The sequence below is a fragment of the Petromyzon marinus genome, unplaced genomic scaffold (genome assembly GCF_048934315.1).
Source record: "Petromyzon marinus isolate PM22_M1 ecotype Great Lakes invasive population unplaced genomic scaffold, UKy_Petmar_22M1.pri1.0 PM_G_Scaffold_2, whole genome shotgun sequence".
Classification (NCBI taxonomy): domain Eukaryota; kingdom Metazoa; phylum Chordata; class Hyperoartia; order Petromyzontiformes; family Petromyzontidae; genus Petromyzon; species Petromyzon marinus.
Window position 1 is genome coordinate 11,137,026 of NW_027422761.1, and position 1,153,433 is coordinate 12,290,458.

A 1,153,433-nucleotide genomic window follows, 5' to 3' on the forward strand; every position below is an offset into this window, starting at 1 on the left:
GGCTTATTTCAGCAACTTAGGCTTATTAAATAGGCTTATTTCAGCAACTTAGACTTATTAAATAGCGTTATTTCAGCAACTTACGCTTATTAAATAGACTTATTTCAGCAACTTAGGCTTATTAAATAGCCTTATTAAATAGGCTTATTTCAGCAACTTGGGCTTATTAAATAGGCTTATTTCAGAAACTTAGACTTATTAAGTAGCCTTATTTCAGCAACTTAGACTTGTTAAATAGGCTTATTTCAGCAACTTATGCTTATTAAATATACTTATTTCAGCAACTTAGGCTTATTAAATAGGCTTATTTCAGCAACTTAGACTTATTAAATAGCCTTATTTCAGCAACTTAGGCTTATTAAATAGGCTTATTTCAGAAACTTAGGCTTATTAAATAGCCTTATTTCAGCAACTTAGACTTATTAAATAGGCTTATTTCAGCAACTTAGGCTTATTAAATAGGCTTATTCAGCAACTTAGGCTTATTAAATAGGCTTATTTCAGCAACTCAGGCTTATTAAATAGGCTTATTCTGCAACTTAGGCTTATTAAATAGGCTTATTAAATAGGCATATTAAATAGGCTTATAAAATAGACTCATTAAATAGGCTTTTTAAATAGGATAATTAAATAGGCTCAATAAATTGGCTTATTAAATAGGCTCAATAAATTGGCTTATTAAATAGGCTCATTAAATACTTATTAAATAGGCTTATTAAATAGACTTATTAAATAGACTTATTAAATAGGCTCATTAAATAGGCTTATTAAATAGGCTTATTAAATAGGTTCATTAAATAGACTTATTAAATAGCCTCATTAAATAGGCTTATTTTAGCAACTTAGACTTATTGAATAGCTTTATTTCAGCAACTTAGGCTTATTAAATAGGCTCATTTCAGCAACTTAGGCTTATTAAATAGCCTTATTTCAGCAACTTAGAATTATTAAATTGGTTTATTCAGCAACTTAGGCTTATTAAATAGGCTTATTTCAGCAACTTAGACTTATTAAATAGGGCTATTAAATAGGCTTATTAAATAGACTTATTAAATAGGCTTATTAAAAAGGCTTATTAAATAGACTTAATAAATAGGCTCATTAAATACTTATTAAATAGGTTTATTAAATAGGCGTATTAAATAGGCTTATTAAATAGGCGTATTAAATAGGCTTATTAAATAGGCTTATTAAATGGACTCATTAAATAGCCTCATTAAATAGGCTTATTTTAGCAACTTAGGCTTATTAAATAGGTTTATTTCAGCAACTTAGGCACATTAAATAGCCTCATTAAATAGGCTTATTTCAGCAACTTAGGCTTATTAAATAGCCTTATTAAATAGGCTTATTTTAGCAACTTTGACTTATTAAATCGACTTATTAAATAGACATTTCAGCAACTTAGGCTCATTAAATAGGCTTATGAAATATGCTTATTTCTGCAACTTAGACTTATTAGATAGGCCTATTAAATAGGCTTATTTCAGCAACTTAGGCTTATTAAATAGGCTTATTTCAGCAACTTAGGCTTATTAAATAGGCTTATTTCAGCAACTTAGACTTATTAAATAGCCTTATTAAATAGGCTTATTTCAGCAACTTAGGCTTATTAAATAGGCTTATTTCAGCAATTTATGCTTATTAAATAGTCTTATTAAATATGCTTATTTTAGCAACTTAGACTTATTAAATCGACTTATTAAATAGACATTTCAGCAACTTAGGCTCATTAAATAGGCTTATGAAATTTGCTTTTTTCTGCAACTTAGACTTATTAGATAGGCCTATTAAATAGGCTTATTTCAGCAACTTAAGCTTATTAAATAGGCTTATTTCAGCAACTTAGGCTTATTAAATAGGCTTATTTCAGCAACTTAAACTTATTAAATAGCGTTATTTCAGCAACTTACGCTTATTGAATAGGCTTATTTCAGCAACTTACGCTGATTAAATAGGCTTATTTCAGCAACTTAGACTTATTAAGTAGCCTTATTTCAGCAACTTAGACTTGTTAAATAGGCTTATTTCAGCAACTTATGCTTATTAAATATACTTATTTCAGCAACTTAGGCTTATTAAATAGGCTTATTTCAGCAACTTAATCTTATTAAATAGCCTTATTTCAGCAACTTAGGCTTATTAAATAGGCTTATTTCAGAAACTTAGGCTTATTAAATAGCCTTATTTCAGCAACTTAGACTTATTAAATAGGCTTATTTCAGCAACTTAGGCTTATTAAATAGGCTTATTCAGCAACTTAGGCTTATTAAATAGGCTTATTTCAGCAACTCAGGCTTATTAAATAGGCTTATTCTGCAACTTAGGCTTATTAAATAGGCTTATTTAATAGGCATATTAAATAGGCTTATAAAATAGACTCATTAAATAGGCTTATTAAATAGGATAATTAAATAGGCTCAATAAATTGGCTTATTAAATAGGCTCAATAAATTGGCTTATTAAATAGGCTCATTAAATACTTATTAAATAGGCTTATTAAATAGACTTATTAAATAGACTTATTAAATAGGCTTATTAAATAGGCTTATTAAATAGGCTTATTAAATAGGTTTATTAAATAGACGTATTAAATAGCCTCATTAAATAGGCTTATTTTAGCAACTTAGACTTATTGAATAGCTTTATTTCAGCAACTTAGGCTTATTAAATAGGCTTATTTCAGCAACTTAGACTTATTAAATAGGGCTATTAAATAGGCTTATTAAATAGACTTATTAAATAGGCTTATTAAAAAGGCTTATTAAATAGACTTAATAAATAGGCTCATTAAATACTTATTAAATATGTTTATTAAATAGGCGTATTAAATAGGCTTATTAAATAGGCGTATTAAATAGGCTTATTAAATAGGCTTATTAAATGGACTTATTAAATAGCCTCATTAAATAGGCTTATTTTAGCAACTTAGGCTTATTAAATAGGTTTATTTCAGCAACTTAGACTTATTAAATAGCCTTATTAAATAGGCTTATTTCAGCAACTTAGGCTTATTAAATAGGCTTATTTCAGCAACTTACGCTTATTAAATAGCCTTAGTAATCAGGTTTATTTCAGCAACTTGGGCGTATTAAATAGCATTTTTAAATAGGTTTATTTCAGCAACTTAGACTTATTAAATAGACCTTTTTAAATAGGCTTAGTTCAGAAACTTAGGCTTATTAAATCGGCTTATTTCAGCAACTTAGGCTCATTAAATAGCCTCATTAAATAGGCTTATTTCAGCAACTTAGGCTTATTAAATAGCCTTATTAAATAGGCTTATTTTAGCAACTTTGACTTATTAAATCGACTTATTAAATAGACATTTCAGCAACTTAGGCTCATTAAATAGGCTTATGAAATATGCTTTTTTCTGCAACTTAGACTTATTAGATAGGCCTATTAAATAGGCTTATTTCAGCAACTTAGGCTTATTAAATAGGCTTATTTCAGCAACTTAGGCTTATTAAATAGGCTTATTTCAGCAACTTACACTTGTTAAATAGCCTTATTTCAGCAACTTACGCTTATTAAATAGGCTTCTTTCAGCAACTTAGGCTTATTAAATAGCCTTATTAAATAGGCTTATTTCAGCAACTTGGGCTTATTAAATAGGCTTATTTTAGCAACTTTGACTTATTAAATCGACTTATTAAATAGACATTTCAGCAACTTAGGCTCATTAAATAGGCTTATGAAATATGCTTATTTCTGCAACTTAGACTTATTAGATAGGCCTATTAAATAGGCTTATTTCAGCAACTTAGGCTTATTAAATAGGCTTATTTCAACAACTTAGGCTTATTAAATAGGCCTATTTCAGCAACTTAGACTTATTAAATAGCCTTATTTCAGCAACTTACGCTTATTAAATAGGCTTCTTTCAGCAACTTAGGCTTATTAAATAGCCTCATTAAATAGGCTTATTTCAGCAACTTGGGCTTATTAAATAGGCTTATTTTAGCAACTTACGCTGATTAAATAGGCTTATTTCAGCAACTTAGACTTATTAAATAGCCTTATTTCAGCAACTTAGACTTATTAAATAGGCTTATTTCAGCAACTTAGACTTATTAAATAGGCTTATTTCAGCAACTTAGACTTATTAAATAGCCTTATTTCAGCAACATAGGCTTATTAAATAGGCTTATTTCAGCAACTTAGGCTTATTAAATAGCCTTATTTCAGCAACTTAGACTTATTAAATAGGCTTATTTCAGCAACTTAGGCTTATTAAATAGGCTTATTCAGCAACTTAGTCTTATTAAATAGGCTTATTTTAGCAACTTAGGCTTTTTAAATAGGTTTATTTCAGCAACTTACGCTTATTAAATAGGCTTATTTCAGCAATTTATGCTTATTAAATAGCCTTATTAAACAGGTTTATTTCAGCAACTTAGGCTTATTAAATAGCATTTTTAAATAGGTTTATTTCAGCAACTTAGACTTATTAAATATACCTTTTTAAATAGGCTTAGTTCAGAAACTTCGGCTTATTAAATAGGCTTATTTCAGCAACTTAGGCTTATTAAATAGCCTTATTAAATAGGCTTATTTTAGCAACTTAGACTTATTAAATCGACTTATTAAATAGACATTTCAGCAACTTAGGCTCATTAAATAGGCTTATGAAATATGCTTATTTCTGCAACTTAGACTTATTAGATAGGCCTATTAAATAGGCTTATTTCAGCAACTTAGGCTTATTAAATAGGCTTATTTCAGCAACTTGGGCTTATTAAATAGGCTTATTTTAGCAACTTACGCTGATTAAATAGGCTTATTTCAGCAACTTAGACTTATTAAATAGCCTTATTTCAGCAACTTAGACTTATTAAATAGGCTTATTTCAGCAACTTAGACTTATTAAATAGGCTTATTTCAGCAACTTAGACTTATTAAATAGCCTTATTTCAGCAACATAGGCTTATTAAATAGGCTTATTTCAGCAACTTAGGCTTATTAAATAGCCTTATTTCAGCAACTTAGACTTATTAAATAGGCTTATTTCAGCAACTTAGGCTTATTAAATAGGCTTATTCAGCAACTTAGGCGTATTAAATAGGCTTATTAAATAGGCTTATTTTAGCAACTTAGACTTATTAAATAGCCTTATTTCAGCAACATAGGCTTATTAAATAGGCTTATTTCAGCAACTTAGGCTTATTAAATAGCCTTATTTCAGCAACTTAGACTTATTAAATATGCTTATTCAGCAACTTAGGCTTATTAAATAGGCTTTTTAAATAGGTTTATTTCAGCAACTTAGGCTTATTAAATAGGCTTATTTCAGCAATTTATGCTTATTAAATAGCCTTATTAAACAGGTTTATTTCAGCAACTTAGGCTTATTAAATAGCATTTTTAAATAGGTTTATTTCAGCAACTTAGACTTATTAAATATACCTTTTTAAATAGGCTTAGTTCAGAAACTTCGGCTTATTAAATAGGCTTATTTCAGCAACTTAGGCTTATTAAATAGCCTTATTAAATAGGCTTATTTTAGCAACTTAGACTTATTAAATCGACTTATTAAATAGACATTTCAGCAACTTAGGCTCATTAAATAGGCTTATGAAATTTGCTTATTTCTGCAACTTAGACTTATTAGATAGGCCTATTAAATAGGCTTATTTCAGCAACTTAGGCTTATTAAATAGGCTTATTTCAGCAACTTAGGCTTATTAAATAGGCTTATTTCAGCAACTTAGACTTATTAAATAGCCTTATTTCAGCAACTTACGCTTATTAAATAGGCTTATTTCAGCAACTTAGGCTTATTAAATAGCCTTATTAAATAGGCTTATTTCAGCAACTTAGGCTTATTAAATAGCCTTATTTCAGCAACTTAGACTTATTAAATAGGCTTATTTCAGCAACTTAGGCTTATTAAATAGGCTTATTCAGCAACTTAGGCGTATTAAATAGGCTTATTAAATAGGCTTATTTTAGCAACTTAGACTTATTAAATAGCCTTATTTCAGCAACATAGGCTTATTAAATAGGCTTATTTCAGCAACTTAGGCTTATTAAATAGCCTTATTTCAGCAACTTAGACTTATTAAATAGGCTTATTCAGCAACTTAGGCTTATTAAATAGGCTTTTTAAATAGGTTTATTTCAGCAACTTAGGCTTATTAAATAGGCTTATTTCAGCAATTTATGCTTATTAAATAGCCTTATTAAACAGGTTTATTTCAGCAACTTAGGCTTATTAAATAGCATTTTTAAATAGGTTTATTTCAGCAACTTAGACTTATTAAATATACCTTTTTAAATAGGCTTAGTTCAGAAACTTCGGCTTATTAAATAGGCTTATTTCAGCAACTTAGGCTTATTAAATAGCCTTATTAAATAGGCTTATTTTAGCAACTTAGACTTATTAAATCGACTTATTAAATAGACATTTCAGCAACTTAGGCTCATTAAATAGGCTTATGAAATTTGCTTATTTCTGCAACTTAGACTTATTAGATAGGCCTATTAAATAGGCTTATTTCAGCAACTTAGGCTTATTAAATAGGCTTATTTCAGCAACTTAGGCTTATTAAATAGGCTTATTTCAGCAACTTAGACTTATTAAATAGCCTTATTTCAGCAACTTACGCTTATTAAATAGGCTTATTTCAGCAACTTAGGCTTATTAAATAGCCTTATTAAATAGGCTTATTTCAGCAACTTGGGCTTATTAAATAGGCTTATTTCAGCAACTTACGCTGATTAAATAGGCTTATTTCAGCAACTTAGACTTATTAAATAGCCTTATTTCAGCAACTTAGACTTATTAAATAGGCTTATTTCAGCAACTTAGGCTTATTAAATAGGCTTATTCAGCAACTTAGGCGTATTAAATAGGCTTATTAAATAGGCTTATTTTAGCAACTTAGACTTATTAAATAGCCTTATTTCAGCAACATAGGCTTATTAAATAGGCTTATTTCAGCAACTTAGGCTTATTAAATAGCCTTATTTCAGCAACTTAGACTTATTAAATAGGCTTATTCAGCAACTTAGGCTTATTAAATAGGCTTTTTAAATAGGTTTATTTCAGCAACTTAGGCTTATTAAATAGGCTTATTTCAGCAATTTATGCTTATTAAATAGCCTTATTAAACAGGTTTATTTCAGCAACTTAGGCTTATTAAATAGCATTTTAAATAGGTTTATTTCAGCAACTTAGACTTATTAAATAGGCTTATTTCAGAAACTTAGGCTTATTAAATAGCCTTATTTCAGCAACTTAGACTTATTAAATAGGCTTATTTCAGCAACTTAGGCTTATTAAATAGGCTTATTCAGCAACTTAGGCTTATTAAATAGGCTTATTTCAGCAACTCAGGCTTATTAAATAGGCTTATTCTGCAACTTAGGCTTATTAAATAGGCTTATTTAATAGGCATATTAAATAGGCTTATAAAATAGACTCATTAAATAGGCTGATTAAATAGGATAATTAAATAGGCTCAATAAATTGGCTTATTAAATAGGCTCAATAAATTGGCTTATTAAATAGGCTCATTAAATACTTATTAAATAGGCTTATTAAATAGACTTATTAAATAGACTTATTAAATAGGCTTATTAAATAGGCTTATTAAATAGGCTTATTAAATAGGTTTATTAAATAGACGTATTAAATAGCCTCATTAAATAGGCTTATTTTAGCAACTTAGACTTATTGAATAGCTTTATTTCAGCAACTTAGGCTTATTAAATAGGCTTATTTCAGCAACTTAGACTTATTAAATAGGGCTATTAAATAGGCTTATTAAATAGACTTATTAAATAGGCTTATTAAAAAGGCTTATTAAATAGACTTAATAAATAGGCTCATTAAATACTTATTAAATAGGTTTATTAAATAGGCGTATTAAATAGGCTTATTAAATAGGTGTATTAAATAGGCTTATTAAATAGGCTTATTAAATGGACTTATTAAATAGCCTCATTAAATAGGCTTATTTTAGCAACTTAGGCTTATTAAATAGGTTTATTTCAGCAACTTAGACTTATTAAATAGCCTTAATAAATAGGCTTATTTCAGCAACTTAGGCTTATTAAATAGGCTTATTTCAGCAACTTACGCTTATTAAATAGCCTTAGTAATCAGGTTTATTTCAGCAACTTGGGCGTATTAAATAGCATTTTTAAATAGGTTTATTTCAGCAACTTAGACTTATTAAATAGACCTTTTTAAATAGGCTTAGTTCAGAAACTTAGGCTTATTAAATCGGCTTATTTCAGCAACTTAGGCTCATTAAATAGCCTCATTAAATAGGCTTATTTCAGCAACTTAGGCTTATTAAATAGCCTTATTAAATAGGCTTATTTTAGCAACTTTGACTTATTAAATCGACTTATTAAATAGACATTTCAGCAACTTAGGCTCATTAAATAGGCTTATGAAATATGCTTTTTTCTGCAACTTAGACTTATTAGATAGGCCTATTAAATAGGCTTATTTCAGCAACTTAGGCTTATTAAATAGGCTTATTTCAGCAACTTAGGCTTATTAAATAGGCTTATTTCAGCAACTTACACTTGTTAAATAGCCTTATTTCAGCAACTTACGCTTATTAAATAGGCTTCTTTCAGCAACTTAGGCTTATTAAATAGCCTTATTAAATAGGCTTATTTCAGCAACTTGGGCTTATTAAATAGGCTTATTTTAGCAACTTTGACTTATTAAATCGACTTATTAAATAGACATTTCAGCAACTTAGGCTCATTAAATAGGCTTATGAAATATGCTTATTTCTGCAACTTAGACTTATTAGATAGGCCTATTAAATAGGCTTATTTCAGCAACTTAGGCTTATTAAATAGGCTTATTTCAACAACTTAGGCTTATTAAATAGGCCTATTTCAGCAACTTAGACTTATTAAATAGCCTTATTTCAGCAACTTACGCTTATTAAATAGGCTTCTTTCAGCAACTTAGGCTTATTAAATAGCCTCATTAAATAGGCTTATTTCAGCAACTTGGGCTTATTAAATAGGCTTATTTTAGCAACTTACGCTGATTAAATAGGCTTATTTCAGCAACTTAGACTTATTAAATAGCCTTATTTCAGCAACTTAGACTTATTAAATAGGCTTATTTCAGCAACTTAGACTTATTAAATAGGCTTATTTCAGCAACTTAGACTTATTAAATAGCCTTATTTCAGCAACATAGGCTTATTAAATAGGCTTATTTCAGCAACTTAGGCTTATTAAATAGCCTTATTTCAGCAACTTAGACTTATTAAATAGGCTTATTTCAGCAACTTAGGCTTATTAAATAGGCTTATTCAGCAACTTAGTCTTATTAAATAGGCTTATTTTAGCAACTTAGGCTTTTTAAATAGGTTTATTTCAGCAACTTACGCTTATTAAATAGGCTTATTTCAGCAATTTATGCTTATTAAATAGCCTTATTAAACAGGTTTATTTCAGCAACTTAGGCTTATTAAATAGCATTTTTAAATAGGTTTATTTCAGCAACTTAGACTTATTAAATATACCTTTTTAAATAGGCTTAGTTCAGAAACTTCGGCTTATTAAATAGGCTTATTTCAGCAACTTAGGCTTATTAAATAGCCTTATTAAATAGGCTTATTTTAGCAACTTAGACTTATTAAATCGACTTATTAAATAGACATTTCAGCAACTTAGGCTCATTAAATAGGCTTATGAAATATGCTTATTTCTGCAACTTAGACTTATTAGATAGGCCTATTAAATAGGCTTATTTCAGCAACTTAGGCTTATTAAATAGGCTTATTTCAGCAACTTGGGCTTATTAAATAGGCTTATTTTAGCAACTTACGCTGATTAAATAGGCTTATTTCAGCAACTTAGACTTATTAAATAGCCTTATTTCAGCAACTTAGACTTATTAAATAGGCTTATTTCAGCAACTTAGACTTATTAAATAGGCTTATTTCAGCAACTTAGACTTATTAAATAGCCTTATTTCAGCAACATAGGCTTATTAAATAGGCTTATTTCAGCAACTTAGGCTTATTAAATAGCCTTATTTCAGCAACTTAGACTTATTAAATAGGCTTATTTCAGCAACTTAGGCTTATTAAATAGGCTTATTCAGCGACTTAGGCGTATTAAATAGGCTTATTAAATAGGCTTATTTTAGCAACTTAGACTTATTAAATAGCCTTATTTCAGCAACATAGGCTTATTAAATAGGCTTATTTCAGCAACTTAGGCTTATTAAATAGCCTTATTTCAGCAACTTAGACTTATTAAATAGGCTTATTCAGCAACTTAGGCTTATTAAATAGGCTTTTTAAATAGGTTTATTTCAGCAACTTAGGCTTATTAAATAGGCTTATTTCAGCAATTTATGCTTATTAAATAGCCTTATTAAACAGGTTTATTTCAGCAACTTAGGCTTATTAAATAGCATTTTAAATAGGTTTATTTCAGCAACTTAGACTTATTAAATATACCTTTTTAAATAGGCTTAGTTCAGAAACTTCGGCTTATTAAATAGGCTTATTTCAGCAACTTAGGCTTATTAAATAGCCTTATTAAATAGGCTTATTTTAGCAACTTAGACTTATTAAATCGACTTATTAAATAGACATTTCAGCAACTTAGGCTCATTAAATAGGCTTATGAAATTTGCTTATTTCTGCAACTTAGACTTATTAGATAGGCCTATTAAATAGGCTTATTTCAGCAACTTAGGCTTATTAAATAGGCTTATTTCAGCAACTTAGGCTTATTAAATAGGCTCATTTCAGCAACTTAGACTTATTAAATAGCCTTATTTCAGCAACTTACGCTTATTAAATAGGCTTATTTCAGCAACTTAGGCTTATTAAATAGCCTTATTAAATAGGCTTATTTCAGCAACTTGGGCTTATTAAATAGGCTTATTTCAGCAACTTACGCTGATTAAATAGGCTTATTTCAGCAACTTAGACTTATTAAATAGCCTTATTTCAGCAACTTAGACTTGGTAAATAGGCTTATTTCAGCAACGTATGCTTATTAAATATACTTATTTCAGCAACTTAGGCTTATTAAATAGGCTTATTTCAGCAACTTAGACTTATTAAATAGCCTTATTTCAGCAACTTAGACTTGTTAAATAGGCTTATTTCAGCAACGTATGCTTATTAAATATACTTATTTCAGCAACTTAGGCTTATTAAATAGGCTTATTTCAGGAACTTAGACTTATTAAATAGCCTTATTTCAGCAACTTAGGCTTATTAAATAGGCTTATTTCAGAAACTTAGGCTTATTAAATAGCCTTATTTCAGCAACTTAGACTTATTAAATAGGCTTATTTTAGCATCTTAGGCTTATTAAAAAGGCTTATTCAGCAACTTAGGCTTATTAAATAGGCTTATTTCAGCAACTCAGGCTTATTAAATAGGCTTATTCTGCAACTTAGGCTTATTAAATAGGCTTATTAAATAGGCGTATTAAATAGGCTTATAAAATAGACACATTAAATAGGCTTATTAAATAGGATAATTAAATAGGCTCAATAAATTGGCTTATTAAATAGGCTCAATAAATTGGCTTATTAAATAGGCTCATTAAATACTTATTAAATAGGCTTATTAAATAGACTTATTAAATATACTTATTAAATAGGCTTATTAAATAGGCTTATTAAATAGGCTTATTAAATAGGTTTATTAAATAGACTTATTAAATAGCCTCATTAAATAGGCTTATTTTAGCAACTTAGATTTATTAAATAGGCTTATTTCAGCAACTTAGACTTATTGAATAGCCTTATTTCAGCAACTTAGGCTTATTAAATAGGCTCATTTCAGCAACTTAGGCTTATTAAATAGCCTTATTTCAGCAACTTAGACTTATTAAATTGGTTTATTCAGCAACTTAGGCTTATTAAATATGCTTATTTCAGCAACTTAGACTTATTAAATAGGCCTATTAAATAGGCTTATTAAATAGACTTATTAAATAGGCTTATTAAAAAGGCTTATTAAATAGACTTAATAAATAGGCTCATTAAATACTTATTAAATAGGTTTATTAAATAGGCATATTAAATAGGCTTATTAAATAGGCGTATTAAATAGGCTTATTAAATAGGCTTATTAAATGGACTTATTAAATAGCCTCATTAAATAGGCTAATTTTAGCAACTTAGGCTTATTAAATAGGTTTATTTCAGCAACTTAGACTTATTAAATAGCCTTATTAAATAGGCTTATTTCAGCAACTTAGGCTTATTAAATAGGCTTATTTCAGCAACTTACGCTTATTAAATAGCCTTATTAATCAGGTTTATTTCAGCAACTTGGGCGTATTAAATACCATTTTTAAATAGGTTTATTTCAGCAACTTAGACTTATTAAATAGACCTTTTTAAATAGGCTTAGTTCAGAAACTTAGGCTTATTAAATCGGCTTATTTCAGCAACTTAGGCTCATTAAATAGCCTCATTAAATAGGCTTATTTCAGCAACTTAGGCTTATTAAATAGCCTTATTAAATAGGCTTATTTTAGCAACTTTGACTTGTTAAATCGACTTATTAAATAGACATTTCAGCAACTTAGGCTCATTAAATAGGCTTATGAAATATGCTTATTTCTGCAACTTAGACTTATTAGATAGGCCTATTAAATAGGCTTATTTCAGCAACTTAGGCTTATTAAATAGGCTTATTTCAGCAACTTAAGCTTATTAAATAGGCTTTTTTCAGCAACTTAGACTTATTAAATAACCTTATTTCAGCAACTTAGACTTATTAAATAGGCTTATTTCAGCAACTTAGGCCTATGAAATAGGCTTTTCAGCAACTTAGGCTTATTAAATAGGCTTATTTCAGCAACTTAGACTTATTAAATAGGCCTATTAAATAGGCTTATTAAATAGACTGATTAAATAGGCTCATTAAATACTTATTAAATAGGCTTATTAAATAGGCTTACTAAATAGACTTATTAAATAGGCTCAATAAATAGGCTTATTAAATAGGCTCAATAAATAGGCTTAATTAAATAGGCTTATTAAATAGACTTATTAAATAGGCGTATTAAATAGGCTTAATAAATAGGCTTATTAAATAGACTCAATAAATAGGCTTAATAAATAGGCTTATTAAATAGGCTCAATAAATAGGCTTAATAAATAGTCTCATTGAATACTCTTTAAATAGGCTTATTAAATAGACTTATTAAATAGACTTGTTAAATAGGCTTATTAAATAGGCTTATTAAATAGGCTTATTAAATAGGCTTATTAAATAGACTTATTAAATAGCCTCATTAAATAGGCTTATTTTAGCAACTTAGGCTTATTAAATAGGCTTATTTCAGCAACTTAGACTTATTGAAGAGCCTTATTTCAGCAACTTAGGCTTATTAAATAGGCTCATTTCAGCAACTTAAGCTTATTAAATAGCCTTATTTCAGCAACTTAGACTTATTAAATTGGTTTATTCAGCAACTTAGGCATATTATATAGGCTTATTTCAGCAACTTAGGCTTATTAAATAGGCCTATTAAATAGGCTTATTAAATAGACTTATTAAATAGGCTTATTAAAAAGGCTTATTAAATAGACTTAATAAATAGGCTCATTAAATACCTATTAAATAGGTTTATTAAATAGGCGTATTAAATAGGCTTATTAAATAGGCGTATTAAATAGGCTTATTAAATAGGCTTATTAAATGGACTTATTAAATAGCCTCATTAAATAGGCTAATTTTAGCAACTTAGGCTTATTAAATAGGTTTATTTCAGCAACTTAGACTTATTAAATAGCCTTATTAAATAGGCTTATTTCAGCAACTTAGGCTTATTAAATAGGCTTATTTCAGCAACTTACGCTTATTAAATAGCCTTATTAATCAGGTTTATTTCAGCAACTTGGGCGTATTAAATACCATTTTTAAATAGGTTTATTTCAGCAACTTAGACTTATTAAATAGACCTTTTTAAATAGGCTCAGTTCAGAAACTTAGGTTTATTAAATCAGCTTATTTCAGCAACTTAGGCTCATTAAATAGCCTCATTAAATAGGCTTATTTCAGCAACTTAGGCTTATTAAATAGCCTTATTAAATAGGCTTATTTTAGCAACTTTGACTTGTTAAATCGACTTATTAAATAGACATTTCAGCAACTTAGGCTCATTAAATAGGCTTATGAAATATGCTTATTTCTGCAACTTAGACTTATTAGATAGGCCTATTAAATAGGCTTATTTCAGCAACTTAGGCTTATTAAATAGGCTTATTTCAGCAACTTAAGCTTATTAAATAGGCTTTTTTCAGCAACTTAGACTTATTAAATAGGCTTATTTCAGCAACTTAGGCTTATTAAATAGGCTTATTCAGCAACTTAGGCTTATTAAATAGGCTTATTAAATAGGCTTATTTCAGCAACTTAGGCTTATTAAATAGGCTTATTCAGCAACTTAGGCTTATTAAATAGGCTCATTAAATACTTATTAAATAGGCTTATTAAATAGGCGTATTAAATAGGCTTATAAAATAGACTCTTTAAATAGGCTTATTAAATAGGATAATGAAATAGGCTCAATAAATTGGCTTATTAAATAGGCTCAATAAATTGGCTTATTAAATAGGCTCATTAAATACTTATTAAATATGCTTATTAAATAGACTTATTAAACAGACTTATTAAATAGGCTTATTAAATAGGCATATTAAATAGGCTTATTAAATAGGTTTATTAAATATACTTATTAAATAGCCTCATTAAATAGGCTTATTTTAGCAACTTAGGTTTATTAAATAGGCTTATTTCAGCAACTTAGACTTATTGAATAGCCTTATTTCAGCAACTTAGGCTCATTAAATAGGCTCATTTCAGCAACTTAGGCCTATTAAATAGCCTTATTTCAGCAACTTAGACTTATTAAATTGGTTTATTCAGCAACTTAGGCTTATTAAATAGGCTTATTTAAGCAACTTAGACTTATTAAATAGGCCTATTAAATAGGCTTATTAAATAGACTTATTAAATAGGCTTATTAAAAAGGCTTATTAAATAGACTTAATAAATATGCTCATTAAATATTTATTAAATAGGTTTATTAAATAGGCGTATTAAATAGGCTTATTAAATAGGCGTATTAAATAGGCTTATTAAATAGGCTTATTAAATGGACTTATTAAATAGCCTCATTAAATAGGCTTATTTTAGCAACTTAGGCTTATTAAATAGGTTTATTTCAGCAACTTAGACTTATTAAATAGCCTTATTAAATAGGCTTATTTCAGCAACTTAGGCTTATTAAATAGGCTTATTTCAGCAACTTACGCTTATTAAATAGCCTTATTAATCAGGTTTATTTCAGCAACTTGGGCGTATTAAATACCATTTTTAAATAGGTTTATTTCAGCAACTTAGACTTATTAAATAGACCTTTTTAAATAGGCTTAGTTCAGAAACTTAGGTTTATTAAATCAGCTTATTTCAGCAACTTAGGCTCATTAAATAGCCTCATTAAATAGGCTTATTTCAGCAACTTAGGCTTATTAAATAGCCTTATTAAATAGGCTTATTTTAGCAACTTTGACTTGTTAAATCGACTTATTAAATAGACATTTCAGCAACTTAGGCTCATTAAATAGGCTTATGAAATATGCTTATTTCTGCAACTTAGACTTATTAGATAGGCCTATTAAATAGGCTTATTTCAGCAACTTAGGCTTATTAAATAGGCTTATTTCAGCAACTTAAGCTTATTAAATAGGCTTTTTTCAGCAACTTAGACTTATTAAATAACCTTATTTCAGCAACTTAGACTTATTAAATAGGCTTATTTCAGCAACTTAGACTTATTAAATAGGCTTATTTCAGCAACTTAGACTTATTAAATAGCCTTATTTCAGCAACTTAGGCTTATTAAATAGGCTTATTTCAGCAACTTAGGCTTATTAAATAGCCTTATTTCAGCAACTTAGACTTATTAAATAGGCTTATTTCAGCAACTTATGCTTATTAAATAGGCTTATTCAGCAACTTAGGCTTATTAAATAGGCTTATTAAATAGGCTTATTTCAGCAACTTAGGCTTATTAAATAGGCTTATTCAGCAACTTAGGCTTATTAAATAGGCTCATTAAATACTTATTAAATAGGCTTATTAAATAGGCGTATTAAATAGGCTTATAAAATAGACTCTTTAAATAGGCTTATTAAATAGGATAATGAAATAGGCTCAATAAATTGGCTTATTAAATAGGCTCAATAAATTGGCTTATTAAATAGGCTCATTAAATACTTATTAAATATGCTTATTAAATAGACTTATTAAACAGACTTATTAAATAGGCTTATTAAATAGGCATATTAAATAGGCTTATTAAATAGGTTTATTAAATATACTTATTAAATAGCCTCATTAAATAGGCTTATTTTAGCAACTTAGGTTTATTAAATAGGCTTATTTCAGCAACTTAGACTTATTGAATAGCCTTATTTCAGCAACTTAGGCTCATTAAATAGGCTCATTTCAGCAACTTAGGCCTATTAAATAGCCTTATTTCAGCAACTTAGACTTATTAAATTGGTTTATTCAGCAACTTAGGCTTATTAAATAGGCTTATTTAAGCAACTTAGACTTATTAAATAGGCCTATTAAATAGGCTTATTAAATAGACTTATTAAATAGGCTTATTAAAAAGGCTTATTAAATAGACTTAATAAATATGCTCATTAAATATTTATTAAATAGGTTTATTAAATAGGCGATTTAAATAGGCTTATTAAATAGGCGTATTAAATAGGCTTATTAAATAGGCTTATTAAATGGACTTATTAAATAGCCTCATTAAATAGGCTTATTTTAGCAACTTAGGCTTATTAAATAGGTTTATTTCAGCAACTTAGACTTATTAAATAGCCTTAATAAATAGGCTTATTTCAGCAACTTAGGCTTATTAAATAGGCTTATTTCAGCAACTTACGCTTATTAAATAGCCTTAGTAATCAGGTTTATTTCAGCAACTTGGGCGTATTAAATAGCATTTTTAAATAGGTTTATTTCAGCAACTTAGACTTATTAAATAGACCTTTTTAAATAGGCTTAGTTCAGAAACTTAGGCTTATTAAATCGGCTTATTTCAGCAACTTAGGCTCATTAAATAGCCTCATTAAATAGGCTTATTTCAGCAACTTAGGCTTATTAAATAGCCTTATTAAATAGGCTTATTTTAGCAACTTTGACTTATTAAATCGACTTATTAAATAGACATTTCAGCAACTTAGGCTCATTAAATAGGCTTATGAAATATGCTTTTTTCTGCAACTTAGACTTATTAGATAGGCCTATTAAATAGGCTTATTTCAGCAACTTAGGCTTATTAAATAGGCTTATTTCAGCAACTTAGGCTTATTAAATAGGCTTATTTCAGCAACTTACACTTGTTAAATAGCCTTATTTCAGCAACTTACGCTTATTAAATAGGCTTCTTTCAGCAACTTAGGCTTATTAAATAGCCTTATTAAATAGGCTTATTTCAGCAACTTGGGCTTATTAAATAGGCTTATTTTAGCAACTTTGACTTATTAAATCGACTTATTAAATAGACATTTCAGCAACTTAGGCTCATTAAATAGGCTTATGAAATATGCTTATTTCTGCAACTTAGACTTATTAGATAGGCCTATTAAATAGGCTTATTTCAGCAACTTAGGCTTATTAAATAGGCTTATTTCAACAACTTAGGCTTATTAAATAGGCCTATTTCAGCAACTTAGACTTATTAAATAGCCTTATTTCAGCAACTTACGCTTATTAAATAGGCTTCTTTCAGCAACTTAGGCTTATTAAATAGCCTCATTAAATAGGCTTATTTCAGCAACTTGGGCTTATTAAATAGGCTTATTTTAGCAACTTACGCTGATTAAATAGGCTTATTTCAGCAACTTAGACTTATTAAATAGCCTTATTTCAGCAACTTAGACTTATTAAATAGGCTTATTTCAGCAACTTAGACTTATTAAATAGGCTTATTTCAGCAACTTAGACTTATTAAATAGCCTTATTTCAGCAACATAGGCTTATTAAATAGGCTTATTTCAGCAACTTAGGCTTATTAAATAGCCTTATTTCAGCAACTTAGACTTATTAAATAGGCTTATTTCAGCAACTTAGGCTTATTAAATAGGCTTATTCAGCAACTTAGTCTTATTAAATAGGCTTATTTTAGCAACTTAGGCTTTTTAAATAGGTTTATTTCAGCAACTTACGCTTATTAAATAGGCTTATTTCAGCAATTTATGCTTATTAAATAGCCTTATTAAACAGGTTTATTTCAGCAACTTAGGCTTATTAAATAGCATTTTTAAATAGGTTTATTTCAGCAACTTAGACTTATTAAATATACCTTTTTAAATAGGCTTAGTTCAGAAACTTCGGCTTATTAAATAGGCTTATTTCAGCAACTTAGGCTTATTAAATAGCCTTATTAAATAGGCTTATTTTAGCAACTTAGACTTATTAAATCGACTTATTAAATAGACATTTCAGCAACTTAGGCTCATTAAATAGGCTTATGAAATATGCTTATTTCTGCAACTTAGACTTATTAGATAGGCCTATTAAATAGGCTTATTTCAGCAACTTAGGCTTATTAAATAGGCTTATTTCAGCAACTTGGGCTTATTAAATAGGCTTATTTTAGCAACTTACGCTGATTAAATAGGCTTATTTCAGCAACTTAGACTTATTAAATAGCCTTATTTCAGCAACTTAGACTTATTAAATAGGCTTATTTCAGCAACTTAGACTTATTAAATAGGCTTATTTCAGCAACTTAGACTTATTAAATAGCCTTATTTCAGCAACATAGGCTTATTAAATAGGCTTATTTCAGCAACTTAGGCTTATTAAATAGCCTTATTTCAGCAACTTAGACTTATTAAATAGGCTTATTTCAGCAACTTAGGCTTATTAAATAGGCTTATTCAGCAACTTAGGCGTATTAAATAGGCTTATTAAATAGGCTTATTTTAGCAACTTAGACTTATTAAATAGCCTTATTTCAGCAACATAGGCTTATTAAATAGGCTTATTTCAGCAACTTAGGCTTATTAAATAGCCTTATTTCAGCAACTTAGACTTATTAAATATGCTTATTCAGCAACTTAGGCTTATTAAATAGGCTTTTTAAATAGGTTTATTTCAGCAACTTAGGCTTATTAAATAGGCTTATTTCAGCAATTTATGCTTATTAAATAGCCTTATTAAACAGGTTTATTTCAGCAACTTAGGCTTATTAAATAGCATTTTTAAATAGGTTTATTTCAGCAACTTAGACTTATTAAATATACCTTTTTAAATAGGCTTAGTTCAGAAACTTCGGCTTATTAAATAGGCTTATTTCAGCAACTTAGGCTTATTAAATAGCCTTATTAAATAGGCTTATTTTAGCAACTTAGACTTATTAAATCGACTTATTAAATAGACATTTCAGCAACTTAGGCTCATTAAATAGGCTTATGAAATTTGCTTATTTCTGCAACTTAGACTTATTAGATAGGCCTATTAAATAGGCTTATTTCAGCAACTTAGGCTTATTAAATAGGCTTATTTCAGCAACTTAGGCTTATTAAATAGGCTTATTTCAGCAACTTAGACTTATTAAATAGCCTTATTTCAGCAACTTACGCTTATTAAATAGGCTTATTTCAGCAACTTAGGCTTATTAAATAGCCTTATTAAATAGGCTTATTTCAGCAACTTAGGCTTATTAAATAGCCTTATTTCAGCAACTTAGACTTATTAAATAGGCTTATTTCAGCAACTTAGGCTTATTAAATAGGCTTATTCAGCAACTTAGGCGTATTAAATAGGCTTATTAAATAGGCTTATTTTAGCAACTTAGACTTATTAAATAGCCTTATTTCAGCAACATAGGCTTATTAAATAGGCTTATTTCAGCAACTTAGGCTTATTAAATAGCCTTATTTCAGCAACTTAGACTTATTAAATAGGCTTATTCAGCAACTTAGGCTTATTAAATAGGCTTTTTAAATAGGTTTATTTCAGCAACTTAGGCTTATTAAATAGGCTTATTTCAGCAATTTATGCTTATTAAATAGCCTTATTAAACAGGTTTATTTCAGCAACTTAGGCTTATTAAATAGCATTTTTAAATAGGTTTATTTCAGCAACTTAGACTTATTAAATATACCTTTTTAAATAGGCTTAGTTCAGAAACTTCGGCTTATTAAATAGGCTTATTTCAGCAACTTAGGCTTATTAAATAGCCTTATTAAATAGGCTTATTTTAGCAACTTAGACTTATTAAATCGACTTATTAAATAGACATTTCAGCAACTTAGGCTCATTAAATAGGCTTATGAAATTTGCTTATTTCTGCAACTTAGACTTATTAGATAGGCCTATTAAATAGGCTTATTTCAGCAACTTAGGCTTATTAAATAGGCTTATTTCAGCAACTTAGGCTTATTAAATAGGCTTATTTCAGCAACTTAGACTTATTAAATAGCCTTATTTCAGCAACTTACGCTTATTAAATAGGCTTATTTCAGCAACTTAGGCTTATTAAATAGCCTTATTAAATAGGCTTATTTCAGCAACTTGGGCTTATTAAATAGGCTTATTTCAGCAACTTACGCTGATTAAATAGGCTTATTTCAGCAACTTAGACTTATTAAATAGCCTTATTTCAGCAACTTAGACTTATTAAATAGGCTTATTTCAGCAACTTAGGCTTATTAAATAGGCTTATTCAGCAACTTAGGCGTATTAAATAGGCTTATTAAATAGGCTTATTTTAGCAACTTAGACTTATTAAATAGCCTTATTTCAGCAACATAGGCTTATTAAATAGGCTTATTTCAGCAACTTAGGCTTATTAAATAGCCTTATTTCAGCAACTTAGACTTATTAAATAGGCTTATTCAGCAACTTAGGCTTATTAAATAGGCTTTTTAAATAGGTTTATTTCAGCAACTTAGGCTTATTAAATAGGCTTATTTCAGCAATTTATGCTTATTAAATAGCCTTATTAAACAGGTTTATTTCAGCAACTTAGGCTTATTAAATAGCATTTTAAATAGGTTTATTTCAGCAACTTAGACTTATTAAATAGGCTTATTTCAGAAACTTAGGCTTATTAAATAGCCTTATTTCAGCAACTTAGACTTATTAAATAGGCTTATTTCAGCAACTTAGGCTTATTAAATAGGCTTATTCAGCAACTTAGGCTTATTAAATAGGCTTATTTCAGCAACTCAGGCTTATTAAATAGGCTTATTCTGCAACTTAGGCTTATTAAATAGGCTTATTTAATAGGCATATTAAATAGGCTTATAAAATAGACTCATTAAATAGGCTGATTAAATAGGATAATTAAATAGGCTCAATAAATTGGCTTATTTAAATAGGCTCAATAAATTGGCTTATTAAATAGGCTCATTAAATACTTATTAAATAGGCTTATTAAATAGACTTATTAAATAGACTTATTAAATAGGCTTATTAAATAGGCTTATTAAATAGGCTTATTAAATAGGTTTATTAAATAGACGTATTAAATAGCCTCATTAAATAGGCTTATTTTAGCAACTTAGACTTATTGAATAGCTTTATTTCAGCAACTTAGGCTTATTAAATAGGCTTATTTCAGCAACTTAGACTTATTAAATAGGGCTATTAAATAGGCTTATTAAATAGACTTTATTAAATAGGCTTATTAAAAAGGCTTATTAAATAGACTTAATAAATAGGCTCATTAAATACTTATTAAATAGGTTTATTAAATAGGCGTATTAAATAGGCTTATTAAATAGGTGTATTAAATAGGCTTATTAAATAGGCTTATTAAATGGACTTATTAAATAGCCTCATTAAATAGGCTTATTTTAGCAACTTAGGCTTATTAAATAGGTTTATTTCAGCAACTTAGACTTATTAAATAGCCTTAATAAATAGGCTTATTTCAGCAACTTAGGCTTATTAAATAGGCTTATTTCAGCAACTTACGCTTATTAAATAGCCTTAGTAATCAGGTTTATTTCAGCAACTTGGGCGTATTAAATAGCATTTTTAAATAGGTTTATTTCAGCAACTTAGACTTATTAAATAGACCTTTTTAAATAGGCTTAGTTCAGAAACTTAGGCTTATTAAATCGGCTATTTCAGCAACTTAGGCTCATTAAATAGCCTCATTAAATAGGCTTATTTCAGCAACTTAGGCTTATTAAATAGCCTTATTAAATAGGCTTATTTTAGCAACTTTGACTTATTAAATCGACTTATTAAATAGACATTTCAGCAACTTAGGCTCATTAAATAGGCTTATGAAATATGCTTTTTTCTGCAACTTAGACTTATTAGATAGGCCTATTAAATAGGCTTATTTCAGCAACTTAGGCTTATTAAATAGGCTTATTTCAGCAACTTAGGCTTATTAAATAGGCTTATTTCAGCAACTTACACTTGTTAAATAGCCTTATTTCAGCAACTTACGCTTATTAAATAGGCTTCTTTCAGCAACTTAGGCTTATTAAATAGCCTTATTAAATAGGCTTATTTCAGCAACTTGGGCTTATTAAATAGGCTTATTTTAGCAACTTTGACTTATTAAATCGACTTATTAAATAGACATTTCAGCAACTTAGGCTCATTAAATAGGCTTATGAAATATGCTTATTTCTGCAACTTAGACTTATTAGATAGGCCTATTAAATAGGCTTATTTCAGCAACTTAGGCTTATTAAATAGGCTTATTTCAACAACTTAGGCTTATTAAATAGGCCTATTTCAGCAACTTAGACTTATTAAATAGCCTTATTTCAGCAACTTACGCTTATTAAATAGGCTTCTTTCAGCAACTTAGGCTTATTAAATAGCCTCATTAAATAGGCTTATTTCAGCAACTTGGGCTTATTAAATAGGCTTATTTTAGCAACTTACGCTGATTAAATAGGCTTATTTCAGCAACTTAGACTTATTAAATAGCCTTATTTTCAGCAACTTAGACTTATTAAATAGGCTTATTTCAGCAACTTAGACTTATTAAATAGGCTTATTTCAGCAACTTAGACTTATTAAATAGCCTTATTTCAGCAACATAGGCTTATTAAATAGGCTTATTTCAGCAACTTAGGCTTATTAAATAGCCTTATTTCAGCAACTTAGACTTATTAAATAGGCTTATTTCAGCAACTTAGGCTTATTAAATAGGCTTATTCAGCAACTTAGTCTTATTAAATAGGCTTATTTTAGCAACTTAGGCTTTTTAAATAGGTTTATTTCAGCAACTTACGCTTATTAAATAGGCTTATTTCAGCAATTTATGCTTATTAAATAGCCTTATTAAACAGGTTTATTTCAGCAACTTAGGCTTATTAAATAGCATTTTTAAATAGGTTTATTTCAGCAACTTAGACTTATTAAATATACCTTTTTAAATAGGCTTAGTTCAGAAACTTCGGCTTATTAAATAGGCTTATTTCAGCAACTTAGGCTTATTAAATAGCCTTATTAAATAGGCTTATTTTAGCAACTTAGACTTATTAAATCGACTTATTAAATAGACATTTCAGCAACTTAGGCTCATAAATAGGCTTATGAAATATGCTTATTTCTGCAACTTAGACTTATTAGATAGGCCTATTAAATAGGCTTATTTCAGCAACTTAGGCTTATTAAAATAGGCTTATTTCAGCAACTTGGGCTTATTAAATAGGCTTATTTTAGCAACTTACGCTGATTAAATAGGCTTATTTCAGCAACTTAGACTTATTAAATAGCCTTATTTCAGCAACTTAGACTTATTAAATAGGCTTATTTCAGCAACTTAGACTTATTAAATAGGCTTATTTCAGCAACTTAGACTTATTAAATAGCCTTATTTCAGCAACATAGGCTTATTAAATAGGCTTATTTCAGCAACTTAGGCTTATTAAATAGCCTTATTTCAGCAACTTAGACTTATTAAATAGGCTTATTTCAGCAACTTAGGCTTATTAAATAGGCTTATTCAGCGACTTAGGCGTATTAAATAGGCTTATTAAATAGCTTATTTTAGCAACTTAGACTTATTAAATAGCCTTATTTCAGCAACATAGGCTTATTAAATAGGCTTATTTCAGCAACTTAGGCTTATTAAATAGCCTTATTTCAGCAACTTAGACTTATTAAATAGGCTTATTCAGCAACTTAGGCTTATTAAATAGGCTTTTTAAATAGGTTTATTTCAGCAACTTAGGCTTATTAAATAGGCTTATTTCAGCAATTTATGCTTATTAAATAGCCTTATTAAACAGGTTTATTTCAGCAACTTAGGCTTATTAAATAGCATTTTAAATAGGTTTATTTCAGCAACTTAGACTTATTAAATATACCTTTTTAAAATAGGCTTAGTTCAGAAACTTCGGCTTATTAAATAGGCTTATTTCAGCAACTTAGGCTTATTAAATAGCCTTATTAAATAGGCTTATTTTAGCAACTTAGACTTATTAAATCGACTTATTAAATAGACATTTCAGCAACTTAGGCTCATTAAATAGGCTTATGAAATTTGCTTATTTCTGCAACTTAGACTTATTAGATAGGCCTATTAAATAGGCTTATTTCAGCAACTTAGGCTTATTAAATAGGCTTATTTCAGCAACTTAGGCTTATTAAATAGGCTCATTTCAGCAACTTAGACTTATTAAATAGCCTTATTTCAGCAACTTACGCTTATTAAATAGGCTTATTTCAGCAACTTAGGCTTATTAAATAGCCTTATTAAATAGGCTTATTTCAGCAACTTGGGCTTATTAAATAGGCTTATTTCAGCAACTTACGCTGATTAAATAGGCTTATTTCAGCAACTTAGACTTATTAAATAGCCTTATTTCAGCAACTTAGACTTGGTAAATAGGCTTATTTCAGCAACGTATGCTTATTAAATATACTTATTTCAGCAACTTAGGCTTATTAAATAGGCTTATTTCAGCAACTTAGACTTATTAAAATAGCCTTATTTCAGCAACCTTAGACTTGTTAAATAGGCTTATTTTCAGCAACGTATGCTTATTAAATATACTTATTTCAGCAACTTAGGCTTATTAAATAGGCTTATTTCAGGAACTTAGACTTATTAAATAGCCTTATTTCAGCAACTTAGGCTTATTAAATAGGCTTATTTCAGAAACTTAGGCTTATTAAAATAGCCTTATTTCAGCAACTTAGACTTATTAAATAGGCTTATTTTAGCATCTTAGGCTTATTAAAAAGGCTTATTCAGCAACTTAGGCTTATTAAATAGGCTTATTTCAGCAACTCAGGCTTATTAAATAGGCTTATTCTGCAACTTAGGCTTATTAAATAGGCTTATTAAATAGGCGTATTAAATAGGCTTATAAAATAGACACATTAAATAGGCTTATTAAATAGGATAATTAAATAGGCTCAATAAATTGGCTTATTAAATAGGCTCAATAAATTGGCTTATTAAATAGGCTCATTAAATACTTATTAAATAGGCTTATTAAATAGACTTATTAAATATACTTATTAAATAGGCTTATTAAATAGGCTTATTAAATAGGCTTATTAAATAGGTTTATTAAATAGACTTATTAAATAGCCTCATTAAATAGGCTTATTTTAGCAACTTAGATTTATTAAATAGGCTTATTTCAGCAACTTAGACTTATTGAATAGCCTTATTTCAGCAACTTAGGCTTATTAAATAGGCTCATTTCAGCAACTTAGGCTTATTAAATAGCCTTATTTCAGCAACTTAGACTTATTAAATTGGTTTATTCAGCAACTTAGGCTTATTAAATATGCTTATTTCAGCAACTTAGACTTATTAAATAGGCCTATTAAATAGGCTTATTAAATAGACTTATTAAATAGGCTTATTAAAAAGGCTTATTAAATAGACTTAATAAATAGGCTCATTAAATACTTATTAAATAGGTTTATTAAATAGGCATATTAAATAGGCTTATTAAATAGGCGTATTAAATAGGCTTATTAAATAGGCTTATTAAATGGACTTATTAAATAGCCTCATTAAATAGGCTAATTTTAGCAACTTAGGCTTATTAAATAGGTTTATTTCAGCAACTTAGACTTATTAAATAGCCTTATTAAATAGGCTTATTTCAGCAACTTAGGCTTATTAAATAGGCTTATTTCAGCAACTTACGCTTATTAAATAGCCTTATTAATCAGGTTTATTTCAGCAACTTGGGCGTATTAAATACCATTTTTAAATAGGTTTATTTCAGCAACTTAGACTTATTAAATAGACCTTTTTAAATAGGCTTAGTTCAGAAACTTAGGCTTATTAAATCGGCTTATTTCAGCAACTTAGGCTCATTAAATAGCCTCATTAAATAGGCTTATTTCAGCAACTTAGGCTTATTAAATAGCCTTATTAAATAGGCTTATTTTAGCAACTTTGACTTGTTAAATCGACTTATTAAATAGACATTTCAGCAACTTAGGCTCATTAAATAGGCTTATGAAATATGCTTATTTCTGCAACTTAGACTTATTAGATAGGCCTATTAAATAGGCTTATTTCAGCAACTTAGGCTTATTAAATAGGCTTATTTCAGCAACTTAAGCTTATTAAATAGGCTTTTTTCAGCAACTTAGACTTATTAAATAACCTTATTTCAGCAACTTAGACTTATTAAATAGGCTTATTTCAGCAACTTAGGCCTATGAAATAGGCTTTTCAGCAACTTAGGCTTATTAAATAGGCTTATTTCAGCAACTTAGACTTATTAAATAGGCCTATTAAATAGGCTTATTAAATAGACTGATTAAATAGGCTCATTAAATACTTATTAAATAGGCTTATTAAATAGGCTTACTAAATAGACTTATTAAATAGGCTCAATAAATAGGCTTATTAAATAGGCTCAATAAATAGGCTTAATTAAATAGGCTTATTAAATAGACTTATTAAATAGGCGTATTAAATAGGCTTAATAAATAGGCTTATTAAATAGACTCAATAAATAGGCTTAATAAATAGGCTTATTAAATAGGCTCAATAAATAGGCTTAATAAATAGTCTCATTGAATACTCTTTAAATAGGCTTATTAAATAGACTTATTAAATAGACTTGTTAAATAGGCTTATTAAATAGGCTTATTAAATAGGCTTATTAAATAGGCTTATTAAATAGACTTATTAAATAGCCTCATTAAATAGGCTTATTTTAGCAACTTAGGCTTATTAAATAGGCTTATTTCAGCAACTTAGACTTATTGAAGAGCCTTATTTCAGCAACTTAGGCTTATTAAATAGGCTCATTTCAGCAACTTAAGCTTATTAAATAGCCTTATTTCAGCAACTTAGACTTATTAAATTGGTTTATTCAGCAACTTAGGCATATTATATAGGCTTATTTCAGCAACTTAGGCTTATTAAATAGGCCTATTAAATAGGCTTATTAAATAGACTTATTAAATAGGCTTATTAAAAAGGCTTATTAAATAGACTTAATAAATAGGCTCATTAAATACCTATTAAATAGGTTTATTAAATAGGCGTATTAAATAGGCTTATTAAATAGGCGTATTAAATAGGCTTATTAAATAGGCTTATTAAATGGACTTATTAAATAGCCTCATTAAATAGGCTAATTTTAGCAACTTAGGCTTATTAAATAGGTTTATTTCAGCAACTTAGACTTATTAAATAGCCTTATTAAATAGGCTTATTTCAGCAACTTAGGCTTATTAAATAGGCTTATTTCAGCAACTTACGCTTATTAAATAGCCTTATTAATCAGGTTTATTTCAGCAACTTGGGCGTATTAAATACCATTTTTAAATAGGTTTATTTCAGCAACTTAGACTTATTAAATAGACCTTTTTAAATAGGCTCAGTTCAGAAACTTAGGTTTATTAAATCAGCTTATTTCAGCAACTTAGGCTCATTAAATAGCCTCATTAAATAGGCTTATTTCAGCAACTTAGGCTTATTAAATAGCCTTATTAAATAGGCTTATTTTAGCAACTTTGACTTGTTAAATCGACTTATTAAATAGACATTTCAGCAACTTAGGCTCATTAAATAGGCTTATGAAATATGCTTATTTCTGCAACTTAGACTTATTAGATAGGCCTATTAAATAGGCTTATTTCAGCAACTTAGGCTTATTAAATAGGCTTATTTCAGCAACTTAAGCTTATTAAATAGGCTTTTTTCAGCAACTTAGACTTATTAAATAGGCTTATTTCAGCAACTTAGGCTTATTAAATAGGCTTATTCAGCAACTTAGGCTTATTAAATAGGCTTATTAAATAGGCTTATTTCAGCAACTTAGGCTTATTAAATAGGCTTATTCAGCAACTTAGGCTTATTAAATAGGCTCATTAAATACTTATTAAATAGGCTTATTAAATAGGCGTATTAAATAGGCTTATAAAATAGACTCTTTAAATAGGCTTATTAAATAGGATAATGAAATAGGCTCAATAAATTGGCTTATTAAATAGGCTCAATAAATTGGCTTATTAAATAGGCTCATTAAATACTTATTAAATATGCTTATTAAATAGACTTATTAAACAGACTTATTAAATAGGCTTATTAAATAGGCATATTAAATAGGCTTATTAAATAGGTTTATTAAATATACTTATTAAATAGCCTCATTAAATAGGCTTATTTTAGCAACTTAGGTTTATTAAATAGGCTTATTTCAGCAACTTAGACTTATTGAATAGCCTTATTTCAGCAACTTAGGCTCATTAAATAGGCTCATTTCAGCAACTTAGGCCTATTAAATAGCCTTATTTCAGCAACTTAGACTTATTAAATTGGTTTATTCAGCAACTTAGGCTTATTAAATAGGCTTATTTAAGCAACTTAGACTTATTAAATAGGCCTATTAAATAGGCTTATTAAATAGACTTATTAAATAGGCTTATTAAAAAGGCTTATTAAATAGACTTAATAAATATGCTCATTAAATATTTATTAAATAGGTTTATTAAATAGGCGTATTAAATAGGCTTATTAAATAGGCGTATTAAATAGGCTTATTAAATAGGCTTATTAAATGGACTTATTAAATAGCCTCATTAAATAGGCTTATTTTAGCAACTTAGGCTTATTAAATAGGTTTATTTCAGCAACTTAGACTTATTAAATAGCCTTATTAAATAGGCTTATTTCAGCAACTTAGGCTTATTAAATAGGCTTATTTCAGCAACTTACGCTTATTAAATAGCCTTATTAATCAGGTTTATTTCAGCAACTTGGGCGTATTAAATACCATTTTTAAATAGGTTTATTTCAGCAACTTAGACTTATTAAATAGACCTTTTTAAATAGGCTTAGTTCAGAAACTTAGGTTTATTAAATCAGCTTATTTCAGCAACTTAGGCTCATTAAATAGCCTCATTAAATAGGCTTATTTCAGCAACTTAGGCTTATTAAATAGCCTTATTAAATAGGCTTATTTTAGCAACTTTGACTTGTTAAATCGACTTATTAAATAGACATTTCAGCAACTTAGGCTCATTAAATAGGCTTATGAAATATGCTTATTTCTGCAACTTAGACTTATTAGATAGGCCTATTAAATAGGCTTATTTCAGCAACTTAGGCTTATTAAATAGGCTTATTTCAGCAACTTAAGCTTATTAAATAGGCTTTTTTCAGCAACTTAGACTTATTAAATAACCTTATTTCAGCAACTTAGACTTATTAAATAGGCTTATTTCAGCAACTTAGACTTATTAAATAGGCTTATTTCAGCAACTTAGACTTATTAAATAGCCTTATTTCAGCAACTTAGGCTTATTAAATAGGCTTATTTCAGCAACTTAGGCTTATTAAATAGCCTTATTTCAGCAACTTAGACTTATTAAATAGGCTTATTTCAGCAACTTATGCTTATTAAATAGGCTTATTCAGCAACTTAGGCTTATTAAATAGGCTTATTAAATAGGCTTATTTCAGCAACTTAGGCTTATTAAATAGGCTTATTCAGCAACTTAGGCTTATTAAATAGGCTCATTAAATACTTATTAAATAGGCTTATTAAATAGGCGTATTAAATAGGCTTATAAAATAGACTCTTTAAATAGGCTTATTAAATAGGATAATGAAATAGGCTCAATAAATTGGCTTATTAAATAGGCTCAATAAATTGGCTTATTAAATAGGCTCATTAAATACTTATTAAATATGCTTATTAAATAGACTTATTAAACAGACTTATTAAATAGGCTTATTAAATAGGCATATTAAATAGGCTTATTAAATAGGTTTATTAAATATACTTATTAAATAGCCTCATTAAATAGGCTTATTTTAGCAACTTAGGTTTATTAAATAGGCTTATTTCAGCAACTTAGACTTATTGAATAGCCTTATTTCAGCAACTTAGGCTCATTAAATAGGCTCATTTCAGCAACTTAGGCCTATTAAATAGCCTTATTTCAGCAACTTAGACTTATTAAATTGGTTTATTCAGCAACTTAGGCTTATTAAATACGCTTATTTAAGCAACTTAGACTTATTAAATAGGCCTATTAAATAGGCTTATTAAATAGACTTATTAAATAGGCTTATTAAAAAGGCTTATTAAATAGACTTAATAAATATGCTCATTAAATATTTATTAAATAGGTTTATTAAATAGGCGATTTAAATAGGCTTATTAAATAGGCGTATTAAATAGGCTTATTAAATAGGCTTATTAAATGGACTTATTAAATAGCCTCATTAAATAGGCTTATTTTAGCAACTTAGGCTTATTAAATAGGTTTATTTCAGCAACTTAGACTTATTAAATAGCCTTAATAAATAGGCTTATTTCAGCAACTTAGGCTTATTAAATAGGCTTATTTCAGCAACTTACGCTTATTAAATAGCCTTAGTAATCAGGTTTATTTCAGCAACTTGGGCGTATTAAATAGCATTTTTAAATAGGTTTATTTCAGCAACTTAGACTTATTAAATAGACCTTTTTAAATAGGCTTAGTTCAGAAACTTAGGCTTATTAAATCGGCTTATTTCAGCAACTTAGGCTCATTAAATAGCCTCATTAAATAGGCTTATTTCAGCAACTTAGGCTTATTAAATAGCCTTATTAAATAGGCTTATTTTAGCAACTTTGACTTATTAAATCGACTTATTAAATAGACATTTCAGCAACTTAGGCTCATTAAATAGGCTTATGAAATATGCTTTTTTCTGCAACTTAGACTTATTAGATAGGCCTATTAAATAGGCTTATTTCAGCAACTTAGGCTTATTAAATAGGCTTATTTCAGCAACTTAGGCTTATTAAATAGGCTTATTTCAGCAACTTACACTTGTTAAATAGCCTTATTTCAGCAACTTACGCTTATTAAATAGGCTTCTTTCAGCAACTTAGGCTTATTAAATAGCCTTATTAAATAGGCTTATTTCAGCAACTTGGGCTTATTAAATAGGCTTATTTTAGCAACTTTGACTTATTAAATCGACTTATTAAATAGACATTTCAGCAACTTAGGCTCATTAAATAGGCTTATGAAATATGCTTATTTCTGCAACTTAGACTTATTAGATAGGCCTATTAAATAGGCTTATTTCAGCAACTTAGGCTTATTAAATAGGCTTATTTCAACAACTTAGGCTTATTAAATAGGCCTATTTCAGCAACTTAGACTTATTAAATAGCCTTATTTCAGCAACTTACGCTTATTAAATAGGCTTCTTTCAGCAACTTAGGCTTATTAAATAGCCTCATTAAATAGGCTTATTTCAGCAACTTGGGCTTATTAAATAGGCTTATTTTAGCAACTTACGCTGATTAAATAGGCTTATTTCAGCAACTTAGACTTATTAAATAGCCTTATTTCAGCAACTTAGACTTATTAAATAGGCTTATTTCAGCAACTTAGACTTATTAAATAGGCTTATTTCAGCAACTTAGACTTATTAAATAGCCTTATTTCAGCAACATAGGCTTATTAAATAGGCTTATTTCAGCAACTTAGGCTTATTAAATAGCCTTATTTCAGCAACTTAGACTTATTAAATAGGCTTATTTCAGCAACTTAGGCTTATTAAATAGGCTTATTCAGCAACTTAGTCTTATTAAATAGGCTTATTTTAGCAACTTAGGCTTTTTAAATAGGTTTATTTCAGCAACTTACGCTTATTAAATAGGCTTATTTCAGCAATTTATGCTTATTAAATAGCCTTATTAAACAGGTTTATTTCAGCAACTTAGGCTTATTAAATAGCATTTTTAAATAGGTTTATTTCAGCAACTTAGACTTATTAAATATACCTTTTTAAATAGGCTTAGTTCAGAAACTTCGGCTTATTAAATAGGCTTATTTCAGCAACTTAGGCTTATTAAATAGCCTTATTAAATAGGCTTATTTTAGCAACTTAGACTTATTAAATCGACTTATTAAATAGACATTTCAGCAACTTAGGCTCATTAAATAGGCTTATGAAATATGCTTATTTCTGCAACTTAGACTTATTAGATAGGCCTATTAAATAGGCTTATTTCAGCAACTTAGGCTTATTAAATAGGCTTATTTCAGCAACTTGGGCTTATTAAATAGGCTTATTTTAGCAACTTACGCTGATTAAATAGGCTTATTTCAGCAACTTAGACTTATTAAATAGCCTTATTTCAGCAACTTAGACTTATTAAATAGGCTTATTTCAGCAACTTAGACTTATTAAATAGGCTTATTTCAGCAACTTAGACTTATTAAATAGCCTTATTTCAGCAACATAGGCTTATTAAATAGGCTTATTTCAGCAACTTAGGCTTATTAAATAGCCTTATTTCAGCAACTTAGACTTATTAAATAGGCTTATTTCAGCAACTTAGGCTTATTAAATAGGCTTATTCAGCGACTTAGGCGTATTAAATAGGCTTATTAAATAGGCTTATTTTAGCAACTTAGACTTATTAAATAGCCTTATTTCAGCAACATAGGCTTATTAAATAGGCTTATTTCAGCAACTTAGGCTTATTAAATAGCCTTATTTCAGCAACTTAGACTTATTAAATAGGCTTATTCAGCAACTTAGGCTTATTAAATAGGCTTTTTAAATAGGTTTATTTCAGCAACTTAGGCTTATTAAATAGGCTTATTTCAGCAATTTATGCTTATTAAATAGCCTTATTAAACAGGTTTATTTCAGCAACTTAGGCTTATTAAATAGCATTTTAAATAGGTTTATTTCAGCAACTTAGACTTATTAAATATACCTTTTTAAATAGGCTTAGTTCAGAAACTTCGGCTTATTAAATAGGCTTATTTCAGCAACTTAGGCTTATTAAATAGCCTTATTAAATAGGCTTATTTTAGCAACTTAGACTTATTAAATCGACTTATTAAATAGACATTTCAGCAACTTAGGCTCATTAAATAGGCTTATGAAATTTGCTTATTTCTGCAACTTAGACTTATTAGATAGGCCTATTAAATAGGCTTATTTCAGCAACTTAGGCTTATTAAATAGGCTTATTTCAGCAACTTAGGCTTATTAAATAGGCTCATTTCAGCAACTTAGACTTATTAAATAGCCTTATTTCAGCAACTTACGCTTATTAAATAGGCTTATTTCAGCAACTTAGGCTTATTAAATAGCCTTATTAAATAGGCTTATTTCAGCAACTTGGGCTTATTAAATAGGCTTATTTCAGCAACTTACGCTGATTAAATAGGCTTATTTCAGCAACTTAGACTTATTAAATAGCCTTATTTCAGCAACTTAGACTTGGTAAATAGGCTTATTTCAGCAACGTATGCTTATTAAATATACTTATTTCAGCAACTTAGGCTTATTAAATAGGCTTATTTCAGCAACTTAGACTTATTAAATAGCCTTATTTCAGCAACTTAGACTTGTTAAATAGGCTTATTTCAGCAACGTATGCTTATTAAATATACTTATTTCAGCAACTTAGGCTTATTAAATAGGCTTATTTCAGGAACTTAGACTTATTAAATAGCCTTATTTCAGCAACTTAGGCTTATTAAATAGGCTTATTTCAGAAACTTAGGCTTATTAAATAGCCTTATTTCAGCAACTTAGACTTATTAAATAGGCTTATTTTAGCATCTTAGGCTTATTAAAAAGGCTTATTCAGCAACTTAGGCTTATTAAATAGGCTTATTTCAGCAACTCAGGCTTATTAAATAGGCTTATTCTGCAACTTAGGCTTATTAAATAGGCTTATTAAATAGGCGTATTAAATAGGCTTATAAAATAGACACATTAAATAGGCTTATTAAATAGGATAATTAAATAGGCTCAATAAATTGGCTTATTAAATAGGCTCAATAAATTGGCTTATTAAATAGGCTCATTAAATACTTATTAAATAGGCTTATTAAATAGACTTATTAAATATACTTATTAAATAGGCTTATTAAATAGGCTTATTAAATAGGCTTATTAAATAGGTTTATTAAATAGACTTATTAAATAGCCTCATTAAATAGGCTTATTTTAGCAACTTAGATTTATTAAATAGGCTTATTTCAGCAACTTAGACTTATTGAATAGCCTTATTTCAGCAACTTAGGCTTATTAAATAGGCTCATTTCAGCAACTTAGGCTTATTAAATAGCCTTATTTCAGCAACTTAGACTTATTAAATTGGTTTATTCAGCAACTTAGGCTTATTAAATATGCTTATTTCAGCAACTTAGACTTATTAAATAGGCCTATTAAATAGGCTTATTAAATAGACTTATTAAATAGGCTTATTAAAAAGGCTTATTAAATAGACTTAATAAATAGGCTCATTAAATACTTATTAAATAGGTTTATTAAATAGGCATATTAAATAGGCTTATTAAATAGGCGTATTAAATAGGCTTATTAAATAGGCTTATTAAATGGACTTATTAAATAGCCTCATTAAATAGGCTAATTTTAGCAACTTAGGCTTATTAAATAGGTTTATTTCAGCAACTTAGACTTATTAAATAGCCTTATTAAATAGGCTTATTTCAGCAACTTAGGCTTATTAAATAGGCTTATTTCAGCAACTTACGCTTATTAAATAGCCTTATTAATCAGGTTTATTTCAGCAACTTGGGCGTATTAAATACCATTTTTAAATAGGTTTATTTCAGCAACTTAGACTTATTAAATAGACCTTTTTAAATAGGCTTAGTTCAGAAACTTAGGCTTATTAAATCGGCTTATTTCAGCAACTTAGGCTCATTAAATAGCCTCATTAAATAGGCTTATTTCAGCAACTTAGGCTTATTAAATAGCCTTATTAAATAGGCTTATTTTAGCAACTTTGACTTGTTAAATCGACTTATTAAATAGACATTTCAGCAACTTAGGCTCATTAAATAGGCTTATGAAATATGCTTATTTCTGCAACTTAGACTTATTAGATAGGCCTATTAAATAGGCTTATTTCAGCAACTTAGGCTTATTAAATAGGCTTATTTCAGCAACTTAAGCTTATTAAATAGGCTTTTTTCAGCAACTTAGACTTATTAAATAACCTTATTTCAGCAACTTAGACTTATTAAATAGGCTTATTTCAGCAACTTAGGCCTATGAAATAGGCTTTTCAGCAACTTAGGCTTATTAAATAGGCTTATTTCAGCAACTTAGACTTATTAAATAGGCCTATTAAATAGGCTTATTAAATAGACTGATTAAATAGGCTCATTAAATACTTATTAAATAGGCTTATTAAATAGGCTTACTAAATAGACTTATTAAATAGGCTCAATAAATAGGCTTATTAAATAGGCTCAATAAATAGGCTTAATTAAATAGGCTTATTAAATAGACTTATTAAATAGGCGTATTAAATAGGCTTAATAAATAGGCTTATTAAATAGACTCAATAAATAGGCTTAATAAATAGGCTTATTAAATAGGCTCAATAAATAGGCTTAATAAATAGTCTCATTGAATACTCTTTAAATAGGCTTATTAAATAGACTTATTAAATAGACTTGTTAAATAGGCTTATTAAATAGGCTTATTAAATAGGCTTATTAAATAGGCTTATTAAATAGACTTATTAAATAGCCTCATTAAATAGGCTTATTTTAGCAACTTAGGCTTATTAAATAGGCTTATTTCAGCAACTTAGACTTATTGAAGAGCCTTATTTCAGCAACTTAGGCTTATTAAATAGGCTCATTTCAGCAACTTAAGCTTATTAAATAGCCTTATTTCAGCAACTTAGACTTATTAAATTGGTTTATTCAGCAACTTAGGCATATTATATAGGCTTATTTCAGCAACTTAGGCTTATTAAATAGGCCTATTAAATAGGCTTATTAAATAGACTTATTAAATAGGCTTATTAAAAAGGCTTATTAAATAGACTTAATAAATAGGCTCATTAAATACCTATTAAATAGGTTTATTAAATAGGCGTATTAAATAGGCTTATTAAATAGGCGTATTAAATAGGCTTATTAAATAGGCTTATTAAATGGACTTATTAAATAGCCTCATTAAATAGGCTAATTTTAGCAACTTAGGCTTATTAAATAGGTTTATTTCAGCAACTTAGACTTATTAAATAGCCTTATTAAATAGGCTTATTTCAGCAACTTAGGCTTATTAAATAGGCTTATTTCAGCAACTTACGCTTATTAAATAGCCTTATTAATCAGGTTTATTTCAGCAACTTGGGCGTATTAAATACCATTTTTAAATAGGTTTATTTCAGCAACTTAGACTTATTAAATAGACCTTTTTAAATAGGCTCAGTTCAGAAACTTAGGTTTATTAAATCAGCTTATTTCAGCAACTTAGGCTCATTAAATAGCCTCATTAAATAGGCTTATTTCAGCAACTTAGGCTTATTAAATAGCCTTATTAAATAGGCTTATTTTAGCAACTTTGACTTGTTAAATCGACTTATTAAATAGACATTTCAGCAACTTAGGCTCATTAAATAGGCTTATGAAATATGCTTATTTCTGCAACTTAGACTTATTAGATAGGCCTATTAAATAGGCTTATTTCAGCAACTTAGGCTTATTAAATAGGCTTATTTCAGCAACTTAAGCTTATTAAATAGGCTTTTTTCAGCAACTTAGACTTATTAAATAGGCTTATTTCAGCAACTTAGGCTTATTAAATAGGCTTATTCAGCAACTTAGGCTTATTAAATAGGCTTATTAAATAGGCTTATTTCAGCAACTTAGGCTTATTAAATAGGCTTATTCAGCAACTTAGGCTTATTAAATAGGCTCATTAAATACTTATTAAATAGGCTTATTAAATAGGCGTATTAAATAGGCTTATAAAATAGACTCTTTAAATAGGCTTATTAAATAGGATAATGAAATAGGCTCAATAAATTGGCTTATTAAATAGGCTCAATAAATTGGCTTATTAAATAGGCTCATTAAATACTTATTAAATATGCTTATTAAATAGACTTATTAAACAGACTTATTAAATAGGCTTATTAAATAGGCATATTAAATAGGCTTATTAAATAGGTTTATTAAATATACTTATTAAATAGCCTCATTAAATAGGCTTATTTTAGCAACTTAGGTTTATTAAATAGGCTTATTTCAGCAACTTAGACTTATTGAATAGCCTTATTTCAGCAACTTAGGCTCATTAAATAGGCTCATTTCAGCAACTTAGGCCTATTAAATAGCCTTATTTCAGCAACTTAGACTTATTAAATTGGTTTATTCAGCAACTTAGGCTTATTAAATAGGCTTATTTAAGCAACTTAGACTTATTAAATAGGCCTATTAAATAGGCTTATTAAATAGACTTATTAAATAGGCTTATTAAAAAGGCTTATTAAATAGACTTAATAAATATGCTCATTAAATATTTATTAAATAGGTTTATTAAATAGGCGTATTAAATAGGCTTATTAAATAGGCGTATTAAATAGGCTTATTAAATAGGCTTATTAAATGGACTTATTAAATAGCCTCATTAAATAGGCTTATTTTAGCAACTTAGGCTTATTAAATAGGTTTATTTCAGCAACTTAGACTTATTAAATAGCCTTATTAAATAGGCTTATTTCAGCAACTTAGGCTTATTAAATAGGCTTATTTCAGCAACTTACGCTTATTAAATAGCCTTATTAATCAGGTTTATTTCAGCAACTTGGGCGTATTAAATACCATTTTTAAATAGGTTTATTTCAGCAACTTAGACTTATTAAATAGACCTTTTTAAATAGGCTTAGTTCAGAAACTTAGGTTTATTAAATCAGCTTATTTCAGCAACTTAGGCTCATTAAATAGCCTCATTAAATAGGCTTATTTCAGCAACTTAGGCTTATTAAATAGCCTTATTAAATAGGCTTATTTTAGCAACTTTGACTTGTTAAATCGACTTATTAAATAGACATTTCAGCAACTTAGGCTCATTAAATAGGCTTATGAAATATGCTTATTTCTGCAACTTAGACTTATTAGATAGGCCTATTAAATAGGCTTATTTCAGCAACTTAGGCTTATTAAATAGGCTTATTTCAGCAACTTAAGCTTATTAAATAGGCTTTTTTCAGCAACTTAGACTTATTAAATAACCTTATTTCAGCAACTTAGACTTATTAAATAGGCTTATTTCAGCAACTTAGACTTATTAAATAGGCTTATTTCAGCAACTTAGACTTATTAAATAGCCTTATTTCAGCAACTTAGGCTTATTAAATAGGCTTATTTCAGCAACTTAGGCTTATTAAATAGCCTTATTTCAGCAACTTAGACTTATTAAATAGGCTTATTTCAGCAACTTATGCTTATTAAATAGGCTTATTCAGCAACTTAGGCTTATTAAATAGGCTTATTAAATAGGCTTATTTCAGCAACTTAGGCTTATTAAATAGGCTTATTCAGCAACTTAGGCTTATTAAATAGGCTCATTAAATACTTATTAAATAGGCTTATTAAATAGGCGTATTAAATAGGCTTATAAAATAGACTCTTTAAATAGGCTTATTAAATAGGATAATGAAATAGGCTCAATAAATTGGCTTATTAAATAGGCTCAATAAATTGGCTTATTAAATAGGCTCATTAAATACTTATTAAATATGCTTATTAAATAGACTTATTAAACAGACTTATTAAATAGGCTTATTAAATAGGCATATTAAATAGGCTTATTAAATAGGTTTATTAAATATACTTATTAAATAGCCTCATTAAATAGGCTTATTTTAGCAACTTAGGTTTATTAAATAGGCTTATTTCAGCAACTTAGACTTATTGAATAGCCTTATTTCAGCAACTTAGGCTCATTAAATAGGCTCATTTCAGCAACTTAGGCCTATTAAATAGCCTTATTTCAGCAACTTAGACTTATTAAATTGGTTTATTCAGCAACTTAGGCTTATTAAATAGGCTTATTTAAGCAACTTAGACTTATTAAATAGGCCTATTAAATAGGCTTATTAAATAGACTTATTAAATAGGCTTATTAAAAAGGCTTATTAAATAGACTTAATAAATATGCTCATTAAATATTTATTAAATAGGTTTATTAAATAGGCGATTTAAATAGGCTTATTAAATAGGCGTATTAAATAGGCTTATTAAATAGGCTTATTAAATGGACTTATTAAATAGCCTCATTAAATAGGCTTATTTTAGCAACTTAGGCTTATTAAATAGGTTTATTTTAGCAACTTAGACTTATTAAATAGCCTTATTAAATAGGCTTATTTCAGCAACTTAGGCTTATTAAATAGGCTTATTTCAGCAACTTACGCTTATTAAATAGCCTTATTAATCAGGTTTATTTCAGCAACTTGGGCGTATTAAATCGGCTTATTTCAGCAACTTAGACTTATTAAATAGACCTTTTTAAATAGGCTTAGTTCAGAAACTTAGGCTTATTAAATCGGCTTATTTCAGCAACTTGGGCTCATTAAATTGGCTTATGAAATATGCTTATTTCTGCAACTTAGACATATTAGATAGGCCTATTAAATAGGCTTATTTCAGCAACTTAGGCTTATTAAATAGGCATATTTCAGCAACTTAGGCTTATTAAATAGGCTTATTTCAGCAACTTAGACTTATTATAATAGCCTTATTTTAGCAACTTACGCTTATTAAATAGGCTTCTTTCAGCAACTTAGGCTTATTAAATAGCCTTATTAAATAGGCTCATTTCAGCAAATTGGGCTTATTAAATAGGCTTATTTCAGCAACTTACGCTGATTAAATAGGCTTATTTCAGCAACTTAGATTTATTAAATAGGCTTATTTCAGCAACTTAGACTTATTAAATAGGCTTATTTCAACAACTTAGACTTATTCAATAGCCTTATTTCAGCAACTTAGGCTTATTAAATAGGCTTATTTCAGCAACTTAGGCTTATTAAATAGCCTTATTTCAGCAACTTAGACTTATTAAATAGGCTTATTTCAGCAACTTAGGCTTATTAAATAGGCTTATTCAGCAACTTAGGCTTATTAAATATGCTTATTAAATAGGCTTATTTCAGCAACTTATGCTTATTAAATAGGCTTATTCAGCAACTTGGGCTTATTAAATAGGCTCATTAAATACTTATTAAATAGGCTTATTAAACAGGCTTATTAAATAGACTTATTAAATAGGTTCAATAAATAGGCTTATTAAATAGGCTCATTAAATAGGCTTAATTAATAGGCTTATTAAATAGGCTTATTAAATAGGCTTATTAAATAGGCTTATTTAATTGGCTTAATAAATAGGCTTATTAAATAGGCACAATAAATAGGCTTATTAAATAGGCTCGTTAAATACTTATTAAATAGGCGTATTAAATAGACGTATTAAATAGACTTATTAAATAGGCTTTTTAAATAGGCTCATTAAATATGCTTATTAAATAGGCTTATTAAATAGACTTATTAAACAGCCTCATTAAATAGGCTTATTTTAGCAACTTAGGCTTATTAAATAGGCTTATTTCAGCAACTTAGACTTATTAAAAAGGCTTATTTCAGCAACTTAGGCCTATGAAATAGGCTTTTCAGCAACTTAGGCTTATTAAATAGGCTTATTTCAGCAACTTAGACTTATTAAATAGGCCTATTAAATAGGCTTATTAAATAGACTGATTAAATAGGCTCATTAAATACTTATTAAATAGGCTTATTAAATAGGCTTATTAAATAGACTTATTAAATAGGCTCAATAAATAGGCTTATTAAATAGGCTCAATAAATAGGCTTAATTAAATAGGCTTATTAAATAGACTTATTAAATAGGCGTATTAAATAGGCTTAATAAATAGGCTTATTAAATAGACTCAATAAATAGGCTTAATAAATAGGCTTATTAAATAGGCTCAATAAATAGGCTTAATAAATAGTCTCATTGAATACTCTTTAAATAGGCTTATTAAATAGGCTTATTAAATAGGCTTATTAAATAGGCTTATTAAATAGAATTATTAAATAGCCTCATTAAATAGGCTTATTTTAGCAACTTAGGCTTATTAAATAGGCTTATTTCAGCAACTTAGACTTATTGAAGAGCCTTATTTCAGCAACTTAGGCTTATTAAATAGGCTCATTTCAGCAACTTAAGCTTATTAAATAGCCTTATTTCAGCAACTTAGGCTTATTAAATAGGCCTATTAAATAGGCTTATTAAATAGACTTATTAAATAGGCTTATTAAAAAGGCTTATTAAATAGACTTAATAAATAGGCTCATTAAATACCTATTAAATAGGTTTATTAAATAGGCGTATTAAATAGGCTTATTAAATAGGCGTATTAAATAGGCTTATTAAATAGACTTATTAAATGGACTTATTAAATAGCCTCATAAAATAGGCTAATTTTAGCAACTTAGGCTTATTAAATAGGTTTATTTCAGCAACTTAGACTTATTAAATAGCCTTATTAAATAGGCTTATTTCAGCAACTTAGGCTTATTAAATAGGCTTATTTCAGCAACTTAGGCTTATTAAATAGGCCTATTAAATAGGCTTATTAAATAGACTTATTAAATAGGCTTATTAAAAAGGCTTATTAAATAGACTTAATAAATAGGCTCATTAAATACCTATTAAATAGGTTTATTAAATAGGCGTATTAAATAGGCTTATTAAATAGGCGTATTAAATAGGCTTATTAAATAGGCTTATTAAATGGACTTATTAAATAGCCTCATAAAATAGGCTAATTTTAGCAACTTAGGCTTATTAAATAGGTTTATTTCAGCAACTTAGACTTATTAAATAGCCTTATTAAATAGGCTTATTTCAGCAACTTAGGCTTATTAAATAGGCTTATTTCAGCAACTTACGCTTATTAAATAGCCTTATTAATCAGGTTTATTTCAGCAACTTGGGCGTATTAAATACCATTTTTAAATAGGTTTATTTCAGCAACTTAGACTTATTAAATAGACCTTTTTAAATAGGCTTAGTTCAGAAACTTAGGTTTATTAAATCAGCTTATTTCAGCAACTTAGGCTCATTAAATAGCCTCATTAAATAGGCTTATTTCAGCAACTTAGGCTTATTAAATAGCCTTATTAAATAGGCTTCTTTCAGCAACTTAGGCTTATTCAATAGCCTTATTAAATAGGCTTATTTCAGCAACTTGGGCTTATTAAATAGGCTTATTTCAGCAACTTACGCCGATTAAATAGGCTTATTTCAGCAACTTAGATTTATTAAATAGCCTTATTTCAGCAACTTAGACTTATTAAATAGGTTTATTTCAGCAACTTAGACTTATAAAATAGGCTTATTTCAGCAACTTAGACTTATTAAATAGCCTTATTTCAGCAACTTAGGCTTAATAAATAGGCTTATTTCAGCAACTTAGGCTTATTAAATAGGCTTATTTCAGCAACTTAGACTTATTAAAAAGGCTTATTTCCGCAACTTAGGCCTATGAAATAGGCTTTTCAGCAACTTAGGCTTATTAAATAGGCTTATTTCAGCAACTTAGACTTATTAAATAGGCCTATTAAATAGGCTTATTAAATAGACTGATTAAATAGGCTCATTAAATACTTATTAAATAGGCTTATTAAATAGGCTTATTAAATAGACTTATTAAATAGGCTCAATAAATAGGCTTAATTAAATAGGCTTATTAAATAGACTTATTAAATAGGCGTATTAAATAGGCTTAATAAATAGGCTTATTAAATAGACTCAATAAATAGGCTTAATAAATAGGCTTATTAAATAGGCTCAATAAATAGGCTTAATAAATAGTCTCATTGAATACTCTTTAAATAGGCTTATTAAATAGACTTATTAAATAGACTTGTTAAATAGGCTTATTAAATAGGCTTATTAAATAGGCTTATTAAATAGGCTTATTAAATAGACTTATTAAATAGCCTCATTAAATAGGCTTATTTTAGCAACTTAGGCTTATTAAATAGGCTTATTTCAGCAAGTTAGACTTATTGAATAGCCTTATTTCAGCAACTTAGGCTTATTAAATAGGCTCATTTCAGCAACTTAAGCTTATTAAATAGCCTTATTTCAGCAACTTAGACTTATTAAATTGGTTTATTCAGCAACTTAGGCTTATTAAATAGGCTTATTTCAGCAACTTAGGCTTATTAAATAGGCCTATTAAATAGGCTTATTAAATAGACTTATTAAATAGGCTTATTAAAAAGGCTTATTAAATAGACTTAATAAATAGGCTCATTAAATACTTATTAAATAGGTTTATTAAATAGGCGTATTAAATAGGCTTATTAAATAGGCATATTAAATAGGCTTATTAAATAGGCTTATTAAATGGACTTATTAAATAGCCTCATTAAATAGGCTAATTTTAGCAACTTAGGCTTATTAAATAGGTTTATTTCAGCAACTTAGACTTATTAAATAGCCTTATTAAATAGGCTTATTTCAGCAACTTAGGCTTATTAAATAGGCTTATTTCAGCAACTTACGCTTATTAAATAGCCTTATTAATCAGGTTTATTTCAGCAACTTGGGCGTATTAAATACCATTTTTAAATAGGTTTATTTCAGCAACTTAGACTTATTAAATAGACCTTTTTAAATAGGCTTAGTTCAGAAACTTAGGCTTATTAAATCGGCTTATTTCAGCAACTTAGGCTCATTAAATAGCCTCATTAAATAGGCTTATTTCAGCAACTTAGGCTTATTAAATAGGCTTATTTCAGCAACTTAGACTTATTGAATAGCCTTATTTCAGCAACTTAGGCTTATTAAATAGGCTCATTTCAGCAACTTAGGCTTATTAAATAGCCTTATTTCAGCCACTTAGACTTATTAAATTGGTTTATTCAGCAACTTAGGCTTATTAAATAGGCTTATTTCAGCAACTTAGACTTAGTAAATAGGCCTATTAAATAGGCTTATTAAATAGACTTATTAAATAGGCTTATTAAAAAGGCTTATTAAATAGAGTTAATAAATAGGCTCATTAAATACTTATTAAATAGGTTTATTAAATAGGCGTATTAAATAGGCTTATTAAATAGGTGTATTAAATAGGCTTATTAAATAGGCTTATTAAATGGACTTATTAAATAGCCTCATTAAATAGGCTTATTTTAGCAACTTAGGCTTATTCAATAGGTTTATTTCAGTAACTTAGACTTATTAAATAGCCTTATTAAATAGGCTTATTTCAGCAAGTTAGGCTTATTAAATAGGCTTATTTCAGCAACTTACGCTTATTAAATAGCCTTATTAATCAGGTTTATTTCAGCAACTTGGGCGTATTAAATACCATTTTTAAATAGGTTTATTTCAGCAACTTAGACTTATTAAATATACCTTTTTAAATAGGCTTAGTTCAGAAACTTAGGCTTATTAAATCGGCTTATTTCAGCAACTTAGGCTCATTAAATAGCCTCATTAAATAGGCTTATTTCAGCAACTTAGGCTTATTAAATAGCCTTATTAAATAGGCTTATTTTAGCAACTTTGACTTATTAAATCGCTTATGAAATATGCTTATTTATGCAACTTAGACTTATTAGATAGGCCTATTAAATAGGCTTATTTCAGCAACTTAGGCTTATTAAATAGGCTTATTTCAGCAACTTAGGCTTATTAAATAGGCCTATTTCAGCAACTTAGACTTATTAAATTGCCTTATTTCAGCAACTTACGCTTATTAAATAGGCTTCTTTCAGCAACTTAGGCTTATTAAATAGCCTTATTAAATAGGCTTATTTCAGCAACTTGGGCTTATTAAATAGGCTTATTTTAGCAACTTACGCTGATTAAATAGGCTTATTTCAGCAACTTAGACTTATTAAATTGCCTTATTTCAGCAACTTACGCTTATTAAATAGGCTTCTTTCAGCAACTTAGTCTTATTCAATAGCCTTATTAAATAGGCTTATTTCAGCAACTTGGGCTTATTAAATAGGCTTATTTTAGCAACTTACGCTGATTAAATAGGCTTATTTCAGCAACTTAGACGTATTAAATAGCCTAATTTCAGCAACTTAGACTTATTAAATAGGCTTATTTCAGCAACTTAGACTTATTAAATAGGCTTATTTCAGCAACTTAGACTTATTAAATAGCCTTATTTCAGCAACTTAGGCTTATTAAATAGGCTTATTTCAGCAACTTAGGCTTATTAAATAGGCTTATTTTAGCAACTTACGCTGATTAAATAGGCTTATTTCAGCAACTTAGACTTATTAAATTGCCTTATTTCAGCAACTTACGCTTATTAAATAGGCTTCTTTCAGCAACTTAGGCTTATTAAATAGCCTTATTAAATAGGCTTATTTCAGCAACTTGGGCTTATTAAATAGGCTTATTTTAGCAACTTACGCTGATTAAATAGGCTTATTTCAGCAACTTAGACTTATTAAATAGCCTAATTTCAGCAAATTAGACTTATTAAATAGGCTTATTTCAGCAACTTAGACTTATTAAATAGGCTTATTTCAGCAACTTAGACTTATTAAATAGCCTTATTTCAGCAACTTAGGCTTATTAAATAGGCTTATTTCAGCAACTTAGGCTTATTAAATAGGCTTATTTCAGCAACTTACGCTTATTAAATAGCCTTATTAATCAGGTTTATTTCAGCAACTTGGGCGTATTAAATAGCATTTTTAAATAGGTTTATTTCAGCAACTTAGACTTATTAAATAGACCTTTTTAAATAGGCTTAGTTCAGAAACTTAGGCTTATTAAATCGGCTTATTTCAGCAACTTAGGCTCATTAAATAGCCTCATTAAATAGGCTTATTTCAGCAACTTAGGCTTATTAAATAGCCTTATTAAATAGGCTTATTTTAGCAACTTTGACTTATTAAATCGACTTATTAAATAGACATTTCAGCAACTTAGGCTCATTAAATAGGCTTATGAAATATGCTTATTTCTGCAACTTAGACTTATTAGATAGGACTATTAAATAGGCTTATTTCAGCAACTTAGGCTTATTAAATAGGCTTATTTCAGCAACTTAGGATTATTAAATAGGCTTATTTCAGCAACTTAGACTTATTAAATAGCCTTATTTCAGCAACTTACGCTTATTAAATAGGCTTCTTTCAGCAACTTAGGCTTATTAAATAGCCTTATTAAATAGGCTTATTTCAGCAACTTGGGCTTATTAAATAGGCTTATTTCAGCAACTTACGCTGATTAAATAGGCTTATTTCCTCAACTTAGACTTATTAAATAGCCTTATTTCAGCAACTTAGACTTATTAAATAGGCTTATTTCAGCAACTTAGACTTATTAAATAGCCTTATTTCAGCAACTTAGGCTTATTAAATAGGCTTATTTCAGCAACTTAGGCTTATTAAATAGCCTTATTTCAGCAACTTAGACTTATTAAATAGGCTTATTTCAGCAACTTAGGCTTATTAAATAGGCTTATTCAGCAACTAAGGCTTATTAAATAGGCTTATTAAATAGGCTTATTTCAGCAACTTAGGCTTATTAAATAGGCTTATTCAGCAACTTAGGCTTATTAAATAGGCTCATTAAATACTTATTAAATAGACTCATTAAATAGGCTTTTTAAATAGGATAATTAAATAGGCTCAATAAATTGGCTTATTAAATAGGCTCAATAAATTGGCTTATTAAATAGGCTCATTAAATACTTATTAAATAGGCTTATTAAATAGACTTATTAAATAGCCTCATTAAATAGGCTTATTTTAGCAACTTAGGTTTATTAAATAGGCTTATTTCAGCAACTTAGACTTATTGAATAGCCTTATTTCAGCAACTTAGGCTTATTAAATAGGCTCATTTCAGCAACTTAGGCCTATTAAATAGCCTTATTTCAGCAACTTAGACTTATTAAATTGGTTTATTCAGCAACTTAGGCTTATTAAATAGGCTTATTTAAGCAACTTAGACTTATTAAATAGGCCTATTAAACAGGCTTATTAAATAGACTTATTAAATAGGCTTATTAAAAAGGCTTATTAAATAGACTTAATAAATAGGCTCATTAAATACTTATTAAATAGGTTTATTAAATAGGTGTATTAAATAGGCTTATTAAATAGGCGTATTAAATAGGCTTATTAAATAGCCTCATTAAATGGACTTATTAAATAGCCTCATTAAATAGGCTTATTTTAGCAACTTAGGCTTATTAAATAGGTTTATTTCAGCAACGTAGATTTATTAAATAGCCTTATTAAATAGGCTTATTTTAGCAACTTTGACTTATTAAATCGACTTATTAAATAGACATTTCAGCAACTTAGGCTCATTAAATAGGCTTATGAAATATGCTTATTTCTGCAACTTAGACTTATTAGATAGGCCTATTAAATAGGCTTATTTCAGCAACTTAGGCTTATTAAATAGCCTTATTTCAGCAACTTAGACTTATTAAATTGGTTTATTCAGCAACTTAGGCTTATTAAATAGGCTTATTTCAGCAACTTAGGCTTATTAAATAGGCCTATTAAATAGGCTTATTAAATAGACTTATTAAATAGGCTTTTTAAAAAGGCTTATTAAATAGACTTAATAAATAGGCTCATTAAATACTTATTAAATAGGTTTATTAAATAGGCGTATTAAATAGGCTTATTAAATAGGCGTATTAAATAGGCTTATTAAATAGGCTTATTAAATGGACTTATTAAATAGCCTCATTAAATAGGCTAATTTTAGCAACTTAGGCTTATTAAATAGGTTTATTTCAGCAACTTAGACTTATTAAATAGCCTAATTAAATAGGCTTATTTCAGCAACTTAGGCTTATTAAATAGGCTTATTTCAGCAACTTACGCTTATTAAATAGCCTTATTAATCAGGTTTATTTCAGCAACTTGGGCGTATTAAATAGCATTTTTAAATAGGTTTATTTCAGCAACTTAGACTTATTAAATAGACCTTTTTAAATAGGCTTAGTTCAGAAACTTAGGCTTATTAAATCGGCTTATTTCAGCAACTTAGGCTCATTAAATAGCCTCATTAAATAGGCTTATTTCAGCAACTTAGGCTTATTAAATAGCCTTATTAAATAGGCTTATTTTAGCAACTTTGACTTATTAAATCGACTTATTAAATAGACATTTCAGCAACTTAGGCTCAATAAATAGGCTTATGAAATATGCTTATTTCTGCAACTTAGACTTATTAGATAGGACTATTAAATAGGCTTATTTCAGCAACTTAGGCTTATTAAATAGGCTTATTTCAGCAACTTAGGATTATTAAATAGGCTTATTTCAGCAACTTAGACTTATTAAATAGCCTTATTTCAGCAACTTACGCTTATTAAATAGGCTTCTTTCAGCAACTTAGGCTTATTAAATAGCCTTATTAAATAGGCTTATTTCAGTAACTTGGGCTTATTAAATAGGCTTATTTCAGCAACTTACGCTGATTAAATAGGCTTATTTCCTCAACTTAGACTTATTAAATAGCCTTATTTCAGCAACTTAGACTTATTAAATAGGCTTATTTCAGCAACTTAGACTTATTAAATAGCCTTATTTCAGCAACTTAGGCTTATTAAATAGGCTTATTTCAGCAACTTAGGCTTATTAAATAGCCTTATTTCAGCAACTTAGACTTATTAAATAGGCTTATTTCAGCAACTTAGGCTTATTAAATAGGCTTATTCAGCAACTAAGGCTTATTAAATAGGCTTATTAAATAGGCTTATTTCAGCAACTTAGGCTTATTAAATAGGCTTATTCAGCAACTTAGGCTTATTAAATAGGCTCATTAAATACTTATTAAATAGGCTTATTAAATAGGCATATTAAATAGGCTTATAAAATAGACTCATTAAATAGGCTTTTTAAATAGGATAATTAAATAGGCTCAATAAATTGGCTTATTAAATAGGCTCAATAAATAGGCATATTAAATAGACTTATTAAATAGACTTATTAAATAGGCTTATTAAATAGGCTTATTAAATAGGCTTATTAAATAGGTTTATTAAATAGACTTATTAAATAGCCTCATTAAATAGGCTTATTTTAGCAACTTAGGTTTATTAAATAGGCTTATTTCAGCAACTTAGACTTATTGAATAGCCTTATTTCAGCAACTTAGGCTTATTAAATAGGCTCATTTCAGCAACTTAGGCCTATTAAATAGCCTTATTTCAGCAACTTAGACTTATTAAATTGGTTTATTCAGCAACTTAGGCTTATTAAATAGGCTTATTTAAGCAACTTAGACTTATTAAATAGGCCTATTAAATAGGCTTATTAAATAGACTTATTAAATAGGCTTATTAAAAAGGCTTATTAAATAGACTTAATAAATAGGCTCATTAAATACTTATTAAATAGGTTTATTAAATAGGTGTATTAAATAGGCTTATTAAATAGGCGTATTAAATAGGCTTATTAAATAGCCTCATTAAATGGACTTATTAAATAGCCTCATTAAATAGGCTTATTTTAGCAACTTAGGCTTATTAAATAGGTTTATTTCAGCAACGTAGACTTATTAAATAGCCTTATTAAATAGGCTTATTTTAGCAACTTTGACTTATTAAATCGACTTATTAAATAGACATTTCAGCAACTTAGGCTCATTAAATAGGCTTATGAAATATGCTTATTTCTGCAACTTAGACTTATTAGATAGGCCTATTAAATAGGCTTATTTCAGCAACTTAGGCTTATTAAATAGCCTTATTTCAGCAACTTAGACTTATTAAATTGGTTTATTCAGCAACTTAGGCTTATTAAATAGGCTTATTTCAGCAACTTAGGCTTATTAAATAGGCCTATTAAATAGGCTTATTAAATAGACTTATTAAATAGGCTTTTTAAAAAGGCTTATTAAATAGACTTAATAAATAGGCTCATTAAATACTTATTAAATAGGTTTATTAAATAGGCGTATTAAATAGGCTTATTAAATAGGCGTATTAAATAGGCTTATTAAATAGGCTTATTAAATGGACTTATTAAATAGCCTCATTAAATAGGCTTATTTTAGCAACTTAGGCTTATTAAATAGGTTTATTTCAGCAACTTAGACTTATTAAATAGCCTAATTAAATAGGCTTATTTCAGCAACTTAGGCTTATTAAATAGGCTTATTTCAGCAACTTACGCTTATTAAATAGCCTTATTAATCAGGTTTATTTCAGCAACTTGGGCGTATTAAATACCATTTTTAAATAGGTTTATTTCAGCAACTTAGACTTATTAAATAGACCTTTTTAAATAGGCTTAGTTCAGAAACTTAGGCTTATTAAATCGGCTTATTTCAGCAACTTAGGCTCATTAAATAGCCTCATTAAATAGGCTTATTTCAGCAACTTAGGCTTATTAAATAGGCTTATTTCAGCAACTTAGACTTATTGAATAGCCTTATTTCAGCAACTTAGGCTTATTAAATAGGCTCATTTCAGCAACTTAGGCTTATTAAATAGCCTTATTTCAGCCACTTAGACTTATTAAATTGGTTTATTCAGCAACTTAGGCTTATTAAATAGGCTTATTTCAGCAACTTAGACTTAGTAAATAGGCCTATTAAATAGGCTTATTAAATAGACTTATTAAATAGGCTTATTAAAAAGGCTTATTAAATAGACTTAATAAATAGGCTCATTAAATACTTATTAAATAGGTTTATTAAATAGGCGTATTAAATAGGCTTATTAAATAGGTGTATTAAATAGGCTTATTAAATAGGCTTATTAAATGGACTTATTAAATAGCCTCATTAAATAGGCTTATTTTAGCAACTTAGGCTTATTCAATAGGTTTATTTCAGCAACTTAGACTTATTAAATAGCCTTATTAAATAGGCTTATTTCAGCAAGTTAGGCTTATTAAATAGGCTTATTTCAGCAACTTACGCTTATTAAATAGGCTTATTTCAGCAACTTACGCTTATTAAATAGCCTTATTAATCAGGTTTATTTCAGCAACTTGGGCGTATTAAATACCATTTTTAAATAGGTTTATTTCAGCAACTTAGACTTATTAAATAGACCTTTTTAAATAGGCTTAGTTCAGAAACTTAGGCTTATTAAATCGGCTTATTTCAGCAACTTAGGCTCATTAAATAGCCTCATTAAATAGGCTTATTTCAGCAACTTAGGCTTATTAAATAGCCTTATTAAATAGGCTTATTTTAGCAACTTTGACTAATTAAATCGACTTATTAAATAGACATTTCAGCAACTTAGGCTCATTAAATAGGCTTATGAAATATGCTTATTTCTGCAACTTAGACTTATTAGATAGGCCTATTAAATAGGCTTATTTCAGCAACTTAGGCTTATTAAATAGGCTTATTTCAGCAACTTAGGCTTATTAAATAGGCCTATTTCAGCAACTTAGACTTATTAAATTGCCTTATTTCAGCAACTTACGCTTATTAAATAGGCTTCTTTCAGCAACTTAGGCATATTAAATAGCCTTATTAAATAGGCTTATTTCAGCAACTTGGGCTTATTAAATAGGCTTATTTTAGCAACTTACGCTGATTAAATAGGCTTATTTCAGCAACTTAGACTTATTAAATTGCCTTATTTCAGCAACTTACGCTTATTAAATAGGCTTCTTTCAGCAACTTAGGCTTATTAAATAGCCTTATTAAATAGGCTTATTTCAGCAACTTGGGCTTATTAAATAGGCTTATTTTAGCAACTTACGCTGATTAAATAGGCTTATTTCAGCAACTTAGACTTATTAAATAGCCTAATTTCAGCAACTTAGACTTATTAAATAGGCTTATTTCAGCAACTTAGACTTATTAAATAGGCTTATTTCAGCAACTTAGACTTATTAAATAGCCTTATTTCAGCAACTTAGGCTTATTAAATAGGCTTATTTCAGCAACTTAGGCTTATTAAATAGGCTTATTTTAGCAACTTACGCTGATTAAATAGGCTTATTTCAGCAACTTAGACTTATTAAATTGCCTTATTTCAGCAACTTACGCTTATTAAATAGGGTTCTTTCAGCAACTTAGGCTTATTAAATAGCCTTATTAAATAGGCTTATTTCAGCAACTTGGGCTTATTAAATAGGCTTATTTTAGCAACTTACGCTGATTAAATAGGCTTATTTCAGCAACTTAGACTTATTAAATAGCCTAATTTCAGCAACTTAGACTTATTAAATAGGGTTATTTCAGCAACTTAGACTTATTAAATAGGCTTATTTCAGCAACTTAGACTTATTAAATAGCCTTATTTCAGCAACTTAGGCTTATTAAATAGGCTTATTTCAGCAACTTAGGCTTATTAAATAGGCTTATTTCAGGAACTTACGCTTATTAAATAGCCTTATTAATCAGGTTTATTTCAGCAACTTGGGCGTATTAAATAGCATTTTTAAATATGTTTATTTCAGCAACTTAGACTTATTAAATAGACCTTTTTAAATAGGCTTAGTTCAGAAACTTAGGCTTATTAAATCGGCTTATTTCAGCAACTTAGGCTCATTAAATAGCCTCATTAAATAGGCTTATTTCAGCAACTTAGGCTTATTAAATAGCCTTATTAAATAGGCTTATTTTAGCAACTTTGACTTATTAAATCGACTTATTAAATAGACATTTCAGCAACTTAGGCTCATTAAATAGGCTTATGAAATATGCTTATTTCTGCAACTTAGACTTATTAGATAGGACTATTAAATAGGCTTATTTCAGCAACTTAGGCTTATTAAATAGGCTTATTTCAGCAACTTAGGATTATTAAATAGGCTTATTTCAGCAACTTAGACTTATTAAATAGCCTTATTTCAGCAACTTACGCTTATTAAATAGGCTTCTTTCAGCAACTTAGGCTTATTAAATAGCCTTATTAAATAGGCTTATTTCAGCAACTTGGGCTTATTAAATAGGCTTATTTCAGCAACTTACGCTGATTAAATAGGCTTATTTCCTCAACTTAGACTTATTAAATAGCCTTATTTCAGCAACTTAGACTTATTAAATAGGCTTATTTCAGCAACTTAGACTTATTAAATAGCCTTATTTCAGCAACTTAGGCTTATTAAATAGGCGTATTTCAGCAACTTAGGCTTATTAAATAGCCTTATTTCAGCAACTTAGACTTATTAAATAGGCTTATTTCAGCAACTTAGGCTTATTAAATAGGCTTATTCAGCAACTTAGGCTTATTAAATAGGCTTATTAAATAGGCTTATTTCAGCAACTTAGGCTTATTAAATAGGCTTATTCAGCAACTTAGGCTTATTAAATAGGCTCATTAAATACTTATTAAATAGGCTTATTAAATAGGCATATTAAATAGGCTTATAAAATAGACTCATTAAATAGGCTTTTTAAATAGGATAATTAAATAGGCTCAATAAATTGGCTTATTAAATAGGCTCAATAAATTGGCTTATTAAATAGGCTCATTAAATACTTATTAAATAGGCTTATTAAATAGACTTATTAAATAGACTTATTAAATAGGCTTATTAAATAGGCTTATTAAATAGGCTTATTAAATAGGTTTATTAAATAGACTTATTAAATAGCCTCATTAAATAGGCTTATTTTAGCAACTTAGGTTTATTAAATAGGCTTATTTCAGCAACTTAGACTTATTGAATAGCCTTATTTCAGCAACTTAGGCTTATTAAATATGCTCATTTCAGCAACTTAGGCCTATTAAATAGCCTTATTTCAGCAACTTAGACTTATTAAATTGGTTTATTCAGCAACTTAGGCTTATTAAATAGGCTTATTTAAGCAACTTAGACTTATTAAATAGGCCTATTAAATAGGCTTATTAAATAGACTTATTAAATAGGCTTATTAAAAAGGCTTATTAAATAGACTTAATAAATAGGCTCATTAAATACTTATTAAATAGGTTTATTAAATAGGTGTATTAAATAGGCTTATTAAATAGGCGTATTAAATAGGCTTATTAAATAGCCTCATTAAATGGACTTATTAAATAGCCTCATTAAATAGGCTTATTTTAGCAACTTAGGCTTATTAAATAGGTTGATTTCAGCAACGTAGACTTATTAAATAGCCTTATTAAATAGGCTTATTTTAGCAACTTTGACTTATTAAATCGACTTATTAAATAGACATTTCAGCAAGTTAGGCTTATTAAATAGGCTTATTTCAGCAACTTACGCTTATTAAATAGCCTTATTAATCAGGTTTATTTCAGCAACTTGGGCGTATTAAATACCATTTTTAAATAGGTTTATTTCAGCAACTTAGACGTATTAAATAGACCTTTTTAAATAGGCTTAGTTCAGAAACTTAGGCTTATTAAATCGGCTTATTTCAGCAACTTAGGCTCATTAAATAGCCTCATTAAATAGGCTTATTTCAGCAACTTAGGCTTATTAAATAGCCTTATTAAATAGGCTTATTTTAGCAACTTTGACTAATTAAATCGACTTATTAAATAGACATTTCAGCAACTTAGGCTCATTAAATAGGCTTATGAAATATGCTTATTTCTGCAACTTAGACTTATTAGATAGGCCTATTAAATAGGCTTATTTCAGCAACTTAGGCTTATTAAATAGGCTTATTTCAGCAACTTAGACTTATTAAATTGGTTTATTCAGCAACTTAGACTTATTAAATTGCCTTATTTCAGCAACTTACGCTTATTAAATAGGCTTCTTTCAGCAACTTAGGCTTATTAAATAGCCTTATTAAATAGGCTTATTTCAGCAACTTGGGCTTATTAAATAGGCTTATTTTAGCAACTTACGCTGATTAAATAGGCTTATTTCAGCAACTTAGACTTATTAAATTGCCTTATTTCAGCAACTTACGCTTATTAAATAGGCTTCTTTCAGCAACTTAGTCTTATTAAATAGCCTTATTAAATAGGCTTATTTCAGCAACTTGGGCTTATTAAATAGGCTTATTTTAGCAACTTACGCTGATTAAATAGGCTTATTTCAGCAACTTAGACTTATTAAATAACCTAATTTCAGCAACTTAGACTGATTAAATAGGCTTATTTCAGCAACTTAGACTTATTAAATAGGCTTATTTCAGCAACTTAGACTTATTAAATTGCCTTATTTCAGCAACTTAGGCTTATTAAATAGGCTTATTTCAGCAACTTAGGCTTATTAAATAGGCTTATTTTAGCAACTTACGCTGATTAAATAGGCTTATTTCAGCAACTTAGACTTATTAAATTGCCTTATTTCAGCAACTTACGCTTATTAAATAGGCTTCTTTCAGCAACTTAGGCTTATTAAATAGCCTTATTAAATAGGCTTATTTCAGCAACTTGGGCTTATTAAATAGGCTTATTTTAGCAACTTACGCTGATTAAATAGGCTTATTTCAGCAACTTAGACTTATTAAATAGCCTAATTTCAGCAACTTAGACTTATTAAATAGGCTTATTTCAGCAACTTAGACTTATTAAATAGGCTTATTTCAGCAACTTAGACTTATTAAATAGCCTTATTTCAGCAACTTAGGCTTATTAAATAGGCTTATTTCAGCAACTTAGGCTTATTAAATAGGCTTATTTCAGCAACTTACGCTTATTAAATAGCCTTATTAATCAGGTTTATTTCAGCAACTTGGGCGTATTAAATAGCATTTTTAAATAGGTTTATTTCAGCAACTTAGACTTATTAAATAGACCTTTTTAAATAGGCTTAGTTCAGAAACTTAGGCTTATTAAATCGGCTTATTTCAGCAACTTAGGCTCATTAAATAGCCTCATTAAATAGGCTTATTTCAGCAACGTAGGCTTATTAAATAGCCTTATTAAATAGGCTTATTTTAGCAACTTTGACTTATTAAATCGACTTATTAAATAGACATTTCAGCAACTTAGGCTCATTAAATAGGCTTATGAAATATGCTTATTTCTGCAACTTAGACTTATTAGATAGGACTATTAAATAGGCTTATTTCAGCAACTTAGGCTTATTAAATAGGCTTATTTAAGCAACTTAGGATTATTAAATAGGCTTATTTCAGCAACTTAGACTTATTAAATAGCCTTATTTCAGCAACTTACGCTTATTAAATAGGCTTCTTTCAGCAACTTAGGCTTATTAAATAGCCTTATTAAATAGGCTTATTTCAGCAACTTGGGCTTATTAAATAGGCTTATTTCAGCAACTTACGCTGATTAAATAGGCTTATTTCCTCAACTTAGACTTATTAAATAGCCTTATTTCAGCAACTTAGACTTATTAAATAGGCTTATTTCAGCAACTTAGACTTATTAAATAGCCTTATTTCAGCAACTTAGGCTTATTAAATAGGCTTATTTCAGCAACTTAGGCTTATTAAATAGCCTTATTTCAGCAACTTAGACTTATTAAATAGGCTTATTTCAGCAACTTAGGCTTATTAAATAGGCTTATTCAGCAACTTAGGCTTATTAAATAGGCTTATTAAATAGGCTTATTTCAGCAACTTAGGCTTATTAAATAGGCTTATTCAGCAACTTAGGCTTATTAAATAGGCTCATTAAATACTTATTAAATAGGCTTATTAAATAGGCATATTAAATAGGCTTATAAAATAGACTCATTAAATAGGCTTTTTAAATAGGATAATTAAATAGGCTCAATAAATTGGCTTATTAAATAGGCTCAATAAATTGGCTTATTAAATAGGCTCATTAAATACTTATTAAATAGGCTTATTAAATAGACTTATTAAATAGACTTATTAAATAGGCTTATTAAATAGGCTTATTAAATAGGCTTATTAAATAGGTTTATTAAATAGACTTATTAAATAGCCTCATTAAATAGGCTTATTTTAGCAACTTAGGTTTATTAAATAGGCTTATTTCAGCAACTTAGACTTATTGAATAGCCTTATTTCAGCAACTTAGGCTTATTAAATAGGCTCATTTCAGCAACTTAGGCCTATTAAATAGCCTTATTTCAGCAACTTAGACTTATTAAATTGGTTTATTCAGCAACTTAGGCTTATTAAATAGGCTTATTTAAGCAACTTAGACTTATTAAATAGGCCTATTAAATAGGCTTATTAAATAGACTTATTAAATAGACTTAATAAATAGGCTCATTAAATACTTATTAAATAGGTTTATTAAATAGGTGTATTAAATAGGCTTATTAAATAGGCGTATTAAATAGGCTTATTAAATAGCCTCATTAAATGGACTTATTAAATAGCCTCATTAAATAGGCTTATTTTAGCAACTTAGGCTTATTAAATAGGCTTATTTCAGCAACTTACGCTTATTAAATAGCCTTATTAATCAGGATTATTTCAGCAACTTGGGCGTATTAAATCGGCTTATTTCAGCAACTTAGACTTATTAAATAGACCTTTTTAAATAGGCTAAGTTCAGAAACTTAGGCTTATTAAATCGGCTTATTTCAGCAACTTAGGCTCATTAAATAGCCTCATTAAATAGGCTTATTTCAGCAACTTAGGCTTATTAAATAGCCTTATTAAATAGGCTTATTTTAGCAACTTTGACTTATTAAATCGACTTATTAAATAGACATTTCAGCAACTTAGGCTCATTAAATAGGCTTATGAAATATGCTTATTTCTGCAACTTAGACTTATTAGATAGGCCTATTAAATAGGCTTATTTCAGCAACTTAGGCTTATTAAATAGGCTTATTCAGCAACTTAGGCTTATTAAATAGGCTTATTTCAGCAACTTAGACTTATTAAATAGCCTTATTTTAGCAACTTACGCTTATTAAATACGCTTCTTTCAGCAACTTAGGCTTATTAAATAGCCTTATTAAATAGGCTTATTTCAGCAACTTGGGCTTATTAAATAGGCTTATTTCAGAAACTTACGCTGATTAAATAGGCTTAATTCAGCAACTTAGATTTATTAAATAGCCTTATTTCAGCAACTTAGACTTATTAAATAGGCTTATTTCAGCAACTTAGACTTATTAAATAGGCTTATTTCAACAACTTAGACTTATTAAATAGCCTTATTTCAGCAACTTAGGCTTATTAAATAGGCTTATTTCATCAACTTAGGCTTATTAAATAGCCTTATTTCAGCAACTTAGACTTATTAAATAGGCTTATTTCAGCAACTTAGGCTTATTAAATAGGCTTATTCAGCAACTTAGGCTTATTAAATAGGCTTATTAAATAGGCTTATTTCAGCAACTTAGGCTTATTAAATAGGCTTATTCAGCAACTTGGGCTTATTAAATAGGCTCATTAAATACTTATTAAATAGGCTTATTAAACAGGCTTATTAAATAGACTTATTAAATAGGTTCAATAATTAGGCTTATTAAATAGGCTCATTAAATAGGCTTAATTAATAGGCTTATTAAATAGGCTTATTAAATAGGCTTATTAAATAGGCTTATTTAATTGGCTTAATAAATAGGCTTATTAAATAGGCTCAATAAATAGGCTTATTAAATAGGCTCGTTAAATAGGCTTATTAAATAGGCTTATTAAATAGACTTATTAAACAGCCTCATTAAATAGGCTTATTTTAGCAACTTAGGCTTATTAAATAGGCTTATTTCAGCAACTTAGGCCTATGAAATAGGCTTTTCAGCAACTTAGGCTTATTAAATAGGCTTATTTCAGCAACTTAGACTTATTAAATAGGCCTATTAAATAGGCTTATTAAATAGACTGATTAAATAGGCTCATTAAATACTTATTAAATAGGCTTATTAAATAGGCTTATTAAATAGACTTATTAAATAGGCTCAATAAATAGGCTTATTAAATAGGCTTATTAAATAGGCTTATTAAATAGGCTTATTAAATAGACTTATTAAATAGGCGTATTAAATAGGCTTATTAAATAGGCTTATTAAATAGGCTTATTAAATAGACTTATTAAATAGCCTCATTAAATAGGCTTATTTTAGCAACTTAGGCTTATTAAATAGGCTTATTTCAGCAACTTAGGCTCATTAAATAGCCTCATTAAATAGGCTTATTTCAGCAACGTAGGCTTATTAAATAGCCTTATTAAATAGGCTTATTTTAGCAACTTTGACTTATTAAATCGACTTATTAAATAGACATTTCAGCAACTTAGGCTCATTAAATAGGCTTATGAAATATGCTTATTTCTGCAACTTAGACTTATTAGATAGGACTATTAAATAGGCTTATTTCAGCAACTTAGGCTTATTAAATAGGCTTATTTCAGCAACTTAGGATTATTAAATAGGCTTATTTCAGCAACTTAGACTTATTAAATAGCCTTATTTCAGCAACTTGGGCTTATTAAATAGGCTTATTTTAGCAACTTACGCTGATTAAATAGGCTTATTTCAGCAACTTAGACTTATTAAATTGCCTTATTTCAGCAACTTACGCTTATTAAATAGGCTTCTTTCAGCAACTTAGGCTTATTAAATAGCCTTATTAAATAGGCTTATTTCAGCAACTTGGGCTTATTAAATAGGCTTATTTTAGCAACTTACGCTGATTAAATAGGCTTATTTCAGCAACTTAGACTTATTAAATAGCCTAATTTCAGCAACTTAGACTTATTAAATAGGCTTATTTCAGCAACTTAGACTTATTAAATAGGCTTATTTCAGCAACTTAGACTTATTAAATAGCCTTATTTCAGCAACTTAGGCTTATTAAATAGGCTTATTTCAGCAACTTAGGCTTATTAAATAGGCTTATTTTAGCAACTTACGCTGATTAAATAGGCTTATTTCAGCAACTTAGACTTATTAAATTGCCTTATTTCAGCAACTTACGCTTATTAAATAGGGTTCTTTCAGCAACTTAGGCTTATTAAATAGCCTTATTAAATAGGCTTATTTCAGCAACTTGGGCTTATTAAATAGGCTTATTTTAGCAACTTACGCTGATTAAATAGGCTTATTTCAGCAACTTAGACTTATTAAATAGCCTAATTTCAGCAACTTAGACTTATTAAATAGGGTTATTTCAGCAACTTAGACTTATTAAATAGGCTTATTTCAGCAACTTAGACTTATTAAATAGCCTTATTTCAGCAACTTAGGCTTATTAAATAGGCTTATTTCAGCAACTTAGGCTTATTAAATAGGCTTATTTCAGGAACTTACGCTTATTAAATAGCCTTATTAATCAGGTTTATTTCAGCAACTTGGGCGTATTAAATAGCATTTTTAAATATGTTTATTTCAGCAACTTAGACTTATTAAATAGACCTTTTTAAATAGGCTTAGTTCAGAAACTTAGGCTTATTAAATCGGCTTATTTCAGCAACTTAGGCTCATTAAATAGCCTCATTAAATAGGCTTATTTCAGCAACTTAGGCTTATTAAATAGCCTTATTAAATAGGCTTATTTTAGCAACTTTGACTTATTAAATCGACTTATTAAATAGACATTTCAGCAACTTAGGCTCATTAAATAGGCTTATGAAATATGCTTATTTCTGCAACTTAGACTTATTAGATAGGACTATTAAATAGGCTTATTTCAGCAACTTAGGCTTATTAAATAGGCTTATTTCAGCAACTTAGGATTATTAAATAGGCTTATTTCAGCAACTTAGACTTATTAAATAGCCTTATTTCAGCAACTTACGCTTATTAAATAGGCTTCTTTCAGCAACTTAGGCTTATTAAATAGCCTTATTAAATAGGCTTATTTCAGCAACTTGGGCTTATTAAATAGGCTTATTTCAGCAACTTACGCTGATTAAATAGGCTTATTTCCTCAACTTAGACTTATTAAATAGCCTTATTTCAGCAACTTAGACTTATTAAATAGGCTTATTTCAGCAACTTAGACTTATTAAATAGCCTTATTTCAGCAACTTAGGCTTATTAAATAGGCGTATTTCAGCAACTTAGGCTTATTAAATAGCCTTATTTCAGCAACTTAGACTTATTAAATAGGCTTATTTCAGCAACTTAGGCTTATTAAATAGGCTTATTCAGCAACTTAGGCTTATTAAATAGGCTTATTAAATAGGCTTATTTCAGCAACTTAGGCTTATTAAATAGGCTTATTCAGCAACTTAGGCTTATTAAATAGGCTCATTAAATACTTATTAAATAGGCTTATTAAATAGGCATATTAAATAGGCTTATAAAATAGACTCATTAAATAGGCTTTTTAAATAGGATTATTAAATAGGCTCAATAAATTGGCTTATTAAATAGGCTCAATAAATTGGCTTATTAAATAGGCTCATTAAATACTTATTAAATAGGCTTATTAAATAGACTTATTAAATAGACTTATTAAATAGGCTTATTAAATAGGCTTATTAAATAGGCTTATTAAATAGGTTTATTAAATAGACTTATTAAATAGCCTCATTAAATAGGCTTATTTTAGCAACTTAGGTTTATTAAATAGGCTTATTTCAGCAACTTAGACTTATTGAATAGCCTTATTTCAGCAACTTAGGCTTATTAAATATGCTCATTTCAGCAACTTAGGCCTATTAAATAGCCTTATTTCAGCAACTTAGACTTATTAAATTGGTTTATTCAGCAACTTAGGCTTATTAAATAGGCTTATTTAAGCAACTTAGACTTATTAAATAGGCCTATTAAATAGGCTTATTAAATAGACTTATTAAATAGGCTTATTAAAAAGGCTTATTAAATAGACTTAATAAATAGGCTCATTAAATACTTATTAAATAGGTTTATTAAATAGGTGTATTAAATAGGCTTATTAAATAGGCGTATTAAATAGGCTTATTAAATAGCCTCATTAAATGGACTTATTAAATAGCCTCATTAAATAGGCTTATTTTAGCAACTTAGGCTTATTAAATAGGTTGATTTCAGCAACGTAGACTTATTAAATAGCCTTATTAAATAGGCTTATTTTAGCAACTTTGACTTATTAAATCGACTTATTAAATAGACATTTCAGCAAGTTAGGCTTATTAAATAGGCTTATTTCAGCAACTTACGCTTATTAAATAGCCTTATTAATCAGGTTTATTTCAGCAACTTGGGCGTATTAAATACCATTTTTAAATAGGTTTATTTCAGCAACTTAGACGTATTAAATAGACCTTTTTAAATAGGCTTAGTTCAGAAACTTAGGCTTATTAAATCGGCTTATTTCAGCAACTTAGGCTCATTAAATAGCCTCATTAAATAGGCTTATTTCAGCAACTTAGGCTTATTAAATAGCCTTATTAAATAGGCTTATTTTAGCAACTTTGACTAATTAAATCGACTTATTAAATAGACATTTCAGCAACTTAGGCTCATTAAATAGGCTTATGAAATATGCTTATTTCTGCAACTTAGACTTATTAGATAGGCCTATTAAATAGGCTTATTTCAGCAACTTAGGCTTATTAAATAGGCTTATTTTAGCAACTTACGCTGATTAAATAGGCTTATTTCAGCAACTTAGACTTATTAAATTGCCTTATTTCAGCAACTTACGCTTATTAAATAGGCTTCTTTCAGCAACTTAGTCTTATTAAATAGCCTTATTAAATAGGCTTATTTCAGCAACTTGGGCTTATTAAATAGGCTTATTTTAGCAACTTACGCTGATTAAATAGGCTTATTTCAGCAACTTAGACTTATTAAATAGCCTAATTTCAGCAACTTAGACTTATTAAATAGGCTTATTTCAGCAACTTAGACTTATTAAATAGGCTTATTTCAGTAACTTAGACTTATTAAATAGCCTTATTTCAGCAACTTAGGCTTATTAAATAGGCTTATTTCAGCAACTTAGGCTTATTAAATAGGCTTATTTTAGCAACTTACGCTGATTAAATAGGCTTATTTCAGCAACTTAGACTTATTAAATTGCCTTATTTCAGCAACTTACGCTTATTAAATAGGCTTCTTTCAGCAACTTAGGCTTATTAAATAGCCTTATTAAATAGGCTTATTTCAGCAACTTGGGCTTATTAAATAGGCTTATTTTAGCAACTTATGCTGATTAAATAGGCTTATTTCAGCAACTTAGACTTATTAAATAGCCTAATTTCAGCAACTTAGACTTATTAAATAGGCTTATTTCAGCAACTTAGACTTATTAAATAGGCTTATTTCAGCAACTTAGACTTATTAAATAGCCTTATTTCAGCAACTTCGGCTTATTAAATAGGCTTATTTCAGCAACTTAGGCTTATTAAATAGGCTTATTTCAGCAACTTACGCTTATTAAATAGCCTTATTAATCAGGTTTATTTCAGCAACTTGGGCGTATTAAATAGCATTTTTAAATAGGTTTATTTCAGCAACTTAGACTTATTAAATAGACCTTTTTAAATAGGCTTAGTTCAGAAACTTAGGCTTATTAAATCGGCTTATTTCAGCAACTTAGGCTCATTAAATAGCCTCATTAAATAGGCTTATTTCAGCAACGTAGGCTTATTAAATAGCCTTATTAAATAGGCTTATTTTAGCAACTTTGACTTATTAAATCGACTTATTAAATAGACATTTCAGCAACTTAGGCTCATTAAATAGGCTTATGAAATATGCTTATTTCTGCAACTTAGACTTATTAGATAGGACTATTAAATAGGCTTATTTCAGCAACTTAGGCTTATTAAATAGGCTTATTTCAGCAACTTAGGATTATTAAATAGGCTTATTTCAGCAACTTAGACTTATTAAATAGCCTTATTTCAGCAACTTACGCTTATTAAATAGGCTTCTTTCAGCAACTTAGGCTTATTAAATAGCCTTATTAAATAGGCTTATTTCAGCAACTTGGGCTTATTAAATAGGCTTATTTCAGCAACTTACGCTGATTAAATAGGCTTATTTCCTCAACTTAGACTTATTAAATAGCCTTATTTCAGCAACTTAGACTTATTAAATAGGCTTATTTCAGCAACTTAGACTTATTAAATAGCCTTATTTCAGCAACATAGGCTTATTAAATAGGCTTATTTCAGCAACTTAGGCTTATTAAATAGCCTTATTTCAGCAAATTAGACTTATTAAATAGGCTTATTTCAGCAACTTAGGCTTATTAAATACAACTTAGGCTTATTAAATAGGCTTATTAAATAGGCTTATTTCAGCAACTTAGGCTTATTAAATAGGCTTATTCAGCAACTTAGGCTTATTAAATAGGCTCATTAAATACTTATTAAATAGGCTTATTAAATAGGCATATTAAATAGGCTTATAAAATAGACTCATTAAATAGGCTTTTTAAATAGGATAATTAAATAGGCTCAATAAATTGGCTTATTAAATAGGCTCAATAAATTGGCTTATTAAATAGGCTCATTAAATACTTATTAAATAGGCTTATTAAATAGACTTATTAAATAGACTTATTAAATAGGCTTATTAAATAGGCTTATTAAATAGGCTTATTAAATAGGTTTATTAAATAGACTTATTAAATAGCCTCATTAAATAGGCTTATTTTAGCAACTTAGGTTTATTAAATAGGCTTATTTCAGCAACTTAGACTTATTGAATAGCCTTATTTCAGCAACTTAGGCTTATTAAATAGGCTCATTTCAGCAACTTAGGCCTATTAAATAGCCTTATTTCAGCAACTTAGACTTATTAAATTGGTTTATTCAGCAACTTAGGCTTATTAAATAGGCTTATTTAAGCAACTTAGACTTATTAAATAGGCCTATTAAATAGGCTTATTAAATAGACTTATTAAATAGACTTAATAAATAGGCTCATTAAATACTTATTAAATAGGTTTATTAAATAGGTGTATTAAATAGGCTTATTAAATAGGCGTATTAAATAGGCTTATTAAATAGCCTCATTAAATGGACTTATTAAATAGCCTCATTAAATAGGCTTATTTTAGCAACTTAGGCTTATTAAATAGGCTTATTTCAGCAACTTACGCTTATTAAATAGCCTTATTAATCAGGATTATTTCAGCAACTTGGGCGTATTAAATCGGCTTATTTCAGCAACTTAGACTTATTAAATAGACCTTTTTAAATAGGCTAAGTTCAGAAACTTAGGCTTATTAAATCGGCTTATTTCAGCAACTTAGGCTCATTAAATAGCCTCATTAAATAGGCTTATTTCAGCAACTTAGGCTTATTAAATAGCCTTATTAAATAGGCTTATTTTAGCAACTTTGACTTATTAAATCGACTTATTAAATAGACATTTCAGCAACTTAGGCTCATTAAATAGGCTTATGAAATATGCTTATTTCTGCAACTTAGACTTATTAGATAGGCCTATTAAATAGGCTTATTTCAGCAACTTAGGCTTATTAAATAGGCTTATTCAGCAACTTAGGCTTATTAAATAGGCTTATTTCAGCAACTTAGACTTATTAAATAGCCTTATTTTAGCAACTTACGCTTATTAAATAGGCTTCTTTCAGCAACTTAGGCTTATTAAATAGCCTTATTAAATAGGCTTATTTCAGCAACTTGGGCTTATTAAATAGGCTTATTTCAGCAACTTACGCTGATTAAATAGGCTTAATTCAGCAACTTAGATTTATTAAATAGCCTTATTTCAGCAACTTAGACTTATTAAATAGGCTTATTTCAGCAACTTAGACTTATTAAATAGGCTTATTTCAACAACTTAGACTTATTAAATAGCCTTATTTCAGCAACTTAGGCTTATTAAATAGGCTTATTTCATCAACTTAGGCTTATTAAATAGCCTTATTTCAGCAACTTAGACTTATTAAATAGGCTTATTTCAGCAACTTAGGCTTATTAAATAGGCTTATTCAGCAACTTAGGCTTATTAAATAGGCTTATTAAATAGGCTTATTTCAGCAACTTAGGCTTATTAAATAGGCTTATTCAGCAATTTGGGCTTATTAAATAGGCTCATTAAATACTTATTAAATAGGCTTATTAAACAGGCTTATTAAATAGACTTATTAAATAGGTTCAATAATTAGGCTTATTAAATAGGCTCATTAAATAGGCTTAATTAATAGGCTTATTAAATAGGCTTATTAAATAGGCTTATTAAATAGGCTTATTTAATTGGCTTAATAAATAGGCTTATTAAATAGGCTCAATAAATAGGCTTATTAAATAGGCTCGTTAAATAGGCTTATTAAATAGGCTTATTAAATAGACTTATTAAACAGCCTCATTAAATAGGCTTATTTTAGCAACTTAGGCTTATTAAATAGGCTTATTTCAGCAACTTAGGCCTATGAAATAGGCTTTTCAGCAACTTAGGCTTATTAAATAGGCTTATTTCAGCAACTTAGACTTATTAAATAGGCCTATTAAATAGGCTTATTAAATAGACTGATTAAATAGGCTCATTAAATACTTATTAAATAGGCTTATTAAATAGGCTTATTAAATAGACTTATTAAATAGGCTCAATAAATAGGCTTATTAAATAGGCTTATTAAATAGGCTTATTAAATAGACTTATTAAATAGGCGTATTAAATAGGCTTATTAAATAGGCTTATTAAATAGGCTTATTAAATAGACTTATTAAATAGCCTCATTAAATAGGCTTATTTTAGCAACTTAGGCTTATTAAATAGGCTTATTTCAGCAACTTAGGCTCATTAAATAGCCTCATTAAATAGGCTTATTTCAGCAACGTAGGCTTATTAAATAGCCTTATTAAATAGGCTTATTTTAGCAACTTTGACTTATTAAATCGACTTATTAAATAGACATTTCAGCAACTTAGGCTCATTAAATAGGCTTATGAAATATGCTTATTTCTGCAACTTAGACTTATTAGATAGGACTATTAAATAGGCTTATTTCAGCAACTTAGGCTTATTAAATAGGCTTATTTCAGCAACTTAGGATTATTAAATAGGCTTATTTCAGCAACTTAGACTTATTAAATAGCCTTATTTCAGCAACTTACGCTTATTAAATAGGCTTCTTTCAGCAACTTAGGCTTATTAAATAGCCTTATTAAATAGGCTTATTTCAGCAACTTGGGCTTATTAAATAGGCTTATTTCAGCAACTTACGCTGATTAAATAGGCTTATTTCCTCAACTTAGACTTATTAAATAGCCTTATTTCAGCAACTTAGACTTATTAAATAGGCTTATTTCAGCAACTTAGACTTATTAAATAGCCTTATTTCAGCAACTTAGGCTTATTAAATAGGCTTATTTCAGCAACTTAGGCTTATTAAATAGCCTTATTTCAGCAACTTAGACTTATTAAATAGGCTTATTTCAGCAACTTAGGCTTATTAAATAGGCTTATTCAGCAACTTAGGCTTATTAAATAGGCTTATTAAATAGGCTTATTTCAGCAACTTAGGCTTATTAAATAGGCTTATTCAGCAACTTAGGCTTATTAAATAGGCTCATTAAATACTTATTAAATAGGCTTATTAAATAGGCATATTAAATAGGCTTATAAAATAGACTCATTAAATAGGCTTTTTAAATAGGATAATTAAATAGGCTCAATAAATTGGCTTATTAAATAGGCTCAATAAATTGGCTTATTAAATAGGCTCATTAAATACTTATTAAATAGGCTTATTAAATAGACTTATTAAATAGACTTATTAAATAGGCTTATTAAATAGGCTTATTAAATAGGCTTATTAAATAGGTTTATTAAATAGACTTATTAAATAGCCTCATTAAATAGGCTTATTTTAGCAACTTAGGTTTATTAAATAGGCTTATTTCAGCAACTTAGACTTATTGAATAGCCTTATTTCAGCAACTTAGGCTTATTAAATAGGCTCATTTCAGCAACTTAGGCCTATTAAATAGCCTTATTTCAGCAACTTAGACTTATTAAATTGGTTTATTCAGCAACTTAGGCTTATTAAATAGGCTTATTTAAGCAACTTAGACTTATTAAATAGGCCTATTAAATAGGCTTATTAAATAGACTTATTAAATAGACTTAATAAATAGGCTCATTAAATACTTATTAAATAGGTTTATTAAATAGGTGTATTAAATAGGCTTATTAAATAGGCGTATTAAATAGGCTTATTAAATAGCCTCATTAAATGGACTTATTAAATAGCCTCATTAAATAGGCTTATTTTAGCAACTTAGGCTTATTAAATAGGTTTATTTCAGCAACGTAGACTTATTAAATAGCCTTATTAAATAGGCTTATTTCAGCAACTTAGGCTTATTAAATAGGCTTATTTCAGCAACTTACGCTTATTAAATAGCCTTATTAATCAGGATTATTTCAGCAACTTGGGCGTATTAAATCGGCTTATTTCAGCAACTTAGACTTATTAAATAGACCTTTTTAAATAGGCTAAGTTCAGAAACTTAGGCTTATTAAATCGGCTTATTTCAGCAACTTAGGCTCATTAAATAGCCTCATTAAATAGGCTTATTTCAGCAACTTAGGCTTATTAAATAGCCTTATTAAATAGGCTTATTTTAGCAACTTTGACTTATTAAATCGACTTATTAAATAGACATTTCAGCAACTTAGGCTCATTAAATAGGCTTATGAAATATGCTTATTTCTGCAACTTAGACTTATTAGATAGGCCTATTAAATAGGCTTATTTCAGCAACTTAGGCTTATTAAATAGGCTTATTCAGCAACTTAGGCTTATTAAATAGGCTTATTTCAGCAACTTAGACTTATTAAATAGCCTTATTTTAGCAACTTACGCTTATTAAATAGGCTTCTTTCAGCAACTTAGGCTTATTAAATAGCCTTATTAAATAGGCTTATTTCAGCAACTTACGCTGATTAAATAGGCTTAATTCAGCAACTTAGATTTATTAAATAGCCTTATTTCAGCAACTTAGACTTATTAAATAGGCTTATTTCAGCAACTTAGACTTATTAAATAGGCTTATTTCAACAACTTAGACTTATTAAATAGCCTTATTTCAGCAACTTAGGCTTATTAAATAGGCTTATTTCATCAACTTAGGCTTATTAAATAGCCTTATTTCAGCAACTTAGACTTATTAAATAGGCTTATTTCAGCAACTTAGGCTTATTAAATAGGCTTATTCAGCAACTTAGGCTTATTAAATAGGCTTATTAAATAGGCTTATTTCAGAAACTTAGGCTTATTAAATAGGCTTATTCAGCAACTTGGGCTTATTAAATAGGCTCATTAAATACTTATTAAATAGGCTTATTAAACAGGCTTATTAAATAGACTTATTAAATAGGTTCAATAATTAGGCTTATTAAATAGGCTCATTAAATAGGCTTAATTAATAGGCTTATTAAATAGGCTTATTAAATAGGCTTATTAAATAGGCTTATTTAATTGGCTTAATAAATAGGCTTATTTAATAGGCTCAATAAATAGGCTTATTAAATAGGCTCGTTAAATAGGCTTATTAAATAGGCTTATTAAATAGACTTATTAAACAGCCTCATTAAATAGGCTTATTTTAGCAACTTAGGCTTATTAAATAGGCTTATTTCAGCAACTTAGGCCTATGAAATAGGCTTTTCAGCAACTTAGGCTTATTAAATAGGCTTATTTCAGCAACTTAGACTTATTAAATAGGCCTATTAAATAGGCTTATTAAATAGACTGATTAAATAGGCTCATTAAATACTTATTAAATAGGCTTATTAAATAGGCTTATTAAATAGACTTATTAAATAGGCTCAATAAATAGGCTTATTAAATAGGCTTATTAAATAGGCTTATTAAATAGGCTTATTAAATAGACTTATTAAATAGGCGTATTAAATAGGCTTATTAAATAGGCTTATTAAATAGGCTTATTAAATAGACTTATTAAATAGCCTCATTAAATAGGCTTATTTTAGCAACTTAGGCTTATTAAATAGGCTTATTTCAGCAACTTAGACTTATTGAATAGCCTTATTTCAGCAACTTGGGCTTATTAAATAGGCTCATTTCAGCAACTTAGGCTTATTAAATAGCCTTATTTCAGCAACTTAGACTTATTAAATTGGTTTATTCAGCAACTTAGGCTTATTAAATAGGCTTATTTCAGCAACTTAGACTTATTAAATAGGCCTATTAAATAGGCTTATTTCAGCAACTTAGGCTTATTAAATAGGCTTATTTCAGCAACTTACGCTTATTAAATAGCCTTATTAATCAGGTTTATTTCAGCAACTTGGGCGTATTAAATACCATTTTTAAATAGGTTTATTTCAGCAACTTAGACTTATTAAATAGACCTTTTTAAATAGGCTTAGTTCAGAAACTTAGGCTTATTAAATCGGCTTATTTCAGCAACTTAGGCGCAATAAATAGCCTCATTAAATAGGCTTATTTCAGCAACTTAGGCTTATTAAATAGCCTTATTAAATAGGCTTATTTTAGCAACTTTGATTTATTAAATCGACTTATTAAATAGACATTTCAGCAACTTAGGCTCATTAAATAGGCTTATGAAATATGCTTATTTCTGCAACTTAGACTTATTAGATAGGCCTATTAAATAGGCTTATTTCAGCAACTTAGGCTTATTAAATAGCCTTATTTCAGCAACTTAGACTTATTAAATTGGTTTATTCAGCAACTTAGGCTTATTAAATAGGCTTATTTCAGCAACTTAGGCTTATTAAATAGGCCTATTAAATAGGCTTATTAAATAGACTTATTAAATAGGCTTTTTAAAAAGGCTTATTAAATAGACTTAATAAATAGGCTCATTAAATACTTATTAAATAGGTTTATTAAATAAGCGTATTAAATAGGCTTATTAAATAGGTGTATTAAATAGGCTTATTAAATAGGCTTATTAAATGGGCTTATTAAATAGCCTCATTAAATAGGCTTATTTTAGCAACTTAGGCTTATTAAATAGGTTTATTTCAGCAACTTAGACTTATTAAATAGCCTTATTAAATAGGCTTATTTCAGCAACTTAGGCTTATTAAATAGGCTTATTTCAGCAACTTACGCTTATTAAATAGCCTTATTAATCAGGTTTATTTCAGCAACTTGGGCGTATTAAATACCATTTTTAAATAGGTTTATTTCAGCAACTTAGACTTATTAAATAGACCTTTTTAATTAGGCTTAGTTCAGAAACTTAGGCTTATTAAATCGGCTTATTTCAGCAACTTAGGCTCAATAAATAGCCTCATTAAATAGGCTTATTTCAGCAACTTAGGCTTATTAAATAGCCTTATTAAATAGGCTTATTTTAGCAACTTTGATTTATTAAATCGACTTATTAAATAGACATTTCAGCAACTTAGGCTCATTAAATAGGCTTATGAAATATGCTTATTTCTGCAACTTAGACTTATTAGATAGGCCTATTAAATAGGCTTATTTCAGCAACTTAGGCTTATTAAATAGCCTTATTTCAGCAACTTAGACTTATTAAATTGGTTTATTCAGCAACTTAGGCTTATTAAATAGGCTTATTTCAGCAACTTAGGCTTATTAAATAGGCCTATTAAATAGGCTTATTAAATAGACTTATTAAATAGGCTTTTTAAAAAGGCTTATTAAATAGACTTAATAAATAGGCTCATTAAATACTTATTAAATAGGTTTATTAAATAGGCGAATTAAATAGGCTTATTAAATAGGCGTATTAAATAGGCTTATTAAATAGGCTTATTAAATGGACTTATTAAATAGCCTCATTAAATAGGCTAATTTTAGCAACTTAGGCTTATTAAATAGGTTTATTTCAGCAACTTAGACTTATTAAATAGCCTTATTAAATAGGCTTATTTCAGGAACTTAGGCTTATTAAATAGGCTTATTTCAGCAACTTACGCTTATTAAATAGCCTTATTAATCAGGTTTATTTCAGCAACTTGGGCATATTAAATACCATTTTTAAATAGGTTTATTTCAGCAACTTAGACTTATTAAATAGACCTTTTTAAATAGGCTTAGTTCAGAAACTTAGGCTTATTAAATCGGCTTATTTCAGCAACTTAGGCTCATTAAATAGCCTCATTAAATAGGCTCATTTCAGCAACTTAGGCTTATTAAATAGGCTTATTTCAGCAACTTAGACTTATTGAATAGCCTTATTTCAGCAACTTAGGCTTATTAAATAGGCTCATTTCAGCAACTTAGGCTTATTAAATAGCCTTATTTCAGCAACTTAGACTTATTAAATTGGTTTATTCAGCAACTTAGGCTTATTAAATAGGCTTATTTCAGCAACTTAGACTTATTAAATAGGCCTATTAAATAGGCTTATTAAATAGACTTATTAAATAGGCTTATTAAAAAGGCTTATTAAATAGACTTAATAAATAGGCTCATTAAATACTTATTAAATAGGTTTATTAAATAGGCGTATTAAATAGGCTTATTAAATAGGCGTATTAAATAGGCTTATTAAATAGTCTTATTAAATGGACTTATTAAATAGCCTCATTAAATAGGCTTATTTTAGCAACTTAGGCTTATTAAATAGGTTTATTTCAGCAACTTAGACTTATTAAATAGCCTTATTAAATAGGCTTATTTCAGCAACTTAGGCTTATTAAATAGGCTTATTTCAGCAACTTACGCTTATTAAATAGCCTTATTAATCAGGTTTATTTCAGCAACTTGGGCGTATTAAATACCATTTTTAAATAGGTTTATTTCAGCAACTTAGACTTATTAAATATACCTTTTTAAATAGGCTTAGTTCAGAAACTTAGGCTTATTAAATCGGCTTATTTCAGCAACTTAGGCTCATTAAATAGCCTCATTAAATAGGCTTATTTCAGCAACTTAGGCTTATTAAATAGCCTTATTAAATAGGCTTATTTTAGCAACTTTGATTTATTAAATCGACTTATTAAATAGACATTTCAGCAACTTAGGCTCATTAAATAGGCTTATGAAATATGCTTATTTCTGCAACTTAGACTTATTAGATAGGCCTATTAAATAGGCTTATTTCAGCAACTTAGGCTTATTAAATAGCCTTATTTCAGCAACTTAGACTTATTAAATTGGTTTATTCAGCAACTTAGGCTTATTAAATAGGCTTATTTCAGCAACTTAGGCTTATTAAATAGGCCTATTAAATAGGCTTATTAAATAGACTTATTAAATAGGCTTATTAAAAAGGCTTATTAAATAGACTTAATAAATAGGCTCATTAAATACTTATTAAATAGGTTTATTAAATAGGCGTATTAAATAGGCTTATTAAATAGGCGTATTAAATAGGCTTATTAAATAGGCTTATTAAATGGACTTATTAAATAGCCTCATTAAATAGGCTAATTTTAGCAACTTAGGCTTATTAAATAGGTTTATTTCAGCAACTTAGACTTATTAAATAGCCTTATTAATCAGGTTTATTTCAGCAACTTGGGCGTATTAAATACCATTTTTAAATAGGTTTATTTCAGCAACTTAGACTTATTAAATAGACCTTTTTAAATAGGCTTAGTTCAGAAACTTAGGCTTATTAAATCGGCTTATTTCAGCAACTTAGGCTCATTAATAGCCTCATTAAATAGGCTTATTTCAGCAACTTAGGCTTATTAAATAGGCTTATTTCAGCAACTTAGACTTATTGAATAGCCTTATTTCAGCAACTTAGGCTTATTAAATAGGCTCATTTCAGCAACTTAGGCTTATTAAATAGCCTTATTTCAGCAACTTAGACTTATTAAATTGGTTTATTCAGCAACTTAGGCTTATTTAATAGGCTTATTTCAGCAACTTAGACTTAGTAAATAGGCCTATTAAATAGGCTTATTAAATAGACTTATTAATTAGGCTTATTAAAAAGGCTTATTAAATAGACTTAATAAATAGGCTCATTAAATACTTATTAAATAGGTTTATTAAATAGGCGTATTAAATAGGCTTATTAAATAGGCGTATTAAATAGGCGTATTAAATAGGCTTATTAAATAGGCGTATTAAATAGGCTTATTAAATAGGCTTATTAAATGGACTTATTAAATAGCCTCATTAAATAGGCTTATTTTAGCAACTTAGGCTTATTAAATAGGTTTATTTCAGCAACTTAGACTTATTAAATAGCCTTATTAAATAGGCTTATTTCAGCAACTTAGGCTTATTAAATAGGCTTATTTCAGCAACTTACGCTTATTAAATAGCCTTATTAATCAGGTTTATTTCAGCAACTTGGGCGTATTAAATACCATTTTTAAATAGGTTTATTTCAGCAACTTAGACTTATTAAATAGACCTTTTTAAATAGGCTTAGTTCAGAAACTTAGGCTTATTAAATCGGCTTATTTCAGCAACTTAGGCTCATTAAATAGCCTCATTAAATAGGCTTATTTCAGCAACTTAGGCTTATTAAATAGGCTTATTTCAGCAACTTAGACTTATTGAATAGCCTTATTTCAGCAACTTAGGCTTATTAAATAGGCTCATTTCAGCAACTTAGGCTTATTAAATAGCCTTATTTCAGCAACTTAGACTTATTAAATTGGTTTATTCAGCAACTTAGGCTTATTTAATAGGCTTATTTCAGCAACTTAGACTTAGTAAATAGGCCTATTAAATAGGCTTATTAAATAGACTTATTAATTAGGCTTATTAAAAAGGCTTATTAAATAGACTTAATAAATAGGCTCATTAAATACTTATTAAATAGGTTTATTAAATAGGCGTATTAAATAGGCTTATTAAATAGGCGTATTAAATAGGCGTATTAAATAGGCTTATTAAATAGGCGTATTAAATAGGCTTATTAAATAGGCTTATTAAATGGACTTATTAAATAGCCTCATTAAATAGGCTTATTTTAGCAACTTAGGCTTATTAAATAGGTTTATTTCAGCAACTTAGACTTATTAAATAGCCTTATTAAATAGGCTTATTTCAGCAACTTAGGCTTATTAAATAGGCTTATTTCAGCAACTTACGCTTATTAAATAGCCTTATTAATCAGGTTTATTTCAGCAACTTGGGCGTATTAAATACCATTTTTAAATAGGTTTATTTCAGCAACTTAGACTTATTAAATAGACCTTTTTAAATAGGCTTAGTTCAGAAACTTAGGCTTATTAAATCGGCTTATTTCAGCAACTTAGGCTCATTAAATAGCCTCATTAAATAGGCTTATTTCAGCAACTTAGGCTTATTAAATAGCCTTATTAAATAGGCTTATTTTAGCAACTTTGATTTATTAAATCGACTTATTAAATAGACATTTCAGCAACTTAGGCTCATTAAATAGGCTTATGAAATATGCTTATTTCTGCAACTTAGACTTATTAGATAGGCCTATTAAATAGGCTTATTTCAGCAACTTAGGCTTATTAAATAGCCTTATTTCAGCAACTTAGACTTATTAAATTGGTTTATTCAGCAACTTAGGCTTATTAAATAGGCTTATTTCAGCAACTTAGGCTTATTAAATAGGCCTATTAAATAGGCTTATTAAATAGACTTATTAAATAGGCTTATTAAAAAGGCTTATTAAATAGACTTAATAAATAGGCTCATTAAATACTTATTAAATAGGTTTATTAAATAGGCGTATTAAATAGGCTTATTAAATAGGCGTATTAAATAGGCTTATTAAATAGGCTTATTAAATGGACTTATTAAATAGCCTCATTAAATAGGCTAATTTTAGCAACTTAGGCTTATTAAATAGGTTTATTTCAGCAACTTAGACTTATTAAATAGCCTTATTAAATAGGCTTATTTCAGCAACTTAGGCTTATTAAATAGGCTTATTTCAGCAACTTACGCTTATTAAATAGCCTTATTAATCAGGTTTATTTCAGCAACTTGGGCGTATTAAATACCATTTTTAAATAGGTTTATTTCAGCAACTTAGACTTATTAAATAGACCTTTTTAAATAGGCTTAGTTCAGAAACTTAGGCTTATTAAATCGGCTTATTTCAGCAACTTAGGCTCATTAAATAGCCTCATTAAATAGGCTTATTTCAGCAACTTAGGCTTATTAAATAGCCTTATTAAATAGGCTTATTTTAGCAACTTTGACTTATTAAATCGACTTATTAAATAGACATTTCAGCAACTTAGGCTCATTAAATAGGCTTATGAAATATGCTTATTTCTGCAACTTAGACTTATTAGATAGGCCTATTAAATAGGCTTATTTCAGCAACTTAGGCTTATTAAATAGGCTTATTTCAGCAACTTAGGCTTATTAAATAGGCCTATTTCAGCAACTTAGACTTATTAAATTGCCTTATTTCAGCAACTTACGCTTATTAAATAGGCTTCTTTCAGCAACTTAGGCTTATTAAATAGCCTTATTAAATAGGCTTATTTCAGCAACTTGGGCTTATTAAATAGGCTTATTTTAGCAACTTACGCTGATTAAATAGGCTTATTTCAGCAACTTAGACTTATTAAATTGCCTTATTTCAGCAACTTACGCTTATTAAATAGGCTTCTTTCAGCAACTTAGGCTTATTAAATAGCCTTATTAAATAGGCTTATTTCAGCAACTTAGGCTTATTAAATAGGCTTATTTTAGCAACTTACGCTGATTAAATAGGCTTATTTCAGCAACTTAGACTTATTAAATAGCCTAATTTCAGCAACTTAGACTTATTAAATAGGCTTATTTCAGCAACTTAGACTTATTAAATAGGCTTATTTCAGCAACTTAGACTTATTAAATAGCCTTATTTCAGCAACTTAGGCTTATTAAATAGGCTTATTTCAGCAACTTAGGCTTATTAAATAGGCTTATTTCAGCAACTTACGCTTATTAAATAGCCTTATTAATCAGGTTTATTTCAGCAACTTGGGCGTATTAAATAGCATTTTTAAATAGGTTTATTTCAGCAACTTAGACTTATTAAATAGACCTTTTTAAATAGGCTTAGTTCAGAAACTTAGGCTTATTAAATCGGCTTATTTCAGCAACTTAGGCTCATTAAATAGCCTCATTAAATAGGCTTATTTCAGCAACTTAGGCTTATTAAATAGCCTTATTAAATAGGCTTATTTTAGCAACTTTGACTTATTAAATCGACTTATTAAATAGACATTTCAGCAACTTAGGCTCATTAAATAGGCTTATGAAATATGCTTATTTCTGCAACTTAGACTTATTAGATAGGCCTATTAAATAGGCTTATTTCAGAAACTTAGGCTTATTAAATAGGCTTATTTCAGCAACTTAGGCTTATTAAATAGGCTTATTTCGGCAACTTAGACTTATTAAATAGCCTTATTTCAGCAACTTACGCTTATTAAATAGGCTTCTTTCAGCAACTTAGGCTTATTAAATAGCCTTATTAAATAGGCTTATTTCAGCAACTTGGGCTTATTAAAAAGGCTTATTTCAGCAACTTACGCTGATTAAATAGGCTTATTTCCTCAACTTAGACTTATTAAATAGCCTTATTTCAGCAACTTAGACTTATTAAATAGGCTTATTTCAGCAACTTAGACTTATTAAATAGCCTTATTTCAGCAACTTAGGCTTATTAAATAGGCTTATTTCAGCAACTTAGGCTTATTAAATAGCCTTATTTCAGCAACTTAGACTTATTAAATAGGCTTATTTCAGCAACTTAGGCTTATTAAATAGGCTTATTCAGCAACTTAGGCTTATTAAATAGGCTCATTAAATATTTATTAAATAGGCTTATTAAATAGGCGTATTAAATAGGCTTATAAAATAGACTCATTAAATAGGCTTTTTAAATAGGATAATTAAATAGGCTCAATAAATTGGCTTATTAAATAGGCTCAATAAATTGGCTTATTAAATAGGCTCATTAAATACTTATTAAATAGGCTTATTAAATAGGCTTAATTAATAGGCTTATTAAATAGGCTTATTAAATAGGCTTATTAAATAGGCTTATTTAATTGGCTTAATAAATAGGCTTATTAAATAGGCTCAATAAATAGGCTTATTAAATATGCTCGTTAAATAGGCTTATTAAATAGGCTTATTAAATAGACTTATTAAACAGCCTCATTAAATAGGCTTATTTTAGCAACTTAGGCTTATTAAATAGGCTTATTTCAGCAACTTAGACTTATTAAAAAGGCTTATTTCAGCAACTTAGGCCTATGAAATAGGCTTTTCAGCAACTTAGGCTTATTAAATAGGCTTATTTCAGCAACTTAGACTTATTAAATAGGCCTATTAAATAGGCTTATTAAATAGACTGATTAAATAGGCTCATTAAATACTTATTAAATAGGCTTATTAAATAGGTTTATTAAATAGACTTATTAAATAGGCTCAATAAATAGGCTTATTAAATAGGCTTATTAAATAGGCTTATTAAATAGGCTTATTAAATAGACTTATTAAATAGGCGTATTAAATAGGTTTAATAAATAGGCTTATTAAATAGGCTCAATAAATAGGCTTAATAAATAGGCTTAATAAATAGGCTTATTAAATAGGCTCAATAAATAGGCTTAATAAATAGGCTCATTGAATACTCTTTAAATAGGCTTATTAAATAGACTTATTAAATAGACTTGTTAAATAGGCTTATTAAATAGGCTTATTAAATAGGCTTATTAAATAGGCTTATTAAATAGAGTTATTAAATAGCCTCATTAAATAGGCTTATTTTAGCAACTTAGGCTTATTAAATAGGCTTATTTCAGCAACTTAGACTTATTGAATAGACTTATTTCAGCATCTTAGGCGTATTAAATAGGCTCATTTCAGCAACTTAGGCTTATTAAATAGCCTTATTTCAGCAACTTAGACTTATTAAATTGGTTTATTCAGCAACTTAGGCTTATTAAATAGGCTTATTTCAGCAACTTAGACTTATGAAATAGGCCTATTAAATAGGCTTATTAAATAGACTTATTAAATAGGCTTATTAAAAAGGCTTATTAAATAGACTTAATAAATAGGCTCATTAAATACTTATTAAATAGGTTTATTAAATAGGCGTATTAAATAGGCTTATTAAATAGGCGTATTAAATAGGCTTATTAAATAGGCTTATTAAATGGACTTATTAAATAGCCTCATTAAATAGGCTTATTTTAGCAACTTAGGCTTATTAAATAGGTTTATTTCAGCAACTTAGACTTATTTAATAGCCTTATTAAATAGGCTTATTTCAGCAACTTAGGCTTATTAAATAGGCTTATTTCAGCAACTTACGCTTATTAAATAGCCTTATTAATCAGGTTTATTTCAGCAACTTGGGCGTATTAAATACCATTTTTAAATAGGTTTATTTCAGCAACTTAGACTTATTAAATATATCTTTTTAAATAGGCTTAGTTCAGAAACTTAGGCTTATTAAATCGGCTTATTTCAGCAACTTAGGCTCATTAAATAGCCTCATTAAATAGGCTTATTTCAGCAACTTAGGCTTATTAAATAGCCTTATTAAATAGGCTTATTTTAGCAACTTTGACTTATTAAATCGACTTATTAAATAGACATTTCAGCAACTTAGGCTCATTAAATAGGCTTATGAAATATGCTTATTTCTGCAACTTAGACTTATTAGATAGGCCTATTAAATAGGCTTATTTCAGCAACTTAGGCTTATTAAATTGGCTTATTTCAGCAACTTAGGCTTATTAAATAGGCCTATTTCAGCAACTTAGACTTATTAAATTGCCTTATTAATCAGGTTTATTTCAGCAACTTGGGCGTATTAAATAACATTTTTAAATAGGTTTATTTCAGCAACTTAGACTTAGTAAATAGACCTTTTTAAATAGGCTTAGTTCAGAAACTTAGGCTTATTAAATCGGCTTATTTCAGCAACTTAGGCTCATTAAATAGCCTCATTAAATAGGCTTATGTCAGCAACTTAGGCTTATTAAATAGCCTTATTAAATAGGCTTATTTTAGCAACTTTGACTTATTAAATCGACTTATTAAATAGACATTTCAGCAACTTAGGCTCATTAAATAGGCTTATGAAATATGCTTATTTCTGCAACTTAGACTTATTAGATAGGCCTATTAAATAGGCTTATTTCAGCAACTTAGGCTTATTAAATAGGCCTATTTCAGCAACTTAGACTTATTAAATTGCCTTATTTCAGCAACTTACGCTTATTAAATAGGCTTCTTTCAGCAACTAAGGCGTATTAAATAGCCTTATTAAATAAGCTTATTTCAGCAACTTGGGCTTATTAAATAGGCTTATTTTAGCAACTTACGCTGATTAAATAGGCTTGTTTCAGCAACTTAGACTTATGAAATAGGCCTATTAAATAGGCTTATTAAATAGACTTATTAAATAGGCTTATTAAAAAGGCTTATTAAATAGACTTAATAAATAGGCTCATTAAATACTTATTAAATAGGTTTATTAAATAGGCGTATTAAATAGGCTTATTAAATAGGCGTATTAAATAGGCTTATTAAATAGGCTTATTAAATGGACTTATTAAATAGCCTCATTAAATAGGCTTATTTTAGCAACTTAGGCTTATTAAATAGATTTATTTCAGCAACTTAGACTTATTTAATAGCCTTATTAAATAGGCTTATTTCAGCAACTTAGGCTTATTAAATAGGCTTATTTCAGCAACTTACGCTTATTAAATAGCCTTATTAATCAGGTTTATTTCAGCAACTTGGGCGTATTAAATACCATTTTTAAATAGGTTTATTTCAGCAACTTAGACTTATTAAATATATCTTTTTAAATAGGCTTAGTTCAGAAACTTAGGCTTATTAAATCGGCTTATTTCAGCAACTTAGGCTCATTAAATAGCCTCATTAAATAGGCTTATTTCAGCAACTTAGGCTTATTAAATAGCCTTATTAAATAGGCTTATTTTAGCAACTTTGACTTATTAAATCGACTTATTAAATAGACATTTCAGCAACTTAGGCTCATTAAATAGGCTTATGAAATATGCTTATTTCTGCAACTTAGACTTATTAGATAGGCCTATTAAATAGGCTTATTTCAGCAACTTAGGCTTATTAAATTGGCTTATTTCAGCAACTTAGGCTTATTAAATAGGCCTATTTCAGCAACTTAGACTTATTAAATTGCCTTATTAATCAGGTTTATTTCAGCAACTTGGGCGTATTAAATAACATTTTTAAATAGGTTTATTTCAGCAACTTAGACTTAGTAAATAGACCTTTTTAAATAGGCTTAGTTCAGAAACTTAGGCTTATTAAATCGGCTTATTTCAGCAACTTAGGCTCATTAAATATCCTCATTAAATAGGCTTATGTCAGCAACTTAGGCTTATTAAATAGCCTTATTAAATAGGCTTATTTTAGCAACTTTGACTTATTAAATCGACTTATTAAATAGACATTTCAGCAACTTAGGCTCATTAAATAGGCTTATGAAATATGCTTATTTCTGCAACTTAGACTTATTAGATAGGCCTATTAAATAGGCTTATTTCAGCAACTTAGGCTTATTAAATAGGCCTATTTCAGCAACTTAGACTTATTAAATTGCCTTATTTCAGCAACTTACGCTTATTAAATAGGCTTCTTTCAGCAACTAAGGCGTATTAAATAGCCTTATTAAATAAGCTTATTTCAGCAACTTGGGCTTATTAAATAGGCTTATTTTAGCAACTTACGCTGATTAAATAGGCTTGTTTCAGCAACTTAGACTTATTAAATAGCCTAATTTCAGCAACTTAGACTTATTAAATAGGCTTATTTCAGCAACTTAGACTTATTAAATAGGCTTATTTCAGCAACTTAGACTTATTAAATAGGCTTATTTCAGCAACTTAGACTTATTAAATAGCCTTATTTCAGCAACTTAGGCTTATTAAATAGGCTTATTTCAGCAACTTAGGCTTATTAAATAGGCTTATTTCATCAACTTGGGCTTATTAAATAGGCTTATTTCAGCAACTTACGCTGATTAAATAGGCTTATTTCAGCAACTTAGACTTATTAAATAGCCTTATTTCAGCAACTTAGACTTATTAAATAGGCTTATTTCAGCAACTTAGACTTATTAAATAGGCTTATTTCAGTAACTTAGACTTATTAAATAGCCTTATTTCAGCAACTTAGGCTTATTAAATAGGCTTATTTCACCAACTTAGGCTTATTAAATAGCCTTATTTCAGCAACTTAGACTTATTAAATAGGCTTATTTCAGCAACTTAGGCTTATTAAATAGGCTTATTCAGCAACTTAGGCTTATTAAATAGGCTTATTAAATAGGCTTATTTCAGCAACTTAGGCTTATTAAATAGGCTTATTCAGCAACTTAGGCTTATTAAATAGGTTCATTAAATACTTATTAAATAGGCTTATTAAATAGGCGTATTAAATAGGCTTATAAAATAGACTCATTAAATAGGCTTATTAAATAGGATAATTAAATAGGCTCAATAAATTGGCTTATTAAATAGGCTCAATAAATTGGCTTATTAAATAGGCTCATTAAATACTTATTAAATAGGCTTATTAAATAGACTTATTAAATAGACTTATTAAATAGGCTTATTAAATAGGCTTATTAAATAGGCTTATTAAATAGGTTTATTAAATAGACTTATTAAATAGCCTCATTAAATAGGCTTATTTTAGCAACTTAGGTTTATTAAATAGGCTTATTTCAGCAACTTAGACTTATTGAATAGCCTTATTTCAGCAACTTAGGCTTATTAAATAGGCTCATTTCAGCAACTTAGGCCTATTAAATAGCCTTATTTCAGCAACTTAGACTTATTAAATTGGTTTATTCAGCAACTTAGGCTTATTAAATAGGCTTATTTAAGCAACTTAGACTTATTCTTAGTTTTTTCGGTAAAGTCACGTTGAAGAGAAACAACAAAATAACAAAATATATTTTTTTTTATTGTTTTATATATATTTTGTTATTTTGTTGTTTCTCTTCAACGTGACTTTACCGAAAAAACTAAGAATATGAATTACTGCAGTCACGAAAGCTTTAAATTAAAATTCAACTTAGACTTATTAAATAGGCCTATTAAATAGGCTTATTAAATAGACTTATTAAATAGGCTTATTAAAAGGCTTATTAAATAGACTTAATAAATAGGCTCATTAAATATTTATTAAATAGGTTTATTAAATAGGCGTATTAAATAGGCTTGTTAAATAGGCGTATTAAATAGGCTTATTAAATAGGCTTATTAAATGGACTTATTAAATAGCCTCATTAAATAGGCTTATTTTAGCAACTTAGGCTTATTAAATAGGTTTATTTCAGCAACTTAGACTTATTAAATAGCCTTATTAAATAGGCTTATTTCAGCAACTTAGGCTTATTAAATAGGCTTATTTCAGCAACTTACGCTTATTAAATAGCCTTATTAATCAGGTTTATTTCAGCAACTTGGGCGTATTAAATCGGCTTATTTCAGCAACTTAGACTTATTAAATAGACCTTTTTAAATAGGCTTAGTTCAGAAACTTAGGCTTATTAAATCGGCTTATTTCAGCAACTTAGGCTCATTAAATAGCCTCATTAAATAGGCTTATTTCAGCAACTTAGGCTTATTAAATAGCCTTATTAAATAGGCTTATTTTTAGCAACTTTGACTTATTAAATCGACTTATTAAATAGACATTTCAGCAACTTAGGCTCATTAAATAGGCTTATGAAATATGCTTATTTCTGCAACTTAGACCTATTAGATAGGCCTATTAAATAGGCTTATTTCAGCAAATTAGGCTTATTAAATAGGCTTCTTTCAGCAACTTAGGCTTATTAAATAGCCTTATTAAATAGGCTTATTTCAGCAACTTGTGCTTATTAAATAGGCTTATTTTAGCAACTTACGCTGATTAAATAGGCTTATTTCAGCAACTTAGGCTTATTAAATAGGTTCATTAAATACTTATTAAATAGGCTTATTAAATAGGCGTATTAAATAGGCTAATAAAATAGACTCATTAAATAGGCTTATTAAATAGGATAATTAAATAGGCTCAATAAATTGGCTTATTAAATAGGCTCAATAAATTGGCTTATTAAATAGGCTCATTAAATACTTATTAAATAGGCTTATTAAATAGACTTATTAAATAGATTTATTAAATAGGCTTATTAAATAGGCTTATTAAATAGGCTTATTAAATAGGTTTATTAAATAGACTTATTAAATAGCCTCATTAAATAGGCTTATTTTAGCAACTTAGGTTTATTAAATAGGCTTATTTCAGCAACTTAGACTTATTGAATAGCCTTATTTCAGCAACTTAGGCTTATTAAATAGGCTCATTTCAGCAACTTAGGCCTATTAAATAGCCTTATTTCAGCATCTTAGGCTTATTAAATAGGCTCATTTCAGCAACTTAGGCTTATTAAATAGCCTTATTTCAGCAACTTAGACTTATTAAATTGGTTTATTCAGCAACTTAGGCTTATTAAATAGGCTTATTTCAGCAACTTAGACTTATGAAATAGGCCTATTAAATAGGCTTATTAAATAGACTTATTAAATAGGCTTATTAAAAAGGCTTATTAAATAGACTTAATAAATAGGCTCATTAAATACTTATTAAATAGGTTTATTAAATAGGCGTATTAAATAGGCTTATTAAATAGGCGTATTAAATAGGCTTATTAAATAGGCTTATTAAATGGACTTATTAAATAGCCTCATTAAATAGGCTTATTTTAGCAACTTAGGCTTATTAAATAGGTTTATTTCAGCAACTTAGACTTATTTAATAGCCTTATTAAATAGGCTTATTTCAGCAACTTAGGCTTATTAAATAGGCTTATTTCAGCAACTTACGCTTATTAAATAGCCTTATTAATCAGGTTTATTTCAGCAACTTGGGCGTATTAAATACCATTTTTAAATAGGTTTATTTCAGCAACTTAGACTTATTAAATATATCTTTTTAAATAGGCTTAGTTCAGAAACTTAGGCTTATTAAATCGGCTTATTTCAGCAACTTAGGCTCATTAAATAGCCTCATTAAATAGGCTTATTTCAGCAACTTAGGCTTATTAAATAGCCTTATTAAATAGGCTTATTTTAGCAACTTTGACTTATTAAATCGACTTATTAAATAGACATTTCAGCAACTTAGGCTCATTAAATAGGCTTATGAAATATGCTTATTTCTGCAACTTAGACTTATTAGATAGGCCTATTAAATAGGCTTATTTCAGCAACTTAGGCTTATTAAATTGGCTTATTTCAGCAACTTAGGCTTATTAAATAGGCCTATTTCAGCAACTTAGACTTATTAAATTGCCTTATTAATCAGGTTTATTTCAGCAACTTGGGCGTATTAAATAACATTTTTAAATAGGTTTATTTCAGCAACTTAGACTTAGTAAATAGACCTTTTTAAATAGGCTTAGTTCAGAAACTTAGGCTTATTAAATCGGCTTATTTCAGCAACTTAGGCTCATTAAATAGCCTCATTAAATAGGCTTATGTCAGCAACTTAGGCTTATTAAATAGCCTTATTAAATAGGCTTATTTTAGCAACTTTGACTTATTAAATCGACTTATTAAATAGACATTTCAGCAACTTAGGCTCATTAAATAGGCTTATGAAATATGCTTATTTCTGCAACTTAGACTTATTAGATAGGCCTATTAAATAGGCTTATTTCAGCAACTTAGGCTTATTAAATAGGCCTATTTCAGCAACTTAGACTTATTAAATTGCCTTATTTCAGCAACTTACGCTTATTAAATAGGCTTCTTTCAGCAACTAAGGCGTATTAAATAGCCTTATTAAATAAGCTTATTTCAGCAACTTGGGCTTATTAAATAGGCTTATTTTAGCAACTTACGCTGATTAAATAGGCTTGTTTCAGCAACTTAGACTTATTAAATAGCCTAATTTCAGCAACTTAGACTTATTAAATAGGCTTATTTCAGCAACTTAGACTTATTAAATAGGCTTATTTCAGCAACTTAGACTTATTAAATAGGCTTATTTCAGCAACTTAGACTTATTAAATAGCCTTATTTCAGCAACTTAGGCTTATTAAATAGGCTTATTTCAGCAACTTAGGCTTATTAAATAGGCTTATTTCATCAACTTGGGCTTATTAAATAGGCTTATTTCAGCAACTTACGCTGATTAAATAGGCTTATTTCAGCAACTTAGACTTATTAAATAGCCTTATTTCAGCAACTTAGACTTATTAAATAGGCTTATTTCAGCAACTTAGACTTATTAAATAGGCTTATTTCAGTAACTTAGACTTATTAAATAGCCTTATTTCACCAACTTAGGCTTATTAAATAGCCTTATTTCAGCAACTTAGACTTATTAAATAGGCTTATTTCAGCAACTTAGGCTTATTAAATAGGCTTATTCAGCAACTTAGGCTTATTAAATAGGCTTATTAAATAGGCTTATTTCAGCAACTTAGGCTTATTAAATAGGCTTATTCAGCAACTTAGGCTTATTAAATAGGTTCATTAAATACTTATTAAATAGGCTTATTAAATAGGCGTATTAAATAGGCTTATAAAATAGACTCATTAAATAGGCTTATTAAATAGGATAATTAAATAGGCTCAATAAATTGGCTTATTAAATAGGCTCAATAAATTGGCTTATTAAATAGGCTCATTAAATACTTATTAAATAGGCTTATTAAATAGACTTATTAAATAGACTTATTAAATAGGCTTATTAAATAGGCTTATTAAATAGGCTTATTAAATAGGTTTATTAAATAGACTTATTTAAATAGCCTCATTAAATAGGCTTATTTTAGCAACTTAGGTTTATTAAATAGGCTTATTTCAGCAACTTAGACTTATTGAATAGCCTTATTTCAGCAACTTAGGCTTATTAAATAGGCTCATTTCAGCAACTTAGGCCTATTAAATAGCCTTATTTCAGCAACTTAGACTTATTAAATTGGTTTATTCAGCAACTTAGGCTTATTAAATAGGCTTATTTAAGCAACTTAGACTTATTCTTAGTTTTTTCGGTAAAGTCACGTTGAAGAGAAACAACAAAATAACAAAATATATATTTTTTTATTGTTTTATATATATTTTGTTATTTTGTTGTTTCTCTTCAACGTGACTTTACCGAAAAAACTAAGAATATGAATTACTGCAGTCACGAAAGCTTTAAATCAAAATTCAACTTAGACTTATTAAATAGGCCTATTAAATAGGCTTATTAAATAGACTTATTAAATAGGCTTATTAAAAGGCTTATTAAATAGACTTAATAAATAGGCTCATTAAATATTTATTAAATAGGTTTATTAAATAGGCGTATTAAATAGGCTTGTTAAATAGGCGTATTAAATAGGCTTATTAAATAGGCTTATTAAATGGACTTATTAAATAGCCTCATTAAATAGGCTTATTTTAGCAACTTAGGCTTATTAAATAGGTTTATTTCAGCAACTTAGACTTATTAAATAGCCTTATTAAATAGGCTTATTTCAGCAACTTAGGCTTATTAAATAGGCTTATTTCAGCAACTTACGCTTATTAAATAGCCTTATTAATCAGGTTTATTTCAGCAACTTGGGCGTATTAAATCGGCTTATTTCAGCAACTTAGACTTATTAAATAGACCTTTTTAAATAGGCTTAGTTCAGAAACTTAGGCTTATTAAATCGGCTTATTTCAGCAACTTAGGCTCAGTAAATAGCCTCATTAAATAGGCTTATTTCAGCAACTTAGGCTTATTAAATAGCCTTATTAAATAGGCTTATTTTTAGCAACTTTGACTTATTAAATCGACTTATTAAATAGACATTTCAGCAACTTAGGCTCATTAAATAGGCTTATGAAATATGCTTATTTCTGCAACTTAGACCTATTAGATAGGCCTATTAAATAGGCTTATTTCAGCAAATTAGGCTTATTAAATATGCTTCTTTCAGCAACTTAGGCTTATTAAATAGCCTTATTAAATAGGCTTATTTCAGCAACTTGTGCTTATTAAATAGGCTTATTTTAGCAACTTACGCTGATTAAATAGGCTTATTTCAGCAACTTAGGCTTATTAAATAGCTTCATTAAATACTTATTAAATAGGCTTATTAAATAGGCGTATTAAATAGGCTAATAAAATAGACTCATTAAATAGGCTTATTAAATAGGATAATTAAATAGGCTCAATAAATTGGCTTATTAAATAGGCTCAATAAATTGGCTTATTAAATAGGCTCATTAAATACTTATTAAATAGGCTTATTAAATAGACTTATTAAATAGACTTATTAAATAGGCTTATTAAATAGGCTTATTAAATAGGCTTATTAAATAGGTTTATTAAATAGACTTATTAAATAGCCTCATTAAATAGGCTTATTTTAGCAACTTAGGTTTATTAAATAGGCTTATTTCAGCAACTTAGACTTATTGAATAGCCTTATTTCAGCAACTTAGGCTTATTAAATAGGCTCATTTCAGCAACTTAGGCCTATTAAATAGCCTTATTTCAGCATCTTAGGCTTATTAAATAGGCTCATTTCAGCAACTTAGGCTTATTAAATAGCCTTATTTCAGCAACTTAGACTTATTAAATTGGTTTATTCAGCAACTTAGGCTTATTAAATAGGCTTATTTCAGCAACTTAGACTTATTCTTAGTTTTTTCGGTAAAGTCACGTTGAAGAGAAACAACAAAATAACAAAATATATATTTTTTTATTGTTTTATATATATTTTGTTATTTTGTTGTTTCTCTTCAACGTGACTTTACCGAAAAAACTAAGAATATGAATTACTGCAGTCACGAAAGCTTTAAATCAAAATTCAACTTAGACTTATTAAATAGGCCTATTAAATAGGCTTATTAAATAGACTTATTAAATAGGCTTATTAAAAGGCTTATTAAATAGACTTAATAAATAGGCTCATTAAATATTTATTAAATAGGTTTATTAAATAGGCGTATTAAATAGGCTTGTTAAATAGGCGTATTAAATAGGCTTATTAAATAGGCTTATTAAATGGACTTATTAAATAGCCTCATTAAATAGGCTTATTTTAGCAACTTAGGCTTATTAAATAGGTTTATTTCAGCAACTTAGACTTATTAAATAGCCTTATTAAATAGGCTTATTTCAGCAACTTAGGCTTATTAAATAGGCTTATTTCAGCAACTTACGCTTATTAAATAGCCTTATTAATCAGGTTTATTTCAGCAACTTGGGCGTATTAAATCGGCTTATTTCAGCAACTTAGACTTATTAAATAGACCTTTTTAAATAGGCTTAGTTCAGAAACTTAGGCTTATTAAATCGGCTTATTTCAGCAACTTAGGCTCATTAAATAGCCTCATTAAATAGGCTTATTTCAGCAACTTAGGCTTATTAAATAGCCTTATTAAATAGGCTTATTTTTAGCAACTTTGACTTATTAAATCGACTTATTAAATAGACATTTCAGCAACTTAGGCTCATTAAATAGGCTTATGAAATATGCTTATTTCTGCAACTTAGACCTATTAGATAGGCCTATTAAATAGGCTTATTTCAGCAAATTAGGCTTATTAAATATGCTTCTTTCAGCAACTTAGGCTTATTAAATAGCCTTATTAAATAGGCTTATTTCAGCAACTTGTGCTTATTAAATAGGCTTATTTTAGCAACTTACGCTGATTAAATAGGCTTATTTCAGCAACTTAGGCTTATTAAATAGGTTCATTAAATACTTATTAAATAGGCTTATTAAATAGGCGTATTAAATAGGCTAATAAAATAGACTCATTAAATAGGCTTATTAAATAGGATAATTAAATAGGCTCAATAAATTGGCTTATTAAATAGGCTCAATAAATTGGCTTATTAAATAGGCTCATTAAATACTTATTAAATAGGCTTATTAAATAGACTTATTAAATAGACTTATTAAATAGGCTTATTAAATAGGCTTATTAAATAGGCTTATTAAATAGGTTTATTAAATAGACTTATTAAATAGCCTCATTAAATAGGCTTATTTTAGCAACTTAGGTTTATTAAATAGGCTTATTTCAGCAACTTAGACTTATTGAATAGCCTTATTTCAGCAACTTAGGCTTATTAAATAGGCTCATTTCAGCAACTTAGGCCTATTAAATAGCCTTATTTCAGCAACTTACGCTTATTAAATAGCCTTATTAATCAGGTATATTTCAGCAACTTGGGCGTATTAAATCGGCTTATTTCAGCAACTTAGACTTATTAAATAGACCTTTTTAAATAGGCTTAGTTCAGAAACTTAGGCTTATTAAATCGGCTTATTTCAGCAACTTAGGCTCATTAAATAGCCTCATTAAATAGGCTTATTTCAGCAACTTAGGCTTATTAAATAGCCTTATTAAATAGGCTTATTTTAGCAACTTTGACTTATTAAATCGACTTATTAAATAGACATTTCAGCAACTTAGGCTCATTAAATAGGCTTATGAAATATGCTTATTTCTGCAACTTAGACTTATTAGATAGGCCTATTAAATAGGCTTATTTCAGCAAATTAGGCTTATTAAATAGGCTTATTTCAGCAACTTAGGCTTATTAAATAGGCCTATTTCAGCAACTTAGACTTATTAAATTGCCTTATTTCAGCAACTTACGCTTATTAAATAGGCTTCTTTCAGCAACTTAGGCTTATTAAATAGCCTTATTAAATAGGCTTATTTCAGCAACTTGGGCTTATTAAATAGGCTTATTTTAGCAACTTACGCTGATTAAATAGGCTTATTTCAGCAACTTAGACTTATTAAATAGCCTTATTTCAGCAACTTAGACTTATTAAATAGGCTTATTTCAGCAACTTAGACTTATTAAATAGGCTTATTTCAGTAACTTAGACTTATTAAATAGCGTTATTTCAGCAACTTAGGCTTATTAAATAGGCTTATTTCACCAACTTAGGCTTATTAAATAGCCTTATTTCAGCAACTTAGACTTATTAAATAGGCTTATTTCAGCAACTTAGGCTTATTAAATAGGCTTATTCAGCAACTTAGGCTTATTAAATAGGCTTATTAAATAGGCTTATTTCAGCAACTTAGGCTTATTAAATAGGCTTATTCAGCAACTTAGGCTTATTAAATAGGTTCATTAAATACTTATTAAATAGGCTTATTAAATAGGCGTATTAAATAGGCTTATAAAATAGACTCATTAAATAGGCTTATTAAATAGGATAATTAAATAGGCTCAATAAATTGGCTTATTAAATAGGCTCAATAAATTGGCTTATTAAATAGGCTCATTAAATACTTATTAAATAGGCTTATTAAATAGACTTATTAAATAGACTTATTAAATAGGCTTATTAAATAGGCTTATTAAATAGGCTTATTAAATAGGTTTATTAAATAGACTTATTAAATAGCCTCATTAAATAGGCTTATTTTAGCAACTTAGGTTTATTAAATAGGCTTATTTCAGCAACTTAGACTTATTGAATAGCCTTATTTCAGCAACTTAGGCTTATTAAATAGGCTCATTTCAGCAACTTAGGCCTATTAAATAGCCTTATTTCAGCAACTTAGACTTATTAAATTGGTTTATTCAGCAACTTAGGCTTATTAAATAGGCTTATTTAAGCAACTTAGACTTATTAAATAGGCCTATTAAATAGGCTTATTAAATAGACTTATTAAATAGGCTTATTAAAAAGGCTTATTAAATAGACTTAATAAATAGGCTCTTTAAATATTTATTAAATAGGTTTATTAAATAGGCTTATTAAATAGGCTTGTTAAATAGGCGTATTAAATAGGCTTATTAAATAGGCTTATTAAATGGACTTATTAAATAGCCTCATTAAATAGGCTTATTTTAGCAACTTAGGCTTATTAAATAGGCTTATTTCAGCAACTTAGGCTTATTAAATAGGCTTATTTCAGCAACTTACGCTTATTAAATAGCCTTATTAATCAGGTTTATTTCAGCAACTTGGGCGTATTAAATCGGCTTATTTCAGCAACTTAGACTTATTAAATAGACCTTTTAAATAGGCTTAGTTCAGAAACTTAGGCTTATTAAATCGGCTTATTTCAGCAACTTAGGCTCATTAAATAGCCTCATTAAATAGGCTTATTTCAGCAACTTAGGCTTATTAAATAGCCTTATTAAATAGGCTTATTTTAGCAACTTTGACTTATTAAATCGACTTATTAAATAGACATTTCAGCAACTTAGGCTCATTAAATAGGCTTATGAAATATGCTTATTTCTGCAACTTAGACTTATTAGATAGGCCTATTAAATAGGCTTATTTCAGCAAATTAGGCTTATTAAATAGGCTTATTTCAGCAACTTAGGCTTATTAAATAGGCCTATTTCAGCAACTTAGACTTATTAAATAGGCTTATTTCAGCAACTTGGGCTTATTAAATAGGCTTATTTTAGCAACTTACGCTGATTAAATAGGCTTATTTCAGCAACTTAGACTTATTAAATAGCCTTATTTCAGCAACTTAGACTTATTAAATAGGCTTATTTCAGCAACTTAGACTTATTAAATAGGCTTATTTCAGCAACTTAGACTTATTAAATAGCCTTATTTCAGCAACTTAGGCTTATTAAATAGGCTTATTTCAGCAACTTAGGCTTATTAAATAGCCTTATTTCAGCAACTTAGACTTATTAAATAGGCTTATTTCAGCAACTTAGGCTTATTAAATAGGCTTATTCAGCAACTTAGGCTTATTAAATAGGCTTATTAAATAGGCTTATTTCAGCAACTTAGGCTTATTAAATAGGCTTATTCAGCAACTTGGGCTTATTAAATAGGCTCATTAAATACTTATTAAATAGGCTTATTAAACAGGCTTATTAAATAGACTTATTAAATAGGTTTATTAAATAGACTTATTAAATAGCCTCATTAAATAGGCTTATTTTAGCAACTTAGGTTTATTAAATAGGCTTATTTCAGCAACTTAGACTTATTGAATAGCCTTATTTCAGCAACTTAGGCTTATTAAATAGGCTCATTTCAGCAACTTAGGCCTATTAAATAGCCTTATTTCAGCAACTTACGCTTATTAAATAGCCTTATTAATCAGGTATATTTCAGCAACTTGGGCGTATTAAATCGGCTTATTTCAGCAACTTAGACTTATTAAATAGACCTTTTTAAATAGGCTTAGTTCAGAAACTTAGGCTTATTAAATCGGCTTATTTCAGCAACTTAGGCTCATTAAATAGCCTCATTAAATAGGCTTATTTCAGCAACTTAGGCTTATTAAATAGCCTTATTAAATAGGCTTATTTTAGCAACTTTGACTTATTAAATCGACTTATTAAATAGACATTTCAGCAACTTAGGCTCATTAAATAGGCTTATGAAATATGCTTATTTCTGCAACTTAGACTTATTAGATAGGCCTATTAAATAGGCTTATTTCAGCAAATTTGGCTTATTAAATAGGCTTATTTCAGCAACTTAGGCTTATTAAATAGGCCTATTTCAGCAACTTAGACTTATTAAATTGCCTTATTTCAGCAACTTACGCTTATTAAATAGGCTTCTTTCAGCAACTTAGGCTTATTAAATAGCCTTATTAAATAGGCTTATTTCAGCAACTTGGGCTTATTAAATAGGCTTATTTTAGCAACTTACGCTGATTAAATAGGCTTATTTCAGCAACTTAGACTTATTAAATAGCCTTATTTCAGCAACTTAGACTTATTAAATAGGCTTATTTCAGCAACTTGGACTTATTAAATAGGCTTATTTCAGCAACTTAGACTTATTAAATAGCCTTATTTCAGCAACTTAGGCTTATTAAAAAGGCTTATTTCAGCAACTTAGGCTTATTAAATAGCCTTATTTCAGCAACTTAGACTTATTAAATAGGCTTATTTCAGCAACTTAGGCTTATTAAATAGGCTTATTCAGCAACTTAGGCGTATTAAATAGGCTTATTAAATAGGCTTATTTCAGCAACTTAGGCTTATTAAATAGGCTTATTTTAGCAACTTTGACTTATTAAATCGACTTATTAAATAGACATTTCAGCAACTTAGGCTCATTAAATAGGCTTATGAAATATGCTTATTTCTGCAACTTAGACTTATTAGATAGGCCTATTAAATAGGCTTATTTCAGCAACTTAGGCTTATTAAATAGGCCTATTTCAGCAACTTAGACTTATTAAATTGCCTTATTTCAGCAACTTACGCTTATTAAATAGGCTTCTTTCAGCAACTAAGGCGTATTAAATAGCCTTATTAAATAAGCTTATTTCAGCAACTTGGGCTTATTAAATAGGCTTATTTTAGCAACTTACGCTGATTAAATAGGCTTGTTTCAGCAACTTAGACTTATTAAATAGCCTAATTTCAGCAACTTAGACTTATTAAATAGGCTTATTTCAGCAACTTAGACTTATTAAATAGGCTTATTTCAGCAACTTAGACTTATTAAATAGGCTTATTTCAGCAACTTAGACTTATTAAATAGCCTTATTTCAGCAACTTAGGCTTATTAAATAGGCTTATTTCAGCAACTTAGGCTTATTAAATAGGCTTATTTCATCAACTTGGGCTTATTAAATAGGCTTATTTCAGCAACTTACGCTGATTAAATAGGCTTATTTCAGCAACTTAGACTTATTAAATAGCCTTATTTCAGCAACTTAGACTTATTAAATAGGCTTATTCAGCAACTTAGACTTATTAAATAGGCTTATTTCAGTAACTTAGACTTATTAAATAGCCTTATTTCAGCAACTTAGGCTTATTAAATAGGCTTATTTCACCAACTTAGGCTTATTAAATAGCCTTATTTCAGCAACTTAGACTTATTAAATAGGCTTATTTCAGCAACTTAGGCTTATTAAATAGGCTTATTCAGCAACTTAGGCTTATTAAATAGGCTTATTAAATAGGCTTATTTCAGCAACTTAGGCTTATTAAATAGGCTTATTCAGCAACTTAGGCTTATTAAATAGGTTCATTAAATACTTATTAAATAGGCTTATTAAATAGGCGTATTAAATAGGCTTATAAAATAGACTCATTAAATAGGCTTATTAAATAGGATAATTAAATAGGCTCAATAAATTGGCTTATTAAATAGGCTCAATAAATTGGCTTATTAAATAGGCTCATTAAATACTTATTAAATAGGCTTATTAAATAGACTTATTAAATAGACTTATTAAATAGGCTTATTAAATAGGCTTATTAAATAGGCTTATTAAATAGGTTTATTAAATAGACTTATTAAATAGCCTCATTAAATAGGCTTATTTTAGCAACTTAGGTTTATTAAATAGGCTTATTTCAGCAACTTAGACTTATTGAATAGCCTTATTTCAGCAACTTAGGCTTATTAAATAGGCTCATTTCAGCAACTTAGGCCTATTAAATAGCCTTATTTCAGCAACTTAGACTTATTAAATTGGTTTATTCAGCAACTTAGGCTTATTAAATAGGCTTATTTAAGCAACTTAGACTTATTAAATAGGCCTATTAAATAGGCTTATTAAATAGACTTATTAAATAGGCTTATTAAAAAGGCTTATTAAATAGACTTAATAAATAGGCTCTTTAAATATTTATTAAATAGGTTTATTAAATAGGCTTATTAAATAGGCTTGTTAAATAGGCGTATTAAATAGGCTTATTAAATAGGCTTATTAAATGGACTTATTAAATAGCCTCATTAAATAGGCTTATTTTAGCAACTTAGGCTTATTAAATAGGCTTATTTCAGCAACTTAGGCTTATTAAATAGGCTTATTTCAGCAACTTACGCTTATTAAATAGCCTTATTAATCAGGTTTATTTCAGCAACTTGGGCGTATTAAATCGGCTTATTTCAGCAACTTAGACTTATTAAATAGACCTTTTTAAATAGGCTTAGTTCAGAAACTTAGGCTTATTAAATCGGCTTATTTCAGCAACTTAGGCTCATTAAATAGCCTCATTAAATAGGCTTATTTCAGCAACTTAGGCTTATTAAATAGCCTTATTAAATAGGCTTATTTTAGCAACTTTGACTTATTAAATCGACTTATTAAATAGACATTTCAGCAACTTAGGCTCATTAAATAGGCTTATGAAATATGCTTATTTCTGCAACTTAGACTTATTAGATAGGCCTATTAAATAGGCTTATTTCAGCAAATTTGGCTTATTAAATAGGCTTATTTCAGCAACTTAGGCTTATTAAATAGGCCTATTTCAGCAACTTAGACTTATTAAATTGCCTTATTTCAGCAACTTACGCTTATTAAATAGGCTTCTTTCAGCAACTTAGGCTTATTAAATAGCCTTATTAAATAGGCTTATTTCAGCAACTTGGGCTTATTAAATAGGCTTATTTTAGCAACTTACGCTGATTAAATAGGCTTATTTCAGCAACTTAGACTTATTAAATAGCCTTATTTCAGCAACTTAGACTTATTAAATAGGCTTATTTCAGCAACTTAGACTCATTAAATAGGCTTATTTCAGCAACTTAGACTTATTAAATAGCCTTATTTCAGCAACTTAGGCTTATTAAATAGGCTTATTTCAGCAACTTAGGCTTATTAAATAGCCTTATTTCAGCAACTTAGACTTATTAAATAGGCTTATTTCAGCAACTTAGGCTTATTAAATAGGCTTATTCAGCAACTTAGGCTTATTAAATAGGCTTATTAAATAGGCTTATTTCAGCAACTTAGGCTTATTAAATAGGCTTATTCAGCAACTTGGGCTTATTAAATAGGCTCATTAAATACTTATTAAATAGGCTTATTAAACAGGCTTATTAAATAGACTTATTAAATAGGTTCAATAAATAGGCTTATTAAATAGGCTCATTAAATAGGCTTAATTAATAGGCGTATTAAATAGGCTTATTAAATAGGCTTATTAAATAGGCTTATTTAATTGGCTTAATAAATAGGCTCATTAAATAGGCTCGTTAAATACTTATTAAATAGGCGTATTAAATAGACTTATTAAATAGGCTTTTTAAATAGGCTCATTAAATAGGCTTATTAAATAGGCTTATTAAATAGACTTATTAAACAGCCTCATTAAATAGGCTTATTTTAGCAACATAGGTTTATTAAATAGGCTTATTTCAGCAACTTAGACTTATTAAAAAGGCTTATTTCAGCAACTTAGGCCTATAAAATAGGCTTTTCAGCAACTTAGGCTTATTAAATAGGCTTATTTCAGCAACTTAGACTTATTAAATAGGCCTATTAAATAGGCTTATTAAATAGACTGATTAAATAGGCTCATTAAATACTTATTAAATAGGCTTATTAAATAGGCTTATTAAATAGACTTATTAAATAGGCTCAATAAATAGGCTTATTAAATAGGCTTATTAAATAGGCTTATTAAATAGGCTTATTAAATAGACTTATTAAATAGGCGTATTAAATAGGCTTAATAAATAGGCTTAATAAATAGGCTCAATAAATAGGCTTAATAAATAGGCTTAATAAATAGGCTTATTAAATAGGCTCAATAAATAGGCTTAATAAATAGGCTCATTGAATACTCTTTAAATAGGCTTATTAAATAGACTTATTAAATAGACTTGTTAAATAGGCTTATTAAATAGGCTTATTAAATAGGCTTATTAAATAGACTTATTAAATAGCCTCATTAAATAGGCTTATTTTAGCAACTTAGGCTTATTAAATAGGCTTATTTCAGCAACTTAGACTTATTGAATAGCCTTATTTCAGCAACGTAGGCTTATTAAATAGGCTCATTTCAGCAACTTAGGCTTATTAAATAGCCTTATTTCAGCAACTTAGACTTATTAAATTGGTTTATTCAGCAACGTATGCTTATTAAATAGGCTTATTTCAGCAACTTAGACTTATTAAATAGGCCTATTAAATAGGCTCATTAAATACTTATTAAATAGGTTTATTAAATAGGCGTATTAAATAGGCTTATTAAATAGCCTCATTAAATAGGCTTATTTTAGCAACTTAGGCTTATTAAATAGGTTTATTTCATCAACTTAGACTTATTAAATAGCCTTATTAAATAGGCTTATTTCAGCAACTTAGGCTTATTAAATAGGCTTATTTCAGCAACTTACGCTTATTAAATAGCCTTATTAATCAGGTTTATTTCAGCAACTTGGGCGTATTAAATACCATTTTTAAATAGGTTTATTTCAGCAACTTAGACTTATTAAATTGACCGTTTTAAATAGGCTTAGTTCAGAAACTTAGGCTTATTAAATCGGCTTATTTCAGCAACTTAGGGCCATTCAATAGCCTCATTAAATAGGCTTATTTCAGCAACTTAGGCTTATTAAATAGCCTTATTAAATAGGCTTCTTTCAGCAACTTAGGCTTATTAAATAGCCTTATTAAATAGGCTTATTTCAGCAACTTGGGCTTATTAAATAGGCTTATTTCAGCAACTTAAGCTGATTAAATAGGCTTATTTCTGCAACTTAGATTTATTAAATAGCCTTATTTCAGCAACTTAGACTTATTAAATAGGCTTATTTCAGCAACTTAGACTTATTAAATAGGCTTATTTCAGCAACTTAGACTTATTAAATAGCCTTATTTCAGCAACTTAGGCTTATTAAATAGGCTTATTTCAGCAACTTAGGCTTATTAAATAGCCTTATTTCAGCAACTTAGACTTATTAAATAGGCTTATTTCAGCAACTTAGGCTTATTAAATAGGCTTATTCAGCAACTTAGGCTTATTAAATAGGCTTATTAAATAGGCTTATTTCAGCAACTTAGGCTTATTAAATAGGCTTATTCAGCAACTTGGGCTTATTAAATAGGCTCATTAAATACGTATTAAATAGGCTTATTAAACAGGCTTATTAAATAGACTTATTAAATAGGTTCAATAAATAGGCTTATTAAATAGGCTCATTAAATAGGCTTAATTAATAGGCTTATTAAATAGGCTTATTAAATAGGCTTATTTAATTGGCTTAATAAATAGGCTTATTAAATAGGCTCAATAAATATGCTTATTAAATAGGCTCGTTAAATACTTATTAAATAGGCGTATTAAATAGACTTATTAAATAGACTTATTAAATAGGCTTTTTAAATAGGCTCATTAAATAGGCTTATTAAATAGGCTTATTAAATAGACTTATTAAACAGCCTCATTAAATAGGCTTATTTTAGCAACTTAGGCTTATTAAATAGGCTTATTTCAGCAACTTAGACTTATTAAAAAGGCTTATTTCAGCAACTTAGGCCTATGAAATAGGCTTTTCAGCAACTTAGGCTTATTAAATAGGCTTATTTCAGCAACTTAGACTTATTAAATAGGCCTATTAAATAGGCTTATTAAATAGACTGATTAAATAGGCTCATTAAATACTTATTAAATAGGCTTATTAAATAGGCTTATTAAATAGACTTATTAAATAGGCTCAATAAATAGGCATATTAAATAGGCTTATTAAATAGGCTTATTAAATAGGCTTATTAAATAGGCTCAATAAATAGGCTTAATAAATAGGCTTAATAAATAGGCTTATTAAATAGGCTCAATAAATAGGCTTAATAAATAGGCTCATTGAATACTCTTTAAATAGGCTTATTAAATAGACTTATTAAATAGACTTGTTAAATAGGCTTATTAAATAGGCTTATTAAATAGGCTTATTAAATAGGCTTATTAAATAGGCTTATTAAATAGGCTTATTAAATAGGCTTATTAAATAGACTTATTAAATAGCCTCATTAAATAGGCTTATTTTAGCAACTTAGGCTTATTAAATAGGCTTATTTCAGCAACTTAGACTTATTGAATAGCCTTATTTCAGCAACTTAGGCTTATTAAATAGGCTCATTTCAGCAACTTAGGCTTATTAAATAGCCTTATTTCAGCAACTTAGACTTATTAAATTGGTTTATTCAGCAACGTATGCTTATTAAATAGGCTTATTTCAGCAACTTAGACTTATTAAATAGACCTATTAAATAGGCTTATTAAATAGACTTATTAAATAGGCTTATTAAAACGGCTTATTAAATAGACTTAATAAATAGGCTCATTAAATACTTATTAAATAGGTTTATTAAATAGGCGTATTAAATAGGCTTATTAAATAGGCGTATTAAATAGGCTTATTAAATAGGCTTATTAAATGGACTTATTAAATAGCCTCATTAAATAGGCTTATTTTAGCAACTTAGGCTTATTAAATAGGTTTATTTCAGCAACTTAGACTTATTAAATAGCCTTATTAAATAGGCTTATTTCAGCAACTTAGGCTTATTAAATAGGCTTATTTCAGCAACTTACGCTCATTAAATAGCCTTATTAATCAGGTTTATTTCAGCAACTTGGGCGTATTAAATACCATTTTTAAATAGGTTTATTTCAGCAACTTAGACTTATTAAATTGACCGTTTTAAATAGGCTTAGTTCAGAAACTTAGGCTTATTAAATCGGCTTATTTCAGCAACTTAGGGCCATTAAATAGCCTCATTAAATAGGCTTATTTCAGCAACTTAGGCTTATTAAATAGCCTTATTAAATAGGCTTCTTTCAGCAACTTAGGCTTATTAAATAGCCTTATTAAATAGGCTTATTTCAGCAACTTGGGCTTATTAAATAGGCTTATTTCAGCAACTTACGCTGATTAAATAGGCTTATTTCTGCAACTTAGATTTATTAAATAGCCTTATTTCAGCAACTTAGACTTATTAAATAGGCTTATTTCAGCAACTTAGACTTATTAAATAGGCTTATTTCAGCAACTTAGACTTATTAAATAGCCTTATTTCAGCAACTTAGGCTTATTAAATAGGCTTATTTCAGCAACTTAGGCTTATTAAATAGGCTTATTCAGCAACTTAGGCTTATTAAATAGGCTTATTAAATAGGCTTATTTCAGCAACTTAGGCTTATTAAATAGGCTTATTCACCAACTTGGGCTTATTAAATAGGCTCATTAAATACGTATTAAATAGGCTTATTAAACAGGCTTATTAAATAGACTTATTAAATAGGTTCAATAAATAGGCTTATTAAATAGGCTCATTAAATAGGCTTAATTAATAGGCTTATTAAATAGGCTTATTAAATAGGCTTATTTCAGCAACTTAGGCTTATTAAATAGGCTTATTCAGCAACTTGGGCTTATTAAATAGGCTAATTAAATACGTATTAAATAGGCTTATTAAACAGGCTTATTAAATAGACTTATTAAATAGGTTCAATAAATAGGCTTATTAAATAGGCTCATTAAATAGGCTTAATTAATAGGCTTATTAAATAGGCTTATTAAATAGGCTTATTAAATAGGCTTATTTAATTGGCTTAATAAATAGGCTTATTAAATAGGCTCAATAAATATGCTTATTAAATAGGCTCGTTAAATACTTATTAAATAGGCGTATTAAATAGACTTATTAAATAGACTTATTAAATAGGATTTTTAAATAGGCTCATTAAATAGGCTTATTAAATAGGCTTATTAAATAGACTTATTAAACAGCCTCATTAAATAGGCTTATTTTAGCAACTTAGGCTTATTAAATAGGCTTATTTCAGCAACTTAGACTTATTAAAAAGGCTTATTTCAGCAACTTAGGCCTATGAAATAGGCTTTTCAGCAACTTAGGCTTATTAAATAGGCTTATTTCAGCAACTTAGACTTATTAAATAGGCCTATTAAATAGGCTTATTAAATAGACTGATTAAATAGGCTCATTAAATACTTATTAAATAGGCTTATTAAATAGGCTTATTAAATAGACTTATTAAATAGGCTCAATAAATAGGCATATTAAATAGGCTTATTAAATAGGCTTATTAAATAGGCTTATTAAATAGGCTCAATAAATAGGCTTAATAAATAGGCTTATTAAATAGGCTCAATAAATAGGCTTAATAAATAGGCTCATTGAATACTCTTTAAATAGGCTTATTAAATAGACTTATTAAATAGACTTGTTAAATAGGCTTATTAAATAGGCTTATTAAATAGGCTTATTAAATAGGCTTATTTAATAGGCTTATTAAATAGGCTTATTATATAGGCTTATTAAATAGACTTATTAAATAGCCTCATTAAATAGGCTTATTTTAGCAACTTAGGCTTATTAAATAGGCTTATTTCAGCAACTTAGACTTATTGAATAGCCTTATTTCAGCAACTTAGGTTTATTAAATAGGCTCATTTCAGCAACTTAGGCTTATTAAATAGCCTTATTTCAGCAACTTAGACTTATTAAATTGGTTTATTCAGCAACTTATGCTTATTAAATAGGCTTATTTCAGCAACTTAGACTTATTAAATAGGCCTATTAAATAGGCTTATTAAATAGACTTATTAAATAGGCTTATTAAAACGGCTTATTAAATAGACTTAATAAATAGGCTCATTAAATACTTATTAAATAGGTTTATTAAATAGGCGTATTAAATAGGCTTATTAAATAGGCGTATTAAATAGGCTTATTAAATAGGCTTATTAAATGGACTTATTAAATAGCCTCATTAAATAGGCTTATTTTAGCAACTTAGGCTTATTAAATAGGTTTATTTCAGCAACTTAGACTTATTAAATAGCCTTATTAAATAGGCTTATTTCAGCAACTTAGGCTTATTAAATAGGCTTATTTCAGCAACTTACGCTTATTAAATAGCCTTATTAATCAGGTTTATTTCAGCAACTTGGGCGTATTAAATACCATTTTAAATAGGTTTATTTCAGCAACTTAGACTTATTAAATTGACCGTTTTAAATAGGCTTAGTTCAGAAACTTAGGCTTATTAAATCGGCTTATTTCAGCAACTTAGGGCCATTAAATAGCCTCATTAAATAGGCTTATTTCAGCAACTTAGGCTTATTAAATAGCCTTATTAAATAGGCTTCTTTCAGCAACTTAGGCTTATTAAATAGCCTTATTAAATAGGCTTATTTCAGCAACTTGGGCTTATTAAATAGGCTTATTTCAGCAACTTACGCTGATTAAATAGGCTTATTTCTGCAACTTAGATTTATTAAATAGCCTTATTTCAGCAACTTAGACTTATTAAATAGGCTTATTTCAGCAACTTAGACTTATTAAATAGGCTTATTTCAGCAACTTAGACTTATTAAATAGCCTTATTTCAGCAACTTAGGCTTATTAAATAGGCTTATTTCAGCAACTTAGGCTTATTAAATAGCCTTATTTCAGCAACTTAGACTTATTAAATAGGCTTATTTCAGCAACTTAGGCTTATTAAATAGGCTTATTCAGCAACTTAGGCTTATTAAATAGGCTTATTAAATAGGCTTATTTCAGCAACTTAGGCTTATTAAATAGGCTTATTCACCAACTTGGGCTTATTAAATAGGCTCATTAAATACGTATTAAATAGGCTTATTAAACAGGCTTATTAAATAGACTTATTAAATAGGTTCAATAAATAGGCTTATTAAATAGGCTCATTAAATAGGCTTAATTAATAGGCTTATTAAATAGGCTTATTAAATAGGCTTATTTCAGCAACTTAGGCTTATTAAATAGGCTTATTCATCAACTTGGGCTTATTAAATAGGCTAATTAAATACGTATTAAATAGGCTTATTAAACAGGCTTATTAAATAGACTTATTAAATAGGTTCAATAAATAGGCTTATTAAATAGGCTAATTAAATAGGCTTAATTAATAGGCTTATTAAATAGGCTTATTAAATAGGCTTATTAAATAGGCTTATTTAATTGGCTTAATAAATAGGCTTATTAAATAGGCGCAATAAATATGCTTATTAAATAGGCTCGTTAAATACTTATTAAATAGGCGTATTAAATAGACTTATTAAATAGACTTATTAAATAGGATTTTTAAATAGGCTCATTAAATAGGCTTATTATATAGGCTTATTAAATAGACTTATTAAACAGCCTCATTAAATAGGCTTATTTTAGCAACTTAGGCTTATTAAATAGGCTTATTTCAGCAACTTAGATTTATTAAAAAGGCTTATTTCAGCAACTTAGGCCTATGAAATAGGCTTTTCAGCAACTTAGGCTTATTAAATAGGCTTATTTCAGCAACTTAGACTTATTAAATAGGCCTATTATATAGGCTTATTAAATAGACTGATTAAATAGGCTCATTAAATACTTATTAAATAGGCTTATTAAATAGGCTTATTAAATAGACTTATTAAATAGGCTCAATAAATAGGCATATTAAATAGGCTTATTAAATAGGCTTATTAAATAGGCTTATTAAATAGGCTCAATAAATAGGCTTAATAAATAGGCTTATTAAATAGGCTCAATAAATAGGCTTAATAAATAGGCTCATTGAATACTCTTTAAATAGGCTTATTAAATAGACTTATTAAATAGACTTGTTAAATAGGCTTATTAAATAGGATATTAAATAGGCTTATTAAATAGGCTTATTTAATAGGCTTATTAAATAGGCTTATTATATAGGCTTATTAAATAGACTTATTAAATAGCCTCATTAAATAGGCTTATTTTAGCAACTTAGGCTTATTAAATAGGCTTATTTCAGCAACTTAGACTTATTGAATAGCCTTATTTCAGCAACTTAGGCTTATTAAATAGGCTCATTTCAGCAACTTAGGCTTATTAAATAGCCTTATTTCAGCAACTTAGACTTATTAAATTGGTTTATTCAGCAACTTATGCTTATTAAATAGGCTTATTTCAGCAACTTAGACTTATTAAATAGGCCTATTAAATAGGCTTATTAAATAGACTTATTAAATAGGCTTATTAAAACGGCTTATTAAATAGACTTAATAAATAGGCTCATTAAATACTTATTAAATAGGTTTATTAAATAGGCGTATTAAATAGGCTTATTAAATAGGCGTATTAAATAGGCTTATTAAATAGGCTTATTAAATGGACTTATTAAATAGCCTCATTAAATAGGCTTATTTTAGCAACTTAGGCTTATTAAATAGGTTTATTTCAGCAACTTAGACTTATTAAATAGCCTTATTAAATAGGCTTATTTCAGCAACTTAGGCTTATTAAATAGGCTTATTTCAGCAACTTACGCTTATTAAATAGCCTTATTAATCAGGTTTATTTCAGCAACTTGGGCGTATTAAATACCATTTTTAAATAGGTTTATTTCAGCAACTTAGACTTATTAAATTGACCGTTTTAAATAGGCTTAGTTCAGAAACTTAGGCTTATTTAATCGGCTTATTTCAGCAACTTAGGGCCATTAAATAGCCTCATTAAATAGGCTTATTTCAGCAACTTAGGCTTATTAAATAGCCTTATTAAATAGGCTTCTTTCAGCAACTTAGGCTTATTAAATAGCCTTATTAAATAGGCTTATTTCAGCAACTTGGGCTTATTAAATAGGCTTATTTCAGCAACTTACGCTGATTAAATAGGCTTATTTCTGCAACTTAGATTTATTAAATAGCCTTATTTCAGCAACTTAGACTTATTAAATAGGCTTATTTCAGCAACTTAGACTTATTAAATAAGCTTATTTCAGCAACTTAGACTTATTAAATAGCCTTATTTCAGCAACTTAGGCTTATTAAATAGGCTTATTTCAGCAACTTAGGCTTATTAAATAGCCTTATTTCAGCAACTTAGACTTATTAAATAGGCTTATTTCAGCAACTTAGGCTTATTAAATAGGCTTATTCAGCAACTTAGGCTTATTAAATAGGCTTATTAAATAGGCTTATTTCAGCAACTTAGGCTTATTAAATAGGCTTATTCAGCAACTTGGGCTTATTAAATAGGCTCATTAAATACGTATTAAATAGGCTTATTAAACAGGCTTATTAAATAGACTTATTAAATAGGTTCAATAAATAGGCTTATTAAATAGGCTCATTAAATAGGCTTAATTAATAGGCTTATTAAATAGGCTTATTAAATAGGCTTATTAAATAGGCTTATTTAATTGGCTTAATAAATAGGCTTATTAAATAGGCTCAATAAATATGCTTATTAAATAGGCTCGTTAAATACTTATTAAATAGGCGTATTAAATAGACTTATTAAATAGACTTATTAAATAGGCTTTTTAAATAGGCTCATTAAATAGGCTTATTAAATAGGCTTATTAAATAGACTTATTAAACAGCCTCATTAAATAGGCTTATTTTAGCAACTTAGGCTTATTAAATAGGCTTATTTCAGCAACTTAGACTTATTAAAAAGGCTTATTTCAGCAACTTAGGCCTATGAAATAAGCTTTTCAGCAACTTAGGCTTATTAAATAGGCTTATTTCAGCAACTTAGACTTATTAAATAGGCCTATTAAATAGGCTTATTAAATAGACTGATTAAATAGGCTCATTAAATACTTATTAAATAGGCTTATTAAATAGGCTTATTAAATAGACTTATTAAATAGGCTCAATAAATAGGCATATTAAATAGGCTTATTAAATAGGCTTATTAAATAGGCTTATTAAATAGGCTCAATAAATAGGCTTAATAAATAGGCTTAATAAATAGGCTTATTAAATAGGCTCAATAAATAGGCTTAATAAATAGGCTCATTGAATACTCTTTAAATAGGCTTATTAAATAGACTTATTAAATAGACTTGTTAAATAGGCTTATTAAATAGGCTTATTAAATAGGCTTATTAAATAGGCTTATTAAATAGGCTTATTAAATAGGCTTATTAAATAGGCTTATTAAATAGACTTATTAAATAGCCTCATTAAATAGGCTTATTTTAGCAACTTAGGCTTATTAAATAGGCTTATTTCAGCAACTTAGACTTATTGAATAGCCTTATTTCAGCAACTTAGGCTTATTAAATAGGCTCATTTCAGCAACTTAGGCTTATTAAATAGCCTTATTTCAGCAACTTAGACTTATTAAATTGGTTTATTCAGCAACTTATGCTTATTAAATAGGCTTATTTCAGCAACTTAGACTTATTAAATAGGCCTATTAAATAGGCTTATTAAATAGACTTATTAAATAGGCTTATTAAAACGGCTTATTAAATAGACTTAATAAATAGGCTCATTAAATACTTATTAAATAGGTTTATTAAATAGGCGTATTAAATAGGCTTATTAAATAGGCGTATTAAATAGGCTTATTAAATAGGCTTATTAAATGGACTTATTAAATAGCCTCATTAAATAGGCTTATTTTAGCAACTTAGGCTTATTAAATAGGTTTATTTCAGCAACTTAGACTTATTAAATAGCCTTATTAAATAGGCTTATTTCAGCAACTTAGGCTTATTAAATAGGCTTATTTCAGCAACTTACGCTTATTAAATAGCCTTATTAATCAGGTTTATTTCAGCAACTTGGGCGTATTAAATACCATTTTTAAATAGGTTTATTTCAGCAACTTAGACTTATTAAATTGACCGTTTTAAATAGGCTTAGTTCAGAAACTTAGGCTTATTAAATCGGCTTATTTCAGCAACTTAGGGCCATTAAATAGCCTCATTAAATAGGCTTATTTCAGCAACTTAGGCTTATTAAATAGCCTTATTAAATAGGCTTCTTTCAGCAACTTAGGCTTATTAAATAGCCTTATTAAATAGGCTTATTTCAGCAACTTGGGCTTATTAAATAGGCTTATTTCAGCAACTTACGCTGATTAAATAGGCTTATTTCTGCAACTTAGATTTATTAAATAGCCTTATTTCAGCAACTTAGACTTATTAAATAGGCTTATTTCAGCAACTTAGACTTATTAAATAAGCTTATTTCAGCAACTTAGACTTATTAAATAGCCTTATTTCAGCAACTTAGGCTTATTAAATAGGCTTATTTCAGCAACTTAGGCTTATTAAATAGCCTTATTTCAGCAACTTAGACTTATTAAATAGGCTTATTTCAGCAACTTAGGCTTATTAAATAGGCTTATTCAGCAACTTAGGCTTATTAAATAGGCTTATTAAATAGGCTTATTTCAGCAACTTAGGCTTATTAAATAGGCTTATTCAGCAACTTGGGCTTATTAAATAGGCTCATTAAATACGTATTAAATAGGCTTATTAAACAGGCTTATTAAATAGACTTATTAAATAGGTTCAATAAATAGGTTTATTAAATAGGCTCATTAAATAGGCTTAATTAATAGGCTTATTAAATAGGCTTATTAAATAGGCTTATTAAATAGGCTTATTTAATTGGCTTAATAAATAGGCTTATTAAATAGGCTCAATAAATATGCTTATTAAATAGGCTCGTTAAATACTTATTAAATAGGCGTATTAAATAGACTTATTAAATAGACTTATTAAATAGGCTTTTTAAATAGGCTCATTAAATAGGCTTATTAAATAGGCTTTTTAAATAGACTTATTAAACAGCCTCATTAAATAGGCTTATTTTAGCAACTTAGGCTTATTAAATAGGCTTATTTCAGCAACTTAGACTTATTAAAAAGGCTTATTTCAGCAACTTAGGCCTATGAAATAGGCTTTTCAGCAACTTAGGCTTATTAAATAGGCTTATTTCAGCAACTTAGACTTATTAAATAGGCCTATTAAATAGGCTTATTAAATAGACTGATTAAATAGGCTCATTAAATACTTATTAAATAGGCTTATTAAATAGGCTTATTAAATAGACTTATTAAATAGGCTCAATAAATAGGCATATTAAATAGGCTTATTAAATAGGCTTATTAAATAGGCTTATTAAATAGGCTCAATAAATAGGCTTAATAAATAGGCTTAATAAATAGGCTTATTAAATAGGCTCAATAAATAGGCTTAATAAATAGGCTCATTGAATACTCTTTAAATAGGCTTATTAAATAGACTTATTAAATAGACTTGTTAAATAGGCTTATTAAATAGGCTTATTAAATAGGCTTATTAAATAGGCTTATTAAATAGGCTTATTAAATAGGCTTATTAAATAGGCTTATTAAATAGACTTATTAAATAGCCTCATTAAATAGGCTTATTTTAGCAACTTAGGCTTATTAAATAGGCTTATTTCAGCAACTTAGACTTATTGAATAGCCTTATTTCAGCAACTTAGGCTTATTAAATAGGCTCATTTCAGCAACTTAGGCTTATTAAATAGCCTTATTTCAGCAACTTAGACTTATTAAATTGGTTTATTCAGCAACTTATGCTTATTAAATAGGCTTATTTCAGCAACTTAGACTTATTAAATAGGCCTATTAAATAGGCTTATTAAATAGACTTATTAAATAGGCTTATTAAAACGGCTTATTAAATAGACTTAATAAATAGGCTCATTAAATACTTATTAAATAGGTTTATTAAATAGGCGTATTAAATAGGCTTATTAAATAGGCGTATTAAATAGGCTTATTAAATAGGCTTATTAAATGGACTTATTAAATAGCCTCATTAAATAGGCTTATTTTAGCAACTTAGGCTTATTAAATAGGTTTATTTCAGCAACTTAGACTTATTAAATAGCCTTATTAAATAGGCTTATTTCAGCAACTTAGGCTTATTAAATAGGCTTATTTCAGCAACTTACGCTTATTAAATAGCCTTATTAATCAGGTTTATTTCAGCAACTTGGGCGTATTAAATACCATTTTTAAATAGGTTTATTTCAGCAACTTAGACTTATTAAATTGACCGTTTTAAATAGGCTTAGTTCAGAAACTTAGGCTTATTAAATCGGCTTATTTCAGCAACTTAGGGCCATTAAATAGCCTCATTAAATAGGCTTATTTCAGCAACTTAGGCTTATTAAATAGCCTTATTAAATAGGCTTCTTTCAGCAACTTAGGCTTATTAAATAGCCTTATTAAATAGGCTTATTTCAGCAACTTGGGCTTATTAAATAGGCTTATTTCAGCAACTTACGCTGATTAAATAGGCTTATTTCTGCAACTTAGATTTATTAAATAGCCTTATTTCAGCAACTTAGACTTATTAAATAGGCTTATTTCAGCAACTTAGACTTATTAAATAGGCTTATTTCAGCAACTTAGACTTATTAAATAGCCTTATTTCAGCAACTTAGGCTTATTAAATAGGCTTATTTCAGCAACTTAGGCTTATTAAATAGCCTTATTTCAGCAACTTAGACTTATTAAATAGGCTTATTTCAGCAACTTAGGCTTATTAAATAGGCTTATTCAGCAACTTAGGCTTATTAAATAGGCTTATTAAATAGGCTTATTTCAGCAACTTAGGCTTATTAAATAGGCTTATTCAGCAACTTGGGCTTATTAAATAGGCTCATTAAATACGTATTAAATAGGCTTATTAAACAGGCTTATTAAATAGACTTATTAAATAGGTTCAATAAATAGGCTTATTAAATAGGCTCATTAAATAGGCTTAATTAATAGGCTTATTAAATAGGCTTATTAAATAGGCTTATTTCAGCAACTTAGGCTTATTAAATAGGCTTATTCAGCAACTTGGGCTTATTAAATAGGCTCATTAAATACGTATTAAATAGGCTTATTAAACAGGCTTATTAAATAGACTTATTAAATAGGTTCAATAAATAGGCTTATTAAATAGGCTCATTAAATAGGCTTAATTAATAGGTTTATTAAATAGGCTTATTAAATAGGCTTATTAAATAGGCTTATTTAATTGGCTTAATAAATAGGCTTATTAAATAGGCTCAATAAATATGCTTATTAAATAGGCTCGTTAAATACTTATTAAATAGGCGTATTAAATAGACTTATTAAATAGACTTATTAAATAGGCTTTTTAAATAGGCTCATTAAATAGGCTTATTAAATAGGCTTATTAAATAGACTTATTAAACAGCCTCATTAAATAGGCTTATTTTAGCAACTTAGGCTTATTAAATAGGCTTATTTCAGCAACTTAGACTTATTAAAAAGGCTTATTTCAGCAACTTAGGCCTATGAAATAGGCTTTTCAGCAACTTAGGCTTATTAAATAGGCTTATTTCAGCAACTTAGACTTATTAAATAGGCCTATTAAATAGGCTTATTAAATAGACTGATTAAATAGGCTCATTAAATACTTATTAAATAGGCTTATTAAATAGGCTTATTAAATAGACTTATTAAATAGGCTCAATAAATAGGCATATTAAATAGGCTTATTAAATAGGCTTATTAAATAGGCTTATTAAATAGGCTCAATAAATAGGCTTAATAAATAGGCTTAATAAATAGGCTTATTAAATAGGCTCAATAAATAGGCTTAATAAATAGGCTCATTGAATACTCTTTAAATAGGCTTATTAAATAGACTTATTAAATAGACTTGTTAAATAGGCTTATTAAATAGGCTTATTAAATAGGCTTATTAAATAGGCTTATTAAATAGGCTTATTAAATAGGCTTATTAAATAGGCTTATTAAATAGACTTATTAAATAGCCTCATTAAATAGGCTTATTTTAGCAACTTAGGCTTATTAAATAGGCTTATTTCAGCAACTTAGACTTATTGAATAGCCTTATTTCAGCAACTTAGGCTTATTAAATAGGCTCATTTCAGCAACTTAGGCTTATTAAATAGCCTTATTTTAGCAACTTAGACTTATTAAATTGGTTTATTCAGCAACTTATGCTTATTAAATAGGCTTATTTCAGCAACTTAGACTTATTAAATAGGCCTATTAAATAGGCTTATTAAATAGACTTATTAAATAGGCTTATTAAAACGGCTTATTAAATAGACTTAATAAATAGGCTCATTAAATACTTATTAAATAGGTTTATTAAATAGGCGTATTAAATAGGCTTATTAAATAGGCGTATTAAATAGGCTTATTAAATAGGCTTATTAAATGGACTTATTAAATAGCCTCATTAAATAGGCTTATTTTAGCAACTTAGGCTTATTAAATAGGTTTATTTCAGCAACTTAGACTTATTAAATAGCCTTATTAAATAGGCTTATTTCAGCAACTTAGGCTTATTAAATAGGCTTATTTCAGCAACTTACGCTTATTAAATAGCCTTATTAATCAGGTTTATTTCAGCAACTTGGGCGTATTAAATACCATTTTTAAATAGGTTTATTTCAGCAACTTAGACTTATTAAATTGACCGTTTTAAATAGGCTTAGTTCAGAAACTTAGGCTTATTAAATCGGCTTATTTCAGCAACTTAGGGCCATTAAATAGCCTCATTAAATAGGCTTATTTCAGCAACTTAGGCTTATTAAATAGCCTTATTAAATAGGCTTCTTTCAGCAACTTAGGCTTATTAAATAGCCTTATTAAATAGGCTTATTTCAGCAACTTGGGCTTATTAAATAGGCTTATTTCAGCAACTTACGCTGATTAAATAGGCTTATTTCTGCAACTTAGATTTATTAAATAGCCTTATTTCAGCAACTTAGACTTATTAAATAGGCTTATTTCAGCAACTTAGACTTATTAAATAGGCTTATTTCAGCAACTTAGACTTATTAAATAGCCTTATTTCAGCAACTTAGGCTTATTAAATAGGCTTATTTCAGCAACTTAGGCTTATGAAATAGCCTTATTTCAGCAACTTAGACTTATTAAATAGGCTTATTTCAGCAACTTAGGCTTATTAAATAGGCTTATTCAGCAACTTAGGCTTATTAAATAGGCTTATTAAATAGGCTTATTTCAGCAACTTAGGCTTATTAAATAGGCTTATTCAGCAACTTGGGCTTATTAAATAGGCTCATTAAATACGTATTAAATAGGCTTATTAAACAGGCTTATTAAATAGACTTATTAAATAGGTTCAATAAATAGGCTTATTAAATAGGCTCATTAAATAGGCTTAATTAATAGGCTTATTAAATAGGCTTATTAAATAGGCTTATTAAATAGGCTTATTTAATTGGCTTAATAAATAGGCATATTAAATAGGCTCAATAAATATGCTTATTAAATAGGCTCGTTAAATACTTATTAAATAGGCGTATTAAATAGACTTATTAAATAGACTTATTAAATAGGCTTTTTAAATAGGCTCATTAAATAGGCTTATTAAATAGGCTTATTAAATAGACTTATTAAACAGCCTCATTAAATAGGCTTATTTTAGCAACTTAGGCTTATTAAATAGGCTTATTTCAGCAACTTAGACTTATTAAAAAGGCTTATTTCAGCAACTTAGGCCTATGAAATAGGCTTTTCAGCAACTTAGGCTTATTAAATAGGCTTATTTCAGCAACTTAGACTTATTAAATAGGCCTATTAAATAGGCTTATTAAATAGACTGATTAAATAGGCTCATTAAATACTTATTAAATAGGCTTATTAAATAGGCTTATTAAATAGACTTATTAAATAGGCTCAATAAATAGGCATATTAAATAGGCTTATTAAATAGGCTTATTAAATAGGCTTATTAAATAGGCTCAATAAATAGGCTTAATAAATAGGCTTAATAAATAGGCTTATTAAATAGGCTCAATAAATAGGCTTAATAAATAGGCTCATTGAATACTCTTTAAATAGGCTTATTAAATAGACTTATTAAATAGACTTGTTAAATAGGCTTATTAAATAGGCTTATTAAATAGGCTTATTAAATAGGCTTATTAAATAGGCTTATTAAATAGGCTTATTAAATAGACTTATTAAATAGCCTCATTAAATAGGCTTATTTTAGCAACTTAGGCTTATTAAATAGGCTTATTTCAGCAACTTAGACTTATTGAATAGCCTTATTTCAGCAACTTAGGCTTATTAAATAGGCTTATTTCAGCAACTTAGGCTTATGAAATAGCCTTATTTCAGCAACTTAGACTTATTAAATAGGCTTATTTCAGCAACTTAGGCTTATTAAATAGGCTTATTCAGCAACTTAGGCTTATTAAATAGGCTTATTAAATAGGCTTATTTCAGCAACTTAGGCTTATTAAATAGGCTTATTCAGCAACTTGGGCTTATTAAATAGGCTCATTAAATACGTATTAAATAGGCTTATTAAACAGGCTTATTAAATAGACTTATTAAATAGGTTCAATAAATAGGCTTATTAAATAGGCTCATTAAATAGGCTTAATTAATAGGCTTATTAAATAGGCTTATTAAATAGGCCTATTTAATTGGCTTAATAAATAGGCATATTAAATAGGCTCAATAAATATGCTTATTAAATAGGCTCGTTAAATACTTATTAAATAGGCATATTAAATAGACTTATTAAATAGACTTATTAAATAGGCTTTTTAAATAGGCTCATTAAATAGGCTTATTAAATAGGCTTATTAAATAGACTTATTAAACAGCCTCATTAAATAGGCTTATTTTAGCAACTTAGGCTTATTAAATAGGCTTATTTCAGCAACTTAGACTTATTAAAAAGGCTTATTTCAGCAACTTAGGCCTATGAAATAGGCTTTTCAGCAACTTAGGCTTATTAAATAGGCTTATTTCAGCAACTTAGACTTATTAAATAGGCCTATTAAATAGGCTTATTAAATAGACTGATTAAATAGGCTCATTAAATACTTATTAAATAGGCTTATTAAATAGGCTTATTAAATAGACTTATTAAATAGGCTCAATAAATAGGCATATTAAATAGGCTTATTAAATAGGCTTATTAAATAGGCTTATTAAATAGGCTCAATAAATAGGCTTAATAAATAGGCTTAATAAATAGGCTTATTAAATAGGCTCAATAAATAGGCTTAATAAATAGGCTCATTGAATACTCTTTAAATAGGCTTATTAAATAGACTTATTAAATAGACTTGTTAAATAGGCTTATTAAATAGGCTTATTAAATAGGCTTATTAAATAGGCTTATTAAATAGGCTTATTAAATAGGCTTATTAAATAGGCTTATTAAATAGACTTATTAAATAGCCTCATTAAATAGGCTTATTTTAGCAACTTAGGCTTATTAAATAGGCTTATTTCAGCAACTTAGACTTATTGAATAGCCTTATTTCAGCAACTTAGGCTTATTAAATAGGCTCATTTCAGCAACTTAGGCTTATTAAATAGCCTTATTTCAGCAACTTAGACTTATTAAATTGGTTTATTCAGCAACTTATGCTTATTAAATAGGCTTATTTCAGCAACTTAGACTTATTAAATAGGCCTATTAAATAGGCTTATTAAATAGACTTATTAAATAGGCTTATTAAAACGGCTTATTAAATAGACTTAATAAATAGGCTCATTAAATACTTATTAAATAGGTTTATTAAATAGGCGTATTAAATAGGCTTATTAAATAGGCGTATTAAATAGGCTTATTAAATAGGCTTATTAAATGGACTTATTAAATAGCCTCATTAAATAGGCTTATTTTAGCAACTTAGGCTTATTAAATAGGTTTATTTCAGCAACTTAGACTTATTAAATAGCCTTATTAAATAGGCTTATTTCAGCAACTTAGGCTTATTAAATAGGCTTATTTCAGCAACTTACGCTTATTAAATAGCCTTATTAATCAGGTTTATTTCAGCAACTTGGGCGTATTAAATACCATTTTTAAATAGGTTTATTTCAGCAACTTAGACTTATTAAATTGACCGTTTTAAATAGGCTTAGTTCAGAAACTTAGGCTTATTAAATCGGCTTATTTCAGCAACTTAGGGCCATTAAATAGCCTCGTTAAATAGGCTTATTTCAGCAACTTAGGCTTATTAAATAGCCTTATTAAATAGGCTTCTTTCAGCAACTTAGGCTTATTAAATAGCCTTATTAAATAGGCTTATTTCAGCAACTTGGGCTTATTAAATAGGCTTATTTCAGCAACTTACGCTGATTAAATAGGCTTATTTCTGCAACTTAGATTTATTAAATAGCCTTATTTCAGCAACTTAGACTTATTAAATAGGCTTATTTCAGCAACTTAGACTTATTAAATAGGCTTATTTCAGCAACTTAGACTTATTAAATAGCCTTATTTCAGCAACTTAGGCTTATTAAATAGGCTTATTTCAGCAACTTAGGCTTATTAAATAGCCTTATTTCAGCAACTTAGACTTATTAAATAGGCTTATTTCAGCAACTTAGGCTTATTAAATAGGCTTATTCAGCAACTTAGGCTTATTAAATAGGCTTATTAAATAGGCTTATTTCAGCAACTTAGGCTTATTAAATAGGCTTATTCAGCAACTTGGGCTTATTAAATAGGCTCATTAAATACGTATTAAATAGGCTTATTAAACAGGCTTATTAAATAGACTTATTAAATAGGTTCAATAAATAGGCTTATTAAATAGGCTCATTAAATAGGCTTAATTAATAGGCTTATTAAATAGGCTTATTAAATAGGCTTATTTCAGCAACTTAGGCTTATTAAATAGGCTTATTCAGCAACTTGGGCTTTTTAAATAGGCTCATTAAATACGTATTAAATAGGCTTATTAAACAGGCTTATTAAATAGACTTATTAAATAGGTTCAATAAATAGGCTTATTAAATAGGCTCATTAAATAGGCTTAATTAATAGGCTTATTAAATAGGCTTATTAAATAGGCTTATTAAATAGGCTTATTTAATTGGCTTAATAAATAGGCTTATTAAATAGGCTCAATAAATATGCTTATTAAATAGGCTCGTTAAATACTTATTAAATAGGCGTATTAAATAGACTTATTAAATAGACTTATTAAATAGGCTTTTTAAATAGGCTCATTAAATAGGCTTATTAAATAGGCTTATTAAATAGACTTATTAAACAGCCTCATTAAATAGGCTTATTTTAGCAACTTAGGCTTATTAAATAGGCTTATTTCAGCAACTTAGACTTATTAAAAAGGCTTATTTCAGCAACTTAGGCCTATGAAATAGGCTTTTCAGCAACTTAGGCTTATTAAATAGGCTTATTTCAGCAACTTAGACTTATTAAATAGGCCTATTAAATAGGCTTATTAAATAGACTGATTAAATAGGCTCATTAAATACTTATTAAATAGGCTTATTAAATAGGCTTATTAAATAGACTTATTAAATAGGCTCAATAAATAGGCATATTAAATAGGCTTATTAAATAGGCTTATTAAATAGGCTTATTAAATAGGCTCAATAAATAGGCTTAATAAATAGGCTTAATAAATAGGCTTATTAAATAGGCTCAATAAATAGGCTTAATAAATAGGCTCATTGAATACTCTTTAAATAGGCTTATTAAATAGACTTATTAAATAGACTTGTTAAATAGGCTTATTAAATAGGCTTATTAAATAGGCTTATTAAATAGGCTTATTAAATAGGCTTATTAAATAGGCTTATTAAATAGGCTTATTAAATAGACGTATTAAATAGCCTCATTAAATAGGCTTATTTTAGCAACTTAGGCTTATTAAATAGGCTTATTTCAGCAACTTAGACTTATTGAATAGCCTTATTTCAGCAACTTAGGCTTATTAAATAGGCTCATTTCAGCAACTTAGGCTTATTAAATAGCCTTATTTCAGCAACTTAGACTTATTAAATTGGTTTATTCAGCAACTTATGCTTATTAAATAGGCTTATTTCAGCAACTTAGACTTATTAAATAGGCCTATTAAATAGGCTTATTAAATAGACTTATTAAATAGGCTTATTAAAACGGCTTATTAAATAGACTTAATAAATAGGCTCATTAAATACTTATTAAATAGGTTTATTAAATAGGCGTATTAAATAGGCTTATTAAATAGGCGTATTAAATAGGCTTATTAAATAGGCTTATTAAATGCACTTATTAAATAGCCTCATTAAATAGGTTTATTTTAGCAACTTAGGCTTATTAAATAGGTTTATTTCAGCAACTTAGACTTATTAAATAGCCTTATTAAATAGGCTTATTTCAGCAACTTAGGCTTATTAAATAGGCTTATTTCAGCAACTTACGCTTATTAAATAGCCTTATTAATCAGGTTTATTTCAGCAACTTGGGCGTATTAAATACCATTTTTAAATATGTTTATTTCAGCAACTTAGACTTATTAAATTGACCGTTTTAAATAGGCTTAGTTCAGAAACTTAGGCTTATTAAATCGGCTTATTTCAGCAACTTAGGGCCATTAAATAGCCTCATTAAATAGGATTATTTCAGCAACTTAGGCTTATTAAATAGCCTTATTAAATAGGCTTCTTTCAGCAACTTAGGCTTATTAAATAGCCTTATTAAATAGGCTTATTTCAGCAACTTGGGCTTATTAAATAGGCTTATTTCAGCAACTTACGCTGATTAAATAGGCTTATTTCTGCAACTTAGATTTATTAAATAGCCTTATTTCAGCAACTTAGACTTATTAAATAGGCTTATTTCAGCAACTTAGACTTATTAAATAAGCTTATTTCAGCAACTTAGACTTATTAAATAGCCTTATTTCAGCAACTTAGGCTTATTAAATAGGCTTATTTCAGCAACTTAGGCTTATTAAATAGCCTTATTTCAGCAACTTAGACTTATTAAATAGGCTTATTTCAGCAACTTAGGCTTATTAAATAGGCTTATTCAGCAACTTAGGCTTATTAAATAGGCTTATTAAATAGGCTTATTTCAGCAACTTAGGCTTATTAAATAGGCTTATTCAGCAACTTGGGCTTATTAAATAGGCTCATTAAATACGTATTAAATAGGCTTATTAAACAGGCTTATTAAATAGACTTATTAAATAGGTTCAATAAATAGGCTTATTAAATAGGCTCATTAAATAGGCTTAATTAATAGGCTTATTAAATAGGCTTATTAAATAGGCTTATTAAATAGGCTTATTTAATTGGCTTAATAAATAGGCATATTAAATAGGCTCAATAAATATGCTTATTAAATAGGCTCGTTAAATACTTATTAAATAGGCGTATTAAATAGACTTATTAAATAGACTTATTAAATAGGCTTTTTAAATAGGCTCATTAAATAGGCTTATTAAATAGGCTTATTAAATAGACTTATTAAACAGCCTCATTAAATAGGCTTATTTTAGCAACTTAGGCTTATTAAATAGGCTTATTTCAGCAACTTAGACTTATTAAAAAGGCTTATTTCAGCAACTTAGGCCTATGAAATAGGCTTTTCAGCAACTTAGGCTTATTAAATAGGCTTATTTCAGCAACTTAGACTTATTAAATAGGCCTATTAAATAGGCTTATTAAATAGACTGATTAAATAGGCTCATTAAATACTTATTAAATAGGCTTATTAAATAGGCTTATTAAATAGACTTATTAAATAGGCTCAATAAATAGGCATATTAAATAGGCTTATTAAATAGGCTTATTAAATAGGCTTATTAAATAGGCTCAATAAATAGGCTTAATAAATAGGCTTAATAAATAGGCTTATTAAATAGGCTCAATAAATAGGCTTAATAAATAGGCTCATTGAATACTCTTTAAATAGGCTTATTAAATAGACTTATTAAATAGACTTGTTAAATAGGCTTATTAAATAGACTTATTAAATAGCCTCATTAAATAGGCTTATTTTAGCAACTTAGGCTTATTAAATAGGCTTATTTCAGCAACTTAGACTTATTGAATAGCCTTATTTCAGCAACTTAGGCTTATTAAATAGGCTCATTTCAGCAACTTAGGCTTATTAAATAGCCTTATTTCGCAACTTAGACTTATTAAATTGGTTTATTCAGCAACTTATGCTTATTAAATAGGCTTATTTCAGCAACTTAGACTTATTAAATAGGCCTATTAAATAGGCTTATTAAATAGACTTATTAAATAGGCTTATTAAATAGGCTCAATAAATAGGCTTAATAAATAGGCTTAATAAATAGGCTTATTAAATAGGCTCATTAAATACTTATTAAATAGGCTTATTAAATAGGCTTATTAAATAGACTTATTAAATAGGCTCAATAAATAGGCATATTAAATAGGCTTATTAAATAGGCTTATTAAATAGGCTTATTAAATAGGCTCAATAAATAGGCTTGATAAATAGGCTTAATAAATAGGCTTATTAAATAGGCTCAATAAATAGGCTTAATAAATAGGCTCATTGAATACTCTTTAAATAGGCTTATTAAATAGACTTATTAAATAGACTTGTTAAATAGGCTTATTAAATAGGCTTATTAAATAGGCTTATTAAATAGGCTTATTAAATAGGCTTATTAAATAGGCTTATTAAATAGGCTTATTAAATAGACTTATTAAATAGCCTCATTAAATAGGCTTATTTTAGCAACTTAGGCTTATTAAATAGGCTTATTTCAGCAACTTAGACTTATTGAATAGCCTTATTTCAGCAACTTAGGCTTATTAAATAGGCTCATTTCAGCAACTTAGGCTTATTAAATAGCCTTATTTCAGCAACTTAGACTTATTAAATTGGTTTATTCAGCAACTTATGCTTATTAAATAGGCTTATTTCAGCAACTTAGACTTATTAAATAGGCCTATTAAATAGGCTTATTAAATAGACTTATTAAATAGGCTTATTAAATAGGCTCAATAAATAGGCTTAATAAATAGGCTTAATAAATAGGCTTATTAAATAGGCTCAATAAATAGGCTTAATAAATAGGCTCATTGAATACTCTTTAAATAGGCTTATTAAATAGACTTATTAAATAGACTTGTTAAATAGGCTTATTAAATAGGCTTATTAAATAGCCTCATTAAATAGGCTTATTTTAGCAACTTAGGCTTATTAAATAGGCTTATTTCAGCAACTTAGACTTATTGAATAGCCTTATTTCAGCAACTTAGGCTTATTAAATAGGCTCATTTTAGCAACTTAGGCTTATTAAATAGCCTTATTTCAGCAACTTAGACTTATTAAATTGGTTTATTCAGCAACTTATGCTTATTAAATAGGCTTATTTCAGCAACTTAGACTTATTAAATAGGCCTATTAAATAGGCTTATTAAATAGACTTATTAAATAGGCTTATTAAAACGGCTTATTAAATAGACTTAATAAATAGGCTCATTAAATACTTATTAAATAGGTTTATTAAATAGGCGTATTAAATAGGCTTATTAAATAGGCGTATTAAATAGGCTTATTAAATAGGCTTATTAAATGGACTTATTAAATAGCCTCATTAAATAGGCTTATTTTAGCAACTTAGGCTTATTAAATAGGTTTATTTCAGCAACTTAGACTTATTAAATAGCCTTATTAAATAGGCTTATTTCAGCAACTTAGGCTTATTAAATAGGCTTATTTCAGCAACTTACGCTTATTAAATAGCCTTATTAATCAGGTTTATTTCAGCAACTTGGGCGTATTAAATACCATTTTTAAATAGGTTTATTTCAGCAACTTAGACTTATTAAATTGACCGTTTTAAATAGGCTTAGTTCAGAAACTTAGGCTTATTAAATCGGCTTATTTCAGCAACTTAGGGCCATTAAATAGCCTCATTAAATAGGCTTATTTCAGCAACTTAGGCTTATTAAATAGCCTTATTAAATAGGCTTCTTTCAGCAACTTAGGCTTATTAAATAGCCTTATTAAATAGGCTTATTTCAGCAACTTGGGCTTATTAAATAGGCTTATTTCAGCAACTTACGCTGATTAAATAGGCTTATTTCTGCAACTTAGATTTATTAAATAGCCTTATTTCAGCAACTTAGACTTATTAAATAGGCTTATTTCAGCAACTTAGACTTATTAAATAGGCTTATTTCAGCAACTTAGACTTATTAAATAGCCTTATTTCAGCAACTTAGGCTTATTAAATAGGCTTATTTCAGCAACTTAGGCTTATTAAATAGCCTTATTTCAGCAACTTAGACTTATTAAATAGGCTTATTTCAGCAACTTAGGCTTATTAAATAGGCTTATTCAGCAACTTAGGCTTATTAAATAGGCTTATTAAATAGGCTTATTTCAGCAACTTAGGCTTATTAAATAGGCTTATTCAGCAACTTGGGCTTATTAAATAGGCTCATTAAATACGTATTAAATAGGCTTATTAAACAGGCTTATTAAATAGACTTATTAAATAGGTTCAATAAATAGGCTTATTAAATAGGCTCATTAAATAGGCTTAATTAATAGGCTTATTAAATAGGCTTATTAAATAGGCTTATTTCAGCAACTTAGGCTTATTAAATAGGCTTATTCAGCAACTTGGGCTTATTAAATAGGCTCATTAAATACGTATTAAATAGGCTTATTAAACAGGCTTATTAAATAGACTTATTAAATAGGTTCAATAAATAGGCTTATTAAATAGGCTCATTAAATAGGCTTAATTAATAGGCTTATTAAATAGGCTTATTAAATAGGCTTATTAAATAGGCTTATTTAATTGGCTTAATAAATAGGCTTATTAAATAGGCTCAATAAATATGCTTATTAAATAGGCTCGTTAAATACTTATTAAATAGGCGTATTAAATAGACTTATTAAATAGACTTATTAAATAGGCTTTTTAAATAGGCTCATTAAATAGGCTTATTAAATAGGCTTATTAAATAGACTTATTAAACAGCCTCATTAAATAGGCTTATTTTAGCAACTTAGGCTTATTAAATAGGCTTATTTCAGCAACTTAGACTTATTAAAAAGGCTTATTTCAGCAACTTAGGCTTATTAAATAGGCTTATTCAGCAACTTAGGCTTATTAAATAGGCTTATTAAATAGGCTTATTTCAGCAACTTAGGCTTATTAAATAGGCTTATTCAGCAACTTGGGCTTATTAAATAGGCTCATTAAATACGTATTAAATAGGCTTATTAAACAGGCTTATTAAATAGACTTATTAAATAGGTTCAATAAATAGGCTTATTAAATAGGCTCATTAAATAGGCTTAATTAATAGGCTTATTAAATAGGCTTATTAAATAGGCTTATTAAATAGGCTTATTTAATTGGCTTAATAAATAGGCATATTAAATAGGCTCAATAAATATGCTTATTAAATAGGCTTGTTAAATACTTATTAAATAGGTGTATTAAATAGACTTATTAAATAGACTTATTAAATAGGCTTTTTAAATAGGCTCATTAAATAGGCTTATTAAATAGGCTTATTAAATAGACTTATTAAACAGCCTCATTAAATAGGCTTATTTTAGCAACTTAGGCTTATTAAATAGGCTTATTTCAGCAACTTAGACTTATTAAAAAGGCTTATTTCAGCAACTTAGGCCTATGAAATAGGCTTTTCAGCAACTTAGGCTTATTAAATAGGCTTATTTCAGCAACTTAGACTTATTAAATAGGCCTATTAAATAGGCTTATTAAATAGACTGATTAAATAGGCTCATTAAATACTTATTAAATAGGCTTATTAAATAGGCTTATTAAATAGACGTATTAAATAGGCTCAATAAATAGGCATATTAAATAGGCTTATTAAATAGGCTTATTAAATAGGCTTATTAAATAGGCTCAATAAATAGGCTTAATAAATAGGCTTAATAAATAGGCTTATTAAATAGGCTCAATAAATAGGCTTAATAAATAGGCTCATTGAATACTCTTTAAATAGGCTTATTAAATAGACTTATTAAATAGACTTGTTAAATAGGCTTATTAAATAGGCTTATTAAATAGGCTTATTAAATAGGCTTATTAAATAGGCTTATTAAATAGGCTTATTAAATAGGCTTATTAAATAGACTTATTAAATAGCCTCATTGAATAGGCTTATTTTAGCAACTTAGGCTTATTAAATAGGCTTATTTCAGCAACTTAGACTTATTGAATAGCCTTATTTCAGCAACTTAGGCTTATTAAATAGGCTCATTTCAGCAACTTAGGCTTATTAAATAGCCTTATTTCAGCAACTTAGACTTATTAAATTGGTTTATTCAGCAACTTATGCTTATTAAATAGGCTTATTTCAGCAACTTAGACTTATTAAATAGGCCTATTAAATAGGCTTATTAAATAGACTTATTAAATAGGCTTATTAAAACGGCTTATTAAATAGACTTAATAAATAGGCTCATTAAATACTTATTAAATAGGTTTATTAAATAGGCGTATTAAATAGGCTTATTAAATAGGCGTATTAAATAGGCTTATTAAATAGGCTTATTAAATTGACTTATTAAATAGCCTCATTAAATAGGCTTATTTTAGCAACTTAGGCTTATTAAATAGGTTTATTTCAGCAACTTAGACTTATTAAATAGCCTTATTAAATAGGCTTATTTCAGCAACTTACGCTTATTAAATAGGCTTATTTCAGCAACTTACGCTTATTAAATAGCCTTATTAATCAGGTTTATTTCAGCAACTTGGGCGTATTAAATACCATTTTTAAATAGGTTTATTTCAGCAACTTAGACTTATTAAATTGACCGTTTTAAATAGGCTTAGTTCAGAAACTTAGGCTTATTAAATCGGCTTATTTCAGCAACTTAGGGCCATTAAATAGCCTCATTAAATAGGCTTATTTCAGCAACTTAGGCTTATTAAATAGCCTTATTAAATAGGCTTCTTTCAGCAACTTAGGCTTATTAAATAGCCTTATTAAATAGGCTTATTTCAGCAACTTGGGCTTATTAAATAGGCTTATTTCAGCAACTTACGCTGATTAAATAGGCTTATTTCTGCAACTTAGATTTATTAAATAGCCTTATTTCAGCAACTTAGACTTATTAAATAGGCTTATTTCAGCAACTTAGACTTATTAAATAGGCTTATTTCAGCAACTTAGACTTATTAAATAGCCTTATTTCAGCAACTTAGGCTTATTAAATAGGCTTATTTCAGCAACTTAGGCTTATTAAATAGCCTTATTTCAGCAACTTAGACTTATTAAATAGGCTTATTTCAGCAACTTAGGCTTATTAAATAGGCTTATTCAGCAACTTAGGCTTATTAAATAGGCTTATTAAATAGGCTTATTTCAGCAACTTAGGCTTATTAAATAGGCTTATTCAGCAACTTGGGCTTATTAAATAGGCTCATTAAATACGTATTAAATAGGCTTATTAAACAGGCTTATTAAATAGACTTATTAAATAGGTTCAATAAATAGGCTTATTAAATAGGCTCATTAAATAGGCTTAATTAATAGGCTTATTAAATAGGCTTATTAAATAGGCTTATTAAATAGGCTTATTTAATTGGCTTAATAAATAGGCTTATTAAATAGGCTCAATAAATATGCTTATTAAATAGGCTCGTTAAATACTTATTAAATAGGCGTATTAAATAGACTTATTAAATAGACTTATTAAATAGGCTTTTTAAATAGGCTCATTAAATAGGCTTATTAAATAGGCTTATTAAATAGACTTATTAAACAGCCTCATTAAATAGGCTTATTTTAGCAACTTAGGCTTATTAAATAGGCTTATTTCAGCAACTTAGACTTATTAAAAAGGCTTATTTCAGCAACTTAGGCCTATGAAATAGGCTTTTCAGCAACTTAGGCTTATTAAATAGGCTTATTTCAGCAACTTAGACTTATTAAATAGGCCTATTAAATAGGCTTATTAAATAGACTGATTAAATAGGCTCATTAAATACTTATTAAATAGGCTTATTAAATAGGCTTATTAAATAGACTTATTAAATAGGCTCAATAAATAGGCATATTAAATAGGCTTATTAAATAGGCTTATTAAATAGGCTTATTAAATAGGCTCAATAAATAGGCTTAATAAATAGGCTTAATAAATAGGCTTATTAAATAGGCTCAATAAATAGGCTTAATAAATAGGCTCATTGAATACTCTTTAAATAGGCTTATTAAATAGACTTATTAAATAGACTTGTTAAATAGGCTTATTAAATAGGCTTATTAAATAGGCTTATTAAATAGGCTTATTAAATAGGCTTATTAAATAGGCTTATTAAATAGGCTTATTAAATAGACTTATTAAATAGCCTCATTAAATAGGCTTATTTTAGCAACTTAGGCTTATTAAATAGGCTTATTTCAGCAACTTAGACTTATTGAATAGCCTTATTTCAGCAACTTAGGCTTATTAAATAGGCTCATTTCAGCAACTTAGGCTTATTAAATAGCCTTATTTCAGCAACTTAGACTTATTAAATTGGTTTATTCAGCAACTTATGCTTATTAAATAGGCTTATTTCAGCAACTTAGACTTATTAAATAGGCCTATTAAATAGGCTTATTAAATAGACTTATTAAATAGGCTTATTAAAACGGCTTATTAAATAGACTTAATAAATAGGCTCATTAAATACTTATTAAATAGGTTTATTAAATAGGCGTATTAAATAGGCTTATTAAATAGGCGTATTAAATAGGCTTATTAAATAGGCTTATTAAATGGACTTATTAAATAGCCTCATTAAATAGGCTTATTTTAGCAACTTAGGCTTATTAAATAGGTTTATTTCAGCAACTTAGACTTATTAAATAGCCTTATTAAATAGGCTTATTTCAGCAACTTAGGCTTATTAAATAGGCTTATTTCAGCAACTTACGCTTATTAAATAGCCTTATTAATCAGGTTTATTTCAGCAACTTGGGCGTATTAAATACCATTTTTAAATAGGTTTATTTCAGTAACTTAGACTTATTAAATTGACCGTTTTAAATAGGCTTAGTTCAGAAACTTAGGCTTATTAAATCGGCTTATTTCAGCAACTTAGGGCCATTAAATAGCCTCATTAAATAGGCTTATTTCAGCAACTTAGGCTTATTAAATAGCCTTATTAAATAGGCTTCTTTCAGCAACTTAGGCTTATTAAATAGCCTTATTAAATAGGCTTATTTCAGCAACTTACGCTGATTAAATAGGCTTATTTCTGCAACTTAGATTTATTAAATAGCCTTATTTCAGCAACTTAGACTTATTAAATAGGCTTATTTCAGCAACTTAGACTTATTAAATAGGCTTATTTCAGCAACTTAGACTTATTAAATAGCCTTATTTCAGCAACTTAGGCTTATTAAATAGGCTTATTTCAGCAACTTAGGCTTATTAAATAGCCTTATTTCAGCAACTTAGACTTATTAAATAGGCTTATTTCAGCAACTTAGGCTTATTAAATAGGCTTATTCAGCAACTTAGGCTTATTAAATAGGCTTATTAAATAGGCTTATTTCAGCAACTTAGGCTTATTAAATAGGCTTATTCAGCAACTTGGGCTTATTAAATAGGCTCATTAAATTCGTATTAAATAGGCTTATTAAACAGGCTTATTAAATAGACTTATTAAATAGGTTCAATAAATAGGCTTATTAAATAGGCTCATTAAATAGGCTTAATTAATAGGCTTATTAAATAGGCTTATTAAATAGGCTTATTAAATAGGCTTATTTAATTGGCTTAATAAATAGGCTTATTAAATAGGCTCAATAAATATGCTTATTAAATAGGCTCGTTAAATACTTATTAAATAGGCGTATTAAATAGACTTATTAAATAGACTTATTAAATAGGCTTTTTAAATAGGCTCATTAAATAGGCTTATTAAATAGGCTTATTAAATAGACTTATTAAACAGCCTCATTAAATAGGCTTATTTTAGCAACTTAGGCTTATTAAATAGGCTTATTTCAGCAACTTAGACTTATTAAAAAGGCTTATTTAAGCAACTTAGGCTTATTAAATAGGCTTATTTCAGCAACTTAGGCTTATTAAATAGCCTTATTTCAGCAACTTAGACTTATTAAATAGGCCTATTAAATAGGCTTATTAAATAGACTGATTAAATAGGCTCATTAAATACTTATTAAATAGGCTTATTAAATAGGCTTATTAAATAGACTTATTAAATAGGCTCAATAAATAGGCATATTAAATAGGCTTATTAAATAGGCTTATTAAATAGGCTTATTATATAGGCTCAATAAATAGGCTTAATAAATAGGCTTAATAAATAGGCTTATTAAATAGGCTCAATAAATAGGCTTAATAAATAGGCTCATTGAATACTCTTTAAATAGGCTTATTAAATAGACTTATTAAATAGACTTGTTAAATAGGCTTATTAAATAGGCTTATTAAATAGGCTTATTAAATAGGCTTATTAAATAGGCTTATTAAATAGGCTTATTAAATAGGCTTATTAAATAGACTTATTAAATAGCCTCATTAAATAGGCTTATTTTAGCAACTTAGGCTTATTAAATAGGCTTATTTCAGCAACTTAGACTTATTGAATAGCCTTATTTCAGCAACTTAGGCTTATTAAATAGGCTCATTTCAGCAACTTAGGCTTATTAAATAGCCTTATTTCAGCAACTTAGACTTATTAAATTGGTTTATTCAGCAACTTATGCTTATTAAATAGGCTTATTTCAGCAACTTAGACTTATTAAATAGGCCTATTAAATAGGCTTATTAAATAGACTTATTAAATAGGCTTATTAAAACGGCTTATTAAATAGACTTAATAAATAGGCTCATTAAATACTTATTAAATAGGTTTATTAAATAGGCGTATTAAATAGGCTTATTAAATAGGCGTATTAAATAGGCTTATTAAATAGGCTTATTAAATTGACTTATTAAATAGCCTCATTAAATAGGCTTATTTTAGCAACTTAGGCTTATTAAATAGGTTTATTTCAGCAACTTAGACTTATTAAATAGCCTTATTAAATAGGCTTATTTCAGCAACTTAGGCTTATTAAATAGGCTTATTTCAGCAACTTACGCTTATTAAATAGCCTTATTAATCAGGTTTATTTCAGCAACTTGGGCGTATTAAATACCATTTTTAAATAGGTTTATTTCAGCAACTTAGACTTATTAAATTGACCGTTTTAAATAGGCTTAGTTCAGAAACTTAGGCTTATTAAATCGGCTTATTTCAGCAACTTAGGGCCATTAAATAGCCTCATTAAATAGGCTTATTTCAGCAACTTAGGCTTATTAAATAGCCTTATTAAATAGGCTTCTTTCAGCAACTTAGGCTTATTAAATAGCCTTATTAAATAGGCTTATTTCAGCAACTTAGGCTTATTAAATAGGCTTATTCAGCAACTTAGGCTTATTAAATAGGCTTATTAAATAGGCTTATTTCAGCAACTTAGGCTTATTAAATAGGCTTATTCAGCAACTTGGGCTTATTAAATAGGCTCATTAAATACGTATTAAATAGGCTTATTAAACAGGCTTATTAAATAGACTTATTAAATAGGTTCAATAAATAGGCTTATTAAATAGGCTCATTAAATAGGCTTAATTAATAGGCTTATTAAATAGGCTTATTAAATAGGCTTATTAAATAGGCTTATTTAATTGGCTTAATAAATAGGCTTATTAAATAGGCTCAATAAATATGCTTATTAAATAGGCTCGTTAAATACTTATTAAATAGGTGTATTAAATAGACTTATTAAATAGACTTATTAAATAGGCTTTTTAAATAGGCTCATTAAATAGGCTTATTAAATAGGCTTATTAAATAGACTTATTAAACAGCCTCATTAAATAGGCTTATTTTAGCAACTTAGGCTTATTAAATAGGCTTATTTCAGCAACTTAGACTTATTAAAAAGGCTTATTTCAGCAACTTAGGCCTATAAAATAGGCTTTTCAGCAACTTAGGCTTATTAAATAGGCTTATTTCAGCAACTTAGACTTATTAAATAGGCCTATTAAATAGGCTTATTAAATAGACTGATTAAATAGGCTCATTAAATACTTATTAAATAGGCTTATTAAATAGGCTTATTAAATAGACTTATTAAATAGGCTCAATAAATAGGCATATTAAATAGGCTTATTAAATAGGCTTATTAAATAGGCTTATTAAATAGGCTCAATAAATAGGCTTAATAAATAGGCTTAATAAATAGGCTTATTAAATAGGCTCAATAAATAGGCTTAATAAATAGGCTCATTGAATACTCTTTAAATAGGCTTATTAAATAGACTTATTAAATAGACTTGTTAAATAGGCTTATTAAATAGGCTTATTAAATAGGCTTATTAAATAGGCTTATTAAATAGGCTTATTAAATAGGCTTATTAAATAGGCTTATTAAATAGACTTATTAAATAGCCTCATTAAATAGGCTTATTTTAGCAACTTAGGCTTATTAAATAGGCTTATTTCAGCAACTTAGACTTATTGAATAGCCTTATTTCAGCAACTTAGGCTTATTAAATAGGCTCATTTCAGCAACTTAGGCTTATTAAATAGCCGTATTTCAGCAACTTAGACTTATTAAATTGGTTTATTCAGCAACTTATGCTTATTAAATAGGCTTATTTCAGCAACTTAGACTTATTAAATAGGCCTATTAAATAGGCTTATTAAATAGACTTATTAAATAGGCTTATTAAAAAGGCTTATTAAATAGACTTAATAAATAGGCTCATTAAATAGGCTCAATAAATAGGCTTAATAAATAGGCGTATTAAATAGGCTTATTAAATAGGCGTATTAAATAGGCTTATTAAATAGGCTTATTAAATGGAATTATTAAATAGCCTCATTAAATAGGCTTATTTTAGCAACTTAGGCTTATTAAATAGGTTTATTTCAGCAACTTAGACTTATTAAATAGCCTTATTAAATAGGCTTATTTCAGCAACTTAGGCTTATTAAATAGGCTTATTTCAGCAACTTACACTTATTAAATAGCCTTATTAATCAGGTTTATTTCAGCAACTTGGGCGTATTAAAAACCATTTTTAAATAGGTTTATTTCAGCAACTTAGACTTATTAAATTGACCGTTTTAAATAGGCTTAGTTCAGAAACTTAGGCTTATTAAATCGGCTTATTTCAGCAACTTAGGCCCATTAAATAGCCTCATTAAATAGGCTTATTTCAGCAACTTAGGCTTATTAAATAGCCTTATTAAATAGGCTTCTTTCAGCAACTTAGGCTTATTAAATAGCCTTATTAAATAGGCTTATTTCAGCAACTTGGGCTTATTAAATAGGCTTATTTCAGTAACTTACGCTGATTAAATAGGCTTTTTTCTGCAACGTAGATTTATTAAATAGCCTTATTTCAGCAACTTAGACTTATTAAATAGGCTTATTTCAGCAACTTAGACTTATTAAATAGGCTTATTTCAGCAACTTAGACTTATTAAATAGCCTTATTTCAGCAACTTAGGCTTATTAAATAGGCTTATTTCAGCAACTTAGGCTTATTAAATAGCCTTATTTCAGCAACTTAGACTTATTAAATAGGCTTATTTCAGCAACTTAGGCTTATTAAATAGGCTTATTCAGCAACTTAGGCTTATTAAATAGGCTTATTAAATAGGCTTACTTCAGCAACTTAGGCTTATTAAATAGGCTTATTCAGCAACTTGGGCTCATTAAATAGGCTCATTAAATACGTATTAAATAGGCTTATTAAACAGGCTTATTAAATAGACTTATTAAATAGGTTCAATAAATAGGCTTATTAAATAGGCTCATTAAATAGGCTTAATTAATAGGCTAATTAAATAGGCTTATTAAATAGGCTTATTAAATAGGCTTATTTAATTGGCTTAATAAATAGGCTTATTAAATAGGCTCAATAAATAGGCTTATTAAATAGGCTCGTTAAATACTTATTAAATAGGCGTATTAAATAGACTTATTAAATAGACTTATTAAATAGGCTTTTTAAATAGGCTCATTAAATAGGCTTATTAAATAGGCTTATTAAATAGACTTATTAAACAGCCTCATTAAATAGGCTTATTTTAGCAACTTAGGCTTATTAAAAAGGCTTATTTCAGCAACTTAGGCCTATGAAATAGGCTTTTCACCAACTTAGGCTTATTAAATAGGCATATTTCAGCAACTTAGACTTATTAAATAGGCCTATTAAATAGGCGTATTAAATAGACTGATTAAATAGGCTCATTAAATACTTATTAAATAGGCTTATTAAATAGGCTTATTAAATAGACTTATTAAATAGGCTCAATAAATAGGCTTATTAAATAGGCTTATTAAATAGGCTTATTTCAGCAACTTAGGCTTATTAAATAGGCCTATTTCAGCAACTTAGACTTATTAAATTGCCTTATTTCAGCAACTTATGCTTATTAAACAGGCATCTTTCAGCAACTTAGGCTTATTAAATAGCCTTATTAAATAGGCTTATTTCAGCAACTTGGGCTTATTAAATAGGCTTATTTTAGCAACTTACGCTGATTAAATAGGCTTATTTCAGCCACTTAGACTTATTAAATAGCCTTATTTCAGCAACTTAGACTTATTAAATAGGCTTATTTCAGCAACTTAGGCTTATTAAATAGGCTTATTTCAGCAACTTAGACTTATTAAATAGCCTTATTTCAGCAACTTAGGCTTATTAAATAGGCTTATTTCAGCAACTTAGGCTTATTAAATAGCCTTATTTCAGCAACTTAGACTTATTAAATAGGCTTATTTCAGCAACTTAGGCTTATTAAATAGGCTTATTCAGCAACTTAGGCTTATTAAATAGGCTTATTAAATAGGCTTATTTCAGCAACTTAGGCTTATTAAATAGGCTTATTCAGCAACTTGGGCTTATTAAATAGGCTCATTAAATACTTATTAAATAGGCTTATTAAACAGGCTTATTAAATAGACTTATTAAATAGGTTCAATAATTAGGCTTATTAAATAGGCTCATTAAATAGGCTTAATTAATAGGCTTATTAAATAGGCTTATTAAACAGGCTTATTAAATAGGCTTATTTAATTGGCTTAATAAATAGGCTTATTAAATAGGCTCAATAAATAGGCTTATTAAATAGGCTCGTTAAATAGGCTTATTAAATAGGCTTATTGAATAGACTTATTAAACAGCCTCATTAAAAAGGCTTATTTCAGCAACTTAGGCCTATGAAATAGGCTTTTCAGCAACTTAGGCTTATTAAATAGGCTTATTTCAGCAACTTAGACTTATTAAATAGGCCTATTAAATAGGCTTATTAAATAGACTGATTAAATAGGCTCATTAAATACTTATTAAATAGGCTTATTAAATAGGCTTATTAAATAGACTTACTAAATAGGCTCAATAAATAGGCTTATTAAATAGGCTTATTAAATAGGCTTATTAAATAGGCTTATTTCAGCAACTTAGACTTATTAAAAAGGCTTATTTCAGCAACTTAGGCCTATGAAATAGGCTTTTCAGCAACTTAGGCTTATTAAATAGGCTTATTTCAGCAACTTAGACTTATTAAATAGGCCTATTAAATAGGCTTATTAAATAGACTGATTAAATAGGCTCATTAAATACTTATTAAATAGGCTTATTAAATAGGCTTATTAAATAGACTTACTAAATAGGCTCAATAAATAGGCTTATTAAATAGGCTTATTAAATAGGCTTATTAAATAGGCTTATTAAATAGACTTATTAAATAGGCGTATTAAATAGGTTTAATAAATAGGCTTATTAAATAGGCTCAATAAATAGGCTTAATAAATAGGCTTAATAAATAGGCTTATTAAATAGGCTCAATAAATAGGCTTAATAAATAGGCTCATTGAATACTCTTTAAATAGGCTTATTAAATAGACTTATTAAATAGACTTGTTAAATAGGCTTATTAAATAGGCTTATTAAATAGGCTTATTAAATAGGCTTATTAAATAGACTTATTAAATAGCCTCATTAAATAGGCTTATTTTAGCAACTTAGGCTTATTAAATAGGCTTATTTCAGCAACTTAGACTTATTGAATAGACTTATTTCAGCATCTTAGGCTTATTAAATAGGCTCATTTCAGCAACTTAGGCTTATTAAATAGCCTTATTTCAGCAAGTTAGACTTATTAAATTGGTTTATTCAGCAACTTAGGCTTATTAAATAGGCTTATTTCAGCAACTTAGACTTATTAAATAGGCCTATTAAATAGGCTTATTAAATAGACTTATTAAATAGGCTTATTAAAAAGGCTTATTAAATAGACTTAATAAATAGGCTCATTAAATACTTATTAAATAGGTTTATTAAATAGGCGTATTAAATAGGCTTATTAAATATGCGTATTAAATAGGCTTATTAAATAGGCTTATTAAATGGACTTATTAAATAGCCTCATTAAATAGGCTCATTTTAGCAACTTAGGCTTATTAAATAGGTTTATTTCAGCAACTTAGACTTATTTAATAGCATTATTAAATAGGCTTATTTCAGCAACTTAGGCTTATTAAATAGGCTTATTTCAGCAACTTACGCTTATTAAATAGCCTTATTAATCAGGTTTATTTCAGCAACTTGGGCGTATTAAATACCATTTTTAAATAGGTTTATTTCAGCAACTTAGACTTATTAAATAGACCTTTTTAAATAGGCTTAGTTCAGAAACTTAGGCTTGTTAAATCGGCTTATTTCAGCAACTTAGGCTTATTAAATAGGCTTATTTCAGCAACTTACGCTTATTAAATAGCCTTATTAATCAGGTTTATTTCAGCAACTTGGGCGTATTAAATACTATTTTTAAATAGGTTTATTTCAGCAACTTAGACCTATTATATATATATTTTTAAATAGGCTTAGTTCAGAAACTTAGGCTTTTTAAATCGGCTTATTTCAACAACTTAGGCTCATTAAATAGCCTCATTAAATAGGCTTATTTCAGCAACTTAGGCTTATTAAATAGCCTTATTAAATAGGCTTATTTTAGCAACTTTGATTTATTAAATCGACTTATTAAATAGACATTTCAGCAACTTAGGCTCATTAAATAGGCTTATGAAATATGCTTATTTCTGCAACTTAGACTTATTAGATAGGCCTATTAAATAGGCTTATTTCAGCAACTTAGGCTTATTAAATAGGCTTATTTCAGCAACTTAGGCTTATTAAATAGGCCTATTTCAGCAACTTAGACTTATTAAATTGCCTTATTAATCAGGTTTATTTCAGCAACTTGGGCGTATTAAATACCATTTTTAAATAGGTTTATTTCAGCAACTTAGACTTATTAAATAGACCTTTTTAAATAGGCTTAGTTCAGAAACTTAGGCTTATTAAATCGGCTTATTTCAGCAACTTAGGCTCATTAAATAGCCTCATTAAATAGGCTTATGTCAGCAACTTAGGCTTATTAAATAGCCTTATTAAATAGGCTTATTTTAGCAACTTTGACTTATTAAATCGACTTATTAAATAGACATTTCAGCAACTTAGGCTCATTAAATAGGCTTATGAAATATGCTTATTTCTGCAACTTAGACTTATTAGATAGGCCTATTAAATAGGCTTATTTCAGCAACTTAGGCTTATTAAATAGGCCTATTTCAGCAACTTAGACTTATTAAATTGCCTTATTTCAGCAACTTACGCTTATTAAATAGGCTTCTTTCAGCAACTAAGGCGTATTAAATAGCCTTATTAAATAGGCTTATTTCAGCAACTTGGGCTTATTAAATAGGCTTATTTTAGCAACTTACGCTGATTAAATAGGCTTGTTTCAGCAACTTAGACTTATTAAATAGCCTAATTTCAGCAACTTAGACTTATTAAATAGGCTTATTTCAGCAACTTAGACTTATTAAATAGGCTTATTTCAGCAACTTAGACTTATTAAATAGGCTTATTTCAGCAACTTAGACTTATTAAATAGCCTTATTTCAGCAACTTAGGCTTATTAAATAGGCTTATTTCAGCAACTTAGGCTTATTAAATAGGCTTATTTCATCAACTTGGGCTTATTAAATAGGCTTATTTCAGCAACTTACGCTGATTAAATAGGCTTATTTCAGCAACTTAGACTTATTAAATAGCCTTATTTCAGCAACTTAGACTTATTAAATAGGCTTATTTCAGCAACTTAGACTTATTAAATAGGCTTATTTCAGTAACTTAGACTTATTAAATAGCCTTATTTCAGCAACTTAGGCTTATTAAATAGGCTTATTTCACCAACTTAGGCTTATTAAATAGCCTTATTTCAGCAACTTAGACTTATTAAATAGGCTTATTTCAGCAACTTATGCTTATTAAATAGGCTTATTCAGCAACTTAGGCTTATTAAATAGGCTTATTAAATAGGCTTATTTCAGCAACGTAGGCTTATTAAATAGGCTTATTCAGCAACTTAGGCTTATTAAATAGGTTCATTAAATACTTATTAAATAGGCTTATTAAATAGGCGTATTAAATAGGCTTATAAAATAGACTCATTAAATAGGCTTATTAAATAGGATAATTAAATAGGCTCAATAAATTGGCTTATTAAATAGGCTCAATAAATTGGCTTATTAAATAGGCTCATTAAATACTTATTAAATAGGCTTATTAAATAGACTTATTAAATAGACTTATTAAATAGGCTTATTAAATAGGCTTATTAAATAGGCTTATTAAATAGGTTTATTAAATAGACTTATTAAATAGCCTCATTAAATAGGCTTATTTTAGCAACTTAGGTTTATTAAATAGGCTTATTTCAGCAACTTAGACTTATTGAATAGCCTTATTTCAGCAACTTAGGCTTATTAAATAGGCTCATTTCAGCAACTTAGGCCTATTAAATAGCCTTATTTCAGCAACTTAGACTTATTAAATTGGTTTATTCAGCAACTTAGGCTTATTAAATAGGCTTATTTAAGCAACTTAGACTTATTAAATATGCCTATTAAATAGGCTTATTAAATAGACTTATTAAATAGGCTTATTAAAAAGGCTTATTAAATAGACTTAATAAATAGGCTCATTAAATATTTATTAAATAGGTTTATTAAATAGGCGTATTAAATAGGCTTGTTAAATAGGCGTATTAAATAGGCTTATTAAATAGGCTTATTAAATGGACTTATTAAATAGCCTCATTAAATAGGCTTATTTTAGCAACTTAGGCTTATTAAATAGGTTTATTTCAGCAACTTAGACTTATTAAATAGCCTTATTAAATAGGCTTATTTCAGCAACTTAGGCTTATTAAATAGGCTTATTTCAGCAACTTACGCTTATTAAATAGCCTTATTAATCAGGTTTATTTCAGCAACTTGGGCGTATTAAATCGGCTTATTTCAGCAACTTAGACTTATTAAATAGACCTTTTTAAATAGGCTTAGTTCAGAAACTTAGGCTTATTAAATCGGCTTATTTCAGCAACTTAGGCTCATTAAATAGCCTCATTAAATAGGCTTATTTCAGCAACTTAGGCTTATTAAATAGCCTTATTAAATAGGCTTATTTTAGCAACTTTGACTTATTAAATCGACTTATTAAATAGACATTTCAGCAACTTAGGCTCATTAAATAGGCTTATGAAATATGCTTATTTCTGCAACTTAGACTTATTAGATAGGCCTATTAAATAGGCTTATTTCAGCAAATTAGGCTTATTAAATAGGCCTATTTCAGCAACTTAGACTTATTAAATTGCCTTATTTCAGCAACTTACGCTTATTAAATAGGCTTCTTTCAGCAACTTAGGCTTATTAAATAGCCTTATTAAATAGGCTTATTTCAGCAACTTGGGCTTATTAAATAGGCTTATTTTAGCAACTTACGCTGATTAAATAGGCTTATTTCAGCAACTTAGACTTATTAAATAGCCTTATTTCAGCAACTTAGACTTATTAAATAGGCTTATTTCAGCAACTTAGACTTATTAAATAGGCTTATTTCAGTAACTTAGACTTATTAAATAGCCTTATTTCAGCAACTTAGGCTTATTAAATAGGCTTATTTCACCAACTTAGGCTTATTAAATAGCCTTATTTCAGCAACTTAGACTTATTAAATAGGCTTATTTCAGCAACTTAGGCTTATTAAATAGGCTTATTCAGCAACTTAGGCTTATTAAATAGGCTTATTAAATAGGCTTATTTCAGCAACTTAGGCTTATTAAATAGGCTTATTCAGCAACTTAGGCTTATTAAATAGGTTCATTAAATACTTATTAAATAGGCTTATTAAATAGGTGTATTAAATAGGCTTATAAAATAGACTCATTAAATAGGCTTATTAAATAGGATAATTAAATAGGCTCAATAAATTGGCTTATTAAATAGGCTCAATAAATTGGCTTATTAAATAGGCTCATTAAATACTTATTAAATAGGCTTATTAAATAGACTTATTAAATAGACTTATTAAATAGGCTTATTAAATAGGCTTATTAAATAGGCTTATTAAATAGGTTTATTAAATAGACTTATTAAATAGCCTCATTAAATAGGCTTATTTTAGCAACTTAGGTTTATTAAATAGGCTTATTTCAGCAACTTAGACTTATTGAATAGCCTTATTTCAGCAACTTAGGCTTATTAAATAGGCTCATTTCAGCAACTTAGGCCTATTAAATAGCCTTATTTCAGCAACTTACGCTTATTAAATAGCCTTATTAATCAGGTTTATTTCAGCAACTTGGGCGTATTAAATCGGCTTATTTCAGCAACTTAGACTTATTAAATAGACCTTTTTAAATAGGGTTAGTTCAGAAACTTAGGCTTATTAAATCGGCTTATTTCAGCAACTTAGGCTCATTAAATAGCCTCATTAAATAGGCTTATTTCAGCAACTTAGGCTTATTAAATAGCCTTATTAAATAGGCTTATTTTAGCAACTTTGACTTATTAAATCGACTTATTAAATAGACATTTCAGCAACTTAGGCTCATTAAATAGGCTTATGAAATATGCTTATTTCTGCAACTTAGACTTATTAGATAGGCCTATTAAATAGGCTTATTTCAGCAAATTAGGCTTATTAAATAGGCTTATTTCAGCAACTTAGGCTTATTAAATAGGCCTATTTCAGCAACTTAGACTTATTAAATTGCCTTATTTCAGCAACTTACGCTTATTAAATAGGCTTCTTTCAGCAACTTAGGCTTATTAAATAGCCTTATTAAATAGGCTTATTTCAGCAACTTGGGCTTATTAAATAGGCTTATTTTAGCAACTTACGCTGATTAAATAGGCTTATTTCAGCAACTTAGACTTATTAAATAGCCTTATTTCAGCAACTTAGACTTATTAAATAGGCTTATTTCAGCAACTTAGACTTATTAAATAGGCTTATTTCAGTAACTTAGACTTATTAAATAGCCTTATTTCAGCAACTTAGGCTTATTAAATAGGCTTATTTCACCAACTTAGGCTTATTAAATAGCCTTATTTCAGCAACTTAGACTTATTAAATAGGCTTATTTCAGCAACTTAGGCTTATTAAATAGGCTTATTCAGCAACTTAGGCTTATTAAATAGGCTTATTAAATAGGCTTATTTCAGCAACTTAGGCTTATTAAATAGGCTTATTCAGCAACTTAGGCTTATTAAATAGGTTCATTAAATACTTATTAAATAGGCTTATTAAATAGGCGTATTAAATAGGCTTATAAAATAGACTCATTAAATAGGCTTATTAAATAGGATAATTAAATAGGCTCAATAAATTGGCTTATTAAATAGGCTCAATAAATTGGCTTATTAAATAGGCTCATTAAATACTTATTAAATAGGCTTATTAAATAGACTTATTAAATAGACTTATTAAATAGGCTTATTAAATAGGCTTATTAAATAGGCTTATTAAATAGGTTTATTAAATAGACTTATTAAATAGCCTCATTAAATAGGCTTATTTTAGCAACTTAGGTTTATTAAATAGGCTTATTTCAGCAACTTAGACTTATTGAATAGCCTTATTTCAGCAACTTAGGCTTATTAAATAGGCTCATTTCAGCAACTTAGGCCTATTAAATAGCCTTATTTCAGCAACTTAGACTTATTAAATTGGTTTATTCAGCAACTTAGGCTTATTAAATAGGCTTATTTAAGCAACTTAGACTTATTAAATATGCCTATTAAATAGGCTTATTAAATAGACTTATTAAATAGGCTTATTAAAAAGGCTTATTAAATAGACTTAATAAATAGGCTCATTAAATATTTATTAAATAGGTTTATTAAATAGGCGTATTAAATAGGCTTGTTAAATAGGCGTATTAAATAGGCTTATTAAATAGGCTTATTAAATGGACTTATTAAATAGCCTCATTAAATAGGCTTATTTTAGCAACTTAGGCTTATTAAATAGGTTTATTTCAGCAACTTAGACTTATTAAATAGCCTTATTAAATAGGCTTATTTCAGCAACTTAGGCTTATTAAATAGGCTTATTTCAGCAACTTACGCTTATTAAATAGCCTTATTAATCAGGTTTATTTCAGCAACTTGGGCGTATTAAATCGGCTTATTTCAGCAACTTAGACTTATTAAATAGACCTTTTTAAATAGGCTTAGTTCAGAAACTTAGGCTTATTAAATCGGCTTATTTCAGCAACTTAGGCTCATTAAATAGCCTCATTAAATAGGCTTATTTCAGCAACTTAGGCTTATTAAATAGCCTTATTAAATAGGCTTATTTTAGCAACTTTGACTTATTAAATCGACTTATTAAATAGACATTTCAGCAACTTAGGCTCATTAAATAGGCTTATGAAATATGCTTATTTCTGCAACTTAGACTTATTAGATAGGCCTATTAAATAGGCTTATTTCAGCAAATTAGGCTTATTAAATAGGCCTATTTCAGCAACTTAGACTTATTAAATTGCCTTATTTCAGCAACTTACGCTTATTAAATAGGCTTCTTTCAGCAACTTAGGCTTATTAAATAGCCTTATTAAATAGGCTTATTTCAGCAACTTGGGCTTATTAAATAGGCTTATTTTAGCAACTTACGCTGATTAAATAGGCTTATTTCAGCAACTTAGACTTATTAAATAGCCTTATTTCAGCAACTTAGACTTATTAAATAGGCTTATTTCAGCAACTTAGACTTATTAAATAGGCTTATTTCAGTAACTTAGACTTATTAAATAGCCTTATTTCAGCAACTTAGGCTTATTAAATAGGCTTATTTCACCAACTTAGGCTTATTAAATAGCCTTATTTCAGCAACTTAGACTTATTAAATAGGCTTATTTCAGCAACTTAGGCTTATTAAATAGGCTTATTCAGCAACTTAGGCTTATTAAATAGGCTTATTAAATAGGCTTATTTCAGCAACTTAGGCTTATTAAATAGGCTTATTCAGCAACTTAGGCTTATTAAATAGGTTCATTAAATACTTATTAAATAGGCTTATTAAATAGGTGTATTAAATAGGCTTATAAAATAGACTCATTAAATAGGCTTATTAAATAGGATAATTAAATAGGCTCAATAAATTGGCTTATTAAATAGGCTCAATAAATTGGCTTATTAAATAGGCTCATTAAATACTTATTAAATAGGCTTATTAAATAGACTTATTAAATAGACTTATTAAATAGGCTTATTAAATAGGCTTATTAAATAGGCTTATTAAATAGGTTTATTAAATAGACTTATTAAATAGCCTCATTAAATAGGCTTATTTTAGCAACTTAGGTTTATTAAATAGGCTTATTTCAGCAACTTAGACTTATTGAATAGCCTTATTTCAGCAACTTAGGCTTATTAAATAGGCTCATTTCAGCAACTTAGGCCTATTAAATAGCCTTATTTCAGCAACTTACGCTTATTAAATAGCCTTATTAATCAGGTTTATTTCAGCAACTTGGGCGTATTAAATCGGCTTATTTCAGCAACTTAGACTTATTAAATAGACCTTTTTAAATAGGGTTAGTTCAGAAACTTAGGCTTATTAAATCGGCTTATTTCAGCAACTTAGGCTCATTAAATAGCCTCATTAAATAGGCTTATTTCAGCAACTTAGGCTTATTAAATAGCCTTATTAAATAGGCTTATTTTAGCAACTTTGACTTATTAAATCGACTTATTAAATAGACATTTCAGCAACTTAGGCTCATTAAATAGGCTTATGAAATATGCTTATTTCTGCAACTTAGACTTATTAGATAGGCCTATTAAATAGGCTTATTTCAGCAAATTAGGCTTATTAAATAGGCTTATTTCAGCAACTTAGGCTTATTAAATAGGCCTATTTCAGCAACTTAGACTTATTAAATTGCCTTATTTCAGCAACTTACGCTTATTAAATAGGCTTCTTTCAGCAACTTAGGCTTATTAAATAGCCTTATTAAATAGGCTTATTTCAGCAACTTGGGCTTATTAAATAGGCTTATTTTAGCAACTTACGCTGATTAAATAGGCTTATTTCAGCAACTTAGACTTATTAAATAGCCTTATTTCAGCAACTTAGACTTATTAAATAGGCTTATTTCAGCAACTTAGACTTATTAAATAGGCTTATTTCAGTAACTTAGACTTATTAAATAGCCTTATTTCAGCAACTTAGGCTTATTAAATAGGCTTATTTCACCAACTTAGGCTTATTAAATAGCCTTATTTCACCAACTTAGACTTATTAAATAGGCTTATTTCAGCAACTTAGGCATATTAAATAGGCTTATTCAGCAACTTAGGCTTATTAAATAGGCTTATTAAATAGGCTTATTTCAGCAACTTAGGCTTATTAAATAGGCTTATTCAGCAACTTAGGCTTATTAAATAGGTTCATTAAATACTTATTAAATAGGCTTATTAAATAGGCGTATTAAATAGGCTTATAAAATAGACTCATTAAATAGGCTTATTAAATAGGATAATTAAATAGGCTCAATAAATTGGCTTATTAAATAGGCTCAATAAATTGGCTTATTAAATAGGCTCATTAAATACTTATTAAATAGGCTTATTAAATAGACTTATTAAATAGACTTATTAAATAGGCTTATTAAATAGGCTTATTAAATAGGCTTATTAAATAGGTTTATTAAATAGACTTATTAAATAGCCTCATTAAATAGGCTTATTTTAGCAACTTAGGTTTATTAAATAGGCTTATTTCAGCAACTTAGACTTATTGAATAGCCTTATTTCAGCAACTTAGGCTTATTAAATAGGCTCATTTCAGCAACTTAGGCCTATTAAATAGCCTTATTTCAGCAACTTAGACTTATTAAATTGGTTTATTCAGCAACTTAGGCTTATTAATTAGGCGTATTTAAGCAACTTAGACTTATTAAATAGGCCTATTAAATAGGCTTATTAAATAGACTTATTAAATAGGCTTATTAAAAAGGCTTATTAAATAGGCTTAATAAATAGGCTCATTAAATATTTATTAAATAGGTTTATTAAATAGGCGTATTAAATAGGCTTGTTAAATAGGCGTATTAAATAGGCTTATTAAATAGGCTTATTAAATGGACTTATTAAATAGCCTCATTAAATAGGCTTATTTTAGCAACTTAGGCTTATTAAATAGGTTTATTTCAGCAACTTAGACTTATTAAATAGCCTTATTAAATAGGCTTATTTCAGCAACTTAGGCTTATTAAATAGGCTTATTTCAGCAACTTACGCTTATTAAATAGCCTTATTAATCAGGTTTATTTCAGCAACTTGGGCGTATTAAATCGGCTTATTTCAGCAACTTAGACTTATTAAATATACCTTTTTAAATAGGCTTAGTTCAGAAACTTAGGCTTATTAAATCGGCTTATTTCAGCAACTTAGGCTCATTAAATAGCCTCATTAAATAGGCTTATTTCAGCAACTTAGGCTTATTAAATAGCCTTATTAAATAGGCTTATTTTAGCAACTTTGACTTATTAAATCGACTTATTAAATAGACATTTCAGCAACTTAGGCTCATTAAATAGGCTTATGAAATATGCTTATTTCTGCAACTTAGACTTATTAGATAGGCCTATTAAATAGGCTTATTTCAGCAAATTAGGCTTATTAAATAGGCTTGTTTCAGCAACTTAGGCTTATTAAATAGGCCTATTTCAGCAACTTAGACTTATTAAATTGCCTTATTTCAGCAACTTACGCTTATTAAATAGGCTTCTTTCAGCAACTTAGGCTTATTAAATAGCCTTATTAAATAGGCTTATTTCAGCAACTTGGGCTTATTAAATAGGCTTATTTTAGCAACTTACGCTGATTAAATAGGCTTATTTCAGCAACTTAGACTTATTAAATAGCCTTATTTCAGCAACTTAGACTTATTAAATAGGCTTATTTCAGCAACTTAGACTTATTAAATAGGCTTATTTCAGTAACTTAGACTTATTAAATAGCCTTATTTCAGCAACTTAGGCTTATTAAATAGGCTTATTTCACCAACTTAGGCTTATTAAATAGCCTTATTTCAGCAACTTAGACTTATTAAATAGGCTTATTTCAGCAACTTAGGCATATTAAATAGGCTTATTCAGCAACTTAGGCTTATTAAATAGGCTTATTAAATAGGCTTATTTCAGCAACTTAGGCTTATTAAATAGGCTTATTCAGCAACTTAGGCTTATTAAATAGGTTCATTAAATACTTATTAAATAGGCTTATTAAATAGGCGTATTAAATAGGCTTATAAAATAGACTCATTAAATAGGCTTATTAAATAGGATAATTAAATAGGCTCAATAAATTGGCTTATTAAATAGGCTCAATAAATTGGCTTATTAAATAGGCTCATTAAATACTTATTAAATAGGCTTATTAAATAGACTTATTAAATAGACTTATTAAATAGGCTTATTAAATAGGCTTATTAAATAGGCTTATTAAATAGGTTTATTAAATAGACTTATTAAATAGCCTCATTAAATAGGCTTATTTTAGCAACTTAGGTTTATTAAATAGGCTTATTTCAGCAACTTAGACTTATTGAATAGCCTTATTTCAGCAACTTAGGCTTATTAAATAGGCTCATTTCAGCAACTTAGGCCTATTAAATAGCCTTATTTCAGCAACTTAGACTTATTAAATTGGTTTATTCAGCAACTTAGGCTTATTAAATAGGCTTATTTAAGCAACTTAGACTTATTAAATAGGCCTATTAAATAGGCTTATTAAATAGACTTAATAAATAGGCTCATTAAATATTTATTAAATAGGTTTATTAAATAGGCGTATTAAATAGGCTTGTTAAATAGGCGTATTAAATAGGCTTATTAAATAGGCTTATTAAATGGACTTATTAAATAGCCTCATTAAATAGGCTTATTTTAGCAACTTAGGCTTATTAAATAGGTTTATTTCAGCAACTTAGACTTATTAAATAGCCTTATTAAATAGGCTTATTTCAGCAACTTAGGCTTATTAAATAGGCTTATTTCAGCAACTTACGCTTATTAAATAGCCTTATTAATCAGGTTTATTTCAGCAACTTGGGCGTATTAAATACCATTTTTAAATAGGTTTATTTCAGCAACTTAGACTTATTAAATTGACCGTTTTAAATAGGCTTAGTTCAGAAACTTAGGCTTATTAAATCGGCTTATTTCAGCAACTTAGGGCCATTAAATAGCCTCATTAAATAGGCTTATTTCAGCAACTTAGGCTTATTAAATAGCCTTATTAAATAGGCTTCTTTCAGCAACTTAGGCTTATTAAATAGCCTTATTAAATAGGCTTATTTCAGCAACTTACGCTGATTAAATAGGCTTATTTCTGCAACTTAGATTTATTAAATAGCCTTATTTCAGCAACTTAGACTTATTAAATAGGCTTATTTCAGCAACTTAGACTTATTAAATAGGCTTATTTCAGCAACTTAGACTTATTAAATAGCCTTATTTCAGCAACTTAGGCTTATTAAATAGGCTTATTTCAGCAACTTAGGCTTATTAAATAGCCTTATTTCAGCAACTTAGACTTATTAAATAGGCTTATTTCAGCAACTTAGGCTTATTAAATAGGCTTATTCAGCAACTTAGGCTTATTAAATAGGCTTATTAAATAGGCTTATTTCAGCAACTTAGGCTTATTAAATAGGCTTATTCAGCAACTTGGGCTTATTAAATAGGCTCATTAAATTCGTATTAAATAGGCTTATTAAACAGGCTTATTAAATAGACTTATTAAATAGGTTCAATAAATAGGCTTATTAAATAGGCTCATTAAATAGGCTTAATTAATAGGCTTATTAAATAGGCTTATTAAATAGGCTTATTTCAGCAACTTAGGCTTATTAAATAGGCTTATTCAGCAACTTGGGCTTATTAAATAGGCTCATTAAATACGTATTAAATAGGCTTATTAAACAGGCTTATTAAATAGACTTATTAAATAGGTTCAATAAATAGGCTTATTAAATAGGCTCATTAAATAGGCTTAATTAATAGGCTTATTAAATAGGCTTATTAAATAGGCTTATTTAATTGGCTTAATAAATAGGCTTATTAAATAGGCTCAATAAATATGCTTATTAAATAGGCTCGTTAAATACTTATTAAATAGGCGTATTAAATAGACTTATTAAATAGACTTATTAAATAGGCTTTTTAAATAGGCTCATTAAATAGGCTTATTAAATAGGCTTATTAAATAGACTTATTAAACAGCCTCATTAAATAGGCTTATTTTAGCAACTTAGGCTTATTAAATAGGCTTATTTCAGCAACTTAGACTTATTAAAAAGGCTTATTTCAGCAACTTAGGCTTATTAAATAGGCTTATTTCAGCAACTTAGGCTTATTAAATAGCCTTATTTCAGCAACTTAGACTTATTAAATAGGCCTATTAAATAGGCTTATTAAATAGACTGATTAAATAGGCTCATTAAATACTTATTAAATAGGCTTATTAAATAGGCTTATTAAATAGACTTATTAAATAGGCTCAATAAATAGGCATATTAAATAGGCTTATTAAATAGGCTTATTAAATAGGCTTATTATATAGGCTCAATAAATAGGCTTAATAAATAGGCTTAATAAATAGGCTTATTAAATAGGCTCAATAAATAGGCTTAATAAATAGGCTCATTGAATACTCTTTAAATAGGCTTATTAAATAGACTTATTAAATAGACTTGTTAAATAGGCTTATTAAATAGGCTTATTAAATAGGCTTATTAAATAGGCTTATTAAATAGGCTTATTAAATAGGCTTATTAAATAGGCTTATTAAATAGACTTATTAAATAGCCTCATTAAATAGGCTTATTTTAGCAACTTAGGCTTATTAAATAGGTTTATTTCAGCAACTTAGACTTATTAAATAGCCTTATTAAATAGGCTTATTTCAGCAACTTAGGCTTATTAAATAGGCTTATTTCAGCAACTTAGGCTTATTAAATAGGCTTATTTCAGCAACTTAGACTTATTAAATAGCCTTATTAAATAGGCTTATTTCAGCAACTTAGGCTTATTAAATCGGCTTATTTCAGCAACTTAGGCTCATTAAATAGCCTCATTAAATAGGCTTATTTCAGCAACTTAGGCTTATTAAATAGCCTTATTAAATAGGCTTATTTTAGCAACTTTGACTTATTAAATCGACTTATTAAATAGACATTTCAGCAACTTAGGCTCATTAAATAGGCTTATGAAATATGCTTATTTCTGCAACTTAGACTTATTAGATAGGCCTATTAAATAGGCTTATTTCAGCAAATTAGGCTTATTAAATAGGCTTATTTCAGCAACTTAGGCTTATTAAATAGGCCTATTTCAGCAACTTAGACTTATTAAATTGCCTTATTTCAGCAACTTACGCTTATTAAATAGGCTTCTTTCAGCAACTTAGGCTTATTAAATAGCCTTATTAAATAGGCTTATTTCAGCAACTTGGGCTTATTAAATAGGCTTATTTTAGCAACTTACGCTGATTAAATAGGCTTATTTCAGCAACTTAGACTTATTAAATAGCCTTATTTCAGCAACTTAGACTTATTAAATAGGCTTATTTCAGCAACTTAGACTTATTAAATAGGCTTATTTCAGTAACTTAGACTTATTAAATAGCCTTATTTCAGCAACTTAGGCTTATTAAATAGGCTTATTTCACCAACTTAGGCTTATTAAATAGCCTTATTTCAGCAACTTAGACTTATTAAATAGGCTTATTTCAGCAACTTAGGCTTATTAAATAGGCTTATTCAGCAACTTAGGCTTATTAAATAGGCTTATTAAATAGGCTTATTTCAGCAACTTAGGCTTATTAAATAGGCTTATTCAGCAACTTAGGCTTATTAAATAGGTTCATTAAATACTTATTAAATAGGCTTATTAAATAGGCGTATTAAATAGGCTTATAAAATAGACTCATTAAATAGGCTTATTAAATAGGATAATTAAATAGGCTCAATAAATTGGCTTATTAAATAGGCTCAATAAATTGGCTTATTAAATAGGCTCATTAAATACTTATTAAATAGGCTTATTAAATAGACTTATTAAATAGACTTATTAAATAGGCTTATTAAATAGGCTTATTAAATAGGCTTATTAAATAGGTTTATTAAATAGACTTATTAAATAGCCTCATTAAATAGGCTTATTTCAGCAACTTAGACTTATTGAATAGCCTTATTTCAGCAACTTAGGCTTATTAAATAGGCTCATTTCAGCAACTTAGGCCTATTAAATAGCCTTATTTCAGCAACTTAGACTTATTAAATTGGTTTATTCAGCAACTTAGGCTTATTAAATAGGCGTATTTAAGCAACTTAGACTTATTAAATAGGCCTATTAAATAGGCTTATTAAATAGACTTATTAAATAGGCTTATTAAAAAGGCTTATTAAATAGGCTTAATAAATAGGCTCATTAAATATTTATTAAATAGGTTTATTAAATAGGCGTATTAAATAGGCTTGTTAAATAGGCGTATTAAATAGGCTTATTAAATAGGCTTATTAAATGGACTTATTAAATAGCCTCATTAAATAGGCTTATTTTAGCAACTTAGGCTTATTAAATAGGTTTATTTCAGCAACTTAGACTTATTAAATAGCCTTATTAAATAGGCTTATTTCAGCAACTTAGGCTTATTAAATAGGCTTATTTCAGCAACTTACGCTTATTAAATAGCCTTATTAATCAGGTTTATTTCAGCAACTTGGGCGTATTAAATCGGCTTATTTCAGCAACTTAGACTTATTAAATATACCTTTTTAAATAGGCTTAGTTCAGAAACTTAGGCTTATTAAATCGGCTTATTTCAGCAACTTAGGCTCATTAAATAGCCTCATTAAATAGGCTTATTTCAGCAACTTAGGCTTATTAAATAGCCTTATTAAATAGGCTTATTTTAGCAACTTTGACTTATTAAATCGACTTATTAAATAGACATTTCAGCAACTTAGGCTCATTAAATAGGCTTATGAAATATGCTTATTTCTGCAACTTAGACTTATTAGATAGGCCTATTAAATAGGCTTATTTCAGCAAATTAGGCTTATTAAATAGGCTTGTTTCAGCAACTTAGGCTTATTAAATAGGCCTATTTCAGCAACTTAGACTTATTAAATTGCCTTATTTCAGCAACTTACGCTTATTAAATAGGCTTCTTTCAGCAACTTAGGCTTATTAAATAGCCTTATTAAATAGGCTTATTTCAGCAACTTGGGCTTATTAAATAGGCTTATTTTAGCAACTTACGCTGATTAAATAGGCTTATTTCAGCAACTTAGACTTATTAAATAGCCTTATTTCAGCAACTTAGACTTATTAAATAGGCTTATTTCAGCAACTTAGACTTATTAAATAGGCTTATTTCAGTAACTTAGACTTATTAAATAGCCTTATTTCAGCAACTTAGGCTTATTAAATAGGCTTATTTCACCAACTTAGGCTTATTAAATAGCCTTATTTCAGCAACTTAGACTTATTAAATAGGCTTATTTCAGCAACTTAGGCATATTAAATAGGCTTATTCAGCAACTTAGGCTTATTAAATAGGCTTATTAAATAGGCTTATTTCAGCAACTTAGGCTTATTAAATAGGCTTATTCAGCAACTTAGGCTTATTAAATAGGTTCATTAAATACTTATTAAATAGGCTTATTAAATAGGCGTATTAAATAGGCTTATAAAATAGACTCATTAAATAGGCTTATTAAATAGGATAATTAAATAGGCTCAATAAATTGGCTTATTAAATAGGCTCAATAAATTGGCTTATTAAATAGGCTCATTAAATACTTATTAAATAGGCTTATTAAATAGACTTATTAAATAGACTTATTAAATAGGCTTATTAAATAGGCTTATTAAATAGGCTTATTAAATAGGTTTATTAAATAGACTTATTAAATAGCCTCATTAAATAGGCTTATTTTAGCAACTTAGGTTTATTAAATAGGCTTATTTCAGCAACTTAGACTTATTGAATAGCCTTATTTCAGCAACTTAGGCTTATTAAATAGGCTCATTTCAGCAACTTAGGCCTATTAAATAGCCTTATTTCAGCAACTTAGACTTATTAAATTGGTTTATTCAGCAACTTAGGCTTATTAAATAGGCTTATTTAAGCAACTTAGACTTATTAAATAGGCCTATTAAATAGGCTTATTAAATAGACTTAATAAATAGGCTCATTAAATATTTATTAAATAGGTTTATTAAATAGGCGTATTAAATAGGCTTGTTAAATAGGCGTATTAAATAGGCTTATTAAATAGGCTTATTAAATGGACTTATTAAATAGCCTCATTAAATAGGCTTATTTTAGCAACTTAGGCTTATTAAATAGGTTTATTTCAGCAACTTAGACTTATTAAATAGCCTTATTAAATAGGCTTATTTCAGCAACTTAGGCTTATTAAATAGGCTTATTTCAGCAACTTACGCTTATTAAATAGCCTTATTAATCAGGTTTATTTCAGCAACTTGGGCGTATTAAATACCATTTTTAAATAGGTTTATTTCAGCAACTTAGACTTATTAAATTGACCGTTTTAAATAGGCTTAGTTCAGAAACTTAGGCTTATTAAATCGGCTTATTTCAGCAACTTAGGGCCATTAAATAGCCTCATTAAATAGGCTTATTTCAGCAACTTAGGCTTATTAAATAGCCTTATTAAATAGGCTTCTTTCAGCAACTTAGGCTTATTAAATAGCCTTATTAAATAGGCTTATTTCAGCAACTTACGCTGATTAAATAGGCTTATTTCTGCAACTTAGATTTATTAAATAGCCTTATTTCAGCAACTTAGACTTATTAAATAGGCTTATTTCAGCAACTTAGACTTATTAAATAGGCTTATTTCAGCAACTTAGACTTATTAAATAGCCTTATTTCAGCAACTTAGGCTTATTAAATAGGCTTATTTCAGCAACTTAGGCTTATTAAATAGCCTTATTTCAGCAACTTAGACTTATTAAATAGGCTTATTTCAGCAACTTAGGCTTATTAAATAGGCTTATTCAGCAACTTAGGCTTATTAAATAGGCTTATTAAATAGGCTTATTTCAGCAACTTAGGCTTATTAAATAGGCTTATTCAGCAACTTGGGCTTATTAAATAGGCTCATTAAATTCGTATTAAATAGGCTTATTAAACAGGCTTATTAAATAGACTTATTAAATAGGTTCAATAAATAGGCTTATTAAATAGGCTCATTAAATAGGCTTAATTAATAGGCTTATTAAATAGGCTTATTAAATAGGCTTATTTCAGCAACTTAGGCTTATTAAATAGGCTTATTCAGCAACTTGGGCTTATTAAATAGGCTCATTAAATACGTATTAAATAGGCTTATTAAACAGGCTTATTAAATAGACTTATTAAATAGGTTCAATAAATAGGCTTATTAAATAGGCTCATTAAATAGGCTTAATTAATAGGCTTATTAAATAGGCTTATTAAATAGGCTTATTTAATTGGCTTAATAAATAGGCTTATTAAATAGGCTCAATAAATATGCTTATTAAATAGGCTCGTTAAATACTTATTAAATAGGCGTATTAAATAGACTTATTAAATAGACTTATTAAATAGGCTTTTTAAATAGGCTCATTAAATAGGCTTATTAAATAGGCTTATTAAATAGACTTATTAAACAGCCTCATTAAATAGGCTTATTTTAGCAACTTAGGCTTATTAAATAGGCTTATTTCAGCAACTTAGACTTATTAAAAAGGCTTATTTCAGCAACTTAGGCTTATTAAATAGGCTTATTTCAGCAACTTAGGCTTATTAAATAGCCTTATTTCAGCAACTTAGACTTATTAAATAGGCCTATTAAATAGGCTTATTAAATAGACTGATTAAATAGGCTCATTAAATACTTATTAAATAGGCTTATTAAATAGGCTTATTAAATAGACTTATTAAATAGGCTCAATAAATAGGCATATTAAATAGGCTTATTAAATAGGCTTATTAAATAGGCTTATTATATAGGCTCAATAAATAGGCTTAATAAATAGGCTTAATAAATAGGCTTATTAAATAGGCTCAATAAATAGGCTTAATAAATAGGCTCATTGAATACTCTTTAAATAGGTTTATTAAATAGACTTATTAAATAGACTTGTTAAATAGGCTTATTAAATAGGCTTATTAAATAGGCTTATTAAATAGGCTTATTAAATAGGCTTATTAAATAGGCTTATTAAATAGGCTTATTAAATAGACTTATTAAATAGCCTCATTAAATAGGCTTATTTTAGCAACTTAGGCTTATTAAATAGGTTTATTTCAGCAACTTAGACTTATTAAATAGCCTTATTAAATAGGCTTATTTCAGCAACTTAGGCTTATTAAATAGGCTTATTTCAGCAACTTAGGCTTATTAAATAGGCTTATTTCAGCAACTTAGACTTATTAAATAGCCTTATTAAATAGGCTTATTTCAGCAACTTAGGCTTATTAAATCGGCTTATTTCAGCAACTTAGGCTCATTAAATAGCCTCATTAAATAGGCTTATTTCAGCAACTTAGGCTTATTAAATAGCCTTATTAAATAGGCTTATTTTAGCAACTTTGACTTATTAAATCGACTTATTAAATAGACATTTCAGCAACTTAGGCTCATTAAATAGGCTTATGAAATATGCTTATTTCTGCAACTTAGACTTATTAGATAGGCCTATTAAATAGGCTTATTTCAGCAAATTAGGCTTATTAAATAGGCTTATTTCAGCAACTTAGGCTTATTAAATAGGCCTATTTCAGCAACTTAGACTTATTAAATTGCCTTATTTCAGCAACTTACGCTTATTAAATAGGCTTCTTTCAGCAACTTAGGCTTATTAAATAGCCTTATTAAATAGGCTTATTTCAGCAACTTGGGCTTATTAAATAGGCTTATTTTAGCAACTTACGCTGATTAAATAGGCTTATTTCAGCAACTTAGACTTATTAAATAGCCTTATTTCAGCAACTTAGACTTATTAAATAGGCTTATTTCAGCAACTTAGACTTATTAAATAGGCTTATTTCAGTAACTTAGACTTATTAAATAGCCTTATTTCAGCAACTTAGGCTTATTAAATAGGCTTATTTCACCAACTTAGGCTTATTAAATAGCCTTATTTCAGCAACTTAGACTTATTAAATAGGCTTATTTCAGCAACTTAGGCTTATTAAATAGGCTTATTCAGCAACTTAGGCTTATTAAATAGGCTTATTAAATAGGCTTATTTCAGCAACTTAGGCTTATTAAATAGGCTTATTCAGCAACTTAGGCTTATTAAATAGGTTCATTAAATACTTATTAAATAGGCTTATTAAATAGGCGTATTAAATAGGCTTATAAAATAGACTCATTAAATAGGCTTATTAAATAGGATAATTAAATAGGCTCAATAAATTGGCTTATTAAATAGGCTCAATAAATTGGCTTATTAAATAGGCTCATTAAATACTTATTAAATAGGCTTATTAAATAGACTTATTAAATAGACTTATTAAATAGGCTTATTAAATAGGCTTATTAAATAGGCTTATTAAATAGGTTTATTAAATAGACTTATTAAATAGCCTCATTAAATAGGCTTATTTTAGCAACTTAGGTTTATTAAATAGGCTTATTTCAGCAACTTAGACTTATTGAATAGCCTTATTTCAGCAACTTAGGCTTATTAAATAGGCTCATTTCAGCAACTTAGGCCTATTAAATAGCCTTATTTCAGCAACTTAGACTTATTAAATTGGTTTATTCAGCAACTTAGGCTTATTAAATAGGCGTATTTAAGCAACTTAGACTTATTAAATAGGCCTATTAAATAGGCTTATTAAATAGACTTATTAAATAGGCTTATTAAAAAGGCTTATTAAATAGGCTTAATAAATAGGCTCATTAAATATTTATTAAATAGGTTTATTAAATAGGCGTATTAAATAGGCTTGTTAAATAGGCGTATTAAATAGGCTTATTAAATAGGCTTATTAAATGGACTTATTAAATAGCCTCATTAAATAGGCTTATTTTAGCAACTTAGGCTTATTAAATAGGTTTATTTCAGCAACTTAGACTTATTAAATAGCCTTATTAAATAGGCTTATTTCAGCAACTTAGGCTTATTAAATAGGCTTATTTCAGCAACTTACGCTTATTAAATAGCCTTATTAATCAGGTTTATTTCAGCAACTTGGGCGTATTAAATCGGCTTATTTCAGCAACTTAGACTTATTAAATATACCTTTTTAAATAGGCTTAGTTCAGAAACTTAGGCTTATTAAATCGGCTTATTTCAGCAACTTAGGCTCATTAAATAGCCTCATTAAATAGGCTTATTTCAGCAACTTAGGCTTATTAAATAGCCTTATTAAATAGGCTTATTTTAGCAACTTTGACTTATTAAATCGACTTATTAAATAGACATTTCAGCAACTTAGGCTCATTAAATAGGCTTATGAAATATGCTTATTTCTGCAACTTAGACTTATTAGATAGGCCTATTAAATAGGCTTATTTCAGCAAATTAGGCTTATTAAATAGGCTTGTTTCAGCAACTTAGGCTTATTAAATAGGCCTATTTCAGCAACTTAGACTTATTAAATTGCCTTATTTCAGCAACTTACGCTTATTAAATAGGCTTCTTTCAGCAACTTAGGCTTATTAAATAGCCTTATTAAATAGGCTTATTTCAGCAACTTGGGCTTATTAAATAGGCTTATTTTAGCAACTTACGCTGATTAAATAGGCTTATTTCAGCAACTTAGACTTATTAAATAGCCTTATTTCAGCAACTTAGACTTATTAAATAGGCTTATTTCAGCAACTTAGACTTATTAAATAGGCTTATTTCAGTAACTTAGACTTATTAAATAGCCTTATTTCAGCAACTTAGGCTTATTAAATAGGCTTATTTCACCAACTTAGGCTTATTAAATAGCCTTATTTCAGCAACTTAGACTTATTAAATAGGCTTATTTCAGCAACTTAGGCATATTAAATAGGCTTATTCAGCAACTTAGGCTTATTAAATAGGCTTATTAAATAGGCTTATTTCAGCAACTTAGGCTTATTAAATAGGCTTATTCAGCAACTTAGGCTTATTAAATAGGTTCATTAAATACTTATTAAATAGGCTTATTAAATAGGCGTATTAAATAGGCTTATAAAATAGACTCATTAAATAGGCTTATTAAATAGGATAATTAAATAGGCTCAATAAATTGGCTTATTAAATAGGCTCAATAAATTGGCTTATTAAATAGGCTCATTAAATACTTATTAAATAGGCTTATTAAATAGACTTATTAAATAGACTTATTAAATAGGCTTATTAAATAGGCTTATTAAATAGGCTTATTAAATAGGTTTATTAAATAGACTTATTAAATAGCCTCATTAAATAGGCTTATTTTAGCAACTTAGGTTTATTAAATAGGCTTATTTCAGCAACTTAGACTTATTGAATAGCCTTATTTCAGCAACTTAGGCTTATTAAATAGGCTCATTTCAGCAACTTAGGCCTATTAAATAGCCTTATTTCAGCAACTTAGACTTATTAAATTGGTTTATTCAGCAACTTAGGCTTATTAAATAGGCTTATTTAAGCAACTTAGACTTATTAAATAGGCCTATTAAATAGGCTTATTAAATAGACTTAATAAATAGGCTCATTAAATATTTATTAAATAGGTTTATTAAATAGGCGTATTAAATAGGCTTGTTAAATAGGCGTATTAAATAGGCTTATTAAATAGGCTTATTAAATGGACTTATTAAATAGCCTCATTAAATAGGCTTATTTTAGCAACTTAGGCTTATTAAATAGGTTTATTTCAGCAACTTAGACTTATTAAATAGCCTTATTAAATAGGCTTATTTCAGCAACTTAGGCTTATTAAATAGGCTTATTTCAGCAACTTACGCTTATTAAATAGCCTTATTAATCAGGTTTATTTCAGCAACTTGGGCGTATTAAATACCATTTTTAAATAGGTTTATTTCAGCAACTTAGACTTATTAAATTGACCGTTTTAAATAGGCTTAGTTCAGAAACTTAGGCTTATTAAATCGGCTTATTTCAGCAACTTAGGGCCATTAAATAGCCTCATTAAATAGGCTTATTTCAGCAACTTAGGCTTATTAAATAGCCTTATTAAATAGGCTTCTTTCAGCAACTTAGGCTTATTAAATAGCCTTATTAAATAGGCTTATTTCAGCAACTTACGCTGATTAAATAGGCTTATTTCTGCAACTTAGATTTATTAAATAGCCTTATTTCAGCAACTTAGACTTATTAAATAGGCTTATTTCAGCAACTTAGACTTATTAAATAGGCTTATTTCAGCAACTTAGACTTATTAAATAGCCTTATTTCAGCAACTTAGGCTTATTAAATAGGCTTATTTCAGCAACTTAGGCTTATTAAATAGCCTTATTTCAGCAACTTAGACTTATTAAATAGGCTTATTTCAGCAACTTAGGCTTATTAAATAGGCTTATTCAGCAACTTAGGCTTATTAAATAGGCTTATTAAATAGGCTTATTTCAGCAACTTAGGCTTATTAAATAGGCTTATTCAGCAACTTGGGCTTATTAAATAGGCTCATTAAATTCGTATTAAATAGGCTTATTAAACAGGCTTATTAAATAGACTTATTAAATAGGTTCAATAAATAGGCTTATTAAATAGGCTCATTAAATAGGCTTAATTAATAGGCTTATTAAATAGGCTTATTAAATAGGCTTATTTCAGCAACTTAGGCTTATTAAATAGGCTTATTCAGCAACTTGGGCTTATTAAATAGGCTCATTAAATACGTATTAAATAGGCTTATTAAACAGGCTTATTAAATAGACTTATTAAATAGGTTCAATAAATAGGCTTATTAAATAGGCTCATTAAATAGGCTTAATTAATAGGCTTATTAAATAGGCTTATTAAATAGGCTTATTTAATTGGCTTAATAAATAGGCTTATTAAATAGGCTCAATAAATATGCTTATTAAATAGGCTCGTTAAATACTTATTAAATAGGCGTATTAAATAGACTTATTAAATAGACTTATTAAATAGGCTTTTTAAATAGGCTCATTAAATAGGCTTATTAAATAGGCTTATTAAATAGACTTATTAAACAGCGTCATTAAATAGGCTTATTTTAGCAACTTAGGCTTATTAAATAGGCTTATTTCAGCAACTTAGACTTATTAAAAAGGCTTATTTCAGCAACTTAGGCTTATTAAATAGGCTTATTTCAGCAACTTAGGCTTATTAAATAGCCTTATTTCAGCAACTTAGACTTATTAAATAGGCCTATTAAATAGGCTTATTAAATAGACTGATTAAATAGGCTCATTAAATACTTATTAAATAGGCTTATTAAATAGGCTTATTAAATAGACTTATTAAATAGGCTCAATAAATAGGCATATTAAATAGGCTTATTAAATAGGCTTATTAAATAGGCTTATTATATAGGCTCAATAAATAGGCTTAATAAATAGGCTTAATAAATAGGCTTATTAAATAGGCTCAATAAATAGGCTTAATAAATAGGCTCATTGAATACTCTTTAAATAGGCTTATTAAATAGACTTATTAAATAGACTTGTTAAATAGGCTTATTAAATAGGCTTATTAAATAGGCTTATTAAATAGGCTTATTAAATAGGCTTATTAAATAGGCTTATTAAATAGGCTTATTAAATAGACTTATTAAATAGCCTCATTAAATAGGCTTATTTTAGCAACTTAGGCTTATTAAATAGGTTTATTTCAGCAACTTAGACTTATTAAATAGCCTTATTAAATAGGCTTATTTCAGCAACTTAGGCTTATTAAATAGGCTTATTTCAGCAACTTAGGCTTATTAAATAGGCTTATTTCAGCAACTTAGACTTATTAAATAGCCTTATTAAATAGGCTTATTTCAGCAACTTAGGCTTATTAAATAGGCTTATTTCAGCAACTTACGCTTATTAAATAGCCTTATTAATCAGGTTTATTTCAGCAACTTGGGCGTATTAAATACCATTTTTAAATAGGTTTATTTCAGCAACTTAGACTTATTAAATTGACCGTTTTAAATAGGCTTAGTTCAGAAACTTAGGCTTATTAAATCGGCTTATTTCAGCAACTTAGGGCCATTAAATAGCCTCATTAAATAGGCTTATTTCAGCAACTTAGGCTTATTAAATAGCCTTATTAAATAGGCTTCTTTCAGCAACTTAGGCTTATTAAATAGCCTTATTAAATAGGCTTATTTCAGCAACTTGGGCTTATTAAATAGGCTTATTTCAGCAACTTACGCTGATTAAATAGGCTTATTTCTGCAACTTAGATTTATTAAATAGACTTATTTCAGCAACTTAGACTTATTAAATAGGCTTATTTCAGCAACTTAGACTTATTAAATAGGCTTATTTCAGCAACTTAGACTTATTAAATAGCCTTATTTCAGCAACTTAGGCTTATTAAATAGGCTTATTTCAGCAACTTAGGCTTATTAAATAGCCTTATTTCAGCAACTTAGACTTATTAAATAGGCTTATTTCAGCAACTTAGGCTTATTAAATAGGCTTATTCAGCAACTTAGGCTTATTAAATAGCCTTATTAAATAGGCTTATTTTAGCAACTTTGACTTATTAAATCGACTTATTAAATAGACATTTCAGCAACTTAGGCTCATTAAATAGGCTTATGAAATATGCTTATTTCTGCAACTTAGACTTATTAGATAGGCCTATTAAATAGGCTTATTTCAGCAAATTAGGCTTATTAAATAGGCTTGTTTCAGCAACTTAGGCTTATTAAATAGGCCTATTTCAGCAACTTAGACTTATTAAATTGCCTTATTTCAGCAACTTACGCTTATTAAATAGGCTTCTTTCAGCAACTTAGGCTTATTAAATAGCCTTATTAAATAGGCTTATTTCAGCAACTTGGGCTTATTAAATAGGCTTATTTTAGCAACTTACGCTGATTAAATAGGCTTATTTCAGCAACTTAGACTTATTAAATAGCCTTATTTCAGCAACTTAGACTTATTAAATAGGCTTATTTCAGCAACTTAGACTTATTAAATAGGCTTATTTCAGTAACTTAGACTTATTAAATAGCCTTATTTCAGCAACTTAGGCTTATTAAATAGGCTTATTTCACCAACTTAGGCTTATTAAATAGCCTTATTTCAGCAACTTAGACTTATTAAATAGGCTTATTTCAGCAACTTAGGCATATTAAATAGGCTTATTCAGCAACTTAGGCTTATTAAATAGGCTTATTAAATAGGCTTATTTCAGCAACTTAGGCTTATTAAATAGGCTTATTCAGCAACTTAGGCTTATTAAATAGGTTCATTAAATACTTATTAAATAGGCTTATTAAATAGGCGTATTAAATAGGCTTATAAAATAGACTCATTAAATAGGCTTATTAAATAGGATAATTAAATAGGCTCAATAAATTGGCTTATTAAATAGGCTCAATAAATTGGCTTATTAAATAGGCTCATTAAATACTTATTAAATAGGCTTATTAAATAGACTTATTAAATAGACTTATTAAATAGGCTTATTAAATAGGCTTATTAAATAGGCTTATTAAATAGGTTTATTAAATAGACTTATTAAATAGCCTCATTAAATAGGCTTATTTTAGCAACTTAGGTTTATTAAATAGGCTTATTTCAGCAACTTAGACTTATTGAATAGCCTTATTTCAGCAACTTAGGCTTATTAAATAGGCTCATTTCAGCAACTTAGGCCTATTAAATAGCCTTATTTCAGCAACTTAGACTTATTAAATTGGTTTATTCAGCAACTTAGGCTTATTAAATAGGCTTATTTAAGCAACTTAGACTTATTAAATAGGCCTATTAAATAGGCTTATTAAATAGACTTAATAAATAGGCTCATTAAATATTTATTAAATAGGTTTATTAAATAGGCGTATTAAATAGGCTTGTTAAATAGGCGTATTAAATAGGCTTATTAAATAGGCTTATTAAATGGACTTATTAAATAGCCTCATTAAATAGGCTTATTTTAGCAACTTAGGCTTATTAAATAGGTTTATTTCAGCAACTTAGACTTATTAAATAGCCTTATTAAATAGGCTTATTTCAGCAACTTAGGCTTATTAAATAGGCTTATTTCAGCAACTTACGCTTATTAAATAGCCTTATTAATCAGGTTTATTTCAGCAACTTGGGCGTATTAAATACCATTTTTAAATAGGTTTATTTCAGCAACTTAGACTTATTAAATTGACCGTTTTAAATAGGCTTAGTTCAGAAACTTAGGCTTATTAAATCGGCTTATTTCAGCAACTTAGGGCCATTAAATAGCCTCATTAAATAGGCTTATTTCAGCAACTTAGGCTTATTAAATAGCCTTATTAAATAGGCTTCTTTCAGCAACTTAGGCTTATTAAATAGCCTTATTAAATAGGCTTATTTCAGCAACTTACGCTGATTAAATAGGCTTATTTCTGCAACTTAGATTTATTAAATAGCCTTATTTCAGCAACTTAGACTTATTAAATAGGCTTATTTCAGCAACTTAGACTTATTAAATAGGCTTATTTCAGCAACTTAGACTTATTAAATAGCCTTATTTCAGCAACTTAGGCTTATTAAATAGGCTTATTTCAGCAACTTAGGCTTATTAAATAGCCTTATTTCAGCAACTTAGACTTATTAAATAGGCTTATTTCAGCAACTTAGGCTTATTAAATAGGCTTATTCAGCAACTTAGGCTTATTAAATAGGCTTATTAAATAGGCTTATTTCAGCAACTTAGGCTTATTAAATAGGCTTATTCAGCAACTTGGGCTTATTAAATAGGCTCATTAAATTCGTATTAAATAGGCTTATTAAACAGGCTTATTAAATAGACTTATTAAATAGGTTCAATAAATAGGCTTATTAAATAGGCTCATTAAATAGGCTTAATTAATAGGCTTATTAAATAGGCTTATTAAATAGGCTTATTTCAGCAACTTAGGCTTATTAAATAGGCTTATTCAGCAACTTGGGCTTATTAAATAGGCTCATTAAATACGTATTAAATAGGCTTATTAAACAGGCTTATTAAATAGACTTATTAAATAGGTTCAATAAATAGGCTTATTAAATAGGCTCATTAAATAGGCTTAATTAATAGGCTTATTAAATAGGCTTATTAAATAGGCTTATTTAATTGGCTTAATAAATAGGCTTATTAAATAGGCTCAATAAATATGCTTATTAAATAGGCTCGTTAAATACTTATTAAATAGGCGTATTAAATAGACTTATTAAATAGACTTATTAAATAGGCTTTTTAAATAGGCTCATTAAATAGGCTTATTAAATAGGCTTATTAAATAGACTTATTAAACAGCCTCATTAAATAGGCTTATTTTAGCAACTTAGGCTTATTAAATAGGCTTATTTCAGCAACTTAGACTTATTAAAAAGGCTTATTTCAGCAACTTAGGCTTATTAAATAGGCTTATTTCAGCAACTTAGGCTTATTAAATAGCCTTATTTCAGCAACTTAGACTTATTAAATAGGCCTATTAAATAGGCTTATTAAATAGACTGATTAAATAGGCTCATTAAATACTTATTAAATAGGCTTATTAAATAGGCTTATTAAATAGACTTATTAAATAGGCTCAATAAATAGGCATATTAAATAGGCTTATTAAATAGGCTTATTAAATAGGCTTATTATATAGGCTCAATAAATAGGCTTAATAAATAGGCTTAATAAATAGGCTTATTAAATAGGCTCAATAAATAGGCTTAATAAATAGGCTCATTGAATACTCTTTAAATAGGCTTATTAAATAGACTTATTAAATAGACTTGTTAAATAGGCTTATTAAATAGGCTTATTAAATAGGCTTATTAAATAGGCTTATTAAATAGGCTTATTAAATAGGCTTATTAAATAGGCTTATTAAATAGACTTATTAAATAGCCTCATTAAATAGGCTTATTTTAGCAACTTAGGCTTATTAAATAGGTTTATTTCAGCAACTTAGACTTATTAAATAGCCTTATTAAATAGGCTTATTTCAGCAACTTAGGCTTATTAAATAGGCTTATTTCAGCAACTTAGGCTTATTAAATAGGCTTATTTCAGCAACTTAGACTTATTAAATAGCCTTATTAAATAGGCTTATTTCAGCAACTTAGGCTTATTAAATAGGCTTATTTCAGCAACTTACGCTTATTAAATAGCCTTATTAATCAGGTTTATTTCAGCAACTTGGGCGTATTAAATACAATTTTTAAATAGGTTTATTTCAGCAACTTAGACTTATTAAATTGACCGTTTTAAATAGGCTTAGTTCAGAAACTTAGGCTTATTAAATCGGCTTATTTCAGCAACTTAGGGCCATTAAATAGCCTCATTAAATAGGCTTATTTCAGCAACTTAGGCTTATTAAATAGCCTTATTAAATAGGCTTCTTTCAGCAACTTACGCTGATTAAATAGGCTTATTTCTGCAACTTAGATTTATTAAATAGACTTATTTCAGCAACTTAGACTTATTAAATAGGCTTATTTCAGCAACTTAGACTTATTAAATAGGCTTATTTCAGCAACTTAGACTTATTAAATAGCCTTATTTCAGCAACTTAGGCTTATTAAATAGGCTTATTTCAGCAACTTAGGCTTATTAAATAGCCTTATTTCAGCAACTTAGACTTATTAAATAGGCTTATTTCAGCAACTTAGGCTTATTAAATAGGCTTATTCAGCAACTTGGGCTTATTAAATAGGCTCATTAAATACGTATTAAATAGGCTTATTAAACAGGCTTATTAAATAGACTTATTAAATAGGTTCAATAAATAGGCTTATTAAATAGGCTCATTAAATAGGCTTAATTAATAGGCTTATTAAATAGGCTTATTAAATAGGCTTATTTCAGCAACTTAGGCTTATTAAATAGGCTTATTCAGCAACTTGGGCTTATTAAATAGGCTCATTAAATACGTATTAAATAGGCTTATTAAACAGGCTTATTAAATAGACTTATTAAATAGGTTCAATAAATAGGCTTATTAAATAGGCTCATTAAATAGGCTTAATTAATAGGCTTATTAAATAGGCTTATTAAATAGGCTTATTAAATAGGCTTATTTAATTGGCTTAATAAATAGGCTTATTAAATAGGCTCAATAAATATGCTTATTAAATAGGCTCGTTAAATACTTATTAAATAGGTGTATTAAATAGACTTATTAAATAGACTTTTTAAATAGGCTTTTTAAATAGGCTCATTAAATAGGCTTATTAAATAGGCTTATTAAATAGACTTATTAAACAGCCTCATTAAATAGGCTTATTTTAGCAACTTAGGCTTATTAAATAGGCTTATTTCAGCAACTTAGACTTATTAAAAAGGCTTATTTCAGCAACTTAGGCCTATGAAATAGGCTTTTCAGCAACTTAGGCTTATTAAATAGGCTTATTTCAGCAACTTAGACTTATTAAATAGGCCTATTAAATAGGCTTATTAAATAGACTGATTAAATAGGCTCATTAAATACTTATTAAATAGGCTTATTAAATAGGCTTATTAAATAGACTTATTAAATAGGCTCAATAAATAGGCATATTAAATAGGCTTATTAAATAGGCTTATTAAATAGGCTTATTAAATAGGCTCAATAAATAGGCTTAATAAATAGGCTTAATAAATAGGCTTATTAAATAGGCTCAATAAATAGGCTTAATAAATAGGCTCATTGAATACTCTTTAAATAGGCTTATTAAATAGACTTATTAAATAGACTTGTTAAATAGGCTTATTAAATAGGCTTATTAAATAGGCTTATTAAATAGGCTTATTAAATAGGCTTATTAAATAGGCTTATTAAATAGGCTTCTTAAATAGACTTATTAAATAGCCTCATTAAATAGGCTTATTTTAGCAACTTAGGCTTATTAAATAGGCTTATTTCAGCAACTTAAACTTATTGAATAGCCTTATTTCAGCAACTTAGGCTTATTAAATAGGCTCATTTCAGCAACTTAGGCTTATTAAATAGCCTTATTTCAGCAACTTATACTTATTAAATTTATTTATTCAGCAACTTATGCTTATTAAATAGGCTTATTTCAGCAACTTAGACTTATTAAATAGGCCTATTAAATAGGCTTATTAAATAGACTTATTAAATAGGCTTATTAAAACGGCTTATTAAATAGACTTAATAAATAGGCTCATTAAATACTTATTAAATAGGTTTATTAAATAGGCGTATTAAATAGGCTTATTAAATAGGCGTATTAAATAGGCTTATTAAATAGGCTTATTAAATGGACTTATTAAATAGCCTCATTAAATAGGCTTATTTTAGCAACTTAGGCTTATTAAATAGGTTTATTTCAGCAACTTAGACTTATTAAATAGCCTTATTAAATAGGCTTATTTCAGCAACTTAGGCTTATTAAATAGGCTTATTTCAGCAACTTACGCTTATTAAATAGCCTTATTAATCAGGTTTATTTCAGCAACTTGGGCGTATTAAATACCATTTTTAAATAGGTTTATTTCAGCAACTTAGACTTATTAAATTGACCGTTTTAAATAGGCTTAGTTCAGAAACTTAGGCTTATTAAATCGGCTTATTTCAGCAACTTAGGGCCATTAAATAGCCTCATTAAATAGGCTTATTTCAGCAACTTAGGCTTATTAAATAGCCTTATTAAATAGGCTTCTTTCAGCAACTTAGGCTTATTAAATAGCCTTATTAAATAGGCTTATTTCAGCAACTTGGGCTTATTAAATAGGCTTATTTCAGCAACTTACGCTGATTAAATAGGCTTATTTCTGCAACTTAGATTTATTAAATAGCCTTATTTCAGCAACTTAGACTTATTAAATAGGCTTATTTCAGCAACTTAGACTTATTAAATAGGCTTATTTCAGCAACTTAGACTTATTAAATAGCCTTATTTCAGCAACTTAGGCTTATTAAATAGGCTTATTTCAGCAACTTAGGCTTATTAAATAGCCTTATTTCAGCAACTTAGACTTATTAAATAGGCTTATTTCAGCAACTTAGGCTTATTAAATAGGCTTATTCAGCAACTTAGGCTTATTAAATAGGCTTATTAAATAGGCTTATTTCAGCAACTTAGGCTTATTAAATAGGCTTATTCAGCAACTTGGGCTTATTAAATAGGCTCATTAAATACGTATTAAATAGGCTTATTAAACAGGCTTATTAAATAGACTTATTAAATAGGTTCAATAAATAGGCTTATTAAATAGGCTCATTAAATAGGCTTAATTAATAGGCTTATTAAATAGGCTTATTAAATAGGCTTATTAAATAGGCTTATTTAATTGGCTTAATAAATAGGCTTATTAAATAGGCTCAATAAATATGCTTATTAAATAGGCTCGTTAAATACTTATTAAATAGGTGTATTAAATAGACTTATTAAATAGACTTATTAAATAGGCTTTTTAAATAGGCTCATTAAATAGGCTTATTAAATAGGCTTATTAAATAGACTTATTAAACAGCCTCATTAAATAGGCTTATTTTAGCAACTTAGGCTTATTAAATAGGCTTATTTCAGCAACTTAGACTTATTAAAAAGGCTTATTTCAGCAACTTAGGCCTATAAAATAGGCTTTTCAGCAACTTAGGCTTATTAAATAGGCTTATTTCAGCAACTTAGACTTATTAAATAGGCCTATTAAATAGGCTTATTAAATAGACTGATTAAATAGGCTCATTAAATACTTATTAAATAGGCTTATTAAATAGGCTTATTAAATAGACTTATTAAATAGGCTCAATAAATAGGCATATTAAATAGGCTTATTAAATAGGCTTATTAAATAGGCTTATTAAATAGGCTCAATAAATAGGCTTAATAAATAGGCTTAATAAATAGGCTTATTAAATAGGCTCAATAAATAGGCTTAATAAATAGGCTCATTGAATACTCTTTAAATAGGCTTATTAAATAGACTTATTAAATAGACTTGTTAAATAGGCTTATTAAATAGGCTTATTAAATAGGCTTATTAAATAGGCTTATTAAATAGGCTTATTAAATAGGCTTATTAAATAGGCTTATTAAATAGACTTATTAAATAGCCTCATTAAATAGGCTTATTTTAGCAACTTAGGCTTATTAAATAGGCTTATTTCAGCAACTTAGACTAATTGAATAGCCTTATTTCAGCAACTTAGGCTTATTAAATAGGCTCATTTCAGCAACTTAGGCTTATTAAATAGCCGTATTTCAGCAACTTAGACTTATTAAATTGGTTTATTCAGCAACTTATGCTTATTAAATAGGCTTATTTCAGCAACTTAGACTTATTAAATAGGCCTATTAAATAGGCTTATTAAATAGACTTATTAAATAGGCTTATTAAAAAGGCTTATTAAATAGACTTAATAAATAGGCTCATTAAATACTTATTAAATAGGTTTATTAAATAGGCGTATTAAATAGGCTTATTAAATAGGCGTATTAAATAGGCTTATTAAATAGGCTTATTAAATGGAATTATTAAATAGCCTCATTAAATAGGCTTATTTTAGCAACTTAGGCTTATTAAATAGGTTTATTTCAGCAACTTAGACTTATTAAATAGCCTTATTAAATAGGCTTATTTCAGCAACTTAGGCTTATTAAATAGGCTTATTTCAGCAACTTACACTTATTAAATAGCCTTATTAATCAGGTTTATTTCAGCAACTTGGGCGTATTAAAAACCATTTTTAAATAGGTTTATTTCAGCAACTTAGACTTATTAAATTGACCGTTTTAAATAGGCTTAGTTCAGAAACTTAGGCTTATTAAATCGGCTTATTTCAGCAACTTAGGCCCATTAAATAGCCTCATTAAATAGGCTTATTTCAGCAACTTAGGCTTATTAAATAGCCTTATTAAATAGGCTTCTTTCAGCAACTTAGGCTTATTAAATAGCCTTATTAAATAGGCTTATTTCAGCAACTTGAGCTTATTAAATAGGCTTATTTCAGCAACTTACGCTGATTAAATAGGCTTTTTTATGCAACGTAGATTTATTAAATAGCCTTATTTCAGCAACTTAGACTTATTAAATAGGCTTATTTCAGCAACTTAGACTTATTAAATAGGCTTATTTCAGCAACTTAGACTTATTAAATAGCCTTATTTCAGCAACTTAGGCTTATTAAATAGGCTTATTTCAGCAACTTAGGCTTATTAAATAGCCTTATTTCAGCAACTTAGACTTATTAAATAGGCTTATTTCAGCAACTTAGGCTTATTAAATAGGCTTATTCAGCAACTTAGGCTTATTAAATAGGCTTATTAAATAGGCTTATTTCAGCAACTTAGGCTTATTAAATAGGCTTATTCAGCAACTTGGGCTCATTAAATAGGCTCATTAAATACGTATTAAATAGGCTTATTAAACAGGCTTATTAAATAGACTTATTAAATAGGTTCAATAAATAGGCTTATTAAATAGGCTCATTAAATAGGCTTAATTAATAGGCTAATTAAATAGGCTTATTAAATAGGCTTATTAAATAGGCTTATTTAATTGGCTTAATAAATAGGCTTATTAAATAGGCTCAATAAATAGGCTTATTAAATAGGCTCGTTAAATACTTATTAAATAGGCGTATTAAATAGACTTATTAAATAGACTTATTAAATAGGCTTTTTAAATAGGCTCATTAAATAGGCTTATTAAATAGGCTTATTAAATAGACCTATTAAACAGCCTCATTAAATAGGCTTATTTTAGCAACTTAGGCTTATTAAATAGGCTTATTTCAGCAACTTAGGCCTATGAAATAGGCTTTTCAGCAACTTAGGCTTATTAAATAGGCTTATTTCAGCAACTTAGACTTATTAAATAGGCCTATTAAATAGGCTTATTAAATAGACTGATTAAATAGGCTCATTAAATACTTATTAAATAGGCTTATTAAATAGGCTTATTAAATAGACTTATTAAATAGGCTCAATAAATAGGCTTATTAAATAGGCTTATTAAATAGGCTTATTAAATAGGCTTATTAAATAGACTTATTAAATAGGCGTATTAAATAGGTTTAATAAATAGGCTTATTAAATAGGCTCAATAAATAGGCTTAATAAATAGGCTTAATAAATAGGCTTATTAAATAGGCTCAATAAATAGGCTTAATAAATAGGCTCATTGAATACTCTTTAAATAGGCTTATTAAATAGACTTATTAAATAGACTTGTTAAATAGGCTTATTAAATAGGCTTATTAAATAGGCTTATTAAATAGAGTTATTAAATAGCCTCATTAAATAGGCTTATTTTAGCAACTTACGCTGATTAAATAGGCTTATTTCAGCAACTTAGACTTATTAAATAGCCTTATTTCAGCAACTTAGACTTATTAAATAGGCTTATTTCAGCAACTTAGACTTATTAAATAGGCTTATTTCAGTAACTTAGACTTATTAAATAGCCTTATTTCAGCAACTTAGGCTTATTAAATAGGCTTATTTCACCAACTTAGGCTTATTAAATAGCCTTATTTCAGCAACTTAGACTTATTAAATAGGCTTATTTCAGCAACTTAGGCATATTAAATAGGCTTATTCAGCAACTTAGGCTTATTAAATAGGCTTATTAAATAGGCTTATTTCAGCAACTTAGGCTTATTAAATAGGCTTATTCAGCAACTTAGGCTTATTAAATAGGTTCATTAAATACTTATTAAATAGGCTTATTAAATAGGCGTATTAAATAGGCTTATAAAATAGACTCATTAAATAGGCTTATTAAATAGGATAATTAAATAGGCTCAATAAATTGGCTTATTAAATAGGCTCAATAAATTGGCTTATTAAATAGGCTCATTAAATACTTATTAAATAGGCTTATTAAATAGACTTATTAAATAGACTTATTAAATAGGCTTATTAAATAGGCTTATTAAATAGGCTTATTAAATAGGTTTATTAAATAGACTTATTAAATAGCCTCATTAAATAGGCTTATTTTAGCAACTTAGGTTTATTAAATAGGCTTATTTCAGCAACTTAGACTTATTGAATAGCCTTATTTCAGCAACTTAGGCTTATTAAATAGGCTCATTTCAGCAACTTAGGCCTATTAAATAGCCTTATTTCAGCAACTTAGACTTATTAAATTGGTTTATTCAGCAACTTAGGCTTATTAAATAGGCTTATTTAAGCAACTTAGACTTATTAAATAGGCCTATTAAATAGGCTTATTAAATAGACTTAATAAATAGGCTCATTAAATATTTATTAAATAGGTTTATTAAATAGGCGTATTAAATAGGCTTGTTAAATAGGCGTATTAAATAGGCTTATTAAATAGGCTTATTAAATGGACTTATTAAATAGCCTCATTAAATAGGCTTATTTTAGCAACTTAGGCTTATTAAATAGGTTTATTTCAGCAACTTAGACTTATTAAATAGCCTTATTAAATAGGCTTATTTCAGCAACTTAGGCTTATTAAATAGGCTTATTTCAGCAACTTACGCTTATTAAATAGCCTTATTAATCAGGTTTATTTCAGCAACTTGGGCGTATTAAATACCATTTTTAAATAGGTTTATTTCAGCAACTTAGACTTATTAAATTGACCGTTTTAAATAGGCTTAGTTCAGAAACTTAGGCTTATTAAATCGGCTTATTTCAGCAACTTAGGGCCATTAAATAGCCTCATTAAATAGGCTTATTTCAGCAACTTAGGCTTATTAAATAGCCTTATTAAATAGGCTTCTTTCAGCAACTTAGGCTTATTAAATAGCCTTATTAAATAGGCTTATTTCAGCAACTTACGCTGATTAAATAGGCTTATTTCTGCAACTTAGATTTATTAAATAGCCTTATTTCAGCAACTTAGACTTATTAAATAGGCTTATTTCAGCAACTTAGACTTATTAAATAGGCTTATTTCAGCAACTTAGACTTATTAAATAGCCTTATTTCAGCAACTTAGGCTTATTAAATAGGCTTATTTCAGCAACTTAGGCTTATTAAATAGCCTTATTTCAGCAACTTAGACTTATTAAATAGGCTTATTTCAGCAACTTAGGCTTATTAAATAGGCTTATTCAGCAACTTAGGCTTATTAAATAGGCTTATTAAATAGGCTTATTTCAGCAACTTAGGCTTATTAAATAGGCTTATTCAGCAACTTGGGCTTATTAAATAGGCTCATTAAATTCGTATTAAATAGGCTTATTAAACAGGCTTATTAAATAGACTTATTAAATAGGTTCAATAAATAGGCTTATTAAATAGGCTCATTAAATAGGCTTAATTAATAGGCTTATTAAATAGGCTTATTAAATAGGCTTATTTCAGCAACTTAGGCTTATTAAATAGGCTTATTCAGCAACTTGGGCTTATTAAATAGGCTCATTAAATACGTATTAAATAGGCTTATTAAACAGGCTTATTAAATAGACTTATTAAATAGGTTCAATAAATAGGCTTATTAAATAGGCTCATTAAATAGGCTTAATTAATAGGCTTATTAAATAGGCTTATTAAATAGGCTTATTTAATTGGCTTAATAAATAGGCTTATTAAATAGGCTCAATAAATATGCTTATTAAATAGGCTCGTTAAATACTTATTAAATAGGCGTATTAAATAGACTTATTAAATAGACTTATTAAATAGGCTTTTTAAATAGGCTCATTAAATAGGCTTATTAAATAGGCTTATTAAATAGACTTATTAAACAGCCTCATTAAATAGGCTTATTTTAGCAACTTAGGCTTATTAAATAGGCTTATTTCAGCAACTTAGACTTATTAAAAAGGCTTATTTCAGCAACTTAGGCTTATTAAATAGGCTTATTTCAGCAACTTAGGCTTATTAAATAGCCTTATTTCAGCAACTTAGACTTATTAAATAGGCCTATTAAATAGGCTTATTAAATAGACTGATTAAATAGGCTCATTAAATACTTATTAAATAGGCTTATTAAATAGGCTTATTAAATAGACTTATTAAATAGGCTCAATAAATAGGCATATTAAATAGGCTTATTAAATAGGCTTATTAAATAGGCTTATTATATAGGCTCAATAAATAGGCTTAATAAATAGGCTTAATAAATAGGCTTATTAAATAGGCTCAATAAATAGGCTTAATAAATAGGCTCATTGAATACTCTTTAAATAGGCTTATTAAATAGACTTATTAAATAGACTTGTTAAATAGGCTTATTAAATAGGCTTATTAAATAGGCTTATTAAATAGGCTTATTAAATAGGCTTATTAAATAGGCTTATTAAATAGGCTTATTAAATAGACTTATTAAATAGCCTCATTAAATAGGCTTATTTTAGCAACTTAGGCTTATTAAATAGGTTTATTTCAGCAACTTAGACTTATTAAATAGCCTTATTAAATAGGCTTATTTCAGCAACTTAGGCTTATTAAATAGGCTTATTTCAGCAACTTAGGCTTATTAAATAGGCTTATTTCAGCAACTTAGACTTATTAAATAGCCTTATTAAATAGGCTTATTTCAGCAACTTAGGCTTATTAAATAGGCTTATTTCAGCAACTTACGCTTATTAAATAGCCTTATTAATCAGGTTTATTTCAGCAACTTGGGCGTATTAAATACAATTTTTAAATAGGTTTATTTCAGCAACTTAGACTTATTAAATTGACCGTTTTAAATAGGCTTAGTTCAGAAACTTAGGCTTATTAAATCGGCTTATTTCAGCAACTTAGGGCCATTAAATAGCCTCATTAAATAGGCTTATTTCAGCAACTTAGGCTTATTAAATAGCCTTATTAAATAGGCTTCTTTCAGCAACTTACGCTGATTAAATAGGCTTATTTCTGCAACTTAGATTTATTAAATAGACTTATTTCAGCAACTTAGACTTATTAAATAGGCTTATTTCAGCAACTTAGACTTATTAAATAGGCTTATTTCAGCAACTTAGACTTATTAAATAGCCTTATTTCAGCAACTTAGGCTTATTAAATAGGCTTATTTCAGCAACTTAGGCTTATTAAATAGCCTTATTTCAGCAACTTAGACTTATTAAATAGGCTTATTTCAGCAACTTAGGCTTATTAAATAGGCTTATTCAGCAACTTGGGCTTATTAAATAGGCTCATTAAATACGTATTAAATAGGCTTATTAAACAGGCTTATTAAATAGACTTATTAAATAGGTTCAATAAATAGGCTTATTAAATAGGCTCATTAAATAGGCTTAATTAATAGGCTTATTAAATAGGCTTATTAAATAGGCTTATTTCAGCAACTTAGGCTTATTAAATAGGCTTATTCAGCAACTTGGGCTTATTAAATAGGCTCATTAAATACGTATTAAATAGGCTTATTAAACAGGCTTATTAAATAGACTTATTAAATAGGTTCAATAAATAGGCTTATTAAATAGGCTCATTAAATAGGCTTAATTAATAGGCTTATTAAATAGGCTTATTAAATAGGCTTATTAAATAGGCTTATTTAATTGGCTTAATAAATAGGCTTATTAAATAGGCTCAATAAATATGCTTATTAAATAGGCTCGTTAAATACTTATTAAATAGGTGTATTAAATAGACTTATTAAATAGACTTTTTAAATAGGCTTTTTAAATAGGCTCATTAAATAGGCTTATTAAATAGGCTTATTAAATAGACTTATTAAACAGCCTCATTAAATAGGCTTATTTTAGCAACTTAGGCTTATTAAATAGGCTTATTTCAGCAACTTAGACTTATTAAAAAGGCTTATTTCAGCAACTTAGGCCTATGAAATAGGCTTTTCAGCAACTTAGGCTTATTAAATAGGCTTATTTCAGCAACTTAGACTTATTAAATAGGCCTATTAAATAGGCTTATTAAATAGACTGATTAAATAGGCTCATTAAATACTTATTAAATAGGCTTATTAAATAGGCTTATTAAATAGACTTATTAAATAGGCTCAATAAATAGGCATATTAAATAGGCTTATTAAATAGGCTTATTAAATAGGCTTATTAAATAGGCTCAATAAATAGGCTTAATAAATAGGCTTAATAAATAGGCTTATTAAATAGGCTCAATAAATAGGCTTAATAAATAGGCTCATTGAATACTCTTTAAATAGGCTTATTAAATAGACTTATTAAATAGACTTGTTAAATAGGCTTATTAAATAGGCTTATTAAATAGGCTTATTAAATAGGCTTATTAAATAGGCTTATTAAATAGGCTTATTAAATAGGCTTCTTAAATAGACTTATTAAATAGCCTCATTAAATAGGCTTATTTTAGCAACTTAGGCTTATTAAATAGGCTTATTTCAGCAACTTAAACTTATTGAATAGCCTTATTTCAGCAACTTAGGCTTATTAAATAGGCTCATTTCAGCAACTTAGGCTTATTAAATAGCCTTATTTCAGCAACTTATACTTATTAAATTTATTTATTCAGCAACTTATGCTTATTAAATAGGCTTATTTCAGCAACTTAGACTTATTAAATAGGCCTATTAAATAGGCTTATTAAATAGACTTATTAAATAGGCTTATTAAAACGGCTTATTAAATAGACTTAATAAATAGGCTCATTAAATACTTATTAAATAGGTTTATTAAATAGGCGTATTAAATAGGCTTATTAAATAGGCGTATTAAATAGGCTTATTAAATAGGCTTATTAAATGGACTTATTAAATAGCCTCATTAAATAGGCTTATTTTAGCAACTTAGGCTTATTAAATAGGTTTATTTCAGCAACTTAGACTTATTAAATAGCCTTATTAAATAGGCTTATTTCAGCAACTTAGGCTTATTAAATAGGCTTATTTCAGCAACTTACGCTTATTAAATAGCCTTATTAATCAGGTTTATTTCAGCAACTTGGGCGTATTAAATACCATTTTTAAATAGGTTTATTTCAGCAACTTAGACTTATTAAATTGACCGTTTTAAATAGGCTTAGTTCAGAAACTTAGGCTTATTAAATCGGCTTATTTCAGCAACTTAGGGCCATTAAATAGCCTCATTAAATAGGCTTATTTCAGCAACTTAGGCTTATTAAATAGCCTTATTAAATAGGCTTCTTTCAGCAACTTAGGCTTATTAAATAGCCTTATTAAATAGGCTTATTTCAGCAACTTGGGCTTATTAAATAGGCTTATTTCAGCAACTTACGCTGATTAAATAGGCTTATTTCTGCAACTTAGATTTATTAAATAGCCTTATTTCAGCAACTTAGACTTATTAAATAGGCTTATTTCAGCAACTTAGACTTATTAAATAGGCTTATTTCAGCAACTTAGACTTATTAAATAGCCTTATTTCAGCAACTTAGGCTTATTAAATAGGCTTATTTCAGCAACTTAGGCTTATTAAATAGCCTTATTTCAGCAACTTAGACTTATTAAATAGGCTTATTTCAGCAACTTAGGCTTATTAAATAGGCTTATTCAGCAACTTAGGCTTATTAAATAGGCTTATTAAATAGGCTTATTTCAGCAACTTAGGCTTATTAAATAGGCTTATTCAGCAACTTGGGCTTATTAAATAGGCTCATTAAATACGTATTAAATAGGCTTATTAAACAGGCTTATTAAATAGACTTATTAAATAGGTTCAATAAATAGGCTTATTAAATAGGCTCATTAAATAGGCTTAATTAATAGGCTTATTAAATAGGCTTATTAAATAGGCTTATTAAATAGGCTTATTTAATTGGCTTAATAAATAGGCTTATTAAATAGGCTCAATAAATATGCTTATTAAATAGGCTCGTTAAATACTTATTAAATAGGTGTATTAAATAGACTTATTAAATAGACTTATTAAATAGGCTTTTTAAATAGGCTCATTAAATAGGCTTATTAAATAGGCTTATTAAATAGACTTATTAAACAGCCTCATTAAATAGGCTTATTTTAGCAACTTAGGCTTATTAAATAGGCTTATTTCAGCAACTTAGACTTATTAAAAAGGCTTATTTCAGCAACTTAGGCCTATAAAATAGGCTTTTCAGCAACTTAGGCTTATTAAATAGGCTTATTTCAGCAACTTAGACTTATTAAATAGGCCTATTAAATAGGCTTATTAAATAGACTGATTAAATAGGCTCATTAAATACTTATTAAATAGGCTTATTAAATAGGCTTATTAAATAGACTTATTAAATAGGCTCAATAAATAGGCATATTAAATAGGCTTATTAAATAGGCTTATTAAATAGGCTTATTAAATAGGCTCAATAAATAGGCTTAATAAATAGGCTTAATAAATAGGCTTATTAAATAGGCTCAATAAATAGGCTTAATAAATAGGCTCATTGAATACTCTTTAAATAGGCTTATTAAATAGACTTATTAAATAGACTTGTTAAATAGGCTTATTAAATAGGCTTATTAAATAGGCTTATTAAATAGGCTTATTAAATAGGCTTATTAAATAGGCTTATTAAATAGGCTTATTAAATAGACTTATTAAATAGCCTCATTAAATAGGCTTATTTTAGCAACTTAGGCTTATTAAATAGGCTTATTTCAGCAACTTAGACTAATTGAATAGCCTTATTTCAGCAACTTAGGCTTATTAAATAGGCTCATTTCAGCAACTTAGGCTTATTAAATAGCCGTATTTCAGCAACTTAGACTTATTAAATTGGTTTATTCAGCAACTTATGCTTATTAAATAGGCTTATTTCAGCAACTTAGACTTATTAAATAGGCCTATTAAATAGGCTTATTAAATAGACTTATTAAATAGGCTTATTAAAAAGGCTTATTAAATAGACTTAATAAATAGGCTCATTAAATACTTATTAAATAGGTTTATTAAATAGGCGTATTAAATAGGCTTATTAAATAGGCGTATTAAATAGGCTTATTAAATAGGCTTATTAAATGGAATTATTAAATAGCCTCATTAAATAGGCTTATTTTAGCAACTTAGGCTTATTAAATAGGTTTATTTCAGCAACTTAGACTTATTAAATAGCCTTATTAAATAGGCTTATTTCAGCAACTTAGGCTTATTAAATAGGCTTATTTCAGCAACTTACACTTATTAAATAGCCTTATTAATCAGGTTTATTTCAGCAACTTGGGCGTATTAAAAACCATTTTTAAATAGGTTTATTTCAGCAACTTAGACTTATTAAATTGACCGTTTTAAATAGGCTTAGTTCAGAAACTTAGGCTTATTAAATCGGCTTATTTCAGCAACTTAGGCCCATTAAATAGCCTCATTAAATAGGCTTATTTCAGCAACTTAGGCTTATTAAATAGCCTTATTAAATAGGCTTCTTTCAGCAACTTAGGCTTATTAAATAGCCTTATTAAATAGGCTTATTTCAGCAACTTGAGCTTATTAAATAGGCTTATTTCAGCAACTTACGCTGATTAAATAGGCTTTTTTATGCAACGTAGATTTATTAAATAGCCTTATTTCAGCAACTTAGACTTATTAAATAGGCTTATTTCAGCAACTTAGACTTATTAAATAGGCTTATTTCAGCAACTTAGACTTATTAAATAGCCTTATTTCAGCAACTTAGGCTTATTAAATAGGCTTATTTCAGCAACTTAGGCTTATTAAATAGCCTTATTTCAGCAACTTAGACTTATTAAATAGGCTTATTTCAGCAACTTAGGCTTATTAAATAGGCTTATTCAGCAACTTAGGCTTATTAAATAGGCTTATTAAATAGGCTTATTTCAGCAACTTAGGCTTATTAAATAGGCTTATTCAGCAACTTGGGCTCATTAAATAGGCTCATTAAATACGTATTAAATAGGCTTATTAAACAGGCTTATTAAATAGACTTATTAAATAGGTTCAATAAATAGGCTTATTAAATAGGCTCATTAAATAGGCTTAATTAATAGGCTAATTAAATAGGCTTATTAAATAGGCTTATTAAATAGGCTTATTTAATTGGCTTAATAAATAGGCTTATTAAATAGGCTCAATAAATAGGCTTATTAAATAGGCTCGTTAAATACTTATTAAATAGGCGTATTAAATAGACTTATTAAATAGACTTATTAAATAGGCTTTTTAAATAGGCTCATTAAATAGGCTTATTAAATAGGCTTATTAAATAGACCTATTAAACAGCCTCATTAAATAGGCTTATTTTAGCAACTTAGGCTTATTAAATAGGCTTATTTCAGCAACTTAGGCCTATGAAATAGGCTTTTCAGCAACTTAGGCTTATTAAATAGGCTTATTTCAGCAACTTAGACTTATTAAATAGGCCTATTAAATAGGCTTATTAAATAGACTGATTAAATAGGCTCATTAAATACTTATTAAATAGGCTTATTAAATAGGCTTATTAAATAGACTTATTAAATAGGCTCAATAAATAGGCTTATTAAATAGGCTTATTAAATAGGCTTATTAAATAGGCTTATTAAATAGACTTATTAAATAGGCGTATTAAATAGGTTTAATAAATAGGCTTATTAAATAGGCTCAATAAATAGGCTTAATAAATAGGCTTAATAAATAGGCTTATTAAATAGGCTCAATAAATAGGCTTAATAAATAGGCTCATTGAATACTCTTTAAATAGGCTTATTAAATAGACTTATTAAATAGACTTGTTAAATAGGCTTATTAAATAGGCTTATTAAATAGGCTTATTAAATAGAGTTATTAAATAGCCTCATTAAATAGGCTTATTTTAGCAACTTAGGCTTATTAAATAGGCTTATTTCAGCAACTTAGACTTATTGAATAGACTTATTTCAGCATCTTAGGCTTATTAAATAGGCTCATTTCAGCAACTTAGGCTTATTAAATAGCCTTAATTCAGCAACTTAGACTTATTAAATTGGTTTATTCAGCAACTTAGGCTTATTAAATAGGCTTATTTCAGCAACTTAGACTTATTAAATAGGCCTATTAAATAGGCTTATTAAATAGACTTATTAAATAGGCTTATTAAAAAGGCTTATTAAATAGACTTAATAAATAGGCTCATTAAATACTTATTAAATAGGTTTATTAAATAGGCGTATTAAATAGGCTTATTAAATAGGCGTATTAAATAGGCTTATTAAATAGGCTTATTAAATGGACTTATTAAATAGCCTCATTAAATAGGCTTATTTTAGCAACTTAGGCTTATTAAATAGGTTTATTTCAGCAACTTAGACTTATTTAATAGCATTATTAAATAGGCTTATTTCAGCAACTTAGGCTTATTAAATAGGCTTATTTCAGCAACTTACGCTTATTAAATAGCCTTATTAATCAGGTTTATTTCAGCAACTTGGGCGTATTAAATACCATTTTTAAATAGGTTTATTTCAGCAACTTAGACTTATTAAATAGACCTTTTTAAATAGGCTTAGTTCAGAAACTTAGGCTTGTTAAATCGGCTTATTTCAGCAACTTAGGCTTATTAAATAGGCTTATTTCAGCAACTTACGCTTATTAAATAGCCTTATTAATCAGGTTTATTTCAGCAACTTGGGCGTATTAAATACCATTTTTAAATAGGTTTATTTCAGCAACTTAGACTTATTAAATATATCTTTTTAAATAGGCTTAGTTCAGAAACTTAGGCTTATTAAATCGGCTTATTTCAGCAACTTAGGCTCATTAAATAGCCTCATTAAATAGGCTTATTTCAGCAACTTAGGCTTATTAAATAGCCTTATTAAATAGGCTTATTTTAGCAACTTTGATTTATTAAATCGACTTATTAAATAGACATTTCAGCAACTTAGGCTCATTAAATAGGCTTATGAAATATGCTTATTTCTGCAACTTAGACTTATTAGATAGGCCTATTAAATAGGCTTATTTCAGCAACTTAGGCTTATTAAATAGGCTTATTTCAGCAACTTAGGCTTATTAAATAGGCCTATTTCAGCAACTTAGACTTATTAAATTGCCTTATTAATCAGGTTTATTTCAGCAACTTGGGCGTATTAAATACCATTTTTAAATAGGTTTATTTCAGCAACTTAGACTTATTAAATAGACCTTTTTAAATAGGCTTAGTTCAGAAACTTAGGCTTATTAAATCGGCTTATTTCAGCAACTTAGGCTCATTAAATAGCCTCATTAAATAGGCTTATGTCAGCAACTTAGGCTTATTAAATAGCCTTATTAAATAGGCTTATTTTAGCAACTTTGACTTATTAAATCGACTTATTAAATAGACATTTCAGCAACTTAGGCTCATTAAATAGGCTTATGAAATATGCTTATTTCTGCAACTTAGACTTATTAGATAGGCCTATTAAATAGGCTTATTTCAGCAACTTAGACTTATTAAATTGCCTTATTTCAGCAACTTACGCTTATTAAATAGGCTTCTTTCAGGCCTATTTCAGCAACTTAGACTTATTAAATTGCCTTATTTCAGCAACTTACGCTTATTAAATAGGCTTCTTTCAGCAACTAAGGCGTATTAAATAGCCTTATTAAATAGGCTTATTTCAGCAACTTGGGCTTATTAAATAGGCTTATTTTAGCAACTTACGCTGATTAAATAGGCTTGTTTCAGCAACTTAGACTTATTAAATAGCCTAATTTCAGCAACTTAGACTTATTAAATAGGCTTATTTCAGCAACTTAGACTTATTAAATAGGCTTATTTCAGCAACTTAGACTTATTAAATAGGCTTATTTCAGCAACTTAGACTTATTAAATAGCCTTATTTCAGCAACTTAGGCTTATTAAATAGGCTTATTTCAGCAACTTAGGCTTATTAAATAGGCTTATTTCATCAACTTGGGCTTATTAAATAGGCTTATTTCAGCAACTTACGCTGATTAAATAGGCTTATTTCAGCAACTTAGACTTATTAAATAGCCTTATTTCAGCAACTTAGACTTATTAAATAGGCTTATTTCAGCAACTTAGACTTATTAAATAGGCTTATTTCAGTAACTTAGACTTATTAAATAGCCTTATTTCAGCAACTTAGGCTTATTAAATAGGCTTATTTCACCAACTTAGGCTTATTAAATAGCCTTATTTCAGCAACTTAGACTTATTAAATAGGCTTATTTCAGCAACTTAGGCTTATTAAATAGGCTTATTCAGCAACTTAGGCTTATTAAATAGGCTTATTAAATAGGCTTATTTCAGCAACTTAGGCTTATTAAATAGGCTTATTCAGCAACTTAGGCTTATTAAATAGGTTCATTAAATACTTATTAAATAGGCTTATTAAATAGGCATATTAAATAGGCTTATAAAATAGACTCATTAAATAGGCTTATTAAATAGGATAATTAAATAGGCTCAATAAATTGGCTTATTAAATAGGCTCAATAAATTGGCTTATTAAATAGGCTCATTAAATACTTATTAAATAGGCTTATTAAATAGACTTATTAAATAGACTTATTAAATAGGCTTATTAAATAGGCTTATTAAATAGGCTTATTAAATAGGTTTATTAAATAGACTTATTAAATAGCCTCATTAAATAGGCTTATTTTAGCAACTTAGGTTTATTAAATAGGCTTATTTCAGCAACTTAGACTTATTGAATAGCCTTATTTCAGCAACTTAGGCTTATTAAATAGGCTCATTTCAGCAACTTAGGCCTATTAAATAGCCTTATTTCAGCAACTTAGACTTATTAAATTGGTTTATTCAGCAACTTAGGCTTATTAAATAGGCTTATTTAAGCAACTTAGACTTATTAAATAGGCCTATTAAATAGGCTTATTAAATAGACTTATTAAATAGGCTTATTAAAAAGGCGTATTAAATAGACTTAATAAATAGGCTCATTAAATATTTATTAAATAGGTTTATTAAATAGGCGTATTAAATAGGCTTGTTAAATAGGCGTATTAAATAGGCTTATTAAATAGGCTTATTAAATGGACTTATTAAATAGCCTCATTAAATAGGCTTATTTTAGCAACTTAGGCTTATTAAATAGGTTTATTTCAGCAACTTAGACTTATTAAATAGCCTTATTAAATAGGCTTATTTCAGCAACTTAGGCTTATTAAATAGGCTTATTTCAGCAACTTACGCTTATTAAATAGCCTTATTAATCAGGTTTATTTCAGCAACTTGGGCGTATTAAATCGGCTTATTTCAGCAACTTAGACTTATTAAATAGACCTTTTTAAATAGGCTTAGTTCAGAAACTTAGGCTTATTAAATCGGCTTATTTCAGCAACTTAGGCTCATTAAATAGCCTCATTAAATAGGCTTATTTCAGCAACTTAGGCTTATTAAATAGCCTTATTAAATAGGCTTATTTTAGCAACTTTGACTTATTAAATCGACTTATTAAATAGACATTTCAGCAACTTAGGCTCATTAAATAGGCTTATGAAATATGCTTATTTCTGCAACTTAGACTTATTAGATAGGCCTATTAAATAGGCTTATTTCAGCAAATTAGGCTTATTAAATAGGCTTGTTTCAGCAACTTAGGCTTATTAAATAGGCCTATTTCAGCAACTTAGACTTATTAAATTGCCTTATTTCAGCAACTTACGCTTATTAAATAGGCTTCTTTCAGCAACTTAGGCTTATTAAATAGCCTTATTAAATAGGCTTATTTCAGCAACTTGGGCTTATTAAATAGGCTTATTTTAGCAACTTACGCTGATTAAATAGGCTTATTTCAGCAACTTAGACTTATTAAATAGCCTTATTTCAGCAACTTAGACTTATTAAATAGGCTTATTTCAGCAACTTAGACTTATTAAATAGGCTTATTTCAGTAACTTAGATATATTAAATAGCCTTATTTCAGCAACTTAGGCTTATTAAATAGGCATATTTCACCAACTTAGGCTTATTAAATAGCCTTATTTCAGCAACTTAGACTTATTAAATAGGCTTATTTCAGCAACTTAGGCTTATTAAATAGGCTTATTCAGCAACTTAGGCTTATTAAATAGGCTTATTAAATAGGCTTATTTCAGCAACTTAGGCTTATTAAATAGGCTTATTCAGCAACTTAGGCTTATTAAATAGGTTCATTAAATACTTATTAAATAGGCTTATTAAATAGGTGTATTAAATAGGCGTATAAAATAGACTCATTAAATAGGCATATTAAATAGGATAATTAAATAGGCTCAATAAATTGGCTTATTAAATAGGCTCAATAAATTGGCTTATTAAATAGGCTCATTAAATACTTATTAAATAGGCTTATTAAATAGACTTATTAAATAGACTTATTAAATAGGCTTATTAAATAGGCTTATTAAATAGGCTTATTAAATAGGTTAATTAAATAGACTTATTAAATAGCCTCATTAAATAGGCTTATTTTAGCAACTTAGGTTTATTAAATAGGCTTATTTCAGCAACTTAGACTTATTGAATAGCCTTATTTCAGCAACTTAGGCTTATTAAATAGGCTCATTTCAGCAACTTAGGCCTATTAAATAGCCTTATTTCAGCAACTTACGCTTATTAAATAGCCTTATTAATCAGGTTTATTTCAGCAACTTGGGCGTATTAAATCGGCTTATTTCAGCAACTTAGACTTATTAAATAGACCTTTTTAAATAGGGTTAGTTCAGAAACTTAGGCTTATTAAATCGGCTTATTTCAGCAACTTAGGCTCATTAAATAGCCTCATTAAATAGGCTTATTTCAGCAACTTAGGCTTATTAAATAGCCTTATTAAATAGGCTTATTTTAGCAACTTTGACTTATTAAATCGACTTATTAAATAGACATTTCAGCAACTTAGGCTCATTAAATAGGCTTATGAAATTTGCTTATTTCTGCAACTTAGACTTATTAGATAGGCCTATTAAATAGGCTTATTTCAGCAAATTAGGCTTATTAAATAGGCTTATTTCAGCAACTTAGGCTTATTAAATAGGCCTATTTCAGCAACTTAGACTTATTAAATTGCCTTATTTCAGCAACTTACGCTTATTAAATAGGCTTCTTTCAGCAACTTAGGCTTATTAAATAGCCTTATTAAATAGGCTTATTTCAGCAACTTGGGCTTATTAAATAGGCTTATTTTAGCAACTTACGCTGATTAAATAGGCTTATTTCAGCAACTTAGGCTTATTAAATAGGCTTATTCAGCAACTTAGGCTTATTAAATAGGCTTATTAAATAGGCTTATTTCAGCAACTTAGGCTTATTAAATAGGCTTATTCAGCAACTTAGGCTTATTAAATAGGTTCATTAAATACTTATTAAATAGGCTTATTAAATAGGTGTATTAAATAGGCTTATAAAATAGACTCATTAAATAGGCTTATTAAATAGGATAATTAAATAGGCTCAATAAATTGGCTTATTAAATAGGCTCAATAAATTGGCTTATTAAATAGGCTCATTAAATACTTATTAAATAGGCTTATTAAATAGACTTATTAAATAGACTTATTAAATAGGCTTATTAAATAGGCTTATTAAATAGGCTTATTAAATAGGTTAATTAAATAGACTTATTAAATAGCCTCATTAAATAGGCTTATTTTAGCAACTTAGGTTTATTAAATAGGCTTATTTCAGCAACTTAGACTTATTGAATAGCCTTATTTCAGCAACTTAGGCTTATTAAATAGGCTCATTTCAGCAACTTAGGCCTATTAAATAGCCTTATTTCAGCAACTTACGCTTATTAAATAGCCTTATTAATCAGGTTTATTTCAGCAACTTGGGCGTATTAAATCGGCTTATTTCAGCAACTTAGACTTATTAAATAGACCTTTTTAAATAGGGTTAGTTCAGAAACTTAGGCTTATTAAATCGGCTTATTTCAGCAACTTAGGCTCATTAAATAGCCTCATTAAATAGGCTTATTTCAGCAACTTAGGCTTATTAAATAGCCTTATTAAATAGGCTTATTTTAGCAACTTTGACTTATTAAATCGACTTATTAAATAGACATTTCAGCAACTTAGGCTCATTAAATAGGCTTATGAAATATGCTTATTTCTGCAACTTAGACTTATTAGATAGGCCTATTAAATAGGCTTATTTCAGCAAATTAGGCTTATTAAATAGGCTTATTTCAGCAACTTAGGCTTATTAAATAGGCCTATTTCAGCAACTTAGACTTATTAAATTGCCTTATTTCAGCAACTTACGCTTATTAAATAGGCTTCTTTCAGCAACTTAGGCTTATTAAATAGCCTTATTAAATAGGCTTATTTCAGCAACTTGGGCTTATTAAATAGGCTTATTTTAGCAACTTATGCTGATTAAATAGGCTTATTTCAGCAACTTAGGCTTATTAAATAGGCTTATTCAGCAACTTAGGCTTATTAAATAGGCTTATTAAATAGGCTTATTTCAGCAACTTAGGCTTATTAAATAGGCTTATTCAGCAACTTAGGCTTATTAAATAGGTTCATTAAATACTTATTAAATAGGCTTATTAAATAGGTGTATTAAATAGGCTTATAAAATAGACTCATTAAATAGGCTTATTAAATAGGATAATTAAATAGGCTCAATAAATTGGCTTATTAAATAGGCTCAATAAATTGGCTTATTAAATAGGCTCATTAAATACTTATTAAATAGGCTTATTAAATAGACTTATTAAATAGACTTATTAAATAGGCTTATTAAATAGGCTTATTAAATAGGCTTATTAAATAGGTTAATTAAATAGACTTATTAAATAGCCTCATTAAATAGGCTTATTTTAGCAACTTAGGTTTATTAAATAGGCTTATTTCAGCAACTTAGACTTATTGAATAGCCTTATTTCAGCAACTTAGGCTTATTAAATAGGCTCATTTCAGCAACTTAGGCCTATTAAATAGCCTTATTTCAGCAACTTACGCTTATTAAATAGCCTTATTAATCAGGTTTATTTCAGCAACTTGGGCGTATTAAATCGGCTTATTTCAGCAACTTAGACTTATTAAATAGACCTTTTTAAATAGGGTTAGTTCAGAAACTTAGGCTTATTAAATCGGCTTATTTCAGCAACTTAGGCTCATTAAATAGCCTCATTAAATAGGCTTATTTCAGCAACTTAGGCTTATTAAATAGCCTTATTAAATAGGCTTATTTTAGCAACTTTGACTTATTAAATCGACTTATTAAATAGACATTTCAGCAACTTAGGCTCATTAAATAGGCTTATGAAATATGCTTATTTCTGCAACTTAGACTTATTAGATAGGCCTATTAAATAGGCTTATTTCAGCAAATTAGGCTTATTAAATAGGCTTATTTCAGCAACTTAGGCTTATTAAATAGGCCTATTTCAGCAACTTAGACTTATTAAATTGCCTTATTTCAGCAACTTACGCTTATTAAATAGGCTTCTTTCAGCAACTTAGGCTTATTAAATAGCCTTATTAAATAGGCTTATTTCAGCAACTTGGGCTTATTAAATAGGCTTATTTTAGCAACTTACGCTGATTAAATAGGCTTATTTCAGCAACTTAGGCTTATTAAATAGGCTTATTCAGCAACTTAGGCTTATTAAATAGGCTTATTAAATAGGCTTATTTCAGCAACTTAGGCTTATTAAATAGGCTTATTCAGCAACTTAGGCTTATTAAATAGGTTCATTAAATACTTATTAAATAGGCTTATTAAATAGGTGTATTAAATAGGCTTATAAAATAGACTCATTAAATAGGCTTATTAAATAGGATAATTAAATAGGCTCAATAAATTGGCTTATTAAATAGGCTCAATAAATTGGCTTATTAAATAGGCTCATTAAATACTTATTAAATAGGCTTATTAAATAGACTTATTAAATAGACTTATTAAATAGGCTTATTAAATAGGCTTATTAAATAGGCTTATTAAATAGGTTAATTAAATAGACTTATTAAATAGCCTCATTAAATAGGCTTATTTTAGCAACTTAGGTTTATTAAATAGGCTTATTTCAGCAACTTAGACTTATTGAATAGCCTTATTTCAGCAACTTAGGCTTATTAAATAGGCTCATTTCAGCAACTTAGGCCTATTAAATAGCCTTATTTCAGCAACTTACGCTTATTAAATAGCCTTATTAATCAGGTTTATTTCAGCAACTTGGGCGTATTAAATCGGCTTATTTCAGCAACTTAGACTTATTAAATAGACCTTTTTAAATAGGGTTAGTTCAGAAACTTAGGCTTATTAAATCGGCTTATTTCAGCAACTTAGGCTCATTAAATAGCCTCATTAAATAGGCTTATTTCAGCAACTTAGGCTTATTAAATAGCCTTATTAAATAGGCTTATTTTAGCAACTTTGACTTATTAAATCGACTTATTAAATAGACATTTCAGCAACTTAGGCTCATTAAATAGGCTTATGAAATATGCTTATTTCTGCAACTTAGACTTATTAGATAGGCCTATTAAATAGGCTTATTTCAGCAAATTAGGCTTATTAAATAGGCTTATTTCAGCAACTTAGGCTTATTAAATAGGCCTATTTCAGCAACTTAGACTTATTAAATTGCCTTATTTCAGCAACTTACGCTTATTAAATAGGCTTCTTTCAGCAACTTAGGCTTATTAAATAGCCTTATTAAATAGGCTTATTTCAGCAACTTGGGCTTATTAAATAGGCTTATTTTAGCAACTTACGCTGATTAAATAGGCTTATTTCAGCAACTTAGGCTTATTAAATAGGCTTATTCAGCAACTTAGGCTTATTAAATAGGCTTATTAAATAGGCTTATTTCAGCAACTTAGGCTTATTAAGTAGGCTTATTCAGCAACTTAGGCTTATTAAATAGGTTCATTAAATACTTATTAAATAGGCTTATTAAATAGGTGTATTAAATAGGCTTATAAAATAGACTCATTAAATAGGCTTATTAAATAGGATAATTAAATAGGCTCAATAAATTGGCTTATTAAATAGGCTCAATAAATTGGCTTATTAAATAGGCTCATTAAATACTTATTAAATAGGCTTATTAAATAGACTTATTAAATAGACTTATTAAATAGGCTTATTAAATAGGCTTATTAAATAGGCTTATTAAATAGGTTAATTAAATAGACTTATTAAATAGCCTCATTAAATAGGCTTATTTTAGCAACTTAGGTTTATTAAATAGGCTTATTTCAGCAACTTAGACTTATTGAATAGCCTTATTTCAGCAACTTAGGCTTATTAAATAGGCTCATTTCAGCAACTTAGGCCTATTAAATAGCCTTATTTCAGCAACTTACGCTTATTAAATAGCCTTATTAATCAGGTTTATTTCAGCAACTTGGGCGTATTAAATCGGCTTATTTCAGCAACTTAGACTTATTAAATAGACCTTTTTAAATAGGGTTAGTTCAGAAACTTAGGCTTATTAAATCGGCTTATTTCAGCAACTTAGGCTCATTAAATAGCCTCATTAAATAGGCTTATTTCAGCAACTTAGGCTTATTAAATAGCCTTATTAAATAGGCTTATTTTAGCAACTTTGACTTATTAAATCGACTTATTAAATAGACATTTCAGCAACTTAGGCTCATTAAATAGGCTTATGAAATATGCTTATTTCTGCAACTTAGACTTATTAGATAGGCCTATTAAATAGGCTTATTTCAGCAAATTAGGCTTATTAAATAGGCTTATTTCAGCAACTTAGGCTTATTAAATAGGCCTATTTCAGCAACTTAGACTTATTAAATTGCCTTATTTCAGCAACTTACGCTTATTAAATAGGCTTCTTTCAGCAACTTAGGCTTATTAAATAGCCTTATTAAATAGGCTTATTTCAGCAACTTGGGCTTATTAAATAGGCTTATTTTAGCAACTTACGCTGATTAAATAGGCTTATTTCAGCAACTTAGACTTATTAAATAGCCTTATTTCAGCAACTTAGACTTATTAAATAGGCTTATTTCAGCAACTTAGACTTATTAAATAGGCTTATTTCAGTAACTTAGACTTATTAAATAGCCTTATTTCAGCAACTTAGGCTTATTAAATAGGCTTATTTCACCAACTTAGGCTTATTAAATAGCCTTATTTCAGCAACTTAGACTTATTAAATAGGCTTATTTCAGCAACTTAGGCTTATTAAATAGGCTTATTCAGCAACTTAGGCTTATTAAATAGGCTTATTAAATAGGCTTATTTCAGAAACTTAGGCTTATTAAATAGGCTTATTCAGCAACTTAGGCTTATTAAATAGGTTCATTAAATACTTATTAAATAGGCTTATTAAATAGGCGTATTAAATAGGCTTATAAAATAGACTCATTAAATAGGCTTATTAAATAGGATAATTAAATAGGCTCAATAAATTGGCTTATTAAATAGGCTCAATAAATTGGCTTATTAAATAGGCTCATTAAATACTTATTAAATAGGCTTATTAAATAGACTTATTAAATAGACTTATTAAATAGGCTTATTAAATAGGCTTATTAAATAGGCTTATTAAATAGGTTTATTAAATAGACTTATTAAATAGCCTCATTAAATAGGCTTATTTTAGCAACTTAGGTTTATTAAATAGGCTTATTTCAGCAACTTAGACTTATTGAATAGCCTTATTTCAGCAACTTAGGCTTATTAAATAGGCTCATTTCAGCAACTTAGGCCTATTAAATAGCCTTATTTCAGCAACTTAGACTTATTAAATTGGTTTATTCAGCAACTTAGGCTTATTAAATAGGCTTATTTAAGCAACTTAGAGTTATTAAATAGGCCTATTAAATAGGCTTATTAAATAGACTTATTAAATAGGCTTATTAAAAAGGCTTATTAAATAGACTTAATAAATAGGCTCATTAAATATTTATTAAATAGGTTTATTAAATAGGCGTATTAAATAGGCTTGTTAAATAGGCGTATTAAATAGGCTTATTAAATAGGCTTATTAAATGGACTTATTAAATAGCCTCATTAAATAGGCTTATTTTAGCAACTTAGGCTTATTAAATAGGTTTATTTCAGCAACTTAGACTTATTAAATAGCCTTATTAAATAGGCTTATTTCAGCAACTTAGGCTTATTAAATAGGCTTATTTCAGCAACTTACGCTTATTAAATAGCCTTATTAATCAGGTTTATTTCAGCAACTTGGGCGTATTAAATCGGCTTATTTCAGCAACTTAGACTTATTAAATAGTCCTTTTTAAATAGGCTTAGTTCAGAAACTTAGGCTTATTAAATCGGCTTATTTCAGCAACTTAGGCTCATTAAATAGCCTCATTAAATAGGATTATTTCAGCAACTTAGGCTTATTAAATAGCCTTATTAAATAGGCTTATTTTAGCAACTTTGACTTATTAAATCGACTTATTAAATAGACATTTCAGCAACTTAGGCTCATTAAATAGGCTTATGAAATATGCTTATTTCTGCAACTTAGACTTATTAGATAGGCCTATTAAATAGGCTTATTTCAGCAAATTAGGCTTATTAAATAGGCTTATTTCAGCAACTTAGGCTTATTAAATAGGCCTATTTCAGCAACTTAGACTTATTAAATTGCCTTATTTCAGCAACTTACGCTTATTAAATAGGCTTCTTTCAGCAACTTAGGCTTATTAAATAGCCGTATTAAATAGGCTTATTTCAGCAACTTGGGCTTATTAAATAGGCTTATTTTAGCAACTTACGCTGATTAAATAGGCTTATTTCAGCAACTTAGACTTATTAAATAGCCTTATTTCAGCAACTTAGACTTATTAAATAGGCTTATTTCAGCAACTTAGACTTATTAAATAGGCTTATTTCAGCAACTTAGACTTATTAAATAGCCTTATTTCAGCAACTTAGGCTTATTAAATAGGCTTATTTCAGCAACTTAGGCTTATTAAATAGCCTTATTTCAGCAACTTAGACTTATTAAATAGGCTTATTTCAGCAACTTAGGCTTATTAAATAGGCTTATTCAGCAACTTAGGCTTATTAAATAGGCTTATTAAATAGGCTTATTTCAGCAACTTAGGCTTATTAAATAGGCTTATTCAGCAACTTGGGCTTATTAAATAGGCTCATTAAATACTTATTAAATAGGCTTATTAAACAGGCTTATTAAATAGACTTATTAAATAGGTTCAATAAATAGGCTTATTAAATAGGCTCATTAAATAGGCTTAATTAATAGGCTTATTAAATAGGCTTATTAAATAGGCTTATTAAATAGGCTTATTAAATAGGCTTATTTAATTGGCTTAATAAATAGGCTCATTAAATAGGCTCGTTAAATACTTATTAAATAGGCGTATTAAATAGACTTATTAAATAGACTTATTAAATAGGCTTTTTAAATAGGCTCATTAAATAGGCTTATTAAATAGGCTTATTAAATAGACTTATTAAACAGCCTCATTAAATAGGCTTATTTTAGCAACATAGGCTTATTAAATAGGCTTATTTCAGCAACTTAGACTTATTAAAAAGGCTTATTTCAGCAACTTAGGCCTATCAAATAGGCTTTTCAGCAACTTAGGCTTATTAAATAGGCTTATTTCAGCAACTTAGACTTATTAAATAGGCCTATTAAATAGGCTTATTAAATAGACTGATTAAATAGGCTCATTAAATACTTATTAAATAGGCTTATTAAATAGGCTTATTAAATAGACTTATTAAATAGGCTCAATAAATAGGCTTATTAAATAGGCTTATTAAATAGGCTTATTTCAGCAACTTAGGCTTATTAAATAGGCCTATTTCAGCAACTTATACTTATTAAATTGCCTTATTTCAGCAACTTATGCTTATTAAATAGGCTTCTTTCAGCAACTTAGGCTTATTAAATAGCCTTATTAAATAGGCTTATTTCAGCAACTTGGGCTTATTAAATAGGCTTATTTTAGCAACTTACGCTGATTAAATAGGCTTATTTCAGCAACTTAGACTTATTAAATAGCCTTATTTCAGCAACTTAGACTTATTAAATAGGCTTATTTCAGCAACTTAGACTTATTAAATAGGCTTATTTTAGCAACTTACGCTGATTAAATAGCCTTATTTCAGCAACTTAGGCTTATTAAATAGGCTTATTTCAGCAACTTAGGCTTATTAAATAGCCTTATTTCAGCAACTTAGACTTATTAAATAGGCTTATTTCAGCAACTTAGGCTTATTAAATAGGCTTATTCAGCAACTTAGGCTTATTAAATAGGCTTATTAAATAGGCTTATTTCAGCAACTTAGGCTTATTAAATAGGCTTATTCAGCAACTTGGGCTTATTAAATAGGCTCATTAAATACTTATTAAATAGGCTTATTAAACAGGCTTATTAAATAGACTTATTAAATAGGTTCAATAAATAGGCTTCTTAAATAGGCTCATTAAATAGGCTTAATTAATAGGCTTATTAAATAGGCTTATTAAATAGGCTTATTTAATTGCCTTAATAAATAGGCTCATTAAATAGGCTCGTTAAATACTTATTAAATAGGTGTATTAAATAGACTTATTAAATAGACTTATTAAATAGGCTTTTTAAATAGGCTCATTAAATAGGCTTATTAAATAGGCTTATTAAATAGACTTATTAAACAGCCTCATTAAATAGGCTTATTTTAGCAACATAGGCTTATTAAATAGGCTTATTTCAGCAACTTAGACTTATTAAAAAGGCTTATTTCAGCAACTTAGGCCTATGAAATAGGCTTTTCAGCAACTTAGGCTTATTAAATAGGCTTATTTCAGCAACTTAGACTTATTAAATAGGCCTATTAAATAGGCTTATTAAATAGACTGATTAAACAGCCTCATTAAATAGGCTTATTTTAGCAACATACGCTTATTAAATAGGCTTATTTCAGCAACTTAGACTTATTAAAAAGGCTTATTTCAGCAACTTAGGCCTATGAAATAGACTTTTCAGCAACTTAGGCTTATTAAATAGGATTCTTTCAGCAACTTAGGCTTATTAAATAGCCTTATTAAATAGGCTTATTTCAGCAACTTGGGCTTATTAAATAGGCTTATTTTAGCAACTTACGCTGATTAAATAGGCTTATTTCAGCAACTTAGACTTATTAAATAGCCTTATTTCAGCAACTTAGACTTATTAAATAGGCTTATTTCAGCAACTTAGACTTATTAAATAGGCTTATTTCAGCAACTTAGACTTATTAAATAGCCTTATTTCAGCAACTTAGGCTTATTAAATAGGCTTATTTTAGCAACTTAGGCTTATTAAATAGCCTTATTTCAGCAACTTAGACTTATTAAATAGGCTTATTTCAGCAACTTAGGCTTATTAAATAGGCTTATTCAGCAACTTAGGCTTATTAAATAGGCTTATTAAATAGGCTTATTTCAGCAACTTAGGCTTATTAAATAGGCTTATTCAGCAACTTGGGCTTATTAAATAGGCTCATTAAATACTTATTAAATAGGCTTATTAAACAGGCTTATTAAATAGACTTATTAAATAGGTTCAATAAATAGGCTTATTAAATAGGCTTATTTAATTGCCTTAATAAATAGGCTCATTAAATAGGCTCGTTAAATACTTATTAAATAGGCGTATTAAATAGACTTATTAAATAGACTTATTAAATAGGCTTTTTAAATAGGCTCATTAAATAGGCTTATTAAATAGGCTTATTAAATAGACTTATTAAACAGCCTCATTAAATAGGCTTATTTTAGCAACATAGGCTTATTAAATAGGCTTATTTCAGCAACTTAGACTTATTAAATAGGCTTATTTCAGCAACTTAGGCCTATGAAATAGGCTTTTCAGCAACTTAGGCTTATTAAATAGGCTTATTTCAGCAACTTAGATTTATTAAATAGGCCTATTAAATAGGCTTATTAAATAGACTGATTAAATAGGCTCATTAAATAGGCTTATTTTAGCAACTTAGGCTTATTAAATAGGTTTATTAAATAGACTTATTAAATAGCCTCATTAAATAGGCTTATTTTAGCAACTTAGGTTTATTAAATAGGCTTATTTCAGCAACTTAGACTTATTGAATAGCCTTATTTCAGCAACTTAGGCTTATTAAATAGGCTCATTTCAGCAACTTAGGCCTATTAAATAGCCTTATTTCAGCAACTTAGACTTATTAAATTGGTTTATTCAGCAACTTAGGCTTATTAAATAGGCTTATTTAAGCAACTTAGAGTTATTAAATAGGCCTATTAAATAGGCTTATTAAATAGACTTATTAAATAGGCTTATTAAAAAGGCTTATTAAATAGACTTAATAAATAGGCTCATTAAATATTTATTAAATAGGTTTATTAAATAGGCGTATTAAATAGGCTTGTTAAATAGGCGTATTAAATAGGCTTATTAAATAGGCTTATTAAATGGACTTATTAAATAGCCTCATTAAATAGGCTTATTTTAGCAACTTAGGCTTATTAAATAGGTTTATTTCAGCAACTTAGACTTATTAAATAGCCTTATTAAATAGGCTTATTTCAGCAACTTAGGCTTATTAAATAGGCTTATTTCAGCAACTTACGCTTATTAAATAGCCTTATTAATCAGGTTTATTTCAGCAACTTGGGCGTATTAAATCGGCTTATTTCAGCAACTTAGACTTATTAAATAGTCCTTTTTAAATAGGCTTAGTTCAGAAACTTAGGCTTATTAAATCGGCTTATTTCAGCAACTTAGGCTCATTAAATAGCCTCATTAAATAGGATTATTTCAGCAACTTAGGCTTATTAAATAGCCTTATTAAATATGCTTATTTTAGCAACTTTGACTTATTAAATCGACTTATTAAATAGACATTTCAGCAACTTAGGCTCATTAAATAGGCTTATGAAATATGCTTATTTCTGCAACTTAGACTTATTAGATAGGCCTATTAAATAGGCTTATTTCAGCAAATTAGGCTTATTAAATAGGCTTATTTCAGCAACTTAGGCTTATTAAATAGGCCTATTTCAGCAACTTAGACTTATTAAATTGCCTTATTTCAGCAACTTACGCTTATTAAATAGGCTTCTTTCAGCAACTTAGGCTTATTAAATAGCCGTATTAAATAGGCTTATTTCAGCAACTTGGGCTTATTAAATAGGCTTATTTTAGCAACTTACGCTGATTAAATAGGCTTATTTCAGCAACTTAGACTTATTAAATAGCCTTATTTCAGCAACTTAGACTTATTAAATAGGCTTATTTCAGCAACTTAGACTTATTAAATAGGCTTATTTCAGCAACTTAGACTTATTAAATAGCCTTATTTCAGCAACTTAGGCTTATTAAATAGGCTTATTTCAGCAACTTAGGCTTATTAAATAGCCTTATTTCAGCAACTTAGACTTATTAAATAGGCTTATTTCAGCAACTTAGGCTTATTAAATAGGCTTATTCAGCAACTTAGGCTTATTAAATAGGCCTATTAAATAGGCTTATTAAATAGACTGATTAAATAGGCTCATTAAATACTTATTAAATAGGCTTATTAAATAGGCTTATTAAATAGACTTATTAAATAGGCTCAATAAATAGGCTTATTAAATAGGCTTATTAAATAGGCTTATTTCAGCAACTTAGGCTTATTAAATAGGCCTATTTCAGCAACTTATACTTATTAAATTGCCTTATTTCAGCAACTTATGCTTATTAAATAGGCTTCTTTCAGCAACTTAGGCTTATTAAATAGCCTTATTAAATAGGCTTATTTCAGCAACTTGGGCTTATTAAATAGGCTTATTTTAGCAACTTACGCTGATTAAATAGGCTTATTTCAGCAACTTAGACTTATTAAATAGCCTTATTTCAGCAACTTAGACTTATTAAATAGGCTTATTTCAGCAACTTAGACTTATTAAATAGGCTTATTTTAGCAACTTACGCTGATTAAATAGCCTTATTTCAGCAACTTAGGCTTATTAAATAGGCTTATTTCAGCAACTTAGGCTTATTAAATAGCCTTATTTCAGCAACTTAGACTTATTAAATAGGCTTATTTCAGCAACTTAGGCTTATTAAATAGGCTTATTCAGCAACTTAGGCTTATTAAATAGGCTTATTAAATAGGCTTATTTCAGCAACTTAGGCTTATTAAATAGGCTTATTCAGCAACTTGGGCTTATTAAATAGGCTCATTAAATACTTATTAAATAGGCTTATTAAACAGGCTTATTAAATAGACTTATTAAATAGGTTCAATAAATAGGCTTCTTAAATAGGCTCATTAAATAGGCTTAATTAATAGGCTTATTAAATAGGCTTATTAAATAGGCTTATTTAATTGCCTTAATAAATAGGCTCATTAAATAGGCTCGTTAAATACTTATTAAATAGGTGTATTAAATAGACTTATTAAATAGACTTATTAAATAGGCTTTTTAAATAGGCTCATTAAATAGGCTTATTAAATAGGCTTATTAAATAGACTTATTAAACAGCCTCATTAAATAGGCTTATTTTAGCAACATAGGCTTATTAAATAGGCTTATTTCAGCAACTTAGACTTATTAAAAAGGCTTATTTCAGCAACTTAGGCCTATGAAATAGGCTTTTCAGCAACTTAGGCTTATTAAATAGGCTTATTTCAGCAACTTAGACTTATTAAATAGGCCTATTAAATAGGCTTATTAAATAGACTGATTAAACAGCCTCATTAAATAGGCTTATTTTAGCAACATAGGCTTATTAAATAGGCTTATTTCAGCAACTTAGACTTATTAAAAAGGCTTATTTCAGCAACTTAGGCCTATGAAATAGACTTTTCAGCAACTTAGGCTTATTAAATAGGATTCTTTCAGCAACTTAGGCTTATTAAATAGCCTTATTAAATAGGCTTATTTCAGCAACTTGGGCTTATTAAATAGGCTTATTTTAGCAACTTACGCTGATTAAATAGGCTTATTTCAGCAACTTAGACTTATTAAATAGCCTTATTTCAGCAACTTAGACTTATTAAATAGGCTTATTTCAGCAACTTAGACTTATTAAATAGGCTTATTTCAGCAACTTAGACTTATTAAATAGCCTTATTTCAGCAACTTAGGCTTATTAAATAGGCTTATTTTAGCAACTTAGGCTTATTAAATAGCCTTATTTCAGCAACTTAGACTTATTAAATAGGCTTATTTCAGCAACTTAGGCTTATTAAATAGGCTTATTCAGCAACTTAGGCTTATTAAATAGGCTTATTAAATAGGCTTATTTCAGCAACTTAGGCTTATTAAATAGGCTTATTCAGCAACTTGGGCTTATTAAATAGGCTCATTAAATACTTATTAAATAGGCTTATTAAACAGGCTTATTAAATAGACTTATTAAATAGGTTCAATAAATAGGCTTATTAAATAGGCTTATTTAATTGCCTTAATAAATAGGCTCATTAAATAGGCTCGTTAAATACTTATTAAATAGGCGTATTAAATAGACTTATTAAATAGACTTATTAAATAGGCTTTTTAAATAGGCTCATTAAATAGGCTTATTAAATAGGCTTATTAAATAGACTTATTAAACAGCCTCATTAAATAGGCTTATTTTAGCAACATAGGCTTATTAAATAGGCTTATTTCAGCAACTTAGACTTATTAAATAGGCTTATTTCAGCAACTTAGGCCTATGAAATAGGCTTTTCAGCAACTTAGGCTTATTAAATAGGCTTATTTCAGCAACTTAGATTTATTAAATAGGCCTATTAAATAGGCTTATTAAATAGACTGATTAAATAGGCTCATTAAATAGGCTTATTTTAGCAACTTAGGCTTATTAAATAGGTTTATTAAATAGACTTATTAAATAGCCTCATTAAATAGGCTTATTTTAGCAACTTAGGTTTATTAAATAGGCTTATTTCAGCAACTTAGACTTATTGAATAGCCTTATTTCAGCAACTTAGGCTTATTAAATAGGCTCATTTCAGCAACTTAGGCCTATTAAATAGCCTTATTTCAGCAACTTAGACTTATTAAATTGGTTTATTCAGCAACTTAGGCTTATTAAATAGGCTTATTTAAGCAACTTAGAGTTATTAAATAGGCCTATTAAATAGGCTTATTAAATAGACTTATTAAATAGGCTTATTAAAAAGGCTTATTAAATAGACTTAATAAATAGGCTCATTAAATATTTATTAAATAGGTTTATTAAATAGGCGTATTAAATAGGCTTGTTAAATAGGCGTATTAAATAGGCTTATTAAATAGGCTTATTAAATGGACTTATTAAATAGCCTCATTAAATAGGCTTATTTTAGCAACTTAGGCTTATTAAATAGGTTTATTTCAGCAACTTAGACTTATTAAATAGCCTTATTAAATAGGCTTATTTCAGCAACTTAGGCTTATTAAATAGGCTTATTTCAGCAACTTACGCTTATTAAATAGCCTTATTAATCAGGTTTATTTCAGCAACTTGGGCGTATTAAATCGGCTTATTTCAGCAACTTAGACTTATTAAATAGTCCTTTTTAAATAGGCTTAGTTCAGAAACTTAGGCTTATTAAATCGGCTTATTTCAGCAACTTAGGCTCATTAAATAGCCTCATTAAATAGGATTATTTCAGCAACTTAGGCTTATTAAATAGCCTTATTAAATAGGCTTATTTTAGCAACTTTGACTTATTAAATCGACTTATTAAATAGACATTTCAGCAACTTAGGCTCATTAAATAGGCTTATGAAATATGCTTATTTCTGCAACTTAGACTTATTAGATAGGCCTATTAAATAGGCTTATTTCAGCAAATTAGGCTTATTAAATAGGCTTATTTCAGCAACTTAGGCTTATTAAATAGGCCTATTTCAGCAACTTAGACTTATTAAATTGCCTTATTTCAGCAACTTACGCTTATTAAATAGGCTTCTTTCAGCAACTTAGGCTTATTAAATAGCCGTATTAAATAGGCTTATTTCAGCAACTTGGGCTTATTAAATAGGCTTATTTTAGCAACTTACGCTGATTAAATAGGCTTATTTCAGCAACTTAGACTTATTAAATAGCCTTATTTCAGCAACTTAGACTTATTAAATAGGCTTATTTCAGCAACTTAGACTTATTAAATAGGCTTATTTCAGCAACTTAGACTTATTAAATAGCCTTATTTCAGCAACTTAGGCTTATTAAATAGGCTTATTTCAGCAACTTAGGCTTATTAAATAGCCTTATTTCAGCAACTTAGACTTATTAAATAGGCTTATTTCAGCAACTTAGGCTTATTAAATAGGCTTATTCAGCAACTTAGGCTTATTAAATAGGCTTATTAAATAGGCTTATTTCAGCAACTTAGGCTTATTAAATAGGCTTATTCAGCAACTTGGGCTTATTAAATAGGCTCATTAAATACTTATTAAATAGGCTTATTAAACAGGCTTATTAAATAGACTTATTAAATAGGTTCAATAAATAGGCTTATTAAATAGGCTCATTAAATAGGCTTAATTAATAGGCTTATTAAATAGGCTTATTAAATAGGCTTATTAAATAGGCTTATTAAATAGGCTTATTTAATTGGCTTAATAAATAGGCTCATTAAATAGGCTCGTTAAATACTTATTAAATAGGCGTATTAAATAGACTTATTAAATAGACTTATTAAATAGGCTTTTTAAATAGGCTCATTAAATAGGCTTATTAAATAGGCTTATTAAATAGACTTATTAAACAGCCTCATTAAATAGGCTTATTTTAGCAACATAGGCTTATTAAATAGGCTTATTTCAGCAACTTAGACTTATTAAAAAGGCTTATTTCAGCAACTTAGGCCTATCAAATAGGCTTTTCAGCAACTTAGGCTTATTAAATAGGCTTATTTCAGCAACTTAGACTTATTAAATAGGCCTATTAAATAGGCTTATTAAATAGACTGATTAAATAGGCTCATTAAATACTTATTAAATAGGCTTATTAAATAGGCTTATTAAATAGACTTATTAAATAGGCTCAATAAATAGGCTTATTAAATAGGCTTATTAAATAGGCTTATTTCAGCAACTTAGGCTTATTAAATAGGCCTATTTCAGCAACTTATACTTATTAAATTGCCTTATTTCAGCAACTTATGCTTATTAAATAGGCTTCTTTCAGCAACTTAGGCTTATTAAATAGCCTTATTAAATAGGCTTATTTCAGCAACTTGGGCTTATTAAATAGGCTTATTTTAGCAACTTACGCTGATTAAATAGGCTTATTTCAGCAACTTAGACTTATTAAATAGCCTTATTTCAGCAACTTAGACTTATTAAATAGGCTTATTTCAGCAACTTAGACTTATTAAATAGGCTTATTTTAGCAACTTACGCTGATTAAATAGCCTTATTTCAGCAACTTAGGCTTATTAAATAGGCTTATTTCAGCAACTTAGGCTTATTAAATAGCCTTATTTCAGCAACTTAGACTTATTAAATAGGCTTATTTCAGCAACTTAGGCTTATTAAATAGGCTTATTCAGCAACTTAGGCTTATTAAATAGGCTTATTAAATAGGCTTATTTCAGCAACTTAGGCTTATTAAATAGGCTTATTCAGCAACTTGGGCTTATTAAATAGGCTCATTAAATACTTATTAAATAGGCTTATTAAACAGGCTTATTAAATAGACTTATTAAATAGGTTCAATAAATAGGCTTCTTAAATAGGCTCATTAAATAGGCTTAATTAATAGGCTTATTAAATAGGCTTATTAAATAGGCTTATTTAATTGCCTTAATAAATAGGCTCATTAAATAGGCTCGTTAAATACTTATTAAATAGGTGTATTAAATAGACTTATTAAATAGACTTATTAAATAGGCTTTTTAAATAGGCTCATTAAATAGGCTTATTAAATAGGCTTATTAAATAGACTTATTAAACAGCCTCATTAAATAGGCTTATTTTAGCAACATAGGCTTATTAAATAGGCTTATTTCAGCAACTTAGACTTATTAAAAAGGCTTATTTCAGCAACTTAGGCCTATGAAATAGGCTTTTCAGCAACTTAGGCTTATTAAATAGGCTTATTTCAGCAACTTAGACTTATTAAATAGGCCTATTAAATAGGCTTATTAAATAGACTGATTAAACAGCCTCATTAAATAGGCTTATTTTAGCAACATAGGCTTATTAAATAGGCTTATTTCAGCAACTTAGACTTATTAAAAAGGCTTATTTCAGCAACTTAGGCCTATGAAATAGACTTTTCAGCAACTTAGGCTTATTAAATAGGATTCTTTCAGCAACTTAGGCTTATTAAATAGCCTTATTAAATAGGCTTATTTCAGCAACTTGGGCTTATTAAATAGGCTTATTTTAGCAACTTACGCTGATTAAATAGGCTTATTTCAGCAACTTAGACTTATTAAATAGCCTTATTTCAGCAACTTAGACTTATTAAATAGGCTTATTTCAGCAACTTAGACTTATTAAATAGGCTTATTTCAGCAACTTAGACTTATTAAATAGCCTTATTTCAGCAACTTAGGCTTATTAAATAGGCTTATTTTAGCAACTTAGGCTTATTAAATAGCCTTATTTCAGCAACTTAGACTTATTAAATAGGCTTATTTCAGCAACTTAGGCTTATTAAATAGGCTTATTCAGCAACTTAGGCTTATTAAATAGGCTTATTAAATAGGCTTATTTCAGCAACTTAGGCTTATTAAATAGGCTTATTCAGCAACTTGGGCTTATTAAATAGGCTCATTAAATACTTATTAAATAGGCTTATTAAACAGGCTTATTAAATAGACTTATTAAATAGGTTCAATAAATAGGCTTATTAAATAGGCTTATTTAATTGCCTTAATAAATAGGCTCATTAAATAGGCTCGTTAAATACTTATTAAATAGGCGTATTAAATAGACTTATTAAATAGACTTATTAAATAGGCTTTTTAAATAGGCTCATTAAATAGGCTTATTAAATAGGCTTATTAAATAGACTTATTAAACAGCCTCATTAAATAGGCTTATTTTAGCAACATAGGCTTATTAAATAGGCTTATTTCAGCAACTTAGACTTATTAAATAGGCTTATTTCAGCAACTTAGGCCTATGAAATAGGCTTTTCAGCAACTTAGGCTTATTAAATAGGCTTATTTCAGCAACTTAGATTTATTAAATAGGCCTATTAAATAGGCTTATTAAATAGACTGATTAAATAGGCTCATTAAATACTTATTAAATAGGCTTATTAAATAGGCTTATTAAATAGACTTATTAAATAGGCTCAATAAATAGGCTTATTAAATAGGCTTATTAAATAGGCTTATTAAATAGGCTTATTAAATAGACTTATTAAATAGGCGTATTAAATAGGCTTAATAAATAGGCTTATTAAATAGGCTCAATAAATAGGCTTAATAAATAGGCTTAATAAATAGGCTTATTAAATAGGCTCAATAAATAGGCTTAATAAATAGGCTCATTGAATACTCTTTAAATAGGCTTATTAAATAGACTTATTAAATAGACTTGTTAAATAGGCTTATTAAATAGGCTTATTAAATAGGCTTATTAAATAGACTTATTAAATAGCCTCATTAAATAGGCTTATTTTAGCAACTTAGGCTTATTAAATAGGCTTATTTCAGCAACTTAGACTTATTGAATAGCCTTATTTCAGCAACTTAGGCTTATTAAATAGGCTCATTTCAGCAACTTAGGCTTATTAAATAGCCTTATTTCAGCAACTTAGACTTATTAAATTGGTTTATTCCGCAACTTATGCTTATTAAATAGGCTTATTTCAGCAACTTAGACTTATTAAATAGGCCTATTAAATAGGCTTATTAAATAGACTTATTAAATAGGCTTATTAAAACGGCTTATTAAATAGACTTAATAAATAGGCTCATTAAATACTTATTAAATAGGTTTATTAAATAGGCGTATTAAATAGGCTTATTAAATAGGCGTATTAAATAGGCTTATTAAATAGGCTTATTAAATGGAATTATTAAATAGCATCATTAAATAGGCTTATTTTAGCAACTTAGGCTTATTAAATAGGTTTATTTCAGCAACTTAGACTTAATAAATAGCCTTATTAAATAGGCTTATTTCAGCAACTTAGGCTTATTAAATACGCTTAATTCAGCAACTTACACTTATTAAATAGCCTTATTAATCAGGTTTATTTCAGCAACTTGGGCGTATTAAATACCATTTTTAAATAGGTTTATTTCAGCAACTTAGACTTATTAAATTGACCGTTTTAAATAGGCTTAGTTCAGAAACTTAGGCTTATTAAATCGGCTTATTTCAGCAACTTAGGCCCATTAAATAGCCTCATTAAATAGGCTTATTTCAGCAACTTAGGCTTATTAAATAGCCTTATTAAATAGGCTTCTTTCAGCAACTTAGGCTTATTAAATAGCCTTATTAAATAGGCTTATTTCAGCAACTTGGGCTTATTAAATAGGCTTATTTCAGCAACTTACGCTGATTAAATAGGCTTTTTTCTGCAACGTAGATTTATTAAATAGCTTTATTTCAGCAACTTAGACTTATTAAATAGGCTTATTTCAGCAACTTAGACTTATTAAATAGGCTTATTTCAGCAACTTAGACTTATTAAATAGCCTTATTTCAGCAACTTAGGCTTATTAAATAGGCTTATTTCAGCAACTTAGGCTTATTAAATAGCCTTATTTCAGCAACTTAGACTTATTAAATAGGCTTATTTCAGCAACTTAGGCTTATTAAATAGGCTTATTCAGCAACTTAGGCTTATTAAATAGGCTTATTAAATAGGCTTATTTCAGCAACTTAGGCTTATTAAATAGGCTTATTCAGCAACTTGGGCTCATTAAATAGGCTCATTAAATACGTATTAAATAGGCTTATTAAACAGGCTTATTAAATAGATTTATTAAATAGGTTCAATAAATAGGCTTATTAAATAGGCTCATTAAATAGGCTTAATTAATAGGCTAATTAAATAGGCTTATTAAATAGGCTTATTAAATAGGCTTATTAAATAGGCTCAATAAATAGGCTTATTAAATAGGCTCGTTAAATACTTATTAAATAGGCGTATTAAATAGACTTATTAAATAGACTTATTAAATAGGCTTTTTAAATAGGCTCATTAAATAGGCTTATTAAATAGGCTTATTAAATAGACTTATTAAATAGCCTCATTAAATAGGCTTATTTTAGCAACTTAGGCTTATTAAATAGGCTTATTTCAGCAACTTAGACTTATTAAAAAGGCTTACTTCAGCAACTTAGGCCTATGAAATAGGCTTTTCACCAACTTAGGCTTATTAAATAGGCTTATTTCAGCAACTTAGACTTATTAAATAGGCCTATTAAATAGGCTTATTAAATAGACTGATTAAATAGGCTCATTAAATACTTATTAAATAGGCTTATTAAATAGGCTTATTAAATAGACTTATTAAATAGGCTCAATAAATAGGCTTATTAAATAGGCTTATTAAATAGGCTTTTTTCAGCAACTTAGGCTTATTAAATAGGCCTATTTCAGCAACTTAGACTTATTAAATTGCCTTATTTCAGCAACTTATGCTTATTAAACAGGCTTCTTTCAGCAACTTAGGCTTATTAAATAGCCTTATTAAATAGGCTTATTTCAGCAACTTGGGCTTATTAAATAGGCTTATTTTAGCAACTTACGTTGATTAAATAGGCTTATTTCAGCAACTTAGACTTATTAAATAGCCTTATTTCAGCAACTTAGACTTATTAAATAGGCTTATTTCAGCAACTTAGACTTATTAAATAGGCTTATTTCAGCAACTTAGACTTATTAAATAGCCTTATTTCAGCAACTTAGGCTTATTAAATAGGCTTATTCAGCAACTTAGGCTTATTAAATAGGCTTATTAAATAGGCTTATTTCAGCAACTTAGACTTATTAAATAGGCCTATTAAATAGGCTTATTAAATAGACTTATTAAATAGGCTTATTAAAACGGCTTATTAAATAGACTTAATAAATAGGCTCATTAAATACTTATTAAATAGGTTTATTAAATAGGCATATTAAATAGGCTTATTAAATAGGCGTATTAAATAGGCTTATTAAATAGGCTTATTAAATGGAATTATTAAATAGCATCATTAAATAGGCTTATTTTAGCAACTTAGGCTTATTAAATAGGTTTATTTCAGCAACTTAGACTTAATAAATAGCCTTATTAAATAGGCTTATTTCAGCAACTTAGGCTTATTAAATACGCTTAATTCAGCAACTTACACTTATTAAATAGCCTTATTAATCAGGTTTATTTCAGCAACTTGGGCGTATTAAATACCATTTTTAAATAGGTTTATTTCAGCAACTTAGACTTATTAAATTGACCGTTTTAAATAGGCTTAGTTCAGAAACTTAGGCTTATTAAATCGGCTTATTTCAGCAACTTAGGCCCATTAAATAGCCTCATTAAATAGGCTTATTTCAGCAACTTAGGCTTATTAAATAGCCTTATTAAATAGGCTTCTTTCAGCAACTTAGGCTTATTAAATAGCCTTATTAAATAGGCTTATTTCAGCAACTTGGGCTTATTAAATAGGCTTATTTCAGCAACTTACGCTGATTAAATAGGCTTTTTTCTGCAACGTAGATTTATTAAATAGCTTTATTTCAGCAACTTAGACTTATTAAATAGGCTTATTTCAGCAACTTAGACTTATTAAATAGGCTTATTTCAGCAACTTAGACTTATTAAATAGCCTTATTTCAGCAACTTAGGCTTATTAAATAGGCTTATTTCAGCAACTTAGGCTTATTAAATAGCCTTATTTCAGCAACTTAGACTTATTAAATAGGCTTATTTCAGCAACTTAGGCTTATTAAATAGGCTTATTCAGCAACTTAGGCTTATTAAATAGGCTTATTAAATAGGCTTATTTCAGCAACTTAGGCTTATTAAATAGGCTTATTCAGCAACTTGGGCTCATTAAATAGGCTCATTAAATACGTATTAAATAGGCTTATTAAACAGGCTTATTAAATAGATTTATTAAATAGGTTCAATAAATAGGCTTATTAAATAGGCTCATTAAATAGGCTTAATTAATAGGCTAATTAAATAGGCTTATTAAATAGGCTTATTAAATAGGCTTATTTAATTGGCTTAATAAATAGGCTTATTAAATAGGCTCAATAAATAGGCTTATTAAATAGGCTCGTTAAATACTTATTAAATAGGCGTATTAAATAGACTTATTAAATAGACTTATTAAATAGGCTTTTTAAATAGGCTCATTAAATAGGCTTATTAAATAGGCTTATTAAATAGACTTATTAAATAGCCTCATTAAATAGGCTTATTTTAGCAACTTAGGCTTATTAAATAGGCTTATTTCAGCAACTTAGACTTATTAAAAAGGCTTATTTCAGCAACTTAGGCCTATGAAATAGGCTTTTCACCAACTTAGGCTTATTAAATAGGCTTATTTCAGCAACTTAGACTTATTAAATAGGCCTATTAAATAGGCTTATTAAATAGACTGATTAAATAGGCTCATTAAATACTTATTAAATAGGCTTATTAAATAGGCTTATTAAATAGACTTATTAAATAGGATCAATAAATAGGCTTATTAAATAGGCTTATTAAATAGGCTTTTTTCAGCAACTTAGGCTTATTAAATAGGCCTATTTCAGCAACTTAGACTTATTAAATTGCCTTATTTCAGCAACTTATGCTTATTAAACAGGCTTCTTTCAGCAACTTAGGCTTATTAAATAGCCTTATTAAATAGGCTTATTTCAGCAACTTGGGTTTATTAAATAGGCTTATTTTAGCAACTTACGTTGATTAAATAGGCTTATTTCAGCAACTTAGACTTATTAAATAGCCTTATTTCAGCAACTTAGACTTATTAAATAGGCTTATTTCAGCAACTTAGACTTATTAAATAGGCTTATTTCAGCAACTTAGACTTATTAAATAGCCTTATTTCAGCAACTTAGGCTTATTAAATAGGCTTATTCAGCAACTTAGGCTTATTAAATAGGCTTATTAAATAGGCTTATTTCAGCAACTTAGGCTTATTAAATAGGCTTATTCAGCAACTTGGGCTTATTAAATAGGCTTATTTCAGCAACTTAGACTTATTAAATAGGCCTATTAAATAGGCTTATTAAATAGACTTATTAAATAGGCTTATTAAAAAGGCTTATTAAATAGACTTAATAAATAGGCTCATTAATACTTATTAAATAGGTTTATTAAATAGGCGTATTAAATAGGCTCATTAAATAGGCGTATTAAATAGGCTTATTAAATAGGCTTATTAAATTGACTTATTAAATAGCCTCATTAAATAGGCTTATTTTAGCAACTTAGGCTTATTAAATAGGTTTATGTCAGCAACTTAGACTTATTAAATAGGCTTATTCAGCAACTTAGGCTTATTAAATAGGCTTATTAAATAGGCTTTTTTCAGCAACTTAGGCTTATTAAATAGGCTTATTCAGCAACTTGGGCTTATTAAATAGGCTCATTAAAAACGTATTAAATAGGCTTATTAAACAGGCTTATTAAATAGACTTATTAAATAGGTTCAATAAATAGGATTATTAAATAGGCTTATTAAATAGGCTCATTTCAGCAACTTAGGCTTATTAAATAGACTTATTTCAGCAACTTAGACTTATTAAATTGGTTTATTCAGCAACTTATGCTTATTAAATAGGCTTATTTCAGCAACTTAGACTTATTAAATAGGCCTATTAAATAGGCTTATTAAATCGACTTATTAAATAGGCTTATTAAAAAGGCTTATTAAATAGACTTAATAAATAGGCTCATTAAATACTTATTAAATAGGTTTATTAAATAGGCGTATTAAATAGGCTTATTAAATAGGCGTATTATATATTCTTATTAAATAGGCTTATTAAATGGACTTATTAAATAGCCTCATTAAATAGGCTTATTTTAGCAACTTAGGCTTATTAAATAGGTTTATTTCAGCAACTTAGACTTATTAAATAGCCTTATTAAATAGGCTTATTTCAGCAACTTAGGCTTATTAAATAGGCTTATTTCAGCAACTTACACTTATTAAATAGCCTTATTAATCAGGTTTATTTCAGCAACTTGGGCGTATTAAATACCATTTTTAAATAGGTTTATTTCAGCAACTTAGACTTATTAAATTGACCGTTTTAAATAGGCTTAGTTCAGAAACTTAGGCTTATTAAATCGGCTTATTTCAGCAACTTAGGCCCATTAAATAGCCTCATTAAATAGGCTTATTTCAGCAACTTAGGCTTATTAAATAGCCTTATTAAATAGGCTTCTTTCAGCAACTTAGGCTTATTAAATAGCCTTATTAAATAGGCTTATTTCAGCAACTTGGGCTTATTTAATAGGCTTATTTCAGCAACTTACGCTGATTAAATAGGCTTATTTCAGCAACTTAGACTTATTAAATAGGCTTATTTCAGCAACTTAGACTTATTAAATAGCCTTATTTCAGCAACTTAGGCTTATTAAATAGGCTTATTTCAGCAACTTAGGCTTATTAAATAGCCTTATTTCAGCAACTTAGACTTATTAAATAGGCTTATTTCAGCAACTTAGGATTATTAAATAGGCTTATTCAGCAACTTAGGCTTATTAAATAGGCTTATTAAATAGGCTCATTTCAGCAACTTAGGCTTATTAAATAGGCTTATTCAGCAACTTGGGCTCATTAAATAGGCTCATTAAATACGTATTAAATAGGCTTATTAAACAGGCTTATTAAATAGACTTATTAAATAGGTTCAATAAATAGGCTTATTAAATAGGCTCATTAAATAGGCTTAATTAATAGGCTTATTAAATAGGCTTATTAAATAGGCTTATTAAATAGGCTTATTTAATTGGCTTAATAAATAGTCTTATTAAATAGGCTCAATAAATAGGCTTATTAAATAGGCTCGTTAAATACTTATTAAATAGGCGTATTAAATAGACTTATTAAATAGACGTATTAAATAGGCTTTTTAAATAGGCTCATTAAATAGGCTTATTAAATAGGCTTATTTTAGCAACTTAGCCTTATTAAATAGGCTTATTAAATAGGCTTATTTCAGCAACTTAGGCTTATTAAATAGGCCTATTTCAGCAACTTAGACGTATTAAATTGCCTTATTTCAGCAACTTATGCTTATTAAACAGGCTTCTTTCAGCAACTTAGGCTTATTAAATAGCCTTATTAAATAGGCTTATTTCAGCAACTTGGGCTTATTAAATAGGCTTATTTTAGCAACTTACGCTGATTAAATAGGCTTATTTCAGCAACTTAGACTTATTAAATAGCCTTATTTCAGCAACTTAGACTTATTAAATAGCCTTATTTCAGCAACTTAGGCTTATTAAATAGGCTTATTCAGCAACTTAGGCTTATTAAATAGGCTTATTAAATAGGCTTATTTCAGCAACTTAGGCTTATTAAATTGGTTTATTCAGCAACTTAGGCTTATTAAATAGGCTTATTTCAGCAACTTAGACTTATCAAATAGGCCTATTAAATAGGCTTATTAAATAGACTTATTAAATAGGCTTATTAAAAAGGCTTATTAAATAGACTTAATAAATAGGCTCATTAATACTTATTAAATAGGTTTATTAAATAGGCGTATTAAATAGGCTCATTAAATAGGCGTATTGAATAGGCTTATTAAATAGGCTTATTAAATTGACTTATTAAATAGCCTCATTAAATAGGCTTATTTTAGCAACTTAGGCTTATTAAATAGGTTTATGTCAGCAACTTAGACTTATTAAATAGGCTTATTCAGCAACTTAGGCTTATTAAATAGGCTTATTAAATAGGCTTTTTTCAGCAACTTAGGCTTATTAAATAGGCTTATTCAGCAACTTGGGCTTATTAAATAGGCTCATTAAATACGTATTAAATAGGCTTATTAAACAGGCTTATTAAATAGACTAATTAAATAGGTTCAATAAATAGGATTATTTAATAGGCTTATTAAATAGGCTCATTTCAGCAACTTAGGCTTATTAAATAGCCTTATTTCAGCAACTTAGACTTATTAAATTGGTTTATTCAGCAACTTATGCTTATTAAATAGGCTTATTTCAGCAACTTAGACTTATTAAATAGGCCTATTAAATAGGCTTATTAAATAGACTTATTAAATAGGCTTATTAAAAAGGCTTATTAAATAGACTTAATAAATAGGCTCATTAAATACTTATTAAATAGGTTTATTAAATAGGCGTATTAAATAGGCTTATTAAATAGGCGTATTAAATAGGCTTATTAAATAGGCTTATTAAATGGACTTATTAAATAGCCTCATTAAATAGGCTTATTTTAGCAACTTAGGCTTATTAAATAGGTTTATTTCAGCAACTTAGACTTATTAAATAGCCTTATTAAATAGGCTTATTTCAGCAACTTAGGCTTATTAAATAGGCTTAATTCAGCAACTTACACTTATTAAATAGCCTTATTAATCAGGTTTATTTCAGCAACTTGGGCGTATTAAATACCATTTTTAAATAGGTTTATTTCAGCAACTTAGACTTATTAAATTGACCGTTTTAAATAGGCTTAGTTCAGAAACTTAGGCTTATTAAATCGGCTTATTTCAGCAACTTAGGCCCATTAAATAGCCTCATTAAATAGGCTTATTTCAGCAACTTAGGCTTATTAAATAGCCTTATTAAATAGGCTTCTTTCAGCAACTTAGGCTTATTAAATAGCCTTATTAAATAGGCTTATTTCAGCAACTTGGGCTTATTAAATAGGCTTATTTCAGCAACTTACGCTGATTAAATAGGCTTTTTTCTGCAACGTAGATTTATTAAATAGCTTTATTTCAGCAACTTAGACTTATTAAATAGGCTTATTTCAGCAACTTAGACTTATTAAATAGGCTTATTTCAGCAACTTAGACTTATTAAATAGCCTTATTTCAGCAACTTAGGCTTATTAAATAGGCTTATTTCAGCAACTTAGGCTTATTAAATAGCCTTATTTCAGCAACTTAGACTTATTAAATAGGCTTATTTCAGCAACTTAGGCTTATTAAATAGGCTTATTCAGCAACTTAGGCTTATTAAATAGGCTTATTAAATAGGCTTATTTCAGCAACTTAGGCTTATTAAATAGGCTTATTCAGCAACTTGGGCTCATTAAATAGGCTCATTAAATACGTATTAAATAGGCTTATTAAACAGGCTTATTAAATAGATTTATTAAATAGGTTCAATAAATAGGCTTATTAAATAGGCTCATTAAATAGGCTTAATTAATAGGCTAATTAAATAGGCTTATTAAATAGGCTTATTAAATAGGCTTATTTAATTGGCTTAATAAATAGGCTTATTAAATAGGCTCAATAAATAGGCTTATTAAATAGGCTCGTTAAATACTTATTAAATAGGCGTATTAAATAGACTTATTAAATAGACTTATTAAATAGGCTTTTTAAATAGGATCATTAAATAGGCTTATTAAATAGGCTTATTAAATAGACTTATTAAATAGCCTCATTAAATAGGCTTATTTTAGCAACTTAGGCTTATTAAATAGGCTTATTTCAGCAACTTAGACTTATTAAAAAGGCTTATTTCAGCAACTTAGGCCTATGAAATAGGCTTTTCACCAACTTAGGCTTATTAAATAGGCTTATTTCAGCAACTTAGACTTATTAAATAGGCCTATTAAATAGGCTTATTAAATAGACTGATTAAATAGGCTCATTAAATACTTATTAAATAGGCTTATTAAATAGGCTTATTAAATAGACTTATTAAATAGGCTCAATAAATAGGCTTATTAAATAGGCTTATTAAATAGGCTTTTTTCAGCAACTTAGGTTTATTAAATAGGCCTATTTCAGCAACTTAGACTTATTAAATTGCCTTATTTCAGCAACTTATGCTTATTAAACAGGCTTCTTTCAGCAACTTAGGCTTATTAAATAGCCTTATTAAATAGGCTTATTTCAGCAACTTGGGCTTATTAAATAGGCTTATTTTAGCAACTTACGTTGATTAAATAGGCTTATTTCAGCAACTTAGACTTATTAAATAGCCTTATTTCAGCAACTTAGACTTATTAAATAGGCTTATTTCAGCAACTTAGACTTATTAAATAGGCTTATTTCAGCAACTTAGACTTATTAAATAGCCTTATTTCAGCAACTTAGGCTTATAAAATAGGCTTATTCAGCAACTTAGGCTTATTAAATAGGCTTATTAAATAGGCTTATTTCAGCAACTTAGGCTTATTAAATAGGCTTATTCAGCAACTTGGGCTTATTAAATAGGCTTATTTCAGCAACTTAGACTTATTAAATAGGCCTATTAAATAGGCTTATTAAATAGACTTATTAAATAGGCTTATTAAAAAGGCTTATTATATAGACTTAATAAATAGGCTCATTAATACTTATTAAATAGGTTTATTAAATAGGCGTATTAAATAGGCTCATTAAATAGGCGTATTAAATAGGCTTATTAAATAGGCTTATTAAATTGACTTATTAAATAGCCTCATTAAATAGGCTTATTTTAGCAACTTAGGCTTATTAAATAGGTTTATGTCAGCAACTTAGACTTATTAAATAGGCTTATTCAGCAACTTAGGCTTATTAAATAGGCTTATTCAGCAACTTGGGCTTATTAAATAGGCTCATTAAAAACGTATTAAATAGGCTTATTAAACAGGCTTATTAAATAGACTTATTAAATAGGTTCAATAAATAGGATTATTAAATAGGCTTATTAAATAGGCTCATTTCAGCAACTTAGGCTTATTAAATAGCCTTATTTCAGCAACTTAGACTTATTAAATTGGTTTATTCAGCAACTTATGCTTATTAAATAGGCTTATTTCAGCAACTTAGACTTATTAAATAGGCCTATTAAATAGGCTTATTAAATCGACTTATTAAATAGGCTTATTAAAAAGGCTTATTAAATAGACTTAATAAATAGGCTCATTAAATACTTATTAAATAGGTTTATTAAATAGGCGTATTAAATAGGCTTATTAAATAGGCGTATTATATATTCTTATTAAATAGGCTTATTAAATGGACTTATTAAATAGCCTCATTAAATAGGCTTATTTTAGCAACTTAGGCTTATTAAATAGGTTTATTTCAGCAACTTAGACTTATTAAATAGCCTTATTAAATAGGCTTATTTCAGCAACTTAGGCTTATTAAATAGGCTTATTTCAGCAACTTGGGCTTATTAAATAGGCTTATTTTAGCAACTTACGTTGATTAAATAGGCTTATTTCAGCAACTTAGACTTATTAAATAGCCTTATTTCAGCAACTTAGACTTATTAAATAGGCTTATTTCAGCAACTTAGACTTATTAAATAGGCTTATTTCAGCAACTTAGACTTATTAAATAGCCTTATTTCAGCAACTTAGGCTTATTAAATAGGCTTATTCAGCAACTTAGGCTTATTAAATAGGCTTATTAAATAGGCTTATTTCAGCAACTTAGGCTTATTAAATAGGCTTATTCAGCAACTTGGGCTTATTAAATAGGCTTATTTCAGCAACTTAGACTTATTAAATAGGCCTATTAAATAGGCTTATTAAATAGACTTATTAAATAGGCTTATTAAAAAGGCTTATTATATAGACTTAATAAATAGGCTCATTAATACTTATTAAATAGGTTTATTAAATAGGCGTATTAAATAGGCTCATTAAATAGGCGTATTAAATAGGCTTATTAAATAGGCTTATTAAATTGACTTATTAAATAGCCTCATTAAATAGGCTTATTTTAGCAACTTAGGCTTATTAAATAGGTTTATGTCAGCAACTTAGACTTATTAAATAGGCTTATTCAGCAACTTAGGCTTATTAAATAGGCTTATTAAATAGGCTTTTTTCAGCAACTTAGGCTTATTAAATAGTCTTATTCAGCAACTTGGGCTTATTAAATAGGCTCATTAAAAACGTATTAAATAGGCTTATTAAACAGGCTTATTAAATAGACTTATTAAATAGGTTCAATAAATAGGATTATTAAATAGGCTTATTAAATAGGCTCATTTCAGCAACTTAGGCTTATTAAATAGCCTTATTTCAGCAACTTAGACTTATTAAATTGGTTTATTCAGCAACTTATGCTTATTAAATAGGCTTATTTCAGCAACTTAGACTTATTAAATAGGCCTATTAAATAGGCTTATTAAATCGACTTATTAAATAGGCTTATTAAAAAGGCTTATTAAATAGACTTAATAAATAGGCTCATTAAATACTTATTAAATAGGTTTATTAAATAGGCGTATTAAATAGGCTTATTAAATAGGCGTATTATATATTCTTATTAAATAGGCTTATTAAATGGACTTATTAAATAGCCTCATTAAATAGGCTTATTTTAGCAACTTAGGCTTATTAAATAGGTTTATTTCAGCAACTTAGACTTATTAAATAGCCTTATTAAATAGGCTTATTTCAGCAACTTAGGCTTATTAAATAGGCTTATTTCAGCAACTTACACTTATTAAATAGCCTTATTAATCAGGTTTATTTCAGCAACTTGGGCGTATTAAATACCATTTTTAAATAGGTTTATTTCAGCAACTTAGACTTATTAAATTGACCGTTTTAAATAGGCTTAGTTCAGAAACTTAGGCTTATTAAATCGGCTTATTTCAGCAACTTAGGCCCATTAAATAGCCTCATTAAATAGGCTTATTTCAGCAACTTAGGCTTATTAAATAGCCTTATTAAATATGCTTCTTTCAGCAACTTAGGCTTATTAAATAGCCTTATTAAATAGGCTTATTTCAGCAACTTGGGCTTATTTAATAGGCTTATTTCAGCAACTTACGCTGATTAAATAGGCTTATTTCAGCAACTTAGACTTATTAAATAGGCTTATTTCAGCAACTTAGACTTATTAAATAGCCTTATTTCAGCAACTTAGGCTTATTAAATAGGCTTATTTCAGCAACTTAGGCTTATTAAATAGCCTTATTTCAGCAACTTAGACTTATTAAATAGGCTTATTTCAGCAACTTAGGCTTATTAAATAGGCTTATTCAGCAACTTAGGCTTATTAAATAGGCTTATTAAATAGGCTCATTTCAGCAACTTAGGCTTATTAAATAGGCTTATTCAGCAACTTGGGCTCATTAAATAGGCTCATTAAATACGTATTAAATAGGCTTATTAAACAGGCTTATTAAATAGACTTATTAAATAGGTTCAATAAATAGGCTTATTAAATAGGCTCATTAAATAGGCTTAATTAATAGGCTTATTAAATAGGCTTATTAAATAGGCTTATTAAATAGGCTTATTTAATTGGCTTAATAAATAGTCTTATTAAATAGGCTCAATAAATAGGCTTATTAAATAGGCTCGTTAAATACTTATTAAATAGGCGTATTAAATAGACTTATTAAATAGACTTATTAAATAGGCTTTTTAAATAGGCTCATTAAATAGGCTTATTAAATAGGCTTATTTTAGCAACTTAGGCTTATTAAATAGGCTTATTAAATAGGCTTATTTCAGCAACTTAGGCTTATTAAATAGGCCTATTTCAGCAACTTAGACGTATTAAATTGCCTTATTTCAGCAACTTATGCTTATTAAACAGGCTTCTTTCAGCAACTTAGGCTTATTAAATAGCCTTATTAAATAGGCTTATTTCAGCAACTTGGGCTTATTAAATAGGCTTATTTTAGCAACTTACGCTGATTAAATAGGCTTATTTCAGCAACTTAGACTTATTAAATAGGCTTATTTCAGCAACTTAGACTTATTAAATAGCCTTATTTCAGCAACTTAGGCTTATTAAATAGGCTTATTCAGCAACTTAGGCTTATTAAATAGGCTTATTAAATAGGCTTATTTCAGCAACTTAGGCTTATTAAATTGGTTTATTGAGCAACTTAGGCTTATTAAATAGGCTTATTTCAGCAACTTAGACTTATTAAATAGGCCTATTAAATAGGCTTATTAAATAGACTTATTAAATAGGCTTATTAAAAAGGCTTATTAAATAGACTTAATAAATAGGCTCATTAATACTTATTAAATAGGTTTATTAAATAGGCGTATTAAATAGGCTCATTAAATAGGCGTATTGAATAGGCTTATTAAATAGGCTTATTAAATTGACTTATTAAATAGCCTCATTAAATAGGCTTATTTTAGCAACTTAGGCTTATTAAATAGGTTTATGTCAGCAACTTAGACTTATTAAATAGGCTTATTCAGCAACTTAGGCTTATTAAATAGGCTTATTAAATAGGCTTTTTTCAGCAACTTAGGCTTATTAAATAGGCTTATTCAGCAACTTGGGCTTATTAAATAGGCTCATTAAATACGTATTAAATAGGCTTATTAAACAGGCTTATTAAATAGACTAATTAAATAGGTTCAATAAATAGGATTATTAAATAGGCTTATTAAATAGGCTCATTTCAGCAACTTAGGCTTATTAAATAGCCTTATTTCAGCAACTTAGACTTATTAAATTGGTTTATTCAGCAACTTATGCTTATTAAATAGGCTTATTTCAGCAACTTAGACTTATTAAATAGGCCTATTAAATAGGCTTATTAAATAGACTTATTAAATAGGCTTATTAAAAAGGCTTATTAAATAGACTTAATAAATAGGCTCATTAAATACTTATTAAATAGGTTTATTAAATAGGTGTATTAAATAGGCTTATTAAATAGGCGTATTAAATAGGCTTATTAAATAGGCTTATTAAATGGACTTATTAAATAGCCTCATTAAATAGGCTTATTTTAGCAACTTAGGCTTATTAAATAGGTTTATTTCAGCAACTTAGACTTATTAAATAGCCTTATTAAATAGGCTTATTTCAGCAACTTAGGCTTATTAAATAGGCTTATTTCAGCAACTTACACTTATTAAATAGCCTTATTAATCAGGTTTATTTCAGCAACTTGGGCGTATTAAATACCATTTTTAAATAGGTTTATTTCAGCAACTTAGACTTATTAAATTGACCGTTTTAAATAGGCTTAGTTCAGAAACTTAGGCTTATTAAATCGGCTTATTTCAGCAACTTAGGCCCATTAAATAGCCTCATTAAATTGGCTTATTTCAGCAACTTAGGCTTATTAAATAGCCTTATTAAATAGGCTTCTTTCAGCAACTTAGGCTTATTAAATAGCCTTATTAAATAGGCTTATTTCAGCAACTTGGGCATATTAAATGGGCTTATTTCAGCTACTTACGCTGATTAAATAGGCTTATTTCTGCAACTTAGATTTATTAAATAGCCTTATTTCAGCAACTTAGACTTATTAAATAGGCTTATTCAGCAACTTAGGCTTATTAAATAGGCTTATTAAATAGGCTTTTTTCAGCAACTTAGGCTTATTAAATAGGCTTATTCAGCAACTTGGGCTTATTAAATAGGCTCATTAAATACGTATTAAATAGGCTTATTAAACAGGCTTATTAAATAGACTAATTAAATAGGTTCAATAAATAGGATTATTAAATAGGCTTATTAAATAGGCTCATTTCAGCAACTTAGGCTTATTAAATAGCCTTATTTCAGCAACTTAGACTTATTAAATTGGTTTATTCAGCAACTTATGCTTATTAAATAGGCTTATTTCAGCAACTTAGACTTATTAAATAGGCCTATTAAATAGGCTTATTAAATAGACTTATTAAATAGGCTTATTAAAAAGGCTTATTAAATAGACTTAATAAATAGGCTCATTAAATACTTATTAAATAGGTTTATTAAATAGGCGTATTAAATAGGCTTATTAAATAGGCGTATTAAATAGGCTTATTAAATAGGCTTATTAAATGGACTTATTAAATAGCCTCATTAAATAGGCTTATTTTAGCAACTTAGGCTTATTAAATAGGTTTATTTCAGCAACTTAGACTTATTAAATAGCCTTATTAAATAGGCTTATTTCAGCAACTTAGGCTTATTAAATAGGCTTATTTCAGCAACTTACACTTATTAAATAGCCTTATTAATCAGGTTTATTTCAGCAACTTGGGCGTATTAAATACCATTTTTAAATAGGTTTATTTCAGCAACTTAGACTTATTAAATTGACCGTTTTAAATAGGCTTAGTTCAGAAACTTAGGCTTATTAAATCGGCTTATTTCAGCAACTTAGGCCCATTAAATAGCCTCATTAAATAGGCTTATTTCAGCAACTTAGGCTTATTAAATAGCCTTATTAAATATGCTTCTTTCAGCAACTTAGGCTTATTAAATAGCCTTATTAAATAGGCTTATTTCAGCAACTTGGGCATATTAAATGGGCTTATTTCAGCTACTTACGCTGATTAAATAGGCTTATTTCTGCAACTTAGATTTATTAAATAGCCTTATTTCAGCAACTTAGACTTATTAAATAGGCTTATTTCAGCAACTTAGACTTATTAAATAGGCTTATTTCAGCAACTTAGACTTATTAAATAGCCTTATTTCAGCAACTTAGGCTTATTAAATAGGCTTATTTCAGCAACTTAGGCTTATTAAATAGCCTTATTTCAGCAACTTAGACTTATTAAATAGGCTTATTTCAGTAACTTAGGCTTATTAAATAGGCTTATTCAGCAACTTAGGCTTATTAAATAGGCTTATTAAATAGGCTTATTTCAGCAACTTAGGCTTATTAAATAGGCTTATTCAGCAACTTGGGCTCATTAAATAGGCTCATTAAATACGTATTAAATAGGCTTATTAAACAGGCTTATTAAATAGACTCATTAAATAGGTTCAATAAATAGGCTTATTAAATAGGCTCATTAAATAGGCTTAATTAATAGGCTAATTAAATAGGCTCATTAAATAGGCTTATTAAATAGGCTTATTTAATTGGCTTAATAAATAGGCTTATTAAATAGGCTCAATAATTAGGCTTATTAAATAGGCTCGTTAAATACTTATTAAATAGGCGTATTAAATAGACTTATTAAATAGACTTATTAAATAGGCTTTTTAAATAGGCTCATTAAATAGGCTTATTAAATAGGCTTATTAAATAGACTTATTAAACAGCCTCATTAAATAGGCTTATTTTAGCAACTTAGGCTTATTAAATAGGCTTATTTCAGCAACTTAGACTTATTAAAAAGGCTTATTTCAGCAACTTAGGCCTATGAAATAGGCTTTTCACCAACTTAGGCTTATTATATAGGCTTATTTCAGCAACTTAGACTTATTAAATAGGCCTATTAAATAGGCTTATTAAATAGACTGATTAAATAGGCTCATTAAATACTTATTAAATAGGATTATTAAATAGGCTTATTAAATAGACTTATTAAATAGGCTCAATAAATAGGCTTATTAAATAGGCTTATTAAATAGGCTTATTTCAGCAACTTAGGCTTATTAAATAGGCCTATTTCAGCAACTTAGACTTATTAAATTGCCTTATTTCAGCAACTTATGCTTATTAAATAGGCTTCTTTCAGCAACTTAGGCTTATTAAATAGCCTTATTAAATAGGCTTATTTCAGCAACTTGGGCTTATTAAATAGGCTTATTTTAGCAACTTACGCTGATTAAATAGGCTTATTTCAGCAACTTAGACTTATTAAATAGCCTTATTTCAGCAACTTAGACTTATTAAATAGGCTTATTTCAGCAACTTAGACTTATTAAATAGGCTTATTTCAGCAACTTAGACTTATTAAATAGCCTTATTTCAGCAACTTAGGCTTATTAAATAGGCTTATTCAGCAACTTAGGCTTATTAAATAGGCTTATTAAATAGGCTTATTTCAGCAACTTAGGCTTATTAAATAGGCTTATTCAGCAACTTGGGCTTATTAAATAGGCTCATTAAATACTTATTAAATAGGCTTATTAAACAGGCTTATTAAATAGATTTATTAAATAGGTTCAATAAATAGGCTTATTAAATAGGCTCATTAAATATGCTTAATTAATAGGCTTATTAAATAGGCTTATTAAATAGGCTTATTAAATAGGCTTATTTAATTGCCTTAATAAATAGGCTCATTAAATAGGCTCGTTAAATACTTATTAAATAGGCGTATTAAGTAGACTTGTTAAATAGACTTATTAAATAGGCTTTTTAAATAGGCTCATTAAATAGGCTTATTAAATAGGCTTATTAAATAGACTTATTAAACAGCCTCATTAAATAGGCTTATTTTAGCAACATAGGCTTATTAAATAGGCTTATTTCAGCAACTTAAACTTATTAAAAAGGCTTATTTCAGCAACTTAGGCCTATGAAATAGGCTTTTCAGCAACTTAGGCTTATTAAATAGGCTTATTTCAGCAACTTAGACTTATTAAATAGGCCTATTAAATAGGCTTATTAAATAGACTGATTAAATAGGCTCATTAAATACTTATTAAATAGGCTTATTAAATAGGCTTATTAAATAGACTTATTAAATAGGCTCAATAAATAGGCTTGTTAAATAGGCTTATTAAATAGGCTTATTAAATAGGCTTATTAAATAGACTTATTAAATAGGCGTATTAAATAGGCTTAATAAATAGGCTTAATAAATAGGCTTAATAAATAGGCTTATTAAATAGGCTCAATAAATAGGCTTAATAAATAGGCTCATTGAATACTCTTTAAATAGGCTTATTTAATAGACTTATTAAACAGACTTGTTAAATAGGCTTATTAAATAGGCTTATTAAATAGGCTTATTAAATAGGCTTATTAAATAGACTTATTAAATAGCCTCATTAAATAGGCTTATTTTAGCAACTTAGGCTTATTAAATAGGCTTATTTCAGCAACTTAGGCTTATTAAATTGGTTTATTGAGCAACTTAGGCTTATTAAATAGGCTTATTTCAGCAACTTAGACTTATTAAATAGGCCTATTAAATAGGCTTATTAAATAGACTTATTAAATAGGCTTATTAAAAAGGCTTATTAAATAGACTTAATAAATAGGCTCATTAATACTTATTAAATAGGTTTATTAAATAGGCGTATTAAATAGGCTCATTAAATAGGCGTATTGAATAGGCTTATTAAATAGGCTTATTAAATTGACTTATTAAATAGCCTCATTAAATAGGCTTATTTTAGCAACTTAGGCTTATTAAATAGGTTTATGTCAGCAACTTAGACTTATTAAATAGGCTTATTCAGCAACTTAGGCTTATTAAATAGGCTTATTAAATAGGCTTTTTTCAGCAACTTAGGCTTATTAAATAGGCTTATTCAGCAACTTGGGCTTATTAAATAGGCTCATTAAATACGTATTAAATAGGCTTATTAAACAGGCTTATTAAATAGACTAATTAAATAGGTTCAATAAATAGGATTATTAAATAGGCTTATTAAATAGGCTCATTTCAGCAACTTAGGCTTATTAAATAGCCTTATTTCAGCAACTTAGACTTATTAAATTGGTTTATTCAGCAACTTATGCTTATTAAATAGGCTTATTTCAGCAACTTAGACTTATTAAATAGGCCTATTAAATAGGCTTATTAAATAGACTTATTAAATAGGCTTATTAAAAAGGCTTATTAAATAGACTTAATAAATAGGCTCATTAAATACTTATTAAATAGGTTTATTAAATAGGTGTATTAAATAGGCTTATTAAATAGGCGTATTAAATAGGCTTATTAAATAGGCTTATTAAATGGACTTATTAAATAGCCTCATTAAATAGGCTTATTTTAGCAACTTAGGCTTATTAAATAGGTTTATTTCAGCAACTTAGACTTATTAAATAGCCTTATTAAATAGGCTTATTTCAGCAACTTAGGCTTATTAAATAGGCTTATTTCAGCAACTTACACTTATTAAATAGCCTTATTAATCAGGTTTATTTCAGCAACTTGGGCGTATTAAATACCATTTTTAAATAGGTTTATTTCAGCAACTTAGACTTATTAAATTGACCGTTTTAAATAGGCTTAGTTCAGAAACTTAGGCTTATTAAATCGGCTTATTTCAGCAACTTAGGCCCATTAAATAGCCTCATTAAATTGGCTTATTTCAGCAACTTAGGCTTATTAAATAGCCTTATTAAATAGGCTTCTTTCAGCAACTTAGGCTTATTAAATAGCCTTATTAAATAGGCTTATTTCAGCAACTTGGGCATATTAAATGGGCTTATTTCAGCTACTTACGCTGATTAAATAGGCTTATTTCTGCAACTTAGATTTATTAAATAGCCTTATTTCAGCAACTTAGACTTATTAAATTGGTTTATTCAGCAACTTATGCTTATTAAATAGGCTTATTTCAGCAACTTAGACTTATTAAATAGGCCTATTAAATAGGCTTATTAAATAGACTTATTAAATAGGCTTATTAAAAAGGCTTATTAAATAGACTTAATAAATAGGCTCATTAAATACTTATTAAATAGGTTTATTAAATAGGTGTATTAAATAGGCTTATTAAATAGGCGTATTAAATAGGCTTATTAAATAGGCTTATTAAATGGACTTATTAAATAGCCTCATTAAATAGGCTTATTTTAGCAACTTAGGCTTATTAAATAGGTTTATTTCAGCAACTTAGACTTATTAAATAGCCTTATTAAATAGGCTTATTTCAGCAACTTAGGCTTATTAAATAGGCTTATTTCAGCAACTTACACTTATTAAATAGCCTTATTAATCAGGTTTATTTCAGCAACTTGGGCGTATTAAATACCATTTTTAAATAGGTTTATTTCAGCAACTTAGACTTATTAAATTGACCGTTTTAAATAGGCTTAGTTCAGAAACTTAGGCTTATTAAATCGGCTTATTTCAGCAACTTAGGCCCATTAAATAGCCTCATTAAATTGGCTTATTTCAGCAACTTAGGCTTATTAAATAGCCTTATTAAATAGGCTTCTTTCAGCAACTTAGGCTTATTAAATAGCCTTATTAAATAGGCTTATTTCAGCAACTTGGGCATATTAAATGGGCTTATTTCAGCTACTTACGCTGATTAAATAGGCTTATTTCTGCAACTTAGATTTATTAAATAGCCTTATTTCAGCAACTTAGACTTATTAAATAGGCTTATTCAGCAACTTAGGCTTATTAAATAGGCTTATTAAATAGGCTTTTTTCAGCAACTTAGGCTTATTAAATAGGCTTATTCAGCAACTTGGGCTTATTAAATAGGCTCATTAAATACGTATTAAATAGGCTTATTAAACAGGCTTATTAAATAGACTAATTAAATAGGTTCAATAAATAGGATTATTAAATAGGCTTATTAAATAGGCTCATTTCAGCAACTTAGGCTTATTAAATAGCCTTATTTCAGCAACTTAGACTTATTAAATTGGTTTATTCAGCAACTTATGCTTATTAAATAGGCTTATTTCAGCAACTTAGACTTATTAAATAGGCCTATTAAATAGGCTTATTAAATAGACTTATTAAATAGGCTTATTAAAAAGGCTTATTAAATAGACTTAATAAATAGGCTCATTAAATACTTATTAAATAGGTTTATTAAATAGGCGTATTAAATAGGCTTATTAAATAGGCGTATTAAGTAGGCTTATTAAATAGGCTTATTAAATGGACTTATTAAATAGCCTCATTAAATAGGCTTATTTTAGCAACTTAGGCTTATTAAATAGGTTTATTTCAGCAACTTAGACTTATTAAATAGCCTTATTAAATAGGCTTATTTCAGCAACTTAGGCTTATTAAATAGGCTTATTTCAGCAACTTACACTTATTAAATAGCCTTATTAATCAGGTTTATTTCAGCAACTTGGGCGTATTAAATACCATTTTTAAATAGGTTTATTTCAGCAACTTAGACTTATTAAATTGACCGTTTTAAATAGGCTTAGTTCAGAAACTTAGGCTTATTAAATCGGCTTATTTCAGCAACTTAGGCCCATTAAATAGCCTCATTAAATTGGCTTATTTCAGCAACTTAGGCTTATTAAATAGCCTTATTAAATAGGCTTCTTTCAGCAACTTAGGCTTATTAAATAGCCTTATTAAATAGGCTTATTTCAGCAACTTGGGCATATTAAATGGGCTTATTTCAGCTACTTACGCTGATTAAATAGGCTTATTTTTGCAACTTAGATTTATTAAATAGCCTTATTTCAGCAACTTAGACTTATTAAATAGGCTTATTTCAGCAACTTAGACTTATTAAATAGGCTTATTTCAGCAACTTAGACTTATTAAATAGCCTTATTTCAGCAACTTAGGCTTATTAAATAGGCTTATTTCAGCAACTTAGGCTTATTAAATAGCCTTATTTCAGCAACTTAGACTTATTAAATAGGCTTATTTCAGTAACTTAGGCTTATTAAATAGGCTTATTCAGCAACTTAGGCTTATTAAATAGGCTTATTAAATAGGCTTATTTCAGCAACTTAGGCTTATTAAATAGGCTTATTCAGCAACTTGGGCTCATTAAATAGGCTCATTAAATACGTATTAAATAGGCTTATTAAACAGGCTTATTAAATAGACTCATTAAATAGGTTCAATAAATAGGCTTATTAAATAGGCTCATTAAATAGGCTTAATTAATAGGCTAATTAAATAGGCTCATTAAATAGGCTTATTAAATAGGCTTATTTAATTGGCAAAATAAATAGGCTTATTAAATAGGCTCAATAAATAGGCTTATTAAATAGGCTCGTTAAATACTTATTAAATAGGCGTATTAAATAGACTTATTAAATAGACTTATTAAATAGGCTTTTTAAATAGGCTCATTAAATAGGCTTATTAAATAGGCTTATTAAATAGACTTATTAAACAGCCTCATTAAATAGGCTTATTTTAGCAACTTAGGCTTATTAAATAGGCTTATTTCAGCAACTTAGACTTATTAAAAAGGCTTATTTCAGCAACTTAGGCCTATGAAATAGGCTTTTCACCAACTTAGGCTTATTATATAGGCTTATTTCAGCAACTTAGACTTATTAAATAGGCCTATTAAATAGGCTTATTAAATAGACTGATTAAATAGGCTCATTAAATACTTATTAAATAGGATTATTAAATAGGCTTATTAAATAGACTTATTAAATAGGCTCAATAAATAGGCTTATTAAATAGGCTTATTAAATAGGCTTATTTCAGCAACTTAGGCTTATTAAATAGGCCTATTTCAGCAACTTAGACTTATTAAATTGCCTTATTTCAGCAACTTATGCTTATTAAATAGGCTTCTTTCAGCAACTTAGGCTTATTAAATAGCCTTATTAAATAGGCTTATTTCAGCAACTTGGGCTTATTAAATAGGCTTATTTTAGCAACTTACGCTGATTAAATAGGCTTATTTCAGCAACTTAGACTTATTAAATAGCCTTATTTCAGCAACTTAGACTTATTAAATAGGCTTATTTCAGCAACTTAGACTTATTAAATAGGCTTATTTCAGCAACTTAGACTTATTAAATAGCCTTATTTCAGCAACTTAGGCTTATTAAATAGGCTTATTCAGCAACTTAGGCTTATTAAATAGGCTTATTAAATAGGCTTATTTCAGCAACTTAGGCTTATTAAATAGGCTTATTCAGCAACTTGGGCTTATTAAATAGGCTCATTAAATACTTATTAAATAGGCTTATTAAACAGGCTTATTAAATAGATTTATTAAATAGGTTCAATAAATAGGCTTATTAAATAGGCTCATTAAATATGCTTAATTAATAGGCTTATTAAATAGGCTTATTAAATAGGCTTATTAAATAGGCTTATTTAATTGCCTTAATAAATAGGCTCATTAAATAGGCTCGTTAAATACTTATTAAATAGGCGTATTAAGTAGACTTATTAAATAGACTTATTAAATAGGCTTTTTAAATAGGCTCATTAAATAGGCTTATTAAATAGGCTTATTAAATAGACTTATTAAACAGCCTCATTAAATAGGCTTATTTTAGCAACATAGGCTTATTAAATAGGCTTATTTCAGCAACTTAAACTTATTAAAAAGGCTTATTTCAGCAACTTAGGCCTATGAAATAGGCTTTTCAGCAACTTAGGCTTATTAAATAGGCTTATTTCAGCAACTTAGACTTATTAAATAGGCCTATTAAATAGGCTTATTAAATAGACTGATTAAATAGGCTCATTAAATACTTATTAAATAGGCTTATTAAATAGGCTTATTAAATAGACTTATTAAATAGGCTCAATAAATAGGCTTGTTAAATAGGCTTATTAAATAGGCTTATTAAATAGGCTTATTAAATAGACTTATTAAATAGGCGTATTAAATAGGCTTAATAAATAGGCTTAATAAATAGGCTTAATAAATAGGCTTATTAAATAGGCTCAATAAATAGGCTTAATAAATAGGCTCTTTGAATACTCTTTAAATAGGCTTATTTAATAGACTTATTAAACAGACTTGTTAAATAGGCTTATTAAATAGGCTTATTAAATAGGCTTATTAAATAGGCTTATTAAATAGACTTATTAAATAGCCTCATTAAATAGGCTTATTTTAGCAACTTAGGCTTATTAAATAGGCTTATTTCAGCAACTTAGACTTATTGAATAGCCTTATTTCAGCAACTTAGGCTTATTAAATAGGCTCATTTCAGCAACTTAGGCTTATTAAATAGCCTTATTTCAGCAACTTAGACTTATTAAATTGGTTTATTCAGCAACTTATGCTTATTAAATAGGCTTATTTCAGCAACTTAGACTTATTAAATAGGCCTATTAAATAGGCTTATTAAATAGACTTATTAAATAGGCTTATTAAAAAGGCTTATTAAATAGACTTAATAAATAGGCTCATTAAATACTTATTAAATAGGTTTATTAAATAGGCGTATTAAATAGGCTTATTAAATAGGCGTATTAAATAGGCTTATTAAATAGGCTTATTAAATGGACTTATTAAATAGCCTCATTAAATAGGCTTATTTTAGCAACTTAGGCTTATTAAATAGGTTTATTTCAGCAACTTAGACTTATTAAATAGCCTTATTAAATAGGCTTATTTCAGCAACTTAGGCTTATTAAATAGGCTTATTTTAGCAACTTACACTTATTAAATAGCCTTATTAATCAGGTTTATTTCAGCAACTTGGGCGTATTAAATACCATTTTTAAATAGGTTTATTTCAGCAACTTAGACTTATTAAATTGACCGTTTTAAATAGGCTTAGTTCAGAAACTTAGGCTTATAAAATCGGCTTATTTCAGCAACTTAGGCCCATTAAATAGCCTCATTAAATAGGCTTATTTCAGCAACTTAGGCTTATTAAATAGCCTTATTAAATAGGCTTCTTTCAGCAACTTAGGCTTATTAAATAGCCTTATTAAATAGGCTTATTTCAGCAACTTAGACTTATTAAATAGGCTTATTTCAGCAACTTAGACTTATTAAATAGCCTTATTTCAGCAACTTATGCTTATTAAATAGCCTTATTTCAGCAACTTAGACTTATTAAATAGGCTTATTTCAGCAACTTAGGCTTATTAAATAGGCTTATTCAGCAACTTAGGCTTATTAAATAGGCTTATTAAATAGGCTTATTCAGCAACTTGGGCTCATTAAATAGGCTCATTAAATACGTATTAAATAGGCTTATTAAACAGGCTTATTAAATAGACTTAGTAAATAGGTTCAATAAATAGGCTTATTAAATAGGCTCATTAAATAGGCTTAATTAATAGGCTTATTAAAGAGGCTTATTAAATAGGCTTATTAAATAGGCTTATTTAATTGGCTTAATAAATAGGCTTATTAAATAGGCTCAATAAATAGGCTTATTAAATAGGCTCGTTAAATACTTATTAAATAGGCGTATTAAATAGACTTATTAAATAGACTTATTAAATAGGCTTTTTAAATAGGCTCATTAAATAGGCTTATTAAATAGGCTTATTAAATAGACTTATTAAACAGCCTCATTAAATAGGCTTATTTTAGCAACTTAGGCTTATTAAATAGGCTTATTTCAGCAACTTAGACTTATTAAAAAGGCTTATTTCAGCAACTTAGGCCTATGAAATAGGCTTTTCACCAACTTAGGCTTATTAAATAGGCTTATTTCAGCAACTTAGACTTATTAAATAGGCCTATTAAATAGGCTTATTAAAAAGACTGATTAAATAGGCTCATTAAATACTTATTAAATAGGCTTATTAAATAGGCTTATTAAATAGACTTATTAAATAGGCTCAATAAATAGGCTTAATAAATAGGCTTAATAAATAGGCTTATTAAATAGGCTCAATAAATAGGCTTAATAAATAGGCTCATTGAATACTCTTTAAATAGGCTTATTAAATAGACTTATTAAATAGACTTGTTAAATAGGCGTATTAAATAGGCTTATTAAATAGGCTTATTAAATAGGCTTATTAAATAGGCTTATTAAATAGACTTATTAAATAGCCTCATTAAATAGGCTTATTTTAGCAACTTAGGCTTATTAAATAGTCTTATTTCAGCAACTTAGACTTATTGAATAGCCTTATTTCAGCAACTTAGGCTTATTAAATAGGCTCATTTCAGCAACTTAGGCTTATTAAATAGCCTTATTTCAGCAACTTAGACTTATTAAATTGGTTTATTCAGCAACTTAGGCTTATTAAATAGGCTTATTTCAGCAACTTAGACTTATTAAATAGGCCTATTAAATAGGCTTATTAAATAGACTTATTAAATATGCTTATTAAAAAGGCTTATTAAATAGACTTAATAAATAGGCTCATTAATATTTATTAAATAGGTTTATTAAATAGGCGTATTAAATAGGCTTATTAAATAGGCATATTAAATAGGCTTATTAAATAGGCTTATTAAATTGACTTATTAAATAGCCTCATTAAATAGGCTTATTTTAGCAACTTAGGCTTATTAAATAGGTTTATGTCAGCAACTTAGACTTATTAAATACCCTTATTAAATAGGCTTATTTCAGCAACTTAGGCTTATTAAATAGGCTTATTTCAGCAACTTAGACTTATTGAATAGCCTTATTTCAGCAACTTAGGCTTATTAAATAGGCTCATTTCAGCAACTTAGGCTTATTAAATAGCCTTATTTCAGCAACTTAGACTTATTAAATTGGTTTATTCAGCAACTTATGCTTATTAAATAGGCTTATTTCAGCAACTTAGACTTATTAAATAGGCCTATTAAATAGGCTTATTAAATAGACTTATTAAATAGGCTTATTAAAAAGGCTTATTAAATAGACTTAATAAATAGGCTCATTAAATACTTATTAAATAGGTTTATTAAATAGGCGTATTAAATAGGCTTATTAAATAGGCGTATTAAATAGGCTTATTAAATAGGCTTATTAAATGGACTTATTAAATAGCCTCATTAAATAGGCTTATTTTAGCAACTTAGGCTTATTAAATAGGTTTATTTCAGCAACTTAGACTTATTAAATAGCCTTATTAAATAGGCTTATTTCAGCAACTTAGGCTTATTAAATAGGCTTATTTTAGCAACTTACACTTATTAAATAGCCTTATTAATCAGGTTTATTTCAGCAACTTGGGCGTATTAAATACCATTTTTAAATAGGTTTATTTCAGCAACTTAGACTTATTAAATTGACCGTTTTAAATAGGCTTAGTTCAGAAACTTAGGCTTATAAAATCGGCTTATTTCAGCAACTTAGGCCCATTAAATAGCCTCATTAAATAGGCTTATTTCAGCAACTTAGGCTTATTAAATAGCCTTATTAAATAGGCTTCTTTCAGCAACTTAGGCTTATTAAATAGCCTTATTAAATAGGCTTATTTCAGCAACTTGGGCTTATTTAATAGGCTTATTTCAGCAACTTACGCTGATTAAATAGGCTTATTTCTGCAACTTAGATTTATTAAATAGCCTTATTTCATCAACTTAGACTTATTAAATAGGCTTATTTCAGCAACTTAGACTTATTAAATAGGCTTATTTCAGCAACTTAGACTTATTAAATAGCCTTATTTCAGCAACTTATGCTTATTAAATAGCCTTATTTCAGCAACTTAGACTTATTAAATAGGCTTATTTCAGCAACTTAGGCTTATTAAATAGGCTTATTCAGCAACTTAGGCTTATTAAATAGGCTTATTAAATAGGCTTATTCAGCAACTTGGGCTCATTAAATAGGCTCATTAAATACGTATTAAATAGGCTTATTAAACAGGCTTATTAAATAGACTTAGTAAATAGGTTCAATAAATAGGCTTATTAAATAGGCTCATTAAATAGGCTTAATTAATAGGCTTATTAAAGAGGCTTATTAAATAGGCTTATTAAATAGGCTTATTTAATTGGCTTAATAAATAGGCTTATTAAATAGGCTCAATAAATAGGCTTATTAAATAGGCTCGTTAAATACTTATTAAATAGGCGTATTAAATAGACTTATTAAATAGACTTATTAAATAGGCTTTTTAAATAGGCTCATTAAATAGGCTTATTAAATAGGCTTATTAAATAGACTTATTAAACAGCCTCATTAAATAGGCTTATTTTAGCAACTTAGGCTTATTAAATAGGCTTATTTCAGCAACTTAGACTTATTAAAAAGGCTTATTTCAGCAACTTAGGCCTATGAAATAGGCTTTTCACCAACTTAGGCTTATTAAATAGGCTTATTTCAGCAACTTAGACTTATTAAATAGGCCTATTAAATAGGCTTATTAAAAAGACTGATTAAATAGGCTCATTAAATACTTATTAAATAGGCTTATTAAATAGGCTTATTAAATAGACTTATTAAATAGGCTCAATAAATAGGCTTAATAAATAGGCTTAATAAATAGGCTTATTAAATAGGCTCAATAAATAGGCTTAATAAATAGGCTCATTGAATACTCTTTAAATAGGCTTATTAAATAGACTTATTAAATAGACTTGTTAAATAGGCGTATTAAATAGGCTTATTAAATAGGCTTATTAAATAGGCTTATTAAATAGGCTTATTAAATAGACTTATTAAATAGCCTCATTAAATAGGCTTATTTTAGCAACTTAGGCTTATTAAATAGTCTTATTTCAGCAACTTAGACTTATTGAATAGCCTTATTTCAGCAACTTAGGCTTATTAAATAGGCTCATTTCAGCAACTTAGGCTTATTAAATAGCCTTATTTCAGCAACTTAGACTTATTAAATTGGTTTATTCAGCAACTTAGGCTTATTAAATAGGCTTATTTCAGCAACTTAGACTTATTAAATAGGCCTATTAAATAGGCTTATTAAATAGACTTATTAAATATGCTTATTAAAAAGGCTTATTAAATAGACTTAATAAATAGGCTCATTAATACTTATTAAATAGGTTTATTAAATAGGCGTATTAAATAGGCTTATTAAATAGGCATATTAAATAGGCTTATTAAATAGGCTTATTAAATTGACTTATTAAATAGCCTCATTAAATAGGCTTATTTTAGCAACTTAGGCTTATTAAATAGGTTTATGTCAGCAACTTAGACTTATTAAATACCCTTATTAAATAGGCTTATTTCAGCAACTTAGGCTTAATAAATAGCCTTATTAATCAGGTTTATTTCAGCAACTTGGGCGTATTAAATACCATTTTTAAATAGGTTTATTTCAGCAAATTAGACTTATTAAATAGACCTTTTTAAATAGGCTTAGTTCAGAAACTTAGGCTTATTAAATCGGCTTATTTCAGCAACTTAGACTTATTAAATAGGCCTATTAAATAGGCTTATTAAATAGACTTATTAAATAGGCTTATTAAAAAGCCTTATTAAATAGACTTAATAAATAGGCTCATTAAATACTTATTAAATAGGTTTATTAAATAGGCCTATTAAATAGGCTTATTAAATAGGCGTATTAAATAGGCTTATTAAATAGGCTTATTAAATGGATTTATTAAATAGCCTCATTAAATAGGCTTATTTTAGCAACTTAGGCTTATTAAATAGGTTTATTTCAGCAACTTAGACTTATTAAATAGCCTTATTAAATAGGCTTATTTCAGCAACTTAGTCTTATTAAATAGGCTTATTTCAGCAACTTACGCTTATTAAATAGCCTTATTAATCAGGTTTATTTCAGCAACTTGGGCGTATTAAATACCATTTTTAAATAGGTTTATTTCAGCAACTTAGACTTATTAAGTAGACCTTTTTAAATAGGCTTAGTTCAGAAACTTAAGCTTATTAAATCGGCTTATTTCAGCAACTTAGGCTCATTAAATAGCCTCATTAAATAGGCTTATTTCAGCAACTTAGGCTTATTAAATAGCCTTATTAAATAGGCTTATTTGAGCAACTTTGACTTATTAAATCGACTTATTAAATAGACATTTCAGCAACTTAGGCTCATTAAATAGGCTTATGAAATATGCTTATTTCTGCAACTTCGATTATTAGATAGGCCTATTAAATAGGCTTAGTTCAGCAACTTAGGCTTATTAAATAGGCTTATTTCAGCAACTTAGGCTTATTAAATAAGCCTATTTCAGCAACTTAGACTTATTAAATAGCCTTTTTTCAGCAACTTACGCTTATTAAATAGGCTTCTTTCAGCCACTTAGGCTTATTAAATAGCCTTATTAAATAGGCTTATTTCAGCAACTTGGGCTTATTAAATAGTCTTATTTTAGCAACTAACGCTGTTTAAATAGGCTTATTTCAGCAACTTAGACTTATTAAATAGCCTTATTTCAGCAACTTAGACTTATTAAATAGGCTTATTTAAGCAACTTAGACTTATTAAATAGGCTTATTTCAGCAACTTAGACTTATTAAATAGCCTTATTTCAGCAACTTAGGCTTATTAAATAGGCTTATTTCAGCAACTTAGGCTTATTAAATAGCCTTATTTCAGCAACTTAGACTTATTAAATAGGCTTATTTCAGCAACTTAGGCTTATTAAATAGGCTTATTCAGCAACTTAGGCTTATTAAAAAGGCTTATTAAATAGGCTTATCTTAGCAACTTAGGCTTTTTAAATAGGTTTATTTCAGCAACTTAGACTTATTAAATAGCCTTATTAAATAGGATTATTTCAGCAACTTAGGCTTATTAAATAGGCTTATTTCAGCAATTTATGCTTATTAAATAGCCTTATTAAACAGGTTTATTTCAGCAACTTAGGCTTATTAAATAGCATTTTAAATAGGTTTATTTCAGCAACTTAGACTTATTAAATATACCTTTTTAAATAGGCTTAGTTCAGAAACTTCGGCTTATTAAACAGGCTTATTTTAGCAACTTAGGCGCATTAAATAGCCTTATTTCAGCAACTTAGGCGTATTAAATAGCCTTATTAAATAGGCTTATTTCAGCAACTTAGGCTTATTAAATAGCCTTATTTCAGCAACTTAGACTTATTCAATAGGCTTTTTTCAGCAACTTAGGCTTATTAAATAGGCTTATTCAGCAACTTAGGCTTATTAAATAGGCTTATTTCAGCAACTTAGGTTTATTAAATAGCCTTATTTCAGCAACTTAGACTTATTAAATAGGCTTATTTCAGCAACTTAGGCGTATTAAATAGGCTTATTAAATAGGCGTATTAAATAGGCTTATTAAAAATTCTTATTAAATGGACTTATTAAATAGCCTCATTAAATAGGCTTATTTTAGCAACTTAGGCTTATTAAATAGGTTTATGTCAGCAACTTAGACTTATTAAATAGCCTTATTAAATAGGCTTATTTCAGCAACTTAGGCTTATTAAATAGGCTTATTGCAGCAACTTACGCTTATTAAATAGCCTTATTAATCAGGTTTATTTCAGCAACTTGGGCGTATTAAATACCATTTTTAAATAGTTTTATTTCAGCAACTTAGACTTATTAAATAGACCTTTTTAAATAGGCTTAGTTTAGAAACTTAGGCTTATTAAATCGGCTTATTTCAGCAACTTAGGCTCATTAAATAGCCTCATTAAATAGGCTTATTTCAGCAACTTAGGCTTATTAAATAGCCTTATTAAATAGGCTTATTTTAGAAACTTTGACTTATTAAATCGACTTATTAAATAGACATTTCAGCAACTTAGGCTCATTAAATAGGCTTATGAAATATGCTTATTTCAGCAACTTAGGCTTATTAAATAGCCTTATTAAATAGGCTTCTTTCAGCAACTTAGGCTTATTAAATAGCCTTATTAAATAGGCTTATTTCAGCAACTTGGGCTTATTTAATACGCTTATTTCAGCAACTTACGCTGATTAAATAGGCTTATTTCTGCAACTTAGATTTATTAAATAGCCTTATTTCAGCAACTTAGACTTATTAAATAGGCTTATTTCAGCAACTTAGACTTATTAAATAGGCTTATTTCAGCAACTTAGACTTATTAAATAGCCTTATTTCAGCAACTTAGGCTTATTAAATAGGCTTATTTCAGCAACTTAGGCTTATTAAATAGCCTTATTTCAGCAACTTAGACTTATTAAATAGGCTTATTTCAGCAACTTAGGCTTATTAAATAGGCTTATTCAGCAACTTAGGCTTATTAAATAGGCTTATTAAATAGGCTTATTTCAGCAACTTAGGCTTATTAAATAGGCTTATTCAGCAACTTGGGCTCATTAAATAGGCTCATTAAATACGTATTAAATAGGCTTATTAAACAGGCTTATTAAATAGACTTATTAAATAGGTTCAATAAATAGGCTTATTAAATAGGCTCATTAAATAGGCTTAATTAATAGGCTTATTAAATAGGCTTATTAAATAGGCTTCTTAAATAGGCTTATTTAATTGGCTTAATAAATAGGCGTATTAAATAGGCTCAATAAATAGGCTTATTAAATAGGCTCGTTAAATACTTATTAAATAGGCGTATTAAATAGACTTATTAAATAGACTTATTAAATAGGCTTTTTAAATAGGCTCATTAAATAGGCTTATTAAATAGGCTTATTAAATAGACTTATTAAACAGCCTCATTAAATAGGCTTATTTTAGCAACTTAGGCTTATTAAATAGGCTTATTTCAGCAACTTAGACTTATTAAAAAGGCTTATTTCAGCAACTTAGGCCTATGAAATAGGCTTTTCACCAACTTAGGCTTATTAAATAGGCTTATTTCAGCAACTTAGACTTATTAAATAGGCCTATTAAATAGGCTTATTAAATAGACTGATTAAATAGGCTCATTAAATACTTATTAAATAGGCTTATTAAATAGGTTTATTAAATAGACTTATTAAATAGCCTCATTAAATAGGCTTATTTTAGCAACTTAGGTTTATTAAATAGGCTTATTTCAGCAACTTAGACTTATTAAATAGGCTTATTTCAGCAACTTAGACTTATTAAATAGGCTTATTTCAGCAACTTAGACTTATTAAATAGCCTTATTTCAGCAACTTAGGCTTATTAAATAGGCTTATTTCAGCAACTTAGGCTTATTAAATAGCCTTATTTCAGCAACTTAGACTTATTAAATAGGCTTATTTCAGCAACTTAGGCTTATTAAATAGGCTTATTCAGCAACTTAGGCTTATTAAATAGGCTTATTAAATAGGACTCTTTCAGCAACTTAGGCTTATTAAATAGGCTTATTCAGCAACTTGGGCTCATTAAATAGGCTCATTAAATACGTATTAAATAGGCATATTAAACAGGCTTATTAAATAGACTTATTAAATAGGTTCAATAAATAGGCTTATTAAATAGCCTCATTAAATAGGCTTAATTAATAGGCTTATTAAATAGGCTTATTAAATAGGCTTATTAAATAGGCTTATTTAATTGGCTTAATAAATAGGCGTATTAAATAGGCTCAATAAATAGGCTTATTAAATAGGCTCGTTAAATACTTATTAAATAGGCGTATTAAATAGACTTATTAAATAGACTTATTAAATAGGCTTTTTAAATAGGCTCATTAAATAGGCTTATTAAATAGGCTTATTAAATAGACTTATTAAACAGCCTCATTAAATAGGCTTATTTTAGCAACTTAGGCTTATTAAATAGGCTTATTTCAGCAACTTAGGCCTATGAAATAGGCTTTTCACCAACTTAGGCTTATTAAATAGGCTTATTTCAGCAACTTAGACTTATTAAATAGGCCTATTAAATAGGCTTATTAAATAGACTGATTAAATAGGCTCATTAAATACTTATTAAATAGGCTTATTAAATAGGCTTATTAAATAGACTTATTAAATAGGCTCAATAAATAGGCTTAATAAATAGGCTTAATAAATAGGCTTATTAAATAGGCTCAATAAATAGGCTTAATAAATAGGCTCATTGAATACTCTTTAAATAGGCTTATTAAATAGACTTATTAAATAGACTTGTTAAATAGGCTTATTAAATAGGCTTATTAAATAGGCTTATTAAATAGGCTTATTAAATAGACTTATTAAATAGCCTCATTAAATAGGCTTATTTTAGCAACTTAGGCTTATTAAATAGTCTTATTTCAGCAACTTAGACTTATTGAATAGCCTTATTTCAGCAACTTAGGCTTATTAAATAGGCTCATTTCAGCAACTTAGGCTTATTAAATAGCCTTATTTCAGCAACTTAGACTTATTAAATTGGTTTATTCAGCAACTTAGGCTTATTAAATAGGCTTATTTCAGCAACTTAGACTTATTAAATAGGCCTATTAAATAGGCTTATTAAATAGACTTATTAAATAGGCTTATTAAAAAGGCTTATTAAATAGACTTAATAAATAGGCTCATTAATACTTATTAAATAGGTTTATTAAATAGGCGTATTAAATAGGCTTATTAAATAGGCATATTAAATAGGCTTATTAAATAGGCTTATTAAATTGACTTATTAAATAGCCTCATTAAATAGGCTTATTTTAGCAACTTAGGCTTATTAAATAGGTTTATGTCAGCAACTTAGACTTATTAAATAGCCTTATTAAATAGCCTTATTTCAGCAACTTAGACTTATTCAATAGGCTTATTTCAGCAACTTAGGCTTATTAAATAGGCTTATTCAGCAACTTAGGCTTATTAAATAGGCTTATTTCAGCAACTTAGGTTTATTAAATAGCCTTATTTCAGCAACTTAGACTTATTAAATAGGCTTATTGCAGCAACTTAGGCGTATTAAATAGGCTTATTAAATAGGCGTATTAAATAGGCTTATTAAAAATTCTTATTAAATGGACTTATTAAATAGCCTCATTAAATAGGCTTATTTTAGCAACTTAGGCTTATTAAATAGGTTTATGTCAGCAACTTAGACTTATTAAATAGCCTTATTAAATAGGCTTATTTCAGCAACTTAGGCTTATTAAATAGGCTTATTTCAGCAACTTACGCTTATTAAATAGCCTTATTAATCAGGTTTATTTCAGCAACTTGGGCGTATTAAATACCATTTTTAAATAGTTTTATTTCAGCAACTTAGACTTATTAAATAGACCTTTTTAAATAGGCTTAGTTCAGAAACTTAGGCTTATTAAATCGGCTTATTTCAGCAACTTAGGCTCATTAAATAGCCTCATTAAATAGGCTTATTTCAGCAACTTAGGCTTATTAAATAGCCTTATTAAATAGGCTTATTTTAGAAACTTTGACTTATTAAATCGACTTATTAAATAGACATTTCAGCAACTTAGGCTCATTAAATAGGCTTATGAAATATGCTTATTTCAGCAACTTAGGCTTATTAAATAGCCTTATTAAATAGGCTTCTTTCAGCAACTTAGGCTTATTAAATAGCTTTATTAAATAGGCTTATTTCAGCAACTTGGGCTTATTTAATACGCTTATTTCAGCAACTTACGCTGATTAAATAGGCTTATTTCTGCAACTTAGATTTATTAAATAGCCTTATTTCAGCAACTTAGCCTTATTAAATAGGCTTATTTCAGCAACTTAGACTTATTAAATAGGCTTATTTCAGCAACTTAGACTTATTAAATAGCCTTATTTCAGCAACTTAGGCTTATTAAATAGGCTTATTTCAGCAACTTAGGCTTATTAAATAGCCTTATTTCAGCAACTTAGACTTATTAAATAGGCTTATTTCAGCAACTTAGGCTTATTAAATAGGCTTATTCAGCAACTTAGGCTTATTAAATAGGCTTATTAAATAGGCTTATTTCAGCAACTTAGGCTTATTAAATAGGCTTATTCAGCAACTTGTGCTCATTAAATAGGCTCATTAAATACGTATTAAATAGGCTTATTAAACAAGCTTATTAAATAGACTTATTAAATAGGTTCAATAAATAGGCTTATTAAATAGGCTCATTAAATAGGCTTAATTAATAGGCTTATTAAATAGGCTTATTAAATAGGCTTATTAAATAGGCTTATTTAATTGGCTTAATAAATAGGCGTATTAAATAGGCTCAATAAATAGGCTTATTAAATAGGCTCGTTAAATACTTATTAAATAGGCGTATTAAATAGACTTATTAAATAGACTTATTAAATAGGCTTTTTAAATAGGCTCATTAAATAGGCTTATTAAATAGGCTTATTAAATAGACTTATTAAACAGCCTCATTAAATAGGCTTATTTTAGCAACTTAGGCTTATTAAATAGGCTTATTTCAGCAACTTAGACTTATTAAAAAGGCTTATTTCAGCAACTTAGGCATATGAAATAGGCTTTTCACCAACTTAGGCTTATTAAATAGGCTTATTTCAGCAACTTAGACTTATTAAATAGGCCTATTAAATAGGCTTATTAAATAGACTGATTAAATAGGCTCATTAAATACTTATTAAATAGGCTTATTAAATAGGCTTATTAAATAGACTTATTAAATAGGCTCAATAAATAGGCTTAATAAATAGGCTTAATAAATAGGCTTATTAAATAGGCTCAATAAATAGGCTTAATAAATAGGCTCATTGAATACTCTTTAAATAGGTTTATTAAATAGACTTATTAAATAGACTTGTTAAATAGGCTTATTAAATAGGCTTATTAAATAGGCTTATTAAATAGGCTTATTAAATAGACTTATTAAATAGCCTCATTAAATAGCCTCATTAAATAGGCTTATTTTAGCAACTTAGCCTTATTAAATAGTCTTATTTCAGCAACTTAGGCTTATTAAATAGGCTTATTCAACAACTTAGGCTTATTAAATAGGCTTATTCAGCAACTTGGGCTCATTAAATAGGCTCATTAAATACGTATTAAATAGGCTTATTAAACAAGCTTATTAAATAGACTTATTAAATAGGTTCAATAAATAGGCTTATTAAATAGGCTCATTAAATAGGCTTAATTAATAGGCTTATTAAATAGGCTTATTAAATAGGCTTATTAAATAGGCTTATTTAATTGGCTTAATAAATAGGCGTATTAAATAGGCTCAATAAATAGGCTTATTAAATAGGCTCGTTAAATACTTATTAAATAGGCGTATTAAATAGACTTATTAAATAGACTTATTAAATAGGCTTTTTAAATAGGCTCATTAAATAGGCTTATTAAATAGGCTTATTAAATAGACTTATTAAACAGCCTCATTAAATAGCTTATTTTAGCAACTTAGGCTTATTAAATAGGCTTATTTCAGCAACTTAGACTTATTAAAAAGGCTTATTTCAGCAACTTAGGCCTATGAAATAGGCTTTTCACCAACTTAGGCTTATTAAATAGGCTTATTTCAGCAACTTAGACTTATTAAATAGGCCTATTAAATAGGCTTATTAAATAGACTGATTAAATAGGCTCATTAAATACTTATTAAATAGGCTTATTAAATAGGCTTATTAAATAGACTTATTAAATAGGCTCAATAAATAGGCTTAATAAATAGGCTTAATAAATAGGCTTATTAAATAGGCTCAATAAATAGGCTTAATAAATAGGCTCATTGAATACTCTTTAAATAGGTTTATTAAATAGACTTATTAAATAGACTTGTTAAATAGGCTTATTAAATAGGCTTATTAAATAGGCTTATTAAATAGGCTTATTAAATAGGCTTATTAAATAGACTTATTAAATAGCCTCATTAAATAGGCTTATTTTAGCAACTTAGGCTTATTAAATAGTCTTATTTCAGCAACTTAGACTTATTGAATAGCCTTATTTCAGCAACTTAGGCTTATTAAATAGGCTCATTTCAGCAACTTAAGCTTATTAAATAGCCTTATTTCAGCAACTTAGACTTATTAAATTGGTTTATTCAGCAACTTAGGCTTATTAAATAGGCTTATTTCAGCAACTTAGACTTATTAAATAGGCCTATTAAATAGGCTTATTAAATAGACTTATTAAATAGGCTTATTAAAAAGGCTTATTAAATAGACTTAATAAATAGGCTCATTAATACTTATCAAATAGGTTTATTAAATAGGCGTATTAAATAGGCTTATTAAAGAGGCGTATTAAATAGGCTTATTAAATAGGCTTATTAAATGGACTTATTAAATAGCCTCATTAAATAGGCTTATTTTAGCAACTTAGGCTTATTAAATAGGTTTATGTCAGCAACTTAGACTTATTAAATAGCCTTATTAAATAGGCTTATTTCAGCAACTTAGGCTTATTAAATAGGCTTATTTCAGCAACTTACGCTTATTAAATAGCCTTATTAATCAGGTTTATTTCAGCAACTTGGGCATATTAAATAACATTTTTAAATAGTTTTATTTCAGCAACTTAGACTTATTAAATAGACCTTTTTAAATAGGCTTAGTTCAGAAACTTAGGCTTATTAAATCGGCTTATTTCAGCAACTTAGGCTCATTAAATAGCCTCATTAATTAGGCTTATTTCAGCAACTTAGGCTTATTAAATAGCCTTATTAAATAGGCTTATTTTAGAAACTTTGACTTATTAAATCGACTTATTAAATAGACATTTCAGCAACTTAGGCTCATTAAATAGGCTTATGAAATATGCTTATTTCAGCAACTTAGGCTTATTAAATAGCCTTATTAAATAGGCTTCTTTCAGCAACTTAGGCTTATTAAATAGCTTTATTAAATAGGCTTATTTCAGCAACTTGGGCTTATTTAATACGCTTATTTCAGCAACTTACGCTGATTAAATAGGCTTATTTCTGCAACTTAGATTTATTAAATAGCCTTATTTCAGCAACTTAGACTTATTAAATAGGCTTATTTCAGCAACTTAGACTTATTAAATAGGCTTATTTCAGCAACTTAGACTTATTAAATAGCCTTATTTCAGCAACTTAGGCTTATTAAATAGGCTTATTTCAGCAACTTAGGCTTATTAAATAGCCTTATTTCAGCAACTTAGACTTATTAAATAGGCTTATTTCAGCAACTTAGGCTTATTAAATAGGCTTATTCAGCAACTTAGGCTCATTAAATAGGCTTATTAAATAGGCTTATTTCAGCAACTTAGGCTTATTAAATAGGCTTATTCAGCAACTTGGGCTCATTAAATAGGCTCATTAAATACGTATTAAATAGGCTTATTAAACAGGCTTATTAAATAGACTTATTAAATAGGTTCAATAAATAGGCTTATTAAATAGCCTCATTAAATAGGCTTATTTTAGCAACTTAGGCTTATTAAATAGTCTTATTTCAGCAACTTAGACTTATTGAATAGCCTTATTTCAGCAACTTAGGCTTATTAAATAGGCTCATTTCAGCAACTTAAGCTTATTAAATAGCCTTATTTCAGCAACTTAGACTTATTAAATTGGTTTATTCAGCAACTTAGGCCTATTAAATAGGCTTATTAAATAGACTTATTAAATAGGCTTATTAAAAAGGCTTATTAAATAGACTTAATAAATAGGCTCATTAATACTTATCAAATAGGTTTATTAAATAGGCGTATTAAATAGGCTTATTAAAGAGGCGTATTAAATAGGCTTATTAAATAGGCTTATTAAATGGACTTATTAAATAGCCTCATTAAATAGGCTTATTTTAGCAACTTAGGCTTATTAAATAGGTTTATGTCAGCAACTTAGACTTATTAAATAGCCTTGTTAAATAGGCTTATTTCAGCAACTTAGGCTTATTAAATAGGCTTATTTCAGCAACTTACGCTTATTAAATAGCCTTATTAATCAGGTTTATTTCAGCAACTTGGGCATATTAAATAACATTTTTAAATAGTTTTATTTCAGCAACTTAGACTTATTAAATAGACCTTTTTAAATAGGCTTAGTTCAGAAACTTAGGCTTATTAAATCGGCTTATTTCAGCAACTTAGGCTCATTAAATAGCCTCATTAATTAGGCTTATTTCAGCAACTTAGGCTTATTAAATAGCCTTATTAAATAGGCTTATTTTAGAAACTTTGACTTATTAAATCGACTTATTAAATAGACATTTCAGCAACTTAGGCTCATTAAATAGGCTTATGAAATATGCTTATTTCAGCAACTTAGGCTTATTAAATAGCCTTATTAAATAGGCTTCTTTCAGCAACTTAGGCTTATTAAATAGCTTTATTAAATAGGCTTATTTCAGCAACTTGGGCTTATTTAATACGCTTATTTCAGCAACTTACGCTGATTAAATAGGCTTATTTCTGCAACTTAGATTTATTAAATAGCCTTATTTCAGCAACTTAGACTTATTAAATAGGCTTATTTCAGCAACTTAGACTTATTAAATAGGCTTATTTCAGCAACTTAGACTTATTAAATAGCCTTATTTCAGCAACTTAGGCTTATTAAATAGGCTTATTTCAGCAACTTAGGCTTATTAAATAGCCTTATTTCAGCAACTTAGACTTATTAAATAGGCTTATTTCAGCAACTTAGGCTTATTAAATAGGCTTATTCAGCAACTTAGGCTCATTAAATAGGCTTATTAAATAGGCTTATTTCAGCAACTTAGGCTTATTAAATAGGCTTATTCAGCAACTTGGGCTCATTAAATAGGCTCATTAAATACGTATTAAATAGGCTTATTAAACAGGCTTATTAAATAGACTTATTAAATAGGTTCAATAAATAGGCTTATTAAATAGGCTCATTAAATAGGCTTAATTAATAGGCTTATTAAATAGGCTTATTAAATAGGCTTATTAAATAGGCTTATTTAATTGGCTTAATGAATAGGCGTATTAAATAGGCTCAATAAATAGGCTTATTAAATAGGCTCGTTAAATACTTATTAAATAGGCGTATTAAATAGACTTATTAAATAGACTTATTAAATAGGCTTTTTAAAGAGGCTCATTAAATAGGCTTATTAAATAGGCTTATTAAATAGACTTATTAAACAGCCTCATTAAATAGGCTTATTTTAGCAACTTAGGCTTATTAAATAGGCTTATTTCAGCAACTTAGACTTATTAAAAAGGCTTATTTCAGCAACTTAGGCCTATGAAATAGGCTTTTCACCAACTTAGGCTTATTAAATAGGCTTATTTCAGCAACTTAGACTTATTAAATAGGCCTATTAAATAGGCTTATTAAATAGACTGATTAAATAGGCTCATTAAATACTTATTAAATAGGCTTATTAAATAGGCTTATTAAATAGACTTATTAAATAGGCTCAATAAATAGGCTTAATAAATAGGCTTAATAAATAGGCTTATTAAATAGGCTCAATAAATAGGCTTAATAAATAGGCTCATTGAATACTCTTTAAATAGGTTTATTAAATAGACTTATTAAATAGACTTGTTAAATAGGCTTATTAAATAGGCTTATTAAATAGGCTTATTAAATAGGCTTATTAAATAGGCATATTAAATAGACTTATTAAATAGCCTCATTAAATAGGCTTATTTTAGCAACTTAGGCTTATTAAATAGTCTTATTTCAGCAACTTAGACTTATTGAATAGCCTTATTTCAGCAACTTAGGCTTATTAAATAGGCTCATTTCAGCAACTTAGGCTTATTAAATAGCCTTATTTCAGCAACTTAGACTTATTAAATTGGTTTATTCAGCAACTTAGGCTTATTAAATAGGCTTATTTCAGCAACTTAGACTTATTAAATAGGCCTATTAAATAGGCTTATTAAATAGACTTATTAAATAGGCTTATTAAAAAGGCTTATTAAATAGAATTAATAAATAGGCTCATTAATACTTATTAAATAGGTTTATTAAATAGGCGTATTAAATAGGCTTATTAAAGAGGCGTATTAAATAGGCTTATTAAATAGGCTTATTAAATTGACTTATTAAATAGCCTCATTAAATAGGCTTATTTTAGCAACTTAGGCTTATTAAATAGGTTTATGTCAGCAACTTAGACTTATTAAATAGCCTTATTAAATAGGCTTATTTCAGCAACTTAGGCTTATTAAATAGGCTTATTTCAGCAACTTACGCTTATTAAATAGCCTTATTAATCAGGTTTATTTCAGCAACTTGGGCGTATTAAATACCATTTTTAAATAGGTTTATTTCAGCAACTTAGACTTATTAAATAGACCTTTTTAAATAGGCTTAGTTCAGAAACTTAGGCTTATTAAATCGGCTTATTTCAGCAACTTAAGCTTATTAAATAGCCTTATTTCAGCAACTTAGACTTATTAAATTGGTTTATTCAGCAACTTAGGCTTATTAAATAGGCTTATTTCAGCAACTTAGACTTATTAAATAGGCCTATTAAATAGGCTTATTAAAGAGACTTATTAAATAGGCTTATTAAAAAGGCTTATTAAATAGACTTAATAAATAGGCTCATTAATACTTATCAAATAGGTTTATTAAATAGGCGTATTAAATAGGCTTATTAAAGAGGCGTATTAAATAGGCTTATTAAATAGGCTTATTAAATGGACTTATTAAATAGCCTCATTAAATAGGCTTATTTTAGCAACTTAGGCTTATTAAATAGGTTTATGTCAGCAACTTAGACTTATTAAATAGCCTTATTAAATAGGCTTATTTCAGCAACTTAGGCTTATTAAATAGGCTTATTTCAGCAACTTACGCTTATTAAATAGCCTTATTAATCAGGTTTATTTCAGCAACTTGGGCATATTAAATAACATTTTTAAATAGTTTTATTTCAGCAACTTAGACTTATTAAATAGACCTTTTTAAATAGGCTTAGTTCAGAAACTTAGGCTTATTAAATCGGCTTATTTCAGCAACTTAGGCTCATTAAATAGCCTCATTAATTAGGCTTATTTCAGCAACTTAGGCTTATTAAATAGCCTTATTAAATAGGCTTATTTTAGAAACTTTGACTTATTAAATCGACTTATTAAATAGACATTTCAGCAACTTAGGCTCATTAAATAGGCTTATGAAATATGCTTATTTCAGCAACTTAGGCTTATTAAATAGCCTTATTAAATAGGCTTCTTTCAGCAACTTAGGCTTATTAAATAGCTTTATTAAATAGGCTTATTTCAGCAACTTGGGCTTATTTAATACGCTTATTTCAGCAACTTACGCTGATTAAATAGGCTTATTTCTGCAACTTAGATTTATTAAATAGCCTTATTTCAGCAACTTAGACTTATTAAATAGGCTTATTTCAGCAACTTAGACTTATTAAATAGGCTTATTTCAGCAACTTAGACTTATTAAATAGCCTTATTTCAGCAACTTAGGCTTATTAAATAGGCTTATTTCAGCAACTTAGGCTTATTAAATAGCCTTATTTCAGCAACTTAGACTTATTAAATAGGCTTATTTCAGCAACTTAGGCTTATTAAATAGGCTTATTCAGCAACTTAGGCTCATTAAATAGGCTTATTAAATAGGCTTATTTCAGCAACTTAGGCTTATTAAATAGGCTTATTCAGCAACTTGGGCTCATTAAATAGGCTCATTAAATACGTATTAAATAGGCTTATTAAACAGGCTTATTAAATAGACTTATTAAATAGGTTCAATAAATAGGCTTATTAAATAGGCTCATTAAATAGGCTTAATTAATAGGCTTATTAAATAGGCTTATTAAATAGGCTTATTAAATAGGCTTATTTAATTGGCTTAATGAATAGGCGTATTAAATAGGCTCAATAAATAGGCTTATTAAATAGGCTCGTTAAATACTTATTAAATAGGCGTATTAAATAGACTTATTAAATAGACTTATTAAATAGGCTTTTTAAAGAGGCTCATTAAATAGGCTTATTAAATAGGCTTATTAAATAGACTTATTAAACAGCCTCATTAAATAGGCTTATTTTAGCAACTTAGGCTTATTAAATAGGCTTATTTCAGCAACTTAGACTTATTAAAAAGGCTTATTTCAGCAACTTAGGCCTATGAAATAGGCTTTTCACCAACTTAGGCTTATTAAATAGGCTTATTTCAGCAACTTAGACTTATTAAATAGGCCTATTAAATAGGCTTATTAAATAGACTGATTAAATAGGCTCATTAAATACTTATTAAATAGGCTTATTAAATAGGCTTATTAAATAGACTTATTAAATAGGCTCAATAAATAGGCTTAATAAATAGGCTTAATAAATAGGCTTATTAAATAGGCTCAATAAATAGGCTTAATAAATAGGCTCATTGAATACTCTTTAAATAGGTTTATTAAATAGACTTATTAAATAGACTTGTTAAATAGGCTTATTAAATAGGCTTATTAAATAGGCTTATTAAATAGGCTTATTAAATAGGCATATTAAATAGACTTATTAAATAGCCTCATTAAATAGGCTTATTTTAGCAACTTAGGCTTATTAAATAGTCTTATTTCAGCAACTTAGACTTATTGAATAGCCTTATTTCAGCAACTTAGGCTTATTAAATAGGCTCATTTCAGCAACTTAGGCTTATTAAATAGCCTTATTTCAGCAACTTAGACTTATTAAATTGGTTTATTCAGCAACTTAGGCTTATTAAATAGGCTTATTTCAGCAACTTAGACTTATTAAATAGGCCTATTAAATAGGCTTATTAAATAGACTTATTAAATAGGCTTATTAAAAAGGCTTATTAAATAGAATTAATAAATAGGCTCATTAATACTTATTAAATAGGTTTATTAAATAGGCGTATTAAATAGGCTTATTAAAGAGGCGTATTAAATAGGCTTATTAAATAGGCTTATTAAATTGACTTATTAAATAGCCTCATTAAATAGGCTTATTTTAGCAACTTAGGCTTATTAAATAGGTTTATGTCAGCAACTTAGACTTATTAAATAGCCTCATTAAATAGGCTTATTTCAGCAACTTAGGCTTATTAAATAGGCTTATTTCAGCAACTTACGCTTATTAAATAGCCTTATTAATCAGGTTTATTTCAGCAACTTGGGCGTATTAAATACCATTTTTAAATAGGTTTATTTCAGCAACTTAGACTTATTAAATAGACCTTTTTAAATAGGCTTAGTTCAGAAACTTAGGCTTATTAAATCGGCTTATTTCAGCAACTTAGGCTCATTAAATAGCCTCATTAAATAGGCTTATTTCAGCAACTTAGGCTTATTAAATAGCCTTATTAAATAGGCTTATTTTAGCAACTTTGACTTATTAAATCGACTTATTAAATAGACATTTCAGCAACTTAGGGTCATTAAATAGGCTTATGAAATATGCTTATTTCTGCAACTTAGACTTATTAGATAGGCCTATTAAATAGGCTTATTTCAGCAACTTAGGCTTATTAAATAGGCTTATTTCAGCAACTTAGGCTTATTAAATAGGCCTATTTCAGCAACTTAGACTTATTAAATTGCCTTATTTCAGCAACTTACGCTTATTAAATAGGCTTCTTTCAGCAACTTAGGCTTATTAAATAGCCTTATTAAATAGGCTTATTTCAGCAACTTGGGCTTATTAAATAGGCTTATTTTAGCAACTTAGGCTTATTAAATAGGCTTATTTCAGCAACTTAGGCTTATTAAATAGCCTTATTTCAGCAACTTAGACTTATTAAATAGGCTTATTTCAGCAACTTAGGCTTATTAAATAGGCTTATTCAGCAACTTAGGCTTATTAAATAGGCTTATTAAATAGGCTTATTTCAGCAACTTAGGCTTATTAAATAGGCTTATTCAGCAACTTGGGCTTAATAAATAGGCTCATTAAATACGTATTAAATAGGCTTATTAAACAGGCTTATTAAATAGACTTATTAAATAGGTTCAATAAATAGGCTTATTAAATAGGCTTATTAAATAGGCTCATTTCAGCAACTTAGGCTTATTAAATAGCCTTATTTCAGCAACTTAGACTTATTAAATTGGTTTATTCAGCAACTTATGCTTATTAAATAGGCTTATTTCAGCAACTTAGACTTATTAAATAGGCCTATTAAATAGGCTTATTAAATAGACTTATTAAATAGGCTTATTAAAAAGGCTTATTAAATAGACTTAATAAATAGGCTCATTAAATACTTATTAAATAGGTTTATTAAATAGGCGTATTAAATAGGCTTATTAAATAGGCGTATTAAATAGGCTTATTAAATAGGCTTATTAAATGGACTTATTAAATAGCCTCATTAAGTAGGCTTATTTTAGCAACTTAGGCTTATTAAATAGGTTTATTTCAGCAACTTAGACTTATTAAATAGCCTTATTAAATAGGCTTATTTCAGCAACTTAGGCTTATTAAATAGGCTTATTTCAGCAACTTACACTTATTAAATAGCCTTATTAATCAGGTTTATTTCAGCAACTTGGGCGTATTAAATACCATTTTAAATAGGTTTATTTCAGCAACTTAGACTTATTAAATTGACCGTTTTAAATAGGCTTAGTTCAGAAACTTAGGCTTATTAAATCGGCTTATTTCAGCAACTTAGGCCCATTAAATAGCCTCATTAAATAGGCTTATTTCAGCAACTTAGGCTTATTAAATAGCCTTATTAAATAGGCTTCTTTCAGCAACTTAGGCTTATTAAATAGCCTTATTAAATAGGCTTATTTCAGCAACTTGGGCTTATTAAATAGGCTTATTTCAGCAACTTACGCTGATTAAATAGGCTTATTTCTGCAACTTAGATTTATTAAATAGCCTTATTTCAGCAACTTAGACTTATTAAATAGGCTTTTTTCAGCAACTTAGACATATTAAATAGGCTTATTTCAGCAACTTAGACTTATTAAATAGCCTTATTTCAGCAACTTAGGCTTATTAAATAGGCTTATTTCAGCAACTTAGGCTTATTAAATAGCCTTATTTCAGCAACTTAGACTTATTAAATAGCCTTATTAAATAGGCTTATTTCAGCAACTTAGGCTTATTAAATAGGCTTATTTCAGCAACTTACGCTTATTAAATAGCCTTATTAATCAGGTTTATTTCAGCAACTTGGGCATATTAAATAACATTTTTAAATAGTTTTATTTCAGCAACTTAGACTTATTAAATAGACCTTTTTAAATAGGCTTAGTTCAGAAACTTAGGCTTATTAAATCGGCTTATTTCAGCAACTTAGGCTCATTAAATAGCCTCATTAATTAGGCTTATTTCAGCAACTTAGGCTTATTAAATAGCCTTATTAAATAGGCTTATTTTAGAAACTTTGACTTATTAAATCGACTTATTAAATAGACATTTCAGCAACTTAGGCTCATTAAATAGGCTTATGAAATATGCTTATTCAGCAACTTAGGCTTATTAAATAGGCTTATTAAATAGGCTTCTTTCAGCAACTTAGGCTTATTAAATAGGCTTATTCAGCAACTTGGGCTCATTAAATAGGCTCATTAAATACGTATTAAATAGGCTTATTAAACAGGCTTATTAAATAGACTTATTAAATAGGTTCAATAAATAGGCTTATTAAATAGGCTCATTAAATAGGCTTAATTAATAGGCTAATTAAATAGGCTTATTAAATAGGCTTATTAAATAGGCTTATTTAATTGGCTTAATAAATAGGCTTATTAAATAGGCTCAATAAATAGGCTTATTAAATAGGCTCGTTAAATACTTATTAAATAGGCGTATTAAATAGACTTATTAAATAGACTTATTAAATAGGCTTATTAAATAGACTTTATTAAATAGGCTCATTAAATAGGCTTATTAAATAGGCTTATTAAATAGACTTATTAAACAGCCTCATTAAATAGGCTTATTTTAGCAACTTAGGCTTATTAAATAGGCTTATTTCAGCAACTTAGACTTATTAAAAAGGCTTATTTCAGCAACTTAGGCCTATGAAATAGGCTTTTCACCAACTTAGGCTTATTAAATAGGCTTATTTCAGCAACTTAGACTTATTAAATAGGCCTATTAAATAGGCTTATTAAATAGACTGATTAAATAGGCTCATTAAATACTTATTAAATAGGCTTATTAAATAGGCTTATTAAATAGACTTATTAAATAGGCTCAATAAATAGGCTTATTAAATAGGCTTATTAAATAGGCTTATTTCAGCAACTTAGGCTTATTAAATAGGCTTATTTCAGCAACTTACACTTATTAAATAGCCTTATTAATCAGGTTTATTTCAGCAACTTGGGCGTATTAAATACCATTTTAAATAGGTTTATTTCAGCAACTTAGACTTATTAAATTGACCGTTTTAAATAGGCTTAGTTCAGAAACTTAGGCTTATTAAATCGGCTTATTTCAGCAACTTAGGCCCATTAAATAGCCTCATTAAATAGGCTTATTTCAGCAACTTAGGCTTATTAAATAGCCTTATTAAATAGGCTTCTTTCAGCAACTTGGGCGTATTAAATAGGCTTATTTTAGCAACTAACACTGTTTAAATAGGCTTATTTCAGCAACTTAGGCTTATTAAATAGGCTTATTCAGCAACTTAGGCTTATTAAATAGGCTTATTAAATAGGCTTATTTCAGCAACTTAGGCTTATTAAATAGGCTTATTCAGCAACTTGGGCTCATTAAATAGGCTCATTAAATACGTATTAAATAGGCTTATTAAACAGGCTTATTAAATAGACTTATTAAATAGGTTCAATAAATAGGCTTATTAAATAGGCTCATTAAATAGGCTTAATTAATAGGCTAATTAAATAGGCTTATTAAATAGGCTTATTAAATAGGCTTATTTAATTGGCTTAATAAATAGGCTTATTAAATAGGCTCAATAAATAGGCTTATTAAATAGGCTCGTTAAATACTTATTAAATAGGCGTATTAAATAGACTTATTAAATAGACTTATTAAATAGGCTTATTAAATAGACTTTATTAAATAGGCTCATTAAATAGGCTTATTAAATAGGCTTATTAAATAGACTTATTAAACAGCCTCATTAAATAGGCTTATTTTAGCAACTTAGGCTTATTAAATAGGCTTATTTCAGCAACTTAGACTTATTAAAAAGGCTTATTTCAGCAACTTAGGCCTATGAAATAGGCTTTTCACCAACTTAGGCTTATTAAATAGGCTTATTTCAGCAACTTAGACTTATTAAATAGGCCTATTAAATAGGCTTATTAAATAGACTGATTAAATAGGCTCATTAAATACTTATTAAATAGGCTTATTAAATAGGCTTATTAAATAGACTTATTAAATAGGCTCAATAAATAGGCTTATTAAATAGGCTTATTAAATAGGCTTATTTCAGCAACTTAGGCTTATTAAATAGGCTTATTTCAGCAACTTACACTTATTAAATAGCCTTATTAATCAGGTTTATTTCAGCAACTTGGGCGTATTAAATACCATTTTAAATAGGTTTATTTCAGCAACTTAGACTTATTAAATTGACCGTTTTAAATAGGCTTAGTTCAGAAACTTAGGCTTATTAAATCGGCTTATTTCAGCAACTTAGGCCCATTAAATAGCATCATTAAATAGGCTTATTTCAGCAACTTAGGCTTATTAAATAGCCTTATTAAATAGGCTTCTTTCAGCAACTTAGGCTTATTAAATAGCCTTATTAAATAGGCTTATTTCAGCAACTTGGGCTTATTAAATAGGCTTATTTCAGCAACTTACGCTGATTAAATAGGCTTATTTCTGCAACTTAGATTTATTAAATAGCCTTATTTCAGCAACTTAGACTTATTAAATAGGCTTTTTTCAGCAACTTAGACTTATTAAATAGGCTTATTTCAGCAACTTAGACTTATTAAATAGCCTTATTTCAGCAACTTAGGCTTATTAAATAGGCTTATTTCAGCAACTTAGGCTTATTAAATAGCCTTATTTCAGCAACTTAGACTTATTAAATAGGCTTATTTCAGCAACTTAGGCTTATTAAATAGGCTTATTCAGCAACTTAGGCTTATTAAATAGGCTTATTAAATAGGCTTATTTCAGCAACTTAGGCTTATTAAATAGGCTTATTCAGCAACTTGGGCTCATTAAATAGGCTCATTAAATACGTATTAAATAGGCTTATTAAACAGGCTTATTAAATAGACTTATTAAATAGGTTCAATAAATAGGCTTATTAAATAGGCTCATTAAATAGGCTTAATTAATAGGCTAATTAAATAGGCTTATTAAATAGGCTTATTAAATAGGCTTATTTAATTGGCTTAATAAATAGGCTTATTAAATAGGCTCAATAAATAGGCTTATTAAATAGGCTCGTTAAATACTTATTAAATAGGCGTATTAAATAGACTTATTAAATAGACTTATTAAATAGGCTTATTAAATAGACTTTATTAAATAGGCTCATTAAATAGGCTTATTAAATAGGCTTATTAAATAGACTTATTAAACAGCCTCATTAAATAGGCTTATTTTAGCAACTTAGGCTTATTAAATAGGCTTATTTCAGCAACTTAGACTTATTAAAAAGGCTTATTTCAGCAACTTAGGCCTATGAAATAGGCTTTTCACCAACTTAGGCTTATTAAATAGGCTTATTTCAGCAACTTAGACTTATTAAATAGGCCTATTAAATAGGCTTATTAAATAGACTGATTAAATAGGCTCATTAAATACTTATTAAATAGGCTTATTAAATAGGCTTATTAAATAGACTTATTAAATAGGCTCAATAAATAGGCTTATTAAATAGGCTTATTAAATAGGCTTATTTCAGCAACTTAGGCTTATTAAATAGGCCTATTTCAGCAACTTAGACTTATTAAATTGCCTTATTTCAGCAACTTATGCTTATTAAATAGGCTTCTTTCAGCAACTTAGGCTTATTAAATAGCCTTATTAAATAGGCTTATTTCAGCAACTTGGGCTTATTAAATAGGCTTATTTTAGCAACTTACGCTGATTAAATAGGCTTATTTCAGCAACTTAGACTTATTAAATAGCCTTATTTCAGCAACTTAGACTTATTAAATAGGCTTATTTCAGCAACTTAGACTTATTAAATAGGCTTATTTCAGCAACTTAGACTTATTAAATAGCCTTATTTCAGCAACTTAGGCTTATTAAATAGGCTTAGTCAGCAACTTAGGCTTATTAAATAGGCTTATTAAATAGGCTTATTTCAGCAACTTAGGCTTATTAAATAGGCTTATTCAGCAACTTGGGCTTATTAAATAGGCTCATTAAATACTTATTAAATAGGCTTATTAAACAGGCTTATTAAATAGACTTATTAAATAGGTTCAATAAATAGGCTTATTAAATAGGCTCATTAAATAGGCTTAATTAATAGGCTTATTAAATAGGCTTATTAAATAGGCTTATTAAATAGGCTTATTTAATTGCCTTAATAAATAGGCTCATTAAATAGGCTCGTTAAATACTTATTAAATAGGCGTATTAAATAGACTTATTAAATAGACTTATTAAATAGGCTTTTTAAATAGGCTCATTAAATAGGCGTATTAAATAGGCTTATTAAATAGACTTATTAAAAACAGCCTCATTAAATAGGCTTATTTTAGCAACATAGGCTTATTAAATAGGCTTATTTCAGCAACTTAAACTTATTAAAAAGGCTTATTTCAGCAACTTAGGCCTATGAAATAGGCTTTTCAGCAACTTAGGCTTATTAAATAGGCTTATTTCAGCAACTTAGACTTATTAAATAGGCCTATTAAATAGGCTTATTAAATAGACTGATTAAATAGGCTCATTAAATACTTATTAAATAGGCTTATTAAATAGGCTTATTAAATAGACTTATTAAATAGGCTCAATAAATAGGCTTGTTAAATAGGCTTATTAAATAGGCTTATTAAATAGGCTTATTAAATAGACTTATTAAATAGGCGTATTAAATAGGCTTAATAAATAGGCTTATTAAATAGGCTCAATAAATAGGCTTAATAAATAGGCTTAATAAATAGGCTTATTTAATAGGCTCAATAAATAGGCTTAATAAATAGGCTCATTGAATACTCTTTAAATAGGCTTATTTAATAGACTTATTAAACAGACTTGTTAAATAGGCTTATTAAATAGGCTTATTAAATAGGCTTATTAAATAGGCTTATTAAATAGACTTATTAAATAGCCTCATTAAATAGGCTTATTTTAGCAACTTAGGCTTATTAAATAGGCTTATTTCAGCAACTTAGACTTATTGAATAGCCTTATTTCAGCAACTTAGGCTTGTTAAATAGGCTCATTTCAGCAACTTAGGCTTATTAAATAGCCTTATTTCAGCAACTTAGAATTATTAAATTGGTTTATTCAGCAACTTATGCTTATTAAATAGGCTTATTTCAGCAACTTAGACTTATTAAATAGGCCTATTAAATAGGCTTATTAAATAGACTTATTAAATAGGCTTATTAAAAAGGCTTATTAAATAGACTTAATAAATAGGCTCATTAAATACTTATTAAATAGGTTTATTAAATAGGCGTATTAAATAGGCTTATTAAATAGGCGTATTAAATAGGCTTATTAAATAGGCTTATAAAATGGACTTATTAAATAGCCTCATTAAATAGGCTTATTTTAGCAACTTAGGCTTATTAAATAGGTTTATTTCAGCAACTTAGACTTATTAAATAGCCTTATTAAATAGGCTTATTTCAGCAACTTAGGCTTATTAAATAGGTTTATTTTAGCAACTTACACTTATTAAATAGCCTTATTAATCAGGTTTATTTCAGCAACTTGGGCGTATTAAATACCATTTTTAAATAGGTTTATCTCAGCAACTTAGACTTATTAAATTGACCGTTTTAAATAGGCTTAGTTCAGAAACCTAGGCTTATTAAATCGGCTTATTTCAGCAACTTAGGCCCATTAAATAGCCTCATTAAATAGGCTTATTTCAGCAACTTAGGCTTATTAAATAGCCTTATTAAATAGGCTTATTTGAGCAACTTTGACTTATTAAATCGACTTATTAAATAGACATTTCAGCAACTTAGGCTCATTAAATAAGCTTATGAAATATGCTTATTTCTGCAACTTAGATTATTAGATAGGCCTATTAAATAGGCTTATTTCAGCAACTTAGGCTTATTTAATAGGCTTATTTCAGCAACTTAGGCTTATTAAATAGGCCTATTTCAGCAACTTAGACTTATTAAATAGCCTTATTTCAGCAATTTACGCTTATTAAATAGGCTTCTTTCAGCAACTTAGGCTTATTAAATAGACTTATTAAATAGGCTTATTTCAGCAACTTGGGCTTATTAAATAGGCTTATTTTAGCAACTAACACTGTTTAAATAGGCTTATTTCAGCAACTTAGACTTATTAAATAGCCTTATTTCAGCAACTTAGACTTATTAAATAGGCTTATTTCAGCAACTTAGACTTATTAAATAGGCTTATTTCAGCAACTTAGACTTATTAAATAGCCTTATTTCAGCAACTTAGGCTTATTAAATAGGCTTATTTCAGCAACTTAGGCTTATTAAATAGCCTTATTTCAGCAACTTAGACTTATTAAATAGGCTTATTTCAGCAACTTAGGCTTATTAAATAGGCTTATTCAGCAACTTAGGCTTATTAAAAAGGCTTATTAAATAGGCTTATTTTAGCAACTTAGGCTTTTTAAATAGGTTTATTTCAGCAACTTAGACTTATTAAATAGCCTTATTAAATAGGATTATTTCAGCAACTTAGGCTTATTAAATAGGCTTATTTCAGCAATTTATGCTTATTAAATAGCCTTATTAAACAGGTTTATTTCAGCAACTTAGGCTTATTAAATAGCATTTTAAATAGGTTTATTTCAGCAACTTAGACTTATTAAATATACCTTTTTAAATAGGCTTAGTTCAGAAACTTCGGCTTATTAAATAGGCTTATTTTAGCAACTTAGGCGCATTAAATAGCCTTATTTCAGCAACTTAGGCGTATTAAATAGCCTTATTAAATAGGCTTATTTCAGCAACTTAGGCTTATTAAATAGCCTTATTTCAGCAACTTAGACTTATTCAATAGGCTTATTTCAGCAACTTATTCTTATTAAATAGGCTTATTCAGCAACTTAGGCTTATTAAATAGGCTTATTTCAGCAACTTAGGTTTATTAAATAGCCTTAATTCAGCAACTTAGACTTATTAAATAGGCTTTTTTCAGCAACTTAGGCTTATTAAATAGGCTTATTCAGCAACTTAGGCTTATTAAATAGCCTTATTAAATAGGCTTATTTCAGCAACTTGGGCTTATTAAATAGGCTTATTTTAGCAACTAACACTGTTTAAATAGGCTTATTTCAGCAACTTAGACTTATTAAATAGCCTTATTTCAGCAACTTAGACTTATTAAATAGGCTTATTTCAGCAACTTAGACTTATTAAATAGGCTTATTTCAGCAACTTAGACTTATTAAATAGCCTTATTTCAGCAACTTAGGCTTATTAAATAGGCTTATTTCAGCAACTTAGGCTTATTAAATAGCCTTATTTCAGCAACTTAGACTTATTAAATAGGCTTATTTCAGCAACTTAGGCTTATTAAATAGGCTTATTCAGCAACTTAGGCTTATTAAAAAGGCTTATTAAATAGGCTTATTTTAGCAACTTAGGCTTTTTAAATAGGTTTATTTCAGCAACTTAGACTTATTAAATAGCCTTATTAAATAGGATTATTTCAGCAACTTAGGCTTATTAAATAGGCTTATTTCAGCAATTTATGCTTATTAAATAGCCTTATTAAACAGGTTTATTTCAGCAACTTAGGCTTATTAAATAGCATTTTAAATAGGTTTATTTCAGCAACTTAGACTTATTAAATATACCTTTTTAAATAGGCTTAGTTCAGAAACTTCGGCTTATTAAATAGGCTTATTTTAGCAACTTAGGCGCATTAAATAGCCTTATTTCAGCAACTTAGGCGTATTAAATAGCCTTATTAAATAGGCTTATTTCAGCAACTTAGGCTTATTAAATAGCCTTATTTCAGCAACTTAGACTTATTCAATAGGCTTATTTCAGCAACTTAGGCTTATTAAATAGGCTTATTCAGCAACTTAGGCTTATTTAATAGGCTTATTTCAGCAACTTAGGCTTATTTAATAGGCTTATTTCAGCAACTTAGGCTTATTAAATAGGCCTATTTCAGCAACTTAGACTTATTAAATAGCCTTATTTCAGCAATTTACGCTTATTAAATAGGCTTCTTTCAGCAACTTAGGCTTATTAAATAGCCTTATTAAATAGGCTTATTTCAGCAACTTGGGCTTATTAAATAGGCTTATTTTAGCAACTAACACTGTTTAAATAGGCTTATTTCAGCAACTTAGACTTATTAAATAGCCTTATTTCAGCAACTTAGACTTATTAAATAGGCTTATTTCAGCAACTTAGACTTATTAAATAGGCTTATTTCAGCAACTTAGACTTATTAAATAGCCTTATTTCAGCAACTTAGGCTTATTAAATAGGCTTATTTCAGCAACTTAGGCTTATTAAATAGCCTTATTTCAGCAACTTAGACTTATTAAATAGGCTTATTTCAGCAACTTAGGCTTATTAAATAGGCTTATTCAGCAACTTAGGCTTATTAAAAAGGCTTATTAAATAGGCTTATTTTAGCAACTTAGGCTTTTTAAATAGGTTTATTTCAGCAACTTAGACTTATTAAATAGCCTTATTAAATAGGATTATTTCAGCAACTTAGGCTTATTAAATAGGCTTATTTCAGCAATTTATGCTTATTAAATAGCCTTATTAAACAGGTTTATTTCAGCAACTTAGGCTTATTAAATAGCATTTTAAATAGGTTTATTTCAGCAACTTAGACTTATTAAATATACCTTTTTAAATAGGCTTAGTTCAGAAACTTCGGCTTATTAAATAGGCTTATTTTAGCAACTTAGGCGCATTAAATAGCCTTATTTCAGCAACTTAGGCGTATTAAATAGCCTTATTAAATAGGCTTATTTCAGCAACTTAGGCTTATTAAATAGCCTTATTTCAGCAACTTAGACTTATTCAATAGGCTTATTTCAGCAACTTAGGCTTATTAAATAGGCTTATTCAGCAACTTAGGCTTATTAAATAGGCTTATTTCAGCAACTTAGGTTTATTAAATAGCCTTATTTCAGCAACTTAGACTTATTAAATAGGCTTTTTTCAGCAACTTAGGCTTATTAAATAGGCTTATTCAGCAACTTAGGCTTATTAAATAGCCTTATTAAATAGGCTTATTTCAGCAACTTGGGCTTATTAAATAGGCTTATTTTAGCAACTAACACTGTTTAAATAGGCTTATTTCAGCAACTTAGACTTATTAAATAGCCTTATTTCAGCAACTTAGACTTATTAAATAGGCTTATTTCAGCAACTTAGACTTATTAAATAGGCTTATTTCAGCAACTTAGACTTATTAAATAGCCTTATTTCAGCAACTTAGGCTTATTAAATAGGCTTATTTCAGCAACTTAGGCTTATTAAATAGCCTTATTTCAGCAACTTAGACTTATTAAATAGGCTTATTTCAGCAACTTAGGCTTATTAAATAGGCTTATTCAGCAACTTAGGCTTATTAAAAAGGCTTATTAAATAGGCTTATTTTAGCAACTTAGGCTTTTTAAATAGGTTTATTTCAGCAACTTAGACTTATTAAATAGCCTTATTAAATAGGATTATTTCAGCAACTTAGGCTTATTAAATAGGCTTATTTCAGCAATTTATGCTTATTAAATAGCCTTATTAAACAGGTTTATTTCAGCAACTTAGGCTTATTAAATAGCATTTTAAATAGGTTTATTTCAGCAACTTAGACTTATTAAATATACCTTTTTAAATAGGCTTAGTTCAGAAACTTCGGCTTATTAAATAGGCTTATTTTAGCAACTTAGGCGCATTAAATAGCCTTATTTCAGCAACTTAGGCGTATTAAATAGCCTTATTAAATAGGCTTATTTCAGCAACTTAGGCTTATTAAATAGCCTTATTTCAGCAACTTAGACTTATTCAATAGGCTTATTTCAGCAACTTAGGCTTATTAAATAGGCTTATTCAGCAACTTAGGCTTATTAAATAGGCTTATTTCAGCAACTTAGGTTTATTAAATAGCCTTATTTCAGCAACTTAGACTTATTAAATAGGCTTTTTTCAGCAACTTAGGCTTATTAAATAGGTTTATGTCAGCAACTTAGACTTATTAAATAGCCTTATTAAATAGGCTTATTTCAGCAACTTAGGCTTATTAAATAGGCTTATTTCAGCAACTTACGCTTATTAAATAGCCTTATTAATCAGGTTTATTTCAGCAACTTGGGCGTATTAAATACCATTTTTAAATAGGTTTATTTCAGCAACTTAGACTTATTAAATAGACCTTTTTAAATAGGCTTAGTTCAGAAACTTAGGCTTATTAAATCGGCTTATTTCAGCAACTTAGGCTCATTAAATAGCCTCATTAAATAGGCTTATTTCAGCAACTTAGGCTTATTAAATAGCCTTATTAAATAGGCTTATTTTAGAAACTTTGACTTATTAAATCGACTTATTAAATAGACATTTCAGCAACTTAGGCTCATTAAATAGGCTTATGAAATATGCTTATTTCTGCAACTTAGACTTATTAGATAGGCCTATTAAATAGGCTTATTTCAGCAACGTAGGCTTATTAAATAGGCTTATTTCAGCAACTTAGGCTTATTAAATTGCCTTATTTCAGCAACTTAGACTTATTAAATTGGTTTATTCAGCAACTTAGGCTTATTAAATAGGCTTATTTCAGCAACTTAGACTTATTAAATAGGCCTATTAAATAGGCTTATTAAATAGACTTATTAAATATGCTTATTAAAAAGGCTTATTAAATAGACTTAATAAATAGGCTCATTAATACTTATTAAATAGGTTTATTAAATAGGCGTATTAAATAGGCTTATTAAATAGGCGTATTAAATAGGCTTATTAAATAGGCTTATTAAATTGACTTATTAAATAGCCTCATTAAATAGGCTTATTTTAGCAATTTAGGCTTATTAAATAGGTTTATGTCAGCAACTTAGACTTATTAAATAGCCTTATTAAATAGGCTTATTTCAGCAACTTAGGCTTATTAAATAGCCTTATTAATCAGGTTTATTTCAGCAACTTGGGCGTATTAAATACCATTTTTAAATAGGTTTATTTCAGCAAATTAGACTTATTAAATAGACCTCTTTAAATAGGCTTAGTTCAGAAACTTAGGCTTATTAAATCGGCTTATTTCAGCAACTTAGACTTATTAAATAGGCCTATTAAATAGGCTTATTAAATAGACTTATTAAATAGGCTTATTAAAAAGGCTTATTAAATAGACTTAATAAATAGGCTCATTAAATACTTATTAAATAGGTTTATTAAATAGGCCTATTAAATAGGCTTATTAAATAGGCATATTAAATAGGCTTATTAAATAGGCTTATTAAATGGACTTATTAAATAGCCTCATTAAATAGGCTTATTTTAGCAACTTAGGCTTATTAAATAGGTTTATTTCAGCAACTTAGACTTATTAAATAGCCTTATTAAATAGGCTTATTTCAGCAACTTAGGCTTATTAAATAGGCTTATTTCAGCAACTTACGCTTATTAAATAGCCTTATTAATCAGGTTTATTTCAGCAACTTGGGCGTATTAAATACCATTTTTAAATAGGTTTATTTCAGCAACTTAGACTTATTAAGTAGACCTTTTTAAATAGGCTTAGTTCAGAAACTTAGGCTTATTAAATCGGCTTATTTCAGCAACTTAGGCTCATTAAATAGCCTCATTAAATAGGCTTATTTCAGCAACTTAGGCTTATTAAATAGCCTTATTAAATAGGCTTATTTGAGCAACTTTGACTTATTAAATCGACTTATTAAATAGACATTTCAGCAACTTAGGCTCATTAAATAGGCTTATGAAATATGCTTATTTCTGCAACTTAGATTATTAGATAGGCCTATTAAATAGGCTTATTTCAGCAACTTAGGCTTATTAAATAGGCTTATTTCAGCAACTTAGGCTTATTAAATAGGCCTATTTCAGCAACTTAGACTTATTAAATAGCCTTATTTCAGCAACTTACGCTTATTAAATAGGCTTCTTTCAGCAACTTAGGCTTATTAAATAGCCTTATTAAATAGGCTTATTTCAGCAACTTGGGCTTATTAAATAGGCTTATTTTAGCAACTAACGCTGTTTAAATAGGTTTATTTCAGCAACTTAGACTTATTAAATAGCCTTATTTCAGCAACTTAGACTTATTAAATAGGCTCATTTCAGCAACTTGGACTTATTAAATAGCCTTATTTCAGCAACTTAGGCTTATTAAATAGGCTTATTTCAGCAACTTAGGCTTATTAAATAGCCTTATTTCAGCAACTTAGACTTATTAAATAGGCTTATTTCAGCAACTTAGGCTTATTAAATAGGCTTATTCAGCAACTTAGGCTTATTAAAAAGGCTTATTAAATAGGCTTATTTTAGCAACTTAGGCTTTTTAAATAGGTTTATTTCAGCAACTTAGACTTATTAAATAGCCTTATTAAATAGGATTATTTCAGCAACTTAGGCTTATTAAATAGGCTTATTTCAGCAATTTATGCTTATTAAATAGCCTTATTAAACAGGTTTATTTCAGCAACTTAGGCTTATTAAATAGCATTTTAAATAGGTTTATGTCAGCAACTTAGACTTATTAAATATACCTTTTTAAATAGGCTTAGTTCAGAAACTTCGGCTTATTAAATAGGCTTATTTTAGCAACTTAGGCGCATTAAATAGCCTTATTTCAGCAACTTAGGCGTATTAAATAGCCTTATTAAATAGGCTTATTTCAGCAACTTAGGCTTATTAAATAGCCTTATTTCAGCAACTTAGACTTATTCAATAGGCTTATTTCAGCAACTTAGGCTTATTAAATAGGCTTATTCAGCAACTTAGGCTTATTAAATAGGCTTATTTCAGCAACTTAGGTTTATTAAATAGCCTTATTTCAGCAACTTAGACTTATTAAATAGGCTTTTTTCAGCAACTTAGGCGTATTAAATAGGCTTATTAAATAGGCGTATTAAATAGGCTTATTAAAAATTCTTATTAAATTGACTTATTAAATAGCCTCATTAAATAGGCTTATTTTAGCAACTTAGGCTTATTAAATAGGTTTATGTCAGCAACTTAGACTTATTAAATAGCCTTATTAAATAGGCTTATTTCAGCAACTTAGGCTTATTAAATAGGCTTATTTCAGCAACTTACGCTTATTAAATAGCCTTATTAATCAGGTTTATTTCAGCAACTTGGGCGTATTAAATACCATTTTTAAATAGGTTTATTTCAGCAACTTAGACTTATTAAATAGACCTTTTTAAATAGGCTTAGTTCAGAAACTTAGGCTTATTAAATCGGCTTATTTCAGCAACTTAGGCTCATTAAATAGCCTCATTAAATAGGCTTATTTCAGCAACTTAGGCTTATTAAATCGCCTTATTAAATAGGCTTATTTTAGAAACTTTGACTTATTAAATCGACTTATTAAATAGACATTTCAGCAACTTAGGCTCATTAAATAGGCTTATGAAATATGCTTATTTCTGCAACTTAGACTTATTAGATAGGCCTATTAAATAGGCTTATTTCTGCAACGTAGGCTTATTAAATAGGCTTATTTCAGCAACTTAGGCTTATTAAATAGGCCTATTTCAGCAACTTAGACTTATTAAATTGCCTTATTTCAGCAACTTACGCTTATTAAATAGGCTTCTTTCAGCAACTTAGGCTTATTAAATAGCCTTATTAAATAGGCTTATTTCAGCAACTTGTGCTTATTAAATAGGCTTATTTTAGCAACTTACGCTGATTAAATAGGCTTATTTCAGTAACTTAGACTTATTAAATAGCCTTATTTCAGCAACTTAAACTTATTAAATAGGTTTATTTCAGCAACTTAGACTTATTAAATAGGCTTATTTCAGCAACTTAGACTTATTAAATAGCCTTATTTCAGCAACTTAGGCTTATTAAATAGGCTTATTTAAGCAACTTAGGCTTATTAAATAGCCTTATTTCAGCAACTTAGACTTATTAAATAGGCTTATTTCAGCAACTTAGGCTTATTAAATAGGCTTATTAAATAGGCTTATTAAATAGACTTATTAAATAGGCTTATTAAATAGGCTTATTTAATTGGCTTAATAAATAGGCTTATTAAATAGGCTCAATAAATAGGCTTATTAAATAGGCTCGTTAAATACGTATTAAATAGGTGTATTAAATAGACGTATTAAATAGACTTATTAAATAGGCTTTTTAAATAGGCTCATTAAATAGGCTTATTAAATAGGCTTATTAAATAGACTTATTAAACAGCCTCATTAAATAGGCTTATTAAATAGGCTTATTAAATAGGCTTAATAAATAGGCTTATTAAATAGACTTATTAAATAGGCGTATTAAATAGGCTTAATAAATAGGCTTATTAAATAGGCTCAATAAATAAGCTTAATAAATAGGCTTAATAAATAGACTTATTAAATAGGCTCAATAAATAGGCTTAATAATAGGCTTATTAAATAGACTTATTAAATTGACTTGTTAAATAGGCTTATTAAATAGGCTTATTAAATAGGCTTATTAAATAGGCTTATTAAATAGACTTATTAAATAGCCTCATTAAATAGGCTTATTTTAGCAACTTAGGCTTATTAAATAGGCTTATTTCAGCAACTTACGCTTATTAAATAGCCTTATTAATCAGGTTTATTTCAGCAACTTGGGCGTATTAAATACCATTTTTAAATAGGTTTATTTCAGCAACTTAGACTTATTAAATAGACCTTTTTAAATAGGCTTAGTTCAGAAACTTAGGCTTGTTAAATCGGCTTATTTCAGCAACTTAGGCTTATTAAATAGGCTTATTTCAGCAACTTAGACTTATTAAATTGGTTTATTCAGCAACTTAGGCTTATTAAATAGGCTTATTTCAGCAACTTATGCTTATTAAATAGGCTCATTTTAGCAACTTAGGCTTATTAAATAGCCTTATTTCAGCAACTTAGACTTATTAAATTGGTTTATTCAGCAACTTAGGCTTATTAAATAGGCTTATTTCAGCAACTTAGACTTATTAAATAGCCTTATTTCAGCAACTTAGGCTTATTAAATAGGCTTATTCAGCAACTTAGGCTTATTAAATAGGCTTATTAAATAGGCTTATTTCAGCAACTTAGGCTTATTAAATAGGCTTATTCAGCAACTTGGGCTTATTAAATAGGCTTATTTCAGCAACTTAGACTTATTAAATAGGCCTATTAAATAGACTTATTAAATAGGCCTATTTAATAGGCTCATTAAATAGGCGTATTAAATAGGCTTATTAAATAGGCTTATTAAATTGACTTATTAAATAGCCTCATTAAATAGGCTTATTTTAGCAACTTAGGCTTATTAAATAGGTTTATGTCAGCAACTTAGACTTATTAAATAGGCTTATTCAGCAACTTAGGCTTATTAAATAGGCTTATTAAATAGGCTTTTTTCAGCAACTTAGGCTTATTAAATAGGCTTATTCAGCAACTTGGGCTCATTAAATAGGCACATTAAATACGTATTAAATAGGCTTATTAAACAGGCTTATTAAATAGACTTATTAAATAGGTTCAATAAATAGGCTTATTAAATAGGCTCATTAAATAGGCTTAATTAATAGGCTAATTAAATAGGCTTATTAAATAGGCTTATTAAATAGGCTTATTTAATTGGCTTAATAAATAGGCTTATTAAATAGGCTCAATAAATAGGCTTATTAAATAGGCTCGTTAAATACTTATTAAATAGGCGTATTAAATAGACTTATTAAATAGACTTATTAAATAGGCTTTTTAAATAGGCTCATTAAATAGGCTTATTAAATAGGCTTATTAAATAGACTTATTAAATAGCCTCATTAAATAGGCTTATTTCAGCAACTTAGGCTTATTAAATAGGCTTATTCAGCAACTTGGGCTTATTAAATAGGCTTATTTCAGCAACTTAGACTTATTAAATAGGCCTATTAAATAGGCTTATTAAATAGACTTATTAAATAGGCTTATTAAAAAGGCTTATTAAATAGACTTATTAAATAGGCTTTTTAAATAGGCTCATTTAATAGGCTTATTAAATAGGCTTATTAAATAGACTTATTAAACAGCCTCATTAAATAGGCTTATTTTAGCAACTTAGGCTTATTTCAGCAACTTAGACTTATTAAAAAGGCTTATTTCAGCAACTTAGGCCTATGAAATAGGCTTTTCAGCAACTTAGGCTTATTAAATAGGCTTATTTCAGCAACTTAGACTTATTAAATAGGCCTATTAAATAGGCTTATTAAATAGACTGATTAAATAGGCTCATTAAATACTTATTAAATAGGCTTATTAAATTGGCTTATTAAATAGACTTATTAAATAGGCTCAATAAATAGGCATATTAAATAGGCTTATTAAATAGGCTTATTAAATAGGCTTATTAAATAGACTTATTAAATAGGCGTATTAAAAAGGCTTATTAAATAGACTTATTAAATAGGCTTTTTAAATAGGCTCATTAAATAGGCTTATTAAATAGGCTTATTAAATAGACTTATTAAACAGCCTCATTAAATAGGCTTATTTTAGCAACTTAGGCTTATTAAATAGGCTTATTTCAGCAACTTAGACTTATTAAAAAGGCTTATTTCAGCAACTTAGGCCTATGAAATAGGCTTTTCAGCAACTTAGGCTTATTAAATAGGCTTATTTCAGCAACTTAGACTTATTAAATAGGCCTATTAAATAGGCTTATTAAATAGACTGATTAAATAGGCTCATTAAATACTTATTAAATAGGCTTATTAAATAGGCTTATTAAATAGACTTATTAAATAGGCTCAATAAATAGGCATATTAAATAGGCTTATTAAATAGGCTTATTAAATAGGCTTATTAAATAGGCTCAATAAATAGGCTTAATAAATAGGTTTAATAAATAGGCTTATTAAATAGGCTCAATAAATAGGCTTAATAAATAGGCTCATTGAATACTCTTTAAATAGGCTTATTAAATAGACTTATTAAATAGGCTTATTAAATAGGCTTATTAAATAGGCTTATTAAATAGGCTTATTAAATAGGCTTATTAAATAGGCTTATTAAATAGGCTTATTAAATAGACTTATTAAATAGCCTCATTAAATAGGCTTATTTTAGCAACTTAGGCTTATTAAATAGGCTTATTTAAGCAACTTAGACTTATTTAATAGCCTTATTTCAGCAACTTAGGCTTATTAAATAGGCTCATTTCAGCAACTTAGGCTTATTAAATAGCCTTATTTCAGCAACTTAGACTTATTAAATTAGTTTATTCAGCAACTTATGCTTATTAAATAGGCTTATTTCAGCAACTTAGACTTATTAAATAGGCCTATTAAATAGGCTTATTAAATAGACTTATTAAATAGGCTTATTAAAAAGGCTTATTAAATAGACTTAATAAATAGGCTCATTAAATACTTATTAAATAGGTTTATTAAATAGGCGTATTAAATAGGCTTATTAAATAGGCGTATTAAATAGGCTTATTAAATAGGCTTATTAAATGGAATTATTAAATAGCCTCATTAAATAGGCTTATTTTAGCAACTTAGGCTTATTAAATAGGTTTAGTTCAGCAACTTAGACTTATTAAATAGCCTTATTAAATAGGCTTATTTCTGCAACGTAGGCTTATTAAATAGGCTTATTTCAGCAACTTAGGCTTATTAAATAGGCTTATTTCAGCAACTTACGCTTATTAAATAGCCTTATTAATCAGGTTTATTTCAGCAACTTGGGCGTATTAAATACCATTTTTAAATAGGTTTATTTCAGCAACTTAGACTTATTAAGTAGACCTTTTTAAATAGGCTTAGTTCAGAAACTTAGGCTTATTAAATCGGCTTATTTCAGCAACTTAGGCTCATTAAATAGCCTCATTAAATAGGCTTATTTCAGCAACTTAGGCTTATTAAATAGCCTTATTAAATAGGCTTATTTGAGCAACTTTGACTTATTAAATCGACTTATTAAATAGACATTTCAGCAACTTAGGCTCATTAAATAGGCTTATGAAATATGCTTATTTCTGCAACTTAGATTATTAGATAGGCCTATTAAATAGGCTTATTTCAGCAACTTAGGCTTATTAAATAGGCTTATTTCAGCAACTTAGGCTTATTAAATAGGCCTATTTCAGCAACTTAGACTTATTAAATAGCCTTATTTCAGCAACTTACGCTTATTAAATAGGCTTCTTTCAGCAACTTAGGCTTATTAAATAGCCTTATTAAATAGGCTTATTTCAGCAACTTGGGCTTATTAAATAGGCTTATTTTAGCAACTAACGCTGTTTAAATAGGTTTATTTCAGCAACTTAGACTTATTAAATAGCCTTATTTCAGCAACTTAGACTTATTAAATAGGCTCATTTCAGCAACTTGGACTTATTAAATAGCCTTATTTCAGCAACTTAGGCTTATTAAATAGGCTTATTTCAGCAACTTAGGCTTATTAAATAGCCTTATTTCAGCAACTTAGACTTATTAAATAGGCTTATTTCAGCAACTTAGGCTTATTAAATAGGCTTATTCAGCAACTTAGGCTTATTAAAAAGGCTTATTAAATAGGCTTATTTTAGCAACTTAGGCTTTTTAAATAGGTTTATTTCAGCAACTTAGACTTATTAAATAGCCTTATTAAATAGGATTATTTCAGCAACTTAGGCTTATTAAATAGGCTTATTTCAGCAATTTATGCTTATTAAATAGCCTTATTAAACAGGTTTATTTCAGCAACTTAGGCTTATTAAATAGCATTTTAAATAGGTTTATGTCAGCAACTTAGACTTATTAAATATACCTTTTTAAATAGGCTTAGTTCAGAAACTTCGGCTTATTAAATAGGCTTATTTTAGCAACTTAGGCGCATTAAATAGCCTTATTTCAGCAACTTAGGCGTATTAAATAGCCTTATTAAATAGGCTTATTTCAGCAACTTAGGCTTATTAAATAGCCTTATTTCAGCAACTTAGACTTATTCAATAGGCTTATTTCAGCAACTTAGGCTTATTAAATAGGCTTATTCAGCAACTTAGGCTTATTAAATAGGCTTATTTCAGCAACTTAGGTTTATTAAATAGCCTTATTTCAGCAACTTAGACTTATTAAATAGGCTTTTTTCAGCAACTTAGGCGTATTAAATAGGCTTATTAAATAGGCGTATTAAATAGGCTTATTAAAAATTCTTATTAAATTGACTTATTAAATAGCCTCATTAAATAGGCTTATTTTAGCAACTTAGGCTTATTAAATAGGTTTATGTCAGCAACTTAGACTTATTAAATAGCCTTATTAAATAGGCTTATTTCAGCAACTTAGGCTTATTAAATAGGCTTATTTCAGCAACTTACGCTTATTAAATAGCCTTATTAATCAGGTTTATTTCAGCAACTTGGGCGTATTAAATACCATTTTTAAATAGGTTTATTTCAGCAACTTAGACTTATTAAATAGACCTTTTTAAATAGGCTTAGTTCAGAAACTTAGGCTTATTAAATCGGCTTATTTCAGCAACTTAGGCTCATTAAATAGCCTCATTAAATAGGCTTATTTCAGCAACTTAGGCTTATTAAATCGCCTTATTAAATAGGCTTATTTTAGAAACTTTGACTTATTAAATCGACTTATTAAATAGACATTTCAGCAACTTAGGCTCATTAAATAGGCTTATGAAATATGCTTATTTCTGCAACTTAGACTTATTAGATAGGCCTATTAAATAGGCTTATTTCTGCAACGTAGGCTTATTAAATAGGCTTATTTCAGCAACTTAGGCTTATTAAATAGGCCTATTTCAGCAACTTAGACTTATTAAATTGCCTTATTTCAGCAACTTACGCTTATTAAATAGGCTTCTTTCAGCAACTTAGGCTTATTAAATAGCCTTATTAAATAGGCTTATTTCAGCAACTTGTGCTTATTAAATAGGCTTATTTTAGCAACTTACGCTGATTAAATAGGCTTATTTCAGTAACTTAGACTTATTAAATAGCCTTATTTCAGCAACTTAAACTTATTAAATAGGTTTATTTCAGCAACTTAGACTTATTAAATAGGCTTATTTCAGCAACTTAGACTTATTAAATAGCCTTATTTCAGCAACTTAGGCTTATTAAATAGGCTTATTTAAGCAACTTAGGCTTATTAAATAGCCTTATTTCAGCAACTTAGACTTATTAAATAGGCTTATTTCAGCAACTTAGGCTTATTAAATAGGCTTATTAAATAGGCTTATTAAATAGACTTATTAAATAGGCTTATTAAATAGGCTTATTTAATTGGCTTAATAAATAGGCTTATTAAATAGGCTCAATAAATAGGCTTATTAAATAGGCTCGTTAAATACGTATTAAATAGGTGTATTAAATAGACGTATTAAATAGACTTATTAAATAGGCTTTTTAAATAGGCTCATTAAATAGGCTTATTAAATAGGCTTATTAAATAGACTTATTAAACAGCCTCATTAAATAGGCTTATTAAATAGGCTTATTAAATAGGCTTAATAAATAGGCTTATTAAATAGACTTATTAAATAGGCGTATTAAATAGGCTTAATAAATAGGCTTATTAAATAGGCTCAATAAATAAGCTTAATAAATAGGCTTAATAAATAGACTTATTAAATAGGCTCAATAAATAGGCTTAATAATAGGCTTATTAAATAGACTTATTAAATTGACTTGTTAAATAGGCTTATTAAATAGGCTTATTAAATAGGCTTATTAAATAGGCTTATTAAATAGACTTATTAAATAGCCTCATTAAATAGGCTTATTTTAGCAACTTAGGCTTATTAAATAGGCTTATTTCAGCAACTTACGCTTATTAAATAGCCTTATTAATCAGGTTTATTTCAGCAACTTGGGCGTATTAAATACCATTTTTAAATAGGTTTATTTCAGCAACTTAGACTTATTAAATAGACCTTTTTAAATAGGCTTAGTTCAGAAACTTAGGCTTGTTAAATCGGCTTATTTCAGCAACTTAGGCTTATTAAATAGGCTTATTTCAGCAACTTAGACTTATTAAATTGGTTTATTCAGCAACTTAGGCTTATTAAATAGGCTTATTTCAGCAACTTATGCTTATTAAATAGGCTCATTTTAGCAACTTAGGCTTATTAAATAGCCTTATTTCAGCAACTTAGACTTATTAAATTGGTTTATTCAGCAACTTACGCTTATTAAATAGGCTTATTTCAGCAACTTAGACTTATTAAATAGCCTTATTTCAGCAACTTAGGCTTATTAAATAGGCTTATTCAGCAACTTAGGCTTATTAAATAGGCTTATTAAATAGGCTTATTTCAGCAACTTAGGCTTATTAAATAGGCTTATTCAGCAACTTGGGCTTATTAAATAGGCTTATTTCAGCAACTTAGACTTATTAAATAGGCCTATTAAATAGACTTATTAAATAGGCCTATTTAATAGGCTCATTAAATAGGCGTATTAAATAGGCTTATTAAATAGGCTTATTAAATTGACTTATTAAATAGCCTCATTAAATAGGCTTATTTTAGCAACTTAGGCTTATTAAATAGGTTTATGTCAGCAACTTAGACTTATTAAATAGGCTTATTCAGCAACTTAGGCTTATTAAATAGGCTTATTAAATAGGCTTTTTTCAGCAACTTAGGCTTATTAAATAGGCTTATTCAGCAACTTGGGCTCATTAAATAGGCACATTAAATACGTATTAAATAGGCTTATTAAACAGGCTTATTAAATAGACTTATTAAATAGGTTCAATAAATAGGCTTATTAAATAGGCTCATTAAATAGGCTTAATTAATAGGCTAATTAAATAGGCTTATTAAATAGGCTTATTAAATAGGCTTATTTAATTGGCTTAATAAATAGGCTTATTAAATAGGCTCAATAAATAGGCTTATTAAATAGGCTCGTTAAATACTTATTAAATAGGCGTATTAAATAGACTTATTAAATAGACTTATTAAATAGGCTTTTTAAATAGGCTCATTAAATAGGCTTATTAAATAGGCTTATTAAATAGACTTATTAAATAGCCTCATTAAATAGGCTTATTTCAGCAACTTAGGCTTATTAAATAGGCTTATTCAGCAACTTGGGCTTATTAAATAGGCTTATTTCAGCAACTTAGACTTATTAAATAGGCCTATTAAATAGGCTTATTAAATAGACTTATTAAATAGGCTTATTAAAAAGGCTTATTAAATAGACTTATTAAATAGGCTTTTTAAATAGGCTCATTTAATAGGCTTATTAAATAGGCTTATTAAATAGACTTATTAATCAGCCTCATTAAATAGGCTTATTTTAGCAACTTAGGCTTATTTCAGCAACTTAGACTTATTAAAAAGGCTTATTTCAGCAACTTAGGCCTATGAAATAGGCTTTTCAGCAACTTAGGCTTATTAAATAGGCTTATTTCAGCAACTTAGACTTATTAAATAGGCCTATTAAATAGGCTTATTAAATAGACTGATTAAATAGGCTCATTAAATACTTATTAAATAGGCTTATTAAATTGGCTTATTAAATAGACTTATTAAATAGGCTCAATAAATAGGCATATTAAATAGGCTTATTAAATAGGCTTATTAAATAGGCTTATTAAATAGACTTATTAAATAGGCGTATTAAAAAGGCTTATTAAATAGACTTATTAAATAGGCTTTTTAAATAGGCTCATTAAATAGGCTTATTAAATAGGCTTATTAAATAGACTTATTAAACAGCCTCATTAAATAGGCTTATTTTAGCAACTTAGGCTTATTAAATAGGCTTATTTCAGCAACTTAGACTTATTAAAAAGGCTTATTTCAGCAACTTAGGCCTATGAAATAGGCTTTTCAGCAACTTAGGCTTATTAAATAGGCTTATTTCAGCAACTTAGACTTATTAAATAGGCCTATTAAATAGGCTTATTAAATAGACTGATTAAATAGGCTCATTAAATACTTATTAAATAGGCTTATTAAATAGGCTTATTAAATAGACTTATTAAATAGGCTCAATAAATAGGCATATTAAATAGGCTTATTAAATAGGCTTATTAAATAGGCTTATTAAATAGGCTCAATAAATAGGCTTAATAAATAGGTTTAATAAATAGGCTTATTAAATAGGCTCAATAAATAGGCTTAATAAATAGGCTCATTGAATACTCTTTAAATAGGCTTATTAAATAGACTTATTAAATAGGCTTATTAAATAGGCTTATTAAATAGGCTTATTAAATAGGCTTATTAAATAGGCTTATTAAATAGGCTTATTAAATAGGCTTATTAAATAGACTTATTAAATAGCCTCATTAAATAGGCTTATTTTAGCAACTTAGGCTTATTAAATAGGCTTATTTAAGCAACTTAGACTTATTGAATAGCCTTATTTCAGCAACTTAGGCTTATTAAATAGGCTCATTTCAGCAACTTAGGCTTATTAAATAGCCTTATTTCAGCAACTTAGACTTATTAAATTAGTTTATTCAGCAACTTATGCTTATTAAATAGGCTTATTTCAGCAACTTAGACTTATTAAATAGGCCTATTAAATAGGCTTATTAAATAGACTTATTAAATAGGCTTATTAAAAAGGCTTATTAAATAGACTTAATAAATAGGCTCATTAAATACTTATTAAATAGGTTTATTAAATAGGCGTATTAAATAGGCTTATTAAATAGGCGTATTAAATAGGCTTATTAAATAGGCTTATTAAATGGAATTATTAAATAGCCTCATTAAATAGGCTTATTTTAGCAACTTAGGCTTATTAAATAGGTTTAGTTCAGCAACTTAGACTTATTAAATAGCCTTATTAAATAGGCTTATTTCAGCAACTTAGGCTTATTAAATAGGCTTAATTCAGCAACTTACACTTATTAAATAGCCTTATTAATCAGGTTTATTTCAGCAACTTGGGCGTATTAAATACCATTTTTAAATAGGTTTATTTCAGCAACTTAGACTTATTAAATTGACCGTTTTAAATAGGCTTAGTTCAGAAACTTAGGCTTATTAAATCGGCTTATTTCAGCAACTTAGGCCCATTAAATAGCCTCATTAAATAGGCTTATTTCAGCAACTTAGGCTTATTAAATAGCCTTATTAAATAGGCTTCTTTCAGCAACTTAGGCTTATTAAATAGCCTTATTAAATAGGCTTATTTCAGCAACTTGGGCTTATTAAATAGGCTTATTTCAGCAACTTACGCTGATTAAATAGGCTTTTTTCTGCAACGTAGATTTATTAAATAGCCTTATTTCAGCAACTTAGACTTATTAAATAGCTTATTTCAGCAACTTAGACTTATTAAATAGGCTTATTTCAGCAACTTAGACTTATTAAATAGCCTTATTTCAGCAACTTAGGCTTATTAAATAGGCTTATTTCAGCAACTTAGGCTTATTAAATAGCCTTATTTCAGCAACTTAGACTTATTAAATAGGCTTATTTCAGCAACTTAGGCTTATTAAATAGGCTTATTCAGCAACTTAGGCTTATTAAATAGGCTTATTAAATAGGCTTATTTCAGCAACTTAGGCTTATTAAATAGGCTTATTCAGCAACTTGGGCTCATTAAATAGGCTCATTAAATACGTATTAAATAGGCTTATTAAACAGGCTTATTAAATAGACTTATTAAATAGGTTCAATAAATAGGCTTATTAAATAGGCTCATTAAATAGGCTTAATTAATAGGCTAATTAAATAGGCTTATTAAATAGGCTTATTTAATTGGCTTAATAAATAGGCTTATTAAATAGGCTCAATAAATAGGCTTATTAAATAGGCTCGTTAAATACTTATTAAATAGGCGTATTAAATAGACTTATTAAATAGACTTATTAAATAGGCTTTTTAAATAGGCTCATTAAATAGGCTTATTAAATAGGCTTATTAAATAGACTTATTAAACAGCCTCATTAAATAGGCTTATTTTAGCAACTTAGGCTTATTAAATAGGTTTATTTCAGCAACTTAGACTTATTAAATTGACCGTTTTAAATAGGCTTAGTTCAGAAACTTAGGCTTATTAAATCGGCTTATTTCAGCAACTTAGGCCCATTAAAAAGCCTCATTAAATAGGCTTATTTCAGCAACTTAGGCTTATTAAATAGCCTTATTAAATAGGCTTCTTTCAGCAACTTAGGCTTATTAAATAGCCTTATTAAATAGGCTTATTTCAGCAACTTGGGCTTATTAAATGGGCTTATTTCAGCTACTTACGCTGATTAAATAGGCTTATTTCTGCAACTTAGATTTATTAAATAGCCTTATTTCAGCAACTTAGACTTATTAAATAGGCTTATTTCAGCAACTTAGACTTATTAAATAGGCTTATTTCAGCAACTTAGACTTATTAAATAGCCTTATTTCAGCAACTTAGGCTTATTAAATAGGCTTATTTCAGCAACTTAGGCTTATTAAATAGCCTTATTTCAGCAACTTAGACTTATTAAATAGGCTTATTTCAGCAACTTAGGCTTATTAAATAGGCTTATTCAGCAACTTAGGCTTATTAAATAGGCTTATTAAATAGGCTTATTTCAGCAACTTAGGCTTATTAAATAGGCTTATTCAGCAACTTGGGCTCATTAAATAGGCTCATTAAATACGTATTAAATAGGCTTATTAAACAGGCTTATTAAATAGACTTATTAAATAGGTTCAATAAATAGGCTTATTAAATAGGCTCATTAAATAGGCTTAATTAATAGGCTAATTAAATAGGCTTATTAAATAGGCTTATTAAATAGGTTTATTTAATTGGCTTAATAAATAGGCTTATTAAATAGGCTCAATAAATAGGCTTATTAAATAGGCTCGTTAAATACTTATTAAATAGGCGTATTAAATAGACTTATTAAATAGACTTATTAAATAGGCTTTTTAAATAGGCTCATTAAATAGGCTTATTAAATAGGCTTATTAAATAGACTTATTAAACAGCCTCATTAAATAGGCTTATTTTAGCAACTTAGGCTTATTAAATAGGCTTATTTCAGCAACTTAGACTTATTAAAAAGGCTTATTTCAGCAACTTAGGCCTATGAAATAGGCTTTTCACCAACTTAGGCTTATTATATAGGCTTATTTCAGCAACTTAGACTTATTAAATAGGCCTATTAAATAGGCTTATTAAATAGACTGATTAAATAGGCTCATTAAATACTTATTAAATAGGATTATTAAATAGGCTTATTAAATAGACTTATTAAATAGGCTCAATAAATAGGCTTATTAAATAGGCTTATTAAATAGGCTTATTTCAGCAACTTAGGCTTATTAAATAGGCCTATTTCAGCAACTTAGGCTTATTAAATAGGCCTATTTCAGCAACTTAGACTTATTAAATTGCCTTATTTCAGCAACTTATGCTTATTAAATAGGCTTCTTTCAGCAACTTAGGCTTATTAAATAGCCTTATTAAATAGGCTTATTTCAGCAACTTGGGCTTATTAAATAGGCTTATTTTAGCAACTTACGCTGATTAAATAGGCTTATTTCAGCAACTTAGACTTATTAAATAGCCTTATTTCAGCAACTTAGACTTATTAAATAGGCTTATTTCAGCAACTTAGACTTATTAAATAGGCTTATTTCAGCAACTTAGACTTATTAAATAGCCTTATTTCAGCAACTTAGGCTTATTAAATAGGCTTATTCAGCAACTTAGGCTTATTAAATAGGCTTATTAAATAGGCTTATTTCAGCAACTTAGGCTTATTAAATAGGCTTATTCAGCAACTTGGGCTTATTAAATAGGCTCATTAAATACTTATTAAATAGGCTTATTAAACAGGCTTATTAAATAGACTTATTAAATAGGTTCAATAAATAGGCTTATTAAATAGGCTCATTAAATAGGCTAAATTAATAGGCTTATTAAATAGGCTTATTAAATAGGCTTCTTTCAGCAACTTAGGCTTATTAAATAGCCTTATTAAATAGGCTTATTTCAGCAACTTGGGCTTATTAAATGGGCTTATTTCAGCTACTTACGCTGATTAAATAGGCTTATTTCTGCAACTTAGATTTATTAAATAGCCTTATTTCAGCAACTTAGACTTATTAAATAGGCTTATTTCAGCAACTTAGACTTATTAAATAGGCTTATTTCAGCAACTTAGACTTATTAAATAGCCTTATTTCAGCAACTTAGGCTTATTAAATAGGCTTATTTCAGCAACTTAGGCTTATTAAATAGCCTTATTTCAGCAACTTAGACTTATTAAATAGGCTTATTTCAGCAACTTAGGCTTATTAAATAGGCTTATTCAGAAACTTAGGCTTATTAAATAGGCTTATTAAATAGGCTTATTTCAGCAACTTAGGCTTATTAAATAGGCTTATTCAGCAACTTGGGCTCATTAAATAGGCTCATTAAATACGTATTAAATAGGCTTATTAAACAGGCTTATTAAATAGACTTATTAAATAGGTTCAATAAATAGGCTTATTAAATAGGCTCATTAAATAGGCTTAATTAATAGGCTAATTAAATAGGCTTATTAAATAGGCTTATTAAATAGGCTTATTTAATTGGCTTAATAAATAGGCTTATTAAATAGGCTCAATAAATAGGCTTATTAAATAGGCTCGTTAAATACTTATTAAATAGGCGTATTAAATAGACTTATTAAATAGACTTATTAAATAGGCTTTTTAAATAGGCTCATTAAATAGGCTTATTAAATAGGCTTATTAAATAGACTTATTAAACAGCCTCATTAAATAGGCTTATTTGAGCAACTTAGGCTTATTAAATAGGCTTATTTCAGCAACTTAGACTTATTAAAAAGGCTTATTTCAGCAACTTAGGCCTATGAAATAGGCTTTTCACCAACTTAGGCTTATTATATAGGCTTATTTCAGCAACTTAGACTTATTAAATAGGCCTATTAAATAGGCTTATTAAATAGACTGATTAAATAGGCTCATTAAATACTTATTAAATAGGATTATTAAATAGGCTTATTAAATAGACTTATTAAATAGGCTCAATAAATAGGCTTATTAAATAGGCTTATTAAATAGGCTTATTTCAGCAACTTAGGCTTATTAAATAGGCCTATTTCAGCAACTTAGACTTATTAAATTGCCTTATTTCAGCAACTTATGCTTATTAAATAGGCTTCTTTCAGCAACTTAGGCTTATTAAATAGCCTTATTAAATAGGCTTATTTCAGCAACTTGGGCTTATTAAATAGGCTTATTTTAGCAACTTATGCTGATTAAATAGGCTTATTTCAGCAACTTAGACTTATTAAATAGCCTTATTTCAGCAACTTAGACTTATTAAATAGGCTTATTTCAGCAACTTAGACTTATTAAATAGGCTTATTTCAGCAACTTAGACTTATTAAATAGCCTTATTTCAGCAACTTAGGCTTATTAAATAGGCTTATTCAGCAACTTAGGCTTATTAAATAGGCTTATTAAATAGGCTTATTCAGCAACTTGGGCTTATTAAATAGGCTCATTAAATACTTATTAAATAGGGTTATTAAACAGGCTTATTAAATAGACTTATTAAATAGGTTCAATAAATAGGCTTATTAAATAGGCTCATTAAATAGGCTTAATTAATAGGCTTATTAAATAGGCTTATTAAATAGGCTTATTAAATAGGCTTATTTAATTGCCTTAATAAATAGGCTCATTAAATAGGCTCGTTAAATACTTATTAAATAGGCGTATTAAGTAGACTTATTAAATAGACTTATTAAATAGGCTTTTTAAATAGGCTCATTAAATAGGCTTATTAAATAGGCTTATTAAATAGACTTATTAAACAGCCTCATTAAATAGGCTTATTTTAGCAACATAGGCTTATTAAATAGGCTTATTTCAGCAACTTAAACTTATTAAAAAGGCTTATTTCAGCAACTTAGGCCTATGAAATAGGCTTTTCAGCAACTTAGGCTTATTAAATAGGCTTATTTCAGCAACTTAGACTTACTAAATAGGCCTATTAAATAGGCTTATTAAATAGACTGATTAAATAGGCTCATTAAATACTTATTAAATAGGCTTATTAAATAGGCTTATTAAATAGACTTATTAAATAGGCTCAATAAATAGGCTTGTTAAATAGGCTTATTAAATAGGCTTATTAAATAGGCTTATTAAATAGACTTATTAAATAGGCGTATTAAATAGGCTTAATAAATAGGCTTAATAAATAGGCTTAATAAATAGGCTTATTAAATAGGCTCAATAAATAGGCTTAATAAATAGGCTCATTGAATACTCTTTAAATAGGCTTATTTAATAGACTTATTAAACAGACTTGTTAAATAGGCTTATTAAATAGGCTTATTAAATAGGCTTATTAAATAGGCTTATTAAATAGACTTATTAAATAGCCTCATTAAATAGGCTTATTTTAGCAACTTAGGCTTATTAAATAGGCTTATTTCAGCAACTTAGACTTATTGAATAGCCTTATTTCAGCAACTTAGGCTTATTAAATAGGCTCATTTCAGCAACTTAGGCTTATTAAATAGCCTTATTTCAGCAACTTAGACTTATTAAATTGGTTTATTCAGCAACTTATGCTTATTAAATAGGCTTATTTAAGCAACTTAGACTTATTAAATAGGCCTATTAAATAGGCTTATTAAATAGACTTATTAAATAGGCTTATTAAAAAGGCTTATTAAATAGACTTAATAAATAGGCTCATTAAATACTTATTAAATAGGTTTATTAAATAGGCGTATTAAATAGGCTTATTAAATAGGCGTATTAAATAGGCTTATTAAATAGGCTTATTAAATGGACTTATTAAATAGCCTCATTAAATAGGCTTATTTTAGCAACTTAGGCTTATTAAATAGGTTTATTTCAGCAACTTAGACTTATTAAATAGCCTTATTAAATAGGCTTATTTCAGCAACTTAGGCTTATTAAATAGGCTTATTTTAGCAACTTACACTTATTAAATAGCCTTATTAATCAGGTTTATTTCAGCAACTTGGGCGTATTAAATACCATTTATAAATATGTTTATTTCAGCAACTTAGACTTATTAAGTAGACCTTTTTAAATAGGCTTAGTTCAGACACTTAGGCTTATTAAATCGGCTTATTTCAGCAACTTAGGCTCATTAAATAGCCTCATTAAATAGGCTTATTTCAGCAACTTAGGCTTATTAAATAGCCTTATTAAATAGGCTTGTTTGAGCAACTTTGACTTATTAAATCGACTTATTAAATAGACATTTCAGCAACTTAGGCTCATTAAATAGGCTTATGAAATATGCTTATTTCTGCAACTTAGATTATTAGATAGGCCTATTAAATAGGCTTATTTCAGCAACTTAGGCTTATTAAATAGGCTTATTTCAGCAACTTAGGCTTATTAAATAGGCCTATTTCAGCAACTTAGACTTATTAAATAGCCTTATTTCAGCAACTTACGCTTATTAAATAGGCTTCTTTCAGCAACTTAGGCTTATTAAATAGCCTTATTAAATAGGCATATTTCAGCAACTTGGGCTTATTAAATAGGCTTATTTTAGCAACTAACGCTGTTTAAATAGGCTTATTTCAGCAACTTAGACTTATTAAATAGCCTTATTTCAGCAACTTAGACTTATTAAATAGGCTTATTTCAGCAACTTAGACTTATTAAATAGCCTTATTTCAGCAACTTAGACTTATTAAATAGCCTTATTTCAGCAACTTAGGCTTATTAAATAGGCTTATTTCAGCAACTTAGGCTTATTAAATAGCCTTATTTCAGCAACTTAGACTTATTAAATAGGCTTATTTCAGCAACTTAGGCTTATTAAATAGGCTTATTCAGCAACTTAGGCTTTTTAAAAAGGCTTATTAAATAGGCTTATTTGAGCAACTTAGGCTTTTTAAATAGGTTTATTTCAGCAACTTAGACATATTAAATAGCCTTATTAAATAGGATTATTTCAGCAACTTAGGCTTATTAAATAGGCTTATTTCAGCAATTTATGCTTATTAAATAGCCTTATTAAACAGGTTTATTTCAGCAACTTAGGCTTATTAAATAGCATTTTAAATAGGTTTATTTCAGCAACTTAGACTTATTAAATATACCTTTTTAAATAGGCTTAGTTCAGAAACTTCGGCTTATTAAATAGGCTTATTTTAGCAACTTAGGCGCATTAAATAGCCTTATTAAATAGGCTTATTTCAGCAACTTAGGAGTATTAAATAGCCTTATTAAATAGGCTTATTTCAGCAACTTAGGCTTATTAAATAGCCTTATTTCAGCAACTTAGACTTATTCAATAGGCTTATTTCAGCAACTTAGGCTTATTAAATAGGCTTATTCAGCAACTTAGGCTTATTAAATAGGCTTATTTCAGCAACTTAGGTTTATTAAATAGCGTTATTTCAGCAACTTAGACTTATTAAATAGGCTTATTTCAGCAACTTAGGCTTATTAAATAGCCTTATTAATCAGGTTTATTTCAGCAACTTGGGCGTATTAAATACCATTTTTAAATAGGTTTATTTCAGCAAATTAGACTTATTAAATAGACCTTTTTAAATAGGCTTAGTTCAGAAACTTAGGCTTATTAAATCGGCTTATTTCAGCAACTTAGACTTATTAAATAGGCCTATTAAATAGGCTTATTAAATAGACTTATTAAATAGGCTTATTAAAAAGCCTTATTAAATAGACTTAATAAATAGGCTCATTAAATACTTATTAAATAGGTTTATTAAATAGGCCTATTAAATAGGCTTATTAAATAGGCGTATTAAATAGGCTTATTAAATAGGCTTATTAAATGGATTTATTAAATAGCCTCATTAAATAGGCTTATTTTAGCAACTTAGGCTTATTAAATAGGTTTATTTCAGCAACTTAGACTTATTAAATAGCCTTATTAAATAGGCTTATTTCAGCAACTTAGGCTTATTAAATAGGCTTATTTCAGCAACTTACGCTTATTAAATAGCCTTATTAATCAGGTTTATTTCAGCAACTTGGGCGTATTAAATACCATTTTTAAATAGGTTTATTTCAGCAACTTAGACTTATTAAGTAGACCTTTTTAAATAGGCTTAGTTCAGAAACTTAGGCTTATTAAATCGGCTTATTTCAGCAACTTAGGCTCATTAAATAGCCTCATTAAATAGGCTTATTTCAGCAACTTAGGCTTATTAAATAGCCTTATTAAATAGGCTTATTTGAGCAACTTTGACTTATTAAATCGACTTATTAAATAGACATTTCAGCAACTTAGGCTCATTAAATAGGCTTATGAAATATGCTTATTTCTGCAACTTAGATTATTAGATAGGCCTATTAAATAGGCTTAGTTCAGCAACTTAGGCTTATTAAATAGGCTTATTTCAGCAACTTAGGCTTATTAAATAGGCCTATTTCAGCAACTTAGACTTATTAAATACCCTTATTTCAGCAACTTACGCTTATTAAATAGGCTTCTTTCAGCAACTTAGGCTTATTAAATAGCCTTATTAAATAGGCTTATTTCAGCAACTTGGGCTTATTAAATAGGCTTATTTTAGCAACTAACGCTGTTTAAATAGGCTTATTTCAGCAACTTAGACTTATTAAATAGCCTTATTTCAGCAACTTAGACTTATTAAATAGGCTTATTTAAGCAACTTAGACTTATTAAATAGGCTTATTTCAGCAACTTAGACTTATTAAATAGCCTTATTTCAGCAACTTAGGCTTATTAAATAGGCTTATTTCAGCAACTTAGGCTTATTAAATAGCCTTATTTCAGCAACTTAGACTTATTAAATAGGCTTATTTCAGCAACTTAGGCTTATTAAATAGGCTTATTCAGCAACTTAGGCTTATTAAAAAGGCTTATTAAATAGGCTTATCTTAGCAACTTAGGCTTTTTAAATAGGTTTATTTCAGCAACTTAGACTTATTAAATAGCCTTATTAAATAGGATTATTTCAGCAACTTAGGCTTATTAAATAGGCTTATTTCAGCAATTTATGCTTATTAAATAGCCTTATTAAACAGGTTTATTTCAGCAACTTAGGCTTATTAAATAGCATTTTAAATAGGTTTATTTCAGCAACTTAGACTTATTAAATATACCTTTTTAAATAGGCTTAGTTCAGAAACTTCGGCTTATTAAACAGGCTTATTTTAGCAACTTAGGCGCATTAAATAGCCTTATTTCAGCAACTTAGGCGTATTAAATAGCCTTATTAAATAGGCTTATTTCAGCAACTTAGGCTTATTAAATAGCCTTATTTCAGCAACTTAGACTTATTCAATAGGCTTATTTCAGCAACTTAGGCTTATTAAATAGGCTTATTCAGCAACTTAGGCTTATTAAATAGGCTTATTTCAGCAACTTAGGTTTATTAAATAGCCTTATTTCAGCAACTTAGACTTATTAAATAGGCTTATTTCAGCAACTTAGGCGTATTAAATAGGCTTATTAAATAGGCGTATTAAATAGGCTTATTAAAAATTCTTATTAAATGGACTTATTAAATAGCCTCATTAAATAGGCTTATTTTAGCAACTTAGGCTTATTAAATAGGTTTATGTCAGCAACTTAGACTTATTAAATAGCCTTATTAAATAGGCTTATTTCAGCAACTTAGGCTTATTAAATAGGCTTATTGCAGCAACTTACGCTTATTAAATAGCCTTATTAATCAGGTTTATTTCAGCAACTTGGGCGTATTAAATACCATTTTTAAATAGTTTTATTTCAGCAACTTAGACTTATTAAATAGACCTTTTTAAATAGGCTTAGTTTAGAAACTTAGGCTTATTAAATCGGCTTATTTCAGCAACTTAGGCTCATTAAATAGCCTCATTAAATAGGCTTATTTCAGCAACTTAGGCTTATTAAATAGCCTTATTAAATAGGCTTATTTTAGAAACTTTGACTTATTAAATCGACTTATTAAATAGACATTTCAGCAACTTAGGCTCATTAAATAGGCTTATGAAATATGCTTATTTCAGCAACTTAGGCTTATTAAATAGCCTTATTAAATAGGCTTCTTTCAGCAACTTAGGCTTATTAAATAGCCTTATTAAATAGGCTTATTTCAGCAACTTGGGCTTATTTAATACGCTTATTTCAGCAACTTACGCTGAATAAATAGGCTTATTTCTGCAACTTAGATTTATTAAATAGCCTTATTTCAGCAACTTAGACTTATTAAATAGGCTTATTTCAGCAACTTAGACTTATTAAATAGGCTTATTTCAGCAACTTAGACTTATTAAATAGCCTTATTTCAGCAACTTAGGCTTATTAAATAGGCTTATTTCAGCAACTTAGGCTTATTAAATAGCCTTATCTCAGCAACTTAGACTTATTAAATAGGCTTATTTCAGCAACTTAGGCTTATTAAATAGGCTTATTCAGCAACTTAGGCTTATTAAATAGGCTTATTAAATAGGCTTATTTCAGCAACTTAGGCTTATTAAATAGGCTTATTCAGCAACTTGGGCTCATTAAATAGGCTCATTAAATACGTATTAAATAGGCTTATTAAACAGGCTTATTAAATAGACTTATTAAATAGGTTCAATAAATAGGCTTATTAAATAGGCTCATTAAATAGGCTTAATTAATAGGCTTATTAAATAGGCTTATTAAATAGGCTTATTTAATTGGCTTAATAAATAGGCGTATTAAATAGGCTCAATAAATAGGCTTATTAAATAGGTTCGTTAAATACTTATTAAATAGGCGTATTAAATAGACTTATTAAATAGACTTATTAAATAGGCTTTTTAAATAGGCTCATTAAATAGGCTTATTAAATAGGCTTATTAAATAGACTTATTAAACAGCCTCATTAAATAGGCTTATTTTAGCAACTTAGGCTTATTAAATAGGCTTATTTCAGCAACTTAGACTTATTAAAAAGGCTTATTTCAGCAACTTAGGCCTATGAAATAGGCTTTTCACCAACTTAGGCTTATTAAATAGGCTTATTTCAGCAACTTAGACTTATTAAATAGGCCTATTAAATAGGCTTATTAAATAGACTGATTAAATAGGCTCATTAAATACTTATTAAATAGGCTTATTAAATAGGCTTATTAAATAGGCTTATTAAAAAGGCTTATTAAATAGACTTAATAAATAGGCTCATTAAATACTTATTAAATAGGTTTATTAAATAGGCGTATTAAATAGGCTTATTAAATAGGCGTATTAAATAGGCTTATTAAATAGGCTTATTAAATGGACTTATTAAATAGGCTCATTAAATAGGCTTATTTTAGCAACTTAGGCTTATTAAATAGGTTTATTTCAGCAACTTAGACTTATTAAATAGCCTTATTAAATAGGCTTATTTCAGCAACTTAGGCTTATTAAATAGGCTTATTTTAGCAACTTACACTTATTAAATAGCCTTATTAATCAGGTTTATTTCAGCAACTTGGGCGTATTAAATACCATTTTTAAATAGGTTTATTTCAGCAACTTAGACTTATTAAATTGACCGTTTTAAATAGGCTTAGTTCAGAAACTTAGGCTTATAAAATCGGCTTATTTCAGCAACTTAGGCCCATTAAATAGCCTCATTAAATAGGCTTATTTCAGCAACTTAGGCTTATTAAATAGCCTTATTAAATAGGCTTCTTTCAGCAACTTAGGCTTATTAAATAGCCTTATTAAATAGGCTTATTTCAGCAACTTGGGCTTATTTAATAGGCTTATTTCAGCAACTTACGCTGATTAAATAGGCTTATTTCTGCAACTTAGATTTATTAAATAGCCTTATTTCAGCAACTTAGACTTATTAAATAGGCTTATTTCAGCAACTTAGACTTATTAAATAGCCTTATTTCAGCAACTTATGCTTATTAAATAGCCTTATTTCAGCAACTTAGACTTATTAAATAGGCTTATTTCAGCAACTTAGGCTTATTAAATAGGCTTATTCAGCAACTTAGGCTTATTAAATAGGCTTATTAAATAGGCTTATTCAGCAACTTGGGCTCATTAAATAGGCTCATTAAATACGTATTAAATAGGCATATTAAACAGGCTTATTAAATAGACTTATTAAATAGGTTCAATAAATAGGCTTATTAAATAGGCTCATTAAATAGGCTTAATTAATAGGCTTATTAAAGAGGCTTATTAAATAGGCTTATTAAATAGGCTTATTTAATTGGCTTAATAAATAGGCTTATTAAATAGGCTCAATAAATAGGCTTATTAAATAAGCTCGTTAAATACTTATTAAATAGGCGTATTAAATAGACTTATTAAATAGACTTATTAAATAGGCTTTTTAAATAGGCTCATTAAATAGGCTTATTAAATAGGCTTATTAAATAGACTTATTAAACAGCCTCATTAAATAGGCTTATTTTAGCAACTTAGGCTTATTAAATAGGCTTATTTCAGCAACTTAGACTTATTAAAAAGGCTTATTTCAGCAACTTAGGCCTATGAAATAGGCTTTTCACCAACTTAGGCTTATTAAATAGGCTTATTTCAGCAACTTAGACTTATTAAATAGGCCTATTAAATAGGCTTATTAAATAGACTGATTAAATAGGCTCATTAAATACTTATTAAATAGGCTTATTAAATAGGCTTATTAAATAGGCTTATTAAAAAGGCTTATTAAATAGACTTAATAAATAGGCTCATTAAATACTTATTAAATAGGTTTATTAAATAGGCGTATTAAATAGGCTTATTAAATAGGCGTATTAAATAGGCTTATTAAATAGGCTTATTAAATGGACTTATTAAATAGGCTCATTAAATAGGCTTATTTTAGCAACTTAGGCTTATTAAATAGGTTTATTTCAGCAACTTAGACTTATTAAATAGGCTTATTTCAGCAACTTAGGCTTATTAAATAGGCTTATTTTAGCAACTTACACTTATTAAATAGCCTTATTAATCAGGTTTATTTCAGCAACTTGGGCGTATTAAATACCATTTTTAAATAGGTTTATTTCAGCAACTTAGACTTATTAAATTGACCGTTTTAAATAGGCTTAGTTCAGAAACTTAGGCTTATAAAATCGGCTTATTTCAGCAACTTAGGCCCATTAAATAGCCTCATTAAATAGGCTTATTTCAGCAACTTAGGCTTATTAAATAGCCTTATTAAATAGGCTTCTTTCAGCAACTTAGGCTTATTAAATAGCCTTATTAAATAGGCTTATTTCAGCAACTTGGGCTTATTTAATAGGCTTATTTCAGCAACTTACGCTGATTAAATAGGCTTATTTCTGCAACTTAGATTTATTAAATAGCCTTATTTCAGCAACTTAGACTTATTAAATAGGCTTATTTCAGCAACTTAGACTTATTAAATAGCCTTATTTCAGCAACTTATGCTTATTAAATAGCCTTATTTCAGCAACTTAGACTTATTAAATAGGCTTATTTCAGCAACTTAGGCTTATTAAATAGGCTTATTCAGCAACTTAGGCTTATTAAATAGGCTTATTAAATAGGCTTATTCAGCAACTTGGGCTCATTAAATAGGCTCATTAAATACGTATTAAATAGGCATATTAAACAGGCTTATTAAATAGACTTATTAAATAGGTTCAATAAATAGGCTTATTAAATAGGCTCATTAAATAGGCTTAATTAATAGGCTTATTAAAGAGGCTTATTAAATAGGCTTATTAAATAGGCTTATTTAATTGGCTTAATAAATAGGCTTATTAAATAGGCTCAATAAATAGGCTTATTAAATAAGCTCGTTAAATACTTATTAAATAGGCGTATTAAATAGACTTATTAAATAGACTTATTAAATAGGCTTTTTAAATAGGCTCATTAAATAGGCTTATTAAATAGGCTTATTAAATAGACTTATTAAACAGCCTCATTAAATAGGCTTATTTTAGCAACTTAGGCTTATTAAATAGGCTTATTTCAGCAACTTAGACTTATTAAAAAGGCTTATTTCAGCAACTTAGGCCTATGAAATAGGCTTTTCACCAACTTAGGCTTATTAAATAGGCTTATTTCAGCAACTTAGACTTATTAAATAGGCCTATTAAATAGGCTTATTAAATAGACTGATTAAATAGGCTCATTAAATACTTATTAAATAGGCTTATTAAATAGGCTTATTAAATAGACTTATTAAATAGGCTCAATAAATAGGCTTAATAAATAGGCTTAATAAATAGGCTTATTAAATAGGCTCAATAAATAGCCTTAATAAATAGGCTCATTGAATACTCTTTAAATAGGCTTATTAAATAGACTTATTAAATAGACTTGTTAAATAGGCTTATTAAATAGGCTTATTAAATAGGCTTATTAAATAGGCTTATTAAATAGGCTTATTAAATAGACTTATTAAATAGCCTCATTAAATAGGCTTATTTTAGCAACTTAGGCTTATTAAATAGTCTTATTTCAGCAACTTAGACTTATTGAATAGCCTTATTTCAGCAACTTAGGCTTATTAAATAGGCTAATTTCAGCAACTTAGGCTTATTAAATAGCCTTATTTCAGCAACTTAGACTTATTAAATTGGTTTATTCAGCAACTTAGGCTTATTAAATAGGCTTATTTCAGCAACTTAGACTTATTAAATAGGCCTATTAAATAGGCTTATTAAATAGACTTATTAAATATGCTTATTAAAAAGGCTTATTAAATAGACTTAATAAATAGGCTCATTAATACTTATTAAATAGGTTTATTAAATAGGCATATTAAATAGGCTTATTAAATAGGCTTATTAAATTGACTTATTAAATAGCCTCATTAAATAGGCTTATTTTAGCAACTTAGGCTTATTAAATAGGTTTATGTCAGCAACTTAGACTTATTAAATAGCCTTATTAAATAGGCTTATTTCAGCAACTTAGGCTTATTAAATAGCCTTATTAATCAGGTTTATTTCAGCAACTTGGGCGTATTAAATACCATTTTTAAATAGGTTTATTTCAGCAAATTAGACTTATTAAATAGACCTTTTTAAATAGGCTTAGTTCAGAAACTTAGGCTTATTAAATCGGCTTATTTCAGCAACTTAGACTTATTAAATAGGCCTATTAAATAGGCTTATTAAATAGACTTATTAAATAGGCTTATTAAAAAGCCTTATTAAATAGACTTAATAAATAGGCTCATTAAATACTTATTAAATAGGTTTATTAAATAGGCCTATTAAATAGGCTTATTAAATAGGCGTATTAAATAGGCTTATTAAATAGGCTTATTAAATGGATTTATTAAATAGCCTCATTAAATAGGCTTATTTTAGCAACTTAGGCTTATTAAATAGGTTTATTTCAGCAACTTAGACTTATTAAATAGCCTTATTAAATAGGCTTATTTCAGCAACTTAGGCTTATTAAATAGGCTTATTTCAGCAACTTACGCTTATTAAATAGCCTTATTAATCAGGTTTATTTCAGCAACTTGGGCGTATTAAATACCATTTTTAAATAGGTTTATTTCAGCAACTTAGACTTATTAAGTAGACCTTTTTAAATAGGCTTAGTTCAGAAACTTAGGCTTATTAAATCGGCTTATTTCAGCAACTTAGGCTCATTAAATAGCCTCATTAAATAGGCTTATTTCAGCAACTTAGGCTTATTAAATAGCCTTATTAAATAGGCTTATTTGAGCAACTTTGACTTATTAAATCGACTTATTAAATAGACATTTCAGCAACTTAGGCTCATTAAATAGGCTTATGAAATATGCTTATTTCTGCAACTTAGATTATTAGATAGGCCTATTAAATAGGCTTAGTTCAGCAACTTAGGCTTATTAAATAGGCTTATTTCAGCAACTTAGGCTTATTAAATAGGCCTATTTCAGCAACTTAGACTTATTAAATAGCCTTATTTCAGCAACTTACGCTTATTAAATAGGCTTCTTTCAGCAACTTAGGCTTATTAAATAGCCTTATTAAATAGGCTTATTTCAGCAACTTGGGCTTATTAAATAGGCTTATTTTAGCAACTAACGCTGTTTAAATAGGCTTATTTCAGCAACTTAGACTTATTAAATAGCTTTATTTCAGCAACTTAGACTTATTAAATAGGCTTATTTAAGCAACTTAGACTTATTAAATAGGCTTATTTCAGCAACTTAGACTTATTAAATAGCCTTATTTCAGCAACTTAGGCTTATTAAATAGGCTTATTTCAGCAACTTAGGCTTATTAAATCGCCTTATTTCAGCAACTTAGACTTATTAAATAGGCTTATTTCAGCAACTTAGGCTTATTAAATAGGCTTATTCAGCAACTTAGGCTTATTAAAAAGGCTTATTAAATAGGCTTATCTTAGCAACTTAGGCTTTTTAAATAGGTTTATTTCAGCAACTTAGACTTATTAAATAGCCTTATTAAATAGGATTATTTCAGCAACTTAGGCTTATTAAATAGGCTTATTTCAGCAATTTATGCTTATTAAATAGCCTTATAAAACAGGTTTATTTCAGCAACTTAGGCTTATTAAATAGCATTTTAAATAGGTTTATTTCAGCAACTTAGACTTATTAAATATACCTTTTTAAATAGGCTTAGTTCAGAAACTTCGGCTTATTAAACAGGCTTATTTTAGCAACTTAGGCGCATTAAATAGCCTTATTTCAGCAACTTAGGCGTATTAAATAGCCTTATTAAATAGGCTTATTTCAGCAACTTAGGCTTATTAAATAGCCTTATTTCAGCAACTTAGACTTATTCAATAGGCTTATTTCAGCAACTTAGGCTTATTAAATAGGCTTATTCAGCAACTTAGGCTTATTAAATAGGCTTATTTCAGCAACTTAGGTTTATTAAATAGCCTTATTTCAGCAACTTAGACTTATTAAATAGGCTTATTTCAGCAACTTAGGCGTATTAAATAGGCTTATTAAATAGGCGTATTAAATAGGCTTATTAAAAATTCTTATTAAATGGACTTATTAAATAGCCTCATTAAGTAGGCTTATTTTAGCAACTTAGGCTTATTAAATAGGTTTATGTCAGCAACTTAGACTTATTAAATAGCCTTATTAAATAGGCTTATATCAGCAACTTAGGCTTATTAAATAGGCTTATTGCAGCAACTTACGCTTATTAAATAGCCTTATTAATCAGGTTTATTTCAGCAACTTGGGCGTATTAAATACCATTTTTAAATAGGTTTATTTCAGCAAATTAGACTTATTAAATAGACCTTTTTAAATAGGCTTAGTTCAGAAACTTAGGCTTATTAAATCGGCTTATTTCAGCAACTTAGACTTATTAAATAGGCCTATTAAATAGGCTTATTAAATAGACTTATTAAATAGGCTTATTAAAAAGCCTTATTAAATAGACTTAATAAATAGGCTCATTAAATACTTATTAAATAGGTTTATTAAATAGGCCTATTAAATAGGCTTATTAAATAGGCGTATTAAATAGGCTTATTAAATAGGCTTATTTTAGCAACTTAGGCTTATTAAATAGGTTTATTTCAGCAACTTAGACTTATTAAATAGCCTTATTAAATAGGCTTATTTCAGCAACTTAGGCTTATTAAATAGGCTTATTTCAGCAACTTACGCTTATTAAATAGCCTTATTAATCAGGTTTATTTCAGCAACTTGGGCGTATTAAATACCATTTTTAAATAGGTTTATTTCAGCAACTTAGACTTATTAAGTAGACCTTTTTAAATAGGCTTAGTTCAGAAACTTAGGCTTATTAAATCGGCTTATTTCAGCAACTTAGGCTCATTAAATAGCCTCATTAAATAGGCTTATTTCAGCAACTTAGGCTTATTAAATAGCCTTATTAAATAGGCTTATTTGAGCAACTTTGACTTATTAAATCGACTTATTAAATAGACATTTCAGCAACTTAGGCTCATTAAATAGGCTTATGAAATATGCTTATTTCTGCAACTTAGATTATTAGATAGGCCTATTAAATAGGCTTAGTTCAGCAACTTAGGCTTATTAAATAGGCTTATTTCAGCAACTTAGGCTTATTAAATAGGCCTATTTCAGCAACTTAGACTTATTAAATAGCCTTATTTCAGCAACTTACGCTTATTAAATAGGCTTCTTTCAGCAACTTAGGCTTATTAAATAGCCTTATTAAATAGGCTTATTTCAGCAACTTGGGCTTATTAAATAGGCTTATTTTAGCAACTAACGCTGTTTAAATAGGCTTATTTCAGCAACTTAGACTTATTAAATAGCCTTATTTCAGCAACTTAGACTTATTAAATAGGCTTATTTAAGCAACTTAGACTTATTAAATAGGCTTATTTCAGCAACTTAGACTTATTAAATAGCCTTATTTCAGCAACTTAGGCTTATTAAATAGGCTTATTTCAGCAACTTAGGCTTATTAAATCGCCTTATTTCAGCAACTTAGACTTATTAAATAGGCTTATTTCAGCAACTTAGGCTTATTAAATAGGCTTATTCAGCAACTTAGGCTTATTAAAAAGGCTTATTAAATAGGCTTATCTTAGCAACTTAGGCTTTTTAAATAGGTTTATTTCAGCAACTTAGACTTATTAAATAGCCTTATTAAATAGGATTATTTCAGCAACTTAGGCTTATTAAATAGGCTTATTTCAGCAATTTATGCTTATTAAATAGCCTTATAAAACAGGTTTATTTCAGCAACTTAGGCTTATTAAATAGCATTTTAAATAGGTTTATTTCAGCAACTTAGACTTATTAAATATACCTTTTTAAATAGGCTTAGTTCAGAAACTTCGGCTTATTAAACAGGCTTATTTTAGCAACTTAGGCGCATTAAATAGCCTTATTTCAGCAACTTAGGCGTATTAAATAGCCTTATTAAATAGGCTTATTTCAGCAACTTAGGCTTATTAAATAGCCTTATTTCAGCAACTTAGACTTATTCAATAGGCTTATTTCAGCAACTTAGGCTTATTAAATAGGCTTATTCAGCAACTTAGGCTTATTAAATAGGCTTATTTCAGCAACTTAGGTTTATTAAATAGCCTTATTTCAGCAACTTAGACTTATTAAATAGGCTTATTTCAGCAACTTAGGCGTATTAAATAGGCTTATTAAATAGGCGTATTAAATAGGCTTATTAAAAATTCTTATTAAATGGACTTATTAAATAGCCTCATTAAGTAGGCTTATTTTAGCAACTTAGGCTTATTAAATAGGTTTATGTCAGCAACTTAGACTTAATAAATAGCCTTATTAAATAGGCTTATATCAGCAACTTAGGCTTATTAAATAGGCTTATTGCAGCAACTTACGCTTATTAAATAGCCTTATTAATCAGGTTTATTTCAGCAACTTGGGCGTATTAAATACCATTTTTAAATAGGTTTATTTCAGCAAATTAGACTTATTAAATAGACCTTTTTAAATAGGCTTAGTTCAGAAACTTAGGCTTATTAAATCGGCTTATTTCAGCAACTTAGACTTATTAAATAGGCCTATTAAATAGGCTTATTAAATAGACTTATTAAATAGGCTTATTAAAAAGCCTTATTAAATAGACTTAATAAATAGGCTCATTAAATACTTATTAAATAGGTTTATTAAATAGGCCTATTAAATAGGCTTATTAAATAGGCGTATTAAATAGGCTTATTAAATAGGCTTATTTTAGCAACTTAGGCTTATTAAATAGGTTTATTTCAGCAACTTAGACTTATTAAATAGCCTTATTAAATAGGCTTATTTTAGCAACTTAGGCTTATTAAATAGGCTTATTTCAGCAACTTACGCTTATTAAATAGCCTTATTAATCAGGTTTATTTCAGCAACTTGGGCGTATTAAATACCATTTTTAAATAGGTTTATTTCAGCAACTTAGACTTATTAAGTAGACCTTTTTAAATAGGCTTAGTTCAGAAACTTAGGCTTATTAAATCGGCTTATTTCAGCAACTTAGGCTCATTAAATAGCCTCATTAAATAGGCTTATTTCAGCAACTTAGGCTTATTAAATAGCCTTATTAAATAGGCTTATTTGAGCAACTTTGACTTATTAAATCGACTTATTAAATAGACATTTCAGCAACTTAGGCTCATTAAATAGGCTTATGAAATATGCTTATTTCTGCAACTTAGATTATTAGATAGGCCTATTAAATAGGCTTAGTTCAGCAACTTAGGCTTATTAAATAGGCTTATTTCAGCAACTTAGGCTTATTAAATAGGCCTATTTCAGCAACTTAGACTTATTAAATAGCCTTATTTCAGCAACTTACGCTTATTAAATAGGCTTCTTTCAGCAACTTAGGCTTATTAAATAGCCTTATTAAATAGGCTTATTTCAGCAACTTGGGCTTATTAAATAGGCTTATTTTAGCAACTAACGCTGTTTAAATAGGCTTATTTCAGCAACTTAGACTTATTAAATAGCCTTATTTCAGCAACTTAGACTTATTAAATAGGCTTATTTAAGCAACTTAGACTTATTAAATAGGCTTATTTCAGCAACTTAGACTTATTAAATAGCCTTATTTCAGCAACTTAGGCTTATTAAATAGGCTTATTTCAGCAACTTAGGCTTATTAAATAGCCTTATTTCAGCAACTTAGACTTATTAAATAGGCTTATTTCAGCAACTTAGGCTTATTAAATAGGCTTATTCAGCAACTTAGGCTTATTAAAAAGGCTTATTAAATAGGCTTATCTTAGCAACTTAGGCTTTTTAAATAGGTTTATTTCAGCAACTTAGACTTATTAAATAGCCTTATTAAATAGGATTATTTCAGCAACTTAGGCTTATTAAATAGGCTTATTTAAGCAATTTATGCTTATTAAATAGCCTTATTAAACAGGTTTATTTCAGCAACTTAGGCTTATTAAATAGCATTTTAAATAGGTTTATTTCAGCAACTTAGACTTATTAAATATACCTTTTTAAATAGGCTTAGTTCAGAAACTTCGGCTTATTAAACAGGCTTATTTTAGCAACTTAGGCGCATTAAATAGCCTTATTTCAGCAACTTAGGCGTATTAAATAGCCTTATTAAATAGGCTTATTTCAGCAACTTAGGCTTATTAAATAGCCTTATTTCAGCAACTTAGACTTATTCAATAGGCTTATTTCAGCAACTTAGGCTTATTAAATAGGCTTATTCAGCAACTTAGGCTTATTAAATAGGCTTATTTCAGCAACTTAGGTTTATTAAATAGCCTTATTTCAGCAACTTAGACTTATTAAATAGGCTTATTTCAGCAACTTAGGCGTATTAAATAGGCTTATTAAATAGGCGTATTAAATAGGCTTATTAAAAATTCTTATTAAATGGACTTATTAAATAGCCTCATTAAATAGGCTTATTTTAGCAACTTAGGCTTATTAAATAGGTTTATGTCAGCAACTTAGACTTATTAAATAGCCTTATTAAATAGGCTTATTTCAGCAACTTAGGCTTATTAAATAGGCTTATTGCAGCAACTTACGCTTATTAAATAGCCTTATTAATCAGGTTTATTTCAGCAACTTGGGCGTATTAAATACATTTTTAAATAGTTTTATTTCAGCAACTTAGACTTATTAAATAGACCTTTTTAAATAGGCTTAGTTTAGAAACTTAGGCTTATTAAATCGGCTTATTTCAGCAACTTAGGCTCATTAAATAGCCTCATTAAATAGGCTTATTTCAGCAACTTAGGCTTATTAAATAGCCTTATTAAATAGGCTTATTTTAGAAACTTTGACTTATTAAATCGACTTATTAAATAGACATTTCAGCAACTTAGGCTCATTAAATAGGCTTATGAAATATGCTTATTTCAGCAACTTAGGCTTATTAAATAGCCTTATTAAATAGGCTTCTTTCAGCAACTTAGGCTTATTAAATAGCCTTATTAAATAGGCTTATTTCAGCAACTTGGGCTTATTTAATACGCTTATTTCAGCAACTTACGCTGAATAAATAGGCTTATTTCTGCAACTTAGATTTATTAAATAGCCTTATTTCAGCAACTTAGACTTATTAAATAGGCTTATTTCAGCAACTTAGACTTATTAAATAGGCTTATTTCAGCAACTTAGACTTATTAAATAGCCTTATTTCAGCAACTTAGACTTATTAAATAGGCTTATTTCAGCAACTTAGGCTTATTAAATAGCCTTATTTCAGCAACTTAGACTTATTAAATAGGCTTATTTCAGCAACTTAGGCTTATTAAATAGGCTTATTCAGCAACTTAGGCTTATTAAATAGGCTTATTAAATAGGCTTATTTCAGCAACTTAGGCTTATTAAATAGGCTTATTCAGCAACTTGGGCTCATTAAATAGGCTCATTAAATACGTATTAAATAGGCTTATTAAACAGGCTTATTAAATAGACTTATTAAATAGGTTCAATAAATAGGCTTATTAAATAGGCTCATTAAATAGGCTTAATTAATAGGCTTATTAAATAGGCTTATTAAATAGGCTTATTAAATAGGCTTATTTAATTGGCTTAATAAATAGGCGTATTAAATAGGCTCAATAAATAGGCTTATTAAATAGGCTCGTTAAATACTTATTAAATAGGCGTATTAAATAGACTTATTAAATAGACTTATTAAATAGGCTTTTTAAATAGGCTCATTAAATAGGCTTATTAAATAGGCTTATTAAATAGACTTATTAAACAGCCTCATTAAATAGGCTTATTTTAGCAACTTAGGCTTATTAAATAGGCTTATTTCAGCAACTTAGACTTATTAAAAAGGCTTATTTCAGCAACTTAGGCCTATGAAATAGGCTTTTCACCAACTTAGGCTTATTAAATAGGCTTATTTCAGCAACTTAGACTTATTAAATAGGCCTATTAAATAGGCTTATTAAATAGACTTATTAAATAGGCTCAATAAATAGGCTTAATAAATAGGCTTAATAAATAGGCTTATTAAATAGGCTCAATAAATAGGCTTAATAAATAGGCTCATTGAATACTCTTTAAATAGGTTTATTAAATAGACTTATTAAATAGACTTGTTAAATAGGCTTATTAAATAGGCTTATTAAATAGGCTTATTAAATAGGCTTATTAAATAGGCTTATTAAATAGACTTATTAAATAGCCTCATTAAATAGGCTTATTTTAGCAACTTAGGCTTATTAAATAGTCTTATTTCAGCAACTTAGACTTATTGAATAGCCTTATTTCAGCAACTTAGGCTTATTAAATAGGCTCATTTCAGCAACTTAGGCTTATTAAATAGCCTTATTTCAGCAACTTAGACTTATTAAATTGGTTTATTCAGCAACTTAGGCTTATTAAATAGGCTTATTTCAGCAACTTAGACTTATTAAATAGGCCTATTAAATAGGCTTATTAAATAGACTTATTAAATAGGCTTAGTAAAAAGGCTTATTAAATAGACTTAATAAATAGGCTCATTAATACTTATTAAATAGGTTTATTAAATAGGCGTATTAAATAGGCTTATTAAAGAGGCGTATTAAATAGGCTTATTAAATAGGCATATTAAATGGACTTATTAAATAGCCTCATTAAATAGGCTTATTTTAGCAACTTAGGCTTATTAAATAGGTTTATGTCAGCAACTTAGACTTATTAAATAGCCTTATTAAATAGGCTTATTTCAGCAACTTAGACTTATTAAATAGGCTTATTTCAGCAACTTAGACTTATTAAATAGGTTTATTTCAGCAACGTAGACTTATTAAATAGCCTTATTTCAGCAACTTAGGCTTATTAAATAGGCTTATTTCAGCAACTTAGGCTTATTAAATAGCCTTATTTCAGCAATTTAGACTTATTAAATAGGCATATTTCAGCAACTTAGGCTTATTAAATAGGCTTATTCAGCAACTTAGGCTCATTAAATAGGCTTATTAAATAGGCTTATTTCAGCAACTTAGGCTTATTAAATAGGCTTATTCAGCAACTTGGGCTCATTAAATAGGCTCATTAAATACGTATTAAATAGGCTTATTAAACAAGCTTATTAAATAGACTTATTAAATAGGTTCAATAAATAGGCTTATTAAATAGGCTCATTAAATAGGCTTAATTAATAGGCTTATTAAATAGGCTTATTAAATAGGCTTATTAAATAGGCTTATTTAATTGGCTTAATAAATAGGCGTATTAAATAGGCTCAATAAATAGGCTTATTAAATAGGCTCGTTAAATACTTATTAAATAGGCGTATTAAATAGACTTATTAAATAGACTTATTAAATAGGCTTTTTAAATAGGCTCATTAAATAGGCTTATTAAATAGGCTTATTAAATAGACTTATTAAACAGCCTCATTAAATAGGCTTATTTTAGCAACTTAGGCTTATTAAATAGGCTTATTTCAGCAACTTAGACTTATTAAAAAGGCTTATTTCAGCAACTTAGGCCTATGAAATAGGCTTTTCACCAACTTAGGCTTATTAAATAGGCTTATTTCAGCAACTTAGACTTATTAAATAGGCCTATTAAATAGGCTTATTAAATAGACTGATTAAATAGGCTCATTAAATACTTATTAAATAGGCTTATTAAATAGGCTTATTAAATATACTTATTAAATAGGCTCAATAAATAGGCTTAATAAATAGGCTTAATAAATAGGCTTATTAAATAGGCTCAATAAATAGGCTTAATAAATAGGCTCATTGAATACTCTTTAAATAGGTTTATTAAATAGACTTATTAAATAGACTTGTTAAATAGGCTTATTAAATAGGCTTATTAAATAGGCTTATTAAATAGGCTTATTAAATAGGCTTATTAAATAGACTTATTAAATAGCCTCATTAAATAGGCTTATTTTAGCAACTTAGGCTTATTAAATAGTCTTATTTCAGCAACTTAGACTTATTGAATAGCCTTATTTCAGCAACTTAGGCTTATTAAATAGGCTCATTTCAGCAACTTAGGCTTATTAAAAAGCCTTATTTCAGCAACTTAGACTTATTAAATTGGTTTATTCAGCAACTTAGGCTTATTAAATAGGCTTATTTCAGCAACTTAGACTTATTAAATAGGCCTATTAAATAGGCTTATTAAATAGACTTATTAAATAGGCGTATTAAATAGGCTTATTAAATAGGCTTATTAAATGGACTTATTAAATAGCCTCATTAAATAGGCTTATTTTAGCAACTTAGGCTTATTAAATAGGTTTATTTTAGCAACTTAGACTTATTAAATAGCCTTATTAAATAGGCTTATTTCAGCAACTTAGGCTTATTAAATAGGCTTATTTCAGCAACTTACGCTTATTAAATAGCCTTATTAATCAGGTTTATTTCAGCAACTTGGGCGTATTAAATACCATTTTTAAATAGTTTTATTTCAGCAACTTAGACTTATTAAATAGACCTTTTTAAATAGGCTTAGTTCAGAAACTTAGGCTTATTAAATCGGCTTATTTCAGCAACTTAGGCTCATTAAATAGCCTCATTAAATAGGCTTATTTCAGCAACTTAGGCTTATTAAATAGCCTTATTAAATAGGCTTATTTTAGAAACTTTGACTTATTAAATCGACTTATTAAATAGACATTTCAGCAACTTAGGCTCATTAAATAGGCTTATGAAATATGCTTATTTCAGCAACTTATGCTTATTAAATAGCCTTATTAAATAGGCTTCTTTCAGCAACTTAGGCTTATTAAATAGCCTTATTAAATAGGCTTATTTCAGCAACTTGGGCTTATTTAATACGCTTATTTCAGCAACTTACGCTGATTAAATAGGCTTATTTCTGCAACTTAGATTTATTAAATAGCCTTATTTCAGCAACTTAGACTTATTAAATAGGCTTATTTCAGCAACTTAGACTTATTAAATAGGTTTATTTCAGCAACTTAGACTTATTAAATAGCCTTATTTCAGCAACTTAGGCTTATTAAATAGGCTTATTTCAGCAACTTAGGCTTATTAAATAGCCTTATTTCAGCAATTTAGACTTATTAAATAGGCTTATTTCAGCAACTTAGGCTTATTAAATAGGCTTATTCAGCAACTTAGGCTCATTAAATAGGCTTATTAAATAGGCTTATTTCAGCAACTTAGGCTTATTAAATAGGCTTATTCAGCAACTTGGGCTCATTAAATAGGCTCATTAAATACGTATTAAATAGGCTTATTAAACAGGCTTATTAAATAGACTTATTAAATAGGTTCAATAAATAGGCTTATTAAATAGGCTCATTAAATAGGCTTAATTAATAGGCTTATTAAATAGGCTTATTAAATAGGCTTATTAAATAGGCTTATTTAATTGGCTTAATAAATAGGCGTATTGAATAGGCTCAATAAATAGGCTTATTAAATAGGCTCGTTAAATACTTATTAAATAGGCGTATTAAATAGACTTATTAAATAGACTTATTAAATAGGCTTTTTAAATAGGCTCATTAAATAGGCTTATTAAATAGGCTTATTAAATAGACTTATTAAACAACCTCATTAAATAGGCTTATTTTAGCAACTTAGGCTTATTAAATAGGCTTATTTCAGCAACTTAGACTTATTAAAAAGGCTTATTTCAGCAACTTAGGCCTATGAAATAGGCTTTTCACCAACTTAGGCTTATTAAATAGGCTTATTTCAGCAACTTAGACTTATTAAATAGGCCTATTAAATAGGCTTATTAAATAGACTGATTAAATAGGCTCATTAAATACTTATTAAATAGGCTTATTAAATAGGCTTATTAAAAAGACTTATTAAATAGGCTCAATAAATAGGCTTAATAAATAGGCTTAATAAATAGGCTTATTAAATAGGCTCAATAAATAGGCTTAATAAATAGGCTCATTGAATACTCTTTAAATAGGCTTATTAAATAGACTTATTAAATAGACTTGTTAAATAGGCTTATTAAATAGGCTTATTAAATAGGCTTATTAAATAGGCTTATTAAATAGGCTTATTAAATAGACTTATTAAATAGCCTCATTAAATAGGCTTATTCTAGCAACTTAGGCTTATTAAATAGTCTTATTTCAGCAACTTAGACTTATTGAATAGCCTTATTTCAGCAACTTAGGCTTATTAAATAGGCTCATTTCAGCAACTTAGGCCTATTAAATAGCCTTATTTCAGCAACTTAGACTTATTAAATTGGTTTATTCAGCAACTTAGGCTTATTAAATAGGCTTATTTCAGCAACTTAGACTTATTAAATAGGCCTATTAAATAGGCTCATTAAATAGACTTATTAAATAGGCTTATTAAAAAGGCTTATTAAATAGAATTAATAAATAGGCTCATTAATACTTATTAAATAGGTTTATTAAATAGGCGTATTAAATAGGCTTATTAAAGAGGCGTATTAAATAGGCTTATTAAATAGGCTTATTAAATTGACTTATTAAATAGCCTCATTAAATAGGCTTATTTTAGCAACTTAGGCTTATTAAATAGGTTTATGTCAGCAACTTAGACTTATTAAATAGACCTTTTTAAATAGGCTTAGTTCAGAAACTTAGGCTTATTAAATCGGCTTATTTCAGCAACTTAGGCTCATTAAATAGCCTCATTAAATAGGCTTATTTCAGCAACTTAGGCTTATTAAATAGCCTTATTAAATAGGCTTATTTTAGCAACTTTGACTTATTAAATCGACTTATTAAATAGACATTTCAGCAACTTAGGGTCATTAAATAGGCTTATGAAATATGCTTATTTCTGCAACTTAGACTTATTAGATAGGCCTATTAAATAGGCTTATTTCAGCAACTTAGGCTTATTAAATAGGCTTATTTCAGCAACTTAGGCTTATTAAATAGGCCTATTTCAGCAACTTAGACTTATTAAATTGCCTTATTTCAGCAACTTACGCTTATTAAATAGGCTTCTTTCAGCAACTTAGGCTTATTAAATAGCCTTATTAAATAGGCTTATTTCAGCAACTTGGGCTTATTAAATAGGCTTATTTTAGCAACTTAGGCTTATTAAATAGGCTTATTTCAGCAACTTAGGCTTATTAAATAGCCTTATTTCAGCAACTTAGACTTATTAAATAGGCTTATTTCAGCAACTTAGGCTTATTAAATAGGCTTATTAAATAGGCTTATTTCAGCAACTTAGGCTTATTAAATAGGCTTATTCAGCAACTTGGGCTTATTAAATAGGCTCATTAAATACGTATTAAATAGGCTTATTAAACAGGCTTATTAAATAGACTTATTAAATAGGTTCAATAAATAGGCTTATTAAATAGGCTTATTAAATAGGCTCATTTCAGCAACTTAGGCTTATTAAATAGCCTTATTTCAGCAACTTAGACTTATTAAATTGGTTTATTCAGCAACTTAGGCTTATTAAATAGGCTTATTTCAGCAACTTAGACTTATTAAATAGGCCTATTAAATAGGCTTATTAAATAGACTTATTAAATAGGCTTATTAAAAAGGCTTATTAAATAGACTTAATAAATAGGCTCATTAATACTTATCAAATAGGTTTATTAAATAGGCGTATTAAATAGGCTTATTAAAGAGGCGTATTAAATAGGCTTATTAAATAGGCTTATTAAATGGACTTATTAAATAGCCTCATTAAATAGGCTTATTTTAGCAACTTAGGCTTATTAAATAGGTTTATTTTAGCAACTTAGACTTATTAAATAGCCTTATTAAATAGGCTTATTTCAGCAACTTAGGCTTATTAAATAGGCTTATTTCAGCAACTTACGCTTATTAAATAGCCTTATTAATCAGGTTTATTTCAGCAACTTGGGCGTATTAAATACCATTTTTAAATAGTTTTATTTCAGCAACTTAGACTTATTAAATAGACCTTTTTAAATAGGCTTAGTTCAGAAACTTAGGCTTATTATATCGGCTTATTTCAGCAACTTAGGCTCATTAAATAGCCTCATTAAATAGGCTTATTTCAGCAACTTAGGCTTATTAAATAGCCTTATTAAATAGGCTTATTTTAGAAACTTTGACTTATTAAATCGACTTATTAAATAGACATTTCAGCAACTTAGGCTCATTAAATAGGCTTATGAAATATGCTTATTTCAGCAACTTAGGCATATTAAATAGCCTTATTAAATAGGCTTCTTTCAGCAACTTAGGCTTATTAAATAGCCTTATTAAATAGGCTTATTTCAGCAACTTGGGCTTATTTAATACGCTTATTTCAGCAACTTACGCTGATTAAATAGGCTTATTTCTGCAACTTAGATTTATTAAATAGCCTTATTTCAGCAACTTAGCTTATTAAATAGGCTTATTTCAGCAACTTAGACTTATTAAATAGGTTTATTTCAGCAACTTAGACTTATTAAATAGCCTTATTTCAGCAACTTAGGCTTATTAAATAGGCTTATTTCAGCAACTTAGGCTTATTAAATAGCCTTATTTCAGCAATTTAGACTTATTAAATAGGCTTATTTCAGCAACTTAGGCTTATTAAATAGGCTTATTCAGCAACTTAGGCTCATTAAATAGGCTTATTAAATAGGCTTATTTCAGCAACTTAGGCTTATTAAATAGGCTTATTCAGCAACTTGGGCTCATTAAATAGGCTCATTAAATACGTATTAAATAGGCTTATTAAACAGGCTTATTAAATAAACTTATTAAATAGGTTCAATAAATAGGCTTATTAAATAGGCTCATTAAATAGGCTTAATTAATAGGCTTATTAAATAGGCTTATTAAATAGGCTTATTAAATAGGCTTATTTAATTGGCTTAATAAATAGGCGTATTAAATAGGCTCAATAAATAGGCTTATTAAATAGGCTCGTTAAATACTTATTAAATAGGCGTATTAAATAGACTTATTAAATAGACTTATTAAATAGGCTTTTTAAATAGGCTCATTAAATAGGCTTATTAAATAGGCTTATTAAATAGACTTATTAAACAACCTCATTAAATAGGCTTATTTTAGCAACTTAGGCTTATTAAATAGGCTTATTTCAGCAACTTAGACTTATTAAAAAGGCTTATTTCAGCAACTTAGGCCTATGAAATAGGCTTTTCACCAACTTAGGCTTATTAAATAGGCTTATTTCAGCAACTTAGACTTATTAAATAGGCCTATTAAATAGGCTTATTAAATAGACTGATTAAATAGGCTCATTAAATACTTATTAAATAGGCTTATTAAATAGGCTTATTAAAAAGACTTATTAAATAGGCTCAATAAATAGGCTTAATAAATAGGCTTAATAAATAGGCTTATTAAATAGGCTCAATAAATAGGCTTAATAAATAGGCTCATTGAATACTCTTTAAATAGGTTTATTAAATAGACTTATTAAATAGACTTGTTAAATAGGCTTATTAAATAGGCTTATTAAATAGGCTTATTAAATAGGCTTATTAAATAGGCTTATTAAATAGACTTATTAAATAGCCTCATTAAATAGGCTTATTTTAGCAACTTAGGCTTATTAAATAGTCTTATTTCAGCAACTTAGACTTATTGAATAGCCTTATTTCAGCAACTTAGGCTTATTAAATAGGCTCATTTCAGCAACTTAGGCTTATTAAATAGCCTTATTTCAGCAACTTAGACTTATTAAATTGGTTTATTCAGCAACTTAGGCTTATTAAATAGGCTTATTTCAGCAACTTAGACTTATTAAATAGGCCTATTAAATAGGCTCATTAAATAGACTTATTAAATAGGCTTATTAAAAAGGCTTATTAAATAGAATTAATAAATAGGCTCATTAATACTTATTAAATAGGTTTATTAAATAGGCGTATTAAATAGGCTTATTAAAGAGGCGTATTAAATAGGCTTATTAAATAGGCTTATTAAATTGACTTATTAAATAGCCTCATTAAATAGGCTTATTTTAGCAACTTAGGCTTATTAAATAGGTTTATGTCAGCAACTTAGACTTATTAAATAGACCTTTTTAAATAGGCTTAGTTCAGAAACTTAGGCTTATTAAATCGGCTTATTTCAGCAACTTAGGCTCATTAAATAGCCTCATTAAATAGGCTTATTTCAGCAACTTAGGCTTATTAAATAGCCTTATTAAATAGGCTTATTTTAGCAACTTTGACTTATTAAATCGACTTATTAAATAGACATTTCAGCAACTTAGGGTCATTAAATAGGCTTATGAAATATGCTTATTTCTGCAACTTAGACTTATTAGATAGGCCTATTAAATAGGCTTATTTCAGCAACTTAGGCTTATTAAATAGGCTTATTTCAGCAACTTAGGCTTATTAAATAGGCCTATTTCAGCAACTTAGACTTATTAAATTGCCTTATTTCAGCAACTTACGCTTATTAAATAGGCTTCTTTCAGCAACTTAGGCTTATTAAATAGCCTTATTAAATAGGCTTATTTCAGCAACTTGGGCTTATTAAATAGGCTTATTTTAGCAACTTAGGCTTATTAAATAGGCTTATTTCAGCAACTTAGGCTTATTAAATAGCCTTATTTCAGCAACTTAGACTTATTAAATAGGCTTATTTCAGCAACTTAGGCTTATTAAATAGGCTTGTTAAATAGGCTTATTTCAGCAACTTAGGCTTATTAAATAGGCTTATTCAGCAACTTGGGCTTATTAAATAGGCTCATTAAATACGTATTAAATAGGCTTATTAAACAGGCTTATTAAATAGACTTATTAAATAGGTTCAATAAATAGGCTTATTAAATAGGCTTATTAAATAGGCTCATTTCAGCAACTTAGGCTTATTAAATAGCCTTATTTCAGCAACTTAGACTTATTAAATTGGTTTATTCAGCAACTTATGCTTATTAAATAGGCTTATTTCAGCAACTTAGACTTATTAAATAGGCCTATTAAATAGGCTTATTAAATAGACTTATTAAATAGGCTTATTAAAAAGGCTTATTAAATAGACTTAATAAATAGGCTCATTAAATACTTATTAAATAGGTTTATTAAATAGGCGTATTAAATAGGCTTATTAAATAGGCGTATTAAATAGGCTTATTAAATAGGCTTATTAAATGGACTTATTAAATAGCCTCATTAAATAGGCTTATTTTAGCAACTTAGGCTTATTAAATAGGTTTATTTCAGCAACTTAGACTTATTAAATAGCCTTATTAAATAGGCTTATTTCAGCAACTTAGGCTTATTAAATAGGCTTATTTCAGCAACTTACACTTATTAAATAGCCTTATTAATCAGGTTTATTTCAGCAACTTGGGCGTATTAAATACCATTTTTAAATAGGTTTATTTCAGCAACTTAGACTTATTAATTGACCGTTTTAAATAGGCTTAGTTCAGAAACTTAGGCTTATTAAATCGGCTTATTTCAGCAACTTAGGCCCATTAAATAGCCTCATTAAATAGGCTTATTTCAGCAACTTAGGCTTATTAAATAGCCTTATTAAATAGGCTTCTTTCAGCAACTTAGGCTTATTAAATAGCCTTATTAAATAGGCTTATTTCAGCAACTTGGGCTTATTAAATAGGCTTATTTCAGCAACTTACGCTGATTAAATAGGCTTATTTCTGCAACTTAAATTTATTAAATAGCATTATTTCAGCAACTTAGACTTATTAAATAGGCTTATTTCAGCAACTTAGACTTATTAAATAGGCTTATTTCAGCAACTTAGACTTATTAAATAGCCTTATTTCAGCAACTTAGGCTTATTAAATAGCCTTATTTCAGCAACTTAGACTTATTAAATTGGTTTATTCAGCAACTTAGGCTTATTAAATAGGCTTATTTCAGCAACTTAGACTTATTAAATAGGCCTATTAAATAGGCTTATTAAATAGACTTATTAAATAGGCTTATTAAAAAGGCTTATTAAATAGACTTAATAAATAGGCTCATTAATACTTATCAAATAGGTTTATTAAATAGGCGTATTAAATAGGCTTATTAAAGAGGCGTATTAAATAGGCTTATTAAATTGGCTTATTAAATGGACTTATTAAATAGCCTCATTAAATAGGCTTATTTTAGCAACTTAGGCTTATTAAATAGGTTTATTTTAGCAACTTAGACTTATTAAATAGCCTTATTAAATAGGCTTATTTCAGCAACTTAGGCTTATTAAATAGGCTTATTTCAGCAACTTACGCTTATTAAATAGCCTTATTAATCAGGTTTATTTCAGCAACTTGGGCGTATTAAATACCATTTTTAAATAGTTTTATTTCAGCAACTTAGACTTATTAAATAGACCTTTTTAAATAGGCTTAGTTCAGAAACTTAGGCTTATTAAATCGGCTTATTTCAGCAACTTAGGCTCATTAAATAGCCTCATTAAATAGGCTTATTTCAGCAACTTAGGCTTATTAAATAGCCTTATTAAATAGGCTTATTTTAGAAACTTTGACTTATTAAATCGACTTATTAAATAGACATTTCAGCAACTTAGGCTCATTAAATAGGCTTATGAAATATGCTTATTTCAGCAACTTAGGCTTATTAAATAGCCTTATTAAATAGGCTTCTTTCAGCAACTTAGGCTTATTAAATAGCCTTATTAAATAGGCTTATTTCAGCAACTTGGGCTTATTTAATACGCTTATTTCAGCAACTTACGCTGATTAAATAGGCTTATTTCTGCAACTTAGATTTATTAAATAGCCTTATTTCAGCAACTTAGACTTATTAAATAGGCTTATTTCAGCAACTTAGACTTATTAAATAGGCTTATTTCAGCAACTTAGACTTATTAAATAGCCTTATTTCAGCAACTTAGGCTTATTAAATAGGCTTATTTCAGCAACTTAGGCTTATTAAATAGCCTTATTTCAGCAATTTAGACTTATTAAATAGGCTTATTTCAGCAACTTAGGCTTATTAAATAGGCTTATTCAGCAACTTAGGCTCATTAAATAGGCTTATTAAATAGGCTTATTTCAGCAACTTAGGCTTATTAAATAGGCTTATTCAGCAACTTGGGCTCATTAAATAGGCTCATTAAATACGTATTAAATAGGCTTATTAAACAGGCTTATTAAATAGACTTATTAAATAGGTTCAATAAATAGGCTTATTAAATAGGCTCATTAAATAGGCTTAATTAATAGGCTTATTAAATAGGCTTATTAAATAGGCTTATTAAATAGGCTTATTTAATTGGCTTAATAAATAGGCGTATTAAATAGGCTCAATAAATAGGCTTATTAAATAGGCTCGTTAAATAGGCTTAATTAATAGGCTTATTAAATAGGCTTATTAAATAGGCTTATTAAATAGGCTTATTTAATTGGCTTAATAAATAGGCTTATTAAATAGGCTCATTAAATAGGCTTAATTAATAGGCTTATTAAATAGGCTTATTAAATAGGCTTATTAAATAGGCTTATTTAATTGGCTTAATAAATAGGCGTATTAAATAGACTTATTAAATAGACTTATTAAATAGGCTTTTTAAATAGGCTCATTAAATAGGCTTATTAAATAGGCTTATTAAATAGACTTATTAAACAACCTCATTAAATAGGCTTATTTTAGCAACTTAGGCTTATTAAATAGGCTTATTTCAGCAACTTAGACTTATTAAAAAGGCTTATTTCAGCAACTTAGGCCTATGAAATAGGCTTTTCACCAACTTAGGCTTATTAAATAGGCTTATTTCAGCAACTTAGACTTATTAAATAGGCCTATTAAATAGGCTTATTAAATAGACTGATTAAATAGGCTCATTAAATACTTATTAAATAGGCTTATTAAATAGGCTTATTAAAAAGACTTATTAAATAGGCTCAATAAATAGGCTTAATAAATAGGCTTAATAAATAGGCTTATTAAATAGGCTCAATAAATAGGCTTAATAAATAGGCTCATTGAATACTCTTTAAATAGGTTTATTAAATAGACTTATTAAATAGACTTGTTAAATAGGCTTATTAAATAGGCTTATTAAATAGGCTTATTAAATAGGCTTATTAAATAGGCTTATTAAATAGACTTATTAAATAGCCTCATTAAATAGGCTTATTTTAGCAACTTAGGCTTATTAAATAGTCTTATTTCAGCAACTTAGACTTATTGAATAGCCTTATTTCAGCAACTTAGGCTTATTAAATAGGCTCATTTCAGCAACTTAGGCTTATTAAATAGCCTTATTTCAGCAACTTAGACTTATTAAATTGGTTTATTCAGCAACTTAGGCTTATTAAATAGGCTTATTTCAGCAACTTAGACTTATTAAATAGGCCTATTAAATAGGCTCATTAAATAGACTTATTAAATAGGCTTATTAAAAAGGCTTATTAAATAGAATTAATAAATAGGCTCATTAATACTTATTAAATAGGTTTATTAAATAGGCGTATTAAATAGGCTTATTAAAGAGGCGTATTAAATAGGCTTATTAAATAGGCTTATTAAATTGACTTATTAAATAGCCTCATTAAATAGGCTTATTTTAGCAACTTAGGCTTATTAAATAGGTTTATGTCAGCAACTTAGACTTATTAAATAGCCTTATTAAATAGGCTTATTTCAGCAACTTAGGCTTATTAAATAGGCTTATTTCAGCAACTTACGCTTATTAAATAGCCTTATTAATCAGGTTTATTTCAGCAACTTGGGCGTATTAAATACCATTTTTAAATAGGTTTATTTCAGCAACTTAGACTTATTAAATAGACCTTTTTAAATAGGCTTAGTTCAGAAACTTAGGCTTATTAAATCGGCTTATTTCAGCAACTTAGGCTCATTAAATAGCCTCATTAAATAGGCTTATTTCAGCAACTTAGGCTTATTAAATAGCCTTATTAAATAGGCTTATTTTAGCAACTTTGACTTATTAAATCGACTTATTAAATAGACATTTCAGCAACTTAGGGTCATTAAATAGGCTTATGAAATATGCTTATTTCTGCAACTTAGACTTATTAGATAGGCCTATTAAATAGGCTTATTTCAGCAACTTAGGCTTATTAAATAGGCTTATTTCAGCAACTTAGGCTTATTAAATAGGCCTATTTCAGCAACTTAGACTTATTAAATTGCCTTATTTCAGCAACTTACGCTTATTAAATAGGCTTCTTTCAGCAACTTAGGCTTATTAAATAGCCTTATTAAATAGGCTTATTTCAGCAACTTGGGCTTATTAAATAGGCTTATTTTAGCAACTTAGGCTTATTAAATAGGCTTATTTCAGCAACTTAGGCTTATTAAATAGCCTTATTTCAGCAACTTAGACTTATTAAATAGGCTTATTTCAGCAACTTAGGCTTATTAAATAGGCTTATTCAGCAACTTAGGCTTATTAAATAGGCTTATTAAATAGGCTTATTTCAGCAACTTAGGCTTATTAAATAGGCTTATTCAGCAACTTGGGCTTATTAAATAGGCTCATTAAATACGTATTAAATAGGCTTATTAAACAGGCTTATTAAATAGACTTATTAAATAGGTTCAATAAATAGGCTTATTAAATAGGCTTATTAAATAGGCTCATTTCAGCAACTTAGGCTTATTAAATAGCCTTATTTCAGCAACTTAGACTTATTAAACTGGTTTATTCAGCAACTTATGCTTATTAAATAGGCTTATTTCAGCAACTTAGACTTATTAAATAGGCCTATTAAATAGGCTTATTAAATAGACTTATTAAATAGGCTTATTAAAAAGGCTTATTAAATAGACTTAATAAATAGGCTCATTAAATACTTATTAAATAGGTTTATTAAATAGGCGTATTAAATAGGCTTATTAAATAGGCGTATTAAATAGGCTTATTAAATAGGCTTATTAAATGGACTTATTAAATAGCCTCATTAAATAGGCTTATTTTAGCAACTTAGGCTTATTAAATAGGTTTATTTCAGCAACTTAGACTTATTAAATAGCCTTATTAAATAGGCTTATTTCAGCAACTTAGGCTTATTAAATAGGCTTATTTCAGCAACTTACACTTATTAAATAGCCTTATTAATCAGGTTTATTTCAGCAACTTGGGCGTATTAAATACCATTTTTAAATAGGTTTATTTCAGCAACTTAGACTTATTAATTGACCGTTTTAAATAGGCTTAGTTCAGAAACTTAGGCTTATTAAATCGGCTTATTTCAGCAACTTAGGCCCATTAAATAGCCTCATTAAATAGGCTTATTTCAGCAACTTAGGCTTATTAAATAGCCTTATTAAATAGGCTTCTTTCAGCAACTTAGGCTTATTAAATAGCCTTATTAAATAGGCTTATTTCAGCAACTTGGGCTTATTAAATAGGCTTATTTCAGCAACTTACGCTGATTAAATAGGCTTATTTCTGCAACTTAGATTTATTAAATAGCCTTATTTCAGCAACTTAGACTTATTAAATAGGCTTATTTCAGCAACTTAGGCTTATTAAATAGGCTTATTCAGCAACTTAGGCTTATTAAATAGGCTTATTAAATAGGCTTATTTCAGCAACTTAGGCTTATTAAATAGGCTTATTCAGCAACTTGGGCTTATTAAATAGGCTCATTAAATACGTATTAAATAGGCTTATTAAACAGGCTTATTAAATAGACTTATTAAATAGGTTCAATAAATAGGCTTATTAAATAGGCTTATTAAATAGGCTCATTTCAGCAACTTAGGCTTATTAAATAGCCTTATTTCAGCAACTTAGACTTATTAAACTGGTTTATTCAGCAACTTATGCTTATTAAATAGGCTTATTTCAGCAACTTAGACTTATTAAATAGGCCTATTAAATAGGCTTATTAAATAGACTTATTAAATAGGCTTATTAAAAAGGCTTATTAAATAGACTTAATAAATAGGCTCATTAAATACTTATTAAATAGGTTTATTAAATAGGCGTATTAAATAGGCTTATTAAATAGGCGTATTAAATAGGCTTATTAAATAGGCTTATTAAATGGACTTATTAAATAGCCTCATTAAATAGGCTTATTTTAGCAACTTAGGCTTATTAAATAGGTTTATTTCAGCAACTTAGACTTATTAAATAGCCTTATTAAATAGGCTTATTTCAGCAACTTAGGCTTATTAAATAGGCTTCTTTCAGCAACTTAGGCTTATTAAATAGCCTTATTAAATAGGCTTATTTCAGCAACTTGGGCTTATTAAATAGGCTTATTTCAGCAACTTACGCTGATTAAATAGGCTTATTTCTGCAACTTAGATTTATTAAATAGCCTTATTTCAGCAACTTAGACTTATTAAATAGGCTTATTTCAGCAACTTAGACTTATTAAATAGGCTTATTTCAGCAACTTAGACTTATTAAATAGCCTTATTTCAGCAACTTAGGCTTATTAAATAGGCTTATTTCAGCAACTTAGGCTTATTAAATAGCCTTATTTCAGCAACTTAGACTTATTAAATAGGCTTATTTCAGCAACTTAGGCTTATTAAATAGGCTTATTCAGCAACTTAGGCTTATTAAATAGGCTTATTAAATAGGCTTATTTCAGCAACTTAGGCTTATTAAATAGGCTTATTCAGCAACTTGGGCTCATTAAATAGGCTCATTAAATACGTAATAAATAGGCTTATTAAACAGGCTTATTAAATAGACTTATTAAATAGGTTCAATAAATAGGCTTATTAAATAGGCTCATTAAATAGGCTTAATTAATAGGCTAATTAAATAGGCTTATTAAATAGGCTTATTAAATAGGCTTATTTAATTGGCTTAATAAATAGGCTTATTAAATAGGCTCAATAAATAGGCTTATTAAATAGGCTCGTTAAATACTTATTAAATAGGCGTATTAAATAGACTTATTAAATAGACTTATTAAACAGCCTCATTAAATAGGCTTATTTTAGCAACTTAGGCTTATTAAATAGGCTTATTTCAGCAACTTAGACTTATTAAAAAGGCTTATTTCAGCAACTTAGGCCTATGAAATAGGCTTTTCACCAACTTAGGCTTATTAAATAGGCTTATTTCAGCAACTTAGACTTATTAAATAGGCCTATTAAATAGGCTTATTAAATAGACTGATTAAATAGGCTCATTAAATACTTATTAAATAGGCTTATTAAATAGGCTTATTAAATAGACTTATTAAATAGGCTCAATAAATAGGCTTATTAAATAGGCTTATTAAATAGGCTTATTTCAGCAACTTAGGCTTATTAAATAGGCCTATTTCAGCAACTTAGACTTATTAAATTGCCTTATTTCAGCAACTTATGCTTATTAAATAGGCTTCTTTCAGCAACTTAGGCTTATTAAATAGCCTTATTAAATAGGCTTATTTCAGCAACTTGGGCTTATTAAATAGGCTTATTTCAGCAACTTACGCTGATTAAATAGGCTTATTTCTGCAACTTAGATTTATTAAATAGCCTTATTTCAGCAACTTAGACTTATTAAATAGGCTTATTTCAGCAACTTAGGCTTATTAAATAGGCTTATTCAGCAACTTAGGCTTATTAAATAGGCTTATTAAATAGGCTTATTTCAGCAACTTAGGCTTATTAAATAGGCTTATTCAGCAACTTGGGCTTATTAAATAGGCTCATTAAATACGTATTAAATAGGCTTATTAAACAGGCTTATTAAATAGACTTATTAAATAGGTTCAATAAATAGGCTTATTAAATAGGCTTATTAAATAGGCTCATTTCAGCAACTTAGGCTTATTAAATAGCCTTATTTCAGCAACTTAGACTTATTAAACTGGTTTATTCAGCAACTTATGCTTATTAAATAGGCTTATTTCAGCAACTTAGACTTATTAAATAGGCCTATTAAATAGGCTTATTAAATAGACTTATTAAATAGGCTTATTAAAAAGGCTTATTAAATAGACTTAATAAATAGGCTCATTAAATACTTATTAAATAGGTTTATTAAATAGGCGTATTAAATAGGCTTATTAAATAGGCGTATTAAATAGGCTTATTAAATAGGCTTATTAAATGGACTTATTAAATAGCCTCATTAAATAGGCTTATTTTAGCAACTTAGGCTTATTAAATAGGTTTATTTCAGCAACTTAGACTTATTAAATAGCCTTATTAAATAGGCTTATTTCAGCAACTTAGGCTTATTAAATAGGCTTATTTCAGCAACTTACACTTATTAAATAGCCTTATTAATCAGGTTTATTTCAGCAACTTGGGCGTATTAAATACCATTTTTAAATAGGTTTATTTCAGCAACTTAGACTTATTAATTGACCGTTTTAAACAGGCTTAGTTCAGAAACTTAGGCTTATTAAATCGGCTTATTTCAGCAACTTAGGCCCATTAAATAGCCTCATTAAATAGGCTTATTTCAGCAACTTAGGCTTATTAAATAGCCTTATTAAATAGGCTTCTTTCAGCAACTTAGGCTTATTAAATAGCCTTATTAAATAGGCTTATTTCAGCAACTTGGGCTTATTAAATAGGCTTATTTCAGCAACTTACGCTGATTAAATAGGCTTATTTCTGCAACTTAGATTTATTAAATAGCCTTATTTCAGCAACTTAGACTTATTAAATAGGCTTATTTCAGCAACTTAGACTTATTAAATAGGCTTATTTCAGCAACTTAGACTTATTAAATAGCCTTATTTCAGCAACTTAGGCTTATTAAATAGGCTTATTTCAGCAACTTAGGCTTATTAAATAGCCTTATTTCAGCAACTTAGACTTATTAAATAGGCTTATTTCAGCAACTTAGGCTTATTAAATAGGCTTATTCAGCAACTTAGGCTTATTAAATAGGCTTATTAAATAGGCTTATTTCAGCAACTTAGGCTTATTAAATAGGCTTATTCAGCAACTTGGGCTCATTAAATAGGCTCATTAAATACGTATTAAATAGGCTTATTAAACAGGCTTATTAAATAGACTTATTAAATAGGTTCAATAAATAGGCTTATTAAATAGGCTCATTAAATAGGCTTAATTAATAGGCTAATTAAATAGGCTTATTAAATAGGCTTATTAAATAGGCTTATTTAATTGGCTTAATAAATAGGCTTATTAAATAGGCTCAATAAATAGGCTTATTAAATAGGCTCGTTAAATACTTATTAAATAGGCGTATTAAATAGACTTATTAAACAGCCTCATTAAATAGGCTTATTTTAGCAACTTAGGCTTATTAAATAGGCTTATTTCAGCAACTTAGACTTATTAAAAAGGCTTATTTCAGCAACTTAGGCCTATGAAATAGGCTTTTCACCAACTTAGGCTTATTAAATAGGCTTATTTCAGCAACTTAGACTTATTAAATAGGCCTATTAAATAGGCTTATTAAATAGACTGATTAAATAGGCTCATTAAATACTTATTAAATAGGCTTATTAAATAGGCTTATTAAATAGACTTATTAAATAGGCTCAATAAATAGGCTTATTAAATAGGCTTATTAAATAGGCTTATTTCAGCAACTTAGGCTTATTAAATAGGCCTATTTCAGCAACTTAGACTTATTAAATTGCCTTATTTCAGCAACTTATGCTTATTAAATAGGCTTCTTTCAGCAACTTAGGCTTATTAAATAGCCTTATTAAATAGGCTTATTTCAGCAACTTGGGCTTATTAAATAGGCTTATTTTAGCAACTTACGCTGATTAAATAGGCTTATTTCAGCAACTTAGACTTAATAAATAGCCTTATTTCAGCAACTTAGACTTATTAAATAGGCTTATTTCAGCAACTTAGACTTATTAAATAGGCTTATTTCAGCAACTTAGACTTATTAAATAGCCTTATTTCAGCAACTTAGGCTTATTAAATAGGCTTATTCAGCAACTTAGGCTTATTAAATAGGCTTATTTCAGCAACTTAGGCTTATTAAATAGGCTTATTCAGCAACTTGGGCTTATTAAATAGGCTCATTAAATACTTATTAAATAGGCTTATTAAACAGGCTTATTAAATAGACTTATTAAATAGGTTCAATAAATAGGCTTATTAAATAGGCTCATTAAATAGGCTTAATTAATAGGCTTATTAAATAGGCTTATTAAATAGGCTTATTAAATAGGCTTATTTAATTGCCTTAATAAATAGGCTCATTAAATAGGCTCGTTAAATACTTATTAAATAGGCGTATTAAATAGACTTATTAAATAGACTTATTAAATAGGCTTTTTAAATAGGCTCATTAAATAGGCGTATTAAATAGGCTTATTAAATAGACTTATTAAACAGCCTCATTAAATAGGCTTATTTTAGCAACATAGGCTTATTAAATAGGCTTATTTCAGCAACTTAAACTTATTAAAAAGGCTTATTTCAGCAACTTAGGCCTATGAAATAGGCTTTTCAGCAACTTAGGCTTATTAAATAGGCTTATTTCAGCAACTTAGACTTATTAAATAGGCCTATTAAATAGGCTTATTAAATAGACTGATTAAATAGGCTCATTAAATACTTATTAAATAGGCTTATTAAATAGGCTTATTAAATAGACTTATTAAATAGGCTCAATAAATAGGCTTGTTAAATAGGCTTATTAAATAGGCTTATTAAATAGGCTTATTAAATAGACTTATTAAATAGGCGTATTAAATAGGCTTAATAAATAGGCTTATTAAATAGGCTCAATAAATAGGCTTAATAAATAGGCTTAATAAATAGGCTTATTTAATAGGCTCAATAAATAGGCTTAATAAATAGGCTCATTGAATACTCTTTAAATAGGCTTATTTAATAGACTTATTAAACAGACTTGTTAAATAGGCTTATTAAATAGGCTTATTAAATAGGCTTATTAAATAGGCTTATTAAATAGACTTATTAAATAGCCTCATTAAATAGGCTTATTTTAGCAACTTAGGCTTATTAAATAGGCTTATTTCAGCAACTTAGACTTATTGAATAGCCTTATTTCAGCAACTTAGGCTTGTTAAATAGGCTCATTTCAGCAACTTAGGCTTATTAAATAGCCTTATTTCAGCAACTTAGACTTATTAAATTGGTTTATTCAGCAACTTATGCTTATTAAATAGGCTTATTTCAGCAACTTAGACTTATTAAATAGGCCTATTAAATAGGCTTATTAAATAGACTTATTAAATAGGCTTATTAAAAAGGCTTATTAAATAGACTTAATAAATAGGCTCATTAAATACTTATTAAATAGGTTTATTAAATAGGCGTATTAAATAGGCTTATTAAATAGGCGTATTAAATAGGCTTATTAAATAGGCTTATTAAATGGACTTATTAAATAGCCTCATTAAATAGGCTTATTTTAGCAACTTAGGCTTATTAAATAGGTTTATTTCAGCAACTTAGACTTATTAAATAGCCTTATTAAATAGGCTTATTTCAGCAACTTAGGCTTATTAAATAGGCTTATTTCAGCAACTTACACTTATTAAATAGCCTTATTAATCAGGTTTATTTCAGCAACTTGGGCGTATTAAATACCATTTTTAAATAGGTTTATTTCAGCAACTTAGACTTATTAATTGACCGTTTTAAACAGGCTTAGTTCAGAAACTTAGGCTTATTAAATCGGCTTATTTCAGCAACTTAGGCCCATTAAATAGCCTCATTAAATAGGCTTATTTCAGCAACTTAGGCTTATTAAATAGCCTTATTAAATAGGCTTCTTTCAGCAACTTAGGCTTATTAAATAGCCTTATTAAATAGGCTTATTTCAGCAACTTGGGCTTATTAAATAGGCTTATTTCAGCAACTTACGCTGATTAAATAGGCTTATTTCTGCAACTTAGATTTATTAAATAGCCTTATTTCAGCAACTTAGACTTATTAAATAGGCTTATTTCAGCAACTTAGACTTATTAAATAGGCTTATTTCAGCAACTTAGACTTATTAAATAGCCTTATTTCAGCAACTTAGGCTTATTAAATAGGCTTATTTCAGCAACTTAGGCTTATTAAATAGCCTTATTTCAGCAACTTAGACTTATTAAATAGGCTTATTTCAGCAACTTAGGCTTATTAAATAGGCTTATTCAGCAACTTAGGCTTATTAAATAGGCTTATTAAATAGGCTTATTTCAGCAACTTAGGCTTATTAAATAGGCTTATTCAGCAACTTGGGCTCATTAAATAGGCTCATTAAATACGTATTAAATAGGCTTATTAAACAGGCTTATTAAATAGACTTATTAAATAGGTTCAATAAATAGGCTTATTAAATAGGCTCATTAAATAGGCTTAATTAATAGGCTAATTAAATAGGCTTATTAAATAGGCTTATTAAATAGGCTTATTTAATTGGCTTAATAAATAGGCTTATTAAATAGGCTCAATAAATAGGCTTATTAAATAGGCTCGTTAAATACTTATTAAATAGGCGTATTAAATAGACTTATTAAATAGACTTATTAAATAGGCTTTTTAAATAGGCTCATTAAATAGGCTTATTAAATAGGCTTATTAAATAGACTTATTAAACAGCCTCATTAAATAGGCTTATTTTAGCAACTTAGGCTTATTAAATAGGCTTATTTCAGCAACTTAGACTTATTAAAAAGGCTTATTTCAGCAACTTAGGCCTATGAAATAGGCTTTTCACCAACTTAGGCTTATTAAATAGGCTTATTTCAGCAACTTAGACTTATTAAATAGGCCTATTAAATAGGCTTATTAAATAGACTGATTAAATAGGCTCATTAAATACTTATTAAATAGGCTTATTAAATAGGCTTATTAAATAGACTTATTAAATAGGCTCAATAAATAGGCTTATTAAATAGGCTTATTAAATAGGCTTATTTCAGCAACTTAGGCTTATTAAATAGGCCTATTTCAGCAACTTAGACTTATTAAATTGCCTTATTTCAGCAACTTATGCTTATTAAATAGGCTTCTTTCAGCAACTTAGGCTTATTAAATAGCCTTATTAAATAGGCTTATTTCAGCAACTTGGGCTTATTAAATAGGCTTATTTTAGCAACTTACGCTGATTAAATAGGCTTATTTCAGCAACTTAGACTTATTAAATAGCCTTATTTCAGCAACTTAGACTTATTAAATAGGCTTATTTCAGCAACTTAGACTTATTAAATAGGCTTATTTCAGCAACTTAGACTTATTAAATAGCCTTATTTCAGCAACTTAGGCTTATTAAATAGGCTTATTCAGCAACTTAGGCTTATTAAATAGGCTTATTTCAGCAACTTAGGCTTATTAAATAGGCTTATTCAGCAACTTGGGCTTATTAAATAGGCTCATTAAATACTTATTAAATAGGCTTATTAAACAGGCTTATTAAATAGACTTATTAAATAGGTTCAATAAATAGGCTTATTAAATAGGCTCATTAAATAGGCTTAATTAATAGGCTTATTAAATAGGCTTATTAAATAGGCTTATTAAATAGGCTTATTTAATTGCCTTAATAAATAGGCTCATTAAATAGGCTCGTTAAATACTTATTAAATAGGCGTATTAAATAGACTTATTAAATAGACTTATTAAATAGGCTTTTTAAATAGGCTCATTAAATAGGCGTATTAAATAGGCTTATTAAATAGACTTATTAAACAGCCTCATTAAATAGGCTTATTTTAGCAACATAGGCTTATTAAATAGGCTTATTTCAGCAACTTAAACTTATTAAAAAGGCTTATTTCAGCAACTTAGGCCTATGAAATAGGCTTTTCAGCAACTTAGGCTTATTAAATAGGCTTATTTCAGCAACTTAGACTTATTAAATAGGCCTATTAAATAGGCTTATTAAATAGACTGATTAAATAGGCTCATTAAATACTTATTAAATAGGCTTATTAAATAGGCTTATTAAATAGACTTATTAAATAGGCTCAATAAATAGGCTTGTTAAATAGGCTTATTAAATAGGCTTATTAAATAGGCTTATTAAATAGACTTATTAAATAGGCGTATTAAATAGGCTTAATAAATAGGCTTATTAAATAGGCTCAATAAATAGGCTTAATAAATAGGCTTAATAAATAGGCTTATTTAATAGGCTCAATAAATAGGCTTAATAAATAGGCTCATTGAATACTCTTTAAATAGGCTTATTTAATAGACTTATTAAACAGACTTGTTAAATAGGCTTATTAAATAGGCTTATTAAATAGGCTTATTAAATAGGCTTATTAAATAGACTTATTAAATAGCCTCATTAAATAGGCTTATTTTAGCAACTTAGGCTTATTAAATAGGCTTATTTCAGCAACTTAGACTTATTGAATAGCCTTATTTCAGCAACTTAGGCTTGTTAAATAGGCTCATTTCAGCAACTTAGGCTTATTAAATAGCCTTATTTCAGCAACTTAGACTTATTAAATTGGTTTATTCAGCAACTTATGCTTATTAAATAGGCTTATTTCAGCAACTTAGACTTATTAAATAGGCCTATTAAATAGGCTTATTAAATAGACTTATTAAATAGGCTTATTAAAAAGGCTTATTAAATAGACTTAATAAATAGGCTCATTAAATACTTATTAAATAGGTTTATTAAATAGGCGTATTAAATAGGCTTATTAAATAGGCGTATTAAATAGGCTTATTAAATAGGCTTATTAAATGGACTTATTAAATAGCCTCATTAAATAGGCTTATTTTAGCAACTTAGGCTTATTAAATAGGTTTATTTCAGCAACTTAGACTTATTAAATAGCCTTATTAAATAGGCTTATTTCAGCAACTTAGGCTTATTAAATAGGCTTATTTTAGCAACTTACACTTATTAAATAGCATTATTAATCAGGTTTATTTCAGCAACTTGGGCGTATTAAATACCATTTTTAAATAGGTTTATCTCAGCAACTTAGACTTATTAAATTGACCGTTTTAAATAGGCTTAGTTCAGAAACTTAGGCTTATTAAATCGGCTTATTTCAGCAACTTAGGCCCATTAAATAGCCTCATTAAATAGGCTTATTTCAGCAACTTAGGCTTATTAAATAGCCTTATTAAATAGGCTTATTTTAGCAACTTTGACTTATTAAATCGACTTATTAAATAGACATTTCAGCAACTTAGGCTCATTAAATAGGCTTATGAAATATGCTTATTTCTGCAACTTAGATTATTAGATAGGCCTATTAAATAGGCTTATTTCAGCAACTTAGGCTTATTTAATAGGCTTACTTCAGCAACTTAGGCTTATTAAACAGGCCTATTTCAGCAACTTAGACTTATTAAATAGCCTTATTTCAGCAATTTACGCTTATTAAATAGGCTTCTTTCAGCAACTTAGGCTTATTAAATAGCCTTATTAAATAGGCTTATTTCAGCAACTTGGGCGTATTAAATAGGCTTATTTTAGCAACTAACACTGTTTAAATAGGCTTATTTCAGCAACTTAGACTTATTAAATAGCCTTATTTCAGCAACTTAGACTTATTAAATAGGCTTATTTCAGCAACTTAGACTTATTAAATAGGCTTATTTCAGCAACTTAGACTTATTAAATAGCCTTATTTCAGCAACTTAAGCTTATTAAATAGGCTTATTTCAGCAACTTAGGCTTATTAAATAGCCTTATTTCAGCAACTTAGACTTATTAAATAGGCTTATTTCAGCAACTTAGGCTTATTAAATAGGCTTATTCAGCAACTTAGGCTTATTAAAAAGGCTTATTAAATAGGCTTATTTTAGTAACTTAGGCTTTTTAAATAGGTTTATTTCAGCAACTTAGACTTATTAAATAGCCTTATTAAATAGGATTATTTCAGCAACTTAGGCTTATTAAATAGGCTTATTTCAGCAATTTATGCTTATTAAATAGCCTTATTAAACAGGTTTATTTCAGCAACTTAGGCTTATTAAATAGCATTTTAAATAGGTTTATTTCAGCAACTTAGACTTATTAAATATACCTTTTTAAATAGGCTTAGTTCAGAAACTTCGGCTTATTAAATAGGCTTATTTTAGCAACTTAGGCGCATTAAATAGCCTTATTTCAGCAACTTAGGCATATTAAATAGCCTTATTAAATAGGCTTATTTCAGCAACTTAGGCTTATTAAATAGCCTTATTTCAGCAACTTAGACTTATTCAATAGGCTTATTTCAGCAACTTAGGCTTATTAAATAGGCTTATTCAGCAACTTAGGCTTATTAAATAGGCTTATTTCAGCAACTTAGGTTTATTAAATAGCCTTATTTCAGCAACTTAGACTTATTAAATAGGCTTTTTTCAGCAACTTAGGCTTATTAAATAGGTTTATGTCAGCAACTTAGACTTATTAAATAGCCTTATTAAATAGGCTTATTTCAGCAACTTAGGCTTATTAAATAGGCTTATTTCAGCAACTTACGCTTATTAAATAGCCTTATTAATCAGGTTTATTTCAGCAACTTGGGCGTATTAAATACCATTTTTAAATAGGTTTATTTCAGCAACTTAGACTTATTAAATAGACCTTTTTAAATAGGCTTAGTTCAGAAACTTAGGCTTATTAAATCGGCTTATTTCAGCAACTTAGGCTCATTAAATAGCCTCATTAAATAGGCTTATTTCAGCAACTTAGGCTTATTAAATAGCCTTATTAAATAGGCTTATTTTAGAAACTTTGACTTATTAAATCGACTTATTAAATAGACATTTCAGCAACTTAGGCTCATTAAATAGGCTTATGAAATATGCTTATTTCTGCAACTTAGACTTATTAGATAGGCCTATTAAATAGGCTTATTTCAGCAACGTAGGCTTATTAAATAGGCTTATTTCAGCAACTTAGGCTTATTAAATTGCCTTATTTCAGCAACTTAGACTTATTAAATTGGTTTATTCAGCAACTTAGGCTTATTAAATAGGCTTATTTCAGCAACTTAGACTTATTAAATAGGCCTATTAAATAGGCTTATTAAATAGACTTATTAAATAGGCTTATTAAAAAGGCTTATTAAATAGACTTAATAAATAGGCTCATTAAATACTTATTAAATAGGTTTATTAAATAGGCGTATTAAATAGGCTTATTAAATAGGCGTATTAAATAGGCTTATTAAATAGGCTTATTAAATGGACTTATTAAATAGCCTCATTAAATAGGCTTATTTTAGCAACTTAGGCTTATTAAATAGGTTTATTTCAGCAACTTAGACTTATTAAATAGCCTTATTAAATAGGCTTATTTCAGCAACTTAGGCTTATTAAATAGGCTTATTTTAGCAACTTACACTTATTAAATAGCCTTATTAATCAGGTTTATTTCAGCAACTTGGGCGTATTAAATACCATTTTTAAATAGGTTTATCTCAGCAACTTAGACTTATTAAATTGACCGTTTTAAATAGGCTTAGTTCAGAAACTTAGGCTTATTAAATCGGCTTATTTCAGCAACTTAGGCCCATTAAATAGCCTCATTAAATAGGCTTATTTCAGCAACTTAGGCTTATTAAATAGCCTTATTAAATAGGCTTATTTGAGCAACTTTGACTTATTAAATCGACTTATTAAATAGACATTTCAGCAACTTAGGCTCATTAAATAGGCTTATGAAATATGCTTATTTCTGCAACTTAGATTATTAGATAGGCCTATTAAATAGGCTTATTTCAGCAACTTAGGCTTATTTAATAGGCTTATTTCAGCAACTTAGGCTTATTAAATAGGCCTATTTCAGCAACTTAGACTTATTAAATAGCCTTATTTCAGCAATTTACGCTTATTAAATAGGCTTCTTTCAGCAACTTAGGCTTATTAAATAGCCTTATTAAATAGGCTTATTTCAGCAACTTGGGCGTATTAAATAGGCTTATTTTAGCAACTAACACTGTTTAAATAGGCTTATTTCAGCAACTTAGACTTATTAAATAGCCTTATTTCAGCAACTTAGACTTATTAAATAGGCTTATTTCAGCAACTTAGACTTATTAAATAGGCTTATTTCAGCAACTTAGACTTATTAAATAGCCTTATTTCAGCAACTTAAGCTTATTAAATAGGCTTATTTCAGCAACTTAGGCTTATTAAATAGCCTTATTTCAGCAACTTAGACTTATTAAATAGGCTTATTTCAGCAACTTAGGCTTATTAAATAGGCTTATTCAGCAACTTAGGCTTATTAAAAAGGCTTATTAAATATGCTTATTTTAGTAACTTAGGCTTTTTAAATAGGTTTATTTCAGCAACTTAGACTTATTAAATAGCCTTATTAAATAGGATTATTTCAGCAACTTAGGCTTATTAAATAGGCTTATTTCAGCAATTTATGCTTATTAAATAGCCTTATTAAACAGGTTTATTTCAGCAACTTAGGCTTATTAAATAGCATTTTAAATAGGTTTATTTCAGCAACTTAGACTTATTAAATATACCTTTTTAAATAGGCTTAGTTCAGAAACTTCGGCTTATTAAATAGGCTTATTTTAGCAACTTAGGCGCATTAAATAGCCTTATTTCAGCAACTTAGACTTATTCAATAGGCTTATTTCAGCAACTTAGGCTTATTAAATAGGCTTATTCAGCAACTTAGGCTTATTAAATAGGCTTATTTCAGCAACTTAGGTTTATTAAATAGCCTTATTTCAGCAACTTAGACTTATTAAATAGGCTTTTTTCAGCAACTTAGGCTTATTAAATAGGTTTATGTCAGCAACTTAGACTTATTAAATAGCCTTATTAAATAGGCTTATTTCAGCAACTTAGGCTTATTAAATAGGCTTATTTCAGCAACTTACGCTTATTAAATAGCCTTATTAATCAGGTTTATTTCAGCAACTTGGGCGTATTAAATACCATTTTTAAATAGGTTTATTTCAGCAACTTAGACTTATTAAATAGACCTTTTTAAATAGGCTTAGTTCAGAAACTTAGGCTTATTAAATCGGCTTATTTCAGCAACTTAGGCTCATTAAATAGCCTCATTAAATAGGCTTATTTCAGCAACTTAGGCTTATTAAATAGCCTTATTAAATAGGCTTATTTTAGAAACTTTGACTTATTAAATCGACTTATTAAATAGACATTTCAGCAACTTAGGCTCATTAAATAGGCTTATGAAATATGCTTATTTCTGCAACTTAGACTTATTAGATAGGCCTATTAAATAGGCTTATTTCAGCAACGTAGGCTTATTAAATAGGCTTATTTCAGCAACTTAGGCTTATTAAATTGCCTTATTTCAGCAACTTAGACTTATTAAATTGGTTTATTCAGCAACTTAGGCTTATTAAATAGGCTTATTTCAGCAACTTAGACTTATTAAATAGGCCTATTAAATAGGCTTATTAAATAGACTTATTAAATATGCTTATTAAAAAGGCTTATTAAATAGACTTAATAAATAGGCTCATTAATACTTATTAAATAGGTTTATTAAATAGGCGTATTAAATAGGCTTATTAAATAGGCGTATTAAATAGGCTTATTAAATAGGCTTATTAAATTGACTTATTAAATAGCCTCATTAAATAGGCTTATTTTAGCAACTTAGGCTTATTAAATAGGTTTATGTCAGCAACTTAGACTTATTAAATAGCCTTATTAAATAGGCTTATTTCAGCAACTTAGGCTTATTAAATAGCCTTATTAATCAGGTTTATTTCAGCAACTTGGGCGTATTAAATACCATTTTTAAATAGGTTTATTTCAGCAAATTAGACTTATTAAATAGACCTCTTTAAATAGGCTTAGTTCAGAAACTTAGGCTTATTAAATCGGCTTATTTCAGCAACTTAGACTTATTAAATAGGCCTATTAAATAGGCTTATTAAATAGACTTATTAAATAGGCTTATTAAAAAGGCTTATTAAATAGACTTAATAAATAGGCTCATTAAATACTTATTAAATAGGTTTATTAAATAGGCCTATTAAATAGGCTTATTAAATAGGCGTATTAAATAGGCTTATTAAATAGGCTTATTAAATGGACTTATTAAATAGCCTCATTAAATAGGCTTATTTTAGCAACTTAGGCTAATTAAATAGGTTTATTTCAGCAACTTAGACTTATTAAATAGCCTTATTAAATAGGCTTATTTCAGCAACTTAGGCATATTAAATAGGCTTATTTCAGCAACTTACGCTTATTAAATAGCCTTATTAATCAGGTTTATTTCAGCAACTTGGGCGTATTAAATACCATTTTTAAATAGGTTTATTTCAGCAACTTAGACTTATTAAGTAGACCTTTTTAAATAGGCTTAGTTCAGAAACTTAGGCTTATTAAATCGGCTTATTTCAGCAACTTAGTTTCATTAAATAGCCTCATTAAATAGGCTTATTTCAGCAACTTAGGCTTATTAAATAGCCTTATTAAATAGGCTTATTTGAGCAACTTTGACTTATTAAATCGACTTATTAAATAGACATTTCAGCAACTTAGGCTCATTAAATAGGCTTATGAAATATGCTTATTTCTGCAACTTAGATTATTAGATAGGCCTATTAAATAGGCTTATTTCAGCAACTTAGGCTTATTAAATAGCCTTATTTCAGCAACTTACGCTTATTAAATAGGCTTCTTTCAGCAACTTAGGCTTATTAAATAGCCTTATTAAATAGGCTTATTTCAGCAACTTGGGCTTATTAAATAGGCTTATTTTAGCAACTAACGCTGTTTAAATAGGTTTATTTCAGCAACTTAGACTTATTAAATAGCCTTATTTCAGCAACTTAGACTTATTAAATAGGCTTATTTCAGCAACTTAGACTTATTAAATAGGCTCATTTCAGCAACTTGGACTTATTAAATAGCCTTATTTCAGCAACTTAGGCTTATTAAATAGGCTTATTTCAGCAACTTAGGCTTATTAAATAGCCTTATTTCAGCAACTTAGACTTATTAAATAGGCTTATTTCAGCAACTTAGGCTTATTAAATAGGCTTATTCAGCAACTTAGGCTTATTAAAAAGGCTTATTAAATAGGCTTATTTTAGCAACTTAGGCTTTTTAAATAGGTTTATTTCAGCAACTTAGACTTATTAAATAGCCTTATTAAATAGGATTATTTCAGCAACTTAGGCTTATTAAATAGGCTTATTTCAGCAATTTATGCTTATTAAATAGCCTTATTAAACAGGTTTATTTCAGCAACTTAGGCTTATTAAATAGCATTTTAAATAGGTTTATGTCAGCAACTTAGACTTATTAAATATACCTTTTTAAATAGGCTTAGTTCAGAAACTTCGGCTTATTAAATAGGCTTATTTTAGCAACTTAGGCGCATTAAATAGCCTTATTTCAGCAACTTAGGCGTATTAAATAGCCTTATTAAATAGGCTTATTTCAGCAACTTAGGCTTATTAAATAGCCTTATTTCAGCAACTTAGACTTATTCAATAGGCTTATTTCAGCAACTTAGGCTTATTAAATAGGCTTATTCAGCAACTTAGGCTTATTAAATAGGCTTATTTCAGCAACTTAGGTTTATTAAATAGCCTTATTTCAGCAACTTAGACTTATTAAATAGGCTTTTTTCAGCAACTTAGGCGTATTAAATAGGCTTATTAAATAGGCATATTAAATAGGCTTATTACAAATTCTTATTAAATGGACTTATTAAATAGCCTCATTAAATAGGCTTATTTTAGCAACTTAGGCTTATTAAATAGGTTTATGTCAGCAACTTAGACTTATTAAATAGCCTTATTAAATAGGCTTATTTCAGCAACTTAGGCTTATTAAATAGGCTTATTTCAGCAACTTACGCTTATTAAATAGCCTTATTAATCAGGTTTATTTCAGCAACTTGGGCGTATTAAATACCATTTTTAAATAGGTTTATTTCAGCAACTTAGACTTATTAAATAGACCTTTTTAAATAGGCTTAGTTCAGAAACTTAGGCTTATTAAATCGGCTTATTTCAGCAACTTAGGCTCATTAAATAGCCTCATTAAATAGGCTTATTTCAGCAACTTAGGCTTATTAAATCGCCTTATTAAATAGGCTTATTTTAGAAACTTTGACTTATTAAATCGACTTATTAAATAGACATTTCAGCAACTTAGGCTCATTAAATAGGCTTATGAAATATGCTTATTTCTGCAACTTAGACTTATTAGATAGGCCTATTAAATAGGCTTATTTCAGCAACGTAGGCTTATTAAATAGGCTTATTTCAGCAACTTAGGCTTATTAAATAGGCCTATTTCAGCAACTTAGACTTATTAATTTGCCTTATTTCAGCAACTTATGCTTATTAAATAGGATTCTTTCAGCAACTTAGGCTTATTAAATAGCCTTATTAAATAGGCTTATTTCAGCAACTTGTGCTTATTAAATAGGCTTATTTTAGCAACTTACGCTGATTAAATAGGCTTATTTCAGCAACTTAGACTTATTAAATAGGCTTATTTCAGCAACTTAGACTTATTAAATAGCCTTATTTCAGCAACTTAGGCTTATTAAATAGGCTTATTTAAGCAACTTAGGCTTATTAAATAGCCTTATTTCAGCAACTTAGACTTATTAAATAGGCTTATTTCAGCAACTTAGGCTTATTAAATAGGCTTATTCAGCAACTTAGGCTTATTAAATAGGCTTATTTAAGCAACTTAGGCTTATTAAATAGCCTTATTTCAGAAACTTAGACTTATTAAATAGGCTTATTTCAGCAACTTAGGCTTATTAAATAGGCTTATTCAGCAACTTAGGCTTATTAAATAGGCTTATTAAATAGGCTTATTTCAGCAACTTAGGCTTATTAAATAGGCTTATTCAGCAACTTGGGCTTATTAAATAGGCTCATTAAATACTTATTAAATAGGCTTATTAAACAGGCTTATTAAATAGACTTATTAAATAGGTTCAATAAATAGGCTTATTAAATAGGCTCATTAAATAGGCTTAATTAATAGGCTTATTAAATAGCCTTATTAAATAGGCTTATTAAATAGACTTATTAAATAGGCTTATTAAATAGGCTTATTTAATTGGCTTAATAAATAGGCTTATTAAATAGGCTCAATAAATAGGCTTATTAAATAGGCTCATTAAATACTTATTAAATAGGCGTATTAAATAGACGTATTAAATAGACTTATTAAATAGGCTTTTTAAATAGGCTCATTAAATAGGCTTATTAAATAGGCTTATTAAATAGACTTATTAAACAGCCTCATTAAATAGGCTTACTTTAGCAACTTAGGCTTATTAAATAGGCTTATTTCAGCAACTTAGACTTATTAAAAAGGCTTATTTCAGCAACTTAGGCCTATGAAATAGGCTTTTCAGCAATTTAGGCTTATTAAATAGGCTTATTTCAGCAACTTAGACTTATTAAATAGGCCTATTAAATAGGCTTATTAAATAGACTGATTAAATAGGCTCATTAAATACTTATTAAATAGGCTTATTAAATAGACTTATTAAATAGGCTCAATAAATAGGCTTATTAAATAGGCTTATTAAATAGGCTTATTAAATAGGCTTATTAAATAGACTTATTAAATAGGCGTATTAAATAGGCTTAATAAATAGGCTTATTAAATAGGCTCAATAAATAAGCTTAATAAATAGGCTTAATAAATAGGCTTATTAAATAGGCTCAATAAATAGGCTTAATAAATAGGCTCATTGAATACTCTTTAAATAGGCTTATTAAATAGACTTATTAAATTGACTTGTTAAATAGGCTTATTAAATAGGCTTATTAAATAGGCTTATTAAATAGACTTATTAAATAGCCTCATTAAATAGGCTTATTTTAGCAACTTAGGCTTATTAAATAGGCTTATTTCAGCAACTTAGACTTATTGAATAGCCTTATTTCAGCAACTTATGCTTATTAAATAGGCTCATTTCAGCAACTTAGGCTTATTAAATAGCCTTATTTCAGCAACTTAGACTTATTAAATTGGTTTATTCAGCAACTTAGGCTTATTAAATAGGCTTATTTCAGCAACTTAGACTTATTAAATAGGCCTATTAAATAGGTTTATTAAATAGGCTTATTAAATAGGCTTATTAAATAGACTTATTAAATAGGCTCAATAAATAGGCTTATTAAATAGGCTTATTAAATAGGCTCATTAAATAGGCTTATTAAATAGACTTATTAAATAGGCGTATTAAATAGGCTTAATAAATAGGCTTATTAAATAGGCTCAATAAATAGGTTTAATAAATATGCTTAATAAATAGGCTTATTAAATAGGCTCAATAAATAGGCTTAATAAATAGGCTCATTGAATACTCTTTATATAGGCTTATTAAATAGACTTATTAAATGGACTTGTTAAATAGGCTTATTAAATAGGCTTATTAAATAGGCTTATTAAATAGGCTTATTAAATAGGCTTATTAAATAGACTTATTAAATAGCCTCATTAAATAGGCTTATTTTAGCAACTTAGGCTTATTAAATAGGCTTATTTCAGCAACTTAGACTTATTGAATAGCCTTATTTCAGCAACTTAGGCTTATTAAATAGGCTCATTTCAGCAACTTAGGCTTATTAAATAGCCTTATTTCAGCAACTTAGACTTATTAAATTGGTTTGTTCAGCGACTTAGGCTTATTAAATAGGCTTATTTCAGCAACTTAGACTTATTAAATAGGCCTATTAAATAGGCTTATTAAATAGACTTATTAAATAGGCTTATTAAAAAGGCTTATTAAATAGACTTAATAAATAGGCTCATTAAATACTTATTAAATAGGTTCATTAAATAGGCCTATTAAATAGGCTTATTAAACAGGCGTATTAAATAGGCTTATTAAATAGGCTTATTAAATGGACTTATTAAATAGCCTCATTAAATAGGCTTATTTTAGCAACTTAGGCTTATTAAATAGGCTTATTTCAGCAACTTAGACTTATTGAATAGCCTTATTTCAGCAACTTAGGCTTATTAAATAGGCTCATTTCAGCAACTTAGGCTCATTAAATAGCCTTATTTCAGCAACTTAGACTTATTAAATTGGTTTATTCAGCAACTTAGGCTTATTAAATAGGCTTATTTCAGCAACTTAGACTTATTAAATAGGCCTATTAAATAGGTTTATTAAATAGGCTTATTAAATAGGTTTATTAAATAGGCTCAATAAATAGGCTTAATAAATAGGCTCATTGAATACTCTTTAAATAGGCTTATTAAATATACTTATTAAATGGACTTGTTAAATAGGCTTATTAAATAGGCTTATTAAATAGGCTTATTAAATAGGCTTATTAAATAGACTTATTAAATAGCCTCATTAAATAGGCTTATTTTAGCAACTTAGGCTTATTAAATAGGCTTATTTCAGCAACTTAGACTTATTGAATAGCCTTATTTCAGCAACTTAGGCTTATTAAATAGGCTCATTTCAGCAACTTAGGCTTATTAAATAGCCTTATTTCAGCAACTTAGACTTATTAAATTGGTTTGTTCAGCAACTTAGGCTTATTAAATAGGCTTATTTCAGCAACTTAGACTTATTAAATAGGCCTATTAAATAGGCTTATTAAATAGACTTATTAAATAGGCTTATTAAAAAGGCTTATTAAATAGACTTAATAAATAGGCTCATTAAATACATATTAAATAGGTTTATTAAATAGGCCTATTAAATAGGCTTATTAAATAGGCGTATTAAATAGGCTTATTAAATAGGCTTATTAAATGGACTTATTAAATAGCCTCATTAAATAGGCTTATTTTAGCAACTTAGGCTTATTAAATAGGTTTATTTCAGCAACTTAGACTTATTAAATAGCCTTATTAAATAGGCTTATTTCAGCAACTTAGGCTTATTAAATAGGCTTATTTCAGCAACTTACGCTTATTAAATAGCCTTATTAATCAGGTTTATTTCAGCAACTTGGGCGTATTAAATACCATTTATAAATAGGTTTATTTCAGCAACTTAGACTTATTAAGTAGACCTTTTTAAATAGGCTTAGTTCAGAAACTTAGGCTTATTAAATCGGCTTATTTCAGCAACTTAGGCTCATTAAATAGCCTCATTAAATAGGCTTATTTCAGCAACTTAGGCTTATTAAATAGCCTTATTAAATAGGCTTATTTGAGCAACTTTGACTTATTAAATCGACTTATTAAATAGACATTTCAGCAACTTAGGCTCATTAAATAGGCTTATTTCAGCAACTTAGGCTTATTAAATAGGCTTATTTCAGCAACTTAGGCTTATTAAATAGGCCTATTTCAGCAACTTAGACTTATTAAATAGCCTTATTTCAGCAACTTACGCTTATTAAATAGGCTTCTTTCAGCAACTTAGGCTTATTAAATAGCCTTATTAAATAGGCTTATTTCAGCAACTTGGGCTTATTAAATAGGCTTATTTTAGCAACTAACGCTGTTTAAATAGGCTTATTTCAGCAACTTAGACTTATTAAATAGCCTTATTTCAGCAACTTAGACTTATTAAATAGGCTTATTTCAGCAACTTAGACTTATTAAATAGGCTTATTTCAGCAACTTAGACTTATTAAATAGCCTTATTTCAGCAACTTAGGCTTATTAAATAGGCTTATTTCAGCAACTTAGGCTTATTAAATAGCCTTATTTCAGCAACTTAGACTTATTAAATAGGCTTATTTCAGCAACTTAGGCTTTTTAAAAAGGCTTATTAAATAGGCTTATTTGAGCAACTTAGGCTTTTTAAATAGGTTTATTTCAGCAACTTAGACTTATTAAATAGCCTTATTAAATAGGATTATTTCAGCAACTTAGGCTTATTAAATAGGCTTATTTCAGCAATTTATGCTTATTAAATAGCCTTATTAAATAGGCTTATTTCAGCAACTTAGGCGTATTAAATAGCCTTATTAAATAGGCTTATTTCAGCAACTTAGGCTTATTAAATAGCCTTATTTCAGCAACTTAGACTTATTCAAAAGGCTTATTTCAGCAACTTAGGCTTATTAAATAGGCTTATTCAGCAACTTAGGCTTATTAAATAGGCTTATTTCAGCAACTTAGGTTTATTAAATAGCGTTATTTCAGCAACTTAGACTTATTAAATAGGCTTATTTCAGCAACTTAGGCGTATTAAATAGGCTTATTAAATAGGCGTATTAAATAGGCTTATTAAAAATTCTTATTAAATGGACTTATTAAATAGCCTCATTAAATAGGCTTATTTTAGCAACTTAGGCTTATTAAATAGGTTTATGTCAGCATATTAGACTTATTAAATAGCCTTATTAAATAGGCTTATTTCAGCAACTTAGGCTTATTAAATAGGCTTATTTCAGCAACTTACGCTTATTAAATAGCCTTATTAATCAGGTTTATTTCAGCAACTTGGGCGTATTAAATACCATTTTTAAATAGGTTTATTTCAGCAACTTAGACTTATTAAATAGACCTTTTTAAATAGGCTTAGTTCAGAAACTTAGGCTTATTAAATCGGCTTATTTCAGCAACTTAGGCTCATTAAATAGCCTCATTAAATAGGCTTATTTCAGCAACCTAGGCTTATTAAATAGCCTTATTAAATAGGCTTATTTTAGAAACTTTGACTTATTAAATCGACTTATTAAATAGACATTTCAGCAACTTACGCTCATTAAATATGAAATATGCTTATTTCTGCAACTTAGACTTATTAGATAGGCCTATTAAATAGGCTTATTTCAGCAACGTAGGCTTATTAAATAGGCTTATTTCAGCAACTTAGGCTTATTAAATAGGCCTATTTCAGCAACTTAGACTTATTAAATTGCCTTATTTCAGCAACTTACGCTTATTAAATAGGCTTCTTTCAGCAACTTAGGCTTATTAAATAGCCTTATTAAATAGGCTTATTTCAGCAACTTGTGCTTATTAAATAGGCTTATTTTAGCAACTTACGCTGATTAAATAGGCTTATTTCAGTAACTTAGACTTATTAAATAGCCTTATTTCAGCAACTTAGACTTATTAAATAGGTTTATTTCAGCAACTTAGACTTATTAAATAGGCTTATTTCAGCAACTTAGACTTATTAAATAGCCTTATTTCAGCAACTTAGGCTTATTAAATAGGCTTATTTCAGCAACTTAGGCTTATTAAATAGCCTTATTTCAGCAACTTAGACTCATTAAATAGGCTTATTTCAGCAACTTAGGCTTATTAAATAGGCTTATTTAGCAACTTAGGCTTATTAAATAGGCTTATTTAAGCAACTTAGGCTTATTAAATAGCCTTATTTCAGAAACTTAGACTTATTAAATAGGCTTATTTCAGCAACTTAGGCTTATTAAATAGGCTTATTCAGCAACTTAGGCTTATTAAATAGGCTTATTAAATAGGCTTATTTCAGCAACTTAGGCTTATTAAATAGGCTTATTCAGCAACTTGGGCTTATTAAATAGGCTCATTAAATACTTATTAAATAGGCTTATTAAACAGGCTTATTAAATAGACATATTAAATAGGTTCAATAAATAGGCTTATTAAATAGGCTCATTAAATAGGCTTAATTAATAGGCTTATTAAATAGCCTTATTAAATAGGCTTATTAAATAGACTTATTAAATAGGCTTATTAAATAGGCTTATTTAATTGGCTTAATAAATAGGCTTATTAAATAGGCTCAATAAATAGGCTTATTAAATAGGCTCGTTAAATACTTATTAAATAGGCGTATTAAATAGACGTATTAAATAGACTTATTAAATAGGCTTTTTAAATAGGCTCATTAAATAGGCTTATTAGCTTATTAAATAGACTTATTAAACAGCCTCATTAAATAGGCTTACTTTAGCAACTTAGGCTTATTAAATAGGCTTATTTCAGCAACTTAGCCTTATTAAAAAGGCTTATTTCAGCAACTTAGGCCTATTAAATAGGCTTTTCAGCAATTTAGGCTTATTAAATAGGCTTATTTCAGCAACTTAGACTTATTAAATAGGCCTATTAAATAGGCTTATTAAATAGACTGATTAAATAGGCTCATTAAATACTTATTAAATAGGCTTATTAAATAGACTTATTAAATAGGCTCAATAAATAGGCTTATTAAATAGGCTTATTAAATAGGCTTAATAAATAGGCTTATTAAATAGACTTATTAAATAGGCGTATTAAATAGGCTTAATAAATAGGCTTATTAAATAGGCTCAATAAATAAGCTTAATAAATAGGCTTAATAAATAGGCTTATTAAATAGGCTCAATAAATAGGCTTAATAATAGGCTTATTAAATAGACTTATTAAATTGACTTGTTAAATAGGCTTATTAAATAGGCTTATTAAATAGGCTTATTAAATAGGCTTATTAAATAGACTTATTAAATAGCCTCATTAAATAGGCTTATTTTAGCAACTTAGGCTTATTAAATAGGCTTATTTCAGCAACTTAGACTTATTGAATAGCCTTATTTCAGCAACTTATGCTTATTAAATAGGCTCATTTCAGCAACTTAGGCTTATTAAATAGCCTTATTTCAGCAACTTAGACTTATTAAATTGGTTTGTTCAGCAACTTAGGCTTATTAAATAGGCTTATTTCAGCAACTTATACTTATTAAATATGCCTATTAAATAGGCTTATTAAATAGACTTATTAAATAGGCTTATTAAAAAGGCTTATTAAATAGACTTAATAAATAGGCTCATTAAATACATATTAAATAGGTTTATTAAATAGGCCTATTAAATAGGCTTATTAAATAGGCGTATTAAATAGGCTTATTAAATAGGCTTATTAAATGGACTTATTAAATAGCCTCATTAAATAGGCTTATTTTAGCAACTTAGGCTTATTAAATAGGTTTATTTCAGCAACTTAGACTTATTAAATAGCCTTATTAAATAGGCTTATTTCAGCAACTTAGGCTTATTAAATAGGCTTATTTCAGCAACTTACGCTTATTAAATAGCCTTATTAATCAGGTTTATTTCAGCAACTTGGGCGTATTAAATACCATTTATAAATAGGTTTATTTCAGCAACTTAGACTTATTAAGTAGACCTTTTTAAATAGGCTTAGTTCAGACACTTAGACTTATTAAATCGGCTTATTTCAGCAACTTAGGCTCATTAAATAGCCTCATTAAATAGGCTTATTTCAGCAACTTAGGCTTATTAAATAGCCTTATTAAATAGGCTTATTTGAGCAACTTTGACTTATTAAATCGACTTATTAAATAGACATTTCAGCAACTTAGGCTCATTAAATAGGCTTATGAAATATGCTTATTTCTGCAACTTAGATTATTAGATAGGCCTATTAAATAGGCTTATTTCAGCAACTTAGGCTTATTAAATAGGCGTATTTGAGCAACTTAGGCTTATTAAATAGGCCTATTTCAGCAACTTAGACTTATTAAATAGCCTTATTTCAGCAACTTACGCTTATTAAATAGGCTTCTTTCAGCAACTTAGGCTTATTAAATAGCCTTATTAAATAGGCTTATTTCAGCAACTTGGGCTTATTAAATAGGCTTATTTTAGCAACTAACGCTGTTTAAATAGGCTTATTTCAGCAACTTAGACTTATTAAATAGCCTTATTTCAGCAACTTAGACTTATTAAATAGGCTTATTTCAGCAACTTAGACTTATTAAATAGGCTTATTTCAGCAACTTAGACTTATTAAATAGCCTTATTTCAGCAACTTAGGCTTATTAAATAGGCTTATTTCAGCAACTTAGGCTTATTAAATAGCCTTATTTCAGCAACTTAGACTTATTAAATAGGCTTATTTCAGCAACTTAGGCTTTTTAAAAAGGCTTATTAAATAGGCTTATTTGAGCAACTTAGGCTTTTTAAATAGGTTTATTTCAGCAACTTAGACTTATTAAATAGCCTTATTAAATAGGATTATTTCAGCAACTTAGGCTTATTAAATAGGCTTATTTCAGCAATTTATGCTTATTAAATAGCCTTATTAAATAGGCTTATTTCAGCAACTTAGGCGTATTAAATAGCCTTATTAAATAGGCTTATTTCAGCAACTTAGGCTTATTAAATAGCCTTATTTCAGCAACTTAGACTTATTCAATAGGCTTATTTCAGCAACTTAGGCTTATTAAATAGGCTTATTCAGCAACTTAGGCTTATTAAATAGGCTTATTTCAGCAACTTAGGTTTATTAAATAGCGTTATTTCAGCAACTTAGACTTATTAAATAGGCTTATTTCAGCAACTTAGGCGTATTAAATAGGCTTATTAAATAGGCGTATTAAATAGGCTTATTAAAAATTCTTATTAAATGGACTTATTAAATAGCCTCATTAAATAGGCTTATTTTAGCAACTTAGGCTTATTAAATAGGTTTATGTCAGCATATTAGACTTATTAAATAGCCTTATTAAATAGGCTTATTTCAGCAACTTAAAGCTTATTAAATAGGCTTATTTCAGCAACTTACGCTTATTAAATAGCCTTATTAATCAGGTTTATTTCAGCAACTTGGGCGTATTAAATACCATTTTTAAATAGGTTTATTTCAGCAACTTAGACTTATTAAATAGACCTTTTTAAATAGGCTTAGTTCAGAAACTTAGGCTTATTAAATCGGCTTATTTCAGCAACTTAGGCTCATTAAATAGCCTCATTAAATAGGCTTATTTCAGCAACCTAGGCTTATTAAATAGCCTTATTAAATAGGCTTATTTTAGAAACTTTGACTTATTAAATCGACTTATTAAATAGACATTTCAGCAACTTACGCTCATTAAATATGAAATATGCTTATTTCTGCAACTTAGACTTATTAGATAGGCCTATTAAATAGGCTTATTTCAGCAACGTAGGCTTATTAAATAGGCTTATTTCAGCAACTTAGGCTTATTAAATAGGCCTATTTCAGCAACTTAGACTTATTAAATTGCCTTATTTCAGCAACTTACGCTTATTAAATAGGCTTCTTTCAGCAACTTAGGCTTATTAAATAGCCTTATTAAATAGGCTTATTTCAGCAACTTGTGCTTATTAAATAGGCTTATTTTAGCAACTTACGCTGATTAAATAGGCTTATTTCAGTAACTTAGACTTATTAAATAGCCTTATTTCAGCAACTTAGACTTATTAAATAGGTTTATTTCAGCAACTTAGACTTATTAAATAGGCTTATTTCAGCAACTTAGACTTATTAAATAGCCTTATTTCAGCAACTTAGGCTTATTAAATAGGCTTATTTCAGCAACTTAGGCTTATTAAATAGCCTTATTTCAGCAACTTAGACTCATTAAATAGGCTTATTTCAGCAACTTAGGCTTATTAAATAGGCTTATTTAGCAACTTAGGCTTATTAAATAGGCTTATTTAAGCAACTTAGGCTTATTAAATAGCCTTATTTCAGAAACTTAGACTTATTAAATAGGCTTATTTCAGCAACTTAGGCTTATTAAATAGGCTTATTCAGCAACTTAGGCTTATTAAATAGGCTTATTAAATAGGCTTATTTCAGCAACTTAGGCTTATTAAATAGGCTTATTCAGCAACTTGGGCTTATTAAATAGGCTCATTAAATACTTATTAAATAGGCTTATTAAACAGGTTTATTAAATAGACATATTAAATAGGTTCAATAAATAGGCTTATTAAATAGGCTCATTAAATAGGCTTAATTAATAGGCTTATTAAATAGCCTTATTAAATAGGCTTATTAAATAGACTTATTAAATAGGCTTATTAAATAGGCTTATTTAATTGGCTTAATAAATAGGCTTATTAAATAGGCTCAATAAATAGGCTTATTAAATAGGCTCGTTAAATACTTATTAAATAGGCGTATTAAATAGACGTATTAAATAGACTTATTAAATAGGCTTTTTAAATAGGCTCATTAAATAGGCTTATTAAATATGCTTATTAAATAGACTTATTAAACAGCCTCATTAAATAGGCTTACTTTAGCAACTTAGGCTTATTAAATAGGCTTATTTCAGCAACTTAGCCTTATTAAAAAGGCTTATTTCAGCAACTTAGGCCTATTAAATAGGCTTTTCAGCAATTTAGGCTTATTAAATAGGCTTATTTCAGCAACTTAGACTTATTAAATAGGCCTATTAAATAGGCTTATTAAATAGACTGATTAAATAGGCTCATTAAATACTTATTAAATAGGCTTATTAAATAGACTTATTAAATAGGCTCAATAAATAGGCTTATTAAATAGGCTTATTAAATAGGCTTAATAAATAGGCTTATTAAATAGACTTATTAAATAGGCGTATTAAATAGGCTTAATAAATAGGCTTATTAAATAGGCTCAATAAATAAGCTTAATAAATAGGCTTAATAAATAGGCTTATTAAATAGGCTCAATAAATAGGCTTAATAATAGGCTTATTAAATAGACTTATTAAATTGACTTGTTAAATAGGCTTATTAAATAGGCTTATTAAATAGGCTTATTAAATAGGCTTATTAAATAGACTTATTAAATAGCCTCATTAAATAGGCTTATTTTAGCAACTTAGGCTTATTAAATAGGCTTATTTCAGCAACTTAGACTTATTGAATAGCCTTATTTCAGCAACTTATGCTTATTAAATAGGCTCATTTCAGCAACTTAGGCTTATTAAATAGCCTTATTTCAGCAACTTAGACTTATTAAATTGGTTTGTTCAGCAACTTAGGCTTATTAAATAGGCTTATTTCAGCAACTTATACTTATTAAATATGCCTATTAAATAGGCTTATTAAATAGACTTATTAAATAGGCTTATTAAAAAGGCTTATTAAATAGACTTAATAAATAGGCTCATTAAATACATATTAAATAGGTTTATTAAATAGGCCTATTAAATAGGCTTATTAAATAGGCGTATTAAATAGGCTTATTAAATAGGCTTATTAAATGGACTTATTAAATAGCCTCATTAAATAGGCTTATTTTAGCAACTTAGGCTTATTAAATAGGTTTATTTCAGCAACTTAGACTTATTAAATAGCCTTATTAAATAGGCTTATTTCAGCAACTTAGGCTTATTAAATAGGCTTATTTCAGCAACTTACGCTTATTAAATAGCCTTATTAATCAGGTTTATTTCAGCAACTTGGGCGTATTAAATACCATTTATAAATAGGTTTATTTCAGCAACTTAGACTTATTAAGTAGACCTTTTTAAATAGGCTTAGTTCAGACACTTAGACTTATTAAATCGGCTTATTTCAGCAACTTAGGCTCATTAAATAGCCTCATTAAATAGGCTTATTTCAGCAACTTAGGCTTATTAAATAGCCTTATTAAATAGGCTTATTTGAGCAACTTTGACTTATTAAATCGACTTATTAAATAGACATTTCAGCAACTTAGGCTCATTAAATAGGCTTATGAAATATGCTTATTTCTGCAACTTAGATTATTAGATAGGCCTATTAAATAGGCTTATTTCAGCAACTTAGGCTTATTAAATAGGCGTATTTGAGCAACTTAGGCTTATTAAATAGGCCTATTTCAGCAACTTAGACTTATTAAATAGCCTTATTTCAGCAACTTACGCTTATTAAATAGGCTTCTTTCAGCAACTTAGGCTTATTAAATAGCCTTATTAAATAGGCTTATTTCAGCAACTTGGGCTTATTAAATAGGCTTATTTTAGCAACTAACGCTGTTTAAATAGGCTTATTTCAGCAACTTAGACTTATTAAATAGCCTTATTTCAGCAACTTAGACTTATTAAATAGGCTTATTTCAGCAACTTAGACTTATTAAATAGGCTTATTTCAGCAACTTAGACTTATTAAATAGCCTTATTTCAGCAACTTAGGCTTATTAAATAGGCTTATTTCAGCAACTTAGGCATATTAAATAGCCTTATTTCAGCAACTTAGACTTATTAAATAGGCTTATTTCAGCAACTTAGGCTTATTAAATAGGCTTATTCAGCAACTTAGGCTTTTTAAAAAGGCTTATTAAATAGGCTTATTTGAGCAACTTAGGCTTTTTAAATAGGTTTATTTCAGCAACTTAGACTTATTAAATAGCCTTATTAAATAGGATTATTTCAGCAACTTAGGCTTATTAAATAGGCTTATTTCAGCAATTTATGCTTATTAAATAGCCTTATTAAACAGGTTTATTTCAGCAACTTAGGCTTATTAAATAGCATTTTAAATAGGTTTATTTCAGCAACTTAGACTTATTAAATATACCTTTTTAAATAGGCTTAGTTCAGAAACTTCGGCTTATTAAATAGGCTTATTAAACAGGCTTATTAAATAGACATATTAAATAGGTTCAATAAATAGGCTTATTAAATAGGCTCATTAAATAGGCTTAATTAATAGGCTTATTAAATAGCCTTATTAAATAGGCTTATTAAATAGACTTATTAAATAGGCTTATTAAATAGGCTTATTTAATTGGCTTAATAAATAGGCTTATTAAATAGGCTCAATAAATAGGCTTATTAAATAGGCTCGTTAAATACTTATTAAATAGGCGTATTAAATAGACGTATTAAATAGACTTATTAAATAGGCTTTTTAAATAGGCTCATTAAATAGGCTTATTAAATATGCTTATTAAATAGACTTATTAAACAGCCTCATTAAATAGGCTTACTTTAGCAACTTAGGCTTATTAAATAGGCTTATTTCAGCAACTTAGCCTTATTAAAAAGGCTTATTTCAGCAACTTAGGCCTATTAAATAGGCTTTTCAGCAATTTAGGCTTATTAAATAGGCTTATTTCAGCAACTTAGACTTATTAAATAGGCCTATTAAATAGGCTTATTAAATAGACTGATTAAATAGGCTCATTAAATACTTATTAAATAGGCTTATTAAATAGACTTATTAAATAGGCTCAATAAATAGGCTTATTAAATAGGCTTATTAAATAGGCTTAATAAATAGGCTTATTAAATAGACTTATTAAATAGGCGTATTAAATAGGCTTAATAAATAGGCTTATTAAATAGGCTCAATAAATAAGCTTAATAAATAGGCTTAATAAATAGGCTTATTAAATAGGCTCAATAAATAGGCTTAATAATAGGCTTATTAAATAGACTTATTAAATTGACTTGTTAAATAGGCTTATTAAATAGGCTTATTAAATAGGCTTATTAAATAGGCTTATTAAATAGACTTATTAAATAGCCTCATTAAATAGGCTTATTTTAGCAACTTAGGCTTATTAAATAGGCTTATTTCAGCAACTTAGACTTATTGAATAGCCTTATTTCAGCAACTTATGCTTATTAAATAGGCTCATTTCAGCAACTTAGGCTTATTAAATAGCCTTATTTCAGCAACTTAGACTTATTAAATTGGTTTGTTCAGCAACTTAGGCTTATTAAATAGGCTTATTTCAGCAACTTATACTTATTAAATATGCCTATTAAATAGGCTTATTAAATAGACTTATTAAATAGGCTTATTAAAAAGGCTTATTAAATAGACTTAATAAATAGGCTCATTAAATACATATTAAATAGGTTTATTAAATAGGCCTATTAAATAGGCTTATTAAATAGGCGTATTAAATAGGCTTATTAAATAGGCTTATTAAATGGACTTATTAAATAGCCTCATTAAATAGGCTTATTTTAGCAACTTAGGCTTATTAAATAGGTTTATTTCAGCAACTTAGACTTATTAAATAGCCTTATTAAATAGGCTTATTTCAGCAACTTAGGCTTATTAAATAGGCTTATTTCAGCAACTTACGCTTATTAAATAGCCTTATTAATCAGGTTTATTTCAGCAACTTGGGCGTATTAAATACCATTTATAAATAGGTTTATTTCAGCAACTTAGACTTATTAAGTAGACCTTTTTAAATAGGCTTAGTTCAGACACTTAGACTTATTAAATCGGCTTATTTCAGCAACTTAGGCTCATTAAATAGCCTCATTAAATAGGCTTATTTCAGCAACTTAGGCTTATTAAATAGCCTTATTAAATAGGCTTATTTGAGCAACTTTGACTTATTAAATCGACTTATTAAATAGACATTTCAGCAACTTAGGCTCATTAAATAGGCTTATGAAATATGCTTATTTCTGCAACTTAGATTATTAGATAGGCCTATTAAATAGGCTTATTTCAGCAACTTAGGCTTATTAAATAGGCGTATTTGAGCAACTTAGGCTTATTAAATAGGCCTATTTCAGCAACTTAGACTTATTAAATAGCCTTATTTCAGCAACTTACGCTTATTAAATAGGCTTCTTTCAGCAACTTAGGCTTATTAAATAGCCTTATTAAATAGGCTTATTTCAGCAACTTGGGCTTATTAAATAGGCTTATTTTAGCAACTAACGCTGTTTAAATAGGCTTATTTCAGCAACTTAGACTTATTAAATAGCCTTATTTCAGCAACTTAGACTTATTAAATAGGCTTATTTCAGCAACTTAGACTTATTAAATAGGCTTATTTCAGCAACTTAGACTTATTAAATAGCCTTATTTCAGCAACTTAGGCTTATTAAATAGGCTTATTTCAGCAACTTAGGCTTATTAAATAGCCTTATTTCAGCAACTTAGACTTATTAAATAGGCTTATTTCAGCAACTTAGGCTTATTAAATAGGCTTATTCAGCAACTTAGGCTTTTTAAAAAGGCTTATTAAATAGGCTTATTTGAGCAACTTAGGCTTTTTAAATAGGTTTATTTCAGCAACTTAGACTTATTAAATAGCCTTATTAAATAGGATTATTTCAGCAACTTAGGCTTATTAAATAGGCTTATTTCAGCAATTTATGCTTATTAAATAGCCTTATTAAACAGGTTTATTTCAGCAACTTAGGCTTATTAAATAGCATTTTAAATAGGTTTATTTCAGCAACTTAGACTTATTAAATATACCTTTTTAAATAGGCTTAGTTCAGAAACTTCGGCTTATTAAATAGGCTTATTTTAGCAACTTAGGCGCATTAAATAGCCTTATTAAATAGGCTTATTTCAGCAACTTAGGCGTATTAAATAGCCTTATTAAATAGGCTTATTTCAGCAACTTAGGCTTATTAAATAGCCTTATTTCAGCAACTTAGACTTATTCAATAGGCTTATTTCAGCAACTTAGGCTTATTAAATAGGCTTATTCAGCAACTTAGGCTTATTAAATAGGCTTATTTCAGCAACTTAGGTTTATTAAATAGCGTTATTTCAGCAACTTAGACTTATTAAATAGGCTTATTTCAGCAACTTAGGCGTATTTAATAGGCTTATTAAATAGGCGTATTAAATAGGCTTATTAAAAATTCTTATTAAATGGACTTATTAAATAGCCTCATTAAATAGGCTTATTTTAGCAACTTAGGCTTATTAAATAGGTTTATGTCAGCAACTTAGACTTATTAAATAGCCTTATTAAATAGGCTTATTTCAGCAACTTAGGCTTATTAAATAGGCTTATTTCAGCAACTTACGCTTATTAAATAGCCTTATTAATCAGGTTTATTTCAGCAACTTGGGCGTATTAAATACCATTTTTAAATAGGTTTATTTCAGCAACTTAGACTTATTAAATAGACCTTTTTAAATAGGCTTAGTTCAGAAACTTAGGCTTATTAAATCGGCTTATTTCAGCAACTTAGGCTCATTAAGTAGCCTCATTAAATAGGCTTATTTCAGCAACTTAGGCTTATTAAATAGCCTTATTAAATAGGCTTATTTTAGAAACTTTGACTTATTAAATCGACTTATTAAATAGACATTTCAGCAACTTACGCTCATTAAATATGAAATATGCTTATTTCTGCAACTTAAACTTATTAGATAGGCCTATTAAATAGGCTTATTTCAGCAACGTAGGCTTATTAAATAGGCTTATTTCAGCAACTTAGGCTTATTAAATAGGCCTATTTCAGCAACTTAGACTTATTAAATTGCCTTATTTCAGCAACTTACGCTTATTAAATAGGCTTCTTTCAGCAACTTAGGCTTATTAAATAGCCTTATTAAATAGGCTTATTTCAGCAACTTGCGCTTATTAAATAGGCTTATTTTAGCAACTTACGCTGATTAAATAGGCTTATTTCAGTAACTTAGACTTATTAAATAGCCTTATTTCAGCAACTTAGACTTATTAAATAGGTTTATTTCAGCAACTTAGACTTATTAAATAGGCTTATTTCAGCAACTTAGACTTATTAAATAGCCTTATTTCAGCAACTTAGGCTTATTAAATAGGCTTATTTCAGCAACTTAGGCTTATTAAATAGCCTTATTTCAGCAACTTAGACTTATTAAATAGGCTTATTTCAGCAACTTAGGCTTATTAAATAGGCTTATTTAGCAACTTAGGCTTATTAAATAGGCTTATTTAAGCAACTTAGGCTTATTAAATAGCCTTATTTCAGAAACTTAGACTTATTAAATAGGCTCATTAAATACTTATTAAATAGGCTTATTAAACAGGCTTATTAAATAGACATATTAAATAGGTTCAATAAATAGGCTTATTAAATAGGCTCATTAAATAGGCTTAATTAATAGGCTTATTAAATAGCCTTATTAAATAGGCTTATTAAATAGACTTATTAAATAGGCTTATTAAATAGGCTTATTTAATGGGCTTAATAAATAGGCTTATTAAATAGGCTCAATAAATAGGCTTATTAAATAGGCTCGTTAAATACTTATTAAATAGGCGTATTAAATAGACGTATTAAATAGACTTATTAAATAGGCTTTTTAAATAGGCTAATTAAATAGACTTATTAAATAGGCTTATTAAATAGGCTTATTTAATTGGCTTAATAAATAGGCTTATTAAATAGGCTCAATAAATAGGCTTATTAAATAGGCTCGTTAAATACTTATTAAATAGGCGTATTAAATAGACGTATTAAATAGACTTATTAAATAGGCTTTTTAAATAGGCTCATTAAATAGGCTTATTAAATATGCTTATTAAATAGACTTATTAAACAGCCTCATTAAATAGGCTTACTTTAGCAACTTAGGCTTATTAAATAGGCTTATTTCAGCAACTTAGCCTTATTAAAAAGGCTTATTTCAGCAACTTAGGCCTATTAAATAGGCTTTTCAGCAATTTAGGCTTATTAAATAGGCTTATTTCAGCAACTTAGACTTATTAAATAGGCCTATTAAATAGGCTTATTAAATAGACTGATTAAATAGGCTCATTAAATACTTATTAAATAGGCTTATTAAATAGACTTATTAAATAGGCTCAATAAATAGGCTTATTAAATAGGCTTATTAAATAGGCTTAATAAATAGGCTTATTAAATAGACTTATTAAATAGGCGTATTAAATAGGCTTAATAAATAGGCTTATTAAATAGGCTCAATAAATAAGCTTAATAAATAGGCTTAATAAATAGGCTTATTAAATAGGCTCAATAAATAGGCTTAATAATAGGCTTATTAAATAGACTTATTAAATTGACTTGTTAAATAGGCTTATTAAATAGGCTTATTAAATAGGCTTATTAAATAGGCTTATTAAATAGACTTATTAAATAGCCTCATTAAATAGGCTTATTTTAGCAACTTAGGCTTATTAAATAGGCTTATTTCAGCAACTTAGACTTATTGAATAGCCTTATTTCAGCAACTTATGCTTATTAAATAGGCTCATTTCAGCAACTTAGGCTTATTAAATAGCCTTATTTCAGCAACTTAGACTTATTAAATTGGTTTGTTCAGCAACTTAGGCTTATTAAATAGGCTTATTTCAGCAACTTATACTTATTAAATATGCCTATTAAATAGGCTTATTAAATAGACTTATTAAATAGGCTTATTAAAAAGGCTTATTAAATAGACTTAATAAATAGGCTCATTAAATACATATTAAATAGGTTTATTAAATAGGCCTATTAAATAGGCTTATTAAATAGGCGTATTAAATAGGCTTATTAAATAGGCTTATTAAATGGACTTATTAAATAGCCTCATTAAATAGGCTTATTTTAGCAACTTAGGCTTATTAAATAGGTTTATTTCAGCAACTTAGACTTATTAAATAGCCTTATTAAATAGGCTTATTTCAGCAACTTAGGCTTATTAAATAGGCTTATTTCAGCAACTTACGCTTATTAAATAGCCTTATTAATCAGGTTTATTTCAGCAACTTGGGCGTATTAAATACCATTTATAAATAGGTTTATTTCAGCAACTTAGACTTATTAAGTAGACCTTTTTAAATAGGCTTAGTTCAGACACTTAGACTTATTAAATCGGCTTATTTCAGCAACTTAGGCTCATTAAATAGCCTCATTAAATAGGCTTATTTCAGCAACTTAGGCTTATTAAATAGCCTTATTAAATAGGCTTATTTGAGCAACTTTGACTTATTAAATCGACTTATTAAATAGACATTTCAGCAACTTAGGCTCATTAAATAGGCTTATGAAATATGCTTATTTCTGCAACTTAGATTATTAGATAGGCCTATTAAATAGGCTTATTTCAGCAACTTAGGCTTATTAAATAGGCGTATTTGAGCAACTTAGGCTTATTAAATAGGCCTATTTCAGCAACTTAGACTTATTAAATAGCCTTATTTCAGCAACTTAGACTTATTAAATAGGCTTATTTCAGCAACTTAGGCTTATTAAATAGGCTTATTCAGCAACTTAGGCTTTTTAAAAAGGCTTATTAAATAGGCTTATTTGAGCAACTTAGGCTTTTTAAATAGGTTTATTTCAGCAACTTAGACTTATTAAATAGCCTTATTAAATAGGATTATTTCAGCAACTTAGGCTTATTAAATAGGCTTATTTCAGCAATTTATGCTTATTAAATAGCCTTATTAAACAGGTTTATTTCAGCAACTTAGGCTTATTAAATAGCATTTTAAATAGGTTTATTTCAGCAACTTAGACTTATTAAATATACCTTTTTAAATAGGCTTAGTTCAGAAACTTCGGCTTATTAAATAGGCTTATTTTAGCAACTTAGGCGCATTAAATAGCCTTATTAAATAGGCTTATTTCAGCAACTTAGGCGTATTAAATAGCCTTATTAAATAGGCTTATTTCAGCAACTTAGGCTTATTAAATAGCCTTATTTCAGCAACTTAGACTTATTCAATAGGCTTATTTCAGCAACTTAGGCTTATTAAATAGGCTTATTCAGCAACTTAGGCTTATTAAATAGGCTTATTTCAGCAACTTAGGTTTATTAAATAGCGTTATTTCAGCAACTTAGACTTATTAAATAGGCTTATTTCAGCAACTTAGGCGTATTTAATAGGCTTATTAAATAGGCGTATTAAATAGGCTTATTAAAAATTCTTATTAAATGGACTTATTAAATAGCCTCATTAAATAGGCTTATTTTAGCAACTTAGGCTTATTAAATAGGTTTATGTCAGCAACTTAGACTTATTAAATAGCCTTATTAAATAGGCTTATTTCAGCAACTTAGGCTTATTAAATAGGCTTATTTCAGCAACTTACGCTTATTAAATAGCCTTATTAATCAGGTTTATTTCAGCAACTTGGGCGTATTAAATACCATTTTTAAATAGGTTTATTTCAGCAACTTAGACTTATTAAATAGACCTTTTTAAATAGGCTTAGTTCAGAAACTTAGGCTTATTAAATCGGCTTATTTCAGCAACTTAGGCTCATTAAGTAGCCTCATTAAATAGGCTTATTTCAGCAACTTAGGCTTATTAAATAGCCTTATTAAATAGGCTTATTTTAGAAACTTTGACTTATTAAATCGACTTATTAAATAGACATTTCAGCAACTTACGCTCATTAAATATGAAATATGCTTATTTCTGCAACTTAAACTTATTAGATAGGCCTATTAAATAGGCTTATTTCAGCAACGTAGGCTTATTAAATAGGCTTATTTCAGCAACTTAGGCTTATTAAATAGGCCTATTTCAGCAACTTAGACTTATTAAATTGCCTTATTTCAGCAACTTACGCTTATTAAATAGGCTTCTTTCAGCAACTTAGGCTTATTAAATAGCCTTATTAAATAGGCTTATTTCAGCAACTTGCGCTTATTAAATAGGCTTATTTTAGCAACTTACGCTGATTAAATAGGCTTATTTCAGTAACTTAGACTTATTAAATAGCCTTATTTCAGCAACTTAGACTTATTAAATAGGTTTATTTCAGCAACTTAGACTTATTAAATAGGCTTATTTCAGCAACTTAGACTTATTAAATAGCCTTATTTCAGCAACTTAGGCTTATTAAATAGGCTTATTTCAGCAACTTAGGCTTATTAAATAGCCTTATTTCAGCAACTTAGACTTATTAAATAGGCTTATTTCAGCAACTTAGGCTTATTAAATAGGCTTATTTAGCAACTTAGGCTTATTAAATAGGCTTATTTAAGCAACTTAGGCTTATTAAATAGCCTTATTTCAGAAACTTAGACTTATTAAATAGGCTCATTAAATACTTATTAAATAGGCTTATTAAACAGGCTTATTAAATAGACATATTAAATAGGTTCAATAAATAGGCTTATTAAATAGGCTCATTAAATAGGCTTAATTAATAGGCTTATTAAATAGCCTTATTAAATAGGCTTATTAAATAGACTTATTAAATAGGCTTATTAAATAGGCTTATTTAATGGGCTTAATAAATAGGCTTATTAAATAGGCTCAATAAATAGGCTTATTAAATAGGCTCGTTAAATACTTATTAAATAGGCGTATTAAATAGACGTATTAAATAGACTTATTAAATAGGCTTTTTAAATAGGCTAATTAAATAGGCTTATTAAATAGGCTTATTAAATAGACTTATTAAACAGCCTCATTAAATAGGCTTACTTTAGCAACTTAGGCTTATTAAATAGGCTTATTTCAGCAACTTAGACTTATTAAAAAGGCTTATTTCAGCAACTTAGGCCTATGAAATAGGCTTTTCAGCAATTTAGGCTTATTACATAGGCTTATTTCAGCAACTTAGACTTATTAAATAGGCCTATTAAATAGGCTTATTAAATAGACTGATTAAATAGGCTCATTAAATACTTATTAAATAGGCTTATTAAATAGACTTATTAAATAGGCTCAATAAATAGGCTTATTAAATAGGCTTATTAAATAGGCTTAATAAATAGGCTTATTAAATAGACTTATTAAATAGGCGTATTAAATAGGCTTAATAAATAGGCTTATTAAATAGGCTCAATAAATAAGCTTAATAAATAGGCTTAATAAATAGGCTTATTAAATAGGCTCAATAAATAGGCTTAATAATAGGCTTATTAAATAGACTTATTAAATTGACTTGTTAAATAGGCTTATTAAATAGGCTTATTAAATAGGCTTATTAAATAGGCTTATTAAATAGACTTATTAAATAGCCTCATTAAATAGGCTTATTTTAGCAACTTAGGCTTATTAAATAGGCTTATTTCAGCAACTTAGACTTATTGAATAGCCTTATTTCAGCAACTTATGCTTATTGAATAGGCTCATTTTAGCAACTTAGGCTTATTAAATAGCCTTATTTCAGCAACTTAGACTTATTAAATTGGTTTATTCAGCAACTTAGGCTTATTGAATAGGCTTATTTCAGCAACTTAGACTTATTAAATAGGCCTATTAAATAGGTTTATTAAATATGCTTATTAAATAGGCTTATTAAATAGACTTATTAAATAGGCTCAATAAATAGGCTTATTAAATAGGCTTATTAAATAGGCTTAATAAATAGGCTTATTAAATAGGCTCAATAAATAGGTTTAATAAATATGCTTAATAAATAGGCTTATTAAATAGGCTCAATAAATAGGCTTAATAAATAGGCTCATTGAATACTCTTTAAATAGGCTTATTAAATAGACTTATTAAATGGACTTGTTAAATAGGCTTATTAAATAGGTTTATTAAATAGGCTTATTAAATAGGCTTATTAAATAGGCTTATTAAATAGACTTATTAAATAGCCTCATTAAATAGGCTTATTTCAGCAACTTATACTTATTGAATAGCCTTATTTCAGCAACTTAGGCTTATTAAATAGGCTCATTTCAGCAACTTAGGCTTATTAAATAGCCTTATTTCAGCAACTTAGACTTATTAATTTGGTTTGTTCAGCAACTTAGGCTTATTAAATAGGCTTATTTCAGCAACTTAGACTTATTAAATAGGCCTGTTAAATAGGCTTATTAAATAGACTTATTAAATAGGCTTATTAAAAAGGCTTATTAAATAGACTTAATAAATAGGCTAATTAAATACTTATTAAATAGGTTTATTAAATAGGCCTATTAAATAGGCTCATTAAATACTTATTAAATAGGTTTATTAAATAGGCCTATTAAATAGGCTTATTAAATAGGCGTATTAAATAGGCTTATTAAATAGGCTTATTAAATGGACTTATTAAATAGCCTCATTAAATAGGCTTATTTTAGCAACTTAGGCTTATTAAATAGGTTTATTTCAGCAACTTAGACTTATTAAATAGCCTTATTAAATAGGCTTATTTCAGCAACTTAGGCTTATTAAATAGGCTTATTTCAGCAACTTACGCTTATTAAATAGCCTTATTAATCAGGTTTATTTCAGCAACTTGGGCATATTAAATACCATTTTTAAATAGGTTTATTTCAGCAACTTAGACTTATTAAGTAGACCTTTTTAAATAGGCTTAGTTCAGAAACTTAGGCTTATGAAATCGGCTTATTTCAGCAACTTAGGCTCATTAAATAGCCTCATTAAATAGGCTTATTTCAGCAACTTAGACTTATTAAATAGCCTTATTTCAGCAACTTAGGCTTATTAAATAGGCTTATTTCAGCAACTTACGCTTATTAAATAGCCTTATTTCAGCAACTTAGACTTATTAAATAGGCTTATTTCAGCAACTTATGCTTATTAAATAGGCTTATTCAGCAACTTAGGCTTATTAAATAGGCTTATTAAATAGGCTTATTTTAGCAACTTAGGCTTTTTAAATAGGTTTATTTCAGCAAATTAGACTTATTAAATAGCCTTATTAAATAGGATTATTTCAGCAACTTAGGCTTATTAAATAGGCTTATTTCAGCAATTTATGCGTATTAAATAGCCTTATTAAACAGGTTTATTTCAGCAACTTAGGCTTATTAAATAGCATTTTAAATAGGTTTATTTCAGCAACTTAGACTTATTAAATATACCTTTTTAAATAGGCTTAGTTCAGAAACTTCGGCTTATTAAATAGGCTTATTTCAGCAACTTAGGCGCATTAAATAGCCTTATTAAATAGGCTTATTTCAGCAACTTAGGCTTATTAAATAGCCTTATTTCAGCAACTTAGACTTATTCAATAGGCTTATTTCAGCAACTTAGGCTTATTAAATAGGCTTATTCAGCAACTTAGGCTTATTAAATAGGCTTATTTCAGCAACTTAGGTTTATTAAATAGCCTTATTTCAGCAACTTAGACTTATTAAATAGGCTTATTTCAGCAACTTAGGCGTATTAAATAGGCTTATTAAAAATTCTTATTAAATGGACTTATTAAATAGCCTCATTAAATAGGCTTATTTTAGCAACTTAGGCTTATTAAATAGGTTTATGTCAGCAACTTAGACTTATTAAATAGCCTTATTAAATAGGCTTATTTCAGCAACTTAGGCTTATTAAATAGGCTTATTTCAGCAACTTACGCTTATTAAATAGCCTTATTAATCAGGTTTATTTCAGCAACTTGGGCGTATTAAATACCATTTTTAAATAGGTTTATTTCAGCAACTTAGACTTATTAAATAGACCTTTTTAAATAGGCTTAGTTCAGAAACTTAGGCTTATTAAATCGGCTTATTTCAGCAACTTAGGCTCATTAAATAGCCTCATTAAATAGGCTTATTTCAGCAACTTAGGCTTATTAAATAGCCTTATTAAATAGGCTTATTTTAGAAACTTTGACTTATTAAATCGACTTATTAAATAGACATTTCAGCAACTTAGGCTCATTAAATAAGCTTATGAAATATGCTTATTTCTGCAACTTAGACTTATTAGATAGGCCTATTAAATAGGCTTATTTCAGCAACGTAGGCTTATTAAATAGGCTTATTTCAGCAACTTAGGCTTATTAAATAGGCCTATTTCAGCAACTTAGACTTATTAAATTGCCTTATTTCAGCAACTTACGCTTATTAAATAGGCTTCTTTCAGCAACTTAGGCTTATTAAATAGCCTTATTAAATAGGCTTATTTCAGCAACTTGGGCTTATTAAATAGGCTTATTTTAGCAACTTACGCTGATTAAATAGGCTTATTTCAGTAACTTAGACTTATTAAATAGGCTTATTTCAGCAACTTAGACTTATTAAATAGCCTTATTTCAGCAACTTAGGCTAATTAAATAGGCTTATTTCAGCAACTTAGGCTTATTAAATAGCCTTATTTCAGCAACTTAGACTTATTAAATAGGCTTATTTCAGCAACTTAGGCTTATTAAATAGGCTTCTTTCAGCAACTTAGGCTTATTAAATAGCCTTATTAAATAGGCTTATTTCAGCAACTTGGGCTTATTAAATAGGCTTATTTTAGCAACTTACGCTGATTAAATAGGCTTATTTCAGTAACTTAGACTTATTAAATAGCCTTATTTCAGCAACTTAGACTTATTAAATAGGCTTATTTCAGCAACTTAGACTTATTAAATAGGCTTATTTCAGCAACTTAGGCTTATTAAATAGCCTTATTTCAGCAATTTAGGCTAATTAAATAGGCTTATTTCAGCAACTTAGGCTTATTAAATAGCCTTATTTCAGCAACTTAGACTTATTAAATAGGCTTATTAAATAGACTTATTAAATAGCCTCATTAAATAGGCTTATTTTAGCAACTTAGGCTTATTAAATAGGCTTATTTCAGCAACTTAGACTTATTGAATAGCCTTATTTCAGCAACTTATGCTTATTAAATAGGCTCATTTTAGCAACTTAGGCTTATTAAATAGCCTTATTTCAGCAACTTAGACTTATTAAATTGGTTTATTCAGCAACTTAGGCTTATTAAATAGGCTTATTTCAGCAACTTAGACTTATTAAATAGGCCTATTAAATAGGTTTATTAAATATGCTTATTAAATAGGCTTATTAAATAGACTTATTAAATAGGCTCAATAAATAGGCTTATTAAATAGGCTTATTAAATAGGCTTAATAAATAGGCTTATTAAATAGGCTCAATAAATAGGTTTAATAAATATGCTTAATAAATAGGCTTATTAAATAGGCTCAATAAATAGGCTTAATAAATAGGCTCATTGAATACTCTTTAAATAGGCTTATTAATTAGACTTATTAAATGGACTTGTTAAATAGGCTTATTAAATAGGCTTATTAAATAGGCTTATTAAATAGGCTTATTAAATAGGCTTATTAAATAGACTTATTAAATAGCCTCATTAAATAGGCTTATTTCAGCAACTTATACTTATTGAATAGCCTTATTTCAGCAACTTAGGCTTATTAAATAGGCTCATTTCAGCAACTTAGGCTTATTAAATAGCCTTATTTCAGCAACTTAGACTTATTAAATTGGTTTGTTCAGCAACTTTGGCTTATTAAATAGGCTTATTTCATCAACTTAGACTTATTAAATAGGCCTATTAAATAGGCTTATTAAATAGACTTATTAAATAGGCTTATTAAAAAGGCTTATTAAATAGACTTAATAAATAGGCTAATTAAATACTTATTAAATAGGTTTATTAAATAGGCCTATTAAATAGGCTCATTAAATACTTATTAAATAGGTTTATTAAATAGGCCTATTAAATAGGCTTATTAAATAGGCGTATTAAATAGGCTTATTAAATAGGCTTATTAAATGGACTTATTAAATAGCCTCATTAAATAGGCTTATTTTAGCAACTTAGGCTTATTAAATAGGTTTATTTCAGCAACTTAGACTTATTAAATAGCCTTATTAAATAGGCTTATTTCAGCAACTTAGGCTTATTAAATAGGCTTATTTCAGCAACTTACGCTTATTAAATAGCCTTATTAATCAGGTTTATTTCAGCAACTTGGGCATATTAAATACCATTTTTAAATAGGTTTATTTCAGCAACTTATACTTATTAAGTAGACCTTTTTAAATAGGCTTAGTTCAGAAACTTAGGCTTATGAAATCGGCTTATTTCAGCAACTTAGGCTCATTAAATAGCCTCATTAAATAGGCTTATTTCAGCAACTTAGGCTTATTAAATAGACTTATTAAATAGGCTTATTTGAGCAACTTTGACTTATTAAATCGACTTATTAAATAGACATTTCAGCAACTTAGGCTCATTAAATAGGCTTATGAAATATGCTTATTTCTGCAACTTAGATTATTAGATAGGCTTATTTCAGCAACTTAGGCTTATTAAATAGCCTTATTTCAGCAACTTAGACTTATTAAATAGCCTTATTTCAGCAACTTAGGCTTATTAAATAGGCTTATTTCAGCAACTTACGCTTATTAAATAGCCTTATTTCAGCAACTTAGACTTATTAAATAGGCTTATTTCAGCAACTTAGGCTTATTAAATAGGCTTATTCAGCAACTTAGGCTTATTAAATAGGCTTATTAAATAGGCTTATTTTAGCAACTTAGGCTTTTTAAATAGGTTTATTTCAGCAACTTAGACTTATTAAATAGCCTTATTAAATAGGATTATTTCAGCAACTTAGGCTTATTAAATAGGCTTATTTCAGCAATTTATGCTTATTAAATAGCCTTATTAAACAGGTTTATTTCAGCAACTTAGGCTTATTAAATAGCATTTTAAATAGGTTTATTTCAGCAACTTAGACTTATTAAATATACCTTTTTAAATAGGCTTAGTTCAGAAACTTCGGCTTATTAAATAGGCTTATTTCAGCAACTTAGGCGCATTAAATAGCCTTATTAAATAGGCTTATTTCAGCAACTTAGGCTTATTAAATAGCCTTATTTCAGCAACTTAGACTTATTCAATAGGCTTATTTCAGCAACTTAGGCTTATTAAATAGGCTTATTCAGCAACTTAGGCTTATTAAATAGGCTTATTTCAGCAACTTAGGTTTATTAAATAGCCTTATTTCAGCAACTTAGACTTATTAAATAGGCTTATTTCAGCAACTTAGGCGTATTAAATAGGCTTATTAAAAATTCTTATTAAATGGACTTATTAAATAGCCTCATTAAATAGGCTTATTTTAGCAACTTAGGCTTATTAAATAGGTTTATGTCAGCAACTTAGACTTATTAAATAGCCTTATTAAATAGGCTTATTTCAGCAACTTAGGCTTATTAAATAGGCTTATTTCAGCAACTTACGCTTATTAAATAGCCTTATTAATCAGGTTTATTTCAGCAACTTGGGCGTATTAAATACCATTTTTAAATAGGTTTATTTCAGCAACTTAGACTTATTAAATAGACCTTTTTAAATAGGCTTAGTTCAGAAACTTAGGCTTATTAAATCGGCTTATTTCAGCAACTTAGGCTCATTAAATAGCCTCATTAAATAGGCTTATTTCAGCAACTTAGGCTTATTAAATAGCCTTATTAAATAGGCTTATTTTAGAAACTTTGACTTATTAAATCGACTTATTAAATAGACATTTCAGCAACTTAGGCTCATTAAATAGGCTTATGAAATATGCTTATTTCTGCAACTTAGACTTATTAGATAGGCCTATTAAATAGGCTTATTTCAGCAACGTAGGCTTATTAAATAGGCTTATTTCAGCAACTTAGGCTTATTAAATAGGCCTATTTCAGCAACTTAGACTTATTAAATTGCCTTATTTCAGCAACTTACGCTTATTAAATAGGCTTCTTTCAGCAACTTAGGCTTATTAAATAGCCTTATTAAATAGGCTTATTTCAGCAACTTGGGCTTATTAAATAGGCTTATTTTAGCAACTTACGCTGATTAAATAGGCTTATTTCAGTAACTTAGACTTATTAAATAGGCTTATTTCAGCAACTTAGACTTATTAAATAGCCTTATTTCAGCAACTTAGGCTAATTAAATAGGCTTATTTCAGCAACTTAGGCTTATTAAATAGCCTTATTTCAGCAACTTAGACTTATTAAATAGGCTTATTTTAGCAACTTACGCTGATTAAATAGGCTTATTTCAGTAACTTAGACTTATTAAATAGCCTTATTTCAGCAACTTAGACTTATTAAATAGGCTTATTTCAGCAACTTAGACTTATTAAATAGGCTTATTTCAGCAACTTAGACTTATTAAATAGCCTTATTTCAGCAACTTAGGCTAATTAAATAGGCTTATTTCAGCAACTTAGGCTTATTAAATAGCCTTATTTCAGCAACTTAGACTTATTAAATAGGCTTATTTCAGCAACTTAGGCTTATTAAATAGGCTTATTGAGCAACTTAGGCTTATTAAATAGGCTTATTTAAGCAACTTAGGCTTATTAAATAGCCTTATTTCAGAAACTTAGACTTATTAAATAGGCTTATTTCAGCAACTTAGGCTTATTAAATAGGCTTTTTCAGCAACTTAGGCTTATTAAATAGGCTTATTAAATAGGCTTATTTCAGCAACTTAGGCTTATTAAATATGCTTATTCAGCAACTTGGGCTTATTAAATAGGCTCATTAAATACTTATTAAATAGGCTTATTAAACAGGCTTATTAAATAGACTTATTAAATAGGTTCAATAAATAGGCTTATTAAATAGGCTCATTAAATAGGCTTAATTAATAGGCTTATTAAATAGCCTTATTAAATAGGCTTATTAAATAGACGTATTAAATAGGCTTATAAAATAGGCTTATTTAATTGGCTTAATAAATAGGCTTCTTAAATAGGCTCAATAAATAGGCTTATTAAATAGGCTCGTTAAATACTTATTAAATAGGCATATTAAATAGACGTATTAAATATACTTATTAAATAGGCTTTTTAAATAGGCTCATTAAATAGGCTTATTAAATAGGCTTATTAAATAGACTTATTAAACAGCCTCTTTAAATAGGCTTATTTTAGCAACTTAGGCTTATTAAATAGGCTTATTTCAGCAACTTAGACTTATTAAAAAGGCTTATTTCAGCAACTTAGGCCTATGAAATAGGCTTTTCAGCAATTTAGGCTTATTAAATAGGCTTATTTCAGCAACTTAGACTTATTAAATAGGCCTATTAAATAGGCTTATTAAATAGACTGATTAAATAGGCTCATTAAATACTTATTAAATAGGCTTATTAAATAGACTTATTAAATAGGCTCAATAAATAGGCTTATTAAATTGGCTTATTAAATAGGCTTATTAAATAGGCTTATTAAATAGACTTATTAAATAGGCGTATTAAATAGGCTTAATAAATAGGCTTATTAAAAAGGCTCAATAAATAAGCTTAATAAATAGGCTTGATAAATAGGCTTATTAAATAGGCTCAATAAATAGGCTTAATAAATAGGCTCATTGAATACTCTTTAAATAGGCTTATTAAATAGATTTATTAAATTGACTTGTTAAATAGGCTTATTAAATAGGCTTATTAAATAGGCTTATTAAATAGACTTATTAAATAGCCTCATTAAATAGGCTTATTTTAGCAACTTAGGCTTATTAAATAGGCTTATTTCAGCAACTTAGACTTATTGAATAGCCTTATTTCAGCAACTTAGGCTTATTAAATAGGCTCATTTCAGCAACTTAGGCTTATTAAATAGCCTTATTTCAGCAACTTAGACTTATTCAATTGGTTTATTCAGCAACTTAGGCTTATTAAATAGGCTTATTTCAGCAACTTAGACTTATTAAATAGGCCTATTAAATAGGTTTATTAAATAGGCTTATTAAATAGGCTTATTAAATAGACTTATTAAATAGGCTCAATAAATAGGCTTATTAAATAGGCTTATTAAATAGGCTCATTAAATAGGCTTATTAAATAGACTTATTAAATTGGCGTATTAAATAGGCTTAATAAATAGGCTTATTAAATAGGCTCAATAAATAGGCTTAATAAATATGCTTAATAAATAGGCTTATTAAATAGGCTCAATAAATAGGCTTAATAAATAGGCTCATTGAATACTCTTTAAATAGGCTTATTAAATAGACTTATTAATTGGACTTGTTAAATAGGCTTATTAAATAGGCTTATTAAATAGGCTTATTAAATAGGCTTATTAAATAGACTTATTAAATAGCCTCATTAAATAGGCTTATTTTAGCAACTTAGGCTTATTAAATAGGCTTATTTCAGCAACTTAGACTTATTGAATAGCCTTATTTCAGCAACTTAGGCTTATTAAATAGGCTCATTTCAGCAACTTAGGCTTATTAAATAGCCTTATTTCAGCAACTTAGACTTATTAAATTGGTTTATTCAGCAACTTAGGCTTATTAAATAGGCTTATTTCAGCAACTTAGACTTATTAAATAGGAATATTAAATAGGCTTATTAAATAGACTTATTAAATAGGCTTATTAAAAAGGCTTATTAAATAGACTTAATAAATAGGCTCATTAAATACTTCTTAAATAGGTTTATTAAATAGGCCTATTAAATAGGCTTATTAAATAGGCGTATTAAATAGGCTTATTAAATAGGCTTATTAAATGGACTTATTAAATAGCCTCATTAAATTGGCTTATTTTAGCAACTTAGGCTTATTAAATAGGTTTATTTCAGCAACTTAGACTTATTAAATAGCCTTATTAAATAGGCTTATTTCAGCAACTTAGGCTTATTAAATAGGCTTATTTCAGCAACTTACGCTTATTAAATAGCCTTATTAATCAGGTTTATTTCAGCAACTTGGGCGTATTAAATACCATTTTTAAATAGGTTTATTTCAGCAACTTAGACTTATTAAGTAGACCTTTTTAAATAGGCTTAGTTCAGAAACTTAGGCTTATTAAATCGGCTTATTTCAGCAACTTAGGCTCATTAAATAGCCTCATTAAATAGGCTTATTTCAGCAACTTAGGCTTATTAAATAGCCTTATTAAATAGGCTTATTTTAGCAACTTTGACTTATTAAATCGACTTATTAAATAGACATTTCAGCAACTTAGGCTCATTAATTAGGCTTATGAAATATGCTTATTTCTGCAACTTAGACTTATTAGATAGGCCTATTAAATAGGCTTATTTCAGCAACTTAGGCTTATTAAATAGGCTTATTTCAGCAACTTAGGCTTATTAAATAGGCCTCTTTCAGCAACTTAGACTTATTAAATAGCCTTATTTCAGCAACTTACGCTTATTAAATAGGCTTCTTTCAGCAACTTAGGCTTATTAAATAGCCTTATTAAATAGGCTTATTTCAGCAACTTGGGCTTATTAAATAGGCTTATTTTAGCAACTTACGCTGATTAAATAGGCTTATTTCAGCAACTTAGACTTATTAAATAGCCTTATTTCAGCAACTTAGACTTATTAAATAGGCTTATTTCAGCAACTTAGACTTATTAAATAGGCTTATTTCAGCAACTTAGACTTATTAAATAGGCTTATTTCAGCAACTTAGGCTTATTAAATAGGCTTATTCAGCAACTTAGGCTTATTAAATAGGCTTATTAAATAGGCTTATTTTAGCAACTTAGGCTTTTTAAATAGGTTTATTTCAGCAACTTAGACGTATTAAATAGCCTTATTAAATAGGCTTATTTCAGCAACTTAGTCTTATTAAATAGGCTTATTTCAGCAATTTATGCTTATTAAATAGCCTTATTAAACAGGTTTCTTTCTGCAACTTAGGCTTATTAAATAACATTTTAAATAGGTTTATTTCAGCAACTTAGACTTATTAAATATACCTTTTTAAATAGGCTTAGTTCAGAAACTTCGGCTTATTAAATAGGTTTATTTCAGCAACTTAGGCTCATTAAATAGCCTTATTAAATAGGCTTATTTCAGCAACTTAGGCTTATTAAATAGCCTTATTTCAGCAACTTATACTTATTCAATAGGCTTATTTCAGCAACTTAGGCTTATTAAATAGGCTTATTCAGCAACTTAGGCTTATTAAATAGGCTTATTTCAGCAACTTAGGTTTATTAAATAGCCTTATTTCAGCAACTTAGACTTATTAAATAGGCTTATTTCAGCAACTTAGGCTTATTAAATAGGCTTATTCAGCAACTTAGGCTTATTAAATAGGCTTATTAAATAGGCTTATTTCAGCAACTTAGGCTTATTAAATAGCCTTATTAAATAGCCTTATTTCAGCAACTTAGACTTATTAAATAGGCTTATTTCAGCAACTTAGACTTATTAAATAGCCTTATTTCAGCAACTTAGGCTTATTAAATAGGCTTATTTCAGCAACTTAGGCTTATTAAATAGCCTTATTTCAGCAACTTAGACTTATTAAATAGGCTTATTTCAGCAACCTAGGCTTATTAAATAGGCTTATTCAGCAACTTAGGCTTATTAAATAGGCTTATTAAATAGGCTTATTTTAGCAACTTAGGCTTTTTAAATAGGTTTATTTCAGCAACTTAGACTTATTAAATAGCCTTATTAAATAGGCTTATTTCAGCAACTTAGGCTTATTAAATAGGCTTATTTCAGCAATTTATGCTTATTAAATAGCCTTATTAAACAGGTTTATTCAGCAACTTAGGCTTATTAAATCGCATTTTAAATAGGTTTATTTCAGCAACTTAGACTTATTAAATATACCTTTTTAAATAGGCTTAGTTCACAAACTTCGGCTTATTAAATAGGCTTATTTCAGCAACTTAGGCTCATTAATTAGCCTTATTAAATAGGCTTATTTCAGCAACTTAGGCTTATTAAATAGCCTTATTAAATAGGCTTATTTCAGCAACTTAGGCTTATTAAATAGCCTTATTTCAGCAACTTAGACTTATTAAATAGGCTTATTTCAGCAACTTAGGCTTATTAAATAGGCTTATTCAGCAACTTAAGCTTATTAAATAGGCTTATTTCAGCAACTTAGGCTTATTAAATAGCCTTATTTCAGCAACTTAGACTTATTAAATAGGCTTATTTCAGCAACTTAGGCTTATTAAATAGGCTTATTCAGCAACTTAGGCTTATTAAATAGGCTTATTAAATAGGCTTATTTCAGCAACTTAGGCTTATTAAATAGGCTTATTCAGCAACTTGGGCTTATTAAATATGCTCATTAAATACTTATTAAATAGGCTTATTAAACAGGCTTATTAAATAGCCTTATTAAACAGGTTTATTTCTGCAACTTAGGCTTATTAAATAACATTTTAAATAGGTTTATTTCAGCAACTTAGACTTATTAAATATACCTTTTTAAATAGGCTTAGTTCAGAAACTTCGGCTTATTAAATAGGCTATTTCAGCAACTTAGGCTCATTAAATAGCCTTATTAAATAGGCTTATTTCAGCAACTTAGGCTTATTAAATAGCCTTATTTCAGCAACTTATACTTATTCAATAGGCTTATTTCAGCAACTTAGGCTTATTAAATAGGCTTATTCAGCAACTTAGGCTTATTAAATAGGCTTATTTCAGCAACTTAGGTTTATTAAATAGCCTTATTTCAGCAACTTAGACTTATTAAATAGGCTTATTTCAGCAACTTAGGCTTATTAAATAGGCTTATTCAGCAACTTAGGCTTATTAAATAGGCTTATTAAATAGGCTTATTTCAGCAACTTAGGCTTATTAAATAGCCTTATTAAATAGGCTTATTTTAGCAACTTTGACTTATTAAATCGACTTATTAAATAGACATTTCAGCAACTTAGGCTCAATAAATAGGCTTATGAAATATGCTTATTTCTGCAACTTAGACTTATTAGATAGGCCTATTAAATAGGCTTATTTCAGCAACTTAGGCTTATTAAATAGGCTTATTTCAGCAACTTAGGCTTATTAAATAGGCCTATTTCAGCAACTTAGACTTATTAAATAGCCTTATTTCAGCAACTTACGCTTATTAAATAGGCTTCTTTCAGAAACTTAGGCTTATTAAATAGCCTTATTAAATAGGCTTATTTCAGCAACTTGGGCTTATTAAATAGGCTTATTTTAGCAACTTACGCTGATTAAATAGGCTTATTTCAGCAACTTAGACTTAATAAATAGCCTTATTTCAGCAACTTAGACTTATTAAATAGGCTTATTTCAGCAACTTAGACTTATTAAATAGGCTTATTTCAGCAACTTAGACTTATTAAATAGCCTTATTTCAGCAACTTAGGCTTATTAAATAGGCTTATTTCAGCAACTTAGGCTTATTAAATAGCCTTATTTCAGCAACTTAGACTTATTAAATAGGCTTATTTCAGCAACCTAGGTTTATTAAATAGGCTTATTCAGCAACTTAGGCTTATTAAATAGGCTTATTAAATAGGCTTATTTTAGCAACTTAGGCTTTTTAAATAGGTTTATTTCAGCAACTTAGACTTATTAAATAGCCTTATTAAATAGGCTTATTTCAGCAACTTAGGCTTATTAAATAGGCTTATTTCAGCAATTTATGCTTATTAAATAGCCTTATTAAACAGGTTTATTCAGCAACTTAGGCTTATTAAATCGCATTTTAAATAGGTTTATTTCAGCAACTTAGACTTATTAAATATACCTTTTTAAATAGGCTTAGTTCACAAACTTCGGCTTATTAAATAGGCTTATTTCAGCAACTTAGGCTCATTAATTAGCCTTATTAAATAGGCTTATTTCAGCAACTTAGGCTTATTAAATAGCCTTATTAAATAGGCTTATTTCAGCAACTTAGGCTTATTAAATAGGCTTATTTCAGCAACTTAGACTTATTAAATAGGCTTATTTCAGCAACTTAGGCTTATTAAATAGGCTTATTCAGCAACTTAAGCTTATTAAATAGGCTTATTTCAGCAACTTAGGCTTATTAAATAGCCTTATTTCAGCAACTTAGACTTATTAAATAGGCTTATTTCAGCAACTTAGGCTTATTAAATAGGCTTATTCAGCAACTTAGGCTTATTAAATAGTCTTATTAAATAGGCTTATTTCAGCAACTTAGGCTTATTAAATAGGCTTATTCAGCAACTTGGGCTTATTAAATATGCTCATTAAATACTTATTAAATAGGCTTATTAAACAGGCTTATTAAATAGACTTATTAAATAGGTTCAATAAATAGGCTTATTAAATAGGCTCATTAAATAGGCTTAATTAATAGGCTTATTAAATAGCCTTATTAAATAGGCTTATTAAATAGACTTATTAAATAGGCTTATTAAATAGGCTTATTTAATTGGCTTAATAAATAGGCTTATTAAATAGGCTCAATAAATAGGCTTATTAAATAGGCTCGTTAAATACTTATTAAATAGGCGTATTAAATAGATGTATTAAATAGACTTATTAAATAGGCTTTTTAAATAGGCTCATTAAATAGGCTTATTAAATAGGCTTATTAAATAGACTTATTAAACAGCCTCATTAAATAGGCTTATTTTAGCAACTTAGGCTTATTAAATAGGCTTATTTCAGCAACTTAGACTTATTAAATAGGCTTATTTCAGCAACTTAGGCCTATGAAATAGGCTTTTCAGCAACTTAGGCTTATTAAATAGGCTTATTTCAGCAACTTAGACTTATTAAATAGGCCTATTAAATAGGCTTATTAAATAGGCTTATTAAATAGGCTTATTAAATAGACTTATTAAATAGGCGTATTAAATAGGCTTAATAAATAGGCTTATTAAATAGGCTCAATAAATAAGCTTAATAAATAGGCTTAATAAATAGGCTTATTAAATAGGCTCAATAAATAGGCTTAATAAATAGGCTCATTGAATACTCTTTAAATAGGCTTATTAAATAGACTTATTAAATTGACTTGTTAAATAGGCTTATTAAATAGGCTTATTAAATAGGCTTATTAAATAGACTCTTTAAATAGCCTCATTAAATAGGCTTATTTTAGCAACTTAGGCTTATTAAATAGGCTTATTTCAGCAACTTAGGCTTATTAAATAGGCTTATTTCAGCAACTTAGACTTATTAAATAGGCCTATTAAATAGGTTTATTAAATAGGCTTATTAAATAGGCTTATTAAATAGACTTATTAAATAGGCTCAATAAATAGGCTTATTAAATAGGCTTATTAAATAAGCTCATTAAATAGGCTTATTAAATAGACTTATTAAATTGGCGTATTAAATAGGCTTAATAAATAGGCTTATTAAATAGGCTCAATAAATAGGCTTAATAAATATGCTTAATAAATAGGCTTATTAAATAGGCTCAATAAATAGGCTTAATAAATAGGCTCATTGAATACTCTTTAAATAGGCTTATTAAATAGACTTATTAATTGGACTTGTTAAATAGGCTTATTAAATAGGCTTATTAAATAGGCTTATTAAATAGGCTTATTAAATAGACTTATTAAATAGCCTCATTAAATAGGCTTATTTTAGCAACTTAGGCTTATTAAATAGGATTATTTCAGCAACTTAGACTTATTGAATAGCCTTATTTCAGCAAATTAGGCTTATTAAATAGGCTCATTTCAGCAACTTAGGCTTATTAAATAGCCTTATTTCAGCAACTTAGACTTATTAAATTGGTTCATTCAGCAACTTAGGCTTATTAAATAGGCTTATTTCAGCAACTTAGACTTATTAAATAGGGCTATTAAATAGGCTTATTAAATAGACTTAATAAATAGGCTCATTAAATACTTATTAAATAGGTTTATTAAATAGGCCTATTAAATAGGCTTATTAAATAGGCGTATTAAATAGGCTTATTAAATAGGCTTATTAAATGGACTTATTAAATAGCCTCATTAAATTGGCTTATTTTAGCAACTTAAGCTTATTAAATAGGTTTATTTCAGCAACTTAGACTTATTAAATAGCCTTATTAAATAGGCTTATTTCAGCAACTTAGGCTTATTAAATAGGCTTATTTCAGCAACTTACGCTTATTAAATAGCCTTATTAATCAGGTTTATTTCAGCAACTTGGGCGTATTAAATACCATTTTTAAATAGGTTTATTTCAGCAACTTAGACTTATTAAGTAGAACTTTTTAAATAGGCTTAGTTCAGAAACTTAGGCTTATTAAATCGGCTTATTTCAGCAACTTAGGCTCATTAAATAGCCTCATTAAATAGGCTTATTTCAGCAACTTAGGCTTATTAAATAGCCTTATTAAATAGGCTTATTTTAGCAACTTTGACTTATTAAATCGACTTATTAAATAGACATTTCAGAAACTTAGGCTCATTAAATAGGCTTATGAAATATGCTTATTTCTGCAACTTAGACTTATTAGATAGGCCTATTAAATAGGCTTATTTCAGCAACTTAGGCTTATTAAATAGGCTTATTTCAGCAACTTAGGCTTATTAAATAGGCCTCTTTCAGCAACTTAGACTTATTAAATAGCCTTATTTCAGCAACTTACGCTTATTAAATAGGCTTCTTTCAGCAACTTAGGCTTATTAAATAGCCTTATTAAATAGGCTTATTTCAGCAACTTGGGCTTATTAAATAGGCTTATTTTAGCAACTTACGCTGATTAAATAGGCTTATTTCAGCAACTTAGACTTATTAAATAGGCTTATTTCAGCAACTTAGACTTATTAAATAGGCTTATTTCAGCAACTTAGGCTTATTAAATAGCCTTATTTCAGCAACTTAGACTTATTAAATAGGCTTATTTCAGCAACTTAGGCTTATTAAATAGGCTTATTCAGCAACTTAGGCTTATTAAATAGGCTTATTAAATAGGCTTATTTTAGCAACTTAGGCTTTTTAAATAGGTTTATTTCAGCAACTTAGACGTATTAAATAGCCTTATTAAATAGGCTTATTTCAGCAACTTAGGCTTATTAAATAGGCTTATTTCAGCAATTTATGCTTATTAAATAGCCTTATTAAACAGGTTTATTTCAGCAACTTAGGCTTATTAAATAACATTTTAAATAGGTTTATTTCAGCAACTTAGACTTATTAAATATACCTTTTTAAATAGGCTTAGTTCAGAAACTTCGGCTTATTAAATAGGCTTATTTCAGCAACTTAGGCTCATTAAATAGCCTTATTAAATAGGCTTATTTCAGCAACTTAGGCTTATTAAATAGCCTTATTTCAGCAACTTAGACTTATTCAATAGGCTTATTTCAGCAACTTAGGCTTATTAAATAGGCTTATTCAGCAACTTAGGCTTATTAAATAGGCTTATTTCAGCAACTTAGGTTTATTAAATAGCCTTATTTCAGCAACTTAGACTTATTAAATAGGCTTATTTCAGCAACTTAGGCTTATTAAATAGGCTTATTCAGCAACTTAGGCTTATTAAATAGGCTTATTAAATAGGCTTATTTCAGCAACTTAGGCTTATTAAATAGCCTTATTAAATAGGCTTATTTTAGCAACTTTGACTTATTAAATCGACTTATTAAATAGACATTTCAGCAACTTAGGCTCAATAAATAGGCTTATGAAATATGCTTATTTCTGCAACTTAGACTTATTAGATAGGCCTATTAAATAGGCTTATTTCAGCAACTTAGGCTTATTAAATAGGCTTATTTCAGCAACTTAGGCTTATTAAATAGGCCTATTTCAGCAGCTTAGACTTATTAAATAGCCTTATTTCAGCAACTTACGCTTATTAAATAGGCTTCTTTCAGAAACTTAGGCTTATTAAATAGCCTTATTAAATAGGCTTATTTCAGCAACTTGGGCTTATTAAATAGGCTTATTTTAGCAACTTACGCTGATTACATAGGCTTATTTCAGCAACTTAGACTTATTAAATAGCCTTATTTCAGCAACTTAGACTTATTAAATAGGCTTATTTCAGCAACTTAGACTTATTAAATAGGCTTATTTCAGCAACTTAGACTTATTAAATAGCCTTATTTCAGCAACTTAGGCTTATTAAATAGGCTTATTTCAGCAACTTAGGCTTATTAAATAGCCTTATTTCAGCAACTTAGACTTATTAAATAGGCTTATTTCAGCAACCTAGGCTTATTAAATAGGCTTATTCAGCAACTTAGGCTTATTAAATAGGCTTATTAAATAGGCTTATTTTAGCAACTTAGGCTTTTTAAATAGGTTTATTTCAGCAACTTAGACTTATTAAATAGCCTTATTAAATAGGCTTATTTCAGCAACTTAGGCTTATTAAATAGGCTTATTTCAGCAATTTATGCTTATTAAATAGCCTTATTAAACAGGTTTATTTCAGCAACTTAGGCTTATTAAATCGCATTTTAAATAGGTTTATTTCAGCAACTTAGACTTATTAAATATACCTTTTTAAATAGGCTTAGTTCACAAACTTCGGCTTATTAAATAGGCTTATTTCAGCAACTTAGGCTCATTAATTAGCCTTATTAAATAGGCTTATTTCAGCAACTTAGGCTTATTAAATAGCCTTATTAAATAGGCTTATTTCAGCAACTTAGGCTTATTAAATAGCCTTATTTCAGCAACTTAGACTTATTAAATAGGCTTATTTCAGCAACTTAGGCTTATTAAATAGGCTTATTCAGCAACTTAAGCTTATTAAATAGGCTTATTTCAGCAACTTAGGCTTATTAAATAGCCTTATTTCAGCAACTTAGACTTATTAAATAGGCTTATTTCAGCAACTTAGGCTTATTAAATAGGTTTATTCAGCAACTTAGGCTTATTAAATAGGCTTATTAAATAGGCTTATTTCAGCAACTTAGGCTTATTAAATAGGCTTATTCAGCAACTTGGGCTTATTAAATATGCTCATTAAATACTTATTAAATAGGCTTATTAAACAGGCTTATTAAATAGACTTATTAAATAGGTTCAATAAATAGGCTTATTAAATAGGCTGATTAAATAGGCTTAATTAATAGGCTTATTAAATAGCCTTATTATATAGGCTTATTAAATAGACTTATTAAATAGGCTTATTAAATAGGCGTATTTAATTGGCTTAATAAATAGGCTTATTAAATAGGCTCAATAAATAGGCTTATTAAATAGGCTCGTTAAATACTTATTAAATAGGCGTATTAAATAGATGTATTAAATAGACTTATTAAATAGGCTTTTTAAATAGGCTCATTAAATAGGCTCATTAAATAGGCTTATTTTAGCAACTTAGGCTTATTAAAAAGGCTTATTTCAGCAACTTAGTTCTATGAAATAGGCTTTTCAGCAACTTAGGCTTATTAAATAGGCTTATTTCAGCAACTTAGACTTATTAAATAGGCCTATTAAATAGGCTTATTAAATAGACTGATTAAATAGGCTCATTAAATACTTATTAAATAGGCTTATTAAATAGACTTATTAAATAGGCTCAATAAATAGGCTTATTAAATAGGCTTATTAAATAGGCTTATTAAATAGGCTTATTAAATAGACTTATTAAATAGGCGTATTAAATAGGCTTAATAAATAGGCGTATTAAATAGGCTCAATAAATAGGCTTAATAAATAGGCTTAATAAATAGGCTTATTAATTAGGCTCAATAAATAGGCTTAATAAATAGGCTCATTGAATACTCTTTAAATAGGCTTATTAAATAGACTTATTAAATTGACTTGTTAAATAGGCTTATTAAATAGGCTTATTAAATAGGCTTATTAAATAGGCTTATTAAATAGACTTATTAAATAGCCTCATTAAATAGGCTTATTTTAGCAACTTAGGCTTATTAAATAGGCTTATTTCAGCAACTTAGACTTATTGAATAGCCTTATTTCAGCAACTTAGGCTTATTAAATAGGCTCATTTCATCAACTTAGGCTTAATAAATAGCCTTATTTCAGCAACTTAGACTTATTAAATTGGTTTATTCAGCAACTTAGGCTTATTAAATAGGCTTATTTCAGCAACTTAGACTTATTAAATAGGCCTATTAAATAGGCTTATTAAATAGGCTTATTAAATAGGCTTATTAAATAGACTTATTAAATAGGCTCAATAAATAGGCTTATTAAATAGGCTTATTAAATAGGCTTATTAAATAGACTTATTAAATAGGCGTATTAAATAGGCTTAATAAATAGGCTTATTAAATAGGCTGAATAAATAAGCTTAATAAATAGGCTTAATAAATAGGCTTATTAAATAGGCTCAATAAATAGGCTTAATAAATAGGCTCATTGAATACTCTTTAAATAGGCTTATTAAATAGACTTATTAAATGGACTTGTTAAATAGGCTTATTAAATAGGCTTATTAAATAGGCTTATTAAATATGCTTATTAAATAGACTTATTAAATAGCCTCCTTAATTAGGCTTATTTTAGCAACTTAGGCTTATTAAATAGGCTTATTTCAGCAACTTAGACTTATTGAATAGCCTTATTTCAGCAACTTAGGCTTATTAAATAGGCTCATTTCAGCAACTTAGGCTTATTAAATAGCCTTATTTCAGCAACTTAGACTTATTAAATTGGTTTATTCAGCAACTTAGGCTAATTAAAAAGGCTTATTTCAGCAACTTAGACGTATTATATAGGCGTATTAAATAGGCTTATTAAATAGGCTTATTAAATAGGCTTATTAAATAGACTTATTAAATAGGCTCCATAAATAGGCTTATTAAATAGGCTTATTAAATAGGCTCATTAAATAGGCTTATTAAATAGACTTATTAAATAGGCGTATTAAATAGGCTTAATAAATAGGCTTATTAAATAGGCTCAATAAATAGGCTCAATAAATAGGCTTAATAAATAGGCTTATTAAATAGGCTCAATAAATAGGCTTAATAAATAGGCTCATTGAATACTCTTTAAATAGGCTTATTAAATAGACTTATTAAATGGACTTGTTAAATAGGCTTATTAAATAAGCTTATTAAATAGGCTTATTAAATAGGCTTATTAAATAGACTTATTAAATAGCCTCATTAAATAGGCTTATTTTAGCAACTTAGGCTTATTAAATAGGCTTATTTCAGCAACTTAGACTTATTGAATAGCCTTATTTCAGCAACTTAGGCTTATTAAATAGGCTCATTTCAGCAACTTAGGCTTATTAAATAGCCTTATTTAAGCAACTTAGACTTATTAAATTGGTTTATTCAGCAAATTAGGCTTATTAAATAGGCTTATTTTAGCAACTTAGACTTATTAAATAGGCCTATTAAATAGGCTTATTAAATAGACTTATTAAATAGGCTTATTAAAAAGGCTTATTAAATATACTTAATAAATAGGCTCATTAAATACTTATTAAATAGTTTTATTAAATAGGCGTATTAAATAGGCTTATTAAATAGGCGTATTAAATAGGCCTATTAAATAGGCTTATTAAATGGACTTATTAAATAGCCTCATTAAATAGGCTTATTTTAGCAACTTAGGCTTATTAAATATGTTTATTTCAGCAACTTAGACTTATTAAATAGCCTTATTAAATAGGCTTATTTCAGCAACTTAGGCTTATTAAATAGGCTTATTTCAGCAACTTAGACTTATTGAATAGCCTTATTTCAGCAACTTAGGCTTATTAAATAGGCTCATTTCAGCAACTTAGGCTTATTAAATAGCCTTATTTCAGCAACTTAGACTTATTAAATTGGTTTATTCAGCAACTTAGGCTTATTAAATAGGCTTATTTAAGCAACTTAGACTTATTAAATAGGCCTATTAAATAGGCTTATTAAATAGACTTATTAAATAGGCTTATTAAAAAGGCTTATTAAATAGACTTAATAAATAGGCTCATTAAATACTTATTAAATAGGTTTATTAAATAGGCGTATTAAATAGGCTTATTAAATAGGCGTATTAAATAGGCTTATTAAATAGGCTTATTAAATGGACTTATTAAATAGCCTCATTAAATAGGCTTATTTTAGCAACTTAGGCTTATTAAATAGGTTTATTTTAGCAACTTAGACTTATTAAATAGCCTTATTAAATAGGCTTATTTCAGCAACTTAGGCTCATTAAATAGCCTCCTTAAATAGGCTTATTTCAGCAACTTAGGCTTATTAAATAGCCTTATTAAATAGGCTTATTTTAGCAACTTTGACTTATTAAATCGACTTATTAAATAGACATTTCAGCAACTTAGGCTCATTAAATAGGCTTATGAAATATGCTTATTTCTGCAACTTAGACTTATTAGATAGGCCTATTAAATAGGCTTATTTCAGCAACTTAGGCTTATTAAATAGGCTTATTTCAGCAACTTAGGCTTATTAAATAGGCTTTTTTCAGCAACTTAGACTTATTAAATAGCCTTATTTCAGCAACTTACGCTTATTAAATAGGCTTCTTTCAGCAACTTAGGCTTATTAAATAGCCTTATTAAATAGGCTTATTTCAGCAACTTGGGCTTATTAAATAGCCTTATTAAATAGGCTTATTTCAGCAACTTAGACTTATTAAATAGGCCTATTAAATAGGCTTATTAAATAGGCTTATTTCAGCAACTTAGACTTATTAAAATAGGCCTATTAAATAGCCTTATTAAATAGACTTATTAAATAGGCTTATTAAATAGGCTCAATAAATAGGCTTATTAAATAGGCTCAATAAATAGGCTTATTAAATAGGCTCAATAAATAGGCTTATTAAATAGGCTCAATAAATAGGCTTATTAAATAGGCGCATTAAATACTTATTAAATAGGCTTATTAAATAGACTTATTAAATAGCCTCATTAAATAGGCTTATTTTAGCAACTTAGGCTTATTAAATAGGCTTATTTCAGCAACTTAGACTTATTGAATAGCCTTATTTCAGCAAATTAGGCTTATTAAATAGGCTCATTTCAGCAACTTAGGCTTATTAAATAGCCTTATTTCAGCAACTTAGACTTATTAAATTGGTTTATTCAGCAACTTAGGCTTATTAAATAGGCTTATTTCAGCAACTTAGACTTATTAAATAGGGCTATTAAATAGGCTTATTAAATAGACTTAATAAATAGGCTCATTAAATACTTATTAAATAGGTTTATTAAATAGGCCTATTAAATAGGCTTATTAAATAGGCGTATTAAATAGGCTTATTAAATAGGCTTATTAAATGGACTTATTAAATAGCCTCATTAAATTGGCTTATTTTAGCAACTTAAGCTTATTAAATAGGTTTATTTCAGCAACTTAGACTTATTAAATAGCCTTATTAAATAGGCTTATTTCAGCAACTTAGGCTTATTAAATAGGCTTATTTCAGCAACTTACGCTTATTAAATAGCCTTATTAATCAGGTTTATTTCAGCAACTTGGGCGTATTAAATACCATTTTTAAATAGGTTTATTTCAGCAACTTAGACTTATTAAGTAGAACTTTTTAAATAGGCTTAGTTCAGAAACTTAGGCTTATTAAATCGGCTTATTTCAGCAACTTAGGCTCATTAAATAGCCTCATTAAATAGGCTTATTTCAGCAACTTAGGCTTATTAAATAGCCTTATTAAATAGGCTTATTTTAGCAACTTTGACTTATTAAATCGACTTATTAAATAGACATTTCAGCAACTTAGGCTCATTAAATAGGCTTATGAAATATGCTTATTTCTGCAACTTAGACTTATTAGATAGGCCTATTAAATAGGCTTATTTCAGCAACTTAGGCTTATTAAATAGGCTTATTTCAGCAACTTAGGCTTATTAAATAGGCCTCTTTCAGCAACTTAGACTTATTAAATAGCCTTATTTCAGCAACTTACGCTTATTAAATAGGCTTCTTTCAGCAACTTAGGCTTATTAAATAGCCTTATTAAATAGGCTTATTTCAGCAACTTGGGCTTATTAAATAGGCTTATTTTAGCAACTTACGCTGATTAAATAGGCTTATTTCAGCAACTTAGACTTATTAAATAGGCTTATTTCAGCAACTTAGACTTATTAAATAGGCTTATTTCAGCAACTTAGGCTTATTAAATAGCCTTATTTCAGCAACTTAGACTTATTAAATAGGCTTATTTCAGCAACTTAGGCTTATTAAATAGGCTTATTCAGCAACTTAGGCTTATTAAATAGGCTTATTAAATAGGCTTATTTTAGCAACTTAGGCTTTTTAAATAGGTTTATTTCAGCAACTTAGACGTATTAAATAGCCTTATTAAATAGGCTTATTTCAGCAACTTAGGCTTATTAAATAGGCTTATTTCAGCAATTTATGCTTATTAAATAGCCTTATTAAACAGGTTTATTTCAGCAACTTAGGCTTATTAAATAACATTTTAAATAGGTTTATTTCAGCAACTTAGACTTATTAAATATACCTTTTTAAATAGGCTTAGTTCAGAAACTTCGGCTTATTAAATAGGCTTATTTCAGCAACTTAGGCTCATTAAATAGCCTTATTAAATAGGCTTATTTCAGCAACTTAGGCTTATTAAATAGCCTTATTTCAGCAACTTAGACTTATTCAATAGGCTTATTTCAGCAACTTAGGCTTATTAAATAGGCTTATTCAGCAACTTAGGCTTATTAAATAGGCTTATTTCAGCAACTTAGGTTTATTAAATAGCCTTATTTCAGCAACTTAGACTTATTAAATAGGCTTATTTCAGCAACTTAGGCTTATTAAATAGGCTTATTCAGCAACTTAGGCTTATTAAATAGGCTTATTAAATAGGCTTATTTCAGCAACTTAGGCTTATTAAATAGCCTTATTAAATAGGCTTATTTTAGCAACTTTGACTTATTAAATCGACTTATTAAATAGACATTTCAGCAACTTAGGCTCAATAAATAGGCTTATGAAATATGCTTATTTCTGCAACTTAGACTTATTAGATAGGCCTATTAAATAGGCTTATTTCAGCAACTTAGGCTTATTAAATAGGCTTATTTCAGCAACTTAGGCTTATTAAATAGGCCTATTTCAGCAGCTTAGACTTATTAAATAGCCTTATTTCAGCAACTTACGCTTATTAAATAGGCTTCTTTCAGAAACTTAGGCTTATTAAATAGCCTTATTAAATAGGCTTATTTCAGCAACTTGGGCTTATTAAATAGGCTTATTTTAGCAACTTACGCTGATTACATAGGCTTATTTCAGCAACTTAGACTTATTAAATAGCCTTATTTCAGCAACTTAGACTTATTAAATAGGCTTATTTCAGCAACTTAGACTTATTAAATAGGCTTATTTCAGCAACTTAGACTTATTAAATAGCCTTATTTCAGCAACTTAGGCTTATTAAATAGGCTTATTTCAGCAACTTAGGCTTATTAAATAGCCTTATTTCAGCAACTTAGACTTATTAAATAGGCTTATTTCAGCAACCTAGGCTTATTAAATAGGCTTATTCAGCAACTTAGGCTTATTAAATAGGCTTATTAAATAGGCTTATTTTAGCAACTTAGGCTTTTTAAATAGGTTTATTTCAGCAACTTAGACTTATTAAATAGCCTTATTAAATAGGCTTATTTCAGCAACTTAGGCTTATTAAATAGGCTTATTTCAGCAATTTATGCTTATTAAATAGCCTTATTAAACAGGTTTATTTCAGCAACTTAGGCTTATTAAATCGCATTTTAAATAGGTTTATTTCAGCAACTTAGACTTATTAAATATACCTTTTTAAATAGGCTTAGTTCACAAACTTCGGCTTATTAAATAGGCTTATTTCAGCAACTTAGGCTCATTAATTAGCCTTATTAAATAGGCTTATTTCAGCAACTTAGGCTTATTAAATAGCCTTATTAAATAGGCTTATTTCAGCAACTTAGGCTTATTAAATAGCCTTATTTCAGCAACTTAGACTTATTAAATAGGCTTATTTCAGCAACTTAGGCTTATTAAATAGGCTTATTCAGCAACTTAAGCTTATTAAATAGGCTTATTTCAGCAACTTAGGCTTATTAAATAGCCTTATTTCAGCAACTTAGACTTATTAAATAGGCTTATTTCAGCAACTTAGGCTTATTAAATAGGCTTATTCAGCAACTTAGGCTTATTAAATAGGCTTATTAAATAGGCTTATTTCAGCAACTTAGGCTTATTAAATAGGCTTATTCAGCAACTTGGGCTTATTAAATATGCTCATTAAATACTTATTAAATAGGCTTATTAAACAGGCTTATTAAATAGACTTATTAAATAGGTTCAATAAATAGGCTTATTAAATAGGCTGATTAAATAGGCTTAATTAATAGGCTTATTAAATAGCCTTATTATATAGGCTTATTAAATAGACTTATTAAATAGGCTTATTAAATAGGCGTATTTAATTGGCTTAATAAATAGGCTTATTAAATAGGCTCAATAAATAGGCTTATTAAATAGGCTCGTTAAATACTTATTAAATAGGCGTATTAAATAGATGTATTAAATAGACTTATTAAATAGGCTTTTTAAATAGGCTCATTAAATAGGCTCATTAAATAGGCTTATTTTAGCAACTTAGGCTTATTAAAAAGGCTTATTTCAGCAACTTAGTTCTATGAAATAGGCTTTTCAGCAACTTAGGCTTATTAAATAGGCTTATTTCAGCAACTTAGACTTATTAAATAGGCCTATTAAATAGGCTTATTAAATAGACTGATTAAATAGGCTCATTAAATACTTATTAAATAGGCTTATTAAATAGACTTATTAAATAGGCTCAATAAATAGGCTTATTAAATAGGCTTATTAAATAGGCTTATTAAATAGGCTTATTAAATAGACTTATTAAATAGGCGTATTAAATAGGCTTAATAAATAGGCGTATTAAATAGGCTCAATAAATAGGCTTAATAAATAGGCTTAATAAATAGGCTTATTAATTAGGCTCAATAAATAGGCTTAATAAATAGGCTCATTGAATACTCTTTAAATAGGCTTATTAAATAGACTTATTAAATTGACTTGTTAAATAGGCTTATTAAATAGGCTTATTAAATAGGCTTATTAAATAGGCTTATTAAATAGACTTATTAAATAGCCTCATTAAATAGGCTTATTTTAGCAACTTAGGCTTATTAAATAGGCTTATTTCAGCAACTTAGACTTATTGAATAGCCTTATTTCAGCAACTTAGGCTTATTAAATAGGCTCATTTCATCAACTTAGGCTTAATAAATAGCCTTATTTCAGCAACTTAGACTTATTAAATTGGTTTATTCAGCAACTTAGGCTTATTAAATAGGCTTATTTCAGCAACTTAGACTTATTAAATAGGCCTATTAAATAGGCTTATTAAATAGGCTTATTAAATAGGCTTATTAAATAGACTTATTAAATAGGCTCAATAAATAGGCTTATTAAATAGGCTTATTAAATAGGCTTATTAAATAGACTTATTAAATAGGCGTATTAAATAGGCTTAATAAATAGGCTTATTAAATAGGCTGAATAAATAAGCTTAATAAATAGGCTTAATAAATAGGCTTATTAAATAGGCTCAATAAATAGGCTTAATAAATAGGCTCATTGAATACTCTTTAAATAGGCTTATTAAATAGACTTATTAAATGGACTTGTTAAATAGGCTTATTAAATAGGCTTATTAAATAGGCTTATTAAATATGCTTATTAAATAGACTTATTAAATAGCCTCCTTAATTAGGCTTATTTTAGCAACTTAGGCTTATTAAATAGGCTTATTTCAGCAACTTAGACTTATTGAATAGCCTTATTTCAGCAACTTAGGCTTATTAAATAGGCTCATTTCAGCAACTTAGGCTTATTAAATAGCCTTATTTCAGCAACTTAGACTTATTAAATTGGTTTATTCAGCAACTTAGGCTAATTAAAAAGGCTTATTTCAGCAACTTAGACGTATTATATAGGCGTATTAAATAGGCTTATTAAATAGGCTTATTAAATAGGCTTATTAAATAGACTTATTAAATAGGCTCCATAAATAGGCTTATTAAATAGGCTTATTAAATAGGCTCATTAAATAGGCTTATTAAATAGACTTATTAAATAGGCGTATTAAATAGGCTTAATAAATAGGCTTATTAAATAGGCTCAATAAATAGGCTCAATAAATAGGCTTAATAAATAGGCTTATTAAATAGGCTCAATAAATAGGCTTAATAAATAGGCTCATTGAATACTCTTTAAATAGGCTTATTAAATAGACTTATTAAATGGACTTGTTAAATAGGCTTATTAAATAAGCTTATTAAATAGGCTTATTAAATAGGCTTATTAAATAGACTTATTAAATAGCCTCATTAAATAGGCTTATTTTAGCAACTTAGGCTTATTAAATAGGCTTATTTCAGCAACTTAGACTTATTGAATAGCCTTATTTCAGCAACTTAGGCTTATTAAATAGGCTCATTTCAGCAACTTAGGCTTATTAAATAGCCTTATTTCAGCAACTTAGACTTATTAAATTGGTTTATTCAGCAAATTAGGCTTATTAAATAGGCTTATTTTAGCAACTTAGACTTATTAAATAGGCCTATTAAATAGGCTTATTAAATAGACTTATTAAATAGGCTTATTAAAAAGGCTTATTAAATATACTTAATAAATAGGCTCATTAAATACTTATTAAATAGGTTTATTAAATAGGCGTATTAAATAGGCTTATTAAATAGGCGTATTAAATAGGCCTATTAAATAGGCTTATTAAATGGACTTATTAAATAGCCTCATTAAATAGGCTTATTTTAGCAACTTAGGCTTATTAAATATGTTTATTTCAGCAACTTAGACTTATTAAATAGCCTTATTAAATAGGCTTATTTCAGCAACTTAGGCTTATTAAATAGGCTTATTTCAGCAACTTAGACTTATTGAATAGCCTTATTTCAGCAACTTAGGCTTATTAAATAGGCTCATTTCAGCAACTTAGGCTTATTAAATAGCCTTATTTCAGCAACTTAGACTTATTAAATTGGTTTATTCAGCAACTTAGGCTTATTAAATAGGCTTATTTAAGCAACTTAGACTTATTAAATAGGCCTATTAAATAGGCTTATTAAATAGACTTATTAAATAGGCTTATTAAAAAGGCTTATTAAATAGACTTAATAAATAGGCTCATTAAATACTTATTAAATAGGTTTATTAAATAGGCGTATTAAATAGGCTTATTAAATAGGCGTATTAAATAGGCTTATTAAATAGGCTTATTAAATGGACTTATTAAATAGCCTCATTAAATAGGCTTATTTTAGCAACTTAGGCTTATTAAATAGGTTTATTTTAGCAACTTAGACTTATTAAATAGCCTTATTAAATAGGCTTATTTCAGCAACTTAGGCTCATTAAATAGCCTCCTTAAATAGGCTTATTTCAGCAACTTAGGCTTATTAAATAGCCTTATTAAATAGGCTTATTTTAGCAACTTTGACTTATTAAATCGACTTATTAAATAGACATTTCAGCAACTTAGGCTCATTAAATAGGCTTATGAAATATGCTTATTTCTGCAACTTAGACTTATTAGATAGGCCTATTAAATAGGCTTATTTCAGCAACTTAGGCTTATTAAATAGGCTTATTTCAGCAACTTAGGCTTATTAAATAGGCTTTTTTCAGCAACTTAGACTTATTAAATAGCCTTATTTCAGCAACTTACGCTTATTAAATAGGCTTCTTTCAGCAACTTAGGCTTATTAAATAGCCTTATTAAATAGGCTTATTTCAGCAACTTGGGCTTATTAAATAGCCTTATTTCAGCAACTTACACTGATTAAATAGGCTTATTTCAGCAACTTAGACTTATTAAATAGGCTTATTTCAGCAACTTAGGCTTATTAAATAGGCTTATTCAGCAACGTAGGCTTATTAAATAGGCTTATTAAATAGGCTTATTTCAGCAACTTAGGCTTATTAAATAGGCTTATTCAGCAACTTGGGCTTATTAAATAGGCTCATTAAATACTTATTAAATAGGCTTATTGAACAGGCTTATTAAATAGACTTATTAAATAGGTTCAATACATAGGCTTATTAAATAGGCTCATTAAATAGGCTTAATTAATAGGCTTATTAAATAGCCTTATTAAATAGGCTTATTAAATAGACTTATTAAATAGGCTTATTAAATAGGCTTATTTAATTGGCTTAATAAATAGGCTTATTAAATAGGCTCAATAAATAGGCGTATTAAATAGGCTCGTTAAATACTTATTAAATAGGCGTATTAAATAGATGTATTAAACAGACTTATTAAATAGGCTTTTTAAATAGGCTCATTAAATAGGCTTATTAAATAGGCTTATTAAATAGACTTATTAAACAGCCTCATTAAATAGGCTTATTTTAGCAACTTAGGCTTATTAAATAGGCTTATTTCAGCAACTTAGACGTATTAAATAGGCCTATTAAATAGGCTTATTAAATAGACTGATTAAATAGGCTCATTAAATACTTATTAAATAGGCTTATTAAATAGACTTATTAAATAGGCTCAATAAATAGGCTTATTAAATAGGCTTATTAAATAGGCTTATTAAATAGACTTATTAAATAGGCGTATTAAATAGGCTCAATAAATAGGCTTAATAAATAGGCTTAATAAATAGGCTTATTAAATAGGCTCAATAAATAGGCTTAATAAATAGGCTCATTGAATACTCTTTAAATAGGCTTATTAAATAGACTTATTAAATTGACTTGTTCAATAGGCTTATTAAATAGGCTTATTAAATAGGCTTATTAAATAGGCTTATTAAATAGACTTATTAAATAGCCTCATTAAATAGGCTTATTTGAGCAACTTAGGCTTATTAAATAGGCTTATTTCAGCAACTTAGACTTATTGAATAGCCTTATTTCAGCAACTTAGGCTTATTAAATAGGCTCATTTCATCAACTTAGGCTTAATAAATAGCCTTATTTCAGCAACTTAGACTTATTAAATTGGTTTATTCAGCAACTTAGGCTTATTAAATAGGCTTATTTCAGCAACTTAGACTTATTAAATAGGCCTATTAAATAGGCTTATTAAATAGACTTATTAAATAGGCTTATTAAAAAGGCTTATTAAATATACTTAATAAATAGGCTCATTAAATACTTATTAAATAGGTTTATTAAATAGGCGTATTAAATAGGCTTATTAAATAGGCGTATTAAATAGGCCTATTAAATAGGCTTATTAAATGGACTTATTAAATAGCCTCATTAAATAGGCTTATTTTAGCAACTTATGCTTATTAAATATGTTTATTTCAGCAACTTAGACTTATTAAATAGCCTTATTAAATAGGCTTATTTCAGCAACTTAGGCTTATTAAATAGGCTTATTTCAGCAACTTAGACTTATTGAATAGCCTTATTTCAGCAACTTAGGCTTATTAAATAGGCTCATTTCAGCAACTTAGGCTTATTAAATAGCCTTATTTCAGCAACTTAGACTTATTAAATTGGTTTATTCAGCAACTTAGGCTTATTAAATAGGCTTATTTAAGCAACTTAGACTTATTAAATAGGCCTATTAAATAGGCTTATTAAATAGACTTATTAAATAGGCTTATTAAAAAGGCTTATTAAATAGACTTAATAAATAGGCTCATTAAATACTTATTAAATAGGTTTATTAAATAGGCGTATTAAATAGGCTTATTAAATAGCCTCATTAAATAGGCTTATTTTAGCAACTTAGGCTTATTAAATAGGTTTATTTTAGCAACTTAGACTTATTAAATAGCCTTATTAAATAGGCTTATTTCAGCAACTTAGGCTCATTAAATAGCCTCCTTAAATAGGCTTATTTCAGCAACTTAGGCTTATTAAATAGCCTTATTAAATAGGCTTATTTTAGCAACTTTGACTTATTAAATCGACTTATTAAATAGACATTTCAGCAACTTAGGCTCATTAAATAGGCTTATGAAATATGCTTATTTCTGCAACTTAGACTTATTAGATAGGCCTATTAAATAGGCTTATTTCAGCAACTTAGGCTTATTAAATAGGCTTATTTCAGCAACTTAGGCTTATTAAATAGGCTTCTTTCAGCAACTTAGACTTATTAAATAGCCTTATTTCAGCAACTTACGCTTATTAAATAGGCTTCTTTCAGCAACTTAGGCTTATTAAATAGCCTTATTAAATAGGCTTATTTCAGCAACTTGGGCTTATTAAATAGGCTTATTTCAGCAACTTACGCTGATTAAATAGGCTTATTTCAGCAACTTAGACTTATTAAATAGGCTTATTTCAGCAACTTAGGCTTATTAAATAGGCTTATTCAGCAACTTAGGCTTATTAAATAGGCTTATTAAATAGGCTTATTTCAGCAACTTAGGCTTATTAAATAGGCTTATTCAGCAACTTGGGCTTATTAAATAGGCTCATTAAATACTTATTAAATAGGCTTATTGAACAGGCTTATTAAATAGACGTATTAAATAGGTTCAATACATAGGCTTATTAAATAGGCTCATTAAATAGGCTTAATTAATAGGCTTATTAAATAGCCTTATTAAATAGGCTTATTAAATAGACTTATTAAATAGGCTTATTAAATAGGCTTATTTAATTGGCTTAATAAATAGGCTTATTAAATAGGCTCAATAAATAGGCGTATTAAATAGGCTCGTTAAATACTTATTAAATAGGCGTATTAAATAAATGTATTAAACAGACTTATTAAATAGGCTTTTTAAATAGGCTCATTAAATAGGCTTATTAAATAGGCTTATTAAATAGACTTATTAAACAGCCTCATTAAATAGGCTTATTTTAGCAACTTAGGCTTATTAAATAGGCTTATTTCAGCAACTTAGACTCATTAAATAGGCCTATTAAATAGGCTTATTAAATAGACTGATTAAATAGGCTCATTAAATACTTATTAAATAGGCTTATTAAATAGACTTATTAAATAGGCTCAATAAATAGGCTTATTAAATAGGCTTATTAAATAGGCTTATTAAATAGACTTATTAAATAGGCGTATTAAATAGGCTCAATAAATAGGCTTAATAAATAGGCTTAATAAATAGGCTTATTAAATAGGCTCAATAAATAGGCTTAATAAATAGGCTCATTGAATACTCTTTAAATAGGCTTATTAAATAGACTTATTAAATTGACTTGTTAAATAGGCTTATTAAATAGGCTTATTAAATAGGCTTATTAAATAGGCTTATTAAATAGACGTATTAAATAGCCTCATTAAATAGGCTTATTTTAGCAACTTAGGCTTATTAAATAGGCTTATTTCAGCAACTTAGACTTATTGAATAGCCTTATTTCAGCAACTTAGGCTTATTAAATAGGCTCATTTCATCAACTTAGGCTTAATAAATAGCCTTATTTCAGCAACTTAGACTTATTAAATTGGTTTATTCAGCAACTTAGGCTTATTAAATAGGCTTATTTCAGCAACTTAGACTTATTAAATAGGCCTATTAAATAGGCTTATTAAATAGGCTTATTAAATAGGCTTATTAAATAGACTTATTAAATAGGCTCAATAAATAGGCTTATTAAATAGGCTTATTAAATAGGCTTATTAAATAGACTTATTAAATAGGCGTATTAAATAGGCTTAATAAATAGGCTCATTAAATAGGCTGAATAAATAAGCTTAATAAATAGGCTTAATAAATAGGCTTATTAAATAGGCTCAATAAATAGGCTTAATAAATAGGCTCATTGAATACTCTTTAAATAGGCTTATTAAATAGACTTATTAAATGGACTTGTTAAATAGGCTTATTAAATAGGCTTATTAAATAGGCTTATTAAATATGCTTATTAAATAGACTTATTAAATAGCCTCCTTAATTAGGCTTATTTTAGCAACTTAGGCTTATTAAATAGGCTTATTTCAGCAACTTAGACTTATTGAATAGCCTTATTTCAGCAACTTAGACTTATTAAATAGGCTCATTTCAGCAACTTAGGCTTATTAAATAGCCTTATTTCAGCAACTTAGACTTATTAAATTGGTTTATTCAGCAACTTAGGCTAATTAAAAAGGCTTATTTCAGCAACTTAGACTTATTATATAGGCCTATTAAATAGGCTTATTAAATAGGCTTATTAAATAGGCTTATTAAATAGACTTATTAAATAGGCTCAATAAATAGGCTTATTAAATAGGCTTATTAAATAGGCTCATTAAATAGGCTTATTAAATAGACTTATTAAATAGGCGTATTAAATAGGCTTAATAAATAGGCTTATTAAATAGGCTCAATAAATAGGCTCAATAAATAGGCTTAATAAATAGGCTTATTAAATAGGCTCAATAAATAGGCTTAATAAATAGGCTCATTGAATACTCTTTAAATAGGCTTATTAAATAGACTTATTAAATTGACTTGTTAAATAGGCTTATTAAATAGGCTTATTAAATAGGCTTATTAAATAGGCTTATTAAATAGACTTATTAAATAGCCTCATTAAATAGGCTTATTTTAGCAACTTAGGCTTATTAAATAGGCTTATTTCAGCAACTTAGACTTATTGAATAGCCTTATTTCAGCAATTTAGGCTTATTAAATAGGCTCATTTCAGCAACTTAGGCTTATTAAATAGCCTTATTTCAGCAACTTAGACTTATTAAATTGGTTTATTCAGCAAATTAGGCTTATTAAATAGGCTTATTTCAGCAACTTAGACTTATTAAATAGGCCTATTAAATAGGCTTATTAAATAGACTTATTAAATAGGCTTATTAAAAAGGCTTATTAAATATACTTAATAAATAGGCTCATTAAATACTTATTAAATAGGTTTATTAAATAGGCGTATTAAATAGGCTTATTAAATAGGCGTATTAAATAGGCCTATTAAATAGGCTTATTAAATGGACTTATTAAATAGCCTCATTAAATAGGCTTATTTTAGCAACTTAGGCTTATTAAATATGTTTATTTCAGCAACTTAGACTTATTAAATAGCCTTATTAAATAGGCTTATTTCAGCAACTTAGGCTTATTAAATAGGCGTATTTCAGCAACTTACGCTTATTAAATAGCCTTATTAATCAGGTTTATTTCAGCAACTTGGGCGTATTAAAAACCATTTTTAAATAGGTTTATTTCAGCAACTTAGACTTATTAAGTAGACCTTTTTAAATAGGCTTAGTTCAGAAACTTATGCTTATTAAATTGGCTTATTTCAGCAACTTAGGCTCATTAAATAGCCTCATTAAATAGGCTTATTTCAGCAACTTAGGCTTATTAAATAGCCTTATTAAATAGGCTTATTTTAGCGACTTTGACTTATTAAATCGACTTATTAAATAGACATTTCAGCAACTTAGGCTCATTAAATAGGCTTATGAAATATGCTTATTTCTGCAACTTATACTTATTAGATAGGCCTATTAAATAGGCTTATTTCAGCAACTTAGGCTTATTAAATAGGCTTATTTCAGCAACTTAGGCTTATTAAATAGGCCTATTTCAGCAACTTAGACTTATTAAATAGCCTTATTTCAGCAACTTACGCTTATTAAATAGGCTTCTTTCAGCAACTTAGGCTTATTAAATAGCCTTATTAAATAGGCTTATTTCAGCAACTTGGACTTATTAAATAGGCTTATTTTAGCAACTTACGCTGATTAAATAGGCTTATTCCAGCAAATTAGACTTATTAAATAGCCTTATTTCAGCAACTTAGACTTATTAAATAGGCTTATTTTTCACAACTTAGACTTATTAAATAGCCTTATTTCAGCAACTTAGGCTTATTAAATAGGCTTATTTCAGCAACTTAGGCTTATTAAATAGCCTTATTTCAGCAACTTAGACTTATTAAATAGGCTTATTTCAGCAACTTAGGCTTATTAAATAGGCTTATTCAGCAATTTATGCTTATTAAATAGCCTTATTAAACAGGTTTATTTCAGCAACTTACGCTTATTAAATAGCATTTTAAATAGGTTTATTTCAGCAACTTAGACTTATTAAATATACCTTTTTAAATAGGCTTAGTTCAGAAACTTTGGCTTATTAAATAGGCTTATTTCAGCAACTTAGGCTCATTAAATAGCCTTATTAAATAGGCTTATTTCAGCAACTTAGGCTTATTAAATAGCCTTATTAAATAGGCTTATTTTAGAAACTTAGACTTATTAAATCGACTTATTAAATATACATTTCAGCAACTTAGGCTCATTAAATAGGCTTATGAAATTTGCTTATTTCTGCAACTTAGACTTATTAGTTAGGCCTATTAAATAGGCTTATTTCAGCAACTTAGGCTTATTAAATAGGCTTATTTCAGCAAGTTAGGCTTATTAAATAGGCTTATTTCAGCAACTTAGACTTATTAAATAGCCTTATTTCAGCAACTTACGCTTATTAAATAGGCTTATTTCAGCAACTTAGGATTATTAAATAGCCTTATTAAATAGGCTTATTTCAGCAACTTGGGCTTATTAAATAGGCTTATTTCAGCAACTTACGCTGATTAAATAGGCTTATTTCAGCAACTTAGACTTATTAAATAGCCTTATTTCAGCAACTTAGACTTGTTAAATAGGCTTATTTCAGCAACTTATGCTTATTAAATATACTTATTTCAGCAACTTAGGCTTATTAAATAGGCTTATTTCAGCAACTTAGACTTATTAAATAGCCTTATTTCAGCAACTTAGGCTTATTAAATAGGCTTATTTCAGAAACTTAGGCTTATTAAATAGCCTTAATTCAGCAACTTAGACTTATTAAATAGGCTAATTTCAGCAACTTAGGCTTATTAAATATGCTTATTCAGCAACTTAGGCTTATTAAATAGGCTTATTTCAGCAACTCAGGCTTATTAAATAGGCTTATTCTGCAACTTAGGCTTATTAAATAGGCTTATTAAATAGGCATATTAAATAGGCTTATAAAATAGACTCATTAAATAGGCTTATTAAATAGGATAATTAAATAGGCTCAATAAATTGGCTTATTAAATAGGCTCAATAAGTTGGCTTATTAAATAGGCTCATTAAATACTTATTAAATAGGCTTATTAAATAGACTTATTAAATAGACTTATTAAATAGGCTTATTAAATAGGCTTATTAAATAGGCTTATTAAATAGGTTTATTAAATAGACTTATTAAATAGCCTCATTAAATAGGCTTATTTTAGCAACTTAGATTTATTAAATACGCTTATTTCAGCAACTTAGACTTATTGAATAGCCTTATTTCAGCAACTTAGGCTTATTAAATAGGCTCATTTCAGCAACTAAGGCTTATTAAATAGCCTTATTTCAGCAACTTAGACTTATTAAATTGGTTTATTCAGCAACTTAGGCTTTTTAAATAGGCGTATTTAAGCAACTTAGACTTATTAAATAGGCCTATTAAATAGGCTTATTAAATAGACTTATTAAATAGGCTTATTAAAAAGGCTTATTAAATAGACTTAATAAATAGGCTCATTAAATACTTATTAAATAGGTTTATTAAATAGGCGTATTAAATAGGCTTATTAAATAGGCGTATTAAATAGGCTTATTAAATAGGCTTATTAAATGGACTTATTAAATAGCCTCATTAAATAGGCTTATTTTAGCAACTAAGGCTTATTAAATAGGTTTATTTCAGCAACTTAGACTTATTAAATAGCCTTATTAAATAGGCTTATTTCAGCAACTTAGGCTTATTAAATAGGCTTATTTCAGCAACTTACGCTTATTAAATAGCCTTATTAATCAGGTTTATTTCAGCAACTTGGGCGTATTAAATAGCATTTTTAAATAGGTTTATTTCAGCAACTTAGACTTATTAAATAGACCTTTTTAAATAGGCTTAGTTCAGAAACTTAGGCTTATTAAATCGGCTAATTTCAGCAACTTAGGCTCATTAAATAGCCTCATTAAATAGGCTTATTTCAGCAACTTAGGTTTATTAAATAGCCTTATTAAATAGGCTTATTTTAGCAACTTTGACTTATTAAATCGACTTATTAAATAGACATTTCAGCAACTTAGGCTCATTAAATAGGCTTATGAAATATGCTTATTTCTGCAACTTAGACTTATTAGATAGCCTTATTTCAGCAAAGTACGCTTATTAAATAGGCTTATTTCAGCAACTTACGCTGATTAAATAGGCTTATTTCAGCAACTTAGATTTATTAAATAGCCTTATTTCAGCAACTTAGACTTATTAAATAGGCTTATTTCAGCAACTTATACTTATTAAATAGGCTTATTTCAGCAACTTAGACTTATTAAATAGCCTTATTTCAGCAACTTAGGCTTATTAAATAGGCTTATTTCAGCAACTTAGGCTTATTAAATAGCCTTATTTCAGCAACTTAGACTTATTAAATAGGCTTATTTCAGCAACTTAGGCTTATTAAATAGGCTTATTCAGCAACTTAGGCTTATTAAATAGGCTTATTAAATAGCCTTATTTCAGCAACTTAGGCTTATTAAATAGGCTTATTCAGCAACTTGGGCTTATTAAATAGGCTCATTAAATACTTATTAAATAGGCTTATTAAACAGGCTTATTAAATAGACTTATTAAATAGGTTCAATAAATAGGCTTATTAAATAGGCTCATTAAATAGGTTTAATTAATAGGCTTATTAAATAGGCTTATTAAATAGGCTTATTAAATACGCTCAATAAATAGGCTTATTAAATAGGCTCGTTAAATACTTATTAAATAGGCATATTAAATAGACTTATTAAATAGACTTATTAAATAGGCTTTTTAAATAGGCTCATTAAATAGGCTTATTAAGTAGGCTTATTAAATAGACTTATTAAACAGCTTCATTAAATATGCTTATTTTAGCAACTTAGGCGTATTAAATAGGCTTATTTCAGCAACTTAGACTTATTAAATAGGCCTATTAAATAGGCTTATTAAATAGACTGATTAAATAGGCTCATTAAATAGGCTTATTAAATAGGCTTATTAAATAGGCTTATTAAATAGGCTTATTAAATAGACTTATTAAATAGGCGTATTAAATAGGCTTAATAAATAGGCTTATTAAATAGGCTCAATAAATAGGCTTAATAAATAGGCTTAATAAATAGGCTTATTAAATAGGCTCAATAAATAGGCTTAATAAATAGGCTCATTGAATACTCTTTAAATAGGCTTATTAAATAGACTTATTAAATAGACTTATTAAATAGGCTTATTAAATAGGCTTATTAAATAGGCTTATTAAATAGACTTATTAAATAGCCTCATTAAATAGGCTTATTTTAGCAACTTAGGCTTATTAAATAGGCTTATTTCAGCAACTTAGACTTATTGAATAGCCTTATTTCAGCAACTTAGGCTTATTAAATAGGCTTATTTCAGCAACTTAGACTTATTAAATAGCCTTATTTCAGCAACTTACGCTTATTAAATAGGCTTCTTTCAGCAACTTAGACTTATTAAATTGCCTTATTAATCAGGTTTATTTCAGCAACTTGGGCTTATTAAATAGGCTAATTTCAGCAACTTACGCTGATTAAATAGGCTTATTTCAGCAACTTAGATTTATTAAATAGCCTTATTTCAGCAACTTATACTTATTAAATAGGCTTATTTCAGCAACTTAGACTTATTAAATAGGCTTATTTCAGCAACTTAGACTTATTAAATAGCCTTATTTCAGCAACTTAGGCTTATTAAATAGGCTTATTTCAGCAACTTAGGCTTATTAAATAGCCTTATTTCAGCAACTTAGACTTATTAAATAGGCTTATTTCAGCAACTTAGGCTTATTAAATAGGCTTATTCAGCAACTTAGGCTTATTAAATAGGCTTATTAAATAGCCTTATTTCAGCAACTTAGGCTTATTAAATAGGCTTATTCAGCAACTTGGGCTTATTAAATAGGCTCATTAAATACTTATTAAATAGGCTTATTAAACAGGCTTATTAAATAGACTTATTAAATAGGTTCAATAAATAGGCTTAATAAATAGGCTCATTAAATAGGCTTAATTAATAGGCTTATTAAATAGGCTTATTAAATAGGCTTATTAAATAGGCTCAATAAATAGGCTTATTAAATAGGCTTTTTAAATAGGCTCATTAAATAGGCTTATTAAGTAGGCTTATTAAATAGACTTATTAAATAGGCGTATTAAATAGGCTTAATAAATAGGCTTATTAAATAGGCTCGTTAAATACTTATTAAATAGGCATATTAAATAGACTTATTAAATAGACTTATTAAATAGGCTTTTTAAATAGGCTCATTAAATAGGCTTATTAAGTAGGCTTATTAAATAGACTTATTAAACAGCTTCATTAAATAGGCTTATTTTAGCAACTTAGGCGTATTAAATAGGCTTATTTCAGCAACTTAGACTTATTAAATAGGCCTATTAAATAGGCTTATTAAATAGACTGATTAAATAGGCTCATTAAATAGGCTTATTAAATAGGCTTATTAAATAGGCTTATTAAATAGACTTATTAAATAGACTTATTAAATAGGCGTATTAAATAGGCTTAATAAATAGGCTTATTAAATAGGCTCAATAAATAGGCTTAATAAATATGCTTAATAAATAGGCTTATTAAAAAGGCTTATTAAATAGACTTAATAAATAGGCTCATTAAATACTTATTAAATAGGTTTATTAAATAGGCGTATTAAATAGGCTTTTTAAATAGGCGTATTAAATAGGCTTATTAAATAGGCTTATTAAATGGATTTATTAAATAGCCTCATTAAATAGGCTTATTTTAGCAACGTAGGCTTATTAAATAGGTTTATTTCAGCAACTTAGACTTATTAAATAGCCTTATTAAATAGGCTTATTTCAGCAACTTAGGCTTATTAAATAGGCTTATTTCACCAACTTACGCTTATTAAATAGCCTTATTAATCAGGTTTATTTCAGCAACTTGGGCGTATTAAATATACCTTTTTAAATAGGCTTAGTTCAGAAACTTAGGCTTATTAAATCGGCTTATTTCAGCAACTTAGGCTCATTAAATAGCCTCATTAAATAGGCTTATTTCAGCAACTTAGGTTTATTAAATAGCCTTATTAAATAGGCTTATTTTAGCAACTTTGACTTATTAAATCGACTTATTAAATAGACATTTCAGCAACTTAGGCTCATTAAATAGGCTTATGAAATATGCTTATTTCTGCAACTTAGACTTATTAGATAGGCCTATTAAATAGGCTTATTTCAGCAACTTAGGCTTATTAAATAGGCTTATTTCAGCAACTTAGGCTTATTAAATAGGCTTCTTTCAGCAACTTAGGCTTATTAAATAGCCTTATTAAATAGGCTTATTTCAGCAACTTGGACTTATTAAATAGGCTTATTTTAGCAACTTACGCTGATTAAATAGGCTTATTCCAGCAAATTAGACTTATTAAATAGCCTTATTTCAGCAACTTAGACTTATTAAATAGGCTTATTTTTCACAACTTAGACTTATTAAATAGCCTTATTTCAGCAACTTAGGCTTATTAAATAGGCTTATTTCAGCAACTTAGGCTTATTAAATAGCCTTATTTCAGCAACTTAGACTTATTAAATAGGCTTATTTCAGCAACTTAGGCTTATTAAATAGGCTTATTCAGCAATTTATGCTTATTAAATAGCCTTATTAAACAGGTTTATTTCAGCAACTTACGCTTATTAAATAGCATTTTAAATAGGTTTATTTCAGCAACTTAGACTTATTAAATATACCTTTTTAAATAGGCTTAGTTCAGAAACTTTGGCTTATTAAATAGGCTTATTTCAGCAACTTAGGCTCATTAAATAGCCTTATTAAATAGGCTTATTTCAGCAACTTAGGCTTATTAAATAGCCTTATTAAATAGGCTTATTTTAGAAACTTAGACTTATTAAATCGACTTATTAAATATACATTTCAGCAACTTAGGCTCATTAAATAGGCTTATGAAATTTGCTTATTTCTGCAACTTAGACTTATTAGTTAGGCCTATTAAATAGGCTTATTTCAGCAACTTAGGCTTATTAAATAGGCTTATTTCAGCAAGTTAGGCTTATTAAATAGGCTTATTTCAGCAACTTAGACTTATTAAATAGCCTTATTTCAGCAACTTACGCTTATTAAATAGGCTTATTTCAGCAACTTAGGATTATTAAATAGCCTTATTAAATAGGCTTATTTCAGCAACTTGGGCTTATTAAATAGGCTTATTTCAGCAACTTACGCTGATTAAATAGGCTTATTTCAGCAACTTAGACTTATTAAATAGCCTTATTTCAGCAACTTAGACTTGTTAAATAGGCTTATTTCAGCAACTTATGCTTATTAAATATACTTATTTCAGCAACTTAGGCTTATTAAATAGGCTTATTTCAGCAACTTAGACTTATTAAATAGCCTTATTTCAGCAACTTAGGCTTATTAAATAGGCTTATTTCAGAAACTTAGGCTTATTAAATAGCCTTAATTCAGCAACTTAGACTTATTAAATAGGCTAATTTCAGCAACTTAGGCTTATTAAATATGCTTATTCAGCAACTTAGGCTTATTAAATAGGCTTATTTCAGCAACTCAGGCTTATTAAATAGGCTTATTCTGCAACTTAGGCTTATTAAATAGGCTTATTAAATAGGCATATTAAATAGGCTTATAAAATAGACTCATTAAATAGGCTTATTAAATAGGATAATTAAATAGGCTCAATAAATTGGCTTATTAAATAGGCTCAATAAGTTGGCTTATTAAATAGGCTCATTAAATACTTATTAAATAGGCTTATTAAATAGACTTATTAAATAGACTTATTAAATAGGCTTATTAAATAGGCTTATTAAATAGGCTTATTAAATAGGTTTATTAAATAGACTTATTAAATAGCCTCATTAAATAGGCTTATTTTAGCAACTTAGATTTATTAAATACGCTTATTTCAGCAACTTAGACTTATTGAATAGCCTTATTTCAGCAACTTAGGCTTATTAAATAGGCTCATTTCAGCAACTTAGGCTTATTAAATAGCCTTATTTCAGCAACTTAGACTTATTAAATTGGTTTATTCAGCAACTTAGGCTTTTTAAATAGGCGTATTTAAGCAACTTAGACTTATTAAATAGGCCTATTAAATAGGCTTATTAAATAGACTTATTAAATAGGCTTATTAAAAAGGCTTATTAAATAGACTTAATAAATAGGCTCATTAAATACTTATTAAATAGGTTTATTAAATAGGCGTATTAAATAGGCTTATTAAATAGGCGTATTAAATAGGCTTATTAAATAGGCTTATTAAATGGACTTATTAAATAGCCTCATTAAATAGGCTTATTTTAGCAACTAAGGCTTATTAAATAGGTTTATTTCAGCAACTTAGACTTATTAAATAGCCTTATTAAATAGGCTTATTTCAGCAACTTAGGCTTATTAAATAGGCTTATTTCAGCAACTTACGCTTATTAAATAGCCTTATTAATCAGGTTTATTTCAGCAACTTGGGCGTATTAAATAGCATTTTTAAATAGGTTTATTTCAGCAACTTAGACTTATTAAATAGACCTTTTTAAATAGGCTTAGTTCAGAAACTTAGGCTTATTAAATCGGCTAATTTCAGCAACTTAGGCTCATTAAATAGCCTCATTAAATAGGCTTATTTCAGCAACTTAGGTTTATTAAATAGCCTTATTAAATAGGCTTATTTTAGCAACTTTGACTTATTAAATCGACTTATTAAATAGACATTTCAGCAACTTAGGCTCATTAAATAGGCTTATGAAATATGCTTATTTCTGCAACTTAGACTTATTAGATAGCCTTATTTCAGCAAAGTACGCTTATTAAATAGGCTTATTTCAGCAACTTACGCTGATTAAATAGGCTTATTTCAGCAACTTAGATTTATTAAATAGCCTTATTTCAGCAACTTAGACTTATTAAATAGGCTTATTTCAGCAACTTAGGCTTATTAAATAGGCTTATTCAGCAATTTATGCTTATTAAATAGCCTTATTAAACAGGTTTATTTCAGCAACTTACGCTTATTAAATAGCATTTTAAATAGGTTTATTTCAGCAACTTAGACTTATTAAATATACCTTTTTAAATAGGCTTAGTTCAGAAACTTTGGCTTATTAAATAGGCTTATTTCAGCAACTTAGGCTCATTAAATAGCCTTATTAAATAGGCTTATTTCAGCAACTTAGGCTTATTAAATAGCCTTATTAAATAGGCTTATTTTAGAAACTTAGACTTATTAAATCGACTTATTAAATATACATTTCAGCAACTTAGGCTCATTAAATAGGCTTATGAAATTTGCTTATTTCTGCAACTTAGACTTATTAGTTAGGCCTATTAAATAGGCTTATTTCAGCAACTTAGGCTTATTAAATAGGCTTATTTCAGCAAGTTAGGCTTATTAAATAGGCTTATTTCAGCAACTTAGACTTATTAAATAGCCTTATTTCAGCAACTTACGCTTATTAAATAGGCTTATTTCAGCAACTTAGGATTATTAAATAGCCTTATTAAATAGGCTTATTTCAGCAACTTGGGCTTATTAAATAGGCTTATTTCAGCAACTTACGCTGATTAAATAGGCTTATTTCAGCAACTTAGACTTATTAAATAGCCTTATTTCAGCAACTTAGACTTGTTAAATAGGCTTATTTCAGCAACTTATGCTTATTAAATATACTTATTTCAGCAACTTAGGCTTATTAAATAGGCTTATTTCAGCAACTTAGACTTATTAAATAGCCTTATTTCAGCAACTTAGGCTTATTAAATAGGCTTATTTCAGAAACTTAGGCTTATTAAATAGCCTTAATTCAGCAACTTAGACTTATTAAATAGGCTAATTTCAGCAACTTAGGCTTATTAAATATGCTTATTCAGCAACTTAGGCTTATTAAATAGGCTTATTTCAGCAACTCAGGCTTATTAAATAGGCTTATTCTGCAACTTAGGCTTATTAAATAGGCTTATTAAATAGGCATATTAAATAGGCTTATAAAATAGACTCATTAAATAGGCTTATTAAATAGGATAATTAAATAGGCTCAATAAATTGGCTTATTAAATAGGCTCAATAAGTTGGCTTATTAAATAGGCTCATTAAATACTTATTAAATAGGCTTATTAAATAGACTTATTAAATAGACTTATTAAATAGGCTTATTAAATAGGCTTATTAAATAGGCTTATTAAATAGGTTTATTAAATAGACTTATTAAATAGCCTCATTAAATAGGCTTATTTTAGCAACTTAGATTTATTAAATACGCTTATTTCAGCAACTTAGACTTATTGAATAGCCTTATTTCAGCAACTTAGGCTTATTAAATAGGCTCATTTCAGCAACTTAGGCTTATTAAATAGCCTTATTTCAGCAACTTAGACTTATTAAATTGGTTTATTCAGCAACTTAGGCTTTTTAAATAGGCGTATTTAAGCAACTTAGACTTATTAAATAGGCCTATTAAATAGGCTTATTAAATAGACTTATTAAATAGGCTTATTAAAAAGGCTTATTAAATAGACTTAATAAATAGGCTCATTAAATACTTATTAAATAGGTTTATTAAATAGGCGTATTAAATAGGCTTATTAAATAGGCGTATTAAATAGGCTTATTAAATAGGCTTATTAAATGGACTTATTAAATAGCCTCATTAAATAGGCTTATTTTAGCAACTAAGGCTTATTAAATAGGTTTATTTCAGCAACTTAGACTTATTAAATAGCCTTATTAAATAGGCTTATTTCAGCAACTTAGGCTTATTAAATAGGCTTATTTCAGCAACTTACGCTTATTAAATAGCCTTATTAATCAGGTTTATTTCAGCAACTTGGGCGTATTAAATAGCATTTTTAAATAGGTTTATTTCAGCAACTTAGACTTATTAAATAGACCTTTTTAAATAGGCTTAGTTCAGAAACTTAGGCTTATTAAATCGGCTAATTTCAGCAACTTAGGCTCATTAAATAGCCTCATTAAATAGGCTTATTTCAGCAACTTAGGTTTATTAAATAGCCTTATTAAATAGGCTTATTTTAGCAACTTTGACTTATTAAATCGACTTATTAAATAGACATTTCAGCAACTTAGGCTCATTAAATAGGCTTATGAAATATGCTTATTTCTGCAACTTAGACTTATTAGATAGCCTTATTTCAGCAAAGTACGCTTATTAAATAGGCTTATTTCAGCAACTTACGCTGATTAAATAGGCTTATTTCAGCAACTTAGATTTATTAAATAGCCTTATTTCAGCAACTTAGACTTATTAAATAGCCTTATTTCAGCAACTTATACTTATTAAATAGGCTTATTTCAGCAACTTAGACTTATTAAATAGCCTTATTTCAGCAACTTAGGCTTATTAAATAGGCTTATTTCAGCAACTTAGGCTTATTAAATAGCCTTATTTCAGCAACTTAGACTTATTAAATAGGCTTATTTCAGCAACTTAGGCTTATTAAATAGGCTTATTCAGCAACTTAGGCTTATTAAATAGGCTTATTAAATAGCCTTATTTCAGCAACTTAGGCTTATTAAATAGGCTTATTCAGCAACTTGGGCTTATTAAATAGGCTCATTAAATACTTATTAAATAGGCTTATTAAACAGGCTTATTAAATAGACTTATTAAATAGGTTCAATAAATAGGCTTATTAAATAGGCTCATTAAATAGGTTTAATTAATAGGCTTATTAAATAGGCTTATTAAATAGGCTTATTAAATACGCTCAATAAATAGGCTTATTAAATAGGCTCGTTAAATACTTATTAAATAGGCATATTAAATAGACTTATTAAATAGACTTATTAAATAGGCTTTTTAAATAGGCTCATTAAATAGGCTTATTAAGTAGGCTTATTAAATAGACTTATTAAACAGCTTCATTAAATATGCTTATTTTAGCAACTTAGGCGTATTAAATAGGCTTATTTCAGCAACTTAGACTTATTAAATAGGCCTATTAAATAGGCTTATTAAATAGACTGATTAAATAGGCTCATTAAATAGGCTTATTAAATAGGCTTATTAAATAGGCTTATTAAATAGGCTTATTAAATAGACTTATTAAATAGGCGTATTAAATAGGCTTAATAAATAGGCTTATTAAATAGGCTCAATAAATAGGCTTAATAAATAGGCTCATTGAATACTCTTTAAATAGGCTTATTAAATAGACTTATTAAATAGACTTATTAAATAGGCTTATTAAATAGGCTTATTAAATAGGCTTATTAAATAGACTTATTAAATAGCCTCATTAAATAGGCTTATTTTAGCAACTTAGGCTTATTAAATAGGCTTATTTCAGCAACTTAGACTTATTGAATAGCCTTATTTCAGCAACTTAGGCTTATTAAATAGGCTTATTTCAGCAACTTAGACTTATTAAATAGCCTTATTTCAGCAACTTACGCTTATTAAATAGGCTTCTTTCAGCAACTTAGACTTATTAAATTGCCTTATTAATCAGGTTTATTTCAGCAACTTGGGCTTATTAAATAGGCTTATTTCAGCAACTTACGCTGATTAAATAGGCTTATTTCAGCAACTTAGATTTATTAAATAGCCTTATTTCAGCAACTTATACTTATTAAATAGGCTTATTTCAGCAACTTAGACTTATTAAATAGGCTTATTTCAGCAACTTAGACTTATTAAATAGCCTTATTTCAGCAACTTAGGCTTATTAAATAGGCTTATTTCAGCAACTTAGGCTTATTAAATAGCCTTATTTCAGCAACTTAGACTTATTAAATAGGCTTATTTCAGCAACTTAGGCTTATTAAATAGGCTTATTCAGCAACTTAGGCTTATTAAATAGGCTTATTAAATAGCCTTATTTCAGCAACTTAGGCTTATTAAATAGGCTTATTCAGCAACTTGGGCTTATTAAATAGGCTCATTAAATACTTATTAAATAGGCTTATTAAACAGGCTTATTAAATAGACTTATTAAATAGGTTCAATAAATAGGCTTAATAAATAGGCTCATTAAATAGGCTTAATTAATAGGCTTATTAAATAGGCTTATTAAATAGGCTTATTAAATAGGCTCAATAAATAGGCTTATTAAATAGGCTTTTTAAATAGGCTCATTAAATAGGCTTATTAAGTAGGCTTATTAAATAGACTTATTAAATAGGCGTATTAAATAGGCTTAATAAATAGGCTTATTAAATAGGCTCGTTAAATACTTATTAAATAGGCATATTAAATAGACTTATTAAATAGACTTATTAAATAGGCTTTTTAAATAGGCTCATTAAATAGGCTTATTAAGTAGGCTTATTAAATAGACTTATTAAACAGCTTCATTAAATAGGCTTATTTTAGCAACTTAGGCGTATTAAATAGGCTTATTTCAGCAACTTAGACTTATTAAATAGGCCTATTAAATAGGCTTATTAAATAGACTGATTAAATAGGCTCATTAAATAGGCTTATTAAATAGGCTCATTAAATAGGCTTATTAAATAGACTTATTAAATAGACTTATTAAATAGGCGTATTAAATAGGCTTAATAAATAGGCTTATTAAATAGGCTCAATAAATAGGCTTAATAAATATGCTTAATAAATAGGCTTATTAAAAAGGCTTATTAAATAGACTTAATAAATAGGCTCATTAAATACTTATTAAATAGGTTTATTAAATAGGCGTATTAAATAGGCTTTTTAAATAGGCGTATTAAATAGGCTTATTAAATAGGCTTATTAAATGGATTTATTAAATAGCCTCATTAAATAGGCTTATTTTAGCAACGTAGGCTTATTAAATAGGTTTATTTCAGCAACTTAGACTTATTAAATAGCCTTATTAAATAGGCTTATTTCAGCAACTTAGGCTTATTAAATAGGCTTATTTCACCAACTTACGCTTATTAAATAGCCTTATTAATCAGGTTTATTTCAGCAACTTGGGCGTATTAAATATACCTTTTTAAATAGGCTTAGTTCAGAAACTTAGGCTTATTAAATCGGCTTATTTCAGCAACTTAGGCTCATTAAATAGCCTCATTAAATAGGCTTATTTCAGCAACTTAGGTTTATTAAATAGCCTTATTAAATAGGCTTATTTTAGCAACTTTGACTTATTAAATCGACTTATTAAATAGACATTTCAGCAACTTAGGCTCATTAAATAGGCTTATGAAATATGCTTATTTCTGCAACTTAGACTTATTAGATAGGCCTATTAAATAGGCTTATTTCAGCAACTTAGGCTTATTAAATAGGCTTATTTCAGCAACTTAGGCTTATTAAATAGGCTTATTTCAGCAACTTAGACTTATTAAATAGCCTTATTTCAGCAACTTACGCTTATTTAATAGGCTTCTTTCAGCAACTTAGGCTTATTAAATAGCCTTATTAAATAGGCTTATTTCAGCAACTTGGGCTTATTAAATAGGCTTATTTCAGCAACTTACGCTGATTAAATAGGCTTATTTCAGCAACTTAGATTTATTAAATAGCCTTATTTCAGCAACTTAGACTTATTAAATAGGCTTATTTCAGCAACTTAGACTTATTAAATAGCCTTATTTCAGCAACTTAGGCTTATTAAATAGGCTTATTTCAGCAACTTAGGCTTATTAAATAGCCTTATTTCAGCAACTTAGACTTATTAAATAGGCTTATTTCAGCAACTTAGGCTTATTAAATAGGCTTATTCAGCAACTTAGGCTTATTAAATAGGCTTATTAAATAGGCTTATTTCAGCAACTTAGGCTTATTAAATAGGCTTATTCAGCAACTTGGGCTTATTAAATAGGCTCATTAAATACTTATTAAATAGGCTTATTGAACAGGCTTATTAAATAGACTTATTAAATAGGTTCAATACATAGGCTTATTAAATAGGCTCATTAAATAGGCTTAATTAATAGGCTTATTAAATAGCCTTATTAAATAGGCTTATTAAATAGACTTATTAAATAGGCTTATTAAATAGGCTTATTTAATTGGCTTAATAAATAGGCTTATTAAATAGGCTCAATAAATAGGCGTATTAAATAGGCTCGTTAAATACTTATTAAATAGGCGTATTAAATAGATGTATTAAACAGACTTATTAAATAGGCTTTTTAAATAGGCTCATTAAATAGGCTTATTAAATAGGCTTATTAAATAGACTTATTAAACAGCCTCATTAAATAGGCTTATTTTAGCAACTTAGGCTTATTAAATAGGCTTATTTCAGCAACTTAGACGTATTAAATAGGCCTATTAAATAGGCTTATTAAATAGACTGATTAAATAGGCTCATTAAATACTTATTAAATAGGCTTATTAAATAGACTTATTAAATAGGCTCAATAAATAGGCTTATTAAATAGGCTTATTAAATAGGCTTATTAAATAGACTTATTAAATAGGCGTATTAAATAGGCTCAATAAATAGGCTTAATAAATAGGCTTAATAAATAGGCTTATTAAATAGGCTCAATAAATAGGCTTAATAAATAGGCTCATTGAATACTCTTTAAATAGGCTTATTAAATAGACTTATTAAATTGACTTGTTCAATAGGCTTATTAAATAGGCTTATTAAATAGGCTTATTAAATAGGCTTATTAAATAGACTTATTAAATAGCCTCATTAAATAGGCTTATTTGAGCAACTTAGGCTTATTAAATAGGCTTATTTCAGCAACTTAGACTTATTGAATAGCCTTATTTCAGCAACTTAGGCTTATTAAATAGGCTCATTTCATCAACTTAGGCTTAATAAATAGCCTTATTTCAGCAACTTAGACTTATTAAATTGGTTTATTCAGCAACTTAGGCTTATTAAATAGGCTTATTTCAGCAACTTAGACTTATTAAATAGGCCTATTAAATAGGCTTATTAAATAGACTTATTAAATAGGCTTATTAAAAAGGCTTATTAAATATACTTAATAAATAGGCTCATTAAATACTTATTAAATAGGTTTATTAAATAGGCGTATTAAATAGGCTTATTAAATAGGCGTATTAAATAGGCCTATTAAATAGGCTTATTAAATGGACTTATTAAATAGCCTCATTAAATAGGCTTATTTTAGCAACTTAGGCTTATTAAATATGTTTATTTCAGCAACTTAGACTTATTAAATAGCCTTATTAAATAGGCTTATTTCAGCAACTTAGGCTTATTAAATAGGCTTATTTCAGCAACTTAGACTTATTGAATAGCCTTATTTCAGCAACTTAGGCTTATTAAATAGGCTCATTTCAGCAACTTAGGCTTATTAAATAGCCTTATTTCAGCAACTTAGACTTATTAAATTGGTTTATTCAGCAACTTAGGCTTATTAAATAGGCTTATTTAAGCAACTTAGACTTATTAAATAGGCCTATTAAATAGGCTTATTAAATAGACTTATTAAATAGGCTTATTAAAAAGGCTTATTAAATAGACTTAATAAATAGGCTCATTAAATACTTATTAAATAGGTTTATTAAATAGGCGTATTAAATAGGCTTATTAAATAGCCTCATTAAATAGGCTTATTTTAGCAACTTAGGCTTATTAAATAGGTTTATTTTAGCAACTTAGACTTATTAAATAGCCTTATTAAATAGGCTTATTTCAGCAACTTAGGCTCATTAAATAGCCTCCTTAAATAGGCTTATTTCAGCAACTTAGGCTTATTAAATAGCCTTATTAAATAGGCTTATTTTAGCAACTTTGACTTATTAAATCGACTTATTAAATAGACATTTCAGCAACTTAGGCTCATTAAATAGGCTTATGAAATATGCTTATTTCTGCAACTTAGACTTATTAGATAGGCCTATTAAATAGGCTTATTTCAGCAACTTAGGCTTATTAAATAGGCTTATTTCAGCAACTTAGGCTTATTAAATAGGCTTCTTTCAGCAACTTAGACTTATTAAATAGCCTTATTTCAGCAACTTACGCTTATTAAATAGGCTTCTTTCAGCAACTTAGGCTTATTAAATAGCCTTATTAAATAGGCTTATTTCAGCAACTTGGGCTTATTAAATAGGCTTATTTCAGCAACTTACGCTGATTAAATAGGCTTATTTCAGCAACTTAGACTTATTAAATAGGCTTATTTCAGCAACTTAGGCTTATTAAATAGGCTTATTCAGCAACTTAGGCTTATTAAATAGGCTTATTAAATAGGCTTATTTCAGCAACTTAGGCTTATTAAATAGGCTTATTCAGCAACTTGGGCTTATTAAATAGGCTCATTAAATACTTATTAAATAGGCTTATTGAACAGGCTTATTAAATAGACGTATTAAATAGGTTCAATACATAGGCTTATTAAATAGGCTCATTAAATAGGCTTAATTAATAGGCTTATTAAATAGCCTTATTAAATAGGCTTATTAAATAGACTTATTAAATAGGCTTATTAAATAGGCTTATTTAATTGGCTTAATAAATAGGCTTATTAAATAGGCTCAATAAATAGGCGTATTAAATAGGCTCGTTAAATACTTATTAAATAGGCGTATTAAATAAATGTATTAAACAGACTTATTAAATAGGCTTTTTAAATAGGCTCATTAAATAGGCTTATTAAATAGGCTTATTAAATAGACTTATTAAACAGCCTCATTAAATAGGCTTATTTTAGCAACTTAGGCTTATTAAATAGGCTTATTTCAGCAACTTAGACTCATTAAATAGGCCTATTAAATAGGCTTATTAAATAGACTGATTAAATAGGCTCATTAAATACTTATTAAATAGGCTTATTAAATAGACTTATTAAATAGGCTCAATAAATAGGCTTATTAAATAGGCTTATTAAATAGGCTTATTAAATAGACTTATTAAATAGGCGTATTAAATAGGCTCAATAAATAGGCTTAATAAATAGGCTTAATAAATAGGCTTATTAAATAGGCTCAATAAATAGGCTTAATAAATAGGCTCATTGAATACTCTTTAAATAGGCTTATTAAATAGACTTATTAAATTGACTTGTTAAATAGGCTTATTAAATAGGCTTATTAAATAGGCTTATTAAATAGGCTTATTAAATAGACGTATTAAATAGCCTCATTAAATAGGCTTATTTTAGCAACTTAGGCTTATTAAATAGGCTTATTTCAGCAACTTAGACTTATTGAATAGCCTTATTTCAGCAACTTAGGCTTATTAAATAGGCTCATTTCATCAACTTAGGCTTAATAAATAGCCTTATTTCAGCAACTTAGACTTATTAAATTGGTTTATTCAGCAACTTAGGCTTATTAAATAGGCTTATTTCAGCAACTTAGACTTATTAAATAGGCCTATTAAATAGGCTTATTAAATAGGCTTATTAAATAGGCTTATTAAATAGACTTATTAAATAGGCTCAATAAATAGGCTTATTAAATAGGCTTATTAAATAGGCTTATTAAATAGACTTATTAAATAGGCGTATTAAATAGGCTTAATAAATAGGCTCATTAAATAGGCTGAATAAATAAGCTTAATAAATAGGCTTAATAAATAGGCTTATTAAATAGGCTCAATAAATAGGCTTAATAAATAGGCTCATTGAATACTCTTTAAATAGGCTTATTAAATAGACTTATTAAATGGACTTGTTAAATAGGCTTATTAAATAGGCTTATTAAATAGGCTTATTAAATATGCTTATTAAATAGACTTATTAAATAGCCTCCTTAATTAGGCTTATTTTAGCAACTTAGGCTTATTAAATAGGCTTATTTCAGCAACTTAGACTTATTGAATAGCCTTATTTCAGCAACTTAGACTTATTAAATAGGCTCATTTCAGCAACTTAGGCTTATTAAATAGCCTTATTTCAGCAACTTAGACTTATTAAATTGGTTTATTCAGCAACTTAGGCTAATTAAAAAGGCTTATTTCAGCAACTTAGACTTATTATATAGGCCTATTAAATAGGCTTATTAAATAGGCTTATTAAATAGGCTTATTAAATAGACTTATTAAATAGGCTCAATAAATAGGCTTATTAAATAGGCTTATTAAATAGGCTCATTAAATAGGCTTATTAAATAGACTTATTAAATAGGCGTATTAAATAGGCTTAATAAATAGGCTTATTAAATAGGCTCAATAAATAGGCTCAATAAATAGGCTTAATAAATAGGCTTATTAAATAGGCTCAATAAATAGGCTTAATAAATAGGCTCATTGAATACTCTTTAAATAGGCTTATTAAATAGACTTATTAAATTGACTTGTTAAATAGGCTTATTAAATAGGCTTATTAAATAGGCTTATTAAATAGGCTTATTAAATAGACTTATTAAATAGCCTCATTAAATAGGCTTATTTTAGCAACTTAGGCTTATTAAATAGGCTTATTTCAGCAACTTAGACTTATTGAATAGCCTTATTTCAGCAATTTAGGCTTATTAAATAGGCTCATTTCACCAACTTAGGCTTATTAAATAGCCTTATTTCAGCAACTTAGACTTATTAAATTGGTTTATTCAGCAAATTAGGCTTATTAAATAGGCTTATTTCAGCAACTTAGACTTATTAAATAGGCCTATTAAATAGGCTTATTAAATAGACTTATTAAATAGGCTTATTAAAAAGGCTTATTAAATATACTTAATAAATAGGCTCATTAAATACTTATTAAATAGGTTTATTAAATAGGCGTATTAAATAGGCTTATTAAATAGGCGTATTAAATAGGCCTATTAAATAGGCTTATTAAATGGACTTATTAAATAGCCTCATTAAATAGGCTTATTTTAGCAACTTAGGCTTATTAAATATGTTTATTTCAGCAACTTAGACTTATTAAATAGCCTTATTAAATAGGCTTATTTCAGCAACTTAGGCTTATTAAATAGGCGTATTTCAGCAACTTACGCTTATTAAATAGCCTTATTAATCAGGTTTATTTCAGCAACTTGGGCGTATTAAAAACCATTTTTAAATAGGTTTATTTCAGCAACTTAGACTTATTAAGTAGACCTTTTTAAATAGGCTTAGTTCAGAAACTTATGCTTATTAAATTGGCTTATTTCAGCAACTTAGGCTCATTAAATAGCCTCATTAAATAGGCTTATTTCAGCAACTTAGGCTTATTAAATAGCCTTATTAAATAGGCTTATTTTAGCGACTTTGACTTATTAAATCGACTTATTAAATAGACATTTCAGCAACTTAGGCTCATTAAATAGGCTTATGAAATATGCTTATTTCTGCAACTTATACTTATTAGATAGGCCTATTAAATAGGCTTATTTCAGCAACTTAGGCTTATTAAATAGGCTTATTTCAGCAACTTAGGCTTATTAAATAGGCCTATTTCAGCAACTTAGACTTATTAAATAGCCTTATTTCAGCAACTTACGCTTATTAAATAGGCTTCTTTCAGCAACTTAGGCTTATTAAATAGCCTTATTAAATAGGCTTATTTCAGCAACTTGGACTTATTAAATAGGCTTATTTTAGCAACTTACGCTGATTAAATAGGCTTATTCCAGCAAATTAGACTTATTAAATAGCCTTATTTCAGCAACTTAGACTTATTAAATAGGCTTATTTTTCACAACTTAGACTTATTAAATAGCCTTATTTCAGCAACTTAGGCTTATTAAATAGGCTTATTTCAGCAACTTAGGCTTATTAAATAGCCTTATTTCAGCAACTTAGACTTATTAAATAGGCTTATTTCAGCAACTTAGGCTTATTAAATAGGCTTATTCAGCAATTTATGCTTATTAAATAGCCTTATTAAACAGGTTTATTTCAGCAACTTACGCTTATTAAATAGCATTTTAAATAGGTTTATTTCAGCAACTTAGACTTATTAAATATACCTTTTTAAATAGGCTTAGTTCAGAAACTTTGGCTTATTAAATAGGCTTATTTCAGCAACTTAGGCTCATTAAATAGCCTTATTAAATAGGCTTATTTCAGCAACTTAGGCTTATTAAATAGCCTTATTAAATAGGCTTATTTTAGAAACTTAGACTTATTAAATCGACTTATTAAATATACATTTCAGCAACTTAGGCTCATTAAATAGGCTTATGAAATTTGCTTATTTCTGCAACTTAGACTTATTAGTTAGGCCTATTAAATAGGCTTATTTCAGCAACTTAGGCTTATTAAATAGGCTTATTTCAGCAAGTTAGGCTTATTAAATAGGCTTATTTCAGCAACTTAGACTTATTAAATAGCCTTATTTCAGCAACTTACGCTTATTAAATAGGCTTATTTCAGCAACTTAGGATTATTAAATAGCCTTATTAAATAGGCTTATTTCAGCAACTTGGGCTTATTAAATAGGCTTATTTCAGCAACTTACGCTGATTAAATAGGCTTATTTCAGCAACTTAGACTTATTAAATAGCCTTATTTCAGCAACTTAGACTTGTTAAATAGGCTTATTTCAGCAACTTATGCTTATTAAATATACTTATTTCAGCAACTTAGGCTTATTAAATAGGCTTATTTCAGCAACTTAGACTTATTAAATAGCCTTATTTCAGCAACTTAGGCTTATTAAATAGGCTTATTTCAGAAACTTAGGCTTATTAAATAGCCTTAATTCAGCAACTTAGACTTATTAAATAGGCTAATTTCAGCAACTTAGGCTTATTAAATATGCTTATTCAGCAACTTAGGCTTATTAAATAGGCTTATTTCAGCAACTCAGGCTTATTAAATAGGCTTATTCTGCAACTTAGGCTTATTAAATAGGCTTATTAAATAGGCATATTAAATAGGCTTATAAAATAGACTCATTAAATAGGCTTATTAAATAGGATAATTAAATAGGCTCAATAAATTGGCTTATTAAATAGGCTCAATAAGTTGGCTTATTAAATAGGCTCATTAAATACTTATTAAATAGGCTTATTAAATAGACTTATTAAATAGACTTATTAAATAGGCTTATTAAATAGGCTTATTAAATAGGCTTATTAAATAGGTTTATTAAATAGACTTATTAAATAGCCTCATTAAATAGGCTTATTTTAGCAACTTAGATTTATTAAATACGCTTATTTCAGCAACTTAGACTTATTGAATAGCCTTATTTCAGCAACTTAGGCTTATTAAATAGGCTCATTTCAGCAACTAAGGCTTATTAAATAGCCTTATTTCAGCAACTTAGACTTATTAAATTGGTTTATTCAGCAACTTAGGCTTTTTAAATAGGCGTATTTAAGCAACTTAGACTTATTAAATAGGCCTATTAAATAGGCTTATTAAATAGACTTATTAAATAGGCTTATTAAAAAGGCTTATTAAATAGACTTAATAAATAGGCTCATTAAATACTTATTAAATAGGTTTATTAAATAGGCGTATTAAATAGGCTTATTAAATAGGCGTATTAAATAGGCTTATTAAATAGGCTTATTAAATGGACTTATTAAATAGCCTCATTAAATAGGCTTATTTTAGCAACTAAGGCTTATTAAATAGGTTTATTTCAGCAACTTAGACTTATTAAATAGCCTTATTAAATAGGCTTATTTCAGCAACTTAGGCTTATTAAATAGGCTTATTTCAGCAACTTACGCTTATTAAATAGCCTTATTAATCAGGTTTATTTCAGCAACTTGGGCGTATTAAATAGCATTTTTAAATAGGTTTATTTCAGCAACTTAGACTTATTAAATAGACCTTTTTAAATAGGCTTAGTTCAGAAACTTAGGCTTATTAAATCGGCTAATTTCAGCAACTTAGGCTCATTAAATAGCCTCATTAAATAGGCTTATTTCAGCAACTTAGGTTTATTAAATAGCCTTATTAAATAGGCTTATTTTAGCAACTTTGACTTATTAAATCGACTTATTAAATAGACATTTCAGCAACTTAGGCTCATTAAATAGGCTTATGAAATATGCTTATTTCTGCAACTTAGACTTATTAGATAGCCTTATTTCAGCAAAGTACGCTTATTAAATAGGCTTATTTCAGCAACTTACGCTGATTAAATAGGCTTATTTCAGCAACTTAGATTTATTAAATAGCCTTATTTCAGCAACTTAGACTTATTAAATAGGCTTATTTCAGCAACTTATACTTATTAAATAGGCTTATTTCAGCAACTTAGACTTATTAAATAGCCTTATTTCAGCAACTTAGGCTTATTAAATAGGCTTATTTCAGCAACTTAGGCTTATTAAATAGCCTTATTTCAGCAACTTAGACTTATTAAATAGGCTTATTTCAGCAACTTAGGCTTATTAAATAGGCTTATTCAGCAACTTAGGCTTATTAAATAGGCTTATTAAATAGCCTTATTTCAGCAACTTAGGCTTATTAAATAGGCTTATTCAGCAACTTGGGCTTATTAAATAGGCTCATTAAATACTTATTAAATAGGCTTATTAAACAGGCTTATTAAATAGACTTATTAAATAGGTTCAATAAATAGGCTTATTAAATAGGCTCATTAAATAGGTTTAATTAATAGGCTTATTAAATAGGCTTATTAAATAGGCTTATTAAATACGCTCAATAAATAGGCTTATTAAATAGGCTCGTTAAATACTTATTAAATAGGCATATTAAATAGACTTATTAAATAGACTTATTAAATAGGCTTTTTAAATAGGCTCATTAAATAGGCTTATTAAGTAGGCTTATTAAATAGACTTATTAAACAGCTTCATTAAATATGCTTATTTTAGCAACTTAGGCGTATTAAATAGGCTTATTTCAGCAACTTAGACTTATTAAATAGGCCTATTAAATAGGCTTATTAAATAGACTGATTAAATAGGCTCATTAAATAGGCTTATTAAATAGGCTTATTAAATAGGCTTATTAAATAGGCTTATTAAATAGACTTATTAAATAGGCGTATTAAATAGGCTTAATAAATAGGCTTATTAAATAGGCTCAATAAATAGGCTTAATAAATAGGCTTAATAAATAGGCTTATTAAATAGGCTCAATAAATAGGCTTAATAAATAGGCTCATTGAATACTCTTTAAATAGGCTTATTAAATAGACTTATTAAATAGACTTATTAAATAGGCTTATTAAATAGGCTTATTAAATAGGCTTATTAAATAGACTTATTAAATAGCCTCATTAAATAGGCTTATTTTAGCAACTTAGGCTTATTAAATAGGCTTATTTCAGCAACTTAGACTTATTGAATAGCCTTATTTCAGCAACTTAGGCTTATTAAATAGGCTTATTTCAGCAACTTAGACTTATTAAATAGCCTTATTTCAGCAACTTACGCTTATTAAATAGGCTTCTTTCAGCAACTTAGACTTATTAAATTGCCTTATTAATCAGGTTTATTTCAGCAACTTGGGCTTATTAAATAGGCTAATTTCAGCAACTTACGCTGATTAAATAGGCTTATTTCAGCAACTTAGATTTATTAAATAGCCTTATTTCAGCAACTTATACTTATTAAATAGGCTTATTTCAGCAACTTAGACTTATTAAATAGGCTTATTTCAGCAACTTAGACTTATTAAATAGCCTTATTTCAGCAACTTAGGCTTATTAAATAGGCTTATTTCAGCAACTTAGGCTTATTAAATAGCCTTATTTCAGCAACTTAGACTTATTAAATAGGCTTATTTCAGCAACTTAGGCTTATTAAATAGGCTTATTCAGCAACTTAGGCTTATTAAATAGGCTTATTAAATAGCCTTATTTCAGCAACTTAGGCTTATTAAATAGGCTTATTCAGCAACTTGGGCTTATTAAATAGGCTCATTAAATACTTATTAAATAGGCTTATTAAACAGGCTTATTAAATAGACTTATTAAATAGGTTCAATAAATAGGCTTAATAAATAGGCTCATTAAATAGGCTTAATTAATAGGCTTATTAAATAGGCTTATTAAATAGGCTTATTAAATAGGCTCAATAAATAGGCTTATTAAATAGGCTTTTTAAATAGGCTCATTAAATAGGCTTATTAAGTAGGCTTATTAAATAGACTTATTAAATAGGCGTATTAAATAGGCTTAATAAATAGGCTTATTAAATAGGCTCGTTAAATACTTATTAAATAGGCATATTAAATAGACTTATTAAATAGACTTATTAAATAGGCTTTTTAAATAGGCTCATTAAATAGGCTTATTAAGTAGGCTTATTAAATAGACTTATTAAACAGCTTCATTAAATAGGCTTATTTTAGCAACTTAGGCGTATTAAATAGGCTTATTTCAGCAACTTAGACTTATTAAATAGGCCTATTAAATAGGCTTATTAAATAGACTGATTAAATAGGCTCATTAAATAGGCTTATTAAATAGGCTTATTAAATAGGCTTATTAAATAGACTTATTAAATAGACTTATTAAATAGGCGTATTAAATAGGCTTAATAAATAGGCTTATTAAATAGGCTCAATAAATAGGCTTAATAAATATGCTTAATAAATAGGCTTATTAAAAAGGCTTATTAAATAGACTTAATAAATAGGCTCATTAAATACTTATTAAATAGGTTTATTAAATAGGCGTATTAAATAGGCTTTTTAAATAGGCGTATTAAATAGGCTTATTAAATAGGCTTATTAAATGGATTTATTAAATAGCCTCATTAAATAGGCTTATTTTAGCAACGTAGGCTTATTAAATAGGTTTATTTCAGCAACTTAGACTTATTAAATAGCCTTATTAAATAGGCTTATTTCAGCAACTTAGGCTTATTAAATAGGCTTATTTCACCAACTTACGCTTATTAAATAGCCTTATTAATCAGGTTTATTTCAGCAACTTGGGCGTATTAAATATACCTTTTTAAATAGGCTTAGTTCAGAAACTTAGGCTTATTAAATCGGCTTATTTCAGCAACTTAGGCTCATTAAATAGCCTCATTAAATAGGCTTATTTCAGCAACTTAGGTTTATTAAATAGCCTTATTAAATAGGCTTATTTTAGCAACTTTGACTTATTAAATCGACTTATTAAATAGACATTTCAGCAACTTAGGCTCATTAAATAGGCTTATGAAATATGCTTATTTCTGCAACTTAGACTTATTAGATAGGCCTATTAAATAGGCTTATTTCAGCAACTTAGGCTTATTAAATAGGCTTATTTCAGCAACTTAGGCTTATTAAATAGGCTTCTTTCAGCAACTTAGGCTTATTAAATAGCCTTATTAAATAGGCTTATTTCAGCAACTTGGACTTATTAAATAGGCTTATTTTAGCAACTTACGCTGATTAAATAGGCTTATTCCAGCAAATTAGACTTATTAAATAGCCTTATTTCAGCAACTTAGACTTATTAAATAGGCTTATTTTTCACAACTTAGACTTATTAAATAGCCTTATTTCAGCAACTTAGGCTTATTAAATAGGCTTATTTCAGCAACTTAGGCTTATTAAATAGCCTTATTTCAGCAACTTAGACTTATTAAATAGGCTTATTTCAGCAACTTAGGCTTATTAAATAGGCTTATTCAGCAATTTATGCTTATTAAATAGCCTTATTAAACAGGTTTATTTCAGCAACTTACGCTTATTAAATAGCATTTTAAATAGGTTTATTTCAGCAACTTAGACTTATTAAATATACCTTTTTAAATAGGCTTAGTTCAGAAACTTTGGCTTATTAAATAGGCTTATTTCAGCAACTTAGGCTCATTAAATAGCCTTATTAAATAGGCTTATTTCAGCAACTTAGGCTTATTAAATAGCCTTATTAAATAGGCTTATTTTAGAAACTTAGACTTATTAAATCGACTTATTAAATATACATTTCAGCAACTTAGGCTCATTAAATAGGCTTATGAAATTTGCTTATTTCTGCAACTTAGACTTATTAGTTAGGCCTATTAAATAGGCTTATTTCAGCAACTTAGGCTTATTAAATAGGCTTATTTCAGCAAGTTAGGCTTATTAAATAGGCTTATTTCAGCAACTTAGACTTATTAAATAGCCTTATTTCAGCAACTTACGCTTATTAAATAGGCTTATTTCAGCAACTTAGGATTATTAAATAGCCTTATTAAATAGGCTTATTTCAGCAACTTGGGCTTATTAAATAGGCTTATTTCAGCAACTTACGCTGATTAAATAGGCTTATTTCAGCAACTTAGACTTATTAAATAGCCTTATTTCAGCAACTTAGACTTGTTAAATAGGCTTATTTCAGCAACTTATGCTTATTAAATATACTTATTTCAGCAACTTAGGCTTATTAAATAGGCTTATTTCAGCAACTTAGACTTATTAAATAGCCTTATTTCAGCAACTTAGGCTTATTAAATAGGCTTATTTCAGAAACTTAGGCTTATTAAATAGCCTTAATTCAGCAACTTAGACTTATTAAATAGGCTAATTTCAGCAACTTAGGCTTATTAAATATGCTTATTCAGCAACTTAGGCTTATTAAATAGGCTTATTTCAGCAACTCAGGCTTATTAAATAGGCTTATTCTGCAACTTAGGCTTATTAAATAGGCTTATTAAATAGGCATATTAAATAGGCTTATAAAATAGACTCATTAAATAGGCTTATTAAATAGGATAATTAAATAGGCTCAATAAATTGGCTTATTAAATAGGCTCAATAAGTTGGCTTATTAAATAGGCTCATTAAATACTTATTAAATAGGCTTATTAAATAGACTTATTAAATAGACTTATTAAATAGGCTTATTAAATAGGCTTATTAAATAGGCTTATTAAATAGGTTTATTAAATAGACTTATTAAATAGCCTCATTAAATAGGCTTATTTTAGCAACTTAGATTTATTAAATACGCTTATTTCAGCAACTTAGACTTATTGAATAGCCTTATTTCAGCAACTTAGGCTTATTAAATAGGCTCATTTCAGCAACTTAGGCTTATTAAATAGCCTTATTTCAGCAACTTAGACTTATTAAATTGGTTTATTCAGCAACTTAGGCTTTTTAAATAGGCGTATTTAAGCAACTTAGACTTATTAAATAGGCCTATTAAATAGGCTTATTAAATAGACTTATTAAATAGGCTTATTAAAAAGGCTTATTAAATAGACTTAATAAATAGGCTCATTAAATACTTATTAAATAGGTTTATTAAATAGGCGTATTAAATAGGCTTATTAAATAGGCGTATTAAATAGGCTTATTAAATAGGCTTATTAAATGGACTTATTAAATAGCCTCATTAAATAGGCTTATTTTAGCAACTAAGGCTTATTAAATAGGTTTATTTCAGCAACTTAGACTTATTAAATAGCCTTATTAAATAGGCTTATTTCAGCAACTTAGGCTTATTAAATAGGCTTATTTCAGCAACTTACGCTTATTAAATAGCCTTATTAATCAGGTTTATTTCAGCAACTTGGGCGTATTAAATAGCATTTTTAAATAGGTTTATTTCAGCAACTTAGACTTATTAAATAGACCTTTTTAAATAGGCTTAGTTCAGAAACTTAGGCTTATTAAATCGGCTAATTTCAGCAACTTAGGCTCATTAAATAGCCTCATTAAATAGGCTTATTTCAGCAACTTAGGTTTATTAAATAGCCTTATTAAATAGGCTTATTTTAGCAACTTTGACTTATTAAATCGACTTATTAAATAGACATTTCAGCAACTTAGGCTCATTAAATAGGCTTATGAAATATGCTTATTTCTGCAACTTAGACTTATTAGATAGCCTTATTTCAGCAAAGTACGCTTATTAAATAGGCTTATTTCAGCAACTTACGCTGATTAAATAGGCTTATTTCAGCAACTTAGATTTATTAAATAGCCTTATTTCAGCAACTTAGACTTATTAAATAGCCTTATTTCAGCAACTTATACTTATTAAATAGGCTTATTTCAGCAACTTAGACTTATTAAATAGCCTTATTTCAGCAACTTAGGCTTATTAAATAGGCTTATTTCAGCAACTTAGGCTTATTAAATAGCCTTATTTCAGCAACTTAGACTTATTAAATAGGCTTATTTCAGCAACTTAGGCTTATTAAATAGGCTTATTCAGCAACTTAGGCTTATTAAATAGGCTTATTAAATAGCCTTATTTCAGCAACTTAGGCTTATTAAATAGGCTTATTCAGCAACTTGGGCTTATTAAATAGGCTCATTAAATACTTATTAAATAGGCTTATTAAACAGGCTTATTAAATAGACTTATTAAATAGGTTCAATAAATAGGCTTATTAAATAGGCTCATTAAATAGGTTTAATTAATAGGCTTATTAAATAGGCTTATTAAATAGGCTTATTAAATACGCTCAATAAATAGGCTTATTAAATAGGCTCGTTAAATACTTATTAAATAGGCATATTAAATAGACTTATTAAATAGACTTATTAAATAGGCTTTTTAAATAGGCTCATTAAATAGGCTTATTAAGTAGGCTTATTAAATAGACTTATTAAACAGCTTCATTAAATATGCTTATTTTAGCAACTTAGGCGTATTAAATAGGCTTATTTCAGCAACTTAGACTTATTAAATAGGCCTATTAAATAGGCTTATTAAATAGACTGATTAAATAGGCTCATTAAATAGGCTTATTAAATAGGCTTATTAAATAGGCTTATTAAATAGGCTTATTAAATAGACTTATTAAATAGGCGTATTAAATAGGCTTAATAAATAGGCTTATTAAATAGGCTCAATAAATAGGCTTAATAAATAGGCTCATTGAATACTCTTTAAATAGGCTTATTAAATAGACTTATTAAATAGACTTATTAAATAGGCTTATTAAATAGGCTTATTAAATAGGCTTATTAAATAGACTTATTAAATAGCCTCATTAAATAGGCTTATTTTAGCAACTTAGGCTTATTAAATAGGCTTATTTCAGCAACTTAGACTTATTGAATAGCCTTATTTCAGCAACTTAGGCTTATTAAATAGGCTTATTTCAGCAACTTAGACTTATTAAATAGCCTTATTTCAGCAACTTACGCTTATTAAATAGGCTTCTTTCAGCAACTTAGACTTATTAAATTGCCTTATTAATCAGGTTTATTTCAGCAACTTGGGCTTATTAAATAGGCTTATTTCAGCAACTTACGCTGATTAAATAGGCTTATTTCAGCAACTTAGATTTATTAAATAGCCTTATTTCAGCAACTTATACTTATTAAATAGGCTTATTTCAGCAACTTAGACTTATTAAATAGGCTTATTTCAGCAACTTAGACTTATTAAATAGCCTTATTTCAGCAACTTAGGCTTATTAAATAGGCTTATTTCAGCAACTTAGGCTTATTAAATAGCCTTATTTCAGCAACTTAGACTTATTAAATAGGCTTATTTCAGCAACTTAGGCTTATTAAATAGGCTTATTCAGCAACTTAGGCTTATTAAATAGGCTTATTAAATAGCCTTATTTCAGCAACTTAGGCTTATTAAATAGGCTTATTCAGCAACTTGGGCTTATTAAATAGGCTCATTAAATACTTATTAAATAGGCTTATTAAACAGGCTTATTAAATAGACTTATTAAATAGGTTCAATAAATAGGCTTAATAAATAGGCTCATTAAATAGGCTTAATTAATAGGCTTATTAAATAGGCTTATTAAATAGGCTTATTAAATAGGCTCAATAAATAGGCTTATTAAATAGGCTTTTTAAATAGGCTCATTAAATAGGCTTATTAAGTAGGCTTATTAAATAGACTTATTAAATAGGCGTATTAAATAGGCTTAATAAATAGGCTTATTAAATAGGCTCGTTAAATACTTATTAAATAGGCATATTAAATAGACTTATTAAATAGACTTATTAAATAGGCTTTTTAAATAGGCTCATTAAATAGGCTTATTAAGTAGGCTTATTAAATAGACTTATTAAACAGCTTCATTAAATAGGCTTATTTTAGCAACTTAGGCGTATTAAATAGGCTTATTTCAGCAACTTAGACTTATTAAATAGGCCTATTAAATAGGCTTATTAAATAGACTGATTAAATAGGCTCATTAAATAGGCTTATTAAATAGGCTCATTAAATAGGCTTATTAAATAGACTTATTAAATAGACTTATTAAATAGGCGTATTAAATAGGCTTAATAAATAGGCTTATTAAATAGGCTCAATAAATAGGCTTAATAAATATGCTTAATAAATAGGCTTATTAAAAAGGCTTATTAAATAGACTTAATAAATAGGCTCATTAAATACTTATTAAATAGGTTTATTAAATAGGCGTATTAAATAGGCTTTTTAAATAGGCGTATTAAATAGGCTTATTAAATAGGCTTATTAAATGGATTTATTAAATAGCCTCATTAAATAGGCTTATTTTAGCAACGTAGGCTTATTAAATAGGTTTATTTCAGCAACTTAGACTTATTAAATAGCCTTATTAAATAGGCTTATTTCAGCAACTTAGGCTTATTAAATAGGCTTATTTCACCAACTTACGCTTATTAAATAGCCTTATTAATCAGGTTTATTTCAGCAACTTGGGCGTATTAAATATACCTTTTTAAATAGGCTTAGTTCAGAAACTTAGGCTTATTAAATCGGCTTATTTCAGCAACTTAGGCTCATTAAATAGCCTCATTAAATAGGCTTATTTCAGCAACTTAGGTTTATTAAATAGCCTTATTAAATAGGCTTATTTTAGCAACTTTGACTTATTAAATCGACTTATTAAATAGACATTTCAGCAACTTAGGCTCATTAAATAGGCTTATGAAATATGCTTATTTCTGCAACTTAGACTTATTAGATAGGCCTATTAAATAGGCTTATTTCAGCAACTTAGGCTTATTAAATAGGCTTATTTCAGCAACTTAGGCTTATTAAATAGGCTTATTTCAGCAACTTAGACTTATTAAATAGCCTTATTTCAGCAACTTACGCTTATTTAATAGGCTTCTTTCAGCAACTTAGGCTTATTAAATAGCCTTATTAAATAGGCTTATTTCAGCAACTTGGGCTTATTAAATAGGCTTATTTCAGCAACTTACGCTGATTAAATAGGCTTATTTCAGCAACTTAGATTTATTAAATAGCCTTATTTCAGCAACTTAGACTTATTAAATAGGCTTATTTCAGCAACTTAGACTTATTAAATAGCCTTATTTCAGCAACTTAGGCTTATTAAATAGGCTTATTTCAGCAACTTAGGCTTATTAAATAGCCTTATTTCAGCAACTTAGACTTATTAAATAGGCTTATTTCAGCAACTTAGGCTTATTAAATAGGCTTATTCAGCAACTTAGGCTTATTAAATAGGCTTATTAAATAGGCTTATTTCAGCAACTTAGGCTTATTAAATAGGCTTATTCAGCAACTTGGGCTTATTAAATAGGCTCATTAAATACTTATTAAATAGGCTTATAAAACAGGCTTATTAAATAGACTTATTAAATAGGTTCAATAAATAGGCTTATTAAATAGGCTCATTAAATAGGCTTAATTAATAGGCTTATTAAATAGGCTTATTAAATAGGCTTATTAAATAGGCACAATAAATAGGCTTATTAAATAGGCTCGTTAAATACGTATTAAATAGGCGTATTAAATAGACTTATTAAATAGACTTATTAAATAGGCTTTTTAAATAGGCTCATTAAATAGGCTTATTAAGTAGGCTTATTAAATAGACTTATTAAACAGCTTCATTAAATAGGCTTATTTTAGCAACTTAGACTTATTAAATAGGCCTATTAAATAGGCTTATTAAATAGACTGATTAAATAGGCTCATTAAATAGGCTTATTAAATAGGCTTATTAAATAGGCTTATTAAATAGACTTATTAAATAGACTTATTAAATAGGCGTATTAAATAGGCTTAATAAATAGGATTATTAAATAGGCTCAATAAATAGGCTTAATAAATAGGCTTAATAAATAGGCTTATTAAAAAGGCTTATTAAATAGACTTAATAAATAGGCTCATTAAATACTTATTAAATAGGTTTATTAAATAGGCGTATTAAATAGGCTTTTTAAATAGGCGTATTAAATAGGCTTATTAAATAGGCTTATTAAATGGACTTATTAAATAGCCTCATTAAATAGGCTTATTTTAGCAACGTAGGCTTATTAAATAGGTTTATTTCAGCAACTTAGACTTATTAAATAGCCTTATTAAATAGGCTTATTTCAGCAACTTAGGCTTATTAAATAGGCTTATTTCACCAACTTACGCTTATTAAATAGCCTTATTAATCAGGTTTATTTCAGCAACTTGGGCGTATTAAATAGCATTTTTAAATAGGTTTATTTCAGCAACTTAGACTTATTAAATATACCTTTTTAAATAGGCTTAGTTCAGAAACTTAGGCTTATTAAATCGGCTTATTTCAGCAACTTAGGCTCATTAAATAGCCTCATTAAATAGGCTTATTTCAGCAACTTAGGTTTATTAAATAGCCTTATTAAATAGGCTTATTTTAGCAACTTTGACTTATTAAATCGACTTATTAAATAGACATTTCAGCAACTTAGGCTCATTAAATAGGCTTATGAAATATGCTTATTTCTGCAACTTAGACTTATTAGATAGGCCTATTAAATAGGCTTATTTCAGCAACTTAGGCTTATTAAATAGGCTTATTTCAGCAACTTAGGCTTATTAAATAGGCTTATTTCAGCAACTTAGACTTATTAAATAGCCTTATTTCAGCAACTTACGCTTATTTAATAGGCTTCTTTCAGCAACTTAGGCTTATTAAATAGCCTTATTAAATAGGCTTATTTCAGCAACTTGGGCTTATTAAATAGGCTTATTTCAGCAACTTACGCTGATTAAATAGGCTTATTTCAGCAACTTAGATTTATTAAATAGCCTTATTTCAGCAACTTAGACTTATTAAATAGGCTTATTTCAGCAACTTAGACTTATTAAATAGCCTTATTTCAGCAACTTAGGCTTATTAAATAGGCTTATTTCAGCAACTTAGGCTTATTAAATAGCCTTATTTCAGCAACTTAGACTTATTAAATAGGCTTATTTCAGCAACTTAGGCTTATTAAATAGGCTTATTCAGCAACTTAGGCTTATTAAATAGGCTTATTAAATAGGCTTATTTCAGCAACTTAGGCTTATTAAATAGGCTTATTCAGCAACTTGGGCTTATTAAATAGGCTCATTAAATACTTATTAAATAGGCTTATAAAACAGGCTTATTAAATAGACTTATTAAATAGGTTCAATAAATAGGCTTATTAAATAGGCTCATTAAATAGGCTTAATTAATAGGCTTATTAAATAGGCTTATTAAATAGGCTTATTAAATAGGCACAATAAATAGGCTTATTAAATAGGCTCGTTAAATACGTATTAAATAGGCGTATTAAATAGACTTATTAAATAGACTTATTAAATAGGCTTTTTAAATAGGCTCATTAAATAGGCTTATTAAGTAGGCTTATTAAATAGACTTATTAAACAGCCTCATTAAATAGGCTTATTTTAGCAACTTAGGCTTATTAAATAGGCTTATTTCAGCAACTTAGACTTATTAAATAGGCCTATTAAATAGGCTTATTAAATAGACTGATTAAATAGGCTCATTAAATAGGCTTATTAAATAGGCTTATTAAATAGGCTTATTTAATAGACTTATTAAATAGGCGTATTAAATAGGCTTAATAAATAGGCTTATTAAATAGGCTCAATAAATAGGCTTAATAAATAGGCTTATTAAATAGGCTTATTAAATAGGCTTATTAAATAGGCTTATTAAATAGACTTATTAAATAGCCTCATTAAATAGGCTTAGGTTAGCAACTTAGGCTTATTAAATAGGCTTATTTCAGCAACTTAGACTTATTGAATAGCCTTATTTAAGCAACTTAGGCTTATTAAATAGGCTCATTTCAGCAACTTAGGCTTATTAAATAGCCTTATTTCAGCAACTTAGACTTATTAAATTGGTTTATTAAGCAACTTAGGCTTATTAAATAGGCTTATTTCAGCAACTTAGACTTATTAAATAGGCCTATTATATAGGCTTATTAAATAGACTTATTAAATAGGCTTATTAAAAGGCTTATTAAATAGACTTAATAAATAGGCTCATTAAATACTTATTAAATAGGTTTATTAAATAGGCGTATTAAATAGGCTTATTAAATAGGCGTATTAAATAGGCGTATTAAATAGGCTTATTAAATGGACTTATTAAATAGCCTCATTAAATAGGCTTATTTTAGCAACTTAGGCTCATTAAATAGGTTTATTTCAGCAACTTAGACTTATTAAATAGCCTTATTAAATAGGCTTATTTCAGCAACTTAAGCTTATTAAATAGGCTTATTTCAGCAACTTACGCTTATTAAATAGCCTTATTAATCAGGTTTATTTCAGCAACTTGGGCGTATTAAATAGCATTTTTAAATAGGTTTATTTCAGCAACTTAGACTTATTAAATAGACCTTTTTAAATAGGCTTAGTTCAGAAACTTAGGCTTATTAAATCGGCTTATTTCAGCAACTTAGGTTTATTAAATAGCCTTATTAAATAGGCTTATTTTAGCAACTTTGACTTATTAAATCGAATTATTAAATAGACATTTCAGCAACTTAGGCTCATTAAATAGGCTTATGAAATATGCTTATTTCTGCAACTTAGACATATTAGATAGGCCAATTAAATAGGGTTATTTCAGCAACTTAGGCTTATTAAATAGGCTTATTTCAGCAACTTAGGCTTATTAAATAGGCCTATTTCAGCAACTTAGACTTATTAAATTGCCTTATTAATCAGGTTTATTTCAGCAACTTGGGCTTATTAAATAGGCTTATTTTAGCAACTTACGCTGATTAAATAGGCTTATTTCAGCAACTTAGATTTATTAAATAGCCTTATTTCAGCAACTTAGACTTATTAAATAGGCTTATTTCAGCAACTTAGACTTATTAAATAGGCTTATTTCAGCAACTTAGACTTATTAAATAGCCTTATTTCAGCAACTTAGGCTTATTAAATAGGCTTATTTCAGCAACTTAGGCTTATTAAATAGGCTTATTTCAGCAATTTAGACTTATTAAATAGGCTTTTTTCAGCAACTCAGGCTCATTAAATAGGCTTATTCAGCAACTTAGGCTTATTAAATAGGCTTATTAAATATGCTTATTTCAGCAACTTAGGCTTATTAAATAGGCTTATTCAGCAACTTGGGCTTATTAAATAGGCTCATTAAATACTTATTAAATAGGCTTATAAAACAGGCTTATTAAATAGACTTATTAAATAGGTTCAATAAATAGGCTTATTAAATAGGCTCATTAAATAGGCTTAATTAATAGGCTTATTAAATAGGCTTATTAAATAGGCTTATTAAATAGGCACAATAAATAGGCTTATTAAATAGGCTCGTTAAATACGTATTAAATAGGCGTATTAAATAGACTTATTAAATAGACTTATTAAATAGGCTTTTTAAATAGGCTCATTAAATAGGCTTATTAAGTAGGCTTATTAAATAGACTTATTAAACAGCTTCATTAAATAGGCTTATTTTAGCAACTTAGACTTATTAAATAGGCCTATTAAATAGGCTTATTAAATAGACTGATTAAATAGGCTCATTAAATAGGCTTATTAAATAGGCTTATTAAATAGGCTTATTAAATAGACTTATTAAATAGACTTATTAAATAGGCGTATTAAATAGGCTTAATAAATAGGATTATTAAATAGGCTCAATAAATAGGCTTAATAAATAGGCTTAATAAATAGGCTTATTAAAAAGGCTTATTAAATAGACTTAATAAATAGGCTCATTAAATACTTATTAAATAGGTTTATTAAATAGGCGTATTAAATAGGCTTATTAAATAGGCTTATTAAATGGACTTATTAAATAGCCTCATTAAATAGGCTTATTTTAGCAACGTAGGCTTATTAAATAGGTTTATTTCAGCAACTTAGACTTATTAAATAGCCTTATTAAATAGGCTTATTTCAGCAACTTAGGCTTATTAAATAGGCTTATTTCACCAACTTACGCTTATTAAATAGCCTTATTAATCAGGTTTATTTCAGCAACTTGGGCGTATTAAATAGCATTTTTAAATAGGTTTATTTCAGCAACTTAGACTTATTAAATATACCTTTTTAAATAGGCTTAGTTCAGAAACTTAGGCTTATTAAATCGGCTTATTTCAGCAACTTAGGCTCATTAAATAGCCTCATTAAATAGGCTTATTTCAGCAACTTAGGTTTATTAAATAGCCTTATTAAATAGGCTTATTTTAGCAACTTTGACTTATTAAATCGACTTATTAAATAGACATTTCAGCAACTTAGGCTCATTAAATAGGCTTATGAAATATGCTTATTTCTGCAACTTAGACTTATTAGATAGGCCTATTAAATAGGCTTATTTCAGCAACTTAGACTTATTAAATAGGCTTATTTCAGCAACTTAGGCTTATTAAATAGGCCTATTTCAGCAACTTAGACTTATTAAATATACCTTTTTAAATAGGCTTAGTTCAGAAACTTAGGCTTATTAAATCGGCTTATTTCAGCAACTTAGGCTCATTAAATAGCCTCATTAAATAGGCTTATTTCAGCAACTTAGGTTTATTAAATAGCCTTATTAAATAGGCTTATTTTAGCAACTTTGACTTATTAAATCGACTTATTAAATAGACATTTCAGCAACTTAGGCTCATTAAATAGGCTTATGAAATATGCTTATTTCTGCAACTTAGACTTATTAGATAGGCCTATTAAATAGGCTTATTTCAGCAACTTAGGCTTATTAAATAGGCTTATTTCAGCAACTTAGGCTTATTAAATAGGCCTATTTCAGCAACTTAGACTTATTAAATTGCCTTATTAATCAGGTTTATTTCAGCAACTTGGGCTTATTAAATAGGCTTATTTTAGCAACTTACGCTGATTAAATAGGCTTATTTCAGCAACTTAGATTTATTAAATAGCCTTATTTCAGCAACTTAGACTTATTAAATAGGCTTATTTCAGCAACTTAGACTTATTAAATAGGCTTATTTCAGCAACTTAGACTTATTAAATAGCCTTATTTCAGCAACTTAGGCTTATTAAATAGGCTTATTTCAGCAACTTAGGCTTATTAAATAGGCTTATTTCAGCAATTTAGACTTATTAAATAGGCTTTTTTCAGCAACTCAGGCTCATTAAATAGGCTTATTCAGCAACTTAGGCTTATTAAATAGGCTTATTAAATATGCTTATTTCAGCAACTTAGGCTTATTAAATAGGCTTATTCAGCAACTTGGGCTTATTAAATAGGCTCATTAAATACTTATTAAATAGGCTTATAAAACAGGCTTATTAAATAGACTTATTAAATAGGTTCAATAAATAGGCTTATTAAATAGGCTCATTAAATAGGCTTAATTAATAGGCTTATTAAATAGGCTTATTAAATAGGCACGATAAATAGGCTTATTAAATAGGCTCGTTAAATACGTATTAAATAGGCGTATTAAATAGACTTATTAAATAGACTTATTAAATAGGCTTTTTAAATAGGCTCATTAAATAGGCTTATTAAGTAGGCTTATTAAATAGACTTATTAAACAGCTTCATTAAATAGGCTTATTTTAGCAACTTAGACTTATTAAATAGGCCTATTAAATAGGCTTATTAAATAGACTGATTAAATAGGCTCATTAAATAGGCTTATTAAATAGGCTTATTAAATAGGCTTATTAAATAGACTTATTAAATAGACTTATTAAATAGGCGTATTAAATAGGCTTAATAAATAGGATTATTAAATAGGCTCAATAAATAGGCTTAATAAATAGGCTTAATAAATAGGCTTATTAAAAAGGCTTATTAAATAGACTTAATAAATAGGCTCATTAAATACTTATTAAATAGGTTTATTAAATAGGCGTATTAAATAGGCTTTTTAAATAGGCGTATTAAATAGGCTTATTAAATAGGCTTATTAAATGGACTTATTAAATAGCCTCATTAAATAGGCTTATTTTAGCAACGTAGGCTTATTAAATAGGTTTATTTCAGCAACTTAGACTTATTAAATAGCCTTATTAAATAGGCTTATTTCAGCAACTTAGGCTTATTAAATAGGCTTATTTCACCAACTTACGCTTATTAAATAGCCTTATTAATCAGGTTTATTTCAGCAACTTGGGCGTATTAAATAGCATTTTTAAATAGGTTTATTTCAGCAACTTAGACTTATTAAATATACCTTTTTAAATAGGCTTAGTTCAGAAACTTAGGCTTATTAAATCGGCTTATTTCAGCAACTTAGGCTCATTAAATAGCCTCATTAAATAGGCTTATTTCAGCAACTTAGGTTTATTAAATAGCCTTATTAAATAGGCTTATTTTAGCAACTTTGACTTATTAAATCGACTTATTAAATAGACATTTCAGCAACTTAGGCTCATTAAATAGGCTTATGAAATATGCTTATTTCTGCAACTTAGACTTATTAGATAGGCCTATTAAATAGGCTTATTTCAGCAACTTAGGCTTATTAAATAGGCTTATTTCAGCAACTTAGGCTTATTAAATAGGCTTATTTCAGCAACTTAGACTTAGTAAATAGCCTTATTTCAGCAACTTACGCTTATTTAATAGGCTTCTTTCAGCAACTTAGGCTTATTAAATAGCCTTATTAAATAGGCTTATTTCAGCAACTTGGGCTTATTAAATAGGCTTATTTCAGCAACTTACGCTGATTAAATAGGCTTATTTCAGCAACTTAGATTTATTAAATAGCCTTATTTCAGCAACTTAGACTTATTAAATAGGCTTATTTCAGCAACTTAGACTTATTAAATAGCCTTATTTCAGCAACTTAGGCTTATTAAATAGGCTTATTTCAGCAACTTAGGCTTATTAAATAGCCTTATTTCCGCAACTTAGACTTATTAAATAGGCTTATTTCAGCAACTTAGGCTTATTAAATAGGCTTATTCAGCAACTTAGGCTTATTAAATAGGCTTATTAAATAGGCTTATTTCAGCAACTTAGGCTTATTAAATAGGCTTATTCAGCAACTTGGGCTTATTAAATAGGCTCATTAAATACTTATTAAATAGGCTTATAAAACAGGCTTTTTAAATAGACTTATTAAATAGGTTCAATAAATAGGCTTATTAAATAGGCTCATTAAATAATCTTAATTAATAGGCTTATTAAATAGGCTTATTAAATAGGCTTATTAAATAGGCACAATAAATAGGCTTATTAAATAGGCTCGTTAAATACGTATTAAATAGGCGTATTAAATAGACTTATTAAATAGACTTATTAAATAGGCTTTTTAAATAGGCTCATTAAATAGGCTTATTAAGTAGGCTTATTAAATAGACTTATTAAACAGCCTCATTAAATAGGCTTATTTTAGCAACTTAGGCTTATTAAATAGGCTTATTTCAGCAACTTAGACTTATTAAATAGGCCTATTAAATAGGCTTATTAAATAGACTGATTAAATAGGCTCATTAAATAGGCTTATTAAATAGGCTTATTAAATAGGCTTATTAAATAGGCTTATTTAATAGACTTATTAAATAGGCGTATTAAATAGGCTTAATAAATAGGCTTATTAAATAGGCTCAATAAATAGGCTTAATAAATAGGCTTATTAAATAGGCGTATTAAATAGGCTTATTAAATAGGCTTATTAAATAGACTTATTAAATAGCCTCATTAAATAGGCTTAGTTTAGCAACTTAGGCTTATTAAATAGGCTTATTTCAGCAACTTAGACTTATTGAATAGCCTTATTTAAGCAACTTAGGCTTATTAAATAGGCTCATTTCAGCAACTTAGGCTTATTAAATAGCCTTATTTCAGCAACTTAGACTTATTAAATTGGTTTATTCAGCAACTTAGGCTTATTAAATAGGCTTATTTCAGCAACTTAGACTTATTAAATAGGCCTATTATATAGGCTTATTAAATAGACTTATTAAATAGGCTTATTAAAAGGCTTATTAAATAGACTTAATAAATAGGCTCATTAAATACTTATTAAATAGGTTTATTAAATAGGCGTATTAAATAGGCTTATTAAATAGGCGTATTAAATAGGCGTATTAAATAGGCTTATTAAATGGACTTATTAAATAGCCTCATTAAATAGGCTTATTTTAGCAACTTAGGCTCATTAAATAGGTTTATTTCAGCAACTTAGACTTGTTAAATAGCCTTATTAAATAGGCTTATTTCAGCAACTTAAGCTTATTAAATAGGCTTATTTCAGCAACTTACGCTTATTAAATAGCCTTATTAATCAGGTTTATTTCAGCAACTTGGGCGTATTAAATAGCATTTTTAAATAGGTTTATTTCAGCAACTTAGACTTATTAAATAGACCTTTTTAAATAGGCTTAGTTCAGAAACTTAGGCTTATTAAATCGGCTTATTTCAGCAACTTAGGTTTATTAAATAGCCTTATTAAATAGGCTTATTTTAGCAACTTTGACTTATTAAATCGAATTATTAAATAGACATTTCAGCAACTTAGGCTCATTAAATAGGCTTATGAAATATGCTTATTTCTGCAACTTAGACATATTAGATAGGCCTATTAAATAGGGTTATTTCAGCAACTTAGGCTTATTGAATAGGCTTATTTCAGCAACTTAGGCTTATTAAATAGGCCTATTTCAGCAACTTAGACTTATTAAATTGCCTTATTAATCAGGTTTATTTCAGCAACTTGGGCTTATTAAATAGGCTTATTTTAGCAACTTACGCTGATTAAATAGGCTTATTTCAGCAACTTAGATTTATTAAATAGCCTTATTTCAGCAACTTAGACTTATTAAACAGGCTTATTTCAGCAACTTAGACTTATTAAATAGGCTTATTTCAGCAACTTAGACTTATTAAATAGCCTTATTTCAGCAACTTAGGCTTATTAAATAGGCTTATTTCAGCAACTTAGGCTTATTAAATAGGCTTATTTCAGCAATTTAGACTTATTAAATAGGCTTTTTTCAGCAACTCAGGCTCATTAAATAGGCTTATTCAGCAACTTAGGCTTATTAAATAGGCTTATTAAATATGCTTATTTCAGCAACTTAGGCTTATTAAATAGGCTTATTCAGCAACTTGGGCTTATTAAATAGGCTCATTAAATACTTATTAAATAGGCTTATTAAACAGGCTTATTAAATAGACTTATTAAATAGGTTCAATAAATAGGATTATTAAATAGGCTCATTAAATAGGCTTAATTAATAGGCTTATTAAATAGGCTTATTAAATAGGCTTATTAAATAGGCTCAATAAATAGGCTTATTAAATAGGCTTGTTAAATACTTATTAAATAGGCGTATTAAATAGACTTATTAAATAGACTTATTAAATAGGCTTTTTAAATAGGCTCATTAAATAGGCTTATTAAGTAGGCTTATTAAATAGACTTATTAAACAGCCTCATTAAATAGGCTTATTTTAGCAACTTAGGCTTATTAAATAGGCTTATTTCAGCAACTTAGACTTATTAAATAGACCTATTAAATAGGCTTATTAAATAGACTGATTAAATAGGCTCATTAAATAGGCTTATTAAATAGGCTTATTAAATAGGCTTATTAAATAGGCTTATTAAATAGACTTATTAAATAGGCGTATTAAATAGGCTTAATAAATAGGCTTATTAAATAGGCTCAATAAATAGGCTTAATAAATAGGCTTAATAAATAGGCTTATTAAATAGGCTCAATAAATAGGCTTAATAAATAGGCTCATTGAATACTTTTTAAATAGGCTTATTAAATAGACTTATTAAATAGACTTATTAAATAGGCTTATTAAATAGGCTTATTAAATAGGCTTATTAAATAGGCTTATTAAATAGACTTATTAAATAGCCTCATTAAATAGGCTTATTTTAGTAACTTAGGCTTATTAAATGGGCTTATTTCAGCAACTTAGACTTATTAAATAGGCCTATTATATTGGCTTATTAAATAGACTTATTAAATAGGCTTATTAAAAAGGCTTATTAAATAGACTTAATAAATAGGCTCATTAAATACTTATTAAATAGGTTTATTAAATAGGCATATTAAATAGGCTTATTAAATAGGCGTATTAAATAGGCTTATTAAATATGCTTATTAAATGGACTTATTAAATAGCCTCATTAAATAGGCTTATTTTAGCAACTTAGGCTTATTAAATAGGTTTATTTCAGCAACTTAGACTTATTAAATAGCCTTATTAAATAGGCTTATTTCAGCAACTTAGGCTTATTAAATAGGCTTATTTCAGCAACTTACGCTTATTAAATAGCCTTATTAATCAGGTTTATTTCAGCAACTTGGGTGTATTAAATAGCATTTTTAAATAGATTTATTTCAGCAACTTAGGCTTATTAAATAGCATTTTTAAATAGGTTTATTTCAGCAACTTAGACTTATTAAATAGACCTTTTTAAATAGGCTTAGTTCAGAAACTTAGGCTTATTAAATCGGCTTATTTCAGCAACTTAGGCTTATTAAATAGGCTTATTTCAGCAACTTAAACTTATTAAATAGCCTTATTTCAGCAACTTACGCTTATTAAATAGGCTTCTTTCAGCAACTTAGGCTTATTAAATAGCCTTATTAAATAGGCTTATTTCAGCAACTTGGGCTTATTAAATAGGCTTATTTCAGCAACTTACGCTGATTAAATAGGCTTATTTCAGCAACTTACGCTTATTAAATAGCCTTATTAATCAGGTTTATTTCAGCAACTTGGGCGTATTAAATCGCATTTTTAAATAGGTTTATTTCAGCAACTTAGACTTATTAAATAGACCTTTTTAAATAGGCTTAGTTCAGAAACTTAGGCTTATTAAATCGGCTTATTTCAGCAACTTAGGCTCATTAAATAGCCTACTTAAATACGCTTATTTCAGCAACTTAGGCTTATTAAATAGCCTTATTAAATAGGCTTATTTTAGCAACTTTGACTTATTAAATCGACTCATTAAATAGACATTTCAGCAACTTAGGCTCATTAAATAGGCTTATGAAATATGCTTATTTCTGCAACTTAGACTTATTAGATAGGCCTATTAAATAGGCTTATTTCAGCAACTTAGGCGTATTAAATAGGCTTATTTCAGAAACTTAGGCTTATTAAATAGGCTTATTTCAGCAACTTAGACTTATTAAATAGCCTTATTTCAGCAACTTACGCTTATTAAATAGGCTTCTTTCAGCAACTTAGGCTTATTAAATAGCCTTATTAAATAGGCTTATTTCAGCAACTTGGGCTTATTAAATAGGCTTATTTCAGCAACTTCGCTGATTAAATAGGCTTATTTCAGCAACTTATACTTATTAAATAGCCTTATTTCAGCAACTTAGACTTATTAAATAGGCTTATTTCAGCAACTTAGACTTATTAAATAGGCTTATTTCAGCAACTTAGACTTATTAAATAGCCTTATTTCAGCAACTTAGGCTTATTAAATAGGCTTATTTGAGCAACTTAGGCTTATTAAATAGCCTTATTTCAGCAACTTAGACTTATTAAATAGGCTTATTTCAGCAACTTAGGCTTATTAAATAGGCTTATTCAGCAACTTAGGCTTATTAAATAGGCTTATTAAATAGGCTTATTTCAGCAACTTAGGCTTATTAAATAGGCTTATTCAGCAACTTAGGCTTATTAAATAGGCTCATTAAATACTTATTAAATAGGCGTATTAAATAGGCTTATAAAATAGACTCATTACATAGGCTTATTAAATAGTATAATTAAATAGGCTCAATAAATTGGCTTATTAAATAGGCTCATTAAATAGGCTTAATTAATAGGCTTATTAAATAGGCTTATTAAATAGGCTTATTAAATAGGCTCAATAAATAGGCTTATTAAATAGGCACGTTAAATACTTATTAAATAGGCGTATTAAATAGACTTATTAAATAGACTTATTAAATAGGCTGTTTAAATAGTCTCATTAAATAGGCTTATTAAGTAGGCTTATTAAATAGACTTATTAAACAGCCTCATTAAATAGGCTTATTTTAGCAACTTAGGCTTATTAAATAGGCTTATTTCAGCAACTTAGACTTATTAAAAAGGCTTATTTCAGCAACTTAGGCCTATGAAATAGGCTTTTCAGCAACTTAGGCTTATTAAATAGGCCTATTAAATAGGCTTATTAAATAGACTGATTAAATAGGCGCATTAAATACTTATTAAATAGGCTTATTAAATAGGCTTATTAAATAGACTTATTAAATAGGCTCAATAAATAGGCTTATTAAATAGGCTTATTAAATAGGCTTATTAAATAGGCTTATTAAATATACTTATTAAATAGGCGTATTAAATAGGCTTAATAAATAGGCTTATTAAATAAGCTCAATAAATAGGCTTAATAAATAGGCTTAATAAATAGGCTTATTAAATAGGCTCAATAAATAGGCTTAATAAATAGGCTCATTGAATACTCTTCAAATAGGCTTATTAAATAGACTTATTAAATAGACTTATTAAATAGGCTTATTAAATAGGCTTATTAAATAGGCTTATTAAATAGACTTATTAAATAGGCTTATTAAATAGGCTTATTAAATAGGCTTATTAAATCGGCTTATTTCAGCAACTTAGGCTCATTAAATAGCCTCATTAAATAGGCTTATTTCAGCAACTTAGGTTTATTAAATAGCCTTATTAAATAGGCTTATTTTAGCAACTTTGTCTTATTAAATCGACTTATTAAATAGACATTTCAGCAACTTAGGCTCATTAAATAGGCTTATGAAATATGCTTATTTCTGCAACTTAGACTTATTAGATAGGCCTATTAAATAGGCTTATTTCAGCAACTTAGGCTTATTAAATAGGCTTATTTCAGCAACTTACGCTGATTAAATAGGCTTATTTCAGCAACTTAGATTTATTAAATAGCCTTATTTCAGCAACTTAGACTTATTAAATAGGCTTATTTCAGAAACTTAGACTTATTAAATAGGCTTATTTCAGCAACTTAGACTTATTAAATAGCCTTATTTCAGCAACTTAGGCTTATTAAATAGGCTTATTTCAGCAACTTAGGCTTATTAAATAGCCTTATTTCAGCAACTTAGACTTATTAAATAGGCTTATTTCAGCAACTTAGGCTTATTAAATAGGCTTATTCAGCAACTTAGGCTTATTAAATAGGCTTATTAAATAGGCTTATTTCAGCAACTTAGGCTTATTAAATCGGCTTATTCAGCAACTTGGGCTTATTAAATAGGCTCATTAAATACTTATTAAATAGGCTTATTAAATAGGTTCAATAAATAGGCTTATTAAATAGGCTCATTAAATAGGCTTAATTAATAGGCTTATTAAATAGGCTTATTAAATAGGCTTATTAAATAGGCTCAATAAATAGGCTTATTAAATAGGCTCGTTAAATACTTATTAAATAGGCGTATTAAATAGACTTATTAAATAGACTTATTAAATAGGCTTTTTAAATAGGCTCATTAAATAGGCTTATTAAGTAGGCTTATTAAATAGACTTATTAAACAGCCTCATTAAATAGGCTTATTTTAGCAACTTAGGCGTATTAAATAGGCTTATTTCAGCAACTTAGACTTATTAAAAAGGCTTATTTCAGCAACTTAGGCCTATGAAGTAGGCTTTTCAGCAACTTAGGCTTATTAAATAGGCTTATTTCAGCAACTTAGACTTATTAAATAGGCCTATTAAATAGGCTTATTAAATAGACTGATTAAATAGGCTCATTAAACACTTATTAAATAGGCTTATTAAATAGGCTTATTAAATAGACTTATTAAATAGGCTCAATAAATATGCTTATTAAATAGGCTTATTAAATAGGCTTATTAAATAGGCTTATTAAATATACTTATTAAATAGGCGTATTAAATAGACTTAATAAATAGGCTTATTAAATAGGCTGAATAAATAGGCTTAATAAATAGGCTTAATAAATAGGCTTATTAAATAGGCTCAATAAATAGGCTTAATAAATAGGCTCATTGAATACTCTTCAAATAGGCTTATTAAATAGACTTATTAAATAGACTTATTAAATAGGCTTATTAAATAGGCTTATTAAATAGGCTTATTAAATAGGCTTATTAAAAAAGACTTATTAAATAGCCTCATTAAATAGGCTTATTTTAGCAACTTAGGCTTATTAAATAGGCTTATTTCAGCAACTTAGACTTATTAAATAGCCTTATTTCAGCAACTTAGGCATATTAAATAGGCTCATTTCAGCAACTTAGGCTTATTAAATAGCCTTATTTCAGCAACTTAGACTTATTAAATTGGTTTATTCAGCAACTTAGGCTTATTAAATAGGCTTATTTCAGCAACTTAGACTTATTAAATAGGCCTATTATATAGGCTTATTAAATAGACTTATTAAATAGGCTTATTAAAAAGGCTTATTAAATAGACTTAATAAATAGGCTCATTAAATACTTATTAAATAGGTTTATTAAATAGGCGTATTAAATAGGCTTATTAAATAGGCGTATTAAATAGGCGTATTAAATAGGCTTATTAAATGGACTTATTAAATAGCCTTATTAAATAGGCTTATTTCAGCAACTTAGGCTTATTAAATAGGCTTATTTCAGCAACTTACGCTTATTAAATAGCCTTATTAATCAGGTTTATTTCAGCAACTTGGGCGTATTAAATAGCATTTTTAAATAGGTTTATTTCAGCAACTTAGACTTATTAAATAGACCTTTTTAAATAGGCTTAGTTCAGAAACTTAGGCTTATTAAATCGGCTTATTTCAGCAACTTAGGCTTATTAAATAGCCTTATTAAATAGGTTTATTTTAGCAACTTTGACTTATTAAATCGACTTATTAAATAGACATTTCAGCAACTTAGGCTCATTAAATAGGCTTATGAAATATGCTTATTTCTGCAACTTAGACTTATTAGATAGGCCTATTAAATAGGCTTATTTCAGCAACTTAGGCTTATTAAATAGCCTTATTTCAGCAACTTAGGCTTATTAAATAGGCTTATTTCAGCAACTTAGACCTATTAAAAAGGCTTATTTTAGCAACTTAGGCCTATGAAATAGGCTTTTCAGCAACTTAGGCTTATTAAATAGGCTTATTTCAGCAACTTAGACTTATTAAATAGGCCTATTAAATAGGCTTATTAAATAGACTGATTAAATAGGCTCATTAAATACTTATTAAATAGGCTTATTAAATAGGCTTATTAAATAGATTTATTAAATAGGCTCAATAAATAGGCTTATTAAATAGGCTTATTAAATAGGCTTATTAAATAGGCTTATTAAATATACTTATTAAATAGGCGTATTAAATAGGCTTAATAAATAGGCTTATTAAATAGGCTCAATAAATAGGCTTAATAAATAGGCTTAATAAATAGGCTTATTAAATAGGCTCAATAAATAGGCTTAATAAATAGGCTCATTGAATACTCTTCAAATAGGCTTATTAAATAGACTTATTAAATAGACTTATTAAATAGGCTTATTAAATAGGCTTATTAAATAGGCTTATTAAATAGGCTTATTAAATAGACTTATTAAATAGCCTCATTAAATAGGCTTATTTTAGCAACTTAGGCTTATTAAATAGGCTTATTTCAGCAACTTAGACTTATTGAATGGCCTTATTTCAGCAACTTAGGCATATTAAATAGGCTCATTTCAGCATCTTAGGCTTATAAAATAACCTTATTTCAGCAACTTAGACTTATTAAATTGGTTTATTCAGCAACTTAGGCTTATTAAATAGGCTGATTTCAGCAACTTAGACTTATTAAATAGGCCTATTATATAGGCTTATTAAATAGACTTATTAAATAGGCTTATTAAAAAGGCTTATTAAAAGGACTTAATAAATAGGCTCATTAAATACTTATTAAATAGGTTTATTAAATAGGCGTATTAAATAGGCTTATTAAATAGGCGTATTAAATAGGCGTATTAAATAGGCTTATTAAATGGACTTATTAAATAGCCTCATTAAATAGGCTTATTTTAGCAACTTAGGCTTATTAAATAGGTTTATTTCAGCAACTTAGACTTATTAAATAGCCTTATTAAATAGGCTTATTTCAGCAACTTAAGCTTATTAAATAGCCTTATTAATCAGGTTTATTTCAGCAACTTGGGCGTATTAAATAGCATTTTTAAATAGGTTTATTTAAGCAACTTAGACTTATTAAATAGAGCTTTTTAAATAGGCTTAGTTCAGAAACTTAGGCTTATTAAATCGGCTTATTTCAGCAACTTAGGCTCATTAAATAGCCTCCTTAAATAGTCTTATTTCAGCAACTTAGGCTTATTAAATAGCCTTATTAAATAGGCTTATTTTAGCAACTTTGACTTATTAAATCGACTTATTAAATAGACATTTCAGCAACTTAGGCTCATTAAATAGGCTTATGAAATATGCTTATTTCTGCAACTTAGACTTATTAGATAGGCCTATTAAATAGGCTTATTTCAGCAACTTAGGCTTATTAAATAGGCTTATTTCAGCAACTTAGGCTTATTAAATAGGCTTATTTCAGCAACTTAGACTTATTAAATAGCCTTATTTCAGCAACTTACGCTTATTAAATAGGCTTCTTTCAGCAACTTAGGCTTATTAAATAGCCTTATTAAATAGGCTTATTTCAGCAACTTGGGCTTATTAAATAGGCTTATTTCAGCAACTTACGCTGATTAAATAGGCTTATTTCAGCAACTTACGCTTATTAAATAGCATTATTAATCAGGTTTATTTCAGCAACTTGGGCGTATTAAATAGCATTTTTAAATAGGTTTATTTAAGCAACTTAGACTTATTAAATAGACCTTTTTAAATAGGCTTTGTTCAGAAATCTTAGGCTTATTAAATCGGCTTATTTCAGCAACTTAGGCTCATTAAATAGCCTCCTTAAATAGGCTTATTTCAGCAACTTAGGCTTATTAAATAGCCTTATTAAATAGGCTTATTTTAGCAACTTTGACTTATTAAATCGACTTTTTAAATAGACATTTCAGCAACTTAGGCTCATTAAATAGGCTTATGAAATATGCTTATTTCTGCAACTTAGACTTATTAGATAGGCCTTTTAAATAGGCTTATTTCAGCAACTTAGGCTTATTAAATAGGCTTATTTCAGCAACTTAGGCTTATTAAATAGCCTTATTAAATAGGCTTATTTTAGCAACTTTGACTTATTAAATCGACTTATTAAATAGACATTTCAGCAACTTAGGCTCATTAAATAGGCTTATGAAATATGCTTATTTCTGCAACTTAGACGTATTAGATAGGCATATTAAATAGGCTTATTTCAGCAACTTAGGCTTATTAAATAGGCTTATTTCAGCAACTTAGACTTATTAAATAGCCTTATTTCAGCAACTTACGCTTATTAAATAGGCTTCTTTCAGCAACTTAGGCTTATTAAATAGCCTTATTAAATAGGCTTATTTCAGCAACTTACGCTGATTAAATAGGCTTATTTCAGCAACTTAGACTTATTAAATAGCCTTATTTCAGCAACTTAGACTTATTAAATAGGCTTATTTCAGCAACTTAGACTTATTAAATAACCTTATTTCAGCAACTTAGGCTTATTAAATAGGCTTATTTCAGCAACTTAGGCTTATTAAATAGCCTTATTTCAGCAACTTAGACTTATTAAATAGGCTTATTTCAGCAACTTAGGCTTATTAAATAGGCTTATTCAGCAACTTAGGCTTATTAAATAGGCTTATTAAATAGGCTTATTTCAGCAACTTAGACTTATTAAATAGCTTTATTTCAGCAACTTAGACTTATTAAATAGGCTTATTTCAGCAACTTAGACTTATTAAATAACCTTATTTCAGCAACTTAAGCTTATTAAATAGGCTTATTTCAACAACTTAGACTTATTAAATAGCCTTATTTCAGCAACTTAGGCTTATTAAATAGGCTTATTTCAGCAACTTAGACTTATTAAAAAGGCTTATTTTAGCAACTTAGGCCTATGAAATAGGCTTTTCAGCAACTTAGGCTTATTAAATAGGCTTATTTCAGCAACTTAGACTTATTAAATAGGCCTATTAAATAGGCTTATTAAATAGACTGATTAAATAGGCTCATTAAATACTTATTAAATAGGCTTATTAAATAGGCTTATTAAATAGATTTATTAAATAGGCTCAATAAATAGGCTTATTAAATAGGCTTATTAAATAGGCTTATTAAATAGGCTTATTAAATATACTTATTAAATAGGCGTATTAAATAGGCTTAATAAATAGGCTTATTAAATAGGCTCAATAAATAGGCTTAATAAATAGGCTTAATAAATAGGCTTATTAAATAGGCTCAATAAATAGGCTTAATAAATAGGCTCATTGAATACTCTTCAAATAGGCTTATTAAATAGACTTATTAAATAGACTTATTAAATAGGCTTATTAAATAGGCTTATTAAATAGGCTTATTAAATAAGCTTATTAAATAGACTTATTAAATAGCCTCATTAAATAGGCTTATTAAATAGACTTATTAAATAGGCTCATTAAATACTTATTAAATATGTTTATTAAATAGGCATATTAAATAGGCTTATTAAATAGGCTTATTAAATAAGCTTATTAAATAGACTTATTAAATAGCCTCATTAAATAGGCTTATTTTAGCAACTTAGGCTTATTAAATAGGCTTATTTCAGCAACTTAGACTTATTGAATGGCCTTATTTCAGCAACTTAGGCATATTAAATAGGCTCATTTCAGCATCTTAGGCTTATAAAATAGCCTTATTTCAGCAAATTAGACTTATTAAATTGGTCTATTCAGCAACTTAGGCTTATTAAATAGGCTGATTTCAGCAACTTAGACTTATTAAATAGGCCTATTATATAGGCTTATTAAATAGACTTATTAAATAGGCTTATTAAAAAGGCTTATTAAAAGGACTTAATAAATAGGCTCATTAAATACTTATTAATTAGGTTTATTAAATAGGCGTATTAAATAGGCTTATTAAATAGGCGTATTAAATAGGCGTATTAAATAGGCTTTTTAAATGGACTTATTAAATAGCCTCATTAAATAGGCTTATTTTAGCAACTTAGGCTTATTAAATAGGTTTATTTCAGCAACTTAGACTTATTAAATAGCCTTATTAAATAGGCTTATTTCAGCAACTTAAGCTTATTAAATAGCCTTATTAATCAGGTTTATTTCAGCAACTTGGGCGTATTAAATAGCATTTTTAAATAAGTTTATTTAAGCAACTTAGACTTATTAAATAGACCTTTTTAAATAGGCTTAGTTCAGAAACTTAGGCTTATTAAATCGGCTTATTTCAGCAACTTAGGCTCATTAAATAGCCTCCTTAAATAGTCTTATTTCAGCAACTTAGGCTTATTAAATAGCCTTATTAAATAGGCTTATTTTAGCAACTTTGACTTATTAAATCGACTTATTAAATAGACATTTCAGCAACTTAGGCTCATTAAATAGGCTTATGAAATATGCTTATTTCTGCAACTTAGACTTATTAGATAGGCCTATTAAATAGGCTTATTAAATAGACTTATTAAATAGCCTCATTAAATAGGCTTATTTTAGCAACTTAGGCTTATTAAATAGGCTTATTTCAGCAACTTAGACTTATTGAATGGCCTTATTTCAGCAACTTAGGCATATTAAATAGGCTCATTTCAGCATCTTAGGCTTATAAAATAGCCTTATTTCAGCAACTTAGACTTATTAAATTGGTTTATTCAGCAACTTAGGCTTATTAAATAGGCTGATTTCAGCAACTTAGACTTATTAAATAGGCCTATTATATAGGCTTATTAAATAGACTTATTAAATAGGCTTATTAAAAAGGCTTATTAAAAGGACTTAATAAATAGGCTCATTAAATACTTATTAAATAGGTTTATTAAATAGGCGTATTAAATAGGCTTATTAAATAGGCGTATTAAATAGGCGTATTAAATAGGCTTATTAAATGGACTTATTAAATAGCCTCATTAAATAGGCTTATTTTAGCAACTTAGGCTTATTAAATAGGTTTATTTCAGCAACTTAGACTTATTAAATAGCCTTATTAAATAGGCTTATTTCAGCAACTTAAGCTTATTAAATAGCCTTATTAATCAGGTTTATTTCAGCAACTTGGGCGTATTAAATAGCATTTTTAAATAGGTTTATTTAAGCAACTTAGACTTATTAAATAGACCTTTTTAAATAGGCTTAGTTCAGAAACTTAGGCTTATTAAATCGGCTTATTTCAGCAACTTAGGCTCATTAAATAGCCTCCTTAAATAGTCTTATTTCAGCAACTTAGGCTTATTAAATAGCCTTATTAAATAGGCTTATTTTAGCAACTTTGACTTATTAAATCGACTTATTAAATAGACATTTCAGCAACTTAGGCTCATTAAATAGGCTTATGAAATATGCTTATTTCTGCAACTTAGACTTATTAGATAGGCCTATTAAATAGGCTTATTTCAGCAACTTAGGCTTATTAAATAGGCTTATTTCAGCAACTTAGGCTTATTAAATAGGCTTATTTCAGCAACTTAGACTTATTAAATAGCCTTATTTCAGCAACTTACGCTTATTAAATAGGCTTCTTTCAGCAACTTAGGCTTATTAAATAGCCTTATTAAATAGGCTTATTTCAGCAACTTGGGCTTATTAAATAGGCTTATTTCAGCAACTTACGCTGATTAAAAAGGCTTATTTCAGCAACTTACGCTTATTAAATAGCCTTATTAATCAGGTTTATTTCAGCAACTTGGGCGTATTAAATAGCATTTTTAAATAGGTTTATTTAAGCAACTTAGACTTATTAAATAGACCTTTTTAAATAGGCTTAGTTCAGAAACTTAGGCTTATTAAATCGGCTTATTTCAGCAACTTAGGCTCATTAAATAGCCTCCTTAAATAGGCTTATTTCAGCAACTTAGGCTTATTAAATAGCCTTATTAAATAGGCTTATTTTAGCAACTTTGACTTATTAAATCGACTTATTAAATAGGCATTTCAGCAACTTAGGCTCATTAAATAGGCTTATGAAATATGCTTATTTCTGCAACTTAGACTTATTAGATAGGCCTATTAAATAGGCTTATTTCAGCAACTTAGGCTTATTAAATAGGCTTATTTCAGCAACTTAGGCTTATTAAATAGCCTTATTAAATAGGCTTATTTTAGCAACTTTGACTTATTAAATCGACTTATTAAATAGACATTTCAGCAACTTAGGCTCATTAAATAGGCTTATGAAATATGCTTATTTCTGCAACTTAGATGTATTAGATAGGCATATTAAATAGGCTTATTTCAGCAACTTAACCTTATTAAATAGGCTTATTTCAGCAACTTAGACTTATTAAATAGCCTTATTTCAGCAACTTACGCTTATTAAATAGGCTTCTTTCAGCAACTTAGGTTTATTAAATAGCCTTATTAAATAGGCTTATTTCAGCAACTTACGCTGATTAAATAGGCTTATTTCAGCAACTTAGACTTATTAAATAGCCTTATTTCAGCAACTTAGACTTATTAAATAGGCTTATTTCAGCAACTTAGACTTATTAAATAACCTTATTTCAGCAACTTAGGCTTATTAAATAGGCTTATTTCAGCAACTTAGGCTTATTAAATAGCCTTATTTCAGCAACTTAGACTTATTAAATAGGCTTATTTCAGCAACTTAGGCTTATTAAATAGGCTTATTCAGCAACTTAGGGTTATTAAATAGGCTTATTAAATAGGCTTATTTCAGCAACTTAGGCTTATTAAATAGGCTTATTCAGCAACTTAGGCTTATTAAATAGGCTCATTAAATAATTATTAAATAGGCTTATTAAATAGGCATATTAAATAGACTCATTACATAGGCTTATTAAATAGGATAATTAAATAGGCTCAATAAATTGGCTTATTAAATAGGCTCAATAAATTGGCTTATTAAATAGGCTCATTAAATACTTATTAAATAGGCTTATTAAATTGACTTATTAAATAGACTTATTAAATAAACTTATTAAATAGGCTTATTAAATAGGCTTATTAAATAGGTTTATTAAATAGACTTATTAAATAGCCTCATTAAATAGGCTTATTTTAGCAACTTAGGTTTATTAAATAGGCTTATTTCAGCAACTTAGACTTATTGAATTGCCTTATTTCAGCAACTTAGGCTTATTAAATAAGCTCATTTCAGCAACTTAGGCGTATTAAATAGCCTTATTTCAGCAACTTGGACTTATTAAATTGGTTTATTCAGCAACTTAGGCTTATTAAATAGGCTTATTTAAGCAACTTAGACTTATTAAATAGCCCTATTAAATAGGCTTATTTCAGCAACTTAGGCTTATTAAATAGGTTTATTTCAGCAACTTAGACTTATTAAATAGCCTTATTAAATAGGCTTATTTCAGCAACTTAGGCTTATTAAATAGGCTTATTTCAGCAACTTACGCTTATTAAATAGCCTTATTAATCAGGTTTATTTCAGCAACTTGGGCGTATTGAATAGCATTTTTAAATAGGTTTATTTCAGCAACTTAGACTTATTAAATAGACCTTTTTAAATAGGCTTAGTTCAGAAACTTAGGCTTATTAAATCGGCTTATTTCCGCAACTTAGGCTCATTAAATAGCCTCATTAAATAGGCTTATTTCAGCAACTTAGGTTTATTAAATAGCCTTATTAAATAGGCTTATTTTAGCAACTTTGACTTATTAAATCGACTTATTAAATAGACATTTCAGCAACTTAGGCTCATTAAATAGGCTTATGAAATATGCTTATTTCTGCAACTTAGACTTATTAGATAGGCATATTAAATAGGCTTATTTCAGCAACTTAGGCTTATTAAATAGGCTTATTTCAGCAACTTAGGCTTATTAAATAGGCTTATTTCAGCAACTTAGACTTATTAAATAGCCTTATTTCAGCAACTTACGCTTATTAAATAGGCTTCTTTCAGCAACTTAGGCTTATTAAATAGCCTTATTAAATAGGCTTATTTCAACAACTTACGCTGATGAAATAGGCTTATTTCAGCAACTTACGCTGATTAAATAGGCTTATTTCAGCAACTTAGACTTATTAAATAGCCTTATTTCAGCAACTTAGACTTATTAAATAACCTTATTTCAGCAACTTAGGCTTATTAAATAGCCTTATTAAATAGGCTTATTTCAGCAACTTACGCTGATTAAATAGGCTTATTTCAGCAACTTACGCTGATTAAATAGGCTTATTTCAGCAACTTAGACTTATTAAATAGCCTTATTTCAGCAACTTAGGCTTATTAAATAGGCTAATTTCAGCAACTTAGGCTTATTAAATAGCCTTATTTCAGCAACTTAGACTTATTAAATAGGCTTATTTCAGCAACTTAGGCTTATTAAATAGGCTTATTCAGCAACTTAGGCTTATTAAATAGGCTTATTAAATAGGCTTATTTCAGCAACTTAGGCTTATTAAATAGGCTTATTCAGCAACTTAGGCTTATTAAATAGGCTCATTAAATAATTATTAAATAGGCTTATTAAATAGGCATATTAAATAGACTCATTACATAGGCTTATTAAATAGGATAATTAAATGGGCTCAATAAATTGGCTTATTAAATAGGCTCAATAAATTGGCTTATTAAATAGGCTCATTAAATACTTATTAAATAGGCTTATTAAATTGACTTATTAAATAGACTTATTAAATAAACTTATTAAATAGGCTTATTAAATAGGCTTATTAAATAGGTTTATTAAATAGACTTATTAAATAGCCTCATTAAATAGGCTTATTTTAGCAACTTAGGTTTATTAAATAGGCTTATTTCAGCAACTTAGACTTATTGAATTGCCTTATTTCAGCAACTTAGGCTTATTAAATAAGCTCATTTCAGCAACTTAGGCGTATTAAATAGCCTTATTTCAGCAACTTGGACTTATTAAATTGGTTTATTCAGCAACTTAGGCTTATTAAATAGGCTTATTTAAGCAACTTAGACTTATTAAATAGCCCTATTAAATAGGCTTATTTCAGCAACTTAGGCTTATGAAATATGCTTATTTCTGCAACTTAGACTTATTAGATAGGCCTATTAAATAGGCTTATTTCAGCAACTTAGGCTTATTAAATAGGCTTATTTCAGCAACTTAGGCTTATTAAATAGCCTTATTAAATAGGCTTATTTTAGCAACTTTGACTTATTAAATCGGCTTATTAAATAGACATTTCAGCAACTTAGGCTCATTAAATAGGCTTATGAAATATGCTTATTTCTGCAACTTAGACTTATTAGATAGGCATATTAAATAGGCTTATTTCAGCAACTTAGGCTTATTAAATAGGCTTATTTCAGCAACTTAGGCTTATTAAATAGGCTTATTTCAGCAACTTAGACTTATTAAATAGCCTTATTTCAGCAACTTACGCTTATTAAATAGGCTTCTTTCAGCAACTTAGGCTTATTAAATAGCCTTATTAAATAGGCTTATTTCAGCAACTTGGGCTTATTAAATAGGCTTATTTCAGCAACTTACGCTGATTAAATAGGCTTATTTCAGCAACTTAGACTTATTAAATAGCCTTATTTCAGCAACTTAGGCTTATTAAATAGGCTTATTTCAGCAACTTAGGCTTATTAAATAGCCTTATTTCAGCAACTTAGACTTATTAAATAGGCTTATTTCAGCAACTTAGGCTTATTAAATAGGCTTATTCAGCAACTTAGGCTTATTAAATAGGCTTATTAAATAGGCTTATTTCAGCAACTTAGGCTTATTAAATAGGCTTATTCAACACTTAGGCTTATTAAATAGGCTCATTAAATACTTATTAAATAGGCTTATTAAATAGGCATATTAAATAGGCTTATAAAATAGACTCATTACATAGGCTTATTAAATAGGATAATTAAATAGGCTCAATAAATTGGCTTATTAAATAGGCTCAATAAATTGGCTTATTAAATAGGCTCAATAAATAGGCTTATTAAATAGGCTCATTAAATACTTATTAAATAGACTTATTAAATAAACTTATTAAATAGGCTTATTAAATAGGCTTATTAAATAGGTTTATTAAATAGACTTATTAAATAGCCTCATTAAATAGGCTTATTTTAGCAACTTAGGCTTATTAAATATGCTTATTTAAGCAACTTAGACTTATTAAATAGCCCTATTAAATAGGCTTATTAAATAGACTTATTAAATAGGCTTATTAAAAAGGCTTAATAAATAGACTTAATAAATAGGCTCATTAAATACTTATTAAATAGGTTTATTAAATAGGCGTATTAAATAGGCTTATTAAATAGGCGTATTAAATAGACTTATTTAATAGGCTTATTAAATTGACTTATTAAATAGCCTCATTAAATAGGCTTATTTTAGCAACTTAGGCTTATTAAATAGGTTTATTTCAGCAACTTAGACTTATTAAATAGCCTTATTAAATAGGCTTATTTCAGCAACTTAGGCTTATTAAATAGGCTTATTTCAGCAACTTACGCTTATTAAATAGCCTTATTAATCAGGTTTATTTCAGCAACTTGGGCGTATTGAATAGCATTTTTAAATAGGTTTATTTCAGCAACTTAGACTTATTAAATAGACCTTTTTAAATAGGCTTAGTTCAGAAACTTAGGCTTATTAAATCGGCTTATTTCCGCAACTTAGGCTCATTAAATAGCCTCATTAAATAGGCTTATTTCAGCAACTTAGGTTTATTAAATAGCCTTATTAAATAGGCTTATTTTAGCAACTTTGACTTATTAAATCGACTTATTAAATAGACATTTCAGCAACTTAGGCTCATTAAATAGGCTTATGAAATATGCTTATTTCTGCAACTTAGACTTATTAGATAGGCCTATTAAATAGGCTTATTTCAGCAACTTAGGCTTATTAAATAGGCTTATTTCAGCAACTTAGGCTTATTAAATAGGCTTATTTCAGCAACTTAGACTTATTAAATAGCCTTATTTCAGCAACTTACGCTTATTAAATAGGCTTCTTTCAGCAACTTAGGCTTATTAAATAGCCTTATTAAATAGGCTTATTTCAGCAACTTGGGCTTATTAAATAGGCTTATTTCAGCAACTTACGCTGATTAAATAGGCTTATTTCAGCAACTTAGATTTATTAAATAGCCTTATTTCAGCAACTTAGACTTATTAAATAGGCTTATTTCAGCAACTTAGACATATTAAATAGGCTTATTTCAGCAACTTAGACTTATTAAATACCCTTATTTCAGCAACTTAGGCTTATTAAATAGGCTTATTTCAGCAACTTAGGCTTATTAAATAGCCTTATTTCAGCAACTTAGACTTATTAAATGGGCTTATTTCAGCAACTTAGGCTTATTAAATAGGCTTATTCAGCAACTTAGGCTTATTAAATAGGCTTATTAAATAGGCTTATTTCAGCAACTTAGGCTTATTAAATAGGCTTATTCAGCAACTTGGGCTTATTAAATAGGCTCATTAAATACTTATTAAATAGGCTTATTAAACAGGCTTATTAAATAGACTTATTAAATAGGTTCAATAAATAGGTTTATAAAATAGGCTCATTAAATAGGCTTAATTAATAGGCTTATTAAATAGGCTTATTAAATAGGCTTATTAAATAGGCTCAATAAATAGGCTTATTAAATAGGCTCGTTAAATACTTATTAAATAGGCGTATTAAATAGACTTATTAAATAGACTTATTAAATAGGCTTTTTAAATAGGCTCATTAAATAGGCTTATTAAGTAGGCTTATTAAATAGACTTATTAAACAGCTTCATTAAATAGGCTTATTTTAGCAACTTAGGCTTATTAAATAGGCTTATTTCAGCAACTTAGACTTATTAAAAAGGCTTATTTCAGCAACTTAGGCCTATGAAATAGGCTTTTCAGCAACTTAGGCTTATTAAATAGGCTTATTTCAGCAACTTAGACTTATTAAATAGGCCTATTAAATAGGCTTATTAAATAGACTGATTAAATAGGCTCATTAAATACTTATTAAATAGGCTCATTAAATAGGCTTATGAAATAGACTTATTAAATAGGCTCAATAAATAGGCTTATTACATAGGCTTATTAAATAGGCTTATTAAATAGGTTTATTAAATAGACTTATTAAATAGGCGTATTAAATAGGCTTAATAAATAGGCTTATTAAATAGGCTCAATAAATAGGCTTAATAAATAGGCTTATTAAATAGGCTTATTAAATAGGCTCAATAAATAGGCTTAATAAATAGGCTCATTGAATACTCCTTAAATAGGCTTATTAAATGTACTTATTAAATAGACTTATTAAATAGGCTTATTAAATAGGCTTGTTAAATAGGCTTATTAAATAGGCTTATTAAATAGACTTATTAAATAGCCTCATTAAATAGGCTTATTTTAGCAACTTAGACTTATTAAATAGCCTTATTTCAGCAACTTACGCTTATTAAATAGGCTTCTTTCAGCAACTTAGGCTTATTAAATAGCCTTATTAAATAGGCTTATTTCAGCAACTTGGGCTTATTAAATAGGCTTATTTCAGCAACTTACGCTGATTAAATAGGCTTATTTCAGCAACTTACGCTTATTAAATAGCCTTATTAATCAGGTTTATTTCAGCAACTTGGGCGTATTAAATAGCATTTTAAATAGGTTTATTTAAGCAACTTAGACTTATTAAATATACCTTTTTAAATAGGCTTAGTTCAGAAACTTAGGCTTATTAATTCGGCTTATTTCAGCAACTTAGGCTCATTAAATAGCCTCCTTAAATAGGCTTATTTCAGCAACTTAGGCTTATTAAATAGCCTTATTAAATAGGCTTATTTTAGCAACTTTGACTTATTAAATCGACTTATTAAATAGACATTTCAGCAACTTAGGCTCATTAAATAGGCTTATGAAATATGCTTATTTCTGCAACTTAGACTTATTAGATAGGCCTTTTAAATAGGCTTATTTCAGCAACTTAGGCTTATTAAATAGGCTTATTTCAGCAACTTAGGCTTATTAAATAGGCTTATTTCAGCAACTTAGACTTATTAAATAGCCTTATTTCAGCAACTTACGCTTATTAAATAGGCTTCTTTAAGCAACTTAGGCTTATTAAATAGCCTTATTAAATAGGCTTATTTCAGCAACTTAGGCTTATTAAATAGGCTTATTTCAGCAACTTACGCTTATTAAATAGCCTTATTAATCAGGTTTATTTCAGCAACTTGGGCGTATTGAATAGCATTTTTAAATAGGTTTATTTCAGCAACTTAGACTTATTAAATAGACCTTTTTAAATAGGCTTAGTTCAGAAACTTAGGCTTATTAAATCGGCTTATTTCCGCAACTTAGGCTCATTAAATAACCTCATTAAATAGGCTTATTTCAGCAACTTAGGTTTATTAAATAGCCTTATTAAATAGGCTTATTTTAGCAACTTTGACTTATTAAATCGACTTATTAAATAGACATTTCAGCAACTTAGGCTCATTAAATAGGCTTATGAAATATGCTTATTTCTGCAACTTAGACTTATTAGATAGGCATATTAAATAGGCTTATTTCAGCAACTTAGGCTTATTAAATAGGCTTATTTCAGCAACTTAGGCTTATTAAATAGGCTTATTTCAGCAACTTAGACTTATTAAATAGCCTTATTTCAGCAACTTACGCTTATTAAATAGGCTTCTTTCAGCAACTTAGGCTTATTAAATAGCCTTATTAAATAGGCTTATTTCAGCAACTTGGGCTTATTAAATAGGCTTATTTCAGCAACTTACGCTGATTAAATAGGCTTATTTCAGCAACTTAGACTTATTAAATAGCCTTATTTCAGCAACTTAGACTTATTAAATAGGCTTATTTCAGCAACTTAGACTTATTAAATAGCCTTATTTCAGCAACTTAGACTTATTAAATAGGCTCATTTCAGCAACTTGGACTTATTAAATAGCCTTATTTCAGCAACTTAGGCTTATTAAATAGGCTTATTTCAGCAACTTAGGCTTATTAAATAGCCTTATTTCAGCAACTTAGACTTATTAAATAGGCTTATTTCAGCAACTTAGGCTTATTAAATAGGCTTATTCAGCAACTTAGGCTTATTAAATAGGCTTATTAAATAGGCTTATTTCAGCAACTTAGGCTTATTAAATAGGCTTATTCAGCAACTTGGGCTTATTAAATATGCTCATTAAATACTTATTAAATAGGCTTATTAAACAGGCTTATTAAATAGCCTTATTAAACAGGTTTATTTCTGCAACTTAGGCTTATTAAATAACATTTTAAATAGGTTTATTTCAGCAACTTAGACTTATTAAATATACCTTTTTAAATAGGCTTAGTTCAGAAACTTCGGCTTATTAAATAGGCTTATTTCAGCAACTTAGGCTCATTAAATAGCCTTATTAAATAGGCTTATTTCAGCAACTTAGGCTTATTAAATAGCCTTATTTCAGCAACTTAGACTTATTCAATAGGCTTATTTCAGCAACTTAGGCTTATTAAATAGGCTTATTCAGCAACTTAGGCTTATTAAATAGGCTCATTAAATAGGCTTAATTAATAGGCTTATTAAATAGGCTTATTAAATAGGCTTATTAAATAGACTTATTAAATAGGCTTATTAAATAGGCTTATTTAATTGGCTTAATAAATAGGCTTATTAAATAGGCTCAATAAATAGGCTTATTAAAAAGGCTTAATAAATAGACTTAATAAATAGGCTCATTAAATACTTATTAAATAGGTTTATTAAATAGGCGTATTAAATAGGCTTATTAAATAGGCGTATTAAATAGGCTTATTTAATAGGCTTATTAAATTGACTTATTAAATAGCCTCATTAAATAGGCTTATTTTAGCAACTTAGGCTTATTAAATAGGTTTATTTCAGCAACTTAGACTTATTAAATAGCCTTATTAAATAGGCTTATTTCAGCAACTTAGGCTTATTAAATAGGCTTATTTCAGCAACTTACGCTTATTAAATAGCCTTATTAATCAGGTTTATTTCAGCAACTTGGGCGTATTGAATAGCATTTTTAAATAGGTTTATTTCAGCAACTTAGACTTATTAAATAGACCTTTTTAAATAGGCTTAGTTCAGAAACTTAGGCTTATTAAATCGGCTTATTTCCGCAACTTAGGCTCATTAAATAGCCTCATTAAATAGGCTTATTTCAGCAACTTAGGTTTATTAAATAGCCTTATTAAATAGGCTTATTTTAGCAACTTTGACTTATTAAATTGACTTATTAAATAGACATTTCAGCAACTTAGGCTCATTAAATAGGCTTATGAAATATGCTTATTTCTGCAACTTAGACTTATTAGATAGGCCTTTTAAATAGGCTTATTTCAGCAACTTAGGCTTATTAAATAGGCTTATTTCAGCAACTTAGGCTTATTAAATAGGCTTATTTCAGCAACTTAGACTTATTAAATAGCCTTATTTCAGCAACTTACGCTTATTAAATAGGCTTCTTTCAGCAACTTAGGCTTATTAAATAGCCTTATTAAATAGGCTTATTTCAGCAACTTGGGCTTATTAAATAGGCTTATTTCAGCAACTTACGCTGATTAAATACGCTTATTTCAGCAACTTAGACTTATTAAATAGCCTTATTTCAGCAACTTAGACTTATTAAATAGGCTTATTTCAGCAACTTAGACTTATTAAATAGGCTTATTTCAGCAACTTAGACTTATTAAATATCCTTATTTCAGCAACTTAGGCTTATTAAATAGCCTTATTTCAGCAACTTAGGCTTATTAAATAGCCTTATTTCAGCAACTTAGACTTATTAAATGGGCTTATTTCAGCAACTTAGGCTTATTAAATAGGCTTATTCAGCAACTTAGGCTTATTAAATAGGCTTATTTCAGCAACTTAGGCTTATTCAATAGGCTTATTCAGCAACTTGGGCTTATTAAATAGGCTCATTAAATACTTATTAAATAGGCTTATTAAACAGGCTTATTAAATAGACTTATTAAATAGGTTCAATAAATAGGCTTTTAAAAAAGGCTCATTAAATAGGCTTAATTAATAGGCTTATTAAATAGGCTTATTAAATAGGCTTATTAAATAGGCTCAATAAATAGGCTTATTAAATAGGCTCGTTAAATACTTATTAAATAGGCGTATTAAATAGACTTATTAAATAGACTTATTAAACAGCTTCATTAAATAGGCTTATTTTAGCAACTTAGGCTTATTAAATAGGCTTATTTCAGCAACTTAGACTTATTAAAAAGGCTTATTTCAGCAACTTAGGCCTATGAAATAGGCTTTTCAGCAACTTAGGCTTATTAAATAGGCTTATTTCAGCAACTTAGACTTATTAAATAGGCCTATTAAATAGGCTTATTAAATAGACTGATTAAATAGGCTCATTAAATACTTATTAAATAGGCTTATTAGATAGGCTTATTAAATAGACTTATTAAATAGGCTCAATAAATAGGCTTATTAAATAGGCATATTAAATAGGCTTATTAAATAGGCTTATTAAATAGACTTATTAAATAGGCGTATTAAATAGGCTTAATAAGTAGTCTTATTAAATAGGCTCAATAAATAGGCTTAATAAATAGGCTTAATAAATAGGCTTATTAAATAGGCTCAATAAATAGGCTTAATAAATAGGCTCATTGAATACTCCTTAAATAGGCTTATTAAATAGACTTCTTAAATAGACTTATTAAATAGGCATATTAAATAGGCTTATTAAATAGGCTTATTAAATAGGCTTATTAAATAGATTTATTAAATAGCCTCATTAAATAGGCTTATTTTAGCAACTTAGGCTTATTAAATAGGCTTATATCAGCAACTTAGACTTATTGAATAGCCTTATTTCAGCAACTTAGGCTTATTAAATAGGCTCATTTCAGCAACTTAGGCTTATTAAATAGCCTTATTTCAGCTACTTAGACTTATTAAATTGGTTTATTCAGCAACTAGGCTTATTAAATAGGTTTATTTCAGCAACTTAGACTTATTAAATAGCCTTATTAAATAGGCTTATTTCAGCAACTTAGGCTTATTAAATAGGCTTATTTCAGCAACTTAGGCTTATTAAATAGCCTTATTAAATAGGCTTATTTTAGCAACTTTGACTTATTAAATCGACTTATTAAATAGACATTTCAGCAACTTAGGCTCATTAAATAGGCTTATTAAATATGCTTATTTCTGCAACTTAGACTTATTAGATAGGCCTATTAAATAGGCTTATTTCAGCAACTTAGGCTTATTAAATAGGATTATTTCAGCAACTTATGCTTATTAAATAGGCTTATTTCAGCAACTTAGACTTATTAAATAGCCTTATTTCAGCAACTTACGATTATTAAATAGGCTTTTTTCAGCAACTTAGGCTTATTAAATAGCCTTATTAAATAGGCTTATTTCAGCAACTTGGGCTTATTAAATAGGCTTATTTCAGCAACTTACGCTGATTAAATAGGCTTATTTCAGCAACTTAGACTTATTAAATAGGCTTATTTCAGCAACTTAGACTTATTAAATACCCTTATTTCAGCAACTTAGGCTTATTAAATAGCCTTATTTCAGCAACTTAGGCTTATTAAATAGCCTTATTTCAGCAACTTAGACTTATTAAATGGGCTTATTTCAGCAACTTAGGCTTATTAAATAGGCTTATTCAGCAACTTAGGCTTATTAAATAGGCTTATTAAATCGGCTTATTTCAGCAACTTAGGCTTATTCAATAGGCTTATTCAGCAACTTGGGCTTATTAAATAGGCTCATTAAATACTTATTAAATAGGCTTATTAAACAGGCTTATTAAATAGACTTATTAAATAGGTTCAATAAATAGGCTTTTAAAATAGGCTCATTAAATAGGCTTAATTAATAGGCTTATTAAATAGGCTTATTAAATAGGCTTATTAAATAGGCTCAATAAATAGGCTTATTAAATAGGCTCGTTAAATACTTATTAAATAGGCGTATTAAATAGACTTATTAAATAGACTTATTAAACAGCTTCATTAAATAGGCTTATTTCAGCAACTTAGACTTATTAAAAAGGCTTATTTCAGCAACTTAGGCCTATGAAATTGGCTTTTCAGCAACTTAGGCTTATTAAATAGGCTTATTTCAGCAACTTAGACTTATTAAATAGGCCTATTAAATAGGCTTATTAAATAGACTGATTAAATAGGCTCATTAAATACTTATTAAATAGGCTTATTAGATAGGCTTATTAAATAGACTTATTAAATAGGCTCAATAAATAGGCTTATTAAATAGGCTTATTAAATAGGCTTATTAAATAGGCTTATTAAATAGACTTATTAAATAGGCGTATTAAATAGGCTTAATAAATAGTCTTATTAAATAGGCTCAATAAATAGGCTTAATAAATAGGCTTAATAAATAGGCTTATTAAATAGGCTCAATAAATAGGCTTAATAAATAGGCTCATTGAATACTCCTTAAATAGGCTTATTAAATAGACTTCTTAAATAGACTTATTAAATAGGCATATTAAATAGGCTTATTAAATAGGCTTATTAAATAGGCTTATTAAATAGATTTATTAAATAGCCTCATTAAATAGGCTTATTTTAGCAACTTAGGCTTATTAAATAGGCTTATTTCAGCAACTTAGACTTATTGAATAGCCTTATTTCAGCAACTTAGGCTTATTAAATAGGCTCATTTCAGCAACTTAGGCTTATTAAATAGCCTTATTTCAGCTACTTAGACTTATTAAATTGGTTTATTCAGCAACTAGGCTTATTAAAAAGGCTTATTTCAGCAACTTAGACTTATTAAATAGGCCTATTATATAGGCTTATTAAATAGACTTATTAAGTAGGCTTATTAAAAAGGCTTATTAAATAGACTTAATAAATAGGCTCATTAAATACTTATTAAATAGGTTTATTAAATAGGTGTATTAAATAGGCTTATTAAATAGGCGTATTAAATAGGCTTATTAAATAGGCTTATTAAATGGACTTATTAAATAGCCTTATTAAATAGGCTTATTTCAGCAACTTAGGCTTATTAAATAGGCTTATTTCAGCAACTTAGGCTTATTAAATAGCCTTATTAAATAGGCTTATTTTAGCAACTTTGACTTATTAAATCGACTTATTAAATAGACATTTCAGCAACTTAGGCTCATTAAATAGGCTTATGAAATATGCTTATTTCTGCAACTTAGACTTATTAGATAGGCCTATTAAATAGGCTTATTTCAGCAACTTAGGCTTATTAAATAGGATTATTTCAGCAACTTAGGCTTATTAAATAGGCTTATTTCAGCAACTTACGATTATTAAATAGGCTTTTTTCAGCAACTTAGGCTTATTAAATAGCCTTATTAAATAGGCTTATTTCAGCAACTTGGGCTTATTAAATATACTTATTTCAGCAACTTACGCTGATTAAATAGGCTTATTTCAGCAACTTAGACTTATTAAATAGCCTTATTTCAGCAACTTAGACTTATTAAATAGGCTTATTTCAGCAACTTAGACTTATTAAATAGCCTTATTTCAGCAACTTAGGCTTATTAAATAGGCTTATTCAGCAACTTAGGCTTATTAAATAGGCTCATTAAATACTTATTAAATAGGCTTATTAAACAGGCTTATTAAATAGACTTATTAAATAGGTTCAATAAATAGTCTTATTAAATAGGCTCATTAAATAGGCTTAATTAATAGGCTTATTAAATAGGCTTATTAAATAGGCTTATTAAATAGACTTATTAAATAGGCTTATTAAATAGGCTCAATAAATAGGCTTATTAAATAGGCTCGTTAAATACTTATTAAATAGGCTTTTTAAATAGGCTCATTAAATAGGCTTATTAAATAGGCTTATTAAATAGACTTATTTAACAGCCTCATTAAATATGCTTATTTTAGCAACTTAGGCTTATTAAATAGGCTTATATCAGCAACTTAGACTTATTAAAAAGGCTTATTTCAGCAACTTAGGCTTATGAAATAGGCTTTTGAGCAACTTAGCCTTACTAAATAGGCTTATTTAAGCAACTTAGACTTATTAAATAGGACTATTAAATAGGCTTATTAAATAGACTGATTAAATAGGCTCATTAAATAGTTATTAAATAGGCTTATTAAATAGGCTTATTAAATAGACTTATTAAATAGGCTCAATAAATAGGCGTATTAAATAGGCTTATTAAATAGGCTTATTAAATAGGCTTATTAAATAGACTTATTAAATAGGTGTATTAAATAGGCTTAATAAATAGGCTTATTAAATAGGCTCAATAAATAGGCTTAATAAATAGGCTTAATAAATAGGCTTATTAAATAGGCACAATAAATAGGCTTAATAAATAGGCTCATTGAATACTCTTTAAATAGGCTTATTAAATAGACTTATTAAATAGACTTATTAAATAGGCTTATTAAATAGGCTTATTAAATAGGCTTATTAAATAGGCTTATTAAATAGACTTATTAAATAGCCTCATTAAATAGGCTTATTTTAGCAACTTAGGCTTATTAAATAAGCTTATTTCAGCGACTTAGACTTATTAAATAGCCTTATTTCAGCAACTTAGGCTTATTAAATAGGCTCATTTCAGCAACTTAAGCTTATTAAATAGCCTTATTTCAGCAACTTAGACTTATTAAATAGGCTTATTTCAGCAACTTAGGCTTATTAAATAGGCTTATTTCAGCAACTTAGACTTTTTAAATAGGCTTATTTCAGCAACTTAGGCTTATTAAATAGCTTTATTAAATAGGCTTATTTCAGCAACTAGGGCTTATTAAATAGGCTTATTTCAGCAACTTACGCTGATTAAATAGGCACATTTCAGCAACTTAGACTTATTAAATAGCCTTATTTCAGCAACTTAGACTTATTAAATAGCCTTATTTCAGCAACTTAGGCTTATTAAATAGGCTTATTTCAGCAACTTAGGCTTATTAAATAGGCTTAATAAATAGGCTTATTTCAGCAACTTAGGCTTATTAAATAGGCTTATTCAGCAACTTACGCTTATTAAATAGGCTCATTAAATACTTATTAAATAGGCTTATTAAACAGGCTTATTAAATAGACTTATTAAATAGGCTTATTAAATAGGCTTAATAAATAGGCTTATTAAATAGGCTCAATAAATAGGCTTATTAAATAGGCTCAATAAATAGGCTTATTAAATAGGCTCGTTAAATACTTATTAAATAGGCTTATTAAATAGACTTATTAAATAGACTTATTAAATAGGCTTTTTAAATAGGCTCATTAAATAGGCTTATTAAATAGGCTTATTAAATAGACTTATTAAACAGCCTCATTAAATAGGCTTATTTTAGCAACTTAAGCTTATGAAATATGCTTATTTCTGCAACTTAGACTTATTAGATAGGCCTATTAAATAGGCTTATTTCAGCAACTTAGACTTATTAAATAGGCTTATTTCAGCAACTTAGACTTATTAAATAGCCTTATTTCAGCAACTTAGGCTTATTAAATAGGCTTATTTCAGCAACTTAGGCTTATTAAATAGCCTTATTTCAGCAACTTAGACTTATTAAATAGGCTTATTTCAGCAACTTAGGCTTATTAAATAGGCCTATTCAGCAACTTAGGCTTATTAAATAGGCTTATTAAATAGGCTTATTTCAGCAACTTAGGCTTATTAAATAGGCTTATTCAGCAACTTAGGCTTATTAAATAGGCTCATTAAATACTTATTAAATAGGCTTATTAAACAGGCTTATTAAATAGACTTATTAAATAGGTTCAATAAATAGTCTTATTAAATAGGCTCATTAAATAGGCTTAATTAATAGGCTTATTAAATAGGCTTATTAAATAGGCTTATTAAATAGACTTATTAAATAGGCTTATTAAATAGGCTTATTTAATTGACTTAATAAATAGGCTTATTAAATAGGCTCAATAAATAGGCTTATTAAATAGGCTCGTTAAATACTTATTAAATAGGCTTTTTAAATAGGCTCATTAAATAGGCTTATTAAATAGGCTTATTAAATAGACTTATTAAACAGCCTCATTAAATATGCTTATTTTAGCAACTTAGGCTTATTAAATAGGCTTATATCAGCAACTTAGACTTATTAAAAAGGCTTATTTCAGCAACTTAGGCTTATGAAATAGGCTTTTGAGCAACTTAGGCTTACTAAATAGGCTTATTTCAGCAACTTAGACTTATTAAATAGGACTATTAAATAGGCTTATTAAATAGACTGATTAAATAGGCTCATTAAATAGTTATTAAATAGGCTTATTAAATAGGCTTATTAAATAGACTTATTAAATAGGCTCAATAAATAGGCGTATTAAATAGGCTTATTAAATAGGCTTATTAAATAGGCTTATTAAATAGACTTATTAAATAAGTGTATTAAATAGGCTTAATAAATAGGCTTATTAAATAGGCTCAATAAATAGGCTTAATAAATAGGCTTAATAAATAGGCTTATTAAATAGGCACAATAAATAGGCTTAATAAATAGGCTCATTGACTACTCTTTAAATAGGCTTATTAAATAGACTTATTAAATAGACTTATTAAATAGGCTTATTAAATAGGCTTATTAAATAGGCTTATTAAATAGGCTTATTAAATAGACTTATTAAATAGCCTCATTAAATAGGCTTATTTTAGCAACTTAGGCTTATTAAATAAGCTTATTTCAGCGACTTAGACTTATTAAATAGCCTTATTTCAGCAACTTAGACTTATTAAATAGGCTTATTTCAGCAACTTAGGCTTATTAAATAGGCTTATTTCAGCAACTTAGACTTTTTAAATAGGCTTATTTCAGCAACTTAGGCTTATTAAATAGCCTTATTAAATAGGCTTATTTCAGCAACTAGGGCTTATTAAATAGGCTTATTTCAGCAACTTACGCTGATTAAATAGGCACATTTCAGCAACTTAGACTTATTAAATAGCCTTATTTCAGCAACTTAGACTTATTAAATAGCCTTATTTCAGCAACTTAGGCTTATTAAATAGGCTTATTTCAGCAACTTAGGCTTATTAAATAGGCTTAATAAATAGGCTTATTTCAGCAACTTAGGCTTATTAAATAGGCTTATTCAGCAACTTACGCTTATTAAATAGGCTCATTAAATACTTATTAAATAGGCTTATTAAACAGGCTTATTAAATAGACTTATTAAATAGGTTCAATAAATAGGCTTATTAAATAGGCTCATTAAATAGGCTTAATTAATAGGCTTATTAAATAGGCTTATTAAATAGGCTTAATAAATAGGCTTATTAAATAGGCTCAATAAATAGGCTTATTAAATAGGCTCGTTAAATACTTATTAAATAGGCTTATTAAATAGACTTATTAAATAGACTTATTAAATAGGCTTTTTAAATAGGCTCATTAAATAGGCTTATTAAATAGGCTTATTAAATAGACTTATTAAACAGCCTCATTAAATAGGCTTATTTTAGCAACTTAAGCTTATGAAATATGCTTATTTCTGCAACTTAGACTTATTAGATAGGCCTATTAAATAGGCTTATTTCAGCAACTTAGGCTTATTAAATAGGCTTATTTCAGCAACTTAGGCTTATTAAATAGGCTTATTTCAGCAACTTAGACTTATTAAATGGCCTTATTTCAGCAACTTACGATTATTAAATAGACTTCTTTCAGCAACTTAGGCTTATTAAATAGCCTTATTAAATAGGCTTATTTAAGCAACTTGGGCTTATTAAATAGGCTTATTTCAGCAACTTACGCTGATTAAATAGGCTTATTTCAGCAACTTAGACTTATTAAATTGCCTTATTTCAGCAACTTAGACTTATTAAATAGGCTTATTTCAGCAACTTAGACTTATTAAATAGCCTTATTTCAGCAACTTAGGCTTATTAAATAGGCTTATTTCAGCAACTTAGGCTTATTAAATAGCCTTATTTCAGCAACTGAGACTTATTAAATAGGCTTATTTCAGCAAATTAGGCTTATTAAATAGGCCTATTCAGCAACTTAGGCTTATTAAATAGGCTTATTAAATAGGCTTATTTCAGCAACTTAGGCTTATTAAATAGGCTTATTCAGCAACTTAGGCTTATTAAATAGGCTCATTAAATACTTATTAAATAGGCTTATTAAACAGGCTTATTAAATAGACTTATTAAATAGGTTCAATAAATAGGCTTATTAAATAGGCTCATTAAATAGGCTTAATTAATAGGCTTATTAAATAGGCTTATTAAATAGGCTTATTAAATAGACTTATTAAATAGGCTTATTAAATAGGCTTATTTAATTGGCTTAATAAATAGGCTTATTAAATAGGCTCAATAAATAGGCTTATTAAATAGGCTCGTTAAATACTTATTAAATAAGCTTATTAAATAGACTTATTAAATAGGCTTTTTAAATAGGCTCATTAAATAGGCTTATTAAATAGGCTTATTAAATAGACTTATTAAACAGCCTCATTAAATAGGCTTATTTTAGCAACTTAGGCTTATTAAATAGGCTTATTTCAGCAACTTAGACTCATTAAAAAGGCTTATTTCAGCAACTTAGGCTTATGAAATAGGCTTTTCAGCAACTTAGGCTTATTAAATAGGCTTATTTCAGCAACTTAGACTTATTAAATAGGCCTATTAAATAGGCTTATTAAAAAGACTGATTAAATATGCTCATTAAATACTTATTAAATAGGCTTATTAAATAGGCGTATTAATTAGACTTATTAAATAGGCTCAATAAATAGGCGTATTAAATAGGCTTATTAAATAGGCTTATTAAATAGGCTTATTAAAAAGACTGATTAAATATGCTCATTAAATACTTATTAAATAGGCTTATTAAATAGGCGTATTAATTAGACTTATTAAATAGGCTCAATAAATAGGCGTATTAAATAGGCTTAATAAATAGGCTTATTAAATAGGCTCAATAAATAGGCTTAATAAATAGGCTTAATAAATAGGCTTATTAAATAGGCTCAATAAATAGGCTTAATAAATAGGCTCATTGAATACTCTTTAAATAGGCTTATTAAATAGACTTATTAAATAGACTTATTAAATAGGCTTATTAAATAGGCTTATTAAATAGGCTTATTAAATAGGCTTATTAAATAGACTTATTAAATAGCCTCATTAAATAGGCTTATTTTAGCAACTTAGGCTTATTAAATAGGCTTATTTCAGCGACTTAGACTTATTAAATATCCTTATTTCAGCAACTTAGGCTTATTAAATAGGCACATTTCAGCAACTTAAGCTTATTAAATAGCCTTATTTCAGCAACTTAGACTTATTAAATAGGCTTATTTCAGCAACTTAGACTTATTAAATAGGCTTATTTCAGCAACTTAGGCTTATTAAATAGGCTTAATAAATAGGCTTATTTCAGCAACTTAGGCTTATTAAATAGGCTTATTCAGCAACTTACGCTTATTAAATAGGCTCATTAAATACTTATTAAATAGGCTTATTAAACAGGCTTATTAAATAGACTTATTAAATAGGTTCAATAAATAGGCTTATTAAATAGGCTCATTAAATAGGCTTAATTAATAGGCTTATTAAATAGGCTTATTAAATAGGCTTAATAAATAGGCTTATTAAATAGGCTCAATAAATAGGCTTATTAAATAGGCTCGTTAAATACTTATTAAATAGGCTTATTAAATAGACTTATTTAATAGGCTTATTAAATAGGCTTATTAAATAGACTTATTAAACAGCCTCATTAAATAGGCTTATTTTAGCAACTTAAGCTTATGAAATATGCTTATTTCTGCAACTTAGACTTATTAGATAGGCCTATTAAATAGGCTTATTTCAGCAACTTAGGCTTATTAAATAGGCTTATTTCAGCAACTTAGGCTTATTAAATAGCCTTATTAAATAGGCTTATTTAAGCAACTTGGGCTTATTAAATAGGCTTATTTCAGCAACTTACGCTGATTAAATAGACTTATTTCAGCAACTTAGACTTATTAAATTGCCTTATTTCAGCAACTTAGACTTATTAAATAGGCTTATTTCAGCAACTTAGACTTATTAAATAGCCTTATTTCAGCAACTTAGGCTTATTAAATAGGCTTATTTCAGCAACTTAGGCTTATTAAATAGCCTTATTTCAGCAACTGAGACTTATTAAATAGGCTTATTTCAGCAAATTAGGCTTATTAAATAGGCCTATTCAGCAACTTAGGCTTATTAAATAGGCTTATTAAATAGGCTTATTTCAGCAACTTAGGCTTATTAAATAGGCTTATTCAGCAACTTAGGCTTATTAAATAGGCTTATTAAATAGGCTTATTTCAGCAACTTAGGCTTATTAAATAGGCTTATTCAGCAACTTAGGCTTATTAAATAGGCTCATTAAATACTTATTAAATAGGCTTATTAAACAGGCTTATTAAATATACTTATTAAATAGGTTCAATAAATAGGCTTATTAAATAGGCTCATTAAATAGACTTAATTAATAGGCTTATTAAATAGGCTTATTAAATAGGCTTATTAAATAGACTTATTAAATAGGCTTATTAAATAGGCTTATTTAATTGGCTTAATAAATAGGCTTATTAAATAGGCTCAATAAATAGGCTTATTAAATAGGCTCGTTAAATACTTATTAAATAGGCTTATTAAATAGACTTATTAAATAGGCTTTTTAAATAGGCTCATTAAATAGGCTTATTAAATAGGCTTATTAAATAGACTTATTAAACAGCCTCATTAAATAGGCTTATTTTAGCAACTTAGGCTTATTAAATAGGCTTATTTCAGCAACTTAGACTCATTAAAAAGGCTTATTTCAGCAACTTAGGCTTATGAAATAGGCTTTTCAGCAACTTAGGCTTATTAAATAGGCTTATTTCAGCAACTTAGACTTATTAAATAGGCCTATTAAATAGGCTTATTAAATAGACTGATTAAATATGCTCATTAAATACTTATTAAATAGGCTTATTAAATAGGCATATTAATTAGACTTATTAAATAGGCTCAATAAATAGGCGTATTAAATAGGCTTATTAAATAGGCTTATTAAATAGGCTTATTAAATAGACTTATTAAATAGGCGTATTAAATAGGCTTAATAAATAGGCTTATTAAATAGGCTCAATAAATAGGCTTAATAAATAGGCTTAATAAATAGGCTTATTAAATAGGCTCAATAAATAGGCTTAATAAATAGGCTCATTGAATACTCTTTAAATAGGCTTATTAAATAGACTTATTAAATAGACTTATTAAATAGGCTTATTAAATAGGCTTATTAAATAGGCTTATTAAATAGGCTTATTAAATAGACTTATTAAATAGCCTCATTAAATAGGCTTATTTTAGCAACTTAGGCTTATTAAATAGGCTTATTTCAGCGACTTAGACTTATTAAATATCCTTATTTCAGCAACTTAGGCTTATTAAATAGGCACATTTCAGCAACTTAAGCTTATTAAATAGCCTTATTTCAGCAACTTAGACTTATTAAATAGGCTTATTTCAGCAACTTAGACTTATTAAATAGGCTTATTTCAGCAACTTAGGCTTATTAAATAGCCTTATTAAATAGGCTTATTTCAGCAACTAGGGCTTATTAAATAGGCTTATTTCAGCAACTTATGCTGATTAAATAGGCTCATTTCAGCAACTTAGACTTATTAAATAGGCTTATTTCAGCAACTTAGACTTATTAAATAGCCTTATTTCAGCAACTTAGGCTTATTAAATAGGCTTATTTCAGCAACTTAGGCTTATTAAATAGCCTTATTTCAGCAACTGAGACTTATTAAATAGGCTTATTTCAGCAAATTAGGCTTATTAAATAGGCCTATTCAGCAACTTAGGCTTATTAAATAGGCTTATTAAATAGGCTTATTTCAGCAACTTAGGCTTATTAAATAGGCTTATTCAGCAACTTAGGCTTATTAAATAGGCTCATTAAATACTTATTAAATAGGCTTATTAAACAGGCTTATTAAATAGACTTATTAAATAGGTTCAATAAATAGGCTTATTAAATAGGCTCATTAAATAGGCTTAATTAATAGGCTTATTAAATAGGCTTATTAAATAGGCTTATTAAATAGACTTATTAAATAGGCTTATTAAATAGGCTTATTTAATTGGCTTAATAAATAGGCTTATTAAATAGGCTCAATAAATAGGCTTATTAAATAGGCTCGTTAAATACTTATTAAATAGGCTTATTAAATAGACTTATTAAATAGGCTTTTTAAATAGGCTCATTAAATAGGCTTATTAAATAGGCTTATTAAATAGACTTATTAAACAGCCTCATTAAATAGGCTTATTTTAGCAACTTAGGCTTATTAAATAGGCTCATTTCAGCAACTTAGACTCATTAAAAAGGCTTATTTCAGCAACTTAGGCTTATGAAATAGGCTTTTCAGCAACTTAGGCTTATTAAATAGGCTTATTTCAGCAACTTAGACTTATTAAATAGGCCTATTAAATAGGCTTATTAAATAGACTGATTAAATATGCTCATTAAATACTTATTAAATAGGCTTATTAAATAGGTGTATTAATTAGACTTATTAAATAGGCTCAATAAATAGGCGTATTAAATAGGCTTATTAAATAGGCTTATTAAATAGGCTTATTAAATAGACTTATTAAATAGGCGTATTAAATAGGCTTAATAAATAGGCTTATTAAATAGGCTCAATAAATAGGCTTAATAAATAGGCTTAATAAATAGGCTTATTAAATAGGCTCAATAAATAGGCTTAATAAATAGGCTCATTGAATACTCTTTAAATAGGCTTATTAAATAGACTTATTAAATAGACTTATTAAATAGGCTTATTAAATAGGCTTATTAAATAGGCTTATTAAATAGGCTTATTAAATAGACTTATTAAATAGCCTCATTAAATAGGCTTATTTCAGCGACTTAGACTTATTAAATATCCTTATTTCAGCAACTTAGACTTATTAAATAGGCTTATTTCAGCAACTTAGACTTATTAAATAGGCTTATTTCAGCAACTTAGACTTATTAAATAGCCTTATTTCAGCAACTTAGGCTTATTAAATAGGCTTATTTCAGCAACTTAGGCTTATTAATTGCCTTATTTCAGCAACTGAGACTTATTAAATAGGCTTATTTCAGCAAATTAGGCTTATTAAATAGGCCTATTCAGCAACTTAGGCTTATTAAATAGGCTTATTAAATAGGCTTATTTCAACAACTTAGGCTTATTAAATAGGCTTATTCAGCAACTTAGGCTTATTAAATAGGCTCATTAAATATTTATTAAATAGGCTTATTAAACAGGCTTATTAAATAGACTTATTAAATAGGTTCAATAAATAGGCTTATTAAATAGGCTCATTAAATAGGCTTAATTAATAGGCTTATTAAATAGGCTTATTAAATAGGCTTATTAAATAGACTTATTAAATAGGCTTATTAAATAGGCTTATTTAATTGGCTTAATAAATAGGCTTATTAAATAGGCTCAATAAATAGGCTTATTAAATAGGCTCGTTAAATACTTATTAAATAGGCTTATTAAATAGACTTATTAAATAGGCTTTTTAAATAGGCTCATTAAATAGGCTTATTAAATAGGCTTATTAAATAGACTTATTAAACAGCCTCATTAAATAGGCTTATTTTAGCAACTTAGGCTTATTAAATAGGCTTATTTCAGCAACTTAGACTCATTAAAAAGGCTTATTTCAGCAACTTAGGCTTATGAAATAGGCTTTTCAGCAACTTAGGCTTATTAAATAGGCTTATTTCAGCAACTTAGACTTATTAAATAGGCCTATTAAATAGGCTTATTAAATAGACTGATTAAATATGCTCATTAAATACTTATTAAATAGGCTTATTAAATAGGCGTATTAATTAGACTTATTAAATAGGCTCAATAAATAGGCGTATTAAATAGGCTTATTAAATAGGCTTATTAAATAGGCTTATTAAATAGACTTATTAAATAGGCGTATTAAATAGGCTTAATAAATAGGCTTATTAAATAGGCTCAATAAATAGGCTTAATAAATAGGCTTAATAAATAGGTTTATTAAATAGGCTCAATAAATAGGTTTAATAAATAGGCTCATTGAATACTCTTTAAATAGGCTTATTAAATAGACTTATTAAATAGACTTATTAAATAGGCTTATTAAATAGGCTTATTAAATAGGCTTATTAAATAGGCTTATTAAATAGACTTATTAAATAGCCTCATTAAATAGGCTTATTTTAGCAACTTAGGCTTATTAAATAGGCTTATTTCAGCGACTTAGACTTATTAAATATCCTTATTTCAGCAACTTAGGCTTATTAAATAGGCACATTTCAGCAACTTAAGCTTATTAAATAGCCTTATTTCAGCAACTTAGACTTATTAAATAGGCTTATTTCAGCAACTTAGACTTATTAAATAGGCTTATTTCAGCAACTTAGGCTTATTAAATAGGCTTAATAAATAGGCTTATTTCAGCAACGTAGGCTTATTAAATAGGCTTATTCAGCAACTTACGCTTATTAAATAGGCTCATTTCAGCAACTTAGACTTATTAAATAGGCTTATTTCAGCAACTTATGCTTATTAAATATACTTATTTCAGCAACATAGGCGTATTAAATAGGCTTATTTCAGCAACTTAGGCTTATTAAATAGGCTTATTCAGCAACTTAGGCTTTTTAAATAGGCTCATTAAATACTTACTAAATAGGCTTATTAAACAGGCTTATTAAATAGACTTATTAAATAGGTTCAATAAATAGGCTTATTAAATAGGCTCATTAAATAGGCTTAATTAATAGGCTTATTAAATAGGCTTATTAAATAGGCTTATTAAATAGACTTATTAAATAGGCTTATTAAATAGGCTTATTTAATTGGCTTAATAAATAGGCTTATTAAATAGGCTCAATAAATAGGCTTATTAAATAGGCTCGTTAAATACGTATTAAATAGGCTTATTAAATAGACTTATTAAATAGGCTTTTTAAATAGGCTCATTAAATAGGCGTATTAAATAGGCTTATTAAATAGACTTATTAAACAGCCTCATTAAATAGGCTTATTTTAGCAACTTAGGCTTATTAAATAGGCTTATTTCAGCAACTTAGACTTATTAAAAAGGCTTATTTCAGCAACTTAGGCTTATGAAATAGGCTTTTCAGCAACTTAGGCTTATTAAATAGGCTTATTTCAGCAACTTAGACTTATTAAATAGGCCTATTAAATAGGCTTATTAAATAGACTGATTAAATAGGCTCATTAAATATTTATTAAATAGGCTTATTAAATAGGTGTATTAAATAGACTTATTAAATAGGCTCAATAAATAGGCGTATTAAATAGGCTTATTAAATAGGCTTATTAAATAGGCTTATTAAATAGACTTATTAAATAGGCGTATTAAATAGTCTTAATAAATAGGCTTATTAAATAGGCTCAATAAATAGGCTTAATAAATAGGCTCATTGAATACTCTTTAAATAGGCTTATTAAATAGACTTATTAAATAGACTTATTAAATAGGCTTATTAAATAGGCTTATTAAATAGGCTTATTAAATAGACTTATTAAATAGCCTCATTAAATAGGCTTATTTTAGCAACTTAGGCTTATTAAATAGGCTTATTTCAGCGACTTAGACTTATTAAATATCCTTATTTCAGCAACTTAGGCTTATTAAATAGGCTCATTTCAGCAACTTAAGCTTATTAAATAGCCTTATTTCAGCAACTTAGACTTATTAAATAGGCTTATTTCAGCAACTTAGGCTTATTAAATAGCCTTATTAAATAGGCTTATTTCAGCAACTAGGGCTTATTAAATAGGCTTATTTCAGCAACTTACGCTGATTAAATAGGCTCATTTCAGCAACTTAGACTTATTAAATAGCCTTATTTCAGCAACTTAGACTTATTAAATAGGCTTATTTCAGCAACTTATGCTTATTAAATATACTTATTTCAGCAACATAGGCTTATTAAATAGGCTTATTTCAGCAACTTAGACTTATTAAATAGCCTTATTTCAGCAACTTAGGCTTATTAAATAGGCTTATTTCAGCAACTTAGGCTTATTAAATAGGCTTATTACATAGGCTTATTTCAGCAACTTAGGCTTATTAAATAGGCTTATTCAGCAACTTAGGCTTATTAAATAGGCTCATTAAATACTTATTAAATAGGCTTATTAAACAGGCTTATTAAATAGACTTATTAAATAGGTTAAATAAATAGGCTTATTAAATAGGCTCATTAAATAGGCTTAATTAATAGGCTTATTAAATAGGCTTATTAAATAGGCTTATTAAATAGACGTATTAAATAGGCTTATTAAATAGGCTTATTTAAATGGCTTAATAAATAGGCTTATTAAATAGGCTTAATAAATAGGCTTATTAAATAGGCTCAATAAATAGGCTTAATAAATAGGCTCATTGAATACTCTTTAAATAGGCTTATTAAATAGACTTATTAAATAGACTTATTAAATAGGCTTATTAAATAGGCTTATTAAATAGGCTTATTAAATAGACTTATTAAATAGCCTCATTAAATAGGCTTATTTTAGCAACTTAGGCTTATTAAATAGGCTTATTTCAGCGACTTAGACTTATTAAATATCCTTATTTCAGCAACTTAGGCTTATTAAATAGGCTCATTTCAGCAACTTAAGCTTATTAAATAGCCTTATTTCAGCAACTTAGACTTATTAAATAGGCTTATTTCAGCAACTTAGGCTTATTAAATAGGCTTATTTCAGCAACTTAGACTTATTAAATAGGCTTATTTCAGCAACTTAGGCTTATTAAATAGCCTTATTAAATAGGCTTATTTCAGCAACTAGGGCTTATTAAATAGGCTTATTTCAGCAACTTACGCTGATTAAATAGGCTCATTTCAGCAACTTAGACTTATTAAATAGCCTTATTTCAGCAACTTAGACTTATTAAATAGGCTTATTTCAGCAACTTATGCTTATTAAATATACTTATTTCAGCAACATAGGCTTATTAAATAGGCTTATTTCAGCAACTTAGACTTATTAAATAGCCTTATTTCAGCAACTTAGGCTTATTAAATAGGCTTATTTCAGCAACTTAGGCTTATTAAATAGGCTTATTAAATAGGCTTATTTCAGCAACTTAGGCTTATTAAATAGGCTTATTCAGCAACTTAGGCTTATTAAATAGGCTCATTAAATACTTATTAAATAGGCTTATTAAACAGGCTTATTAAATAGACTTATTAAATAGGTTAAATAAATAGGCTTATTAAATAGGCTCATTAAATAGGCTTAATTAATAGGCTTATTAAATAGGCTTATTAAATAGGCTTATTAAATAGACGTATTAAATAGGCTTATTAAATAGGCTTATTTAATTGGCTTAATAAATAGGCTTATTAAATAGGCTCAATAAATAGGCTTATTAAATAGGCTCGTTAAATAGGCTCATTAAATAGGCTTATTAAATAGGCTTATTAAATAGACTTATTAAACAGCCTCATTAAATAGGCTTATTTTAGCAACTTAGGCTTATTAAATAGGCTTATTTCAGCAACTTAGACTTATTAAAAAGGCTTATTTCAGCAACTTAGGCTTATGAAATAGGCTTTTCAGCAACTTAGGCTTATTAAATAGGCTTATTTCAGCAACTTAGACTTATTAAATAGGCTTATTTCAGCAACTTAGGCTTATTAAATAGGCTTATTTCAGCAACTTAGACTTTTTAAATAGGCTTATTTCAGCAACTTAGGCTTATTAAATAGCCTTATTAAATAGGCTTATTTCAGCAACCAGGGCTTATTAAATAGGCTTATTTCAGCAACTTACGCTGATTAAATAGGCACATTTCAGCAACTTAGACTTATTAAATAGCCTTATTTCAGCAACTTAGACTTATTAAATAGGCTTATTTCAGCAACTTATGCTTATTAAATATACTTATTTCAGCAACATAGGCTTATTAAATAGGCTTATTTCAGCAACTTAGACTTATTAAATAGCCTTATTTCAGCAACTTAGGCTTATTAAATAGGCTTATTTCAGCAACTTAGGCTTATTAAATAGGCTTATTAAATAGGCTTATTTCAGCAACTTAGGCTTATTAAATAGGCTTATTCAGCAACTTACGCTTATTAAATAGGCTCATTAAATACTTATTAAATAGGCTTATTAAACAGGCTTATTAAATAGACTTATTAAATAGGTTCAATAAATAGGCTTATTAAATAGGCTCATTAAATAGGCTTAATTAATAGGCTTATTAAATAGGCTTATTAAATAGGCTTATTAAATAGACTTATTAAATAGGCTTATTAAATAGGCTTATTTAATTGGCTTAATAAATAGGCTTATTAAATAGGCTCAATAAATAGGCGTATTAAATAGGCTCGTTAAATACTTATTAAATAGGCTTATTAAATAGACTTATTAAATAGACTTATTAAATAGGCTTTTTAAATAGGCTCATTAAATAGGCTTATTAAATAGGCTTATTAAATAGACTTATTAAACAGCCTCATTAAATATGCTTATTTTAGCAACTTAAGCTTATGAAATATGCTTATTTCTGCAACTTAGACTTATTAGATAGGCCTATTAAATAGGCTTATTTCAGCAACTTAGGCTTATTAAATAGGCTTATTTCAGCAACTTAGGCTTATTAAATAGGCTTATTTCAGCAACTTAGACTTATTAAATGGCCTTATTTCAGCAACTTACGATTATTAAATAGACTTCTTTCAGCAACTTAGGCTTATTAAATAGCCTTATTAAATAGGCTTATTTAAGCAACTTGGGCTTATTAAATAGGCCTATTTCAGCAACTTATGCTGATTAAATAGGCTTATTTCAGCAACTTAGACTTATTAAATTGCCTTATTTCAGCAACTTAGACTTATTAAATAGGCTTATTTCAGCAACTTAGACTTATTAAATAGCCTTATTTCAGCAACTTAGGCTTATTAAATAGGCTTTTTTCAGCAACTTAGGCTTATTAAATAGCCTTATTTCAGCAACTGAGATTTATTAAATAGGCTTATTTCAGCAAATTAGGCTTATTAAATAGGCCTATTCAGCAACTTAGGCTTATTAAATAGGCTTATAAATAGGCTTATTTCAGCAACTTAGGCTTATTAAATAGGCTTATTCAGCAACTTAGGCTTATTAAATAGGCTCATTAAATACTTATTAAATAGGCTTATTAAACAGGCTTATTAAATAGACTTATTAAATAGGTTCAATAAATAGGCTTATTAAATAGGCTCATTAAATAGGCTTAATTAATAGGCTTATTAAATAGGCTTATTAAATAGGCTTATTAAATAGACTTATTAAATAGGCTTATTAAATAGGCTTATTTAATTGGCTTAATAAATAGGCTTATTAAATAGGCTCAATAAATAGGCTTATTAAATAGGCTCGTTAAATACTTATTAAATAGGCTTATTAAATAGACTTATTAAATAGGCTTTTTAAATAGGCTCATTAAATAGGCTTATTAAATAGGCTTATTAAATAGACTTATTAAACAGCCTCATTAAATAGGCTTATTTAATTGGCTTAATAAATAGGCTTATTAAATAGGCTCAATAAATAGGCTTAATAAATAGGCTTAATAAATAGGCTTATTAAATAGGCTCAATAAATAGGCTTAATAAATAGGCTCATTGAATACTCTTTAAATAGGCTTATTAAATAGACTTATTAAATAGACTTATTAAATAGGCTTATTAAATAGGCTTATTAAATAGGCTTATTAAATAGGCTTATTAAATAGACTTATTAAATAGCCTCATTAAATAGGCTTATTTTAGCAACTTAGGCTTATTAAATAGGCTTATTTCAGCGACTTAGACTTATTAAATATCCTTATTTCAGCAACTTAGGCTTATTAAATAGGCTCATTTCAGCAACTTAAGCTTATTAAATAGCCTTATTTCAGCAACTTAGACTTATTAAATAGGCTTATTTCAGCAACTTAGACTTATTAAATAGGCTTATTTCAGCAACTTAGGCTTATTAAATAGCCTTATTAAATAGGCTTATTTCAGCAACTATGGCTTATTAAATAGGCTTATTTCAGCAACTTATGCTGATTAAATAGGCTCATTTCAGCAACTTAGACTTATTAAATAGCCTTATTTCAGCAACTTAGACTTATTAAATAGGCTTATTTCAGCAACTTATGCTTATTAAATATACTTATTTCAGCAACATAGGCTTATTAAATAGGCTTATTTCAGCAACTTAGGCTTATTAAATAGGCTTATTCAGCAACTTAGGCTTATTAAATAGGCTCATTAAATACTTATTAAATAGGCTTATTAAACAGGCTTATTAAATAGACTTATTAAATAGGTTCAATAAATAGGCTTATTAAATAGGCTCATTAAATAGGCTTAATTAATAGGCTTATTAAATAGGCTTATTTAATTGGCTTAATAAATAGGCTTATTAAATAGGCTCAATAAATAGGCTTATTAAATAGGCTCGTTAAATACGTATTAAATAGGCTTATTAAATAGACTTATTAAATAGGCTTTTTAAATAGGCTCATTAAATAGGCTTATTAAATAGGCTTATTAAATAGACTTATTAAACAGCCTCATTAAATAGGCTTATTTTAGCAACTTAGGCTTATTAAATAGGCTTATTTCAGCAACTTAGACTTATTAAAAAGGCTTATTTCAGCAACTTAGGCTTATGAAATAGGCTTTTCAGCAACTTAGGCTTATTAAATAGGCTTATTTCAGCAGCTTAGACTTATTAAATAGGCCTATTAAATAGGCATATTAAATAGACTGATTAAATAGGCTCATTAAATACTTATTAAATAGGCTTATTAAATAGGCGTATTAAATAGACTTATTAAATAGGCTCAATAAATAGGCGTATTAAATAGGCTTATTAAATAGGCTTATTAAATAGGCTTATTAAATAGACGTATTAAATAGGCGTATTAAATAGGCTTAATAAATAGGCTTATTAAATAGGCTCAATAAATAGGCTTAATAAATAGGCTTAATAAATAGGCTTATTAAATAGGCTCAATAAATAGGCTTAATAAATAGGCTCATTGAATACTCTTTAAATAGGCTTATTAAATAGACTTATTAAATAGACTTATTAAATAGGCTTATTAAATAGGCTTATTAAATAGGCTTATTAAATAGGCTTATTAAATAGACTTATTAAATAGGCTTATTTCAGCGACTTAGACTTATTAAATATCCTTATTTCAGCAACTTAGGCTTATTAAATAGGCTCATTTCAGCAACTTAAGCTTATTAAATAGCCTTATTTCAGCAACTTAGACTTATTAAATAGGCTTATTTCAGCAACTTAGACTTATTAAATAGGCTTATTTCAGCAACCTAGGCTTATTAAATAGCCTTATTAAATAGGCTTATTTCAGCAACTAGGGCTTATTAAATAGGCTTATTTCAGCAACTTATGCTGATTAAATAGGCTTATTTCAGCGACTTAGACTTATTAAATATCCTTATTTCAGCAACTTAGGCTTATTAAATAGGCTCATTTCAGCAACTTAAGCTTATTAAATAGCCTTATTTCAGCAACTTAGACTTATTAAATAGGCTTATTTCAGCAACTTAGACTTATTAAATAGGCTTATTTCAGCAACTTAGGCTTATTAAATAGCCTTATTAAATAGGCTTATTTCAGCAACTATGGCTTATTAAATAGGCTTATTTCAGCAACTTATGCTGATTAAATAGGCTCATTTCAGCAACTTAGACTTATTAAATAGCCTTATTTCAGCAACTTAGACTTATTAAATAGGCTTATTTCAGCAACTTATGCTTATTAAATATACTTATTTCAGCAACATAGGCTTATTAAATAGGCTTATTTCAGCAACTTAGGCTTATTAAATAGGCTTATTCAGCAACTTAGGCTTATTAAATAGGCTCATTAAATACTTATTAAATAGGCTTATTAAACAGGCTTATTAAATAGACTTATTAAATAGGTTCAATAAATAGGCTTATTAAATAGGCTCATTAAATAGGCTTAATTAATAGGCTTATTAAATAGGCTTATTTAATTGGCTTAATAAATAGGCTTATTAAATAGGCTCAATAAATAGGCTTATTAAATAGGCTCGTTAAATACGTATTAAATAGGCTTATTAAATAGACTTATTAAATAGGCTTTTTAAATAGGCTCATTAAATAGGCTTATTAAATAGGCTTATTAAATAGACTTATTAAACAGCCTCATTAAATAGGCTTATTTTAGCAACTTAGGCTTATTAAATAGGCTTATTTCAGCAACTTAGACTTATTAAAAAGGCTTATTTCAGCAACTTAGGCTTATGAAATAGGCTTTTCAGCAACTTAGGCTTATTAAATAGGCTTATTTCAGCAGCTTAGACTTATTAAATAGGCCTATTAAATAGGCATATTAAATAGACTGATTAAATAGGCTCATTAAATACTTATTAAATAGGCTTATTAAATAGGCGTATTAAATAGACTTATTAAATAGGCTCAATAAATAGGCGTATTAAATAGGCTTATTAAATAGGCTTATTAAATAGGCTTATTAAATAGACTTATTAAATAGGCGTATTAAATAGGCTTAATAAATAGGCTTATTAAATAGGCTCAATAAATAGGCTTAATAAATAGGCTTAATAAATAGGCTTATTAAATAGGCTCAATAAATAGGCTTAATAAATAGGCTCATTGAATACTCTTTAAATAGGCTTATTAAATAGACTTATTAAATAGACTTATTAAATAGGCTTATTAAATAGGCTTATCAAATAGGCTTATTAAATAGGCTTATTAAATAGACTTATTAAATAGGCTTATTTCAGCGACTTAGACTTATTAAATATCCTTATTTCAGCAACTTAGGCTTATTAAATAGGCTCATTTCAGCAACTTAAGCTTATTAAATAGCCTTATTTCAGCAACTTAGACTTATTAAATAGGCTTATTTCAGCAACTTAGACTTATTAAATAGACTTATTTCAGCAACCTAGGCTTATTAAATAGCCTTATTAAATAGGCTTATTTCAGCAACTAGGGCTTATTAAATAGGCTTATTTCAGCAACTTATGCTGATTAAATAGGCTTATTTCAGCGACTTAGACTTATTAAATATCCTTATTTCAGCAACTTAGGCTTATTAAATAGGCTCATTTCAGCAACTTAAGCTTATTAAATAGCCTTATTTCAGCAACTTAGACTTATTAAATAGGCTTATTTCAGCAACTTAGACTTATTAAATAGGCTTATTTCAGCAACTTAGGCTTATTAAATAGCCTTATTAAATAGGCTTATTTCAGCAACTATGGCTTATTAAATAGGCTTATTTCAGCAACTTATGCTGATTAAATAGGCTCATTTCAGCAACTTAGACTTATTAAATAGCCTTATTTCAGCAACTTAGACTTATTAAATAGGCTTATTTCAGCAACTTATGCTTATTAAATATACTTATTTCAGCAACATAGGCTTATTAAATAGGCTTATTTCAGCAACTTAGGCTTATTAAATAGGCTTATTCAGCAACTTAGGCTTATTAAATAGGCTCATTAAATACTTATTAAATAGGCTTATTAAACAGGCTTATTAAATAGACTTATTAAATAGGTTCAATAAATAGGCTTATTAAATAGGCTCATTAAATAGGCTTAATTAATAGGCTTATTAAATAGGCTTATTTAATTGGCTTAATAAATAGGCTTATTAAATAGGCTCAATAAATAGGCTTATTAAATAGGCTCGTTAAATACGTATTAAATAGGCTTATTAAATAGACTTATTAAATAGGCTTTTTAAATAGGCTCATTAAATAGGCTTATTAAATAGGCTTATTAAATAGACTTATTAAACAGCCTCATTAAATAGGCTTATTTTAGCAACTTAGGCTTATTAAATAGGCTTATTTCAGCAACTTAGACTTATTAAAAAGGCTTATTTCAGCAACTTAGGCTTATGAAATAGGCTTTTCAGCAACTTAGGCTTATTAAATAGGCTTATTTCAGCAGCTTAGACTTATTAAATAGGCCTATTAAATAGGCTTATTAAATAGACTGATTAAATAGGCTCATTAAATACTTATTAAATAGGCTTATTAAATAGGCGTATTAAATAGACTTATTAAATAGGCTCAATAAATAGGCATATTAAATAGGCTTATTAAATAGGCTTATTAAATAGGCTTATTAAATAGACTTATTAAATAGGCGTATTAAATAGGCTTAATAAATAGGCTTATTAAATAGGCTCAATAAATAGGCTTAATAAATAGGCTTAATAAATAGGCTTATTAAATAGGCTCAATAAATAGGCTTAATAAATAGGCTCATTGAATACTCTTTAAATAGGCTTATTAAATAGACTTATTAAATAGACTTATTAAATAGGCTTATTAAATAGGCTTATTAAATAGGCTTATTAAATAGGCTTATTAAATAGACTTATTAAATAGGCTTATTTCAGCGACTTAGACTTATTAAATATCCTTATTTCAGCAACTTAGGCTTATTAAATAGGCTCATTTCAGCAACTTAAGCTTATTAAATAGCCTTATTTCAGCAACTTAGACTTATTAAATAGGCTTATTTCAGCAACTTATGCTTATTAAATATACTTATTTCAGCAACTAGGGCTTATTAAATAGGCTTATTTCAGCAACTTATGCTGATTAAATAGGCTCATTTCAGCAACTTAGACTTATTAAATAGGCTTATTTCAGCAACTTAGACTTATTAAATAGGCTTATTTCAGCAACTTATGCTTATTAAATATACTTATTTCAGCAACATAGGCTTATTAAATAGGCTTATTTCAGCAACTTAGGCTTATTAAATAGGCTTATTCAGCAACTTAGGCTTATTAAATAGGCTCATTAAATACTTATTAAATAGGCTTATTAAACAGGCTTATTAAATAGACTTATTAAATAGGTTCAATAAATAGGCTTATTAAATAGGCTCATTAAATAGGCTTAATTAATAGGCTTATTAAATAGGCTTATTAAATAGGCTTATTAAATAGACTTATTAAATAGGCTTATTAAATAGGCTTATTTAATTGGCTTAATAAATAGGCTTATTAAATAGGCTCAATAAATAGGCTTATTAAATAGGCTCGTTAAATACGTATTAAATAGGCTTATTAAATAGACTTATTAAATAGGCTTTTTAAATAGGCTCATTAAATAGGCTTATTAAATAGGCTTATTAAATAGACTTATTAAACAGCCTCATTAAATAGGCTTATTTTAGCAACTTAGGCTTATTAAATAGGCTTATTTCAGCAACTTAGACTTATTAAAAAGGCTTATTTCAGCAACTTAGGCTTATGAAATAGGCTTTTCAGCAACTTAGGCTTATTAAATAGGCTTATTTCAGCAGCTTAGACTTATTAAATAGGCCTATTAAATAGGCTTATTAAATAGACTGATTAAATAGGCTCATTAAATACTTATTAAATAGGCTTATTAAATAGGCGTATTAAATAGACTTATTAAATAGGCTCAATAAATAGGCGTATTAAATAGGCTTATTAAATAGGCTTATTAAATAGGCTTATTAAATAGACTTATTAAATAGGCGTATTAAATAGGCTTAATAAATAGGCTTATTAAATAGGCTCAATAAATAGGCTTAATAAATAGGCTTAATAAATAGGCTTATTAAATAGGCTCAATAAATAGGCTTAATAAATAGGCTCATTGAATACTCTTTAAATAGGCTTATTAAATAGACTTATTAAATAGACTTATTAAATAGGCTTATTAAATAGGCTTATTAAATAGGCTTATTAAATAGACTTATTAAATAGCCTCATTAAATAGGCTTATTTTAGCAACTTAGGCTTATTAAATAGGCTTATTTCAGCGACTTAGACTTATTAAATATCCTTATTTCAGCAACTTAGGCTTATTAAATAAGCTCATTTCAGCAACTTAAGCTTATTAAATAGCCTTATTTCAGCAACTTAGACTTATTAAATAGGCTTATTTCAGCAACTTAGGCTTATTAAATAGGCTTATTAAATAGGCTTATTAAATAGACTTATTAAATAGGCTTATTTCAGCGACTTAGACTTATTAAATATCCTTATTTCAGCAACTTAGGCTTATTAAATAGGCTCATTTCAGCAACTTAAGCTTATTAAATAGCCTTATTTCAGCAACTTAGACTTATTAAATAGGCTTATTTCAGCAACTTAGACTTATTAAATAGGCTTATTTCAGCAACTTAGGCTTATTAAATAGCCTTATTAAAAAGGCTTATTTCAGCAACTAGGGCTTATTAAATAGGCTTATTTCAGCAACTTATGCTGATTAAATAGGCTCATTTCAGCAACTTAGACTTATTAAATAGCCTTATTTCAGCAACTTAGACTTATTAAATAGGCTTATTTCAGCAACTTATGCTTATTAAATATACTTATTTCAGCAACATAGGCTTATTAAATAGGCTTATTTCAGCAACTTAGGCTTATTAAATAGGCTTATTCAGCAACTTAGGCTTATTAAATAGGCTCATTAAATACTTATTAAATAGGCTTATTAAACAGGCTTATTAAATAGACTTATTAAATAGGTTCAATAAATAGGCTTATTAAATAGGCTCATTAAATAGGCTTAATTAATAGGCTTATTAAATAGGCTTATTAAATAGGCTTATTAAATAGACTTATTAAATAGGCTTATTAAATAGGCTTATTTAATTGGCTTAATAAATAGGCTTATTAAATAGGCTCAATAAATAGGCTTATTAAATAGGCTCGTTAAATACGTATTAAATAGGCTTATTAAATAGACTTATTAAATAGGCTTTTTAAATAGGCTCATTAAATAGGCTTATTAAATAGGCTTATTAAATAGACTTATTAAACAGCCTCATTAAATAGGCTTATTTTAGCAACTTAGGCTTATTAAATAGGCTTATTTCAGCAACTTAGACTTATTAAAAAGGCTTATTTCAGCAACTTAGGCTTATGAAATAGGCTTTTCAGCAACTTAGGCTTATTAAATAGGCTTATTTCAGCAGCTTAGACTTATTAAATAGGCCTATTAAATAGGCTTATTAAATAGACTGATTAAATAGGCTCATTAAATACTTATTAAATAGGCTTATTAAATAGGCGTATTAAATAGACTTATTAAATAGGCTCAATAAATAGGCGTATTAAATAGGCTTATTAAATAGGCTTATTAAATAGGCTTATTAAATAGACTTATTAAATAGGCGTATTAAATAGGCTTAATAAATAGGCTTATTAAATAGGCTCAATAAATAGGCTTAATAAATAGGCTCATTGAATACTCTTTAAATAGGCTTATTAAATAGACTTATTAAATAGACTTATTAAATAGGCTTATTAAATAGGCTTATTAAATAGACTTATTAAATAGCCTCATTAAATAGGCTTATTTTAGCAACTTAGGCTTATTAAATAGGCTTATTTCAGCGACTTAGACTTATGAAATATCCTTATTTCAGCAACTTAGGCTTATTAAATAAGCTCATTTCAGCAACTTAAGCTTATTAAATAGCCTTATTTCAGCAACTTAGACTTATTAAATAGGCTTATTTCAGCAACTTAGGCTTATTAAATAGGCTTATTTCAGCAACTTAGACTTATTAAATAGGCTTATTTCAGCAACTTAGCTTATTAAATAGCCTTATTAAATATGCTTATTTCAGCAACTAGGGCTTATTAAATAGGCTTATTTCAGCAACTTATGCTGATTAAATAGGCTCATTTCAGCAACTTAGACTTATTAAATAGCCTTATTTCAGCAACTTAGACTTATTAAATAGGCTTATTTCAGCAACGTATGCTTATTAAATATACTTATTTCAGCAACATAGGCTTATTAAATAGGCTTATTTCAGCAACTTAGACTTATTAAATAGCCTTATTTCAGCAACTTAGGCTTATTAAATAGGCTTATTTCAGCAACTTAGGCTTATTAAATAGGCTTATTCAGCAACTTAGGCTTATTAAATAGGCTCATTAAATACTTATTAAATAGGCTTATTAAACAGGCTTATTAAATAGACTTATTAAATAGGTTCAATAAATAGGCTTATTTAATAGGCTCATTAAATAGGCTTAATTAATAGGCTTATTAAATAGGCTTATTAAATAGGCTTATTAAATAGACTTATTAAATAGGCTTATTAAATAGGCTTATTTAATTGGCTTAATAAATAGGCTTATTAAATAGGCTCAATAAATAGGCTTATTAAATAGGCTCGTTAAATAGGCTCATTAAATAGGCTCATTAAATAGGCTTATTAAATAGACTTATTAAACAGCCTCATTAAATAGGCTTATTTTAGCAACTTAGGCTTATTAAATAGGCTTATTTCAGCAACTTAGACTTATTAAAAAGGCTTATTTCAGCAACTTAGGCTTATGAAATAGGCTTAGTTCAGAAACTTAGGCTTATTAAATAGGCTTATTTCAGCAACTTAGACTTATTAAATAGGCTTATTAAATAGGCTTATTTCAGCAACTTAGGCTCATTAAATAGGCTTATGAAATATGCTTCTTTCTGCAACTTAGACTTATTAGATAGGCTTATTAAATAGGCTTATTTCAGCAACTTAGGCTTATTAAATAGCCTTATTTCAGCAACTTAGGCTTATTAAATAGGCTTATTTCAGCAACTTAGACTTATTAAATAGCCTTATTTCAGCAACTTACGCTTATTAAATAGGCTTATTTCAGCAACTTAGGCTTATTACATAGCCTTATTAAATAGGCTTATTTCAGCAACTTGGGCTTATTAAATAGGCTTATTTCAGTAACTTAGGCTTAATAAAAATAGGCTTATTCAGCAACTTAGGCTTATTAAATAGACTTATTTCAGCAACTTAGGCTTATTAAATAGGCTTATTCAGCAACTTAGGCTTATTAAATAGGCTCATTAAATACTTAGTAAATAGGCTTATTAAACAGGTTTATTAAATAGACTTATTAAATAGGCTCAATAAATAGGCTTATTAAATAGGCTCATTAAATCGGCTTAATAAATAGGCTTATTAAATATGCTTATTAAATAGGCTTATTAAATAGGCTTATTAAATAAACTTATTAAATAGGCTCATTAAATAGGCTTATTAAATAGGCTTATTAAATAGGCTCAATAAATAGGCTTAATAAATAGGCTCATTGAATACTCTTTAAATAGGCTTATTAAATAGCCTCATTAAATAGACTTATTAAATAGGCTTATTAAATAGGCTCATTAAATAGGCTTATTAAATAGGCTTATTAAATAGCCTCATTAAATAGGCTTATTTCAGCAACTTAGACTTATTAAATAGGCTCATTTCAGCAACTTAAACTTATTAAATAGGCTTATTTCAGCAACTTAGGCTTATTAAATAGGCTCATTTCAGCAACTTAGACTTATTAAATAGGCTTATTTCAGCTTCTTAGGCTTATTAAATAGCCTTATTAATTAGGCTTATTTCAGCAACTTGGGCTTATTAAATAGGCTTATTTCAGCAAATTACGCTGATTAAATAGGCTCATTTCAGCAACTTAGGCTTATTAAATAGGCTTATTAAATAGGCTTATTTCAGCAAGTCAGGCTTATTAAATAGGCTTATTCAGCAACTTAGGCTTATTAAATAGGCTTATTAAATAGGCTTATTTCAGCAACTCAGGCTTATTAAATAGGCTTATTCAGCAACTTAGGCTTATTAAATAGGCTATTTAAATACTTATTAAATAGGCTTATTAAACAGGCTTATTAAATAGACTTATTAAATAGGCTCAATAAATAGGCTTATTAAATAGGCTCATCAAATATGCTTAATAAATAGGCATATTAAATAGGCTTATTAAATAGGCTTATTAAATAGGCTTAGTAAATAGACTTATTAAATAGGCGTATTAAATAGGCTTATTAAATAGGCTTAATAAATAGGTTTAACACGTAGGCTCAATAAATAGGCTTATTAAATAGGCTCATTAAATACTTATTAAATAGGCGTATTAAATAGACTTATTAAATAGACTTATTAAATAGGCATATTAAATAGGCTTATTAAATAGGCTTATTAAATAAGCTTATTAAATAGACTTATTAAATAGCCTCATTAAATAGGCTTATTTTAGCAACTTATGCTTTTTAAATAGGCTTATTTCAGCAACTTAGACTTATTAAATAGCCTAATTTCAGCAACTTAGGCTTATTAAAAAGGCTCATTTCAGCAACTTAGGCTTATTAAATAGCCTTATTTCAGCAACGTAGACTTATTAAATAGGCTTATTCAGCAACTTAGGCTTATTAAATAGCCTTATTAAATAGGCTTATTTTAGCAACTTAGGCTTATTAAATAGGCTTATATCAGCAACTTAGACTTATTAAAAAGCCTTATTTCAGCAACTTAGGCTTATGAAATAGGCTTATTTCAGCAACTTATGCTTATTAAATAGCCTTATTATGTAGGCTTATTTCAGCAACTTAGGCTTATTAAATAAGCTTATTTCAGCTACTTAGACTTATTAAATAGGCTTATTTCAGCAACTTAGGCTTATTAAATAGCCTTATTAAATAGGCTTATTTCAGCAACTAGGGCTTATTAAATAGGCTTATTTCAGCAACTTATGCTGATTAAATAGGCTCATTTCAGCAACTTAGACTTATTAAATAGCCTTATTTCAGCAACTTAGACTTATTAAATAGGCTTATTTCAGCAACTTATGCTTATTAAATATACTTATTTCAGCAACATAGGCTTATTAAATAGGCTTATTTCAGCAACTTAGGCTTATTAAATAGGCTTATTCAGCAACTTAGGCTTATTAAATAGGCTCATTAAATACTTATTAAATAGGCTTATTAAACAGGCTTATTAAATAGACTTATTAAATAGGTTCAATAAATAGGCTTATTAAATAGGCTCATTAAATAGGCTTAATTAATAGGCTTATTAAATAGGCTTATTAAATAGGCTTATTAAATAGACTTATTAAATAGGCTTATTAAATAGGCTTATTTAATTGGCTTAATAAATAGGCTTATTAAATAGGCTCAATAAATAGGCTTATTAAATAGGCTCGTTAAATACGTATTAAATAGGCTTATTAAATAGACTTATTAAATAGGCTTTTTAAATAGGCTCATTAAATAGGCTTATTAAATAGGCTTATTAAATAGACTTATTAAACAGCCTCATTAAATAGGCTTATTTTAGCAACTTAGGCTTATTAAATAGGCTTATTTCAGCAACTTAGACTTATTTAAAAGGCTTATTTCAGCAACTTAGGCTTTTGAAATAGGCTTTTCAGCAACTTAGGCTTATTAAATAGGCTTATTTCAGCAGCTTAGACTTATTAAATAGGCCTATTAAATAGGCTTATTAAATAGACTGATTAAATAGGCTCATTAAATACTTATTAAATAGGCTTATTAAATAGGCGTATTAAATAGACTTATTAAATAGGCTCAATAAATAGGCGTATTAAATAGGCTTATTAAATAGGCTTATTAAATAGGCTTATTAAATAGACTTATTAAATAGGCGTATTAAATAGGCTTAATAAATAGGCTTATTAAATAGGCTCAATAAATAGGCTTAATAAATAGGCTTAATAAATAGGCTTATTAAATAGGCTCAATAAATAGGCTTAATAAATAGGCTCATTGAATACTCTTTAAATAGGCTTATTAAATAGACTTATTAAATAGACTTATTAAATAGGCTTATTAAATAGGCTTATTAAATAGGCTTATTAAATAGGCTTATTAAATAGACTTATTAAATAGCCTCATTAAATAGGCTTATTTTAGCAACTTAGGCTTATTAAATAGGCTTATTTCAGCGACTTAGACTTATTAAATATCCTTATTTCAGCAACTTAGGCTTATTAAATAAGCTCATTTCAGCAACTTAAGCTTATTAAATAGCCTTATTTCAGCAACTTAGACTTATTAAATAGGCTTATTTCAGCAACTTAGGCTTATTAAATAGGCTTATTAAATAGGCTTATTAAATAGACTTATTAAATAGGCTTATTTCAGCGACTTAGACTTATTAAATATCCTTATTTCAGCAACTTAGGCTTATTAAATAGGCTCATTTCAGCAACTTAAGCTTATTAAATAGCCTTATTTCAGCAACTTAGACTTATTAAATAGGCTTATTTCAGCAACTTAGACTTATTAAATAGGCTTATTTCAGCAACTTAGGCTTATTAAATAGCCTTATTAAAAAGGCTTATTTCAGCAACTAGGGCTTATTAAATAGGCTTATTTCAGCAACTTATGCTGATTAAATAGGCTCATTTCAGCAACTTAGACTTATTAAATAGCCTTATTTCAGCAACTTAGACTTATTAAATAGGCTTATTTCAGCAACTTATGCTTATTAAATATACTTATTTCAGCAACATAGGCTTATTAAATAGGCTTATTTCAGCAACTTAGGCTTATTAAATAGGCTTATTCAGCAACTTAGGCTTATTAAATAGGCTCATTAAATACTTATTAAATAGGCTTATTAAACAGGCTTATTAAATAGACTTATTAAATAGGTTCAATAAATAGGCTTATTAAATAGGCTCATTAAATAGGCTTAATTAATAGGCTTATTAAATAGGCTTATTAAATAGGCTTATTAAATAGACTTATTAAATAGGCTTATTAAATAGGCTTATTTAATTGGCTTAATAAATAGGCTTATTAAATAGGCTCAATAAATAGGCTTATTAAATAGGCTCGTTAAATACGTATTAAATAGGCTTATTAAATAGACTTATTAAATAGGCTTTTTAAATAGGCTCATTAAATAGGCTTATTAAATAGGCTTATTAAATAGACTTATTAAACAGCCTCATTAAATAGGCTTATTTTAGCAACTTAGGCTTATTAAATAGGCTTATTTCAGCAACTTAGACTTATTAAAAAGGCTTATTTCAGCAACTTAGGCTTATGAAATAGGCTTTTCAGCAACTTAGGCTTATTAAATAGGCTTATTTCAGCAGCTTAGACTTATTAAATAGGCCTATTAAATAGGCTTATTAAATAGACTGATTAAATAGGCTCATTAAATACTTATTAAATAGGCTTATTAAATAGGCGTATTAAATAGACTTATTAAATAGGCTCAATAAATAGGCGTATTAAATAGGCTTATTAAATAGGCTTATTAAATAGGCTTATTAAATAGACTTATTAAATAGGCGTATTAAATAGGCTTAATAAATAGGCTTATTAAATAGGCTCAATAAATAGGCTTAATAAATAGGCTCATTGAATACTCTTTAAATAGGCTTATTAAATAGACTTATTAAATAGACTTATTAAATAGGCTTATTAAATAGGCTTATTAAATAGGCTTATTAAATAGGCTTATTAAATAGACTTATTAAATAGCCTCATTAAATAGGCTTATTTTAGCAACTTAGGCTTATTAAATAGGCTTATTTCAGCGACTTAGACTTATTAAATATCCTTATTTCAGCAACTTAGGCTTATTAAATAAGCTCATTTCAGCAACTTAAGCTTATTAAATAGCCTTATTTCAGCAACTTAGACTTATTAAATAGGCTTATTTCAGCAACTTAGGCTTATTAAATAGGCTTATTTCAGCAACTTAGACTTATTAAATAGGCTTATTTCAGCAACTTAGCTTATTAAATAGCCTTATTAAATATGCTTATTTCAGCAACTAGGGCTTATTAAATAGGCTTATTTCAGCAACTTATGCTGATTAAATAGGCTCATTTCAGCAACTTAGACTTATTAAATAGCCTTATTTCAGCAACTTAGACTTATTAAATAGGCTTATTTCAGCAACGTATGCTTATTAAATATACTTATTTCAGCAACATAGGCTTATTAAATAGGCTTATTTCAGCAACTTAGACTTATTAAATAGCCTTATTTCAGCAACTTAGGCTTATTAAATAGGCTTATTTCAGCAACTTAGGCTTATTAAATAGGCTTATTCAGCAACTTAGGCTTATTAAATAGGCTCATTAAATACTTATTAAATAGGCTTATTAAACAGGCTTATTAAATAGACTTATTAAATAGGTTCAATAAATAGGCTTATTAAATAGGCTCATTAAATAGGCTTAATTAATAGGCTTATTAAATAGGCTTATTAAATAGGCTTATTAAATAGACTTATTAAATAGGCTTATTAAATAGGCTTATTTAATTGGCTTAATAAATAGGCTTATTAAATAGGCTCAATAAATAGGCTTATTAAATAGGCTCGTTAAATAGGCTCATTAAATAGGCTCATTAAATAGGCTTATTAAATAGACTTATTAAACAGCCTCATTAAATAGGCTTATTTTAGCAACTTAGGCTTATTAAATAGGCTTATTTCAGCAACTTAGACTTATTAAAAAGGCTTATTTCAGCAACTTAGGCTTATGAAATAGGCTTTTCAGCAACTTAGGCTTATTAAATAGGCTTATTTCAGCAACTTAGACTTATTAAATAGGCTTATTTCAGCAACTTAGGCTTATTAAATAGGCTTATTTCAGCAACTTAGACTTTTTAAATAGGCTTATTTCAGCAACTTAGGCTTATTAAATAGCCTTATTAAATAGGCTTATTTCAGCAACTAGGGCTTATTAAATAGGCTTATTTCAGCAACTTATGCTGATTAAATAGGCACATTTCAGCAACTTAGACTTATTAAATAGCCTTATTTCAGCAACTTAGACTTATTAAATAGGCTTATTTCAGCAACTTATGCTTATTAAATATACTTATTTCAGCAACATAGGCTTATTAAATAGGCTTATTTCAGCAACTTAGACTTATTAAATAGCCTTATTTCAGCAACTTAGACTTATTAAATAGGCTTATTTCAGCAACTTATGCTTATTAAATATACTTATTTCAGCAACATAGGCTTATTAAATAGGCTTATTTCAGCAACTTAGGCTTATTAAATAGGCTTATTAAATAGGCTTATTTCAGCAACTTAGGCTTATTAAATAGGCTTATTCAGCAACTTACGCTTATTAAATAGGCTCATTAAATACTTATTAAATAGGCTTATTAAACAGGCTTATTAAATAGACTTATTAAATAGGTTCAATAAATAGGCTTATTAAATAGGCTCATTAAATAGGCTTAATTAATAGGCTTATTAAATGGGCTTATTAAATAGGCTTATTAAATAGACTTATTAAATAGGCTTATTAAATAGGCTTATTTAATTGGCTTAATAAATAGGCTTATTAAATAGGCTCAATAAATAGGCGTATTAAATAGGCTCGTTAAATAGGCTCATTAAATAGGCTCATTAAATAGGCTTATTAAATAGACTTATTAAACAGCCTCATTAAATAGGCTTATTTTAGCAACTTAGGCTTATTAAATAGGCTTATTTCAGCAACTTAGACTTATTAAAAAGGCTTATTTCAGCAACTTAGGCTTATGAAATAGGCTTTTCAGCAACTTAGGCTTATTAAATAGGCTTATTTCAGCAACTTAGACTTATTAAATAGGCTTATTTCAGCAACTTAGGCTTATTAAATAGGCTTATTTCAGCAACTTAGACTTTTTAAATAGGCTTATTTCAGCAACTTAGACTTATTAAAAAGGCTTATTTCAGCAACTTAGGCTTATGAAATAGGCTTTTCAGCAACTTAGGCTTATTAAATAGGCTTATTTCAGCAGCTTAGACTTATTAAATAGGCCTATTAAATAGGCTTATTAAATAGACTGATTAAATAGGCTCATTAAATACTTATTAAATAGGCTTATTAAATAGGCGTATTAAATAGACTTATTAAATAGGCTCAATAAATAGGTGTATTAAATAGGCTTATTAAATAGGCTTATTAAATAGGCTTATTAAATAGACTTATTAAATAGGCGTATTAAATAGGCTTAATAAATAGGCTTATTAAATAGGCTCAATAAATAGGCTTAATAAATAGGCTCATTGAATACTCTTTAAATAGGCTTATTAAATAGACTTATTAAATAGACTTATTAAATAGGCTTATTAAATAGGCTTATTAAATAGGCTTATTAAATAGGCTTATTAAATAGACTTATTAAATAGCCTCATTAAATAGGCTTATTTTAGCAACTTAGGCTTATTAAATAGGCTTATTTCAGCGACTTAGACTTATTAAATATCCTTATTTCAGCAACTTAGGCTTATTAAATAAGCTCATTTCAGCAACTTAAGCTTATTAAATAGCCTTATTTCAGCAACTTAGACTTATTAAATAGGCTTATTTCAGCAACTTAGGCTTATTAAATAGGCTTATTTCAGCAACTTAGACTTATTAAATAGGCTTATTTCAGCAACTTAGCTTATTAAATAGCCTTATTAAATATGCTTATTTCAGCAACTAGGGCTTATTAAATAGGCTTATTTCAGCAACTTATGCTGATTAAATAGGCTCATTTCAGCAACTTAGACTTATTAAATAGCATTATTTCAGCAACTTAGACTTATTAAATAGGCTTATTTCAGCAACGTATGCTTATTAAATATACTTATTTCAGCAACATAGGCTTATTAAATAGGCTTATTTCAGCAACTTAGACTTATTAAATAGCCTTATTTCAGCAACTTAGGCTTATTAAATAGGCTTATTTCAGCAACTTAGGCTTATTAAATAGGCTTATTCAGCAACTTAGGCTTATTAAATAGGCTCATTAAATACTTATTAAATAGGCTTATTAAACAGGCTTATTAAATAGACTTATTAAATAGGTTCAATAAATAGGCTTATTAAATAGGCTCATTAAATAGGCTTAATTAATAGGCTTATTAAATAGGCTTATTAAATAGGCTTATTAAATAGACTTATTAAATAGGCTTATTAAATAGGCTTATTTAATGGCTTAATAAATAGGCTTATTAAATAGGCTCAATAAATAGGCTTATTAAATAGGCTCGTTAAATAGGCTCATTAAATAGGCTCATTAAATAGGCTTATTAAATAGACTTATTAAACAGCCTCATTAAATAGGCTTATTTTAGCAACTTAGGCTTATTAAATAGGCTTATTTCAGCAACTTAGACTTATTAAAAAGGCTTATTTCAGCAACTTAGGCTTATGAAATAGGCTTTTCAGCAACTTAGGCTTATTAAATAGGCTTATTTCAGCAACTTAGACTTATTAAATAGGCTTATTTCAGCAACTTAGGCTTATTAAATAGGCTTATTTCAGCAACTTAGACTTTTTAAATAGGCTTATTTCAGCAACTTAGGCTTATTAAATAGCCTTATTAAATAGGCTTATTTCAGCAACTAGGGCTTATTAAATAGGCTTATTTCAGCAACTTATGCTGATTAAATAGGCACATTTCAGCAACTTAGACTTATTAAATAGCCTTATTTCAGCAACTTAGACTTATTAAATAGGCTTATTTCAGCAACTTATGCTTATTAAATATACTTATTTCAGCAACATAGGCTTATTAAATAGGCTTATTTCAGCAACTTAGACTTATTAAATAGCCTTATTTCAGCAACTTAGACTTATTAAATAGGCTTATTTCAGCAACTTATGCTTATTAAATATACTTATTTCAGCAACATAGGCTTATTAAATAGGCTTATTTCAGCAACTTAGGCTTATTAAATAGGCTTATTAAATAGGCTTATTTCAGCAACTTAGGCTTATTAAATAGGCTTATTCAGCAACTTACGCTTATTAAATAGGCTCATTAAATACTTATTAAATAGGCTTATTAAACAGGCTTATTAAATAGACTTATTAAATAGGTTCAATAAATAGGCTTATTAAATAGGCTCATTAAATAGGCTTAATTAATAGGCTTATTAAATGGGCTTATTAAATAGGCTTATTAAATAGACTTATTAAATAGGCTTATTAAATAGGCTTATTTAATTGGCTTAATAAATAGGCTTATTAAATAGGCTCAATAAATAGGCGTATTAAATAGGCTCGTTAAATAGGCTCATTAAATAGGCTCATTAAATAGGCTTATTAAATAGACTTATTAAACAGCCTCATTAAATAGGCTTATTTTAGCAACTTAGGCTTATTAAATAGGCTTATTTCAGCAACTTAGACTTATTAAAAAGGCTTATTTCAGCAACTTAGGCTTATGAAATAGGCTTTTCAGCAACTTAGGCTTATTAAATAGGCTTATTTCAGCAACTTAGACTTATTAAATAGGCTTATTTCAGCAACTTAGGCTTATTAAATAGGCTTATTTCAGCAACTTAGACTTTTTAAATAGGCTTATTTCAGCAACTTAGGCTTATTAAATAGCCTTATTAAATAGGCTTATTTCAGCAACTAGGGCTTATTAAATAGGCTTATTTCAGCAACTTATGCTGATTAAATAGGCACATTTCAGCAACTTAGACTTATTAAATAGCCTTATTTCAGCAACTTAGACTTATTAAATAGGCTTATTTCAGCAACTTATGCTTATTAAATATACTTATTTCAGCAACTTAGGCTTATTAAATAGGCTTATTTCAGCAACTTAGGCTTATTAAATAGGCTTATTAAATAGGTTTATTTCAGCAACTTAGGCTTATTAAATAGGCTTATTCAGCAACTTACGCTTATTAAATAGGCTCATTAAATACTTATTAAATAGGCTTATTAAACAGGCTTATTAAATAGACTTATTAAATAGGTTCAATAAATAGGCTTATTAAATAGGCTCATTAAATAGGCTTAATTAATAGGCTTATTAAATGGGCTTATTAAATAGGCTCATTAAATAGACTTATTAAATAGGCTTATTAAATAGGCTTATTTAATTGGCTTAATAAATAGGCTTATTAAATAGGCTCAATAAATAGGCGTATTAAATAGGCTCGTTAAATACTTATTAAATAGGCTTATTAAATAGACTTATTAAATAGACTTATTAAATAGGCTTTTTAAATATGCTCATTAAATAGGCTTATTAAATAGGCTTATTAAATAGACTTATTAAACAGCCTCATTAAATATGCTTATTTTAGCAACTTAAGCTTATGAAATATGCTTATTTCTGCAACTTAGACTTATTAGATAGGCCTATTAAATAGGCTTATTTCAGCAACTTAGGCTTATTAAATAGGCTTATTTCAGCAACTTAGGCTTATTAAATAGGCTTATTTCAGCAACTTAGACTTATTAAATGGCCTTATTTCAGCAACTTACGATTATTAAATAGACTTCTTTCAGCAACTTAGGCTTATTAAATAGCCTTATTAAATAGGCTTATTTAAGCAACTTGGGCTTATTAAATAGGCTTATTTCAGCAACTTACGCTGATTAAATAGGCTTATTTCAGCAACTTAGACTTATTAAATTGCCTTATTTCAGCAACTTAGACTTATTAAATAGGCTTATTTCAGCAACTTAGACTTATTAAATAGCCTTATTTCAGCAACTTAGGCTTATTAAATAGGCTTATTTCAGCAACTTAGGCTTATTAAATAGCCTTATTTCAGCAACTGAGATTTATTAAATAGGCTTATTTCAGCAAATTAGGCTTATTAAATAGGCCTATTCAGCAACTTAGGCTTATTAAATAGGCTTATTAAATAGGCTTATTTCAGCAACTTAGGCTTATTAAATAGGCTTATTCAGCAACTTAGGCTTATTAAATAGGCTCATTAAATACTTATTAAATAGGCTTATTAAACAGGCTTATTAAATAGACTTATTAAATAGGTTCAATAAATAGGCTTATTAAATAGGCTCATTAAATAGGCTTAATTAATAGGCTTATTAAATAGGCTTATTAAATAGGCTTATTAAATAGACTTATTAAATAGGCTTATTAAATAGGCTTATTTAATTGGCTTAATAAATAGGCTTATTAAATAGGCTCAATAAATAGGCTTATTAAATAGGCTCGTTAAATACATATTAAATAGGCTTATTAAATAGACTTATTAAATAGGCTTTTTAAATAGGCTCATTAAATAGGCTTATTAAATAGGCTTATTAAATAGACTTATTAAACAGCCTCATTAAATCGGCTTATTTTAGCAACTTAGGCTTATTAAATAGGCTTATTTCAGCAACTTAGACTTATTAAAAAGGCTTATTTCAGCAACTTAGGCTTATGAAATAGGCTTTTCAGCAACTTAGGCTTATTAAATAGGCTTATTTCAGCAACTTAGACTTATTAAATAGGCCTATTAAATAGGCTTATTAAATAGACTGATTAAATATGCTCATTAAATACTTATTAAATAGACTTATTAAATAGGCTTATTTCAGCAACTTAGACTTATTAAATAGGCTTATTTCAGCAACTTAGGCTTATTAAATAGCCTTATTAAATAGGCTTATTTCAGCAACTAGGGCTTATTAAATAGGCTTATTTCAGCAACTTATGCTGATTAAATAGGCTCATTTCAGCAACTTAGACTTATTAAATAGCCTTATTTCAGCAACTTAGACTTATTAAATAGGCTTATTTCAGCAACTTATGCTTATTAAATATACTTATTTCAGCAACATAGGCTTATTAAATAGGCTTATTTCAGCAACTTAGGCTTATTAAATAGGCTTATTCAGCAACTTAGGCTTATTAAATAGGCTCATTAAATACTTATTAAATAGGCTTATTAAACAGGCTTATTAAATAGGCTTATTAAATAGGCTTATTAAATAGACTTATTAAATAGGCTTATTAAATAGGCTTATTTAATTGGCTTAATAAATAGGCTTATTAAATAGGCTCAATAAATAGGCTTATTAAATAGGCTCGTTAAATACGTATTAAATAGGCTTATTAAATAGACTTATTAAATAGGCTTTTTAAATAGTCTCATTAAATAGGCTTATTAAATAGGCTTATTAAATAGACTTATTAAACAGCCTCATTAAATAGGCTTATTTTAGCAACTTAGGCTTATTAAATAGGCTTATTTCAGCAACTTAGACTTATTAAAAAGGCTTATTTCAGCAACTTAGGCTTATGACATAGGCTTTTCAGCAACTTAGGCTTATTAAATAGGCTTATTTCAGCAACTTAGACTTATTAAATAGGCCTATTAAATAGGCTTATTAAATAGACTGATTAAATAGGCTCATTAAATACTTATTAAATAGGCTTATTAAATAGGTGTATTAAATAGACTTATTAAATAGGCTCAATAAATAGGCGTATTAAATAGGCTTATTAAATAGGCTTATTAAATAGGCTTATTAAATAGACTTATTAAATAGGCGTATTAAATAGGCTTAATAAATAGGCTTATTAAATAGGCTCAATAAATAGGCTTAATAAATAGGCTTAATAAATAGGCTTATTAAATAGGCTCAATAAATAGGCTTAATAAATAGGCTCATTGAATACTCTTTAAATAGGCTTATTAAATAGACTTATTAAATAGACTTATTAAATAGGCTTATTAAATAGGCTTATTAAATAGGCTTATTAAATAGGCTTATTAAATAGACTTATTAAATAGCCTCATTAAATAGGCTTATTTTAGCAACTTAGGCTTATTAAATAGGCTTATTTCAGCGACTTAGACTTATTAAATATCCTTATTTCAGCAACTTAGGCTTATTAAATAGGCTCATTTCAGCAACTTAAGCTTATTAAATAGCCTTATTTCAGCAACTTAGACTTATTAAATCGGCTTATTTCAGCAACTTAGGCTTATTAAATAGGCTTATTTCAGCAACTTAGACTTATTAAATAGGCTTATTTCAGCAACTTAGCTTATTAAATAGCCTTATTAAATATGCTTATTTCAGCAACTAGGGCTTATTAAATAGGCTTATTTCAGCAACTTATGCTGATTAAATAGGCTCATTTCAGCAACTTAGACTTATTAAATAGCCTTATTTCAGCAACTTAGACTTATTAAATAGGCTCATTAAATACTTATTAAATAGGCTTATTAAACAGGCTTATTAAATAGACTTATTAAATAGGTTCAATAAATAGGCTTATTAAATAGGCTCATTAAATATGCTTAATTAATAGGCTTATTAAATAGGCTTATTAAATAGGCTTATTAAATAGACTTATTAAATAGGCTTATTAAATAGGCTTATTTAATTGGCTTAATAAATAGGCTTATTAAATAGGCTCAATAAATAGGCTTATTAAATAGGCTCGTTAAATACATATTAAATAGGCTTATTAAATAGACTTATTAAATAGGCTTTTTAAATAGGCTCATTAAATAGGCTTATTAAATAGGCTTATTAAATAGACTTATTAAACAGCCTCATTAAATAGGCTTATTTTAGCAACTTAGGCTTATTAAATAGGCTTATTTCAGCAACTTAGACTTATTAAAAAGGCTTATTTCAGCAACTTAGGCTTATGAAATAGGCTTTTCAGAAACTTAGGCTTATTAAATAGGCTTATTTCAGCAACTTAGACTTATTAAATAGGCCTATTAAATAGGCTTATTAAATAGACTGATTAAATATGCTCATTAAATACTTATTAAATAGGCTTATTAAATAGGTGTATTAAATAGACTTATTAAATAGGCTCAATAAATAGGCGTATTAAATAGGCTGATTAAATAGGCTTATTAAATAGACTTATTAAATAGGCGTATTACATAGGCTTAATAAATAGGCTTATTAAATAGGCTCAATAAATAGGCTTAATAAATAGGCTTAATAAATAGGCTTATTAAATAGGCTCAATAAATAGGCTTAATAAATAGGCTCATTGAATACTCTTTAAATAGGCTTATTAAATAGACTTATTAAATAGACTTATTAAATAGGCTTATTAAATAGGCTTATTAAATAGGCTTATTAAATAGGCTTATTAAATAGACTTATTAAATAGCCTCATTAAATAGGCTTATTTTAGCAACTTAGGCTTATTAAATAGGCTTATTTCAGCGACTTAGACTTATTAAATATCCTTATTTCAGCAACTTAGGCTTATTAAATAGGCTCATTTCAGCAACTTAAGCTTATTAAATAGCCTTATTTCAGCAACTTAGACTTATTAAATAGGCTTATTTCAGCAACTTAGACTTATTAAATAGGCTTATTTCAGCAACTTAGGCTTATTAAATAGCCTTATTAAATAGGCTTATTTCAGCAACTAGGGCTTATTAAATAGGCTTATTTCAGCAACTTATGCTGATTAAATAGGCTCATTTCAGCAACTTAGACTTATTAAATAGCCTTATTTCAGCAACTTAGACTTATTAAATAGGCTTATTTCAGCAACTTATGCTTATTAAATATACTTATTTCAGCAACATAGGCTTATTAAATAGGCTTATTTCAGCAACTTAGGCTTATTAAATAGGCTTATTCAGCAACTTAGGCTTATTAAATAGGCTCATTAAATACTTATTAAATAGGCTTATTAAACAGGCTTATTAAATAGGCTTATTAAATAGGCTTATTAAATAGACTTATTAAATAGGCTTATTAAATAGGCTTATTTAATTGGCTTAATAAATAGGCTTATTAAATAGGCTCAATAAATAGGCTTATTAAATAGGCTCGTTAAATACGTATTAAATAGGCTTATTAAATAGACTTATTAAACAGCCTCATTAAATAGGCTTATTTTAGCAACTTAGGCTTATTAAATAGGCTTATTTCAGCAACTTAGACTTATTATAAAGGCTTATTTCAGCAACTTAGGCTTATGACATAGGCTTTTCAGCAACTTAGGCTTATTAAATAGGCTTATTTCAGCAACTTAGACTTATTAAATAGGCCTATTAAATAGGCTTATTAAATAGGCTTATTAAATAGGCTTATTAAATAGACTTATTAAATAGGCGTATTAAATAGGCTTAATAAATAGGCTTATTAAATAGGCTCAATAAATAGGCTTAATAAATAGGCTTAATAAATAGGCTTATTAAATAGGCTCAATAAATAGGCTTAATAAATAGGCTCATTGAATACTCTTTAAATAGGCTTATTAAATAGACTTATTAAATAGACTTATTAAATAGGCTTATTAAATAGGCTTATTAAATAGGCTTATTAAATAGGCTTATTAAATAGACTTATTAAATAGCCTCATTAAATAGGCTTATTTTAGCAACTTAGGCTTATTAAATAGGCTTATTTCAGCGACTTAGACTTATTAAATATCCTTATTTCAGCAACTTAGGCTTATTAAATAGGCTCATTTCAGCAACTTAAGCTTATTAAATAGCCTTAATCAGCAACTTAGACTTATTAAATCGGCTTATTTCAGCAACTTAGGCTTATTAAATAGGCTTATTTCAGCAACTTAGACTTATTAAATAGGCTTATTTCAGCAACTTAGCTTATTAAATAGCCTTATTAAATATGCTTATTTCAGCAACTAGGGCTTATTAAATAGGCTTATTTCAGCAACTTATGCTGATTAAATAGGCTCATTTCAGCAACTTAGACTTATTAAATAGCCTTATTTCAGCAACTTAGACTTATTAAATAGGCTCATTAAATACTTATTAAATAGGCTTATTAAACAGGCTTATTAAATAGACTTATTAAATAGGTTCAATAAATAGGCTTATTAAATAGGCTCATTAAATAGGCTTAATTAATAGGCTTATTAAATAGGCTTATTAAATAGGCTTATTAAATAGACTTATTAAATAGGCTTATTAAATAGGCTTATTTAATTGGCTTAATAAATAGGCTTATTAAATAGGCTCAATAAATTGGCTTATTAAATAGGCTCGTTAAATAGGCTCATTAAATAGGCTCATTAAATAGGCTTATTAAATAGACTTATTAAACAGCCTCATTAAATAGGCTTATTTTAGCAACTTAGGCTTATTAAATAGGCTTATTTCAGCAACTTAGACTTATTAAAAAGGCTTATTTCAGCAACTTAGGCTTATGAAATAGGCTTTTCAGCAACTTAGGCTTATTAAATAGGCTTATTTCAGCAACTTAGGCTTATTAAATAGGCTTATTCAGCAACTTAGGCTTATTAAATAGGCTCATTAAATACTTATTAAATAGGCTTATTAAACAGGCTTATTAAATAGGCTTATTAAATAGGCTTATTAAATAGACTTATTAAATAGGCTTATTAAATAGGCTTATTTAATTGGCTTAATAAATAGGCTTATTAAATAGGCTCAATAAATAGGCTTATTAAATAGGCTCGTTAAATAGGCTTATTAAATAGGCTTATTAAATAGACTTATTAAACAGCCTCATTAAATAGGCTTATTTTAGCAACTTAGGCTTATTAAATAGGCTTATTTCAGCAACTTAGACTTATTAAAAAGGCTTATTTCAGCAACTTAGGCTTATGACATAGGCTTTTCAGCAACTTAGGCTTATTAAATAGGCTTATTTCAGCAACTTAGACTTATTAAATAGGCCTATTAAATAGGCTTATTAAATAGACTGATTAAATAGGCTCATTAAATACTTATTAAATAGGCTCAATAAATAGGCGTATTAAATAGGCTTATTAAATAGGCTTATTAAATAGGCTTATTAAATAGACTTATTAAATAGGCGTATTAAATAGGCTTAATAAATAGGCGTATTAAATAGGCTCAATAAATAGGCTTAATAAATAGGCTTAATAAATAGGCTTATTAAATAGGCTCAATAAATAGGCTTAATAAATAGGCTCATTGAATACTCTTTAAATAGGCTTATTAAATAGACTTATTAAATAGACTTATTAAATAGGCTTATTAAATAGGCTTATTAAATAGGCTTATTAAATAGGCTTATTAAATAGACTTATTAAATAGCCTCATTAAATAGGCTTATTTTAGCAACTTAGGCTTATTAAATAGGCTTATTTCAGCGACTTAGACTTATTAAATATCCTTATTTCAGCAACTTAGGCTTATTAAATAGGCTCATTTCAGCAACTTAAGCTTATTAAATAGCCTTATTTCAGCAACTTAGACTTATTAAATCGGCTTATTTCAGCAACTTAGGCTTATTAAATAGGCTTATTTCAGCAACTTAGACTTATTAAATAGGCTTATTTCAGCAACTTAGCTTATTAAATAGCCTTATTAAATATGCTTATTTCAGCAACTAGGGCTTATTAAATAGGCTTATTTCAGCAACTTATGCTGATTAAATAGGCTCATTTCAGCAACTTAGACTTATTAAATAGCCTTATTTCAGCAACTTAGACTTATTAAATAGTCTCATTAAATACTTATTAAATAGGCTTATTAAACAGGCTTATTAAATAGACTTATTAAATAGGTTCAATAAATAGGCTTATTAAATAGGCTCATTAAATAGGCTTAATTAATAGGCTTATTAAATAGGCTTATTAAATAGGCTTATTAAATAGACTTATTAAATAGGCTTATTAAATAGGCTTATTTAATTGGCTTAATAAATAGGCTTATTAAATAGGCTCAATAAATTGGCTTATTAAATAGGCTCGTTAAATAGGCTCATTAAATAGGCTCATTAAATAGGCTTATTAAATAGACTTATTAAACAGCCTCATTAAATAGGCTTATTTTAGCAACTTAGGCTTATTAAATAGGCTTATTTCAGCAACATAGACTTATTAAAAAGGCTTATTTCAGCAACTTAGGCTTATGAAATAGGCTTTTCAGCAACTTAGGCTTATTAAATAGGCTTATTTCAGCAACTTAGGCTTATTAAATAGGCTTATTCAGCAACTTAGGCTTATTAAATAGGCTCATTAAATACTTAAATTTTGATTTAAAGCTTTCGTGACTGCAGTAATTCATATTCTTAGTTTTTTCAACGTGACTTTACCGAAAAAACTAAGAATATCATTAAATACTTATTAAATAGGCTTATTAAATAGGCTTATTAAATAGGCTCAATAAATAGGCTTATTAAATAGACTTATTAAATAGGCTTATTAAATAGGCTTATTAAATAGACTTATTAAATAGGCGTATTAAATAGGCTTAATAAATAGGCTTATTAAATAGGCACAATAAATAGGCTTAATAAATAGGCTTAATAAATAGGCTTATTAAATAGGCTCAATAAATAGGCTTAATAAATAGGCTCATTGAATACTCTTTAAATAGGCTTATTAAATAGACTTATTAAATAGACTCATTAAATAGGCTTATTAAATAGGCTTATTAAATAGGCTTATTAAATAGACTTATTAAATAGCCTAATTAAATAGGCTTATTTTAGCAACTTAGGCTTATTAAATAGGCTTATTTCAGTGACTTAGACTTATTAAATAGCCTTATTTCAGCAACTTAGGCTTATTAAATATGCTCATTTCAGCAACTTAAGCTTTTAAATCGCCTTATTTCAGCAACTTAGACTTATTAAATAGGCTTATTTCAGCAACTTAGGCTTATTAAATAGGCTTATTTCAGCAACTTAGACTTATTAAATAGGCTTATTTCAGCAACTAGGGCTTATTAAATAGGCTTATTTCAGCAACTTACGCTGATTAAATAGGCTCATTTCAGCAACTTAGGCTTATTAAATAGGCTTATTTCAGCAACTTAGACTTATTAAATAGCCTTATTTCAGCAACTTACGATTATTAAATAGACTTCTTTCAGCAACTTAGGCTTATTAAATAGCCTTATTAAATAGGCTTATTTAAGCAACTTGGGCTTATTAAATAGGCTTATTTCAGCAACTTACGCTGATTAAATAGGCTTATTTCAGCAACTTAGACTTATTAAATTGCCTTATTTCAGCAACTTAGACTTATTAAATAGGCTTATTTCAGCAACTTAGACTTATTAAATAGCCTTATTTCAGCAACTTAGGCTTATTAAATAGGCTTATTTCTTCAACTTAGGCTTATTAAATAGTCTTATTTCAGCAACTGAGATTTATTAAATAGGCTTATTTCAGCAAATTAGGCTTATTAAATAGGGTTATTCAGCAACTTAGGCTTATTAAATAGGCTTATTAAATAGGCTTATTTCAGCAACTTAGGCTTATTAAATAGGCTTATTCAGCAACTTAGGCTTATTAAATAGGCTCATTAAATACTTATTAAATAGGCTTATTAAACAGGCTTATTAAATAGACTTATTAAATAGGTTCAATAAATAGGCTTATTAAATAGGCTCATTAAATAGGCTTAATTAATAGGCTTATTAAATAGGCTTATTAAATAGGCTTATTAAATAGACTTATTAAATAGGCTTATTAAATAGGCTCATTTAATTGGCTTAATAAATAGGCTTATTAAATAGGCTCAATAAATAGGCTTATTAAATAGGCTCGTTAAATACTTATTAAATAGGCTTATTAAATAGACTTATTAAATAGGCTTTTTAAATAGGCTCATTAAATAGGCTTATTAAATAGGCTTATTAAATAGACTTATTAAACAGCCTCATTAAATAGGCTTATTTTAGCAACTTAGGCTTATTAAATAGGCTTATTTCAGCAACTTAGACTTATTAAAAAGGCTTATTTCAGCAACTTAGGCTTATGAAATAGGCTTTTCAGCAACTTAGGCTTATTAAATTGGCTTATTTCAGCAACTTAGACTTATTAAATAGGCCTATTAAATAGGCTTATTAAATAGACTGATTAAATATGCTCATTAAATACTTATTAAATAGGCTTATTAAATAGGCGTATTAAATAGACTTATTAAATAGGCTCAATAAATAGGCGTATTAAATAGGCTTATTAAATAGGCTTATTAAATAGGCTTATTAAATAGACTTATTAAATAGGCATATTAAATAGGCTTAATAAATAGGCATATTAAATAGGCTCAATAAATAGGCTTAATAAATAGGCTTAATAAATAGGCTTATTAAATAGGCTCAATAAATAGGCTTAATAAATAGGCTCATTGAATACTCTTTAAATAGGCTTATTAAATAGACTTATTAAATAGACTTATTAAATAGGCTTATTAAATAGACTTATTAAATAGGCTTATTAAATAGGCTTATTAAATAGACTTATTAAATAGCCTCATTAAATAGGCTTATTTTAGCAACTTAGGCTTATTAAATAGGCTTATTTCAGCGACTTAGACTTATTAAATATCCTTATTTCAGCAACTTAGGCTTATTAAATAGGCTCATTTCAGCAACTTAAGCTTATTAAATAGCCTTATTTCAGCAACTTAGACTTATTAAATAGGCTTATTTCAGCAACTTAGACTTATTAAATAGGCTTATTTCAGCAACTTAGGCTTATTAAATAGCCTTATTAAATAGGCTTATTTCAGCAACTAGGGCTTATTAAATAGGCTTATTTCAGCAACTTATGCTGATTAAATTGGCTCATTTCAGGAACTTAGACTTATTAAATAGCCTTATTTCAGCAACTTAGACTTATTAAATAGGCTTATTTCAGCAACTTATGCTTATTAAATATACTTATTTCAGCAACATAGGCTTATTAAATAGGCTTATTTCAGCAACTTAGGCTTATTAAATAGGCTTATTCAGCAACTTAGGCTTATTAAATAGGCTCATTAAATACTTATTAAATAGGCTTATTAAACAGGCTTATTAAATAGACTTATTAAATAGGTTCAATAAATAGGCTTATTAAATAGGCTCATTAAATAGGCTTAATTAATAGGCTTATTAAATAGGCTTATTAAATAGGCTTATTAAATAGACTTATTAAATAGGCTTATTAAATAGGCTTATTTAATTGGCTTAATAAATAGGCTTATTAAATAGGCTCAATAAATAGGCTTATTAAATAGGCTCGTTAAATACGTATTAAATAGGCTTATTAAATAGACTTATTAAATAGGCTTTTTAAATAGGCTCATTAAATAGGCTTATTAAATAGGCTTATTAAATAGACTTATTAAACAGCCTCATTAAATAGGCTTATTTTAGCAACTTAGGCTTATTAAATAGGCTTATTTCAGCAACTTAGACTTATTAAAAAGGCTTATTTCAGCAACTTAGGCTTATGAAATAGGCTTTTCAGCAACTTAGGCTTATTAAATAGGCTTATTTCAGCAACTTAGACTTATTAAATAGGCCTATTAAATAGGCTTATTAAATAGACTGATTAAATAGGCTCATTAAATACTTATTAAATAGGCTTATTAAATAGGCGTATTAAATAGACTTATTAAATAGGCTCAATAAATAGGCGTATTAAATAGGCTTATTAAATAGGCTTATTAAATAGACTTATTAAATAGGCGTATTAAATAGGCTTAATAAATAAGCTTATTAAATAGGCTCAATAAATAGGCTTAATAAATAGGCTTAATAAATAGGCTTATTAAATAGGCTCAATAAATAGGCTTAATAAATAGGCTCATTGAATACTCTTTAAATAGGCTTATTAAATAGACTTATTAAATAGACTTATTAAATAGGCTTATTAAATAGGCTTATTAAATAGGCTTATTAAATAGGCTTATTAAATAGACGTATTAAATAGCCTCATTAAATAGGCTTATTTTAGCAACTTAGGCTTATTAAATAGGCTTATTTCAGCGACTTAGACTTATTAAATATCCTTATTTCAGCAACTTAGGCTTATTAAATAGGCTCATTTCAGCAACTTAAGCTTATTAAATAGCCTTATTTCAGCAACTTAGACTTATTAAATAGGCTTATTTCAGCAACTTAGGCTTATTAAATAGGCTTATTTCAGCAACTTAGACTTATTAAATAGGCTTATTTCAGCAACTTAGCTTATTAAATAGCCTTATTAAATATGCTTATTTCAGCAACTAGGGCTTATTAAATAGGCTTATTTCAGCAACTTATGCTGATTAAATAGGCTCATTTCAGCAACTTAGACTTATTAAATAGCCTTATTTCAGCAACTTAGACTTATTAAATAGGCTTATTTCAGCAACTTATGCTTATTAAATATACTTATTTCAGCAACATAGGTTTATTAAATAGGCTTATTTCAGCAACTTAGACTTATTAAATAGCCTTATTTCAGCAACTTAGGCTTATTAAATAGGCTTATTTCAGCAACTTAGGCTTATTAAATAGGCTTATTAAATAGGCTTATTTCAGCAACTTAGGCTTATTAAATAGGCTTATTCAGCAACTTAGGCTTATTAAATAGGCTCATTAAATACTTATTAAATAGGCTTATTAAACAGGCTTATTAAATAGACTTATTAAATAGGTTCAATAAATAGGCTTATTAAATAGGCTCATTAAATAGGCTTAATTAATAGGCTTATTAAATAGGCTTATTAAATAGGCTTATTAAATAGACTTATTAAATAGGCTTATTAAATAGGCTCATTAAACAGGCTTATTAAATAGACTTATTAAACAGCCTCATTAAATAGGCTTATTTTAGCAACTTAGGCTTATTAAATAGGCTTATTTCAGCAACTTAGACTTATTAAAAAGGCTTATTTCAGCAACTTAGGCTTATGAAATAGGCTTTTCAGCAACTTAGGCTTATTAAATAGGCTTATTTCAGCAACTTAGACTTATTAAATAGGCCTATTAAATAGGCTTATTAAATAGACTGATTAAATAGGCTCATTAAATACTTATTAAATAGGCTTATTACATAGGCTTATTAAATAGGCTCAATAAATAGGCTTATTAAATAGACTTATTAAATAGGCTTATTAAATAGGCTTATTAAATAGACTTATTAAATAGGCGTATTAAATAGGCTTAATAAATAGGCTTATTAAATAGGCTCAATAAATAGGCTTAATAAATAGGCTTAATAAATAGGCTTATTAAATAGGCTCAATAAATAGGCTTAATAAATAGGCTCATTGAATACTCTTTAAATAGGCTTATTAAATAGACTTATTAAATAGACTCATTAAATAGGCTTATTAAATAGGCTTATTAAATAGGCTTATTAAATAGACTTATTAAATAGCCTCATTAAATAGGCTTATTTTAGCAACTTAGGCTTATTAAAAAGGCTTATTTCAGTGACTTAGACTTATTAAATAGCCTTATTTCAGCAACTTAGGCTTATTAAATAGGCTCATTTCAGCAACTTAAGCTTATTAAATCGCCTTATTTCAGCAACTTAGACTTATTAAATAGGCTTATTTCAGCAACTTAGGCTTATTAAATAGGCTTATTTCAGCAACTTAGACTTATTAAATAGGCTTATTTCAGCAACTAGGGCTTATTAAATAGGCTTATTTCAGCAACTTACGCTGATTAAATAGGCTCATTTCAGCAACTTAGACTTATTAAATAGCCTTATTTCAGCAACTTAGACTTATTAAATAGGCTTATTTCAGCAACTTAGGCTTATTAAAAAGCCTTATTAAATAGGCTTATTTCAGCAACTAGGGCTTATTAAATAGGCACATTTCAGCAACTTAGACTTATTAAATAGCCTTATTTCAGCAACTTAGACTTATTAAATAGGCTTATTTCAGCAACTTATGCTTATTAAATATACTTATTTCAGCAACATAGGCTTATTAAATAGGCTTATTTCAGCAACTTAGACTTATTAAATAGCCTTATTTCAGCAACTTAGGCTTAGTAAATAGGCTTATTTCAGCAACTTAGGCTTATTAAATAGGCTTATTAAATAGGCTTTTTCAGCAACTTAGGCTTATTAAATAGGCTTATTCAGCAACTTAGGCTTATTAAATAGGCTCATTAAATACTTATTAAATAGGCTTATTAAACAGGCTTATTAAATAGACTTATTAAATAGGTTCAACAAATAGGCTTATTAAATAGGCTCATTAAATAGGCTTCATTAATGGGCTTATTAAATAGGCTTATTAAATAGGCTTATTAAATAGACTTATTAAATAGGCTCATTAAATACTTATTAAATAGGCTTATTAAATAGGCTTATTAAATAGGCTCAATAAATAGGCGTATTAAATAGACTTATTAAATAGGCTTATTAAATAGGCTTATTAAATAGACTTATTAAATAGGCGTATTAAATAGGCTTAATAAATAGGCTTATTAAATAGGCTCAATAAATAGGCTTAATAAATATGCTTAATAAATAGGCTTATTAAATAGGCTCAATAAATAGGCTTAATAAATAGGCTCATTGAATACTCTTTAAATAGGCTTATTAAATAGTCTTATTAAATAGACTTATTAAATAGGCTTATTAAATAGGCTTATTAAATAGGCTTATTAAATAGACTTATTAAATAGCCTCATTAAATAGGCTTATTTTAGCAACTTAGGCTTATTAAATAGGCTTATTTCAGCGACTTAGACTTATTAAATAGCCTTATTTCAGCAACTTAGGCTTATTAAATAGGCTCATTTCAGCAACTTAAGCTTATTAAATCGCCTTATTTCAGCAACTTAGACTTATTAAATAGGCTTATTTCAGCAACTTAGGCTTATTAAATAGGCTTATTTCAGCAACTTAGACTTATTAAATAGGCTTATTTCAGCAACTAGGGCTTATTAAATAGGCTTATTTCAGCAACTTACGCTGATTAAATAGGCTCATTTCAGCAACTTAGACTTATTAATAGCCTTATTTCAGCAACTTAGACTTTTTAAATAGGCTTATTTCAGCAACTTAGGCTTATTAAATAGCCTTATTAAATAGGCATATTTCAGCAACTAGCGCTTATTAAATAGGCTTATTTCAGCAACTTACGCTGATTAAATAGGCACATTTCAGCAACTTAAACTTATTAAATAGCCTTATTTCAGCAACTTAGACTTATTAAATAGGCTTATTTCAGCAACTTATGCTTATTAAATATACTTATTTCAGCAACATAGGCTTATTAAATAGGCTTATTTCAGCAACTTAGACTTATTAAATAGCCTTATTTCAGCAACTTAGGCTTATTAAATAGGCTTATTTCAGCAACTTAGGCTTATTAAATAGGCTTATTAAATAGGCTTATTTCAGCAACTTAGGCTTATTAAATAGGCTTATTCAGCAACTTAGGCATATTAAATAGGCTCATTAAATACTTATTAAATAGGCTTATTAAACAGGCTTATTAAATAGACTTATTAAATAGGTTCAATAAATAGGCTTATTAAATAGGCTCATTAAATAGGCTTAATTAATAGGCTTATTAAATAGGTTTATTAAATAGGCTTATTAAATAGACTTATTAAATAGGCTTATTAAATAGACTTATTAAATAGGCTCAATAAATAGGCGTATTAAATAGGCTTATTAAATAGGCTTATTAAATAGGCTTATTAAATAGACTTATTAAATAGGCGTATTAAATAGGCTTAATAAATAGGCTTATTAAATAGGCTCAATAAATAGGCTTAATAAATAGGCTTAATAAATAGGCTTATTAAATAGGCTCAATAAATAGGCTTAATAAATAGGCTCATTGAATACTCTTTAAATAGGCTTATTAAATAGACTTATTAAATAGACTTATTAAATAGGCTTATTAAATAGGCTTATTAAATAGGCTTATTAAATAGGCTTATTAAATAGACGTATTAAATAGCCTCATTAAATAGGCTTATTTTAGCAACTTAGGCTTATTAAATAGGCTTATTTCAGCGACTTAGACTTATTAAATATCCTTATTTCAGCAACTTAGGCTTATTAAATAGGCTCATTTCAGCAACTTAAGCTTATTAAATAGCCTTATTTCAGCAACTTAGACTTATTAAATAGGCTTACTTCAGCAACTTAGGCTTATTAAATAGGCTTATTTCAGCAACTTAGACTTATTAAATAGGCTTATTTCAGCAACTTAGCTTATTAAATAGCCTTATTAAATATGCTTATTTCAGCAACTAGGGCTTATTAAATAGGCTTATTTCAGCAACTTATGCTGATTAAATAGGCTCATTTCAGCAACTTAGACTCATTAAATAGCCTTATTTCAGCAACTTAGACTTATTAAATAGGCTTATTTCAGCAACTTATGCTTATTAAATATACTTATTTCAGCAACATAGGCTTATTAAATAGGCTTATTTCAGCAACTTAGACTTATTAAATAGCCTTATTTCAGCAACTTAGGCTTATTAAATAGGCTTATTTCAGCAACTTATGCTTATTAAATAGGCTTATTAAATAGGCTTATTTCAGCAACTTAGGCTTATTAAATAGGCTTATTCAGCAACTTAGGCTTATTAAATAGGCTCATTAAATACTTATTAAATAGGCTTATTAAACAGGCTTTTTAAATAGACTTATTAAATAGGTTCAATAAATAGGCTTATTAAATAGGCTCATTAAATAGGCTTAATTAATAGGCTTATTAAATAGGCTTATTAAATAGGCTTATTAAATAGACTTATTAAATAGGCTTATTAAATAGGCTTATTTAATTGGCTTAATAAATAGGCTTATTAAATAGGCTCAATAAATAGGCTTATTAAATAGGCTCGTTAAATAGGCTCATTAAATAGGCTCATTAAACAGGCTTATTAAATAGACTTATTAAACAGCCTCATTAAATAGGCTTATTTTAGCAACTTAGGCTTATTAAATAGGCTTATTTCAGCAACTTAGACTTATTAAAAAGGCTTATTTCAGCAACTTAGGCTTATGAAATAGGCTTTTCAGCAACTTAGGCTTATTAAATAGGCTTATTTCAGCAACTTAGACTTATTAAATAGGCCTATTAAATAGGCTTATTAAATAGACTGATTAAATAGGCTCATTAAATACTTATTAAATAGGCTTATTACATAGGCTTATTAAATAGGCTCAATAAATAGGCTTATTAAATAGACTTATTAAATAGGCTTATTAAATAGGCTTATTAAATAGACTTATTAAATAGGCGTATTAAATAGGCTTAATAAATAGGCTTATTAAATAGGCTCAATAAATAGGCTTAATAAATAGGCTTAATAAATAGGCTTATTAAATAGGCTCAATAAATAGGCTTAATAAATAGGCTCATTGAATACTCTTTAAATAGGCTTATTAAATAGACTTATTAAATAGACTCATTAAATAGGCTTATTAAATAGGCTTATTAAATAGGCTTATTAAATAGACTTATTAAATAGCCTCATTAAATAGGCTTATTTTAGCAACTTAGGCTTATTAAATAGGCTTATTTCAGTGACTTAGACTTATTAAATAGCCTTATTTCAGCAACTTAGGCTTATTAAATAGGCTCATTTCAGCAACTTAAGCTTATTAAATCGCCTTATTTCAGCAACTTAGACTTATTAAATAGGCTTATTTCAGCAACTTAGGCTTATTAAATAGGCTTATTTCAGCAACTTAGACTTATTAAATAGGCTTATTTCAGCAACTAGGGCTTATTAAATAGGCTTATTTCAGCAACTTACGCTGATTAAATAGGCTCATTTCAGCAACTTAGACTTATTAAATAGCCTTATTTCAGCAACTTAGACTTATTAAATAGGCTTATTTCAGCAACTTAGGCTTATTAAAAAGCCTTATTAAATAGGCTTATTTCAGCAACTAGGGCTTATTAAATAGGCACATTTCAGCAACTTAGACTTATTAAATAGCCTTATTTCAGCAACTTAGACTTATTAAATAGGCTTATTTCAGCAACTTATGCTTATTAAATATACTTATTTCAGCAACATAGGCTTATTAAATAGGCTTATTTCAGCAACTTAGACTTATTAAATAGCCTTATTTCAGCAACTTAGGCTTAGTAAATAGGCTTATTTCAGCAACTTAGGCTTATTAAATAGGCTTATTAAATAGGCTTTTTCAGCAACTTAGGCTTATTAAATAGGCTTATTCAGCAACTTAGGCTTATTAAATAGGCTCATTAAATACTTATTAAATAGGCTTATTAAACAGGCTTATTAAATAGACTTATTAAATAGGTTCAACAAATAGGCTTATTAAATAGGCTCATTAAATAGGCTTCATTAATGGGCTTATTAAATAGGCTTATTAAATAGGCTTATTAAATAGACTTATTAAATAGGCTCATTAAATACTTATTAAATAGGCTTATTAAATAGGCTTATTAAATAGGCTCAATAAATAGGCTTATTAAATAGACTTATTAAATAGGCTTATTAAATAGGCTTATTAAATAGACTTATTAAATAGGCGTATTAAATAGGCTTAATAAATAGGCTTATTAAATAGGCTCAATAAATAGGCTTAATAAATATGCTTAATAAATAGGCTTATTAAATAGGCTCAATAAATAGGCTTAATAAATAGGCTCATTGAATACTCTTTAAATAGGCTTATTAAATAGTCTTATTAAATAGACTTATTAAATAGGCTTATTAAATAGGCTTATTAAATAGGCTTATTAAATAGACTTATTAAATAGCCTCATTAAATAGGCTTATTTTAGCAACTTAGGCTTATTAAATAGACTTATTAAATAGGTTCAATAAATAGGCTTATTAAATAGGCTCATTAAATAGGCTTAATTAATAGGCTTATTAAATAGGTTTATTAAATAGGCTTATTAAATAGACTTATTAAATAGGCTTATTAAATAGACTTATTAAATAGGCTCAATAAATAGGCGTATTAAATAGGCTTATTAAATAGGCTTATTAAATAGGCTTATTAAATAGACTTATTAAATAGGCGTATTAAATAGGCTTAATAAATAGGCTTATTAAATAGGCTCAATAAATAGGCTTAATAAATAGGCTTAATAAATAGGCTTATTAAATAGGCTCAATAAATAGGCTTAATAAATAGGCTCATTGAATACTCTTTAAATAGGCTTATTAAATAGACTTATTAAATAGACTTATTAAATAGGCTTATTAAATAGGCTTATTAAATAGGCTTATTAAATAGGCTTATTAAATAGACGTATTAAATAGCCTCATTAAATAGGCTTATTTTAGCAACTTAGGCTTATTAAATAGGCTTATTTCAGCGACTTAGACTTATTAAATATCCTTATTTCAGCAACTTAGGCTTATTAAATAGGCTCATTTCAGCAACTTAAGCTTATTAAATAGCCTTATTTCAGCAACTTAGACTTATTAAATAGGCTTACTTCAGCAACTTAGGCTTATTAAATAGGCTTATTTCAGCAACTTAGACTTATTAAATAGGCTTATTTCAGCAACTTAGCTTATTAAATAGCCTTATTAAATATGCTTATTTCAGCAACTAGGGCTTATTAAATAGGCTTATTTCAGCAACTTATGCTGATTAAATAGGCTCATTTCAGCAACTTAGACTCATTAAATAGCCTTATTTCAGCAACTTAGACTTATTAAATAGGCTTATTTCAGCAACTTATGCTTATTAAATATACTTATTTCAGCAACATAGGCTTATTAAATAGGCTTATTTCAGCAACTTAGACTTATTAAATAGCCTTATTTCAGCAACTTAGGCTTATTAAATAGGCTTATTTCAGCAACTTATGCTTATTAAATAGGCTTATTAAATAGGCTTATTTCAGCAACTTAGGCTTATTAAATAGGCTTATTCAGCAACTTAGGCTTATTAAATAGGCTCATTAAATACTTATTAAATAGGCTTATTAAACAGGCTTATTAAATAGACTTATTAAATAGGTTCAATAAATAGGCTTATTAAATAGGCTCATTAAATAGGCTTAATTAATAGGCTTATTAAATAGGCTTATTAAATAGGCTTATTAAATAGACTTATTAAATAGGCTTATTAAATAGGCTTATTTAATTGGCTTAATAAATAGGCTTATTAAATAGGCTCAATAAATAGGCTTATTAAATAGGCTCGTTAAATAGGCTCATTAAATAGGCTCATTAAACAGGCTTATTAAATAGACTTATTAAACAGCCTCATTAAATAGGCTTATTTTAGCAACTTAGGCTTATTAAATAGGCTTATTTCAGCAACTTAGACTTATTAAAAAGGCTTATTTCAGCAACTTAGGCTTATGAAATAGGCTTTTCAGCAACTTAGGCTTATTAAATAGGCTTATTTCAGCAACTTAGACTTATTAAATAGGCCTATTAAATAGGCTTATTAAATAGACTGATTAAATAGGCTCATTAAATACTTATTAAATAGGCTTATTACATAGGCTTATTAAATAGGCTCAATAAATAGGCTTATTAAATAGACTTATTAAATAGGCTTATTAAATAGGCTTATTAAATAGACTTATTAAATAGGCGTATTAAATAGGCTTAATAAATAGGCTTATTAAATAGGCTCAATAAATAGGCTTAATAAATAGGCTTAATAAATAGGCTTATTAAATAGGCTCAATAAATAGGCTTAATAAATAGGCTCATTGAATACTCTTTAAATAGGCTTATTAAATAGACTTATTAAATAGACTCATTAAATAGGCTTATTAAATAGGCTTATTAAATAGGCTTATTAAATAGACTTATTAAATAGCCTCATTAAATAGGCTTATTTTAGCAACTTAGGCTTATTAAATAGGCTTATTTCAGTGACTTAGACTTATTAAATAGCCTTATTTCAGCAACTTAGGCTTATTAAATAGGCTCATTTCAGCAACTTAAGCTTATTAAATCGCCTTATTTCAGCAACTTAGACTTATTAAATAGGCTTATTTCAGCAACTTAGGCTTATTAAATAGGCTTATTTCAGCAACTTAGACTTATTAAATAGGCTTATTTCAGCAACTAGGGCTTATTAAATAGGCTTATTTCAGCAACTTACGCTGATTAAATAGGCTCATTTCAGCAACTTAGACTTATTAAATAGCCTTATTTCAGCAACTTAGACTTATTAAATAGGCTTATTTCAGCAACTTAGGCTTATTAAAAAGCCTTATTAAATAGGCTTATTTCAGCAACTAGGGCTTATTAAATAGGCACATTTCAGCAACTTAGACTTATTAAATAGCCTTATTTCAGCAACTTAGACTTATTAAATAGGCTTATTTCAGCAACTTATGCTTATTAAATATACTTATTTCAGCAACATAGGCTTATTAAATAGGCTTATTTCAGCAACTTAGACTTATTAAATAGCCTTATTTCAGCAACTTAGGCTTAGTAAATAGGCTTATTTCAGCAACTTAGGCTTATTAAATAGGCTTATTAAATAGGCTTTTTCAGCAACTTAGGCTTATTAAATAGGCTTATTCAGCAACTTAGGCTTATTAAATAGGCTCATTAAATACTTATTAAATAGGCTTATTAAACAGGCTTATTAAATAGACTTATTAAATAGGTTCAACAAATAGGCTTATTAAATAGGCTCATTAAATAGGCTTCATTAATGGGCTTATTAAATAGGCTTATTAAATAGGCTTATTAAATAGACTTATTAAATAGGCTCATTAAATACTTATTAAATAGGCTTATTAAATAGGCTTATTAAATAGGCTCAATAAATAGGCTTATTAAATAGACTTATTAAATAGGCTTATTAAATAGGCTTATTAAATAGACTTATTAAATAGGCGTATTAAATAGGCTTAATAAATAGGCTTATTAAATAGGCTCAATAAATAGGCTTAATAAATATGCTTAATAAATAGGCTTATTAAATAGGCTCAATAAATAGGCTTAATAAATAGGCTCATTGAATACTCTTTAAATAGGCTTATTAAATAGTCTTATTAAATAGACTTATTAAATAGGCTTATTAAATAGGCTTATTAAATAGGCTTATTAAATAGACTTATTAAATAGCCTCATTAAATAGGCTTATTTTAGCAACTTAGGCTTATTAAATAGGCTTATTTCAGCGACTTAGCCTTATTAAATAGCCTTATTTCAGCAACTTAGGCTTATTAAATAGGCTCATTTCAGCAACTTAAGCTTATTAAATCGCCTTATTTCAGCAACTTAGACTTATTAAATAGGCTTATTTCAGCAACTTAGGCTTATTAAATAGGCTTATTTCAGCAACTTAGACTTATTAAATAGGCTTATTTCAGCAACTAGGGCTTATTAAATAGGCTTATTTCAGCAACTTACGCTGATTAAATAGGCTCATTTCAGCAACTTAGACTTATTAATAGCCTTATTTCAGCAACTTAGACTTTTTAAATAGGCTTATTTCAGCAACTTAGGCTTATTAAATAGCCTTATTAAATAGGCATATTTCAGCAACTAGCGCTTATTAAATAGGCATATTTCAGCAACTTACGCTGATTAAATAGGCACATTTCAGCAACTTAAACTTATTAAATAGCCTTATTTCAGCAACTTAGACTTATTAAATAGGCTTATTTCAGCAACTTATGCTTATTAAATATACTTATTTCAGCAACATAGGCTTATTAAATAGGCTTATTTCAGCAACTTAGACTTATTAAATAGCCTTATTTCAGCAACTTAGGCTTATTAAATAGGCTTATTTCAGCAACTTAGGCTTATTAAATAGGCTTATTAAATAGGCTTATTTCAGCAACTTAGGCTTATTAAATAGGCTTATTCAGCAACTTAGGCATATTAAATAGGCTCATTAAATACTTATTAAATAGGCTTATTAAACAGGCTTATTAAATAGACTTATTAAATAGGTTCAATAAATAGGCTTATTAAATAGGCTCATTAAATAGGCTTAATTAATAGGCTTATTAAATAGGTTTATTAAATAGGCTTATTAAATAGACTTATTAAATAGGCTTATTAAATAGGCTTATTTAATTGGCTTAATAAATAGGCTTATTAAATAGGCTCAATAAATAGGCTTATTTTAGCAACTTAAGCTTATGAAATATGCTTATTTCTGCAACTTAGACTTATTAGATAGGCCTATTAAATAGGCTTATTTCAGCAACTTAGGCTTATTAAATAGGCTTATTTCAGCAACTTAGGCTTATTAAATAGGCTTATTTCAGCAACTTAGACTTATTAAATAGCCTTATTTCAGCAACTTATGATTATTAAATAGACTTCTTTCAGCAACTTAGGCTTATTAAATAGCCTTATTAAATAGGCTTATTTAAGCAACTTGGGCTTATTAAATAGGCTTATTTCAGCAACTTACGCTGATTAAATAGGCTTATTTCAGCAACTTAGACTTATTAAATAGCCTTATTTCAGCAACTTAGACTTATTAAATAGGCTTATTTCAGCAACTTAGACTTATTAAATAGCCTTATTTCAGCAACTTAGGCTTATTAAATAGGCTTATTTCAGCAACTTAGGCTTATTAAATAGCCTTATTTCAGCAACTGAGACTTATTAAATAGGCTTATTTCAGCAACTTAGGCTTATTAAATAGGCCTATTCAGCAACTTAGGCTTATTAAATAGGCTTATTAAATAGGCTGGTTTCAGCAACTTAGGCTTATTAAATAGGCTTATTCAGCAACTTAGGCTTATTAAATAGGCTCATTAAATACTTATTAAATAGGCTTATTAAACAGGCTTATTAAATAGACTTATTAAATAGGTTCAATAAATAGGCTTATTAAATAGGCTAATTAAAAAGGCTTAATTAATAGGCTTATTAAATAGGCTTATTAAATAGGCTTATTAAATAGACTTATTAAATATGCTTATTAAATAGGCTTATTTAATTGGCTTAATAAATAGGCTTATTAAATAGGCTCAATAAATAGGCTTATTAAATAGGCTCGTTAAATACTTATTAAATAGGCTTATTAAATAGACTTATTAAATAGGCTTTTTAAATAGGCTCATTAAATAGGCTTATTAAATAGGCTTATTAAATAGACTTATTAAACAGCCTCATTAAATAGGCTTATTTTAGCAACTTAGGCTTATTAAATAGGCTTATTTCAGCAACTTAGACTTATTAAAAAGGCTTATTTCAGCAACTTAGGCTTATGAAATAGGCTTTTGAGCAACTTAGGCTTATTAAATAGGCTTATTTCAGCAAATTAGACTTATTAATAGGCCTATAAAATAGGCTTATTAAGTAGACTGATTAAATAGGCTCATTAAATACTTATTAAATAGGCTTATTAAATAGGCTTATTAAATAGACTTATTAAATAGGCTCAATAAATAGGCGTATTAAATAGGCTTATTAAATAGGCTTATTAAATAGACTTATTAAATAGTCGTATTAAATAGGCTTAATAAATAGGCTTATTAAATAGGCTCAATAAATAGGCTTAATAAATAGGCTTAATAAATAGGCTTATTAAATAGGCTCAATAAATAGGCTTAATAAATAGGCTCATTGAATACTCTTTAAATAGGCTTATTAAATAGACTTATTAAATAGACTTATTAAATAGGCTTATTAAATAGGCTTATTAAATAGGCTTATTAAATAGGCTTATTAAATAGACTTATTAAATAGCCTCATTAAATAGGCTTATTTTAGCAACTTAGGCTTATTAAATAGGCTTATTTCAGCGACTTAGACTTATTAAATATCCTTATTTCAGCAACTTAGGCTTATTAAATAGGCTCATTTCAGCAACTTAAGCTTATTAAATATACTTATTTCAGCAACATAGGCTTATTAAATAGGCTTATTTCAGCAACTTAGACTTATTAAATAGCCTTATTTCAGCAACTTAGGCTTATTAAATAGGCTTATTTCAGCAACTTAGGCTTATTAAATAGGCTTATTAAATAGGCTTATTTCAGCAACTTAGCCTTATTAAATAGGCTTATTCAGCAACTTAGGCATATTAAATAGGCTCATTAAATACTTATTAAATAGGCTTATTAAACAGGCTTATTAAATAGACTTATTAAATAGGTTCAATAAATAGGCTTATTAAATAGGCTCATTAAATAGGCTTAATTAATAGGCTTATTAAATAGGTTTATTAAATAGGCTTATTAAATAGACTTATTAAATAGGCTTATTAAATAGGCTTATTTAATTGGCTTAATAAATAGGCTTATTAAATAGGCTCAATAAATAGGCTTATTTTAGCAACTTAAGCTTATGAAATATGCTTATTTCTGCAACTTAGACTTATTAGATAGGCCTATTAAATAGGCTTATTTCAGCAACTTAGGCTTATTAAATAGGCTTATTTCAGCAACTTAGGCTTATTAAATAGGCTTATTTCAGCAACTTAGACTTATTAAATAGCCTTATTTCAGCAACTTATGATTATTAAATAGACTTCTTTCAGCAACTTAGGCTTATTAAATAGCCTTATTAAATAGGCTTATTTAAGCAACTTGGGCTTATTAAATAGGCTTATTTCAGCAACTTACGCTGATTAAATAGGCTTATTTCAGCAACTTAGACTTATTAAATAGCCTTATTTCAGCAACTTAGACTTATTAAATAGGCTTATTTCAGCAACTTAGACTTATTAAATAGCCTTATTTCAGCAACTTAGGCTTATTAAATAGGCTTATTTCAGCAACTTAGGCTTATTAAATAGCCTTATTTCAGCAACTGAGACTTATTAAATAGGCTTATTTCAGCAACTTAGGCTTATTAAATAGGCTTATTCAGCAACTTAGGCTTATTAAATAGGCTCATTAAATACTTATTAAATAGGCTTATTAAACAGGCTTATTAAATAGACTTATTAAATAGGTTCAATAAATAGGCTTATTAAATAGGCTAATTAAAAAGGCTTAATTAATAGGCTTATTAAATAGGCTTATTAAATAGGCTTATTAAATAGACTTATTAAATATGCTTATTAAATAGGCTTATTTAATTGGCTTAATAAATAGGCTTATTAAATAGGCTCAATAAATAGGCTTATTAAATAGGCTCGTTAAATACTTATTAAATAGGCTTATTAAATAGACTTATTAAATAGGCTTTTTAAATAGGCTCATTAAATAGGCTTATTAAATAGGCTTATTAAATAGACTTATTAAACAGCCTCATTAAATAGGCTTATTTTAGCAACTTAGGCTTATTAAATAGGCTTATTTCAGCAACTTAGACTTATTAAAAAGGCTTATTTCAGCAACTTAGGCTTATGAAATAGGCTTTTGAGCAACTTAGGCTTATTAAATAGGCTTATTTCAGCAAATTAGACTTATTAATAGGCCTATTAAATAGGCTTATTAAGTAGACTGATTAAATAGGCTCATTAAATACTTATTAAATAGGCTTATTAAATAGGCTTATTAAATAGACTTATTAAATAGGCTCAATAAATAGGCGTATTAAATAGGCTTATTAAATAGGCTTATTAAATAGACTTATTAAATAGTCGTATTAAATAGGCTTAATAAATAGGCTTATTAAATAGGCTCAATAAATAGGCTTAATAAATAGGCTTAATAAATAGGCTTATTAAATAGGCTCAATAAATAGGCTTAATAAATAGGCTCATTGAATACTCTTTAAATAGGCTTATTAAATAGACTTATTAAATAGACTTATTAAATAGGCTTATTAAATAGGCTTATTAAATAGGCTTATTAAATAGGCTTATTAAATAGACTTATTAAATAGCCTCATTAAATAGGCTTATTTTAGCAACTTAGGCTTATTAAATAGGCTTATTTCAGCGACTTAGACTTATTAAATATCCTTATTTCAGCAACTTAGGCTTATTAAATAGGCTCATTTCAGCAACTTAAGCTTATTAAATAGCCTTATTTCAGCAACTTAGACTTATTAAATAGGCTTATTTCAGCAACTTAGGCTTATTAAATAGGCTTATTTCAGCAACTTAGACTTATTAAATAGGCTTATTTCAGCAACTTAGCTTATTAAATAGCCTTATTAAATATGCTTATTTCAGCAACTAGGGCTTATTAAATAGGCTTATTTCAGCAACTTATGCTGATTAAATAGGCTCATTTCAGCAACTTAGACTTATTAAATAGCCTTATTTCAGCAACTTAGACTTATTAAATAGGCTTATTTCAGCAACTTATGCTTATTAAATATACTTATTTCAGCAACATAGGCTTATTAAATAGGCTTATTTCAGCAACTTAGACTTATTAAATAGCCTTATTTCAGCAACTTAGGCTTATTAAATAGGCTTATTTCAGCAACTTAGGCTTATTAAATAGGCTTATTAAATAGGCTTATTTCAGCAACTTAGGCTTATTAAATAGGCTTATTCAGCAACTTAGGCTTATTAAATAGGCTCATTAAATACTTATTAAATAGGCTTATTAAACAGGCTTATTAAATAGACTTATTAAATAGGTTCAATAAATAGGCTTATTAAATAGCTCATTAAATAGGCTTAATTAATAGGCTTATTAAATAGGCTTATTAAATGGCTTATTAAATAGACTTATTAAATAGGCTTATTAAATAGGCTTATTTAATTGGCTTAATAAATAGGCTTATTAAATAGGCTCAATAAATAGGCTTATTAAATAGGCTCGTTAAATAGGCTCATTAAATAGGCTCATTAAATAGGCTTATTAAATAGACTTATTAAACAGCCTCATTAAATAGGCTTATTTTAGCAACTTAGGCTTATTAAATAGGCTTATTTCAGCAACTTAGACTTATTAAAAAGGCTTATTTCAGCAACTTAGGCTTATGAAATAGGCTTTTCAGCAACTTAGGCTTATTAAATAGGCTTATTTCAGCAACTTAGACTTATTAAATAGGCCTATTAAATAGGCTTATTAAATAGACTGATTAAATAGGCTCATTAAATACTTATTAAATAGGCTTATTAAATAGGCGTATTAAATAGGCTCAATAAATAGGCTTATTAAATAGACTTATTAAATAGGCTTATTAAATAGGCTTATTAAATAGACTTATTAAATAGGCGTATTAAATAGGCTTAATAAATAGGCTTATTAAATAGGCTCAATAGATAGGCTTAATAAATAGGCTTAATAAATAGGCTTATTAAATAGGCTCAATAAATAGGCTTAATAAATAGGCTCATTGAATACTCTTTAAATAGGCTTATTAAATAGACTTATTAAATAGACTCATTAAATAGGCTTATTAAATAGGCTTATTAAATAGGCTTATTAAATAGACTTATTAAATAGCCTCATTAAATAGGCTTATTTTAGCAACTTAGGCTTATTAAATAGGCTTATTTCAGTGACTTAGACTTATTAAATAGCCTTATTTCAGCAACTTAGGCTTATTAAATAGGCTCATTTCAGCAACTTAAGCTTATTAAATCGCCTTATTTCAGCAACTTAGACTTATTAAATAGGCTTATTTCAGCAACTTAGGCTTATTAAATAGGCTTATTTCAGCAACTTAGACTTATTAAATAGGCTTATTTCAGCAACTAGGGCTTATTAAATAGGCTTATTTCAGCAACTTACGCTGATTAAATAGGCTCATTTCAGCAACTTAGACTTATTAAATAGCCTTATTTCAGCAACTTAGACTTATTAAATAGGCTTATTTCAGCAACTTAGGCTTATTAAAAAGCCTTATTAAATAGGCTTATTTCAGCAACTAGGGCTTATTAAATAGGCACATTTCAGCAACTTAGACTTATTAAATAGCCTTATTTCAGCAACTTAGACTTATTAAATAGGCTTATTTCAGCAACTTATGCTTATTAAATATACTTATTTCAGCAACATAGGCTTATTAAATAGGCTTATTTCAGCAACTTAGACTTATTAAATAGCCTTATTTCAGCTGTAGGCTTAGTAAATAGGCTTATTTCAGCAACTTAGGCTTATTAAATAGGCTTATTAAATAGGCTTTTTCAGCAACTTAGGCTTATTAAAAAGGCTTATTCAGCAACTTAGGCTTATTAAATAGGCTCATTAAATACTTATTAAATAGGCTTATTAAACAGGCTTATTAAATAGACTTATTAAATAGGTTCAACAAATAGGCTTATTAAATAGGCTCATTAAATAGGCTTCATTAATGGGCTTATTAAATAGGCTTATTAAATAGGCTTATTAAATAGACTTATTAAATAGGCTCATTAAATACTTATTAAATAGGCTTATTAAATAGGCTTATTAAATAGGCTCAATAAATAGGCTTATTAAATAGACTTATTAAATATGCTTATTAAATAGGCTTATTAAATAGACTTATTAAATAGGCGTATTAAATAGGCTTAATAAATAGGCTTATTAAATAGGCTCAATAAATAGGCTTAATAAATATGCTTAATAAATAGGCTTATTAAATGGCTCAATAAATAGGCTTAATAAATAGGCTCATTGAATACTCTTTAAATAGGCTTATTAAATAGTCTTATTAAATAGACTTATTAAATAGGCTTATTAAATAGGCTTATTAAATAGGCTTATTAAATAGACTTATTAAATAGCCTCATTAAATAGGCTTATTTTAGCAACTTAGGCTTATTAAATAGGCTTATTTCAGCGACTTAGACTTATTAAATAGCCTTATTTCAGCAACTTAGGCTTATTAAATAGGCTCATTTCAGCAACTTAAGCTTATTAAATCGCCTTATTTCAGCAACTTAGACTTATTAAATAGGCTTATTTCAGCAACTTAGGCTTATTAAATAGGCTTATTTCAGCAACTTAGACTTATTAAATAGGCTTATTTCAGCAACTAGGGCTTATTAAATAGGCTTATTTCAGCAACTTACGCTGATTAAATAGGCTCATTTCAGCAACTTAGACTTATTAATAGCCTTATTTCAGCAACTTAGACTTATTAAATAGGCTTATTTCAGCAACTTAGGCTTATTAAATAGCCTTATTAAATAGGCATATTTCAGCAACTAGCGCTTATTAAATAGGCTTATTTCAGCAACTTACGCTGATTAAATAGGCACATTTCAGCAACTTAAACTTATTAAATAGCCTTATTTCAGCAACTTAGACTTATTAAATAGGCTTATTTCAGCAACTTATGCTTATTAAATATACTTATTTCAGCAACATAGGCTTATTAAATAGGCTTATTTCAGCAACTTAGACTTATTAAATAGCCTTATTTCAGCAACTTATGCTTATTAAATAGGCTTATTTCAGCAACTTAGGCTTATTAAATAGGCTTATTTCAGCAACTTAGGCTTATTAAATAGGCTTATTCAGCAACTTAGGCATATTAAATAGGCTCATTAAATACTTATTAAATAGGCTTATTAAACAGGCTTATTAAATAGACTTATTAAATAGGTTCAATAAATAGGCTTATTAAATAGGCTCATTAAATAGGCTTAATTAATAGGCTTATTAAATAGGTTTATTAAATAGGCTTATTAAATAGACTTATTAAATAGGCTTATTAAATAGGCTTATTTAATTGGCTTAATAAATAGGCTTATTAAATAGGCTCAATAAATAGGCTTATTAAATAGGCTCGTTAAATATTTATTAAATAGGCTTATTAAATAGACTTATTAAATAGACTTATTAAATAGGCTTTTTAAATAGGCTCATTAAATAGGCTTATTAAATAGGCTTATTAAATAGACTTATTAAACAGCCTCATTAAATAGGCTTATTTTAGCAACTTAAGCTTATGAAATATGCTTATTTCTGCAACTTAGACTTATTAGATAGGCCTATTAAATAGGCTTATTTCAGCAACTTAGGCTTATTAAATAGGCTTATTTCAGCAACTTAGGCTTATTAAATAGGCTTATTTCAGCAACTTAGACTTATTAAATAGCCTTATTTCAGCAACTTATGATTATTAAATAGACTTCTTTCAGCAACTTAGGCTTATTAAATAGCCTTATTAAATAGGCTTATTTAAGCAACTTGGGCTTATTAAATAGGCTTATTTCAGCAACTTACGCTGATTAAATAGGCTTATTTCAGCAACTTAGACTTATTAAATAGCCTTATTTCAGCAACTTAGACTTATTAAATAGGCTTATTTCAGCAACTTAGACTTATTAAATAGCCTTATTTCAGCAACTTAGGCTTATTAAATAGGCTTATTTCAGCAACTTTGGCTTATTAAATAGCCTTATTTCAGCAACTGAGACTTATTAAATAGGCTTATTTCAGCAACTTAGGCTTATTAAATAGGCCTATTCAGCAACTTAGGCTTATTAAATAGGCTTATTAAATAGGCTGGTTTCAGCAACTTAGGCTTATTAAATAGGCTTATTCAGCAACTTAGGCTTATTAAATAGGCTCATTAAATACTTATTAAATAGGTTTATTAAACAGGCTTATTAAATAGACTTATTAAATAGGTTCAATAAATAGGCTTATTAAATAGGCTCATTAAAAAGGCTTAATTAATAGGCTTATTAAATAGGCTTATTAAATAGGCTTATTAAATAGACTTATTAAATATGCTTATTAAATAGGCTTATTTAATTGGCTTAATAAATAGGCTTATTAAATAGGCTCAATAAATAGGCTTATTAAATAGGCTCGTTAAATACTTATTAAATAGGCTTATTAAATAGACTTATTAAATAGGCTTTTTAAATAGGCTCATTAAATAGGCTTATTAAATAGGCTTATTAAATAGACTTATTAAACAGCCTCATTAAATAGGCTTATTTCAGCAACTTAGACTTATTAAATAGCCTTATTTCAGCAACTTAGGTTTATTAAATAGGCTTATTTCAGCAACTTAGGCTTATTAAATAGCCTTATTTCAGCAACTGAGACTTATTAAATAGGCTTATTTCAGCAACTTAGGCTTATTAAATAGGCCTATTCAGCAACTTAGGCTTATTAAATAGGCTTATTAAATAGGCTGGTTTCAGCAACTTAGGCTTATTAAATAGGCTTATTCAGCAACTTAGGCTTATTAAATAGGCTCATTAAATACTTATTAAATAGGCTTATTAAACAGGCTTATTAAATAGACTTATTAAATAGGTTCAATAAATAGGCTTATTAAATAGGCTCATTAAAAAGGCTTAATTAATAGGCTTATTAAATAGGCTTATTAAATAGGCTTATTAAATAGACTTATTAAATATGCTTATTAAATAGGCTTATTTAATTGGCTTAATAAATAGGCTTATTAAATAGGCTCAATAAATAAGCTTATTAAATAGGCTCGTTAAATACTTATTAAATAGGCTTATTAAATAGACTTATTAAATAGGCTTTTTAAATAGGCTCATTAAATAGGCTTATTAAATAGGCTTATTAAATAGACTTATTAAACAGCCTCATTAAATAGGCTTATTTTAGCAACTTAGGCTTATTAAATAGGCTTATTTCAGCAACTTAGACTTATTAAAAAGGCTTATTTCAGCAACTTAGGCTTATGAAATAGGCTTTTGAGCAACTTAGGCTTATTAAATAGGCTTATTTCAGCAAATTAGACTTATTAATAGGCCTATTAAATAGGCTTATTAAGTAGACTGATTAAATAGGCTCATTAAATACTTATTAAATAGGCTTATTAGTAGGCTTATTAAATAGACTTATTAAATAGGCTCAATAAATAGGCGTATTAAATAGGCTTATTAAATAGGCTTATTAAATAGGCTTATTAAATAGACTTATTAAATAGGCGTATTAAATAGGCATAATAAATAGGCTTATTAAATAGTCTCAATAAATAGGCTTAATAAATAGGCTTAATAAATAGGCTTATTAAATAGGCTCAATAAATAGGCTTAATAAATAGGCTCATTGAATACTCTTTAAATAGGCTTATTAAATAGACTTATTAAATAGACTTATTAAATAGGCTTATTAAATAGGCTTATTAAATAGGCTTATTAAATAGGCTTATTAAATAGACTTATTAAATAGCCTCATTAAATAGGCTTATTTTAGCAACTTAGGCTTATTAAATAGGCTTATTTCAGCGACTTAGACTTATTAAATATCCTTATTTCAGCAACTTAGGCTTATTAAATAGGCTCATTTCAGCAACTTAAGCTTATTAAATTGCCTTATTTCAGCAACTTAGACTTATTAAATAGGCTTATTTCAGCAACTTAGGCTTATTAAATAGGCTTATTTCAGCCACTTAGACTTATTAAATAGGCTTATTTCAGCAACTAGGGCTTATTAAATAGGCTTATTTCAGCAACTTACGCTGATTAAATAGGCTCATTTCAGCAACTTAGACTTATTAAATAGCCTTATTTCAGCAACTTAGACTTATTAAATAGGCTTATTTCAGCAACTTAGGCTTATTAAAAAGCCTTATTAAATAGGCTTATTTCAGCAACTAGGGCTTATTAAATAGGCACATTTCAGCAACTTAGACTTATTAAATAGCCTTATTTCAGCAACTTAGACTTATTAAATAGGCTTATTTCAGCAACTTATGCTTATTAAATATACTTATTTCAGCAACATAGGCTTATTAAATAGGCTTATTTCAGCAACTTAGACTTATTAAATAGCCTTATTTCAGCAACTTAGGCTTAGTAAATAGGCTTATTTCAGCAACTTAGGCTTATTAAATAGGCTTATTAAATAGGCTTTTTCAGCAACTTAGGCTTATTAAATAGGCTTATTCAGCAACTTAGGCTTATTAAATAGGCTCATTAAATACTTATTAAATAGGCTTATTAAACAGGTTTATTAAATAAACTTATTAAATAGGTTCAACAAATAGGCTTATTAAATAGGCTCATTAAATAGGCTTCATTAATGGGCTTATTAAATAGGCTTATTAAATAGGCTTATTAAATAGACTTATTAAATAGGCTCATTAAATACTTATTAAATAGGCTTATTAAATAGGCTTATTAAATAGGCTCAATAAATAGGCTTATTAAATAGACTTATTAAATAGGCTTATTAAATAGGCTTATTAAATAGACTTATTAAATAGGCGTATTAAATAGGCTTAATAAATAGGCTTATTAAATAGGCTCAATAAATAGGCTTAATAAATATGCTTAATAAATAGGCTTATTAAATAGGCTCAATAAATAGGCTTAATAAATAGGCTCATTGAATACTCTTTAAATAGGCTTATTAAATAGTCTTATTAAATAGACTTATTAAATAGGCTTATTAAATAGGCTTATTAAATAGGCTTATTAAATAGACTTATTAAATAGCCTCATTAAATAGGCTTATTTAGCAACTTAGGCTTATTAAATAGGCTCATTTCAGCAACTTAAGCTTATTAAATCGCCTTATTTCAGCAACTTAGACTTATTAAATAGGCTTATTTCAGCAACTTAGGCTTATTAAATAGGCTTATTTCAGCAACTTAGACTTATTAAATAGGCTTATTTCAGCAACTAGGGCTTATTAAATAGGCTTATTTCAGCAACTTACGCTGATTAAATAGGCTCATTTCAGCAACTTAGACTTATTAATAGCCTTATTTCAGCAACTTAGACTTATTAAATAGGCTTATTTCAGCAACTTAGGCTTATTAAATAGCCTTATTAAATAGGCATATTTCAGCAACTAGCGCTTATTAAATAGGCTTATTTCAGCAACTTACGCTGATTAAATAGGCACATTTCAGCAACTTAAACTTATTAAATAGCCTTATTTCAGCAACTTAGACTGATTAAATAGGCTTATTTCAGCAACTTATGCTTATTAAATATACTTATTTCAGCAACATAGGCTTATTAAATAGGCTTATTTCAGCAACTTAGACTTATTAAATAGCCTTATTTCAGCAACTTAGGCTTATTAAATAGGCTTATTTCAGCAACTTAGGCTTATTAAATAGGCTTATTAAATAGGCTTATTTCAGCAACTTAGGCTTATTAAATAGGCTTATTCAGCAACTTAGGCATATTAAATAGGCTCATTAATTACTTATTAAATAGGCTTATTAAACAGGCTTATTAAATAGACTTATTAAATAGGTTCAATAAATAGGCTTATTAAATAGGCTCATTAAATAGGCTTAATTAATAGGCTTATTAAATAGGCTTATTAAATAGGCTTATTAAATAGACTTATTAAATAGGCTTATTAAACAGGCTTATTTAATTGGCTTAATAAATAGGCTTATTAAATAGGCTCAATAAATAGGCTTATTAAATAGGCTCGTTAAATACTTATTAAATAGGCTTATTAAATAGACTCATTAAATAGACTTATTAAATAGGCTTTTTAAATAGGCTCATTAAATAGGCTTATTAAATAGGCTTATTAAATAGACTTATTAAACAGCCTCATTAAATAGGCTTATTTTAGCAACTTAAGCTTATGAAATATGCTTATTTCTGCAACTTAGACTTATTAGATAGGCCTATTAAATAGCATTATTTCAGCAACTTAGGCTTATTAAATAGGCTTATTTTAGCAACTTAGGCTTATTAAATAGGCTTATTTCAGCAACTTAGACTTATTAAATAGCCTTATTTCAGCAACTTATGATTATTAAATAGACTTCTTTCAGCAACTTAGGCTTATTAAATAGCCTTATTAAATAGGCTTATTTAAGCAACTTGGGCTTATTAAATAGGCTTATTTCAGCAACTTACGCTGATTAAATAGGCTTATTTCAGCAATTTTAGACTTATTAAATAGCCTTATTTCAGCAACTTAGACTTATTAAATAGGCTTATTTCAGCAACTTAGACTTATTAAATAGCCTTATTTCAGCAACTTAGGCTTATTAAATAGGCTTATTTCAGCAACTTAGGCTTATTAAATAGCCTTATTTCAGCAACTGAGACTTATTAAATAGGCTTATTTCAGCAACTTAGGCTTATTAAATAGGCCTATTCAGCAACTTAGGCTTATTAAATAGGCTTATTAAATAGGCTGGTTTCAGCAACTTAGGCTTATTAAATAGGCTTATTCAGCAACTTAGGCTTATTAAATAGGCTCATTAAATACTTATTAAATAGGCTTATTAAACAGGCTTATTAAATAGACTTATTAAATAGGTTCAATAAATAGGCTTATTAAATAGGCTCATTAAAAAGGCTTAATTAATAGGCTTATTAAATAGGCTTATTAAATAGGCTTATTAAATAGACTTATTAAATATGCTTATTAAATAGGCTTATTTAATTGGCTTAATAAATAGGCGTATTAAATAGGCTCAATAAATAGGCTTATTAAATAGGCTCGTTAAATACTTATTAAATAGGCTTATTAAATAGACTTATTAAATAGGCTTTTTAAATAGGCTCATTAAATAGGCTTATTAAATAGGCTTATTAAATAGACTTATTAAACAGCCTCATTAAATAGGCTTATTTTAGCAACTTAGGCTTATTAAATAGGCTTATTTCAGCAACTTAGACTTATTAAAAAGGCTTATTTCAGCAACTTAGGCTTATGAAATAGGCTTTTGAGCAACTTAGGCTTATTAAATAGGCTTATTTCAGCAAATTAGACTTATTAATAGGCCTATTAAATAGGCTTATTAAGTAGACTGATTAAATAGGCTCATTAAATACTTATTAATTAGGCTTATTAAATAGGCTTATTAAATAGACTTATTAAATAGGCTCAATAAATAGGCGTATTAAATAGGCTTATTAAATAGGCTTATTAAATAGGCTTATTAAATAGACTTATTAAATAGGCGTATTAAATAGGCTTAATAAATAGGCTTATTAAATAGGCTCAATAAATAGGCTTAATAAATAGGCTTAATAAATAGGCTTATTAAATAGGCTCAATAAATAGGCTTAATAAATAGGCTCATTGAATACTCTTTAAATAGGCTTATTAAATAGACTTATTAAATAGACTTATTAAATAGGCTTATTAAATAGGCTTATTAAATAGGCTTATTAAATAGGCTTATTAAATAGACTTATTAAATAGCCTCATTAAATAGGCTTATTTTAGCAACTTAGGCTTATTAAATAGGCTTATTTCAGCGACTTAGACTTATTAAATATCCTTATTTCAGCAACTTAGGCTTATTAAATAGGCTCATTTCAGCAACTTAAGCTTATTAAATAGCCTTATTTCAGCAACTTAGACTTATTAAATAGGCTTATTTCAGCAACTTAGGCTTATTAAATAGGCTTATTTCAGCAACTTAGACTTATTAAATAGGCTTATTTCAGCAACTTAGGCTTATTAAATAGCCTTATTAAATAGGCTTATTTCAGCAACTAGGGCTTATTAAATAGGCTTATTTCAGCAACTTACGCTGATTAAATAGGCTCATTTCAGCAACTTAGACTTATTAAATAGCCTTATTTCAGCAACTTAGACTTATTAAATAGGCTTATTTCAGCAACTTATGCTTATTAAATATACTTATTTCAGCAACATAGGCTTATTAAATAGGCTTATTTCAGCAACTTAGACTTATTAAATAGCCTTATTTCAGCAACTTAGGCTTATTAAATAGGCTTATTTCAGCAACTTAGGCTTATTAAATAGGCTTATTAAATAGGCTTATTTCAGCAACTTAGGCTTATTAAATAGGCTTATTCAGCAACTTAGGCTTATTAAATAGGCTCATTAAATACTTATTAAATAGGCTTATTAAACAGGCTTATTAAATAGACTTATTAAATAGGTTCAATAAATAGGCTTATTAAATAGGCTCATTAAATAGGCTTAATTAATAGGCTTATTAAATAGGCTCAATAAATAGGCTTATTAAATAGACTTATTAAATAGGCTTATTAAATAGGCTTATTAAATAGACTTATTAAATAGGCGTATTAAATAGGCTTAATAAATAGGCTTATTAAATAGGCTCAATAAATAGGCTTAATAAATAGGCTTAATAAATAGGCTTATTAAATAGGATCAATAAATAGGCTTATTAAATAGACTTATTAAATAGGCTTATTAAATATGCTTATTAAATAGACTTATTAAATAGGCGTATTAAATAGGCTTAATAAATAGGCTTATTAAATAGGCTCAATAAATTTGCTTAATAAATAGCTTAATAAATAGGCTTATTAAATAGGCTCAATAAATAGGCTTAATAAATAGGCTCATTCAATACTCTTTAAATAGGCTTATTAAATAGACTTATTAAATAGACTTATTAAATAGGCTTATTACATAGGCTTATTAAATAGGCTTATTAAATAGACTTATTAAATAGCCTCATTAAATAGGCTTATTTTAGCAACTTAGGCTTATTAAATAGACTTATTTCAGCGACTTAGACTTATTAAATAGCCTTATTTCAGCAACTTAGGCTTATTAAATAGGCTCATTTCAGCAACTTAAGCTTATTAAATCGCCTTATTTCAGCAACTTAGACTTATTAAATAGGCTTATTTCAGCAACTTAGGCTTATTAAATAGGCTTATTTCAGCAACTTAGACTTATTAAATAGGCTTATTTCAGCAACTAGGGCTTATTAAATAGGCTTATTTCAGCAACTTACGCTGATTAAATAGGCTAATTTCAGCAACTTAGACTTATTAAATAGCCTTATTTCAGCAACTTAGACTTATTAAATAGGCTTATTTCAGCAACTTATGCTTATTAAATATACTTATTTCAGCAACATAGGCTTATTAAATAGGCTTATTTCAGCAACTTAGACTTATTAAATAGCCTTATTTCAGCAACTTAGGCTTATTAAATAGGCTTATTTCAGCAACTTAGGCTCATTAAATAGGCTTATTAAATAGGCTTATTTCAGCAACGTAGGCTTATTAAATAGGCTTATTCAGCAACTTAGGCTTATTAAATAGGCTCATTAAATACTTATTAAATAGGCTTATTAAACAGGCTTATTAAATAGACTTATTAAATAGGTTCAATAAATAGGCTTATTAAATAGGCTCATTAAATAGGCTTAATTAATAGGCCTTTTAAATAGGCTTATTAAATAGGCTTATTAAATAGACTTATTAAATAGGCTTATTAAATAGGCTTATTTAATAGGCTTATTAAATAGGCTCAATAAATAGGCTTATTAAATAGGCTCGTTAAATACTTATTAAATAGGCTTATTAAATAGACTTATTAAATAGCCTCATTAAATAGACATATTAAATAGCCTCATTAAATAGGCTTATTTTAGCAACTTAGGCTTATTAAAAAGGCCTATTAAATAGGCTTATTAAATAGACTTATTAAAAAGGCTCATTAAATACTTATTAAATAGGCTTATTAAATAGGCTTATTAAATAGACTTATTAAATAGGCTCAATAAATAGGCGTATTAAATAGGCTTATTAAATAAGCTTATAAAATAGGCTTATTAAATAGGCTTATTAAATAGGCTTATTAAATAGGCTTATTAAATACGCTCAATAAATAGGCTTACTAAATAGGCTCAATAAATAGGCTTATTAAATAGCCTCAATAAATCGGCTTATTAAATATGCTCAATAAATAGGCTTATTAAATAGGCTCATTAAATAGTTATTAATTAGGCTGATTAAATAGACTTATTAAATAGACTTATTAAATAGGCTTATTAAATAGACTTTATTAAATAGGCTTATTAAAAAGGTGTATTAAATAGACTTAATAAATAGGCTCATTAAATACTTATTAAATAGGTTTATTAAATAGGCGTATTAAATAGGCTTATTAAATAGGCGTATTAAATAGGCTTATTAAATAGGCTTATTAAATGGACTTATTAAATAGCCTCATTAAATAGGCTTTTTTTAGCAACTTAGGCTTATTAAATAGGTTTATTTCAGCAACGTAGACTTATTAAATAGCCTTATTAAATAGGCTTATTTCAGCAACTTATGCTTATTAAATAAGCTTATTTCAGCAACTTATGCTTATTAAATAGCCTTATTAAACAGGTTTATTTCAGCAACTTAGGCTTATTAAATAGCATTTTTAAATAGGTTTATTTCAGCAACTTAGACTTATTAAATATACCTTTTCAAATAGGCTTAGTTCAGAAACTTAGGCTTTTTAAATAGACTTATTTCAGCAACTTAGGCTCATTAAATAGCCTTAATAAATAGGCTTATTTCAGCAACTTAGGCTTATTAAATAGCCTTATTAAATAGGCTTATTTTAGCAACTTAGACTTATTAAATCGACTTATTAAATAGACATTTCAGCAACTTAGGCTCATTAAATATGCTTATGAAATATGCTCATTTCTGAAACTTAGACTTATTAGATAGGCCTATTAAATAGGCTTATTTTTACAACTTAGGCTTATTAAATATGCTTATTTCAGCAACTTAGGCTTATTAAATAGCATTATTAAATAGGTTTATTTCTGCAACTTAGACTTATTAAATAGCCTTATTAAATAGGCTTATTTCAGCAACTTAGGATTATTAAATAGGCTTATTTCAGCAACTTATGCTTATTAAATAGCCTTATTAAACAGGTTTATTTCAGCAATTTAGGCTTATTAAATAGCATTTTTAAATAGGTTTATTTCAGCAACTTAGACTTATTAAATAGACCTTTTTATATAGGCTTAGTTCAGCAACTTAGGCTTATTAAATAAGCTTATTTCAGCAACTTACACTTATTAAATAGCCTTATTAAACAGGTTTATTTCAGCAACTTAGGCTTATTAAATAGCATTTTTAAATAGGTTTATTTCAGAAAGTTAGACTTATTAAATAGACCTTTTTAAATAGGCTTAGTTCAGAAACGTAGGCTTATTAAATAGGCTTATTCAGCAACTTAGGCTTATTAAATAGGCTTATTAAATAGGCTTATTTCAGCAACTTAGGCTCATTAAATAGCCTTAATAAATAGGCTTATTTCAGCAACTTAGGCTTATTAAATAGCCTTATTAAATAGGCTTATTTTAGCAACTTAGACTTATTAAATCGACTTATTAAATAGACATTTCAGCAACTTAGGCTTATTAAATAGGCTCATTAAATACTTATTAAATAGGCTTATTAAACAGGCTTATTAAATAGACTTATTAAATAGGTTCAATAAATAGGCTTATTAAATAGGCTCATTAAATAGGCTTAATTAATAGGCTTATTAAATAGGCTTATTAAATAGGCTTATTAAATAGACTTATTAAATAGGCTTATTAAATAGGCTTATTAAATAGACTTATTAAATAGCCTCATTAAATAGACTTATTAAATAGCCTCATTAAATAGGCTTATTTTAGCAACTTAGGCTTATTAAATAGGCTTATTTCAACAACTTAGACTTATTAAATAGGCCTATTAAATAGGCTTATTAAATAGACTTATTAAATAGGCTCATTAAATACTTATTAAATAGGCTTATTAAATAGGCTTATTAAATAGGCTTATAAAATAGGCTTATTAAATAGACTTATTAAATAGGCTTATTAAATAGGCTTATTAAATACGCTCAATAAATAGGCTTACTAAATAGGCTCAATAAATAGGCTTATTAAATAGGCTCAATAAATAGGCTTATTAAATAGGCTCAATAAATAGGCTTAATAAATAGGCTCATTGAATACTCTTTAAATAGGCTTATTAAATAGACTTATTAAATAGACTTATTAAATAGGCTTATTAAATAGACTTTATTAAATAGGCTTATTAAAAAGGCGTATTAAATACACTTAATATATAGGCTCATTAAATACTTATTAAATAGGTTTATTAAATAGGCGTATTAAATAGGCTTATTAAATAGGCGTATTAAATAGGCTTATTAAATAGACTTATTAAATAGACTTATTAAATAGGCTTTTTAAATAGGCGCATTAAATAGGCTTATTAAATAGGCTTATTAAATAGACTTATTAAACAGCCTCATTAAATAGGCTTATTTTAGCAACTTAGGCTTATTAAATAGGCTTATTTCAGCAACTTAGACTTATTAAAAAGGCTTATTTCAGCAACTTAGGCTTATGAAATAGGCTTTTCAGCAACTTAGGCTTATTAAATAGGCTTATTTCAGCAACTTAGACTTATTAAATAGGCCTATTAAATAGGCTTATTAAATAGACTGATGAAATAGGCTCATTAAATACTTATTAAATAGACTTATTAAATAGGCTTATTAAATAGGCTCAATAAATAGGCTTATTAAATAGACTTATTAAATAGGCTTATTAAATAGGCTTATTAAATAGACTTATTAAATAGGCGTAATAAATAGGCTTAATAAATAGGCTTATTAAATAGGCTCAATAAATAGGCTTAATAAATAGGCTTAATAAATAGGCTTATTAAATAGGCTCAATAAATAGGCTTAATAAATAGGCTCATTGAATACTCTTTAAATAGGCTTATTAAATAGACTTATTAAATAGACTTATTAAATAGGCTTATTAAATAGGCTTATTAAATAGGCTTATTAAATAGACTTATTAAATAGCCTCATTAAATAGGCTTATTTTAGCAACTTAGGCTTATTAAATAGGCTTATTTCAGCGACTTAGACTTATTAAATAGCCTTATTTCAGCAACTTAGGCTTATTAAATAGGCTCATTTCAGCAACTTAAGCTTATTAAATCGCCTTATTTCAGCAACTTAGACTTATTAAATAGGCTTATTTCAGCAACTTAGGCTTATTAAATAGGCTTATTTCAGCAACTTAGACTCATTAAATAGGCTTATTTCAGCAACTAGGGCTTATTAAATAGGCTTATTTCAGCAACTTACGCTGATTAAATAGGCTCATTTCAGCAACTTAGACTTATTAAATAGCCTTATTTCAGCAACTTAGACTTATTAAATAGGCTTATTTCAGCAACTTATGCTTATTAAATATACTTATTTCAGCAACATAGGCTTATTAAATAGGCTTATTTCAGCAACTTAGACTTATTAAATAGCCTTATTTCAGCAACTTAGGCTTATTAAATAGGCTTATTTCAGCAACTTAGGCTTATTAAATAGGCTTATTAAATAGGCTTATTTCAGCAACTTAGGCTTATTAAATAGGCTTATTCAGCAACTTAGGCTTATTAAATAGGCTCATTAAATACTTATTAAATAGGCTTATTAAACAGGCTTATTAAATAGACTTATTAAATAGGTTCAATAAATAGGCTTATTAAATAGGCTCATTAAATAGGCTTAATTAATAGGCTTATTAAATAGGCTTATTAAATAGGCTTATTAAATAGACTTATTAAATAGGCTTATTAAATAGGCTTATTTAATAGGCTTATTAAATAGGCTCAATAAATTGGCTTATTAAATAGGCTCGTTAAATACTTATTAAATAGGCTTATTAAATAGACTTATTAAATAGCCTCATTAAATAGACTTATTAAATAGCCTCATTAAATAGGCTTATTTTAGCAACTTAGGCTTATTAAATAGGCTTATTTCAGCAACTTAGACTTATTAAATAGGCCTATTAAATAGGCTTATTAAATAGACTTATTAAATAGGCTCATTAAATACTTATTAAATAGGCTTATTAAATAGACTTATTAAATAGGCTCAATAAATAGGCGTATTAAATAGGCTTATTAAATAGGCTTATAAAATAGGCTTATTAAATAGACTTATTAAATAGGCTTATTAAATAGGCTTATTAAATGCGCTCAATAAAAAGGCTTACTAAATAGGCTCAATAAATAGGCTTATTAAATAGGCTCAATAAATAGGCTTATTAAATAGGCTCAATAAATAGGCTTATTAAATAGGCTCATTAAATACTTATTAATTAGGCTTATTAAATAGACTTATTAAATAGACTTATTAAATAGGCTTATTAAATAGACTTTATTAAATAGGCTTATTAAAAAGGCGTATTAAATACACTTAATATATAGGCTCATTAAATACTTATTAAATAGGTTTATTAAATAGGTGTATTAAATAGGCTTATTAAATAGGCTTATTAAATAGGCTTATTAAATGGACTTATTAAATAGCCTCATTAAATAGGCTTTTTTAGCAACTTAGGCTTATTAAATAGGTTTATTTCAGCAATGTAGACTTATGAAATAGCCTTATTAAATAGGCTTATTTCAGCAACTTATGCTTATTAAATAAGCTTATTTCAGCAACTTACACTTATTAAATAGCCTTATTAAACAGGTTTATTTCAGCAACTTAGGCGTATTAAATAGCATTTTTAAATAGGTTTATTTCAGCAACTTAGACTTATTAAATATACCTTTTTAAATAGGTTCAGTTCAGAAACTTAGGCTTTTTAAATAGGTTTATTTCAGCAACTTAGGCTCATTAAATAGCCTTAATAAATAGGCTTATTTCAGCAACTTAGGCTTATTAAATAGCCTTATTAAATAGGCTTATTTTAGCAACTTAGACTTATTAAATCGACTTATTAAATAGACATTTCAGCAACTTAGGCTCATTAAATATGCTTATGAAATATGCTCATTTCTGAAACTTAGACTTATTAGATAGGCCTATTAAATAGGCTTATTTTTTACAACTTAGGCTTATTAAATATGCTTATTTCAGCAACTTAGGCGTATTAAATAGCATTATTAAATAGGTTTATTTCTGCAACTTAGACTTATTAAATAGCCTTATTAAATAGGCTTATTTCAGCAACTTAGGATTATTAAATAGGCTTATTTCAGCAACTTATGCTTATTAAATAGCCTTATTAAACAGGTTTATTTCAGCAATTTAGGCTTATTAAATAGCATTTTTAAATAGGTTTATTTCAGCAACTTAGACTTATTAAATAGACCTTTTTATATAGGCTTAGTTCAGCAACGTAGGCTTATTAAATAGGCTTATTTCAGCAACTTATGCTTATTAAATAGCCTTATTAATCAGGTTTATTTCAGCAATTTAGGCTTATTAAATAGCATTTTAAATAGGTTTATTTCAGTAACTTAGACTTATTAAATAGACCTTTTTATATAGGCTTAGTTCAGCAACGTAGGCTTATTAAATAGGCTTATTTCAGCAATTTATGCTTATTAAATAGCCTTATTAATCAGGTTTATTTCAGCAATTTAGGCGTATTAAATAGCATTTTTAAATAGGTTTATTTCAGTAACTTAGACTTATTAAATAGACCTTTTTAAATAGGCTTAGTTCAGAAACTTAGGCTTATTAAATAGGCTTATTCAGCAACTTAGGCTTATTAAATAGGCTTATTAAATAGGCTTATTTCAGCAACTCAGGCTTATTAAATAGGCTTATTCAGCAACTTAGGCTTATTAAATAGGCTCATTAAATACTTATTAAAAAGGCTTATTAAATAGGCTTATTTCAGCAACTCAGGCTTATTAAATAGGCTTATTCAGCAACTTAGGCTTATTAAATAGGCTCATTAAATACTTATTAAAAAGGCTTATTAAACAGGCTTATTAAATAGACTTATTAAATAGGCTCATTAAATACTTATTAAATAGGTTTATTAAATAGGCGTATTAAATAGTCTCATTAAATAGGCTTATTAAATAGACTTATTAAATAGCCTTATTAAATAGACTTATTAAATAGCCTCATTAAATAGGCTTATTTTAGCAACTTAGGCTTATTAAATAGGCTTAATTCAGCAACTTATGCTTAGGTGACTTCCAAGTCAGCCATATTCCATGGGGGACATTGTGCTGTTGGCCATGTTCTATAGGTGACTTCCAAGTGAGCCATATTGCTTGGGGGACATTGTGCTGGTTGTGTTGTATACGTGACTTCCAAGTCAGCCATATTGCATGGGGGACATTGTGCTGGTTGTCTTGTATAGGTGACTTCCAAGTCAGCCGTGTTGCATGGGGGACATTGTGCTGGTGGCCATGTTCTATAGGTGACTTCCAAGTCAGCCATATTGCATGGGGGACATTGTGCTGGTGGCCATGTTCTATAGGTGACTTCCAAGTCAGCCGTTTTGCATGGGGGACATTGTGCTGGTTGCCATGTTCTATAGGTGACTTCCAAGTCAGCCATATTGCTTGGGGGACATTGTGCTGGTTGCCATGTTGTATAGGTGACTTCCAAGTCAGCCATATTGCATGGGGGACATTGTGCTGGTGGCCATGTTCTATAGGTGACTTCCAAGTCAGCCATATTGCATGGGGGACATTGTGCTGGTTGCCATGTTGTATAGGTGACTTCCAAGTCAGCCATATTGCATGGGGGACATTGTGCTGGTTGCCATGTTGTATAGGTGAGTTCCAAGTCAGCCATATTGCTTGGGGGACATTGTGCTGGTTGCCATGTTGTATAGGTGACTTCCAAGTCAGCCATATTGCATGGGGGACATTGTGCTGGTTGCCATGTTGTATAGGTGACGTCCAAGTGAGCCATATTGCATGGGGGACATTGTGCTGGTTGCCATGTTGTATAGGTGACTTCCAAGTGAGCCATATTGCTTGGGGGACATTGTGCTGGTTGTGTTGTATAGGTGACTTCCAAGTCAGCCATATTACATGGGGGACATTGTGCTGGTTGTGTTGTATAGGTGACTTCGAAGTCAGCCATATAGCATGAGGGACATTGTGCTGGTTGTATTGTATAGGTGACTTCCAAGTCAGCCATATTGCATGGGGGACATTGTGCTGGTTGTATTGTATAGGTGACTTCCAAGTCAGCCATATTGCATGGGGGACATTGTGCTGGTTGCCATGTCCTATAGGTGACTTCCAAGTCAGCCATATTGCATGGGGGACATTGTGCTGGTTGTTTTGTATAGGTGACTTCCAAGTCAGCCATATTGCTTGGGGGACATTGTGCTGGTTGCCATGTTCTATAGGTGACTTACAAGTCAGCCATATTGCTTGGGGGACATTGTGCTGGTTGCCATGTTGTATAGGTGACTTCCAAGTCAGCCATATTGCATGGGGGACATTGTGCTGGTGGCCATGTTCTATAGGTGACTTCCAAGTCAGCCATATTGCATGGGGGACATTGTGCTGGTTGCCATGTTGTATAGGTGACTTCCAAGTTAGCCATATTGCTTGGGGGACATTGTGCTGGTTGCCATGTTGTATAGGTGACTTCCAAGTCAGCCATATTGCATGGGGGACATTGTGCTGGTTGCCATGTTGTATAGGTGACTTCCAAGTGAGCCATATTGCATGGGGGACATTGTGATCGTTGCCATGTTGTATAGGTGACTTCCAAGTGAGCCATATTGCTTGGGGGACATTGTGCTGGTTGTGTTGTATAGGTGACTTCCAAGTCAGCCATATTACATGGGGGACATTGTGCTGGTTGTGTTGTATAGGTGACTTCCAAGTCAGCCATATTGCATGGGGGACATTGTGCTGGTTGTATTGTATAGGTGACTTCCAAGTCAGCCATATTGCATGGGGGACATTGTGCTGGTTGTATTGTATAGGTGACTTTCAAGTCAGCCATATTGCATGGGGGACATTGTGCTGGTTGCCATGTCCTATAGGTGACTTCCAAGTCAGCCATATTGCATGGGGGACATTGTGCTGGTTGTCTTATATAGGTGACTTCCAAGTCAGCCATATTGCTTGGGGGACATTGTGCTGGTTGCCATGTTCTATAGGTGACTTCCAAGTCAGCCATATTGCATGGGGGACATTGTGCTGGTTGTGTTGTATAGGTGACTTCCAAGTCAGCCATATTGCATGGGGGACATTGTGCTGGTGGCCATGTTCTATAGGTGACTTCCAAGTCAGCCATATTGCATGGGGGACATTGTGCTGGTGGCCATGTTCTATAGGTGACTTCCAAGTCAGCCATATTGCATGGGGGACATTGTGCTGGTTGTCTTGTATAGGTGACTTCCAAGTCAGCCATATTGCATGGGGGACATTGTGCTGGTGGCCATGTTCTATAGGTGACTTCCAAGTCAGCCATATTGCTTGGGGGACATTGTGCTGGTTGCCATGTTGTATAGGTGACTTCCAAGTCAGCCATATTGCATGGGGGACATTGTGCTGGTTGCCATGTTGTATAGGTGACTTCCAAGTCAGCCATATTGCATGGGGGACATTGTGCTGGTTGTGTTGTATAGGTGACTTCCAAGTCAGCCATATTGCATGGGGGACATTGTGCTGGTTGTGTTGTATAGGTGACTTCCAAGTCAGCCATATTGCATGGGGGACATTGTGCTGGTTGTATTGTATAGGTGACTTCCAAGTCAGCCATATTGCATGGGGGATATTGTGCTGGTTGCCATGTCCTATAGGTGACTTCCAAGTCAGCCATATTGCATGGGGGACATTGTGCTGGTTGTCTTGTATAGGTGACGTCCAAGTCAGCCATATTGCTTGGGGGACATTGTGCTGGTTGCCATGTTCTATAGGTGACTTCCAAGTCAGCCATATTGCTTGGGGGACATTGTGCTGGTTGTGTTGTATAGGTGACTTCCAAGTCAGCCATATTGCATGGGGGACATTGTGCTGGTTGTCTTGTATAGGTGACTTCCAATTAAGCCATATTGCATGGGGGACATTGTGCTGGTGGCCATGTTCTATCGGTGACTTCCAAGTCAGCCATATTGCTTGGGGGACATTGTGCTGGTTGTATTGTATAGGTGACTTCCAAGTCAGCCATATTGCATGGGGGACATTGTGCTGGTTGTATTGTATAGGTGACTTCCAAGTCAGCCGTGTTGCATGGGGGACATTGTGCTTGTGGCCATGTTCTATAGGTGACATCCAAGTCAGCCATATTGCATGGGGGACATTGTGCTGGTTGCCATGTTGTATAGGTGACTTCCAAGTCAGCCATATTGCATGGGGGACATTGTACTGGTTGTCTTGTATAGGTGACTTCCAAGTCAGCCGTGTTGCATTGGGGACATTGTGCTGGTGGCCATGTTCTATAGGTGACTTCCAAGTCAGCCATATTGCATGGGGGACCTTGTGCTGGTTGCCATGTTGTATAGGTGACTTCCAAGGCAGCCATATTGCATGGGGGACATTGTGCTGGTTGCCATGTTGTATAGGTGACTTCCAAGTCAGCCATATTGCATGGGGGGCATTGTGCTGGTTGTGTTGTATAGGTGACTTCCAAGTCAGCCATATTGCATGGGGGACATTGTGCTGGTTGTATTGTATAGGTGACTTCCAAGTCAGCCATATTGCATGGGGGACATTGTGCTGGTTGTATTGTATAGGTGACTTCCAGGTCAGCCATATTGCATGGGGGACATTGTGCTGGTTGCCATGTCCTATAGGTGACTTCCAAGTCAGCCATATTGCATGGGGGACATTGTGCTGGTTGTCTTGTATAGGTGACGTCCAAGTCAGCCATATTGCTTGGGGGACATTGTGCTGGTTGCCATGTTCTATAGGTGACTTCCAAGTCAGCCATTTTGCTTGGGGGACATTGTGCTGGTTGTGTTGTATAGGTGACTTCCAAGTCGCCATATTGCATGGGGGACATTGTGCTGGTTGTCTTGTATAAGTGACTTCCAATTCAACCATATTGCATGGGGGACATTGTGCTGGTGGCCATGTTCTATAGGTGACTTCCAAGTCAGCCATATTGCTTGGGGGACATTGTGCTGGTTGTATTGTATAGGTGACTTCCAAGTCAGCCATATTGCATGGGGGACATTGTGCTGGTTGTGTTGTATAGGTGACTTCCAAGTCAGCCATATTGCATGGGGGACATTGTGCTGGTTGTATTGTATAGGTGACTTCCAAGTCAGCCATATTGCATGGGGGACATTGTGCTGGTTGTATTGTATAGGTGACTTCCAAGTCAGCCATATTGCATGGGGGACATTGTGCTGGTTGTATTGTATAGGTGACTTCCAAGTCAGCCATATTGCATGGGGGACATTGTGCTGGTTGCCATGTTCTATAGGTGACTTCCAAGTCAGCCATATTGCATGGGGGACATTGTGCTGGTGGCCATGTTCTATAGGTGACTTCCAAGTTAGCCATATTGCATGGGGGACATTGTGCTGGTTGTATTGTAAGGTGACTTCAAAGTCAGCCATATTGCATGGGGGACATTGTGCTGGTTGCCATGTCCTATAGGTGACTTCCAAGTCAGCCATATTGCATGGGGGACATTGTGCTGGTTGTCTTGTATAGGTGACTTCCAAGTCAGCCATATTGCTTGGGGGACATTGTGCTGGTTGCCATGTTCTATAGGTGACTTCCAAGTCAGCCATATTGCTTGGGGGACATTGTGCTGGTTGCCATGTTGTATAGGTGACTTCCAAGTCAGCCATATTGCATGGGGGACATTGGGCTGGTGGCCATGTTCTATAGGTGACTTCCAATTCAGCCATATTGCATGGGGGACATTGTGCTGGTTGCCATGTTGTATAGGTGACTTCCAAGTTAGCCATATTGCTTGGGTGACATTGTGCTGGTTGCCATGTTGTATAGGTGACTTCCAAGTCAGCCATATTGCATGGGGGACATTGTGCTGGTTGCCATGTTGTATAGGTGACTTCCAAGTGAGCCATATTGCATGGGGGACATTGCGCTGGTTGCCATGTTGTATAGGTGACTTCCAAGTGAGCCATATTGCTTGGGGGACATTGTGCTGGTTGTGTTGTATAGGTGACTTCCAAGTCAGCCATATTACATGGGGGACATTGTGCTGGTTGTGTTGTATAGGTGACTTCCAAGTCAGCCATATTGCATGGGGGACATTGTGCTGGTTGTGTTGTATAGGTGACTTCCAAGTCAGCCATATTGCATGGGGGACATTGTGCTGGTTGTATTGTATAGGTGACTTCCAAGTCAGCCATATTGCATGGGGGACATTGTGCTGGTTGTATTGTATAGGTGACTTCCAAGTCAGCCGTGTTGCATGGGGGACATTGTGCTGGTGGCCATGTTCTATAGGTGACATCCAAGTCAGCCATATTGCATGGGGGACATTGTGCTGGTTGCCATGTTGTATAGGTGACTTCCAAGTCAGCCATATTGCATGGGGGACATTGTACTGGTTGTCTTGTATAGGTGACTTCCAAGTCAGCCGTGTTGCATTGGGGACATTGTGCTGGTGGCCATGTTCTATAGGTGACTTCCAAGTCAGCCATATTGCATGGGGGACATTGTGCTGGTTGCCATGTTGTATAGGTGACTTCCAAGTCAGCCATATTGCATGGGGGACATTGTGCTGGTTGCCATGTTGTATAGGTGACTTCCAAGTCAGCCATATTGCATGGGGGACATTGTGCTGGTTGTGTTGTATAGGTGACTTCCAAGTCAGCCATATTGCATGGGGGACATTGTGCTGGTTGTATTGTATAGGTGACTTCCAAGTCAGCCATATTGCATGGGGGACATTGTGCTGGTTGTATTGTATAGGTGACTTCCAAGTCAGCCATATTGCATGGGGGACATTGTGCTGGTTGTATTGTATAGGTGACTTCCAAGTCAGCCATATTGCATGGGGGACATTGTGCTGGTTGCCATGTCCTATAGGTGACTTCCAAGTCAGCCATATTGCATGGGGGACATTGTGCTGGTTGTCTTGTATAGGTGACTTCCAAGTCAGCCATATTGCTTGGGGGAAATTGTGCTGGTTTCCATGTTCTATAGGTGACTTCTAAGTCAGCCATATTGCATGGGGGACATTGTGTTGGTTGTGTTGTATAGGTGACTTCCAAGTCAGCCATATTGCATGGGGGACATTGTGCTGGTGGCCATGTTCTATAGGTCACTTCAAAGTCAGCCATATTGCATGGGGGACATTGTGCTGGTGGCCATGTTCTATAGGTGACTTCCAAGTCAGCCATATTGCATGGGGGACATTGTGCTGGTTGTCTTGTATAGGTGACTTCCAAGTCAGCCATATTGCATGGGGGACATTGTGCTGGTGGCCATGTTCTATAGGTGACTTCAAAGTCAGCCATATTGCTTGGGTGACATTGTGCTGGTTGCCATGTTGTATAGGTGACTTCCAAGTCAGCCATATTGCATGGGTGACATTGTGCTGGTTGCCATGTTGTATAGGTGACTTCCAAGTGAGCCATATTGCATGGGGGACATTGCGCTGGTTGTGTTGTATAGGTGACTTCCAAGTGAGCCATATTGCTTGGGGGACATTGTGCTGGTTGTGTTGTATAGGTGACTTCCAAGTCAGCCATATTACATGGGGGACATTGTGCTGGTTGTGTTGTATAGGTGACTTCCAAGTCAGCCATATTGCATGGGGGACATTGTGCTGGTTGTGTTGTATAGGTGACTTCCAAGTCAGCCATATTGCATGGGGGACATTGTGCTGGTTGTATTGTATAGGTGACTTCCAAGTCAGCCATATTGCATGGGGGACATTGTGCTGGTTGTATTGTATAGGTGACTTCCAAGTCAGCCGTGTTGCATGGGGGACATTGTGCTGGTGGCCATGTTCTATAGGTGACATCCAAGTCAGCCATATTGCATGGGGGACATTGTGCTGGTTGCCATGTTGTATAGGTGACTTCCAAGTCAGCCATATTGCATGGGGGACATTGTACTGGTTGTCTTGTATAGGTGACTTCCAAGTCAGCCGTGTTGCATTGGGGACATTGTGCTGGTGGCCATGTTCTATAGGTGACTTCCAAGTCAGCCATATTGCATGGGGGACATTGTGCTGGTTGCCATGTTGTATAGGTGACTTCCAAGTCAGCCATATTGCATGGGGGACATTGTGCTGGTTGCCATGTTGTATAGGTGACTTCCAAGTCAGCCATATTGCATGGGGGACATTGTGCTGGTTGTGTTGTATAGGTGACTTCCAAGTCAGCCATATTGCATGGGGGACATTGTGCTGGTTGTATTGTATAGGTGACTTCCAAGTCAGCCATATTGCATGGGGGACATTGTGCTGGTTGTATTGTATAGGTGACTTCCAAGTCAGCCATATTGCATGGGGGACATTGTGCTGGTTGTATTGTATAGGTGACTTCCAAGTCAGCCATATTGCATGGGGGACATTGTGCTGGTTGCCATGTCCTATAGGTGACTTCCAAGTCAGCCATATTGCATGGGGGACATTGTGCTGGTTGTCTTGTATAGGTGACTTCCAAGTCAGCCATATTGCTTGGGGGAAATTGTGCTGGTTTCCATGTTCTATAGGTGACTTCTAAGTCAGCCATATTGCATGGGGGACATTGTGTTGGTTGTGTTGTATAGGTGACTTCCAAGTCAGCCATATTGCATGGGGGACATTGTGCTGGTGGCCATGTTCTATAGGTCACTTCAAAGTCAGCCATATTGCATGGGGGACATTGTGCTGGTGGCCATGTTCTATAGGTGACTTCCAAGTCAGCCATATTGCATGGGGGACATTGTGCTGGTTGTCTTGTATAGGTGACTTCCAAGTCAGCCATATTGCATGGGGGACATTGTGCTGGTGGCCATGTTCTATAGGTGACTTCAAAGTCAGCCATATTGCTTGGGGGACATTGTGCTGGTTGCCATGTTGTATAGGTGACTTCCAAGTCAGCCATATTGCATGGGGGACATTGTGCTGGTTGCCATGTTGTATAGGTGACTTCCAAGTCAGCCATATTGCATGGGGGACATTGTGCTGGTTGTGTTGTATAGGTGACTTCCAAGTCAGCCATATTGCATGGGGGACATTGTGCTGGTTGTGTTGTATAGGTGACTTCCAAGTCAGCCATATTGCATGGGGGACATTGTGCTGGTTGTATTGTATAGGTGACTTCCAAGTCAGCCATATTGCATGAGGGACATTGTGCTGGTTGCCATGTCCTATAGGTGACTTCCAAGTCAGCCATATTGCATGGGGGACATTGTGCTGGTTGTGTTGTATAGGTGACTTCCAAGTCAGCCATATTGCATGGGGGACATTGTGCTGGTTGTCTTGTATAGGTGACTTCCAATTCAGCCATATTGCATGGGGGACATTGTGCTGGTTGTGTTGTATAGGTGACTTCCAAGTCAGCCATATTGCATGGGGGACATTGTGCTGGTTGTATTGTATAGGTGACTTCCAAGTCAGCCATATTGCATGGGGGACATTGTGCTGGTTTTATTGTATAGGTGACTTCCAAGTCAGCCGTGTTGCATGGGGGACATTGTGCTGGTGGCCATGTTCTATAGGTGACATCCAAGTCAGCCATATTGCATGGGGGACATTGTGCTGGTTGCCATGTTGTATACGTGACTTCCAAGTCAGCCATATTGCATGGGGGACATTGTGCTGGTTGTCTTGTATAGGTGACTTCCAAGTCAGCCGTGTTGCATTGGGGACATTGTGCTGGTGGCCATGTTCTATAGGTGGCTTCCAAGTCAGCCATATTGCATGGGGGACATTGTGCTGGTTGCCATGTTGTATAGGTGACTTCCAAGTCAGCCATATTGCATGGGGGACATTGTGCTGGTTGCCATGTTGTATAGGTGACTTCCAAGTCAGCCATATTGCATGGGGGACATTGTGCTGGTTGTATTGTATAGGTGACTTCCAAGTCAGCCATATTGCATGGGGGACATTGTGCTGGTTGTATTGTATAGGTGACTTCCAAGTCAACCATATTGCATGGGGGACATTGTGCTGGTTGTATTGTATAGGTGACTTCCAAGTCAGCCATATTGCATGGGGGACATTGTGCTGGTTGCCATGTCCTATAGGTGACTTCCAAGTCAGCCATATTGCATGGGGGACATTGTGCTGGTTGTCTTGTATAGGTGACTTCCAAGTCAGCCATATTGCTTGGGGGACATTGTGCTGGTTGCCATGTTCTATAGGTGACTTCAAAGTCAGCCATATTGCATGGGGGACATTGTGTTGGTTGTGTTGTATAGGTGACTTCCAAGTCAGCCATATTGCATGGGGGACATTGTGCTGGTGGCCATGTTCTATAGGTGACTTCCAAGTCAGCCATATTGCATGGGGGACATTGTGCTGGTTGTCTTGTATAGGTGACTTCCAAGTCAGCCATATTGCATGGGGGACATTGTGCTGGTGGCCACATTCTATAGGTGACTTCCAAGTCAGCCATATTGCTTGGGGGACATTGTGATGGTTGCCATGTTGTATAGGTGACTTCCAAGTCAGCCATATTGCATGGGGGACATTGTGCTGGTTGCCATGTTGTATAGGTGACTTCCAAGTCAGCCATATTGCATGGGGGACATTGTGCTGGTTGTGTTGTATAGGTGATTTCCAAGTCAGCCATATTGCATGGGGGACATTGTGCTGGTTGTGTTGTATAGGTGACTTCCAAGTCAGCCATATTGCATGGGGGACATTGTGCTGGTTGTATTGTATAGGTGACTTCCAAGTCAGCCATATTGCATGGGGGACATTGTGCTGGTTGCCATGTCCTATAGGTTACTTCCAAGTCAGCCATATTGCATGGGGGACATTGTGCTGGTTGTCTTGTATAGGTGACGTCCAAGTCAGCCATATTGCTTGGGGGACATTGTGCTGGTTGCCATGTTCTATAGGTGACTTCCAAGTCAGCCATATTGCTTGGGGGACATTGTGCTGGTTGTCTTGTATAGGTGACTTCCAAGTCAGCCATATTGCATGGGGGACATTGTGCTGGTTGTCTTGTATAGGTGACTTCCAATTCAGCCATATTGCATGGGGGACATTGTGCTGGTGGCCATGTTCTATAGGTGACTTCCAAGTCAGCCATATTGCTTGGGTGACATTGTGCTGGTTGTATTGTATAGGTGACTTCCAAGTCAGCCATATTGCATGGGGGACATTGTGCTGGTTGTGTTGTATAGGTGACTTCCAAGTCAGCCATATTGCTTGGGGGACATTGTGCTGGTTGCCATGTTGTATAGGTGACTTCCAAGTCAGCCATATTGCATGGGGGACATTGTGCTGGTTGCCATGTTGTATAGGTGACTTCCAAGTCAGCCGTGTTGCATGGGGGACATTGTGCTGGTGGCCATGTTCTATAGGTGACATCCAAGTCAGCCATATTGCATGGGCGACATTGTGCTGGTTGCCATGTTGTATAGGTGACTTCCAAGTCAGCCATATTGCATGGGGGACATTGTACTGGTTGTCTTGTATAGGTGACTTCCAAGTCAGCCGTGTTGCATTGGGGACATTGTGCTGGTGGCCATGTTCTATAGGTGACTTCCAAGTCAGCCATATTGCATGGGGGACATTGTGCTGGTTGCCATGTTGTATAGGTGACTTCCAAGTCAGCCATATTGCATGGGGGACATTGTGCTGGTTGCCATGTTGTATAGGTGACTTCCAAGTCAGCCATATTGCATGGGGGACATTGTGCTGGTTGTGTTGTATAGGTGACTTCCAAGTCAGCCATATTGCATGGGGGACATTGTGCTGGTTGTATTGTATAGGTGACTTCCAAGTCAGCCATATTGCATGGGGGACATTGTGCTGGTTGTATTGTATAGGTGACTTCCAAGTCAGCCATATTGCATGGGGGACATTGTGCTGGTTGCCATGTCCTATAGGTGACTTCCAAGTCAGCCATATTGCATGGGGGACATTGTGCTGGTTGTCTTGTATAGGTGACGTCCAAGTCAGCCATATTGCTTGGGGGACATTGTGCTGGTTGCCATGTTCTATAGGTGACTTCCAAGTCAGCCATATTGCTTGGGGGACATTGTGCTGGTTGTGTTTTATAGGTGACTTCCAAGTCAGCCATATTGCATGGGGGACATTGTGCTGGTTGTATTGTATAGGTGACTTCCAAGTCAGCCATATTGCATGGGGGACATTGTGCTGGTTGTATTGTATAGGTGACTTCCAAGTCAGCCATATTGCATGGGGGACATTGTGCTGGTTGCCATGTCCTATAGGTGACTTCCAAGTCAGCCATATTGCATGGGGGACATTGTGCTGGTTGTCTTGTATAGGTGACTTCCAAGTCAGCCATATTGCTTGGGGGACATTGTGCTGGTTGCCATGTTCTATAGGTGACTTCCAAGTCAGCCATATTGCATGGGGGACATTGTGCTGGTTGTGTTGTATAGGTGACTTCCAAGTCAGCCATATTGCATGGGGGACATTGTGCTGGTTGTGTTGTATAGGTGACTTCCAAGTCAGCCATATTGCATGGGGGACATTGTGCTGGTGGCCATGTTCTATAGGTGACTTCCAAGTCAGCCATATTGCATGGGGGACATTGTGCTGGTTGTCTTGTATAGGTGACTTCCAAGTCAGCCATATTGCATGGGGGACATTGTGCTGGTGAACATGTTCTATAGGTGACTTCCAAGTCAGCCATATTGCTTGGGGGACATTGTGCTGGTTGCCATGTTGTATAGGTGACTTCCAAGTCAGCCATATTGCATGGGGGACATTGTGCTGGTTGCCATGTTGTATAGGTGACTTCCAAGTCAGCCATATTGCATGGGGGACATTGTGCTGGTTGTGTTGTTTAGGTTATTTCCAAGTCAGCCATATTGCATGGGGGACATTGTGCTGGTTGTGTTGTATAGGTGACTTCCAAGTCAGCCATATTGCATGGGGGACATTGTGCTGGTTGTATTGTATAGGTGACTTCCAAGTCAGCCATATTGCATGGGGGACATTGTGCTGGTTGCCATGTCCTATAGGTGACTTCCAAGTCAGCCATATTGCATGGGGGACATTGTGCTGGTTGTCTTGTATAGGTGACGTCCAAGTCAGCCATATTGCTTGGGGGACATTGTGCTGGTTGCCATGTTCTATAGGTGACTTCCAAGTCAGCCATATTGCTTGGGGGACATTGTGCTGGTTGTGTTGTATAGGTGACTTCCAAGTCAGCCATATTGCATGGGGGACATTGTGCTGGTTGTCTTGTATAGGTGACTTCCAATTCAGCCATATTGCATGGGGGACATTGTGCTGGTTGTATTGTATAGGTGACTTCCAAGTCAGCCATTTTGCATGGGGGACATTGTGCTGGTTGTGTTGTATAGGTAACTTCCAAGTCAGCCATATTGCATGGGGGACATTGTGCTGGTTGTATTGTATAGGTGACTTCCAAGTCAGCCATATTGCATGGGGGACATTGTGCTGGTTGTATTGTATAGGTGACTTCCAAGTCAGCCGTGTTGCATGGGGGACATTGTGCTGGTGGCCATGTTCTATAGGTGACTTCCAAGTCAGCCATATTGCATGGGGGACATTGTGCTGGTTGTGTTGTATAGGTGACTTCCAAGTCAGCCATATTGCTTGGGGGACATTGTGCTGGTTGCCATGTTGTATAGGTGACTTCCAAGTCAGCCATATTGCATGGGGGACATTGTGCTGGTTGCCATGTTGTATAGGTGACTTCCAAGTCAGCCGTGTTGCATGGGGGACATTGTGCTGGTGGCCATGTTCTATAGGTGACATCCAAGTCAGCCATATTGCATGGGCGACATTGTGCTGGTTGCCATGTTGTATAGGTGACTTCCAAGTCAGCCATATTGCATGGGGGACATTGTACTGGTTGTCTTGTATAGGTGACTTCCAAGTCAGCCGTGTTGCATTGGGGACATTGTGCTGGTGGCCATGTTCTATAGGTGACTTCCAAGTCAGCCATATTGCATGGGGGACATTGTGCTGGTTGCCATGTTGTATAGGTGACTTCCAAGTCAGCCATATTGCATGGGGGACATTGTGCTGGTTGCCATGTTGTATAGGTGACTTCCAAGTCAGCCATATTGCATGGGGGACATTGTGCTGGTTGTGTTGTATAGGTGACTTCCAAGTCAGCCATATTGCATGGGGGACATTGTGCTGGTTGTATTGTATAGGTGACTTCCAAGTCAGCCATATTGCATGGGGGACATTGTGCTGGTTGTATTGTATAGGTGACTTCCAAGTCAGCCATATTGCATGGGGGACATTGTGCTGGTTGCCATGTCCTATAGGTGACTTCCAAGTCAGCCATATTGCATGGGGGACATTGTGCTGGTTGTCTTGTATAGGTGACGTCCAAGTCAGCCATATTGCTTGGGGGACATTGTGCTGGTTGCCATGTTCTATAGGTGACTTCCAAGTCAGCCATATTGCTTGGGGGACATTGTGCTGGTTGTGTTTTATAGGTGACTTCCAAGTCAGCCATATTGCATGGGGGACATTGTGCTGGTTGTATTGTATAGGTGACTTCCAAGTCAGCTATATTGCATGGGGGACATTGTGCTGGTTGTATTGTATAGGTGACTTCCAAGTCAGCCATATTGCATGGGGGACATTGTGCTGGTTGCCATGTCCTATAGGTGACTTCCAAGTCAGCCATATTGCATGGGGGACATTGTGCTGGTTGTCTTGTATAGGTGACTTCCAAGTCAGCCATATTGCTTGGGGGACATTGTGCTGGTTGCCATGTTCTATAGGTGACTTCCAAGTCAGCCATATTGCATGGGGGACATTGTGCTGGTTGTGTTGTATAGGTGACTTCCAAGTCAGCCATATTGCATGGGGGACATTGTGCTGGTTGTGTTGTATAGGTGACTTCCAAGTCAGCCATATTGCATGGGGGACATTGTGCTGGTGGCCATGTTCTATAGGTGACTTCCAAGTCAGCCATATTGCATGCGGGACATTGTGCTGGTTGTCTTGTATAGGTGACTTCCAAGTCAGCCATATTGCATGGGGGACATTGTGCTGGTGGACATGTTCTATAGGTGACTTCCAAGTCAGCCATATTGCTTGGGGGACATTGTGCTGGTTGCCATGTTGTATAGGTGACTTCCAAGTCAGCCATATTGCATGGGGGACATTGTGCTGGTTGCCATGTTGTATAGGTGACTTCCAAGTCAGCCATATTGCATGGGGGACATTGTGCTGGTTGTGTTGTTTAGGTGATTTCCAAGTCAGCCATATTGCATGGGGGACATTGTGCTGGTTGTGTTGTATAGGTGACTTCCAAGTCAGCCATATTGCATGGGGGACATTGTGCTGGTTGTATTGTATAGGTGACTTCCAAGTCAGCCATATTGCATGGGGGACATTGTGCTGGTTGCCATGTCCTATAGGTAACTTCCAAGTCAGCCATATTGCATGGGGGACATTGTGCTGGTTGTCTTGTATAGGTGACGTCCAAGTCAGCCATATTGCTTGGGGGACATTGTGCTGGTTGCCATGTTCTATAGGTGACTTCCAAGTCAGCCATATTGCTTGGGGGACATTGTGCTGGTTGTGTTGTATAGGTGACTTCCAAGTCAGCCATATTGCATGGGGGACATTGTGCTGGTTGTCTTGTATAGGTGACTTCCAATTCAGCCATATTGCATGGGGGACATTGTGCTGGTTGTATTGTATAGGTGACTTCCAAGTCAGCCATATTGCATGGGGGACATTGTGCTGGTTGTGTTGTATAGGTAACTTCCAAGTCAGCCATATTGCATGGGGGACATTGTGCTGGTTGTATTGTATAGGTGACTTCCAAGTCAGCCATATTGCATGGGGGACATTGTGCTGGTTGTATTGTATAGGTGACTTCCAAGTCAGCCGTGTTGCATGGGGGACATTGTGCTGGTGGCCATGTTCTATAGGTGACATCCAAGTCAGCCATATTGCATGGGGGACATTGTGCTGGTTGCCATGTTGTATAGGTGACTTCCAAGTCAGACATATTGCATGGGGGACATTGTACTGGTTGTCTTGTATAGGTGACTTCCAAGTCAGCCGTGTTGCATTGGGGACATTGTGCTGGTGGCCATGTTCTATAGGTGACTTCCAAGTCAGCCATATTGCATGGGGGACATTGTGCTGGTTGCCATGTTGTATAGGTGACTTCCAAGTCAGCCATATTGCATGGGGGACATTGTGCTGGTTGCCATGTTGTATAGGTGACTTCCAAGTCAGCCATATTGCATGGGGGACATTGTGCTGGTGGCCATGTTCTATAGGTGACTTCCAAGTCAGCCATATTGCTTGGGTGACATTGTGCTGGTTGTATTGTATAGGTGACTTCCAAGTCAGCCATATTGCATGGGGGACATTGTGCTGGTTGTGTTGTATAGGTGACTTCCAAGTCAGCCATATTGCATGGGGGACATTGTGCTGGTTGTATTGTATAGGTGACTTCCAAGTCAGCCATATTGCATGGGGGACATTGTGCTGGTTGTATTGTATAGGTGACTTCCAAGTCAGCCGTGTTGCATGGGGGACATTGTGCTGGTGGCCATGTTCTATAGGTGACATCCAAGTCAGCCTTATTGCATGGGGGACATTGTGCTGGTTGCCATGTTGTATAGGTGACTTCCAAGTCAGCCATATTGCATGGGGGACATTGTACTGGTTGTCTTGTATAGGTGACTTCCAAGTCAGCCGTGTTGCATTGGGGACATTGTGCTGGTGGCCATGTTCTATAGGTGACTTCCAAGTCAGCCATATTGCATGGGGGACATTGTGCTGGTTGCCATGTTGTATAGGTGACTTCCAAGTCAGCCATATTGCATGGGGGACATTGTGCTGGTTGCCATGTTGTATAGGTGACTTCCAAGTCAGCCATATTGCATGGGGGACATTGTGCTGGTTGTGTTGTATAGGTGACTTCCAAGTCAGCCATATTGCATGGGGGACATTGTGCTGGTTGTATTGTATAGGTGACTTCCAAGTCAGCCATATTGCATGGGGGACATTGTGCTGGTTGTATTGTATAGGTGACTTCCAAGTCAGCCATATTGCATGGGGGACATTGTGCTGGTTGCCATGTCCTATAGGTGACTTCCAAGTCAGCCATATTGCATGGGGGACATTGTGCTGGTTGTCTTGTATAGGTGACGTCCAAGTCAGCCATATTGCTTGGGGGACATTGTGCTGGTTGCCATGTTCTATAGGTGACTTCCAAGTCAGCCATATTGCTTGGGGGACATTGTGCTGGTTGTGTTTTATAGGTGACTTCCAAGTCAGCCATATTGCATGGGGGACATTGTGCTGGTTGTATTGTATAGGTGACTTCCAAGTCAGCCATATTGCATGGGGGACATTGTGCTGGTTGTATTGTATAGGTGACTTCCAAGTCAGCCATATTGCATGGGGGACATTGTGCTGGTTGCCATGTCCTATAGGTGACTTCCAAGTCAGCCATATTGCATGGGGGACATTGTGCTGGTTGTCTTGTATAGGTGACTTCCAAGTCAGCCATATTTCATGGGGGACATTGTGCTGGTTGTCTTGTATAGGTGACTTCCAAGTCAGCCATATTGCTTGGGGGACATTGTGCTGGTTGCCATGTTCTATAGGTGACTTCCAAGTCAGCCATATTGCATGGGGGACATTGTGCTGGTTGTGTTGTATAGGTGACTTCCAAGTCAGCCATATTGCATGGGGGACATTGTGCTGGTTGTGTTGTATAGGTGACTTCCAAGTCAGCCATATTGCATGGGGGACATTGTGCTGGTGGCCATGTTCTATAGGTGACTTCCAAGTCAGCCATATTGCATGGGGGACATTGTGCTGGTTGTCTTGTATAGGTGACTTCCAAGTCAGCCATATTGCATGGGGGACATTGTGCTGGTGGACATGTTCTATAGGTGACTTCCAAGTCAGCCATATTGCTTGGGGGACATTGTGCTGGTTGCCATGTTGTATAGGTGACTTCCAAGTCAGCCATATTGCATGGGGGACATTGTGCTGGTTGCCATGTTGTATAGGTGACTTCCAAGTCAGCCATATTGCATGGGGGACATTGTGCTGGTTGTGTTGTTTAGGTGATTTCCAAGTCAGCCATATTGCATGGGGGACATTGTGCTGGTTGTGTTGTATAGGTGACTTCCAAGTCAGCCATATTGCATGGGGGACATTGTGCTGGTTGTATTGTATAGGTGACTTCCAAGTCAGCCATATTGCATGGGGGACATTGTGCTGGTTGCCATGTCCTATAGGTGACTTCCAAGTCAGCCATATTGCATGGGGGACATTGTGCTGGTTGTCTTGTATAGGTGACGTCCAAGTCAGCCATATTGCTTGGGGGACATTGTGCTGGTTGCCATGTTCTATAGGTGACTTCCAAGTCAGCCATATTGCTTGGGGGACATTGTGCTGGTTGTGTTGTATAGGTGACTTCCAAGTCAGCCATATTGCATGGGGGACATTGTGCTGGTTGTCTTGTATAGGTGACTTCCAATTCAGCCATATTGCATGGGGGACATTGTGCTGGTTGTATTGTATAGGTGACTTCCAAGTCAGCCATATTGCATGGGGGACATTGTGCTGGTTGTGTTGTATAGGTAACTTCCAAGTCAGCCATATTGCATGGGGGACATTGTGCTGGTTGTATTGTATAGGTGACTTCCAAGTCAGCCATATTGCATGGGGGACATTGTGCTGGTTGTATTGTATAGGTGACTTCCAAGTCAGCCGTGTTGCATGGGGGACATTGTGCTGGTGGCCATGTTCTATAGGTGACATCCAAGTCAGCCATATTGCATGGGGGACATTGTGCTGGTTGCCATGTTGTATAGGTGACTTCCAAGTCAGACATATTGCATGGGGGACATTGTACTGGTTGTCTTGTATAGGTGACTTCCAAGTCAGCCGTGTTGCATTGGGGACATTGTGCTGGTGGCCATGTTCTATAGGTGACTTCCAAGTCAGCCATATTGCATGGGGGACATTGTGCTGGTTGCCATGTTGTATAGGTGACTTCCAAGTCAGCCATATTGCATGGGGGACATTGTGCTGGTTGCCATGTTGTATAGGTGACTTCCAAGTCAGCCATATTGCATGGGGGACATTGTGCTGGTGGCCATGTTCTATAGGTGACTTCCAAGTCAGCCATATTGCTTGGGTGACATTGTGCTGGTTGTATTGTATAGGTGACTTCCAAGTCAGCCATATTGCATGGGGGACATTGTGCTGGTTGTGTTGTATAGGTGACTTCCAAGTCAGCCATATTGCATGGGGGACATTGTGCTGGTTGTATTGTATAGGTGACTTCCAAGTCAGCCATATTGCATGGGGGACATTGTGCTGGTTGTATTGTATAGGTGACTTCCAAGTCAGCCGTGTTGCATGGGGGACATTGTGCTGGTGGCCATGTTCTATAGGTGACATCCAAGTCAGCCATATTGCATGGGGGACATTGTGCTGGTTGCCATGTTGTATAGGTGACTTCCAAGTCAGCCATATTGCATGGGGGACATTGTACTGGTTGTCTTGTATAGGTGACTTCCAAGTCAGCCGTGTTGCATTGGGGACATTGTGCTGGTGGCCATGTTCTATAGGTGACTTCCAAGTCAGCCATATTGCATGGGGGACATTGTGCTGGTTGCCATGTTGTATAGGTGACTTCCAAGTCAGCCATATTGCATGGGGGACATTGTGCTGGTTGCCATGTTGTATAGGTGACTTCCAAGTCAGCCATATTGCATGGGGGACATTGTGCTGGTTGTGTTGTATAGGTGACTTCCAAGTCAGCCATATTGCATGGGGGACATTGTGCTGGTTGTATTGTATAGGTGACTTCCAAGTCAGCCATATTGCATGGGGGACATTGTGCTGGTTGTATTGTATAGGTGACTTCCAAGTCAGCCATATTGCATGGGGGACATTGTGCTGGTTGCCATGTCCTATAGGTGACTTCCAAGTCAGCCATATTGCATGGGGGACATTGTGCTGGTTGTCTTGTATAGGTGACGTCCAAGTCAGCCATATTGCTTGGGGGACATTGTGCTGGTTGCCATGTTCTATAGGTGACTTCCAAGTCAGCCATATTGCTTGGGGGACATTGTGCTGGTTGTGTTTTATAGGTGACTTCCAAGTCAGCCATATTGCATGGGGGACATTGTGCTGGTTGTATTGTATAGGTGACTTCCAAGTCAGCCATATTGCATGGGGGACATTGTGCTGGTTGTATTGTATAGGTGACTTCCAAGTCAGCCATATTGCATGGGGGACATTGTGCTGGTTGCCATGTCCTATAGGTGACTTCCAAGTCAGCCATATTGCATGGGGGACATTGTGCTGGTTGTCTTGTATAGGTGACTTCCAAGTCAGCCATATTGCTTGGGGGACATTGTGCTGGTTGCCATGTTCTATAGGTGACTTCCAAGTCAGCCATATTGCATGGGGGACATTGTGCTGGTTGTGTTGTATAGGTGACTTCCAAGTCAGCCATATTGCATGGGGGACATTGTGCTGGTGGCCATGTTCTATAGGTGACTTCCAAGTCAGCCATATTGCATGGGGGACATTGTGCTGGTGGCCATGTTCTATAGGTGACTTCCAAGTCAGCCATATTGCATGGGGGACATTGTGCTGGTTGTCTTGTATAGGTGACTTCCAAGTCAGCCATATTGCATGGGGGACATTGTGCTGGTGGCCATGTTCTATAGGTGACATCCAAGTCAGCCATATTGCATGGGGGACATTGTGCTGGTTGCCATGTTGTATAGGTGACTTCCAAGTCAGCCATATTGCATGGGGGACATTGTACTGGTTGTCTTGTATAGGTGACTTCCAAGTCAGCCGTGTTGCATTGGGGACATTGTGCTGGTGGCCATGTTCTATAGGTGACTTCCAAGTCAGCCATATTGCATGGGGGACATTGTGCTGGTTGCCATGTTGTATAGGTGACTTCCAAGTCAGCCATATTGCATGGGGGACATTGTGCTGGTTGCCATGTTGTATAGGTGACTTCCAAGTCAGCCATATTGCATGGGGGACATTGTGCTGGTGGCCATGTTCTATAGGTGACTTCCAAGTCAGCCATATTGCTTGGGTGACATTGTGCTGGTTGTATTGTATAGGTGAGTTCCAAGTCATCCATATTGCATGGGGGACATTGTGCTGGTTGTGTTGTATAGGTGACTTCCAAGTCAGCCATATTGCATGGGGGACATTGTGCTGGTTGAATTGTATAGGTGACTTCCAAGTCAGCCATATTGCATGGGGGACATTGTGCTGGTTGTATTGTATAGGTGACTTCCAAGTCAGCCGTGTTGCATGGGGGACATTGTGCTGGTGGCCATGTTCTATAGGTGACATCCAAGTCAGCCATATTGCATGGGGGACATTGTGCTGGTTGCCATGTTGTATAGGTGACTTCCAAGTCAGCCATATTGCATGGGGGACATTGTACTGGTTGTCTTGTATAGGTGACTTCCAAGTCAGCCGTGTTGCATTGGGGACATTGTGCTGGTGGCCATGTTCTATAGGTGACTTCCAAGTCAGCCATATTGCATGGGGGACATTGTGCTGGTTGCCATGTTGTATAGGTGACTTCCAAGTCAGCCATATTGCATGGGGGACATTGTGCTGGTTGCCATGTTGTATAGGTGACTTCCAAGTCAGCCATATTGCATGGGGGACATTGTGCTGGTTGTGTTGTATAGGTGACTTCCAAGTCAGCCATATTGCATGGGGGACATTGTGCTGGTTGTATTGTATAGGTGACTTCCAAGTCAGCCATATTGCATGGGGGACATTGTGCTGGTTGTATTGTATAGGTGACTTCCAAGTCAGCCATATTGCATGGGGGACATTGTGCTGGTTGCCATGTCCTATAGGTGACTTCCAAGTCAGCCATATTGCATGGGGGACATTGTGCTGGTTGTCTTGTATAGGTGACGTCCAAGTCAGCCATATTGCTTGGGGGACATTGTGCTGGTTGCCATGTTCTTTAGGTGACTTCCAAGTCAGCCATATTGCTTGGGGGACATTGTGCTGGTTGTGTTTTATAGGTGACTTCCAAGTCAGCCATATTGCATGGGGGACATTGTGCTGGTTGTATTGTATAGGTGACTTCCAAGTCAGCCATATTGCATGGGGGACATTGTGCTGGTTGTATTGTATAGGTGACTTCCAAGTCAGCCATATTGCATGGGGGACATTGTGCTGGTTGCCATGTCCTATAGGTGACTTCCAAGTCAGCCATATTGCATGGGGGACATTGTGCTGGTTGTCTTGTATAGGTGACTTCCAAGTCAGCCATATTGCTTGGGGGACATTGTGCTGGTTGCCATGTTCTATAGGTGACTTCCAAGTCAGCCATATTGCATGGGGGACATTGTGCTGGTTGTGTTGTATAGGTGACTTCCAAGTCAGCCATATTGCATGGGGACATTGTGCTGGTGGCCATGTTCTATAGGTGACTTCCAAGTCAGCCATATTGCATGGGGGACATTGTGCTGGTGGCCATGTTCTATAGGTGACTTCCAAGTCAGCCATATTGCATGGGGGACATTGTGCTGGTTGTCTTGTATAGGTGACTTCCAAGTCAGCCATATTGCATGGGGGACATTGTGCTGGTGGCCATGTTCTATAGGTGACTTCCAAGTCAGCCATATTGCTTGGGGGACATTGTGCTGGTTGCCATGTTGTATAGGTGACTTCCAAGTCAGCCATATTGCATGGGGGACATTGTGCTGGTTGCCATGTTGTATAGGTGACTTCCAAGTCAGCCATATTGCATGGGGGACATTGTGCTGGTTGTGTTGTATAGGTGACTTCCAAGTCAGCCATATTGCATGGGGGACATTGTGCTGGTTGTGTTGTATAGGTGACTTCCAAGTCAGCCATATTGCATAGGGGACATTGTGCTGGTTGTATTGTATAGGTGACTTCCAAGTCAGCCATATTGCATGGGGGACATTGTGCTGGTTGCCATGTCCTATAGGTGACTTCCAAGTCAGCCATATTGCATGGGGGACATTGTGCTGGTTGTCTTGTATAGGTGACGTCCAAGTCAGCCATATTGCTTGGGGGACATTGTGCTGGTTGCCATGTTCTATAGGTGACTTCCAAGTCAGCCATATTGCTTGGGGGACATTGTGCTGGTTGTGTTGTATAGGTGACTTCCAAGTCAGCCATATTGCATGGGGGACATTGTGCTGGTTGTCTTGTATAGGTGACTTCCAATTCAGCCATATTGCATGGGGGACATTGTGCTGGTGGCCATGTTCTATAGGTGACTTCCAAGTCAGCCATATTGCTTGGGGGACATTGTGCTGGTTGTATTGTATAGGTGACTTCCAAGTCAGCCATATTGCATGGGGGACATTGTGCTGGTTGTGTTGTATAGGTGACTTCCAAGTCAGCCATATTGCATGGGGGACATTGTGCTGGTTGTATTGTATAGGTGACTTCCAAGTCAGCCATATTGCATGGGGGACATTGTGCTGGTTGTATTGTATAGGTGACTTCCAAGTCAGCCGTGTTGCATGGGGGACATTGTGCTGGTGGCCATGTTCTATAGGTGACATCCAAGTCAGCCATATTGCATGGGGGACATTGTGCTGGTTGCCATGTTGTATAGGTGACTTCCAAGTCAGCCATATTGCATGGGGGACATTGTACTGGTTGTCTTGTATAGGTGACTTCCAAGTCAGCCGTGTTGCATTGGGGACATTGTGCTGGTGGCCATGTTCTATAGGTGACTTCCAAGTCAGCCATATTGCATGGGGGACATTGTGCTGGTTGCCATGTTGTATAGGTGACTTCCAAGTCAGCCATATTGCATGGGGGACATTGTGCTGGTTGCCATGTTGTATAGGTGACTTCCAAGTCAGCCATATTGCATGGGGGACATTGTGCTGGTTGTGTTGTATAGGTGACTTCCAAGTCAGCCATATTGCATGGGGGACATTGTGCTGGTTGTATTGTATAGGTGACTTCCAAGTCAGCCATATTGCATGGGGGACATTGTGCTGGTTGTATTGTATAGGTGACTTCCAAGTCAGCCATATTGCATGGGGGACATTGTGCTGGTTGCCATGTCCTATAGGTGACTTCCAAGTCAGCCATATTGCATGGGGGACATTGTGCTGGTTGTCTTGTATAGGTGACGTCCAAGTCAGCCATATTGCTTGGGGGACATTGTGCTGGTTGCCATGTTCTTTAGGTGACTTCCAAGTCAGCCATATTGCTTGGGGGACATTGTGCTGGTTGTGTTTTATAGGTGACTTCCAAGTCAGCCATATTGCATGGGGGACATTGTGCTGGTTGTATTGTATAGGTGACTTCCAAGTCAGCCATATTGCATGGGGGACATTGTGCTGGTTGTATTGTATAGGTGACTTCCAAGTCAGCCATATTGCATGGGGGACATTGTGCTGGTTGCCATGTCCTATAGGTGACTTCCAAGTCAGCCATATTGCATGGGGGACATTGTGCTGGTTGTCTTGTATAGGTGACTTCCAAGTCAGCCATATTGCTTGGGGGACATTGTGCTGGTTGCCATGTTCTATAGGTGACTTCCAAGTCAGCCATATTGCATGGGGGACATTGTGCTGGTTGTGTTGTATAGGTGACTTCCAAGTCAGCCATATTGCATGGGGGACATTGTGCTGGTGGCCATGTTCTATAGGTGACTTCCAAGTCAGCCATATTGCATGGGGGACATTGTGCTGGTGGCCATGTTCTATAGGTGACTTCCAAGTCAGCCATATTGCATGGGGGACATTGTGCTGGTTGTATTGTATAGGTGACTTCCAAGTCAGCCATATTGCATGGGGGACATTGTGCTGGTTGTATTGTATAGGTGACTTCCAAGTCAGCCGTGTTGCATGGGGGACATTGTGCTGGTGGCCATGTTCTATAGGTGACATCCAAGTCAGCCATATTGCATGGGGGACATTGTGCTGGTTGCCATGTTGTATAGGTGACTTCCAAGTCAGCCATATTGCATGGGGGACATTGTACTGGTTGTCTTGTATAGGTGACTTCCAAGTCAGCCGTGTTGCATTGGGGACATTGTGCTGGTGGCCATGTTCTATAGGTGACTTCCAAGTCAGCCATATTGCATGGGGGACATTGTGCTGGTTGCCATGTTGTATAGGTGACTTCCAAGTCAGCCATATTGCATGGGGGACATTGTGCTGGTTGCCATGTTGTATAGGTGACTTCCAAGTCAGCCATATTGCATGGGGGACATTGTGCTGGTTGTGTTGTATAGGTGACTTCCAAGTCAGCCATATTGCATGGGGGACATTGTGCTGGTTGTATTGTATAGGTGACTTCCAAGTCAGCCATATTGCATGGGGGACATTGTGCTGGTTGTATTGTATAGGTGACTTCCAAGTCAGCCATATTGCATGGGGGACATTGTGCTGGTTGCCATGTCCTATAGGTGACTTCCAAGTCAGCCATATTGCATGGGGGACATTGTGCTGGTTGTCTTGTATAGGTGACGTCCAAGTCAGCCATATTGCTTGGGGGACATTGTGCTGGTTGCCATGTTCTTTAGGTGACTTCCAAGTCAGCCATATTGCTTGGGGGACATTGTGCTGGTTGTGTTTTATAGGTGACTTCCAAGTCAGCCATATTGCATGGGGGACATTGTGCTGGTTGTATTGTATAGGTGACTTCCAAGTCAGCCATATTGCATGGGGGACATTGTGCTGGTTGTATTGTATAGGTGACTTCCAAGTCAGCCATATTGCATGGGGGACATTGTGCTGGTTGCCATGTCCTATAGGTGACTTCCAAGTCAGCCATATTGCATGGGGGACATTGTGCTGGTTGTCTTGTATAGGTGACTTCCAAGTCAGCCATATTGCTTGGGGGACATTGTGCTGGTTGCCATGTTCTATAGGTGACTTCCAAGTCAGCCATATTGCATGGGGGACATTGTGCTGGTTGTGTTGTATAGGTGACTTCCAAGTCAGCCATATTGCATGGGGGACATTGTGCTGGTGGCCATGTTCTATAGGTGACTTCCAAGTCAGCCATATTGCATGGGGGACATTGTGCTGGTGGCCATGTTCTATAGGTGACTTCCAAGTCAGCCATATTGCATGGGGGACATTGTGCTGGTTGTCTTGTATAGGTGACTTCCAAGTCAGCCATATTGCATGGGGGACATTGTGCTGGTGGCCATGTTCTATAGGTGACTTCCAAGTCAGCCATATTGCTTGGGGGACATTGTGCTGGTTGCCATGTTGTATAGGTGACTTCCAAGTCAGCCATATTGCATGGGGGACATTGTGCTGGTTGCCATGTTGTATAGGTGACTTCCAAGTCAGCCATATTGCATGGGGGACATTGTGCTGGTTGTGTTGTATAGGTGACTTCCAAGTCAGCCATATTGCATGGGGGACATTGTGCTGGTTGTGTTGTATAGGTGACTTCCAAGTCAGCCATATTGCATAGGGGACATTGTGCTGGTTGTATTGTATAGGTGACTTCCAAGTCAGCCATATTGCATGGGGGACATTGTGCTGGTTGCCATGTCCTATAGGTGACTTCCAAGTCAGCCATATTGCATGGGGGACATTGTGCTGGTTGTCTTGTATAGGTGACGTCCAAGTCAGCCATATTGCTTGGGGGACATTGTGCTGGTTGCCATGTTCTATAGGTGACTTCCAAGTCAGCCATATTGCTTGGGGGACATTGTGCTGGTTGTGTTGTATAGGTGACTTCCAAGTCAGCCATATTGCATGGGGGACATTGTGCTGGTTGTCTTGTATAGGTGACTTCCAATTCAGCCATATTGCATGGGGGACATTGTGCTGGTGGCCATGTTCTATAGGTGACTTCCAAGTCAGCCATATTGCTTGGGGGACATTGTGCTGGTTGTATTGTATAGGTGACTTCCAAGTCAGCCATATTGCATGGGGGACATTGTGCTGGTTGTGTTGTATAGGTGACTTCCAAGTCAGCCATATTGCATGGGGGACATTGTGCTGGTTGTATTGTATAGGTGACTTCCAAGTCAGCCATATTGCATGGGGGACATTGTGCTGGTTGTATTGTATAGGTGACTTCCAAGTCAGCCGTGTTGCATGGGGGACATTGTGCTGGTGGCCTTGTTCTATAGGTGACATCCAAGTCAGCCATATTGCATGGGGGACATTGTGCTGGTTGCCATGTTGTATAGGTGACTTCCAAGTCAGCCATATTGCATGGGGGACATTGTACTGGTTGTCTTGTATAGGTGACTTCCAAGTCAGCCGTGTTGCATTGGGGACATTGTGCTGGTGGCCATGTTCTATAGGTGACTTCCAAGTCAGCCATATTGCATGGGGGACATTGTGCTGGTTGCCATGTTGTATAGGTGACTTCCAAGTCAGCCATATTGCATGGGGGACATTGTGCTGGTTGCCATGTTGTATAGGTGACTTCCAAGTCAGCCATATTGCATGGGGGACATTGTGCTGGTTGTGTTGTATAGGTGACTTCCAAGTCAGCCATATTGCATGGGGGACATTGTGCTGGTGGCCATGTTCTATAGGTGACTTCCAAGTCAGCCATATTGCTTGGGGGACATTGTGCTGGTTGCCATGTTGTATAGGTGACTTCCAAGTCAGCCATATTGCATGGGGGACATTGTGCTGGTTGCCATGTTGTATAGGTGACTTCCAAGTCAGCCATATTGCATGGGGGACATTGTGCTGGTTGTGTTGTATAGGTGACTTCCAAGTCAGCCATATTGCATGGGGGACATTGTGCTGGTTGTGTTGTATAGGTGACTTCCAAGTCAGCCATATTGCATAGGGGACATTGTGCTGGTTGTATTGTATAGGTGACTTCCAAGTCAGCCATATTGCATGGGGGACATTGTGCTGGTTGCCATGTCCTATAGGTGACTTCCAAGTCAGCCATATTGCATGGGGGACATTGTGCTGGTTGTCTTGTATAGGTGACGTCCAAGTCAGCCATATTGCTTGGGGGACATTGTGCTGGTTGCCATGTTCTATAGGTGACTTCCAAGTCAGCCATATTGCTTGGGGGACATTGTGCTGGTTGTGTTGTATAGGTGACTTCCAAGTCAGCCATATTGCATGGGGGACATTGTGCTGGTTGTCTTGTATAGGTGACTTCCAATTCAGCCATATTGCATGGGGGACATTGTGCTGGTGGCCATGTTCTATAGGTGACTTCCAAGTCAGCCATATTGCTTGGGGGACATTGTGCTGGTTGTATTGTATAGGTGACTTCCAAGTCAGCCATATTGCATGGGGGACATTGTGCTGGTTGTGTTGTATAGGTGACTTCCAAGTCAGCCATATTGCATGGGGGACATTGTGCTGGTTGTATTGTATAGGTGACTTCCAAGTCAGCCATATTGCATGGGGGACATTGTGCTGGTTGTATTGTATAGGTGACTTCCAAGTCAGCCGTGTTGCATGGGGGACATTGTGCTGGTGGCCTTGTTCTATAGGTGACATCCAAGTCAGCCATATTGCATGGGGGACATTGTGCTGGTTGCCATGTTGTATAGGTGACTTCCAAGTCAGCCATATTGCATGGGGGACATTGTACTGGTTGTCTTGTATAGGTGACTTCCAAGTCAGCCGTGTTGCATTGGGGACATTGTGCTGGTGGCCATGTTCTATAGGTGACTTCCAAGTCAGCCATATTGCATGGGGGACATTGTGCTGGTTGCCATGTTGTATAGGTGACTTCCAAGTCAGCCATATTGCATGGGGGACATTGTGCTGGTTGCCATGTTGTATAGGTGACTTCCAAGTCAGCCATATTGCATGGGGGACATTGTGCTGGTTGTGTTGTATAGGTGACTTCCAAGTCAGCCATATTGCATGGGGGACATTGTGCTGGTTGTATTGTATAGGTGACTTCCAAGTCAGCCATATTGCATGGGGGACATTGTACTGGTTGTATTGTATAGGTGACTTCCAAGTCAGCCATATTGCATGGGGGACATTGTGCTGGTTGCCATGTCCTATATGTGACTTCCAAGTCAGCCATATTGCATGGGGGACATTGTGCTGGTTGTCTTGTATAGGTGACGTCCAAGTCAGCCATATTGCTTGGGGGACATTGTGCTGGTTGCCATGTTCTATAGGTGACTTCCAAGTCAGCCATATTGCTTGGGGGACATTGTGCTTGTTGTGTTGTATAGGTGACTTCCAAGTCAGCCATATTGCATGGGGGACATTGTGCTGGTTGTATTGTATAGGTGACTTCCAAGTCAGCCATATTGCATGGGGGACATTGTGCTGGTTGTATTGTATAGGTGACTTCCAAGTCAGCCATATTGCATGGGGGACATTGTGCTGGTTGCCATGTCCTATAGGTGACTTCCAAGTCAGCCATATTGCATGGGGGACATTGTGCTGGTTGTCTTGTATAGGTGACTTCCAAGTCAGCCATATTGCTTGGGGGACATTGTGCTGGTTGCCATGTTCTATAGGTGACTTCCAAGTCAGCCATATTGCATGGGGGACATTGTGCTGGTTGTGTTGTATAGGTGACTTCCAAGTCAGCCATATTGCATGGGGGACATTGTGCTGGTGGCCATGTTCTATAGGTGACTTCCAAGTCAGCCATATTGCATGGGGGACATTGTGCTGGTGGCCATGTTCTATAGGTGACTTCCAAGTCAGCCATATTGCATGGGGGACATTGTGCTGGTTGTCTTGTATAGGTGACTTCCAAGTCAGCCATATTGCATGGGGGACATTGTGCTGGTGGCCATGTTCTATAGGTGACTTCCAAGTCAGCCATATTGCTTGGGGGACATTGTGCTGGTTGCCATGTTGTATAGGTGACTTCCAAGTCAGCCATATTGCATGGGGGACATTGTGCTGGTTGCCATGTTGTATAGGTGACTTCCAAGTCAGCCATATTGCATGGGGGACATTGTGTTGGTTGTGTTGTATAGGTGACTTCCAAGTCAGCCATATTGCATGGGGGACATTGTGCTGGTTGTGTTGTATAGGTGTCTTCCAAGTCAGCCATATTGCATAGGGGACATTGTGCTGGTTGTATTGTATAGGTGACTTCCAAGTTAGCCATATTGCATGGGGGACATTGTGCTGGTTGCCATGTCCTATAGGTGACTTCCAAGTCAGCCATATTGCATGGGAGACATTGTGCTGGTTGTCTTGTATTGGTGACGTCCAAGTCAGCCATATTGCTTGGGGGACATTGTGCTGGTTGCCATGTTCTATAGGTGACTTCCAAGTCAGCCATATTGCTTGGGGGACATTGTGCTGGTTGTGTTGTATAGGTGACTTCCAAGTCAGCCATATTGCATGGGGGACATTGTGCTGGTTGTCTTGTATAGGTGACTTCCAATTCAGCCATATTGCATGGGGGACATTGTGCTGGTGGCCATGTTCTATAGGTGACTTCCAAGTCAGCCATATTGCTTGGGGGACATTGTGCTGGTTGTATTGTATAGGTGACTTCCAAGTCAGCCATATTGCATGGGGGACATTGTGCTGGTTGTGTTGTATAGGTGACTTCCAAGTCAGCCATATTGCATGGGGGACATTGTGCTGGTTGTATTGTATAGGTGACTTCCAAGTCAGCCATATTGCATGGGGGACATTGTGCTGGTTGTATTGTATAGGTGACTTCCAAGTCAGCCGTGTTGCATGGGGGACATTGTGCTGGTGGCCATGTTCTATAGGTGACATCCAAGTCAGCCATATTGCATGGGGGACATTGTGCTGGTTGCCATGTTGTATAGGTGACTTCCAAGTCAGCCATATTGCATGGGGGACATTGTACTGGTTGTCTTGTATAGGTGACTTCCAAGTCAGCCGTGTTGCATTGGGGACATTGTGCTGGTGGCCATGTTCTATAGGTGACTTCCAAGTCAGCCATATTGCATGGGGGACATTGTGCTGGTTGCCATGTTGTATAGGTGACTTCCAAGTCAGCCATATTGCATGGGGGACATTGTGCTGGTTGCCATGTTGTATAGGTGACTTCCAAGTCAGCCATATTGCATGGGGGACATTGTGCTGGTGGCCATGTTCTATAGGTGACTTCCAAGTCAGTCATATTGCTTGGGTGACATTGTGCTGGTTGTATTGTATAGGTGACTTCCAAGTCAGCCATATTGCATGGGGGACATTGTTCTGGTTGTGTTGTATAGGTGACTTCCAAGTCAGCCATATTGCATGGGGGACATTGTGCTGGTTGTATTGTATAGGTGACTTCCAAGTCAGCCATATTGCATGGGGGACATTGTGCTGGTTGTATTGTATAGGTGACTTCCAAGTCAGCCGTGTTGCATGGGGGACATTGTGCTGGTGGCCATGTTCTATAGGTGACATCCAAGTCAGCCATATTGCATGGGGGACATTGTGCTGGTTGCCATGTTGTATAGGTGACTTCCAAGTCAGCCATATTGCATGGGGGACATTGTACTGGTTGTCTTGTATAGGTGACTTCCAAGTCAGCCGTGTTGCATTGGGGACATTGTGCTGGTGGCCATGTTCTATAGGTGACTTCCAAGTCAGCCATATTGCATGGGGGACATTGTGCTGGTTGCCATGTTGTATAGGTGACTTCCAAGTCAGCCATATTGCATGGGGGACATTGTGCTGGTTGCCATGTTGTATAGGTGACTTCCAAGTCAGCCATATTGCATGGGGGACATTGTGCTGGTTGTGTTGTATAGGTGACTTCCAAGTCAGCTATATTGCATGGGGGACATTGTGCTGGTTGTATTGTATAGGTGACTTCCAAGTCAGCCATATTGCATGGGGGACATTGTGCTGGTTGTATTGTATAGGTGACTTCCAAGTCAGCCATATTGCATGGGGGACATTGTGCTGGTTGCCACATCCTATAGGTGACTTCCAAGTCAGCCATATTGCATGGGGGACATTGTGCTGGTTGTCTTGTATAGGTGACGTCCAAGTCAGCCATATTGCTTGGGGGACATTGTGCTGGTTGCCATGTTCTATAGGTGACTTCCAAGTCAGCCATATTGCTTGGGGGACATTGTGCTGGTTGTGTTTTATAGGTGACTTCCAAGTTAGCCATATTGCATGGGGGACATTGTGCTGGTTGTATTGTATAGGTGACTTCCAAGTCAGCCAAATTGCATGGGGGACATTGTGCTGGTTGTATTGTATAGGTGACTTCCAAGTCAGCCATATTGCATGGGGGACATTGTGCTGGTTGCCATGTCCTATAGGTGACTTCCAAGTCAGCCATATTGCATGGGGGACATTGTGCTGGATGTCTTGTATAGGTGACTTCCAAGTCAGCCATATTGCTTGGGGGACATTGTGCTGGTTGCCATGTTCTATAGGTGACTTCCAAGTCAGCCATATTGCATGGGGGACATTGTGCTGGTTGTGTTGTATAGGTGACTTCCAAGTCAGCCATATTGCATGGGGGACATTGTGCTGGTGGCCATGTTCTATAGGTGACTTCCAAGTCAGCCATATTGCATGGGGGACATTGTGCTGGTGGCCATGTTCTATAGGTGACTTCCAAGTCAGCCATATTGCATGGGGGACATTGTGCTGGTTGTCTTGTATAGGTGACTTCCAAGTCAGCCATATTGCATGGGGGACATTGTGCTGGTGGCCATGTTCTATAGATGACTTCCAAGTCAGCCATATTGCTTGGGGGACATTGTGCTGGTTGCCATGTTGTATAGGTGACTTCCAAGTCAGCCATATTGCATGGGGGACATTGTGCTGGTTGTATTGTATAGGTGACTTCCAAGTCAGCCGTGTTGCATGGGGGACATTGTGCTGGTGGCCATGTTCTATAGGTGACATCCAAGTCAGCCATATTGCATGGGGGACATTGTGCTGGTTGCCATGTTGTATAGGTGATTTTCCAAGTCAGCCATATTGCATGGGGGACATTGTACTGGTTGTCTTGTATAGGTGACTTCCAAGTCAGCCGTGTTGCATTGGGGACATTGTGCTGGTGGCCATGTTCTATAGGTGACTTCCAAGTCAGCCATATTGCATGGGGGACATTGTGCTGGTTGCCATGTTGTATAGGTGACTTCCAAGTCAGCCATATTGCATGGGGGACATTGTGCTGGTTTCCATGTTGTATAGGTGACTTCCAAGTCAGCCATATTGCATGGGGGACATTGTGCTGGTGGCCATGTTCTATAGGTGACTTCCAAGTCAGCCATATTGCTTGGGTGACATTGTGCTGGTTGTATTGTATAGGTGACTTCCAAATCAGCCATATTGCATTGGGGACATTGTTCTGGTTGTGTTGTATAGGTGACTTCCCAGTCAGCCATATTGCATGGGGGACATTGTGCTGGTTGTATTGTATAGGTGACTTCCAAGTCAGCCATATTGCATGGGGGACATTGTGCTGGTTGTATTGTATAGGTGACTTCCAAGTCAGCCGTGTTGCATGGGGGACATTGTGCTGGTGGCCATGTTCTATAGGTGACATCCAAGTCAGCCATATTGCATGGGGGACATTGTGCTGGTTGCCATGTTGTATAGGTGACTTCCAAGTCAGCCATATTGCATGGGGGACATTGTACTGGTTGTCTTGTATAGGTGACTTCCAAGTCAGCCGTGTTGCATTGGGGACATTGTGCTGGTGGCCATGTTCTATAGGTGACTTCCAAGTCAGCCATATTGCATGGGGGACATTGTGCTGGTTGCCATGTTGTATAGGTGACTTCCAAGTCAGCCATATTGCATGGGGGACATTGTGCTGGTTGCCATGTTGTATAGGTGACTTCCAAGTCAGCCATATTGCATGGGGGACATTGTGCTGGTTGTGTTGTATAGGTGACTTCCAAGTCAGCCATATTGCATGGGGGACATTGTGCTGGTTGTATTGTATAGGTGACTTCCAAGTCAGCCATATTGCATGGGGGACATTGTGCTGGTTGTATTGTATAGGTGACTTCCAAGTCAGCCATATTGCATGGGGGACATTGTGCTGGTTGCCATGTCCTATAGGTGACTTCCAAGTCAGCCATATTGCATGGGGGACATTGTGCTGGTTGTCTTGTATAGGTGACGTCCAAGTCAGCCATATTGCTTGGGGGACATTGTGCTGGTTGCCATGTTCTATAGGTGACTTCCAAGTCAGCCATATTGCTTGGGGGACATTGTGCTGGTTGTGTTCTATAGGTGACTTCCAAGTCAGCCATATTGCATGGGGGACATTGTGCTGGTTGTGTTGTATAGGTGACTTCCAAGTCAGCCATATTGCATGGGGGACATTGTGCTGGTGGCCATGTTCTATAGGTGACTTCCAAGTCAGCCATATTGCATGGGGGACATTGTGCTGGTGGCCATGTTCTATAGGTGACTTCCAAGTCAGCCATATTGCATGGGGGACATTGTGCTGGTTGTCTTGTATAGGTGACTTCCAAGTCAGCCATATTGCATGGGGGACATTGTGCTGGTGGCCATGTTCTATAGATGACTTCCAAGTCAGCCATATTGCTTGGGGGACATTGTGCTGGTTGCCATGTTGTATAGGTGACTTCCAAGTCAGCCATATTGCATGGGGGACATTGTGCTGGTTGTATTGTATAGGTGACTTCCAAGTCAGCCGTGTTGCATGGGGGACATTGTGCTGGTTGCCATGTTGTATAGGTGACTTCCAAGTCAGCCATATTGCATGGGGGACATTGTACTGGTTGTCTTGTATAGGTGACTTCCAAGTCAGCCGTGTTGCATTGGGGACATTGTGCTGGTGGCCATGTTCTATAGGTGACTTCCAAGTCAGCCATATTGCATGGGGGACATTGTGCTGGTTGCCATGTTGTATAGGTGACTTCCAAGTCAGCCATATTGCATGGGGGACATTGTGCTGGTTGCCATGTTGTATAGGTGACTTCCAAGTCAGCCATATTGCATGGGGGACATTGTGCTGGTGGCCATGTTCTATAGGTGACTTCCAAGTCAGCCATATTGCTTGGGTGACATTGTGCTGGTTGTATTGTATAGGTGACTTCCAAGTCAGCCATATTGCATGGGGGACATTGTTCTGGTTGTGTTGTATAGGTGACTTCCAAGTCAGCCATATTGCATGGGGGACATTGTGCTGGTTGTATTGTATAGGTGACTTCCAAGTCAGCCATATTGCATGGGGGACATTGTGCTGGTTGTATTGTATAGGTGACTTCCAAGTCAGCCGTGTTGCATGGGGGACATTGTGCTGGTGACCATGTTCTATAGGTGACATCCAAGTCAGCCATATTGCATGGGGGACATTGTGCTGGTTGCCATGTTGTATAGGTGACATCCAAGTCAGCCATATTGCATGGGGGACATTGTACTGGTTGTCTTGTATAGGTGACTTCCAAGTCAGCCGTGTTGCATTGGGGACATTGTGCTGGTGGCCATGTTCTATAGGTGACTTCCAAGTCAGCCATATTGCATGGGGGACATTGTGCTGGTTGCCATGTTGTATAGGTGACTTCCAAGTCAGCCATATTGCATGGGGGACATTGTGCTGGTTGCCATGTTGTATAGGTGACTTCCAAGTCAGCCATATTGCATGGGGGACATTGTGCTGGTTGTGTTGTATAGGTGACTTCCAAGTCAGCCATATTGCATGGGGGACATTGTGCTGGTTGTATTGTATAGGTGACTTCCAAGTCAGCCATATTGCATGGGGGACATTGTGCTGGTTGTATTGTATAGGTGACTTCCAAGTCAGCCATATTGCATGGGGGACATTGTGCTGGTTGCCATGTCCTATAGGTGACTTCCAAGTCAGCCATATTGCATGGGGGACATTGTGCTGGTTGTCTTGTATAGGTGACGTCCAAGTCAGCCATATTGCTTGGGGGACATTGTGCTGGTTGCCATGTTCTATAGGTGACTTCCAAGTCAGCCATATTGCTTGGGGGACATTGTGCTGGTTGTGTTTTATAGGTGACTTCCAAGTCAGCCATATTGCATGGGGGACATTGTGCTGGTTGTATTGTATAGGTGACTTCCAAGTCAGCCAAATTGCATGGGGGACATTGTGCTGGTTGTATTGTATAGGTGACTTCCAAGTCAGCCATATTGCATGGGGGACATTGTGCTGGTTGCCATGTCCTATAGGTGACTTCCAAGTCAGCCATATTGCATGGGGGACATTGTGCTGGTTGTCTTGTATAGGTGACTTCCAAGTCAGCCATATTGCTTGGGGGACATTGTGCTGGTTGCCATGTTCTATAGGTGACTTCCAAGTCAGCCATATTGCATGGGGGACATTGTGCTGGTTGTGTTGTATAGGTGACTTCCAAGTCAGCCATATTGCATGGGGGACATTGTGCTGGTGGCCATGTTCTATAGGTGACTTCCAAGTCAGCCATATTGCATGGGGGACATTGTGCTGGTGGCCATGTTCTATAGGTGACTTCCAAGTCAGCCATATTGCATGGGGGACATTGTGCTGGTTGTCTTGTATAGGTGACTTCCAAGTCAGCCATATTGCATGGGGGACATTGTGCTGGTGGCCATGTTCTATAGATGACTTCCAAGTCAGCCATATTGCTTGGGGGACATTGTGCTGGTTGCCATGTTGTATAGGTGACTTCCAAGTCAGCCATATTGCATGGGGGACATTGTGCTGGTTGCCATGTTGTATAGGTGACTTCCAAGTCAGCCATATTGCATGGGGGACATTGTGCTGGTTGTGTTGTATAGGTGACTTCCAAGTCAGCCATATTGCATGGGGGACATTGTGCTGGTTGTGTTGTATAGGTGACTTCCAAGTCAGCCATATTGCATAGGGGACATTGTGCTGGTTGTATTGTATAGGTGACTTCCAAATCAGCCATATTGCATGGGGGACATTGTGCTGGTTGCCATGTCCTATAGGTGACTTCCAAGTCAGCCATATTGCATGGGGGACATTGTGCTGGTTGTCTTGTATAGGTGACGTCCAAGTCAGCCATATTGCTTGGGGGACATTGTGCTGGTTGCCATGTTCTATAGGTGACTTCCAAGTCAGCCATATTGCTTGGGGGACATTGTGCTGGTTGTGTTGTATAGGTGACTTCCAAGTCAGCCATATTGCATGGGGGACATTGTGCTGGTTGTCTTGTATAGGTGACTTCCAATTCAGCCATATTGCATGGGGGACATTGTGCTGGTGGCCATGTTCTATAGGTGACTTCCAAGTCAGCCATATTGCTTGGGGGACATTGTGCTGGTTGTATTGTATAGGTGACTTCCAAGTCAGCCATATTGCATGGGGGACATTGTGCTGGTTGTGTTGTATAGGTGACTTCCAAGTCAGCCATATTGCATGGGGGACATTGTGCTGGTTGTATTGTATAGGTGACTTCCAAGTCAGCCATATTGCATGGGGGACATTGTGCTGGTTGTATTGTATAGGTGACTTCCAAGTCAGCCGTGTTGCATGGGGGACATTGTGCTGGTGGCCATGTTCTATAGGTGACTTCCAAGTCAGCCATATTGCATGGGGGACATTGTGCTGGTTGCCATGTTGTATAGGTGACTTCCAAGTCAGCCATATTGCATGGGGGACATTGTGCTGGTTGCCATGTTGTATAGGTGACTTCCAAGTCAGCCATATTGCATGGGGGACATTGTGCTGGTTGTCTTGTATAGGTGACTTCCAAGTCAGCCATATTGCATGGGGGACATTGTGCTGGTGGCCATGTTCTATAGATGACTTCCAAGTCAGCCATATTGCTTGGGGGACATTGTGCTGGTTGCCATGTTGTATAGGTGACTTCCAAGTCAGCCATATTGCATGGGGGACATTGTGCTGGTTGCCATGTTGTATAGGTGACTTCCAAGTCAGCCATATTGCATGGGGGACATTGTGCTGGTTGTGTTGTATAGGTGACTTCCAAGTCAGCCATATTGCATGGGGGACATTGTGCTGGTTGTGTTGTATAGGTGACTTCCAAGTCAGCCATATTGCATAGGGGACATTGTGCTGGTTGTATTGTATAGGTGACTTCCAAGTCAGCCATATTGCATGGGGGACATTGTGCTGGTTGCCATGTCCTATAGGTGACTTCCAAGTCAGCCATATTGCATGGGGGACATTGTGCTGGTTGTCTTGTATAGGTGACGTCCAAGTCAGCCATATTGCTTGGGGGACATTGTGCTGGTTGCCATGTTCTATAGGTGACTTCCAAGTCAGCCATATTGCTTGGGGGACATTGTGCTGGTTGTGTTGTATAGGTGACTTCCAAGTCAGCCATATTGCATGGGGGACATTGTGCTGGTTGTCTTGTATAGGTGACTTCCAATTCAGCCATATTGCATGGGGGACATTGTGCTGGTGGCCATGTTCTATAGGTGACTTCCAAGTCAGCCATATTGCTTGGGGGACATTGTGCTGGTAGTATTGTATAGGTGACTTCCAAGTCAGCCATATTGCATGGGGGACATTGTGCTGGTTGTGTTGTATAGGTGACTTCCAAGTCAGCCATATTGCATGGGGGACATTGTGCTGGTTGTATTGTATAGGTGACTTCCAAGTCAGCCATATTGCATGGGGGACATTGTGCTGGTTGTATTGTATAGGTGACTTCCAAGTCAGCTGTGTTGCATGGGGGACATTGTGCTGGTGGCCATGTTCTATAGGTGACTTCCAAGTCAGCCATATTGCATGGGGGACATTGTGCTGGTTGCCATGTTGTATAGGTGACTTCCAAGTCAGCCATATTGCATGGGGGACATTGTGCTGGTTGCCATGTTGTATAGGTGACTTCCAAGTCAGCCATTTTGCATGGGGTACATTGTGCTGGTTGTGTTGTATAGGTGACTTCCAAGTCAGCCATATTGCATGGGGGACATTGTGCTGGTTGTATTGTATAGGTGACTTCCAAGTCAGCCATATTGCATGGGGGACATTGTGCTGGTTGCCATGTCCTATATGTGACTTCCAAGTCAGCCATATTGCATGGGGGACATTGTGCTGGTTATCTTGTATAGGTGACGTCCAAGTCAGCCATATTGCTTGGGGGACATTGTGCTGGTTGCCATGTTCTATAGGTGACTTCCAAGTCAGCCATATTGCTTGGGGGACATTGTGCTGGTTGTGTTGTATAGGTGACTTCCAAGTCAGCCATTTTGCATGGGGGACATTGTGCTGGTTGTATTGTATAGGTGACTTCCAAGTCAGCCATATTGCATGGGGGACATTGTGCTGGTTGCATTGTATAGGTGACTTCCAAGTCAGCCATATTGCATGGGGGACATTGTGCTGGTTGCCATGTCCTATAGGTGACTTCCAAGTCAGCCATATTGCATGGGGGACATTGTGCTGGTTGTCTTGTATAGGTGACTTCCAAGTCAGCCATATTGCTTGGGGGACATTGTGCTGGTTGCCATGTTCTATAGGTGACTTCCAAGTCAGCCATATTGCATGGGGGACATTGTGCTGGTTGTGTTGTATAGGTGACTTCCAAGTCAGCCATATTGCATGGGGGACATTGTGCTGGTGGCCATGTTCTATAGGTGACTTCCAAGTCAGCCATATTGCATGGGGGACATTGTGCTGGTGACCATGTTCTATAGGTGACTTCCAAGTCAGCCATATTGCATGGGGGACATTGTGCTGGTTGTCTTGTATAGGTGACTTCCAAGTCAGCCATATTGCATGGGGGACATTGTGCTGGTGGCCATGTTCTATAGGTGACTTCCAAGTCAGCCATATTGCTTGGGGGACATTGTGCTGGTTGCCATGTTGTATAGGTGACTTCCAAGTCAGCCATATTGCATGGGGGACATTGTGCTGGTTGCCATGTTGTATAGGTGACTTCCAAGTCAGCCATATTGCATGGGGGACATTGTGCTGGTTGTGTTGTATAGGTGACTTCCAAGTCAGCCATATTGCATGGGGGACATTGTGCTGGTTGTGTTGTATAGGTGACTTCCAAGTCAGCCATATTGCATAGGGGACATTGTGCTGGTTGTATTGTATAGGTGACTTCCAAGTCAGCCATATTGCATGGGGGACATTGTGCTGGTTGCCATGTCCTATAGGTGACTTCCAAGTCAGCCATATTGCATGGGAGACATTGTGCTGGTTGCCATGTTGTATAGGTGACTTCCAAGTCAGCCATATTGCATGGGGGACATTGTGCTGGTTGTGTTGTATAGGTGACTTCCAAGTCAGCCATATTGCATGGGGGACATTGTGCTGGTTGTATTGTATAGGTGACTTCCAAGTCAGCCATATTGCATGGGGGACATTGTACTGGTTGTATTGTATAGGTGACTTCCAAGTCAGCCATATTGCATGGGGGACATTGTGCTGGTTGCCATGTCCTATATGTGACTTCCAAGTCAGCCATATTGCATGGGGGACATTGTGCTGGTTGTTTTGTATAGGTGACGTCCAAGTCAGCCATATTGCTTGGGGGACATTGTGCTGGTTGCCATGTTCTATAGGTGACTTCCAAGTCAGCCATATTGCTTGGGGGACATTGTGCTGGTTGTGTTGTATAGGTGACTTCCAAGTCAGCCATATTGCATGGGGGACATTGTGCTGGTTGTATTGTATAGGTGACTTCCAAGTCAGCCATATTGCATGGGGGACATTGTGCTGGTTGTATTGTATAGGTGACTTCCAAGTCAGCCATATTGCATGGGGGACATTGTGCTGGTTGCCATGTCCTATAGGTGACTTCCAAGTCAGCCATATTGCATGGGGGACATTGTGCTGGTTGTCTTGTATAGGTGACTTCCAAGTCAGCCATATTGCTTGGGGGACATTGTGCTGGTTGCCATGTTCTATAGGTGACTTCCAAGTCAGCCATATTGCATGGGGGACATTGTGCTGGTTGTGTTGTATAGGTGACTTCCAAGTCAGCCATATTGCATGGGGGACATTGTGCTGGTGGCCATGTTCTATAGGTGACTTCCAAGTCAGCCATATTGCATGGGGGACATTGTGCTGGTGGCCATGTTCTATAGGTGACTTCCAAGTCAGCCATATTGCATGGGGGACATTGTGCTGGTTGTCTTGTATAGGTGACTTCCAAGTCAGCCATATTGCATGGGGGACATTGTGCTGGTGGCCATGTTCTATGGGTGACTTCCAAGTCAGCCATATTGCTTGGGGGACATTGTGCTAGTTGCCATGTTGTATAGGTGACTTCCAAGTCAGCCATATTGCATGGGGGACATTGTGCTGGTTGCCATGTTGTATAGGTGACTTCCAAGTCAGCCATATTGCATGGGGGACATTGTGCTGGTTGTGTTGTATAGGTGACTTCCAAGTCAGCCATATTGCATGGGGGACATTGTGCTGGTTGTGTTGTATAGGTGACTTCCAAGTCAGCCATATTGCATAGGGGACATTGTGCTGGTTGTATTGTATAGGTGACTTCCAAGTCAGCCATATTGCATGGGGGACATTGTGCTGGTTGCCATGTCCTATAGGTGACTTCCAAGTCAGCCATATTGCATGGGAGACATTGTGCTGGTTGTCTTGTATTGGTGACGTCCAAGTCAGCCATATTGCTTGGGGGACATTGTGCTGGTTGCCATGTTCTATAGGTGACTTCCAAGTCAGCCATATTGCTTGGGGGACATTGTGCTGGTTGTGTTGTATAGGTGACTTCCAAGTCAGCCATATTGCATGGGGGACATTGTGCTGGTTGTCTTGTATAGGTGACTTCCAATTCAGCCATATTGCATGGGGGACATTGTGCTGGTGGCCATGTTCTATAGGTGACTTCCAAGTCAGCCATATTGCTTGGGGGACATTGTGCTGGTTGTATTGTATAGGTGACTTCCAAGTCAGCCATATTGATTGGGGGACATTGTGCTGGTTGTGTTGTATAGGTGACTTCCAAGTCAGCCATATTGCATGGGGGACATTGTGCTGGTTGTATTGTATAGGTGACTTCCAAGTCAGCCATATTGCATGGGGGACATTGTGCTGGTTGTATTGTATAGGTGACTTCCAAGTCAGCCGTGTTGCATGGGGGACATTGTGCTGGTGGCCATGTTCTATAGGTGACATCCAAGTCAGCCATATTGCATGGGGGACATTGTGCTGGTTGCCATGTTGTATAGGTGACTTCCAAGTCAGCCATATTGCATGGGGGACATTGTACTGGTTGTCTTGTATAGGTGACTTCCAAGTCAGCCGTGTTGCATTGGGGACATTGTGCTGGTGGCCATGTTCTATAGGTGACTTCCAAGTCAGCCATATTGCATGGGGGACATTGTGCTGGTTGCCATGTTGTATAGGTGACTTCCAAGTCAGCCATATTGCATGGGGGACATTGTGCTGGTTGCCATGTTGTATAGGTGACTTCCAAGTCAGCCATATTGCATGGGGGACATTGTGCTGGTGGCCATGTTCTATAGGTGACTTCCAAGTCAGCCATATTGCTTGGGTGACATTGTGCTGGTTGTATTGTATAGGTGACTTCCAAGTCAGCCATATTGCATGGGGGACATTGTGCTGGTTGTGTTGTATAGGTGACTTCCAAGTCAGCCATATTGCATGGGGGACATTGTGCTGGTTGTATTGTATAGGTGACTTCCAAGTCAGCCATATTGCATGGGGGACATTGTGCTGGTTGTATTGTATAGGTGACTTCCAAGTCAGCCGTGTTGCATGGGGGACATTGTGCTGGTGGCCATGTTCTATAGGTGACATCCAAGTCAGCCATATTGCATGGGGGACATTGTGCTGGTTGCCATGTTGTATAGGTGACTTCCAAGTCAGCCATATTGCATGGGGGACATTGTACTGGTTGTCTTGTATAGGTGACTTCCAAGTCAGCCGTGTTGCATTGGGGACATTGTGCTGGTGGCCATGTTCTATAGGTGACTTCCAAGTCAGCCATATTGCATGGGGGACATTGTGCTGGTTGCCATGTTGTATAGGTGACTTCCAAGTCAGCCATATTGCATGGGGGACATTGTGCTGGTTGCCATGTTGTATAGGTGACTTCCAAGTCAGCCATATTGCATGGGGGACATTGTGCTGGTTGTGTTGTATAGGTGACTTCCAAGTCAGCCATATTGCATGGGGGACATTGTGCTGGTTGTATTGTATAGGTGACTTCCAAGTCAGCCATATTGCATGGGGGACATTGTGCTGGTTGTATTGTATAGGTGACTTCCAAGTCAGCCATATTGCATGGGGGACATTGTGCTGGTTGCCATGTCCTATAGGTGACTTCCAAGTCAGCCATATTGCATGGGGGACATTGTGCTGGTTGTCTTGTATAGGTGACGTCCAAGTCAGCCATATTGCTTGGGGGACATTGTGCTGGTTGCCATGTTCTATAGGTGACTTCCAAGTCAGCCATATTGCTTGGGGGACATTGTGCTGGTTGTGTTTTATAGGTGACTTCCAAGTCAGCCATATTGCATGGGGGACATTGTGCTGGTTGTATTGTATAGGTGACTTCCAAGTCAGCCATATTGCATGGGGGACATTGTGCTGGTTGTATTGTATAGGTGACTTCCAAGTCAGCCATATTGCATGGGGGACATTGTGCTGGTTGCCATGTCCTATAGGTGACTTCCAAGTCAGCCATATTGCATGGGGGACATTGTGCTGGTTGTCTTGTATAGGTGACTTCCAAGTCAGCCATATTGCTTGGGGGACATTGTGCTGGTTGCCATGTTCTATAGGTGACTTCCAAGTCAGCCATATTGCATGGGGGACATTGTGCTGGTTGTGTTGTATAGGTGACTTCCAAGTCAGCCATATTGCATGGGGGACATTGTGCTGGTGGCCATGTTCTATAGGTGACTTCCAAGTCAGCCATATTGCATGGGGGACATTGTGCTGGTGGCCATGTTCTATAGGTGACTTCCAAGTCAGCCATATTGCATGGGGGACATTGTGCTGGTTGTCTTGTATAGGTGACTTCCAAGTCAGCCATATTGCATGGGGGACATTGTGCTGGTGGCCATGTTCTATAGATGACTTCCAAGTCAGCCATATTGCTTGGGGGACATTGTGCTGGTTGCCATGTTGTATAGGTGACTTCCAAGTCAGCCATATTGCATGGGGGACATTGTGCTGGTTGCCATGTTGTATAGGTGACTTCCAAGTCAGCCATATTGCATGGGGGACATTGTGCTGGTTGTGTTGTATAGGTGACTTCCAAGTCAGCCATATTGCATGGGGGACATTGTGCTGGTTGTGTTGTATAGGTGACTTCCAAGTCAGCCATATTGCATAGGGGACATTGTGCTGGTTGTATTGTATAGGTGACTTCCAAGTCAGCCATATTGCATGGGGGACATTGTGCTGGTTGCCATGTCCTATAGGTGACTTCCAAGTCAGCCATATTGCATGGGAGACATTGTGCTGGTTGTGTTGTATAGGTGACTTCCAAGTCAGCCATATTGCATGGGGGACATTGTGCTGGTTGTATTGTATAGGTGACTTCCAAGTCAGCCATATTGCATGGGGGACATTGTGCTGGTTGTATTGTATAGGTGACTTCCAAGTCAGCCGTGTTGCATGGGGGACATTGTGCTGGTGGCCATGTTCTATAGGTGACATCCAAGTCAGCCATATTGCATGGGGGACATTGTGCTGGTTGCCATGTTGTATAGGTGACTTCCAAGTCAGCCATATTGCATGGGGGACATTGTACTGGTTGTCTTGTATAGGTGACTTCCAAGTCAGCCGTGTTGCATTGGGGACATTGTGCTGGTGGCCATGTTCTATAGGTGACTTCCAAGTCAGCCATATTGCATGGGGGACATTGTGCTGGTTGCCATGTTGTATAGGTGACTTCCAAGTCAGCCATATTGCATGGGGGACATTGTGCTGGTTGCCATGTTGTATAGGTGACTTCCAAGTCAGCCATATTGCATGGGGGACATTGTGCTGGTGGCCATGTTCTATAGGTGACTTCCAAGTCAGCCATATTGCTTGGGTGACATTGTGCTGGTTGTATTGTATAGGTGACTTCCAAGTCAGCCATATTGCATGGGGGACATTGTGCTGGTTGTGTTGTATAGGTGACTTCCAAGTCAGCCATATTGCATGGGGGACATTGTGCTGGTTGTATTGTATAGGTGACTTCCAAGTCAGCCATATTGCATGGGGGACATTGTGCTGGTTGTATTGTATAGGTGACTTCCAAGTCAGCCGTGTTGCATGGGGGACATTGTGCTGGTGGCCATGTTCTATAGGTGACATCCAAGTCAGCCATATTGCATGGGGGACATTGTGCTGGTTGCCATGTTGTATAGGTGACTTCCAAGTCAGCCATATTGCATGGGGGACATTGTACTGGTTGTCTTGTATAGGTGACTTCCAAGTCAGCCATATTGCATGGGGGACATTGTGCTGGTTGCCATGTTGTATAGGTGACTTCCAAGTCAGCCATATTGCATGGGGGACATTGTGCTGGTTGTGTTGTATAGGTGACTTCCAAGTCAGCCATATTGCATGGGGGACATTGTGCTGGTTGTATTGTATAGGTGACTTCCAAGTCAGCCATATTGCATGGGGGACATTGTGCTGGTTGTATTGTATAGGTGACTTCCAAGTCAGCCATATTGCATGGGGGACATTGTGCTGGTTGCCATGTCCTATAGGTGACTTCCAAGTCAGCCATATTGCATGGGGGACATTGTGCTGGTTGTCTTGTATAGGTGACGTCCAAGTCAGCCATATTGCTTGGGGGACATTGTGCTGGTTGCCATGTTCTATAGGTGACTTCCAAGTCAGCCATATTGCTTGGGGGACATTGTGCTGGTTGTGTTTTATAGGTGACTTCCAAGTCAGCCATATTGCATGGGGGACATTGTGCTGGTTGTATTGTATAGGTGACTTCCAATTCAGCCATATTGCATGGGGGACATTGTGCTGGTTGTATTGTATAGGTGACTTCCAAGTCAGCCATATTGCATGGGGGACATTGTGCTGGTTGCCATGTCCTATAGGTGACTTCCAAGTCAGCCATATTGCATGGGGGACATTGTGCTGGTTGTCTTGTATAGGTGACTTCCAAGTCAGCCATATTGCTTGGGAGACATTGTGCTGGTTGCCATGTTCTATAGGTGACTTCCAAGTCAGCCATATTGCATGGGGGACATTGTGCTGGTTGTGTTGTATAGGTGACTTCCAAGTCAGCCATATTGCATGGGGGACATTGTGCTGGTGGCCATGTTCTATAGGTGACTTCCAAGTCAGCCATATTGCATGGGGGACATTGTGCTGGTGGCCATGTTCTATAGGTGACTTCCAAGTCAGCCATATTGCATGGGAGACATTGTGCTGGTTGTCTTGTATAGGTGACTTCCAAGTCAGCCATATTGCATGGGGGACATTGTGCTGGTTGTATTGTATAGGTGACTTCCAAGTCAGCCATATTGCATGGGGGACATTGTGCTGGTTGCCATGTCCTATAGGTGACTTCCAAGTCAGCCATATTGCATGGGGGACATTGTGCTGGTTGTCTTGTATAGGTGACGTCCAAGTCAGCCATATTGCTTGGGGGACATTGTGCTGGTTGCCATGTTCTATAGGTGACTTCCAAGTCAGCCATATTGCTTGGGGGACATTGTGCTGGTTGTGTTTTATAGGTGACTTCCAAGTCAGCCATATTGCATGGGGGACATTGTGCTGGTTGTATTGTATAGGTGACTTCCAATTCAGCCATATTGCATGGGGGACATTGTGCTGGTTGTATTGTATAGGTGACTTCCAAGTCAGCCATATTGCATGGGGGACATTGTGCTGGTTGCCATGTCCTATAGGTGACTTCCAAGTCAGCCATATTGCATGGGGGACATTGTGCTGGTTGTCTTGTATAGGTGACTTCCAAGTCAGCCATATTGCTTGGGAGACATTGTGCTGGTTGCCATGTTCTATAGGTGACTTCCAAGTCAGCCATATTGCATGGGGGACATTGTGCTGGTTGTGTTGTATAGGTGACTTCCAAGTCAGCCATATTGCATGGGGGACATTGTGCTGGTGGCCATGTTCTATAGGTGACTTCCAAGTCAGCCATATTGCATGGGGGACATTGTGCTGGTGGCCATGTTCTATAGGTGACTTCCAAGTCAGCCATATTGCATGGGAGACATTGTGCTGGTTGTCTTGTATAGGTGACTTCCAAGTCAGCCATATTGCATGGGGGACATTGTGCTGGTGGCCATGTTCTATAGATGACTTCCAAGTCAGCCATATTGCTTGGGGGACATTGTGCTGGTTGCCATGTTGTATAGGTGACTTCCAAGTCAGCCATATTGCATGGGGGACATTGTGCTGGTTGCCATGTTGTATAGGTGACTTCCAAGTCAGCCATATTGCATGGGGGACATTGTGCTGGTTGTGTTGTATAGGTGACTTCCAAGTCAGCCATATTGCATGGGGGACATTGTGCTGGTTGTGTTGTATAGGTGACTTCCAAGTCAGCCATATTGCATAGGGGACATTGTGCTGGTTGTATTGTATAGGTGACTTCCAAGTCAGCCATATTGCATGGGGGACATTGTGCTGGTTGCCATGTCCTATAGGTGACTTCCAAGTCAGCCATATTGCATGGGGGACATTGTGCTGGTTGTCTTGTATAGGTGACGTCCAAGTCAGCCATATTGCTTGGGGGACATTGTGCTGGTTGCCATGTTCTATAGGTGACTTCCAAGTCAGCCATATTGCTTGGGGGACATTGTGCTGGTTGTGTTGTATAGGTGACTTCCAAGTCAGCCATATTGCATGGGGGACATTGTGCTGGTTGTCTTGTATAGGTGACTTCCAATTCAGCCATATTGCATGGGGGACATTGTGCTGGTGGCCATGTTCTATAGGTGACTTCCAAGTCAGCCATATTGCTTGGGGGACATTGTGCTGGTTGTATTGTATAGGTGACTTCCAAGTCAGCCATATTGCATGGGGGACATTGTGCTGGTTGTGTTGTATAGGTGACTTCCAAGTCAGCCATATTGCATGGGGGACATTGTGCTGGTTGTATTGTATAGGTGACTTCCAAGTCAGCCATATTGCATGGGGGACATTGTGCTGGTTGTATTGTATAGGTGACTTCCAAGTCAGCCGTGTTGCATGGGGGACATTGTGCTGGTGGCCTTGTTCTATAGGTGACATCCAAGTCAGCCATATTGCATGGGGGACATTGTGCTGGTTGCCATGTTGTATAGGTGACTTCCAAGTCAGCCATATTGCATGGGGGACATTGTACTGGTTGTCTTGTATAGGTGACTTCCAAGTCAGCCGTGTTGCATTGGGGACATTGTGCTGGTGGCCATGTTCTATAGGTGACTTCCAAGTCAGCCATATTGCATGGGGGACATTGTGCTGGTTGCCATGTTGTATAGGTGACTTCCAAGTCAGCCATATTGCATGGGGGACATTGTGCTGGTTGCCATGTTGTATAGGTGACTTCCAAGTCAGCCATATTGCATGGGGTACATTGTGCTGGTTGTGTTGTATAGGTGACTTCCAAGTCAGCCATATTGCATGGGGGACATTGTGCTGGTTGTATTGTATAGGTGACTTCCAAGTCAGCCATATTGCATGGGGGACATTGTACTGGTTGTATTGTATAGGTGACTTCCAAGTCAGCCATATTGCATGGGGGACATTGTGCTGGTTGCCATGTCCTATATGTGACTTCCAAGTCAGCCATATTGCATGGGGGACATTGTGCTGGTTGTCTTGTATAGGTGACGTCCAAGTCAGCCATATTGCTTGGGGGACATTGTGCTGGTTGCCATGTTCTATAGGTGACTTCCAAGTCAGCCATATTGCTTGGGGGACATTGTGCTGGTTGTGTTGTATAGGTGACTTCCAAGTCAGCCATTTTGCATGGGGGACATTGTGCTGGTTGTATTGTATAGGTGACTTCCAAGTCAGCCATATTGCATGGGGGACATTGTGCTGGTTGTATTGTATAGGTGACTTCCAAGTCAGCCATATTGCATGGGGGACATTGTGCTGGTTGCCATGTCCTATAGGTGACTTCCAAGTCAGCCATATTGCATGGGGGACATTGTGCTGGTTGTCTTGTATAGGTGACTTCCAAGTCAGCCATATTGCTTGGGGGACATTGTGCTGGTTGCCATGTTCTATAGGTGACTTCCAAGTCAGCCATATTGCATGGGGGACATTGTGCTGGTTGTGTTGTATAGGTGACTTCCAAGTCAGCCATATTGCATGGGGGACATTGTGCTGGTGGCCATGTTCTATAGGTGACTTCCAAGTCAGCCATATTGCATGGGGGACATTGTGCTGGTGGCCATGTTCTATAGGTGACTTCCAAGTCAGCCATATTGCATGGGGGACATTGTGCTGGTTGTCTTGTATAGGTGACTTCCAAGTCAGCCATATTGCATGGGGGACATTGTGCTGGTGGCCATGTTCTATAGGTGACTTCCAAGTCAGCCATATTGCTTGGGGGACATTGTGCTGGTTGCCATGTTGTATAGGTGACTTCCAAGTCAGCCATATTGCATGGGGGACATTGTGCTGGTTGCCATGTTGTATAGGTGACTTCCAAGTCAGCCATATTGCATGGGGGACATTGTGCTGGTTGTGTTGTATAGGTGACTTCCAAGTCAGCCATATTGCATGGCGGACATTGTGCTGGTTGTGTTGTATAGGTGACTTCCAAGTCAGCCATATTGCATAGGGGACATTGTGCTGGTTGTATTGTATAGGTGACTTCCAAGTCAGCCGTGTTGCATGGGGGACATTGTGCTGGTGGCCATGTTCTATAGGTGACATCCAAGTCAGCCATATTGCATGGGGGACATTGTGCTGGTTGCCATGTTGTATAGGTGACTTCCAAGTCAGCCATATTGCATGGGGGACATTGTACTGGTTGTCTTGTATAGGTGACTTCCAAGTCAGCCGTGTTGCATTGGGGACATTGTGCTGGTGGCCATGTTCTATAGGTGACTTCCAAGTCAGCCATATTGCATGGGGGACATTGTGCTGGTTGCCATGTTGTATAGGTGACTTCCAAGTCAGCCATATTGCATGGGGGACATTGTACTGGTTGTCTTGTATAGGTGACTTCCAAGTCAGCCGTGTTGCATTGGGGACATTGTGCTGGTGGCCATGTTCTATAGGTGACTTCCAAGTCAGCCATATTGCATGGGGGACATTGTGCTGGTTGCCATGTTGTATAGGTGACTTCCAAGTCAGCCATATTGCATGGGGGACATTGTGCTGGTTGCCATGTTGTATAGGTGACTTCCAAGTCAGCCATATTGCATGCGGGACATTGTGCTGGTTGTGTTGTATAGGTGACTTCCAAGTCAGCCATATTGCATGGGGGACATTGTGCTGGTTGTGTTGTATAGGTGACTTCCAAGTCAGCCATATTGCATAGGGGACATTGTGCTGGTTGTATTGTATAGGTGACTTCCAAGTCAGCCATATTGCATGGGGGACATTGTGCTGGTTGCCATGTCCTATAGGTGACTTCCAAGTCAGCCATATTGCATGGGGGACATTGTGCTGGTTGTCTTGTATAGGTGACGTCCAAGTCAGCCATATTGCTTGGGGGACATTGTGCTGGTTGCCATGTTCTATAGGTGACTTCCAAGTCAGCCATATTGCTTGGGGGACATTGTGCTGGTTGTGTTGTATAGGTGACTTCCAAGTCAGCCATATTGCATGGGGGACATTGTGCTGGTTGTATTGTATAGGTGACTTCCAATTCAGCCATATTGCATGTGGGACATTGTGCTGGTGGCCATGTTCTATAGGTGACTTCCAAGTCAGCCATATTGCTTGGGGGACATTGTGCTGGTTGTATTGTATAGGTGACTTCCAAGTCAGCCATATTGCATGGGGGACATTGTGCTGGTTGTGTTGTATAGGTGACTTCCAAGTCAGCCATATTGCATGGGGGACATTGTGCTGGTTGTATTGTATAGGTGACTTCCAAGTCAGCCATATTGCATGGGGGACATTGTGCTGGTTGTATTGTATAGGTGACTTCCAAGTCAGCCGTGTTGCATGGGGGACATTGTGCTGGTGGCCTTGTTCTATAGGTGACATCCAAGTCAGCCATATTGCATGGGGGACATTGTGCTGGTTGCCATGTTGTATAGGTGACTTCCAAGTCAGCCATATTGCATGGGGGACATTGTACTGGTTGTCTTGTATAGGTGACTTCCAAGTCAGCCGTGTTGCATTGGGGACATTGTGCTGGTGGCCATGTTCTATAGGTGACTTCCAAGTCAGCCATATTGCATGGGGGACATTGTGCTGGTTGCCATGTTGTATAGGTGACTTCCAAGTCAGCCATATTGCATGGGGGACATTGTGCTGGTTGCCATGTTGTATAGGTGACTTCCAAGTCAGCCATATTGCATGGGGGACATTGTGCTGGTTATGTTGTATAGGTGACTTCCAAGTCAGCCATATTGCATGGGGGACATTGTGCTGGTTGTATTGTATAGGTGACTTCCAAGTCAGCCATATTGCATGGGGACATTGTACTGGTTGTATTGTATAGGTGACTTCCAAGTCAGCCATATTGCATGGGGGACATTGTGCTGGTTGCCATGTCCTATATGTGACTTCCAAGTCAGCCATATTGCATGGGGGACATTGTGCTGGTTGTCTTGTATAGGTGACGTCCAAGTCAGCCATATTGCTTGGGGGACATTGTGCTGGTTGCCATGTTCTATAGGTGACTTCCAAGTCAGCCATATTGCATGGGGGACATTGTGCTGGTTGTGTTGTATAGGTGACTTCCAAGTCAGCCATTTTGCATGGGGGACATTGTGCTGGTTGTATTGTATAGGTGACTTCCAAGTCAGCCATATTGCATGGGGTACATTGTGCTGGTTGTATTGTATAGGTGACTTCCAAGTCAGCCATATTGCATGGGGGACATTGTGCTGGTTGCCATGTCCTATAGGTGACTTCCAAATCAGCCATATTGCATGGGGGATATTGTGCTGGTTGTCTTGTATAGGTGACTTCCAAGTCAGCCATATTGCTTGGGGGACATTGTGCTGGTTGCCATGTTCTATAGGTGACTTCCAAGTCAGCCATATTGCATGGGGGACATTGTGCTGGTTGTGTTGTATAGGTGACTTCCAAGTCAGCCATATTGCATGGGGGACATTGTACTGGTGGCCATGTTCTATAGGTGACTTCCAAGTCAGCCATATTGCATGGGGGACATTGTGCTGGTGGCCATGTTCTATAGGTGACTTCCAAGTCAGCCATATTGCATGGGGGACATTGTGCTGGTTGTCTTGTATAGGTGACTTCCAAGTCAGCCATATTGCATGGGGGACATTGTGCTGGTGGCCATGTTCTATAGGTGACTTCCAAGTCAGCCATATTGCTTGGGGGACATTGTGCTGGTTGCCATGTTGTATAGGTGACTTCCAAGTCAGCCATATTGCATGGGGGACATTGTGCTGGTTGCCATGTTGTATAGGTGACTTCCAAGTCAGCTATATTGCATGGGGGACATTGTGCTGGTTGTGTTGTATAGGTGACTTCCAAGTCAGCCATATTGCATGGGGACATTGTGCTGGTTGTGTTGTATAGGTGACTTCCAAGTCAGCCATATTGCATAGGGGACATTGTGCTGGTTGTTTTGTATAGGTGACTTCCAAGTCAGCCATATTGCATGGGGGACATTGTGCTGGTTGCCATGTTCTATAGGTGACTTCCAAGTCAGCCATATTGCATGGGAGACATTGTGCTGGTTGTCTTGTATTGGTGACGTCCAAGTCAGCCATATTGCTTGGGGGACATTGTGCTGGTTGCCATGTTCTATAGGTGACTTCCAAGTCAGCCATATTGCTTGGGGGACATTGTGCTGGTTGTGTTGTATAGGTGACTTCCAAGTCAGCCATATTGCTTGGGGGACATTGTGCTGGTTGCCATGTTCTATAGGTGACTTCCAAGTCAGCCATATTGCATGGGGGACATTGTGCTGGTTGTGTTGTATAGGTGACTTCCAAGTCAGCCATATTGCATGGGGGACATTGTACTGGTGGCCATGTTCTATAGGTGACTTCCAAGTCAGCCATATTGCATGGGGGACATTGTGCTGGTGGCCATGTTCTATAGGTGACTTCCAAGTCAGCCATATTGCATGGGGGACATTGTGCTGGTTGTCTTGTATAGGTGACTTCCAAGTCAGCCATATTGCATGGGGGACATTGTGCTGGTGGCCATGTTCTATAGGTGACTTCCAAGTCAGCCATATTGCTTGGGGGACATTGTGCTGGTTGCCATGTTGTATAGGTGACTTCCAAGTCAGCCATATTGCATGGGGGACATTGTGCTGGTTGCCATGTTGTATAGGTGACTTCCAAGTCAGCTATATTGCATGGGGGACATTGTGCTGGTTGTGTTGTATAGGTGACTTCCAAGTCAGCCATATTGCATGGGGACATTGTGCTGGTTGTGTTGTATAGGTGACTTCCAAGTCAGCCATATTGCATAGGGGACATTGTGCTGGTTGTTTTGTATAGGTGACTTCCAAGTCAGCCATATTGCATGGGGGACATTGTGCTGGTTGCCATGTTCTATAGGTGACTTCCAAGTCAGCCATATTGCATGGGAGACATTGTGCTGGTTGTCTTGTATTGGTGACGTCCAAGTCAGCCATATTGCTTGGGGGACATTGTGCTGGTTGCCATGTTCTATAGGTGACTTCCAAGTCAGCCATATTGCTTGGGGGACATTGTGCTGGTTGTGTTGTATAGGTGACTTCCAAGTCAGCCATATTGCATGGGGGACATTGTGCTGGTTGTCTTGTATAGGTGACTTCCAATTCAGCCATATTGCATGGGGGACATTGTGCTGGTGGCCATGTTCTATAGGTGACTTCCAAGTCAGCCATATTGCTTGGGGGACATTGTGCTGGTTGTATTGTATAGGTGACTTCCAAGTCAGCCATATTGCATGGGGGACATTGTGCTGGTTGTGTTGTATAGGTGACTTCCAAGTCAGCCATATTGCATGGGGGACATTGTGCTGGTTGTATTGTATAGGTGACTTCCAAGTTAACCATATTGCATGGGGGACATTGTGCTGGTTGTATTGTATAGGTGACTTCCAAGTCAGCCGTGTTGCATGGGGGACATTGTGCTGGTTGCCATGTCCTATAGGTGACTTCCAAGTCAGCCATATTGCATGGGGGACATTGTGCTGGTTGTCTTGTATAGGTGACTTCCAAGTCAGCCATATTGCTTGGGGGACATTGTGCTGGTTGCCATGTTCTATAGGTGACTTCCAAGTCAGCCATATTGCATGGGGGACATTGTGCTGGTTGTGTTGTATAGGTGACTTCCAAGTCAGCCATATTGCATGGGGGACATTGTACTGGTGGCCATGTTCTATAGGTGACTTCCAAGTCAGCCATATTGCATGGGGGACATTGTGCTGGTGGCCATGTTCTATAGGTGACTTCCAAGTCAGCCATATTGCATGGGGGACATTGTGCTGGTTGTCTTGTATAGGTGACTTCCAAGTCAGCCATATTGCATGGGGGACATTGTGCTGGTGGCCATGTTCTATAGGTGACTTCCAAGTCAGCCATATTGCTTGGGGGACATTGTGCTGGTTGCCATGTTGTATAGGTGACTTCCAAGTCAGCCATATTGCATGGGGGACATTGTGCTGGTTGCCATGTTGTATAGGTGACTTCCAAGTCAGCCATATTGCATGGGGGACATTGTGCTGGTTGTGTTGTATAGGTGACTTCCAAGTCAGCCATATTGCATGGGGGACATTGTGCTGGTTGTGTTGTATAGGTGACTTCCAAGTCAGCCATATTGCATAGGGGACATTGTGCTGGTTGTATTGTATAGGTGACTTCCAAGTCAGCCATATTGCATGGGGGACATTGTGCTGGTTGCCACGTCCTATAGGTGACTTCCAAGTCAGCCATATTGCATGGGAGACATTGTGCTGGTTGTCTTGTATTGGTGACGTCCAAGTCAGCCATATTGCTTGGGGGACATTGTGCTGGTTGCCATCTTCTATAGGTGACTTCCAAGTCAGCCATATTGCTTGGGGGACATTGTGCTGGTTGTGTTGTATAGGTGACTTCCAAGTCAGCCATATTGCATGGGGGACATTGTGCTGGTTGTCTTGTATAGGTGACTTCCAATTCAGCCATATTGCATGGGGGACATTGTGCTGGTGGCCATGTTCTATAGGTGACTTCCAAGTCAGCCATATTGCTTGGGGGACATTGTGCTGGTTGTATTGTATAGGTGACTTCCAAGTCAGCCATATTGCATGGGGGACATTGTGCTGGTTGTGTTGTATAGGTGACTTCCAAGTCAGCCATATTGCATGGGGGACATTGTGCTGGTTGTATTGTATAGGTGACTTCCAAGTTAACCATATTGCATGGGGGACATTGTGCTGGTTGTATTGTATAGGTGACTTCCAAGTCAGCCGTGTTGCATGGGGGACATTGTGCTGGTGGCCATGTTCTATAGGTGACATCCAAGTCAGCCATATTGCATGGGGGACATTGTGCTGGTTGCCATGTTGTATAGGTGACTTCCAAGTCAGCCATATTGCATGGTGGACATTGTACTGGTTGTCTTGTATAGGTGACTTCCAAGTCAGCCGTGTTGCATTGGGGACATTGTGCTGGTGGCCATGTTCTATAGGTGACTTCCAAGTCAGCCATATTGCATGGGGGACATTGTGCTGGTTGCCATGTTGTATAGGTGACTTCCAAGTCAGCCATATTGCATGGGGGACATTGTACTGGTTGTCTTGTATAGGTGACTTCCAAGTCAGCCGTGTTGCATTGGGGACATTGTGCTGGTGGCCATGTTCTATAGGTGACTTCCAAGTCAGCCATATTGCATGGGGGACATTGTGCTGGTTGCCATGTTGTATAGGTGACTTCCAAGTCAGCCATATTGCATGGGGGACATTGTGCTGGTTGCCATGTTGTATAGGTGACTTCCAAGTCAGCCATATTGCATGCGGGACATTGTGCTGGTTGTGTTGTATAGGTGACTTCCAAGTCAGCCATATTGCATGGGGGACATTGTGCTGGTTGTGTTGTATAGGTGACTTCCAAGTCAGCCATATTGCATAGGGGACATTGTGCTGGTTGTATTGTATAGGTGACTTCCAAGTCAGCCATATTGCATGGGGGACATTGTGCTGGTTGCCATGTCCTATAAGTGACTTCCAAGTCAGCCATATTGCATGGGGGACATTGTGCTGGTTGTCTTGTATAGGTGACGTCCAAGTCAGCCATATTGCTTGGGGGACATTGTGCTGGTTGCCATGTTCTATAGGTGACTTCCAAGTCAGCCATATTGCTTGGGGGACATTGTGCTGGTTGTGTTGTATAGGTGACTTCCAAGTCAGCCATATTGCATGGGGGACATTGTGCTGGTTGTCTTGTATAGGTGACTTCCAATTCAGCCATATTGCATGGGGGACATTGTGCTGGTGGCCATGTTCTATAGGTGACTTCCAAGTCAGCCATATTGCTTGGGGGACATTGTGCTGGTTGTATTGTATAGGTGACTTCCAAGTCAGCCATATTGCATGGGGGACATTGTGCTGGTTGTGTTGTATAGGTGACTTCCAAGTCAGCCATATTGCATGGGGGACATTGTGCTGGTTGTATTGTATAGGTGACTTCCAAGTCAGCCATATTGCATGGGGGACATTGTGCTGGTTGTATTGTATAGGTGACTTCCAAGTCAGCCGTGTTGCATGGGGGACATTGTGCTGGTGGCCTTGTTCTATAGGTGACATCCAAGTCAGCCATATTGCATGGGGGACATTGTGCTGGTTGCCATGTTGTATAGGTGACTTCCAAGTCAGCCATATTGCATGGGGGACATTGTGCTGGTTGTCTTGTATAGGTGACGTCCAAGTCAGCCATATTGCTTGGGGGACATTGTGCTGGTTGCCATGTTCTATAGGTGACTTCCAAGTCAGCCATATTGCTTGGGGGACATTGTGTTGGTTGTGTTGTATAGGTGACTTCCAAGTCAGCCATATTGCATGGGGGACATTGTGCTGGTTGTCTTGTATAGGTGACTTCCAATTCAGCCATATTGCATGGGGGACATTGTGCTGGTGGCCATGTTCTATAGGTGACTTCCAAGTCAGCCATATTGCTTGGGGGACATTGTGCTGGTTGTGTTGTATAGGTGACTTCCAAGTCAGCCATTTTGCATGGGGGACATTGTGCTGGTTGTATTGTATAGGTGACTTCCAAGTCAGCCATATTGCATGGGGGACATTGTGCTGGTTGTATTGTATAGGTGACTTCCAAGTCAGCCATATTGCATGGGGGATTTTGTGCTGGTTGCCATGTCCTATAGGTGACTTCCAAGTCAGCCATATTGCATGGGGGACATTGTGCTGGTTGTCTTGTATAGGTGACTTCCAAGTCAGCCATATTGCTTGGGGGACATTGTGCTGGTTGCCATGTTCTATAGGTGACTTCCAAGTCAGCCATATTGCATGGGGGACATTGTGCTGGTTGTGTTGTATAGGTGACTTCCAAGTCAGCCATATTGCATGGGGGACATTGTGCTGGTGGCCATGTTCTATAGGTGACTTCCAAGTCAGCCATATTGCATGGGGGACATTGTGCTGGTGGCAATGTTCTATAGGTGACTTCCAAGTCAGCCATATTGCATGGGGGACATTGTGCTGGTTGTCTTGTATAGGTGACTTCCAAGTCAGCCATATTGCATGGGGGACATTGTGCTGTTGGCCATGTTCTATAGGTGACTTCCAAGTCAGCCATATTGCTTGGGGGACATTGTGCTGGTTGCCATGTTGTATAGGTGACTTCCAAGTCAGCCATATTGCATGGGGGACATTGTGCTGGTTGCCATGTTGTATAGGTGACTTCCAAGTCAGCCATATTGCATGGGGGACATTGTGCTGGTTGTGTTGTATAGGTGACTTCCAAGTCAGCCTTATTGCATGGGGGACATTGTGCTGGTTGTGTTGTATAGGTGACTTCCAAGTCAGCCATATTGCATAGGGGACATTGTGCTGGTTGTATTGTATAGGTGACTTCCAAGTCAGCCATATTGCATGGGGGACATTGTGCTGGTTGCCATGTCCTATAGGTGACTTCCAAGTCAGCCATATTGCATGGGAGACATTGTGCTGGTTGTCTTGTATTGGTGACGTCCAAGTCAGCCATATTGCTTGGGGGACATTGTGCTGGTTGCCATGTTCTATAGGTGACTTCCAAGTCAGCCACATTGCTTGGGGGACATTGTGCTGGTTGTGTTGTATAGGTGACTTCCAAGTCAGCCATATTGCATGGGGGACATTGTGCTGGTTGTCTTGTATAGGTGACTTCCAATTCAGCCATATTGCATGGGGGACATTGTGCTGGTGGCCATGTTCTATAGGTGACTTCCAAGTCAGCCATATTGCTTGGGGGACATTGTGCTGGTTGTATTGTATAGGTGACTTCCAAGTCAGCCATATTGCATGGGGGACATTGTGCTGGTTGTGTTGTATAGGTGACTTCCAAGTCAGCCATATTGCATGGGGGACATTGTGCTGGTTGTATTGTATAGGTGACTTCCAAGTTAACCATATTGCATGGGGGACATTGTGCTGGTTGTATTGTATAGGTGACTTCCAAGTCAGCCGTGTTGCAAGGGGGACATTGTGCTGGTGGCCATGTTCTATAGGTGACATCCAAGTCAGCCATATTGCATGGGGGACATTGTGCTGGTTGCCATGTTGTATAGGTGACTTCCAAGTCAGCCATATTGCATGGGGGACATTGTACTGGTTGTCTTGTATAGGTGACTTCCAAGTCAGCCGTGTTGCATTGGGGACATTGTGCTGGTGGCCATGTTCTATAGGTGACTTCCAAGTCAGCCATATTGCATGGGGGACATTGTGCTGGTTGCCATGTTGTATAGGTGACTTCCAAGTCAGCCATATTGCATGGGGGACATTGTACTGGTTGTCTTGTATAGGTGACTTCCAAGTCAGCCGTGTTGCATTGGGGACATTGTGCTGGTGGCCATGTTCTATAGGTGACTTCCAAGTCAGCCATATTGCATGGGGGACATTGTGCTGGTTGCCATGTTGTATAGGTGACTTCCAAGTCAGCCATATTGCATGGGGGACATTGTGCTGGTTGCCATGTTGTATAGGTGACTTCCAAGTCAGCCATATTGCATGCGGGACATTGTGCTGGTTGTGTTGTATAGGTGACTTCCAAGTCAGCCATATTGCATGGGGGACATTGTGCTGGTTGTGTTGTATAGGTGACTTCCAAGTCAGCCATATTGCATAGGGGACATTGTGCTGGTTGTATTGTATAGGTGACTTCCAAGTCAGCCATATTGCATGGGGGACATTGTGCTGGTTGCCATGTCCTATAGGTGACTTCCAAGTCAGCCATATTGCATGGGGGACATTGTGCTGGTTGTCTTGTATAGGTGACGTCCAAGTCAGCCATATTGCTTGGGGGACATTGTGCTGGTTGCCATGTTCTATAGGTGACTTCCAAGTCAGCCATATTGCTTGGGGGACATTGTGCTGGTTGTGTTGTATAGGTGACTTCCAAGTCAGCCATATTGCATGGGGGACATTGTGCTGGTTGTCTTGTATAGGTGACTTCCAATTCAGCCATATTGCATGGGGGACATTGTGCTGGTGGCCATGTTCTATAGGTGACTTCCAAGTCAGCCATATTGCTTGGGGGACATTGTGCTGGTTGTATTGTATAGGTGACTTCCAAGTCAGCCATATTGCATGGGGGACATTGTGCTGGTTGTGTTGTATAGGTGACTTCCAAGTCAGCCATATTGCATGGGGGACATTGTGCTGGTTGTATTGTATAGGTGACTTCCAAGTCAGCCGTGTTGCATGGGGGACATTGTGCTGGTGGCCTTGTTCTATAGGTGACATCCAAGTCAGCCATATTGCATTGGGGACATTGTGCTGGTTGCCATGTTGTATAGGTGACTTCCAAGTCAGCCATATTGCATGGGGGACATTGTACTGGTTGTCTTGTATAGGTGACTTCCAAGTCAGCCGTGTTGCATTGGGGACATTGTGCTGGTGGCCATGTTCTATAGGTGACTTCCAAGTCAGCCATATTGCATGGGGGACATTGTGCTGGTTGCCATGTTGTATAGGTGACTTCCAAGTCAGCCATATTGCATGGGGGACATTGTGCTGGTTGCCATGTTGTATAGGTGACTTCCAAGTCAGCCATATTGCATGGGGGACATTGTGCTGGTTGTGTTGTATAGGTGACTTCCAAGTCAGCCATATTGCATGGGGGACATTGTGCTGGTTGTATTGTATAGGTGACTTCCAAGTCAGCCATATTGCATGGGGGACATTGTACTGGTTGTATTGTATAGGTGACTTCCAAGTCAGCCATATTGCATGGGGGACATTGTGCTGGTTGCCATGTCCTATATGTGACTTCCAAGTCAGCCATATTGCATGGGGGACATTGTGCTGGTTGTCTTGTATAGGTGACGTCCAAGTCAGCCATATTGCTTGGGGGACATTGTGCTGGTTGCCATGTTCTATAGGTGACTTCCAAGCCAGCCATATTGCTTGGGGGACATTGTGCTGGTTGTGTTGTATAGGTGACTTCCAAGTCAGCCATTTTGCATGGGGGACATTGTGCTGGTTGTATTGTATAGGTGACTTCCAAGTCAGCCATATTGCATGGGGGACATTGTGCTGGTTGTATTGTATAGGTGACTTCCAAGTCAGCCATATTGCATGGGGGACATTGTGCTGGTTGCCATGTCCTATAGGTGACTTCCAAGTCAGCCATATTGCATGGGGGACATTGTGCTGGTTGTCTTGTATAGGTGACTTCCAAGTCAGCCATATTGCTTGGGGGACATTGTGCTGTTGGCCATGTTCTATAGGTGACTTCCAAGTCAGCCATATTGCTTGGGGGACATTGTGCTGGTTGCCATGTTGTATAGGTGACTTCCAAGTCAGCCATATTGCATGGGGGACATTGTGCTGGTTGCCATGTTGTATAGGTGACTTCCAAGTCAGCCATATTGCATGGGGGACATTGTGCTGGTTGTGTTGTATAGGTGACTTCCAAGTCAGCCATATTGCATGGGGGACATTGTGCTGGTTGTGTTGTATAGGTGACTTCCAAGTCAGCCATATTGCATAGGGGACATTGTGCTGGTTGTATTGTATAGGTGACTTCCAAGTCAGCCATATTGCATGGGGGACATTGTGCTGGTTGCCATGTCCTATAGGTGACTTCCAAGTCAGCCATATTGCATGGGAGACATTGTGCTGGTTGTCTTGTATTGGTGACGTCCAAGTCAGCCATATTGCTTGGGGGACATTGTGCTGGTTGCCATGTTCTATAGGTGACTTCCAAGTCAGCCATATTGCTTGGGGGACATTGTGCTGGTTGTGTTGTATAGGTGACTTCCAAGTCAGCCATATTGCATGGGGGACATTGTGCTGGTTGTGTTGTATAGGTGACTTCCAAGTCAGCCATATTGCATGGGGGACATTGTGCTGGTTGTATTGTATAGGTGACTTCCAAGTTAACCATATTGCATGGGGGACATTGTGCTGGTTGTATTGTATAGGTGACTTCCAAGTCAGCCGTGTTGCAAGGGGGACATTGTGCTGGTGGCCATGTTCTATAGGTGACATCCAAGTCAGCCATATTGCATGGGGGACATTGTGCTCGTTGCCATGTTGTATAGGTGACTTCCAAGTCAGCCATATTGCATGGGGGACATTGTACTGGTTGTCTTGTATAGGTGACTTCCAAGTCAGCCGTGTTGCATTGGGGACATTGTGCTGGTGGCCATGTTCTATAGGTGACTTCCAAGTCAGCCATATTGCATGGGGGACATTGTGCTGGTTGCCATGTTGTATAGGTGACTTCCAAGTCAGCCATATTGCATGGGGGACATTGTACTGGTTGTCTTGTATAGGTGACTTCCAAGTCAGCCGTGTTGCATTGGGGACATTGTGCTGGTGGCCATGTTCTATAGGTGACTTCCAAGTCAGCCATATTGCATGGGGGACATTGTGCTGGTTGCCATGTTGTATAGGTGACTTCCAAGTCAGCCATATTGCATGGGGGACATTGTGCTGGTTGCCATGTTGTATAGGTGACTTCCAAGTCAGCCATATTGCATGCGGGACATTGTGCTGGTTGTGTTGTATAGGTGACTTCCAAGTCAGCCATATTGCATGGGGGACATTGTGCTGGTTGTGTTGTATAGGTGACTTCCAAGTCAGCCATATTGCATAGGGGACATTGTGCTGGTTGTATTGTATAGGTGACTTCCAAGTCAGCCATATTGCATGGGGGACATTGTGCTGGTTGCCATGTCCTATAGGTGACTTCCAAGTCAGCCATATTGCATGGGGGACATTGTGCTGGTTGTCTTGTATAGGTGACGTCCAAGTCAGCCATATTGCTTGGGGGACATTGTGCTGGTTGCCATGTTCTATAGGTGACTTCCAAGTCAGCCATATTGCTTGGGGGACATTGTGCTGGTTGTGTTGTATAGGTGACTTCCAAGTCAGCCATATTGCATGGGGGACATTGTGCTGGTTGTCTTGTATAGGTGACTTCCAATTCAGCCATATTGCATGGGGGACATTGTGCTGGTGGCCATGTTCTATAGGTGACTTCCAAGTCAGCCATATTGCTTGGGGGACATTGTGCTGGTTGTATTGTATAGGTGACTTCCAAGTCAGCCATATTGCATGGGGGACATTGTGCTGGTTGTGTTGTATAGGTGACTTCCAAGTCAGCCATATTGCATGGGGGACATTGTGCTGGTTGTATTGTATAGGTGACTTCCAAGTCAGCCATATTGCATGGGGGACATTGTGCTGGTTGTATTGTATAGGTGACTTCCAAGTCAGCCGTGTTGCATGGGGGACATTGTGCTGGTGGCCTTGTTCTATAGGTGACATCCAAGTCAGCCATATTGCATGGGGGACATTGTGCTGGTTGCCATGTTGTATAGGTGACTTCCAAGTCAGCCATATTGCATGGGGGACATTGTACTGGTTGTCTTGTATAGGTGACTTCCAAGTCAGCCGTGTTGCATTGGGGACATTGTGCTGGTGGCCATGTTCTATAGGTGACTTCCAAGTCAGCCATATTGCATGGGGGACATTGTGCTGGTTGCCATGTTGTATAGGTGACTTCCAAGTCAGCCATATTGCATGGGGGACATTGTGCTGGTTGCCATGTTGTATAGGTGACTTCCAAGTCAGCCATATTGCATGGGGGACATTGTGCTGGTTGTGTTGTATAGGTGACTTCCAAGTCAGCCATATTGCATGGGGGACATTGTGCTGGTTGTATTGTATAGGTGACTTCCAAGTCAGCCATATTGCTTGGGGGACATTGTGCTGGTTGCCATGTTGTATAGGTGACTTCCAAGTCAGCCATATTGCATGGGGGACATTGTGCTGGTTGCCATGTTGTATAGGTGACTTCCAAGTCAGCCATATTGCATGGGGGACATTGTGCTGGTTGTGTTGTATAGGTGACTTCCAAGTCAGCCATATTGCATGGGGGACATTGTGCTGGTTGTGTTGTATAGGTGACTTCCAAGTCAGCCATATTGCATAGGGGACATTGTGCTGGTTGTATTGTATAGGTGACTTCCAAGTCAGCCATATTGCATGGGGGACATTGTGCTGGTTGCCATGTCCTATAGGTGACTTCCAAGTCAGCCATATTGCATGGGAGACATTGTGCTGGTTGTCTTGTATTGGTGACGTCCAAGTCAGCCATATTGCTTGGGGGACATTGTGCTGGTTGCCATGTTCTATAGGTGACTTCCAAGTCAGCCATATTGCTTGGGGGACATTGTGCTGGTTGTGTTGTATAGGTGACTTCCAAGTCAGCCATATTGCATGGGGGACATTGTGCTGGTTGTCTTGTATAGGTGACTTCCAATTCAGCCATATTGCATGGGGGACATTGTGCTGGTGGCCATGTTCTATAGGTGACTTCCAAGTCAGCCATATTGCTTGGGGGACATTGTGCTGGTTGTATTGTATAGGTGACTTCCAAGTCAGCCATATTGCATGGGGGACATTGTGCTGGTTGTGTTGTATAGGTGACTTCCAAGTCAGCCATATTGCATGGGGGACATTGTGCTGGTTGTATTGTATAGGTGACTTCCAAGTTAACCATATTGCATGGGGGACATTGTGCTGGTTGTATTGTATAGGTGACTTCCAAGTCAGCCGTGTTGCAAGGGGGACATTGTGCTGGTGGCCATGTTCTATAGGTGACATCCAAGTCAGCCATATTGCATGGGGGACATTGTGCTGGTTGCCATGTTGTATAGGTGACTTCCAAGTCAGCCATATTGCATGGGGGACATTGTACTGGTTGTCTTGTATAGGTGACTTCCAAGTCAGCCGTGTTGCATTGGGGACATTGTGCTGGTGGCCATGTTCTATAGGTGACTTCCAAGTCAGCCATATTGCATGGGGGACATTGTGCTGGTTGCCATGTTGTATAGGTGACTTCCAAGTCAGCCATATTGCATGGGGGACATTGTACTGGTTGTCTTGTATAGGTGACTTCCAAGTCAGCCGTGTTGCATTGGGGACATTGTGCTTGTGGCCATGTTCTATAGGTGACTTCCAAGTCAGCCATATTGCATGGGGGACATTGTGCTGGTTGCCATGTTGTATAGGTGACTTCCAAGTCAGCCATATTGCATGGGGGACATTGTGCTGGTTGCCATGTTGTATAGGTGACTTCCAAGTCAGCCATATTGCATGCGGGACATTGTGCTGGTTGTGTTGTATAGGTGACTTCCAAGTCAGCCATATTGCATGGGGGACATTGTGCTGGTTGTGTTGTATAGGTGACTTCCAAGTCAGCCATATTGCATAGGGGACATTGTGCTGGTTGTATTGTATAGGTGACTTCCAAGTCAGCCATATTGCATGGGGGACATTGTGCTGGTTGCCATGTCCTATAGGTGACTTCCAAGTCAGCCATATTGCATGGGGGACATTGTGCTGGTTGTCTTGTATAGGTGACGTCCAAGTCAGCCATATTGCTTGGGGGACATTGTGCTGGTTGCCATGTTCTATAGGTGACTTCCAAGTCAGCCATATTGCTTGGGGGACATTGTGCTGGTTGTGTTGTATAGGTGACTTCCAAGTCAGCCATATTGCATGGGGGACATTGTGCTGGTTGTCTTGTATAGGTGACTTCCAATTCAGCCATATTGCATGGGGGACATTGTGCTGGTGGCCATGTTCTATAGGTGACTTCCAAGTCAGCCATATTGCTTGGGGGACATTGTGCTGGTTGTATTGTATAGGTGACTTCCAAGTCAGCCATATTGCATGGGGGACATTGTGCTGGTTGTGTTGTATAGGTGACTTCCAAGTCAGCCATATTGCATGGGGGACATTGTGCTGGTTGTATTGTATAGGTGACTTCCAAGTCAGCCATATTGCATGGGGGACATTGTGCTGGTTGTATTGTATAGGTGACTTCCAAGTCAGCCGTGTTGCATGGGGGACATTGTGCTGGTGGCCTTGTTCTATAGGTGACATCCAAGTCAGCCATATTGCATGGGGGACATTGTGCTGGTTGCCATGTTGTATAGGTGACTTCCAAGTCAGCCATATTGCATGGGGGACATTGTACTGGTTGTCTTGTATAGGTGACTTCCAAGTCAGCCGTGTTGCATTGGGGACATTGTGCTGGTTGTGTTGTATAGGTGACTTCCAAGTCAGCCATATTGCATGGGGGACATTGTGCTGGTTGTATTGTATAGGTGACTTCCAAGTCAGCCATATTGCATGGGGGACATTGTACTGGTTGTATTGTATAGGTGACTTCCAAGTCAGCCATATTGCATGGGGGACATTGTGCTGGTTGCCATGTCCTATATGTGACTTCCAAGTCAGCCATATTGCATGGGGGACATTGTGCTGGTTGTCTTGTATAGGTGACGTCCAAGTCAGCCATATTGCTTGGGGGACATTGTGCTGGTTGCCATGTTCTATAGGTGACTTCCAAGTCAGCCATATTGCTTGGGGGACATTGTGCTGGTTGTGTTGTATAGGTGACTTCCAAGTCAGCCATTTTGCATGGGGGACATTGTGCTGGTTGTATTGTATAGGTGACTTCCAAGTCAGCCATATTGCATGGGGGACATTGTGCTGGTTGTATTGTATAGGTGACTTCCAAGTCAGCCATATTGCATGGGGGACATTGTGCTGGTTGCCATGTCCTATAGGTGACTTCCAAGTCAGCCATATTGCATGGGGGACATTGTGCTGGTTGTCTTGTATAGGTGACTTCCAAGTCAGCCATATTGCTTGGGGGACATTGTGCTGGTTGCCATGTTCTATAGGTGACTTCCAAGTCAGCCATATTGCATGGGGGACATTGTGCTGGTTGTGTTGTATAGGTGACTTCCAAGTCAGCCATATTGCATGGGGGACATTGTGCTGGTGGCCATGTTCTATAGGTGACTTCCAAGTCAGCCATATTGCATGGGGGACATTGTGCTGGTGGCCATGTTCTATAGGTGACTTCCAAGTCAGCCATATTGCATGGGGGACATTGTGCTGGTTGTCTTGTATAGGTGACTTCCAAGTCAGCCATATTGCATGGGGGACATTGTGCTGGTGGCCATGTTCTATAGGTGACTTCCAAGTCAGCCATATTGCTTGGGGGACATTGTGCTGGTTGCCATGTTGTATAGGTGACTTCCAAGTCAGCCATATTGCATGGGGGACATTGTGCTGGTTGCCATGTTGTATAGGTGACTTCCAAGTCAGCCATATTGCATGGGGGACATTGTGCTGGTTGTGTTGTATAGGTGACTTCCAAGTCAGCCATATTGCATGGGGGACATTGTGCTGGTTGTGTTGTATAGGTGACTTCCAAGTCAGCCATATTGCATAGGGGACATTGTGCTGGTTGTATTGTATAGGTGACTTCCAAGTCAGCCATATTGCATGGGGGACATTGTGCTGGTTGCCATGTCCTATAGGTGACTTCCAAGTCAGCCATATTGCATGGGAGACATTGTGCTGGTTGTCTTGTATTGGTGACGTCCAAGTCAGCCATATTGCTTGGGGGACATTGTGCTGGTTGCCATGTTCTATAGGTGACTTCCAAGTCAGCCATATTGCTTGGGGGACATTGTGCTGGTTGTGTTGTATAGGTGACTTCCAAGTCAGCCATATTGCATGGGGGACATTGTGCTGGTTGTCTTGTATAGGTGACTTCCAATTCAGCCATATTGCATGGGGGACATTGTGCTGGTGGCCATGTTCTATAGGTGACTTCCAAGTCAGCCATATTGCTTGGGGGACATTGTGCTGGTTGTATTGTATAGGTGACTTCCAAGTCAGCCATATTGCATGGGGGACATTGTGCTGGTTGTGTTGTATAGGTGACTTCCAAGTCAGCCATATTGCATGGGGGACATTGTGCTGGTTGTATTGTATAGGTGACTTCCAAGTCAGCCATATTGCATGGGGGACATTGTGCTGGTTGTATTGTATAGGTGACTTCCAAGTCAGCCGTGTTGCATGGGGGACATTGTGCTGGTGGCCTTGTTCTATAGGTGACATCCAAGTCAGCCATATTGCATGCGGGACATTGTGCTGGTTGCCATGTTGTATAGGTGACTTCCAAGTCAGCCATATTGCATGGGGGACATTGTACTGGTTGTCTTGTATAGGTGACTTCCAAGTCAGCCGTGTTGCATTGGGGACATTGTGCTGGTGGCCATGTTCTATAGGTGACTTCCAAGTCAGCCATATTGCATGGGGGACATTGTGCTGGTTGCCATGTTGTATAGGTGACTTCCAAGTCAGCCATATTGCATGGGGGACATTGTGCTGGTTGCCATGTTGTATAGGTGACTTCCAAGTCAGCCATATTGCATGGGGGACATTGTGCTGGTTGTGTTGTATAGGTGACTTCCAAGTCAGCCATATTGCATGGGGGACATTGTGCTGGTTGTGTTGTATAGGTGACTTCCAAGTCAGCCATATTGCATGGGGGACATTGTGCTGGTTGCCATGTCCTAGATGTGACTTCCAAGTCAGCCATATTGCATGGGGGACATTGTGCTGGTTGCCATGTTCTATAGGTGACATCCAAGTCAGCCATATTGCATGGGGGACATTGTGCTGGTTGCCATGTTGTATAGGTGACTTCCAAGTCAGCCATATTGCATGGGGGACATTGTACTGGTTGTCTTGTATAGGTGACTTCCAAGTCAGCCGTGTTGCATTGGGGACATTGTGCTGGTGGCCATGTTCTATAGGTGACTTCCAAGTCAGCCATATTGCATGGGGGACATTGTGCTGGTTGCCATGTTGTATAGGTGACTTCCAAGTCAGCCATATTGCATGGGGGACATTGTACTGGTTGTCTTGTATAGGTGACTTCCAAGTCAGCCGTGTTGCATTGGGGACATTGTGCTGGTGGCCATGTTCTATAGGTGACTTCCAAGTCAGCCATATTGCATGGGGGACATTGTGCTGGTTACCATGTTGTATAGGTGACTTCCAAGTCAGCCATATTGCATGGGGGACATTGTGCTGGTTGCCATGTTGTATAGGTGACTTCCAAGTCAGCCATATTGCATGGGGGACATTGTGCTGGTTGTATTGTATAGGTGACTTCCAAGTCAGCCATATTGCATGGGGGACATTGTGCTGGTTGTATTGTATAGGTGACTTCCAAGTCAGCCATATTGCATGGGGGACATTGTGCTGGTTGCCATGTCCTATAGGTGACTTCCAAGTCAGCCATATTGCATGGGGGACATTGTGCTGGTTGTCTTGTATAGGTGACGTCCAAGTCAGCCATATTGCTTGGGGGACATTGTGCTGGTTGCTATGTTCTATAGGTGACTTCCAAGTCAGCCATATTGCTTGGGGGACATTGTGCTGGTTGTGTTGTATAGGTGACTTCCAAGTCAGCCATATTGCATGGGGGACATTGTGCTGGTTGTATTGTATAGGTGACTTCCAAGTCAGCCATATTGCATGGGGGACATTGTGCTGGTTGCCATGTCCTATAGGTGACTTCCAAGTCAGCCATATTGCATGGGGGACATTGTGCTGGTTGTCTTGTATAGGTGACTTCCAAGTCAGCCATATTGCTTGGGGGACATTGTGCTGGTTGCCATGTTCTATAGGTGACTTCCAAGTCAGCCATATTGCATGGAGGACATTGTGCTGGTTGTGTTGTATAGGTGACCTCCAAGTCAGCCATATTGCATGGGGGACATTGTGCTGGTGGCCATGTTTTATAGGTGACTTCCAAGTCAGCCATATTGCATGGGGGACATTGTGCTGGTGGCCATGTTCTATAGGTGACTTCCAAGTCAGCCATATTGCATGGGGGACATTGTGCTGGTTGTCTTGTATAGGTGACTTCCAAGTCAGCCATATTGCATGGGGGACATTGTGCTGGTGGCCATGTTCTATAGGTGACTTCCAAGTCAGACATATTGCTTGGGGGACATTGTGCTGGTTGCCATGTTGTATAGGTGACTTCCAAGTCAGCCATATTGCATGGGGGACATTGTGCTGGTTGCCATGTTGTATAGGTGACTTCCAAGTCAGCCATATTGCATGGGGGACATTGTGCTGGTTGTGTTGTATAGGTGACTTCCAAGTCAGCCATATTGCATGGGGGACATTGTGCTGGTTGTGTTGTATAGGTGACTTCCAAGTCAGCCATATTGCATGGGGGACATTGTGCTGGTTGTATTGTATAGGTGACTTCCAAGTCAGCCATATTGCATGGGGGACATTGTGCTGGTTGCCATGTCCTATAGGTGACTTCCAAGTCAGCCATATTGCATGGGGGGCATTGTGCTGGTTGCCATGTTGTATAGGTGACTTCCAAGTCAGCCATATTGCTTGGGGGACATTGTGCTGGTTGCCATGTTCTATAGGTGACTTCCAAGTCAGCCATATTGCTTGGGGGACATTGTGCTGGTTGTGTTGTATAGGTGACTTCCAAGTCAGCCATATTGCATGGGGGACATTGTGCTGGTTGTCTTGTATAGGTGACTTCCAATTCAGCCATATTGCATGGGGGACATTGTGCTGGTGGCCATGTTCTATAGGTGACTTTCAAGTCAGCCATATTGCTTGGGGGACAATGTGCTGGTTGTATTGTATAGGTGACTTCCAAGTCAGCCATATTGCATGGGGGACATTGTGCTGGTTGTGTTGTATAGGTGACTTCCAAGTCAGCCATATTGCATGGGGGACATTGTGCTGGTTGTATTGTGTAGGTGACTTCCAAGTCAGCCATATTGCATGGGGGACATTGTGCTGGTTGTATTGTATAGGTGACTTCCAAGTCAGCCGTGTTGCATGGGGGACATTCTGCTGGTGGCCATGTTCTATAGGTGACATCCAAGTCAGCCATATTGCATGGGGGACATTGTGCTGGTTGTGTTGTATAGGTGACTTCCAAGTCAGCCATATTGCATGGGGGACATTGTGCTGGTTGTGTTGTATAGGTGACTTCCAAGTCAGCCATATTGCATGGGGGACATTGTGCTGGTTGTATTGTATAGGTGACTTCCAAGTCAGCCATATTGCATGGGGGACATTGTGCTGGTTGCCATGTCCTATAGGTGACTTCCAAGTCAGCCATATTGCATGGGGGGCATTGTGCTGGTTGCCATGTTGTATAGGTGACTTCCAAGTCAGCCATATTGCTTGGGGGACATTGTGCTGGTTGCCATGTTCTATAGGTGACTTCCAAGTCAGCCATATTGCTTGGGGGACATTGTGCTGGTTGTGTTGTATAGGTGACTTCCAAGTCAGCCATATTGCATGGGGGACATTGTGCTGGTTGTCTTGTATAGGTGACTTCCAATTCAGCCATATTGCATGGGGGACATTGTGCTGGTGGCCATGTTCTATAGGTGACTTTCAAGTCAGCCATATTGCTTGGGGGACAATGTGCTGGTTGTATTGTATAGGTGACTTCCAAGTCAGCCATATTGCATGGGGGACATTGTGCTGGTTGTGTTGTATAGGTGACTTCCAAGTCAGCCATATTGCATGGGGGACATTGTGCTGGTTGTATTGTATAGGTGACTTCCAAGTCAGCCATATTGCATGGGGGACATTGTGCTGGTTGTATTGTATAGGTGACTTCCAAGTCAGCCGTGTTGAATGGGGGACATTCTGCTGGTGGCCATGTTCTATAGGTGACATCCAAGTCAGCCATATTGCATGGGGGACATTGTGCTGGTTGCCATGTTGTATAGGTGACTTCCAAGTCAGCCATATTGCATGGGGGACATTGTACTGGTTGTCTTGTATAGGTGACTTCCAAGTCAGCCGTGTTGCATTGGGGACATTGTGCTGGTGGCCATGTTCTATAGGTGACTTCCAAGTCAGCCATATTGCATGGGGGACATTGTGCTGGTTGCCATGTTGTATAGGTGACTTCCAAGTCAGCCATATTGCATGGGGGACATTGTGCTGGTTGCCATGTTGTATAGGTGACTTCCAAGTCAGCCATATTGCATGGGGGACATTGTGCTGGTTGTGTTGTATAGGTGACTTCCAAGTCAGCCATATTGCATGGGGGACATTGTGCTGGTTGTATTGTATAGGTGACTTCCAAGTCAGCCATATTGCATGGGAGACATTGTGCTGGTTGTATTGTATAGGTGACTTCCAAGTCAGCCATATTGCATGGGGGACATTGTGCTGGTTGCCATGTCCTATAGGTGACTTCCAAGTCAGCCATATTGCATGGGGGACATTGTGCTGGTTGTCTTGTATAGGTGACGTCCAAGTCAGCCATATTGCTTGGGGGACATTGTGCTGGTTGCCATGTTCTATAGGTGACTTCCAAGTCAGCCATATTGCTTGGGGACATTGTGCTGGTTGTGTTGTATAGGTGACTTCCAAGTCAGCCATATTGCATGGGGGACATTGTGCTGGTTGTCTTGTATAGGTGACTTCCAAGTCAGCCATATTGCATGGGGGACATTGTGCTGGTGGCCATGTTCTATAGGTGACTTCCAAGTCAGCCATATTGCTTGGGGGACATTGTGCTGGTTGTATTGTATAGGTGACTTCCAAGTCAGCCATATTGCATGGGGGACATTGTGCTGGTTGTGTTGTATAGGTGACTTCCAAGTCAGCCATATTGCATGGGGGACATTGTGCTGGTTGTATTGTATAGGTGACTTCCAAGTCAGCCATATTGCATGGGGGACATTGTGCTGGTTGTATTGTATAGGTGACTTCCAAGTCAGCCATATTGCATGGGGGTCATTGTGCTGGTTGCCATGTTCTATAGGTGACTTCCAAGTCAGCCATATTGCATGGGGGACATTGTGCTGGTGGCCATGTTCTATAGGTGACTTCCAAGTCAGCCATATTGCATGGGGGACATTGTGCTGGTTGTCTTGTATAGGTGACTTCCAATTCAGCCATATTGCATGGGGGACATTGTGCTGGTGGCCATGTTCTATAGGTGACTTTCAAGTCAGCCATATTGCTTGGGGGACAATGTGCTGGTTGTATTGTATAGGTGACTTCCAAGTCAGCCATATTGCATGGGGGACATTGTGCTGGTTGTGTTGTATAGGTGACTTCCAAGTCAGCCATATTGCATGGGGGACATTGTGCTGGTTGTATTGTATAGGTGACTTCCAAGTCAGCCATATTGCATGGGGGACATTGTGCTGGTTGTATTGTATAGGTGACTTCCAAGTCAGCCGTGTTGCATGGGGGACATTCTGCTGGTGGCCATGTTCTATAGGTGACATCCAAGTCAGCCATATTGCATGGGGGACATTGTGCTGGTTGTGTTGTATAGGTGACTTCCAAGTCAGCCATATTGCATGGGGGACATTGTGCTGGTTGTGTTGTATAGGTGACTTCCAAGTCAGCCATATTGCATGGGGGACATTGTGCTGGTTGTATTGTATAGGTGACTTCCAAGTCAGCCATATTGCATGGGGGACATTGTGCTGGTTGCCATGTCCTATAGGTGACTTCCAAGTCAGCCATATTGCATGGGGGGCATTGTGCTGGTTGCCATGTTGTATAGGTGACTTCCAAGTCAGCCATATTGCTTGGGGGACATTGTGCTGGTTGCCATGTTCTATAGGTGACTTCCAAGTCAGCCATATTGCTTGGGGGACATTGTGCTGGTTGTGTTGTATAGGTGACTTCCAAGTCAGCCATATTGCATGGGGGACATTGTGCTGGTTGTCTTGTATAGGTGACTTCCAATTCAGCCATATTGCATGGGGGACATTGTGCTGGTGGCCATGTTCTATAGGTGACTTTCAAGTCAGCCATATTGCTTGGGGGACAATGTGCTGGTTGTATTGTATAGGTGACTTCCAAGTCAGCCATATTGCATGGGGGACATTGTGCTGGTTGTGTTGTATAGGTGACTTCCAAGTCAGCCATATTGCATGGGGGACATTGTGCTGGTTGTATTGTATAGGTGACTTCCAAGTCAGCCATATTGCATGGGGGACATTGTGCTGGTTGTATTGTATAGGTGACTTCCAAGTCAGCCGTGTTGAATGGGGGACATTCTGCTGGTGGCCATGTTCTATAGGTGACATCCAAGTCAGCCATATTGCATGGGGGACATTGTGCTGGTTGCCATGTTGTATAGGTGACTTACAAGTCAGCCATATTGCATGGGGGACATTGTACTGGTTGTCTTGTATAGGTGACTTCCAAGTCAGCCGTGTTGCATTGGGGACATTGTGCTGGTGGCCATGTTCTATAGGTGACTTCCAAGTCAGCCATATTGCATGGGGGACATTGTGCTGGTTGCCATGTTGTATAGGTGACTTCCAAGTCAGCCATATTGCATGGGGGACATTGTGCTGGTTGCCATGTTGTATAGGTGACTTCCAAGTCAGCCATATTGCATGGGGGACATTGTGCTGGTTGTGTTGTATAGGTGACTTCCAAGTCAGCCATATTGCATGGGGGACATTGTGCTGGTTGTATTGTATAGGTGACTTCCAAGTCAGCCATATTGCAAGGGAGACATTGTGCTGGTTGTATTGTATAGGTGACTTCCAAGTCAGCCATATTGCATGGGGGACATTGTGCTGGTTGCCATGTCCTATAGGTGACTTCCAAGTCAGCCATATTGCATGGGGGACATTGTGCTGGTTGTCTTGTATAGGTGACGTCCAAGTCAGCCATATTGCTTGGGGGACATTGTGCTGGTTGCCATGTTCTATAGGTGACTTCCAAGTCAGCCATATTGCTTGGGGACATTGTGCTGGTTGTGTTGTATAGGTGACTTCCAAGTCAGCCATATTGCATGGGGGACATTGTGCTGGTTGTCTTGTATAGGTGACTTCCAAGTCAGCCATATTGCATGGGGGACATTGTGCTGGTGGCCATGTTCTATAGGTGACTTCCAAGTCAGCCATATTGCTTGGGGGACATTGTGCTGGTTGTATTGTATAGGTGACTTCCAAGTCAGCCATATTGCATGGGGGACATTGTGCTGGTTGTGTTGTATAGGTGACTTCCAAGTCAGCCATATTGCATGGGGGACATTGTGCTGGTTGTATTGTATAGGTGACTTCCAAGTCAGCCATATTGCATGGGGGACATTGTGCTGGTTGTATTGTATAGGTGACTTCCAAGTCAGCCATATTGCATGGGGGTCATTGTGCTGGTTGCCATGTTCTATAGGTGACTTCCAAGTCAGCCATATTGCATGGGGGACATTGTGCTGGTGGCCATGTTCTATAGGTGATTTCCAAGTCAGCCATATTGCATGGGGGACATTGTGCTGGTTGTCTTGTATAGGTGACTTCCAAGTCAGCCATATTACATGGGGGACATTGTGCTGGTGGCCATGTTCTATAGGTGACTTCCAAGTGAGCCATATTGCTTGGGGACATTGTGCTGGTTGTGTTGTATAGGTGACTTCCAAGTCAGCCATATTGCATGGGGGACATTGTGCTGGTTGTCTTGTATAGGTGACTTCCAAGTCAGCCATATTGCATGGGGGACATTGTGCTGGTGGCCATGTTCTATAGGTGACTTCCAAGTCAGCCATATTGCTTGGGGGACATTGTGCTGGTTGTATTGTATAGGTGACTTCCAAGTCAGCCATATTGCATGGGGGACATTGTGCTGGTTGTGTTGTATAGGTGACTTCCAAGTCAGCCATATTGCATGGGGGACATTGTGCTGGTTGTATTGTATAGGTGACTTCCAAGTCAGCCATATTGCATGGGGGACATTGTGCTGGTTGTATTGTATAGGTGACTTCCAAGTCAGCCATATTGCATGGGGGTCATTGTGCTGGTTGCCATGTTCTATAGGTGACTTCCAAGTCAGCCATATTGCATGGGGGACATTGTGCTGGTGGCCATGTTCTATAGGTGACTTCCAAGTCAGCCATATTGCATGGGGGACATTGTGCTGGTTGTCTTGTATAGGTGACTTCCAAGTCAGCCATATTACATGGGGGACATTGTGCTGGTGGCCATGTTCTATAGGTGACTTCCAAGTGAGCCATATTGCTTGGGGGACATTGTGCTGGTTGTGTTGTATACGTGACTTCCAAGTCAGACATATATTGCATGGGGGACATTGTGCTGGTTGTCTTGTATAGGGGACTTCCAAGTCAGCCGTGTTGCATGGGGGACATTGTGCTGGTGGCCATGTTCTATAGGTGACTTCCAAGTCAGCCATATTGCATGGGGGACATTGTGCTGGTGGCCATGTTCTATAGGTGACTTCCAAGTCAGCCGTTTTGCATGGGGGACATTGTGCTGGTTGCCATGTTCTATAAGTGACTTCCAGGTCAGCCATATTGCTTGGGGGACATTGTGCTGGTTGCCATGTTGTATAGGTGACTTCCAATTCAGCCATATTGCATGGGGGACATTGTGCTGGTGGCCATGTTCTATAGGTGACTTCCAAGTCAGCCATATTGCTTGGGGGACATTGTGCTGGTTGTATTGTATAGGTGACTTCCAAGTCAGCCATATTGCATGGGGGACATTGTGCTGGTTGTGTTGTATAGGTGACTTCCAAGTCAGCCATATTGCATGGGGGACATTGTGCTGGTTGTATTGTATAGGTGACTTCCAAGTCAGCCATATTGCATGGGGGACATTGTGCTGGTTGTATTATATAGGTGACTTCCAAGTCAGCCATATTGCATGGGGGACATTGTGCTGGTGGCCATGTTCTATAGGTGACTTCCAAGTCAGCCATATTGCATGGGGGACATTGTGCTGGTTGTGTTGTATAGGTGACTTCCAAGTCAGCCATATTGCATGGGGGACATTGTGCTGGTTGTATTGTATAGGTGACTTCCAAGTCAGCCATATTGCAAGGGGGACATTGTGCTGGTTGTATTGTATAGGTGACTTCCAAGTCAGCCATATTGCATGGGGGTCATTGTGCTGGTTGCCATGTTCTATAGGTGACTTCCAAGTCAGCCATATTGCATGGGGGACATTGTGCTGGTGGCCATGTTCTATAGGTGACTTCCAAGTCAGCCATATTGCATGGGGGACATTGTGCTGGTTGTCTTGTATAGGTGACTTCCAAGTCAGCCATATTCCATGGGGGACATTGTGCTGGTGGCCATGTTCTATAGGTGACTTCCAAGTGAGCCATATTGCTTGGGGGACATTGTGCTGGTTGTGTTGTATACGTGACTTCCAAGTCAGACATATTGCATGGGGGACATTGTGCTGGTTGTCTTGTATAGGTGACTTCCAAGTCAGCCGTGTTGCATGGGGGACATTGTGCTGGTGGCCATGTTCTATAGGTGACATCCAAGTCAGCCATATTGCATGGGGGACATTGTGCTGGTTGCCATGTTGTATAGGTGACTTCCAAGTCAGCCAAATTGCATGGGGGACATTGTGCTGGTTGCCATGTTGTATAGGTGACTTCCAAGTCAGCCATATTGCATGGGGGACATTGTGCTGGTTGTGTTGTATAGGTGACTTCCAAGTCAGCCATATTGCATGGGGGACATTGTGCTGGTTGTATTGTATAGGTGACTTCCAAGTCAGCCATATTGCATGGGGGACATTGTGCTGGTTGTATTGTATAGGTGACTTCCAAGTCAGCCATATTGCATGGGGGACATTGTGCTGGTTGCCATGTCCTATAGGTGACTTCCAAGTCAGCCATATTGCATGGGGGACATTGTGCTGGTTGTCTTGTATAGGTGACGTCCAAGTCAGCCATATTGCTTGGGGGACATTGTGCTGGTTGCCATGTTCTATAGGTGACTTCCAAGTCAGCCATATTGCATGGGGGACATTGTGCTGGTTGTCTTGTATAGGTGACTTCCAAGTCAGCCATATTCCATGGGGGACATTGTGCTGGTGGCCATGTTCTATAGGTGACTTCCAAGTGAGCCATATTGCTTGGGGGACATTGTGCTGGTTGTGTTGTATACGTGACTTCCAAGTCAGACATATATTGCATGGGGGACATTGTGCTGGTTGTCTTGTATAGGTGACTTCCAAGTCAGCCGTGTTGCATGGGGGACATTGTGCTGGTGGCCATGTTCTATAGGTGACTTCCAAGTCAGCCATATTGCATGGGGGACATTGTGCTGGTGGCCATGTTCTATAGGTGACTTCCAAGTCAGCCGTTTTGCATGGGGGACATTGTGCTGGTTGCCATGTTCTATAGGTGACTTCCAGGTCAGCCATATTGCTTGGGGGACATTGTGCTGGTTGCCATGTTGTATAGGTGACTTCCAATTCAGCCATATTGCATGGGGGACATTGTGCTGGTGGGCATGTTCTATAGGTGACTTCCAAGTCAGCCATATTGCTTGGGGGACATTGTGCTGGTTGTATTGTATAGGTGACTTCCAAGTCAGCCATATTGCATGGGGGACATTGTGCTGGTTGTGTTGTATAGGTGACTTCCAAGTCAGCCATATTGCATGGGGGACATTGTGCTGGTTGTATTGTATAGGTGACTTCCAAGTCAGCCATATTGCATGGGGGACATTGTGCTGGTTGTATTGTATAGGTGACTTCCAAGTCAGCCATATTGCATGGGGGACATTGTGCTGGTTGTATTGTATAGGTGACTTCCAAGTCAGCCATATTGCATGGGGGACATTGTGCTGGTTGTATTATATAGGTGACTTCCAAGTCAGCCATATTGCATGGGGGACATTGTGCTGGTGGCCATGTTCTATAGGTGACTTCCAAGTCAGCCATATTGCATGGGGGACATTGTGCTGGTTGTGTTGTATAGGTGACTTCCAAGTCAGCCATATTGCATGGGGGACATTGTGCTGGTTGTATTGTATAGGTGACTTCCAAGTCAGCCATATTGCAAGGGGGACATTGTGCTGGTTGTATTGTATAGGTGACTTCCAAGTCAGCCATATTGCATGGGGGTCATTGTGCTGGTTGCCATGTTCTATAGGTGACTTCCAAGTCAGCCATATTGCATGGGGGACATTGTGCTGGTGGCCATGTTCTATAGGTGACTTCCAAGTCAGCCATATTGCATGGGGGACATTGTGCTGGTTGTCTTGTATAGGTGACTTCCAAGTCAGCCATATTCCATGGGGGACATTGTGCTGGTGGCCATGTTCTATAGGTGACTTCCAAGTGAGCCATATTGCTTGGGGGACATTGTGCTGGTTGTGTTGTATACGTGACTTCCAAGTCAGACATATTGCATGGGGGACATTGTGCTGGTTGTCTTGTATAGGTGACTTCCAAGTCAGCCGTGTTGCATGGGGGACATTGTGCTGGTGGCCATGTTCTATAGGTGACATCCAAGTCAGCCATATTGCATGGGGGACATTGTGCTGGTTGCCATGTTGTATAGGTGACTTCCAAGTCAGCCAAATTGCATGGGGGACATTGTGCTGGTTGCCATGTTGTATAGGTGACTTCCAAGTCAGCCATATTGCATGGGGGACATTGTGCTGGTTGTGTTGTATAGGTGACTTCCAAGTCAGCCATATTGCATGGGGGACATTGTGCTGGTTGTATTGTATAGGTGACTTCCAAGTCAGCCATATTGCATGGGGGACATTGTGCTGGTTGTATTGTATAGGTGACTTCCAAGTCAGCCATATTGCATGGGGGACATTGTGCTGGTTGCCATGTCCTATAGGTGACTTCCAAGTCAGCCATATTGCATGGGGGACATTGTGCTGGTTGTCTTGTATAGGTGACGTCCAAGTCAGCCATATTGCTTGGGGGACATTGTGCTGGTTGCCATGTTCTATAGGTGACTTCCAAGTCAGCCATATTGCATGGGGGACATTGTGCTGGTTGTCTTGTATAGGTGACTTCCAAGTCAGCCATATTCCATGGGGGACATTGTGCTGGTGGCCATGTTCTATAGGTGACTTCCAAGTGAGCCATATTGCTTGGGGGACATTGTGCTGGTTGTGTTGTATACGTGACTTCCAAGTCAGACATATATTGCATGGGGGACATTGTGCTGGTTGTCTTGTATAGGTGACTTCCAAGTCAGCCGTGTTGCATGGGGGACATTGTGCTGGTGGCCATGTTCTATAGGTGACTTCCAAGTCAGCCATATTGCATGGGGGACATTGTGCTGGTGGCCATGTTCTATAGGTGACTTCCAAGTCAGCCGTTTTGCATGGGGGACATTGTGCTGGTTGCCATGTTCTATAGGTGACTTCCAGGTCAGCCATATTGCTTGGGGGACATTGTGCTGGTTGCCATGTTGTATAGGTGACTTCCAATTCAGCCATATTGCATGGGGGACATTGTGCTGGTGGGCATGTTCTATAGGTGACTTCCAAGTCAGCCATATTGCTTGGGGGACATTGTGCTGGTTGTATTGTATAGGTGACTTCCAAGTCAGCCATATTGCATGGGGGACATTGTGCTGGTTGTGTTGTATAGGTGACTTCCAAGTCAGCCATATTGCATGGGGGACATTGTGCTGGTTGTATTGTATAGGTGACTTCCAAGTCAGCCATATTGCATGGGGGACATTGTGCTGGTTGTATTGTATAGGTGACTTCCAAGTCAGCCATATTGCATGGGGGTCATTGTGCTGGTTGCCATGTTCTATAGGTGACTTCCAAGTCAGCCATATTGCATGGGGGACATTGTGCTGGTGGCCATGTTCTATAGGTGACTTCCAAGTCAGCCATATTGCATGGGGGACATTGTGCTGGTTGTGTTGTATAGGTGACTTCCAAGTCAGCCATATTGCATGGGGGACATTGTGCTGGTTGTATTGTATAGGTGACTTCCAAGTCAGCCATATTGCAAGGGGGACATTGTGCTGGTTGTATTGTATAGGTGACTTCCAAGTCAGCCATATTGCATGGGGGTCATTGTGCTGGTTGCCATGTTCTATAGGTGACTTCCAAGTCAGCCATATTGCATGGGGGACATTGTGCTGGTGGCCATGTTCTATAGGTGACTTCCAAGTCAGCCATATTGCATGGGGGACATTGTGCTGGTTGTCTTGTATAGGTGACTTCCAAGTCAGCCATATTCCATGGGGGACATTGTGCTGGTGGCCATGTTCTATAGGTGACTTCCAAGTGAGCCATATTGCTTGGGGGACATTGTGCTGGTTGTGTTGTATACGTGACTTCCAAGTCAGACATATTGCATGGGGGACATTGTGCTGGTTGTCTTGTATAGGTGACTTCCAAGTCAGCCGTGTTGCATGGGGGACATTGTGCTGGTGGCCATGTTCTATAGGTGACATCCAAGTCAGCCATATTGCATGGGGGACATTGTGCTGGTTGCCATGTTGTATAGGTGACTTCCAAGTCAGCCATATTGCATGGGGGATATTGTACTGGTTGTCTTGTATAGGTGACTTCCAAGTCAGCCGTGTTGCATTGGGGACATTGTGCTGGTGGCCATGTTCTATAGGTGACTTCCAAGTCAGCCATATTGCATGGGGGACATTGTGCTGGTTGCCATGTTGTATAGGTGACTTCCAAGTCAGCCAAATTGCATGGGGGACATTGTGCTGGTTGCCATGTTGTATAGGTGACTTCCAAGTCAGCCATATTGCATGGGGGACATTGTGCTGGTTGTGTTGTATAGGTGACTCCCAAGTCAGCCATATTGCATGGGGGACAATGTGCTGGTTGTATTGTATAGGTTACTTCCAAGTCAGCCATATTGCATGGGGGACATTGTGCTGGTTGTATTGTATAGGTGACTTCCAAGTCAGCCATATTGCATGGGGGACATTGTGCTGGTTGCCATGTCCTATAGGTGACTTCCAAGTCAGCCATATTGCATGGGGGACATTGTGCTGGTTGTCTTGTATAGGTGACGTCCAAGTCAGCCATATTGCTTGGGGGACATTGTGCTGGTTGCCATGTTCTATAGGTGACTTCCAAGTCAGCCATATTGCTTGGGGACATTGTGCTGGTTGTGTTGTATAGGTGACTTCCAAGTCAGCCATATTGCATGGGGGACATTGTGCTGGTTGTCTTGTATAGGTGACTTCCAATTCAGCCATATTGCATGGGGGACATTGTGCTGGTGGCCATGTTCTATAGGTGACTTTCAAGTCAGCCATATTGCTTGGGGGACATTGTGCTGGTGGCCATGTTCTATAGGTGACTTCCAAGTCAGCCATATTGCATGGGGGACATTGTGCTGGTTGTGTTGTATAGGTGACTTCCAAGTCAGCCATATTGCATGGGGGACATTGTGCTGGTTGTATTGTATAGGTGACTTCCAAGTCAGCCATATTGCAAGGGGGACATTGTGCTGGTTGTATTGTATAGGTGACTTCCAAGTCAGCCATATTGCATGGGGGTCATTGTGCTGGTTGCCATGTTCTATAGGTGACTTCCAAGTCAGCCATATTGCATGGGGGACATTGTGCTGGTGGCCATGTTCTATAGGTGACTTCCAAGTCAGCCATATTGCATGGGGGACATTGTGCTGGTTGTCTTGTATAGGTGACTTCCAAGTCAGCCATATTCCATGGGGGACATTGTGCTGGTGGCCATGTTCTATAGGTGACTTCCAAGTGAGCCATATTGCTTGGGGGACATTGTGCTGGTTGTGTTGTATACGTGACTTCCAAGTCAGACATATTGCATGGGGGACATTGTGCTGGTTGTCTTGTATAGGTGACTTCCAAGTCAGCCGTGTTGCATGGGGGACATTGTGCTGGTGGCCATGTTCTATAGGTGACATCCAAGTCAGCCATATTGCATGGGGGACATTGTGCTGGTTGCCATGTTGTATAGGTGACTTCCAAGTCAGCCAAATTGCATGGGGGACATTGTGCTGGTTGCCATGTTGTATAGGTGACTTCCAAGTCAGCCATATTGCATGGGGGACATTGTGCTGGTTGTGTTGTATAGGTGACTTCCAAGTCAGCCATATTGCATGGGGGACATTGTGCTGGTTGTATTGTATAGGTGACTTCCAAGTCAGCCATATTGCATGGGGGACATTGTGCTGGTTGTATTGTATAGGTGACTTCCAAGTCAGCCATATTGCATGGGGGACATTGTGCTGGTTGCCATGTCCTATAGGTGACTTCCAAGTCAGCCATATTGCATGGGGGACATTGTGCTGGTTGTCTTGTATAGGTGACGTCCAAGTCAGCCATATTGCTTGGGGGACATTGTGCTGGTTGCCATGTTCTATAGGTGACTTCCAAGTCAGCCATATTGCATGGGGGACATTGTGCTGGTTGTCTTGTATAGGTGACTTCCAAGTCAGCCATATTCCATGGGGGACATTGTGCTGGTGGCCATGTTCTATAGGTGACTTCCAAGTGAGCCATATTGCTTGGGGGACATTGTGCTGGTTGTGTTGTATACGTGACTTCCAAGTCAGACATATATTGCATGGGGGACATTGTGCTGGTTGTCTTGTATAGGTGACTTCCAAGTCAGCCGTGTTGCATGGGGGACATTGTGCTGGTGGCCATGTTCTATAGGTGACTTCCAAGTCAGCCATATTGCATGGGGGACATTGTGCTGGTGGCCATGTTCTATAGGTGACTTCCAAGTCAGCCGTTTTGCATGGGGGACATTGTGCTGGTTGCCATGTTCTATAGGTGACTTCCAGGTCAGCCATATTGCTTGGGGGACATTGTGCTGGTTGCCATGTTGTATAGGTGACTTCCAATTCAGCCATATTGCATGGGGGACATTGTGCTGGTGGGCATGTTCTATAGGTGACTTCCAAGTCAGCCATATTGCTTGGGGGACATTGTGCTGGTTGTATTGTATAGGTGACTTCCAAGTCAGCCATATTGCATGGGGGACATTGTGCTGGTTGTGTTGTATAGGTGACTTCCAAGTCAGCCATATTGCATGGGGGACATTGTGCTGGTTGTATTGTATAGGTGACTTCCAAGTCAGCCATATTGCATGGGGGACATTGTGCTGGTTGTATTGTATAGGTGACTTCCAAGTCAGCCATATTGCATGGGGGTCATTGTGCTGGTTGCCATGTTCTATAGGTGACTTCCAAGTCAGCCATATTGCATGGGGGACATTGTGCTGGTGGCCATGTTCTATAGGTGACTTCCAAGTCAGCCATATTGCATGGGGGACATTGTGCTGGTTGTGTTGTATAGGTGACTTCCAAGTCAGCCATATTGCATGGGGGACATTGTGCTGGTTGTATTGTATAGGTGACTTCCAAGTCAGCCATATTGCAAGGGGGACATTGTGCTGGTTGTATTGTATAGGTGACTTCCAAGTCAGCCATATTGCATGGGGGTCATTGTGCTGGTTGCCATGTTCTATAGGTGACTTCCAAGTCAGCCATATTGCATGGGGGACATTGTGCTGGTGGCCATGTTCTATAGGTGACTTCCAAGTCAGCCATATTGCATGGGGGACATTGTGCTGGTTGTCTTGTATAGGTGACTTCCAAGTCAGCCATATTCCATGGGGGACATTGTGCTGGTGGCCATGTTCTATAGGTGACTTCCAAGTGAGCCATATTGCTTGGGGGACATTGTGCTGGTTGTGTTGTATACGTGACTTCCAAGTCAGACATATTGCATGGGGGACATTGTGCTGGTTGTCTTGTATAGGTGACTTCCAAGTCAGCCGTGTTGCATGGGGGACATTGTGCTGGTGGCCATGTTCTATAGGTGACATCCAAGTCAGCCATATTGCATGGGGGACATTGTGCTGGTTGCCATGTTGTATAGGTGACTTCCAAGTCAGCCATATTGCATGGGGGATATTGTACTGGTTGTCTTGTATAGGTGACTTCCAAGTCAGCCGTGTTGCATTGGGGACATTGTGCTGGTGGCCATGTTCTATAGGTGACTTCCAAGTCAGCCATATTGCATGGGGGACATTGTGCTGGTTGCCATGTTGTATAGGTGACTTCCAAGTCAGCCAAATTGCATGGGGGACATTGTGCTGGTTGCCATGTTGTATAGGTGACTTCCAAGTCAGCCATATTGCATGGGGGACATTGTGCTGGTTGTGTTGTATAGGTGACTCCCAAGTCAGCCATATTGCATGGGGGACAATGTGCTGGTTGTATTGTATAGGTTACTTCCAAGTCAGCCATATTGCATGGGGGACATTGTGCTGGTTGTATTGTATAGGTGACTTCCAAGTCAGCCATATTGCATGGGGGACATTGTGCTGGTTGCCATGTCCTATAGGTGACTTCCAAGTCAGCCATATTGCATGGGGGACATTGTGCTGGTTGTCTTGTATAGGTGACGTCCAAGTCAGCCATATTGCTTGGGGGACATTGTGCTGGTTGCCATGTTCTATAGGTGACTTCCAAGTCAGCCATATTGCTTGGGGACATTGTGCTGGTTGTGTTGTATAGGTGACTTCCAAGTCAGCCATATTGCATGGGGGACATTGTGCTGGTTGTCTTGTATAGGTGACTTCCAATTCAGCCATATTGCATGGGGGACATTGTGCTGGTGGCCATGTTCTATAGGTGACTTTCAAGTCAGCCATATTGCTTGGGGGACAATGTGCTGGTTGTATTGTATAGGTGACTTCCATGTCAGCCATATTGCATGGGGGACATTGTGCTGGTTGTGTTGTATAGGTGACTTCCAAGTCAGCCATATTGCATGGGGGACATTGTGCTGGTTGTATTGTATAGGTGACTTCCAAGTCAGCCATATTGCATGGGGGACATTGTGCTGGTTGTATTGTATAGGTGACTTCCAAGTCAGCCGTGTTGCATGGGGGACATTCTGCTGGTGGCCATGTTCTATAGGTGACATCCAAGTCAGCCATATTGCATGGGGGACATTGTGCTGGTTGCCATGTTGTATAGGTGACTTCCAAGTCAGCCATATTGCATGGGGGACATTGTACTGGTTGTCTTGTATAGGTGACTTCCAAGTCAGCCGTGTTGCATTGGGGACATTGTGCTGGTGGCCATGTTCTATAGGTGACTTCCAAGTCAGCCATATTGCATGGGGGACATTGTGCTGGTTGCCATGTTGTATAGGTGACTTCCAAGTCAGCCATATTGCATGGGGGACATTGTGCTGGTTGCCATGTTGTATAGGTGACTTCCAAGTCAGCCATATTGCATGGGGGACATTGTGCTGGTTGTGTTGTATAGGTGACTTCCAAGTCAGCCATATTGCATGGGGGACATTGTGCTGGTTGTATTGTATAGGTGACTTCCAAGTCAGCCATATTGCATGGGGGACATTGTGCTGGTTGTATTGTATAGGTGACTTCCAAGTCAGCCATATTGCATGGGGGACATTGTGCTGGTTGCCATGTCCTATAGGTGACTTCCAAGTCAGCCATATTGCATGGGGGACATTGTGCTGGTTGTCTTGTATAGGTGACGTCCAAGTCAGCCATATTGCTTGGGGGACATTGTGCTGGTTGCCATGTTCTATAGGTGACTTCCAAGTCAGCCATATTGCTTGGGGACATTGTGCTGGTTGTGTTGTATAGGTGACTTCCAAGTCAGCCATATTGCATGGGGGACATTGTGCTAGTTGTCTTGTATAGGTGACTTCCAATTCAGCCATATTGCATGGGGGACATTGTGCTGGTGGCCATGTTCTATAGGTGACTTCCAAGTCAGCCATATTGCTTGGGGGACATTGTGCTGGTTGTATTGTATAGGTGACTTCCAAGTCAGCCATATTGCATGGGGGACATTGTGCTGGTTGTGTTGTATAGGTGACTTCCAAGTCAGCCATATTGCATGGGGGACATTGTGCTGGTTGTATTGTATAGGTGACTTCCAAGTCAGCCATATTGCATGGGGGACATTGTGCTGGTTGTATTGTATAGGTGACTTCCAAGTCAGCCATATTGCATGGGGGTCATTGTGCTGGTTGCCATGTTCTATAGGTGACTTCCAAGTCAGCCATATTGCATGGGGGACATTGTGCTGGTGGCCATGTTCTATAGGTGACTTCCAAGTCAGCCATATTGCATGGGGGACATTGTGCTGGTTGTCTTGTATAGGTGACTTCCAAGTCAGCCATATTACATGGGGGACATTGTGCTGGTGGCCATGTTCTATAGGTGACTTCCAAGTGAGCCATATTGCTTGGGGGACATTGTGCTGGTTGTGTTGTATACGTGACTTCCAAGTCAGACATATATTGCATGGGGGACATTGTGCTGGTTGTCTTGTATAGGGGACTTCCAAGTCAGCCGTGTTGCATGGGGGACATTGTGCTGGTGGCCATGTTCTATAGGTGACTTCCAAGTCAGCCATATTGCATGGGGGACATTGTGCTGGTGGCCATGTTCTATAGGTGACTTCCAAGTCAGCCGTTTTGCATGGGGGACATTGTGCTGGTTGCCATGTTCTATAGGTGACTTCCAGGTCAGCCATATTGCTTGGGGGACATTGTGCTGGTTGCCATGTTGTATAGGTGACTTCCAATTCAGCCATATTGCATGGGGGACATTGTGCTGGTGGCCATGTTCTATAGGTGACTTCCAAGTCAGCCATATTGCTTGGGGGACATTGTGCTGTTTGTATTGTATAGGTGACTTCCAAGTCAGCCATATTGCATGGGGGACATTGTGCTGGTTGTGTTGTATAGGTGACTTCCAAGTCAGCCATATTGCATGGGGGACATTGTGCTGGTTGTATTGTATAGGTGACTTCCAAGTCAGCCATATTGCATGGGGGACATTGTGCTGGTTGTATTATATAGGTGACTTCCAAGTCAGCCATATTGCATGGGGGACATTGTGCTGGTGGCCATGTTCTATAGGTGACTTCCAAGTCAGCCATATTGCATGGGGGACATTGTGCTGGTTGTGTTGTATAGGTGACTTCCAAGTCAGCCATATTGCATGGGGGACATTGTGCTGGTTGTATTGTATAGGTGACTTCCAAGTCAGCCATATTGCAAGGGGGACATTGTGCTGGTTGTATTGTATAGGTGACTTCCAAGTCAGCCATATTGCATGGGGGTCATTGTGCTGGTTGCCATGTTCTATAGGTGACTTCCAAGTCAGCCATATTGCATGGGGGACATTGTGCTGGTGGCCATGTTCTATAGGTGACTTCCAAGTCAGCCATATTGCATGGGGGACATTGTGCTGGTTGTCTTGTATAGGTGACTTCCAAGTCAGCCATATTCCATGGGGGACATTGTGCTGGTGGCCATGTTCTATAGGTGACTTCCAAGTGAGCCATATTGCTTGGGGGACATTGTGCTGGTTGTGTTGTATACGTGACTTCCAAGTCAGACATATTGCATGGGGGACATTGTGCTGGTTGTCTTGTATAGGTGACTTCCAAGTCAGCCGTGTTGCATGGGGGACATTGTGCTGGTGGCCATGTTCTATAGGTGACATCCAAGTCAGCCATATTGCATGAGGGACATTGTGCTGGTTGCCATGTTGTATAGGTGACTTCCAAGTCAGCCATATTGCATGGGGGACATTGTACTGGTTGTCTTGTATAGGTGACTTCCAAGTCAGCCGTGTTGCATTGGGGACATTGTGCTGGTGGCCATGTTCTATAGGTGACTTCCAAGTCAGCCATATTGCATGGGGGACATTGTGCTGGTTGCCATGTTGTATAGGTGACTTCCAAGTCAGCCAAATTGCATGGGGGACATTGTGCTGGTTGCCATGTTGTATAGGTGACTTCCAAGTCAGCCATATTGCATGGGGGACATTGTGCTGGTTGTGTTGTATAGGTGACTTCCAAGTCAGCCATATTGCATGGGGGACATTGTGCTGGTTGTATTGTATAGGTGACTTCCAAGTCAGCCATATTGCATGGGGGACATTGTGCTGGTTGTATTGTATAGGTGACTTCCAAGTCAGCCATATTGCATGGGGGACATTGTGCTGGTTGCCATGTCCTATAGGTGACTTCCAAGTCAGCCATATTGCATGGGGGACATTGTGCTGGTTGTCTTGTATAGGTGACGTCCAAGTCAGCCATATTGCTTGGGGGACATTGTGCTGGTTGCCATGTTCTATAGGTGACTTCCAAGTCAGCCATATTGCATGGGGGACATTGTGCTGGTTGTCTTGTATAGGTGACTTCCAAGTCAGCCATATTCCATGGGGGACATTGTGCTGGTGGCCATGTTCTATAGGTGACTTCCAAGTGAGCCATATTGCTTGGGGGACATTGTGCTGGTTGTGTTGTATACGTGACTTCCAAGTCAGACATATATTGCATGGGGGACATTGTGCTGGTTGTCTTGTATAGGTGACTTCCAAGTCAGCCGTGTTGCATGGGGGACATTGTGCTGGTGGCCATGTTCTATAGGTGACTTCCAAGTCAGCCATATTGCATGGGGGACATTGTGCTGGTGGCCATGTTCTATAGGTGACTTCCAAGTCAGCCGTTTTGCATGGGGGACATTGTGCTGGTTGCCATGTTCTATAGGTGACTTCCAGGTCAGCCATATTGCTTGGGGGACATTGTGCTGGTTGCCATGTTGTATAGGTGACTTCCAATTCAGCCATATTGCATGGGGGACATTGTGCTGGTGGGCATGTTCTATAGGTGACTTCCAAGTCAGCCATATTGCTTGGGGGACATTGTGCTGGTTGTATTGTATAGGTGACTTCCAAGTCAGCCATATTGCATGGGGGACATTGTGCTGGTTGTGTTGTATAGGTGACTTCCAAGTCAGCCATATTGCATGGGGGACATTGTGCTGGTTGTATTGTATAGGTGACTTCCAAGTCAGCCATATTGCAAGGGGGACATTGTGCTGGTTGTATTGTATAGGTGACTTCCAATTCAGCCATATTGCATGGGGGACATTGTGCTGGTGGGCATGTTCTATAGGTGACTTCCAAGTCAGCCATATTGCATGGGGGACATTGTGCTGGTGGCCATGTTCTATAGGTGACTTCCAAGTCAGCCATATTGCATGGGGGACATTGTGCTGGTTGTGTTGTATAGGTGACTTCCAAGTCAGCCATATTGCATGGGGGACATTGTGCTGGTTGTATTGTATAGGTGACTTCCAAGTCAGCCATATTGCAAGGGGGACATTGTGCTGGTTGTATTGTATAGGTGACTTCCAAGTCAGCCATATTGCATGGGGGTCATTGTGCTGGTTGCCATGTTCTATAGGTGACTTCCAAGTCAGCCATATTGCATGGGGGACATTGTGCTGGTGGCCATGTTCTATAGGTGACTTCCAAGTCAGCCATATTGCATGGGGGACATTGTGCTGGTTGTCTTGTATAGGTGACTTCCAAGTCAGCCATATTCCATGGGGGACATTGTGCTGGTGGCCATGTTCTATAGGTGACTTCCAAGTGAGCCATATTGCTTGGGGGACATTGTGCTGGTTGTGTTGTATACGTGACTTCCAAGTCAGACATATTGCATGGGGGACATTGTGCTGGTTGTCTTGTATAGGTGACTTCCAAGTCAGCCGTGTTGCATGGGGGACATTGTGCTGGTGGCCATGTTCTATAGGTGACATCCAAGTCAGCCATATTGCATGGGGGACATTGTGCTGGTTGCCATGTTGTATAGGTGACTTCCAAGTCAGCCATATTGCATGGGGGACATTGTACTGGTTGTCTTGTATAGGTGACTTCCAAGTCAGCCGTGTTGCATTGGGGACATTGTGCTGGTGGCCATGTTCTATAGGTGACTTCCAAGTCAGCCATATTGCATGGGGGACATTGTGCTGGTTGCCATGTTGTATAGGTGACTTCCAAGTCAGCCAAATTGCATGGGGGACATTGTGCTGGTTGCCATGTTGTATAGGTGACTTCCAAGTCAGCCATATTGCATGGGGGACATTGTGCTGGTTGTGTTGTATAGGTGACTCCCAAGTCAGCCATATTGCATGGGGGACATTGTGCTGGTTGTATTGTATAGGTGACTTCCAAGTCAGCCATATTGCATGGGGGACATTGTGCTGGTTGTATTGTATAGGTGACTTCCAAGTCAGCCATATTGCATGGGGGACATTGTGCTGGTTGCCATGTCCTATAGGTGACTTCCAAGTCAGCCATATTGCTTGGGGACATTGTGCTGGTTGTGTTGTATAGGTGACTTCCAAGTCAGCCATATTGCATGGGGGACATTGTGCTGGTTGTCTTGTATAGGTGACTTCCAATTCAGCCATATTTCATGCGTGACATTGTGCTGGTTGTGTTGTATAGGTGACTTCCAAGTCAGCCATATTGCATGGGGGACATTGTGCTGGTTGTATTGTATAGGTGACTTCCAAGTCAGCCATATTGCATGGGGGACATTGTGCTGGTTGTATTGTATAGGTGACTTCCAAGTCAGCCATATTGCATGGGGGACATTGTGCTGGTTGCCATGTCCTATAGGTGACTTCCAAGTCAGCCATATTGCATGGGGGACATTGTGCTGGTTGTCTTGTATAGGTGACGTCCAAGTCAGCCATATTGCTTGGGGGACATTGTGCTGGTTGCCATGTTCTATAGGTGACTTCCAAGTCAGCCATATTGCTTGGGGGACATTGTGCTGGTTGTGTTGTATAGGTGACTTCCAAGTCAGCCATATTGCATGGGGGACATTGTGCTGGTTGTATTGTATAGGTGACTTCCAAGTCAGCCATATTGCATGGGGGACATTGTGCGGGTTGTATTGTATAGGTGACTTCCAAGTCAGCCATATTGCATGGGGGACATTGTGCTGGTTGCCATGTCCTATAGGTGACTTCCAAGTCAGCCATATTGCATGGGGGACATTGTGCTGGTTGTCTTGTATAGGTGACTTCCAAGTCAGCCATATTGCTTGGGGGACATTGTGCTGGTTGCCATGTTCTATAGGTGACTTCCAAGTCAGCCATATTGCATGGAGGACATTGTGCTGGTTGTGTTGTATAGGTGACTTCCAAGTCAGCCATATTGCATGGGGGACATTGTGCTGGTGGCCATGTTTTATAGGTGACTTCCAAGTCAGCCATATTGCATGGGGGACATTGTGCTGGTGGCCATGTTCTATAGGTGACTTCCAAGTCAGCCATATTGCATGGGGGACATTGTGCTGGTTGTCTTGTATAGGTGACTTCCAAGTCAGCCATATTGCATGGGGGACATTGTGCTGGTGGCCATGTTCTATAGGTGACTTCCAAGTCAGCCATATTGCTTGGGGGACATTGTGCTGGTTGTGTTGTATAGGTGACTTCCAAGTCAGCCATATTGCATGGGGGACATTGTGCTGGTTGTGTTGTATAGGTGACTTCCAAGTCAGCCATATTGCATGGGGGACATTGTGCTGGTTGTATTGTATAGGTGACTTCCAAGTCAGCCATATTGCATGGGGGACATTGTGCTGGTTGCCATGTCCTATAGGTGACTTCCAAGTCAGCCATATTGCAATGGGGGCATTGTGCTGGTTGCCATGTTGTATAGGTGACTTCCAAGTCAGCCATATTGCTTGGGGGACATTGTGCTGGTTGCCATGTTCTATAGGTGACTTCCAAGTCAGCCATATTGCTTGGGGGACATTGTGCTGGTTGTGTTGTATAGGTGACTTCCAAGTCAGCCATATTGCATGGGGGACATTGTGCTGGTTGTCTTGTATAGGTGACTTCCAATTCAGCCATATTGCATGGGGGACATTGTGCTGGTGGCCATGTTCTATAGGTGACTTTCAAGTCAGCCATATTGCTTGGGGGACATTGTGCTGGTTGTATTGTATAGGTGACTTCCAAGTCAGCCATATTGCATGGGGGACATTGTGCTGGTTGTGTTGTATAGGTGACTTCCAAGTCAGCCATATTGCATGGGGGACATTGTGCTGGTTGTATTGTATAGGTGACTTCCAAGTCAGCCATATTGCATGGGGGACATTGTGCTGGTTGTATTGTATAGGTGACTTCCAAGTCAGCCGTGTTGCATGGGGGACATTCTGCTGGTGGCCATGTTCTATAGGTGACATCCAAGTCAGCCATATTGCATGGGGGACATTGTGCTGGTTGCCATGTTGTATAGGTGACTTCCAAGTCAGCCATATTGCATGGGGGACATTGTACTGGTTGTCTTGTATAGGTGACTTCCAAGTCAGCCGTGTTGCATTGGGGACATTGTGCTGGTGGCCATGTTCTATAGGTGACTTCCAAGTCAGCCATATTGCATGGGGGACATTGTGCTGGTTGCCATGTTGTATAGGTGACTTCCAAGTCAGCCATATTGCATGGGGGACATTGTGCTGGTTGCCATGTTGTATAGGTGACTTCCAAGTCAGCCATATTGCATGGGGGACATTGTGCTGGTTGTGTTGTATAGGTGACTTCCAAGTCAGCCATATTGCATGGGGGACATTGTGCTGGTTGTATTGTATAGGTGACTTCCAAGTCAGCCATATTGCATGGGGGACATTGTGCTGGTTGTATTGTATAGGTGACTTCCAAGTCAGCCATATTGCATGGGGGACATTGTGCTGGTTGCCATGTCCTATAGGTGACTTCCAAGTCAGCCATATTGCATGGGGGACATTGTGCTGGTTGTCTTGTATAGGTGACGTCCAAGTCAGCCATATTGCTTGGGGGACATTGTGCTGGTTGCCATGTTCTATAGGTGACTTCCAAGTCAGCCATATTGCTTGGGGACATTGTGCTGGTTGTGTTGTATAGGTGACTTCCAAGTCAGCCATATTGCATGGGGGACATTGTGCTGGTTGTCTTGTATAGGTGACTTCCAATTCAGCCATATTGCATGGGGGACATTGTGCTGGTGGCCATGTTCTATAGGTGACTTCCAAGTCAGCCATATTGCTTGGGGGACATTGTGCTGGTTGTATTGTATAGGTGACTTCCAAGTCAGCCATATTGCATGGGGGACATTGTGCTGGTTGTGTTGTATAGGTGACTTCCAAGTCAGCCATATTGCATGGGGGACATTGTGCTGGTTGTATTGTATAGGTGACTTCCAAGTCAGCCATATTGCATGGGGGACATTGTGCTGGTTGTATTGTATAGGTGACTTCCAAGTCAGCCATATTGCATGGGGGTCATTGTGCTGGTTGCCATGTTCTATAGGTGACTTCCAAGTCAGCCATATTGCATGGGGGACATTGTGCTGGTGGCCATGTTCTATAGGTGACTTCCAAGTCAGCCATATTGCATGGGGGACATTGTGCTGGTTGTCTTGTATAGGTGACTTCCAAGTCAGCCATATTCCATGGGGGACATTGTGCTGGTGGCCATGTTCTATAGGTGACTTCCAAGTGAGCCATATTGCTTGGGGGACATTGTGCTGGTTGTGTTGTATACGTGACTTCCAAGTCAGACATATATTGCATGGGGGACATTGTGCTGGTTGTCTTGTATAGGTGACTTCCAAGTCAGCCGTGTTGCATGGGGGACATTGTGCTGGTGGCCATGTTCTATAGGTGACTTCCAAGTCAGCCATATTGCATGGGGGACATTGTGCTGGTGGCCATGTTCTATAGGTGACTTCCAAGTCAGCCGTTTTGCATGGGGGACATTGTGCTGGTTGCCATGTTCTATAGGTGACTTCCAGGTCAGCCATATTGCTTGGGGGACATTGTGCTGGTTGCCATGTTGTATAGGTGACTTCCAATTCAGCCATATTGCATGGGGGACATTGTGCTGGTGGCCATGTTCTATAGGTGACTTCCAAGTCAGCCATATTGCTTGGGGGACATTGTGCTGGTTGTATTGTATAGGTGACTTCCAAGTCAGCCATATTGCATGGGGGACATTGTGCTGGTTGTGTTGTATAGGTGACTTCCAAGTCAGCCATATTGCATGGGGGACATTGTGCTGGTTGTATTGTATAGGTGACTTCCAAGTCAGCCATATTGCATGGGGGACATTGTGCTGGTTGTATTGTATAGGTGACTTCCAAGTCAGCCATATTGCATGGGGGTCATTGTGCTGGTTGCCATGTTCTATAGGTGACTTCCAAGTCAGCCATATTGCATGGGGGACATTGTGCTGGTGGCCATGTTCTATAGGTGACTTCCAAGTCAGCCATATTGCATGGGGGACATTGTGCTGGTTGTGTTGTATAGGTGACTTCCAAGTCAGCCATATTGCATGGGGGACATTGTGCTGGTTGTATTGTATAGGTGACTTCCAAGTCAGCCATATTGCATGGGGGACATTGTGCTGGTTGTATTGTATAGGTGACTTCCAAGTCAGCCATATTGCATGGGGGTCATTGTGCTAGTTGCCATGTTCTATAGGTGACTTCCAAGTCAGCCATATTGCATGGGGGACATTGTGCTGGTGGCCATGTTCTATAGGTGACTTCCAAGTCAGCCATATTGCATGGGGGACATTGTGCTGGTTGTCTTGTATAGGTGACTTCCAAGTCAGCCATATTCCATGGGGGACATTGTGCTGGTGGCCATGTTCTATAGGTGACTTCCAAGTGAGCCATATTGCTTGGGGGACATTGTGCTGGTTGTGTTGTATACGTGACTTCCAAGTCAGACATTTTGCATGGGGGACATTGTGCTGGTTGTCTTGTATAGGTGACTTCCAAGTCAGCCGTGTTGCATGGGGGACATTGTGCTGGTGGCAATGTTCTATAGGTGACTTCCAAGTCAGCCATATTGCATGGGGGACATTGTGCTGGTGGCCATGTTCTATAGGTGACTTCCAAGTCAGCCGTTTTGCATGGGGGACATTGTGCTGGTTGCCATGTTCTATAGGTGACTTCCAGGTCAGCCATATTGCTTGGGGGACATTGTGCTGGTTGCCATGTTGTATAGGTGACTTCCAAGTCAGCCATATTGCATGGGGGACATTGTGCTGGTTGTCTTGTATAGGGGACTTCCAAGTCAGCCATATTGCATGGGGGACATTGTGCTGGTGGCCATGTTCTATAGGTGACTTCCAAGTCAGCCATATTGCTTTGGGGACATTGTGCTGGTTGTATTGTATAGGTGACTTCCAAGTCAGCCATATTGCATGGGGGACATTGTGCTGGTGGCCATGTTCTATAGGTGACTTCCAAGTCAGCCATATTGCTTGGGGGACATTGTGCTGGTTGCCATGTTGTATAGGTGACTTCCAAGTCAGACATATTGCATGGGGGACATTGTGCTGGTGTCAATGTTCTATAGGTGACTTCCAAGTCAGCCATATTGCATTTGGGACATTGAGCTGGTTGTCTTGTATAGGTGACTTCCAAGTCAGCCATATTGCTTGGGGGACATTGTGCTGGTTGCCATGTCCTATAGGTGACTTCCAAGTCAGCCATATTGCATGGGGGTCATTGTGCTGGTTGCCATGTTCTATAGGTGACTTCCAAGTCAGCCATATTGCATGGGGGACATTGTGCTGGTGGCCATGTTCTATAGGTGACTTCCAAGTCAGCCATATTGCATGGGGGACATTGTGCTGGTTGTCTTGTATAGGTGACTTCCAAGTCAGCCATATTCCATGGGGGACATTGTGCTGGTGGCCATGTTCTATAGGTGACTTCCAAGTGAGCCATATTGCTTGGGGGACATTGTGCTGGTTGTGTTGTATACGTGACTTCCAAGTCAGACATATTGCATGGGGGACATTGTGCTGGTTGTCTTGTATAGGTGACTTCCAAGTCAGCCGTGTTGCATGGGGGACATTGTGCTGGTGGCCATGTTCTATAGGTGACATCCAAGTCAGCCATATTGCATGGGGGACATTGTGCTGGTTGCCATGTTGTATAGGTGACTTCCAAGTCAGCCATATTGCATGGGGGACATTGTACTGGTTGTCTTGTATAGGTGACTTCCAAGTCAGCCGTGTTGCATTGGGGACATTGTGCTGGTGGCCATGTTCTATAGGTGACTTCCAAGTCAGCCATATTGCATGGGGGACATTGTGCTGGTTGCCATGTTGTATAGGTGACTTCCAAGTCAGCCAAATTGCATGGGGGACATTGTGCTGGTTGCCATGTTGTATAGGTGACTTCCAAGTCAGCCATATTGCATGGGGGACATTGTGCTGGTTGTGTTGTATAGGTGACTTCCAAGTCAGCCATATTGCATGGGGGACATTGTGCTGGTTGTATTGTATAGGTGACTTCCAAGTCAGCCATATTGCATGGGGGACATTGTGCTGGTTGTATTGTATAGGTGACTTCCAAGTCAGCCATATTGCATGGGGGACATTGTGCTGGTTGCCATGTCCTATAGGTGACTTCCAAGTCAGCCATATTGCATGGGGGACATTGTGCTGGTTGTCTTGTATAGGTGACGTCCAAGTCAGCCATATTGCTTGGGGGACATTGTGCTGGTTGCCATGTTCTATAGGTGACTTCCAAGTCAGCCATATTGCTTGGGGACATTGTGCTGGTTGTGTTGTATAGGTGACTTCCAAGTCAGCCATATTGCATGGGGGACATTGTGCTGGTTGTCTTGTATAGGTGACTTCCAATTCAGCCATATTGCATGGGGGACATTGTGCTGGTGGCCATGTTCTATAGGTGACTTCCAAGTCAGCCATATTGCTTGGGGGACATTGTGCTGGTTGTATTGTATAGGTGACTTCCAAGTCAGCCATATTGCATGGGGGACATTGTGCTGGTTGTGTTGTATAGGTGACTTCCAAGTCGCCATATTGCATGGGGGACATTGTGCTGGTTGTATTGTATAGGAGACTTCCAAGTCAGCCATATTGCATGGGGGACATTGTGCTGGTTGCATTGTATAGGTGACTTCCAAGTCAGCCATATTGCATGGGGGTCATTGTGCTGGTTGCCATGTTCTATAGGTGACTTCCAAGTCAGCCATATTGCATGGGGGACATTGTGCTGGTGGCCATGTTCTATAGGTGACTTCCAAGTCAGCCATATTGCATGGGGGACATTGTGCTGGTTGTCTTGTATAGGTGACTTCCAAGTCAGCCATATTCCATGGGGGACATTGTGCTGGTGGCCATGTTCTATAGGTGACTTCCAAGTGAGCCATATTGCTTGGGGGACATTGTGCTGGTTGTGTTGTATACGTGACTTCCAAGTCAGACATATATTGCATGGGGGACATTGTGCTGGTTGTCTTGTATAGGTGACTTCCAAGTCAGCCGTGTTGCATGGGGGACATTGTGCTGGTGGCCATGTTCTATAGGTGACTTCCAAGTCAGCCATATTGCATGGGGGACATTGTGCTGGTGGCCATGTTCTATAGGTGACTTCCAAGTCAGCCGTTTTGCATGGGGGACATTGTGCTGGTTGCCATGTTCTATAGGTGACTTCCAGGTCAGCCATATTGCTTGGGGGACATTGTGCTGGTTGCCATGTTGTATAGGTGACTTCCAATTCAGCCATATTGCATGGGGGACATTGTGCTGGTGGCCATGTTCTATAGGTGACTTCCAAGTCAGCCATATTGCTTGGGGGACATTGTGCTGGTTGTATTGTATAGGTGACTTCCAAGTCAGCCATATTGCATGGGGGACATTGTGCTGGTTGTGTTGTATAGGTGACTTCCAAGTCAGCCATATTGCATGGGGGACATTGTGCTGGTTGTATTGTATAGGTGACTTCCAAGTCAGCCATATTGCATGGGGGACATTGTGCTGGTTGCATTGTATAGGTGACTTCCAAGTCAGCCATATTGCATGGGGGTCATTGTGCTGGTGGCCATGTTCTATAGGTGACTTCCAAGTCAGCCATATTGCATGGGGGACATTGTGCTGGTGGCCATGTTCTATAGGTGACTTCCAAGTCAGCCATATTGCATGGGGGACATTGTGCTGGTTGTGTTGTATAGGTGACTTCCAAGTCAGCTATATTGCATGGGGGACATTGTGCTGGTTGTATTGTATAGGTGACTTCCAAGTCAGCCATATTGCATGGGGGACATTGTGCTGGTTGTATTGTATAGGTGACTTCCAAGTCAGCCATATTGCATGGGGGTCATTGTGCTGGTTGCCATGTTCTATAGGTGACTTCCAAGTCAGCCATATTGCATGGGGGACATTGTGCTGGTGGCCATGTTCTATAGGTGACTTCCAAGTCAGCCATATTGCATGGGGGACATTGTGCTGGTTGTGTTGTATAGGTGACTTCCAAGTCAGCCATATTGCATGGGGGACATTGTGCTGGTTGTATTGTATAGGTGACTTCCAAGTCAGCCATATTGCATGGGGGACATTGTGCTGGTTGTATTGTATAGGTGACTTCCAAGTCAGCCATATTGCATGGGGGTCATTGTGCTGGTTGCCATGTTCTATAGGTGACTTCCAAGTCAGCCATATTGCATGGGGGACATTGTGCTGGTGGCCATGTTCTATAGGTGACTTCCAAGTCAGCCATATTGCATGGGGGACATTGTGCTGGTTGTCTTGTATAGGTGACTTCCAAGTCAGCCATATTCCATGGGGGACATTGTGCTGGTGGCCATGTTCTATAGGTGACTTCCAAGTGAGCCATATTGCTTGGGGGACATTGTGCTGGTTGTGTTGTATACGTGACTTCCAAGTCAGACATATTGCATGGGGGACATTGTGCTGGTTGTCTTGTATAGGTGACTTCCAAGTCAGCCGTGTTGCATGGGGGACATTGTGCTGGTGGCCATGTTCTATAGGTGACTTCCAAGTCAGCCATATTGCATGGGGGACATTGTGCTGGTGGCCATGTTCTATAGGTGACTTCCAAGTCAGCCGTTTTGCATGGGGGACATTGTGCTGGTTGCCATGTTCTATAGGTGACTTCCAGGTCAGCCATATTGCTTGGGGGACATTGTGCTGGTTGCCATGTTGTATAGGTGACTTCCAAGTCAGCCATATTGCATGGGGGTCATTGTGCTGGTTGTCTTGTATAGGGGACTTCCAAGTCAGCCATATTGCATGGGGGACATTGTGCTGGTGGCCATGTTCTATAGGTGACTTCCAAGTCAGCCATATTGCTTTGGGGACATTGTGCTGGTTGTATTGTATAGGTGACTTCCAAGTCAGCCATATTGCAATGGGGACATTGTGCTGGTGGCCATGTTCTATAGGTGACTTCCAAGTCAGCCATATTGCTTGGGGGACATTGTGCTGGTTGCCATGTTGTATAGGTGACTTCCAAGTCAGACATATTGCATGGGGGACATTGTGCTGGTGTCAATGTTCTATAGGTGACTTCCAAGTCAGCCATATTGCATTTGGGACATTGAGCTGGTTGTCTTGTATAGGTGACTTCCAAGTCAGCCATATTGCTTGGGGGACATTGTGCTGGTTGCCATGTCCTATAGGTGACTTCCAAGTCAGCCATATTGCATGGGGGTCATTGTGCTGGTTGCCATGTTCTATAGGTGACTTCCAAGTCAGCCATATTGCATGGGGGACATTGTGCTGGTGGCCATGTTCTATAGGTGACTTCCAAGTCAGCCATATTGCATGGGGGACATTGTGCTGGTTGTCTTGTATAGGTGACTTCCAAGTCAGCCATATTCCATGGGGGACATTGTGCTGGTGGCCATGTTCTATAGGTGACTTCCAAGTGAGCCATATTGCTTGGGGGACATTGTGCTGGTTGTGTTGTATACGTGACTTCCAAGTCAGACATATTGCATGGGGGACATTGTGCTGGTTGTCTTGTATAGGTGACTTCCAAGTCAGCCGTGTTGCATGGGGGACATTGTGCTGGTGGCCATGTTCTATAGGTGACATCCAAGTCAGCCATATTGCATGGGGGACATTGTGCTGGTTGCCATGTTGTATAGGTGACTTCCAAGTCAGCCATATTGCATGGGGGACATTGTACTGGTTGTCTTGTATAGGTGACTTCCAAGTCAGCCGTGTTGCATTGGGGACATTGTGCTGGTGGCCATGTTCTATAGGTGACTTCCAAGTCAGCCATATTGCATGGGGGACATTGTGCTGGTTGCCATGTTGTATAGGTGACTTCCAAGTCAGCCAAATTGCATGGGGGACATTGTGCTGGTTGCCATGTTGTATAGGTGACTTCCAAGTCAGCCATATTGCATGGGGGACATTGTGCTGGTTGTGTTGTATAGGTGACTTCCAAGTCAGCCATATTGCATGGGGGACATTGTGCTGGTTGTATTGTATAGGTGACTTCCAAGTCAGCCATATTGCATGGGGGACATTGTGCTGGTTGTATTGTATAGGTGACTTCCAAGTCAGCCATATTGCATGGGGGACATTGTGCTGGTTGCCATGTCCTATAGGTGACTTCCAAGTCAGCCATATTGCATGGGGGACATTGTGCTGGTTGTCTTGTATAGGTGACGTCCAAGTCAGCCATATTGCTTGGGGGACATTGTGCTGGTTGCCATGTTCTATAGGTGACTTCCAAGTCAGCCATATTGCTTGGGGACATTGTGCTGGTTGTGTTGTATAGGTGACTTCCAAGTCAGCCATATTGCATGGGGGACATTGTGCTGGTTGTCTTGTATAGGTGACTTCCAATTCAGCCATATTGCATGGGGGACATTGTGCTGGTGGCCATGTTCTATAGGTGACTTCCAAGTCAGCCATATTGCTTGGGGGACATTGTGCTGGTTGTATTGTATAGGTGACTTCCAAGTCAGCCATATTGCATGGGGGACATTGTGCTGGTTGTGTTGTATAGGTGACTTCCAAGTCGCCATATTGCATGGGGGACATTGTGCTGGTTGTATTGTATAGGTGACTTCCAAGTCAGCCATATTGCATGGGGGACATTGTGCTGGTTGTATTGTATAGGTGACTTCCAAGTCAGCCATATTGCATGGGGGTCATTGTGCTGGTTGCCATGTTCTATAGGTGACTTCCAAGTCAGCCATATTGCATGGGGGACATTGTGCTGGTGGCCATGTTCTATAGGTGACTTCCAAGTCAGCCATATTGCATGGGGGACATTGTGCTGGTTGTCTTGTATAGGTGACTTCCAAGTCAGCCATATTCCATGGGGGACATTGTGCTGGTGGCCATGTTCTATAGGTGACTTCCACGTGAGCCATATTGCTTGGGGGACATTGTGCTGGTTGTGTTGTATACGTGACTTCCAAGTCAGACATATATTGCATGGGGGACATTGTGCTGGTTGTCTTGTATAGGTGACTTCCAAGTCAGCCGTGTTGCATGGGGGACATTGTGCTGGTGGCCATGTTCTATAGGTGACTTCCAAGTCAGCCATATTGCTTGGGGGACATTGTGCTGGTTGCCATGTTGTATAGGTGACTTCCAATTCAGCCATATTGCATGGGGGACATTGTGCTGGTGGCCATGTTCTATAGGTGACTTCCAAGTCAGCCATATTGCTTGGGGGACATTGTGCTGGTTGTATTGTATAGGTGACTTCCAAGTCAGCCATATTGCATGGGGGACATTGTGCTGGTTGTGTTGTATAGGTGACTTCCAAGTCAGCCATATTGCATGGGGGACATTGTGCTGGTTGTATTGTATAGGTGACTTCCAAGTCAGCCATATTGCATGGGGGACATTGTGCTGGTTGTATTGTATAGGTGACTTCCAAGTCAGCCATATTGCATGGGGGTCATTGTGCTGGTGGCCATGTTCTATAGGTGACTTCCAAGTCAGCCATATTGCATGGGGGACATTGTGCTGGTGGCCATGTTCTATAGGTGACTTCCAAGTCAGCCATATTGCATGGGGGACATTGTGCTGGTTGTGTTGTATAGGTGACTTCCAAGTCAGCTATATTGCATGGGGGACATTGTGCTGGTTGTGTTGTATAGGTGACTTCCAAGTCAGCCATATTGCATGGGGGACATTGTGCTGGTTGTATTGTATAGGTGACTTCCAAGTCAGCCATATTGCATGGGGGACATTGTGCTGGTTGTATTGTATAGGTGACTTCCAAGTCAGCCATATTGCATGGGGGTCATTGTGCTGGTTGCCATGTTCTATAGGTGACTTCCAAGTCAGCCATATTGCATGGGGGACATTGTGCTGGTGGCCATGTTCTATAGGTGACTTCCAAGTCAGCCATATTGCATGGGGGACATTGTGCTGGTTGTGTTGTATAGGTGACTTCCAAGTCAGCCATATTGCATGGGGGACATTGTGCTGGTTGTATTGTATAGGTGACTTCCAAGTCAGCCATATTGCATGGGGGACATTGTGCTGGTTGTATTGTATAGGTGACTTCCAAGTCAGCCATATTGCATGGGGGTCATTGTGCTGGTTGCCATGTTCTATAGGTGACTTCCAAGTCAGCCATATTGCATGGGGGACATTGTGCTGGTGGCCATGTTCTATAGGTGACTTCCAAGTCAGCCATATTGCATGGGGGACATTGTGCTGGTTGTCTTGTATAGGTGACTTCCAAGTCAGCCATATTCCATGGGGGACATTGTGCTGGTGGCCATGTTCTATAGGTGACTTCCAAGTGAGCCATATTGCTTGGGGGACATTGTGCTGGTTGTGTTGTATACGTGACTTCCAAGTCAGACATATTGCATGGGGGACATTGTGCTGGTTGTCTTGTATAGGTGACTTCCAAGTCAGCCGTGTTGCATGGGGGACATTGTGCTGGTGGCCATGTTCTATAGGTGACTTCCAAGTCAGCCATATTGCATGGGGGACATTGTGCTGGTGGCCATGTTCTATAGGTGACTTCCAAGTCAGCCGTTTTGCATGGGGGACATTGTGCTGGTTGCCATGTTCTATAGGTGACTTCCAGGTCAGCCATATTGCTTGGGGGACATTGTGCTGGTTGCCATGTTGTATAGGTGACTTCCAAGTCAGCCATATTGCATGGGGGTCATTGTGCTGGTTGTCTTGTATAGGGGACTTCCAAGTCAGCCATATTGCATGGGGGACATTGTGCTGGTGGCCATGTTCTATAGGTGACTTCCAAGTCAGCCATATTGCTTTGGGGACATTGTGCTGGTTGTATTGTATAGGTGACTTCCAAGTCAGCCATATTGCAATGGGGACATTGTGCTGGTGGCCATGTTCTATAGGTGACTTCCAAGTCAGCCATATTGCTTGGGGGACATTGTGCTGGTTGCCATGTTGTATAGGTGACTTCCAAGTCAGACATATTGCATGGGGGACATTGTGCTGGTGTCAATGTTCTATAGGTGACTTCCAAGTCAGCCATATTGCATTTGGGACATTGAGCTGGTTGTCTTGTATAGGTGACTTCCAAGTCAGCCATATTGCTTGGGGGACATTGTGCTGGTTGCCATGTCCTATAGGTGACTTCCAAGTCAGCCATATTGCATGGGGGTCATTGTGCTGGTTGCCATGTTCTATAGGTGACTTCCAAGTCAGCCATATTGCATGGGGGACATTGTGCTGGTGGCCATGTTCTATAGGTGACTTCCAAGTCAGCCATATTGCATGGGGGACATTGTGCTGGTTGTCTTGTATAGGTGACTTCCAAGTCAGCCATATTCCATGGGGGACATTGTGCTGGTGGCCATGTTCTATAGGTGACTTCCAAGTGAGCCATATTGCTTGGGGGACATTGTGCTGGTTGTGTTGTATACGTGACTTCCAAGTCAGACATATTGCATGGGGGACATTGTGCTCGTTGTCTTGTATAGGTGACTTCCAAGTCAGCCGTGTTGCATGGGGGACATTGTGCTGGTGGCCATGTTCTATAGGTGACATCCAAGTCAGCCATATTGCATGGGGGACATTGTGCTGGTTGCCATGTTGTATAGGTGACTTCCAAGTCAGCCATATTGCATGGGGGACATTGTACTGGTTGTCTTGTATAGGTGACTTCCAAGTCAGCCGTGTTGCATTGGGGACATTGTGCTGGTGGCCATGTTCTATAGGTGACTTCCAAGTCAGCCATATTGCATGGGGGACATTGTGCTGGTTGCCATGTTGTATAGGTGACTTCCAAGTCAGCCAAATTGCATGGGGGACATTGTGCTGGTTGCCATGTTGTATAGGTGACTTCCAAGTCAGCCATATTGCATGGGGGACATTGTGCTGGTTGTGTTGTATAGGTGACTTCCAAGTCAGCCATATTGCATGGGGGACATTGTGCTGGTTGTATTGTATAGGTGACTTCCAAGTCAGCCATATTGCATGGGGGACATTGTGCTGGTTGTATTGTATAGGTGACTTCCAAGTCAGCCATATTGCATGGGGGACATTGTGCTGGTTGCCATGTCCTATAGGTGACTTCCAAGTCAGCCATATTGCATGGGGGACATTGTGCTGGTTGTCTTGTATAGGTGACGTCCAAGTCAGCCATATTGCTTGGGGGACATTGTGCCGGTTGCCATGTTCTATAGGTGACTTCCAAGTCAGCCATATTGCTTGGGGACATTGTGCTGGTTGTGTTGTATAGGTGACTTCCAAGTCAGCCATATTGCATGGGGGACATTGTGCTGGTTGTCTTGTATAGGTGACTTCCAATTCAGCCATATTGCATGGGGGACATTGTGCTGGTGGCCATGTTCTATAGGTGACTTCCAAGTCAGCCATATTGCTTGGGGGACATTGTGCTGGTTGTATTGTATAGGTGACTTCCAAGTCAGCCATATTGCATGGGGGACATTGTGCTGGTTGTGTTGTATAGGTGACTTCCAAGTCGCCATATTGCATGGGGGACATTGTGCTGGTTGTATTGTATAGGTGACTTCCAAGTCAGCCATATTGCATGGGGGACATTGTGCTGGTTGTATTGTATAGGTGACTTCCAAGTCAGCCATATTGCATGGGGGTCATTGTGCTGGTTGCCATGTTCTATAGGTGACTTCCAAGTCAGCCATATTGCATGGGGGACATTGTGCTGGTGGCCATGTTCTATAGGTGACTTCCAAGTCAGCCATATTGCATGGGGGACATTGTGCTGGTTGTCTTGTATAGGTGACTTCCAAGTCAGCCATATTCCATGGGGGACATTGTGCTGGTGGCCATGTTCTATAGGTGACTTCCACGTGAGCCATATTGCTTGGGGGACATTGTGCTGGTTGTGTTGTATACGTGACTTCCAAGTCAGACATATATTGCATGGGGGACATTGTGCTGGTTGTCTTGTATAGGTGACTTCCAAGTCAGCCGTGTTGCATGGGGGACATTGTGCTGGTGGCCATGTTCTATAGGTGACTTCCAAGTCAGCCATATTGCATGGGGGACATTGTGCTGGTGGCCATGTTCTATAGGTGACTTCCAAGTCAGCCGTTTTGCATGGGGGACATTGTGCTGGTTGCCATGTTCTATAGGTGACTTCCAGGTCAGCCATATTGCTTGGGGGACATTGTGCTGGTTGCCATGTTGTATAGGTGACTTCCAATTCAGCCATATTGCATGGGGGACATTGTGCTGGTGGCCATGTTCTATAGGTGACTTCCAAGTCAGCCATATTGCTTGGGGGACATTGTGCTGGTTGTATTGTATAGGTGACTTCCAAGTCAGCCATATTGCATGGGGGACATTGTGCTGGTTGTGTTGTATAGGTGACTTCCAAGTCAGCCATATTGCATGGGGGACATTGTGCTGGTTGTATTGTATAGGTGACTTCCAAGTCAGCCATATTGCATGGGGGACATTGTGCTGGTTGTATTGTATAGGTGACTTCCAAGTCAGCCATATTGCATGGGGGTCATTGTGCTGGTGGCCATGTTCTATAGGTGACTTCCAAGTCAGCCATATTGCATGGGGGACATTGTGCTGGTGGCCATGTTCTATAGGTGACTTCCAAGTCAGCCATATTGCATGGGGGACATTGTGCTGGTTGTGTTGTATAGGTGACTTCCAAGTCAGCTATATTGCATGGGGGACATTGTGCTGGTTGTATTGTATAGGTGACTTCCAAGTCAGCCATATTGCATGGGGGACATTGTGCTGGTTGTATTGTATAGGTGACTTCCAAGTCAGCCATATTGCATGGGGGTCATTGTGCTGGTTGCCATGTTCTATAGGTGACTTCCAAGTCAGCCATATTGCATGGGGGACATTGTGCTGGTGGCCATGTTCTATAGGTGACTTCCAAGTCAGCCATATTGCATGGGGGACATTGTGCTGGTTGTCTTGTATAGGTGACTTCCAAGTCAGCCATATTCCATGGAGGACATTGTGCTGGTGGACATGTTCTATAGGTGACTTCCAAGTGAGCCATATTGCTTGGGGGACATTGTGCTGGTTGTGTTGTATACGTGACTTCCAAGTCAGACATATTGCATGGGGGACATTGTGCTGGTTGTCTTGTATAGGTGACTTCCAAGTCAGCCGTGTTGCATGGGGGACATTGTGCTGGTGGCCATGTTCTATAGGTGACTTCCAAGTCAGCCATATTGCATGGGGGACATTGTGCTGGTGGCCATGTTCTATAGGTGACGTCCAAGTCAGCCGTTTTGCATGGGGGACATTGTGCTGGTTGCCATGTTCTATAGGTGACTTCCAGGTCAGCCATATTGCTTGGGGGACATTGTGCTGGTTGCCATGTTGTATAGGTGACTTCCAAGTCAGCCATATTGCATGGGGGACATTGTGCTGGTTGTCTTGTATAGGGGACTTCCAAGTCAGCCATATTGCATGGGGGACATTGTGCTGGTGGCCATGTTCTATAGGTGACTTCCAAGTCAGCCATATTGCTTTGGGGACATTGTGCTGGTTGTATTGTATAGGTGACTTCCAAGTCAGCCATATTGCATGGGGGACATTGTGCTGGTGGCCATGTTCTATAGGTGACTTCCAAGTCAGCCATATTGCTTGGGGGACATTGTGCTGGTTGCCATGTTGTATAGGTGACTTCCAAGTCAGACATATTGCATGGGGGACATTGTTCTGGTGTCAATGTTCTATAGGTGACTTCCAAGTCAGCCATATTGCATTTGGGACATTGAGCTGGTTGTCTTGTATAGGTGACTTCCAAGTCAGCCATATTGCTTGGGGGACATTGTGCTGGTTGCCATGTCCTATAGGTGACTTCCAAGTCAGCCATATTGCATGGGGGACATTGTGCTGGTGGCCATGTTCTATAGGTGACTTCCAAGTCAGCCATATTGCTTGGGGGACATTGTGCTGGTTGCCATGTTGTATAGGTGACTTCCAAGTCAGCCATATTGCATGGGGGACATTGTGCTGGTTGCCATGTTGTATAGGTGACTTCCAAGTCAGCCATATTGCATGGGGGACATTGTGCTGGTTTTGTTGTATAGGTGACTTCCAAGTCAGCCATATTGCATGGGGGACATTGTGCTGGTGGCCATGTTCTATAGGTGACTTCCAAGTCAGCCATATTGCTTTGGGGACATTGTGCTGGTTGTATTGTATAGGTGACTTCCAAGTCAGCCATATTGCATGGGGGACATTGTGCTGGTGGCCATGTTCTATAGGTGACTTCCAAGTCAGCCATATTGCTTGGGGGACATTGTGCTGGTTGCCATGTTGTATAGGTGACTTCCAAGTCAGCCATATTGCATGGGGGACATTGTGCTGGTGGCCATGTTCTATAGGTGACTTCCAAGTCAGCCATATTGCTTGGGGGACATTGTGCTGGTTGCCATGTTGTATAGGTGACTTCCAAGTCAGCCATATTGCATGGGGGACATTGTGCTGGTTGCCATGTTGTATAGGTGACTTCCAAGTCAGCCATATTGCATGGGGGACATTGTGCTGGTTGTGTTGTATAGGTGACTTCCAAGTCAGCCATATTGCATGGGGGACATTGTGCTGGTTGTGTTGTATAGGTGACTTCCAAGTCAGCCATATTGCATGGGGGACATTGTGCTGGTTGTCTTGTATAGGTGATTTCCAAGTCAGCCATATTGCATGGGGGACATTGTGCTGGTTGCCATGTACTATAGGTGACTTCCAAGTCAGCCATATTGCATGGGGGACATTGTGCTGGTTGTCTTGTATAGGTGACGTCCAAGTCAGCCATATTGCTTGGGGGACATTGTGCTGGTTGCCATGTTCTATAGGTGACTTCCAAGTCAGCCATATTGCTTGGGGGACATTGTGCTGGTTGTGTTGTATAGGTGACTTCCAAGTCAGCCATATTGCATGGGGGACATTGTGCTGGTTGTCTTGTATAGGTGACTTCCAATTCAGCCATATTGCATGGGGGACATTGTGCTGGTGGCCATGTTCTATAGGTGACTTCCAAGTCAGCCATATTGCTTGGGGGACATTGTGCTGGATGTATTGTATAGGTGACTTCCAAGTCAGCCATATTGCATGGGGGACATTGTGCTGGTTGTATTGTATAGGTGACTTCCAAGTCAGCCATATTGCATGGGGGACATTGTGCTGGTTGTATTGTATAGGTGACTTCCAAGTCAGCCGTGTTGCATGGGGGACATTGTGCTGGTGGCCATGTTCTATAGGTGACATCCAAGTCAGCCATATTGCATGGGGGACATTGTGCTGGTTGCCATGTTGTATAGGTGACTTCCAAGTCAGCCATATTGCATGGGGGACATTGTCCTGGTTGTCTTGTATAGGTGACTTCCAAGTCAGCCGTGTTGCATTGGGGATATTGTGCTGGTGGCCATGTTCTATAGGTGACTTCCAAGTCAGCCATATTGCATGGGGGACATTGTGCTGGTTGCCATGTTGTATAGGTGACTTCCAAGTCAGCCATATTGCATGGGGGACATTGTGCTGGTTGCCATGTTGTATAGGTGACTTCCAAGTCAGCCATATTGCATGGGGGCCTTGTGCTGGTTGTGTTGTATAGGTGACTTCCAAGTCAGCCATATTGCATGGGGGACATTGTGCTGGTTGTATTGTATAGGTGACTTCCAAGTCAGCCATATTGCATGGGGGACATTGTGCTGTTTGTATTGTATAGGTGACTTCCAAGTCAGCCATATTGCATGGGGGACATTGTGCTGGTTGCCATGTCCTATAGGTGACTTCCAAGTCAGCCATATTGCATGGGGGACATTGTGCTGGTTGTCTTGTATAGGTGACGTCCAAGTCAGCCATATTGCTTGGGGGACATTGTGCTGGTTGCCATGTTCTATAGGTGACTTCCAAGTCAGCCATATTGCTTGGGGGACATTGTGCTGGTTGCCATGTAATATAGGTGACTTCCAAGTCAGCCATATTGCATGGGAGACATTGTGCTGGTGGCCATGTTCTATAGGTGACTTCCAAGTCAGCCATATTGCATGGGGGACATTGTGCTGGTTGTCTTGTATAGGTGACTTCCAAGTCAGCCATTTTCCATGGGGGACATTGTGCTGGTGGCCATGTTCTATAGGTGACTTCCAAGTGAGCCATATTGCTTGGGGGACATTGTGCTGGTTGTGTTGTATACGTGACTTCCAAGTCAGACATATTGCATGGGGGACATTGTGCTGGTTGTATTGTATAGGTGACTTCCAAGTCAGCCGTGTTGCATGGGGGACATTGTGTTGGTGGCCATGTTCTATAGGTGACTTCCAAGTCAGCCATATTGCATGGGGGACATTGTGCTGGTGGCCATGTTCTATAGGTGACTTCCAAGTCAGCCGTTTTGCATGGGGGACATTGTGCTGGTTGCCATGTTCTATAGGTGACTTCCAGGTCAGCCATATTGCTTGGGGGACATTGTGCTGGTTGTCATGTTGTATAGGTGACTTCCAAGTCAGCCATATTGCATGGGGGACATTGTGCTGGTTGTCTTGTATAGGGGACTTCCAAGTCAGCCATATTGCATGGGGGACATTGTGCTGGTGGCCATGTTCTATAGGTGACTTCCAAGTCAGCCATATTGCTTGGGGGACATTGTGCTGGTTGTATTGTATAGGTGACTTCCAAGTCAGCCATATTGCATGGGGGACATTGTGCAGGTGGCCATGTTCTATAGGTAACTTCCAAGTCAGCCATATTGCATGGGGGACATTGTGCTGGTGGCAATGTTCTATAGGTGACTTCCAAGTCAGCCATATTGCATTTGGGACATTAAGCTGGTTGTCTTGTATAGGTGACTTCCAAGTCAGCCATATTGCTTGGGGGACATTGTGCTGGTTGCCATGTCCTATAGGTGACTTCCAAGTCAGCCATATTGCATGGGGGACATTGTGCTGGTTGTCTTGTATAGGTGACTTTTAATAAGCAAGCAATATTGCTTGGGGGACATTGTGCTGGTTTTATTGTATAGGTGACTTCGAAGTCAGCCATATTGCATGGGGGACATTGTGCTGGTTGCCATGTTGTATAGGTGACTTCCAAGTCAGCCATATTGCATGGGGGACATTGTGCTGGTTGCCATGTTGTATAGGTGACTTCCAAGTCAGCCATATTGCATGGGGGACATTGTGCTGTTTGCAATGTTGTATAGGTGACTTCCAAGTCAGCCATATTGCATGGGGGACATTGTGCTGGTTGCCATGTTGTATAGGTGACTTCCAAGTCAGCCATATTGCATGGGGGACATTGTGCTGGTTGCCATGTTGTATAGGTGACTTCCAAGTCAGCCATATTGCATGGGGGACATTGTGCTGGTTGTGTTGTTTAGGTGACTTCCAAGTCAGCCATATTGCATGGGGGACATTGTGCTGGTTGTGTTGTTTAGGTGACTTCCAAGTCAGCCATATTGCATGGGGGACATTGTGCTGGTTGTATTGTATAGGTGACTTCCAAGTCAGCCATATTGCATGGGGGACATTGTGCTGGTTGTATTGTATAGGTGACTTCCAACTCAGCCATATTGCATGGGGGACATTGTGCTGGTTGTGTTGTATAGGTGACTTCCAAGTCAGCCATATTGCATGGGGGACATTGTGCTGGTTGTATTGTATAGGTGACTTCCAAGTCAGCCATATTGCATGGGGGACATTGTGCTGGTGGCCATGTTCTATAGGTGACTTCCAAGTCAGCCATATTGCTTGGGGGACATTGTGCTGGTTGCCATGTTGTATAGGTGACTTCCAAGTCAGCCATATTGCATGGGGGACATTGTGCTGGTTGCCATGTTGTATAGGTGACTTCCAAGTCAGCCATATTGCATGGGGGACATTGTGCTGGTTGTGTTGTATAGGTGACTTCCAAGTCAGCCATATTGCATGGGGGACATTGTGCTGGTTGTGTTGTATAGGTGACTTCCAAGTCAGCCATATTGCATGGGGGACATTGTGCTGGTTGTCTTGTATAGGTGACTTCCAAGTCAGCCATATTGCATGGGGGACATTGTGCTGGTTGCCATGTACTATAGGTGACTTCCAAGTCAGCCATATTGCATGGGGGACATTGTGCTGGTTGTCTTGTATAGGTGACGTCCAAGTCAGCCATATTGCTTGGGGGACATTGTGCTGGTTGCCATGTTCTATAGGTGACTTCCAAGTCAGCCATATTGCTTGGGGGACATTGTGCTGGTTGTGTTGTATAGGTGACTTCCAAGTCAGCCATATTGCATGGGGGACATTGTGCTGGTTGTCTTGTATAGGTGACTTCCAATTCAGCCATATTGCATGGGGGACATTGTGCTGGTGGCCATGTTCTATAGGTGACTTCCAAGTCAGCCATATTGCTTGGGGGACATTGTGCTGGATGTATTGTATAGGTGACTTCCAAGTCAGCCATATTGCATGGGGGACATTGTGCTGGTTGTATTGTATAGGTGACTTCCAAGTCAGCCATATTGCATGGGGGACATTGTGCTGGTTGTATTGTATAGGTGACTTCCAAGTCAGCCGTGTTGCATGGGGGACATTGTGCTGGTGGCCATGTTCTATAGGTGACATCCAAGTCAGCCATATTGCATGGGGGACATTGTGCTGGTTGCCATGTTGTATAGGTGACTTCCAAGTCAGCCATATTGCATGGGGGACATTGTCCTGGTTGTCTTGTATAGGTGACTTCCAAGTCAGCCGTGTTGCATTGGGGATATTGTGCTGGTGGCCATGTTCTATAGGTGACTTCCAAGTCAGCCATATTGCATGGAGGACATTGTGCTGGTTGCCATGTTGTATAGGTGACTTCCAAGTCAGCCATATTGCATGGGGGACATTGTGCTGGTTGCCATGTTGTATAGGTGACTTCCAAGTCAGCCATATTGCATGGGGGCCTTGTGCTGGTTGTGTTGTATAGGTGACTTCCAAGTCAGCCATATTGCATGGGGGACATTGTGCTGGTTGTATTGTATAGGTGACTTCCAAGTCAGCCATATTGCATGGGGGACATTGTGCTGTTTGTATTGTATAGGTGACTTCCAAGTCAGCCATATTGCATGGGGGACATTGTGCTGGTTGCCATGTCCTATAGGTGGCTTCCAAGTCAGCCATATTGCATGGGGGACATTGTGCTGGTTGTCTTGTATAGGTGACGTCCAAGTCAGCCATATTGCTTGGGGGACATTGTGCTGGTTGCCATGTTCTATAGGTGACTTCCAAGTCAGCCATATTGCTTGGGGGACATTGTGCTGGTTGCCATGTAATATAGGTGACTTCCAAGTCAGCCATATTGCATGGGAGACATTGTGCTGGTGGCCATGTTCTATAGGTGACTTCCAAGTCAGCCATATTGCATGGGGGACATTGTGCTGGTTGTCTTGTATAGGTGACTTCCAAGTCAGCCATTTTCCATGGGGGACATTGTGCTGGTGGCCATGTTCTATAGGTGACTTCCAAGTGAGCCATATTGCTTGGGGGACATTGTGCTGGTTGTGTTGTATACGTGACTTCCAAGTCAGACATATTGCATGGGGGACATTGTGCTGGTTGTATTGTATAGGTGACTTCCAAGTCAGCCGTGTTGCATGGGGGACATTGTGCTGGTGGCCATGTTCTATAGGTGACATCCAAGTCAGCCATATTGCATGGGGGACATTGTGCTGGTTGCCATGTTGTATAGGTGACTTCCAAGTCAGCCATATTGCATGGGGGACATTGTCCTGGTTGTCTTGTATAGGTGACTTCCAAGTCAGCCGTGTTGCATTGGGGATATTGTGCTGGTGGCCATGTTCTATAGGTGACTTCCAAGTCAGCCATATTGCATGGGGGACATTGTGCTGGTTGCCATGTTGTATAGGTGACTTCCAAGTCAGCCATATTGCATGGGGGACATTGTGCTGGTTGCCATGTTGTATAGGTGACTTCCAAGTCAGCCATATTGCATGGGGGCCTTGTGCTGGTTGTGTTGTATAGGTGACTTCCAAGTCAGCCATATTGCATGGGGGACATTGTGCTGGTTGTATTGTATAGGTGACTTCCAAGTCAGCCATATTGCATGGGGGACATTGTGCTGTTTGTATTGTATAGGTGACTTCCAAGTCAGCCATATTGCATGGGGGACATTGTGCTGGTTGCCATGTCCTATAGGTGACTTCCAAGTCAGCCATATTGCATGGGGGACATTGTGCTGGTTGTCTTGTATAGGTGACGTCCAAGTCAGCCATATTGCTTGGGGGACATTGTGCTGGTTGCCATGTTCTATAGGTGACTTCCAAGTCAGCCATATTGCTTGGGGGACATTGTGCTGGTTGCCATGTAATATAGGTGACTTCCAAGTCAGCCATATTGCATGGGAGACATTGTGCTGGTGGCCATGTTCTATAGGTGACTTCCAAGTCAGCCATATTGCATGGGGGACATTGTGCTGGTTGTCTTGTATAGGTGACTTCCAAGTCAGCCATTTTCCATGGGGGACATTGTGCTGGTGGCCATGTTCTATAGGTGACTTCCAAGTGAGCCATATTGCTTGGGGGACATTGTGCTGGTTGTGTTGTATACGTGACTTCCAAGTCAGACATATTGCATGGGGGACATTGTGCTGGTTGTATTGTATAGGTGACTTCCAAGTCAGCCGTGTTGCATGGGGGACATTGTGTTGGTGGCCATGTTCTATAGGTGACTTCCAAGTCAGCCATATTGCATGGGGGACATTGTGCTGGTGGCCATGTTCTATAGGTGACTTCCAAGTCAGCCGTTTTGCATGGGGGACATTGTGCTGGTTGCCATGTTCTATAGGTGACTTCCAGGTCAGCCATATTGCTTGGGGGACATTGTGCTGGTTGTCATGTTGTATAGGTGACTTCCAAGTCAGCCATATTGCATGGGGGACATTGTGCTGGTTGTCTTGTATAGGGGACTTCCAAGTCAGCCATATTGCATGGGGGACATTGTGCTGGTGGCCATGTTCTATAGGTGACTTCCAAGTCAGCCATATTGCTTGGGGGACATTGTGCTGGTTGTATTGTATAGGTGACTTCCAAGTCAGCCATATTGCATGGGGGACATTGTGCAGGTGGCCATGTTCTATAGGTAACTTCCAAGTCAGCCATATTGCATGGGGGACATTGTGCTGGTGGCAATGTTCTATAGGTGACTTCCAAGTCAGCCATATTGCATTTGGGACATTAAGCTGGTTGTCTTGTATAGGTGACTTCCAAGTCAGCCATATTGCTTGGGGGACATTGTGCTGGTTGCCATGTCCTATAGGTGACTTCCAAGTCAGCCATATTGCATGGGGGACATTGTGCTGGTTGTCTTGTATAGGTGACTTTTAATAAGCAAGCAATATTGCTTGGGGGACATTGTGCTGGTTTTATTGTATAGGTGACTTCGAAGTCAGCCATATTGCATGGGGGACATTGTGCTGGTTGCCATGTTGTATAGGTGACTTCCAAGTCAGCCATATTGCATGGGGGACATTGTGCTGGTTGCCATGTTGTATAGGTGACTTCCAAGTCAGCCATATTGCATGGGGGACATTGTGCTGTTTGCAATGTTGTATAGGTGACTTCCAAGTCAGCCATATTGCATGGGGGACATTGTGCTGGTTGCCATGTTGTATAGGTGACTTCCAAGTCAGCCATATTGCATGGGGGACATTGTGCTGGTTGTGTTGTTTAGGTGACTTCCAAGTCAGCCATATTGCATGGGGGACATTGTGCTGGTTGTGTTGTTTAGGTGACTTCCAAGTCAGCCATATTGCATGGGGGACATTGTGCTGGTTGTATTGTATAGGTGACTTCCAAGTCAGCCATATTGCATGGGGGACATTGTGCTGGTTGTATTGTATAGGTGACTTCCAACTCAGCCATATTGCATGGGGGACATTGTGCTGGTTGTGTTGTATAGGTGACTTCCAAGTCAGCCATATTGCATGGGGGACATTGTGCTGGTTGTATTGTATAGGTGACTTCCAAGTCAGCCATATTGCATGGGGGACATTGTGCTGGTTGTCTTGTATAGGTGACTTCCAAGTCAGCCATATTGCATGGGGGACATTGTGCTGGTTGCCATGTCCTATAGGTGACTTCCAAGTCGGCCATATTGCATGGGGGACATTGTGCTGGTTGTCTTGTATAGGTGACTTCCAAGTCAGCCATATTGCTTAGGGGACATTGTGCTGGTTGCCATGTTCTATAGGTGACTTCCAAGTCAGCCATATTGCTTGGGGGACATTGTGCTGGTGGCCATGTTCTATAGGTGACTTCCAAGTCAGCCATATTGCTTGGGGGACATTGTGCTGGTTGCCATGTTGTATAGGTGACTTCCAAGTCAGCCATATTGCATGGGGGACATTGTGCTGGTGGCTATGTTTTATAGGTCACTTCCAAGTCAGCCATATTGCATGGGGGACATTGTGCTGGTTGTCTTATATAGGTGACTTCCAAGTCAGCCATATTGCATGGGGGACATTGTGCTGGTGGCCATGTTCTATAGGTGACTTCCAAGTCAGCCATATTGCTTGGGGGACATTGTGCTGGTTGTATTGTATAGATGACTTCCAAGTCAGCCATATTGCATGGGGGACATTGTGCTGGTTGCCATGTTGTATAGGTGACTTCAAAGTCAGCCATATTGCATGGGGGACATTGTGCTGGTTGCCATGTTGTATAGGTGACTTCCAAGTCAGCCATATTGCATGGGGACATTGTGCTGGTTGCCATGTTGTATAGGTGACTTCCAAGTCAGCCATATTGCATGGGGGACATTGTGCTGGTTGCCATGTTTTATAGGTGACTTCCAAGTCAGCCATATTGCATGGGGGACATTGTGCTGGTTGCCATGTTGTATAGGTGACTTCCAAGTCAGCCATATTGCATGGGGGACATTGTGCTGGTTGTGTTGTTTAGGTGACTTCCAAGTCAGCCATATTGCATGGGGGACATTGTGCTGGTTGTCTTGTATAGGTGACTTCCAAGTCAGCCATATTCCATGGGGGACATTGTGCTGGTGGCCATGTTCTATAGGTGACTTCCAAGTGAGCCATATTGCTTGGGGGACATTGTGCTGTTTGTGTTGTATACGTGACTTCCAAGTCAGCCATATTGCATGGGGGACATTGTGCTGGTTGTCTTGTATAGGTGACTTCCAAGTCAGCCGTGTTGCATGGGGGACATTGTGCTGGTGGCCATGTTCTATAGGTGACTTCCAAGTCAGCCATATTGCATGGGGGACATTGTGCTGGTGGCCATGTTCTATAGGTGACTTCCAAGTCAGCCATATTGCATGGGGGACATTGTGGTGGTTGTCTTGTATAGGTGACTTCCAAGTCAGCCATATTCCATGGGGGACATTGTGCTGGTGGCCATGTTCTATAGGTGACTTCCAAGTGAGCCATATTGCTTGGGGGACATTGTGCTGGTTGTGTTGTATACGCGACTTCCAAGTCAGCCATATTGCATGGGGGACATTGTGCTGGTTGTCTTGTATAGGTGACTTCCAAGTCAGCCGTGTTGCATGGGGGACATTGTGCTGGTGGCCATGTTCTATAGGTGACTTCCAAGTCAGCCATATTGCATGGGGGACATTGTGCTGGTGGCCATGTTCTATAGGTGACTTCCAAGTCAGCCGTGTTGCATGGGGGACATTGTGCTGGTTGCCATGTTGTATAGGTGACTTCGAAGTCAGCCATATTGCATGGGGGACATTGTGCTGTTTGCAATGTTGTATAGGTGACTTCCAAGTCAGCCATATTGCATGGGGGACATTGTGCTGGTTGCCATGTTGTATAGGTGACTTCCAAGTCAGCCATATTGCATGGGGGACATTGTGCTGGTTGCCATGTTGTATAGGTGACTTCCAAGTCAGCCATATTGCATGGGGGACATTGTGCTGGTTGTGTTGTTTAGGTGACTTCCAAGTCAGCCATATTGCATGGGGGACATTGTGCTGGTTGTGTTGTTTAGGTGACTTCCAAGTCAGCCATATTGCATGGGGGACATTGTGCTGGTTGTATTGTATAGGTGACTTCCAAGTCAGCCATATTGCATGGGGGACATTGTGCTGGTTGTATTGTATAGGTGACTTCCAACTCAGCCATATTGCATGGGGGACATTGTGCTGGTTGTGTTGTATAGGTGACTTCCAAGTCAGCCATATTGCATGGGGGACATTGTGCTGGTTGTATTGTATAGGTGACTTCCAAGTCAGCCATATTGCATGGGGGACATTGTGCTGGTTGTCTTGTATAGGTGACTTCCAAGTCAGCCATATTGCATGGGGGACATTGTGCTGGTTGCCATGTCCTATAGGTGACTTCCAAGTCGGCCATATTGCATGGGGGACATTGTGCTGGTTGTCTTGTATAGGTGACGTCCAAGTCAGCCATATTGCTTAGGGGACATTGTGCTGGTTGCCATGTTCTATAGGTGACTTCCAAGTCAGCCATATTGCTTGGGGGACATTGTGCTGGTGGCCATGTTCTATAGGTGACTTCCAAGTCAGCCATATTGCTTGGGGGACATTGTGCTGGTTGCCATGTTGTATAGGTGACTTCCAAGTCAGCCATATTGCATGGGGGACATTGTGCTGGTGGCTATGTTTTATAGGTCACTTCCAAGTCAGCCATATTGCATGGGGGACATTGTGCTGGTTGTCTTATATAGGTGACTTCCAAGTCAGCCATATTGCATGGGGGACATTGTGCTGGTGGCCATGTTCTATAGGTGACTTCCAAGTCAGCCATATTGCTTGGGGGACATTGTGCTGGTTGTTTTGTATAGATGACTTCCAAGTCAGCCATATTGCATGGGGGACATTGTGCTGGTTGCCATGTTGTATAGGTGACTTCCAAGTCAGCCATATTGCATGGGGGACATTGTGCTGGTTGCCATGTTGTATAGGTGACTTCCAAGTCAGCCATATTGCATGGGGACATTGTGCTGGTTGCCATGTTGTATAGGTGACTTCCAAGTCAGCCATATTGCATGGGGGACATTGTGCTGGTTGCCATGTTTTATAGGTGACTTCCAAGTCAGCCATATTGCATGGGGGACATTGTGCTGGTTGCCATGTTGTATAGGTGACTTCCAAGTCAGCCATATTGCATGGGGGACATTGTGCTGGTTGTGTTGTTTAGGTGACTTCCAAGTCAGCCATATTGCATGGGGGACATTGTGCTGGTTGTCTTGTATAGGTGACTTCCAAGTCAGACATATTCCATGGGGGACATTGTGCTGGTGGCCATGTTCTATAGGTGACTTCCAAGTCAGCCATATTGCATGGGGGACATTGTGCTGGTTGTCTTGTATAGGTGACTTCCAAGTCAGCCGTGTTGCATGGGGGACATTGTGCTGGTGGCCATGTTCTATAGGTGACTTCCAAGTCAGCCATATTGCATGGGGGACATTGTGCTGGTGGCCATGTTCTATAGGTGACTTCCAAGTCAGCCATATTGCATGGGGGACATTGTGCTGGTTGTCTTGTATAGGTGACTTCCAAGTCAGCCGTGTTGCATGGGGGACATTGTGCTGGTGGCCATGTTCTATAGGTGACTTCCAAGTCAGCCATATTGCATGGGGGACATTGTGCTGGTGGCCATGTTCTATAGGTGACTTCCAAGTCAGCCATATTGCATGGGGGACATTGTGGTGGTTGTCTTGTATAGGTGACTTCCAAGTCAGCCATATTCCATGGGGGACATTGTGCTGGTGGCCATGTTCTATAGGTGACTTCCAAGTGAGCCATATTGCTTGGGGGACATTGTGCTGGTTGTGTTGTATACGTGACTTCCAAGTCAGCCATATTGCATGGGGGACATTGTGCTGGTTGTCTTGTATAGGTGACTTCCAAGTCAGCCGTGTTGCATGGGGGACATTGTGCTGGTGGCCATGTTCTATAGGTGACTTCCAAGTCAGCCATATTGCATGGGGGACATTGTGCTGGTGGCCATGTTCTATAGGTGACTTCCAAGTCAGCCGTGTTGCATGGGGGACATTGTGCTGGTTGCCATGTTGTATAGGTGACTTCGAAGTCAGCCATATTGCATGGGGGACATTGTGCTGTTTGCAATGTTGTATAGGTGACTTCCAAGTCAGCCATATTGCATGGGGGACATTGTGCTGGTTGCCATGTTGTATAGGTGACTTCCAAGTCAGCCATATTGCATGGGGGACATTGTGCTGGTTGCCATGTTGTATAGGTGACTTCCAAGTCAGCCATATTGCATGGGGGACATTGTGCTGGTTGTGTTGTTTAGGTGACTTCCAAGTCAGCCATATTGCATGGGGGACATTGTGCTGGTTGTGTTGTTTAGGTGACTTCCAAGTCAGCCATATTGCATGGGGGACATTGTGCTGGTTGTATTGTATAGGTGACTTCCAAGTCAGCCATATTGCATGGGGGACATTGTGCTGGTTGTATTGTATAGGTGACTTCCAACTCAGCCATATTGCATGGGGGACATTGTGCTGGTTGTGTTGTATAGGTGACTTCCAAGTCAGCCATATTGCATGGGGGACATTGTGCTGGTTGTATTGTATAGGTGACTTCCAAGTCAGCCATATTGCATGGGGGACATTGTGCTGGTTGTCTTGTATAGGTGACTTCCAAGTCAGCCATATTGCATGGGGGACATTGTGCTGGTTGCCATGTCCTATAGGTGACTTCCAAGTCGGCCATATTGCATGGGGGACATTGTGCTGGTTGTCTTGTATAGGTGACTTCCAAGTCAGCCATATTGCTTAGGGGACATTGTGCTGGTTGCCATGTTCTATAGGTGACTTCCAAGTCAGCCATTTTGCTTGGGGGACATTGTGCTGGTGGCCATGTTCTATAGGTGACTTCCAAGTCAGCCATATTGCTTGGGGGACATTGTGCTGGTTGCCATGTTGTATAGGTGACTTCCTAGTCAGCCATATTGCATGGGGGACATTGTGCTGGTGGCTATGTTTTATAGGTCACTTCCAAGTCAGCCATATTGCATGGGGGACATTGTGCTGGTTGTCTTATATAGGTGACTTCCAAGTCAGCCATATTGCATGGGGGACATTGTGCTGGTGGCCATGTTGTATAGGTGACTTCCAAGTCAGCCATATTGCATGGGGGACATTGTGCTGGTTGTGTTGTTTAGGTGACTTCCAAGTCAGCCATATTGCATGGGGGACATTGTGCTGGTTGTGTTGTTTAGGTGACTTCCAAGTCAGCCATATTGCATGGGGGACATTGTGCTGGTTGTATTGTATAGGTGACTTCCAAGTCAGCCATATTGCATGGGGGACATTGTGCTGGTTGTATTGTATAGGTGACTTCCAACTCAGCCATATTGCATGGGGGACATTGTGCTGGTTGTGTTGTATAGGTGACTTCCAAGTCAGCCATATTGCATGGGGGACATTGTGCTGGTTGTATTGTATAGGTGACTTCCAAGTCAGCCATATTGCATGGGGGACATTGTGCTGGTTGTCTTGTATAGGTGACTTCCAAGTCAGCCATATTGCATGGGGGACATTGTGCTGGTTGCCATGTCCTATAGGTGACTTCCAAGTCGGCCATATTGCATGGGGGACATTGTGCTGGTTGTCTTGTATAGGTGACTTCCAAGTCAGCCATATTGCTTAGGGGACATTGTGCTGGTTGCCATGTTCTATAGGTGACTTCCAAGTCAGCCATATTGCTTGGGGGACATTGTGCTGGTGGCCATGTTCTATAGGTGACTTCCAAGTCAGCCATATTGCTTGGGGGACATTGTGCTGGTTGCCATGTTGTATAGGTGACTTCCAAGTCAGCCATATTGCATGGGGGACATTGTGCTGGTGGCTATGTTTTATAGGTCACTTCCAAGTCAGCCATATTGCATGGGGGACATTGTGCTGGTTGTCTTATATAGGTGACTTCCAAGTCAGCCATATTGCATGGGGGACATTGTGCTGGTGGCCATGTTCTATAGGTGACTTCCAAGTCAGCCATATTGCTTGGGGGACATTGTGCTGGTTGTATTGTATAGATGACTTCCAAGTCAGCCATATTGCATGGGGGACATTGTGCTGGTTGCCATGTTGTATAGGTGACTTCCAAGTCAGCCATATTGCATGGGGGACATTGTGCTGGTTGCCATGTTGTATAGGTGACTTCCAAGTCAGCCATATTGCATGGGGACATTGTGCTGGTTGCCATGTTGTATAGGTGACTTCCAAGTCAGCCATATTGCATGGGGGACATTGTGCTGGTTGCCATGTTTTATAGGTGACTTCCAAGTCAGCCATATTGCATGGGGGACATTGTGCTGGTTGCCATGTTGTATAGGTGACTTCCAAGTCAGCCATATTGCATGGGGGACATTGTGCTGGTTGTGTTGTTTAGGTGACTTCCAAGTCAGCCATATTGCATGGGGGACATTGTGCTGGTTGTCTTGTATAGGTGACTTCCAAGTCAGCCATATTCCATGGGGGACATTGTGCTGGTTGTGTTGTTTAGGTGACTTCCAAGTCAGCCATATTGCATGGGGGACATTGTGCTGGTTGTATTGTATAGGTGACTTCCAAGTCAGCCATATTGCATGGGGGACATTGTGCTGGTTGTATTGTATAGGTGACTTCCAACTCAGCCATATTGCATGGGGGACATTGTGCTGGTTGTGTTGTATAGGTGACTTCCAAGTCAGCCATATTGCATGGGGGACATTGTGCTGGTTGTATTGTATAGGTGACTTCCAAGTCAGCCATATTGCATGGGGGACATTGTGCTGGTTGTCTTGTATAGGTGACTTCCAAGTCAGCCATATTGCATGGGGGACATTGTGCTGGTTGCCATGTCCTATAGGTGACTTCCAAGTCGGCCATATTGCATGGGGGACATTGTGCTGGTTGTCTTGTATAGGTGACTTCCAAGTCAGCCATATTGCTTAGGGGACATTGTGCTGGTTGCCATGTTCTATAGGTGACTTCCAAGTCAGCCATATTGCTTGGGGGACATTGTGCTGGTGGCCATGTTCTATAGGTGACTTCCAAGTCAGCCATATTGCTTGGGGGACATTGTGCTGGTTGCCATGTTGTATAGGTGACTTCCAAGTCAGCCATATTGCATGGGGGACATTGTGCTGGTGGCTATGTTTTATAGGTCACTTCCAAGTCAGCCATATTGCATGGGGGACATTGTGCTGGTTGTCTTATATAGGTGACTTCCAAGTCAGCCATATTGCATGGGGGACATTGTGCTGGTGGCCATGTTCTATAGGTGACTTCCAAGTCAGCCATATTGCTTGGGGGACATTGTGCTGGTTGTATTGTATAGATGACTTCCAAGTCAGCCATATTGCATGGGGGACATTGTGCTGGTTGCCATGTTGTATAGGTGACTTCCAAGTCAGCCATATTGCATGGGGGACATTGTGCTGGTTGCCATGTTGTATAGGTGACTTCCAAGTCAGCCATATTGCATGGGGACATTGTGCTGGTTGCCATGTTGTATAGGTGACTTCCAAGTCAGCCATATTGCATGGGGGACATTGTGCTGGTTGCCATGTTTTATAGGTGACTTCCAAGTCAGCCATATTGCATGGGGGACATTGTGCTGGTTGCCATGTTGTATAGGTGACTTCCAAGTCAGCCATATTGCATGGGGGACATTGTGCTGGTTGTGTTGTTTAGGTGACTTCCAAGTCAGCCATATTGCATGGGGGACATTGTGCTGGTTGTCTTGTATAGGTGACTTCCAAGTCAGCCATATTCCATGGGGGACATTGTGCTGGTGGCCATGTTCTATAGGTGACTTCCAAGTGAGCCATATTGCTTGGGGGACATTGTGCTGTTTGTGTTGTATACGTGACTTCCAAGTCAGCCATATTGCATGGGGGACATTGTGCTGGTTGTCTTGTATAGGTGACTTCCAAGTCAGCCGTGTTGCATGGGGGATATTGTGCTGGTGGCCATGTTCTATAGGTGACTTCCAAGTCAGCCATATTGCATGGGGGACATTGTGCTGGTGGCCATGTTCTATAGGTGACTTCCAAGTCAGCCATATTGCATGGGGGACATTGTGGTGGTTGTCTTGTATAGGTGACTTCCAAGTCAGCCATATTCCATGGGGGACATTGTGCTGGTGGCCATGTTCTATAGGTGACTTCCAAGTGAGCCATATTGCTTGGGGGACATTGTGCTGGTTGTGTTGTATACGTGACTTCCAAGTCAGCCATATTGCATGGGGGACATTGTGCTGGTTGTCTTGTATAGGTGACTTCCAAGTCAGCCGTGTTGCATGGGGGACATTGTGCTGGTGGCCATGTTCTATAGGTGACTTCCAAGTCAGCCATATTGCATGGGGGACATTGTGCTGGTGGCCATGTTCTATAGGTGACTTCCAAGTCAGCCGTGTTGCATGGGGGACATTGTGCTGGTTGCCATGTTCTATAGGTGACTTCCAAGTCAACCATATTGCTTGGGGGACATTGTGCTGGTTGCCATGTTCTATAGGTGACTTCCAAGTCAGCCATATTGCATGGGGGACATTGTGCTGGTTGCCATGTTGTATAGGTGACTTCCAAGTCAGCCATATTGCATGGGGGACATTGTGCTGGTTGCCATGTTGTATAGGTGACTTCCAAGTCAGCCATATTGCTTGTGGGACATTGTGCTGGTTGCCATGTTGTATAGGTGACTTCCAAGTCAGCCATATTGCATGGGGGACATTGTGCTGGTTGCCATGTTGTATAGGTGACTTCCAAGTGAGCCATATTGCATGGGGGACATTGTGCTGGTTGTGTTGTATAGGTGACTTCCAAGTCAGCCATATTGCTTAGGGGACATTGTGCTGGTTTTATTGTATAGGTGACTTCGAAGTCAGCCATATTGCATGGGGGACATTGTGCTGGTTGCCATGTTGTATAGGTGACTTCCAAGTCAGCCATATTGCATGGGGGACATTGTGCTGGTTGCCATGTTGTATAGGTGACTTCCAAGTCAGCCATATTGCATGGGGGACATTGTGCTGTTTGCAATGTTGTATAGGTGACTTCCAAGTCAGCCATATTGCATGGGGGACATTGTGCTGGTTGCCATGTTGTATAGGTGACTTCCAAGTCAGCCATATTGCATGGGGGACATTGTGCTGGTTGCCATGTTGTATAGGTGACTTCCAAGTCAGCCATATTGCATGGGGGACATTGTGCTGGTTGTGTTGTTTAGGTGACTTCCAAGTCAGCCATATTGCATGGGGGACATTGTGCTGGTTGTGTTGTTTAGGTGACTTCCAAGTCAGCCATATTGCATGGGGGACATTGTGCTGGTTGTATTGTATAGGTGACTTCCAAGTCAGCCATATTGCATGGGGGACATTGTGCTGGTTGTATTGTATAGGTGACTTCCAACTCAGCCATATTGCATGGGGGACATTGTGCTGGTTGTGTTGTATAGGTGACTTCCAAGTCAGCCATATTGCATGGGGGACATTGTGCTGGTTGTATTGTATAGGTGACTTCCAAGTCAGCCATATTGCATGGGGGACATTGTGCTGGTTGTCTTGTATAGGTGACTTCCAAGTCAGCCATATTGCATGGGGGACATTGTGCTGGTTGCCATGTCCTATAGGTGACTTCCAAGTCGGCCATATTGCATGGGGGACATTGTGCTGGTTGTCTTGTATAGGTGACTTCCAAGTCAGCCATATTGCTTAGGGGACATTGTGCTGGTTGCCATGTTCTATAGGTGACTTCCAAGTCAGCCATATTGCTTGGGGGACATTGTGCTGGTGGCCATGTTCTATAGGTGACTTCCAAGTCAGCCATATTGCTTGGGGGACATTGTGCTGGTTGCCATGTTGTATAGGTGACTTCCAAGTCAGCCATATTGCATGGGGGACATTGTGCTGGTGGCTATGTTTTATAGGTCACTTCCAAGTCAGCCATATTGCATGGGGGACATTGTGCTGGTTGTCTTATATAGGTGACTTCCAAGTCAGCCATATTGCATGGGGGACATTGTGCTGGTGGCCATGTTCTATAGGTGACTTCCAAGTCAGCCATATTGCTTGGGGGACATTGTGCTGGTTGTATTGTATAGATGACTTCCAAGTCAGCCATATTGCATGGGGGACATTGTGCTGGTTGCCATGTTGTATAGGTGACTTCAAAGTCAGCCATATTGCATGGGGGACATTGTGCTGGTTGCCATGTTGTATAGGTGACTTCCAAGTCAGCCATATTGCATGGGGACATTGTGCTGGTTGCCATGTTGTATAGGTGACTTCCAAGTCAGCCATATTGCATGGGGGACATTGTGCTGGTTGCCATGTTTTATAGGTGACTTCCAAGTCAGCCATATTGCATGGGGGACATTGTGCTGGTTGCCATGTTGTATAGGTGACTTCCAAGTCAGCCATATTGCATGGGGGACATTGTGCTGGTTGTGTTGTTTAGGTGACTTCCAAGTCAGCCATATTGCATGGGGGACATTGTGCTGGTTGTCTTGTATAGGTGACTTCCAAGTCAGCCATATTCCATGGGGGACATTGTGCTGGTGGCCAAGTTCTATAGGTGACTTCCAAGTGAGCCATATTGCTTGGGGGACATTGTGCTGTTTGTGTTGTATACGTGACTTCCAAGTCAGCCATATTGCATGGGGGACATTGTGCTGGTTGTCTTGTATAGGTGACATCCAAGTCAGCCGTGTTGCATGGGGGACATTGTGCTGGTGGCCATGTTCTATAGGTGACTTCCAAGTCAGCCATATTGCATGGGGGACATTGTGCTGGTGGCCATGTTCTATAGGTGACTTCCAAGTCAGCCATATTGCATGGGGGACATTGTGGTGGTTGTCTTGTATAGGTGACTTCCAAGTCAGCCATATTCCATGGGGGACATTGTGCTGGTGGCCATGTTCTATAGGTGACTTCCAAGTGAGCCATATTGCTTGGGGGACATTGTGCTGGTTGTGTTGTATACGCGACTTCCAAGTCAGCCATATTGCATGGGGGACATTGTGCTGGTTGTCTTGTATAGGTGACTTCCAAGTCAGCCGTGTTGCATGGGGGACATTGTGCTGGTGGCCATGTTCTATAGGTGACTTCCAAGTCAGCCATATTGCATGGGGGACATTGTGCTGGTGGCCATGTTCTATAGGTGACTTCCAAGTCAGCCGTGTTGCATGGGGGACATTGTGCTGGTTGCCATGTTGTATAGGTGACTTCCAAGTCAGCCATATTGCATGGGGGACATTGTGCTGTTTGCAATGTTGTATAGGTGACTTCCAAGTCAGCCATATTGCATGGGGGACACTGTGCTGGTTGCCATGACGTATAGGTGACTTCCAAGTCAGCCATATTGCATGGGGGACATTGTGCTGGTTGCCATGTTGTATAGGTGACTTCCAAGTCAGCCATATTGCATGGGGGACATTGTGCTGGTTGTGTTGTTTAGGTGACTTCCAAGTCAGCCATATTGCATGGGGGACATTGTGCTGGTTGTGTTGTTTAGGTGACTTCCAAGTCAGCCATATTGCATGGGGGACATTGTGCTGGTTGTATTGTATAGGTGACTTCCAAGTCAGCCATATTGCATGGGGGACATTGTGCTGGTTGTATTGTATAGGTGACTTCCAACTCAGCCATATTGCATGGGGGACATTGTGCTGGTTGTGTTGTATAGGTGACTTCCAAGTCAGCCATATTGCATGGGGGACATTGTGCTGGTTGTATTGTATAGGTGACTTCCAAGTCAGCCATATTGCATGGGGGACATTGTGCTGGTTGTGTTGTATAGGTGACTTCCAAGTCAGCCATATTGCATGGGGGACATTGTGCTGGTTGCCATGTCCTATAGGTGACTTCCAAGTCGGCCATATTGCATGGGGGACATTGTGCTGGTTGTCTTGTATAGGTGACTTACAAGTCAGCCATATTGCTTAGGGGACATTGTGCTGGTTGCCATGTTCTATAGGTGACTTCCAAGTCAGCCATATTGCTTGGGGGACATTGTGCTGGTGGCCATGTTCTATAGGTGACTTCCAAGTCAGCCATATTGCTTGGGGGACATTGTGCTGGTTGCCATTTTGTATAGGTGACTTCCAAGTCAGCCATATTGCATGGGGGACATTGTGCTGGTGGCTATGTTTTATAGGTCACTTCCAAGTCAGCCATATTGCATGGGGGACATTGTGCTGGTTGTCTTATATAGGTGACTTCCAAGTCAGCCATATTGCATGGGGGACATTGTGCTGGTGGCCATGTTCTATAGGTGACTTCCAAGTCAGCCATATTGCTTGGGGGACATTGTGCTGGTTGTATTGTATAGATGACTTCCAAGTCAGCCATATTGCATGGGGGACATTGTGCTGGTTGCCATGTTGTATAGGTGACTTCCAAGTCAGCCATATTGCATGGGGGACATTGTGCTGGTTGCCATGTTGTATAGGTGACTTCCAAGTCAGCCATATTGCATGGGGACCATGTGCTGGTTGCCATGTTGTATAGGTGACTTCCAAGTCAGCCATATTGCATGGGGGACATTGTGCTGGTTGCCATGTTTTATAGGTGACTTCCAAGTCAGCCATATTGCATGGGGGACATTGTGCTGGTTGCCATGTTGTATAGGTGACTTCCAAGTCAGCCATATTGCATGGGGGACATTGTGCTGGTTGTGTTGTTTAGGTGACTTCCAAGTCAGCCATATTGCATGGGGGACATTGTGCTGGTTGTCTTGTATAGGTGACTTCCAAGTCAGCCATATTCCATGGGGGACATTGTGCTGGTGGCCATGTTCTATAGGTGACTTCCAAGTGAGCCATATTGCTTGGGGGACATTGTGCTGTTTGTGTTGTATACGTGACTTCCAAGTCAGCCATATTGCATGGGGGACATTGTGCTGGTTGTCTTGTATAGGTGACTTCCAAGTCAGCCGTGTTGCATGGGGGACATTGTGCTGGTGGCCATGTTCTATAGGTGACTTCCAAGTCAGCCATATTGCATGGGGGACATTGTGCTGGTGGCCATGTTCTATAGGTGACTTCCAAGTCAGCCATATTGCATGGGGGACATTGTGGTGGTTGTCTTGTATAGGTGACTTCCAAGTCAGCCATATTCCATGGGGGACATTGTGCTGGTGGCCATGTTCTATAGGTGACTTCCAAGTGAGCCATATTGCTTGGGGGACATTGTGCTGGTTGTGTTGTATACGTGACTTCCAAGTCAGCCATATTGCATGGGGGACATTGTGCTGGTTGTCTTGTATAGGTGACTTCCAAGTCAGCCGTGTTGCATGGGGGACATTGTGCTGGTGGCCATGTTCTATAGGTGACTTCCAAGTCAGCCATATTGCATGGGGGACATTGTGCTGGTGGCCATGTTCTATAGGTGACTTCCAAGTCAGCCGTGTTGCATGGGGGACATTGTGCTGGTTGCCATGTTCTATAGGTGACTTCCAAGTCAGCCATATTGCTTGGGGGACATTGTGCTGGTTGCCATGTTCTATAGGTGACTTCCAAGTCAGCCATATTGCATGGGGGACATTGTGCTGGTTGCCATGTTGTATAGGTGACTTCCAAGTCAGCCATATTGCATGGGGGACATTGTGCTGGTTGCCATGTTGTATAGGTGACTTCCAAGTCAGCCATATTGCTTGTGGGACATTGTGCTGGTTGCCATGTTGTATAGGTGACTTCCAAGTCAGCCATATTGCATGGGGGACATTGTGCTGGTTGCCATGTTGTATAGGTGACTTCCAAGTGAGCCATATTGCATGGGGGACATTGTGCTGGTTGTGTTGTATAGGTGACTTCCAAGTCAGCCATATTGCATGGGGGACATTGTGCTGGTGGCCATGTTCTATAGGTGACTTCCAAGTGAGCCATATTGCTTGGGGGACATTGTGCTGGTTGTGTTGTATACGTGACTTCCAAGTCAGCCATATTGCATGGGGGACATTGTGCTGGTTGTCTTGTATAGGTGACTTCCAAGTCAGCCGTGTTGCATGGGGGACATTGTGCTGGTGGCCATGTTCTATAGGTGACTTCCAAGTCAGCCATATTGCATGGGGGACATTGTGCTGGTGGCCATGTTCTATAGGTGACTTCCAATCAGCCATATTGCATGGGGGACATTGTGCTGGTTGTCTTGTATAGGTGACTTCCAAGTCAGCCATATTCCATGGGGGACATTGTGCTGGTGGCCATGTTCTATGGGTGACTTCCAAGTGAGCCATATTGCTTGGGGGACATTGTGCTGGTTGTGTTGTATACGTGACTTCCAAGTCAGCCATATTGCATGGGGGACATTGTGCTGGTTGTCTTGTATAGGTGACTTCCAAGTCAGCCGTGTTGCATGGGGGACATTGTGCTGGTGGCCATGTTCTATAGGTGACTTCCAAGTCAGCCATATTGCATGGGGGACATTGTGCTGGTTGTATTGTATAGGTGACTTCCAAGTCAGCCATATTGCATGGGGGACATTGTGCTGGTTGTATTGTATAGGTGACTTCCAAGTCAGCCATATTGCATGGGGGACATTGTGCTGGTTTGCCATGTTCTATAGGTGACTTCCAAGTCAGCCATATTGCATGGGGGACATTGTGCTGGTTGCCATGTTGTATAGGTGACTTCCAAGTCAGCCATATTGCATGGGGGACATTGTGCTGGTTGCCATGTTGTATAGGTGACTTCCAAGTCAGCCGTGTTGCATGGGGGACATTGTGCTGGTGGCCATGTTCTATAGGTGACTTCCAAGTCAGCCATATTGCATGGGGGACATTGTGCTGGTGGCCATGTTCTATAGGTGACTTCCAATCAGCCATATTGCATGGGGGACATTGTGCTGGTTGTCTTGTATAGGTGACTTCCAAGTCAGCCATATTCCATGGGGGACATTGTGCTGGTGGCCATGTTCTATGGGTGACTTCCAAGTGAGCCATATTGCTTGGGGGACATTGTGCTGGTTGTGTTGTATACGTGACTTCCAAGTCAGCCATATTGCATGGGGGACATTGTGCTGGTTGTCTTGTATAGGTGACTTCCAAGTCAGCCTTGTTGCATGGGGGACATTGTGCTGGTGGCCATGTTCTATAGGTGACTTCCAAGTCAGCCATATTGCATGGGGGACATTGTGCTGGTTGTATTGTATAGGTGACTTCCAAGTCAGCCATATTGCATGGGGGACATTGTGCTGGTTGTATTGTATAGGTGACTTCCAAGTCAGCCATATTGCATGGGGGACAGTGTGCTGGTTTGCCATGTTCTATAGGTGACTTCCAAGTCAGCCATATTGCATGGGGGACATTGTGCTGGTTGCCATGTTGTATAGGTGACTTCCAAGTCAGCCATATTGCATGGGGGACATTGTGCTGGTTGCCATGTTGTATAGGTGACTTCCAAGTCAGCCATATTGCTTGTGGGACATTGTGCTGGTTGCCATGTTGTATAGGTGACTTCCAAGTCAGCCATATTGCATGGGGGACATTGTGCTGGTTGCCATGTTGTATAGGTGACTTCCAAGTCAGCCATATTGCATGGGGGACATTGTGCTGGTTGCCATGTTGTATAGGTGACTTCCAAGTCAGCCATATTGCATGGGGGACATTGTGCTGGTTGCCATGTTGTATAGGTGACTTCCAAGTCAGCCATATTGCATGGGGGACATTGTGCTGGTTGTGTTGTTTAGGTGACTTCCAAGTCAGCCATATTGCATGGGGGACATTGTGCTGGTTGTGTTGTTTAGGTGACTTCCAAGTCAGCCATATTGCATGGGGGACATTGTGCTGGTTGTATTGTATAGGTGACTTCCAAGTCAGCCATATTGCATGGGGGACATTGTGCTGGTTGTATTGTATAGGTGACTTCCAAGTCAGCCATATTGCATGGGGGACATTGTGCTGGTTGCCATGTCCTATAGGTGACTTCCAAGTCGGCCATATTGCATGGGGGACATTGTGCTGGTTGTCTTGTATAGGTGACTTCCAAGTCAGCCATATTTCTTAGGGGACATTGTGCTGGTTGCCATGTTCTATAGGTGACTTCCAAGTCAGCCATATTGCTTGGGGGACATTGTGCTGGTGGCCATGTTCTATAGGTGACTTCCAAGTCAGCCATATTGCTTGGGGGACATTGTGCTGGTTGCCATGCTGTATAGGTGACTTCCAAGTCAGCCATATTGCATGGGGGACATTGTGCTGGTGGCTATGTTTTATAGGTCACTTCCAAGTCAGCCATATTGCATGGGGGACATTGTGCTGGTTGTCTTATATAGGTGACTTCCAAGTCAGCCATATTGCATGGGGGACATTGTGCTGGTGGCCATGTTCTATAGGTGACTTCCAAGTCAGCCATATTGCTTGGGGGACATTGTGCTGGTTGTATTGTATAGATGACTTCCAAGTCAGCCATATTGCATGGGGGACATTGTGCTGGATGCCATGTTGTATAGGTGACTTCCAAGTCAGCCATATTGCATGGGGGACATTGTGCTGGTTGCCATGTTGTATAGGTGACTTCCAAGTCAGCCATATTGCATGGGGGACATTGTGCTGGTTGCCATGTTGTATAGGTGACTTCCAAGTCAGCCATATTGCATGGGGGACATTGTGCTGGTTGCCATGTCCTATAGGTGACTTCCAAGTCGGCCATATTGCATGGGGGACATTGTGCTGGTTGTCTTGTATAGGTGACTTCCAAGTCAGCCATATTTCTTAGGGGACATTGTGCTGGTTGCCATGTTCTATAGGTGACTTCCAAGTCAGCCATATTGCTTGGGGGACATTGTGCTGGTGGCCATGTTCTATAGGTGACTTCCAAGTCAGCCATATTGCTTGGGGGACATTGTGCTGGTTGCCATGCTGTATAGGTGACTTCCAAGTCAGCCATATTGCATGGGGGATATTGTGCTGGTGGCTATGTTTTATAGGTCACTTCCAAGTCAGCCATATTGCATGGGGGACATTGTGCTGGTTGCCATGTTGTATAGGTGACTTCCAAGTGAGCCATATTGCATGGGGGACATTGTGCTGGTTGTGTTGTATAGGTGACTTCCAAGTCAGCCATATTGCATGGGGGACATTGTGCTGGTGGCCATGTTCTATAGGTGACTTCCAAGTGAGCCATATTGCTTGGGGGACATTGTGCTGGTTGTGTTGTATACGTGACTTCCAAGTCAGCCATATTGCATGGGGGACATTGTGCTGGTTGTCTTGTATAGGTGACTTCCAAGTCAGCCGTGTTGCATGGGGGACATTGTGCTGGTGGCCATGTTCTATAGGTGACTTCCAAGTCAGCCATATTGCATGGGGGACATTGTGCTGGTGGCCATGTTCTATAGGTGACTTCCAATCAGCCATATTGCATGGGGGACATTGTGCTGGTTGTCTTGTATAGGTGACTTCCAAGTCAGCCATATTCCATGGGGGACATTGTGCTGGTGGCCATGTTCTATAGGTGACTTCCAAGTGAGCCATATTGCTTGGGGGACATTGTGCTGGTTGTGTTGTATACGTGACTTCCAAGTCAGCCATATTGCATGGGGGACATTGTGCTGGTTGTCTTGTATAGGTGACTTCCAAGTCAGCCGTGTTGCATGGGGGACATTGTGCTGGTGGCCATGTTCTATAGGTGACTTCCAAGTCAGCCATATTGCATGGGGGACATTGTGCTGGTTGTATTGTATAGGTGACTTCCAAGTCAGCCATATTGCATGGGGGACATTGTGCTGGTTGTATTGTATAGGTGACTTCCAAGTCAGCCATATTGCATGGGGGACATTGTGCTGGTTTGCCATGTTCTATAGGTGACTTCCAAGTCAGCCATATTGCATGGGGGACATTGTGCTGGTTGCCATGTTGTATAGGTGACTTCCAAGTCAGCCATATTGCATGGGGGACATTGTGCTGGTTACGATGTTGTATAGGTGACTTCCAAGTCAGCCATATTGCTTGTGGGACATTGTGCTGGTTGCCATGTTGTATAGGTAACTTCCAAGTCAGCCATATTGCATGGGGGACATTGTGCTGGTTGCCATGTTGTATAGGTGACTTCCAAGTCAGCCATATTGCATGGGGGACATTGTGCTGGTTGCCATGTTGTATAGGTGACTTCCAAGTCAGCCATATTGCATGGGGGACATTGTGCTGGTTGCCATGTTGTATAGGTGACTTCCAAGTCAGCCATATTGCATGGGGGACATTGTGCTGGTTGTGTTGTTTAGGTGACTTCCAAGTCAGCCATATTGCATGGGGGACATTGTGCTGGTTGTGTTGTTTAGGTGACTTCCAAGTCAGCCATATTGCATGGGGGACATTGTGCTGGTTGTATTGTATAGGTGACTTCCAAGTCAGCCATATTGCATGGGGGACATTGTGCTGGTTGTATTGTATAGGTGACTTCCAAGTCAGCCATATTGCATGGGGGACATTGTGCTGGTTGCCATGTCCTATAGGTGACTTCCAAGTCGGCCATATTGCATGGGGGACATTGTGCTGGTTGTCTTGTATAGGTGAATTCCAAGTCAGCCATATTTCTTAGGGGACATTGTGCTGGTTGCCATGTTCTATAGGTGACTTCCAAGTCAGCCATATTGCTTGGGGGACATTGTGCTGGTGGCCATGTTCTATAGGTGACTTCCAAGTCAGCCATATTGCTTGGGGGACATTGTGCTGGTTGCCATGCTGTATAGGTGACTTCCAAGTCAGCCATATTGCATGGGGGACATTGTGCTGGTGGCTATGTTTTATAGGTCACTTCCAAGTCAGCCATATTGCATGGGGGACATTGTGCTGGTTGTCTTATATAGGTGACTTCCAAGTCAGCCATATTGCATGGGGGACATTGTGCTGGTGGCCATGTTCTATAGGTGACTTCCAAGTCAGCCATATTGCTTGGGGGACATTGTGCTGGTTGTATTGTATAGATGACTTCCAAGTCAGCCATATTGCATGGGGGACATTGTGCTGGTTGCCATGTTGTATAGGTGACTTCCAAGTCAGCCATATTGCATGGGGGACATTGTGCTGGTTGCCATGTTGTATAGGTGACTTCCAAGTCAGCCATATTGCATGGGGGACATTGTGCTGGTTGCCATGTTGTATAGGTGACTTCCAAGTCAGCCATATTGCATGGGGGACATTGTGCTGGTTGCCATGTCCTATAGGTGACTTCCAAGTCGGCCATATTGCATGGGGGACATTGTGCTGGTTGTCTTGTATAGGTGACTTCCAAGTCAGCCATATTTCTTAGGGGACATTGTGCTGGTTGCCATGTTCTATAGGTGACTTCCAAGTCAGCCATATTGCTTGGGGGACATTGTGCTGGTGGCCATGTTCTATAGGTGACTTCCAAGTCAGCCATATTGCTTGGGGGACATTGTGCTGGTTGCCATGCTGTATAGGTGACTTCCAAGTCAGCCATATTGCATGGGGGATATTGTGCTGGTGGCTATGTTTTATAGGTCACTTCCAAGTCAGCCATATTGCATGGGGGACATTGTGCTGGTTGTCTTATATAGGTGACTTCCAAGTCAGCCATATTGCATGGGGGACATTGTGCTGGTGGCCATGTTCTATAGGTGACTTCCAAGTCAGCCATATTGCTTGGGGGACATTGTGCTGGTTGTATTGTATAGATGACTTCCAAGTCAGCCATATTGCATGGGGGACATTGTGCTGGTTGCCATGTTGTATAGGTGACTTCCAAGTCAGCCATATTGCATGGGGGACATTGTGCTGGTTGCCATGTTGTATAGGTGACTTCCAAGTCAGCCATATTGCATGGGGGACATTGTGCTGGTTGCCATGTTGTATAGGTGACTTCCAAGTCAGCCATATTGCATGGGGGACATTGTGCTGGTTGCCATGTTTTATAGGTGACTTCCAAGTCAGCCATATTGCATGGGGGACATTGTGCTGGTTGCCATGTTGTATAGGTGACTTCCAAGTCAGCCATATTGCATGGGGGACATTGTGCTTTTTGTGTTGTATAGGTGACTTCCAAGTCAGCCATATTGCATGGGGGACATTGTGCTGGTTGTATTGTATAGGTGACTTCCAAGTCAGCCATATTGCATGGGGGACATTGTGCTGGTTGTCTTGTATAGGTGACTTCCAAGTCAGCCATATTGCATGGGGGACATTGTGCTGGTTGCCATGTCCTATAGGTGACTTCCAAGTCGGCCATATTGCATGGGGGACATTGTGCTGGTTGTCTTGTATAGGTGACTTCCAAGTCAGACATATTTCTTAGGGGACATTGTGCTGGTTGCCATGTTCTATAGGTGACTTCCAAGTCAGCCATATTGCTTGGGGGACATTGTGCTGGTGGCCATGTTCTATAGGTGACTTCCAAGTCAGCCATATTGCTTGGGGGACATTGTGCTGGTGGCCATGTTCTATAGGTGACTTCCAAGTCAGCCATATTGCTTGGGGGACATTGTGCTGGTTGTGTTGTATACGTGACTTCCAAGTCAGCCATATTGCATGGGGGACATTGTGCCGGTTGTCTTATATAGGTGACTTCCAAGTCAGCCATATTGCATGGGGGACATTGTGCTGGTGGCCATGTTCTATAGGTGACTTCCAAGTCAGCCATATTGCTTGGGGGACATTGTGCTGGTTGTATTGTATAGATGACTTCCAAGTCAGCCATATTGCATGGGGGACATTGTGCTGGTTGCCATGTTTTATAGGTGACTTCCAAGTCAGCCATCTTGCATGGGGGACATTGTGCTGGTTGCCATGTTGTATAGGTGACTTCCAAGTCAGCCATATTGCATGGGGGACATTGTGCTGGTTGCCATGTTGTATAGGTGACTTCCAAGTCAGCCATATTGCATGGGGGACATTGTGCTGGTTGCCATGTTTTATAGGTGACTTCCAAGTCAGCCATTTTGCATGGGGGACATTGTGCTGGTTGCCATGTTGTATAGGTGACTTCCAAGTCAGCCATATTGCATGGGGGACATTGTGCTGGTTGCCATGTTGTATAGGTGACTTCCAAGTGAGCCATATTGCATGGGGGACATTGTGCTGGTTGTGTTGTATAGGTGACTTCCAAGTCAGCCATATTCCATGGGGGACATTGTGCTGGTGGCCATGTTCTATAGGTGACTTCCAAGTGAGCCATATTGCTTGGGGGACATTGTGCTGGTTGTGTTGTATACGTGACTTCCAAGTCAGCCATATTGCTTGGGGGACATTGTGCTGGTTGTCTTGTATAGGTGACTTCCAAGTCAGCCGTGTTGCATGGGGGACATTGTGCTGGTGGCCATGTTCTATAGGTGACTTCCAAGTCAGCCATATTGCATGGGGGACATTGTGCTGGTTGTCTTGTATAGGTGACTTCCAAGTCAGCCATATTCCATGGGGGACATTGTGCTGGTGGCCATGTTCTATAGGTGACTTCCAAGTGAGCCATATTGCTTGGGGGACATTGTGCTGGTTGTGTTGTATACGTGACTTCCAAGTCAGCCATATTGCATGGGGGACATTGTGCTGGTTGTCTTGTATAGGTGACTTCCAAGTCAGCCGTGTTGCATGGGGGACATTGTGCTGGTGGCCATGTTCTATAGGTGACTTCCAAGTCAGCCATATTGCATGGGGGACATTGTGCTGGTTGCCATGTTCTATAGGTGACTTCCAAGTCAGCCGTGTTGCATGGGGGACATTGTGCTGGTTGCCATGTTCTATAGGTGACTTCCAAGTCAGCCATATTGCTTGGGGGACATTGTGCTGGTTGTGTTGTATAGGTGACTTCCAAGTCAGCCATATTACATGGGGGACATTGTGCTGGTTGTGTTGTATAGGTGACTTCCAAGTCAGCCATATTACATGGGGGACATTGTGCTGGTTGTGTTGTATAGGTGACTTCCAAGTCAGCCATATTGCTTGGGGGACATTGTGCTGGTTGCCATGTTCTATAGGTGACTTCCAAGTCAGCCATATTGCATGGGGGACATTGTGCTGGTGGCCATGTTCTATAGGTGACTTCCAAGTCAGCCATATTGCATGGGGGACATTGTGCTGGTTGTCTTGTATAGGTGACTTCAAAGTCAGCCATATTGCATGGGGGACATTGTGCTGGTGGCCATGTTCTATAGGTGACTTCCAAGTCAGCCATATTGCTTGGGGGACATTGTGCTGGTTGTATTGTATAGGTGACTTCCAAGTCAGCCATATTGCATGGGGGACATTGTGCTGGTTGCCATGTTGTATAGGTGACTTCCAAGTCAGCCATATTGCATTGGGGACATTGTGCTGGTGACCATGTTCTATAGGTGACTTCCAAGTGAGCCATATTGCATGGGGGACATTGTGCTGGTTGCCATATTGTATAGGTGACTTCCAAGTCAGCCATATTGCATGGGGGACATTGTGCTGGTTGCCATGTTGTATAGGTGACTTCCAAGTCAGCCATATTGCATGGGGGACATTGTGCTGGTTGTATTGTATAGGTGACTTCCAAGTCAGCCATATTGCATGGGGGACATTGTGCTGGTTGCCATGTCCTATAGGTGACTTCCAAGTCAGCCATATTGCATGGGGGAAATTGTTCTGGTTGTCTTGTATAGGTGACTTCCAAGTCAGCCATATTGCTTGGGGGACATTGTGCTGGTTGCCATGTTCTATAGGTGACTTCCAAGTCAGCCATATTGCATGGGGGACATTGTGCTGGTGGCCATGTTCTATAGGTGACTTCCAAGTCAGCCATATTGCATGGTGGACATTGTGCTGGTTGTCTTGTATAGGTGACTTCCAAGTCAGCCATATTGCATGGGGGACATTGTGCTTGTGGCCATGTTCTATAGGTGACTTCCAAGTCAGCCATATTGCTTGGGGGACATTGTGCTGGTTGTATTGTATAGGTGACTTCCAAGTCAGCCATATTGCATGGGGGACATTGTGCTGGTTGCCATGTTGTATAGGTGACTTCCAAGTGAGCCATATTGCATGGGGGACATTGCGCTGGTTGTGTTGTATAGGTGACTTCCAAGTCAGCCATATTGCATGGGGGACATTGTGCTGGTTGTCTTGTATAGGTGACTTCCAAGTCAGCCGTGTTGCATGGGGGACATTGTGCTGGTTGTCTTGTATAGGTGACTTCCAAGTCAGCCATATTGCTTGGGGGACATTGTGCTGGTTGCCATGTTGTATAGGTGACTTCCAAGTCAGCCATATTGCATGGGGGACATTGTGCTGGTGGCCATGTTCTATAGGTGACTTCCAAGTCAGCCATATTGCATTTGGGACATTGTGCTGGTTGTCTTGTATAGGTGACTTCCAAGTCAGCCATATTGCTTGGGGGACATTGTGCTGGTTGCCATGTCCTATAGGTGACTTCCATGTCAGCCATATTGCATGGGGGACATTGTGCTGGTTGTCTTGTATAGGTGACTTCCAAGTCAGCCATATTGCATGGGGGGCATTGTGCTGGTTGCCATGTTGTATAGGTGACTTCCAAGTCAGCCATTTTGCATGGGGGACATTGTGCTGGTTGCCATGTTGTATAGGTGACTTCCAAGTGAGCCATATTGCTTGGGGGACATTGTGCTGGTTGCCATGTTGTATAGGTGACTTCCAAGTCAGCCATATTGCATGGGGGACATTGTGCTGTTTGCCATGTTGTAGAGGTGACTTCCAAGTCAGCCATATTGCATGGGGGACATTGTGCTGGTTGCCATGTTGTATAGGTGACTTCCAAGTCAGCCATATTGCATGGGGGACATTGCGCTGGTTGCCATGTTGTATAGGTGACTTCCAAGTGAGCCATATTGCTTGGGGGACATTGTGCTGGTTGTGTTGTATAGGTGACTTCCAAGTCAGCCATATTGCATGGGGGACATTGTGCTGGTTGTCTTGTATAGGTGACTTCCAAGTCAGCCGTGTTGCATGGGGGACATTGTGCTGGTGGCCATGTTCTATAGGTGACTTCCAAGTCAGCCATATTGCATGGGGGACATTGTGCTGGTTGCAATGTTGTATAGGTGACTTCCAAGTGAGCCATATTGCTTGGGGGACATTGTGCTGGTTGCCATGTTGTATAGGTGACTTCCAAGTCAGCCATATTGCATGGGGGACATTGTGCTGGTGGCCATGTTCTATAGGTGACTTCCAAGTCAGCCATATTGCATGGGGACATTGTGCTGGTTGTCTTGTATAGGTGACTTCCAAGTCAGCCATATTGCATGGGGGACATTGTGCTGGTTGCCATGTTGTATAGGTGACTTCCAAGTCAGCCATATTGCATGGGGGGCATTGTGTTGGTTGCCATGATGTATAGGTGACTTCCAAGTCACCCATATTGCATGGGGGACATTGTGCTGGTTGCCATGTTGTATAGGTGACTTCCAAGTGAGCCATATTGCATGGGGGACATTGTGCTGGTTGTGTTGTATAGGTGACTTCCAAGTCAGCCATATTGCATGGGGGACATTGTGCTGGTTGTGTTGTTTAGGTGACTTCCAAGTCAGCCATATTGCATGGGGGATATTGTGCTGGTTGTGTTGTATTGGTGACTTCCAAGTCAGCCATATTGCATGGGGGACATTGTGCTGGTTGTATTGTATAGGTGACTTCCAAGTCAGCCATATTGCATGGGGGACATTGTGCTGGTTGCCATGTCCTATAGGTGACTCCCAAGTCAGCCATATTGCATGGGAGACATTGTGCTGGTTGTCTTGTATAGGTGACTTCCAAGTCAGCCATATTGCTTGGGGGACATTGTGCTGGTTGCCATGTTCTATAGGTGACTTCCAAGTCAGCCATATTGCTTGGGGGACATTGTGCTGGTTGCCATGTTGTATAGGTGACTTCCAAGCCAGCCATATTGCATGGGGGACATTGTGCTGGTGGCCATGTTCTATAGGTGACTTCCAAGTCAGCCATATTGCATGGGGGCCATTGTGCTGGTTGTCTTGTATAGGTGACTTCCAAGTCAGCCATACTGCTTGGGGGACATTGTGCTGGTTGCCATGTCCTATAGGTGACTTCCAAGTCAGCCATATTGCATGGGGGACATTGTGCTGGTTGTCTTGTATAGGTGACTTCCAAGTCAGCCATATTGCATGGGGGACATTGTGCTGGTTGCCATGTTGTATAGGTGACTTCCAAGTCAGCCATATTGCATGGGGGACATTGTGCTGGTTGCCATGTTGTATAGGTGACTTCCAAGTGAGCCATATTGCTTGGGGGACATTGTGCTGGTTGCCATGTTGTATAGGTGACTTCCAAGTCAGCCATATTGCATGGGGGACATTGTGCTGTTTGCCATGTTGTAGAGGTGACTTGCAAGTCAGCCATATTGCATGGTGGATATTGTGCTGGTTGCCATATTGTATAGGTGACTTCCAAGTCAGCCATATTGCATGGGGGACATTGTGCTGGTTGCCATGTTGTATAGGTGACTTCCAAGTGAGCCATATTGCTTGGGGGACATTGTGCTGGTTGTGTTGTATAGGTGACTTCCAAGTCAGCCATATTGCATGGGGGACATTGTGCTGGTTGTCTTGTATAGGTGACTTCCAAGTCAGCCGTGTTGCATGGGGGACATTGTGCTGGTGGCCATGTTCTATAGGTGACTTCCAAGTCAGCCATATTGCATGGGGGACATTGTGCTGGTTGCCATGTTGTATAGGTGACTTCCAAGTCAGCCATATTGCATGGGGGACATTGTGCTGGTTGTCTTGTATAGGTGACTTCCAAGTCAGCCGTGTTGCATGGGGGACATTGTGCTGGTGGCCATGTTCTATAGGTGACTTCCAAGTCAGCCATATTGCATGGGGGACATTGTGCTGGTTGCCATGTTGTATAGGTGACTTCCAAGTGAGCCATATTGCTTGGGGGACATTGTGCTGGTTGCCACGTTGTATAGGTGACTTCCAAGTCAGCCATATTGCATGGGGGACATTGTGCTGGTGGCCATGTTCTATAGGTGACTTCCAAGTCAGCCATATTGCATGGGGACATTGTGCTGGTTGGCTTGTATAGGTGACTTCCAAGTCAGCCATATTGCATGGGGGACATTGTGCTGGTTGCCATGTTGTATAGGTGACTTCCAAGTCAGCCATATTGCATGGGGGACATTGTGCTGGTTGCCATGTTGTATAGGTGACTTCCAAGTCAGCCATATTGCATGGGGGACATTGTGCTGGTTGCCATGTTGTATAGGTGACTTCCAAGTGAGCCATATTGCATGGGGGACATTGTGCTGGTTGTGTTGTATAGGTGACTTCCAAGTCAGCCATATTGCATGGGGGACATTGTGCTGGTGTGTTGTTTAGGTGACTTCCAAGTCAGCCATATTGCATGGGGGACATTGTGCTGGTTGTGTTGTATTGGTGACTTCCAAGTCAGCCATATTGCATGGGGGACATTGTGCTGGTTGTATTGTATAGGTGACTTCCAAGTCAGCCATATTGCATGGGGGACATTGTGCTGGTTGCCATGTCCTATAGGAGACTTCCAAGTCAGCCATATTGCATGGGAGACATTGTGCTGGTTGTCTTGTATAGGTGACTTCCAAGTCAGCCATATTGCTTGGGGGACATTGTGCTGGTTGCCATGTTCTATAGGTGATTTCCAAGTCAGCCATATTGCTTGGGGGACATTGTGCTGGTTGCCATGTTGTATAGGTGACTTCCAAGTCAGCCATATTGCATGGGGGACATTGTGCTGGTGGCCATGTTCTATAGGTGACTTCCAAGTCAGCCATATTGCATGGGGGACATTGTGCTGGTTGTCTTGTATAGGTGACTTCCAAGTCAGCCATATTGCTTGGGGGACATTGTGCTGGTTGCCATGTTGTATAGGTGACTTCCAAGTGAGCCATATTGCTTGGGGGACATTGTGCTGGTTGCCATGTTGTATAGGTGACTTCCAAGTCAGCCATATTGCATGGGGGACATTGTGCTGGTGGCCATGTCCTATAGGTGACTTCCAAGTCAGCCATATTGCATGGGGGACATTGTGCTGGTTGCCATGTTGTATAGGTGACTTCCAAGTGAGCCATATTGCTTGGGGGACATTGTGCTGGTTGCCATGTTGTATAGATGACTTCCAAGTCAGCCATATTGCATGGGGGACATTGTGCTGGTTGCCATGTTGTATAGGTGACTTCCAAGTGAGCCATATTGCATGGGGGACATTGTGCTGGTTGCCATGTTGTATAGGTGACTTCCAAGTCAGCCATATTGCATGGGGGACATTGTGCTGGTTGCCATGTTGTATAGGTGACTTCCAAGTGAGCCATATTGCATGGGGGACATTGTGCTGGTTGTGTTGTATAGGTGACTTCCAAGTCAGCCATATTGCATGGGGGACATTGTGCTGGTTGTGTTGTATAGGTGACTTCCAAGTCAGCCATATTGCATGGGGGACATTGTGCTGGTTGCCATGTCCTATAGGTGACTTCCAAGTCAGCCATATTGCATGGGAGACATTGTGCTGGTTGTCTTGTATAGGTGACTTCCAAGTCAGCCATATTGCTTGGGGGACATTGTGCTGGTTGCCATGTTCTATAGGTGACTTCCAAGTCAGCCATATTGCATGGGGGACATTGTGCTGTTTGCCATGTTGTATAGGTGACTTCCAAGTCAGCCATATTGCATGGGGGACATTGTGCTGGTTGCCATGTTGTATAGGTGACTTCCAAGTCAGCCATATTGCATGGGGGACATTGCGCTGGTTGCCATGTTGTATAGGTGACTTCCAAGTGAGCCATATTGCTTGGGGGACATTGTGCTGGTTGTGTTGTATAGGTGACTTCCAAGTCAGCCATATTGCATGGGGGACATTGTGCTGGTTGTCTTGTATAGGTGACTTCCAAGTCAGCCGTGTTGCATGGGGGACATTGTGCTGGTGGCCATGTTCTATAGGTGACTTCCAAGTCAGCCATATTGCATGGGGGACATTGTGCTGGTTGCCATGTTGTATAGGTGACTTCCAAGTGAGCCATATTGCTTGGGGGACATTGTGCTGGTTGCCATGTTGTATAGGTGACTTCCAAGTCAGCCATATTGCATGGGGGACATTGTGCTGGTGGCCATGTTCTATAGGTGACTTCCAAGTCAGCCATATTGCATGGGGACATTGTGCTGGTTGTCTTGTATAGGTGACTTCCAAGTCAGCCATATTGCATGGGGGACATTGTGCTGGTTGCCATGTTGTATAGGTGACTTCCAAGTCAGCCATATTGCATGGGGGGCATTGTGTTGGTTGCCATGATGTATAGGTGACTTCCAAGTCACCCATATTGCATGGGGGACATTGTGCTGGTTGCCATGTTGTATAGGTGACTTCCAAGTGAGCCATATTGCATGGGGGACATTGTGCTGGTTGTGTTGTATAGGTGACTTAAAAGGCAGCCATATTGCATGGGGGACATTGTGCTGGTTGTGTTGTTTAGGTGACTTCCAAGTCAGCCATATTGCATGGGGGATATTGTGCTGGTTGTGTTGTATTGGTGACTTCCAAGTCAGCCATATTGCATGGGGGACATTGTGCTGGTTGTATTGTATAGGTGACTTCCAAGTCAGCCATATTGCATGGGGGACATTGTGCTGGTTGCCATGTCCTATAGGTGACTCCCAAGTCAGCCATATTGCATGGAAGACATTGTGCTGGTTGTCTTGTATAGGTGACTTCCAAGTCAGCCATATTGCTTGGGGGACATTGTGCTGGTTGCCATGTTCTATAGGTGACTTCCAAGTCAGCCATATTGCTTGGGGGACATTGTGCTGGTTGCCATGTTGTATAGGTGACTTCCAAGCCAGCCATATTGCATGGGGGACATTGTGCTGGTGGCCATGTTCTATAGGTGACTTCCAAGTCAGCCATATTGCATGGGGGACATTGTGCTGGTTGTCTTGTATAGGTGACTTCCAAGTCAGCCATATTGCATGGGGGACATTGTGCTGGTGGCCATGTTGTATAGGTGACTTCCAAGTCAGCCATATTGCATGGGGGACATTGTGCTGGTTGTCTTGTATAGGTGACTTCCAAGTCAGCCATATTGCATGGGGGACATTGTGCTGGTTGCCATGTTGTATAGGTGACTTCCAAGTCAGCCATATTGCATGGGGGACATTGTGCTGGTTGCCATGTTGTATAGGTGACTTCCAAGTGAGCCATATTGCTTGGGGGACATTGTGCTGGTTGCCATGTTGTATAGGTGACTTCCAAGTCAGCCATATTGCATGGGGGACATTGTGCTATTTGCCATGTTGTAGAGGTGACTTGCAAGTCAGCCATATTGCATGGTGGATATTGTGCTGGTTGCCATGTTGTATAGGTGACTTCCAAGTCAGCCATATTGCATGGGGGACATTGTGCTGGTTGCCATGTTGTATAGGTGACTTCCAAGTGAGCCATATTGCTTGGGGGACATTGTGCTGGTTGTGTTGTATAGGTGACTTCCAAGTCAGCCATATTGCATGGGGGACATTGTGCTGGTTGTCTTGTATAGGTGACTTCCAAGTCAGCCGTGTTGCATGGGGGACATTGTGCTGGTGGCCATGTTCTATAGGTGACTTCCAAGTCAGCCATATTGCATGGGGGACATTGTGCTGGTTGCCATGTTGTATAGGTGACTTCCAAGTCAGCCATATTGCATGGGGGACATTGTGCTGGTTGTCTTGTATAGGTGACTTCCAAGTCAGCCGTGTTGCATGGGGGACATTGTGCTGGTGGCCATGTTCTATAGGTGACTTCCAAGTCAGCCATATTGCATGGGGGACATTGTGCTGGTTGCCATGTTGTATAGGTGACTTCCAAGTGAGCCATATTGCTTGGGGGACATTGTGCTGGTTGCCATGTTGTATAGGTGACTTTCAAGTCAGCCATATTGCATGGGGGACATTGTGCTGGTGGCCATGTTCTATAGGTGACTTCCAAGTCAGCCATATTGCATGGGGACATTGTGCTGGTTGGCTTGTATAGGTGACTTCCAAGTCAGCCATATTGCATGGGGGACATTGTGCTGGTTGCCATGTTGTATAGGTGACTTCCAAGTCAGCCATATTGCATGGGGGACATTGTGCTGGTTGCCATGTTGTATAGGTGACTTCCAAGTCAGCCATATTGCATGGGGGACATTGTGCTGGTTGCCATGTTGTATAGGTGACTTCCAAGTGAGCCATATTGCATGGGGGACATTGTGCTGGTTGTGTTGTATAGGTGACTTCCAAGTCAGCCATATTGCATGGGGGACATTGTGCTGGTGTGTTGTTTAGGTGACTTCCAAGTCAGCCATATTGCATGGGGGACATTGTGCTGGTTGTGTTGTATTGGTGACTTCCAAGTCAGCCATATTGCATGGGGGACATTGTGCTGGTTGTATTGTATAGGTGACTTCCAAGTCAGCCATATTGCATGGGGGACATTGTGCTGGTTGCCATGTCCTATAGGAGACTTCCAAGTCAGCCATATTGCATGGGAGACATTGTGCTGGTTGTCTTGTATAGGTGACTTCCAAGTCAGCCATATTGCTTGGGGGACATTGTGCTGGTTGCCATGTGCTATAGGTGATTTCCAAGTCAGCCATATTGCTTGGGGGACATTGTGCTGGTTGCCATGTTGTATAGGTGACTTCCAAGTCAGCCATATTGCATGGGGGACATTGTGCTGGTGGCCATGTTCTATAGGTGACTTCCAAGTCAGCCATATTGCATGGGGGACATTGTGCTGGTTGTCTTGTATAAGTGACTTCCAAGTCAGCCATATTGCTTGGGGGACATTGTGCTGGTTGCCATGTTGTATAGGTGACTTCCAAGTGAGCCATATTGCTTGGGGGACATTGTGCTGGTTGCCATGTTGTATAGGTGACTTCCAAGTCAGCCATATTGCATGGGGGACATTGTGCTGGTTGTCTTGTATAGGTGACTTCCGAGTCAGCCATATTGCATGGGGGACATTGTGCTGGTTGCCATGTTGTATAGGTGACTTCCAAGTCAGCCATATTGCATGGGGGACATTGTGCTGGTTGCCATGTTGTATAGGTGACTTCCAAGTCAGCCATATTGCATGGGGGACATTGTGCTGGTTGTCTTGTATAGGTGACTTCCAAGTCAGCCATATTGCATGGGGGACATTGTGCTGGTTGCCATGTTATATAGGTGACTTCCAAGTGAGCCATATTGCTTGGGGGACATTGTGCTGGTTGCCATGTTGTATAGGTGACTTCCAAGTCAGCCATATTGCATGGGGGACATTGTGCTGTTTGCCATGTTGTAGAGGTGACTTCCAAGTCAGCCATATTGCATGGGGGACATTGTGCTGGTTGCCATGTTGCATAGGTGACTTCCAAGTCAGCCATATTGCATGGGGGACATTGTGCTGGTTGCCATGTTGTATAGGTGACTTCCAAGTGAGCCATATTGCTTGGGGGACATTGTGCTTGTTGTGTTGTATAGGTGACTTCCAAGTCAGCCATATTGCATGGGGGACATTGTGCTGGTTGCCATGTTGTATAGGTGACTTCCAAGTGAGCCATATTGCATGGGGGACATTGTGCTGGTTGTGTTGTATAGGTGACTTCCAAGTCAGCCATATTGCATGGGGGACATTGTGCTGGTTGCCATGTTGTATAGGTGACTTCCAAGTCAGCCATATTGCATGGGGGACATTGTGCTGGTTGTATTGTATAGGTGACTTCCAAGTCAGCCATATTGCATGGGGGACATTGTGCTGGTTGCCATGTCCTATAGGTGACTTCCAAGTCAGCCACATTGCATGGGAGACATTGTGCTGGTTGTCTTGTATAGGTGACTTCCAAGTCAGCCATATTGCTTGGGGGACATTGTGCTGGTTGCCATGTTCTATAGGTGACTTCCAAGTCAGCCATATTGCTTGGGGACATTGTGCTGGTTGCCATGTTGTATAGGTGACTTCCAAGTCAGCCATATTGCATGGGGGACATTGTGCTGGTGGCCATGTTCTATAGGTGACTTCCAAGTCAGCCATATTGCATGTGGGACATTGTGCTGGTTGTCTTGTATAGGTGACTTCCAAGTCAGCCATATTGCATGGGGGACATTGTGCTGGTGGCCATGTTCTATAGGTGACTTCCAAGTCAGCCATATTGCTTGGGGGACATTGTGCTGGTTGTATTGTATAGGTGACTTCCAAGTGAGCCATATTGCATGGGGGACATTGTGCTGGTTGCCATGTTGTATAGGTGACTTCCAAGTCAGCCATATTGCTTGGGGGACATTGTGCTGGTTGTTTTGTATAGGTGACTTCCAAGTCAGCCATATTGCATGGGGGACATTGTGCTGGTTGTGTTGTATAGGTGACTTCCAAGTCAGCCATAGTGTATGGGGGACATTGTGCTGGTTGCCATATTGTATAGGTGACTTCCAAGTCAGCCATATTGCATGGGGGACATTGTGCTGGTTGCCATGTTGTATAGGTGACTTCCAAGTCAGCCATATTGCATATGGGACATTGTGCTGGTTGTGTTGTATAGGTGACTTCCAAGTCAGCCATAGTGCATGGGGGACATTGTGCTGGTTGCCATATTGTATAGGTGACTTCCAAGTCAGCCATATTGCATGGGGGACATTGTGCTGGTTGTATTGTATAGGTGACTTCCAAGTCAGCCATATTGCATGGGGGACATTGTGCTGGTTGCCATGTCCTATAGGTGACTTCCAAGTCAGCCATATTGCATGGGGGAAATTGTGCTGGTTGTCTTGTATAGGTGACTTCCAAGTCAGCCATATTGCTTGGGGGACATTGTGCTGGTGGCCATGTTCTATAGGTGACTTCCAAGTCAGCCATATTGCATGGGGGACATTGTGCTGGTTGCCATGTTGTATAGGTGACTTCCAAGTCAGCCATATTGCATGGGGGACATTGTGCTGGTTGCCATGTTGTAAAGGTGACTTCCAAGTCAGCCATATTGCATTTGGGACATTGTGCTGGTTGTCTTGTATAGGTGACTTCCAAGTCAGCCATATTGCTTGGTTGACATTGTGCTGGTTGCCCTGTCCTATAGGTGACTTCCAAGTCAGCCATATTGCATGGGGGACCTTGTGCTGGTTGTCTTGTATAGGTGACTTCCAAGTCAGCCATATTGCATGGGGGACATTGTGCTGGTTGCCATGTTGTATAGGTGACATCCAAGTCAGCCATATTGCATGGGGGACATTGTGCTGGTTGCCATGTTGTATAGGTGAGTTCCAAGTGAGCCATATTGCTTGGGGGACATTGTGCTGGTTGCCATGTTGTATAGGTGACATCCAAGTCGGCCATATTGCATGGGGGACATTGTGCTGGTTGCCATGTTCTATAGGTGACTTCCAAGTGAGCCATATTGCTTGGGGGACATTGTGCTGGTTGCGTTATATAGGTGACTTCCAAGTCAGCCATATTGCATGGGGGACATTGTGCTGGTTGTCTTGTATAGGTGACTTCCAAGTCAGCCGTGTTGCATGGGAGACATTGTGCTGGTGGCCATGTTCTATAGGTGACTTCAGCCATATTGCATGGGGGACATTGTGCTGGTTGCCATGTTGTATAGGTGACTTCCAAGTGAGCCATATTGCATGGGGGACATTGTGCTGGTTGTGTTGTATAGGTGACTTCCAAGTCAGCCATATTGCATGGGGGACATTGTGCTGGTTGTGTTGTATAGTTGACTTCCAAGTCAGCCATATTGCATGGGGGACATTGTGCTGGTTGTATTGTATAGGTGACTTCCAAGTCAGCCATATTGCATGGGGGACATTGTGCTGGTTGCCATGTCCTATAGGTGACTTCCAAGTCAGCCATATTGCATGGGAGACATTGTGCTGGTTGTCTTGTATAGGTGACTTCCAAGTCAGCCATATTGCTTGGGGGACATTGTGCTGGTTGCCATGTTCTATAGGTGACTTCCAAGTCAGCCATATTGCTTGGGGACATTGTGCTGGTTGCCATGTTGTATAGGTGACTTCCAAGTCAGCCATATTGCATGGGGGACATTGTGCTGGTGGCCATGTTCTATAGGTGACTTCCAAGTCAGCCATATTGCATGGGGGACATTGTGCTGGTTGTCTTGTATTGGTGACTTCCAAGTCAGCCATATTGCATGGAGGACATTGTGCTGGTGGCCATGTTCTATAGGTGACTTCCAAGCCAGCCATATTGCTTGGGGGACATTGTGCTGGTTGCCATGTCCTATAGGTGACTTCCAAGTCAGCCATATTGCATGGGGGACATTGTGCTGGTTGTGTTGTATAGGTGACTTCCAAGTCAGCCATATTGCATGGGGGACATTGTGCTGGTTGCCATGTTGTATAGGTGACTTCCAAGTCAGCCATATTGCATGGGGGACATTGTGCTGGTTGCCATGTTGTATAGGTGACTTCCAAGTCAGCCATATTGCATGGGGGACATTGTGCTGGTTGTCTTGTATAGGTGACTTCCAAGTCAGCCATATTGCATGGGGGACATTGTGCTGGTTGCCATGTTGTATAGGTGACTTCCAAGTGAGCCATATTGCTTGGGGGACATTGTGCTGGTTGCCATGTTGTATAGGTGACTTCCAAGTCAGCCATATTGCATGGGGGACATTGTGCTGTTTGCCATGTTGTAGAGGTGACTTCCAAGTCAGCCATATTGCATGGGGGACATTGTGCTGGTTGCCATGTTGTATAGGTGACTTCCAAGTCAGCCATATTGCATGGGGGACATTGTGCTGGTTGCCATGTTGTATAGGTGACTTCCAAGTGAGCCATATTGCTTGGGGGACATTGTGCTTGTTGTGTTGTATAGGTGACTTCCAAGTCAGCCATATTGCATGGGGGACATTGTGCTGGTTGCCATGTTGTATAGGTGACTTCCAAGTGAGCCATATTGCATGGGGGACATTGTGCTGGTTGTGTTGTATAGGTGACTTCCAAGTCAGCCATATTGCATGGGGGACATTGTGCTGGTTGCCATGTTGTATAGGTGACTTCCAAGTCAGCCATATTGCATGGGGGACATTGTGCTGGTTGTATTGTATAGGTGACTTCCAAGTCAGCATTATTGCATGGGGGACATTGTGCTGGTTGCCATGTCCTATAGGTGACTTCCAAGTCAGCCATATTGCATGGGAGACATTGTGCTGGTTGTCTTGTATAGGTGACTTCCAAGTCAGCCATATTGCTTGGGGGACATTGTGCTGGTTGCCATGTTCTATAGGTGACTTCCAAGTCAGCCATATTGCTTGGGGACATTGTGCTGGTTGCCATGTTGTATAGGTGACTTCCAAGTCAGCCATATTGCATGGGGGACATTGTGCTGGTGGCCATGTTCTATAGGTGACTTCCAAGTCAGCCATATTGCATGTGGGACATTGTGCTGGTTGTCTTGTATAGGTGACTTCCAAGTCAGCCATATTGCATGGGGGACATTGTGCTGGTGGCCATGTTCTATAGGTGACTTCCAAGTCAGCCATATTGCTTGGGGGACATTGTGCTGGTTGTATTGTATAGGTGACTTCCAAGTGAGCCATATTGCATGGGGGACATTGTGCTGGTTGCCATGTTGTATAGGTGACTTCCAAGTCAGCCATATTGCTTGGGGGACATTGTGCTGGTTGTTTTGTATAGGTGACTTCCAAGTCAGCCATATTGCATGGGGGACATTGTGCTGGTTGTGTTGTATAGGTGACTTCCAAGTCAGCCATAGTGTATGGGGGACATTGTGCTGGTTGCCATATTGTATAGGTGACTTCCAAGTCAGCCATATTGCTTGGGGGACATTGTGCTGGTTGCCATGTTGTATAGGTGACTTCCAAGTCAGCCATATTGCATGGGGGACATTGTGCTGGTTGCCATGTTGTATAGGTGACTTCCAAGTGAGCCATATTGCTTGGGGGACATTGTGCTGGTTGCCATGTTGTATAGGTGACTTCCAAGTCAGCCATATTGCATGGGGGACATTGTGCTGTTTGCCATGTTGTAGAGGTGACTTCCAAGTCAGCCATATTGCATGGGGGACATTGTGCTGGTTGCCATGTTGTATAGGTGACTTCCAAGTCAGCCATATTGCATGGGGGACATTGTGCTGGTTGCCATGTTGTATAGGTGACTTCCAAGTGAGCCATATTGCTTGGGGGACATTGTGCTTGTTGTGTTGTATAGGTGACTTCCAAGTCAGCCATATTGCATGGGGGACATTGTGCTGGTTGCCATGTTGTATAGGTGACTTCCAAGTGAGCCATATTGCATGGGGGACATTGTGCTGGTTGTGTTGTATAGGTGACTTCCAAGTCAGCCATATTGCATGGGGGACATTGTGCTGGTTGCCATGTTGTATAGGTGACTTCCAAGTCAGCCATATTGCATGGGGGACATTGTGCTGGTTGTATTGTATAGGTGACTTCCAAGTCAGCCATATTGCATGGGGGACATTGTGCTGGTTGCCATGTCCTATAGGTGACTTCCAAGTCAGCCATATTGCATGGGAGACATTGTGCTGGTTGTCTTGTATAGGTGACTTCCAAGTCAGCCATATTGCTTGGGGGACATTGTGCTGGTTGCCATGTTCTATAGGTGACTTCCAAGTCAGCCATATTGCTTGGGGACATTGTGCTGGTTGCCATGTTGTATAGGTGACTTCCAAGTCAGCCATATTGCATGGGGGACATTGTGCTGGTGGCCATGTTCTATAGGTGACTTCCAAGTCAGCCATATTGCATGAGGGACATTGTGCTGGTTGTCTTGTATAGGTGACTTCCAAGTCAGCCATATTGCATGGGGGACATTGTGCTGGTGGCCATGTTCTATAGGTGACTTCCAAGTCAGCCATATTGCTTGGGGGACATTGTGCTGGTTGTATTGTATAGGTGACTTCCAAGTGAGCCATATTGCATGGGGGACATTGTGCTGGTTGCCATGTTGTATAGGTGACTTCCAAGTCAGCCATATTGCTTGGGGGACATTGTGCTGGTTGTTTTGTATAGGTGACTTCCAAGTCAGCCATATTGCATGGGGGACATTGTGCTGGTTGTGTTGTATAGGTGACTTCCAAGTCAGCCATAGTGTATGGGGGACATTGTGCTGGTTGCCATATTGTATAGGTGACTTCCAAGTCAGCCATATTGCATGGGGGACATTGTGCTGGTTGCCATGTTGTATAGGTGACTTCCAAGTCAGCCATATTGCATATGGGACATTGTGCTGGTTGTGTTGTATAGGTGACTTCCAAGTCAGCCATAGTGCATGGGGGACATTGTGCTGGTTGCCATATTGTATAGGTGACTTCCAAGTCAGCCATACTGCATGGGGGACATTGTGCTGGTTGCCATGTTGTATAGGTGACTTCCAAGTCAGCCATATTGCATGGGGGACATTGTGCTGGTTGTATTGTATAGGTGACTTCCAAGTCAGCCATATTGCATGGGGGACATTGTGCTGGTTGCCATGTCCTATAGGTGACTTCCAAGTCAGCCATATTGCATGGGGGAAATTGTGCTGGTTGTCTTGTATAGGTGACTTCCAAGTCATCCATATTGCTTGGGGGACATTGTGCTGGTGGCCATGTTCTATAGGTGACTTCCAAGTCAGCCATATTGCATGGGGGACATTGTGCTGGTTGCCATGTTGTATAGGTGACTTCCAAGTCAGCCATATTGCATGGGGGACATTGTGCTGGTTGCCATGTTGTAAATGTGACTTCCAAGTCAGCCATATTGCATTTGGGACATTGTGCTGGTTGTCTTGTATAGGTTACTTCCAAGTCAGCCATATTGCTTGGTTGACATTGTGCTGGTTGCCCTGTCCTATAGGTGACTTCCAAGTCAGCCATATTGCATGGGGGACCTTGTGCTGGTTGTCTTGTATAGGTGACTTCCAAGTCAGCCATATTGCATGGGGGACATTGTGCTGGTTGCCATGTTGTATAGGTGACATCCAAGTCAGCCATATTGCATGGGGGACATTGTGCTGGTTGCCATGTTGTATAGGTGAGTTCCAAGTGAGCCATATTGCTTGGGGGACATTGTGCTGGTTGCCATGTTGTATAGGTGACATCCAAGTCGGCCATATTGCATGGGGGACATTGTGCTGGTTGTCTTGTATAGGTGACTTCCAAGTCAGCCGTGTTGCATGGGAGACATTGTGCTGGTGGCCATGTTCTATAGGTGACTTCAGCCATATTGCATGGGGGACATTGTGCTGGTTGCCATGTTGTAGAGGTGACTTCCAAGTGAGCCATATTGCTTGGGGGACATTGTGCTGGTTGCCATGTTGTATAGGTGACTTCCAAGTCAGCCATATTGCATGGGGGACATTGTGCTGGTTGTATTGTATAGGTGACTTCCAAGTCAGCCATATTGCATGGGGGACATTGTGCTGGTTGCCATGTCCTATAGGTGACTTCCAAGTCAGCCATATTGCATGGGGGACATTGTGCTGGTTGTCTTGTATAGGTGACTTCCAAGTCAGGCATATTGCATGGGGGACATTGTGCTGGTGGCCATGTTCTATAGGTGACTTCCAAGTCAGCCATATTGCTTGGGGGACATTGTGCTGGTTGTATTGTATAGGTGACTTCCAAGTCAGCCATATTGCATGGGGGACATTGTGCTGGTTGCCATATTGTATAGGTGACTTCCAAGTCAGCCATATTGCATGGGGGACATTGTGCTGGTTGCCATGTTGTATAGGTGATTTCCAAGTCAGCCATATTGCTTGGGTGACATTGTGCTGGTTGCCATGTTGTATAGGTGACTTCCAAGTAAGCCATATTGCATGGAGGACATTGTGCTGGTGGCCATGTTCTATAGGTGACTTCCAAGTCAGCCATATTGCATGGGGGACATTGTGCTGGTTGTCTTGTATAGGTGACTTCCAAGTCAGCCATATTGCATTGGGGACATTGTGCTGGTTGTATTGTATAGGTGACTTCCAAGTCAGCCATATTGCATGGGGGACATTGTGCTGGTTGCCATGTCCTATAGGTGACTTCCAAGTCAGCCATATTGCATGGGGGACATTGTGCTGGTTGCCATGTTGTATAGGTGACTTCCAAGTCAGCCATATTGCATGGGGGACATTGTGCTGGTTGCCATGTTGTATAGGTGACTTCCAAGTAAGCCATATTGCATGGGGACATTGTGCTGGTGGCCATGTTCTATAGGTGACTTCCAAGTCAGCCGTGTTGCATGGGGGACATTGTGCTGGTTGCCATGTTCTATAGGTGACTTCCAAGTCAGCCATATTGCATGGGGGACATTGTGCTGGTTGTCTTGTATAGGTGACTTCCAAGTCAGCCGTGTTGCATGGGGGACATTGTGCTGGTTGTCTTGTATAGGTGACTTCCAAGTCAGCCATATTGCTTGGGGGACATTGTGCTGGTTGCCATGTTCTGTAGGTGACTTCCAAGTCAGCCATATTGCTTGGGGGAGATTGTGCTAGTGGCCATGTTCTATAGGTGACTTCCAAGTCAGCCATATTGCTTGGGGGACATTGTGCTGGTTGCCATGTTGTATAGGTGACTTCCAAGTCAGCCATATTGCATTGGGGACATTGTGCTGGTGGCCATGTTCTATTGGTGACTTCCAAGTCAGCCATATTGCATTTGAGACATTGTGCTGGTTGTCTTGTATAGGTGACTTCCAAGTCAGCCATATTGCTTGGGGGACATTGTGCTGGTTGCCATGTCCTATAGGTGACTTCCAAGTCAGCCATATTGCATGGGGGACATTGTGCTGGTTGTCTTATATAGGTGACTTCCAAGTCAGCCATATTGCATGGGGGACATTGTGCTGGTGGCCATGTTGTATAGGTGACTTCCAAGTCAGCCATATTGCATGGGGGACATTGTGCTGGTTGCCATGTTGTATAGGTGACTTCCAAGTGAGCCATATTGCATTGGGGACATTGTACTGGTTGCCATGTTGTATAGGTGACTTCCAATTCAGCCATATTGCTTGGGGGACATTGTGCTGGTTGCCATGTTGTATAGGTGACTTCCAAGTCAGCCATATTGCCTGGGGGACATTGTGCTGGTTGTATTGTATAGGTGACTTCCAAGTCAGCAATATTGCATGGGGGACATTGTGCTGGTTGTCTTGTATAGGTGACTTCCAAGTCAGCCGTGTTGCATGGGGGACATTGTGCTGGTTGTCTTGTATAGGTGACTTCCAAGTCAGCCATATTGCTTGGGGGACATTGTGCTGGTTGCCATGTCCTATAGGTGACTTCCAAGTCAGCCATATTGCATGGGGGACATTGTGCTGGTTGTCTTGTATAGGTGACTTCCAAGTCAGCCATATTGCATGGGGGACATTGTGCTGGTGGCCATGTTGTATAGGTGACTTCCAAGTCAGCCATATTGCATGGGGGACATTGTGCTGGTTGCCATGTTGTATAGGTGACTTCCAAGTGAGCCATATTGCATGGGGGACATTGTACTGGTTGCCATGTTGTATAGGTGACTTCCAAGTCAGCCATATTGCTTGGGGGACATTGTGCTGGTTGCCATGTTGTATAGGTGACTTCCAAGTCAGCCATATTGCCTGGGGGACATTGTGCTGGTTGTATTGTATAGGTGACTTCCAAGTCAGCCATATTGCATGGGGGACATTGTGCTGGTTGTCTTGTATAGGTGACTTCCAAGTCAGCCGTGTTGCATGGGGACATTGTGCTGGTTGTCTTGTATAGGTGACTTCCAAGTCAGCCATATTGCTTGGGGGACATTGTGCTGGTTGCCATGTTCTGTAGGTGTCTTCCAAGTCAGCCATATTGCTTGGGGGACATTGTGCTGGTGGCCATGTTCTATAGGTGACTTCCAAGTCAGCCATATTGCTTGGGGGACATTGTGCTGGTTGCCATGTTGTATAGGTGACTTCCAAGTCAGCCATATTGCATGGGGGACATTGTGCTGGTGGCCATGTTCTATAGGTGACTTCCAAGTCAGCCATATTGCATTTGGGACATTGTGCTGGTTGTCTTGTATAGGTGACTTCCAAGTCAGCCATATTGCTTGGGGGACATTGTACTGGTTGCCATGTCCTATAGGTGACTTCCAAGTCAGCCATATTGCATGGGGGACATTGTGCTGGTTGTCTTGTATAGGTGACTTCCAAGTCAGCCATATTGCATGGGGGACATTGTGCTGGTGGCCATGTTGTATAGGTGACTTCCAAGTCAGCCATATTGCATGGGGGACATTGTGCTGGTTGCCATGTTGTATAGGTGACTTCCAAGTCAGCCATATTGCATTGGGGACATTGTGCTGGTGGCCATGTTCTATAGGTGACTTCCAAGTCAGCCATATTGCATTTGAGACATTGTGCTGGTTGTCTTGTATAGGTGACTTCCAAGTCAGCCATATTGCTTGGGGGACATTGTGCTGGTTGCCATGTCCTATAGGTGACTTCCAAGTCAGCCATATTGCATGGGGGACATTGTGCTGGTTGTCTTATATAGGTGACTTCCAAGTCAGCCATATTGCATGGGAGACATTGTGCTGGTGGCCATGTTGTATAGGTGACTTCCAAGTCAGCCATATTGCATGGGGGACATTGTGCTGGTTGCCATGTTGTATAGGTGACTTCCAAGTGAGCCATATTGCATTGGGGACATTGTACTGGTTGCCATGTTGTATAGGTGACTTCCAAGTCAGCCATATTGCTTGGGGGACATTGTGCTGGTTGCCATGTTGTATAGGTGACTTCCAAGTCAGCCATATTGCCTGGGGGACATTGTGCTGGTTGTATTGTATAGGTGACTTCCAAGTCAGCCATATTGCATGGGGGACATTGTGCTGGTTGTCTTGTATAGGTGACTTCCAAGTCAGCCGTGTTGCATGGGGGACATTGTGCTGGTTGTCTTGTATAGGTGACTTCCAAGTCAGCCATATTGCTTGGGGGACATTGTGCTGGTTGCCATGTCCTATAGGTGACTTCCAAGTCAGCCATATTGCATGGGGGACATTGTGCTGGTTGTCTTGTATAGGTGACTTCCAAGTCAGCCATATTGCATGGGGGACATTGTGCTGGTGGCCATGTTGTATAGGTGACTTCCAAGTCAGCCATATTGCATGGGGGACATTGTGCTGGTTGCCATGTTGTATAGGTGACTTCCAAGTGAGCCATATTGCATGGGGGACATTGTACTGGTTGCCATGTTGTATAGGTGACTTCCAAGTCAGCCATATTGCTTGGGGGACATTGTGCTGGTTGCCATGTTGTATAGGTGACTTCCAAGTCAGCCATATTGCCTGGGGGACATTGTGCTGGTTGTATTGTATAGGTGACTTCCAAGTCAGCCATATTGCATGGGGGACATTGTGCTGGTTGTCTTGTATAGGTGACTTCCAAGTCAGCCGTGTTACATGGGGGACATTGTGCTGGTTGTCTTGTATAGGTGACTTCCAAGTGAGCCATATTGCTTGGGGGACATTGTGCTGGTTGCCATGTTCTGTAGGTGACTTCCAAGTCAGCCATATTGCTTGGGGGACATTGTGCTGGTGGCCATGTTCTATAGGTGACTTCCAAGTCAGCCATATTGCTTGGGGGACATTGTGCTGGTTGCCATGTTGTATAGGTGACTTCCAAGTCAGCCATATTGCATGGGGGACATTGTGCTGGTGGCCATGTTCTATAGGTGACTTCCAAGTCAGCCATATTGCATTTGGGACATTGTGCTGGTTGTCTTGTATAGGTGACTTCCAAGTCAGCCATATTGCTTGGGGGACATTGTACTGGTTGCCATGTCCTATAGGTGACTTCCAAGTCAGCCATATTGCATGGGGGACATTGTGCTGGTTGTCTTGTATAGGTGACTTCCAAGTCAGCCATATTGCATGGGGGACATTGTGCTGGTGGCCATGTTGTATAGGTGACTTCCAAGTCAGCCATATTGCATGGGGGACATTGTGCTGGTTGCCATGTTGTATAGGTGACTTTCAAGTGAGCCATATTGCATGGGGGACATTGTGCTGGTTGCCATGTTGTATAGGTGACTTCCAAGTCAGCCATATTGCTTGGGGGACATTGTGCTGGTTGCCATGTTGTATAGGTGACTTCCAAGTCAGCCATATTGCCTGGGGGACATTGTGCTGGTTGTATTGTATAGGTGACTTCCAAGTCAGCCATATTGCATGGGGGACATTGTGCTGGTTGCCATGTTGTATAGGTGACTTCCAAGTCAGCCATATTGCATGGGGGACATTGTGCTGGTTGCCATGTTGTATAGGTGACTTCCAAGTGAGCCATATTGCTTGGGGGACTTTGTGCTGGTTGTGTTGTATAGGTGACTTCCAAGTCAGCCATATTGCATGGGGGACATTGTGCTGGTTGTCTTGTATAGGTGACTTCCAAGTCAGCCATATTGCATGGGGGACATTGTGCTGGTGGCCATGTTGTATAGGTGACTTCCAAGTCAGCCATATTGCATGGGGGACATTGTGCTGGTTGCCATGTTGTATAGGTGACTTCCAAGTCAGCCATATTGCATTGGGGACATTGTGCTGGTGGCCATGTTCTATAGGTGACTTCCAAGTCAGCCATATTGCATTTGAGACATTGTGCTGGTTGTCTTGTATAGGTGACTTCCAAGTCAGCCATATTGCTTGGGGGACATTGTGCTGGTTGCCATGTCCTATAGGTGACTTCCAAGTCAGCCATATTGCATGGGGGACATTGTGCTGGTTGTCTTATATAGGTGACTTCCAAGTCAGCCATATTGCATGGGAGACATTGTGCTGGTGGCCATGTTGTATAGGTGACTTCCAAGTCAGCCATATTGCATGGGGGACATTGTGCTGGTTGCCATGTTGTATAGGTGACTTCCAAGTGAGCCATATTGCATTGGGGACATTGTACTGGTTGCCATGTTGTATAGGTGACTTCCAAGTCAGCCATATTGCTTGGGGGACATTGTGCTGGTTGCCATGTTGTATAGGTGACTTCCAAGTCAGCCATATTGCCTGGGGGACATTGTGCTGGTTGTATTGTATAGGTGACTTCCAAGTCAGCCATATTGCATGGGGGACATTGTGCTGGTTGTCTTGTATAGGTGACTTCCAAGTCAGCCGTGTTGCATGGGGGACATTGTGCTGGTTGTCTTGTATAGGTGACTTCCAAGTCAGCCATATTGCTTGGGGGACATTGTGCTGGTTGCCATGTCCTATAGGTGACTTCCAAGTCAGCCATATTGCATGGGGGACATTGTGCTGGTTGTCTTGTATAGGTGACTTCCAAGTCAGCCATATTGCATGGGGGACATTGTGCTGGTGGCCATGTTGTATAGGTGACTTCCAAGTCAGCCATATTGCATGGGGGACATTGTGCTGGTTGCCATGTTGTATAGGTGACTTCCAAGTGAGCCATATTGCATGGGGGACATTGTACTGGTTGCCATGTTGTATAGGTGACTTCCAAGTCAGCCATATTGCTTGGGGGACATTGTGCTGGTTGCCATGTTGTATAGGTGACTTCCAAGTCAGCCATATTGCCTGGGGGACATTGTGCTGGTTGTATTGTATAGGTGACTTCCAAGTCAGCCATATTGCATGGGGGACATTGTGCTGGTTGTCTTGTATAGGTGACTTCCAAGTCAGCCGTGTTACATGGGGGACATTGTGCTGGTTGTCTTGTATAGGTGACTTCCAAGTGAGCCATATTGCTTGGGGGACATTGTGCTGGTTGCCATGTTCTGTAGGTGACTTCCAAGTCAGCCATATTGCTTGGGGGACATTGTGCTGGTGGCCATGTTCTATAGGTGACTTCCAAGTCAGCCATATTGCTTGGGGGACATTGTGCTGGTTGCCATGTTGTATAGGTGACTTCCAAGTCAGCCATATTGCATGGGGGACATTGTGCTGGTGGCCATGTTCTATAGGTGACTTCCAAGTCAGCCATATTGCATTTGGGACATTGTGCTGGTTGTCTTGTATAGGTGACTTCCAAGTCAGCCATATTGCTTGGGGGACATTGTACTGGTTGCCATGTCCTATAGGTGACTTCCAAGTCAGCCATATTGCATGGGGGACATTGTGCTGGTTGTCTTGTATAGGTGACTTCCAAGTCAGCCATATTGCATGGGGGACATTGTGCTGGTGGCCATGTTGTATAGGTGACTTCCAAGTCAGCCATATTGCATGGGGGACATTGTGCTGGTTGCCATGTTGTATAGGTGACTTTCAAGTGAGCCATATTGCATGGGGGACATTGTGCTGGTTGCCATGTTGTATAGGTGACTTCCAAGTCAGCCATATTGCTTGGGGGACATTGTGCTGGTTGCCATGTTGTATAGGTGACTTCCAAGTCAGCCATATTGCCTGGGGGACATTGTGCTGGTTGTATTGTATAGGTGACTTCCAAGTCAGCCATATTGCATGGGGGACATTGTGCTGGTTGCCATGTTGTATAGGTGACTTCCAAGTCAGCCATATTGCATGGGGGACATTGTGCTGGTTGCCATGTTGTATAGGTGACTTCCAAGTGAGCCATATTGCTTGGGGGACTTTGTGCTGGTTGTGTTGTATAGGTGACTTCCAAGTCAGCCATATTGCATGGGGGACATTGTGCTGGTTGTCTTGTATAGGTGACTTCCAAGTCAGCCGTGTTGCATGGGGGACATTGTGCTGGTGGCCATGTTCTATAGGTGACTTCCAAGTCAGCCATATTGCATGGGGGACATTGTGCTGGTTGCCATGTTGTATAGGTGACTTCCAAGTGAGCCATATTGCTTGGGGGACATTGTGCTGGTTGCCATGTTGTATAGGTGACTTCCAAGTCAGCCATATTGCATGGAGGACATTGTGCTGGTGGCCATGTTCTATAGGTGACTTCCAAGTCAGCCATATTGCATGGGGACATTGAGATGGTTGTCTTGTATAGGTGACTTCCAAGTCAGCCATATTGCATGGGGGACATTGTGCTGGTTGCCATGTTGTATATTTGACTTCCAAGTCAGCCATATTGCATGGGGGACATTGTGCTGGTTGCCATGTTGTATAGGTGACTTCCAAGTCAGCCATATTGCATGGGGGACATTGTGCTGGTTGCCATGTTGTATATTTGACTTCCAAGTCAGCCATATTGCATGGGGGACATTGTGCAGGTTATATTGTATAGGTGACTTCCAAGTCAGCCATATTTCATGGGGGACATTGTGCTGGTTGTATTATATAGGTGACTTCCAAGTGAGCCATATTGCTTGGGGGACATTGTGCTGGTGGCCATGTTGTATAGGTGACTTCCAAGTCAGCCATATTGCTTGGGGGACATTGTGCTGGTTGCTATGTTCTATAGGTGACTTCCAAGTCAGCCATATTGCATGGGGGACATTATGCTGGTTGTGTTGTATAGGTGACTTCCAAGTGAGCCATATTGCATGGGGGACATTGTGCTGGTTGTGTTGTATAGGTGACTTCCAAGTCAGCCATATTGCATGGGGGACATTGTGCTGGTTGTATTGCATAGGTGACTTCCAAGTCAGCCATATTGCATGGGGGACATTGTGCTGGTTGCCATGTCCTATAGGTGACTTCCAAGTCAGCCGTGTTGCATGGGGGACATTGTGCTGGTTGTCTTGTATAGGTGACTTCCAAGTCAGCCATATTGCTTGGGGGACATTGTGCTGGTTGCCATGTTCTGTAGGTGACTTCCAAGTCAGCCATATTGCTTGGGGGACATTGTGCTGGTGGCCATGTTCTATAGGTGACTTCCAAGTCAGCCATATTGCTTGGGGGACATTGTGCTGGTTGCCATGTTGTATAGGTGACTTCCAAGTCAGCCATATGGCATGGGGGACATTGTGCTGGTGGCCATGTCCTATAGGTGACTTCCAAGTCAGCCATATTGCATGGGGACATTGTGCTGGTTGTCTTGTATAGGTGACTTCCAAGTCAGCCATATTGCATGGGGGACATTGTGCTGGTTGTATTGCATAGGTGACTTCCAAGTCAGCCATATTGCATGGGGGACATTGTGCTGGTTGCCATGTTGTATAGGTGACTTCCAAGTGAGCCATATTGCATGGGGGACATTGTGCTGGTTGCCATGTTGTATAGGTGACTTCCAAGTTAGCCATATTGGTTGGGGGACATTGTGCTGGTTGCCATGTTGTATAGGTGACTTCCAAGTCAGCCATATTGCCTGGGGGACATTGTGCTGGTTGTATTGTATAGGTGACTTCCAAGTCAGCCATATTGCATGGGGGACATTGTGCTGGTTGCCATGTTGTATAGGTGACTTCCAAGTCAGCCATATTGCATGGGGGACATTGTGCTGGTTGCCATGTTGTATAGGTGACTTCCAAGTGAGCCATATTGCTTGGGGGACATTGTGCTGGTTGTGTTGTATAGGTGACTTCCAAGTCAGCCATATTGCATGGGGGACATTGTGCTGATTGTCTTGTATAGGTGACTTCCAAGTCAGCCGTGTTGCATGGGGGACATTGTGCTGGTGGCCATGTTCTATAGGTGACTTCCAAGTCAGCCATATTGCATGGGGGACATTGTGCTGGTTGCCATGTTGTATAGGTGACTTCCAAGTGAGCCATATTGCTTGGGGGACATTGTGCTGGTTGCCATGTTGTATAGGTGACTTCCAAGTCAGCCATATTGCATGGGGGACATTGTGCTGGTGGCCATGTTCTATAGGTGACTTCCAAGTCAGCCATATTGCATGGGGACATTGAGCTGGTTGTCTTGTATAGGTGACTTCCAAGTCAGCCATATTGCATGGGGGACATTGTGCTGGTTGCCATGTTGTATATTTGACTTCCAAGTCAGCCATATTGCATGGGGGACATTGTGCTGGTTGCCATGTTGTATAGGTGACTTCCAAGTCAGCCATATTGCCTGGGGGACATTGTGCTGGTTGTATTGTATAGGTGACTTCCAAGTCAGCCATATTGCATGGGGGACATTGTGCTGGTTGCCATGTTGTATAGGTGACTTCCAAGTCAGCCATATTGCATGGGGGACATTGTGCTGGTTGCCATGTTGTATAGGTGACTTCCAAGTCAGCCATATTGCATGGGGGACATTGTGCTGGTTGTCTTGTATAGGTGACTTCCAAGTCAGCCGTGTTGCATGGGGGACATTGTGCTGGTGGCCATGTTCTATAGGTGACTTCCAAGTCAGCCATATTGCATGGGGGACATTGTGCTGGTTGCCATGTTGTATAGGTGACTTCCAAGTGAGCCATATTGCTTGGGGGACATTGTGCTGGTTGCCATGTTGTATAGGTGACTTCCAAGTCAGCCATATTGCATGGGGGACATTGTGCTGGTGGCCATGTTCTATAGGTGACTTCCAAGTCAGCCATATTGCATGGGGACATTGAGCTGGTTGTCTTGTATAGGTGACTTCCAAGTCAGCCATATTGCATGGGGGACATTGTGCTGGTTATATTGTATAGGTGACTTCCAAGTCAGCCATATTTCATGGGGGACATTGTGCTGGTTGTATTGTATAGGTGACTTCCAAGTGAGCCATATTGCTTGGGGGACATTGTGCTGGTGGCCATGTTGTATAGGTGACTTCCAAGTCAGCCATATTGCTTGGGGGACATTGTGCTGGTTGCCATGTTCTATAGGTGACTTCCAAGTCAGCCATATTGCATGGGGGACTTTGTGCTGGTTGTGTTGTATAGGTGACTTCCAAGCCAGCCATATTGCATGGGGGACATTGTGCTGGTTGTGTTGTATAGGTGACTTCCAAGTCAGCCATATTGCATGGGGGACATTGTGCTGGTTATATTGCATAGGTGACTTCCAAGTCAGCCATATTGCATGGGGGACATTGTGCTGGTTGCCATGTCCTATAGGTGACTTCCAAGTCAGCCGTGTTGCATGGGGGACATTGTGCTGGTTGTCTTGTATAGGTGACTTCCAAGTCAGCCATATTGCTTGGGGGACATTGTGCTGGTTGCCATGTTCTGTAGGTGACTTCCAAGTCAGCCATATTGCTTGGGGGACATTGTGCTGGTGGCCATGTTCTATAGGTGACTTCCAAGTCAGCCATATTGCTTGGGGGACATTGTGCTGGTTGCCATGTTGTATAGGTGACTTCCAAGTCAGCCATATGGCATGGGGGACATTGTGCTGGTGGCCATGTCCTATAGGTGACTTCCAAGTCAGCCATATTGCATGGGGGACATTGTGCTGGTTGTCTTGTATAGGTGACTTCCAAGTCAGCTATATTGCATGGGGGACATTGTGCTGGTGGCCATGTTGTATAGGTGACTTCCAAGTCAGCCATATTGCATGGGGGACATTGTGCTGGTTGCCATGTTGTATAGGTGACTTCCAAGTGAGCCATTTTGCATGGGGGACATTGTGCTGGTTGCCATGTTGTATAGGTGACTTCCAAGTCAGCCATATTGCATGGGGGACATTGTGCTGGTTGTATTGCATAGGTGACTTCCAAGTCAGCCATATTGCATGGGGGACATTGTGCTGGTTGCCATGTTGTATAGGTGACTTCCAAGTGAGCCATATTGCATGGGGGACATTGTGCTGGTTGCCATGTTGTATAGGTGACTTCCAAGTTAGCCATATTGCTTGGGGGACATTGTGCTGGTTGCCATGTTGTATAGGTGACTTCCAAGTCAGCCATATTGCCTGGGGGACATTGTGCTGGTTGTATTGTATAGGTGACTTCCAAGTCAGCCATATTGCATGGGGGACATTGTGCTGGTTGCCATGTTGTATAGGTGACTTCCAAGTCAGCCATATTGCATGGGGGACATTGTGCTGGTTGCCATGTTGTATAGGTGACTTCCAAGTGAGCCATATTGCTTGGGGGACATTGTGCTGGTTGTATTGTATAGGTGACTTCCAAGTCAGCCATATTGCATGGGGGACATTGTGCTGATTGTCTTGTATAGGTGACTTCCAAGTCAGCCGTGTTGCATGGGGGACATTGTGCTGGTTGCCATGTTGTATAGGTGACTTCCAAGTGAGCCATATTGCTTGGGGGACATTGTGCTGGTTGCCCTGTTGTATAGGTGACTTCCAAGTCAGCCATATTGCATGGGGGACATTGTGCTGGTGCCCATGTTCTATAGGTGACTTCCAAGTCAGCCATATTGCATGGGGACATTGAGCTGGTTGTCTTGTATAGGTGACTTCCAAGTCAGCCATATTGCATGGGGGACATTGTGCTGGTTGCCATGTTGTATATTTGACTTCCAAGTCAGCCATATTGCATGGGGGACATTGTGCTGGTTGCCATGTTGTATAGGTGACTTCCAAGTCAGCCATATTGCCTGGGGGACATTGTGCTGGTTGTATTGTATAGGTGACTTCCAAGTCAGCCATATTGCATGGGGGACATTGTGCTGGTTGCCATGTTGTATAGGTGACTTCCAAGTCAGCCATATTGCATGGGGGACATTGTGCTGGTTGCCATGTTGTATAGGTGACTTCCAAGTCAGCCATATTGCATGGGGGACATTGTGCTGGTTGTCTTGTATAGGTGACTTCCAAGTCAGCCGTGTTGCATGGGGGACATTGTGCTGGTGGCCATGTTCTATAGGTGACTTCCAAGTCAGCCATATTGCATGGGGGACATTGTGCTGGTTGCCATGTTGTATAGGTGACTTCCAAGTGAGCCATATTGCTTGGGGGACATTGTGCTGGTTGCCATGTTGTATAGGTGATTTCCAAGTCAGCCATATTGCATGGGGGACATTGTGCTGGTGGCCATGTTCTATAGGTGACTTCCAAGTCAGTCATATTGCATGGGGACATTGAGCTGGTTGTCTTGTATAGGTGACTTCCAAGTCAGCCATATTGCATGGGGGACATTGTGCTGGTTGCCATGTTGTATATTTGACTTCCAAGTCAGCCATATTGCATGGGGGACATTGTGCTGGTTGCCATGTTGTATAGGTGACTTCCAAGTCAGCCATATTGCATGGGGGACATTGTGCTGGTTGCCATGTTGTATATTTGACTTCCAAGTCAGCCATATTGCATGGGGGACATTGTGCTGGTTATATTGTATAGGTGACTTCCAAGTCAGCCATATTTCATGGGGGACATTGTGCTGGTTGTATTGTATAGGTGACTTCCAAGTGAGCCATATTGCTTGGGGGACATTGTGCTGGTGGCCATGTTGTATAGGTGACTTCCAAGTCAGCCATATTGCTTGGGGGACATTGTGCTGGTTGCCATGTTCTATAGGTGACTTCCAAGTCAGCCATATTGCATGGGGGACATTGTGCTGGTTGTGTTGTATAGGTGACTTCCAAGCCAGCCATATTGCATGGGGGACATTGTGCTGGTTGTGTTGTATAGGTGACTTCCAAGTCAGCCATATTGCATGGGGGACATTGTGCTGGTTATATTGCATAGGTGACTTCCAAGTCAGCCATATTGCATGGGGGACATTGTGCTGGTTGCCATGTCCTATAGGTGACTTCCAAGTCAGCCGTGTTGCATGGGGGACATTGTGCTGGTTGTCTTGTATAGGTGACTTCCAAGTCAGCCATATTGCTTGGGGGACATTGTGCTGGTTGCCATGTTCTGTAGGTGACTTCCAAGTCAGCCATATTGCTTGGGGGACATTGTGCTGGTGGCCATGTTCTATAGGTGACTTCCAAGTCAGCCATATTGCTTGGGGGACATTGTGCTGGTTGCCATGTTGTATAGGTGACTTCCAAGTCAGCCATATGGCATGGGGGACATTGTTCTGGTGGCCATGTCCTATAGGTGACTTCCAAGTCAGCCATATTGCATGGGGGACATTGTGCTGGTTGTCTTGTATAGGTGACTTCCAAGTCAACTATATTGCATGGGGGACATTGTGCTGGTGGCCATGTTGTATAGGTGACTTCCAAGTCAGCCATATTGCATGGGGGACATTGTGCTGGTTGCCATGTTGTATAGGTGACTTCCAAGTGAGCCATATTGCATGGGGGACATTGTGCTGGTTGCCATGTTGTATAGGTGACTTCCAAGTCAGCCATATTGCTTGGGGGACATTGTGCTGGTTGCCATGTTGTATAGGTGACTTCCAAGTCAGCCATATTGCCTGGGGGACATTGTGCTGGTTGTATTGTATAGGTGACTTCCAAGTCAGCCATATTGCATGGGGGACATTGTGCTGGTTGCCATGTTGTATAGGTGACTTCCAAGTGAGCCATATTGCTTGGGGGACATTGTGCTGGTTGTGTTCTATAGGTGACTTCCAAGTCAGCCATATTGCATGGGGGACATTGTGCTGGTTGTCTTGTATAGGTGACTTCCAAGTCAGCCGTGTTGCATGGGGGACATTGTGCTGGTGGCCATGTTCTATAGGTGACTTACAAGTCAGCCATATTGCATGGGGGACATTGTGCTGGTTGTCTTGTATAGGTGACTTCCAAGTCAGCCATATTGCATGGGGGACATTGTGCTGGTGGCCATGTTCTATAGGTGACTTCCAAGTCAGCCATATTGCTTGGGGGACATTGTGCTGGTTGTATTGTATAGGTGACTTCCAAGTCAGCCATATTGCATGGGGGACATTGTGCTGGTTGCCATGTTGTATAGGTGACTTCCAAGTGAGCCATATTGCATGGGGGACATTGTGCTGGTTGCCATGTTGTATGGGTGACTTCCAAGTGAGCCATATTGCTTGGGGGACATTTTGCTGGTTGTATTGTATAGGTGACTTCCAAGTCAGCCATATTGCATGGGGGACATTGTGCTGGTTGTATTGTATAGGTGACTTCCAAGTCAGCCGTGTTGCATGGTGGACATTGTGCTGGTGGCCATGTTCTATAGGTGACATCCAAGTCAGCCATTTTGCATGGGGGACATTGTGCTGGTTGCCATGTTGTATAGGTGACTTCCAAGTCAGCCATATTGCATGGGGGACATTGTACTGGTTGTCTTGTATAGGTGACTTCCAAGTCAGCCGTGTTGCATTGGGGACATTGTGCTGGTGGCCATGTTCTATAGGTGACTTCCAAGTCATCCATATTGCATGGGGGACATTGTGCTGGTTGCCTTGTTGTATAGGTGACTTCCAAGTCAGCCATATTGCATGGGGGACATTGTGCTGGTTGCCATCTTTTATAGGTGACTTCCAAATCAGCCATATTGCATGGGGGACATTGTGCTGGTTGTGTTGTATAGGTGACTTCCAAGTCAGCCATATTGCATGGGGGACATTGTGCTGGTTGTATTGTATAGGTGACTTCCAAGTCAGCCATATTGCATGGGGGACGTTGTGCTGGTTGTATTGTATAGGTGACTTCCAAGTCAGCCATATTGCATGGGGGACATTGTGCTGGTTGCCATGTCCTATAGGTGACCTCCAAGTCAGCCATATTGCATGGGGGACATTGTGCTGGTTGTCTTGTATAGGTGACTTCCAAGTCAGCCATATTGCATGGGGGACATTGTGCTGGTTGCCATGTTGTATAGGTGACTTCCAAGTCAGCCATATTGCATGGGGGACATTGTGCTGGTTGCCATGTTGTATAGGTGACTTCCAAGTCAGCCATATTGCATGGGGGACATTGTGCTGGTTGTCTTGTATAGGTGACTTCCAAGTCAGCCGTGTTGCATGGGGGACATTGTGCTGGTGGCCATGTTCTATAGGTGACTTCCAAGTCAGCCATATTGCATGGGGGACATTGTGCTGGTTGCCATGTTGTATAGGTGACTTCCAAGTGAGCCATATTGCTTGGGGGACATTGTGCTGGTTGCCATGTTGTATAGGTGACTTCCAAGTCAGCCATATTGCATGGGGGACATTGTGCTGGTGGCCATGTTCTATAGGTGACTTCCAAGTCAGTCATATTGCATGGGGACATTGAGCTGGTTGTCTTGTATAGGTGACTTCCAAGTCAGCCATATTGCATGGGGGACATTGTGCTGGTTGCCATGTTGTATAGGTGACTTCCAAGTCAGCCATATTGCATGGGGGACATTGTGCTGGTTGCCATGTTGTATATTTGACTTCCAAGTCAGCCATATTGCATGGGGGACATTGTGCTGGTTATATTGTATAGGTGACTTCCAAGTCAGCCATATTTCATGGGGGACATTGTGCTGGTTGTATTGTATAGGTGACTTCCAAGTGAGCCATATTGCTTGGGGGACATTGTGCTGGTGGCCATGTTGTATAGGTGACTTCCAAGTCAGCCATATTGCTTGGGGGACATTGTGCTGGTTGCCATGTTCTATAGGTGACTTCCAAGTCAGCCATATTGCATGGGGGACATTGTGCTGGTTATATTGCATAGGTGACTTCCAAGTCAGCCATATTGCATGGGGGACATTGTGCTGGTTGCCATGTCCTATAGGTGACTTCCAAGTCAGCCGTGTTGCATGGGGGACATTGTGCTGGTTGTCTTGTATAGGTGACTTCCAAGTCAGCCATATTGCTTGGGGGACATTGTGCTGGTTGCCATGTTCTGTAGGTGACTTCCAAGTCAGCCATATTGCTTGGGGGACATTGTGCTGGTGGCCATGTTTTATAGGTGACTTCCAAGTCAGCCATATTGCTTGGGGGACATTGTGCTGGTTGCCATGTTGTATAGGTGACTTCCAAGTCAGCCATATGGCATGGGGGACATTGTGCTGGTGGCCATGTCCTATAGGTGACTTCCAAGTCAGCCATATTGCATGGGGGACATTGTGCTGGTTGTCTTGTATGTGTGACTTCCAAGTCAGCTATATTGCATGGGGGACATTGTGCTGGTGGCCATGTTGTATAGGTGACTTCCAAGTCAGCCATATTGCATGGGGGACATTGTGCTGGTTGCCATGTTGTATAGGTGACTTCCAAGTGAGCCATATTGCATGGGGGACATTGTGCTGGTTGCCATGTTGTATAGGTGACTTCCAAGTCAGCCATATTGCTTGGGGGACATTGTGCTGGTTGCCATGTTGTATAGGTGACTTCCAAGTCAGCCATATTGCCTGGGGGACATTGTGCTGGTTGTATTGTATAGGTGACTTCCAAGTCAGCCATATTGCATGGGGGACATTGTGCTGGTTGCCATGTTGTATAGGTGACTTCCAAGTGAGCCATATTGCTTGGGGGACATTGTGCTGGTTGTGTTCTATAGGTGACTTCCAAGTCAGCCATATTGCATGGGGGACATTGTGCTGGTTGTCTTGTATAGGTGACTTCCAAGTCAGCCGTGTTGCATGGGGGACATTGTGCTGGTGGCCATGTTCTATAGGTGACTTACAAGTCAGCCATATTGCATGGGGGACATTGTGCTGGTTGTCTTGTATAGGTGACTTCCAAGTCAGCCATATTGCATGGGGGACATTGTGCTGGTGGCCATGTTCTATAGGTGACTTCCAAGTCAGCCATATTGCTTGGGGGACATTGTGCTGGTTGTATTGTATAGGTGACTTCCAAGTCAGCCATATTGCATGGGGGAAATTGTGCTGGTTGCCATGTTGTATAGGTGACTTCCAAGTGAGCCATATTGCATGGGGGACATTGTGCTGGTTGCCATGTTGTATGGGTGACTTCCAAGTGAGCCATGTTGCTTGGGGGACATTTTGCTGGTTGTATTGTATAGGTGACTTCCAAGTCAGCCATATTGCATGGGGGACATTGTGCTGGTTGTATTGTATAGGTGACTTCCAAGTCAGCCGTGTTGCATGGTGGACATTGTGCTGGTGGCCATGTTCTATAGGTGACATCCAAGTCAGCCATATTGCATGGGGGACATTGTGCTGGTTGCCATGTTGTATAGGTGACTACCAAGTCAGCCATATTGCATGGGGGACATTGTACTGGTTGTCTTGTATAGGTGACTTCCAAGTCAGCCGTGTTGCATTGGGGACATTGTGCTGGTGGCCATGTTCTATAGGTGACTTCCAAGTCATCCATATTGCATGGGGGACATTGTGCTGGTTGCCATGTTGTATAGGTGACTTCCAAGTCAGCCATATTGCATGGGGGACATTGTGCTGGTTGCCATCTTGTATAGGTGACTTCCAAATCAGCCATATTGCATGGGGGACATTGTGCTGGTTGTGTTGTATAGGTGACTTCCAAGTCAGCCATATTGCATGGGGGACATTGTGCTGGTTGTATTGTATAGGTGACTTCCAAGTCAGCCATATTGCATGGGGGACGTTGTGCTGGTTGTATTGTATAGGTGACTTCCAAGTCAGCCATATTGCATGGGGGACATTGTGCTGGTTGCCATGTCCTATAGGTGACCTCCAAGTCAGCCATATTGCATGGGGGACATTGTGCTGGTTGTCTTGTATAGGTGACGTCCAAGTCAGCCATATTGCTTGGGGGACATTGTGCTGGTTGCCATGTTCTATAGGTGACTTCCAAGTCAGCCATATTGCTTGGGGGACATTGTGCTGGTTGTGTTGTATAGGTGACTTCCAAGTCAGCCATATTGCATGGGGGACATTGTGCTGGTTGTCTTGTATAGGTGACTTCCAATTCAGCCATATTGCATGGGGGACATTGTGCTGGTGGCCATGTTCTATTGGTGACTTCCAAGTCAGCCATATTGCTTGGGGGACATTGTGCTGGTTGTATTGTATAGGTGACTTCCAAGTCAGCCATATTGCATGGGGGACATTGTGCTGGTTGTATTGTATAGGTGACGTCCAAGTCAGCCATATTGCATGGGGGACATTGTGCTGGTTGTATTGTATAGGTGACTTCCAAGTCAGCCATATTGCATGGGGTCATTGTGCTGGTTGCCATGTTCTATAGGTGACTTCCAAGTCAGCCATATTGCATGGGGGACATTGTGCTGGTGGCCATGTTCTATAGGTGACTTCCAAGTCAGCCATATTGCATGGGGGACATTGTGCTGGTTGTCTTGTATAGGTGACTTCCAAGTCAGCCATATTGCATGGGGGACATTGTGCTGGTTGTCTTGTATAGGTGACTTCCAAATCAGCCATATTGCATGGGGGACATTGTACTGGTTGCCATGTTCTATAGGTGACTTCCAAGTCAGCCATATTGCATGGGGGACATTGTGCTGGTTGCCATGTTGTATAGGTGACTTCCAAGTCAGCCATATTGCTTGGGGGACATTGTGCTGGTTGCCATGTTGTATAGGTGACTTCCAAGTCAGCCATATTGCCTGGGGGACATTGTGCTGGTTGTATTGTATAGGTGACTTCCAAGTCAGCCATATTGCATGGGGGACATTGTGCTGGTTGCCATGTTGTATAGGTGACTTCCAAGTGAGCCATATTGCTTGGGGGACATTGTGCTGGTTGTGTTCTATAGGTGACTTCCAAGTCAGCCATATTGCATGGGGGACATTGTGCTGGTTGTCTTGTATAGGTGACTTCCAAGTCAGCCGTGTTGCATGGGGGACATTGTGCTGGTGGCCATGTTCTATAGGTGACTTCCAAGTCAGCCATATTGCATGGGGGACATTGTGCTGGTTGTCTTGTATAGGTGACTTCCAAGTCAGCCATATTGCATGGGGGACATTGTGCTGGTGGCCATGTTCTATAGGTGACTTCCAAGTCAGCCATATTGCTTGGGGGACATTGTGCTGGTTGTATTGTATAGGTGACTTCCAAGTCAGCCATATTGCATGGGGGACATTGTGCTGGTTGCCATGTTGTATAGGTGACTTCCAAGTGAGCCATATTGCATGGGGGACATTGTGCTGGTTGCCATGTTGTATGGGTGACTTCCAAGTGAGCCATATTGCTTGGGGGACATTTTGCTGGTTGTATTGTATAGGTGACTTCCAAGTCAGCCATATTGCATGGGGGACATTGTGCTGGTTGTATTGTATAGGTGACTTCGAAGTCAGCCGTGTTGCATGGTGGACATTGTGCTGGTGGCCATGTTCTATAGGTGACATCCAAGTCAGCCATATTGCATGGGGGACATTGTGCTGGTTGCCATGTTGTATAGGTGACTTCCAAGTCAGCCATATTGCATGGGGGACATTGTACTGGTTGTCTTGTATAGGTGACTTCCAAGTCAGCCGTGTTGCATTGGGGACATTGTGCTGGTGGCCATGTTCTATAGGTGACTTCCAAGTCATCCATATTGCATGGGGGACATTGTGCTGGTTGCCATGTTGTATAGGTGACTTCCAAGTCAGCCATATTGCATGGGGGACATTGTGCTGGTTGCCATGTTGTATAGGTGACTTCCAAGTCAGCCATATTGCATGGGGCACATTGTGCTGGTTGTGTTGTATAGGTGACTTCCAAGTCAGCCATATTGCATGGGGGACATTGTGCTGGTTGTATTGTATAGGTGACTTCCAAGTCAGCCATATTGCATGGGGGACGTTGTGCTGGTTGTATTGTATAGGTGACTTCCAAGTCAGCCATATTGCATGGGGGACATTGTGCTGGTTGCCATGTCCTATAGGTGACCTCCAAGTCAGCCATATTGCATGGGGGACATTGTGCTGGTTGTCTTGTATAGGTGACGTCCAAGTCAGCCATATTGCTTGGGGGACATTGTGCTGGTTGCCATGTTCTATAGGTGACTTCCAAGTCAGCCATATTACTTGGGGGACATTGTGCTGGTTGTGTTGTATAGGTGACTTCCAAGTCAGCCATATTGCATGGGGGACATTGTGCTGGTTGTCTTGTATAGGTGACTTCCAATTCAGCCATATTGCATGGGGGACATTGTGCTGGTGGCCATGTTCTATTGGTGACTTCCAAGTCAGCCATATTGCTTTGGGGACATTGTACTGGTTGTATTGTATAGGTGACTTCCAAGTCAGCCATATTGCATGGGGGACATTGTGCTGGTTGTATTGTCTAGGTGACGTCCAAGTCAGCCATATTGCATGGGGGACATTGTGCTGGTTGTATTGTATAGGTGACTTCCAAGTCAGCCATATTGCATGGGGTCATTGTGCTGGTTGCCATGTTCTATAGGTGACTTCCAAGTCAGCCATATTGCATGGGGGACATTGTGCTGGTGGCCATGTTCTATAGGTGACTTCCAAGTCAGCCATATTGCATGGGGGACATTGTGCTGGTTGTCTTGTATAGGTGACTTCCAAGTCAGCCATATTGCATGGGGGACATTGTGCTGGTTGTCTTGTATAGGTGACTTCCAAATCAGCCATATTGCATGGGGGACATTGTACTGGTTGCCATGTTCTATAGGTGACTTCCAAGTCAGCCATATTGCATGGGGGACATTGTGCTGGTGGCCATGTTCTATAGGTGACTTCCAAATCAGCCATATTGCTTGGGGGACATTGTGCTGGTTGCCATGTTGTATAGGTGACTTTCAAGTCAGCCATATTGCATGGGTGACATTGTGCTGGTGGCCATGTTGTATAGGTGACTTCCAAGTGAGCCATATTGCATGGGGGACATTGTGCTGGTTGTCTTGTATAGGTGACTTCCAAGTCAGCCATATTGCATGGGGGACATTGTGCTGGTTGTCTTGTATAGGTGACTTCCAAATCAGCCATATTGCATGGGGGACATTGTGCTGGTGGCCATGTTCTATAGGTGACTTCCAAGTCAGCCATATTGCATGGGGGACATTGTGCTGGTTGCCATGTTGTATAGGTGACTTCCAAGTCAGCCATATTGCATGGGGGACATTGTGCTGGTTGCCATGTTGTATAGGTGACTTCCAAGTCAGCCATATTGCATGGGGGACATTGTGCTGGTTGCCATGTTGTATAGGTGACTTCCAAGTGAGGCATATTGCATGGGGGACATTGTGCTGGTTGTGTTGTATAGGTGACTTCCAAGTCAGCCATATTGCATGGGGGACATTGTGCTGGTTGCCATGTTGTATAGGTGACTTCCAAGTCAGCCATATTGCATGGGGGACATTGTGCTGGTGGCCATGTTCTATAGGTGACTTCCAAGTCAGCCATATTGCATGGGGGACATTGTGCTGGTTGTGTTGTTTAGGTGACTTCCAAGTCAGCCATATTGCATGGGGGACATTGTGCTGGTTGTGTTGTATAGGTGACTTTCAAGTCAGCCATATTGCATGGGGGACATTGTGCTGGTTGTATTGTATAGGTGACTTCCAAGTCAGCCATATTGCATGGGGGACATTGTGCTGGTTGTATTGTATAGGTGACTTCCAAGTCAGCCATATTGCTTGGGGGACATTGTCCTGGTGGCCATGTTCTATAGGTGACTTCCAAGTCAGCCATATTGCTTGGGGGACATTGTGCTGGTTGCCATGTTCTATAGGTGACTTCCAAGTCAGCCATATTGCATGGGGGACATTGTGCTGGTGGCCATGTTCTATAGGTGACTTCCAAGTCAGCCATATTGCATGGGGGACATTGTGCTGGTTGTATTGTATAGGTGACTTCCAAGTCAGCCATATTGCATGGGGGACATTGTGCTGGTGGCCACCAGCACAATGTCCCCCATGCAACAATTCAGCCATATTGCATGGGGGACATTGTGCTGGTGGCCACCAGCACAATGTCCCCCATGCAACACGGCTGACTTGGAAGTCACCTATACAAGACAACCAGCACAATGTCCCCCATGCAATATGGCTGACTTGGAAGTCACCTATACAACACAACCAGCACAATGTCCCCCAAGCAATATGGCTGACTTGGAAGTCACCTATACAAGACAACCAGCACAATGTCCCAAATGCAATATGGCTGACTTGGAAGTCACCTATAGAACAGGGCCACCAGCACAATGTCCCCCATGCAATATGGCTGACTTGGAAGTCACCTATACAACATGGCAACCAGCACAATGTCCCCCATGCAATATGGCTGACTTGGAAGTCACCTATACAATGCAACCAGCACAATGTCCCCCAAGCAATATGGCTGACTTGGAAGTCACCTATACAAGACAACCAGCACAATGTCCCCCATGCAATATGGCTGACTTGGAAGTCACCTATAGGACATGGCCACCAGCACAATGTCCCCCATGCAATATGGCTGACTTGGAAGTCACCTATACAATACAACCAGCACAATGTCCCCCATGCAATATGGCTGACTTGGAAGTCACCTATACAATACAACCAGCACAATGTCCCCCATGCAATATGGGTGATTTGGAAGTCACCTATACAACACAACCAGCACAATGTCCCCCATGCAATATGGCTGACTTGGAAGTCACCTATACAAGACATCCAGCACAATGTCCCAAATGCAATATGGCTGACTTGGAAGTCACCTATACAATACAACCAGCACAATGTCCCCCATGCAATATGGGTGATTTGGAAGTCACCTATACAACACAACCAGCACAATGTCCCCCATGCAATATGGCTGACTTGGAAGTCACCTATACAAGACATCCAGCACAATGTCCCAAATGCAATATGGCTGACTTGGAAGTCACCTATAGAACATGGCCACCAGCACAATGTCCCCCATGCAATATGGCTGACTTGGAAGTCACCTATACAACATGGCAACCAGCACAATGTCCCCCATGCAATATGGCTGACTTGGAAGTCACCTATGCAATACAACCAGCACAATGTCCCCCATGCAATATGGCTGACTTGGAAGTCACCTATACAACACAACCATCACAATGTCCCCCATGCAATATGGCTGACTTGGAAGTCACCTATACAACACAACCAGCACAATGTCCCCCATGCAATATGGCTGACTTGGAAGTCACCTATAGAACATGGCAACCAGCACAATGTCCCCCAAGCAATATGGCTGACTTGGAAGTCACCTATACAACATGGCCACCAGCACAATGTCCCCCAAGCAATATGGCTCACTTGGAAGTCACCTATACAATACAACCAGCACAATGTCCCCCATGCAATATGGCTGACTTGGAAGTCACCTATACAATACAACCAGCACAATGTCCCCCATGCAATATGGCTGACTTGGAAGTCACCTATACAACACAACCAGCACAATGTCCGCCATGCAATATGGCTGACTTGGAAGTCACCTATACAACATGGCAACCAGCACAATGTCCCCCATGCAATATGGCTGACTTGGAAGTCACCTATACAACATGGCAACCAGCACAATGTCCCCCATGCAATATGGCTGACTTGGAAGTCACCTATACAAGACAACCAGCACAATGTCCCCATGCAATATGGCTGACTTGGAAGTCACCTATAGAACATGGCCACCAGCACAATGTCCCCCATGCAATATGGCTGACTTGGAAGTCACCTATACAACATGGCAACCAGCACAATGTCCCCCATGCAATATGGCTGACTTGGAAGTCACCTATAGAACATGGCCACCAGCACAATGTCCCCCATGCAACACGGCTGACTTGGAAGTCACCTATACAAGACAACCAGCACAATGTCCCCCATGCAATATGGCTGACTTGGAAGTCACCTATACAACACAACCAGCACAATGTCCCCCAAGCAATATGGCTCACTTGGAAGTCACCTATACAACATGGCAACCAGCACAATGTCCCCCATGCAATATGGCTGACTTGGAAGTCACCTATACAAGACAACCAGCACAATGTCCCCCATGCAATATGGCTGACTTGGAAGTCACCTATAGGACATGGCAACCAGCACAATGTCCCCCAAGCAATATGGCTGACTAGGACGTCACCTATACAAGACAACCAGCACAATGTCCCAAATGCAATATGGCTGACTTGGAAGTCACCTATAGAACATGGCCACCAGCACAATGTCCCCCATGCAATATGGCTGACTTGGAAGTCACCTATACAACATGGCAACCAGCACAATGTCCCCCATGCAATATGGCTGACTTGGAAGTCACCTATACAACATGGCAACCAGCACAATGTCCCCCATGCAATATGGCTGACTTGGAAGTCACCTATACAAGACAACCAGCACAATGTCCCCATGCAATATGGCTGACTTGGAAGTCACCTATAGAACATGGCCACCAGCACAATGTCCCCCATGCAATATGGCTGACTTGGAAGTCACCTATACAACATGGCAACCAGCACAATGTCCCCCATGCAATATGGCTGACTTGGAAGTCACCTATAGAACATGGCCACCAGCACAATGTCCCCCATGCAACACGGCTGACTTGGAAGTCACCTATACAAGACAACCAGCACAATGTCCCCCATGCAATATGGCTGACTTGGAAGTCACCTATACAACACAACCAGCACAATGTCCCCCAAGCAATATGGCTCACTTGGAAGTCACCTATACAACATGGCAACCAGCACAATGTCCCCCATGCAATATGGCTGACTTGGAAGTCACCTATACAAGACAACCAGCACAATGTCCCCCATGCAATATGGCTGACTTGGAAGTCACCTATAGGACATGGCAACCAGCACAATGTCCCCCAAGCAATATGGCTGACTTGGACGTCACCTATAGGACATGGCCACCAGCACAATGTCCCCCATGCAATATGGCTGACTTGGAAGTCACCTATACAATACAACCAGCACAATGTCCCCCATGCAATATGGCTGACTTTGAAGTCACCTATACAAGACAACCAGCACAATGTCCCCATGCAATATGGCTGACTTGGAAGTCACCTATAGGACATGGCCACCAGCACAATGTCCCCCATGCAATATGGCTGACTTGGAAGTCACCTATACAATACAACCAGCACAATGTCCCCCATGCAATATGGCTGACTTTGAAGTCACCTATACAAGACAACCAGCACAATGTCCCCATGCAATATGGCTGACTTGGAAGTCACCTATAGAACATGGCCACCAGCACAATGTCCCCCATGCAATATGGCTGACTTGGAAGTCACCTCTACAACATGGCAACCAGCACAATGTCCCCCATGCAATATGGCTGACTTGGAAGTCACCTAGAGAACATGGCCACCAGCACAATGTCCCCCATGCAACACGGCTGACTTGGAAGTCACCTATACAACACAACCAGCACAATGTCCCCCATGCAATATGGCTGACTTGGAAGTCACCTATACAACACAACCAGCACAATGTCCCCCAAGCAATATGGCTCACTTGGAAGTCACCTATACAACATGGCAACCAGCACAATGTCCCCCATGCAATATGGCTGACTTGGAAGTCACCTATACAATACAACCAGCACAATGTCCCCCAAGCAATATGGCTGACTTGGAAGTCACCTATACAAGACAACCAGCACAATGTCCCCCATGCAATATGGCTGACTTGGAAGTCACCTATAGGACATGGCCACCAGCACAATGTCCCCCATGCAATATGGCTGACTTGGAAGTCACCTATACAATACAACCAGCACAATGTCCCCCATGCAATATGGCTGACTTGGAAGTCACCTATACAATACAACCAGCACAATGTCCCCCATGCAATATGGCTGATTTGGAAGTCACCTATACAACACAACCAGCACAATGTCCCCCATGCAATATGGCTGACTTGGAAGTCACCTATACAAGACAACCAGCACAATGTCCCCCATGCAATATGGCTGACTTGGAAGTCACCTATACAAGACAACCAGCACAATGTCCCCATGCAATATGGCTGACTTGGAAGTCACCTATACAATACAACCAGCACAATGTCCCCCATGCAATATGGCTGACTTGGAAGTCACCTATACAACACAACCAGCACAATGTCCCCCATGCAATATGGCTGACTTGGAATTCACCTATACAACATGGCAACTAGCACAATGTCCCCGATGCAATATGGCTGACTTGGAAGTCACCTATACAACATGGCAACCAGCACAATGTCCCCCATGCAATATGGCTGACTTGGAAGTCACCTATACAAGACAACCAGCACAATGTCCCCATGTAATATGGCTGACTTGGAAGTCACCTATAGAACATGGCCACCAGCACAATGTCCCCCATGCAATATGGCTGACTTGGAAGTCACCTATACAACATGGCAACCAGCACAATGTCCCCCAAGCAATATGGCTCACTTGGAAGTCACCTATACAACATGGCAACCAGCACAATGTCCCCCATGCAATGTGGCTGACTTGGAAGTCACCTATAGAACATGGCCACCAGCACAATGTCCCCCATGCAACACGGCTGACTTGGAAGTCACCTATACAAGACAACCAGCACAATGTCCCCCATGCAATATGGCTGACTTGGAAGTCACCTATACAACACAACCAGCACAATGTCCCCCAAGCAATATGGCTCACTTGGAAGTCACCTATACAACATGGCAACCAGCACAATGTCCCCCATGCAATATGGCTGACTTGGAAGTCACCTATACAACATGGCAACCAGCACAATGTCCCCCAGGCAATATGGCTGACTTGGAAGTCACCTATACAACATGGCAACCAGCACAATGTCCCCCAAGCAATATGGCTGACTTGGAAGTCACCTATACAACATGGCAACCAGCACAATGTCCCCCATGCAATATGGCTGACTTGGAAGTCACTTATACAACATGGCAACCAGCACAATGTCCCCCATGCAATATGGCTGACTTGGAAGTCACCTATACAACATGGCAACCAGCACAATGTCCCCCATGCAATATGGCTGACTTGGAAGTGACCTATACAACATGGCCACCAGCACAATGTCCCCCATGCAATATGGCTGACTTGGAAGTCACCTATACAAGACAACCAGCACAATGTCCCCCATGCAATATGGCTGACTTGGAAGCCACCTATAGGACATGGCAACCAGCACAATGTCCCCCAAGCAATATGGCTGACTTGGAAGTCACCTATACAAGACAACCAGCACAATGTGCCAAATGCAATATGGCTGACTTGGAAGTCACCTATAGAACATGGCCACCAGCACATTGTCCCCCATGCAATATGGCTGACTTGGAAGTCACCTATACAACATGGCAACCAGCACAATGTCACCCAAGCAATATGGCTGACTTGAAGTCAACTATAGAACATGGCCACCAGCACAATGTCCCCCAAGCAATATGGCTGACTTGGAAGTCACCTACAGAACATGGCAACCAGCACAATGTCCCCCAAGCAATATGGCTGACTTGGAAATCACCTATACAAGACAACCAGCACAATGTCCCCCATGCAACACGGCTGACTTGGAAGTAACCTATACAAGACAACCAGCACAATGTCCCCCATGCAATATGGCTGACTTGGAAGTCACCTATACAACACAACCAGCACAATGTCCCCCAAGCAATATGGCTCACTTGGAAGTCACCTATACAACATGGCAACCAGCACAATGTCCCCCATGCAATATGGCTGACTTGGAAGTCACCTATACAATACAACCAGCACAATGTCCCCCAAGCAATATGGCTGACTTGGAAGTCACCTATAGAACATGGCCACCAGCACAATGTCCCCCATGCAATATGGCTGACTTGGAAGTCACCTATACAAGACAACCAGCACAATGTCCCCCATGCAATATGGCTGACTTGGAAGTCACCTATAGAACATGGCCACCAGCACAATGTCCCCCATGCAATATGGCTGACTTGGAAGTCACCTATAGAACATGGCAACCAGCACAATGTCCCAAAGCAATATGGCTGACTTGGAAGTCACCTATACAAGACAACCAGCACAATTTCCCCCATGCAATATGGCTGACTTGGAAGTCACCTATAGGACTTGGCAACCAGCACAATGTCCCCCATGCAATATGGCTGACTTGGAAGTCACCTATACAACATGGCAACCAGCACAATGTCCCCCATGTAATATGGCTGACTTGGAAGTCACCTATGCATTACAACCAGCACAATGTCCCCCATGCAATATGGCTGACTTGGAAGTCACCTATACAACACAACCAGCACAATGTCCCCCATGCAATATGGCTGACTTGGAAGTCACCTATACAACACAACCAGCACAATGTCCCCCATGCAATATGCCTGACTTGGAAGTCACCTATAGAACATGGCAACCAGCACAATGTCCCCCAAGCAATATTGCTGACTTGGAAGTCACCTATGCAACATGGCCACCAGCACAATGTCCCCCAAGCAATATGGCTCACTTGGAAGTCACCTATACAATACAACCAGCACAATGTCCCCCATGCAATATGGCTGACTTGGAAGTCACCTATACAATACAACCAGCACAATGTCCCCCATGCAATATGGCTGACTTGGAAGTCACCTATACAACACAACCAACACAATGTCCCCCATGCAATATGGCTGACTTGGAAGTCACCTATACAACATGGCAACCAGCACAATGTCCCCCATGCAATATGGCTGACTTGGAAGTCACCTATACAACATGGCAACCAGCACAATGTCCCCCATGCAATATGGCTGACTTGGAAGTCACCTATACAAGACAACCAGCACAATGTCCCCATGTAATATGGCTGACTTGGAAGTCACCTATAGAACATGGCCACCAGCACAATGTCCCCCATGCAATATGGCTGACTTGGAAGTCACCTATACAACATGGCAACCAGCACAATGTCCCCCAAGCAATATGGCTCACTTGGAAGTCACCTATACAACATGGCAACCAGCACAATGTCCCCCATGCAATGTGGCTGACTTGGAAGTCACCTATAGAACATGGCCACCAGCACAATGTCCCCCATGCAACACGGCTGACTTGGAAGTCACCTATACAAGACAACCAGCACAATGTCCCCCATGCAATATGGCTGACTTGGAAGTCACCTATACAACACAACCAGCACAATGTCCCCCAACCAATATGGCTCACTTGGAAGTCACCTATACAACATGGCAACCAGCACAATGTCCCCCATGCAATATGGCTGACTTGGAAGTCACCTATACAACATGGCAACCAGCACAATGTCCCCCAGGCAATATGGCTGACTTGGAAGTCACTTATACAACATGGCAACCAGCACAATGTCCCCCAAGCAATATGGCTGACTTGGAAGTCACCTATACAACATGGCAACCAGCACAATGTCCCCCATGCAATATGGCTGACTTGGAAGTCACCTATACAACATGGCAACCAGCACAATGTCCCCCATGCAATATGGCTGACTTGGAAGTCACCTATACAACATGGCAACCAGCACAATGTCCCCCATGCAATATGGCTGACTTGGAAGTGACCTATACAACATGGCCACCAGCACAATGTCCCCCATGCAATATGGCTGACTTGGAAGTCACCTATACAAGACAACCAGCACAATGTCCCCCATGCAATATGGCTGACTTGAAAGCCACCTATAGGACATGGCAACCAGCACAATGTCCCCCAAGCAATATGGCTGACTTGGAAGTCACCTATACAAGACAACCAGCACAATTTGCCAAATGCAATATGGCTGACTTGGAAGTCACCTATAGAACATGGCCACCAGCACAATGTCCCCCATGCAATATGGCTGACTTGGAAATCACCTATACAACATGGCAACCAGCACAATGTCACCCAAGCAATATGGCTGACTTGGAAGTCAACTATAGAACATGGCCACCAGCACAATGTCCCCCAAGCAATATGGCTGACTTGGAAGTCACCTACAGAACATGGCAACCAGCACAATGTCTCCCAAGCAATATGGCTGACTTGGAAGTCACCTATACAAGACAACCAGCACAATGTCCCCCATGCAACACGGCTGACTTGGAAGTCCCCTATACAAGACAACCAGCACAATGTCCCCCATGCAATATGGCTGACTTGGAAGTCACCTATACAACACAACCAGCACAATGTCCCCCAAGCAATATGGCTCACTTGGAAGTCACCTATACAACATGGCAACCAGCACAATGTCCCCCATGCAATATGGCTGACTTGGAAGTCACCTATACAATACAACCAGCACAATGTCCCCCAAGCAATATGGCTGACTTGGAAGTCACCTATAGAACATGGCCACCAGCACAATGTCCCCCATGCAATATGGCTGACTTGGAAGTCACCTATACAAGACAACCAGCACAATGTCCCCCATGCAATATGGCTGACTTGGAAGTCACCTATAGAACATGGCCACCAGCACAATGTCCCCCATGCAATATGGCTGACTTGGAAGTCACCTATAGAACATGGCAACCAGCACAATGTCCCAAAGCAATATGGCTGACTTGGAAGTCACCTATACAAGACAACCAGCACAATTTCCCCCATGCAATATGGCTGACTTGGAAGTCACCTATAGGACATGGCAACCAGCACAATGTCCCCCATGCAATATGGCTGACTTGGAAGTCACCTATACAATACAACCAGCACAATGTCCCCCATGCAATATGGCTGACTTGGAAGTCACCTATAGGACATGGCAACCAGCACAATGTCCCCCATGCAATATGGCTGACTTGGAAGTCACCTATAGAACATGGCCACCAGCACAATGTCCCCCAAGCAATATGGCTCACTTCGAAGTCACCTATACAATACAACCAGCACAATGTCCCCAATGCAATATGGCTGACTTGGAAGTCACCTATACAATACAACCAGCACAATGTCCCAAATGCAATATGGCTGACTTGGAAGTCACCTATAGAACATGGCCACCAGCACAATGTCCCCCATGCAATATGGCTGACTTGGAAGTCACCTATACAACATGGCAACCAGCACAATGTCCCCCATGCAATATGGCTGACTTGGAAGTCACCTATACAATACAACCAGCACAATGTCCCCCAAGCAATATGGCTGACTTGGAAGTCACCTATAGAACATGGCCACCAGCACAATGTCCCCCATGCAATATGGCTGACTTGGAAGTCACCTATACAAGACAACCAGCACAATGTCCCCCATGCAATATGGCTGACTTGGAAGTCACCTATAGAACATGGCCACCAGCACAATGTCCCCCATGCAATATGGCTGACTTGGAAGTCACCTATAGAACATGGCAACCAGCACAATGTCCCAAAGCAATATGGCTGACTTGGAAGTCACCTATACAAGACAACCAGCACAATTTCCCCCATGCAATATGGCTGACTTGGAAGTCACCTATAGGACATGGCAACCAGCACAATGTCCCCCATGCAATATGGCTGACTTGGAAGTCACCTATACAATACAACCAGCACAATGTCCCCCATGCAATATGGCTGACTTGGAAGTCACCTATAGGACATGGCAACCAGCACAATGTCCCCCATGCAATATGGCTGACTTGGAAGTCACCTATAGAACATGGCCACCAGCACAATGTCCCCCAAGCAATATGGCTCACTTCGAAGTCACCTATACAATACAACCAGCACAATGTCCCCAATGCAATATGGCTGACTTGGAAGTCACCTATACAATACAACCAGCACAATGTCCCAAATGCAATATGGCTGACTTGGAAGTCACCTATAGAACATGGCCACCAGCACAATGTCCCCCATGCAATATGGCTGACTTGGAAGTCACCTATACAACATGGCAACCAGCACAATGTCCCCCATGCAATATGGCTGACTTGGAAGTCACCTATACAATACAACCAGCACAATGTCCCCCAAGCAATATGGCTGACTTGGAAGTCACCTATACAATACAACCAGCACAATGTCCCCCATGCAATATGGCTGATTTGGAAGTCACCTATACAATACAACCAGCACAATGTCCCCCATGCAATATGGCTGACTTGGAAGTCACCTATACAACACAACCAGCACAATGTCCCCCAGGCAATATGGCTGACTTGGAAGTCACCTATAGGACATGGCCACCAGCACAATGTCCCCCATGCAATATGGCTGACTTGGAAGTCACCTATACAATACAACCAGCACAATGTCCCCCATGCAATATGGCTGACTTGGAAGTCACCTATACAATACAACCAGCACAATGTCCCCCATGCAATATGGCTGATTTGGAAGTCACCTATACAACACAACCAGCACAATGTCCCCCATGCAATATGGCTGACTTGGAAGTCACCTATACAAGACAACCAGCACAATGTCCCCCATGCAATATGGCTGACTTGGAAGTCACCTATACAAGACAACCAGCACAATGTCCCCATGCAATATGGCTGACTTGGAAGTCACCTATAGAACATGGCCACCAGCACAATGTCCCCCATGCAATATGGCTGACTTGGAAGTCACCTCTACAACATGGCAACCAGCACAATGTCCCCCATGCAATATGGCTGACTTGGAAGTCACCTATAGAACATGGCCACCAGCACAATGTCCCCCATGCAACACGGCTGACTTGGAAGTCACCTATACAAGACAACCAGCACAATGTCCCCCATGCAATATGGCTGACTTGGAAGTCACCTATACAACACAACCAGCACAATGTCCCCCAAGCAATATGGCTCACTTGGAAGTCACCTATACAACATGGCAACCAGCACAATGTCCCCCATGCAATATGGCTGACTTGGAAGTCACCTATACAAGACAACCAGCACAATGTCCCCCATGCAATATGGCTGACTTGGAAGTCACCTATAGGACATGGCAACCAGCACAATGTCCCCCAAGCAATATGGCTGACTTGGAAGTCACCTATACAAGACAACCAGCACAATGTCCCAAATGCAATATGGCTGACTTGGAAGTCACCTATAGAACATGGCCACCAGCACAATGTCCCCCATGCAATATGGCTGACTTGGAAGTCACCTATACAACATGGCAACCAGCACAATGTCCCCCATGCAATATGGCTGACTTGGAAGTCACCTATACAATACAACCAGCACAATGTCTCCCAAGCAATATGGCTGACTTGGAAGTCACCTATACAAGACAACCAGCACAATGTCCCCCATGCAATATGGCTGACTTGGAAGTCACCTATAGGACATGGCCACCAGCACAATGTCCCCCATGCAATATGGCTGACTTGGAAGTCACCTATACAATACAACCAGCACAATGTCCCCCATGCAATATGGCTGACTTGGAAGTCACCTATACAATACAACCAGCACAATGTCCCCCATGCAATATGGCTGATTTGGAAGTCACCTATACAACACAACCAGCACAATGTCCCCCATGCAATATGGCTGACTTGGAAGTCACCTATACAAGACAACCAGCACAATGTCCCAAATGCAATATGGCTGACTTGGAAGTCACCTATAGAACATGGCCACCAGCACAATGTCCCCAATGCAATATGGATGACTTGGAAGTCACCTATACAACATGGCAACCAGCACAATGTCCCCCATGTAATATGGCTGACTTGGAAGTCACCTATGCATTACAACCAGCACAATGTCCCCCATGCAATATGGCTGACTTGGAAGTCACCTACACAACACAACCAGCACAATGTCCCCCATGCAATATGGCTGACTTGGAAGTCACCTATACAACACAACCAGCACAATGTCCCCCATGCAATATGGCTGACTTGGAAGTCACCTATACAAGACAACCAGCACAATGTCCCAAATGCAATATGGCTGACTTGGAAGTCACCTATAGAACATGGCCACCAGCACAATGTCCCCAATGCAATATGGCTGACTTGGAAGTCACCTATACAACATGGCAACCAGCACAATGTCCCCCATGTAATATGGCTGACTTGGAAGTCACCTATGCATTACAACCAGCACAATGTCCCCCATGCAATATGGCTGACTTGGAAGTCACCTACACAACACAACCAGCACAATGTCCCCCATGCAATATGGCTGACTTGGAAGTCACCTATACAATACAACCAGCACAATGTCCCCCATGCAATATGGCTGACTTGGAAGTCACCTATACAATACAACCAGCACAATGTCCCCCATGCAATATGGCTGACTTGGAAGTCACCTATACAACACAACCAGCACAATGTCCCCCATGCAATATGGCTGACTTGGAATTCACCTATACAACATGGCAACTAGCACAATGTCCCCGATGCAATATGGCTGACTTGGAAGTCACCTATACAACATGGCAACCAGCACAATGTCCCCCATGCAATATGGCTGACTTGGAAGTCACCTATACAAGACAACCAGCACAATGTCCCCATGTAATATGGCTGACTTGGAAGTCACCTATAGAACATGGCCACCAGCACAATGTCCCCCATGCAATATGGCTGACTTGGAAGTCACCTATACAACATGGCAACCAGCACAATGTCCCCCAAGCAATATGGCTCACTTGGAAGTCACCTATACAACATGGCAACCAGCACAATGTCCCCCATGCAATGTGGCTGACTTGGAAGTCACCTATAGAACATGGCCACCAGCACAATGTCCCCCATGCAACACGGCTGACTTGGAAGTCACCTATACAAGACAACCAGCACAATGTCCCCCATGCAATATGGCTGACTTGGAAGTCACCTATACAACACAACCAGCACAATGTCCCCCAAGCAATATGGCTCACTTGGAAGTCACCTATACAACATGGCAACCAGCACAATGTCCCCCATGCAATATGGCTGACTTGGAAGTCACCTATACAACATGGCAACCAGCACAATGTCCCCCAGGCAATATGACTGACTTGGAAGTCACCTATACAACATGGCAACCAGCACAATGTCCCCCAAGCAATATGGCTGACTTGGAAGTCACCTATACAACATGGCAACCAGCACAATGTCCCCCATGCAATATGGCTGACTTGGAAGTCACTTATACAACATGGCAACCAGCACAATGTCCCCCATGCAATATGGCTGACTTGGAAGTCACCTATACAACATGGCAACCAGCACAATGTCCCCCATGCAATATGGCTGACTTGGAAGTGACCTATACAACATGGCCACCAGCACAATGTCCCCCATGCAATATGGTTGACTTGGAAGTCACCTATACAAGACAACCAGCACAATGTCCCCCATGCAATATGGCTGACTTGGAAGCCACCTATAGGACATGGCAACCAGCACAATGTCCCCCAAGCAATATGGCTGACTTGGAAGTCACCTATACAAGACAACCAGCACAATGTGCCAAATGCAATATGGCTGACTTGGAAGTCACCTATAGAACATGGCCACCAGCACATTGTCCCCCATGCAATATGGCTGACTTGGAAGTCACCTATACAACATGGCAACCAGCACAATGTCACCCAAGCAATATGGCTGACTTGGAAGTCAACTATAGAACATGGCCACCAGCACAATGTCCCCCAAGCAATATGGCTGACTTGGAAGTCACCTACAGAACATGGCAACCAGCACAATGTCCCCCAAGCAATATTGCTGACTTGGAAATCACCTATACAAGACAACCAGCACAATGTCCCCCATGCAACACGGCTGACTTGGAAGTCACCTATACAAGACAACCAGCACAATGTCCCCCATGCAATATGGCTGACTTGGAAGTCACCTATACAACACAACCAGCACAATGTCCCCCAAGCAATATGGCTCACTTGGAAGTCACCTATACAACATGGCAACCAGCACAATGTCCCCCATGCAATATGGCTGACTTGGAAGTCACCTATACAATACAACCAGAACAATGTCCCCCAAGCAATATGGCTGACTTGGAAGTCACCTATAGAACATGGCCACCAGCACAATGTCCCCCATGCAATATGGCTGACTTGGAAGTCACCTATACAAGACAACCAGCACAATGTCCCCCATGCAATATGGCTGACTTGGAAGTCACCTATAGAACATGGCCACCAGCACAATGTCCCCCATGCAATATGGCTGACTTGGAAGTCACCTATAGAACATGGCAACCAGCACAATGTCCCAAAGCAATATGGCTGACTTGGAAGTCACCTATACAAGACAACCAGCACAATTTCCCCCATGCAATATGGCTGACTTGGAAGTCACCTATAGGACTTGGCAACCAGCACAATGTCCCCCCATGCAATATGGCTGACTTGGAAGTCACCTATACAACATGGCAACCAGCACAATGTCCCCCATGTAATATGGCTGACTTGGAAGTCACCTATGCATTACAACCAGCACAATGTCCCCCATGCAATATGGCTGACTTGGAAGTCACCTATACAACACAACCAGCACAATGTCCCCCATGCAATATGGCTGACTTGGAAGTCACCTATACAACACAACCAGCACAATGTCCCCCATGCAATATGCCTGACTTGGAAGTCACCTATAGAACATGGCAACCAGCACAATGTCCCCCAAGCAATATTGCTGACTTGGAAGTCACCTATGCAACATGGCCACCAGCACAATGTCCCCCAAGCAATATGGCTCACTTGGAAGTCACCTATACAATACAACCAGCACAATGTCCCCCATGCAATATGGCTGACTTGGAAGTCACCTATACAATACAACCAGCACAATGTCCCCCATGCAATATGGCTGACTTGGAAGTCACCTATACAACACAACCAACACAATGTCCCCCATGCAATATGGCTGACTTGGAAGTCACCTATACAACATGGCAACCAGCACAATGTCCCCCATGCAATATGGCTGACTTGGAAGTCACCTATACAACATGGCAACCAGCACAATGTCCCCCATGCAATATGGCTGACTTGGAAGTCACCTATACAAGACAACCAGCACAATGTCCCCATGTAATATGGCTGACTTGGAAGTCACCTATAGAACATGGCCACCAGCACAATGTCCCCCATGCAATATGGCTGACTTGGAAGTCACCTATACAACATGGCAACCAGCACAATGTCCCCCAAGCAATATGGCTCACTTGGAAGTCACCTATACAACATGGCAACCAGCACAATGTCCCCCATGCAATGTGGCTGACTTGGAAGTCACCTATAGAACATGGCCACCAGCACAATGTCCCCCATGCAACACGGCTGACTTGGAAGTCACCTATACAAGACAACCAGCACAATGTCCCCCATGCAATATGGCTGACTTGGAAGTCACCTATACAACACAACCAGCACAATGTCCCCCAACCAATATGGCTCACTTGGAAGTCACCTATACAACATGGCAACCAGCACAATGTCCCCCATGCAATATGGCTGACTTGGAAGTCACCTATACAACATGGCAACCAGCACAATGTCCCCCAGGCAATATGGCTGACTTGGAAGTCACTTATACAACATGGCAACCAGCACAATGTCCCCCAAGCAATATGGCTGACTTGGAAGTCACCTATACAACATGGCAACCAGCACAATGTCCCCCATGCAATATGGCTGACTTGGAAGTCACCTATACAACATGGCAACCAGCACAATGTCCCCCATGCAATATGGCTGACTTGGAAGTCACCTATACAACATGGCAACCAGCACAATGTCCCCCATGCAATATGGCTGACTTGGAAGTGACCTATACAACATGGCCACCAGCACAATGTCCCCCATGCAATATGGCTGACTTGGAAGTCACCTATACAAGACAACCAGCACAATGTCCCCCATGCAATATGGCTGACTTGAAAGCCACCTATAGGACATGGCAACCAGCACAATGTCCCCCAAGCAATATGGCTGACTTGGAAGTCACCTATACAAGACAACCAGCACAATTTGCCAAATGCAATATGGCTGACTTGGAAGTCACCTATAGAACATGGCCACCAGCACAATGTCCCCCATGCAATATGGCTGACTTGGAAATCACCTATACAACATGGCAACCAGCACAATGTCACCCAAGCAATATGGCTGACTTGGAAGTCAACTATAGAACATGGCCACCAGCACAATGTCCCCCAAGCAATATGGCTGACTTGGAAGTCACCTACAGAACATGGCAACCAGCACAATGTCTCCCAAGCAATATGGCTGACTTGGAAGTCACCTATACAAGACAACCAGCACAATGTCCCCCATGCAACACGGCTGACTTGGAAGTCCCCTATACAAGACAACCAGCACAATGTCCCCCATGCAATATGGCTGACTTGGAAGTCACCTATACAACACAACCAGCACAATGTCCCCCAAGCAATATGGCTCACTTGGAAGTCACCTATACAACATGGCAACCAGCACAATGTCCCCCATGCAATATGGCTGACTTGGAAGTCACCTATACAATACAACCAGCACAATGTCCCCCAAGCAATATGGCTGACTTGGAAGTCACCTATAGAACATGGCCACCAGCACAATGTCCCCCATGCAATATGGCTGACTTGGAAGTCACCTATACAAGACAACCAGCACAATGTCCCCCATGCAATATGGCTGACTTGGAAGTCACCTATAGAACATGGCCACCAGCACAATGTCCCCCATGCAATATGGCTGACTTGGAAGTCACCTATAGAACATGGCAACCAGCACAATGTCCCAAAGCAATATGGCTGACTTGGAAGTCACCTATACAAGACAACCAGCACAATTTCCCCCATGCAATATGGCTGACTTGGAAGTCACCTATAGGACATGGCAACCAGCACAATGTCCCCCATGCAATATGGCTGACTTGGAAGTCACCTATACAATACAACCAGCACAATGTCCCCCATGCAATATGGCTGACTTGGAAGTCACCTATACAACATGGCAACCAGCACAATGTCCCCCATGCAATATGGCTGACTTGGAAGTCACCTATAGAACATGTCCACCAGCACAATGTCCCCCATGCAATATGGCTGACTTTGAAGTCACCTATAAAACATGGCAACCAGCACAATGTCCCCCAAGCAATATGGCTGACTTGGAAGTCACCTATAGAACATGGCCACCAGCACAATGTCCCCCAAGCAATATGGCTGACTTGGAAGTCACCTATAGAACATGGCAACCAGCACAATGTCCCCCAAGCAATATGGCTGACTTGGAAGTCACCTATACAAGACAACCAGCACAATGTCCCCCATGCAATATGGCTGACTTGGAAGTCACCTATAGGACATGGCAACCAGCACAATGTCCCCCATGCAATATGGCTGACTTGGAAGTCACCTATAGAACATGGCCACCAGCACAATGTCCCCCAAGCAATATGGCTCACTTCGAAGTCACCTATACAATACAACCAGCACAATGTCCCCAATGCAATATGGCTGACTTGGAAGTCACCTATACAATACAACCAGCACAATGTCCCAAATGCAATATGGCTGACTTGGAAGTCACCTATAGAACATGGCCACCAGCACAATGTCCCCCATGCAATATGGCTGACTTGGAAGTCACCTATACAACATGGCAACCAGCACAATGTCCCCCATGCAATATGGCTGACTTGGAAGTCACCTATACAATACAACCAGCACAATGTCCCCCAAGCAATATGGCTGACTTGGAAGTCACCTATACAATACAACCAGCACAATGTCCCCCATGCAATATGGCTGATTTGGAAGTCACCTATACAATACAACCAGCACAATGTCCCCCATGCAATATGGCTGACTTGGAAGTCACCTATACAACACAACCAGCACAATGTCCCCCAGGCAATATGGCTGACTTGGAAGTCACCTATACAACATGGCAACCAGCACAATGTCCCCCATGCAATATGGCTGACTTGGAAGTGACCTATACAACATGGCCACCAGCACAATGTCCCCCATGCAATATGGCTGACTTGGAAGTCACCTATACAAGACAACCAGCACAATGTCCCCCATGCAATATGGCTGACTTGGAAGTCACCTATAGGACATGGCCACCAGCACAATGTCCCCCATGCAATATGGCTGACTTGGAAGTCACCTATACAATACAACCAGCACAATGTCCCCCATGCAATATGGCTGACTTGGAAGTCACCTATACAATACAACCAGCACAATGTCCCCCATGCAATATGGCTGATTTGGAAGTCACCTATACAACACAACCAGCACAATGTCCCCCATGCAATATGGCTGACTTGGAAGTCACCTATACAAGACAACCAGCACAATGTCCCCCATGCAATATGGCTGACTTGGAAGTCACCTATACAAGACAACCAGCACAATGTCCCCATGCAATATGGCTGACTTGGAAGTCACCTATAGAACATGGCCACCAGCACAATGTCCCCCATGCAATATGGCTGACTTGGAAGTCACCTCTACAACATGGCAACCAGCACAATGTCCCCCATGCAATATGGCTGACTTGGAAGTCACCTATAGAACATGGCCACCAGCACAATGTCCCCCATGCAACACGGCTGACTTGGAAGTCACCTATACAAGACAACCAGCACAATGTCCCCCATGCAATATGGCTGACTTGGAAGTCACCTATACAACACAACCAGCACAATGTCCCCCAAGCAATATGGCTCACTTGGAAGTCACCTATACAACATGGCAACCAGCACAATGTCCCCCATGCAATATGGCTGACTTGGAAGTCACCTATACAAGACAACCAGCACAATGTCCCCCATGCAATATGGCTGACTTGGAAGTCACCTATAGGACATGGCAACCAGCACAATGTCCCCCAAGCAATATGGCTGACTTGGAAGTCACCTATACAAGACAACCAGCACAATGTCCCAAATGCAATATGGCTGACTTGGAAGTCACCTATAGAACATGGCCACCAGCACAATGTCCCCCATGCAATATGGCTGACTTGGAAGTCACCTATACAACATGGCAACCAGCACAATGTCCCCCATGCAATATGGCTGACTTGGAAGTCACCTATACAATACAACCAGCACAATGTCTCCCAAGCAATATGGCTGACTTGGAAGTCACCTATACAAGACAACCAGCACAATGTCCCCCATGCAATATGGCTGACTTGGAAGTCACCTATAGGACATGGCCACCAGCACAATGTCCCCCATGCAATATGGCTGACTTGGAAGTCACCTATACAATACAACCAGCACAATGTCCCCCATGCAATATGGCTGACTTGGAAGTCACCTATACAATACAACCAGCACAATGTCCCCCATGCAATATGGCTGATTTGGAAGTCACCTATACAACACAACCAGCACAATGTCCCCCATGCAATATGGCTGACTTGGAAGTCACCTATACAAGACAACCAGCACAATGTCCCCCAAGCAATATGGCTGACTTGGAAGTCACCTATACAACATGGCAACCAGCACAATGTCCCCCATGCAATATGGCTGACTTGGAAGTCACCTATACAACATGGCAACCAGCACAATGTCCCCCATGCAATATGGCTGACTTGGAAGTCACCTATACAACATGGCAACCAGCACAATGTCCCCCATGCAATATGGCTGACTTGGAAGTGACCTATACAACATGGCCACCAGCACAATGTCCCCCATGCAATATGGCTGACTTGGAAGTCACCTATACAAGACAACCAGCACAATGTCCCCCATGCAATATGGCTGACTTGAAAGCCACCTATAGGACATGGCAACCAGCACAATGTCCCCCAAGCAATATGGCTGACTTGGAAGTCACCTATACAAGACAACCAGCACAATTTGCCAAATGCAATATGGCTGACTTGGAAGTCACCTATAGAACATGGCCACCAGCACAATGTCCCCCATGCAATATGGCTGACTTGGAAATCACCTATACAACATGGCAACCAGCACAATGTCACCCAAGCAATATGGCTGACTTGGAAGTCAACTATAGAACATGGCCACCAGCACAATGTCCCCCAAGCAATATGGCTGACTTGGAAGTCACCTACAGAACATGGCAACCAGCACAATGTCTCCCAAGCAATATGGCTGACTTGGAAGTCACCTATACAAGACAACCAGCACAATGTCCCCCATGCAACACGGCTGACTTGGAAGTCCCCTATACAAGACAACCAGCACAATGTCCCCCATGCAATATGGCTGACTTGGAAGTCACCTATACAACACAACCAGCACAATGTCCCCCAAGCAATATGGCTCACTTGGAAGTCACCTATACAACATGGCAACCAGCACAATGTCCCCCATGCAATATGGCTGACTTGGAAGTCACCTATACAATACAACCAGCACAATGTCCCCCAAGCAATATGGCTGACTTGGAAGTCACCTATAGAACATGGCCACCAGCACAATGTCCCCCATGCAATATGGCTGACTTGGAAGTCACCTATACAAGACAACCAGCACAATGTCCCCCATGCAATATGGCTGACTTGGAAGTCACCTATAGAACATGGCCACCAGCACAATGTCCCCCATGCAATATGGCTGACTTGGAAGTCACCTATAGAACATGGCAACCAGCACAATGTCCCAAAGCAATATGGCTGACTTGGAAGTCACCTATACAAGACAACCAGCACAATTTCCCCCATGCAATATGGCTGACTTGGAAGTCACCTATAGGACATGGCAACCAGCACAATGTCCCCCATGCAATATGGCTGACTTGGAAGTCACCTATACAATACAACCAGCACAATGTCCCCCATGCAATATGGCTGACTTGGAAGTCACCTATACAACATGGCAACCAGCACAATGTCCCCCATGCAATATGGCTGACTTGGAAGTCACCTATAGAACATGTCCACCAGCACAATGTCCCCCATGCAATATGGCTGACTTGGAAGTCACCTATAAAACATGGCAACCAGCACAATGTCCCCCAAGCAATATGGCTGACTTGGAAGTCACCTATAGAACATGGCCACCAGCACAATGTCCCCCAAGCAATATGGCTGACTTGGAAGTCACCTATAGAACATGGCAACCAGCACAATGTCCCCCAAGCAATATGGCTGACTTGGAAGTCACCTATAGAACATGGCCACCAGCACAATGTCCCCCAAGCAATATGGCTCACTTCGAAGTCACCTATACAATACAACCAGCACAATGTCCCCAATGCAATATGGCTGACTTGGAAGTCACCTATACAATACAACCAGCACAATGTCCCCCATGCAATATGGCTGACTTGGAAGTCACCTATACAACACAACCAGCACAATGTCCCCCAAGCAATATGGCTCACTTGGAAGTCACCTATACAACATGGCAACCAGCACAATGTCCCCCATGCAATATGGCTGACTTGGAAGTCACCTATACAATACAACCAGCACAATGTCCCCCAAGCAATATGGCTGACTTGGAAGTCACCTATAGAACATGGCCACCAGCACAATGTCCCCCATGCAATATGGCTGACTTGGAAGTCACCTATACAAGACAACCAGCACAATGTCCCCCATGCAATATGGCTGACTTGGAAGTCACCTATAGAACATGGCCACCAGCACAATGTCCCCCATGCAATATGGCTGACTTGGAAGTCACCTATAGAACATGGCAACCAGCACAATGTCCCAAAGCAATATGGCTGACTTGGAAGTCACCTATACAAGACAACCAGCACAATTTCCCCCATGCAATATGGCTGACTTGGAAGTCACCTATAGGACATGGCAACCAGCACAATGTCCCCCATGCAATATGGCTGACTTGGAAGTCACCTATACAATACAACCAGCACAATGTCCCCCATGCAATATGGCTGACTTGGAAGTCACCTATACAACATGGCAACCAGCACAATGTCCCCCATGCAATATGGCTGACTTGGAAGTCACCTATAGAACATGTCCACCAGCACAATGTCCCCCATGCAATATGGCTGACTTGGAAGTCACCTATAAAACATGGCAACCAGCACAATGTCCCCCAAGCAATATGGCTGACTTGGAAGTCACCTATAGAACATGGCCACCAGCACAATGTCCCCCAAGCAATATGGCTGACTTGGAAGTCACCTATAGAACATGGCAACCAGCACAATGTCCCCCAAGCAATATGGCTGACTTGGAAGTCACCTATAGAACATGGCCACCAGCACAATGTCCCCCAAGCAATATGGCTCACTTCGAAGTCACCTATACAATACAACCAGCACAATGTCCCCAATGCAATATGGCTGACTTGGAAGTCACCTATACAATACAACCAGCACAATGTCCCAAATGCAATATGGCTGACTTGGAAGTCACCTATAGAACATGGCCACCAGCACAATGTCCCCCATGCAATATGGCTGACTTGGAAGTCACCTATACAACATGGCAACCAGCACAATGTCCCCCATGCAATATGGCTGACTTGGAAGTCACCTATACAATACAACCAGCACAATGTCCCCCAAGCAATATGGCTGACTTGGAAGTCACCTATACAATACAACCAGCACAATGTCCCCCATGCAATATGGCTGATTTGGAAGTCACCTATACAATACAACCAGCACAATGTCCCCCATGCAATATGGCTGACTTGGAAGTCACCTATACAACACAACCAGCACAATGTCCCCCAGGCAATATGGCTGACTTGGAAGTCACCTATACAACATGGCAACCAGCACAATGTCCCCCATGCAATATGGCTGACTTGGAAGTGACCTATACAACATGGCCACCAGCACAATGTCCCCCATGCAATATGGCTGACTTGGAAGTCACCTATACAAGACAACCAGCACAATGTCCCCCATGCAATATGGCTGACTTGGAAGTCACCTATAGGACATGGCCACCAGCACAATGTCCCCCATGCAATATGGCTGACTTGGAAGTCACCTATACAATACAACCAGCACAATGTCCCCCATGCAATATGGCTGACTTGGAAGTCACCTATACAATACAACCAGCACAATGTCCCCCATGCAATATGGCTGATTTGGAAGTCACCTATACAACACAACCAGCACAATGTCCCCCATGCAATATGGCTGACTTGGAAGTCACCTATACAAGACAACCAGCACAATGTCCCCCATGCAATATGGCTGACTTGGAAGTCACCTATACAAGACAACCAGCACAATGTCCCCATGCAATATGGCTGACTTGGAAGTCACCTATAGAACATGGCCACCAGCACAATGTCCCCCATGCAATATGGCTGACTTGGAAGTCACCTCTACAACATGGCAACCAGCACAATGTCCCCCATGCAATATGGCTGACTTGGAAGTCACCTATAGAACATGGCCACCAGCACAATGTCCCCCATGCAACACGGCTGACTTGGAAGTCACCTATACAAGACAACCAGCACAATGTCCCCCATGCAATATGGCTGACTTGGAAGTCACCTATACAACACAACCAGCACAATATCCCCCAAGCAATATGGCTCACTTGGAAGTCACCTATACAACATGGCAACCAGCACAATGTCCCCCATGCAATATGGCTGACTTGGAAGTCACCTATACAAGACAACCAGCACAATGTCCCCCATGCAATATGGCTGACTTGGAAGTCACCTATAGGACATGGCAACCAGCACAATGTCCCCCAAGCAATATGGCTGACTTGGAAGTCACCTATACAAGACAACCAGCACAATGTCCCAAATGCAATATGGCTGACTTGGAAGTCACCTATAGAACATGGCCACCAGCACAATGTCCCCCATGCAATATGGCTGACTTGGAAGTCACCTATACAACATGGCAACCAGCACAATGTCCCCCATGCAATATGGCTGACTTGGAAGTCACCTATACAATACAACCAGCACAATGTCTCCCAAGCAATATGGCTGACTTGGAAGTCACCTATACAAGACAACCAGCACAATGTCCCCCATGCAATATGGCTGACTTGGAAGTCACCTATAGGACATGGCCACCAGCACAATGTCCCCCATGCAATATGGCTGACTTGGAAGTCACCTATACAATACAACCAGCACAATGTCCCCCATGCAATATGGCTGACTTGGAAGTCACCTATACAATACAACCAGCACAATGTCCCCCATGCAATATGGCTGATTTGGAAGTCACCTATACAACACAACCAGCACAATGTCCCCCATGCAATATGGCTGACTTGGAAGTCACCTATACAAGACAACCAGCACAATGTCCCAAATGCAATATGGCTGACTTGGAAGTCACCTATAGAACATGGCCACCAGCACAATGTCCCCAATGCAATATGGATGACTTGGAAGTCACCTATACAACATGGCAACCAGCACAATGTCCCCCATGTAATATGGCTGACTTGGAAGTCACCTATGCATTACAACCAGCACAATGTCCCCCATGCAATATGGCTGACTTGGAAGTCACCTACACAACACAACCAGCACAATGTCCCCCATGCAATATGGCTGACTTGGAAGTCACCTATACAAGACAACCAGCACAATGTCCCAAATGCAATATGGCTGACTTGGAAGTCACCTATAGAACATGGCCACCAGCACAATGTCCCCAATGCAATATGGCTGACTTGGAAGTCACCTATACAACATGGCAACCAGCACAATGTCCCCCATGTAATATGGCTGACTTGGAAGTCACCTATGCATTACAACCAGCACAATGTCCCCCATGCAATATGGCTGACTTGGAAGTCACCTACACAACACAACCAGCACAATGTCCCCCATGCAATATGGCTGACTTGGAAGTCACCTATACAATACAACCAGCACAATGTCCCCCATGCAATATGGCTGACTTGGAAGTCACCTATACAATACAACCAGCACAATGTCCCCCATGCAATATGGCTGACTTGGAAGTCACCTATACAACACAACCAGCACAATGTCCCCCATGCAATATGGCTGACTTGGAATTCACCTATACAACATGGCAACTAGCACAATGTCCCCGATGCAATATGGCTGACTTGGAAGTCACCTATACAACATGGCAACCAGCACAATGTCCCCCATGCAATATGGCTGACTTGGAAGTCACCTATACAAGACAACCAGCACAATGTCCCCATGTAATATGGCTGACTTGGAAGTCACCTATAGAACATGGCCACCAGCACAATGTCCCCCATGCAATATGGCTGACTTGGAAGTCACCTTTACAACATGGCAACCAGCACAATGTCCCCCAAGCAATATGGCTCACTTGGAAGTCACCTATACAACATGGCAACCAGCACAATGTCCCCCATGCAATGTGGCTGACTTGGAAGTCACCTATAGAACATGGCCACCAGCACAATGTCCCCCATGCAACACGGCTGACTTGGAAGTCACCTATACAAGACAACCAGCACAATGTCCCCCATGCAATATGGCTGACTTGGAAGTCACCTATACAACACAACCAGCACAATGTCCCCCAAGCAATATGGCTCACTTGGAAGTCACCTATACAACATGGCAACCAGCACAATGTCCCCCATGCAATATGGCTGACTTGGAAGTCACCTATACAACATGGCAACCAGCACAATGTCCCCCAGGCAATATGACTGACTTGGAAGTCACCTATACAACATGGCAACCAGCACAATGTCCCCCAAGCAATATGGCTGACTTGGAAGTCACCTATACAACATGGCAACCAGCACAATGTCCCCCATGCAATATGGCTGACTTGGAAGTCACTTATACAACATGGCAACCAGCACAATGTCCCCCATGCAATATGGCTGACTTGGAAGTCACCTATACAACATGGCAACCAGCACAATGTCCCCCATGCAATATGGCTGACTTGGAAGTGACCTATACAACATGGCCACCAGCACAATGTCCCCCATGCAATATGGTTGACTTGGAAGTCACCTATACAAGACAACCAGCACAATGTCCCCCATGCAATATGGCTGACTTGGAAGCCACCTATAGGACATGGCAACCAGCACAATGTCCCCCAAGCAATATGGCTGACTTGGAAGTCACCTATACAAGACAACCAGCACAATGTGCCAAATGCAATATGGCTGACTTGGAAGTCACCTATAGAACATGGCCACCAGCACATTGTCCCCCATGCAATATGGCTGACTTGGAAGTCACATATACAACATGGCAACCAGCACAATGTCACCCAAGCAATATGGCTGACTTGGAAGTCAACTATAGAACATGGCCACCAGCACAATGTCCCCCAAGCAATATGGCTGACTTGGAAGTCACCTACAGAACATGGCAACCAGCACAATGTCCCCCAAGCAATATTGCTGACTTGGAAATCACCTATACAAGACAACCAGCACAATGTCCCCCATGCAACACGGCTGACTTGGAAGTCACCTATACAAGACAACCAGCACAATGTCCCCCATGCAATATGGCTGACTTGGAAGTCACCTATACAACACAACCAGCACAATGTCCCCCAAGCAATATGGCTCACTTGGAAGTCACCTATACAACATGGCAACCAGCACAATGTCCCCCATGCAATATGGCTGACTTGGAAGTCACCTATACAATACAACCAGAACAATGTCCCCCAAGCAATATGGCTGACTTGGAAGTCACCTATAGAACATGGCCACCAGCACAATGTCCCCCATGCAATATGGCTGACTTGGAAGTCACCTATACAAGACAACCAGCACAATGTCCCCCATGCAATATGGCTGACTTGGAAGTCACCTATAGAACATGGCCACCAGCACAATGTCCCCCATGCAATATGGCTGACTTGGAAGTCACCTATAGAACATGGCAACCAGCACAATGTCCCAAAGCAATATGGCTGACTTGGAAGTCACCTATACAAGACAACCAGCACAATTTCCCCCATGCAATATGGCTGACTTGGAAGTCACCTATAGGACTTGGCAACCAGCACAATGTCCCCCCATGCAATATGGCTGACTTGGAAGTCACCTATACAACATGGCAACCAGCACAATGTCCCCCATGTAATATGGCTGACTTGGAAGTCACCTATGCATTACAACCAGCACAATGTCCCCCATGCAATATGGCTGACTTGGAAGTCACCTATACAACACAACCAGCACAATGTCCCCCATGCAATATGGCTGACTTGGAAGTCACCTATACAACATGGCAACCAGCACAATGTCCCCCATGCAATATGGCTGACTTGGAAGTCACCTATACAACATGGCAACCAGCACAATGTCCCCCATGCAATATGGCTGACTTGGAAGTCACCTATACAAGACAACCAGCACAATGTCCCCATGTAATATGGCTGACTTGGAAGTCACCTATAGAACATGGCCACCAGCACAATGTCCCCCATGCAATATGGCTGACTTGGAAGTCACCTATACAACATGGCAACCAGCACAATGTCCCCCAAGCAATATGGCTCACTTGGAAGTCACCTATACAACATGGCAACCAGCACAATGTCCCCCATGCAATGTGGCTGACTTGGAAGTCACCTATAGAACATGGCCACCAGCACAATGTCCCCCATGCAACACGGCTGACTTGGAAGTCACCTATACAAGACAACCAGCACAATGTCCCCCATGCAATATGGCTGACTTGGAAGTCACCTATACAACACAACCAGCACAATGTCCCCCAAGCAATATGGCTCACTTGGAAGTCACCTATACAACATGGCAACCAGCACAATGTCCCCCATGCAATATGGCTGACTTGGAAGTCACCTATACAACATGGCAACCAGCACAATGTCCCCCAGGCAATATGGCTGACTTGGAAGTCACCTATACAACATGGCAACCAGCACAATGTCCCCCAAGCAATATGGCTGACTTGGAAGTCACCTATACAACATGGCAACCAGCACAATGTCCCCCATGCAATATGGCTGACTTGGAAGTCACCTATACAACATGGCAACCAGCACAATGTCCCCCATGCAATATGGCTGACTTGGAAGTCACCTATACAACATGGCAACCAGCACAATGTCCCCCATGCAATATGGCTGACTTGGAAGTGACCTATACAACATGGCCACCAGCACAATGTCCCCCATGCAATATTGCTGACTTGGAAGTCACCTATACAAGACAACCAGCACAATGTCCCCCATGCAATATGGCTGACTTGAAAGCCACCTATAGGACATGGCAACCAGCACAATGTCCCCCAAGCAATATGGCTGACTTGGAAGTCACCTATACAAGACAACCAGCACAATGTGCCAAATGCAATATGGCTGACTTGGAAGTCACCTATAGAACATGGCCACCAGCACAATGTCCCCCATGCAATATGGCTGACTTGGAAATCACCTATACAACATGGCAACCAGCACAATGTCACCCAAGCAATATGGCTGACTTGGAAGTCAACTATAGAACATGGCCACCAGCACAATGTCCCCCAAGCAATATGGCTGACTTGGAAGTCACCTACAGAACATGGCAACCAGCACAATGTCCCCCAAGCAATATGGCTGACTTGGAAGTCACCTATACAAGACAACCAGCACAATGTCCCCCATGCAACACGGCTGACTTGGAAGTCACCTATACAAGACAACCAGCACAATGTCCCCCATGCAATATGGCTGACTTGGAAGTCACCTATACAACACAACCAGCACAATGTCCCCCAAGCAATATGGCTCACTTGGAAGTCACCTATATAACATGGCAACCAGCACAATGTCCCCCATGCAATATGGCTGACTTGGAAGTCACCTATACAATACAACCAGCACAATGTCCCCCAAGCAATATGGCTGACTTGGAAGTCACCTATAGAACATGGCCACCAGCACAATGTCCCCCATGCAATATGGCTGACTTGGAAGTCACCTATACAAGACAACCAGCACAATGTCCCCCATGCAATATGGCTGACTTGGAAGTCACCTATAGAACATGGCCACCAGCACAATGTCCCCCATGCAATATGGCTGACTTGGAAGTCACCTATAGAACATGGCAACCAGCACAATGTCCCAAAGCAATATGGCTGACTTGGAAGTCACCTATACAAGACAACCAGCACAATTTCCCCCATGCAAAATGGCTGACTTGGAAGTCACCTATAGGACATGGCAACCAGCACAATGTCCCCCATGCAATATGGCTGACTTGGAAGTCACCTATACAATACAACCAGCACAATGTCCCCCATGCAATATGCCTGACTTGGAAGTCACCTATACAACATGGCAACCAGCACAATGTCCCCCATGCAATATGGCTGACTTGGAAGTCACCTATAGAACATGTCCACCAGCACAATGTCCCCCATGCAATATGGCTGACTTGGAAGTCACCTATAAAACATGGCAACCAGCACAATGTCCCCCAAGCAATATGGCTGACTTGGAAGTCACCTATAGAACATGGCCACCAGCACAATGTCCCCCAAGCAATATGGCTGACTTGGAAGTCACCTATAGAACATGGCAACCAGCACAATGTCCCCCAAGCAATATGGCTGACTTGGAAGTCACCTATACAAGACAACCAGCACAATGTCCCCCATGCAATATGGCTGATTTGGAAGTCACCTATAGGACATGGCAACCAGCACAATGTCCCCCATGCAATATGGCTGACTTGGAAGTCACCTATAGAACATGGCCACCAGCACAATGTCCCCCAAGCAATATGGCTCACTTCGAAGTCACCTATACAATACAACCAGCACAATGTCCCCAATGCAATATGGCTGACTTGGAAGTCACCTATACAATACAACCAGCACAATGTCCCAAATGCAATATGGCTGACTTGGAAGTCACCTATAGAACATGGCCACCAGCACAATGTCCCCCATGCAATATGGCTGACTTGGAAGTCACCTATACAATACAACCAGCACAATGTCCCCCAAGCAATATGGCTGACTTGGAAGTCACCTATACAATACAACCAGCACAATGTCCCCCATGCAATATGGCTGATTTGGAAGTCACCTATACAATACAACCAGCACAATGTCCCCCATGCAATATGGCTGACTTGGAAGTCACCTATACAACACAACCAGCACAATGTCCCCCAGGCAATATGGCTGACTTGGAAGTCACCTATACAACATGGCAACCAGCACAATGTCCCCCATGCAATATGGCTGACTTGGAAGTGACCTATACAACATGGCCACCAGCACAATGTCCCCCATGCAATATGGCTGACTTGGAAGTCACCTATACAAGACAACCAGCACAATGTGTCAAATGCAATATGGCTGACTTGGAAGTCACCTATACAACATGGCAACCAGCACAATGTCCCCCATGCAATATGGCTGACTTGGAAGTGACCTATACAACATGGCCACCAGCACAATGTCCCCCATGCAATATGGCTGACTTGGAAGTCACCTATACAAGACAACCAGCACAATGTGCCAAATGCAATATGGCTGACTTGGAAGTCACCTATAGAACATGGCCACCAGCACAATGTCCCCCATGCAATATGGCTGACTTGGAAGTCACCTATACAACATGGCAACCAGCACAATGTCACCCAAGCAATATGGCTGACTTGGAAGTCAACTATAGAACATGGCCACCAGCACAATGTCCCCCAAGCAATATGGCTGACTTGGAAGTCACCTACAGAACATGGCAACCAGCACAATGTCCCCCATGCAATATGGCTGACTTGGAAGTCACCTATACAACATGGCAACCAGCACAATGTCCCCCATGCAATATGGCTGACTTGGAAGTCACCTATACAACATGGCAACCAGCACAATGTCCCCCATGCAATATGGCTGACTTGGAAGTCACCTATACAATACAACCAGCACAATGTCCCCCAAGCAATATGGCTGACTTGGAAGTCACCTATACAATACAACCAGCACAATGTCCCCCATGCAATATGGCTGATTTGGAAGTCACCTATACAATACAACCAGCACAATGTCCCCCATGCAATATGGCTGACTTGGAAGTCACCTATACAACACAACCAGCACAATGTGCCAAATGCAATATGGCTGACTTGGAAGTCACCTATACAACATGGCAACCAGCACAATGTCCCCCATGCAATATGGCTGACTTGGAAGTGAGCTATACAACATGGCCACCAGCACAATGTCCCCCATGCAATATGGCTGACTTGGAAGTCACCTATACAAGACAACCAGCACAATGTGCCAAATGCAATATGGCTGACTTGGAAGTGACCTATACAACATGGCAACCAGCACAATGTCCCCCATGCATTATGGCTGACTTGGAAGTGACCTATACAACATGGCCACCAGCACAATGTCCCCCATGCAATATGGCTGACTTGGAAGTCACCTATACAAGACAACCAGCACAATGTGCCAAATGCAATATGGCTGACTTGGAAGTCACCTATAGAACATGGCCACCAGCACAATGTCCCCCATGCAATATGGCTGACTTGGAAGTCACCTATACAACATGGCAACCAGCACAATGTCCCCCAAGCAATATGGCTGACTTGGAAGTCACCTATACAAGACAACCAGCACAATGTCCCCCATGCAACACGGCTGACTTGGAAGTCACCTATACAAGACAACCAGCACAATGTCCCCCATGCAATATGGCTGACTTGGAAGTCACCTATACAACACAACCAGCACAATGTCCCCCAAGCAATATGGCTCACTTGGAAGTCACCTATACAACATGGCAACCAGCACAATGTCCCCCATGCAATATGGCTGACTTGGAAGTCACCTATACAATACAACCAGCACAATGTCCCCCAAGCAATATGGCTGACTTGGAAGTCACCTATAGAACATGGCCACCAGCACAATGTCCCCCATGCAATATGGCTGACTTGGAAGTCACCTATACAAGACAACCAGCACAATGTCCCCCATGCAATATGGCTGACTTGGAAGTCACCTATAGAACATGGCCACCAGCACAATGTCCCCCATGCAATATGGCTGACTTGGAAGTCACCTATAGAACATGGCAACCAGCACAATGTCCCAAAGCAATATGGCTGACTTGGAAGTCACCTATACAAGACAACCAGCACAATTTCCCCCATGCAATATGGCTGACTTGGAAGTCACCTATAGGACATGGCAACCAGCACAATGTCCCCCATGCAATATGGCTGACTTGGAAGTCACCTATACAATACAACCAGCACAATGTCCCCCATGCAATATGGCTGACTTGGAAGTCACCTATACAATACAACCAGCACAATGTCCCAAATGCAATATGGCTGACTTGGAAGTCACCTATAGAACATGGCCACCAGCACAATGTCCCCCATGCAATATGGCTGACTTGGAAGTCACCTATACAACATGGCAACCAGCACAATGTCCCCCATGCAATATGGCTGACTTGGAAGTCACCTATACAAGACAACCAGCACAATGTGCCAAATGCAATATGGCTGACTTGGAAGTCACCTATAGAACATGGCCACCAGCACAATGTCCCCCATGCAATATGGCTGACTTGGAAGTCACCTATACAACATGGCAACCAGCACAATGTCACCCAAGCAATATGGCTGACTTGGAAGTCAACTATAGAACATGGCCACCAGCACAATGTCCCCCAAGCAATATGGCTGACTTGGAAGTCACCTACAGAACATGGCAACCAGCACAATGTCCCCCAAGCAATATGGCTGACTTGGAAGTCACCTATACAAGACAACCAGCACAATGTCCCCCATGCAACACGGCTGACTTGGAAGTCACCTATACAAGACAACCAGCACAATGTCCCCCATGCAATATGGCTGACTTGGAAGTCACCTATACAACACAACCAGCACAATGTCCCCCAAGCAATATGGCTCACTTGGAAGTCACCTATACAACATGGCAACCAGCACAATGTCCCCCATGCAATATGGCTGACTTGGAAGTCACCTATACAATACAACCAGCACAATGTCCCCCAAGCAATATGGCTGACTTGAAAGTCACCTATAGAACATGGCCACCAGCACAATGTCCCCCATGCAATATGGCTGACTTGGAAGTCACCTATACAAGACAACCAGCATAATGTCCCCCATGCTGTATGGCTGACTTGAAAGTCACCTATAGAACATGGCCACCAGCACAATGTCCCCCATGCAATATGGCTGACTTGGAAGTCACCTATAGAACATGGCAACCAGCACAATATCCCAAAGCAATATGGCTGACTTGGAAGTCACCTATACAAGACAACCAGCACAATTTCCCCCATGCAATATGGCTGACTTGGAAGTCACCTATAGGACATGGCAACCAGCACAATGTCCCCCATGCAATATGGCTGACTTGGAAGTCACCTATACAATACAACCAGCACAATGTCCCCCATGCAATATGGCTGACTTGGAAGTCACCTATACAACATGGCAACCAGCACAATGTCCCCCATGCAATATGGCTGACTTGGAAGTCACCAATAGAACATGTCCACCAGCACAATGTCCCCCATGCAATATGGCTGACTTGGAAGTCACCTATAAAACATGGCAACCAGCACAATGTCCCCCAAGCAATATGGCTGACTTGGAAGTCACCTATAGAACATGGCCACCAGCACAATGTCCCCCAAGCAATATGGCTGACTTGGAAGTCACCTATAGAACATGGCAACCAGCACAATGTCCCCCAAGCAATATGGCTGACTTGGAAGTCACCTATACAAGACAACCAGCACAATGTCCCCCATGCAATATGGCTGACTTGGAAGTCACCTATAGGACATGGCAACCAGCACAATGTCCCCCATGCAATATGGCTGACTTGGAAGTCACCTATAGAACATGGCCACCAGCACAATGTCCCCCAAGCAATATGGCTCACTTGGAAGTCACCTATACAATACAACCAGCACAATGTCCGCCATGCAATATGGCTGACTTGGAAGTCACCTATACAATACAACCAGCACAATGTCCCAAATGCAATATGGCTGACTTGGAAGTCACCTATAGAACATGGCCACCAGCACAATGTCCCCCATGCAATATGGCTGACTTGGAAGTCACCTATACAACATGGCAACCAGCACAATGTCCCCCATGCAATATGGCTGACTTGGTGAGTCACCTATACAATACAACCAGCACAATGTCCCCCAAGCAATATGGCTGACTTGGAAGTCACCTATACAATACAACCAGCACAATGTCCCCCATGCAATATGGCTGATTTGGAAGTCACCTATACAATACAACCAGCACAATGTCCCCCATGCAATATGGCTGATTTGGAAGTCACCTATACAACACAACCAGCACAATGTCCCCCAGGCAATATGGCTGACTTGGAAGTCACCTATACAACATGGCAACCAGCACAATGTCCCCCAAGCAATATGGCTGACTTGGAAGTCACCTATACAACATGGCAACCAGGACAATGTCCCCCATGCAATATGGCTGACTTGGAAGTCACCCATACAACATGGCAACCAGCACAATGTCCCCCATGCAATATGGCTGACTTGGAAGTCACCTATACAACATGGCAACCAGCACAATGTCCCCCATGCAATATGGCTGACTTGGAAGTGACCTATACAACATGGCCACCAGCACAATGTCCCCCATGCAATATGGCTGACTTGGAAGTCACCTATACAAGACAACCAGCACAATGTCCCCCATGCAATATGGCTGACTTGAAAGCCACCTATAGGACATGGCAACCAGCACAATGTCCCCCAAGCAATATGGCTGACTTGGAAGTCACCTATACAAGACAACCAGCACAATGTGCCAAATGCAATATGGCTGACTTGGAAGTCACCTATAGAACATGGCCACCAGCACAATGTCCCCCATGCAATATGGCTGACTTGGAAGTCACCTATACAACATGGCAACCAGCACAATGTCACCCAAGCAATATGGCTGACTTGGAAGTCAACTATAGAACATGGCCACCAGCACAATGTCCCCCAAGCAATATGGCTGACTTGGAAGTCACCTACAGAACATGGCAACCAGCACAATGTCCCCCAAGCAATATGGCTGACTTGGAAGTCACCTATACAAGACAACCAGCACAATGTCCCCCATGCAACACGGCTGACTTGGAAGTCACCTATACAAGACAACCAGCACAATGTCCCCCATGCAATATGGCTGACTTGGAAGTCACCTATACAACACAACCAGCACAATGTCCCCCAAGCAATATGGCTGACTTGGAAGTCACCTATACAAGACAACCAGCACAATGTCCCCCATGCAACACGGCTGACTTGGAAGTCACCTATACAAGACAACCAGCACAATGTCCCCCATGCAATATGGCTGACTTGGAAGTCACCTATACAACACAACCAGCACAATGTCCCCCAAGCAATATGGCTCACTTGGAAGTCACCTATACAACATGGCAACCAGCACAATGTCCCCCATGCAACACGGCTGACTTGGAAGTCACCTATGCATTACAACCAGCACAATGTCCCCCATGCAATATGGCTGACTTGGAAGTCACCTATACAACACAACCAGCACAATGTCCCCCATGCAATATGGCTGACTTGGAAGTCACCTATACAACATGGCAACCAGCACAATGTCCCCCATGCAATATGGCTGACTTGGAAGTCACCTATACAACATGGCAACCAGCACAATGTCCCCCATGCAATATGGCTGACTTGGAAGTCACCTATACAAGACAACCAGCACAATGTCCCCATGTAATATGGCTGACTTGGAAGTCACCTATAGAACATGGCCACCAGCACAATGTCCCCCATGCAATATGGCTGACTTGGAAGTCACCTATACAACATGGCAACCAGCACAATGTCCCCCAAGCAATATGGCTCACTTGGAAGTCACCTATACAACATGGCAACCAGCACAATGTCCCCCATGCAATGTGGCTGACTTGGAAGTCACCTATAGAACATGGCCACCAGCACAATGTCCCCCATGCAACACGGCTGACTTGGAAGTCACCTATACAAGACAACCAGCACAATGTCCCCCATGCAATATGGCTGACTTGGAAGTCACCTATACAACACAACCAGCACAATGTCCCCCAAGCAATATGGCTCACTTGGAAGTCACCTATACAACATGGCAACCAGCACAATGTCCCCCATGCAATATGGCTGACTTGGAAGTCACCTATACAACATGGCAACCAGCACAATGTCCCCCAGGCAATATGGCTGACTTGGAAGTCACCTATACAACATGGCAACCAGCACAATGTCCCCCAAGCAATATGGCTGACTTGGAAGTCACCTATACAACATGGCAACCAGCACAATGTCCCCCATGCAATATGGCTGACTTGGAAGTCACCTATACAACATGGCAACCAGCACAATGTCCCCCATGCAATATGGCTGACTTGGAAGTCACCTATACAACATGGCAACCAGCACAATGTCCCCCATGCAATATGGCTGACTTGGAAGTGACCTATACAACATGGCCACCAGCACAATGTCCCCCATGCAATATTGCTGACTTGGAAGTCACCTATACAAGACAACCAGCACAATGTCCCCCATGCAATATGGCTGACTTGAAAGCCACCTATAGGACATGGCAACCAGCACAATGTCCCCCAAGCAATATGGCTGACTTGGAAGTCACCTATACAAGACAACCAGCACAATGTGCCAAATGCAATATGGCTGACTTGGAAGTCACCTATAGAACATGGCCACCAGCACAATGTCCCCCATGCAATATGGCTGACTTGGAAATCACCTATACAACATGGCAACCAGCACAATGTCACCCAAGCAATATGGCTGACTTGGAAGTCAACTATAGAACATGGCCACCAGCACAATGTCCCCCAAGCAATATGGCTGACTTGGAAGTCACCTACAGAACATGGCAACCAGCACAATGTCCCCCAAGCAATATGGCTGACTTGGAAGTCACCTATACAAGACAACCAGCACAATGTCCCCCATGCAACACGGCTGACTTGGAAGTCACCTATACAAGACAACCAGCACAATGTCCCCCATGCAATATGGCTGACTTGGAAGTCACCTATACAACACAACCAGCACAATGTCCCCCAAGCAATATGGCTCACTTGGAAGTCACCTATATAACATGGCAACCAGCACAATGTCCCCCATGCAATATGGCTGACTTGGAAGTCACCTATACAATACAACCAGCACAATGTCCCCCAAGCAATATGGCTGACTTGGAAGTCACCTATAGAACATGGCCACCAGCACAATGTCCCCCATGCAATATGGCTGACTTGGAAGTCACCTATACAAGACAACCAGCACAATGTCCCCCATGCAATATGGCTGACTTGGAAGTCACCTATAGAACATGGCCACCAGCACAATGTCCCCCATGCAATATGGCTGACTTGGAAGTCACCTATAGAACATGGCAACCAGCACAATGTCCCAAAGCAATATGGCTGACTTGGAAGTCACCTATACAAGACAACCAGCACAATTTCCCCCATGCAAAATGGCTGACTTGGAAGTCACCTATAGGACATGGCAACCAGCACAATGTCCCCCATGCAATATGGCTGACTTGGAAGTCACCTATACAATACAACCAGCACAATGTCCCCCATGCAATATGCCTGACTTGGAAGTCACCTATACAACATGGCAACCAGCACAATGTCCCCCATGCAATATGGCTGACTTGGAAGTCACCTATAGAACATGTCCACCAGCACAATGTCCCCCATGCAATATGGCTGACTTGGAAGTCACCTATAAAACATGGCAACCAGCACAATGTCCCCCAAGCAATATGGCTGACTTGGAAGTCACCTATAGAACATGGCCACCAGCACAATGTCCCCCAAGCAATATGGCTGACTTGGAAGTCACCTATAGAACATGGCAACCAGCACAATGTCCCCCAAGCAATATGGCTGACTTGGAAGTCACCTATACAAGACAACCAGCACAATGTCCCCCATGCAATATGGCTGATTTGGAAGTCACCTATAGGACATGGCAACCAGCACAATGTCCCCCATGCAATATGGCTGACTTGGAAGTCACCTATAGAACATGGCCACCAGCACAATGTCCCCCAAGCAATATGGCTCACTTCGAAGTCACCTATACAATACAACCAGCACAATGTCCCCAATGCAATATGGCTGACTTGGAAGTCACCTATACAATACAACCAGCACAATGTCCCAAATGCAATATGGCTGACTTGGAAGTCACCTATAGAACATGGCCACCAGCACAATGTCCCCCATGCAATATGGCTGACTTGGAAGTCACCTATACAATACAACCAGCACAATGTCCCCCAAGCAATATGGCTGACTTGGAAGTCACCTATACAATACAACCAGCACAATGTCCCCCATGCAATATGGCTGATTTGGAAGTCACCTATACAATACAACCAGCACAATGTCCCCCATGCAATATGGCTGACTTGGAAGTCACCTATACAACACAACCAGCACAATGTCCCCCAGGCAATATGGCTGACTTGGAAGTCACCTATACAACATGGCAACCAGCACAATGTCCCCCATGCAATATGGCTGACTTGGAAGTGACCTATACAACATGGCCACCAGCACAATGTCCCCCATGCAATATGGCTGACTTGGAAGTCACCTATACAAGACAACCAGCACAATGTGTCAAATGCAATATGGCTGACTTGGAAGTCACCTATACAACATGGCAACCAGCACAATGTCCCCCATGCAATATGGCTGACTTGGAAGTGACCTATACAACATGGCCACCAGCACAATGTCCCCCATGCAATATGGCTGACTTGGAAGTCACCTATACAAGACAACCAGCACAATGTGCCAAATGCAATATGGCTGACTTGGAAGTCACCTATAGAACATGGCCACCAGCACAATGTCCCCCATGCAATATGGCTGACTTGGAAGTCACCTATACAACATGGCAACCAGCACAATGTCACCCAAGCAATATGGCTGACTTGGAAGTCAACTATAGAACATGGCCACCAGCACAATGTCCCCCAAGCAATATGGCTGACTTGGAAGTCACCTACAGAACATGGCAACCAGCACAATGTCCCCCATGCAATATGGCTGACTTGGAAGTCACCTATACAACATGGCAACCAGCACAATGTCCCCCATGCAATATGGCTGACTTGGAAGTCACCTATACAACATGGCAACCAGCACAATGTCCCCCATGCAATATGGCTGACTTGGAAGTCACCTATACAATACAACCAGCACAATGTCCCCCAAGCAATATGGCTGACTTGGAAGTCACCTATACAATACAACCAGCACAATGTCCCCCATGCAATATGGCTGATTTGGAAGTCACCTATACAATACAACCAGCACAATGTCCCCCATGCAATATGGCTGACTTGGAAGTCACCTATACAACACAACCAGCACAATGTGCCAAATGCAATATGGCTGACTTGGAAGTCACCTATACAACATGGCAACCAGCACAATGTCCCCCATGCAATATGGCTGACTTGGAAGTGAGCTATACAACATGGCCACCAGCACAATGTCCCCCATGCAATATGGCTGACTTGGAAGTCACCTATACAAGACAACCAGCACAATGTGCCAAATGCAATATGGCTGACTTGGAAGTGACCTATACAACATGGCAACCAGCACAATGTCCCCCATGCATTATGGCTGACTTGGAAGTGACCTATACAACATGGCCACCAGCACAATGTCCCCCATGCAATATGGCTGACTTGGAAGTCACCTATACAAGACAACCAGCACAATGTGCCAAATGCAATATGGCTGACTTGGAAGTCACCTAAAGAACATGGCCACCAGCACAATGTCCCCCATGCAATATGGCTGACTTGGAAGTCACCTATACAACATGGCAACCAGCACAATGTCCCCCAAGCAATATGGCTGACTTGGAAGTCACCTATACAAGACAACCAGCACAATGTCCCCCATGCAACACGGCTGACTTGGAAGTCACCTATACAAGACAACCAGCACAATGTCCCCCATGCAATATGGCTGACTTGGAAGTCACCTATACAACACAACCAGCACAATGTCCCCCAAGCAATATGGCTCACTTGGAAGTCACCTATACAACATGGCAACCAGCACAATGTCCCCCATGCAATATGGCTGACTTGGAAGTCACCTATACAATACAACCAGCACAATGTCCCCCAAGCAATATGGCTGACTTGGAAGTCACCTATAGAACATGGCCACCAGCACAATGTCCCCCATGCAATATGGCTGACTTGGAAGTCACCTATACAAGACAACCAGCACAATGTCCCCCATGCAATATGGCTGACTTGGAAGTCACCTATAGAACATGGCCACCAGCACAATGTCCCCCATGCAATATGGCTGACTTGGAAGTCACCTATAGAACATGGCAACCAGCACAATGTCCCAAAGCAATATGGCTGACTTGGAAGTCACCTATACAAGACAACCAGCACAATTTCCCCCATGCAATATGGCTGACTTGGAAGTCACCTATAGGACATGGCAACCAGCACAATGTCCCCCATGCAATATGGCTGACTTGGAAGTCACCTATACAATACAACCAGCACAATGTCCCCCATGCAATATGGCTGACTTGGAAGTCACCTATACAATACAACCAGCACAATGTCCCAAATGCAATATGGCTGACTTGGAAGTCACCTATAGAACATGGCCACCAGCACAATGTCCCCCATGCAATATGGCTGACTTGGAAGTCACCTATACAACATGGCAACCAGCACAATGTCCCCCATGCAATATGGCTGACTTGGAAGTCACCTATACAAGACAACCAGCACAATGTGCCAAATGCAATATGGCTGACTTGGAAGTCACCTATAGAACATGGCCACCAGCACAATGTCCCCCATGCAATATGGCTGACTTGGAAGTCACCTATACAACATGGCAACCAGCACAATGTCACCCAAGCAATATGGCTGACTTGGAAGTCAACTATAGAACATGGCCACCAGCACAATGTCCCCCAAGCAATATGGCTGACTTGGAAGTCACCTACAGAACATGGCAACCAGCACAATGTCCCCCAAGCAATATGGCTGACTTGGAAGTCACCTATACAAGACAACCAGCACAATGTCCCCCATGCAACACGGCTGACTTGGAAGTCACCTATACAAGACAACCAGCACAATGTCCCCCATGCAATATGGCTGACTTGGAAGTCACCTATACAACACAACCAGCACAATGTCCCCCAAGCAATATGGCTCACTTGGAAGTCACCTATACAACATGGCAACCAGCACAATGTCCCCCATGCAATATGGCTGACTTGGAAGTCACCTATACAATACAACCAGCACAATGTCCCCCAAGCAATATGGCTGACTTGAAAGTCACCTATAGAACATGGCCACCAGCACAATGTCCCCCATGCAATATGGCTGACTTGGAAGTCACCTATACAAGACAACCAGCATAATGTCCCCCATGCTATATGGCTGACTTGGAAGTCACCTATAGAACATGGCCACCAGCACAATGTCCCCCATGCAATATGGCTGACTTGGAAGTCACCTATAGAACATGGCAACCAGCACAATATCCCAAAGCAATATGGCTGACTTGGAAGTCACCTATACAAGACAACCAGCACAATTTCCCCCATGCAATATGGCTGACTTGGAAGTCACCTATAGGACATGGCAACCAGCACAATGTCCCCCATGCAATATGGCTGACTTGGAAGTCACCTATACAATACAACCAGCACAATGTCCCCCATGCAATATGGCTGACTTGGAAGTCACCTATACAACATGGCAACCAGCACAATGTCCCCCATGCAATATGGCTGACTTGGAAGTCACCAATAGAACATGTCCACCAGCACAATGTCCCCCATGCAATATGGCTGACTTGGAAGTCACCTATAAAACATGGCAACCAGCACAATGTCCCCCAAGCAATATGGCTGACTTGGAAGTCACCTATAGAACATGGCCACCAGCACAATGTCCCCCAAGCAATATGGCTGACTTGGAAGTCACCTATAGAACATGGCAACCAGCACAATGTCCCCCAAGCAATATGGCTGACTTGGAAGTCACCTATACAAGACAACCAGCACAATGTCCCCCATGCAATATGGCTGACTTGGAAGTCACCTATAGGACATGGCAACCAGCACAATGTCCCCCATGCAATATGGCTGACTTGGAAGTCACCTATAGAACATGGCCACCAGCACAATGTCCCCCAAGCAATATGGCTCACTTGGAAGTCACCTATACAATACAACCAGCACAATGTCCGCCATGCAATATGGCTGACTTGGAAGTCACCTATACAATACAACCAGCACAATGTCCCAAATGCAATATGGCTGACTTGGAAGTCACCTATAGAACATGGCCACCAGCACAATGTCCCCCATGCAATATGGCTGACTTGGAAGTCACCTATACAACATGGCAACCAGCACAATGTCCCCCATGCAATATGGCTGACTTGGTGAGTCACCTATACAATACAACCAGCACAATGTCCCCCAAGCAATATGGCTGACTTGGAAGTCACCTATACAATACAACCAGCACAATGTCCCCCATGCAATATGGCTGATTTGGAAGTCACCTATACAATACAACCAGCACAATGTCCCCCATGCAATATGGCTGATTTGGAAGTCACCTATACAACACAACCAGCACAATGTCCCCCAGGCAATATGGCTGACTTGGAAGTCACCTATACAACATGGCAACCAGCACAATGTCCCCCAAGCAATATGGCTGACTTGGAAGTCACCTATACAACATGGCAACCAGGACAATGTCCCCCATGCAATATGGCTGACTTGGAAGTCACCTATACAACATGGCAACCAGCACAATGTCCCCCATGCAATATGGCTGACTTGGAAGTCACCTATACAACATGGCAACCAGCACAATGTCCCCCATGCAATATGGCTGACTTGGAAGTGACCTATACAACATGGCCACCAGCACAATGTCCCCCATGCAATATGGCTGACTTGGAAGTCACCTATACAAGACAACCAGCACAATGTCCCCCATGCAATATGGCTGACTTGAAAGCCACCTATAGGACATGGCAACCAGCACAATGTCCCCCAAGCAATATGGCTGACTTGGAAGTCACCTATACAAGACAACCAGCACAATGTGCCAAATGCAATATGGCTGACTTGGAAGTCACCTATAGAACATGGCCACCAGCACAATGTCCCCCATGCAATATGGCTGACTTGGAAGTCACCTATACAACATGGCAACCAGCACAATGTCACCCAAGCAATATGGCTGACTTGGAAGTCAACTATAGAACATGGCCACCAGCACAATGTCCCCCAAGCAATATGGCTGACTTGGAAGTCACCTACAGAACATGGCAACCAGCACAATGTCCCCCAAGCAATATGGCTGACTTGGAAGTCACCTATACAAGACAACCAGCACAATGTCCCCCATGCAACACGGCTGACTTGGAAGTCACCTATACAAGACAACCAGCACAATGTCCCCCATGCAATATGGCTGACTTGGAAGTCACCTATACAACACAACCAGCACAATGTCCCCCAAGCAATATGGCTCACTTGGAAGTCACCTATACAACATGGCAACCAGCACAATGTCCCCCATGCAATATGGCTGACTTGGAAGTCACCTATACAATACAACCAGCACAATGTCCCCCAAGCAATATGGCTGACTTGGAAGTCACCTATAGAACATGGCCACCAGCACAATGTCCCCCATGCAATATGGCTGACTTGGAAGTCACCTATACAAGACAACCAGCACAATGTCCCCCATGCAATATGGCTGACTTGGAAGTCACCTATAGAACATGGCCACCAGCACAATGTCCCCCATTCAATATGGCTGACTTGGAAGTCACCTATAGAACATGGCAACCAGCACAATGTCCCAAAGCAATATGGCTGACTTGGAAGTCACCTATACAAGACAACCAGCACAATTTCCCCCATGCAATATGGCTGACTTGGAAGTCACCTATAGGACATGGCAACCAGCACAATGTCCCCCATGCAATATGGCTGACTTGGAAGTCACCTATACAATACAACCAGCACAATGTCCCCCATGCAATATGGCTGACTTGGAAGTCACCTATACAACATGGCAACCAGCACAATGTCCCCCATGCAATATGGCTGACTTGGAAGTCACCTATAGAACATGTCCACCAGCACAATGTCCCCCATGCAATATGGCTGACTTGGAAGTCACCTATAAAACATGGCAACCAGCACAATGTCCCCCAAGCAATATGGCTGACTTGGAAGTCACCTATAGAACATGGCCACCAGCACAATGTCCCCCAAGCAATATGGCTGACTTGGAAGTCACCTATAGAACATGGCAACCAGCACAATGTCCCCCAAGCAATATGGCTGACTTGGAAGTCACCTATACAAGACAACCAGCACAATGTCCCCCATGCAACACGGCTGACTTGGAAGTCACCTATACAAGACAACCAGCACAATGTCCCCCATGCAATATGGCTGACTTGGAAGTCACCTATACAACACAACCAGCACAATGTCCCCCAAGCAATATGGCTCACTTGGAAGTCACCTATACAACATGGCAACCAGCACAATGTCCCCCATGCAATATGGCTGACTTGGAAGTCACCTATACAATACAACCAGCACAATGTCCCCCAAGCAATATGGCTGACTTGAAAGTCACCTATAGAACATGGCCACCAGCACAATGTCCCCCATGCAATATGGCTGACTTGGAAGTCACCTATACAAGACAACCAGCATAATGTCCCCCATGCTATATGGCTGACTTGGAAGTCACCTATAGAACATGGCCACCAGCACAATGTCCCCCATGCAATATGGCTGACTTGGAAGTCACCTATAGAACATGGCAACCAGCACAATGTCCCAAAGCAATATGGCTGACTTGGAAGTCACCTATACAAGACAACCAGCACAATTTCCCCCATGCAATATGGCTGACTTGGAAGTCACCTATAGGACATGGCAACCAGCACAATGTCCCCCATGCAATATGGCTGACTTGGAAGTCACCTATACAATACAACCAGCACAATGTCCCCCATGCAATATGGCTGACTTGGAAGTCACCTATACAACATGGCAACCAGCACAATGTCCCCCATGCAATATGGCTGACTTGGAAGTCACCAATAGAACATGTCCACCAGCACAATGTCCCCCATGCAATATGGCTGACTTGGAAGTCACCTATAAAACATGGCAACCAGCACAATGTCCCCCAAGCAATATGGCTGACTTGGAAGTCACCTATAGAACATGGCCACCAGCACAATGTCCCCCAAGCAATATGGCTGACTTGGAAGTCACCTATAGAACATGGCAACCAGCACAATGTCCCCCAAGCAATATGGCTGACTTGGAAGTCACCTATACAAGACAACCAGCACAATGTCCCCCATGCAATATGGCTGACTTGGAAGTCACCTATAGGACATGGCAACCAGCACAATGTCCCCCATGCAATATGGCTGACTTGGAAGTCACCTATAGAACATGGCCACCAGCACAATGTCCCCCAAGCAATATGGCTCACTTGGAAGTCACCTATACAATACAACCAGCACAATGTCCGCCATGCAATATGGCTGACTTGGAAGTCACCTATACAATACAACCAGCACAATGTCCCAAATGCAATATGGCTGACTTGGAAGTCACCTATAGAACATGGCCACCAGCACAATGTCCCCCATGCAATATGGCTGACTTGGAAGTCACCTATACAACATGGCAACCAGCACAATGTCCCCCATGCAATATGGCTGACTTGGTGAGTCACCTATACAATACAACCAGCACAATGTCCCCCAAGCAATATGGCTGACTTGGAAGTCACCTATACAATACAACCAGCACAATGTCCCCCATGCAATATGGCTGATTTGGAAGTCACCTATACAATACAACCAGCACAATGTCCCCCATGCAATATGGCTGATTTGGAAGTCACCTATACAACACAACCAGCACAATGTCCCCCAGGCAATATGGCTGACTTGGAAGTCACCTATACAACATGGCAACCAGCACAATGTCCCCCAAGCAATATGGCTGACTTGGAAGTCACCTATACAACATGGCAACCAGGACAATGTCCCCCATGCAATATGGCTGACTTGGAAGTCACCTATACAACATGGCAACCAGCACAATGTCCCCCATGCAATATGGCTGACTTGGAAGTCACCTATACAACATGGCAACCAGCACAATGTCCCCCATGCAATATGGCTGACTTGGAAGTGACCTATACAACATGGCCACCAGCACAATGTCCCCCATGCAATATGGCTGACTTGGAAGTCACCTATACAAGACAACCAGCACAATGTCCCCCATGCAATATGGCTGACTTGAAAGCCACCTATAGGACATGGCAACCAGCACAATGTCCCCCAAGCAATATGGCTGACTTGGAAGTCACCTATACAAGACAACCAGCACAATGTGCCAAATGCAATATGGCTGACTTGGAAGTCACCTATAGAACATGGCCACCAGCACAATGTCCCCCATGCAATATGGCTGACTTGGAAGTCACCTATACAACATGGCAACCAGCACAATGTCACCCTAGCAATATGGCTGACTTGGAAGTCAACTATAGAACATGGCCACCAGCACAATGTCCCCCAAGCAATATGGCTGACTTGGAAGTCACCTACAGAACATGGCAACCAGCACAATGTCCCCCAAGCAATATGGCTGACTTGGAAGTCACCTATACAAGACAACCAGCACAATGTCCCCCATGCAACACGGCTGACTTGGAAGTCACCTATACAAGACAACCAGCACAATGTCCCCCATGCAATATGGCTGACTTGGAAGTCACCTATACAACACAACCAGCACAATGTCCCCCAAGCAATATGGCTCACTTGGAAGTCACCTATACAACATGGCAACCAGCACAATGTCCCCCATGCAATATGGCTGACTTGGAAGTCACCTATACAATACAACCAGCACAATGTCCCCCAAGCAATATGGCTGACTTGGAAGTCACCTATAGAACATGGCCACCAGCACAATGTCCCCCATGCAATATGGCTGACTTGGAAGTCACCTATACAAGACAACCAGCACAATGTCCCCCATGCAATATGGCTGACTTGGAAGTCACCTATAGAACATGGCCACCAGCACAATGTCCCCCATTCAATATGGCTGACTTGGAAGTCACCTATAGAACATGGCAACCAGCACAATGTCCCAAAGCAATATGGCTGACTTGGAAGTCACCTATACAAGACAACCAGCACAATTTCCCCCATGCAATATGGCTGACTTGGAAGTCACCTATAGGACATGGCAACCAGCACAATGTCCCCCATGCAATATGGCTGACTTGGAAGTCACCTATACAATACAACCAGCACAATGTCCCCCATGCAATATGGCTGACTTGGAAGTCACCTATACAACATGGCAACCAGCACAATGTCCCCCATGCAATATGGCTGACTTGGAAGTCACCTATAGAACATGTCCACCAGCACAATGTCCCCCATGCAATATGGCTGACAAGGAAGTCACCTATAAAACATGGCAACCAGCACAATGTCCCCCAAGCAATATGGCTGACTTGGAAGTCACCTATAGAACATGGCCACCAGCACAATGTCCCCCAAGTAATATGGCTGACTTGGAAGTCACCTATAGAACATGGCAACCAGCACAATGTCCCCCAAGCAATATGGCTGACTTGGAAGTCACCTATACAAGACAACCAGCACAATGTCCCCCATGCAATATGGCTGACTTGGAAGTCACCTATAGGACATGGCAACCAGCACAATGTCCCCCATGCAATATGGCTGACTTGGAAGTCACCTATAGAACATGGCCACCAGCACAATGTCCCCCAAGCAATATGGCTCACTTGGAAGTCACCTATACAATACAACCAGCACAATGTCCCCCATGCAATATGGCTGACTTGGAAGTCACCTATACAATACAACCAGCACAATGTCCCAAATGCAATATGGCTGACTTGGAAGTCACCTACAGAAAATGCCACCAGCACAATGTCCCCCATGCAATATGGCTGACTTGGAAGTCACCTATACAACATGGCAACCAGCACAATGTCCCCCATGCAATATGGCTGACTTGGAAGTCACCTATACAATACAACCAGCACAATGTCCCCCAAGCAATATGGCTGACTTGGAAGTCACCTATACAATACAACCAGCACAATGTCCCCCATGCAATATGGCTGATTTGGAAGTCACCTATACAATACAACCAGCACAATGTCCCCCATGCAATATGGCTGATTTGGAAGTCACCTATACAACACAACCAACACAATGTCCCCCATGCAATATGGCTGACTTGGAAGTCACCTATACAAGACAACCAGCACAATGTCCCCCATGCAATATGGCTGACTTGGAAGTCACCTATACAACATGGCAACCAGCACAATGTCCCCCATGCAATATGGCTGACTTGGAAGTCACCTATAGAACATGTCCACCAGCACAATGTCCCCCATGCAATATGGCTGACTTGGAAGTCACCTATAAAACATGGCAACCAGCACAATGTCCCCCAAGCAATATGGCTGACTTGGAAGTCACCTATAGAACATGGCCACCAGCACAATGTCCCCCAAGCAATATGGCTGACTTGGAAGTCACCTATAGAACATGGCAACCAGCACAATGTCCCCCAAGCAATATGGCTGACTTGGAAGTCACCTATACAAGACAACCAGCACAATGTCCCCCATGCAATATGGCTGACTTGGAAGTCACCTATAGGACATGGCAACCAGCACAATGTCCCCCATGCAATATGGCTGACTTGGAAGTCACCTATAGAACATGGCCACCAGCACAATGTCCCCCAAGCAATATGGCTCACTTGGAAGTCACCTATACAATACAACCAGCACAATGTCCCCCATGCAATATGGCTGACTTGGAAGTCACCTATACAATACAACCAGCACAATGTCCCAAATGCAATATGGCTGACTTGGAAGTCACCTACAGAAAATGCCACCAGCACAATGTCCCCCATGCAATATGGCTGACTTGGAAGTCACCTATACAACATGGCAACCAGCACAATGTCCCCCATGCAATATGGCTGACTTGGAAGTCACCTATACAATACAACCAGCACAATGTCCCCCAAGCAATATGGCTGACTTGGAAGTCACCTATACAATACAACCAGCACAATGTCCCCCATGCAATATGGCTGATTTGGAAGTCACCTATACAATACAACCAGCACAATGTCCCCCATGCAATATGGCTGATTTGGAAGTCACCTATACAACACAACCAACACAATGTCCCCCATGCAATATGGCTGACTTGGAAGTCACCTATACAAGACAACCAGCACAATGTCCCAAATGCAATATGGCTGACTTGGAAGTCACCTATAGAACATGGCCACCAGCACAATGTCCCCCATGCAATATGGCTGACTTGGAAGTCACCTATACAACATGGCAACCAGCACAATGTCCCCCAAGCAATATGGCTGACTTGGAAGTCACCTATACAAGACAACCAGCACAATGTCCCCCATGCAATATGGCTGACTTGGAAGTCACCTATAGGACATGGCCACCAGCACAATGTCCCCCATGCAATATGGCTGACTTGGAAGTCACCTATACAATACAACCAGCACAATGTCCCCCATGCAATATGGCTGACTTGGAAGTCACCTATACAATACAACCCGCACAATGTCCCCCAAGCAATATGGCTGACTTGGAAGTCACCTATAGAACATGGTCACCAGCACAATGTCCCCCAAGCAATATGGCTGACTTGGAAGTCACCTATAGAACATGGCAACCAGCACAATGTCCCCCAAGCAATATGGCTGACTTGGAAGTCACCTATAGAACATGGCCACCAGCACAATGTCCCCCATGCAATATGGCTGACTTGGAAGTCACCTATACAACATGGCAACCAGCACAATGTCCCCCATGCAATATGGCTGACTTGGAAGTCACCTATACAATACAACCAGCACAATGTCCCCCAAGCAATATGGCTGACTTGGAAGTCACCTATACAATACAACCAGCACAATGTCCCCCATGCAATATGGCTGATTTGGAAGTCACCTATACAATACAACCAGCACAATGTCCCCCATGCAATATGGCTGATTTGGAAGTCACCTATACAACACAACCAGCACAATGTCCCCCATGCAATATGGCTGACTTGGAAGTCACCTATACAAGACAACCAGCACAATGTCCCAAATGCAATATGGCTGACTTGGAAGTCACCTATAGAACATGGCCACCAGCACAATGTCCCCCATGCAATATGGCTGACTTGGAAGTCACCTATACAAGACAACCAGCACAATGTGCCAAATGCAATATGGCTGACTTGGAAGTCACCTATAGAACATGGCCACCAGCACAATGTCCCCCATGCAATATGGCTGACTTGGAAGTCACCTATACAACATGGCAACCAGCACAATGTCACCCAAGCAATATGGCTGACTTGGACGTCAACTATAGAACATGGCCACCAGCACAATGTCCCCCAAGCAATATGCCTGACTTGGAAGTCACCTACAGAACATGGCAACCAGCACAATGTCCCCCAAGCAATATGGCTGACTTGGAAGTCACCTATACAAGACAACCAGCACAATGTCCCCCATGCAACACGGCTGACTTGGAAGTCACCTATACAAGACAACCAGCACAATGTCCCCCATGCAATATGGCTGACTTGGAAGTCACCTATACAACACAACCAGCACAATGTCCCCCAAGCAATATGGCTCACTTGGAAGTCACCTATACAACATGGCAACCAGCACAATGTCCCCCATGCAATATGGCTGACTTGGAAGTCACCTATACAATACAACCAGCACAATGTCCCCCAAGCAATATGGCTGACTTGGAAGTCACCTATAGAACATGGCCACCAGCACAATGTCCCCCATGCAATATGGCTGACTTGGAAGTCACCTATACAAGACAACCAGCACAATGTCCCCCATGCAATATGGCTGACTTGGAAGTCACCTATAGAACATGGCCACCAGCACAATGTCCCCCATGCAATATGGCTGACTTGGAAGTCACCTATAGAACATGGCAACCAGCACAATGTCCCAAAGCAATATGGCTGACTTGGAAGTCACCTATACAAGACAACCAGCACAATTTCCCCCATGCAATATGGCTGACTTGGAAGTCACCTATAGGACATGGCAACCAGCACAATGTCCCCCATGCAATATGGCTGACTTGGAAGTCACCTATACAATACAACCAGCACAATGTCCCCCATGCAATATGGCTGACTTGGAAGTCACCTATACAACATGGCAACCAGCACAATGTCCCCCATGCAATATGGCTGACTTGGAAGTCACCTATACAAGACAACCAGCACAATGTCCCCCATGCAATATGGCTGATTTGGAAGTCACCTATACAATACAACCAGCACAATGTCCCCCATGCAATATGGCTGATTTGGAAGTCACCTTTACAACACAACCAACACAATGTCCCCCATGCAATATGGCTGACTTGGAAGTCACCTATACAAGACAACCAGCACAATGTCCCAAATGCAATATGGCTGACTTGGAAGTCACCTATAGAACATGGCCACCAGCACAATGTCCCCCATGCAATATGGCTGACTTGGAAGTCACCTATACAACATGGCAACCAGCACAATGTCCCCCAAGCAATATGGCTGACTTGGAAGTCACCTATACAAGACAACCAGCACAATGTCCCCCATGCAATATGGCTGACTTGGAAGTCACCTATAGGACATGGCCACCAGCACAATGTCCCCCATGCAATATGGCTGACTTGGAAGTCACCTATACAATACAACCAGCACAATGTCCCCCATGCAATATGGCTGACTTGGAAGTCACCTATACAATACAACCCGCACAATGTCCCCCAAGCAATATGGCTGACTTGGAAGTCACCTATAGAACATGGTCACCAGCACAATGTCCCCCAAGCAATATGGCTGACTTGGAAGTCACCTATAGAACATGGCAACCAGCACAATGTCCCCCAAGCAATATGGCTGACTTGGAAGTCACCTATAGAACATGGCCACCAGCACAATGTCCCCCATGCAATATGGCTGACTTGGAAGTCACCTATACAACATGGCAACCAGCACAATGTCCCCCATGCAATATGGCTGACTTGGAAGTCACCTATACAATACAACCAGCACAATGTCCCCCAAGCAATATGGCTGACTTGGAAGTCACCTATACAATACAACCAGCACAATGTCCCCCATGCAATATGGCTGATTTGGAAGTCACCTATACAATACAACCAGCACAATGTCCCCCATGCAATATGGCTGATTTGGAAGTCACCTATACAACACAACCAGCACAATGTCCCCCATGCAATATGGCTGACTTGGAAGTCACCTATACAAGACAACCAGCACAATGTCCCAAATGCAATATGGCTGACTTGGAAGTCACCTATAGAACATGGCCACCAGCACAATGTCCCCCATGCAATATGGCTGACTTGGAAGTCACCTATACAAGACAACCAGCACAATGTGCCAAATGCAATATGGCTGACTTGGAAGTCACCTATAGAACATGGCCACCAGCACAATGTCCCCCATGCAATATGGCTGACTTGGAAGTCACCTATACAACATGGCAACCAGCACAATGTCACCCAAGCAATATGGCTGACTTGGACGTCAACTATAGAACATGGCCACCAGCACAATGTCCCCCAAGCAATATGGCTGACTTGGAAGTCACCTACAGAACATGGCAACCAGCACAATGTCCCCCAAGCAATATGGCTGACTTGGAAGTCACCTATACAAGACAACCAGCACAATGTCCCCCATGCAACACGGCTGACTTGGAAGTCACCTATACAAGACAACCAGCACAATGTCCCCCATGCAATATGGCTGACTTGGAAGTCACCTATACAACACAACCAGCACAATGTCCCCCAAGCAATATGGCTCACTTGGAAGTCACCTATACAACATGGCAACCAGCACAATGTCCCCCATGCAATATGGCTGACTTGGAAGTCACCTATACAATACAACCAGCACAATGTCCCCCACGCAATATGGCTGACTTGGAAGTCACCTATAGAACATGGCCACCAGCACAATGTCCCCCATGCAATATGGCTGACTTGGAAGTCACCTATACAAGACAACCAGCACAATGTCCCCCATGCAATATGGCTGACTTGGAAGTCACCTATAGAACATGGCCACCAGCACAATGTCCCCCATGCAATATGGCTGACTTGGAAGTCACCTATAGAACATGGCAACCAGCACAATGTCCCAAAGCAATATGGCTGACTTGGAAGTCACCTATACAAGACAACCAGCACAATTTCCCCCATGCAATATGGCTGACTTGGAAGTCACCTATAGGACATGGCAACCAGCACAATGTCCCCCATGCAATATGGCTGACTTGGAAGTCACCTATACAATACAACCAGCACAATGTCCCCCATGCAATATGGCTGACTTGGAAGTCACCTATACAACATGGCAACCAGCACAATGTCCCCCATGCAATATGGCTGACTTGGAAGTCACCTATACAAGACAACCAGCACAATGTCCCAAATGCAATATGGCTGACTTGGAAGTCACCTATAGAACATGGCCACCAGCACAATGTCCCCCATGCAATATGGCTGACTTGGAAGTCACCTATACAAGACAACCAGCACAATGTGCCAAATGCAATATGGCTGACTTGGAAGTCACCTATAGAACATGGCCACCAGCACAATGTCCTCCATGCAATATGGCTGACTTGGAAGTCACCTATACAACATGGCAACCAGCACAATGTCACCCAAGCAATATGGCTGACTTGGACGTCAACTATAGAACATGGCCACCAGCACAATGTCCCCCAAGCAATATGGCTGACTTGGAAGTCACCTACAGAACATGGCAACCAGCACAATGTCCCCCAAGCAATATGGCTGACTTGGAAGTCACCTATACAAGACAACCAGCACAATGTCCCCCATGCAACACGGCTGACTTGGAAGTCACCTATACAAGACAACCAGCACAATGTCCCCCATGCAATATGGCTGACTTGGAAGTCACCTATACAACACAACCAGCACAATGTCCCCCAAGCAATATGGCTCACTTGGAAGTCACCTATACAACATGGCAACCAGCACAATGTCCCCCATGCAATATGGCTGACTTGGAAGTCACCTATACAATACAACCAGCACAATGTCCCCCAAGCAATATGGCTGACTTGGAAGTCACCTATAGAACATGGCCACCAGCACAATGTCCCCCATGCAATATGGCTGACTTGGAAGTCACCTATACAAGACAACCAGCACAATGTCCCCCATGCAATATGGCTGACTTGGAAGTCACCTATAGAACATGGCCACCAGCACAATGTCCCCCATGCAATATGGCTGACTTGGAAGTCACCTATAGAACATGGCAACCAGCACAATGTCCCAAAGCAATATGGCTGACTTGGAAGTCACCTATACAAGACAACCAGCACAATTTCCCCCATGCAATATGGCTGACTTGGAAGTCACCTATAGGACATGGCAACCAGCACAATGTCCCCCATGCAATATGGCTGACTTGGAAGTCACCTATACAATACAACCAGCACAATGTCCCCCATGCAATATGGCTGACTTGGAAGTCACCTATACAACATGGCAACCAGCACAATGTCCCCCATGCAATATGGCTGACTTGGAAGTCACCTATAGAACATGTCCACCAGCACAACGTCCCCCATGCAATATGGCTGACTTGGAAGTCACCTATAAAACATGGCAACCAGCACAATGTCCCCCAAGCAATATGGCTGACTTGGAAGTCACCTATAGAACATGGCCACCAGCACAATGTCCCCCAAGCAATATGGCTGACTTGGAAGTCACCTATAGAACATGGCAACCAGCACAATGTCCCCCAAGCAATATGGCTGACTTGGAAGTCACCTATACAAGACAACCAGCACAATGTCCCCCATGCAATATGGCTGACTTGGAAGTCACCTATAGGACATGGCAACCAGCACAATGTCCCCCATGCAATATGGCTGACTTGGAAGTCACCTATAGAACATGGCCACCAGCACAATGTCCCCCAAGCAATATGGCTCACTTGGAAGTCACCTATACAATACAACCAGCACAATGTCCCCCATGCAATATGGCTGACTTGGAAGTCACCTATACAATACAACCAGCACAATGTCCCAAATGCAATATGGCTGACTTGGAAGTCACCTACAGAACATGGCCACCAGCACAATGTCCCCCATGCAATATGGCTGACTTGGAAGTCACCTATACAACATGGCAACCAGCACAATGTCCCCCATGCAATATGGCTGACTTGGAAGTCACCTATACAATACAACCAGCACAATGTCCCCCAAGCAATATGGCTGACTTGGAAGTCACCTATACAATACAACCAGCACAATGTCCCCCATGCAATATGGCTGATTTGGAAGTCACCTATACAATACAACCAGCACAATGTCCCCCATGCAATATGGCTGATTTGGAAGTCACCTATACAACACAACCAACACAATGTCCCCCATGCAATATGGCTGACTTGGAAGTCACCTATACAAGACAACCAGCACAATGTCCCAAATGCAATATGGCTGACTTGGAAGTCACCTATAGAACATGGCCACCAGCACAATGTCCCCCATGCAATATGGCTGACTTGGAAGTCACCTATACAACATGGCAACCAGCACAATGTCCTCCATGCAATATGGCTGACTTGGAAGTCACCTATACAATACAACCAGCACAATGTCCCCCAAGCAATATGGCTGACTTGGAAGTCACCTATACAAGACAACCAGCACAATGTCCCCCATGCAATATGGCTGACTTGGAAGTCACCTATAGGACATGGCCACCAGCACAATGTCCCCCATGCAATATGGCTGACTTGGAAGTCACCTATACAATACAACCAGCACAATGTCCCCCATGCAATATGGCTGACTTGGAAGTCACCTATACAATACAACCCGCACAATGTCCCCCAAGCAATATGGCTGACTTGGAAGTCACCTATAGAACATGGTCACCAGCACAATGTCCCCCAAGCAATATGGCTGACTTGGAAGTCACCTATAGAACATGGCAACCAGCACAATGTCCCCCAAGCAATATGGCTGACTTGGAAGTCACCTATAGAACATGGCCACCAGCACAATGTCCCCCATGCAATATGGCTGACTTGGAAGTCACCTATACAATACAACCAGCACAATGTCCCCCAAGCAATATGGCTGACTTGGAAGTCACCTATACAATACAACCAGCACAATGTCCCCCATGCAATATGGCTGATTTGGAAGTCACCTATACAATACAACCAGCACAATGTCCCCCATGCAATATGGCTGATTTGGAAGTCACCTATACAACACAACCAGCACAATGTCCCCCATGCAATATGGCTGACTTGGAAGTCACCTATACAAGACAACCAGCACAATGTCCAAAATGCAATATGGCTGACTTGGAAGTCACCTATAGAACATGGCCACCAGCACAATGTCCCCCATGCAATATGGCTGACTTGGAAGTCACCTATACAACATGGCAACCAGCACAATGTCCTCCATGCAATATGGCTGACTTGGAAGTCACCTATACAATACAACCAGCACAATGTCCCCCAAGCAATATGGCTGACTTGGAAGTCACCTATACAAGACAACCAGCACAATGTCCCCCATGCAATATGGCTGACTTGGAAGTCACCTATAGGACATGGCCACCAGCACAATGTCCCCCATGCAATATGGCTGACTTGGAAGTCACCTATACAATACAACCAGCACAATGTCCCCCATGCAATATGGCTGACTTGGAAGTCACCTATACAATACAACCAGCACAATGTCCCCCAAGCAATATGGCTGACTTGGAAGTCACCTATAGAACATGGTCACCAGCACAATGTCCCCCAAGCAATATGGCTGACTTGGAAGTCACCTATAGAACATGGCAACCAGCACAATGTCCCCCAAGCAATATGGCTGACTTGGAAGTCACCTATACAAGACAACCAGCACAATGTCCCCCATGCAATATGGCTGACTTGGAAGTCACCTATAGGACATGGCAACCAGCACAATGTCCCCCATGCAATATGGCTGACTTGGAAGTCACCTATAGAACATGGCCACCAGCACAATGTCCCCCAAGCAATATGGCTCACTTGGAAGTCACCTATACAATACAACTAGCACAATGTCCCCCATGTAATATGGCTGACTTGGAAGTCACCTATACAATACAACCAGCACAATGTCCCAAATGCAATATGGCTGACTTGGAAGTCACCTATAGAACATGGCCACCAGCACAATGTCCCCCATGCAATATGGCTGACTTGGACGTCACCTATACAACATGGCAACCAGCACAATGTCCCCCATGCAATATGGCTGACTTGGAAGTCACCTATACAATACAACCAGCACAATGTCCCCCAAGCAATATGGCAGACTTGGAAGTCACCTATACAAGACAACCAGCACAATGTCCCCCATGCAATATGGCTGACTTGGAAGTCACCTATAGGACATGGCCACCAGCACAATGTCCCCCATGCAATATGGCTGACTTGGAAGTCACCTATACAATACAACCAGCACAATGTCCCCCATGCAATATGGCTGACTTGGAAGTCACCTATACAATACAACCAGCACAATGTCCCCCATGCAATATGGCTGATTTGGAAGTCACCTATACAACACAACCAGCACAATGTCCCCCATGCAATATGGCTGACTTGGAAGTCACCTATACAAGACAACCAGCACAATGTCCCAAATGCAATATGGCTGACTTGGAAGTCACCTATAGAACATGGCCACCAGCACAATGTCCCCCATGCAATATGGCTGACTTTTAAGTCACCTATACAACATGGCAACCAGCACAATGTCCCCCATGCAATATGGCTGACTTGGAAGTCACCTATGCAATACAACCAGCACAATGTCCCCCATGCAATATGGCTGACTTGGAAGTCACCTATACAACACAACCAGCACAATGTCCCCCATGCAATATGGCTGACTTGGAAGTCACCTATACAACACAACCAGCACAATGTCCCCCATGCAATATGGCTGACTTGGAAGTCACCTATACAATACAACCAGCACAATGTCCCCCATGCAATATGGCTGACTTGGAAGTCACCTATAGGACATGGCCACCAGCACAATGTCCCCCATGCAATATGGCTGACTTGGAAGTCACCTATACAAGACAACCAGCACAATGTGCCAAATGCAATATGGCTGACTTGGAAGTCACCTATAGAACATGGCCACCAGCACAATGTCCCCCATGCAATATGGCTGACTTGGAAGTCACCTATACAACATGGCAACCAGCACAATGTCACCCAAGCAATATGGCTGACTTGGACGTCAACTATAGAACATGGCCACCAGCACAATGTCCCCCAAGCAATATGGCTGACTTGGAAGTCACCTACAGAACATGGCAACCAGCACAATGTCCCCCAAGCAATATGGCTGACTTGGAAGTCACCTATACAAGACAACCAGCACAATGTCCCCCATGCAACACGGCTGACTTGGAAGTCACCTATACAAGACAACCAGCACAATGTCCCCCATGCAATATGGCTGACTTGGAAGTCACCTATACAACACAACCAGCACAATGTCCCCCAAGCAATATGGCTCACTTGGAAGTCACCTATACAACATGGCAACCAGCACAATGTCCCCCATGCAATATGGCTGACTTGGAAGTCACCTATACAATACAACCAGCACAATGTCCCCCACGCAATATGGCTGACTTGGAAGTCACCTATAGAACATGGCCACCAGCACAATGTCCCCCATGCAATATGGCTGACTTGGAAGTCACCTATACAAGACAACCAGCACAATGTCCCCCATGCAATATGGCTGACTTGGAAGTCACCTATAGAACATGGCCACCAGCACAATGTCCCCCATGCAATATGGCTGACTTGGAAGTCACCTATAGAACATGGCAACCAGCACAATGTCCCAAAGCAATATGGCTGACTTGGAAGTCACCTATACAAGACAACCAGCACAATTTCCCCCATGCAATATGGCTGACTTGGAAGTCACCTATAGGACATGGCAACCAGCACAATGTCCCCCATGCAATATGGCTGACTTGGAAGTCACCTATACAATACAACCAGCACAATGTCCCCCATGCAATATGGCTGACTTGGAAGTCACCTATACAACATGGCAACCAGCACAATGTCCCCCATGCAATATGGCTGACTTGGAAGTCACCTATACAAGACAACCAGCACAATGTCCCAAATGCAATATGGCTGACTTGGAAGTCACCTATAGAACATGGCCACCAGCACAATGTCCCCCATGCAATATGGCTGACTTGGAAGTCACCTATACAAGACAACCAGCACAATGTGCCAAATGCAATATGGCTGACTTGGAAGTCACCTATAGAACATGGCCACCAGCACAATGTCCTCCATGCAATATGGCTGACTTGGAAGTCACCTATACAACATGGCAACCAGCACAATGTCACCCAAGCAATATGGCTGACTTGGACGTCAACTATAGAACATGGCCACCAGCACAATGTCCCCCAAGCAATATGGCTGACTTGGAAGTCACCTACAGAACATGGCAACCAGCACAATGTCCCCCAAGCAATATGGCTGACTTGGAAGTCACCTATACAAGACAACCAGCACAATGTCCCCCATGCAACACGGCTGACTTGGAAGTCACCTATACAAGACAACCAGCACAATGTCCCCCATGCAATATGGCTGACTTGGAAGTCACCTATACAACACAACCAGCACAATGTCCCCCAAGCAATATGGCTCACTTGGAAGTCACCTATACAACATGGCAACCAGCACAATGTCCCCCATGCAATATGGCTGACTTGGAAGTCACCTATACAATACAACCAGCACAATGTCCCCCAAGCAATATGGCTGACTTGGAAGTCACCTATAGAACATGGCCACCAGCACAATGTCCCCCATGCAATATGGCTGACTTGGAAGTCACCTATACAAGACAACCAGCACAATGTCCCCCATGCAATATGGCTGACTTGGAAGTCACCTATAGAACATGGCCACCAGCACAATGTCCCCCATGCAATATGGCTGACTTGGAAGTCACCTATAGAACATGGCAACCAGCACAATGTCCCAAAGCAATATGGCTGACTTGGAAGTCACCTATACAAGACAACCAGCACAATTTCCCCCATGCAATATGGCTGACTTGGAAGTCACCTATAGGACATGGCAACCAGCACAATGTCCCCCATGCAATATGGCTGACTTGGAAGTCACCTATACAATACAACCAGCACAATGTCCCCCATGCAATATGGCTGACTTGGAAGTCACCTATACAACATGGCAACCAGCACAATGTCCCCCATGCAATATGGCTGACTTGGAAGTCACCTATAGAACATGTCCACCAGCACAACGTCCCCCATGCAATATGGCTGACTTGGAAGTCACCTATAAAACATGGCAACCAGCACAATGTCCCCCAAGCAATATGGCTGACTTGGAAGTCACCTATAGAACATGGCCACCAGCACAATGTCCCCCAAGCAATATGGCTGACTTGGAAGTCACCTATAGAACATGGCAACCAGCACAATGTCCCCCAAGCAATATGGCTGACTTGGAAGTCACCTATACAAGACAACCAGCACAATGTCCCCCATGCAATATGGCTGACTTGGAAGTCACCTATAGGACATGGCAACCAGCACAATGTCCCCCATGCAATATGGCTGACTTGGAAGTCACCTATAGAACATGGCCACCAGCACAATGTCCCCCAAGCAATATGGCTCACTTGGAAGTCACCTATACAATACAACCAGCACAATGTCCCCCATGCAATATGGCTGACTTGGAAGTCACCTATACAATACAACCAGCACAATGTCCCAAATGCAATATGGCTGACTTGGAAGTCACCTACAGAACATGGCCACCAGCACAATGTCCCCCATGCAATATGGCTGACTTGGAAGTCACCTATACAACATGGCAACCAGCACAATGTCCCCCATGCAATATGGCTGACTTGGAAGTCACCTATACAATACAACCAGCACAATGTCCCCCAAGCAATATGGCTGACTTGGAAGTCACCTATACAATACAACCAGCACAATGTCCCCCATGCAATATGGCTGATTTGGAAGTCACCTATACAATACAACCAGCACAATGTCCCCCATGCAATATGGCTGATTTGGAAGTCACCTATACAACACAACCAACACAATGTCCCCCATGCAATATGGCTGACTTGGAAGTCACCTATACAAGACAACCAGCACAATGTCCCAAATGCAATATGGCTGACTTGGAAGTCACCTATAGAACATGGCCACCAGCACAATGTCCCCCATGCAATATGGCTGACTTGGAAGTCACCTATACAACATGGCAACCAGCACAATGTCCTCCATGCAATATGGCTGACTTGGAAGTCACCTATACAATACAACCAGCACAATGTCCCCCAAGCAATATGGCTGACTTGGAAGTCACCTATACAAGACAACCAGCACAATGTCCCCCATGCAATATGGCTGACTTGGAAGTCACCTATAGGACATGGCCACCAGCACAATGTCCCCCATGCAATATGGCTGACTTGGAAGTCACCTATACAATACAACCAGCACAATGTCCCCCATGCAATATGGCTGACTTGGAAGTCACCTATACAATACAACCCGCACAATGTCCCCCAAGCAATATGGCTGACTTGGAAGTCACCTATAGAACATGGTCACCAGCACAATGTCCCCCAAGCAATATGGCTGACTTGGAAGTCACCTATAGAACATGGCAACCAGCACAATGTCCCCCAAGCAATATGGCTGACTTGGAAGTCACCTATAGAACATGGCCACCAGCACAATGTCCCCCATGCAATATGGCTGACTTGGAAGTCACCTATACAATACAACCAGCACAATGTCCCCCAAGCAATATGGCTGACTTGGAAGTCACCTATACAATACAACCAGCACAATGTCCCCCATGCAATATGGCTGATTTGGAAGTCACCTATACAATACAACCAGCACAATGTCCCCCATGCAATATGGCTGATTTGGAAGTCACCTATACAACACAACCAGCACAATGTCCCCCATGCAATATGGCTGACTTGGAAGTCACCTATACAAGACAACCAGCACAATGTCCAAAATGCAATATGGCTGACTTGGAAGTCACCTATAGAACATGGCCACCAGCACAATGTCCCCCATGCAATATGGCTGACTTGGAAGTCACCTATACAACATGGCAACCAGCACAATGTCCTCCATGCAATATGGCTGACTTGGAAGTCACCTATACAATACAACCAGCACAATGTCCCCCAAGCAATATGGCTGACTTGGAAGTCACCTATACAAGACAACCAGCACAATGTCCCCCATGCAATATGGCTGACTTGGAAGTCACCTATAGGACATGGCCACCAGCACAATGTCCCCCATGCAATATGGCTGACTTGGAAGTCACCTATACAATACAACCAGCACAATGTCCCCCATGCAATATGGCTGACTTGGAAGTCACCTATACAATACAACCAGCACAATGTCCCCCAAGCAATATGGCTGACTTGGAAGTCACCTATAGAACATGGTCACCAGCACAATGTCCCCCAAGCAATATGGCTGACTTGGAAGTCACCTATAGAACATGGCAACCAGCACAATGTCCCCCAAGCAATATGGCTGACTTGGAAGTCACCTATACAAGACAACCAGCACAATGTCCCCCATGCAATATGGCTGACTTGGAAGTCACCTATAGGACATGGCAACCAGCACAATGTCCCCCATGCAATATGGCTGACTTGGAAGTCACCTATAGAACATGGCCACCAGCACAATGTCCCCCAAGCAATATGGCTCACTTGGAAGTCACCTATACAATACAACTAGCACAATGTCCCCCATGTAATATGGCTGACTTGGAAGTCACCTATACAATACAACCAACACAATGTCCCAAATGCAATATGGCTGACTTGGAAGTCACCTATAGAACATGGCCACCAGCACAATGTCCCCCATGCAATATGGCTGACTTGGACGTCACCTATACAACATGGCAACCAGCACAATGTCCCCCATGCAATATGGCTGACTTGGAAGTCACCTATACAATACAACCAGCACAATGTCCCCCAAGCAATATGGCAGACTTGGAAGTCACCTATACAAGACAACCAGCACAATGTCCCCCATGCAATATGGCTGACTTGGAAGTCACCTATAGGACATGGCCACCAGCACAATGTCCCCCATGCAATATGGCTGACTTGGAAGTCACCTATACAATACAACCAGCACAATGTCCCCCATGCAATATGGCTGACTTGGAAGTCACCTATACAATACAACCAGCACAATGTCCCCCATGCAATATGGCTGATTTGGAAGTCACCTATACAACACAACCAGCACAATGTCCCCCATGCAATATGGCTGACTTGGAAGTCACCTATACAAGACAACCAGCACAATGTCCCAAATGCAATATGGCTGACTTGGAAGTCACCTATAGAACATGGCCACCAGCACAATGTCCCCCATGCAATATGGCTGACTTTTAAGTCACCTATACAACATGGCAACCAGCACAATGTCCCCCATGCAATATGGCTGACTTGGAAGTCACCTATGCAATACAACCAGCACAATGTCCCCCATGCAATATGGCTGACTTGGAAGTCACCTATACAACACAACCAGCACAATGTCCCCCATGCAATATGGCTGACTTGGAAGTCACCTATACAACACAACCAGCACAATGTCCCCCATGCAATATGGCTGACTTGGAAGTCACCTATACAATACAACCAGCACAATGTCCCCCATGCAATATGGCTGACTTGGAAGTCACCTATACAATACAACCAGCACAATGTCCCCCATGCAATATGGCTGACTTGGAAGTCACCTATACAATACAACCAGCACAATGTCCCCCATGCAATATGGCTGACTTGGAAGTCACCTATACAACACAACCAGCACAATGTCCCCCATGCAATATGGCTGACTTGGAAGTCACCTATACAACATGGCAACCAGCACAATGTCCCCCATGCAATATGGCTGACTTGGAAGTCACCTATACAACATGGCAACCAGCACAATGTCCCCCATGCAATATGGCTGACTTGGAAGTCACCTATACAAGACAACCAGCACAATGTCCCCATGCAATATGGCTGACTTGGAAGTCACCTATAGAACATGGCCACCAGCACAATGTCCCCCATGCAATATGGCTGACTTGGAAGTCACCTATACAACATGGCAACCAGCACAATGTCCCCCAAGCAATATGGCTCACTTGGAAGTCACCTATACAACATGGCAACAAGCACAATGTCCCCCATGCAATATGGCTGACTTGGAAGTCACCTATAGAACATGGCCACCAGCACAATGTCCCCCATGCAACACGGCTGACTTGGAAGTCACCTATACAAGACAACCAGCACAATGTCCCCCATGCAATATGGCTGACTTGGAAGTCACCTATACAACACAACCAGCACAATGTCCCCCAAGCAATATGGCTGACTTGGAAGTCACCTATACAACATGGCAACCAGCACAATGTCCCCCAGGCAATATGGCTGACTTGGAAGTCACCTATACAACATGGCAACCAGCACAATGTCCCCCAAGCAATATGGCTGACTTGGAAGTCACCTATACAACATGGCAACCAGCACAATGTCCCAAATGCAATATGGCTGACTTGGAAGTCACCTATAGAACATGGCCACCAGCACAATGTCCCCCATGCAATATGGCTGACTTGGAAGTCACCTATACAACATGGCAACCAGCACAATGTCCCCCATGCAATATGGCTGACTTGGAAGTCACCTATACAATACAACCAGCACAATGTCCCCCAAGCAATATGGCTGACTTGGAAGTCACCTATACAAGACAACCAGCACAATGTCCCCCATGCAATATGGCTGACTTGGAAGTCACCTATAGGACATGGCCACCAGCACAATGTCCCCCATGCAATATGGCTGACTTGGAAGTCACCTATACAATACAACCAGCACAATGTCCCCCATGCAATATGGTTGACTTGGAAGTCACCTATACAATACAACCAGCACAATGTCCCCCATGCAATATGGCTGATTTGGAAGTCACCTGTACAACACAACCAGCACAATGTCCCCCATGCAATATGGCTGACTTGGAAGTCACCTATACAAGACAACCAGCACAATGTCCCAAATGCAATATGGCTGACTTGGAAGTCACCTATAGAACATGGCCACCAGCACAATGTCCCCCATGCAATATGGCTGACTTTTAAGTCACCTATACAACATGGCAACCAGCACAATGTCCCCCATGCAATATGGCTGACTTGGAAGTCGCCTATGCAATACAACCAGCACAATGTCCCCCATGCAATATGGCTGACTTGGAAGTCACCTATACAACACAACCAGCACAATGTCCCCCATGCAATATGGCTGACTTGGAAGTCCCCTATACAACACAACCAGCACAATGTCCACCATGCAATATGGCTGACTTGGAAGTCACCTATAGAACATGGCAACCAGCACAATGTCCCCCAAGCAATATGGCTGACTTGGAAGTCACCTATACAACATGGCCACCAGCACAATGTCCCCCAAGCAATATGGCTCACTTGGAAGTCACCTATACAATACAACCAGCACAATGTCCCCCATGCAATATGGCTGACTTGGAAGTCACCTATACAATACAACCAGCACAATGTCCCCCATGCAATATGGCTGACTTGGAAGTCACCTATACAACACAACCAGCACAATGTCCCCCATGCAATATGGCTGACTTGGAAGTCACCTATACAACATGGCAACCAGCACAATGTCCCCCATGCAATATGGCTGACTTGGAAGTCACCTATACAACATGGCAACCAGCACAATGTCCCCCATGCAATATGGCTGACTTGGAAGTCACCTATACAAGACAACCAGCACAATATCCCCATGCAATATGGCTGACTTGGAAGTCACCTCTAGAACATGGCCACCAGCACAATGTCCCTCATGCAATATGGCTGACTTGGAAGTCACCTATACAACATGGCAACCAGCACAATGTCCCCCAAGCAATATGGCTCACTTGGAAGTCACCTATACAACATGGCAACAAGCACAATGTCCCCCATGCAATATGGCTGACTTTGAAGTCACCTATAGAACATGGCCACCAGCACAATGTCGCCCATGCAACACGGCTGACTTGGAAGTCACCTATACAAGACAACCAGCACAATGTCCCCCATGCAATATGGCTGACTTGGAAGTCACCTATACAACACAACCAGCACAATGTCCCCCAAGCAATATGGCTCACTTGGAAGTCACCTATACAACATGGCAACCAGCACAATGTCCCCCATGCAATATGGCTGACTTGGAAGTCACCTATACAACATGGCAACCAGCACAATGTCCCCCAGGCAATATGGCTGACTTGGAAGTCACCTATACAACATGGCAACCAGCACAATGTCCCCCAAGCAATATGGCTGACTTGGAAGTCACCTATACAACATGGCAACCAGCACAATGTCCCCCATGCAATATGGCTGACTTGGAAGTCACCTATACAACATGGCAACCAGCACAATGTCCCCCATGCAATATGGCTGACTTGGAAGTCACCTATACAACATGGCAACCAGCACAATGTCCCCCATGCAATATGGCTGACTTGGAAGTCACCTATACAACATGGCCACCAGCACAATGTCCCCCATGCAATATGGCTGACTTGGAAGTCACCTATACAAGACAACCAGCACAATGTCCCCCATGCAATATGGCTGACTTGGAAGTCACCTATATGACATGGCAACCAGCACAATGTCCCCCAAGCAATATGGCTGACTTGGAAGTCACCTATACAAGACAACCAGCACAATGTGTCAAATGCAATATGGCTGACTTGGAACTCAACTATAGAACATGGCCACCAGCACAATGTCACCCATGCAATATGGCGGACTTGGAAGTCACCTATACAACATGGCAACCAGCACAATGTCACCCAAGCAATATGGCTGACTTGGAAGTCACCTATAGAACATGGCCACCAGCACAATGTCCCCCAAGCAATATGGCTGACTTGGAAGTCACCTACAGAACATGGCAACCAGCACAATGTCCCCCAAGCAATATGGCTGACTTGGAAGTCACCTATACAAGACAACCAGCACAATGTCCCCCATGCAACACGGCAGACTTGGAAGTCACCTATACAAGACAACCAGCACAATGTCCCCCATGCAATATGGCTGACTTGGAAGTCACCTATACAACACAACCAGCACAATGTCCCCCAAGCAATATGGCTCACTTGGAAGTCACCTATACAACATGGCAACCAGCACAATGTCCCCCATGCAATATGGCTGACTTGGAAGTCACCTCTACAATACAACCAGCACAATGTTCCCCTAGCAATATGGCTGACTTGGAAGTCACCTATAGAACATGGCCACCAGCACAATGTCCCCCATGCAATATGGCTGACTTGGAAGTCACCTATAGAACATGGCCACCAGCACAATGTCCCCCATGCAATATGGCTGACTTGGAAGTCACCTATAGAACATGGCAACCAGCACAATGTCCCCCAAGCAATATGGCTGACTTGGAAGTCACCTATACAAGACAACCAGCACAATTTCCCCCATGCAATATGGCTGACTTGGAAGTCACCTATACAACATGGCAACCAGCACAATGTCCCCCAAGCAATATGGCTCACTTGGAAGTCACCTATACAACATGGCAACAAGCACAATGTCCCCCATGCAATATGGCTGACTTGGAAGTCACCTATAGAACATGGCCACCAGCACAATGTCCCCCATGCAACACGGCTGACTTGGAAGTCACCTATACAAGACAACCAGCACAATGTCCCCCATGCAATATGGCTGACTTGGAAGTCACCTATACAACACAACCAGCACAATGTCCCCCAAGCAATATGGCTCACTTGGAAGTCACCTATACAACATGGCAACCAGCACAATGTCCCCCATGCAATATGGCTGACTTGGAAGTCACCTATACAACATGGCAACCAGCACATTGTCCCCCAGGCAATATGGCTGACTTGGAAGTCACCTATACAACATGGCAACCAGCACAATGTCCCCCAAGCAATATGGCTGACTTGGAAGTCACCTATACAACATGGCAACCAGCACAATGTCCCCCATGCAATATGGCTGACTTGGAAGTCACCTATACAACATGGCAACCAGCACAATGTCCCCCATGCAATATGGCTGACTTGGAAGTCACCTATACAACATGGCAACCAGCACAATGTCCCCCATGCAATATGGCTGACTTGGAAGTCACCTATACAACATGGCCACCAGCACAATGTCCCCCATGCAATATGGCTGACTTGGAAGTCACCTATACAAGACAACCAGCACAATGTCCCCCATGCAATATGGCTGACTTGGAAGTCACCTATAGGACATGGCAACCAGCACAATGTCCCCCAAGCAATATGGCTGACTTGGAAGTCACCTATACAAGACAACCAGCACAATGTGCCAAATGCAATATGGCTGACTTGGAAGTCACCTATAGAACATGGCCACCAGCACAATGTCCCCCATGCAATATGGCTGACTTGGAAGTCACCTATACAACATGGCAACCAGCACAATGTCACCCAAGCAATATGGCTGACTTGGAAGTCACCTATAGAACATGGCCACCAGCACAATGTCCCCCAAGCAATATGGCTGACTTGAAAGTCACCTACAGAACATGGCAACCAGCACAATGTCCCCCAAGCAATATGGCTGACTTGGAAGTCACCTATACAAGACAACCAGCACAATGTCCCCCATGCAACACGGCTGACTTGGAAGTCACCTATACAAGACAACCAGCACAATGTCCCCCATGCAATATGGCTGACTTGGAAGTCACCTATACAACACAACCAGCACAATGTCCCCCAAGCAATATGGCTCACTTGGAAGTCACCTATACAACATGGCAACCAGCACAATGTCCCCCATGCAATATGGCTGACTTGGAAGTCACCTCTACAATACAACCAGCACAATGTCCCCCAAGCAATATGGCTGACTTGGAAGTCACCTATAGAACATGGCCACCAGCACAATGTCCCCCATGCAATATGGCTGACTTGGAAGTCACCTATACAAGACAACCAGCACAATGTCCCCCATGCAATATGGCTGACTTGGAAGTCACCTATAGAACATAGCCACCAGCACAATGTCCCCCAAGCAATATGGCTGACTTGGAAGTCACCTATACAAGACAACCAGCACAATTTCCCCCATGCAATATGGCTAACTTGGAAGTCACCTATAGGACATGGCAACCAGCACAATGTCCCCCATGCAATATGGCTGACTTGGAAGTCACCTATACAATACAACCAGCACAATGTCCCACATGCAATATGGCTGACTTGGAAGTCACCTATACAACATGGCAACCAACACAATGTCCCCCATGCAATATGGCTGACTTGGAAGTCACCTATAGAACATGTCCACCAGCACAATGTCCCCCATGCAATATGGCTGACTTGGAAGTCACCTATACAACATGGCAACCAGCACAATGTCCCCCAAGCAATATGGCTGACTTGGAAGTCACCTATAGAACATGGCCACCAGCACAATGTCCCCCAAGCAATATGGCTGACTTGGAAGTCACCTATACAAGACAACCAGCACAATGTCCCCCATGCAATATGGCTGACTTGGAAGTCACCTATAGGACATGGCAACCAGCACAATGTCCCCTATGCAATATGGCTGACTTGGAAGTCACCTATAGGACATGGCAACCAGCACAATGTCCCCCAAGCAATATGGCTCACTTGGAAGTCACCTATACAATACAACCAGCACAATGTCCCCCATGCAATATGGCTGACTTGGAAGTCACCTATACAATACAACCAGCACAATGTCCCCCATGCAATATGGCTGACTTGGAAGTCACCTATACAACATGGCAACCAGCACAATGTCCCCCAAGCAATATGGCTGACTTGGAAGTCACCTATACAATACAACCAGCACAATGTTCCCCAAGCAATATGGCTGACTTGGAAGTCACCTATACAAGACAACCAGCACAATGTCCCCCATGCAATATGGCTGACTTGGAAGTCACCTATACAATACAACCAGCACAATGTCCCCCATGCAATATGGCTGATTTGGAAGTCACCTATACAACACAACCAGCACAATGTCCCCCATGCAATATGGCTGACTTGGAAGTCACCTATACAAAACAACCAGCACAATGTCCCAAATGCAATATGGCTGACTTGGAAGTCACCTATAGAACATGGCCACCAGCACAATGTCCCCCATGCAATATGGCTGACTTGGAAGTCACCTATACAACATGGCAACCAGCACAATGTCCTCCATGCAATATGGCTGACTTGGAAGTCACCTATACAATACAACCAGCACAATGTCCCCGAAGCAATATGGCTGACTTGGAAGTCACCTATACAAGACAACCAGCACAATGTCCCCCATGCAATATCGCTGACTTGGAAGTCACCTATAGGACATGGCCACCAGCACAATGTCCCCCATGCAATATGGCTGACTTGGAAGTCACCTATACAATACAACCAGCACAATGTCCCCCATGCAATATGGCTGACTTGGAAGTCACCTATACAATACAACTAGCACAATGTCCCCCAAGCAATATGGCTGACTTGGAAGTCACCTATAGAACATGGCCACCAGCACAATGTCCCCCAAGCAATATGGCTGACTTGGAAGTCACCTATAGAACATGGCAACCAGCACAATGTCCCTCAAGCAATATGGCTGACTTGGAAGTCACCTATACAAGACAACCAGCACAATGTCCCCCATGCAATATGGCTGACTTGGAAGTCACCTATAGGACATGGCAACCAGCACAATGTCCGCCATGCAATATGGCTGACTTGGAAGTCACCTATAGAACATGGCCACCAGCACAATGTCCCCCAAGCAATATGGCTCACTTGGAAGTCACCTATACAATACAACCAGCACAATGTCCCCCATGCAATATGGCTGACTTGGAAGTCACCTATACAATACAACCAGCACAATGTCCCAAATGCAATATGGCTGACTTGGAAGTCATCTATAGAACATGGCCACCAGCACAATGTCCCCCATGCAATATGGCTGACTTGGAAGTCACCTATACAACATGGCAACCAGCACAATGTCCCCCATGCAATATGGCTGACTTGGAAGTCACCTATACAATACAACCAGCACAATGTCCCCCAAGCAATATGGCTGACTTGGAAGTCACCTATACAAGACAACCAGCACAATGTCCCCCATGCAATATGGCTGACTTGGAAGTCACCTATACAATACAACCAGCACAATGTCCCCCATGCAATATGGCTGATTTGGAAGTCACCTATACAACACAACCAGCACAATGTCCCCCATGCAATATGGCTGACTTGGAAGTCACCTATACAAGACAACCAGCACAATGTCCCAAATGCAATATGGCTGACTTGGAAGTCACCTATAGAACATGCCACCAGCACAATGTCCCCCATGCAATATGGCTGACTTGGAAGTCACCTATACAACATGGCAACCAGCACAATGTCCCCCATGCAATATGGCTGACTTGGAAGTCGCCTATGCAATACAACCAGCACAATGTCCCCCATGCAATATGGCTGACTTGGAAGTCACCTATACAACACAACCAGCACAATGTCCCCCATGCAATATGGCTGACTTGGAAGTCCCCTATACAACACAACCAGCACAATGTCCACCATGCAATATGGCTGACTTGGAAGTCACCTATAGAACATGGCAACCAGCACAATGTCCCCCAAGCAATATGGCTGACTTGGAAGTCACCTATACAACATGGCCACCAGCACAATGTCCCCCAAGCAATATGGCTCACTTGGAAGTCACCTATACAATACAACCAGCACAATGTCCCCCATGCAATATGGCTGACTTGGAAGTCACCTATACAATACAACCAGCACAATGTCCCCCATGCAATATGGCTGACTTGGAAGTCACCTATACAACACAACCAGCACAATGTCCCCCATGCAATATGGCTGACTTGGAAGTCACCTATACAACATGGCAACCAGCACAATGTCCCCCATGCAATATGGCTGACTTGGAAGTCACCTATACAACATGGCAACCAGCACAATGTCCCCCATGCAATATGGCTGACTTGGAAGTCACCTATACAAGACAACCAGCACAATATCCCCATGCAATATGGCTGACTTGGAAGTCACCTCTAGAACATGGCCACCAGCACAATGTCCCTCATGCAATATGGCTGACTTGGAAGTCACCTATACAACATGGCAACCAGCACAATGTCCCCCAAGCAATATGGCTCACTTGGAAGTCACCTATACAACATGGCAACAAGCACAATGTCCCCCATGCAATATGGCTGACTTTGAAGTCACCTATAGAACATGGCCACCAGCACAATGTCGCCCATGCAACACGGCTGACTTGGAAGTCACCTATACAAGACAACCAGCACAATGTCCCCCATGCAATATGGCTGACTTGGAAGTCACCTATACAACACAACCAGCACAATGTCCCCCAAGCAATATGGCTCACTTGGAAGTCACCTATACAACATGGCAACCAGCACAATGTCCCCCATGCAATATGGCTGACTTGGAAGTCACCTATACAACATGGCAACCAGCACAATGTCCCCCAGGCAATATGGCTGACTTGGAAGTCACCTATACAACATGGCAACCAGCACAATGTCCCCCAAGCAATATGGCTGACTTGGAAGTCACCTATACAACATGGCAACCAGCACAATGTCCCCCATGCAATATGGCTGACTTGGAAGTCACCTATACAACATGGCAACCAGCACAATGTCCCCCATGCAATATGGCTGACTTGGAAGTCACCTATACAACATGGCAACCAGCACAATGTCCCCCATGCAATATGGCTGACTTGGAAGTCACCTATACAACATGGCCACCAGCACAATGTCCCCCATGCAATATGGCTGACTTGGAAGTCACCTATACAAGACAACCAGCACAATGTCCCCCATGCAATATGGCTGACTTGGAAGTCACCTATATGACATGGCAACCAGCACAATGTCCCCCAAGCAATATGGCTGACTTGGAAGTCACCTATACAAGACAACCAGCACAATGTGTCAAATGCAATATGGCTGACTTGGAACTCAACTATAGAACATGGCCACCAGCACAATGTCACCCATGCAATATGGCGGACTTGGAAGTCACCTATACAACATGGCAACCAGCACAATGTCACCCAAGCAATATGGCTGACTTGGAAGTCACCTATAGAACATGGCCACCAGCACAATGTCCCCCAAGCAATATGGCTGACTTGGAAGTCACCTACAGAACATGGCAACCAGCACAATGTCCCCCAAGCAATATGGCTGACTTGGAAGTCACCTATACAAGACAACCAGCACAATGTCCCCCATGCAACACGGCAGACTTGGAAGTCACCTATACAAGACAACCAGCACAATGTCCCCCATGCAATATGGCTGACTTGGAAGTCACCTATACAACACAACCAGCACAATGTCCCCCAAGCAATATGGCTCACTTGGAAGTCACCTATACAACATGGCAACCAGCACAATGTCCCCCATGCAATATGGCTGACTTGGAAGTCACCTCTACAATACAACCAGCACAATGTTCCCCTAGCAATATGGCTGACTTGGAAGTCACCTATAGAACATGGCCACCAGCACAATGTCCCCCATGCAATATGGCTGACTTGGAAGTCACCTATAGAACATGGCCACCAGCACAATGTCCCCCATGCAATATGGCTGACTTGGAAGTCACCTATAGAACATGGCAACCAGCACAATGTCCCCCAAGCAATATGGCTGACTTGGAAGTCACCTATACAAGACAACCAGCACAATTTCCCCCATGCAATATGGCTGACTTGGAAGTCACCTATACAACATGGCAACCAGCACAATGTCCCCCAAGCAATATGGCTCACTTGGAAGTCACCTATACAACATGGCAACAAGCACAATGTCCCCCATGCAATATGGCTGACTTGGAAGTCACCTATAGAACATGGCCACCAGCACAATGTCCCCCATGCAACACGGCTGACTTGGAAGTCACCTATACAAGACAACCAGCACAATGTCCCCCATGCAATATGGCTGACTTGGAAGTCACCTATACAACACAACCAGCACAATGTCCCCCAAGCAATATGGCTCACTTGGAAGTCACCTATACAACATGGCAACCAGCACAATGTCCCCCATGCAATATGGCTGACTTGGAAGTCACCTATACAACATGGCAACCAGCACATTGTCCCCCAGGCAATATGGCTGACTTGGAAGTCACCTATACAACATGGCAACCAGCACAATGTCCCCCAAGCAATATGGCTGACTTGGAAGTCACCTATACAACATGGCAACCAGCACAATGTCCCCCATGCAATATGGCTGACTTGGAAGTCACCTATACAACATGGCAACCAGCACAATGTCCCCCATGCAATATGGCTGACTTGGAAGTCACCTATACAACATGGCAACCAGCACAATGTCCCCCATGCAATATGGCTGACTTGGAAGTCACCTATACAACATGGCCACCAGCACAATGTCCCCCATGCAATATGGCTGACTTGGAAGTCACCTATACAAGACAACCAGCACAATGTCCCCCATGCAATATGGCTGACTTGGAAGTCACCTATAGGACATGGCAACCAGCACAATGTCCCCCAAGCAATATGGCTGACTTGGAAGTCACCTATACAAGACAACCAGCACAATGTGCCAAATGCAATATGGCTGACTTGGAAGTCACCTATAGAACATGGCCACCAGCACAATGTCCCCCATGCAATATGGCTGACTTGGAAGTCACCTATACAACATGGCAACCAGCACAATGTCACCCAAGCAATATGGCTGACTTGGAAGTCACCTATAGAACATGGCCACCAGCACAATGTCCCCCAAGCAATATGGCTGACTTGAAAGTCACCTACAGAACATGGCAACCAGCACAATGTCCCCCAAGCAATATGGCTGACTTGGAAGTCACCTATACAAGACAACCAGCACAATGTCCCCCATGCAACACGGCTGACTTGGAAGTCACCTATACAAGACAACCAGCACAATGTCCCCCATGCAATATGGCTGACTTGGAAGTCACCTATACAACACAACCAGCACAATGTCCCCCAAGCAATATGGCTCACTTGGAAGTCACCTATACAACATGGCAACCAGCACAATGTCCCCCATGCAATATGGCTGACTTGGAAGTCACCTCTACAATACAACCAGCACAATGTCCCCCAAGCAATATGGCTGACTTGGAAGTCACCTATAGAACATGGCCACCAGCACAATGTCCCCCATGCAATATGGCTGACTTGGAAGTCACCTATACAAGACAACCAGCACAATGTCCCCCATGCAATATGGCTGACTTGGAAGTCACCTATAGAACATAGCCACCAGCACAATGTCCCCCAAGCAATATGGCTGACTTGGAAGTCACCTATACAAGACAACCAGCACAATTTCCCCCATGCAATATGGCTAACTTGGAAGTCACCTATAGGACATGGCAACCAGCACAATGTCCCCCATGCAATATGGCTGACTTGGAAGTCACCTATACAATACAACCAGCACAATGTCCCACATGCAATATGGCTGACTTGGAAGTCACCTATACAACATGGCAACCAACACAATGTCCCCCATGCAATATGGCTGACTTGGAAGTCACCTATAGAACATGTCCACCAGCACAATGTCCCCCATGCAATATGGCTGACTTGGAAGTCACCTATACAACATGGCAACCAGCACAATGTCCCCCAAGCAATATGGCTGACTTGGAAGTCACCTATAGAACATGGCCACCAGCACAATGTCCCCCAAGCAATATGGCTGACTTGGAAGTCACCTATACAAGACAACCAGCACAATGTCCCCCATGCAATATGGCTGACTTGGAAGTCACCTATAGGACATGGCAACCAGCACAATGTCCCCTATGCAATATGGCTGACTTGGAAGTCACCTATAGGACATGGCAACCAGCACAATGTCCCCCAAGCAATATGGCTCACTTGGAAGTCACCTATACAATACAACCAGCACAATGTCCCCCATGCAATATGGCTGACTTGGAAGTCACCTATACAATACAACCAGCACAATGTCCCCCATGCAATATGGCTGACTTGGAAGTCACCTATACAACATGGCAACCAGCACAATGTCCCCCAAGCAATATGGCTGACTTGGAAGTCACCTATACAATACAACCAGCACAATGTTCCCCAAGCAATATGGCTGACTTGGAAGTCACCTATACAAGACAACCAGCACAATGTCCCCCATGCAATATGGCTGACTTGGAAGTCACCTATACAATACAACCAGCACAATGTCCCCCATGCAATATGGCTGATTTGGAAGTCACCTATACAACACAACCAGCACAATGTCCCCCATGCAATATGGCTGACTTGGAAGTCACCTATACAAAACAACCAGCACAATGTCCCAAATGCAATATGGCTGACTTGGAAGTCACCTATAGAACATGGCCACCAGCACAATGTCCCCCATGCAATATGGCTGACTTGGAAGTCACCTATACAACATGGCAACCAGCACAATGTCCTCCATGCAATATGGCTGACTTGGAAGTCACCTATACAATACAACCAGCACAATGTCCCCGAAGCAATATGGCTGACTTGGAAGTCACCTATACAAGACAACCAGCACAATGTCCCCCATGCAATATCGCTGACTTGGAAGTCACCTATAGGACATGGCCACCAGCACAATGTCCCCCATGCAATATGGCTGACTTGGAAGTCACCTATACAATACAACCAGCACAATGTCCCCCATGCAATATGGCTGACTTGGAAGTCACCTATACAATACAACTAGCACAATGTCCCCCAAGCAATATGGCTGACTTGGAAGTCACCTATAGAACATGGCCACCAGCACAATGTCCCCCAAGCAATATGGCTGACTTGGAAGTCACCTATAGAACATGGCAACCAGCACAATGTCCCTCAAGCAATATGGCTGACTTGGAAGTCACCTATACAAGACAACCAGCACAATGTCCCCCATGCAATATGGCTGACTTGGAAGTCACCTATAGGACATGGCAACCAGCACAATGTCCGCCATGCAATATGGCTGACTTGGAAGTCACCTATAGAACATGGCCACCAGCACAATGTCCCCCAAGCAATATGGCTCACTTGGAAGTCACCTATACAATACAACCAGCACAATGTCCCCCATGCAATATGGCTGACTTGGAAGTCACCTATACAATACAACCAGCACAATGTCCCAAATGCAATATGGCTGACTTGGAAGTCATCTATAGAACATGGCCACCAGCACAATGTCCCCCATGCAATATGGCTGACTTGGAAGTCACCTATACAACATGGCAACCAGCACAATGTCCCCCATGCAATATGGCTGACTTGGAAGTCACCTATACAATACAACCAGCACAATGTCCCCCAAGCAATATGGCTGACTTGGAAGTCACCTATACAAGACAACCAGCACAATGTCCCCCATGCAATATGGCTGACTTGGAAGTCACCTATACAATACAACCAGCACAATGTCCCCCATGCAATATGGCTGATTTGGAAGTCACCTATACAACACAACCAGCACAATGTCCCCCATGCAATATGGCTGACTTGGAAGTCACCTATACAAGACAACCAGCACAATGTCCCAAATGCAATATGGCTGACTTGGAAGTCACCTATAGAACATGCCACCAGCACAATGTCCCCCATGCAATATGGCTGACTTGGAAGTCACCTATACAACATGGCAACCAGCACAATGTCCCCCATGCAATATGGCTGACTTGGAAGTCACCTATACAAGACAACCAGCACAATGTCCCCCATGCAATATGGCTGACTTGGAAGTCACCTATAGGACATGGCCACCAGCACAATGTCCCCCATGCAATATGGCTGACTTGGAAGTCACCTATACAATACAACCAGCACAATGTCCCCCATGCAATATGGCTGACTTGGAAGTGACCTATACAATACAACCAGCACAATGTCCCCCATGCAATATGGCTGATTTGGAAGTCACCTATACAACACAACCAGCACAATGTCCCCCATGCAATATGGCTGACTTGGAAGTCACCTATACAAGACAACCAGCACAATGTCCCCCATGCAATATGGCTGACTTGGAAGTCACCTATAGAACATGGCCACCAGCACAATGTCCCCCATGCAATATGGCTGACTTGGAAGTCACCTATACAACATGGCAACCAGCACAATGTCCCCCAAGCAATATGGCTGACTTGGAAGTCACCTATACAACATGGCAACCAGCACAATGTCCCCCAAGCAATATGGCTGACTTGGAAGTCACCTATAGAACATGGCAACCAGCACAATGTCCCCCAAGCAATATGGCTGACTTAAAAGTCACCTATACAAGACAACCAGCACAATTTCCCCCATGCAATATGGCTGACTTGGAAGTCACCTATAGGACATGGCAACCAGCACAATGTCCCCCATGCAATATGGCTGACTTGTAAGTCACCTATACAACATGGCAACCAGCACAATGTCCCCCATGCAATATGGCTGACTTGGAAGTCACCTATACAACATGGCAACCAGCACAATGTCCCCCATGCAATATGGCTGACTTGGAAGTCACCTATACAAAACAACCAGCACAATGTCCCAAATGCAATATGGCTGACTTGGAAGTCACCTATAGAACATGGCCACCAGCACAATGTCCCCCATGCAATATGGCTGACTTGGAAGTCACCTATACAACATGGCAACCAGCACAATGTCCTCCATGCAATATGGCTGACTTGGAAGTCACCTATACAATACAACCAGCACAATGTCCCCGAAGCAATATGGCTGACTTGGAAGTCACCTATACAAGACAACCAGCACAATGTCCCCCATGCAATATCGCTGACTTGGAAGTCACCTATAGGACATGGCCACCAGCACAATGTCCCCCATGCAATATGGCTGACTTGGAAGTCACCTATACAATACAACCAGCACAATGTCCCCCATGCAATATGGCTGACTTGGAAGTCACCTATACAATACAACTAGCACAATGTCCCCCAAGCAATATGGCTGACTTGGAAGTCACCTATAGAACATGGCCACCAGCACAATGTCCCCCAAGCAATATGGCTGACTTGGAAGTCACCTATAGAACATGGCAAACCAGCACAATGTCCCTCAAGCAATATGGCTGACTTGGAAGTCACCTATACAAGACAACCAGCACAATGTCCCCCATGCAATATGGCTGACTTGGAAGTCACCTATAGGACATGGCAACCAGCACAATGTCCGCCATGCAATATGGCTGACTTGGAAGTCACCTATAGAACATGGCCACCAGCACAATGTCCCCCAAGCAATATGGCTCACTTGGAAGTCACCTATACAATACAACCAGCACAATGTCCCCCATGCAATATGGCTGACTTGGAAGTCACCTATACAATACAACCAGCACAATGTCCCAAATGCAATATGGCTGACTTGGAAGTCATCTATAGAACATGGCCACCAGCACAATGTCCCCCATGCAATATGGCTGACTTGGAAGTCACCTATACAACATGGCAACCAGCACAATGTCCCCCATGCAATATGGCTGACTTGGAAGTCACCTATACAATACAACCAGCACAATGTCCCCCAAGCAATATGGCTGACTTGGAAGTCACCTATACAAGACAACCAGCACAATGTCCGCCATGCAATATGGCTGACTTGGAAGTCACCTATACAATACAACCAGCACAATGTCCCCCATGCAATATGGCTGATTTGGAAGTCACCTATACAACACAACCAGCACAATGTCCCCCATGCAATATGGCTGACTTGGAAGTCACCTATACAAGACAACCAGCACAATGTCCCAAATGAAATATGGCTGACTTGGAAGTCACCTATAGAACATGCCACCAGCACAATGTCCCCCATGCAATATGGCTGACTTGGAAGTCACCTATACAACATGGCAACCAGCACAATGTCCCCCATGCAATATGGCTGACTTGGAAGTCACCTAGTACAAGACAACCAGCACAATGTCCCCCATGCAATATGGCTGACTTGGAAGTCACCTATAGGACATGGCCACCAGCACAATGTCCCCCATGCAATATGGCTGACTTGGAAGTCACCTATACAATACAACCAGCACAATGTCCCCCATGCAATATGGCTGACTTGGATGTCACCTATACAATACAACCAGCACAATGTCCCCCATGCAATATGGCTGATTTGGAAGTCACCTATACAACACAACCAGCACAATGTCCCCCATGCAATATGGCTGACTTGGAAGTCACCTATACAAGACAACCAGCACAATGTCCCCCATGCAATATGGCTGACTTGGAAGTCACCTATAGAACATGGCCACCAGCACAATGTCCCCCATGCAATATGGCTGACTTGGAAGTCACCTATACAACATGGCAACCAGCACAATGTCCCCCAAGCAATATGGCTGACTTGGAAGTCACCTATACAACATGGCAACCAGCACAATGTCCCCCAAGCAATATGGCTGACTTGGAAGTCACCTATAGAACATGGCAACCAGCACAATGTCCCCCAAGCAATATGGCTGACTTAAAAGTCACCTATACAAGACAACCAGCACAATTTCCCCCATGCAATATGGCTGACTTGGAAGTCACCTATAGGACATGGCAACCAGCACAATGTCCCCCATGCAATATGGCTGACTTGTAAGTCACCTATACAACATGGCAACCAGCACAATGTCCCCCATGCAATATGGCTGACTTGGAAGTCACCTATACAACATGGCAACCAGCACAATGTCCCCCATGCAATATGGCTGACTTGGAAGTCACCTTTACAACATGGCCACCAGCACAATGTCCCCCATGCAATATGGCTGACTTGGAAGTCACCTATAAAATACAACCAGCACAATGTCCCCCATGCAACACGGCTGACTTGGAAGTCACCTATACAAGACAACCAGCACAATGTCCCCCATGCAATATGGCTGAATTGGAAGTCACCTATACAACACAACCAGCACAATGTCCCCCAAGCAATATGGCTCACTTGGAAGTCACCTATACAACATGGCAACCATCACAATGTCCCCCATGCAATATGGCTGACTTGGAAGTCACCTATAGGACATGGCAACCAGCACAATGTCCCCCATGCAATATGGCTGACTTGGAAGTCACCTATAGAACATGGCCACCAGCACAATGTCCCCCAAGCAATATGGCTCACTTGGAAGTCACCTATACAATACAACCAGCACAATGTCCCCCATGCAATATGGCTGACTTGGAAGTCACGTATACAATACAACCAGCACAATGTCCCCCATGCAATATGGCTGACTTGGAAGTCACCTATACAACACAACCAGCACAATGTCCCCCATGCAATATGGCTGACTTGGAAGTCACCTATACAACACAACCAGCACAATGTCCCCCATGCAATATGGCTCACTTGGAAGTCACCTATACAACATGGCATCCAGCACAATGTCCCCCATGCAATATGGCTGACTTGGAAGTCACCTATACAACATGGCAACCAGCACAATGTCCCCCATGCAATATGGCTGACTTGGAAGTCACTTTACAACATGGCAACCAGCACAATGTCCCCCATGCAATATGGCTGACTTGGAAGTCACCTATACAAGAAACCAGCACAATGTCCCCCATGCAATGTGGCTGACTTGGAAGTCACCTATAGAACATGCCCACCAGCACAATGTCCCCCATGCAATATGGCTGACTTGGAAGTCACCTATACAACATGGCAACCAGCACAATGTCCCCCAAGCAATATGGCTCACTTGGAAGTCACCTATAGAACATGGCAACCAGCACAATGTCCCCCAAGCAATATGGCTGACTTGGAAGTCACCTATACAACATGGCAACCAGCACAATGTCCCCCATGCAATATGGCTGACTTTTGAAGTCACCTATAGAACATGGCCACCAGCACAATGTCCCCCATGCAATATGGCTGACTTGGAAGTCACCTATAGAACATGGCCACCAGCACAATGTCCCCCAAGCAATATGGCTCACTTGGAAGTCACCTATACAATACAACAAGCACAATGTCCCCCATGCAATATGGCTGACTTGGAAGTCACCTATACAATACAACCAGCACAATGTCCCAAATGCAATATGGCTGACTTGGAAGTCATCTATAGAACATGGCTACCAGCACAATGTCCCCCATGCAATATGGCTGACTTGGAAGTCACCTATACAACATGGCAACCAGCACAATGTCCCCCATGCAATATGGCTGACTTGGAAGTCACCTATACAATACAACCAGCACAATGTCCCCCAAGCAATATGGCTGACTTGGAAGTCACCTATACAAGACAACCAGCACAATGTCCCCCATGCAATATGGCTGACTTGGAAGTCACCTATACAATACAACCAGCACAATGTCCCCCATGCAATATGGCTGATTTGGAAGTCACCTATACAACACAACCAGCACAATGTCCCCCATGCAATATGGCTGACTTGGAAGTCACCTATACAAGACAACCAGCACAATGTCCCAAATGCAATATGGCTGACTTGGAAGTCACCTATAGAACATGCCACCAGCACAATGTCCCCCATGCAATATGGCTGACTTGGAAGTCACCTATACAACATGGCAACCAGCACAATGTCCCCCATGCAATATGGCTGACTTGGAAGTCACCTATACAAGACAACCAGCACAATGTCCCCCATGCAATATGGCTGACTTGGAAGTCACCTATAGGACATGGTCACCAGCACAATGTCCCCCATGCAATATGGCTGACTTGGAAGTCACCTATAGAACATGGCCACCAGAACAATGTCCCCCATGCAATATGGCTGACTTGGAAGTCACCTATACAACATGGCAACCAGCACAATGTCCCCCATGCAATATGGCTGATTTGGAAGTCACCTATACAACACAACCAGCACAATGTCCCCCATGCAATATGGCTGACTTGGAAGTCACCTATACAAGACAACCAGCACAATGTCCCCCATGCAATATGGCTGACTTGGAAGTCACCTATAGAACATGGCCACCAGAACAATGTCCCCCATGCAATATGGCTGACTTGGAAGTCACCTATACAACATGGCAACCAGCACAATGTCCCCCAAGCAATATGGCTGACTTGGAAGTCACCTATACAACATGGCAACCAGCACAATGTCCCCCAAGCAATATGGCTGACTTGGAAGTCACCTATAGAACATGGCAACCAGCACAATGTCCCTCAAGCAATATGGCTGACTTAAAAGTCTCCTATACAAGACAACCAGCACAATTTCCCCCATGCAATATGGCTGACTTGGAAGTCACCTATAGGACATGGCAACCAGCACAATGTCCCCCATGCAATATGGCTGACTTGTAAGTCACCTATACAACATGGCAACCAGCACAATGTCCCCCATGCAATATGGCTGACTTGGAAGTCACCTATACAACATGGCAACCAGCACAATGTCCCCCATGCAATATGGCTGACTTGGAAGTCACCTTTACAACATGGCCACCAGCACAATGTCCCCCATGCAATATGGCTGACTTGGAAGTCACCTATAAAATACAACCAGCACAATGTCCCCCATGCAACACGGCTGACTTGGAAGTCACCTATACAAGACAACCAGCACAATGTCCCCCATGCAATATGGCTGACTTGGAAGTCACCTATACAACACAACCAGCACAATGTCCCCCAAGCAATATGGCTCACTTGGAAGTCACCTATACAACATGGCAACCATCACAATGTCCCCCATGCAATATGGCTGACTTGGAAGTCACCTATAGGACATGGCAACCAGCACAATGTCCCCCATGCAATATGGCTGACTTGGAAGTCACCTATAGAACATGGCCACCAGCACAATGTCCCCCAAGCAATATGGCTCACTTGGAAGTCACCTATACAATACAACCAGCACAATGTCCCCCATGCAATATGGCTGACTTGGAAGTCACGTATACAATACAACCAGCACAATGTCCCCCATGCAATATGGCTGACTTGGAAGTCACCTATACAACACAACCAGCACAATGTCCCCCATGCAATATGGCTGACTTGGAAGTCACCTATACAACACAACCAGCACAATGTCCCCCATGCAATATGGCTCACTTGGAAGTCACCTATACAACATGGCATCCAGCACAATGTCCCCCATGCAATATGGCTGACTTGGAAGTCACCTATACAACATGGCAACCAGCACAATGTCCCCCATGCAATATGGCTGACTTGGAAGTCACTTTACAACATGGCAACCAGCACAATGTCCCCCATGCAATATGGCTGACTTGTAAGTCACCTATACAAGAAACCAGCACAATGTCCCCCATGCAATGTGGCTGACTTGGAAGTCACCTATAGAACATGCCCACCAGCACAATGTCCCCCATGCAATATGGCTGACTTGGAAGTCACCTATACAACATGGCAACCAGCACAATGTCCCCCAAGCAATATGGCTCACTTGGAAGTCACCTATAGAACATGGCAACCAGCACAATGTCCCCCAAGCAATATGGCTGACTTGGAAGTCACCTATACAACATGGCAACCAGCACAATGTCCCCCATGCAATATGGCTGACTTTTGAAGTCACCTATAGAACATGGCCACCAGCACAATGTCCCCCATGCAATATGGCTGACTTGGAAGTCACCTATAGAACATGGCCACCAGCACAATGTCCCCCAAGCAATATGGCTCACTTGGAAGTCACCTATACAATACAACAAGCACAATGTCCCCCATGCAATATGGCTGACTTGGAAGTCACCTATACAATACAACCAGCACAATGTCCCAAATGCAATATGGCTGACTTGGAAGTCATCTATAGAACATGGCTACCAGCACAATGTCCCCCATGCAATATGGCTGACTTGGAAGTCACCTATACAACATGGCAACCAGCACAATGTCCCCCATGCAATATGGCTGACTTGGAAGTCACCTATACAATACAACCAGCACAATGTCCCCCAAGCAATATGGCTGACTTGGAAGTCACCTATACAAGACAACCAGCACAATGTCCCCCATGCAATATGGCTGACTTGGAAGTCACCTATACAATACAACCAGCACAATGTCCCCCATGCAATATGGCTGATTTGGAAGTCACCTATACAACACAACCAGCACAATGTCCCCCATGCAATATGGCTGACTTGGAAGTCACCTATACAAGACAACCAGCACAATGTCCCAAATGCAATATGGCTGACTTGGAAGTCACCTATAGAACATGCCACCAGCACAATGTCCCCCATGCAATATGGCTGACTTGGAAGTCACCTATACAACATGGCAACCAGCACAATGTCCCCCATGCAATATGGCTGACTTGGAAGTCACCTATACAAGACAACCAGCACAATGTCCCCCATGCAATATGGCTGACTTGGAAGTCACCTATAGGACATGGCCACCAGCACAATGTCCCCCATGCAATATGGCTGACTTGGAAGTCACCTATAGAACATGGCCACCAGAACAATGTCCCCCATGCAATATGGCTGACTTGGAAGTCACCTATACAACATGGCAACCAGCACAATGTCCCCCATGCAATATGGCTGATTTGGAAGTCACCTATACAACACAACCAGCACAATGTCCCCCATGCAATATGGCTGACTTGGAAGTCACCTATACAAGACAACCAGCACAATGTCCCCCATGCAATATGGCTGACTTGGAAGTCACCTATAGAACATGGCCACCAGAACAATGTCCCCCATGCAATATGGCTGACTTGGAAGTCACCTATACAACATGGCAACCAGCACAATGTCCCCCAAGCAATATGGCTGACTTGGAAGTCACCTATACAACATGGCAACCAGCACAATGTCCCCCAAGCAATATGGCTGACTTGGAAGTCACCTATAGAACATGGCAACCAGCACAATGTCCCCCAAGCAATATGGCTGACTTAAAAGTCTCCTATACAAGACAACCAGCACAATTTCCCCCATGCAATATGGCTGACTTGGAAGTCACCTATAGGACATGGCAACCAGCACAATGTCCCCCATGCAATATGGCTGACTTGTAAGTCACCTATACAACATGGCAACCAGCACAATGTCCCCCATGCAATATGGCTGACTTGGAAGTCACCTATACAACATGGCAACCAGCACAATGTCCCCCATGCAATATGGCTGACTTGGAAGTCACCTTTACAACATGGCCACCAGCACAATGTCCCCCATGCAATATGGCTGACTTGGAAGTCACCTATAAAATACAACCAGCACAATGTCCCCCATGCAACACGGCTGACTTGGAAGTCACCTATACAAGACAACCAGCACAATGTCCCCCATGCAATATGGCTGACTTGGAAGTCACCTATACAACACAACCAGCACAATGTCCCCCAAGCAATATGGCTCACTTGGAAGTCACCTATACAACATGGCAACCATCACAATGTCCCCCATGCAATATGGCTGACTTGGAAGTCACCTATAGGACATGGCAACCAGCACAATGTCCCCCATGCAATATGGCTGACTTGGAAGTCACCTATAGAACATGGCCACCAGCACAATGTCCCCCATGCAATATGGCTGACTTGGAAGTCACCTATAAAATACAACCAGCACAATGTCCCCCATGCAACACGGCTGACTTGGAAGTCACCTATACAAGACAACCAGCACAATGTCCCCCATGCAATATGGCTGACTTGGAAGTCACCTATACAACACAACCAGCACAATGTCCCCCAAGCAATATGGCTCACTTGGAAGTCACCTATACAACATGGCAACCATCACAATGTCCCCCATGCAATATGGCTGACTTGGAAGTCACCTATAGGACATGGCAACCAGCACAATGTCCCCCATGCAATATGGCTGACTTGGAAGTCACCTATAGAACATGGCCACCAGCACAATGTCCCCCAAGCAATATGGCTCACTTGGAAGTCACCTATACAATACAACCAGCACAATGTCCCCCATGCAATATGGCTGACTTGGAAGTCACGTATACAATACAACCAGCACAATGTCCCCCATGCAATATGGCTGACTTGGAAGTCACCTATACAACACAACCAGCACAATGTCCCCCATGCAATATGGCTGACTTGGAAGTCACCTATACAACACAACCAGCACAATGTCCCCCATGCAATATGGCTCACTTGGAAGTCACCTATACAACATGGCATCCAGCACAATGTCCCCCATGCAATATGGCTGACTTGGAAGTCACCTATACAACATGGCAACCAGCACAATGTCCCCCATGCAATATGGCTGACTTGGAAGTCACCTATACAACATGGCAACCAGCACAATGTCCCCCATGCAATATGGCTGACTTGGAAGTCACCTATACAAGAAACCAGCACAATGTCCCCCATGCAATGTGGCTGACTTGGAAGTCACCTATAGAACATGCCCACCAGCACAATGTCCCCCATGCAATATGGCTGACTTGGAAGTCACCTATACAACATGGCAACCAGCACAATGTCCCCCAAGAAATATGGCTCACTTGGAAGTCACCTATAGAACATGGCAACCAGCACAATGTCCCCCAAGCAATATGGCTGACTTGGAAGTCACCTATACAACATGGCAACCAGCACAATGTCCCCCATGCAATATGGCTGACTTTTGAAGTCACCTATAGAACATGGCCACCAGCACAATGTCCCCCATGCAACACAGCTGACTTGGAAGTCACCTATACAAGACAACCAGCACAATGTCCCCCATGCAATATGGCTGACTTGGAAGTCACCTATACAACACAACCAGCACAATGTCCCCCAAGCAATATGGCTCACTTGGAAGACACCTATACAACATGGCAACCAGCACAATGTCCCCCATGCAATATGGCTGACTTGGAAGTCACCTATACAACATGGCAACCAGCACAATGTCCCCCATGCAATATGGCTGACTTGGAAGTCACCTATACAAGACAACCAGCACAATGTCCCCCATGCAATATGGCTGACTTGGAAGTCACCTATACAATACAACCAGCACAATGTCCCCCATGCAATATGGCTGACTTGGAAGTCACCTATACAACACAACCAGCACAATGTCCCCCATGCAATATGGCTGACTTGGAAGTCACCTATACAACACAACCAGCACAATGTCCCCCATGCAATATGGCTCACTTGGAAGTCACCTATACAACATGGCATCCAGCACAATGTCCCCCATGCAATATGGCTGACTTGGAAGTCACCTATACAACATGGCAACCAGCACAATGTCCCCCATGCAATATGGCTGACTTGGAAGTCACCTATACAACATGGCAACCAGCACAATGTCCCCCATGCAATATGGCTGACTTGGAAGTCACCTATACAAGAAACCAGCACAATGTCCCCCATGCAATGTGGCTGACTTGGAAGTCACCTATAGAACATGGCCACCAGCACAATGTCCCCCATGCAATATGGCTGACTTGGAAGTCACCTATACAACATGGCAACCAGCACAATGTCCCCCAAGCAATATGGCTCACTTGGAAGTCACCTATAGAACATGGCAACCAGCACAATGTCCCCCAAGCAATATGGCTGACTTGGAAGTCACCTATACAACATGACAACCAGCACAATGTCCCCCATGCAATATGGCTGACTTGGAAGTCACCTATAGAACATGGCCACCAGCACAATGTCCCCCATGCAACACGGCTGACTTGGAAGTCACCTATACAAGACAACCAGCACAATGTCCCCCATGCAATATGGCTGACTTGGAAGTCACCTATACAACACAACCAGCACAATGTCCCCCAAGCAATATGGCTCACTTGGAAGTCACCTATACAACATGGCAACCAGCACAATGTCCCCCATGCAATATGGCTGACTTGGAAGTCACCTATACAACATGGCAACCAGCACAATGTCCCCCATGCAATATGGCTGACTTGGAAGTCACCTATACAAGACAACCAGCACAATGTCTCCCATGCAATATGGCTGACTTGGAAGTCACCTATAGGACATGGTAACCAGCACAATGTCCCCCAAGCAATATGGCTGACTTGGAAGTCACCTATACAAGACAACCAGCACAATGTCCCAAATGCAATATGGCTGACTTAGAAGTCACCTATAGAACATGGCCACCAGCACAATGTCCCCCATGCAATATGGCTGACTTGGAAGTCACCTATACAACATGGCAACCAGCACAATGTCCCCCATGCAATATGGCTGACTTGGGTGTCACCTATACAATACAACCAGCACAATGTCCCCCATGCAATATGGCTGACTTGGAAGTCACCTATACAATACAACCAGCACAATGTCCCCCATGCAATATGGCTGATTTGGAAGTCACCTATACAACACAACCAGCACAATGTCCCAAATGCAATATGGCTGACTTGGAAGTCACCTATAGAACATGGCCACCAGCACAATGTCCCCCATGCAATATGGCTGACTTGGAAGTCACCTATACAACATGGCAACCAGTACAATGTCCCCCATGCAATATGGCTGACTTGGAAGTCACCTATGCTATACAACCAGCACAATGTCCCCCATGCAATATGGCTGACTTGGAAGTCACCTATACAACACAACCAGCACAATGTCCCCCATGCAATATGGCTGACTTGGAAGTCACCTATACAACACAACCAGCACAATGTCCCCCATGCAATATGGCTGACTTGGAAGTCACCTATAGAACATGGCTACCAGCACAATGTCCCCCAAGCAATATGGCTGACTTGGAAGTCACCTATACAACATGGCCACCAGCACAATGTCCCCCAAGCAATATGGCTCACTTGGAAGTCACCTATACAACATGGCAACCAGCACAATGTCCCCCATGCAATATGGCTGACTTGGAAGTCACCTATACAACATGGCAACCAGCACAATGTCCCCCATGCAATATGGCTGACTTGGAAGTCACCTATACAAGACAACCAGCACAATGTCCCCCATGCAATATGGCTGACTTGGAAGTCACCTATACAATACAACCAGCACAATGTCCCCCATGCAATATGGCTGACTTGGAAGTCACCTATACAACACAACCAGCACAATGTCCCCCATGCAATATGGCTGACTTGGAAGTCACCTATACAACACAACCAGCACAATGTCCCCCATGCAATATGGCTCACTTGGAAGTCACCTATACCACATGGCATCCAGCACAATGTCCCCCATGCAATATGGCTGATTTGGAAGTCACCTATACAACATGGCAACCAGCACAATGTCCCCCATGCAATATGGCTGACTTGGAAGTCACCTATACAACATGGCAACCAGCACAATGTCCCCCATGCAATATGGCTGACTTGGAAGTCACCTATACAAGAAACCAGCACAATGTCCCCCATGCAATGTGGCTGACTTGGAAGTCACCTATAGAACATGGCCACCAGCACAATGTCCACCATGCAATATGGCTGACTTGGAAGTCACCTATACAACATGGCAACCAGCACAATGTCCCCCAAGCAATATGGCTCACTTGGAAGTCACCTATAGAACATGGCAACCAGCACAATGTCCCCCAAGCAATATGGCTGACTTGGAAGTCACCTATACAACATGGCAACCAGCACAATGTCCCCCATGCAATATGGCTGACTTGGAAGTCACCTATAGAACATGGCCACCAGCACAATGTCCCCCATGCAACACGGCTGACTTGGAAGTCACCTATACAAGACAACCAGCACAATGTCCCCCATGCAATATGGCTGACTTGGAAGTCACCTATACAACACAACCAGCACAATGTCCCCCAAGCAATATGGCTCACTTGGAAGTCACCTATACAACATGGCAACCAGCACAATGTCCCCCATGCAATATGGCTGACTTGGAAGTCACCTATACAACATGGCAACCAGCACAATGTCCCCCATGCAATATGGCTGACTTGGAAGTCACCTATACAAGACAACCAGCACATTGTCCCCCATGCAATATGGCTGACTTGGAAGTCACCTATAGGACATGGCAACCAGCACAATGTCCCCCAAGCAATATGGCTGACTTGGAAGTCACCTATAGAACATGGCCACCAGCACAATGTCCCGCATGCAATATGGCTGACTTGGAAGTCACCTATACAACATGGCAACCAGCACAATGTCCCCCATGCAATATGGCTGACTTGGAAGTCACCTATACAATACAACCAGCACAATGTCCCCCATGCAATATGGCTGACTTGGAAGTCACCTATACAATACAACCAGCACAATGTCCCCCATGCAATATGGCTGATTTGGAAGTCACCTATACAACACAACCAGCACAATGTCCCCCATGCAATATGGCTGACTTGGAAGTCACCTATACAAGACAACCAGCACAATGTCCCAAATGCAATATGGCTGACTTGGAAGTCACCTATAGAACATGGCCACCAGCACAATGTCCCCCATGCAATATGGCTGACTTGGAAGTCACCTATACAACATGGCAACCAGCACAATGTCCCCCATGCAATATGGCTGACTTGGAAGTCACCTATGCTATACAACCAGCACAATGTCCCCCATGCAATATGGCTGACTTGGAAGTCACCTATACAACACAACCAGCACAATGTCCCCCATGCAATATGGCTGACTTGGAAGTCACCTATACAACACAACCAGCACAATGTCCCCCATGCAATATGGCTGACTTGGAAGTCACCTATAGAACATGGCTACCAGCACAATGTCCCCCAAGCAATATGGCTGACTTGGAAGTCACCTATACAACATGGCCACCAGCACAATGTCCCCCAAGCAATATGGCTCACTTGGAAGTCACCTATACAATACAACCAGCACAATGTCCCCCATGCAATATGGCTGACTTGGAAGTCACCTATACAATACAACCAGCACAATGTCCCTCATGCAATATGGCTGACTTGGAAGTCACCTATACAACACAACCAGCACAATGTCCCCCATGCAATATGGCTGCCTTGGAAGTCACCTATACAACATGGCAACCAGCACAATGTCCCCCATGCAATATGGCTGACTTGGAAGTCACCTATACAACATGACAACCAGCACAATGTCCCCCATGCAATATGGCTGACTTGGAAGTCACCTATACAAGACAAACAGCACAATGTCCCCATGCAATATGGCTGACTTGGAAGTCACTATATAACATGGCCACCAGCACAATGTCCCCCATGCAATATGGCTGACTTGGAAGTCACTTATACAACATGGCAACCAGCACAATGTCCCCCAAGCAATATGGCTCACTTGGAAGTCACCTATACAACATGGCAACCAGCACAATGTCCCCCATGCAATATGGCTGACTTGGAAGTCACCTATAGAACATGGCCACCAGCACAATGTCCCCCATGCAACACGGCTGACTTGGAAGTCACCTATACAAGACAACCAGCACAATGTCCCCCATGCAATATGGCTGACTTGGAAGTCACCTATACAACACAACCAGCACAATGTCCCCCAAGCAATATGGCTCACTTGGAAGTCACCTATACAACATGGCAACCAGCACAATGTCCCCCATGCAATATGGCTGACTTGGAAGTCACCTATACAACATAGCAACCAGCACAATGTCCCCCATGCAATATGGCTGACTTGGAAGTCACCTATACAATACAACCAGCACAATGTCCCCCAAGCAATATGGCTGACTTGGAAGTCACCTATACAACATGGCAACCAGCACAATGTCCCCCAAGCAATATGGCTGACTTGGAAGTCACCTATACAACATGGCAACCAGCACAATGTCCCCCATGCAATATGGTTGACTTGGAAGTCACCTATACAACATGGCAACCAGCACAATGTCCCCCATGCAAGATGGCTGACTTGGAAGTCACCTATACAACATGGCAACCAGCACAATGTCCCCCATGCAATATGGCTGACTTGGAAGTCACCTATACAACATGGCCACCAGCACAATGTCCCCCATGCAATATGGCTGACTTGGAAGTCACCTATACAAGACAACCAGCACAATGTCCCCCATGCAATATGGCTGACTTGGAAGTCACCTATAGGACATGGCAACCAGCACAATGTCCCCCAAGCAATATGGCTGACTTGGAAGTCACCTATACAAGACAACCAGCACAATGTCCCAAATGCAATATGGCTGACTTGGAAGTCACCTATAGAACATGGCCACCAGCACAATGTCCCCCATGCAATATGGCTGACTTGGAAGTCACCTATACAACATGGCAGCCAGCACAATGTCCCCCAAGCAATATGGCTGACTTGGAAGTCACCTATAGAACATGGCCACCAGCACAATGTCCCCCAAGCAATATGGCTGACTTGGAAGTCACCTACAGAACATGGCAACCAGCACAATGTCCCCCAAGCAATATGGCTGACTTGGAAGTCACCTATACAAGACAACCAGCACAATGTCCCCCATGCAACACGGCTGACTTGGAAGTCACCTATACAAGACAACCAGCACAATGTCCCCCATGCAGTATGGCTGACTTGGAAGTCACCTATACAACACAACCAGCACAATGTCCCCCAAGCAATATGGCTCACTTGGAATTCACCTATACAACATGGCAACCAGCACAATGTCCCCAATGCAATATGGCTGACTTGGAAGTCACCTATACAACATGGCAACCAGCACAATGTCCCCCATGCAATATGGCTGACTTGGAAGTCACCTATACAAGAAACCAGCACAATGTCCCCCATGCAATGTGGCTGACTTGGAAGTCACCTATAGAACATGGCCACCAGCACAATGTCCCCCATGCAATATGGCTGACTTGGAAGTCACCTATACAACATGGCAACCAGCGCAATGTCCCCCAAGCAATATGGCTCACTTGGAAGTCACCTATAGAACATGGCAACCAGCACAATGTCCCCCAAGCAATATGGCTGACTTGGAAGTCACCTATACAACATGGCAACCAGCACAATGTCCCCCATGCAATATGGCTGACTTGGAAGTCACCTATAGAACATGGCCACCAGCACAATGTCCCCCATGCAACACGGCTGACTTGGAAGTCACCTATTCAAGACAACCAGCACAATGTCCCCCATGCAATATGGCTGACTTGGAAGTCACCTATACAACACAACCAGCACAATGTCCCCCAAGCAATATGGCTCACTTGGAAGTCACCTATATAACATGGCAACCAGCACAATGTCCCCCATGCAATATGGCTGACTTGGAAGTCACCTATACAACATGGCAACCAGCACAATGTCCCCCATGCAATATGGCTGACTTGGAAGTCACCTATACAAGACAACCAGCACAATGTCCCCCATGCAATATGGCTGACTTGGAAGTCACCTATAGGACATGGCAACCATCACAATGTCCCCCAAGCAATATGGCTGACTTGGAAGTCACCTATACAAGACAACCAGCACAATGTCCCAAATGCAATATGGCTGACTTGGAAGTCACCTATAGAACATGGCCACCAGCACAATGTCCCCCCATGCAATATGGCTGACTTGGAAGTCACCTATACAACATGGCAACCAGCACAATGTCCCCCATGCAATATGGCTGACTTGGAAGTCACCTATACAATACAACCAGCACAATGTCCCCCATGCAATATGGCTGACTTGGAAGTCACCTATACAATACAACCAGCACAATGTCCCCCATGCAATATGGCTGATTTGGAAGTCACCTATACAACACAACCAGCACAATGTCCCCCATGCAATATGGCTGACTTGGAAGTCACCTATACAAGACAACCAGCACAATGTCCCAAATGCAATATGGCTGACTTGGAAGTCACCTATAGAACATGGCCACCAGCACAATGTCCCCCATGCAATATGGCTGACTTGGAAGTCACCTATACAACATGGCAACCAGCACAATGTCCCCCATGCAATATGGCTGACTTGGAAGTCACCTATGCTATACAACCAGCACAATGTCCCCCATGCAATATGGCTGACTTGGAAGTCACCTATACAACACAACCAGCACAATGTCCCCCATGCAATATGGCTGACTTGGAAGTCACCTATAGAACATGGCTACCAGCACAATGTCCCCCAAGCAATATGGCTGACTTGGAAGTCACCTATACAACATGGCCACCAGCACAATGTCCCCCAAGCAATATGGCTCACTTGGAAGTCACCTATACAATACAACCAGCACAATATCCCCCATGCAATATGGCTGACTTGGAAGTCACCTATACAATACAACCAGCACAATGTCCCTCATGTAATATGGCTGACTTGGAAGTCACCTATAGGACATGGCAACCAGCACAATGTCCCCCAAGCGATATGGCTGACTTGGAAGTCACCTATACAAGACAACCAGCACAATGTCCCCCATGCAATATGGCTGACTTGGAAGTCACCTATAGGACATGGCAACCAGCACAATGTCCCCCAAGCAATATGGCTGACTTGGAAGTCACCTATACAAGACAACCAGCACAATGTCCCAAATGCAATATGGCTGACTTGGAAGTCACCTATAGAACATGGCCACCAGCACAATGTCCCCCATGCAATATGGCTGACTTGGAAGTCACCTATACAACATGGCAACCAGCACAATGTCCCCCAAGCAATATGGCTGACTTGGAAGTCACCTATAGAACATGGCCACCAGCACAATGTCCCCCAAGCAATATGGCTGACTTGGAAGTCACCTACAGAACATGGCAACCAGCACAATGTCCCCCAAGCAATATGGCTGACTTGGAAGTCACCTATACAAGACAACCAGCACAATGTCCCCCATGCAACACGGCTGACTTGGAAGTCACCTATACAAGACAACCAGCACAATGTCCCCCATGCAATATGGCTGACTTGGAAGTCACCTATACAACACAACCAGCACAATGTCCCCCAAGCAATATGGCTCACTTGGAATTCACCTATACAACATGGCAACCAGCACAATGTCCCCAATGCAATATGGCTGACTTGGAAGTCACCTATACAACATGGCAACCAGCACAATGTCCCCCATGCAATATGGCTGACTTGGAAGTCACCTATACAAGAAACCAGCACAATGTCCCCCATGCAATGTGGCTGACTTGGAAGTCACCTATAGAACATGGCCACCAGCACAATGTCCCCCATGCAATATGGCTGACTTGGAAGTCACCTATACAACATGGCAACCAGCACAATGTCCCCCAAGCAATATGGCTCACTTGGAAGTCACCTATAGAACATGGCAACCAGCACAATGTCCCCCAAGCAATATGGCTGACTTGGAAGTCACCTATACAACATGGCAACCAGCACAATGTCCCCCATGCAATATGGCTGACTTGGAAGTCACCTATACAACACAACCAGCACAATGTCCCCCAAGCAATATGGCTCACTTGGAAGTCACCTATATAACATGGCAACCAGCACAATGTCCCCCATGCAATATGGCTGACTTGGAAGTCACCTATACAACATGGCAACCAGCACAATGTCCCCCATGCAATATGGCTGACTTGGAAGTCACCTATACAAGACAACCAGCACAATGTCCCCCATGCAATATGGCTGACTTGGAAGTCACCTATAGGACATGGCAACCAGCACAATGTCCCCCAAGCAATATGGCTGACTTGGAAGTCACCTATACAAGACAACCAGCACAATGTCCCAAATGCAATATGGCTGACTTGGAAGTCACCTATAGAACATGGCCACCAGCACAATGTCTCCCATGCAATATGGCTGACTTGGAAGTCACCTATACAACATGGCAACCAGCACAATGTCCCCCATGCAATATGGCTGACTTGGAAGTCACCTATACAATACAACCAGCACAATGTCCCCCATGCAATATGGCTGACTTGGAAGTCACCTATACAATACAACCAGCACAATGTCCCCCATGCAATATGGCTGATTTGGAAGTCACCTATACAACACAACCAGCACAATGTCCCCCATGCAATATGGCTGACTTGGAAGTCACCTATAGAACATGGCCACCAGCACAATGTCCCCCATGCAATATGGCAGACTTGGAAGTCACCTATACAACATGGCAACCAGCACAATGTCCCCCATGCAATATGGCTGACTTGGAAGTCACCTATGCTATACAACCAGCACAATGTCCCCCATGCAATATGGCTGACTTGGAAGTCACCTATACAACACAACCAGCACAATGTCCCCCAAGCAATATGGCTCACTTGGAAGTCACCTATACAACATGGCAACCAGCACAATGTCCCCCATGCAATATGGCTGACTTGGAAGTCACCTATACAACATGGACACCAGCACAATGTCCCCCAAGCAATATGGCTCACTTGGAAGTCACCTATACAATACAACCAGCACAATGTCCCTCATGCAATATGGCTGACTTGGAAGTCACCTATACAATACAACCAGCACAATGTCCCTCATGCAAAATGGCTGACTTGGAAGTCAGCTATACAACACAACCAGCACAATGTCCCCCAAGCAATATGGCTCACTTGGAAGTCACCTATACAACATGGCAACCAGCACAATGTCCCCCATGCAATATGGCTGACTTGGAAGTCACCTATAGAACATGGCCACCAGCACAATGTCCCCCATGCAACACGGCTGACTTGGAAGTCACCTATACAAGACAACCAGCACAATGTCCCCTATGCAATATGGCTGACTTGGAAGTCACCTATACAACACAACCAACACAATGTCCCCCAAGCAATATGGCTCACTTGGAAGTCACCTATACAACATGGCAACCAGCACAATGTCCCCCATGCAATATGGCTGACTTGGAAGTCAACTATACAACATGGCAACCAGCACAATGTCCCCCATGCAATATGGCTGACTTGGAAGTCACCTATACAATACAACCAGCACAATGTCCCCCAGGCAATATGGCTGACTTGGAAGTCACCTATACAACATGGCAACCAGCACAATGTCCCCCAAGCAATATGGCTGACTTGGAAGTCACCTATACAACATGGCAACCAGCACAATGTCCCCCATGCAATATGGCTCACTTGGAAGTCACCTATACAACATGGCAACCAGCACAATGTCCCCCATGCAAGATGGCTGACTTGGAAGTCACCTATACAACATGGCAACCAGCAAAATGTCCCCCATGCAATATGGCTGACTTGGAAGTCACCTATACAACATGGCCACCAGCACAATGTCCCCCATGCAATATGGCTGACTTGGAAGTCACCTATAGGACATGGCAACCAGCACAATGTCCCCCAAGCAATATGGCTGACTTGGAAGTCACCTATACAAGACAACCAGCACAATGTCCCAAATGCAATATGGCTGACTTGGAAGTCACCTATAGAACATGGCCACCAGCACAATGTCCCCCATGCAATATGGCTGACTTGGAAGTCACCTATACAACATGGCAACCAGCACAATGTCCCCCAAGCAATATGGCTGACTTGGAAGTCACCTATAGAACATGGCCACCAGCACAATGTCCCCCAAGCAATATGGCTGACTTGGAAGTCACCTACAGAACATGGCAACCAGCACAATGTCCCCCAAGCAATATGGCTGACTTGGAAGTCACCTATACAAGACAACCAGCACAATGTCCCCCATGCAACACGGCTGACTTGGAAGTCACCTATACAAGACAACCAGCACAATGTCCCCCATGCAATATGGCTGACTTGGAAGTCACCTATACAACACAACCAGCACAATGTCCCCCAAGCAATATGGCTCACTTGGAATTCACCTATACAACATGGCAACCAGCACAATGTCCCCCATGCAATATGGCTGACTTGGAAGTCACCTATACAATACAACCAGCACATTGTCCCCCAAGCAATATGGCTGACTTGGAAGTCACCTATAGAACATGGCCACCACCACAATGTCCCCCATGCAATATGGCTGACTTGGAAGTCACCTATAGAACATGGCCACCAGCACAATGTCCCCCATGCAATATGCTGACTTGGAAGTCACCTATAGAACATGGCAACCAGCACAATGTCCCCCAAGCAATATGGCTGACTTGGAAGTCACCTATACAAGACAACCAGCACAATTTCCCCCATGCAATATGGCTGACTTGGAAGTCACCTATAGGACATGGCAACCAGCACAATGTCCCCCATGCAATATGGCTGACTTGGAAGTCACCTATACAATACAACCAGCACAATGTCCCCCATGCAATATGGCTGACTTGGAAGTCACCTATACAACATGGCAACCAGCACAATGTCCCCCATGCAATATGGCTGACTTGGAAGTCACCTATAGAACATGGCCACCAGCACAATGTCCCCCATGCAATATGGCTGACTTGGAAGTCACCTATACAACATGGCAACCAGCACAATGTCCCCCAAGCAATATGGCTGACTTGGAAGTCACCTATAGAACATGGCCACCAGCACAATGTCCCCCAAGCAATATGGCTGATTTGGAAGTCACCTATAGAACATGGCAACCAGCACAATGTCCCCCAAGCAATATGGCTGACTTGGAAGTCACCTATACAAGACAACCAGCACAATGTCCCCCATGCAATATGGCTGACTTGGAAGTCACCTATAGGACATGGCAACCAGCACAATGTCCCCCATGCAATATGGCTGACTTGGAAGTCACCTATAGAACATGGCCACCAGCACAATGTCCCCCAAGCAATATGGCTCACTTGGAAGACACCTATACAATACAACCAGCACAATGTCCCCCATGCAATATGGCTGACTTGGAAGTCACCTAAACAATACAACCAGCACAATGTCTCAAATGCAATATGGCTGACTTGTAAGTCACCTATAGAACATGGCCACCAGCACAATGTCCCCCATGCAATATGGCTGACTTGAAAGTCACCTATACAACATGGCAACCAGCACAATGTCCCCCATGCAATATGGCTGACTTGGAAGTCACCTATACAATATAACCAGCACAATGTCCCCCAAGCAATATGGCTGACTTGGAAGTCACCTATACAAGACAACCAGCACAATGTCCCCCATGCAATATGGCTGACTTGGAAGTCACCTATACAATACAACCAGCACAATGTCCCCCATGCAATATGGCTGATTTGGAAGTCACCTATACAACACAACCAGCACAATGTCACCCATGCAATATGGCTGACTTGGAAATCACCTATACAAGACAACCAGCACAATGTCCCAAATGCAATATGGCTGACTTGGAAGTCACCTATAGAACATGGCCACCAGCACAATGTCCCCCATGCAATATGGCTGACTTGGAAGTCACCTATACAACATGGCAACCAGCACAATGTCCCCCATGCAATATGGCTGACTTGGAAGTCACCTATACAATACAACCAGCACAATGTCCCCCAAGCAATATGGCTGACTTGGAAGTCACCTATACAAGACAACCAGCACAATGTCCCCCATGCAATATGGCTGACTTGGAAGTCACCTATAGGACATGGCCACCAGCACAATGTCCCCCATGCAATATGGATGACTTGGAAGTCACCTATACAATACAACCAGCACAATGTCCCTCATGCAATATGGCTGACTTGGAAGTCACCTATACAATACAACCAGCACAATGTCCCCCATGCAATATGGCTGATTTGGAAGTCACCTATACAACATGGCAACCAGCACAATGTCCCCCATGCAATATGGCTGACTTGGAAGTCACCTATAGAACATGGCCACCAGCACAATGTCCCGCATGCAATATGGCTGACTTGGAAGTCACCTATACAACATGGCAACCAGCACAATGTCCCCCAAGCAATATGGCTGACTTGGAAGTCACCTATAGAACATGGCCACCAGCACAATGTCCCCCCAAGCAATATGGCTGACTTTGAAGTCACCTATAGAACATGGCAACCAGCACAATGTCCCCCAAGCAATATGGCTGACTTGGAAGTCAACTATACAAGACAACCAGCACAATGCCCCCCATGCAATATGGCTGACTTGGAAGGCACCTATAGGACATGGCAACCAGCACAATGTCCCCCATGCAATATGGCTGACTTGGAAGTCACCTATAGAACATGGCCACCAGCACAATGTCCCCCAAGCAATATGGCTCACTTGGAAGTCACCTATACAATACAACCAGCACAATGTCCCCCATGCAATATGGCTGACTTGGAAGTCACCTATACAATACAACCAGCACAATGTCCCAAATGCAATATGGCTGACTTGGAAGTCACCTTTAGAACATGGCCACCAGCACAATGTCCCCCATGCAATATGGCTGACTTGGAAGTCACCTATACAACATGGCAACCAGCACAATGTCCCCCATGCAATATGGCTGACTTGGAAGTCACCTATACAATATAACCAGCACAATGTCCCCCAAGCAATATGGCTGACTTGGAAGTCACCTATACAAGACAACCAGCACAATGTCCCCCATGCAATATGGCTGACTTGGAAGTCACCTATACAATACAACCAGCACAATGTCCCCCATGCAATATGGCTGATTTGGAAGTCACCTATACAACACAACCAGCACAATGTCCCCCATGCAATATGGCTGACTTGGAAATCACCTATACAAGACAACCAGCACAATGTCCCAAATGCAATATGGCTGACTTGGAAGTCACCTATAGAACATGGCCACCAGCACAATGTCCCCCATGCAATATGGCTGACTTGGAAGTCACCTATACAACATGGCAACCAGCACAATGTCCCCCATGCAATATGGCTGACTTGGAAGTCACCTATACAATACAACCAGCACAATGTCCCCCAAGCAATATGGCTGACTTGGAAGTCACCTATACAAGACAACCAGCACAATGTCCCCCATGCAATATGGCTGACTTGGAAGTCACCTATAGGACATGGCCACCAGCACAATGTCCCCCATGCAATATGGCTGACTTGGAAGTCACCTATACAATACAACCAGCACAATGTCCCCCATGCAATATGGCTGACTTGGAAGTCACCTATACAATACAACCAGCACAATGTCCCCCATGCAATATGGCTGATTTGGAAGTCACCTATACAACACAACCAGCACAATGTCCCCCATGCAATATGGCTGACTTGGAAGTCACCTATACAAGACAACCAGCACAATGTCCCCCATGCAATATGGCTGACTTGGAAGTCAGCTATAGAACATGGCCACCAGCACAATGTACCCCATGCAATATGGCTGACTTGGAAGTCACCTATACAACATGGCAACCAGCACAATGTCCCCCAAGCAATATGGCTGACTTGGAAGTCACCTATACAAGACAACCAGCACATGTCCCCCATGCAATATGGCTGACTTGGAAGTCACCTATACAAGACAACCAGCACAATGTCCCCCATGCAATATGGCTGACTTGGAAGTCACCTATAGAACATGGCCACCAGCACAATGTCCCCCAAGCAATATGGCTCACTTGGAAGACACCTATACAATACAACCAGCACAATGTCCCCCATGCAATATGGCTGACTTGGAAGTCACCTAAACAATACAACCAGCACAATGTCTCAAATGCAATATGGCTGACTTGTAAGTCACCTATAGAACATGGCCACCAGCACAATGTCCCCCATGCAATATGGCTGACTTGAAAGTCACCTATACAACATGGCAACCAGCACAATGTCCCCCATGCAATATGGCTGACTTGGAAGTCACCTATACAATATAACCAGCACAATGTCCCCCAAGCAATATGGCTGACTTGGAAGTCACCTATACAAGACAACCAGCACAATGTCCCCCATGCAATATGGCTGACTTGGAAGTCACCTATACAATACAACCAGCACAATGTCCCCCATGCAATATGGCTGATTTGGAAGTCACCTATACAACACAACCAGCACAATGTCCCCCATGCAATATGGCTGACTTGGAAGTCACCTATAGAACATGGCCACCAGCACAATGTCCCCCAAGCAATATGGCTCACTTGGAAGACACCTATACAATACAACCAGCACAATGTCCCCCATGCAATATGGCTGACTTGGAAGTCACCTAAACAATACAACCAGCACAATGTCTCAAATGCAATATGGCTGACTTGTAAGTCACCTATAGAACATGGCCACCAGCACAATGTCCCCCATGCAATATGGCTGACTTGAAAGTCACCTATACAACATGGCAACCAGCACAATGTCCCCCATGCAATATGGCTGACTTGGAAGTCACCTATACAATATAACCAGCACAATGTCCCCCAAGCAATATGGCTGACTTGGAAGTCACCTATACAAGACAACCAGCACAATGTCCCCCATGCAATATGGCTGACTTGGAAGTCACCTATACAATACAACCAGCACAATGTCCCCCATGCAATATGGCTGATTTGGAAGTCACCTATACAACACAACCAGCACAATGTCACCCATGCAATATGGCTGACTTGGAAATCACCTATACAAGACAACCAGCACAATGTCCCAAATGCAATATGGCTGACTTGGAAGTCACCTATAGAACATGGCCACCAGCACAATGTCCCCCATGCAATATGGCTGACTTGGAAGTCACCTATACAACATGGCAACCAGCACAATGTCCCCCATGCAATATGGCTGACTTGGAAGTCACCTATACAATACAACCAGCACAATGTCCCCCAAGCAATATGGCTGACTTGGAAGTCACCTATACAAGACAACCAGCACAATGTCCCCCATGCAATATGGCTGACTTGGAAGTCACCTATAGGACATGGCCACCAGCACAATGTCCCCCATGCAATATGGATGACTTGGAAGTCACCTATACAATACAACCAGCACAATGTCCCTCATGCAATATGGCTGACTTGGAAGTCACCTATACAATACAACCAGCACAATGTCCCCCATGCAATATGGCTGATTTGGAAGTCACCTATACAACATGGCAACCAGCACAATGTCCCCCATGCAATATGGCTGACTTGGAAGTCACCTATAGAACATGGCCACCAGCACAATGTCCCGCATGCAATATGGCTGACTTGGAAGTCACCTATACAACATGGCAACCAGCACAATGTCCCCCAAGCAATATGGCTGACTTGGAAGTCACCTATAGAACATGGCCACCAGCACAATGTCCCCCCAAGCAATATGGCTGACTTTGAAGTCACCTATAGAACATGGCAACCAGCACAATGTCCCCCAAGCAATATGGCTGACTTGGAAGTCAACTATACAAGACAACCAGCACAATGCCCCCCATGCAATATGGCTGACTTGGAAGGCACCTATAGGACATGGCAACCAGCACAATGTCCCCCATGCAATATGGCTGACTTGGAAGTCACCTATAGAACATGGCCACCAGCACAATGTCCCCCAAGCAATATGGCTCACTTGGAAGTCACCTATACAATACAACCAGCACAATGTCCCCCATGCAATATGGCTGACTTGGAAGTCACCTATACAATACAACCAGCACAATGTCCCAAATGCAATATGGCTGACTTGGAAGTCACCTTTAGAACATGGCCACCAGCACAATGTCCCCCATGCAATATGGCTGACTTGGAAGTCACCTATACAACATGGCAACCAGCACAATGTCCCCCATGCAATATGGCTGACTTGGAAGTCACCTATACAATATAACCAGCACAATGTCCCCCAAGCAATATGGCTGACTTGGAAGTCACCTATACAAGACAACCAGCACAATGTCCCCCATGCAATATGGCTGACTTGGAAGTCACCTATACAATACAACCAGCACAATGTCCCCCATGCAATATGGCTGATTTGGAAGTCACCTATACAACACAACCAGCACAATGTCCCCCATGCAATATGGCTGACTTGGAAATCACCTATACAAGACAACCAGCACAATGTCCCAAATGCAATATGGCTGACTTGGAAGTCACCTATAGAACATGGCCACCAGCACAATGTCCCCCATGCAATATGGCTGACTTGGAAGTCACCTATACAACATGGCAACCAGCACAATGTCCCCCATGCAATATGGCTGACTTGGAAGTCACCTATACAATACAACCAGCACAATGTCCCCCAAGCAATATGGCTGACTTGGAAGTCACCTATACAAGACAACCAGCACAATGTCCCCCATGCAATATGGCTGACTTGGAAGTCACCTATAGGACATGGCCACCAGCACAATGTCCCCCATGCAATATGGCTGACTTGGAAGTCACCTATACAATACAACCAGCACAATGTCCCCCATGCAATATGGCTGACTTGGAAGTCACCTATACAATACAACCAGCACAATGTCCCCCATGCAATATGGCTGATTTGGAAGTCACCTATACAACACAACCAGCACAATGTCCCCCATGCAATATGGCTGACTTGGAAGTCACCTATACAAGACAACCAGCACAATGTCCCCCATGCAATATGGCTGACTTGGAAGTCAGCTATAGAACATGGCCACCAGCACAATGTACCCCATGCAATATGGCTGACTTGGAAGTCACCTATACAACATGGCAACCAGCACAATGTCCCCCAAGCAATATGGCTGACTTGGAAGTCACCTATACAAGACAACCAGCACATGTCCCCCATGCAATATGGCTGACTTGGAAGTCACCTATACAAGACAACCAGCACAATGTCCCCCATGCAATATGGCTGACTTGGAAGTCACCTATAGAACATGGCCACCAGCACAATGTCCCCCAAGCAATATGGCTGACTTGGAAGTCACCTATAGAACATGGCAACCAGCACAATGTCCCCCAAGCAATATGGCTGACTTGGAAGTCACCTATACAAGACAACCAGCACAATGTCCCCCATGCAATATGGCTGACTTGGAAGTCACCTATAGGACATGGCAACCAGCACAATGTCCCCCATGCAATATGGCTGACTTGGAAGTCACCTATAGAACATGGCCACCAGCACAATGTCCCCCAAGCAATATGGCTCACTTGGAAGTCACCTATACAATACAACCAGCACAATGTCCCCCATGCAATATGGCTGACTTGGAAGTCACCTATACAATACAACCAGCACAATGTCCCAAATGCAATATGGCTGACTTGGAAGTCACCTATAGAACATGGCCACCAGCACAATGTCCCCCATGCAATATGGCTGACTTGGAAGTCACCTATACAACATGGCAACCAGCACAATGTCCCCCAAGCAATATGGCTGACTTGGAAGTCACCTATACAATACAACCAGCACAATGTCCCCCAAGCAATATGGCTGACTTGGAAGTCACCTATACAAGACAACCTGCACAATGTCCCCCATGCAATATGGCTGACTTGGAAGTCACCTATACAATACAACCAGCACAATGTCCCCCATGCAATATGGCTGATTTGGAAGTCACCTATACAACACAACCAGCACAATATCCTCCATGCAATATGGCTGACTTGGAAGTCACCTATACAAGACAACCAGCACAATGTCCCAAATGCAATATGGCTGACTTGGAAGTCACCTATAGAACATGGCCACCAGCACAATGTCCCCCATGCAATATGGCTGACTTGGAAGTCACCTATACAACATGGCAACCAGCACAATGTCCCCCATGCAATATGGCTGACTTGGAAGTCACCTATACAATACAACCAGCACAATGTCCCCCAAGCAATATGGCTGACTTGGAAGTCACCTATACAAGACAACCAGCACAATGTCCCCCATGCAATATGGCTGACTTGGAAGTCACCTATAGGACATGGCCACCAGCACAATGTCCCCCATGCAATATGGCTGACTTGGAAGTCACCTATACAATACAACCAGCACAATGTCCCCCATGCAATATGGCTGACTTGGAAGTCACCTATACAATACAACCAGTACAATGTCCCCCATGCAATATGGCTGATTTGGAAGTCACCTATACAACACAACCAGCACAATGTCCCCTATGCAATATGGCTGACTTGGAAGTCACCTATACAAGACAACCAGCACAATGTCCCCCATGCAATATGGCTGACTTGGAAGTCACCTATAGAACATGGCCACCAGCACAATGTCCCCCATGCAATATGGCTGAATTGGAAGTCACCTATACAACATGGCAACCAGCACAATGTCCCCCAAGCAATATGGCTGACTTGGAAGTCACCTATACAACATGGCAACCAGCACAATGTCCCCCAAGCAATATGGCTGACTTGGAAGTCACCTATAGAACATGGCAACCAGCACAATGTCCCCCAAGCAATATGGCTGACTTAAAAGTCACCTATACAAGACAACCAGCACAATTTCCCCCATGCAATATGGCTGACTTGGAAGTCACCTATAGGACATGGCAACCAGCACAATGTCCCCCATGCAATATGGCTGACTTGTAAGTCACCTATAAAACATGGCAACCAGCACAATGTCCCCCATGCAATATGGCTGACTTGGAAGTCACCTATACAACATGGCAACCAGCACAATGTCCCCCATGCAATATGGCTGACTTGGAAGTCACCTTTACAACATGGCCACCAGCACAATGTCCCCCATGCAATATGGCTGACTTGGAAGTCACCTATACAATACAACCAGCACAATGTCCCCCATGCAACACGGCTGACTTGGAAGTCACCTATACAAGACAACCAGCACAATGTCCCCCATGCAATATGGCTGACTTGGAAGTCACCTATACAACACAACCAGCACAATGTCCCCCAAGCAATATGGCTCACTTGGAAGTCACCTATACAACATGGCAACCAGCACAATGTCCCCAATGCAATATGGCTGACTTGGAAGTCACCTATAGGACATGGCAACCAGCACAATGTCCCCCATGCAATATGGCTGACTTGGAAGTCACCTATAGAACATGGCCACCAGCACAATGTCCCCCAAGCAATATGGCTCACTTGGAAGGCACCTATACAATACAACCAGCACAATGTCCCCCATGCAATATGGCTGACTTGGAAGTCACCTATACAATACAACCAGCACAATGTCCCAAATGCAATATGGCTGACTTGGAAGTCACCTATAGAACATGGCCACCAGCACAATGTCCCCCATGCAATATGGCTGACTTGGAAGTCACCTATACAACATGGCAACCAGCACAATGTCCCCCATGCAATATGGCTGACTTGGAAGTCACCTATACAATACAACCAGCACAATGTCCCCCAAGCAATATGGCTGACTTGGAAGTCACCTATACAAGACAACCTGCACAATGTCCCCCATGCAATATGGCTGACTTGGAAGTCACCTATACAATACAACCAGCACAATGTCCCCCATGCAATATGGCTGATTTGGAAGTCACCTATATAACACAACCAGCACAATGTCCCCCATGCAATATGGCTGACTTGGAAGTCACCTATACAAGACAACCAGCACAATGTCCCAAATGCAATATGGCTGACTTGGAAGTCACCTATAGAACATGGCCACCAGCACAATGTCCCCCATGCAATATGGCTGACTTGGAAGTCACCTATACAACATGGCAACCAGCACAATATCCCCCATGCAATATGGCTGACTTGGAAGTCACCTATACAATACAACCAGCACAATGTCCCCCAAGCAATATGGCTGACTTGGAAGTCACCTATACAAGACAACCAGCACAATGTCCCCCATGCAATATGGCTGACTTGGAAGTCACCTATAGGACATGGCCACCAGCACAATGTCCCCCATGCAATATGGCTGACTTGGAAGTCACCTATACAATACAACCAGCACAATGTCCCCCATGCAATATGGCTGACTTGGAAGTCACCTATACAATACAACCAGCACAATGTCCCCCATGCAATATGGCTGATTTGGAAGTCACCTATACAACACAACCAGCACAATGTCCCCCATGCAATATGGCTGACTTGGAAGTCACCTATACAAGACAACCAGCACAATGTCCCCCATGCAATATGGCTGACTTGGAAGTCACCTATAGAACATGGCCACCAGCACAATGTCCCCCATGCAATATGGCTGAATTGGAAGTCACCTATACAACATGGCAACCAGCACAATGTCCCCCAAGCAATATGGCTGACTTGGAAGTCACCTATACAACATGGCAACCAGCACAATGTCCCCCAAGCAATATGGCTGACTTGGAAGTCACCTATAGAACATGGCAACCAGCACAATGTCCCAAAAGCAATATGGCTGACTTAAAAGTCACCTATACAAGACAACCAGCACAATTTCCCCCATGCAATATGGCTGACTTGGAAGTCACCTATAGGACATGGCAACCAGCACAATGTCCCCCATGAAATATGGCTGACTTGTAAGTCACCTATACAACATGGCAACCAGCACAATGTCCCCCATGCAACATGGCTGACTTGGAAGTCACCTATACAAGATGGCAACCAGCACAATGTCCCCCATGCAATATGGCTGACTTGGAAGTCACCTTTACAACATGGCCACCAGCACAATGTCCCCCATGCAATATGGCTGACTTGGAAGTCACCTATACAATACAACCAGCACAATGTCCCCCATGCAACACGGCTGACTTGGAAGTCACCTATACAAGACAACCAGCACAATGTCCCCCATGCAATATGGCTGACTTGGAAGTCACCTATACAACACAACCAGCCCAATGTCCCCCAAGCAATATGGCTCACTTGGAAGTCACCTATACAACATGGCAACCAGCACAAATTCCCCAATGCAATATGGCTGACTTGTAAGTCACCTATAGGACATGGCAACCAGCACAATGTCCCCCATGCAATATGGCTGACTTGGAAGTCACCTATAGAACATGGCCACCAGCACAATGTCCCCCAAGCAATATGGCTCACTTCGAAGGCACCTATACAATACAAACAGCACATTGTCCCCCATGCAATATGGCTGACTTGGAAGTCACCTATACAATACAACCAGCACAATGTCCCCCATGCAATATGGCTGACTTGGAAGTCACCTATACAACACAACCAGCATAATGTCCCCCATGCAATATGGCTGACTTGGAAGTCACCTATAGAACATGGCCACCAGCACAATGTCCCCCAAGCAATATGGCTGACTTGGAAGTCACCTATACAAGACAACCTGCACAATGTCTCCCATGCAATATGGCTGACTTGGAAGTCACCTATACAATACAACCAGCACAATGTCCCCCATGCAATATGGCTGATTTGGAAGTCACCTATATAACACAACCAGCACAATGTCCCCCATGCAATATGGCTGACTTGGAAGTCACCTATACAAGACAACCAGCACAATGTCCCAAATGCAATATGGCTGACTTGGAAGTCACCTATAGAACATGTCCACCAGCACAATGTCCCCCATGCAATATGGCTGACTTGGAAGTCACCTATACAACATGGCAACCAGCACAATGTCCCCCATGCAATATGGCTGACTTGGAAGTCACCTATACAATACAACCAGCACAATGTCCCCCAAGCAATATGGCTGACTTGGAAGTCACCTATACAAGACAACCAGCACAATGTCCCCCATGCAATATGGCTGACTTGGAAGTCACCTATAGGACATGGCCACCAGCACAATGTCCCCCATGCAATATGGCTGACTTGGAAGTCACCTATACAATACAACCAGCACAATGTCCCCCATGCAATATGGCTGACTTGGAAGTCACCTATACAATACAACCAGCACAATGTCCCCCATGCAATATGGCTGATTTGGAAGTCACCTATACAACACAACCAGCACAATGTCCCCCATGCAATATGGCTGACTTGGAAGTCACCTATACAAGACAACCAGCACAATGTCCCCCATGCAATATGGCTGACTTGGAAGTCACCTATAGAACATGGCCACCAGCACAATGTCCCCCATGCAATATGGCTGAATTGGAAGTCACCTATACAACATGGCAACCAGCACAATGTCCCCCAAGCAATATGGCTGACTTGGAAGTCACCTATACAACATGGCAACCAGCACAATGTCCCCCAAGCAATATGGCTGACTTGGAAGTCACCTATAGAACATGGCAACCAGCACAATGTCCCACAAGCAATATGGCTGACTTAAAAGTCACCTATACAAGACAACCAGCACAATTTCCCCCATGCAATATGGCTGACTTGGAAGTCACCTATAGGACATGGCAACCAGCACAATGTCCCCCATGCAATATGGCTGACTTGGAAGTCACCTTTACAACATGGCCACCAGCACAATGTCCCCCATGCAATATGGCTGACTTGGAAGTCACCTATACAATACAACCAGCACAATGTCCCCCATGCAACACGGCTGACTTGGAAGTCACCTATACAAGACAACCAGCACAATGTCCCCCATGCAATATGGCTGACTTGGAAGTCACCTATACAACACAACCAGCACAATGTCCCCCAAGCAATATGGCTCACTTGGAAGTCACCTATACAACATGGCAACCAGCACAATGTCCCCAATGCAATATGGCTGACTTGGAAGTCACCTATAGGACATGGCAACCAGCACAATGTCCCCCATGCAATATGGCTGACTTGGAAGTCACCTATAGAACATGGCCACCAGCACAATGTCCCCCAAGCAATATGGCTCACTTGGAAGGCACCTATACAATACAAACAGCACATTGTCCCCCATGCAATATGGCTGACTTGGAAGTCACCTATACAATACAACCAGCACAATGTCCCCCATGCAATATGGCTGACTTGGAAGTCACCTATACAACACAACCAGCATAATGTCCCCCATGCAATATGGCTGACTTGGAAGTCACCTATAGAACATGGCCACCAGCACAATGTCCCCCAAGCAATATGGCTCACTTGGAAGGCACCTATACAACATGGCATCCAGCACAATGTCCCCCATGCAATATGGCTGACTTGGAAGTCACCTATACAACATGGCAACCAGCACAATGTCCCCCATGCAATATGGCTGACTTGGAAGTCACCTATACAACATGGCAACCAGCACAATGTCCCCCATGCAATATGGCTGACTTGGAAGTCACCTATACAAGAAACCAGCACAATGTCCCCCATGCAATGTGGCTGACTTGGAAGACACCTATAGAACATGGCCACCAGCACAATGTCCCCCATGCAATATGGCTGACTTGGAAGTCACCTATTCAACATTGCAACCAGCACAATGTCCCCCAAGCAATATGGCTCACTTGGAAGTCACCTATAGAACATGGCAACCAGCACAATGTCCCCCAAGCAATATGGCTGACTTGGAAGTCACCTATACAACATGGCAACCAGCACAATGTCCCCCATGCAATATGGCTGACTTGGAAGTCACCTATAGAACATGGCCACCAGCACAATGTCCCCCATGCAACACGGCTGACTTGGAAGTCACCTATACAAGACAACCAGCACAATGTCCCCCAAGCAATATGGCTGACTTGGAAGTCACCTATACAACACAACCAGCACAATGTCCCCCATGCAATATGGCTGACTTGGAAGTCACCTATACAAGACAACCAGCACAATGTCCCTCATGCAATATGGCTGACTTGGAAGTCACCTATAGAACATGGCCACCAGCACAATGTCCCCCATGCAATATGGCTGACTTGGAAGTCACCTATACAACATGGCAACCAGCACAATGTCCCCCAAGCAATATGGCTGACTTGGAAGTCACCTATACAACATGGCAACCAGCACAATGTCCCCCAAGCAATATGGCTGACTTAAAAGTCACCTATACAAGACAACCAGCACAATTTCCCCCATGCAATATGGCTGACTTGGAAGTCACCTATAGGACATGGCAACCAGCACAATGTCCCCTATGCAATATGGCTGACTTGTAAGTCACCTATACAACATGGCAACCAGGACAATGTCCCCCATGCATTATGGCTGACTTGGAAGTCACCTATACAACATGGCAACCAGCACAATGTTCTCCATGCAATATGGCTGACTTGGAAGTCACCTATACAAGACAACCAGCACAATGTCCCCCATGCAATATGGCTGACTTGGAAGTCACCTATACAACACAACCAGCACAATGTCCCCCAAGCAATATGGCTCACTTTGAAGTCACCTATACAACATGGCAACCAGCACAATGTCCCCCATGCAATATGGCTGACTTGGAAGTCACCTATAGGACATGGCAACCAGCACAATGTCCCCCATGCAATATGGCTGACTTGGAAGTCACCTATAGAACATGGCCACCAGCAGAATGTCCCCCAAGCAATATGGCTCACTTGGAAGGCACCTATACAATACAAACAGCACAATGTCCCCCATGCAATATGGCTGAATTGGAAGTCACCTATACAATACAACCAGCACAATGTCCCCCATGCAACACGGCTGACTTGGAAGTCACCTATACAAGACAACCAGCACAATGTCCCCAATGCAATATGGCTGACTTGGAAGTCACCTATACAACACAACCAGCACAATGTCCCCCAAGCAATATGGCTCACTTGGAAGTCACCTATACAACATGGCAACCAGCACAATGTCCCCCATGCAATATGGCTGACTTGGAAGTCACCTATACAACATGGCAACCAGCACAATTTCCCCCATGCAATATGGCTGACTTGGAAGTCACCTATACAAGACAACCAGCACAATGTCCAAAATGCAATATGGCTGACTTGGAAGACACCTATAGAACATGGCCACCAGCACAATGTCCCCCATGCAATATGGCTGACTTGGAAGTCACCTATACAAAATGGCAACCAGCACAATGTCCCCCATGCAATATGGCTGACTTGGAAGTCACCTATACAATACAACCAGGACAATGTCCCCCAAGCAATATGGCTGACTTGGAAGTCACCTATACAAGACAACCAGCACAATGTCCCCCATGCAATATGGCTGACTTGGAAGTCACCTATAGGACATGGCCACCAGCACAATGTCCCCCATGCAATATGGCTGACTTGGAAGTCACCTATACAATACAACCAGCACAATGTCCCCCATGCAATATGGCTGACTTGGAAGTCACCTATACAATACAACCAGCACAATGTCCCCTATGCAATATGGCTGAGTTGGAAGTCACCTATACAACACAACCAGCACAATGTCCCCCATGCAATATGGCTGACTTGGAAGTCACCTATACAAGACAACCAGCACAATGTCCCAAATGCAATATGGCTGACTTGGAAGTCACCTATAGAACATGGCCACCAGCACAATGTCCCCCATGCAATATGGCTGACTTGGAAGTCACCTATACAACATGGCAACCAGCACAATGTCCCCCATGCAATATGGCTGACTTGGAAGTCACCTATACAATACAACCAGCACAATGTCCCCCAAGCAATATGGCTGACTTGGAAGTCACCTATACAAGACAACCAGCACAATGTCCCCCATGCAATATGGCTGACTTGGAAGTCACCTATAGGACATGGCCACCAGCACAATGTCCCCCATGCAATATGGCTGACTTGGAAGTCACCTATACAATACAACCAGCACAATGTCCCCCATGCAATATGGCTGATTTGGAAGTCACCTATACAACACAACCAGCACAATGTCCCCCATGCAATATGGCTGACTTGGAAGTCACCTATACAAGACAACCAGCACAATGTCCCCCATGCAATATGGCTGACTTGGAAGTCACCTATAGAACATGGCCACCAGCACAATGTCCCCCATGCAATATGGCTGACTTGGAAGTCACCTATACAACATGGCAACCAGCACAATGTCCCCCAAGCAATATGGCTGACTTAAAAGTCACCTATACAAGACAACCAGCACAATGTCCCAAATGCAATATGGCTGACTTGGAAGTCATCTATAGAACATGGCCACCAGCACAATGTCCCCCATGCAATATGGCTGACTTGGAAGTCACCTATACAACATGGCAACCAGCACAATGTCCCCCATGCAATATGGCTGACTTGGAAGTCACCTATACAATACAACCAGCACAATGTCCCCCAAGCAATATGGCTGACTTGGAAGTCACCTATACAAGACAACCAGCACAATGTCCCCCATGCAATATGGCTGACTTGGAAGTCACCTATAGGACATGGCCACCAGCACAATGTCCCCCATGCAATATGGCTGACTTGGAAGTCACCTATACAAGAAACCAGCACAATGTCCCCCATGCAATGTGGCTGACTTGGAAGTCACCTATAGAACATGGCCACCAGCACAATGTCCCCCATGCAATATGGCTGACTTGGAAGTCACCTATTCAACATTGCAACCAGCACAATGTCCCCCAAGCAATATGGCTCACTTGGAAGTCACCTATAGAACATGGCAACCAGCACAATGTCCCCCAAGCAATATGGCTGACTTGGAAGTCACCTATACAACATGGCAACCAGCACAATGTCCCCCATGCAATATGGCTGACTTGGAAGTAACCTATAGAACATGGCCACCAGCACAATGTCCCCCATGCAACACGGCTGACTTGGAAGTCACCTATACAAGACAACCAGCACAATGTCCCCCAAGCAATATGGCTGACTTGGAAGTCACCTATACAACACAACCAGCACAATGTCCCCCATGCAATATGGCTGACTTGGAAGTCACCTATAGGACATGGCCACCAGCACAATGTCCCCCATGCAATATGGCTGACTTGGAAGTCACCTATACAATACAACCAGCACAATGTCCCCCATGCAATATGGCTGACTTGGAAGTCACCTATACAATGCAAACAGCACAATGTCCCCCATGCAATATGGCTGATTTGGAAGTCACCTATACAACACAACCAGCACAATGTCCCCCATGCAATATGGCTGACTTGGAAGTCACCTATACAAGACAACCAGCACAATGTCCCTCATGCAATATGGCTGACTTGGAAGTCACCTATAGAACATGGCCACCAGCACAATGTCCCCCATGCAATATGGCTGACTTGGAAGTCACCTATACAACATGGCAACCAGCACAATGTCCCCCAAGCAATATGGCTGACTTGGAAGTCACCTATACAACATGGCAACCAGCACAATGTCCCCCAAGCAATATGGCTGACTTGGAAGTCACCTATAGAACATGGCAACCAGCACAATGTCCCCCAAGCAATATGGCTGACTTAAAAGTCACCTATACAAGACAACCAGCACAATTTCCCCCATGCAATATGGCTGACTTGGAAGTCACCTATAGGACATGGCAACCAGCACAATGTCCCCTATGCAATATGGCTGACTTGTAAGTCACCTATACAACATGGCAACCAGGACAATGTCCCCCATGCATTATGGCTGACTTGGAAGTCACCTATACAACATGGCAACCAGCACAATGTTCTCCATGCAATATGGCTGACTTGGAAGTCACCTTTACAACATGGCCACCAGCACAATGTCCCCGATGCAATATGGCTGACTTGGAAGTCACCTATACAAGACAACCAGCACAATGTCCCCCATGCAATATGGCTGACTTGGAAGTCACCTATACAACACAACCAGCACAATGTCCCCCAAGCAATATGGCTCACTTTGAAGTCACCTATACAACATGGCAACCAGCACAATGTCCCCCATGCAATATGGCTGACTTGGAAGTCACCTATAGGACATGGCAACCAGCACAATGTCCCCCATGCAATATGGCTGACTTGGAAGTCACCTATAGAACATGGCCACCAGCAGAATGTCCCCAAGCAATATGGCTCACTTGGAAGGCACCTATACAATACAAACAGCACAATGTCCCCCATGCAATATGGCTGAATTGGAAGTCACCTATACAATACAACCAGCACAATGTCCCCCATGCAACACGGCTGACTTGGAAGTCACCTATACAAGACAACCAGCACAATGTCCCCAATGCAATATGGCTGATTTGGAAGTCACCTATACAACACAACCAGCACAATGTCCCCCAAGCAATATGGCTCACTTGGAAGTCACCTATACAACATGGCAACCAGCACAATGTCCCCCATGCAATATGGCTGACTTGGAAGTCACCTATACAACATGGCAACCAGCACAATTTCCCCCATGAAATATGGCTGACTTGGAAGTCACCTATACAAGACAACCAGCACAATGTCCCCCATGCAATATGGCTGACTTGGAAGTCACCTATAGGACATGGCAACCAGCACAATGTCCCCCAAGCAATATGGCTGACTTGGAAGTCACCTATACAAGACAACCAGCACAATGTCCAAAATGCAATATGGCTGACTTGGAAGACACCTATAGAACATGGCCACCAGCACAATGTCCCCCATGCAATATGGCTGACTTGGAAGTCACCTATACAAAATGGCAACCAGCACAATGTCCCCCATGCAATATGGCTGACTTGGAAGTCACCTATACAATACAACCAGCACAATGTCCCCCAAGCAATATGGCTGACTTGGAAGTCACCTATAGGACATGGCCACCAGCACAATGTCCCCCATGCAATATGGCTGACTTGGAAGTCACCTATACAATACAACCAGCACAATGTCCCCCATGCAATATGGCTGACTTGGAAGTCACCTATACAATACAACCAGCACAATGTCCCCTATGCAATATGGCTGAGTTGGAAGTCACCTATACAACACAACCAGCACAATGTCCCCCATGCAATATGGCTGACTTGGAAGTCACCTATACAAGACAACCAGCACAATGTCCCAAATGCAATATGGCTGACTTGGAAGTCACCTATACAACACAACCAGCACAATGTCCCCCAAGCAATATGGCTCACTTGGAAGTCACCTATACAACATGGCAACCAGCACAATGTCCCCCATGCAATATGGCTGACTTGGAAGTCACCTATACAACATGGCAACCAGCACAATTTCCCCCATGCAATATGGCTGACTTGGAAGTCACCTATACAAGACAACCAGCACAATGTCCCCCATGCAATATGGCTGACTTGGAAGTCACCTATAGGACATGGCAACCAGCACAATGTCCCCCAAGCAATATGGCTGACTTGGAAGTCACCTATACAAGACAACCAGCACAATTTCCAAAATGCAATATGGCTGACTTGGAAGACACCTATAGAACATGGCCACCAGCACAATGTCCCCCATGCAATATGGCTGACTTGGAAGTCACCTATACAAAATGGCAACCAGCACAATGTCCCCCATGCAATATGGCTGACTTGGAAGTCACCTATACAATACAACCAGCACAATGTCCCCCAAGCAATATGGCTGACTTGGAAGTCACCTATACAAGACAACCAGCACAATGTCCCCCATGCAATATGGCTGACTTGGTAGTCACCTATAGGACATGGCCACCAGCACAATGTCCCGCATGCAATATGGCTGACTTGGAAGTCACCTATACAATACAACCAGCACAATGTCCCCCATGCAATATGGCTGACTTGGAAGTCACCTATACAATACAACCAGCACAATGTCCCCTATGCAATATGGCTGAGTTGGAAGTCACCTATACAACACAACCAGCACAATGTCCCCCATGCAATATGGCTGACTTGGAAGTCACCTATACAAGACAACCTGCACAATGTCCCAAATGCAATATGGCTGACTTGGAAGTCACCTATAGAACATGGCCACCAGCACAATGTCCCCCATGCATTATGGCTGACTTGGAAGTCACCTATACAACATGGCAACCAGCACAATGTTCTCCATGCAATATGGCTGACTTGGAAGTCACCTTTACAACATGGCCACCAGCACAATGTCCCCGATGCAATATGGCTGACTTGGAAGTCACCTATACAAGACAACCAGCACAATGTCCCCCATGCAATATGGCTGACTTGGAAGTCACCTATACAACACAACCAGCACAATGTCCCCCAAGCAATATGGCTCACTTTGAAGTCACCTATACAACATGGCAACCAGCACAATGTCCCCCATGCAATATGGCTGACTTGGAAGTCACCTATAGGACATGGCAACCAGCACAATGTCCCCCATGCAATATGGCTGACTTGGAAGTCACCTATAGAACATGGCCACCAGCAGAATGTCCCCCAAGCAATATGGCTCACTTGGAAGGCACCTATACAATACAAACAGCACAATGTCCCCCATGCAATATGGCTGAATTGGAAGTCACCTATACAATACAACCAGCACAATGTCCCCCATGCAACACGGCTGACTTGGAAGTCACCTATACAAGACAACCAGCACAATGTCCCCAATGCAATATGGCTGACTTGGAAGTCACCTATACAACACAACCAGCACAATGTCCCCCAAGCAATATGGCTCACTTTGAAGTCACCTATACAACATGGCAACCAGCACAATGTCCCCCATGCAATATGGCTGACTTGGAAGTCACCTATACAAGACAACCAGCACAATGTCCCCCATGCAATATGGCTGACTTGGAAGTCACCTATAGGACATGGCAACCAGCACAATGTCCCCCAAGCAATATGGCTGACTTGGAAGTCACCTATACAAGACAACCAGCACAATGTCCAAAATGCAATATGGCTGACTTGGAAGACACCTATAGAACATGGCCACCAGCACAATGTCCCCCATGCAATATGGCTGACTTGGAAGTCACCTATACAAAATGGCAACCAGCACAATGTCCCCCATGCAATATGGCTGACTTGGAAGTCACCTATACAATACAACCAGCACAATGTCCCCCAAGCAATATGGCTGACTTGGAAGTCACCTATACAAGACAACCAGCACAATGTCCCCCATGCAATATGGCTGACTTGGAAGTCACCTATAGGACATGGCCACCAGCACAATGTCCCCCATGCAATATGGCTGACTTGGAAGTCACCTATACAATACAACCAGCACAATGTCCCCCATGCAATATGGCTGACTTGGAAGTCACCTATACAATACAACCAGCACAATGTCCCCTATGCAATATGGCTGAGTTGGAAGTCACCTATACAACACAACCAGCACAATGTCCCCCATGCAATATGGCTGACTTGGAAGTCACCTATACAAGACAACCAGCACAATGTCCCAAATGCAATATGGCTGACTTGGAAGTCACCTATAGAACATGGCCACCAGCACAATGTCCCCCATGCAATATGGCTGACTTGGAAGTCACCTATACAACATGGCAACCAGCACAATGTCCCCCATGCAATATGGCTGACTTGGAAGTCACCTATACAATACAACCAGCACAATGTCCCCCAAGCAATATGGCTGACTTGGAAGTCACCTATACAAGACAACCAGCACAATGTCCCCCATGCAATATGGCTGACTTGGAAGTCACCTATAGGACATGGCCACCAGCACAATGTCCCCCATGCAATATGGCTGACTTGGAAGTCACCTATACAATACAACCAGCACAATGTCCCCCATGCAATATGGCTGATTTGGAAGTCACCTATACAACACAACCAGCACAATGTCCCCCATGCAATATGGCTGACTTGGAAGTCACCTATACAAGACAACCAGCACAATGTCCCCCATGCAATATGGCTGACTTGGAAGTCACCTATAGAACATGGCCACCAGCACAATGTCCCCCATGCAATATGGCTGACTTGGAAGTCACCTATACAACATGGCAACCAGCACAATGTCCCCCAAGCAATATGGCTGACTTAAAAGTCACCTATACAAGACAACCAGCACAATGTCCCAAATGCAATATGGCTGACTTGGAAGTCATCTATAGAACATGGCCACCAGCACAATGTCCCCCATGCAATATGGCTGACTTGGAAGTCACCTATACAACATGGCAACCAGCACAATGTCCCCCATGCAATATGGCTGACTTGGAAGTCACCTATACAATACAACCAGCACAATGTCCCCCAAGCAATATGGCTGACTTGGAAGTCACCTATACAAGACAACCAGCACAATGTCCCCCATGCAATATGGCTGACTTGGAAGTCACCTATAGGACATGGCCACCAGCACAATGTCCCCCATGCAATATAGCTGACTTGGAAGTCACCTATACAATACAACCAGCACAATGTCCCCCTTGCAATATGGCTGATTTGGAAGTCACCTATACAACACAACCAGCACAATGTCCCCCATGCAATATGGCTGACTTGGAAGTCACCTATACAAGACAACCAGCACAATGTCCCCCATGCAATATGGCTGACTTGGAAGTCACCTATAGAACATGGCCACCAGCACAATGTCCCCCATGCAATATGGCTGACTTGGAAGTCACCTATACAAAATGGCAACCAGCACAATGTCCCCCATGCAATATGGCTGACTTGGAAGTCACCTATACAATACAACCAGCACAATGTCCCCCAAGCAATATGGCTGACTTGGAAGTCACCTATACAAGACAACCAGCACAATGTCCCCCATGCAATATGGCTGACTTGGAAGTCACCTATAGGACATGGCCACCAGCACAATGTCCCCCATGCAATATGGCTGACTTGGAAGTCACCTATACAATACAACCAGCACAATGTCCCCCATGCAATATGGCTGACTTGGAAGTCACCTATACAATACAACCAGCACAATGTCCCCTATGCAATATGGCTGAGTTGGAAGTCACCTATACAACACAACCAGCACAATGTCCCCCATGCAATATGGCTGACTTGGAAGTCACCTATACAAGACAACCAGCACAATGTCCCAAATGCAATATGGCTGACTTGGAAGTCACCTATAGAACATGGCCACCAGCACAATGTCCCCCATGCAATATGGCTGACTTGGAAGTCACCTATACAACATGGCAACCAGCACAATGTCCCCCATGCAATATGGCTGACTTGGAAGTCACCTATACAATACAACCAGCACAATGTCCCCCAAGCAATATGGCTGACTTGGAAGTCACCTATACAAGACAACCAGCACAATGTCCCCCATGCAATATGGCTGACTTGGAAGTCACCTATACAACATGGCAACCAGCACAATGTCCCCCATGCAATATGGCTGACTTGGAAGTCACCTATACAATACAACCAGCACAATGTCCCCCATGCAATATGGCTGATTTGGAAGTCACCTATACAACACAACCAGCACAATGTCCCCCATGCAATATGGCTGACTTGGAAGTCACCTATACAAGACAACCAGCACAATGTCCCCCATGCAATATGGCTGACTTGGAAGTCACCTATAGAACATGGCCACCAGCACAATGTCCCCCATGCAATATGGCAGACTTGGAAGTCACCTATACAACATGGCAACCAGCACAATGTCCCCCAAGCAATATGGCTGACTTAAAAGTCACCTATACAAGACAACCAGCACAATGTCCCAAATGCAATATGGCTGACTTGGAAGTCATCTATAGAACATGGCCACCAGCACAATGTCCCCCATGCAATATGGCTGACTTGGAAGTCACCTATACAACATGGCAACCAGCACAATGTCCCCAATGCAATATGGCTGACTTGGAAGTCACCTATACAATACAACCAGCACAATGTCCCCCAAGCAATATGGCTGACTTGGAAGTCACCTATACAAGACAACCAGCACAATGTCCCCCATGCAATATGGCTGACTTGGAAGTCACCTATAGGACATGGCCACCAGCACAATGTCCCCCATGCAATATAGCTGACTTGGAAGTCACCTATACAATACAACCAGCACAATGTCCCCCATGCAATATGGCTGATTTGGAAGTCACCTATACAACACAACCAGCACAATGTCCCCCATGCAATATGGCTGACTTGGAAGTCACCTATACAAGACAACCAGCACAATGTCCCCCATGCAATATGGCTGACTTGGAAGTCACCTATAGAACATGGCCACCAGCACAATGTCCCCCATGCAATATGGCTGACTTGGAAGTCACCTATACAACATGGCAACCAGCACAATGTCCCCCAAGCAATATGGCTGACTTGGAAGTCACCTATAGAACATGGCAACCAGCACAATGTCCCCCAAGCAATATGGCTGACTTAAAAGTCACCTATACAAGACAACCAGCACAATTTCCCCCATGCAATATGGCTGACTTGGAAGTCACCTATAGGACATGGCATCCAGCACAATGTCCCCCATGCAATATGGCTGACTTGTAAGTCACCTATACAACATGGCAACCAGCACAATGTCCCCCAAGCAATATGGCTGACTTGGAAGTCACCTATACAACATGGCAACCAGCACAATGTCCCCCATGCAATATGGCTGACTTGGAAGTCACCTATAGAACATGGCCACCAGCCCAATGTCCCCCATGCAACACGGCTGACTTGGAAGTCACCTATACAAGACAACCAGCACAATGTCCCCCATGCAATATGGCTGACTTGGAAGTCACCTATAGGACATGGCCACCAGCACAATGTCCCCCATGCAATATGGCTGACTTGGAAGTCACCTATACAACATGGCAACCAGCACAATGTCCCCCAAGCAATATGGCTGACTTGGAAGTCACCTATACAACATGGCAAGCAGCACAATGTCCCCCATGCAATATGGCTGACTTGGAAGTCACCTATAGAACATGGCAACCAGCACAATGTCCCCCAAGCAATATGGCTGACTTAAAAGTCACCTATACAAGACAACCAGCACAATTTCCCCCATGCAATATGGCTGACTTGGAAGTCACCTATAGGACATGGCAACCAGCACAATGTCCCCCATGCAATATGGCTGATTTGGAAGTCACCTATACAACACAACCAGCACAATGTCCCCCATGCAATATGGCTGACTTGGAAGTCACCTATACAAGACAACCAGCACAATGTCCCAAATGCAATATGGCTGACTTGGAAGTCACCTATAGAACATGGCCACCAGCACAATGTCCCCCATGCAATATGGCTGACTTGGAAGTCACCTATACAACATGGCAACCAGCACAATGTCCCCCATGCAATATGGCTGACTTGGAAGTCACCTATACAATACAACCAGCACAATGTCCCCCAAGCAATATGGCTGACTTGGAAGTCACCTATACAAGACAACCAGCACAATGTCCCCCATGCAATATGGCTGACTTGGAAGTCACCTATAGGACATGGCCACCAGCACAATGTCCCCCATGCAATATAGCTGACTTGGAAGTCACCTATACAATACAACCAGCACAATGTCCCCCATGCAATATGGCTGATTTGGAAGTCACCTATACAACACAACCAGCACAATGTCCCCCATGCAATATGGCTGACTTGGAAGTCACCTATACAAGACAACCAGCACAATGTCCCCCATGCAATATGGCTGACTTGGAAGTCACCTATAGAACATGGCCACCAGCACAATGTCCCCCATGCAATATGGCTGACTTGGAAGTCACCTATACAACATGGCAACCAGCACAATGTCCCCCAAGCAATATGGCTGACTTGGAAGTCACCTATACAACATGGCAACCAGCACAATGTCCCCCAAGCAATATGGCTGACTTGGAAGTCACCTATAGAACATGGCAACCAGCACAATGTCCCCCAAGCAATATGGCTGACTTAAAAGTCACCTATACAAGACAACCAGCACAATTTCCCCCATGCAATATGGCTGACTTGGAAGTCACCTATAGGACATGGCAACCAGCACAATGTCCCCCATGCAATATGGCTGACTTGTAAGTCACCTATACAACATGGCAACCAGCACAATGTCCCCCAAGCAATATGGCTGACTTGGAAGTCACCTATACAACATGGCAACCAGCACAATGTCCCCCATGCAATATGGCTGACTTGGAAGTCACCTATAGAACATGGCCACCAGCCCAATGTCCCCCATGCAACACGGCTGACTTGGAAGTCACCTATACAAGACAACCAGCACAATGTCCCCCAAGCAATATGGCTGACTTGGAAGTCACCTATACAACACAACCAGCACAATGTCCCCCATGCAATATGGCTGACTTGGAAGTCACCTATAGGACATGGCCACCAGCACAATGTCCCCCATGCAATATGGCTGACTTGGAAGTCACCTATACAATACAACCAGCACAATGTCCCCCATGCAATATGGCTGACTTGGAAGTCACCTATACAATACAACCAGCACAATGTCCCCCATGCAATATGGCTGATTTGGAAGTCACCTATACAACACAACCAGCACAATGTCCCCCATGCAATATGGCTGACTTGGAAGTCACCTATACAAGACAACCAGCACAATGTCCCCCATGCAATATGGCTGACTTGGAAGTCACCTATAGAACATGGCCACCAGCACAATGTCCCCCATGCAATATGGCTGACTTGGAAGTCAACTATACAACATGGCAACCAGCACAATGTCCCCCAAGCAATATGGCTGACTTGGAAGTCACCTATACAACATGGTAACCAGCACAATGTCCTCCAAGCAATATGGCTGACTTGGAAGTCACCTATAGAACATGGCAACCAGCACAATGTCCCCCAAGCAATATGGCTGACTTAAAAGTCACCAATACAAGACAACCAGCACAATGTCCCCCATGCAATATGGCTGACTTGGAAGTCACCTATAGGACATGGCAACCAGCACAATGTCCCCCATGCAATATGGCTGACTTGTAAGTCACCTATACAACATGGCAACCAGCACAATGTCCCCCATGCAATATGGCTGACTTGGAAGTCACCTATACAATACAACCAGCACAATGTCCCCCAAGCAATATGGCTGACTTGGAAGTCACCTATACAAGACAACCAGCACAATGTCCCCCATGCAATATGGCTGACTTGGAAGTCACCTATAGGACATGGCCACCAGCACAATGTCCCCCATGCAATATGGCTGACTTGGAAGTCACCTATACAATACAACCAGCACAATGTCCCCCAAGCAATATGGCTGACTTGGAAGTCACCTATACAAGACAACCAGCACAATGTCCCCCATGCAATATGGCTGACTTGGAAGTCACCTATAGGACATGGCCACCAGCACAATGTCCCCCATGCAATATGGCTGACTTGGAAGTCACCTATACAATACAACCAGCACAATGTCCCCCATGCAATATGGCTGACTTGGAAGTCACCTATACAATACAACCAGCACAATGTCCCCCATGCAATATGGCTGATTTGGAAGTCACCTATACAACACAACCAGCACAATGTCCCCCATGCAATATGGCTGACTTGGAAGTCACCTATACAAGACAACCAGCACAATGTCCCCCATGCAATATGGCTGACTTGGAAGTCACCTATAGAACATGGCCACCAGCACAATGTCCCCCATGCAATATGGCTGAATTGGAAGTCACCTATACAACATGGCAACCAGCACAATGTCCCCCAAGCAATATGGCTGACTTGGAAGTCACCTATACAACATGGCAACCAGCACAATGTCCCCCAAGCAATATGGCTGACTTGGAAGTCACCTATAGAACATGGCAACCAGCACAATGTCCCACAAGCAATATGGCTGACTTGTAAGTCACCTATACAACATGGCAACCAGCACAATGTCCCCCATGCAATTTGGCTGACTTGGAAGTCACCTATACAAGATGGCAACCAGCACAATGTCCCCATGCAATATGGCTGACTTGGAAGTCACCTTTACAACATGGCCACCAGCACAATGTCCCCCATGCAATATGGCTGACTTGGAAGTCACCTATACAATACAACCAGCACAATGTCCCCCATGCAACACGGCTGACTTGGAAGTCACCTATACAAGACAACCAGCACAATGTCCCCCATGCAATATGGCTGACTTGGAAGTCACCTATACAACACAACCAGCACAATGTCCCCCAAGCAATATGGCTCACTTGGAAGTCACCTATACAACATGGCAACCAGCACAATGTCCCCAATGCAATATGGCTGACTTGGAAGTCACCTATAGGACATGGCAACCAGCACAATGTCCCCCATGCAATATGGCTGACTTGGAAGTCACCTATAGAACATGGCCACCAGCACAATGTCCCCCACGCAATATGGCTCACTTGGAAGGCACCTATACAATACAAACAGCACATTGTCCCCCATGCAATATGGCTGACTTGGAAGTCACCTATACAATACAACCAGCACAATGTCCCCCATGCAATATGGCTGACTTGGAAGTCACCTATACAACACAACCAGCATAATGTCCCCCATGCAATATGGCTGACTTGGAAGTCACCTATAGAACATGGCCACCAGCACAATGTCCCCCAATCAATATGGCTGACTTGGAAGTCACCTATACAAGACAACCTGCACAATGTCCCCCATGCAATATGGCTGACTTGGAAGTCACCTATACAATACAACCAGCACAATGTCCCCCATGCAATATGGCTGATTTGGAAGTCACCTATATAACACAACCAGCACAATGTCCCCCATGCAATATGGCTGACTTGGAAGTCACCTATACAAGACAACCAGCACAATGTCCCAAATGCAATATGGCTGACTTGGAAGTCACCTAAAGAACATGTCCACCAGCACAATGTCCCCCATGCAATATGGCTGACTTGGAAGTCACCTAAACAACATGGCAACCAGCACAATGTCCCCCATGCAATATGGCTGACTTGGAAGTCACCTATAGGACATGGCCACCAGCACAATGTCCCCCATGCAATATGGCTGACTTGGAAGTCACCTATACAATACAACCAGCACAATGTCCCCCATGCAATATGGCTGACTTGGAAGTCACCTATACAATACAACCAGCACAATGTCCCCCATGCAATATGGCTGATTTGGAAGTCACCTATACAACACAACCAGCACAATGTCCCCCATGCAATATGGCTGACTTGGAAGTCACCTATACAAGACAACCAGCACAATGTCCCCGATGCAATATGGCTGACTTGGAAGTCACCTATAGAACATGGCCACCAGCACAATGTCCCCCATGCAATATGGCTGAATTGGAAGTCACCTATACAACATGGCAACCAGCACAATGTCCCCCAAGCAATATGGCTGACTTGGAAGTCACCTATAGAACATGGCAACCAGCACAATGTCCCACAAGCAATATGGCTGACTTAAAAGTCACCTATAAAAGACAACCAGCACAATTTCCCCCATGCAATATGGCTGACTTGGAAGTCACCTATAGGACATGGCAACCAGCACAATGTCCCCCATGCAATATGGCTGACTTGGAAGTCACCTTTACAACATGGCCACCAGCACAATGTCCCCCATGCAATATGGCTGACTTGGAAGTCACCTATACAATACAACCAGCACAATGTCCCCCATGCAACACGGCTGACTTGGAAGTCACCTATACAAGACAACCAGCACAATGTCCCCCATGCAATATGGCTGACTTGGAAGTCACCTATACAACACAACCAGCACAATGTCCCCCAAGCAATATGGCTCACTTGGAAGTCACCTATACAACATGGCAACCAGCACAATGTCCCCAATGCAATATGGCTGACTTGGAAGTCACCTATAGGACATGGCAACCAGCACAATGTCCCCCATGCAATATGGCTGACTTGGAAGTCACCTATAGAACATGGCCACAGCACAATGTCCCCCAAGCAATATGGCTCACTTGGAAGGCACCTATACAATACAAACAGCACATTGTCCCCCATGCAATATGGCTGACTTGGAAGTCACCTATACAATACAACCAGCACAATGTCCCCCATGCAATATGGCTGACTTGGAAGTCACCTATACAACACAACCAGCATAATGTCCCCCATGCAATATGGCTGACTTGGAAGTCACCTATAGAACATGGCCACCAGCACAATGTCCCCCAAGCAATATGGCTCACTTGGAAGGCACCTATACAACATGGCATCCAGCACAATGTCCCCCATGCAATATGGCTGACTTGGAAGTCACCTATACAACATTGCAACCAGCACAATGTCCCCCATGCAATATGGCTGACTTGGAAGTCACCTATACAACATGGCAACCAGCACAATGTCCCCCATGCAATATGGCTGACTTGGAAGTCACCTATACAAGAAACCAGCACAATGTCCCCCATGCAATGTGGCTGACTTGGAAGTCACCTATAGAACATGGCCACCAGCACAATGTCCCCCATGCAATATGGCTGACTTGGAAGTCACCTATTCAACATTGCAACCAGCACAATGTCCCCCAAGCAATATGGCTCACTTGGAAGTCACCTATAGAACATGGCAACCAGCACAATGTCCCCCAAGCAATATGGCTGACTTGGAAGTCACCTATACAACATGGCAACCAGCACAATGTCCCCCATGCAATATGGCTGACTTGGAAGTCACCTATAGAACATGGCCACCAGCACAATGTCCCCCATGCAACACGGCTGACTTGGAAGTCACCTATACAAGACAACCAGCACAATGTCCCCAATGCAATATGGCTGACTTGGAAGTCACCTATACAACACAACCAGCACAATGTCCCCCAAGCAATATGGCTCACTTGGAAGTCACCTATACAACATGGCAACCAGCACAATGTCCCCCATGCAATATGGCTGACTTGGAAGTCACCTATACAACATGGCAACCAGCACAATTTCCCCCATGCAATATGGCTGACTTGGAAGTCACCTATACAAGACAACCAGCACAATGTCCCCCATGCAATATGGCTGACTTGGAAGTCACCTATACAAGACAACCAGCACAATGTCCAAAATGCAATATGGCTGACTTGGAAGTCACCTATAGAACATGGCCACCAGCACAATGTCCCCCATGCAATATGGCTGACTTGGAAGTCACCTATACAAAATGTCAACCAGCACAATGTCCCCCATGCAATATGGCTGACTTGGAAGTCACCTATACAATACAACCAGCACAATGTCCCCCAAGCAATATGGCTGACTTGGAAGTCACCTATACAAGACAACCAGCACAATGTCCCCCATGCAATATGGCTGACTTGGAAGTCACCTATAGGACATGGCCACCAGCACAATGTCCCCCATGCAATATGGCTGACTTGGAAGTCACCTATACAATACAACCAGCACAATGTCCCCCATGCAATATGGCTGATTTGGAAGTCACCTATATAACACAACCAGCACAATGTCCCCCATGCAATATGGCTGACTTGGAAGTCACCTATACAAGACAACCAGCACAATGTCCCAAATGCAATATGGCTGACTTGGAAGTCACCTAAAGAACATGTCCACCAGCACAATGTCCCCCATGCAATATGGCTGACTTGGAAGTCACCTAAACAACATGGCAACCAGCACAATGTCCCCCATGCAATATGGCTGACTTGGAAGTCACCTATAGGACATGGCCACCAGCACAATGTCCCCCATGCAATATGGCTGACTTGGAAGTCACCTATACAATACAACCAGCACAATGTCCCCCATGCAATATGGCTGACTTGGAAGTCACCTATACAATACAACCAGCACAATGTCCCCCATGCAATATGGCTGATTTGGAAGTCACCTATACAACACAACCAGCACAATGTCCCCCATGCAATATGGCTGACTTGGAAGTCACCTATACAAGACAACCAGCACAATGTCCCCCATGCAATATGGCTGACTTGGAAGTCACCTATAGAACATGGCCACCAGCACAATGTCCCCCATGCAATATGGCTGAATTGGAAGTCACCTATACAACATGGCAACCAGCACAATGTCCCCCAAGCAATATGGCTGACTTGGAAGTCACCTATAGAACATGGCAACCAGCACAATGTCCCACAAGCAATATGGCTGACTTAAAAGTCACCTATAAAAGACAACCAGCACAATTTCCCCCATGCAATATGGCTGACTTGGAAGTCACCTATAGGACATGGCAACCAGCACAATGTCCCCCATGCAATATGGCTGACTTGGAAGTCACCTTTACAACATGGCCACCAGCACAATGTCCCCCATGCAATATGGCTGACTTGGAAGTCACCTATACAATACAACCAGCACAATGTCCCCCATGCAACACGGCTGACTTGGAAGTCACCTATACAAGACAACCAGCACAATGTCCCCCATGCAATATGGCTGACTTGGAAGTCACCTATACAACACAACCAGCACAATGTCCCCCAAGCAATATGGCTCACTTGGAAGTCACCTATACAACATGGCAACCAGCACAATGTCCCCAATGCAATATGGCTGACTTGGAAGTCACCTATAGGACATGGCAACCAGCACAATGTCCCCCATGCAATATGGCTGACTTGGAAGTCACCTATAGAACATGGCCACAGCACAATGTCCCCCAAGCAATATGGCTCACTTGGAAGGCACCTATACAATACAAACAGCACATTGTCCCCCATGCAATATGGCTGACTTGGAAGTCACCTATACAATACAACCAGCACAATGTCCCCCATGCAATATGGCTGACTTGGAAGTCACCTATACAACACAACCAGCATAATGTCCCCCATGCAATATGGCTGACTTGGAAGTCACCTATAGAACATGGCCACCAGCACAATGTCCCCCAAGCAATATGGCTCACTTGGAAGGCACCTATACAACATGGCATCCAGCACAATGTCCCCCATGCAATATGGCTGACTTGGAAGTCACCTATACAACATGGCAACCAGCACAATGTCCCCCATGCAATATGGCTGACTTGGAAGTCACCTATACAACATGGCAACCAGCACAATGTCCCCCATGCAATATGGCTGACTTGGAAGTCACCTATACAAGAAACCAGCACAATGTCCCCCATGCAATGTGGCTGACTTGGAAGTCACCTATAGAACATGGCCACCAGCACAATGTCCCCCATGCAATATGGCTGACTTGGAAGTCACCTATTCAACATTGCAACCAGCACAATGTCCCCCAAGCAATATGGCTCACTTGGAAGTCACCTATAGAACATGGCAACCAGCACAATGTCCCCCAAGCAATATGGCTGACTTGGAAGTCACCTATACAACATGGCAACCAGCACAATGTCCCCCATGCAATATGGCTGACTTGGAAGTCACCTATAGAACATGGCCACCAGCACAATGTCCCCCATGCAACACGGCTGACTTGGAAGTCACCTATACAAGACAACCAGCACAATGTCCCCAATGCAATATGGCTGACTTGGAAGTCACCTATACAACACAACCAGCACAATGTCCCCCAAGCAATATGGCTCACTTGGAAGTCACCTATACAACATGGCAACCAGCACAATGTCCCCCATGCAATATGGCTGACTTGGAAGTCACCTATACAACATGGCAACCAGCACAATTTCCCCCATGCAATATGGCTGACTTGGAAGTCACCTATACAAGACAACCAGCACAATGTCCCCCATGCAATATGGCTGACTTGGAAGTCACCTATACAAGACAACCAGCACAATGTCCAAAATGCAATATGGCTGACTTGGAAGTCACCTATAGAACATGGCCACCAGCACAATGTCCCCCATGCAATATGGCTGACTTGGAAGTCACCTATACAAAATGGCAACCAGCACAATGTCCCCCATGCAATATGGCTGACTTGGAAGTCACCTATACAATACAACCAGCACAATGTCCCCCAAGCAATATGGCTGACTTGGAAGTCACCTATACAAGACAACCAGCACAATGTCCCCCATGCAATATGGCTGACTTGGAAGTCACCTATAGGACATGGCCACCAGCACAATGTCCCCCATGCAATATGGCTGACTTGGAAGTCACCTATACAATACAACCAGCACAATGTCCCCCATGCAATATGGCTGACTTGGAAGTCACCTATACAATACAACCAGCACAATGTCCCCTATGCAATATGGCTGAGTTGGAAGTCACCTATACAACACAACCAGCACAATGTCCCCCATGCAATATGGCTGACTTGGAAGTCACCTATACAAGACAACCAGCACAATGTCCCAAATGCAATATGGCTGACTTGGAAGTCACCTATAGAACATGGCCACCAGCACAATGTCCCCCATGCAATATGGCTGACTTGGAAGTCACCTATACAACATGGCAACCAGCACAATGTCCCCCATGCAATATGGCTGACTTGGAAGTCACCTATACAATACAACCAGCACAATGTCCCCCAAGCAATATGGCTGACTTGGAAGTCACCTATACAAGACAACCAGCACAATGTCCCCCATGCAATATGGCTGACTTGGAAGTCACCTATAGGACATGGCCACCAGCACAATGTCCCCCATGCAATATGGCTGACTTGGAAGTCACCTATACAATACAACCAGCACAATGTCCCCCATGCAATATGGCTGATTTGGAAGTCACCTATACAACACAACCAGCACAATGTCCCCCATGCAATATGGCTGACTTGGAAGTCACCTATACAAGACAACCAGCACAATGTCCCCCATGCAATATGGCTGACTTGGAAGTCACCTATAGAACATGGCCACCAGCAAAATGTCCCCCATGCAATATGGCTGACTTGGAAGTCACCTATACAACATGGCAACCAGCACAATGTCCCCCAAGCAATATGGCTGACTTAAAAGTCACCTATACAAGACAACCAGCACAATGTCCCAAATGCAATATGGCTGACTTGGAAGTCATCTATAGAACATGGCCACCAGCACAATGTCCCCCATGCAATATGGCTGACTTGGAAGTCACCTATACAACATGGCAACCAGCACAATGTCCCCCATGCAATATGGCTGACTTGGAAGTCACCTATACAATACAACCAGCACAATGTCCCCCAAGCAATATGGCTGACTTGGAAGTCACCTATACAAGACAACCAGCACAATGTCCCCCATGCAATATGGCTGACTTGGAAGTCACCTTTACAACATGGCCACCAGCACAATGTCCCCCATGCAATATAGCTGACTTGGAAGTCACCTATACAATACAACCAGCACAATGTCCCCCATGCAATATGGCTGATTTGGAAGTCACCTATACAACACAACCAGCACAATGTCCCCCATGCAATATGGCTGACTTGGAAGTCACCTATACAAGACAACCAGCACAATGTCCCCCATGCAATATGGCTGACTTGGAAGTCACCTATAGAACATGGCCACCAGCACAATGTCCCCCATGTATATGGCTGACTTGGAAGTCACCTATACAACATGGCAACCAGCACAATGTCCCCCAAGCAATATGGCTGACTTGGAAGTCACCTATAGAACATGGCAACCAGCACAATGTCCCCCAAGCAATATGGCTGACTTAAAAGTCACCTATACAAGACAACCAGCACAATTTCCCCCATGCAATATGGCTGACTTGGAAGTCACCTATAGGACATGGCATCCAGCACAATGTCCCCCATGCAATATGGCTGACTTGTAAGTCACCTATACAACATGGCAACCAGCACAATGTCCACCAAGCAATATGGCTGACTTGGAAGTCACCTATACAACATGGCAACCAGCACAATGTCCCCCATGCAATATGGCTGACTTGGAAATCACCTATAGAACATGGCCACCAGCCCAATGTCCCCCATGCAACACGGCTGACTTGGAAGTCACCTATACAAGACAACCAGCACAATGTCCCCCATGCAATATGGCTGACTTGGAAGTCACCTATAGGACATGGCCACCAGCACAATGTCCCCCATGCAATATGGCTGACTTGGAAGTCACCTATACAACATGGCAACCAGCACAATGTCCCCCAAGCAATATGGCTGACTTGGAAGTCACCTATACAACATGGCAACCAGCACAATGTCCCCCATGCAATATGGCTGACTTGGAAGTCACCTATAGAACATGGCAACCAGCACAATGTCCCCCAAGCAATATGGCTGACTTAAAAGTCACCTATACAAGACAACCAGCACAATTTCCCCCATGCAATATGGCTGACTTGGAAGTCACCTATAGGACATGGCAACCAGCACAATGTCCCCCATCCAATATGGCTGATTTGGAAGTCACCTATACAACACAACCAGCACAATGTCCCCCATGCAATATGGCTGACTTGGAAGTCACCTATACAAGACAACCAGCACAATGTCCCAAATGCAATATGGCTGACTTGGAAGTCACCTATAGAACATGGCCACCAGCACAATGTCCCCCATGCAATATGGCTGACTTGGAAGTCACCTATACAACATGGCAACCAGCACAATGTCCCCCATGCAATATGGCTGACTTGGAAGTCACCTATACAATACAACCAGCACAATGTCCCCCAAGCAATATGGCTGACTTGGAAGTCACCTATACAAGACAACCAGCACAATGTCCCCCATGCAATATGGCTGACTTGGAAGTCACCTATAGGACATGGCCACCAGCACAATGTCCCCCATGCAATATAGCTGACTTGGAAGTCACCTATACAATACAACCAGCACAATGTCCCCCATGCAATATGGCTGATTTGGAAGTCACCTATACAACACAACCAGCACAATGTCCCCCATGCAATATGGCTGACTTGGAAGTCACCTATACAAGACAACCAGCACAATGTCCCCCATGCAATATGGCTGACTTGGAAGTCACCTATAGAACATGGCCACCAGCACAATGTCCCCCATGCAATATGGCTGACTTGGAAGTCACCTATACAACATGGCAACCAGCACAATGTCCCCCAAGCAATATGGCTGACTTGGAAGTCACCTATACAACATGGCAACCAGCACAATGTCCCCCAAGCAATATGGCTGACTTGGAAGTCACCTATAGAACATGGCAACCAGCACAATGTCCCCCAAGCAATATGGCTGACTTAAAAGTCACCTATACAAGACAACCAGCACAATTTCCCCCATGCAATATGGCTAACTTGGAAGTCACCTATAGGACATGGCAACCAGCACAATGTCCCCCATGCAATATGGCTGACTTGTAAGTCACCTATACAACATGGCAACCAGCACAATGTCCCCCAAGCAATATGGCTGACTTGGAAGTCACCTATACAAAATGGCAACCAGCACAATGTCCCCCATGCAATATGGCTGACTTGGAAGTCACCTATAGAACATGGCCACCAGCCCAATGTCCCCCATGCAACACGGCTGACTTGGAAGTCACCTATACAAGACAACCAGCACAATGTCCCCCAAGCAATATGGCTGACTTGGAAGTCACCTATACAACACAACCAGCACAATGTCCCCCATGCAATATGGCTGACTTGGAAGTCACCTATAGGACATGGCCACCAGCACAATGTCCCCCATGCAATATGGCTGACTTGGAAGTCACCTATACAATACAACCAGCACAATGTCCCCCATGCAATATGGCTGACTTGGAAGTCACCTATACAATACAACCAGCACAATGTCCCCCATGCAATATGGCTGATTTGGAAGTCACCTATACAACACAACCAGCACAATGTCCCCCATGCAATATGGCTGACTTGGAAGTCACGTATACAAGACAACCAGCACAATGTCCCCCATGCAATATGGCTGACTTGGAAGTCACCTATAGAACATGGCCACCATCACAATGTCCCCCATGCAATATGGCTGACTTGGAAGTCAACTATACAACATGGCAACCAGCACAATGTCCCCCAAGCAATATGGCTGACTTGGAAGTCACCTATACAACATGGTAACCAGCACAATGTCCTCCAAGCAATATGGCTGACTTGGAAGTCACCTATAGAACATGGCAACCAGCACAATGTCCCCCAAGCAATATGGCTGACTTAAAAGTCACCAATACAAGACAACCAGCACAATGTCCCCCATGCAATATGGCTGACTTGGAAGTCACCTATAGGACATGGCAACCAGCACAATGTCCCCCATGCAATATGGCTGACTTGTAAGTCACCTATACAACATGGCAACCAGCACAATGTCCCCCATGCAATATGGCTGACTTGGAAGTCACCTATACAACATGGCAACCAGCACAATGTCCCCCATGCAATATGGCTGACTTGGAAGTCACCTTTACAACATGGCCACCAGCACAATGTCCCCCATGCAATATGGCTGACTTGGAAGTCACCTATACAAGACAACCAGCACAATGTCCCCCATGCAATATGGCTGACTTGGAAGTCACCTATACAACACAACCAGCACAATGTCCCCCATGCAATATGGCTGACTTGGAAGTCACCTATACAACACATCCAGCACAATGTCCCCCATGCAATATGGCTCACTTGGAAGTCACCTATACAACATGGCAACCAGCACAATGTCCCCCATGCAATATGGCTGACTTGGAAGTCACCTATACAACATGGCAACCAGCACAATGTACCCCATGCAATATGGCTGACTTGGAAGTCACCTATACAAGAAACCAGCACAATGTCCCCCATGCAATATGGCTGACTTGGAAGTCACCTATACAACACAACCAGCACAATGTCCCCCAAGCAATATGGCTCACTTGGAAGTCACCTATACAACATGGCAACCAGCACAATGTCCCCCATGCAATATGGCTGACTTGGAAGTCACCTATACAAGACAACCAGCACAATGTCCCCCATGCAATATGGCTGACTTGGAAGTCACCTATAGGACATGGCAACCAGCACAATGTCCCCCAAGCAATATGGCTGACTTGGAAGTCACCTATACAAGACAACCAGCACAATGTCCCAAATGCAATATGGCTGACTTGGAAGTCACCTATAGAACATGGCCACCAGCACAATGTCCCCCATGCAATATGGCTGACTTGGAAGTCACCTATACAACATGGCAACCAGCACAATATCCCCCATGCAATATGGCTGACTTGGAAGTAACCTATACAACATGGCAACCAGCACAATGTCCCCCAAGCAATATGGCTGACTTGGAAGTCACCTATACAAGACAACCAGCACAATTTCCCCTATGCAATATGGCTGACTTGGAAGTCACCTATAGGACATGGCAACCAGCACAATGTCCCCCATGCAATATGGCTGACTTGTAAGTCACCTATACAACATGGCAACCAGCACAATGTCCCCCATGCAATATGGCTGACTTGGAAGTCACCTATACAACATGGCAACCAGCACAATGTCCCCCATGCAATATGGCCGACTTGGAAGTCACCTTTACAACATGGCCACCAGCACAATGTCCCCCATGCAATATGGCTGACTTGGAAGTCACCTATACAAGACAACCAGCACAATGTCCCCCATGCAATATGGCTGACTTGGAAGTCACCTATACAACACAACCAGCACAATGTCCCCAAGCAATATGGCTGACTTGGAAGTCACCTATACAACATGGCAACCAGCACAATGTCCCCCATGCAATATGGCTGACTTGGAAGTCACCTATAGGACATGGCAACCAGCACAATGTCCCCCATGCAATATGGCTGACTTGGAAGTCACCTATAGAACATGGCCACCAGCACAATGTCCCCCAAGCAATATGGCTCACTTGGAAGGCACCTATACAATACAAACAGCACAATGTCCCCCATGCAATATGGCTGACTTGGAAGTCACCTATACAATACAACCAGCACAATGTCCCCCATGCAATATGGCTGACTTGGAAGTCACCTATACAACACAACCAGCACAATGTCCCCCATGCAATATGGCTGACTTGGAAGTCACCTATACAACACAACCAGCACAATGTCCCCCATGCAATATGGCTCACTTGGAAGTCACCTATACAACATGGCATCCAGCACAATGTCCCCTATGTAATATGGCTGACTTGGAAGTCACCTATACAACATGGCAACCAGCACAATGTCCCCCATGCAATATGGCTGACTTGGAAGTCACCTATACAACATGGCAACCAGCACAATGTACCCCATGCAATATGGCTGACTTGGAAGTCACCTATACAAGAAACCAGCACAATGTCCCCCATGCAATATGGCTGACTTGGAAGTCACCTATACAACACAACCAGCACAATGTCCCCCAAGCAATATGGCTCACTTGGAAGTCACCTATACAACATGGCAACCAGCACAATGTCCCCCATGCAATATGGCTGACTTGGAAGTCACCTATACAACATGGCAACCAGCACAATGTCCCCCATGCAATATGGCTGACTTGGAAGTCACCTATACAAGACAACCAGCACAATGTCCCCCATGCAATATGGCTGACTTGGAAGTCACCTATAGAACATGGCCACCAGCACAATGTCGCCCATGCAATATGGCTGACTTGGAAGTCACCTATACAACATGGCAACCAGCACAATGTCCCCCATGCAATATGGCTGACTTGGAAGTCACCTATACAATACAACCAGCACAATGTCCCCCAAGCAATATGGCTGACTTGGAAGTCACCTATACAAGACAACCAGCACAATGTCCCCCATGCAATATGGCTGACTTGGAAGTCACCTATAGGACATGGCCACCAGCACAATGTCCCCCATGCAATATGGCTGACTTGGAAGTCACCTATACAATACAACCAGCACAATGTCCCCCATGCAATATGGCTGACTTGGAAGTCACCTATACAATACAACCAGCACAATGTCCCCCATGCAATATGGCTGATTTGGAAGTCACCTATACAACACAACCAGCACAATGTCCCCCATGCAATATGGCTGACTTGGAAGTCACCTATACAAGACAACCAGCACAATGTCCCCCATGCAATGTGGCTGACTTGGAAGTCACCTATAGAACATGGCCACCAGCACAATGTCGCCCATGCAATATGGCTGACTTGGAAGTCACCTATACAACATGGCAACCAGCACAATGTCCCCCATGCAATATGGCTGACTTGGAAGTCACCTATACAATACAACCAGCACAATGTCCCCCAAGCAATATGGCTGACTTGGAAGTCACCTATACAAGACAACCAGCACAATGTCCCCCATGCAATATGGCTGACTTGGAAGTCACCTATACAACATGGCAACCAGCACAATGTCCCCCATGCAATATGGCTGACTTGGAAGTCACCTATACAACATGGCAACCAGCACAATGTCCCCCATGCAATATGGCTGACTTGGAAGTCACCTTTACAACATGGCCACCAGCACAATGTCCCCCATGCAATATGGCTGACTTGGAAGTCACCTATACAAGACAACCAGCACAATGTCCCCCATGCAATATGGCTGACTTGGAAGTCACCTATACAACACAACCAGCACAATGTCCCCCAAGCAATATGGCTGACTTGGAAGTCACCTATACAACATGGCAACCAGCACAATGTCCCCCATGCAATATGGCTGACTTGGAAGTCACCTATAGGACATGGCAACCAGCACAATGTCCCCCATGCAATATGGCTGACTTGGAAGTCACCTATAGAACATGGCCACCAGCACAATGTCCCCCAAGCAATATGGCTCACTTGGAAGGCACCTATACAATACAAACAGCACAATGTCCCCCATGCAATATGGCTGACTTGGAAGTCACCTATACAATACAACCAGCACAATGTCCCCCATGCAATATGGCTGACTTGGAAGTCACCTATACAACACAACCAGCACAATGTCCCCCATGCAATATGGCTGACTTGGAAGTCACCTATACAACACAACCAGCACAATGTCCCCCATGCAATATGGCTCACTTGGAAGTCACCTATACAACATGGCATCCAGCACAATGTCCCCTATGTAATATGGCTGACTTGGAAGTCACCTATACAACATGGCAACCAGCACAATGTCCCCCATGCAATATGGCTGACTTGGAAGTCACCTATACAACATGGCAACCAGCACAATGTACCCCATGCAATATGGCTGACTTGGAAGTCACCTATACAAGAAACCAGCACAATGTCCCCCATGCAATATGGCTGACTTGGAAGTCACCTATACAACACAACCAGCACAATGTCCCCCAAGCAATATGGCTCACTTGGAAGTCACCTATACAACATGGCAACCAGCACAATGTCCCCCATGCAATATCTCTGACTTGGAAGTCACCTATACAACATGGCAACCAGCACAATGTCCCCCATGCAATATGGCTGACTTGGAAGTCACCTATACAAGACAACCAGCACAATGTCCCCCATGCAATATGGCTGACTTGGAAGTCACCTATAGAACATGGCCACCAGCACAATGTCGCCCATGCAATATGGCTGACTTGGAAGTCACCTATACAACATGGCAACCAGCACAATGTCCTCCATGCAATATGGCTGACTTGGAAGTCACCTATACAATACAACCAGCACAATGTCCCCCATGCAATATGGCTGATTTGGAAGTCACCTATACAACACAACCAGCACAATGTCCCCCATGCAATATGGCTGACTTGGAAGTCACCTATACAAGACAACCAGCACAATGTCCCAAATGCAATATGGCTGACTTGGAAGTCACCTATAGAACATGGCCACCAGCACAATGTCCCCCATGCAATATGGCTGACTTGGAAGTCACCTATACAACATGGCAACCAGCACAATGTCCCCCATGCAATATGGCTGACTTGGAAGTCACCTATACAATACAACCAGCACAATGTCCCCCAAGCAATATGGCTGACTTGGAATTCACCTATACAAGACAACCAGCACAATGTCCCCCATGCAATATGGCTGACTTGGAAGTCACCTATAGGACATGGCCACCAGCACAATGTCCCCCATGCAATATGGCTGACTTAGAAGTCACCTATACAATACAACCAGCACAATGTCCCCCATGCAACATGGCTGATTTGGAAGTCACCTATACAACACAACCAGCACAATGTCCCCCATGCAATATGGCTGACTTGGAAGTCACCTATACAAGACAACCAGCACAATGTCCCCCAAGCAATATGGCTGACTTGGAAGTCACCTATAGAACATGGCCACCAGCACAATGTCCCCCATGCAATATGGCTGACTTGGAAGTCACCTATACAACATGGCAACCAGCACAATGTCCCCCAAGCAATATGGCTGACTTGGAAGTCACCTATACAACATGGCAACCAGCACAATGTCCCCCAAGCAATATGGCTGACTTGGAAGTCACCTATAGAACATGGCAACCAACACAATGTCCCCAAGCAATATGGCTGACTTAAAAGTCACCTATACAAGACAACCAGCACAATTTCCCCCATGCAATATGGCTGACTTGGAAGTCACCTATAGGACATGGCAACCAGCACAATGTCCCCCATGCAATATGGCTGACTTGTAAGTCACCTATACAACATGGCAACCAGCACAATGTCCCCCATGCAATATGGCTGACTTGGAAGTCACCTATACAACATGGCAACCAGCACAATGTCCCCCATGCAATATGGCTGACTTGGAAGTCACCTTTACAAAATGGCCACCAGCACAATGACCCCCATGCAATATGGCTGACTTGGAAGTCACCTATACAATACAACCAGCACAATGTCCCCCATGCAACACGGCTGACTTGGAAGTCACCTATACAAGACAACCAGCACAATGTCCCCCATGCAATATGGCTGACTTGGAAGTCACCTATACAACACAACCAGCACAATGTCCCCCAAGCAATATGGCTGACTTGGAAGTCACCTATACAACATGGCAACCAGCACAATGTCCCCCATGCAATATGGCTGACTTGGAAGTCACCTATAGGACATGACAACCAGCACAATGTCCCCCATGCAATATGGCTGACTTGGAAGTCACCTATAGAACATGGCCACCAGCACAATGTCCCCCAAGCAATATGGCTCACTTGGAAGGCACCTATACAAGACAACCAGCACAATGTCCCCCATGCAATATGGCTGACTTGGAAGTCACCTATAGGACATGGCAACCAGCACAATGTCCCCCAAGCAATATGGCTGACTTGGAAGTCACCTATACAAGACAACCAGCACAATGTCCCAAATGCAATATGGCTGACTTGGAAGTCACCTAGAGAACATGGCCACCAGCACAATGTCCCCCATGCAATATGGCTGACTTGGAAGTCACCTATACAACATGGCAACCAGCACAATATCCCCCATGCAATATGGCTGACTTGGAAGTAACCTATACAACATGGCAACCAGCACAATGCCCCCCAAGCAATATGGCTGACTTGGAAGTCACCTATACAAGACAACCAGCACAATTTCCCCCATGCAATATGGCTGACTTGGAAGTCACCTATAGGACATGGCAACCAGCACAATGTCCCCCATGCAATATGGCTGACTTGTAAGTCACCTATACAACATGTCAACCAGCACAATGTCCCCCATGCAATATGGCTGACTTGGAAGTCACCTATACAACATGGCAACCAGCACAATGTCCCCCATGCAATATGGCTGACTTGGAAGTCACCTTTACAACATGGCCACCAGCACAATGTCCCCCATGCAATATGGCTGACTTGGAAGTCACCTATACAAGACAACCAGCACAATGTCCCCCATGCAATATGGCTGACTTGGAATTCACCTATACAACACAACCAGCACAATGTCCCCCAAGCAATATGGCTGACTTGGAAGTCACCTATACAACATGGCAACCAGCACAATGTCCCCCATGCAATATGGCTGACTTGGAAGTCACCTATAGGACATGGCAACCAGCACAATGTCCCTCATGCAATATGGCTGACTTGGAAGTCACCTATAGAACATGGCCACCAGCACAATGTCCCCCAAGCAATATGGCTCACTTGGAAGGCACCTATACAATACAAACAGCACAATGTCCCCCATGCAATATGGCTGACTTGGAAGTCACCTATACAATACAACCAGCACAATGTCCCCCATGCAATATGGCTGACTTGGAAGTCACCTATACAACACAACCAGCACAATGTCCCCCATGCAATATGGCTGACTTGGAAGTCACCTATACAACACAACCAGCACAATGTCCCCCATGCAATATGGCTCACTTGGAAGTCACCTATACAACATGGCATCCAGCACAATGTCCCCTATGTAATATGGCTGACTTGGAAGTCACCTATACAACATGGCAACCAGCACAATGTCCCCCATGCAATATGGCTGACTTGGAAGTCACCTATACAACATGGCAACCAGCACAATGTACCCCATGCAATATGGCTGACTTGGAAGTCACCTATACAAGAAACCAGCACAATGTCCCCCATGCAATATGGCTGACTTGGAAGTCACCTATACAACACAACCAGCACAATGTCCCCCAAGCAATATGGCTCACTTGGAAGTCACCTATACAACATGGCAACCAGCACAATGTCCCCCATGCAATATGGCTGACTTGGAAGTCACCTATACAACATGGCAACCAGCACAATGTCCCCCATGCAATATGGCTGACTTGGAAGTCACCTATACAAGACAACCAGCACAATGTCCCCCATGCAATATGGCTGACTTGGAAGTCACCTATAGAACATGGCCACCAGCACAATGTCGCCCATGCAATATGGCTGACTTGGAAGTCACCTATACAACATGGCAACCAGCACAATGTCCCCCATGCAATATGGCTGACTTGGAAGTCACCTATACAATACAACCAGCACAATGTCCCCCAAGCAATATGGCTGACTTGGAAGTCACCTATACAAGACAACCAGCACAATGTCCCCCATGCAATATGGCTGACTTGGAAGTCACCTATAGGACATGGCCACCAGCACAATGTCCCCCATGCAATATGGCTGACTTGGAAGTCACCTATACAATACAACCAGCACAATGTCCCCCATGCAATATGGCTGACTTGGAAGTCACCTATACAATACAACCAGCACAATGTCCCCCATGCAATATGGCTGATTTGGAAGTCACCTATACAACACAACCAGCACAATGTCCCCCATGCAATATGGCTGACTTGGAAGTCACCTATACAAGACAACCTGCACAATGTCCCAAATGCAATATGGCTGACTTGGAAGTCACCTATAGAACATGGCCACCAGCACAATGTCCCCCATGCAATATGGCTGACTTGGAAGTCACCTATACAACATGGCAACCAGCACAATGTCCCCCATGCAATATGGCTGACTTGGAAGTCACCTATACAACACAACCAGCACAATGTCCCCCAAGCAATATGGCTCACTTGGAAGTCACCTATACAACATGGCAACCAGCACAATGTCCCCCATGCAATATGGCTGACTTGGAAGTCACCTATACAAGACAACCAGCACAATGTCCCCCATGCAATATGGCTGACTTGGAAGTCACCTATAGGACATGGCAACCAGCACAATGTCCCCCAAGCAATATGGCTGACTTGGAAGTCACCTATACAAGACAACCAGCACAATGTCCCAAATGCAATATGGCTGACTTGGAAGTCACCTATAGAACATGGCCACCAGCACAATGTCCCCCATGCAATATGGCTGACTTGGAAGTCACCTATACAACATGGCAACCAGCACAATATCCCCCATGCAATATGGCTGACTTGGAAGTAACCTATACAACATGGCAACCAGCACAATGTCCCCCAAGCAATATGGCTGACTTGGAAGTCACCTATACAAGACAACCAGCACAATTTCCCCTATGCAATATGGCTGACTTGGAAGTCACCTATAGGACATGGCAACCAGCACAATGTCCCCCATGCAATATGGCTGACTTGTAAGTCACCTATACAACATGGCAACCAGCACAATGTCCCCCATGCAATATGGCTGACTTGGAAGTCACCTATACAACATGGCAACCAGCACAATGTCCCCCATGCAATATGGCTGACTTGGAAGTCACCTTTACAACATGGCCACCAGCACAATGTCCCCCATGCAATATGGCTGACTTGGAAGTCACCTATACAAGACAACCAGCACAATGTCCCCCATGCAATATGGCTGACTTGGAAGTCACCTATACAACACAACCAGCACAATGTCCCCCAAGCAATATGGCTGACTTGGAAGTCACCTATACAACATGGCAACCAGCACAATGTCCCCCATGCAATATGGCTGACTTGGAAGTCACCTATAGGACATGGCAACCAGCACAATGTCCCCCATGCAATATGGCTGACTTGGAAGTCACCTATAGAACATGGCCACCAGCACAATGTCCCCCAAGCAATATGGCTCACTTGGAAGGCACCTATACAATACAAACAGCACAATGTCCCCCATGCAATATGGCTGACTTGGAAGTCACCTATACAATACAACCAGCACAATGTCCCCCATGCAATATGGCTGACTTGGAAGTCACCTATACAACACAACCAGCACAATGTCCCCCATGCAATATGGCTGACTTGGAAGTCACCTATACAACACAACCAGCACAATGTCCCCCATGCAATATGGCTCACTTGGAAGTCACCTATACAACATGACATCCAGCACAATGTCCCCTATGTAATATGGCTGACTTGGAAGTCACCTATACAACATGGCAACCAGCACAATGTCCCCCATGCAATATGGCTGACTTGGAAGTCACCTATACAACATGGCAACCAGCACAATGTACCCCATGCAATATGGCTGACTTGGAAGTCACCTATACAAGAAACCAGCACAATGTCCCCCATGCAATATGGCTGACTTGGAAGTCACCTATACAACACAACCAGCACAATGTCCCCCAAGCAATATGGCTCACTTGGAAGTCACCTATACAACATGGCAACCAGCACAATGTCCCCCATGCAATATGGCTGACTTGGAAGTCACCTATACAACATGGCAACCAGCACAATGTCCCCCATGCAATATGGCTGACTTGGAAGTCACCTATACAAGACAACCAGCACAATGTCCCCCATGCAATATGGCTGACTTGGAAGTCACCTATAGAACATGGCCACCAGCACAATGTCGCCCATGCAATATGGCTGACTTGGAAGTCACCTATACAACATGGCAACCAGCACAATGTCCCCCATGCAATATGGCTGACTTGGAAGTCACCTATACAATACAACCAGCACAATGTCCCCCAAGCAATATGGCTGACTTGGAAGTCACCTATACAAGACAACCAGCACAATGTCCCCCATGCAATATGGCTGACTTCGAAGTCACCTATAGGACATGGCCACCAGCACAATGTCCCCCATGCAATATGGCTGACTTGGAAGTCACCTATACAATACAACCAGCACAATGTCCCCCATGCAATATGGCTGACTTGGAAGTCACCTATACAATACAACCAGCACAATGTCCCCCATGCAATATGGCTGATTTGGAAGTCACCTATACAACACAACCAGCACAATGTCCCCCATGCAATATGGCTGACTTGGAAGTCACCTATACAAGACAACCAGCACAATGTCCCCCATGCAATGTGGCTGACTTGGAAGTCACCTATAGAACATGGCCACCAGCACAATGTCGCCCATGCAATATGGCTGACTTGGAAGTCACCTATACAACATGGCAACCAGCACAATGTCCCCCATGCAATATGGCTGACTTGGAAGTCACCTATACAATACAACCAGCACAATGTCCCCCAAGCAATATGGCTGACTTGGAAGTCACCTATACAAGACAACCAGCACAATGTCCCCCATGCAATATGGCTGACTTGGAAGTCACCTATACAACATGGCAACCAGCACAATGTCCCCCATGCAATATGGCTGACTTGGAAGTCACCTATACAACATGGCAACCAGCACAATGTCCCCCATGCAATATGGCTGACTTGGAAGTCACCTTTACAACATGGCCACCAGCACAATGTCCCCCATGCAATATGGCTGACTTGGAAGTCACCTATACAAGACAACCAGCACAATGTCCCCCATGCAATATGGCTGACTTGGAAGTCACCTATACAACACAACCAGCACAATGTCCCCCAAGCAATATGGCTGACTTGGAAGTCACCTATACAACATGGCAACCAGCACAATGTCCCCATTGCAATATGGCTGACTTGGAAGTCACCTATAGGACATGGCAACCAGCACAATGTCCCCCATGCAATATGGCTGACTTGGAAGTCACCTATAGAACATGGCCACCAGCACAATGTCCCCCAAGCAATATGGCTCACTTGGAAGGCACCTATACAATACAAACAGCACAATGTCCCCCATGCAATATGGCTGACTTGGAAGTCACCTATACAATACAACCAGCACAATGTCCCCCATGCAATATTGCTGACTTGGAAGTCACCTATACAACACAACCAGCACAATGTCCCCCATGCAATATGGCTGACTTGGAAGTCACCTATACAACACAACCAGCACAATGTCCCCCATGCAATATGGCTCACTTGGAAGTCACCTATACAACATGGCATCCAGCACAATGTCCCCTATGTAATATGGCTGACTTGGAAGTCACCTATACAACATGGCAAACAGCACAATGTCCCCCATGCAATATGGCTGACTTGGAAGTCACCTATACAACATGGCAACCAGCACAATGTACCCCATGCAATATGGCTGACTTGGAAGTCACCTATACAAGAAACCAGCACAATGTCCCCCATGCAATATGGCTGACTTGGAAGTCACCTATACAACACAACCAGCACAATGTCCCCCAAGCAATATGGCTCACTTGGAAGTCACCTATACAACATGGCAACCAGCACAATGTCCCCCATGCAATATGGCTGACTTGGAAGTCACCTATACAACATGGCAACCAGCACAATGTCCCCCATGCAATATGGCTGACTTGGAAGTCACCTATACAAGACAACCAGCACAATGTCCCCCATGCAATATGGCTGACTTGGAAGTCACCTATAGAACATGGCCACCAGCACAATGTCGCCCATGCAATATGGCTGACTTGGAAGTCACCTATACAACATGGCAACCAGCACAATGTCCCCCATGCAATATGGCTGACTTGGAAGTCACCTATACAATACAACCAGCACAATGTCCCCCAAGCAATATGGCTGACTTGGAAGTCACCTATACAAGACAACCAGCACAATGTCCCCCATGCAATATGGCTGACTTGGAAGTCACCTATAGGACATGGCCACCAGCACAATGTCCCCCATGCAATATGGCTGACTTGGAAGTCACCTATACAATACAACCAGCACAATGTCCCCCATGCAATATGGCTGACTTGGAAGTCACCTATACAATACAACCAGCACAATGTCCCCCATGCAATATGGCTGATTTGGAAGTCACCTATACAACACAACCAGCACAATGTCCCCCATGCAATATGGCTGACTTGGAAGTCACCTATACAAGACAACCAGCACAATGTCCCAAATGCAATATGGCTGACTTGGAAGTCACCTATAGAACATGGCCACCAGCACAATGTCCCCCATGCAATATGGCTGACTTGGAAGTCACCTATACAACATGGCAACCAGCACAATGTCCCCCATGCAATATGGCTGACTTGGAAGTCACCTATACAATACAACCAGCACAATGTCCCCCAAGCAATATGGCTGACTTGGAATTCACCTATACAAGACAACCAGCACAATGTCCCCCATGCAATATGGCTGACTTGGAAGTCACCTATAGGACATGGCCACCAGCACAATGTCCCCCATGCAATATGGCTGACTTAGAAGTCACCTATACAATACAACCAGCACAATGTCCCCCATGCAATATGGCTGATTTGGAAGTCACCTATACAACACAACCAGCACAATGTCCCCCATGCAATATGGCTGACTTGGAAGTCACCTATACAAGACAACCAGCACAATGTCCCCCAAGCAATATGGCTGACTTGGAAGTCACCTATAGAACATGGCCACCAGCACAATGTCCCCCATGCAATATGGCTGACTTGGAAGTCACCTATACAACATGGCAACCAGCACAATGTCCCCCAAGCAATATGGCTGACTTGGAAGTCACCTATACAACATGGCAACCAGCACAATGTCCCCCAAGCAATATGGCTGACTTGGAAGTCACCTATAGAACATGGCAACCAGCACAATGTCCCCAAGCAATATGGCTGACTTAAAAGTCACCTATACAAGACAACCAGCACAATTTCCCCCATGCAATATGGCTGACTTGGAAGTCACCTATAGGACATGGCAACCAGCACAATGTCCCCCATGCAATATGGCTGACTTGTAAGTCACCTATACAACATGGCAACCAGCACAATGTCCCCCATGCAATATGGCTGACTTGGAAGTCACCTATACAACATGGCAACCAGCACAATGTCCCCCATGCAATATGGCTGACTTGGAAGTCACCTTTACAAAATGGCCACCAGCACAATGACCCCCATGCAATATGGCTGACTTGGAAGTCACCTATACAATACAACCAGCACAATGTCCCCCATGCAACACGGCTGACTTGGAAGTCACCTATACAAGACAACCAGCACAATGTCCCCCATGCAATATGGCTGACTTGGAAGTCACCTATACAACACAACCAGCACAATGTCCCCCAAGCAATATGGCTGACTTGGAAGTCACCTATACAACATGGCAACCAGCACAATGTCCCCCATGCAATATGGCTGACTTGGAAGTCACCTATAGGACATGACAACCAGCACAATGTCCCCCATGCAATATGGCTGACTTGGAAGTCACCTATAGAACATGGCCACCAGCACAATGTCCCCCAAGCAATATGGCTCACTTGGAAGGCACCTATACAAGACAACCAGCACAATGTCCCCCATGCAATATGGCTGACTTGGAAGTCACCTATAGGACATGGCAACCAGCACAATGTCCCCCAAGCAATATGGCTGACTTGGAAGTCACCTATACAAGACAACCAGCACAATGTCCCAAATGCAATATGGCTGACTTGGAAGTCACCTAGAGAACATGGCCACCAGCACAATGTCCCCCATGCAATATGGCTGACTTGGAAGTCACCTATACAACATGGCAACCAGCACAATATCCCCCATGCAATATGGCTGACTTGGAAGTAACCTATACAACAAGGCAACCAGCACAATGCCCCCCAAGCAATATGGCTGACTTGGAAGTCACCTATACAAGACAACCAGCACAATTTCCCCCATGCAATATGGCTGACTTGGAAGTCACCTATAGGACATGGCAACCAGCACAATGTCCCCCATGCAATATGGCTGACTTGTAAGTCACCTATACAACATGGCAACCAGCACAATGTCCCCCATGCAATATGGCTGACTTGGAAGTCACCTATACAACATGGCAACCAGCACAATGTCCCCCATGCAATATGGCTGACTTGGAAGTCACCTTTACAACATGGCCACCAGCACAATGTCCCCCATGCAATATGGCTGACTTGGAAGTCACCTATACAAGACAACCAGCACAATGTCCCCCATGCAATATGGCTGACTTGGAAGTCACCTATACAACACAACCAGCACAATGTCCCCCAAGCAATATGGCTGACTTTGAAGTCACCTATACAACATGGCAACCAGCACAATGTCCCCCATGCAATATGGCTGACTTGGAAGTCACTTATAGGACATGGCAACCAGCACAATGTCCCTCATGCAATATGGCTGACTTGGAAGTCACCTATAGAACATGGCCACCAGCACAATGTCCCCCAAGCAATATGGCTCACTTGGAAGGCACCTATACAATACAAACAGCACAATGTCCCCCATGCAATATGGCTGACTTGGAAGTCACCTATACAATACAATCAGCACAATGTCCCCCATGCAATATGGCTGACTTGGAAGTCACCTATACAACACAACCAGCACAATGTCCCCCATGCAATATGGCTGACTTGGAAGTCACCTATACAACACAACCAGCACAATGTCCCCCATGCAATATGGCTCACTTGGAAGTCACCTATACAACATGGCATCCAGCACAATGTCCCCTATGTAATATGGCTGACTTGGAAGTCACCTATACAACATGGCAACCAGCACAATGTCCCCCATGCAATATGGCTGACTTGGAAGTCACCTATACAACATGGCAACCAGCACAATGTACCCCATGCAATATGGCTGACTTGGAAGTCACCTATACAAGAAACCAGCACAATGTCCCCCATGCAATATGGCTGACTTGGAAGTCACCTATACAACACAACCAGCACAATGTCCCCCAAGCAATATGGCTCACTTGGAAGTCACCTATACAACATGGCAACCAGCACAATGTCCCCCATGCAATATGGCTGACTTGGAAGTCACCTATACAACATGGCAACCAGCACAATGTCCCCCATGCAATATGGCTGACTTGGAAGTCACCTATACAAGACAACCAGCACAATGTCCCCCATGCAATATGGCTGACTTGGAAGTCACCTATAGAACATGGCCACCAGCACAATGTCGCCCATGCAATATGGCTGACTTGGAAGTCACCTATACAACATGGCAACCAGCACAATGTCCCCCATGCAATATGGCTGACTTGGAAGTCACCTATACAATACAACCAGCACAATGTCCCCCAAGCAATATGGCTGACTTGGAAGTCACCTATACAAGACAACCAGCACAATGTCCCCCATGCAATATGGCTGACTTGGAAGTCACCTATAGGACATGGCCACCAGCACAATGTCCCCCATGCAATATGGCTGACTTGGAAGTCACCTATACAATACAACCAGCACAATGTCCCCCATGCAATATGGCTGACTTGGAAGTCACCTATACAATACAACCAGCACAATGTCCCCCATGCAATATGGCTGATTTGGAAGTCACCTATACAACACAACCAGCACAATGTCCCCCATGCAATATGGCTGACTTGGAAGTCACCTATACAAGACAACCAGCACAATGTCCCAAATGCAATATGGCTGACTTGGAAGTCACCTATAGAACATGGCCACCAGCACAATGTCCCCCATGCAATATGGCTGACTTGGAAGTCACCTATACAACATGGCAACCAGCACAATGTCCCCCATGCAATATGGCTGACTTGGAAGTCACCTATACAATACAACCAGCACAATGTCCCCCAAGCAATATGGCTGACTTGGAATTCACCTATACAAGACAACCAGCACAATGTCCCAAATGCAATATGGCTGACTTGGAAGTCACCTAGAGAACATGGCCACCAGCACAATGTCCCCCATGCAATATGGCTGACTTGGAAGTCACCTATAGGACATGGCAACCAGCACAATGTCCCCCAAGCAATATGGCTGACTTGGAAGTCACCTATACAAGACAACCAGCACAATGTCCCAAATGCAATATGGCTGACTTGGAAGTCACCTAGAGAACATGGCCACCAGCACAATGTCCCCCATGCAATATGGCTGACTTGGAAGTCACCTATACAACATGGCAACCAGCACAATATCCCCCATGCAATATGGCTGACTTGGAAGTAACCTATACAACAAGGCAACCAGCACAATGCCCCCCAAGCAATATGGCTGACTTGGAAGTCACCTATACAAGACAACCAGCACAATTTCCCCCATGCAATATGGCTGACTTGGAAGTCACCTATAGGACATGGCAACCAGCACAATGTCCCCCATGCAATATGGCTGACTTGTAAGTCACCTATACAACATGGCAACCAGCACAATGTCCCCCATGCAATATGGCTGACTTGGAAGTCACCTATACAACATGGCAACCAGCACAATGTCCCCCATGCAATATGGCTGACTTGGAAGTCACCTTTACAACATGGCCACCAGCACAATGTCCCCCATGCAATATGGCTGACTTGGAAGTCACCTATACAAGACAACCAGCACAATGTCCCCCATGCAATATGGCTGACTTGGAAGTCACCTATACAACACAACCAGCACAATGTCCCCCAAGCAATATGGCTGACTTTGAAGTCACCTATACAACATGGCAACCAGCACAATGTCCCCCATGCAATATGGCTGACTTGGAAGTCACTTATAGGACATGGCAACCAGCACAATGTCCCTCATGCAATATGGCTGACTTGGAAGTCACCTATAGAACATGGCCACCAGCACAATGTCCCCCACGCAATATGGCTCACTTGGAAGGCACCTATACAATACAAACAGCACAATGTCCCCCATGCAATATGGCTGACTTGGAAGTCACCTATACAATACAATCAACACAATGTCCCCCATGCAATATGGCTGACTTGGAAGTCACCTATACAACACAACCAGCACAATGTCCCCCATGCAATATGGCTGACTTGGAAGTCACCTATACAACACAACCAGCACAATGTCCCCCATGCAATATGGCTCACTTGGAAGTCACCTATACAACATGGCATCCAGCACAATGTCCCCTATGTAATATGGCTGACTTGGAAGTCACCTATACAACATGGCAACCAGCACAATGTCCCCCATGCAATATGGCTGACTTGGAAGTCACCTATACAACATGGCAACCAGCACAATGTACCCCATGCAATATGGCTGACTTGGAAGTCACCTATACAAGAAACCAGCACAATGTCCCCCATGCAATATGGCTGACTTGGAAGTCACCTATACAACACAACCAGCACAATGTCCCCCAAGCAATATGGCTCACTTGGAAGTCACCTATACAACATGGCAACCAGCACAATGTCCCCCATGCAATATGGCTGACTTGGAAGTCACCTATACAACATGGCAACCAGCACAATGTCCCCCATGCAATATGGCTGACTTGGAAGTCACCTATACAAGACAACCAGCACAATGTCCCCCATGCAATATGGCTGACTTGGAAGTCACCTATAGAACATGGCCACCAGCACAATGTCGCCCATGCAATATGGCTGACTTGGAAGTCACCTATACAACATGGCAACCAGCACAATGTCCCCCATGCAATATGGCTGACTTGGAAGTCACCTATACAATACAACCAGCACAATGTCCCCCAAGCAATATGGCTGACTTGGAAGTCACCTATACAAGACAACCAGCACAATGTCCCCCATGCAATATGGCTGACTTGGAAGTCACCTATAGGACATGGCCACCAGCACAATGTCCCCCATGCAATATGGCTGACTTGGAAGTCACCTATACAATACAACCAGCACAATGTCCCCCATGCAATATGGCTGACTTGGAAGTCACCTATACAATACAACCAGCACAATGTCCCCCATGCAATATGGCTGATTTGGAAGTCACCTATACAACACAACCAGCACAATGTCCCCCATGCAATATGGCTGACTTGGAAGTCACCTATACAAGACAACCAGCACAATGTCCCAAATGCAATATGGCTGACTTGGAAGTCACCTATAGAACATGGCCACCAGCACAATGTCCCCCATGCAATATGGCTGACTTGGAAGTCACCTATACAACATGGCAACCAGCACAATGTCCCCCATGCAATATGGCTGACTTGGAAGTCACCTATACAATACAACCAGCACAATGTCCCCCAAGCAATATGGCTGACTTGGAATTCACCTATACAAGACAACCAGCACAATGTCCCCCATGCAATATGGCTGACTTGGAAGTCACCTATAGGACATGGCCACCAGCACAATGTCCCCCATGCAATATGGCTGACTTAGAAGTCACCTATACAATACAACCAGCACAATGTCCCCCATGCAATATGGCTGATTTGGAAGTCACCTATACAACACAACCAGCACAATGTCCCCCATGCAATATGGCTGACTTGGAAGTCACCTATACAAGACAACCAGCACAATGTCCCCCATGCAATATGGCTGACTTGGAAGTCACCTATAGAACATGGCCACCAGCACAAAGTCCCCCATGCAATATGGCTGACTTGGAAGTCACCTATACAACATGGCAACCAGCACAATGTCCCCCAAGCAATATGGCTGACTTGGAAGTCACCTATACAACATGGCAACCAGCACAATGTCCCCCAAGCAATATGGCTGACTTGGAAGTCACCTATAGAACATGGCAACCAGCACAATGTCCCCCAGCAATATGGCTGACTTACAAGTCACCTATACAAGACAACCAGCACAATTTCCCCCATGCAATATGGCTGACTTGGAAGTCACCTATAGGACATGGCAACCAGCACAATGTCCCCCATGCAATATGGCTGACTTGTAAGTCACCTATACAACATGGCAACCAGCACAATGTCCCCCATGCAATATGGCTGACTTGGAAGTCACCTATACAACATGGCAACCAGCACAATGTCCCCCATGCAATATGGCTGACTTGGAAGTCACCTTTACAAAATGGCCACCAGCACAATGACCCCCATGCAATATGGCTGACTTGGAAGTCACCTATACAATACAACCAGCACAATGTCCCCCATGCAACACGGCTGACTTGGAAGTCACCTATACAAGACAACCAGCACAATGTCCCCCATGCAATATGGCTGACTTGGAAGTCACCTATACAACACAACCAGCACAATGTCCCCCAAGCAATATGGCTGACTTGGAAGTCACCTATACAACATGGCAACCAGCACAATGTCCCCCATGCAATATGGCTGACTTGGAAGTCACCTATAGGACATGACAACCAGCACAATGTCCCCCATGCAATATGGCTGACTTGGAAGTCACCTATAGAACATGGCCACCAGCACAATGTCCCCCAAGCAATATGGCTCACTTGGAAGGCACCTATACAATACAAACAGCACAATGTCCCCCATGCAATATGGCTGACTTGGAAGTCACCTATACAATACAACCAGCACAATGTCTCCCATGCAATATGGCTGACTTGGAAGTCACCTATACAACACAACCAGCACAATGTCCCCCATGCAAAATGGCTGACTTGGAAGTCACCAATACAACACAACCAGCACAATGTCCCCCCTGCAATATGGCTCACTTGGAAGTCACCTATACAACATGGCATCCAGCACAATGTCCCCCAAGCAATCTGGCTGACTTGGAAGTCACCTATACAACATGGCAACCAGCATAATGTCCCCCATGCAATATGGCTGACTTGGAAGTCACCTATACAACATAGCAACCAGCACAATGTCCCCCATGCAATATGGCTGACTTGGAAGTCACCTATACAAGAAACCAGCACAATGTCCCCCATGCAATGTGGCTGACTTGAAAGTCACCTATAGAACATGGCCACCAGGACAATGTCCCCCATGCAATATGGCTGACTTGGAAGTCACCTATACAACATGGCAACCAGCACAATGTCCCCCAAGCAATATGGCTCACTTGGAAGTCACCTATAGAACATGGCAACCAGCACAATGTCCCCTAAGCAATATGGCTGACTTGGAAGTCACCTATACAACATGGCAACCAGCACAATGTCCCCCATGCAATATGGCTGACTTGGAAGTCACCTATAGAACATGGCCACCAGCACAATGTCCCCCATGCAACACGGCTGACTTGGAAGTCACCTATACAAGACAACCAGCACAATGTCCCCCATGCAATATGGCTGACTTGGAAGTCACCTATACAACACAACCAGCACAATGTCCCCCAAGCAATATGGCTCACTTGGAAGTCACCTATACAACATGGCAACCAGCACAATGTCCCCCATGCAATATGGCTGACTTGGAAGTCACCTATACAACATGGCAACCAGCACAATGTCCCCCATGCAATATGGCTGACTTGGAAGTCACCTATACAAGACAACCAGCACAATGTCCCCCATGCAATATGGCTGACTTGGAAGTCACCTATAGGACATGGCAACCAGCACAATGTCCCCCAAGCAATATGGCTGACTTGGAAGTCACCTATACAAGGCAACCAGCACAATGTCCCAAATGCAATATGGCTGACTTGGAAGTCACCTATAGAACATGGCCACCAGCACAATGTCCCCCATGCAATATGGCTGACTTGGAAGTCACCTATACAACATGGCAACCAGCACAATGTCCCCCATGCAATATGGTTGACTTGGAAGTCACCTATACAATACAACCAGCACAATGTCCCCCAAGCAATATGGCTGACTTGGAAGTCACCTATACAAGACAACCAGCACAATGTCCCCCATGCAATATGGCTGACTTGGAAGTCACCTATAGGACATGGCCACCAGCACAATGTCCCCCATGCAATATGGCTGACTTGGAAGTCACCTATACAATACAACCAGCACAATGTCCCCCATGCAATATGGCTGACTTGGAAGTCACCTATACAATACAACCAGCACAATGTCCCCCATGCAATATGGCTGATTTGGAAGTCACCTATACAACACAACCAGCACAATGTCCCCCATGCAATATGGCTGACTTGGAAGTCACCTATACAAGACAACCAGCACAATGTCCCAAATGCAATATGGCTGACTTGGAAGTCACCTATAGAACATGGCCACCAGCACAATGTCCCCCATGCAATATGGCTGACTTGGAAGTCACCTATACAACATGGCAACCAGCACAATGTCCCCCATGCAATATGGCTGACTTGGAAGTCACCTATACAATACAACCAGCACAATGTCCCCCAAGCAATATGCCTGACTTGGAAGTCACCTATACAAGACAACCAGCACAATGTCCCCCATGCAATATGGCTGACTTGGAAGTCACCTATAGGACATGGCCACCAGCACAATGTCCCCCATGCAATATGGCTGACTTGGAAGTCACCTATACAATACAACCAGCACAATGTCCCCTATGCAATATGGCTGATTTGGAAGTCACCTATACAACACAACCAGCACAATGTCCCCCATGCAATATGGCTGCCTTGGAAGTCACCTATACAAGACAACCAGCACAATGTCCCCCATGCAATATGGCTGACTTGGAAGTCACCTATAGAACATGGCCACCAGCACAATGTCCCCCATTCAATATGGCTGACTTGGAAGTCACCTATACAACATGGCAACCAGCACAATGTCCCCCAAGCAATATGGCTGACTTGGAAGTCACCTATACAACATGGCAACCAGCACAATGTCCCCCAAGCAATATGGCTGACTTGGAAGTCACCTATAGAACATGGCAACCAGCACAATGTCCCCCAAGCAATATGGCTGACTTGGAAGTCACCTATACAAGACAACCAGCACAATGTCCCCCATGCAACACGGCTGACTTGGAAGTCACCTATACAAGACAACCAGCACAATGTCCCCCATGCAATATGGCTGACTTGGAAGTCACCTATACAACACAACCAGCACAATGTCCCCCAAGCAATATGGCTCACTTGGAAGTCACCTATACAACATGGCAACCAGCACAATGTCCCCCATGCAATATGGCTGACTTGGAAGTCACCTATACAATACAACCAGCACAATGTCCCCCAAGCAATATGGCTGACTTGGAAGTCACCTATAGAACATGGCCACCAGCACAATGTCCCCCATGCAATATGGCTGACTTGGAAGTCACCTATACAAGACAACCAGCACAATGTCCCCCATGCAATATGGCTGACTTGGAAGTCACCTATAGAACATGGCCACCAGCACAATGTCCCCCATGCAATATGGCTGACTTGGAAGTCACCTATAGAACATGGCAACCAGCACAATGTCCCCCAAGCAATATGGCTGACTTGGAAGTCAGCTATACAAGACAACCAGCACAATTTCCCCCATGCAATATGGCTGACTTGGAAGTCACCTATAGGACAAGGCAACCAGCACAATGTCCCCCATGCAATATGGATGACTTGGAAGTCACCTATACAATACAACCAGCACAATGTCCCCCATGCAATATGGCTGACTTGGAAGTCACCTATACAACATGGCAACCTGCACAATGTCCCCCATGCAATATGGCTGACTTGGAAGTCACCTATAGAACATGGCCACCAGCACAATGTCCCCCATGCAATATGGCTGACTTGGAAGTCACCTATACAACATGGCAACCAGCACAATGTCCCCCAAGCAATATGGCTGACTTGGAAGTCACCTATAGAACATGACAACCAGCACAATTTCCCCCATGCAATATGGCTGACTTGGAAGTCACCTATAGGACAAGGCAACCAGCACAATGTCCCCCATGCAATATGGATGACTTGGAAGTCACCTATACAATACAACCAGCACAATGTCCCCCATGCAATATGGCTGACTTGGAAGTCACCTATACAACATGGCAACCTGCACAATGTCCCCCATGCAATATGGCTGACTTGGAAGTCACCTATAGAACATGGCCACCAGCACAATGTCCCCCATGCAATATGGCTGACTTGGAAGTCACCTATACAACATGGCAACCAGCACAATGTCCCCCAAGCAATATGGCTGACTTGGAAGTCACCTATAGAACATGGCCACCAGCACAATGTCCCCCAAGCAATATGGCTGACTTGGAAGTCACCTATAGAACATGGCAACCAGCACAATGTCCCCCAAGCAATATGGCTGACTTGGAAGTCACCTATACAAGACAACCAGCACAATGTCCCCCATGCAATATGGCTGACTTGGAAGTCACCTATAGGACATGGCAACCAGCACAATATCCCGAATGCAATATGGCTGACTTGGAAGTCACCTATAGAACATGGCCACCAGCACAATGTCCGCCAAGCAATATGGCTCACTTGGAAGTCACCTATACAATACAACCAGCACAATGTCCCCCATGCAATATGGCTGACTTGGAAGTCACCTATACAATACAACCAGCACAATGTCCCCCATGCAATATGGCTGACTTGGAAGTCACCTATACAACATGGCAACCAGCACAATGTCCCCATGCAATATGGCTGACTTGGAAGTCACCTATAGAACATGGCCACCAGCACAATGTCCCCCATGCAATATGGCTGACTTGGAAGTCACCTATACAACATGGCAACCAGCACAATGTCCCCCAAGCAATATGGCTGACTTGGAAGTCACCTATAGAACATGGCCACCAGCACAATGTCCCCCAAGCAATATGGCTGACTTGGAAGTCACCTATAGAACATGGCAACCAGCACAATGTCCCCCAAGCAATATGGCTGACTTGGAAGTCACCTATACAAGACAACCAGCACAATGTCCCCCATGCAATATGGCTGACTTGGAAGTCACCTATAGGACATGGCAACCAGCACAATGTCCCGAATGCAATATGGCTGACTTGGAAGTCACCTATAGAACATGGCCACCAGCACAATGTCCGCCAAGCAATATGGCTCACTTGGAAGTCACCTATACCATACAACCAGCACAATGTCCCCCATGCAATATGGCTGACTTGGAAGTCACCTATACAATACAACCAGCACAATGTCCCAAATGCAATATGGCTGACTTGGAAGTCACCTATAGAACATGGCCACCAGCACAATGTCCCCCATGCAATATGGCTGACTTGGAAGTCACCTATACAACATGGCAACCAGCACAATGTCCCCCATGCAATATGGCTGACTTGGAAGTCACCTATACAATACAACCAGCACAATGTCCCCCAAGCAATATGGCTGACTTGGAAGTCACCTATACAAGACAACCAGCACAATGTCCCCCATGCAATATGGCTGACTTGGAAGTCACCTATACAATACAACCAGCACAATGTCCCCGATGCAATATGGCTGATTTGGAAGTCACCTATACAAACACAACCAGCACAATGTCCCCCATGCAATATGGCTGACTTGGAAGTCACCTATACAAGACAACCAGCACAATGTCCCAAATGCAATATGGCTGACTTGGAAGTCACCTATAGAACATGGCCACCAGCACAATGTCCCCCATGCAATATGGCTGACTTGGAAGTCACCTATACAACATGGCAACCAGCACAATGTCCCCTATGCAATATGGCTGACTTGGAAGTCACCTATACAAGACAACCAGCACAATATCCCCCATGCAATATGGCTGACTTGGAAGTCACCTATACAACACAACCAGCACAATGTCCCCCAAGCAATATGGCTCACTTGGAAGTCACCTATACAACATGGCAACCAGCACAATGTCCCCCATGCAATATGGCTGACTTGGAAGTCACCTATACAACATGGCAACCAGCACAATGTCCCCCATGCAATATGGCTGACTTGGAAGTCACCTATACAATACAACCAGCACAATGTCCCCCAAGCAATATGGCTGACTTGGAAGTCACCTATACAAGACAACCAGCACAATGTCCCCCATGCAATATGGCTGACTTGGAAGTCACCTATACAATACAACCAGCACAATGTCCCCGATGCAATATGGCTGATTTGGAAGTCACCTATACAAACACAACCAGCACAATGTCCCCCATGCAATATGGCTGACTTGGAAGTCACCTATACAAGACAACCAGCACAATGTCCCAAATGCAATATGGCTGACTTGGAAGTCACCTATAGAACATGGCCACCAGCACAATGTCCCCCATGCAATATGGCTGACTTGGAAGTCACCTATACAACATGGCAACCAGCACAATGTCCCCTATGCAATATGGCTGACTTGGAAGTCACCTATACAAGACAACCAGCACAATATCCCCCATGCAATATGGCTGACTTGGAAGTCACCTATACAACACAACCAGCACAATGTCCCCCAAGCAATATGGCTCACTTGGAAGTCACCTATACAACATGGCAACCAGCACAATGTCCCCCATGCAATATGGCTGACTTGGAAGTCACCTATACAATACAACCAGCACAATGTCCCCCAAGCAATATGGCTGACTTGGAAGTCACCTATAGAACATGGCCACCAGCACAATGTCCCCCATGCAATATGGCTGACTTGGAAGTCACCTATACAAGACAACCAGCACAATGTCCCCCATGCAATATGGCTGACTTGGAAGTCACCTATAGAACATGGCCACCAGCACAATGTCCCCCATGCAATATGGCTGACTTGGATGTCACCTATAGAACATGGCAACCAGCACAATGTCCCCCAAGCAATATGGCTGACTTGGAAGTCACCTATACAAGACAACCAGCACAATTTCCCCCATGCAATATGGCTGACTTGGAAGTCACGTATAGGACAAGGCAACCAGCACAATGTCCCCCATGCAATATGGCTAACTTGGAAGTCACCTATAGAACATGGCAACCAGCACAATGTCCCCCAAGCAATATGGCTGACTTGGAAGTCACCTATAGAACATGGCCACCAGCACAATGTCCCCCAAGCAATATGGCTGACTTGGAAGTCACCTATAGAACATGGCAACCAGCACAATGTCCCCCAAGCAATATGGCTGACTTGGAAGTCACCTATACAAGACAACCAGCACAATGTCCCCCATGCAATATGGCTGACTTGGAAGTCACCTATAGGACATGGCAACCAGCACAATGTCCCGAATGCAATATGGCTGACTTGGAAGTCACCTATAGAACATGGCCACCAGCACAATGTCCGCCAAGCAATATGGCTCACTTGGAAGTCACCAATACAATACAACCAGCACAATGTCCCCCATGCAATATGGCTGACTTGGAAGTCACCTATAGAACATGGCCACCAGCACAATGTCCGCCAAGCAATATGGCTCACTTGGAAGTCACCTATACAATACAACCAGCACAATGTCCCCCATGCAATATGGCTGACTTGGAAGTCACCTATACAATACAACCAGCACAATGTCCCCCATGCAATATGGCTGACTTGGAAGTCACCTATACAACATGGCAACCAGCACAATGTCCCCATGCAATATGGCTGACTTGGAAGTCACCTATAGAACATGGCCACCAGCACAATGTCCCCCATGCAATATGGCTGACTTGGAAGTCACCTATACAACATGGCAACCAGCACAATGTCCCCCAAGCAATATGGCTGACTTGGAAGTCACCTATAGAACATGGCCACCAGCACAATGTCCCCCAAGCAATATGGCTGACTTGGAAGTCACCTATAGAACATGGCAACCAGCACAATGTCCCCCAAGCAATATGGCTGACTTGGAAGTCACCTATACAAGACAACCAGCACAATGTCCCCCATGCAATATGGCTGACTTGGAAGTCACCTATAGGACATGGCAACCAGCACAATGTCCCGAATGCAATATGGCTGACTTGGAAGTCACCTATAGAACATGGCCACCAGCACAATGTCCGCCAAGCAATATGGCTCACTTGGAAGTCACCTATACAATACAACCAGCACAATGTCCCCCATGCAATATGGCTGACTTGGAAGTCACCTATACAATACAACCAGCACAATGTCCCAAATGCAATATGGCTGACTTGGAAGTCACCTATAGAACATGGCCACCAGCACAATGTCCCCCATGCAATATGGCTGACTTGGAAGTCACCTATACAACATGGCAACCAGCACAATGTCCCCCATGCAATATGGCTGACTTGGAAGTCACCTATACAATACAACCAGCACAATGTCCCCCAAGCAATATGGCTGACTTGGAAGTCACCTATACAAGACAACCAGCACAATGTCCCCCATGCAATATGGCTGACTTGGAAGTCACCTATACAATACAACCAGCACAATGTCCCCGATGCAATATGGCTGATTTGGAAGTCACCTATACAAACACAACCAGCACAATGTCCCCCATGCAATATGGCTGACTTGGAAGTCACCTATACAAGACAACCAGCACAATGTCCCAAATGCAATATGGCTGACTTGGAAGTCACCTATAGAACATGGCCACCAGCACAATGTCCCCCATGCAATATGGCTGACTTGGAAGTCACCTATACAACATGGCAACCAGCACAATGTCCCCTATGCAATATGGCTGACTTGGAAGTCACCTATACAAGACAACCAGCACAATGTCCCCCATGCAATATGGCTGACTTGGAAGTCACCTATACAACACAACCAGCACAATGTCCCCCAAGCAATATGGCTCACTTGGAAGTCACCTATACAACATGGCAACCAGCACAATGTCCCCCATGCAATATGGCTGACTTGGAAGTCACCTATACAATACAACCAGCACAATGTCCCCCAAGCAATATGGCTGACTTGGAAGTCACCTATAGAACATGGCCACCAGCACAATGTCCCCCATGCAATATGGCTGACTTGGAAGTCACCTATACAAGACAACCAGCACAATGTCCCCCATGCAATATGGCTGACTTGGAAGTCACCTATAGAACATGGCCACCAGCACAATGTCCCCCATGCAATATGGCTGACTTGGATGTCACCTATAGAACATGGCAACCAGCACAATGTCCCCCAAGCAATATGGCTGACTTGGAAGTCACCTATACAAGACAACCAGCACAATTTCCCCCATGCAATATGGCTGACTTGGAAGTCACCTATAGGACAAGGCAACCAGCACAATGTCCCCCATGCAATATGGCTGACTTGGAAGTCACCTATAGAACATGGCAACCAGCACAATGTCCCCCAAGCAATATGGCTGACTTGGAAGTCACCTATAGAACATGGCCACCAGCACAATGTCCCCCAAGCAATATGGCTGACTTGGAAGTCACCTATAGAACATGGCAACCAGCACAATGTCCCCCAAGCAATATGGCTGACTTGGAAGTCACCTATACAAGACAACCAGCACAATGTCCCCCATGCAATATGGCTGACTTGGAAGTCACCTATAGGACATGGCAACCAGCACAATGTCCCGAATGCAATATGGCTGACTTGGAAGTCACCTATAGAACATGGCCACCAGCACAATGTCCGCCAAGCAATATGGCTCACTTGGAAGTCACCTATACAATACAACCAGCACAATGTCCCCCATGCAATATGGCTGACTTGGAAGTCACCTATACAATACAACCAGCACAATGTCCCAAATGCAATATGGCTGACTTGGAAGTCACCTATAGAACATGGCCACCAGCACAATGTCCCCCATGCAATATGGCTGACTTGGAAGTCACCTATACAACATGGCAACCAGCACAATGTCCCCCATGCAATATGGCTGACTTGGAAGTCACCTATACAATACAACCAGCACAATGTTCCCCAAGCAATATGGCTGACTTGGAAGTCACCTATACAAGACAACCAGCACAATGTCCCCCATGCAATATGGCTGACTTGGAAGTCACCTATACAATACAACCAGCACAATGTCCCCGATGCAATATGGCTGATTTGGAAGTCACCTATACAAACACAACCAGCACAATGTCCCCCATGCAATATGGCTGACTTGGAAGTCACCTATACAAGACAACCAGCACAATGTCCCAAATGCAATATGGCTGACTTGGAAGTCACCTATACAACATGGCAACCAGCACAATGTCCCCTATGCAATATGGCTGACTTGGAAGTCACCTATACAATACAACCAGCACAATGTCCCCCAAGCAATATGGCTGACTTGGAAGTCACCTATACAAGACAACCAGCACAATGTCCCCCATGCAATATGGCTGACTTGGAAGTCACCTATACAATACAACCAGCACAATGTCCCCGATGCAATATGGCTGATTTGGAAGTCACCTATACAAACACAACCAGCACAATGTCCCCCATGCAATATGGCTGACTTGGAAGTCACCTATACAAGACAACCAGCACAATGTCCCAAATGCAATATGGCTGACTTGGAAGTCACCTATACAACATGGCAACCAGCACAATGTCCCCTATGCAATATGGCTGACTTGGAAGTCACCTATACAATACAACCAGCACAATGTCCCCCAAGCAATATGGCTGACTTGGAAGTCACCTATACAAGACAACCAGCACAATGTCCCCCATGCAATATGGCTGACTTGGAAGTCACCTATAGGACATGGCCACCAGCACAATGTCCCACATGCAATATGGCTGACTTGGAAGTCACCTATACAATACAACCAGCACAATGTCCCCCATGCAATATGGCTGAGTTGGAAGTCACCTGTACAACATGGCAACCAGCACAATGTCCCCCAAGCAATATGGCTGACTTGGAAGTCACCTATAGAACATGGCCACCAGCACAATGTCCCCCAAGCAATATGGCTGACTTGGAAGTCACCTACAGAACATGGCAACGAGCACAATGTCCCCCAAGCAATATGGCTGACTTGGAAGTCACCTATACAAGACAACCAGCACAATGTCCCCCATGCAACACGGCTGACTTGGAAGTCACCTATACAAGACAACCAGCACAATGTCCCCCATGCAATATGGCTGACTTGGAAGTCACCTATACAACACAACCAGCACAATGTCCCCCAAGCAATATGGCTCACTTGGAAGTCACCTATACAACATGGCAACCAGCACAATGTCCCCCATGCAATATGGCTGACTTGGAAGTCACCTATACAATACAACCAGCACAATGTCCCCCAAGCAATATGGCTGACTTGGAAGTCACCTATAGAACATGGCCACCAGCACAATGTCCCCCATGCAATATGGCTGACTTGGAAGTCACCTATACAAGACAACCAGCACAATGTCCCCCATGCAATATGGCTGACTTGGAAGTCACCTATAGAACATGGCCACCAGCACAATGTCCCCCATGCAATATGGCTGACTTGGAAGTCACCTATAGAACATGGCAACCAGCACAATGTCCCCCAAGCAATATGGCTGACTTGGAAGTCAGCTATACAAGACAACCAGCACAATTTCCCCCATGCAATATGGCTGACTTGGAAGTCACCTATAGGACAAGGCAACCAGCACAATGTCCCCCATGCAATATGGATGACTTGGAAGTCACCTATACAATACAACCAGCACAATGTCCCCCATGCAATATGGCTGACTTGGAAGTCACCTATACAACATGGCAACCTGCACAATGTCCCCCATGCAATATGGCTGACTTGGAAGTCACCTATAGAACATGGCCACCAGCACAATGTCCCCCATGCAATATGGCTGACTTGGAAGTCACCTATACAACATGGCAACCAGCACAATGTCCCCCAAGCAATATGGCTGACTTGGAAGTCACCTATAGAACATGGCCACCAGCACAATGTCCCCCAAGCAATATGGCTGACTTGGAAGTCACCTATAGAACATGGCAACCAGCACAATGTCCCCCAAGCAATATGGCTGACTTGGAAGTCACCTATACAAGACAACCAGCACAATGTCCCCCATGCAATATGGCTGACTTGGAAGTCACCTATAGGACATGGCAACCAGCACAATGTCCCGAATGCAATATGGCTGACTTGGAAGTCACCTATAGAACATGGCCACCAGCACAATGTCCGCCAAGCAATATGGCTCACTTGGAAGTCACCTATACAATACAACCAGCACAATGTCCCCCATGCAATATGGCTGACTTGGAAGTCACCTATACAATACAACCAGCACAATGTCCCCCATGCAATATGGCTGACTTGGAAGTCACCTATACAACATGGCAACCAGCACAATGTCCCCATGCAATATGGCTGACTTGGAAGTCACCTATAGAACATGGCCACCAGCACAATGTCCCCCATGCAATATGGCTGACTTGGAAGTCACCTATACAACATGGCAACCAGCACAATGTCCCCCAAGCAATATGGCTGACTTGGAAGTCACCTATAGAACATGGCCACCAGCACAATGTCCCCCAAGCAATATGGCTGACTTGGAAGTCACCTATAGAACATGGCAACCAGCACAATGTCCCCCAAGCAATATGGCTGACTTGGAAGTCACCTATACAAGACAACCAGCACAATGTCCCCCATGCAATATGGCTGACTTGGAAGTCACCTATAGGACATGGCAACCAGCACAATGTCCCGAATGCAATATGGCTGACTTGGAAGTCACCTATAGAACATGGCCACCAGCACAATGTCCGCCAAGCAATATGGCTCACTTGGAAGTCACCTATACAATACAACCAGCACAATGTCCCCCATGCAATATGGCTGACTTGGAAGTCACCTATACAATACAACCAGCACAATGTCCCAAATGCAATATGGCTGACTTGGAAGTCACCTATAGAACATGGCCACCAGCACAATGTCCCCCATGCAATATGGCTGACTTGGAAGTCACCTATACAACATGGCAACCAGCACAATGTCCCCCATGCAATATGGCTGACTTGGAAGTCACCTATACAATACAACCAGCACAATGTCCCCCAAGCAATATGGCTGACTTGGAAGTCACCTATACAAGACAACCAGCACAATGTCCCCCATGCAATATGGCTGACTTGGAAGTCACCTATACAATACAACCAGCACAATGTCCCCGATGCAATATGGCTGATTTGGAAGTCACCTATACAAACACAACCAGCACAATGTCCCCCATGCAATATGGCTGACTTGGAAGTCACCTATACAAGACAACCAGCACAATGTCCCAAATGCAATATGGCTGACTTGGAAGTCACCTATAGAACATGGCCACCAGCACAATGTCCCCCATGCAATATGGCTGACTTGGAAGTCACCTATACAACATGGCAACCAGCACAATGTCCCCTATGCAATATGGCTGACTTGGAAGTCACCTATACAAGACAACCAGCACAATGTCCCCCATGCAATATGGCTGACTTGGAAGTCACCTATACAACACAACCAGCACAATGTCCCCCAAGCAATATGGCTCACTTGGAAGTCACCTATACAACATGGCAACCAGCACAATGTCCCCCATGCAATATGGCTGACTTGGAAGTCACCTATACAATACAACCAGCACAATGTCCCCCAAGCAATATGGCTGACTTGGAAGTCACCTATAGAACATGGCCACCAGCACAATGTCCCCCATGCAATATGGCTGACTTGGAAGTCACCTATACAAGACAACCAGCACAATGTCCCCCATGCAATATGGCTGACTTGGAAGTCACCTATAGAACATGGCCACCAGCACAATGTCCCCCATGCAATATGGCTGACTTGGATGTCACCTATAGAACATGGCAACCAGCACAATGTCCCCCAAGCAATATGGCTGACTTGGAAGTCACCTATACAAGACAACCAGCACAATTTCCCCCATGCAATATGGCTGACTTGGAAGTCACCTATAGGACAATGCAACCAGCACAATGTCCCCCATGCAATATGGCTGACTTGGAAGTCACCTATAGAACATGGCAACCAGCACAATGTCCCCCAAGCAATATGGCTGACTTGGAAGTCACCTATAGAACATGGCCACCAGCACAATGTCCCCCAAGCAATATGGCTGACTTGGAAGTCACCTATAGAACATGGCAACCAGCACAATGTCCCCCAAGCAATATGGCTGACTTGGAAGTCACCTATACAAGACAACCAGCACAATGTCCCCCATGCAATATGGCTGACTTGGAAGTCACCTATAGGACATGGCAACCAGCACAATGTCCCGAATGCAATATGGCTGACTTGGAAGTCACCTATAGAACATGGCCACCAGCACAATGTCCGCCAAGCAATATGGCTCACTTGGAAGTCACCTATACAATACAACCAGCACAATGTCCCCCATGCAATATGGCTGACTTGGAAGTCACCTATAGAACATGGCCACCAGCACAATGTCCGCCAAGCAATATGGCTCACTTGGAAGTCACCTATACAATACAACCAGCACAATGTCCCCCATGCAATATGGCTGACTTGGAAGTCACCTATACAATACAACCAGCACAATGTCCCCCATGCAATATGGCTGACTTGGAAGTCACCTATACAACATGGCAACCAGCACAATGTCCCCATGCAATATGGCTGACTTGGAAGTCACCTATAGAACATGGCCACCAGCACAATGTCCCCCATGCAATATGGCTGACTTGGAAGTCACCTATACAACATGGCAACCAGCACAATGTCCCCCAAGCAATATGGCTGACTTGGAAGTTACCTATAGAACATGGCCACCAGCACAATGTCCCCCAAGCAATATGGCTGACTTGGAAGTCACCTATAGAACATGGCAACCAGCACAATGTCCCCCAAGCAATATGGCTGACTTGGAAGTCACCTATACAAGACAACCAGCACAATGTCCCCCATGCAATATGGCTGACTTGGAAGTCACCTATAGGACATGGCAACCAGCACAATGTCCCGAATGCAATATGGCTGACTTGGAAGTCACCTATAGAACATGGCCACCAGCACAATGTCCGCCAAGCAATATGGCTCACTTGGAAGTCACCTATACAATACAACCAGCACAATGTCCCCCATGCAATATGGCTGACTTGGAAGTCACCTATACAATACAACCAGCACAATGTCCCAAATGCAATATGGCTGACTTGGAAGTCACCTATAGAACATGGCCACCAGCACAATGTCCCCCATGCAATATGGCTGACTTGGAAGTCACCTATACAACATGGCAACCAGCACAATGTCCCCCATGCAATATGGCTGACTTGGAAGTCACCTATACAATACAACCAGCACAATGTCCCCCAAGCAATATGGCTGACTTGGAAGTCACCTATACAAGACAACCAGCACAATGTCCCCCATGCAATATGGCTGACTTGGAAGTCACCTATACAATACAACCAGCACAATGTCCCCGATGCAATATGGCTGATTTGGAAGTTACCTATACAAACACAACCAGCACAATGTCCCCCATGCAATATGGCTGACTTGGAAGTCACCTATACAAGACAACCAGCACAATGTCCCAAATGCAATATGGCTGACTTGGAAGTCACCTATAGAACATGGCCACCAGCACAATGTCCCCCATGCAATATGGCTGACTTGGAAGTCACCTATACAACATGGCAACCAGCACAATGTCCCCTATGCAATATGGCTGACTTGGAAGTCACCTATACAAGACAACCAGCACAATGTCCCCCATGCAATATGGCTGACTTGGAAGTCACCTATACAACTCAACCAGCACAATGTCACCCAGGCAATATGGCTCACTTGGAAGTCACCTATACAACATGGCAACCAGCACAATGTCCCCCATGCAATATGGCTGACTTGGAAGTCACCTATACAATACAACCAGCACAATGTCCCCCAAGCAATATGGCTGACTTGGAAGTCACCTATAGAACATGGCCACCAGCACAATGTCCCCCATGCAATATGGCTGACTTGGAAGTCACCTATACAAGACAACCAGCACAATGTCCCCCATGCAATATGGCTGACTTGGAAGTCACCTATAGAACATGGCCACCAGCACAATGTCCCCCATGCAATATGGCTGACTTGGATGTCACCTATAGAACATGGCAACCAGCACAATGTCCCCCAAGCAATATGGCTGACTTGGAAGTCACCTATACAAGACAACCAGCACAATTTCCCCCATGCAATATGGCTGACTTGGAAGTCACCTATAGGACAAGGCAACCAGCACAATGTCCCCCATGCAATATGGCTGACTTGGAAGTCACCTATAGAACATGGCAACCAGCACAATGTCCCCCAAGCAATATGGCTGACTTGGAAGTCACCTATAGAACATGGCCACCAGCACAATGTCCCCCAAGCAATATGGCTGACTTGGAAGTCACCTATAGAACATGGCAACCAGCACAATGTCCCCCAAGCAATATGGCTGACTTGGAAGTCACCTATACAAGACAACCAGCACAATGTCCCCCATGCAATATGGCTGACTTGGAAGTCACCTATAGGACATGGCAACCAGCACAATGTCCCGAATGCAATATGGCTGACTTGGAAGTCACCTATAGAACATGGCCACCAGCACAATGTCCGCCAAGCAATATGGCTCACTTGGAAGTCACCTATACAATACAACCAGCACAATGTCCCCCATGCAATATGGCTGACTTGGAAGTCACCTATACAATACAACCAGCACAATGTCCCAAATGCAATATGGCTGACTTGGAAGTCACCTATAGAACATGGCCACCAGCACAATGTCCCCCATGCAATATGGCTGACTTGGAAGTCACCTATACAACATGGCAACCAGCACAATGTCCCCCATGCAATATGGCTGACTTGGAAGTCACCTATACAATACAACCAGCACAATGTTCCCCAAGCAATATGGCTGACTTGGAAGTCACCTATACAAGACAACCAGCACAATGTCCCCCATGCAATATGGCTGACTTGGAAGTCACCTATACAATACAACCAGCACAATGTCCCCGATGCAATATGGCTGATTTGGAAGTCACCTATACAAACACAACCAGCACAATGTCCCCCATGCAATATGGCTGACTTGGAAGTCACCTATACAAGACAACCAGCACAATGTCCCAAATGCAATATGGCTGACTTGGAAGTCACCTATACAACATGGCAACCAGCACAATGTCCCCTATGCAATATGGCTGACTTGGAAGTCACCTATACAATACAACCAGCACAATGTCCCCCAAGCAATATGGCTGACTTGGAAGTCACCTATACAAGACAACCAGCACAATGTCCCCCATGCAATATGGCTGACTTGGAAGTCACCTATAGGACATGGCCACCAGCACAATGTCCCACATGCAATATGGCTGACTTGGAAGTCACCTATACAATACAACCAGCACAATGTCCCCCATGCAATATGGCTGACTTGGAAGTCACCTATACAATACAACCAGCACAATGTCCCCCATGCAATATGGCTGATTTGGAAGTCACCTATACAACACAACCAGCACAATGTCCCCCATGCAATATGGCTGACTTGGAAGTCACCTATACAAGACAACCAGCACAATGTCCCCCATGCAATATGGCTGACTTGGAAGTCACCTATAGAACATGGCCACCAGCACAATGTCCCCCATGCAATATGGCTGACTTGGAAGTCACCTATACAACATGGCAACCAGCACAATGTCCCCCATGCAATATGGCTGACTTGGAAGTCACCTATAGAACATGGCCACCAGCACAATGTCCCCCATGCAATATGGCTGACTTGGAAGTCACCTATAGAACATGACCACCAGCACAATGTCCCCCAAGCAATATGGCTGACTTGGAAGTCACCTATAGAACATGGCAACCAGCACAATGTCCCCCAAGCAATATGACTGACTTGGAAGTCACCTATACAAGACAACCAGCACAATGTCCCCCATGCAATATGGCTGACTTGGAAGTCACCTATAGAACATGGCAACCAGCACAATGTCCCCCATGCAATATGGCTGACTTGGAAGTCACCTATAGAACATGGCCACCAGCACAATGTCCCCCAAGCAATATGGCTCACTTGGAAGTCACCTATACAATACAACCAGCACAATGTCCCCCATGCAATATGGCTGACTTGGAAGTCACCTATACAATACAACCAGCACAATGTCCCAAATGCAATATGGCTGACTTGGAAGTCACCTATAGAACATGGCCACCAGCACAATGTCCCCCATGCAATATGGCTGACTTGGAAGTCACCTATACAACATGGCAACCAGCACAATGTCCTCCATGCAATATGGCTGACTTGGAAGTCACCTATACAATACAACCAGCACAATGTCCCCCAAGCAATATGGCTGACTTGGAAGTCACCTATACAAGTCAATCAGCACAATGTCCCCCATGCAATATGGCTGACTTGGAAGTCACCTATACAATACAACCAGCACAATGTCCCCCATGCAATATGGCTGACTTGGAAGTCACCTATAGGACATGGCCACCAGCACAATGTCCCACATGCAATATGGCTGACTTGGAAGTCACCTATACAATACAACCAGCACAATGTCCCCCATGCAATATGGCTGACTTGGAAGTCACCTATACAATACAACCAGCACAATGTCCCCCATGCAATATGGCTGATTTGGAAGTCACCTATACAACACAACCAGCACAATGTCCCCCATGCAATATGGCTGACTTGGAAGTCACCTATACAAGACAACCAGCACAATGTCCCCCATGCAATATGGCTGACTTGGAAGTCACCTATAGAACATGGCCACCAGCACAATGTCCCCCATGCAATATGGCTGACTTGGAAGTCACCTATACAACATGGCAACCAGCACAATGTCCCCCATGCAATATGGCTGACTTGGAAGTCACCTATAGAACATGGCCACCAGCACAATGTCCCCCATGCAATATGGCTGACTTGGAAGTCACCTATAGAACATGACCACCAGCACAATGTCCCCCAAGCAATATGGCTGACTTGGACGTCACCTATAGAACATGGCAACCAGCACAATGTCCCCCAAGCAATATGACTGACTTGGAAGTCACCTATACAAGACAACCAGCACAATGTCCCCCATGCAAAATGGCTGACTTGGAAGTCACCTATAGAACATGGCAACCAGCACAATGTCCCCCATGCAATATGGCTGACTTGGAAGTCACCTATAGAACATGGCCACCAGCACAATGTCCCCCAAGCAATATGGCTCACTTGGAAGTCACCTATACAATACAACCAGCACAATGTCCCCCATGCAATATGGCTGACTTGGAAGTCACCTATACAATACAACCAGCACAATGTCCCAAATGCAATATGGCTGACTTGGAAGTCACCTATAGAACATGGCCACCAGCACAATGTCCCCCATGCAATATGGCTGACTTGGAAGTCACCTATACAACATGGCAACCAGCACAATGTCCTCCATGCAATATGGCTGACTTGGAAGTCACCTATACAATACAACCAGCACAATGTCCCCCAAGCAATATGGCTGACTTGGAAGTCACCTATACAAGACAATCAGCACAATGTCCCCCATGCAATATGGCTGACTTGGAAGTCACCTATACAATACAACCAGCACAATGTCCCCCATGCAATATGGCTGATTTGGAAGTCACCTATACAACACAACCAGCACAATGTCCCCCATGCAATATGGCTGACTTGGAAGTCACCTATACAAGACAACCAGCACAATGTCCCAAATGCAATATGGCTGACTTGGAAGTCACCTATAGAACATGGCCGCCAGCACAATGTCCCCCATGCAATATGGCTGACTTGGAAGTCACTTATACAACATGGCAACCAGCACAATGTCCCCCATGCAATATGGCTGACTTGGAAGTCACCTATACAATACAACCAGCACAATGTCCCCCAAGCAATATGGCTGACTTGGAAGTCACCTATACAAGACAACCAGCACAATGTCCCCCATGCAATATGGCTGACTTGGAAGTCACCTATAGGACATGGCCACCAGCACAATGTCCCCCATGCAATATGGCTGACTTGGAAGTCACCTATACAATACAACCAGCACAATGTCCCCCATGCAATATGGCTGACTTGGAAGTCACCTATACAATACAACCAGCACAATGTCCCCCATGCAATATGGCTTATTTGGAAGTCACCTATATAACACAACCAGCACAATGTCCCCCATGCAATATGGCTGACTTGGAAGTCACCTATAGAACATGGCCACCAGCACAATGTCCCCCATGCAATATGGCTGACTTGGAAGTCACCTATACAACATGGCAACCAACACAATGTCCCCCAAGCAATATGGCTGACTTGGAAGTCACCTATACAACATGGCAACCAGCACAATGTCCCCCAAGCAATATGGCTGACTTGGAAGTCACCTATAGAACATGGCAACCAGCACAATGTCCCCCAAGCAATATGGCTGACTTAAAAGTCAGCTATACAAGACAACCAGCACAATTTCCCCCATGCAATATGGCTGACTTGGAAGTCACCTATAGGACATGGCAACCAGCACAATGTCCCCCATGCAATATGGCTGACTTGTAAGCCAACTATACAACATGGCAACCAGCACAATGTCCCCCATGCAATATGGCTCACTTGGAAGTCACCTATACAATACAACCAGCACAATGTCCCCCATGCAATATGGCTGACTTGGAAGTCACCTATACAATACAACCAGCACAATGTCCCCCATGCAATATGGCTGACTTGGAAGTCATCTATACAACACAACCAGAACAATGTCCCCCATGCAATATCGCTGACTTGGAAGTCACCTATACAACACAACCAGCACAATGTCCCCCATGCAATATGGCTCACTTGGAAGTCACCTATACAACATGGCCACCAGCACAATGTCCCCCATGCAATATGGCTGACTTGGAAGTCACCTATACAACAATGCAACCAGCACAATGTCCTCCATGCAATATGGCTGACTTGGAAGTCACCTATACAATACAACCAGCACAATGTCCCCCAAGCAATATGGCTGACTTGGAAGTCACCTATACAAGACAACCAGCACAATGTCCCCCATGCAATATGGCTGACTTGGAAGTCACCTATACAATACAACCAGCACAATGTCCCCCATGCAATATGGCTGATTTGGAAGTCACCTATACAACACAACCAGCACAATGTCCCCCATGCAATATGGCTGACTTGGAAGTCACCTATACAAGACTACCAGCACAATGTCCCAAATGCAATATGGCTGACTTGGAAGTCACCTATAGAACATGGCCGCCAGCACAATGTCCCCCATGCAATATGGCTGACTTGGAAGTCACTTATACAACATGGCAACCAGCACAATGTCCCCCATGCAATATGGCTGACTTGGAAGTCACCTATACAATACAACCAGCACAATGTCCCCCAAGCAATATGGCTGACTTGGAAGTCACCTATACAAGACAACCAGCACAATGTCCCCCATGCAATATGGCTGACTTGGAAGTCACCTATAGGACATGGCCACCAGCACAATGTCCCCCATGCAATATGGCTGACTTGGAAGTCACCTATACAATACAACCAGCACAATGTCCCCCATGCAATATGGCTGACTTGGAAGTCACCTATACAATACAACCAGCACAATGTCCCCCATGCAATATGGCTTATTTGGAAGTCACCTATATAACACAACCAGCACAATGTCCCCCATGCAATATGGCTGACTTGGAAGTCACCTATAGAACATGGCCACCAGCACAATGTCCCCCATGCAATATGGCTGACTTGGAAGTCACCTATACAACATGGCAACCAACACAATGTCCCCCAAGCAATATGGCTGACTTGGAAGTCACCTATACAACATGGCAACCAGCACAATGTCCCCCATGCAATATGGCTGACTTGTAAGTCACCTATACAACATGGCAACCAGCACAATGTCCCCCATGCAATATGGCTGACTTGGAAGTCACCTATACAACATGGCAACCAGCACAATGTCCCTCATGCAATATGGCTGACTTGGAAGTCACCTTTACAACATGGCAACCAGCACAATGTCCCCCATGCAATATGGCTGACTTGGAAGTCACCTATAGGACATGGCAACCAGCACAATGTCCCCCATGCAATATGGCTGACTTGAAAGTCACCTATAGAACATGGCCACCAGCACAATGTCCCCCAAGCAATATGGCTCACTTGGAAGTCACCTATACAATACAACCAGCACAATGTCCCCCATGCAATATGGCTGACTTGGAAGTCACCTATACAATACAACCAGCACAATGTCCCCCATGCAATATGGCTGACTTGGAAGTCACCTATACAACACAACCAGCACAATGTCCCCCATGCAATATGGCTCACTTGGAAGTCACCTATACAACACAACCAGCACAATGTCCCCCATGCAATATGGCTCACTTGGAAGTCACCTATAGGACATGGCCACCAGCACAATGTCCCCCATGCAATATGGCTGACTTGGAAGTCACCTATAGAACATGGCCGCCAGCACAATGTCCCCCATGCAATATGGCTGACTTGGAAGTCACTTATACAACATGGCAACCAGCACAATGTCCCCCATGCAATATGGCTGACTTGGAAGTCACCTATACAATACAACCAGCACAATGTCCCCCAAGCAATATGGCTGACTTGGAAGTCACCTATACAAGACAACCAGCACAATGTCCCCCATGCAATATGGCTGACTTGGAAGTCACCTATAGGACATGGCCACCAGCACAATGTCCCCCATGCAATATGGCTGACTTGGAAGTCACCTATACAATACAACCAGCACAATGTCCCCCATGCAATATGGCTGACTTGGAAGTCACCTATACAATACAACCAGCACAATGTCCCCCATGCAATATGGCTTATTTGGAAGTCACCTATATAACACAACCAGCACAATGTCCCCCATGCAATATGGCTGACTTGGAAGTCACCTATAGAACATGGCCACCAGCACAATGTCCCCCATGCAATATGGCTGACTTGGAAGTCACCTATACAACATGGCAACCAACACAATGTCCCCCAAGCAATATGGCTGACTTGGAAGTCACCTATACAACATGGCAACCAGCACAATGTCCCCCATGCAATATGGCTGACTTGGAAGTCACCTATACAATACAACCAGCACAATGTCCCCCAAGCAATATGGCTGACTTGGAAGTCACCTATACAAGACAACCAGCACAATGTCCCCCATGCAATATGGCTGACTTGGAAGTCACCTATAGGACATGGCCACCAGCACAATGTCCCACATGCAATATGGCTGACTTGGAAGTCACCTATACAATACAACCAGCACAATGTCCCCCATGCAATATGGCTGACTTGGAAGTCACCTATACAATACAACCAGCACAATGTCCCCCATGCAATATGGCTGATTTGGAAGTCACCTATACAACACAACCAGCACAATGTCCCCCATGCAATATGGCTGACTTGGAAGTCACCTATACAAGACAACCAGCACAATGTCCCCCATGCAATATGGCTGACTTGGAAGTCACCTATAGAACATGGCCACCAGCACAATGTCCCCCATGCAATATGGCTGACTTGGAAGTCACCTATACAACATGGCAACCAGCACAATGTCCCCCATGCAATATGGCTGACTTGGAAGTCACCTATAGAACATGGCCACCAGCACAATGTCCCCCATGCAATATGGCTGACTTGGAAGTCACCTATAGAACATGACCACCAGCACAATGTCCCCCAAGCAATATGGCTGACTTGGAAGTCACCTATAGAACATGGCAACCAGCACAATGTCCCCCAAGCAATATGACTGACTTGGAAGTCACCTATACAAGACAACCAGCACAATGTCCCCCATGCAATATGGCTGACTTGGAAGTCACCTATAGAACATGGCAACCAGCACAATGTCCCCCATGCAATATGGCTGACTTGGAAGTCACCTATAGAACATGGCCACCAGCACAATGTCCCCCAAGCAATATGGCTCACTTGGAAGTCACCTATACAATACAACCAGCACAATGTCCCCCATGCAATATGGCTGACTTGGAAGTCACCTATACAATACAACCAGCACAATGTCCCAAATGCAATATGGCTGACTTGGAAGTCACCTATAGAACATGGCCACCAGCACAATGTCCCCCATGCAATATGGCTGACTTGGAAGTCACCTATACAACATGGCAACCAGCACAATGTCCTCCATGCAATATGGCTGACTTGGAAGTCACCTATACAATACAACCAGCACAATGTCCCCCAAGCAATATGGCTGACTTGGAAGTCACCTATACAAGTCAATCAGCACAATGTCCCCCATGCAATATGGCTGACTTGGAAGTCACCTATACAATACAACCAGCACAATGTCCCCCATGCAATATGGCTGACTTGGAAGTCACCTATAGGACATGGCCACCAGCACAATGTCCCACATGCAATATGGCTGACTTGGAAGTCACCTATACAATACAACCAGCACAATGTCCCCCATGCAATATGGCTGACTTGGAAGTCACCTATACAATACAACCAGCACAATGTCCCCCATGCAATATGGCTGATTTGGAAGTCACCTATACAACACAACCAGCACAATGTCCCCCATGCAATATGGCTGACTTGGAAGTCACCTATACAAGACAACCAGCACAATGTCCCCCATGCAATATGGCTGACTTGGAAGTCACCTATAGAACATGGCCACCAGCACAATGTCCCCCATGCAATATGGCTGACTTGGAAGTCACCTATACAACATGGCAACCAGCACAATGTCCCCCATGCAATATGGCTGACTTGGAAGTCACCTATAGAACATGGCCACCAGCACAATGTCCCCCATGCAATATGGCTGACTTGGAAGTCACCTATAGAACATGACCACCAGCACAATGTCCCCCAAGCAATATGGCTGACTTGGACGTCACCTATAGAACATGGCAACCAGCACAATGTCCCCCAAGCAATATGACTGACTTGGAAGTCACCTATACAAGACAACCAGCACAATGTCCCCCATGCAAAATGGCTGACTTGGAAGTCACCTATAGAACATGGCAACCAGCACAATGTCCCCCATGCAATATGGCTGACTTGAAAGTCACCTATAGAACATGGCCACCAGCACAATGTCCCCCAAGCAATATGGCTCACTTGGAAGTCACCTATACAATACAACCAGCACAATGTCCCCCATGCAATATGGCTGACTTGGAAGTCACCTATACAATACAACCAGCACAATGTCCCAAATGCAATATGGCTGACTTGGAAGTCACCTATAGAACATGGCCACCAGCACAATGTCCCCCATGCAATATGGCTGACTTGGAAGTCACCTATACAACATGGCAACCAGCACAATGTCCTCCATGCAATATGGCTGACTTGGAAGTCACCTATACAATACAACCAGCACAATGTCCCCCAAGCAATATGGCTGACTTGGAAGTCACCTATACAAGACAATCAGCACAATGTCCCCCATGCAATATGGCTGACTTGGAAGTCACCTATACAATACAACCAGCACAATGTCCCCCATGCAATATGGCTGATTTGGAAGTCACCTATACAACACAACCAGCACAATGTCCCCCATGCAATATGGCTGACTTGGAAGTCACCTATACAAGACAACCAGCACAATGTCCCAAATGCAATATGGCTGACTTGGAAGTCACCTATAGAACATGGCCGCCAGCACAATGTCCCCCATGCAATATGGCTGACTTGGAAGTCACTTATACAACATGGCAACCAGCACAATGTCCCCCATGCAATATGGCTGACTTGGAAGTCACCTATACAATACAACCAGCACAATGTCCCCCAAGCAATATGGCTGACTTGGAAGTCACCTATACAAGACAACCAGCACAATGTCCCCCATGCAATATGGCTGACTTGGAAGTCACCTATAGGACATGGCCACCAGCACAATGTCCCCCATGCAATATGGCTGACTTGGAAGTCACCTATACAATACAACCAGCACAATGTCCCCCATGCAATATGGCTGACTTGGAAGTCACCTATACAATACAACCAGCACAATGTCCCCCATGCAATATGGCTTATTTGGAAGTCACCTATATAACACAACCAGCACAATGTCCCCCATGCAATATGGCTGACTTGGAAGTCACCTATAGAACATGGCCACCAGCACAATGTCCCCCATGCAATATGGCTGACTTGGAAGTCACCTATACAACATGGCAACCAACACAATGTCCCCCAAGCAATATGGCTGACTTGGAAGTCACCTATACAACATGGCAACCAGCACAATGTCCCCCAAGCAATATGGCTGACTTGGAAGTCACCTATAGAACATGGCAACCAGCACAATGTCCCCCAAGCAATATGGCTGACTTAAAAGTCAGCTATACAAGACAACCAGCACAATTTCCCCCATGCAATATGGCTGACTTGGAAGTCACCTATAGGACATGGCAACCAGCACAATGTCCCCCATGCAATATGGCTGACTTGTAAGCCAACTATACAACATGGCAACCAGCACAATGTCCCCCATGCAATATGGCTCACTTGGAAGTCACCTATACAATACAACCAGCACAATGTCCCCCATGCAATATGGCTGACTTGGAAGTCACCTATACAATACAACCAGCACAATGTCCCCCATGCAATATGGCTGACTTGGAAGTCATCTATACAACACAACCAGAACAATGTCCCCCATGCAATATCGCTGACTTGGAAGTCACCTATACAACACAACCAGCACAATGTCCCCCATGCAATATGGCTCACTTGGAAGTCACCTATACAACATGGCCACCAGCACAATGTCCCCCATGCAATATGGCTGACTTGGAAGTCACCTATACAACAATGCAACCAGCACAATGTCCTCCATGCAATATGGCTGACTTGGAAGTCACCTATACAATACAACCAGCACAATGTCCCCCAAGCAATATGGCTGACTTGGAAGTCACCTATACAAGACAACCAGCACAATGTCCCCCATGCAATATGGCTGACTTGGAAGTCACCTATACAATACAACCAGCACAATGTCCCCCATGCAATATGGCTGATTTGGAAGTCACCTATACAACACAACCAGCACAATGTCCCCCATGCAATATGGCTGACTTGGAAGTCACCTATACAAGACAACCAGCACAATGTCCCAAATGCAATATGGCTGACTTGGAAGTCACCTATAGAACATGGCCGCCAGCACAATGTCCCCCATGCAATATGGCTGACTTGGAAGTCACTTATACAACATGGCAACCAGCACAATGTCCCCCATGCAATATGGCTGACTTGGAAGTCACCTATACAATACAACCAGCACAATGTCCCCCAAGCAATATGGCTGACTTGGAAGTCACCTATACAAGACAACCAGCACAATGTCCCCCATGCAATATGGCTGACTTGGAAGTCACCTATAGGACATGGCCACCAGCACAATGTCCCCCATGCAATATGGCTGACTTGGAAGTCACCTATACAATACAACCAGCACAATGTCCCCCATGCAATATGGCTGACTTGGAAGTCACCTATACAATACAACCAGCACAATGTCCCCCATGCAATATGGCTTATTTGGAAGTCACCTATATAACACAACCAGCACAATGTCCCCCATGCAATATGGCTGACTTGGAAGTCACCTATAGAACATGGCCACCAGCACAATGTCCCCCATGCAATATGGCTGACTTGGAAGTCACCTATACAACATGGCAACCAACACAATGTCCCCCAAGCAATATGGCTGACTTGGAAGTCACCTATACAACATGGCAACCAGCACAATGTCCCCCATGCAATATGGCTGACTTGTAAGTCACCTATACAACATGGCAACCAGCACAATGTCCCCCATGCAATATGGCTGACTTGGAAGTCACCTATACAACATGGCAACCAGCACAATGTCCCTCATGCAATATGGCTGACTTGGAAGTCACCTTTACAACATGGCAACCAGCACAATGTCCCCCATGCAATATGGCTGACTTGGAAGTCACCTATAGGACATGGCAACCAGCACAATGTCCCCCATGCAATATGGCTGACTTGAAAGTCACCTATAGAACATGGCCACCAGCACAATGTCCCCCAAGCAATATGGCTCACTTGGAAGTCACCTATACAATACAACCAGCACAATGTCCCCCATGCAATATGGCTGACTTGGAAGTCACCTATACAATACAACCAGCACAATGTCCCCCATGCAATATGGCTGACTTGGAAGTCACCTATACAACACAACCAGCACAATGTCCCCCATGCAATATGGCTCACTTGGAAGTCACCTATACAACACAACCAGCACAATGTCCCCCATGCAATATGGCTCACTTGGAAGTCACCTATAGGACATGGCCACCAGCACAATGTCCCCCATGCAATATGGCTGACTTGGAAGTCACCTATAGAACATGGCCGCCAGCACAATGTCCCCCATGCAATATGGCTGACTTGGAAGTCACTTATACAACATGGCAACCAGCACAATGTCCCCCATGCAATATGGCTGACTTGGAAGTCACCTATACAATACAACCAGCACAATGTCCCCCAAGCAATATGGCTGACTTGGAAGTCACCTATACAAGACAACCAGCACAATGTCCCCCATGCAATATGGCTGACTTGGAAGTCACCTATAGGACATGGCCACCAGCACAATGTCCCCCATGCAATATGGCTGACTTGGAAGTCACCTATACAATACAACCAGCACAATGTCCCCCATGCAATATGGCTGACTTGGAAGTCACCTATACAATACAACCAGCACAATGTCCCCCATGCAATATGGCTTATTTGGAAGTCACCTATATAACACAACCAGCACAATGTCCCCCATGCAATATGGCTGACTTGGAAGTCACCTATAGAACATGGCCACCAGCACAATGTCCCCCATGCAATATGGCTGACTTGGAAGTCACCTATACAACATGGCAACCAACACAATGTCCCCCAAGCAATATGGCTGACTTGGAAGTCACCTATACAACATGGCAACCAGCACAATGTCCCCCATGCAATATGGCTGACTTGTAAGTCACCTATACAACATGGCAACCAGCACAATGTCCCCCATGCAATATGGCTGACTTGGAAGTCACCTATACAACATGGCAACCAGCACAATGTCCCTCATGCAATATGGCTGACTTGGAAGTCACCTTTACAACATGGCAACCAGCACAATGTCCCCCATGCAATATGGCTGACTTGGAAGTCACCTATAGGACATGGCAACCAGCACAATGTCCCCCATGCAATATGGCTGACTTGAAAGTCACCTATAGAACATGGCCACCAGCACAATGTCCCCCAAGCAATATGGCTCACTTGGAAGTCACCTATACAATACAACCAGCACAATGTCCCCCATGCAATATGGCTGACTTGGAAGTCACCTATACAATACAACCAGCACAATGTCCCCCATGCAATATGGCTGACTTGGAAGTCACCTATACAACACAACCAGCACAATGTCCCCCATGCAATATGGCTCACTTGGAAGTCACCTATACAACACAACCAGCACAATGTCCCCCATGCAATATGGCTCACTTGGAAGTCACCTATACAACATTGCCACCAGCACAATGTCCCCCATGCAATATGGCTGACTTGGAAGTCACCTATACAACATGGCAACCAGCACAATGTCCTCCATGCAATATGGCTGACTTGGAAGTCACCTATACAATACAACCAGCACAATGTCCCCCAAGCAATATGGCTGACTTGGAAGTCACCTATACAAGACAACCAGCACAATGTCCCCCATGCAATATGGCTGACTTGGAAGTCACCTATACAATACAACCAGCACAATGTCCCCCATGCAATATGGCTGATTTGGAAGTCACCTATACAACACAACCAGCACAATGTCCCCCATGCAATATGGCTGACTTGGAAGTCACCTATACAAGACAACCAGCACAATGTCCCAAATGCAATATGGCTGACTTGGAAGTCACCTATAGAACATGGCCGCCAGCACAATGTCCCCCATGCAATATGGCTGACTTGGAAGTCACTTATACAACATGGCAACCAGCACAATGTCCCCCATGCAATATGGCTGACTTGGAAGTCACCTATACAATACAACCAGCACAATGTCCCCCAAGCAATATGGCTGACTTGGAAGTCACCTATACAAGACAACCAGCACAATGTCCCCCATGCAATATGGCTGACTTGAAAGTCACCTATAGAACATGGCCACCAGCACAATGTCCCCCAAGCAATATGGCTCACTTGGAAGTCACCTATACAATACAACCAGCACAATGTCCCCCATGCAATATGGCTGACTTGGAAGTCACCTATACAATACAACCAGCACAATGTCCCCCATGCAATATGGCTGACTTGGAAGTCATCTATACAACACAACCAGAACAATGTCCCCCATGCAATATCGCTGACTTGGAAGTCACCTATACAACACAACCAGCACAATGTCCCCCATGCAATATGGCTCACTTGGAAGTCACCTATACAACATGGCCACCAGCACAATGTCCCCCATGCAATATGGCTGACTTGGAAGTCACCTATACAACAATGCAACCAGCACAATGTCCTCCATGCAATATGGCTGACTTGGAAGTCACCTATACAATACAACCAGCACAATGTCCCCCAAGCAATATGGCTGACTTGGAAGTCACCTATACAAGACAACCAGCACAATGTCCCCCATGCAATATGGCTGACTTGGAAGTCACCTATACAATACAACCAGCACAATGTCCCCCATGCAATATGGCTGATTTGGAAGTCACCTATACAACACAACCAGCACAATGTCCCCCATGCAATATGGCTGACTTGGAAGTCACCTATACAAGACAACCAGCACAATGTCCCAAATGCAATATGGCTGACTTGGAAGTCACCTATAGAACATGGCCGCCAGCACAATGTCCCCCATGCAATATGGCTGACTTGGAAGTCACTTATACAACATTGCAACCAGCACAATGTCCCCCATGCAATATGGCTGACTTGGAAGTCACCTATACAATACAACCAGCACAATGTCCCCCAAGCAATATGGCTGACTTGGAAGTCACCTATACAAGACAACCAGCACAATGTCCCCCATGCACTATGGCTGACTTGGAAGTCACCTATAGGACATGGCCACCAGCACAATGTCCCCCATGCAATATGGCTGACTTGGAAGTCACCTATACAATACAACCAGCACAATGTCCCCCATGCAATATGGCTGACTTGGAAGTCACCTATACAATACAACCAGCACAATGTCCCCCATGCAATATGGCTTATTTGGAAGTCACCTATATAACACAACCAGCACAATGTCCCCCATGCAATATGGCTGACTTGGAAGTCACCTATAGAACATGGCCACCAGCACAATGTCCCCCATGCAATATGGCTGACTTGGAAGTCACCTATACAACATGGCAACCAACACAATGTCCCCCAAGCAATATGGCTGACTTGGAAGTCACCTATACAACATGGCAACCAGCACAATGTCCCCCATGCAATATGGCTGACTTGTAAGTCACCTATACAACATGGCAACCAGCACAATGTCCCCCATGCAATATGGCTGACTTCGAAGTCACCTATACAACATGGCAACCAGCACAATGTCCCTCATGCAATATGGCTGACTTGGAAGTCACCTTTACAACATGGCAACCAGCACAATGTCCCCCATGCAATATGGCTGACTTGGAAGTCACCTATAGGACATGGCAACCAGCACAATGTCCCCCATGCAATATGGCTGACTTGAAAGTCACCTATAGAACATGGCCACCAGCACAATGTCCCCCAAGCAATATGGCTCACTTGGAAGTCACCTATACAATACAACCAGCACAATGTCCCCCATGCAATATGGCTGACTTGGAAGTCACCTATACAATACAACCAGCACAATGTCCCCCATGCAATATGGCTGACTTGGAAGTCACCTATACAACACAACCAGCACAATGTCCCCCATGCAATATGGCTCACTTGGAAGTCACCTATACAACACAACCAGCACAATGTCCCCCATGCAATATGGCTCACTTGGAAGTCACCTATACAACATGGCCACCAGCACAATGTCCCCCATGCAATATGGCTGACTTGGAAGTCACCTATACAACATGGCAACCAGCACAATGTCCTCCATGCAATATGGCTGACTTGGAAGTCACCTATACAATACAACCAGCACAATGTCCCCCAAGCAATATGGCTGACTTGGAAGTCACCTATACAAGACAACCAGCACAATGTCCCCCATGCAATATGGCTGACTTGGAAGTCACCTATACAATACAACCAGCACAATGTCCCCCATGCAATATGGCTGATTTGGAAGTCACCTATACAACACAACCAGCACAATGTCCCCCATGCAATATGGCTGACTTGGAAGTCACCTATACAAGACAACCAGCACAATGTCCCAAATGCAATATGGCTGACTTGGAAGTCACCTATAGAACATGGCCGCCAGCACAATGTCCCCCATGCAATATGGCTGACTTGGAAGTCACTTATACAACATGGCAACCAGCACAATGTCCCCCATGCAATATGGCTGACTTGGAAGTCACCTATACAATACAACCAGCACAATGTCCCCCAAGCAATATGGCTGACTTGGAAGTCACCTATACAAGACAACCAGCACAATGTCCCCCATGCAATATGGCTGACTTGGAAGTCACCTATAGGACATGGCCACCAGCACAATGTCCCCCATGCAATATGGCTGACTTGGAAGTCACCTATACAATACAACCAGCACAATGTCCCCCATGCAATATGGCTGACTTGGAAGTCACCAATACAATACAACCAGCACAATGTCCCCCATGCAATATGGCTTATTTGGAAGTCACCTATATAACACAACCAGCACAATGTCCCCCATGCAATATGGCTGACTTGGAAGTCACCTATAGAACATGGCCACCAGCACAATGTCCCCCATGCAATATGGCTGACTTGGAAGTCACCTATACAACATGGCAACCAGCACAATGTCCCTCATGCAATATGGCTGACTTGGAAGTCACCTTTACAACATGGCAACCAGCACAATGTCCCCCATGCAATATGGCTGACTTGGAAGTCACCTATAGGACATGGCAACCAGCACAATGTCCCCCATGCAATATGGCTGACTTGAAAGTCACCTATAGAACATGGCCACCAGCACAATGTCCCCCAAGCAATATGGCTCACTTGGAAGTCACCTATACAATACAACCAGCACAATGTCCCCCATGCAATATGGCTGACTTGGAAGTCACCTATACAATACAACCAGCACAATGTCCCCCATGCAATATGGCTGACTTGGAAGTCACCTATACAACACAACCAGCACAATGTCCCCCATGCAATATGGCTCACTTGGAAGTCACCTATACAACACAACCAGCACAATGTCCCCCATGCAATATGGCTCACTTGGAAGTCACCTATACAACATGGCCAGCAGCACAATGTCCCCCATGCAATATGGCTGACTTGGAAGTCACCTATACAACATGGCAACCAGCACAATGTCCTCCATGCAATATGGCTGACTTGGAAGTCACCTATACAATACAACCAGCACAATGTCCCCCAAGCAATATGGCTGACTTGGAAGTCACCTATACAAGACAACCAGCACAATGTCCCCCATGCAATATGGCTGACTTGGAAGTCACCTATACAATACAACCAGCACAATGTCCCCCATGCAATATGGCTGATTTGGAAGTCACCTATACAACACAACCAGCACAATGTCCCCCATGCAATATGGCTGACTTGGAAGTCACCTATACAACACAACCAGCACAATGTCCCCCATGCAATATGGCTCACTTGGAAGTCACCTATACAACACAACCAGCACAATGTCCCCCATGCAATATGGCTCACTTGAAAGTCACCTATACAACATGGCCACCAGCACAATGCCCCCAATGCAATATGGCTGACTTGGAAGTCACCTATACAACATGGCAACCAGCACAATGTCCTCCATGCAATATGGCTGACTTGGAAGTCACCTATACAATACAACCAGCACAATGTCCCCCAAGCAATATGGCTGACTTGGAAGTCACCTATACAAGACAACCAGCACAATGTCCCCCATGCAATATGGCTGACTTGGAAGTCACCTATACAATACAACCAGCACAATGTCCCCCATGCAATATGGCTGATTTGGAAGTCACCTATACAACACAACCAGCACAATGTCCCCCATGCAATATGGCTGACTTGGAAGTCACCTATACAAGACAACCAGCACAATGTCCCAAATGCAATATGGCTGACTTGGAAGTCACCTATAGAACATGGCCGCCAGCACAATGTCCCCCATGCAATATGGCTGACTTGGAAGTCACTTATACAACATGGCAACCAGCACAATGTCCCCCATGCAATATGGCTGACTTGGAAGTCACCTATACAATACAACCAGCACAATGTCCCCCAAGCAATATGGCTGACTTGGAAGTCACCTATACAAGACAACCAGCACAATGTCCCCCATGCAATATGGCTGACTTGGAAGTCACCTATAGGACATGGCCACCAGCACAATGTCCCCCATGCAATATGGCTGACTTGGAAGTCACCTATACAATACAACCAGCACAATGTCCCCCATGCAATATGGCTGACTTGGAAGTCACCAATACAATACAACCAGCACAATGTCCCCCATGCAATATGGCTTATTTGGAAGTCACCTATATAACACAACCAGCACAATGTCCCCCATGCAATATGGCTGACTTGGAAGTCACCTATAGAACATGGCCACCAGCACAATGTCCCCCATGCAATATGGCTGACTTGGAAGTCACCTATACAACATGGCAACCAGCACAATGTCCCTCATGCAATATGGCTGACTTGGAAGTCACCTTTACAACATGGCAACCAGCACAATGTCCCCCATGCAATATGGCTGACTTGGAAGTCACCTATAGGACATGGCAACCAGCACAATGTCCCCCATGCAATATGGCTGACTTGAAAGTCACCTATAGAACATGGCCACCAGCACAATGTCCCCCAAGCAATATGGCTCACTTGGAAGTCACATATACAATACAACCAGCACAATGTCCCCCATGCAATATAGCTGACTTGGAAGTCACCTATACAATACAACCAGCACAATGTCCCCCATGCAATATGGCTGACTTGGAAGTCACCTATACAACACAACCAGCACAATGTCCCCCATGCAATATGGCTCACTTGGAAGTCACCTATACAACACAACCAGCACAATGTCCCCCATGCAATATGGCTCACTTGGAAGTCTCCTATACAAAACAACCAGCACAATGTCCCCCATGCAATATGGCTCACTTGGAAGTCACCTATACAACATGGCCACCAGCACAATGTCCCCCATGCAATATGGCTGACTTGGAAGTCACCTATACAATACAACCAGCACAATGTCCCCCATGCAATATGGCTGATTTGGAAGTCACCTATACAACACAACCAGCACAATGTCCCCCATGCAATATGGCTGACTTGGAAGTCACCTATACAAGACAACCAGCACAGTGTCCCAAATGCAATATGGCTGACTTGGAAGTCACCTATAGAACATGGCCGCCAGCACAATGTCCCCCATGCAATATGGCTGACTTGGAAGTCACTTATACAACATGGCAACCAGCACAATGTCCCCCATGCAATATGGCTGACTTGGAAGTCACCTATACAATACAACCAGCACAATGTCCCCCAAGCAATATGGCTGACTTGGAAGTCACCTATACAAGACAACCAGCACAATGTCCCCCATGCAATATGGCTGACTTGGAAGTCACCTATAGGACATGGCCATCAGCACAATGTCCCCCATGCAATATGGCTGACTTGGAAGTCACCTATACAATACAACCAGCACAATGTCCCCCATGCAATATGGCTGACTTGGAAGTCACCAATACAATACAACCAGCACAATGTCCCCCATGCAATATGGCTTATTTGGAAGTCACCTATATAACACAACCAGCACAATGTCCCCCATGCAATATGGCTGACTTGGAAGTCACCTATAGAACATGGCCACCAGCACAATGTCCCCCATGCAATATGGCTGACTTGGAAGTCACCTATACAACATGGCAACCAACACAATGTCCCCCAAGCAATATGGCTGACTTGGAAGTCACCTATACAACATGGCAACCAGCACAATGTCCCCCATGCAATATGGCTGACTTGTAAGTCACCTATACAACATGGCAACCAGCACAATGTCCCCCATGCAATATGGCTGACTTGGAAGTCACCTATACAACATGGCAACCAGCACAATGTCCCTCATGCAATATGGCTGACTTGGAAGTCACCTTTACAACATGGCAACCAGCACAATGTCCCCCATGCAATATGGCTGACTTGGAAGTCACCTATAGGACATGGCAACCAGCACAATGTCCCCCATGCAATATGGCTGACTTGAAAGTCACCTATAGAACATGGCCACCAGCACAATTTCCCCCAAGCAAAATGGCTCACTTGGAAGTCACCTATACAATACAACCAGCACAATGTCCCCCATGCAATATGGCTGACTTGGAAGTCACCTATACAATACAACCAGCACAATGTCCCCCATGCAATATGGCTGACTTGGAAGTCACCTATACAACACAACCAGCACAATGTCCCCCATGCAATATGGCTCACTTGGAAGTCACCTATACAACATGGCATCCAGCACAATGTCCCCCATGCAATATGGCTGACTTGGAAGTCACCTATACAACATGGCAACCAGCACAATGTCCCCCATGCAATATGGCTGTCTTGGAAGTCACCTATACAACATGGCAACCAGCACAATGTCCCCCATGCAATATGGCTGACTTGGAAGTCACCTATACAAGAAACCAGCACAATGTCCCCCATGCAATGTGGCTGACTTGGAAGTCACCTATAGAACATGGCCACCAGCACAATGTCCTCCATGCAATATGGCTGACTTGGAAGTCACCTATACAACATGGCAACCAGCACAATGTCCCCCATGCAATATGGCTGACTTGGAAGTCACCTATACAATACAACCAGCACAATGTCCCCCAAGCAATATGGCTGACTTGGAAGTCACCTATACAAGACAACCAGCACAATGTCCCCCATGCAATATGGCTGACTTGGAAGTCACCTATAGGACATGGCCACCAGCACAATGTCCCCCATGCAATATGGCTGACTTGGAAGTCACCTATACAATACAACCAGCACAATGTCCCCCATGCAATATGGCTGACTTGGAAGTCACCTATACAATACAACCAGCACAATGTCCCCCATGCAATATGGCTGATTTGGAAGTCACCTATACAACACAACCAGCACAATGTCCCCCATGCAATATGGCTGACTTGGAAGTCACCTATAGAACATGGCCACCAGCACAATGTCCCCCATGCAATATGGCTGACTTGGAAGTCACCTATACAACATGGCAACCAGCACAATGTCCCCCATGCAATATGGCTGACTTTGAAGTCACCTATAGAACATGGCCACCAGCACAATGTCCCCCATGCAATATGGCTGACTTGGAAGTCACCTATACAACATGGCAACCAGCACAATGTCCCCCAAGCAATATGGCTGACTTGGAAGTCACCTATAGAACATGGCCACCAGCACAATGTCCCCCAAGCAATATGGCTGACTTGGAAGTCACCTATAGAACATGGCCACCAGCACAATGTCCCCCAAGCAATATGGCTGACTTGGAAGTCACCTATACAACATGGCAACCAGCACAATGTCCCCCAAGCAATATGGCTGACTTGGAAGTCACCTATAGAACATGGCCACCAGCACAATGTCCCCCAAGCAATATGGCTGACTTGGAAGTCACCTATAGAACATGGCAACCAGCACAATGTCCCCCAAGCAATATGGCTGACTTGGAAGTCACCTTTACAAGACAACCAGCACAATGTCCCCCATGCAATATGGCTGACTTGGATGTCACCTATAGGACATGGCAACCAGCACAATGTCCCCCATGCAATATGGCTGACTTGGAAGTCACCTATAGAACATGGCCACCAGCTAAATGTCCCCCAAGCAATATGGCTCACTTGGAAGTCACCTATACAATACAACCAGCACAATGTCCCCCATGCAATATGGCTGACTTGGAAGTCACCTATACAATACAACCAGCACAATGTCCCAAAATGCAATATGGCTGACTTGGAAGTCACCTATAGAACATGGCCACCAGCACAATGTCCCCCATGCAATATGGCTGCCTTGGAAGTCACCTATACAACATGGCAACCAGCGCAATGTCCCCCATGCAATGTGGCTGACTTGGAAGTCACCTATACAATACAACCAGCACAATGTCCCCCATGCAACACGGCTGACTTGGAAGTCACCTATACAACACAACCAGCACAATGTCCCCCAAGCAATATGGCTCACTTGGAAGTCACCTATACAACATGGCAACCAGCACAATGTCCCCCATGCAATATGGTTGACTTGGAAGTCACCTATAGGACATGGCAACCAGCACAATGTCCTCCATGCAATATGGCTGACTTGAAAGTCACCTATAGAACATGGCCACCAGCACAATGTCCCCCAAGCAATATGGCTCACTTGGAAGTCACCTATACAATACAACCAGCACAATGTCCCCCATGCAATATGGCTGACTTGGAAGTCACCTATTCAATACAACCAGCACAATGTACCCCATGCAATATGGCTGACTTGGAAGTCACCTATACAACACAACCAGCACAATGTCCCCCATGCAATATGGCTGACTTGGAAGTCACCTATACAACACAACCAGCACAATGTCCCCCATGCAATATGGCTCACTTGGAAGTCACCTATACAACATGGCATCCAGCACAATGTCCCCCATGCAATATGGCTGACTTGGAAGTCACCTATACAACATGGCAACCAGCACAATGTCCCCCATGCAATATGGCAGACTTGGAAGTCACCTATACAACATGGCAACCAGCACAATGTCCCCCATGCAATATGGCTGACTTGGAAGTCACCTATACAAGAAACCAGCACAATGTCCCCCATGCAATATGGCTGACTTGGAAGTCACCTATACAACATGGCAACCAGCACAATGTCCCCCATGCAATATGGCTGACTTGGAAGTCACCTATACAATACAACCAGCACAATGTCCCCCAAGCAATATGGCTGACTTGGAAGTCACCTATACAAGACAACCAGCACAATGTCCCCCATGCAATATGGCTGACTTGGAAGTCACCTATAGGACATGGCCACCAGCACAATGTCCCCCATGCAATATGGCTGACTTGGAAGTCACCTATACAATACAACCAGCACAATGTCCCCCATGCAATATGGCTGACTTGGAAGTCACCTATACAATACAACCAGCACAATTTCCCCCATGCAATATGGCTGATTTGGAAGTCACCTATACAACACAACCAGCACAATGCCCCCCATGCAATATGGCTGACTTGGAAGTCACCTATAGAACATGGCCACCAGCACAATGTCCCCCATGCAATATGGCTGACTTGGAAGTCACCTATACAACATGGCAACCAGCACAATGTCCCCCATGCAATATGGCTGACTTGGAAGTCACCTATAGAAAATGGCCACCAGCACAATGTCCCCCATGCAATATGGCTGACTTGGAAATCACCTATACAACATGGCAACCAGCACAATGTCCCCCAAGCAATATGGCTGACTTGGAAGTCACCTATAGAACATGGCCACCAGCACAATGTCCCCCAAGCAATATGGCTGACTTGGAAGTCACCTATAGAACATGGCAACCAGCACAATGTCCCCCAAGCAATATGGCTGACTTGGAAGTCACCTATACAAGACAACCAGCACAATGTCCCCCATGCAATATGGCTGACTTGGAAGTCACCTATAGAACATGGCCACCAGCTAAATGTCCCCCAAGCAATATGGCTCACTTGGAATCACCTATACAATACAACCAGCACAATGTCCCCCATGCAATATGGCTGACTTGGAAGTCACCTATACAATACAACCAGCACAATGTCCCAAATGCAATATGGCTGACTTGGAAGTCACCTATAGAACATGGCCACCAGCACAATGTCCCCCATGCAATATGGCTGCCTTGGAAGTCACCTATACAACATGGCAACCAGCGCAATGTCCCCCATGCAATGTGGCTGACTTGGAAGTCACCTATACAATACAACCAGCACAATGTCCCCCATGCAACACGGCTGACTTGGAAGTCACCTATACAACACAACCAGCACAATGTCCCCCAAGCAATATGGCTCACTTGGAAGTCACCTATACAACATGGCAACCAGCACAATGTCCCCCATGCAATATGGTTGACTTGGAAGTCACCTATAGGACATGGCAACCAGCACAATGTCCTCCATGCAATATGGCTGACTTGAAAGTCACCTATAGAACATGGCCACCAGCACAATGTCCCCCAAGCAATATGGCTCACTTGGAAGTCACCTATACAATACAACCAGCACAATGTCCCCCATGCAATATGGCTGACTTGGAAGTCACCTATTCAATACAACCAGCACAATGTACCCCATGCAATATGGCTGACTTGGAAGTCACCTATACAACACAACCAGCACAATGTCCCCCATGCAATATGGCTGACTTGGAAGTCACCTATACAACACAACCAGCACAATGTCCCCCATGCAATATGGCTCACTTGGAAGTCACCTATACAACATGGCATCCAGCACAATGTCCCCCATGCAATATGGCTGACTTGGAAGTCACCTATACAACATGGCAACCAGCACAATGTCCCCCATGCAATATGGCAGACTTGGAAGTCACCTATACAACATGGCAACCAGCACAATGTCCCCCATGCAATATGGCTGACTTGGAAGTCACCTATACAAGAAACCAGCACAATGTCCCCCATGCAATATGGCTGACTTGGAAGTCACCTATACAACATGGCAACCAGCACAATGTCCCCCATGCAATATGGCTGACTTGGAAGTCACCTATACAATACAACCAGCACAATGTCCCCCAAGCAATATGGCTGACTTGGAAGTCACCTATACAAGACAACCAGCACAATGTCCCCCATGCAATATGGCTGACTTGGAAGTCACCTATAGGACATGGCCACCAGCACAATGTCCCCCATGCAATATGGCTGACTTGGAAGTCACCTATACAATACAACCAGCACAATGTCCCCCATGCAATATGGCTGACTTGGAAGTCACCTATACAATACAACCAGCACAATTTCCCCCATGCAATATGGCTGATTTGGAAGTCACCTATACAACACAACCAGCACAATGCCCCCCATGCAATATGGCTGACTTGGAAGTCACCTATAGAACATGGCCACCAGCACAATGTCCCCCATGCAATATGGCTGACTTGGAAGTCACCTATACAACATGGCAACCAGCACAATGTCCCCCATGCAATATGGCTGACTTGGAAGTCACCTATAGAAAATGGCCACCAGCACAATGTCCCCCATGCAATATGGCTGACTTGGAAATCACCTATACAACATGGCAACCAGCACAATGTCCCCCAAGCAATATGGCTGACTTGGAAGTCACCTATAGAACATGGCCACCAGCACAATGTCCCCCAAGCAATATGGCTGACTTGGAAGTCACCTATAGAACATGGCAACCAGCACAATGTCCCCCAAGCAATATGGCTGACTTGGAAGTCACCTATACAAGACAACCAGCACAATGTCCCCCATGCAATATGGCTGACTTGGAAGTCACCTATAGAACATGGCCACCAGCTAAATGTCCCCCAAGCAATATGGCTCACTTGGAATCACCTATACAATACAACCAGCACAATGTCCCCCATGCAATATGGCTGACTTGGAAGTCACCTATACAATACAACCAGCACAATGTCCCAAATGCAATATGGCTGACTTGGAAGTCACCTATAGAACATGGCCACCAGCACAATGTCCCCCATGCAATATGGCTGCCTTGGAAGTCACCTATACAACATGGCAACCAGCGCAATGTCCCCCATGCAATGTGGCTGACTTGGAAGTCACCTATACAATACAACCAGCACAATGTCCCCCATGCAACACGGCTGACTTGGAAGTCACCTATACAACACAACCAGCACAATGTCCCCCATGCAATATGGCTGACTTGGAAGTCACCTATACAAGAAACCAGCACAATGTCCCCCATGCAATATGGCTGACTTGGAAGTCACCTATACAACATGGCAACCAGCACAATGTCCCCCATGCAATATGGCTGACTTGGAAGTCACCTATACAATACAACCAGCACAATGTCCCCCAAGCAATATGGCTGACTTGGAAGTCACCTATACAAGACAACCAGCACAATGTCCCCCATGCAATATGGCTGACTTGGAAGTCACCTATAGGACATGGCCACCAGCACAATGTCCCCCATGCAATATGGCTGACTTGGAAGTCACCTATACAATACAACCAGCACAATGTCCCCCATGCAATATGGCTGACTTGGAAGTCACCTATACAATACAACCAGCACAATTTCCCCCATGCAATATGGCTGATTTGGAAGTCACCTATACAACACAACCAGCACAATGCCCCCCATGCAATATGGCTGACTTGGAAGTCACCTATAGAACATGGCCACCAGCACAATGTCCCCCATGCAATATGGCTGACTTGGAAGTCACCTATACAACATGGCAACCAGCACAATGTCCCCCATGCAATATGGCTGACTTGGAAGTCACCTATAGAAAATGGCCACCAGCACAATGTCCCCCATGCAATATGGCTGACTTGGAAATCACCTATACAACATGGCAACCAGCACAATGTCCCCCAAGCAATATGGCTGACTTGGAAGTCACCTATAGAACATGGCCACCAGCACAATGTCCCCCAAGCAATATGGCTGACTTGGAAGTCACCTATAGAACATGGCAACCAGCACAATGTCCCCCAAGCAATATGGCTGACTTGGAAGTCACCTATACAAGACAACCAGCACAATGTCCCCCATGCAATATGGCTGACTTGGAAGTCACCTATAGAACATGGCCACCAGCTAAATGTCCCCCAAGCAATATGGCTCACTTGGAATCACCTATACAATACAACCAGCACAATGTCCCCCATGCAATATGGCTGACTTGGAAGTCACCTATACAATACAACCAGCACAATGTCCCAAATGCAATATGGCTGACTTGGAAGTCACCTATAGAACATGGCCACCAGCACAATGTCCCCCATGCAATATGGCTGCCTTGGAAGTCACCTATACAACATGGCAACCAGCGCAATGTCCCCCATGCAATGTGGCTGACTTGGAAGTCACCTATACAATACAACCAGCACAATGTCCCCCATGCAACACGGCTGACTTGGAAGTCACCTATACAACACAACCAGCACAATGTCCCCCAAGCAATATGGCTCACTTGGAAGTCACCTATACAACATGGCAACCAGCACAATGTCCCCCATGCAATATGGTTGACTTGGAAGTCACCTATAGGACATGGCAACCAGCACAATGTCCTCCATGCAATATGGCTGACTTGAAAGTCACCTATAGAACATGGCCACCAGCACAATGTCCCCCAAGCAATATGGCTCACTTGGAAGTCACCTATACAATACAACCAGCACAATGTCCCCCATGCAATATGGCTGACTTGGAAGTCACCTATTCAATACAACCAGCACAATGTACCCCATGCAATATGGCTGACTTGGAAGTCACCTATACAACACAACCAGCACAATGTCCCCCATGCAATATGGCTGACTTGGAAGTCACCTATACAACACAACCAGCACAATGTCCCCCATGCAATATGGCTCACTTGGAAGTCACCTATACAACATGGCATCCAGCACAATGTCCCCCATGCAATATGGCTGACTTGGAAGTCACCTATACAACATGGCAACCAGCACAATGTCCCCCATGCAATATGGCAGACTTGGAAGTCACCTATACAACATGGCAACCAGCACAATGTCCCCCATGCAATATGGCTGACTTGGAAGTCACCTATACAAGAAACCAGCACAATGTCCCCCATGCAATATGGCTGACTTGGAAGTCACCTATACAACATGGCAACCAGCACAATGTCCCCCATGCAATATGGCTGACTTGGAAGTCACCTATACAATACAACCAGCACAATGTCCCCCAAGCAATATGGCTGACTTGGAAGTCACCTATACAAGACAACCAGCACAATGTCCCCCATGCAATATGGCTGACTTGGAAGTCACCTATAGGACATGGCCACCAGCACAATGTCCCCCATGCAATATGGCTGACTTGGAAGTCACCTATACAATACAACCAGCACAATGTCCCCCATGCAATATGGCTGACTTGGAAGTCACCTATACAATACAACCAGCACAATTTCCCCCATGCAATATGGCTGATTTGGAAGTCACCTATACAACACAACCAGCACAATGCCCCCCATGCAATATGGCTGACTTGGAAGTCACCTATAGAACATGGCCACCAGCACAATGTCCCCCATGCAATATGGCTGACTTGGAAGTCACCTATACAACATGGCAACCAGCACAATGTCCCCCATGCAATATGGCTGACTTGGAAGTCACCTATAGAAAATGGCCACCAGCACAATGTCCCCCATGCAATATGGCTGACTTGGAAATCACCTATACAACATGGCAACCAGCACAATGTCCCCCAAGCAATATGGCTGACTTGGAAGTCACCTATAGAACATGGCCACCAGCACAATGTCCCCCAAGCAATATGGCTGACTTGGAAGTCACCTATAGAACATGGCAACCAGCACAATGTCCCCCAAGCAATATGGCTGACTTGGAAGTCACCTATACAAGACAACCAGCACAATGTCCCCCATGCAATATGGCTGACTTGGAAGTCACCTATAGAACATGGCCACCAGCTAAATGTCCCCCAAGCAATATGGCTCACTTGGAATCACCTATACAATACAACCAGCACAATGTCCCCCATGCAATATGGCTGACTTGGAAGTCACCTATACAATACAACCAGCACAATGTCCCAAATGCAATATGGCTGACTTGGAAGTCACCTATAGAACATGGCCACCAGCACAATGTCCCCCATGCAATATGGCTGCCTTGGAAGTCACCTATACAACATGGCAACCAGCGCAATGTCCCCCATGCAATGTGGCTGACTTGGAAGTCACCTATACAATACAACCAGCACAATGTCCCCCATGCAACACGGCTGACTTGGAAGTCACCTATACAACACAACCAGCACAATGTCCCCCAAGCAATATGGCTCACTTGGAAGTCACCTATACAACATGGCAACCAGCACAATGTCCCCCATGCAATATGGTTGACTTGGAAGTCACCTATAGGACATGGCAACCAGCACAATGTCCTCCATGCAATATGGCTGACTTGAAAGTCACCTATAGAACATGGCCACCAGCACAATGTCCCCCAAGCAATATGGCTCACTTGGAAGTCACCTATACAATACAACCAGCACAATGTCCCCCATGCAATATGGCTGACTTGGAAGTCACCTATTCAATACAACCAGCACAATGTACCCCATGCAATATGGCTGACTTGGAAGTCACCTATACAACACAACCAGCACAATGTCCCCCATGCAATATGGCTGACTTGGAAGTCACCTATACAACACAACCAGCACAATGTCCCCCATGCAATATGGCTCACTTGGAAGTCACCTATACAACATGGCATCCAGCACAATGTCCCCCATGCAATATGGCTGACTTGGAAGTCACCTATACAACATGGCAACCAGCACAATGTCCCCCATGCAATATGGCAGACTTGGAAGTCACCTATACAACATGGCAACCAGCACAATGTCCCCCATGCAATATGGCTGACTTGGAAGTCACCTATACAAGAAACCAGCACAATGTCCCCCATGCAATATGGCTGACTTGGAAGTCACCTATACAACATGGCAACCAGCACAATGTCCCCCATGCAATATGGCTGACTTGGAAGTCACCTATACAATACAACCAGCACAATGTCCCCCAAGCAATATGGCTGACTTGGAAGTCACCTATACAAGACAACCAGCACAATGTCCCCCATGCAATATGGCTGACTTGGAAGTCACCTATAGGACATGGCCACCAGCACAATGTCCCCCATGCAATATGGCTGACTTGGAAGTCACCTATACAATACAACCAGCACAATGTCCCCCATGCAATATGGCTGACTTGGAAGTCACCTATACAATACAACCAGCACAATGTCCCCCATGCAATATGGCTGATTTGGAAGTCACCTATACAACACAACCAGCACAATGTCCCCCATGCAATATGGCTGACTTGGAAGTCACCTATAGAACATGGCCACCAGCACAATGTCCCCCATGCAATATGGCTGACTTGGAAGTCACCTATACAACATGGCAACCAGCACAATGTCCCCCATGCAATATGGCTGACTTGGAAGTCACCTATAGAAAATGGCCACCAGCACAATGTCCCCCATGCAATATGGCTGACTTGGAAATCACCTATACAACATGGCAACCAGCACAATGTCCCCCAAGCAATATGGCTGACTTGGAAGTCACCTATAGAACATGGCCACCAGCACAATGTCCCCCAAGCAATATGGCTGACTTGGAAGTCACCTATAGAACATGGCAACCAGCACAATGTCCCCCAAGCAATATGGCTGACTTGGAAGTCACCTATACAAGACAACCAGCACAATGTCCCCCATGCAATATGGCTGACTTGGAAGTCACCTATAGAACATGGCCACCAGCTAAATGTCCCCCAAGCAATATGGCTCACTTGGAATCACCTATACAATACAACCAGCACAATGTCCCCCATGCAATATGGCTGACTTGGAAGTCACCTTTACAATACAACCAGCACAATGTCCCAAATGCAATATGGCTGACTTGGAAGTCACCTATAGAACATGGCCACCAGCACAATGTCCCCCATGCAATATGGCTGACTTGGAAGTCACCTATACAACATGGCAACCAGCACAATGTCCCCCATGCAATATGGCTGACTTGGAAGTCACCTATACAATACAACCAGCACAATGTCCCCCAAGCAATATGGCTGACTTGGAAGTCACCTATACAAGACAACCAGCACAATGTCCCCCATGCAATATGGCTGACTTGGAAGTCACCTATACGACATGGCCACCAGCACAATGTCCCCCATGCAATATGGCTGACTTGGAAGTCACCTATACAATACAACCAGCACAATGTCCCCCATGCAATATGGCTGACTTGGAAGTCACCTATACAAGACAACCAGCACAATGTCCCAAATGCAATATGGCTGACTTGGAAGTCACCTATAGAACATGGCCACCAGCACAATGTCCCCCATGCAATATGGCTGACTTGGAAGTCACCTATACAACATGGCAACCAGCACAATGTCCCCCATGCAATATGGCTGACTTGGAAGTCAACTATACAATACAACCAGCACAATGTCCCCAAAGCAATATGGCTGACTTGGAAGTCACCTATACAAGACAACCAGCACAATGTCCCCCATGCAATATGGCTGACTTGGAAGTCACCTATAGGACATGGCCACCAGCACAATGTCCCTCATGCAATATGGCTGACTTGGAAGTCACCTATACAATACAACCAGCACAATGTCCCCCATGCAATATTGCTGACTTGGAAGTCACCTATACAATACAACCAGCACAATGTCCCCCATGCAATATGGCTGATTTGGAAGTCACCTATACAACACAACCAGCACAATGTCCCCCATGCAATATGGCTGACTTGGAAGTCACCTATACAAGACAACCAGCACAATGTCCCCCATGCATTATGGCTGACTTGGAAGTCACCTATAGAACATGGCCACCAGCACAATGTCCCCCATGCAATATGGCTGACTTGGAAGTCACCTATACAACATGGCAACCAGCACAATGTCCCCCAAGCAATATGGCTGACTTGGAAGTCACCTATACAACATGGCAACCAGCACAATGTCCCCCAAGCAATATGGCTGACTTGCAAGTCACCTATAGAACATGGCAACCAGCACAATGTCCCCCAAGCAATATTGTTGACTTAAAAGTCACCTATACAAGACAACCAGCACAATTTCCCCCATGCAATATGGCTGACTTGGAAGTCACCTATAGGACATGGCAACCAGCACAATGTCCCCCATGCAATATGGCTGACTTGTAAGTCACCTATACAACATGGCAACCAGCACAATGTCCCCCATGCAATATGGCTGACTTGGAAGTCACCTATACAACATGGCAACCAGCACAATGTCCCCCATGCAATATGGCTGACTTGGAAGTCACCTTTACAACATGGCCACCAGCACAATGTCCCCCATGCAATATGGCTGACTTGGAAGTCACCTATAGGACATGGCAACCAGCAAAATGTCCCCCATGCAATATGGCTGACTTGGAAGTCACCTATAGAACATGGCCACCAGCACAATGTCCCCCAAGCAATATGGCTCACTTGGAAGTCACCTATACAATACAACCAGCACAATGTCCCCCATGCAATATGGCTGACTTGGAAGTCACCTATACAATACAACCAGCAGAATGTCCCCCATGCAATATGGCTGACTTGGAAGTCACCTATACAACACAACCAGCACAATGTCCCCCATGCAATATGGCTGACTTGGAAGTCACCTATACAACATGGCAACCAGCACAATGTCCCCCATGCAATATGGCTGACTTGGAAGTCACCTATACAAGACAACCAGCACAATGTCCCCCATGCAATATGGCTGACTTGGAAGTCACCTATAGAACATGGCCACCAGCACAATGTCCCCCATGCAATATGGCTGACTTGGAAGTCACCTATACAACATGGCAACCAGCACAATGTCCCACATGCAATATGGCTGACTTGGAATTCACCTATACAATACAACCAGCACAATGTCCCCCAAGCAATATGGCTGACTTGGAAGTCACCTATACAAGACAACCAGCACAATGTCCCCCATGCAATATGGCTGACTTGGAAGTCACCTATAGGACATGGCCACCAGCACAATGTCCCCCATGCAATATGGCTGACTTGGAAGTCACCTATACAATACAACCAGCACAATGTCCCCCATGCAATATGGCTGACTTGGAAGTCACCTATACAATACAACCAGCACAATGTCCCCCATGCAATATGGCTGATTTGGAAGTCACCTATACAACACAACCAGCACAATGTCCCCCATGCAATATGGCTGACTTGGAAGTCACCTATAGAACATGGCCACCAGCACAATGTCCCCCATGCAATATGGCTGACTTGGAAGTCACCTATACAACATGGCAACCAGCACAATGTCCCCCATGCAATATGGCTGACTTGGAAGTCACCTATAGAACATGGCCACCAGCACAATGTCCCCCATGCAATATGGCTGACTTGGAAGTCACCTATACAACATGGCAACCAGCACAATGTCCCCCAAGCAATATGGCTGACTTGGAAGTCACCTATAGAACATGGCAACCAGCACAATGTCCCCCAAGCAATATGGCTGACTTGGAAGTCACCTATACAAGACAACCAGCACAATGTCCCCCATGCAATATGGCTGACTTGGAAGTCACCTATAGGACATGGCAACCAGCACAATGTCCCCCATGCAATATGGCTGACTTGGAAGTCACCTATAGAACATGGCCTCCAGCTAAATGTCCCCCAAGCAATATGGCTCACTTGGAAGTCACCTATACAATACAACCAGCACAATGTCCCCCATGCAATATGGCTGACTTGGAAGTCACCTATACAATACAACCAGCACAATGTCCCCCAAGCAATATGGCTGACTTGGAAGTCACCTATAGAACATGGCCACCAGCACAATGTCCCCCATGCAATATGGCTGACTTGGAAGTCACCTATACAACATGGCAACCAGCACAATGTCCCCAATGCAATATGGCTGACTTGGAAGTCACCTATACAATACAACCAGCACAATGTCCCCCATGCAACACGGCTGACTTGGAAGTCACCTATACAACACAACCAGCACAATGTCCCCCAAGCAATATGGCTCACTTGGAAGTCACCTATACAACATGGCAACCAGCACAATGTCCCCCATGCAATATGGCTGACTTGGAAGTCACCTATAGGACATGGCAACCAGCACAATGTCCCCCATGCAATATGGCTGACTTGAAAGTCACCTATAGAACATGGCCACCAGCACAATGTCCCCCAAGCAATATGGCTCACTTGGAAGTCACCTATACAATACAACCAGCACAATGTCCCCCATGCAATATGGCTGACTTGGAAGTCACCTATACAATACAACCAGCACAATGTCCCCCATGCAATATGGCTGACTTGGAAGTCACCTATACAACACAACCAGCACAATGTCCCCCATGCAATATGGCTGACTTGGAAGTCACCTATACAACACAACCAGCACAATGTCCCCCATGCAATATGGCTCACTTGGAAGTCACCTATACAACATGGCATCCAGCACAATGTCCCCCATGCAATATGGCTGACTTGGAAGTCACCTATACAACATGGCAACCAGCACAATGTCCCCCATGCAATATGGCAGACTTGGAAGTCACCTATACAACATGGCAACCAGCACAATGTCCCCCATGCAATATGGCTGACTTGGAAGTCACCTATACAAGAAACCAGCACAATGTCCCCCATGCAATGTGGCTGACTTGGAAGTCACCTATAGAACATGGCCACCAGCACAATGTCCCCCATGCAATATGGCTGACTTGGAAGTCACCTATACAACATGGCAACCAGCACAATGTCCCCCATGCAATATGGCTGACTTGGAAGTCACCTATACAATACAACCAGCACAATGTCCCCCAAGCAATATGGCTGACTTGGAAGTCACCTATACAAGACAACCAGCACAATGTCCCCCATGCAATATGGCTGACTTGGAAGTCACCTATAGGACATGGCCACCAGCACAATGTCCCCCATGCAATATGGCTGACTTGGAAGTCACCTATACAATACAACCAGCACAATGTCCCACATGCAATATGGCTAACTTGGAAGTCACCTATACAATACAACCAGCACAATGTCCCCCATGCAATATGGCTGATTTGGAAGTCACCTATACAACACAACCAGCACAATGTCCCCCATGCAATATGGCTGACTTGGAAGTCACCTATAGAACATGGCCACCAGCACAATGTCCCCCATGCAATATGGCTGACTTGGAAGTCACCTATACAACATGGCAACCAGCACAATGTCCCCCATGCAATATGGCTGACTTGGAAGTCACCTATAGAACATGGCCACCAGCACAATGTCCCCCATGCAATATGGCTGACTTGGAAGTCACCTATAGAACATGGCCACCAGCTAAATGTCCCCCAAGCAATATGGCTCACTTGGAAGTCACCTATACAATACAACCAGTACAATGTCCCCCATGCAATATGGCTGACTTGGAAGTCACCTATACAATACAACCAGCACAATGTCCCCCATGCAATATGGCTGATTTGGAAGTCACCTATACAACACAACCAGCACAATGTCCCCCATGCAATATGGCTGACTTGGAAGTCAACTATAGAACATGGCCACCAGCACAATGTCCCCCATGCAATATGGCTGACTTGGAAGTCACCTATACAACATGGCAACCAGCACAATGTCCCCCATGCAATATGGCTGACTTGGAAGTCACCTATAGAACATGGCCACCAGCACAATGTCCCCCATGCAAGATGGCTGACTTGGAAGTCACCTATAGAACATGGCCACCAGCTAAATGTCCCCCAAGCAATATGGCTCACTTGGAAGTCACCTATACAATACAACCAGCACAATGTCCCCCATGCAATATGGCTGACTTGGAAGTCACCTATACAATACAACCAGCACAATGTCCCAAATGCAATATGGCTGACTTGGAAGTCACCTATAGAACATGGCCACCAGCACAATGTCCCCCATGCAATATGGCTGACTTGGAAGTCACCTATACAACATGGCAACCAGCACAATGTCCCCCATGCAATATGGCTGACTTGGAAGTCACCTATACAATACAACCAGCACAATGTCCCCCATGCAACACGGCTGACTTGGAAGTCACCTATACAACACAACCAGCACAATGTCCCCCAAGCAATATGGCTCACTTGGAAGTCACCTATACAACATGGCAACCAGCACAATGTCCCCCATGCAATATGGCTGACTTGGAAGTCACCTATAGGACATGGCAACCAGCACAATGTCCCCCATGCAATATGGCTGACTTGAAAGTCACCTATAGAACATGGCCACCAGCACAATGTCCCCCAAGCAATATGGCTCACTTGGAAGTCACCTATACAATACAACCAGCACAATGTCCCCCATGCAATATGGCTGAATTGGAAGTCACCTATACAATACAACCAGCACAATGTCCCCCATGCAATATGGCTGACTTGGAAGTCACCTATAAAACACAACCAGCACAATGTCCCCCATGCAATATGGCTGACTTGGAAGTCACCTATACAACACAACCAGCACAATGTCCCCCATGCAATATGGCTCACTTGGAAGTCACCTATACAACATGGCATCCAGCACAATGTCCCCCATGCAATATGGCTGACTTGGAAGTCACCTATACAACATGGCAACCAGCACAATGTCCCCCATGCAATATGGCAGACTTGGAAGTCACCTATACAACATGGCAACCAGCACAATGTCCCCCATGCAATATGGCTGACTTGGAAGTCACCTATACAAGAAACCAGCACAATGTCCCCCATGCAATGTGGCTGACTTGGAAGTCACCTATAGAACATGGCCACCAGCACAATGTCCCCCATGCAATATGGCTGACTTGGAAGTCACCTATACCACATGGCAACCAGCACAATGTCCCCCATGCAATATGGCTGAATTGGAAGTCACCTATACAATACAACCAGCACAATGTCCCCCAAGCAATATGGCTGACTTGGAAGTCACCTATACAAGACAACCAGCACAATGTCCCCATGCAATATGGCTGACTTGGAAGTCACCTATAGGACATGGCCACCAGCACAATGTCCCCCATGCAATATGGCTGACTTGGAAATCACCTATACAATACAACCAGCACAATGTCCCCCATGCAATATGGCTGACTTGGAAGTCACATATACAATACAACCAGCACAATGTCCCCCATGCAATATGGCTGATTTGGAAGTCACCTATACAACACAACCAGCACAATGTCCCCCATGCAATATGGCTGACTTGGAAGTCACCTATAGAACATGGCCACCAGCACAATGTCCCCCATGCAATATGGCTGACTTGGAAGTCACCTATACAACATGGCAACCAGCACAATGTCCCCCATGCAATATGGCTGACTTGGAAGTCACCTATACAACATGGCCACCAGCACAATGTCCCCCATGCAATATGGCTGACTTGGAAGTCACCTATACAATACAACCAGCACAATGTCCCCCAAGCAATATGGCTGACTTGGAAGTCACCTATACAAGACAACCAGCACAATGTCCCCCATGCAATATGGCTGACTTGGAAGTCACCTATAGGACATGGCCACCAGCACAATGTCCCCCATGCAATATGGCTGACTTGGAAATCAGCTATACAATACAACCAGCACAATGTCCCCCATGCAATATGGCTGACTTGGAAGTCACCTATACAATACAACCAGCACAATGTCCTCCATGCAATATGGCTGACTTGGAAGTCACCTATACAAGAAACCAGCACAATGTCCCCCATGCAATGTGGCTGACTTGGAAGTCACCTATAGAACATGGCCACCAGCACAATGTCCCCCATGCAATATGGCTGACTTGGAAGTCACCTATAGAACATGGCCACCAGCACAATGTCCCCCATGCAATATGGCTGACTTGGAAGTCACCTATAGAACATGGCCACCAGCTAAATGTCCCCCAAGCAATATGGCTCACTTGGAAGTCACCTATACAATACAACCAGCACAATGTCCCCCATGCAATATGGCTGACTTGGAAGTCACCTATACAATACAACCAGCACAATGTCCCAAATGCAATATGGCTGAATTGGAAGTCACCTATAGAACATGGCCACCAGCACAATGTCCCCCATGCAATATGGCTGACTTGGAAGTCACCTATACAACATGGCAACCAGCACAATGTCCCCCATGCAATATGGCTGACTTGGAAGTCACCTATACAATACAACCAGCACAATGTCCCCCATGCAACACGGCTGACTTGGAAGTCACCTATACAACACAACCAGCACAATGTCCCCCAAGCAATATGGCTCACTTGGAAGTCACCTATACAACATGGCAACCAGCACAATGTCCCCCATGCAATATGGCTGACTTGGAAGTCACCTATAGGACATGGCAACCAGCACAATGTCCCCCATGCAATATGGCTGACTTGAAAGTCACCTATAGAACATGGCCACCAGCACAATGTCCCCCAAGCAATATGGCTCACTTGGAAGTCACCTATACAATACAACCAGCACAATGTCCCCCATGCAATATGGCTGAATTGGAAGTCACCTATATAATACAACCAGCACAATGTCCCCCATGCAATATGGCTGACTTGGAAGTCACCTATACAACACAACCAGCACAATGTCCCCCATGCAATATGGCTGACTTGGAAGTCACCTATACAACACAACCAGCACAATGTCCCCCATGCAATATGGCTCACTTGGAAGTCACCTATACAACATGGCATCCAGCACAATGTCCCCCATGCAATATGGCTGACTTGGAAGTCACCTATACAACATGGCAACCAGCACAATGTCCCCCATGCAATATGGCAGACTTGGAAGTCACCTATACAACATGGCAACCAGCACAATGTCCCCCATGCAATATGGCTGACTTGGAAGTCACCTATACAAGAAACCAGCACAATGTCCCCCATGCAATGTGGCTGACTTGGAAGTCACCTATAAAACATGGCCACCAGCACAATGTCCCCCATGCAATATGGCTGACTTGGAAGTCACCTATACAACATGGCAACCAGCACAATGTCCCCCATGCAATATGGCTGAATTGGAAGTCACCTATACAATACAACCAGCACAATGTCCCCCAAGCAATATGGCTGACTTGGAAGTCACCTATACAAGACAACCAGCACAATGTCCCCCATGCAATATGGCTGACTTGGAAGTCACCTATAGGACATGGCCACCAGCACAATGTCCCCTATGCAATATGGCTGACTTGGAAATCACCTATACAATACAACCAGCACAATGTCCCCCATGCAATATGGCTGACTTGGAAGTCACATATACAATACAACCAGCACAATGTCCCCCATGCAATATGGCTGATTTGGAAGTCACCTATACAACACAACCAGCACAATGTCCCCCATGCAATATGGCTGACTTGGAAGTCACCTATAGAACATGGCCACCAGCACAATGTCCCCCATTCAATATGGCTGACTTGGAAGTCACCTATACAACATGGCAACCAGCACAATGTCCCCCATGCAATATGGCTGACTTGGAAGTCACCTATAGAACATGGCCACCAGCACAATGTACCCCATGCAATATGGCTGACTTGGAAGTCACCTATACAATACAACCAGCACAATGTCCCCCAAGCAATATGGCTGACTTGGAAGTCACCTATACAAGACAACCAGCACAATGTCCCCCATGCAATATGGCTGACTTGGAAGTCACCTATAGGACATGGCCACCAGCACAATGTCCCCCATGCAATATGGCTGACTTGGAAATCACCTATACAATACAACCAGCACAATGTCCCCCATGCAATATGGCTGACTTGGAAGTCACCTATACAATACAACCAGCACAATGTCCCCCATGCAATATGGCTGACTTGGAAGTCACCTATACAAGAAACCAGCACAATGTCCCCCATGCAATGTGGCTGACTTGGAAGTCACCTATAGAACATGGCCACCAGCACAATGTCCCCCATGCAATATGGCTGACTTGGAAGTCACCTATACAACATGGCAACCAGCACAATGTCCCCCATGCAATATGGCTGACTTGGAAGTCACCTATACAATACAACCAGCACAATGTCCCCCAAGCAATATGGCTGACTTGGAAGTCACCTATACAAGACAACCAGCACAATGTCCCCCATGCAATATGGCTGACTTGGAAGTCACCTATAGGACATGGCCACCAGCACAATGTCCCCCATGCAATATGGCTGACTTGGAAATCACCTATACAATACAACCAGCACAATGTCCCCCATGCAATATGGCTGACTTGGAAGTCACCTATACAATACAACCAGCACAATGTCCCCCATGCAATATGGCTGATTTGGAAGTCACCTATACAACACAACCAGCACAATGTCCCCCATGCAATATGGCTGACTTGGAAGTCACCTATAGAACATGGCCACCAGCACAATGTCCCCCATGCAATATGGCTGACTTGGAAGTCACCTATACAACATGGCAACCAGCACAATGTCCCCCATGCAATATGGCTGACTTGGAAGTCACCTATAGAACATGGCCACCAGCACAATGTCCCCCATGCAATATGGCTGACTTGGAAGTCACCTATACAACATGGCAACCAGCACAATGTCCCCCAAGCAATATGGCTGACTTGGAAGTCACCTATAGAACATGGCCACCAGCACAATGTCCCCCAAGCAATATGGCTGACTTGGAAGTCACCTATAAAACATGGCCACCAGCACAATGTCCCCCAAGCAATATGGCTGACTTGGAAGTCACCTTTAGAACATGGCAACCAGCACAATGTCCCCCAAGCAATATGGCTGACTTGGAAGTCACCTATACAAGACAACCAGCACAATGTCCCCCATGCAATATGGCTGACTTGGAAGTCACCTATAGGACATGGCAACCAGCACAATGTCCCCCATGCAATATGGCTGACTTGGAAGTCACCTATAGAACATGGCCACCAGCTAAATGTCCCCCAAGCAATATGGCTCACTTGGAAGTCACCTATACAATACAACCAGCACAATGTCCCCCATGCAATATGGCTGACTTGGAAGTCACCTATACAATACAACCAGCACAATGTCCCAAATGCAATATGGCTGACTTGGAAGTCACCTATAGAACATGGCCACCAGCACAATGTCCCCCATGCAATATGGCTGACTTGGAAGTGACCTATACAACATGGCAACCAGCACAATGTCCCCCATGCAATATGGCTGACTTGGAAGTCACCTATACAATACAACCAGCACAATGTCCCCCAAGCAATATGGCTGACTTGGAAGTCACCTATACAAGACAACCAGCACAATGTCCCCCATGCAATATGGCTGACTTGGAAGTCACCTATAGGACATGGCCACCAGCACAATGTCCCCCATGCAATATGGCTGACTTGGAAGTCACCTATACAATACAACCAGCACAATGTCCCCCATGCAATATGGCTGACTTGGAAGTCACCTATACAATACAACCAGCACAATGTCCCCCAAGCAATATGGCTGACTTGGAAGTCACCTATACAATACAACCAGCACAATGTCCCCCAAGCAATATGGCTGACTTGGAAGTCACCTATACAAGACAACCAGCACAATGTCCCCCATGCAATATGGCTGACTTGGAAGTCACCTATAGGACATGGCCACCAGCACAATGTCCCCCATGCAATATGGCTGACTTGGAAATCACCTATACAATACAACCAGCACAATGTCCCCCATGCAATATGGCTGATTTGGAAGTCACCTATACAACACAACCAGCACAATGTCCCCCATGCAATATGGCTGACTTGGAAGTCACCTATAGAACATGGCCACCAGCACAATGTCCCCCATGCAATATGGCTGACTTGGAAGTCACCTATACAACATGGCAACCAGCACAATGTCCCCCATGCAATATGGCTGACTTGGAAGTCACCTATAGAACATGGCCACCAGCACAATGTCCCCCATGCAATATGGCTGACTTGGAAGTCACCTATACAACATGGCAACCAGCACAATGTCCCCCAAGCAATATGGCTGACTTGGAAGTCACCTATAGAACATGGCCACCAGCACAATGTCCCCCAAGCAATATGGCTGACTTGGAAGTCACCTATAGAACATGGCCACCAGCACAATGTCCCCCAAGCAATATGGCTGACTTGGAAGTCACCTATAGAACATGGCAATCAGCACAATGTCCCCCAAGCAATATGGCTGACTTGGAAGTCACCTATACAAGACAACCAGCACAATGTCCCCCATGCAATATGGCTGACTTGGAAGTCACCTATAGGACATGGCAACCAGCACAATGTCCTCCATGCAATATGGCTGACTTGGAAGTCACCTATAGAACATGGCCACCAGCTAAATGTCCCCCAAGCAATATGGCTCACTTGGAAGTCACCTATACAATACAACCAGCACAATGTCCCCCATGCAATATGGCTGACTTTGAAGTCACCTATACAATACAACCAGCACAATGTCGTAAATGCAATATGGCTGACTTGGAAGTCACCTATAGAACATGGCAACCAGCACAATGTCCCCCATGCAATATGGCTGACTTGGAAGTGACCTATACAACATGGCAACCAGCACAATGTCCCCCATGCAATATGGCTGACTTGGAAGTCACCTATACAATACAACCAGCACAATGTCCCCCAAGCAATATGGCTGACTTAGAAGTCACCTATACAAGACAACCAGCACAATGTCCCCCATGCAATATGGCTGACTTGGAAGTCACCTATACGACATGGCCACCAGCACAATGTCCCCCATGCAATATGGCTGACTTGGACGTCACCTATACAATACAACCAGCACAATGTCCCCCATGCAATATGGCTGACTTGGAAGTCACCTATACAAGACAAACAGCACAATGTCCCAAATGCAATATGGCTGACTTGGAAGTCACCTATAGAACATGGCCACCAGCACAATGTCCCCCATGCAATATGGCTGACTTGGAAGTCACCTATACAACATGGCAACCAGCACAATGTCCCCCATGCAATATGGCTGATTTGGAAGTCACCTATACAAGACATCCAGCACAATGTCCCCCATGCAATATGGCTGACTTGGAAGTCACCTATAGAACATGGCCACCAGCACAATGTCCCCCATCCAATATGGCTGACTTGGAAGTCACCTATACAACATGGCAACCAGCACAATGTCCCCCAAGCAATATGGCTGACTTGCAAGTCACCTATAGAACATGGCAACCAGCACAATGTGCCCCAAGCAATATTGCTGACTTAAAAGTCACCTATACAAGACAACCAGCACAATTTCCCCCATGCAATATGGCTGACTTGGAAGTCACCTATAGGACATGGCAACCAGCACAATGTCCCCCAAGCAATATGGCTGACTTGGAAGTCACCTATACAAGACAACCAGCACAATGTCCCCCATGCAATATGGCTGACTTGGAAGTCACCTATAGAACATGGCCACCAGCACAATGTCCCCCATGCAATATGGCTGACTTGGAAGTCACCTATAGAACATGGCCACCAGCTAAATGTCCCCCAAGCAATATGGCTCACTTGGAAGTCACCTATACAATACAACCAGCACAATGTCCCCCATGAAATATGGCTGACTTGGAAGTCACCTATACAATACAACCAGCACAATGTCCCAAATGCAATATGGCTGACTTGGAAGTCACCTATAGAACATGGCCACCAGCACAATGTCCCCCATGCAATATGGCTGACTTGGAAGTCACCTATACAACATGGCAACCAGCACAATGTCCCCCATGCAATATGGCTGACTTGGAAGTCACCTATACAATACAACCAGCACAATGTCCCCCATGCAACACGGCTGACTTGGAAGTCACCTATACAACACAACCAGCACAATGTCCCCCAAGCAATATGGCTCACTTGGAAGTCACCTATACAACATGGCAACCAGCACAATGTCCCCCATGCAATATGGCTGACTTGGAAGTCACCTATAGGACATGGCAACCAGCACAATGTCCCCCATGCAATATGGCTGACTTGAAAGTCACCTATAGAACATGGCCACCAGCACAATGTCCCCCAAGCAATATGGCTCACTTGGAAGTCACCTATACAATACAACCAGCACAATGTCCCCCATGCAATATGGCTGAATTGGAAGTCACCTATATAATACAACCAGCACAATGTCCCCCATGCAATATGGCTGACTTGGAAGTCACCTATACAACACAACCAGCACAATGTCCCCCATGCAATATGGCTGACTTGGAAGTCACCTATACAACACAACCAGCACAATATCCCCCATGCAATATGGCTCACTTGGAAGTCACCTATACAACATGGCATCCAGCACAATGTCCCCCATGCAATATGGCTGACTTGGAAGTCACCTATACAACATGGCAACCAGCACAATGTCCCCCATGCAATATGGCAGACTTGGAAGTCACCTATACAACATGGCAACCAGCACAATGTCCCCCATGCAATATGGCTGACTTGGAAGTCACCTATACAAGAAACCAGCACAATGTCCCCCATGCAATGTGGCTGACTTGGAAGTCACCTATAAAACATGGCCACCAGCACAATGTCCCCCATGCAATATGGCTGACTTGGAAGTCACCTATACAACATGGCAACCAGCACAATGTCCCCCATGCAATATGGCTGAATTGGAAGTCACCTATACAATACAACCAGCACAATGTCCCCCAAGCAATATGGCTGACTTGGAAGTCACCTATACAAGACAACCAGCACAATGTCCCCCATGCAATATGGCTGACTTGGAAGTCACCTATAGGACATGGCCACCAGCACAATGTCCCCTATGCAATATGGCTGACTTGGAAATCACCTATACAATACAACCACCACAATGTCCCCCATGCAATATGGCTGACTTGGAAGTCACATATACAATACAACCAGCACAATGTCCCCCATGCAATATGGCTGATTTGGAAGTCACCTATACAACACAACCAGCACAATGTCCCCCATGCAATATGGCTGACTTGGAAGTCACCTATAGAACATGGCCACCAGCACAATGTCCCCCATGCAATATGGCTGACTTGGAAGTCACCTATACAACATGGCAACCAGCACAATGTCCCCCATGCAATATGGCTGACTTGGAAGTCACCTATAGAACATGGCCACCAGCACAATGTCCCCCATGCAATATGGCTGACTTGGAAGTCACCTATACAATACAACCAGCACAATGTCCCCCAAGCAATATGGCTGACTTGGAAGTCACCTATACAAGACAACCAGCACAATGTCCCCCATGCAATATGGCTGACTTGGAAGTCACCTATAGGACATGGCCACCAGCACAATGTCCCCCATGCAATATGGCTGACTTGGAAATCACCTATACAATACAACCAGCACAATGTCCCCCATGCAATATGGCTGACTTGGAAGTCACCTATACAATACAACCAGCACAATGTCCCCCATGCAATATGGCTGACTTGGAAGTCACCTATACAAGAAACCAGCACAATGTCCCCCATGCAATGTGGCTGACTTGGAAGTCACCTATAGAACATGGCCACCAGCACAATGTCCCCCATGCAATATGGCTGACTTGGAAGTCACCTATACAACATGGCAACCAGCACAATGTCCCCCATGCAATATGGCTGACTTGGAAGTCACCTATACAATACAACCAGCACAATGTCCCCCAAGCAATATGGCTGACTTGGAAGTCACCTATACAAGACAACCAGCACAATGTCCCCCATGCAATATGGCTGACTTGGAAGTCACCTATAGGACATGGCCACCAGCACAATGTCCCCCATGCAATATGGCTGACTTGGAAATCACCTATACAATACAACCAGCACAATGTCCCCCATGCAATATGGCTGACTTGGAAGTCACCTATACAATACAACCAGCACAATGTCCCCCATGCAATATGGCTGATTTGGAAGTCACCTATACAACACAACCAGCACAATGTCCCCCATGCAATATGGCTGACTTGGAAGTCACCTATAGAACATGGCCACCAGCACAATGTCCCCCATGCAATATGGCTGACTTGGAAGTCACCTATAGAACATGGCCACCAGCACAATGTCCCCCATGCAATATGGCTGACTTGGAAGTCACCTATACAACATGGCAACCAGCACAATGTCCCCCAAGCAATATGGCTGACTTGGAAGTCACCTATAGAACATGGCCACCAGCACAATGTCCCCCAAGCAATATGGCTGACTTGGAAGTCACCTATAGAACATGGCCACCAGCACAATGTCCCCCAAGCAATATGGCTGACTTGGAAGTCACCTTTAGAACATGGCAACCAGCACAATGTCCCCCAAGCAATATGGCTGACTTGGAAGTCACCTATACAAGACAACCAGCACAATGTCCCCCATGCAATATGGCTGACTTGGAAGTCACCTATAGGACATGGCAACCAGCACAATGTCCCCCATGCAATATGGCTGACTTGGAAGTCACCTATAGAACATGGCCACCAGCTAAATGTCCCCCAAGCAATATGGCTCACTTGGAAGTCACCTATACAATACAACCAGCACAATGTCCCCCATGCAATATGGCTGACTTGGAAGTCACCTATACAATACAACCAGCACAATGTCCCAAATGCAATATGGCTGACTTGGAAGTCACCTATAGAACATGGCCACCAGCACAATGTCCCCCATGCAATATGGCTGACTTGGAAGTGACCTATACAACATGGCAACCAGCACAATGTCCCCCATGCAATATGGCTGACTTGGAAGTCACCTATACAATACAACCAGCACAATGTCCCCCAAGCAATATGGCTGACTTGGAAGTCACCTATACAAGACAACCAGCACAATGTCCCCCATGCAATATGGCTGACTTGGAAGTCACCTATAGGACATGGCCACCAGCACAATGTCCCCCATGCAATATGGCTGACTTGGAAGTCACCTATACAATACAACCAGCACAATGTCCCCCATGCAATATGGCTGACTTGGAAGTCACCTATACAAGAAACCAGCACAATGTCCCCCATGCAATGTGGCTGACTTGGAAGTCAATTATAGAACATGGCCACCAGCACAATGTCCCCCATGCAATATGGCTGACTTGGAAGTCACCTATACAATACAACCAGCACAATGTCCCCCAAGCAATATGGCTGACTTGGAAGTCACCTATACAAGACAACCAGCACAATGTCCCCCATGCAATATGGCTGACTTGGAAGTCACCTATAGGACATGGCCACCAGCACAATGTCCCCCATGCAATATGGCTGACTTGGAAATCACCTATACAATACAACCAGCACAATGTCCCCCATGCAATATGGCTGATTTGGAAGTCACCTATACAACACAACCAGCACAATGTCCCCCATGCAATATGGCTGACTTGGAAGTCACCTATAGAACATGGCCACCAGCACAATGTCCCCCATGCAATATGGCTGACTTGGAAGTCACCTATACAACATGGCAACCAGCACAATGTCCCCCTTGCAATATGGCTGACTTGGAAGTCACCTATAGAACATGGCCACCAGCACAATGTCCCCCATGCAATATGGCTGACTTGGAAGTCACCTATACAACATGGCAACCAGCACAATGTCCCCCAAGCAATATGGCTGACTTGGAAGTCACCTATAGAACATGGCCACCAGCACAATGTCCCCCAAGCAATATGGCTGACTTGGAAGTCACCTATAGAACATGGCCACCAGCACAATGTCCCCCAAGCAATATGGCTGACTTGGAAGTCACCTATAGAACATGGCAATCAGCACAATGTCCCCCAAGCAATATGGCTGACTTGGAAGTCACCTATACAAGACAACCAGCACAATGTCCCCCATGCAATATGGCTGACTTGGAAGTCACCTATAGGACATGGCAACCAGCACAATGTCCTCCATGCAATATGGCTGACTTGGAAGTCACCTATAGAACATGGCCACCAGCTAAATGTCCCCCAAGCAATATGGCTCACTTGGAAGTCACCTATACAATACAACCAGCACAATGTCCCCCATGCAATATGGCTGACTTTGAAGTCACCTATACAATACAACCAGCACAATGTCGTAAATGCAATATGGCTGACTTGGAAGTCACCTATAGAACATGGCAACCAGCACAATGTCCCCCATGCAATATGGCTGACTTGGAAGTGACCTATACAACATGGCAACCAGCACAATGTCCCCCATGCAATATGGCTGACTTGGAAGTCACCTATACAATACAACCAGCACAATGTCCCCCAAGCAATATGGCTGACTTGGAAGTCACCTATACAAGACAACCAGCACAATGTCCCCCATGCAATATGGCTGACTTGGAAGTCACCTATACGACATGGCCACCAGCACAATGTCCCCCATGCAATATGGCTGACTTGGACGTCACCTATACAATACAACCAGCACAATGTCCCCCATGCAATATGGCTGACTTGGAAGTCACCTATACAAGACAAACAGCACAATGTCCCAAATGCAATATGGCTGACTTGGAAGTCACCTATAGAACATGGCCACCAGCACAATGTCCCCCAAGCAATATGGCTGACTTGGAAGTCACCTATAGAACATGGCCACCAGCACAATGTCCCCCAAGCAATATGGCTGACTTGGAAGTCACCTATAGAACATGGCCACCAGCACAATGTCCCCCAAGCAATATGGCTGACTTGGAAGTCACCTATAGAACATGGCAATCAGCACAATGTCCCCCAAGCAATATGGCTGACTTGGAAGTCACCTATACAAGACAACCAGCACAATGTCCCCCATGCAATATGGCTGACTTGGAAGTCACCTATAGGACATGGCAACCAGCACAATGTCCTCCATGCAATATGGCTGACTTGGAAGTCACCTATAGAACATGGCCACCAGCTAAATGTCCCCCAAGCAATATGGCTCACTTGGAAGTCACCTATACAATACAACCAGCACAATGTCCCCCATGCAATATGGCTGACTTTGAAGTCACCTATACAATACAACCAGCACAATGTCGTAAATGCAATATGGCTGACTTGGAAGTCACCTATAGAACATGGCAACCAGCACAATGTCCCCCATGCAATATGGCTGACTTGGAAGTGACCTATACAACATGGCAACCAGCACAATGTCCCCCATGCAATATGGCTGACTTGGAAGTCACCTATACAATACAACCAGCACAATGTCCCCCAAGCAATATGGCTGACTTGGAAGTCACCTATACAAGACAACCAGCACAATGTCCCCCATGCAATATGGCTGACTTGGAAGTCACCTATACGACATGGCCACCAGCACAATGTCCCCCATGCAATATGGCTGACTTGGACGTCACCTATACAATACAACCAGCACAATGTCCCCCATGCAATATGGCTGACTTGGAAGTCACCTATACAAGACAAACAGCACAATGTCCCAAATGCAATATGGCTGACTTGGAAGTCACCTATAGAACATGGCCACCAGCACAATGTCCCCCATGCAATATGGCTGACTTGGAAGTCACCTATACAACATGGCAACCAGCACAATGTCCCCCATGCAATATGGCTGATTTGGAAGTCACCTATACAAGACATCCAGCACAATGTCCCCCATGCAATATGGCTGACTTGGAAGTCACCTATAGAACATGGCCACCAGCACAATGTCCCCCATCCAATATGGCTGACTTGGAAGTCACCTATACAACATGGCAACCAGCACAATGTCCCCCAAGCAATATGGCTGACTTGCAAGTCACCTATAGAACATGGCAACCAGCACAATGTGCCCCAAGCAATATTGCTGACTTAAAAGTCACCTATACAAGACAACCAGCACAATTTCCCCCATGCAATATGGCTGACTTGGAAGTCACCTATAGGACATGGCAACCAGCACAATGTCCCCCAAGCAATATGGCTGACTTGGAAGTCACCTATACAAGACAACCAGCACAATGTCCCCCATGCAATATGGCTGACTTGGAAGTCACCTATAGGACATGGCAACCAGCACAATGTCCCCCATGCAATATGGATGACTTGGAAGTCACATATAGAACATGGCCACCAGCTAAATGTCCCCCAAGCAATATGGCTCACTTGGAAGTCACCTATACAATACAACCAGCACAATGTCCCCCATGCAATATGGCTGACTTGGAAGTCACCTATACAATACAACCAGCACAATGTCCCAAATGCAATATGGCTGACTTGGAAGTCACCTATAGAACATGGCCACCAGCACAATGTCCCCCATGCAATATGGCTGACTTGGAAGTCACCTATACAACATGGCAACCAGCACAATGTCCCCCATGCAATATGGCTGACTTGGAAGTCACCTATACAATACAACCAGCACAATGTCCCCCAAGCAATATGGCTGACTTGGAAGTCACCTATACAAGACAACCAGCACAATGTCCCCCATGCAATATGGCTGACTTGGAAGTCACCTATACGACATGGCCACCAGCACAATGTCCCCCATGCAATATGGCTGACTTGGAAGTCACCTATACAATACAACCAGCACAATGTCCCCCATGCAATATGGCTGATTGGAAGTCACCTATACAAGACAACCAGCACAATGTCCCAAATGCAATATGGCTGACTTGGAAGTCACCTATAGAACATGGCCACCAGCACAATGTCCCCCATGCAATATGGCTGACTTGGAAGTCACCTATACAACATGGCAACCAGCACAATGTCCCCCATGCAATATGGCTGACTTGGAAGTCACCTATACAATACAACCAGCACAATGTCCCCCAAGCAATATGGCTGACTTGGAAGTCACCTATTCAAGACAACCAGCACAATGTCCCCCATGCAATATGGCTGACTTGGAAGTCACCTATAGGACATGGCCACCAGCACAATGTCCCCCATGCAATATGGCTGACTTGGAAGTCACCTATACAATACAACCAGCACAATGTCCCCCGTGCAATATGGCTGACTTGGAAGTCACCTATACAATACAACCAGCACAATGTCCCCCATGCAATATGGCTGATTTGGAAGTCACCTATACAACACAACCAGCACAATGTCCCCCATGCAATATGGCTGACTTGGAAGTCACCTATACAAGACAACCAGCACAATGTCCCACATGCAATATGGCTGACTTGGAAGTCACCTATAGAACATGGCCACCAGCACAATGTCCCCCATGCAATATGGCTGACTTGGAAGTCACCTATACAACATGGCAACCAGCACAATGTCCCCCAAGCAATATGGCTGACTTGCAAGTCACCTATAGAACATGGCAACCAGCAAAATGTCCCCCATGCAATATGGCTGACTTGTAAGTCACCTATACAACATGGCAACCAGCACAATGTCCCCCATGCAATATGGCTGACTTGGAAGTCACCTTTACAACATGGCCACCAGCACAATGTCCCCCATGCAATATGGCTGACTTGGAAGTCACCTATAGGACATGGCAACCAGCAAAATGTCCCCCATGCAATATGGCTGACTTGGAAGTCACCTATAGAACATGGCCACCAGCACAATGTCCCCCAAGCAATATGGCTCACTTGGAAGTCACCTATACAATACAACCAGCACAATGTCCCCCAAGCAATATGGCTGACTTGGAAGTCACCTATACAAGACAACCAGCACAATGTCCCCCATGCAATATGGCTGACTTGGAAGTCACCTATACGACATGGCCACCAGCACAATGTCCCCCATGCAATATGGCTGACTTGGACGTCACCTATACAATACAACCAGCACAATGTCCCCCATGCAATATGGCTGACTTGGAAGTCACCTATACAAGACAAACAGCACAATGTCCCAAATGCAATATGGCTGACTTGGAAGTCACCTATAGAACATGGCCACCAGCACAATGTCCCCCATGCAATATGGCTGACTTGGAAGTCACCTATACAACATGGCAACCAGCACAATGTCCCCCATGCAATATGGCTGATTTGGAAGTCACCTATACAAGACATCCAGCACAATGTCCCCCATGCAATATGGCTGACTTGGAAGTCACCTATAGAACATGGCCACCAGCACAATGTCCCCCATCCAATATGGCTGACTTGGAAGTCACCTATACAACATGGCAACCAGCACAATGTCCCCCAAGCAATATGGCTGACTTGCAAGTCACCTATAGAACATGGCAACCAGCACAATGTGCCCCAAGCAATATTGCTGACTTAAAAGTCACCTATACAAGACAACCAGCACAATTTCCCCCATGCAATATGGCTGACTTGGAAGTCACCTATAGGACATGGCAACCAGCACAATGTCCCCCAAGCAATATGGCTGACTTGGAAGTCACCTATACAAGACAACCAGCACAATGTCCCCCATGCAATATGGCTGACTTGGAAGTCACCTATAGGACATGGCAACCAGCACAATGTCCCCCATGCAATATGGATGACTTGGAAGTCACATATAGAACATGGCCACCAGCTAAATGTCCCCCAAGCAATATGGCTCACTTGGAAGTCACCTATACAATACAACCAGCACAATGTCCCCCATGCAATATGGCTGACTTGGAAGTCACCTATACAATACAACCTGCACAATGTCCCAAATGCAATATGGCTGACTTGGAAGTCACCTATAGAACATGGCCACCAGCACAATGTCCCCCATGCAATATGGCTGACTTGGAAGTCACCTATACAACATGGCAACCAGCACAATGTCCCCCATGCAATATGGCTGACTTGGAAGTCACCTATACAATACAACCAGCACAATGTCCCCCAAGCAATATGGCTGACTTGGAAGTCACCTATACAAGACAACCAGCACAATGTCCCCCATGCAATATGGCTGACTTGGAAGTCACCTATACGACATGGCCACCAGCACAATGTCCCCCATGCAATATGGCTGACTTGGAAGTCACCTATACAATACAACCAGCACAATGTCCCCCATGCAATATGGCTGATTGGAAGTCACCTATACAAGACAACCAGCACAATGTCCCAAATGCAATATGGCTGACTTGGAAGTCACCTATAGAACATGGCCACCAGCACAATGTCCCCCATGCAATATGGCTGACTTGGAAGTCACCTATACAACATGGCAACCAGCACAATGTCCCCCATGCAATATGGCTGACTTGGAAGTCACCTATACAATACAACCAGCACAATGTCCCCCAAGCAATATGGCTGACTTGGAAGTCACCTATACAAGACAACCAGCACAATGTCCCCCATGCAATATGGCTGACTTGGAAGTCACCTATAGGACATGGCCACCAGCACAATGTCCCCCATGCAATATGGCTGACTTGGAAGTCACCTATACAATACAACCAGCACAATGTCCCCCGTGCAATATGGCTGACTTGGAAGTCACCTATACAATACAACCAGCACAATGTCCCCCATGCAATATGGCTGATTTGGAAGTCACCTATACAACACAACCAGCACAATGTCCCCCATGCAATATGGCTGACTTGGAAGTCACCTATACAAGACAACCAGCACAATGTCCCACATGCAATATGGCTGACTTGGAAGTCACCTATAGAACATGGCCACCAGCACAATGTCCCCCATGCAATATGGCTGACTTGGAAGTCACCTATACAACATGGCAACCAGCACAATGTCCCCCAAGCAATATGGCTGACTTGGAAGTCACCTATACAACATGGCAACCAGCACAATGTCCCCCAAGCAATATGGCTGACTTGCAAGTCACCTATAGAACATGGCAACCAGCACAATGTCCCCCATGCAATATGGCTGACTTGTAAGTCACCTATACAACATGGCAACCAGCACAATGTCCCCCATGCAATATGGCTGACTTGGAAGTCACCTTTACAACATGGCCACCAGCACAATGTCCCCCATGCAATATGGCTGACTTGGAAGTCACCTATAGGACATGGCAACCAGCAAAATGTCCCCCATGCAATATGGCTGACTTGGAAGTCACCTATAGAACATGGCCACCAGCACAATGTCCCCCAAGCAATATGGCTCACTTGGAAGTCACCTATACAATACAACCAGCACAATGTCCCCCATGCAATATGGCTGACTTGGAAGTCACCTATACAATACAACCAGCACAATGTCCCCCATGCAATATGGCTGACTTGGAAGTCACCTATACAACACAACCAGCACAATGTCCCCCATGCAATATGGCTGACTTGGAAGTCACCAATACAACATGCAACCAGCACAATGTCCCCCATGCAATATGGCTGACTTGGAAGTCACCTATACAAGACAACCAGCACAATGTCCCAAATGCAATATGGCTGACTTGGAAGTCACCTATAGAACACGGCCACCAGCACAATGTCCCCATGCAATATGGCTGACTTGGAAGTCACCTATACAATACAACCAGCACAATGTCCCCCAAGCAATATGGCTGACTTGGAAGTCACCTATACAAGACAACCAGCACAATGTCCCCCATGCAATATGGCTGACTTGGAAGTCACCTATAGGACATGGCCACCAGCACAATGTCCCCCATGCAATATGGCTGACTTGGAAGTCACCTATACAATACAACCAGCACAATGTCCCCCATGCAATATGGCTGATTTGGAAGTCACCTATACAACACAACCAGCACAATGTCCCCCATGCAATATGGCTGACTTGGAAGTCACCTATACAAGACAACCAGCACAATGTCCCAAATGCAATATGGCTGACTTGGAAGTCACCTATAGAACATGGCCACCAGCACAATGTCCCCCATGCAATATGGCTGACTTGGAAGTCACCTATACAACATGGCAACCAGCACAATGTCCCCCATGCAATATGGCTGACTTGGAAGTCACCAATACAATACAACCAGCACAATGTCCCCCAAGCAATATGGCTGACTTGGAAGTCACCTATACAAGACAACCAGCACAATGTCCCCCATGCAATATGGCTCACTTGGAAGTCACCTATAGGACATGGCCACCAGCACAATGTCCCCCATGCAATATGGCTGACTTGGAAGTCACCTATACAATACAACCAGCACAATGTCCCCCATGCAATATGGCTGATTTGGAAGTCACCTATACAACACAACCAGCACAATGTTCCCCATGCAATATGGCTGACTTGGAAGTCACCTATAGGACATGGCAACCAGCACAATGTTCCCCAAGCAATATGGCTGACTTGGAAGTCACCTATACAACATGGCAACCAGCACAATGTCCCCCATGCAATATGGCTGACTTGGAAGTCACCTATACAATACAACCAGCACAATGTCCCCCATGCAATATGGCTGATTTGGAAGTCACCTATACAACACAACCAGCACAATGTTCCCCATGCAATATGGCTGACTTGGAAGTCACCTATAGGACATGGCAACCAGCACAATGTTCCCCAAGCAATATGGCTGACTTGGAAGTCACCTATACAACATGGCAACCAGCACAATGTCCCCCATGCAATATGGCTGACTTGGAAGTCACCTATACAAGAAACCAGCACAATGTCCCCCATGCAATGTGGCTGACTTGGAAGTCACCTATAGAACATGGCCACCAGCACAATGTCCCCCATGCAATATGGCTGACTTGGAAGTCACCTATACAACATGGCAACCAGCACAATGTCCCCCATGCAATATGGCTGACTTGGAAGTCACCTATACAATACAACCAGCACAATGTCCCCCAAGCAATATGGCTGACTTGGAAGTCACCTATAGGACATGGCCACCAGCACAATGTCCCCCATGCAATATGGCTGACTTGGAAGTCACCTATACAATACAACCAGCACAATGTCCCCCATGCAATATGGCTGACTTGGAAGTCACCTATACAATATAACCAGCACAATGTCCCCCATGCAATATGGCTGATTTGGAAGTCACCTATACAAGACAACCAGCACAATGTCCCCCATGCAATATGGCTGACTTGGAAGTCACCTATAGAACATGGCCACCAGCACAATGTCCCCCATGCAATATGGATGACTTGGAAGTCACCTATACAACATGGCAACCAGCACAATGTCCCCCATGCAATATGGCTGACTTGGAAGTCACCTATAGAACATGGCCACCAGCACAATGTCCCCCATGCAATATGGCTGACTTGGAAGTCACCTATACAACATGGCAACCAGCACAATGTCCCCCAAGCAATATGGCTGACTTGGAAGTCACCTATACAAGACAACCAGCACAATGTCCCAAATGCAATATGGCTGACTTGGAAGTCACCTATAGAACATGGCCACCAGCACAATGTCCCCCATGCAATATGGCTGACTTGGAAGTCACCTATACAACATGGCAACCAGCACAATGTCCCCCATGCAATATGGCTGACTTGGAAGTCACCAATACAATACAACCAGCACAATGTCCCCCAAGCAATATGGCTGACTTGGAAGTCACCTATACAAGACAACCAGCACAATGTCCCCCATGCAATATGGCTCACTTGGAAGTCACCTATAGGACATGGCCACCAGCACAATGTCCCCCATGCAATATGGCTGACTTGGAAGTCACCTATACAATACAACCAGCACAATGTCCCCCATGCAATATGGCTGATTTGGAAGTCACCTATACAACACAACCAGCACAATGTTCCCCATGCAATATGGCTGACTTGGAAGTCACCTATAGGACATGGCAACCAGCACAATGTTCCCCAAGCAATATGGCTGACTTGGAAGTCACCTATACAACATGGCAACCAGCACAATGTCCCCCATGCAATATGGCTGACTTGGAAGTCACCTATACAATACAACCAGCACAATGTCCCCCATGCAATATGGCTGATTTGGAAGTCACCTATACAACACAACCAGCACAATGTTCCCCATGCAATATGGCTGACTTGGAAGTCACCTATAGGACATGGCAACCAGCACAATGTTCCCCAAGCAATATGGCTGACTTGGAAGTCACCTATACAACATGGCAACCAGCACAATGTCCCCCATGCAATATGGCTGACTTGGAAGTCACCTATACAAGAAACCAGCACAATGTCCCCCATGCAATGTGGCTGACTTGGAAGTCACCTATAGAACATGGCCACCAGCACAATGTCCCCCATGCAATATGGCTGACTTGGAAGTCACCTATACAACATGGCAACCAGCACAATGTCCCCCATGCAATATGGCTGACTTGGAAGTCACCTATACAATACAACCAGCACAATGTCCCCCAAGCAATATGGCTGACTTGGAAGTCACCTATAGGACATGGCCACCAGCACAATGTCCCCCATGCAATATGGCTGACTTGGAAGTCACCTATACAATACAACCAGCACAATGTCCCCCATGCAATATGGCTGACTTGGAAGTCACCTATACAATATAACCAGCACAATGTCCCCCATGCAATATGGCTGATTTGGAAGTCACCTATACAAGACAACCAGCACAATGTCCCCCATGCAATATGGCTGACTTGGAAGTCACCTATAGAACATGGCCACCAGCACAATGTCCCCCATGCAATATGGATGACTTGGAAGTCACCTATACAACATGGCAACCAGCACAATGTCCCCCATGCAATATGGCTGACTTGGAAGTCACCTATAGAACATGGCCACCAGCACAATGTCCCCCATGCAATATGGCTGACTTGGAAGTCACCTATACAACATGGCAACCTGCACAATGTCCCCCAAGCAATATGGCTGACTTGGAAGTCACCTATAGAACATGGCCACCAGCACAATGTCCCCCAAGCAATATGGCTGACTTGGAAGTCACCTATAGAACATGGCAACCAGCACAATGTCCCCCAAGCAATATGGCTCACTTGGAAGTCACCTATACAAGACAACCAGCACAATGTCCCCCATGCAATATGGCTGACTTGGAAGCCACCTATAGGACATGGCAACCAGCACAATGTCCCCCATGCAATATGGCTGACTTGGAAGTCACCTATAGAACATGGCCACCAGCTAAATGTCCCCCAAGCAATATGGCTCACTTGGAAGTCACCTATACAATACAACCAGCACAATGTCCCCCATGCAATATGGCTGACTTGGAAGTCACCTATACAATACAACCAGCACAATGTCCCAAATGCAATATGGCTGACTTGGAAGTCACCTATAGAACATGGCCACCAGCACAATGTCCCCCATGCAATATGGCTGACTTGGAAGTCACCTATACAACATGGCAACCAGCACAATGTCCCCCATGCAATATGGCTGACTTGGAAGTCACCTATACAATACAACCAGCACAATGTCCCCCAAGCAATATGGCTGACTTGGAAGTCACCTATACAAGACAACCAGCAGAATGTCCCCCATGCAATATGGCTGACTTGGAAGTCACCTATACAAGACAACCAGCACAATGTCCCAAATGCAATATGGCTGACTTGGAAGTCACCTATAGAACATGGCCACCAGCACAATGTCCCCCATGCAATATGGCTGACTTGGAAGTCACCTATACAACATGGCAACCAGCACAATGTCCCCCATGCAATATGGCTGACTTGGAAGTCACCTATACAATACAACCAGCACAATGTCCCCCAAGCAATATGGCTGACTTGGAAGTCACCTATACAAGACAACCAGCACAATGTCCCCCATGCAATATGGCTGACTTGGAAGTCACCTATAGGACGTGGCCACCAGCACAATGTCCCCCATGCAATATGGCTGACTTGGAAGTCACCTATACAATACAACCAGCACAATGTCCCCCATGCAATATGCCTGACTTGGAAGTCACCTATACAATACAACCAGAACAATGTCCCCCATGCAATATGGCTGATTTGGAAGTCACCTATACAACACAACCAGCACAATGTCCCCCATGCAATATGGCTGACTTGGAAGTCACCTATACAAGACAACCAGCACAATGTCCCCCATGCAATATGGCTGACTTGGAAGTCACCTATAGAACATGGCCACCAGCACAATGTCCCCCATGCAATATGGCTGACTTGGAAGTCACCTATACAACATGGCAACCAGCACAATGTCCCCCATGCAATATGGCTGACTTGGAAGTCACCTATACAATACAACCAGCACAATGTCCCCCATGCAATATGGCTGACTTGGAAGTCACCTATACAAGACAACCAGCACAATGTCCCCCATGCAATATGGCTGACTTGGAAGTCACCTATAGGACATGGCCACCAGCACAATGTCCCCCATGCAATATGGCTGACTTGGAAGTCACCTATAGGACATGGCCACCAGCACAATGTCCCCCATGCAATATGGCTGACTTGGAAGTCACCTATACAATACAACCAGCACAATGTCCCCCGTGCAATATGGCTGACTTGGAAGTCACCTATACAATACAACCAGCACAATGTCCCCCATGCAATATGGCTGATTTGGAAGTCACCTATACAACACAACCAGCACAATGTCCCCCATGCAATATGGCTGACTTGGAAGTCACCTATACAAGACAACCAGCACAATGTCCCACATGCAATATGGCTGACTTGGAAGTCACCTATAGAACATGGCCACCAGCACAATGTCCCCCATGCAATATGGCTGACTTGGAAGTCACCTATACAACATGGCAACCAGCACAATGTCCCCCAAGCAATATGGCTGACTTGGAAGTCACCTATACAACATGGCAACCAGCACAATGTCCCCCAAGCAATATGGCTGACTTGCAAGTCACCTATAGAACATGGCAACCAGCACAATGTCCCCCATGCAATATGGCTGACTTGTAAGTCACCTATACAACATGGCAACCAGCACAATGTCCCCCATGCAATATGGCTGACTTGGAAGTCACCTTTACAACATGGCCACCAGCACAATGTCCCCCATGCAATATGGCTGACTTGGAAGTCACCTATAGGACATGGCAACCAGCAAAATGTCCCCCATGCAATATGGCTGACTTGGAAGTCACCTATAGAACATGGCCACCAGCACAATGTCCCCCAAGCAATATGGCTCACTTGGAAGTCACCTATACAATACAACCAGCACAATGTCCCCCATGCAATATGGCTGACTTGGAAGTCACCTATACAATACAACCAGCACAATGTCCCCCATGCAATATGGCTGACTTGGAAGTCACCTATACAACACAACCAGCACAATGTCCCCCATGCAATATGGCTGACTTGGAAGTCACCAATACAACATGCAACCAGCACAATGTCCCCCATGCAATATGGCTGACTTGGAAGTCACCTATACAAGACAACCAGCACAATGTCCCAAATGCAATATGGCTGACTTGGAAGTCACCTATAGAACACGGCCACCAGCACAATGTCCCCATGCAATATGGCTGACTTGGAAGTCACCTATACAATACAACCAGCACAATGTCCCCCAAGCAATATGGCTGACTTGGAAGTCACCTATACAAGACAACCAGCACAATGTCCCCCATGCAATATGGCTGACTTGGAAGTCACCTATAGGACATGGCCACCAGCACAATGTCCCCCATGCAATATGGCTGACTTGGAAGTCACCTATACAATACAACCAGCACAATGTCCCCCATGCAATATGGCTGATTTGGAAGTCACCTATACAACACAACCAGCACAATGTCCCCCATGCAATATGGCTGACTTGGAAGTCACCTATACAAGACAACCAGCACAATGTCCCAAATGCAATATGGCTGACTTGGAAGTCACCTATAGAACATGGCCACCAGCACAATGTCCCCCATGCAATATGGCTGACTTGGAAGTCACCTATACAACATGGCAACCAGCACAATGTCCCCCATGCAATATGGCTGACTTGGAAGTCACCAATACAATACAACCAGCACAATGTCCCCCAAGCAATATGGCTGACTTGGAAGTCACCTATACAAGACAACCAGCACAATGTCCCCCATGCAATATGGCTCACTTGGAAGTCACCTATAGGACATGGCCACCAGCACAATGTCCCCCATGCAATATGGCTGACTTGGAAGTCACCTATACAATACAACCAGCACAATGTCCCCCATGCAATATGGCTGATTTGGAAGTCACCTATACAACACAACCAGCACAATGTTCCCCATGCAATATGGCTGACTTGGAAGTCACCTATAGGACATGGCAACCAGCACAATGTTCCCCAAGCAATATGGCTGACTTGGAAGTCACCTATACAACATGGCAACCAGCACAATGTCCCCCATGCAATATGGCTGACTTGGAAGTCACCTATACAATACAACCAGCACAATGTCCCCCATGCAATATGGCTGATTTGGAAGTCACCTATACAACACAACCAGCACAATGTTCCCCATGCAATATGGCTGACTTGGAAGTCACCTATAGGACATGGCAACCAGCACAATGTTCCCCAAGCAATATGGCTGACTTGGAAGTCACCTATACAACATGGCAACCAGCACAATGTCCCCCATGCAATATGGCTGACTTGGAAGTCACCTATACAAGAAACCAGCACAATGTCCCCCATGCAATGTGGCTGACTTGGAAGTCACCTATAGAACATGGCCACCAGCACAATGTCCCCCATGCAATATGGCTGACTTGGAAGTCACCTATACAACATGGCAACCAGCACAATGTCCCCCATGCAATATGGCTGACTTGGAAGTCACCTATACAATACAACCAGCACAATGTCCCCCAAGCAATATGGCTGACTTGGAAGTCACCTATAGGACATGGCCACCAGCACAATGTCCCCCATGCAATATGGCTGACTTGGAAGTCACCTATACAATACAACCAGCACAATGTCCCCCATGCAATATGGCTGACTTGGAAGTCACCTATACAATATAACCAGCACAATGTCCCCCATGCAATATGGCTGATTTGGAAGTCACCTATACAAGACAACCAGCACAATGTCCCCCATGCAATATGGCTGACTTGGAAGTCACCTATAGAACATGGCCACCAGCACAATGTCCCCCATGCAATATGGATGACTTGGAAGTCACCTATACAACATGGCAACCAGCACAATGTCCCCCATGCAATATGGCTGACTTGGAAGTCACCTATAGAACATGGCCACCAGCACAATGTCCCCCATGCAATATGGCTGACTTGGAAGTCACCTATACAACATGGCAACCAGCACAATGTCCCCCAAGCAATATGGCTGACTTGGAAGTCACCTATAGAACATGGCCACCAGCACAATGTCCCCCAAGCAATATGGCTGACTTGGAAGTCACCTATAGAACATGGCAACCAGCACAATGTCCCCCAAGCAATATGGCTCACTTGGAAGTCACCTATACAAGACAACCAGCACAATGTCCCCCATGCAATATGGCTGACTTGGAAGCCACCTATAGGACATGGCAACCAGCACAATGTCCCCCATGCAATATGGCTGACTTGGAAGTCACCTATAGAACATGGCCACCAGCTAAATGTCCCCCAAGCAATATGGCTCACTTGGAAGTCACCTATACAATACAACCAGCACAATGTCCCCCATGCAATATGGCTGACTTGGAAGTCACCTATACAATACAACCAGCACAATGTCCCAAATGCAATATGGCTGACTTGGAAGTCACCTATAGAACATGGCCACCAGCACAATGTCCCCCATGCAATATGGCTGACTTGGAAGTCACCTATACAACATGGCAACCAGCACAATGTCCCCCATGCAATATGGCTGACTTGGAAGTCACCTATACAATACAACCAGCACAATGTCCCCCAAGCAATATGGCTGACTTGGAAGTCACCTATACAAGACAACCAGCAGAATGTCCCCCATGCAATATGGCTGACTTGGAAGTCACCTATACAAGACAACCAGCACAATGTCCCAAATGCAATATGGCTGACTTGGAAGTCACCTATAGAACATGGCCACCAGCACAATGTCCCCCATGCAATATGGCTGACTTGGAAGTCACCTATACAACATGGCAACCAGCACAATGTCCCCCATGCAATATGGCTGACTTGGAAGTCACCTATACAATACAACCAGCACAATGTCCCCCAAGCAATATGGCTGACTTGGAAGTCACCTATACAAGACAACCAGCACAATGTCCCCCATGCAATATGGCTGACTTGGAAGTCACCTATAGGACGTGGCCACCAGCACAATGTCCCCCATGCAATATGGCTGACTTGGAAGTCACCTATACAATACAACCAGCACAATGTCCCCCATGCAATATGCCTGACTTGGAAGTCACCTATACAATACAACCAGAACAATGTCCCCCATGCAATATGGCTGATTTGGAAGTCACCTATACAACACAACCAGCACAATGTCCCCCATGCAATATGGCTGACTTGGAAGTCACCTATACAAGACAACCAGCACAATGTCCCCCATGCAATATGGCTGACTTGGAAGTCACCTATAGAACATGGCCACCAGCACAATGTCCCCCATGCAATATGGCTGACTTGGAAGTCACCTATACAACATGGCAACCAGCACAATGTCCCCCATGCAATATGGCTGACTTGGAAGTCACCTATACAATACAACCAGCACAATGTCCCCCATGCAATATGGCTGACTTGGAAGTCACCTATACAAGACAACCAGCACAATGTCCCCCATGCAATATGGCTGACTTGGAAGTCACCTATAGGACATGGCCACCAGCACAATGTCCCCCATGCAATATGGCTGACTTGGAAGTCACCTATACAATACAACCAGCACAATGTCCCCCATGCAATATGCCTGACTTGGAAGTCACCTATACAATACAACCAGAACAATGTCCCCCATGCAATATGGCTGATTTGGAAGTCACCTATACAACACAACCAGCACAATGTCCCCCATGCAATATGGCTGACTTGGAAGTCACCTATACAAGACAACCAGCACAATGTCCCCCATGCAATATGGCTGACTTGGAAGTCACCTATAGAACATGGCCACCAGCACAATGTCCCCCATGCAATATGGCTGACTTGGAAGTCACCTATACAACATGGCAACCAGCACAATGTCCCCCATGCAATATGGCTGACTTGGAAGTCACCTATACAATACAACCAGCACAATGTCCCCCATGCAATATGGCTGACTTGGAAGTCACCTATACAAGACAACCAGCACAATGTCCCAAATGCAATATGGCTGACTTGGAAGTCACCTATAGAACATGGCCACCAGCACAATGTCCCCCATGCAATATGGCTGACTTTGAAGTCACCTATACAACATGGCAACCAGCACAATGTCCCCCATGCAATATGGCTGACTTGGAAGTCACCTATACAATACAACCAGCACAATGTCCCCCAAGCAATATGGCTGATTTGGAAGTCACCTATACAAGACAACCAGCACAATGTCCCCCATGCAATATGGCTGACTTGGAAGTCACCTATAGGACATGGCCACCAGCACAATGTCCCCCATGCAATATGGCTGACTTGGAAGTCACCTATACAATACAAACAGCACAATGTCCCCCATGCAATATGGCTGACTTGGAAGTCACCTATACAATACAACCAGCACAATGTCCCCCATGCAATATGGCTGATTTGGAAGTCACCTATACAACACAACCAGCACAATGTCCCCCATGCAATATGGCTGACTTGGAAGTCACCTATACAAGACAACCAGCACAATGTCCCCCATGCAATATGGCTGACTTGGAAGTCACCTATAGAACATGGCCACCAGCACAATGTCCCCCATGCAATATGGCTGACTTGGAAGTCACCTATACAACATGGCAACCAGCACAATGTCCCCCAAGCAATATGGCTGACTTGGAAGTCACCTATACAACATGGCAACCAGCACAATGTCCCCCAAGCAATATGGCTGACTTGCAAGTCACCTATAGAACATGGCAACCAGCACAATGTCCCCCAAGCAATATTGCTGACTTAAAAGTCACCTATACAAGACAACCAGCACAATTTCCCCCATGCAATATGGCTGACTTGGAAGTCACCTATAGGACATGGCAACCAGCACAATGTCCCCCATGCAATATGGCTGACTTGTAAGTCACCTATACAACATGGCAACCAGCACAATGTCCCCCATGCAATATGGCTGACTTGGAAGTCACCTATACAACATGGCAACCAGCACAATGTCCCCCATGCAATATGGCTGACTTGGAAGTCACCTTTACAACATGTCCACCAGCACAATGTCCCCCATGCAATATGGCTGACTTGGAAGTCACCTATAGGACATGGCAACCAGCAAAATGCCCCCCATGCAATATGGCTGACTTGGAAGTCACCTATTGAACATGGCCACCAGCACAATGTCCCCCAAGCAATATGGCTCACTTGGAAGTCACCTATACAATACAACCAGCACAATGTCCCCCATGCAATATGGCTGACTTGGAAGTCACCTATACAATACAACCAGCACAATGACCCCCATGCAATATGGCTGACTTGGAAGTCACCTATACAACACAACCAGCACAATGTCCCCCATGCAATATGGCTGACTTGGAAGTCACCTATACAACACAACCAGCACAATGTCCCCCATGCAATATGGCTGCCTTGGAAGTCACCTATACAAGACAACCAGCACAATGTCCCCCATGCAATATGGCTGACTTGGAAGTCACCTATAGAACATGGCCACCAGCACAATGTCCCCCATGCAATATGGCTGACTTGGAAGTCACCTATACAACATGGCAACCAGCACAATGTCCCCCAAGCAATATGGCTCACTTGGAAGTCACCTATAGAACATGGCAACCAGCACAATGTCCCCCAAGCAATATAGCTGACTTGGAAGTCACCTATACAAGACAACCAGCGCAATGTCCCCAATGCAATATGGCTGACTTGGAAGTCACCTTTACAACACAACCAGCACAATGTCCCCCAAGCAATATGGCTCACTTGGAAGTCACCTATACCACATGGAAACCAGCACAATGTCCCCCATGCAATATGGCTGACTTGGAAGTCACCTATACAACATGGCAACCAGCACAATGTCCCCCATGCAATATGGCTGACTTGGAAGTCACCTATACAAGACAACCAGCACAATGTCCCCCATGCAATATGGCTGACTTGGAAGTCACCTATAGGACATGGCAACCAGCACAATGTCCCCCAAGCAATATGGCTGACTTGGAAGTCACCTATACAAGACAACCAGCACAATGTCCCAAATGCAATATGGCTGACTTGGAAGTCACCTATAGAACATGGCCACCAGCACAATGTCCCCCATGCAATATGGCTGACTTGGAAGTCACCTATACAACATGACAACCAGCACAATGTCCCCCATGCAATATGGCTGACTTGGAAGTCACCTATACAATACAACCAGCACAATGTCCCCCAAGCAATATGGCTGACTTGGAAGTCACCTATACAAGACAACCAGCACAATGTCCCCCATGCAATATGGCTGACTTGGAAGTCACCTATAGGACATGGCCACCAGCACAATGTCCCCCATGCAATATGGCTGACTTGGAAGTCACCTATACAATACAACCAGCACAATATCCCCCATGCAATATGGCTGACTTGGAAGTCACCTATACAATACAACCAGCACAATGTCCCCCATGCAATATGGCTGATTTGGAAGTCACCTATACAACACAACCAGCACAATGTCCACCATGCAATATGGCTGACTTGGAAGTCACCTATACAAGACAACCAGCACAATGTCCCAAATGCAATATGGCTGACTTGGAAGTCACCTATACAAGACAACCAGCACAATGTCCCCCATGCAATATGGCTCACTTGGAAGTCACCTATAGGACATGGCCACCAGCACAATGTCCCCCATGCAATATGGCTGACTTGGAAGTCACCTATACAACATGGCAACCAGCACAAAGTCCCCCAAGCAATATGGCTGACTTGGAAGTCACCTATACAAGACAACCAGCACAATGTCCCCCATGCAATATGGCTCACTTGGAAGTCACCTATAGGCCATGGCCACCAGCACAATGTCCCCCATGCAATATGGCTGACTTGGAAGTCACCTATACAATACAACCAGCACAATGCCCCCCATGCAATATGGCTGATTTGGAAGTCACCTATACAACACAACCAGCACAATGTCCCCCATGCAATATGGCTGACTTGGAAGTCACCTATAGGACATGACAACCAGCACAATGTCCCCCAAGCAATATGGCTGACTTGGAAGTCACCTATACAACATGGCAACCAGCACAATGTCCCCCATGCAATATGGCTGACTTGGAAGTCACCTATAGAACATGGCCACCAGCACAATGTCCCCCATGCAACACGGCAGACTTGGAAGTCACCTATACAAGACAACCAGCACAATGTCCCCCATGCAATATGGCTGACTTGTAAGTCACCTATACAACACAACCAGCACAATGTCCCCCAAGCAATATGGCTCACTTGGAAGTCACCTCTACAACATGGCAACCAGCACAATGTCCCCCATGCAATATGGCTGACTTGGAAGTCACCTATACAACATGGCAACCAGCACAATGTCCCCCATGCAATATGGCTGACTTGGAAGTCACCTATACAAGACAACCAGCACAATGTTCCCCATGCAATATGGCTGACTTGGAAGTCACCTATAGGACATGGCAACCAGCACAATGTCCCCCAAGCAATATGGCTGACTTGGAAGTCACCTATACAAGACAACCAGCACAATGTCCCAAATGCAATATGGCTGACTTGGAAGTCACCTATAGAACACGGCCACCAGCACAATGTCCCCATGCAATATGGCTGACTTGGAAGTCACCTATACAACATGGCAACCAGCACAATGTCCCCCATGCAATATGGCTGACTTGGAAGTCACCTATACAATACAACCAGCACAATGTCCCCCAAGCAATATGGCTGACTTGGAAGTCACCTATACAAGACAACCAGCACAATGTCCCCCATGCAATATGGCTGACTTGGAAGTCACCTATAGGACATGGCCACCAGCACAATGTCCCCCATGCAATATGGCTGACTTGGAAGTCACCTATACAATACAACCAGCACAATGTCCCCCATGCAATATGGCTGACTTGGAAGTCACCTATACAACACAACCAGCACAATGTCTCCCATGCAATATGGCTGACTTGGAAGTCACCTATACAAGACAACCAGCACAATCTCGCAAATGCAATATGGCTGACTTGGAAGTCACCTATAGAACATGGCCACCAGCACAATGTCCCCCATGCAATATGGCTGACTTGGAAGTCACCTATACAACATGGCAACCAGCACAATGTCCCCCATGCAATATGGCTGACTTGGAAGTCACCTATACAATACAACCAGCACAATGTCCCGAAAGCAATATGGCTGACTTGGAAGTCACCTATACAAGACAACCAGCACAATGTCCCCCATGCAATATTGCTCACTTGGAAGTCACCTATAGGACATGGCCACCAGCACAATGTCCCCCATGCAATATGGCTGACTTGGAAGTCACCTATACAATACAACCAGCACAATGTCGCCCATGCAATATGGCTGATTGGGAAGTCACCTATACAACACAACCAGCACAATGTCCCCCATGCAATATGGCTGACTTGGAAGTCACCTATACAAGACAACCAGCACAATGTCCCCCATGCAATATGGCTGACTTGGAAGTCACCTATAGAACATGGCCACCAGCACAATGTCCCCCATGCAATATGGCTGACTTGGAAGTCACCTATACAACATGGCAACCAGCACAATGTCCTCCAAGCAATATGGCTGACTTGGAAGTCACCTATACAACATGGCAACCAGCACAATGTCCCCCAAGCAATATGGCTGACTTGGAAGTCACCTAGAGAACATGGCAACCAGCACAATGTCCCCCAAGCAATATGGCTGACTTAAAAGTCACCTATACAAGACAACCAGCACAATTTCCCCCATGCAATATGGCTGACTTGGAAGTCACCTATAGGACATGGCAACCAGCACAATGTCCCCCATGCAATATGGCTGACTTGTAAGTCACCTATACAACATGGCAACCAGCACAATGTCCCCCATGCAATATGGCTGACTTGGAAGTCACCTATAGAACATGGCCACCAGCACAATGTCCCCCAAGCAATATGGCTGACTTGGAAGTCACCTATACAACATGGCCACCAGCACAATGTCCCCCATGCAACACGGCTGACTTGGAAGTCACCTATACAAGACAACCAGCACAATGTCCCCCATGCAATATGGCTGACTTGGAAGTCACCTATACAACACAACCAGCACAATGTCCCCCAAGCAATATGGCTCACTTGGAAGTCACCTATACAACATGGCAACCAGCACAATGTCCCCCATGCAATATGGCTGACTTGGAAGTCACCTATACAATACAACCAGCACAATGTCCCCCAAGCAATATGGCTGACTTGGAATTCACCTATAGAACATGGCCACCAGCACAATGTCCCCCATGCAATATAGCTGACTTGGAAGTCACCTATACAAGACAACCAGCACAATGTCCCCCATGCAATATGGCTGACTTGGAAGTCACCTATAGAACATGGCCACCAGCACAATGTCCCCCATGCAATATGGCTGACTTGGAAGTCACCTATACAACATGGCAACCAGCACAATGTCCCCCAAGCAATATGGCTGACTTGGAAGTCACCTATAGAACATGGCCACCAGCACAATGTCCCCCAAGCAATATGGCTGACTTGGAAGTCACCTATAGAACATGGCAACCAGCACAATGTCCCCCAAGCAATATGGCTGACTTGGAAGTCACCTATACAAGACAACCAGCACAATGTCCCCCATGCAATATGGCTGACTTGGAAGTCACCTATAGGACATGGCAACCAGCACAATGTCCCCCATGCAATATGGCTGACTTGGAAGTCACCTATACATACAACCAGCACAATGTCCCCCATGCAATATGGCTGACTTGGAAGTCACCTATACAATACAACCAGCACAATGTCCCCCATGCAATATGGCTGAATTGGAAGTCACCTATAGAAAATGGCAACCAGCACAATGTCCCCCAAGCAATATGGCTGACTTGGAAGTCACCTATACAAGACAACCAGCACAATGTCCCCCATGCAATATGGCTGACTTGGAAGTCACCTATACAATACAACCAGCACAATGTCCCCCATGCAATATGGCTGACTTGGAAGTCACCTATACAACACAACCAGCACAATGTCCCCCAAGCAATATGGCTCACTTGGAAGTCACCTATACAACATGGCAACCAGCACAAAGTCCCCCATGCAATATGGCTGACTTGGAAGTCACCTATACAATACAACCAGCACAATGTCCCCCAAGCAATATGGCTGACTTGGAAGTCACCTATAGAACATGGCCACCAGCACAATGTCCCCCATGCAATATAGCTGACTTGGAAGTCACCTATACAAGACAACCAGCACAATGTCCCCCATGCAATATGGCTGACTTGGAAGTCACCTATAGAACATGGCCACCAGCACAATGTCCCCCATGCAATATGGCTGACTTGGAAGTCACCTATACAACATGGCAACCAGCACAATGTCCCCCAAGCAATATGGCTGACTTGGAAGTCACCTATAGAACATGGCCACCAGCACAATGTACCCCAAGCAATATGGCTGACTTGGAAGTCACCTATAGAACATGGCAACCAGCACAATGTCCCCCAAGCAATATGGCTGACTTGGAAGTCACCTATACAAGACAACCAGCACAATGTCCCCCATGCAATATGGCTGACTTGGAAGTCACCTATAGGACATGGCAACCAGCACAATGTCCCCCATGCAATATGGCTGACTTGGAAGTCACCTATACATACAACCAGCACAATGTCCCCCATGCAATATGGCTGACTTGGAAGTCACCTATACAATACAACCAGCACAATGTCCCCCATGCAATATGGCTGAATTGGAAGTCACCTATAGAAAATGGCAACCAGCACAATGTCCCCCAAGCAATATGGCTGACTTGGAAGTCACCTATACAAGACAACCAGCACAATGTCCCCCATGCAATATGGCTGACTTGGAAGTCACCTATACAATACAACCAGCACAATGTCCCCCATGCAATATGGCTGACTTGGAAGTCACCTATACAATACAACCAGCACAATGTCCCCCATGCAATATGGCTGATTTGGAAGTCACCTATACAACACAACCAGCACAATGTCCCCCATGCAATATGGCTGACTTGGAAGTCACCTATAGGACATGGCAACCAGCACAATGTCCCCCAAGCAATATGGCTGACTTGGAAGTCACCTATACAACATGGCAACCAGCACAATGTCCCCCATGCAATATGGCTGACTTGGAAGTCACCTATAGAACATGGCCACCAGCACAATGTCCCCCATGCAACACGGCTGACTTGGAAGTCACCTATACAAGACAACCAGCACAATGTCCCCCATGCAATATGGCTGACTTGTAAGTCACCTATACAACACAACCAGCACAATGTCCCCCAAGCAATATGGCTCACTTGGAAGTCACCTCTACAACATGGCAACCAGCACAATGTCCCCCATGCAATATGGCTGACTTGGAAGTCACCTATACAACATGGCAACCAGCACAATGTCCCCCATGCAATATGGCTGACTTGGAAGTCACCTATACAAGACAACCAGCACAATGTTCCCCATGCAATATGGCTGACTTGGAAGTCACCTATAGGACATGGCAACCAGCACAATGTCCCCCAAGCAATATGGCTGACTTGGAAGTCACCTATACAAGACAACCAGCACAATGTCCCAAATGCAATATGGCTGACTTGGAAGTCACCTATAGAACATGGCCACCAGCACAATGTCCCCCATGCAATATGGCTGACTTGGAAGTCACCTATACAACATGGCAACCAGCACAATGTCCCCCATGCAATATGGCTGACTTGGAAGTCACCTATACAATACAACCAGCACAATGTCCCCCAAGCAATATGGCTGACTTGGAAGTCACCTATACAAGACAACCAGCACAATGTCCCCCATACAATATGGCTGACTTGGAAGTCACCTATAGGACATGGCCACCAGCACAATGTCCCCCATGCAATATGGCTGACTTGGAAGTCACCTATACAATACAACCAGCACAATGTCCCCCATGCAATATGGCTGACTTGGAAGTCACCTATACAATACAACCAGCACAATGTCCCCCATGCAATATGGCTGACTTGGAAGTCACCTATACAACACAACCAGCACAATGTCTCCCATGCAATATGGCTGACTTGGAAGTCACCTATACAAGACAACCAGCACAATGTCCCAAATGCAATATGGCTGACTTGGAAGTCACCTATAGAACATGGCCACCAGCACAATGTCCCCCATGCAATATGGCTGACTTGGAAGTCACCTATACAACATGGCAACCAGCACAATGTCCCCCATGCAATATGGCTGACTTGGAAGTCACCTATACAATACAACCAGCACAATGTCCCGAAAGCAATATGGCTGACTTGGAAGTCACCTATACAAGACAACCAGCACAATGTCCCCCATGCAATATGGCTCACTTGGAAGTCACCTATAGGACATGGCCACCAGCACAATGTCCCCCATGCAATATGGCTGACTTGGAAGTCACCTATACAATACAACCAGCACAATGTACCCCATGCAATATGGCTGATTGGGAAGTCACCTATACAACACAACCAGCACAATGTCCCCCATGCAATATGGCTGACTTGGAAGTCACCTATACAAGACAACCAGCACAATGTCCCCCATGCAATATGGCTGACTTGGAAGTCACCTATAGAACATGGCCACCAGCACAATGTCCCCCATGCAATATGGCTGACTTGGAAGTCACCTATACAAGACAACCAGCACAATGTCCCCCATGCAATATGGCTGACTTGGAAGTCACCTATAGGACATGGCAACCAGCACAATGTCCCCCATGCAATATGGCTGACTTGGAAGTCACCTATACATACAACCAGCACAATGTCCCCCATGCAATATGGCTGACTTGGAAGTCACCTATACAATACAACCAGCACAATGTCCCCCATGCAATATGGCTGAATTGGAAGTCACCTATAGAAAATGGCAACCAGCACAATGTCCCCCAAGCAATATGGCTGACTTGGAAGTCACCTATACAAGACAACCAGCACAATGTCCCCCATGCAATATGGCTGACTTGGAAGTCACCTATACAATACAACCAGCACAATGTCCCCCATGCAATATGGCTGACTTGGAAGTCACCTATACAATACAACCAGCACAATGTCCCCCATGCAATATGGCTGATTTGGAAGTCACCTATACAACACAACCAGCACAATGTCCCCCATGCAATATGGCTGACTTGGAAGTCACCTATAGGACATGGCAACCAGCACAATGTCCCCCAAGCAATATGGCTGACTTGGAAGTCACCTATACAACATGGCAACCAGCACAATGTCCCCCATGCAATATGGCTGACTTGGAAGTCACCTATAGAACATGGCCACCAGCACAATGTCCCCCATGCAACACGGCTGACTTGGAAGTCACCTATACAAGACAACCAGCACAATGTCCCCCATGCAATATGGCTGACTTGTAAGTCACCTATACAACACAACCAGCACAATGTCCCCCAAGCAATATGGCTCACTTGGAAGTCACCTCTACAACATGGCAACCAGCACAATGTCCCCCATGCAATATGGCTGACTTGGAAGTCACCTATACAACATGGCAACCAGCACAATGTCCCCCATGCAATATGGCTGACTTGGAAGTCACCTATACAAGACAACCAGCACAATGTTCCCCATGCAATATGGCTGACTTGGAAGTCACCTATAGGACATGGCAACCAGCACAATGTCCCCCAAGCAATATGGCTGACTTGGAAGTCACCTATACAAGACAACCAGCACAATGTCCCAAATGCAATATGGCTGACTTGGAAGTCACCTATAGAACATGGCCACCAGCACAATGTCCCCCATGCAATATGGCTGACTTGGAAGTCACCTATACAACATGGCAACCAGCACAATGTCCCCCATGCAATATGGCTGACTTGGAAGTCACCTATACAATACAACCAGCACAATGTCCCCCAAGCAATATGGCTGACTTGGAAGTCACCTATACAAGACAACCAGCACAATGTCCCCCATACAATATGGCTGACTTGGAAGTCACCTATAGGACATGGCCACCAGCACAATGTCCCCCATGCAATATGGCTGACTTGGAAGTCACCTATACAATACAACCAGCACAATGTCCCCCATGCAATATGGCTGACTTGGAAGTCACCTATACAATACAACCAGCACAATGTCCCCCATGCAATATGGCTGACTTGGAAGTCACCTATACAACACAACCAGCACAATGTCTCCCATGCAATATGGCTGACTTGGAAGTCACCTATACAAGACAACCAGCACAATGTCCCAAATGCAATATGGCTGACTTGGAAGTCACCTATAGAACATGGCCACCAGCACAATGTCCCCCATGCAATATGGCTGACTTGGAAGTCACCTATACAACATGGCAACCAGCACAATGTCCCCCATGCAATATGGCTGACTTGGAAGTCACCTATACAATACAACCAGCACAATGTCCCGAAAGCAATATGGCTGACTTGGAAGTCACCTATACAAGACAACCAGCACAATGTCCCCCATGCAATATGGCTCACTTGGAAGTCACCTATAGGACATGGCCACCAGCACAATGTCCCCCATGCAATATGGCTGACTTGGAAGTCACCTATACAATACAACCAGCACAATGTACCCCATGCAATATGGCTGATTGGGAAGTCACCTATACAACACAACCAGCACAATGTCCCCCATGCAATATGGCTGACTTGGAAGTCACCTATACAAGACAACCAGCACAATGTCCCCCATGCAATATGGCTGACTTGGAAGTCACCTATAGAACATGGCCACCAGCACAATGTCCCCCATGCAATATGGCTGACTTGGAAGTCACTTATACAACATGGCAACCAGCACAATGTCCTCCAAGCAATATGGCTGACTTGGAAGTCACCTATACAACATGGCAACCAGCACAATGTCCCCCAAGCAATATGGCTGACTTGGAAGTCACCTATAGAACATGGCAACCAGCACAATGTCCCCCAAGCAATATGGCTGACTTAAAAGTCACCTATACAAGACAACCAGCACAATTTCCCCCATGCAATATGGCTGACTTGGAAGTCACCTATAGGACATGGCAACCAGCACAATGTCCCCCATGCAATATGGCTGACTTGTAAGTCACCTATACAACATGGCAACCAGCACAATGTCCCCCATGCAATATGGCTGACTTGGAAGTCACCTATAGAACATGGCCACCAGCACAATGTCCCCCAAGCAATATGGCTGACTTGGAAGTCACCTATACAACATGGCCACCAGCACAATGTCCCCCATGCAACACGGCTGACTTGGAAGTCACCTATACAAGACAACCAGCACAATGTCCCCCATGCAATATGGCTGACTTGGAAGTCACCTATACAACACAACCATCACAATGTCCCCCAAGCAATATGGCTCACTTGGAAGTCACCTATACAACATGGCAACCAGCACAATGTCCCCCATGCAATATGGCTGACTTGGAAGTCACCTATACAATACAACCAGCACAATGTCCCCCAAGCAATATGGCTGACCTAGAAGTCACCTATAGAACATGGCCACCAGCACAATGTCCCCCATGCAATATGGCTGACTTGGAAGTCACCTATACAAGACAACCAGCACAATGTCCCACATGCAATATGGCTGACTTGGAAGTCACCTATAGAACATGTCCACCAGCACAATGTCCCCCATGCAATATGGCTGACTTGGAAGTCACCTATACAACATGGCAACCAGCACAATGTCCCCCAAGCAATATGGCTGACTTGGAAGTCACCTATAGAACATGGCCACCAGCACAATGTCCCCCAAGCAATATGGCTGACTTGGAAGTCACCTATAGAACATGGCAACCAGCACAATGTCCCCCAAGCAATATGGCTGACTTGGAAGTCACCTATACAAGACAACCAGCACAATGTCCCCCATGCAATATGGCTGACTTGGAAGTCACCTATAGGACCTGGCAACCAGCACAATGTCCCCCATGCAATATGGCTGACTTGGAAGTCACCTATACATACAACCAGCACAATGTCCCCCATGCAATATGGCTGACTTGGAAGTCACCTATACAATACAACCAGCACAATGTACCCCATGCAATATGGCTGAATTGGAAGTCACCTATAGAAAATGGCAACCAGCACAATGTCCCCCAAGCAATATGGCTGACTTGGAAGTCACCTATACAAGACAACCAGCACAATGTCCCCCATGCAATATGGCTGACTTGGAAGTCACCTATACAATACAACCAGCACAATGTCCCCCATGCAATATGGCTGACTTGGAAGTCACCTATACAATACAACCAGCACAATGTCCCCCATGCAATATGGCTGACTTGGAAGTCACCTATACAACACAACCAGCACAATTTCCCCCATACAATATGGCTGACTTGGAAGTCACCTATAGAACATGGCCACCAGCACAATGTCCCCCATGCAATATGGCTGACTTGGAAGTCACCTATACAACATGGCAACCAGCACAATGTCCCCCAAGCAATATGGCTGACTTGGAAGTCACCTCTAGAACATGGCCACCAGCACAATGTCCCCCAAGCAATATGGCTGACTTGGAAGTCACCTATAGAACATGGCAACCAGCACAATGTCCCCCAAGCAATATGGCTGACTTGGAAGTCACCTATACAAGACAACCAGCACAATGTCCCCAATGCAATATGGCTGACTTGGAAGTCACCTATAGGACATGGCAACCAGCACAATGTCCCCCATGCAATATGGCTGACTTGGAAGTCACCTATAAAACATGGCCACCAGCTAAATGTCCCCCAAGCAATATGGCTCACTTGGAAGTCACCTATACAATACAACCAGCACAATGTCCCCCATGCAATATGGCTGACTTGGAAGTCACCTATACAATACAACCAGCACAATGTCCCAAATGCAATATGGCTGACTTGGAAGTCACCTACACAATACAACCAGCACAATGTCCCCCATGCAATATGGCTGACTTGGAAGTCACCTATACAATACAACCAGCACAATGTCCCCCATGCAATATGGCTGACTTGGAAGTCACCTATACAACACAACCGGCACAATGTCCCCCATGCAATATGGCTGACTTGGAAGTCACCTATAGAACATGGCCACCAGCACAATGTCCCCCATGCAATATGGCTGACTTGGAAGTCACCTACACAACATGGCAACCAGCACAATGTCCCCCAAGCAATATGGCTGACTTGGAAGTCACCTATAGAACATGGCCACCAGCACAATGTCCCCCAAGCAATATGGCTGACTTGGAAGTCACCTATAGAACATGGCAACCAGCACAATGTCCCCCAAGCAATATGGGTGACTTGGAAGTCACCTATACAAGACAACCAGCACAATGTCCCCAATGCAATATGGCTGACTTGGAAGTCACCTATAGGACATGGCAACCAGCACAATGTCCCCCATGCAATATGGCTGACTTGGAAGTCACCTATAAAACATGGCCACCAGCTAAATGTACCCCAAGCAATATGGCTCACTTGGAAGTCACCTATACAATACAACCAGCACAATGTCCCCCATGCAATATGGCTGACTTGGAAGTCACCTATACAATACAACCAGCACAATGTCCCAAATGCAATATGGCTGACTTGGAAGTCACCTATAGAACATGGCCACCAGCACAAAGTCCCCCATGAAATATGGCTGACTTGGAAGTCACCTATACAACATGGCAACCAGCACAATGTCCCCCATGCAATATGGCTGACTTGAAGTCACCTATACAATACAACCAGCACAATGTCCCCCAAGCAATATGGCTGACTTGGAAGTCACCTATACAAGACAACCAGCACAATGTCCCCCATGCAATATGGCTGACTTGGAAGTCACCTATACGACATGGCCACCAGCACAATGTCCCCCATGCAATATGGCTGACTTGGAAGTCACCTATACAATACAACCAGCACAATGTCCCCCATGCAATATGGCTGACTTGGAAGTCACCTATACAAGACAACCAGCACAATGTCCCAAATGCAATATGGCTGACTTGGAAGTCACCTATAGAACATGGCCACCAGCACAATGTCCCCCATGCAATATGGCTGACTTGGAAGTCACCTATACAACATGGCAACCAGCACAATGTCCCCCATGCAATATGGCTGACTTGGAAGTCACCTATACAATACAACCAGCACAATGTCCCCCAAGCAATATGGCTGACTTGGAAGTCACCTATACAAGACAACCAGCACAATGTCCCCCATGCAATATGGCTGACTTCGAAGTCACCTATATGACATGGTCACCAGCACAATGTCCCCCATGCAATATGGCTGACTTGGAAGTCACCTATACAATACAACCAGCACAATGTCCCCCATGCAATATGGCTGACTTGGAAGTCACCTATACAATACAACCAGCACGATGTCCCCCATGCAATATGGCTGATTTGGAAGTCACCTATACAACACAACCAGCACAATGTCCCCCATGCAATATGGCTGACTTGGAAGTCACCTATACAAGACAACCAGCACAATGTCCCCCATGCAATATGGCTGACTTGGAAGTCACCTATACAACACAACCAGCACAATATCCCCCAAGCAATATGGCTGACTTGGAAGTCACCTATACAACATGGCAACCAGAACAATGTCCCCCATGCAATATGGCTGACTTGGAAGTCACCTATACAACACAACCAGCACAATGTCCCCCAAGCAATATGGCTGACTTGGAAGTCACCTATAGAACATGGCCACCAGCACAATGTCCCCCATGCAATATGGCTGACTTGGAAGTCACCTATACAACATGGCAACCAGCACAATGTCCCCCAAGCAATATGGCTGACTTGGAAGTCACCTCTAGAACATGGCCACCAGCACAATGTCCCCCAAGCAATATGGCTGACTTGGAAGTCACCTATAGAACATGGCAACCAGCACAATGTCCCCCAAGCAATATGGCTGACTTGGAAGTCACCTATACAAGACAACCAGCACAATGTCCCCAATGCAATATGGCTGACTTGGAAGTCACCTATAGGACATGGCAACCAGCACAATGTCCCCCATGCAATATGGCTGACTTGGAAGTCACCTATAAAACATGGCCACCAGCTAAATGTCCCCCAAGCAATATGGCTCACTTGGAAGTCACCTATACAATACAACCAGCACAATGTCCCCCATGCAATATGGCTGACTTGGAAGTCACCTAAACAATACAACCAGCACAATGTCCCAAATGCAATATGGCTGACTTGGAAGTCACCTATACAATACAACCAGCACAATGTCCCCCATGCAATATGGCTGACTTGGAAGTCACCTATACAATACAACCAGCACAATGTCCCCCATGCAATATGGCTGACTTGGAAGTCACCTATACAACACAACCAGCACAATGTCCCCCATGCAATATGGCTGACTTGGAAGTCACCTATAGAACATGGCCACCAGCACAATGTCCCCCATGCAATATGGCTGACTTGGAAGTCACCTATACAACATGGCAACCAGCACAATGTCCCCCAAGCAATATGGCTGACTTGGAAGTCACCTATAGAACATGGCCACCAGCACAATGTCCCCCAAGCAATATGGCTGACTTGGAAGTCACCTATAGAACATGGCAACCAGCACAATGTCCCCCAAGCAATATGGCTGACTTGGAAGTCACCTATACAAGACAACCAGCACAATGTCCCCAATGCAATATGGCTGACTTGGAAGTCACCTATAGGACATGGCAACTAGCACAATGTCCCCCATGCAATATGGCTGACTTGGAAGTCACCTATAAAACATGGCCACCAGCTAAATGTACCCCAAGCAATATGGCTCACTTGGAAGTCACCTATACAATACAACCAGCACAATGTCCCCCATGCAATATGGCTGACTTGGAAGTCACCTATACAATACAACCAGCACAATGTCCCAAATGCAATATGGCTGACTTGGAAGTCACCTATAGAACATGGCCACCAGCACAAAGTCCCTCATGAAATATGGCTGACTTGGAAGTCACCTATACAACATGGCAACCAGCACAATGTCCCCCATGCAATATGGCTGACTTGGAAGTCACCTATACAATACAACCAGCACAATGTCCCCCAAGCAATATGGCTGACTTGGAAGTCACCTATACAAGACAACCAGCACAATGTCCCCCATGCAATATGTCTGACTTGGAAGTCACCTATACGACATGGCCACCAGCACAATGTCCCCCATGCAATATGGCTGACTTGGAAGTCACCTATACAATACAACCAGCACAATGTCCCCCATGCAATATGGCTGACTTGGAAGTCACCTATACAAGACAACCAGCACAATGTCCCAAATGCAATATGGCTGACTTGGAAGTCACCTATAGAACATGGCCACCAGCACAATGTCCCCCATGCAATATGGCTGACTTGGAAGTCACCTATACAACATGGCAACCAGCACAATGTCCCCCATGCAATATGGCTGACTTGGAAGTCACCTATACAATACAACCAGCACAATGTCCCCCAAGCAATATGGCTGACTTGGAAGTCACCTATACAAGACAACCAGCACAATGTCCCCCATGCAATATGGCTGACTTCGAAGTCACCTATACAAGACAACCAGCACAATGTCCCCCATGCAATATGGCTGACTTGGAAGTCACCTATAGAACATGGCCACCAGCACAATGTCCCCCATGCAATATGGCTGACTTGGAAGTCACCTATACAACATGGCAACCAGCACAATGTCCTCCAAGCAATATGGCTGACTTGGAAGTCACCTATACAACATGGCAACCAGCACAATGTCCCCCAAGCAATATGGCTGACTTGGAAGTCACCTATAGAACATGGCAACCAGCACAATGTCCCCAAAGCAATATGGCTGACTTAAAAGTCACCTATACAACACAACCAGCACAATGTCCCCCAAGCAATATGGCTCACTTGGAAGTCACCTATACAACATTGCAACCAGCACAATGTCCCCCATGCAATATGGCTGACTTGGAAGTCACCTATACAATACAACCAGCACAATGTCCCCCAAGCAATATGGCTGACTTGGAAGTCACCTATACAATACAACCAGCACAATGTCCCCCAAGCAATATGGCTGACTTGGAAGTCACCTATAGAACATGGCCACCAGCACAATGTCCCCCATGCAATATGGCTGACTTGGAAGTCACCTATACAAGACAACCAGCACAATGTCCCCCATGCAATATGGCTGACTTGGAAGTCACCTATAGAACATGGCCACCAGCACAATGTCCCCCATGCAATATGGCTGACTTGGAAGTCACCTTTACAACATGGCAACCAGCACAATGTCCCCCAAGCAATATGGCTGACTTGGAAGTCACCTATAGAACATGGCAACCAGCACAATGTCCCCCAAGCAATATGGCTGACTTGGAAGTCACCTATACAAGACAACCAGCACAATGTCCCCCATGCAATATGGCTGACTTGGAAGTCACCTATAGGACATGGCAACCAGCACAATGTCCCCCATGCAATATGGCTGACTTGGAAGTCACCTATACATACAACCAGCACAATGTCCCCCATGCAATATGGCTGACTTGGAAGTCACCTATACAATACAACCAGCACAATGTCCCCCATGCAATATGGCTGAATTGGAAGTCACCTATAGAAAATGGCAACCAGCACAATGTCCACCAAGCAATATGGCTGACTTGGAAGTCACCTATACAAGACAACCAGCACAATGTCCCCCATGCAATATGGCTGACTTGGAAGTCACCTATACAATACAACCAGCACAATGTCCCCCATGCAATATGGCTGACTTGGAAGTCACCTATACAATACAACCAGCACAATGTCCCCCATGCAATATGGCTGACTTGGAAGTCACCTATACAACACAACCAGCACAATGTCCCCCATGCAATATGGCTGACTTGGAAGTCACCTATAGAACATGGCCACCAGCACAATGTCCCCCATGCAATATGGCTGACTTGGAAGTCACCTATACAACATGGCAACCAGCACAATGTCCCCCATGCAATATGGCTGACTTGGAAGTCACCTATACAATACATCCAGCACAATGTCCCAAAAGCAATATGGCTGACTTGGAAGTCACCTATACAAGACAACCAGCACAATGTCCCCCATGCAATATGGCTCACTTGGAAGTCACCTATAGGACATGGCCACCAGCACAATGTCCCCCATGCAATATGGCTGACTTGGAAGTCACCTATACAATACAACCAGCACAATGTCCCCCATGCAATATGGCTGATTTGGAAGTCACCTATACAACACAACCAGCACAATGTCCCCCAAGCAATATGGCTGACTTGGAATTCACCTATACAAGACAACCAGCACAATGTCCCCCATGCAATATGGCTGACTTGGAAGTCACCTATAGGACATGGCAACCAGCACAATGTCCCCCATGCAATATGGCTGACTTGGAAGTCACCTATACATACAACCAGCACAATGTCTCCCATGCAATATGGCTGACTTGGAAGTCACCTATACAATAAAACCAGCACAATGTCCCCCATGCAATATGGCTGAATTGGAAGTCACCTATAGAAAATGGCAACCAGCACAATGTCCCCAAAGCAATATGGCTGACTTGGATGTCACCTATACAAGACAACCAGCACAATGTCCCCCATGCAATATGGCTGACTTGGAAGTTACCTATACAATACAACCAGCACAATGTCCCCCATGCAATATGGCTGACTTGGAAGTCACCTATACAATACAACCAGCACAATGTCCCCCATGCAATATGGCTGACTTGGAAGTCACCTATACAACACAACCAGCACAATGTCCCCCATGCAATATGGCTGACTTGGAAGTAACCTATACAACATGGCAACCAGCACAATGTCCCCCATGCAATATGGCTGACTTGGAAGTCACCTATACAATACAACCAGCACAATGTCCCGAAAGCAATATGGCTGACTTGGAAGTCACCTATACAAGACAACCAGCACAATGTCCCCCATGCAATATGGCTCACTTGGAAGTCACCTATAGGACATGGCCACCAGCACAATGTCCCCCATGCAATATGGCTGACTTGGAAGTCACCTATACAATACAAACAGCACAATGTCCCCCATGCAATATGGCTGACTTGGAAGTCACCTATACAAGACAACCAGCACAATGTCCCCCATGCAATATGGCTGACTTGGAAGTCACCTATAGAACATGGCCACCAGCACAATGTCCCCCATGCAATATGGCTGACTTGGAAGTCACCTATACAACATGGCAACCAGCACAATGTCCTCCAAGCAATATGGCTGACTTGGAAGTCACCTATACAACATGGCAACCAGCACAATGTCCCCCAAGCAATATGGCTGACTTGGAAGTCACCTATAGAACATGGCAACCAGCACAATGTCCCCCAAGCAATATGGCTGACTTAAAAGTCACCTATACAAGACAACCAGCACAATTTCCCCCATGCAATATGGCTGACTTGGAAGTCACCTATAGGACATGGCAACCAGCACAATGTCCCCCATGCAATATGGCTGACTTGTAAGTCACCTATACAACATGGCAACCAGCACAATGTCGCCCATGCAATATGGCTGACTTGGAAGTAACCTATTGTACATGGCCACCAGCACAATGTCCCCCAAGCAATATGGCTGACTTGGAAGGCACCTATACAACATGGCCACCAGCACAATGTCCCCCATGCAATATGGCTGACTTGTAAGTCACCTATACAACACAACCAGCACAATGTCCCCCAAGCAATATGGCTCACTTGGAAGTCACCTCTACAACATGGCAACCAGCACAATGTCCCCCATGCAATATGGCTGACTTGGAAGTCACCTATACAACATGGCAACCAGCACAATGTCCCCCATGCAATATGGCTGACTTGGAAGTCACCTATACAAGACAACCAGCACAATGTTCCCCATGCAATATGGCTGACTTGGAAGTCACCTATAGGACATGGCAACCAGCACAATGTCCCCCAAGCAATATGGCTGACTTGGAAGTCACCTATACAAGACAACCAGCACAATGTCCCAAATGCAATATGGCTGACTTGGAAGTCACCTATAGAACATGGCCACCAGCACAATGTCCCCCATGCAATATGGCTGACTTGGAAGTCACCTATACAACATGGCAACCAGCACAATGTCCCCCATGCAATATGGCTGACTTGGAAGTCACCTATACAATACAACCAGCACAATGTCCCCCAAGCAATATGGCTGACTTGGAAGTCACCTATACAAGACAACCAGCACAATGTCCCCCATGCAATATGGCTGACTTGGAAGTCACCTATAGGACATGGCCACCAGCACAATGTCCCCCATGCAATATGGCTGACTTGGAAGTCACCTATACAATACAACCAGCACAATGTCCCCCATGCAATATGGCTGACTTGGAAGTCACCTATACAATACAACCAGCACAATGTCCCCCATGCAATATGGCTGACTTGGAAGTCACCTATACAACACAACCAGCACAATGTCTCCCATGCAATATGGCTGACTTGGAAGTCACCTATGCAAGACAACCAGCACAATGTCCCAAATGCAATATGGCTGACTTGGAAGTCACCTATAGAACATGGCCACCAGCACAATGCCCCCCATGCAATATGGCTGACTTGGAAGTCACCTATACAACATGGCAACCAGCACAATGTCCCCCATGCAATATGGCTGACTTGGAAGTCACCTATACAATACAACCAGCACAATGTCCCGAAAGCAATATGGCTGACTTGGAAGTCACCTATACAAGACAACCAGCACAATGTCCCCCATGCAATATGGCTCACTTGGAAGTCACCTATAGGACATGGCCACCAGCACAATGTCCCCCATGCAATATGGCTGACTTGGAAGTCACCTATACAATACAAACAGCACAATGTCCCCCATGCAATATGGCTGACTTGGAAGTCACCTATAGAACATGGCCACCAGCACAATGTCCCCCATGCAATATGGCTGACTTGGAAGTCACCTATACAACATGGCAACCAGCATAATGTCCTCCAAGCAATATGGCTGACTTGGAAGTCACCTATACAACATGGCAACCAGCACAATGTCCCCCAAGCAATATGGCTGACTTGGAAGTCACCTATAGAACATGGCAACCAGCACAATGTCCCCCAAGCAATATGGCTGACTTAAAAGTCACCTATACAAGACAACCAGCACAATTTCCCCCATGCAATATGGCTGACTTGGAAGTCACCTATAGGACATGGCAACCAGCACAATGTCCCCCATGCAATATGGCTGACTTGTAAGTCACCTATACAACATGGCAACCAGCACAATGTCCCCCATGCAATATGGCTGACTTGGAAGTCACCTATAGAACATGGCCACCAGCACAATGTCCCCCAAGCAATATGGCTGACTTGGAAGTCACCTATACAACATGGCCACCAGCACAATGTCCCCCATGCAATATGGCTGACTTGTAAGTCACCTATACAACACAACCAGCACAATGTCCCCCAAGCAATATGGCTCACTTGGAAGTCACCTCTACAACATGGCAACCAGCACAATGTCCCCCATGCAATATGGCTGACTTGAAGTCACCTATACAACATGGCAACCAGCACAATGTCCCCCATGCAATATGGCTGACTTGGAAGTCACCTATACAAGACAACCAGCACAATGTTCCCCATGCAATATGGCTGACTTGGAAGTCACCTATAGGACATGGCAACCAGCACAATGTCCCCCAAGCAATATGGCTGACTTGGAAGTCACCTATACAAGACAACCAGCACAATGTCCCAAATGCAATATGGCTGACTTGGAAGTCACCTATAGAACATGGCCACCAGCACAATGTCCCCCATGCAATATGGCTGACTTGGAAGTCACCTATACAACATGGCAACCAGCACAATGTCCCCCATGCAATATGGCTGACTTGGAAGTCACCTATACAATACAACCAGCACAATGTCCCCCAAGCAATATGGCTGACTTGGAAGTCACCTATACAAGACAACCAGCACAATGTCCCCCATGCAATATGGCTGACTTGGAAGTCACCTATAGGACATGGCCACCAGCACAATGTCCCCCATGCAATATGGCTGACTTGGAAGTCACCTATACAATACAACCAGCACAATGTCCCCCATGCAATATGGCTGACTTGGAAGTCACCTATACAATACAACCAGCACAATGTCCCCCATGCAATATGGCTGACTTGGAAGTCACCTATACAACACAACCAGCACAATGTCTCCCATGCAATATGGCTGACTTGGAAGTCACCTATACAAGACAACCAGCACAATGTCCCAAATGCAATATGGCTGACTTGGAAGTCACCTATAGAACATGGCCACCAGCACAATGTCCCCCATGCAATATGGCTGACTTGGAAGTCACCTATACAACATGGCAACCAGCACAATGTCCCCCATGCAATATGGCTGACTTGGAAGTCACCTTTACAATACAACCAGCACAATGTCCCGAAAGCAATATGGCTGACTTGGAAGTCACCTATACAAGACAACCAGCACAATGTCCCCCATGCAATATGGCTCACTTGGAAGTCATCTATAGGACATGGCCACCAGCACAATGTCCCCCATGCAATATGGCTGACTTGGAAGTCACCTATACAATACAACCAGCACAATGTCCCCCATGCAATATGGCTGATTTGGAAGTCACCTATACAACACAACCAGCACAATGTCCCCCAAGCAATATGGCTGACTTGGAAGTCACCTATACAAGACAACCAGCACAATGTCCCCCATGCAATATGGCTGACTTGGAAGTCACCTATAGAACATGGCCACCAGCACAATGTCCCCCATGCAATATGGCTGACTTGGAAGTCACCTATACAACATGGCAACCAGCACAATGTCCTCCAAGCAATATGGCTGACTTGGAAGTCACCTATACAACATGGCAACCAGCACAATGTCCCCCAAGCAATATGGCTGACTTGGAAGTCACCTATAGAACATGGCAACCAGCACAATGTCCCCCAAGCAATATGGCTGACTTAAAAGTCACCTATACAAGACAACCAGCACAATTTCCCCCATGCAATATGGCTGACTTGGAAGTCACCTATAGGACATGGCAACCAGCACAATGTCCCCGATGCAATATGGCTGACTTGTAAGTCACCAATACAACATGGCAACCAGCACAATGTCCCCCATGCAATATGGCTGACTTGGAAGTCACCTATAGAACATGGCCACCAGCACAATGTCCCCCAAGCAATATGGCTGACTTGGAAGTCACCTATACAACATGGCCACCAGCACAATGTCCCCCATGCAACACGGCTGACTTGGAAGTCACCTATACAAGACAACCAGCACAATGTCCCCCATGCAATATGGCTGACTTGGAAGTCACCTATACAACACAACCAGCACAATGTCCCACAAGCAATATGGCTCACTTGGAAGTCACCTATACAACATTGCAACCAGCACAATGTCCCCCATGCAATATGGCTGACTTGGAAGTCACCTATACAATACAACCAGCACAATGTCCCCCAAGCAATATGGCTGACTTGGAAGTCACCTATAGAACATGGCCACCAGCACAATGTCCCCCATGCAATATGGCTGACTTGGAAGTCACCTATACAAGACAACCAGTACAATGTCCCACATGCTATATGGCTGACTTGGAAGTCACCTATAGAACATGGCCACCAGCACAATGTCCCCCATGCAATATGGCTGACTTGGAAGTCACCTTTACAACATGGCAACCAGCACAATGTCCCCCAAGCAATATGGCTGACTTGGAAGTCACCTATAGAACATGGCCACCAGCACAATGTCCCCCAAGCAATATGGCTGACTTGGAAGTCACCTATAGAACATGGCAACCAGCACAATGTCCCCCAAGCAATATGGCTGACTTGGAAGTCACCTATACAAGACAACCAGCACAATGTCCCCCATGCAATATGGCTGACTTGGAAGTCACCTATAGGACATGGCAACCAGCACAATGTCCCCCATGCAATATGGCTGACTTGGAAGTCACCTATACATACAACCAGCACAATGTCCCCCATGCAATATGGCTGAATTGGAAGTCACCTATAGAAAATGGCAACCAGCACAATGTCCACCAAGCAATATGGCTGACTTGGAAGTCACCTATACAAGACAACCAGCACAATGTCCCCCATGCAATATGGCTGACTTGGAAGTCACCTATACAATACAACCAGCACAATGTCCCCCATGCAATATGGCTGACTTGGAAGTCACCTATACAATACAACCAGCACAATGTCCCCCATGCAATATGGCTGACTTGGAAGTCACCTATACAACACAACCAGCACAATGTCCCCCATGCAATATGGCTGACTTGGAAGTCACCTATAGAACATGGCCACCAGCACAATGTCCCCCATGCAATATGGCTGACTTGGAAGTCACCTATACAACATGGCAACCAGCACAATGTCCCCCATGCAATATGGCTGACTTGGAAGTCACCTATACAATACAACCAGCACAATGTCCCCCATGCAATATGGCTCACTTGGAAGTCACCTATAGGACATGGCCACCAGCACAATGTCCCCCATGCAATATGGCTGACTTGGAATTCACCTATACAAGACAACCAGCACAATGTCCCCCATGCAATATGGCTGACTTGGAAGTCACCTATAGGACATGGCAACCAGCACAATGTCCCCCATGCAATATGGCTGACTTGGAAGTCACCTATACATACAACCAGCACAATGTCTCCCATGCAATATGGCTGACTTGGAAGTCACCTATACAATACAACCAGCACAATGTCCCCCATGCAATATGGCTGAATTGGAAGTCACCTATAGAAAATGGCAACCAGCACAATGTCCCCCAAGCAATATGGCTGACTTGGATGTCACCTATACAAGACAACCAGCACAATGTCCCCCATGCAATATGGCTGACTTGGAAGTTACCTATACAATACAACCAGCACAATGTCCCCCATGCAATATGGCTGACTTGGAAGTCACCTATACAATACAACCAGCACAATGTCCCCCATGCAATATGGCTGACTTGGAAGTCACCTATACAACACAACCAGCACAATGTCCCCCATGCAATATGGCTGACTTGGAAGTCACCTATAGAACATGGCCACCAGCACAATGTCCCCCATGCAATATGGCTGACTTGGAAGTCACCTATACAACATGGCAACCAGCACAATGTCCCCCATGCAATATGGCTGACTTGGAAGTCACCTATACAATACAACCAGCACAATGTCCCGAAAGCAATATGGCTGACTTGGAAGTCACCTATACAAGACAACCAGCACAATGTCCCCCATGCAATATGGCTCACTTGGAAGTCACCTATAGGACATGGCCACCAGCACAATGTCCCCCATGCAATATGGCTGACTTGGAAGTCACCTATACAATACAACCAGCACAATGTCCCCCATGCAATATGGCTGATTTGGAAGTCACCTATACAACACAACCAGCACAATGTCCCCCATGCAATATGGCTGACTTGGAAGTCACCTATACAAGACAACCAGCACAATGTCCCCCATGCAATATGGCTGACTTGGAAGTCACCTATAGAACATGGCCACCAGCACAATGTCCCCCATGCAATATGGCTGACTTGGAAGTCACCTATACAACATGGCAACCAGCACAATGTCCTCCAAGCAATATGGCTGACTTGGAAGTCACCTATACAACATGGCAACCAGCACAATGTCCCCCAAGCAATATGGCTGACTTGGAAGTCACCTATAGAACATGGCAACCAGCACAATGTCCCCCAAGCAATATGGCTGACTTAAAAGTCACCTATACAAGACAACCAGCACAATTTCCCCCATGCAATATGGCTGACTTGGAAGTCACCTATAGGACATGGCAACCAGCACAATGTCCCCCATGCAATATGGCTGACTTGTAAGTCACCTATACAACATGGCAACCAGCACAATGTCCCCCATGCAATATGGCTGACTTGGAAGTCACCTATAGAACATGGCCACCAGCACAATGTCCCCCAAGCAATATGGCTGACTTGGAAGTCACCTATACAACATGGCCACCAGCACAATGTCCCCCATGCAACACGGCTGACTTGGAAGTCACCTATACAAGACAACCAGCACAATTTCCCCCATGCAATATGGCTGACTTGGACGTCACCTATAGGACATGGCAACCAGCACAATGTCCCCCATGCAATATGGCTGACTTGTAAGTCACCTATACAACATGGCAACCAGCACAATGTCCCCCATGCAATATGGCTGACTTGGAAGTCACCTATAGAACATGGCCACCAGCACAATGTCCCCCAAGCAATATGGCTGACTTGGAAGTCACCTATACAACATGGCCACCAGCACAATGTCCCCCATGCAACACGGCTGACTTGGAAGTCACCTATACAAGACGACCAGCACAATGTCCCCCATGCAATATGGCTGACTTGGAAGTCACCTATAGAACATGGCCACCAGCACAATGTCCCCCATGCAATATGGCTGACTTGGAAGTCACCTATACAACATGGCAACCAGCACAATGTCCCCCATGCAATATGGCTGACTTGGAAGTCACCTTTACAATACAACCAGCACAATGTCCCGAAAGCAATATGGCTGACTTGGAAGTCACCTATACAAGACAACCAGCACAATGTCCCCCATGCAATATGGCTCACTTGGAAGTCACCTATAGGACATGGCCACCAGCACAATGTCCCCCATGCAATATGGCTGACTTGGAAGTCACCTATACAATACAACCAGCACAATGTCCCCCATGCAATATGGCTGATTTGGAAGTCACCTATACAACACAACCAGCACAATGTCCCCCATGCAATATGGCTGACTTGGAAGTCACCTATACAAGACAACCAGCACAATGTCCCCCATGCAATATGGCTGACTTGGAAGTCACCTATAGAACATGGCCACCAGCACAATGTCCCCCATGCAATATGGCTGACTTGGAAGTCACCTATACAACATGGCAACCAGCACAATGTCCTCCAAGCAATATGGCTGACTTGGAAGTCACCTATACAACATGGCAACCAGCACAATGTCCCCCAAGCAATATGGCTGACTTGGAAGTCACCTATAGAACATGGCAACCAGCACAATGTCCCCCAAGCAATATGGCTGACTTAAAAGTCACCATTACAAGACAACCAGCACAATTTCCCCCATGCAATATGGCTGACTTGGAAGTCACCTATAGGACATGGCAACCAGCACAATGTCCCCGATGCAATATGGCTGACTTGTAAGTCACCAATACAACATGGCAACCAGCACAATGTCCCCCATGCAATATGGCTGACTTGGAAGTCACCTATAGAACATGGCCACCAGCACAATGTCCCCCAAGCAATATGGCTGACTTGGAAGTCACCTATACAACATGGCCACCAGCACAATGTCCCCCATGCAACACGGCTGACTTGGAAGTCACCTATACAAGACAACCAGCACAATGTCCCCCATGCAATATGGCTGACTTGGAAGTCACCTATACAACACAACCAGCACAATGTCCCACAAGCAATATGGCTCACTTGGAAGTCACCTATACAACATTGCAACCAGCACAATGTCCCCCATGCAATATGGCTGACTTGGAAGTCACCTATACAATACAACCAGCACAATGTCCCCCAAGCAATATGGCTGACTTGGAAGTCACCTATAGAACATGGCCACCAGCACAATGTCCCCCATGCAATATGGCTGACTTGGAAGTCACCTATACAAGACAACCAGCACAATGTCCCACATGCAATATGGCTGACTTGGAAGTCACCTATAGAACATGGCCACCAGCACAATGTCCCCCATGCAATATGGCTGACTTGGAAGTCACCTTTACAACATGGCAACCAGCACAATGTCCCCCAAGCAATATGGCTGACTTGGAAGTCACCTATAGAACATGGCCACCAGCACAATGTCCCCCAAGCAATATGGCTGACTTGGAAGTCACCTATAGAACATGGCAACCAGCACAATGTCCCCCAAGCAATATGGCTGACTTGGAAGTCACCTTTACAAGACAACCAGCACAATGTCCCCCATGCAATATGGCTGACTTGGAAGTCACCTATAGGACATGGCAACCAGCACAATGTCCCCCATGCAATATGGCTGACTTGGAAGTCACCTATACATACAACCAGCACAATGTCCCCCATGCAATATGGCTGACTTGGAAGTCACCTATACAATACAACCAGCACAATGTCCCCCATGCAATATGGCTGAATTGGAAGTCACCTATAGAAAATGGCAACCAGCACAATGTCCACCAAGCAATATGGCTGACTTGGAAGTCACCTATACAAGACAACCAGCACAATGTCCCCCATGCAATATGGCTGACTTGGAAGTCACCTATACAATACAACCAGCACAATGTCCCCCATGCAATATGGCTGACTTGGAAGTCACCTATACAATACAACCAGCACAATGTCCCCCATGCGATATGGCTGACTTGGAAGTCACCTATAGAACATGGCCACCAGCACAATGTCCCCCATGCAATATGGCTGACTTGGAAGTCACCTATACAACATGGCAACCAGCACAATGTCCTCCAAGCAATATGGCTGACTTGGAAGTCACCTATAGAACATGGCCACCAGCACAATGTCCCCCAAGCAATATGGCTGACTTGGAAGTCACCTATACAACATGGCCACCAGCACAATGTCCCCCAAGCAATATGGCTGACTTGGATGTCACCTATACAAGACAACCAGCACAATGTCCCCCATGCAATATGGCTGACTTGGAAGTTACCTATACAATACAACCAGCACAATGTCCCCCATGCAATATGGCTGACTTGGAAGTCACCTATACAATACAACCAGCACAATGTCCCCCATGCAATATGGCTGACTTGGAAGTCACCTATACAACACAACCAGCACAATGTCCCCCATGCAATATGGCTGACTTGGAAGTCACCTATAGAACATGGCCACCAGCACAATGTCCCCCATGCAATATGGCTGACTTGGAAGTCACCTATACAACATGGCAACCAGCACAATGTCCCCCATGCAATATCGCTGACTTGGAAGTCACCTATACAATACAACCAGCACAATGTCCCGAAAGCAATATGGCTGACTTGGAAGTCACCTATACAAGACAACCAGCACAATGTCCCCCATGCAATATGGCTCACTTGGAAGTCACCTATAAGACATGGCCACCAGCACAATGTCCCCCATGCAATATGGCTGACTTGGAAGTCACCTATACAATACAACCAGCACAATGTCCCCCATGCAATATGGCTGATTTGGAAGTCACCTATACAACACAACCAGCACAATGTCCCCCATGCAATATGGCTGACTTGGAAGTCACCTATACAAGACAACCAGCACAATGTCCCCCATGCAATATGGCTGACTTGGAAGTCACCTATAGAACATGGCCACCAGCACAATGTCCCCCATGCAATATGGCTGACTTGGAAGTCACCTATACAACATGGCAACCAGCACAATGTCCTCCAAGCAATATGGCTGACTTGGAAGTCACCTATACAACATGGCAACCAGCACAATGTCCCCCAAGCAATATGGCTGACTTGGAAGTCACCTATAGAACATGGCAACCAGCACAATGTCCCCCAAGCAATATGGCTGACTTAAAAGTCACCTATACAAGACAACCAGCACAATTTCCCCCATGCAATATGGCTGACTTGGAAGTCACCTATAGGACATGGCAACCAGCACAATGTCCCCCATGCAATATGGCTGACTTGTAAGTCACCTATACAACATGGCAACCAGCACAATGTCCCCCATGCAATATGGCTGACTTGGAAGTCACCTATAGAACATGGCCACCAGCACAATGTCCCCCAAGCAATATGGCTGACTTGGAAGTCACCTATACAACATGGCCACCAGCACAATGTCCCCCATGCAACACGGCTGACTTGGAAGTCACCTATACAAGACGACCAGCACAATGTCCCCCATGCAATATGGCTGACTTGGAAGTCACCTATACAACACAACCAGCACAATGTCCCCCAAGCAATATGGCTCACTTGGAAGTCACCTATACAACATGGCAACCAGCACAATGTCCCCCATGCAATATGGCTGACTTGGAAGTCACCTATACAATACAACCAGCACAATGTCCCCCAAGCAATATGGCTGACTTGGAAGTCACCTATAGAACATGGCCACCAGCACAATGTCCCCCATGCAATATGGCTGACTTGGAAGTCACCTATACAAGACAACCAGCACAATGTCCCCCATGAAATATGGCTGACTTGGAAGTCACCTATAGAACATGGCCACCAGCACAATGTCCCCCATGCAATATGGCTGACTTGGAAGTCACCTATACAACATGGCAACCAGCACAATGTCCCCCAAGCAATATGGCTGACTTGGAAGTCACCTATAGAACATGGCCACCAGCACAATGTCCCCCAAGCAATATGGCTGACTTGGAAGTCACCTATAGAACATGGCAACCAGCACAATGTCCCCCAAGCAATATGGCTGACTTGGAAGTCACCTATACAAGACAACCAGCACAATGTCCCCCATGCAATATGGCTGACTTGGAAGTCACCTATAGGACATGGCATCCAGCACAATGTCCCCCATGCAATATGGCTGACTTGGAAGTCACCTATACATACAACCAGCACAATGTCCCCCATGCAATATGGCTGACTTGGAAGTCACCTATAAAATACATCCAGCACAATGTCCCCCATGCAATATGGCTGAATTGGAAGTCACCTATAGAAAATGGCAACCAGCACAATGTCCCCCAAGCAATATGGCTGACTTGGAAGTCACCTATACAAGACAACCAGCAAAATGTCCCCCATGCAATATGGCTGACTTGGAAGTCACCTATACAATACAACCAGCACAATGTCCCCCATGCAATATGGCTGACTTGGAAGTCACCTATACAATACAACCAGCACAATGTCCCCCATGCAATATGGCTGACTTGGAAGTCACATATACAACACAACCAGCACAATGTCCCCCATGCAATATGGCTGACTTGGAAGTCACCTAAACAACACAACCAGCACAAATGTCCCCCATGCAATATGGCTGACTTGGAAGTCACCTATAGAACATGGCCACCAGCACAATGTCCCCCATGCAATATGGCTCACTTGGAAGTCACCTATACAATACAACCAGCACAATATCCCCCATGCAATATGGCTGACTTGGAAGTCACCTATACAATACAACCAGCACAATGTCCCCCATGCAATATGGCTAACTTGGAAGTCACCTATACAACACAACCAGCACAATGTCCCCCATGCAATATGGCTGACTTGGAAGTCACCTATACAACACAACCAGCACAATGTCCCCCATGCAATATGGCTCACTTGAAAGTCACCTATACAAAATGGCAACCAGCACAATGTCCCCCATGCAATATGGCTGACTTGGAAGTCACCTATACAACATGGCAACCAGCACAATTTCCCCCATGTAATATGGCTGACTTGGAAGTCACCTATACAAGACAACCAGCACAATGTCCGCCAAGCAATATGGCTGACTTGGAAGTCACCTATACAAGACAACCAGCACAATGTCCCCCATGCAATATGGCTGACTTGGAAGTCACCTATACAAGACAACCAGCACAATGTCCTCCAAGCAATATGGCTGACTTGGAAGTCACCTATAGAATATGGCCACCAGCACAATGTCCCCCATGCAATATGGCTGACTTGGAAGTCACCTATACAACATGGCAACCAGCTCAATGTCCCCCAAGCAATATGGCTCACTTGGAAGTCACCTATACAACATGGCAACCAGCACAATGTCCCCCATGCAAAATGGCTGACTTGGAAGTCACCTATAGAACATGGCCACCAGCTCAATGTCCCCCATGCAACATGACTGACTTGGAAGTCACCTATACAAGACAACCAGCACAATGTCCCCCATGCAATATGGCTGACTTGGAAGACACCTATACAACACAACCAGCACAATGTCCCCCAAGCAATATGGCTCACTTGGAAGTCACCTATACAACATGGCAACCAGCACAATGTCCCCCATGCAATATGCCTGACTTGGAAGTCACCTATACAACATGGCAAGCAGCACAATGTCCCCCATGCAATATGGCTGACTTGGAAGTCACCTATACAAGACAACCAGCACAATGTCCCCCATGCAATATGGCTGACTTGGAAGTCACCTATACAACATGGCAACCAGCACAATGTCCCCCATGCAATATGGCTGACTTGGAAGTCACCTATACAATACAACCAGCACAATGTCCCCCAAGCAATATGGCTGACTTGGAAGTCACCTATAGAACATGGCCACCAGCACAATGTCCCCCATGCAATATGGCTGACTTGGAAGTCACCTATACAAGACAACCAGCACAATGTCCCCCATGCAATATGGCTGACTTGGAAGTCACCTATAGAACATGGCCACCAGCACAATGTCCCCCATGCAATATGGCTGACTTGGAAGTCACCTATAGGACAATGCAACCAGCACAATGTCCCCCATGCAATATGGCTGACTTGGAAGTCACCTATAGAACATGGCCACCAGCACAATGTCCCCCAAGCAATATGGCTCACTTGGAAGTCACCTATACAATACAACCAGCACAACGTCCCCCAAGCAATATGGCTGACTTGGAAGTCACCTATACAAGACAACCAGCACAATGTTCCCCATGCAATATGGCTGACTTGGAAGTCACCTATACGACATGGCCACCAGCACAATGTCCCCCATGCAATATGGCTGACTTGGAAGTCACCTATACAATACAACCAGCACAATGTCCCCCATGCAATATGGCTGACTTGGAAGTCACCTATACAATACAACCAGCACAATGTCCCCCATGCAATATGGCTGATTTGGAAGTCACCTATACAACACAACGAGCACAATGTCCCCCATGCAATATGGCTGACTTGGAAGTCACCTATACAAGACAACCAGCACAATGTCCCCCATGCAATATGGCTGACTTGGAAGTCACCTATACAACACAACCAGCACAATGTCCCCCATGCAATATGGCTGACTTGGAAGTCACCTATACAATACAACCAGCACAATGTCCCCCAAGCAATATGGCTGACTTGGAAGTCACCTATAGAACATGGCCACCAGCACAATGTCCCACATGCAATATGGCTGACTTGGAAGTCACCTATACAAGACAACCAGCACAATGTCCCCCATGCAATATGGCTGACTTGGAAGTCAACTATAGAACATGGCCACCAGCACAATGTCCCCCATGCAATATGGCTGACTTGGAAGTCACCTATAGGACAATGCAACCAGCACAATGTCCCCCATGCAATATGGCTGACTTGGAAGTCACCTATAGAACATGGCCACCAGCACAATGTCCCCCAAGCAATATGGCTCACTTGGAAGTCACCTATACAATACAACCAGCACAATGTCCCCCATGCAATATGGCTGACTTGGAAGTCACCTATACAATACAACCAGCACAATGTCCCAAATGCAATATGGCTGACTTGGAAGTCACCTATAGAACATGGCCACCAGCACAATGTCCCCCATGCAATATGGCTGACTTGGAAGTCACCTATACAACATGGCAACCAGCACAATGTCCCCCATGCAATATGGCTGACTTGGAAGTCACCTATAGAACATGGCCACCAGCACAATGTCCCCCAAGCAATATGGCTGACTTGGAAGTTACCTATACAACATGGCCACCAGCACAATGTCCCCCATGCAACACGGCTGACTTGGAAGTCACCTATACAAGACAACCAGCACAATGTCCCCCATGCAATCTGGCTGACTTGGAAGTCACCTATACAACACAACCAGCACAATGTCCCCCAAGCAATATGGCTCACTTGGAAGTCACCTATACAACATGGCAACCAGAACAATGTCCCCCATGCAATATGGCTGACTTGGAAGTCACCTATACAATACAACCAGCACAATGTCCCCCAAGAAATATGGCTGACTTGGAAGTCACCTATAGAACATGGCCACCAGCACAATGTCCCCCATGCAATATGGCTGACTTGGAAGTCACCTATACAAGACAAACAGCACAATGTCCCCCATGCAATATGGCTGACTTGGAAGTCACCTATAGAACATGGCCACCAGCACAATGTCCCCCATGCAATATGGCTGACTTGGAAGTCACCTATACAACATGGCAACCAGCACAATGTCCCCCAAGCAATATGGCTGACTTGGAAGTCACCTATAGAACATGGCCACCAGCACAATGTCCCCCAAGCAATATGGCTGACTTGGAAGTCACCTATAGAACATGGCAACCAGCACAATGTCCCCCAAGCAATATGGCTGACTTGGAAGTCACCTATACAAGACAACCAGCACAATGTCCCCCATGCAATATGGCTGACTTGGAAGTCACCTATAGGACATGGCAACCAGCACAATGTCCCCCATGCAATATGGCTGACTTGGAAGTCACCTATACATACAACCAGCACAATGTCCCCCATGCAATATGGCTGACTTGGAAGTCACCTATACAATACAACCAGCACATTGTCCCCCATGCAATATGGCTGAATTGGAAGTCACCTATAGAAAATGGCAACCAGCACAATGTCCCCCAAGCAATATGGCTGACTTGGAAGTCACCTATACAAGACAACCAGCACAATGTCCCCCATGCAATATGGCTGACTTGGAAGTCACCTATACAATACAACCAGCACAATGTCCCCCATGCAATATGGCTGACTTGGAAGTCACCTATACAATACAACCAGCACAATGTCCCCCATGCAATATGGCTGACTTGGAAGTCACCTATACAACACAACCAGCACAATGTCCCCCATGCAATATGGCTGACTTGGAAGTCACCTAAACAACACAACCAGCACAATGTCCCCCATGCAATATGGCTGACTTGGAAGTCATCTATAGAACATGGCCACCAGCACAATGTCCCCCATGCAATATGGCTCACTTGGAAGTCACCTATACAATACAACCAGCACAATGTCCCCCATGCAATATGGCTGACTTGGAAGTCACCTATACAATACAACCAGCACAATGTCCCCCATGCAATATGGCTGACTTGGAAGTCACCTATACAACACAACCAGCACAATGTCCCCCATGCAATATGGCTGATTTGGAAGTCACCTATACAACACAACCAGCACAATGTCCCCCATGCAATATGGCTCACTTGAAAGTCACCTATACAACATGGCAACCAGCACAATGTCCCCCATGCAATATGGCTGACTTGGAAGTCACCTATACAACATCGCAACCAGCACAATGTCCCCCTGCAATATGGCTGACTTGGAAGTCACCTATACAACATGGCAACCAGCACAATTTCCCCCATGTAATATGGCTGACTTGGAAGTCACCTATACAAGACAACCAGCACAATGTCCGCCAAGCAATATGGCTGACTTGGAAGTCACCTATACAAGACAACCAGCACAATGTCCTCCATGCAATATGGCTGACTTGGAAGTCACCTATACAAGACAACCAGCACAATGTCCTCCAAGCAATATGGCTGACTTGGAAGTCACCTATAGAACATGGCCACCAGCACAATGTCCCCCATGCAATATGGCTGACTTGGAAGTCACCTATACAACATGGCAACCAGCTCAATGTCCCCCAAGCAATATGGCTCACTTGGAAGTCACCTATACAACATGGCAACCAGCACAATGTCCCCCATGCAAAATGGCTGACTTGGAAGTCACCTATAGAACATGGCCACCAGCTCAATGTCCCCCATGCAACATGACTGACTTGGAAGTCACCTATACAAGACAACCAGCACAATGTCCCCCATGCAATATGGCTGACTTGGAAGACACCTATACAACACAACCAGCACAATGTCCCCCAAGCAATATGGCTCACTTGGAAGTCACCTATACAACATGGCAACCAGCACAATGTCCCCCATGCAATATGCCTGACTTGGAAGTCACCTATACAACATGGCAAGCAGCACAATGTCCCCCATGCAATATGGCTGACTTGGAAGTCACCTATACAAGACAACCAGCACAATGTCCCCCATGCAATATGGCTGACTTGGAAGTCACCTATACAACATGGCAACCAGCACAATGTCCCCCATGCAATATGGCTGACTTGGAAGTCACCTATACAATACAACCAGCACAATGTCCCCCAAGCAATATGGCTGACTTGGAAGTCACCTATAGAACATGGCCACCAGCACAATGTCCCCCATGCAATATGGCTGACTTGGAAGTCACCTATACAAGACAACCAGCACAATGTCCCCCATGCAATATGGCTGACTTGGAAGTCACCTATAGAACATGGCCACCAGCACAATGTCCCCCATGCAATATGGCTGACTTGGAAGTCACCTATAGGACAATGCAACCAGCACAATGTCCCCCATGCAATATGGCTGACTTGGAAGTCACCTATAGAACATGGCCACCAGCACAATGTCCCCCAAGCAATATGGCTCACTTGGAAGTCACCTATACAATACAACCAGCACAACGTCCCCCAAGCAATATGGCTGACTTGGAAGTCACCTATACAAGACAACCAGCACAATGTTCCCCATGCAATATGGCTGACTTGGAAGTCACCTATACGACATGGCCACCAGCACAATGTCCCCCATGCAATATGGCTGACTTGGAAGTCACCTATACAATACAACCAGCACAATGTCCCCCATGCAATATGGCTGACTTGGAAGTCACCTATACAATACAACCAGCACAATGTCCCCCATGCAATATGGCTGATTTGGAAGTCACCTATACAACACAACGAGCACAATGTCCCCCATGCAATATGGCTGACTTGGAAGTCACCTATACAAGACAACCAGCACAATGTCCCCCATGCAATATGGCTGACTTGGAAGTCACCTATACAACACAACCAGCACAATGTCCCCCATGCAATATGGCTGACTTGGAAGTCACCTATACAATACAACCAGCACAATGTCCCCCAAGCAATATGGCTGACTTGGAAGTCACCTATAGAACATGGCCACCAGCACAATGTCCCACATGCAATATGGCTGACTTGGAAGTCACCTATACAAGACAACCAGCACAATGTCCCCCATGCAATATGGCTGACTTGGAAGTCAACTATAGAACATGGCCACCAGCACAATGTCCCCCATGCAATATGGCTGACTTGGAAGTCACCTATAGGACAATGCAACCAGCACAATGTCCCCCATGCAATATGGCTGACTTGGAAGTCACCTATAGAACATGGCCACCAGCACAATGTCCCCCAAGCAATATGGCTCACTTGGAAGTCACCTATACAATACAACCAGCACAATGTCCCCCATGCAATATGGCTGACTTGGAAGTCACCTATACAATACAACCAGCACAATGTCCCAAATGCAATATGGCTGACTTGGAAGTCACCTATAGAACATGGCCACCAGCACAATGTCCCCCATGCAATATGGCTGACTTGGAAGTCACCTATACAACATGGCAACCAGCACAATGTCCCCCATGCAATATGGCTGACTTGGAAGTCACCTATAGAACATGGCCACCAGCACAATGTCCCCCAAGCAATATGGCTGACTTGGAAGTTACCTATACAACATGGCCACCAGCACAATGTCCCCCATGCAACACGGCTGACTTGGAAGTCACCTATACAAGACAACCAGCACAATGTCCCCCATGCAATCTGGCTGACTTGGAAGTCACCTATACAACACAACCAGCACAATGTCCCCCAAGCAATATGGCTCACTTGGAAGTCACCTATACAACATGGCAACCAGAACAATGTCCCCCATGCAATATGGCTGACTTGGAAGTCACCTATACAATACAACCAGCACAATGTCCCCCAAGAAATATGGCTGACTTGGAAGTCACCTATAGAACATGGCCACCAGCACAATGTCCCCCATGCAATATGGCTGACTTGGAAGTCACCTATACAAGACAAACAGCACAATGTCCCCCATGCAATATGGCTGACTTGGAAGTCACCTATAGAACATGGCCACCAGCACAATGTCCCCCATGCAATATGGCTGACTTGGAAGTCACCTATACAACATGGCAACCAGCACAATGTCCCCCAAGCAATATGGCTGACTTGGAAGTCACCTATAGAACATGGCCACCAGCACAATGTCCCCCAAGCAATATGGCTGACTTGGAAGTCACCTATAGAACATGGCAACCAGCACAATGTCCCCCAAGCAATATGGCTGACTTGGAAGTCACCTATACAAGACAACCAGCACAATGTCCCCCATGCAATATGGCTGACTTGGAAGTCACCTATAGGACATGGCAACCAGCACAATGTCCCCCATGCAATATGGCTGACTTGGAAGTCACCTATACATACAACCAGCACAATGTCCCCCATGCAATATGGCTGACTTGGAAGTCACCTATACAATACAACCAGCACATTGTCCCCCATGCAATATGGCTGAATTGGAAGTCACCTATAGAAAATGGCAACCAGCACAATGTCCCCCAAGCAATATGGCTGACTTGGAAGTCACCTATACAAGACAACCAGCACAATGTCCCCCATGCAATATGGCTGACTTGGAAGTCACCTATACAATACAACCAGCACAATGTCCCCCATGCAATATGGCTGACTTGGAAGTCACCTATACAATACAACCAGCACAATGTCCCCCATGCAATATGGCTGACTTGGAAGTCACCTATACAACACAACCAGCACAATGTCCCCCATGCAATATGGCTGACTTGGAAGTCACCTAAACAACACAACCAGCACAATGTCCCCCATGCAATATGGCTGACTTGGAAGTCATCTATAGAACATGGCCACCAGCACAATGTCCCCCATGAAATATGGCTCACTTGGAAGTCACCTATACAATACAACCAGCACAATGTCCCCCATGCAATATGGCTGACTTGGAAGTCACCTATACAATACAACCAGCACAATGTCCCCCATGCAATATGGCTGACTTGGAAGTCACCTATACAACACAACCAGCACAATGTCCCCCATGCAATATGGCTGATTTGGAAGTCACCTATACAACACAACCAGCACAATGTCCCCCATGCAATATGGCTCACTTGAAAGTCACCTATACAACATGGCAACCAGCACAATGTCCCCCATGCAATATGGCTGACTTGGAAGTCACCTATACAACATCGCAACCAGCACAATGTCCCCCTGCAATATGGCTGACTTGGAAGTCACCTATACAACATGGCAACCAGCACAATTTCCCCCATGTAATATGGCTGACTTGGAAGTCACCTATACAAGACAACCAGCACAATGTCCGCCAAGCAATATGGCTGACTTGGAAGTCACCTATACAAGACAACCAGCACAATGTCCTCCATGCAATATGGCTGACTTGGAAGTCACCTATACAAGACAACCAGCACAATGTCCTCCAAGCAATATGGCTGACTTGGAAGTCACCTATAGAACATGGCCACCAGCACAATGTCCCCCATGCAATATGGCTGACTTGGAAGTCACCTATACAACATGGCAAAAAGCACAATGTCCCCCAAGCAATATGGCTCACTTGGAAGTCACCTATACAACATGGCAACCAGCACAATGTCCCCCATGCAATATGGCTGACTTGGAAGTCACCTATAGAACATGGCCACCTGCACAATGTCCCCCATGCAACACGACTGACTTGGAAGTCACCTATACAAGACAACCAGCACAATGTCCCCTATGCAATATGGCTGACTTGGAAGACACCTATACAACACAACCAGCACAATGTCCCCCAAGCAATATGGCTCATTTGGAAGTCACCTATACAACATGGCAACCAGCACAATGTCCCCCATGCAATATGCCTGACTTGGAAGTCACCTATACAACATGGCAAGCAGCACAATGTCCCCCATGCAATATGGCTGACTTGGAAGTCACCTATACAAGACAACCAGCACAATGTCCCCCATGCAATATGGCTGACTTGGAAGTCACCTATACAACATGGCAACCAGCACAATGTCCCCCATGCAATATGGCTGACTTGGAAGTCACCTATACAATACAACCAGCACAATGTCCCCCAAGCAATATGGCTGACTTGGAAGTCACCTATAGAACATGGCCACCAGCACAATGTCCCCCATGCAATATGGCTGACTTGGAAGTCACCTATACAAGACAACCAGCACAATGTCCCCCATGCAATATGGCTGACTTGGAAGTCACCTATAGAACATGGCCACCAGCACAATGTCCCCCATGCAATATGGCTGACTTGGAAGTCACCTATAGGACAATGCAACCAGCACAATGTCCCCCATGCAATATGGCTGACTTGGAAGTCACCTATAGAACATGGCCACCAGCACAATGTCCCCCAAGCAATATGGCTCACTTGGAAGTCACCTATACAATACAACCAGCACAATGTCCCCCATGCAATATGGCTGACTTGGAAGTCACCTATACAATACAACCAGCACAATGTCCCAAATGCAATATGGCTGACTTGGAAGTCACCTATAGCACATGGCCACCAGCACAATGTCCCCCATGCAATATGGCTGACTTGGAAGTCACCTATACAACATGGCAACCAGCACAATGTCCCCCATGCAATATGGCTGACTTGGAAGTCACCTATACAAGACAACCAGCACAATGTCCCCCATGCAATATGGCTGACTTGGAAGTCACCTATACGACATGGCCACCAGCACAATGTCCCCCATGCAATATGGCTGACTTAGAAGTCACCTATACAATACAACCAGCACAATGTCCCCCATGCAATATGGCTGACTTGGAAGTCACCTATACAATACAACCAGCACAATGTCCCCCATGCAATATGGCTGATTTGGAAGTCACCTATACAACACAACCAGCACAATGTCCCCCATGCAATATGGCTGACTTGGAAGTCACCTATACAAGACAACCGGCACAATGTCCCAAATGCAATATGGCTGACTTGGAAGTCACCTATAGAACATGGCCACCAGCACAATGTCCCCCATGCAACACGGCTGACTTGGAAGTCACCTATACAAGACAACCAGCACAATGTCCCCCATGCAATATGGCTGACTTGGAAGTCACCTATACAACACAACCAGCACAATGTCCCCCAAGCAATATGGCTTACTTGGAAGTCACCTATACAACATGGCAACCCGCACAATGTCCCCCATGCAATATGCCTGACTTGGAAGTCACCTATACAACATGGCAACCAGCACAATGTCCCCCATGCAATATGGCTGACTTGGAAGTCACCTATACAAGACAACCAGCACAATGTCCCCCATGCAATATGGCTGACTTGGAAGTCACCTATACAGCATGGCAACCAGCACAATGTCCCCCATGCAATATGGCTGACTTGGAAGTCACCTATACAATACAACCAGCACAATGTCCCCTAAGCAATATGGCTGACTTGGAAGTCACCTATAGAACATGGCCACCAGCACAATGTCCCCCATGCAATATGGCTGACTTGGAAGTCACCTATACAAGACAACCAGCACAATGTCCCCCATGCAATATGGCTGACTTGGAAGTCACCTATAGAACATGGCCACCAGCACAATGTCCCCCATGCAATATGGCTGACTTGGAAGTCACCTATAGGACAATGCAACCAGCACAATGTCCCCCATGCAATATGGCTGACTTGGAAGTCACCTATAGAACATGGCCACCAGCACAATATCCCCCAAGCAATATGGCTCACTTGGAAGTCACCTATACAATACAACCAGCACAATGTCCCCCATGCAATATGGCTGACTTGGAAGTCACCTATACAATACAATCAGCACAATGTCCCAAATGCAATATGGCTGACTTGGAAGTCACCTATAGAACATGGCCACCAGCACAATGTCCCCCATGCAATATGGCTGACTTGGAAGTCACCTATACAACATGGCAACCAGCACAATGTCCCCCATGCAATATGGCTGACTTGGAAGTCACCTATACAATACAACCAGCACAATGTCCACCAAGCAATATGGCTGACTTGGAAGTCACCTATACAAGACAACCAGCACAATGTCCCCCATGCAATATGGCTGACTTGGAAGTCACCTATACGACATGGCCAACAGCACAATGTCCCCCATGCAATATGGCTGACTTGGAAGTCACCTATACAATACAACCAGCACAATGTCCCCCATGCAATATGGCTGACTTGGAAGTCACCTATACAATACAACCAGCACAATGTCCCCCATGCAATATGGCTGATTTGGAAGTCACCTATACAACACAACCAGCACAATGTCCCCCATGCAATATGGCTGACTTGGAATTCACCTATACAAGACAAACAGCACAATGTCCCCCATGCAATATGGCTGATTTGGAAGTCACCTATACAAGACAACCAGCACAATGTCCCCCATGCAATATGGCTGACTTGGAAGTCACCTATAGAACATGGCCACCAGCACAATGTCCCCCATGCAATATGGCAGACTTGGAATTCACCTATACAACATGGCAACCAGCACAATGTCCCCCAAGCAATATGGCTGACTTGGAAGTCACCTATACAACATGGCAACCAGCACAATGTCCCCCAAGCAATATGGCTGACTTGGAAGTCACCTATAGAACATGGCAACTAGCACAATGTCCCCCAAGCAATATTGCTGACTTAAAAGTCACCTATACAAGACAACCAGCACAATTTCCCCCATGCAATATGGCTGACTTGGAAGTCACCTATAGGACATCGCAACCAGCACAATGTCCCCCATGCAATATGGCTGACTTGGAAGTCACCTATACAACATGGCAACCAGCACAATGTCCCCCATGCAATATGGCTGACTTGGAAGTCACCTTTACAACATGGCAACCAGCACAATGTCCTCCATGCAATATGGCTGACTTGGAAGTCACCTATACAATACAACCAGCACAATGTCCCCCATGCAACACGGCTGACTTGGAAGTCACCTATACAAGACAACCAGCACAATGTCCCCCATGCAATATGGCTGACTTGGAAGTCACCTATAGAACATGGCCACCAGCACAATGTCCCCCAAGCAATATGGCTGACTTGGAAGTCACCTATAGAACATGGCAACCAGCACAATGTCCCCCAAGCAATATGGCTTACTTGGAAGTCACCTATACAAGACAACCAGCACAATGTCCCCCATGAAATATGGCTGACTTGGAAGTCACCTATACAATACAACCAGCACAATGTCCCAAATGCAATATGGCTGACTTAGAAGTCACCTATAGAACATGGCCACCAGCACAATGTCCCCCATGCAATATGGCTGACTTGGAAGTCACCTATACAACATGGCAACCAGCACAATGTCCCCCATGCAATATGGCTGACTTGGAAGTCACCTATACAATACAACCAGCACAATGTCCCCCAAGCAATATGGCTGACTTGGAAGTCACCTATACAAGACAACCAGCACAATGTCCCCCATGCAATATGCCTGACTTGGAAGTCACCTATACAATACAACCAGCACAATGTCCCCCATGCAATATGGCTGATTTGGAAGTCACCTATACAACACAACCAGCACAATGTCCCCCATGCAATATGGCTGACTTGGAAGTCACCTATACAAGACAACCAGCACAATGTCCCAAATGCAATATGGCTGACTTGGAAGTCACGTATAGAACATGGCCACCAGCACAATGTCCCCCATGCAATATGGATGACTTGGAAGTCACCTATAGAACATGGCAACCAGCACAATGTCCCCCATGCAATATGGCTGACTTGGAAGTCACCATTACAACATGGCAACCAGCACAATGTCCCCCATGCAATATGGCTGACTTGGAAGTCACCTATACAAGACAACCAGCACAATGTCCCCCATGCAATATGGCTGACTTGGAAGTCACCTATACAAGACAACCAGCACAATGTCCCAAATGCAATATGGCTGACTTGGAAGTCACCTATACAATACAACCAGCACAATGTCCCAAATGCAATATGGCTGACTATACAAGACAACCAGCACAATGTCCCCCATGCAATATGGCTGACTTGGAAGTCACCATTACAACATGGCAACCAGCACAATGTCCCCCATGCAATATGGCTGACTTGGAAGTCACCTATACAATACAACCAGCACAATGTCCCCCATGCAACACGGCTGACTTGGAAGTCACCTATACAAGACAACCAGCACAATGTCCCCCATGCAATATGGCTGACTTGGAAGTCACCTATAGAACATGGCCACCAGCACAATGTCCCCCAAGCAATATGGCTGACTTGGAAGTCACCTATAGAACATGGCAACCAGCACAATGTCCCCCAAGCAATATGGCTGACTTGGAAGTCACCTATACAATACAACCAGCACAATGTCCCAAATGCAATATGGCTGACTTAGAAGTCACCTATAGAACATGGCCACCAGCACAATGTCCCCCATGCAATATGGCTGACTTGGAAGTCACCTATACAATACAACCAGCACAATGTCCCAAATGCAATATGGCTGACTTAGAAGTCACCTATAGAACATGGCCACCAGCACAATGTCCCCCATGCAATATGGCTGACTTGGAAGTCACCTATACAACATGGCAACCAGCACAATGTCCCCCATGCAATATGGCTGACTTGGAAGTCACCTATACAATACAACCAGCACAATGTCCCCCAAGCAATATGGCTGACTTGGAAGTCACCTATACAAGACAACCAGCACAATGTCCCCCATGCAATATGGCTGACTTGGAATTCACCTATACAATACAACCAGCACAATGTCCCCCATGCAATATGGCTGATTTGGAAGTCACCTATACAACACAACCAGCACAATGTCCCCCATGCAATATGGCTGACTTGGAAGTCACCTATACAAGACAACCAGCACAATGTCCCAAATGCAATATGGCTGACTTCGAAGTCACGTATAGAACATGGCCACCAGCACAATGTCCCCCATGCAATATGGATGACTTGGAAGTCACCTATAGAACATGGCAACCAGCACAATGTCCCCCATGCAATATGGCTGACTTGGAAGTCACCTATACAATACATCCAGCACAATGTCCCCCAAGCAATATGGCTGACTTGGAAGTCACCTATACAAGACAACCAGCACAATGTCCCCCATGCAATTTGGCTGACTTGGAAGTCACCTTTACAACATGGCAACCAGCACAATGTCCCCCATGCAATATGGCTGACTTGGAAGTCACCTATACAATACAACCAGCACAATGTCCCCCATGCAACACGGCTGACTTGGAAGTCACCTATGCAAGACAACCAGCACAATGTCCCCCATGCAATATGGCTGACTTGGAAGTCACCTATAGAACATGGCCACCAGCACAATGTCCCCCAAGCAATATGGCTGACTTGGAAGTCACCTATAGAACATGGCAACCAGCACAATGTCCCCCAACCAATATGGCTGACTTGGAAGTCACCTATACAAGACAACCAGCACAATGTCCCCCATGCAATATGGCTGACTTGGAAGTCACCTATACACTACAACTAGCACAATGTCCCAAATGCAATATGGCTGACTTAGAAGTCACCTATAGAACATGGCCACCAGCACAATGTCCCCCATGCAATATGGCTGACTTGGAAGTCACCTATACAACATTGCAACCAGCACAATGTCCCCCATGCAATATGGCTGACTTGGAAGTCACCTATACAATACAACCAGCACAATGTCCCCCAAGCAATATGGCTGACTTGGAAGTCACCTATACAAGACAACCAGCACAATGTCCCCCATGCAATATGGCTGACTTGGAAGTCACCTATACAATACAACCAGCACAATGTCCCCCATGCAATATGGCTGATTTGGAAGTCACCTATACAACACAACCAGCACAATGTCCCCCATGCAATATGGCTGACTTGGAAGTCACCTATACAAGACAACTAGCACAATGTCCCAAATGCAATATGGCTGACTTGGAAGTCACGTATAGAACATGGCCACCAGCACAATGTCCCCCATGCAATATGGATGACTTGGAAGTCACCTATAGAACATGGCAACCAGCACAATGTCCCCCATGCAATATGGCTGACTTGGAAGTCACCTATACAATACAACCAGCACAATGTCCCCCAAGCAATATGGCTGACTTGGAAGTCACCTATACAAGACAACCAGCACAATGTCCCCCATGCAATACGGCTGACTTGGAAGTCACCTATAGGACATGGCCACCAGCACAATGTCCCCCATGCAATATGGCTGACTTGGAAGTCACCTATACAATACAACCAGCACAATGTCCCCCATGCAACACGGCTGACTTGGAAGTCACCTATACAAGACAACCAGCACAATGTCCCCCATGCAATATGGCTGACTTGGAAGTCACCTATAGAACATGGCCACCAGCACAATGTCCCCCAAGCAATATGGCTGACTTGGAAGTCACCTATAGAACATGGCAACCAGCACAATGTCCCCCAAGCAATATGGCTGACTTGGAAGTCACCTATACAAGACAACCAGCACAATGTCCCCCATGCAATATGGCTGACTTGGAAGTCACCTATACAATACAACCAGCACAATGTCCCAAATGCAATATGGCTGACTTAGAAGTCACCTATAGAACATGGCCACCAGCACAATGTCCCCCATGCAATATGGCTGACTTGGAAGTCACCTATACAACATGGCAACCAGCACAATGTCCCCATGCAATATGGCTGACTTGGAAGTCACCTATACAATACAACCAGCACAATGTCCCCCAAGCAATATGGCTGACTTGGAAGTCACCTATACAAGACAACCAGCACAATGTCCCCCATGCAATATGGCTGACTTGGAAGTCACCTATACAATACAACCAGCACAATGTCCCCCATGCAATATGGCTGATTTGGAAGTCACCTATACAACACAACCAGCACAATGTCCCCCATGCAATATGGCTGACTTGGAAGTCACCTATACAAGACAACCAGCACAATGTCCCAAATGCAATATGGCTGACTTGGAAGTCACGTATAGAACATGGCCACCAGCCCAATGTCCCCCATGCAATATGGATGACTTGGAAGTCACCTATAGAACATGGCAACCAGCACAATGTCCCCCATGCAATATGGCTGACTTGGAAGTCACCTATACAATACAACCAGCACAATGTCCCCCAAGCAATATGGCTGACTTGGAAGTCACCTATAGAACATGGCCACCAGCACAATGTCCCCCATGCAATATGGCTGACTTGGAAGTCACCTATACAACATGGCAACCAGCACAATGTCCCCCATGCAATATGGCTGACTTGGAAGTCACCTATACAATACAACCAGCACAATGTCCCCCAAGCAATATGGCTGACTTGGAAGTCACCTATACAAGACAACCAGCACAATGTCCCCCATGCAATATGCCTGACTTGGAAGTCACCTATACAATACAACCAGCACAATGTCCCCCATGCAATATGGCTGATTTGGAAGTCACCTATACAACACAACCAGCACAATGTCCCCCATGCAATATGGCTGACTTGGAAGTCACCTATACAAGACAACCAGCACAATGTCCCAAATGCAATATGGCTGACTTGGAAGTCACGTATAGAACATGGCCACCAGCACAATGTCCCCCATGCAATATGGATGACTTGGAAGTCACCTATAGAACATGGCAACCAGCACAATGTCCCCCATGCAATATGGCTGACTTGGAAGTCACCATTACAACATGGCAACCAGCACAATGTCCCCCATGCAATATGGCTGACTTGGAAGTCACCTATACAAGACAACCAGCACAATGTCCCCCATGCAATATGGCTGACTTGGAAGTCACCTATACAAGACAACCAGCACAATGTCCCAAATGCAATATGGCTGACTTGGAAGTCACCTATACAATACAACCAGCACAATGTCCCAAATGCAATATGGCTGACTATACAAGACAACCAGCACAATGTCCCCCATGCAATATGGCTGACTTGGAAGTCACCATTACAACATGGCAACCAGCACAATGTCCCCCATGCAATATGGCTGACTTGGAAGTCACCTATACAATACAACCAGCACAATGTCCCCCATGCAACACGGCTGACTTGGAAGTCACCTATACAAGACAACCAGCACAATGTCCCCCATGCAATATGGCTGACTTGGAAGTCACCTATAGAACATGGCCACCAGCACAATGTCCCCCAAGCAATATGGCTGACTTGGAAGTCACCTATAGAACATGGCAACCAGCACAATGTCCCCCAAGCAATATGGCTGACTTGGAAGTCACCTATACAATACAACCAGCACAATGTCCCAAATGCAATATGGCTGACTTAGAAGTCACCTATAGAACATGGCCACCAGCACAATGTCCCCCATGCAATATGGCTGACTTGGAAGTCACCTATACAATACAACCAGCACAATGTCCCAAATGCAATATGGCTGACTTAGAAGTCACCTATAGAACATGGCCACCAGCACAATGTCCCCCATGCAATATGGCTGACTTGGAAGTCACCTATACAACATGGCAACCAGCACAATGTCCCCCATGCAATATGGCTGACTTGGAAGTCACCTATACAATACAACCAGCACAATGTCCCCCAAGCAATATGGCTGACTTGGAAGTCACCTATACGACATGGCCAACAGCACAATGTCCCCCATGCAATATGGCTGACTTGGAAGTCACCTATACAATACAACCAGCACAATGTCCCCCATGCAATATGGCTGACTTGGAAGTCACCTATACAATACAACCAGCACAATGTCCCCCATGCAATATGGCTGATTTGGAAGTCACCTATACAACACAACCAGCACAATGTCCCCCATGCAATATGGCTGACTTGGAATTCACCTATACAAGACAAACAGCACAATGTCCCCCATGCAATATGGCTGATTTGGAAGTCACCTATACAAGACAACCAGCACAATGTCCCCCATGCAATATGGCTGACTTGGAAGTCACCTATAGAACATGGCCACCAGCACAATGTCCCCCATGCAATATGGCAGACTTGGAATTCACCTATACAACATGGCAACCAGCACAATGTCCCCCAAGCAATATGGCTGACTTGGAAGTCACCTATACAACATGGCAACCAGCACAATGTCCCCCAAGCAATATGGCTGACTTGGAAGTCACCTATAGAACATGGCAACTAGCACAATGTCCCCCAAGCAATATTGCTGACTTAAAAGTCACCTATACAAGACAACCAGCACAATTTCCCCCATGCAATATGGCTGACTTGGAAGTCACCTATAGGACATCGCAACCAGCACAATGTCCCCCATGCAATATGGCTGACTTGGAAGTCACCTATACAACATGGCAACCAGCACAATGTCCCCCATGCAATATGGCTGACTTGGAAGTCACCTTTACAACATGGCAACCAGCACAATGTCCTCCATGCAATATGGCTGACTTGGAAGTCACCTATACAATACAACCAGCACAATGTCCCCCATGCAACACGGCTGACTTGGAAGTCACCTATACAAGACAACCAGCACAATGTCCCCCATGCAATATGGCTGACTTGGAAGTCACCTATAGAACATGGCCACCAGCACAATGTCCCCCAAGCAATATGGCTGACTTGGAAGTCACCTATAGAACATGGCAACCAGCACAATGTCCCCCAAGCAATATGGCTTACTTGGAAGTCACCTATACAAGACAACCAGCACAATGTCCCCCATGAAATATGGCTGACTTGGAAGTCACCTATACAATACAACCAGCACAATGTCCCAAATGCAATATGGCTGACTTAGAAGTCACCTATAGAACATGGCCACCAGCACAATGTCCCCCATGCAATATGGCTGACTTGGAAGTCACCTATACAACATGGCAACCAGCACAATGTCCCCCATGCAATATGGCTGACTTGGAAGTCACCTATACAATACAACCAGCACAATGTCCCCCAAGCAATATGGCTGACTTGGAAGTCACCTATACAAGACAACCAGCACAATGTCCCCCATGCAATATGCCTGACTTGGAAGTCACCTATACAATACAACCAGCACAATGTCCCCCATGCAATATGGCTGATTTGGAAGTCACCTATACAACACAACCAGCACAATGTCCCCCATGCAATATGGCTGACTTGGAAGTCACCTATACAAGACAACCAGCACAATGTCCCAAATGCAATATGGCTGACTTGGAAGTCACGTATAGAACATGGCCACCAGCACAATGTCCCCCATGCAATATGGATGACTTGGAAGTCACCTATAGAACATGGCAACCAGCACAATGTCCCCCATGCAATATGGCTGACTTGGAAGTCACCATTACAACATGGCAACCAGCACAATGTCCCCCATGCAATATGGCTGACTTGGAAGTCACCTATACAAGACAACCAGCACAATGTCCCCCATGCAATATGGCTGACTTGGAAGTCACCTATACAAGACAACCAGCACAATGTCCCAAATGCAATATGGCTGACTTGGAAGTCACCTATACAATACAACCAGCACAATGTCCCAAATGCAATATGGCTGACTATACAAGACAACCAGCACAATGTCCCCCATGCAATATGGCTGACTTGGAAGTCACCATTACAACATGGCAACCAGCACAATGTCCCCCATGCAATATGGCTGACTTGGAAGTCACCTATACAATACAACCAGCACAATGTCCCCCATGCAACACGGCTGACTTGGAAGTCACCTATACAAGACAACCAGCACAATGTCCCCCATGCAATATGGCTGACTTGGAAGTCACCTATAGAACATGGCCACCAGCACAATGTCCCCCAAGCAATATGGCTGACTTGGAAGTCACCTATAGAACATGGCAACCAGCACAATGTCCCCCAAGCAATATGGCTGACTTGGAAGTCACCTATACAATACAACCAGCACAATGTCCCAAATGCAATATGGCTGACTTAGAAGTCACCTATAGAACATGGCCACCAGCACAATGTCCCCCATGCAATATGGCTGACTTGGAAGTCACCTATACAATACAACCAGCACAATGTCCCAAATGCAATATGGCTGACTTAGAAGTCACCTATAGAACATGGCCACCAGCACAATGTCCCCCATGCAATATGGCTGACTTGGAAGTCACCTATACAACATGGCAACCAGCACAATGTCCCCCATGCAATATGGCTGACTTGGAAGTCACCTATACAATACAACCAGCACAATGTCCCCCAAGCAATATGGCTGACTTGGAAGTCACCTATACAAGACAACCAGCACAATGTCCCCCATGCAATATGGCTGACTTGGAATTCACCTATACAATACAACCAGCACAATGTCCCCCATGCAATATGGCTGATTTGGAAGTCACCTATACAACACAACCAGCACAATGTCCCCCATGCAATATGGCTGACTTGGAAGTCACCTATACAAGACAACCAGCACAATGTCCCAAATGCAATATGGCTGACTTCGAAGTCACGTATAGAACATGGCCACCAGCACAATGTCCCCCATGCAATATGGATGACTTGGAAGTCACCTATAGAACATGGCAACCAGCACAATGTCCCCCATGCAATATGGCTGACTTGGAAGTCACCTATACAATACATCCAGCACAATGTCCCCCAAGCAATATGGCTGACTTGGAAGTCACCTATACAAGACAACCAGCACAATGTCCCCCATGCAATTTGGCTGACTTGGAAGTCACCTTTACAACATGGCAACCAGCACAATGTCCCCCATGCAATATGGCTGACTTGGAAGTCACCTATACAATACAACCAGCACAATGTCCCCCATGCAACACGGCTGACTTGGAAGTCACCTATGCAAGACAACCAGCACAATGTCCCCCATGCAATATGGCTGACTTGGAAGTCACCTATAGAACATGGCCACCAGCACAATGTCCCCCAAGCAATATGGCTGACTTGGAAGTCACCTATAGAACATGGCAACCAGCACAATGTCCCCCAACCAATATGGCTGACTTGGAAGTCACCTATACAAGACAACCAGCACAATGTCCCCCATGCAATATGGCTGACTTGGAAGTCACCTATACACTACAACTAGCACAATGTCCCAAATGCAATATGGCTGACTTAGAAGTCACCTATAGAACATGGCCACCAGCACAATGTCCCCCATGCAATATGGCTGACTTGGAAGTCACCTATACAACATTGCAACCAGCACAATGTCCCCCATGCAATATGGCTGACTTGGAAGTCACCTATACAATACAACCAGCACAATGTCCCCCAAGCAATATGGCTGACTTGGAAGTCACCTATACAAGACAACCAGCACAATGTCCCCCATGCAATATGGCTGACTTGGAAGTCACCTATACAATACAACCAGCACAATGTCCCCCATGCAATATGGCTGATTTGGAAGTCACCTATACAACACAACCAGCACAATGTCCCCCATGCAATATGGCTGACTTGGAAGTCACCTATACAAGACAACTAGCACAATGTCCCAAATGCAATATGGCTGACTTGGAAGTCACGTATAGAACATGGCCACCAGCACAATGTCCCCCATGCAATATGGATGACTTGGAAGTCACCTATAGAACATGGCAACCAGCACAATGTCCCCCATGCAATATGGCTGACTTGGAAGTCACCTATACAATACAACCAGCACAATGTCCCCCAAGCAATATGGCTGACTTGGAAGTCACCTATACAAGACAACCAGCACAATGTCCCCCATGCAATACGGCTGACTTGGAAGTCACCTATAGGACATGGCCACCAGCACAATGTCCCCCATGCAATATGGCTGACTTGGAAGTCACCTATACAATACAACCAGCACAATGTCCCCCATGCAACACGGCTGACTTGGAAGTCACCTATACAAGACAACCAGCACAATGTCCCCCATGCAATATGGCTGACTTGGAAGTCACCTATAGAACATGGCCACCAGCACAATGTCCCCCAAGCAATATGGCTGACTTGGAAGTCACCTATAGAACATGGCAACCAGCACAATGTCCCCCAAGCAATATGGCTGACTTGGAAGTCACCTATACAAGACAACCAGCACAATGTCCCCCATGCAATATGGCTGACTTGGAAGTCACCTATACAATACAACCAGCACAATGTCCCAAATGCAATATGGCTGACTTAGAAGTCACCTATAGAACATGGCCACCAGCACAATGTCCCCCATGCAATATGGCTGACTTGGAAGTCACCTATACAACATGGCAACCAGCACAATGTCCCCATGCAATATGGCTGACTTGGAAGTCACCTATACAATACAACCAGCACAATGTCCCCCAAGCAATATGGCTGACTTGGAAGTCACCTATACAAGACAACCAGCACAATGTCCCCCATGCAATATGGCTGACTTGGAAGTCACCTATACAATACAACCAGCACAATGTCCCCCATGCAATATGGCTGATTTGGAAGTCACCTATACAACACAACCAGCACAATGTCCCCCATGCAATATGGCTGACTTGGAAGTCACCTATACAAGACAACCAGCACAATGTCCCAAATGCAATATGGCTGACTTGGAAGTCACGTATAGAACATGGCCACCAGCCCAATGTCCCCCATGCAATATGGATGACTTGGAAGTCACCTATAGAACATGGCAACCAGCACAATGTCCCCCATGCAATATGGCTGACTTGGAAGTCACCTATACAATACAACCAGCACAATGTCCCCCAAGCAATATGGCTGACTTGGAAGTCACCTATACAAGACAACCAGCACAATGTCCCCCATGCAATATGGCTGACTTGGAAGTCACCTATAGGACATGGCCACCAGCACAATGTCCCCCATGCAATATTGCTGACTTGGAAGTCACCTATACAACATGGCAACCAGCACAATGTCCCCCATGCAATATGGCTGACTTGGAAGTCACCTATACAACATGGCAACCAGCACAATTTCCCCCATGTAATATGGCTGACTTGGAAGTCACCTATACAATACAACCAGCACAATGTCCGCCAAGCAATATGGCTGACTTGGAAGTCACCTATACAAGACAACCAGCACAATGTCCTCCATGCAATATGGCTGACTTGGAAGTCACCTATACAAGACAACCAGCACAATGTCCTCCAAGCAATATGGCTGACTTGGAAGTCACCTATAGAACATGGCCACCAGCACAATGTCCCCCATGCAATATGGCTGACTTGGAAGACACCTATACAACATGGCAACCAGCACAATGTCCCCCATGCAATATGGCTGACTTGGAAGTCACCTATAGAACATGGCCACCAGCACAATGTCCCCCATGCAACACGACTGACTTGGAAGTCACCTATACAAGACAACCAGCACAATGTCCCCTATGCAATATGGCTGACTTGGAAGACACCTATACAACACAACCAGCACAATGTCCCCCAAGCAATATGGCTCACTTGGAAGTCACCTATACAACATGGCAACCAGCACAATGTCCCCCATGCAATATGCCTGACTTGGAAGTCACCTATACAACATGGCAAGCAGCACAATGTCCCCCATGCAATATGGCTGACTTGGAAGTCACCTATACAAGACAACCAGCACAATGTCCCCCATGCAATATGGCTGACTTGGAAGTCACCTATACAACATGGCAACCAGCACAATGTCCCCCATGCAATATGGCTGACTTGGAAGTCACCTATACAATACAACCAGCACAATGTCCCCCAAGCAATATGGCTGACTTGGAAGTCACCTATAGAACATGGCCACCAGCACAATGTCCCCCATGCAATATGGCTGACTTGGAAGTCACCTATACAAGACAACCAGCACAATGTCCCCCATGCAATATGGCTGACTTGGAAGTCACCTATAGAACATGGCCACCAGCACAATGTCCCCCATGCAATATGGCTGACTTGGAAGTCACCTATAGGACAATGCAACCAGCACAATGTCCCCCATGCAATATGGCTGACTTGGAAGTCACCTATAGAACATGGCCACCAGCACAATGTCCCCCAAGCAATATGGCTGACTTGGAAGTCACCTATACAATACAACCAGCACAATGTCCCCCATGCAATATGGCTGACTTGGAAGTCACCTATACAATACAACCAGCACAATGTCCCAAATGCAATATGGCTGACTTGGAAGTCACCTATAGCACATGGCCACCAGCACAATGTCCCCCATGCAATATGGCTGACTTGGAAGTCACCTATACAACATGGCAACCAGCACAATGTCCCCCATGCAATATGGCTGACTTGGAAGTCACCTATACAATACAACCAGCACAATGTCCCCCAAGCAATATGGCTGACTTGGAAGTCACCTATACAAGACAACCAGCACAATGTCCCCCATGCAATATGGCTGACTTGGAAGTCACCTATACGACATGGCCACCAGCACAATGTCTCCCATGCAATATGGCTGACTTGAAAGTCACCTATACAATACAACCAGCACAATGTCCCCCATGCAATATGGCTGACTTGGAAGTCACCTATACAATACAACCAGCACAATGTCCCCCATGCAATATGGCTGATTTGGAAGTCACCTATACAACACAACCAGCACAATGTCCCCCATGCAATATGGCTGACTTGGAAGTCACCTATACAAGACAACCAGCACAATGTCCCAAATGCAATATGGCTGACTTGGAAGTCACCTATAGAACATGGCCACCAGCACAATGTCCCCCATGCAACACGGCTGACTTGGAAGTCACCTATACAAGACAACCAGCACAATGTCCCCCATGCAATATGGCTGACTTGGAAGTCACCTATACAACACAACCAGCACAATGTCCCCCAAGCAATATGGCTCACTTGGAAGTCACCTATACAACATGGCAACCAGCACAATGTCCCCCATGCAATATGCCTGACTTGGAAGTCACCTATACAACATGGCAACCAGCACAATGTCCCCCATGCAATATGGCTGACTTGGAAGTCACCTATACAAGACAACCAGCACAATGTCCCCCATGCAATATGGCTGACTTGGAAGTCACCTATACAGCATGGCAACCAGCACGATGTCCCCCATGCAATATGGCTGACTTGGAAGTCACCTATACAATACAACCAGCACAATGTCCCCCAAGCAATATGGCTGACTTGGAAGTCACCTATAGAACATGGCCACCAGCACAATGTCCCCCATGCAATATGGCTGACTTGGAAGTCACCTATACAAGACAACCAGCACAATGTCCCCCATGCAATATGGCTGACTTGGAAGTCACCTATAGAACATGGCCACCAGCACAATGTCCCCCATGCAATATGGCTGACTTGGAAGTCACCTATAGGACAATGCAACCAGCACAATGTCCCCCATGCAATATGGCTGACTTGGAAGTCACCTATAGAACATGGCCACCAGCACAATGTCCCCCAAGCAATATGGCTCACTTGGAAGTCACCTATACAATACAACCAGCACAATGTCCCCCATGCAATATGGCTGACTTGGAATTCACCTATACAATACAACCAGCACAATGTCCCAAATGCAATATGGCTGACTTGGAAGTCACCTATAGAACATGGCCACCAGCACAATGTCCCCCATGCAATATGGCTGACTTGGAAGTCACCTATACAACATGGCAACCAGCACAATGTCCCACATGCAATATGGCTGACTTGGAAGTCACCTATACAATACAACCAGCACAATGTCCCCCAAGCAATATGGCTGACTTGGAAGTCACCTATACAAGACAACCAGCACAATGTCCCCCATGCAATATGGCTGACTTGGAAGTCACCTATACGATATGGCCAACAGCACAATGTCCCCCATGCAATATGGCTGACTTGGAAGTCACCTATACAATACAACCAGCACAATGTCCCCCATGCAATATGGCTGATTTGGAAGTCACCTATACAACACAACCAGCACAATGTCCCCCATGCAATATGGCTGACTTGGAAGTCACCTATACAAGACAACCAGCACAATGTCCCAAATGCAATATGGCTGACTTGGAAGTCACCTATAGAACATGGCCACCAGCACAATGTCCCCCATCAAACACGGCTGACTTGGAAGTCACCTATACAAGACAACCAGCACAATGTCCCCCATGCAATATGGCTGACTTGGAAGTCACCTATACAACACAACCAGCACAATGTCCCCCAAGCAATATGGCTCACTTGGAAGTCACCTATACAACATGGCAAACAGCACAATGTCCCCCATGCAATATGCCTGACTTGGAAGTCACCTATACAACATGGCAACCAGCACAATGTCCCCCATGCAATATGGCTGACTTGGAAGTCACCTATACAAGACAACCAGCACAATGTCCCCCATGCAATATGGCTGACTTGGAAGTCACCTATACAGCATGGCAACCAGCACAATGTCCCCCAATGCAATATGGCTGACTTGGAAGTCACATATACAATACAACCAGCACATTGTCCCCCAAGCAATATGGCTGACTTGGAAGTCACCTATAGAACATGGCCACCAGCACAATGTCCCCCATGCAATATGGCTGACTTGGAAGTCACCTATACAAGACAACCAGCACAATGTCCCCCATGCAATATGGCTGACTTGGAAGTCACCTATAGAACATGGCCACCAGCACAATGTCCCCCATGCAATATGGCTGACTTGGAAGTCACCTATAGGACAATGCAACCAGCACAATGTCCCCCATGCAATATGGCTGACTTGGAAGTCACCTATAGAACATGGCCACCAGCACAATGTCCCCCAAGCAATATGGCTCACTTGGAAGTCACCTATACAATACAACCAGCACAATGTCCCCCATTCAATATGGCTGACTTGGAAGTCACCTATACAATACAACCAGCACAATGTCCCAAATGCAATATGGCTGACTTGGAAGTCACCTATAGAACATGGCCACCAGCACAATGTCCCCCATGCAATATGGCTGACTTGGAAGTCACCTATACAACATGGCAACCAGCACAATGTCCCCCATGCAATATGGCTGACTTGGAAGTCACCTATACAATACAACCAGCACAATGTCCCCCAAGCAATATGGCTGACTTGGAAGTCACCTATACAAGACAACCAGCACAATGTCCCCCATGCAATATGGCTGACTTGGAAGTCACCTATACGACATGGCCAACAGCACAATGTCCCCCATGCAATATGGCTGACTTGGAAGTCACCTATACAATACAACCAGCACAATGTCCCCCATGCAATATGGCTGACTTGGAAGTCACCTATACAATACAACCAGCACAATGTCCCCCATGCAATATGGCTGATTTGGAAGTCACCTATACAACACAACCAGCACAATGTCCCCCATGCAATATGGCTGACTTGGAAGTCACCTATACAAGACAACCAGCACAATGTCCCAAATGCAATATGGCTGACATGGAAGTCACCTATAGAACATGGCCACCAGCACAATGTCCCCCATGCAATATGGCTGACTTGGAAGTCACCTATACAACATGGCAACCAGCACAATGTCCCCCAAGCAATATGGCTGACTTGGAAGTCACCTATACAACATGGCAACCAGCACAATGTCCCCCAAGCAATATGGCTGACTTGCAAGTCACCTATAGAACATGGCAACCAGCACAATGTCCCCCAAGCAATATTGCTGACTTAAAAGTCACCTATACAAGACAACCAGCACAATTTCCCCCATGCAATATGGCTGACTTGGAAGTCACCTATAGGACATGGCAACCAGCACAATGTCCCCCATGCAATATGGCTGACTTGTAAGTCACCTATACAACATGGCAACCAGCACAATGTCCCCCATGCAATATGGCTGACTTGGAAGTCACCTATACAACATGGCAACCAGCACAATGTCCCCCATGCAATATGGCTGACTTGGAAGTCACCTTTACAACATGGCCACCAGCACAATGTCCCCCATGCAATATGGCAGACTTGGAAGTCACCTATAGGACATGGCAACCAGCAAAATGTCCCCCATGCAATATGGCTGACTTGGAAGTCACCTATACAATACAACCAGCACAATGACCCCCATGCAATATGGCTGACTTGGAAGTCACCTATACAACACAACCAGCACAATGTCCCCCATGCAATATGACTGACTTGGAAGTCACCTATACAACACAACCAGCACAATGTCCCCCATGCAATATGGCTGACTTGGAAGTCACCTATACAACATGGCAACCAGCACAATGTCCCCCAAGCAATATGGCTGACTTGGAAGTCACCTATACAACATGGCAACCAGCACAATGTCCCCCAAGCAATATGGCTGACTTGCAAGTCACCTATAGAACATGGCAACCAGCACAATGTCCCCCATGCAATATGGCTGACTTGGAAGTCACCTATACAAGACAACCAGCACAATGTCCCCCATGCAATATGGCTGACTTGGAAGTCACCTATAGAACATGGCCACCAGCACAATGTCCCCCATGCAATATGGCTGACTTGGAAGTCACCTATACAACATGGCAACCAGCACAATGTCCCCCAAGCAATATGGCTCACTTGGAAGTCACCTATAGAACATGGCAACCAGCACAATATCCCCCATGCAATATGGCTGACTTGGAAGTCACCTTTACAACATGGCCACCAGCACAATGTCCCCCATGCAATATGGCTGACTTGGAAGTCACCTATAGGACATGGCAACCAGCAAAATGTCCCCCATGCAATATGGCTGACTTGGAAGTCACCTATACAATACAACCAGCACAATGACCCCCATGCAATATGGCTGACTTGGAAGTCACCTATACAACACAACCAGCACAATGTCCCCCATGCAATACGGCTGACTTGGAAGTCACCTATACAACACAACCAGCACAATGACCCCCATGCAATATGGCTGACTTGGAAGTCACCTATACAACACAACCAGCACAATGTCCCCCATGCAATATGGCTGACTTGGAAGTCACCTATACAACACAACCAGCACAATGTCCCCCATGCAATATGGCTGACTTGGAAGTCACCTATACAACATGGCAACCAGCACAATGTCCCCCATGCAATATGGCTGACTTGGAAGTCACCTATACAAGACAACCAGCACAATGTCCCAAATGCAATATGGCTGACTTGGAAGTCACCTATAGAACATGGCCACCAGCACAATGTCCCCCATGCAGTATGGCTGACTTGGAAGTCACCTATACAACATGGCAACCAGCACAATGTCCCCCATGCAATATGGCTGACTTGGAAGTCACCTATACAATACAACCAGCACAATGTCCCCCAAGCAATATGGCTGACTTGGAAGTCACCTATACAAGACAACCAGCACAATGTCCCCCATGCAATATGGCTGACTTGGAAGTCACCTATAGGACATGGCCACCAGCACAATGTCCCCCATGCAATATGGCTGACTTGGAAGTCACCTATACAATACAACCAGCACAATATCCCCCATGCAATATGGCTGACTTGGAAGTCACCTATACAATACAACCAGCACAATGTCCCCCATGCAATATGGCTGATTTGGAAGTCACCTATACAACACAACCAGCACAATGTCCCCCATGCAATATGGCTGACTTGGAAGTCACCTATACAAGACAACCAGCACAATGTCCCAAATGCAATATGGCTGACTTGGAAGTCACCTATAGAACATGGCCACCAGCACAATGTCCCCCATGCAATATGGCTGACTTGGAAGTCACCTATACAACATGGCAACCAGCACAAAGTCCCCCAAGCAATATGGCTGACTTGGAAGTAACCTATACAAGACAACCAGCACAATGTCCCCCATGCAATATGGCTCACTTGGAAGTCACCTATAGGACATGGCCACCAGCACAATGTCCCCCATGCAATATGGCTGACTTGGAAGTCACCTATACAATACAACCAGCACAATGTCCCCCATGCAATATGGCTGATTTGGAAGTCACCTATACAACACAACCAGCACAATGTCCCCCATGCAATATGGCTGACTTGGAAGTCACCTATAGGACATGGCAACCAGCACAATGTCCCCCAAGCAATATGGCTGACTTGGAAGTCACCTATACAACATGGCAACCAGCACAATGTCCCCCATGCAATATGGCTGACTTGGAAGTCACCTATAGAACATGGCCACCAGCACAATGTCCCCCATGCAACACGGCTGACTTGGAAGTCACCTATACAAGACAACCAGCACAATGTCCCCCATGCAATATGGCTGACTTGTAAGTCACCTATACAACACAACCAGCACAATGTCCCCCAAGCAATATGGCTCACTTGGAAGTCACCTCTACAACATGGCAACCAGCACAATGTCCCCCATGCAATATGGCTGACTTGGAAGTCACCTATACAACATGGCAACCAGCACAATGTCCCCCATGCAATATGGCTGACTTGGAAGTCACCTATACAAGACAACCAGCACAATGTTCCCCATGCAATATGGCTGACTTGGAAGTCACCTATAGGACATGGAAACCAGCACAATGTCCCCCAAGCAATATGGCTGACTTGGAAGTCACCTATACAAGACAACCAGCACAATGTCCCAAATGCAATATGGCTGACTTGGAAGTCACCTATAGAACATGGCCACCCGCACAATGTCCCCCATGCAATATGGCTGACTTGGAAGTCACCTATACAACATGGCAACCAGCACAATGTCCCCCATGCAATATGGCTGACTTGGAAGTCACCTATACAATACAACCAGCACAATGTCCCCCAAGCAATATGGCTGACTTGGAAGTCACCTATACAAGACAACCAGCACAATGTCCCCCATGCAATATGGCTGACTTGGAAGTCACCTATAGGACATGGCCACCAGCACAATGTCCCCCATGCAATATGGCTGACTTGGACGTCACCTATACAATACAACCAGCACAATGTCCCCCATGCAATATGGCTGACTTGGAAGTCACCTATACAATACAACCAGCATAATGTCCCCCATGCAATATGGCTGACTTGGAAGTCACCTATACAACACAACCAGCACAATGTCTCCCATGCAATATGGCTGACTTGGAAGTCACCTATACAAGACAACCAGCACAATGTCCCAAATGCAATATGGCTGACTTGGAAGTCACCTATAGAACATGGCCACCAGCACAATGTCCCCCATGCAATATGGCTGACTTGGAAGTCACCTATACAACATGGCAACCAGCACAATGTCCCCCATGCAATATGGCTGACTTGGAAGTCACCTATACAATACAACCAGCACAATGTCCCGAAAGCAATATGGCTGACTTGGAAGTCACCTATACAAGACAACCAGCACAATGTCCCCCATGCAATATGGCTCACTTGGAAGTCACCTATAGGACATGGCCACCAGCACAATGTCCCCCATGCAATATGGCTGACTTGGAAGTCACCTATACAATACAACCAGCACAATGCCCCCCATGCAATATGGCTGATTTGGAAGTCACCTATACAACACAACCAGCACAATGTCCCCCATGCAATATGGCTGACTTGGAAGTCACCTATACAAGACAACCAGCACAATGTCCCCCATGCAATATGGCTGACTTGGAAGTCACCTATAGAACATGGCCACCAGCACAATGTCCCCCATGCAATATGGCTGACTTGGAAGTCACCTATACAACATGGCAACCAGCACAATGTCCTCCAAGCAATATGGCTGACTTGGAAGTCACCTATACAACATGGCAACCAGCACAATGTCCCCCAAGCAATATGGCTGACTTGGAAGTCACCTATAGAACATGGCAACCAGCACAATGTCCCCCAAGCAATATGGCTGACTTAAAAGTCACCTATACAAGACAACCAGCACAATTTCCCCCATGCAATATGGCTGACTTGGAAGTCACCTATAGGACATGGCAACCAGCACAATGTCCCCGATGCAATATGGCTGACTTGTAAGTCACCAATACAACATGGCAACCAGCACAATGTCCCCCATGCAATATGGCTGACTTGGAAGTCACCTATAGAACATGGCCACCAGCACAATGTCCCCCAAGCAATATGGCTGACTTGGAAGTCACCTATACAACATGGCCACCAGCACAATGTCTCCCATGCAACACGGCTGACTTGGAAGTCACCTATACAAGACAACCAGCACAATGTCCCCCATGCAATATGGCTGACTTGGAAGCCACCTATACAACACAACCAGCACAATGTCCCCCAAGCAATATGGCTCACTTGGAAGTCACCTATACAACATTGCAACCAGCACAATGTCCCCCATGCAATATGGCTGACTTGGAAGTCACCTATACAATACAACCAGCACAATGTCCCCCAAGCAATATGGCTGACTTGGAAGTCACCTATAGAACATGGCCACCAGCACAATTTCCCCCATGCAATATGGCTGACTTGGAAGTCACCTATACAAGACAACCAGCACAATGTCCCCCATGCAATATGGCTGACTTGGAAGTCACCTATAGAACATGGCCACCAGCACAATGCCCCCCATGCAATATGGCTGACTTGGAAGTCACCTTTACAACATGGCAACCAGCACAATGTCCCCCAAGCAATATGGCTGACTTGGAAGTCACCTATAGAACATGGCCACCAGCACAATGTCCCCCAAGCAATATGGCTGACTTGGAAGTCACCTATAGAACATGGCAACCAGCACAATGTCCCCCAAGCAATATGGCTGACTTGGAAGTCACCTATACAAGACAACCAGCACAATGTCCCCCATGCAATATGGCTGACTTGGAAGTCACCTATAGGACATGGCAACCAGCACAATGTCCCCCATGCAATATGGCTGACTTGGAAGTCACCTATACATACAACCAGCACAATGTCCCCCATGCAATATGGCTGACTTGGAAGTCACCTATACAATACAACCAGCACAATGTCCCCCATGCAATATGGCTGAATTGGAAGTCACCTATAGAAAATGGCAACCAGCACAATGTCCACCAAGCAATATGGCTGACTTGGAAGTCACCTATACAAGACAACCAGCACAATGTCCCCCATGCAATATGGCTGACTTGGAAGTCACCTATACAATACAACCAGCACAATGTCCCCCATGCAATATGGCTGACTTGGAAGTCACCTATACAATACAACCAGCACAATGTCCCCCATGCAATATGGCTGACTTGGAAGTCACCTATACAACACAACCAGCACAATGTCCCCCATGCAATATGGCTGACTTGGAAGTCACCTATAGAACATGGCCACCAGCACAATGTCCCCCATGCAATATGGCTGACTTGGAAGTCACCTATACAACATGGCAACCAGCACAATGTCCCCCATGCAATATGGCTGACTTGGAAGTCACCTATACAATACAACCAGCACAATGTCCCGAAAGCAATATGGCTGACTTGGAAGTCACCTATACAAGACAACCAGCACAATGTCCCCCATGCAATATGGCTCACTTGGAAGTCACCTATAGGACATGGCCACCAGCACAATGTCCCCCATGCAATATGGCTGACTTGGAAGTCACCTATACAATACAACCAGCACAATGTCCCCCATGCAATATGGCTGATTTGGAAGTCACCTATACAACACAACCAGCACAATGTCCCCCAAGCAATATGGCTGACTTGGAATTCACCTATACAAGACAACCAGCACAATGTCCCCCATGCAATATGCCTGACTTGGAAGTCACCTATACAATACAACCAGCACAATGTCCCCCATGCAATATGGCTGATTTGGAAGTCACCTATACAACACAACCAGCACAATGTCCCCCATGCAATATGGCTGACTTGGAAGTCACCTATACAAGACAACCAGCACAATGTCCCAAATGCAATATGGCTGACTTGGAAGTCACGTATAGAACATGGCCACCAGCACAATGTCCCCCATGCAATATGGATGACTTGGAAGTCACCTATAGAACATGGCAACCAGCACAATGTCCCCCATGCAATATGGCTGACTTGGAAGTCACCATTACAACATGGCAACCAGCACAATGTCCCCCATGCAATATGGCTGACTTGGAAGTCACCTATACAAGACAACCAGCACAATGTCCCCCATGCAATATGGCTGACTTGGAAGTCACCTATACAAGACAACCAGCACAATGTCCCAAATGCAATATGGCTGACTTGGAAGTCACCTATACAATACAACCAGCACAATGTCCCAAATGCAATATGGCTGACTATACAAGACAACCAGCACAATGTCCCCCATGCAATATGGCTGACTTGGAAGTCACCATTACAACATGGCAACCAGCACAATGTCCCCCATGCAATATGGCTGACTTGGAAGTCACCTATACAATACAACCAGCACAATGTCCCCCATGCAACACGGCTGACTTGGAAGTCACCTATACAAGACAACCAGCACAATGTCCCCCATGCAATATGGCTGACTTGGAAGTCACCTATAGAACATGGCCACCAGCACAATGTCCCCCAAGCAATATGGCTGACTTGGAAGTCACCTATAGAACATGGCAACCAGCACAATGTCCCCCAAGCAATATGGCTGACTTGGAAGTCACCTATACAATACAACCAGCACAATGTCCCAAATGCAATATGGCTGACTTAGAAGTCACCTATAGAACATGGCCACCAGCACAATGTCCCCCATGCAATATGGCTGACTTGGAAGTCACCTATACAATACAACCAGCACAATGTCCCAAATGCAATATGGCTGACTTAGAAGTCACCTATAGAACATGGCCACCAGCACAATGTCCCCCATGCAATATGGCTGACTTGGAAGTCACCTATACAACATGGCAACCAGCACAATGTCCCCCATGCAATATGGCTGACTTGGAAGTCACCTATACAATACAACCAGCACAATGTCCCCCAAGCAATATGGCTGACTTGGAAGTCACCTATACAAGACAACCAGCACAATGTCCCCCATGCAATATGGCTGACTTGGAATTCACCTATACAATACAACCAGCACAATGTCCCCCATGCAATATGGCTGATTTGGAAGTCACCTATACAACACAACCAGCACAATGTCCCCCATGCAATATGGCTGACTTGGAAGTCACCTATACAAGACAACCAGCACAATGTCCCAAATGCAATATGGCTGACTTCGAAGTCACGTATAGAACATGGCCACCAGCACAATGTCCCCCATGCAATATGGATGACTTGGAAGTCACCTATAGAACATGGCAACCAGCACAATGTCCCCCATGCAATATGGCTGACTTGGAAGTCACCTATACAATACATCCAGCACAATGTCCCCCAAGCAATATGGCTGACTTGGAAGTCACCTATACAAGACAACCAGCACAATGTCCCCCATGCAATTTGGCTGACTTGGAAGTCACCTTTACAACATGGCAACCAGCACAATGTCCCCCATGCAATATGGCTGACTTGGAAGTCACCTATACAATACAACCAGCACAATGTCCCCCATGCAACACGGCTGACTTGGAAGTCACCTATGCAAGACAACCAGCACAATGTCCCCCATGCAATATGGCTGACTTGGAAGTCACCTATAGAACATGGCCACCAGCACAATGTCCCCCAAGCAATATGGCTGACTTGGAAGTCACCTATAGAACATGGCAACCAGCACAATGTCCCCCAACCAATATGGCTGACTTGGAAGTCACCTATACAAGACAACCAGCACAATGTCCCCCATGCAATATGGCTGACTTGGAAGTCACCTATACACTACAACTAGCACAATGTCCCAAATGCAATATGGCTGACTTAGAAGTCACCTATAGAACATGGCCACCAGCACAATGTCCCCCATGCAATATGGCTGACTTGGAAGTCACCTATACAACATTGCAACCAGCACAATGTCCCCCATGCAATATGGCTGACTTGGAAGTCACCTATACAATACAACCAGCACAATGTCCCCCAAGCAATATGGCTGACTTGGAAGTCACCTATACAAGACAACCAGCACAATGTCCCCCATGCAATATGGCTGACTTGGAAGTCACCTATACAATACAACCAGCACAATGTCCCCCATGCAATATGGCTGATTTGGAAGTCACCTATACAACACAACCAGCACAATGTCCCCCATGCAATATGGCTGACTTGGAAGTCACCTATACAAGACAACTAGCACAATGTCCCAAATGCAATATGGCTGACTTGGAAGTCACGTATAGAACATGGCCACCAGCACAATGTCCCCCATGCAATATGGATGACTTGGAAGTCACCTATAGAACATGGCAACCAGCACAATGTCCCCCATGCAATATGGCTGACTTGGAAGTCACCTATACAATACAACCAGCACAATGTCCCCCAAGCAATATGGCTGACTTGGAAGTCACCTATACAAGACAACCAGCACAATGTCCCCCATGCAATACGGCTGACTTGGAAGTCACCTATAGGACATGGCCACCAGCACAATGTCCCCCATGCAATATGGCTGACTTGGAAGTCACCTATACAATACAACCAGCACAATGTCCCCCATGCAACACGGCTGACTTGGAAGTCACCTATACAAGACAACCAGCACAATGTCCCCCATGCAATATGGCTGACTTGGAAGTCACCTATAGAACATGGCCACCAGCACAATGTCCCCCAAGCAATATGGCTGACTTGGAAGTCACCTATAGAACATGGCCACCAGCACAATGTCCCCCAAGCAATATGGCTGACTTGGAAGTCACCTATAGAACATGGCAACCAGCACAATGTCCCCCAAGCAATATGGCTGACTTGGAAGTCACCTATACAAGACAACCAGCACAATGTCCCCCATGCAATATGGCTGACTTGGAAGTCACCTATAGGACATGGCAACCAGCACAATGTCCCCCATGCAATATGGCTGACTTGGAAGTCACCTATACATACAACCAGCACAATGTCCCCCATGCAATATGGCTGACTTGGAAGTCACCTATACAATACAACCAGCACAATGTCCCCCATGCAATATGGCTGAATTGGAAGTCACCTATAGAAAATGGCAACCAGCACAATGTCCACCAAGCAATATGGCTGACTTGGAAGTCACCTATACAAGACAACCAGCACAATGTCCCCCATGCAATATGGCTGACTTGGAAGTCACCTATACAATACAACCAGCACAATGTCCCCCATGCAATATGGCTGACTTGGAAGTCACCTATACAATACAACCAGCACAATGTCCCCCATGCAATATGGCTGACTTGGAAGTCACCTATACAACACAACCAGCACAATGTCCCCCATGCAATATGGCTGACTTGGAAGTCACCTATAGAACATGGCCACCAGCACAATGTCCCCCATGCAATATGGCTGACTTGGAAGTCACCTATACAACATGGCAACCAGCACAATGTCCCCCATGCAATATGGCTGACTTGGAAGTCACCTATACAATACAACCAGCACAATGTCCCGAAAGCAATATGGCTGACTTGGAAGTCACCTATACAAGACAACCAGCACAATGTCCCCCATGCAATATGGCTCACTTGGAAGTCACCTATAGGACATGGCCACCAGCACAATGTCCCCCATGCAATATGGCTGACTTGGAAGTCACCTATACAATACAACCAGCACAATGTCCCCCATGCAATATGGCTGATTTGGAAGTCACCTATACAACACAACCAGCACAATGTCCCCCAAGCAATATGGCTGACTTGGAATTCACCTATACAAGACAACCAGCACAATGTCCCCCATGCAATATGCCTGACTTGGAAGTCACCTATACAATACAACCAGCACAATGTCCCCCATGCAATATGGCTGATTTGGAAGTCACCTATACAACACAACCAGCACAATGTCCCCCATGCAATATGGCTGACTTGGAAGTCACCTATACAAGACAACCAGCACAATGTCCCAAATGCAATATGGCTGACTTGGAAGTCACGTATAGAACATGGCCACCAGCACAATGTCCCCCATGCAATATGGATGACTTGGAAGTCACCTATAGAACATGGCAACCAGCACAATGTCCCCCATGCAATATGGCTGACTTGGAAGTCACCATTACAACATGGCAACCAGCACAATGTCCCCCATGCAATATGGCTGACTTGGAAGTCACCTATACAAGACAACCAGCACAATGTCCCCCATGCAATATGGCTGACTTGGAAGTCACCTATACAAGACAACCAGCACAATGTCCCAAATGCAATATGGCTGACTTGGAAGTCACCTATACAATACAACCAGCACAATGTCCCAAATGCAATATGGCTGACTATACAAGACAACCAGCACAATGTCCCCCATGCAATATGGCTGACTTGGAAGTCACCATTACAACATGGCAACCAGCACAATGTCCCCCATGCAATATGGCTGACTTGGAAGTCACCTATACAATACAACCAGCACAATGTCCCCCATGCAACACGGCTGACTTGGAAGTCACCTATACAAGACAACCAGCACAATGTCCCCCATGCAATATGGCTGACTTGGAAGTCACCTATAGAACATGGCCACCAGCACAATGTCCCCCAAGCAATATGGCTGACTTGGAAGTCACCTATAGAACATGGCAACCAGCACAATGTCCCCCAAGCAATATGGCTGACTTGGAAGTCACCTATACAATACAACCAGCACAATGTCCCAAATGCAATATGGCTGACTTAGAAGTCACCTATAGAACATGGCCACCAGCACAATGTCCCCCATGCAATATGGCTGACTTGGAAGTCACCTATACAATACAACCAGCACAATGTCCCAAATGCAATATGGCTGACTTAGAAGTCACCTATAGAACATGGCCACCAGCACAATGTCCCCCATGCAATATGGCTGACTTGGAAGTCACCTATACAACATGGCAACCAGCACAATGTCCCCCATGCAATATGGCTGACTTGGAAGTCACCTATACAATACAACCAGCACAATGTCCCCCAAGCAATATGGCTGACTTGGAAGTCACCTATACAAGACAACCAGCACAATGTCCCCCATGCAATATGGCTGACTTGGAATTCACCTATACAATACAACCAGCACAATGTCCCCCATGCAATATGGCTGATTTGGAAGTCACCTATACAACACAACCAGCACAATGTCCCCCATGCAATATGGCTGACTTGGAAGTCACCTATACAAGACAACCAGCACAATGTCCCAAATGCAATATGGCTGACTTCGAAGTCACGTATAGAACATGGCCACCAGCACAATGTCCCCCATGCAATATGGATGACTTGGAAGTCACCTATAGAACATGGCAACCAGCACAATGTCCCCCATGCAATATGGCTGACTTGGAAGTCACCTATACAATACATCCAGCACAATGTCCCCCAAGCAATATGGCTGACTTGGAAGTCACCTATACAAGACAACCAGCACAATGTCCCCCATGCAATTTGGCTGACTTGGAAGTCACCTTTACAACATGGCAACCAGCACAATGTCCCCCATGCAATATGGCTGACTTGGAAGTCACCTATACAATACAACCAGCACAATGTCCCCCATGCAACACGGCTGACTTGGAAGTCACCTATGCAAGACAACCAGCACAATGTCCCCCATGCAATATGGCTGACTTGGAAGTCACCTATAGAACATGGCCACCAGCACAATGTCCCCCAAGCAATATGGCTGACTTGGAAGTCACCTATAGAACATGGCAACCAGCACAATGTCCCCCAACCAATATGGCTGACTTGGAAGTCACCTATACAAGACAACCAGCACAATGTCCCCCATGCAATATGGCTGACTTGGAAGTCACCTATACACTACAACTAGCACAATGTCCCAAATGCAATATGGCTGACTTAGAAGTCACCTATAGAACATGGCCACCAGCACAATGTCCCCCATGCAATATGGCTGACTTGGAAGTCACCTATACAACATTGCAACCAGCACAATGTCCCCCATGCAATATGGCTGACTTGGAAGTCACCTATACAATACAACCAGCACAATGTCCCCCAAGCAATATGGCTGACTTGGAAGTCACCTATACAAGACAACCAGCACAATGTCCCCCATGCAATATGGCTGACTTGGAAGTCACCTATACAATACAACCAGCACAATGTCCCCCATGCAATATGGCTGATTTGGAAGTCACCTATACAACACAACCAGCACAATGTCCCCCATGCAATATGGCTGACTTGGAAGTCACCTATACAAGACAACTAGCACAATGTCCCAAATGCAATATGGCTGACTTGGAAGTCACGTATAGAACATGGCCACCAGCACAATGTCCCCCATGCAATATGGATGACTTGGAAGTCACCTATAGAACATGGCAACCAGCACAATGTCCCCCATGCAATATGGCTGACTTGGAAGTCACCTATACAATACAACCAGCACAATGTCCCCCAAGCAATATGGCTGACTTGGAAGTCACCTATACAAGACAACCAGCACAATGTCCCCCATGCAATACGGCTGACTTGGAAGTCACCTATAGGACATGGCCACCAGCACAATGTCCCCCATGCAATATGGCTGACTTGGAAGTCACCTATACAATACAACCAGCACAATGTCCCCCATGCAACACGGCTGACTTGGAAGTCACCTATACAAGACAACCAGCACAATGTCCCCCATGCAATATGGCTGACTTGGAAGTCACCTATAGAACATGGCCACCAGCACAATGTCCCCCAAGCAATATGGCTGACTTGGAAGTCACCTATAGAACATGGCAACCAGCACAATGTCCCCCAAGCAATATGGCTGACTTGGAAGTCACCTATACAAGACAACCAGCACAATGTCCCCCATGCAATATGGCTGACTTGGAAGTCACCTATACAATACAACCAGCACAATGTCCCAAATGCAATATGGCTGACTTAGAAGTCACCTATAGAACATGGCCACCAGCACAATGTCCCCCATGCAATATGGCTGACTTGGAAGTCACCTATACAACATGGCAACCAGCACAATGTCCCCATGCAATATGGCTGACTTGGAAGTCACCTATACAATACAACCAGCACAATGTCCCCCAAGCAATATGGCTGACTTGGAAGTCACCTATACAAGACAACCAGCACAATGTCCCCCATGCAATATGGCTGACTTGGAAGTCACCTATACAATACAACCAGCACAATGTCCCCCATGCAATATGGCTGATTTGGAAGTCACCTATACAACACAACCAGCACAATGTCCCCCATGCAATATGGCTGACTTGGAAGTCACCTATACAAGACAACCAGCACAATGTCCCAAATGCAATATGGCTGACTTGGAAGTCACGTATAGAACATGGCCACCAGCCCAATGTCCCCCATGCAATATGGATGACTTGGAAGTCACCTATAGAACATGGCAACCAGCACAATGTCCCCCATGCAATATGGCTGACTTGGAAGTCACCTATACAATACAACCAGCACAATGTCCCCCAAGCAATATGGCTGACTTGGAAGTCACCTATACAAGACAACCAGCACAATGTCCCCCATGCAATATGGCTGACTTGGAAGTCACCTATAGGACATGGCCACCAGCACAATGTCCCCCATGCAATATTGCTGACTTGGAAGTCACCTATACAACATGGCAACCAGCACAATGTCCCCCATGCAATATGGCTGACTTGGAAGTCACCTATACAACATGGCAACCAGCACAATTTCCCCCATGTAATATGGCTGACTTGGAAGTCACCTATACAATACAACCAGCACAATGTCCGCCAAGCAATATGGCTGACTTGGAAGTCACCTATACAAGACAACCAGCACAATGTCCTCCATGCAATATGGCTGACTTGGAAGTCACCTATACAAGACAACCAGCACAATGTCCTCCAAGCAATATGGCTGACTTGGAAGTCACCTATAGAACATGGCCACCAGCACAATGTCCCCCATGCAATATGGCTGACTTGGAAGACACCTATACAACATGGCAACCAGCACAATGTCCCCCATGCAATATGGCTGACTTGGAAGTCACCTATAGAACATGGCCACCAGCACAATGTCCCCCATGCAACACGACTGACTTGGAAGTCACCTATACAAGACAACCAGCACAATGTCCCCTATGCAATATGGCTGACTTGGAAGACACCTATACAACACAACCAGCACAATGTCCCCCAAGCAATATGGCTCACTTGGAAGTCACCTATACAACATGGCAACCAGCACAATGTCCCCCATGCAATATGCCTGACTTGGAAGTCACCTATACAACATGGCAAGCAGCACAATGTCCCCCATGCAATATGGCTGACTTGGAAGTCACCTATACAAGACAACCAGCACAATGTCCCCCATGCAATATGGCTGACTTGGAAGTCACCTATACAACATGGCAACCAGCACAATGTCCCCCATGCAATATGGCTGACTTGGAAGTCACCTATACAATACAACCAGCACAATGTCCCCCAAGCAATATGGCTGACTTGGAAGTCACCTATAGAACATGGCCACCAGCACAATGTCCCCCATGCAATATGGCTGACTTGGAAGTCACCTATACAAGACAACCAGCACAATGTCCCCCATGCAATATGGCTGACTTGGAAGTCACCTATAGAACATGGCCACCAGCACAATGTCCCCCATGCAATATGGCTGACTTGGAAGTCACCTATAGGACAATGCAACCAGCACAATGTCCCCCATGCAATATGGCTGACTTGGAAGTCACCTATAGAACATGGCCACCAGCACAATGTCCCCCAAGCAATATGGCTGACTTGGAAGTCACCTATACAATACAACCAGCACAATGTCCCCCATGCAATATGGCTGACTTGGAAGTCACCTATACAATACAACCAGCACAATGTCCCAAATGCAATATGGCTGACTTGGAAGTCACCTATAGCACATGGCCACCAGCACAATGTCCCCCATGCAATATGGCTGACTTGGAAGTCACCTATACAACATGGCAACCAGCACAATGTCCCCCATGCAATATGGCTGACTTGGAAGTCACCTATACAATACAACCAGCACAATGTCCCCCAAGCAATATGGCTGACTTGGAAGTCACCTATACAAGACAACCAGCACAATGTCCCCCATGCAATATGGCTGACTTGGAAGTCACCTATACGACATGGCCACCAGCACAATGTCTCCCATGCAATATGGCTGACTTGAAAGTCACCTATACAATACAACCAGCACAATGTCCCCCATGCAATATGGCTGACTTGGAAGTCACCTATACAATACAACCAGCACAATGTCCCCCATGCAATATGGCTGATTTGGAAGTCACCTATACAACACAACCAGCACAATGTCCCCCATGCAATATGGCTGACTTGGAAGTCACCTATACAAGACAACCAGCACAATGTCCCAAATGCAATATGGCTGACTTGGAAGTCACCTATAGAACATGGCCACCAGCACAATGTCCCCCATGCAACACGGCTGACTTGGAAGTCACCTATACAAGACAACCAGCACAATGTCCCCCATGCAATATGGCTGACTTGGAAGTCACCTATACAACACAACCAGCACAATGTCCCCCAAGCAATATGGCTCACTTGGAAGTCACCTATACAACATGGCAACCAGCACAATGTCCCCCATGCAATATGCCTGACTTGGAAGTCACCTATACAACATGGCAACCAGCACAATGTCCCCCATGCAATATGGCTGACTTGGAAGTCACCTATACAAGACAACCAGCACAATGTCCCCCATGCAATATGGCTGACTTGGAAGTCACCTATACAGCATGGCAACCAGCACGATGTCCCCCATGCAATATGGCTGACTTGGAAGTCACCTATACAATACAACCAGCACAATGTCCCCCAAGCAATATGGCTGACTTGGAAGTCACCTATAGAACATGGCCACCAGCACAATGTCCCCCATGCAATATGGCTGACTTGGAAGTCACCTATACAAGACAACCAGCACAATGTCCCCCATGCAATATGGCTGACTTGGAAGTCACCTATAGAACATGGCCACCAGCACAATGTCCCCCATGCAATATGGCTGACTTGGAAGTCACCTATAGGACAATGCAACCAGCACAATGTCCCCCATGCAATATGGCTGACTTGGAAGTCACCTATAGAACATGGCCACCAGCACAATGTCCCCCAAGCAATATGGCTCACTTGGAAGTCACCTATACAATACAACCAGCACAATGTCCCCCATGCAATATGGCTGACTTGGAATTCACCTATACAATACAACCAGCACAATGTCCCAAATGCAATATGGCTGACTTGGAAGTCACCTATAGAACATGGCCACCAGCACAATGTCCCCCATGCAATATGGCTGACTTGGAAGTCACCTATACAACATGGCAACCAGCACAATGTCCCACATGCAATATGGCTGACTTGGAAGTCACCTATACAATACAACCAGCACAATGTCCCCCAAGCAATATGGCTGACTTGGAAGTCACCTATACAAGACAACCAGCACAATGTCCCCCATGCAATATGGCTGACTTGGAAGTCACCTATACGATATGGCCAACAGCACAATGTCCCCCATGCAATATGGCTGACTTGGAAGTCACCTATACAATACAACCAGCACAATGTCCCCCATGCAATATGGCTGATTTGGAAGTCACCTATACAACACAACCAGCACAATGTCCCCCATGCAATATGGCTGACTTGGAAGTCACCTATACAAGACAACCAGCACAATGTCCCAAATGCAATATGGCTGACTTGGAAGTCACCTATAGAACATGGCCACCAGCACAATGTCCCCCATCAAACACGGCTGACTTGGAAGTCACCTATACAAGACAACCAGCACAATGTCCCCCATGCAATATGGCTGACTTGGAAGTCACCTATACAACACAACCAGCACAATGTCCCCCAAGCAATATGGCTCACTTGGAAGTCACCTATACAACATGGCAAACAGCACAATGTCCCCCATGCAATATGCCTGACTTGGAAGTCACCTATACAACATGGCAACCAGCACAATGTCCCCCATGCAATATGGCTGACTTGGAAGTCACCTATACAAGACAACCAGCACAATGTCCCCCATGCAATATGGCTGACTTGGAAGTCACCTATACAGCATGGCAACCAGCACAATGTCCCCCAATGCAATATGGCTGACTTGGAAGTCACATATACAATACAACCAGCACATTGTCCCCCAAGCAATATGGCTGACTTGGAAGTCACCTATAGAACATGGCCACCAGCACAATGTCCCCCATGCAATATGGCTGACTTGGAAGTCACCTATACAAGACAACCAGCACAATGTCCCCCATGCAATATGGCTGACTTGGAAGTCACCTATAGAACATGGCCACCAGCACAATGTCCCCCATGCAATATGGCTGACTTGGAAGTCACCTATAGGACAATGCAACCAGCACAATGTCCCCCATGCAATATGGCTGACTTGGAAGTCACCTATAGAACATGGCCACCAGCACAATGTCCCCCAAGCAATATGGCTCACTTGGAAGTCACCTATACAATACAACCAGCACAATGTCCCCCATTCAATATGGCTGACTTGGAAGTCACCTATACAATACAACCAGCACAATGTCCCAAATGCAATATGGCTGACTTGGAAGTCACCTATAGAACATGGCCACCAGCACAATGTCCCCCATGCAATATGGCTGACTTGGAAGTCACCTATACAACATGGCAACCAGCACAATGTCCCCCATGCAATATGGCTGACTTGGAAGTCACCTATACAATACAACCAGCACAATGTCCCCCAAGCAATATGGCTGACTTGGAAGTCACCTATACAAGACAACCAGCACAATGTCCCCCATGCAATATGGCTGACTTGGAAGTCACCTATACGACATGGCCAACAGCACAATGTCCCCCATGCAATATGGCTGACTTGGAAGTCACCTATACAATACAACCAGCACAATGTCCCCCATGCAATATGGCTGACTTGGAAGTCACCTATACAATACAACCAGCACAATGTCCCCCATGCAATATGGCTGATTTGGAAGTCACCTATACAACACAACCAGCACAATGTCCCCCATGCAATATGGCTGACTTGGAAGTCACCTATACAAGACAACCAGCACAATGTCCCAAATGCAATATGGCTGACATGGAAGTCACCTATAGAACATGGCCACCAGCACAATGTCCCCCATGCAATATGGCTGACTTGGAAGTCACCTATACAACATGGCAACCAGCACAATGTCCCCCAAGCAATATGGCTGACTTGGAAGTCACCTATACAACATGGCAACCAGCACAATGTCCCCCAAGCAATATGGCTGACTTGCAAGTCACCTATAGAACATGGCAACCAGCACAATGTCCCCCAAGCAATATTGCTGACTTAAAAGTCACCTATACAAGACAACCAGCACAATTTCCCCCATGCAATATGGCTGACTTGGAAGTCACCTATAGGACATGGCAACCAGCACAATGTCCCCCATGCAATATGGCTGACTTGTAAGTCACCTATACAACATGGCAACCAGCACAATGTCCCCCATGCAATATGGCTGACTTGGAAGTCACCTATACAACATGGCAACCAGCACAATGTCCCCCATGCAATATGGCTGACTTGGAAGTCACCTTTACAACATGGCCACCAGCACAATGTCCCCCATGCAATATGGCAGACTTGGAAGTCACCTATAGGACATGGCAACCAGCAAAATGTCCCCCATGCAATATGGCTGACTTGGAAGTCACCTATACAATACAACCAGCACAATGACCCCCATGCAATATGGCTGACTTGGAAGTCACCTATACAACACAACCAGCACAATGTCCCCCATGCAATATGACTGACTTGGAAGTCACCTATACAACACAACCAGCACAATGTCCCCCATGCAATATGGCTGACTTGGAAGTCACCTATACAACATGGCAACCAGCACAATGTCCCCCAAGCAATATGGCTGACTTGGAAGTCACCTATACAACATGGCAACCAGCACAATGTCCCCCAAGCAATATGGCTGACTTGCAAGTCACCTATAGAACATGGCAACCAGCACAATGTCCCCCATGCAATATGGCTGACTTGGAAGTCACCTATACAAGACAACCAGCACAATGTCCCCCATGCAATATGGCTGACTTGGAAGTCACCTATAGAACATGGCCACCAGCACAATGTCCCCCATGCAATATGGCTGACTTGGAAGTCACCTATACAACATGGCAACCAGCACAATGTCCCCCAAGCAATATGGCTCACTTGGAAGTCACCTATAGAACATGGCAACCAGCACAATATCCCCCATGCAATATGGCTGACTTGGAAGTCACCTTTACAACATGGCCACCAGCACAATGTCCCCCATGCAATATGGCTGACTTGGAAGTCACCTATAGGACATGGCAACCAGCAAAATGTCCCCCATGCAATATGGCTGACTTGGAAGTCACCTATACAATACAACCAGCACAATGACCCCCATGCAATATGGCTGACTTGGAAGTCACCTATACAACACAACCAGCACAATGTCCCCCATGCAATACGGCTGACTTGGAAGTCACCTATACAACACAACCAGCACAATGACCCCCATGCAATATGGCTGACTTGGAAGTCACCTATACAACACAACCAGCACAATGTCCCCCATGCAATATGGCTGACTTGGAAGTCACCTATACAACACAACCAGCACAATGTCCCCCATGCAATATGGCTGACTTGGAAGTCACCTATACAACATGGCAACCAGCACAATGTCCCCCATGCAATATGGCTGACTTGGAAGTCACCTATACAAGACAACCAGCACAATGTCCCAAATGCAATATGGCTGACTTGGAAGTCACCTATAGAACATGGCCACCAGCACAATGTCCCCCATGCAGTATGGCTGACTTGGAAGTCACCTATACAACATGGCAACCAGCACAATGTCCCCCATGCAATATGGCTGACTTGGAAGTCACCTATACAATACAACCAGCACAATGTCCCCCAAGCAATATGGCTGACTTGGAAGTCACCTATACAAGACAACCAGCACAATGTCCCCCATGCAATATGGCTGACTTGGAAGTCACCTATAGGACATGGCCACCAGCACAATGTCCCCCATGCAATATGGCTGACTTGGAAGTCACCTATACAATACAACCAGCACAATATCCCCCATGCAATATGGCTGACTTGGAAGTCACCTATACAATACAACCAGCACAATGTCCCCCATGCAATATGGCTGATTTGGAAGTCACCTATACAACACAACCAGCACAATGTCCCCCATGCAATATGGCTGACTTGGAAGTCACCTATACAAGACAACCAGCACAATGTCCCAAATGCAATATGGCTGACTTGGAAGTCACCTATAGAACATGGCCACCAGCACAATGTCCCCCATGCAATATGGCTGACTTGGAAGTCACCTATACAACATGGCAACCAGCACAAAGTCCCCCAAGCAATATGGCTGACTTGGAAGTAACCTATACAAGACAACCAGCACAATGTCCCCCATGCAATATGGCTCACTTGGAAGTCACCTATAGGACATGGCCACCAGCACAATGTCCCCCATGCAATATGGCTGACTTGGAAGTCACCTATACAATACAACCAGCACAATGTCCCCCATGCAATATGGCTGATTTGGAAGTCACCTATACAACACAACCAGCACAATGTCCCCCATGCAATATGGCTGACTTGGAAGTCACCTATAGGACATGGCAACCAGCACAATGTCCCCCAAGCAATATGGCTGACTTGGAAGTCACCTATACAACATGGCAACCAGCACAATGTCCCCCATGCAATATGGCTGACTTGGAAGTCACCTATAGAACATGGCCACCAGCACAATGTCCCCCATGCAACACGGCTGACTTGGAAGTCACCTATACAAGACAACCAGCACAATGTCCCCCATGCAATATGGCTGACTTGTAAGTCACCTATACAACACAACCAGCACAATGTCCCCCAAGCAATATGGCTCACTTGGAAGTCACCTCTACAACATGGCAACCAGCACAATGTCCCCCATGCAATATGGCTGACTTGGAAGTCACCTATACAACATGGCAACCAGCACAATGTCCCCCATGCAATATGGCTGACTTGGAAGTCACCTATACAAGACAACCAGCACAATGTTCCCCATGCAATATGGCTGACTTGGAAGTCACCTATAGGACATGGAAACCAGCACAATGTCCCCCAAGCAATATGGCTGACTTGGAAGTCACCTATACAAGACAACCAGCACAATGTCCCAAATGCAATATGGCTGACTTGGAAGTCACCTATAGAACATGGCCACCCGCACAATGTCCCCCATGCAATATGGCTGACTTGGAAGTCACCTATACAACATGGCAACCAGCACAATGTCCCCCATGCAATATGGCTGACTTGGAAGTCACCTATACAATACAACCAGCACAATGTCCCCCAAGCAATATGGCTGACTTGGAAGTCACCTATACAAGACAACCAGCACAATGTCCCCCATGCAATATGGCTGACTTGGAAGTCACCTATAGGACATGGCCACCAGCACAATGTCCCCCATGCAATATGGCTGACTTGGACGTCACCTATACAATACAACCAGCACAATGTCCCCCATGCAATATGGCTGACTTGGAAGTCACCTATACAATACAACCAGCATAATGTCCCCCATGCAATATGGCTGACTTGGAAGTCACCTATACAACACAACCAGCACAATGTCTCCCATGCAATATGGCTGACTTGGAAGTCACCTATACAAGACAACCAGCACAATGTCCCAAATGCAATATGGCTGACTTGGAAGTCACCTATAGAACATGGCCACCAGCACAATGTCCCCCATGCAATATGGCTGACTTGGAAGTCACCTATACAACATGGCAACCAGCACAATGTCCCCCATGCAATATGGCTGACTTGGAAGTCACCTATACAATACAACCAGCACAATGTCCCGAAAGCAATATGGCTGACTTGGAAGTCACCTATACAAGACAACCAGCACAATGTCCCCCATGCAATATGGCACACTTGGAAGTCACCTATAGGACATGGCCACCAGCACAATGTCCCCCATGCAATATGGCTGACTTGGAAGTCAGCTATACAATACAACCAGCACAATGCCCCCCATGCAATATGGCTGATTTGGAAGTCACCTATACAACACAACCAGCACAATGTCCCCCATGCAATATGGCTGACTTGGAAGTCACCTATACAAGACAACCAGCACAATGTCCCCCATGCAATATGGCTGACTTGGAAGTCACCTATAGAACATGGCCACCAGCACAATGTCCCCCATGCAATATGGCTGACTTGGAAGTCACCTATACAACATGGCAACCAGCACAATGTCCTCCAAGCAATATGGCTGACTTGGAAGTCACCTATACAACATGGCAACCAGCACAATGTCCCCCAAGCAATATGGCTGACTTGGAAGTCACCTATAGAACATGGCAACCAGCACAATGTCCCCCAAGCAATATGGCTGACTTAAAAGTCACCTATACAAGACAACCAGCACAATTTCCCCCATGCAATATGGCTGACTTGGAAGTCACCTATAGGACATGGCAACCAGCACAATGTCCCCGATGCAATATGGCTGACTTGTAAGTCACCAATACAACATGGCAACCAGCACAATGTCCCCCATGCAATATGGCTGACTTGGAAGTCACCTATAGAACATGGCCACCAGCACAATGTCCCCCAAGCAATATGGCTGACTTGGAAGTCACCTATACAACATGGCCACCAGCACAATGTCTCCCATGCAACACGGCTGACTTGGAAGTCACCTATACAAGACAACCAGCACAATGTCCCCCATGCAATATGGCTGACTTGGAAGTCACCTATACAACACAACCAGCACAATGTCCCCCAAGCAATATGGCTCACTTGGAAGTCACCTATACAACATTGCAACCAGCACAATGTCCCCCATGCAATATGGCTGACTTGGAAGTCACCTATACAATACAACCAGCACAATGTCCCCCAAGCAATATGGCTGACTTGGAAGTCACCTATAGAACATGGCCACCAGCACAATTTCCCCCATGCAATATTGCTGACTTGGAAGTCACCTATACAAGACAACCAGCACAATGTCCCCCATGCAATATGGCTGACTTGGAAGTCACCTATAGAACATGGCCACCAGCACAATGCCCCCCATGCAATATGGCTGACTTGGAAGTCACCTTTACAACATGGCAACCAGCACAATGTCCCCCAAGCAATATGGCTGACTTGGAAGTCACCTATAGAACATGGCCACCAGCACAATGTCCCCCAAGCAATATGGCTGACTTGGAAGTCACCTATAGAACATGGCAACCAGCACAATGTCCCCCAAGCAATATGGCTGACTTGGAAGTCACCTATACAAGACAACCAGCACAATGTCCCCCATGCAATATGGCTGACTTGGAAGTCACCTATAGGACATGGCAACCAGCACAATGTCCCCCATGCAATATGGCTGACTTGGAAGTCACCTATACATACAACCAGCACAATGTCCCCCATGCAATATGGCTGACTTGGAAGTCACCTATACAATACAACCAGCACAATGTCCCCCATGCAATATGGCTGAATTGGAAGTCACCTATAGAAAATGGCAACCAGCACAATGTCCACCAAGCAATATGGCTGACTTGGAAGTCACCTATACAAGACAACCAGCACAATGTCCCCCATGCAATATGGCTGACTTGGAAGTCACCTATACAATACAACCAGCACAATGTCCCCCATGCAATATGGCTGACTTGGAAGTCACCTATACAATACAACCAGCACAATGTCCCCCATGCAATATGGCTGACTTGGAAGTCACCTATACAACACAACCAGCACAATGTCCCCCATGCAATATGGCTGACTTGGAAGTCACCTATAGAACATGGCCACCAGCACAATGTCCCCCATGCAATATGGCTGACTTGGAAGTCACCTATACAACATGGCAACCAGCACAATGTCCCCCATGCAATATGGCTGACTTGGAAGTCACCTATACAATACAACCAGCACAATGTCCCGAAAGCAATATGGCTGACTTGGAAGTCACCTATACAAGACAACCAGCACAATGTCCCCCATGCAATATGGCTCACTTGGAAGTCACCTATAGGACATGGCCACCAGCACAATGTCCCCCATGCAATATGGCTGACTTGGAAGTCACCTATACAATACAACCAGCACAATGTCCCCCATGCAATATGGCTGATTTGGAAGTCACCTATACAACACAACCAGCACAATGTCCCCCAAGCAATATGGCTGACTTGGAATTCACCTATACAAGACAACCAGCACAATGTCCCCCATGCAATATGGCTGACTTGGAAGTCACCTATACAATACAACCAGCACAATGTCCCCCATGCAATATGGCTGAATTGGAAGTCACCTATAGAAAATGGCAACCAGCACAATGTCCCCCAAGCAATATGGCTGACTTGGATGTCACCTATACAAGACAACCAGCACAATGTCCCCCATGCAATATGGCTGACTTGGAAGTTACCTATACAATACAACCAGCACAATGTCCCCCATGCAATATGGCTGACTTGGAAGTCACCTATACAATACAACCAGCACAATGTCCCCCATGCAATATGGCTGACTTGGAAGTCACCTATACAACACAACCAGCACAATGTCCCCCATGCAATATGGCTGACTTGGAAGTCACCTATAGAACATGGCCACCAGCACAATGTCCCCCATGCAATATGGCTGACTTGGAAGTCACCTATACAACATGGCAACCAGCACAATGTCCCCCATGCAATATGGCTGACTTGGAAGTCACCTATACAATACAACCAGCACAATGTCCCGAAAGCAATATGGCTGACTTGGAAGTCACCTATACAAGACAACCAGCACAATGTCCCCCATGCAATATGGCTCACTTGGAAGTCACCTATACAATACAACCACCACAATGTCCCCCATGCAATATGGCTGACTTGGAAGTCACCTATACATACAACCAGCACAATGTCCCCCATGCAATATGGCTGACTTGGAAGTCACCTATACAATACAACCAGCACAATGTCCCCCATGCAATATGGCTGAATTGGAAGTCACCTATAGAAAATGGCAACCAGCACAATGTCCACCAAGCAATATGGCTGACTTGGAAGTCACCTATACAAGACAACCAGCACAATGTCCCCCATGCAATATGGCTGACTTGGAAGTCACCTATACAATACAACCAGCACAATGTCCCCCATGCAATATGGCTGACTTGGAAGTCACCTATACAATACAACCAGCACAATGTCCCCCATGCAATATGGCTGACTTGGAAGTCACCTATACAACACAACCAGCACAATGTCCCCCATGCAATATGGCTGACTTGGAAGTCACCTATAGAACATGGCCACCAGCACAATGTCCCCCATGCAATATGGCTGACTTGGAAGTCACCTATACAACATGGCAACCAGCACAATGTCCCCCATGCAATATGGCTGACTTGGAAGTCACCTATACAATACAACCAGCACAATGTCCCGAAAGCAATATGGCTGACTTGGAAGTCACCTATACAAGACAACCAGCACAATGTCCCCCATGCAATATGGCTCACTTGGAAGTCACCTATAGGACATGGCCACCAGCACAATGTCCCCCATGCAATATGGCTGACTTGGAAGTCACCTATACAATACAACCAGCACAATGTCCCCCATGCAATATGGCTGATTTGGAAGTCACCTATACAACACAACCAGCACAATGTCCCCCAAGCAATATGGCTGACTTGGAATTCACCTATACAAGACAACCAGCACAATGTCCCCCATGCAATATGGCTGACTTGGAAGTCACCTATACAATACAACCAGCACAATGTCCCCCATGCAATATGGCTGAATTGGAAGTCACCTATAGAAAATGGCAACCAGCACAATGTCCCCCAAGCAATATGGCTGACTTGGATGTCACCTATACAAGACAACCAGCACAATGTCCCCCATGCAATATGGCTGACTTGGAAGTCACCTATACAATACAACCAGCACAATGTCCCCCATGCAATATGGCTGACTTGGAAGTCACCTATACAACACAACCAGCACAATGTCCCCCATGCAATATGGCTGACTTGGAAGTCACCTATAGAACATGGCCACCAGCACAATGTCCCCCATGCAATATGGCTGACTTGGAAGTCACCTATACAACATGGCAACCAGCACAATGTCCCCCATGCAATATGGCTGACTTGGAAGTCACCTATACAATACAACCAGCACAATGTCCCGAAAGCAATATGGCTGACTTGGAAGTCACCTATACAAGACAACCAGCACAATGTCCCCCATGCAATATGGCTCACTTGGAAGTCACCTATACAATACAACCAGCACAATGTCCCCCATGCAATATGGCTGATTTGGAAGTCACCTATACAACACAACCAGCACAATGTCCCCCAAGCAATATGGCTGACTTGGAATTCACCTATACAAGACAACCAGCACAATGTCCCCCATGCAATATGGCTGACTTGGAAGTCACCTATACAATACAACCAGCACAATGTCCCCCATGCAATATGGCTGACTTGGAAGTCACCTATACAATACAACCAGCACAATGTCCCCCATGCAATATGGCTGACTTGGAAGTTACCTATACAATACAACCAGCACAATGTCCCCCATGCAATATGGCTGACTTGGAAGTCACCTATACAATACAACCAGCACAATGTCCCCCATGCAATATGGCTGACTTGGAAGTCACCTATACAACACAACCAGCACAATGTCCCCCATGCAATATGGCTGACTTGGAAGTCACCTATAGAACATGGCCACCAGCACAATGTCCCCCATGCAATATGGCTGACTTGGAAGTCACCTATACAACATGGCAACCAGCACAATGTCCCCCATGCAATATGGCTGACTTGGAAGTCACCTATACAATACAACCAGCACAATGTCCCGAAAGCAATATGGCTGACTTGGAAGTCACCTATACAAGACAACCAGCACAATGTCCCCCATGCAATATGGCTCACTTGGAAGTCACCTATAGGACATGGCCACCAGCACAATGTCCCCCATGCAAAATGGCTGACTTGGAAGTCACCTATACAATACAACCAGCACAATGTCCCCCATGCAATATGGCTGATTTGGAAGTCACCTATACAACACAACCAGCACAATGTCCCCCATGCAATATGGCTGACTTGGAATTCGCCTATACAAGACAACCAGCACAATGTCCCCCATGCAATATGGCTGACTTGGAAGTCACCTATAGAACATGGCCACCAGCACAATGTCCCCCATGCAATATGGCTGACGTGGAAGTCACCTATACAAAATGGCAACCAGCACAATGTCCTCCAAGCAATATGGCTGACTTGGAAGTCACCTATACAACATGGCAACCAGCACAATGTCCCCCAAGCAATATGGCTGACTTGGAAGTCACCTATAGAACATGGCAACCAGCACAATGTCCCCCAAGCAATATGGCTGACTTAAAAGTCACCTATACAAGACAACCAGCACAATTTCCCCCATGCAATATGGCTGACTTGGAAGTCACCTATAGGACATGGCAACCAGCACAATGTCCCCAATGCAATATGGCTGACTTGTAAGTCACCTATACAACATGGCAACCAGCACAATGTCCCCCATGCAATATGGCTGACTTGGAAGTCACCTATAGAATATGGCCACCAGCACAATGTCCCCCAAGCAATATGGCTGACTTGGAAGTCACCTATACAACATGGCCACCAGCACAATGTCCCCCATGCAACACGGCTGACTTGGAAGTCACCTATAGGACATGGCCACCAGCACAATGTCCCCCATGCAATATGGCTGACTTGGAAGTCACCTATACAATACAACCAGCACAATGTCCCCCATGCAATATGGCTGATTTGGAAGTCACCTATACAACACAACCAGCACAATGTCCCCCATGCAATATGGCTGACTTGGAATTCGCCTATACAAGACAACCAGCACAATGTCCCCCATGCAATATGGCTGACTTGGAAGTCACCTATAGAACATGGCCACCAGCACAATGTCCCCCATGCAATATGGCTGACGTGGAAGTCACCTATACAAAATGGCAACCAGCACAATGTCCTCCAAGCAATATGGCTGACTTGGAAGTCACCTATACAACATGGCAACCAGCACAATGTCCCCCAAGCAATATGGCTGACTTGGAAGTCACCTATAGAACATGGCAACCAGCACAATGTCCCCCAAGCAATATGGCTGACTTAAAAGTCACCTATACAAGACAACCAGCACAATTTCCCCCATGCAATATGGCTGACTTGGAAGTCACCTATAGGACATGGCAACCAGCACAATGTCCCCAATGCAATATGGCTGACTTGTAAGTCACCTATACAACATGGCAACCAGCACAATGTCCCCCATGCAATATGGCTGACTTGGAAGTCACCTATAGAACATGGCCACCAGCACAATGTCCCCCAAGCAATATGGCTGACTTGGAAGTCACCTATACAACATGGCCACCAGCACAATGTCCCCCATGCAACACGGCTGACTTGGAAGTCACCTATACAAGACGACCAGCACAATGTCCCCCATGCAATATGGCTGACTTGGAAGTCACCTATACAACACAACCAGCACAATGTCCCCCAAGCAATATGGCTCACTTGGAAGTCACCTATACAACATGGCAACCAGCACAATGTCCCCCATGCAATATGGCTGACTTGGAAGTCACCTATACAATACAACCAGCACAATGTCCCCCAAGCAATATGGCTGACTTGGAAGTCACCTATAGAACATGGCCACCAGCACAATGTCCCCCATGCAATATGGCTGACTTGGAAGTCACCTATACAAGACAACCAGCACAATGTCCCCCATGCAATATGGCTGACTTGGAAGTCACCTATAGAACATGGCCACCAGCACAATGTCCCCCATGCAATATGGCTGACTTGGAAGTCACCTATACAACATGGCAACCAGCACAATGTCCCCCAAGCAATATGGCTGACTTGGAAGTCACCTATAGAACATGGCCACCAGCACAATGTCCCCCAAGCAATATGGCTGACTTGGAAGTCACCTATAGAACATGGCAACCAGCACAATGTCCCCCAAGCAATATGGCTGACTTGGAAGTCACCTATACAAGACAACCAGCACAATGTTCCCCATGCAATATGGCTGACTTGGAAGTCACCTATAGGACATGGCAACCAGCACAATGTCCCCCATGCAATATGGCTGACTTGGAAGTCACCTATACATACAACCAGCACAATGTCCCCCATGCAATATGGCTGACTTGGAAGTCACCTATAAAATACATCCAGCACAATGTCCCCCATGCAATATGGCTGAATTGGAAGTCACCTATAGAAAATGGCAACCAGCACAATGTCCCCCAAGCAATATGGCTGACTTGGAAGTCACCTATACAAGACAACCAGCAAAATGTCCCCCATGCAATATGGCTGACTTGGAAGTCACCTATACAATACAACCAGCACAATGTCCCCTATGCAATATGGCTGACTTGGAAGTCACCTATACAATACAACCAGCACAATGTCCCCCATGCAATATGGCTGACTTGGAAGTCACCTATACAACACAACCAGCACAATGTCCCCCATGCAATATGGCTGACTTGGAAGTCACCTAAACAACACAACCAGCACAAATGTCCCCCGTGCAATATGGCTGACTTGGAAGTCACCTATAGAACATGGCCACCAGCACAATGTCCCCCATGCAATATGGCTCACTTGGAAGTCACCTATACAATACAACCAGCACAATGTCCCCCATGCAATATGGCTGACTTGGAAGTCACCTATACAATACAACCAGCACAATGTCCCCCATGCAATATGGCTAACTTGGAAGTCACCTATACAACACAACCAGCACAATGTCCCCCATGCAATATGGCTGACTTGGAAGTCACCTATACAACACAACCAGCACAATGTCCCCCATGCAATATGGCTCACTTGAAAGTCACCTATACAAAATGGCAACCAGCACAATGTCTCCCATGCAATATGGCTGACTTGGAAGTCATCTATACAACATGGCAACCAGCACAATTTCCCCCATGTAATATGGCTGACTTGGAAGTCACCTATACAAGACAACCAGCACAATGTCCGCCAAGCAATATGGCTGACTTGGAAGTCACCTATACAAGACAACCAGCACAATGTCCCCCATGCAATATGGCTGACTTGGAAGTCACCTATACAAGACAACCAGCACAATGTCCTCCAAGCAATATGGCTGACTTGGAAGTCACCTATAGAATATGGCCACCAGCACAATGTCCCCCATGCAATATGGCTGACTTGGAAGTCACCTATACAACATGGCAACCAGCACAATGTCCCCCAAGCAATATGGCTCACTTGGAAGTCACCTATACAACATGGCAACCAGCACAATCTCCCCCATGCAATATGGCTGACTTGGAAGTCACCTATAGAACATGGCCACCAGCACAATGTCCCCCATGCAACATGACTGACTTGGAAGTCACCTATACAAGACAACCAGCACAATGTCCCCCATGCAATATGGCTGACTTGGAAGACACCTATACAACACAACCAGCACAATGTCCCCCAAGCAATATGGCTCACTTGGAAGTCACCTATACAACATGGCAACCAGCACAATGTCCCCCATGCAATATGCCTGACTTGGAAGTCACCTATACAACATGGCAAGCAGCACAATGTCCCCCATGCAATATGGCTGACTTGGAAGTCACCTATACAAGACAACCAGCACAATGTCCCCCATGCAATATGGCTGACTTGGAAGTCACCTATACAACATGGCAACCAGCACAATGTCCCCCATGCAATATGGCTGACTTGGAAGTCACCTATACAATACAACCAGCACAATGTCCCCCAAGCAATATGGCTGACTTGGAAGTCACCTATAGAACATGGCCACCAGCACAATGTCCCCCATGCAATATGGCTGACTTGGAAGTCACCTATAGGACAATGCAACCAGCACAATGTCCCCCATGCAATATGGCTGACTTGGAAGTCACCTATAGAACATGGCCACCAGCACAATGTCCCCCAAGCAATATGGCTCACTTGGAAGTCACCTATACAATACAACCAGCACAACGTCCCCCAAGCAATATGGCTGACTTGGAAGTCATCTATACAAGACAACCAGCACAATGTCCCCCATGCAATATGGCTGACTTGGAAGTCACCTATACGACATGGCCACCAGCACAATGTCCCCCATGCAATATGGCTGACTTGGAAGTCACCTATACAATACAACCAGCACAATGTCCCCCATGCAATATGGCTGACTTGGAAGTCACCTATACAATACAACCAGCACAATGTCCCCCATGCAATATGGCTGATTTGAAAGTCACCTATACAACACAACCAGCACAATGTCCCCCATGCAATATGGCTGACTTGGAAGTCACCTATACAATACAACCAGCACAATGTCCCCCATGCAATATGGCTGATTTGGAAGTCACCTATACAACACAACCAGCACAATGTCCCCCATGCAATATGGCTGACTTGGAAGTCACCTATACAAGACAACCAGCACAATGTCCCCCATGCAATATGGCTGACTTGGAAGTCACCTATACAACACAACCAGCACAATGTCCCCCAAGCAATATGGCTCACTTGGAAGTCACCTATACAACATGGCAACCAGCACAATGTCCCCCATGCAATATGCCTGACTTGGAAGTCACCTATACAACATGGCAACCAGCACAATGTCCCCCATGCAATATGGCTGACTTGGAAGTCACCTATACAATACAACCAGCACAATGTCCCCCAAGCAATATGGCTGACTTGGAAGTCACCTATAGAACATGGCCACCAGCACAATGTCCCACATGCAATATGGCTGACTTGGAAGTCACCTATACAAGACAACCAGCACAATGTCCCCCATGCAATATGGCTGACTTGGAAGTCAACTATAGAACATGGCCACCAGCACAATGTCCCCCATGCAATATGGCTGACTTGGAAGTCACCTATAGGACAATGCAACCAGCACAATGTCCCCCATGCAATATGGCTGACTTGGAAGTCACCTATAGAACATGGCCACCAGCACAATGTCCCCCAAGCAATATGGCTCACTTGGAAGTCACCTATACAATACAACCAGCACAATGTCCCCCATGCAATATGGCTGACTTGGAAGTCACCTATACAATACAACCAGCACAATGTCCCAAATGCAATATGGCTGACTTGGAAGTCACCTATAGAACATGGCCACCAGCACAATGTCCCCCATGCAATATGGCTGACTTGGAAGTCACCTATACAACATGGCAACCAGCACAATGTCCCCCATGCAATATGGCTGACTTGGAAGTCACCTATAGAACATGGCCACCAGCACAATGTCCCCCAAGCAATATGGCTGACTTGGAAGTTACCTATACAACATGGCCACCAGCACAATGTCCCCCATGCAACACGGCTGACTTGGAAGTCACCTATACAAGACAACCAGCACAATGTCCCCCATGCAATATGGCTGACTTGGAAGTCACCTATACAACACAACCAGCACAATGTCCCCCAAGCAATATGGCTCACTTGGAAGTCACCTATACAACATGGCAACCAGCACAATGTCCCCCATGCAATATGGCTGACTTGGAAGTCACCTATACAATACAACCAGCACAATGTCCCCCAAGAAATATGGCTGACTTGGAAGTCACCTATAGAACATGGCCACCAGCACAATGTCCCCCATGCAATATGGCTGACTTGGAAGTCACCTATACAAGACAAACAGCACAATGTCCCCCATGCAATATGGCTGACTTGGAAGTCACCTATAGAACATGGCCACCAGCACAATGTCCCCCATGCAATATGGCTGACTTGGAAGTCACCTATACAACATGGCAACCAGCACAATGTCCCCCAAGCAATATGGCTGACTTGGAAGTCACCTATAGAACATGGCCACCAGCACAATGTCCCCCAAGCAATATGGCTGACTTGGAAGTCACCTATAGAACATGGCAACCAGCACAATGTCCCCCAAGCAATATGGCTGACTTGGAAGTCACCTATACAAGACAACCAGCACAATGTCCCCCATGCAATATGGCTGACTTGGAAGTCACCTATAGGACATGGCAACCAGCACAATGTCCCCCATGCAATATGGCTGACTTGGAAGTCACCTATACATACAACCAGCACAATGTCCCCCATGCAATATGGCTGACTTGGAAGTCACCTATACAATACAACCAGCACAATGTCCCCCATGCAATATGGCTGAATTGGAAGTCACCTATAGAAAATGGCAACCAGCACAATGTCCCCCAAGCAATATGGCTGACTTGGAAGTCACCTATACAAGACAACCAGCACAATGTCCCCCATGCAATATGGCTGACTTGGAAGTCACCTATACAATACAACCAGCACAATGTCCCCCATGCAATATGGCTGACTTGGAAGTCACCTATACAATACAACCAGCACAATGTCCCCCATGCAATATGGCTGACTTGGAAGTCACCTATACAACACAACCAGCACAATGTCCCCCATGCAATATGGCTGACTTGGAAGTCACCTAAACAACACAACCAGCACAATGTCCCCCATGCAATATGGCTGACTTGGAAGTCATCTATAGAACATGGCCACCAGCAAAATGTCCCCCATGCAATATGGCTCACTTGGAAGTCACCTATACAATACAACCAGCACAATGTCCCCCATGCAATATGGCTGACTTGGAAGTCACCTATACAATACAACCAGCACAATGTCCCCCATGCAATATGGCTGACTTGGAAGTCACCTATACAACACAACCAGCACAATGTCCCCCATGCAATATGGCTGACTTGGAAGTCACCTATACAACACAACCAGCACAATGTCCCCCATGCAATATGGCTCACTTGAACGTCACCTATACAACATGGCAACCAGCACAATGTCCCCCATGCAATATGGCTGACTTGGAAGTCACCTATACAACATGGCAACCAGCACAATGTCCCCCATGCAATATGGCTGACTTGGAAGTCACCTATACAACATGGCAACCAGCACAATTTCCCCCATGTAATATGGCTGACTTGGAAGTCACCTATACAAGACAACCAGCACAATGTCCGCCAAGCAATATGGCTGACTTGGAAGTCACCTATACAAGACAACCAGCACAATGTCCTCCATGCAATATGGCTGACTTGGAAGTCACCTATACAAGACAACCAGCACAATGTCCTCCAAGCAATATGGCTGACTTGGAAGTCACCTATAGAACATGGCCACCAGCACAATGTCCCCCATGCAATATGGCTGACTTGGAAGTCACCTATACAACATGGCAACCAGCACAATGTCCCCCAAGCAATATGGCTGACTTGGAAGTCACCTATAGAACATGGCAACCAGCACAATGTCCCCCAAGCAATATGGCTGACTTGGAAGTCACCTATACAAGACAACCAGCACAATGTCCCCCATGCAATATGGCTGACTTGGAAGTCACCTATAGGACATGGCAACCAGCACAATGTCCCCCATGCAATATGGCTGACTTGGAAGTCACCTATACATACAACCAGCACAATGTCCCCCATGCAATATGGCTGACTTGGAAGTCACCTATACAATACAACCAGCACAATGTCCCCCATGCAATATGGCTGAATTGGAAGTCACCTATAGAAAATGGCAACCAGCACAATGTCCCCCAAGCAATATGGCTGACTTGGAAGTCACCTATACAAGACAACCAGCACAATGTCCCCCATGCAATATGGCTGACTTGGAAGTCACCTATACAATACAACCAGCACAATGTCCCCCATGCAATATGGCTGACTTGGAAGTCACCTATACAATACAACCAGCACAATGTCCCCCATGCAATATGGCTGACTTGGAAGTCACCTATACAACACAACCAGCACAATGTCCCCCATGCAATATGGCTGACTTGGAAGTCACCTAAACAACACAACCAGCACAATGTCCCCCATGCAATATGGCTGACTTGGAAGTCATCTATAGAACATGGCCACCAGCAAAATGTCCCCCATGCAATATGGCTCACTTGGAAGTCACCTATACAATACAACCAGCACAATGTCCCCCATGCAATATGGCTGACTTGGAAGTCACCTATACAATACAACCAGCACAATGTCCCCCATGCAATATGGCTGACTTGGAAGTCACCTATACAACACAACCAGCACAATGTCCCCCATGCAATATGGCTGACTTGGAAGTCACCTATACAACACAACCAGCACAATGTCCCCCATGCAATATGGCTCACTTGAAAGTCACCTATACAACATGGCAACCAGCACAATGTCCCCCATGCAATATGGCTGACTTGGAAGTCACCTATACAACATGGCAACCAGCACAATGTCCCCCAAGCAATATGGCTGACTTGGAAGTCACCTATACAAGACAACCAGCACAATGTCCTCCATGCAATATGGCTGACTTGGAAGTCACCTATACAAGACAACCAGCACAATGTCCTCCAAGCAATATGGCTGACTTGGAAGTCACCTATAGAACATGGCCACCAGCACAATGTCCCCCATGCAATATGGCTGACTTGGAAGTCACCTATACAACATGGCAACCAGCACAATGTCCCCCAAGCAATATGGCTCACTTGGAAGTCACCTATACAACATGGCAACCAGCACAATGTCCCCCATGCAATATGGCTGACTTGGAAGTCACCTATAGAACATGGCCACCAGCACAATGTCCCCCATGCAACACGACTGACTTGGAAGTCACCTATACAAGACAACCAGCACAATGTCCCCTATGCAATATGGCTGACTTGGAAGACACCTATACAACACAACCAGCACAATGTCCCCCAAGCAATATGGCTCACTTGGAAGTCACCTATACAACATGGCAACCAGCACAATGTCCCCCATGCAATATGCCTGACTTGGAAGTCACCTATACAACATGGCAAGCAGCACAATGTCCCCCATGCAATATGGCTGACTTGGAAGTCACCTATACAAGACAACCAGCACAATGTCCCCCATGCAATATGGCTGACTTGGAAGTCACCTATACAACATGGCAACCAGCACAATGTCCCCCATGCAATATGGCTGACTTGGAAGTCACCTATACAATACAACCAGCACAATGTCCCCCAAGCAATATGGCTGACTTGGAAGTCACCTATAGAACATGGCCACCAGCACAATGTCCCCCATGCAATATGGCTGACTTGGAAGTCACCTATACAAGACAACCAGCACAATGTCCCCCATGCAATATGGCTGACTTGGAAGTCACCTATAGAACATGGCCACCAGCACAATGTCCCCCATGCAATATGGCTGACTTGGAAGTCACTATAGGACAATGCAACCAGCACAATGTCCCCCATGCAATATGGCTGACTTGGAAGTCACCTATAGAACATGGCCACCAGCACAATGTCCCCCAAGCAATATGGCTCACTTGGAAGTCACCTATACAATACAACCAGCACAATGTCCCCCATGCAATATGGCTGACTTGGAAGTCACCTATACAATACAACCAGCACAATGTCCCAAATGCAATATGGCTGACTTGGAAGTCACCTATAGCACATGGCCACCAGCACAATGTCCCCCATGCAATATGGCTGACTTGGAAGTCACCTATACAACACAACCAGCACAATGTCCCCCAAGCAATATGGCTCACTTGGAAGTCACCTATACAACATGGCAACCAGCACAATGTCCCCCATGCAATATGCCTGACTTGGAAGTCACCTATACAACATGGCAACCAGCACAATGTCCCCCATGCAATATGGCTGACTTGGAAGTCACCTATAGGACAATGCAACCAGCACAATGTCCCCCATGCAATATGGCTGACTTGGAAGTCACCTATAGAACATGGCCACCAGCACAATGTCCCCCAAGCAATATGGCTCACTTGGAAGTCACCTATACAATACAACCAGCACAATGTCCCCCATGCAATATGCCTGACTTGGAAGTCACCTATACAATACAACCAGCACAATGTCCCAAATGCAATATGGCTGACTTGGAAGTCATCTATAGAACATGGCCACCAGCACAATGTCCCCCATGCAATATGGCTGACTTGGAAGTCACCTATACAACATGGCAACCAGCACAATGTCCCCCATGCAATATGGCTGACTTGGAAGTCACCTATACAATACAACCAGCACAATGTCCCCCAAGCAATATGGCTGACTTGGAAGTCACCTATACAAGACAACCAGCACAATGTCCCCCATGCAATATGGCTGACTTGGAAGTCACCTATACGACATGGCCAACAGCACAATGTCCCCCATGCAATATGGCTGACTTGGAAGTCACCTATACAATACAACCAGCACAATGTCCCCCATGCAATATGGCTGACTTGGAAGTCACCTATACAATACAACCAGCACAATGTCCCCCATGCAATATGGCTGATTTGGAAGTCACCTATACAACACAACCAGCACAATGTCCCCCATGCAATATGGCTGACTTGGAAGTCACCTATACAAGACAACCAGCACAATGTCCCAAATGCAATATGGCTGACATGGAAGTCACCTATAGAACATGGCCACCAGCACAATGTCCCCCATGCAATATGGCTGACTTGGAAGTCACCTATACAAAATGGCAACCAGCACAATGTCCCCCATGCAATATGGCTGACTTGGAAGTCACCTATACAATACAACCAGCACAATGTCCCCCAAGCAATATGGCTGACTTGGAAGTCACCTATACAAGACAACCAGCACAATGTCTCCCATGCAATATGGCTGACTTGGAAGTTACGTATAGGACATGGCCACCAGCACAATGTCCCCCATGCAATATGGCTGACTTGGAAGTCACCTATACAATACAACCAGCACAATGTCCCCCATGCAATATGGCTGACTTGGAAGTCACCTAAACAACACAACCAGCACAATGTCCCCCATGCAATATGGCTGACTTGGAAGTCATCTATAGAACATGGCCACCAGCAAAATGTCCCCCATGCAATATGGCTCACTTGGAAGTCACCTATACAATACAACCAGCACAATGTCCCCCATGCAATATGGCTGACTTGGAAGTCACCTATACAATACAACCAGCACAATGTCCCCCATGCAATATGGCTGACTTGGAAGTCACCTATACAACACAACCAGCACAATGTCCCCATGCAATATGGCTGACTTGGAAGTCACCTATACAACACAACCAGCACAATGTCCCCCATGCAATATGGCTCACTTGAACGTCACCTATACAACATGGCAACCAGCACAATGTCCCCCATGCAATATGGCTGACTTGGAAGTCACCTATACAACATGGCAACCAGCACAATGTCCCCCATGCAATATGGCTGACTTGGAAGTCACCTATACAACATGGCAACCAGCACAATTTCCCCCATGTAATATGGCTGACTTGGAAGTCACCTATACAAGACAACCAGCACAATGTCCGCCAAGCAATATGGCTGACTTGGAAGTCACCTATACAAGACAACCAGCACAATGTCCTCCATGCAATATGGCTGACTTGGAAGTCACCTATACAAGACAACCAGCACAATGTCCTCCAAGCAATATGGCTGACTTGGAAGTCACCTATAGAACATGGCCACCAGCACAATGTCCCCCATGCAATATGGCTGACTTGGAAGTCACCTATACAACATGGCAACCAGCACAATGTCCCCCAAGCAATATGGCTGACTTGGAAGTCACCTATAGAACATGGCAACCAGCACAATGTCCCCCAAGCAATATGGCTGACTTGGAAGTCACCTATACAAGACAACCAGCACAATGTCCCCCATGCAATATGGCTGACTTGGAAGTCACCTATAGGACATGGCAACCAGCACAATGTCCCCCATGCAATATGGCTGACTTGGAAGTCACCTATACATACAACCAGCACAATGTCCCCCATGCAATATGGCTGACTTGGAAGTCACCTATACAATACAACCAGCACAATGTCCCCCATGCAATATGGCTGAATTGGAAGTCACCTATAGAAAATGGCAACCAGCACAATGTCCCCCAAGCAATATGGCTGACTTGGAAGTCACCTATACAAGACAACCAGCACAATGTCCCCCATGCAATATGGCTGACTTGGAAGTCACCTATACAATACAACCAGCACAATGTCCCCCATGCAATATGGCTGACTTGGAAGTCACCTATACAACACAACCAGCACAATGTCCCCCATGCAATATGGCTGACTTGGAAGTCACCTAAACAACACAACCAGCACAATGTCCCCCATGCAATATGGCTGACTTGGAAGTCATCTATAGAACATGGCCACCAGCAAAATGTCCCCCATTCAATATGGCTCACTTGGAAGTCACCTATACAATACAACCAGCACAATGTCCCCCATGCAATATGGCTGACTTGGAAGTCACCTATACAATACAACCAGCACAATGTCCCCCATGCAATATGGCTGACTTGGAAGTCACCTATACAACACAACCAGCACAATGTCCCCCATGCAATATGGCTGACTTGGAAGTCACCTATACAACACAACCAGCACAATGTCCCCCATGCAATATGGCTCACTTGAAAGTCACCTATACAACATGGCAACCAGCACAATGTCCCCCATGCAATATGGCTGACTTGGAAGTCACCTATACAACATGGCAACAAGCACAATGTCCCCCATGCAATATGGCTGACTTGGAAGTCACCTATACAACATGGCAACCAGCACAATTTCCCCCATGTAATATGGCTGACTTGGAAGTCACCTATACAAGACAACCAGCACAATGTCCGCCAAGCAATATGGCTGACTTGGAAGTCACCTATACAAGACAACCAGCACAATGTCCTCCATGCAATATGGCTGACTTGGAAGTCACCTATACAAGACAACCAGCACAATGTCCTCCAAGCAATATGGCTGACTTGGAAGTCACCTATAGAACATGGCCACCAGCACAATGTCCCCCATGCAATATGGCTGACTTGGAAGTCACCTATACAACATGGCAACCAGCACAATGTCCCCCAAGCAATATGGCTCACTTGGAAGTCACCTATACAACATGGCAACCAGCACAATGTCCCCCATTCAATATGGCTGACTTGGAAGTCACCTATAGAACATGGCCACCAGCACAATGTCCCCCATGCAACACGACTGACTTGGAAGTCACCTATACAAGACAACCAGCACAATGTCCCCTATGCAATATGGCTGACTTGGAAGACACCTATACAACACAACCAGCACAATGTCCCCCAAGCAATATGGCTCACTTGGAAGTCACCTATACAACATGGCAACCAGCACAATGTCCCCCATGCAATATGCCTGACTTGGAAGTCACCTATACAACATGGCAAGCAGCACAATGTCCCCCATGCAATATGGCTGACTTGGAAGTCACCTATACAAGACAACCAGCACAATGTCCCCCATGCAATATGGCTGACTTGGAAGTCACCTATACAACATGGCAACCAGCACAATGTCCCCCATGCAATATGGCTGACTTGGAAGTCACCTATACAATACAACCAGCACAATGTCCCCCAAGCAATATGGCTGACTTGGAAGTCACCTATAGAACATGGCCACCAGCACAATGTCCCCCATGCAATATGGCTGACTTGGAAGTCACCTATACAAGACAACCAGCACAATGTCCCCCATGCAATATGGCTGACTTGGAAGTCACCTATAGAACATGGCCACCAGCACAATGTCCCCCATGCAATATGGCTGACTTGGAAGTCACTATAGGACAATGCAACCAGCACAATGTCCCCCATGCAATATGGCTGACTTGGAAGTCACCTATAGAACATGGCCACCAGCACAATGTCCCCCAAGCAATATGGCTCACTTGGAAGTCACCTATACAATACAACCAGCACAATGTCCCCCATGCAATATGGCTGACTTGGAAGTCACCTATACAATACAACCAGCACAATGTCCCAAATGCAATATGGCTGACTTGGAAGTCACCTATAGCACATGGCCACCAGCACAATGTCCCCCATGCAATATGGCTGACTTGGAAGTCACCTATACAACATGGCAACCAGCACAATGTCCCCCATGCAATATGGCTGACTTGGAAGTCACCTATACAAGACAACCAGCACAATGTCCCCCATGCAATATGGCTGACTTGGAAGTCACCTATACGACATGGCCACCAGCACAATGTCCCCCATGCAATATGGCTGACTTGGAAGTCACCTTTACAATACAACCAGCACAATGTCCCCCATGCAATATGGCTGACTTGGAAGTCACCTATACAACACAACCAGCACAATGTCCCCCATGCAATATGGCTGACTTGGAAGTCACCTATACAAGACAACCAGCACAATGTCCCAAATGCAATATGGCTGACTTGGAAGTCACCTATAGAACATGGCCACCAGCACAATGTCCCTCATGCAACGCGACTGACTTGGAAGTCACCTATACAAGACAACCAGCACAATGTCCCCCATGCAATATGGCTGACTTGGAAGTCACCTATACAACACAACCAGCACAATGTCCCCCAAGCAATATGGCTCACTTGGAAGTCACCTATACAACATGGCAACCAGCACAATGTCCCCCATGCAATATGCCTGACTTGGAAGTCACCTATACAACATGGCAACCAGCACAATGTCCCCCATGCAATATGGCTGACTTGGAAGTCACCTATACAAGACAACCAGCACAATGTCCCCCATGCAATATGGCTGACTTGGAAGTCACCTATACAGCATGGCAACCAGCACAATGTCCCCCATGCAATATGGCTGACTTGGAAGTCACCTATAGAACATGGCCACCAGCACAATGTCCCCCATGCAATATGGCTGACTTGGAAGTCACCTATACAAGACAACCAGCACAATGTCCCCCATGCAATATGGCTGACTTGGAAGTCACCTATAGAACATGGCCACCAGCACAATGTCCCCCATGCAATATGGCTGACTTGGAAGTCACCTATAGGACAATGCAACCAGCACAATGTCCCCCATGCAATATGGCTGACTTGGAAGTCATCTATAGAACATGGCCACCAGCAAAATGTCCCCCATGCAATATGGCTCACTTGGAAGTCACCTATACAATACAACCAGCACAATGTCCCCCATGCAATATGGCTGACTTGGAAGTCACCTATACAATACAACCAGCACAATGTCCCCCATGCAATATGGCTGACTTGGAAGTCACCTATACAACACAACCAGCACAATGTCCCCATGCAATATGGCTGACTTGGAAGTCACCTATACAACACAACCAGCACAATGTCCCCCATGCAATATGGCTCACTTGAACGTCACCTATACAACATGGCAACCAGCACAATGTCCCCCATGCAATATGGCTGACTTGGAAGTCACCTATACAACATGGCAACCAGCACAATGTCCCCCATGCAATATGGCTGACTTGGAAGTCACCTATACAACATGGCAACCAGCACAATTTCCCCCATGTAATATGGCTGACTTGGAAGTCACCTATACAAGACAACCAGCACAATGTCCGCCAAGCAATATGGCTGACTTGGAAGTCACCTATACAAGACAACCAGCACAATGTCCTCCATGCAATATGGCTGACTTGGAAGTCACCTATACAAGACAACCAGCACAATGTCCTCCAAGCAATATGGCTGACTTGGAAGTCACCTATAGAACATGGCCACCAGCACAATGTCCCCCATGCAATATGGCTGAATTGGAAGTCACCTATACAACATGGCAACCAGCACAATGTCCCCCAAGCAATATGGCTGACTTGGAAGTCACCTATAGAACATGGCAACCAGCACAATGTCCCCCAAGCAATATGGCTGACTTGGAAGTCACCTATACAAGACAACCAGCACAATGTCCCCCATGCAATATGGCTGACTTGGAAGTCACCTATAGGACATGGCAACCAGCACAATGTCCCCCATGCAATATGGCTGACTTGGAAGTCACCTATACATACAACCAGCACAATGTCCCCCATGCAATATGGCTGACTTGGAAGTCACCTATACAATACAACCAGCACAATGTCCCCCATGCAATATGGCTGAATTGGAAGTCACCTATAGAAAATGGCAACCAGCACAATGTCCCCCAAGCAATATGGCTGACTTGGAAGTCACCTATACAAGACAACCAGCACAATGTCCCCCATGCAATATGGCTGACTTGGAAGTCACCTATACAATACAACCAGCACAATGTCCCCCATGCAATATGGCTGACTTGGAAGTCACCTATACAATACAACCAGCACAATGTCCCCCATGCAATATGGCTGACTTGGAAGTCACCTATACAACACAACCAGCACAATGTCCCCCATGCAATATGGCTGACTTGGAAGTCACCTAAACAACACAACCAGCACAATGTCCCCCATGCAATATGGCTGACTTGGAAGTCATCTATAGAACATGGCCACCAGCAAAATGTCCCCCATGCAATATGGCTCACTTGGAAGTCACCTATACAATACAACCAGCACAATGTCCCCCATGCAATATGGCTGACTTGGAAGTCACCTATACAATACAACCAGCACAATGTCCCCCATGCAATATGGCTGACTTGGAAGTCACCTATACAACACAACCAGCACAATGTCCCCCATGCAATATGGCTGACTTGGAAGTCACCTATACAACACAACCAGCACAATGTCCCCCATGCAATATGGCTCACTTGAAAGTCACCTATACAACATGGCAACCAGCACAATGTCCCCCATGCAATATGGCTGACTTGGAAGTCACCTATACAACATGGCAACCAGCACAATGTCCCCCATGCAATATGGCTGACTTGGAAGTCACCTATACAACATGGCAACCAGCACAATTTCCCCCATGTAATATGGCTGACTTGGAAGTCACCTATACAAGACAACCAGCACAATGTCCGCCAAGCAATATGGCTGACTTGGAAGTCACCTATACAAGACAACCAGCACAATGTCCTCCATGCAATATGGCTGACTTGGAAGTCACCTATACAAGACAACCAGCACAATGTCCTCCAAGCAATATGGCTGACTTGGAAGTCACCTATAGAACATGGCCACCAGCACAATGTCCCCCATGCAATATGGCTGACTTGGAAGTCACCTATACAACATGGCAACCAGCACAATGTCCCCCAAGCAATATGGCTCACTTGGAAGTCACCTATACAACATGGCAACCAGCACAATGTCCCCCATTCAATATGGCTGACTTGGAAGTCACCTATAGAACATGGCCACCAGCACAATGTCCCCCATGCAACACGACTGACTTGGAAGTCACCTATACAAGACAACCAGCACAATGTCCCCCATGCAATATGGCTGACTTGGAAGTCACCTATAGGACATGGCAACCAGCACAATGTCCCCCATGCAATATGGCTGACTTGGAAGTCACCTATACATACAACCAGCACAATGTCCCCCATGCAATATGGCTGACTTGGAAGTCACCTATACAATACAACCAGCACAATGTCCCCCATGCAATATGGCTGAATTGGAAGTCACCTATAGAAAATGGCAACCAGCACAATGTCCCCCAAGCAATATGGCTGACTTGGAAGTCACCTATACAAGACAACCAGCACAATGTCCCCCATGCAATATGGCTGACTTGGAAGTCACCTATACAATACAACCAGCACAATGTCCCCCATGCAATATGGCTGACTTGGAAGTCACCTATACAATACAACCAGCACAATGTCCCCCATGCAATATGGCTGACTTGGAAGTCACCTATACAACACAACCAGCACAATGTCCCCCATGCAATATGGCTGACTTGGAAGTCACCTAAACAACACAACCAGCACAATGTCCCCCATGCAATATGGCTGACTTGGAAGTCATCTATAGAACATGGCCACCAGCAAAATGTCCCCCATTCAATATGGCTCACTTGGAAGTCACCTATACAATACAACCAGCACAATGTCCCCCATGCAATATGGCTGACTTGGAAGTCACCTATACAATACAACCAGCACAATGTCCCCCATGCAATATGGCTGACTTGGAAGTCACCTATACAACACAACCAGCACAATGTCCCCCATGCAATATGGCTGACTTGGAAGTCACCTATACAACACAACCAGCACAATGTCCCCCATGCAATATGGCTCACTTGAAAGTCACCTATACAACATGGCAACCAGCACAATGTCCCCCATGCAATATGGCTGACTTGGAAGTCACCTATACAACATGGCAACAAGCACAATGTCCCCCATGCAATATGGCTGACTTGGAAGTCACCTATACAACATGGCAACCAGCACAATTTCCCCCATGTAATATGGCTGACTTGGAAGTCACCTATACAAGACAACCAGCACAATGTCCGCCAAGCAATATGGCTGACTTGGAAGTCACCTATACAAGACAACCAGCACAATGTCCTCCATGCAATATGGCTGACTTGGAAGTCACCTATACAAGACAACCAGCACAATGTCCTCCAAGCAATATGGCTGACTTGGAAGTCACCTATAGAACATGGCCACCAGCACAATGTCCCCCATGCAATATGGCTGACTTGGAAGTCACCTATACAACATGGCAACCAGCACAATGTCCCCCAAGCAATATGGCTCACTTGGAAGTCACCTATACAACATGGCAACCAGCACAATGTCCCCCATTCAATATGGCTGACTTGGAAGTCACCTATAGAACATGGCCACCAGCACAATGTCCCCCATGCAACACGACTGACTTGGAAGTCACCTATACAAGACAACCAGCACAATGTCCCCTATGCAATATGGCTGACTTGGAAGACACCTATACAACACAACCAGCACAATGTCCCCCAAGCAATATGGCTCACTTGGAAGTCACCTATACAACATGGCAACCAGCACAATGTCCCCCATGCAATATGCCTGACTTGGAAGTCACCTATACAACATGGCAAGCAGCACAATGTCCCCCATGCAATATGGCTGACTTGGAAGTCACCTATACAAGACAACCAGCACAATGTCCCCCATGCAATATGGCTGACTTGGAAGTCACCTATACAACATGGCAACCAGCACAATGTCCCCCATGCAATATGGCTGACTTGGAAGTCACCTATACAATACAACCAGCACAATGTCCCCCAAGCAATATGGCTGACTTGGAAGTCACCTATAGAACATGGCCACCAGCACAATGTCCCCCATGCAATATGGCTGACTTGGAAGTCACCTATACAAGACAACCAGCACAATGTCCCCCATGCAATATGGCTGACTTGGAAGTCACCTATAGAACATGGCCACCAGCACAATGTCCCCCATGCAATATGGCTGACTTGGAAGTCACTATAGGACAATGCAACCAGCACAATGTCCCCCATGCAATATGGCTGACTTGGAAGTCACCTATAGAACATGGCCACCAGCACAATGTCCCCCAAGCAATATGGCTCACTTGGAAGTCACCTATACAATACAACCAGCACAATGTCCCCCATGCAATATGGCTGACTTGGAAGTCACCTATACAATACAACCAGCACAATGTCCCAAATGCAATATGGCTGACTTGGAAGTCACCTATAGCACATGGCCACCAGCACAATGTCCCCCATGCAATATGGCTGACTTGGAAGTCACCTATACAACATGGCAACCAGCACAATGTCCCCCATGCAATATGGCTGACTTGGAAGTCACCTATACAAGACAACCAGCACAATGTCCCCCATGCAATATGGCTGACTTGGAAGTCACCTATACGACATGGCCACCAGCACAATGTCCCCCATGCAATATGGCTGACTTGGAAGTCACCTTTACAATACAACCAGCACAATGTCCCCCATGCAATATGGCTGACTTGGAAGTCACCTATACAACACAACCAGCACAATGTCCCCCATGCAATATGGCTGACTTGGAAGTCACCTATACAAGACAACCAGCACAATGTCCCAAATGCAATATGGCTGACTTGGAAGTCACCTATAGAACATGGCCACCAGCACAATGTCCCTCATGCAACGCGACTGACTTGGAAGTCACCTATACAAGACAACCAGCACAATGTCCCCCATGCAATATGGCTGACTTGGAAGTCACCTATACAACACAACCAGCACAATGTCCCCCAAGCAATATGGCTCACTTGGAAGTCACCTATACAACATGGCAACCAGCACAATGTCCCCCATGCAATATGCCTGACTTGGAAGTCACCTATACAACATGGCAACCAGCACAATGTCCCCCATGCAATATGGCTGACTTGGAAGTCACCTATACAAGACAACCAGCACAATGTCCCCCATGCAATATGGCTGACTTGGAAGTCACCTATACAGCATGGCAACCAGCACAATGTCCCCCATGCAATATGGCTGACTTGGAAGTCACCTATAGAACATGGCCACCAGCACAATGTCCCCCATGCAATATGGCTGACTTGGAAGTCACCTATACAAGACAACCAGCACAATGTCCCCCATGCAATATGGCTGACTTGGAAGTCACCTATAGAACATGGCCACCAGCACAATGTCCCCCATGCAATATGGCTGACTTGGAAGTCACCTATAGGACAATGCAACCAGCACAATGTCCCCCATGCAATATGGCTGACTTGGAAGTCATCTATAGAACATGGCCACCAGCAAAATGTCCCCCATGCAATATGGCTCACTTGGAAGTCACCTATACAATACAACCAGCACAATGTCCCCCATGCAATATGGCTGACTTGGAAGTCACCTATACAATACAACCAGCACAATGTCCCCCATGCAATATGGCTGACTTGGAAGTCACCTATACAACACAACCAGCACAATGTCCCCATGCAATATGGCTGACTTGGAAGTCACCTATACAACACAACCAGCACAATGTCCCCCATGCAATATGGCTCACTTGAACGTCACCTATACAACATGGCAACCAGCACAATGTCCCCCATGCAATATGGCTGACTTGGAAGTCACCTATACAACATGGCAACCAGCACAATGTCCCCCATGCAATATGGCTGACTTGGAAGTCACCTATACAACATGGCAACCAGCACAATTTCCCCCATGTAATATGGCTGACTTGGAAGTCACCTATACAAGACAACCAGCACAATGTCCGCCAAGCAATATGGCTGACTTGGAAGTCACCTATACAAGACAACCAGCACAATGTCCTCCATGCAATATGGCTGACTTGGAAGTCACCTATACAAGACAACCAGCACAATGTCCTCCAAGCAATATGGCTGACTTGGAAGTCACCTATAGAACATGGCCACCAGCACAATGTCCCCCATGCAATATGGCTGAATTGGAAGTCACCTATACAACATGGCAACCAGCACAATGTCCCCCAAGCAATATGGCTGACTTGGAAGTCACCTATAGAACATGGCAACCAGCACAATGTCCCCCAAGCAATATGGCTGACTTGGAAGTCACCTATACAAGACAACCAGCACAATGTCCCCCATGCAATATGGCTGACTTGGAAGTCACCTATAGGACATGGCAACCAGCACAATGTCCCCCATGCAATATGGCTGACTTGGAAGTCACCTATACATACAACCAGCACAATGTCCCCCATGCAATATGGCTGACTTGGAAGTCACCTATACAATACAACCAGCACAATGTCCCCCATGCAATATGGCTGAATTGGAAGTCACCTATAGAAAATGGCAACCAGCACAATGTCCCCCAAGCAATATGGCTGACTTGGAAGTCACCTATACAAGACAACCAGCACAATGTCCCCCATGCAATATGGCTGACTTGGAAGTCACCTATACAATACAACCAGCACAATGTCCCCCATGCAATATGGCTGACTTGGAAGTCACCTATACAATACAACCAGCACAATGTCCCCCATGCAATATGGCTGACTTGGAAGTCACCTATACAACACAACCAGCACAATGTCCCCCATGCAATATGGCTGACTTGGAAGTCACCTAAACAACACAACCAGCACAATGTCCCCCATGCAATATGGCTGACTTGGAAGTCATCTATAGAACATGGCCACCAGCAAAATGTCCCCCATGCAATATGGCTCACTTGGAAGTCACCTATACAATACAACCAGCACAATGTCCCCCATGCAATATGGCTGACTTGGAAGTCACCTATACAATACAACCAGCACAATGTCCCCCATGCAATATGGCTGACTTGGAAGTCACCTATACAACACAACCAGCACAATGTCCCCCATGCAATATGGCTGACTTGGAAGTCACCTATACAACACAACCAGCACAATGTCCCCCATGCAATATGGCTCACTTGAAAGTCACCTATACAACATGGCAACCAGCACAATGTCCCCCATGCAATATGGCTGACTTGGAAGTCACCTATACAACATGGCAACCAGCACAATGTCCCCCATGCAATATGGCTGACTTGGAAGTCACCTATACAACATGGCAACCAGCACAATTTCCCCCATGTAATATGGCTGACTTGGAAGTCACCTATACAAGACAACCAGCACAATGTCCGCCAAGCAATATGGCTGACTTGGAAGTCACCTATACAAGACAACCAGCACAATGTCCTCCATGCAATATGGCTGACTTGGAAGTCACCTATACAAGACAACCAGCACAATGTCCTCCAAGCAATATGGCTGACTTGGAAGTCACCTATAGAACATGGCCACCAGCACAATGTCCCCCATGCAATATGGCTGACTTGGAAGTCACCTATACAACATGGCAACCAGCACAATGTCCCCCAAGCAATATGGCTCACTTGGAAGTCACCTATACAACATGGCAACCAGCACAATGTCCCCCATTCAATATGGCTGACTTGGAAGTCACCTATAGAACATGGCCACCAGCACAATGTCCCCCATGCAACACGACTGACTTGGAAGTCACCTATACAAGACAACCAGCACAATGTCCCCTATGCAATATGGCTGACTTGGAAGACACCTATACAACACAACCAGCACAATGTCCCCCAAGCAATATGGCTCACTTGGAAGTCACCTATACAACATGGCAACCAGCACAATGTCCCCCATGCAATATGCCTGACTTGGAAGTCACCTATACAACATGGCAAGCAGCACAATGTCCCCCATGCAATATGGCTGACTTGGAAGTCACCTATACAAGACAACCAGCACAATGTCCCCCATGCAATATGGCTGACTTGGAAGTCACCTATACAACATGGCAACCAGCACAATGTCCCCCATGCAATATGGCTGACTTGGAAGTCACCTATACAATACAACCAGCACAATGTCCCCCAAGCAATATGGCTGACTTGGAAGTCACCTATAGAACATGGCCACCAGCACAATGTCCCCCATGCAATATGGCTGACTTGGAAGTCACCTATACAAGACAACCAGCACAATGTCCCCCATGCAATATGGCTGACTTGGAAGTCACCTATAGAACATGGCCACCAGCACAATGTCCCCCATGCAATATGGCTGACTTGGAAGTCACTATAGGACAATGCAACCAGCACAATGTCCCCCATGCAATATGGCTGACTTGGAAGTCACCTATAGAACATGGCCACCAGCACAATGTCCCCCAAGCAATATGGCTCACTTGGAAGTCACCTATACAATACAACCAGCACAATGTCCCCCATGCAATATGGCTGACTTGGAAGTCACCTATACAATACAACCAGCACAATGTCCCAAATGCAATATGGCTGACTTGGAAGTCACCTATAGCACATGGCCACCAGCACAATGTCCCCCATGCAATATGGCTGACTTGGAAGTCACCTATACAACATGGCAACCAGCACAATGTCCCCCATGCAATATGGCTGACTTGGAAGTCACCTATACAAGACAACCAGCACAATGTCCCCCATGCAATATGGCTGACTTGGAAGTCACCTATACGACATGGCCACCAGCACAATGTCCCCCATGCAATATGGCTGACTTGGAAGTCACCTTTACAATACAACCAGCACAATGTCCCCCATGCAATATGGCTGACTTGGAAGTCACCTATACAACACAACCAGCACAATGTCCCCCATGCAATATGGCTGACTTGGAAGTCACCTATACAAGACAACCAGCACAATGTCCCAAATGCAATATGGCTGACTTGGAAGTCACCTATAGAACATGGCCACCAGCACAATGTCCCTCATGCAACACGACTGACTTGGAAGTCACCTATACAAGACAACCAGCACAATGTCCCCCATGCAATATGGCTGACTTGGAAGTCACCTATACAACACAACCAGCACAATGTCCCCCAAGCAATATGGCTCACTTGGAAGTCACCTATACAACATGGCAACCAGCACAATGTCCCCCATGCAATATGCCTGACTTGGAAGTCACCTATACAACATGGCAACCAGCACAATGTCCCCCATGCAATATGGCTGACTTGGAAGTCACCTATAGAACATGGCCACCAGCACAATGTCCCCCATGCAATATGGCTGACTTGGAAGTCACCTATACAAGACAACCAGCACAATGTCCCCCATGCAATATGGCTGACTTGGAAGTCACCTATAGAACATGGCCACCAGCACAATGTCCCCCATGCAATATGGCTGACTTGGAAGTCACCTATAGGACAATGCAACCAGCACAATGTCCCCCATGCAATATGGCTGACTTGGAAGTCACCTATAGAACATGGCCACCAGCACAATGTCCCCCAAGCAATATGGCTCACTTGGAAGTCACCTATACAATACAACCAGCACAATGTCCCCCATGCAATATGGCTGACTTGGAAGTCACCTATACAATACAACCAGCACAATGTCCCAAATGCAATATGGCTGACTTGGAAGTCATCTATAGAACATGGCCACCAGCACAATGTCCCCCATGCAATATGGCTGACTTGGAAGTCACCTATACAACATGGCAACCAGCACAATGTCCCCCATGCAATATGGCTGACTTGGAAGTCACCTATACAATACAACCAGCACAATGTCCCCCAAGCAATATGGCTGACTTGGAAGTCACCTATACAAGACAACCAGCACAATGTCCCCCATGCAATATGGCTGACTTGGAAGTCACCTATACGACATGGCCAACAGCACAATGTCCCCCATGCAATATGGCTGACTTGGAAGTCACCTATACAATACAACCAGCACAATGTCCCCCATGCAATATGGCTGACTTGGAAGTCACCTATACAATACAACCAGCACAATGTCCCCCATGCAATATGGCTGATTTGGAAGTCACCTATACAACACAACCAGCACAATGTCCCCCATGCAATATGGCTGAATTGGAAGTCACCTATACAAGACAACCAGCACAATGTCCCAAATGCAATATGGCTGACATGGAAGTCACCTATAGAACATGGCCACCAGCACAATGTCCCCCATGCAATATGGCTGACTTGGAAGTCACCTATACAAAATGGCAACCAGCACAATGTCCCCCATGCAATATGGCTGACTTGGAAGTCACCTATACAATACAACCAGCACAATGTCCCCCAAGCAATATGGCTGACTTGGAAGTCACCTATACAAGACAACCAGCACAATGTCTCCCATGCAATATGGCTGACTTGGAAGTTACGTATAGGACATGGCCACCAGCACAATGTCCCCCATGCAATATGGCTGACTTGGAAGTCACCTATACAATACAACCAGCACAATGTCCCCCATGCAATATGGCTGATTTGGAAGTCACCTATACAAGACAACCAGCACAATGTCCCCCATGCAATATGGCTGACTTGGAAGTCACCTATAGAACATGGCCACCAGCACAATGTCCCCCATGCAATATGGCAGACTTGGAAGTCACCTATACAACATGGCAACCAGCACAATGTCCCCCAAGCAATATGGCTGACTTGGAAGTCACCTATACAACATGGCAACCAGCACAAAGTCCCCCAAGCAATATGGCTGACTTGGAAGTCACCTATACAACAAGGCAAGCAGCACAATGTCCCCCATGCAATATGGCTGACTTGGAAGTCACCTATACAAGACAACCAGCACAATGTCCCCCATGCAATATGGCTGACTTGTAAGTCACCTATACAACATGGCAACCAGCACAATGTCCCCCATGCAATATGGCTGACTTGGAAGTCACCTATACAATACAACCAGCACAATGTCCCCCAAGCAATATGGCTGACTTGGAAGTCACTTATAGAACATGGCCACCAGCACAATGTCCCCCATGCAATATGGCTGACTTGGAAGTCACCTATACAAGACAACCAGCACAATGTCCCCCATGCAATATGGCTGACTTGGAAGTCACCTATACAATACAACCAGCACAATGTCCCCCATGCAATATGGCTGATTTGGAAGTCACCTATACAAGACAACCAGCACAATGTCCCCCATGCAATATGGCTGACTTGGAAGTCACCTATAGAACATGGCCACCAGCACAATGTCCCCCATGCAATATGGCAGACTTGGAAGTCACCTATACAACATGGCAACCAGCACAATGTCCCCCAAGCAATATGGCTGACTTGGAAGTCACCTATACAACATGGCAACCAGCACAATGTCCCCCAAGCAATATGGCTGACTTGGAAGTCACCTATACAACATGGCAAGCAGCACAATGTCCCCCATGCAATATGGCTGACTTGGAAGTCACCTATACAAGACAACCAGCACAATGTCCCCCATGCAATATGGCTGACTTGGAAGTCACCTATACAACATGGCAACCAGCACAATGTCCCCCATGCAATATGGCTGACTTGGAAGTCACCTATACAATACAACCAGCACAATGTCCCCCAAGCAATATGGCTGACTTGGAAGTCACCTATACAAGACAACCAGCACAATGTCCCCCATGCAATATGGCTGACTTGGAAGTCACCTATAGAACATGGCCACCAGCACAATGTCCCCCATGCAATATGGCTGACTTGGAAGTCACCTATACAAGACAACCAGCACAATGTCCCCCATGCAATATGGCTGACTTGGAAGTCACCTATAGAACATGGCCACCAGCACAATGTCCCCCATGCAATATGGCTGACTTGGAAGTCACCTATAGGACAATGCAACCAGCACAATGTCCCCCATGCAATATGGCTGACTTGGAAGTCACCTATAGAACATGGCCACCAGCACAATGTCCCCCAAGCAATATGGCTCACTTGGAAGTCACCTATACAATACAACCAGCACAATGTCCCCCATGCAATATGGCTGACTTGGAAGTCACCTATACAATACAACCAGCACAATGTCCCAAATGCAATATGGCTGACTTGGAAGTCACCTATAGCACATGGCCACCAGCACAATGTCCCCCATGCAATATGGCTGACTTGGAAGTCACCTATACAAGACAACCAGCACAATGTCCCCCATGCAATATGGCTGACTTGGAAGTCACCTATACGACATGGCCACCAGCACAATGTCCCCCATGCAATATGGCTGACTTGGACGTCACCTATACAATACAACCAGCACAATGTCCCCCATGCAATATGGCTGACTTGGAAGTCACCTATACAATACAACCAGCACAATGTCCCCCATGCAATATGGCTGATTTGGAAGTCACCTATACAACACAACCAGCACAATGTCCCCCATGCAATATGGCTGACTTGGAAGTCACCTATACAATACAACCAGCACAATGTCCCCCATGCAATATGGCTGACTTGGAAGTCACCTATACAATACAACCAGCACAATGTCCCCCATGCAATATGGCTGATTTGGAAGTCACCTATACAACACAATCAGCACAATGTCCCCCATGCAATATGGCTGACTTGGAAGTCACCTATACAAGACAACCAGCACAATGTCCCAAATGCAATATGGCTGACATGGAAGTCACCTATAGAATATGGCCACCAGCACAATGTCCCCCATGCAATATGGCTGACTTGGAAGTCACCTATACAAAATGGCAACCAGCACAATGTCCCCCATGCAATATGGCTGACTTGGAAGTCACCTATACAATACAACCAGCACAATGTCCCCCAAGCAATATGGCTGACTTGGAAGTCACCTATACAAGACAACCAGCACAATGTCCCCCATGCAATATGGCTGACTTGGAAGTTACGTATAGGACATGGCCACCAGCACAATGTCCCCCATGCAATATGGCTGACTTGGAAGTCACCTATACAATACAACCAGCACAATGTCCCCCATGCAATATGGCTGACTTGGAAGTCACCTATACAATACAACCAGCACAATGTCCCCCATGCAATATGGCTGATTTGGAAGTCACCTATACAAGACAACCAGCACAATGTCCCCCATGTAATATGGCTGACTTGGAAGTCACCTATAGAACATGGCCACCAGCACAATGTCCCCCATGCAATATGGCAGACTTGGAAGTCACCTATACAACATGGCAACCAGCACAATGTCCCCCAAGCAATATGGCTGACTTGGAAGTCACCTATACAACATGGCAACCAGCACAATGTCCCCCAAGCAATATGGCTGACTTGGAAGTCTCCTATACAACATGGCAAGCAGCACAATGTCCCCCATGCAATATGGCTGACTTGGAAGTCACCTATACAAGACAACCAGCACAATGTCCCCCATGCAATATGGCTGACTTGGAAGTCACCTATACAACATGGCAACCAGCACAATGTCCCCCATGCAATATGGCTGACTTGGAAGTCACCTATACAATACAACCAGCACAATGTCCCCCAAGCAATATGGCTGACTTGGAAGTCACCTATAGAACATGGCCACCAGCACAATGTCCCCCATGCAATATGGCTGACTTGGAAGTCACCTATACAAGACAACCAGCACAATGTCCCCCATGCAATATGGCTGACTTGGAAGTCACCTATAGAACATGGCCACCAGCACAATGTCCCCCATGCAATATGGCTGACTTGGAAGTCACCTATAGGACAATGCAACCAGCACAATGTCCCCCATGCAATATGGCTGACTTGGAAGTCACCTATAGAACATGGCCACCAGCACAATGTCCCCCAAGCAATATGGCTCACTTGGAAGTCACCTATACAATACAACCAGCACAATGTCCCCCATGCAATATGGCTGACTTGGAAGTCACCTATACAATACAACCAGCACAATGTCCCAAATGCAATATGGCTGACTTGGAAGTCACCTATAGCACATGGCCACCAGCACAATGTCCCCCATGCAATATGGCTGACTTGGAAGTCACCTATACAAGACAACCAGCACAATGTCCCCCATGCAATATGGCTGACTTGGAAGTCACCTATACGACATGGCCACCAGCACAATGTCCCCCATGCAATATGGCTGACTTGGAAGTCACCTATACAATACAACCAGCACAATGTCCCCCATGCAATATGGCTGACTTGGAAGTCACCTATACAATACAACCAGCACAATGTCCCCCATGCAATATGGCTGATTTGGAAGTCACCTATACAACACAAACAGCACAATGTCCCCCATGCAATATGGCTGACTTGGAAGTCACCTATACAAGACAACCAGCACAATGTCCCAAATGCAATATGGCTGACTTGGAAGTCACCTATAGAACATGGCCACCAGCACAATGTCCCCCATGCAACACGGCTGACTTGGAAGTCACCTATATAAGACAACCAGCACAATGTCCCCCATGCAATATGGCTGACTTGGAAGTCACCTATACAACACAACCAGCACAATGTCCCCCAAGCAATATGGCTCACTTGGAAGTCACCTATACAACATGGCAACCAGCACAATGTCCCCCATGCAATATGCCTGACTTGGAAGTCACCTATACAACATGGCAACCAGCACAATGTCCCCCATGCAATATGGCTGACTTGGAAGTCACCTATACAAGACAACCAGCACAATGTCCCCCATGCAATATGGCTGACTTGGAAGTCACCTATACAGCATGGCAACCAGCACAATGTCCCCCAAGCAATATGGCTGACTTGGAAGTCACCTATACAACATGGCAACCAGCACAATGTCCCCCAAGCAATATGGCTGACTTGGAAGTCACCTATACAACATGGCAAGCAGCACAATGTCCCCCATGCAATATGGCTGACTTGGAAGTCACCTATACAAGACAACCAGCACAATGTCCCCCATGCAATATGGCTGACTTGGAAGTCACCTATACAACATGGCAACCAGCACAATGTCCCCCATGCAATATGGCTGACTTGGAAGTCACCTATACAATACAACCAGCACAATGTCCCCCAAGCAATATGGCTGACTTGGAAGTCACTTATAGAACATGGCCACCAGCACAATGTCCCCCATGCAATATGGCTGACTTGGAAGTCACCTATACAAGACAACCAGCACAATGTCCCCCATGCAATATGGCTGACTTGGAAGTCACCTATAGAACATGGCCACCAGCACAATGTCCCCCATGCAATATGGCTGACTTGGAAGTCACCTATAGGACAATGCAACCAGCACAATGTCCCCCATGCAATATGGCTGACTTGGAAGTCACCTATAGAACATGGCCACCAGCACAATGTCCCCCAAGCAATATGGCTCACTTGGAAGTCACCTATACAATACAACCAGCACAATGTCCCCCATGCAATATGGCTGACTTGGAAGTCACCTATACAATACAACCAGCACAATGTCCCAAATGCAATATGGCTGACGTGGAAGTCACCTATAGCACATGGCCACCAGCACAATGTCCCCCATGCAATATGGCTGACTTGGAAGTCACCTATACAAGACAACCAGCACAATGTCCCCCATGCAATATGGCTGACTTGGAAGTCACCTATACGACATGGCCACCAGCACAATGTCCCCCATGCAATATGGCTGACTTGGAAGTCACCTATACAATACAACCAGCACAATGTCCCCCATGCAATATGGCTGACTTGGAAGTCACCTATACAACACAACCAGCACAATGTCCCCCATGCAATATGGCTGATTTGGAAGTCACCTATACAACACAACCAGCACAATGTCCCCCATGCAATATGGCTGACTTGGAAGTCACCTATACAATACAACCAGCACAATGTCCCCCATGCAATATGGCTGACTTGGAAGTCACCTATACAATACAACCAGCACAATGTCCCCCATGCAATATGGCTGATTTGGAAGTCACCTATACAACACAATCAGCACAATGTCCCCCATGCAATATGGCTGACTTGGAAGTCACCTATACAAGACAACCAGCACAATGTCCCAAATGCAATATGGCTGACATGGAAGTCACCTATAGAACGTGGCCACCAGCACAATGTCCCCCATGCAATATGGCTGACTTGGAAGTCACCTATACAAAATGGCAACCAGCACAATGTCCCCCATGCAATATGGCTGACTTGGAAGTCACCTATACAATACAACCAGCACAATGTCCCCCAAGCAATATGGCTGACTTGGAAGTCACCTATACAAGACAACCAGCACAATGTCCCCCATGCAATATGGCTGACTTGGAAGTTACGTATAGGACATGGCCACCAGCACAATGTCCCCCATGCAATATGGCTGACTTGGAAGTCACCTATACAATACAACCAGCACAATGTCCCCCATGCAATATGGCTGACTTGGAAGTCACCTATACAATACAACCAGCACAATGTCCCCCATGCAATATGGCTGATTTGGAAGTCACCTATACAAGACAACCAGCACAATGTCCCCCATGCAATATGGCTGACTTGGAAGTCACCTATAGAACATGGCCACCAGCACAATGTCCCCCATGCAATATGGCAGACTTGGAAGTCACCTATACAACATGGCAACCAGCACAATGTCCCCCAAGCAATATGGCTGACTTGGAAGTCACCTATACAACATGGCAACCAGCACAATGTCCCCCAAGCAATATGGCTGACTTGGAAGTCACCTATACAACATGGCAAGCAGCACAATGTCCCCCATGCAATATGGCTGACTTGGAAGTCACCTATACAAGACAACCAGCACAATGTCCCCCATGCAATATGGCTGACTTGGAAGTCACCTATACAACATGGCAACCAGCACAATGTCCCCCATGCAATATGGCTGACTTGGAAGTCACCTATACAATACAACCAGCACAATGTCCCCCAAGCAATATGGCTGACTTGGAAGTCATCTATAGAACATGGCCACCAGCACAATGTCCCCCATGCAATATGGCTGACTTGGAAGTCACCTATACAAGACAACCAGCACAATGTCCCCCATGCAATATGGCTGACTTGGAAGTCACCTATAGAACATGGCCACCAGCACAATGTCCCCCATGCAATATGGCTGACTTGGAAGTCACCTATAGGACAATGCAACCAGCACAATGTCCCCCATGCAATATGGCTGACTTGGAAGTCACCTATAGAACATGGCCACCAGCACAATGTCCCCCAAGCAATATGGCTCACTTGGAAGTCACCTATACAATACAACCAGCACAATGTCCCCCATGCAATATGGCTGACTTGGAAGTCACCTATACAATACAACCAGCACAATGTCCCAAATGCAATATGGCTGACTTGGAAGTCACCTATAGCACATGGCCACCAGCACAATGTCCCCCATGCAATATGGCTGACTTGGAAGTCACCTATACAAGACAACCAGCACAATGTCCCCCATGCAATATGGCTGACTTGGAAGTCACCTATACGACATAGCCACCAGCACAATGTCCCCCATGCAATATGGCTGACTTGGAAGTCACCTATACAATACAACCAGCACAATGTCCCCCATGCAATATGGCTGACTTGGAAGTCACCTATACAATACAACCAGCACAATGTCCCCCATGCAATATGGCTGATTTGGAAGTCACCTATACAACACAACCAGCACAATGTCCCCCATGCAATATGGCTGACTTGGAAGTCACCTATACAAGACAACCAGCACAATGTCCCAAATGCAATATGGCTGACTTGGAAGTCACCTATAGAACATGGCCACCAGCACAATGTCCCCCATGCAACACGGCTGACTTGGAAGTCACCTATACAAGACAACCAGCACAATGTCCCCCATGCAATATGGCTGACTTGGAAGTCACCTATACAACACAACCAGCACAATGTCCCCCAAGCAATATGGCTCACTTGGAAGTCACCTATACAACATGGCAACCAGCACAATGTCCCCCATGCAATATGCCTGACTTGGAAGTCACCTATACAACATGGCAACCAGCACAATGTCCCCCATGCAATATGGCTGACTTGGAAGTCACCTATACAAGACAACCAGCACAATGTCCCCCATGCAATATGGCTGACTTGGAAGTCACCTATACAGCATGGCAACCAGCACAATGTCCCCCATGCAATATGGCTGACTTGGAAGTCACCTATACAATACAACCAGCACAATGTCCCCCAAGCAATATGGCTGACTTGGAAGTCACCTATAGAACATGGCCACCAGCACAATGTCCCCCATGCAATATGGCTGACTTGGAAGTCACCTATACAGTTACAACCAGCACAATGTCCCCCATGCAATATGGCTGACTTGGAAGTCACCTATAGAACATGGCCACCAGCACAATGTCCCCCATGCAATATGGCTGACTTGGAAGTCACCTATAGGACAATGCAACCAGCACAATGTCCCCCATGCAATATGGCTGACTTGGAAGTCACCTATAGAACATGGCCACCAGCACAATGTCCCCCAAGCAATATGGCTCACTTGGAAGTCACCTATACAATACAACCAGCACAATGTCCCCCATGCAATATGGCTGACTTGGAAGTCACCTATACAATACAACCAGCACAATGTCCCAAATGCAATATCGCTGACTTGGAAGTCACCTATAGAACATGGCCACCAGCACAATGTCCCCCATGCAATATGGCTGACTTGGAAGTCACCTATACAACATGGCAACCAGCACAATGTCCCCCATGCAATATGGCTGACTTGGAAGTCACCTATACAATACAACCAGCACAATGTCCCCCAAGCAATATGGCTGACTTGGAAGTCACCTATACAAGACAACCAGCACAATGTCCCCCATGCAATATGGCTGACTTGGAAGTCACCTATACAATACAACCAGCACAATGTCCCCCATGCAATATGGCTGACTTGGAAGTCACCTATACAATACAACCAGCACAATGTCCCCCATGCAATATGGCTGATTTGGAAGTCACCTATACAACACAACCAGCACAATGTCCCCCATGCAATATGGCTGACTTGGAAGTCACCTATACAAGACAACCAGCACAATGTCCCAAATGCAATATGGCTGACATGGAAGTCACCTATAGAACATGGCCACCAGCACAATGTCCCCCATGCAATATGGCTGACTTGGAAGTCACCTATACAAAATGGCAACCAGCACAATGTCCCCCATGCAATATGGCTGACTTGGAAGTCACCTATACAATACAACCAGCAAAATGTCCCCCAAGCAATATGGCTGACTTGGAAGTCACCTATACAAGACAACCAGCACAATGTCCCCCATGCAATATGGCTGACTTGGAAGTTACCTATAGGACATGGCCACCAGCACAATGTCCCCCATGCAATATGGCTGACTTGGAAGTCACCTATACAATACAACCAGCACAATGTCCCCCATGCAATATGGCTGACTTGGAAGTCACCTATACAATACAACCAGCACAATGTCCCCCATGCAATATGGCTGATTTGGAAGTCACCTATACAAGACAACCAGCACAATGTCCCCCATGCAATATGGCTGACTTGGAAGTCACCTATAGAACATGGCCACCAGCACAATGTCCCCCATGCAATATGGCAGACTTGGAAGTCACCTATACAACATGGCAACGAGCACAATGTCCCCCAAGCAATATGGCTGACTTGGAAGTCACCTATACAACATGGCAACCAGCACAATGTCCTCCAAGCAATATGGCTGACTTGGAAGTCACCTATAGAACATGGCAACTAGCACAATGTCCCCCAAGCAATATGGCTGACTTAAAAGTCACCTATACAAGACAACCAGCACAATTTCCCCCATGCAATATGGCTGACTTGGAAGTCACCTATAGGACATCGCAACCAGCACAATGTCCCCCATGCAATATGGCTGACTTTGAAGTCACCTATACAACATGGCAACCAGCACAATGTCCCCCATGCAATATGGCTGACTTGGAAGTCACCTTTACAACATGGCAACCAGCACAATATCCCCCATGCAATATGGCTGACTTGGAAGTCACCTATACAATACAACCAGCACAATGTCCCCCATGCAACACGGCTGACTTGGAAGTCACCTATACAAGACAACCAGCACAATGTCCCCCATGCAATATGGCTGACTTGGAAGTCACCTATAGAACATGGCCACCAGCACAATGTCCCCCAAGCAATATGGCTGACTTGGAAGTCACCTATAGAACATGGCAACCAGCACAATGTCCCCCAAGCAATATGGCTGACTTGGAAGTCACCTATACAAGACAACCAGCACAATGTCCCCCATGCAATATGGCTGACTTGGAAGTCACCTATACAATACAACCAGCACAATGTCCCAAATGCAATATGGCTGACTTAGAAGTCACCTATAGAACATGGCCACCAGCACAATGTCCCCCATGCAATATGGCTGACTTGGAAGTCACCTATACAATACAACCAGCACAATGTCCCCCATGCAATATGGCTGATTTGGAAGTCACCTATACAACACAACCAGCACAATGTCCCCCATGCAATATGGCTGACTTGGAAGTCACCTATACAAGACAACCAGCACAATGTCCCAAATGCAATATGGCTGACTTGGAAGTCACCTATAGAACATGGCCACCAGCACAATGTCCCCCATGCAACACGGCTGACTTGGAAGTCACCTATACAAGACAACCAGCACAATGTCCCCCATGCAATATGGCTGACTTGGAAGTCACCTATACAACACAACCAGCACAATGTCCCCCAAGCAATATGGCTCACTTGGAAGTCACCTATACAACATGGCAACCAGCACAATGTCCCCCATGCAATATGCCTGACTTGGAAGTCACCTATACAACATGGCAACCAGCACAATGTCCCCCATGCAATATGGCTGACTTGGAAGTCACCTATACAAGACAACCAGCACAATGTCCCCCATGCAATATGGCTGACTTGGAAGTCACCTATACAGCATGGCAACCAGCACAATGTCCCCCATGCAATATGGCTGACTTGGAAGTCACCTATACAATACAACCAGCACAATGTCCCCCAAGCAATATGGCTGACTTGGAAGTCACCTATAGAACATGGCCACCAGCACAATGTCCCCCATGCAATATGGCTGACTTGGAAGTCACCTATACAGTTACAACCAGCACAATGTCCCCCATGCAATATGGCTGACTTGGAAGTCACCTATAGAACATGGCCACCAGCACAATGTCCCCCATGCAATATGGCTGACTTGGAAGTCACCTATAGGACAATGCAACCAGCACAATGTCCCCCATGCAATATGGCTGACTTGGAAGTCACCTATAGAACATGGCCACCAGCACAATGTCCCCCAAGCAATATGGCTCACTTGGAAGTCACCTATACAATACAACCAGCACAATGTCCCCCATGCAATATGGCTGACTTGGAAGTCACCTATACAATACAACCAGCACAATGTCCCAAATGCAATATCGCTGACTTGGAAGTCACCTATAGAACATGGCCACCAGCACAATGTCCCCCATGCAATATGGCTGACTTGGAAGTCACCTATACAACATGGCAACCAGCACAATGTCCCCCATGCAATATGGCTGACTTGGAAGTCACCTATACAATACAACCAGCACAATGTCCCCCAAGCAATATGGCTGACTTGGAAGTCACCTATACAAGACAACCAGCACAATGTCCCCCATGCAATATGGCTGACTTGGAAGTCACCTATACGACATGGCCAACAGCACAATGTCCCCCATGCAATATGGCTGACTTGGAAGTCACCTATACAATACAACCAGCACAATGTCCCCCATGCAATATGGCTGACTTGGAAGTCACCTATACAATACAACCAGCACAATGTCCCCCATGCAATATGGCTGATTTGGAAGTCACCTATACAACACAACCAGCACAATGTCCCCCATGCAATATGGCTGACTTGGAAGTCACCTATACAAGACAACCAGCACAATGTCCCAAATGCAATATGGCTGACATGGAAGTCACCTATAGAACATGGCCACCAGCACAATGTCCCCCATGCAATATGGCTGACTTGGAAGTCACCTATACAAAATGGCAACCAGCACAATGTCCCCCATGCAATATGGCTGACTTGGAAGTCACCTATACAATACAACCAGCAAAATGTCCCCCAAGCAATATGGCTGACTTGGAAGTCACCTATACAAGACAACCAGCACAATGTCCCCCATGCAATATGGCTGACTTGGAAGTTACCTATAGGACATGGCCACCAGCACAATGTCCCCCATGCAATATGGCTGACTTGGAAGTCACCTATACAATACAACCAGCACAATGTCCCCCATGCAATATGGCTGACTTGGAAGTCACCTATACAATACAACCAGCACAATGTCCCCCATGCAATATGGCTGATTTGGAAGTCACCTATACAAGACAACCAGCACAATGTCCCCCATGCAATATGGCTGACTTGGAAGTCACCTATAGAACATGGCCACCAGCACAATGTCCCCCATGCAATATGGCAGACTTGGAAGTCACCTATACAACATGGCAACGAGCACAATGTCCCCCAAGCAATATGGCTGACTTGGAAGTCACCTATACAACATGGCAACCAGCACAATGTCCTCCAAGCAATATGGCTGACTTGGAAGTCACCTATAGAACATGGCAACTAGCACAATGTCCCCCAAGCAATATGGCTGACTTAAAAGTCACCTATACAAGACAACCAGCACAATTTCCCCCATGCAATATGGCTGACTTGGAAGTCACCTATAGGACATCGCAACCAGCACAATGTCCCCCATGCAATATGGCTGACTTTGAAGTCACCTATACAACATGGCAACCAGCACAATGTCCCCCATGCAATATGGCTGACTTGGAAGTCACCTTTACAACATGGCAACCAGCACAATATCCCCCATGCAATATGGCTGACTTGGAAGTCACCTATACAATACAACCAGCACAATGTCCCCCATGCAACACGGCTGACTTGGAAGTCACCTATACAAGACAACCAGCACAATGTCCCCCATGCAATATGGCTGACTTGGAAGTCACCTATAGAACATGGCCACCAGCGCAATGTCCCCCAAGCAATATGGCTGACTTGGAAGTCACCTATAGAACATGGCAACCAGCACAATGTCCCCCAAGCAATATGGCTGACTTGGAAGTCACCTATACAAGACAACCAGCACAATGTCCCCCATGCAATATGGCTGACTTGGAAGTCACCTATACAATACAACCAGCACAATGTCCCAAATGCAATATGGCTGACTTAGAAGTCACCTATAGAACATGGCCACCAGCACAATGTCCCCCATGCAATATGGCTGACTTGGAAGTCACCTATACAACATGGCAACCAGCACAATGTCCCCCATGCAATATGGCTGACTTGGAAGTCACCTATACAATACAACCAGCACAATGTCCCCCAAGCAATATGGCTGACTTGGAAGTCACCTATACAAGACAACCATCACAATGTCCCCCATGCAATATGGCTGACTTGGAAGTCACCTATACAATACAACCAGCACAATGTCCCCCATGCAATATGGCTGATTTGGAAGTCACCTATACAACACAACCAGCACAATGTCCCCCATGCAATATGGCTGACTTGGAAGTCACCTATACAAGACAACCAGCACAATGTCCCAAATGCAATATGGCTGACTTGGAAGTCACGTATAGAACATGGCCACCAGCACAATGTCCCCCATGCAATATGGATGACTTGGAAGTCACCTATAGAACATGGCAACCAGCACAATGTCCCCCATGCAATATGGCTGACTTGGAAGTCACCTATACAATACAACCAGCACAATGTCCCCCAAGCAATATGGCTGACTTGGAAGTCACCTATACAAGACAACCAGCACAATGTCCCCCATGCAATATGGCTGACTTGGAAGTCACCTTTACAACATGGCAACCAGCACAATGTCCCCCATGCAATATGGCTGACTTGGAAGTCACCTATACAATACAACCAGCACAATGTCCCCCATGCAACACGGCTGACTTGGAAGTCACCTATACAAGACAACCAGCACAATGTCCCCCATGCAATATGGCTGACTTGGAAGTCACCTATAGAACATTGCCACCAGCACAATGTCCCCCAAGCAATATGGCTGACTTGGAAGTCACCTATAGAACATGGCAACCAGCACAATGTCCCCCAAGCAATATGGCTGACTTGGAAGTCACCTATACAAGACAACCAGCACAATGTCCCCCATGCAATATGGCTGACTTGGAAGTCACCTATACAATACAACCAGCACAATGTCCCAAATGCAATATGGCTGACTTAGAAGTCACCTATAGAACATGGCCACCAGCACAATGTCCCCCATGCAATATGGCTGACTTGGAAGTCACCTATACAACATGGCAACCAGCACAATGTCTCCCATGCAATATGGCTGACTTGGAAGTCACCTATACAATACAACCAGCACAATGTCCCCCAAGCAATATGGCTGACTTGGAAGTCACCTATACAAGACAACCAGCACAATGTCCCCCATGCAATATGGCTGACTTGGAAGTCACCTATACAATACAACCAGGACAATGTCCCCCATGCAATATGGCTGATTTGGAAGTCACCTATACAACACAACCAGCACAATGTCCCCCATGCAATATGGCTGACTTGGAAGTCACCTATACAAGACAACCAGCACAATGTCCCAAATGCAATATGGCTGACTTGGAAGTCACGTATAGAACATGGCCACCAGCACAATGTCCCCCATGCAATATGGATGACTTGGAAGTCACCTATAGAACATGGCAACCAGCACAATGTCCCCCATGCAATATGGCTGACTTGGAAGTCACCTATACAATACAACCAGCACAATGTCCCCCAAGCAATATGGCTGACTTGGAAGTCACCTATACAAGACAACCAGCACAATGTCCCCCATGCAACACGGCTGACATGGAAGTCACCTATACAAGACAACCAGCACAATGTCCCCCAAGCAATATGGCTGACTTGGAAGTCACCTATACAAGACAACCAGCACAATGTCCCCCATGCAATATGGCTGACTTGGAAGTCACCTATACACTACAACCAGCACAATGTCCCAAATGCAATATGGCTGACTTAGAAGTCACCTATAGAACATGGCCACCAGCACAATGTCCCCCATGCAATATGGCTGACTTGGAAGTCACCTATACAACATGGCAACCAGCACAATGTCCCCCATGCAATATGGCTGACTTGGAAGTCACCTATACAATACAACCAGCACAATGTCCCCCAAGCAATATGGCTGACTTGGAAGTCACCTATACAAGACAACCAGCACAATGTCCCCCATGCAATATGGCTGACTTGGAAGTCACCTATACAATACAACCAGCACAATGTCCCCCATGCAATATGGCTGATTTGGAAGTCACCTATACAACACAACCAGCACAATGTCCCCCATGCAATATGGCTGACTTGGAAGTCACCTATACAAGACAACTAGCACAATGTCCCAAATGCAATATGGCTGACTTGGAAGTCACGTATAGAACATGGCCACCAGCACAATGTCCCCCATGCAATATGGATGACTTGGAAGTCACCTATAGAACATGGCAACCAGCACAATGTCCCCCATGCAATATGGCTGACTTGGAAGTCACCTATACAATACAACCAGCACAATGTCCCCCAAGCAATATGGCTGACTTGGAAGTCACCTATACAAGACAACCAGCACAATGTCCCCCATGCAATATGGCTGACTTGGAAGTCACCTATAGGACATGGCCACCAGCACAATGTCCCCCATGCAATATGGCTGACTTGGAAGTCACCTATACAATACAACCAGCACAATGTCCCCCATGCAACACGGCTGACTTGGAAGTCACCTATACAAGACAACCAGCACAATGTCCCCCATGCAATATGGCTGACTTGGAAGTCACCTATAGAACATGGCCACCAGCACAATGTCCCCCAAGCAATATGGCTGACTTGGAAGTCACCTATAGAACATGGCAACCAGCACAATGTCCCCCAAGCAATATGGCTGACTTGGAAGTCACCTATACAAGACAACCAGCACAATGTCCCCCATGCAATATGGCTGACTTGGAAGTCACCTATACAATACAACCAGCACAATGTCCCAAATGCAATATGGCTGACTTAGAAGTCACCTATAGAACATGGCCACCAGCACAATGTCCCCCATGCAATATGGCTGACTTGGAAGTCACCTATACAACATGGCAACCAGCACAATGTCCCCCATGCAATATGGCTGACTTGGAAGTCACCTATACAATACAACCAGCACAATGTCCCCCAAGCAATATGGCTGACTTGGAAGTCACCTATACAAGACAACCAGCACAATGTCCCCCATGCAATATGGCTGACTTGGAAGTCACCTATACAATACAACCAGCACAATGTCCCCCATGCAATATGGCTGATTTGGAAGTCACCTATACAACACAACCAGCACAATGTCCCCCATGCAATATGGCTTACTTGGAAGTCACCTATACAAGACAACCAGCACAATGTCCCAAATGCAATATGGCTGACTTGGAAGTCACGTATAGAACATGGCCACCAGCACAATGTCCCCCATGCAATATGGATGACTTGGAAGTCACCTATAGAACATAGCAACCAGCACAATGTCCCCCATGCAATATGGCTGACTTGGAAGTCACCTATACAATACAACCAGCACAATGTCCCCCAAGCAATATGGCTGACTTGGAAGTCACCTATACAAGACAACCAGCACAATGTCCCCCATGAAATATGGCTGACTTGGAAGTCACCTATAGGACATGGCCACCAGCACAATGTCCCCCATGCAATATGGCTGACTTGGAAGTCACCTATACAACATGGCAACCAGCACAATGTCCCCCATGCAATATGGCTGACTTGGAAGTCACCTATACAACATGGCAACCAGCACAATTTCCCCCATGTAATATGGCTGACTTGGAAGTCACCTATACAAGACAACCAGCACAATGTCCGCCAAGCAGTATGGCTGACTTGGAAGTCACCTATACAAGACAACCAGCACAATGTCCTCCATGCAATATGGCTGACTTGGAAGTCACCTATACAAGACAACCAGCACAATGTCCTCCAACCAATATGGCTGACTTGGAAGTCACCTATAGAACATGGCCACCAGCACAATGTCCCCCATGCAATATGGCTGACTTGGAAGTCACCTATACAACATGGCAACCAGCACAATGTCCCCCAAGCAATATGGCTCACTTGGAAGTCACCTATACAACATGGCAACCAGCACAATGTCCCCCATGCAATATGGCTGACTTGGAAGTCACCTATAGAACATGGCCACCAGCACAATGTCCCCCATGCAACACGACTGACTTGGAAGTCACCTATACAAGACAACCAGCACAATGTCCCCTATGCAATATGGCTGACTTGGAAGACACCTATACAACACAACCAGCACAATGTCCCCCAAGCAATATGGCTCACTTGGAAGTCACCTATACAACATGGCAACCAGCACAATGTCCCCCATGCAATATGCCTGACTTGGAAGTCACCTATACAACATGGCAAGCAGCACAATGTCCCCCATGCAATATGGCTGACTTGGAAGTCACCTATACAAGACAACCAGCACAATGTCCCCCATGCAATATGGCTGACTTGGAAGTCACCTATAGAACATGGCCACCAGCACAATGTCCCCCATGCAATATGGCTGACTTGGAAGTCACCTATAGGACAATGCAACCAGCACAATGTCCCCCATGCAATATGGCTGACTTGGAAGTCACCTATAGAACATGGCCACCAGCACAATGTCCCCCAAGCAATATGGCTCACTTGGAAGTCACCTATACAATACAACCAGCACAATGTCCCCCATGCAATATGGCTGACTTGGAAGTCACCTATACAATACAACCAGCACAATGTCCCAAATGCAATATGGCTGACTTGGAAGTCACCTATAGCACATGGCCACCAGCACAATGTCCCCCATGCAATATGGCTGACTTGGAAGTCACCTATACAACATGGCAACCAGCACAATGTCCCCCATGCAATATGGCTGACTTGGAAGTCACCTATACAATACAACCAGCACAATGTCCCCCAAGCAATATGGCTGACTTGGAAGTCACCTATACAAGACAACCAGCACAATGTCCCCCATGCAATATGGCTGACTTGGAAGTCACCTATACGACATGGCCACCAGCACAATGTCCCCCATGCATTATGGCTGACTTGGAAGTCACCTATACAATACAACCAGCACAATGTCCCCCATGCAATATGGCTGATTTGGAAGTCACCTATACAACACAACCAGCACAATGTCCCCCATGCAATATGGCTGACTTGGAAGTCACCTATACAAGACAACCAGCACAATGTCCCAAATGCAATATGGCTGACTTGGAAGTCACCTATAGAACATGGCCACCAGCACAATGTCCCCCATGCAACACGGCTGACTTGGAAGTCACCTATACAAGACAACCAGCACAATGTCCCCCATGCAATATGGCTGACTTGGAAGTCACCTATACAACACAACCAGCACAATGTCCCCCAAGCAATATGGCTCACTTGGAAGTCACCTATACAACATGGCAACCAGCACAATGTCCCCCATGCAATATGCCTGACTTGGAAGTCACCTATACAACATGGCAACCAGCACAATGTCCCCCATGCAATATGGCTGACTTGGAAGTCACCTATACAAGACAACCAGCACAATGTCCCCCATGCAATATGGCTGACTTGGAAGTCACCTATACAGCATGGCAACCAGCACAATGTCCCCCATGCAATATGGCTGACTTGGAAGTCACCTATACAATACAACCAGCACAATGTCCCCCAAGCAATATGGCTGACTTGGAAGTCACCTATAGAACTTGGCCACCAGCACAATGTCCCCCATGCAATATGGCTGACTTGGAAGTCACCTATACAAGACAACCAGCACAATGTCCCCCATGCAATATGGCTGACTTGGAAGTCACCTATACAACATGGCAACCAGCACAATGTCCCCCATGCAATATGGCTGATTTGGAAGTCACCTATACAATACAACCAGCACAATGTCCCCCATGCAATATGGCTGACTTGGAAGTCACCTATAGAACATGGCCACCAGCACAATGTCCCCCATGCAATATGGCTGACTTGGAAGTCACCTATACAACATGACGACCAGCACAATGTCCCCCATGCAATATGGCTGACTTGGAAGTCACCTATACAATACAACCAGCACAATGTCACCCCAAGCAATATGGCTGACTTGGAAGTCACCTATACAAGACAACCAGCACAATGTCCCCCATGCAATATGGCTGACTTGGAAGTCACCTATACGACATGGCCAACAGCACAATGTCCCCCATGCAATATGGCTGACTTGGAAGTCACCTATACAATACAACCAGCACAATGTCCCCCATGCAATATGGCTGACTTGGAAGTCACCTATACAATACAACCAGCACAATGTCCCCCATGCAATATGGCTGATTTGGAAGTCACCTATACAACACAACCAGCACAATGTCCCCCATGCAATATGGCTGACTTGGAAGTCACCTATACAAGACAACCAGCACAATGTCCCAAATGCAATATGGCTGACATGGAAGTCACCTATAGAACATGGCCACCAGCACAATGTCCCCCATGCAATATGGCTGACTTGGAAGTCACCTATACAAAATGGCAACCAGCACAATGTCCCCCATGCAATATGGCTGACTTGGAAGTCACCTATACAATACAACCAGCACAATGTCCCCCAAGCAATATGGCTGACTTGGAAGTCACCTATACAAGACAACCAGCACAATGTCCCCCATGCAATATGGCTGACTTGGAAGTTACCTATAGGACATGGCCACCAGCACAATGTCCCCCAAGCAATATGGCTCACTTGGAAGTCACCTATACAACATGGCAACCAGCACAATGTCCCCCAAGCAATATGGCTGACTTGGAAGTCACCTATACAAGACAACCAGCACAATGTCCCCCATGCAATATGGCTGACTTGGAAGTCACCTATACAATACAACCAGCACAATGTCCCCCATGCAACACGGCTGACTTGGAAGTCACCTATACAAGACAACCAGCACAATGTCCCCCATGCAATATGGCTGACTTGGAAGTCACCTATAGAACATGGCCACCAGCACAATGTCCCCCAAGCAATATGGCTGACTTGGAAGTCACCTATAGAACATGGCAACCAGCACAATGTCCCCCAAGCAATATGGCTGACTTGGAAGTCACCTATACAAGACAACCAGCACAATGTCCCCCATGCAATATGGCTGACTTGGAAGTCACCTATACAATACAACCAGCACAATGTCCCAAATGCAATATGGCTGACTTAGAAGTCACCTATAGAACATGGCCACCAGCACAATGTCCCCCATGCAATATGGCTGACTTGGAAGTCACCTATACAACATGGCAACCAGCACAATGTCCCCCATGCAATATGGCTGACTTGGAAGTCACCTATACAATACAACCAGCACAATGTCCCCCATGCAACACGGCTGACTTGGAAGTCACCTATACAAGACAACCAGCACAATGTCCCCCATGCAATATGGCTGACTTGGAAGTCACCTATAGAACATTGCCACCAGCACAATGTCCCCCAAGCAATATGGCTGACTTGGAAGTCACCTATAGAACATGGCAACCAGCACAATGTCCCCCAAGCAATATGGCTGACTTGGAAGTCACCTATACAAGACAACCAGCACAATGTCCCCCATGCAATATGGCTGACTTGGAAGTCACCTATACAATACAACCAGCACAATGTCCCAAATGCAATATGGCTGACTTAGAAGTCACCTATAGAACATGGCCACCAGCACAATGTCCCCCATGCAATATGGCTGACTTGGAAGTCACCTATACAACATGGCAACCAGCACAATGTCTCCCTTGCAATATGGCTGACTTGGAAGTCACCTATACAATACAACCAGCACAATGTCCCCCAAGCAATATGGCTGACTTGGAAGTCACCTATACAAGACAACCAGCACAATGTCCCCCATGCAATATGGCTGACTTGGAAGTCACCTATACAATACAACCAGCACAATGTCCCCCATGCAATATGGCTGATTTGGAAGTCACCTATACAACACAACCAGCACAATGTCCCCCATGCAATATGGCTGACTTGGAAGTCACCTATACAAGACAACCAGCACAATGTCCCAAATGCAATATGGCTGACTTGGAAGTCACGTATAGAACATGGCCACCAGCACAATGTCCCCCATGCAATATGGATGACTTGGAAGTCACCTATAGAACATGGCAACCAGCACAATGTCCCCCATGCAATATGGCTGACTTGGAAGTCACCTATACAATACAACCAGCACAATGTCCCCCAAGCAATATGGCTGACTTGGAAGTCACCTATACAAGACAACCAGCACAATGTCCCCCATGCAACACGGCTGACATGGAAGTCACCTATACAAGACAACCAGCACAATGTCCCCCAAGCAATATGGCTGACTTGGAAGTCACCTATACAAGACAACCAGCACAATGTCCCCCATGCAATATGGCTGACTTGGAAGTCACCTATACACTACAACCAGCACAATGTCCCAAATGCAATATGGCTGACTTAGAAGTCACCTATAGAACATGGCCACCAGCACAATGTCCCCCATGCAATATGGCTGACTTGGAAGTCACCTATACAACATGGCAACCAGCACAATGTCCCCCATGCAATATGGCTGACTTGGAAGTCACCTATACAATACAACCAGCACAATGTCCCCCAAGCAATATGGCTAACTTGGAAGTCACCTATACAAGACAACCAGCACAATGTCCCCCATGCAATATGGCTGACTTGGAAGTCACCTATACAATACAACCAGCACAATGTCCCCCATGCAATATGGCTGATTTGGAAGTCACCTATACAACACAACCAGCACAATGTCCCCCATGCAATATGGCTGACTTGGAAGTCACCTATACAAGACAACTAGCACAATGTCCCAAATGCAATATGGCTGACTTGGAAGTCACGTATAGAACATGGCCACCAGCACAATGTCCCCCATGCAATATGGATGACTTGGAAGTCACCTATAGAACATGGCAACCAGCACAATGTCCCCCATGCAATATGGCTGACTTGGAAGTCACCTATACAATACAACCAGCACAATGTCCCCCAAGCAATATGGCTGACTTGGAAGTCACCTATACAAGACAACCAGCACAATGTCCCCCATGCAATATGGCTGACTTGGAAGTCACCTATAGGACATGGCCACCAGCACAATGTCCCCCATGCAATATGGCTGACTTGGAAGTCACCTATACAATACAACCAGCACAATGTCCCCCATGCAACACGGCTGACTTGGAAGTCACCTATACAAGACAACCAGCACAATGTCCCCCATGCAATATGGCTGACTTGGAAGTCACCTATAGAACATGGCCACCAGCACAATGTCCCCCAAGCAATATGGCTGACTTGGAAGTCACCTATAGAACATGGCAACCAGCACAATGTCCCCCAAGCAATATGGCTGACTTGGAAGTCACCTATACAAGACAACCAGCACAATGTCCCCCATGCAATATGGCTGACTTGGAAGTCACCTATACAATACAACCAGCACAATGTCCCAAATGCAATATGGCTGACTTAGAAGTCACCTATAGAACATGGCCACCAGCACAATGTCCCCCATGCAATATGGCTGACTTGGAAGTCACCTATACAACATGGCAACCAGCACAATGTCCCCCATGCAATATGGCTGACTTGGAAGTCACCTATACAATACAACCAGCACAATGTCCCCCAAGCAATATGGCTGACTTGGAAGTCACCTATACAAGACAACCAGCACAATGTCCCCCATGCAATATGGCTGACTTGGAAGTCACCTATACAATACAACCAGCACAATGTCCCCCATGCAATATGGCTGATTTGGAAGTCACCTATACAACACAACCAGCACAATGTCCCCCATGCAATATGGCTTACTTGGAAGTCACCTATACAAGACAACCAGCACAATGTCCCAAATGCAATATGGCTGACTTGGAAGTCACGTATAGAACATGGCCACCAGCACAATGTCCCCCATGCAATATGGATGACTTGGAAGTCACCTATAGAACATAGCAACCAGCACAATGTCCCCCATGCAATATGGCTGACTTGGAAGTCACCTATACAATACAACCAGCACAATGTCCCCCAAGCAATATGGCTGACTTGGAAGTCACCTATACAAGACAACCAGCACAATGTCCCCCATGAAATATGGCTGACTTGGAAGTCACCTATAGGACATGGCCACCAGCACAATGTCCCCCATGCAATATGGCTGAATTGGAAGTCACCTATACAACATGGCAACCAGCACAATGTCCCCCATGCAATATGGCTGACTTGGAAGTCACCTATACAACATGGCAACCAGCACAATTTCCCCCATGTAATATGGCTGACTTGGAAGTCACCTATACAAGACAACCAGCACAATGTCCGCCAAGCAGTATGGCTGACTTGGAAGTCACCTATACAAGACAACCAGCACAATGTCCTCCATGCAATATGGCTGACTTGGAAGTCACCTATACAAGACAACCAGCACAATGTCCTCCAACCAATATGGCTGACTTGGAAGTCACCTATAGAACATGGCCACCAGCACAATGTCCCCCATGCAATATGGCTGACTTGGAAGTCACCTATACAACATGGCAACCAGCACAATGTCCCCCAAGCAATATGGCTCACTTGGAAGTCACCTATACAACATGGCAACCAGCACAATGTCCCCCATGCAATATGGCTGACTTGGAAGTCACCTATAGAACATGGCCACCAGCACAATGTCCCCCATGCAACACGACTGACTTGGAAGTCACCTATACAAGACAACCAGCACAATGTCCCCTATGCAATATGGCTGACTTGGAAGACACCTATACAACACAACCAGCACAATGTCCCCCAAGCAATATGGCTCACTTGGAAGTCACCTATACAACATGGCAACCAGCACAATGTCCCCCATGCAATATGCCTGACTTGGAAGTCACCTATACAACATGGCAAGCAGCACAATGTCCCCCATGCAATATGGCTGACTTGGAAGTCACCTATACAAGACAACCAGCACAATGTCCCCCATGCAATATGGCTGACTTGGAAGTCACCTATAGAACATGGCCACCAGCACAATGTCCCCCATGCAATATGGCTGACTTGGAAGTCACCTATAGGACAATGCAACCAGCACAATGTCCCCCATGCAATATGGCTGACTTGGAAGTCACCTATAGAACATGGCCACCAGCACAATGTCCCCCAAGCAATATGGCTCACTTGGAAGTCACCTATACAATACAACCAGCACAATGTCCCCCATGCAATATGGCTGACTTGGAAGTCACCTATACAATACAACCAGCACAATGTCCCAAATGCAATATGGCTGACTTGGAAGTCACCTATAGCACATGGCCACCAGCACAATGTCCCCCATGCAATATGGCTGACTTGGAAGTCACCTATACAACATGGCAACCAGCACAATGTCCCCCATGCAATATGGCTGACTTGGAAGTCACCTATACAATACAACCAGCACAATGTCCCCCAAGCAATATGGCTGACTTGGAAGTCACCTATACAAGACAACCAGCACAATGTCCCCCATGCAATATGGCTGACTTGGAAGTCACCTATACGACATGGCCACCAGCACAATGTCCCCCATGCATTATGGCTGACTTGGAAGTCACCTATACAATACAACCAGCACAATGTCCCCCATGCAATATGGCTGATTTGGAAGTCACCTATACAACACAACCAGCACAATGTCCCCCATGCAATATGGCTGACTTGGAAGTCACCTATACAAGACAACCAGCACAATGTCCCAAATGCAATATGGCTGACTTGGAAGTCACCTATAGAACATGGCCACCAGCACAATGTCCCCCATGCAACACGGCTGACTTGGAAGTCACCTATACAAGACAACCAGCACAATGTCCCCCATGCAATATGGCTGACTTGGAAGTCACCTATACAACACAACCAGCACAATGTCCCCCAAGCAATATGGCTCACTTGGAAGTCACCTATACAACATGGCAACCAGCACAATGTCCCCCATGCAATATGCCTGACTTGGAAGTCACCTATACAACATGGCAACCAGCACAATGTCCCCAATGCAATATGGCTGACTTGGAAGTCACCTATACAAGACAACCAGCACAATGTCCCCCATGCAATATGGCTGACTTGGAAGTCACCTATACAGCATGGCAACCAGCACAATGTCCCCCATGCAATATGGCTGACTTGGAAGTCACCTATACAATACAACCAGCACAATGTCCCCCAAGCAATATGGCTGACTTGGAAGTCACCTATAGAACTTGGCCACCAGCACAATGTCCCCCATGCAATATGGCTGACTTGGAAGTCACCTATACAAGACAACCAGCACAATGTCCCCCATGCAATATGGCTGACTTGGAAGTCACCTATACAGCATGGCAACCAGCACAATGTCCCCCATGCAATATGGCTGATTTGGAAGTCACCTATACAATACAACCAGCACAATGTCCCCCATGCAATATGGCTGACTTGGAAGTCACCTATAGAACATGGCCACCAGCACAATGTCCCCCATGCAATATGGCTGACTTGGAAGTCACCTATACAACATGACAACCAGCACAATGTCCCCCATGCAATATGGCTGACTTGGAAGTCACCTATACAATACAACCAGCACAATGTCACCCCAAGCAATATGGCTGACTTGGAAGTCACCTATACAAGACAACCAGCACAATGTCCCCCATGCAATATGGCTGACTTGGAAGTCACCTATACGACATGGCCAACAGCACAATGTCCCCCATGCAATATGGCTGACTTGGAAGTCACCTATACAATACAACCAGCACAATGTCCCCCATGCAATATGGCTGACTTGGAAGTCACCTATACAATACAACCAGCACAATGTCCCCCATGCAATATGGCTGATTTGGAAGTCACCTATACAACACAACCAGCACAATGTCCCCCATGCAATATGGCTGACTTGGAAGTCACCTATACAAGACAACCAGCACAATGTCCCAAATGCAATATGGCTGACATGGAAGTCACCTATAGAACATGGCCACCAGCACAATGTCCCCCATGCAATATGGCTGACTTGGAAGTCACCTATACAAAATGGCAACCAGCACAATGTCCCCCATGCAATATGGCTGACTTGGAAGTCACCTATACAATACAACCAGCACAATGTCCCCCAAGCAATATGGCTGACTTGGAAGTCACCTATACAAGACAACCAGCACAATGTCCCCCATGCAATATGGCTGACTTGGAAGTTACCTATAGGACATGGCCACCAGCACAATGTCCCCCATGCAATATGGCTGACTTGGAAGTCACCTATACAATACAACCAGCACAATGTCCCCCATGCAATATGGCTGACTTGGAAGTCACCTATACAATACAACCAGCACAATGTCCCCCATGCAATATGGCTGATTTGGAAGTCACCTATACAAGACAACCAGCACAATGTCCCCCATGCAATATGGCTGACTTGGAAGTCACCTATAGAACATGGCCACCAGCACAATGTCCCCCATGCAATATGGCTGACTTGGAAGTCACCTATAGGACAATGCAACCAGCACAATGTACCCCATGCAATATGGCTGACTTGGAAGTCACCTATAGAACATGGCCACCAGCACAATGTCCCCCAAGCAATATGGCTCACTTGGAAGTCACCTATACAACACAACCAGCACAATGTCCCCCATGCAATATGGCTGACTTGGAAGTCGCCTATACAATACAACCAGCACAATGTCCCAAATGCAATATGGCTGACTTGGAAGTCACCTATAGCACATGGCCACCAGCACAATGTCCCCCATGCAATACGGCTGACTTGGAAGTCACCTATACAACATGGCAACCAGCACAATGTCCCCCATGCAATATGGCTGACTTGGAAGTCACCTATACAATACAACCAGCACAATGTCCCCCAAGCAATATGGCTGACTTGGAAGTCACCTATACAAGACAACCAGCACAATGTCCCCCATGCAATATGGCTGACTTGGAAGTCACCTATACGACATGGCCACCAGCACAATGTCCCCCATGCAATATGGCTGACTTGGAAGTCACCTATACAATACAACCAGCACAATGTCCCCCATGCAATATGGCTGACTTGGAAGTCACCTATACAATACAACCAGCACAATGTCCCCCATGCAATATGGCTGATTTGGAAGTCACCTATACAACACAACCAGCACAATGTCCCCCATGCAATATGGCTGACTTGGAAGTCACCTATACAAGACAACCAGCACAATGTCCCAAATGCAATATGGCTGACTTGGAAGTCACCTATAGAACATGGCCACCAGCACAATGTCCCCCATGCAACACGGCTGACTTGGAAGTCACCTATACAAGACAACCAGCACAATGTCCCCCATGCAATATGGCTGACTTGGAAGTCACCTATACAACACAACCAGCACAATGTCTTCCCAAGCAATATGGCTCACTTGGAAGTCACCTATACAACATGGCAACCAGCACAATGTCCCCCATGCAATATGCCTGACTTGGAAGTCACCTATACAACATGGCAACCAGCACAATGTCCCCCATGCAATATGGCTGACTTGGAAGTCACCTATACAAGACAACCAGCACAATGTCCCCCATGCAATATGGCTGTCTTGGAAGTCACCTATACAGCATGGCAACCAGCACAATGTCCCCCATGCAATATGGCTGACTTGGAAGTCACCTATACAATACAACCAGCACAATGTCCCCCAAGCAATATGGCTGACTTGGAAGTCACCTATAGAACATGGCCACCAGCACAATGTCCCCCATGCAATATGGCTGACTTGGAAGTCACCTATACAAGGCAACCAGCACAATGTCCCCCATGCAATATGGCTGACTTGGAAGTCACCTATAGAACATGGCCACCAGCACAATGTCCCCCATGCAATATGGCTGACTTGGAAGTCACCTATAGGACAATGCAATCAGCACAATGTCCCCCATGCAATATGGCTGACTTGGAAGTCACCTATAGAACATGGCCACCAGCACAATGTCCCCCAAGCAATATGGCTCACTTGGAAGTCACCTATACAATGCAACCAGCACAATGTCCCCCATGCAATATGGCTGACTTGGAAGTCACCTATACAATACAACCAGCACAATGTGCCAAATGCAATATGGCTGACTTGGAAGTCACCTATAGAACATGGCCACCAGCACAATGTCCCCCATGCAATATGGCTGACTTGGAAGTCACCTATACAACATGGCAACCAGCACAATGTCCCCCATGCAATATGGCTGACTTGGAAGTCACCTATACAATACAACCAGCACAATGTCCCCCAAGCAATATGGCTGACTTGGAAGTCACCTATACAAGACAACCAGCACAATGTCCCCCATGCAATATGGCTGACTTGGAAGTCAACTATACGACATGGCCAACAGCACAATGTCCCCCATGCAATATGGCTGACTTGGAAGTCACCTATACAATACAACCAGCACAATGTCCCCCATGCAATATGGCTGACTTGGAAGTCACCTATACAATACAACCAGCACAATGTCCACCATGCAATATGGCTGATTTGGAAGTCACCTATACAACACAACCAGCACAATGTCCCCCATGCAATATGGCTGACTTGGAAGTCACCTATACAAGACAACCAGCACAATGTCCCAAATGCAATATGGCTGACATGGAAGTCACCTATAGAACATGGCCACCAGCACAATGTCCCCCATGCAATATGGCTGACTTGGAAGTCACCTATACAAAATGGCAACCAGCACAATGTCCCCCATGGAATATGGCTGACTTGGAAGTCACCTATACAATACAACCAGCACAATGTCCCCCAAGCAATATGGCTGACTTGGAAGTCACCCATACAAGACAACCAGCACAATGTCCCCCATGCAATATGGCTGACTTGGAAGTTACCTATAGGACATGGCCACCAGCACAATGTCCCCCATGCAATATGGCTGACTTGGAAGTCACCTATACAATACAACCAGCACAATGTCCCCCATGCAATATGGCTGACTTGGAAGTCACCTATACAATACAACCAGCACAATGTCCCCCATGCAATATGGCTGATTTGGAAGTCACCTATACAAGACAACCAGCACAATGTCCCCCATGCAATATGGCTGACTTGGAAGTCACCTATAGAACATGGCCACCAGCACAATGTCCCCCATGCAATATGGCAGACTTGGAAGTCACCTATACAACATGGCAACCAGCACAATGTCCCCCAAGCAATATGGCTGACTTGGAAGTCACCTATACAACATGGCAACCAGCACAATGTCCCCCAAGCAATATGGCTGACTTGGAAGTCACCTATAGAACATGGCAACTAGCACAATGTCCCCCAACCAATATGGCTGACTTGGACGTCACCTATACAATACAACCAGCACAATGTCCCCCATGCAACACGGCTGACTTGGAAGTCACCTATACAAGACAACCATCACAATGTCCCCCATGCAATATGGCTGATTTGGAAGTCACCTATACAACACAACCAGCACAATGTCCCCCAAGCAATATGGCTCACTTGGAAGTCACCTATACAACATGGCAACCAGCACAATGTCCCCCATTCAATATGGCTGACTTGGAAGTCACCTATAGGACATGGCAACCAGCACAATGTCCCCCATGCAATATGGCTGACTTGGAAGTCACCTATAGAACATGGCCACCAGCACAATGCCCCCCAAGCAATTTGGCTCACTTGGAAGTCACCTATACAATACAACCAGCACAATGTCCCCCATGCAATATGGCTGACTTGGAAGTCACCTATACAATACAACCAGCACAATGTCCCCCATGCAATATGGCTGACTTGGAAGTCACCTATACAACACAACCAACACAATGTCCCCCGTGCAATATGGCTGACTTGGAAGTCACCTATACAACACAACCAGCACAATGTCCCCCATGCAATATGGCTCACTTGGAAGTCACCTATACAACATGGCATCCAGCACAATGTCCCCCATGCAATATGGCTGACTTGGAAGTCACCTATACAACATGGCAACCAGCACAATGTCCCCCATGCAATATGGCTGACTTGGAAGTCACCTATACAACATGGTAACCAGCACAATGTCCCCCATGCAATTTGGCTGACTTGGAAGTCACCTATACAAGAAACCAGCACAATGTCCCCCATGCAATGTGGCTGACTTGGAAGTCACCTATAGAACATGGCCACCAGCACAATGTCCCCCATGCAATATGGCTGACTTGGAAGTCACCTATACAACATGGCAACCAGCACAATGTCCCCCAAGCAATATGGCTCACTTGGAAGTCACCTATAGAACGTGGCAACCGGCACAATGTCCCCCAAGCAATATGGCTGACTTGGAAGTCACCTATACAACATGGCAACCAGCACAATGTCCCCCATGCAAAATGGCTGACTTGGAAGTCACCTATACAAGAAAACCAGCACAATGTCCTCCATGCAATATGGCTGACTTGGAAGTCACCTATACAACACAACCAGCGCAATGTCCCCCAAGCAATATGGCTCACTTGGAAGTCACCTATACAACACAACCAGCACAATGTCCCCCAAGCAATATGGCTCGCTTGGAAGTCACCTATACAACATGGCAACCAGCACAATGTCCCCCATGCAATATGGCTGACTTGGAATTCACCTATACAACATGGCAACCAGCACAATGTCCCCCATGCAATATGGCTGACTTGGAAGTCACCTATACAAGACAACCAGCACAATGTCCCCCATGCAATATGGCTGACTTGGAAGTCACCTATAGGACATGGCAACCAGCACAATGTCCCCCAAGCAATATGGCTGACTTTGAAATCACCTATACAAGACAACCAGCACAATGTCCCAAATGCAATATGGCTGACTTGGAAGTCACCTATAGAACATGGCCACCAGCACAATGTCCCCCATGCAATATGGCTGACTTGGAAGTCACCTATACAACATGGCAACCAGCACAATGTCCCCCATGCAATATGGCTGACTTGGAAGTCACCTATACAATACAACCAGCACAATGTCCCCCAAGAAATATGGCTGACTTGGAAGTCACCTATACAAGACAACCAGCACAATGTCCCCCATGCAATATGGCTGACTTGGAAGTCACCTATAGGACATGACCACCAGCACAATGTCCCCCATGCAATACAACCAGCACAATGTCCCCCAAGCAATATGGCTGACTTGGAAGTCACCTATACAAGACAACCATCACAATGTCCCCCATGCAATATGGCTGACTTGGAAGTCACCTATGCAATACAACCAGCACAATGTCCCCCATGCAATATGGCTGATTTGGAAGTCACCTATACAACACAACCAGCACAATGTCCCCCATGCAATATGGCTGACTTGGAAGTCACCTAATCAAGACAACCAGCACAATGTCCCAAATGCAATATGGCTGACTTGGAAGTTACCTATAGAACATGGCCACCAGCACAATGTCCCCCATGCAATATGGCTGACTTGGAAGTCACCTATACAACATGGCAACCAGCACAATGTCCCCCATGCAATATGGCTGACTTGGAAGTCACCTATACAATACAACCAGCACAATGTCCCCCAAGCAATATGGCTGACTTGGAAGTCACCTATACAAGACAACCATCACAATGTCCCCCATGCAATATGGCTGACTTGGAAGTCACCTATAGGACATGGCCACCAGCACAATGTCCCCCATGCAATATGGCTGACTTGGAAGTCACCTATACAATACAACCAGCACAATGTCCCCCATGCAATATGGCTGACTTGGAAGTCACCTATACAATACAACCAGCACAATGTCCCCCATGCAATATGGCTGATTTGGAAGTCACCTATACAACACAACCAGCACAATGTCCCCCATGCAATATGGCTGACTTGGAAGTCACCTATACAAGACAACCAGCACAATGTCCCCCATGCAATATGGCTGACTTGGAAGTCACCTATAGAACATGGCCACCAGCACAATGTCCCCCATGCAATATGGCTGACTAGGAAGTCACCTATACAACATGACAACCAGCACAATGTCCCCCAAGCAATATGGCTGACTTGGAAGTCACCTATACAACATGGCAACCAGCACAATGTCCCCCAAGCAATATGGCTGACTTGGAAGTCACCTATAGAACATGGCAACCAGCACAATGTCCCCCAAGCAATATGGCTGACTTAAAAGTCACCTATACAAGACAACCAGCACAATTTCCCCCATGCAATATGGCTGACTTGGAAGTCACCTATAGAACATGGCCACCAGCACAATGTCCCCCATGCAATATGGCTGACTTGGAAGTCACCTATACAACATGGCAACCAGCACAATGTCCCCCATGCAATATGGCTGACTTGGAAGTCACCTATACAATACAACCAGCACAATGTCCCCCAAGAAATATGGCTGACTTGGAAGTCACCTATACAAGACAACCAGCACAATGTCCCCCATGCAATATGGCTGACTTGGAAGTCACCTATAGGACATGGCCACCAGCACAATGTCCCCCATGCAATACAACCAGCACAATGTCCCCCAAGCAATATGGCTGACTTGGAAGTCACCTATACAAGACAACCAGCACAATGTCCCCCATGCAATATGGCTGACTTGGAAGTCACCTATACAATACAACCAGCACAATGTCCCCCATGCAATATGGCTGATTTGGAAGTCACCTATACAACACAACCAGCACAATGTCCCCCATGCAATATGGCTGACTTGGAAGTCACCTAATCAAGACAACCAGCACAATGTCCCAAATGCAATATGGCTGACTTGGAAGTTACCTATAGAACATGGCCACCAGCACAATGTCCCCCATGCAATATGGCTGACTTGGAAGTCACCTATACAACATGGCAACCAGCACAATGTCCCCCATGCAATATGGCTGACTTGGAAGTCACCTATACAATACAACCAGCACAATGTCCCCCAAGCAATATGGCTGACTTGGAAGTCACCTATACAAGACAACCATCACAATGTCCCCCATGCAATATGGCTGACTTGGAAGTCACCTATAGGACATGGCCACCAGCACAATGTCCCCCATGCAATATGGCTGACTTGGAAGTCACCTATACAATACAACCAGCACAATGTCCCCCATGCAATATGGCTGACTTGGAAGTCACCTATACAATACAACCAGCACAATGTCCCCCATGCAATATGGCTGATTTGGAAGTCACCTATACAACACAACCAGCACAATGTCCCCCATGCAATATGGCTGACTTGGAAGTCACCTATACAAGACAACCAGCACAATGTCCCCCATGCAATATGGCTGACTTGGAAGTCACCTATAGAACATGGCCACCAGCACAATGTCCCCCATGCAATATGGCTGACTAGGAAGTCACCTATACAACATGACAACCAGCACAATGTCCCCCAAGCAATATGGCTGACTTGGAAGTCACCTATACAACATGGCAACCAGCACAATGTCCCCCAAGCAATATGGCTGACTTGGAAGTCACCTATAGAACATGGCAACCAGCACAATGTCCCCCAAGCAATATGGCTGACTTAAAAGTCACCTATACAAGACAACCAGCACAATTTCCCCCATGCAATATGGCTGACTTGGAAGTCACCTATAGGACATGGCAACCAGCACAATGTCCCCCATGCAATATGGCTGACTTGTAAGTCACCTATACAACATGGCAACCAGCACAATGTCCCCCATGCAATATGGCTGACTTGGAAGTCACCTATACAACATGGCAACCAGCACAATGTCCCCCATGCAATATGGCTGACTTGGAAGTCACCTATACAATACAACCAGCACAATGTCCCCCATGCAATATGGCTGACTTGGAAGTCACCTATACAACATGGCAACCAGCACAATGTCCCCCATGCAATATGGCTGACTTGGAAGTCACCTATACAATACAACCAGCACAATGTCCCCCAAGCAATATGGCTGACTTGGAAGTCACCTATACAAGACAACCAGCACAATGTCCCCCATGCAATATGGCTGACTTGGAAGTCACCTATAGGACATGGCCACCAGCACAATGTCCCCCATGCAATATGGCTGACTTGGAAGTCACCTATACAATACAACCAGCACAATGTCCCCCATGCAATATGGCTGACTTGGAAGTCACCTATACAATACAACCAGCACAATGTCCCCCATGCAATATGGCTGATTTGGAAGTCACCTATACAACACAACCAGCACAATGTCCCCCATGCAATATGGCTGACTTGGAAGTCACCTATACAAGACAACCAGCACAATGTCCCCCATACAATATGGCTGACTTGGAAGTCACCTATAGAACATGGCCACCAGCACAATGTCCCCCATGCAATATGGCTGACTTGGAAGTCACCTATACAACATGGCAACCAGCACAATGTCCCCCAAGCAATATGGCTGACTTGGAAGTCACCTATACAACATGGCAACCAGCACAATGTCCCCCAAGCAATATGGCTGACTTGGAAGTCACCTATAGAACATGGCAAAGAGCACAATGTCCCCCAAGCAATATGGCTGACTTAAAAGTCACCTATACAAGACAACCAGCACAATTTCCCCCATGCAATATGGCTGAATTGGAAGTCACCTATAGGACATGGCAACCAGCACAATGTCCCCCATGCAACACGGCTGACTTGGAAGTCACCTATACAAGACAACCAGCACAATGTCCCCCATGCAATATGGCTGACTTGGAAGTCACCTATACAACACAACCAGCACAATGTCCCCCAAGCAATATGGCTCACTTGGAAGTCACCTATACAACATGGCAACCAGCACAATGTCCCCCATGCAATATGGCTGACTTGGAAGTCACCTATAGGACATGGCAACCAGCACAATGTCCCCCATGCAATATGGCTGACTTGGAAGTCACCTATAGAACATGGCCACCAGCACAATGTCCCACAAGCAATATGGCTCACTTGGAAGTCACCTATACAATACAACCAGCACAATGTCCCCCATGCAATATGGCTGACTTGGAAGTCACCTATACAACACAACCAGCACAATGTCCCCCAAGCAATATGGCTCACTTGGAAGTCACCTATACAACATGGCAACCAGCACAATGTCCCCCATGCAATATGGCTGACTTGGAAGTCACCTATAGGACATGGCAACCAGCACAATGTCCCCCATGCAATATGGCTGACTTGGAAGTCACCTATAGAACATGGCCACCAGCACAATGTCCCCCAAGCAATATGGCTCACTTGGAAGTCACCTATACAATACAACCAGCACAATGTCCCCCATGCAATATGGCTGACTTGGAAGTCACCTATACAATACAACCAGCACAATGTCCCCCATGCAATATGGCTGACTTGAAAGTCACCTATACAACACAACCAGCACAATGTCCCCCATGCAATATGGCTCACTTGGAAGTCACCTATACAACACAACCAGCACAATGTCCCCCATGCAATATGGCTCACTTGGAAGTCACCTATACAACATGGCATCCAGCACAATGTCCACCATGCAATATGGCTGACTTGGAAGTCACCTATACAACATGGCAACCAGCACAATGTCCCCCATGCAATATGGCTGACTTGGAAGTCACCTATACAACATGGCAACCAGCACAATGTCCCACATGCAATATGGCTGACTTGGAAGTCACCTATACAAGAAACCAGCACAATGTCCCCCATGCAATGTGGCTGACTTGGAAGTCACCTATAGAACATGGCCACCAGCACAATGTCCCCCATGCAATATGGCTGACTTGGAAGTCACCTATACAACATGGCACCCAGCACAATGTCCCCCAAGCAATATGGCTCACTTGGAAGTCACCTATAGAACATGGCAACCAGCACAATGTCCCCCAAGCAATATGGCTGACTTGGAAGTCACCTATACAACATGGCAACCAGCACAATTTCCCCCATGCAATATGGCTGATTTGGAAGTCACCTATACAACACAACCAGCACAATGTCCCCCATGCAATATGGCTGACTTGGAAGTCACCTATACAAGACAACCAGCACAATGTCCCCCATGCAATATGGCTGACTTGGAAGTCACCTATAGAACATGGCCACCAGCACAATGTCCCCCATGCAATATGGCTGACTTGGAAGTCACCTATACAACATGGCAACCAGCACAATGTCCCCCAAGCAATATGGCTGACTTGGAAGTCACCTATACAACATGGCAACCAGCACAATGTCCCCCAAGCAATATGGCTGACTTGGAAGTCACCTATAGAACAAAGCAACCAGCACAATGTCCCCCAAGTAATATGGCTGACTTAAAAGTCACCTATACAAGACAACCAGCACAATTTCCCCCATGCAATATGGCTGACTTGGAAGTCACCTATAGGACATGGCAACCAGCACAATGTCCCCCATGCAATATGGCTGACTTGTAAGTCACCTATACAACATGGCAACCAGCACAATGTCCCACATGCAATATGGCTGACTTGGAAGTCACCTATACAACATGGCAACCAGCACAATGTCCCCCATGCAATATGGCTGACTTGGAAGTCACCTATACAACATGGCAACCAGCACAATGTCCCCCATGCAATATGGCTGACTTGGAAGTCACCTATACAACATGGCAACCAGCACAATGTCCCCCATGCAATATGGCTGACTTGGAAGTCACCTATACAATACAACCAGCACAATGTCCCCCATGCAATATGGCTGACTTGGAAGTCACCTATACAACATGGCAACCAGCACAATGTCCCCCATGCAATATGGCTGACTTGGAAGTCACCTATACAATACAACCAGCACAATGTCCCCCAAGCAATATGGCTGACTTGGAAGTCACCTATACAAGACAACCAGCACAATGTCCCCCATGCAATATGGCTGACTTGGAAGTCACCTATAGGACATGGCCACCAGCACAATGTCCCCCATGCAATATGGCTGACTTGGAAGTCACCTATACAATACAACCAGCACAATGTCCCCATGCAATATGGCTGACTTGGAAGTCACCTATACAATACAACCAGCACAATGTCCCCCATGCAATATGGCTGATTTGGAAGTCACCTATACAACACAACCAGCACAATGTCCCCCATGCAATATGGCTGACTTGGAAGTCACCTATACAAGACAACCAGCACAATGTCCCCCATACAATATGGCTGACTTGGAAGTCACCTATAGAACATGGCCACCAGCACAATGTCCCCCATGCAATATGGCTGACTTGGAAGTCACCTATACAACATGGCAACCAGCACAATGCCCCCCAAGCAATATGGCTGACTTGGAAGTCACCTATACAACATGGCAACCAGCACAATGTCCCCCAAGCAATATGGCTGACTTGGAAGTCACCTATACAAGACAACCAGCACAATGTCCCCCATGCAATATGGCTGACTTGGAAGTCACCTATAGGACATGGCCACCAGCACAATGTCCCCCATGCAATATGGCTGACTTGGAAGTCACCTATACAATACAACCAGCACAATGTCCCCCATGCAATATGGCTGACTTGGAAGTCACCTATACAATACAACCAGCACAATGTCCCCCATGCAATATGGCTGATTTGGAAGTCACCTATACAACACAACCAGCACAATGTCCCCCATGCAATATGGCTGACTTGGAAGTCACCTATACAAGACAACCAGCACAATGTCCCCCATACAATATGGCTGACTTGAAAGTCACCTATACAACACAACCAGCACAATGTCCCCCATGCAATATGGCTGAATTGGAAGTCACCTATAGGACATGGCAACCAGCACAATGTCCCCCAAGCAATATGGCTGACTTGGAAGTCACCTATACAACATGGCAACCAGCACAATGTCCCCCAAGCAATATGGCTGACTTGGAAGTCACCTATAGAACATGGCAAAGAGCACAATGTCCCCCAAGCAATATGGCTGACTTAAAAGTCACCTATACAAGACAACCAGCACAATTTCCCCCATGCAATATGGCTGAATTGGAAGTCACCTATAGGACATGGCAACCAGCACAATGTCCCCCATGCAACACGGCTGACTTGGAAGTCACCTATACAAGACAACCAGCACAATGTCCCCCATGCAATATGGCTGACTTGGAAGTCACCTATACAACACAACCAGCACAATGTCCCCCAAGCAATATGGCTCACTTGGAAGTCACCTATACAACATGGCAACCAGCACAATGTCCCCCATGCAATATGGCTGACTTGGAAGTCACCTATAGGACATGGCAACCAGCACAATGTCCCCCATGCAATATGGCTGACTTGGAAGTCACCTATAGAACATGGCCACCAGCACAATGTCCCACAAGCAATATGGCTCACTTGGAAGTCACCTATACAATACAACCAGCACAATGTCCCCCATGCAATATGGCTGACTTGGAAGTCACCTATACAACACAACCAGCACAATGTCCCCCAAGCAATATGGCTCACTTGGAAGTCACCTATGCAACATGGCAACCAGCACAATGTCCCCCATGCAATATGGCTGACTTGGAAGTCACCTATAGGACATGGCAACCAGCACAATGTCCCCCATGCAATATGGCTGACTTGGAAGTCACCTATAGAACATGGCCACCAGCACAATGTCCCCCAAGCAATATGGCTCACTTGGAAGTCACCTATACAATACAACCAGCACAATGTCCCCCATGCAATATGGCTGACTTGGAAGTCACCTATACAATACAACCAGCACAATGTCCCCCATGCAATATGGCTGACTTGAAAGTCACCTATACAACACAACCAGCACAATGTCCCCCATGCAATATGGCTCACTTGGAAGTCACCTATACAACACAACCAGCACAATGTCCCCCATGCAATATGGCTCACTTGGAAGTCACCTATACAACATGGCATCCAGCACAATGTCCACCATGCAATATGGCTGACTTGGAAGTCACCTATACAACATGGCAACCAGCACAATGTCCCCCATGCAATATGGCTGACTTGGAAGTCACCTATACAACATGGCAACCAGCACAATGTCCCCCATGCAATATGGCTGACTTGGAAGTCACCTATACAAGAAACCAGCACAATGTCCCCCATGCAATGTGGCTGACTTGGAAGTCACCTATAGAACATGGCCACCAGCACAATGTCCCCCATGCAATATGGCTGACTTGGAAGTCACCTATACAATACAACCAGCACAATGTCCCCCATGCAATATGGCTGATTTGGAAGTCACCTATACAACACAACCAGCACAATGTCCCCCATGCAATATGGCTGACTTGGAAGTCACCTATACAAGACAACCAGCACAATGTCCCCCATACAATATGGCTGACTTGGAAGTCACCTATAGAACATGGCCACCAGCACAATGTCCCCCATGCAATATGGCTGACTTGGAAGTCACCTATACAACATGGCAACCAGCACAATGTCCCCCAAGCAATATGGCTGACTTGGAAGTCACCTATACAACATGGCAACCAGCACAATGTCCCCCAAGCAATATGGCTGACTTGGAAGTCACCTATAGAACATGGCAAAGAGCACAATGTCCCCCAAGCAATATGGCTGACTTAAAAGTCACCTATACAAGACAACCAGCACAATTTCCCCCATGCAATATGGCTGAATTGGAAGTCACCTATAGGACATGGCAACCAGCACAATGTCCCCCATGCAACACGGCTGACTTGGAAGTCACCTATACAAGACAACCAGCACAATGTCCCCCATGCAATATGGCTGACTTGGAAGTCACCTATACAACACAACCAGCACAATGTCCCCCAAGCAATATGGCTCACTTGGAAGTCACCTATACAACATGGCAACCAGCACAATGTCCCCCATGCAATATGGCTGACTTGGAAGTCACCTATAGGACATGGCAACCAGCACAATGTCCCCCATGCAATATGGCTGACTTGGAAGTCACCTATAGAACATGGCCACCAGCACAATGTCCCACAAGCAATATGGCTCACTTGGAAGTCACCTATACAATACAACCAGCACAATGTCCCCCATGCAATATGGCTGACTTGGAAGTCACCTATACAACACAACCAGCACAATGTCCCCCAAGCAATATGGCTCACTTGGAAGTCACCTATGCAACATGGCAACCAGCACAATGTCCCCCATGCAATATGGCTGACTTGGAAGTCACCTATAGGACATGGCAACCAGCACAATGTCCCCCATGCAATATGGCTGACTTGGAAGTCACCTATAGAACATGGCCACCAGCACAATGTCCCCCAAGCAATATGGCTCACTTGGAAGTCACCTATACAATACAACCAGCACAATGTCCCCCATGCAATATGGCTGACTTGGAAGTCACCTATACAATACAACCAGCACAATGTCCCCCATGCAATATGGCTGACTTGAAAGTCACCTATACAACACAACCAGCACAATGTCCCCCATGCAATATGGCTCACTTGGAAGTCACCTATACAACACAACCAGCACAATGTCCCCCATGCAATATGGCTCACTTGGAAGTCACCTATACAACATGGCATCCAGCACAATGTCCACCATGCAATATGGCTGACTTGGAAGTCACCTATACAACATGGCAACCAGCACAATGTCCCCCATGCAATATGGCTGACTTGGAAGTCACCTATACAACATGGCAACCAGCACAATGTCCCCCATGCAATATGGCTGACTTGGAAGTCACCTATACAAGAAACCAGCACAATGTCCCCCATGCAATGTGGCTGACTTGGAAGTCACCTATAGAACATGGCCACCAGCACAATGTCCCCCATGCAATATGGCTGACTTGGAAGTCACCTATACAACATGGCACCCAGCACAATGTCCCCCAAGCAATATGGCTCACTTGGAAGTCACCTATAGAACATGGCAACCAGCACAATGTCCCCCAAGCAATATGGCTGACTTGGAAGTCACCTATACAACATGGCAACCAGCACAATTTCCCCCATGCAATATGGCTGATTTGGAAGTCACCTATACAACACAACCAGCACAATGTCCCCCATGCAATATGGCTGACTTGGAAGTCACCTATACAAGACAACCAGCACAATGTCCCCCATGCAATATGGCTGACTTGGAAGTCACCTATAGAACATGGCCACCAGCACAATGTCCCCCAAGCAATATGGCTGACTTGGAAGTCACCTATACAACATGGCAACCAGCACAATGTCCCCCAAGCAATATGGCTGACTTGGAAGTCACCTATAGAACAAAGCAACCAGCACAATGTCCCCCAAGTAATATGGCTGACTTAAAAGTCACCTATACAAGACAACCAGCACAATTTCCCCCATGCAATATGGCTGACTTGGAAGTCACCTATAGGACATGGCAACCAGCACAATGTCCCCCATGCAATATGGCTGACTTGTAAGTCACCTATACAACATGGTAACCAGCACAATGTCCCCCATGCAATATGGCTGACTTGGAAGTCACCTATACAACATGGCAACCAGCACAATGTCCCCCAAGCAATATGGCTGACTTGGAAGTCACCTATAGAACATGGCAAAGAGCACAATGTCCCCCAAGCAATATGGCTGACTTAAAAGTCACCTATACAAGACAACCAGCACAATTTCCCCCATGCAATATGGCTGAATTGGAAGTCACCTATAGGACATGGCAACCAGCACAATGTCCCCCATGCAACACGGCTGACTTGGAAGTCACCTATACAAGACAACCAGCACAATGTCCCCCATGCAATATGGCTGACTTGGAAGTCACCTATACAACACAACCAGCACAATGTCCCCCAAGCAATATGGCTCACTTGGAAGTCACCTATACAACATGGCAACCAGCACAATGTCCCCCAAGCAATATGGCTCACTTGGAAGTCACCTATGCAACATGGCAACCAGCACAATGTCCCCCATGCAATATGGCTGACTTGGAAGTCACCTATAGGACATGGCAACCAGCACAATGTCCCCCATGCAATATGGCTGACTTGGAAGTCACCTATAGAACATGGCCACCAGCACAATGTCCCCCAAGCAATATGGCTCACTTGGAAGTCACCTATACAATACAACCAGCACAATGTCCCCCATGCAATATGGCTGACTTGGAAGTCACCTATACAATACAACCAGCACAATGTCCCCCATGCAATATGGCTGACTTGGAAGTCACCTATACAATACAACCAGCACAATGTCCCCCATGCAATATGGCTGATTTGGAAGTCACCTATACAACACAACCAGCACAATGTCCCCCATGCAATATGGCTGACTTGGAAGTCACCTATACAAGACAACCAGCACAATGTCCCCCATACAATATGGCTGACTTGAAAGTCACCTATACAACACAACCAGCACAATGTCCCCCATGCAATATGGCTGAATTGGAAGTCACCTATAGGACATGGCAACCAGCACAATGTCCCCCAAGCAATATGGCTGACTTGGAAGTCACCTATACAACATGGCAACCAGCACAATGTCCCCCAAGCAATATGGCTGACTTGGAAGTCACCTATAGAACATGGCAAAGAGCACAATGTCCCCCAAGCAATATGGCTGACTTAAAAGTCACCTATACAAGACAACCAGCACAATTTCCCCCATGCAATATGGCTGAATTGGAAGTCACCTATAGGACATGGCAACCAGCACAATGTCCCCCATGCAACACGGCTGACTTGGAAGTCACCTATACAAGACAACCAGCACAATGTCCCCCATGCAATATGGCTGACTTGGAAGTCACCTATACAACACAACCAGCACAATGTCCCCCAAGCAATATGGCTCACTTGGAAGTCACCTATACAACATGGCAACCAGCACAATGTCCCCCATGCAATATGGCTGACTTGGAAGTCACCTATAGGACATGGCAACCAGCACAATGTCCCCCATGCAATATGGCTGACTTGGAAGTCACCTATAGAACATGGCCACCAGCACAATGTCCCACAAGCAATATGGCTCACTTGGAAGTCACCTATACAATACAACCAGCACAATGTCCCCCATGCAATATGGCTGACTTGGAAGTCACCTATACAACACAACCAGCACAATGTCCCCCAAGCAATATGGCTCACTTGGAAGTCACCTATGCAACATGGCAACCAGCACAATGTCCCCCATGCAATATGGCTGACTTGGAAGTCACCTATAGGACATGGCAACCAGCACAATGTCCCCCATGCAATATGGCTGACTTGGAAGTCACCTATAGAACATGGCCACCAGCACAATGTCCCCCAAGCAATATGGCTCACTTGGAAGTCACCTATACAATACAACCAGCACAATGTCCCCCATGCAATATGGCTGACTTGGAAGTCACCTATACAATACAACCAGCACAATGTCCCCCATGCAATATGGCTGACTTGAAAGTCACCTATACAACACAACCAGCACAATGTCCCCCATGCAATATGGCTCACTTGGAAGTCACCTATACAACACAACCAGCACAATGTCCCCCATGCAATATGGCTCACTTGGAAGTCACCTATACAACATGGCATCCAGCACAATGTCCACCATGCAATATGGCTGACTTGGAAGTCACCTATACAACATGGCAACCAGCACAATGTCCCCCATGCAATATGGCTGACTTGGAAGTCACCTATACAACATGGCAACCAGCACAATGTCCCCCATGCAATATGGCTGACTTGGAAGTCACCTATACAAGAAACCAGCACAATGTCCCCCATGCAATGTGGCTGACTTGGAAGTCACCTATAGAACATGGCCACCAGCACAATGTCCCCCATGCAATATGGCTGACTTGGAAGTCACCTATACAATACAACCAGCACAATGTCCCCCATGCAATATGGCTGATTTGGAAGTCACCTATACAACACAACCAGCACAATGTCCCCCATGCAATATGGCTGACTTGGAAGTCACCTATACAAGACAACCAGCACAATGTCCCCCATACAATATGGCTGACTTGGAAGTCACCTATAGAACATGGCCACCAGCACAATGTCCCCCATGCAATATGGCTGACTTGGAAGTCACCTATACAACATGGCAACCAGCACAATGTCCCCCAAGCAATATGGCTGACTTGGAAGTCACCTATACAACATGGCAACCAGCACAATGTCCCCCAAGCAATATGGCTGACTTGGAAGTCACCTATAGAACATGGCAAAGAGCACAATGTCCCCCAAGCAATATGGCTGACTTAAAAGTCACCTATACAAGACAACCAGCACAATTTCCCCCATGCAATATGGCTGAATTGGAAGTCACCTATAGGACATGGCAACCAGCACAATGTCCCCCATGCAACACGGCTGACTTGGAAGTCACCTATACAAGACAACCAGCACAATGTCCCCCATGCAATATGGCTGACTTGGAAGTCACCTATACAACACAACCAGCACAATGTCCCCCAAGCAATATGGCTCACTTGGAAGTCACCTATACAACATGGCAACCAGCACAATGTCCCCCATGCAATATGGCTGACTTGGAAGTCACCTATAGGACATGGCAACCAGCACAATGTCCCCCATGCAATATGGCTGACTTGGAAGTCACCTATAGAACATGGCCACCAGCACAATGTCCCACAAGCAATATGGCTCACTTGGAAGTCACCTATACAATACAACCAGCACAATGTCCCCCATGCAATATGGCTGACTTGGAAGTCACCTATACAACACAACCAGCACAATGTCCCCCAAGCAATATGGCTCACTTGGAAGTCACCTATGCAACATGGCAACCAGCACAATGTCCCCCATGCAATATGGCTGACTTGGAAGTCACCTATAGGACATGGCAACCAGCACAATGTCCCCCATGCAATATGGCTGACTTGGAAGTCACCTATAGAACATGGCCACCAGCACAATGTCCCCCAAGCAATATGGCTCACTTGGAAGTCACCTATACAATACAACCAGCACAATGTCCCCCATGCAATATGGCTGACTTGGAAGTCACCTATACAATACAACCAGCACAATGTCCCCCATGCAATATGGCTGACTTGAAAGTCACCTATACAACACAACCAGCACAATGTCCCCCATGCAATATGGCTCACTTGGAAGTCACCTATACAACACAACCAGCACAATGTCCCCCATGCAATATGGCTCACTTGGAAGTCACCTATACAACATGGCATCCAGCACAATGTCCACCATGCAATATGGCTGACTTGGAAGTCACCTATACAACATGGCAACCAGCACAATGTCCCCCATGCAATATGGCTGACTTGGAAGTCACCTATACAACATGGCAACCAGCACAATGTCCCCCATGCAATATGGCTGACTTGGAAGTCACCTATACAAGAAACCAGCACAATGTCCCCCATGCAATGTGGCTGACTTGGAAGTCACCTATAGAACATGGCCACCAGCACAATGTCCCCCATGCAATATGGCTGACTTGGAAGTCACCTATACAACATGGCACCCAGCACAATGTCCCCCAAGCAATATGGCTCACTTGGAAGTCACCTATAGAACATGGCAACCAGCACAATGTCCCCCAAGCAATATGGCTGACTTGGAAGTCACCTATACAACATGGCAACCAGCACAATTTCCCCCATGCAATATGGCTGATTTGGAAGTCACCTATACAACACAACCAGCACAATGTCCCCCATGCAATATGGCTGACTTGGAAGTCACCTATACAAGACAACCAGCACAATGTCCCCCATGCAATATGGCTGACTTGGAAGTCACCTATAGAACATGGCCACCAGCACAATGTCCCCCATGCAATATGGCTGACTTGAAAGTCACCTATACAACATGGCAACCAGCACAATGTCCCCCAAGCAATATGGCTGACTTGGAAGTCACCTATACAACATGGCAACCAGCACAATGTCCCCCAAGCAATATGGCTGACTTGGAAGTCACCTATAGAACAAAGCAACCAGCACAATGTCCCCCAAGTAATATGGCTGACTTAAAAGTCACCTATACAAGACAACCAGCACAATTTCCCCCATGCAATATGGCTGACTTGGAAGTCACCTATAGGACATGGCAACCAGCACAATGTCCCCCATGCAATATGGCTGACTTGTAAGTCACCTATACAACATGGCAACCAGCACAATGTCCCCCATGCAATATGGCTGACTTGGAAGTCACCTATACAACATGGCAACCAGCACAATGTCCCCCATGCAATATGGCTGACTTGGAAGTCACCTATACAACATGGCAACCAGCACAATGTCCCCCATGCAAAATGGCTGACTTGGAAGTCACCTATACAACATGGCAACCAGCACAATGTCCCCCATGCAATATGGCTGACTTGGAAGTCACCTATACAATACAACCAGCACAATGTCCCCCATGCAATATGGCTGACTTGGAAGTCACCTATACAACATGGCAACCAGCACAATGTCCCCCATGCAATATGGCTGACTTGGAAGTCACCTATACAATACAACCAGCACAATGTCCCCCAAGCAATATGGCTGACTTGGAAGTCACCTATACAAGACAACCAGCACAATGTCCCCCATGCAATATGGCTGACTTGGAAGTCACCTATAGGACATGGCCACCAGCACAATGTCCCCCATGCAATATGGCTGACTTGGAAGTCACCTATACAATACAACCAGCACAATGTCCCCATGCAATATGGCTGACTTGGAAGTCACCTATACAATACAACCAGCACAATGTCCCCCATGCAATATGGCTGATTTGGAAGTCACCTATACAACACAACCAGCACAATGTCCCCCATGCAATATGGCTGACTTGGAAGTCACCTATACAAGACAACCAGCACAATGTCCCCCATACAATATGGCTGACTTGGAAGTCACCTATAGAACATGGCCACCAGCACAATGTCCCCCATGCAATATGGCTGACTTGGAAGTCACCTATACAACATGGCAACCAGCACAATGTCCCCCAAGCAATATGGCTGACTTGGAAGTCACCTATACAACATGGCAACCAGCACAATGTCCCCCAAGCAATATGGCTGACTTGGAAGTCACCTATACAAGACAACCAGCACAATTTCCCCCATGCAATATGGCTGAATTGGAAGTCACCTATAGGACATGGCAACCAGCACAATGTCCCCCATGCAACACGGCTGACTTGGAAGTCACCTATACAAGACAACCAGCACAATGTCCCCCATGCAATATGGCTGACTTGGAAGTCACCTATACAACACAACCAGCACAATGTCCCCCAAGCAATATGGCTCACTTGGAAGTCACCTATACAACATGGCAACCAGCACAATGTCCCCCATGCAATATGGCTGACTTGGAAGTCACCTATAGGACATGGCAACCAGCACAATGTCCCCCATGCAATATGGCTGACTTGGAAGTCACCTATAGAACATGGCCACCAGCACAATGTCCCACAAGCAATATGGCTCACTTGGAAGTCACCTATACAATACAACCAGCACAATGTCCCCCATGCAATATGGCTGACTTGGAAGTCACCTATACAACACAACCAGCACAATGTCCCCCAAGCAATATGGCTCACTTGGAAGTCACCTATGCAACATGGCAACCAGCACAATGTCCCCCATGCAATATGGCTGACTTGGAAGTCACCTATAGGACATGGCAACCAGCACAATGTCCCCCATGCAATATGGCTGACTTGGAAGTCACCTATAGAACATGGCCACCAGCACAATGTCCCCCAAGCAATATGGCTCACTTGGAAGTCACCTATACAATACAACCAGCACAATGTCCCCCATGCAATATGGCTGACTTGGAAGTCACCTATACAATACAACCAGCACAATGTCCCCCATGCAATATGGCTGACTTGAAAGTCACCTATACAACACAACCAGCACAATGTCCCCCATGCAATATGGCTCACTTGGAAGTCACCTATACAACACAACCAGCACAATGTCCCCCATGCAATATGGCTCACTTGGAAGTCACCTATACAACATGGCATCCAGCACAATGTCCACCATGCAATATGGCTGACTTGGAAGTCACCTATACAACATGGCAACCAGCACAATGTCCCCCATGCAATATGGCTGACTTGGAAGTCACCTATACAACATGGCAACCAGCACAATGTCCCCCATGCAATATGGCTGACTTGGAAGTCACCTATACAAGAAACCAGCACAATGTCCCCCATGCAATGTGGCTGACTTGGAAGTCACCTATAGAACATGGCCACCAGCACAATGTCCCCCATGCAATATGGCTGACTTGGAAGTCACCTATACAATACAACCAGCACAATGTCCCCCATGCAATATGGCTGATTTGGAAGTCACCTATACAACACAACCAGCACAATGTCCCCCATGCAATATGGCTGACTTGGAAGTCACCTATACAAGACAACCAGCACAATGTCCCCCATACAATATGGCTGACTTGGAAGTCACCTATAGAACATGGCCACCAGCACAATGTCCCCCATGCAATATGGCTGACTTGGAAGTCACCTATACAACATGGCAACCAGCACAATGTCCCCCAAGCAATATGGCTGACTTGGAAGTCACCTATACAACATGGCAACCAGCACAATGTCCCCCAAGCAATATGGCTGACTTGGAAGTCACCTATAGAACATGGCAAAGAGCACAATGTCCCCCAAGCAATATGGCTGACTTAAAAGTCACCTATACAAGACAACCAGCACAATTTCCCCCATGCAATATGGCTGAATTGGAAGTCACCTATAGGACATGGCAACCAGCACAATGTCCCCCATGCAACACGGCTGACTTGGAAGTCACCTATACAAGACAACCAGCACAATGTCCCCCATGCAATATGGCTGACTTGGAAGTCACCTATACAACACAACCAGCACAATGTCCCCCAAGCAATATGGCTCACTTGGAAGTCACCTATACAACATGGCAACCAGCACAATGTCCCCCATGCAATATGGCTGACTTGGAAGTCACCTATAGGACATGGCAACCAGCACAATGTCCCCCATGCAATATGGCTGACTTGGAAGTCACCTATAGAACATGGCCACCAGCACAATGTCCCACAAGCAATATGGCTCACTTGGAAGTCACCTATACAATACAACCAGCACAATGTCCCCCATGCAATATGGCTGACTTGGAAGTCACCTATACAACACAACCAGCACAATGTCCCCCAAGCAATATGGCTCACTTGGAAGTCACCTATGCAACATGGCAACCAGCACAATGTCCCCCATGCAATATGGCTGACTTGGAAGTCACCTATAGGACATGGCAACCAGCACAATGTCCCCCATGCAATATGGCTGACTTGGAAGTCACCTATAGAACATGGCCACCAGCACAATGTCCCCCAAGCAATATGGCTCACTTGGAAGTCACCTATACAATACAACCAGCACAATGTCCCCCATGCAATATGGCTGACTTGGAAGTCACCTATACAATACAACCAGCACAATGTCCCCCATGCAATATGGCTGACTTGAAAGTCACCTATACAACACAACCAGCACAATGTCCCCCATGCAATATGGCTCACTTGGAAGTCACCTATACAACACAACCAGCACAATGTACCCCATGCAATATGGCTCACTTGGAAGTCACCTATACAACATGGCATCCAGCACAATGTCCACCATGCAATATGGCTGACTTGGAAGTCACCTATACAACATGGCAACCAGCACAATGTCCCCCATGCAATATGGCTGACTTGGAAGTCACCTATACAACATGGCAACCAGCACAATGTCCCCCATGCAATATGGCTGACTTGGAAGTCACCTATACAAGAAACCAGCACAATGTCCCCCATGCAATGTGGCTGACTTGGAAGTCACCTATAGAACATGGCCACCAGCACAATGTCCCCCATGCAATATGGCTGACTTGGAAGTCACCTATACAACATGGCACCCAGCACAATGTCCCCCAAGCAATATGGCTCACTTGGAAGTCACCTATAGAACATGGCAACCAGCACAATGTCCCCCAAGCAATATGGCTGACTTGGAAGTCACCTATACAACATGGCAACCAGCACAATTTCCCCCATGCAATATGGCTGATTTGGAAGTCACCTATACAACACAACCAGCACAATGTCCCCCATGCAATATGGCTGACTTGGAAGTCACCTATACAAGACAACCAGCACAATGTCCCCCATGCAATATGGCTGACTTGGAAGTCACCTATAGAACATGGCCACCAGCACAATGTCCCCCATGCAATATGGCTGACTTGGAAGTCACCTATACAACATGGCAACCAGCACAATGTCCCCCAAGCAATATGGCTGACTTGGAAGTCACCTATACAACATGGCAACCAGCACAATGTCCCCCAAGCAATATGGCTGACTTGGAAGTCACCTATAGAACAAAGCAACCAGCACAATGTCCCCCAAGTAATATGGCTGACTTAAAAGTCACCTATACAAGACAACCAGCACAATTTCCCCCATGCAATATGGCTGACTTGGAAGTCACCTATAGGACATGGCAACCAGCACAATGTCCCCCATGCAATATGGCTGACTTGTAAGTCACCTATACAACATGGCAACCAGCACAATGTCCCCCATGCAATATGGCTGACTTGGAAGTCACCTATACAACATGGCAAACCAGCACAATGTCCCCCAAGCAATATGGCTGACTTGGAAGTCACCTATAGAACATGGCAAAGAGCACAATGTCCCCCAAGCAATATGGCTGACTTAAAAGTCACCTATACAAGACAACCAGCACAATTTCCCCCATGCAATATGGCTGAATTGGAAGTCACCTATAGGACATGGCAACCAGCACAATGTCCCCCATGCAACACGGCTGACTTGGAAGTCACCTATACAAGACAACCAGCACAATGTCCCCCATGCAATATGGCTGACTTGGAAGTCACCTATACAACACAACCAGCACAATGTCCCCCAAGCAATATGGCTCACTTGGAAGTCACCTATACAACATGGCAACCAGCACAATGTCCCCCAAGCAATATGGCTCACTTGGAAGTCACCTATGCAACATGGCAACCAGCACAATGTCCCCCATGCAATATGGCTGACTTGGAAGTCACCTATAGGACATGGCAACCAGCACAATGTCCCCCATGCAATATGGCTGACTTGGAAGTCACCTATAGAACATGGCCACCAGCACAATGTCCCCCAAGCAATATGGCTCACTTGGAAGTCACCTATACAATACAACCAGCACAATGCCCCCCATGCAATATGGCTGACTTGGAAGTCACCTATACAATACAACCAGCACAATGTCCCCCATGCAATATGGCTGACTTGGAAGTCACCTATACAATACAACCAGCACAATGTCCCCCATGCAATATGGCTGATTTGGAAGTCACCTATACAACACAACCAGCACAATGTCCCCCATGCAATATGGCTGACTTGGAAGTCACCTATACAAGACAACCAGCACAATGTCCCCCATACAATATGGCTGACTTGAAAGTCACCTATACAACACAACCAGCACAATGTCCCCCATGCAATATGGCTGAATTGGAAGTCACCTATAGGACATGGCAACCAGCACAATGTCCCCCAAGCAATATGGCTGACTTGGAAGTCACCTATACAACATGGCAACCAGCACAATGTCCCCCAAGCAATATGGCTGACTTGGAAGTCACCTATAGAACATGGCAAAGAGCACAATGTCCCCCAAGCAATATGGCTGACTTAAAAGTCACCTATACAAGACAACCAGCACAATTTCCCCCATGCAATATGGCTGAATTGGAAGTCACCTATAGGACATGGCAACCAGCACAATGTCCCCCATGCAACACGGCTGACTTGGAAGTCACCTATACAAGACAACCAGCACAATGTCCCCCATGCAATATGGCTGACTTGGAAGTCACCTATACAACACAACCAGCACAATGTCCCCCAAGCAATATGGCTCACTTGGAAGTCACCTATACAACATGGCAACCAGCACAATGTCCCCCATGCAATATGGCTGACTTGGAAGTCACCTATAGGACATGGCAACCAGCACAATGTCCCCCATGCAATATGGCTGACTTGGAAGTCACCTATAGAACATGGCCACCAGCACAATGTCCCACAAGCAATATGGCTCACTTGGAAGTCACCTATACAATACAACCAGCACAATGTCCCCCATGCAATATGGCTGACTTGGAAGTCACCTATACAACACAACCAGCACAATGTCCCCCAAGCAATATGGCTCACTTGGAAGTCACCTATGCAACATGGCAACCAGCACAATGTCCCCCATGCAATATGGCTGACTTGGAAGTCACCTATAGGACATGGCAACCAGCACAATGTCCCCCATGCAATATGGCTGACTTGGAAGTCACCTATAGAACATGGCCACCAGCACAATGTCCCCCAAGCAATATGGCTCACTTGGAAGTCACCTATACAATACAACCAGCACAATGTCCCCCATGCAATATGGCTGACTTGGAAGTCACCTATACAATACAACCAGCACAATGTCCCCCATGCAATATGGCTGACTTGAAAGTCACCTATACAACACAACCAGCACAATGTCCCCCATGCAATATGGCTCACTTGGAAGTCACCTATACAACACAACCAGCACAATGTCCCCCATGCAATATGGCTCACTTGGAAGTCACCTATACAACATGGCATCCAGCACAATGTCCACCATGCAATATGGCTGACTTGGAAGTCACCTATACAACATGGCAACCAGCACAATGTCCCCCATGCAATATGGCTGACTTGGAAGTCACCTATACAACATGGCAACCAGCACAATGTCCCCCATGCAATATGGCTGACTTGGAAGTCACCTATACAAGAAACCAGCACAATGTCCCCCATGCAATGTGGCTGACTTGGAAGTCACCTATAGAACATGGCCACCAGCACAATGTCCCCCATGCAATATGGCTGACTTGGAAGTCACCTATACAATACAACCAGCACAATGTCCCCCATGCAATATGGCTGATTTGGAAGTCACCTATACAACACAACCAGCACAATGTCCCCCATGCAATATGGCTGACTTGGAAGTCACCTATACAAGACAACCAGCACAATGTCCCCCATACAATATGGCTGACTTGGAAGTCACCTATAGAACATGGCCACCAGCACAATGTCCCCCATGCAATATGGCTGACTTGGAAGTCACCTATACAACATGGCAACCAGCACAATGTCCCCCAAGCAATATGGCTGACTTGGAAGTCACCTATACAACATGGCAACCAGCACAATGTCCCCCAAGCAATATGGCTGACTTGGAAGTCACCTATAGAACATGGCAAAGAGCACAATGTCCCCCAAGCAATATGGCTGACTTAAAAGTCACCTATACAAGACAACCAGCACAATTTCCCCCATGCAATATGGCTGAATTGGAAGTCACCTATAGGACATGGCAACCAGCACAATGTCCCCCATGCAACACGGCTGACTTGGAAGTCACCTATACAAGACAACCAGCACAATGTCCCCCATGCAATATGGCTGACTTGGAAGTCACCTATACAACACAACCAGCACAATGTCCCCCAAGCAATATGGCTCACTTGGAAGTCACCTATACAACATGGCAACCAGCACAATGTCCCCCATGCAATATGGCTGACTTGGAAGTCACCTATAGGACATGGCAACCAGCACAATGTCCCCCATGCAATATGGCTGACTTGGAAGTCACCTATAGAACATGGCCACCAGCACAATGTCCCACAAGCAATATGGCTCACTTGGAAGTCACCTATACAATACAACCAGCACAATGTCCCCCATGCAATATGGCTGACTTGGAAGTCACCTATACAACACAACCAGCACAATGTCCCCCAAGCAATATGGCTCACTTGGAAGTCACCTATGCAACATGGCAACCAGCACAATGTCCCCCATGCAATATGGCTGACTTGGAAGTCACCTATAGGACATGGCAACCAGCACAATGTCCCCCATGCAATATGGCTGACTTGGAAGTCACCTATAGAACATGGCCACCAGCACAATGTCCCCCAAGCAATATGGCTCACTTGGAAGTCACCTATACAATACAACCAGCACAATGTCCCCCATGCAATATGGCTGACTTGGAAGTCACCTATACAATACAACCAGCACAATGTCCCCCATGCAATATGGCTGACTTGAAAGTCACCTATACAACACAACCAGCACAATGTCCCCCATGCAATATGGCTCACTTGGAAGTCACCTATACAACACAACCAGCACAATGTCCCCCATGCAATATGGCTCACTTGGAAGTCACCTATACAACATGGCATCCAGCACAATGTCCACCATGCAATATGGCTGACTTGGAAGTCACCTATACAACATGGCAACCAGCACAATGTCCCCCATGCAATATGGCTGACTTGGAAGTCACCTATACAACATGGCAACCAGCACAATGTCCCCCATGCAATATGGCTGACTTGGAAGTCACCTATACAAGAAACCAGCACAATGTCCCCCATGCAATGTGGCTGACTTGGAAGTCACCTATAGAACATGGCCACCAGCACAATGTCCCCCATGCAATATGGCTGACTTGGAAGTCACCTATACAACATGGCACCCAGCACAATGTCCCCCAAGCAATATGGCTCACTTGGAAGTCACCTATAGAACATGGCAACCAGCACAATGTCCCCCAAGCAATATGGCTGACTTGGAAGTCACCTATACAACATGGCAACCAGCACAATTTCCCCCATGCAATATGGCTGATTTGGAAGTCACCTATACAACACAACCAGCACAATGTCCCCCATGCAATATGGCTGACTTGGAAGTCACCTATACAAGACAACCAGCACAATGTCCTCCATGCAATATGGCTGACTTGGAAGTCACCTATAGAACATGGCCACCAGCACAATGTCCCCCATGCAATATGGCTGACTTGAAAGTCACCTATACAACATGGCAACCAGCACAATGTCCCCCAAGCAATATGGCTGACTTGGAAGTCACCTATACAACATGGCAACCAGCACAATGTCCCCCAAGCAATATGGCTGACTTGGAAGTCACCTATAGAACAAAGCAACCAGCACAATGTCCCCCAAGTAATATGGCTGACTTAAAAGTCACCTATACAAGACAACCAGCACAATTTCCCCCATGCAATATGGCTGACTTGGAAGTCACCTATAGGACATGGCAACCAGCACAATGTCCCCCATGCAATATGGCTGACTTGTAAGTCACCTATACAACATGGCAACCAGCACAATGTCCCCCATGCAATATGGCTGACTTGGAAGTCACCTATACAACATGGCAACCAGCACAATGTCCCCCATGCAATATGGCTGACTTGGAAGTCACCTATACAACATGGCAACCAGCACAATGTCCCCCATGCAATATGGCTGACTTGGAAGTCACCTATACAACATGGCAACCAGCACAATGTCCCCCATGCAATATGGCTGACTTGGAAGTCACCTATACAATACAACCAGCACAATGTCCCCCATGCAATATGGCTGACTTGGAAGTCACCTATACAACATGGCAACCAGCACAATGTCCCCCATGCAATATGGCTGACTTGGAAGTCACCTATACAATACAACCAGCACAATGTCCCCCAAGCAATATGGCTGACTTGGAAGTCACCTATACAAGACAACCAGCACAATGTCCCCCATGCAATATGGCTGACTTGGAAGTCACCTATAGGACATGGCCACCAGCACAATGTCCCCCATGCAATATGGCTGACTTGGAAGTCACCTATACAATACAACCAGCACAATGTCCCCATGCAATATGGCTGACTTGGAATTCACCTATACAATACAACCAGCACAATGTCCCCCATGCAATATGGCTGATTTGGAAGTCACCTATACAACACAACCAGCACAATGTCCCCCATGCAATATGGCTGACTTGGAAGTCACCTATACAAGACAACCAGCACAATGTCCCCCATACAATATGGCTGACTTGGAAGTCACCTATAGAACATGGCCACCAGCACAATGTCCCCCATGCAATATGGCTGACTTGGAAGTCACCTATACAACATGGCAACCAGCACAATGTCCCCCAAGCAATATGGCTGACTTGGAAGTCACCTATACAACATGGCAACCAGCACAATGTCCCCCAAGCAATATGGCTGACTTGGAAGTCACCTATAGAACATGGCAAAGAGCACAATGTCCCCCAAGCAATATGGCTGACTTAAAAGTCACCTATACAAGACAACTAGCACAATTTCCCCCATGCAATATGGCTGACTTGGAAGTCACCTATAGGACATGGCAACCAGCACAATGTCCCCCATGCAACACGGCTGACTTGGAAGTCACCTATACAAGACAACCAGCACAATGTCCCCCATGCAATATGGCTGACTTGGAAGTCACCTATACAACACAACCAGCACAATGTCCCCCAAGCAATATGGCTCACTTGGAAGTCACCTATACAACATGGCAACCAGCACAATGTCCCCCATGCAATATGGCTGACTTGGAAGTCACCTATAGGACATGGCAACCAGCACAATGTCCCCCATGCAATATGGCTGACTTGGAAGTCACCTATAGAACATGGCCACCAGCACAATGTCCCCCAAGCAATATGGCTCACTTGGAAGTCACCTATACAATACAACCAGCACAATGTCCCCCATGCAATATGGCTGACTTGGAAGTCACCTATACAAGACAACCAGCACAATGTCCCCCATGCAATGTGGCTGACTTGGAAGTCACCTATAGAACATGGCCACCAGCACAATGTCCCCCATGCAATATGGCTGACTTGGAAGTCACCTATACAACATGGCAACCAGCACAATGTCCCCCATGCAATATGGCTGACTTGGAAGTCACCTATACAAGAAACCAGCACAATGTCCCCCATGCAATGTGGCTGACTTGGAAGTCACCTATAGAACATGGCCACCAGCACAATGTCCCCCATGCAATATGGCTGACTTGGAAGTCACCTATACAACATGGCACCCAGCACAATGTCCCCCAAGCAATATGGCTCACTTGGAAGTCACCTATAGAACATGGCAACCAGCACAATGTCCCCCAAGCAATATGGCTGACTTGGAAGTCACCTATACAACATGGCAACCAGCACAATTTCCCCCATGCAATATGGCTGATTTGGAAGTCACCTATACAACACAACCAGCACAATGTCCCCCATGCAATATGGCTGACTTGGAAGTCACCTATAGGACATGGCCACCAGCACAATGTCCCCCATGCAATATGGCTGACTTGGAAGTCACCTATACAATACAACCAGCACAATGTCCCCATGCAATATGGCTGACTTGGAAGTCACCTATACAATACAACCAGCACAATGTCCCCCATGCAATATGGCTGATTTGGAAGTCACCTATACAACACAACCAGCACAATGTCCCCCATGCAATATGGCTGACTTGGAAGTCACCTATACAAGACAACCAGCACAATGTCCCCCATACAATATGGCTGACTTGGAAGTCACCTATAGAACATGGCCACCAGCACAATGTCCCCCATGCAATATGGCTGACTTGGAAGTCACCTATACAACATGGCAACCAGCACAATGTCCCCCAAGCAATATGGCTGACTTGGAAGTCACCTATACAACATGGCAACCAGCACAATGTCCCCCAAGCAATATGGCTGACTTGGAAGTCACCTATAGAACATGGCAAAGAGCACAATGTCCCCCAAGCAATATGGCTGACTTAAAAGTCACCTATACAAGACAACTAGCACAATTTCCCACATGCAATATGGCTGACTTGGAAGTCACCTATAGGACATGGCAACCAGCACAATGTCCCCCATGCAACACGGCTGACTTGGAAGTCACCTATACAAGACAACCAGCACAATGTCCCCCATGCAATATGGCTGACTTGGAAGTCACCTATACAACACAACCAGCACAATGTCCCCCAAGCAATATGGCTCACTTGGAAGTCACCTATACAACATGGCAACCAGCACAATGTCCCCCATGCAATATGGCTGACTTGGAAGTCACCTATAGGACATGGCAACCAGCACAATGTCCCCCATGCAATATGGCTGACTTGGAAGTCACCTATAGAACATGGCCACCAGCACAATGTCCCCCAAGCAATATGGCTCACTTGGAAGTCACCTATACAATACAACCAGCACAATGTCCCCCATGCAATATGGCTGACTTGGAAGTCACCTATACAAGACAACCAGCACAATGTCCCCCATGCAATGTGGCTGACTTGGAAGTCACCTATAGAACATGGCCACCAGCACAATGTCCCCCATGCAATATGGCTGACTTGGAAGTCACCTATACAACATGGCAACCAGCACAATGTCCCCCATGCAATATGGCTGACTTGGAAGTCACCTATACAAGAAACCAGCACAATGTCCCCCATGCAATGTGGCTGACTTGGAAGTCACCTATAGAACATGGCCACCAGCACAATGTCCCCCATGCAATATGGCTGACTTGGAAGTCACCTATACAACATGGCACCCAGCACAATGTCCCCCAAGCAATATGGCTCACTTGGAAGTCACCTATAGAACATGGCAACCAGCACAATGTCCCCCAAGCAATATGGCTGACTTGGAAGTCACCTATACAACATGGCAACCAGCACAATTTCCCCCATGCAATATGGCTGATTTGGAAGTCACCTATACAACACAACCAGCACAATGTCCCCCATGCAATATGGCTGACTTGGAAGTCACCTATACAAGACAACCAGCACAATGTCCCCCATGCAATATGGCTGACTTGGAAGTCACCTATAGAACATGGCCACCAGCACAATGTCCCCCATGCAATATGGCTGACTTGGAAGTCACCTATACAACATGGCAACCAGCACAATGTCCCCCAAGCAATATGGCTGACTTGGAAGTCACCTATACAACATGGCAACCAGCACAATGTCCCCCAAGCAATATGGCTGACTTGGAAGTCACCTATAGAACAAAGCAACCAGCACAATGTCCCCCAAGTAATATGGCTGACTTAAAAGTCACCTATACAAGACAACCAGCACAATTTCCCCCATGCAATATGGCTGACTTGGAAGTCACCTATAGGACATGGCAACCAGCACAATGTCCCCCATGCAATATGGCTGACTTGTAAGTCACCTATACAACATGGCAACCAGCACAATGTCCCCCATGCAATATGGCTGACTTGGAAGTCACCTATACAACATGGCAACCAGCACAATGTCCCCCATGCAATATGGCTGACTTGGAAGTCACCTTTACAACATGGCCACCAGCACAATGTCCCCCATGCAATATGGCTGACTTGGAAGTCACCTATACAATACAACCAGCACAATGTCCCCCATGCAACACGGCTGACTTGGAAGTCACCTATACAAGACAACCAGCACAATGTCCCCCATGCAATATGGCTAACTTGGAAGTCACCTATACAACACAACCAGCACAATGTCCCCCAAGCAATATGGCTCACTTGGAAGTCACCTATACAACATGGCAACCAGCACAATGTCCCCCATGCAATATGGCTGACTTGGAAGTCACCTATAGGACATGGCAACCAGCACAATGTCCCCCATGCAATATGGCTGACTTGGAAGTTACCTATAGAACATGGCCACCAACACAAGGTCCCCCAAGCAATATGGCTCACTTGGAAGTCACCTATACAATACAACCAGCACAATGTCCCCCATGCAATATGGCTCACTTGGAAGTCACCTATACAATACAACCAGCACAATGTCCCCCATGCAATATGGCTGACTTGGAAGTCACCTATACAATACAACCAGCACAATGTCCCCCATGCAATATGGCTGACTTGGAAGTCACCTATACAACACAACCAGCACAATGTCCCCCATGCAATATGGCTCACTTGGAAGTCACCTATACAACATGGCATCCAGCACAATGTCCCCCATGCAATATGGCTGACTTGGAAGTCACCTATACAACATGGCAACCAGCACAATGTCCCCCAAGCAATATGGCTGACTTGGAAGTCACCTATACAAGAAACCAGCACAATGTCCCCCATGCAATGTGGCTGACTTGGAAGTCACCTATAGAACATGGCCACCAGCACAATGTCCCCCATGCAATATGGCTGACTTGGAAGTCACCTATACAACATGGCAACCAGCACAATGTCCCCCAAGCAATATGGCTCACTTGGAAGTCACCTATAAAACATGGCAACCAGCACAATGTCCCCCAAGCAATATGGCTGACTTGGAAGTCACCTATACACCATGGCAACCAGCACAATGTCCCCCATGCAATATGGCTGACTTGGAAGTCACCTATAGAACATGGCCACCAGCACAATGTCCCCCATGCAACACGGCTGACTTGGAAGTCACCTATACAAGACAACAAGCACAATGTCCCCCATGCAATATGGCTGACTTGGAAGTCACCTATACAACACAACCAGCACAATGTCCCCCAAGCAATATGGCTCACTTGGAAGTCACCTATACAACATGGCAACCAGCACAATGTCCCCCATGCAATATGGCTGACTTGGAAGTCACCTATACAACATGGCAACCAGCACAATGTCCCCCATGCAATATGGCTGACTTGGAAGTCACCTATACAAGACAACCAGCACAATGTCCCCCATGCAATATGGCTGACTTGGAAGTCACCTATAGGACATGGCAACCAGCACAATGTCCCCCAAGCAATATGGCTGACTTGGAAGTCACCTATACAAGACAACCAGCACAATGTCCCAAATGCAATATGGCTGACTTGGAAGTCACCTATAGAACATGGCCACCAGCACAATGTCCCCCATGCAATATGGCTGACTTGGAAGTCACCTATACAACATGGCAACCAGCACAATGTCCCCAATGCAATATGGGTGACTTGGAAGTCACCTATACAATACAACCAGCACAATGTCCCCCAAGCAATATGGCTGACTTGGAAGTCACCTATACAAGACAACCAGCACAATGTCCCCCATGCAATATGGCTGACTTGGAAGTCACCTATACAATACAACCAGCACAATGTCCCCCATGCAATATGGCTGATTTGGAAGTCACCTATACAACACAACCAGCACAATGTCCCCCATGCAATATGGCTGACTTGGAAGTCACCTATACAAGACAACCAGCACAATGTCCCAAATGCAATATGGCTGACTTGGAAGTCACCTATAGAACATGGCCACCAGCACAATGTCCCCCATGCAATATGGCTGACTTGGAAGTCACCTATACAACATGGCAACCAGCACAATGTCCCCCATGCAATATGGCTGACTTGGAAGTCACCTATCCAATACAACCAGCACAATGTCCCCCATGCAATATGGCTGACTTGGAAGTCACCTATACAACACAACCAGCACAATGTCCCCCATGCAATATGGGTGACTTGGAAGTCACCTATACAACACAACCAGCACAATGTCCCCCAAGCAATATGGCTGACTTGGAAGTCACCTATAGAACATGGCAACCAGCACAATGTCCCCCAAGCAATATGGCTGACTTGGAAGTCACCTATACAACATGGCCACCAGCACAATGTCCCCCAAGCAATATGGCTCACTTGGAAGTCACCTATACAATACAACCAGCACAATGTCCCCCATGCAATATGGCTGACTTGGAAGTCACCTATACAACATGGCAACCAGCACAATGTCCCCCAAGCAATATGGCTGACTTGGAAGTCACCTATACAAGAAACCAGCACAATGTCCCCCATGCAATGTGGCTGACTTGGAAGTCACCTATAGAACATGGCCACCAGCACAATGTCCCCCATGCAATATGGCTGACTTGGAAGTCACCTATACAACATGGCAACCAGCACAATGTCCCCCAAGCAATATGGCTCACTTGGAAGTCACCTATAGAACATGGCAACCAGCACAATGTCCCCCAAGCAATATGGCTGACTTGGAAGTCACCTATACAACATGGCAACCAGCACAATGTCCCCCATGCAATATGGCTGAATTGGAAGTCACCTATAGAACATGGCCACCAGCACAATGTCCCCCATGCAACACGGCTGACTTGGAAGTCACCTATACAAGACAACAAGCACAATGTCCCCCATGCAATATGGCTGACTTGGAAGTCACCTATACAACACAACCAGCACAATGTCCCCCAAGCAATATGGCTCACTTGGAAGTCACCTATACAACATGGCAACCAGCACAATGTCCCCCATGCAATATGGCTGACTTGGAAGTCACCTATACAACATGGCAACCAGCACAATGTCCCCCATGCAATATGGCTGACTTGGAAGTCACCTATACAAGACAACCAGCACAATGTCCCCCATGCAATATGGCTGACTTGGAAGTCACCTATAGGACATGGCAACCAGCACAACGTCCCCCAAGCAATATGGCTGACTTGGAAGTCACCTATACAAGACAACCAGCACAATGTCCCAAATGCAATATGGCTGACTTGGAAGTCACCTATAGAACATGGCCACCAGCACAATGTCCCCCATGCAATATGGCTGACTTGGAAGTCACCTATACAACATGTCAACCAGCACAATGTCCCCAATGCAATATGGGTGACTTGGAAGTCACCTATACAATACAACCAGCACAATGTCCCCCAAGCAATATGGCTGACTTGGAAGTCACCTATACAAGACAACCAGCACAATGTCCCCCATGCAATATGGCTGACTTGGAAGTCACCTATACAATACAACCAGCACAATGTCCCCCATGCAATATGGCTGATTTGGAAGTCACCTATACAACACAACCAGCACAATGTCCCCCATGCAATATGGCTGACTTGGAAGTCACCTATACAAGACAACCAGCACAATGTCCCAAATGCAATATGGCTGACTTGGAAGTCACCTATAGAACATGGCCACCAGCACAATGTCCCCCATGCAATATGGCTGACTTGGAAGTCACCTATACAACATGTCAACCAGCACAATGTCCCCCATGCAATATGGCTGACTTGGAAGTCACCTATCCAATACAACCAGCACAATGTCCCCCATGCAATATGGCTGACTTGGAAGTCACCTATACAACACAACCAGCACAATGTCCCCCATGCAATATGGGTGACTTGGAAGTCACCTATACAACACAACCAGCACAATGTCCCCCAAGCAATATGGCTGACTTGGAAGTCACCTATAGAACATGGCAACCAGCACAATGTCCCCCAAGCAATATGGCTGACTTGGAAGTCACCTATACAACATGGCCACCAGCACAATGTCCCCCATGCAATATGGCTGACTTGGAAGTCACCTATACAAGACAACCAGCACAATGTCCCAAATGCAATATGGCTGACTTGGAAGTCACCTATAGAACATGGCCACCAGCACAATGTCCCCCATGCAATATGGCTGACTTGGAAGTAACCTATACAACATGGCAACCAGCACAATGTCCCCCATGCAATATGGCTGACTTGGAAGTCACCTATCCAATACAACCAGCACAATGTCCCCCATGCAATATGGCTGACTTGGAAGTCACCTATACAACACAACCAGCACAATGTCCCCCATGCAATATGGGTGACTTGGAAGTCACCTATACAACACAACCAGCACAATGTCCCCCAAGCAATATGGCTGACTTGGAAGTCACCTATAGAACATGGCAACCAGCACAATGTCCCCCAAGCAATATGGCTGACTTGGAAGTCACCTATACAACATGGCCACCAGCACAATGTCCCCCAAGCAATATGGCTCACTTGGAAGTCACCTATACAATACAACCAGCACAATGTCCCCCATGCAATATGGCTGACTTGGAAGTCACCTATACAAGACAACCAGCACAATGTCCCCCATGCAATATGGCTGACTTGGAAGTCACCTATACAATACAACCAGCACAATGTCCCCCAAGCAATATGGCTGATTTGGAAGTCACCTATACAACACAACCAGCACAATGTCCCCCATGCAATATGGCTGACTTGGAAGTCACCTATACAAGACAACCAGCACAATGTCCCAAATGCAATATGGCTGACTTGGAAGTCACCTATAGAACATGGCCACCAGCACAATGTCCCCCATGCAATATGGCTGACTTGGAAGTCACCTATACAACATGGCAACCAGCACAATTTCCCCAATGCAATATGGCTGACTTGGAAGTCACCTATACAATACAACCAGCACAATGTCCCCCAAGCAATATGGCTGACTTGGAAGTCACCTATACAAGACAACCAGCACAATGTCCCCCATGCAATATGGCTGACTTGGAAGTCACCTATAGGACATGGCCACCAGCACAATGTCCCCCATGCAATATGGCTGACTTGGAAGTCACCTATACAATACAACCAGCACAATGTCCCCCATGCAATATGGCTGACTTGGAAGTCACCTATACAATACAACCAGCACAATGTCCCCCAAGCAATATGGCTGACTTGGAAGTCACCTATAGAACATGGCCACCAGCACAATGTCCCCCAAGCAATATGGCTGACTTGGAAGTCACCTATAGAACATGGCAACCAGCACAATGTCCCCCAAGCAATATGGCTGACTTGGAAGTCACCTATACAAGACAACCAGCACAATGTCCCCCATGCAATATGGCTGACTTGGAAGTCACCTATAGAACATGGCCACCAGCACAATGTCCCCCAAGCAATATGGCTCACTTGGAAGTCACCTATACAATACAACCAGCACAATGTCCCCCATGCAATATGGCTGACTTGGAAGTCACCTATAGAACATGGCCACCAGCACAATGTCCCCCAAGCAATATGGCTCACTTGGAAGTCACCTATACAATACAACCAGCACAATGTCCCCCATGCAATATGGCTGACTTGGAAGTCACCTATACAATACAACCAGCACAATGTCCCAAATGCAATATGGCTGACTTGGAAGTCACCTATAGAACATGGCCACCAGCACAATGTCCCCCATGCAATATGGCTGACTTGGAAGTCACCTATACAACATGGCAACCAGCACAATGTCCCCCATGCAATATGGCTGACTTGGAAGTCACCTATACAATACAACCAGCACAATGTCCCCCAAGCAATATGGCTGACTTGGAAGTCACCTATACAAGACAACCAGCACAATGTCCCCCATGCAATATGGCTGACTTGGAAGTCACCTATACAATACAACCAGCACAATGTCCCCCATGCAATATGGCTGATTTGGAAGTCACCTATACAACACAACCAGCACAATGTCCCCCATGCAATATGGCTGACTTGGAAGTCACCTATACAAGACAACCAGCACAATGTCCCAAATGCAATATGGCTGACTTGGAAGTCACCTATAGAACATGGCCGCCAGCACAATGTCCCCCATGCAATATGGCTGACTTGGAAGTCACCTATACAACATGGCAACCAGCACAATGTCCCCCATGCAATATGGCTGACTTGGAAGTCACCTATACAAGACAACCAGCACAATGTCCCCCATGCAATATGGCTGACTTGGAAGTCACCTATAGGACATGGCCACCAGCACAATGTCCCCCATGCAATATGGCTGCCTTGGAAGTCACCTATACAATACAACGAGCACAATGTCCCCCAAGCAATATGGCTCACTTGGAAGTCACCTATACAATACAACCAGCACAATGTCCCCCATGCAATATGGCTGACTTGGAAGTCACCTATACAATACAACCAGCACAATGTCCCAAATGCAATATGGCTGACTTGGAAGTCACCTATAGAACATGGCCACCAGCACAATGTCCCCCATGCAATATGGCTGACTTGGAAGTCACCTATACAACATGGCAACCAGCACAATGTCCCCCATGCAATATGGCTGACTTGGAAGTCACCTATACAATACAACCAGCACAATGTCCCCCAAGCAATATGGCTGACTTGGAAGTCACCTATACAAGACAACCAGCACAATGTCCCCCATGCAATATGGCTGACTTGGAAGTCACCTATACAATACAACCAGCACAATGTCCCCCATGCAATATGGCTGATTTGGAAGTCACCTATACAACACAACCAGCACAATGTCCCCCATGCAATATGGCTGACTTGGAAGTCACCTATACAAGACAACCAGCACAATGTCCCAAATGCAATATGGCTGACTTGGAAGTCACCTATAGAACATGGCCGCCAGCACAATGTCCCCCATGCAATATGGCTGACTTGGAAGTCACCTATACAACATGGCAACCAGCACAATGTCCCCCATGCAATATGGCTGACTTGGAAGTCACCTATACAACACAACCAGCACAATGTCCCCCAAGCAATATGGCTCACTTGGAAGTCACCTATACAACATGGCAACCAGCACAATGTCCCCCATGCAATATGGCTGACTTGGAAGTCACCTATACAAGACAACCAGCACAATGTCCCCCATGCAATATGGCTGACTTGGAAGTCACCTATACAATACAACCAGAACAATGTCCCCCATGCAATATGGCTGACTTGGAAGTCACCTATACAATACAACCAGCACAATGTCCCAAATGCAATATGGCTGACTTGGAAGTCACCTATAGAACATGGCCACCAGCACAATGTCCCCCATGCAATATGGCTTACTTGGAAGTCACCTATACAACATGGCAACCAGCACAATGTCCCCCATGCAATATGGCTGACTTGGAAGTCACCTATACAATACAACCAGCACAATGTCCCCCAAGCAATATGGCTGACTTGGAAGTCACCTATACAAGACAACCAGCACAATGTCCCCCATGCAATATGGCTGACTTGGAAGTCACCTATACAATACAACCAGCACAATGTCCCCCATGCAATATGGCTGATTTGGAAGTCACCTATACAACACAACCAGCACAATGTCCCCCATGCAATATGGCTGACTTGGAAGTCACCTATACAAGACAACCAGCACAATGTCCCAAATGCAATATGGCTGACTTGGAAGTCACCTATAGAACATGGCCGCCAGCACAATGTCCTCCATGCAATATGGCTGACTTGGAAGTCACCTATACAAGACAACCAGCACAATGTCCCCCATGCAATATGGCTGACTTGGAAGTCACCTATACAACACAACCAGCACAATGTCCCCCAAGCAATATGGCTCACTTGGAAGTCACCTATACAACATGGCAACCAGCACAATGTCCCCCATGCAATATGGCTGACTTGGAAGTCACCTATACAAGACAACCAGCACAATGTCCCCCATGCAATATGGCTGACTTGGAAATCACCTATACAAGACAACCAGCACAATGTCCCAAATGCAATATGGCTGACTTGGAAGTCACCTATAGAACATGGCCGCCAGCACAATGTCCCCCATGCAATATGGCTGACTTGGAAGTCACCTATACAACATGGCAACCAGCACAATGTCCCCCATGCAATATGGCTGACTTGGAAGTCACCTATACAAGACAACCAGCACAATGTCCCCCATGCAATATGGCTGACTTGGAAGTCACCTATAGGACATGGCCACCAGCACAATGTCCCTCATGCAATATGGCTGACTTGGAAGTCACCTATACAACATGGCAACCAGCACAATGTCCCCCATGCAATATGGCTGACTTGGAAGTCACCTATACAACATGGCAACCAGCACAATGTCCCCCATGCAATATGGCTGACTTGGAAGTCACCTTTACAACATGGCCACCAGCACAATGTCCCCCATGCAATATGGCTGACTTGGAAGTCACCTATACAATACAACCAGCACAATGTCCCCCATGCAACACGGCTGACTTGGAAGTCACCTATACAAGACAACCAGCACAATGTCCCAAATGCAATATGGCTGACTTGGAAGTCACCTATACAAGACAACCAGCACAATGTCCCAAATGCAATATGGCTGACTTGGAAGTCACCTATAGAACATGGCCACCAGCACAATGTCCCCCATGCAATATGGCTGACTTGTAAGTCACCTATACAACATGGCAACCAGCACAATGTCCCCCATGCAATATGGCTGACTTGGAAGTCACCTATCCAATACAACCAGCACAATGTCCCCCATGCAATATGGCTGACTTGGAAGTCACCTATACAACACAACCAGCACAATGTCCCCCATGCAATATGGGTGACTTGGAAGTCACCTATACAACACAACCAGCACAATGTCCCCCAAGCAATATGGCTGACTTGGAAGTCACCTATAGAACATGGCAACCAGCACAATGTCCCCCAAGCAATATGGCTGACTTGGAAGTCACCTATACAACATGGCCACCAGCACAATGTCCCCCAAGCAATATGGCTCACTTGGAAGTCACCTATACAATACAACCAGCACAATGTCCCCCATGCAATATGGCTGACTTGGAAGTCACCTATACAACATGGCAACCAGCACAATGTCCCCCAAGCAATATGGCTGACTTGGAAGTCACCTATACAAGAAACCAGCACAATGTCCCCCATGCAATGTGGCTGACTTGGAAGTCACCTATAGAACATGGCCACCAGCACAATGTCCCCCATGCAATATGGCTGACTTGGAAGTCACCTATAAAACATGGCAACCAGCACAATGTCCCCCATGCAATATGGCTGACTTGGAAGTCACCTATCCAATACAACCAGCACAATGTCCCCCATGCAATATGGCTGACTTGGAAGTCACCTATACAACACAACCAGCACAATGTCCCCCATGCAATATGGGTGACTTTGAAGTCACCTATACAACACAACCAGCACAATGTCCCCCAAGCAATATGGCTGACTTGGAAGTCACCTATAGAACATGGCAACCAGCACAATGTCCCCCAAGCAATATGGCTGACTTGGAAGTCACCTATACAACATGGCCACCAGCACAATGTCCCCCAAGCAATATGGCTCACTTGGAAGTCACCTATACAATACAACCAGCACAATGTCCCCCATGCAATATGGCTGACTTGGAAGTCACCTATACAACATGGCAACCAGCACAATGTCCCCCAAGCAATATGGCTGACTTGGAAGTCACCTATACAAGAAACCAGCACAATGTCCCCCATGCAATGTGGCTGACTTGGAAGTCACCTATAGAACATGGCCACCAGCACAATGTCCCCCATGCAATATGGCTGACTTGGAAGTCACCTATACAACATGGCTACCAGCACAATGTCCCCCAAGCAATATGGCTCACTTGGAAGTCACCTATAGAACATGGCAACCAGCACAATGTCCCCCAAGCAATATGGCTGACTTGGAAGTCACCTATACAACATGGCAACCAGCACAATGTCCCCCATGCAATATGGCTGAATTGGAAGTCACCTATAGAACATGGCCACCAGCACAATGTCCCCCATGCAACACGGCTGACTTGGAAGTCACCTATACAAGACAACAAGCACAATGTCCCCCATGCAATATGGCTGACTTGGAAGTCACCTATACAACATGTCAACCAGCACAATGTCCCCCATGCAATATGGCTGACTTGGAAGTCACCTATACAACATGGCAACCAGCACAATGTCCCCCAAGCAATATGGCTCACTTGGAAGTCACCTATAGAACATGGCAACCAGCACAATGTCCCCCAAGCAATATGGCTGACTTGGAAGTCACCTATACAACATGGCAACCAGCACAATGTCCCCCATGCAATATGGCTGAATTGGAAGTCACCTATAGAACATGGCCACCAGCACAATGTCCCCCATGCAACACGGCTGACTTGGAAGTCACCTATACAAGACAACAAGCACAATGTCCCCCATGCAATATGGCTGACTTGGAAGTCACCTATACAACACAACCAGCACAATGTCCCCCAAGCAATATGGCTGACTTGGAAGTCACCTATACAAGACAACCAGCACAATGTCCCAAATGCAATATGGCTGACTTGGAAGTCACCTATAGAACATGGCCACCAGCACAATGTCCCCCATGCAATATGGCTGACTTGGAAGTCACCTATACAACATGTCAACCAGCACAATGTCCCCAATGCAATATGGGTGACTTGGAAGTCACCTATACAATACAACCAGCACAATGTCCCCCAAGCAATATGGCTGACTTGGAAGTCACCTATACAAGACAACCAGCACGATGTCCCCCATGCAATATGGCTGACTTGGAAGTCACCTATACAATACAACCAGCACAATGTCCCCCATGCAATATGGCTGATTTGGAAGTCACCTATACAACACAACCAGCACAATGTCCCCCATGCAATATGGCTGACTTGGAAGTCACCTATACAAGACAACCAGCACAATGTCCCAAATGCAATATGGCTGACTTGGAAGTCACCTATAGAACATGGCCACCAGCACAATGTCCCCCATGCAATATGGCTGACTTGGAAGTCACCTATACAACATGGCAACCAGCACAATGTCCCCCATGCAATATGGCTGACTTGGAAGTCACCTATCCAATACAACCAGCACAATGTCCCCCATGCAATATGGCTGACTTGGAAGTCACCTATACAACACAACCAGCACAATGTCCCCCATGCAATATGGGTTACTTGGAAGTCACCTATACAACACAACCAGCACAATGTCCCCCAAGCAATATGGCTGACTTGGAAGTCACCTATAGAACATGGCAACCAGCACAATGTCCCCCAAGCAATATGGCTGACTTGGAAGTCACCTATACAACATGGCCACCAGCACAATGTCCCCCATGCAATATGGCTGACTTGGAAGTCACCTATACAACATGGCCACCAGCACAATGTCCCCCAAGCAATATGGCTCACTTGGAAGTCACCTATACAATACAACCAGCACAATGTCCCCCATGCAATATGGCTGACTTGGAAGTCACCTATACAAGACAACCAGCACAATGTCCCCCATGCAATATGGCTGACTTGGAAGTCACCTATACAATACAACCAGCACAATGTCCCCCAAGCAATATGGCTCACTTGGAAGTCACCTATACAATACAACCAGCACAATGTCCCCCATGCAATATGGCTGACTTGGAAGTCACCTATACAATACAACCAGCACAATGTCCCAAATGCAATATGGCTGACTTGGAAGTCACCTATAGAACATGGCCACCAGCACAATGTCCCCCATGCAATATGGCTGACTTGGAAGTCACCTATACAACATGGCAACCAGCACAATGTCCCCCATGCAATATGGCTGACTTGGAAGTCACCTATACAATACAACCAGCACAATGCCCCCCAAGCAATATGGCTGACTTGGAAGTCACCTATACAAGACAACCAGCACAATGTCCCCCATGCAATATGGCTGACTTGGAAGTCACCTATACAATACAACCAGCACAATGTCCCCCATGCAATATGGCTGATTTGGAAGTCACCTATACAACACAACCAGCACAATGTCCCCCATGCAATATGGCTGACTTGGAAGTCACCTATACAAGACAACCAGCACAATGTCCCAAATGCAATATGGCTGACATGGAAGTCACCTATAGAACATGGCCGCCAGCACAATGTCCCCCATGCAATATGGCTGACTTGGAAGTCACCTATACAACATGGCAACCAGCACAATGTCCCCCATGCAATATGGCTGACTTGGAAGTCACCTATACAATACAACCAGCACAATGTCCCCCAAGCAATATGGCTGACTTGGAAGTCACCTATACAAGACAACCAGCACAATGTCCCCCATGCAATATGGCTGACTTGGAAGTCACCTATACAATACAACCAGCACAATGTCCCCCATGCAATATGGCTGATTTGGAAGTCACCTATACAACACAACCAGCACAATGTCCCCCATGCAATATGGCTGACTTGGAAGTCACCTATACAAGACAACCAGCACAATGTCCCAAATGCAATATGGCTGACTTGGAAGTCACCTATAGAACATGGCCGCCAGCACAATGTCCCCCATGCAATATGGCTGACTTGGAAGTCACCTATACAACATGGCAACCAGCACAATGTCCCCCATGCAATATGGCTGACTTGGAAGTCACCTATACAAGACAACCAGCACAATGTCCCCCATGCAATATGGCTGACTTGGAAGTCACCTATAGGACATGGCCACCAGCACAATGTTCCCCATGCAATATGGCTGACTTGGAAGTCACCTATACAATACAACCAGCACAATGTTCCCAAATGCAATATGGCTGACTTGGAAGTCACCTATAGAACATGGCCACCAGCACAATGTCCCCCATGCAATATGGCTGACTTGGAAGTCACCTATACAACATGGCAACCAGCACAATGTCCCCCATGCAATATGGCTGACTTGGAAGTCACCTATACAATACAACCAGCACAATGTCCCCCAAGCAATATTGCTGACTTGGAAGTCACCTATACAAGACAACCAGCACAATGTCCCCCATGCAATATGGCTGACTTGGAAGTCACCTATACAATACAACCAGCACAATGTCCCCCATGCAATATGGCTGATTTGGAAGTCACCTATACAACACAACCAGCACAATGTCCCCCATGCAATATGGCTGACTTGGAAGTCACCTATACAAGACAACCAGCACAATGTCCCAAATGCAATATGGCTGACTTGGAAGTCACCTATAGAACATGGCCGCCAGCACAATGTCCCCCATGCAATATGGCTGACTTGGAAGTCACCTATACAACATGGCAACCAGCACAATGTCCCCCATGCAATATGGCTGACTTGGAAGTCACCTATACAAGACAACCAGCACAATGTCCCCCATGCAATATGGCTGACTTGGAAGTCACCTATAGAACATGGCCACCAGCACAATGTCCCCCATGCAATATGGCTGACTTGGAAGTCACCTATACAACATGGCAACCAGCACAATGTCCCCCATGCAATATGGCTGACTTGGAAGTCACCTATACAATACAACCAGCACAATGTCCCCCAAGCAATATTGCTGACTTGGAAGTCACCTATACAAGACAACCAGCACAATGTCCCCCATGCAATATGGCTGACTTGGAAGTCACCTATACAATACAACCAGCACAATGTCCCCCATGCAATATGGCTGATTTGGAAGTCACCTATACAACACAACCAGCACAATGTCCCCCATGCAATATGGCTGACTTGGAAGTCACCTATACAAGACAACCAGCACAATGTCCCAAATGCAATATGGCTGACTTGGAAGTCACATATAGAACATGGCCGCCAGCACAATGTCCCCCATGCAATATGGCTGACTTGGAAGTCACCTATACAACATGGCAACCAGCACAATGTCCCCCATGCAATATGGCTGACTTGGAAGTCACCTATACAACACAACCAGCACAATGTCCCCCAAGCAATATGGCTCACTTGGAAGTAACCTATACAACATGGCAACCAGCACAATGTCCCCCATGCAATATGGCTGACTTGGAAGTCACCTATACAAGACAACCAGCACAATGTCCCCCATGCAATATGGCTGATTTGGAAGTCACCTATACAACACAACCAGCACAATGTCCCCCATGCAATATGGCTGACTTGGAAGTCACCTATACAAGACAACCAGCACAATGTCCCAAATGCAATATGGCTGACTTGGAAGTCACCTATAGAACATGGCCGCCAGCACAATGTCCCCCATGCAATATGGCTGACTTGGAAGTCACCTATACAACATGGCAACCAGCACAATGTCCCCCATGCAATATGGCTGACTTGGAAGTCACCTATACAAGACAACCAGCACAATGTCCCCCATGCAATATGGCTGACTTGGAAGTCACCTATAGGACATGGCCACCAGCACAATGTCCCCCATGCAATATGGCTGACTTGGAAGTCACCTATACAATACAACCAGCACAATGTCCCCCAAGCAATATGGCTCACTTGGAAGTCACCTATACAATACAACCAGCACAATGTCCCCCATGCAATATGGCTGACTTGGAAGTCACCTATACAATACAACCAGCACAATGTCCCAAATGCAATATGGCTGACTTGGAAGTCACCTATAGAACATGGCCACCAGCACAATGTCCCCCATGCAATATGGCTGACTTGGAAGTCACCTATACAACATGGCAACCAGCACAATGTCCCCCATGCAATATGGCTGACTTGGAAGTCACCTATACAATACAACCAGAACAATGTCCCCCAAGCAATATGGCTGACTTGGAAGTCACCTATACAAGACAACCAGCACAATGTCCCCCATGCAATATGGCTGACTTGGAAGTCACCTATACAATACAACCAGCACAATGTCCCCCATGCAATATGGCTGATTTGGAAGTCACCTATACAACACAACCAGCACAATGTCCCCCATGCAATATGGCTGACTTGGAAGTCACCTATACAAGACAACCAGCACAATGTCCCAAATGCAATATGGCTGACTTGGAAGTCACCTATAGAACATGGCCGCCAGCACAATGTCCCCCATGCAATATGGCTGACTTGGAAGTCACCTATACAACATGGCAACCAGCACAATGTCCCCCATGCAATATGGCTGACTTGGAAGTCACCTATACAACACAACCAGCACAATGTCCCCCAAGCAATATGGCTCACTTGGAAGTCACCTATACAACATGGCAACCAGCACAATGTCCCCCATGCAATATGGCTGACTTGGAAGTCACCTATACAAGACAACCAGCACAATGTCCCCCATGCAATATGGCTGACTTGGAAGTCACCTATACAATACAACCAGAACAATGTCCCCCATGCAATATGGCTGACTTGGAAGTCACCTATACAATACAACCAGCACAATGTCCCAAATGCAATATGGCTGACTTGGAAGTCACCTATAGAACATGGCCACCAGCACAATGTCCCCCATGCAATATGGCTTACTTGGAAGTCACCTATACAACATGGCAACCAGCACAATGCCCCCCATGCAATATGGCTGACTTGGAAGTCACCTATACAATACAACCAGCACAATGTTCCCCAAGCAATATGGCTGACTTGGAAGTCACCTATACAAGACAACCAGCACAATGTCCCCCATGCAATATGGCTGACTTGGAAGTCACCTATACAATACAACCAGCACAATGTCCCCCATGCAATATGGCTGATTTGGAAGTCACCTATACAACACAACCAGCACAATGTCCCCCATGCAATATTGCTGACTTGGAAGTCACCTATACAAGACAACCAGCACAATGTCCCAAATGCAATATGGCTGACTTGGAAGTCACCTATAGAACATGGCCGCCAGCACACTGTCCCCCATGCAATATGGCTGAATTGGAAGTCACCTATACAAGACAACCAGCACAATGTCCCCCATGCAATATGGCTGACTTGGAAGTCACCTATACAACACAACCAGCACAATGTCCCCCAAGCAATATGGCTCACTTGGAAGTCACCTATACAACATGGCAACCAGCACAATGTCCCCCATGCAATATGGCTGACTTGGAAGTCACCTATACAAGACAACCAGCACAATGTCCCCCATGCAATATGGCTGACTTGGAAATCACCTATACAAGACAACCAGCACAATGTCCCAAATGCAATATGGCTGACTTGGAAGTCACCTATAGAACATGGCCGCCAGCACAATGTCCCCCATGCAATATGGCTGACTTGGAAGTCACCTATACAACATGGCAACCAGCACAATGTCCCCCATGCAATATGGCTGACTTGGAAGTCACCTATACAAGACAACCAGCACAATGTCCCCCATGCAATATGGCTGACTTGGAAGTCACCTATAGGACATGGCCACCAGCACAATGTCCCTCATGCAATATGGCTGACTTGGAAGTCACCTATACAACATGGCAACCAGCACAATGTCCCCCATGCAATATGGCTGACTTGGAAGTCACCTATACAACATGGCAACCAGCACAATGTCCCCCATGCAATATGGCTGACTTGGAAGTCACCTTTACAACATGGCCACCAGCACAATGTCCCCCATGCAATATGGCTGACTTGGAAGTCACCTATACAATACAACCAGCACAATGTCCCCCATGCAACACGGCTGACTTGGAAGTCACCTATACAAGACAACCAGCACAATGTCCCCCATGCAATATGGCTGACTTGGAAGTCACCTATACAACACAACCAGCACAATGTCCCCCAAGCAATATGGCTCACTTGGAAGTCACCTATAGAACATGGCCGCCAGCACAATGTCCCCCATGCAATATGGCTGACTTGGAAGTCACCTATACAACATGGCAACCAGCACAATGTCCCCCATGCAATATGGCTGACTTGGAAGTCACCTATACAAGACAACCAGCACAATGTCCCCCATGCAATATGGCTGACTTGGAAGTCACCTATAGGACATGGCCACCAGCACAATGTCCCCCATGCAATATGGCTGACTTGGAAGTCACCTATACAATACAACCAGCACAATGTCCCCCAAGCAATATGGCTCACTTGGAAGTCACCTATACAACATGGCAACCAGCACAATGTCCCCCATGCAATATGGCTGACTTGGAAGTCACCTATACAAGACAACCAGCACAATGTCCCCCATGCAATATGGCTGACTTGGAAGTCACCTATACAATACAACCAGAACAATGTCCCCCATGCAATATGGCTGACTTGGAAGTCACCTATACAATACAACCAGCACAATGTCCCAAATGCAATATGGCTGACTTGGAAGTCACCTATAGAACATGGCCACCAGCACAATGTCCCCCATGCAATATGGCTTACTTGGAAGTCACCTATACAACATGGCAACCAGCACAATGCCCCCCATGCAATATGGCTGACTTGGAAGTCACCTATACAATACAACCAGCACAATGTTCCCCAAGCAATATGGCTGACTTGGAAGTCACCTATACAAGACAACCAGCACAATGTCCCCCATGCAATATGGCTGACTTGGAAGTCACCTATACAATACAACCAGCACAATGTCCCCCATGCAATATGGCTGATTTGGAAGTCACCTATACAACACAACCAGCACAATGTCCCCCATGCAATATTGCTGACTTGGAAGTCACCTATACAAGACAACCAGCACAATGTCCCAAATGCAATATGGCTGACTTGGAAGTCACCTATAGAACATGGCCGCCAGCACAATGTCCCCCATGCAATATGGCTGAATTGGAAGTCACCTATACAAGACAACCAGCACAATGTCCCCCATGCAATATGGCTGACTTGGAAGTCACCTATACAACACAACCAGCACAATGTCCCCCAAGCAATATGGCTCACTTGGAAGTCACCTATACAACATGGCAACCAGCACAATGTCCCCCATGCAATATGGCTGACTTGGAAGTCACCTATACAAGACAACCAGCACAATGTCCCCCATGCAATATGGCTGACTTGGAAATCACCTATACAAGACAACCAGCACAATGTCCCAAATGCAATATGGCTGACTTGGAAGTCACCTATAGAACATGGCCGCCAGCACAATGTCCCCCATGCAATATGGCTGACTTGGAAGTCACCTATACAACATGGCAACCAGCACAATGTCCCCCATGCAATATGGCTGACTTGGAAGTCACCTATACAAGACAACCAGCACAATGTCCCCCATGCAATATGGCTGACTTGGAAGTCACCTATAGGACATGGCCACCAGCACAATGTCCCTCATGCAATATGGCTGACTTGGAAGTCACCTATACAACATGGCAACCAGCACAATGTCCCCCATGCAATATGGCTGACTTGGAAGTCACCTATACAACATGGCAACCAGCACAATGTCCCCCATGCAATATGGCTGACTTGGAAGTCACCTTTACAACATGGCCACCAGCACAATGTCCCCCATGCAATATGGCTGACTTGGAAGTCACCTATACAATACAACCAGCACAATGTCCCCCATGCAACACGGCTGACTTGGAAGTCACCTATACAAGACAACCAGCACAATGTCCCCCATGCAATATGGCTGACTTGGAAGTCACCTATACAACACAACCAGCACAATGTCCCCCAAGCAATATGGCTCACTTGGAAGTCACCTATACAACATGGCAACCAGCACAATGTCCCCCATGCAATATGGCTGACTTGGAAGTCACCTATAGGACATGGCAACCAGCACAATGTTCCCCATGCAATATGGCTGACTTGGAAGTCACCTATACAATACAACCAGCACAATGTCCCTCAAGCAATATGGCTGACTTGGAAGTCACCTATACAAGACAACCAGCACAATGTCCCCCATGCAATATGGCTGACTTGGAAGTCACCTATACAATACAACCAGCACAATGTCCCCCATGCAATATGGCTGATTTGGAAGTCACCTATACAACACAACCAGCACAATGTCCCCCATGCAATATGGCTGACTTGGAAGTCACCTATACAAGACAACCAGCACAATGTCCCAAATGCAATATGGCTGACTTGGAAGTCACCTATAGAACATGGCCGCCAGCACAATGTCCCCCATGCAATATGGCTGACTTGGAAGTCACCTATACAACATGGCAACCAGCACAATGTCCCCCATGCAATATGGCTGACTTGGAAGTCACCTATACAAGACAACCAGCACAATGTCCCCCATGCAATATGGCTGACTTGGAAGTCACCTATAGGACATGGCCACCAGCACAATGTCCCCCATGCAATATGGCTGACTTGGAAGTCACCTATACAAGACAACCAGCACAATGTCCCCCATGCAATATGGCTGACTTGGAAGTCACCTATACAACACAACCAGCACAATGTCCCTCAAGCAATATGGCTCACTTGGAAGTCACCTATACAACATGGCAACCAGCACAATGTCCCCCATGCAATATGGCTGACTTGGAAGTCACCTATACAAGACAACCAGCACAATGTCCCCCATGCAATATGGCTTACTTGGAAGTCACCTATACAAGACAACCAGCACAATGTCCCAAATGCAATATGGCTGACTTGGAAGTCACCTATAGAACATGGCCGCCAGCACAATGTCCCCCATGCAATATGGCTGACTTGGAAGTCACCTATACAACATGGCAACCAGCACAATGTCCCCCATGCAATATGGCTGACTTGGAAGTCACCTATACAAGACAACCAGCACAATGTCCCCCATGCAATATGGCTGACTTGGAAGTCACCTATACAACATGGCAACCAGCACAATATCCCCCATGCAATATGGCTGACTTGGAAGTCACCTATACAACACAACCAGCACAATGTCCCCCAAGCAATATGGCTCACTTGGAAGTCACCTATAGAACATGGCCGCCAGCACAATGTCCCCCATGCAATATGGCTGACTTGGAAGTCACCTATACAACATGGCAACCAGCACAATGTCCCCCATGCAATATGGCTGACTTGGAAGTCACCTATACAAGACAACCAGCACAATGTCCCCCATGCAATATGGCTGACTTGGAAGTCACCTATACAAGACAACCAGCACAATGTCCCCCATGCAATATGGCTGACTTGGAAGTCACCTATAGGACATGGCCACCAGCACAATGTCCCCCATGCAATATGGCTGACTTGGAAGTCACCTATACAAGACAACCAGCACAATGTCCCCCATGCAATATGGCTGACTTGGAAGTCACCTATGCAACACAACCAGCACAATGTCCCCCAAGCAATATGGCTCACTTGGAAGTCACCTATACAACATGGCAACCAGCACAATGTCCCCCATGCAATATGGCTGACTTGGAAGTCACCTATACAAGACAACCAGCACAATGTCCCCCATGCAATATGGCTTACTTGGAAGTCACCTATACAAGACAACCAGCACAATGTCCCAAATGCAATATGGCTGACTTGGAAGTCACCTATAGAACATGGCCGCCAGCACAATGTCCCCCATGCAATATGGCTGACTTGGAAGTCACCTATACAACATGGCAACCAGCACAATGTCCCCCATGAAATATGGCTGACTTGGAAGTCACCTATACAAGACAACCAGCACAATGTCCCCCATGCAATATGGCTGACTTGGAAGTCACCTATACAACATGGCAACCAGCACAATATCCCCCATGCAATATGGCTGACTTGGAAGTCACCTATACAACACAACCAGCACAATGTCCCCCAAGCAATATGGCTCACTTGGAAGTCACCTATACAACATGGCAACCAGCACAATGTCCCCCATGCAATATGGCTGACTTGGAAGTCACCTATACAAGACAACCAGCACAATGTCCCAAATGCAATATGGCTGACTTGGAAGTCACCTATAGAACATGGCCGCCAGCACAATGTCCCCCCTGCAATATGGCTGACTTGGAAGTCACCTATACAACATGGCAACCAGCACAATGTCCCCCATGCAATATGGCTGACTTGGAAGTCACCTATACAACACAACCAGCACAATGTCCCCCAAGCAATATGGCTCACTTGGAAGTCACCTATACAACATGGCAACCAGCACAATGTCCCCCATGCAATATGGCTGACTTGGAAGTCACCTATACAAGACAACCAGCACAATGTCCCCCATGCAATATGGCTGACTTGGAAGTCACCTATACAATACAACCAGAACAATGTCCCCCATGCAATATGGCTGACTTGGAAGTCACCTATACAATACAACCAGCACAATGTCCCAAATGCAATATGGCTGACTTGGAAGTCACCTATAGAACATGGCCACCAGCACAATGTCCCCCATGCAATATGGCTTACTTGGAAGTCACCTATACAACATGGCAACCAGCACAATGTCCCCCATGCAATATGGCTGACTTGGAAGTCACCTATACAATACAACCAGCACAATGTTCCCCAAGCAATATGGCTGACTTGGAAGTCACCTATACAAGACAACCAGCACAATGTCCCCCATGCAATATGGCTGACTTGGAAGTCACCTATACAATACAACCAGCACAATGTCCCCCATGCAATATGGCTGATTTGGAAGTCACCTATACAACACAACCAGCACAATGTCCCCCATGCAATATGGCTGACTTGGAAGTCACCTATACAAGACAACCAGCACAATGTCCCAAATGCAATATGGCTGACTTGGAAGTCACCTATAGAACATGGCCGCCAGCACAATGTCCCCCATGCAATATGGCTGACTTGGAAGTCACCTATACAAGACAACCAGCACAATGTCCCCCATGCAATATGGCTGACTTGGAAGTCACCTATACAACACAACCAGCACAATGTCCCCCAAGCAATATGGCTCACTTGGAAGTCACCTATACAACATGGCAACCAGCACAATGTCCCCCATGCAATATGGCTGACTTGGAAGTCACCTATACAAGACAACCAGCACAATGTCCCCCATGCAATATGGCTGACTTGGAAATCACCTATACAAGACAACCAGCACAATGTCCCAAATGCAATATGGCTGACTTGGAAGTCACCTATAGAACATGGCCGCCAGCACAATGTCCCCCATGCAATATGGCTGACTTGGAAGTCACCTATACAACATGGCAACCAGCACAATGTCCCCCATGCAATATGGCTGACTTGGAAGTCACCTATACAAGACAACCAGCACAATGTCCCCCATGCAATATGGCTGACTTGGAAGTCACCTATAGGACATGGCCACCAGCACAATGTCCCTCATGCAATATGGCTGACTTGGAAGTCACCTATACAACATGGCAACCAGCACAATGTCCCCCATGCAATATGGCTGACTTGGAAGTCACCTATACAACATGGCAACCAGCACAATGTCCCCCATGCAATATGGCTGACTTGGAAGTCACCTTTACAACATGGCCACCAGCACAATGTCCCCCATGCAATATGGCTGACTTGGAAGTCACCTATACAATACAACCAGCACAATGTCCCCCATGCAACACGGCTGACTTGGAAGTCACCTATACAAGACAACCAGCACAATGTCCCCCATGCAATATGGCTGACTTGGAAGTCACCTATACAACACAACCAGCACAATGTCCCCCAAGCAATATGGCTCACTTGGAAGTCACCTATACAACATGGCAACCAGCACAATGTCCCCCATGCAATATGGCTGACTTGGAAGTCACCTATAGGACATGGCAACCAGCACAATGTTCCCCATGCAATATGGCTGACTTGGAAGTCACCTATACAATACAACCAGCACAATGTCCCTCAAGCAATATGGCTGACTTGGAAGTCACCTATACAAGACAACCAGCACAATGTCCCCCATGCAATATGGCTGACTTGGAAGTCACCTATACAATACAACCAGCACAATGTCCCCCATGCAATATGGCTGATTTGGAAGTCACCTATACAACACAACCAGCACAATGTCCCCCATGCAATATGGCTGACTTGGAAGTCACCTATACTAGACAACCAGCACAATGTCCCAAATGCAATATGGCTGACTTGGAAGTCACCTATACAACATGGCCGCCAGCACAATGTCCCCCATGCAATATGGCTGACTTGGAAGTCACCTATACAACATGGCAACCAGCACAATGTCCCCCATGCAATATGGCTGACTTGGAAGTCACCTATACAAGACAACCAGCACAATGTCCCCCATGCAATATGGCTGACTTGGAAGTCACCTATACAACACAACCAGCACAATGTCCCCCAAGCAATATGGCTCACTTGGAAGTCACCTATACAACATGGCAACCAGCACAATGTCCCCCATGCAATATGGCTGACTTGGAAGTCACCTATACAAGACAACCAGCACAATGTCCCCCATGCAATATGGCTTACTTGGAAGTCACCTATACAAGACAACCAGCACAATGTCCCAAATGCAATATGGCTGACTTGGAAGTCACCTATAGAACATGGCCGCCAGCACAATGTCCCCCATGTAATATGGCTGACTTGGAAGTCACCTATACAACATGGCAACCAGCACAATGTCCCCTATGCAATATGGCTGACTTGGAAGTCACCTATACAAGACAACCAGCACAATGTCCCCCATGCAATATGGCTGACTTGGAAGTCACCTATACAACATGGCAACCAGCACAATATCCCCCATGCAATATGGCTGACTTGGAAGTCACCTATACAACACAACCAGCACAATGTCCCCCAAGCAATATGGCTCACTTGGAAGTCACCTATACAACATGGCAACCAGCACAATGTCCCCCATGCAATATGGCTGACTTGGAAGTCACCTATACAAGACAACCAGCACAATATCCCCCATGCAATATGGCTGACTTGGAAGTCACCTATACAATACAACCAGAACAATGTCCCCCATGCAATATGGCTGACTTGGAAGTCACCTATACAATACAACCAGCACAATGTCCCAAATGCAATATGGCTGACTTGGAAGTCACCTATAGAACATGGCCACCAGCACAATGTCCCCCATGCAATATGGCTGACTTGGAAGTCACCTATAGGACATGGCCACCAGCACAATGTCCCCCATGCAATATGGCTGACTTGGAAGTCACCTTTACAACATGGCCACCAGCACAATGTCCCCCATGCAATATGGCTGACTTGGAAGTCACCTATACAATACAACCAGCACAATGTCCCCCATGCAACACGGCTGACTTGGAAGTCACCTATACAAGACAACCAGCACAATGTCCCCCATGCAATATGGCTGACTTGGAAGTCACCTATACAACACAACCAGCACAATGTCCCCCAAGCAATATGGCTCACTTGGAAGTCACCTATACAACATGGCAACCAGCACAATGTCCCCCATGCAATATGGCTGACTTGGAAGTCACCTATAGGACATGGCAACCAGCACAATGTTCCCCATGCAATATGGCTGACTTGGAAGTCACCTATACAATACAACCAGCACAATGTCCCTCAAGCAATATGGCTGACTTGGAAGTCACCTATACAAGACAACCAGCACAATGTCCCCCATGCAATATGGCTGACTTGGAAGTCACCTATCCAATACAACCAGCACAATGTCCCCAATGCAATATGGCTGATTTGGAAGTCACCTATACAACACAACCAGCACAATGTCCCCCATGCAATATGGCTGACTTGGAAGTCACCTATACAAGACAACCAGCACAATGTCCCAAATGCAATATGGCTGACTTGGAAGTCACCTATAGAACATGGCCGCCAGCACAATGTCCCCCATGCAATATGGCTGACTTGGAAGTCACCTATACAACATGGCAACCAGCACAATGTCCCCCATGCAATATGGCTGACTTGGAAGTCACCTATACAAGACAACCAGCACAATGTCCCCCATGCAATATGGCTGACTCGGAAGTCACCTATAGGACATGGCCACCAGCACAATGTCCCCCATGCAATATGGCTGACTTGGAAGTCACCTATACAATACAACCAGCACAATGTCCCCCATGCAATATGGCTGACTTGGAAGTCACCTATACAACACAACCAGCACAATGTCCCCCAAGCAATATGGCTCACTTGGAAGTCACCTATACAACATGGCAACCAGCACAATGTCCCCCATGCAATATGGCTGACTTGGAAGTCACCTATACAAGACAACCAGCACAATGTCCCCCATGCAATATGGCTTACTTGGAAGTCACCTATACAAGACAACCAGCACAATGTCCCAAATGCAATATGGCTGACTTGGAAGTCACCTATAGAACATGGCCGCCAGCACAATGTCCCCCATGCAATATGGCTGACTTGGAAGTCACCTATACAACATGGCAACCAGCACAATGTCCCCCATGCAATATGGCTGACTTGGAAGTCACCTATACAAGACAACCAGCACAATGTCCCCCATGCAATATGGCTGACTTGGAAGTCAGCTATACAACATGGCAACCAGCACAATATCCCCCATGCAATATGGCTGACTTGGAAGTCACCTATACAACACAACCAGCACAATGTCCCCCAAGCAATATGGCTCACTTGGAAGTCACCTATACAACATGGCAACCAGCACAATGTCCCCCATGCAATATGGCTGACTTGGAAGTCACCTATACAAGACAACCAGCACAATATCCCCCATGCAATATGGCTGACTTGGAAGTCACCTATACAATACAACCAGAACAATGTCCCCCATGCAATATGGCTGACTTGGAAGTCACCTATACAATACAACCAGCACAATGTCCCAAATGCAATATGGCTGACTTGGAAGTCACCTATAGAACATGGCCACCAGCACAATGTCCCCCATGCAATATGGCTTACTTGGAAGTCACCTATACAACATGGCAACCAGCACAATGTCCCCCATGCAATATGGCTGACTTGGAAGTCACCTATACAATACAACCAGCACAATGTCCCCCAAGCAATATGGCTGACTTGGAAGTCACCTATACAAGACAACCAGCACAATGTCCCCCATGCAATATGGCTGACTTGGAAGTCACCTATACAATACAACCAGCACAATGTCCCCCATGCAATATGGCTGATTTGGAAGTCACCTATACAACACAACCAGCACAATGTCCCCCATGCAATATGGCTGACTTGGAAGTCACCTATACAAGACAACCAGCACAATGTCCCAAATGCAATATGGCTGACTTGGAAGTCACCTATAGAACATGGCCGCCAGCACAATGTCCCCCATGCAATATGGCTGACTTGGAAGTCACCTATACAAGACAACCAGCACAATGTCCCCCATGCAATATGGCTGACTTGGAAGTCACCTATACAACACAACCAGCACAATGTCCCCCAAGCAATATGGCTCACTTGGAAGTCACCTATACAACACAACCAGCACAATGTCCCCCAAGCAATATGGCTCACTTGGAAGTCACCTATACAACATGGCAACCAGCACAATGTCCCCCATGCAATATGGCTGACTTGGAAGTCACCTATACAAGACAACCAGCACAATGTCCCCCATGCAATATGGCTTACTTGGAAGTCACCTATACAAGACAACCAGCACAATGTCCCAAATGCAATATGGCTGACTTGGAAGTCACCTATAGAACATGGCCGCCAGCACAATGTCCCCCATGCAATATGGCTGACTTGGAAGTCACCTATACAACATGGCAACCAGCACAATGTCCCCCATGCAATATGGCTGACTTGGAAGTCACCTATACAAGACAACCAGCACAATGTCCCCCATGCAATATGGCTGACTTGGAAGTCACCTATACAACATGGCAACCAGCACAATATCCCCCATGCAATATGGCTGACTTGGAAGTCACCTATACAACACAACCAGCACAATGTCCCCCAAGCAATATGGCTCACTTGGAAGTCACCTATACAACATGGCAACCAGCACAATGTCCCCCATGCAATATGGCTGACTTGGAAGTCACCTATACAAGACAACCAGCACAATATCCCCCATGCAATATGGCTGACTTGGAAGTCACCTATACAATACAACCAGAACAATGTCCCCCATGCAATATGGCTGACTTGGAAGTCACCTATACAATACAACCAGCACAATGTCCCAAATGCAATATGGCTGACTTGGAAGTCACCTATAGAACATGGCCACCAGCACAATGTCCCCCATGCAATATGGCTTACTTGGAAGTCACCTATACAACATGGCAACCAGCACAATGTCCCCCATGCAATATGGCTGACTTGGAAGTCACCTATACAATACAACCAGCACAATGTCCCCCAAGCAATATGGCTGACTTGGAAGTCACCTATACAAGACAACCAGCACAATGTCCCCCATGCAATATGGCTGACTTGGAAGTCACCTATACAATACAACCAGCACAATGTCCCCCATGCAATATGGCTGATTTGGAAGTCACCTATACAACACAACCAGCACAATGTCCCCCATGAAATATGGCTGACTTGGAAGTCACCTATACAAGACAACCAGCACAATGTCCCAAATGCAATATGGCTGACTTGGAAGTCACCTATAGAACATGGCCGCCAGCACAATGTCCCCCATGCAATATGGCTGACTTGGAAGTCACCTATACAAGACAACCAGCACAATGTCCCCCATGCAATATGGCTGACTTGGAAGTCACCTATACAACACAACCAGCACAATGTCCCCCAAGCAATATGGCTCACTTGGAAGTCACCTATACAACATGGCAACCAGCACAATGTCCCCCATGCAATATGGCTGACTTGGAAGTCACCTATACAAGACAACCAGCACAATGTCCCCCATGCAATATGGCTGACTTGGAAATCACCTATACAAGACAACCAGCACAATGTCCCAAATGCAATATGGCTGACTTGGAAGTCACCTATAGAACATGGCCGCCAGCACAATGTCCCCCATGCAATATGGCTGACTTGGAAGTCAACTATACAACATGGCAACCAGCACAATGTCCCCCATGCAATATGGCTGACTTGGAAGTCACCTATACAACATGGCAACCAGCACAATGTCCCCCATGCAATATGGCTGACTTGGAAGTCACCTTTACAACATGGCCACCAGCACAATGTCCCCCATGCAATATGGCTGACTTGGAAGTCACCTATACAACATGGCAACCAGCACAATGTCCCCCATGCAATATGGCTGACTTGGAAGTCACCTTTACAACATGGCCACCAGCACAATGTCCCCCATGCAATATGGCTGACTTGGAAGTCACCTATACAATACAACCAGCACAATGTCCCCCATGCAACACGGCTGACTTGGAAGTCACCTATACAAGACAACCAGCACAATGTCCCCCATGCAATATGGCTGACTTGGAAGTCACCTATACAACACAACCAGCACAATGTCCCCCAAGCAATATGGCTCACTTGGAAGTCACCTATACAACATGGCAACCAGCACAATGTCCCCCATGCAATATGGCTGACTTGGAAGTCACCTATAGGACATGGCAACCAGCACAATGTTCCCCATGCAATATGGCTGACTTGGAAGTCACCTATACAATACAACCAGCACAATGTCCCCCAAGCAATATGGCTGACTTGGAAGTCACCTATACAAGACAACCAGCACAATGTCCCCCATGCAATATGGCTGACTTGGAAGTCACCTATACAATACAACCAGCACAATGTCCCCCATGCAATATGGCTGATTTGGAAGTCACCTATAGAACATGGCCGCCAGCACAATGTCCCCCATGCAATATGGCTGACTTGGAAGTCACCTATACAACATGGCAACCAGCACAATGTCCCCCATGCAATATGGCTGACTTGGAAGTCACCTATACAAGACAACCAGCACAATGTCCCCCATGCAATATGGCTGACTTGGAAGTCACCTATAGGACATGGCCACCAGCACAATGTCCCCCATGCAATATGGCTGACTTGGAAGTCACCTATACAATACAACCAGCACAATGTCCCCCATGCAATATGGCTGACTTGGAAGTCACCTATACAACACAACCAGCACAATGTCCCCCAAGCAATATGGCTCACTTGGAAGTCACCTATACAACATGGCAACCAGCACAATGTCCCCCATGCAATATGGCTGACTTGGAAGTCACCTATACAAGACAACCAGCACAATGTCCCCCATGCAATATGGCTTACTTGGAAGTCACCTATACAAGACAACCAGCACAATGTCCCAAATGCAATATGGCTGACTTGGAAGTCACCTATAGAACATGGCCGCCAGCACAATGTCCCCCATGCAATATGGCTGACTTGGAAGTCACCTATACAACATGGCAACCAGCACAATGTCCCCCATGCAATATGGCTGACTTGGAAGTCACCTATACAAGACAACCAGCACAATGTCCCCCATGCAATATGGCTGACTTGGAAGTCACCTATACAACATGGCAACCAGCACAATATCCCCCATGCAATATGGCTGACTTGGAAGTCACCTATACAACACAACCAGCACAATGTCCCCCAAGCAATATGGCTCACTTGGAAGTCACCTATACAACATGGCAACCAGCACAATGTCCCCCATGCAATATGGCTGACTTGGAAGTCACCTATACAAGACAACCAGCACAATATCCCCCATGCAATATGGCTGACTTGGAAGTCACCTATACAATACAACCAGAACAATGTCCCCCATGCAATATGGCTGACTTGGAAGTCACCTATACAATACAACCAGCACAATGTCCCAAATGCAATATGGCTGACTTGGAAGTCACCTATAGAACATGGCCACCAGCACAATGTCCCCCATGCAATATGGCTTACTTGGAAGTCACCTATACAACATGGCAACCAGCACAATGTCCCCCATGCAATATGGCTGACTTGGAAGTCACCTATACAATACAACCAGCACAATGTCCCCCAAGCAATATGGCTGACTTGGAAGTCACCTATACAAGACAACCAGCACAATGTCCCCCATGCAATATGGCTGACTTGGAAGTCACCTATACAATACAACCAGCACAATGTCCCCCATGCAATATGGCTGATTTGGAAGTCACCTATACAACACAACCAGCACAATGTCCCCCATGCAATATGGCTGACTTGGAAGTCACCTATACAAGACAACCAGCACAATGTCCCAAATGCAATATGGCTGACTTGGAAGTCACCTATAGAACATGGCCGCCAGCACAATGTCCCCCATGCAATATGGCTGACTTGGAAGTCACCTATACAAGACAACCAGCACAATGTCCCCCATGCAATATGGCTGACTTGGAAGTCACCTATACAACACAACCAGCACAATGTCCCCCAAGCAATATGGCTCACTTGGAAGTCACCTATACAACATGGCAACCAGCACAATGTCCCCCATGCAATATGGCTGACTTGGAAGTCACCTATACAAGACAACCAGCACAATGTCCCCCATGCAATATGGCTGACTTGGAAATCACCTATACAAGACAACCAGCACAATGTCCCAAATGCAATATGGCTGACTTGGAAGTCACCTATAGAACATGGCCGCCAGCACAATGTCCCCCATGCAATATGGCTGACTTGGAAGTCAACTATACAACATGGCAACCAGCACAATGTCCCCCATGCAATATGGCTGACTTGGAAGTCACCTTTACAACATGGCCACCAGCACAATGTCCCCCATGCAATATGGCTGACTTGGAAGTCACCTATACAACATGGCAACCAGCACAATGTCCCCCATGCAATATGGCTGACTTGGAAGTCACCTTTACAACATGGCCACCAGCACAATGTCCCCCATGCAATATGGCTGACTTGGAAGTCACCTATACAATACAACCAGCACAATGTCCCCCATGCAACACGGCTGACTTGGAAGTCACCTATACAAGACAACCAGCACAATGTCCCCCATGCAATATGGCTGACTTGGAAGTCACCTATACAACACAACCAGCACAATGTCCCCCAAGCAATATGGCTCACTTGGAAGTCACCTATACAACATGGCAACCAGCACAATGTCCCCCATGCAATATGGCTGACTTGGAAGTCACCTATAGGACATGGCAACCAGCACAATGTTCCCCATGCAATATGGCTGACTTGGAAGTCACCTATACAATACAACCAGCACAATGTCCCCCAAGCAATATGGCTGACTTGGAAGTCACCTATACAAGACAACCAGCACAATGTCCCCCATGCAATATGGCTGACTTGGAAGTCACCTATACAATACAACCAGCACAATGTCCCCCATGCAATATGGCTGATTTGGAAGTCACCTATACAACACAACCAGCACAATGTCCCCCATGCAATATGGCTGACTTGGAAGTCACCTATACAAGACAACCAGCACAATGTCCCAAATGCAATATGGCTGACTTGGAAGTCACCTATAGAACATGGCCGCCAGCACAATGTCCCCCATGCAATATGGCTGACTTGGAAGTCACCTATACAACATGGCAACCAGCACAATGTCCCCCATGCAATATGGCTGACTTGGAAGTCACCTATACAAGACAACCAGCACAATGTCCCCCATGCAATATGGCTGACTTGGAAGTCACCTATAGGACATGGCCACCAGCACAATGTCCCCCATGCAATATGGCTGACTTGGAAGTCACCTATACAAGACAACCAGCACAATGTCCCCCATGCAATATGGCTGACTTGGAAGTCACCTATACAACACAACCAGCACAATGTCCCCCAAGCAATATGGCTCACTTGGAAGTCACCTATACAACATGGCAACCAGCACAATGTCCCCCATGCAATATGGCTGACTTGGAAGTCACCTATACAAGACAACCAGCACAATGTCCCCCATGCAATATGGCTGACTTGGAAGTCACCTATACAAGACAACCAGCACAATGTCCCAAATGCAATATGGCTGACTTGGAAGTCACCTATAGAACATGGACGCCAGCACAATGTCCCCCATGCAATATGGCTGACTTGGAAGTCACCTATACAACATGGCAACCAGCACAATGTCCCCCATGCAATATGGCTGACTTGGAAGTCACCTATACAAGACAACCAGCACAATGTCCCCCATGCAATATGGCTGACTTGGAAGTCACCTATAGGACATGGCCACCAGCACAATGTCCCCCATGCAATATGGCTGACTTGGAAGTCACCTATACAAGACAACCAGCACAATGTCCCCCATGCAATATGGCTGACTTGGAAGTCACCTATACAACATAACCAGCACAATGTCCCCCAAGCAATATGGCTCACTTGGAAGTCACCTATACAACATGGCAACCAGCACAATGTCCCCCATGCAATATGGCTGACTTAGAAGTCACCTATACAAGACAACCAGCACAATGTCCCCCATGCAATATGGCTGACTTGGAAGTCACCTATACAAGACAACCAGCACAATGTCCCAAATGCAATATGGCTGACTTGGAAGTCACCTATAGAACATGGCCGCCAGCACAATGTCCCCCATGCAATATGGCTGACTTGGAAGTCACCTATACAACATGGCAATCAGCACAATGTCCCCCATGCAATATGGCTGACTTGGAAGTCACCTATACAAGACAACCAGCACAATGTCCCCCATGCAATATGGCTGACTTGGAAGTCACCTATAGGACATGGCCACCAGCACAATGTCCCCCATGCAATATGGCTGACTTGGAAGTCACCTATACAATACAACCAGCACAATGTCCCCCATGCAATATGGCTGATTTGGAAGTCACCTATACAACACAACCAGCACAATGTCCCCCATGCAATATGGCTGACTTGGAAGTCACCTATACAAGACAACCAGCACAATGTCCCAAATGCAATATGGCTGACTTGGAAGTCACCTATAGAACATGGCCGCCAGCACAATGTCCCCCATGCAATATGGCTGACTTGGAAGTCACCTATACAAGACAACCAGCACAATGTCCCCCATGCAATATGGCTGACTTGGAAGTCACCTATACAACACAACCAGCACAATGTCCCCCAAGCAATATGGCTCACTTGGAAGTCACCTATACAACATGGCAACCAGCACAATGTCCCCCATGCAATATGGCTGACTTGGAAGTCACCTATACAAGACAACCAGCACAATGTCCCCCATGCAATATGGCTGACTTGGAAATCACCTATACAAGACAACCAGCACAATGTCCCAAATGCAATATGGCTGACTTGGAAGTCACCTATAGAACATGGCCGCCAGCACAATGTCCCCCATGCAATATGGCTGACTTGGAAGTCAACTATACAACATGGCAACCAGCACAATGTCCCCCATGCAATATGGCTGACTTGGAAGTCACCTTTACAACATGGCCACCAGCACAATGTCCCCCATGCAATATGGCTGACTTGGAAGTCACCTATACAACATGGCAACCAGCACAATGTCCCCCATGCAATATGGCTGACTTGGAAGTCACCTTTACAACATGGCCACCAGCACAATGTCCCCCATGCAATATGGCTGACTTGGAAGTCACCTATACAATACAACCAGCACAATGTCCCCCATGCAACACGGCTGACTTGGAAGTCACCTATACAAGACAACCAGCACAATGTCCCCCATGCAATATGGCTGACTTGGAAGTCACCTATACAACACAACCAGCACAATGTCCCCCAAGCAATATGGCTCACTTGGAAGTCACCTATACAACATGGCAACCAGCACAATGTCCCCCATGCAATATGGCTGACTTGGAAGTCACCTATAGGACATGGCAACCAGCACAATGTTCCCCATGCAATATGGCTGACTTGGAAGTCACCTATACAATACAACCAGCACAATGTCCCCCAAGCAATATGGCTGACTTGGAAGTCACCTATACAAGACAACCAGCACAATGTCCCCCATGCAATATGGCTGACTTGGAAGTCACCTATACAATACAACCAGCACAATGTCCCCCATGCAATATGGCTGATTTGGAAGTCACCTATACAACACAACCAGCACAATGTCCCCCATGCAATATGGCTGACTTGGAAGTCACCTATACAAGACAACCAGCACAATGTCCCAAATGCAATATGGCTGACTTGGAAGTCACCTATAGAACATGGCCGCCAGCACAATGTCCCCCATGCAATATGGCTGACTTGGAAGTCACCTATACAACATGGCAACCAGCACAATGTCCCCCATGCAATATGGCTGACTTGGAAGTCACCTATACAAGACAACCAGCACAATGTCCCCCATGCAATATGGCTGACTTGGAAGTCACCTATAGGACATGGCCACCAGCACAATGTCCCCCATGCAATATGGCTGACTTGGAAGTCACCTATACAAGACAACCAGCACAATGTCCCCCATGCAATATGGCTGACTTGGAAGTCACCTATACAACACAACCAGCACAATGTCCCCCAAGCAATATGGCTCACTTGGAAGTCACCTATACAACATGGCAACCAGCACAATGTCCCCCATGCAATATGGCTGACTTGGAAGTCACCTATACAAGACAACCAGCACAATGTCCCCCATGCAATATGGCTGACTTGGAAGTCACCTATACAAGACAACCAGCACAATGTCCCAAATGCAATATGGCTGACTTGGAAGTCACCTATAGAACATGGACGCCAGCACAATGTCCCCCATGCAATATGGCTGACTTGGAAGTCACCTATACAACATGGCAACCAGCACAATGTCCCCCATGCAATATGGCTGACTTGGAAGTCACCTATACAAGACAACCAGCACAATGTCCCCCATGCAATATGGCTGACTTGGAAGTCACCTATAGGACATGGCCACCAGCACAATGTCCCCCATGCAATATGGCTGACTTGGAAGTCACCTATACAAGACAACCAGCACAATGTCCCCCATGCAATATGGCTGACTTGGAAGTCACCTATACAACATAACCAGCACAATGTCCCCCAAGCAATATGGCTCACTTGGAAGTCACCTATACAACATGGCAACCAGCACAATGTCCCCCATGCAATATGGCTGACTTAGAAGTCACCTATACAAGACAACCAGCACAATGTCCCCCATGCAATATGGCTGACTTGGAAGTCACCTATACAAGACAACCAGCACAATGTCCCAAATGCAATATGGCTGACTTGGAAGTCACCTATAGAACATGGCCGCCAGCACAATGTCCCCCATGCAATATGGCTGACTTGGAAGTCACCTATACAACATGGCAATCAGCACAATGTCCCCCATGCAATATGGCTGACTTGGAAGTCACCTATACAAGACAACCAGCACAATGTCCCCCATGCAATATGGCTGACTTGGAAATCACCTATACAAGACAACCAGCACAATGTCCCAAATGCAATATGGCTGACTTGGAAGTCACCTATAGAACATGGCCGCCAGCACAATGTCCCCCATGCAATATGGCTGACTTGGAAGTCAACTATACAACATGGCAACCAGCACAATGTCCCCCATGCAATATGGCTGACTTCGAAGTCACCTTTACAACATGGCCACCAGCACAATGTCCCCCATGCAATATGGCTGACTTGGAAGTCACCTATACAACATGGCAACCAGCACAATGTCCCCCATGCAATATGGCTGACTTGGAAGTCACCTTTACAACATGGCCACCAGCACAATGTCCCCCATGCAATATGGCTGACTTGGAAGTCACCTATACAATACAACCAGCACAATGTCCCCCATGCAACACGGCTGACTTGGAAGTCACCTATACAAGACAACCAGCACAATGTCCCCCATGCAATATGGCTGACTTGGAAGTCACCTATACAACACAACCAGCACAATGTCCCCCAAGCAATATGGCTCACTTGGAAGTCACCTATACAACATGGCAACCAGCACAATGTCCCCCATGCAATATGGCTGACTTGGAAGTCACCTATAGGACATGGCAACCAGCACAATGTTCCCCATGCAATATGGCTGACTTGGAAGTCACCTATACAATACAACCAGCACAATGTCCCCCAAGCAATATGGCTGACTTGGAAGTCACCTATACAAGACAACCAGCACAATGTCCCCCATGCAATATGGCTGACTTGGAAGTCACCTATACAATACAACCAGCACAATGTCCCCCATGCAATATGGCTGATTTGGAAGTCACCTATACAACACAACCAGCACAATGTCCCCCATGCAATATGGCTGACTTGGAAGTCACCTATACAAGACAACCAGCACAATGTCCCAAATGCAATATGGCTGACTTGGAAGTCACCTATAGAACATGGCCGCCAGCACAATGTCCCCCATGCAATATGGCTGACTTGGAAGTCACCTATACAACATGGCAACCAGCACAATGTCCCCCATGCAATATGGCTGACTTGGAAGTCACCTATACAAGACAACCAGCACAATGTCCCCCATGCAATATGGCTGACTTGGAAGTCACCTATAGGACATGGCCACCAGCACAATGTCCCCCATGCAATATGGCTGACTTGGAAGTCACCTATACAAGACAACCAGCACAATGTCCCCCATGCAATATGGCTGACTTGGAAGTCACCTATACAACACAACCAGCACAATGTCCCCCAAGCAATATGGCTCACTTGGAAGTCACCTATACAACATGGCAACCAGCACAATGTCCCCCATGCAATATGGCTGACTTGGAAGTCACCTATACAAGACAACCAGCACAATGTCCCCCATGCAATATGGCTGACTTGGAAGTCACCTATACAAGACAACCAGCACAATGTCCCAAATGCAATATGGCTGACTTGGAAGTCACCTATAGAACATGGACGCCAGCACAATGTCCCCCATGCAATATGGCTGACTTGGAAGTCACCTATACAACATGGCAACCAGCACAATGTCCCCCATGCAATATGGCTGACTTGGAAGTCACCTATACAAGACAACCAGCACAATGTCCCCCATGCAATATGGCTGACTTGGAAGTCACCTATAGGACATGGCCACCAGCACAATGTCCCCCATGCAATATGGCTGACTTGGAAGTCACCTATACAAGACAACCAGCACAATGTCCCCCATGCAATATGGCTGACTTGGAAGTCACCTATACAACATAACCAGCACAATGTCCCCCAAGCAATATGGCTCACTTGGAAGTCACCTATACAACATGGCAACCAGCACAATGTCCCCCATGCAATATGGCTGACTTAGAAGTCACCTATACAAGACAACCAGCACAATGTCCCCCATGCAATATGGCTGACTTGGAAGTCACCTATACAAGACAACCAGCACAATGTCCCAAATGCAATATGGCTGACTTGGAAGTCACCTATAGAACATGGCCGCCAGCACAATGTCCCCCATGCAATATGGCTGACTTGGAAGTCACCTATACAACATGGCAATCAGCACAATGTCCCCCATGCAATATGGCTGACTTGGAAGTCACCTATACAAGACAACCAGCACAATGTCCCCCATGCAATATGGCTGACTTGGAAGTCACCTATAGGACATGGCCACCAGCACAATGTCCCCCATGCAATATGGCTGACTTGGAAGTCACCTATACAATACAACCAGCACAATGTCCCCCATGCAATATGGCTGACTTGGAAGTCACCTATACAATACAACCAGCACAATGTCCCCCAAGCAATATGGCTGACTTGGAAGTCACCTATACAAGACAACCAGCACAATGTCCCCCATGCAATATGGCTGACTTGGAAGTCACCTATACAATACAACCAGCACAATGTCCCCCATGCAATATGGCTGATTTGGAAGTCACCTATACAACACAACCAGCACAATGTCCCCCATGCAATATGGCTGACTTGGAAGTCACCTATACAAGACAACCAGCACAATGTCCCAAATGCAATATGGCTGACTTGGAAGTCACCTATAGAACATGGCCGCCAGCACAATGTCCCCCATGCAATATGGCTGACTTGGAATTCACCTATACAACATGGCAACCAGCACAATGTCCCCCATGCAATATGGCTGACTTGGAAGTCACCTATACAAGACAACCAGCACAATGTCCCCCATGCAATATGGCTGACTTGGAAGTCACCTATAGGACATGGCCACCAGCACAATGTCCCCCATGCAATATGGCTGACTTGGAAGTCACCTATACAAGACAACCAGCACAATGTCCCCCATGCAGTATGGCTGACTTGGAAGTCACCTATACAACACAACCAGCACAATGTCCCCCAAGCAATATGGCTCACTTGGAAGTCACCTATACAACATGGCAACCAGCACAATGTCCCCCATGCAATATGGCTGACTTGGAAGTCACCTATACAAGACAACCAGCACAATGTCCCCCATGCAATATGGCTGACTTGGAAGTCACCTATACAAGACAACCAGCACAATGTCCCAAATGCAATATGGCTGACTTGGAAGTCACCTATAGAACATGGCCGCCAGCACAATGTCCCCCATGCAATATGGCTGACTTGGAAGTCACCTATACAACATGGCAACCAGCACAATGTCCCCCATGCAATATGGCTGACTTGGAAGTTACCTATACAAGACAACCAGCACAATGTCCCCCATGCAATATGGCTGACTTGGAAGTCACCTATAGGACATGGCCACCAGCACAATGTCCCCCCATGCAATATGGCTGACTTGGAAGTCACCTATACAATACAACCAGCACAATGTCCCCCATGCAATATGGCTGACTTGGAAGTCACCTATACAAGACAACCAGCACAATGTCCCCCATGCAATATGGCTGACTTCGAAGTCACCTATACAAGACAACCAGCACAATGTCCCAAATGCAATATGGCTGACTTGGAAGTCACCTATAGAACATGGCCGCCAGCACAATGTCCCCCATGCAATATGGCTGACTTGGAAGTCACCTATACAACATGGCAACCAGCACAATGTCCCCCATGCAATATGGCTGACTTGGAAGTCACCTATACAAGACAACCAGCACAATGTCCCCCATGCAATATGGCTGACTTGGAAGTCACCTATAGGACATGGCCACCAGCACAATGTCCCCCATGCAATATGGCTGACTTGGAAGTCACCTATACAATACAACCAGCACAATGTCCCCCATGCAATATGGCTGACTTGGAAGTCACCTATACAATACAACCAGAACAATGTCCCCCATGCAATATGGCTGATTTGGAAGTCACCTATACAACACAACCAGCACAATGTCCCCCATGCAATATGGCTGACTTGGAAGTCACCTATACAAGACAACCAGCACAATGTCCCCCATGCAATATGGCTGACTTGGAAGTCACCTATAGAACATGGCCACCAGCACAATGTCCCCCATGCAATATGGCTGACTTGGAAGTCACCTATACAACATGGCAACCAGCACAATGTCCCCCAAGCAACATGTCTGACTTGGAAGTCACCTATACAACATGGCAACCAGCACAATGTCCCCCAAGCAATATGGCTGACTTGGAAGTCACCTATAGAACATGGCAACCAGCACAATGTCCCCCAAGCAATATGGCTGACTTAAAAGTCACCTATACAAGACAACCAGCACAATTTCCCCCATGCAATATGGCTGACTTGGAAGTCACCTATACAACATGGCAACCAGCACAATGTCCCCCATGCAATATGGCTGACTTGGAAGTCACCTATACAACATGGCAACCAGCACAATGTCCCCTATGCAATATGGCTGACTTGGAAGTCACCTTTACAACATGGCCACCAGCACAATGTCCCCCATGCAATATGGCTGACTTGGAAGTCACCTATACAATACAACCAGCACAATGTCCCCCATGCAACACGGCTGACTTGGAAGTCACCTATACAAGACAACCAGCACAATGTCCCCCATGCAATATGGCTGACTTGGAAGTCACCTATACAATACAACCAGCACAATGTCCCCCATGCAATATGGCTGATTTGGAAGTCACCTATACAACACAACCAGCACAATGTCCCCCAAGCAATATGGCTGACTTGGAAGTCACCTATACAAGACAACCAGCACAATGTCCCAAATGCAATATGGCTGACTTGGAAGTCACCTATAGAACATGGCCGCCAGCACAATGTCCCCCATGCAATATGGCTGACTTGGAAGTCACCTATACAACATGGCAACCAGCACAATGTCCCCCATGCAATATGGCTGACTTGGAAGTCACTTATACAAGACAACCAGCACAATGTCCCCCATGCAATATGGCTGACTTGGAAGTCACCTATAGGACATGGCCACCAGCACAATGTCCCCCATGCAATATGGCTGACTTGGAAGTCACCTATACAAGACAACCAGCACAATGTCCCCCATGCAATATGGCTGACTTGGAAGTCACCTATACAACACAACCAGCACAATGTCCCCCAAGCAATATGGCTCACTTGGAAGTCACCTATACAACATGGCAACCAGCACAATGTCCCCCATGCAATATGGCTGACTTGGAAGTCACCTATAGGACATGGCAACCAGCACAATGTCCCCCATGCAATATGGCTGACTTGGAAGTCACCTATACAATACAACCAGCACAATGTCCCCCAAGCAATATGGCTGACTTGGAAGTCACCTATACAAGACAACCAGCACAATGTCCCCCATGCAATATGGCTGACTTGGAAGTCACCTATACAATACAACCAGCACAATGTCCCCCATGCAATATGGCTGATTTGGAAGTCACCTATACAACACAACCAGCACAATGTCCCCCATGCAATATGGCTGACTTGGAAGTCACCTATACAAGACAACGAGCACATTGTCCCAAATGCAATATGGCTGACTTGGAAGTCACCTATAGAACATGGCCGCCAGCACAATGTCCCCCATGCAATATGGCCGACTTGGATGTCACCTATACAACATGGCAACCAGCACAATGTCGCCCATGCAATATGGCTGACTTGGAAGTCACCTATACAAGACAACCAGCACAATGTCCCCCATGCAATATAGCTGACTTGGAAGTCACCTATAGGACATGGCCACCAGCACAATGTCCCCCATGCAATATGGCTGACTTGGAAGTCACCTATACAATACAACCAGCACAATGTCCCCCATGCAATATGGCTGACTTGGAAGTCACCTATACAATACAACCAGAACAATGTCCCCCATGCAATCTGGCTGACTTGGAAGCCACCTATACAATACAACCAGCACAATGTCCCAAATGCAATATGGCTGACTTGGAAGTCACCTATAGAACATGGCCACCAGCACAATGTCCCCCATGCAATATGGCTGACTTGGAAGTCACCTATACAACATGGCAACCAGCACAATGTCCCCCATGCAATATGGCTGACTTGGAAGTCACCTATACAATACAACCAGCACAATGTCCCCCAAGCAATATGGCTGACTTGGAAGTCACCTATACAAGACAACCAGCACAATGTCCCCCATGCAATATGGCTGACTTGGAAGTCACCTATACAATACAACCAGCACAATGTCCCCCATGCAATATGGCTGATTTGGAAGTCACCTATACAACACAACCAGCACAATGTCCCCCATGCAATATGGCTGACTTGGAAGTCACCTATACAAGACAACCAGCACAATGTCACAAATGCAATATGGCTGACTTGGAAGTTACCTATAGAACATGGCCGCCAGCACAATGTCCCCCATGCAATATGGCTGACTTGGAAGTCACCTATACAACATGGCAACCAGCACAATGTCCCCCATGCAATATGGCTGACTTGGAAGTCACCTATACAAGACAACCAGCACAATGTCCCCCATGCAATATGGCTGACTTGGAAGTCACCTATACAAGACAACCAGCACAATGTCCCCCATGCAACACGGCTGACTTGGAAGTCACCTATACAAGACAACCAGCA